At 31.1% G+C, this 979,364-nt stretch overlaps 1 protein-coding gene across 1 annotated transcript; it reads left to right on the top strand.

The window, feature by feature from the left end:
• Nucleotides 1–189,702: 189,702 nt before the first annotated feature.
• On the top strand, nt 189,703–892,042 carry LOC142332751 (neuroligin-4, Y-linked-like). The gene is made up of 8 exons (XM_075379365.1): nt 189,703–190,120; nt 364,380–364,398; nt 618,297–618,433; nt 633,885–634,085; nt 738,005–738,741; nt 808,992–809,143; nt 844,263–844,384; nt 890,922–892,042. The coding sequence occupies exons 1-8, from the start codon at nt 189,703–189,705 to the stop codon at nt 892,040–892,042; spliced, it is 2,907 nt and encodes a 968-aa protein (XP_075235480.1).
• The last annotated feature ends 87,322 nt before the right edge of the window (nt 892,043–979,364 follow it).

A 979,364-nucleotide genomic window follows, 5' to 3' on the forward strand; every position in this document is an offset into this window, starting at 1 on the left:
TGTTGGACGTAAAAGCAACACACGTTATACTAAGTATTTTACGATTCCATTTCAATGTTTCCGATATGAGTATCCGTTATACACTAAAACTACTGGACCGATTTACGAGGGAAAAAAAGGAGAAAGGGAAAAATCGAAAAAGGTAAAAGGGGAAAACGGGGAAAAGGAAATAGAAAGGGGAAAATAAAAGAGGTGAAACATAAATGAAAAGGAAAGAGAGAAAATAAAGGAAAAGGAGAAAAGGGATAGGTTAAATTTTGTGAAGTTCCGTAATGTTCATTATGTTAATGTTTTATCAAATTTTCAATTGTGTTCATTTAATCTATATATATATATATATACTCAAATCTAGGAATAGCGAAACATTGCCGGATCTGCTAGTACAATTATAAAATAAAATTAAAACATATTTGCCTAATATGTTGAAATAGAAACTAACTGAAATAGAAATAATTTATAAAATACATATCTTTATTATAAATCTATCCTTTTTCAAAAGGGATGAAAATGCACGCAAATTTAAAATTCCAAAAAAAGCCGGTTCATTATAACTACAAACGAACTGCACAGTAACAAAATATAAACATTTCTGATGCGCTAACATACGATACCGGATTAACATTCTGACCCCACCAGTAGAGATAGAAAAGCCGCTGTACTACCACGTATGTGTGCGAGCTTAGAAGGTTGCTTGTATGCATACACCATGCGCCTGCAAGTGCTAATCACTGAATATGTTAGACTCGAAAAATATAATTTTTCAAATTCTTTGGTAGTATTTATGATTGAATGTGCGTCAGCGTTTTCCAAAAATGAAACAAAAACATATCATAACTTTTGTTTAAATTTTTATTATTATATATTTAGTGATCTTTCGAGATTTTCTTTGATTAAAAATGAAAATATTTCTTGTTAACAAATCCTAAGATATGAATTTAAGCTTCATTAGTAATCAATATCGTATCTAGAACCAGTTCCCAATGATTAAACTAATTCCTCCATTTCCCAGGAAAATTGTAACGATATAAATTTTCATAACCAACAAATTTTGCTTAAAATTCATCATGTAAGGACAACGCTTATAAATGAACTGCGATTTAATAAATTTAAGGTGGGAACACATCTTTATTGGTAACCGGCCCAATTAGCCTAGTAGTTAAACTCGTGAAATCAAGTGTTCTAAGGTTCGAGTCCTTGTAAAGGCCTTTACTTTTATTTGGATTTTAATGCTAGACTTTAGATACTGGTGATATTTGGTGGTTATTTTTCCTGTTTAGACTCCGGTAATTACCTTTCTAATAATACTTCAGAGGATGAATGAGGATGACGTGTATGAGTGCAGTCGTGTACAGTCTCAGTTCGACCATTCCTGAGATGTGTGGTTAATTGAAACCCAATCACCAAAGAACACCGGTATCCACGATCTAGTATTCAAATCTGTGTAAAAATAACTGACTTTACGAGGTCTTGAACGCTGGAACTCTCGACTTCCAAATCAGCTGATTTGGGAAGACGCGTTCACCACTAGACCAACCCGGTGGGTCAAGATTACAACTCTATTCCCACCCATCTCCACGCTAGGTACAAACCTAAGTTACTTTCTGGACCACCCTCGTATATAGCCCTCACAATCATTAGGTATAATTGTTAAAAAAAAAAAAATAGATTATAAAAATTATTAATGGAAATTAGTTAAACTTCTTTTGTAATTATTTAGAATAGAAAATTTTTTACAAAAAAAAAAATTAAAATTTCTTATAAGGATATACTAATATTGTTATATTAATTTAATTTAAAAAAAATATTATTGTAATTATAATACCATTTATATTTATTATTATTTGTGTTATACTATAATTATTTACAATAAATATCATAAAATTCATACATGAAGCTATTTTTTGAATTACATATATATAAAGCGTGGTTCATGAAGAATGTAAAAGAAGTTATAGGATTAGTTATACTTATGAAAATAAAGAAGAAAGTTCATATAAACGTAAGTTCGGAAACTCTTCGATAGGAAGTATCAGTTGGAGCAAGATATTTTCCTGATTTTTGTTCCTTTGGTAAAATTAAGCCGACTTTAATTTTTGGGACAAAAATTAAGAGGTAAATTTACTGGTATATACATACATATATATATATATATATAAAAGTATGAAAACGGTTTTTATACTCAAACGTTATTGGATCCAACGGTGTAACGGTTCCAAGATGGCGGACAAAAATTTCAAACACACCATAAAGTAGTAATTTTTGTAACTAAAAATATATTTGCAATTGTTTCTACCTCCTAGTATGAAGTTGGAATATGAAGCCGTTTCCATACTTTAATACCACTCTGTATGTACAAATATCCTAATCTTTTTCAACCCCAATATTTTGTCTTCTAGTACATATTTCCCAAAAAACTACTAAAAATGCAGTAATTTTTAGGTAGGGTTTCATATAAAACAGCTAAATTTACCCATTAATTGGGTGGTACCTAAGAACAGTTTGAGTTAATTTAACCCAAAGACACAGAAAATAGGGCGAAGTATTTTGTCAGCCGATACTCGTAAACGAAGCGTTTCTATACCTACGTTTTTATCAACTTTCTTTTTTATTTTCACCAGTACAACTATTTCTGAAAATAGCTGTTACATTCTTCTTGAATCACTCTGTATTTGTTGTCAGAAACCACAACTACGAGAATATTGTTTAAAAAAATAATAAATTATGGAAATATTTAAGCGTATTTTGTTATAATTTTATAATAAAAAATAAATTATAATAAATTTATAATCTAAAGATTTTTATAGAACAGTATAAGCAATTAATTTATATTTGTAGCGTTTTTGAAGTTTAAATACTATTTACTTAATATATATATATATATATATATATATATATATATATATATATATGTGAATAATACTTTTTTTTTTAACAGAGAGAATGTACGAGTTAGATGCTTTGTAGTAACCACAATAGAGAATTTTATATATATATATAAAGACAAATACTTTTTTTAACAGAGGGTGTGTTTATATTACACAAGTTACATGCTGTGTAGAAAACCACAATACAGAATTTTATATTAAAAGAGAAAAATCAACTTTTAAAACAACTTGTTAGAATCAAATTTTCAAAATAGAAAAGAGACAAAGTACAATAATAATATAATATTTGCTACTTCAAAAACATCGTTACAACGGTCCACAATCATTTCTGTTTTTAGAGATTAAAAGTTTCGTAACATAAGTAAAGTTTCAATCTAACAGACTCATTACTTTAGCCCTTCTTGACTCATTCCATTTTCCCCTCAATTTTCTACTTACTACGCACATAGCCTACTCTACTTTCATTTCTACCCTCTTTTAAACATTTCTGTATCTTTTTTCATTCTATTTCTTGTAAGCATTTAGAAAAGTTTCTTCTTCATTGTGAATTTATAATTTCTAACTTGCTTAGTCAGATACCTTCGCTTATCATTTATTATTCTCTCAGAGTTTTACCAATCCCTCTTTCTAACTCTTTCATTTCTTAATTTTTTTGTAAATTAAATTTAAGAAATTTATAATTTTACAATTTTACATAATTATATTTATAAATATATATAAAACTTATATATATATATATATATATATATATATTACAGTTAAACTATAATTAGCCAAATTTCCTAGCATCACCAGATTGTGTAATATTAATGAAATTTTATAGATTATTACCTGTAATTTTCAAATGAAAATTTTCATGTAACTGTTAACAAAAGTATTTTTATTTTAAAAAGACTTATTTTAATAACACCAGAAAGAGTTTATTTTATTTCCTTGTTGAAAAAAGTTTTCTGTATATAATTATCCAGGTATTTTTTTAAAGAATTTAAATAAAATATTTAAAAAATCGATTTCGGTACGCCGCAAGGCGGTGGTAGATTTCACCGGTGCTAAATAGTGGATAAAAATTATTTCCACCTTGAAGTTAAGAAAAACTTAAATTTACTTAATACGACAATGGTTGCATGTGAAAAATGTCTCACATGTTTACTGTACGACAACCGGACCTTTCACTGCTTTTAATTGAAACCATGCTGAACAACGAGAATTTTAAAGCCATTGCAGGGCTTACTAACAAATCCTGCATTAGAAGGCCAGGGAAGACGAAGTGGCGATGGGTCAGGGATAGCCCTACAGACAGAATAACACACACTGTATAAGAAGGAGGAATCCCAAAAACCCCTCGGGAGAGAAAAGATCCAGACCCGCCACGGCGCTCTCTAGGAAGCGTGCGTGGTAAAGTCATGAGGCATAAAGACCGAGACCCGTTCTTTGTTTGGGGTGAGATCCAGGAACGACATAGTCGGCTTGGCCACCTCATTTCAAAGTTAGAGGCAGGCAAAAATAAAAGATCCAAACCGGCCAGCTGACTTGTCGTACCGGAGGTATTGCCGGCGGACGGGAAGCCCCGTTTAAGTTAAAAGGACAACCTCTTGAGCTAGCTTAATCCGGCAGTATCCAGCTCGGGAGGTAGGAGAAAAAAAGCTCCATCTTCTTACAATTCCAGCAACATTTTGGTCATCCACAAAACGTTTAGGTAATGTTTAGTGGATTAACGACCACTTTAACCCGATTTGATGCTCTACCTATTAAGGGAGATATGATTCTTTTTTGTCTTCGAAACCCCATTTTTTTCAACCCGCTGGGCCAATGGTTGGTGATGTGAAATAAATTTACTAATATACGTTTTAGGTCTTTATCCAAAGAATAGTTAAACGAATTCGATATTTTACTTAATAAGAAAGATATGGGTTTTTTTTGTTTGTTTTATCATCCCTCGCGGTAATGGTTGGTCATATCAAAATTTGTTCAGACATAAGGTTTAGGTAATATTTAGAAGACTAATGACCACTTTAACCCGATTCTATATTGTGTTTATTAAGGAAGGTATGTTTTTTTTCTCTCTTCAAAACCCAATTTTTTCCATCCCCTCCGCCAATCGTTGGTGATATCAAAAATGTTTACTTACATACGTTTTAGGCCTTATCCAAAAAAGAGTAGGAATTTTAAACCAATTCGATATTTTATTTAATAAGAAACTTATAGTGATATTTTGTTTTTTTCGAAGAAGCCCCCCCCCCCATTACCACCCTCATGGTCCGATTTAGGCCGTTAACGAACTCTACCGAGATTTTTAAGGAAAAATTTGAAAGTGATCGACGCAAAATTACGCCGATGTAAAGTATTTATGGGTACCAATATTAGCATTCTTATGTAATCTACCTAAAGTTGGACGTTCGTTTTCTACTAAAAACAAGAAATTAACAAAAACATTAATTTATTATGATTTTTTCGTAAATGTTATACTAATTAATTTTTAAAAAAAACAATAAATTTAATACAGATTCTTTATTCTTTGAATTCAACATTTTATTATATTAAAAAAAAAAATTAATTGCATCATAAATAAACAAAAACGTATAATTTTAACGGACTTTTTGAAGAAAAGTACGCTATTACTTTCGGTCACATGTTGTGAGTAGGGGGATAAAAATGAATTTTCTCTAAGTTTTGAAGTATGAAGAACGAAAGGTGACATTTTGAGGTATGGGAGTACGAAAGTACCTTTCACTTAAATTGGGGTAAAAAGTACCTTTCACCTTATTATTTATATATTTTGTCGCGTTTACAGTTTAAAAGCTATATCGAGAGATAGAGCATGTAAAAATTTCTTACAAATACTGTTTATTACCATAAAATAATTTATAAAAAATAGTAATTCAAATTGAATACAAAATTAATTTAATAACAATTGAATTACAAATACTAAAATAAATTTAGATTTAACGAAAAGTTTGTAACAAATAATAGAAACTAATTTAGTTAATAGTAGTATAACAATAGAAAAATTTAGAATTCATACAATTCACTTTGTGCAAGTATTATTCAATTTTATTGTTTACAAAAGATCTACCCGACAATTTACGAATGAATAAAATACTGTCACTTTCACTTCTATTCACAAATAACTCACCGAACAGCTTCTTGTTTTCAACCATTGTCCAAAATGGAATAATCTGACGTACTCTTCACTCGTTTGTTACCAAAAATTTATTCCGAATGTTACCGCACACCGTGATCGCTTTTATCGCAACTAAAAAAAACTTTTAAAACTGTCACTTCGCTATTCCTCGTTAGTATTTAGATTTCCTGACTTGCCAGTAGGCGACCCATCCTTTTGATTATACAATCGTAATAATTTCCATTGTCCGCACCTTTTACGATTTTCTATAAGAAATCCTTTCCTAGAAAGAATCCCTTATCTTCTCTTATAGATTCTTCATTTATCATCTTCTCTCTTTCTCTTCTTTAAGGAAGTTTCTCTACCCGTTACAATACATTTATATGTATGTATAAAATTATTTAGCTCGAAAATCTCCAAAATTATTAGATAAAAAATACTAATATTTATCTACCATAACCCAGCCAAAATTTTGTGAAAATTTCGGTTGTAATATTTTGGCGCCATTGAACATCATTCAAAAGTAAAACAATTTCTTTGCTTTTATATACCATTATAATGAGATAAAAATACCGATTAATATGCATGTATGATTTTTATAATTGAATGCGTTCATCAGTAATGCAAGCATCAATAATATATATATATATATTTTTTTTTTTAATATAATTGATCGTAGCATGAAATAGTCAGATGATTCTAATATGAGAAGTTTACATTACTAAACCTTTTCACTGTTGAAACTGCAAACTGAATTCGTTAAAATATATAACATTAATGGTTTTTAACTGAAGGAAAAGTACGGTATTACTTTCGGTCGCACTATTGGTGAGGGGGGAAAACATGAATTTTCTTTTAGTTTAGAGATTTGAGGAATACAAAAATACCATTCCACTATATGGTTTTGCGGTATGAAATTCTCGAACATAATATTCATGTATAAAATTGTTGTCTTGAAAATCAGCTTAACTACTAAATCAATATCATTAAAATTTAGATATGCTGTACTAGTGTATCTTACGTTGTGATAGTGAAAATTTAATTGTTCGAGTTACGCTTAATTTAAAATCGAAAAACAATTTGAGCGGGGAAAATAAGAACCATAGTTGGATATGATGCTGCAAGTTAGAACGTTGATGTTTCTTTATTACCCTTTATTATTTCTTTATTAAGTTTGGTATTTATTGTTAGCAACATTATATAATATTAAAAAAAAAATTAAAATTTTAAAACCAAAGTAAATTAATAAAACGTCGGTCTTCTTGCGCAGAACTGCGCAATTTTTTTTCCTTGTAGTAAACATTTTACAAACGTACTAATACATTTTATAAATGTTACAATAAAAAAGGATTTTCTTTACTGTACAAATTTACAAAATTAAGCGTACAGTGTGATATAGATTTATATTTAAAAATAAAAGTTAAAAAATCTGATGTGAATACCATAAGACTTCCTTGTACGCCTATTAAATGAAATATACACATTTTTTTTCAAAATTAGAGGTTAATAATTATTAATAACTCAGTATATTTAAATTTAAAAAAGGGTTAAAAAAAGGAAATGAAGTAGGATTCGAACAGATGTACCTTCCCCTTGTACGATCCAAATATTTCATTAATTAAAATTTTATTTAGCTATAACTCTGGAACCAATGAAAACAATTACAACTTATGATATATCACTGAAAAGCTGTCAATGAAGACTGATTAATGCAGCTAACAAAAAGTCCAAAATACAAAAAAAAAATTATTTTGGGCTTTTTTGGACACTTTTGGCCCAGTCGATTGCAATCAAAAGGGGAAATACACACCTAGATGTTACAACAGTACTAAATCAAAAATTTCAACATTCTAGGTCTAATCGTTTTTGAGTTACGCAAGATACATACGTATGTACGTACATACGTCACGCCGAAACTAGTCAAAATGGATTCAGGTATGGTCAAAATGGATATTTCCGTTAAAATCTGAAAACCGAAACTTTTCGCGATCACAATACTTCCTTTACTTCGTACAAGGAAAAATCAGTCAAACGTCTCTCTTTTTAAAATAGCATTCAAATCCTTCGTGCTGTCCTACGTGGCTGAGTAGCAAGCTTTTCGGCATTTCGTATGGAGGTCCCTAGTTCGAATCCCGGTTAGACATGGCATCTTCTTAAAAATAATCCTTCATAAATGACCAACCAATGCATGTCCCTATTTTTGACACAATTTTTTGTCATTTGCCTGTTTGTGAACAATCACAATCACATTTGTTTGTGAACAAATGTTTCTTATTTTTATGAAATTATGTAATTTTGATTTTTTTATTTAAGCGTTGTATATGTAAAGGTTTTCTAATTGAATTTCTCGTTTAAAAAAGGCGACTGTGATTTTTTACCATAGGTGAAGAAGGAGTATGAAAACAAAAATGTTGGTTTAGTTTAAAACTTATGGTAATACTCTCTATTCTTAGCGCAAATAACTCATGAGACTATACACAATAATTATCAGTCTGTTTTTCAACGGTTACGCGTAAAGTATTCACAATTTATTTTAAACTCCATCTTTAATTTTAGTCTTTGTTTACTGTCATTCTTCAACAATTGTACCATCAATGTAATCTCAATATAGTATTAAATACTAAATCTTTCGTTACCTTTTTTAATTATTTTTTACCGGTTTCTCTCCAGATAATTGTTTAAAAATCTAAAAATTTTTAGACATGAAAAAATGGGAATGTAGTATTAGTACATCATTCATAGAATGATGTTCGGAAAAGCTATTACAGTTGTATTTGTTAAAATAAGTATAAAGTAGATGTTAAACCACCGGGTTGGTCTAATGGTGAACGCGTCTTCCCAAATCAGCTGATTTGGAAGTAGAGAGTTCCAGCGTTCAAATTCTTGTAATATCTTATTTTTTACACGGATTTGAATTCGAGTTCGTTGATACCGGTGTTCTTTGGTGGTTGGGTTTCAATTAACCACACATCTCAGGAATGGTCGAACTGATACTGTACAAGACTACACTTCATTTACACTCATACATATATCATCCTCACTCATCCTCTGAAGTATTATCTGAATTGTAATTACCGGAAGCTAAACAGGAAATAGAAAGAAAGTATAAAATAAATAAGTTCATAATAGTTACTTCTTACTTTATTTTGCTTATTTTAAATGAAAATTTGCTGTGTAAAGAATATGTATTTATCTGTTAAAAACAATTTTGATAAGACCGATAAGAGGTTAATTGGTTTGTAAGAAAAAACCTACTCTGCTGGCTTCCCTGGTTTCAAGACCATTACCACCTACCATTCCGCTGGGAAGTAAGACGTCCGCAGATTAGCGTTAGATTCCTAATGAACGTGATGTCATTAAGGGATACCATGACAAGCATTTTGTGCGTCACCAAACTAAAGCCAGCAGCTTCTTTAGCCGCCTTCCTTGGCTGATAAATTTCAGAATCTCCCTTGTAGAGATCGTTCTAATCGGGAAGCGGACTGACACTGGGCTCTCTAGGAAGTTTTCCATATCTCCATCACTAGGATCCTCGTCATCGTGAGATTGGAACGTTACTTCGAAGCGTGAAGCAAAAAGGTCGGCCTTCCTTCTGTCACTCCTGGCCCACGATCCAGTACGTCTCTGTAGGGCAGAGAGCGTTCTTGGGATCGTTGTAGCTCCTTCGTAATCTTCCATAAGGTGCATCCGTCTCCATTCAGGTAAGAAAAATTTTCGATGTACTCCCTCAATGTCTCGTCTCTGATAGTTTTCAACAACCTCTTCAGCCTCCGCCCCGCTCTATTAAGAATAGTCCTGTCCCCTAGCCTTCTGTAACGCTACCAATTTCGCCTTAGTCGCCGCTTTGAGACAATTAGTTCTGCAAAAAACCGTTTCCTTCGGATAGGTATTGTCTCTGGCTGAATGTACATCTTCAGATGTAGACTGCCATGCACCTTCCTGCATGTTAGATGGTATGTCGCCTAATCAATATCCTCAGGTGAATCAAGCGGAAATGGGTCAGTCCGTTCTCCTCGATCCAGCCCTGATAACAAACGCAATCCGTTCGTTTCGTATGTAGAACAGGCCGCCTTTTCCTCCTCAGCACCGTCGTACTCAATGTAAGAAAGAAGAAAGTATGCGACGTGAATCATAGTAATTAGCACAGATTTAGCAAACTTTTATGGGTTTTGATCGTCAATATTGGATTGTCAAAAGTTAAGAAACTATTAAACTATACTTCTTTTCAAGAAAGAAAAGTAATCTTTTTTATTATTCAAACCCTGCTAAAAGAATAAGAGTATCTTCGTCCTTTAAAACAGCTGAAGTGTGTGATTTTGTTCAGCTGCTGACCAATAGCGCTACGATCAAAATCAAACTGCAATAAACAACACGAGTTGCCGTAGGGTTTTTCTCAAGTTCATATCGATGTCATTGTAGTGCTATCATGATCGCCTAAGGATAGAAATAGCTTTACGTATAATATACAGATAAAGTACGCCGATCATGGAGATTTTGCTACCATGACAGAAGCGTGTTCGTATTGTCATGCTGAGAGAACCAAAATGGATATTTTCGTCTACAACAGAAGCGTATTAAAGCTTTTATCTCAAGAACAAGGGAAACGTTGAAGGAAAGATAGCTTTTCAGGATTTAATTGTTATTTATTAGTATTATTCTCACAGCCATGAGGATAAGGAACAAACGAACGAAGTTCAGGAGGCAGATCCTCCTAGCTAGACGTAAAGGGTAAGTGAAGCGAGCTCTGAACGGCTTGTTTCTAATATACTTTGTTTTTAAAAATCTTTCCTAAATTCCTATAATAATATTTTGAATAAAAATATTACAGGTCTTAATGAATCTTAAATGAAATATAAGATATATGTATGCTCTTTTTTTATAGAAATATCTTGAAGAATTGTTTTTCTTGCGAAATTTAATGATTCGTAGAGGATACTGATAAATCTGAAAAATATACTCGATAAGTATATCATAAGATAAGTTTAAGAACAGCTTATTACCTATTTTAAAAACGCCAAGGTACGGAAAAACTAATAAAAAGGGTAAAAGATAATAAGCTCTGTCTCTAAATAGCTTCCACGAATATTGTTACTTAAAATGGAGGGGGGGAGGTACTAAAACGTTCCATTTATTGCTATGTAATTGTAGAGAGAAAGCAAGGGAGAGGTAATAAGCAACACACATTTAGAAAGGGAGTAGAGAGGAATCTCTTCTGTATTTAATTAATTGGACCCATAAGGGCCTACCCTTACTAAAAACTTTACTCTTATCACTGCTACTAACATACGCTTCAGTTAAGGGATAGCGTAGCAAAAGGAAGTTATTTTCTAGTAATTGTTTTGTATATCTAAGGTTCTTGCAACAATATTCTCGCTAGAATATTGTATTTTTAATTTGAAAAGTAACTGACCTCATATTATATGATTTTCAATTTAAATTTAACCGATTTAAAAAGTAGATTAATTAGTTGATTTTATGTTAGAAAAGAGTAATTACTTTTTTAACAACATTTTTAAGAAGCAAATGTCTATTAATACTAAATTTGTTCGTGTTAATATTAATGATAAAAATAATAAATAATAATGCATTTTATCCATAAAGTTTTTAGTAAAATTTTGTTTAAATTCTGACATATTTCACTCTAAAAAAAAAAATAAAAATATATTTGATTACATATAAAAAATTATTTTTTAAAAAGCTTTTATTTAACTAATATTAATATTAAAATTAATAACAAAAAGGAAACAAATTAGAAAAATCCTCTAAAAAAGTAAACAATAAGAATTAAATCAAATTGACAATTTTAAACAAAAAAATATAATATATTAACAAATATAAAAATGCACTGAAAAGTAAAAAATAAATTATATAAATATCTAATAAATAAAAAAATGTAATAATTATTAATTTTAAAATTAAAAGTAATGAAAGTATTTAGTTAAATAAAAGCGTGGCACAGTTTTTATTGTTTAATGAGGTTGTTTAGTATATGTATATACTTTATTTATCTGTAATAAAATAACTCAAGTTTTAATTCTTTGATGGTTCAAATTTGCACGAGATGATCTTTCAGGGTTAATAAGATTAAAAATAAAAATTGAATTTAGAAATCTTGAACAAAGTTATTACATTTTGACGTAATCTGAAAAATTATTAATTATTATCATTATTATAATTATAATCTTAATTATGAATTTGTTAAATACAAATTCATAATTAATTAAAATGAAACTTAGTGCGTTCAATTTGGCTTAGATTACAAGCAGAACTCGACTATGTGAGAACACGTACAAAGAAAGCGATTGGGTGCATTTTCCTAGATTGTTACGTGTAGCTAGTCAGTCTCAACTGGAGAGGTTCCAGCAGACCTTTCCGCCTCCTCCCGTCGTTATTGAAAATGAAAATGAAGATTAATTGTTCTAAAAATAAATGTTGTGTTATTTAAATAAATTATAAAAACTGCGCCACGGTTTTATTTAACTAAATATTTTCATTACTTTTAATTTTAACATTTAATAAGTATTACATTTATTTATTGGTTATTTATTAGATACTTATATAATTTATTTTTTTACTTTTCAGTGAATTTTTATAATTGTTAATATACTACATTTTTTTGTTTAAAATTCTCAATTTGATTTAATCCTTATTTTTTACCTATTAGAGGGGTTTTCTCCTTTTTTTATTAATGTTAATATTAATATTAGTTAAATAAAAGCTTTTTTAAAAAATAATTTTTTATATGTAATCAGATATATTTTTGTAATTTTTTTTTGTATTTTTTTAAGACTAAAAAAAAGTAGAAATATTTAGTTTATACATCGAAATTACATGCGTGTACCAAATTTCAATCATTTTCATACGATAGTTCATGAGAAATGAACATTTTCAACTAAATGCATGAATTTAGAGTAGGGATTTCGCGTGGTGTCGTGGGGTGGGTAATATCAAATTCCGACACCGTAGTGCTGTATTGTCATCGAAGTTACATACGTGTATCAAATTTTATTGATTTTCATACGATGTATCAAAAGATATAGCAGTTGCAAGATTTGATTATTCCTATAGCGAGTTAAATAAAAGATTTTAAAAAATCCTAAATTATTATAGAATTATAGATTTTTTTATAGGGTTTCCTAGTATCATATAGAAAAGGGAAAAAGAAAACATTTAAAGATGATATATTCTTGTTTACGATCAATTTAACCATTTTATAAATCTTTTTATAAAAAATAAATAATTCATGTATATAGTGCAATAATGTAATATTAACGGTTTCCATGAGATAGGAGTTTCACATTTTTCATTTTTTGTAATATCAGAACTCGGTCGTTCCAGGGTTCTTATATACCTTACTCAAACTCGAGGAAGAACTTACTTCCACGTAAAAGTAGAAGGCGTGTTTAATACATGATTTCATATTGTAGGACAGGCGTGGCCAACAGTTTTTACCTCCGGGCCGAATTGTAAAAAAAAGTTTTTTCATGGGCCGAACAAATAATAAAATTTAAAAAAATAGAAAAACGATGTTTATGAATAAATCTAATTTTGTACAACAAATTAACAAAAAACAAACTAATGCAATGTTTTAAGTTTTTTTTTTTAATTTCCGTATTTTCATTATTATTGCTTATGAATATATTTCATCAGAAGAAGGAGGAATCGCCCACACACACACACACACACACACACAGTCATAACAAACCAATAAATGTCACACAACACCTGGACGCAATACATACAGCACGTAAAATACAAACACAGACAACAACATCACACAAGGACCCAGCAGTAAACAGGTCAAATCTTCTAACATCCACAATACCCACGTGTTACAACCCACACAGCAGTCAAGACAGAAATCACACCACTTACCAGTGGCCACGATCAGACGCACGAGCAGTGTGTCCCGGCCTCATCGCACCCAGGCGACCCCCTAGGCACTCAGATGAGAACCTGTTAGCCCCCGCGCCCTCCGGCGCCATTCTCCTCTGAAGGACTCTTCATATAATTGCAGTTTCCTCATTACCGTCCAGTCGAATCTTTCCACAGTCTTCTACCGTGCCTCACCTTATAATAGGATTCGTAGGGTGTCTTCAGGGCCGAAAATGTGCTCACTCTCAGGTTACCGAGCATCTCTTTACGCTCAATGGCGAATCGCGTGCACAAAAAGAATACGTGTTGGGGGGAGGGGTCTGTTCCATCTCGCACTCCGAACAATTATCAGATAGATCGAGCCCGAATCTATACAATAAGACCTGAATCCCCCATGACCCGCCAGGAATTGTGTTAACTCAAAACTCAGCGTGCCATGGCTCCTCCGGCACCATCCCCTGATGTCCCAATAAGGCGGTGGGTCCACCTACCCTTCGTGGCCCGGTCACACCTCACCTGCCATGTTTGTGCGATCTCTTCTTCTAGTTCCTCAGCAGAACGCTTCCTTTACTCTAATGGGAGTGTTCTCAATCCCTAATTTTGCTACGCCGCATTATCATCAACTCTACAGGCGGGAATCCAGCAATCACCTCAACCGCCTTCCTGGACATCGTCCTATAGGCGGCCGCTACTCTGATGCAACACCTGCTATGGATGGATTCCAATTTACCCCTGTACTTGGTAAATCTAACAGCGCCCGCTCACAAGTCGGCGCCATATAGCAGGGCTGAATACACCACACCAATAAGCAGTTTTCTCCTAAGTTGGGTAGGTACTCTTGTATTCGGGAGTAGGCTAACAATAAGCCTCCTCGTTTTCACTGCCTTCTCACAAGCCCGGAGTACACGAGTACTAAATCTAGGTATGGTGTCAACCCAAATTCCCAAGTATTTTATAATAATACGATTTTTTGTCTACTTTTTGTCTGTTTTGCTTCAATAAAATCCGATTTTTAAAAGTTTTTATTTACGGTTTACTGGCTGTATTTACATTAATTTTCTCAGAATTAAATCCATTTATTATTTATTTAACAAAGCTATTATAATGCAAACCTAAAAAAAAACTTGTTTTTCGACACGGAATATTGTATTTTAAGTCGGATATCTTAGTAACTACTGACGTAGGTTATGGGGAGGTTCTGAGACTTGTTCCGCTAGCCATAACTCGAAAACAAAGCGTTTCCAGACCTACGTTTATATGAACTTTTTTCATTATTTCTGCTAATAGGGTCCTGACAGTTTCTCCGTTTCTTTGTAAGACAATCTTTATAATAATAACCAGTAGTAATGTGACTAAACAGTTTAGAGTTCTGTCAACGTATTACACAATCCTGAGGATGGATTCAATATTTTTTTTAATTTATTTAAGGACTTATTAGGAAATATATATAAAAAAACAATAATAATAAATTAAAAGGATTAATATTGTAAATATTAACGACTTTTTAATCTTTATAAGAAATTTCACAACTATATTTAAACTCGTGAATGCAAAATCAGTTATGTTCTCATTTAATTTGAGTAAAATATATCCACAATCCCTCTTAACGAATAGATACTTTAATCTTTTAACGTAACGAGGTTTATTGTATAATCCTGAGTTTATTCCGATAGAATACCGTCCTTTTTAACTACCAATCACAATTCTATATCGCTTCTTACTCGTTATTTGCTCTGAGAACGTAATCTATGATCTAGATATATTGTGATCAGTAGAGTCAGCCATGGTGTAGGGAAGAGCCAGTCAACCGACACTTTTCTCTTTTGGTAACTAAAGAATTAGTTTAAAAACTAAAATATCTATCATGTAAAGCTTGATTTAATACCTTCTAATATTTATAAGCGAAATTAATACTGATATACAGTAAATTTCAACGTAAGATATTCCAGTCAAATCCAATTAAGATAAATTTAGTGTAGTAATCTTGTATATAATTCGTAATTAATTTAAATACATGGTTGGTTTTAATAATATATAATGAAAAGTAATTTAAGGAATGACCTTATAAGATGATCTGTAATTACTCTGACTTATTGAAAATCCTGTTGTTTCATTTAATGGTAAAATAAAATCTCGACATTTAATTCGAATTAATCCTATTAAGGTACGGTAAAGTCGTATGGTAAAGTCGATAGATGGGTGGAATATATTGAAGTGTTATACGGTGGAAATGAATAAGAAAATGGTGTTATAGAGGAAGAGGAGGAGGTTGAGGAGGATGAAATGGGAGAAGCAATACTGAGATATGAATTTAAGAGAGCATTAAAAGATTTAATTGGTAGAAAGGCTCCTGCAATAGACAGAATACCTGCAGAATTACTGCGCAGTGCAGGTGAGGAAGTGATTGAAAGATTATACAAACTGGTTTGTAATATTTATGAAAAAGGGGAATTTCCGTCAGACTTCAAAAAAAGTGGTATAGTCATGATACCAAAGAAAGCAGGGGCAGATAAATGTGAAGAATATAGAACAATTAGTTTAACTAGTCATGCATCAAAAATCTTAACTAGAATTCTATACAGAAGAATTGAGAGGAGAGTGGAAGAAGTGTTAGGAGAAGACCAATTTGGTTTCAGGAAAAGTATAGGGACAAGGGAAGCAATTTTAGGCCTCAGATTAATAGTAGAAGGAAGATTAAAGAAAAACAAACCAAAATACTTAGCGTTTATAGACATAGAAAAGGCATTCGATAACGTAGACTGGAATAAATTGTTCAGCATTTTAAAAAAAATTAGGGTTCAAATACAGAGATAGAAGAACAATTGCTAACATGTACAGGAACAAAACAGCAACAGTAACAATTGAAGAACAAGAAAGAAGCCGTAATAAGAAAGGGAGTCCGAAAAAGATGTTCCCTATCTCCGTTACTTTTTAATCTTTACATGGAAATAGCAGTTAATGATGTTAAAGAACAATTTAGATTTGGAGTAACAGTACAAGGTGAAAAGATAAAGATGCTACGATTTGCTGATGATATAGTAATTCTAGCTGAGAGTAAAAAGGATTTAGAAGAAACAATGAACGGCATACATGAATTCCTACGCAAGAATTATCGCATGAAAATACACAAGAACAAAACAAAAGTAATGAAATGTAATAGAAATAACAAAGATGGACCACTGAATATGAAAATAGAAGGAGAAAAGATTATGAAGGTAGAAGAATTTTGTTATTTGGGAAGTAGAATTACTAAAGATGAAGCAGGAGCGATATAAAATGCCGAATAGCACAAGTTAAACGAGCCTTCAGTAAGAAATATAATTTGTTTACATCAAAAATTAATTTAAATGTCAGGAAAAGATTTTTGAAAGTGTACGTTTGGAGTGTCGCTTTACATGGAAGTGAAACTTGAACGATCGGAGTATCTGAGAACAAAAGATTAGAAGGTTTTGAAATGCGGTGCTATAGGAGAATGTTAAAAATCAGATGGGTGGATAACGTGACAAATGAAGAGGTATTGCGACAAATAGATGAAGAAAGAAGCATTTGGAAAAATATAGTTTAAAGAAGAGACAGACTTATAGGCCACATACTAAGGCATCCTGGAATAGTCGCTTTGATATTGGAAGGACAGGTAGAAGGAAAAAATTGTGTAGGCAGGCCACGTTTGGAATATGTAAAACAAATTGTTAGGGATGTAGGATGTAGAGGGTATACTGAAATGAAACGATTAGCACTAGATAGGGAATCTTGGAGTGCTGCATCAAACCAGTCAAATGACTGACGACAAAAAAAAAGTTAATAATCTAAAATTAGAGGAAAAAATCATTATTACTAACATTATGTTTCTAACATTAGTAGTATAAACTTTAGAAAAGATAAGTTGATGTTTTACTTTCCCGTCTAGCGCTATAGCAGAGCTACATCTGAAGAAGGGAAAGTAAGGTGATCGGTCCAATTTAGGCATATGCGGTTTTCACCGGATATTGATGTTTTGACACCTAAGGAACCCAAAAACCGGATGGAAATTTTCCAGATGTTTGTATGTACGTGTGTATGTACCGTGTCACACTCTAAATCAACGTGAACTACTGGACCGGTTTTGACCAAACTCGGGCAGATTACTTCCATATTTGAGTTATGTTGTTTTTTGTTTTTGTTTTTTTATCATCCGATTCCACCGTTAGGTATTGCTTCAGATGATGAGGTGAATGACAAGTAAAATGTGAAAATGCCACCTGACCGGGATTCGTACCCGAGCATTGATACCATTAAATTTTCAACTTAAAACGTTAAGGGGGGTGAGACTGTACGGCAAGGTGACCCTAAATATCTCAAGATTTTGCCTAATTATGATTATTTTTTCTTAGGTACATTTCTTAATAATTAAAAATTAATATCTGCAAAAAAACATTATTGCGAAATTGCACTCCTACCCCAAAAAAAATGCTCTAAACTAGTGGCTAAATGGAGATACTACATCAATGGTACTCTCTGACACCACAAGGAGTGCTAGTGTAGCACTGACATGCTAAATTAGGTTGTGTGTGTATGCGTGTGTAAGCCGTGTGACGAGAAATTCCTACAACTGTGTTGTCAGGTTTTTTAATTTACGATTATGAAATGTTACAAATAAAACTATACAAAATAAAAATTATGTTTATTGATTTACGTGATACGTAGGTATCAGGCGTATAAATATTTAACAAAATAATCGAAAAAGCATTCAATTATTTTGTTTTTTAAACTGGAAAAAGATTACATAAATCTAAAACTACATTAAAATTTACAGTAGTAAACAATTATTATCTACAGATATAAATGAAAGATAGAGAAGAAAAAAATTAAAAGATAATAATTTTAAAAAAAATTAACTGACAAACTGTAATAAGGAAAGTATAAAATATGTATTTATTACACTGTTCTTATGATAACAGTAAATTTATTGCTTTAGAGAATCTCTAGTAAAAAGCGGAATGTTATATTCAAATAATTAAAACACTATACCCTTCAACATAGACTGCCTCACATGACCTAATGTTGGGCAGTAAAGTAGCCTCTTTAATAAGTTTAGCATACCCTGCCGCATCACCCCTCCGCTTTATGCGTATAGAACTTCAACAAATAAAAATATTTTTTTAATAATTATGTGTTAGTGATTGATCTAAAAGTTATCGTATTCACAACTTACAAAAAAAAAAAAAAAAATTACGTAAAGTTTATATTTCCAAAAATCGTATTTTAAAGCTGATTTTTGGAAGGTTTAACTGGATTTTGAGTCGATCATATAGTAAGAGATATGGCTGCAAAATCATCACAATTAATACTAAACATTAAAAAACTTACAAAATATTACCGAACTTCACAAAATTAACCTTTCACTTTATAAAAGTCAGAATATAAATATATCCAATTGTCAAAAAAGCGCTCCATATCGGATTTAATTCAAACTACTCTTTAAAACACCCGCGCGTAAATCGGTCCAGTAGTTTTTTAGTCTATAGCGGACACACATACAAACCTTTCCTTTTATATAGAAGAAGAAAGTCTGTTTGTATACTTGTTTGTTTCGTAAATATCTCGACACCAGCGCCACCTAGCAGGTATAGTTTTTGCAAAAACTATTTCTTTTCAAGTAACTAATATATATTCTGAATATGAGCCAAATCGGACCATAAATAAAATTTTTCGAAATATCTTGACCCCAGCACCACCTTGAGGATTCAAACTAATTCAGAAACCTTCGCGAGTATTCGCACAACAGGTCACCAAAGTTTCATTGTAATCGGATGAATGGTATAAAAAAGCATACACGACAAACAAACTTTAATTTTAATGTATATAGAAGATTTATAAATTTCCACTCGTTCACCGAAATTTTTTTTATCAATCTTTATTTTTGAGGTTTGTGGTAAATTTCACAGATATAATTACAATAAGTTAAAATTTGTTACCTTATCATAAATGAATACCTTATCATAATTCTTCGGTAAAAAATAAAATAACAATTTTGTTGATTTAATTTTTTTTTCTTTTAAGTACTTGTCAGTTGCTAGATTTTTATTTATTAATTTTTTTATATACTAGACACAATTTTTTCGGTGTCTATCATCTGATGATGACTGTCTAATAAACGAAATCAGCAAGTTACAGTTATTTTAAGTATAAATTTTATAAACTGTTTTTCATCGTTTTATTTATTATGTGTTCGGAATTTATTCCAATAATCGTTTAGATTAGTTATTTTTCATATAAATAAAATTTTCAGGTAAAAATGAAAAATAATGTTTTCTAAAGCGTTTAAAAAAACTATATCACTTCTTTTTTTTTAAATTTGTAATTCCCTAATACTTTCGTAATACACAAAGAATAGCTTAATCTCTATGGTATAGAAAAAAAAGCTATATATACGTATATGTATAACTGTGTGTACGCGCGCGCGTGGGCGCGCGTGTGTTTGTATTGTACTACGAAACCTATTGTGGGAGAATGTTTGGATTATAAGGAATAATCAACGAATCGTATTTAAACTTTAATCTGGTACAGTCTATATTCATTTCGCTTAATCTTTTAGCATTTTATTCTAAAAGAAAAAAGTAAAAAAAAAAACAAAAATAAAACGATGAATTCTTTCGATTCCACCTGCTTTATTAAATAATACATATATATATATATATATATATATATATATATATATATATATTCATATATATATATCGATAAATTGTATTTTTCCAACAGGATGTTGGTAAAAACCCATTTTAATTGTGTAGTATTTTTAATTTGTTAATTTAACTGTTTGATTTATTGGAGTTATTTTGTCATTACGACTCAAAAATCTTATCTCTACGATAAACTTTAAAAAAAATGGTAGATTTTGTTCAAAAAAATTTAAATTAAATAAATCATAAAGAAAAAACTACTTTATGAAATATGTTACGTTTCTAAATGCAGTATTCATTTCCATAAGGACAAATATTTACTAATTACTTGCCTTTGAGTTAAAAAAAAATATATTTACTAATTAATAAACAATTTGTGTAATTAAATAAGTTAAAATTTCGATCTGTGAAGAGATATTTATTGTGAAAGATTATCTGATGTGAAATTTTATCTGTGCAGGCTCATTGAATAACGAAGATGTGCTCATCGCCTAGATTTTCAGTAGAAAATTTAGTATATTTTAGCCTTTCCTGACCTTTTAAGTCAAACGATGAAGATTTTGGAGTAATCGGGTGGACACCATTAATTTGGGGAGGGGGAATTACCAGCTAAGGGTACTATTTTTGAAAACTTTGAGCGCTATTAAATTGGTCACTGTTCGAGCTAGATTCACGGAAAAAATAACCCCCCAATTCAGCTGGGCTTTCAATAGGGTACCGTGGTCGTACTTCTCTAATTTTGTACCAGCCAAAATACCGTCAAAATGTGTATCATGAGATCTTAAATCCGGCTTATCCGATTGCATTCAAACAAAAACCAAAAATTTTCATTCGTCATGACGGAAAACGTTCGTCTGAAATATGTTTCCGCCTATTCTCCTCACAAAATCGGAAAATATATGAATAAAAAAATTCAAAACTCTCTTTTTCTCCAGAATTAGCATACCAATTTCGCCTTAAATAGATTCTTTACACCATAAATTAATTCAAAAAAAGTTCCCCGAAGTTTAGAATATTTTTCTGATTGTTTTTAATTTTTTAAAGCCAAATTTTGGACTTTTCACTTAGCCAAGTCCGGTTGCCATCGCGAAAATTTAAATTTCGTCAGAATTTCGTGTTTTAGGGCGATCTAAGTTTTTTGAAGGAATACGTTTTTTTTTTTAATAGGTTTTGAACCTTTAAATTACGTGATTATTATTATTACGCCGAGACATGAACGAAAAACCAAAAAAAATAATTTTCCGGGCGTCTAAATAATGTGCTCAAAAAACTACCATACTCAACGCTATGCTTTGTAATTATTTTTAAAGCGTTTCATAAATCAACAAAATTTTTAAGAAATAAATTAACCAATACACTTTTCTATTATGCATGTAGAAATATTTTACACATTTTATATAATGTTACAACATATCGAGGTCCCATTCTATTTTTTTTTTTTTGGATCTTTGAAGTCAGAAAATCAAACACAGTTGTAAATCTTAAATTTATTTTACTCTTTGTAAATATACCATATATCATATTTATTCCTATGAAACTTTTTTAAATTAACAACATGTTTTTCTTGATTGTCGTCGAAACATGCGAATTATGCAAGTTCTCAGTTCTGTTATCGAATTAACTACTCTTTGAAAGGCGACTTTTCCATTAGAAATTACGAATTTAATTCTTTTAAACTGATACAACTGACGATTAACTTTGAAAGCTTAATAGGGGTTTTCCTTTTAAGAATTGTTATCTGATAATACGCACTTTTAAGATTAATTGCGCTGAAAACCTCGTATTCCTACTTTGTTACAGTAGTAATCTAGCTTCTTAAACTTCTTAATTGTCTCCAAACCATCAGGCACTCTATAATTTTTTAGCTTCTAATTAGAGATAACAAAAGCTTCTGTACACCAGAGATCAAAATTCTTTTCTATCAGGCCTGCTATCAAGAGGGTTTAACTTTATTTTTCATAAACAAATTGTAAATTTTTGTCTTCTGTTTTTTTAATTATTAGCTTGCAGTCAAATATTATGTCTTAATAGATAACCTTGTATTAATAATTAAATGTCTGAAATTATATCTTAATATAGAAAATACCGATTTTCGTGGTGGAATGGTAACGTCTCTGTTTTTCAACCAGGATATCGGGTTCGAATCCAGGACAAGAAGTAATTCATCATTAAACTTAAAAGTAAATAAATAATAATACTATCTTAAATATTATTTCCCTTTTGTAAATGTATAATGAAGGACAGAGAGTATTTTTGTAGTCATTTATTGAGAATAATTTGTTTTAACCATGGTCAAATTTAGAATTTTTCAAAGGTAATTGAATTTAGTTGTGGAAGTAATTATAAATTCTGAAAATTGTACTTACAAGATTTACGTTTTTAATATTAATTTAGTTTTTAATGAACAAAAATCCGGCAAATGAAGTTTTAGAACAGGTGAATAAATTTCAGTTCTTAGGGAACTTTATAACTAATAATCTGACTTGAGCAGTAGAAATTAAAACAAGAACATCAAGAAGTAAGCAAGCATTTAATAAAAAGTGCTGTGTGAAAAGTTAAATTTCATTTAAGGAAGAGAATAATGAATTTTTTTATTTTGAGTATATTGATACTTTATGGAGCTCAAACTTTAACGTTAAAAAAGACAGACAGATAAAAAATTGAGGCTTTTTAGATGAAGGTGTGGCACAGAATGACAAGACCATGTAACAAATGAAGAAGTATTAAGGACCATCGGAGAGAAGAGAAAAATATTAAATATTATTGAATATAGGAAAAGGAACTGGCTAGGATAATCTATGAGAAGAAAGTGAAGAAGGATCTGGTAAAAGATTTGGTGAATGGAGAGAAGAGATTTTAAATGATGAATGGGATTATGGAAAAAGTGAAAGTTGCTGAAACAAAAAAGTTAGCAAAGGATAGAACAAGGTAAAGAACAGTAACCGTGACAGGACCTGCCCTAATGGCAGAACATTATGAATGAATGAATGAAACGTAGTTTTTAATGAACCAAAACTTTGGATAGTATAAATTTCTACATAACCACCTACGTGATGTAAAAAACATATAATATCTTCCTTTAAATTATTTCACGGACGGGATTAAATAAGAACAAAATATCTATGTATTGCACTGATAAAATGGTCTGGTATTTATTTTTTAAAAAATCTGTATTAAAAATCTTCTTACTCCTGGTTAAAGCATAGGTCCTCCATGTTTCTCTCCATTTGATTTTCTTGGCCGCCTTCCGCTTGATCTCCTACCAGTTTCTTCCTCTCTCCATCAACTTCTACATCAGTGTTCTCCTTCAAGTATTCCACGGTCTACCAACACTTTTTTACCAGCAGGAATCCATTCAAAAGCTTCCCTAGCCAGCTCACCAGTCTCCTTTCGTAAAATGTGGCAGATTCATCGCTACTTCCTTCTTTTTTTTGTTTGATTTGCATTTCTGTTGGGATCTTGAGGTTTCTAGAGGCACAACTTTTCATTTAATATGAAGTCAAACCACCTTCATACCCAATATTTTCCTCTAACATTTGTTGACATATAGTTGTAGATTTTTTGCGATGGTTTTGCTCATCTTCTAGGATTCTTACCGTACGACAACAAACTCTTCAGAAGTGAGTTGAAAATCCTTATCTCATTACAGAAAAATAGGTATTTTTCCTTCTTATTATTAATAACAATTACTATATAAAATTTTTGTTTAGCGTTTAACAACAATGAAAAATATCATACGTTGTAAAAGAATATTTGAAGTAAACAGAAATATGTTTTCATTAAAATGAAATTTCTCCTTCTACACTTAAGTTATTTATTTATTTATATAGTAAAAACAACTGACTGATACCCAGTAATTTTTCTTTGATGAATGACAATGAATTTTGTGACATGTGAACAATGCCTAATCAAAGTTCAAACTCAAAATTTAAAACTGAAAGACAGCGTGTCAGTCATTTATTCAAAAAGTTCTAAATTTTATCCCAATCATAGAGTTTTTATGAATATCATTCATCATTTAAAAAATTCAGTTACTGGTGGAAATAAATTAAGTTTTCAAGTATTATTTTAAGTATACGTTAATTAATAAATCAGACTATTTTTAATGTGAAGAGAAATAATTTTCTTGTTTTAATAGAAAACCGTCATTTATTATTTTGTTATAGAACTTTAAAATTAACTTTTTACATTAATTTATCGTACGAAATAAAAATTGTGCTGAGTGTAAGATATAATAGCTTATTTAGGTTTAGAGAAATGGAACGGAAATATCAATGAAGTAATTAATTTTTATCCTTAAAGGAAAAAGTAAAATAGATTGAATTGCATTTTAAAATAAATGTTCACTACAAAACCTTAATTATTTTCATTTTCAGATTTTTTTTATTTTGTTTTTAGATTTAAAAATATTCCATTTCTTTACGTGATATATTATCCATCTTTTATCACTCGTTAATACTTATGCAAAAGCATATCCGTGGTTAAAAAAAAAAAAAAAAAAAAAAAAAACGCGTGCATGTGCACATGCACAATAATAATGAAGGTATTTGTTAAAAAATGTTATTTTTTTATGAATAAGTTATGTTTTTAGTGGATAACCTGTATACTTTGGTGATTGGGGTTAAATGAACGTCTCAGAAATGGTCGGCTTGACTCTGCAAGACTACACCTCATTTATATGCCGTACATATCATCCTCATCTCATTGGGTAATTGGGTGAGGGGGTTAGCTTATTACACATTAATTCGTTTTGTCAGACATTCCGGTCAGGCATGACATTTTCACACACGCTACAAATCGTTCATCTTATCATCTGAAGCAATACCTAAAGGTGGTCTCGGAGATTAAACAAAGTAAAAAAAAATTCCTTTTGCCAGACAGAACTACGAATTGGCCTTTTTAGGGTGTGATTCCTTCAGCTTATCCTCCTTATCAGTTCTATATTTCCATTACTACTACATGAAATATCTGTTCAGAAATATTAATTGATGGTTTGGATCGCAAATATTTTTGAACTCGTTTTTTGTTGTTGAAACAAAAAAAAAAAACATATTTTTATGGAAAATCTTACCTCAAATTATTACATTTAGTAGAATTATTTTATATAAACTTTTTTAACAAAATTTTAACTGTAAATAAATTACGAGATGTAAAATAAGAATGAATAATAATAATAATAAAAAAAAAGTTATATAGAAAGTTATTTTTTCAGATTTCCATTAAAATACAAATGTAAAAAAAAAATTGTGGTGATACATTATTCACAATAAAATTCTTAAAACTTTCCAAAATAGTATATATTTTGAAAAAATCAATATTTAGAGAGACGCTGACTACACAATTGTAGGGACTTTCCCATCACTAGGTTTTCTATAAATAAAATATAATTAATATATTAATGACTAACTGAAAAAAATCCTGCGTTAAAATTACAAGATAATATATTGGCTTGAGGTTAAAACAGCAAATTTCAAATTTGATTTTTCTTATAAAAAAAAGCTTATATTTCTATAACTTAAAATATTAAAATCGTTTTCAGCGCCCCTAAAAATGTTTAGATTGATACCTCACACGACCAGGTTTGTTACTTTTTGCGCAAACCCCAAAAAGGAAGTCAAAGTTTAATTTTATAAAAAATATTTTTTTTTAAAGCAATCTTGATTACAAAAAAAGGGAAAGAAGAAAAATGTAAAAAAATGCGTAAATTTTGTTCGGGTCAGGCGATTGATGGGGTTTCGGGCTCCCAATTTTGTAAAGATTAATTTATATGCGTAATTGGACGACATTAGAAGAAACTACGATGAAAAACAACCATCATAGTGATCACAACAAAGCTTAAAAAATTTAGAGCATTATTGGAATAGGGTGCGATTTGGTAAATTAATTTTTTGCTATTATTTTTTTAATTTTTAACAAATGTGTCTAAGTAAAATATGACGTTAATTAAGCAAAATCTCGAGATACTGAAACTGACCTTGCTAAACAGCCTCTACCCTTTAACCTTTTAAGTTGGAAATTTAATGGAATCAATTTCCCATATATAGAAATAATCAGTTTGGTCCAAATCGGTCCAGTAGTTCAGTAGATATAAGGTGATTTACAGGCAGAAACACACACATTCATACGAATATTAACATCCGGAAAATTTCCATCCAGTTTTTTGGGTTCTTTAATTGCCAAAACTTCAAGATACGGTGAAACCCGCATATGCCCTAATTGGGCAAATTTCAATTTTTTGTCTTCAGTCATTTGACTGGTTTGATGCAGCTCTTTAAGATTCCCTATCTAGTGCTAGTCGTTTCATTTCAGTATACCCTCTACATCCTACATCCCTAACAATTTGTTTTACATATTCCAAACGTGGCCTGCCTACACAATTTTTTCCTTCTACCTGTCCTTCTAATATTAAAGCGACTATTCCAGGATGCCTTAGTATGTGGCCTATAAGTCTGTCTCTTCTTTTAACTATATTTTTCCAAATGCTTCTTTCTTCATCTATTTGCCGCAATACCTCTTCATTTGTCACTTTATCCACCCATCTGATTTTTAACATTCTCTATAAATTTCAATACGTTCTCTTTTAAACCTATAACTCTACTACAGCGCTAGACGGGAAAATAATAAATTAATAGACATAATAAAACAGAAGAAACTTAACGATTGCCTAATTTTTAGTTCATATTAAATCCATTTTTAATATACGAAATTTTACAAAAAAACTTACAAATAATATTATTACAAACAATGCGTCTTAAAATATATTATTGGAACATTTTTCTATAACGTTACATTTTCATACATAGTTTTTTTAAACCACTTGAGAGCAACCGGTAACCGCTTAGAAGACGTTGCTTCGGTCGATCCCAAGTGACGTGGCAGAAAACTAGCCCCCCCTTAGTGCAGCTTGAAGATGATCTCCCGACGGGGTTCCTCTTGGATCACTGAGATATCACGACATCCCTTCCGGTTGCCATGGTGACTTTCCCTAAGAGGGCCCCTCCCTATCACCTAGTCTTGGTCCGGTATGTACCCTACGCATACCCCCCCTGAATCGCGCGCTCACCTTACAAACCACGAGAGTCCTCAATGCGTAATCAGAACGTCCTGATCCAGCCATCCGCTGGACCCGGACGCCCTCAGAGAAGAAGCTGCCTCCCTAGCGCTGCACGTGTCCACGATTCGACCCCCTGGTGACAGAATCTTTTTCGCCAGTTCCCCCCGAATTTTTTTTTTCAAATTCACATTAGTGGAGTTTGACATCCACACAGTATAGTTTTATTAGCTCCAGTCAGTCGAAGATATATGCCATTGGCCTTCAGTGAGATGAGGTATAGTACCTCACTTATATGAGTAACAAAATTTATTTACCAATACAATTCAGTATACAAACAACCAATTCACTTAACATTACAAAACGGATGAAATACAATGTTGTTGGTGTACACCACTTATGATGCAAACTCGTTACTACATGTGTTGTAATATACCTACTAATATAGCTGTATTACTGTAAATATATATAATAAATTTAATGTATTAAATAATTGTATTTCATCCATTTTTGGACACATAGTTTGAAAAATCACATTTGTATTTCACGTACATCAAAATAAAAATTCTGTTAATTTTATAACAAAATGTGATATTTAAAAAAAAATAATAAAAATAAAATTATTTAGAATAAGTTTTATTTTTTAACAGTCTTAAAAACAATACCCTGAAAGATTTATTGATTAATTTATACTTTTTTTTTTTTTATATATGTTCAAGTATTACTTTATAAATGTTCTGAATTCAAGAATTTGAGTTTTATCATTTCATTTTGGAGATTTTTTTTTAACATTATTTGTTATAAAACTGCATCATATTGTTATAAAGCTTTCTTTATTACTTCAGAGAATGATTTTTTTTAATAAAAAATTACATTATTTTTTTTGTCATAGAAGATATTAAATAATTTTACCACCGTTATTATTTCGCTCAAGGTTAGGCGCGCAATACAAAGATTTGTCTTTATCCATAAGACTTTTAATAGACTTGTTGAATATGATTTGGGATTTCAAGTACCTTTTATTTTTTCTAGTAGGCATTACTTGTTTAAATTGTATAACGATACTAAGCTTACTCTTAGGCAAAATGAGTATGACCCGCTAGATAGATGTATTTCATGTTAAACTCAGCGATATAATGAATATATTTAAATAGACTTTTTTACTGGCGTCTCGTTATGTTGTTTGTGTAATTTGTAAAATGCATTTTTGTTTTTTTGCTTTCCATGTTACCAAGTTAGTTTCGTAGTTTGTTATCACAGATCTATTTAGTTTAGTGTTCAAATGTTTCCCTGCTTTATACGTTCCCTGATAGAAATTATGCATACACTAAGGTTTTCTTTAGGGTTCTAAGCACTTTTTTTACATTAGATTAGATCACTCAGCTTCTCTGTTAGGTTTTCTTCATGGATGTTGAGGTAGCCGTAGGGGAAGGGATTTTAACCCCGAAATCAAGTATTATAAATATTACTTTGTACTGAATTTTTATAGCATGATTATTTATACAACCTGAACTTTTTAAAAGTACTTTCACATGTTCTTTCAAGAAATTAATTGAGTTAACATAATATTATATATCCTGTTATGCTAAAGGACTTTTAATTATAATTGATTCGATTTTATTACGTAATTTCTTTTATTATTTTTTCTACAACTCAGGATTTTCTACTTTCATATTCTTGTATATATTTTTTTCATGATAGCAATGCGTTTTTATTAAATCAACCCATATTTAAAATAACATTTATTTAATGTTAAATTAACTATTAGAATTTACCGATTTCAAAAGTTCGATGATTGAAGAAGAGTATACTCTATTTTTCGTTTAACTTTTGTCAGGTTATTCAACTTGAATTTTATCATTGTTTTTTGAAGTATTATGTCAATTTTTTTTTTCAATTTAATCTAAAATAAATGACTTTAACGTTATTAATCTTTCCCTCTTATATATCTTTAACAAGATGTTTATTTTAAACTTTCATTCACCGCAGTATAACCTTTATATAAAAATGAAATATTTTATCTTTGTTAAAAAATACATAGGTCATGAAAAGATGATTTTTGATGTAAAAAAAAAGAAGAAAAGTAAAACATAAATATAAATAAGGGGAACGTTTGTTGAGAAAGGCTTGGGTAAGATTGTATTAAGGCATAGCTACTTTGATCTGCTATTGATCGGCTGGAGTAGGAGAAGTAAAGAGAGATGGTGGAGGCTCGTTTAAGAGTATGAGGAAGGTGGCTGTGAGATCGGTACGCTGGTTGCTACTGATGGTAGTAGAATCGTAGTGGTCCGCTTACAGTACTGCGGGAGGTTGAAGAATAAAGAAAAAACACAGTAGGAAGGGGAAGTTTCTTGACGCTGTTCCGATAAGGGTTTATCACTCCCTCCTACACACTGCTCCACTCAACCCTCTTCAATCTTTATTCCCTTCCTTATTTTATCCTACATAACCCTCAATTCATGCTTAGAACAGTACACTGTATAATGCTTTTTTCTGTATTTTCATACCTACTTTTGTTTAACTTTGTTTATTCTTATTATAATTACTTTTTATATTATTTTATTATACAAAATCTTTTCACACCAAAAAAGCTTTTATACGACTTCATATTAATCCTTAGAACTGTTGATTTTTTAAAACGATAATTCGATAAACTTACTGATAATTTTTAATATGGAATAAATATCAATTGTTAAACCCGGTGAATTTATTATATCAGTTAATTTTCCTAACCAATTTAGCTGCTCAAGAAGCGTTAGTTCTAATTTATAATTCTAAGAAAAATTAAAAAACTATCTTTATTCAAAAAACAGTTAAAAAATTAGACAATCATTGGGCAGTCTATATTCAAGCTCACTAGGTCTATTGGTTAAATCTTCATCGTAAATCATCTGATTTTGAACTCGCGAGTTCTAAGGTTCAAATCCTAGTAAAGGCAGTTACTTTTATAGGCATGTGAATATTAGATCGTGGATACCGGTATACTTTGGTGATTGGGTTTCAATTAACAACACATCTCATGAACGGTTGACTTTTCTTTTTCCTGTTTAGCCTACGGGAATTACCATTCAGGTATTACTTCAGAGGATGAATAAGGATGATATGTATGAGTGTGAATGAAATATAGTTGTTTACAGTCTCAGTTCGATCGTTTCTGAGATGTGTGGTTAATTGAAACCCAACCAACGAAGAACACCGGTATTCACGATCTAATATTCAAATCCATATAAATGTAACTGCCTTTACAGGACTTGAACGCTGGAACTCTCGACTTCCAAATCAGCTAATTTGGGAAGACGCGTTCACCACTACAACAATCCGGTGGGTTGAGACTGTACAAGACTACACCTCATTAACATTCATACACATCATCCTCTGAAGTAATATCTTAAGGTGGTTCCGGAGCTAAACAGAGAAAGGTAGGTTAGATTCAGTAATAGTATTTGATAGTAATAATTCCTAAAAATCCCTCCCAACTAATCCCGAAAAAAATAATGGATAAAAAGAGGGTTTCATAGAAACATTAAAATAGCATTGTGTACAAATAAAGACTACTTAAAGGAAAAGTTTCACTAATCTTGTGAATTACACCGTGTGTGGAAGTATACGATTAAATTTTGAAGTAGATTCGCACTGTAAAATCCTGGAAAAATGGAAATTTATTTTTTTACACATTGTACACATAAAAACGTAAAAAAAACCTACAACACCCTATACGTAAATGAAAATTTGAAGTATGGCTTGTAAACCTGTACACAAAATTAGTACCGTAGAAGTATGATATAAAATTATTTTGAAAAATTTAAATATAATCTGATTAAAACAAAAATTAAAAAAGGTTAAAAAAATTAGAGAAGGTAATGAAGTAAAAAACGTTCTGTTCGTTAAACATACAGATTTGTATGTAAATAATAATATTGAGTGATTCATAAAGTATGTAATAAACTTTCCATTCTATTGATGAAAATAAAAATGAAAGTTCATATAGACATAGGTTGGGAATTGCTTCTTTAGCGAGTGTTGCCGGGCGAAAGATTTCACCGTGTTTTCTGTGACTTCGGTAAAATTAAGCCAAACTATAATTATTGGGACACAAATTGAGGGGATTAAATTTAGTGGTTTTATGTGAGATCTGACCTGTAAAGTTAAAAATAATTTGATTACAGATGTAAATTTTTAGTCGTTTTCGAGAAATCTGGGGTAAAATTCTAAAGATTGGGGTTGAAATCCACATTGTGTTATGTTTCGTATAAAATAATTTTGTTGAATGGGTCGTAAATAAAAATCTTAAATAAAATTTGTAAAGATTTTTATTCCAAGTAAATTACTATGAATAGACTCTATAGAAACTAAATGCAAAGCTAAGAATTTTGAAGTTTATTAATAGCAAATCAAAATGTGGCAAATTTTAAGTATGTATAAAGGAAATTATAATGTATAATTGTTTTTTTTATTTTTTTTTTATGTTACATGTTTAAGACCACCATCAGGTGCCTCTTAAACTTTATAGCGTATTATTCTGAGTAGAATTTTGATAAACGTCATAAAACAAAGCTCTTGAAACGCTTCTTTTTTTCAAAAATCTCTGGGAAAATATTTCGTCATGATTTTTCTCCAAAGATAAAATAAAGGCGACAGTCTAGAATTACAGTCTACACTGAAATTCTTTAGAGATAATTTTCAAGAAAAATTGATAGTATTATATACTATTATACCTAAAATAAAATAAGGGTCCCATAATTGTCATTACAATAATTTCTAAAAAAAAATAATTGTATAAATAGGCAAAACTTTGATTCAAAAAATATTTATTTTTTTATTTATAAAACTTTGTTAAATTCTAGATAGTAAACAAAACTTTAAAATAAAATTTGTAAAGAATTTAATTCCAAGTAACTTAATATTAACAATATCAAGTGAAAACAAATAAAAGTTTAGAAAATAAGATCTTCATTAAATTTTAAAACGAAACATTAAACTGTTGTAATTTTAAACCAAAACAAATATCTTTTAATATTTCACAAAAATTATAGAAGAAATATTATCTGTAAAAATAAATAAACAAAGTTAAAAGTTAATTTAAATTACAAAAAAAAAAAAATGTAATTCACTCATATACTAAACTGAATTTAATTGTATGAGACTTTCATGTTTTATAATTTTGCAATGTAAAAAGTGAATTAAATTTTTTTATTTTATCTGAATAAAATCATATTGGATGAAATTAAAAAATTTTAATTATGAATCTAATGAAGAATACTCTGATATAATATCTTTAATAATTAAAGACAGACATACAAAAATATGAGAAGAACAAGAAGGAAAGATTATTGAATAAACCAGAGAAATAAAAAAAGGAAAACGCTAAAAAAAATTTTTATACAGAGTGATTCATGAAAAATGTAACAAACTTTCAGGACATATTCTGCTGGTGAACGACGGAGTCCTCGGTTTGTGCTTGCCAGAGGGCACGAAGACGCTAGCGTATGCCGATGATGTCGCCATTCTGGTCAAAGGAAGGGCGGAAAATGAGATCAAAGAGCGAGACAATGGAGCGCTGCAATTGGTGAACACGTGATTGTGTGACCACGGTCTAAGGCTCGCTCCCAAAAAATCAACATATATCACATTGACTGTGAGAAAAAAGGTAAAACCCATAAACCTGCAGATGGAGGACCAAAGAATACAGGCTAGCAATAAAGTAAAATACTTAGGGGTGTTGATTGACAAGGGATGTAAATTTACGAACCATATACTAGCGATTTGTATAAAAACTGAGAATACAATTAAAGCACTGAGACTGTTGATGACGTCGCAGCAAGCTTCAAAGCGGCAATTACTTATGTCTGCAGCTATCCTCGTTGTTGTATGCGGCCCCAGTTTGGGAAGCACCGCTCAGGGTAAAACGTAATCTCACCAGATTGCAGCGTGTACACTGGAGATCCATGTTGGGAATAGGGTCGGCGTATAGCACAGTATCATACGAGGCGCTTGGTGTCATTACTTCTGTATCCCCAATAGAGCTACAGGTGGCAGAGAGAAGAGACATATACAGAGGTGTAAGTAAGGCTGAGGCTCGAGAAAAAGCTGTGAATAACTGGTGTGAAAAGTGGAGAACAGATGTGGTCTCGGAATTAACCAGGCAGGTTATTCCTGATATACGAGCGTCGTATGGTGGTAAGAATGGAAAAATGGTGGTGAAATGGTGAAATTTCTATCTTTTGCAAATTCTTACCGGACGTGGTAACTCCAAGAGCTATTTTCATAGATTCATAGAAATACTCCGTATTGCATGTACTGTCCGGAAGAAGATACTGTTGATTCCATTGTCCTGAATGGAGGGAGCATAAGATGAGACCAGGCATGAGGGAATTAACACTGGACACTCTGATCAATTATATGCTAATGTCGGAAGATCAGTAGAGACTGGTGCAGGAATTTTCGTTAGAAGTACTTCGGTTGAAAGACCAGGAGGAACAAATCGAGGTTTCTAGCATAGGGCTCGGGTGGATAGCCCCAGTTGCGAAGTCCGGCATGCTTAGGTGTGATGGCACCAATAAACAGCTGGGGATTCCACGGCAGATTAAGAGAATGAATATAAGAAAAGATTCGGAGCCGGTGGGGAGTGCTTAGGCACTTTGCATTACAGAATCCAGACGAAAAACAATTTTTTCCGGTGAAAAAACCGGAAAAACACATTTTTTTTCCAACTTCAGCGCCACCTACTATTTCAATTTAAAATTATACGGCATAACTTTATGTACATTAATTGTAGAGGAGAATGTCCTCTACAGTTTTTTTTGAAAACTTTTCTCTTAAATGCATAGATTCAGAGAAAAACGCATTTAAAAAACTTTTTGAGTTTTTCAAAAATCTATGGGAGGGGGATGTTAAAATCTGGAGTTATGCTTCCCTCATTACCCCTAACATATGGAAAGAACATCAATCGGTAGGTAAGGATTTTCAAATAAAAATACAAACTGACTGTACTAAACGTAAAATGGATGATATGAAAAAAGAGACAAAATTACAACAATTTTCTGCCATTACTCGGCTATTTGTTAACCGATTTAAAAAAAAAAACAAAATTGATGGTTTTTTATGTAATTTAAGCTGGGAAATAGAATTGATAAGGTCCCAGAATCCCAAAACTATAACTTCAGTAGTTTTTAAGATATCCAACATAAAACACAAAATTCGGTGGCAAAAAAAAAATTATTTTTAGGTTTGTAGTACAATAGCTTTGTTAAATGAGTAATTAATGGGGAAGATATACAGAGTGTCCCATATAAAACGCAACCCAACCTTATATTGGTAGGTATTAAATAATAAAAAGGCATGTGTAAATGTAAATGTAATTTTTATTATTACCATCCATTACCTTACATTTAGAGTAAATGTTGGAAGTGGCCGCCATCTTCTTGAATAAGAACTTCAGTTCTTTTTACAGCGTTTTTTGCAACTTTTTTCAAAGTTTGTGAATGGATATTTAATACAGCTTGTTCAATATTGGCTTTCAATCGTTCAAGTGTTGGTGGTTTGTTGCTGTAGGCTGTTTCTTTAAGGTAACCCCGTAGAAAAAAATCCGCTTCCGACAAATCTGGAGATCTTGGTGGCCACAAGCCTCGACCGATACCACGATTACCAAAGAATTCCTCGACGAAATCAGAAGTTGAGCCTGCGTAGAGCGATGTCGCACCATCATGTTGTAGCTTGCAGTCTTCCTTTTCCAAGAGTGCAATGAACTGAAATAAAATATCCTGATATCATTCTGCATTAATGGTGTACTTGAAAAAAATAGGAACGATTATTTTCTTCCGCGATATCGCGCACCACACGCCCAACTTCTGCGGGTGTAATGGTTTATCGTGATAAACGTGGGGATTTTCAGCTCCCCAAATTCTACTGTTTTGGCTGTTTACGTAGCCATCCAAATGAAACCGTGCTTCCTGTGAAAAATAACGAATCCGTAACATTAATTCCCTCACGCAGAAATCGACGGAACCATTGACAATATTGTAGCCGTTTTTCTTTGTCGGGCTCAAGAAGTCGATGAACTTTTTGAATGCGATAAGGTCGTAATTGTAATCGTTTGGTCGCCCGATGAAGAGTTGATTTATTTGGCGAGGCGAGTATTCGGTCTTTGATTTCAGTGACTGTATTCAACACTGACGCAGATCTTTTGTGTTCCTTGTTATTAACAGAACCAGTCTCTTTAAATTTTGCAACTAAGCTTAATACTGATGTTTTGTTAGGAGCTGGTTTATCCGGGTACTTATGGCGAAACAAATCTTGCACTGCAACCACTGATTTCGTACTGAAGTACGACTCAACAATGAAAACACGTTCATCTAGCGAAAACACCATCTTGTCTCTAGCAATACACTGAAAGTTATGATTGCATTGTTGTTACTATCAGTAGTGTTCTACTGCGTCGCCGCAATGTTCATATGTTGGACGAGTCCATTTCAGTAACGATTAGGGGAGTAAGCTTGACTTTTGAAATTTCATGGATGAGTGATTGATGGGTTGCGTTTTATATGGCACACTCTGTAGTAACAAAACTTGTAGAGAAGTTAATTATGAGAAAATTAATGTAAATACAGAAAATAAAAAGTAAATGAATACTTTTAAAAATCGGATTTAGAAACATTTTTTATATAAGGAAATTATATTTTAAATAAATGGTATTCTCATATCTCAAAATATAAAGAAAATTCAATTTCACCCCAATCCCACCATGCGAACAAATAATATCTTACTTATCTTTGAAGATTCCGTTAAAACAAAGCTGAAATCTCAAATTGTAATTCTGTATCACAAGTAATTCATAGATTTAATTAAATTAAATTACTTTTTATTTTTGGTAGTCATTTTTAAATAATAATAATAGGCTAATTACTATTATTATTATTATAACATTTTAGAATATTCAAAAACAGTCGTCACAGTTAATATAAATTATTAAGACACTAATAGGAATGTACTGAAAAGACAGGAATACATATCATAAAGGAAATTGGAGTCGAGTAAAACGGTGATGCCTACTCAATATTAACTGTAGCGTTAGTAATTACAGATCATGCTTCTTGTCCGGAATAGATGAGTGAAGTTTAATACATTGTTTGAATTACAACTGTTAAACAGAGATATATTGGGAAAGAGAATGAGATAACATTATTTATAGATAAAGATGGAATGACAGAATTTATCATTCAAATGGATTGAAATAGAAATACAAGGTATCAGATAGTGATTCAGCTGAGGAGGAATCTTAAAGTGAATAGTAAGGCTGTTTCAATCGCAATTATCTATTAGAAACGTAAACCGTCTTAAACTAAACTTACAAACGTTACAACACAGTTCTAACACTTATGCAATTTGTCTACAGGATAAGGGAAAGAGTTTCCTTTATCTTATCTAACAAGATATTAATTTCCAAACAACTAGCTAAATTATCCATTCTTCGCACGGGCAAATAATGAATTTATAATTTTAGGAATTCTTAGCGATTATTATTATTTAAACTAAATTTTTTCTTCCTTTCCTAAAAAACCTATTTTTTTTTTTTTTGTATCTCTACTCCTCTGGGCCGGACCCACTTGATGATATTACGCCATCCAGGGGAGTGTCCGTTACTCTGATAGGCCCTCCCTGCCTACCGGCTAATTACCGGCATGGCAGGTCAGGCCTACCGGTGGCTCTTTTGAGACTTTTTATTCTCTATTATGTCCTCTATGGAACCACACATCATACCTGCAAGTCGTGATGTGACCCCCGGATCTTTTATAATACGTTCTTGTCCCTAGAGCACACCCCAAGGAGTCCTCAGCGGATCATTGAAACCAGCACACCTAAGCATGCTGAGGCTGCCTACCCAACCTAACATACTAGAAACCCATACTTTTTTCATCTGCATTCTTCTGTTTTAGTACTGTTTTTATACAATCAGCGTTTGTAAGGAGAACCTCCAGTTCTCCTTACTGCTGAGCATGAAATCCATGGTCTCCTTCGGCGTTTTTCCATGAATACCCGCGTCGTGTCTTAGACTTATCCATTTATTACATACTAAAAACATATGCTCAGAATCATCGTCCTGTTCGCAGTACATGCACGTCGGTTCATTCCTTCTTCCCACCTTATGGAGATAACTATTGAAACACCCATGTCCCGTCAGGAACTGGGTGATCAAATAGTCAGTCACTCCATGCCGCCTGATAATCCATCCTGTTAATTCTGGAATTAAAGTTCTTGTCCATCCAGCCACTCCAGCCTCCGCCCATCTCTCCTGCCAGATTCTATGTATGTTTTAAAAAACCTATTAGGAGTATCTTAGCTAAAACTCGTTATTTCTCTTCAACAATTAAATTTTTAATTAAGAAAATGGAAAATTATTCATAAGTAGTCGTTCAGAGTTCGCTTCGCTTGCCCAACCGTCTAAACATGGAATTTCATACCCAGGACCCTCTACGCGTTCGTTATCCTCATGGTTGTGAAAATAGTAAATATTTTACAGAAATTCATTAAAGAAAAAAGAGTTTCTCCTTTTCTTTCATTATATTTATGTTGTCATGGTGATAGAAATAAGTATATCACCAAGGGAACTAGGGGCTCCATTTACGGCTTCAAACCTTCCCTAACATAACAGGAATGTATCCTGAAAAAATTAAAAGCAATCGGTCAGTTAATTTTCGCGTGATGCTGTTACAAACAATCAGACAATTGCGAAAGTTGAAAAATCAGAAAATCACATTTTTATATAAAATTGAGACCGTATAACGAATAGATTTTACATTCAACACTAAGTCACTAGGATTAGAATATTTAAAACATTTTAGAAATATAAATGATAATAGAATAAAAAAATTAATTAATCCAAATAAAAATATTTTAAAATAATAGCCAAAATACGTTTTCTTAAAATTTCCTAATTAATAATATTAATAACTGTGCCGATTTTTTTGTTTCTATTTAGTATTAGCTGACCTGACAGTGCTTCGTCATTGCTAGATTTGAGTATATATATATATAAAGAGAATAGATGAACACAATTGAAAGTTTGATAAAACATTAAAAAAATGAACATTACGGAACCAAACAAAATTATTTAACCTTTCTCTTTTTCCATCTTTCGCAAAAATATTTATTTTCACATAACTAATATAGTTAGTTATATTCTGAATATGAGCCAAATCAGACCATAAATGCAATATTTCCAAAAATGTCAACTCCAGCGTCACCTGGCGGGTCCATTTTTTTAAAAAAATTATTTTTTTTCATGTAACTAATGTATATTCTGTATATGAGTCAAATCGATCCACAAATAACATTTTTAAAAGTATCTCGACCCCAGGGCTAACTAGCGGGACCAAACTAATTCAGAAACCTTTGCGAGGGTCCGCATAACTCACCAGAGTTTCATCGCAATCGGATGAATAATATAGAAACGCACAGGGACAAACAAACAAACAAACATTCATTTATATATATATATATATATATATATATATATATATATATATATATATATATATATATATATATACTTGAGTACACGGCAATGCTTTGCTATTGCTAGATTTGGGTATATATATATATATATAGATTACATGAACACAATTAACAGTTCGATAAAACATTAAAAATCTGAACAATACGGAAGTTACAAAATCTAACCTTTCGCTTTGTCCCTTTTTCACTTTTCAACCTTTCCCCTTTTCTACATCCCCTATTTCCCCTTCTCCCTTTCCACCATTTCCAGATTTTAACAATTTCATTTCTTTTTCCATTTTCCCCCTTTCCGCCCCTTTTCCTTATTTCTCCTTTTCTTTTTCCCTATTTAATTTTTTATTTTTTTCATTTTCCCTATTTCCCTTTCTCTTTTTTCCACGCGTAAATCGGTCCAGCAGTTTTTTAGTCTACAGCGGACATTCATATAAAAGCTGTCTTATATATATATATATATATAAGAAAGTCTGTTTTTTATAATTGTTTGTTTGTTTCGTAAATATATCGACACCGGTGTCAAGTAGTGGGTAAATTTTTTTTTCACGTATATATTATATATTCTGAATATTAGCCAGATCGGGCTATAGTTACATTTTTCGAAATATTTCGATCCCAGCGCTACTAGATATTATTATATATTGAAGCTATCATTTCCATTATGCATCAAAACCTTTGTCATATTTAAAGAATCTAGGTAGGTATTGAATATGAAAGCGCGCCCCATGCTTTTCCATGTGGTCTTGCGAAAATAGACAAGTTTATACATATTATTACGTTGAAAATAAAATTATCTTCTATTTATGTTTACTAGGCAATCCATTTTTTTTTAGATTTGTTTAAAAGTATGTTTTTACAAACTTTTTTTAATTTTATTCTTCTTATTAGTAAAATGTTAAAATATTTACGTAAGTAAATATAATACGGGAGTTTTCGATATCTCGTACAAGGGTGTTCGAAGCGTAACGTAGGTTGATCGATGTTCATCCCAAAAACCTACTGCGCATGTGTACTATTCCTCTCCACTTTCTGCGCATGTGTACTATCCGTTCAGTCTGAAACGTAAGTGAGCTAAAGAAAAACATGTAAAATACATGTAAAAAAATTATTAAATTTAAAAAAATCGCCAGTGTTTTTCAATGAAAGAAGAAATTTAAGATTTATTGAATCTATTAAACTAATTAATACAATTAGTTTGATCTACCATTAAAAAATAAAAAAATTTACAAAGATTTCATCACCTGATTAGGGTGAAAAAAATTTTCATCGTACATTTTTTTTACAGTAAAAATTATTTTTTGAACTCCGTGGTGATAGATCTCAGTTTTCCATCCGAAATTCCTGAGTTTGAATCCCGGGTCAGACAAGGCATTTTTCATACGCTAAAAAAATTTTCATTCCTCAAGCATAAATTTCAAGCTTAAATATTGAATTAATCATCCAAAAAATATAGGGAAAAGTATGGTGATCATGTCAAAAATTGGGTTCGGATTTTTTGAAAATCTTTACGTTTTAGGGTCCAACTAATTTATCCATATAAAAAAAAAGGTACACTTATGTAAGTGTATGGCACTGCTTTTGGTCTTATATTTAATTATTGTTCGAATCGATTTTACTTCAAATTTGTCTCAAATATCTCTATATTTTTTTAAAAATTCATTGAGGAAATAAGGGATAACGGTAAAGAACCAATTTTTATTTTCTTCAGAGGTATTTTATTAATTTTTTTTTAAAACAAATTTTTTATTTACAATCCATATATAAATAATCCAAAAAAAACGTTTTTCAAAAAATTAACCCCCTTCTTAAATTTGAATAACTTTTTTGTGTTATTTCGCACTACCTTACTTCAGTTTAAATGTTTACCCAAAAATTTTGAAAGTTAATACTTCAAAACATATATGCTCTGTTTTTTGGCTCACCTCTTTTAATTTTTTTCTGCATTATTTTTTTCTGCATTATTTTTTTCATTATTAAAATTGCTACTAAAATTAAAGTAGTTTTGATATTTATATTTTGGACTTAAAATAAGATGAATTTTTGCTACTACTTATATAGAAGAATTATTCATAAAATATGTTACTATAGTAGCCGAGAAAGTTATAGAATACATTGCCAGTTTAATAGAATTTTTTTCACTAATTACTCTATCTATAAATGACTACTAAATACCAAATGGCAGGTATTAGAATTTATTTTTTTCACAGAAATTTCTTTTTACGATTTTATTTCAGTAATTGTTTAGCTTTTATCATTCATTATCGGTTTTGTATAAGTAAGATTAAAACAAACTCATTTCCTTCATATCTTTAAAATAGAAAACTAAATAAATCAAATATTTTTTTATTATTAACAGCAAAATACTTATGTAGGAATATTTATACTAGTGAATATATATGAGATGAACGTTTGATAAAAATATGAAATTATTTCATTTTACATCTCAGAAACATAAAAACAAGGTAAAGTATCTCTTTCAACTTTTGTTTCAAAGATCATACTGAGTACGACGTGAATTAACAGTTGTACATGCACCTTTGGGAAATTATGAGGTAATGTTTTTCACAAATATATTAGTACAGTGTATTTAAAAAACAAAGGGGTATAAAAAAGATAAAAAATTCTTTGAAATAACATAAAGGGGAAATAAAACAGTTATATACATAATATTTCAAGAGTTTAAGTGAATGTGGACAAATATGTAAAACGAAGAAGTTAAAAAGAAAAAATTTCTAAACAAATTTTATCTTCTTATTATTTTTTTTTCAAATGAAATTGGTTAATGATAAAAAAATGTTACTCTTCTACCATTTGGTGTTCATATCAATAATATTATTTATTATAAGAAAGAAATAAGAAAGAAGATTATCACAAATCGATGGATTCCGAAAAGTACACGAAACTGTTACGGTAGATATATATTACCCATTTGTCACCTCGGTCGGTTATTGTACTAGATAACGCACTGTATCACAACGTTCTGCTACAAAAGAAGCCAGATTCATACTCTTTAAAAAGCGATAAGATAAAATGGTTAGACAAACAGCGAATTAACTTTTCACCTCTATGACAAAGAATGAATTGTAAGATATTATAAAATTGAACAAAAAAAATCAAAAGAAATTTCTAATAGATGACATTTTCAAAAATTATGGTCACATAGTTATATGGTTGCCACCTTATCACCCTGACTTAAAAGTCATCAATTTTTTTTTTAAGGCGAAAAACGCCTACCCGTTATGATCGCCCGGCTGTCATAAAAATGATTTGGAATCAAGTGAAAGAGAAAGTAGCTAAAAGAAATACAACTTTTAACATGTTGGACATTCTTAAGTTTACTAAAGAGGAATTTCATAAAGTTGAGTCTGAAACTGAGTCTCAACATGATGTTTACGAGCATGTTGTCAACGTTGAAAAAAAAAACACATCGATGATGAACATGTATTTGATATGCACTGTCGATGTGCATTTTGTGATAAATGAGAATTCAGAATTAGACACGAGCTCTTTAGAATCTATCGACCACAGCGACTTCGGAATTTGAGAGCTACAGCAATAAAGTGAGTTGAAAAAGTAGCTTTTAAAGTTGTTTAAAATAATAATAATAATTTGAATAGTAAACTAATTTTAATTAAATAGCTTCGTATGTATTTCTGGTTATAAATATCATCTATATGTAACTGACAATGTTTTCAGTCGGCCTAGTACCCTGCCAAATGTTTGCTAAATGCTATTAGTTTTTATGCCAACGTATGCCTATAGTTTTACCAGCTAATTTTTATTAAATAGAAACTACCGAAAAACTCACAAACTTATTATTAATAATAACTAAGAATTAACAAAAAATTAATTACGATGGTCATTCAGAAATCGAAGAGATAAATAACTCAAACATAAAATAGTTTGTAAGATGGTTATGATAGTTTTAGATCATTATGTTGGTATGGTAACCATGTGATGACGTTTGATCATGGATTTAAATTGAATTGTTTTGTTCATAATCTTAAATCTCATTTTACGATGGCTAAGTTCTCTTGATATCTTGCCATCTCTTGGCATTCTAAAAAAGATTGCAATCCTATGGACATGTACATGCGATGGATGATGACAGATTAACTACACAAATCTTTTGTCTTGTTAAGAATTTTAAAACTCAAGCGCACATGGTTTCAAGAAATAGAAAAAGGCATGAAAAATATTAGAATAAATACAAGACATAATAAATGATTTGACAGAAATCAGATTTTCAGGAAAGAAAATATTCAACCAGTGGAAGGAAGTTCACGTAAGAAGAGAAGGAATGACGCTCTCGAAGGATGAAAGAAGTATGGGCACAAAGGAAGAATAACCAAAATTGATTTATAGTACCTTCTAAAGTGTTTTATTCGAAAAAAAAATTTATCGATTTTATGAAGGAGTTTCATCTTAGTTTTTTAAATTCTGTCTTTCCATATTTGTTTCGTGTTATTCTTCCACTTTAAAACATTGATTCCGTTTTACTCAATAAAATTTATTACTATTTTTGGTTTTTAAAAATTAATTTAAAAAAAAAGTGTTTTCTTCCTACCAGGCTTTATAAACTTTTCTGAAAATTATACTGTATTTTATCTCATTTAAAAGGTTACAATTTATTTAATTTTTTTTTTTTTTTTTGATTAAATAGTTGGTTCTTTTTCTTCTAGTAAATAGGCGCATGATTTTTTTTGTCAATATTTTCTGGTGAATTTTAATAAAACTTTCTGGTTTATGTATAAATGTTTGTAATAATTCTATATTTTGTATCGAGGTTTGAGCACTTGTTTGTTAATTTTTTATTAAAATAATTTTCTTTTTTATTAAATTCTATGTATTATGTTATTTCATATTTACCAACATTATTTGAAGGTTACCTTTTAAGTCGTAAATAAACCAAAAGAAATTGTTTATTTATATTTCAGCTTATAATTATTCATTCGTTTTTTTAGCCTCCAGGACCTTCTGTTAGGTACTGCTTCAGAAGATAAGATGAAATGACAAGTTTATAGCGTGTGAAAATGCCATGCCTAACCGGGATTCAAACCCAGGACCTCCAGACGAAAGACCGAGACGCTACCACTTGCGTCACGTAGGCCGGCCAGCAAATATGTTTTGTCCGTAATTGATTATAATACTTTGCAGTATATGTTTTTCATTTAGAATTACTCAATCAGGCATAGATTTTTTTTTCACAAGCTACAAAATTAATTATCACCATTAATACTGTATATCAATGACAAATTGAAAAGTCATCCGATATGAGAAACTAGTCCAAACCCGACAGAGAAAAAAGTAAATGTTTCCACACAAAATATTGCTGTACAACCGAGGAATTCTATCAGTCAAAAGGTGAAGGAAAAAAAAGCTAAACCGCAAAAGTCTGAACATAATGCTGCGGCGGTGCAAATTGAAATAGAGAAAATCCCCATTCAAGGAAACAGACGATGTACCGATAGTTGGAAAAAAGAATAGTGAACAAGCATCGATGGAACCCCTGAAAGCTCGGATATCTGTAAAAAAAGGGCGCCCGTTTGGGATGGCTAACATCCCAATCAATTTTACTGTGATCACATCAAGCTTAGACTATGATGCAATGCTCACCGTACCAGGTATATCGGTATCATCTGATGCCGACTACGAGAAACATCCTCCGTAATCTACTGTGGAGGATTATAAAATTCTATCTCCGAAACTTCAGACAGTCTGGAAACAGATGTGGAGGTTGTCATAAGGATGGATAAAAGAAAGAAAAAAAAAGGATTGTCTAAAGGTGACTTAAACTTAGACGATAAATGATATAACTGAAGTTTTTTGACAAATTTTCATTACGAATGAGTTTTTAAGAATTGCGAGATTATTACTACCGTTTTTGACATACATGACAGTAATTTTTTTTGAAATGGAAGTAAGTTTTTAAGTGGCAAGGGTCTTACACATCTTTGTCATCTTGTGTTCTTTTGGGTTTTTAATGTCCCATACAAATTTATTTCTGGATGATCTGTCTGATAAGACAAGTCTTCTGACTATGTTGCCAGTTATTTTATCAGGGAGGGAAAGAATTTTTTTCTGTTTTGTTTGGGAAAAGGGCTAGGGACCACAGCAGTCAATTCCTGTAATCCACCTCCAAAATTAAACCAAAAAAGCCTATATTGGGTATCATCCTCTTATTGCAGTATCATTAAATAAATAATAACATTATTAAAATTTGGTTACTGCTTCCTAAAAACAGAAGGTCTCAGGAAGAAGTGTAATTTTACTCTATATTAAATAAAAGTTATTCTGTGAATTAATTGTTAATTTTTAACACCTTTTATTCTTTTATAACACATTAGTGCTACATAAATCGATTAAGATCAAGATTTTGTCTTTCCTTTAAAATCAACCACTAAATATATTTTGGGAGATGAACAAAGTCGAGTCAGCTGTTACGGTATTATTGTTAAAAATTTCCATAGTAATAAGCCACTCCCCCCACTTTGTACTGGTTGATCATAAAATAATTCTGAACGGCTTTAAGCTAAATCAGTTATTTTTAAACCTTTCTAGCTGGTTAAAATAATAGTTATTGGGCGGAAAAAAAAAACATTAGGATTATATCAGAAGAACAGAAAATGCAACTATTGGGTCTTATCTGTTATGAGCCAAGTACTTTTTTATACATTACTTTTGAATTTTTGTTGTTTATTGTCAGCAGCATAATTGCTTACTTTGGAACCTGTTACCATTAGAATAGAAGACTAGTACTCGGAAACTACGACTTTACAGTAAAGCAGGACAACATTTAGCTCATACAGTCGCGTCACCCATAATAACTCTTTTTCAACTCCGGTTTACAGATGCCGTTACACGGCAACTAATGAAATATCACTTGAACTTTATAAAAAACAAAATACAGTAATAGAATATTAATCCAAAATGCAAACTTTCACTTACCATTCTGTAATTACATCATCCAAAACCAAACTTTCCATATGGTGAGAAATAAAGCACTTTTAAAAACTCTGATACACACTTAACTCATGCATTTAAAATATTTTATACAATTAACGAAAGAATTATTACTTTGAATTACGGAACATTATAATACAGGTACGTTATTTTTGTATGCAGAATGATTTATAAATATTGCTTACAAATATACAACCTTATTTTAATGTGGTACAGGACAATAGGGGTAACAAATTACAGAGTTTTTTATCTACGACATTATTTAATCATTAAATATGATGATTAATTATAAGGTTATAAGTTAGTTTTTATTGATTATAAGTTAATAAAACTCGGAAAAATTAATAATTTTTTTCATATATATTATTTTATATCTTTTATTATTATTTTTATATCTTAAATTACTAAATTAAATTTTATTATTTGTATTAAACTCTAAAAAAAATTTTAAATGATTTCTTTATGAAATTTTATCGAGTACAACATCTTTCACCCGATTCTAAACCTGGAGTTTTATCTTAACCCTTTAATCCGGTAATTATATTGATCATTAATACCCCCTAACTGCGTGGATTATTTTATTAATAGCCAGCCGATAGTCGTGTTGAAATTTAACTGCATGTATTACACTTTATATTCATGATACTAATAGAAAAATTTCAATATAATTACATAACTTAACTGCGTAATATTACGGAAAATCGCGTTAAAGAGTTTATAATAGATAACTATTTTATAACCTTAACCAAAACAAGAAAATACTTCACATATTACGCCAGCAGCTGGTGTAATCGGAAACAAAACTAAACTCTATTATCACATTTTTCTTTAGAAAAAAACTAAACTAAAATAAAGATACACAACACGAACTCCGCAAATCATGTGAAAATCACTAAAACGCTCGTATATGGAAATAAAACAAAAAAATTATAAAACAAATGCGAATGAAAGTCAAACTACAGCTGATCGGGGGAAACACGGAACGAATAAGAAATATTTTATTCCTTTCAGACTTTATTATTATTCACTAACAGACCCCGCAATGGTTTGCTATTGCTAGATTTCAGTATATATATATATATATATATAGATTAAATGAACACAATTGAAAGTCTCATAAAACATTAATAAAATGAATGTTACGGAACTTCACAAAATTTAACCTTTCCCTTTTTCCCTTTCTCCGTTTTCCCTTTTTCCCTTTCCCCCTTCCCTTTATTACCTTTTCCTTTTCTCCCTTTTACCCATTTTCCTTTCCCCACTTTCTTTTTCCCCAATTTAATTTTTACTACATTGCCTTTACCTTTTCCCCATTCCATTCCCCACTCCTTCTATTTTCCATTTCTTCCTCCATTTCTATATATTTTCCTTAACCACTTCCCATTTTCCCGTTTCAATTTCCTTTACCCCGTTTTCCCTTTTTTCTTTTTTCTATTTTCCCTTTCTTCCCTTACCTTTTCCAATTTTTTCCTTTCTCCTCGCGCGTAAATCGGTCCAGTAGTTTTTTAGTGTACAACGGACACACATATAGGAAACACTGAAATGGAATCGTAAAATATTTAATATAGCATATGCTGCTTTACGTCCAACAATTAGCGCTTTTTTTAAAAAAAGCATGTTTTTACCTGTCACAGGTGTGACATCTTAGTTATGTAAATAGTAGATATATGCCGGCCTCCGTGGCGCGAGTGGTAGCGTCTCGGCTTTTCATCCGGAGGTCCTGGGTTCGAATTCCGGTTAGGAATGCTACAAATCATGCCTGACCGGAACAAATACCCACACACACGCTACAAATCATTCATCTCATCCTCTGAACCAATACCCAATGGTGGACCCAGAGGTTTAAAAAAATAATAGATGTATAAAAACATGCGCGTATTCGAATGCAGCGTTTGACATAATTTCAAAGCAATCGGTGAAGAACTTACAGAGAGTTAAGGTTTTTGACCAAACGAACATTTATATTTTTATTTGTATTATCATTCGTTGTAATATAGTAATTAGAGGAAAAAACATTTTAAACCGTACTACATGTAGTCTAAGACCTTTTAGTACAAATTGCAGTTGCTAGAGTGTAGAATCTGACGGCATGATAGAATGCGTAATATTACGGAAGAACGTGTTAAAGGGTTTAATTATACGCAGAATAGTTATTTCATCTATATCATACAGGCTGGAATTCTTTTAACGCCTCTGAAAACATAGCGTGAAATGAGTGTTCAGAAGAACTTTATATCTGATTAAAAGTATCTAAAATTGTTTATAGGCGTAAAAATTTGAAAAAGAAAGAGGAAGAGCGAGGCTATATATATATATATATATATATATATATGTGTGTGTGTGTGTGTGTGTGTGTGTGTGTGTGTGTGTGTGTGTGTGTGTGTGTGTGTGTGTGTGTGTGTGTGTGTGTGTGTGTGTGTGTGTGTGTGTGATGGGAGAGGGGTGTTGGTAGGAAAAAAGGATGGATAAGCCTAGTATTTTATAGGATTAGAGGATACGATTCCAGGATAGAAAGGTTAGTTTGATACTGTGTTTTTGCTGTCTCCCTGGAACGGAAAAGTCCTAATGGGGTGAGCGATCACGCCCTAGGGAAGAAGTGACATTACAACTGGTCGGATAGCCTGTAAGCCCTCCTTCTTCACCATACATAAGCTCTATATATATATATATATATTTCTATCTTTTACAGTGCATTCACTTCGGTTGTGAATTTACTGTCTTTTTCTTTAGTTATTTTGTACTCACTTTCCTTACGTTTACGTATAAGTCTGTACTTTTCTTTTATTACTTATTAATAAAGAACATATATTTTTCAATCTTATCTTTATTTATTTTTCATTAATTTCATAGTTAACAAAGCATTTTAATATTTATTACTACTTTTACGGAGTAAATACAATTTATTGTTCCAATCTCATTAATAATAATAATCTGTACCTGACCTTATTTTTTAGAGTAGTTATTTAACCTTGGCTGACAAGGGTTATCAAGTCTTCATTATTAAAATAATACAGTTCCCATTAGTTAACCATATTAACTTCCATTATGTATATATTAAAACCATACAGGAATACATAAAAATAGTTTGTAGAAGAGAAAACGTATGTAATTAATTCCCAAAAAAATGGCCAAAGATTTCGATGATTTGAGAGAAAAATCTAAATTTTTTAGATCTCTAAATGTTTTTAACAAGAATAAAATAGTACGGTTTAATAACGTACCATCTAAATTACTATATTATTTGAGAGCAACTGAACCAAGATTGGGAAACTTATTCCTTAAAAAATTTGAGGGTTGGCGTCCCCAATCCCTAGCCTCTGCAGCTTTTCTTCCCACTATACCCAGAGCTGCAGAATACTTTACACTATACACATACACTACACCAAGAATCCTACACAAATTACAACACATACCCAAGTTACACAACTACACACTCACTATTTCCTCTTTCACTTACACTCGTGACGTTGTGACACCTTAAGAAACGCAACCTTAACCCAAGTTGGAGACTATCGAGCCGATGGGTGAATGCCTCTACGTAGTGAGATTCGAACAATATCCTCTGAGCACCTGGACGAACCCAGTTGTATTTAGCTCTAGCTCCAGTACGCGTGCGTTCTGCTGGAGTGGACCGTTATATCGCCGGTACTCGTGGGACCAAAATTACAAGTCCACAGATTACTTCTATGATGACTGGTGGTCCATCTGAAAAAACCATCAACGCTTGTCTGGTGAAAAGTCCTCGATCAGCTTGACGGATAAACTTCCTACAGAAGACAATGTAAACCATCAGAGCAAAAATATAAAAACATTCGTTTTATTGTTCTTAAAATAATCAGGAAGGTGGCTCCCTTCACCTCAAAAAAGGTCTTACCTTTTTTTATTAATAAGGTAGTAACTGGTTCAAGCAACGGTTTCCCTAAGAATATAAGGAAACTGAGAAACGGAACAATAGTAATAGAGATTTTCAGTGATAGGAAAAGTAGATCTCTATTACGTCCTACGAATATAGGCGATAAGTGAGTATAAGGAGGAATCTGTGCAAGTTTCAAGCGCTGGATTTAAAACTTTTATTCGCGCCCATAACGGTGACTCGATGAAATTCAACCGTTTTAAAATTTTTATATCAAATTTAAAACAACTTACTACATATTTTGTCATACGAGAATAAATTTTAATCTCAGAAAAGCAACAAAACGGACCACTGCTGGCTGTTAGACTAATTTGAAAGCATCTAGAAGATTTGCCATCGTAAAATGAGATCTTGAGGTTAAAAGTAAAATAATTTTATTCAAACAGCTGATCAAAATTCATTGTACGGTTACAAACTTCCTGTTCTAAAAGTATCATATCTCTCTTACGAAGTGTTTTACCTCTACAACGATTTTTGTATTTTATTATTGGATGACTCTCATACAAGAACAGACGATAAAGAAAAACAGACTGTTTTTCAGAAATCATGAGACTTGTAATCTGATATAAAGAAGAAGAAATATAGGAGTTCAAAGAAAAATAAGTATGTAGTGTAACTACCAAAGAGAGAAACCAAAAAAAAAAAAAAACAATATAAAATTCGTTGAATACGTATTTCTTTACGGCAGATAGAAAAAAAGCTGGAAAATTATTCCCTGATATTCCCGGCTACGCTGGTCAAGCGATAAAATTCCGTGCTTGACCAAAAAAACTTTGGATTATTTAAGTATGTTTTGCATATAACAAATCTGTTACGAGTTTAAGAGTACTGTGTTGAACGCGCGCTGGGTGTGGAGGATAGGGAGTTTATCACTCATACTCAGTCGGCATGGTAAAATAAAATTAGGTGATGAGCCTGCCAGCTCGTATAGGTGTAAGGAAAGGACTTGTGCTGGTCAGGTGAACCATCCTGACCAATGGGCAAGCAAAGATTATATTAAGTTAGTATAAGTTAATTTAGGCGGCCTGCGAGCTGCACTATTATGTGTGATTAGAATTAAGCTAGATATAAGGTAGATTTAAGCGAGTTGCTTCCACCCAATCGACGTTGACTTGTAACGGGGGGTTACAAGTCGCCCCCTGGGGGGAAAAAAGCCCGGTCCACTGCATAAAAGGGAGGGAAAGAAGAAGCAGTGGGCAGGGCATGGGGACGAAGCGTGGCGACGTTTAGGGCCAGGGAGGCAGCCCTACTGTGGAGAGGGTGCAGGTCCACCTGACATGTAAGAGGAAGGTGGGTCGGTGCTACTTGATGAAGCACTGGGAACCCTCGAGATAACGAGATGGGTCGCGAGGGGTAATGGGGACATGTTGCTCATTATAGGATAGGATGGTGAGGATAGCATGTAGCCCTGCGGGGGAGGGGGTCATGGGCATGCCAGAAGAGGGATGTCTGTGGTCTCTGTCGATACCGTGGGGAACCCGTTGGAAGAAGCCCTACTAGAAGGGCCAAGCTAGGGGGTGGTAGTCTGCTGCCACGGCATGCCTATCGGAACTGCGTTTGCTTAACGGCGGGGACCGGTTACCATAGGGGTGCTTAAAAAGGAAAAAAAAAAATCTGTTACGAGTATAATAAACTTTTTTCTAAAAAATATCTCTAAAGAAAATCAATAATGGTTCTTTCGCAATACCACCCCCATACTTGAGAAGTTTTGAAAAAAAAAATTAATATGATTAATGCTCCATATATAGAAATATTTGACGAAATTTTAAGAAAATCAATGAGGTTAATCCTGAGATATAAGGTGAAAAACAGTTCGAAACATACGTAGCATGTATGTGACGAAAGAACACGTACATACATACACACATAAATACAAATATATTTGTTTTGGTCTAGATGAACTGTATGGATCCTAAAACGTAAAGATTTTTAAAAATCCTGATAGAGCTTTTTTGACACGATCACCATTCTTTCCCCAATATTCGCTGGAAAAATAAAACAGTATAAAATTTGTATTTTATTTTCCACCCCCTGGGCCAATGGTTGGTGATATAAAAAAACTTTACTTATATAAGTATTAGGCTTATATCCAAAGAATAGTAGGAACTTTAAACGAATTCGATATTTTACTTAATAAGAAAGTTATAGAAATATATTTTTTTTTCGAAAAAGCCCCTTCATTTCCACCTCCATGGTCCGATTTTGGCCATTAACAAACTCGATCGAGATTTTAGGACGAGTTAATTTTAAGGAAAATTTGAAAGTGATTGTTGTAAAATAACGGCAGTTACCGTGTCCACAAAAAGTGAAATATATATAAACTTTTGAGCTGACGATGGTTTTGGGGTCTGGAGGTTGTGAAACACGGAGATATATCGAAATTTTCTGGAAGTCGAATCATGGTACCCATTACAATAGGTAGTTTTCTTATGAAATCTACCTAAAATACAATAAGTTGTTTTTTGTTGTTTTTTTTTTTTTAATATACAAGAATAAACAATAATTTTTTTCCATTTTATAAGTTAATTAATTTTTTATAAGTTTATATGAAGTAGTAAAGTATGTAGAAATTGAAGAATCAGATTTGTTGCTCATAATTTTGGAATACAAATAAAAACAAATAATCAATAAATTTCTTGATATAGGATGTCTTAATAAATACCGTTATTTTAATTTAGCAAAAAAATCACTCTTTTTCAACAATATGTAATATAAACTATAATTTAGGAAATATAATTCTTCCACTACCATATTTCTAATTATAAGAAAAAAATTCTCAATAATCGCACAATAAAGAATTGCATTTGCCGTAACTGCAAACCAAAGCGTTCTCGTAGAGATAGGGTTCAATCAATCCCAGCAGCCCAGATTGCTTTTAGGTTCTCACTGACCTAAATTTGACAAAAATCGTTTTTCGTTGAAATTTATCATCCATTTACTTACGTTCCAACACCCAGTTAACGAAGACTCTTCGTTGTCGATGATGGTCTATAGGAAGCAAATATTGTTTCAATTGAATTTTATTTGCATGAAGTACGAAATATTTTTCAAAAATCCTTGTACTGTAGCCCGTGAAATATTTAATCATTATTCTGGATGGCTTATTGACGTTTCAGAATTAATTGTTACACTCTCACTTGCTGTAGCGATGTTTTGTGCAGAGCGATTGGAATGTTCAACGCACATCCGGTTTATTATCTTTGAGGGAATACGTATGTTCAAATTTTTTAATTAATTCTTCAACATTTGACAAGAGACGAAGCATTATGTATATCGAAATTTTTAATAATTTTCATGTTGTTCCGCCAAACATTCCCCAATATTGTAATGGGGTTTTGCCATAAATAAAGGTTGCTTTAACGTATAACATGACATTTCTAATAACCTCTATTTCTCACTAAGACATATATCAAATATGACGGCGTATAATCTTTTAGTTCGAAAAATGAACCGAAATTTAATTTACTGGCTTAAATTGAGACATCATATATATATATATATATATATAACGTTAATAATGTTATAATAAATTATATATCTCTTCTTTTTCAAATGAATTATTTTTTTGTATGGAATAAAATAAAAATTTCTACACCATAAATAATTATTTATTATGAATTATATATTTATTTCATTATGTAGAATGAAGCATTTGGAAAAATGTAGCTAAAAGAAGAGACAGACTTATAGGCTACATATTAAGGCATCCCGGAATAGTCGCTTTAATATTGGAGGGACAGGTAGAAGGAAAAATTTGTGTAGGCAGGCAACGTTTGGAATATATAAAACGAATTGTTAGGGATGTAGGATGTAGGGGGTATACCGAAATGAAACGACTAGCACTAAATAGGAAATCTTGGAGAGCTGCATCAATCCACTCAAATGACTGAAGACAAAAAAAAAAAAAAAATTATTTAAAGCATTAATAATAATTATTAAAAATTACAAAAATATTTCTTATTAAAACATATTGGTTATAATACATCCATAAAATATTTAAAATTATAAAACAAAGTACAAATAATACAAATTATTATAAAAATCAAATATTCCGTTTATATATGTTTTGCGGTTTAGCCAGACTGAACCCCCTCCCCACCCGTAACAATTAAATATATGCTTGTGAGAATAACAATGATAAATAAAAATTAAACTGTTCAATTTATAAAATCTATCAGCGTATTCTAATTTCTTCAGTGCAACAGAGAACCTACTAATTGGTTTTTAGATTCCACTTTGCGTTTTCGCTTGTGGAATACATAACCAGAATTATAAATATTAGTTACCATCACAATGTTACCTAATTTTACACAGAGTGATTCAATATTGGTAGCACAAAACAGTTAAAATGTGAAAAAAATCTTTGTTTTTTACCCTTTAAAATATTAATTTAAAAATTCAAAATTCGTTTTTAGATATTTATCTAAAGAGTATTTTCAAGCTCAAATGTACTGAATATCTCGTTTAGTATAGGCGAAAACGGGTATTGTTTTACCTATCTTCAGTCCTTTAAGGTCAAATTTTTAAAAATTTAGAAATTCGTTTTTAGATATCCACATGAAGATTACACACAACAAAATGAAATTGATATCATCATATATTAACGAGAAATAAAATAAAAAGTAGTAAACTTCATTCTTAATCCATTTTACCCCTGTGAATTCGAAAATTAAAAAAAAAAATCCATTCTTAGTTTGCACTTACACCGTGTAAGTTTATTCAATTTATTTTCAGTAGATTTGCTGGGCGTTGATTATGAATCACTCACCACATGTTCTTTGATAAAAATATTCAGAGTGTGGAGTGCTACATAGAGCGGTAGATTTTCAAAGCTCCAAAGAGCTCTATTATCTTTTGTAATACTAACCTTTCATAATTTATTATTTATTATTAAACATAATAAGGATAAAATCAAAACCTAAACCGACAACGATTGTTAACGTCTATGCCTACAAGCGTCCATGATGATGATGAGGTAGTGTGTATACGAAGAGATTGATGAAGCAATTAAACACGTAAAGGAGATGAAAATTTAATAATAGCTGGAGATCGGAATGCAAGCATTGGAAAAGGCAAGGAAGGAAAAGGAAATATAGTGGGTGAATACGGCTGGGCAAAAGGAATGAAAGAGGGGACCGACTTATAGAGTTTTGCACGAAGTATAATTTAGTAATTGCCAATACCCAATTTAAAAATCATAGAAGAATATACACTTGGAAAAAGCTAGGCGATACTGCAAGGTATCAGATAGATTATATCATGGTTAAGCAAAGATTTAGAAATCAACTCGTTGACTGCAAAACTTACCCTGGAGCAGACATTGATAGCAACCATAATTTGGTGATAATGAAATGTAGATTGGGGTTTAAAAACCTGAAGAAAAGGTGTCAGATGAATCGGTGTAATTTAGAGAAGCTTGAGGAAGAGGAGGTAAAGAAGATTTTTGAGGAGGACATCGCAAGAGGTCTGAATAAAAAAGATAAGGTAGAAAATGTAGAAGAAGAAAGGGAGAATGTTAAAAAGGAAATTTTTAAATCAGCAGAAGCAAACTTAGACGGGATAAAGAGAACTGGAGAAAACCTTGGATTTCAGACGATATATTGCAGCTGATGGATGAACGTAGAAAATATAACAATGCTAGTGATAAACAAAGTAAAAGGAACTATCGGCAATTATGAAATGCTACAAAAGGAAGTGCAAACTGGCGAAAGAAGAGTGGATTAAAGAAAAGTGTCCAGAAGTGGAAAGAGAAATGAACATTGGTAAAATAGGCGGAGCATACAGGAAAGTTAAGGAAAATTTTGGGGTACATAAATTAAAATCTAATAATGTGTTAAACAAAGATGGTACACCAATATATAATACGAAAGGTAAAGTCGATAGATGGGTGGAATAGTTATTGAAGAGTTATACGGAGGAAATGAATTAGAAAATGGTGTTATTGAGGAAGAAGAGGAAGTTGAGGAGGATGAAATGGGAGAAACAATACTGAGATCTGAATTTAAGAGAGCATTAAAAGATTTAAATGGCAGAAAGGCTCCTGGGATAGACGGAATACCTGTAGAATTACTGCGCAGTGGTGCAGGTGAGGAAGAGATTGATAGATTATACAAACTGGTGTGTAATATTTATGAAAAAGGGGAATTTCCGTCAGATTTCAAAAAAAGTGTTATAGTAATGATACCAAAGAAAGCAGGGGCAGATAAATGTGAAGAATACAAACAATTAGTTTAACTAGTCACGCATCAAAAATCATAACTAGAATTCTATACAGAAGAATTGAGAGGAGAGTGAACGAAGTGTTAGGAGAAGACCAATTTGATTTCAGGAAAAGTATAGGGACAAGGGAAGCAATTTTAGGCCCCAGATTAATAGTAGAAGGAAGATTAAAGAAAAACAAACCAACATACTTGGCGTTCATAGACCTAGAAAACGCATTCGATAACGTAGACTGGAATAAAATGTTCAGCATATTAAAAAAATTAGGGTTCAAATACAGAGATAGAAGAGCAATTGCTAACATGTACAGGAACCAAACAGCAACAGTAACAATTGAAGAATATAAGAAAGAATCCGTAATAAGAAAGGGAGTCCGACAAGAATGTTCCCTATCTCCGTTACATTTTAATCTTTACATGGAACTAGCAGTTAATTATGTTAAAGAACAATTTAGATTCGGTACAAGGTGAAAAGCTAAAGTTGCTACGATTTGCTGATGATATAGTAATTCTAGCCGAGAGTAAAAAGGATTTAGAAGAAACAATGAACGGCATACATGAAGTCCTACGCAAGAATTATCGCATGAAAATAAACATGAACAAAACAAAATTAACGAAATGTAATAGAAATAACAAAGATGGACCACTGAATATGAAAATAGGAGGAGAAAAAATTATGGAGGTAGAAGAATTTTGTTATTTGGGAAGTAGAATTACTAAAGATGGACGAAGCAGGAGCGATATAAAATGCCGAATAGCACAAGCGAAACGAGCCTTCAGTAAGAAATATAATTTTTTTACATCAAAAATTAATTTAAATGTCAGGAAAAGATTTTTGAAAGTTTATGTTTGGAGTGTCGCTTTATGTGTATGTGAAACTTGGACAATCGGAGTATCTGAGAAGAAAAGATTAGAAGCTTTTGAAATGTGGTGCTATAGGAGAATGTTAAAAATCAGATGGGTGGATAAAGTGACAAATGAAGAGGTATTGCGGCAAATAGATGAAGAAGGAAGCATTTGGAAAAATATAGTTAAAAGAAGAGACAGACTTATAGGCCACATACTAAGGCATCCTGGAATAGTCGCTTTAATATTGGAAGGACAGGTAGAAGGAAAAAATTGTGTAGGCAGGCCACGTTTGGAACATGTAAAACAAATTCTTAGGGATGTAGGATGTAGAGGGTATACTGAAATGAAACGACTAGCACTAGATAGGGAATCTTGGAGAGCTGCATCAAACCAGTCAAATGACTGAAAACAAATGACTGAAAAAATTAAACATATATCGAAACTAATGCAAAGGAAAATAAATGAGGAAAAAAGATCATCTTTTATCTCTTTTTTTTTTTTTTTGACTGTTTTTGTATCTTCATGACTACAAAATAATAGTCTTATAAAATATAATACTAACTATTGTATTGGAAAAATTTTAAAAACTAATAATGAAATTTTTTTAATACTGTTAAATTCAAAAAAAATAATGAGTTTATATAATCAGGATGTAAATATAATTACGCGCGCACTCACAAAATACACACCCTCATGCAAATATATTATCGATAAAGTGACAGAGAAAGAGAACAGAAGCGAGTCAACTATGGTAAAAGGAAGAAAGAGGAGAAAAAACAGGATTTCTGGATTAAATTACTTAAAAACTAAAAAATACGTAAAGTACAACCTGACTTTAAATGGTTAAACGAAATTCAAATATCTAAAGAAGTTAAAAGTTTTACCTTATACGCTGATATAATCAATAAAAATATATTTAATTAAATTTTAACACGATAGAACAAAAAATGATTTTAGTAAAAAAAAAATGATAATTTTGATAAAGATAAAAATCACATATACAAAAATTTAATTTAATACGTATTCGATATGAAATAAGATAGTAATATAACTGAAGAAATATAAAATATAATTGTTTCCTGGTTGGATTCCAGGCCACAATCTGGCATTTTTATAAAATTATTAGTATTACGGCCTTTGATTAAGTATTATAAATGCATTTTACCAGTTGACATTTTTTATTTTTTTTTATTGGCTCCATATTAATCGTTAAAATTATTCCAACATCCATAAAGATTCTATATTTAAACAGTTATGGAGATTATCTATTGTAAAAATTAATGTAAGCGTAATAAAACAGCAAGGAAAATCATACAATATTAACGAAACTATTAAGAAGAATTTAAAGAATATATCATAAAGAAAAAGGGATAATATTAGAAATAAAATAAATATACATAAAATTTAAACTAAATGTGATTAATAATACTTGGCAAATTTACGCAAATTTATGTTTGAAGAAACGTGATATTTTGAATTTGAATCATTATGAAACCAGCTCGGAACTGGTGATGCTCTAAAAATCTGATTTTGGCTACAAAATTGATGTTTTAGGACAATTAGGAAATCATCTCGCACCTGATTGTGCTAAAAAAATACTAATTTTGGCTTTCTAGCATGTCATCCTTTAAGTTACAACATGAAAATCTTTAAAAATCATTGAAAACTTACACAAAAACCCAGTTTTTTGGTTTTAACTCTAGTTCCTGAGAATCAATTCGTAAAAACAATAATAGGGATTTATTTCTACTGGGTCTTCCTACCGACTTTCATCAAAATCTTTTTTAAAAATTGTATCCAGTATAGCGAAAAAAAATGCACCCAAAACCACCGTATTTGGCTCTCACCCCGGTTCCTGTGAACCGATTCGCTTGAAAATCAACAGGATTAAGTTTTGTTTCCGATACAGCGAACTGAAAATACTTATACGTGCATACATACCAGTACATATATATATTTATATTTTTATATATATATATATATATATGTACTGGTATATATATATATATATATTATATAAACATTGCAGAATCATGTTTAGGAGACTCAAAAACATACTTGGTCCCCACTCACATCATTTTAGGGGAGATGTTCCCGACATTACCTTAAATAAACTGACTGGGTGCAGTAGAGATTTCTTTTTTTTTTTAATCCGTTGAGAAACTTTTCTTTAATTTTTCTTCTGAATTTTCAAAAAGAATATAAATAAGGTAACAGATTTCCTTTACGTGTAAGTTATTCAAAAAATAATAACCAAATATTTTACCGTTAATATGAATTGAGTTAAACTTCAAACTCATCGGCAATGTTACACAATGAATATATAAAACACTAATATTAAAAAAATCCTTACTTTAAAAACGTTAATTTTTTATTTAAGTAGGATTTTGTTTTACCTTTTTCTTGGGTAAGCTATTTAATATTTCGGTGTAACTAGATTTTACAGTAAGAGGCTACATAAGATGGTGTTTAGTATATGTAAGTTTGTGTTTGTTTCCGCACATGAGCGTATGAGAGTGATTAATGGGGAAATAGAATTTTGTATGTTTTGAATACAACAAAGCCGTTAAACGTTACGTTCGTATAATGACATAAACCTCTTATAACAAATCCCATACCATCCCTCATATATTTATTGTAACGACCACTTAAAGCCTTGACTTCGCCTTGTTACTAGTATTATAAAAGAAAGTATACAATAATATGGAGAGAGAAAGAGCGAGAGAGAATACTATAATAAATCCACTAATACTTGTTAAACAGGCTAATGAAATTAAGTAGGAAGAAATTAAAAGAATTTATTTACATATTTCTGTTATATTATTTTTATAATTTTGTATACAAATAATAGTATACGTGGAAAGTATATATTTGGAAACTTTTTCAAAATGTTAAATAAAATATCATTTTCATTTCAATGTTCGTTTGTTCAAAATCTTAAATCTCCGAAAGTTCTTCACCGATTGTTTTGAAATTTTGATACAAAGTTTGCATTCGAATACCTGCGGGTTGTTTTTATACACCAACTATTTATATACCTTAGATATCATACCTGTGACAGGTAAAAACATTATTTTTTTTAAAAACAGCACTATCTATTGGACGTAAAAGAAGTACACGCTATACTAAGTATTTTGCGATCCCATTTCAACGTTTCCGATATGTGTGTCCGCTATAGACTTAAAAACTACTCGACCGATTTACGCGCGGGGGAAAAATCAGAAAAAGGAAAGAGGGAAATATCGGAAAAGGGAAAAATCGAAAAAAGTAATAGGGAAGAAGGTAAAAGAAAAACGGGGGAAAGAAAAAAACGGGAAAAGGAGATGGAAAGGGGAAAGTATAAAAAATAAAACTGCAAAGAGGAAGGGGGAAATGTAGTAAGGGAAAACAAAATTGGTGATGGAAAGGAAAAGTAAAGGGAAATGGAAGAAAGGGAAGGGAATACGGTAAAAATTAAAAAGGGAAAATAAAATGGGGAACAGGGGGAAAAGGGAAAGAGGAAATGGGAAGGGGTAAATTTTTGTGAAGTTCTGAAATGTTCATTTTGTTAATGTTTTATCAAATTTTCAAATGTGTTAATATATCTATATATATATATATATATATATATATATATATATAGAGAGAGAGAGAGAGAGAGAGAGAGCGAGAGAGATTTGCTAATCTAGCAATTGCAAAGCATTGTGCCCAGGTCTACTAGTAAATAATAAATAAATACTATTATTTTTGTTTCATCTCAAGTTTAACCTAGTTCAATTAAACATACGTCACTTCGTAGTTATATTAAAGGTATTTAAATCTGACCCAAGATGGAAAATATATTTAAAAGTAAGAAAAAAAACATAAATAAAGTTTATTAAATTTTTTGTTCACTTAATTTTTTTAAAGATTTCAAATACTTTTATTGTAAAATTGTCATAATTATTTAATTATTCAATAAAAAAAGTTGGCAAAGGATTACGCGAATTTATCGTATCTGCCGGCTAATTCATGGTCATCAAAATAAAATCTAACTGTCAAATTTCCCAAATTTTGAATATTTAATTATTTTATTTTAAGGCTTCCCTACTATGCCAGAATAATTTATTTTTAAATGTATGGTCTCTAACAAAAAATAAATATATTTAAAAAAAAAAAGTTTAAAAACATTGAAAAAATAAACTTTTATGAAGAAAAAAAAATTTCATTACATTCTTTTCGAATGTAATAAAATTTTTTTTTTTACCATGAAAAAAATTACTTCTCATCTAGGTTAGAAATATAATATTGTTGTTACCAAAGCTATATTAATTTTACTAGTCCTTTAAGTAAGACGAAGAGTTCAAAAAAATGATGTTTTTTAATAATCTTAAATATTATTCCCAATCCGTGTGGGAATTCAACTGAACGGACCGGGCTGATATTTTTTTATTTTGTTCGAAATAATCCACAGACATGTTAACAAGCGTCATAGAATCACGAAATTGAGTCTCCTCTGAGAATACTTCAAAAAGTCCTAATTTGTTACTTAATTGAGGAAATTAAAGAGGAGGTTATTACTCAAAGGAAAATTACTTTGAGAAACTGTCAATGCTTGATGAAATACCTGTGAGCCATTCCAAGGAGAGTAAAAAAAAAGTCAGTCCGATCCGTCCAAGAACGTCTGAAAGGACTAGAAATAGGTTTTGAGCACAAATTTTACATGAGGTAGGAAATAAAATAGTAATACAAGTGGGTTGAGGATGAGAGTATTGTAAATGGAATAGGTTTTTAGCCGATTTTGATAAATATATAAAATTACATTCTTGTGCAAATTAATGCGAACAAGAGGTAATTTTTAGTTAGTTATGTTGTATCACTGATTCCAGCTGTAATACAGCTGTTTACCTCAAGTATTACATGAAAATATCTTATGTGTTTTGGGAGGATATGTGGACTGCTTATCTATTTTATTTTGGTTTCTTCTAGAATAAGTGATCTTTTGATTTAGTATATAAATTTAGAAAAGTAGTAATATGGATTTAACTCTTAAGAAAAGAAGCACTCATTCAAGTTACTCGTATCACTCAAAGACAGGTAGCAGCAGAGTGTAAGGTTAGTCTAGGTATAGTAATAAAGTAATTAAATCTTGAGATGGGTACAATTCCACCTCAAAAAAAAGGGCGTTGTGGAAGAAAACGTAAAACAACCTTAAAAGATACGTAAAAAAAGTAAAATTAATCCTCAGTAAATAGCTTTGAGTTACAAAATATTTAAAATCAGCTAGTGCAAAGATTCACGATTCTACTGTACGCAGAAGACTTCTGGAAACTGGTCGCAAGAAAACAACTTCTTACGGACGCCATGAAGAAGAAAAGGCTTCTTTTGACTAAAAAAATACATAAAATAAAGTGTTGAGACTTGAATAAAAGTAATTTTCTCTGACGAGAATCATTTAATAGTTCAGCGCGTAAGCGTGTCACATTGTACGAAGAAGCAATGATGAGCGGGTTTTCCCGAAACCCATTAAACAAGTTATAAAGCATCCTTCAAACAAAATGTTTTGGGAATGCTTCAGCTATTTTAGATCTAAAATTTTAGTACCCATCTCTGGGATGATGAACAGTAAAAAGTACATCCCATTATTGAAAAATACGGGACTACCAGAATTTCAAATCTTGCAGGTTTACTTAGAGTTGAAAACGTTTTCAACAATCGCTGTTTTTCAATAAGATTTTTTTTTTGTTGAGGGCGATAAGCGCCTGAGAGTTATCATTACCCGGAATATTTATTAATAAAACTGTAAAATAACTCCAAAATAATAAAACTTGAATTAAAATAAGTCAAAAATTGAAATAACACTCAAAACGAATATCGCAGACGAAGTCTTTAAAATATAAAAGTTAAAATAATAGAATAAACAAACTATATAAAACTTACCTAATTCCGATAGGTTGTGCAAAAGGCGCCCTTCTCGAATAATAAAATTAAAGACATAGAACCAAAAAAAATCAAAATTGTAAGTAAAGGTTAAAAATTATCAACAAATCTCCTAGCATAAAAATATATATTATAATATTAAATTTTTTGCAATAACCTTGTACTATGCAAAAACAGAAACATCCGGTCCAAAATTTTTTTATTGTTGTACAAGACATCATGGATGTTTCTACGTAGATTAAACTTACGACGCAACGCCGCATAATATATGCAGTCCACGAGAATGTGGTGTAAAGTCATGCGGCAGTTGCAACGTGTGCTTAGGGGTGCGATTCCTCCTCACATTAGGTACTCGTGTGTGATCCTCGTGTGTCCTATCCGTAACCGGCAGAGGACCACTTCCTCACGACGAGTTTTTCTGCAAGAGGATCCCATGGCAACACCGAAACTTTAATCCGTCGGAGTTTATTATCGACGGTCACTTTGCCACCTTGCTCTCAGTGATTGTTTTACACGATTAATAAAATCAAAGGTAGTAACTCGGGTGGTGAAAGGAAGTTGAATACACGCTTCTTTGGCAGCATAATCAGCTTGTTCGTTACCTGGAATTCCTACGTGGCTAGGGACCCAGCAAAAACTTACTTCTGTGTTACGATTACCTAACTTAGCGATTGCATCGTAAATTTCAATGACGACAGGATGTTTGAAATAAAAGTTTCCTAACGCCTGGAGAGCACTACACGAGTCACTGCAAATAAGAGTGTATCTATATTTAGGGTTAACGATATTTAGACCCTTATTTATAGCGAGTAGTTCAGCGGTGGACAAAATACCCGGTCGTAATACCGGGTAGGCCAAACATATAAATTCTTTCATTGACAACAAAAGCACAACCAACGGTACCGTCTTGTTTCGATCCATCAGTGTATATCACCGCGTCTGGGTTCGTCTTGGTGAGAGTATACTGAAACATTTGCCGGAAAACAGTAGGTAAGATTTGGCTTCCTGACACTTATCAAAGAAATTTAACCTTTTCACATCTCAAAAAGGAATTCAGTGTTTGAAATGGCCTGGAAATTCATCGCAATTGAAAATTTGTGGGCAACTGGGAAGAAAACAGTGAGAAAAATGGATTGCACTACCAAAGAGAAGATGCTGTGATAAAGGTATGTTTCATGATTACGAAATTAAAAAAAAATATGTAAGAAAACGTATAGATTCAATGCCTAAAAGAATTGCAAACATTATTAGAGGAAGGAGGACATATTAATTAATAAAAAATACTGTAATAAGCATTTTACATTCTTTATATGTAATAAATTTGATTATTCTTGAAAATATACTCTTTTTCACATAAATTTGCACAAAACTGTACTTTATAAATAATAACGCCTTGGAGCAGCACGGGTACACTAGATTTTTTTAACTGAAATATGTTTTTAGCAGTTATTACAATGAAGTGAAAATTATTTTTTCATAACCTAATATAATTTCTGAAACACAATATAGTATTTTGTATTTAACCTAAAATAATTAATCAAAGTAAAGCGTTTTAAACATATACTTAATAGCTTCGTTTATTTTATTTGTTTAAAAACAGGGCATTCATTAATCGTAGGTGTCAAATAGTAATCCGCTTACAAAATAACCTAAAATATATATATTTCTTCTTCCTGCGTAAATCCAAGATAAAAAGGATAGATTAAGAAAAAGATGAATATGTTTAGAGATGTTAAACCATTAACAACATTTTTCAGTTCTACAATCTATTTAAAAATCTTGTTCTGTATAAACAAACAGATTTATGTTTTTAAATTATTCTTTCTTGTATTTCAACGAGATTTATTCATCAGTCCTCTTTTACGCTTTCTTCTTCTTTGTTAACACTTACTTTTTATCACTTTGCTTTTTATAGTTGTGTTCTACAGATCCTAAAAAAGGTTTTAAATTTATTATTTGTTTAAAGAAAACCCGGAATATTGTTTCTTATTAATGGAGTTTAATTCTATATACTGCTTTCTACGGCGGTTAAGTTATATTTTTGTTTTTTAATAAAAAATAATGATTTGTATTAGTAAAATAATATAATTTTTTTCATACAAATTAGTGTTGTTTTCTTTTTAAAAATAAATAAATATCTAGAATAAAAATCTAAAAATTATTTTTGTTGTTTCAATACATGTTATAATAAGATCTATTTGATATATATATATATATATATATATATATACTAGCGGACCCGACAGACGTTGTCCTGACGCGGCATTATTCTGTAATAAATGCACACACATAAATATAAGTAACTTAAGTTAAAATTAGCAGGAATGTGTTTTAAATTTCATTAAAATGACTATTAGTATGATATTATCAGTTTGTGATTGTTGTATTATTGTAATGGGTTTATTGATTAATTATGTTAGTATGGTTTCACTAAATATTGAGATGTTCGATGAAAATTGAATTAAAATATCGAAACGTCATAAAATTAATAATTAGGGTAATTAATCAATTTTCATCCACATTACTACTAATTTTCACTTAACATCTTTCTAAAAAAGTACCTCCTACATATTTTTTTTATATTTAATAATTTTGATGTTTCATAACCATGTAACAGCTTAATTAATCAATTAACAAAAAAATTAAAGCACTGTAGAAAACAACGTAGTTAAAATTTTAGTAGAAATTTTTATCATTTTTCTCATTCTTTATTTTAACATCTATTTTACCAAATTTTAGATAATTGTAAATTATAAATAATTTTAGAAAACTTTTTGTAAAATTAATCAGCTTAAACATTATAAATTCAATTTTTTTAAATATACTTTAAACTATATTATAAGTAACTAATATTTTAATTTTATAAATGTTATAATTTATTTTACAAACTTAAATTTTTATTTTCAAAGAGCCGTTCAATACTTCATAAGTTGCATAGAATCAAATGAGAACTGACAATTTAAATTTGTAGGTTAAGTTGATTGTTATTGAATGCACGTATATACATCATTAAAATTCAGGAAAAATCATGTTAAATACTCACTTCAATACTGCACCTTACAAATTTGCACAATGTACATTTTTTAATTAAACTTTAAAACGTTATTTCAATAAATAATAATATAATATAATATTCTCAATAAGCGCGCAATTCTAGCAGACTTGGCAATGCTTCCCTATTGCTAGATCTGAGTATACAGATTAAATGACAACAATTGAAAGTTTATAAAAGTCAGAATGTAAATAAATCCAAATGGCAAAACAACAGCACTACCTATCGGATTTAATTAACACCACTCTCTAATCACAGTATTCGGTGGAAAATAATTTTTTAACGAAAAGTGTTGTGGCTGCAAAATCATTACAATTAATGCTGAACATTACGGAACTTACAAAAGATTACAGAACCTTATAAAATTTCACCGTTAACATTAAAAATTCAGAATGTAAATAAATCCAATTGTCAGAACAGCACTACCTATCGGATTTAATTCAAATATTCTCTAAACACAGTAGTCCCGTTAAAAATACGAATTTTAATGTAAGAACAACACTAAGCTACGAAGCAAGTAACTGATATGCGAAAAAGGAACAAAATAAAAAAATTCCTAGAATCCGATCGCAGCACCAACTACCGGGTTTGACTGATAAACCAAAAATTAAAAAAAACTTCTAAAACGCGATGCAGATCTGCCTACCGGACCCACACGCTGCCTACCGGACCCAATTGTGAACCTTAACCATCCCAAGATTAACAACACATAAATAAATTTAAAAAACATTTTCACTTCAATACTGTACCTTACAAATTTGCACAATGTGTATGTTTTAATTATACTTTAAAACGTTATTTCAATAAATAATAATATAATATTTCTCAATACTCGCACAATTCTAAACGCGATCGCAGTGCTGGCTACTTGTTACTTAATCAGTTATGATTTTGTTTACACTGGCAACGGCCATACTGGCTCTTTGTGATTGGTCGTTGTGTTTGACAGCGGCCATCTTGCATTGATCTGATTGGTTTTCCTTTGTTTACATTTCCATCTGAATTATTAGCCTCTTATTTATTAAAAAACTGTTTTCTCGCGATTTTTTGTAACTCAATAATAAAACAAAATTACGAAATATTTTTCTCAATTTGATCGCAGCACCAACTGTCGGGACAAACTAAAATTAAAATAGAATATTCTTGAATATTCGATACTGCGATGGTAGCACAGTCTGCCGGATCCAATGTAAAACATTTCAAAATCAACAACTACTTATAAATAAAATATTAATTTAAAAAACATTTTCCAGTGGACCAAATTGTGAATCTAAATCATTCTCGAATCCCCTTGAAGACACACAAAAAATTTCATAAAAATCAGTCCAGCTGTTTAGGAGGAGTTCACTTTCATACACAAGAAATATATATATATATATATATATAAAGATATATATATATATATAGAGAGAGAGAGAGAGAGAGCGAGAGAGAGATTGAGTGAGAAAGAGAGGCTCCTGGTCTGTTACTCTTTCATGCGAAAACTACTCGAATGATTGAGCTGAAATTTTGCATGAATCATAGATTTTATACATGTAAAGAACATAGACTAATGCAGTTATAAAATATTTACCTTTTCTAGAAGATAATGATCATTTGAATCGCTTGCGGTAACAAACAGATTACGTCCTTGGCAATATTCAACTTTAGTATGTCTAAAACTTTTGCCAAATCTAATTAAATTTTCTACGAAAAAGGTCCGTTTTTTTATCTTTCGATATCTCTTTCAGTTATAGAAAAAAAGTAGCTTTCAAGTTAAAGTAAAGCGGCGTAAATTTCTTTAAACTTGCCCTTTATTTTCAGGCACCTCCATTTTTCACTTAAATTTGTGGTAGACGCTTCAAGTAAGCATAGATGAAGTCCTACGCAAGAACTATCGCATGAAAATAAACAAGAACAAAACAAAAGTAATGAAATGTAGTAGAAATAACAAAGATGGACCACTGAATGTGAAAATAGGAGGAGAAAAGATTATGGAGGTAGAAGAATTTTGTTATTTGGGAAGTAGAATTACTAAAGATGGACGAAGCAGGAGCGATATAAAATGCCGAATAGCACAAGCTAAACGAGCCTTCAGTAAGAAATATAGTTTGTTTACATCAAAAATTAATTTAAATGTCAGGAAAAGATTTTTGAAAGTGTATGTTTGGAGTGTCGCTTTATATGGAAGTGAAACTTGGACAATCGGAGTATCTGAGAAGAAAAGGTTAGAAGCTTTTGAAATCTGGTGCTATAGGAGAATGTTAAAAATCAGATGGGTGGATAAAGTGACAAATGAGGAGGTATTACGGCAAATAGATGAAGAAAGAAGCATTTGGAAAAATATACTTAAAAGAAGAGACAGACTTATAGGCCACATACTAAGGCATCCTGGAATAGTCGCTTTAATTTTGGAAGGACAGGTAGAAGGGAAAAATTGTGTAGGCAGGCCACGTTTGGAATATGTAAAACAAATTGTTAGGGATGTAGGATGTAGAGGGTATACTGAAATGAAACGACTAGCACTAGATAGGGAATCTTGGAGAGCTGCATCAAACCAGTCAAATGACTGAAGACAAAAAAAAAAAAAAAAAAAAAAGCTTCAAGTAGTTGATCTCTGCTTGGATAGTCTCAACGTTTCTCGCGTTGGACACTATGTAATTTCCTCCAGAATTTCTTATGGGAACAATATGTAAATATACACTCCAGAAAGAAAAGCTGCAAATATTGTACAAGAGCTTATTTCTAAAGTAACGACCGTTTCATTGTAACAAAAATTATTCTGAATACTTTATAAATATTTTTATTTCTCTTAAACTACATACCCTATAGTAATTCTTTATGCAATCGCCAAATGAATTGAAACATTCGTAGTTATACACCAGCTTCAATACATCCTCGTCGTATTCTTCTGCCGCCAGTCTATTTAACCACTGATTAACAGCATTTTTAAGTTCATCGTTACCAGCGAACTCAAAAATTTCCCAGACAAATGGTAATCAGAAGGAGCTAAGTCTGGACGATATGGTGGTTGATCGTAAATTTCCCACCCAAATATTCTCCGTAAATCACATGTCGGACCCGCAACATGTGGACGTGAATTATCGTGCAGCAGGATGACGTCGTCGGTCAGCAGCCTACGTCACCGATTTTGAATGGCGCGCTGAAACTTACGTAGAGTTTTGCAGTAGGCTTGATTCATCTTAACTAAAGTATGAATTTATTATAAACTACCGAGTGATGGCTCTTTTAAGTTGAACAATCTGTAGTATTCTTAAAAAAAAAAGTTCATAGGGAAAATCTATCGAGATAGTTTTTAAACACGTATATATTAGACAGTATTAGTTAGTGTCTCATTAAAAACGAGATAGAATTTTAAATATGTATATTTCTTTATATTAACAAAAAAGTTTCAAATTGACTTCGAGAAAAGAATTTAAAACACTTAAAGTTACATATAAAGCCTAATTATTATACAATAGAATTTTATATAACTTTTTAACAAGTTAGCAAACTTTAAATTCAATTAATGATAAAAGAAACAAAAAAAAGTATATGATGTAATTGTAGTTTTAAAAAAATTCCTGAAATTTTCATCGTGTAAGTTAAAACTTAAATTTTAACCATAAAAACGAACAAGATTTTATATGGTGCAGATCTTAATTTTTTTCCATTAAGTGGTTCGAATGATTTAATTCTAAAAATATTATATTGTAATATCTATAAAAATATATTGTTTAATTTAGATGTGAAGGCTAAATTTTCTTTTTACAGTTAAATATCTACAATTTGTTCCCCGGAATAATGGATAGATATGTAGAATGCTATAAGTATACTTAACGGGAACAAAGATAAGCCCAACAGTAATTAACTACTTTATATTTTTTTATTTTTTCTGGCAGCTTGTAACAGCTGCTGCCGTTGATTATGAAATTAATTTTTTCGTAGCGTATGAAAAAATACCATACCTAATCAAGACACAAACTTAAAACTTCCGGATGAAAGATGTTATACCACAACACTGCTGTTTGTTCTACCACAAAGATCAGCCAGATTAAAGTAATATTAAAATAATTTTGGGGTGTTTGGCTTTGAAATTTCATTATAAAATTTTATAATTAACAGTTTTAAAATTATTTAATCTATCTCTTCTATACAAAAATTCATGTTTACAAAAGATTTAAACATTTTTTAAAGAAAAAAAAAACTGTATACGCATAATACGAGTATTAAATCAATGATTTTCATCATAATGAAACCAATCAATTTAAAGAAAAATATTTTTTTTAAATAAGAAATAAAGTTTTAAATTTAAAAAAATACAACAATGTATGATTTCCTTGTAAATCCAAGAAGAAAACTCACTTTTCTTTGTATCGCAATATATATATATATATATATATATATATATATATATATATATACACGTAGAATTTCAGACTCTGATTTTTTTTCTTGGAAAACACTTGCTTCTTCTACCCGTTGTATAGTACTTGTATTTGAATTCATGAGATTCAGATAGAGTAACTGCAGTTTCAACTAGAATAAGAAGAATGGAAAATGTTAGAGAAAAAAGTTTGAAGGTAGAAAGTAGAAGTAAAAAAAAAAAAAAAAAACTTGTCTTTTTCTTTCTTGATCTATATGTGACACAAATTCAAGAGGTATATTTGCAAATTCTTATACGGTGATGGTACAACACCAGCTGATACATTATTACTGTTAGATACAGATGAATTGGAAACATTTCTACAAATGGTTTAACATATTTTATAGGATAAATTTTTTATTGCACATACTCTTATCTTATTTCTGAATAAATTTACCTCACGTACGAAAAACAGATCAATAACAGAATTTTAAACAAAAATTAGCAAACGTAACCGGATTTTTTTTTTTTTTTTTTAGATTTTCAGCAGTATTTTTTCGTCATCGGCCATTTGGTTCACTTTTCCTATTAAAAACAGTTCTCTTCTAATTAAAAATCTGCAATGTTTTCATTAAAACACTAACCTCTTTATGAATAAATTGTGTACACAGATAAAAATTTAATTATTATTATGTGGTCGATTTTTACGACTGCTATTATACGGTTAAAAAAAAGAAACGTTTTCGAGAGTTTTCCCTGGAATTATCAAGGGAAACAGTGGGAATAAATTGATAATAATAGTATATATATATATATATATATATATATATATATATATATACGGGAAAAATTAATACTCCATCCTCCAAAAAAAGAAACGAAGACAAAATATCGTAAATAAAGCGTTAATTTTGCTACAAATGAATAAAAATTAAATAACAAGATATTGATTTTAAAAAGGGAACAAGGGACAAATTTGTACAGGATGGTTCAAAATGGAAACTTGTATCACTAACAATAAAATAAATTAATAATAAATACGGTACAGATAAAAAAAATCGGGTAGGGTTGTGTCGGGGCGCACGACCGTTGGTTTAAATGAATGTTACAGATCTTGGATGAAGTTCCTCCGAGTTACAGACCGACCAACTTAAATTGGAGAGCCACCATCGTATTTTTTTTTAACAAAACTGAAAGTCTCCAATGGGGAATTTTAGTTCTTTCATTTTGCCAAATCAACAGATAAATTGGTCGATCTGTATGTCAGCTAATCACTTTTAATGTATCGGATTGAAATGAAAACGAGACATTGACTGCGTACTAAATTTAATTTTAACATAAAACAGACACTAAATGGTATATAATATTTTTTTTTACTAATATTTGACGACAATTTTGATCAACTTTGGTCTATGATATGAGAAGTAACAGACAAAAGACATAATAAGTAGTGGTAGAGGCGCCCGCGCCGTCGGCATCGTTCACTGAGCGCACCGTGCCCGCTTTGCGACGCTCCCGAAAACAGTCTCGCTCGCTCGGCACCGGACATTGGGTTGCCTGTGCGTGGCCCATAATCTCCTCTTTCCAACGATATAAGTAATTTATATTTTCGGCTGGCTTTTCCGTGAGCTGAGGCTGACATATTAAATTTTTGTATTTTTTTACGTTTACTTTAATTTTTTACACATAAATTTTGTCCAAAATACACTTATTATTACTTAAATTGATCTTTATCGACAATTCTAAACATAAACACACGAATCACCGCGTTATCACATCTATGTTGTGAGCTACACATGGAAATGAGCGAGAGCGCTAGTTTTGGCTGAACTACACTATGCCCCCTCCTCGCTAAACCGCTCGCCAATGACGCAAACTCAAAGTTGTATGTGAGTGAGCTGACCATATAAGTTATAAAATAATACCACACTTACGTCAGTGAGACTAATAGTTAGGAAGTTACTAAGGCAGAACGACCTTTTCGTTACGCTACAAATTTCTGTTCTGGTACCCGTATGTTTCGGTGTGATATTAAAGGCGTTTCACGTCAAAATATGTAAATATTTAGAAGCGTATATTTATACGAATAAGCAATCAAAGTAGGAGTGTAAATGACTTCCATTCCATATTTATGATCTATTCTAAACTGTTCTAAACTGTTCTAAACTGAAAGAGATTAGTAAAAAAAATCACGCTTCAAAAACTGTTCTTAGATGACCATTTTTAATCAATACTATCAACAGATTACGAAAAACAATACCAGAAATTTTCATCAAAATAAGAAAAAATAATAATAATATAAATTGATAAATAAAGTGTACTTAAAAAAGGAGTGTCCTGCGAACGCGGATACATTTACTAAAATATTATTACAATATAAAAAAAATAAATCTTACTTATTTTTACCAATGTGGAGGTCAAAACAAGGCGATATCCTTCAAAATCCGTACTTTCGATGTTATTTTAGCACCAAATTAATCTCCATAAATAGGAGTCTAGCATAGATCTTGATGTAGAACACGTTTTGCGATTATATTTATTAGCTGCTGCCCATAAACTCTCCACTATATTTGTATGCGTTCCGGTAATTGGATCTCGAAAGTGAACAGATTAACTAATAGTTGACGTCCAAAAATTTAACCTTGTAGATTAGAAATTTCATCGTAAATCCGCCAAAAATCAAAGATTACTTCGTTCCAGGTATAATATACTAGTTTATAACACTTACTAACGTGTCTTTCGTTCGATTGGTAATCGCATATACGAAAAATTCTTTTATATCTCTGAAAATTCCCGCAAATACCAACTGCTGAAGGTAAAACTTTATACAAAAATTCCGCATTAAAAAAATGGATTTTCCTGTATCCACATTCAACTCATTCTCGCTTACCTCTACGTGGTTACACATATCCGCACACATTTTCCTTACAAGAAAGTCTACCACTCCACCGATCTCCGTGGAAGGTCTCGGCCTTTCATCCGGAGGTTCGAATCTCCGTCAAATTTTTCATACGTTACAAAATTCAATTTCTATATTTCACGTAAAGTTTCAAATCTCCTGCGTAATAAAATAAAAATTATTCAATCAGTTACAGTGCGCTACCTGTACCCAATTCTTCGTTAAACTTAAAACTACTCCCTACTCCACGGGTAAAGGAATTAAAAAACAACATCCAATTTCAGTTTGCTGGATTTTAGTCACGTGCTATTCCTAAAACGAACTAAATTACGACAGCCCCCTTTTTCATCACGCCACTTATCATTTCTGTCACAATGAAAGAGACATTACATGAACCTTTACGAAAAAATTAGGACTATAAAATCCCTTTAGTTTTCAAAAAACGAACAGCATATTTTTTATCAGGTACCTCACGGATTAAGCGAATCAAACCCATGTCGAATAAAACTAACGAATAGTGATAAGCAATGAAAATACATGCAAGTACAATATTGAAATAATTGACTGCACTGACTACTGCACAACCAGCGATATTAACCCTTAACTGCTCGCGTCCGGTCTATATGACCTAAGACACTATTTATATCTAAAATTTAATATTTGCCTAATTGTATTAGGTTGGCAAGCCTGCTAATCTCCTATCGTAATCCGTTCTATCTGTCAATACTCCCCAGCTTCCCTTAGTTTGTGTAATATAAGTAACAAAAATAAGCTATTTTATCCGACGCGACCGGTTGTGTTACACTATTGCGAGAGATTTTCTTAAAAGATTAGGCTATATTTTAGTCCAAAATTTACATGTTAAAAAATATCTCACACCGGAAAATCAAAAAAACTTGAACAAAATAAAAATATATTTTGATGAACAGAGGAAATTATTCTAACAAATTACACATTTTTGGCTAATCTGATTTTTTATTTTACATTTTTTTCCTCATGGCTCATAATCCACTTTTAGCTATAAATTAAAAGTCTTCTTTTACGGAAGTGTTATCCTATATTGTCTTGTACTATACTGTAGTTTATTACAAAACCCTTTCAACAATTGATTTCGTGGAATTCTGAAAATCTACACAATTATTTGAGAACAGATTTGTTCTACCATGCTTGACTAAAATGAATTATTGGGATTGATCCCAATTGAAAGTTATTTCATAAACTCTGATTCAATAATCAACAAAGAATAAAGCATTTCGAGATGATTTAACCTTTAGATTACATGTCTATATAATATCGTCTATTCTATCCAGTAGGACGGTATGAGATATCGTTTTGTGCGAATTAAATATATGTATTCATCTGAAAATTAATGGATAAATCAGATTTTTTTAATTAAAAAAAAAAAAAAAAAATACTATTGTTCCCACAAAGAAAATAGGACTCACAATACAAAATCTGTAAAACCCAGCTTTATTTCTACTTTTGATCGCACAAAGTCGTACGAATAAAATAAAGAGTTCAGATTATGACAATCATATATTCTGAGAATAATTCTATGCATCAAACGAATCAAGCTTCTATTTTAAAAAATGTGATATTAAACAAATTTTGAAATTTTATTACAAAAATACTGACAAAGTTTACATGATTTTCCCGGATATGCCGATCAACTTGAAAAAAAAGTATATCTTTTACGAAAGTAATAAAAAGAAATGTTTCTCTTTTGGGTTCGACATATATTTTTGTCAACGTTGTATTAATTTTAGTAGTTCTTTAAGTGGTGGAAAAAATATAAAACATTTTTTTTATTAATAGCAATTAAAAGAGAACCAAAAAAAAAACAATATATTTTTTTAAAGGTGGAGAATATAAATTGAAAAAAAAAATTTCTAAGCAAAATTATATAAAGTTTAACCTTAATAAAGTTGTTTAATTAAAGGTTTTTCTAAATTGGATAAAACAAAGAAAATTTTACTTGCAGTAAAAATGTTTCTCCATTTTTGATTCGGGGTCCATATATTTTAATTTTAAGAGGCGAGGTTTGAAAAAATCCGCCATTATGGATCAAAGAAATTAAAGAAGAGATGCAAGAATTAAATTTTACTTACGAAGAATTACTTAATAAATCCGAAAAATTTTAATTTGTTAGTAAAGATCCGAATACCAACTTTAAAGTAAAAACTTTTAATTATACAAAAAGGGTTTATTCAGAAGAGGATCGTAAAGCAAGATCATTAAGAACGACTAAATATTGGGAAAAAGCAAAAGCTAAGAACTTAAAGGCCAAAAGATCGGTGTATTTAAAATAACAAAATTGCTGTAATAAAGTTTTCTATAAAATGTGTTCGAAATTAATATTTCCACGATTTTCCCTCACCCCTTAATGAATTTTGAAAAAAAAATTATTATGATTAATGCCCCATATATAAAAATGTTTGAAGAAAGTCGATTTGGTCTCTCCCAAGGTATAATTCCAAAAACAATGTGACACACATACTCGTATGCACGTACGAGTATGTATAACTCAAAAACCACATACATTGGCTTTTTGGTCTAGATTTGCATTAACGTAAACGTTAGTTCTAGGACCTATTTGTTTCGATTTCCCAGCTCAAAAACCATAAGAAGCAATTGAATTTTCTCCTTAATTGACCTTCCCAGAATTTCAGAAAGCCTTAATTTACCCGGAAGAACTGATACTCGGGCTAAATCTTTCACTCTGTATAACTCGCTAACGAAGCGTTTTCGAACCTATGTTTATATGAACTTTTTTTTTATTTTTAGCCTCTAGAATGAGTTGTCAAAGTATCCTCCTGAATCACCCAGTATATATATATAATATATATATATATATATATATATATATATATATACATTTTATATATATATATATATATAGAGAGAGAGAGAGAGAGTGAGAGAGAAAGGTATATATAAGCTGGTAATTTTTATTAATATACTATTATTAATAATTTTTATTACATTTAGTGGAGGAAATATAAACAGGTTTTTCAGCTTGCATTACGTTGCGTAAGCGTTGCTGGTTTAAGTGTCGCCAATAACTCGATTATTTTGAACAGATTTTTATAAATGAAGTGTCATTTTGTTAAAAATAAATGCTTTATAAATTTTTTAAAAATAAAAATTTTAATCAAACAAATAATTTACAAAGATATTGAAGATTAAAAAAATTAAATGGCCACAATTTTGAAATATTTGAAGGTGATGTTTTCAAATTTAAGAAACTAGTCTTAGATTTGCCAAATTTAATTAAAGTAAGTAAGTTTACCCGATCCTGAGAAATAAACTTTTTGTTGAAAATCACAGAATGGCGTCCAGAAGGAAAACAAAGTAAAATAGGACTTATGTCGATATGAACTTTTTTGCTCATTTTGGTGTCCTGAAGTTCGTCCAAACGTCTCGAGTGTATATATATATATATATATATATATATATACTTTTTAGTACTTTATTTGAAAGTCGGCTTTATAATTTTAAAGTAGTTTATTTTGTTAAAAAAGTGTAATTATATAAACAAAAAAAAACTACTTATAAAGATGATTTAATATAACCACTTTATTAAGAAATAAAATGTTATTTATCATTATAAAAACGGTTATAGATGATAACATATAATATTATTGAATGATTAACTTCAGAATATAATTTACGTTTTCTATGACGTAATAGTTTATCGAAATTCTTTATCAGAAGTTTTCGTTAATTGAAAATTCACTCACTATTAGGTTGTACGAGAAATAGTAAAAGTGATAATAATAATAATAATATATAGCTTAACAATAAATTCATAAATTTTCTTCAGGAATAATCTAATAATCAATTATAAATTTATTTCTGCAAGAGCGAATTAGTTAATAAATTTTAACGGGAATGGTTGTTCAGTAATGTTAGTGCGTCGTTTCTAAACTTCTTTGTAGAAATTGGTAACGTTCCAATATCTGGTATATACGTAAGGTTCTTCGTAAAGGTATTATATTGCTTTGGGAATTTCTAGTAAGAGTTAGAAAACATTGGAAATGGTAAAAAAAAGAGGATGGAAAGAAGTGAAAAATTAGTTACAAAAGAAGTAGTAATGGTTTAAAAAAAATCTGGTAATGTTTTTTTTTTATTTTAAAAATATGCTCACAGTTTTACAAGATGTATTCTATTGAGCTCAAAAAATTTAATGAGGTAAATATTTTTGAATCTGTATTCTTTTTTAATTTTTTTATTTCTTTACTACAAATCAATTAGAATTATCAACGAAAATTCATGGCAAGTCAACTACGTTTGAATGCTTATTAAATAAAAACTGGACAGTTCTTTTTTTACTGAAATTTCGAATTAAAAAAAAATCAAGGTTGAATAAAATAATCTACGCCAACCACAGTTAACAATAAAATTTAATTTCTGTTCACACTCTAAAGACTACAATTATTATTATTGTGACGATCAAAACCATAGCGATAAACATGTATTATTTACAATCAATTTATTTAGATCGTACAAAGAGTTTTATATATCTCTGATTTTAATTTATCTCTTATTCAGAAAATTATGTGTATAAACAATGTAATTTTATTTATTTTTTATTTTAATTATATAACGTTATATTTTATGTTATAATACCATTTTTCCTTATTTAATTTTAATTAAAAATCCTACCGTACTGAAGGGCATTTGCAGGTGTGCCTGACTGTATGTTCGTTAACCTCTAGGACTGCCGTTGGATATTGCTTCAGAGGATGAGATAAATAATTTGTAGCGTGTGAAAATACCACGCCTGATCGGGATTCGAACCCGCGAACTCTAGATGAAAGGCTACCACTTGCACCACGGAGGCCGGCATGTGCGTCCCCCTTTCTTTCTTTTTTTCCTGTTTAGCCTCCGGTAACTACCGTTTAGATAATACTTCAGAGGATGAATTAGGATGATATGTATGAGTGTAAATGAACTGTAGTCTTGTACATTCTCAGTTTGACCATTCCTGAGATGTGTGGTTAATTAAAACCCAACCACCAAAGAACACCGGTATCCACGATCTAGTATTCAAATCCGTGTAAAAATAACTGGCTTTACTAGGACTTGAACGCTGTAACTCTCGACTTCCAAATCAGCTGATTTGGGAAGACGCGTTAACCACTAGACCAACTCGGTGGATGTGCGTCCCCCTTAGCTGAAAACATGCTTACATGATCGAACACACTGCCCATCAAAAAAATCACTTGATTTTCTTTCTTTCTTAAATGTTTTTAAGCAATATAACTAAGAAAAAGCAACACCAACAAATAAGAGCAAAAAAAAAGTACATGCTTACATGATTGAACATATTGACCGTCAAAAAACCACAAGATTTTTTCTTAAATTTTTATAAACAATAAATAACAATAGTAATAATAATTATAAAATAAATTAATAAATTTTACTATCATTATTCATTCATTCAATATCGTAGCAAATCTTAAAACATAATTATTTTCGATAAAAATAAATCGATAGTGAAAATACTATCATTATCCATTAAGAATCCATTGATATTTTGTCGGAAGGTTAGTTTAGTATTACGATAATTTTTACGAGACGCCGTCCGCCGGGGCAACCCGCCCGGAAGGGCCTATCAGGTGCCGTAAGCATACCCTGCATCTAGTACGTTAATAAAAAAAAACTCACCGGCTTGGTCTAGTGGTGAAAGCGTCTTCCCAAATCAGCCGATTTGTAAGTCGAGATTTCCAGGGTTCAAATCCTAATAAAGTCAGTTATATTTACACGGATTTGAATACTAGATCGTGGATACCGATATTCTTTGGTGGTTTGGTTTCAATTAACCACACATCTCAGGAATGGTCGAACTGAGACTGTACAAGACTACACTTCATTTACACTCATACATATCATCCTAATTCATCCTCTGAAGTATTATCTAAACGGTAGTTACTGGAGGCTAAACAGGAAAAAAAGAAAGGTATGTATGATTGTAAGTGACGTACAGTCTCATTTCGATCATTACTGAAATGTGTGGTTAATTGAAACCCAACCACCAAAGAACACCGTTAGTATCCACGATCTAGTAGTATTCAAATCCGTGTAAAAAGTAACTGCCTCTACTAGGACTTGAGTGCTGGAATTCTCGACTTCAAAATTAGCTGATTTGGGAAGACCCGTTCTCCAATAGACCAACCCCATGGGTTAATGATTAAATACCCAATTCAATTCATTTTAACAATATAAGAATGCTATTTAAAGATAAAATCTTTTAATGCTCTCTTAAATTCAAATCTCAGTATTGTTTCTCCCATTTCATCCTCTTCAACTTCCTCTTCTTCCTGTATAACACCATTTTTTACATCACAAGAGTACAGCATAAGAGTTACATCATAAGAGTATTTAGTGGTTTAGTTTGTTATTAAATTTAATTTAACAATTAGCTTTATAGCGGTGAAAATAAATTTCGTTAAATTTGACATATTTGTGTTTACCATCATATTCAGTGCAATATGGGAGAAAATAGGACACTATTTTTCATTTCTTTGAATGGAATGTCTATTTTTCTCGCAGGTGATTAACCTGTTTTAAATAATTAACTGATTTCTTCATATCGTGTTAGCGATAAGCATTTTTGGTAATGGTATTTATTGTATAAACCATAATTTCACGACTTAAGATCAAGAAATATTTGAAAATAAAAAATAGCCGTTGGTTTTTCTTTGCCGGCGAATATAGTTAAAATATATTAAAATTATGGTGACCAAGTTAAAAATCGGGTATCAAATTTTTTGCAAATCTTTACATTTTCCCGTTCAACTAGTTAGTTTTCACCAAAATATATGTATGTTCATATATCTTGCATTGATTTTGACCTTACATCTCATTATTGATCACATCGTATTCTTCATTGGCTCAAATGTTTCTATATATGGAATATTAATTTTTTCTCAAGATTTATTATGCTGGTGGGGGTAGGGGATATCACAGAAAAACCAATTTCTATTTTCTTTAGAAGAATTTTAGAGAAATGCATAAGTTATAAATAAATAAAAAAATATTTAAAAGTCAACCCCAATATCTTAAAATTGAAATATAGTGTTTTTTCTACTTTCGTTTTATTTTCCTTCGGTTTAAATATCTTTCAACAATTTTTAAAGACATTTACACTTCATAAATAAAGGTGGCAAAAAATTTCCACAGTTTTATTTTTTAAAAATTATATCCCGGATCTAAAATTCAGAACAATTTTTTTGAAAATTTTCTTTTAGTCTTTATTAAAGAAGAGTGTTAGTTTTAGGGAAAATTTTACTATAAATATTTATTTAGCTTAACCTGTATTAGAATATTTTTAGAAAAATTTGTGTTAAAATTTAATCTACCTCTAAAAATTATGTTTTGTTTATTGTTTTTTCATTTTTAAAAGCCGAGAAAGTCATCCAATGCTTTACAAACTTTTTTCCTGTGATAAAAAAAGTACGATGTACTAATGCATTATTAATTATGTCATATTAATTTTTAATTTCAACAAAAATGCAAAAATGAAGTGACGGAATACATAATTCCAAAATAAAGCGGTGTTACAAAGTTACTAACCTATTAAAGTAAAGGATTTATTAATAGATGAATTTCAATCTGATATCATCAAGATTTACCCAAAGGTATATTTGAAAAGAACTTCAATCCAAGTTCATTGACCGCATCGATTACATAAGTTAATAGAGGTATTTAAAGCTCTAGCTAGGTTCTATCAGAAGACATCAGGAGCAAGTATATTCTCATGTAAAAGGAGTTAAGAATGTAATGCATGTTATGTGAGTCAAAATGATAGCAACACACGTGGAAAGCATGAAAATTATGTAAGTATACGGTGCGTGAGTGTGTACGTATATATATATATATATATGCAAAGTGAATTACCTAACGTTCTTTGTAGGCCCTTATCTACGTGAAGATAAAATCTTTGGACAGAATTTTACGCAATACCGTTATTAAATTTAGTCAAACACTAAACGAATCTCTAACAAATATGAAAAATATTTATTTTATTTAGATTATTTAAAGTAGTCATTATATTCCGATCTCCGGAATGTAGAGTGGTAGAGTTTTGGCCTTTTATCGGGTGGGGGGGGGGGGTTCCTTAATTCGAATCCCAGTCAGGCATGGCACTTTTTAATAAGCTACAAAAATTTAATTACCATATTCCCATGTATAAGCTTCAAAAACATGATTTAATTATGTGGATAATTAAATAATCAACAAAAAAAGAAAATTCAAAATCGGTATGTTCTAACTCAATAATTTCATAAAGCTATTGAAAATATAGGCAACTTGTATGTTACATTCCTAACAAATAAACTGTTTTTTTCATTACTTAAAAGTATGAGCTTCAAAGACTGTTACCAACAAAAAAAAAATATATATATATATATGTATATATATATATATATATATATATATATATATATATATAATGGAATAATATAAAATAAAGAAATAACGTCTAAGAATAATGTCGTCAGTGATTACTGTCGGAGAGAGAATAATCTCCATAAAAAAAGGATATCATGGGTTTATTTGTTTGATGTTTGTGCTCACATATTTATTTTAGCTGCTATTGATGCAGAGTAGACCAATGGTAGTGCGGCGGGCGGCTGCGCGTAGCACACGAACGATTCATTCGTTCGAAGGATTTATAATTCTTGATGCGAACGATTTATCTAAGATTATATAGAGTTTTGGGGATAAAACAGGAAAATACTAGGGTTAGAGTTGTACTAAAAAACATAATTCAAGAAACAGCTAAAAATATTCAGAATTTTGAAACTTTCGTTGTAAAGATTTTTGTTGCTGTTTGTATGCCAAATTCATGCACGATAATTAGTTACAATTGGGAAAAACATTTAACAAAATCATGTGCAATGAAATATAAGCCATGAAACATTTTCGCGGCAGGCCATAGACAGGTCTTTTTTTCCAGTAACGTCATAAGAATAATATATTTTCGTATATATATATATTTATTTATTTATTGCAGGTTTGGCAATTTAAATATTATTATAAAAGAAAAAACATTTAAATAAAATATGTTTTAAAAAATAATATAAAATAAAGCTACTAAAACATAAAAACAATTTGAAATAAATTATTATTTTTTTCCCCTAGTCCCCTGTGCCGGACATACAATGAAGTAAAGCTCAGCCCAGGGGAGTGTCCTTCAAACTCAAATAAGCCTCCAGTTCGGCTCGCCGGTTGGATCTTTTGTGATCAACGTCTGCTTCAAATCGTCATGGAGGAGTTAACCAGACCCGACTACGTCATTCCTGGGCCGCCCTCTCAAGGACCCGGACAAGGTCCATACATTTCCTTGCCGCCTCTAACTAGTAGGGAGGGGGAAACGCATTCTATTATGTCATTCGCGGGCCCCACCCAGCAGCCGGGACACGGTCACTTGATTCCCCAGCCTCCAGACCCCAGGAATCCTCGGCTGATCGGAGCCGACACATCTCAGTATGCCGGTGCTGGAGCTATCCGTCCTGCCCTAAATTAAAATCGTTCATCGTCATCTTTATTCCTCAAAATCCTCGCCAAACCGTCGACAAGCTCTCTAGCTTGCCGCTGAAGCCAGCATATAATCTACTAGTTTTTTTGGTGTTAGGTCAGCGACTCCCATCCTGACCCGAGAGTTTTGCCATTTCTGGCATTGGATCACGATGTGCTCCACTGAGTCTTGCTTATAACATTACATACTCGTTGGCAATTCCCTTCAGCCTATTCTGTACAGGTATCCCTCGAAATTGCCATGTCCAGACATGACCTGCGTCAGATGGTAATTTAATTCACCGTGTTCCCTAGCGAGCCATTTCACCAGGTCAGGGATAAGTCTTTTGGTTCAGCTTCCTTTAACAGTAGCCCTCCAGCTCTTACACCATTCGTCGAATAACAAATAAATAAATAATAATAATAATGATATGAATCATAAATAAATAATTATTTAAAAAAATAAAAAATAAATAGGTAGAAAGTTTTAAAAGAATTCATTAACAATTAATTAAGCATTATTCTAGTTGATGTAAAATATATTTTAAAAACACGAAAATTATTTTTTCAACGGTTTTTAAACCGATTAAAAAATGTTATTATTATCTCCAATTCAAATTATCACGATATTCCTAATGGGGATTAAGATTGCCTCCTCTTTGGTTTAATATTCATTATAGAAAAAATAATTAATCCGTTTACTTCATTATATTTCTGTTGCCAAGGTAAAACAAAAAATTCTTCGAGTTCAGATCTAAATATTTTTAAATATTTTCTTATAAGATTATTATTATTACTATTATAGTAATTAGTTTAAATTATCACATTTAATGAACTTTTTTAAGTTTAAATTGTTTATTTTGTCTATTTTAGTATTTTATTTTCAAAGTATAAAAAAGTATGCCTTCAAGAAAGAGTAATCTTTCTTATTATTCAAAGTCTTCTAAAATAATGGGAGTACGTCGGATCTTCTGATACAACTGAAGTGCGTAATTCTCGATTAACCTTTGACCGAGAGTGCTTCACCCAGACTGGAATTGCAGTTAATTCCTCACGAGTTCCTAATAATGTCATTGTAAAGGTACCATGATCACAAGGATAAAGATGGCTTTAACTATGGTGTACAGATTAAGTACGCCAATTACAAACATATTAGCGCCATGACAGCAGTGTGTTTGTATTGTCAAGCTCGGAAATGGAAAAAGGAATCAAAAATCCCCACCCTGTTTTTTAGAAATTCAGTGTAACCTTTTCACCAACCTCAAATTTTGCGATTAAGTTTACAAAATTACAGCAAGAAAATAAAATTTTTACAAAGGAAATCGATGATTATTGAAAATTGATTTTCAAATAGTAGGACAATTAAAAGTAGAAAATAATAATACTGGGGAAATAATTATCATAGAAATTTTGAATTAGAATTATTAGGTTGAATTTTTTGACTTCGTACCACTCGAAATAGCACGGAAGAGAAGAAAAAAAAAAACATTGGTCCGATAACTCCTGCGACGAATAAAAACAATTAATGCCTAGAAACATCTGAACAACGGGAATTTCATCAACAGCAGGAACATTTCAGAGCTTCTACATCAAGAACGAGGAAAACGTTGGAGGAAAGAGAGCTTTTCAGGCTTTAATTTTTATGTATTAGTATTACTCTTACAATCAAGAGAATAACAAATACAGCGGTGGTTCACGGGGCTCCGCTCCCTAAAGCGCCCTGACCGATTAGTATATATATAAAAAAACTAATGCATCTGTGATTCTATAACTCTTTCAAGTAAAAACTAATCAAACAATTGAGCTGAAAGTTTCCATGAAGTATTTTTTATTCCTCATAAAGAGCACTGGATTATTGCTGACGAAGTGTTTCACTGTTTCAAAATGGTGGCTTTTTTAATGGTTTACGGTAACAACCGGGTTATATTCCTTATCAATATTCAATATTACTATAGCAAATCGTTGATCAAATCAAATGCGGAGATCGACTGCAATATTTGGAATTAAATCCTCTATAAAAAAATGTATTTTTCGATATATAAAGTGTGACGGTGTACAGCGCAGTGGGTCAACCAAAACAGTCACTGCCACTGATACCTTGCGTATAACGCGACAAGTTGTGCCTGGTTCGGTTACTTGAGTAAAAAACATTGTACAAGAAAAAAGAGAGAAACGAGGTACGGTCACCTCCTCTTAGTGTTTGTCATGTAACGCTACAAACCGTGCAAAATTTTTTTTTACAGTATAATGGACCAATAGCCAGCTATCCTACCCTACTAAACAACATTTGTATGCGTGGCTATGTGTACGTATCCCTTAGCTTAGCACCGGAAAGTACCGATCACTAGCGGAAATTCCCGATTCGTTAGTACATGTCTCGTGTTGGGCAGGTGTATACGTGTTACACCATATATATGCGAAATAAATGTCGATATATATATATATATATATAGAAGTATTGGGAAAATTTATTAATTTTTAACCGAATCCGAATTTTCGGACGAATATCGCAAATATCTCGAAAACGATTGGTCCTAGCGCTCTGAAAATTTTTGTTGACCCACCTCAACGGTACTCAATCCGCTTTCATTGGTACCCGTCGGATGATAATATTTTCAAGTGCCCCCGGGGAGCCGTTCCGAAATTGGGAAGGGGTGCGATGGGGTGCCACCGTAATATCTCGGCAACCACTCGTCCAGTTTTCAAGATTCACACGGCGTATGTATCAACCGGTTGAACGCTAACTCTTTAACGCATCGGGTACACTCATGATCGACCGGATCTTGGTTATCCGGAAATTAAATAGTTTTGATTGCACTCACCCACCGTACCGATCCGATCTTTCGTTAAATATGCTCAAATATATGCGCCAGCGCAGCTACAAAGTATAAGCTTATGAAGACTAAAAAGTATAAAATAAAAAATATATAAAAAGAACATTTAAAAACCACTTTTATATTAAACGCTTTAAAATGTAAAAAATTATTTTAGGACTGTATCTGAGAATGGATTTGACAATAAGTTTTGATGGTGATATGTAAGATTATGTGAAAGTCATAGCTTCAAATTAAAAGTTTTATGTTTTTGCCAATTTTTTCTTATGCCTAAAGAATGGGGTGCAAACACGCATGAGAAAAAATTGCCAAAAACATCAAATGTTTAATTTAAAGCTACGACTTTCACCTAGTCTTACATATCAACATCAAAGCTTGTTATCAAATCTATTCTAAGTTACCGTCTAAAATTATATTTTTCCTTTTAATGCGTTTAATTTAAGTTTTTTTACATATTGTTTTATTTATTTATGTGATCTCTTTTCTTCATAAAATAATGAACTATAATATCCAAAACATTGGCACCGGAATGTAACTAGCGGAAAATACCGATTCGTTAGTATCTATTTCTGGAGTTAAATTTTAATTTAACTTTAGTTATATCAATTTTCATCATTCAAAATATAATATTTTTACACAAGAGGAAATCAATTTTGGACACTAATAATCCCATTCCGAGATCCCGCCCGCCAGGACAACCCACCCGGAGAACAGCTAGTAACTATTATTTTTAAAATGGTGTTTCAGAATAGTCATTTATTCTGAAACTGGTATACTTAGAAAGTTTTGAATTCTGAGCTGATTAAACTATTGCTCTAAAGAAATTACAATACAATGATAGCTTTTATAAGTTGAGCAGACTATAATTGTTATTTATTAGTATAATTCTCACAACCATGAAATTAACCAGCCCTGGTTAGTCGGTAAGGGTAAGCGAAACTACCCCTGACCGGGTAGTCTTTAATATATTTATTTTACAATTTGTTTTAGTTTAATTATGATAATTTCTTTGTTAAATATGAATAGGTCAATCCTATTCAAATCAGTACAATCCGAATGAAATATATCCATTTAAACGTAAACTGCCTATTTAGTAATATAAGAAATGAAGTGCAGGAATATATTCCACATTTCTTTTTTTTTTACTTTTAAATTGTCAAAATTAATTTTGTTGAATTTTCAAACAAAAATACTTTGTATATTAAAATAAAATTAGTGGTAGAAGAATATATTTATTATAAATAATCAATACAGAATAATATTTTTTAATTAAAAAAAAAAAACATTTAGTGACCTTATTTTTTAAAACTGGAAACAACTTCTATTGTAAAAAATGTACAAGGAGATAACTAGAGGAATTTCCATCCTGCAAATCAAATGGTTGAGTTTAAACATGCAAATCGAATTGAGACAAATTTTTGAAAAAAGTTTTTTTTTTAAATCTATCAATATCGGGAAAATGTCCAACATTATTTTTCATCGAAACAAGTACGTGTTGCTTATAAAAAATCTATCAATACATAAAACAAAATACAATGAGCTCTAGAAAAATGCTGTTGGCAATTTCTTTCATTAAAATGCTAAATACAAAATGATTTGCAGGATGATAATCATTTCAACAAAATGGATGTGAATTCCCTTTTGGTTTGTTTTGTTTATATTTTCATTTTTTGTTTGGTTTTTATAGTTTTCCATACAGTTATTCTTCGTTTTAATTTTTATTAACGATCTATCATTTTATTTTTTTGTTTTTATAGTTTTCCATACAATTTTTCTTAGCTTTTATTTTTACTTACAATCTACCATACCTAAAACAAAATTTTTTACTGATCGTTTATTTACGAAAAATTTCTTAACAAACAATTTTATTTTTATTTTGTAAATATTTTTTTTTTTTTTTTTTGAAATTATATTTTTTGTGAAATAACTTGCCTAGTTCTGCTCAACAGACAGTTTGAACAATTTACATCGTCAAAACATTACAATCTTCTTAAATATGGTAATTGTATAATAGAAGAAATTTCAACACTTTAATAAATATACAAATACTAACAACACAGTTTTTAAGAAATTCCCCGTACGCAGCTATTGAAAACAAAATATAATTAAAATATATTAATGACATATTGGAAAAATCCCACGTTATAATTACAAGATAATAATACTAGCTTGAGGTTAAAACCGCAAATTTCAAATCTATGATTACTAAAAAAAAAGCTTCTATTTCAACAACTTTAAATATTAAAATCTTTTCATCGTTCTTGAAAATATATAAATCGATACCTCACACTACCATATTTGTTATTTTTTGCGCAAAACTCAAACTAAGTTCAATTTTATAGAAAATATTTTTAAAGTAGTTTTGATTACAATAAAAAAGAAAACGAAGAAAAATATTAAAAAATGCATCACTTTTGGCCAGATCCGATCGTTTGGTAGGGTTTGGGGTTCCCAATATTGTAAAAATTAATTTATATGAGTAATTAGACGCAAATTAAAGAAACCACAATGAAAAACAATCACAACTTTTTTTTTTTTTGTCTTCAGTCATTTTACTGGTTTGATCCAGCTCTCCAAGATTCCCTATCTAGTGCTAGTCGTTTCATTTCAGTATACCCTCTACATCCTACATCCCTAACAACTTGTTTTACATATTTCAAACGTGGCCTGCCTACACAAATTTTTCCTTCTACCTGTCCTCCCAATATTAAAGCGACTATTCCAGGATGCCTTAGTATGTGGCCTATAAGTCTGTCTCTTCTTTTAACTATATTTTTCCAAATGCTTCTTTCTTCATCTATTTGCCGCAATACCTCTTCATTTGTCACTTTATCCACCCATCTGATTTTTAACATTCTCCTATAGCACCACATTTCAAAAGCTTCTAGTCTTTTCTTCTCAGATACTCCGATTGTCCAAGTTTCGCTTCCATATAAAGCGACACTCCAAACATATACTTTCAAAAATCTTTTCCTAACATATAAATTAATTTTTGATGTAAACAAATTATATTTCTTACTGAAGGCTCATCACAACAAAGCTTCAAAATTTAGAGAATTTATTGTGGTAGAAGTGCGATTTTGCAAAACAGTTTTTCGCAGATATTGTTATTTATTAATTATTAACGAATGTACCTATAAAAAATATGATATTAATTAAGCGAAATCTCGAGATAATGAGGGTGACTTAGCTCTACAGCCTCACTCCTTGACCTTTTATTTTTAACATTAAATGGTTTCAATACTTTATATATAGAAGTAATCTGATCAAGATTGGTAAAATCGGTCCAGTAGTTCTGGAAATATAAGGAGATTCAGAGGCCAACACCAAACATACACATCTACATAGAACATTAACATCCGGAAAATTTCCATCTGGTTTTTTGAGTTCTTTTGGTGTCAAAACGTCAAGATTCGGTGAAAACATCATACGCCTAACTTGGACCGATTACAATACTTTCCTATCTAGAGGTATAGCTCTGCTATAGTGCTATCTAGACGGGCAAATAAAAATTTATTAAATTTAAAAACACATTCTTTTTAATGAAGCAATAATGAAATAAGCTCTGTCGCGAAAATAACAACAAAAAAAATGTAAAAATTGCCTTCTAACATTGTACAGGTTTGATTAGAATGTAAACACTGGTTAAAATAGTGGGGATTGATTCACGTGGGTAACGGTAGTTGCATACGAAGGAAATTTAATTTTACAAACAAAAACAGATAGCGTCCGCGTCGGCCAGTGCCGATTTGGGACACTTTTTAAAAATCTCTGGGTCAATCTTAACGGATTTTAGATTTTGATCCTAAAGGCTTCTAATTTTTTGTCAGGCTCCCAATAAATAAAAGATCCTAACTTCTGTAGTAATTTTTTCACTATTTTTTTTTCGAAAAAAAAGTACTTTACACATTTCTGAAAGGTATACTCTAAAAAATATTTAGTATATTCTAGAAAATAACAACAGAATAATCATTAAAAATCACCCGTAGCAGTATAGAAATAAGCTTGGTTTATTTTTTAATCTTAATTTTTTATATCACTTTATTTTTGTTGAGACAGGTCTCTAGCACTATATAGGTCTCCAATCTCCTTTTTTTCTAACTGAACGACAAAATATTTTTCCTGTTAGATCACTTATAATCTTGAATTGTGGAAGATGTGGAAAAGATAAAGTGGAAACAACTATCTCTTCTACATTTTCCACTATTCTTTCTAGCTCTTTTAATCCATTCTTTTCCTATCATAAATTTCAGCCAGTTAGACTTCAATACAAATTTATTCATAAAGAGTGTTAAAAGTTTTCTATACATGTCCTAATAGTGAAAATAAAGAAGATAGTTCGTATAAACATAGGTTTGGAAACGCTTATTACGTGAATGTGGACTGGTGAAAAATTTTGCCCTGATTTCTGCGCTTTTGGTAAAATTAAAGCAAATTGTATTTTATTTTTTTGGAGTCCCATTAGGAGTAAATATAGTAGGTTTATTATGATATCTAACCTAAAAAAAAAACAAGAAATGGCTCAGAGCTATATTTTTAGCAGTTAAAAAAAAAGTCGAAATATTTTACGTTTGGAAAAATAGCTTAGTAAAAAGGATAATAAATACATAAACGTTTTAAAAAGTTTGTAGAAAATTTTTTTCTGAGTAAAATTTATGAATAAAGTCCACAGAAAGTAAATACAAATATAAGATTTTGAAGTTTTAGAAAGTAATACAAAAAACACGGTTCAATGTGTGGCAGATTTTAACTAGTTATTCAAAGAAGCAAAATTTTAAATATTATAGTACAGAAAATTAAATATTTAAAAAAAAAAAAAAGAACAGAAGCAATAAAACTAAAATCAAATTAAAACGAATTAAATAGATTATTACTAATTTCCCTTGCCACAGTAGATACAGCATTCTGCCCGGCGAACAGCGTTTTTGATGGCTTTCCGTATTTCAACAGGATTATTTTGTATTGGCTGTACTACATTCAGCATTTGAATAACTCTTCTTGGATTACACTTATTATATTAATGATATCAAGAGATTCCACAGGTTGTACTCTAGAAAAGTTAAGACAGGCTACCTTGGAGTCAAGCTGACAGGACCCCAACTGAAAGAACCCCGTTTTGAGACTGTTGATGACATTAAAGCAAATTCGTCCCGGAACTTAAAACCGATTTCAAATGAAGCTACACAGAATGGTTTGCGAAGTTGAAACACCGCTGGGAAAAGTGTGTGAATAGAGGGGAAGAGTACTTTGAAGGAGACAAGGCCCGATGATCTGTATTATTAATTAAAGCTTAAAAAACAAAGTTCGGAAATTTTCTGAATAGATCTCCTATGCACGAGAGGTCATCTCTAAAATAAAGACCACCTCATTGTAAAAAAAATTATTCTGGAAACTTTATAAATATTTTTATTTCTTTTAAACTACATACCTAATCCTACTTCTCTATATGATCGACACATGAATTAAGAGATTTATCGTAGAGATACACCTGCATCAATATACCCTCGTCGTATTCTCCTGCCACCGGTCTATTTAGCCGCTGATTAACAGCATTTTTAAGTTCATTTTCATCAGCGAACTCAAAAGTTCTTTCAATTTCCAAGACAAATGGTAATCAAAAGAAGCTAAATCCAGAATATATGGCGGGTGATCGTAGATTTCCCATTCAAATATTCTTAGTAAATCAAATGCAGGACCCAGAACATGTGGACGTGCATTATTGGGCAGCAGTAAGACGCCGTCGATCAGCTGCCCACGTCATCAATTTTGAATAGTGCACCGTAACTTACGTAAATTTTAGCAGTAGGGTTCTGCATGAAATTGATCAGCAGTATGCCAAACCGAGATCCAAAGACTGTGGCCATCAGTTAGCGTCTAAATGGCTGTGGCCTTTTGACCTTTGACCTTTGTTGGTCTGGTTGGAGATTGAGGGTGAAGCCATTCACTTGACTGCCGTTTTCTCTCTGGCTTGTTATACAAAATCCATGTTTTATCGCCGGTAATAATCGAATTAGAGATCTCATCACCCTTTTCTGTGTAGAACATAAAAAATTCCAAAGCAGATCCTATTCGGATTTTTTCGTGACGTTCCGGTAAGGCGTGCGGCACCCGACGTGTACAACCTTTTTGAAGCCTAAACAATCATGAACAGTGCAACAGATTACAGCTCTTGAAAAAGAAGGGCCAGGTAGGAAATCGTTATGCGATGATCTTTTCTGATTTCATCGACGTGTTTCAACAAATCCTTGGTGATAAATCGAGGGCCTCCCCTAACGTTATTCATCGGGCAAATTAAGTTTGTTATTTCTAAACCTTTCCCACCATTTTCGGACGTTTCTTTCATTCATTACATTATTACCGTACACAGAAACCAACTGCTTATGAATTTCAGTCGGCTTAACCTTTTGATGGTTTAAAATATGTATGATTACGTGTTTCACAGTCGGCAACATCGGTTTTACTATTCATTTTATAACGTAATAACTCACACGTAATAAAAAATACTACAACGCGACAACTTACAGTGAGGAATTCAATGTTTACATTACAAGCGTGGCCATGAACTACATAGGTTCACCAACTATAAGGAAAGAAATTTCCCAGCGGTCTTACTTTAGAGATATCCCTCGTAAAGTTGTATTTTTGAGTTTAATTTTTTTTAAAATCTTCATTAATAAATTTTATAAAATATTTAATTCTTTTTTTGTAATACTAAATTTTTTTTCATATCTGCCACTTTTTTATTTTTTTCTCTTTTATAAACATTAAAATACTCACTTTTGTCTTTAGTTTCTGTAGACTTTTCTTCAAGTAATTCCAAATTCTCTGTAAGCTATTTTTAAAGCATTTAAAAGTTTACTATACATTTATAACAAAGTTATTTTACGCCAAACATAAGATAGTGTGTACTACGACCTCAATCATCTTTTTTACCAGATTTCTCAAAAACGACTAAAAATACAGTTCAATTTTTCAGGTCAAAATTCATATAAAATTACTAAATTTAACCCTTAATTTAGGTCTGAAAAATTACAGTCTGGCTTTATTTTACCAAAGGCGCAAAAATCAAAGCAAAATCTTTCGCCGACCAACATTTGCTTTTTTTATTTTATTTTCACCAGTAGAACATGTCCTGAATATTTGTATTTTTCAATTAAAGATAAAAATATGCAAGTAAATGAAAAGTCATTAGTATATCAGTCTTTTTTTTTATTCATGATACATAAACAAACTAAAAACATACACAAATGAAACTAATTGATTAATTTCATTCAATTACATATTTTATTAACAGAAACAAATTTTTCTAAAAATTTACAAAGCAAACCAATACGTTATAAAAGCAGAATTTTTCATTTGTCCTTTATATGATGTTATTCATGTTTTACTTTCGTAAATTATTATTTATTTTTCAATTCTTTTAGGTAGATTTCATAAGAAAGCTACCTATTTTAACGGGAACCATGATTCGACTTCCGGAAAATTTCGATATATCTTCGCGTTTCACATCCCCAGAGCCCAAATCCACCGTCAACTCAAAAGTTTATATATATTTATTTTACTTTATTGTGGACATGATTATTGCCATAATTTTGCGCCAATCACGTTCATATTGTTTCCTAAAAATAACTCGATCCAAAATCTCGGTCGAGTTTGTTAACGGCCAAAATTGTACCATGCTTATTCGAAAAAAAATAATATCGCTATAAACTTCTTATTAACTAAAATATCGAATTCCTTTAAAGTTCCTACGATTCTTTGCCTAAAACATATGTAAGTTTTTGATATCACCAACCTTTGGTCCAGGGGGTAGAAAAAATGGGGTTTCGAAGATAAAAAATCATACCTCCCTTAATAGATACAGTATCGAATTGGTTTAAAGTGGTCGTTAGTCCTCTAAACATTACCTAAAACTTTTGTCTGTAACAATTTTTGATATGAACAACCCTTACGGCAAGGAATGACAAAAATATTGCTGGAATTGTAAGATGGGACGTGTCGTATGCTAAACGTCTTAAAATTCTTTCACATGCAACCATTGTATTGAATAAATTTGAACGTTTTCTTAACTTAAATGTGGAAATTTTTTTTATCATCTACTTAGCAACGGTGAAATCTACCTCCGCCTTCCGGCGTGCCGAAATATTTTTATTGAAAATTAATAAATTTTCACTTACAATACCTTTTTTATAAAAAAATTACCATTATTTTGTATATTTTTTATCTGTTTAAAAAAGTTGAAAGAACGTTTTATCCTTTAGAAAATATATATTAAGGTTAAAGTGAAATAAATAATGATTTCAAAAATATGTTTTAAAAGATCAGAAAGATTATAAATTATTCAGTTGAGAAAAAATAAATTCCATAACAACAAAAACGGAAAGTTCTTTTATTGAAATTTTTCCTGGTATTTTGTGATGTCATCTTGATGCTTTTATTGCTATATAGTAACATGAAAATCGACAAACTGCCATTCTACCTTAACATAAACAGTTTCTATTAGAATGTATCTAAAAGATTTAAATTTATTTCCGTCTTTGTACATTTCTATGTAGATTTATATGGAGAACAAATTTCTTGACATGAAAATTCAAAATGAAGTATAATATTTCTCATTTCTTTATGTAGCTTAATATTTATGTATATTAAATATACTTCAAAGAAAAACAATATGTTACTAAACAAAACTTTATAAATATAACTAGTAAAACATAATTCTCAATTTCAGATACGTGCAGTTTATTTTCCTGGGGTTCAATATATTCATTTTTTTTTTTAAATTATAAAAAAACATATTTCCATACAAGATATTTAAATAATTTATAATAATAAAAATTTAGTTCTATCTCAAAGTAGCAACAGTGTGATTAATATTACTTACGGAAATAAAAATAGTTTTTCTTCAAGATGATTTGACTAACGTATATAAAACTCTAATCTTACATAATTAAAGTATATACGTATAAAACAATTGATCCTCATTTTGTTAAAATTCGTCAGAAGTTAAAGTTTTAAGTATAAGTAACTACATCCGTATTGTAATTGTTTCTTAACTGTTATGACTAATAAATATAGTTTTATATATGTTAGTCATAATTATCCTGTTGAAGATGGCAGAATAGCCGAAAGCTCTCGAGAAAATCAAATTGTAATTTGGTATCTGTTTTAAAAGCATATATAATAATTTACTTTTTCTCTTTTACTCCAATATATACAATATACTAAGCTCTGTGGAACAACATGGGGAGTATCGGGTTCCGCTTTGCGCAAATCGGCTCTGAATCTCGTCTTCTCGACTGCAGAATATTGTGCACCAGTGTGGCTTAACAGTCCTTATGTTCATAGAATTTATGCTCAACTTAATAACACTATGAGAATGATTGCCAAGGTTATCAGGTGGAATGGCTTCCAGTATTGAACCACATACCACCCCCAAACCTGCGCCGTATGAACGCTCTTATAAAAGAGTACAAGAAGATTATGGACAATCGAAACCTACCAATACATGAGGACATTGAGGATGCCAACCACGGTCGCCTTCGATCGAAAAAACCACCTATCAAATCAACAATTGCTGCCACAGAGGAAGGATTTAACCTGACTGACGCCTGGCGGACCACAAACCAGAATAACCAAATTCCATGTATTACTCAAAAGCCGCCGGGATTTGACTTGCCACGTAAAACATGTTCAACTTTAATACGAACTCATCATTGTAGGTGCGCCTATTTCCTGTATAAATGGGGTAAAACACCGACGCTGAGTGTGGTGAAAATCAAACTGTCAGACACATCACAGAAATTTACCCTAGGACAGCTTATGAAGGGAATCCTGAAGATTTGCTGATGGCGAATCCAGAATTAAAAGCTTATATTAATTTGATAGATGTTTGTTTATCATTTTTGACTGTAATTGATGTTGTGTGTTGGTGCCATACGCTTAATAAATAAATAAATAACAATATAATACGCATAAAAGTGTACAAAAACATATAACCTCATATTCATATTCTTGTATTTTCTTGATTTTACTAAATCTAGAAGTTAAATTTTAAAGTAGGGGTACGGGTGTTCATTTATTATGTTCAATTATTTTTATTCTATCATCGTTTTTTTAAGATAATAAATTTTAATTTTAATTGATCTCAATATTTAACAATTTTTTTTCCGTATGGGGAGGGAAAAGCTCTACCAGCCGCCACCAATAATGGATCTAAAATGGGCTTTTTGATAAAAGGTGAACGGTTTTGAAAATGGTGTGCTCAATTAATCAAGTAAAAAAATTTCTAGCAAATCTAGATTTTATTGTAGTAGTTAGTGCAGTTTATTAAATAATTATTGTGTAATTATTAAAAAAAAGAAAAGTTTTTTGGTAGAATTCTCGAAGAAAAAAAATTCCCAACATACTTTTTTACTTCAGTCAGAAACATCTATCAAATAGTTTCTAGATGTTTCAACTTTGTAGAATTAATTGCTAATTATTGTAGATATAATGATCTAATAAAGCGGGGTTTCTGAAATGTACATAAAACTTGCTTTCAATGAATACTGCGGATTCATTTTCATAAAACTAAAATATATAGCCTTCCCAAAGTAGACATTTAAACAATAAACCAGCAGAGTTTGCGTACGTGATGGAATTATTTACAACGAAATTTGAATAAAATTTGTTTTATTATAAGAAAAGACTTTAATGGATCCATAAATTATCGTATTATTATACATAAGCTTTTAAATGTATAAAGTCTTCTTTGAATAACACTTATAAATATCTGAATCTTATAAACCCGTATATAAATATGAAATTCGAGAAAGCCAACTATCAAATAGATTACCTGACCTAAAAAACTAATGAGAAATTGTATATTTCTTGAACTTATAATGTTGAAAAATCAGTTTTTATTTAATGTTTTAATATCATGTTCGCAGGCCAGACTGGAGTAAAAAAAAAAAAAAACGATTTTACTGTACTCTACTAGAACTGATATTAATTAAATTAGTCTCTAGGTAATTATCACTGTGTAATTTCTGTTTTCGTTATCTATTTTTATTTTTTCTTCCAATTGAATTTCATAATTAATCTTCTGAGCAACTACGATTTTTCTTAACTTTAAGAAATAAAAGAAACTAAAAGATATTTATTTTAGAATATTATATTGTATATTTCAGTAAAAGAGATTGTGATTTTTGCACTTACGAGAACCGTTCACAATATATATATATATATATATATATATATATACACTCGTATACATATTTAAGTAGGGTATATGGAAGGGGTAAAAACAATAAATAAAATTCTGACAGTATTGGATAATAATAAAAAATATATGTATTTTAAATACTTAATACATTGCTTATAGATAAGAGAAACGAGAAACAAGTTTTAGAATTATTCATTAAGTAGATTTATAGTAATGTAGTACCGAATCTACCATTAGATCGCGACAAAATCAATTAAGTCCCTTTCAAGTAAATTAGGAAACCGTTTCTCCATGCTAACCATTTTATCAACCAAGTATCACACCACTTCCCTCATCCCAATTCTATTTAATAGTATAAACCTACGTGCATCCATCCCGTATTTGTCCCTTAACAAACCATCCCCTTTATTAAGAAAGAGGAAGAGGGGAAACTAATTGAACCTGTCCTATTACACCTTAATAAATAATTAACCTCTAAGGTCGTAATTTCATGTAACTATTGTAATTTTAGTTTCATTAATTATCAATTATCATACTATTAAACTATTTTAAATTTATTCAAATTTGTTTTACTTACAATGCATAGATAGAACAACTCTGATTTAATTTAATTCCTAACCTTTGTGGTGGAGTTTTAAATTCTCCTACTTTCATCCATAAAGTCATCGGTTTGAAATTTGTATAAGCATGTATTTCATCACAAAGTAGAAATTTTTATGCGACATTTCTTTTAGTAGGTTATCGTAAGAAAGAATAACCAGTCAGAAAATTCCTGCTTAAGCTAGCCTAAAAGAAAGACAAGAAATTGATTTCTTAATTAAAAACGCAAAATTCAGTAATGAAAACAAGAACAAAACGAAAGTAATGAAATGTAGAAGAAATAAAGCAGTTAGACTACAGAATTAAAAAATAGGAAAAGAAAAAATTATGGAAATAAAAAAAATTTATTATTTAGGAATTGGAATTGCTAAAGTTGAACAAAGAAAGAACGATATAACATTTCATATAGAAGTGAAAGTTGGACGATCGGAGTACCTGATAAGAAAAGATAAGAAACTTTAAAAATGCGGTGCAACAGGAGGATGTTAAAAATCAGATGGGTGGATAAAGTACAAATAAAGAGTGTTACGGCAAATTGATGAAGAAAGAAGCATTTGGAAAACTATAGGTAAAAGAAGAGATAGCCTTATAGGCCACATATTAAGGCATCCCAGAATAGTCAGTTTGATGTTAGAGGGACAGGTAGATAGGAAAAATTGTGCAGGCTGGTTACGTTAGGAATATGTAAAACAAATTGTTAGGAATGTAGGATGTAGGAGGTATACCGAAATGAAACGACTGGCATTAAATATGGAAATCTTGTAAAGGTTGCATCAAACAAGACAAATGACTGAAGACAAAAGAAAAACCAACCACGTTTCTGGCTTACCCCGCTAAGCATTTTCGACATTAAAGTGATCGTAACTCAGGGATGACTCAACCAATCTTCATCAAATATTTACACGCATAACTTCAGATTATTAGTACAGCATACCTAAATTTCGGTGAAACTAATTTTCTAGTTTTGAACATTTTTGAGCCACGAACATTTTACGAAGGCTTTACACACACACACACACACACACACACACACACACACACACACACACATATATATACATATATATATATATATATACACGAGGGTTGTTTTTTTCAAGGTCCGATCGGTCACGAAATTAAAACCACAGTGAAAATAAAAAAAAAATTTATTTGTAACAAGTACTTACATAGTTAAGCTATTTCTCTACATAGTCGTCACCCCGATTTAGAGACTTGTCGTAGCGTGGTACCAACTTTCCAATACCTTCGTCATAGAACGGAGGCGCCTGTGTTTTCAGCCATATTTCTACGCCGGTCTGCAGCTCGATGTCTGTGCCAAAATTTTGTCCTCGTAGCCAGCGTTTTATGTGAACAAAGAGGTGAAAATCGGATGGAGCCAAGTCCGGGCTGTATGATGGGTGATCAAACACTTCCCAACGAAAACGCTGCAAGAACTTCTTTGTTACAGCTGCAGTGTGCAGCCGAGCATTGTCAAGTAGAAAGACAATGCCTGATGATAACATTCCGCTTTCTCCGCTTATTCTGAATTGCCCTTCGTAGACGTTGAAGAGTCACGCAGTATGAGGCTGCAGTGATGGTCGTGCCACGTCTCATGAATTCCACCAAAAGAACTCCATTCCGGTTTCAGAACACAGTAGCCTTACACTTTCTGTTGGAGAAGGTTCGCTTGAACTTCTTTCGTTTACTGGGGGAATGAGAATGCATCCACTGCCACTGTTTGGATTGTTCTTTTGTTTCTTCAGTTTCGAAACTGACCCATGTCTCGTCCCCTGTGATAATTTTGTTCGAAAAATCTTCTCCTTTATTGTGGTAGCGCTGGAGAAACGTTAGGGAGGCGTCCATTCTCATTGTTTTGTGATGGTCGGACAGCATCTTGGGAACCCATCTCGCACACAGTTTGCGGTACTGAAGTCTCTCACTCACAATGGTGTAGAGAGCTGACCTTGAAATTTCAGGAAATGAATCTCTCAGTACAGAAATTGTGACCGACGATTTTCTTGAATTGCCTCATCCACTCGCTTCCTTCCCTGACCGCCTGCATCATGAACATCTGTACGTCTTGCTTTAAAGTTCCTGCACCATTGTCGCACTTTGCTGTCACTCATTGAAGTTTTACCGTACACATTACTTATTCGTCGATGAATTTCAGCTACATTGCACCCCTCAGCCTGAAGAAATCGAATTACCGCACGCACTTCACCTTTGGCCGGAGATGATATTATTATAGACATGTTTACGTGCTAGTTGCGTGTTCAGAACTAAACGAAGTGACGCGGCGTGATTGAAGGCCATACTAGAGACACTGAGCAACAGATATGCGCAAAGGTTCATCCGATTTTTGCGCGGTTTTTTATTTCGGGACCGATCGGACCTTGAAAAAAAAATAACCCTCGTATATATATATATATATATATATAAAGAATCCTCAATATAAATGAATGATTTTTTGCACACCTTGCAACTCATTCAAAAGGCAAAGAAAATTCATTTTCACCCCCAATCTCACTATGGGTCAGAAAGTAATACCATAATTTTTTTCAAAAAAATCGTAAAACAGTAAAATCAACGATCGTAAAAATACATTTTCTGTTGAAGAAAACCTTTATTTTATAAATAATTTATTAATTTTATTTTTTTTAAATCGTTTCGTGCAGGTATAAACAGTCTGGATAGTTGAACATCCGGAGAATTCGGTGTTTGAAAAGTCGGGGTTGCACTGTATTTGTAGTACATTATACCATTTATTTTTATTGTAATGACGTAATAGGCGATCTAACCCTGTAGTTAGTTAGTTCTTAGATGGCGCCACAGAATCGTTATATTGAAATACGAAAATAAATTAAAAAAAGAATGAATAAATGGACTAATTTAAGAAAAATGGAATTATTTTTATTTAATTAATACCATGATTATAAATATAACCTAGCCAAACAAACAAGGCTGGCAAGCGTATGTTATATTTGATTATATTGTATTTATAATTATCAGCATATTTAAAAACATGTTAATCCGGTATTTCATTTCATGTAACACGTTGTTTATTTTTTATTTTTGATTGGGAAAACCTTTTAATATCCTATTTTATCTTTCATTTAAAAAAAAAAGTTAATTACATATGATTATGTAATAATTACTAATAAAATTATCTTTAATTGGCTTCGTTTAATACCTATAAATAATTCTAGTTTTATATGTACATATACAAATTTAATAAATCATATTTTGATGTTAAAGTAATTTTAAGCTTATAACAATGAATTAATCATTAAAATTAAGCCATTTATCATAGTTTTTTCATCATTTAATATATGTCATTTTTATAAAATGATTAAAATTCAATATTTATTTTATTTAGATGAAATAGGTTAATATTTTTAAAAAAAGAGAAAAATAAAACTTTATCTTCTAAATAAAATTTAATCAAAGGAATAATAATTGAAATAAAATTTTACAACCTTAAAAATAGTCAACTCAATTTAATTCAACTTAACTATTTTCCTCGTATAATGGTTGAAACTAAGTTTAAAAAGAGACAAAATGAAAGGATAAGAGTTATAATTTGGGGTAATAAACATAAAGATAAAAGCATTAAGTACGAAAAAAAAGTTAATGTATCTTTATTATCCAGAAAAAAGTAAAAGAGATTTAAAAAATTAAGTAAATACTTGGTTCATGATTATAAATTTAAAAAAAATTTATTTTTTTCATATTGTAGAAATATTTTACTATCAGTAAATATTCAATGAAAATATTATTTTTTTTTTTTAGTCTTCAGTCATTTGACTGGTTTGATGCAGCTCTCCAAGATTCCCTATCTAGTGCTAGTCGTTTCATTTCAGTATACCCTCTACATCCTACATCCCTAGCAATTTGTTTTACATATTCCAAACGTGGCTTGCCTACACAATCTTTCTCTTCTACCTGTCCTTCCAATATTAAAGCGACTATTCCAGGATACCTTAGTATGTGGCCTATAAGTCTGTCTCTTCTTTTAACTATATTTTTCCAAATGCTTCTTTCTTCATCTATTTGCCGCAATACCTCTTCATTTGTCACTTTATCTACCCATCTGATTTTTAACATTCTCCTATAGCACCACATTTCAAAAGCTTCTAAATTTCAAAATATTATATTGAATTGGTTTTATATATTCAATGGAATATTATTTTTTATATTCATGGAAATTTCTTTACGTTAATTTTGTACTAATATACATTAATAAATTTTTCAATGATTAATGAAATAAGATTCTTTAAACCTGAATGTAAGTTGTAAGTTCAGAGTTTTCCGCAATTTTTGTTAAATTTTATAATATTTTCTTTTTTTTGTTTTAAAATTTTTTTAAGATTAATAGTAATAGTTTCATTCAAAATTTATATTTTAAAAATAAAATTTTTGTGTGAAAATTAAAATGAGTGATTGGGTAAGAGTTATTTAATGAAACTACATGAAAAAAGATAGGAAAGTATTGTTTGACTTTCTCGAGTATTTATACAATAGAGAACATGTCATGAGTAATTTATCATCTACGCCCAGCAAAAACTGTTGAAAAAATAATTTGATGAATATTTGTATACGATTTTTTTTTTACGGTATAAGTGCACAGTATGGAAGGATTTTTTTGGAATTCCAAATTTAAAGAGTTAAAATGAAATTTATTATTTATTTATTTTTTTTAATTTCCCAGTAACAAATGAAGATATCGACTTGATTTTTGATGTGTGTAAACTTCATTTAAATATTTAAAAAACATTTTCTAAATTTTTTGAAACTTTGAGTATAAAGGGTTAACATTAAAATTTATTATTTTTTTTAATTTCTCAGTATCAATTTTTAGAAATCTTGATTTTTGATAAATGTAATCTTCATGTAAATATCTAAGAACAAATTTCTAGATTTTTTAATTTTGATCGGAAGGGGTGCAGAAAAATAAAAAAAATTTCGTACAATGATTGAAAATTTTCCCTTATTATACTCAACAAATTATTCAATGAACTTGGATATGGTCGTCAAATAAATATGTAAAAATAATTTTCGGGTTTTTTGAATTTTACTATTTTTTAGGGGAAAAAACATAAATGTTTGTTTATTAATGGATCCTGTTCTGAGCAACCAAAGTATTGCTCTGAATAAATTACAATACACTAATAATTTTTATAAATTGATCGGCTTTATTTTTTAATTTGTATTATAATTATTTTTATTTAATTAATTATTTTTTAATTATTAATTATACATTATTATTTTAACTATCATTCTCAAAAGCATGAGGATTTACGAACACAGTCAGATCTAGAGGGCTCTAGGCTTGACGGAAAACGTTGAAGGGGTAAACATCCCTTAACCACAACGGGAAACCCAAGTAATATAGCGCGAGTCAAGCCACGACTTGGATGCTAGTAACTAGTAAAAATTACTAGTAATAAAAAATAAGGATGCCAGTAATAAAAAAATAAAGGACATTTAGTTTTTACAGGTCAGAGATAATTTTAAAGGAAACTTATTCTAAAAGTACTTGTACATAGGGTACTCTTAACAAATCTGTTTAAATAAAGGTTTCTCTAAATTTAACAACCCCTTAAATAAAGGATAAAGTAAGAAAAAGAAAATTTTCAAAAAATCTTCAAAAATCTTTAGTATTTTACAGGGTCTATAATTTATAAATATCTTAGACATTTTATATATATATAAATTTTGCACCAATCACTTTCAAATTAATATATAAAATACAACGAATTAAATTCTCGGCTGAGTTCCTTAACGGCCCCAAAACCGGACCATTGGGGTGGAAATGGGAGTCTTTTTCGAAAAAAAAATCCTTATAACGTTGTTATTAAATAAAATATCGATCTCGTTTAAAGTTTCTACTATTCTTTGGATAAGGGCCTAAAACTTATCTAAGGATTTTTTTTTATCACCAACCATTCGCTCACGGGGTTGAAAAAATGGGGTTTCGAACACAAAAAATATCACTCCTCAATAGACTCAGTATCGAATCGGTTTAAAGTGGCCGTTACTCCTCTAAAAATTACCTAAAACTTTTGTCTCTAATAATTTTTGATATGACAAACCCTTATGGTAAGGGATGACCAAAATATTACTGGAACTCTAAACAAGTTAAAACTTTTTTTAATATGCAACCAATGTCGTGTTGAATAAATTTGATGTTTTTCGTAACTTTAAGGTGGAAATTATTTGTATCCCTTACTTGGCACCGATGAAATCTACCTCTGCCTTCCGGCGTGCGGAAAGGATTTTTTTTTTATTTCACCCCTTCTTTTGTGTCAAATCGCTTTTCCTTGAAACTTCTTTTCATCCTTGGAAATAAAAATAAGTAATAAGGTGCGAGATCGGGCAAATATGAAAGATGGTGCAAGAAGCTTATTCCATTTTTTAACAAAAACTAAGGTTAGTTTATTTATATTTTTTTTTACTTGTTTTTGCTTTAAAAATCCTTTTTATTAGATTATACCTGGATGTTTTAATGCATAGCCAACCAAATTTATTCTTCTTTTTAAAAAATTCTACCTGTTCCTTTCTTTTGTTTATTTTAAAATTTCTTCATTCATACTTTATCAAACCTGTAAGGGGTTTTTTGTGACTGGTTTATAATCCAAGGATATTTCCAAAAATCATACAACTTTAGAATAGAAAATCGTATTTCTTTATGTAAGCTAAGTTTATTATCGGATAGATTATGAGTTTCTGAAGGAAAATAATATTTTGATAAATCTTCATTCACATAATGTATCCGTTTGGCTTATTATTGGTTCATTTTAATAACTAATTTAGATTATACAGGAATTAACTAGAAGTCAGTTTTATCCCTATTGAAGTAAACAAGGCCTGTTGAACAATTGTTTCAGTGGACTACTGTTTTGTTTCATGTCCATTCAGTAGCTATATAATAAGCCTATTGGATGAAACTTGGTTTCCTAATCTCTCTCAATGTAATACAGTATGAACCTTGGCCAATTTTACCTTAAAAAAGTCAATTACTCTTCTAGCCGAGCAACATTATGTGAATATAATTTATTTATTTTTTACTTTATTTTTTTTAAATTTAATTACAGAATAAAATAATAAACAAGCAGAAAAAAAATTAGTAAAAAAACTGGTCCAAAACATCTAGAAACGGTAATACACAATGAAAACAAGATAACGAATAAAAATTAAAACACTACTGCCGAGAAAAACATTTCTCACAAATATTTTATTCTGCATAGCTTACATTGTGATTCTGGATTATACTAGCAAATACCCCGTTTCAATTTTGTAAAATCGGAAGACTGGTTGCGAAGATATAACAACAGTTTCGTATGACCATGATCTGTTAGTTAGTTCGAGAGTGTACCTGATGCATGCATAAGTTAACCTTCAACCTACTAACAAATACCCCGTTTGCATTTTGAAAACCCGATAATTTTTTGCAGAGATATTATATCTCTGCAAAAGAGCACCCTATTACAACTTCCAAAACAGCACCCCAGAGGCTGCCCATTTGATGGTAGTGATTGCTTTAACCACGTAAGAGGTGCTCGCATCACCTCACCAATCTAGCCTCACACGCACTCCCACCGGAAGCCTATTATTATTATTATGCAGAAATTCTTTAAATAAATTTAATATTATTTTATTTTATTTAAGGTAAATTTAATTCTATTACTTTTAGTGATAGTATTCATTCGATTGATTCGAATCATTCAGTTCAAACGCAGCTCATACAGAGATGGAGGTTCAAATTTAATTAGTTCAATTTATTAAAGTTTGTGTAACAACCGAAAAATCTCCACTGCTACATATATTTTTATAAATATACATACACATATATATACATATTTATATAGCCTATGACATCCCGGAAACATAAGGATTCCAACTCGGGGTCATTGATTTTCCTTTTTACTGGTAAAGTTATATTTGAGTAAAATATCCCTGTTTACGTTGAAATTTACATTCTTAGGGGGGGGGGGAGAGTTTATTGAGGTACAGAAAGTACACTTGCATAATATAAATTAAAAAAAACAATAAATTATATATTTTAGATACTTTTTATTAATTTAAAAAAAATAAATTGAAGTACCATTTGCATAACTATTTTAATTTATTTTCAACAAGATTAATTTCATTGCTTTCTTGAATGATAATATTAATCATGAATATATTAGAAAGAAATAACTGAGGGCGATTCGGTTGGTGAGCTACTACAGTTGAACAAACATACATACGTACACCCTAAAAACATTGCACACCTTTTTGCGCAGTCGTGTGAATAATAAAAATTAAACAAAAGAAAGGGATTATTAGTTAAAATTTAGCAATAAAAGTGTGGCGCAATGCGGACGGCTGCACACGGCTCCCTCCACTACTCTCTCCCGATAGAAGAAGTCCGTTGTCAATTAATATACAGATTCTAAGCGTAGATTATTTTTATTTATTAATTCTATTAATAAAAGAAAGGGATTATTAGTTAATATGTAGCGGTATTAAGATGAAGCAACACCAACAAATAAGAGCAAGAATAAAGAACATGCGTACATGATCGAACATACTGCCCGTTGAAATATCATAAGATGTTTCCGTATGATTTTTTTTACTGCTGAAAGACGCCCACATCCGCGTTGGGTGGGTGTCCTACCGGGTTCTGAGGAAGTCCGCAGTGAAACGTTGTTATCGGTGCTGGTGGATCGGGCTCCGGGCTGGATCCTGCAGCGATTCCGATAAACGAGGTCATTTTTTCAACTGTGGGGTTGCGGGACACCTTTGAGCGGATTGTCCGACAGAGGCCAAGTGTTCCCTGTGTAATATTCGAGATCACTCTTTGAAGGGACGTGGCTGCAGGGACAATTCCAGCAAATGAGACCCCTCGCCTGTGCCGTGGGAAGATCTGCGTTGGGAGAACCCCATCCAGGAGGGGTGGGCCGCTTAGGTGTCCCACTGCTGCTGATGATTGGGCGGGGACTCCCCTGAGATTTTCTTGGAACTTCTTATTGGAAGTAAATTAAGACTGTAGTCCCGATGGGGAATTCCTTTGGGATCCTCTCATAAGAGGCATGACGCATAACTTAAAGACCGAGTTCCAGCTACTTGTGGGGAACTATGGTTCGACGAGGTAGCTTGAGGCGATGGCACCTCCTGGAGCTGTGTTTATGGTTAATAAAAAAGACGAGAAAAAAAAAATATTTTTCTTAAATGTTTATAAACAATAAATAACAAAAATAATTTATAAATTTTACTACTTTAGTTCATTCACTGAATATCGTAGCAGATCTTAAAACACAACTATTTTCGACACAAATAAAGCGACACTTTAAAATATTATCGAATATTCATTTAGAATTGTATATATGATTTTTGTGGCCTATTAGTTACAACTAAACATAAATATATACATATTTATATAGCCTATTACACTCCCTGTAACGTAAGAATTCCAATCCTAAGTCATATATCTAAATCGGTTCGGCCATTGAGCGGCTATGGTAGAATAAACATACATACATATATACATTTATACACTCTGCAGCAGTCGAGTAACAAATTTCATTTTAATATAAGCATTTTTAAATTAAGTGAACAGAAAATCTAATATTTTATTTAAAATATTAAAACATGTAGAATAACAATGATGAATGTTCTGTCATCTGGCTGGTCTCAGCATGTAGCCAGCATTCAGTGAATTGATATTCTACTGACAATTTTATTTGTTCGTATTTTCCTTCCAGTTCAATTATTTGAAAGCAACTCTTTCATTTAACCGTATCTTTTCCTTAAAATAATTTATTGTATATATATATATATATAATATTTTTATTGTATAATATACTTCCCTGTATCCGGCAAATATAACTACAATAATTGTATAAAAGAGGAAAGAATGTTGATCATGTGCAAAAATAGGGTATCGGATTTTTTTTCAAATCTTTACGTTTTAACGTCCAGTTAGTTCATCATTACCAAAAACCATATCCGAGTATATGTATCTGCGAGCGTATGTGCGTAAATGTATCGCACTTCTTTTGGCTTTATATCTGTGGATTGACCAAACCGATTTTCTTCAAATTTGGTTCAAATATTTTTATAAATGTAGCATTCGTTCCGAGGATGTGGAGGTGTCGCAAAAAAGCCAATTTCAAATTTCTTCAGAGGTATATTTTTAAAAACTTTATTAAAGAAAATTTATGTTCAACAATGCGTACATAAATAATCTAAAAATCAACCTGAACCTCTTAAAATTGAAATATATGTTTTCGTTCTTCCATTTAACATTCATTCCGTGTGAATAGTTTTCAATTATTTTTTTTAACTTTATACTTAATATACGGAGTGTATCACGAAGTTCTACCGCGACTTTCATAACCTGCTCTACTCACAAAAATATTGAAAAAAGTTCATATAAATACATGTCCTAAAATGGTTCGTTTGCGAGATACGGCAAGTGAATGACTTCGTTCTGATTTCACGTACCCCGGTAAAATAAGGTTGTACTTAAATTTTTATGATGTTAATTAAGAGGCAAAATTAGTTGATTGTTTTATCATAAATTGGTTACAGAACCGTATCTGCAGTAGATTTTGAGAAATCTTTGAAGAAGACATTGGCGTAAACATATATCTTATTTGCCAATACCACACTGACACACGATAACTTTGGTAAATGGATAATAGAGAGATAAAACTTTTAAACAAAACTTGCAGAGGTTTTAATTATGAAGAAAACGGTGAAAGATAAGTTGAATAAAACAAAGAAAATTTAAAAAAATCAGATTTTATTTAGAAACAGTACACTAGAACAAAGTTCACTACACGTAGCAGTTTATAATAAATATTCAATTTATAATAACATTCATATCACCTGGCCACTAAATACTAGGATCTACTTGCATTTTCTTTAAAAAGAATTGCCGTATCTGTTTGCAAATGTTCTCCTAGCCCTGAGAAAGTATACTTCCAGCACGATGACACGTCTCTCCATTTCTCTTGTATCGTTTCCAATTACTTAAACCATTATTTTCATGATAAATAGATCGGTGGTGGAGGTCGTCCACGTTCCTGGCCACCAATATCTCCTAATCTAACAACTTTACATTTTTGAGCCTGGAGATTGATGAAAAATATAGTGTACAACACAAAAATACATTCTCACAAATAATTAATTGTCCGCATTATGTATGCGGCTGAGTAAATTACGATCAGCCCTGGAGAACAAAAAACAGCAAAATAAGGAGTAAAGAAGCTTGCTAAGAGATGTGATGAAAATGATTACCTCATTTTTTAACATAATCTGGTACGTATAATACAATTTGGTGTAGTACAGTGATTCCCAAATAATACGCCGCGGATTCCCGGAGATCCACGGCCTCTTCACAGGGACGCCGCGAAATATTGTAAAAGCTTCATAATTAATTGAACCGAGACATTTATAATGATTAAATTCATATTAATATCAAAAATAATAATAATGAAGATAAGCGAGTTTTATTTATTTTTATCTCTTAATACTTTTACTTCGGGTAGGGCGCCATGGAAAAATGTTAATTGAAGGGCGCGCGTTGGGAACCACTGGTCTACTGTATTTTTTCTAAATAAAATTCGAATTTTTCTAACTTTTATTCAACTTATCTTTCACACATTATTTTACAATTACATTCTTTAGAAGTTTTTGTTAATAGTTTTTTGTGTTTATTTCCCATTTAACAAAGTTATTTACGACAAACATTTAAAAAAACATGGTTTTAACCCAATTTATTATTAGATATCACCAAGGATTTCTCAAAAAATTATGCAGATATAATTCTAGGATCTATTACATTCGATTTTTTAGATAAAATATCATAAGAAATCAATAATTTTGCTTCTTAATTAACGTCCTAAAAATATTAGTACGACCTCAAATCACCGAAGAAGCTGAAATCAAAAATATTTTGAAAATTTCCTTTTCTGAATTTAACCTTCATTGTAGGGGATATTTGGTTTAGAGATACTTTACTTAAGCAAATTTGTTAATTTTTTCTCTTCTTTAAAAAAATGTAAATATTTTGTTTTTTTCCTCTTACTTTTAATTTTTATTATTAATAGCCAGGAATGTCATGCAATACTTTGCAAATTATTTTAGCCCAGTTATTTTGAAACGAAATCCAGTTTGGTTTTATATATAGTTTTTCTCTGCTAATTTCTCAGATTATACACTCAATTTATTCATTCTCTTATACTGTCTATTTATATCGTATTTCCTTGTAGACTTTGTATCATTGTACTACATCTGTATAAATAAAAATGCAAGTGTTCGTTTGTTCAAAATCATAAAACTTCGAAAGTTCTTACCGGTTACTTTGAAATTTTGACGCAACATTGCATTCGAATACGCGCGTGTTTTTAAGTACCTACTATTTATATACATAAGATATCACACCTGCGACATATAAAAACATGCATTTTTGGAAAAACAGCACTATCTGTTGGACATAAAAGCAACACACGCTATACAAAATATCTTACGATTCCATTTCAGTGTTTGCGATATGTGTATCCGCTATAAATTAAAAAACTGCTGGACCGATTTATGCACGGGGAAAACGGGGAAAAGGAAATGTTAAGAAGAAGGTAGAAAAAATAAAAAGGGAAAGAGGAAGCTAAAAGGGGAAAAGCGGGAAAGAGAAACGTGGAAGGAGAGGTAAAGGGGAAACGGAGAAATGGAAAGGGAAAATTGGGAAAAGAAATGTGGTTAAATGAAAATGGGAAAAGCTAAACGGGAAAAGGAAAATTGGGGAAAGGAAGAAGGGGGAAATGAATAGGGGAAAATAAAGGGAGAAAGGGTAAAAGGGAAATGTTAAATTTTGTAAAATTTCGAATTTTTCATTATGTTGTTTTAAACGGGAAAAGGAAAATGGTGGAAAGGTGGAAAAGGAAGAGGTGGGAAAGAAAAGAGGGAAAGTGTAAAAGGTAAAGGTTAAATTTTTGTAAAATTCCAAAATGTTCATTCGGTTAATGTTTTATCAAACTTTCAATTGTGTTCATCTAATCTCTACATATACTCAAATCTAGCAATAGCGAAGCATTTTCGGGTCTGCTAGTACAAAATATTTCTCCACGCTTTTTCTCCGATCTTTTTTCCAAATATAAAATAAAGAGTTATGCCTCTAATTAAAGTAAACACACGCGTTTTCAAATTATAAATTAAGTATTATTCAATGTATATTAATTCAATAATTCTCAATGTATATAGATTCAATAAATACAGTTTTTCTTCAATAAGCGTGGGAGACTCTTTTATCCCACTGTTCGAGATACCGATGTAAGTCGAATATCTGATCGAAGATTGCAGTGATGATATAGACAGTTTTTATCAATATTCATTTTCAATGTTCGTTTCATAATTTTCCATTATATTTTAATAAATAAATATTATTTAATAATTTGAAAACACTTGTGTTTGTTTAATTAGAGATATAATAAATAAGTGGCTTCAAACTGCTTGATTTTGTTGTTTATTTATATTTGAATGTAGTATTTTTTTGGGTCTTGATCTGGATTTTTAATCTCATATTTTGCGTATTGATCTTGGAGGAAGGAATCTTCTTCTGCATCTACTGTCTTTAGACTTTTTCTTTCCGAAATCAGTCTTTTTAGGCGCACTTTAACAATGTGAATGACTCGCGTTGATCGCAATGTAGGGTCAACCTTAAATTGGGACGAAGCATTATTAGTCCTGGAACATCTTAAGCAGAGTCCTTAGATTCCTAAATATTTTAAATTAAGTCAAGGTTAAGTCTTGATGTAAATCATGGTGGAGGACTTTGATGTTCCCTATAATAATATCTTGAATTTGTCATGTCTCTAGTTTTTGAGGCAAAACTGCTTGTTCTCCTACTTCATGGTCTAGAAACTCTGTGTACATCGGTTGAGGAATTTTCTATTGGGATATCGAATTGTTGATTAGTCATCAATGAAGCTTTTGAGGTTTGAGCTTTTGAAACTGCATCTTGAAAAGTTTTTGAGTTATCTAGCAACAATTTATGACGTATATCTTCGTTGGAAAGCCCTTTGATAAATCATGAATGCAGAAAAAGATCTGCTAAAGATTTTTTTACATTCGCATTGGAATTCACATACCGAAATAAATTTACATAATTGTGTTACAAAATCTTGAACTGGTTGATTAGACCATTCTCTTTGTGAGAGAAATTTATGTCTTTCAACTAAAACATTCTGTTTCTCAGTTAATTGATCGTTCAAAGTTCGTCCTATTTTGTCATATTAGGTTATGTAGTTCTTTGGTTACCACTGATAACTTTAGTAGCTCAAAGTATTCGAGGCCTATGCTGTTTAAAAGAACTGTTTTCGATATGTTCTTATTTGCTGCTAATCCTTTTATAATAAGAAAGTTATCGAATCTTCCTTTGAATTCATGAAAATTTCTTAACTTTGTCAAATTGTTCAAAATTACTTATATTATGCTGAATCGTTGTTTAAGGATTTTGATTAGTTTTGAATTGTCCTAACATCGTTTGAAATTGTTGTAACATTTTCAAAAACTGAGTAATTGTTCGGCTATAAAATTTTGAGGTAAGAAAATTTTACCACTGATAACTTTAGTAGCTCAAAGTATTCGAGGCCTATGCTGTTTAAAAGAACTGTTTTCGATATGTTCTTATTTGCTGCTAATCCTTTTATAATAAGAAAGTTATCGAATCTTCCTTTGAATTCATGAAAATTTCTTAACTTTGTCAAATTGTTCAAAATTACTTATATTATGCTGAATCGTTGTTTAAGGATTTTGATTAGTTTTGAATTGTCCTAACATCGTTTGAAATTGTTGTAACATTTTCAAAAACTGAGTAATTGTTCGGCTATAAAATTTTGAGGTAAGAAAATTTTACCACTGATAACTTTAGTAGCTCAAAGTATTCGAGGCCTATGCTGTTTAAAAGAACTGTTTTCGATATGTTCTTATTTGCTGCTAATCCTTTTATAATAAGAAAGTTATCGAATCTTCCTTTGAATTCATGAAAATTTCTTAACTTTGTCAAATTGTTCAAAATTACTTATATTATGCTGAATCGTTGTTTAAGGATTTTGATTAGTTTTGAATTGTCCTAACATCGTTTGAAATTGTTGTAACTTTTTCAAAAACTGAGTAATTGTTCGGCTATAAAATTTTGAGGTAAGAAAATTTTACCACTGATAACTTTAGTAGCTCAAAGTATTCGAGGCCTATGCTGTTTAAAAGAACTGTTTTCGATATGTTCTTATTTGCTGCTAATCCTTTTATAATAAGAAAGTTATCGAATCTTCCTTTGAATTCATGAAAATTTCTTAACTTTGTCAAATTGTTCAAAATTACTTATATTATGCTGAATCGTTGTTTAAGGATTTTGATTAGTTTTGAATTGTCCTAACATCGTTTGAAATTGTTGTAACATTTTCAAAAACTGAGTAATTGTTCGGCTATAAAATTTTGAGGTAAGAAAATTTTACCACTGATAACTTTAGTAGCTCAAAGTATTCGAGGCCTATGCTGTTTAAAAGAACTGTTTTCGATATGTTCTTATTTGCTGCTAATCCTTTTATAATAAGAAAGTTATCGAATCTTCCTTTGAATTCATGAAAATTTCTTTACTTTGTCAAATTGTTCAAAATTACTTATATTATGCTGAATCGTTGTTTAAGGATTTTGATTAGTTTTGAATTGTCCTAACATCGTTTGAAATTGTTGTAACATTTTCAAAAACTGAGTAATTGTTCGGCTATAAAATTTTGAGGTAAGAAAATTTTACCACTGATAACTTTAGTAGCTCAAAGTATTCGAGGCCTATGCTGTTTAAAAGAACTGTTTTCGATATGTTCTTATTTGCTGCTAATCCTTTTATAATAAGAAAGTTATCGAATCTTCCTTTGAATTCATGAAAATTTCTTAACTTTGTCAAATTGTTCAAAATTACTTATATTATGCTGAATCGTTGTTTAAGGATTTTGATTAGTTTTGAATTGTCCTAACATCGTTTGAAATTGTTGTAACATTTTCAAAAACTGAGTAATTGTTCGGCTATAAAATTTTGAGGTAAGAAAATTTTACCACTGATAACTTTAGTAGCTCAAAGTATTCGAGGCCTATGCTGTTTAAAAGAACTGTTTTCGATATGTTCTTATTTGCTGCTAATCCTTTTATAATAAGAAAGTTATCGAATCTTCCTTTGAATTCATGAAAATTTCTTAACTTTGTCAAATTGTTCAAAATTACTTATATTATGCTGAATCGTTGTTTAAGGATTTTGATTAGTTTTGAATTGTCCTAACATCGTTTGAAATTGTTGTAACATTTTCAAAAACTGAGTAATTGTTCGGCTATAAAATTTTGAGGTAAGAAAATTTTACCACTGATAACTTTAGTAGCTCAAAGTATTCGAGGCCTATGCTGTTTAAAAGAACTGTTTTCGATATGTTCTTATTTGCTGCTAATCCTTTTATAATAAGAAAGTTATCGAATCTTCCTTTGAATTCATGAAAATTTCTTAACTTTGTCAAATTGTTCAAAATTACTTATATTATGCTGAATCGTTGTTTAAGGATTTTGATTAGTTTTGAATTGTCCTAACATCGTTTGAAATTGTTGTAACATTTTCAAAAACTGAGTAATTGTTCGGCTATAAAATTTTGAGGTAAGAAAATTTTACCACTGATAACTTTAGTAGCTCAAAGTATTCGAGGCCTATGCTGTTTAAAAGAACTGTTTTCGATATGTTCTTATTTGCTGCTAATCCTTTTATAATAAGAAAGTTATCGAATCTTCCTTTGAATTCATGAAAATTTCTTAACTTTGTCAAATTGTTCAAAATTACTTATATTATGCTGAATCGTTGTTTAAGGATTTTGATTAGTTTTGAATTGTCCTAACATCGTTTGAAATTGTTGTAACATTTTCAAAAACTGAGTAATTGTTCGGCTATAAAATTTTGAGGTAAGAAAATTTTACCACTGATAACTTTAGTAGCTCAAAGTATTCGAGGCCTATGCTGTTTAAAAGAACTGTTTTCGATATGTTCTTATTTGCTGCTAATCCTTTTATAATAAGAAAGTTATCGAATCTTCCTTTGAATTCATGAAAATTTCTTAACTTTGTCAAATTGTTCAAAATTACTTATATTATGCTGAATCGTTGTTTAAGGATTTTGATTAGTTTTGAATTGTCCTAACATCGTTTGAAATTGTTGTAACATTTTCAAAAACTGAGTAATTGTTCGGCTATAAAATTTTGAGGTAAGAAAATTTTACCACTGATAACTTTAGTAGCTCAAAGTATTCGAGGCCTATGCTGTTTAAAAGAACTGTTTTCGATATGTTCTTATTTGCTGCTAATCCTTTTATAATAAGAAAGTTATCGAATCTTCCTTTGAATTCATGAAAATTTCTTAACTTTGTCAAATTGTTCAAAATTACTTATATTATATTGAATCGTTGTTTAAGGATTTTGATTAGTTTTGAATTGTCCTAACATCGTTTGAAATTGTTGTAACATTTTCAAAAACTGAGTAATTGTTCGGCTATAAAATTTTGAGGTAAGAAAATTTTACCACTGATAACTTTAGTAGCTCAAAGTATTCGAGGCCTATGCTGTTTAAAAGAACTGTTTTCGATATGTTCTTATTTGCTGCTAATCCTTTTATAATAAGAAAGTTATCGAATCTTCCTTTGAATTCATGAAAATTTCTTAACTTTGTCAAATTGTTCAAAATTACTTATATTATATTGAATCGTTGTTTAAGGATTTTGATTAGTTTTGAATTGTCCTAACATCGTTTGAAATTGTTGTAACATTTTCAAAAACTGAGTAATTGTTCGGCTATAAAATTTTGAGGTAATAAAATTTTGTTTATATTGATAAAATAACCTTTCCAAATATTTATACGCTTAAAAAAAAAAAAACTACAATTATGAATAAATTTTATGAATTAAAAACTTTGAATTTGATTGGTATAAGTAAATTTGTTGGAAGTTTGAACATGCAAACCAAACTGCGGGACACCAACACTTTGTTAACTACAATGTACACAAAAGAGTTTCATCCCATCCTCGTCAACACTTATTATTATGTCTCTAAATAAACCCATGCGTTTTCAAATTAAAAATTCAATATTTTTCAATGTATATAAATTACGTTTTTTTTTTGTTTTTTTTTAATAAGTGTGGGAGACTTGCACTCCAATGTTCGAGATAACGATGTAAGCCGACTATCGAATCGAGAATTGGAGTGATGACGTAGAAAGTTTTTATCAAAATTCATTTTTAATGTTCCTTTCGTAATTGTTCATTATATTATAATAAATAAATATTTTTTTATAATTTGTAAATACCATGTGTTTATTTAATTAGAGAAAGAATAAGTGGATATTAAAAATAAATAAATACTAATAACTAATCAGTTGGTATTGCGGTTAACAATGGGTTAAACATTCGTTAATCTGACGTTCCATTCCACGTAAGTGTTTTTCATCTTATTTTTACCTATAATTTTATCTCATTTTAGTCATTAAAATAATATATTAAAAGATTACCGAAAATAATAATTATAAAAATTCTTTTTTTAAAAGGATCGCATAAGTAATCTCTAAAAACACTATATGAAAAAATAATTGCTAAAAAAATACAATTGATATGAAATAAACTAAATATTGTATATATGGAAATTTCCATAAAAATTAGATTCCTTCTCGTATGATCCACACACACTTTTTTTTCTTTTTTACAACCGAGCACATTAATTCAAATATTCTGTAGCAATATCATTCTCTACAGACGTAAACGCAATTGGTTTTGACCATGGAATTATAAAAGCATTAACTTTAACGAGAAATTGTTCACTGTAAAAATTAAAGAAAAAAGTAACAAAAAACAAAAAAAAAACAAGATATTAAATTAAAAAAATAAATATATTATTTAATAAATAAAATAAATAGAAACACTACAACAACTTGCTGAAAAAATAGGTTTGAAAATATCATAAGAAAAAACTAAAATTATGGTCAGGGATCCACTATGCATTAATCATGTAAACGTAAACGGAAACAAAATGGAATTAGTGGGAAAATTTAAATACCTAGGAGATACCATAATATATAACACCAATAAGAAAATAAAACGGCAAGAAAAAACCGAGAAAACTTAAAAAATCACTAATAACTACCCAAAACATACACAATAAAAAATGCCTATCGACAACAACTAAAATCAGACATTACCAAAAAGTATTTCTTCCAAAAATACAATACGCCAGCGAGACTCTCTTCGGATCATACAAAATTTGAGAAATACAAAGGATCGAAAAGATAGAAAGCAAAATAGTCAGAAAATGCATAAACATGTAAAACATAGTAAAAGGACAGTGGAGGATAATCTCAAATGAAGAAGTATATAAAATAATAACCACACTAACAAATTTCTTCAGGAAAAAAAAATTCATTCTTGGGGCACCTACTTAGAGCAGAAAACACCAGACTTGCAAACCAAATAATTAACTTATACTGGGAAAGAACAACAAAACCTAAATGGATAAACGAAGTCCGAAAAGGTATGGAAGAGTTGAAAATCTCCAAAGAAGATTTAATCGCAAAATCTCGAAAATACAACAAACTAATTAAAACTAATATGATAACATTTGAACCTAAAATCAAAATGAAATCCAACAGGGGTGTATTCAGACGAGGACAGGCGCCAATGATCAGAACGCTTCAAAAAGAAAAGAAGCAACAATAAAACAACTCACACGATTCGGAAATAAGAAGACCCGATTACAAAATGGATTGGTCCAGAAACTGGACTAAAGTGATCCTATGAGGTCATAAAAGCAAAAAAAAAAAAAAAAATATATATATATATATATATATATATATTTAATTTTTCTAAAATAAGAAAAAGACATAGTTTTGAAATCCTATACAAAGCTGAAATTCTAAGCTATAATTAAATCTAGAGAAAAGAACTGAAAAAAGAAAATCATTTTGATAATTCTTGCAATATGGATTGAATTTTAATTTCTAACGTTTTTGAAAAATATGAAGTATAAAAATGATTTAACTATTAAAACGTAATACAATTAAAAAAACAAAACAATAATAATAATATAATTGGATTACAACGACTGGTTACAGACATAAAAACCCATTTAAATCTCGAATTTCAAATGAAATTTGCTGATCGGTTTAAAGAAAATACGACTTTAAAAAAATAAAATATATAATTATAAATAAAAGTTGTTAAAATGACTTTCCCGGCGTTACCGGGAAATTAAAAATTGATAATACTATAACTTTTATGAAAGTAATAAAAAAATAGCTTCTCATTTTGGATCCCTAATATAATAAAGGTGCCGAAGCAATTTTAATTTTAATAGCCCTTCAGGTAATATAAAAAAACACAAAAAAAATCTTCAATAATAAAAATTTAAAGTTGGGGCAAAAACATAAAACAGAATATATATTTTTTTTAGAAGCAATGAATAAAATCTAAGAAATATTTTTAAAAAATACTCATATACAGTTTAAGGTTAACAAATTTTCTTAATTAGAGAATTTCCTGTAAATATAATTCCCCTCTAATAAAAAAGAGACTAAAATAATTTTTTTTTTTAAGTTTTTTATATTTTAGTCCGAGATTTATAATTTAATAAATATGTGATGTGTACACCACATGACTTCCTTGTACGCCTATTAAATTATACACATTTTTTGTTGCACTTTATTTAAATTATTTCACTTGAAAGTGAGACACGATCCTCCAATTCTTTAACAAGAATTTTTTTTGTTAATATTGAATTATTATTTATTGTATAAAATTTTTACAATCACAGGTTAATAAGCAATATAAATAAAAAAATAAATGTTTATTCAAAATCTTAAATTCCGAAAGTTTTTCACCGATTGCTTTGAAATTTTTATACAGCGTTGCATTCGAATACGCGCGTGTTTTTATATAACAACTATTTATATATCTAAGATGTCACATCTGTGACAGGTAAAAACATGCTTTTTTGTAAAACAGCGCTATCTGTTGGATCTAAAAGCTACACTAAATATTTTACGATCCGTGTACGTAAATTTACACTAAATATTCAATGTGTGTCCGCTATAAGCTAAAAAACTACTGGACCGATTTATGCGCGGGGGGAAAACGGAAAAATAGGAAAAGGGAAAATCGAAAAAGATAAAAAGGAAAGAAGGGGAAAATTGAAACAAGAAGAAAACGAGGAAAAGGAAAAGAAAGGGGAAAGGAGGAAAAATTAAAAGGGAAAAGGGGAAGATAAAGGGGAAATGAAGAGAAATGGAGGAAGGAAAGAGAAGGGGGAAGAAAAGAAGAAAATTGGGAAAAGATAAAGGGAAGATGGGTAAAAGGGAAACGGAGTATGGTAAAAATGAAAACGGGGAAGTGGGTAAAGAGTGAAAAGGAAAGGGTGAAAGGGAAAAGGGAGAAAGAGTAAAAGGGAAAGGTTAAATTTTGTGAAGTTCCGTAATGTTCATTTTGTTAATATTTTATCAAACTTTCAATTGTGTTCATTTAATCTACATATATATATATTCAAATCTAGCAATAGCAATGTATTGCCGGATTTGCTAGTTATTAATAAAACAATATATTTAAATTTAAAAAAGTTAAACAAAAAAAGAAAATGAAACCGGATTCGAACTGATGTGCCTCCTAGTTGTAGGATCCAAATATTTCATTAATTAAAATTTTATTTGGCTTTAAATCTGGAAACAATGAAAATAAGTACCACTTATGATATACCGTTGTAAAGCTCTCAATAAGAGCTTATTACTGCAGTTAAGAAAAAGTCAAAAATCTAATTTTTTTGGATTTTGTGCTTTTTTGGACACTTTTTTTCAGTCAATTGCAATCAAAAGGGGAGATACACAACTAGATGTTACAATAGCCCTTAATCGAAAATTTTATCATCCTACGACTAATCGTTTTTAAGTTATGCGAGATATATACGTAGAGCCTTCACGCCGAAACTAGTTAAAATGGATTCAGAGATGGTCAAAATGGATATTTTCGTTGAAATCTGTAAACCGAAATTTCTGGCCATCGCCATAAATGTCCGGTTCGGCAGGAAGCTCACTAGGAGATCATTCCTAGGAGACCTAGAAATGAAGACAGAGCCGGACAAGCACCGCTACGAGACGACCGATGCCAACCCAACACTGCGGTGCTTTTGGAGCCACCACTCCCATGCTGTAATTGGGATCCAACGCTGTTGAGAAGACACTTGGTCCGATTCCAACGAACAAACCACAAGTACCCGATTACAGGCGATCCGATATTGCCGGAGACCAGTTTCCAGATCCAACAACCCTTATCAGTGATACCTCGTAAAATTCACAAACGGCCGTTTCCCGGGCCACCACTCCAGAAACCGCAAACTTCCCTTTTCAGGCTACCATAATGTTCTAAGTTGCCACGTGCCGATTGGAAGACATTTGGTGACAACATAAATGCAATATATTACAGATTTATATTTCAGTTGTTTTTTAATCAGTTTTACTAGATGCCTATTGTATCCATTTTAAGGAAATTCTATAATCTTTGACTTATTCAAACCTTTATATTCGTTTGATTTAATAGGGACAGTTCTGTCAACAATCCTGGAATTCCAGAAATTCTACTGGAATTCTTCTATTTATCACATCTAGTATTTGTAAAAAAAAATTCCAACATTCGGTTAAGTCGCTGCTTTACGATAAACACTAGACCCTTAATACAGGTAAGGACTTGCCGATCTTCGTGGCGGGAAGTAGCGTTTCAACCTTTCATCAGGATGTCCTGGGTTTGAATCCCAATCAGGTATGACATTTTTCATACGCCGCAAATCTCCATTCTTATAGGGCAAAATGGCCAAAGCAGTCGATTCCCATCTTCTCAAAAAAAAAAAAGAGTTAAGTACTTCAATCAAATTTGTTAATTCAGTGTTACCTCTCTTTGTTAACTACAAATTAGGATGAGATATCTCTCAATGATGATATTCTTAGTAAAGAGTTTAAAAAAGGTACATGATATAACTTGCATGTTGATGTTTATAACTAAAAAAAAAATTGGCATTTTAATTTTATAGTTCTATTAAAAATAAGATTATAAAGGATTAGATAAAATGTTTCAATTTACAATTCTCTAGATGAAATGAATAATTTTATCGTTAATTAAGACAAATATATTAACAAAAGTAATTAATTAGATGCTTACAACGTCATATTTAAACAAAATCATAGGTTAAATTATTAATAAAGTTGGAAATTTCAGGTTTTAATCCCCAGATGCTCTTTTTCATAATATTTAATTCCAGAAATTTAATAAAGAATCCATCACTAATAGAGTTCGATTTCAAAAAGGAAAAATTTGTTTAAGATGATCATAAATTAGTGTAACAGAACAAGATAACGTATTATTTAATCCTAGCTATTTTTTTATAAAAAAGAGAAGAAAAAATATAATAACAGTAATAGACTACAGATAGACACAGTACATCACGTTTCCTTTACTAAAGATTCATGATAAAATATTACAAACTGAGAATTCTTTATTTTTAAAATAAGTTTGTGAGACATTTTTATCGTTATTATTATTATTTTATCCTTTTAGCTAAGATAAGTAAGTAAAAAGACGTTGAATGAGATTAATGATATTTTTGTAAAAGTAATGGACGAATACAATCCTCTGCTAGCTACACTTTAAGATATTTCTCACTTACTCTTTATGGTAAAATTTCTCTCTTTATTTTATCCATCTCATTCTAATCCATCTTAAACAATTCCTGTTTACATATATATATATATATATATATATATATATATATATACACACTTTTCTCTTTTACATTTTCTTAAGCCTTATAGTATCAACTTTTAAAAGATTTTCATTTAATATATTACAGTTCCTACAGGGCAATGACCTCTATTCCAATTAAAAAAAAGAAAAAGAATAATATACATGTTAAAAATGTTTATAAAAAATATATTTGATTAAATAATGAAATATTTTATTTTATTTATTTTTTTAAAATTATTACTGTTAAAAAACAAACCGTTCTGGCAGGTTATTTATTCTCATTTTCAAACAGAACAGAAAAATATGTTTCATAAATAAGTTTAATAAAACGTAATGAAGTTTAAATTAATAATATACATTATTAAAATTTATTAGGTTTTGTTAAATTTGGTAGTTAATGTTTGAAATGATATCGAAAAGTAATAGAAATATAATGATTTTTGAAAGTATATGTTTGGAGCGTAGCTTTATATGGAAGTGAAACTTGGACGATCGGAGTACCTGAAAAGAAAAGATTAGAAAAGATTTTGAAATGTGGTGCTGCAAGAGAATGTTAAAATCAGATGTGTGGATAAAGTGACAAATGAAGAGGTGTTGTGACAAAATGATGAAGAAAGAAACATTTGGAAAAATATAGTTAAAAGAAGAGACAGATTTATAGGCCACATATTAAGGCACCCTGGAATAGTCGCTTTAATATTGGGGGGACAGATAGAAGGAAAAAATTGTTCAAGCAGGCAACGTCTGGAATATCTAAAACAAATTGTAAGGGATGTTGGATGTAAGGGGTATATCGAAATGAAACGACTAGCATTAGATAGGGAATCTTGGAGGCTGCATCAAACCATTCAAATGACTGACGACAAAAAAAGTATTCAAATGCGTTCAAAAGTAATCAATACATCAATACCTTAGACTTACAAAATCAGCTGTTAAACAAGTGATTTGCGACGATAAATTTTTCCATTAGACGAGGTCGGTGGGCTATTCGTAGAATTTTTTTTTTTTTCAATTACATAAAATGAATCATTTTTTTTAATATAAAGGCTGTTATTTAAAAATATTTCATTATTATATTATATAAAGAAAAGAAAATGAATATTATAAAAATTCATTGTGTTGATGTAATTATAATTTAGTCAAAGAGAATATACGTTGGTCGTCGGTTATGTAGAAATTTTCATTTATTTTTAGACGCTTTACTACAGTATAAAACTCTTTTTTCTTCTTTAACCTAAAATTCAATATCTGTCCACGTATTTCATATACCATCATTTCAGAATAACTCAATTTATTTTGATGAAACAGAGAATATTTTAAATAAAAATGCGATTCAATATACTACAGTATTCAGTATATTGTAAATATACATTCGTGAAAGGCAAAAAGAAGAAAATTTAAATAATTTATTGTTTTATATATATGTATACGATAAAAAAATAAAAAATAACAATTATAATAAATAAAACTCTGGTATGTACGAAATCATTTTTAAAAAGTTTTTTTTTTTTACCTGTTCATTCAGAAGCAGAAACATGTTTCGCGCGGTCCAAAATAAAGCCATTATTTTATAACTAATTTTCATGAAATAAAAAAAAAAGTTTTTTTGATGAAAGAATTGTCATACGAAATTTGTTTTTTTAAGTTTTTATTAATTACTTCCCGAAATTATTTTAATTATTCTAAAATTCTCAAAATTTTTGTTTAATTTACGTTACTCTTAATAAAAATATTGAAACTTGATAATTTAAATAATATATATTTGAATTTCTGATGAACTAGAAATCTATACAGAAGAATTGAGAGGAGAGTGGAAGAAGTGTTAGGAGAAGACCAATTTGGTTTCAGGAAAAGTATAGGGTCAAGGGAAGAAATTTTAGGCCTCAGATTAATAGTAGAAGGAAGATTAAAGAAAAACAAACCAACATACTTGGCGTTTATAGACCTAGAAAAGGCATTCGATAACGTAGACTGGAATAAAATGTTCAGCATTTAAAAAAAATTAGGGTTCAAATACAGAGATAGAAGAACAATTGCTAACATGTACAGGAACCAAACAGCAACAGTAACAATTGAAGAACATAAGAAAGAAGCCGTAATAAGAAAGGGAGTCCGACAAGGATGTTCCCTATCTCCGCTACTTTTTAATCTTTACATGGAACTAACAGTCAATGATGTTAAAGAACAATTTAGATTCGGAGTAACAGTACAAGGAGAAAAGACAAAGATGTTACGATTTGCTGATGATATAGTAATTCTAGCCGAGAGTAAAAAGGATCTAGAAGATACAATGAACGGCATAGATGAAGTCCTACGCAAGAACTATCGCATGAAAATAAACAAGAACAAAACAAAAGTAATGAAATGTAGTAGAAATAACAAAGATGGACCACTGAATGTGAAAATAGGAGGAGAAAAGATTATGGAGGTAAAAGAATTTTGTTATTTGGGAAGTAGAATTACTAAAGATGGACGAAGCAGGAGCGATATAAAATGCCGAATAGCACAAACTAAACAAGCCTTCAGTAAGAAATATAATTTGTTTACATCAAAAATTAATTTAAATGTCAGGAAAAGATTTTTGAAAGTGTATGTTTGGAGTGTCGCTTTATATGGAAGTGAAACTTGGACGATCGGAGTATCTGAGAAGAAAAGATTAGAAGCTTTTGAAATGTGATTCTATAGGAAAATGTTAAAAATCAGATGGGTGGATAAAGTGACAAATGAAGAGGTATTGCGACAAATAGATGAACAAAGAAGCATTTGGAAAAATATAGTTAAAAGAAGAGACAGACTTATAGGCCACATACTAAGGCATCCTGGAATAGTCGCTTTAATTTTGGAAGGACAGGTAGAAGGAAAAAATTGTGTAGGCAGGCCACGTTTGGACTATATAAAACAAATTGTTAGGGATGTACGATGTAGAGGGTATACTGAAATGAAACGACTAGCACTAGATCAACAAAAAAATCAACAAAAAAAATTGAATTTCTATAGAAAGCATCTATGATTTCAAAGGTCTATGCGTAGATCTTTTAAAATTAATTGAAGAAAACCATAGTATTGTAAAATTTGATACATGTGGAACCGTTAAAATGCTTGAAAAAGGTAGGCAACAAATTTCACAACCGGTTTTTATATACCTGTTGTATATCTTTTGCGTAAGAATACCGCCAGGGTAAAGGCTGTTTTCCGATTCATTACTGTAAATATCATGTTACCTAAAAAGTATTGAACCTGTGTAGGTCAAAATTGAGAAAACGTTTATGGTTACTGGAAAATAACATAATGAAACCGTACATGCACCATTTTTTCGTTGACTATACCATTTTTCTGGCAACATCATAATCCCGTCGCTGTAGAATTGCTATCGTTTCTGGTCAAAAAATTGTGACACATGGTTTTCACAGGCCTCTTTTAAAACCAACTTAATACCAATCAGAAAGTTATGCAGAAACCAAAACAAATGTAATTTTAATGGTACCAGGTCCAGGCTACATGATTGATGCATTAAAACTTCCCAATCAAGTTCTCTCAATCTCATGACGAGTCATTAATAATATATGTGGTCTGGCGTTTTCAGTGCGGTATACAATATCATTTCTGTTGATCTGTTCAGGCCGTTTTTTTTTGTTTTTTTTAGTTGCTAAATACAATGTGCTAATCGTGAACAATATAGGTCTGAGTTTATCGTTCTGCCTAGTGGCAGCAATTCGTGATGCATGATGCCCTTCCAATCCTACCAAACCTTTCTTTTTCCTGTTTAGCTACCGGTAATTACCTTTCAGATAATACTTCAGAGGATGATATGTATGAGTATAAATGAAGTGTAGTCTTGTAGTCTTGTACAGTCTCGTACAGTCTCAGTTCGACCATTCCTGAGATGTGTGGTTGGTTAATTGAAACCCAATCACCAAAGAACACCGGTATGATATAGTATTCAAATTCGTGTAAAAATAACTGCCTTTACTAGAACTTGATCGCTGGAACCCTCGACTTCCAAATCAGCTGATTTTGGAAGACGGGTTCACCACTAGACCAAGCAGGTGAGTCCAATCCTACCAAATCGCACAGCCTAACCTTGTTGAGCATCAGTGTGGGCTTTGCCACAGACCAATGGAGTTTCTTCTTTCTTCAACCAAGATTTTTCTCCTTCAATGTTGTCGTAGATTAGCTAATTTTTATCATTCGCAATCAATCACATCAGAAACGGCTCGATTTTGTTACGTTTCAGTAGAGATTCGATCGAGTAAATTTGTATGAATGATATCAAGCGGTATGCGTATCCAAACGTCGAGCCTTTTTTTGTATCCAGCTTTCTTGAAACGGTTTAACGCTATTTGATGATGGATAAATTAGGTCACTAGTGATGTCATGACTATTTACATCCCGGTCTTCCTCGATTTTTGCCAAAATACGTTAATGCCATTTTGTACTCAATATTTTTTAGACTACCTATTAGATTATTTTTTGAAATTTGGTAACTATACTTTGGTATCTTCAGAGGATAATTAAAATTATATGGTACTGCGATATGTATTAAATTTCAAATTTTTTTCGCTACACTAGCAGGAATATGAATATGTTCTAAACGTAGAAACTGCTTATTAAATAAAATATTCAAATAGAAAAAAAAAGTTTTGTAATATTTTTGAACCAATGTATAAATTTTAGAAAAGGTACAGTTACATTCTTTAAGCTTTTAATCCTCTTGAGTAGGTATTATTTTCTTTAGAGTAATATTAATAACTATGCTCAAGATTTTCATGGTTTAAATCTGGATTATAGTTACTTCAAAAGAGTCTTTAATATTATATTTGAGACTAAATAATATAAAAGTAGAAATAATGTCATATTTAATGTAAATATATATATATATATATATTGTAAATCTCTGATGAACATCGTATATTACTGATAAAATATTTTACTATATTTTTATGTGCTTTGCAATTTCTTTGATGTATATATTAAAATAATGTGTTTTAGAACGTATGTTCAGAAACCATCAGATATGTTTAATCATAAGAACTATCTATTATACTACTGCACATAATGAAATATACATTAATTCAAACAGAACAGTGACTCAAAATATTACCTTTTCCATAATATCTCATGTATAATAATAATTTTGTATTTTATAAAGTTGAGAAGGCAAAATGGTAGTTTTTATCTATGTACTAGCTCAGCTATGTACTACCTCCGCAGCTAGGCTCTATAGGTGAGTTGCCATGGCGGGGGACATCTCGGAATGGGATTATTAAGTGTACAAAATTGATTACTTCTTCTGTAGAAATAATTTTTTTTTTTTTTTTTTAATTGATAAAAATTGAAAAAACGAAAGTTTAAATACGAATTTAATATTGAATACGAAAGCGCTTTAATGTGATAAACAGGTACTTCCTGGCATTCAGCGACCTAGGCAGCGAATTTCTGTCTTGGATGAATTGAGTGTCATATATATTTTATTAGTTGACGGGGTGCGCCTACCAATTTTTTTTTCTTTTTTTTTGTTTTTAGTATATGACAAGTCAGCGGTGGGATAAAAATCGAGTGGTGTGTGGCACCACGTTTAGTTCGCACACGCAATTAGGTTAGCTCCAGGAGCTAGTTAGGACTGGTCGCTTAACTGTTTCGAGGCTCAGAAGCCGTTTGTGGCGCAGATATTTGGTGTTATGCTTTAGTGCGACCGAATGGGGTGATGGCGGGAGAAATGCCATGCATTAAAATGAATGTTAAATTAGAAATTTAAATCTAGAAATTGATACTAACGAATCGGGATTATTATTAATTAGTAATTGATTATGCAATAATATTAATAAGCAATAATTATTAATTATTAATGGTTGCTAATTAATATTCATTAATAATTAATAATTAACAATACTTCGCTACTGTTAGATTTGAGTATATATATATATATATATATATATAGATTAAATAAACATAATTGAAAGTTTGATATAACATTAACAAAATGAACATTACGGAACTTCACAAAATTTAACCTTTCCCCTTTTCCCTTATGCTCTTTCTCCCTTTTCACCTTTTCCTTACCTATTTTATTTGTTCCCTTTCCATATTCCCCCTATCCCCTTTTTTTAATTTTTACCATATTCCCTTTCCCCGTTTTCCCCTTTTCCTTCCTGCTATTATCCCATTTTCTTCAATTTTCCCTTTCCTTCTCCCATTTCTCTTTCCCTTATTTCCCTTTCCCCATTCGTATTTCCCCTTTTACCCTTTACTTTTATCTCCTTTCCCTTTTCCATTTTCCCGTTTTTCCTTTTCCCTATTATCCCCTTTTTTATTTTTTCAATTTTCCCCTTCTTACTATTTTACCTTCTTCCCTTTTAACTTTTCGATTTTTTCCTTTATTCTTTAGCCCCGCGCGTAAATCGGCCCAGTAGTTTTTTAGTCTATAGGGACACACATATCGGAAACATTGAAATAAAATCGTAAAATATTTAATACAGCGTGCCTTTACGTCCAACAGATAGCGCTGTTTTTTAAAAAAAAACCATGTTTTTACCTGTCACATCTTAGGTATACAAATAGTAAGTATATAAAAACACGCGCGTATTCGAATGCAACGTTGCGTCAAAATTTTGAAACAATCGGTGAAGAACTTTCGGAGATTTAAGATTTTGAACAAACATTTACATTTTTATTTATGTAGATTTAAAAAAAAAATTAATGGAAAATGTGACACAGTTTGTTATTTTTTCCTAGCATTGGTTATTTATTCTTATATAGTGGAAAAATAATGATACATGAATAAAGTATAAAACATTTTTAAATCTATTATTTAATTTTGTTTCGGTTCCCCATCCCTCAATATTGCTCCAACGTATATTTTTGAGCTACTTGCATATTCATAGGAAGAATAAGAAATATTCGGTTAAAAATATGTAATAAATACAAAGGTAGCTTTTTTCGATTTTCAGGGAAGGGGAGAATTCGGAGGCAATATTTTTTTTTTCTATTATATGTTAAGATAAGCTTGTAAGCATGTCAGTATATGCATTCATGCTTTATATTAAGCTCAGTAGCTTAAGTGAAGTTATGTTTGAAAAAATTAAGAAAATACCCAAAAAAACTATCTTCCTCAACCCGTTACGAAATTGATCCAAAAATTTTATTATTCTAAACCCGTAGGTCGGTGGGAAGAGGAAGGTGACTTTTGGTCGGGTGACTTTAGAGTAATTAACTCAGCGTCAAATAATGGGCAGGCAGGAGTAGGTTTCGTGATGAACAAGAAAATAGGGAGGAGAGTGGAGTATTTCAAGACGCATAGCGATAGAGTCATTGTAATAAGGATAAATTCAAAACCTAAACCGACAACGATTGTTAACGTCTATATGCCTACAAGCGCCCATGATGATGATGAGGTAGAATGTGTATACGAAGAGATTGATGAAGCAATTAAACACGTAAAAGGAGATGAAAATTTAATAATAGTTGGAGATTGGAATGCAAGCATTGGAAAAGGCAAGGAAGGAAATATAGTGGGTGAATACGGGCTGGGCAAAAGGAATGAAAGAGGGGACCGACTTATAGAGTTTTGCATGAAGTATAATTTAGTAATTGCCAACACCCAATTTAAAAATCATAATAGAAGAATATACACTTGGAAAAAGCCAGGCGATACTGCAAGGTATCAGATAGATTATATCATGGTTAAGCAAAGATTTAGAAATCAACTCGTGGACTGCAAAACTTACCCTGGAGCAGACATTGATAGCGACCATAATTTGGTGATAATGAAATGTAGATTGGGGTTTAAAAACCTGAAGAAAAGGTGTCAGATGAATCGGTGGAATTTAGAGAAGCTTGAGGAAGAGGAGGTAAAGAAGATTTTTGAGGAGGACATCGCAAGAGGTCTGAGTAAAAAAGATAAGATAGAAAATGTAGAAGAAGAATGGGAGAATGTTAAAAAGGAAATTCTTAAATCAGCAGAAGCAAACTTAGGCGGAATAAAGAGAACTGGTAGAAAACCTTGGGTTTCAGACGATATATTGCAGCTGATGGATGAACGTAGAAAATATAAGAATGCTAGTGATGAAGAAAGTAAAAGGAACTATCGGCAATTAAGAAATGCTATAAACAGGAAGTGCAAACTGGCGAAAGAAGAGTGGATTAAAGAAAAGTGTTCAGAAGTGGAAAGAGAAATGAACATTGGTAAAATAGACGGAGCATACAGGAAAGTTAAGGAAAATTTTGGGGTACATAAATTAAAATCTAATAATGTGTTAAACAAAGATGGTACACCTATATATAATACGAAAGGTAAAGTCGATAGATGGGTGGAATATATTGAAGAGTTATACGGAGGAAATGAATTAGAAAATGGTTTTATAGAGGAAGAAGAGGAAGTTGAGGAGGATGAAATGGGAGAAACAATACTGAGATCTGAATTTAAGAGAGCATTAAAAGATTTAAATGGCAGAAAGGCTCCTGGAATAGACGGAATACCTGTAGAATTACTGCGCAGTGCAGGGGAGGAGGCGATTGATAGATTATACAAACTGGTGTGTAATATTTATGAAAAAGGGGAATTTCCGTCAGACTTCAAAAAAAGTGTTATAGTAATGATACCAAAGAAATCAGGGGCAGATAAATGCGAAGAATACAGAACAATTAGTTTAACTAGTCATGCATCAAAAATCTTAACTAGAATTCTATACAGAAGAATTGAGAGGAGAGTGGAGGAAGTGTTAGGAGAAGACCAATTTGGTTTCAGGAAAAGTATAGGGACAAGGGAAGCAATTTTAGGCCTCAGATTAATAGTAGAAGGAAGATTAAAGAAAAACAAACCAACATACTTGGCGTTTATAGACCTAGAAAAGGCATTCGATAACGTAGACTGGAATAAAATGTTCAGCATTTTAAAAAAATTAGGGTTCAAATACAGAGATAGAAGAACAATTGCTAACATGTACAGGAACCAAACAGCAACAGTAGCAATTGAAGAACATAAGAAAGAAGCCATAATAAGAAAGGGAGTCCGACAAGGATGTTCTCTATCTCCGTTACTTTTTAATCTTTACATGGAACTAGCAGTTAATGATGTTAAAGAACAATTTAGATTCGGAGTAACAGTACAAGGTGAAAAGATAAAGATGCTACGATTTGCTGATGATATAGTAATTCTAGCCGAGAATAAAAAGGATTTAGAAGAAACAATGAACGGCATAGATGAAGTCCTACGCAAGAACTATCGCATGAAAATAAACAAGAACAAAACAAAAGTAATGAAATGTAGTAGAAATAACAAAGATGGACCACTGAATGTGAAAATAGGAGGAGAAAAGATTATGGAGGTAGAAGAATTTTGTTATTTGGGAAGTAGAATTACTAAAGATGGACGAAGCAGGAGCGATATAAAATGCCGAATAGCACAAGCTAAACGAGCCTTCAGTAAGAAATATAAGTTGTTTACATCAAAAATTAATTTAAATGTCAGGAAAAGATTTTTGAAAGTGTATGTTTGGAGTGTCGCTTTATATGGAAGTGAAACTTGGACAATCGGAGTATCTGAGAAGAAAAGGTTAGAAGCTTTTGAAATGTGGTGCTATAGGAGAATGTTAAAAATCAAATGGGTGGATAAAGTGACAAATGAGGAGGTATTGCGGCAAATAGATGAAGAAAGAAGCATTTGGAAAAATATAGTTAAAAGAAGAGACAGGCTTATAGGCCACATACTAAGGCATCCTGGAATAGTCGCTTTAATTTTGGAAGGACAGGTAGAAGGGAAAAATTGTGTAGGCAGGCCACGTTTGGAATATGTAAAACAAATTGTTAGGGATGTAGGATGTAGAGGGTATACTGAAATGAAACGACTAGCACTAGGTAGGGAATCTTGGAGAGCTGCATCAAACCAGTCAAATGACTGAAGACAAAAAAAAAAAAAAAACCCGTAGGGAAAACAAAAACCTAAATTAATTAAATTCTGTATTTTCATCAGCATAGGGTTACACATTTTACATATTTTTATATATACATTCGAGATGAGCGCAGTAACGATGATGCATTTTTGTACTCGAGTGATCATAATGATAATCACTTGACGCAAAATACTGTATTCCCGATCGCCAGAGCATCCCCTCCATTGCTCGCCCTGATGGACTTTAAAGAGGCCGTCTTTTAGACTCTCGTAACTTGATAACACAACACAGTTTGGCCTCTGTCCGGTTGCTACCGATGCAAATGCCTGGATAGAAATTTTCATTAGTGTATTTATACAACCTACTATCGCCTTCGTAAGGCTTCTTTTCCTTTTCCAACCTCGACCACCAACCATAACTGAAAACCCTCAACTATCTAATTAACTGATTCGTGGAAGCGCGACCAAATTTATAACAACAAACTACTCCATATACACGAGTCTCTGTGCCAAATTTTTTTCAAAAGAGGTTTTTTTTGAAATCAAAATTTATAAAGCTTCAAACACGTCAACACACGTACATACGTACTTATGAACATTACCCCCCCCCCCACTTTTTTTTCTTTTATTGGGATTTCCTCGGTCATGAAACTTCGAGGAATGTAAAAAACTATACCTCACTTTTTAACTAATTACTATGCTTCTTTCTTGGAGCGTAGTTTAAGAGTCAAAAGATGCCAGGAAATTAAAAGTATGAAAAAATCTTCTTAAAAAAAAAACAAAAATAAAAACGTTTCAATTATTTTAAATTTAATCTTTATTTTTTTTTTTTTTTTTAATTACGAGGGAAAATTATTTGAGATATTTAAACTGGTTTCAACGTAATAAAATTTAAAAAGAAATAAAAATTCAGTCATATATCTTATTTTTCAAAAGTTTACGTTTTTTAAACTTATTTATTTTTATATTTATTTGCCCATAGAAAACAGGTTAGCTTGCACAAAATTTTGCCAATGTACACAATAAAGATCAAACCTAAACCTGTGAAACCTGTTTTATATAAAAAATATTAAAAAAAGTCAGAAGTGACAAAAGACTAATAATCAGTCAAACAAAGGCGTATAAATATGTTGGGAATTATTTTGTTAATTTAATTTCTGTTTTTAATCATTTTTTTGAATATTCAAGGAAAAATAGTTTAAATATTAAGTAAATCATTATAATAACATACGAACAACTTAATACAAAACCGGTACAAAGTAATTAAACTTGTGGCATGTAATATTTTACGAATGAATTTGAAAAACGAAATGTAAATTAATTAAATACTCTATTTTCATTAGCATAGGTTTACACAGTTTACACAGTTTTAATATTTTTATATATATAAATTCGAGATGAGCGCAGTAACGATGATGCACTTTTGTACTCGAGTGTACTGAGTGTTTGTACTGAGAATCATTTGACACAACATATTGTCATTAATCTTGCAGAAATCTCACCTTAGATCATCGATAGTGTGACTATTATTTTATTAATTTATCCTTTAAATATTTCCAAAGGTAAACATTGCAAGTATCAAAATCCGGGGAACGCAAAAGTCATCCTTTCATGACAATTGATTCTTCTGTGAATGCCGAATGGACATGCAATACTAAATCGTTTGATGTGTGACATGCTGCTTCATCTTTTTTTCCTGTTTAGCCTCGGGAATCACCGCCAGGTATTATTTCAGATGATGAATGAGGATGATATGTTTGAGTGTAAGTGAAATGTAGTCTTGTACAGTCTCAGGTCGACCATTTCTAAGATATATAGTTAATTGAAATCCAACCACCAAAGAACATCGACATCCGCTATCTAGTATTCAAATCCGTATAAAATTAACTGCCTTTACTAGGATTTGAACGTTGGAACTCTCGACTTTGAAATCCGCTGATTTGCGAAGATGCGAAGATACTAGATCAACCCAGTGGGTTATGTTGCTACATTTACATGGAATAAACCTTACTGTTTTTCATAATTTGTCAACTGGGAGTATAATTAAAGGAAAATTTTACGATACATTCAGTATTGACAAACCGGGTTAAAATTATTGGTCCCGCTATTCGATTACTAGAAACAACACACCATACACAGATTTTCTCATCATGAACTAGTTACTGAAACATCTGGTGAGGATCTTTAAAGTCATCTAATGCCTGATGTGCGAATTTATACTCAGTTCAATAAAATTATGTTTCGTCTAACATAAAATATAGTATCAGGTCTATCTGTCCATCGGCCAGTTATTTGAGAAGTAGTCATAATGATTATACTTCGATTTGTTTGTTCTCTTAAGTTGTTGAAGAATATATTTTCATATTTAAATCATGGATTTTTAAACGATATGTATTTTACGCTACTTTATTGAATTAACCTACGTATATATATTTTTTGGACTGGCAGACAGCTTTATTGGAATATTAGCTATAATGTCTAAAGTTCTAATAGAAGGTTGCCTATTTCGTTTTACGAAGATTTCATAAGAAAACCATGATTCCACTTCCACAAAATTTCAACATATCTTCGCGTTTCACATCCCCTAGACCCCAAAACCATCGTCAGTTCAAAAGTTTATATATATATATATATATATATATATATATATATATGTATTTAAATGTAAGTTTATATATATATATATATATATAAAACTTTCTTGTGGACACGATAACTGCCGTAATTAAGCGCCAATCATTTTCAAATTTATACATAAAATATAAGGACCCAACATCTCGGTCGGGTTCGTTAATGAATAAAATCGAACCATGGGGATGGAAATTGGGGGCTTTTTCGAAAAAACAATATCGCTATAACTTTCTTATTAAGTAAAATGTTGAATTCGTATCAAGTTCCTACTATTCTTTGGATAAGGGCCTAAAACTTATCTAAGTAAAGTCTTTTGATATCACCAACCGTTGGCCCAGGATAAGGAAAAAATGGGGTTTTGAAGACAAATGAAATCGTACCTTTCCCTTAATACGCACAGTATCGAATCGGTTTAAACTGGTCGTTAGTCCTGTAAACATTACCTAAAACTTATGTCTGAAACAATTTTTAATATGATCAACCCTTACGGCAAGGGATGACCAAAATATTGCTGGAATTGTAAAATGGGGCTGTCGTATGCTAAAAATGTGAAACGTTTTTCACGTGCAACCATTGTTGTATTAAGTAAATTTGAAATTTTTCTTAACTGGTGGAAATCTTTTTTATCCCCTACTTAGCACCGGTGAAATCTACCTCCACCTTCCGGCGTACTGAGAGAAATTTTTTCGTTTGAAAACGACCCTGTTTTACGACACTTTTTAATCAAATCGTGTGTGATACTCTTTGCTGGGTTATTCGGTTTTGGAATTTTTTTTGAAAACATTTTACGCGTTTATTAAATAGATCTAAAAGGGATTTAGCCTTCCACTATAACAACAATCTCCTTAATCAAATAAGGCATTTTAGAAAAATACAACCGCAATGAACAAAAGTATATTGAAATTAGGTATGAACAGTTTACATTTGAAAACAAAAAATGTATATTGCAATGAGTACACATTTGAAAACAGTAGTTGAGTTATAATACACTCAATCTCTATTGGCGCGTAATAGCAGCAATGTTACCAGTGTTAGAGACGACACTCCTCCAATAATTGCAGTTGAACCGACTGGTTTTGATTTTAAGTTTTTCAACCTTTATCGTCGAATTGAAAATATTATTATTACAGTTGAAAATATATATATATTACATAAATTTTTGTTTAAAAAATTTACTTTCACTTTATTTATCTGTAAAAAAAATTACACCGGAACCATAAGAGGAACTTCCATTACAATGTAAAGTAAAACAATTTAAATATAGCTATAGCTTTTTTTTGTTTAACCTCCGGGTCCACAGTTTAAGCAATTTTCTGCAGAAGATGAGATGAATGCTTTGTAGCGTGTGTGAAAAAAAACCATGCCTGACCGGGATTCGAACCCAGGACCTCCGGGTGAAAGGCCAAAACGCTTCCACTCGCACCACGGGGGCCGGAAAATATAGCTATATCTAAAATTAATAAACAAAATATCGATATGATTAAAATAACAGGTGTGTACCAAAATTACCTACCTAAATTATAAATCGTATATGCAGACAAAAATCAGAATATATGAACTAAATGTAAGGAAATACCTATTATGTTATTATTAATAACATCCTGAAGTTAAAATAGGGACAAATTATAACATTGGAATGGAAAAGATATATAAAATAGAAGACGTAATTAAAGATAAAGCAATTTTTTTGTGATATTTTAAAGAAAAAAAATGTTTTATAATAAAATAAATTTTGTATTTCGTAGACATAGAAATACTGCATTAAAAAATTGTAGATATTTATGGATATTCGTTGGTTTACTTGCCTTTTTTTTATTTTTTAAACAATTTCTTTTTATGATATGAAAAAAATTAATGAATGAATTTTTACGTTTGATACTGACGAGTAAAATAAGTACACAAAAGCTTATGTGAATGAATGAATGTATATATAATTCTATAAATGTGTGTGTGTGTGTGTGTGTGTGTATGTGTGTACGCATGTCCGCATAATGTATGCGTGTTCGTGTTTGTGCATTATACGAGATGAGTAGAGTAAAATGTAATAAAAGTTGATTTCTCTCCAACATGAAACCGTGTTTTAAAACCCATGAGAGATACGGTTGGCTCTTAGTAATACCACAGGATCCTCCTAAATATGAACCGACCATCTCCTACCATATGGAATAAAATTCCCCTCTTCTTGTATTATATTTTAACCTTACCTCTTCTATATAATACTCAACCCCTCACTCGTTATTTTGCTTTGGGAAATACACTTTAGTTTTTCTATATATATATATAATAAACAAACACAATTATAGAAACTAAAAATTTTATCAATGTGTAATGTAAACAAAATTAAATAAATTTAAACGTAATTTTTTGTTTTAGTTTTTTTAATTAGATATTGTTTATTTTTGTTTACTACAAAAGTTGAAATTTTATGGGGGGAAAAATAAGTGTAAGAAATATTAACAAACTTTTTTCTTCGTTATAATAATTAATTTAATTGTCTATTTGAAATTATTTATTTCAAATAAATAATTTATTTTATTCTAAGCAAATATTTTAATTCAACATAAAATTACTTCATTTTTATATCTATTATTCTGTTTTATATATTTTAATTTTTATCTTTCTTTTCCTCTACATTTTTACTTTTATTCCGAATTCGCTACTGTGAAATTAATTAATCCTGAAGTGACTTTACCAAACTAGCTTACTTCATTAGAAGAAACTTCCATAAATTTTATTCCACATCTCTACATCTAACGACTCTTCATTTGGTCAACCCATCCAATTTTCAACATCTTGTAACACTACACTTCAACCGGCTCAATTCTTTTCTTTTCTTATTGTTCATATTTCGTTATAATAAAGCGTTACACATCATACAAACATACTTAAGAATTTTCTTTTGTTATAGTTATTTATTTCATTTTTTTTAATGGAAACCATCCTTATTTTTGTAAATTTACTTTAGACCTTTTCCATATTTTCATCTTTAAGTAATTTTATTACATAAATAACTTTACATCTATTCTGTTCAACTATATTAATATTTAATTAACTTTTTTTATATAGTAATTCAGTATGGTTTTTTTTTTTTTACATATTTACACTTAATTATTTTATAATTAGACTTTTTTTATTAGAAAAAAATTCTATTCTCATTCAGTTTTTGTTCTAATTTATATTTACTTTCTGTCAAAGTAAAAAAAAAGCTGTCAAAGTAATGAATGAATTTCGTAGCTATGCCAATTAAGTATAACTTTTGTAAAGTAAAACATAACTTTTATAAAAGCAATAAAAAAAAAAACCTTCTAAATTTGGGTTCGAATATACTTGTTATAAAAGTGCGAATGCAGCTTTAATTTTAATAACCCTTTAAGGTATGAAGAAAAATACAAAATTAAGTTAGATCAATAAAAAAAACAAAAAAACAGAATATATATTTTTTAGAAGAAGGGAATAAATTTTAATAAAAACTTTTCAAAAAATATTCATATAAGGTTAAGCTTAACAAATTTTCTCTAAATGAAACAACCCCTTCAATACAGGCTAAACTAGGAAAAACAGAATTTTCAAAAATGGTTTTTGCATTCTGGGGTTTGTAATTTAAAAAATAATTTAGACATTTCTTGATAGCTCTATATGAAGTATAAACTTTCAGAAAACCTTTTTTAAATATTTAAAAGAATAGGTGGATCATGATTGGTTAAAAGTTAGTGTGTAATAATTTGTTAGTTCCGTTTACAGTGGTGACTGGTGTGAAGTAGTGAATTATTGATTGATCAATCGTATTCGTATTTATGATTGGTTAGAAAAATACGGTATTCTGATTAGTTAGTTACTGAAGTAATCTGTGGAGGCGGGGAAACTTAAATGTATTCTCCGATATGCAAGGATGAATGTGTTTTGTCATTGGTTTATTTTTTATAGGCTAGGACAATTAGAATCGTGTTTGAGTTATATATTTTTTTTTGTTTTTACGCACGTTAGGTGACTGTAATTAATCAGTTAAAGTTAAATAAACTTACAACAAATTGCACTGATGTTAAAAACTACTGAATGCCGGTAACTTATCTTTTAGATATTTCTACATTAGCCTCTGTCATTATAAAATCTCATACAATAATTATTAATTTTGTACGCATATGTTTTTAAGATTATTCGTTAAAATAAACTCGCATTTGTAACGTAATATGATATTACTTATCTTGAAACGTTACCTTTTTGGAAATGTTAAAAGGATTAAATATTTACCGAGGAATTTTATTAATTTGTAAAAATTTAATTAAGATATTACACAAATTTATTTCAGGTCATGACTTTCAATATATACCGTCCAGTTCTTTATCGCAATTTCTTTTTCTTTTTATTTCTATTTTGTTTCAATAAGAAAGCCTATTTTTAAAAATTTTGTTTACTTTTTATTGGCTAAATTTACATTAATTTTCTCAGAAATAAATTCCCTACAAGTTTTGTTAGTAAATCTTTCACATTTATGTCTCACTTAATAAAAATATTTTAGAGAAAACCAATAAAAACTTGATTTTGATCCCGAATTTTGTGTCTTACGTCACATCTTAATGTTATATTACTCCTTAACTTTGGTCCTAAAAATTACAGGACGGTTTCATTTTAATAGAAGAGCTGAAATATTTCGTTAACTGCAACTCAAAAAGAAAGAGTTTTAAGACATACGATTATATTTATATTTTTCAACATTTGTAATAAAAAAGCACGTCCAGATCGTTTTTCCATTTCTTTGTGGGACACTCTGTATTAAAGCATGATATACTCGGATTAAAAAAAGTGAATTTGCGAATGAAAATAAAAAATTATTAAATTTGATAGTCATAAAAATTGATATTTTGCATAATATTTTGCTGTGAAAAAATATAAATATTAAATATTTATTTACTACAATGTCGACCATTTACCTACCAAAGCTACATAACTATTTTCTATTACTATATGGAAAACCGTAAATAACATTCCAATATGGATTGAGATACACGTATTTCTAGCCAAATTCATACATTAAAATTTCATATACTCAAAATATCAAAAGAAAACTTCGAAATTATTTTCAAAATGTTATAAAGCAAGCTTTCATATAAGATAATTTGTTTAGAAAGCAGTAGATATCTTTTATCAGCCGACAATCGCTAACGAAACTTTTCCAAATTTATTTTTTTTATGAACTATCTTCTTTATTTTCACCAGTAAAATATATGCTGAAAGTTTTTTACATTCTTTTTGTGTCACTCCCAATATATTTTTCGTTTTCAATTTTTTTTATTTTACTGCTTAAAACGAAGATATGAGGGCTGCACAAATGAAAAAGTTGTGAAATCTTAAAAAATGACCGAATATAAATTGATAGTGACTAACACAGTCGAAACGACCCTTCATTCAGAAATATAATTTGTTTATATCAAAAATTAATTTAAAAGTCAAGAAAACGTTTTTGAAAGTATATTGGAGCGTAGCTTTCTATGGAAGTGAAACTTGGACGATCGGAGTACCTGAAAAGAAAAGATTTGAAGTTTTGAAATGTGGTGCTATAGGAGATGTTAAAAATCAGATGGGTGGATAAAGTAACAAACGAAGAGGTGTTGCGGCAAATAGATGAAGAAAGAAGCATTTGGAAAAATATAGCTAAAAGAAGAGACAGACTTATAGGCCACTTATTAAGGCATCCTGGAATAGTCGCTTTAATATTGGAGGGAGAGGTAGAAGGGAAAAATTGTGTAGGCGGCAACGTTTGGAATATGTAACACAAATTGTTTGGGATGTAGGATGTAGGGGGTATACCGAAATGAAACAACTATTATTAGATAGGAAATCTTGGAGCGTTGCATCAAACCAGTCAAATGACTGAAGACAAAAAGTGACCAACACATCAGAAACAATCAAAAAGCCAAAATCTGGACGTATGTAACACCTTGTGTAATTTGACAATGAAAAATTATCGCCTGACCGTCCGATAAATTCCTAATAACAATGATATTATTCCCTTCCACCCAATTTTAACGATTGATTCGGGCATGTACTGAATGTTCGCGAAATGTACACCAGCTGTTCTTGCTTGAATGAAAAGAGGTATGTTTCGTCATTTTGGACATGTATTAGCCGTGAAGTAATTTTCTTAATACCGTCATAAATGGTAATGAATTGTAGGTGTACGAATAAAAATCAGAAACCACTTCGCACGTCCTTTCCTAGGCATTTTGCAATTAAATGAAATTCATAATATATAATCTGTAACAGAATATTTTATACTTTTCGGTTCATTGATTTTATCTTTTCTTCTTTTAGTTTCTTTGAATTTAGTTTTAAACAAGATTATCATTTTAGTTTGGATGCAGAATTTAATACAAAACGTATAGAGTGATTCACGATGAATTTAACAAATTTCAGAATATGTTCTCCTGGTAAATCTAAAGAAAAAAGTTCATATAAATATTAGTTCGGAAACGCTTCGCTAACGAGTGTCTGCTGATGGAAGATTTCACCCTGATTTCTGCACCGTCGATAAAATCAGGCCAAACTGTAATTATTGAAATTCAAATTAAGGGGTAAATTTTGTGGTTTTATATGAAATCTGATAAATTGTAAAACAAAATTAGGTACTACAACTGTATTTTTAGTAGAAAGCTGAATTTCCAGAAAGCTGGAGTAAAATACAAAATCATATGGCCAAAAACACGGTATTTAAAAAAAATTTATAAAAACCAGTCAAATATTATCGACAAATAAAAAATACAACCAAAAATGATAAAATTCTCTTTAAAACAATCATATAAATTGTTAAAAAACTACCAAATATTACATATTTCTTTTTTATAAATTAATTGAATAATTAATTGAATCACTTTGTATTATATATTCTATAATTTTTGTATTATATAATCTAAGTTTTACTAATATAAATATATATATATATATATACAGGTTGCCCCGTATAAAACGCAAACTATCAATCACTCATCCATGAAATTTGAAAAGTCAAGCTTACTCCCCTACTCGTTACTGAAATGGACTCGTCCAACATCTGAACATCGCGGCGACGCAGTAGAACACTACCAATAGTAACAACAATGCAATCATAACGTTCAGTGTATTGCTGGAGACAAGATGGGTTTTTCGCTAGATAAACGTGTTTTCATTGTTGAGTCGTACTTCAGTACGAAATAGTGGTTGCAGTGCAAGATTTCTTTCGCCATAAGTACTCGGATAAACCAACTCCTAACAAAACATCAGTATTAAGGTTAGTTGCAAAATTTAGAGAGAACGGTTGTGTTAATAACAAGGAACACAAAAGATCTGCGTCAGTGTTGAATACAGATACAGTCACTGAAATCAAAACCGATTACTCGCCTCGCCAAATAAATCGAACAGACGTTTTTAGGCTGAAATTAATTTGTCTAAATCAACTGTTCATCGGGCGAACAAACAATTACAATTACGACCTTATCGCATTCAAACGGTTCATCTACTTCTTGAGCCCGACACGGCTACAATATTGTCAACGGTTCCGTCGATTTCTGCGTGAGGGAATTAATGTTATGGATTCGTTATTTTTCACAGATGAAGCACGGTTTCATTTGGATGGCTATGTAAACAGCCAAAACAGTAGAATTTGGAGTGCTGAAAATCCCCACGTTTATCACGAAAAACAATTACAACCGCAGAAGGGGCGTGTGGTGCGCGATATCGCGGAAGAAACTAATCGGTCCTATTTTTTTCGAGTACAGCATTAATGCAGAACGATACCAGGATATTTTATTTCAGTTCATCGCACTCTTGGAAGAGGAAGACAGACACTGCTGGCTACAACATGACGGTGCGACATCGCACTACGCAGGTTCAACTTCTGATTTCTTTGAAGAATTCTTTGGTAATCGTGTTATCGGTCGAGCCTTGTGGCCACCAAGATCTCCAGATTTGACTGCGGTGGATTTTTTTCTACAGGGTTACCTCAAAGAAAAAGCCTACGGCAACAAACCACGAACACTTGAACGATTGAAAGCCAATCGAACAATATTGAACAAAGAAAGCCAATATTGAACAATCTGTATTAAATATCCAGCCACAAACTTTGATAAATATTGCAAGAAACGCTGTAAATAGAATTGAAGCTTGTATTCAAGAAGATGGCGGCCACTTCCAACATTTACTCTAAATGTAAGGTAATGGATGGTAATAATAAAAATTACATTTACATTTACACATGCCTTTTTATTATTTCAATATCTACCATTATAAGGTTAGGTTGCGTTTTATGTGGGACACCCTGTTTATATATATATATTAATAACTTTATAAAAATGGAGAAATATAAATAAATTTAAAAAGTAATAATTATTACCATGCAAAAGAAAAAGCAAAATGTGTATATGAAAATATATTTCACATATAAAATATGTCAATAACTTATATAATGAATACATATCAATATAAAATTTCATACACAAAAAAATACTTCCAACATAAATTTACTGTTGAATAGTATGTTTATTACATAAATAATAATTTTGGGAAGTTATTGTGACTTCAAGATGAATTTTGAAAGACATTCTTTTTACGAAAATAAATCCTCTACATGTTATTTTTTAGAGATCGGAAAAACGTATTTACCTGTAATATAGAATGGAAAAAATATAATTTTATTTTTAAGGAAAATTGACTAAAATATAATAAAAGAAAATTTATATATACACTTTACAAGAATAAAATTGTATAAAAATAAAAAATCTTTTAAAAATCCCCAGCACTGATAACAGAAAACAGTAAAGTATACGTAAAACAGTAAGAATATAGTATTTTTCTGTTACTTTTTAACTTAAACATAGAAGCAAAACCAAAATTTAAAAAAAATGTAAAGCGCTCAACCTGTTCAAGAAGAAAAATGTAAATATTGACATTCAATATTGAAGCTATTTTAGGCAAAACAAAATGAATAAAAGAAATATTAAGTTGAATGAATTTATTGCTAGAAGAAAAATTCAGTTTAAAAATAAAAAAGAGAAATGAATTATGACAAGTTATAATAAATGAATATAATACAGTATTATTACATGAGTATGAATGTAACATGAGAGTATGAATGAATGTAACAGAATTCTTAGAACGAAATTTTTAATTTTAAAAACGATTTATCTACCATTATTATAATTAAAAAGGTTACTTCAAGTATGATAGAAATCATAATATGTTAAAGAATAAAATAAATTACATACTGCATCACGGAAATACAGCTCTTTCATCCAGAAAAAATTTCAGCTAGAATCAATATAAATCAAAGAATTACAAAAGATGTTTTTGTAGAGTGTTTCGTCATGTAGTAGAGAAATATAAACAAAAGAAAGAAAACAGAGGCTTTATGTATACAGAGTTATGAGAAAATATTGAAAATTAGACAGGTTCATAAAGTAGGCAATGGGTAAATAAAAAAAAAAAATAAATAAATGAAAAGTTCTTGAAAGAATCTTGTATTCAACAATTTAGTTTGTTTAGCTATATATTATAAAATCGAGATTTAAATAATTTGTTGATAGAAGGATGTTTAAAAAGTAAAGACCGTAAAAGTAAAGACCGTCGAGGTAATTATGTTTAAAGTATTAAATTAGCACAGATATAAAAATAATAGAGAATATTAAATCAAAACTAGATCAAAAATATTAAATCTCAAAAAGAAGATTTTTGAGGAGGACATCGCAAGAGGTCTGAGTAAAAAAAGATAAGGTAGAAAATGTAGAAGAAGAATGGGAGAATGTTAAAAAGGAAATTTTTAAATCAGCAGAAGCAAACTTAGGCGGAATAAAGAGAACTGGTAGAAAACCTTTGGTTTCAGACGATATATTGCAGCTGATGGATGAACGTAGAAAATATAAGAATGCTAGTGATGAAGAAAGAAAAAGGAACTATCGACAATTAAGAAATACTATAAACAGGAACTGCAAACTGGCGAAAGAAGAGTGGATTAAGAAAAGTGTTCAGAAGTGGAAAGAGAAATGAACATTGATAAAATAGACGGAGCATACAGGAAAGTTAAGGAAAATTTTGGGGTACATAAATTAAAATCTAATAATGTGTTAAACAAAGATGGTACACCAATATATAATACGAAAGGTAAAGTCGATAGATGGGTGGAATATATTGAAGAGTTATACGGAGGAAATGAATTAGAAAATGGTGTTATAGAGGAAGAAGAGGAAGTTGAGGAGGATGAAATGGGAGAAACAATACTAAGATCTGAATTTAAGAGAGCATTAAAAGATTTAAATGGCAGAAAGGCTCCTAGAATAGACGGAATACCTGTAGAATTACAGCGCAGTGCAGGTGAGAAAGCGATTGGTAGATTACACAAACTGGTGTGTAATATTTATGAAAAAGGGGAATTTCCGTCAGATTTCAAAAAAAGTGTTATAGTAATGATACCAAAGAAAGCAGGGGCAGATAAATGTGAAGAATACAGAACAATTAGTTTAACTAGTCACGCATCAAAAATCTTAACTAGAATTCTATACAGAAGAATTGAGAGGAGAGTGAAGGAAGTGTTAGGAGAAGACCAATTTGGTTTCAGGAAAAGTATAGGGACAAGGGAAGCAATTTTAGGCCTCAGATTAATAGTAGAAGGAAGATTAAAGAAAAACAAACCAACATACTTGGCGTTTATAGACCTAGAAAAGGCATTCGATAACGTAGACTGGAATAAAATGTCCAGCATTTTAAAAAAATTAGGGTTCAAATACAGAGATACAAGAACAATTGCTAACATGTACAGGAACCAAACAGAAACAGTAACAATTGAAGAACATAAGAAAGAAGCCGTAATAAGAAAGGGAGTCCGACAAGAATGTTCCCTATCTCCGCTACTTTAAAATCTTTACATGGAACTAGCAGTTAATGATGTTAAAGAACAATTTAGATTCGGAGTAACAGTACAAGGTGAAAAGATAAAGATGCTACATTTGCTGATGATATAGTAATTCTAGCCGAGAGTAAAAAGGATTTAGAAGAAACAATGAATGGCATAAATGAAGTCCTACGCAAGAACTATCGCATGAAAATAAACAAGAAGAAAACAAAAGTAATAAAATGTTGTAGAAATAACAAAGATGGACCACTGAATGTGAAAATAGGAGGACAAAATATTATGGAGGTAGAAGAATTTTGTTATTTGGGAAGTAGAATTACTAAAGATGGACGAAGCAGGAGCGATATAAAATGCCGAATAGCACAAGCTAAACGAGCCTTCAGTAAGAAATATAATTTGTTTACATCAAAAATTAATTTAAATGTCAGGAAAAGATTTTTGAAAGTATATGTTTGGAGCGTCGCTTTATATGGAAGTGAAACTTGAACAATCGGAGTATCTGAGAAGAAAAGATTAGAAGCTTTTGAAATGTGGTGCTATAAAAGAATGTTAAAAATCAGATGGGTGGATAAAGTGACAAATTAAGAAATATTGCGACAAATAGATGAAGAAAGAAGCATTTGGAAAAATATAGTTAAAAGAACAGACAGACTTATAGGCCACATACTAAGGCATCCTGGAATAGTCGCTTTAATATTGGAAGGACAGGTAGAAGGAAAAAATTGTGTAGGCTGGCCACGTTTGGAATATGTAAAACAAATTGTTAGGGATGTAGGATGTAGAGGGTATGCTGAAATGAAACGATTAGCACTAGATAGGGAATATTGGAGAGCTTCATCAAACCAGCTTAGGTCTTATGTCTCTGCGAAGACATTATTATATTCAAATTCTTAGTCATCTGTTCACCTTTGGCACATATGTCTATTATATGCTGGGTGAACCGGCAATTCCTCTCATAAGTCACACCCAGGTATTTGATCTTTTCGACCTCTGTTATTTGTTGGTTTCCAATTTGGATGGATCTTTTATTACACATAAATATATTATTTATCTAGGCTGTTATATTACTTACGAGAAAGATAGAGAATGCGATAAAAAGATCTCTACATTTCAAGCCATTTGTGGAACAATAAGGAGAACACTGCACTGGAAGGTGCTGAATAAGACGTTTTATAAAGTGATGGCTGTTCCTATTCTGTTGTTTGACTCCGAGGGTTGGGTTTTATCAAAGATACAGTTCAATAAAATTCAGGCAGCGGAAATGAATATCTGCCTTCGGTAAAGGGGTGCACTAGAAATGATCGTTCTAGGAACGAGGATATCAGAAGAGAGTTAAATGTTTTACACTTGTGCAACACAATAGTAAAGAACAGGAAGAGGTGGAAGAACCATGTTAATAGGATGGTAGATGGAAGGTTCCCCAAGGAAATAATAGACTATCGACCGAAAGGCAAAAGAAGTGTGGGACGGCCAAGAAAGCGTTGAAACCGGAACAGGTGAATCGCCTATACCTTTATGGAAGAAGAAGAAGACATATATTATATACCGTATTAGATTATAATTAATTTTAAATATTTATTTCTGGACCAGAAACTGCACCTTCTCTATTTAGTACTAAGGATAAATATAATACGAATATCACAGTGTATTTTACTTTGATTCAAGTATAATTATAGTTTGAGAAGATATCACTGGATGAGGACCGAGGTGTGGGTGTGAATCTAAGTTAATTAATAAATGTGTAGCTCTATAGTTGATTCGACCCAAGATTAATTAACTCTCATAAAATTAAAAGTTATGCATTACATCTCAAAATAATAAATATGGTGTGTTTCGATGACACGTAGAGTAAAAAATTATATACATATATAAAATATATTCTTTTTTTTTTTTTTTATTTCAATTTATCACACGCACAATACGTAGATTGTCGTTTTACATAATTAATGGAAAAATATTACCAACGAAATGTTGGAAAGGGAAAATAGATAAATAAACAAAAATGCTAATAACTATACTAATGACATAGCTTCTCTGTTGTATGTTTGTTTTTCATTTTTATAAATGTAAATATATGACAGAAAAGTTTGCGTGCTTACACAAATAACTTCTCCTTCATTTTTTTTTCTTTTATTTTTCTTTCTATCTAAGGTCGTTGCAATGTGGCAGTGCCATCTTAATCATAACAAAAATTTGACAAACGATGGAAGGAATGGTGACACGTCATATATCATCTACAGCCAGCCACAGCCACCTTGATGAGGACAATTTGTGTTTCTACCCTCCTACCGTATTCATCCATACACCCCTAATATAACTACTACAACCACACTGACTGTAATATCTCATCTTTCTTTATATGACTCGCTTGGAAAATAATCTGCGTCGAATTCCCTTCTTTCTGTGCCGTTCATTTTTTTTTTTTTTTTCAATGGTACTTTCTTTTAAAACCTTCTCTTTGGCTTTATAAATTTATTATTCTAGCACATTAATAATGGATTTCTTTATTTCTTTTCATGGAAAAATGTCAATCAAATCATTATTTTCTTTCTTCGAAGAACGATATTTAAAAAAAAAAACAATTTCATCATTCGACATTTCAAAAAAAAATTCTTGCATAAAAAAATAGTTATGCAAATCATTCTAGAAAAACTTTTCAAATGAAAAAATAATTTCTTTTTCAATTCAATCATTTTAAACTCAGTTTATATCTTTATAATAAAATAATTCCTTTTTATTGAAAAACAGTAATCATAATTACGAATTCTTTTATTTTTCACATTTTTGTCTTAATTTTATTACACACTAGGAAAAATGCGGGCCTATGGCCCGCCAGAAAAATGTTACTTGGTTATGTTTCATTACACATAATTTGACCAACTGAACTAAAATAATCTTTATGAATTTAACGTACTGACAACAACAATAATTTTTACAATAAAAACCTTCAAAATCCAGAACATTTTTAGCAGTTTCTTGAGTTGTTATTTTTTTATAACAGCTCCATCCTCAATAATTTCCTTTTTTATCCCCAAAACACAAATATAATTTTAGATAAATCGTTTGTATCAAGAAGTATAAATCTTTCGAATGAATGAATCGTTCAAACTAATGAATCGTTCAAGAAATAACCGCTCGGCGCATCAACATTGGTCCGCACTGTGCCAATAACAGCAAGTAAAATAAAAATGAGAGCCCGTACAACGAACAAATTCATGCACCATTATATGGGGAGTGATATTTAAATACTAGAAAAAGGAGGGCCTAGGGCCTGTCGCGAAAATGTTACATGATTTATATTCCATTGCACACGATTACGTTAAATGTTTTTGCCAACTGAAACTAACGTCGTGATGAATTTAGCAAACTAACAACAAAAAATACTTTTACATTGAAAAGCTTCATGTAACCCCCAATATTTGCCTTTTTTATCCCCAAAACACAAATATAATTTTAGATAAATCTTTTGTATAAAGAATTATAAATCGTTCATGAGCTGAGCGGCTGCCCGGCGCACCAACATTGGCCCGCTCTGTGCCAATAGCAGCAAAAATAAACATGTGAGCACATACAACAAACAAACATACCCAATCCCCATTATAAGTAATCCCCATGCTCGATTCTCAGTGATACTGAGAAAAATTTTATCTCCCAACTACATACTTTTTTTGTGATTTTTGGTTTCCTTGGCATTTGTCCCGCCACGACCCCATTCGGTCGGTCTAAAGCATAAGGCCGAATGTCTGTGCCGCAAACTTCTACTGAGCCTCGAACAGTATCCTAAATAGCCCTAGAGCTTATCTAACAGCATGAGTGGACTACGTGCGGTGCCATACACCACCGGCTTACGTGTCCCAAACGCTCACTTGTCATGTTTGCTAAAATGGATAGGCGCAACTCGTAAAATACTAAAAATTAATATGATATCCATAAATTAAAATTTATTTCGTCTACACAGCAATTCGCTGCCACGCCTAGGTCGCTGAATGCCAGCAAGTACCTGTCCACCATATTAAAGCGCTTGGAGCCTTAATTGTTTGGTGGTCAGCCAAATATATATCCCTAGGTTAGCTTTACACAGCAGTGCGGTAGGAGTATTTTCCCCTTAGGTTAAGTACTGATGTCGGCTTAACAAAGCAACCGCGTCGAAGAACTCTCACACGGTCGGACAATGCCGCTCTCGCCACACTCACTTGCCGTTTCTGGCAATTTTCCCCTTCACTCTAAGTTTCAGGGTGGACCCTTCTCTGGCACCCCTCAAGAGCAGGGCAGTCAAACATCAGGCATTCATTTGACTGGACCTCCCCGCAGACGCACACTTCATCAGCTGCCAGGCGGAAACGAAACAGATAGCTTGGAGCTTTAAGTGTTTGGTGGTCAGTCATACATATCTCTAGATTAGCTTTACACAGCAGTGCGGTAGGAGTATTTTCCCCTTAGGTTAAGTACTGATGTCGGTTTAACAAAGAAACCGCGTCAAGGAACTCCCACACGATCCGACAATGCCACTCTCGCCACACTGACTCGCTGTTTGTGAGTGGCCAATTTTCCCCTTCACTTCTAAGTTTCAGGGTGGACCCTGCTCTGGCTCCCCTCAAGAGCAAGGCAGTCAAACATCAAGTGATCAAGTGTTCATTTGACTGGACCTCCCCGCAGACGCACACTTCATCAGCTGCCAGTTAGAAACGAAACAGATAGTGGTTTAAATTCATATGGTTGGAGAGTACCCGGACACCCGTTGCCCTTAAAAACGAGCACCCCAGATCCTGTATAAACTTATACAAGGATCTTCCCTTAGTCATGGTGTGCCATTCCAGCTTCCATCGCGAGGATCTGCAGCCTCTTTCGCAGGCGGGAGATGGGCAACTTAATAAAACTTAAATCCGATGCATTGCGATCACCGTTCCGCTCCGGTACTGGCCCGGTTCGAAACCGCATCAAAAATACCTCATCCTCCCGGCCTCTTTGCAATCTCTACATGGCTGCCCGAAGTTTCACCACTAAATCGACTGGGAGAGCCTTTCCCAATACGGTGGTAGCCTCGTCACAACTACATATACAGCATACGTATAGAGGTGTCGTTCGAATTTTTCAGCTAGTACCGACACCCACTCGGTTGATCTATTCGTGAACGTGTCTTTGCAAATCAGCTGATTTCGAAGTTTAGAATTCTTAGGTTGAAATCCTAGTAAAGGCCGTTTACTTTGATACATATTTAAATATTATATCGTGAATACCGGTGTTCTTTGGTGGTTGGATTTCAATTAAGCACACATTTCAGAAATGATCGAACTGAGACTGTACAAGACTACACTTCATTTACACTCATATACATCGTCCTGATTTATCTTCCGAAGTAATACCTGGCGTTGTTTCCGCGGGCTAAACTGAAAAAGAAAGAACATGCACTATTGACTAGCATATTGACACGCATATTGACACGCATATTGACACTTTCGACTGTCAAGAATGTTTGTTGTAACGCTATACAACACCGTCAGTTTTGTAAACGATCATAATGTGTTAGTTGCGACATGCAGGTTCACGGTAGAATGTCACGCAGTTACAGGAACTCAATATTATCATGATCGTTAGCGAAATTAAACTTTTTTCCTGATAAACAGAGAGAGATTCTAGGTAACCGGTCGCGACCCACCAGGTTGGTCTATTGGAGAACGCGTCTTTCCAAATCAGCTGATTTCGATTTTGAGAATTTCAGCACTCAAGTCCTAATAAAGGTAGTTACTTTTTATACGGATTTGAATACTAGATCGTGAATACCGGTGTTCTTTGGTGGTTGGGTTTCAATTAACCACACATTTCAAGAATGATCGAAATGAGACTGTACGTCACTTACAATCATACATACCTTTCTTTTTTTCCTGTTTAGCCTCCAGTAAATACCGTTTAGATAATTCTTCAGAGGATGAATGAGGATGATATGTATGAGTGTAAATGAAGTGTAGTCTTGTACTTTCTCAGTTCATCCATTCCTGAGACGTGTGGTTAATTGAAACCCAACCACCAAAGAACACCGGTATCCACGATCTAGTATTCAAATCTGTGTAAAAATAACTGGCTTTTCTAGGACTTAAACGCTGTAACTCTCGACTACCAAATCAGCTGATTTGGGAAGACGCGTTAACCACTAGACAACCTGGTCGGTTACAATCATACATACCATCCTCATTCATCCTCTGAAGTAATACCTGAACGGTAATTCCCGGAAGCTAAACAGAAAAAGAAAGAAGAAAAATGTAACCGGTTGCAATACATTAGCTATGGATACTTGAATTTACGTCAATGTGGTAAGGAAACGCAAACTTATGTTATCATTTCTGTCCAAGGCATTTAATTTTTAAATAGCATCCCTATATTATTAAAAAGAAATAAATTGGGTATTTAAACAAATAATCGGTGACTGGTTATTCTATAAATATTCCTATTAATCTTTGCCACCCTCTCAATAAAATAAGTTGAAATTTTTATAAGAAATAGTTATGGAGACTTACTAGCGTTCTATTTTTACGGCAGGTCCTGTCGCGGCTGCTTCTCTCCACCTTGTTCTGTCCTTTGTTAATCTCTGTTTCAGCATGTTTTCCCTTTGTAATAATCCGATCCATCATTTGAAATCTCTTCCTTACCTTCCGTTTATCAAGCCTTCTACCGCATCCACCAATAAACATCTTCTCCTCATGCAATCTCCTAGCCAGTTCTTTTTCCTACATTCCATCATACTTAGCATTTTCCTGTTCACTCCAATTTTCCTACCTGTAGAAAAATAAATAATATAAAAATGTTATTATGTACTTAAACTGAATAGCATTTTTTGAACATTAAAACTGTATAATAACAATCAGTTTTTTCCCCAACTTAAAAGGAGGTATTAAAAGCTGTAATTAGTTTATTAATCATGTTGTGTTTTATTAAATAACATTTAATATTATTATCTTTATAAACTTGACTAATAAGAATTTGTCAGACGAAATTTAATGTACATAAAAAGGACTAACATACAAGTAGCTTACTAAATTACTATACTGTTTACTACTAACTGCATGCTGTATCTAATAAAACAAATGTTCCGTAAAATCCTTCTTTTTTCGTAAGTTTAAAAAATGTTAAATTAACAACAAAGAATTAACATTTATTTCAGAAAACAAGGGTAACATCTACGAATTTGTAGTTATAATATCTTATTTTTTATAAATGCGAATACATTTTCATTTGTATTCTTAAATGCTGCAAAGTACTTAAGTCTTAGTTAGGTAAGTTTAATTAAAATTATTATTTAAAATGGAATTAAGCGAAAGAACTTTACAATATAATAAAATATATATTAGAATAATAAGTAAAATGAAATAAAAAAAAGGCTAACAACATATATAGGACTTTCCCGTCACGAAACAGAAAAAATAGAATTTTAAGTTTTTAACAGCATAAAAATAATAATTTTAATAAAAGTTCATGTAAAAAAAAACACGATTACAATAAGAAAAAAAAAAATCAATAGCAAAAGCAGTTTATAAAGGAATGTTACTATAAATGATATTGTTTGTTACAGACTTTTCAAAGTTAAGTGTGGTATTACTTTCGGTTGTATGGTAGGAGGGGGTCAAAATTAATTTTCTTTATGTTTTGAGGTAATAGGAATAAATTAAGGTTTTCTTAATCGATGTTAAACATTTTGTGGCTCAATAATCTTCAAAACTACAAAATCAATTTCACTGAAATTTAGATATGCTGACGTAGAGTATTAGAAGTTGTTAGGTAAAATTTTTGATAAAGATTGACTGAGTCGTTATTGAGTTACGCTCAATTTAATGTCGAAAAAGTTAGAACGGTGGTTCGTTATGATGCCACAAGTTGGAACGTTGACGTTTGTTTACCTTCTGTATCTATTGTTCGCAATATTAAATAAAAATTCAAATGTTATTAAAGCCAAATTTAATTAACGATTAATTGGTCTTGTTGCGCAGAATTGTGCCAGAGCTTTTCTTATTTCCATTCCCGGAATACTAATTTCCTTGTTATAATAGGAAACTGAACGTTTTGAAATTAATTTTCCATTATTTATCATAATGAACAGTTTTGTTGTTCAGTGGATATTTGCTTTTGTACGCTTATAAAATTTGAATAGAAGTCATTAACAGTCGGATATGTGAAAAAAGTGTGTATATATATATATATATATATATATATATATATATATATAGTATATGATGAGTTACCAGAACAAATAGAATTATTGATAAGATAGAAAGAAATTATTTAAACTTAAATAAATACTTTTTCAACAATAAAACTAAAAATGATTTTTTTTCTTATGGCACATCAACAGACTATAACTTAAATATAAGAAGCTTTTCTAGGTGTAAACCGACATGTCACAAAACACACAAAATCAGTTCTAAATACTACTGGTACAAGTCTTAAGAATACCAATCATCCCATGCCAGACTTACAAAAAAAATTAGGAATGAAGTGGTTTCTTTTTTTCTTTTTCATTACATTGAATATACTGTCTTAAATCATGACCTCGTAGGGGAAGACACCCTCCGCCGCCCTCCGTTCCGAGCCCTTATGGTCTTTACCGAAAGTCATCTTCGAAACCTAGGCTTTTTGATGCGAATGTCACGAGTGACATTCCCATCGGTGTACTACTAAATAATGAACACAAAATAATCTCACACAGCTTAAGCAAGACTAAAAATACCTAACTAACAAAGGAATTAAATTACCTACCCGTGGAGGGTAAAAGTGAGTTCAAAACACAACACGAAATATAAAAATATTACATAGAACAATAACAACACAAGTAACATTGAAACAAAAAAAATGACAAGAACACCAAACACAATTTATAAAACTAAATATCAATAAAAATAGAATAAAAGAAAAATCCAAGCAGTGCTCTAGATCTCCTCAGCAATCCTTTCCTTTGCTAAGTACACTACAAAACTGTCCACTATTGCCCATTCGGCCTGGCTCCTCCAGTTTACACGGAGATTCAATGCCAATCCGATAAGATCATGTCGATAAGATCTTCGTACGAATTAACTCGTATTTGGAGCACTCATCAAGAACATGGTAGGTGTCGTCCAATTGTCAACACGGAGGACATATTGTACAATACATTGTTGTACAACCAAGGCACAGACAGTTTTGTGAAAATTATTTCTCTTAAAATGTGATTATATTAAACTCTTATGCCTCACACACCTAACAAAAGTTTAGCCAAATTAAACACTGGGTTCGAATCCCAGTCAAGAATGGCATTTTCACACACCCTACAGATCATTCATGTAATTCTCTGAAACAATACGTAACGATAGTCGCGGAAGTTAAATAAAAAAAATATTGGTTCAATTTGGGTAAGTGAATAAATTACTGTACACCTTACTAAAAATTACATTGCACTGGCTTACACTAATAACCAAGTGAATAAAATTGGAATTTTTTTGAGCTTAAATATAGGATATGATCTCTTGTATCCAGGAGCCTTTCTGTCTTTAACATTTGCAAATATTTTATCAAAGTCTTTTTTCACTAAGAGTGCATCTATTTTTGCATTCACAATTAAAGTTCTACAAAAGTAATTCCATTTGAGATGATAACAGTATCAATTCAAGATTCCACAAAACTAATTTCATTTGATGTGATAACAATTTTTACCAACAGTTTACAAAGACTAACCATTCTTCCATACCTACAATAGAGCCCGATAACTTTTTTTTTGCAAACGTCAAAAATGTTGTTTTAACCAACATATAAAAATCTTAACTGCCTTGAAAACATCCATATATTTATTACAGTATTTCTTTTCCTTCTTCATACACAGTCCTTTATATTTAATTTTAAATTCCAAAAATTAATCGTTAATAACAAACAAATTAGTCTTTCTATACATATTCAACAATCTAAAAGCCCTATGTCTTGTCTTTTGAAATTCTCAAACAAATCATTTTTGTCGGTTATAGGTAGTATAAAAATTATAATAGTGGAATTTTTATGAAGATCCATAATTATAAATTATATTAGTTATGCAATTTAAATCCTCATTTTCATCAATATTCCAAGCCTGATGATACGTAATAGATGAACTGCCATATTCTTGATATTTGGCATTATGTTTGGATACCACTTCAATGTCGGAGAAACCAGCACATCCCCTACGGTCAATTATTCGATTTCGTTAATTAATTATTTAAAAAGTGATCTTAAAATTTTCCTATATAAAAATTCAAGTTATTACCACCAATCTTTCTATGAACTCTAAATTTTTATTGTATTATTATAGGTCCTTATTGTGAGGTATATCTTTGATATATGTTAATTTAATGGCTTGTTTATTCCTTACGAAGCAATTTTAAATTGGCAACGACAGTATTGTTAATGTGTAGTAATTACTTTATTCTATTTTATATAGTGTTTGAAAGTACATCCTGTTTGTCCAATTCGCTGTCATTTATTATGAATATTTATAGATCATTATGCTGTACGTTATTTATTTTTAAAAAAATATATATTTTTTTATTTTAGCTGTTATTTATTTTTACGTGTTTATTGTTTTCGTTTTCTTCCATGCTGTGTTTTTATTTTTATTTGTATGTTTATTTTATTTATTTTCTCAATCTATAATTTACATAGGAGTACGATTGAATAATCAATGAAGTGCGCATGCGTGCACACACCCACAAGACAGAGAGAGACAGAGAGAGTGAGAGGAAATGCTTTTGTTAATGATTCCGTACTTAACGTATTTATATATTTCTACAAAGTAATTAGTAAATCTACTTAAATTTCGAGTGCAATTTGATACTTTTAAAATAATTAGAGGTTTTACGTTCGATCGTAGGTTTAGGGAAGGAAGAAATTTAGTGAAAACAAAAAAAAAATGAAAAGTAACTAGAAGAGGATGAAGAAAAGGTGTAAAACGGTATAAATAATAAAGGTGGTAAAGAAAAGAAAGAAAGTAAAAGAAAAAAAAAAGAATAAGATAAAATGGTGGAAAGAAAAGAAGAAGAATATAAATAAAAAATCAAGTAAAATAAAAAGCAACAAGAGTATAAAATGTTAGAAAATAGATAAAGAAAATAACGAAGGTGAAAAAATAAATTAATTAATTTCTAAGTAATTTGGTTTTGCTAGATGAAAACAGTTAACGTGTTATGATACCTTCTAAAACTGCTGTTTATGACACGTTCAGTTCATGAAATTCTAATATAGAACAACTTTTTCTGGAAATATTATTTTGTTAAGGATAACTTTTTATTAATACTTACAACCTTTTTAACCAAAACAATATAAAAGTATTTAAAATTATATATATATAAATATATATATTTATATTAATTAGAAATATTTAAAGTAAAGAAATTATACGTCCATCTACTTGCATTACTCATAATTCTAGCTTTTTATCAAACGTTAAAATAGCATAATATTTAACCTGTGTTTTTTTTAACATATTTTCAGGTATTACATTTTAAAAACGATTCATTTTTTAAAATGAATACTCCTGCTTTTAATACTGCTGCTTTTATTTTATAAAGTACCTTTTGTTATCAGTTCTTTTTACTTAGATAATTGAAATGGAAGTAAGAGCTTTTTTTAAAGTTATATGTTTATTACAGAAGAATTAATAGATTTTATACAAGGATTAATCGATTTTATTATATTATGAAAAGGAAATCCTTTTAAACATTTGCATTATTTTACATTTCCTATAATTTTTTTTTTTTTTTTTTTTTTTGCTTTTACGACCTCATACGATCACTTTAGTTCAATTTCTGGGCCAGTCCATTTTGTAATCGGTTCTTCTTATTTCCGAATCGTGTGAGTTATTTTATTCTTCTTTCATTTCTTTTTTATCACATCCTTTTGAGGCTTTCTGATCGTTGGCGCCTGTCCTCATTTGAATACACCCTGTTGGATTTCTTTTTGATTTTAGGTTCAAATGTTATCATATTAGTTTTAATTTGTTTGTCGTATTTTTCAGATTTTGTGATTAGACTTTCTTTGGAGATTCTCAACACTTACATATCTTTTCGGACTTCCTTTATCCATTTCGGTTTTGTTGTTCTTTCCCAGTATAAGTTAATTATCTGGTTTAGAAGTCTGGTGTTTTCTGTTCTAATTAGGTACCCCAAGAATGAAATTCTTTTTTTCCTGAAGAAATTTGTTAGCGGGGTTATTATTTTATATACTTCTTCATATGAGATTATCCTCCACTGTCCTTGTACTACGTTTTCCTTGCTTATGCATTTTCTGACTTTTCTATCTTTTCGATCCTTTCTACTTCTCCAATTTTGTACGGTCCGAAGAGAATCTCGCTGGCGTATTGTATTTCTGGAAGAATTACTATTTGGTAATGTCTAATTTCAGTTTTTGTCGATAGGGATTTTTTATTGTATATGTTTTGGTAGTTATTAATGATTTTTTAAGTTTCTCAGTTCTTTCTTGCCGGTTTATTTTCTCATTGATGTTATGTGTTATGGTATCTCCTAGGTATTTAAATTTTCCCATTAGTTCCACTTTGTTTCCGGTTACGTTTACATGATTAATGGATAGTGGATCCCTGACCATAATTTTGGTTTTTCATATGATATTTTCAAACCTATTTTTTCAGCAAGTTGTAGATCGTCTGCGAAACCCAGGCAGTTTAATTTTTGCGCAGTTAAATAATAATGGGGATAATCCATTTCTCTGTCTCAATCCCGTTTTTACTTCAAATGCATTCGATATTATCTCCTCTGAATTTAACCTTTGACTTTGTGTGTTTTATAGTTAGGCTGATCATTTTGATTAGTTTTGGACGCAGACAAAAGTTCCTTAGTATCTTTGATAGGGATTTCCTATGGATGCAGTCATATGCCTTTTTAAAATCTATAAAGGATCTATTAATTGTCTCTTGATTTGTAATAATCGATTATGAATTTTAGGTTTAGTATCTGTTCCTGACAGCTTCTTCCGGGTCTAAACCCTCCTTGGTATTCCCCTTATTCATTTTCTAGTTGGTATTTTAATCTGTTATAGATTATTCTAGATAATACTTTATACGTGCAATCTAATAAGGATATTCCTCTGTAATTATCCGGGTTTGTTTTTTTCTCCTTTTTTGTGGATTGGGAATATACTGTCCATTTTTCTGGGATTCTTCATTTATATTCATATTTATATAAAAGAATTTGTAAAAATTATTTGATAAAGAAATCGGCTTATAATTTATATGAATGAGGTTGTATAAACCACGAAGTATGTTTAATAAATTTAAGACGTACTCCTTTCATCGCGAAAACCTTAACTCATTCTCTGTAGTAGTTTTTTTTCGTTATTTTATTTTTTATTTATTTCAAAACGAAAAAAAATTTCCGTTTCACAATCCCATATTTTAAAATTAAAAATCCTGTTAATTATTTGAAATCATTTATTTTAAATAATAAGAAAGAAATGAGTTAATGCTTGATATTATTATCGATATATAAATTCAATTCTTATTTTTATCAAGATATTATTTGTTCGCCTTTTGGTTTAACTTACACGGTTCGTTTGCATAATGTTTGTAGCATGTATGGTATTCTATAAAAACGCCACGCATGATTGGGATTCCCGCATGAAAGTACAAGACGCTATCACTCCGCCAAGAAAATAATGAAGTATCATTATCTTATTATGAAACAATTACCAACACAATTAAATAATCTACTTGACAAATAAATTTTTATCTGTAGAAATTAAATTTTTATGTTCTAAATTAGAAATCATACACAATCTTATTAAAGTAAATAAATATTAAAAAAATCCCAATTTTTTTTTTATTTTTAAAAAAATATGTGTCTTAATAATTGGGATTTTCTTGTGATTTTTATCCTAAAAAAGTAAGTTTTAGGTATTGATAATTTGGAATGCAAAAAAATGTTGGATTTTGGAGGCTCCATTACTTTACAGGGAGTAACATACAGAGATGATTTTAAATAAATTAAATGTGATTTTTATTTTAGAAATGGAAAATCTTTTTCGTGTTTTTTTAAAAATATATTAGACTTTGCAGATAATGAAATACTAAAAGAATAAAAAGAAAAGGAGCCGCTCCTTTCGTATTTTATATGCAGTAGTATTATGAATTTTTAATTTTTAAAAAATTCAGAAATAATTTTTCGTTCTCACAGAATGTAGGAATTGAAAGGGGGAAAAAATTTTGTAGTCATTTAAAGACCAATTATGTAAAAAATATTTATGTAAAAATCTCCCATTACATAATTTTCTAAAGCAAGAAATAGTTAAAAAAAGAACACGGTTCAAGTCATTTTTTGGGGATGGCGTGAAAATTACATAAAAATTTGGGTCATTTGTTAATCCTGAAAAAAGAATTTAAAATTTGTAAGAAAAAATTATTGATAAAATTCTCTAATAAATTTTTTTAATTTTATTTTGGCCAAAACACCCACAACCCTTTACCAATTTTTGTAAAAATTTTATATAATAAATCCCTGTGAGAACAGTATCTTCCTACCATGTTTGAAAAAACTGGTTTACAGAATTGGGAGTTCGTAAGTTTCAAACAGGCCAATATACATACTACGTACATAAAGCATTCATGTAAAAAAAAGTGTTATTTTCGACGTAGCAATAACGTTAAATAATTTTTTTTAATCCTTATACAAATAGTTAAGATTCCTTTTTTGGTGAATTTGTTTTCTAAAATGACTCCTTGCGGTACAATTTAAAAAAAAGTATATTTTATCAATTTTGGAAATCGATTACTATACATTCTATTTAACATAGCTATTCTAGTTCTAATATCCGAGAAAGTAAAACACGAAAAAGAGATCAAACAATATTTCCTTTACAAGAAAAAGGGAAATGATTTATTGCTCGTGAAGATAAGTTTATACTTGGTCAATGGAAAATGAGAAATTACAAAAATTATTTACGAATAATTGAATCCTTTATGAACCGATCAAAAGCTTACTACAAGTTTTTTTTTTTACAAAAATAAAGATAAATTGTTTTGTTTTGTTGTTATTTAAGAAATAGTACATTGAGCAATATACGTGTCCGAGCGTATTGTGTGTGCTCATATTATTATTATACGAATGAAGGATAAGAATTTTTTTCTTTAAAAAATCTCTTTCGGCACGCCGGAAAGCGGAGATAAATTTCACCAGTATAAAGTAGGGAATAAAAAAGATTTACACCTTAAAGTTAAGAAAAACTTCAAATTTACTCAATACGACAATGGCTGTATGTGAAAAGTACTTCACATGTTTAGCGTACGACAAACCCCCATCTTCTTACAATTCCAGCAATATTTTGGTCATCCCTTGCCGTAACGGTTGGTCATATCAAAAATTGTTACAGACAAACGTTTTAGGTAATGTTTAGAGGATTAACGACCACTTTAAAGTGATTTGATACTGTACCTATTAAGGGAGATATGTTTGACAAACCCTGTCACATCAAAACTTTTTTCAGACAAAAGTTTTAGATAATGTTTAGAGAACTAACGACCACTTTAAACCCATTCGATGCTGTGCTTATTAAAGGAGGTATGATTATTTATTGTCTTCGAAATCCCATTATTTCTACCCCGTGGGCCAATTGTTGGTGAAATCAAAAAAATTTACTTAGATAAGTTTTAGGGCGTTATCCAAAATATAGTAGGAATTTTAAACGAATTCGATATTTTACTTAATAGGAGAGTTATAGTGATATTATGTTTTTTTTTCGAAAAAGCCCCTCCATTTCCAGCCCAATGGTCCGATTTTGCCCAATAACGAACTCGACCAAGATTTTGGGTCATTATATATTATGTATTAATTTAAAAGTAACTTAAAAAACTAAGTAGTAAATTAATTTAAAAAACTCAAAATTACGGGAGTTATCGTGTCCACAAGAACATGAGATAAACATATATATAAACTTTTGAACTGACGGTGGTTTTGGGGTCTGGGGGATGTGAAACGCGAAGTTATGTCGAAATTTTCCGGAAGTCTAATGGTATTCAATACAATAAATAGGTAGTTTATTTATGAAATCTCTCTAAAATTTGATTTCATAGATTAGTTTTTTAATCGTTTTACTTCTTTGTACGAAGTAAAGGAAGTATTGTGATCGTTAAAATTTTCGGTTTTCAATTCCAAAAAGGTTCAGAAATCCAAAAAATTAGATTATGGAGTTTTTCTGAACTGCAGTAATAAGCCCTCATTGAGATCTTTTCAACGATATATCATATATGGTGCTTATTTTCATTGGTGTCAGATTTATAACCAAATAATTTCGTATTAATGAAATATATTGATCTTACAAGGGGAAGGCATATCGATTCGAATTCGATTTCATTTCCTTATTTTTTAAAAATTAAATATATCGATTTATTAATAATTTTTAACCTGTGATTGTAAAAACAAATACAGTAAATATTAATTCAATAATAACAATTTTTTTTTGTCTTCAGTCATTTGACTGGTTTGATGCAGCTCTCCAAGATTCCCTATCTAGTGCTAGTCGTTTCATTTCAGTATACCCTCTACATCCTACATCCCTAACAATTTGTTTTACATATTCCAAACGTGGCCTGCCTACACAATTTTTTCCTTCTACTTGTCCTTCCAATATTAAAGCGACTATTCCAGGATGCCTTTGTATGTGGCCTATAAGTCTGTCTCTTCTTTTAACTATATTTTTCCAAATGCTTCTTTCTACATCTATTTGCCGCAATACCTCTTCATTTGTCACTTTATCCACCCATCTGATTTTTAACATTCTCCTATAGCACCACATTTCAAAAGCTTCTAATCTTTTCTTCTCAGATACTCCGATCGTCCAAGTTTCACTTTCATATAAAGCGACACTCCAAACATACACTTTCAAAAATCTTTTCCTGACATTTAAATTAATTTTTGATGTAAACAAATTATATTTCTTACTGAAGGCTCGTTTCGCTTGTGCTATTCGGCATTTTATATCGCTCCTGCTTCGTCTATCTTTAGTAATTCGACTTCCCAAATAACGAAATTCTTCTACCTTCATAATCTTTTCTCCTCCTATTTTCACATTCAGTGGTCCATCTTTGTTATTTCTACTACATTTCATTACTTTTGTTTTGTTCTTGCTCTTTTTCATGCGATAGTTCGCATTATATAATATTTTATAATAACATTTATAGCATTTTATAATAACTATAAAAAAAGATAAGAAAAAATCAGAAGTTATTAGTGAATTAAAATTTTATGTACTTTTAAAAATGTGTATATGTAATTTAATAGGCGTACAAGGAAGTTATGTGGTGTCCATATCAGATTTTTTCTTAAAATTTCTATTTATATATATATATATATATATATAAACGCCGATCAAAAACTACAAAAGATAAATTCATGAAAATATGTATACAAGTTCTTCTTTTGGTGTAAGAGTGCACTAAGAATGAAGTTTTGGTAATTCCGAGTTAAAACGGTTAACATTTAGTAACGATGAAATTTACTATTTTTTTTTTAATTTCTTGGTAAGAAATAAAAATATAAACTTGATTTAAGGTATATATAATCTTCATCTGAATATTTAAGAACTACTTTCTAGATTTTATAAAATTTTCAATTTAAAAGGTTAAATTGGATTATGATTTTTTTTTTCAAAACCCGGCTATTTTTGTTATTTCTTCTTAACAAATGAAGATATAAACTTGATTTTTGGTGCGTGTAATATTCATGTAAATATTTAAAAACCAATCTCTTGATTTTTCGGAATTCGACCTTGAAAGGAGCGGTGAAGAAAGATAAAATAAATGTTAAAAATTCGTGCAAATTTTACCCATTTCGGACTATACTAAACGAGGTATTTACTACATTGGGGCTAGAAAATACTCTTCAGATGCCGGCCTCCGTGGCACGAGTGATAGCGTCTCGGCCTTTCATCGGGAGGTCCCGGGTTCGAATCCCGGTCAGGCATGGCATTTTCACACACGCTACAAATCATTTATCTCATCCTCTGAAGAATGCCTAACGGTGGATCCGGAGGTTAAAAAAAAAATTCTTCAGATAATTATTTAATAACCAATTTTGGTTTTTTTTTAATTTAGAAAGTGTTTACTGGGTAAGATCCCTCTTGTTGTACGGTGCTGTGACTCAACCAACACAGCCACTGCCACTGTTACGGTACGTTTAACACGACTGGCTGCAACTGCTTCTGGTTACTTGACTAAAAAAATAAAATAAAAATTTTGTCGGGTAAATCTAAGAATCGGGCAAAATACTTTTTTTAAGATGGAGGCCACTGTTTTGAACCCCACGCTATTAAATAACTCAAAGTTAAGCCCTGTACTGACCAAACTGTTGCTGCGAAATAATTACAATACACTGATAAATTTTAGAATTTGAACAGGGCTTAGATTTTATTTATTATTATTATTCTCACAAGCATGAGTTAAATGAACCTTGTGAGGTCCAAGGAGTAGAGCCCTCTGATTAAATGGGAAGGAAGAGTGAAGCGAGCCCTAACCGGCTAAATATCCATTGACCTTGAAAGGAAACACTAGTAACCATGCAGCGGTAAAGCCGCGAATGTAAAATTACTTTGTATACAAATAAAAATATCAAGTAAAAATAAAATTATCAGAACAAAATGACTCTGATGGAGAGAGAGTTTTACAAAACCTCTATATAAGTTACGTCAATATCAAATGTATGATTATCATACGTGGAACTTACAAAAAAAAAAAAAACACACTAAAACATATTACAATATTGAATTAAATTCATAATTAGAATGAGGAAATTTAAAATGAAATAAAAATATCATAAGTGAAACTTAAATTTTAAGACAGTATTTAATTAAATAACAAACTGAGACAACCATGAAAACTTAATCATCGATATCTTTACATATAGAAAATATTAAAATTAAAAAATTAAAAGTATTAAAATTAAAAGTTTTAGGTAATTTAACCCCTTGTTTCCCGCGTGACCAGCGGGAGGGTCACAATATTAATAACTGGTAATCAATTTTTCAAATTCAAATTTCTCATGAACCGTTTAACATAGAAAAAATATTTTTATATTGATTTAATCACAACGCTTTGAATTATGAGAAAATATAATAAGCATAACAGCTGTGTATAGTGTAGATATTTCACAAGGGATCAAACACACAGTACTTTTTTTTAACTGACGTCATTGTTTAATTTTTTTGTTTATTTGATTCTTATTTTCATTAGCGGTTTGTTATCTTTTATATAATTTCTATGCAAACATAAATTCAGTAGAATTACGAGTGAACGTGACTTTTATGAAAGGAAGCAATAATTTTAAATTATTTTTTTTTAAACCATACTTGTTCTTTATTCAAAATATTTTTATACATGTAACAAAATTTGTAGAAATGTAAGTGTAACAAATTATTTCTTTTTAGATTTTCTTTTGTTTAGCAGTTTTGAATATCTTATTTGGAATGTGTTAGTTTGAGTAATAGCGAGATAAACAAACGTTTACCGAAATCTCAATTTTTTTTAGTACAATTTTCTGAAATGTAGTGTTTTTTTTTAAATTTATATAATCAGTTTTTATCGGATATAAATAAATTTTACGTTAAATTAACCAGAAAATTCTATAGTTTATATAAATATAAAAAAAAACATAAGCACTAATCACTAAAAAATAAATCAAAAACTAAAAAAAAAAATGTAATTTTTTTATACCACATTTGTGCTCGCGCAACATAATCAAATATTAGTAAAAATTAATTTTTGTTGAACAATATAAATTAATAACGCATTGTTAACATGTCCTAATTTTTTCAGATTTTTTGGATGAAAAATAATTCTGTAATAACGAGATAAACAAACGTTTGTCGAAGTATCGATTCGCGTGCGAAATAAAGCGGGAGGTTAAGGGTTAAAAATAAAACACAAATGTAAAAATTCATATGAGTAAATAAAAAACAACAATATAATATTTAAAATTAATTTTAGCCGACCTCTGTGGTAAAGTAGGTAACGTCTTGGCATTTCGTGCTGAGATTACATTTTCTAATTATTTTTAATATTTTTATATGAAAGTAAATGAATTAATTAAAGTAATCTATCTCCTACTTTTACTTGTTTGAAACAAGGATGGTAAAAATTTCTTTGTTTGTTATTTGATTACTAATTTTTTTTTTTGTTTTTATTCACTTGGTTACATAATACGTACATTTTTTTCCTTTTTTTTAATAAAACGTTGTACAATTTTATTTTTTATCACAAATACAAATTTAATATTTCGTATGCGGGTTATTAATAACGCAACATTGTATATATTTGGATTTGTTACTGAAAGATGTTTTTATATTATCAGTGGCACAGTTGTTGGAAAAGTGAGACAGTCACTGAGTGAGAGTGGATGGGGGATTGATGAACGTTAGGGAAGGATACAAGAGACTGGTGGGGGGTTGGGATACTGCTCAGCAAACAAAGGGTACAAACGAACGTTGTTATACTGCCTCTTATTTCAAAATTCCCTTCCCATTTTATCGTCAAGGACACTTCAGAAACTACTATAGTCTACTTGCTGTACTACAACTCCTATTTTTCTCTTTTTCTTTTCTTCTTCATCATCATCATCACCATATTCTACTTTATCCTGTATTCTTTCTTTTTATTATTCCCTTTTTATTATAATACTTATTATTTTTTTCTTATTTCTTTCAATGATATTCCATAAAAAATAAGCTCTGTTACTTTTTTAAGGCAATCACACCAGGACTAAGGTTATATATTTCGGTGGCTTTTTTTTATTCGTTCCTTCGTTATTGCTCTTATAATTTGAAAAAGACTGCCCTAATATTCAATAAATTATTTGTCTTAAATCATTCACCTGATGCTGTAAATAAAATAATTGATAAGAAAAAAAAACTTCTGATGTTTGATACTCGTTTCCACAAATCGAGAACACTAAAAAAAAAAAAAAAAAAAAAAAAAAAAAAGAACAGTGGGTATCATTTAAAGAGGATACAGATAAACATATTCGTCAATGAGTAGCGATACTGAAACACGTGACAATGGGCTAAAGGCGACTTTTTAAGGCAGGTTCAAAATTTCATTACAGTAATTTTTTACATGCTACAAAAAAATTTATCACATCTGTATTATTTAAAATAAATTTGTGAAAATTATCTTCCGCTTAATTATATATATTAAGTACAAATAACAAGTATAGAAGAACTTGCTAAAAAAATTGGACTTAAAATTTCTTACGAAAAGACTAAAATGTAGGCTATAGATCCTTTAGTTATTAATTCTGTGAATATTAATGGAACAAAGTAGAACTTGTAGGAAAATTTAAATATATTGGAGAGATCATTACTTGTAATTGTAACGAAAAACAAAATTGGACTAAAAGATTTAATAAATTATTTAAAGTGCTACAAGTAACTAAAAATACAACAAAAAATCGCTATCGATTAACACTAAAATTAGACATTACAAAACTGTGGTTAAACCATTAATTACTTACGCCAGCGAGTAATTACTGGTTTAAAGTAATTACTCAATTTTAAAATAAAAATTAAAATGAGCTCTTATTCATTCTTATTTATTCCAAGGTTTACTTAATAAATCCGAAAAATTAAAATTTGTTATTAAAGATCCGAATACCAACTTTAAAGTAAGAACTTTTAATTATACAAAAAGGGGTTATTCAAAAGAGGATCGTAAAGCAAGATCATTAAGAATGACTATATATTGGGAGAAAGTAAAAGCTAAGAATTTAAAGGCCAAAAGATCGGCAAAAAAGACTTGAATTATTCTGACTATAGTGGTCCTTTGCGGCCTTAAAAAAATTGTATATTTCTTTAGACTTTGGAACTTGGACAAGAATAAAAAAAAGTAACAATTATGGCTCCATTTTCGTATAATTTTACTGCACATCAAGCCGCTGTCTACGATCCTCACTACAACTTGTTCGAGAATTGATAATTGTCCACCAAACACCATGTTGAGCTGTTATTGGTTCCGTCAAGGCCACACACCGCACCATTCATTTCGGTTCAGTGCTCACAACTACACTATTTGCTGCTACCTCACTACAATGATGATACTAACTAGTTTTCTATTTGAACTTTAACCACTTTCGTTATTTACTCACTTTTATTTGTTGCTTGATTCTATTGGCCTTGACACGTCTATTCTCTTAAATGAATTAATCATTCCTCACGTTAAACAGCATGTTTCAATTTATATATATATATATATGTGTGTGTGTGTGTGTGTGTGTGTGTGTGTGTGTGTGTGTGTGTGTGTGTGTGTGTGTATGTGTATGGCATCATATCCCTTACGCCACCACCCCCACCATTCATCTATGTCCCAAGCCTTCTTCATCACTTGTAGTTTTCTACCTTCACCTCATCTATTAACTACATCATTCGTCTTCCTCACTTTTTTCTTCTTTTATTGACCCTTCCAATCCAGTTATCAAGATTCCTCCTTCCTCTACCTACATATCCTAATCAGTTCCCTTTTCTTTTGGGTACATCCCACATAACTGTTCTTTTTTGTTTAATCCTGTTCATTACTTCTTCACATTTCACCCTACCTTTCCATCTAACTTTTTCCTTTCTTCACCACATCTACAACTCAATAGCCCTTTCCCTATTCTTCATCATCTGTTAGAACAGAAGTAGGCTAATTTTTTCATAACGAACATTTTATTTATATGCTAGTAAAGTGGTTTCTGGGTGTACTATACTGTATATTATAGTATAGTATATTATACTATAATTATAGAGCACGATTAGATTACTTTGTCGTACTAACCTGATATATATTTAATTGGAATGAAAATAATTTAATAAAAATATTCTTAAAAGCCATTTTACTTAGAAAATAATAGAAAAAAGTAAACATGATTTTGACAAATTAAAAAATAAATTAATTTATGATAAATAAATGCGATTGAATTAATAAATACTTACTATTTATTTAAAAATTTGTTGAGAATTCATTTCAATATAAATTTTATAACGTAATAATTAAACTATTCAAAGTTTTAATTCTTTGTCAATGCATTTCAGTGATTGTTCGAAAATTTTCCAAACCTTTTATTTCTTGAGAAAAAAAAAACAATTATATTCGATAAACCATAATAAGAGATCAAATAATTTCTTACAGAGACCCAAGAGTATATTATCCTACCATCTGATCTTTCCTTAAAGATTTAAAATTAAGGAAATTGAGTAACTTCCATACAAATAGCCTGTAATGGAGAGATCTTTGTTTCTTAATAATATTAATGTTCTAAAACAGTGGAGTGTTTTATAACTAAACTAAAAGCAGCAATTCTTGTAACATTTCCAAATATAATTCCCCGGTTTTACCATCGTTTACTGCTACATTTCAAAATATTTCCTAAATCCATTCGATAATGCTTGAAACTGATTTACCAAGCAATCTACTCTTGCATTTTCAAGCTGTGTACTTAAATTCACATAAGATGCTTCTTAGTATATTATATGTCAACAGTAATAAATTTTCCATATAATATTAACATTGTTTTTAATTTTAACATCATAATATATATATATATATATATATATATATATATATATATATATAATATTAAATTATTTATTTTTAAGATAGCTACCTTGTTTTTTTTTTATTTCTGCTCACGCCTGGTTTTTATCAAGAGAATGAAAATACATAATAGGAAATCTGTTATTGGCAAATGTAGAGTAATTTTACTTATGCAAACTTCTAACAAACCATTTGTTCCAAAACTAAATGAAATGGATATTATATATATATATATATGTAGAGAGAGAGAGAGAGAGAGAGAGAGAGAGAGAGGGAGAATGAGAAAGAAAGAATGAAGAAAAGTGTATATCCTGTTACTCGTATATTACATCATGAGGATATTAATTCGATTATTCGGTTTGAAATTAGTGTCATCCGTTCGGTTAATCTGTTTTTTAAAATATGGTTCTACTTCAAAATGGATTACAAATAATTCTGAAAATTCAAAATGTGTAAAATGATATTTTTTTGTAAAATATTGAAACAAATGTTGGGAAAGACCTTCAATTATAGTGATATTAAATGTTAGGTATATTACTGCGTAAAGACAAAACACCAGTTGCCTTTGGTATTGATTTAATAAAATATAAAAAATCTGATTTGGACACCACATGACTGCCTTGTACGGCTATTAAATTACATATACATATTCTTTACTTCACTTCATTTAAACTTATTTTATTTGAAAGATACGATCCTCCAATTCTTTAATAAATTGGACAGTTACACAATTACTGAAATATTAGTTTTTATTAACATCAAATATTTATACAATTATTAATTCAACAATCTTACATGAAATATGAGGATAGAATAAAAGTCCCTTTATTACTCGTATTATTACTAGATCAGTATTAATCGTATCCTCGTGAGTTACTGATTAGCAAAAGTTTTAGATTTCTGGTGGTAAATAAAAGTTAACAAAAATTAAACTATTCCGTTTAGTGAACTCCTCTATACGGGTTAAAAATGTTAATTTCATCCTTAAGGTGTAAAATATTCAGGTTTTGTTACTGGATTATTTGGTGAATAATCAGAAACGAAAAATAAATTATCATACAGGAAAAAAAAACATAAGATGAAGAATTATATCTCAAAAAACGACAAGAAGAGGAATTAATATGAAGGAGGAAAAATTGTTAAAACCAAAAAAAGTATAAAAGATTAAGAGAAGATATAAATATAAAGAGGAAGAAAACTTTATGACCAAGGAAAGAATAAAAAAATTAAGAGAGGATAATGAACATAAAAAGAGAGAAAATTTGAGAACGAGTACACAAATTAAGATCAGAATTACAACAAACCAAAGAGCGATTAAATGATTGGCAACAAAAAAAAAATAAACGAAATGATGATCAACTCGGATTTACGGAGAATTTTTTTCTGACAATATCAGAGAAGTAATGAACTAAAAGATAAGAATTTTTTTGCAATTTATTAAAGATCGGCATGTATGCCTCAGTGTATATGTTGTTCTCGTGAGGGTCTATTTTTCAGCACTCTGTAACAGAAATTCCAGAATAAATAAATAAAATTAAACAGAAGTGAAACTAGAAAATCCAAAAATAATACGATTCTAAATTATAATTTTCAATTAATATTAAATAATCAGATGTTTCACCAGATCTATTACATATACGTAATATATATAATTATATATGTAATAATATCTAGTTAATACACACATACACACATTTTTAAAAGTACATAAAATTTTATTCACTAATAAGTTCTGATTTTTTTTATTTTTTATTTATTATTGAATTATTATTTAATGTGAATTTTTTTTTAATCACGGATATAAATTATTAATAAATCATTATATTTAAACTAAAAAAAAGTAGAAATAAATTAAAAAAAAAAAAAGTTTAAAGGCTATGAAGGGTAATTCGAACCGATGTACCTTCCCCTAAGATCCAAATAATTCATTAATTCAAATTTTATTTGGCTATAACTCTGGAACCAATGAAAATAAGTACCGTTTACGATATATCGTTGAAAAGCTCTCGATGAGGGCTTATTATTGTAGTTAAGAAAAATTCGACATCCAATTTATTTTGGGCTTTTTTGGACACAAGTTCAGTCGATTGCAATCAAATGAGAAGGTGCACAACTAGATGTTACAAAAATTCTTATTCCAAAATTTCAACATCCTATGGCTAATCGTTTTTGAGTTATTCTAGATATATACGTACGTACAGACGTCACGCCGAACTAGTCAAAACGGATTCAGGAATGGTCAAAGTGAATATTTCCTTTGAAATCTGAAAACCGAATTTTTTCGCGATCAAAATACTTCCTTTATTTCATACAAGGAACTAAAAATTACTTGAAAATAATCATACTGTTTTTGAAAATAATGAGAAAATCAAAGGAAAAATCTATATGAAAATTGAAGTTATGCTTGTTAAATTAACTGTACTATCTGTATAATATTCTGAAAATTAATAATCGTGTTGTAAATAGTGAAATTAAAACGTAGCGTAATTAGAGTATAATAGTACAGTTAAACCGAAAACCTTCTTCTCATTTCTTGCCAATTATGAACTGATCAACTGAATTGGCTTCGAAATATTATGGATTCATATAATCTCGTCAAGCTGGTAGATTCACTTCTATATCCGTTACGTCAAATACCCTACAATTCCTCACAGGAATTTCGTCAAGTTCTTCTACGTCATGATCAATAATTTACGTCTCTAATTACAAATAATTCTTTTAAATTATATATTTATTATCTGGTTGGCACTGAAATATCAAGAAATTTCTTCTGGTTATAACGGAAACATTTGATCGCTATTTTTGATTATTTTCAACCGAATTTTTTTTAAAAGTAATAACTCAATGCTGTAATTTTATCTTCTGATTTTTTATTAAACGCTCTTAAAAATTATTACAACCTTACTTTTAGGAATGGCTTATTAACGATAATACTAACGAAATACATAAAAAATTGTACACCTGTAAATTAAATGAAAATAATTAAATTTTTTTATCTGGTTAGTTATGTTTTATGTTACTGTTAAGTTACATTATTTATTATTATTGTTATGTTTTGTTAGTTTTTATGTGTTGGGTTTTATGATTCGTTATGTGCTGAACTCATTTTTACCTTTCGGGTAGGTAGATTTTAGTTTCTTCGTTCTTAGAAAGTCACTCAGTATAGTTTGAGACTTGGCAAGATGTATTTTGTTTGGAGTTTATGTTAGTAGTACACCGATGGGGTTGTGCTTGTGGCATTTGCATCGTTGGAATCGTGGCTGAAGCCTGACTGAAAGATATCGTTGCCGAGGTACTGAAGAGGACCTCGGGTAAAGCCGATAAGAGCTAGGTACGAAGGGGTCGGCGTGGTGACCGAAACCGTCACATGAAACGTATCTTCCCAGATGGAGTCAGGATGGACAAAGAAACAATTTGGAAACTAAGCAGGATTCTTTAATAACTGAAATATATTTTTATTTTTTTTAATTTTATTTATATAGGTGGAGGAACCATATTTACGGGGGCCTAAGCAGTGTCGGGCTCGTTAACAGGTTCCGCAAGGTATTATTAGGTGCGTATGTTTCCTGCGCACTACCGACTAAACCTCCACCTCTGGTTATTCAACCCTCCTACAAACCGCTTACGCAGCATTACTTCAGGAAGGGGAAAGTAAATGCCCTCTCACACAATAGGACATAGCAATCAAGAAACACCAATACAATCACACACTCAACACAAGCAACACTAGGACACAGACAAGCTCAATTACATCCACACACAAACACAGTCGGCCCTTACAGGCAAACACCAAACTGACTTAAGACAAAAGACTCTGACAGTGAGACTAACTAAAGATAATTTTCAACGTACGTAACTAAACAAGCTGTCACTCAAAGCTCTTTACATCTTAACAGTTATGAACTTCTTAAGAGGTGATGTAAAACAGATTAATTATAATATATAATTAACATATATATCACGTTGAAGAGAATACTGTCCTAAATTCGAATCTTCAGAATCCCGATCAAGGGCGTAAATCTACTGTTAAAATATTCAGATTATATGTAGTAACGTAATTAATTACATATTAAACATCCTAAACTATGTTAAATTAAATTTTCTATTGATACAGGTAAAATTTAATATGTTCCGTAGTATTAAATTTAATTTATAGGTTCAAGTTAATTTTAGTTTAATGTTTACGTTATTAGATTATTTGAATTAGTAAACTATAAATTAAATTAATAATGGTTTAGTACACTTAAATTACTAGAACCCTTAAATTAGTTTATGATATGAAAGTATATGGTGATACAAAAAAGGACTTATCTTTAAAAGTGAATAAAATCTATTCAAATTACTTATACTCTAATTGGCTGATGTATCATGATTTTTTTATCAAAATATATTACTTTTTCATTACCTTAATATCTTAGTACAAATTCGATTTGCAGGAACGCTAGCGACGTCGGATCAGTTAGTAAACTGGTTATTTCCACTGATGTGGTTTTACGCCGATTGGATAGATATATATTTTTCTAGATTTGATATCAATGATTATGTTTTTGATTTTTAAGGAGTTTTAGTTAAAGATTCTACATCAATTTTACATTTACTTCCCAATCTTGGTGAACTCAAAAATCATAATTATCATCCCAATTAAATAAATTCTGTCGGATATATTGAATCGAGTGTGAAAAAAAATCGACGATTAGAGATATCTATAATATTTATAGTACTATATACTGCTCATAGTCACATTTTAATATTGTATGAAAATCTTCCTGTGTTTTACTGTAATGTGACACCTTAACATATTCTGAGTAAATATCTATATACTTATAAAATTGAAGTATTTTTTGAGTCATTCTAAAGTGGAAATTTAATTTGGTCTCATATATACATCTAACGTAAATTATAAGTATAATAATATTATGGCTATAGAATATAATACATTACAGTTATGTTTCATTCATGTTCAAATTGCATATTTATGTGTGTGCGCACGCGAAAACGCGTACGGGTAGATATATGAAGTTAATGGTAGAGACCAAAAGCAGCAGTGAATTAGGTTGAAAACGGATGAGGGATTTTCATTGGTATACAACAGATTAGAACAGTCCCAAAGGTGCACTAAGGAAGATTTGAATGTAACATATGCAGATATATAATGTCATATAATACAAACATGTAGGTAGATAGACAAACTTTATACTTCTTGTCGTATAATGTACGTATACAATTATAAAACATGTAATTATTTTAATAATTAGCTTAATTAACTACATTTTATGTGATACTTTAACCTAATAAAATATAAATTTACAAAAAAATTTATGGGACAGGGAAAATACAAATTTATTTGTATTTTCCCTGTCCCCCGGAGCCGGTCCCGCAACCAAGCATAAAGAGAGCTCCGGAGAGTGCCATCGCCTCAAGCTATCTCGGTAGAAACAAAGTCCCACCCAGGTAGCCGGGACATGGTCTATTTTTGCGCGTGCCACCCCTCTAATGAGGGGACGCCAATGAGGACCCCTCCCCGGGACTACGGTGGTTACGTCCTGCCGCTAATGAGGAACCCCCAAAGGGATCCCCAACCAGGACTACGGTCTAACATTTCCTCCCCGAAGGTGCTGCGAAGGAGCCCCCAGCCAATGATTGATGGTGGAACACCGGAGCCTTCCTTCCCTTCTGGACGGGGCTGTCCCCCACAGACACCCAACAGCACTGAGCAGATGCCACATCTTGCGGTGCAGGTGACATCTTACATCCCCGTCCCCGGGTGAATGCCCATGCAACCTAGAGGAAGAACATCGATCCTCCCGCCGACAATCCTTCTGCAGGTGACAGACCTTGTCACAAGTAAATCAGTGGCCACTACGGTCTTGCTCAGTAGAGGAATTGGCTCTATGACCCGGCTTCAAGCAGCGGAAACAAAGGTCGTCAACTGAGTGTTTCATGACTCTGCAAGCTATCCAGCAGGATAGCTTGCAGAGTCATGAGACACTCAGTTATGAGTCATGAGACACTGCTATATTGTCCTGCCGAACAAAATAGCAGTGGCCGGTAGCAGGACAAAATATCATGGAGGGTGGCACGGCCTCAGTGACCAACTGCGTCTCACCATAAGCCGGTCGCATGGACAAAAGTCCATCGCCACTGATTCCCCCGTAACTTTTCGAAGTTCCATCACGAATTCGTCCTCAGTAGTTAAAATAAAAAGGTAGCTTTTTAGAATTTAAGAGAAACTTCTTCTTTTTACATAATAAGATAAAAAAATGCGCTCCTGTTTGCAAAATTTTGAGAAAATTGACCCGAAAAAAATTTTATAACCTACCCCCTTAATATAATGACCCCAATTTATTACCAACAAATTGCCCCATATACACGAGTCTCGGTTCCAAATATAATCAAAATCGGATTATCAGTTGAAAGTAATTAAGCTTCAAACATACTATCTATGTACGTTGTGTTCGTTTGACGAACACAACCACCCTCACTTTTTTTTTGTTTTTTGGGGTCCCTGAGAGGGTAATGAGATATCGAAAAATGTAAAAACAACCCAAACCCCATTTTTTTTCAGATAACCATACTTTCAGTATAGTAGTATAGATTTAGAGCTTTGATGTCAGGAAAATATTTTTACTAAGTGGGAAGATAGAATAATCTTTAATGGTTACATCTAGAACAAATGTAAAATTTTCTGATTTTGAATTATAGGAAGAATTATTTTATATATAGTTTTGAAATTCAAAACTGAAATTAAATATAGGAAACATAATATAGGAAACAATATAGGAAATATAGGAAATAAAATATGTAAAAAAAAAAAAATATAATTGTTTTTAATCTCTGCTTTTCAAGAAAAAAGTTTTATATATATATATATATATATATATATAGTCGCATATGCCGAATGTATCACGAAGTTTTCCCAGGAGTTTCATAACCTATTCTAGACGTGAAAATATTGTAAAAAGTACAGTCCTAAAATGGTTCGTTTGCGAGTTAGTTAGTGTAAGATTTTGCTCAAATTTAAGCTACTCAATTTAAATGACGTCGTACTGAAATTTTTAAGACAATAATTAAGAAGAAAAATTAGTGATTTCTTATGGGTTTTCGCTTGAAAACTTGAATAAATTAGGTCTCAAAACTATATCTGACGTAGTTTTTGAGAAATCTGTAGAAATGCCCAATAAACTGCGCTAAAAAACTATCTCTTATATGTTTGACGTACAATAACTTTGTTAAATGGTTAATATGCACATAAAGGTTTTAAGACAAGACTTTAGAGAATTTAATTCTAAACAAAATAAGTTGTGTCTAACAAAGAAAATTTGAATTTTATTTAGAAGCAGTAGAATAGACCAAAGTGCATTACGCACCATTTTAAAATAAATGTCAAAAATAAAATACTTTCAACACATTTCTTTGGTGCGGTTCTGAACTGCTTTTGTTGCTCATTTTAATTTTTCAAGGTTTTCCTAAGTTGTTCAGCCGCAACCATAATGCATTCAATTAATTTCATCAACAATATATTATTTGATTTTTATTTAAATTAAATAAATACTTTTCTGACAAATTTAATGTGCTGTTTCTAAAAACAGAGTTAGAAAATTCGAAATTTTCTAACTTTTTTTTGTTTTATTCAACTTCTTTTACATCATTCTGTTCAAAATTAAATTTTTTATAAGTTTTATTTAAAATTTTTTTGTTTCGTTACGTATTTAACAAAATTATTGTACATTAAACATAAAAACAGGGTTTTTTATCCATGTTTGTTTTCATCTCAGGTTTTCTAAAACTACTACAGATACGGTTTCATTTAATTAAATTTTTCAGGGAAAATCCTATAAGAAATCACTAATTTTTCCTAACGTTCCAAAAAGATTTACTAATCAATATCAACAAAAAGTACTAAAAGACGTAATTAAGCATTAGTTAATTAACGTCCCAAAAATTTCAGTACGACCTCATTTCAGCGGAATAGCTGAAATCCGAGCGAAATAAATATTTCACTAGCCGTAACTCGCATTTTAGGAGATACTTTTATATTTACTTTTTCCATTATTTTCACAATGGAAAGTCCCGGGAGAACTTTGTGGTACACTCTGTATTAATATATATATTTATAAATTTTTAACCAATCGTTTCATAAATATAAAGTTATATTAATTTATTTTTTTATATTAACTAACAAGTTATAGCTTATGAATGATCAACCTAAGACTGTACAAGAATACACTTCATTCTCTTTCATACTAATCAACCTCATTCATCCTCTGAAGTAATACTCTATGACGGTTCCGGAGGCTAAAGTAGAAAAAGAAAGAAAAGGCATATAACTACGACAAATGAAAGCACTTAGTAAATCAAAGTGTTTTCTCAAGAATAATCATATCCATTATAAAAACTAATTCACAAAGAGGATTACAAACTTTCAAGACCATTTCTACTTGGAAAAATAAAGAAGAAAATTCATATAAACATAGCTTCTTTAGAGAGTTTCAACTGGTGAAGGATTTCGCCTTGATTTCTGTGCCTTCGGTAAAATATTTTTTTTTTCTGAGCGAAAACATTTTCGTGTTATCATCGCTCAGAAAACAAATATATGAAATATAAGAATAAAATATAAAATCTAATAAGACGACAACAAAATATAAACTTAAAGTAAAAATTTTAAAACAAATTTAAAACTTAAATTAAATACTAAAAACAAAGAGAAAATAAAAAACTTAAACTAAAATGTAAAATACAAAAATATACAACTGCCGTACAAAAGAGAAAATTTTAAGAACACTCTTAAAAAGTATGTAAAATATTAATATTTCGTAGAGATAAAAATACCCTGTCCAACACTTCTTTATTATTGCCCAGGATTTGGTTTGCTTCGCATTTTCCGGCCAACAACCCATTCGGTCGCCCTAAAGCATAAGACCGAATGTCTGTGCCACAAACGGCTACTGACCCTCGAAACAGTTTAGCGACCGTTGTTCTAACTAGCTCCTAGAGCAAAATTAAAAGGGTGGTACCACTCGCTTGCATGTTCCACCGCCCACTTGTTATATATCACTAAAATGGGTAGGCACACCCATCAACTACTAAAACATATATGACTATCAATAATTAAATATATATCGTTAGACAGCAATTCGCTGCCACGCCTAGGCCTCTGAAAGCCAGCAAGTACCTGTCCACCATTAAAACACTTAGAGCCTTAACCTGGCTGGTAGCCAGCCATATATATCGTGTAGCTTCCCACAACAATGAGGTAGGAGTCTTTTCCCTTAAGTAAACAACTGATGTCGGTTGAACAAAGCAACCGCATCAAGGAACTCCGACCGGAACTTTCTCAGGTTTTGACGAAAATTCCTGGCTAATCTAAATTTACGGCGCAAGGCCACATAAAGTATGCAATCCACAAAGATGTGGCGCACAGTCAAGCACATCGTACGTATATCGGTGCATTTTCTGCTGATATCAAGTACCTGTGTGTAGCACTCGTATGTCCTATCCGCAATCGGCAATTTGTAAAATGTAAAGTCAGACTGTAATTCTTAAGGAGCCAAATTAAGGGGTAAATTTAGAGGTTTCAGATGAAATTTAAAACTATAAATCCCAAAACTGTATTTTGAGTAGTTTTTTTGAAAAATTTGGGGTAAAAATAAAATAAAAAATGGTCGAAAAATGCTATTTTATGTTTAGCTTAAAATACCTTTGTTAAATTGATAGCAAACACAAACAAACTTAGCAAAATTTAGCAGATTTTAACTGGGTATTGTATAAAGGGAGTAGGTATTTTAAAAGAAGGACGCTCCTAAATTGTGTGTACTGTGGTCAAGAGAACACACAACTCCCTGCCACACCTTTTTTGAATGTGCACAATGGGAGGATCTAAGAGCAAGATATAACATACAAGACAATACCCCGGAAATTAAAACAAAGTAAATGCTGAGAGTTAAAGAGGAATGGCTAACAATAGAGAGATTCGTGGCTGAAGTTATAAGAGAAAAGGAAGTGGATAACAAGAAGTGGGAGGAGTTACTTACTTAAAGAGAAAAAAGAAAACGACCGAGACCTGGCTGCTGGAGCAGGGCCCGGGAACGGCATAGCCAGGCTCGATGTCCCTGACGTTAATGGTTAGAGGAAGAGGCAAGATGAAAATAAGGAAAAGATCCAGAACCGGTGAGCCGACCTGCCATACTGGACTCAAATGAGCCGGGAAAGCTGATTAGAGTCGCAAGGTCACTCCCCTGGGCTGAATAATACTTGATTGTTGAGCCGGACGAGGGAAGCAGGACAACAAACAAAAAAAAAGCTTTTAAATGAAACAAAATTTTCAATATTACAAAACCAAATGATTAAACATTTTATATGATAATAAATACAAACTTAACGATAAAACCGAGTGGGAAAATAATATAGTAATGGGAAATATTTTTTCTTAATACCTGATATATGATGCATATGTAACTCTTGAATATGGCTATGTATTCTTGAAATTCACTATGTGTAGTAATAAATCGTAACATGTCACATGTTAATAGTGTCACCGTTAAGGTGACACTTTAATAAACATAACATTGATTTTTCTGTACAATGACGAAAGTATTTTTCATATCAAAATAAGCGACTTTTATTCTGTAATTTTTATTAAAATTAAAAAAAAATTATAAATCCTTCAGCTTGATTCATATATCAGAAACGTAAATGATTATGAAAAACAATTATTTAATATTTTTTATATATTTATATTTTTCTCTCTGAAGGATTTAACTGAAATTTTATAACATCAAACATATATCATGATAAACATGGTGGCAAAATAAGAATTAAACAATTAACACATATAAATCTTTATATCAACTTAATAAAAACAAATTGGTAATTTTCATAAAAGCTGTTTTAAAACATTCTACAGTAAATCCATAAATATTATATTAAAATCAATATTGCATAACCGTCACTATTAGTGTCAACATTATAGTTGCAGTTATTCTTGATGAATTTTCTGATTTTTTTTCTTTTTATTCTGATATATTTTGTTATTTAAGTACAACAAATATTATTATAATATACGACAATGCTTCGCTATAGCTAAATTTGAGGTACGGAGTGAATAAATTTTGTATTATATTTGATAAATTATAATACGAAAATAATAAAATGTACAATAGAAATTAAATATTAACTGTATTTCAATTAAAGTTAAAATCAGTGCAATGCTCTGCGATATACTCTGGTATTGATGGTATCATTTGGCGTATACACTCGTATAAATAAATCGCTTGTTTTTCCTAAACGAGGACATGAAACGTATAATTGACCACGAGAAAAACATAAATATTCTAAAGTAGGACACACACACACACAACGAAGATTGTCTTTTATTTGTATAGATTTCAAATAAAAATAAAAGGGGACTTTTTTACTGTTTAGCGTCTGAAACCACTGTAATATATTACGTCAGAGCATGAATAAGGATAATGTGTATGAATTTAAATGAAGTGAAATCTTATACAGTCTCAGATCGACCATTTCTGAGATGTGTGGTTAATTGAAACGCAACCGTCAAAGAACACCGGTATCCACGATCGAGTATTTAAATCCGTATAAAAGTAATACCTTTACTAGGATATGAACCTTAGATATATCGACTTCAAAATCAGCTGATTTTCGATGACGAGTTCATCGTAGACCGACTCGATGGGTTACATATTTCTATACAAATATTACACAGCGATTTAAATATTACATAGTGGATACGTGTTCTTTGATGGTTGGGTTACAATTAACCACACATCTCAGGAATGGTCGACCTTAGCTATACAAGATTAAACTTCGTTTACATTCATACATATCATCCTCATTCATCCTCTAAAGTAATACCTTACGGTGATTCCAAAGGCTAAACAGAAAAAAGGAAAAATAAAATGGGGCTGGTTAAAAACAACTGATTTAAAAAATAAATATATATATGATATATATATATGTAATATGTAATATATATATGTATATAGCATTAAAATAAATACTACATGCAGTAGCATAAAAAAATAAACCATACTATGGAATGTCTGCAGTAATGATGAGTACAGGGAATTCCAATTAATAGAGTCACGGATTATTCGAAGCAGCCATTTAACTGGGGCAGTTTAGTAAAAACAGAAACATATTTACAAGAAACATATTTCTCGTAAATTACGCCGTTTTAATGTCTCAAAATACTGCTTATAAGGAACATTAATTCGTATATATTTCTTTCTTTTACTCGTAAAATAACACAAATTTTATTAATGATTTAGCCGTTGTTTGGAAGGAGGAGAAACATTATTTACGTAATGGTCTGCAGAGTATGTTTTATTAGTTGTGTAGAATTAAATACGAAATAATAAAAAATATTAATTCAAAAACTGAAGATAAATTCGAAGTTAAACTTAAACGCATATTTATTCAAGATGTAAAAAAATCATTGAGGGACTTCAGGAATATTTTATGAAAGCATTTAATAAATAAAGTTCGATAGCAGAACTATGAGTCTGTTGCAATTTTTTGCCAGGTAATGAAATGAAGAAAAAAGAGCCAAATAAAATAATTTTTTCAAAACGTTTAAGTAAATAAGAGACATTAAAGTACATAACTTTGTATTTTTTTGAGCAAAAAAACTCATTATTATGATTTCCTCTATTCTGTTTAACAAAATTTATTTTTTATCACGACTTCGGGCAACAAAAATAATTTAATTGTTTAGTAATTTAATTACTAAAGTGGAAGTGAAACTTGGACAATCGGAGTATCTGAGAAGAAAAGATTAGAAGCTTTTGAAATGTGGTGCTATAGGAGAATGTTAAAAATCAGATGGGTGGATAAAGTGACAAATGAACAGGTATTGCGACAAATAGATGAAGAAAGAAGCATTTGGAAAAATATAGTTAAAAGAAGAAACAGACTTATAGGCCACATACTAAGGCATCCTGGAATAGTCGCTTTAATATTGGAAGGACAGGTAGAAGGGAAAAATTGTGTAGGCAGGCCACGGTTGGAATATGTAAAACAAATTGTTAGGGATGTAGGATGTAGAGGGTATACTGAAATGAAACGACTAGCACTAGATAGGGAATCTTGTAGAGCTGCATCAAACCAGTCAAATGACTGAAGACAAAAAAAAAAAAGTAATTTAATAATATTTACTTAAATTAGATAGATTTCATAAGAAAGCGTACCATGATTCGACTTCCGGAAAATTTCGTCATATCTTCGCCTTTCACATTACCCAGACCTCAAAACCACCGTTAGTTCATAAGTTTATATATATATATATTTTTTTTTTTTTTTATTTTACTTTCTTGTGGACACGATAACTGCTGTAATTTTTTGCCCAATCACTTTCAAATTGATACATAAAATATAACTATCTAAAATCTCGGTCGAGTTCGTTAATGGGTAAAATCGAACCATAGAGTAGAAATGGGGGGGGCTTTTTCGAAAAAAAAAATATATCGCTATAACTTTCTTATTAAGTAAAATATATAATTCAATTAAAGTTCCCACTATTTATTGAATAAGGGCCTAACATTTATTTAAGTAAAGTTTTTTTATATCACCAACCATTGGCGCAGGGGGTGGAAAAAATAGGAATTCGAATACAAAAAATCATATCTCTCTAAAGAGGCACAGCATCAAATCGGTTTAAAGTGGTCGTTAGTCCTTTAAACATTACCTAAAACTTTTGGCTGAAACAAATTTTGATACGACCAACCCTTACGGCAAGGGATGACCAAAATTTTGCTGGAATGGTAAGAAGATGGGGCTTGTCGTATGGTAAAAATGTGAAACTTTTTTCACATGCAACCATTGTCGTATTTAGTAAATTTTAAGTTTTTCTTAACTTTAAGGTGGAAATCCTTTTTATCCCCTAATTAGCACGGTGAAATCTACTTCCGCCTTCCAGCGTGCCAAAAGGGATTTTTTTTTAAACTTTAATACAAATAAAACTTTGAATATTAAATGTTAAACGGTGTTTTAACAATTAGTAATACTATACTGTATTTCTGTACATGCTCCTCATTTATCGTTAATATCGCTTAATAGGGGCAGCTGTTTAATAGAGCCATATGTTTCCAGGCCCGAAGTGGTCCAATTTTCTACTATACTTATATAAACAGAGTATCCCTCGAAGAAACTGAGAAAATTTCAGGACATTTTCTACTGGTGAAATTAATGAAAAAGTTCAATAAAAACAAAGGTCTGGAAACGCCTTGTTTTGAGTTACGGATAGCAAAATATTTCGTCCAGATTCCAGCTCTTTTAATAAAAAGAAGTCCTATTGTAGTTTTTGGGAACCAAATTAAAGAGTAAATTTGGTGGTTACAGGTGTAGTTTGAGCTGGGAAACAGCGTAAAATAGGTCCCAGAACTTTAACTCCAGTAGTAGTTCTTAAGTTATCCGATATAAAATACAAAATTCTGTGTAAAAAACAATTTTTTTTTAGGTTTTTTTAGGTTGACTTAATAAATGCGGAATATTTAGTAAAAAAAAAAACAAAAAAAACTAGTAAATAATTTAATTATGAGAAAATTAATATAAGTACAGCTAATGAAAAGTAAATAAAAACTTATTGAAGCTAACCAGATGAAAAATAAACAGAAAATCTTATTATTCTTTCTGTACTAATAAAAATTATTCTTAATGTAGCAAAACAAAAAAATAAAATCCATCAAATAATAAATGCCAACAGAATAACAAACCTTAGTTACAGTAATTGTTCGAAATTCCCTCCTTCACAATGTAACCAGGACTCTGCCCGATGTAAATTTCCGGTGGTTTTCCGTATCATCTCAGAATCGTTTCGTATAAATTCAGTTTCATTTCGTATTTTAATGAGTAATTCTTTTTAGTATTAATTTTGTATAAAGGTCTGTAAAAAAAAAAAAATATTTTTTCCGTGTTTTTATAAGTGTTAATGAAATTTTTTTCTAAAAAGAATAATCAGGTATTTTTATAAAATAAGAATTTTATAGCTTGTCTATCAAATTACATAACAGAGATTTTTTAGTTTAAGTCAGCAGAATATTTTGGGTTGCGAGAAAGGCCTAATTATTTTTTCATCGCCGTTTCTAATTATCAAACTATTAAAAATTATCTTCGTACCAATTTATTTAAATTACAAATCAAAAATATTCTTGTATAGAAAAATATACAAGAATTTATACAAGAAGAAATGTTTACAAATATACAAGAAGTTAATCAATTATAAATTCATGTTTTATTATAAATTCTGTTAACAATACTAAAAACGTATATAACGTGTATATTAATAGATAATTAAATAATTTTCTCGTAAAACTTTTTGAGCTGTAAATTATTTTGTATACTTAGAAATCTATATGTATTTACACTGTTAAATTATTCACAAATTTTATTAAATTATCCAAATAGAATTTAATCATTCTCTTTTGTACATTGTGATGCTGTTCCCAAAATTATGTCATGGTTTCCTTTGATTCATCCAGATAATAATAGGGACAAATTCTTTTTCATAACGTGGAATAACATATTATCTATTCCAGATATAATTTATGTAGTGTATTACTATACACCGATGAAGATAAAATATTTACTTGTTTAACATAATGTGATACAAAAACAATAACATTTTTTATAATGTGTATGACGAAGAAATAAAAAGCAAGTTTTAGCAATGATATAAGGAGTGTTTTTCACATCGTTCTACGACCATAACACTTTCTTGAAAAACCCGAAGCAGTATTACTTTTCATCTCTTATTCAATCGTTGCTATTTAGAAAATTTGGTTTCAGTTATTTCATGTTAAACTACGTTTTCATTAAGAGGAATGAATACCACCTAGCTTGCTCGGCGAATACCGGACTGCTCAGGCTGAAGAAAATCATCGCCATCATGTTGCGGAGCCCCAAGAGTTTTGATACCATAGCAAGGTTTTAAGAGAGCATTAAAAAATTTAAATGGCAGAAAGACTCCTGGAATAGACGGAATAGCTGTAGAATTACTGCGCAGTGCAGGTGAGGAAGCGATTGATAGATTATACAAATTGGTGTGTAATATTTATGAAAAGGGGGAAGTTACGTCAAACTTCAAAAAAGTGTTATAGTCATGATACGAAAGAATACAGGGGCAGATAAATGTGTAGAATGCAGAACAATTAGTTTAACTAGTCATACATCAAAAATCTTAACTAGAATTCTATACAGAAGAATTGAGAGGAGAGTGGAAGTGTTAGGAGAAGACCAATTTGGTTTCAGGAAAAGTATTGAGACAAGGGAAGCAATTTTAGGCCTTAGATTAATAGTAGAAAGAAGATTAAAGAAAAACAAACCAACATACTTGGCGTTTATAGACCTAGAAAAGGCATTCGATAACGTAGACTAGAATAAAATGTTCAGCATTTAAAAAAAATTAGGGTTCAAATACAGAGATAGAAGAACAATTGCTAACATGTACAGGAACCAAACAGCAACAGTAACAATTGAAGAACATAAGAAAGAAGCCGTAATAAGAAAGGGAGTCCGACAAGGATGTTCCCTTATCTCCGTTACCTTTTAATCTTTACATGGAACTAGCAGTTAATGACGTTAAAGAACAATTTAGATTCGGAGTAACAGTACAAGGTGAAAAGATAAAGATACTACGATTCTACGATTTGCTGATGATTTAGTAATTCTAGCCGAGAGTTAAAAGGATTTAGAAGAAACAATGAACGGTATAGATGAAGTCCTACGCAAGAACTATCGCATGAAAATAAACAAGAAGAAAACAAAAGTAATGAAATGTAGTAGAAATAACAAAGATGGACCCCTCAATGTGAAAATAGGAGGAGAAAATATTATGGAGGTAGAAGAATTTTATTATTTGGAACGTAGAATTACTAAAGATGGACGAAGCAGGAGCGATATAACATGCCGAATAGCACAAGCGAAACGAGCCTTCAGTAAGAAATATAATTTGTTTACATCAAAAATTAATTTAAATGTCAGAAAAAGATTTTTGAAAGTATATGTTTGGAGTGTCGCTTTATATGGAAGTGAAACTTGGACAATCGAAGTATCTGAGAAGAAAAGATTAGAAGCTTTTGAAATGTGGTGCTATAGGAGAATGTTAAAAATCAGATGGGTGGATAAAGTGACAAATGAAGAGGTATTGCGGCAAATAGATGAAGAAAGAAGCATTTGGAAAAATATAGTTAAAAGAAGAGACAGACTTATAGGCCACATACTAAGGCATCCTGGAATAGTCGCTTTAATATTGGAAGGACAGGTAGAAGGGAAAAATTGTGTAGGCAGGCCACGTTTGGAATATGTAAAACAAATTGTTAGGGATGTAGGATGTAGAGGGTATACTGAAATGAAACGACTAGCACTAGATAGGGAATCTTGGAGAGCTGCATCAAACCAGTCAAATTACTGAAGACAAAAAAAAGCAAGGTTCGTGGCGAGGGTTCTTCAGGAGAAGGATAGAGTGGCTCGGGGATATGGGACAGCCCTCTACGGAACTACCGTTTGCACGTGATTTCACGAGTGGGTGGTGGCTATGAGGCACGGGGTCTTTCGTACCCCCGAGCGAAAAAGACCGAATTCCGGCGGGAATCCCTCACTCGGAATGTCCCTGTTAGAGGAACTGCCATAAAAACATAAAGTCCAAGTCCCGGGTCCCGGAGTGGGAACCCAGGAACGGCATAGTCAGGCCTGGTGGATTCTACTCTGGATGTTAGAGACGGGCGCAAAGTAAGTTCCGACCGGCGGGCCGAGATGTGGAAGCCCGTTAGAGTAAAGGAAATTCCCCTGGGCTGTGTACTATTTAACTTCAGGATCATGAAGTTTTCATTAAGGAATCCACTAAGTTAATTAAAAAATTATCTTGAAATAACAACAAAAAATTGATGGAGATAAACGGAAATTATTATTCGTTTATCATTAACATAAAATTTCAAAATAGGAACGACCAAATATTTATGCCTAAAATAAAAATACCTTAACATATTTTTATTACTGATAATATTTCTTTTTTACCACAATAATGGATGAAGTTTATAGTTAAATCATAAATATTTTCTTTTACATTTTGTTGGGACTTAGGTTTCTTTAATTTTTAAATAATCTTTACATATTTATATCTTGTTGTTATGATTTAAATGTTTCAGCTTTAATGTATTTAATAAGATTTTTAAATTAAAATATCTTCGGCTTCGGTCGGATTCATTCGGATATTTACAGTACACTCGGCTCCTTTCGTATGCATTCGACTACTGACGATTCATCGGCTCCTTCCCCATCACTCGGCTCCTTTCGGATGCAATCGACTACTGACGACATCACTCGGCTCTTTTCGGATACAATCGGTTCTTGTCGAAACAGCGGGTCGAGCAACATTATTTAAACAAGTCCATCGTCATTATTGTGGTTACTAATTTATTCATTCTTCAGTCGTGACTCTTGTTTTAGTTCCAGTCACCTACTAATGGCAATCGCATTATTCTTGTACAATCGCATTCAGTAAGAGTTCCAGTTCATAATTCAATTATAATAAACATTTAATAATATATAAAGAATTAATTTAACATTTCAAGTATGTTAAATATTCAATATATACATACAAATGTATATTCAAATATAATAAAAAAATGATAACATCAACTTATGAATTTAATTATTTAAGAATAATTAAACCGAACTTTATCTGTTCGTACACATTTAGAAATTCAATAATTTTGGCTTTAAATTAAAAATTTCTAGTAATAAAAGTAATAAAAAAATACAACCGGTAGCATCTGACTGGAATAACTATAAAAAAAATGAAATACATATATATATATATATATATATATAAAATACTATTTGATAAAAAATTCAATGTGGAAGTAAAATATGCAGAAACCATTGTCAAATATACTTCAAAAATTTTTTCCAGTTATTTGGTACGCTCGTGTGGAACACTATCTGTTATTAAAAATGCCAATATAAACGTATTGAATTCATTTTTTTAATAAAGCCGTATATTTTAAAGGAAGGTCTGAATGTTATGACATATCACATAAAACATCGTATGATTGCACAGAGGTTTTTTGTCACGACAATAACTGGTCATTAGAAAGAGGAAAAGGTTTTTTGAATAATTTATTGCTGAATATAATGGAAATAATAATAAAATAGGAAATTTCATCATTAAACGTTCAATGTATATATAGTTGGTTTGGTGGCATCTAACGAAACATACACACACATATATTGTATTATTATTATATAATGCAGGAGGGCCAAATAAAAATGGCTCCAAGAAATAAAAATAAAAATAAAAGTGAAAAAAGTAATATTAAGTTACATTTATTGATTAATTAACGATTACAGTGCTATTGAAAAAATAAATTTTTACAATGTTGCAATGTAAATCTAAAGTCTCTGTTCAAAATGCTCATACCCAGCCGCTATACAAAGTTCAGCGCGGCGAATCATGTTCTGAAATACTTTATGCAATTCTCTAACTGGAATCCTGAATATATGATAAAGAAAAGTAAAAAGATATTTTTGTAGGCGACTGAATTAATTGGATGTTGACCATGTCAAGATGAATTGACAGAAAGAAGCCCGTTGCACTTCCTGCAAAACCTCTTGCCACGTTTTGGGGGGACGGAGGTTCTAGAAATGTAATGTCGCTGAAAATCGTGGGATTATGGTGGCTTCGTCGCGGGATAGCTTCGTCCAAGAGGGGTGGGACGCTCCGGCGTCTCATCATTGATGAGTGGACAGGGACCCCTGGCGGAGCCGTGGGAGGTAATCAGACCGTAGTACCGGTGGGGGATCCCTCTGGAGGTTCCTCACTAGAGGCAAGGCGTCCCGATGGAGGGATCGCTCCGGGGTCCCCTCATTAAAGGCATAGCGAAAAATCAAAGGACCGGGTCTCGGCTACTTGGGTACGACCTTGAGTTCCGCCGAAGTAGTTTGAGACGATGGTACTCCCCTGAACTGTCGTTATGCTTAACTGCGGATCTGGCTCTGGGTGGCGGAGTAAACAAAGAATAAAAAAAAAACTAGCATCACATAGTATTATGTATTTACGAGTAATTCAAGTCAAAAAAATTTACGAGTAAAAGTCAATAAAAGTTTACTTACAAGTCAACAAATCCTTTATTTAATCAAGCACAAATAACAACTGAAGTCCTAGAATATCTCATGAAATATTATTAAACTGTAGGGATATTTTGATAGCGTTATATTTGATGTTTAGTCCGGAGATACTGCGATTTGCTGATGATGTAATAATTCTAGCTGAGAGTAAAAAATATTTAGAAGAAACAATGAATGAATGAATTTGCCAAAATAAAAATTTCCTAAAAACATTATATATATCAACTTCTATCATATTTGTTTTTAATAATAAATAATTTATATAAAATAAAAAAATCAAAGTTATTAATAAAATTTTTCTTTGTCTTTTACAGATGATCATCTGGGAAATTAATGAACGTCAAGATTTAATCAACATGGAAAGATAAAGTGACAAAAAATTGTGATAAAATGTAATGAAACATACAAAAGTTATATAATTATACGAAAGAAAAATGGAAGAAGTAATGGTTGTAAATATTGATAAATTACATAATAATAAGGAATACGTTAAAATAACTTAAAAGTAAAAATGATGAAATAATTTAAGAGAGAATAACTAATATTTTTAAAATATAAACTGGGAGATAAATATGTCTAATAAAGGAAAAAATAAAAAAAGAGAAGAAGATAAGGAAACGTTTATAAATATGAATGATGAAAAAAAAATGACAGGAAAAAATATATGTTTGTATAGGAAGTAGACTTTGTTTTATTTTTTTTTTTTTAATTTTACATTAATAATGAACAGTACGATTCTATAGTGTGATTAGAATATATTAAATGATTAAAAAAATGTTAAGTTTTTTTTATTATTATTATTATTATCGATAATCATGTACTTAATGCATTAATTTAAAAAAAAATCTAAACATATTATTTTTTAATTGAAAGTACTATATTTGTATAAAACAATTACTAAATTTTGTTTTAAAGTTTCAAATTTTATATTATTATTATATTATTTTAATATCTACATATAAAAAGTGTATTTATATTAAAAATAAATATTTTAAAATTTAAATTAAATATATTTTAGGATGAAACTAACACATATGTAAATGAATATTAATTAATATTTGCTCTTTTAGTAAGTAATAAAAAATACATATATATGTATTATATACAAATGTAATTTTCATCTAAAATTTCTAATGTATAACAAAAAAATAAAAAAAACTTTTGGTGTAATATTATTAACAATAATATAAATTGTATATTTAAGTATGCACTGAAATTAACAAAAAAAATTGTAATATATTTACAAAATTATGGGAAAAAATTATTTTAAGATTTCGTATTAAAAATTTAACTTTTTTTGTAAAAATATTAATATTTACAATAGAAAAAAAATCAGATAAATTATTTTTAATTTAAGTTAAAAAACAATAATAATAATAATAATAATAAAAATAAATAAAATTTAATAATTTATATAATGGAAGGTTGGCATTACGTTATGTTATTTGTTGTAATAAGTTTATCAGATTATAGTACAAGTACATTGACTAGAATTGTACAGACACGTTTCGGTAAATTACAAGGTGTTATAAAACCAATGGGATCAGCAAGACATTTAAAGCCAATCGAAGTATTTCTCGGTGTACCTTATGCGACGCCGCCAACCGGTTCAAACAGATTTAGTCCTACTAGAACTCCTTCACCATGGGATGGTGTACGTGTAGCTGATACTCTTGGTCCTGTTTGTCCGCAACGTCTTCCTGATATATCAAATGAAACTGCTGCTTTAGAAAGAATGCCAAAAGGTCGATTAGAATATTTAAAACGTCTTTTACCACATCTTCAGAATCAAAGTGAAGACTGCTTGTATTTAAATATATATTCTCCGGTGCAAGGTGAGTGAATTTTTTCTTCTTCCAATTTTCTGTTAATTTTTTGTTTCTTTTTATGACATATAAAGCTAGCTCGGATGGTAAAATAAAAATCAATAATCTGTTGAACGAAAATACACCTACGATTTGAAGTACAATAACCACCGTTTATTGTGATTACAAATAGAACGTCACTGTTATTATACAATAACCGCGATAAAGATTTAACTTTTAAATATTTAAATACCAGTCCGATTAATAATTTTGCCATTAAAATATAACAATTTTTCTAAATTAATTTGAAAATAACCAAGTATTATTTTAAATTAAAAATAAAAACTATTTGAAATGATTCACAATTCTGCGACTGAAAACTAATTATAAAATGTTTTTTGTACATTCACTTAGATTTTATGGCATTGGGAGCAGAAGGTCCAACTTTGATTTACACAAAATAAAATAAAAGGGGTCACGGCCCAGCTAAAGCTGAAGACCAGGCGCAGGCGGCTTTGTCAATCGCAGTGGTCTGGATGGACATTCAAAATTTAAGTATTTCTGTACCCAAGATGAAGTGTATGCATCTCAAGGGTGCAGACAAATTAACGTATAGTTTTAACCCCGATATTAAGTATAAAAGCCTGTGTAATCAGCCGAGTTATATTTCATAAGTACCTAGGTGTTTTGTTTGATGAGAAGTTGCTGTTTAGCAACTACATTAGGCAAGTAACGGCGGATGCCGTCTCTGTGATGCACAAGCTTAGGAGGATTGCTCGAAAGGATTACGAGCTGTCGGGCCGTCATTTGTACATGATGTACCAAGGTGTCTTTGAAAGCATGATTTCTTATGCTGCGTTAGTTTGAGCGCATAGGTTGAAAAAATTCGAGCACTTATACAAAATTTATGGAGTACCAAGCGCAGAGCCTTAATCGTACGCACTGGTGTTTTTAAAACAACCTCCTATGAGGGTACCACCGTGTTGAGAAAGGCTCTTCCAATCGATTTAGTGGTGGAAGTTTGGGCGGCCATTTGTAGATTGTGAAGAGGTAGGGTGGCCGAGGTATTTAGAATGCGGTCTCGAGCCGGACATGTACCGGAGCGGAACGGTAATCGCAATGCACCGGTTCTAAATTTCGAACAGTTTCCCAACTCCCGTCTGCGGAGGAGGATCTACAATCTCGCGATGGAAGCATGGCAGCAAGAATAGCACGCAACGACTAAGGGTAGGTCATTTTGTATATTTATCTAGGACTTCTGGGGATGATACGCTTCTAGTTTGTTTTTAAGGGTAACGGGTATCTTCGTGTTCGCCAACCACGCGAATTTGAACCAATATTTGTTTCGGTTCCGCCTGGCAACTAATAAGTTGTGTGTCTGCGGGGAGGTCGAGTCGAACGAACACATGATGTTTGACTGCCCATCTCTTGTGAGGAGGTCAGAACTCAGACCACCCTGGAACTTAGAGGTCAAGGGGAAAATTGGCCACTCATAAGCGGCGAGTCATGTGGCGTGAGCCGCACTGTCGGACCGTGTGGAAGTTCCTTAATGCTGTTGCTTTGTTCAACCGGCATCAGTAGTTTAAGGGATATGTGACTCCTACCGCTTGCTGTGAGAAGCTATCCTCGAGAAATTGCTGACCATCGGCCAAATGTAGCTCCAAGCGCTATAATATGGTGGACAGGCACTTACTGGCATTTAACGACTTAGGCGTGACAGAGAATTGCTGTTCTTGATGGAATAATTTTATTTCTTGACAAGTCTATATTTTAGTATGTACGCTTATTTCGCTCACACAGTTAGGTAAGCTCTAGGAGATAATTTAGGATATTGGTCGCTAAACCGTTTTGAAGCACAACAGCCGTTTGTAGCACGGACATTCAGTCTTCTGTTCTAGGGCGACCGATTGCGGTGGTGGTAGGAGAAATGCCAGACAAACAATTACACAAAATATGAAATAAAATTAAAAAAAAACATGCTTTAAAAAATGGATTACCCAGTAAACATTAACAGAAAATAATTTTGTTTTCAACAAAATAGTATGTATAAAGTTGTCTATTTTTGAGATGAAAAGCGAATGGGGCGCAATCTCAGTTATATTTTGCACGTTAAGTTCTTCCAAGTAAATTTACTATACCGGGTTGGTCTAGTGGTGAAGCGTCTTCCCAAATCAGCTGATTTGGAAGTCGAGAGTTCCAGCGTTCAAGTCCTAGTAAAGTCAGTTATTTTTACACGGATTTGAATACTAGATCGTGGATACCGGTGTTCTTTGGTGGTTGGGTTTCAATTAACCACACATCTCAGGAACGGTCGAACTGAGAATGTACAAAGACTACACTTCATTTACATGACACTTCATACATGTCATCCTCATTTCATCCTCTGAAGTATTATCTGAACGGTAATTACCGGAGGCTAAACAGGAAAAAGAAAAAAGAAAAGTAGATTTACTAAATATTTTATATTGAAGCTATCATTTCCATTTTGCATCTAAGCGTTTGTCATATTTAAAGAATTTATCTAGATATGAAAGCGCGCACCTTTCTTTTTATCGCGGTCTTACGAAAATAGACAACTTTATACATATTATTTTGTGAAAAACATAATTATCTTCTATTTATGTTTTCTGGGTAATCCATTTTTTTTAAAGCATGTTTAATTTTTTTTATACTTATTATTAGTACGATTTAAATATTTACGGGAGTTCGATATCTCATACAAGGGTAATCGAAGTGTTACATTGTTTGATCGGCTACATCGATCATCATCCCAAAAACCAACTGCACATGCGACTTTCTGCGCATATGTACAACTCCTCTCTCCCTTTTGGCATGCGTACTATTTGTTAATAGTTAAACGTGGAACGAAAGTTAGCTAAAAATAAGCATGTAAAGAAAAATAATATTCATTAGTTGAAATATATAAAATTATATTACAGATGTAATTATGTCGAATTAAATTACATAAAATTAAAAAAAATGCTGTAATTTTTTCTCGTCTATTTTTCTTATAATTTTATAAATTTATCATATGATTTTTAACTTTTCCTACTGCAATATCAACTTTCAGTCTTTTGTTCTTTCTCGATTTCGCCATCATAAACTGATGCTACATTGAAAAATATTTTAAAGAATTTTTTTAGATCAACATTTTAAACGTTTTTCTGTATGAAAACACTTCGGTCTTGTTAATCTATTTACCATAATAATATTTATAATTTTTTTTTTCAAAATAATTCTTCAACTGTTATAAATTACATATATATATATATATATATATATATATATATATATATATATTCATATAATAATCAACATTTTAAATATAAAAAATGTACCTTCAATGACAGTGCTGTTAGAAACGGAGGGTTCACAACCGACATAAACGTTTCATAGATGGGAGAGAATATTTTTTTAAAAATATATATGTTTTTTAAATTTTACAGGATGTTTGTTTTTAAAGAGTTGGCCAAAAGTTTTCATCGTTTGAATAAATTAATTGAATATTATTAAATAAAATATTATTGTAACTTTATAAAACGCTGTAATAAAAAGTAAAATCAAGTACAGCTTGGAACATTTCCCGTGACATTTTACTAGAAGTTTATATTTAATAAATATTATACAATTAAAAAAATAGGGCAAATTAATTCTAGTTTTCCCTTTATTAAATAATTGGTAAATAATTGATTCAGCGCTTTTAAATGACACACGTAAAGAAAAGCATCGTTTATGGTATCTTTAATTGAAAAACACAAACGAGAATCTTTGATTTTATATATCTATATATATATACATATTTTGATAAGCGTCTTGGTAATAAAATTTTAAAATTAGAAGAAAATTATGACATAAATGTCATTGCAAATTACGAAATGACGGCCATGATTATTTTTCAATCCGTTATATTTCCATAAATATTACTTTTATCAAAATATATGTATAATAATTTATAAATTTATTAAAAATAAAAATTTATTTTATAATAAAATATGAAGCGTTTTATTTTGAACAAAATGACATTTTATTTTTAAAAATTGGTTAAAAAATAGCAAAGTTACGGCAGAAAATTGATGTAATTATGCGTCTGTTTTCATATCCTCCATTCTACGTTCAATTCGATCAAATATTAACTGTTTTCATTTATTACTAATTTTACTATGTAAATTAGAATATAATTAAATAATAATTTTCTCACAATAATAGACCAAATAATTATGACAATTCTTCCATAACTCGTCTATTTGTTAACCGATTTTCATAAATAAGATGTCATTTTGTTCAAAATAAAGGGTTTAATATTTTAGCCGTTAACACAAATTTTGATAAAACAAATATTTATGGAGATATAACGGATTGAAAAATAAACATGGACGCCATTTTGTAATTTGCGAAGAATTTTAAGTTGTGATTTTTTTGTAATTTTAAAACTTTATTACCAAGAAGTTTACCAAATATTAATGTGATTCGTCTATTCGAACTTGAGATATAAATTTTTATATAAAAATAACAAAATGGCGGACATGGAGAGAACGAAGGGGAAATCGCCATTTTTCCTAAGGATATTTTTTGTTTAGTTTTACAAGTAGAATCCGAAAATGTATAGCCAGCCCACCATTTTAGAAAAATTCTGTATATATATATATATATAAATTAGCGTAAATTACTGATGATAAATTGAGGAAAATTTGTATACACATTCTTACAGTGAAAGTGAGCGCAAATAAAGATTGTTTGAAATTCCGAGTTTAAAAGTGAGTAATAATGATTTTTTTTTTTTTAATTTTATCGGTAAAAAATGAAGATAATGTAGATATAAGAAGTCCAATCACTGTATTTTTCAAATTTCACATTTAGAGTTAAAATGGAATACCATTAAAAAATATTACTCTTTTTTTCATTTCTCTGTAGGTAATAAAAATAACGATTTGATTATTCGTGTGTGTGTAATCTTCATGTAAATTTCTAAAAATTGATTTTAATATTTGTTGAAATTCGACCTAAAAATAGGTGAAGAAACATAAAATATTTCTAACAGTGATTGCAAATATTTCCCCATTTCCGACTATACTAAACAAGATATACGTACATTCAATGTGGGCATGAAAATACTCTTCAGATAACTATCTAAAAACCACTATCGGGTTTTTAAACCTTAATTTTAAGAAGTAAGAAAACATTATTTTCCCACATTTTTACAGTTTTATGCTACATCCTGACATCCGAAGGGGAAGATATCCGCCTTGTGACAATCCCGGTCACCAAACCATCCCCTCCGTTCCTAGCGCGGATAAGCCTTATCGAAGGACGTTGTTAGATCTTGATAAAACAACACAGTCGTCAGTGTGGTCTGTATCAGGATGCCACCGATGCAAATACCTCGGCAGAGATTTCCATCAGTCTATTTACACAATCTACTATTCGTATGGCCTCTTTCAATCATGACCGCCTACTATAACTTACAACCCTCAACTATCAATTAACTGATTCGTGGAAGCACGATCTCCACGCAATACCACCGAAATTGAATCAATCTTTATGAAATTTTGTAAAATTATGATGGTAGTTTATATTTATAATTTATGTTTTTCGCTATCGAAGCCGAGACGGTAACTCTAAAAACCAATTATTAGGTTCTGTACTTACCAAACTATTACTATAAAAAAATTACAATGCAGTGATAGTTTTTATAAGTTGATCAGGCTTTAATTTTTATTTATCGTTATTATTCTCACAAGCATGAGTTTAATTAACCCACCGCGTTGGTCTAGTGGTGAACGCGTCTTCCCAAATCAGTTGATTTGGTAGTCGAGACTTCCAGCGTTCAAGTCCTAATAAAGACAGTAACTTTTATACAGATCTGAATACTAGATCGTGGATACCGGTGTTCTTTGGTGTTTAGGTTTCAATTAACCACACATCTCAGGAATGATCAAACTGAACTGTACAAGACTTCAATTCATTTAAAATCATTCTCTGAAGTAATACCTGAACGGTAATTCCCGGAGGCTAAACAGAAAAAGAAAGAAATGCGGAATTTAATTAACACATTCGGGTCCAGAAAACAGGGTTCTTTGGTTAGAGGGGAAGGGCTCGCTTCGCTTGCTCTGACCGGCTAATCATCTCTTGTCCGCGACGGAAAAGACAACAAATACACATACAGCGCGGGTGTGTGTGTGTGCGTGTGTACGCGCGCGTCTATGTGTGTGTCTATATATATTTATATATTTACATACACATTATAAATATTTAAACATAATGCTAAACCTAACATCAATTCTTTTAATAAAAAAAAGGTAAAATACAATTTATTAAATAGTAAAGTTAAGTAAGATTAAACCGAATCGTTCAAATAATTTATATATTGAATTTTTATAAATTTATATCTCTTTCATTAAAAATTAAACTATATACAAATATATATCTCTTGAACCCTATTTACGAATAAAATAAATAATTTGCATACAAATAAATGAATATAAACAAAATATTTATAAACTGTTTTAATCCTTAATGAAATTCAATGCAATTCGTGGTGAGCAAATATCATAAAAAAGCTGGTATACAAGTTAGTTTAGTAGTAAATAGTTTGGTTAATGAAGCCGAGGGGAGGGGGTTAGCGTTGAAGGAAAAGCATGGTACAAAACTTATGCAAATTATATTTTGTTTATGCAAGTAGAAATACCGCCTTCGTTTCTAAAACAACTTCCTCATCACATTTACAACTGTATATTTGTAACCCCATTATGTAACTACGGTTTTACACACACACACACAACACGTGCGCGTGTAAAATAATATGTATTTTAAGTAAGCAGAATAGAGATATGATATATATTTATGTAAATACCATTGAAGTGGTAGTCTGAAAAATTCTAACAAGGGAGAGAATCCGATTATAATGAGCGGAATCTGATATTAATGATATCACCTCTTTGAAAACAGTAAAATTGCATTTTATGAATATTCATTTTAGAATGTATATACACAGTGTTTCTAAAATGGTTGGCTGGCTATACTTTTCGGATTCTACTTGTAAACCCAAACAAAATATATTCTTAGGAAAAATGGGAATTTCTCCTTCGTTCTCCCCCTGTCCGCCATTTTCTTATTTATAAATAGTCGAGTTATGGAAGAAAATTGATGTTGTAATTTTGTGTCACAATTTTTCGTTCAATTATTGTGAGAAAATTATTATTTAATTTTATACTAATTTACAATACTAGAATTAACAATTCATAAATACAATTAATATTTCATCGAATTGAAATAAAGTGGAGGACATGAAAACAAACACATAATTACAACGTCAATTTTTTGCCGTAACATGGCTATTTGTTAACCGATTTTCAAAAATTATATTAAATTTTATTCAAAATAAAAGGCTTAATATTTTAGTAAATATCCTAAATTTAAGCTTTTGAAATGTAGTACTATAAGAGAATGTTATAAATCAAATGGGTGGATGAAATGACAAATGAAGAAGTGTTGCTGCAAATTGATGAAGAAAGAAGCATTTGGAAAAAATATAATTAAAAGAAGATACAGGCATAGTTCACATATTAATGCATCCTGGAATATTCACTTTAATTTGGAGGGACAGGTAGAAGGGAAAAATTCTGCAGGCAAGCAACGTTTCGAATATTTAAAATAAATGTTAGGGATGTATGATGTAGGGGTATAACAAAATGAAACGACTGGCACTAGATAGGAAATTATGGAGAGCTGCATAAAACCAGTCAAATGACTGAAGACAAAAAAAATCATAAATTTTGATAAAACTATTATTTATAGAGATATAACGGACTGAAAAATAAACATGGCCGCTTTTTTGTAATTTGTGAAGTTATTTAAGTCCCGATTTTTTTCTAATTTTAAAACTTTATTACAAAATTTTAATACGCTTACCAAATATTAAAACGATTCATCTATCCGAACTTGAGATATACATTTTTATATAAAAATTACAAAATGGCAGACAGCGGGAGAACGAAGAAGAAATTGCGATTTCTCCTAAGGATATTTTTTTTTGTTTAGTTTTACAAGTAGAATCTGCAAAAGTATAGCCAGCCCACCATTTTAGAAACACTCTGTATATATTATTCTTATTATTAAATTTGTAATATAGTTAAAATTAATTATGAATAAAAAAAAAGTAGGAATGAAATAAAATAAATTTCTTATTCCTTTTTTCTTAAACTAATATTGCAAATTTATATTATTTTCTATCATTAAAAAAATAAATTGACAACAAAGCTGTAATACTTTCCTGACATTGGTTATTTTTTATACAATAAAAAAAAAATTATACATGAAAAAAGGTAAATCTTTTCTTTTTTTTTGGATTGGGGTAAATTTATGATTTAAGTTCATTGGAAAATTATCGTTATAGGTTTAAATGAACCAGAAAAGAATTATAAAAAATTCTAAACATCGGTTTAAACTTTTTCTGCACTCAACCCTAAAATCAACTTTTAAGAAAGTTTTGTTATTCTTCTACGTTTACTACGTTAAATGAAAGAAACGGAAAAAAATTCTTTAAAAAATATAAAACCAATAAAAAGATTTGTGTTAATTTAAAGGTTTTAATTAAAAGTTTAAATAAACAAAACCCTTTTTTCATTCAAAAAAATCTATATTTTTTAACTATGATTGTGAACCCATCCACAAAAGAGCCCCCAAAGTATTATTTTGGGGGTCGCTTACACTACTTCTATGCCAAGGAAGACATTAAAAAAAATTCTATTAAAATATCTGCTATTATAACGATAGTTTTTTCGATTTTTGTCGAAAGAGAATTTTGGGGCAAATTAAAAAAAAAAAAATTGCAAGAAAACATGTACGCATGTATAAAGTAATTAAAAAATGATTGGGATTTCAGAAAAAAAAACACATTTAAAAAAATATGAATATTGACATTATAATAGGAAATTTTTTTTAAAAAAGTTATGATTTTTCTTAGACGTTCAATCTACATTGTACGGTTCAGACAATCTTTCGATACACGACATACAATGTATCAGATGGAGTAACCACTCCCTCCGAGACTGAAGTCGAGAAAGGGATTTTTGAATTCTACATTTATCGAACCCCCTCCATGGTTCCCATAAAGGGCCCCAACACCTCCAAGACATGACCTGGACTGGTAAACGTGGGTAACTTTAAACCGGCTTTGAACTGGGGTTGCACCAACCAGAGTTAACCGAGCTAGATGGCGTCAAATAGAACCTAACGACCTGAACTGCAAGTGCGGTGAGATTCAGGACTCTCCTGAACATCTCCTAAAGTGCACCCTCTGCCCAACCAAATGCACACTAGAAGATCTGTGGCAAGGAAATGCTTCTGGTGTTACGGTGGCACAATACTGGTCGCAAAGGTTTTAATGTCTCATCACTCGGACACGAAAAAGTAAAAAACAAGTAAGTCTCAGACGTTAAAAACAAAATATCATCTAAATTTAAAAGCAACTATAACCATTATTGGCCAAGAGAATCTAACAATATATATTTTTTTCCTATTTTCTCTATCTCTCTCTCTCTCTCTCTCTCTCTCTCTCATAATAAATGATTTATTTATTTTTACTCCCTTTTACGAAATAAAGGAACTATTGTAATCGAGAAAAATTTCAATTTTCAAATTTCAATGCAAATATCCATTTTGACCACACTTGAATCCATTTTGACTAATTTCGGCGTGATGTCTGTACGTATGTACGTATGTACTTATGTATCCCGCATAACTCATAAACGATTACCGGTAGAATTTTAAATTTTGTATTTAGGACTATTGTAACATTTAGTTGTGCACCTCCCGTTTTTTGATTGCAATCGACTGGGCAATCGACATTTAGAATAATTAAATGTTATGTCTGTAATAACCATGTATATTACATTTGATTATTTAATATTAATTGAAAATTATAATTTATAATCGTATTATTTTGGGTTTTCTAAGAAAAATCTTCTAAAAATTGTATATTTATTTAAAAAATAATAATTTTTTTATTTGATAGAACAATAAAATATACAATGTTATGTTGGTGTACTTTTTTGAACTGTATTCAATTTAAAGTGATTGTTGAAAATTAATTTAAAATTACTGTTGACAATTCAATTCAAATAATATTTTTTTTTAACATTTTTATTTACTTTACTAGAAAAATCATTTTAATTTTCATTTTGATTTGTAAACTGTTAATTTCAAAATACTCAGTCCATCCATCAAATTTATATTTCTATTAAATAAAAATGCAAGTATCTTTCAAATGACATATTTTTGTTATGGAAAATCGATTCTAGTAGTAGAAAAAGTATATACGTACGTAACTCGAATTGTAACTCATATTACGCACTCGGTGAAAATACTTAACTTTTTTCACTTGTGTGTAATACTTCTTCTACCTCTCGTTACATAATATACTATTCTAGATTAGTATTATTCATATCTTCCTGAGTTACTGAGATTTCTGGTGTGTCGTATAAACAAAAGTTTTTTTTATTTTTGTCTTCAGTCATTTGATTGGTTTGATGCAGCTCTCCAAGATTCCCTACCTAGCGCCAGTCATTTCATTTCGGTATACCTCCGACATTCTACATCCCTAATAATTTGTTTTACATATTCCAAACGTTGCCTGCCTGTACAATTTTCCCCTTCTATCTGTCCTTCTAATATCAAAGAGACTACTCCAGTATACTTTAATATGTGGCCTACAAGTTTGTCTCTTCTTTTAACTTGGCCACTCATAAGCGGCGAGTTGGAATTCAGCGACCTAGGCGTGACAGCGAATTGCTGTCTTTCGACGAGAGATAATTAATTATTGATTGTCATATATATTTAATAGTCGACGGGGTGCGCCTACCCATTTTAGAATATATGACAAGTGAGCGGTGGAACACGAAGCAAGTGGTGTGTGGCATCATGCTTAGTTCGCTCAAGCAATTAGATTAGCTCTAAGAGCTAGTTTAAACACTGGTCGCTAAACTGATTCGAAGCTTACTAGCCGTTTGTGGCACAGACATTCGATCTTATACTTTAGGATGACCAAATGAGGTTGTGGTGGGAGAAATGCCATGCAAATTGATCTGCTTTTAGCTATATTTTTCCAAATGCTTCTTTCTTCATCGATTTGCCGAAACACCACTTCATTTGTCAATTTATCCACCCATCTGATTTTTAACATTCTCCTATAGCACCACATTTCAAAAGCTTCTAATCTTTTATTCTCAGGTACTCCGATCGTCCAAGTTTCACTTCCATATAAAGCTACGCTCCAAACATATACTTTCAAAAATACTTTCCTGACGTTTAAATTAATTTTTGGTGTAAACAAATTTCTGAATGAAGGCTCGTTTCACCTGTGCTATTCGGCATTTTATATCGCTCCTGTTTCGACCATCTTTAGTAGTTCTACTTCTCAAATAACAAAATTTTTCTACCTCCATAATCTTTTCTCTTTTCATTTTTACATTCAGTGGTCCATCTTCATTAATTTTACTACATTTCATTACTTTTGTTTTGTTCTTGTTTATAAAAAAATAAAAGTTAATAATAATAATTAAATTATTCAGTTTAGTGAACTCCTGTACGGTGATTAAATAAATTTTAACCAGTATTAGTTTAAATGAAGTGCAGCAAAAAATGTGAATATCTAATTTAATAGACGTACAAGGAAATCATGTGGTGTCCAGATCAGATTTTTTCAACAGATGGAAACTTGTATTTTACGCTAAATAAATCCCCATACTCTCTCTAACCACAATAAAGTTAAAATAAAAAATAAAACAAAATTACTAAATAATATTTCAAAGAAAATCTATATTAATTCTATGAAGATAAAAAAAAATAACAAGTATAAAAAAATAACTGTTACTGATCAAGAAAGCATTGGTTCACTTGTATTTTTTTTTTAATCCAGCGTACCTTAAATTTAAATAAAGATCAAAACCATATGAACCGGCGAGTACTATTTAAAAACAGATAAAATATAACGTAATGTTTTTTTACCCGCTGCATATACAAACAGACAAAAACGGATTTCTTTTTTATATATATACAGATTTTTACTTTTATCAAGAAATAGTTTATATATTTTAACATTTTCTACTCTAATGTGAAAACAATAAAAGCTATAAGTAAAATAAAAGAAGGAACGATATAATATCATTAAGAAAAATTTAAATCAGATGGGTATTTCAAATGTGCAACATTCATCATCAGGCCTTAATAATAATAATAATTTATTTTTATTTGCTTTGTTTGTGCAACAGAACAGTTACACAAAACCATTGTATGTTGCACAATATCACATAAAGTCACAAAAGAACAGCCACAAATCAACAACCCACATATAAATTAAAAATACAATATTCAAAACACAATAATAATAATAATAACAGTTATACAGTCAAATACAAAAATAATAATTAGAACTTTAAAAACGGTAGCTATGGAGTGATAATAAAAACCCATAGATGAAAGCATACAAAAAAAAAACTCAATATTACTAATACATTCCAAATAAAACAAGTTATAAGCAATAATCTTTAAAAAAACAACAATAATTTTAAAATCATGAAAGTGAGCATTACACCAAGGACAATAATCCATCGCCACGTAACCCTCTCAAATTTTTAATTAAGGTTGTCTCATCTTCCCAAAAGCTTAGTTTATCCTGGAACCCCACTGCAACACTGGTACACCGCTCCATCGGAGACACGGTGGAACCAACCGGCGTCACAAATTGCCTAAAAGAGTTCACTGACCTGGCCCGGTTCCGCAAGACAACATGATAACGCGTCGGAAGTTTATTGTGCAGACCTTTATAAAAGAAAACAAAGTCAAAGTACGTTCTTCTATCAGATAACCTGGAAAGGTCTAATCGCCTCAACATATCCTCTCTACTAGCGCCAACAAAACAATTTCCAAACTTAAAACGCATCCAGTTCAAGAACCTATTCTGAACACCCTCAACCAGATCAGAGGTAAAAACTCGTGTACTATTCCACACTACGGTCGAGTACTCCAAGCGACTCCCCACCAAAGCTTTGTACAGCAGGTTACAAGTGGAAATATTGTTAAACCGTCCACAAATCCAAAGGACAAGACCAAGGTCCCGGCATGCTTTATTGACAATCCGAGCAACATATTTGTGAAAATACAACTTCGTGTCAAATAAAATCCCGAGGTCCTCAACTAATGTCTCAGCGACAATAGCGTGCGTACCAATCCTATAGCTGAAAACAGAGCTTGACGTCTTACGAGACAAAGTCAAATGTTTGGTCTTTCATTTATTATTATTATAATAATAATATTCAATAAATTAATTTTTTTTTTTTTTAAATCATAATATTTTAATAAATAACAAACAACATTTACGAAACAAATCCAATAAACCTAAACTTATTAAATAAAATAACAACTGACAACTATAAATAATATATAGTCAGTTTGAAATATTAACTGAAAAGCAGTAGGTCCTTTAAGATACGGTGTTCATAAAACGGTGGGATGCTATACTTTTTCGGATTCTACTTGTAAAACTAAACAAAAAATATCCTTAGGAAAAATGGAACCCAAAAATAATACGCAAATAAAATTATAAAAAAGTCATTCAATCTAAATTTGTTTTTGTGGTTTTTTGCTCTACAGCACCTTAGTGTTTTTCGTATAAGTTTAATATATATTTGTGTGTATGTGTGTGTTAGTTTATTAAAACATATTAAAGATTTATGTTTAAATGACAAAAAAATATTTTTTCGACATGGAAACTATAACTATAAAAAGTTTGCGATAGAAAATCATAACTTAATAACGTATAAACTATATTTTGGTTAGGTTAGTGGATTTTACAAAGGGATTTAAACTTAGGTTATGATAATATTAACCACTTCTATGGAAAGGGTTAAAAGTGGCCCATGAGATCTACATATGGCTTATACTACATACTATTTCAACCATGGTCGTTCTACTGCTTTATGATGAACCATCCATGCGAAACACGTATCGTAATCTTAATGGATATATTCTGCACTTATGTGGATATAGTATTAATAATGTAACACTTCACATGTGTACAGCATTCTGTAGTACCTTTAGATATTGCCTATCCCCACTTGTAATGTAAAATATAAATGGTATATTAAAACCAACAATATATACTCTACTACACTTTCAGTAGTTCACATATGTTAACTTTCAACATAAAATGTGTGGAATAGTGTTGCATTTGACATATATTTATATAGAATTTAATATGAACTGTTTGGAATTCTTTTAGTTCTTTGTCTTTTGCTAACATAGTCGTTGTTCAAGACTAGAAGTAATTTCTAAACGTCTTAACTTGAGGATTTTAAAACAGAATTTAAAAACGTAGTTGCTGAAAAGTCGATTTTAATAAATGATATGCCTTTATAAAAACATATATTATTGCAATTAGAATATTTTATAAAGAAAATTATTGTATTTTTGTTTATGCTAATCTACAAAGGAACTAAATTCGCGAATCCACCTTCACCAATTGTTTAGAGAAACAAAACAAATTTTTATAAACTTCATACTTAGCCACAACTTTGTCATGGAGACAATAAATAGACAAAAATGAATTAAGAAAGACAACTAACTATTTTCTTTGAACTTCTAAGTACGTTAATATATGTATGTATATATATATATATATATATATATATATACATATAGGTTTATATTAATGTACAGAAACGGATTCATATTTTAAAACTGACGATAAAAGACGGTAGAAACAAGTACGGATCAAGTTACAAAATTTATGATGCGCTTGAAAATGTTTTCCGCAATTTTGGATTCCCCATACTGAATCAAATCTTTTTTTTTTTTAAATAGGTAGATAGAATTTAATGTAAAAGTTTACGAAAAAAACGAATTCAACAAAAATTTTAATTCCATTAGTTTTACTCATACAGGGATGAAAAAATTATCGAATACATTCTTCGAATACCGAATTTGTATTCGATTCTTTGAAGAATTGGACCCATCTCTATCCATTACAATTCATTTATACAGCCTAACTGCAAAGCGGTGTGCACACACAAATTGGTCATCGGGTGTCACCACTGTGGTCGTCGGTGTATACATTATTTATTTCCAGTTAAATTAATTTTGTTAATATTATCAGTTAACATTATTTCTTAAAAAATAATCATAAAAAAGTAAACCAATGGTATTCTACAAATAAAATTTAAAAAAAATAAACCTTTTGATATTAAAATATCTATGTCCATAATCTTCTGTACTTTTGAAATTTTTTTCTATAAATCTAATGTAATCACCTCTTTTAGAATATCAAGCGTACCAATTGCATAATATGAGGTCACAGCTTTCTTGAAATATAACTAAAAAACAAAAAAATACATATAAAAAAAATCCCTTTCGGCATGCGGGAAGGCGGAGGTAGATTTCACAGGTACTAAGTAGGGGATAAAAAGATTTCCACCTTAAAGTTAAGAAAAACTTCAAATTTGCTCAATACGACGATGGTTGCATGTGAAAAGAAGTTTAACATGTTTAGCATACACCAATCCCCATCTTCTTACAATTCCAGCAACATTTTGGTCATCCCTTACCGAAAGGGTTGGTCATATTAAAAATTGTTTTAGGTAATGTTTAGAGAACTAACGACACTTTAGACCGAATCGATACTGTGCTTATTAAGGGAAGTATGATTTTTTTTTTGTCTTCGTAACTCCATTATTTTTACCTCGTGGGCGAATGGTTGTTGATATCTAAAAGCTTTACTTGATACGTTTTAGGCCCTTATCCAAAGAATAGTACGAACTTAAAATGAATTCGATATTTTACTTAATAAGAAAGTTATAAGGATATTTTGTTTTTCGAAAAAGCTCCCCCATGATCTGATTCTGCCCATTAACTAACTAATTTTGGTTAGTTATATTTTATGTAACAATTCGAAAGTTATTGGCGTAAAATTACGGCAGTTATCGTGTTCACAAGAAAGTAAAATATATATGTATATATAAACCTTTGAACCGACGGTGGTTTTGGAGTCTGGGGGATGTGAAACGCGAAGATATGTAGAAATTTTCCGGAAGTTAAATTATATAACCATTACAATAGGTAGCTTTCTTATGAAATTTACTTAATTTTTTTAATACAGCAAAGAATCAGATTTATCGATTAAATTTTAAAGGATAGAAATCCTTGATTTCTGTTACATATTTCATAAGAGAGAGATAATATTCTTAGCGATTAATTTATGGAAATTCATCACAACTTTTATGACTAGAAAAAAGTTTAAAAGAAACACTTTTTTGTGTAGTTCGTTGAACCTCTTCTTTTCTCATCATTACAACACAACTTCTCTCTTCTGCTACTGAGTCTAATCTTCTCTTGTTGTTTGTTTAGACATCCTATTACCATAAAAGATACATTCTATCATTATCTACTTAAACTTTATGTCCTAAGCGTACGCATCAAACTAAAGTTAAACTACACTAAAACAACTTGATATATAGATTAAAAGTTTCCTCTTCTCAATGGATATATGTTATTTCTTTTACTGTTAATCACATTTAGAAAACTAAAACAGACATTAATTTATTAAGCTAAAAAATCCGGAAATTTAATCATTTTAACCTCTGTATGTAGAATTATCATAAAAATATTCCTTTCATATATAAAAAAAAAAAAAAAAAAAAAAAAACACAGTAACAACCAATCACAACAAAATGAAACGAAAATTTGCCAAAACGTCTTCTTGGCTTGAATCAATACCAGAAATACACATTCAAAGACATAGACAAGATGACAATTTTATAAATTATCTACATATTGGCAGAGATGCGTTGACACCCAAAAGAAACAGTAGGTGCGCTGTAGTTATGCCAGAAATAAATCGTTTATCCAAGTCCCAGATATTCCTAATTTCAACAGCCTTTCTGGAAGCATTGAAACATATCGACGAAGCTGTGATAAGGAAAAATTAATAATCTTTATAGAATTCCATAATAAATAACTAAAGTAAAAAATAATTAACGGACAACGCCATAATCCAAAAAAATAAACGAAAAATACAACCTAATCAAAGCAAAAAGACCTTCTACAGACATCTAACTCAACTGGGTACAATTTCAGTTGGGCATTAGACTGAATGAAGAAGGAGAAAATTTGGGTAAACAAGCTGCTGAATCTCACGAATTCTCTGTGCACTTGAACATTTTGGCGACGCTTAAAGAAGTTCAAAAATTATCAAAAAAGAAAGTAATGAGAAGGTGGAACGAAAAATGGCAACAGATCAAACCATAAATACAAAAAAAAGTAGTTTTGAAGAAAATCCTGCTTAGTAATTTTCCAGGTTTTCCAGAAAAGATGTCTATTGGATAATGGATAGTCTAAATTCAGCCACGTACATCTTAAAACGAAAAAAAGAGAGAAATTTAAATGAATACTATCAGGATTATCTGTCAGTAAAGCACATTATTACCGATTGTCCAAACTACTAAACGGAAAGAATGAAACACAAGATACCTCAAGATCTAGAAAACTGCTTAAATAAAATGACAATTAGTGAGAAAATAATATCCGGCTTCCTTTGCTCGAGTAGTAGCGTCCCGGCCGTTAATCCGGAGGTCCCGGGTTCAAATCTCGGTCAGTCATGCCATTTTCACACACGCTACAATTTATTTATCTCATCCTCTGAAGCAATACCTAACGGTAGACGCGGAGGTTAAAAAAAAAGAAGAAAAAAGTAAATAATGAGAAAATACACTTAATTTTCTGAAGAACTTGAATTTTCAGGATTATATAAAAGTGTAATTATATCATCCACTAGGTGTTACTAATGACCGATAAGAATGATGCGACATGAAATAAATAAGAAAATAGACTAGGTCTAATGGTAAACTCGTCATCGTAAATCAGCTGATTTCGAAGTCTAAGTTCTCAGGTTCAAATCGTAATAAAGGTAGTTGCTTTTATTCGGAATTGAATACTATATCGTGGAACCAGTGTTCTTTGGTGATTGAATTTTAATTAACCACACGTCTCAGGAATGGTTAGCCTGAATTTGTTCAAGGCTACACATTTACCGGTACAGTCAAATTACACTAAGTCGCAATGACTTTAGTTGTTGATTCGACTATAAATAAAAGTATTAAAAAAAGAATACGATTTTTTCACGCTTTTATGTAGTATATATTTTTAATTTTATGGATCGTAGTTACAAAATGAATACTATGAAAATCTAATTATTTCTATACTTGTAGAGGAGTTAATAAAAATTAAACTAAGAGATTATTGTATCCACCCGGGGGGGGGGGGATAAACAAAAAAAAGTAATTAATCTTTGGGGTTCTTGTTCTTTTCCAAGAGTTATACAAGATATCGTAATATTCGTAATTTTTAACGTTATTGATTAAAAACGAAAAGAAAAACACAAAACAATAAATATAAAATTACTTGTTTGAGTATATTTAAATTTATTTTTAATTTTTCTAACTGAGATGCTAACAAAATAATGCAATAAACAAAAGTTTTAATATAAGTATATTTAGCATCACAATTTCGAAAAATATATTTTCGATTTTCTGAAAATGTGGGAGCTTATTCATTAGGCGGCTTTTATTGATGATTAAAATATTCGTTAAAACTGAATTTAAATAAATTTAAAAAAAATATTTATCAATTGTTTTTTTTTTTTTTTTAACTGAATTTTTACGGGCATCGACTGCTAAGGTCATTAGCTCTCGTCACATTCTTTAAAAGAAATTATTATCTCCATCAGGATCGTCATATGTAAGGGTGTAAAGGGCCCTTACATTTTATTTAAAAACACAAACTTCACAATAAACATTAAAACATAAAAGACAAGGACAATCACAAACACTTACTGGGTGTAAAGGGCCCCAATATTAAAATTTGAGATAGGTTCTCAAAAGACCATGAAATTAAAATTAAAATTAAACTTATTAATACCATATCTTTCTTTCTTTCTTCTACGAAGTCTCATTTATAGTTTGTTTAAGCACCCTCGGGGCGACCAAAACCGCCGTTGAGCAGTATATCAGTCGTGCCAGGGTGCCGTGGCAGTTGAATCCTTCTTATATCAGGCCATAGGCATGCACGGCAATTGTTTTTTTAACTTTATATCAATTAATCATATCAATTGTTTTTTTTTTTAACTTTGTATGCTCCCTTCCTATCAGGGAAGGGGCAGTAAATAATTTTATTGTTTAAAAAAATACGTTTGAGCATCAAACATTTGAAATTAAAAAAAAAAAAAAAATTCATTTTGTGGACCTCTTATAACTGAGGAGAAGCACTCGGGTAAAATTAATTTTGAAGAAAATAATTACTAAGTGGTAATAATAAATTAAAAAAAAATAATTTTCAAAAATTGTTTAAAAATTCAAAAATGGATTTTTGTTTTTTTAAGAAATACTAAAAAATAAGGGCTACCAAAATGTAATATTTTTTAAATGTCGTTGATAACCTGTTAGATGGATTTAAATAATTTTTTTTTTTAATTTAAAAACATTTTTTGTAACCAGATCTTTGGAGTGGGTTGGGAAAAAACCTTTATAACAGTTTGAAGGAATATTCATGTATAAAATAAAGATGAAAATAACTCTACTTGAGAATACGATGAGAATTAACTCATTTCTGAGACAAGTTATAGCTAAAAGAATAAAAATATAAAAAGTTTTTTTTTGGGGAGGTTGGTAAAAATTTATAAAAATATTTGGTAATTTGTGAGGTTGATAAAAAAAAAATTTCAACTGTTCTAACAAAACATTTTTTCTTAAGTATCCCTAATAATGATTTGAAATTTTATCTCGGCCAACACACCTCCATCCATTTTCCAATGTTTAAAAAAATTAGATATATCCTTTCCCCTCCAAATGTAGTACCTGTCTTCCAAGTTTAAAGAAAATCGATCATCGGAGTTCACAGTTATAAGACCAAATACAGGCCACTAGAACAAAAATACCTCAAGATCTAGAAAACTGTTTAAATAAATGACAAATAGTGAGAAAAAAATTTGCCGGACTCCGTGGCTCGAGTGGTAGCGTCTCAGCCTTTCATCCGGAGGTCCTGGATTCGAATCTCGGTCAGGCATGGCATTTTCACATACGATACAAATCATTCACCTCATCCTATGAAGCAATACCGACCGGTAGACCCGGAGGTTAAAAAATAAGAAAAAAGTAAATAATACGAAAACACTAAATTAAGTACGTACATATATGAGTACATACGTACATTACAAAAATGTCCATCTGACAAATATATAGATTTTTGGAATTGAGAGCATTGAAAAACTTATTATTATTATTTATTATTTCCAATTATTCCCCTTCAGAAGAGCGCGTGAACTTTCCAATCACAGTTTTACTTCCTTCTTCTCTCTTCTTTTCTTCCGAAAACCTCTTCATCCGTTCACTATCTTTCTTCTTCCTCTCCTCGGTCTATCTTCTACTTATCGTTTCTCTTTTACGCTATTGTTCAATTTTCTTATTTCTAATTTCATCCCTAAACTTCCTTCTGTTCATGAATTCCTATTCGGAGATGTTCAGTCGTTCCAGGTCGTATAGATTTTTTTTGTAATGGGTAAAGATATATATTTTATATCGTCTTGCAAGTATTGTGTTTACTTATACTTCATTTTCATGTCTGTTAGGTTTTTTCATTTAAATTAATTACTTTCATTTCATTTTTTTTTCTTTCAGTTATATTTACTTTTAATTATTCGTATATACAGAAGGATTCAGTAAAAAATTTAACAAAATTTCAATCGCAAATACTTTTCATAACACTTTAAGAATTTTATGTTTTGTAAACGCTTTTTAAGTACTTTTTCCCAATTCTATTTGAGTTTTATGTATAAAAAAGAGACTTTTATAAAAAATGCGACACGAGTCGACACATACAATCATACAAGCGCATATACGTCTAGAATGGTTCTCCGTAAAATAAATCATCATTCAGTTTTTTTTTGTTTTTAGATTTGTATTTAAAAAAAAGATTCTATTTTTGTTAGTACATGAATTATAACGCTCCGCACTTCTCAGTATAAAATAGTCGTTTGTAAATACGCTTTTACCATATACTTATCTTCTCTTTACATCTTCTGTTGAACTTTAAAAAAGTTGCTGAAACCTTCCATTTCCATTTTATTATTAATCTATAATTATTATTTTTTCCATCCTTTTTTCTTCTACTGATCCTTCCAGCATAATTTTTAATTAGTCCTTCTCCACGATATATTTCAGCCAGTTGTTTCCTATTTTAAAGTATTCCATAAAAGTTTCTTTTCTTTTTCTCATTACTACTTCCATTTTTAATTTTTTATATATTTAATTACAATTACTTTTTTAAATTTTTCTTCCAGTAACTTACATGATCGTATTTCAAATGCTTGTAACCTTTTTTTTTCTATTTTTCTTACGGTTTAAGAATTAAATCTATACAAAAATACATTTAAAAAATAATATTCTTCCCGAAGTTTTTCAAATTTAATTTCATTTTTTATATAGTTACTCTTTCTATTGTTTGATTCTACAACAATTCTTAAGGTATTTTTGATTTTTGTAATTCTCTTTTATTCGCTTTACAAGTTTAATTTTTTCTCTCTGATGATGTTAATTGGCTTTTTAAAAATTTCTCTTATTATTTTAATACAAATTTCCATTAATATTTTCATAAATATAGCAGTTAAACTCGTCCACATAAAATCAGCTGATTTTCGAAGTCGATATTTCTCTGGTTCGAGTCCTTGTAAACGACTCACACCTTAGAACTTTTTATACGGATTTGAATGCTAAAGTATAAATACCGGTTCTTTGATGGTTGGGTTTCAATTAACCATAACGTCTCAGGAGTGGTCGGTCTAAGTCTGTTCAAAATTACACAATCACCGGTATTTTTGTACGCCAGATTGTCACAGATCTTGGCATATTTGCAGAGTACTGTTGACATCATGTCACTCTACTATTATTCTGTTACCTGGTATTATATAAAATAAAATATATATTTTTCAAATTTTGATTTACAATCGGGTATATTTTTTTAAAACCTTAAGTAAATTATATCATACATATTCACATAAAAAGGAATCCCCATTGAGATTTCTCAAAACTTACATACTATTACTATTTAGAAATTGTTAGGGTAAAACGTAGAACATACAAGGTAGTTTTGAAAAACTGTACATTCAGAAGTACAGTAGAAAACAAATACCAATATGAATTAAAAAAGTGGCAAATGATAAAACACTTAGAAAAGAAAAAAAATTGTTAAAAAGTGATTGTAAAAACAAAATGAGGAAGGGAATGAAGGATTGATTAATTAATGATAAAACACTCCAAGAATGTAATTAAACTACAGTTACTAAGATCCAGATCGTGTAGCCGTAAGTCTTCTAACAAGACTTAAGACGTTTAAGTATCCTCACCGTTGTCCAGAAGGTTTACGACCAAGTGGTTAACGTGGTTATTTAACTGAAGTTAATATTTCAAAATACAAGGTTGTAATGTATTTCTTCCGTGAAGTACCGTAGATCCAAATATTCGTGGATTTCACTGCTTTTATCAGTCCTCAGCTGTACACTTCCTTAATTTGAAATTGCTATATATATAAATCATACATTTATAAATTAAATATACTGCTCACTAATTGTTATATTATCCCCAGTACTGGAATTTGAAGATATTAATTTATCTGGGAATTTCACTTGGGATCTAAACGTCTACTACTCAAGACCAAAAGAATATTTTATGGCATTTTACTCACAAAATGAATCTCTTCTATCAATTTATTATTAATATTTTTTTTTTTACATTATATTATTAACCCACTAAGTAAATTAAAAAATTAATATAATAAAATTTAAAAATAATTTGAAATGAAATAATTAAAAAAAAAACAAAAAGAAAAAACATTTATTTACGGTCACTAATGAGATGATGTTTTATCAAAAGAAGTGGGTTTTATGCAGATACATAATTTTAAATTACATAAAAAAATTTACTTTATTAAATTTAACATTAATAACAAAAAGATATAAAAAAATTCAATAAAATTATATAAGAGTTTAAAAAAGTATTATACTAAAGATTATATATATAAATAAACTTTATGAATTGTACTTCCAGAGGCTTAAAAAAATATATTTTTATTTTATTTTATTCTTTAAAAATTTGTACTTCTATAATATTAAATGAAATAAAAAAAGTACTAAAGAAATTTACTTTAAAAAAAAACTTCTTTACTTCATTTTTCCTATTTTACTATTCAATAATATATATATATACATCTATGTAAAGACTTGATCGAAAAAATTTTCTAAAACTTCATGTAACAAGCCGACAAGAAGATAAAGTTATTTATGAAAGAAAAAAAAAGTTAAAACTTATAAGAGGGTGCTAAAAGAAATTTTGTAAAAGTTATCTTATTTTCTTTATATAAGAATAAAGAGGAAAAAACTTTCATAAACTGTGTGTTTTTTATTATAGAGAATAAAAAGTTAAGTAATACACCGTACTTTTAATAATTTATTAAATAAAAAATGACTCTCTAGTATATTTACACGTTATTGATTATTCCCTTACATAAAACGCCTAAATGTAACAATCCTTGGTAAAATAGTTGAAGATAATAAACTGTAACTTCTCACAAACTGATTAATTAGTACATGTACAATACCTTGAACATATCAGAGCGTAACATCGCTGAAAGAAACTGAGTACATTAAAAGGAAAGTAAAATATAAATGCTTGAAGGTACAATAATAGATTTATTTTCGTGAAACAACAATGTTAAAAAATTATATTAGATGTAGTTTCCTCAAATAAAAGACAAAAATAATAGTTTTCTTGTTTAAAACGAAATTTTTAAAGTGGTAAAACCTTTTTTTTAACTACCGTATATTATTTAAGTAGAAGTGTTTACATCGATTGTAAAAACCGTTGCTGATATTACAATCTTCTGATATTTGTTTCAGAATAAAATTATGTTAAATATACGCCTATTAAATTACATATACACATTTTTTTTTTAAATGAAAAGAAAATAAAATTTTATTTCATTAATAACTTCTGATATTTTTTCTATAGTTTTTATTGAATTATTATTTATTGTAAAGATTTTTTTACAATAACTATTAATAAATTAATGTATTTAAATTAAAAAAAAGTTACAAAAAAAGGAGATGAAGTCCTTTATTCAAACCGATGTACCTTCCCCTTGATCGAAATATTTCATAAATTAAAATTTATTTGACTATAACTATGGAATCAATGAAAATAAGTAGTATTTATGATATATAGTTGAAAAGCTCTCAACGAAAGCTTATTACTGCTTAAGAATAAGTCCAAAATCCAAATTTTTGCCTTTTTTTGGAGACGTTTGATCCAGTCCATTGCAATCAAAAGGGGAGGTGCACAACTAGATGTTACAAATATTCTTATTCCAAAATTTCAACATCCTACTGCTAATGGTTTTTGTGTTATGCGAGATACATAAGTAGGTAGAGGTGCCATGCCGTCAAAATTGATATTTCGGTTGAAAGTTAAAAATGGAAATTTTTCGCAATCACAATACTTCCTTTACTTTGTACAAGGAAGTAAAAAGGGGGAACACATCCTTTGTTAGAATTAGATCCAATTGTATGGGGTCCTTCAAATTGAGCGCAAAAATTTACGTATTGTGGTTACTTAACTTACAGAGAAGTCTTACTTTCTCCTGTGTAGCCTCCTGGAATCACCGTTCAGGTGTTAATTCAGAGGATGAATGAGGACGATATGTATGAGTGTAAATGAAGTGCATTCTTGTACAGTCTCAGTTGGACCATTCCTGAGAAGTGTGATTAATTAAAACCCAACCACCAAAGAACACCGACATCCACGATCTAGAATTCAATTTTCATTTTTTATTTTTTTGTTTTGTCTTCAGTCATTTGACTGGTTTGATGCAGCTCTCCAAGATTCCCTATCTAGATCTAGTCGTTTCATTTCAGTATACCCTCTACATCCTACATCCCTAACAATTTGTTTTACATATTCCAAACGTGGCCTGCCTACACAATTTTTTCCTTCTACCTGTCCTTCCAATATTAAAGCGACTATTCCAGGATGCCTTAGTATGTTGCCTATACGTCTGTCTCTTCTTTTAACTATATTTTTCCAAATGCTTCTTTCTTCATCTAATTTGCCGCAATACCTCTTCATTTGTCACTTAATTCACCCGTCTGATTTTTAACATTCTCCTATAGCACCGCATTTCAAAAGCTTCTAATCTTTTCTTCTCAGATACTCTGATTGTCCAAGCTTCACTTCCATATAAAGCGACACTCCAAACATATGCTTTCAAAAATTTTTTCCTGACATTTAAATTAATTTTTGATGTAAACAAATTATATTTCTGACTGAAGGCTCGTTTCGCTTGTGCTATTCGGCATTTTATATCGCTCCTGCAATGAACACTTTGAATATTTTCTAGCAGATTCTAATGACTTATTTCTGCATCCACGATGCAGAAATAAGATAAGAAATGATAATCAAGAAATGATAATGTTATCTAACGTAGCCTTGTATTAGAGAATCACATCTAATCCGATCTGGGGAGTGAAATTCTATTTAGAAAAATACCTGATATTCCAAGTTTTTTAATAAAACTTTTCTCTTCTAATATTTCTTCAATTTTAATTTAGTATGAAATATTTATACCCGAAAATAAAATTTATTGATGGCCAATTATGGTTTCTTCTATAAATATTATAATTATTAGTCAGCTGGATCATTAAAATCAACTCATTCTTTCGTAGAATTATTAAATGTACCTTAGTTTTCTATTTTCCTCTAGTTTTTAAATGTATTTATTTACCATATCATTTATCTTAATTTTTAGCGTTTTACATGGAATATCTTAGAAACTAAGAGAGATACAGTTCTGAAACTTATTTTCTTAGATTTCCCAGCTCAAAGATCATAAGAAACAGTTGAATTTGCCCCTTAATTGACCTTCCCAGAATTTCAGAAAGCCTTAATTTACCCGGAGGAACTGAAACTCAGGCGAAATCTTTCACTCTGTATAACTCGCTAACGAAGCGTTTTCGGACCTATGTTTATATGAACTTTTTTTCTTATTTTTAGCCTCTAGAATGAGTTGTCAAAGTATTGCCCTATCATCCTGAATCACTCTGTATAATAAAAAAATCATTCAAAGACTGTACCTCATCAAAATGATATACATAATTTTTTCTTTTGCTTTTTCTTCTTCGGTTTCAAAGAATTTTTAAAAGTTTATTTCATATGTAGATCTAAGAAGAAATGTTTATTTTATTTTATTTTTTTTGTTATAGACCCCTGTTGTAAAATACAGAAAAGATTTTGAAAAGGTTATTTTTTTTTATTTTACCCGTTGTTAGATTTAGAAAACCTTTACTTATGCAAATTTTTTAATCTATATATTTTTTAAAAAATTTACAACTTTCAGTATATAGAAAAATACGAAATTAAAAAATGTGCAACTTATTGTTTTAATTAGACTGGCATATCTGGGAAATTTATGGATTTTGTAATAGATATCTACTATTGATAGTAACTTAATAGAGACTATGTTATTGTACAGTAATTATGTTTTCTATGTTTGTTACCAACATTGCTAGAACACATAAAAAAACATATCCCTGATAAAAATGATTTTTTCATATTCAGTATTTTTTTTTAAATTGTGGATAATGGATTGAGTTTTTTTATGGCCTGGTACATATCAGAACGTCTTAATCTGTAACTACACATTTTTCTGTAACTTCATACGTTAATTATTTTACTTAAAAAAACAAAATTTTAATGAGCCCATGAAGTTAAGTAAACTCGTTGTCAAACAGTAAAAGTATTTTCAAAAAAAAAGAAAAGTATAATGGCTTTTCACCATTCCCCTTTCTGTTTACATATGTAAATGGAGAAACAGAATGTTAATCGTATTTTATGTAACTAGGTAGAGTAAATATAGGTAGGAAATGGTGACTGAGAGAGTGGTACATGCAACTATTGAGAGTAAAGCGTAAATAAACTGAAATTGCCCCCTCTACCTCATAGTATAAACATTAAATAATCTATGTAGGAAGAAGATACAACTCTCGTTGAAGTGACTAACGATGCAATTTGAATAATAATGTATAACAAATATTTTGTTAATTAATGATATAAATTTGAACACTTTGACGCAATAACTGTCAATAAAACTGTCAATGAACTCATTTTCTAAACATTATCCAGTATTTGATTAGATTAAAAATTTATTTTAAAAAAATGATACAATTTAAAAATATTTTGTGAATTTTTTTCAGGATTACAGGTACCTATAATTCCATTTTCTAAAAAACAAAGTTTTGTTAAATAAAAAGTATTTATTTAAATTAAAAAAAAAATTAATTGAATAAGAAAATAAATTGCTTGGAATGTTCAACGAAATCAATATTAAAAAAAATTTGATCAGTGTAGCATTACACAAAAAAAAAAAAAAAGGCAAAAGTATTGCATGATTTTCCCGGCTATTCCGATAAGTCACACAATACTTTGCACAGCTTTTTTATTGAGACTTTTTAAATGCAGATATAAAAGGTCTGATTTTTATTTTTGCAATAAAATAATTTAATAATTTTATATAACAATAACAAATGAGTACAAACTTAATTAAAAATTTTATTGGAACTAAATATTTTAATTTTTGTTAAAGACATTATATTGTTACGAGTAAATATAAAATAAAAAAAATTCACTTATAAAACGACTAAAATAAGCAAAATTTGTAAAAAATTTTATTACTTTTCAAATTCAACTTTAAAAAAAATTGTCTTTTGTAATATTAAATTAAAGCCTTAAAAATAGTTCTTGCGCTTAATGGTAACTTTAAAAATTTATAAATATCATGAAATCTAAAGGTTGAAACATATATTACAGTATAATACAAAAAAAAATTTGGCAAACTATTGCATGAGTTTACCAACTACGCTGGTCAAATGTCATTCTAACCAGTCATTCAATTTATAGCTAGATATCTAAAGTATAAACTTTCGAATAATCATAGAAAAATATTTAAACCAAAGAAAAATTTCTAAGACAAATTGAATTTGTCTTAGAATATTAGTCGAAATAAATATCATGTACCATTTAGTGCCTCTTTTATGTTAAAATTAAATTAAATTACGCAGTCAATGTTTCGTTTTTATTCCAATCCAATACACTAAAAATGATTCGCTGACATACAGACCGACCACTGTAGAGTTGGGCAAATGAAGGACTAAAATTTTCCATTGGAGACTTTCAGTTTTATTTTAAAAAAATACGATGGTGGCTCTTCCATTTAACTATACAGATAAGTTGGTCGGTCTGTAGCTCGGAGGAATATTAGGTTAAGACACATTAGAGTTGTCAAAATTTAAATATCTTGGACTTCGGTACGTGGCAAAATTTTATAAAGAAAAGGAGATTTGTTCGCACTACTCTAAGGAAGGGCATCTTCTTTATAGTTGTCCTGTTAAAAAGGAGGGTGACTTGTGCAAATTGTTCCAAGTTTAGAAAGCCGGCTAGACACGATAGTAAATCAAGTGATTGTCCCGCGTACAAGCGAGCGCGGGACTTATTAATTAGTCGAGTTGATAAATAGAATATTTGGAAATTTAGTTGTAAGTTGTCTTCTTTATTTAAATTTTACTTTAGTCTTATAGGTTTTATTTGTTGGTTATTTTGTCATTTCTGTTGTTCTCTTTAGTGTTCTTTCTTTTACAGAGTTTTCTTTAGTGTCTTGTTCATATTTTTGTTTTTTATATTTGTTTTATTTCATACTACGTTCTGTTCTTTTCAATTTACGTTTGCTTTCCAGTTGTAGTATTAGATTTAGTATTTGTCTATTTGGGCTCGGCGTTGTGTGTTGGACTCATTCTGCCGTCAGTTAGGTAGCTTTAGCTCAATTGGATGGTCTTGTCTAAGAAATGTATAATGGTCTGTAGGATCCGTTTAAGAGTAGAATAGGAATATCACATATAGCATTCGCATCGGTGGCATCCTGACTGAAGCAAGATGAAATATGTTTTGTGATCTTAAAGGTGACCTCCCGTAAAGCCCCTAAGAGTTATGGTACGGAGGGGGATGGTATAGCGATTGGATCCGTTACGAGGTAGATGTCTTCCTTTCGGGGTCAGGAAGGATATCAGCATAAGGCAATGGCCTCTCTGTTTTTCAGATTTGTCTTTTTGCGATTTTTACCATCCGGACCTTTTGAAGGATAAAGTTTATAAATAAAATCCCTACACTATTGATGAACTGAAGGTGATCATTCAATAAAATCGAGGATATTTTCAACGTTTTGCGGTAGGTGATTCTCAATGTGGATACTCAAGGAAAAAAATGGATCATTACGCATTGCGCTCACTTTGAAGATCTTGAGAAACGTAAGATAAATGTGTAAACTTTTATGTAAATACAAGATTAAATATTACGTATTAATTTTAATCTCCGGTTTAGCGCTATACCATAAATATAGCTTTAGAAGGGAAAGTATAATAACTGGTCAAATTTGGGCTTATGTGGTTTTCACCGGCCTTTACATTTTGACGCCTAAGAAACCCAAGAAAGATACAAAAACCTGATGGAAATATTCACATGTACGTGTCAGATTACTATTTTATATGGGGCATTTATGCCATTAAATGTTCAACTTAAAAGGTCAAGATGGTGACGCTGTAGAGTAAGGTCATCCTCAGTATCTCGAGATTTCGCCTAATTAAAGTCTACTTTTTTTAATTTTTAACATTTGTTAATTAAAAATAATAATATCTACAAAAAACCTTTTTTGTAAAATCATACCCCCACCCCAAAAAATGCTCTAATAAACTAGTAGCTAAGTTGGTATAGTGCGTCATTAGTACTCCCTCTCACCACAAGAAACGCTAGTGTAGCACTGACGTCAGCTGCTGCAGTCGTCCGTCAATTTTCCTATTTTATCCTCCGGCAGCACCACCACAAGTTATTACTTCAGAGGATGATATACATGAATGTAAATGAAGTGTAGTCTTGTACAGTCTCATGTCGACCGTAACTGAGTTGTGGGGTTAATTGAAAATCAACCACCAAAAACCAACGTTATCCACGATCCAGTATTCGAATCCGTATAAAAATAATGCCTTTACTAGGGATGCTGTGATAGTCTGCTATGTTGCAACGTTAAAGATGAGCGGTAGCATTGAATAAACGAATAATATTTAAAGAAAAAAAAAGAAGTTAAAGTAGCCGCTAGTACCGCCTCACCAACGCGAATGAAATACGGTATGCGGGCGCGCTTTAGTTATAATCACTGAATTAAATTTAAAAAAATATCATATTTAAATAAAATGGTAAATATTTTAAATTAAGTTGGTGTGTAAGCTGTGTATCAGAAAAAAAGCCGCTTGACAGAAAATCTGACAAGTATTGTCAGTTTTTTCGTTTCATTTTTAAAATCTTAGCGTTACAGCTGTGTCTATTTTGTACCTGTTTGCTTTTAACTTTGACCATAAGGAAAAGTTAACATTTATTTTAATTTATTTACATTTATTTAATTTTATAAATAAAAGTTTACACAATTCAAACTTATCGGCGTTGCATATCGATCGGATTAATCATTTGTGCATCTTAAAAACGCATTCATTCATTTTAAGGGAGCTCAAGAAATAAAATTATACATTACACGTAAATATGCGTCAGCATAATAAATATTTGTATTAGCAATGATAAAACATACGATTAGAGTTCTAATTATGGAAAAAATAATGATTTGGTAAGTATTTTAAATTTAAAAATCAAATTACTTTTTACTATTTTATAAGAAATTACTTCCGAGTTCACCGCATATATTGTTGACGGCGTCCTGACTGAACCATTCTTCATTAAATAAAATAAACTCTTTAACCGTCGATTTACATTCGAGCAAGCATTTAATAATGTAAGCAGTTACAATATTTCATTGAATGTTGGGATCTCCTTGGATATATTCTACGTATCGAGGATTATAAGAATACAATTTGTTATATAATAAAACGCCCTTCATAGCATATAATGCGAAATTCAGAACCGTCATGATAAATTTCCTGATCTGCGATAAATAGCAACGTTAATGTTTTTATCATCAATGCGTTGGGTAAAATGGCCGTACCGTATACGAATATTAGGGAAGTGAACCTCTTTTCCCGTAACATATGAAACGATCCATTAATTATTTTTGGATTTGAAATTGTGTGTTTAAAATAGCGTTGGTTATATTCGACAGAAACATCGACATATTCAAAATAAACACAATATCAGCGTATTCGTCAGTCGTAAATTAAGGATATCATTGCAACACACCTAACAAAATCAAATAATCCTGAGAGAATATTAGTTACAGGCTAGTTCTAATAAAAGTATTCAATGTAACAGAAAATATACTTCCGTTCACACAAAAACTTGATTGTTGACAAATTAAAAATATGGCCAACTTCTGAAATAAAAATTTCTCGATTTATTAATTTTTTTAGTAAAGAGATCTTCATTTTATTATTAATTATAATTAATTCATAAAACTACTATTAAACTGTTTTTTTTTTTTAATTTGTTTTTTCACTCTCTTATATTTATTTTGAGTAATTATTTTATTTCTACATTTTAACTGTAACTAAAAAGATTTTTGGTTTGGTTTACAGTATGAAATATTCTTTGAGATTTGGAATTGATTCATTATAAATAAAATTCAAATTTATTAAACATTAATTTACTTTGTACTTTAATTTATTTATATCACTTGTTTCAGAATATAATTCACAACAAAATTTCTTAAAAATTCTAGTACAATTGTTGAGAATTTCACAAACTTAATTAATGTGCAAGTCTAAAAAAAGTTTTCAGATTCAAATTTTTTAATCTTAAAAACCTCTTTTTAGAGCGACTGAAGATGCAATACTGGAGCACATTATGTTTTTATTTTTTAAGGTATAAAATGGATTAAATATTTTTTCTGATACATCAGGTTCCAAGAATTTTTTTACAAATAGGCCCGAAATTTTTCACAACCCGTAACTGGAAATAAAACGATGCTACTAATATATATATATATATATATATATATATTAGTAGCTCTCTCTCGCTCTCACTCACTCTCTACCCCTCTCTCTCTCTCTCTCTCTCTCTCTCTCTCTCTCTCTCTCTCTCTCTCTCTCTCTCTCTCTCTCACACACACTCTGTGTGTGTGTGTGTGCGCGTGTACACACACACACACACACGAGGTTTGTAAATAAAGTAATGAGACTACTTTTTTTAGCAGCCGAAGTGGCAACACTGAAAAGTTACTAGTCAACATTTGGTTATATGAGCTGATTTATATTAGGTATTAATACGTTTAGTCTATTGTTGCCACGTGAGACGTACACAAACTTTTCGTGAAACGAGTTTTTGTTCTGCGTTACAAAAATTAATTAAGAGCAAAGTTATGCAATCAAGTTTTTTTATTAAACTTGGTGACAATGGTACTGAAACTTTTACAGAATTTAAAAAGGTATATGGAGTTGACTGTGTGTAATTAGCTCAAGTTTTTACGTTGTTTAAAGCATTTTCAGATGGCCGGATATCAGTTGCGGACGATCGACGCTCTGGAAGACCGTTAATCTCAAAAAGTGACGACTATATTGAGCGAATCAGACACTTGATACGGTACGACCGCCGATTAAAGGTCAGAATGATTGCAGAACAATTGAATTTGAACCGTACCACAGTCCATCAAATTTTGACAAACGAATTAAACATGAAAAAATTTGTGCAAAATTTGTCCAACAAAAACCTCAGTGTTGAACAGAAAAACAACAGGGTGGAAGTATGCCGCGATCTTCTACAGCGAATTAAACTGATCCAAATTTTCTAAAAACTATTACTGATGATGAATCATGGATATTTGAGTCCGATCCAGAAACAAAATGCTATAGCAAGGAGTGGCACATGTCAAACTCATCACGTTCCAAAAAGCAAAATCGAGCAAATTAAACATCAATACAATGCTAATTTGTTTCTTCGATAGTAATGGCATTGTCCATAAGGAGATTCTGCCTACCGGACAGACTGTAAAACAATATGTTTACCAAGAAGTTTTTGAATGAGTTGTTCTCATGAGTTCAGCCGTCAAAGATAACTGGATCCTGCATCATCATAATGCACCTTGACACACTGCACTCTCAATTAATTTATTTTTGGCAAAGAAAAACATTCCTGTACTTTCTCAATCACCTTATTCACCTAACATGTGTTCCTACACCTTTTCCCTGATTCTGACTTTAAAAAAAAACACCTCAAAGCAATAGAAAACATTTTAAAATATGTAACCGACCATCTGAAGGATATTTCGATTTCTAAGTTCCAACACTGGTGTAAAGAGTGGGAAAAACATTTGAAGCGTTGCGTGGCCTACGTAACATATTTAAAAAACTTAAAAACTATTAAAAATAAAATTTATCAAAATGTGACAAATTTAAGTAGTATTGAAAGAAACAAAATTTTCAGTAATACAAAACACAAGAATAAAATATGCTAGAAAAATAACAAATCCAAACAAAACTAATAAAATCAACTCACAAATATTTAAATAAACAGCTGAAAATGCCCGAAAATCAATTTTTTATGTGTTTATTATATATTAATCAAGTTATTTTAGGAAAAAAAAATGAATGGATATTCGACTTTAATATTTTGTCTTTTATCACAAATTTATCGAAATCTGTTAAAAATAATGTTTTGCAATTAGTTTTAAAATTTCTATGGACTAATTTTCTTATAAAACTATACCTCTCAATTTACTCCTATGAATTACAATCGAGCTTAATTTTACTGAAGGCGTAGAAATCAGGGGAAAATCATTCGTCAGCCGATACTCGCTAACTAAGCGTTTTCGAAATTAAATTTATAAGAACTTTCTTCTTTATTTTCAACGATAGAACATCCTAAAATTTTCTTACATTCTTCACGTTTATAAATTTGAATTTATTTTAATGCAAAGAATGTATATAAATAAAAATGTAAAAGTTCGTTTGTTCAAAATCTTTAATCATCGAAAGTACTTCATCGATTGCTTTGAAACTTTGACACGACGTCAAGTCGTGTCAAAGTAAGTGTCAAACCGCGAATACATGCGTGTTTTTATATTCCTAAGATGTCACATCTGTGACAGGTAAAAACATGAAAAACAGTGCTATCTGTTGGACGGTAAAGCAACACACGCTATACTAAATATTTTACGATTTTCATATGGTAAAAATGAAAATTGGAAAATAAAAAAGGAAATGGGGGAATAGGGACAAAGGAAAGGTGGGAAGGGAAAAGGGAAAAAGGGAAAGGTTACATTTTGCAAAGTTCCTTAATATTAATTTTGTTAATGATTTGTCCATCTTTCAATTGTGTTCATTTAATCTATATATATATATATACATATACTCAAATCAAGTAATAGCGAAACATTATTGCTGGGTCTGCTAGTATTAATAAAATCTGTAGGTTAAAAACAGAATATTAAACGAATTCAAATTATTCATTCAAATCACAAATTATAAATTGTTATAAAACAGTAGGTAGACGGAATACTAGGGGGTTGGGGTTTGGTTCAGTGTAGGAAAATGAAAAAAAAAATCGTTAAACCATTGTTATTTCAAATCATCCAGAACGCATCTAACTGTAACAATATAGGTTATACGGGTAAATTGTTTGGTGATATTATGTAGCGGATAAGATTGAACCTAGTGTTGAAATGTTAGTTGGAATTATATAGGTGATGTGATTAGGTGAGTCGGTTAGAAATGTTTGTTTATTTCAATATATAGAGTGTATATGGTTCGTTTGGTATGGTACAACTGTAAATGTAAAGTGGATTGTTGATAGAGTAAGGTTGGGTGGTTCGAAGAGGAGAGGAGAGGTCATATAACGTTGTTGTAGATAAGTGGGGTATTTGGAGGAGGAGTAGTATGTGAGTGTAGTGGGAGATTACATATTATGAGAAGAGGGGAACATTTATGAGTTACCGAATGTAAATTGGTTGAATTGTAGAGGAAAAGGTGTTATCACCTACTACCATAACGAACAGTAACATGAAATTTTGAGTGCGTATCATTGTTAGTCAAGTACGTTAATACTACAAATGTATTCCATTTGATATAAACTAACTAAATAATTTATTTAAACAGTAATAATTGTTAATTATTCATAAAAATAAATATACAATAGTCAGTTTAGGTATTAAGGTAGAAAAAATAAAATTAAATTTATATATATATATATATATATATATATATATATATATATATTTTTAAACATATAAAAAATGCAATAGATTCCACGTTAATTAAAACCTTACTCCTCAGGTGTTTTTTATAAAAAAGATTTCTCTAATTGATCATGTATATTTTTGTAACTTAAATGGAAAATTTATTAATAAAAAATTATATTATATTATTTGATAATAAGTCTATGTTTTTTTGGTTTATCTGACGTACTAAAAGTAGTAATAAAAATAATAATAATTATTTATTTATTTTATTTTTACAAAAATAAGGTAGAACAGCTTATGAAATACGGAAATAATTAATTTTACAATCATTACAAAAACAGACATTACCGATTTTTAAAACACAAAATACTACAATAAAACATTCTTAAAATTACAATTATACGCTTTTTACAAATTCAAATATTATCAAATTTCATAAATATCTCCGTGCATAAATAATTAATACCTACGTAAAAAATATAGATAATTACTCAGTTACAACAATTCTGATAATTTGATTGATTATTATAATATTTATTATTAAACGATAAGATCGAGGCTTTTGAAATGTGTGTCTGGAGGAGGTTGGAGAAGATAAAATGGGTGGACAGAGTAAGTAACGTAGAATTATTAAGAAAATAAATGTAGGGATAGAACCATTTTTTGAAGGGTATGATGAGAGGAAAAGAAAAGTATAGAACAGAAACGGATTGAGACAAAGTAGTGCCAAGGACCTACCAGTAGCCAGAACAACAAAAGATTATGATTAAAATTTCCATAATTCACTTTCACAAAAGCAATCGTCTAACAGCAAGGAAAAAATTGACAAAGGTTAAAAAAAAAATCGATATTTTTTCAATAATTAACAGCAGGAATTTATCAAAAGGCGAAATGAAAGGACGCTGAGTAAAAAGAAACAAACAAATTTAACACCAGTCCTAAGCACCCACAAAGTTGAAAAAACAAAGGGTTAAGAGAAACTATGAAAATGTTTGTTAAAAGAATAATAGATTAAAAAAAATCCTTCTCGCTGCCAAGCTGGAAAGGTCAAAAAGTTGCCAAAGGTCCAAAATATTTAAGCCTTTAAGGTGAAATTGGAACTGCAGCCAATGTAGAAAATTGTTCTGAACACCCTCAACCTTATTTATTGTGCAAATACTCCTTTTGTTCCAAATCCTACTTCAATACTGAAGCTGACCATTTACAAGAGCTTTATATAATATGAAATAGATAAAAAGTATTATTATTATTAATTAATAATAATAATATTGATGAATACGATGATGATAATGATAACGATAACAATAATAATAGAAGGAAAGTTAGATCCTCAGAAAGTCCTAGACCCCAAAAAAATAAAAAAAATAAAAAATAAGAACTTACAAATGCAATAATTGAGTCGGCATCAAGATATATTCCCAAAACATCTGGGAAACTTACGAAAAAACCCGTTCCATGGTGGAACGATGAAATAAGTGAAGCTACAAAAAGAAAGAAAAGGGCGTATAACGCCTTTAAGAAGCGTCCTAAAATAGAAAATCTTGTTGCCTTTAAGAAATACAGGGCGTATGCAAAACGTCTTATGATAGACTCGAAAAAACGATCCTGGCAGCAATACGTGTCATCCATTTACAAAACTACTACTGCATCAGATGTTTGGAGGAAAGTGAAGGCGATTTGTGGGCGCAATGATTTTGCTCCCATAACTAGCCTTCAAGATGAAGATGAAATAAAAGACACTCCATATGAAATTGCAGAGCTGTTATCCAATCACTTCGAAAAGGCCAGCAGAACGGCCAACGACGAAGAAGATTTTCGCACTAAAAAAGAACAACTTGAAGGTCTACTACACTTCAGAACTGAGTGTAATTACTCATATAATGTACCTTTTAAAATGGAAGAATTCGCAAAAGCATTGGAAAAATCAGGTAACACAGCTGCTGGTCCGGATGAAATCCACTATAATATGATCAGGCAGCTGAATACCACTGCAGTAGCGTAGATTATTAGAACTTTATAATAAAATATGGCGGGATGGAACGTACCCGCAGCAGTGGAAAAAAGCTCATGTTGTTCCAGTACCAAAGAAAAATAAAAATTTAACAGACCCCAATAGCTATCGTCCTATTTCTCTGACGTGTGCTATGGGAAAAATACTAGAAAAAATGATTAATAATCGACTCGTCTGGGTTTTGGAAAAAGAAAACCTGATATCACCGTATCAAGCAGGTTTTCGGCAATACCATTCTACCACTGATCAAATGATCAGCTTAGAGGACGTTATATATAACAGCTTCATTAAAAGGAAACATTGTGTCGGAGTCTTCTTTGATCTTCAGAAGGCTTTCGATATGACCTGGCGTCATGGTATAATGCTCCAGATTCATGAATGGGGCATTCGTGGCAACCTGCCAGTCTTACTGAGCAACTATATGAATGACCGTACTTTCCAAGTACGAGTCAGTAGCGAATATTCATCTGTAAGAAATTTGGAAAATGGCATACCACAAGGTTCGCCATTGAGCGGTACCTTGTTTACCATTGCCATTAATAAATTGATATTAGCCATTCCAGCAGAAATCAGCAAAAGCGTCTATGTTGATGATCTGGCAATTGTGTATGCCAGCAACAAGACTGCTATGGTGAGGTACAAATTGCAACGAGCGATCAATGCTCTAAATGAAGTTGCAAAGAATAACGGATTCCAATTCTCACCAGAAAAAACGTGCTGTGTACACTTTTGTAGGAACAGAATTCCTCATCAAAGTCCTGCGTTGACAATTGATGATAATCCAATACAATATAAAGACAATGTAGGATATTTAGGATTAGTATTGGATAAATCCCTTACATGGGGATTACATATACAGGACTTGAGTGATAGATGCAAAAGAGCCCTAAACATTATAAAATGTTTATCGAACTTAAATTGAGGCTCAGACAAAGAGACATTATGGAGATTGTATAAAGCATTGGTTCAGTCTAAACTAGACTACGGATGTATCGTATATTCATCCGCTAGAAAGTCGCATTTAAAAAAGTTAGACGTAGTTCATAATAGCGGAATAAGATACGCAACAGGCGCTTTCCGCACAAGTCCGGCGGATAGTCTGATGTCTGAAGCCGGAATAATGCCACTACATTATAGAAGAGAGATCCTCTTGTTAAGATATGCAGCAAATATAAGGGCTTATCCTGCCCATATAAATAATAAACTTTTTAACAACCATCCTATGGCTGCATTATACGAACGTCGTGCTACCTATTCCAGACCAGCCGGTATTTGGTACCACGAATTAAGAAGTAAATATGAAATTGCCATTCCAGATACATTGGCAATTTCTACTAGAGAAATACCGCCATGGCTCTTGCCAGCGGTAAATACAAATTTGGATCTCTCTCAAGGAGAAATAAAAAAGAAACCAGCAGTGATCATCCAACAGAAATTTTTGGCAACCGTCAGTAGTTACGAAGAACATATTAGAATTTATACTGACGGTTCTAAAACCGAACATGGTGTTGGATGCTCAATATATGTAAATGAAGAAGCCCACTTTTGGAAACTGCCAGATGTGGCCAGTGTCTACACGGCAGAACTCACTGCAATTCAGCAAGCTCTTCGCTACACTGAACACTATTGCGAAGACTCCAGGGCATGCTGGTATTACAGGTAATTAAATCGCGGACGAAGCTGGCAGAAAGGCAACAGTCCGCGATGATTTGGATGCATTTCCTGTAAGAGTGGCAGATGTTAAAAACCGTCTAACAAACATAGTAAGAAATAAGTGGAACGCTGAATGGAGGAGTTTAAATACAAAATTAAACTCGGTTAAAACTTCTCCTTATAAATGGAAAAGCGACTTTAAGTTGACTCGCCGTGAACAAGTAGCGGTGACCAGACTTAGAATCGGTCACACGCGATTAACAAATTTATATATGTTAACCGGCGAAGTGAGACAACACTGGCAATCAAGCATCTAATAGAAGAGTGTACCATATATGAGGACCTCAGAAAGAGCTTCCGTCTTACAAATAATATAAGAGCTGATCTGGATAATGGAAATGAAGAAAATATAGTTGCATTTTTACACGCCAGTGGACTTCATAAAAGTCTATAAAATGAAAGTTTAAACCTGTGATAAAAGATACTCTAAGCGGTAGTTTATATATATATATATATATATATATAAAGAAAGAAATGGTATTGATAAGTTTAATTTTAATTTTAATTTCATGGTCTTTTGAGAACCTTATCTCAAATTTTAATATCGGGGCCCTTTACACCCCGTAAGTGTTTGTGATTGTCCTTGTTTTTTTTTTTTGTCTTAAATGTTTTGTATAGTTTGTGCTTTTAAATAAAATGTAAGGGCCCTTTACACCCTTACATATGACGATCCAGATGGTGATAGTAATTTCTTTTAAAGATTGTGACGAGGGCTAATGACCTTAGCAGTCGATGCCCGTAAAATATCAGATAAAAAAAAAAAAAAAAAAAAAAAAAAAGAACTTACGAATAGTTACATCTAATAATAGGAAAATTCTCATATATTTTAAAAGACAAAAAAAGCTTCTATGATCATATTCAAAGAATTCATATGCAGAGGCTAGCTAAAAGAATCCTAAAATTTGTTTACAAAAAATGAAGCAATCCAATTGATTCAAGGATAGTCAAGAACATTACAGTACACAACTTATAACCGGAAGTGATCAACAGCAGACAACAGTACAGCGTAATTGTTAAAAGACCGTGCAAAAAGAAAGAAAAGAAAACCGAACATCTTTGGTTCTTTCAGAAGAACCAAAAAATTTCCTTTCAGATAAGGAAACATTAGGAATAGAAGAAAAACGTTGGAAAATAAAATAAAACGATACTTAGCGTGGTCCAGAGTAAGACATAACGAATAAAAAATAATAACAATAACATTTCAATTATTCTTTTTCGATGGTTTAAATAAGTTCCTGATTAAAGAATAGTAATTTGTTGGTTTCAAAAAGTCTAATTTAAATAAGAATTACTATTATTATAAATATTTCTTATTTATTTATTTATTATAATCTATGAAAAGAGATTATTAAAATAGATTGGTACACAAAAAAAGTTTAGAAACCGTTTAAAGAAAATTTTTATATTAAAAACAAAAATAATCCTACAAGGTATTTCGATAATTAAACAGTCATAATCATGTAAATAGTAAATTAATCTATCTATTTATAGATTACTGGTAAGTTAGGCGAACCCACCAGGTTGGTCTAGTAGTGAATGCGTCTTCCCAAATCAGCTGATTTGGAAGTCGAGAGTTCCAGCGTTCAAATCTTAGTAAAGCCAGTTATGTTTAAACGGATTTGAATACTAGATCGTGGATATCGGTGTTCTTTGGTGGTTGGGTTTCAATTAACCACACATCTCAGGAATGGAAGAAATGAGACTGTATAAGACTACACTTCATTTACACTCATACATATCATCCTCTGAAGTATTATCTGAACGGTAGTTACCGGAGGCTAAAAAGGAAAAAGAAGAAGGCTTAGGCGAACCTCGGAGTGACCCTTGGACCCCGAGGCCACGGGATCTACACCAGGGCCGTAGTGCTCGCTTTGGTCACCATTCCCGTCTAGCCAGAGAATCCGCCCCCGGACATCCACACTGTTCGTTACCCACATGTCTACGTGAATAATACTGATCAATTAAAATTAAAATATTCAAGTTTTTATAGAAAACTTGCAAAAGAAACTGAATTACAAAAGATCAATAGTAACTATGGTAATTAAGGTATACACACCTTTGACGACGAAAATAACATAATTTATTTATTTTGCCATGGTGATAGAAATATAATGATGAAGTAAAAGGTTTAATCTTTTCTTATTTTTTTTAATGAATACAATTAATTCACAACTTCGCCCACCAAAGGGCTAAGACCATTGGTCTATGACTTAAAACCTTCCCTGAGATAACAAATGTATCGTACAAATTTGAAAGTAATCAATGGGTTGGTTCTCATATGATTCAAGAACAAACAAACTTTCGGCTTGAATTGAATGGTTTAAGGTTTAAGATACTTCTATGGTTATAAATCTTTATTTTTTAACTAAAATGTAAAAAAAAAGGCGTGCATTGAGGGATAATGAGTAACCTGATTTGAAGGTTTTACTGGTTTAGATGTTATTAAACTAATAGGTAGATTTCATAAGAAAAACCTGCGGGGTTGGTTTAGTGGTGAACGCGACTTCCCAAATCAGCTGATTTGGAAGTCAAGAGTTCCAGCGTTCAAGTCCTAGTAAACGCAGTTACTTTTACAAGGATTTGAATACTAGATCGTGGATACCGTTGTTCTTTGGTGGTTGAGTTTCAATTAATCGCACATCTCAGTAATGGTCGAACTGAGTCTGTACAAGAGTACACTTCATTTTAATCCTCTGAAGTAATACCTGAATGGTAATTCCCGGAGGCTAAACAGGAAAAAATAAAATAAAAATATTTCATAAGAAAGCTACCTATTGTATTGGGTACCATGATTCTACTTCCGGAAAATTTCGACATATCTTCGCGTTTTACATCCCCCAGACTCCAAAACCACCATCAGTTCAAAGGTTTATGTATGCATTTATTTCTCTTTCTTGTAGACACGATAACTGCCATAATTTTGCGCCAAAAACTTTCAAATTAATACATAAAACGACCCAAAACCTTAGTCGAGTTCTTTAATGGGTAAAATCAGACCATGGGGGTGGAAATGGGGGCTTTTCCGAAAAAAACAGAATATCGCTATAAATTACTTATTAATTAAAATATCGAATTCGTTTAGTTTCTACTATTATTTTGATAAGGGCCTAAGACTTAATTAAGTAAAGTTTTTGATATCACCAACCATTGGCTCAGGGGTCGAAAAAGTGGGATTTCGATGACAAAAATCATACCTCCCTTAATAGACACAGTATCGAATCGGTTGAAACTGGTCATTAGTCCTCTATATATTATCTAAAACCTTTGTCTGAAACGATTTTTGATATGATCAACCCTTACGGCAAGGGATAACCAAAATGTTGATGGAATTGTAAGAAGATGGAACTTGTCGTCTGATAAACATGTGAACGGTTTTTTTTTATTCACATGCAACCATTGTTGTACTGAGTAAATTTGAAGTGTTTCTTAACTTTAGGATGGAAAAATTTTTATTCCCTACTTAGCACCGGTGAAATCTACCTCCCCCATTCCGGCATCCCGAAAGGGATTTTTTAATTGATATTGTCTAAAATGGCAATAGTTTTTTTTTGTATTTTTTTTACTTTTATTCTTCACTTTTGTAGAAATACTCGTTGGATGGTATTTCTCAATTTTTAAATGTTTTTTTTTTCTTTTTTTAATAAATATTTCTTTTTGTATTTGCAGATTATAATTTGTTAATCAATAAGTGAACAAAATTTTAAGAAAAATTTAATTTTATATGGTTTAATTTTTTTTTATTTTTGTTTATTTTATACCAAGAATTATCATTATTTGAAAATGAAAACAATAAAATTCTGTATTTATTTGAAAAACTAGATTGACATTGAAGTCAATAACTATGTAACTTTAATTGTTGATTTAGTTTTTAAAAGTAAATAAAAAGTAGAGGAATAAATTTTATAAATCACAACGTAAACACGATTTTTAAATTATTTCACAGAATAGTATTACGTGTTGTTTAAATCAAACATGTCCCAATAGAGAGAGTTTAAAGTATTATTAGTTGATCTCTTTTTTTTCAATTTTTTATTTCTATTTTTTACACATCTATCCTTTTTTTTTATAACTGGTTATAAATAATTACATAATTTTCCTTACTATTAAAAAAAAAAATTTGCATAAAAACCAAAAAAAACAAAATATCTAATTTGAAAGTCTGATGATTTTTTTATTTGAAAAGAACGGATGCAATACGTGCAGTTATAACAGATATCTTTCTTATGAGAAACATCGTGTTTTTTTCCATTATTTTATAAAATTGCTTTCAAAATAGGTTAAAAAAATCCTACACTTCTAAAAAAGTATCTAATAATACACATATATCCTTATATGCAATTTTATTTCTATTAAATTTCACCAATATATTTTTTTCACTATAATTTATTTTAATACTGATATATTTTTATTTTTTGATAAATAAAAAAGTTCAATAAAACTTTTCATTTTTTTTTTTATGAAACATCAGTATTCAAAAAGATGCTTTTTTATTTTGGTCAGGATTTTTTTAACATCTTATACAAATTTTCATAAAAAAAAATTGGATATAAATTGAGCTTTGACAGACACTTACTTAGTAACAAGGTAATTAAAAAATAATTTATTTAATTTAATCTAAATATAATTAAACATCAAAAGTATTTATTTTCTACTATAAAATTTTTGCCCATGATGATTGGGCAGGAACTCCCCATATGGCTTTTGGGGGGTAAAGTAAAACCGATGAGGGATCCCTCCGGGAATTCCTCAATAGAAAAAAGGGATAAAGACCAGAGTCCCATTCATTAGAGTCCCGGACTCATTAGAGGCATAGTTAGACTAATTAGAGGCATGGCAAATCATCAAAAGACCAAGTCCCGGTTGCCTCGGGAGAACATTAGTTCTAGACGAGTCAGTTTGAGACGATGGCACCCCCTGTAGCAGTGTTAAAGCTTAGTTGTGTGTCCGGCTCTGAGGGGGGATAATAAATGATGTAATCAAAAAAATTAAAAAAATTGTATTCTGAAAATATTGTAATTTTTTGTTAACAATATTTGTTAACAATTATGTCAAAGAAAAATGTGACCTTAATTAAGCGAAATTTTGAGTTGATAAAGTTGACCTTGTTCTACAAACTCACTCCCTTGACCTTTTAAGTTGAAACTTTAATGACATCAATGCCTCATATACAGAAGTAATCTGAATAAGTTTGGTCAAAATCGGTACTTTATTTCTGGAGACATAAGGAGATTTATAGACCAGCACCGAACATGCTCGCTTTTATACGAATATTAAGATCCGGAAAAGTTCCTTTCGATTTTTTTGTGTTCCTTTTGTGTTAAAACGTCAAGATCCGGTGAAAACCGCTTATAACCAAATCGGACCGATTTCAATACTTTCCCTTTTATTTAACAGAAAATAAATATTTTTACTATTTAATTATCTTTAGATTAAATTAAATAAATTATTTTTTAATTACCTTGTTACTAAGTATCTGTCAACGCTCAGAGTTATCCAATTTTTTTTTAGAATATGTATAAGTTGATAAAAAAATTCCTGATCCAAAATAAACGAGCTTTTCGAATAATGATGTTTCATCAAAACAAATAAAAAATGTTTTATTGAAATTTTTATTTAAAAAAAATAAAAATAATTCAGTATTAAAATAAATTATATTGAAAATATATATATTGGTGACTATTCGAGAATAGTACCATGGAATCTTGTAAGAATCATTTGCTTGAGTGTGTTGATCTGCAGGTTAACTTTTGTTTTGAATTTTTATTTTTTTTTTTATTTAATCACTTGAGAGCAACCGGTAACGGCTTTTAAGACTTTACTTCGATCGGTCCCACGTGACGTGACTGAAGCCCCCCCTTAGTGCAGCTTGAAGCTGATCTCCCGATGGAGTCCATCTTAGATCATTGAGACATCACGAGATCCATCCCGGTTGCCATGGTGACTCTCCCCAAGAAGGCTACCCTTCACTTCCCTATCACCTAGTCTGGGTCGGTGTATGCACCCCACGCATAGCCGAATTTTTCAAATTCACATTAGTGAGTTTGACATCCACAGAGTATAGTTTTATTAGTTGCATTCAGTCGAAGATCTGAAAATGTGTCTCTATCCTTTAGATTCTGTTTACATTGGTCGCGGTTTTCCCTACACATTGACAACTTTGCGATATTACTTCTGATCTCTTTACTTTTCTCAATTCTTCTCTTCCATCTTAGTATCTGTAACACTCTCGTCGGACCCGAAGCCATCCACTGTACATGATTGATGATCTGGACACTTAATACAGTCATTGCAGTACAATAATCGTTTAACTGCAATCCAAAATGGATATGGTCTTTGTGCTGAGAATTTCGTTAACAGTACCCAATAGTTGAAACGTTCTCTTATTTGGGTATTATTTTGGGAGAGAATTCCTAAAATTCGGGTCCCTCCCGATATACAAAGACATTCCTTTCCAGTTTTTACTCGATTTTCGTGATCTCACCTTTGTTGGGTCCTTCGCTAGGTGTACTGCACTCTGCTCCAGAAACTAAATAATGCTGATTGGTGTCTGCATTTAAACATACAGGGTCGGCAGCGGTAATTAACTATTGAAATACTTGGTAAAAATTTCATTCCTAATTTTTTTTTTTTTTTACTGAGTTTAATAACAGGTTTGATAAGAATATACCGAAATTGGTCATATATGTGCCCAAATCCGGTCAAAGATTTTTGAGTTCATGTCACATCTTTACATGACAGTTAATTTTGTTTTCCCCATACTGTGTTGTGTGATACACCCTCAGTACATCACAGTTATCTATATGACTCCATTTACAACGCGCTCGTGCAGAAGATATTTTAGGACCTTCGACCTCCAGTGATCGAGGGACATTAACCGGGGACAATAGTACTTCTGCGCTTTGTTGTTCCAAGTTTTACAATCCAGTAGCACATTCGGGTTCCCCCATAGGAGTTTCTGGTCGTTCACAAACTCCTACACTGATGGTTCTCATGCTGTTGTATCCAGCACCAGTTCCAGGTCCTCAGGACCAGATCGTCAGCACCTGATGATCCTCAGGTAACGGCCATTTCCTTAAATTATACTTTTTCAGAGACTCCATCATAAAATGGTTGGGGTCTTTTATACCTACGGTCAGGTCTCGAAGAGCGATAAGGTATCTTCTGCTCTGGTGCTCCGATTAGTCGCCTTTTACGAGATTCCGTGGTACTATTCTCCAAGTGGTCCCGGTACCCACGGATTTTATTATTATTATTACTATATTATTTACGTCTGGTATGGTGAAGGCTGTCCAGAGAAGCATTTAAGACGTTGAGATGTAGATTTTCTAGCGTTTTTGACAGTACTTCGTATTATATTTAATGTACTGAGCTACGCATCGAAAATGATCACCTTTGAACGGCCACCATTTTTTCCAGTTGGCGAAAATTTTGTCCAGTCGCGTACAAACAAAATATACTTGCCTTAATCTAAAACCCCATGTACTAAACAACCTCTAAACTCTACTAATTTTATGTTCATAAAAGATTTATCTTCTACATAAAAATATTTCAATGCAGTAATGGTGTAAGGAAAACACATTAAAATCGAGATGTTACAATTTAAATGAGTAAAACTAGAAATTTCTTAGAAGTAAAGAAAGTATATTAAAAAATAAACAGAAGAAAAACTTAGATAATTATGTCTGATATAAAGAAATGTAATGATGATAATGCAGAACACAAAGAACAAAAAGAAAATAATCATTTTTTACGTTAGTTATAAAATTACATAGAGAAACGCAATAAGAAAGACATCAAAAGTAAATTAAGTAAGAAAAGAAATTTACAGAGGTAAGAAATTTACTAGAATCTAAAATAGATTGAAAAAATTTCGAAAAAATCCTTTAAAAATGTTTACGGCTTGAAGTGTTTAATACAAGAGATGTAGACATTTTGTCTAGGTCATCAATCACTTGATTAGTCTGATAATGTTTCCCCCTCCATTCTATCCTTTGCTAAACTTATAACTTGAACAGAGGATTAGTATTAATATTTTTATCATTATATACCCTTGGTTATCTGTTTTATTCTTCCTTATCAAAGTTCTTGCGAATATATTTAATTTGAAAATATTCCTTTTCTATAATATTAATATTAAATTAGGATTTTTATAACGAAAACCAAACGCGTTTTATTTATTTTTTATTTTTAAAATCTTCCAAAAATATATCTTCTATTTTATTCATCGTAAGACTCCTTTATTCGAAATTTTATGAGAATTTTTTAACATCCCAATTAAAATGATACATTCTTTTCTTTACTCTTTTATAATATAGCCTAATCCCGGACAGGCGTGAAATACGGTAAGAAATTCTATTCTCATATACAAGCTTCTCTAATAAGCTTCTGTGACGAATTAATTTATCAAGAAAATAATATCACCGAACTGAAGACTAAAGTATCAATGTACTTTTTTAAAAGAAAATATTCTTAACTTTTCTTCATCTATTTACACAACCTGAGTGTAACTCTAACGAAGCGGTTTCCAACATCTTCTACAGTGTTTCACAACCCTTTTAGAGCTCCATGACCACCAAAAAGTAAAAAAAATATATATATATATATATATAATGAATATTTCGCGACCCTCCGACCTACCACAAATAATAATTGAACTTATTTAGCTGCACTAATAGCTGTGATTATGAACAACATAACATTATATGAGGAGTACAAACATGAGCAATTAACAGGTTCCAACTTGATGGGTGCACGTACACCTTGTAATTTGGTCTGTTTGCATAATATTTGCTGAAAGCGTGTCATGTTCGAACATGCATTTGATACGTTTGAACACGTGCTCTCAGCAGTATAAAAGAGGAATAAAAGGTTCCAGAATGACAGTTTAGTTTTCAATGCAAAACGTATAGCTGGTGCTGTTATTTATGTTTTTAAAAGCGTAGATTTATTGAAAATAACAATAATTGAGGTTATGTTTTTTTATTGTGTAGTCAAATGGTTTAACTGTTTTCTCTTTAGGTAGATTTCATAAGAAAGCTACCTACCTATTGTAATGGGTATCATGATTCGCCTTACGGAAAATTTCAACATATCTTCATGTTTCACATACCCCAGACCCCAAAACTACCGTCAGTTCAAAAGTTTATATATATATATATATATATATATATATATATATACACATACAGGTTGATTCAGGAGGATAGGGCAATACTTTGACAACTCATTCTAGAGTCTAAAAATAAGAAAAAAGTTCATATAAGCATAGGTCCGAAAACGCTTCGTTAGCGAGTCATACAGGGTTGAAAGATTTCGCCCGAGTTTCAGTTCTTCCGGGTAAATTAAGGCTTTCTGAAATTCTGGGAAGGTCAATTAAGGGGCAAATTCAGCGTTTTCGGACCTATGTTTATATGAAATTTTTTCTTATTTTTAGACTCTAGAATGAGTTGTCAAAGTATTGCCCTATCCTTCTGAATCACATTATTTCTATTTCACATTATTGTGTACACGATAACTGCCGTAATTTTGCGCCAATTACTTTCAAATTGATACTTAAAAATAAAGATCCAAAATTTTGAGCGAGTTTGTTAATGGGAAAAATCGATCATGGGGTGGAAATGGGGAGGGTCTTTTTCGAAAAAAATAAAATATTGCTATAAAATTCTTATTAAGTAAAATATGGAACTCGTTTAAAGTTTCTACTATTCTTTGGATAACGACGTAAAACTTATGTAAGTAAAGTTTTTTGATATCACCAACCATTCGCCCAGAGGGTGGAAAAAATGGGATTTCGAAGACAAAAAATAATCATATCTCTCTTAATAGGCATAGCATCGAATCGATTTAAAGTGGTTGTTAAGTAATTTAAACATTACCTGAAAATTTTGTCAGAAATAATTTTTGATATGACCAACCCTTACGGCAAGGATGACTAAAATTTTGCTGGATTTGTAAGATGGGGCTTGTCGTATGCTAAATATCTGAAACATTTTTCATATGCAACCATTGTCGTAATCAGTAAATCTGAAGTTTTTCTTAACTTTAAGGTGTAGCACCGATGAAATCTACCTCCGCCTTCCGGCGTGCTGAAAGAGATTTTTTTCAATTAAATTCTTATGCAAAATTGATAAATTTGTGAACTAAATGAAGTGAGTCATCTATGTGGTGAGTCGACTAGAAAAAGACAAGATTATTCAAAAACAGTTTTTTTAAAATATGTTTTTACCTCATTAGATGGAAAGACACAATGCGTTGTTTGCCCTCAAATCCTCTCCGATCAAACCATGAAACCATCATAATTTATTCGACACATGTAAACCAAACATCCGGTTCATAAAAGCAAACCATTGGAATTTTTGAAAGAAAATTCCATAATCTAAGAAATCAACAGCTTTTTATTCGTAAGATAAGCCATAAACATAAAAACAAACTTTAAACATCAAATCATGTAGAATAAATAATAGTTAATATGTTTAAACCCCATACAATAATACAAAACTTCATATTGCCAGTTGCAATTGATATGTTCAGTGTTTTAATAGGCGTGGAAGAAGAAAAAAACCTGAAAAAATTCCTCTTTCTAACGATACAGTATCAAGAGGAATCGATGAAATGGCTACCGATGTTTGCAATCAGATAATTCAGCAAGTAAGTTAAAGTGAATTTCATAGTATTCAGTTTGATGAATCTACAGACATGGAAAACATTTCTGAAAATTTTAAAAGATTTCTGAAAATAATTAAAAGAACGTCTTATACCGTAAGGGTAATGTACACAACGATTCCTTCACAGACATACTCTTGACACAAAAACTATACGAAAAGATTCAAACAGATTGTTTGTAAATCTGTAAAAATGGTTAATTACATTAATTTACCGTTACAGGAATATGGTGTTTGCTAATCTTTGCAATGAAATAAGGGAAAAGAAAATATCTCTTCCTTTCCACACAGAGGTCAGATGGTTATCGCGGGAGAAAGTATTAACCCGGTTATTGGAATTACGAGATAAATTAATATTTTCCAGGATAAAAAAAAAGGTGTTCTCTATGTTTTTACAGAATAATGAGTATATGTTGATGTTGGCTTTCCTCACATCTTTTCGCATTTAAACGACTTGAACGTGAATTAATAAGGATGCGATTAAAACATTTTATTAATGGCAGAAAAAGTTCATACTTTCATTCAAAATCTGGATTATTAGTCTTCAAAGAAAGAATTTGTCGTTTCCATTCGCTTCAGATTATAATGAGAAAAATTTGGGTGAAAAAAATTATTATTCATCGCAGTTTGGATAGAATGACGTGTAATTCCCAGAAGATAAAAATGATTTATCGAAAAAAATCATTTCCGTTTTCATTGCTTGTGCTGATTCATTTAATGAAAATGTTGAGGTTGCTAAGATACCAGTTTATATTCACGACCAGCTCATAAAAAATATCTGCCGATCAATCGATACAAGTACAATTCACATATGAAGATACATTTTGGCTTCTTCGTTTAAGTGAAAATGAAAATTTTGTCACAGAAGGAAGGTAAATTATAAATCCCTTTCGCTACGTCTTACCTCTGTGAAAAGGGTTTTTTGTCCATGGTTGTACTAAAAACCAAATGTAGGAATCGTCGTTTATCATTTGAAATCAATTTTATTTTATGTATTTCTGACATAGATATAATTATAAAAAAATATTTAAATGAAACATAAACGCAACTACCTCATTAATTTAGTTTCTTTATATTTACACTTATAAATATAAGTAAAATATTTATAATAAATATCATAAAACAATTATAAATATCACAAAATGATTTTATTATTGTTTACGTGTAAATTTGCAAGCTAATTTTGCGACGCCTCCTTTCATATCATCGCGATCCCCAAGTTGAGGAACGCTGTTCTACATTTGTTAAAAACTGGAATAAAAAAATATTTCAAACTTTATCAAACCCTATTTTATATATATTATAAATCATAGAAAAATAAATAATTGAGAAAGAAATTTTGTTGGAAAAAAAGAAACTTTTTTTCGTTTTACATGGGATATCTTAGAAAATAAGAGAGATTCAGTTGTGGGACCTATTTTTTTCCATGTTCCAGCACAAAAACCATAAAAAAAATTGAACTTGCTCCTTAATTGACCTTCCCAGAATTTCAGAAAACCTTAATTTACCCGGAGAACTGAAACTCGGGCGAAATCTTTCAACCTGTATAACTCGCTAAGGAAGCGTTTTCGGACCTTCGTTTATATAAACTTTTTTCTTATTTTTAGCCTGTAGAATGAGTTGTCAAAGTACAGGATGTCCCATATAAAACGCAACCCAACCTTATATTGGTAGGTATTGAAATAATAAAAAGGCATCTGTAAATGTAAATGTAATTTTTATTATTACCATCCATTACCTTACATTTAGAGTAAATGTTGGAAGTGGCCGCCATCTTCTTGAATACAAGCTTCAATTCTTTTTACAGCATTTCTTGCAACTTTTTTCAAAGTATATAGCTGGATATTTAATACAGCTTGTTCAATATTGACTTTCAATTGTTCAAGTGTTCGTTGTTTTGTTGCTGTAGGCTTTCTCTTGGAGGTAACCCCGTAGAAAAAATATCCGCCGCACTCAAATCTGGAGATCTTGGTGGTCACAAGCCTCGACCGATAACACGATTACCAAAGAATTCCAACGAAATCAGAAGTCGAACCTGCATAGTGCGATGTCGCACTGTCATGCTGTAGCCAGCAGAGTCTGTCTTCCTCTTCCAAGAAAGCAATGACCTGAAATAAAATATCCTGATATCGTTCTGCATTAATGGTGTACTCGAAAAAAATAGGACCGAGCATTTTCTTCCGCGATATCGCGCACCACATGCCCAATTTCTGCGGGTGTAATTGTTTTTCGTGATAAACGTGGTGATTTTCAGCGCTCCAATTTCTACTGTTTTGGCTGTTTACGTAGCCATCCAAATGATACCGTAATTCATCTGTGAAAAATAACGAATCCACAACATTAATTTCCTCACGCAGAAATCGACGGAACTATTGACAATATTGTAGCCGTTTTTCTTTGTCGGGCACATGAAGTCGATGAACCGTTTGAATGCGATAAGGTCGTAATTGTAATTGTTTGGTCGCCCGATGAACAGTTGATTTAGATAAATTAATTTCAGCAGACAAACGTCTGATCGATTTATTTGGCGAGGCGAGTAATCGGTCTTTGATTTCAGTGACTGTATCTGTATTCAATACTGACGCAGATCTTTTGTGTTCCTTGTTATTAACAGAACCAAGCTATGATACATTTGGTATAAGGAGAAAAAATGCTCATGGTCTACCTTCATGGCATTTTAATCCTACATACTGAAAGTGTAAGGTACCTTGTTCTTCACCTTGATCGTCATTTGCCGTGGAAAGTTCATGTGAAGGAAAAGAGAAAGCAACTTTCAAGGAAAAGTACAGGTTGCTGGGCAGGTGGTCTGAGTTATCTTTATGTAATAAAATATTTTTTTTAATCAGCAATTTTGAAACCGATATGAACATTTAGCCAAATATGAGGCACGGCAAGCAGGAGAAATGTTAAAAACGTTTTATTTTGGGATATGAACTTTGGCTAAATCACCGTTAACCACTTGACTGTAAATCTCCTGGAGTACGGTGAAAATATTGCAAGATAAGCTTTTACGCATTCTGGACCTTAGTAACTCAGTAGTGTAATTACACCGGCCGAGTATTGCTCATTAATTAATCAGTCCTAATTAAGCATTCCCTTCCTCTCTATTTCTGATTTCACATTCATTTTTAACTTTTTTTCTCATCTTAATTGTTTTTCATCAATCTGCCATTTTCGTGGTTGTTGTTGTTGTTTTCCACTACGCTTCAAAAGTGCAGTTCTTTAAAACTACCTTGTATAGTTCTACATTCTATACTCAGAGGTTCTATATGTATATAAATCAAAATGTAAATTTTCGTTTGTTCAAAATCTTAAATCTCAGTAATTTTTTCACAGATTGCTTTGATATTCTGATACAATGTTGCACTCGAATACGCACCTGTTTTAAACACCTAAACTGTTACAACCTCCGGGTCCACAGTTAAGGCTTCATAGGATGAGATGAACGATTTGTACCGTGAATAAAAATGCCATGCCTGACCGGCATTCCGGGTCGATTCGAACCCGGGACATCCGGGTGAAAGTCCCAGACACTACCACTCGCTCCACGGAAGCCGCATGTGCCACAGATGTCACATCTGTGAAAGGTACAAACATGCTTTTTTTTTAAAAAACAGCGCTATCTGTTGGACGTAAAAGCAACACACCCTACACTAAACATTTTACGATTCCAATTCAATGTTTTCTATATGTGTGTTCGTTATAGACTAAAAAACTACTGGACCGATTTATTCGCGGGGGGAAAAGGGAGAAAGGGAAAAGTCGAAAAAGGGATGAAGGGGAAAATGGAAAAGGGGAAAAACGAGGAAAACGAAAAACGGGAGATGGAAATGGAAAGGGGAAAGGAGAAAAAAACAAGGGAAAGGAGGAAGAAGAAGGGGGAAGTAACGGGAAGGGAATGGGGTAAGGTAATATGGTAAAAATGAATATGAGAAAAAGAAAAATGGTGAAAGGGTACAGAGAAAGGTTAAATTTTGTGAATTTCGGTAATGTTCATATAGTTAATGTTTTATCAGTCTTTCAATTGTGTTCATTTAATCTGTATATATACTCAAATCTAGCAATAGCGAAGCATTACCGAGTCTGCTAATAGTACTATATATTGAGGAATTTCATTGGGGGATTCCTTTTTTATGTGAATATATTTGATTCAATTTACTTAAGTTTCCAACAAAAATATAACCGATTATAAATAATTCTTGAAAAAAAATATATAAATATTAATTGTAATTTTAAATTATCTGTTAGTATTTATTATCATTTAAAAAAATAAACAACAAAGTAATATTTTTATTATAAATATAAATATTTTAATGAAATTTAAAAGTAATTGATGGTAGGAAGCTCTTTCTGATCGTTATGTAAATTATTTTTTAAAATTGGAGAATAATTTTTCTATTCTCATATGATAAATGGATAATTTTACGGTTGGTAACGTGCAAATATTTGTATTTGTAAAATAATACAAGGAATACTGATTTTTTTTTTTTTTTTGTTTTTTGTTAAATGCAAATGATTATTAATACAAATGTAAAAAAACCGTTCAAGACTACAAATGACTTTAATTGTTGATGCGACTATAATAATAATAAAAAAAAAAAAAAAAAAGTAAAAGCTTGTAAATTACAAGCGTACTGAAATATCAGAATATTATTTTACTACAACTTTTTTCGAATGAAAGTTCTTCTCGTTTGTGCTCATATACTGGTACATAGTATTTTTATCTTATTTTGTCGATCATTTACAATTTTACAACTGAAATAAAAAATTCTATGAATTGTTATCTGTTAAATTCCGTTTACATTAATTTTATTCACATTTTATTATTGCTGATTTTTTAAAATATTTCATTAAAATAAAACGAAATTCTTTCAAACGAATAAATCTGTTAAACAGTTTTTTAAATCACTTTCCTTTCGAATACAAAAAAAGATTTTATCAATGAATCTTTACATTTTTATTATTGCTTTCTACAGTCCATTCTAAAATTTGTCCTTCAATTCAAGTATACATTATTTCTTTCATAACTTTTTAACTCTTTAATCAAATTATTAAAAAAAATATGGAGTAAGGTAGATAGATACCAAAAAATCTGATATATAAATTACAATTATGATGTAATTTTCTATTTCGTATTTGATTACCTTTAATGAAGTCATTACCTTTAATGAAATTTATTAAAATATTTATTCTGAAACGAGTAACGTAAACTGGCGTTTCGATTAAAATTACGTTACTATGGATTTTAATAAAATTAGTCATTGAAAATTAAAAAAAAAAAAAAAATTAAATGTCTTTCAACTACGTAATTATAAATTCAACTTAATCCGTACCCTTTGATTCATATCACTTTTTCAGGCACAGGATATCACGTCCAATTTACTATCTCCTAGATATATAAGAACACTTGATTATAACATTTTATATAAAAAAATTTAATTTATTACATTTTTCTTAATTTTGAAAAAAATCTAATATGGACAACACACGACTTCATTTTACGCCTATTAAATTATATATACACATATTTTAAAATGAAAAGTACATTAAATTCTATTTCATTAATAATTTCTGATATTTTTTCATTGTTATTACTGAATTATTATTTATCGTCAAATTTTCTTTACATTCAGAGGTCAATAATTATTAATAGATCAATTTATTTAAATTAAAAAAAAAAACAGAGTTAAGTTAGTAAAGGAGATGAAGTCAGATTCGAACCGATATGCATTCCCCTTGTAAGATCAAGATATCTTTTAGCTTAAAATTTAATTTGTCTATAACTCTGGAACCAACGAAAATAAGTACCACTTATGATACATCGTTGAAAAGATTTTAATCAGGTCTTATGACTGCAGTTAAGAAAAAGTCCAAAATCCAAATTGTTTTTGGATATTTGAACACTTTGGTTCAGTCAATTGCAATCAAAAGGTGAAATGTACAATTAGATGTTACAACAGTTCAACATCCTACAGCTAATCATTTTTGAGTTATATGAGATGCATACGTACGTATAGAATCACGCCGAAACTAGTCAAAATGGATTCAGGGATGGACAGAATGGATATTTCTGTTGAAATCTGAAATTCGAGATTATCGCGATCACAATATTTTCTTTACTTAAAGCATTCATAAAAAAAGGTTCGCTATTAACAAATATAGATTTAAGAGTTGTAAAAATAAAAGATAAAAAACATATAATTTACCAATTCTAAAAAGGAACGTTGTTAAAAATTCTGTAGTTAGACGAATTAAATAATTCTGTAAGTTAGACGAATTAATGAAAGATTAAGAATTATTTCATTTTGTATAAAAATACGTAAAAAGTAAAACTTAACGAAATATATAAAGCAAAAGTAGTTAGGGTTTTAGGACATACCGTCTTCACGTACGACAGCTTGATGCGTTCTGAGTGTAGAATCGTTTTGACACCTAGATGACAGGTCTATCCCCACCCTTCACTTTGAAACCACAAACGTAAGTTACTTTCTGGACCGCCCTCGTCCTACACCAATCTCCGTGTCGGAGCGGTAGCTCCTAGGCCTTTTAACCGGAGGTCCCGGGTTTGAATACCGGCCAGGCACGGCACTTTTTATACGCTAAAAATTTCCAAATTCATATAACGACGTATATGATTTTTGATGAATTAATTGATCAGTCTGTCACATAGTATCCTTTATCAAAGCCTTGGCCTACTCCATTTCAAGGAACATCAAGATTTTTACCAGCAGAATTGAAATTCAAAACCTATGAAAATACTTAATTTTTTTTTACAATTAAATATTTACAATATATTTCCTCTGGAATAACAAATACATAAAATCAATTATCGCAAATGTCTTGAGTTAAAAAGCTCATCCTTAACCTCATATAGGGAAAGACTTGTGACGGTTCCAGTCACCCCCACACCCTCGCTGTTCCTAGCCCTGATGGGCTTTACCAAAGTTCCTTTTTTAAATCCTCTATCTTGATATCACAACACAGCCATCAGTTTGGTCTCTGTTCGAATGCCAACTTGGCAAACATTTTCATCAGTGTATTAACACAACCTATTACTGCTTCTTATGCCCTCTACCAATAACGAACACCTACCGTAACTTACAACCCTCAATTATCGAATTAACCGATTCGGTTAAGCGCGATCCTCGCGCCTTCCTCTAAAACTGAAGTTATCACACAAAATCTCTTCCTACATGTAACTTCAGTTAGACTATGCACTCCGATCATTAATTGAGTCCTTAAACATCAAAAATACTATCATCATACCAACAAAACAAATGTTGATCACAACAAGGATAATTTTATCCTATAATTCAATTTACTGAAGGTCCTCAACACACATTAAGATGCGAAAATATTTCTTAGAAGTCTTGAATTTTAAAAAATGGTCAGCAAGATGTAGGTGCTGTAAACGTCGATTGTCATCACTGTTCTCCAAAAGATTAATTGTCAAAACATTTGTATGGTTGTCTAGTCTTGATTTATGCAATGAACAAGACTTTGAGATATTGAGGTTTCGATATATTTTTGATGTACGTACCAAGATGAATTTGTGATCGTGCATAAAACTTTCGATTGAAAATACGTTGAATTTTTGCTTTTCTCATAATTGGATACCATAGGTCAAGATCTGTTTATGAATAGTTTTGTAAATTATTAACTTGTTATTCATAGATAATTTTGAGTTTCTTTTTAGAACCAAATAAATTTGACGAAATTTATTATCAATTGTTTCCTTTTTATCTAAAAGTGAGTTTTCCATGAGCCTTTTATCAAATTAAATACCCAAGTATTTTCCTGAGTCTGATCATGGATGCTGAATGTCACTGATTATAAGAGTTTTTTTAGAAAATAAAAGTAATGTATGTACTTATTTTCATTAGGTTTTATACACCACAACGTTTATCATGCTTCATTGTGGTTTAATTGTTTTTAAAGAAGTTCTGATGCGATGTCTTCGTGAATTGCTTGTCCTGCGATGTAATCAGTAAAATTATACATTGTTAGTATTTGGAGAAACAGGCATTTGAGAGGAATATATACCGTACAGGATCGGAGATAGAACATTTCCTTGAAGAACGCCAAAATTTATGGAAATTAGTTGAGACGAATCAATCTGGGATTTAACCTAGAAATAAATATTTACTACTTAAAAAAAAAAGGTAGATGCTGTTTGTAAATATGAAAATATTATTTTATAAATATATAAGAAAAATAGAGTTCAAGTAATTTATTTAATAGGAAAATAGATTGTATCCTTTATATTTCTGTATATTTTATCTGATAATTTCTGTACTAGGTTTCCAAAAAAAAAAAAAAAATAAACACAACAACTTTCAAAATAATTAAAATAATGTATGTACAAGAGAGATAACGTATCGTGGCTACTTTTTATTTTTTTATTATTTTTTGTGCGTGTTTTTATTAGGAGAGATAATAATATTTTATGTTACCAAGGGTTGACATACTGCACGTAGTATTCTCATACATCATAACCTATCAACTAAAAAGATAGATATTTTTTTTTATATAAACATTTTAACGTAACATACCACCGGGAAAAAATAATCAACGTTAAAATTTTTAAATAAAAATAATATTTAATTCACTAAATGAAATTTATATTATTAATTAATCTATTACATAACTAGCCGAACCGGAAATGCTTCGCTATAGCTAGATTGGAAATATATATATATATGTGTGTGTATAGATTAAATAATTATGTTTGATAAAACATTAACAAAATGAACATTACGGAACTTCAAAAAATTTAACCTTTCCTTTTTCCCTATTACTTTTTTCCCCTTTTCACCTTTTCCTTTTCGCCATTTTAATTTTTATCGTATTCCCTTTCCTTTTCTCATTTCTATTTCCCTTATTTCCCTTTTCCCATTACCTTTCCCCCTTTTTTCTTTTAACCATTTTCCCCTTCACCACTTTTTACCTTCTTCCATTTTACCTTTTTCGATTTTTTCCTCTTTCCCTTTTCCAATTTTTCTCTTTCTCACTTTTATATAATACGGTACACGCATGCATGCTCATCTACCATTCTAAAAAAAAATGACCCCAAAAATTCTTCCTTACTCAATAATTTAACAAAGTTATTTTTATATTAATAGCATATTTTAACCACTTTTTTTTAAATGTCTTTCTAAACATAGTTATTATGCAAACGAACCAAAAAAATAAAAATAAAATACTTTGGGAGCTTTATTGGGGTTAGGGAACCCGGTAAAGATTCAAAAATATCAATTTTGAATTTTTCATGCCGTTTTTTTGTTTATTAAAACTTTTAATACCATTAAAAGTTTAAATAGTAAACTTTTAGTAATAATATTACAATAAAATCCCACAATTCCCCCTACATCGCAAAAAAATAAATCATGGGTAACCTTTTAATGGTTGTACATTTTTCAGTATAATATTTTTTTTTTTTTTAGTTTCTTCTTCTTACATAATAAACTTAGAAACATTTAAAAGTTTTTTTAAATGTGATTTTGAAGGAGGTGGAGCAGAAAAATTAAAAGATACCGATTTGTTGAATTATTCAAATTTCGTTTTTTTTGTTTATTAAAAATATAATTATAATTTTTTAGTACACATCATCAAAAATTACCCTCTACCATACAAAATATATCTTACGTAAATTTTTTAATGTATAATAATTAACCAGTACATATAAATAAATTACCAGGGCCAGAAAACAATTACAACTTTGTTTACAATCAGTTATTACAAAGTTAAAATCTTTGTAACTTTTAATATTCTTATTTTAACTTCCTGACTGCGTTATATTATTATTTTATTTATTTATTTTTTTTTTTTTTTTATTAACCTTGCTGATGGAATGATATATTTTTTCTAATACTTAGTATCTTATTCGTAACCAATATTATACTACTCTTATTTTCTGAAGAATATAATTTTAGTTTTTAGGCAGATTTCACAAGAAAGCTATCTATTGTAATTGATACCATGATTCAACTTCCGGAAAATTTCGACATATCTTCGCGTTTCACATCCCCCAGACCCCAAAACCACTGTTAGCTCAACGGTTTATATATATATATATATATATATATATATAAACTTCTTGGCCGAATTCGTTAATGGACAAAATCGGACCATGGAGGTAGAAAAGGGGGGAGGGCTCTTTCGAGAAAAAAAAACCGCTATAACTTTTTATTAAGTAAAATATCGAATTTAAAGTTCTTACTATTCTTTAGATAAATAAGGACCTAAAACTTAACTAAGTAAAATTTGTTGATATCATCAACCACTTTCCCAGGGGGTGGAAGAAATTGGGTTTCGAAGACAAAAAAAAAACATAACGCCCTTAATAGGCACAGTATCGAATCGGTTTTAAGTGTTCGTTAGTCTTCCAAAACATTAAACCTTAGTCCTCTAAAACCATTGTCTAAACAATTTTTGATAAGACCAACCCTTATGACAAGGGATGACCATCAATTTTCTGGAATTGTAAGAAGATGGGACTTGTCGTATGCTAAACATATGAAACTTTTTTTCACATGCAACGATTCTCGTATTGAGTAAATTTGTAACGTTTTTCTTAACTTTAAGTTGGAAATCTTTATATACCCAACTTAGCATCGTTGAAATCTAGCTCTGGCTTCGGCTTGCCGAAAGGGATTTTTTTATTCCTTATTCCTTACACTACTTTTTTCTTTCAGTACTTCACTTGTTATCTCTTCCTCTTTGTTAGTAACATCAGCTTATCAGCAAAACGGATTCGTATAGACATTGTGTGCAATCTTACACCAATATTTAATATTATTTTAAGATTTTGTTAAACAGTTGGTACTGTAGTTTATTATCATGTCAGTTATATATCCCGTTGAAGGACACACTAAACAAGAACTTTTCTCGATCAGTTATATATCCAGTTCGGCACACACTAAACAAGAACTTTTCCTTGGGAATTATAATAAAAATCCATTGTATTATCAGAATAATCCTGATAAAATTAACATTCCTGATAAATTGTTTAAATGAAAACTAATATTAAAAATATTTTTTTTCCAAAAAATGAAAAGTAAATATACCATTAAAGAAATAATTTGTATCCAAATCAATTTTTAGTATAAATTTGGATGTATACCTATTATTAATGTGTTTCTAAGCCAAGGTTTATTCTTCTTTATTATAAGCAAGTATACAGAATTATGAAAAAAAGTTTTATACTCGTTCGTATAAAACATTCAATACCTTTTAATAAAGGTACGAGTTATAACAACAATTATAAAAATTAATAATAATAATTTCTTTATTATTTTAAGAAGAGGGAAATGCTTTATGCTCCATCAGGGGAATGACTTGTTCCCCGGTGTGTGGTACTTCCCAATAGTTCGGCCTATCCACTAAACCCCAACTCTGTTTCTCCAGCTACCACTCTAGAACCTCTATCGCATTAATTCAGGATGGCGCTATTTATCCCTTCAGCCTCATGTTCCTTACCTTACCTCCATTGAGCGTCTCAGTTCAAGATCTTTTCTTTCAGCAACTATCTTCACCTACGTCGAGACCCTCATCCAAACGATTTGGCTTCCCAACAAGATACGGACAATATTGTCCGGTATCAAGCTACTTTATTCTTTCTCAACCCGAGCTACGACTTAATAATACTTTGTAAATTCTAAGAATGTGTGGAGAGCATCCTCTTTCGAAAAGAGGCAAAAAACAAAACTTGAGTCCGGAATCTTCCCCATTTTGTAGATATACGACTGGAAGGAAAATATTCCGACAGAATTTGAGTGAGACAATAACCTAACTCGCGATACATTTATACGAGGAATCAACCTCATTTTCCATCCGGACCGCGACTTTCCTTTCCATCTTCGTTAACAGATCTGCATAGTGATCTGTCTGGCAAACTCTCTGGATATTCCTTTCCTGTTGTCGGTAATATCCTGGAGGAATGATTTCCGCTCCTGGGCCAGGAGGTCATAGTTTAACCCCCTCAACCACGGGAATTCTGGTTCTGAGACCGTGAAAACGGAGCACGCAATGCAGAGAGCCTCCTATTCGTTAAACCGCTATCATGCACTTAAAATATTTCTCATAACACAGCGTATTGGCCCAGAATTATGACGTACAGCATTATGGACTTGGCCGCACAAACAACAGTTGTCTCTTGCAGGATCGGGGACAGTCAATATTGGATATGACTCTGCTTAATGTCATCGTTACCGTTGCCGCTTTTATTCTCCCTCTCTCCTTCATGTTTCATCAAAGAGCGTGAATCATAGAATCAAAGCTCATCCCTAGATACATAATAAACGTCTGTGACTGGAACGTTTCTTCTTTTACTTGCATATTATGTATGAATGGAATACGTTTTTTTGGTAGGTAACAAGATCTTGGTCGGTCTTCACCAGTGCCATCTATAAATGATAGTCGCATCCATGAGTGGACTCGACGAAATAATAATAATAATAGTAATATTTAATTTAATTCAGGTATTATTTTTTATGAATATATTATCTTCAAATAAAAATCTGTATAGATTTATTATTTATAAATTATGAAAAATAACATTTACGAATGATATAAAGATTACCAATCATTAATTAATATTTTTAATTTTGAAAATAAAAGAACGGTTGATAAAAAAAAAAAAACACAAACAGTAAAAATATTCCATATGAATATTTGTTAGAAGAAATCATTAAGATTACTAGGAAAAAAGCTGTCCTAATGTTCTAACAGTATAGTAAATAGTTAAAACTTTGTTCACTTGTGAGTGAAAACCTAAGTTTGATAAGCTTTAGTCGAACCAAGAAGAAGTTTGTAGTAAAGTTAGGAAACATGTGGGTCCTCTACAGTTCTCTTTCTCTATGGACTAAATTCCATTCCAAAACTCATACAAAATATCCTTTCGCCAGTTCCCTAAAGCAAAGTATTCTTCCACACAAACTCACTCAAAAACTTCTTACTTATATATATATATACACGATACAGGTGAATTTATTATATGACATTATATTTAGTTTTGTAAGTTTTGTTCTTATGTTCTACTAAAAAAATATGCAAAAATAAATCAAATTAAAAAAAAGAAAATTTATGATTTCATAAAATAATTTTAAGTAATAAGAGAAATTTTCTGTGTCAGTACAAACATACATAAACCCTAAATTTTAAAATTAATTTCAGAATGTTAATAATAAATTGTCTACCAGCGAACTTTTCAGTGATAAATAGCAATTTTCTATACAAGTTCAAATGATAAATTAAACAAAGAAAAAAATCTTCTGTCTTACAAACTTTTAAATTGTTATGTTAAAAATAAAATTTGTAGTAATTTTAAAGAAAATATCATAAAGCTACTGTATTATTTACACCTAGTATTATATTATTCTACACCTAGTTATCAGCCTATGTTTAGCCTCCTGAGTTTCCAGTCCTTGTGATATCTCTACCCTGTAATGGGCCATTAAGTCGATTGGAGGAACTGCTGCCAAAACGCAAAGTGCCTCATAGGAAACTGTTCTGTAAACGGAAACCACTCCCAGCAACAGCCTCCTATGCGTTCTCACAAGTCTATTTTTGTTTTTCTTGATTCGTAATGAAGTCCCCCATACAGGCACTGCATACAATAAAGATGATACAACTGCCGATGCTGTCACCTTTCTTTTGGACGCTCTAGGAGCCTTCTTTGTTGACATGATCATATTTAACCCTTTTATCATGTTGTCCGCTTTATTGCATATACTATTAATATGTTCAGAAAAGGCACAATTTCTCTGAAAGAGAATTCCCAGATATTTCAGGCAGCTTGTCTCCATTATTTCCTGTCCATTCACAACAATGTTAAGACGTTCTATAACTCTTCTACCAGTAAACGTGATGAACTTATATTTATTAATTGATAACATAAGTCCCTTTTCTTGCAACCATTCATGTATCTTTACAAGCGCCATATTGGCCTTCTCCTGCACCTCCAATCCCGTCTTGCCCTGTACAAGGGCTGCCAAATCATCCGCATAGGCTATTGTTTCCACACCAGGCGGATAGTCCAATTGTAGAACATCTTCTAAGGTGAGGACCCACAAAAGAGGACCCAAAACCGAACCTTGGGGAACTCCACCGTATATATTGAATATCAATTCTCCTTCTTGTGAATTCACTGTACAAGTCTTTTCTGAAAGGTATTTCGCCACCTGTCTCTTCAAGTACGGGCTGATCTTTTTTGCCTGTAATGCCCTCTGAATCTGACTCTACTTTACTGTGCCGAAAGCATTTCTAACATCTAAGGAGACAAGAAGCGGAATTCTTCTAGTTCTACATGTACCACTTCTTACCTCAAGGGCCCAATTTATTACCTTGTTGTCAGCTAATACGGTGGAGCGTCCCCTCCAAAAACCAAATTGATTTGGGCTAATCCCTTCACCTTCTTCAACTTCTCTAGTAATTCTGGCGGCCAACATTTTTTCAACCGCCTTTCCCAGATTGTTCAATAGACTAAGTGGTCTATACTTCACTTGACCTTGTTCATCATTACTTTTTGGGAGGAAGACCACTCTGGCCTCCCTCCAACATCTGGGAAAAGAATCCCTTTCAAGCCCATAACTGGCCAAGGCCGTCATGTCCCAAGGCAACTTCTTTATTAAGCCTTTCAGTATGGCTGCTGGATTGCCATCGATGCCAGAGCTCTTATTGCCTAGCTGTCCAATTGCACAAGCCAACTCGGGAGGCGTAAATCGTCTAGGTTCAAACTCTGGTAAAATAACTCCAATTTCTTCTTCACATGGAAAAAGTTCTTTAAACTGAACCTCTGCTTGACGTTTACTGAGTGTTGGTAGACGCCTGCCGAATTTCTTCATTACTATTTTGTAGGCTTGGCCCCAGGGATCCTTGTCCAAGTCCTCACACAATCTCATCCAATGATCCTTCTTCGACTTTTTGATGGACCTGTTTAGCAATCTTCTCGTTTGAACATATGAGTGGACTGCCATGTCATATTCCTGACCACCTGTAATTCTAAGCCTTTGTTTTTTTCTTCTAGCTTTTTGTAATGCTCTCCGGTAGCCCGCTATTTCATCAGACCACCAGTATACTTGTCCCCTGCGATTGGTGGCTCTAATTTCCTTGTCCATTTCCTGCTGTATTATCGTCGTTAGAGTATCAGGTGTTGTCTCTAATATATTACGAAGCCTATATGCGACCCTTTCTACTATTCTTTCAATCTGTTGTGCCGAAGGTCTTATTGGAAGCTGTCTATCCATGGTTACAAATACTCCATCCTTCATTATTAACTTAACAGCAAAGTGATCGCTTGCAATGTCCTGATCTAATACACGCCACTCATATTGATCACTTTCCCATCTGCCATCAATGATGACCAAGTCCAATACTGAGCAATGGCCTCGAGCTTCAAACGTCGGAGTATTATCATTCATACAATAGTATCCAAGGGACTCCATTAAATCTGCAAGTAACTCTCCTCTCCGGTTATTATAGGAGCTATCAGCTAACCTCGATTTACAGTTGAAATCACCCATCATTTTGACCTTCTTACTCTCACAAGATAGTATTTTATGAATACTATCCAGATACTTCTCGTAATCTCTAATACTTATGTTGGGTGATACATATACTCCTGCTATAATTGTGGAGTCCGTCTCTGCCACTACAAATCCCTCTGTTCTTGTTTTGAAGCTCAATGCCAATCTTCTACTCATATTTTTTATTACTACATCTCCAACAGTGTCAGCCATCCAACCGGTTTTGGCTGCTTCGTAGATATTAGGCTCCGTAATTATTATTATATCTATATTTTGCTCTATAGCCAGTTCATTTATCAAGTCAAGGGACAACGATCTCCTGTTTGTGTTTGCTAGAAGTACTTTAAGCATTACTGTTACTAGTTACTAAGCATGCCCAGGCTCCCGTTCTGTGGTCTTGACTGCCACAGTTCAGGCAGTTTTTGGGTTCCCGACAGTCCACTATTTTGTGACCCCTCAATCCGCAGTTAAAACAGAGGTTCATCCTATCAGGGCCGCCTTGTCACGAAGAATATTAGTGAAGTCTGCTGCCTTTTGTGCGCCCTGAATCCTCACATATAGTTCTTCGTTTCTACCTTTTCTTAATGATATGACATCCTTAGCCTCATCACTGTCTACAGCAGACTTCATAGTTCTTAATAATTCTGCATAAGACTTTCCAGCAGCCTTAACTACAACTGTACGGCTGTCTTCCGCCGGAGGAGTAGCCCTTTTAATTTGACTTTGGCCGGGCCTAGTTTGTGCCGCCCTGCCAACCGTGTGCATAGTGAGTACTTTAACTGGTTTTTGTCTGTCCCTTGCTAAGTAAGAAATTATCTTTTTAGCATAACTGCCTATATTATTATTAGGCAATATAAAAGATACATTGCTTGATTGTGCAATAATTTTTTTTATGGCTCTTAAAACAACACCCATTGTGACTTTATCAGAGTCTGATGAATCATAAAAAGTTTTATATTTACATTCCCTTACATCAAACAAATTGTCACCTATAATTGTTAATTCATCACGAAGGATTTCGCCAGCTTTATATCTTGGCCTCCGTGTTTCAGTATCTTCTCCTGTATTCATTTTATTTATATCGCTAATACTACATGTGTACCCACCTCTGAGGGCAACTCTGTAACAGATTTCAGTTTTTCTCTCAAGAAGTTAGGCCATTTTCTTGGTAACAAGACTAATAATTCATCCTCTTCTAACTCTTTGGCCAGTATTTGCTCTAAATTACTCTCCGCGACCACTATGTCTGTCTGTGTGGCCTGTGTGATTTTTTCAAGAGGGGATGACAGCTCAGTAAGAGCATTTAGTCCCTCATAGATCTTTTTCAACTCTTGTTCATGAGTTCCTATATACTTGGCCAAACCTGGCCCCATATGTTGTTTTAAGGAGAGCATAGCTATACCAAGCTGGTAAATAAGACTCCCCAGAGTGTCTGGTGAGACGTCTTCTTCTTCAGAGGACCCCTACCTTCTTACCTTTTGCCTCAGTCTTTTTCTAAAACACGCTGAATAATCTACTCTTATGTTCAACCTCTATATATCATGATGTTCCGTAGTTTATATAACCATCACTCTACTATACGTATCATAGAGATGAAAATGTTTACCTAAAGATCCAAAACCAAATCGAAAACGATTTTACTCTTAAATAAGATCACTTTCTGGGGTAAACCCCAATCACAATTAGTCAAAAATGGTCGGTTTTTAAAATAATACTTTAGATAATAACCGTGTATATATTTCAAATAATTTGGTTAAAATTCAGATATTATAATCCAGGTAGGGAACGTAATTTTGTTTTAAATATAATTGTTTATTTTTTTCAAAAAATACAAATAAAAGCATTTACGTTCATAAATATATTTTTTTTTTTTAAATTAAAATTCAACATATATATATATTTTATACGAATACTTATATAAAAGTGTATATAAAGTATATTTTTTATTATTTTCAAATACACATATTATTTTTTCATAATTTATCCAATAGCCTGTAGTTTAATAAAAACGAAGCAGAAAAAAATCAATTGGTTAAACTGTTATAATAACAGAAGCTTACATCAGGGTGAATAAAATTAAAAAAAGAGAATTTTGTTTGTTAAAGTTTAATGAACGAAAAAGTGTAGAGTTTTTTTTAAAAATATTGTTGTTATTACAATCACATGCAATGAGTACACTTAAAAAAAGAAAAAAAAATTAAAAAACGGCACAGAAAATTTATCGTATAACATCATTGTTTCCTGCTGTAAAGTTTGCATCACTGTTCTCTCGTTTCGTTTGCCTGCCGGACAATTGAACCTCGAAACACATACATGTTTTATATATATATATATATATATATAAAGATAAAATGGGATAAAGATACAAAGAGATAAGGGTTAGAAACAATTCATTTCATAGGGTGTCCAACAACACTCATAAACCAAGTTTCTATATGATTTATATTATACTACGTAAAATTGTAGGGAAATTTACATGGGGTAAGTTGGTAATAGTACATGTAATATAATATGTGTGTCTGCAGTGAATACACCAATAGATTGCATACTCCATCCAGTATCCAGTCAGTACTACTATTACAAAAGACAATGTTACTAACCAACACAACTAAAAATAACAAGAGGAAAACACTTTTGCTTGCTGCCGTCGCTGTGCTCCTCCGTGAATGCTTCATGGCTTTTTTCATAATTCAACCACGGGCTACTCGAATAGCTGTTTCTGGTATTATTATTATTCCTATTTATTACTGTTTTCAGTCTGGCATAGCATCTCTAAACTTTTTACAACATCAGCTATATAGAATGAAATAACACCACCGTATGCGGTGTACTTGAGTTAAGACAAAAAGTATTATAATTAATTTTATCTTTAAACTAATGAAGTTATAAAATATATAACTATAATAAATAAAGAGATATTATTTTAATTGTATTAAAACTTTGTACCATTAAAAGTTTATCATTAAATTTTATTTTTACTTAAATAAAAAAGTTCTCTTTATAAACGTAGGAATAGGTTTTTATAAAATACTTCTATACTTTTGCTTATACATAATGAATACTATACATCTATTCAGGTCACTATAGTATGAACTACTAAAGTTGTAACAGCCATTCATCCCCACTACTCTTTATCTTAGTTTTATGAATTATTTTATTCTCTTTGTAATTATATTTATTTATTTAATTTCAACAAAATTAAACTGCCGATCTTCGTGGCTGAGAGGTAGCGTCTCAGAATTTCATGTGGAGATCCCTGGTTCTGATCTCGGTCAGGTTTTCATACGCTACAAATTTCCACCAGGCTAATGACCGTTACTGTTAACTCTCTCTTTTTCATGACAAAAAAATGAACAATAAAGTTTTGTAACGTTTAAGGATGTATTAAAAAAAATTATATAAATAAAAAAAAAACAAATTTATTTACGAGCCGTGTATTCATGGTGATAAGTAAATGCCTTCCAATAGAAAAAAAGTAATTATAAATTTATACAAAATGTTAAAAACAATTTTAATCAAAAGTTAATAAATATTTATTTATATTTATAAATAACTGTATTATATTTACGTAAATACACAGAACGGGAAAATAAATGTGAGTATTTGCATACATATATTTATATATATATCACGAAAAATTACCGGTCAACATGTATGCCTTTGACATATATAATCTGTATATTTACCGTTAATTACACATGGTTAGTGAATAATGGTTATGTTTGGTTAACACACCGGGTTGGTTTAATAGTGAACGCGTCTTCCAAATCCCCAAATCTTCCAAATCAGTTGATTTGGGAGTCGAGAGTTGTTCCAGCGTTCAAGTCCTAGTAAAGTCAGTTATTTTTACACGGATTTGAATACTAGTTCGTGGATACCGGTGATCTTTGATGGTTGGTTCTCAATTAACTACACATCTCAGGAATGGTCGCCTGGGACTGTACAAGACTACACTTCATTTACATATATATATCATCCACATCCATCCTCTGAAGTAATACCTAAACGGCAATTCCCGAAGAATAAACAGGAAAAAAAGAAATGTTATATTTGGTAAGATATGTTGATACGTACGACTCGTCAGTACACGGAATCAAGACAATTTAGTCAAACATAACCTTTTTTTGTTTTTTTCAGCCTTGTTAAACAACCCCAATATCCCGGCCCCCGCCGTTAGGCTATGCGCAGGAATGTCGGAGTGTCGTGGCAGTCGACTGCCCCCCTGTCTTGCCCCCTTCTTCATAGCATCCCATCGGGGTCCTCTCAGTTTCATCGAAATGCAGCAGCCCTCCCTTCTGTACGACCATTACATCCCTCCGCTGAGAGGCTACCCTCCCAGGCCCTAAACTAGGTTGCCGGCTATGCCTTGCGCGTAGCCGACAAACCTCCGCGTCACCCCTCTCATACCGTGAGGGTCCCGAATGCCATCATCGGAAGTCCTCCGACCCATACGCTCTTGCGTGCGTACAGACCAAAGCATCCTAGGCATCCAGACTGCCTCCCTGGCCCTAAGCCAAACATAACCTACCAAGCTAACCTCAACTAATTAACAGTATCATTATCGTATTATATATAAATTATTTATATATATATATATATATATATGTGTGTTTGTCTTATGGTTAAACTTGTCACCGCAAAATCAGCATTTCGGAAGTCGAGAGTTCTAAGGTTTGATTTGTTGTAAAAACAGTCGCTTCTACATAAATTTGTATGCTAGACTGTGAATATCGGTGTTCTTTGATGATTGGATTACAATTATCCACACGTTTCAGAAATGGTTGACCTGAGTCATATGAGTCATATTATCTTCAATAATGAAGATACCAAGTTTTATTTATTTTTATCTCTTACATACGAGTAGTCATATTTTTACTTAGGGTAGGGCGTCATGGAAAAAATTTAATTGAAAAAGAGCGCCGCGACTCCGAAAAGTTTGGGAACCACTGCCTTACATAAAAAACACATACTCAGTCATCATTACTTTTAATGTAAGTAACGCTACCTAAATACCCCAAGCAATATTACTTACATCAGACACCACAGATCAAATAAACGACAACGTTAAAACTTGCAACATCATAACGAAATACGCTTCTAACTTGCCCCGGAAAAATATTTTTGACTTTAAATTGAGCATAACTCAATAAATACTCAACCGATCTTGATCACATTTTCACAAACACAATTTCAGATAAACTATTACAGCAAATATAAATGTCAATGAAATTGATTATGTAGTTCTGAAGATTTCTGAGCTAAAAGAAAAAGTTTAGAATGTTTTGGAACAAAGGTTTTAACATAACAGTGATCAAATTCTTACATGCACAACACATAAACTACTACAGTAAATCTAAATTTTAATGAAATTGATAAGTGGTTAGCTGATTTTCAGGACAAAAATTTTATACATGAATGTTATTTTCGAGATTTTCATGCCACGAAAGTTTATACATGATTTATATTTTTGTACTTCTCATATCGCAAAACATAAAGAAATTTTTAGTTCCTTCCAGAATGCGACGGAAGGTAATACCGTACTTCTCTTTCAAAAGTCAGTAAATAACCAACATTAGTGTTATACATTTTAATGAGTGCAGTTTCAACAGTGAAAAGGTTTAATAATGGAAACTTCTCAGACATTAGAATCACCTTACTATCTCATACTAAGACACATTAATTTCAAAAAAACAAAAACAATATGATGCTTGTAATACTGATGGAACGCATTAAATTATAAAAAGATACATGCATATTAATTGTATTTTTAACTCTTTATAATGATATGTAACCACACATCTCAGGAATGGTTGACCTGAGACTGTACAAGAGTTCACTTCATTTTATTCTTCATACATTTGATCCTCATTCATCTTCTGAAATAATACCTTACGGTGATTCCAGAGGCTAAACAGAAAACGAAAAAACTATATATAAAAGCAAATAAATTTTTAACTTTTGAATGAAGCTCAATGGCAAAAAATATTACCAGAGTTAGGTAAGTTTTTATACTTTCTTTATTCTATTATTTATTCTTTAATATTTTATCAACTTTGTCTGTGATATTAGTTTTGGATTTTATTTTGCCTTCTTGGCTTGTTTTAGTAGATTTTATTATATGATTAATATTGATAGATAAATAGTGTTTACAAATTTATACTTTTTTTAAATTCTAATATAAATATATTATCTGTAACAAAAATTGCTATCTAAAAGAATCTATCGAAACAGTTTACAGTGACTTTTCTGTAGATTAATATTATTTTATTTCCCAGCATCATTGTTCTAGACTTATGCTGCAAGAAAGAAAATAATCAGTAAAAAAAACAAAGAAAAGGGATATAGTTTTTTTAAATTTCTCGACATTTCATGACCCAGAAACCCCAAAATAATTTTAAAAAATCCCTTCTGCCACGTCGGAAGGCGAAGGTAGATTTCACCGGTGTTAAGTAGTGAAAAAAACGATTTCAACCTTAAAGAAGTTAAGAAAAGCTTCAAATTTACTCAACACGACAATGATTGCATGTAAAAAAAGTTTCACATGTTTAGTACACGACAAGCCCAATCTTCTTATAATTCCAGCAATATTTTGGCCACCCCATGCCGTAACGGTTGGTCATATCAAAAATTGTTTCAGACAAAAGTTTTAGGTAATGTTTAGAGGACTAACGACCATTTTAAAGTGATTTGATACTGTACCTATTAAAGGAGATATGTATTGTTTTGTCTTCGAAGCTTTATTTTTTTCACCCCCTGGGCCAATGGTTGGTGATATCAAAAACCTTTACTTAGATAAATGTTAGGTCCTTATCCAAAGAATAGTAGGAACTTTAAACTAACTCGATATTTTACTTAATAAGAAAGTTATAGCAATATTTTATTATTTCGGAAAGCCCTCCTCATTTTCACTCCCATGGTCCGATTTTGCCCATTAATGAACTGGACCGAGAATTTGGATCGCTATATTTTACGTCTCAATTTGAAAGTGATTGCGCAAAATTACGTAAATACGAATTTTACCACTTTCCTATTTTTTGGAGTTCCTGGGTAATAAAATGTTTAGAAATGAAAAACAAATCCATATCCCTTTTCTTTATTAATTACCATAATCTCCTTCTTGCAGTATAGCTTCAGATACATGATGACAGGAAAGTAAAAATAATAATAATAATTAATAATTAATAATAATAATGATAATAATAATGAAATAAGTTTTAATAGTTTCAGTCAGAAAATTGGTATTTTTGGCGTAACGTCATTGCCTCATGAATTTCAATTTCTTTTAGAGAAGAAATCTTATGTTTTATCTTAGGTATCGTAACCAAAAATTTAATACGAGACATTGTATGAGACACGAGTCATTCCCAAAACATTCATAACGATTTTCATAATTTCATGATTATTTGCAACTCATAAAATATCTATCAGGGAAAATGGCGAATGAAGTGGTTTCCCATACATGCTTTACTGAGTGAAATATACTAAATCGTATCGGTAAGGCAAGCTTATTGAAATTTATTGATATTTATCTCATTTCTTATAGTGAAAATAATTGTAATTGGTGAATCTTGATCCTCAGGAAGTTTCCATGTAATACAGCCATGAAAAAAACTCGAATAGATATTACAAAATAACGAATTAATGTATATACGAAATTATAAATTAATTTTTTATTATATATAATGCTAATCAAGCAGGAAAAAGAGTAAAATGTAAACATTTATTTATTTATTTTTTTAAATTAATTACTACTAAAGAGAAATGATTATTAATTATCGCTAACACAGAAAATTTTTATTTCAATAATGAAACATACAAAGGATTAATTTTTATTTTTTATGTAAAATTTTTATTGCAAATAAACATCCGGGGAAAAAGATTGTTTTATCAACCTGATTTAATTAAAATTCTGAAATCATCTGAACTGTAAATTTAATTTTTAAGTAAAAAACTGAACTTTATCGAATCTATTAGTTTTAGAAAAAAAAAACAATTTAATTTTTTGTATAATCTATATATTATTTTTTATATGAATAATCAATATTTTTAACAAAACGATACTGATATCGTTTTGTTAAAAATGGTATACAGTTTTAAATATACAGTTTGTTAAAAATAGTATATAGTTTTGTTAAAAAAGACTACATTTTTATTATCAAAATCTGTTATCAATTTAGAATTATCTTTAAAAAAAATATATGTAATAAACAATAAATATAAAATAATAGATAATAAACAATGTTTAAGCGTTCCATATAATAAGCAAAAAAAATAAATATTTGTTAAAAAACTCTTACCGGTCCGATTTCATTTATTAAAAAACGAAAAATCATAAGAATTTTATTATGTTTGTAAATTTGATATGTATTAAATTAAATGAAATCGGGCCCGCATGGGTTTTGTGAGCTCACCGGGTTGGTCTAATGGTGAACGCGTCTTCCCAAATCAGCAGATTTCGAAGCATTCAAGTCCTAATAAAAGTTTTATACGGATTTGAATACTAGATCGTGGATACCGGTGTTCTTTGGTGGTTGGGTTTCAATTAACCACACATCTCTGAAATGGTCTACCTTTTTTTTTCTTTTTTTTTTCCTTTACTCTCCCCGACCGGATATCCATTTAAGTATACTCAGTCGGGGAGAGTGTCCTTCTACTCAAAGGGGGCGTCCCCCCACCCCCGGCTTTATATCCGGCACGGCAGGTGGGCCCCTCCGGTCTTGGATCTTTTGTTTTATTTTTTGCCTGCCTCTAATTCCCTGCGTTAGGGCCAAGGTCCGGCGATGCCGTCCCCCAGCCCCTCCGCAGGGAACCGGGTCTCGCTCTTTACGCCTATGCCTCTAATCGACGGTACCCACCCCACAAAGCGCCTAGACGCCCGCAGGGAGAAGCACCGCCGGCCGGGACTCGGTCTTTTCTTTTATTCCCATCTCCCCTGGAGTTCTCCCCCTTCGCAGGAACCCTCATACCAGGGCATACGGGCCTTCCACGGAGAGACTGTCCACCCTTCCCTACTTAACTTAATCACAGTCTACCGCCCTCTTCTTCCTTAGTTCTCAGGATCTCTCGAGCAAACCTTCTGAACCAGTCCCAGTTCTCTTGATTTTGTACCATCCAATTAATTAGATTATCCGGTGTTAATCGATTTGTTATAATTACCCTCCTGTTTTCAGCCCATCTAGGACATACAAATATAGTGTGCTCCGCATTATCTGTTTCCTCACAATAAACACATTGTGGTGTGTCCCTTTTTCCAATTCTGGCTAGGTACTGCCCGAAAGATCCATGCCCCGATAATAACTGTGTCATATAGAAGTCAACGTTTCCGCGTCTACTTTCATAACACCTACCTATATCAGGGATTAGTCTTCTAGTCCAATCCCCGACTCTTGAGCGTGACAATGGTCTAACTGAGACTGTACAAGTCTACATTCATAAATATTATCCTCATTCATCCTCTTTAGTATTATCTGAACGGTAATTACCGGAGGCTAAATAGGAAAAAGAAAGATGTAAGAGTTATGTGACAAATGTTTCTTTATTTAGCTTATTATATGAAATGCTTAAACATTGTTTATTATCTATTATTTTATATCTTATCTATTACATATATTTAAAATGTATTTTTTTTTTTTTTTTTAAAGAAAATTCTAAATTAAAACAGATTTTAAAAATAGAAATGTAGTGTCTTACCTTTTTTTCATATCAGTATCGTTTTGTTAAAAACTGTTTTATTTATATTACGGAAAGTTTTGTTTTTTGAGTGGAAGAAATATCTGCGAGACTCTTACCATACGGTTTACAATTTTATTATAATTTTTTGGATATCACTGGGTTTTGTTAAATTATTCTTTTATTTTTTTTATGAATTACTGATTGCTATCTTATGGATTTATTATTAAAATTTATTGCCTTTCTAGAACAAACAAATTGAATTTCACGGCCAATTTTTTTTGTTGATAGTCATATCATTCACTTCGTACCATATTTTTTTTTTTTTTTTAAACTAATATAATGACAATTCTGAAACAAAAATCCGTAATGTAAAATTGCACTTATTACTTTGTAAGTGTAACCCTCGATTTTTATCATTAAATTCGATTTTAACGATCGAATTTATTTATTTTTTATTTATTCTTTTTTTAATAAAACTAGTACAATCTCTTGTTAACCAATACTTTTATTTTCTTTTACAGAAGTGATAGGAATTAAAAAAAAATTTTCATCTTCAGTAATATCATTTAAGTAACAGTATTTAATATTAAAGCAAGCTGTAGTATACTTACTTTTAAATTTTATTATTTTAAGTACATTATCATGTTTTTGGACACTACCTAGTACTATCATGCACTGCTATCATGTACGACGCGATTCGTAAAGGTACATTAATTAAATGAATAAAATATGTATTCGAGTCGCGAAAATGATGAATTCGCGGTTCATCAAATGGAACAAAAAGTCTAACAAAATTCGACGTATTTTTTGAAATTATTCTCTATTACAAATCTAATTGAACTGAAATATAATGAACCAAGATAAATGAACTATAATTATCAGAAAATGTTTCATGAAGAATGACAATTTAAAAAATTTTTATTGTTTTGATTTTTACTTGTTTTATGATTTTATAAATTTTATGATGAGTTAATAATATTTTACTTTCCCGTTTAGATAGCGCTATAGCAGAACTACAGTTGTAGAAGGAAAACTATTATTACCAGTCCAATTTGGGTATATGAAGTTACCACGGGATCTTGACATTTTGACAACCTAAGGAACCTTAAAATTCAAAAACCGGATGGAAATTTTTCAGATATTAATATTCGTATGTACGTGTGTATATGTTTGTTGTTGGAATCACCTTATATTTCCAAAAGTAATGGACCCATTTTGATTAAACTTGATCAAAATACTTCTATTTATGGAGCATTGATGTCATTAATTTACAACTTAAAACATCAAGAGGTGAGGTTATACAGCAAGGTCACCCTAAGTATTTCGAAATTTTGCTTAATTAACGACATCTTTTTCTTAGGTACATTTGTTAACAATTAAAATATAATATTATTTGCAAAAAAAGTTGTAAAATCGTATCCCTACCCCAAAAACTTTGTTATAATCGTCTGCTACGTTGTGACGTAAAAGGTAAATGGTAGAATTACATATATGAATAACATGTAAAGTGTAAAACATTAACTCGCTCTAGTATTGAAATCCGTATAAAAGTAACTAACTTTCTTTATTAGGATTTGAACATTAGAACTCTCGACCTCGAAAACAGTTGATTTTCGATGACGAGTTTACCACTAGACCAGCCCGCCCGGTGGACTGCGCTCGCTTTAGTTAGAATAATTGAGACCCAACCAGCAAAGAACACTAGATCTTGGATACCGGTGTTATTTGGTGGTTGGGTTTAGATTAACCACACATCTCAGGAATGGTCGACCTGAGACTGCACAAGAGTACATTTAATTTACATTCATAAATTTCATCCTCATTAGCAACACCTTACGGTGGTTCAGGAGACTAAACAGAAAAAGAGAGAGCAACACTGAATTAAATAAACGAAAAAATATTGTATTTAAAAAATGATTAATATTTTTAATTAAATTTGTGTGTGTGTGTGTGTGTGTGTGTGCCATCACGCGGCTATAGTCGCGTGATGGGAAAATCCTGTAACTGTGTAGTCAGGTTTTTTTCTTTTTATCTCATAAAAATTGTAACAGTGAAATAAATGAGATGTATAATAACTATTAATTGTTACTGATTAAAATAGACATAAACTTTATAGATAATTATTGATTATTATTATTATTTATCCATATACTGTTTCCGGGGTTTTTTACTCACTCTGCTAATATATTTCAAGTAGAATTAATTTTATGGATCACTACATATTAGTTTCAACATTGAAATGTTTCAAATATCAATTAAATGTACAAACACACAGTTATACTACACATTTTGTCAACAACATATATTCTGTCATTCATAGCAATCACGTAGTATGTAATTTTTTACGCGTTATTTAATTAAAAATAAATTTTCCCTCTTGAAAATAAATGTAAACAAAGAAAAACACTCATTAGTTTCAAATTAAAAAAAAAAACAATATAAAAAAAATATATAGTAATAAACAAATGAATTTTTTTGTTAAATAATAATACAAAAAAAATTATTGAAATATTTCATGGATTATTTATTTTTTAATCTGGATACAAATTTATCCAAAAATACAAAGAAACACTTATAATCGCTACATATAATATCCTTTACTTTCCCTGTTTAGCCTCCGGGAATTACCGTTCAGGTATTACATCAGAGGATGATATGTATGAGTGTAAATGAAGTATAGTCTTGTACAGTCTCAGATCAACCATTTCTGAGATGTGTAGTTAACTGAAACCCAGCCACCAAAGAATATCGGTATCCACGATCTAGAATTCAAATCCGTATAAAAAATAACTGACTTGAACGCTGGAACTCTCGACTTCCAATTCAGCTATTTATAATACCAGTTATACAAATACTACGTCATATAAAAATAAAAAAATAATTACAACACGAGAATTTTACATTGTTATCAAATAAAAGGAAAAATATCCATAATCTTGAACAACATTAAATTTGGCAAAAGATAAAAAAAAAAACGTCGAACTGATATATTATAACACTGTAAAATAAAGAATTTTACTAACTAAGCCTTTTAATATAGATTTCATTAACAATTGTGCTGGCATTAGTGAGGGACTCTAACAAAGAAAGTCCTGCTAATTAATAAAATCTGAAAGGACTTATACAGAAGCAATTTTCGTCTAATTTGAAAGTAACCCATTTCTGTTGTACAATAATATTACAACATTATTAGTTTTATGAATTATGTGATTTTTTAAAGAAAAGATAACCGAATAAAAGACATGAAATAAATACATGAATTTTTTTAAGATTATTAGTTTTTCTGGAAATAAAAAATGAAAATGCCTAAGTAATACCGAAGTATATCTCTTATATAAAAGAGTATGTCCTGACTGATTCACTGACTCATAATCAACGTACAACCAAAACTATTATAGGTAGAGACTTGAAATTTTCAGGGTACCTTCGTATCTTGAAGTAGGCGTGCACTAAGAAAGTATTTTGAGAAATTTTGATTTTAAGGGGTTCAAATCGATAAATATCTAAATTTCGTGTTAACAGCGCTATCTGTTGGACGTAAAAGCAACTAAATATTTTACGATTCCATTGCAATGTTTCCGATATATGTGTCTCCCTCCTATAAACTAAAAAAACTACTGGACTGATTTACGCGCGGGGAAGAAGGGAAAAAGGAAAAATCGGAAAAGGGAAATAGGTAAAAATCAAAAAAGGTAAAAGGGAAGAAAGTAAAAAGGGTACTAGGTGAAAATGGAAAAAAAGGGGAATATGGGGAAAAGGAAAAACGGAAGAAAATGGAAAGGGAAAAGATAAAAAATAAAACAAGAAATAGGAAGGGGAAAGGGAAATGGGGGAGGATGATGGGGAAGTAAGGGAAATAGAAACGGGAGAAGGAAAGGGAAACGGGAGAAAACGGAAAGGAGAGCTAAGCGAGCCATAACCCTCTGATCGTGACGGGAAGTGCAAGTAAACATAGAGCACGGGCTAAGGCGCGAGGGGGATACTAGAGTTGGGATTGTAATAAATTTTTTGTTTATAAAATTGTTTATATTAAAAAAGCATTGCGAGCCAAAAAATTTTTCAGCCAAGTGCCGATACGCGACGTGATAACGTCGTGATAACGACGTGATAACGAAATAACTGTTTTCATGATAAACGCATAGAAGCAATCCCCAGTTTTATGTAATCGGCTGCAACAGAAACATCGAGTTGAATTTACGTAATTGTGATAAGGAAACATACTCTTATCTTACTTATCCTTTGCGATCGAAAAAATTAATCTCTAATTAGCATTCCTACATTGTTAAGAAATAAATTAGGCATTTAACGAAATAATCAGCGGTGCCAATATTCAATAAAAATACCAAAATCAGTGTTTTTTTTAGGCACATTTCATAAGAAAGCTACCTATTGTAATGGGTACCACGATTAACTTCCGGAAAATATCAACATATCATCGTGTTCCACATCCCCTGAACCCCAAAACCACCGTCAGTTCAAACGTTTTGTGTATTACACTTTTTGTGGACACGATAACTGCCATAATTTTGCGCCAATCACTTTCAAATTGATATATGAAATATAACGATCCAAAATCTCGGTGGGGTGGAAAAGGGGCGTTTTCAAAAAAAAAATATTCCTATAATTTTCTTAATAGGTACGGGTAAAATATCGAATTTGTTTAAAGTTCCTACTATTCTTTGAGTAAGACGCAAATAAAGTTTTTTGATATGATCAACCATTGGCCCAGAGGGTGGAAAAAATGGGGTTTCGAAGGCAAAAAATCATCCATCGATAGGCACAGCATCGAATCGATTTAAAATGTTCGTTAGTCCTCTAAATATTACCGAAAACTTTTTTCTGAAATAATTTTTGATATGACCAACCCTTACGGCAAGGGATGACCAAAATTTTGCTAGAATTGTAAAAGAGGGGCTTGTTGTATGCTAAGCATGTGAACTTTTTGCACATGTAACCATTGTCGTATTGAGAAAATTTGAACTTTTTTCTTAACTTTAAGGTTTAAATATTTTTTATCCCCAAATTTTAGCACCGGTGTAATCTATCTCCGTCTTCTGGCGTGCCCGAAAGGGATTTTTTTTATTATTTACATATTTTTATAACAATAAAAAAATTTATGACTATGAAAAATTTCCCGAGATGAATAACTAAATATATACAGTTGGTATAATTACGTATAATGGGTTAATAAACTATACGTCTGATGAAAGGTAGGGTGGATCGTATAAAACTGTTTATATTTCAACTGTGCTACTATGGTAATGTTTAATATCAGTACATAGTCATTTATTTCCATTACGGTTATAGTGAGAGTGACCTATTATTTTCGCGACTGGAAATGAAAATGGATTTACTCATTGTTTTTTTTTATAAAAAATTTACTATTTCTTTTTTTTTCACTATTATTATTATTAAACCACCAAGAAAATTTTATATCAAAATAAAATTCATCATTTTTCGTGAAAGTATACCGTTATATTACCCACGTATATACAATCTAAATATGAACTACTCGGTTTGACTTCATAACTAAAATCCATTGCATTTCCAACTATTTTTTTAATAAAGCATAAAATTTACGAACATTAAAATGAAACTTTTAAATTACATCGTAGCTACTTTAAGGCTTTGCAGGAAGATAAATATTTATAGACACTAAAAATTTTTTTTAACTTTTAATTGTTGTTTAAAACCTTTTCTACTTTATAGTAGAACTTTATTTTAGTTCTACTATGTATATATGTTACCGTGAAAAAACGAAATTAGAGAATGTCAGTATTTTCCGATTAATGTCTACATAAACTAAATACGTCGGTGAAAGATTGGTATATTTTCTTATATTATTTATACATTCAGACCTTCCCCGGTATGTCAACAGAGATAACCAATGGAGGGAAGTTTAAACGATAACTACAAATTAAAAAAAAAAAATCACCCCAATATCAATCTCTAAGTTAAATAAATTATGAGAAACCCTCGTAAAAAAAAAAAAAAGTTTAAATTAAAGCCAAACATAAACTACGCTCGCTAACCTAATAATTAACGTTAACATACAAATTATATATCTAATAACAATTTTTTACTTTCTTGTACGAAGTAAAGGAAGTATTGTGATCGCGAAAAATTTCGGTTTTCAGATTTCAACGGAAATATCCATTTTGAGCATTCTTGAAACCATTTTAACTAGTTTCGGCGTGACGTCTGTACGCACATATGTATCTCGAATAACTCAAAAACGATTAGCCGTAGGATATTGAAATTTTGGATTTAGGACTGTTGTAACGTCTAGTTGTCCTCCTCCCTTTTTGATTGCAATCCAATATTTAGGCGATTAATCTAATTCAGCATGCACTTTCGGTGAAAGTTGAATAAAAATATATTTTTTTTATTTTAACAAAGGAAAATCTGACCATTTATTTGTATCGATATCGTTCAACCATGTTAACATATTCACTATATCCTGATTGGCTGTTTCAGTTTATAAAATGTTGAAAATTTGATTAAATTTTTTACTTTCTTGTACGTAGTAAAGGAAGTATTGTGATCGCGAAAAATTTCGGTTTTCAGATTCCAGCGGAAATATCCATTTTGACTATCCCTGAATCCATTTTAACTAATTTCGACATGACGTCTGTACGTACATATGTATCTCGCATAACTCAAAAACGATTAGCCGTAGGATGTTGAAATTTTGGATTTTTTTTAGTGTTGTAACATCTATTTGTGCTTTTGATTGCAATTGACTGAACCAAAAGTGTCCAAAAAAGTCGTAAATCTAAAAAAAAAAATGGATTTTAGACTTTTTATTAACTACAGTAATAAGGCATTATTGAGAACTTATCAACGATGTATCATAAAAAGTACTTATTTTCATAGGTTCCAGAGTTATAGCCAATTTAAATTTTACTTAATGAAATATTTGGATCTTACAAGGGCACATCAGACTTTTATCTCCTTTTTTTAACATTTTTTTAAAATTTAAATATATTGATTTATTAATAATTATTAACCTCAGAGTTTAAAAAAAAAAAAACAATAACAATAAAAAAAAATCAGAAGTTATTAATGAAATAAAATTTTATGTCCTTACATTAAAAAAAAAAAACAGCGTATATGTAATTTAATAGTCGTACAAGAAAGTCATGTGGTGTCCACATCAGATTTTTTATAAATGCGGTTCAGAATTATTTTAATTTTTTACAGTTTTTCAAATTTTTTTAAATTAACTAAGAACCGAATACATTTAAATAAATTTTAAAATTAAATATTATGATAATTAAAGTAAATAATATGAGTTTATTTAGACATTTTGTTTGTAGTAGTGTTGCAAATTATTAGTTATTGTGTTGTAATAGTATTATTATAATATATTATTATAAGGCTATTATATATTATTTTTTGGTGTACGGGACGGACATTACTTCAGACTGATTAGTATTCGTTACTGACTATAATTCTGAAGGTAATACGAAATAAAGAAGTTACTACAGGGCGTTTTACTTTGTTTTAATACTACAATCATTTTTCCGTTTTTCCAAATTTTATTGTATTTAGATCAAAGACGAAAATATTTATCGGAAAACGGGTTTTACCATCGTTTTTTTCGTAAAAGTTTACATTTACATCATATATCACAAGTCCACCTTCCTATTTAAAAAAAAAAAAAATTGATTCATTAATGCGAATCAAAAGTTAAACACATCAAAAATCAATAATTTTGTAATTATTGATTATTCGCACCTGTTTCTACATCCAAGCATTCCTCAGTTTTAAAGTATAAACCCGTTTCCACATATATATATATTTATTATTATTATTTTTTCTTTTTGAGGATTTTGAGGTCACAGTGGACTTCTTTAGTCAACTCTGGATGTCTTTTCTTTTTATATCTTTTTTCTTGATTGCTTCCCAATACTTCTTCATTCTGTCATCTCTTGCTTTTCTGAGTTCTTCTGAACAAACAAAGTTGTTTTCTTTTCTTTAATTTTAAATCTGGAGTCTGCTTCTTTTAATATTTTTATATTGCCAGTTTTGTTTCGTAAATCTTCTATTATGATTTCTAGCCCTTGCATATCTTGTTTAATTTCGGTTACCCAGGTCGGTGTCTTGGACATTTTCTAGTATTTCTCGACCAGTTTCCTGACGAGCCTGTTCGGTTCTGTTCATATTATATGTCCAAAGAAGGAAAGTTTTTTTCTTTCTAAAGTAGTCTAGAGCTGGTTCTACGTCTTTATTTACCTCTTGGTATGGCAGGAATCTCCATTCTCCCCCAACAGTAAGGAATCTTTTATTTATGCATGTTCTTAGAATTCTTCTTTCTATTCTTTGCATCTCTGCTGAGTAGGACATATTGGATTTTAGTTTGAAGATTGTTTCGTTTCATATGATATTATAGGTCTGATTACAGTTTTGTAATATCTCAGTTTGGTGTTTATTGAGATGCATCTTTTGTTATATGTTTTTTTTTTGTGGTATTTTGTGCATAATTGAGCTATTGTGATCTTTCTTTCCAGTTTATTTTTTTCTTTGAGGTCATGTGTGATATCCTAAATATTTAAACCGTTCAACCAGCTCGACTTTATGTCCGTTTATGATTACGTGGTTCAATACCAGGGGATTTATCTCCATTATTCTAGTCTTTTCATATGATATTCTTAGGCCTATTTTTCCGGCTAATTCTGCCAATGAAGTTACTTGGATTCTAGCTTCTGCGATGGCTAGGAACGCTAGGTCATCTGCAAATCCTAGACAGACTTTGATATGGTTTACTTTTTTGTACCACTCTCTCGTTACATATTCTATGGCGCAGTTGAAGAGCAGTGGGGATAGTCCATCTCCTTGTTTTAAACCTGTTTTGATAAGGAATGGTTCTGATATTTCTTTTCTGAATTTTATTTTGGAGTATGTGTCAGTTAAGGTTAGTTCTATCATTTTTACTAGTATCGGGTGTAATCCTAGGTTTCTTAATATTTTCAGCATTGATGGTCTATGAATACTGTCGTAGGCTTTTTGAAAATCTATGAATGATATTTCTAGTTGTCTTCGTTTCATTTTGTGTACATCCATTATTAATTTGAGAGTGATTATTGGCTTAGGACAGCTTCTCCACGGTCTAAATCCACCCTGATACTCTCCCAGTTAATTTTAGAGTTGATCTTTTATTTTATTGACTATTATTCTTGAGAGTATTCCATATATACAATCTATTTTTCCTGCTAATTCTGCCAATGAAGTTATTAGGATTCTAGCTTCTGCGATGGCTAGAAACGCCAGGTCATCTGCAAATCCTAGACAGATTACATGTTTCCTTGGTTTAAAATATATTTTATTATTTACTTGATGCAAGTGTAAACTTTATTCAAATCGATTGTGAAATATACTTAGAACCAATAAATGATGTAAACCATTTTCTGGAAGTTTTAAATATAATGCAACGCGGAATAAAAAGTGCTAATAAGCAGATAATTTCTTTTACATGAGGTAAAGGATATAATAATTCGTACAAGCCTTTATTTAAGAAATAAAAATTAATTAACCTTTCTTTATTTACAGCGATATATTATTTAAAATTACGGTAAAATTATACTAAGAACACTGTTCCTGTATATTCATGTATCGGTGCGTACGTGCATCCAAGTATGCGTTAGTGAGTGAACTTTAATAACTTTTGTTCTATACTCTTTAATTAACTCCCTCAGGGGTTCCCGTACTTTATGCTGGTATAGTAGTAATACGGAAGCGGTCGTCCCAGGTTCCGAGCTATATTCACCTTTCTTCTTTACGTACGAAATACAATCTCCACACAACACCGTACAATCTACACCCATTATACTGTACAACGATAGACATGAACAAGAAACTGTATAAAACATAATTACACGTTTCGCAACGTTTTTCAAAAGTATCTACTAGCATTCATACTATACATAGTTTGGCGTACTATAATTACTTCATCCGATACTGAAAATAAAATAAAAACTGTGTATTCTCATATACACAGATCTATTGAATCTTAGGAAATGTTTTTAGAAAATTTTGTTAAAACTTAATTCATATTAAATAACGCCTTAAAATATATTTAAACTTATTTTTTTAATTGAAAAAAAATTAATTTATTAAAATAAATTATTAAATAGAAAAATCCCTTTCGGCATGCTGGAAGGCGGAGTTACATTTCGCCGGTGCTAAGTAAGGAATAAAAAATATTTCCACCTTAAAATTAAGACTTCAAATTTACTCAATATGACAATGGTTGCATGTGAAAAAAGTTTCACATGTTTAGCATACGACAAAAAGCCCCATCTTCTTACAATTCCAGAAATATTTTGGTCATCCCTCGCCGTAAGAGTTGGTCATACCAAAAATTGTTTTAGAAAAAAATTGTAGGTAATGTTTAGAAGACTAACGACCACTTTAAACCGATTTCATACTGTACCTATTAAGGAAGATGTGATGTTGTTTGCCTTCAAACACACATTTTTTCCACCCCTGGGCCAATGATTGGTGATATCGAAAAACTTTAGTTAGGTAAGAATAATAGGAACTTTTAAACGAATTCGTTATTTTACTTAATAAGAAAGTTATAGCAATATTTATTTTTCAAAAAAGCACCCCATTTCCATCCCCCTGATCCGATTTTGCCCATTAACGAACTCGACCGATATTTTTGGTCGTTATATTTTATGTATCAATTTGAAAGTGATTGGCGCAAAATTACGGCGAGTTATTAAAGATATAACAAAAATAACTGAGATCACATCTTCCAAAAACACATATTTCATTTTAAAAGAGTTAGTTAATCTCCGTATTACAAAAACAGAACGATATTACAAAGAAAAAAAGTAAATAATACAAACCTCTGAAAAACCTCTAAAGTGTGAAAGGATTCCTCAAAAAACAATTTTTATATATATAAACGTTTGAGCTGACAGTGGTTTTGGGGTCTGGTGATATGAAACGGCGAAGATATATCGAAATTTTCCTGAAATCGAATCGTGATACCGGTTACAATAGGTAGCTTTATTATGAAACCTACCTAAAAATTTACAGGTCATTTTATTTCGTATTGAAAAACTTAATGAAAATTAAAAATGAGTAAAACAGTAACATGTTGGTATTGTAAACCCAAATTTAATGTTTTATGAAATAGTAATTTTTACGTGTTATTTAAAATAATAAAAACATTTAAAGTTTATGGTATTTTTTTTTTTTTTATATATATATATATATATAAAGAGTAAATACTGATAAAAAAAACTGTTTAATGAATTTTAAAACAGTCTAAATTAATTTTCATACAATAAAAGAAAAAAATAAATAAACAAACAAAACTGAATTGACGAGGAATCAGAATTGATGTATTTCAACATTCAATATACGTTTTATTTGGATGAGCAATATTCAATTTTATGTGTATGAGGGTAGATTCAAAGTGTGTTGATATGTGAACACCCAACCACCACAGTATGGTAATGGGTGAAGTATGGGTGGTTTTGAACAGTGTGAAATAAAGGATTTTTGGAATGGGTGGTATATCAGACATCCGGATTAAAAAGCAATAATTCGGTGGTTGTACGTTTATATAATCAAAATGGCGGTAGTAAAACAGTAACGGAACTTCGCTAGAAGGGCGTCCACCGTATTAAATGGCCTGGTAAATGTTCAGTATAATGTAGTAACTTTTAAGCTTAAACCCTACTCTCAATCCGGTCTGGGACTCTTCTGACCTAACCAAGTCTATCCGGCGTTTAAGCCTTTTTTATATTTAGAAAAAAAAAATCTTTTTAAATACTTTTCTTTTTTTTTAATAACGAATTTTAAAGTAATATATTTCAAAATTATTTCAAATGCAATGGTTAGAAATAAAGAAAAAAAATATGTACATTATATAACAATTTATCCAAAATAATATTAGAAAAAAAAAGACAAAGCGGTGAATTTTTATTTTCTTACAAATATCTCCTTAAAGTTGAATAATCATCTTACAAAGTTGTAGAACAGAAATATTACACGGTATTTAATGGCAATTTGGAAAATATTTAAGTAGTTTATGTAATATTAAAAATTAACGGTAAAAGGAAAAATGTCGTAAAATATATACTATTAGTATTCCTTCGTTGTTTCTAAAATTTTTATAGAAAAGATAAGATATGAAATCAAATAGATAAAAATAGAAAAATGAATTAAGAAATAAGTAAAAATTAACAATGAAAATGAAGCTTATGAAGGCTACATAATCCATCATTAAACAGATCCCATATTCCCGTTAACTAAGCTCACACACAATATTGAACAGTTTAACCGCAAAATTTATGAGGGAATCGGCACACTCAAAGGAACAGGATCTACAAATAAAAAACGAAAAATACTTAGCCTAACTCTAATATATAAATTAATATTTTCCTTTATATATACATCACGGAGTTCCTTAGAACAACCTCGATAATAGGTAACGAAGTCCACGAACTACGTTTGCCGTCCTAAACATGACCTAACCTAACAGTGAAATGAAAATGCGAAAAAAATAAGCGTGAAAATATTATATTTCAGTTCATTTAGAATAGTAATATAGAATACTTTCTTAAAAATTACCTCGAATTTTGTTTCGACTTTTTTCCATTTGATGAACCGCGGGACTCGAATATGTTATTTTATTAATTTGTTTAATGTACCTTTACGAATTGCGTCGCTATATAGCAATACATGATAGTACTAAGTAGCGTACAAAAACTCAATAATGTAATTGAAATAAAAATTTGATAAGTAAATATTCTACACCTTTTTTTAATAGTAAATACTGTTACGTAAATGAAACAATTTTTTTAATTCCCCATTACTTGTTTAAAAGAAAATTAAAGTATTGGTTTACAAGAGATCAAACTAGTTTTATTAAAAAAGGAATAAATAGAACAGAAATAAATTCGATTGGTAAAATCAAATTTAACGATAAAAATCGAGGGTTGCACTTACAAAGTAGTAATTGCAGTATTACCTCACGGATTTTCGATTCGTAAAGGGTCATTATACTAGTATTATTAAAAAAGGAAAAATACGGTAAAAAGTGAATGATATGGCTGTGGAATTCAATTTGTTTGTTTTAAGGCAATAAATTTAATAATAAATCCATCAGACAACAATTAGTAATTCATAAAATAATAATCTAACAAAACGCAGTGATATCCAAAAAAAAATTAAAATGATATTGTAAATCGTACGGTAAAAGTCACACAGATATCATTTCTTCCGCCCAAAAACAGAAATTTCGGTAATTTAAATAAAATTGTTCTTAAAAAAATGATACTGATTTCAAAAAAGGTAAGACTTTACATTTTTATTATCAAAATCCGTTATTAATTTAAAATTAGAAAAAAAATATATGTTAAATATATGCAATAGACAATAGATTTAACAACTATCCAGTCCGTCTACACAAAATATCGCTGCAGTGAATATGATTGAAACAATCAATCCGCAATCGAACACAACAATTCATTCACGGACTAAAGTACAAAGAATTTTAACGAAAAAAAAAAAACCTCTTCACCCATAGAAAATTCAATTGACATAAAATCTCCTTCCAGAGATCATCGACAACAAAGAAACTTTGTGAATCGGGTGAGGAGCATAAAAAAAAAAAATTGTAAGGATTGATGGATTTCAACGGAAAGTAATTTTTAGTTACGAGGCTTATTTCAACTTTATCGACTACGTGAATAAACAAAATTGTCTAATTTGTGGCGGAGAAAATTCAAGGATAAGCATACGCATTCCATATATCCACAAAATTGACGATATGGTAAGCTTTGAACAGGAAGAGTATTGGACCTTATTTTTTTCGAGAACGACGCTGGTGTTACTGTTATGGTGAATACTGTTCGTTGTCGTGCGATGGTAATATTTTTGTCAGAATTGAAAGATGTATGGTGCAACCTATCACACAGTACGTAAAAACATCCAACTGTTGTAGACGAAATTTTCAAATTGTTTAATCTCTCATTTTGGAGATTAGAATAGGCCAGCGATCTAACCCACGCGATTACTTTTTGTAGGTCAGTTTTACAGTAAAGTGTGTGCCCATAACTCTGAGATACTATTAGCGTTAAGGAATGGAATTCACTCCTGTATTGAAGAGATTGACTTACAGATTGTAAATATTAAAGTAATATTTTATTACTTATTATTATCATTATTATTATTATTATTATTACTTATTATATTAATTAAGAGTGCACACCTGCCGACGTAGGCATGGAGGTCATTTGGCTAACATATTATACCATAATTAACTCCCTACATTGTACTTTTTTTTTTGTCTTCAGTCATTTGACTGGTTTGATGCAGCTCTCCAAGATTCCCTATCTACTAGTGCTAGTCGTTTCATTTCAGTATACCCTCTACATCCTACATCCCTAACAATTTGTTTTACATATTCCAAACGTGGCCTGCCTACACAATTTTTCCCTTCTACCTGTCCTTCCAATATTAAAGCGACTATTCCAGGATGCCTTAGTATGTGGCCTATAAGTCTGTCTCTTCTTTTAACTATATTTTTCCAAATGCTTCTTTCTTCATCTATTTGCCGCAATATCTCTTCATTTGTCACTTTATCCACCCATCTGATTTTTAACATTCTCCTATAGCACCACGTTTCAAAAGCTTCTAATCTTTTCTTCTCACATACTCCGATCGTCCAAGTTTCACTTCCATATAAAGCGACACTCCAAACATATACTTTCAAAAATCTTTTCCTGACATTAAAATTAATTTTTGATGTAAACAAATTATATTTCTTACTGAAGGCTCGTTTAGCTTCTGCTATTCGGCATTTTATATCGCTCCTGCTTCGTCCATCTTTAGTAATTCTACTTCCCAAATAACAAACTTCTTCTACCTCCATAATCTTTTCTCCTCCTATTTTCACATTCAGTGGTCCATCTCTGTTATTTCTACTATATTTCATTACTTTTGTTTTGTTCTTGTTTATTTTCAATTACTATATCATCAGCAAATTGTAGCATGTTTGTCTTTTCACCTTGTACTGTTACTCCGAATCTAAGTTGTTCTTTAACATCTTTAACTGCTAGTTCCATGTAAAGATTAAAAAGTAATGGAGATAGGGAACATCTTTGTCGGACTCCCTTTCTTATTACGGCTTCTTTCTTATGTTCTTCATTTGTTACTGTTGCTGTTTGGTTCCTGTACATGTTAGCAATTGTTCTTCTATCTCTGTATTTGAACCCTAATTTTTGTAAAATGCTGAACATTTTATTCCAGTCTACGTTATCGAATGCCTTTTCTAGGTCTATAAACGCCAAGTATGTTGGTTTGTTTTTCTTTAATCTTCCTTCTACTATTAATCTGAGGCCTAAAATTGCTTCCCTTGTCCCTATACTTTTCCTGAAACCAAATTGGTCTTCTCCTAACACTTCCTCCACTCTCCTCTCAATTCTTCTGTATAGAATTCTAGTTAAGATTTTTGATGCATGACTAGTTAAACTAATTGTTCTGTATTCTTCACATTTATTTGCCCCTGCTTTCTTTGGTATCATTACTATAACACTTTTTTTGCAGTCTGACGGAAATTCCCCTTTTTCATAAATATTACACACCAGTTTGTGTAATCTATCAATCGCTTCCTCACCTGCACTGCGCAGTAATTCTACAGGTATTCCGTCTATTCCAGGAGCCTTTCTGCCATTTAAATCTTTTGATGCTCGCTTAAATTCAGATCTCAGTATTGTTTCTCCCATTTCATCCTCCTCAACTTCCTCTTCTTCTTCTATAACACCATTTTCTAATTCATTTCCTCCGTATAACTCTTCAATATATTCCACCCATCTATCGACTTTACCTTTCGTATTATATATTGGTGTACCATCTTTGTTTAACACATTCTTAGATTTTAATTTATGTACCCCAAAATTTTCCTTAACTTTCCTGTATGCTCCGTCTATTTTACCAATGTTCATTTCTCTTTCCACTTCTGAACATTTTTCTTTAATCCACTCTTCTTTCGCCAGTTTTCACTTCCTGTTTATAGCATTTCTTAATTGCCGATAGTTCATTTTACTTTCTTCATCACTAGCATTCTTATATTTTCTACGTTCATCCATCAGCTGCAATATATCGTCTGAAACCCAAGGTTTTCTTCACATTGTACATTATATTACAATAAAAATATTAAATATTGTAGACAAAAAGAGAATCTTTTTCTTAATTAAAATACAGTTATTACCGAGACTTCATAAGAATGAAAATGGCATCATTCAAAGTACGGTAAGGTACCCATTACTTAAGAACATTAGGATACCCTAATGTCTTTTTCTCATAACTTCTATGTTTTGACTATAAAATTGAATTTTTCTCAACCCACTGGTTGATGGAATTTTAATTACTCATCATTACTTTTTCAGCGTTTATGTTATCAGTTTTGTTTATTAGTATTTCAAATGATAATTTTACTTTCGAATACTTCAACTAATAACTATTTTTGAAAATAGTTTAAAAATAAATAATGTTAAGTTTAAACATAAAATATTTATACTATTTTGATAAATAAAATATCAACCTTCGTTATGCAGCGGTAACGATTGAATGTTTCAATCAAAAGATAGTGGTCCCGGATTCGTTTCCCGGTTAGCCATGGCATTTTCACGTGCTACAAAAATTGTCATTCACTTCAACCTCTGAAGTAATACCTAACCGGAAGTTAAAAAAAAAATCAGAAGATTTAGTACTTCCGGGACACCGTTAGGCATTGCTTCATACGATGAGATAAATTACAATTTTTGTAGTTTAAAAATTCCATGCTTAACCAGGATTCGAACCCAGAACATCCGGATGAAAGATTAAAATGCTACCACTCGCGCCACGGAGGCCGGCACTCCTGCCACTCTTGCCGGCCTCCGTGGCGCGAATGGTAACGCCTCGATCTTTAATCCGGAGGTCTTGGGTTCGATCCCGGTCAGGCATGGGATTTTCACACGCTACCAATCATTCATCTCATCCTCTGAAGCAATACCTAACGGTGGATTTGTAGGTTAAAAAAAAAATTAATCAGAAGATTCAGGTTTTTTCATAAATTACAAAATTTCGATTACATATTCCCACGTACAAGTATCCTGCTTCTGTGGTTAGTTAGTCATAAAAAAGGAATAAAAAAGATTTACAACATTTCAATTTGTTATACATTGCGATAAACCTAGATACAATAATCCAGCTTATACACTATTATTTACAATAAGGAATATGTTCTTTAGATAACACTATTTCTGCATTAGAAGCTTTTTTTTCTAAATCCTGCTTAATGATGTGGTATTACAGTTAAAATTTATGTATCTTTATTTGATATATATATATTTCAATGCTGAATTATCTTTTTTTTGTAATATGTGTAGAAGAGTTTCGTATCAGAAATTAATCCAAGTGTTTTTTTAGCGTGCTGTTGAATGATAAAAATGTTATGAATCATTTCTTTACATCGACTACAAAAAACATGTTCTACATTACAGATTTTCTGGTTTTTTGTCAATTCACTTTTTAAAAATAAATTACTACATTAAAAAAATATATGATTGCAGCCAAATTAACCAAATTATGACTAATATTAAAAAAAAAAACACAGTATAATAGTCTCATATCTTTTCTATTTTTTTTTTCTGGCGAGTCGAGAAACCTCATTTACGAGCAGAGTGTCAAACACGCAACAGTTTCCACAAGATATTGTTTAAGTGCGTATTTGTACCTGCGCACTACCGACTAAACTTCCTATCTCATCATTTCCCCTCGCGGAGCCGGACCGTCAATCAAGCGTTAGTCAGCTCCAATTGTATTACTTGAGTTCCATGCCGTACACCACTGAACTTTTAATGTTATCTTTTACGTTAGTCGAAAAAGATAATGAAGCAGACAAAACAGACAACTTCTGCAGAAAATTTAATTTTAAATATTGCAAATGGTCTACGAATTGAATTTTACCAACGATTTAGTAAAAGTAATATTGAATACCGGTAAGGAACATTTTCCAGTTGTTATCGCAAATCATTAAAATGGAAATGATCTTGAAAAGGTGAAAAATTTCGTATCAGCCTTGGCTCAACGTTCTTTCCAAGTACAACAATTATGTTCATGCAAAATTTCAGTTCAATCTCTTGATTAGTTTTTAAATGAAAGAGTAACAGACTCACAGACACTACTACATTTTTATATTTAAAATAAATTATTTTTCTACTGGTTTTCTAATAAGATGAATTATTATAAAATATTAATATATTTACCATGATATTATATTCATATTTAAATTTGTTAATCATTATTTATAATGCTGTATAGAGGTTATAAATTCAACAAGTAATATTGATAAAAATTTTAACTTACAGAATTGGCTATCATAACAAAGAAAATTTTACGATTGGGATAAAGAATTCTGGATAAAGGTAATATTGGCAAGATGAATCTAATAAGAAATGTAGAAGAGAAATCTTATAGCATCACTGAAACAACAGAGGTGAAAATAGATACAGTTGTTCAACTACTGCGAAATTATTTGAGAATGGAAACTGAATGTAAGAAATATGAAACAACAATAACCTTCTGGAAAGGAAGCTTTTCAAAAGATAAACGGATTTTTCATGTAAAGAAATATTGAAATAGAAAAAAGAGGGTAAAAAGTGTTTCTTTTGGAGTATAAAATTTGAAACGTGAATAATGAAAGATAAGCGATGAAAGACAAACAAGCTAATTTAACTCTTTCAGGGGTTTCGTCAGAGTCAAAAAAAAATTATTATGTTATATAGAACTATAACAATTTAATAGATCTAACGGTCTTAGATCGAATCTAACTGAAGTTTTAAGAAAAAGAGATTGACATTTTCATCGAAGATCCTAGGATTATTTTATTTTTTTTTATTTTTTAATTTACGTAACAGAACATTAAATTATTTGTATAATATTAATATTATTATTAAGTAAAACAATATCTTGGAAACTGAAAAATTGGAGTTTCCAAAATAGAACAACCTGTTAAAAATAAAAATTTGCCCATTTCAGGGCGGAGCGATAGCGTCGTTTCATCTGGTACCACCGGATAATAGACTGATTATATACAGAGTGATTCAAAGAAACGGGAAATTTTGAAAGTTGTGTTGGTAGCCGTGGGCGATTGGTACCACTTGATAAGTGGTGCCAGCCTCTCTAACCTAACCTGCCATTTAGTCGTCATGGATCCTTGGAGTAGTGCGCAACGTGCATTTGCTATGAAAGCGTTTTACAAAAAAAATGACAGTGTGGAGGGAGCGCGTAGAGAATTTCGCCGTCATTTTAATCTGGGACGGCACGATCGTGTTCCATCAGCACATGCAATTAAAACATGGAAATCTAATTTTGAGGAAACCGGTTCGGCAATGAAAAAAAGACCTCCAGGCAGTGAGCGAACCGTCCGTACATCACAGAATGTTCAAGCTTTACAAGATGCTATCACACGAAGTCCACATCGGTCAATCCGTCGTCTCTCAGCATCTTTACAATTGCACAGTTCAAGTGTTCGAAGAATGTTAGTGAATGACTTGCAATACCATCCATACACGTTTCAGATCGTCCAGGAACTGAAACCGAACGATGCAGTTGTGCGAGCACAATTCTGTAATGTAATGCTTCAGAAGATAAATGATAACGAAGAGTTTGTTCACGAATTGTGGATGTCAGACGAAGCGCATTTCCACCTCAGTGGATTTGTTAACAATCAAAATTTCAGATACTGGGCACAAGAAAATCCTACGCAGCTACACCAGCGTCCGTTGCACAGCCAGAAAGTGACTGTGTGGTCTGCTATGTCATCTTACGGTGTTATAGGCCCTTATTTTTTTGAGGATGACAACGGTCTTGCGATTACAGTGACGTCGGCTCGTTACGTAGCCGTGCTTGAAACCTTTGTTGTGGAACAACAAAAGAGATTTCCACCAATTGTTAACACAGCCTGGTTTCAACAAGACGGAGCGACGTCATATACTGCACGAATATCGATGGCAGCTGTACGCCGATTTTTGGACAACGTGTCATTTCACGAAATGGTGACATTAGATGACGTCCCAGATCGCCTGATCTTTCAGCTTGCGATTACTTTTTGTGGGGTCAACTTAAAAGCAAAGCGTTCCACAGTAGACCTGCTACAACGGAAGAACTGAAGGCAAAGATTCCAGAAGCAATTGCGGAAATTCCAGTTGAGATGTTACGTCAAACCATGAACAATATAACGAAGAGACTTCGTGAGTGTTTACGTAGAAGAGGTCACCTGGAAGATGTCATCTTTAAAAAATAAACTAAAATGTATGTATTCTAAAATGACAACATTTGTACAATTACATGAAATAAAATTCATTTTCTAAAAAAATTTTCATTAACGTTATTTAATTTTTTTAATTTCCCGTTTCTTTGAATCACTCTGTATATAAAGAAAATGTGGTGAGTGATTCATATTAAATGCCCAGCAAAACGACAAAAGTAGCAAAAACCGAGAAAAATCTTTTTGAAATTCCTAGTTTAAAGGGATAAAATGGATTTTTTAATTTTTTTGGAACTCGGATATTTTGTTTATTTCTAGGTAATCAATGAAGATATCATCTTGATTTTTGGTGAGTGCAATCTTCTAAAAACCAATTTATAATTTTTTTCTTGAAATTCCGATTTTAAAGGGTTAAAATCGGGTAACATTAAATTTATATTTTTTAAATTATTTATATTTTTTTTAAATTTCTCGTTAACAAATGAAGATATTAACTTGATTTTTGATGTGTTTAATCTTCATGGGAATATTTAAAAATTATTTTGTAGCTTTTTGAAATTCGACCTTGAATGAGTTAAAGATAGTTAAAAAATTATCGAATGAATGCAAATTTCTTTCAATTACCGATTGGACAAAAGTAGATATTTACTCGATTTGAACTTACAAATACTATTTAGTTAAATATCTAAAAACCACTTTTGAGATTTTGAATTTGAATATTTTAAGGGGTAAAAACCAATGTCTTTTTATATTTTTGCCGTTTTATGCTGTCGCTATTGAATCAATTATTACTATTTGGTAACATTATGATAACAATTTATATTTCTAATTCTGATTATATATTACGCAAGGGAAATCGGGACGGGAAATCTAAAAACAAATTTCCTCTATTTGGTCAGTAATTTTTGCTCTAATGAAATTAGAATACACTGAGAGTTACTTATAAATTGAACGACTTAAATGTTTATTTATCATTTTTATTCTCTCAAGCATGAGTTTAATGAACACATAGGTGTTGTGGGGGGGATGATCCCCCTGGCTAGGTCGCAAGAGAAAGTGAACTACCCCCCCCCCCCCCACCATGACTACCGGTTGCTCTCAAGTGGTTAAAAATGGTACGAAAAAAAGTTCTGGCGGTGAAACGTCATGGATCAAAGAGCTGTACAAAAGGTTTACTGTAAATTAGAAAAAAACGGCATCAGAAGTTTACAAAATTTACAAAGGTGTTTTAAGTTCTACCCAGAGACAAAATGTCATATGGAGTGTCATGGAACATCATCACCGAGGCAGAAGAAATTCAGATTGCAGAAATTACGCATCAAGACAATGGTGTTCGTTGGCGAGCCATGATGACTAAAAACTTTTTGACCGCAACGGGAAAGGCAAGTAACCATATAGCTCGGGTGAAGCCGCGATGGTGACGCTTACATATATATTAAATGTATATGTATGTATATATATATAGTATTCCAATTCTGATATTAATAATAGTTTTTTGAATAACTGATGATGAATCTAAAGGATTTGAAAAGGCTTTATTAGATTGATGGTAAGGTCAATCTTGCTTTATATGTGTATATCTGGTGATTTATAAAGACTAATTATATATATATATATATATATATATAATCTGTAAATATATATATATATATATATATATATATATATATAATCAGTATTTATAAATACTATATGATTAGTATTTATAAACCACCAGATATACACATACACAGCAAGAATTATCTTACCTTCAACCTAATAAGGCCTTTCAAATCCGTTAGAGTCATCATCAGTTATTAAAAAACTATTGTTAACATCAGAATTGAGATACTTCGTCAACCATGTGTCATAACTGATTCAAATTATTAGGCAGATGTTAAAAATATATATGTTAGTATGTAATTATATAAATAAAAAAATATATATATATGAAAAAGGTAAACATTTTACGTTTTTTATTCGTAGATCCTGTACGTTGGAGTGAACGAATTCCCCATTAAATTCTGCGGTTAGACTGTTAAATATTGTGAGCTTAGTTAACGGGAATGTTGGATCTGTTAAATGATGGTTTGGGTAGGCTTTCAGAAGCTATGATGTATAGCTATTTGTTTTGTTGTTTTTTTCTCTCTCTCTCTCTTTTAGTAGACCATTTTGCCATTTTTATCGTTTTTTTTTTTATATTTTCACTTACTCTTAATTAAGTTTTATTTTTTATCTACACATTGGCTGAATAAGTAATGAAACAATTAGCATTACATTGAAACTAAGAACATTATTTTAATTTTTCATTTACGTGGATTCAAAATAATCCCGTTGCAACTCTACACAAAATTTACATCGATCATACAAATGGTTGAAAGAACGCTAGAAATCCTGATTGTCACAGATACTTCCTGACACGATGCATGCGAGCAGAGAAAGGATGCATGACTCCTAAGTAGTACTGTCCGGTAACTGTTGTACCCTCAGGGAGAAATGGATCACTCCAGAACCATCGAACAAAACGAACACCATTGTCTTGACTCGTAATTTCTGCAACCTGAGTTTCTTCTGCCTTGGTGATGATGTTTCATATCATTCCATACTCTGACGTTTTGTCTCTGGGACGAACTTAAAACACCTTTGTAAACTTCTGACGCCGTTTTTTTCTAAGTTACAGTAAACCTTTTTCCCAGCTCTTTGATCCGTGATGCTACGTTTGACCGCCACTACTATTTTTTTCGTGCCATTTTTTACCACTTGAGGGCAACCGGTAGTCGCCTAGAAGACGTTACCTCTGTCAGTCCCAAGTGACGTGGCGGAAGACTAGTCCCCCCCTTAGTGCAGCTTATAGCTGATCACCCGACGGCGTCCCTGTTGGGTCATTGAGACATCACGACATCCCCTACTGATTGCCGTGGTGACTCTCCCCGTCAGGGCTACCCTTCCATTGTCGGCACTACTTGCACAACGTTACGTTCGAGGCTATTGTGCATGCACTGGCTGAGTCATAGACACGATAGAAGCGTCTGCTTGTTCAGCACAATCAAGCGGGTGAAATGGTTACTACATTTGGCACGTTTCTTATTTGGTACCCTGTGTATTTGATTTAATGTTTTATTTTTTTTATAAATACTTTCAAAAAATCGATGTATTTTTTTAATGATAAGATGGTTTATTTGGGTCGATCTATATTACCTACATCTGTAATTACACACAAATAAATTATACATATGTACACACACACACACACACACACACACACACACACACACACACACATTAAAAAATAAAAATATTTGCAAAATCGCACCCCACCCTAAAAAATGCTCTAAATTTTGAATCTTTGTTATGATCGGTTGTTTTTCATAGTGGTTTCTTCTACTCCTGTCTAATTACGCATATAAAATAATTTTTACTAAATTGGGAGCTCCAAACCCCATCGAGCAGCCGGGCCCGACCAAAATTCGTGCATTTTTTTAAATATTATTTTCATTCGCTTTTTTATTATCAAGACTGATTTATAAACAAAAGTCATGGATTTTTTAACATTATTATTCTTTCCCTTTTTTACTGTAATTAAGACTGCTTTAAAAAAAGTTTTATTATAAAACTGAACTTTAACTCTCACTTTGGGGTTCGCACAACAAATAACAAACATGGTCGTATGAAGTATCAGTTTATAAAATTTCAAGGCCACTGAAATTATTTTAATATTTATAGTTGTTCAAAGAGAAGTTTTTTTTTTAGTAATACCAAATCTGAAGTTAGTGGTTTTAACCATCCTGATCTTATAGGGGATGAAGATCCTACTCACCACACCACCACCCTTCTTCGTTCCTACCCCTGGTGGGCTTTATCGGAGGTCATCTTCTACACCCTCAATACCTGATTGCATATATCAGTCATCAATATGGCTTCTATCAGAGTGATACCGATGCAAATGCCTCGAAAGACTTTTCAATTTAATATTATTTTCTTGTAATTATAACGCGGGATTTTTTCAATATGTCTTTTATATAGTAATTATATTTTATTTAAATATAATTTAATTATTTAAATGTCAGGAAAAGATTTTTGAAAGAGTATGTTTGGAGTGTCGCTTTATATGGAAGTGAAACTTGGACAATCGGAGTATCTGAGAAGAAAAGATTAGAAGCTTTTAAAATGCGGTGCTATAGGAGAATGTTAAAAATCAGATGGGTGGATAAAGTGACAAATGAAGAGGTATTGCGGCAAATAGATGAAGAAAGAAGCATTTGGAAAAATATAGTTAAAAGAAGAGACAGACTTATAGGCCACTAGGGAATCCTGGAATAATATTGGACGGACAGGTAGAAGGAAAAAATTGTGTAGGCAGGCCACGTTTGGAATATGTAAAACAAATTGTTAGTGATGTAGGATGTAGAGGGTATACTGAAATGAAACGACTAGCACCAGATAGGGAATCTTGGAGAGCTGCATCAAACCAGTCAAATGACTGAAGACAAAAAAAAAACAAAAAAAAAAAAACATTTTATTATTAAATAATCGCGTGACGAGGAAGTTCTACAACTCTTTTGTCAGCTTTTTTTAAATTTTTTGTTATTATACATTAAACAATATATTTCTGTGTCATATGTTCTGCATTTTCTTTAATATCGATCGGTGTTAAAAGACATTTCTTCCTCAGAATTCGATATAATTAACAAAAGAATAAAATTGTAATATAGAAAACTTTTAAATTAACATCTGCTTGCTAACTACTAAAAAGGATTAAAAACAAAGATGATACATTAAACAATACCCGCTTTTAATTTGTCAGTGGTTGAAAAGAGTAGGCTTTTGATTGATCGAACACCTATATCGTAACGAAAATCTGTTTCATACTGACCCTCATTATGATACAGGTTCCAGCGTAATTCATACGTTATAATTCGGTCGTATAAAAAATTTAATTCAGTTGTTATTATCATGGAAAAAATAATTCCTACACAGCTAATTTATTTCATATAATATAATTAAAAATTAATATCACAAAATAATTTACTAAAAAAGAAAAAAAAATTATTACTCGTGTTACAAAATAAAACAAATGGAAAAAAATAAAACTGTAAATATAGAGGTTGTAATAACATCTAAAATGAAAACTGTTATTTTGTCAGTTATCTTGACACATTTATTAAGTTACAACAGCACCGTTTCAGCAAAGATCCTCAATTCACACAGGTGGTCTCATTTCTGTTTATCTATTACGTCCACTTGTTTTATGTTCGTTTTGTGAAAAAAATTGTGGCTTAACCTAACATGACAGAGTACTTATAACTATCTATCAAGGATTCAGTAGAGTGGCCACCTGTTCGATATTTCCTCTTTTATTTAAAATTTTTTTATTTAAAATTTATTATAATATATTTTTTTTTTTTGAGGTTTTTAGGGGCATCCACTACTTTGGTCATTAGCCCCATCCCACTTCAAAAAAAAAATAATAAAAAAAGGGTTCAATATTTCACATTTTCATGTGTCAAAAAATGATCAAAATTTTACTTTTTCTTATAACTTCTGATCCAATAAAATTACTTTCTAGGCTTTCCTTTCGGCCATCCTTTTTTACGTTTCTCCATTCTTCTGACGGCGTCAACCTCTGATGACAGCGTATCTGAGGCCTCACACATGGCATCGTCTTCCTCTATTTCGGATGCCAGTGACGTTCTTCGGCTGACGTCAGTTGATGAAACTTTCGCCGGCGCTGTTAGCATCTTTGCTAAAGAATCTAAAGTAATGTGCGATGATGTCTCCGCGGCGGATGAGCCGGACTCTATCTCTACTGCAGTACTGGGTCCGGCTGAAATAGATGCTCTCACCGAAGCTGATCTTTGCGCTTTTGGAGGCTCTATTGGTACAGGTTTTATTTCATCTGCGCCTGGTGCTTTTTCTATAATAACTTGCACCTCCATTTCCGCAGATTCAGGTTTTCTTGTCACAATTGTCACAGTTAACGCAGGTTGGAGGGTCTTTACATGGGTCACCCTCATGTGTTTTCTCTCCACATATACATATTTCCTGCGCTTCACATCTTGTTGCTGTGTGTCCGAATCGTTGACACTTAAAACATCTCATCGGCTGCGGGATGAAAGCTCGAACATCAAGCCGATGGATGCCAGCTCGTAACTTTTCAGGAAGATTCGGCCTATTAAATGTCAAAACATGCGAGGCCGAAGGAAGAATCTCACCATTTCTTCTCATAGTAAGTCTGCGACATTGAGTTACTCCCTGACTAGACATTTCTTGTACAATTTCTTCTTCTGTACAATTAAGAAGATCGCGACAAACAAGAACTCCTCTGGATGAGTTCAGTGTGCTATGCGGTTGGACAGAAACCGCAAATTCACCGATCTTCTTCAACGCCAAAACTTTCTGGCTTTGCATGTCGTTGATGGTTTCGACATGCAATCCATTAAAAGTTTTACGAATTTCCTTGACAGGACCACCAGCACAATTTGTAACTTCTCTTGCGATAAGGAATGGACTAACTTTTTGAAAGTTTCCATTCTCCCTTGTAATAATTAAAAATCTTGGCTAGGTGCGCTATGGCCAAATAAACTTTTCTTTAATTCTTTACTGATTCTATCAGCATCTTTCTTTATCCTATCAGATTCTTTACTTTTTTCCTCTTCGCTTGCGGCGAATCGTAGGTTTCTAAACGAGGGTGTTTACGTGCACCCTTTGCCACGTTTGATTGTTCAATATTCATGAACAGTGGATCCCTTCTGTAGCAAGGCTAGCCGCCGGGGTACACCCCCACTCCAGGGCTACTAACCTTGGAGGACCGATCCGGTACTCCGGTGGAACCGGCATATGTCCTGGCAGAGAGCGGATGCGCAGTCTCTGCACTGACTCCAGGCTCCTACTCACCGAAGTTTTCAGAGCTCCCATGCACCGACATACATGGGCACCATTGCTACATGCTTGCCATCGCAGGGGGCATGTGGACAACGGAAGGGTCTCCGTTATACCTGCAATAACATTGACCCTGGCCGCCACACCGCCAGCTCTAAGAGTGGTATGAATCCATTTCCAAAATCGTTTGTTATTCCATTTCCTGCAGGTAGCCAAAAATCCAGTCCGTTTAGTGACCTGAAGTTGGAATCAGGTCAAACTTAACAAAGCATAACCGAGGAATTTACTCGGAACCCCGTTAGCCAGCTATATGTAATGTACGAAAGTACAGCTGTTGCCGCCCTGGACGTGGAACATAGATGTTGTGTTCCGGACGTGGGGATTATCTACCTCAGGGCAAAAGTATAATAATAATAATAATATTATTATTATTATTATTATTATTATTAATATACAATCATTTATATTAATAAGAAAATATAAACAATACAAAAATTAAATGATCTACTTCGTAATTACATATATTAAGAAGGATAATTGAAAATGAAATTTTTTTAAATATTAAAGAAAACAGTACTTTAAATATAAAAAAAAGGAATTAGAATATTTTTAATTTTTCATGGGTTTACGTTTTTATTAAACAATTTACTTAACCACTTGAAATAATTTTTCAAAAAATTTGGAATATCTTATGTTTTTTTAAAGAAAAAAAATTATTATTAAAATAAAAAATTTTACCTAAAAATAATTTGAAGAAAATAGTAAATTTTAGATATCAGGAACGATAAAAAAAAAACTTGTAGAGAATTTGATTCTGAGTAAAAAGGAATGATTAAAGTCCACAGAAATAATAACGTAAGAACGTCGAAGTTTACTTTAAAAAAAAAACGTTGACAGATTTGATCTAGATATTAACAAAAGTAATCTCTACAAAATTTTTTTGATTACTTTTGCACGAAATTTTAAAAATGTAAATTATTTTTGTACGAGTTAGAAAATGTAAACCAATATTAAATGTCAAATGATAGAATTTGAATAAAGAGAAAATAAAAAAATTGAGGAAAATGTTAGTTTAAACAATTTGTAAAAAAAAGAAGAAATATATTTTTTTGGTCTATTCCATTAATTTGTCTCTTTCCAGTTTTATTTTTTAAATATTGATTAATGAGATTCTTCATTACATGCAAATACATCACAAATTATTATTTAAAAAGTTAACTTTTAAAAAAAATCAGCCACATTTTATCCCATATTTTACAAGAAATATATATAATTAAAAACTATATTTTTTTGCGTTTTTGACCCTTAATGTATGAAATAAATTCAGTCGCTACAAAAAGAATATAAATATTAGGGGGAAAAAAACATTATTTGCTATTAAAAAAAGTTCCGATAGAGTCGTCATTCAACCGAAGTTTTGAAAGCAAACCTGGATTTCTGCCAGACTTTATCATAATTCTTATAGAATTATGAGCGTAGTGAGAAAAATATGGCACTTCACGGTTTTATCGGCCGATTAAAAACATATGGAATGTTTTATACGAGCATCTGTATTCATACAAAGTAAGGAAGAGAAGTACTTTATATCTCTATTCCTTCAACGATTAGTGAGAAAACTCTTTTATTTAATAACACATGCTACAAAAAATAAACTATTAAATTTATTTCTTACATCATAATGAGTAAAAATCGTTTTAATATTCAATGTGATTTTCGAAAAGGTAATAAATTATTTAAGCATCATTGTTTTCAAATAAAAATCCTTAAAGTTATAAATTAATTGGAATCTATTACAAGAAGCTCAACAATTAAATGTGGAATTCAAAATTTTAACTTTTAAAAAGTAGTGAATATAATCAGTATATAAAACTACATCCTTCACGTTCTTTGACGAGGTAAAATTTTTTCATCAAAATTACACAACAGATTTTTGGTAAATTTCTAATAAGAATCTAATCCAAAATTTAAACCACCATTATGTTTGATTCAGAATTATTTGGAAAAATCATAGATAAAATTTTTAAGTGAAATTATAAAATTTGTATATAATAGATGTCAAAAGGCTCGATTATATTGAGAAAAATGGAATTTTTAAGAAAAAATTCATAGCTGAAGTAATCAAACTTCTTTTAAATTCATTTATTTAAGTATCAAATAAAAGTCATACTGAAATGAATTTAAAAACTTCATAACTGTAGGATTGTAAAGATTATTCAGAAACAATGACCCATTTTAAAATGCGCACTATTGTTGATCACAACTTTCTAATAATCTGATCTTTATGCCATTGCGTAATGGAGTTCAAAGCAATTTCAATCAGCCATATTATGTAACTCTTGCACTCAGTATGGAGCGCTGGGCGAATGAACCACGCGTGTTTGCGATTGAAACTTTTTCAAGTGTGTTGTCATTGTATAAAGAACGCAGCGTTGTTTCGGCAACATTTCGAAATCATTCGGAATGGACAAGTTCCTTTGCAGAAAACGATTACAGAGTGGGTCAGGCAAATTCAAAAAATAGCATCTGTTTCAAACAAGAATCCACCCGGTAGGCTACGTACGGTTCGCATCCCGCGATCAGTTCATCGACATTGGCAAGCCCTTAACATACGGACAGAAGTGTGCAACGGATGTTGCATTGGCATATTAAGTTTCATCGATACAAGATGAAAGTTGTGCAAGAATTATTACCAAGAAACTTACCCAGAACAGAACAAAGTGTTCTTTCAAATAGTGTACACTAAAAATATATTGTTCTAATTCTTTATGTTTAAATATGTTTAAAATGGGTCACTATTTCTGCCAGATTCTGAATTAAAAAACATAAGGAAATTGCTGCGCTACATTTTTGTTGAATTAACGTACAGAAATATGAAGAAAATCAATTTTAATGAGCATCAGTTAGATTGTTAAATTATTTATTATATATATATTATTATTATTAAAAATAAATAACTGGAATTACTTAAAGATAAAATCTAGCACACACCCTTTGACTGCCAAATCTAAAGAAATGAGAGGAACTATTGCTATACAACGAAATAAAAGCTGCCAAATATAATTTTCAACTACTGAGTATGACTTAGAACATTAACAAATCAATAATGGAGTAACAAGAAATACTTATTTTGTTCGAAGTTAAAAAATAGTTTCATATTAAAGAAAATAATAGTAAAATGCATTTTGATCTAGAAAACATTAAATACGTAAACTTAATTCATTAACAGTTACTGCTATGTATCTCAAATGATTGTATTTTCTGTTTATTATTTTGAAAGAAAATTAATAAACTTAGGTAAATTTTATGTCTACTGCTCCGTTTATTTACTATAAATAATTTCTCTAATAAAATTAAAAAAATATATTTCTATGGAATAAGATTCCAAAAAATCAGGATTTGTTATTAGGCATGAAAAAAATTGTGTTAAAGATAAAATTTTACGAAATAAATTATTAAAAATATCCTTTGCATTTATTGATAAATGCTGTCATTAAAGTATCTTTTAATGACACGTTTATTATCACAGTCAAACAATATCGTATTTCTTCAAATCAGATATTTAGCTTTGAAAATTTTGAATTTTAGATTTAATTATTTTTAAATACTATTATTGCGTTCGGAGGTCCCGGGTTTGAATCTTGGACAGGCATCGTATATTTTCATACGCTATCAATTTCTACCTGGATAATTACCATACCTGCTGATACCCGCTCTTTCATAAAAAAAAAGGTTTTTAACAGAGGTAAAAAAAAAACCTACAATAGAGTAATAATAATTACATTCTGTACCTGAGATTTAATAATAATATTTATTATCACAGTATTGAAAACATTCTAGAATAACATTACTGGGGAAAATATTCAATAAAACTTTATTGTTTATTGACATTTTACTTCTTTTGACGCGTTAGGAGAAACTGATCAGAGTGTATTTTCAGCAAGTTACGGAAGTTGCGCTCACCAATGTAACACACCATGAAGATTTGCGCAGGCCCAAGTGGATCAGTTTGCTCAAACATGCGTATAGTGTCTAATTCAGTCATTCGTTCGATTCAATTAAGTGATTAACACGTGTTGCAAACATAACAGATATTGAGTCATAATAAATATATATTTATATACACAGATTTCTGAAGACGGTTATTTTAAACTGTAAATATTTTTTTCATGTTCATAAAATTTGATTTATATTTCAGCGTATATTTATTTATTTGTTTGTGAAAATTTTGTATCAAGATTTGGAGTTATATTTGTGTAAGTATTATTTTTTAAAAGTAATATTATATTTTTTAATGACAGGGAAAGAACTCGCATCAGATAAATTCTTGATTTTGCATAAATAATTTCAAATTTACGAAAAACAAATTTTTTGATAAAATACACTATTTGTATCGTATTTTTCATATCATAAGCCGCTGAGCCCTCGTGCTTATTCAATTGTCATCCAAAGAATTATTGGAACTAAACTAATCGAAATATATTTGATGAACTATATTTTATATGACGACTATTTTTTAAACTGCATAAAATAAATATTATTTAATTTAATTTAAGTGTTATTTATTCTAACTTTTATTCATGGTATTTAATGTCGTCTATCGATCATTTGACTCGGTTCAAATTTGTTTGAATGCGTAAAAAATATTTTTTTTTTTTTATTTACACCAAAGAAGTATAACTTCTTACGTGCGTACATAAATAAATACGAGCTTTTTTCTTTTCTTTTTTTTTTCTTAAAATTACAGTAAATATTTCTATTATATAATGAAGTTCTAACTTTATTGTTATTGACTTGCTTATCCAATGAAATCTAAAAAAAAAGTATGAAAGTGAAACATGGCATGGTGGCCAGTTTGGATTAAAGGTTTTAAATTTTTATTTTAATTGTTCACTACTGGTTTATTACTTTGTACTCTTTTCTTTTTATAAAAATTCATTGAAATAAAAAAAAAAATATGTACTTTTAGTTAATTTAGTTTCATATTTGCAATAAATTACATTTATAATATATATACGTAACACAATTTTTACGTTCTGTAAATGATTTTGAAGAATTAATTCTTTGTTCCAATGTTAGTTGAAAAAAAATAGCGATAATAACTAAAAAATATATAATATAAAATTAAAATAAATATTTTTCTCTAAAAATTTATCTTTATAAGCATATTTTATATACGAACCACCATTTTCCGTAACATATACACGTAAAGTGAAATGCATTTGCATATTTCTTTTTCATATTGAGCACTTAGATAACACTGAATAAGTCAAATGCATTTTACATTTACAGACTTAGACTACTTTAAGTAAAAGTATTAATAATTTATAAAACACACTTAAGTGTAAATTTACTTCTAGGTTGAACGTAATTCATTATTATATATTTTGCAAGGAACATTGTAGTCTAAAATAAATAAAAAATATTTAATGCAACCACTTAGAATTTTTAAATTTCAATAAAATTTTAAGAATCTAAAAAAAATAAAATGACATATTAGTGTTTCAATTTTTTTCTAAAATAAACTGTTTTTTTATTTTACTCAAATATGTATTGAAAATATTCTTTAAAATGCTGAACTGAATTTAATAAAATAAAAATTAAATAATTGAATTTTAACTTTAAATTATTTTCCAATTTAATTAAGTTATAGGTAATCGACTTACGCCCAGTTAAAATTTTACATCTTCATACGGTTATCTATATTTTAAAATATGTCTATTTTTATTCTGCTCTGATCCCAGCTAAAATCTTAATGTGTTGATAGATCCTTTTTCTATTTAGATCGTCTGTTATTTTTATTTATTTATTTACGGCCTCTTTTTTTAATCTTCTACTGATACTTCTAGAACTGGTTTAAAACATTCCTCCTTCTCTTATGATTTGATCCACCCATTTAATTTTCCTATTTTCTTTGCACAGATAAAATTCTATACACGTTGACCTTACTCATTACCTCATATTTACTATTATCAGATTAATTTTTCCAATTTCCTCCAAGCATACATTTTAAATGCCTTTTTCTTTAACTACACTTAAAAGAGTATCCTTTAAAGGTGAGGCCAAACTCTAGGAAATCATTCTACAGGGTGTCCCATACAAAACGCAACTCATCAATCACTCATCCATGAAATTTCAAAAGTCAAGCTTACTCCGCTACTCGTTACTGAAATGGACTCGTCCAACATCTGAACATCGCGGCGACATAGTAGAACACTACCGATAGTAACAACAATGCAATCATAACGTTCAGTGTATTGCTAGAGACAAGATGGTGTTTTCGCTAGATGAACGTGTTTTCATTGTTGAGTCGTACTTCAGTACGAAATCAGTGGTTGCAGTGCAAGATTTGTTTCGCCATAAGTACCCAGATAAACCAGCTCCTAACAAAACATCAGTATTAGTTAGTTGCAAAATTTAGAGAGAATGGTTCTGTTAATAACAAGGAACACAAAAGATCTGCGTCAGTGTTGAATACAGATACAGTCACTGAAATCAAAGACCGATTACTCGCCTCGCCAAATAAATCGATCAGACGTTTATCTGCTGAAATTAATTTGTCTAAATCAACTGTTCATAGGGCGACCAAACAATTACAATTACGACCTTATCGCATTCAAACGGTTCATCGACTTCTTGAGCCCGACAAAGAAAAACGGCTACAATATTGTCAACGGTTCCGTCGATTTCTGCGTGAGGGAATTAATGTTATGGATTCGTTATTTTTCACAGATCAAGCACGGTTTCATTGGGATGGCTACTTAAACAGCCAAAACAGTAGAATTTGGAGTGCTGAAAATCCCCACGTTTATCACGAAAAACAATTACACCCGCAGATGTTGGGCGTGTGGTGCACGATATCGCGGAAGAAAATAATCGTTCCTATTTTTTTCGAGTACACCATTAATGCAGAACGATATCAGGATATTTTATTTCAGTTCATCGCACTCTTGGAAGAGGAAGACAGATACTGCTGGCTACAACATGACGGTGCGACATCGCACTACGCAGGTTCAACTTCTGATTTCGTCGAGGAATTCTTTGGTAATCGTGTTATCGGTCGAGGCTTGTGGTCACCAAGATCTCCAGATTTGACTGCGACGGATTTTTTTCTACGGAGTTACCTCAAAGAGAAAGCCTACAGCAACAAACCACGAACACTTGAACAATGGAAAGTCAATATTGAACAAGCTGTATTAAATAACAAGCCACAAACTTTGAAAAAAGTTGCAAGAAACGCTGTAAGAAGAATTGAAGCTTGTATTCAAGAAGATGGCGGCTACTTCCAACATTTACTCTAAATGTAAGGTAATGGATGGTAATAATAAAAATCACATTTACACATGCTTTTTTTATTATTTCAATACCTACTAATATAAGATTGGGTTGTGTTTATATCAGTTTGTACTTAACATACTGAAGAAAAAATGTCTAGTGAACTTAGGTCCGAAAACGCATATTTTTCTGTCTGTCCGGCAATTTTTTTTTGTAAGAAAAAAATAATTTTTCAAGAACGATTGGTGATAACGCAGTCATATTTTGTTATTTTATTTTAAACTAACATTTTTTTAATAGGAAAAAAAATAACAATACTCTTCATCGACAAATTTCAAAATCGCGGTCGTTTCAATTATTCAATCTTAAATATCTTACGAATTAATATCTAAGGTTTTGTTGTTAAAAAAACAATACCTTAGTCGTAAAACTCCACCGACAAGCAACAGAGTTATCGCAAAAAGAAGATCTAAACCGACATGACGGCCATATTGTTTTTTTTATTATCGTGACTCACTTGATAACTCAATCAAATTTTGATAATAAAACAAAAATACTAAATTATAAATAGCAAAATAATCTTACTCTAAATAGATGTTGCTCTCTTAACGATTTGGTAGGATGCTTGTATTTTAGTGTTTTTTTTCTAAACCTGCTATTTGTTATATTTGGAACACCCCGTGACCAGCAAATTTTTATAACTTTTTTTGCGTGACTAAAATTTATTAAACATCTTTTTTTCTGCATTTGAAGCAAAAAATTGTGTTTTAGAAAAAAATTGACTTTCTTTTTATATAATTTTTTTTTCGGATTGAAGACTAACAATTGTTTTTCATGGGATACTTACTCACCTTAAATATTTTTTGGGTATTTGTATTATATCATTCTGTTTTTGTGATAACCCGAGTTTCACTAACATTTTAAATTTTTTTGGGAGGATTATGATAATTTAATTTACTTTTATAAAAGTAATTAATTACAACCGAGGAACTTTGGAAGATTTTGGGAGTATAGACGTAAAGTACACTGGTAGACCAATGAAATTGCAGAACTACGAGTTGTAACTCTTACGGTGAAGAGAAAAATGCAAAGAGCAGGACGGAATCTACGCGGAGATGGCAGAAGCTGAGTTCGCATACAAGAACGCAAGTGGAAATCTTAGTGCCACGATCAAACAAGCAAAAAGAAGAGCCTGGGAAGAAACAGTAGGAAACCTAAATACTGACCCGTGGGGCCGGGCATATTGGGTCATGCAAAGGAAGTTTGGCGCGCCGCCGCCTACATTATCAAGAGATTAAGCTCAAAAAGCGATTACAGAATTATTTCAAACCAAGGAAGTGCCCCGCGTTAGTGTCACAGCACAGGAAAAGAGAAGGTTCGCTGTAGAAGAATTATACAAAGCAGTTGGTAGAACACATACAAAGAACAGGCCGGGTCCAGACGGGGTCTGGGGCACCCTTAGAGTCGCAAGGACCCTCCCCTGGGCTGAGTAATACTTGATTGTTGAGCCGGCCCAAGGGAGCAGGAAAACATACAAATACAAAAAAAATTACTTTTATAAAAACGATTTTTATTCATTATTTGTTCATTTCAAGTGGATTCATTACAAACTATCTTTGATAATAGCAATGAAAATATTTCATACGTCCCAGTTATTATAGCTCAAATTTTCTTTTTTTATGCTCTTTAATGATGTATAATACCCCAATTCTTTCTAATAACAATTTTTGTATATATCCAAAAATATTTAAATCCTTGATTGTACCCATCCATTTTTGAGATGTTTGTTATCTGTGAACTCTTATAGAAGCATTCATTTATAGTGTTCTGCCATTAGGAAGGTTCTATCACGGCTGCTGCACTCCACCTAGTTTTATCCTTTGTTAACTAACATCTTTGTTTTTCTTTTCCAAATTCCATTCATCATTTAAAATCTCTTCCTTACTTTTCCTTTCCTTCAATTCACCAAGCCTTCTATCGCATCCACTAATTTCTTCTTCTCATAAAATTTCCTAGCCAGTTCCTTTCATATATTCACACACGTTTAGCATTTTCTTGTTCTCTTCGGTTCTCCTTAATACTTCTTCCTTTGTTACATAGTCTTGCCATTTGATATTTATCATTCTGCGCCAAATCCACATCTTAAAACGTTAATTTCCATCGTTTTTCAAATCCATAGAGCTTCACACTTCAAATAAAACTTTTCTCATGAATATCTTTTCTCATATTGAATCGGTTGTCAATGAAAAGTCTAGTAAGACTTTCCTGAACGAGCATTCTTATTATTATTATTATTATTACTGTTCCCTATTATTAATTCATTTCTAACAAATTTGTTTTTTCTAAATTCTATTTACGCTAAGATAATATGATTTATTTATCTCGAGTTTTGGCGATTATATCTCTTATTTATATATATATATATATATTTTTTTTTCAATTATTAAAAGATTAGTTTGTCCACCATTTTGTGTTCTTACACTTGATTAATAAAATTTATATTTATATATTTTTTGTGTCTTACTAACTCATACATTAGTCAGTTTGAACCAACTTGATAGCTTACACTTTTATTGGGTAATGCTTTCTAAAAATGTTTTTCTTGGCGGTCCGCTAAAAATTAAAAAATTTTAATTTTGAGGTAATTCCGACCTCTGATAGGGACCATTCTTGTACGGTTTTAATCTTTTAACAGTACTTAATCTGAATCCGAAATCAAAATTAAAGTCCTAGACAAAAAATGATCACACATATGCACATTGAATTCAATAAGAACTATTCGTTCGTTGAAAGTAAATCGTATTGAGTGCATTAGCTAAATTAAATTTTTATAACTTTAACTGTATAAAAGTTAGTTCAATTTTACTCATTATAGAATTATAAACGTAATTTTATAAGAAACAATTGGAAAAATTAATGAAATAATTTTATTTTTAAATTTATAAATAATGACAAATAATTTATTAGTCATCTACTTCACAGTAATAATTCTACACTAAGTTAAACTTGTTTTAAATTAAGACCATGACTTTTAGCTAAAATATCTCTCACTCGGTGAGAGAAGTAAGTTTAATGATTAAAGTTAACTGTTAGTGGAAAATTACACAGAAAATTAAGTAAGAGAGAAGAAAAAAAATGTTTAATTTCATGTAGCACATCAAAAGCGCTTTGGTTAATTAAACGAGAATATATCCACATTTATTATAAACTTTTATTAAAGTTATAATTGGATTAATAAAGAAAATATATAACATTAAAATGTCATATTCAGTTATAAGGAAAGTTGAAATAATTAAGTTATAAGCTATTTGTATGTTATTTTCAGCATATTTAATTTTTTTTTTTTATAAGGCCAATAGCCTGTCATATTAATTTTCATATTTTTTTTTATATAATTATTGAAACAAAAAAAAATTAATAATTTTATCCCCTATAATTATTCTGTAATGTATATTATTTGAATATAGAAGTAATTTATATATACATATATATTCCACGGCAATATTTACAGATATAATTTGGAAAATTAATGTAAGCTAATTGAGGGACTAGTATAAAATGAGGGTCTTATGCGGTCGGTTTTATAGATATTTTCATTCTATTTCTATGTTAGGTTGAGTTTTTTTATTGATATTTTTCTTTCCACGGGCTGTCTATTGCTGCCTACTTGTTGGGCGTGAACTTTCGTCGTATAAACCCTGTCTATACAGGACTCATGAGATTCTTGACATTTTATTGTGTCTAGATGTAGATTTTTCTATTTTTCTTTGCGTTTGTTCATGTTTTACCTATCGTTATATTATGGGGTCAACTCCATCGTAACTGATTTGAGTTTCAGATTGTGATGTCTAATATTCAGGGTGTAATTATTTGGATGTGTGGATGGGCGTGTATTATAATTTCAAAAAAAAAAGACTGGCGTAAAAATAAGGTTGCCAGGGATCGAATCATGGACACGTGTAAGGACAACAGAGGTAGCCTCATTACTGAGGGCATTTCTAGTCCATCCGCATAAAAGAGTGGTTGGTTTGGGCGCTCCGATGACGCATTAAGAATTAAAAATCGTTTCTTAGTGTGCACTTACACCGTAAGAAGAATATGAATACAAATTTTCAACAATTTATCTTCAGTAATTGCTAGGCTGTTGAGAAATCAGTCAGGATAATTTGCTTTATACAAATAATTAAAGATATTTCTTTAACACAAAAAAATTGCGGCTTCTACCACCAGAAAAATAAATAAAATGAAAGGTTTTTAAAAGCTTTTACTCGTATTTAACTCGCTTTAGGAATAATCAAATCTTGTAACTGCTATATTTTTTGATCTATCGTATGAAAATCTATGACATTTGGTACACGTATGTAACTTCGATTTGTAAAAATAATTTTTTTTACTTTTTTTTAGTCGTAAAAATAATAAAAAAAATACAAAAATATATTTGATTACATATAAAAAATTATTTTTTTTAAAAAAAGCTATTATTTAACTATTATTAATATCAACATTAATAAAAAAAAGGAATTAAATTAGAAAACCCCTCTAAAAAGTAAAAATAAGAATTAAATCAAATTGAGAATTTTAAACAAAAAAATAATAATATATTAACAAATATAAAAATGCACTGAAAAGTGAAGCTGTCATATATCATATATAAGCTATCACCTTATAGTAGGGAAATACGAATAATATTAAAAACAGAATGGAAAATAATCTAAGCCGTTTAACTAAAAAGGTTGTTGATATTTAGGTTGCTTAATTAAGTACTAAGTACGAAATAAAAATGTCTTAACACGAAAAAAACAATTTAATAAATAGAAAGTAGAAGAAAAAATATATACAATAGTAATTGTATGTACAAAATAGGAATCTTTTTCGTAATTCTCCCCCCCCCACCAAAAAAAACACTTAATTTTTTAACCAATCGGACAAAAATTGTTTTATTTTTAATATCCAATAAGAATTAGGTAGGAAACTAATCAAACTTAACCTAGCGAACGAAGCAAGCTAACCTTACTAATTAACAGTAATATTTTGCGTGTTTAAATTATAAATTCAGTAATTATTACAATTATTTATTATTTAAATAATCAAAACATTACTGTAAATTAGTCGAGGTTAGCGATCGAAGCGAGAGTAGGTTAGGTTGATTATATTTATAATTTATATCTATAATTATAAGCAATGGTTACATTTTTAATATATTAATATAGAGAATGTTTAAAATGATCGGTATAAAACAGCATGTAACTGGATTAACGAGTTATTGGGTTATTTCTCCAACCGGATTATTGTTAATATCAATATTTCATTTTATTTTGAATTATTTCCGGCTATTTTGAAATATGCATATTCCCACCTAATTCTTATTGGATATTAAAAATACAACGATTTTTGGCCGATTGGTTAAAAAATTAATTTTTTTTTAGGTCCCAAAAGATCCCAAAATAAAATGTAAATCCAACATACATTGGATGAAAAATTCAAACATAACGAACATATGATATCTTTCAAAATTAAGAAATTGTTTCTAATTATGCAACGCGTTTAATAAAAGCAGAATATAACCTAATGAAAGTGGAAGAATCAACGAAATTAATTCACAAATGAGTTAAAGCAGTGATTCCCAAACTGTACACCCCTCCGCCCAAGGGAGCCGGGGCCTCTTCACAGGGGTGCCACGAAATATTGTAAAAGCTTCATAATTAATTGAATCAAGACATTTTTTAATTAAATGTCAAATTATTAATTTAATGTTAATAAAGTAAAAAAAGAACAATAAAGATACACAAGTTTTATTTTTTTTATCTCTTACAGTAATGATACTTTTATTTAGGGTAGGGCGCCATGAAAAATTTTTATTGAAAATGGGCGCCGTGACTCGGAAAAGTTTTGGAACCACTAAGTTAAAGGGAGGAGAATGAAAATTTTAGAAAATCTAGAAATCTTTAAATTAAAAAGTAAAAATAAAACGATTATAAATGAACAGATCAACAACCAAGCCCTTTTGAAGAACCTCATTTTATTGAAAACAGAAAATAGATAAATAAAATTAAAATATACGTATAACCGTTAATAACAAATAAACTAGAAGAAGACCAGATAAGGCATGACGTCAAGCGTAAGGAGGGGCGTTGACTAGACGCTATATAAAAATTAACAGCAATCTAAAGTACCAGTTCAATAAATTTTGACGATGAAGTGGTTCCGAAATGCGTCAGCAAGAGATAAAAAATGAAGCTAAATAAGGTAAGCAATACGAAACATAGAGACTAAAAATCATGAGATTTATATTAAATAAATAGAATTATACATCCATAAAAAATCAGTGTAAAACTTTTTTTTTAAATACGCGTAAATATCTTAAGTAGACTTCAACAATAGCAAAGTATATATAAAAGAAAAGAGGTAAAACTCGTAAATACGTACTTGGTTTAGGAATATACTCGAAGTAAACAATTGGAAGCACAGTCGTTTTTGAAAGAGCGAGTGAGTTACTTGGGTTAAAAATTTCGGAGCAGGGAATATCGTGGGGAAAACCACGTAGACGAACAGAATGCTGAGTGCGTTGGGGAAGTATTAGTTGTTTTTGTCATTATCTGTCTTTCTCTAACCTGAGATAGAAAGAACACGATGAGGAGGAGGTGTGTGTGTGTGTGTGTGTGTGTGTGTGTGTGTGTGTTACAATTTAAGAGAAAGAATAGAAGGACGGATGTTTCAAGAGAAACAAAGAAGGGATTTCAAGCACTATCTCTTTTTATGTATCCCCGCCCTTAAAAAAAAGGAATAAAAAACACCGTTAAGGAAAAAGATTTTGCGTTTTTTATTTGGTCTTAGTGGTGGATGCAAAGAGGTTAGACGCGAAAGAGTATAAAGGAAACCCCGGTCGTATTTTTTTGTTTAAATGCGGTTTACGACTTCGCCAATGCATTTCTCTCTTCTAAACTAAAGCGCATTTCTTCATTTTTAAATAAACAATGGAAGTAACAAATAAATAAACCAAAATAAAGTAGATTATTTTATTTTCTTAAGGATAAAATTTATTTATTTTTTTAAATTTTAAATTAGAGTCGAGAACTATGTTTATTAAAATATATAAATAAACCTCGAAAAATTACAACAACAAAAAAAAAAGATAATAAATATAAAATAAATGCTGACAAAATATTACGAAAATATTAAAATTTATATAAGTGGTGGAATAAATATAAAAAAAATAATTCTTTCATTCGTGCTTTAAGAAAAAATATATTCCGATGCGATACAACCAAGAAATTTGACCGATCAATTTTTCATTTATAAATGATATATATGCTTGCAACACTATTGTAAAAACCTGCGACTTTCCCTAAGTAAAAAAGTATAACTTAAATTACAATTTATTATTTTTAAATACTAATTTTTTTTTTTATAAGAAAATTGATTATCTATATTATCAAAATATTTATAATGTGATTTTTATTAAAGAAATCGTGTTTGACCGTTAACAGTTAACTAGTGATACAGGAAAAATACTTGAGATAAAGAATATCTCCGAGAATTTCTTTCATTATATAGCTAGTTAATATACAAATAGGGTAATAATTAAACGAGAAGCAACTCTTATTTCTTACACTTAACTAAATCTGATATGAATGCTTGTTATTATATAGAATTGTAGTGCAATTTATTATGCGAGTTATGTCTTATATCAGATAATCTAAAGCTCTTACAGTTATGATACAAAATAATAAATTATATCTTGTAATGCACTGCTCATACTGGAAAACAAAAAATATAATTATCTATGTAAGATATTTACATGTTAGATGGACAAATAAAGCGAGGAATGATGAAGTAAGGAAAATAATTAAAGAAGAGAGCACTTATGCAGGAAGTGCACAAAAAAATGTAACAGGTTAGTACGCCGGTCTCCGTGGCACAAGTGGTAGCGTCTCGGCCTTTCATTCGGAGGATGCGGATTCGAATTTCGGTCAGGCATGGCATTTTCACACGCTACAAATCATTCCTCTCATCCTCTGAAGCAAACACTTGTCCCGGAGGTTAAAAAAAAACCCCGATAAGATATGTGGTTAAAGGAAAGGGAATCATTACAACTGGACTGGAAGAGACAGTAGGAGGATGAAATTAATAGATGAGAATCTACAAGAAGACGGAAGAGAATGCTTAGGATGGAAATGGATGGAGACAGCGACTGCGTAAGGGACCTGTCACCAGGCAGAACATCAGATGATGATGATGAAAAGCATATTATCCCTGTTGAGTTAAAGCAGAACATAACTGTTTTTCGCAATAGATTAGGTTGTAGCTGTGACCCACAGCTTGATCTAGTGATGAACGCGTCTTCTATAATTACCTGATTTGGAAGTTGAGAGTTCCATCGTTCAAGTCCTAGTAAAGTCAGTTATTTTTACTCGGATTTGAATACTAGATTGTGGATTCTGGTGTTCTTTGATGGTTGGGTTTCAATTAACCACACACCTCAGGAATGGTAGAACTGAGACAAGACTATACTTAATTTACGCTCATCATACATATCATCCTCTGAAGTATTATTTGAAAGGTAATTACCTGAGGCTAAACAGGAAAAAGAAAGAAAGGTTATAGTTGTGAGTTATTAAACAAATGTGTACTTTCTCTAAGAGTAATGATGTTTTTTTTTTGTTGTTGAAGATTTTGAGGTCACAGTGGACCGTTTTAATCAACTCTTATTCGTCTTTTCTTTTCATTTTTTTCTTGATTGCTTCCCAATACTTCTTCATTTTGTCAGATCTTGCTTTTTTGAGTTCTTCTGAACAAATCCTTGTTGTTGTTTTCTTTTCTTTAATTTTAAATCTGGAATTTGCTTCTTTTAGTATTTTTATATTGTTAGTTTTGTTTCGTAAATCTTCTACTGTGTTGTAGTGATGTTTATTATATAACTAATATCTCAGATGAAGATATAACTTATAAGACTGAATAGAACATACTGATTGGAGGGTTTAGGATGCTGATATAAGATGTAAAAATATTTTAGATAAGTGAAAAAAGGGAACAGTGAATCATCCACTCCTCCTCAATTTTCTTATTTAGTTTGGTATTGTTATATTTGAGAAAAAATAGTTTATTTTTACAAATAACCTGAGATTAATCTTACGTCATCAACAATTATTCTGGATTACTCAATTAATGTATTTACAAAATTTTAGCAATTATGTGTGTTTATTTTAGTATATATATATATATATAAAACGAAAACTACAAGTAATACTTAAACACAATGTATATTATAATCCATTAATGCATAAACTTATAATGCAGTAGTTTATAAGAGAAAACGGGAAGAGATATTAATGAACTGAGGGAGGGAGGAAAATTACAGCTTTATGCTTTTGAACAGTTCAGTTAGAATACGGTAACTAAGTTTAAAGGTTCGATCGCGTTACTTACGCCTACCAATTAATAATAATGCCTTAGAAACGATCTGTGGCGTCCGGTTGCGGTCACCTAGCAACTGATCTTTGCCACAAAAGTGGTTTCAGTAGTTCTACCATGAAGCTATCTAAGTAAAACTTTAACTTAACTTCAACTTAATAGATGAATGAGCACAAATTGTGAATTAAGTACTTCTTTCTATAAAATAATTAAATATGTATTATTCATTACTTGATTATTTATTGGATAAATTTATTTTATGATAGACAATATTTAAGGTTTTAAAAACAAATAATAATTATAATTTAAAAATTATATATTTTTATTACTGAATTTTTATGGTGATACCATAAAATACCATTGTGAGCTGATTGGTGACAGTTCCTCTTCTCCCTTATTGGTCAACTGAATTCAGTCACTTCATGGAAGGGATACGGTGTTCGTGCTACGGAAGGGGAGTGCGTTTGCATTAGTAATATTTTACTAGAATAGTCTTTGAATGGTAGTTACTTATAATTAGATTAACCAATTGAAATGCACAGTATATTATTATTTTTTTTTTTTTTTTATTAGATTTTGACTAATTTTTATAATATGACTAGTGTTAGTAATGAAAATACGTAACATAATTTTACTTATCGATCTCCTTTTCGTATATGATACGGATAGCTTGGGTTCGGACTGTACACAAAATTGTAGTACTTCCACGAGAAACACGATATGTTAGGCAAGTATCCGGATAAGTAATCAAGTTCATACAACAAAGTTACTCTCGGCTGCTTGACTACTATTACTTGTCGAAGTTTAGAAACTTCAGTCGAAAATCGAACGTAGACAGACTTCTGGTTCTTCATCCAATAATAGCTTCATAACATTTTAAAAAGAAATTCTTAGAAAATGATTGTCTGTCATGAATTTAAACCAAAAAAAAAATCTGATATCAACACCACATATCTTACTCGTACATATACACATTTTTTTAAATGAAAAGTACATTTTATTTCATGAATAACTTCTGATACCTTTATTTTTATTATCATTACTGAATTATTATTTACTGTAATTTTTTTTAATAATCAGCGGTTAATAATTATTAATAACTCAGTACATTTAAATTAAAAAAAAGGAGATAAAGTCGGATTAGAACCGACGTGCCTTCCCCTTGTAAGATCCAATTATATCATTAATTACAATTTTATTTGGCTATAACTCTGGAACCAATGAAAATAAGTACCAATTATGATATATCCTTGAAAAACTGTCAATGAGGGCTTATTATTATAGTTAAGAAAAAGTCCTAAATCCAAATGTTTTGAATTTTTTGATCCAGTCGATTGGAATCAGAAGGGGAGGTACATAATTAGATGTTACATATAATACAGATGTTTCCTAAATCCAAAATTTCAACATCCTACGGCTAATCGTTTTTTTGAATTATGCGAGATAAAAACGTACTTACAGATATCACGCCAAAATGAATGAAAATGGATTCAGTGAAGGTCAAAATGGTATTTCCGTTGAAATCTGAAATTTTTCGCGATTACTTATGATATATCCTTAAAAACCTATCAATGAGGGCTTATTACTATAGATAAGAAAAAGTCCTAAATCCAAATCTTTTGAATATTTGGACACTTTGATCCAGTCGATTGCAATAAAAAAGGGAGGTATACAACTAGATGTTAAAACAGTTCTAAATCCAAAATTTTAACATCCTATGGCTAATCGTTTTTGAGTTATGCGAGATACGTACGTATCTACAGACGTCACGCTGAAACTAATCAAAATGGATTCAATGAAGGTCAAACTGGATATTTTCATTGAAATCTGAAATCAAAATATTTCCCGATCACAATACTTCATTTGCTTCGTTAAAGGAAATTTTAAGTCTCTTTTTATTTTTTATCAAGTTTTATTTGATATTTTGACAATCAACATAGTTGTCTGGAGTTGAATTTCATTCCAGTGTTTTTAATTACATAACTAATTTTTAAAATACATTCACAACCAAAAATGTAAAATTTCTTTAATACAAAAACCGAAGATAATTGAATAAAAAATTAACTAATAACAAATTATTGTAAAGTATTAAATTTAAAAAACACAAATAAAGTTAAATTCCTACATCTACGCATATGTAAAGAAAGATTTTTCTAATAAATTCTCAAAAGGATGACTGGCTATAGTTAAATTAGATTAAGAAACTGTATTAAATTTTGAAACTGTTATCATGTTATGTGTATAGAAATTCGGTTGTTAGAGTCCAGTATTTTTAAAATCATCATTCCGGAAAACATATATCTTAAAATAATATTTTTTCATAAAAAATTATTAAATATTTGAAAAAAGCAATTAAAAAATTAGTAAAAAACAATTTTCCAAGTCTGGGTGTAACTTAAACGAATAGATTTTATAATACTTGATAAATTCAATAGATAACGAATCATTGGAATAATTTTACATTTTAATTCCAATGAATCAACATATCACAATGAAAATGTAAACTTTGTGTAAAGGTACAAAATGAAATTAATTATTACTAAGTAGGATTTATATTTAAATACTATTCGTTATTTTGTAGAAATAATCTATTCTGCATTACGGGAAACAAATACGATGACACGATGATTAATATTAAAGAATTTCCTCAACGTACGTATTTAATAATTAAAATATAAGAGTAACTGGTTTATACTCACTTCATATAAATGTTTTACTTCATCATAAAAACAAAATCGAAAAAAAAGGGGTATTAAAATGCATGATTTTTCGGTTTCATCGGTAAAATCATGAAACAGTTGTTTAAAAAAACTGGGAGCCCGGAATCAAGGGGACGCTTTAAAATTAGTATTAAAAAAGTTAAAATCAAAATCTAAAAAAAAAATATTTTTTGATTTTTTTTTATAAATAGGAGCCCCTCGCATTAAATGGAGTTTTTTTGTAACTATTATGGTTAAAAAAAATGTTAGGCATTGAGAGTTCGGAATGGCAAAAAAAAAAGTAGATTTTAGGGCTCCCTACTCCAGGGACAGTAATTATGTAAAACTAATCTTAATATATTAGCTCCAAAGTAACTATACTAAATTTAAATTTAATTGTTAAAATGATACAACCAAAATTTAAAATAAATTCAAATGTAATTTTTTAGGAAAGGGGGGTGAACATTTTTGTCAATTTTTTTTTAAAAAACATACATTTGAGGATAATGAAATATCAACACTTTCACATTTTAAACACAACAGGTATACATTGACTTCCAAACAGTGGCGGCTCGCGTATAGGCACTATAGAACTGAAGCAACCCTATTTCCACTTTATATTATCGATAACCTTTAATAAAATGAGTCTTTTTTCTTAAATTCTTTCTTTATACTTGTACAATAAATAATCCTTAAGCTTAATGCCAGTAGCTATCCCCCAGTTTATGAAAAAGATCCAAAAATATTTGTATGGAACTGTGCGTTTTCTCAGTTCCAGCGGTGTGATGTTTGGATGTTGTGCGCATGCGGACATAGGAAGCTGCGGACATAGGGAGGGAGAGAGAGCGCTTTCGCTCCCCCAGTGCCATCAAATTTCATTTATAAACCCTATTTTTTAGGGGTTCGGGATAACGTAATTTTTTTTCAATTCTAATATAAAAAGTAACGATCGCTTTTTTTTTTTTTACAAAATTCTTTCTTCAAAAATATCATATTGAGGCACAAATGAAAAAAAATTGATTTTTTATTTTTATTTATTACTATACTGAATTTTCCCTTAACAATATATATACTTCACGGTTTTATTAGCCGTGAAAGTAAAATATAAAATTATTTTGTAGTAAAATATAAAATAAAATATCAACATTATAATTAACCTTACCACTTTGTATTTTAATAAAAATATACGAAAACAATAAATCAAGGGAAGATTATTTGTCATTACAAAAATTAACTTGAATTTGATAATTCAGGTTTCATTTCCTTCCAGTATTTTATTTTCGTAACAAAGACTGAATAAAGAACGACTTTAAAATTTAGTAAATTAAAAAATTATTTGTATTGTTTTTAGTAATTTAATAGCATATTTAAATTAATAACTACAGTGTAGAGTTCTTTCTTATGCACGGGCAGCGAACACACATGCACACACACACACACACACACACACACACACACACATACACACACACAACTAGATTTAAAATATTTACCATTTTACTGGAATATAATACTTTTTCGTTTAATTCATTCAATGAATTTAACTAAAGTGCGAGCGCAAACCGTATTTAATTTGCACAGGTATGGCGGTACTAATTTCACAACTTACATAGAACAAACTTCGCTTGTATGGTCGGCAGTAGGTGTAGCCACAAGTCTTAATGCACTAGGTACCGAATCCAGCGGGCGATTGAGTTCGAGACCCAGCCAAACTGAGTTACTTTTTTACACTTTAAATATTATTCATTTATTTAATTCTACCGCTCACCTGTGACGTCAAAACATAGCAGGCGATTATAACAGCATTTTTTTGGGGTGGGGATGCAATTTTGCAAAAAATTTTTTTTTTCAAATATTATTATTCTTTAATTGTTACCAAATGTGCCTACGAAAAATATGATCTAATTAGGTAAAATCTCGAGGTACTTTGGGTGACCTTGCTCTACAGCCTCACCCCTACTTGACCTTTTAAGTGAAAATTTAATTAAAAAATTAATGATAATTTAATGGTATCAATGTTCCAAATACAGAAGGAATATGACAAAATTTGAACAAAATCGGTCCAGTAATTATGAAGACAGAAGATGGTTTAGAGGCCAATACAGAACATATAGAAAACTTTCTTCCGATTTTTGGTTTTTTGGGTTCCTTAGGTGTCAAAACGTCAAGATCCGGTAAAAAACGCATATGCTGAAATTGGACCGATTACAATACTTTTCCAACTTTTGTTTAGATACCGCTATAGCTCTGCTGTAGCGCTATCTAGACTGGAAAGTAAAAATGTCGACCAACCGATTTGTTATACCTTTTGCTTCCTCATCCAGTAGCAGCCATATATTCTTACTACAAAATACTTATAAAAAGATTGATGTTTAATTTTATATTAAATAACGTCCTACAACCAACATCACTACTTTAACGATTTGAAAATTCTGGGATATTAATTTCATTCTAGTATAAAGGAACAGCAATTATTACAATTTATCTTTGTAAGGCCGAACCTGGATTATCAGAAATCCAGAATATTGGAAAACGAAAAATAATTTAAAATACTTACTGAACATATCATTCTAATGGTTAATTGTTAAAAATTAAATTTACTTCAGTAAAATTAAAACATACCCAAAACATACATACAATATAAAAAAAATAAAATAAATATAAAAAATCCAGACAAATTTTTGTAATAAAATAATCGGAATTTAAAATAAAATGTAACTGAAAGAGATTAAAATCTACCCACCAATCGTTTATAAAAAAATTTGATTAAAAAAATGTAAAACAGACTTCTAATAAAATAAAATTTACTAAACCTATTCTGGAACAAAAAATTAACTTTTTTAAATATTACAAAAAAAAAATGTTCAGTACTGCAAATGTATAAAACGTGCGGGTGGTTGACATTAAGAAACACGGCCGAATCGCTTATAGTTAACACTTATATTGTAACCTCCTCAACATAGAACCAGGCCAGCATTATTTTATGGTTATAACTAGCTGCGGAGGCGTACCTCCGCAGCTTAGCCCTTCGAGCGGCGTCTCGGAATGCTATTATTAGAATTGATTACTATTATTCCAAAATTGATTACCTCTTGTGTAGAAATGTTTTTTTTTTTAATGATGAAAATTGATCAAGTAAAAGTGAAAGAGAGTTCGTCATAATATCCATATGCAGAATCACTCACTACGAGAGCTGGAAGCTTAAATATTAATTAATTTATTATTTATGTATTATATTCAATTTACGAAACAAATTATCGTAATGGAAAACAAACCTTCCGAAAAAATATCAATGGATTCTAAATGGATAATCGATAGTATTTTCAGTATCGATTTATTTTTATTTTTTTGAGTTCGTCATTTTTATTACTCCCTGGACCCGGACATGCAACTAAGCATAAACACAGCTCCAGGGAGTGCCATTGCCTCAAACTACCTCGTCGAGAACCATAGTTTATCCCAGGTAGCCGGGTTTCGGTCTTTAAGTTATACACCATGCTCTAATGAGGGTATCTCAAGGAATCCTCCCACCGGGATTCGTTCTTTACGCTACGTCTCAAGTAAGAAACTCCAAAGTGATCCCCCACCGGAACTACGGTCTCGGCAGTGGGACACCTAAGCGGCCCACCCCTCCTGAAAGGGGCTGTTCCGACACAGGTCTTCTCCAAGGCACAGGCGACGGGTCTCATTTGCCGGAGCTGGCTCTGCAGCCACGTCCCCCTAAAGAGTGACCCGGAAAATTATACAGGGAACACTTGGCCACTGTCAGACAATTTGCTCGAGCACGTCCCGCAATCCCACAGTTGAAATAATGACCTCGTTTATGACACCGCGGACCTCGCTAAGACACCCACACAACGCGGATGCGGCCATCCTTCAGCAGACTGTCGCCAGCAGCGGAGGAAACGCCACCGTCGTCGCTTTTGTATCCCGAAATGAGGTCTGTAGAGAGAGAGGACATCGATCGTGACTGATTCCCCTGCCGTCTCTGTGTTTCACAACTAGTTCCTCCTCGGAGGTAAGGGCGTCGACATCCTTAACCAACAGATGGAATCGCCGAACACCCCTACCGGCCGTAGCTGTAGTTTCCTCCACTTTGTCCATTATTTTCCGGCATAACTGCGCAGCTGTGTCCCCAATATCCTGAATCCTGATATGGAGGTCCTCACCCTGACCCCTTCTTGCCGAGAGAATACTCGCCTTGCCCAGCAACACAGTGTCCTTCACTGAACGAAAGAGGTAGGAACCTCTTTCGTTCAGTGAAGGACACATGTGCTACTGACAGCCTTTACCACCGCTGTCGCAGTTGGGTGATCTGCCGGATTTCTCACCGGGATCCGAGCCCCACTGTACCGGGACGGGACACCTCTATACGCATCCCCAGCTTATTTGAATGTCTCCGAGCTATATATTCGGTAACCTTCTGTAGATGAAGCACCATCTTCCCTTGAGGTCCACAAAAACAAACATTCGGGTTTTCGGCCAGGACTAACCGCACCGACTCGACTCAACCAAACGAGTTATTGACCGCTCCTCTGAGGGCTCATAAGAAAAAATCTTATGATTTTTCGACGGGCAGTATGTTCGATCACATAAGCATGTTCTCAGCTAAGGGTAACATACACACAGACTAACGTATATACAAATGCCCTTTAGTAAGGTAGGATATTTATCAAACCTTAGCCTGATGACGCTTTGCCTGATGATCTTTGTTAAGATGCTACTCATTTATTTTAAAAACAGGGAACACAGCTGAAAATAGATCACGAATAATGGAATAATGAAAACTACACTATCTGACAATCTCCGTGGAAAATTATACGAATATCATCAGTTTATTCTGGGACAGTAAAATTCTTAATTAAAAGTTAAACATTTTCTTGAGAAGATTAAATCTACATTAATATTAAAATTCATTTATTATTATATAAATTATAAGTAAATAGAATTCAGGGTTTCAATTATAAATTAATACAGAGTTAATGAACGTTATTGAAAAAATTAATAATTCAATAAATCTATATTTACAGGATAAAGGAAAGGTTAGATTCTAAAATATGACAGTAAAAGGATTAAACATCATGCTTAATCAACGAAGTTGGCAACCAACTATACCGCAATACGAAAAACGCAGATAAATTGTTACGTAGAAACATTGGATAGGTTTTTTACAAAAGTCTACCACCGTATATATATATATATATATATAAACGTACGCGTTGGATTGAGGTAATATTTATCAAACATCAAGGGACAATAATATATATTATGTTAGCAATATGTCCAATGTCACATATAGTCATATAATTGACAGCTAACTGTTTCATATCCAAATTACATAGCTACTATACGAGTATAGACACAAGTGTAGTACGCGAATATAAATTCAGTGTAAACGTTGCAGTCTAGGTGTAAAACTTTATTGTACGTGTTACTTACGTATATGTATATTGTTTTTCCCCATAATTGAGTTCAAAATAATTTATTTTATATATATATATATTTTTTTTTTTTCAGAAAATAAAATCTGCATTAATATTACAATTCATATGTTATAATTGAAATTATAAATAAATAAAATACAAAGTTAAAGAACGTTATTTCAAAATATTAATAACTAAATAAACCTTTATTGGATAAAGGAAAGATTAGACTGGAAAGATATTTACTGGGTCTACCTACGGGGCCAGGTCGGTCCAGACAAACACGGAGCCGAACCAGGGGGGCTCTTCGGGGAATATCCCAGGTTTACAGAACTTACTTCTATCGCTGATCCCATCAAGCCAAAGGCTCCGACCCCTCAATTCCAGCAATATTCGTTACCTTCATGGTTCTGGGAATAATACAAATTAAATAACAATTAAAGTATCCTATCTTTATAGAAACTGGTAAAAAAAATAATTACAAAAAAAACAAAATATTAGTAACTATGGTAACAAAAGTACACACACGAAAAATTCTAAATTATTTTTGTTGCCATGGTGACAGAAATATAATGATGAAATAAAAGGATTAATGTTTTTTTTTTTTTTTTTTTTTTTAAAACAAATATCTTTAATTCACAGCTTTATTCCCAAGGGAGCTGGAGCCTCGGTTTATGGCTTTAAACCTTTTCTGTGATAACACTTCTCTGCAAATTTGAAAGCAATCGATCGGTTGTTCTCGCGTGATGCGAGAACAAACAGACAGATAAAAAAACAAATAACCTTTCAGCTTTATATATATATATATATATTCAAAATAAATTTTTTCCACTGAATTGGAAAACTACGTTCAACAAAAATTAAAAACAAATCCAAATAAAATAAAACCAGCGTTAATGTAATTAAAATTTCCAGTATTTAAACAAAATTTAAATTTTACCTTCCTAAAAATTAAAATTATTTTTATTCTCTTAAAAATATTTCCTTATTTTTAATTTAAAACAAATAAAATAACAGATAAATATTAAAAATTATAACGCAAGTGCCAAAAAAAAAATCATTGCTCATTTATATAGGATAATTAAAGAGCGTGAAGGTGTAAATTTTGTATTTAGTAAAATTTTTTCAAATTATTTAAATTTAAACACACACACACTTATATAGCCAATGACACTTCTGATAACATAATGATTCCAATGCGGTGTCATCCATTTAAATCGGTTCAGCCGTTGAGCTGCTATGGTGGAAAAAACATACATACACACAAACTAAATACATTACACTTTTTTTGGGCACTCGTCTAATAAAACTAATAAAGAAATTTAAAAAAAGTATACTTTTGTCATTTTCGTTTAAATAATTTCTAAAGGGAATTTTGAAGCTGCTCAATGTAAATTTCATGTCGCACTGGTTTGTCCAACAAAAAAACAAAGTGTAGCGCATCCTATGGAAAAAATCTTTATCCTTTCGCCAGCAAAAGATTCAAAATTTGGGGCTAACAGATAACCCCCAACGGTTAAACTTCTATCATTGGCTTCTATACAACACTAATAAGATAAATTCAACTTATTTACTGATGAAGCCATTTTTATGCGAAACGGAAACTTCAACGCTAAAAATAATCATTTATGAAGCGAATATGATCCAAATAGTATCCGGAAACTAGTTCCTAACATAGATTTGTCACATTAATGGTAAATCATTAATGTGGTATTATGTATGACAAAATTCTAGTTTGCTTTCAACGAAAACATTATGCATACGTTCATTTCTTGAAAAATAATTTTCCAACTTTTTAGAAGGATGTACAGATACTAAATAGATTACAAATGATTTTTCAACACGATGGTACACGCCACATTTTTCTTTAGTAGCTAAAAATCACTTGAATGCTAACTTCTTAAACAGTATTGGATGTGGTGGACCAGTCGACTGGCAACCTCACCTGACCTAAACCCTCTAGATTACTTCATTTGGGGACATATGAAATAGCATACCAACGAAACGTTAATACTAAAAGAGTTACTCGTTAAAATAAGAAATGCTGTTGAATTTATAAGAAACGATCCTGAGATGCTATGGAAAGCCACCGGAAACATTTTATGTCGAGCAGAATGCTGTGTACAATATGAAAGATGGAATTTCGTAAAATTACTGTAACTGAGGTTTGTTGTTCTGTTACCGTTTTATCATTTAATTTTTTTTTTTTGGGTTTTGCTATATTAAGAATAATTTGCCTATTAGGTAAAAAGAACAATATGATTTTCTCATTTTAAAACGTTTTTATTTGTTGCGTTTACATTAATTTTTTCCGAATTAAATTTTCTACAATTGTTATTACTAAATCCTTCGAATTTATTAGTCATTTAACAAAATTATTATACTAAAAATTTAAACACCTAATTTTGTGTTTTACGTCAAATATCATAAAAACGACTAAAGTTAAAATTCTGGGACCTGTTTTATTCTATCTTCTAGCTCAAATTACAAAAGAAACCGCCAACTTTACTCTTTAATTTGGATCCCAAAAATTACAGCAGGACTTCTTTTTCTTAAAACAGCTGAAATCCTGGCGAAATCTTTCGCTAGTCGTAAATCGAAAATAAGTATTTACAGACCATGTTTATATGGTTTTTGTTTCAAATATTTTCACCAGTAGAACATGTCCTGAAAGCTTCTCCGCGTGAGGGACATACTGTATAATTTACTTTGAAGCATAATGACTACGTTATATTTCCCGACTTCGGAATTGAAATGTAACATCAAAATGTTCCTGATATTGCGTTTAGATTATGATTCCAACTAAGTGGAAACGTTAACACGTATAATATCTGTATTTAGGGATCACAAAATCCCCAAAAAGACTTAATGCGAAAGATATTCCTTAAAATCAAATTTTTTCTCTGTAATATCCCGACGGTAAGTTTACGGGTCTCCTTACTTTTCGACTGAAGCAATCCTAACAGAACTTTCTAATTTGGTTATGCTGCATACATGTCTCTTTCCTCAATTTCAAGATCGACCAGAGAATTTTATTAGACAGAAATTGTGCCCCGTCTTATCGACATAACACTGTACAGGATTGCCAATAAGATGAGGTGGAATTGCATAATTAGTTTGTGGTGGCCTCAGAGATCAGTTGATCTAACCCCATCCGATTATTTCCTTTGTAGTTTTATAAAAAAATTTGTGTGCGTGCGTGCCTCTCTCTCACACACTCTCTCTCTCTGTATGTGCGCGCGCGCGCCTAACTACCTACAAATCTATAATCCTACTTGAGACAAAGCATTGAAGTATCTATCGCTTCCTTTAATCCAGATATGCTGAATAAAACATGGGATGAACTCCCTTATTGATTTTTTGCGGGCGTGTGATGAAAATTATTAACAATCAACATTTGTAGGAAAAAACCTTAAGAATTACTCTTTCATGTTGTTTGTGATTCATTACTGTAAATCAAATTTAAGAGATATTAAATAGCTTTAAAACACCAACATTTTATTTTGTACAACCTGTTTTATAGATTACATCAGGAAAGGATAGATATATTACTTCAAGGATAAATAAAGTTTCACTATTCGCCTAAATGGATAAGGAAAAAGAGTTATTAAACCTTGTTTAAATCAGTATTACGAATACACAATTACAAAAAAAAAAAAAAAAAATAGAATTGTTTCACTCCATTTTAATTATAAAACATTCAAATATTTTAATGAAATAATGATAAATATGAAAAGATACTGAATACATAAAATAAGTATAAAATAAATTATAATTCATAAGGCATTAATGAAACTTTTTAATCTCATATTTGTGTAAATCTTAAATGAAAGTGCAGAAAATTCAGTGATTTTTCATATTATTATAATATTTATACGCACAAAATACTAATCAGTTAGCGTAAGAAATAACTTTTGTTGGAGCACATCTCGGTACTTAAATAAAAAATATTTTGTTGAAATTCGAAATATTAAAAATTATTAATAATGGTTCAGATAACTGATAAAATAATACTAATTTCCTAAAATTTTCTTAAATTTCCTAAACAATAATAAAAAAAGCTGATAACACACTTGTAGGATTTCATCACGCGGTTGAAGCCGCGTTTCAGGAAAGTCTTTCAACTGTGGGTTGTTTTGATGCACGGCATAAACACACATACACACACAACTTAATTTAAAATATTTATAATTTTATTTAAATATAATATTTATTCGTTTCTTTAATTCATTAATTCTAACTAAAGCGCGCGTGTATACCGTATTTCATTCGCGCCAATATGGTGGTACTAGCCGCCACTTTAAATACTTTTGTACACTTTAAATATTATTCAATTATTTAATTTTACCGCTCACCTCTGACGTTACAATATAACAGTTAACTACAGTAGCTGTACATTAGTGCTACACTAGCGCTCCTTGTGGTGAGAGGGTATACTAATGTCGCACTTTATCCAGTTATCCATTAGTTTATTTAGAGCATTATTTACTTTTGGAGTGAGGGAGCGATTTTACAAAAAAATATTTTCGGAACCATTATTATTTTTTAATTGTTAACAAAGGTTAAGAATTTAATTAGGTGAAATCTGAGGGTAACCTTGCTCTACAGCCTCACTCTGTTGACCCATTTTTAAGTTGAAAATTTATGGCATCAATTCCCCATATATTGAATCTGACCTTAATCTTTGTTTTTTGGATTCCTTAGGTGCCGTCCGGTGATCTAAGGTAGATCTGATGAAAACCACATATGCCCAATTTGGACCCATAACAATACTTTCCTTTCTAAAGCTATGGCTTTGCTATATCATAAAGCGGGAAAGTATGAAGTTTTAAAATCCATATTTATATGAACGTTTATATTTATTTTAATCCCATGAATATAACTGTATATTTTAAAAGAAAGTTTCTGAAACATTTTGCATTGCTTTTAGATAATACGATTATGTTGAAGTTAAAAGGTCAGTCTTGAATAGGCAATGAGAAATAAAAAAATTTAAAAAAATAATCTATTGATAAAAAAGGGCCATTTGGAAAAAAAATGAACAGTATATATACGCTAATTTTTTTGACAAGTTTTTTTGGTTTGGGTTATAAGAGATTTTTTCTTTTTTTTACAACAAAGCAACATTAATACTTAGGCATATATGTGTTCCATCCGGTTTTTATCATTTTCAACGTACAGGATTGGTTACTGGCCATTCAGTATGCAATGTACATTTCGGAAAGTGCGGTTTTCATTGTTTCATACCAGTACTACACCAAATCCGCGGTTTCTGACCATTACCCTACAATATATATTGATTTGATATATATCTACCCTTTCATAATTTCCAATTTTATAAACCGAATTTTACTTTTATTATTTTTAATATTTATTACAGGATCTTTATATTTTTTATATACTATTTTATATAAATATTTTAACAGTTTCCTGGTTATTCATAACATATATAATAAATTGGTAAACTGAATTTCTTTTTTTTTAGAATTATTTCTATTTAAAAAAAAAGTTAAAAATGTAATAATATTTAAAGAATTGAGAAATATTTATTTATAAGGTATGAAAAAAGTAGTGAATGGAAACCTCTTTTCCTTCCTGAAGGAAAGCAATTTTTTTTAAAGTTTGTAAATTTTTCATCAAAATAGGTTTTGGAAATTTGAAAATATCTTTTTAACTGCTCAATATCCCTGTTTATGAAATATAGTTATACCACTACAACCTGACGACTACAATCTCCCCAACGGTAACAGTTAAAATGTACAGATTGATTCACAAAGAATGTAACAAATTTTAAAGACATGTTTACTTTTTCCTGTTTAGCCTCCGGGAATTACGTCAGATATTTCTTTGGAAGACGAATGAGGATGATATGTATGAGTGTAAGTGACGTGTAGTCTTGTACACCCTCAAATCGATCATTTCTAAGATGTGTGGTTAACTTAAATCAACCACCAAAAAACATCGGTATCCACAATTTAGTATTCAAATCCGTACAAAAGTAACTGCCTTTACTAGGATTTGAACGTTGGAACTCTCGACTTCGAAATCAGCTGATTTACGAAGACGCGTTAACCACTAGACTAACCGGTGGGTTACAACATGTTTATTGGTAACAAATAAAGATGAAAGTTGATATTAAGTTCAGAAAAGTTTGGTTAACGAGTATCCGCTAGTGAAAGACTTCGCGCTGATTTCTAAGCCTTAAGTAAGGGATGAATTTAGTGGTTTTATATGAAATCTGATCTGAAAAATTGTAAAAAAAAAAATTATATTAAAGAGCTGTCTTTTTAGTAGTTTTTGAAAGATTTACTGAAGATGACAAAAGATTGGAGACGAAAGCCACACTAATTTAAAATCTATGTTTATACACACGTTCTTCTTTATTGGTAAAACATGTACTGAAATATTTGTTACATTTTTTATGAATAATTTTATATAATAAGGGATGATACTCGTATATCAATAGACTGAAAAGATAGGATGATTTGAGAAAAAATATTACAAGGTTTTAGTAGGGAGACCAAATATTAGGTAGTAGAAAAAGTATTGAGCCTTATGCGCATGAAATAGCGTTAGCATATTCTGCCAAAAATCGTGGAAAGCCGGTATATAAGCAATCATTACATCGATAATGACCTAAACATCCACCACTAAACAGCGTTAAACAGTTTTAAAAATGCTGGATACAAAAAGAAGCTCGACATTGGGTGCCTTATGACCCGACTCAGAAAAGTTTACTCGATCTTTCTGCAAATCTCAACTGAACGTAACGAAATCGAGCCGTTTCTGAAGCGGTTGATCGTGAATGATGAATAATGGATAACTTACGACAACAATCTGCAAAAAAGATCGTGTTCTAAGCGAAGAGAAGCTGCACGGTCTGTGGCAAAGCCCACACTGATGCCCGGAAAAATTATGCTTTGCGTTTGGTGGGATTGGAAGGTCATCATCGTTTATCAAAATCTGCTGCCGTCAGGCAGAACGATAAACTCATATTTTCTACGATTAACGCGATTGCACCAAACAATTTAAAAGAAACAGTCTGAAATGGTCGAAAGAAAGGGTGTGGTATACCGCGCTGACAATACCACAACGCATACATTTTTTTTTATCGACTCGTCAAAGATTGGGAGAACTTGACTGGAAGGTTTTAATGAAATCATCGTATAGCCCGGACCTATCACCGTAAGACAATTATTTGTTTCGGTCTCTCCAAAACTCCCGAACCGGTGATAAATTAGTTTCAAAGGAGATTGTGAAAAATCACGTGCCACAATTTTTTGACCGGAACCACAGTAGATTTACAACGACAGGAATATGATACTGCCGGAAAAATGGCAGAAACTCATCGAAAAAAATGGTACATCTGTGGTCTCGTAATGTTATTTTTTAATAAAAATAAATGTGTTCTCAATTTTGAACCCCAAAAGTTCAACACTTTTTAGACAACCTAAATATTTTACTCTCAAGATCTCGGTCTATCAAGTTATTTCTTACTACCAAACCATACTAATGATTAAAAATAAGGAATTTTTTAGAATAATTTAGGTATAATTGTCGCAGTAACAGTTCTAAAGTTATTTATAACTATAATTTTCAAGAACTTTTTTTTAAGAAACTAGAAAACGGTTTTTCAGATATGGTTAAATTCTTGATGAATATTTCAAACTGGTTACATTTTTCATTTGAATTGACGATATTTAACCCAATCTTGGATTGATAAATTACAGTCAGTTATCTAGAGGATTTTTCAGCATTACGCTAAAATCTAATCATATTTTGGTAACATAAACTTTATTATTTGAGTAAGTTTTAAATTTAAATTAATTTCTTAACTTTTTAACCATATTACTGTTATTAAATGTGTAGAGGAGTGGTGCCTTATCTTTTATAGGAAACGTTCTAGGTTCGAATCCTGGTCAGGGATCCTGGTAACGTAATTTCCATTTTATCCTCGTTATAAAAAAAATTAAGTCAATCAACTTTTAATCAATAAAGTAATAGATAAAAATGAGTACTAACAACAATGGTTTTAATATTGATCAATTTTTTAAAATTATTTATGACTAAAAACAAAATTTTTATTTTTATTTTTAACCTCCGGAACCACTGTTAAGTATTACTTCAAAGAATGAGATGAACGATTTGTAGTGTATGTGAAAATGCCATGCCTGACTGGGATTCGAACCCGGGACTTCTGGATGAAAGGCCGAGACGCTACCACTCGCGCCACGAAAATTTATTAATTTGTAAAATATTTAGTTCTATCATTTGCACATTTATCATTTCGTCTAACATGTCCTGAAAAGAACTGAAATAACGGGAATCCGGACTTTTATTTCATCATCTGCTTTCTATCACTTGTATATAAAAAAATAAATAAAAGTTTGTTTCATTATAAAATATAACCGAGTAAAATTTAACAAAATTACTTTTAATATAAAGTCAACTACGCTTTAATTATAAGCTATACATAAGATCTGGTGGTATCTTTTGTAAAATAAGCTGCGGGTTGGTATTTCAGAAGTGTAGTTGTAAAGATATGAATGGAGGGTGGCTTGTAATATAGAATTCAAAGGACGTAGCATATTAAATGAGAAATAACCCTAAGAATTATGGTGGTTTGAGGAAGGTTGATGAAGGTCCATCCTTTTGTCAAATAAAATAAATAGGAGGGATAGAAAAGGATAAGAGGATAAAATAGTGGATGCTCGGAGAATATTACAAGGGAAAGCCCTGTCATATTATTATGAATAATGAAGTGGTATCACTGTTTCCGGTCTTTTGTATTAAAAGGTAACGTATACACAGTTAACAGTATAATAATGTAATATATACATATAAACAAACCCGGACAGAATCTGACTCTAAAATCTCCAATTTACACGGACGTATTCTACGCAAAACAAACAAATGCTTATATTAAGTTCGTATATTAGATTCATATAACGCGAACATAATAAAATTATATACACCTTGTAAAGTATGAAACAAGCAGTGTTTAATATTAACACCTAAAAACATGTGTTTTGTCATAAAATTTATACGGTAATTTTTTTTTTATTTTAACGCCCAACAAAAGGAAAAACTTAATACAAGATTCTCATTAATATAAAATGATTCAATGATTCTACGTTAGTAGAATTATTTGTTGATACCTTTTCATCCTTTCACCAATTAAAAAATATACTTTTGTTATAAGTTTTAACGTTTATTGTTTCTCTTTTTTTCATTTAATGGCTTGGGAAAAAAAATATATATCAGTAAAGCAATCGATTTAGTTTCAGATATTTTATTAATGAAAACGTTTAGGAGCTATGGTATCAGAAAAACTGCTTACAGTTGATTAAAATTATACCTAACCAATCGTAAGAATACACATCATGTTAAATTCAGTCCTCACTTCAAAATGTAGAACGCGGAGTACCTCAGGGTAGTGGTCCCTTGCCTATTTACTGTTTATTAACGGCCTGCCGTAAAATCTTCAATCATTAATTGTAACCCTTTTTACAAACGATAAACTGATTCTATATAGAAGATAATTATTTAAAAGGTTTTGAAAAGTGTACGAGCTCAAAATATTATTCACCGGATGGATAGCAACTATCTAGTTTCAATATGGATAAAACTGTTGAAACAAGATTTTCAGGTAAATGTAATAGTGTTATTCGGTGGATACAATTCCCTTTAAACATAACGATATTATTTCAATTGCTTATAAAGCGAAATGTTTGGTCGTTTTATTAGATGACTAAATCTCGTGAGATGTTCAAACTGATTTGTAACAAAGCCGTTTCACTCTGAAGACGTTTCGGGCTGTTTCACTTTGAAGCCTTCTTATAAAAAGGCTAAGCTTGTCATAATTATTAAATATTTATTATACCTTAATATATTTTTGTATAAAATATAATGACATCTCTTTGGATCCCTCAAAAAGTCATTACGAGTTCATAAGATAAAAAAATTTGCTATAAGATAGTTCATAAACATGAATCGTGTAAACCGATATGAAATAAATTAAATATGTTGATTATTTTTCTATCTTTATTTATGAATGTGCAATCATAGATAATAAGAATGGTTATTTATTCTTAAATAAAAAAATATCCATTTTTATCAACCAGACAACAGGATTTTTTACGCACAATTTAACACAATACTTTAATCTACGAGAAATGATCTTATTATACTTCCGTTGCCATTTTAAATAAATTACAGAACAATTTGAGAAATATACATTATAATCTATTTAAAATAAAATAATTTAAATCCTTTCTGTCACAAAACAGTTATACTGGATTAACGAGGTTTTAAATAATACTATTCAAAAAAAAAGGAAAAAACATTTATCACTCGTGTACATAAATACGAGGTCTGTTCAGAAAATAACCGAACATTTTGAATTATACGCCAACGGAGATATTTAGTGACGTGCGGTTGGCAGCATTGTGTTCTGCATAAACTCTTCTGGAACCACATATTCTTGGACTGTTGATAACTCGTTCATTTTTCGTGCAATTATTATTTGAGTTCTACGTGTTTAAATGTTAGTAGCGAATTTTGTAACGTTCGTTTATCGGGAGCAACGATACAACGTAAAATTCTGTGTGAACTGGGGAAATCTTTCACAGAAACATTTCAACTTTTGATAAGCTTACGGAGTTGATCCTCTGGGTCATACGCAATCTTATGAATGGTTTTCACAATTTAAAAGTGATCGTAAGTTAATTGAAGATAATCCTCGACTAGGAAGGCCTTCGACTTCAAATGAAGACACATGCGTCCAGAAAGTCAACGATATGATCCGTGAAAATCATAAATTGACTGTCAAAAAAGTTGCAGAAGAGAACGGAATGTCGGTTGGATCATGCCATTACATTTTGACTGAAAAATTGAACATTCATCGAGTTGCAACAAAGTTTTTTTTCCTCATTTGATATTCGAACAGTATAAAGAACAACGAGTGGACGTTTGTCGGCAATTTCTTAGACAAGCAATTATGATGATGCATTCATGCAAAGGATCATAACGGGAGATGAAAGCCGGGTTTACGGCTGCGACATGAAACAAAAGTTCTATCTTCACAATGTATTGGCAAAGGCCTCCAACCTCCAAGAAAGCATGTCAGTTTCGATCAGATGTCAAAGTGGTGCTCTCTGTTTTTTCGATTTTAACGGAATTATGCATTTTGAATTCTTGCCTCAAGGTGAAACAGTGAATGGTACGTTCCATCAAGGAGTTTAACAACGGTTGTATGATAAAATTCGCACTAGAGTTGTGCGAGGCAACTTGTAGTTCCTTCACCACGACATTCAGATTGTCAATTCGTCATTTCTGTGCCCTCTCACAGCCTCCCTACTCGTCAGAGCTGTCTCCTTGTAATTTTTTCTTATTTCCGAAATTAAAATCAGCAATGACAGGACGCCGTTTTGAGATTACTGATGATATTAAAACAAATTCGTGACCCACCTTAAAGGCCATTTCAAATGAAGCTCTAAAGGACTGCTTCGCGAATTGTAAACACTGCTGGGAAAACTGTGTGAATAAAGGAGAGGAGTACTTTGAGGAGGAAAAGGACCAATAATCTATAAAATTAATAATAAAGATTAAAAAAATAAAGTTCGATTATTTTCTGAACAGACCTCGTATGTTTTTAGGATAATTTTCAATAGCTGTTAATGAAAAGTAAACAATTTTATAGTATATTTTTTATATTTCGTTTATTTACCTTAATAAATGTGTTTGTATTTAAATAAATAATATGAACTTCACACAACTATTTTTTTATATTTAACTATTTGTCTTCGATAACGTAGACTGGAATAAAATGTTCAGCATTTAAAAAAAATTAGGGTTCAAATACAGAGATAGAAGAACAATTGCTAACATGTACAGGAACCAAACAGCAACAGTAGCAATTGAAGAACATAAGAAAGAAGCCGTAATAAGAAAGGGAGTCCGACAAGGATGTTCCCTATCTCCGTTACTTTTTAATCTTTACATGGAACTAGCAGTTAATGATGTTAAAGAACAATTTAGATTCGGAGTAACAGTACAAGGTGAAAAGATAAAGATGCTACGATTTGCTGATGATATAGTAATTCTAGCCGAGAGTAAAAAGGATTTAGAAGAAACAATGAACGGGATAGATGAAGTCCTACGCAAGAACTATCGCATGAAAATAAACAAGAACAAAACAAAAGTAAAGTAGAAATAACAAAGATGGACCACTGAATGTGAAAATAGGAGGAGAAAAGATTATGGAAGTAAAAGAATTTTGTTATTTGGGAAGAAGAATTACTAAAGATGGACGAAGCAGGAGCGATATAAAATGCCGAATAGCACAAGCGAAACGAGCCTTCAGTAAGAAATATAATTTGTTTACATCAAAAATTAACTTAAATGTCAGGAAAAGATTTTTGAAAGTATATGTTTGGAGTGTCGCTTTATATGGAAGTGAAACTTGGACGATCGGAGTATCTAAGAAGAAAAGATTAGAAGCTTTTTAAATGCGGTGCTATAGGAGAATGTTAAAAATCAGATGGGTGGATAAAGTGACAAATGAAGAGGTATTGCGGCAAATAGGTGAAGAAAGAAGCATATGGAAAAATATAGTTAAAAGAAGAGACAGACTACATATTAAGGCATCCTGCAATAGTCGCTTTAATATTGGAAGGACAGGTAGAAGGAAAAAATTGTGTAGGCAGGCCACGTTTGGAATATGTAAAACAAATTGTTAGGGATGTAGGATGTAGAGGGTATACTGAAGTGAAACGACTAGCACTAGATAGGGACTCTTGGAGAGCTGCATCAAACCAGTCAAATGACTGAAAAAAAAAAAAACTATTTGTTTTTATATTTATAATTTAATCCTACACTGATTTCATCTAAATAGTATATTATTATTTTCCCATCAGAATGAACGATTTATTTACTTATTATTAAATTGCTGTTTATTAGACCGGTTTATTAGACTGTTATTAATGTTTTTTTTTTTTTTTTTAATAATTTAATGGATTTAATTAATATACATAATGGAAAAACGGTTTTTTAAATACCTTCCCTGACAAAAGAATTATTTAGTTACTGTTTTATATTGGCAAAAAACTATGTTCCAAGATTTTTTTTTAATTCAATTATAAATCAAATAAAAGATTTTATAACTTACGAATAAATTGTCAAAAATTCATTTGTTTACAGCATGACATTTATGTTTAACTGTCTATATTTATTTCATTACTATTAAAATAGAAAATTATTTTTGATAGACTAAGAAAAAAAATAATAAAAATAAAAATAGACAAAGCCAATAACAAGAGCTATTAGTTCGTAAAAAGAATAAAGTCTTTGTACATTCGCATAATATTTAAAATAAAAATTGAATTACATAATTAATTGGTACTCAAATACTTTTAGGTAGATTTTATAAAAAAAGCTACCTATTGTAATGGGTACCATGGATTCGACTTCCGGAAAATTTCGACATATCTTCGCGTTTCACATCCCACAGACCCCAAACCCACCGTCAGTTCAATATATATATTTCACTTTTTTTTGGACACGGCTGTGAATCCCGGCTTCGCAGCAAGTTTATTTAATAAAGAGATTAAATTCCATCATTACATTCCAGTTGTGTTTCTATATATTGAATATCTTTAATAAAATCATATTTATTCATCAAATACTGTAGAAGTAATGAAATTTTGATTTATAGCAGTTCAAATTCGATATATTTTGATATATTTTTCTAATGAAATGCAGTCAAACACGAATAGTAAATAAACTCAGTTTTCCTTTATAAACCTGTTTTTATGCTAATAAGCATTCTATATTTTGCATTTTTATATATGTTTCTTTTACTGTATATAAGGGGCGGAAAAAATCTATACAAGTAAACTATTTCACATAAACGAATACACACAAAAGTTCTTACACATACTCGTATATAGTCATACATAGTTTCATTATTATTCATGGAATCTATTGTATTTGTTATGTGTTTTCCGTTTCCAACATTTTTTATTTTTATTTTTATTTAAGTTCTTATCAACATTTTCAGAGTGTTTTATTAAAAAACCAATTTTTCGTATTAAAAAAAAAACTAAATTTTTTTGTCGTAAAGCCTAGTATTTAAAAAATAAATAAATAGAAAAAAATTGTCTTAATAAGGCAATAATTATTATTATTTTTAATAATAAGAAATTCAAATACTTTTACTTTATTAAAATTATAGAATAATTTAAAAAAAAAATTATGATGCAATATAAAAAATCATCTGGCAAAGCATGACTTGACCGATTATTAATAATAAAACTCTGATGTGGACACCACATGACTTCCTTGTACGCATATTAAATTACATATACACATTTTTCTTAATGAGAAGTACATAAAATTCTATTTCACCAGTAACTGATTTTTTCATTATTATTTTTTTTTTTAATTATTGAATTATTACTTATTGCAATTTTTTTTTACAGAGGTTAATAATTATTAATAAATCAGTATATTTAAATACAAAAAGAAGTTAAAAAATATATATATATGTACATGAAGTCAGATTCGAACCGATGAGCCTTCCCCTTGTAAGATCCAAATAGTTCATTAATTAAAATTTTATTTGGCTATAACTCTAGAACCAATGAAAATAAGTGCCACTATTGATATTTCGTTGATAAGGACTTATAACTGCAGTTAAGAAAAAGTCCAAAAGAAAATTGAAGAATTACACACTCTCGCCGAATAATCACGCTCGCCGAATTCTCTCCGGCATGCTTCTCTATGCTGCATGGACCAATAACACCGAAACACCAAGTGTTCTGCGGTAACCTCGCAATAAACACACTTCACGGACGGTATCAGCATCCGCTCGCATAAATATGCATTAAAAACAAGTTGACCGATAAGGTTTTCGTACGAGTCATTTCCCTCGGTTTTGATACGATTACATTTGAAGATGACAGGGATCAGCCTGCAGGTCAATTTTTCTTTCGTCGACTGATCCCATCTCTCCTGCCACCTGCAGACAGACGATGCTTCCACATCCGCCTTGCCTGCTTCTCTGTACATTTCCTTCCTCTTCCGAACGAGGAGAGCCAGGGCTTATGTCCGGCCACTACGTCGGCGGATCACACGAGATGGACATGTACTGTACCATACCCGAACAGAAATTTTTGAAATGACTAAAAATAATTAATTGTTAATTTAAATTCTCATTAGCTACTATTCGTTATTTTGCACAGTTTTTTAAATAAAAAATTTATCGAACTGAAAATAACATCGTTTATTTGGTTTTTAAATTTAGATTTTGATAAACTTTTATTTTTTATTATTATTTAAATCTCTTCTGCAAGCTAGTATTAGTTTTGAAAAGAAATCGAAATAATGAGAAGAACCTCTAAAATAAATGTTTATCACTAAATCTTTCTAATTACAAACTTGAATAACTCATGTTTAATAATAAGCAAATGCATGGAAGTAATATCAATGGAAAGAAATACTCAAAAAATTTAATGGCTGGTACAATTGTCGTATAATTATTGATTTTATCGTTGGAGTGATAGGAGAGAAAATGGCTGCCGACGAATACAGGAAAACTTCTTGTGTGGTGAATTTTAACGTCGCATAGTCTGTTATCACTGTGCAACGTAATTTTAAAAGGAAGATTAATGAAGGTGCATCCAAGGGCCCAGTATTTGTACATGGTATTTTGACTTTAAAGCAAGGCTATTAATCTGTAAACGAAACTCAACCGGCCGTCGAACAGTAAACGAGAACACTATGGAGCGTGTGAGAGACAGTTTCTTGCAAAGAAATCCACAGAAATCTACATCTGGAACTGAATTACTTTTTCAAAAAGGAGGGACACCACCCCATTTCACCTTAGATGTAAGATGTGAACTGATTAGACAGTTATCAAATAGATGGATTGGAATTGCAGGCTGTGACGATAGTGAACGTTTACATTGGCCTCTAGGTACCTCCGGATCTTTCATTCTATGACTACTTTCTCTGAAGTTTTGTCAAAAAACATGTGTACCAACCAAATTTACCACTATAATCAAAGACCATCGCATTAGTAGATCGTTCAATGTCAGAACATGTATTGGACTACAGGCTCGATCTGTGGCGCGTGACACAGGGGTCTCATATTGAGCACATGTGATGTGATGTGGCCACTGCTGTATTGGGTAAAGCTCTCACAATTTATTTAGTGGTGAAATTTCGTGCGGCCATGTGGAAATTACGAAGAGGCAGGGAGGCTGAGGTATTTGGGATGCGGTTTCGAACCGGGCCAGTAGCGGAGCGGAACGGCGATCTCAATGCACCGGTTATACATTTCGAACATTTGCCCATCTCCCGCCTTCGGAGGAGGCTTTACAGCCTCGCGATGGAAGCATGGCAGCAAGAATGGCACGCCACGACTAAGGAAGGTAAAAATCTATCTACAAGGGTAGATAGATTTATACAGGATCTGGGGGATGGTATGCTTCTCCTTCGTTTTTAAGGGCAACGGGAGCCCGAGTGCTTTCCAACCTTGTAAATTTAAACCAATATTTGTTTCGGTTCCACCTGGCAGCTGATATGAGCTGTGCGTCTGCGGGAAGGTCCAGTCAAATAAGCATATGATGTTTGACTGCCCTACTCTTGGGTGGGGGGGGGGTAGAGACCAGGCCACCCTGGAACTTAGAGGTCAAGGGCTTGGCTGCTCATAAACGGCGAGTCAGTGTAGCGAGAGCCGCATTGTCCACATGGACCGACCATGTGGGAGTTCCTCGATGAGGTTGCGTTGTTCAACCGACATCGGTAGATTAGTTAACGGTAAAGTATAATGACTCCTACCGTGATGCTGTGAGAAACTAATCCAGAGATAGTGGCTGGCCACCAGCCAGATACAGTTCCAAGCGCTTTAAATGGTGGACAGGTACTAGCTGGCACTCAGCGACCGAGGTGTGATAGGAATTTACTTTTTTTTAATATAATAAAATGGGGTGCGCCACCCCGGTTTACTTTTATTGTATGACAAGTGAGCGGTTGGGACAAGTAAGCAGGTGGCATATGACACCTCGCTTAGTCCGCTCACGCTGTTAGGAAAGCTCACTAGGAGCTATTAAATTATTGATCGCTAAACTGTTTTTGAGGCACAGTCGCCGTTTTTGGCACGGACATTTGGTTATATGCTCTTGGACGACCGAATGTGGTGATGACGGGAGAAATGCAGTTAACCAAATGTGATGTGATGTTGTGAACTAATTGTGAAAAAAAACGTTTCGAGTTTCTCTTTCCAGTGTAGTTACTTTCATATGTATCTGAGTGTTATTAAACGTGAGTTATTCAAGTTTTTAATTGGGAAAATCATTTGTAATAACTCTGATATCCGAAATTTACTAGAAAAATGGAAACTAATGAATCAATCCTTTCTTGTACGTCAATATTTTGAGCTACGTATACGAAAATAGTTAGATTATTTTATGGAGAAAGACATTTAATTTTTTTTTTTTTTAATAAAAAAATGGGTAAATATATATATATATATATATATATATATATATATTGTACCATCATCTGACAGCCAATTTTTTTTTGTTTAACCTCTGGGTTCACTGTTAGGTATTGCTTCAGAAGGATCACAGGAAGAGATGAATGATTTTGTGTGAAAATGCCATACCTGACCGGGATTCGAACCCGGGACCTCCGGATGAAAGGCCGAAACGCTACCACTCGCGGTACGGAGGCCGGCTCTTTTAAGTCACCAAGAAGTAATAATATCTTATTTTAGAACTGGATAATAATCAATAAATGTTTGATATAATGACCATCTTAAATTTTAAAAATACTTCAAAATTGAATAATCTCTTAAAAATGAAATATAAGATAAAAAACTGAATTATTTTTTTTTATTTACAGTACATATATTCTTAAAAAAAGATTGCATTAAAAAAATTTAATTAACAAATAGCCTTGAAAACAGCTACTCAAAAAAAATTCGTTCAAGATAAATTTCATATTAATTTATTTGGCTTACACCCTTTGTATGATACAGCTAATTTATTTATAAAGCTGATAAAAATCAATAAATTAAAAAGTGTCTAACCATGTCCCTGTCGAATTGAGTTACTACTGAAGCAACACGTGAATGAAATGCTATTTATCAATAAAACAAGCACACAGTATTTCACTGTTATACATATAAACCTAGGCTAGCCCTAACCCTTTCAAAATTTCCCTTATTTGTTTTGATAGCATAAAAGATAAATTCGTATAAAAATAAAATCAATTATTATTTTTATTCTTTTTTTTTATTTTTTGGCTTTAATTCAAATTATAGATTTAAAAGAAAATATAAATTTAAAAAATAATACATTAAACAACGAGCCTACAATAACAGCCATTAATGCACGAATGGGAAGTAAGTTACCCGATATAAACCTTAGCAAATATCGTAAACTTTGCAGCAGTTCAACAATTATACAGAGGTGCATACCGTATTTTTTCTACGGCTGGAAAACGACCGAAAATATTTATTTAAATCAATGATTTAATGGTTATTGATTTAAATCAATGATATTGTTAACGGAATATTCTTTTTAAAAAAAAAAATTATTAAACAATATATTTCTATGGGAATAGGTAATTAACCCAACCATAAGTTTTGCCTTTTCTTTAATATCTATCGGTGTTAAAGGCATTTCTTCCTTTGAATCCGATATAATTAACAAAAGGATAAACAATGTTGTATAGAAACCTACAAGTGTAACGTCAAATTAATGCTTGCTAAATACTAAATCGGATTAAAATCATAGTAAATAAACAATTGATACATTAAATAATATCTGTTTCTAATTTGTCAGTGGTTGAGAATACTAGACTTTTAGTTGTATAAAATAAAGTTCAACTCACGTACAACTTTATAAGTATATATCCGAGTACTTGCGGAGCTGTAACTCCATAATTTTTTTTTTAAATTTAAATTTAAATGTATAATTTTGTATTTAAGAGAAAACTGTTACGTTTATAATAGTCGGTCGTTAAGAAATAAAATTAAATTGTACGTCAATAAGACCGTAACGTCTTCTTCGTAAGATGTTTGCGATTTTTGGTTTGTTGAATATCCTGTATCATAATAAAGATCTATTTTATAATCACCCTCATTATGATTCTGATTCCAGCCGGTCTCCGTGGTAAGATTGGTAGTGTTTCGATCTTTAATCTAGAGGTCCCGGGTTTGAATCCCGGTTAGGAAATTGTCATTTCATCTCAATACCTAACGGTGGTTCCGGAGGCTGAAAAAAAAATTATATAGATTCTAGCAGCGTAATTTAAACGTTTTAATACAGCCGTCGGGAAAAATTATGTAATATAATTAAATTATTCTGGAGGGGGAGAAGAGAATTAATTAAATATTATAATAAAATTACGACCTCAATTTTTTTTAAATATTTCATTTTTTTAAATTTTTTTATAGAACACTTCTTATTTTAATTTAATAATGTTTCTATCAAACCTGAAATTAACCCACTCTATTAGATAATCAATTACATTATATGATGTAAAATTACTAGATCGGTGTATTATGTTACACTAATGGATAATATGAATAATATATTACATACAGATTATGTTTGGAAAAGGGGTGGGGGTGGGAGCAAGAGAGAAAGAGTGACAGACAGAGAGCGAAGATAGACTGTACTAGAGAAAGATGAATTGTGAACAGGATTAATTACTTACAACCTATCACTTATTTATAGAATATATCAATATTAATAATTGATTAATTATCAGGAAATTGCATGCAAATTACACATTTTCTATATAATTTCTTTTTTAAGTAAATTATTTATTTATTTTTTTAATTAATTAAATAAAAGTAAAAATATTATTTGTTAATATCATAATGTTAATTTTTTGGCTATCAACTGTATCTATTCCAAATCTTAGAATTAATTTTTATTTTTGTGTGAAAAATGCTACAGAAATACAAATTATTTTTTTTTTGGGGAAGTGATCTTATAAATAATATCCCCACATATTCCTATATATTTGATATGATGGCATAAATTTATACGTAATAGAACAAATGTATACATAATAATTCTTGGCGTAAAAACTTTTGGCATGGAAATTAAGAGAGATGCAGTTCTGCGACCTATTTTTTCGATTTTCCAGCTCAAAAACCATAAGAAACAATTGAATTTGCCACTTTACTGTCCTTTCAAAAATTTCAGAAAGCCTTAATTTACTCGGAGGAACTGAAACTCGGGCGAAATCTTTCACTCTGTATAAACTCGCTAACGAAGGGTTTTCGGACCTATGTTTATATATGTTATATATATGTTTATGTGTGTTCGGACCTATGTTTGAACATTTTTCTTACTTTTAGCCTCTAGAATGAGTTGTCAAAGTATTGCCCTATCCTCCTGAATCACTCTGTATATGCTTGCATAAATACACATGACGTCGAACTTTTTAATTACGCACCAACGAAGATAATTAGTGATGTGAGATTGGCAGCACTGTGTTCCGCGTAACCTCCTCTGTACCAAATGTTGTTACCAAGAACATGCAAATGTTCTTAGTTTCTCGGTAAAACTAAACGAGATATCAACAATCCAAGAAAATGTGGTTACAGAGGAGGTTATTCGAAACACAATGCTCCCAACCGCACGTCATAAATATCTCCGTTGGCGCGTAATTTAAAAAAAGGTTTTTTGGTTAGTTTTTGAACAGACCTCATACATACACCAAATATATTATGTTCCTTTACGGCAGTCATCTAAAAAAACGAAGTAGTTGTTTTAATTTTTTAACCAAAGCTACAAAAACAAACTATATTAAAAGATTATGAAATCTAATTTTTATTAAAATGCAATTCAAACTGAATAAGTTTAATTGTTCTCTCTTTTCTATTTTACGCCCCGTACCCTGTTTTATGTTATTTCTTTCGGATTTATATGAAATTACGGTGTAATATCTTTTAAATCATTATATCATCATATTAAAATGATTGAATGATATCATAGATAAATTATTTTGTAAAATTGTTACCTTAGTTACTCATGTACGGCTTAAAGATAAGAAAGCGATTTTGTATTGTCTATTTGTACGTGATGTTAATATCTAGTTGTTCTATACACTAAAATTAATTTGGCTACATAATAATGTTCTGTTATTCTAAGTATTATTTTTTTTTTTTTGTCTTCAGTCATTTAACTGGTTTGATGCAGCTCTCCAAGATTCCCTATCTAGTGCTAGTCGTTTCATTTCAGTATACCCCCTACATCCTACATCCCTAACAATTTGTTTTACATATTCCAAACGTGGCCTGCCTACACAATTTTTCCCTTCTACCTGTCCTTCCAATATTAAAGCGACTATTCCAGCATGCCTTAGTATGTGGCCTATAAGTCTGTCTCTTCTTTTAACTATATTTTTCAAAATGCTTCTATCTTCATCTATTTGCCGCAATACCTCTTCATTTGTCACTTTATTCACCCATCTGATTTTTAACATTCTTCTATAGCACCACATTTAAAAAGCTTCTAATCTTTTCTTCTCAGATACTCCGATTGTCCAAGTTTCATTTCCATATAAAGCGACACTCCAAACATACACTTTCAAAAATCTTTTCCTGACATTTAAATTAATTTTTGATGTAAAAAAATTGTATTTCTTACTGAAGGCTCGTTTTGCTTGTGCTATTCGGCATTTTATATCGCTCCTGCTTCGTCCATCTTTAGTAATTCTACTTCCCAAATAACAAAATTCTTCTACCTCCATAATCTTTTCTCCTCCTCCTATTTTCACATTCAGTGGTCCATTTTTGTTATTTCTACTACATTTCATTACTTTTGTTTTGTTCTTGTTTATTTTCATGCGATAGTTCTTGCGTAGGACTTCAATTATGCCGTTCATTGTTTCTTCTAAATCCTTTTTACTCTCGGCTAGAATTACTATATCATCAGCGAATCGTAGCATCTTTATCTTTTCACCTTGTACTCTTACTCCGAATCTAAATTGTTCTTTAACATCATTAACTGCCAGTTCCATGTAAAGATTAAAAAGTAACGGAGATAGGGAACATCTTTGTCGGACTCCCTTTGTTATTACGGCTTCTTTCTAATGTTCTTCATTTGTTACTGTTGCTGTTTGGTTCCTGTACATGTTAGCAATTGTTCTTCTATCTCTGAATTTCAACCCTAATTTTTTTAACATGCTGAACATTTTATTCCAGTCTACGTTATCGAATGCCTTTTCTAGGTCTATAAACGCCAAGTATGTTGGTTTGTTTTTCTTTAATCTTCCTTCTACTATTAATGTGAGGCCTAAAATTGCTTCCCTTGTCCCTATACTTTTCCTAAAATCAAATTGGTCTTCTCCTAACACTTCTTCCACTCTCGTCTCAATTCTTCTGTATAGAATTCTAGTTAAGATTTTTGATGCATGACTAGTTAAACTAATTGTTCTGTATTCTTCACATTTATCTGCCCCTGCTTTCTTTGGTATCATTACTATAACACTTTTTTTGAAGTCTGACGGAAATTCCCCTTTTTCATAAATATTACACACCAGTTTGTATAATCTATCAATCGCTTCCTTACCTGCACTGCGCAGTAATTCTACAGGTATTCCGTCTATTCCAGGAGCCTTTCTGCCATTTAAATCTTTTAATGCTCTCTTAAAGTCAGATCTCAGTATTGTTTCTCCCATTTCATCCTCCTCAACTTCCTCTATAACAACATTTTCTAATTCATTTCCTCCGTATAACTCTTCAATATATTCCACCCATCTATCGACTTTACCTTTCGTATTATATATTGGTGTACCATCTTTGCTTAACACATTATTAGATTTTAATTTATGTACCCCAAAATTTTCCTTAACTTTCCTGTATGCTCCGTCTATTTTACCAATGTTCATTTCTCTTTCCACTTCTGAACACTTTTCTTTAATCCACTCTTCTTTCGCCAGTTTGCACTTCCTGTTTATAGCATTTCTTAATTGCCGATAGTTCCTTTTACTTTCTTCATCACTAGCATTCTTATATTTTCTAAGTTCATCCATCAGCTGCAATATATCGTCTGAAACCCAAGGTTTTCTATCAGTTTTCTTTATTCCGCCTAAGTTTGCTTCTGCTGATTTAAGAATTTCCTTTTTAACATTCTCCCATTCTTCTTCTACATTTTCTACCTTATCTTGCGATGACCTCTTGCGATGTCCTCCTCAAAAGTCTTCTTAATCTTAAAGTATTATTATGGTAAGTTATAATCGTTATACATGATACGTGTTATAGTTATAGTATAATATAGTATAGTTATTCATACAGTTATAGTATACGTGAGTAGAATATGTTAAATGTACGAGTAAATTGTTTGATTGGTTAGTTTTTTCTTAACTGCAAGTTTGCTTTCGGGTGAACTATTAAAAAAAATGGCCTGTGAAAATTTAATTTTACTGTTCTGGTATGTATTTACATGTGAAATTAAGGTGATGTTTTGTTAGATCCCGATTAATAGTATACAGTAATAGTACGCTGAGGTCCCGGGTTCGAATCCCGGTCAGGTATGACATTTTCAAGCGTTACTAATCATTAATTTCTTCCTCTGAAGCAATATCTAACGGTCCCGAAGGTTAAAGAAAAAAAATTACACTGTAATAAGCTTTGTTGTAGATGACTAACAGCTGAAAGTTTTTTTACTAAACGCGTAGAGTACGAATTTGAAAAGAGCTAGTTTTTTGTTTGGATGGTCGTTAGGTTACAAAGTCAGCAAATATATTTAAAAAAAAACAAATTATAAATAATATATAAAAAAAGGGAATGGGTGCATAACAAAGAATGTTCCAAAATTGTTTTGGAACATTCGACTGATCTCTATAAGGAAGTGGTAATGACTCAGCCTTTCATTCAGAATGTTCCGAGTTCAAATTCCGGTATATTTTATATGCCATAAAATTTACGTTTCATTATTCTAACGCACAACGTTCAAAGTTTTATGATGAATAAATAAAAAAATATATATATTTATATAAATTAATATGGTACGATATTTATTAATTTTTATGTTGGTATAACTGTAAAAAACCCGCAGAAACTAATATTCCCTTGTATTCCGTCAGTCAGTGTATCATAACCGTAACGAAAAGTAAAACAGAGAGAATTTCCATTAGTCCCATTATTGTTAATATTAAATTAAACCAATTTGCAATTGAATGCGACAGTTTATAATTAAAATTCATCATTCAATAAATCAACATAATGTATTTATTTATAAAGTGATTAGTAATTCGTATGCCTGATAATAAATTTTCTATTTCGTATGCGATAACTAATTTTTTTGTAATATTATATTTATATTCAGAAGTCATTACTTTTAATGAAATTTATTAAAATATTTATTCAGAAACGAGTAACGTAAACAGGCGTTTCGATTAAAATTACATTAGTATGGATTTTAATAAAATTAGTCATTGAATATTTTATAAAAAAAAACAAATTCAAAATCTTTTAAGTAAGTATATATAAATTCAACTTAATCCGTACCCTTTGATTCATATCACTTTTTCAGGCACAGGATATCACTAAAAGGGTTTCTTATAGCCCCTTTCTGGATTCCTCACATTATTATTTTTTCAACTACCTGCCGGCCTCCGTGGCGCGAGTAGTAGCGTTTCGGCCTTTCACCCGGAGGTCCCGGCTTCGAATACCGGTCAGGCATAGCATTTTCACACGCTACAAAAATTGTCATTCATCTCATCCTGTGAAGTAATAGCTAACAGTGATCCCGGAAGTTAAAAAACAAAGAAAAAAAGGTCCATTGTACCGTTCTTGTTACAATATGTTGAGGTATAGTTTTGGTGGAATGTTTTACGAGGCCATATAAGTTTATTGTATGATTTATTATGTTTTTTTAACATTAATTTTTACTGAAAAATTTTAATGAAGCGCACTTTATTTGTATATTATTTTTAAAACTTTTATTGAAAAATTTTGTTTGAAATAACAAAGCTTAACAATGAACAGAATGAAAACCTCTAATAATTGTCAATTATAAAACAAGTTAATGATTTTTTCCTTTCAATTTACAAGAAAATTTTGTTCGGGTGTAGATTAACTTTTTTTATAAAGTTAAAGTAAATAACAAATTCAACTGAGTAAATTTGAAAGGTGAGAGTGATAAAGACTATCGATAATCCTGTCGCATTGTATAGCTATATACATTCGAGAGCATTTTATAGCTAAAAGAATTCACAACAGCTATTTTCTGTTAGTTATTGTCAGATAAACTATCGATTCATAGCTATCGCAATATTTACTCGTATTGCCGCTATTATTTAGTATTTTGTCAGTTCAGCTGAACGAAGGATTAAGTTAAGTCCGCAGTTCATATCTGCTACTATGATTATTTTGTGCGTTACATTAAATGTTGTTTTTGAGGATAACAGACGAATTTTAGGATGCTGCAATTATTATTAATATATATATATATATATATATATTGTTTGTCGTACGAAACAAAAAATTGAAAAAAACAGATAAGAAATAAGATTTGGAAACTTTGCAGTAAAAAGATGAGTACACAAGATAAGACAGAATCATACGATAACACAGAGTTCGGAGTGGTAGAGAGAGAATGTTTGGTACATGAGTAGAGAGGAGAACATTTATATGTATTAAAATGGAAACGCCATCTCTGAATGACACGTGATAAGATGGAGATATAAAAAATAAGATAGACCAAAATCAGAATTGAAAACAAACACTACGTGTGATGGATTCGATCAAAATAAATGGAAAGCTTAAATTGTTACAATCATTTCACTAGCGGATTAAGAATAAAATCATGAGTTTCAAGTCTACAAGAAAGAAGGAAAATATAAAACCTAGTAGAAAAAGTAGAAATTGAAGTTTTTCTTTACTATTCGTCGATATTTATCAATAAAATTAGCTGTCAAATCCATTGTAATCAAAATAAACGTCTGAACTTGCATTTTTCTACTTATCGATATCTTTTACTTCTTTTCTTTACAATTTCTCCTCTCATTTATATTTATCTTCTAATATGAATTACCTAGGATTTTTCCATTCCCAAATTATATATTCAAATTGGTTTAAATTCTCTAAGTGTTTTAATTTTTGTTATAAAGAGATATACGTACGATAAAGTTTAACGAACGAAAAAACTTCCTAATACAGAACTAAACGAAAACTTAAAAAAATAAGACTTCGAAATTTTCTAATTCCTTACTAGTTCCTGAACCCGTAGGGGAAGACACCCACCTTGTGACCATCCTAGTCGTCACATTATCCCCTCTATTCATAACTTTAATGGGCTTTACCGTAGGTTGACTTTTAGACCGCATAAACTTAATAGACAGTCATCTGTTTGACTTGTGTCAAGATGCCACCGATTCAAATGCCTCAGCAGACATTTTAATCAGCGTATTTAAACAACTTACTATCGCTTTCGATGGCCTATTTCAATCACGACCACCTAACATAACTTACAACCGTCAACTATCAAATTAACTGATTCGCGGATACTGGATCCCCCCGCATTCCTCTAACACCGAGAGTTTTTAGTACTAAAACGCTTCCCATGTTTATCTTTAATTAGATATCCAGTTAGATCAATACTTGAGTGAGAATTTAATCATCAAAAATTGTATCCTCATACTTACATAAATAAAACAAATCCCCGTTCAATCGTCGAAAGTGAGACGCCGGAGTATCCCCCTTCTGATCGGGGCTGTCCAACACAAGTGAATCATATGAAACAATCGAAGATTAGTAGTTTGGTAACAGTATTAAAGGTTGGTTTTTTATTTAAATAAGATTAATAAAAGTCTTGAGACAATTTCTACCATTAAAATTTCTTTTATAAAATTATTAAATGAAATTCAGTTAATCCTTGATCATAGTTTCTGAAAGCAAGGGACATTTTTTTACGTACAGAATTTGAAAATATACATGCATATTACACGTGAAGGTGTACATAAACAATAAATAAACAAAAACAAGTAACTCTTGGCTTTTTATTCGTAAAATAAAAAATGTTCAAATAAAAAGTTCAAGTGTTTCTCAAAATTTAAAAAATTTATTTCATACACACATAAAGTGTATAAAAACAAACAAAATAGATGCCATCGTGTGAAAAACTTGAGGTATCAGAAATGGTTTTAGTGCTATAAGATATTATTGTTGATTGTAATACTATAGAAATTGTAGGGCTAATTTGCTGTTAAAGCTTATTTTTTAGTACATCATTCGTTGAAAAAACTGCTTTATGCAAATGGTTTACATTACTGCGTTTAAATAGAAAAAAATGTGTTTTAAATTATACTTCAAAGAGATATACAATAAAGTTTAATAAAAAATAAATTGCAATTTTAAAATTAAAAGGAAAAATCTGATGTGGACAAACACATGACTTCTTTGTACGCCTATTAAATTATATATACACTTTTTTTTTTTTAAATGAAAAATACATAAAATCGTATTTCATTAATAAAATCTGTAATTTTTTTGCTATTATTGAGTTATTATTTATCGTAAAAGTTTTTTTTTGGAATAAAGATTAATAATTATTAATAATCAATATATTTAAATTAACAAAAAGGAGATGAAGTCTAATTCAAACCGATTTGTCTTGTAAGATCCAAATATTTCATTAATTAAAATTTTATTTGGCTATAAATCTAGAGGCAATGAAAATAAGTACCACTTTTGATATATAGTTGAAAAGCTCTGGATTAGAGCTTATTACTGCAGTTAAGAAAAAGTCCAAAATCAAAAAAAATGGATTTTGGACTTTTTTGGACACTTTTGGTCCACAAAAGGAGAGGTGCACAACTAGATGTTAGAACAGTCCTAAATCCAAAATTTCAACATCCTACGACTAATCGATTTTGAGTTACGCAACAGACGTACGTTTTTTTTTAGTTACGTACGTACAGACGTCACGTCAAAAGTAGTTAAAATGGATTCAGGGATGGTCAAAATGGATACTTCCGTTGAAATCTGAAAACCTAAATTTTTCGCATCACAATACTTCTTTTAATTCGTACAAGGAAGTAAAAAGGAATTTAATAATTTTTTAATTCCACTTTATCAATTAAAATTTTTTGTTTTTAATTCGAAAATTATATGATAGTATTTTAAAATACTTTTCATCTTTCCTTGTAATGAAAAAAGACTTTTATTTGTTAAAAAACACTTAATAAACAACCGTAAAAAATACTAATGTTAATATACAGAAACTGGAAGAAAAATTTGAGATATGTTAAAAATAAGGAAAAGAAATAAAAAAACCCACGTTTCAAACATAAATGAGAAGGAGCTACTTAAATTTTTAATTTAATTGGAATGGAAGATTTATTGGAATAGAATTACGAGCAGAATATGAATGACTGAAGAATTTTTATAAAAGAAATAAAAAGTAGTAAAAATAACTCCCTACTGAACTACGGGAACGTTTATTTCAAGTTTTCTTTTGTGCAGTTAACCATGAACAATCAATTAAAAATAAGAACATAAAAACTTTTAAATATTAAAAAAGACGTTTTGAAAAAACGAACAAAAAAATTTAAATTGAAGTATACTATGAAAAATTACAAGAAGAATGTAAGAGAGAGATATATATTGATAAATATAGCTAAACAGCTATAAAACTTATTTTAATTACCAATTACAAACAAAGTATTCTTACTATACAAGATTAAAAAAGAATTAAAAATAAAAAGAAAGATGAAGATAAAAATTTGTAAATCTAGCTAGAATCAACGATGTAATATTTACGAATGAACTAAAAAAGATGCTTCAAATCAAGAAAAATGGAAGATTATAAAAAGAGGATTAATTAAAAGAAAAAGGAGGGAAAGGAATTCCCACAGGAAGGGAAATAACGCAGATAAGAAGGAGAAAGTAAAGAATAAGAACGAAGAGAAAGATGTAAAACAATGTGGAACAGGAAAAAGAACAGGAGAAAAAGAAAAAGAAAAACGAGTTTTACTCGAACTTTCCAGAAGCTATCAAAGTCTGCCTCTGTATAGCAATAATTTCTTCCGTAACCCTCAGGCAGTTCTTATTGGTTAGGTTTTCTTGTTTTAAAAGTTCCATCTTCACTCTTCTTTAATGCTAGTCTAAGGGACCAGCAAGGAAATGTTTTAGTTGTTAGATTCTTATTATAACTTACATTAAATAAAAATTATATTTTATTAAAAAAACATTTAATGCAAGGTAAAATTTTATTTTTATTTTGTAATTTATCTTTCTTCATCTTTTATAGAATAAAATAGAAAAAATATCAACCTTGCATAATTCTATAAATAAAAATTTTTTTTTTTTGCTTTCATTTAATTTTACATTAAACGGTTTCCAGTTTTTCCTTCAAAATTTTACTTAAAATTCGTTTTAATATAAAAACTAATAAGTAAAGATGAAAAATTAATGACGTGAAAGAGAAAGTTTTCTACGAAACCTCTCAAAGAGAATCCACGTTTGTAATTTTCATACAAGTAACGTAATTTTTTTTTTTACTGTAGCTTATGTTCCAGAAGAATAATAAGATAAATTTTATTAATTTTTTGTTAATAAATCAGATGAAGTTTTTTTATCGGTATATCGCACAGTTTCTCTCCGGGCATGGTACCTTTCGGGCGAGTTTGGCTAGGTTTTCGAGGCTAGGCCTCGAGGAGGCCCAGCCTCCACCTCTGGAGGAGGCCACTGCCTCAAGCAGTTCCACAAATTATGATTGGACGAGCAATGTCCAATTTTAGAATGAGGTTAAGTGAGTGTGTGAGGAGTAATGTAAAACATTTGGATGACATTAATTCAAATTAAAAAAAATCTATGTAAGTAATTCACTATAAATTTCAAAAATTGATCTTTAATTTCATATATTAAATGTTTTAATAGTACGAAACAGTTTAATTATTATCCCTCAAAAATCGTCAGGTTCATATGCCGGACCCTTATAATTTTTGAAGTCTCGATACATTAATAAGGTTTTAAACAAACATTATTCCGTGTTTTAGGGCATATATATATATATTTTACTGTTTCTTTACCACGCCTTTCAGAGCCAAACCCGCAATTAAGCATAAATACAGCTCCGGGGATGCCATCACCTCAAACTACCTCGAAAGAACTCAAGGTTCCACACCCAGGTAGCCGGCACCCGATCTTTCGATTAATCGCCATGGCTCAAATGAGGGGACCCCAAAGGAATACCCCCCCCCCCCCACAGGATTCCGGTCTTTATTCCTCGTCACTAGTGAGGCACTCCCAGAGTGATCCCCCAGCAGGACTACGGCGGGGTTATTCTATTGATTTAATTTATTTATTAATTTTTGTAAATTAGTTGTCATGAAGGTACGGAAAACTTTTTTACGTATAAATTTATATTTTCCTTATTTTATCAACTTAAATAGAGTGAAATATTATTATAATTATCATACATTTTTAAAGACATAAAAAAAGAATTTTTAATACTGTTTTTATTAACTTACGGTAGGTATAAAAAATAAACCCACCGGGTTGGCCAACTGGTGAACACGTCTTCCTAAATCAACTGATTTGGAAGTCGAGAGTTCCAGCGTTCAAGTCCTGATAAAGTCTGTCATTTTTACAAGGATTTGAATATAAGATCGTGTATACCGGTGTTCTTTGATGAATGGGTTTCAATTAACCACACATCTCAGGAATGGTCGAATTGAGACTGTACAAGACTATATTTCATTTATACTCATACATATCATCCTCTGAAGTGTTATCTGAATGGTAATTACCGGAGGCTAAACGGGAAAAGAAAACTTTAAAAAAAAAGGTATAAAAAATAAATAAGTAATTATGAAATATATATATAAATATATTAAAAAGATTATTCTCTGATAAGCAGAAATGAAACCTGACAAAAAATTATTTTTCCGGGTTTCTTTTGTATTCACGTTTTAAAACAGTATTTACATAAAAGGGTTTGTTTAATTAATAATTAATTATAATAATTTATTTTACGCTCAATAAAATTATACAAATTTATCAAATTAAACAATGGAAATACGGCTGACCTCTGTGTCTGAGAAAATAGCATCTCGTCTTCCGTGCAGAGATTCCGGATGGTTTGAATTACGGTGAGGCATAGCATATTTTCACACGCTACCAATTTCCATTGTTCTAATGACTTCAGCTGTCGATTTCCGCTTTTTCAAAAAAACAAAAAAAAAAACAAAATGGAAATTTGACTAACTAATTAATATTTATAAAAGATTTACAAATTAACAAATTTACAATTTTGTAATTTAAGAATATGACTCCATTTTATTTATTTAAGATTAAAATCTTTGAACAAATTTGTATTGTAATAAATCAACCCGGTTCTTAAATATAAATATCTACGGGAAAAAAACAACATCTACTATGAGGAAAGAAAAACGAGTAACTTTCGTACCGAATAGTAAAACAAAATCTTTTCTTTATTTTTTCAAAAAAAATATATCACTTCCCGAAGTTCTTTTTGCTTATTTTGAATCATTTATATATAGGTCAAATACTTTATATTTTTTCCTGAAGAATGTATAATTTTATATTATAATTTATGATTTAATTTACAATTTTCCTTTTATATTTGTCAAGTTATTATTTGTAGAATTTTTAACTTTATTAATTGAAAAAAAGAAAATACCACAAGAAATCAATACAACAATTTTTAAATTTCGTATAAAAATAAGAAAACAATATATTGTAAAGAGGGAATAATTTGTTACTTGAGTGGCAGGGGAAGCAATATACAAGCGACTTCACCCCTTTAAAGAACAAAGCTTAAAGTTTACATCGGTAAATGTGATTTTCTATAGATACCAATACATTACTGTTGGCCTATTCCTCCTGTTTTTTGTTGTATACCTCTTTATCTGATAACAGCTCCTTTTTTTGCAACTTTTATTTCTTAACTCTTTCTATTGAAACGTTTTATTTTTATCTCTCCATTCATTTTTTTTAACAATTCTTCAAATATGTACCATTTTTCTTTAAAAAAGTAATATTAAATTTAACTATCTTAAATATTATAAATATTCTTTTTTTTTCATTCAATAAAATTAAATACCAAATTTATTAGATTATCTAATATTTTCTATTTTTTTTTTAAATAATAAATACCTAATTAGATAATACTACGTAGATTTTAACGTTTATTTTTAGAACCTTTACCCTTTCTTATAAGAGTCATTCATTTTCACGGCAAAAAGTAAAACTGCATTAAACTAAAAGAGTATATCAACCAATTTTATTTTTATTTTTTTATTTTGAAGCTTATAAGATTATATTATGTTTAAAAACGGTGTCATTCTTATACCGTCCATAGCTTAGCAGTTAAGTTAATCAACAAAATTCTGCGTGACTTTCCCACAAATCAGTTTGAATTCTACTAGTATCGCGTCGAATATTTTCTTTCATCACAAAATCATAAATCGTTAGTGGATTTTGCTATAAACTTAATACGATCCCAGAGAAAAAAGTGTATTCTTTCTTTTCTTTTTCCTGTTTAGCCTCCGGTAATTACCTTTCAGATAATAATTCAGAAGATGAATGAGGATGATATCTATGAGTGTAAATGAAGTGTGTAGTCTTGCACAGTCTCAGTTCAAACATTCCTGAGATGTGTGGTTAATTAAACCCCAACCACCAAAGAACACCGGTATCCACGATCTATTTTTCAAATTCGTATAAAAATAACTGACTTTACTAGGACTTGAACGCTGGAACTCTCGACTTTCAAATCAGCTGATTTGGTAAGACGCATTCACCACTAGACCAAGTCGGTGGTTAAGGAAAAAAAAGGTATAAAGGAGTCAAATCATACGATATTGTGACCAAGTGACATTACCAATTCGTGAAATTATCGAATAGCCCAACGTTTGACGTAATAACTGCCACACGTTTCAGCAGTTGTGTGACATGTGGTAACATTCTGTTGAAACCACTCACCTGATTCAAATCAAAATTTCCCAAAATTTCAGATAAAAACTCACGAATCATAGTTTGACAGAGTTTACAATCATAGTTTGTTCACAATTTATTTTAACAGCATCTCCTTGCTCATTTTTGTAAAAAAAATAATAAATGATTTAGTGATGCCACCAGCCTATAATCCACACCAATAATTCTTTTCGGTAATGGTCACTGTTGAATCATTTGCGGATTGGAATAAGCCCAAATACAGCAATTTTGTTTTTTTATACAAAGCCATAAAAGTAAAAATGAGCCTCATCTGAAAAGATTCACTTCGAAACTGCTGTAAACTTTAATCATCGATCCAAAAAAAAAGGTACCCCGACTTTATTGTTACGGTATTTGAATCTTATACGGATGTAGATCTTTACACAAAATTCCTCATGCTGTTGATAAAGAAAGTCCCAATTCTTTTGAACGATGTGAAACCGACGAACTTCGATGAAAACTTGAACATACAGCAGCAATATTCTCTTGAAACCTTGCATCACTTTTGTGAATTGGTGTTTCAACATCACCTAGAGAAAATTCTCTTTAAAATTTTTAACCTAACGTTGAATTGTGCTTTGGTTTTATCGATAATACACACCGTAAATATTGCGAAGCAATATTTCGATTTAAATCGAAAATTTAAAAAAAAGTCAGTATGACATTGGGATCAATATAACTGGTGATACAAAATTTAATTTCACATTTTCTGAATAGAAAAAATCATGCAACTTTCGAAAACATTTGATGAAATAATCTCAGAGGTATTTGCGAACAAAGTTGGCCCGAGAAGGCGACGCCAGATTTTCTCTAGCTCAGCCTTATAAATACAACAATAAAAGTGTAATCAGTAGTAATGTAAAATTCTAACGCTATAATTGTCTTACGGAAAAAATACATTTAAAGCTATTAAAAAAACATATTATAATTTATATTTCAAAATTTATTTAAATAAAAGAATTAAACAACAGATTATTTAATCACTCAATGAATTAGATTAGTAGCAGAATAGTTTATTTACTTCAGCAAATTAGATAGTAGGCATCCTATATACATATATTATAAAAGTTTTATCTATGTGTCTGTTACTCTTTTACACAAAAACAATTGAACAGATTGCGCTGCAATTTTGCATTAACATAAGTTTTACGGCTGGAAATAACATAGAATTTCTGGCGTTACATAACTTTTACTCTTTAAAGATTGTGACCGTTTTAATGAATTGCAATAACAAAAGGGATTAAATTGGATTGCGATAAAAAAATCTCTGTTTTTTACGATAAATCTTTTGATTACGGATAAAAGTACTTTTAAATGTGCGACAGTGTACAGCACAGCGGCTCAACCAACACAATCACCACCATTGTTACTGTGTTTGCTTCACGACGCGTCACGACTGGTTGTACCTGTATCCAGTTAAATACCAAAAAAACATAAAATAAGTAAATATATGTAAAAAAAATCCTTTTTGGCCGGAAGGCAGAGGTAAATTTCACCGGTGCTAAGTAGAGGATAAAAATGATTTCCACCTTAAAGTTAAGAAAAATTTCAAATTTACTCAATACGATAATGATTGCACATGAAAAAAGTTTCACATGTTTAGCATATGACAAGCCCCATCTTCTTACAACTCCAGTAATATTTTGGTCATCCCTTGCCCTTGCATTATTTCAGACAAAAGTTTTAGGTAATGTTTAGAGGACTAATGACCACTTTTAATCGATTCGATATTATGCCTATTAAGGAAGGTATGATTTTTTTTTTCTCTTCGAAACCCCATTTTTTCCAGCCCCTGGGCCAATAGTTGGTGCTAATATCAAACAACTTTACTTAGATACGTTTTAGACCCTTATCCAAAGAATAATAGGAACTTTAAACGAATTCGATATTTTACTTAATATGAAGTTATAGCGATATTCTGTTTTTTTTTTTTTTTTTTTTTTTTTTTTTTTTTTTTTTTTTTTTTTTTTGGAAACGCTCCTACATTTCCACCCCGTAGTCCGATTTCGCTCGTAACAAACTCGACTGAACATTTTGTTGTTGCACCAGTCATATCAAAAATTGTTTCAGACAAACGTTTTAGGTAATGTTAGAGGACTAACGACCACATTATACCGATTCGATACTGTGCTTATAAAGGGAGATATGATTTTTTTTGTCCTAGAAACCCAATTTTTTCTACCCCCTAGGCCAATGGTTGGTGATTATTAAAAGACTTTACCTAGATAAGTTTTAGATCCTTATCCAAAGTATAGTAGGAAACTTAAACCAATTCGATATTTTACTTAATTAGAAAGTTACAGCGATATTTTTTTTTTCGAAAAGCCCCCATTTCCACCACCATGGTTCAATTTTGCCCATTAACAAACTCGACCGAGATTTTGGATCGTTATTTTTTATGTATCAATTTGACAGCGATTGGCGCAAAATTACGGCAGTTATCGTGTCCACAAGAAAGTCATATGTATAAACTTTTAAACTGACGATGGTTTTGAGGATATAAGTGAGATATATTGAAATTCTCCAGAACTTGAATCATGGTACCCATTACCATGATTTTTTGGTAAGCTTTCTTATGAAATCTTCCTAAAAATAATTTTAAAAATCAGAAACGAAGTATGATCACCTCCTTGTAGTGTTTTTTGAGTACCCGTAAAGTTCTTTTTTACCAATACAAAGTACTGGTAACCGGCTGTAATGACTTTTTAAGATTAGTGGAAAGTATTCTGAAACCCACATTGTTCAAATCATTCAAAGTTTCATGTCCTGCGCTGGCCAAAGTGTTACTCTGAAAAAATTACATTACTCTGATAATTTGTTATAATTTGAAATGGCTTTGTTATTATCATTTAATTAGTATTATTCTCCTAATTATGAGGAATTTAGTGGGGGAGGTCTAAGGGGTATAGTCAAGTAGTAAAATTATTTTAATATCTTAATTACTTATTAAAGAAAAAAAATTAATAATCCTAATTCCGTTCTATGACTTGGTATATATCATTTTTCTACGGATTTCTTACATTTTTTAAACAGATTTTTCTTAAATATAAAAAATAATTGTAAAAATATGTACGAACACACACACACACACACACACACACACACACACACATAAATATATATATAATTGTATAAATAAATATATAAAATAAATTTCTTCCTTATTAAGTCTTTTTCCGATACTTTGAATAGAGTTTTAGCCGACTTCATTGACGTAAGAGGATTTCAGATTTCAATTCAACTCGTGTGTGTGTGTGTGTATATATATATATATATATATATATATATATATATATATGCTCAGGTCTTACTTTCCACCAAAGGAACCGATTTCAAGGATAATTTTTTTAAGATAAAGTTCTTCAGATGATTATGTCTTAATTTTTTTATTCTAAATCTAAAGTAATTGATATTTTAAACAAAAAATTACATTAGTAATACAAATGATCCAAAATTATTTTCATCGTTTTTTTCGTAATTAATTTAAAACGAATAAATATATTGTATAATATTTTATCCTGATATTATGCAATTACGCGTCAAATTTGAAGAAAATTTTAGGATAAAAAATTAATTAAAATAAACACTTAAAAACTATACATTTAATAATTTACCTTACCCACGCATACTCTGTAACCTTGGTCCTCCTTGACTCTGTAACCTTTGGTTACAGTATAGAGTAGCCTTTTAACGTGTTTGTATTTATAAATTTAGCTTTCTCATCTTTATCAATACAATAGGTTTCTTCGCCATTGTATTTTCTTCGTATGACATTTATTGTATTTTACGTTATAAAAATCCTCGTTATAGAGTGATACACGAAGAATGTAACAAACTTTCAGAACATCTTCTACTGGTGAAATTAAAAGAGAAAGTTCATTTAAATATACGTTTAGAAGCGCTTCGTTACTGAGTAACGGCTGGTGAAATATTACGCCCTGATTTCTACCCATTGGATAAAATTGAGCTAAACTATAATTCTTAGGATCCAAATTAAGAGATAATTTATAGGTGAAATCTGACATGAAACATTGCAAAAATAAATCTAAGAACTGTTATTAGTTTTTTTTGAAAAATATGCGTTAAAAGAAAAAAAATGTTTTTTTTTCGATAAAATTGGGCGAAAATTTGTTTCGTTAATAGCTATTTAAAATCTGTCACATTTTGATATTTTTTGGTTTTAAAACTTTTCCAATTTCTTACATTTGTATTTAGTATCTGTAGTTTCTGAGGACTTTATTCAAAAAATCTTAATCAAATTTAACTATACAAATTTTGTTTAAAACCTTAATTTTTTTTGAGCAATTTATTTTTTATAATCGGTCGCCGAAAGGATTGCGATCAAGAATAAAATTGTATGGCTAGGATCAATTCTGAGCCAGGATCAAACTCTCAAGTTTGATTCTGTCTACTTTTTATTCAAAAAATTGACCAAAGATAGCCAACCTCAAATACAATATTACTGATATGCATCACCTCTTATGACGAAAACGAAACAATTAGGTAATAAATAAAAAAAATCAGATATAGGAGATAATAACAAAAAATTAATGTAATCCAAGTAAAGTCACATAAAAATAGTATATCACGTGTCACGCACTGGAATGATCATCTATGCCTTTAAAGATCAGTGTGAGATCCAGTATATCTACCTTCCGCAATCGACTAACATTCTCACCATTGTCAAATGAATTCAGCGCCAGATAAATCACATTTTGTCCTTGTGTGTTTATTTACCCATTAAACAAAGTTTTTTAAATCAAATTTTGGCAAAATGTTTTATCAGCCCAAATCTTTCGTAATTTACTCGAGATTTTTCGAAAACCAATAAAAATATAGTTTTGAAACATATTTGTTTCAGTTAGGTAGTGTTTCCCATAATATACTAAATTTATTCCTTATTTTGGACTTTAGTATTTTGGAAGAATTATAGTCTGGCTTAATTTTACCAAATGGGTAGAAATCAGGGCGAGATCTTTCAAAAGCCGATATTCGCTAACGAAGCGTTTCCAAACCTTTGTTTCATATGAACTTTCCACTTTATTTTAACCAGTAAAATATGTTCTGAATGTTTGTAAATTATTAAACAAAATAAATTTAGTTGAAAAATCCACATTAAAGATTTTAATTTAAAAAAAAAAATCCCTTTCGGAAGGCAGAGGTAGATTTCCCCGGGGATAAGTAGGGGATAAAAAAATTTCCACCTTATAGTTAACAAAAACATAAAATTTACTCAATACGACAATGGTTGCATGTGAAAAATTTTTACATGTTTACAATTTCACCATTTTGGTCATCCCTTGCCGTAAGGGTTGGTCATATCAAAAATTGTTTCAGACAAAAGTTTTAGGTAATATTTAGAGGCCGGCCTCCGTGGCGCGAATGGTAGCGTCTCGGCCTTTCGCCCGGAGGTCCTGGGTTTGAATACCGGTAAATTTCACACACGCTACAAAGCATTCATCTCATCCTCTGCGGAAAAAATATTGCTTAATTGCGGACCCGGAAGTTAAAAAAAGGTAATGTTTAGATGACTAACGATTATTTCAAACCGTTTCGATACTGAACCTATAAACGAAACATGACTTTTTTATATTCGAAATCCCATTTTTTCCATCTCCTGGGCAATTGGTTGGTGATGTCAAAAAACTTTATTTAGATAAGTTTTAGGTCCTTATTCAAAGAATAATAGGAACTTTAAACGATATCGATATTTTACTTCGTAAGAAAGTTATAGCATATTTTATTTTTTCGTAAAAAGCCCCCATTTCAACCCCATGGTCTGATTTTTCCCATTAATGAACTCGATCGAGATTTTGGGTCGTTATATTTTATGTATCAATTTGAAAGTGATTGGTGCAAAATTACGGCAGTTATCATGTACAAAAGAAAGTGAAATACCACATATATAATTATGTATATATAAACTTTTGAACTGAAAGTGGTTTTGGGGTCAGGAGGATGTGAAACGCGAAGATATTTCGAAATTTTCTGGAAGTTGAATCGTAGTAACCATTATAATAGATAGCTTTCTTATAAAATCTACCTAATAAATAACAGTTATTGTTTTTATTGAACAATCTGCTTATCAATTCTTTTGGACACGTTTACGAATATTTTTTGTGGAGATAGCCAAGTAAGCGCTTATGAGTGTGTTTCGAAGGCTTAAAAAGAATTAAGTATGTTTTTAGATTATAGGTTTTATATATTTTATCAGAATTTATTTTATTCTATTTTTACGTAAGATTATTCTAAGTCATTTTGTCAATTATTTTATTTTATCGATGACATTTATTAATTCATAACTATTCTTTAGGTTATATTTGTTACGTAATTTAATATTTTCTATCAATTTTTTAACTAAGAATTTGCTTAGTTGATGCGTGGGCGAATTAATAAAATTTATAAGTGGACGTGTTTGGAAAACATCTTTATGTATCTTGGAGAAAGTTTTAAAGATGGGGGCGTGAGCATTAGTTAAATTAAATTTTGATTTATTATGAGCATCCTTAAAAACCTATTTGCATTTATTATTTTTAGAGGATATATATTTTTTTGATTTTCGGAGTGGGAGCCTTTATTTCTTAAATATTATTAGTATTTATAAATTTAATTGATTCTTCAATATATAAATCATTAGGAATGGTAACAAATATATGTGTTTTATGAGATTTTAATAAAGTTTTTATATTTTTATAAATATCAAAATTATTATCGCTTTATTAATGTTTATATCTGGAATGTTTATTATTTCTAATATTCTGTATAATGTTAACGATTTGATTTCTAATTTTGTTTTTTTCATGGCTATTATTGATTTTTAATATATTATTTTCAACGTCTATTACGGTTTGTTTGATGATTTTATTAGTTAGATTTCATAAGAAATCTACATATTGCAATGGGTACCATGATTCGACTTCAGGAGAATTTCAACATATCTTCGCGTTACAAATCCCCCAGACCCCAAAACCACCATCAGTTCAAAAGTTTATATATTTATGACTTTCTTGTGGACACGATAACTTCCGTAATTTTGCGCCAATCACTTTGAAATTGATACGTAAATATAATGAAGTAAATACATAAATTTGAGAATTAAAGGATACAAGGAAAAAAGAATAGATACGGCGAGATTAGCTGATGATATATCACTATTCACAGAAAATCAACAGGACGTAATGCAATGCAGGAAGAGATGGAACTTGTGTTCAGTACAGGGTATAATAAATGTATCAATAAAATAATGACTAAGATGATTGTGGTTAGTCGGAATCAAACGAAACCATAATGCATGCTTGGGATGAGACTGTTTAGAAAATGTGGACTGCTTTATATATTTGGACAGTAAGATAGCTTCAGTTGGCAGATCAAAAAATAAATAGTGACCCGTAAGAATCAGGTTTACAATGCATTTAATGAAAAGTATAATCTATTAATTTCAAACAACTATAATGGACTCAAGAAGAGGCTGTAAAAATTTTTGTGTGGAGTGTATATATGTATGGAATCGAGACATGAACCTTTGGAGCGGAAAAGGAACGGAGAATTATTGCTTTTGAGATGTGGTTCCACCGCAGATTGAAGAAAATCCGGTGCATAAACAAAGTGATTAATGAGGAGTTATTAAAAATGGTCAACACTGATAAACTTTGCCTCATGATAAAATTAAAAAAAAACAAGGGTATACCGGATTGGTCATTTGTAAAGACATAATATGTAGACAAAAACAATATTAGAGTTGTAGTTGGAAAGAGTGATAGAGGAAGACCGAGGATCAAATATATCGGCAAGGTTAGGAAAGACATGATATGTGGTAACTATTGAGGAAATATTTGAAAATCAGAGACCAGATCAACTGCAAACAAATCCTACGGTTATCAACAAAAGAAGAAGAATTTAAAAAAGATATTGTAACCACATATTTATATTATTTTTGATAAAGTGAGGTGGAGTAATCCCATTTACGGTCAGCCTGTTGGAATCGCTAACAGATTCTGCAATATCTTGTCAATGTGCGTATGTGTCCTTTTTTTTTCCCCCTACTCTCCCCGACCGGATATCCATTTAAGTATACTCAGTCGGGGAGAGTGTCCTTTTACTCTAAGGGAGCGTCCCCCACCCACCGGTTGTACACCCGGCACGGCAGGTTAGCTCCCCCGGTCTCGGATCTTTAATTTTATTTTATTCGCCTGCCTCTAATCCCCTGCCTCGGGGACGGGGTATGGCTACGCCACCTCCCATCCCCTCAGCAGGGAACCGGGTTTCGGTCATTATGCCTTTGCCTCTAATCAGCGGTACCATCCCCACTAAGCGCCGAGGCACCCGCAGGAGCGTCACCGCCAACCGGGACTCGGTCTTTTATTTGTCCCACACTCCCCAGGAGTTCCCCCCCTTCTCAGAAACCCGCACACCACGGCGTACGGGCCCTCCACGGAGGGACTGTCCTCCCTACCCTAATTTCACAAACCCCTTCTTCTGTCCTCTTCTTCCTTGGTGCGTAAGATTTCCCCGGCAAACCTACGGAACCAATCCCAGTTATCGTCACTATAGACCATCTGATTTAAGAGGTTTTCAGGTGTAAGTCCGTTGTCCGAAATTTCTCTTCTATTTGGAGCCCATCTTGGGCATACAAACACAGTGTGATCATCAGTCTCTGGGCAGTACACACATTGTGGGGTAGGTCTTTTTTCCAATTCTAAACAGATAATGGCCAAACGAGTCATGCCCCGTCAACAGTTGTGTCGTATAAAAATCTACATTACCTATTCTATTACTAGTCCACGTATTTATGTTGAGGATTGATGCTGGTCCAATCCCCAACTCTAGAGTGTGTCCATGTATCCTGCCACTCTTGATCAATTAGCCGTTCAACTTCATCTTTGGACATACCCCTATATCTAAATATTCTTCCTTTAATTTGTAAATCAATGGGTATAACCTTCGTTAATATACACAACGCGTCGTATGACACTGTTCTACATGCAGTAAAGCAAGCCTGTGTACTCTTTTTAATTTTGTTTTGTTTCTCTGAATATTCATTGTATCTGCCCATATCGGGGCCGCATATAAAATTGCTGACGTGGTAGCCGCAGTTATCAGTCTCCTTATTACCATTTTCGGTGTACCATGGTTCTGGAAAAGAGTCCTCAATGCCTTAATCAAAGGAGTGACCTTCTTACAAATTATCTCTACGTGTTTGCTAAATCTTAGGCTTTTATTCCAAAAGAACCCCTAAATACTTTGCTTCTTTGACCTCCTTAATTCTCTCTCCTCTAATGTTTATATTGAGGTTTCTAATAGGTCTTCTACCTGAAAACACCAAACAACAGGATTTGTTAGGGGATATCTGTAGCATGCTTCCTACCAGCCATTCATCGTATGTGTACCTGTTCCATACCAACTAAACCTCCACCTCACCAACCCAGTCTCCCAGAACTAGACCAGCAATCAAACATCACTCGGTTCTGGGAGGTGCTTTGCCTGCAACCAGCCAGGTTCCTCCTTCGAGCCAAACTACCGTCAGAGGAATTCAAGCAGCCAGAACTCGGTCCTAAATCGCCCTGCCTTGAGCGGAAGTTCCTCAAAGGGACCCCCCCCCCCCGGGACTACGATCTTGTTTTCTGCAAGCAACCCCGGGGTCTCCAATCCCTCTTCAAGGGCCAGCCTGCCTCAGCGAACTGCCTCCTCCAGATTAGAGCAACCCGCCCTTCCCCTACTAACAAACGATCAATCCCCCTCCCCATTCTATATACTCCCATTCTTTTTTCTCTTTTTCCCCTTCTTTTGGTTGTAGCATGATCTTTTCCGCCAGTTCCTCTCCACTGCCTACTCCGCCTTGCCACGCAATGAAGGACACAGTTTGTTTGCGGTGCGAGCCACCCTAATCGCAGGGTCTCCTTTGTATCCATCCATCTTGGGAATACATAGAAGGTATGTTAGGGGGTGTGTCTCATTGTCCGCAATAAATACACTCTGGAAATTCTCATCTCATGAATCTTTGCAGGGAATAGCTAATAAAACTATTAAGATGATATTAAATAATATAAAACAACCGCGAATTAAAATGTAAGGAAAAAAATGAAATTAGTTTTTGGAACCGATAAAGTAATAAAGGCAAAACAAAGAGATAAAATGACTTAAAAATGGATAACAATTAAATTTATAGCATAATAAAACTTGAAAGATAAACGAAAGTTGTAAACTTATCAACGAAGTCTAAAAAAATAAATACTGTAATTAACGGGTTTATATCAAGACAAGCGGACCCGTGCGAAAATTTCGCATAATGAAAAACAAGAGTAACAATGATTGAAATACACATCTTTATATATATACTTCTTGTGTGCGTGTGTATGTAACTGAATTCCTCCTAAACGGCCGATTTAGATGAAATTTTTTGTGTGTGTTCAAGGGAATTCGAGAATGATTTAGATTCACAATTTGGTACACTGGAAAATGTTTTTTTTAAATTATTTTTTTATTTATAAGTAGTTGTTGATTTTGGAATGTTTTACATTGGATCCGGCAGACTGCACTACCATCGCAGTATAGAATATTCAATAATATTTTATTTTAATTTTAGTTTGTCCCGACAGTTGGTGCTCGATCAAATTGAGAAAAATATTTCGTAATTTTGTGTTATTATTGTGTTACAAAAAATCCCGAGAAAACAGTTTTTTAATAAATAAGAGGCTAATAAATCAGATGGAAATGTAAACAAAGTAAACCAATCAGATCAATGCAAGATGGCCGCTGTCAAACACAACGACCAATCACAAAGAGCTCGTATGGCCGTTGTCAATGAAAACAAAAATCTCAACTGATTAAGTAACAAGTAGGCAGCACTGCGATCGCGTTTAGAATTGTGCGCGTATTGAGAAATATTATATTATATTATTATTTATTGAAATAACGTTTTAAAGTGTAATTAAATATATACATTGTGCAAATTTGTAAGGTACAGTATTGAAGTTAAATGTTTTTTTAATTTATTTATGTGTTGTTGATCATGGGATGGTTAAGGTTCACAATTGGATCCGGTAGGCAGAGCTGCGATCACGTTTTAGAAGTTTTTTTTTTTAATTTTTGGTTTATCAATCAAACTTGTTGGTTGGTGCTGCGATCAGGTTCTAGCATTTTTTTTTTATTTTGTTGCTTTTTCGCATATCAGTTACTTGCATCGTAGCTTAGTGTTGTTCTTACATTAAAATTCGTATTTTTAACGGACTACTGTGTTTAGAGAATAGTTTGAATTAAATCCGATAGGTAGTGCTGTTCTGACAATTGGATTTATTTACATTCTGAATTTTATAAAGTTAAAGGTGAAATTTTATAAGGTTCCGTAATGTTTTGTAAGTTTCTTAATGTTAAGTATGAATTGTAATGATTTTGCACCCGAATACTGTGATTAGAGAGTGGTGTGAATAAAATCCGATAGGTAGTGCTGTTGTTTTGCCGTTTGGATTTATTTACATTCTGACTTTTATAAAGTGAAAGGTTAAATTTTGTTAAATTGCTAATGTTCAGTTTTTTAAGGTTTTACGAAACTTTCAATTGTTGTCATTTAATCTGTATGTATACTCAGATCTAACAATAGCGAAGCATTTCCGAGTCTGCTAGAATTGCGCGCTTATTGAGAATATTATTATTTAATGAAATAACGTTTTAAAGTTTAATTAAAAAATGTACATTGTGCAAATTTGTAAGGTGCAGTATTGAAGTGAGTATATTACATGATTTTTCATGAATTTTAATGATGTATACACGTGCATTCAATAACAATCAACCTACAAATTTAAATTATCAGTTCTCATTTGATTCTATGCAACTTATGAAGTATTGAACGGCTCTTTGAAAATAAAAATTTAAGTTTGTAAAATAAATTATAACATTTATAAAATTAAAATATAAGTTACTTATAATATAGTTTAAAGTATATTTAAAAAATTGAATTTATAATGTTTTAGCTGATTAATTTTATAAAAGGTTTTCTAAAATTATTTTTAATTTACAATTATCTAAAATTTGGTAAAATAGATGTTAAAATAAAGAATGAGAAAAATGATAAAAATTTCTACTAAAATTATAACTATTTTGCTTTTTTACAGTGCTTTAATTTTTTTTATTAATTGATTAATTAAGCTGTTGCATGGTTACGAAACATCAAAATTATTAAATAAAAATAAAAAAAATATGTAGGAGGTACTTTTTTAGAATGATGTTAAGTGAAAATTAGTAGTAATGTGGATGAAAATTTATTAATTATACTAATTACTAATTTTACGACGTTTCGATTTTTTAATTCAATTTTCATCGAACATCTCAATATTTAGTGAAACCATACTACACATAATTAATAAACCCATTAGAATAATACAACAATCACAAACTGATAATATCATGCTAATAGTCATTTTAATCAAATTTAGAACACATTCCTGTTAATTTTAACTTAATTAAGTTACTTGTATTTATGTGTGTGCATTTATTACAGAATAATGCCGCGTCAGGACAACGTCTGTTGGGTCCGCTAGTATATGTATATATATATATTTATTGTATAAGGTTGGCGACGGTGGCGCGTCGGTGACGATTAGAAACACCAATGATATATAGTGATAAAAATTTGAATTTTTAATAAGGTTTTTTTAATCTTTTTCATCTTCAATATATTTTATGCACACCTTGGGGGTAATTCCCCACCCATCAGTACCACATTTATGGGTGTTTAGATTGATGGCGTCTTACAAATGAAGCACAACCGTCGTCTCTTTTTAGAGAGATAAATAATTTAATTACCGTGTTGTTTTTTTATTTCTAGCAACTGCGTTTTTAATATACAGTACATTTTTTATCATGTAATACATAAAAAATTGTATAAAATTGATTCATAATTAAGTGATTGAAGATAACATACAAACATTTCATTGTGTGAAACATATGTATTATAATTCATACACTTTGAATATTTACCATTGAAATGTAATAAAAATCAACTTTTTATACTCAACGCGATAAATTTAATATAGTATTATCTCTAGGGATATTACGACGCTTGTTTACGTTGTGTTGTCAATAAAAATTTCAATATATAAAACCTTTACAAAAACATAAAAATATTCTCTTTTCCAATAGAGGTGTTCGTTCTAGTTGCATCGTTATAAGACTGTATCTATTTAGTCTAATAAAGTAATGTTCCTCTCTCTATAACCAAAGTGTGATATTGTATATGCAGCAAATCCATCTTTACCAAGATTATTAATTTTTTTTTAAAATCCTTTTAAATTAATCGTTTTTAGAAATACTCTTTTTTTTATTATTTTCGTTAAACGCTTTTATGAAGATTACTTCTTACTCAGAATTAGAAAATTATCTGTCTCTTAATCTCAGTAATTTTAACCAACAATTTTTTTAATTGAAAAAGTTTACATTTCAAAGTTTAAAATATTTTACATATTTTATCGAAATAATAAAAATTTAATTTTTTTTTATTTATTTTTTTTAAATTTTGTTTATAAAAATATTTTTAAACGAAACATGCTTTTTCATTTATTTATTTTTTTAAATTCGATCTGAAAAAGCTTTACAAAACATCTGAACAAAGTTAAAAGAAATCGGTAACCGAAATTAATAAATTTTAACAGTATAAATATTCTCTGTGGATATGAAGTAATTTTCTAAAGTATTTTTTATTAATTATATTTTTACAATACTAGCCCATCTAGATAGCGCTATAGTTTAAAAAGGGAAAGTATTATGATCGCTCCAATTTGGATATATGCTGTTTTCACCGGATCTTGACGTTTTGATACCTAAGGAACATAAAAAGCCCAAAAACCGGATAGCAATTTTTCGGATGTTAATGTTCATATGATACGTGTCTATGTTCGGTGTTTGCCTCTGAAACACCTTATATCTCCAGAACTGTGGTCCAATTTGGGCATATGCGGCTTTCACCGGATCTTTACGTTCTGACCACCTAAGAAACCCAAAAAACCAAATTGAAATTTTCCGGATATTAATATTCGTATGAACGAAGTAGAACGTGTAAGTTCGGTGTCGCACTCTAAACCACCTTATATTTTCAGAACAACTGGACCGATTTTGATTAAAATTGGTCAGATTACTTTTATGTATGAGGCACTGATGCCATTACATTTTCAAAAAGGTCAAAGGAGTGAGGCTGTAAATGAACGTCACCCAAAATATCTCGATATTTCGTCTAATTAGATCAGATTTCTCTTAGGAATGTTTATCAAAAATTAACAATATTTTTTAAAAAAAAGCAATTTTTTCAAAACGGCAATCACACTCCAAAAAATGCTATTGATATGTTGTTACATCACAGTGACCGGTAGAATTAAATAAATGCATAATATTCAAAATGTAAAAAGGTAACTGGATCTGGCTGGCTCTAGAACTCGATCGCCTGGTTCATTCTGTTCCTGGTGCGTTAAGTCTCGCGGCTACACCAGCTGGCGACCGTACAAGCGTGTTCTATATAAGTTGCGAAATTACATTAGTTTAGTTAGTGCTGACCGTCGCCGCTAGTACCGCATAATCCACCGGGTTGGTCTAGCGGTGAACGCGTCTTCCCAATTCAACTGATTTGGAAATCGAGAGTTCCAGCGTTTAAATCCAGAAAAATCATTTATTTTTACACGGATTTAAATACTAGATCGTGGATACCGTTGTTCTTTGATGGTTGGGTTTCAATTAACCACACATCTCAGGAATGGTCGAACTGAGACTGTACAAGACTACATTTCATTTACACTCATACATATCATACTATGAAGTATTATCTGAAAGGTAATTACCGGAGGCTAAACAGAAAAAAGAAAGAAATTACCGTCTCACCCATGCGACTTAAATACGGTATGCGCGCGCGGTTTAGTCAGAATCATTGAATTAAATAAAGGAAAAAATATTATATTTAAGTAAAATGATAAATATTTTAAATTGTGTGTGTGTAAGCCATGTATCAGGAACAACCCACAGTTGTAGGACTTTTCCGGGACGCGACCTTAGTCGCATGACTGTGTTGTCAGGTATTTAAAAAATTTTTTTTTACATTTACTACAAGATGGGTACTAAGTATGTATATATATATATATATATATATATATAATATATATATATATTGACTGATGAATTAATCCCGATTTTCTGTGAGAATGATAAAATGGAATTTTGTAACATGAAAAATGCCTTGTCTAACTGGGATTCGAACCGGGGACTTCCGGATGAAAGGCGGATACACTACCACTCTGCTATCTTAAAAGTTTACTTCATTCAGTGTATGATCTGTTCATAGAACAATCTGTATGCGTTTAGAGTACACACAAAATCTTTATTATTTATTGTAAGGAATTTTTTTATACCTAATTTTACCAATTTACTTCCAAATAATGGCATTTGATTATAATATGTTTAATAAGAAAAATGATAAACATTTTATTTGAAGAAAAAAAAATTAAATTTAAATATTTATCAGTCTGTTACAATTTTAAAAACGGATCTACAAATACTTAAATTTTTTTCTTTTAATTTCAGGCGATGGGTTACATTTCGTAAAATAATTATTTTAAATTTCTTTACAAGTATTATTTTTAATAATATTCATTATAGCATTATATTTTGATTATTTTGAATTTCGTGGTGGAGTGGTAGCTTTTTTTTTCATTCATTCAAAATGTTCTCCGTTAAAATCGTAAAAATATTTTTATACGATAAAGATTTCAATTTCTGTAGTATATTGGCATCAGAAATTAATTCCATCCGTAAAAATTTCATTTCTGGCTAGCCATCATTGACATCTAAATTAAAAAAAAAAATAATATTTATCCAAGCATTAAGGATTTTTGATGCAGATTTTTTTAATATTAAAATGTCTAAAATAAAAAAAATATATACGAATGCAATTTTTTTCTCTGTTCTAAATTATAAAAGGTATAAAATAGGAAAAAAATGTATGATAATAAATTTTATATATATATGGTTTTTTTTTTACTTCACATTATAACACAGCAATGATAGATTCTATCAAAAGATGGTATAAACTATAATTCCAGTACGTAAATGTACAGTAGAGATATGCAAAATCTATTCCACGGTTAAATAAACGTAGCAGAAAATGTCATATGATATCTAACTGATCTATCTAATCTCTATTTGACATATATCCAACGAAGTTATATCTCAGAGTGACAACTTTTGATCCCTTAAACCTGAATTGATTTATATCGCATTAACTACAAAGTATTTCACAAATATTGAATTACAGGCTTTATCTAACCGACTTATTTTTATTGAAATGTGGTAAATTTTTTCGTGTCAGAAGTTGAGTAGTAAAAATAAATACAATAAATAAACAAAAATACGGTCTAAAAAAGGTAAATTACACGAGAATTTAATCTCCCTATTTTACATTTCACATGTAATGTCATGAAGTTATTACAATTCACCTACTAAAAGTATCATCTTTAGAAAATTTAGGTCAGTTCCTTACCGTAAGTTAACTAGGGGTTAAATACATTATAGTAGGCTGTTTACATTGAATTTTACTTTCCCAGCGAATGCAGCTAAAATATTTATATTAAAGGGAAAAGTGTAGTGAACATGTAAAAAATGGGGTATCGGGTTATTTTGCAAATTTTTAAATTTTGGGGTCCAACTAGTTCATCTGAACAAAAAAAAAAATATATATATAACGCACTGCTTTTGGCCTTATATCTTACGACTGAGCGAGCCGATTTTCTTAATTCGTCTCATTTATTAGGGAATATAATTTTTTTTCAAAATTCGTAAAGCGGTTGGAAGAATATCATGAAAAAATCAATTTTCTTCAGAGGCATTTTAAGGAAAACTATTAAAGCAAATTTTTTACCAACAATATATATATATAAAACTCTCAAAAAATTCGAAAAATCACCCTCAACTCTTAAAATTGAAACATGTTTTTTGTTCTTTTCCTATTTCATTTCGTTTAAATATTTTTCAAAAATTTTTGTAATCTATACTTCGTACGTAGAGATATCAAGATGTGGGGACACAAGACTAAAATTTAAAAGCAATCCGGATATTTTTTTACTGGTCCAACGTCTTATATTGCTAACGGTAACGGGTGATTACAATACAATTTCACGGGAGTCGATCTTGGTGATCGCAGGCGTGAAACCGTCTTGCAGACGTGTTTATTCCGTCTAAGAGGCAACAGCGTTATATTGGTAAAAAATCATGTGAATTGAATTCGAACATACCGGGTTGGTCTGGTGGTTAACGCGTCTTCCCAAATCAGTTGATTTGGAAGTCGAGAGTTCCAGCGTTCAAGTACTAGTTATTTTTATACGGATTTGATTACTAGATAGTGTACACTCATACCATCCTCATTCATCCTCTGAAGTAATATCTGAACGGTAATTCCCGGAGGCTAAACAAGAGAAAAAAAAGAAGGTGAATTGACTTCGGAGAAAATAAAGGAGATAGAACAGTATGGTGTCGCCCTGTGGCAGGCCAGATGGGATGAGACAGTGTGTGGACGTAATACATACGATCTTCTCCCTAATGTTGTTGATTTGCGGGACGCCTCTTGGGTACACTCGAGCAAGTATGTGACGACTTTAAGGAAATGGCAGCTTTTCGGTACGGATTACAGAAATTCGGCCTGGCGGACTCAGGTATGTGTCCGCAATGCGGATTGTTGTACTATGCTTATCATGTGATATATAAATGTGCTAGGTATGACTTAATGCGCACGGAGACCATTTGTCGACTTGATATTATCGGGTCCACACTTGATCTCCGTGTTAATTGGAATAGCCGGGCCGAATGGTTGATTGTAGAAAGTTTTATTACATATCTGGTGAAAGAAAGGATCGCTAAAGGAGTTTGATGTTTATGTTTGGTTTTCTTTTTTTTTTCTTTTATGGTTTGTTAAACTGTTACTTTTTGATTATAGATTTCATTGTTTTTCGTTAGTTATGTTTTATGTTACATTATTTATTATTATTGCTATGTTTTGTTAGTTCTTATGTGTTGCGTTTTTAATTTATGTTGCGTTCAACATACGTTGTATGTTGAACTGACTTTTATCTTTCGGGTAGGTAGAGTTCCGTTTCTTTGTTCTTCGAAAGTCATTCAGTCTTGTTTGATACTTGTCTAGATGTGGTTTGTTTGGATGTTATGTTAGTTAGCAGTACACCGATGGTAATTTTGCTTGTGGCATTCGCACCGGAGGCTTAACTGAGAGAGTTCACTGCCAAGGTACTGAAGATGACCTCCGGTAAAGCTCATACAGGCTAGGTATGGATAGGGTAGCGTGGCGAACGAAACCGTCACATGGAGTGTGTCTTCCACTATGAGGTCAGGATGAAGGGTGTTACATTTATAGGAAACTTTACCTAAGCAAATTTGTTAAGTTTAATCTATGTACGAATATTTTTAGAATTTTTTTTTAATTAAAAAATTTGTTTTTGGTTCCTCACTTAACTGATTTTAATACATAACTAATTTCGAAGCGGAGTGTATTTTTATATAGAGCGTTTAATTTTTTTCTATGAAATGGAGACTTGTGCTCTAGTTTTGATAAGTTTATACTACGGATTTTGTAAGGAAATTAATTGTTTGTTGAATTTGTAATATGTTCATTTTTATTTTTTTATTTATGGATCTGCCGGATTAATCTATACGCTAGTAAATAATAAACATAGATTTGCTGTTAGTGGTGGGCGAAGATGGGATGACATTTTCTAGGCCTTGCATAACAACTCGGAAACGCTGACCGATTATGTGTTTAGATGGGGACACTATGAGAACAACCGGCAGAAAGTTAATGAGGGAAAATATTATCTTCTGTCTTGTTGACATCGGAGAAATAGATTCAGAGAATCGAGGTCGGACGCCTTCCATGGCAGACAATCCCAGTGTTTCAAAAACACCATGCACCACAATCCCCAAAAGGTCCCCTTGATAAACTGCCGTTATCGAACCGTTTCGTTAATAGTTGAAGTTAACGATATTTATTTTAATTTTTATTCTTTTCTTCCTGTTATTTATTTCTAGTGCTATTTTAATATTGAACATCCGAATGAATATTTTAAATATATTTTAATCAATAGTGCTGTTTTAAATCCGAATGATTAAATTTTTGAACTTTACTTGGATCACCTTTACAAGTACGTTTTCTATATATTAGATGTTGAACCTTCGTATGTTTTAACGAGGGGGTTTCGTCGGGGACCTCTCTTCACGTGGACCCAAATTTACTTATGGTCTCTTATGAGGTATCGATTGTAAATTCTAACAGACAGAATAAAAAGGAAAAAAGTTACAGAGTTGTTAAAAGTAACATAGTTTTGTCATCTATATTATACTCCGATCCCAAAATTAGAAGCGATTTTTTTCATTTCTTTTATAAAAATTATACTTTATTTTTTCAATATTTAATTTTTTTTTAAGATATCAACAAATTTTTTCTAAGAAAGTCCCTCAAATCAAGTGTTTCTAGTAGTTTTTTAGTCTATATCAGACACACACACACATATATATAAATTTTTTATATATATATATATATATATAAGGAAAGTCTGTTTATATATTGGTTTGTTTCGTAAATATCTCGACACCGGCGCCACCTAGAGAGTATAGATTTTGCAAAAATTTTTTTTTTACGTAACTAATATATATATATATATATATATATATATATATATATATATATATATATATATATTCTGCATACGAGCCAAATCGGTCCACAAATAAACTTTTCTAAATACCTCAACCCCAGCGCCATTTAGCAGGTCTATTTTTTGCAAAAATATTTCTTTTCAATATATATTCTGAATATTAGCCAAATTGGACCATAAATGTAATTTTTCAAAATATCAAAATCCCAAAGCCATCTAGCGGATTCATTTTTTGCATAACTATTTATTTCCATGCATGTAAAAATATTCTGAATATGACCTAAATCGGACCTTAAATACAGTTTTTCGAAATATCTCGACTCCAGCGCTACCTAGTGGGTCCAAATTAATTTAGAAACCTTCCCGGACGTGCGCACAACAACTCACTAAAGTTTCATCGCAAACAGATGAATGGCATAGGAACGCATACGGGACAAACAAAAAAACATTCATTTATATATGTAATATTAAAAATAAACTACACTTAAATTCCGAAAACTCTGTAAAGTCATAAGTGAAAGACGTATCCAATTTTGGTGACATAATTTATAATCTGAAAGACACTGAGGATCTCAATCGAAGAGAATAAAAGGAATCCTTTGTACACTTTACAAATTGTTAGTGTTTGTAATATAATACGGGTTCTAGATTACTGAACCGTAATCCAAGGAACAAAGCAGAAATTCTTTATATAAATAAAACGGTTAACCATCTTTAAACGCCAAGAAAATTCTATATAGAAAGTCTAATAAAATCTGAAGTCATTCTCAATATCTTACTAATCCCGGGAATTAAGAATCCAGGGTACATGTACTTAACTCACCGGGTTGGTCTAGTGGTGAACGCGTCTTCCCAAATCAGCTGATGATTTGGAAGTCGAGAGTTCTAGCGTTCAAGTCCTAGTAAAGTCAGATATTTTTACACTGATTTGAATACTAGATTGCGGATACCGGTGTTCTTTGGTGGTTGGGTTTCAATTAACCACACATCTCAGGAATGGCCAACCTGAGACTGTACAAGACTACACTTCATTTACACTCATACACATCATCCTCATTCATCCTCTGAAGTATTATCTGAAAGGTAGTTACCGGAGGCTAAACAGAAAAAAAAAGGGTACATGTACTTATAGAATCATTGAAATACTGTTTCTCTATAGAATAACTATATGAAATTACCAAATTTACTACTTTACTTAAAAGAATTTCAATATGGTTTTTATTATACTCCTGAAGCAGAAATCCGAGTGAAATTTTTCACAACCTATAACTCGAAAACTATGACTTTTTGGATCCGTGTTTATATGAACGTTTTTCTATATCTTCATTTATAGAACACGTCCTAAGAAACCATGAAAAAATATTATCTCCACACTAATTAATCGTAAAGATACATTTTGATATATTTAAATGCCATACCTTTTTAATATGTCTTTACATATTCAAAAAACAGTATAACAGTTTGTATAACAGTACACAAATCAACAATTTAAAGATGATTACGAGCAAAATGCTTATTTAAATCTCGATATAATTTTCTGCCCTGTGAACAGCCTACATAACTCCTCCAAATCATGTAGATCTAAATATCCTGTGACTAAACGAGTTTTTTGAACTCATCATCTTAAACCTTTTGATTGACCAATTTCTTTCTATTTTGAGATAAAATCATAAATGTATAATCGTAAAAATCATTTTTAAGATAAATCCCGTCATTGTAGAATTTTTTTTTTCTGGACGATTAAATGTAATAAGTGATTTTCACACTCCGTTTTTGAAGTCAACTTTATACTTTGATTTTTGTAGAGAATAAATAAACAGTGGTCAGACGATGCATATAGATGGTGAAAAATGATAACTTTCTCTCTTTTAGAGAATTAGCAGACAAGCTCTGCTAATTCTCTACGGATCACCAATAATGTGTGGGATTTGGTGACATCGAGATGAAAGGCGATGATTAATTCCGGTCGCTTTATCACGACTATTTGATGTAACCCTTTCCATTTTGTTGACAGTATAGGTTAGAGTCAATCGTTTGACAGGGGGGCAGTAGCTCATAATAAACTATTCCTTTCCAATACCACCACGTACACTGCATCACTTTTCTTGGCTTTGCCACGATTTTTGGAGCAAACTTTACCTTGCTTCGACCACGATATTTTCGTCGAAATTAATGAGCAATTTCAAAAGTGATTTGATTTCCTTACGTATTAGCAGATATTTGTAAACTGAAATTCGTTCGATCAACTAAATGTTTTATTGTTAAATCATATGGAACCTAAACATCGAATCGTGTATCATGAAAACGGTTTATAATGTTTTTTTGTCAATGTGTAGTTCCTTACTGATATCACAACTAGTAGTATACTTGTCTTGCTCAATTTTATTTACGATTTAATCGAATTTTTCAGTCATTGACCGACCAGAAACAAATACCTTATTGTCATCAAAATTTCCAAAATGTAAACGTCTGAACCATCTCTGTGCCACACAGACTGATATTTCATCTTGCTCATAAAAATCACAAAATTTTAGAATCTTGAGACGCATTCTTCCTTTTTTTTGAAATAAACTGCTTAAATGTATAGAATTTCTTGTTTCACTAATAATGCTTTAACTATTAAATAAATAAACTAAGACTCATAGGAGTCTCACTTGCATGTAACAAAACAAAGAAAAGAAACCCACAAAACAATAAGATACACCAAAATACAACTCCAAAAAGACCGACTAAAACAAACAGAAGCTGAAAATGATCAAATTAAACAGAGAATACTATACAATATTTAAAACACAAATAAAAAAAATATGAAGCACCAACTCTAATCCTAAAAGATGAAGATGGTAAACCCTCACACAATAATAAACAAAACGCAGAAATATTAGCTAAATCATTGAAAAAACGACTAAATTGTGAAGAATCCTCAAAACTCTTCCAAATTGACACAAACGCTTATCAAATCAAACCAAAACCATATAAACCCACCTACACTAAAAGAACTAAACCAAGCATCAAAAGAAATTAAAAATCACAAAGTAAGCGAAGAAGACCAGAAAGTAGTAGAACTTTGAAAATACTCCTCCAAGGAGACTAAACAATCTCTTCTAAAAATACTCCAAAAAAATCTGGAAAGAAGAAAAATTTCCTAAACCCTAAACTACTGTACTCGTACACCCACTACACAAGAATGGGGAGAAAACTACAGAAAACCTCGAAAACTACAGAGGGATTTCACTATTAGATTGTATATATAGAATACTCTCAAGAATAATACTCAATAAAATAAAAGATCAACTCCAAAATTAACTGGGAGAGTATCAGGGTGGATTTAGACCGTGGAGAAGCTGTCCTAAGCCAATAATCACTCTCAAATTAATAATGGATGTACACAAAATGAAACGAAAACAACTAGAAACATCATTCATAGATTTTCAAAAAGCCTACGACAGTATTCATAGACCATCAATGCTGAAAATATTAAGAAACCTAGGATTACACCCGATACTAGTAAAAATGATAGAACTAACCTTAACTGACACATACTCCAAAATAAAATTCAGAAAAGAAATATCAGAACCATTCCTAATCAAAACAGGTTTAAAACAAGGAGATTGACTATCCCCACTGCTCTTCAACTGCGCCATAGAATATGTAACGAGAGATTGGTACAAAAAAACCCACCACCCGTAAAAATTGAAGCAAGGAAACAAGTAAACCATATCAAAGTCTGTCTAGGATTTACAGATGACCTAGCGTTTCTAGCCAATAACATCGTAGAAGCTAGAATCTAAGTAACTTCATTGGAAGAACTAGCAGGAAAAATAGGTCTAAGAATATAATTTGAAAAGACTAGAATGATGACCATAAATCCCTGGTATTGAACCACGTATTCATAAACGGACATAAAGTCGAGCTAGTTGAACGGTTTAAATATTTAGGATATCACACATGACCTCAAAGAAAAAATAAACTGGAAAGAAAGATCACAAAAGCTCAATTATGCACAAAATACCACCAAACAACAAATAATAAAAGATTCATCTCAATAAATACCAAACTCAGACATTAAAAAACTGTAATCAGACCTATATTATCATATGGAAGAGAAACACTCTTCAAACAAAAATTCAAAATTTCCTACTAAGCAGATTTGCAAAGAATGGAATGAAGAATTCTAAGAACATGCATAAATAAAAGACGACTTAACTGGTGGGGGAAAATGGAGACTCATACCAAACCAAAAGGTACATAAAGACGTAGAACCAGCTCTAAACTACTATAGAAAGGAAAGAATCTCCTTCTTTGGACACATAATAAGAACAGAACCGAACAGGCTCGTCAAGAAACTGGTCGACATATAATGGAAAATGTCTACCAAAACAACGACCTGGATAACCGTTATTAAAAAAAATATGCAAGAACCAGAAATCACAATAAAAGATTTACGAAACAAAACTGATAATATAAAAATACTAAAGAAGCAAACTCTAGATTTAAAATTAAAGAAAAAAAACAACAACAAGGGTTTGTTCAGAAGAACTCAGAAAAACAAGATCTGACAGAATGAAAAAGTATTGAGAAGCAATCAAGAAAAAAGAAATAATAAGAATAGACGAACCAAAGTTGACTAAACTGGTCCACCACTGTGATCCCAAAATCCTCAAAAAGAAAAAAAAAACTAATATGATTAATTTCTACAAAATTCTATTTTATACATTTTATAAACAAGTAAGTGCGCCATATTTGTTCAATATTACTAGAGTTATGTGATTTTAAAGCCATATTCTCAGCTCCTGTTAATACAAACAAAACCAAAGCTTACCTACCTTTTTCAGTTTCTTCCAAAATTAATTCCCTTTTTCTCATCTAAAGAACGCATCTCCTTCTGTTTACCCTAATGAAATAATCAATATCTATCACACACCAAATATGACTTTTTTTTTTTTTATTACTTTTAAGACCATAATGGATCACTTTAGTTCTTTTTTTTTTTGCAAGTTCTTTCTTTTCTTGCTGATTTCTTGTTTTTCAGCTATTCTTTTTTGCCAGTAATTTCTAAGGGTTTCAGATCTTCTTGCCCTTTCTTGTTCAGAGTACACCCGGCTTATTGTTTTCTTGGGTTTTGATAGGAATCTTGTTTCTTTATTTTTTAATTTCTCATAGTTTCCGGTTTTCGTTTTTAGGTTTTCACGGGTTATGTCTAATTCCTCCATGTCTTTCTCTACTTCGTATAACCAGTTCGGTCTGCTTTTCTTATTCCAGACAAGTTCGATTATCCGTCTGATAAGTCTGGTCTTTTCCATTCTGAAAATATGTCCTAGAAAGGAAATTCTCTTCTTTATAAATTTATTAGTTATCGGGATGATAGTTTTGTAAATCTCTTCGTTTGGAATAATTCTCCAAATCCCGTCTCTTTTAATGTTTATTCCCGATGCATCGTCGTAGAATCTGGCTTTCAATCTTTTCCAGTTTGTCGGTAAACCTTGTCTGGTACGGTCCAAATATGGTTTCGCTTCCGTAAAGTATTTCTGGTTGGATAACTGAGTTATAATGTCTTATTTTTGTGTTTATGGGCGTGCATTTTTTGTTATAGATGTTTTGTGTTTTTATTGTGGCTTTAATGAGTTTATTTATTCTTTCATTCCAGTTTGGATTTTCTTGGAGGTTGTGCGTGATGTTTTCCCCCAAATATTTAAAGTTTTCTACTAGTTCTACGTCATTATTATTTATTTTTACTTTGCTTATGCATGCTAATGCATTATGGTCTCTCACCATAATTTTGGTTTTTTCGTATGAAATTTTTAGACCGATTTTTCCTGCAATCTCTTCCAGTGTTGACAGTTGGTATCTGGCCTCTTCTATATTTTGGGATAGTAGGGCTAAATCGTCCGCAAAGCCTAGGCAATTTACTGAGATACCTTTTCCTATTTTAACGTTGTCTTTATTTAATTTTTTCCATTCCCGTATTATAAGTTCAAGGGCACAGTTGAATAAAAGCGGTAACAGTCCATCTCCTTGTCTCAGTCCTGTTTTGATGTCGAATGGATCGGATATTTCTCCTCTGAATTTAACCTTGGATTTGGTATCCGTTAGTGTTAGTCCGATGATTTGACTAGTTTTGGGTGAAGCCCTAAATTTCTCAGGATTTTTAGCAGGGATTCTCGATGCACACAATCATATGCTTTCTTGAAATCAATAAAAGTCACTACCAGTTGTTTATTCCTTAGTTTATGATACCCTATAATTAATTTTAAAGTTAGATTTTATTCTGGGCAGCCTAGCCATGGTCTAAATCCCCCTTGGTATTCCCCTAGTTCTTGTTCCAGTTGGTCTTTGATTCTGTTGTAAATTATTCTTGATAGAATTTTGTAAGTGCAATCTAGTAAGGAAATTCCCCTATAGTTGTCAGGGTTAGTTTTATCATCTTTTTTATGTAAAGAGTGGATTATTGCGGTTTTCCATTCTTCCGGAGATTCCTCTTTGTGCCATATTTTTACCATTTCTTTGTGGAGATTTCTGTGTACGTTTTCTGACGCGTTCTTCTATAATTCTGCAGTCAGGAAATTTTCTCCAATTGCTTTGTTGTTTTTTAAATATGACTTTCTTTAAATTTATTTTTATCCCCTGAAACATACAGTATTCTACAACTACAGTAAAATATTTTTAACTGGAAAAGTCACTTTTCCCATAAATTCAATCTTGACTAGATGATCAATACAATTCAAACACGTACAAACTTTCAATGTGAATTCTTTGTTATTAATCAAAAACACCGACATCGAGTGAGAATGGAACAACTCACTCGTAAAACTGAACTACGACTGACTAAAACTAAAATAAAATGAAATGAATAAATTAAAACGTAAAAATAAAATGAATATTTTTAGCAGTAGCCTAAAGCAGTTAATAAATATAGACAACAATGAATAAAATTATCTGAGCTTCACGATATATCGATTCATTTATACGAGCATACACATGTTTAAAGTAAAACGCTAAATTTTTATTCTACTTTGGTCAAAAAAAATTAATTAACAAATAATATTACGCTTAAATGGGTTTCTCTTGTTTAAAAATAATATAAAATTTATTACATAATTTTACTTTTCATTATTAAAAATTTAATAGATGGATGATTACATTGTCCGAAAAACACAATATTTACCTTAGCCAATACTTTAAAGTACATGTTATTATGTGATATTTCATATTCATCCGTCAATAAAATTTTTCACTAAATTCAGATAGAATATATTAGCCAATAATGGATAAATAAATAAAATGAAAATATTATTACTTCCTTGTACGCATTAAAGGAAGTATAGTGATCGCGAAAAATTTCAGTTTTCAGATTTCAACGGAAATATTCGTTTTGACCACTTGAATTCATTTTTTTTAGTTTCGGCGTTACATCTGTACGTACGTATGTATCTAGCATAACTCAAAAACGATTAGCCGTAGGATGTTGAAATTTTGGATTTAGACTGTTGTACCATCTAATTGTGCACCTCCCCTTTTGATTGCAATCGACTGAACCAAAAGTGTCCAAAAAAGCCCAAAATCCAAAAAAGGACTTTTTCTTAACTGCAGTAGTAAGCCATCATTGAGAGCTTTTCAACATTATATATCAAGTTGTAACTATTTTCATTGATTCTAGAGTTATAGCCAAATGAAATTTTAATTATATTTGGATCTTCTAAGGCACATCGGTTCGACTACATCTCCTTTTTTTTAACTTTATTTTTTTGTAATGTATTTATTTTTTATTAATTGATTTATTAATAATTATTAAACTATGATAGTAAAAAAATAATTACGATAATTAATAATTCAACAATAAAATAAAAATATGAAAAAGTATCAAAAGTTATTAATGAAATATTATGTACTTTTTCATTTTAAAGAAAAGTGTATATGTAATCTAATAGGCGTATAAGAAATCCACGCGGGGTCCATATAAGTTTTTTTCTATAAAGGTTGCGTCAAGCTTTTTCAATCTTGAAAATAAAAAAATATATATATTTGTAACTGTGCAAATGTTTGAGATTTCAAAAAACTACCAAAAAAGGGTTTTAATTTCTTTGCTGTAATTTTAAATACATTTTGAACCAATTAAAATAAAAAAATCTATTTTCAACAAATAAAGGCCTTTATTAATTGTAAATAATAAATGACCTTCTGGTAAATATCTAAAAGAACATAACGCTAATATTTCTAAAATTTCACTAAGGTAAATAGCAATAAAAATATAATTATGTTGTTCAATAATATTAAAAAACTAATTTTGAAACAGAAAAATTCAATAAAATAATCACAAATTTATATAAATCAAAATCATTTAATTAAAAAACAAGAATCCTTCAGTGTTTTTACTCAACGCAAAGAAAATAAAAAGATTCTTAAGCAGTTGTACACAAGAACCGCGATTTTTCATTATTTTATTTTATATAATTTTTCATAAAAAATTATACAAAAATTAAACGAGAAAACTAAAAGACGTATAAATTTTTTTAAATTTAATATTAAAATATAGTTTTTGTTTATAAGAAAATTAAATTATTATAACCGTAACTTAATTAAATGATTAAAAATAGAGAATAGTCGACACACAAACATCGAGTTTAACTCACCACTGTGACTCACTGCATTAGCGCGGATGAAAAATCCATAAATACAAAGTCAATAACCTCAATTTGAGGTTATGTCGTCCGATGTTGACCTTAAATTGACCGTAACTAAAAACCGACTAAACCAATCTTCATAAAGTTTTTAACAAGCACAACTTTATATACAGTACTACAACATGTCAAAATTTCAATGAAATTGATTAGAAGTTTTGGAGATTTTGAACTACAAATTTTGTACACAGACACGCACACACACACACACACACATATAAGGAAATTTTATTTTAAATTTTTAAGTGGATAGTACTTTCGTATTCTCATTCCTTAAACGTAAAGGAAATTCAATTTCACTCCCGAATTCAACCGTGCGACCGAAAGTAATACCGTACATTTGTCAGTAAAAATAAAGTAGGACTTTTGAATATATGGAAGTTACTTAATTATACGTATAAAACGAACAAAAAAAAAATACCCCTCATTACAAAAAATTTAGATAACTTGTTGGATATTTCTCCTTCACAATCATTTCAACACATATTCTATGGTCCAAGGGAATAGATAGTAGATATTAATTTAATTGTATAAAAAAATTTGGATATTAATATTAATAAATAAAAAAATAATTCCAGAATCATTTACCTAAATTTTAAAAATTTGACCTTGAAGACAATTTGTTTGTGTTACGTTAAAAATTATACTAGGTTTTATTTAAATAAATAAGAAGGTAATTTAGTGTTATATAGTAAAAATATTACAATTTTTAATTTGGTTAAATAAATCTGTAGTTTTTTTTTAATTTGATTTAAAAATTACAATTTTCATCCTTTTTTTTTTAAATGAAAGCTTAATTGGTACTTACGTATTAACGCCACCGCAGCTACAGCTTTATTTAAAAACAAAGTAGTCAAACGTATTTCGGTGGAAAATGAGCAGTCTCTTTATTAATTTTAATAAATGGTTATTTATATTTATAAATATAATTTAACCAAACTTAACCTATGCTAGCTTCGCTCGCTAACCTTGACTAATTAACACCGTAATTTTTTGAGTATTTATTTAATAAATTCAGTAATTATTGCAATTATTTATTATTTAAATAATCAAAACACTCCAGTTAATTAGTCAAGGTTAGCGAGTGAAGCGAGCGTAGGTTAAGTTTGGTTAAATTATATTTATAAATATAAATAACAATTTATTAAAATTAATAAAGAGACTGTTTTGAATGTATGTTAAACTCTATACCGGGCCATTTTCCACCGAAATCCGATCGACTACTGTTTAAATAAACTGTTACTGTTTTTAAATAAAGCTGTAGCTGCGGTGGCATTAATACGTAAGTACCGCTTAATTTGTTAACAAATATGTAAATTTTTTACGAAATAAATCTCTAGAAATTTTGTTTATTAGCAATTTAAAATATACATACTAGTATTTTCCGCCAAACAATGAAAAAATGCGTTTTTATTTAGTTATATCACAGTTTTATTTTACATTGCCAAAGATAGTTAAGAAACTTTTAATTTATGCTAATTCTAATTTTAATTAACGTAAAACAAACAATTTAGTTTATCATTTGAATATATTTAATATAGCATCCTTCTACTTGCTAACGAAAATTTTCCTTAGCACTTTTTCGACAACGACGAATTTGGACGAATAATTACGTGATTTTTTCTTTACTTAAACGATTTTAAAAGTATTTACGTTTCTTCATAGGAGGAATATATACGAGGTCTGTAAATAAAGTAATGAGACTGGTTCAGAAAAAAATTTTATTTACAATCTAATTATACATGGATTATATCACCTTCGAAATAGTTTCCTTGGGAAGCCACGTAACGCTTCAAATGGTTTTTCCACTCTTCATAGCAGTGTTGGAATTCAGAAACCAGAATATTCTTCACATGGTCGGTTACATTTTTTTTATTTTTTCCAGTGTTCCCAAATGATGTTCTTTGAAAATCGGAAACAAGAAAACGTTGCAGGGACTCAAGTGAGATGAATAACATGGTTCAGGAACTAGAGGAAGGTTTTACTTTGCCAAAAACTCAGTAATTGAGAGTGCGATGTGGCAAGGTGCATTGTTATGATGCAGCATCCAGTTGTTTTTTATGGTTAGTCTCATGTAGAAAAGTCTTTTCCGCAGTCTTTCAAGAATTTCTCGGTAAACATATTGTTTTACAGTCTGTCTTGGCAAAAACTCGTTATGGACAATGCCATTACTATCGAAAAAACAAATAAGCATGGTTTTGATTTTTTATTTGCTCATTTTTGCTTTTTTGGGGAAATGGTGAGTTTGAAGTGTGCCGCTCCTTACGCTGGCAGTTTTGTTTCTGTGTCGTACTAAAATATCCAAGATTCATCACCAGTAATAACATTTTTCAGAAAATCAATTCGCCCTAGAAGATCGCGGCATACTCCACCATGTTGTTTTCTGTTAAATAGTGCAGTTTTTTGGGACCAAATTTGCACAAACTTTTTTCAAGTCCAATTCGTTTGTCAAAATTTGATAGACTGGGGTATGGTTCAAATTCAATTGTTGTGCAATAATTCTGACAGTTCTGATTTGGTAAGGTATGACCGCGGGTCGTACCGTACCATGTGTCTGATTCGCTCATCATTGCCGTCCCTTTTTAACGTTCCAGAGCGTGGATCGTCCGCAACTGATTCCCGGCCATTTGAAAATGCTTTAAACCAACTAGAAACTTGAGATCATGATAGAGCGTCATCTCCATACGCCCTTTTCAATTTTGCAAAGGTTTCACTAGCATTCTCAACGACTTTACATAAAACATGATTGCAAGAAGTTGCTCATAATTAGTATCGCTCATTTTTGTATCGCACAGCAAAAAACTCGTTTTACGAAAAGTTCGTTTACGTCTCATGTGACAACATAATACTAAAAGTGTTAATATTAAATATAAATCAGCCGTTCATATAACCATATGTTTACTAGTAACTTTACAGTGTTGCCAAAAAAAAACCTAGTCTCATTACTTCGTGTATATACATATACGTATATGTAGACATCATGTGTATATATATATATATATATATATATATATACGATGTGCATAGACATCGTGTAACATATATAGTTAATATAAGTGATGTCCTACCAAATAAATTTAAATTCGAAAATATTCGATTTATTTTGGAACAACATTTAAATTACAGTGAGATTTTATCAATGCAATTACTTCAACTTTTCATTAATTTATAAAAAAACCACAAGGGTGTAAAAGCGTAAGATTATGAATGATTAAATAAATAAAGTACGATCTGCTTATATTGTTATATCTCAGTAAAATTGATTCAGCAGCTATAAATCTTACTAGTACCAACACATAAATATAACTGAAAATACACATTATACGAGTCTGCTGAAAATTTCAGCTTAAATTATCACAGAGATTACAATACATGTACGAATGTATTGAATATATAACAAACAGAGATTATATAATATGATTATAATACTAAATAATCTAACATTTCAAATAATATTTTACAACACACTCTATTGAGATTATAATGTACTATGTAATTAACAATAGGATTTACACTACAAAATTTAAATAATACATATGAACATATAAACAGAGCACCCCACAAAGAGATCCATCCGTACATGTTTTATTTATCGTCCGAATTGACCCAAAACATAAAAATATATTATAAAATAGCAGGTTTTGGTTTTATAGATGTATTAAAAAAAAAATACAATACAAATTTTTAATATAATAACTCTAGTTTCCATTCGTTTAGAAACCGTTTTTTACAAAACTAATTCTACTGTTATTGTAAACGTAGATTACTCCATAAAAAAGAGGATAAGGTTTACGTTTTAAGGACGCCTGGAGATTAAAAAAAAATTATCTTTAACAATTCTCTTTATTTATTTCTTAGTATTAATTTTATAGCTATTTAAACAACTCGATAAAAAAGTGAAAACAGTTAAACTGATATTGATGAAGCATCCATAAGCTCATTTCATCGATTTATATGACAAAGATTATAGAATTAACCGATAATATTTTTACATTTCTTTTTTGTATTATAAGCTGAAACGCTATCTTATTTTTAAATAATAACAGAATTTATCCCGGGAATATTGAGCAACAGAATTCCTACAAAAAAATGAGAGCAAAATGGGGCTGTTTATTTTAAAACAAAAAACTAATTATTTATGTAATAGTTTCCACTTACCAACAATCTTTAATAGTAATGTTCGAGCGCTTTCGGATTATCGATCCATCCTCAGGAACAATGATGCGTTATACATTATAATTATTTAAATCAAATATCATTAGGTATATTAAATTGAATTTTATAAAAATATAAATGTAACAAATGATCGTCAAACGGTAAAATAAAGTTAACGTTTTTCGTCATGTCAGTATGAAAGTCTCTATTGTACGATTGAGATTCATAATAATCAGCTTCATATTCTTTTATATTCGTATTTTTATATTCAGTGGTCCACCTACATTATTTTATTACTTTTTGTTTTGTTCTTGTTTATTTTCATGCGGTAATTCTTGCGTAGGACTTCATTCATGCCATTCATTATTTCTTCTAAATCTTTTTTTACTCTCAGCTAGAATTACTATATCATCAGCAAATCGTAACATCTTTATTTTTTCGCTTTGGACTGTTACTCCGGATCTAAATTGTTTTTTTAACATCATTAACTGCTAGTTCTATGCAAAAATTAAAAAGTAATAGAGATAGAGAACATCCTTGTCGGACTCCCTTTTTTATTACGGTTTCTTTCTTATGCTCTTCGATTGTTAACTGTTGCAGTTTGGTTCATGTAAATGTTAACAATTGTTCTTCTACTTCTATACTTGAACCCTAATTTTTTTAAATTTAATAATGCTTTGATAATTCAAATCTGGGAAAAATTATACGGGAGATTTCCAACCACACACTATTCTATTTGAGCTTAGCTTCGAAGTAAAATTTAAATCTTATCGAATTTTTAGCTAGTTATCAATTACTGAAGGATGACGAATTTAAATAAGCTTTCAAAGACCGTTGATTATATTAACGACAAATATTAGTTTGATCGTAGCTGTTAATTAGATATTTAATTATTAATCAGGAAGAGAGAATTTTGAATATGTTCAGTCTTTAGTCTTAAAATATTTATTATAGTGACAAATATTGAGTTACAAAATTATTATAAGTTTGGATATAAATAAATAGAAAATGTGTACTATAATATTTCCACCTGTATTAAATTGCATATAAACTGTAGAATACAATTAACTAGGACATACATAGACTATTAATATTTATCAATGTTAAAATGTAATATAACAGTCAAAAGAGCATTTTATTATTAGTTATATTCTTCAAAATTAAATTGTGTTACCGAAAACAATAGAGCATATCCGTGCATTCATTCACGGTCCATACATGACGGTGTAACAAAAATATTATAACAAATTTCATAACAATGATATTACTAGAAACATGTTACAGGAAAATTCACCGAATCAATATTAACGCGTATTAACGCCACCGGAGCTACAGCTTTATTTAAAAACAAAGTAGTCAATCGGATTTCGGTGGAAAATGAACAGTCTCTTTATTAATTTTAATAAAGGGTTATTTATATTTATTTATTTTATAAATATAATTTAACCTACGCTCGCTTCCCTCGCTAACCTTGACTAATTAACACCGTAATTTTTTGAGTATTTATTTAATAAATTCAGTAATTATTGCAATTATTTATTATTTAAATAATCAAAACACTCCTGTTATTTAGTCAAGGTTAGCGAGCGTATGTTAAATTTGGTTAAATTATATTTATAAATATAAATAACCATTTATTAAAATTAATAGACTGTTCATTTTCCACCTAAATCCGATTGACTACGTTGTTTTAAAATAAAGCTGCAGCTGCGGTGGCGTTAATACGTAAGTACCTAATATTGTAATAAAATACATCAAGATTGAATAAATCAAACTAATTAAAATCACATTACCAACTGTTAAACTCAGACAGAATGATGGGTGGATGAAAACATACCACCTAAATGTCCCCAGAAAATTACCTATCAAAGCTCCATTAAATTTAAATAAATATCATGTAAAACGATAGTGATCTTTGTTCCTTCACTATAATCAAATTTTTTATATAACATTTCGATAATTGTAGACTTATACTTCGATCGTTGTTCTTTGTTGCATAAAGAATAAATATGTCAAAAAAAAGAAGACTTATAATCGATCATATACAGAAATAATAGAATAATTTTAGATATAACGGTTTAGACATTCATAATGACAGGATGTCAAGTCGATATAATTTTAAACTATGACAACCACTGTTATATTATATTGCATAATATAAACAAATTTACACGACAAAGAAGTTTTAGTTTTAATTTATTAAAACATAAAAAAAATTTTTAATTTCTGATGATGGAATTTTATTCCTAAAGCGTTTGAACGCATATATAAAAGAATTGTTGGTAAGTGAGTTTTTTAATTATTAATTAAATAATATTTTGGCTGAATTACAGTTTTATTTAATAGTATACCTAATCAAGTAATGAGATCGATAAGAAAATATTTTTAATGAATCTTGGATATCAGAAATGAACTTGTTGGCTCTTAAGTGTGAGTAAACTAGTCATGAATAAGAGAGAAAAGGGAAACTGTGCAATTTAGAAAAAAGTACTGGTTATAAATAGGGATGTTGTACTGTAAGGTGGAAATAAGTTAACAGTAAAAGGGTAAAAGCAAATGTCTGCTCGTTTTAAGAGAAAGACTTTGTAATAGGTAGGGGAAGTTGGCCGTAAAGTGGGAGAGAGTTATCTTTTAAGAGTTAACAGTTTATGAAACACTGTGATTGGTTCCTTTGCTCAGGTAAGCAAATTTGAGATTGGCTAAGCTAATATAAATAAAAAAATATTATTTTTTACTTGATTTTTACAATTTTTTTTTGATTCAGTACTGATATGTTGAGGTAATACCCTACGGTAGTTCTTTAGGCTAAAACAGAAAAAAGAGTGAATGAGAATACCTATGTGCAAACGGTAAACCTTACCCACTCGTACACGTGTATTTTAATTTTTATTAATGTCTTACTTATTTTCTTAATTTGTAAAACTAACTTAATATTTGAAGGAAACAATTTATGAAATAAAGAATTTTTCAAATAAAAACTATTTTACTGATAATTTAACTATTTTTTTATGGGGCTATTTCTATATATACGGAAATATTTCCATGACTTTTTGGTCATACATACGAATAATTTCATTATAAAACGAATGTTCATTCTATGGACCTTTATAAACTTAAACTTCTATTAATTTTTCATTAGTATGAATATCAAAACTTCATTTAATTCATTTCTCGCAAAAATTATTTATTACTTTATATAAAAATAAAAATAAATACATCCACAGAAGAACGTTTTTGATGCGACAATAAAATATTTCCAATAAAATTAAGTCGCCTCTGAATAAAAAATCAACTTCTGGAAAAAGTACTTCAAAATACAATAATTATAAATTAAGATACATTATAAACACACACATGCGCGCATACACGCGTGCAAACGAACACAGAGTTGAAAGTGAAGAAAAACGTTTCATAAAATATGGTTGTTCAGAAATTTTTTTTTGTTTTTCCATCGCCCGGATCAAATACAATGTGATCGGAAAAAAATTTAAAAACAAAACTAAAGCACATTAAAGGATAAAAAACTAATATCAATATAAACTTACAACTAATATCACATACATCTTCAAACTAATACCAAAGTCGGAATCTTAACAGTAAAATAAATTTTTTAAAACGAAAAACTAAAATATAAAAAATTTAACAAAATCCGTTACGGGTGTAAAAGACTCCTTCAGGGATAACAAAGATTAATGTTCTAAAAACTACAACTTTATTTTTCCTATTTAGCCTCCTGTAATTACCTTTCAGGTAATACTTCAGAGGATGATATGTATGAGTTAATTGTAATAACCCAACCACCAAACAACACCGTTATCCACGATCTAGTGTTCAAATCCGTGTAAAAATAACTGACTTTACTAGGAATTGAACGCTGGAACTCTCGACTTCCAAATCAGCTGATTTGTAAAGACGGATTCAACACTAGACCAACCCGGTGGGTCTAAAAACTACAACTGATGTACAAAAATTATAAATATTAATTCCAAATAAGTAAAATTTACATTTTATTAAACAAATTTATACTCATTCGGAATAAAAGTGCCTGATTTACTACTTAATTATCATTGCGTAGAATACGGCGAATATTTCTGGATAATCTGAATTTGGGACGTAAGACCGCTTAACATACGCAATCTAACAGTATGTGGCGCACAGTTAAATGGCAGTCCCATCTCACGTATAGCGGGGCATTTTTTGCTGACATCAGGTACCCGTGAGTGGTTCTCGTATGTCCTATTCACAGTCGGTAGAGGACCACTTCGTCTCTGCGAATTTTCCTGAGGGAGGAATCCCATGGTAACACGGTATCTTTAATATAGCAGAGTTTTTCAGAAAATTCTTTCTTTTCGAATTATAGTTTGAGAAAAAACTTTACCTCTAAATCTTGAAAACTATATGAACAGATTATTTAGATTTCAAGCACCAAAATTTCTTAGATTACCAGAGAAGAAGAAAAAATTAGAGAATTTAATTCTGAGAAAATCTATACATAATTAATATCAACTCAATATGAAAAACAGTTTAAACAAATTGAATTCTTTAAAATCAAAACAGAGTGTATCGTGAAAGAAAACCAATGTATTACAATTAAACCTAAAAATAGGAACATTTCAATTTTGGTAAACATTTAGAAGAAAATCAATAAATAATTGTTTAAATTTCAATGAGTTATGTTAAAGATATTTTGAAATAATTTTGAAAAGTATATAAATAAAAAAAAAACTGACAACACAGTTGTAAGACTTTCCCGTCAATCAGCTATTTATAAATAAAATATAATTAATATATTAATGGCATATTAAAAAAATCCCACGTTATAATTACAACATAATAATATTGGCTTGAAGTTAAAACCGCAAATTTTAAATCTGGTGTGACTATAAAAAATTCTTCTTTTCAGGAACTTTAAATCGTTATCAGCACCTTGAAAATGTATAAATTGATACCTCATACAACCATGTTTATTACATTTGCGTGAACCCCAAAGTGGGAATCAAAGTTGAATTTTATAAAAAAATACTTTTTTTAAAGCAGTCTTGATTACAATAAAAAAAGGGAAGGAAGAAAAATGTTAAAAAATGCATGACTTTTGGTTAGATCCGGCCGCTTGTGGGGTTTGTAGCTCCCAATTTAGTAAAGATTACGAGAAAAGATTGGCACAGGAGGTGGGATCTCTCATCAACGGAGCGTTGGAACCACCGCTAAATCAAACAGGTTGCACCATGGATTGACAGCTAATTTTCCCAACTCAGTTTCTGACTAATTCAATTCTTAACGGGGCACGAAGTCTTTTCAGGTCGTATCTTTTTGGGAGGAGGAGAGTTGACACTTCCGAGTGTTTACTTTGCGGAGACTGACTCCCCTGAACATGTTGTACTCAGGTGTCCACGGTGGATGGTCGAAAGAGGCATCTGCGAACAACTATCTGGACCCCTCGATGCAGACACGATTGTACAGCCCATACAGGGCTGTGTCAAAATACGTATATAATACCGAGATACTACAACCCAAAGGCAAAAACGAAAGGTGATGGACAGCCTCCTATGGAGTCGTAGTTCGACAGGGCTTGCCGGGACGGGCGGTAACGATGAGACTGTTATGACCGAGACCCGGCTGGGGACCCTTTCGGGATCCGGTTGGAGGCTGGCAGCTGTTAGAACACCAAGAATCGGTGTGGACCCCCTTTGTGAGATGTTCACATTGCAGACGACACCAAGACCGAGCGCGGTCCATAGGGTGAGGTTCAGGAACCAAATAGTCGGACCTAGATACCTTACCCTAGGGGTTAAAGTCAGACACTGGAACGATCCGTTAAGAGTGGACAATCCCCTTGGCTGTGCTATGCTTCACAGTGAATCCAGCCTAGGGGGGTAGGAAGCACGCTAAAACAAAAAAATTAGTAAAGATTGCCAGCCTCTGTGGCGCGAATGGTAGCGTCTCGACCTTTCGTGCGGAGGTCCCGGTTTCGAATCCCGGTCAGGAATGGCATTTTCATACACGCTGCAAATGATTCATCGCATCCTCTGAAGCAGTACGTAACTGTGGTTCCGGATGTTAAATAAAAAAAATAATAAAAAAATTAGTAAAGATTAATTTATACGTGCAATTTGACGACAATAGAAGAAACCACAATGAAAAATAACCATCATAGTGATCTCAACAAAGCTTCAAATTTTACAAATTTTTTTTGGGGTAAGGGCACGATTTTGCAAAAATGTTTTTCGAACAAGTGACATTGTTCAACAGCCTCACCATCTTGATTTTTTAAGTTAAAATCTTAATGGAATCACCCACATGTAGAGGTAATCTTACCAAGTTTGGTCAAAGTCAGTCCAATAATTCTGGAGATATAATGTTATTCAAAAAGCGACAACGAACACACATACACACACACATACTTACCAACATCCGGAAAATTTCCATCCGGTTTTTTTTGGGTTCCTTAAGCGTTAAAATTTCAAGTCCCGGGGAAAATAGCATATGCCCAAATTGGACCGATTGCAATAATTTCCTTCTACAGCTATACTTCTATCTAGACATGAAAGTAAAAATATAATCATTTCAATAAGGAAAAATTTTAAAACAGCAAATGACCCAAAGAATAAGTTTTAGAAATTAGTAAAAACAAAATATCCTTCGAAAGAACCGATGAAACAGCGAAAATTTATTTAAATAAAAATTAAAAATAATGAAACCTATGCCATCTAAATTAAAATCTTTATCTAAAAGAATTTTTTTTTAAATTCCGTTGTCTTATATTACAAACTTATTTCTTTACGAGTACTATGTTTTGTGTTTGCCTAACAAGTACGTTAATTTTGACGTAAATGTATTAGAAGATCCGTTTTAGTATTACATATTCAGAGCGGTGTTTGTGTATTACTTTTAAGAATTTTATTTTCATTTTGTTTTTAAATATTATTAAAAAAAAAAACTGGTAAAATTTCCCGACTCGCTGGTCAAATATAAAATTATAATTTTTATAAACTGAAGTATAAATTTTATGAAAGTAATGAGAAAAAATCGCTTCTTATTTTGTATTCAGAATATAATATAGGTGCCAAAGCTACTTTTATTTTATGAAGAAAAATACTATGAAGAAAAAAGAAACAAATTGTAGTAATAAAAATTAAAGCAGCCGAACAGCAAAAAGAAGCAGAATATATATTTTTAGAGATTGGGAATAAATTTAAAGAAGTTTTCTAAAAATATTCATATATAATTTAAGCCTAAGAATTTTTTTAGGTAAAATTTTCTCTAAATCTAACATCCTCCTTTCAATAGAAGTTAAAGTGAGAAAAAAAATTTTTTCTAAAAGATTTTCTGCATTTTCATTGTATAATTTAAAAAAAATTGTAGATCTGTCTTTCACATATGTCTATGTACGAAGTATAAACTTCAATACAATTTTTGAAAAATATTTTAACCGAAACCAGATCTCCTATTTTTTATACGATCATTACAATTTCACCTTTAATAAATTATTTTATCTATATTCGCCAGGAAAATAAAATGTAAAAGCCAGATTATGCCATGTTTTGGTAAAACGGTTATGACATATAGGCAATAAAATTGAGTCGGTGTTAGATGATTAGAATTTAATTTTTTAAATATTGAATATATCCGGCCTCCGTGACACGAGTGGTAGCGTCTCGGATTTTCATCCGGAGGTCCCGGGTTCGAAGCCCAGTCAACAAAACATTCCTCTCATCCACTGAAGCAATACCTAACTGTGGTCTCGGAAGTAAAAAAAAAAAAAAAAAAATTTAGGGACCATCTTTATTTCCTCGTGGTTAAATAATTCATTATTAACATTATAACTAATCGTTTGCTTCTGTAGTCTAAAAACTGTTTATAGATATTTTACTGAAACGGTAGTAATAAGAAAAAAGTTTCACATGTTTAGCATACGACAAGCCCCATCTTCTTACAATACCAGTAAACATTTGGTTCATCCCTTGCCGTTAGGGTTGTTCATATCAAAATTTGTTTTAGAAAAAAGGTTTCAGAGGACTAACGAACACTTTAAACCGATTCGATACTCTACCTATTAAGGTATGATTTTTTTGTCTTCGAAACCTCATTTCTTCCAACCCCTGGGCCAATGGTTCGTGATATCAAAAAACTTTACCCAGATAAATTTTAGGCCCTTATCTAAAGAATAGTAGGAACTTTAAAGACTTCGATATTTTACTTAATATAGTTATAGCGATATTTTGTTTTTTCGAAAAGACCCCCATTTCTACTCCCATGGCCCGATTTTTTCCATTAAACAACTCGACCGAGATTTTGGGTCGTTATATATTATGTAATTTTAAAGTGATTGGCGCAAAATTACAGCAGTTATAGTGTCCAAAAGAAAGTGAAGTATATTTTGCGGTCCGGCGGATGTGAAACGCAAAGAAATGTAAAAAATTTTCGGAAATCGAATCATGGTACCCATTACAGTAGGTAGCTTTGTTACGACATCTACCTAAATGAAAATAAACAAATATATTATTTGTTTTTCACAAAATTAATTAAAAAATCGTAGTTCTTTTGTTAAACACTGATTGTTTGAACAACTGAGAAAGTATTTTTAACACCGAAACAGCTGTTGCGATCTTGATATAATTTGTTTATTTGTACATCTTTACATATGAGGATCCTGCTGGTGATACTAACATCTTTTTAAAGAATGTGACGAGGGCTAATGACCTTAGTAGTCAATGCCCGTAAAAAAAAAAAAAAATAATAATAATAATACTAATATAAATAATAATGCATATTTAATTATGAAATATTATAAAAATACATTATTTAAAAAAAAACAAACTTGTAATTCGTATTATAAAATTGTTACCCATTCTACTAATTAATCTAAAAATAGTTTTTTGGAAAGTTGGAGAATTAAGAGACTATCAATAAAAATATATACTGTATTTACACACACACACACACACACACACACACACACACACACACACACACACACACACACACACACACACACACACACACACACACACACACACACACACACACACACACACACACACACACACACACACACACACACACACACACACACACACACACACACACACACACACACACACACACACACACACACACACACACACACACACACACACACACACACACACACACACATTTATTTATTTATTTATTTATTCGTTTAATACTTGGTTAAAATTTGCTACATTTTGTTTTTAATAAACTTCGAAATTCCTACTTTTGTATGAATATTATTCATAATATTCTACTTTAAATTCTCCGAAATTTTTTTTTAAACTTTTTATTTCTTAATTAACTATTTAACAAACATATTTTATGCCAAAAATAAAATAGTGTATCTTTCGACCGCAATCTTTTGCGTTATATCCCAGAATTCTCAAAAACGACTAAAAAATACAGTTTTGGGACCTATTTTTTTTAGGTTAGATTTCAAAAAATAAAACCACAAAATTTACCCGTTAATTTGATTCCAAGAATTACTGCGAACATTTAATCTTATCGAAGCCACACATATCAGGATGAAATTTTTTACCACCCGACAATTGCTACCTAAGATTTTCGGAACCTATGTTTATGTAGTAAATTTTCTTTATTTTCACCATTAAAACTTGTCCTGAAGACTTATTATATTCTTCGCGATTCACACATATATATATATATATATACACATTTTCTTTGTGATATTACCGATAAACAAAGGTTTGCCTTTTTATAAAAGTGTTTTTTTGGTAAGCATAAATCTTTGCCTGCAGGTAGAAAACAACGGTTATTATATAAATTATACAACCTAGTATATTAAATTAAATTAATGTCACCTTACAGTGTAGAACTTTTGCTGGGTAAGTTATTTGAATACGAATAACGTCCTAAATAAGCACAAGAGAGAGAATATACATTTGAGTATTTACAACTCATAAACACAATTAACGAATAAATGCGCACGTTTTTAACTCCATTTATTTCATAATAAACTGGACAAAAGTGAGTTCAAATACATATAATTATCTCACACACCGTAAACATACAACACTATTCAATTGTACCCACAAAATGTAATCAAATGTGTAGATACATAGACACACACATATCTGGCATCCGCATCTCTTCATCTCAATCAATTTTCAATTGAAATTTAAATTGCATCAGAGAATAAATTTAATCGCTTTGGATATCCATGCTTCTGATTATCTCTTCCCTTCATAAGTGTTTCTCCCAAACAGTAAAGTATATTTCATTTAAAAACGAATAATAAATATATTTGTTTAAATGTAAGTATTAGAAATTTATTTTTTATATATATATATATATATGTATATATATATACAGAATGTTTCTAAAATGGTGAGCTGGCTATACTTTTTCGGATTCTGCTCGTAAAACTAAACAAAAAATATCCTTAGGAAAAATGGCAATTTCTTCTTCATTCTCCCCCTGTCCACCATTTGCTAAAATATTAAGAATTTTATTTTGAATAAAATTACATTTTATTTTTGAAAATCGGTTAACAAACAGTCGAGTTATGGGAGAAAATTAATGTTGTTTTGTATCATAATTATGAGAAAATTATTACTTAATCTGATACTAATTTACAAATACTAGAATTAACAATAAATAAACTCAATTAATATTTCATGGAATTGAACGTAATGTGGAGAAGATGGAAACAAACATATTTTCTGCCATAACTCGGCTATTTGTTAACCAATTTTCAAAAATAGAATTACATTTTGTTTAAAATAAAAGGCTTAATATTGAAAACAAAATAACATAAATTTTTATAAAATTAATATTTATGCAGATATAACGGATTGAAAAATAAGCATGGCCGCTATTTTGTAATTTTTGTAAGTATTTAAGTCCTGATTTTTTGCTAATTTTAAAACATTATTACCAAGACGCTTACCAAATATTAATGTGATTCCTTTAACGGAACTTGAGATAAAATTTTCAAATAAAAATAACAAAACGGCGGATAGGGTGGGAACGAAGGAGATTATGCAATTTTTCCTAAGGATATTTTTTGTTTAGTTGTACAAGCAGAATCCGAAACAATATAGCCAGCCCACCATTTTAGAAACACTCTGTATATGGTACTTACGTATTAGCCCATCGATCAATAAATTGCAAAATTTTGGGTTAATGTTAATATCACGCGATGTAGCCATATTTATTTATTTATTTTAATAAATTTAATTTAATAAAAACCTAACCTACGCTCTCTAACCTTGGCTAATTACACAAGATGTTTTTAATATATAAACAATAAATTCAATAAATATTGCAATTATTTAAATAATCAAATCATTACTGTTAATTAGTTGAGGTTAGCGAGCGTAGGTTAAGTTTGGTTAAGTAGGTAATTCATACCCATAATTATAAGCAATAATGCATATATTTTTAATATGTAAAATATGTTAATGATCCCCGTAGTGATCCCGTGATCCCGTAACTTTGAAAATACTTCAAAGTTACGGGATCAAAACGTATATATGTGGTATACTTACTGTATATATGTAGTATATGTATATATGTAAAACGCCAAAAATAGGGTCAAAACATACATTTTTTACATTTGACGTACAATAACGTTGTTAAATTGACAATAAATCATACATATTTTAAACATAAATTGTAGAGAATTTAATTATAAGAAGATTGATGTAAATAATGTCAACAGAAAACAAATAAAATTTAAACATGTCGACTCTTATTAACAACAAAACAGATTAATTTTTAACAGATTGAAAAACCATTTTCGTTATGTATAGTAGAAAATAACTCTTTCTTTCTTTTTTCCTGTTTAGGCTCAGGTAACTACCGTTCAGATAATACTTCAGAGGATTAATGAGGATGATATGTATGAGTGTAACTGAAGTGCAGTCTTGTACAGTTACCATTGCTGAAATGTGTGGTTAATTGAAATCCAACCACCAAAGAACACCGGTATCCACGATCTGGTATTCAAATCCGTGTAAAAATAACTAACTTTACTAGGACTTGAACGCTGGAACTCTTGACTTCCAAAACAGCTGATTTGGGAAGACGCGTTCACCACTAGACCAACCCGGTGGGTCAGTAGAAAATAACTGGAGGAAAAGAAAGTTTTACATGGGATATCTTAGAAACTAAGAGAGATACAGTTCTGGGACCTATTTTTTCAATTTTCCAGCTCAAAAACCATAAAAAACAATTGAATTTGCCCCTTAATTGACCTTCCCAGAATTTCAGAAAGCCCCTGTATAAGTCGCTAACAAAGCGTTTTCGGACCTATGTTTACAAAAACTTTTTTCTTATTTTTAGCCTCTAGAATGAGTTGTGAATTTTTATTGCCCTATCATCCTGTATATATATATATATATATATATATTTGATAAAAAGAAAAAAAATAAATAAATGATATATATATATATATATATATATATATATATATTTATAATTAATTATTAATAATTTAATTTTATTGAAATAATTTTATTTATAATAATAATTGTATGGGAAGAATTCCTATCGGCAGACATATAAATATGTTATTCCTTTGTTATTAATAAATAAACAAAATATATTAAAAAAACAAAAAAAAACAAGTATTTTGTATATATATATATATATATATATATATATATATACATATTAGTATATTTACTATATATATATATATATATATATAAATGGTAGTTCTATATAGCCCACAGTAATTTTAATTAACTATTTATCCATCTTTTACACTTTTTATTCGCCAACAAACGATGTAATTTATATTTGAAATAGAATTATTTGTAAAAAAAAAAAATAAAGCTACATTATTGATTTTATACCTCATATAAATATTCTACGTTTATTTATAAAATGTCATAACTAAAAGTTTTTCTCTTTCAGTTACCAACACTAACTATATCAAAATTTAATTTTTTTTCACAGACTTTGGGCGATAAGTACAGAAAGAAATTCTTTCGGACGGACGTTGATATTGGGGTGAGAAAGAGTAAAATTGAATTCCCTTTAGTATGTTTTGAGGTATGTTTTGTTAAGTTTTGAGGTAACAGGAGTACGAAAATATCGTACGAAATTATATAGGCCTAACATTTTTTGGTTCGAAAATCACCAAAAATACTGCATCGATTTAATTGAAATTTAGATATGCTGTAGTAGAAATCTAAGGTTCGGTATGTGAAAATTTAATAAATATTAGTTAAATCGGTCTTTATTTATGTTCAATTTAACGTCGACTACAGAGAATATAACCTCAAATTAAGTTTATGTTGACTTTGTAGTGGTGTTTACTTCATACGCGCTTATGCAGTGAGTCATAGTGGTGAGCGAGTTGAATGTTGAAGAAAAAATCTTTTTATAGAAAATTATTGCAGTACGCTGACTGCAATAAAATTCTATTTTCTGAATGTGCAAAACCGGCCGAAATTAATCGTGTTGTTAAAAACCTTTCGAGTAAAACTTTAAGGAAAATGATTTCGTACAATATTTATTAACATAAATTGTTTTTCGGTCCAAAACAATACAAGCATGGATAAATACAAAATCTCGAGGAGGAAGTACATTTTTGACCGATAGCTAAAATTTCCCTATAGTTTAAATTGGAACCTAAATTATCATGTGATCTTTTAGGCAACCGATACTATATAACACACAAAATTGGAACCATCAATTAAAAAATAAATAAATAAAAGACTTCGTAAGGAAAATGTTTTCTATTATTTTATTGATTTTCTCTAGAATTTTTTTACACTAAATTGTTGAACCCTTTTAGTAAATAAAAAATAAATATAAAAAAATGTTGGAAAAGTTTATAATTAAAAAAAAAATTCTTTAATATATACTAGTTAAAAAATTCAATAAATTTTAATTTCAATATTTCTTTTTGTTTTTAATAGATACGGCCTTGCAGCTAATAAAACGTTAGAACTGCTAAAAATAGCATAATAAAAAAATAAAAATAAAACATTTATTTTAGGTTTTTATCAGCGTATTACACAGTTCATCATGATACAGCTGTATAATATTTCAATGAATACATCGCTAAAAGAATCATTCATATCGGTTCAGTGGTTCTTGAGTTTTAATAAATATATGTTCATAAAAAGAAACAAATATACAGACATTTTAACTTATACATGATAAATATTATAAAATATTCTAGAATTTATTTTTAAACTCTAACATAATTTATTCTATTAATAAATAACGGTTAATTATGAAAATAAATAAACGAAATATACTTACAAATTGCATTCAGTTGTAAACTATTGATTATATTAATTGTGTACAACAAAAAAGAAACAACCATCATGCGTTGACGCGACGCAGTAACAGACTAATTCGTACCTGTCTAAACACGTTCTTGTACACAAGTAAAACAGTCAACGGTAACTGCGCAAACGCAGTGGCGCTGGCAGTAAGCATTGTGGGAGAGAACTGATAACTGACTGCTCTTTGTATTAAATTAAATATTTGATACAACAGAGTTACCTAACATGTAACCGCTCGTTGACACAAAAATTAAATTAAATTAACTGCATTAAGAACATTGACATAAGAACATCAAAATATTTTTATAACTAATAAATATAAATTTTACGTTTTATTTTAATAAATACGTGTAATGTGATTATGAATTCGAGAGTTCTAAGGTTCAAATCCTAGTAAAGGCAGTTAGTTACTTTTATACGGATTTGAATACTAGATCGTGGATACCGGTGTTCTTTGGTGGTTGGATTTTAATTAACCACACATTTCAGGAATGGTCGACCTGAGACTATATAAGACTACACTTCATTTACATTCATACATATCATTCTCATACATCTTACGTGGTAAGTAATACGTTACGTGGTTCCGAAAGCTAAACAGTAAAAGAAAAAAATAAGGTGATATATAAACTTTATGTCACACAAAATAAAATAACCTAAAAATACTTTATTAAGTATTTTAAAATATGAAGTATTTAAATCTATATAAATAAAAATGTAAATGTTGGTTTGTTCAAAATTTTAAATCTCCGAAACTTCTTCGCCGATTGCTTTGAAATTTTGACACAACGTTGTATTCGAATACGCTCGTGTTTTTATATTTCAACTATTTATAAAGATAAGATGTCGCACTTGTGACAGATAAACACGTGTTTTTTTTTGTTTTTTTTTTAAACAGCGCTATCTGTTGGACGATGATGTTGAAAGCTTCGTGCAGCTAAGGGGTATGATTTTTTTGGGGGGGAGTGCAGAAAACGCTTTCCGGTTATCATCGCCCGAATCAAACATAATGTGATAAGTGAAAATTTAAAAGAAAACAAATTAGATTCAAATTAAAGTTCAAAAAAAAATAAAAGCTTAATAACTAATATCACTAAAAACTTACAACAAATATCAAATACAAGGAAAAAATGAAGAGGTAAAAAAAAAACAACTTACAGCTAATATCACAGATAAGATATCACTAAAACTTAAAACTAATATCACAATCAGAATGTAATAGTAAAATAAATTTATTTAAAACAAACAAACAAAATCTTTGTTATCTTTGTTATCCTTTCACAGATAACAAAGATTAACGTTCTAAAAAAAAAAACTACAAAAAATCTACAAACACTAAAAATAGGTAAATATTACATTTTGTTAAACATATTTATTCTCCGTAGGAATAAAAGTTTCTGATCTCCCATTTGCTTGATATTGACTAGTATACGGCGAATGTTTCGGAATAATTTAAATTTGCGACGTTAGGCCACATAACTTTAGTAATCTTACAAGATATGGCACACAATTAAACCGGCAGTCGCATCTTACGCGTAGTGGTGCGTGTCCTGCTGACATGAGGTACCCGTGTGTGACTGTTATGTCCTTACCGTGATTGACGAGTTTTTCTGTATGAGTACTCCTATGACAATACAGAATCTTTATTATGCCGGAGATTGTTATCAACGGTAACCGTCCAGTCACCTTAGCACATTGCTCGAAGAAAATGTTTTATACAATTAATAAAGTCGGAAGGAACAACACGACTGGTAAAATGAGGTTGATTGCATTTGTCTTTAGCAGCGTAATCTGCATGTTCATTACCTGGAATTATTATACGATTAGGAATCCAACAGGAAGTAAAGAGTGATGGAAAACACAGTTAAATTTAAAATATGCTCGGAACATAAAGTTCCTGTGAAATTGTATACATTTTGTTAAATAAACATATATACAGCTAAATAAACAATTTGTTTGGAATTTTCATGGTAGTTCTTTCACACTTAGATACTTTTAAAACTTAGAATTCATTTTAGAGTTTCGAAACATCTGAAATACTCCATTAAACATCTGATTGTTTTGTAAGGTCATACGAGAGGCATCATAAGGTCAAACAGTTTGGAGCATTTTAGTTGGTTTATAAAAATGCAAAATACATGGTGTAATGATCGTTTATGTGTAATAATGTTTATATTTTAATAAAATAGTTCGTGAGGATTAATACAAACCGGTTTCTCAAAAGTAGTCAACTAGCCTATTCAGGGAGGATCTTCTGAATCAATTCTATCCTACCCGCAATGAAGGTTAAAACGGATTAGAGCACTGCATTAAACCAGTTAAAAGATTGAAAATTAAACAAAAATAATTAATAAAAAAATGTTTATCTTATCGCTAATTTTATCACCCTTTTAAGATGAATTATTGGGAGTGATTATAAATTACTCGATAAAAAAGAGTATTGAAAAAAAAATTGAATAAACTAAATTAAAAAAGAAATTAATTATAATGCAAGTAGGTTAAATTGAATGTTTTAAATGAATAGATTTCTTCTTTTTTTTTTTTTTTACTGACTAAAATACAAAAGTTATTATGAATAGAATATTATAACTTGAAAATTATTAGAATGGCGTGAGAGGTTGAGAATTGTGTTAATTTACGTACAGTGGAAAACAAGGATTTCTGATTTAATGATGGAAAAGCTAGATGATTACAATTTTCAAAGATTTCAAACAATGGTTATTATTCTCCAAAGAAGTCATCTGAATCTATTCACAATGAACAGTAAGAAAATGAAAAACTGAAAGAAGTATTTGACACGCTTGATAATAGATTATTTTCGTACTGGTTTTATTTTTTATATTTATTTTCTTTTTAAATATCATTTTCAATACAAAAAAAAAGATTATATAATAACTTCAATAATCTTTTTTATTTTATATTTTTGGATATTCAATAAATAAATATAATTAAACAAGCATAAAAGAAAAACTAATACAGTAGAACTTTTAATAACCGTGACACGATAAATCGTTACTTTCTTACGTTTATCATATAATAAGCTTTGGATAAACCTTATTAACCTCATTTTTATCAATGTTTTTTGGCCGTTATTTTTTTTTTCCGTTTAAATTTAAAAGTATATACATATATAAAGGGTTATCATAAAAGAATGGTGCGTTTTCAATAATTCATAGGAAGATTGTAGGAAAATTTCTAGATGTTATATTGGTATCCCTGAAAGCCTCCAACCCAAAAGTTTGTTTATCAGCAGTTGTAACCACAACATCAGTTCTTGTATTGTTGTTGCGGTGAGTTTAGTGAGTTAGTCGGATAAAGACAAAGCAAATTGTGTTTCATCGATGGCCGAATTAAAATCCGTAATTTTAGTTCAACGCGCGTTTCGACGTGAATTCGGAAGAGATCCACCACACAAAAATAACAAAACACGTCGGTTCAAACGATTCGAAGAAACCGGATCGGTTAAGAAACAGAAATAAACCGGCAGAACAAGTGTACCAGACGAAACGGTTGAACTAAATTAGACAATCGGCAATTAGAAGTCCTGGGAAGTCCGTCTCCCGTCGAATTAGGTATTCCAAAATAAACAGTTCACAAAGTTTTACATAAAAAACTGAAATTAAACGCTTGTAAAATCCAGATACTGCAGGAATTGAAACCCGATGATGGTGTAAAACGTTACAATTTCGCTGTTGAAATGTTGGACAGAATAAGTCAAAACGAATAATTTTTAGATGATATAATTTTTACAGACGAAGCTACATTCCATGTGAATGGATGCGTTAACAGACACGATTCACGAATATGGGGCTGTGAAAACCCACACGAAATTATTGAGAAACAACGCGATTCGCCTAAAGTTAATGTTTGGTGTGGTGTGATGAAAAATCGTGTAATAGAGCCTTTCTTCTTCGCTGAAAAAACAATTAATGGAGTTGTGTATCTTGACATGTTAACCGATTATTTCTTTCCTCAGCCGGATGAACTCGAAAACATTCATCGACTTCATTTCCAACAAGATGGTGCTCCCCCGCACTTCAATGCGTTGGTCACGGAAGCTTTGAACGAAAAATTTGTAGATCGATGGATAGGCCGATAAGGACCAATAATTTGGCCTCCAAGGAGTCCAGACCTGACATCTTGCGATTTTTTCTTGTGGGAGTACATCAAAAGCGTTGTTTATACACAAAAACTACGCGACCTAAACCACTTAAAAAACAGGATTATTGAAGCAATGACAACCATTAACGAAGAAATGTTAAATAATGTTTGGAGAGAAGTTGAGTATCGTTTGGACATTTGTCGAGCGACTAAGCGCGCACATATTGAAATTTATTAATTATGTAAAAAAATGTTTGAGACGACAAATTTGAAAAATAAAAAACATAATCTTTAAGTAATTCTGTTTTAATTTAAACCATGTTCAAAACCACACCATTCTTTTATGATAATGCTGTATATATAATCATTTTTTTATATAGTAGGAACGAATAAATACTGATACGTAATATACCATTAGACCGAGAATATTTGTAAAAAAGAATTCCTTAAATTCTCGTAAATTATATATTTTTAATATTGTAATATATATTTTAATACCTTTCATATCTTTTTCGAAAAAAATTTCCATTTAAAATAAACAATCTTTGGAAAATCTGAAAAAAAAAATTCGGTCGAATACCGAATGGCACCATCACTTGTTCTTTTCAAATCGGTGGCTTTTTGAAAAAATTTCTTTATTCATTATTAATTTTCGTTCAACTAAATTATTTCAACCTGAAATTAGAGACAGGCAGTAAAGACCGAGTCCCGGCTTTTTGTGGCGTTGATGAAGGGGGGGGAGGACGGCATTGCCGGGCCTGTCGGAATCTTTATTCTGTTGCTTAGAGGCAACAGTAGGTTCTACTGGTAAGCCGAACTGTCATGCCAGACGTATAGCCGGTAGACGGGGAAGTTCGTTCGAGTAATGAACACTCTCCTGGACTGAGTTATACTTAACCGTAGGTCCGACCCAACGAAGAGGGAGAGAAAAAAAGAACTTAAAATTATGGAAAATTTAATAACTGTTACATGTGACTTCCAACGGTTAGATGTTCCATTGCTTGGAGTATTTTCTAAATCAGGAACGACGCTACATAAATTCGGCAAAATAGGATTGTATGGGATACCTGCCAATTCTTCTATCGTCAATTCAGCGACCCGTACAATGGTTTAACAATTTAAGTATGAATAGCAATGTGAGGTTCAACTAAACGTGCTGATGATTTACAGTATACTTGTGGAACCCTACGTTTCCACTGCATCATTTTAATACGCAGGCCAGGAATCCGAATAGAATATCTCTCGTCATAACGTTGTCTTTGATAGAGTTCAGCAGGGATTGAATCCATCTATCAGGAGCTTTCACAACGAAACATTAGATGGTTTCATTACAAAAACCCGATGATGGTTTCAGCTAAAAACCCAGATGGTTTCAGCTAAAAACCCAATGTTGTGAGTAAACGCGACCAGCATGATTTTTTGGATACAAGAGCACCTCTTATCGATTTCGACAACCGTATTGTTTCGCCCAATTTTATCTTGTCTTTGCTATTCAATATCGTCCACACACACGAATATAATATAATTGCTGTACTTGGGTCAGTACCCAATATTCACGGTTATACCGAGAGATTCTTGATAGTTCGGACGTTCATTATAAAGAAAAAGTATGTTCACGAAGATCGCGGATGGTCACGAAGATGAGATTCGAATTTTTCAGCTACGTACAGACACGTACGATCGTATATTGACTTCAAGTTTCGTATAGACCCATAATGTGTCTATTACAACATGTCCTGGTTCTAGGTAGAATGTCAACAGTTGCAGGAACTCAATGGCACCGTGTTCGTTAGTCGGCAAATTATAAATCTTTATGTTGAACGTCAGAAGTGAAATTAAACTGTTTTCACGATAAACGCGTAGAATCGAGCTGCCATACATAAATAATTGGTTAGAATGTATTAAATATACATATCGAGGTGAATAAATTCACGTATTATAATAAGGAAAACTCTTCTTATCTTATCCTTCTTGATCAAGCCATTTAATTTAATCTTTAAACAACATTCCTATTGTTAAAATATATTAGTTTGGTATTTGAAAAAAATAATAGTGGTGAAGGTATTTGATAAAAGTACCAAAAATTCACTTTTTAATTCACTTACCAAACCAACCAGTTTTGTTGTCTTAACTGATTTACTACAAATTTTCGTTCAAAAAAAGGGACCTGCTCAAGGTCGAAGTTAACAAATAAATAAAAAACCGCAGTATCTCGTTGGGTTCGAGGCGTGGGGCCTGTAGTAACGGTGTGAATGATGATAAGACTCAAGAGATGCTGGGATAAAACCGTAAGATGGGTTTGGGTTTCCAAGTTGTAGACGGAGAGGTAGCTAAGCTGGTAAGGGGTAATCCCATACAATCATGTGGATCGTAATCACGTGATATCTATAAAAGGTTCCCCTATAAGACAAAAAGAAATGAATAATGAATACAGGTTCGTTGCAATTTTTTGTGTCCTTTCGAACGGATATTTTTAATAAATAAATTTGTATGAAATAATCCTTAAATAATGGTTTGAGGAACATTAAAACTATAAATATTATATTTATTATTAAAATCTCCGAAACAGCTTTTAGATATTTATTAAATTTAACCAGGAATCATAGTGTCATCATAAGGGTGAATCTTATCAACTGTCATAACCGTTCGATTAATCGATCATCTGTTTACAATTTAGGGAAATCAGATTATTTTTCTTGATGATATCTTAATATAAGCTTGAAACTTGTGCGTGACAGATGGAAATGGTATTTTGTACCGTATGAAAAATGCTATACCTAACCGGGATTCGAACCTGGGACATATGGATGAAAGGCCGTGATGATACCACTCCGTCACGAAAATAGACTAAAAAAATTTACGATACATCAATTGTTCTTATAAAGTTCGTTCAAAATTTTAATATTTCATTAATTTTTTTTTTTATAATTTTTGATAAATATTATGTTTAATATTAATAAAAAAACTCAAATAAACATCAATTATTATTATTTAATTAACCCTTTACTTAATTACTGAAACACTGCTAATAAAAAGACGAATTTTATTTGAATTATTTCAATAAAACCGTACATTACTTTCATTACAACAGTAACAATTTTCATATCATGCTGGAAATAAACAGTATATTACATTTCTACTTTCAGTCCCGTTAATTATATTTTACATTTCGACCCTCCGTCCATAGTTTTATATTATTTCATTGGGAGAATATATTTACAACAGGTGTTTAGACAGTAGTACCAACATATCAAACAAAAATTACTTTTAATTTAAAACACATATATTTTATCCGAATATATCGAACTCAATTATTATGATTTTATAAAAGTTTATTTGATTATGATAATTATTTGAATAAAACTTCACTGAATTTTTAATTTCAAGAATTTACCAGTATTTATCAAAAAAATAATATAGTGATTCCCAAACTGTGCGCTGCGGCGCCTCAGGGAGCCGTAGCCTCTTCATAGAGGCGCCGTGAAATGCGAAATATTGTAAAAGCTTTATAATTAATTGATCCAAGACATTTAAAATTATTAATTTAATGTTAATAAATAAAAAAAAAATAATGACATACACGAGTTTTATTTATTTTTATCTCTTACAAAATTTCAGGATAAATTCTACAGGTGAAAATAAAAAATAGTTCACATAAACATAAATCCGAAAACACATTTGCAAGGGTCTGGTGAAATATTTAACAATAATTTCTGCGCCCTCGGTAAAAATAAGCCCAACTTTGAACCAAAATTAAGCAGGAAATTTAGTGATTTTAGGTAAAATCTGACCTGAGAAATTGAGAAGAAATAGGTGTAAGAATAGTATGTTTAATAATCTTCGAGTGTGAAGCAACGCCACACTTTTCTCTAGCAGTTAGATAACACAAAATGCGACTTTTTTTAAACAAGTGAATTACATGAGATGGACCTATATACTGGCATCCAAGGTCGTCCAACTTGACGCATCTGGACTATCACCTGTGGAACCAATTTAAATCATTAGTGTATAAATAAACCTGCATAAACACGAGAAGAGTTAGTTATTAGAATTTTCAGAGCGGTACACTCAATATAAAATAACCTTGTTAAAATACGGAAAGCCACAAAAAACACATTGATCGTTGGGCGGAGATCCGTATTCACTGTACTGAAGGAATATATTCAGCATTTTAATTGTTTGTAACTTGGTTTTATTCTGTCTTTACTTTTTACTTCCTTGTGCAAAGAAAAGGTAGTATTGTGATGGAGTAAAATATAGGTTTTTAGATTTCACAGGAAATATCCATTTTGACTAGTTTCGAGGTAACGTGTGTACGTACATACGTATGACTCAAAAACTATTAGCCGTAGGATGTTGAAATTTTTGATTTACGACTCCTGTAACATCTAGTTTTGCACCTCTCATTTGATTGCAATCGACTGTACCAGAAGTCCAAAAAAAGCTCAAAATCCAAAGAATTTGGATTTTGTACATTTTCTTAATTGCAGTAATAAGCTCCTGTTGAGAGATTTTCAACAACATACCATAAATGGTACTAATTTTCATTGGGTCCAGAATTATAACCAAATAAAATTATAATTAATGAAAAATTTGGATCTTACAAGGAGAAGATCGGTTCAAATCCGACTCTATATAAAAATATTTTCTATAGGTAGATTTCGTAAGAAAGCTGCCTTGTAATGTGTACCATGATTCGACTTCCGGAAAATTTCAACTTATCTTTGCTTTACACATCCCCAAGATATCAAAACCACCGTCACCTCAAAAGTTTATGTGTACATTTATATCTATATAACTCACCTTCTTGTGAATAAGATAACTGCCGTAATTTTGGGTCAATCACTTTCAAATTGATACATAAAATATAATGATTCAAAATCTTGGTTAAGTTCGTTAATGAGCAAAATCGGACCATAGGGGCGGAAATGGGGAGGGTTTTTTCGAAAAAAAAATATGGCTATTACTTTCTAATTAAGTAAAATATCGAATTCGTTAAAATTCTAACTATTTTTTGGATAAACGCCTAAAACTTATATAAGTAACGTTATTTTGTTATCACCAAACATTGCCCAGGAGGCGGAAAAAATAAGATTTCGAAGACAAAAAAATCATACCTTCCTTAATAGGCACAGTTTAAAGTGGTAGTTAATCCTCTAAAGATTACCTAAATTTTTTTTCTGAAACAATTTTTGATATGACCAACCATTACGGCAAGGTATGACCAAAATCTTGCTGGAATTGTTAGAAGATGGGGCTTGTCTTATGTTAAACTTTTTTCACAATGCAACCATTGCCGCATTGTAGTCACAAGACCAGCCTGTGGGCTAAAATATTATATTTTGGTTAGCTATATAACTTCATCTCATTATCTCATGAGAAGTGGTTGCTATAATGCTCATTAGTTAAACAGATTTCGACGTAAACATTTAGAAAAATAAAACTTAATTTGAATTTGAAATTATTCAAAAATTATAACAGATATTTCTCTTTTAGGAAATTTCAACAGTGTACACACACATTTTATATAATTTATTAATGTATTAAAAACGTTACTAAATATATTTAATACAGACTATACACATTAAATGTTTATATTTATCTATTTAATGTATTAAATATATACAATTTACCAATTTTATTATTGTATGGAAACAGATTCATATTTCAAAACTGAGAGTTATTAGGAGGTACAGATAAACAAGTGCGTATTTACATAGTTACGAAATTACTACTCAATGTTGTGTTTAAAATTTTTCCACCATCTTGCATCTGCCACACTGAATCAAATTTATTTTTAAATAGGAAAGAGAACATGAAATTCATGAATTTTAATGTAAAATTTTACGAAAAAAAAGCGAAGGTGAAAACTGTTTCTCGATAAATGCTTTCATTTTTGAGTTATAAGCTGTGATTGAACCAGATTGGTTCTCTGTTTTGAAATCTATTCTTAAATAAATTACAAACGTCTTTAACTTCTGTAAAATCCGTACTCAATTATTGTACTCGTACATCAAGAGATTTTTTCGATTTCAGTTAAAGGATGCATTATTGTTTGATGATAAATGTAGATGAATAAATGAAGATAATAATTATAGCAGAAATAATAATAATATTCATTAGAGAACAAACAAATTTGAATCACTATGTTCCATTTTTTTTTTTCTGTTTAGCCTCCAAAACCAACATAAGGTATTACTTCAGAGGATGATATGTGTGAATATAAATGAAGTATAGACTTGTTCAGTCTCAGGTCGACCATTCCTGACTATGTTCACTTTTCTATTTAAAAAAAATCTTTGATTCTGTGTGGTGGATCCAAGGTGGTGGAAAACTTTGTTTATTTTCTAGCCCAAATTAGATTACGATTTGTTTAAATCACTAACAATCACTACACCTTATGACTCCAATACTTAATTAATTTAGATATAATTAAACACTATACTTTCATGATGAAATAAGAAGCAAAATGATAAGTTATAACTTTTGTAACGTAATGCAAATTGCATTGCACAAAAACAATTATGTAAATACAAATTTACATATTCTTTAAAAAATAGAACATTATGAATACAATAAAATATGCTAAATAAACAAATTTATGTTTTCGAATAAAAAAACGTTTAAACGTTCGCCTGGTTAATAAGAAGTACGAAAAATTATTGAAATACAAATTCAGTATTCAACCACTATTTTAAGAAAAAAATTGTAAATTTTATCTATTAATTATGATTTCTTATTATTAATAAATTTTTCTTGTAAAATTTAAAAAATATATATATTTTTTTTTTTGTTTCAGGTAAGATAATTTTAACTCTTACATTACAAATATATTTTGGGTGAGTAAATATTTAAATTTAAACACATTATTTTTAATAAAACAGTGCATGATATTTTCTGATTGAAATTGATTTTCTGATTTTACTACTCATGTAATAAGAAAAATCCAAATTTTTAGTTACAAATTAGATTAAACATTTATGTCATTATAATTTACTATTTTTTTAATTATTTGAACACTAGCAAATTCAACTATTAACAATTAAAAAATTTACTAAATTAATAGATTAAAGTAGAAAAAATGAATTTAGATGAAGTAACGTCCCAACATCACGGACTGGAGTCCAGAACAGAGCCCAGCAGAGATGCGTCCTGAAAGGCAGCCATAACAGAAGTGGATGAAGAACTTCTACACAACCTCTCCTTTAACACTAACAAGTTACTTAAAATAAACCAGCAATTGCGACTCCTCCGGAGTAGGGGTCACATTGCTCCCTCCTTATAGTTAGTGCCCCGTTGTGGCGTATTCCTGCTAGCCTATGAAGCGTTAGCACCGAAAGGACTTCAGTGGACGGTCTGAAGGGAAATTACGTCGGGAGGACAGGTTTCATAAGCCTAGCCTTCCGCGGTCGGCCCATAAAATGGGTTCGATAACGCTGGTTTAACAACGGATTGGAATGCAATCAAATCCGTTCTTAAAATACTAAATAATAAACAAAACCTGAAAAATTAGACCCGCCATTTAAAATAAACCTTTTAAAAACACGCCCGATTAGAATCATCCAGCAGCAAAGGACTCTGTCCAGGTTCTGCGATTTGTAGGGAGAAATAAACTCCCGCCAACTTTGCATTCCATTTCATTCCAGATGAAGTAAAGAGATGAATTTAAAAAAAAAATTAATGAAAATTTGTTAAATAATATTACAGGATAAACTGCATAAAAAAATAAAAATAACTAACTTTAAAATACTAGATCTATAAGGCAAAAGACGCTGTTAGTTGTTCTTTAATCTGTGATTTTTAAGTCGATGACATATTAAAAATTACTAAAAACCTAAAATTTGGTTTTGAATTGAATATATCAAAACTCCCGAAACAATAAAATTGTTATGGTTTCGACGAGAGTTTGCCGTCAATTGAAAAAATCAAAAATCAAAATTCAACAATTTATTTATTTATAGTTCTTCAAAAATACATTGTACGAATCAAAAAAGTGCAGATATGTATGAAAGGGGAGATAATAGTAAATATTTTTTCCTACTTCATTTTCTCAAACTTAAATCTGTACATTGTTAAATATTTTCTTACTGCTCTACTAATATTGTAACTTAATTATAGAACTTTTTTAATATAAAACAAATACGAAATCATCGAGAAATAATTGGTGATAAAGAATTTTTTTATGTACTTAATAACAAATCAAAATCAAAGTCAACAAGTCAAATTTTCTTAAATATGTTGATTGAAAATGCAAAAACTCTTGCCAGCCCGATTTCATACTTTAAACAACTTCATAAATCCAAATAATTCATGATCGATGAGTGCTCTACTTCTTAAGTTGCTTTTGAAAGACGATAATTCACAATGCAAAATGAGTTGTCTAGTTCTAAATTCATGACAGTATCAAATTACTCAATCATTGAAAATAATTAATTAATTAACTGAACAAATATTAACGGTTCGTTATTTTCTTTGTTTCAAAAATTAATTCAATTCTGTAAAAAATTTTGTATGATTTCAAAATAGCAAAACAAAACGTACATTTCGTTCAAAAAATTGAAATATGTTTTAATAATTTTTTTATCCATTAAGTAAATTTTTTCCAAGCTAATTAACACACAGTAGAGGCAAATAGTTATGATACTTTAGAGGGAAGGTGACATTAGAAATGATTTCATCACTTTCAATTTTAAAAATATCAAGGAAACATGTTATTAACGGTAAACTTATATATGATTAATATTGTGTGACTTTTTAACCATTATGGACATATGATAAATACATTAATTGAGAACTACGAATAATAATTAGTTCACATAAAAAAGTGTGTAACATTCACTTTAAATTGTCACAACGACCCGTACTACCTCTAATGTTAATATTTGATCAACACTTGATCTGTTCATTAAGTGATATTTTTATTGAAATCAGAAACTAATGATTGTTCTTTATAGAATTTTTTCGCCGTAACAGACAAAGTTGGTAATGCATTTTCATAGAACAATAAATAATAATGTTAAGCGTAAAAAAATATTGAAGTTTCATTCAAATTCGTTTTTAAAAGTATGAAATCGGCAACCCGGCAAGAGTTTTTACATTTTCAATCAACATATTTCAGAAAATCGAATGAATTTTTTATTATATGATTTGTGCTATTAAGAATATTTCTTAATAGAAATTTCCAGTTACTTTGTATTCCCCCTCGCGATTCTTTAGTAAAACAAAATACTACGTCGTAAAATTCTGTAAAATTAGCAACATTACTTTTTTGTTACTTGACTCTTGTATCGACCGACTTTTCTTTTCGGTGAACAATACAAATTAAAACCCGCAACAGATGTTTTGCTTTTCTCGATTAGAAAAAAAAAAACTGAATTAATTATAAATATGTAAATTTTATTCTCATTTTGGAAAAAAATCCATATCCTATTCTCGTGAGTTCTAGTGATATCGATATTATGTTGATCACTGAATAAATAAAAAAATCTAATACGTTATTTTGCATACAAACAGTTTCCTTTACTCCAATTATTTCTCGATGATTTCATATTTGTTTTATATTAAAAAAGTTTTATCATTTAGTTACAATATTAGTAGAGCAGAAAGAAAATATTTAACAGTGTAAATTATTAATTTTGAGAAAAAGAAATAAGAAAAATATATAACAATTATTATCTCGCCTTTCATACATATCTGCTTCTTTTTATTCGGATAATGTCTTTTTGAAGAACTATAAATAAATAAATAAATTGCTGCATTTTGATTCTAGGTTTTCTGATGTTTTCAATCGACGGCAAACTCTCGCCGAAACCATAACAATTTTATTGTTTCGGGAGTTTTGATTTCATCTATTTTTTTTTTTGTTTCTGTTCATTCGTTAAATTGTGTGAAATTTTAGACGATACATCATGTCTAGTCAATAACTAGTCATCTATTAATAATAATATTCTTCTTATTTTTATGAAAAAGCAACTTCAAAATTCTCATCAAATAAAGCATTCGATCTTCATAAATGGAAATTTTTTTTCTTCACAGCAGTAAAAATGGAATTAATACTGATTCAGTTCATATCAATCAGTTTTTATAGTTGATATATAGTCATCTATTAGTATTTGAGCTTTCATTTTTGTTAATTTGACCAATTGCAATAATAATGTGAAAACGGTTAAGCAATATTAAAAAAAAAAATGTTTTAAAAGTGTTTCAAAACGGTAAAAAGGTAAATATTTATTCTAAATAAATATAAAGCAATGAAATATATATATATATATATATATAATTTAAAATATTCATTATATGTACATTTTCGAAATATCCACGACCCCAGCGTCATCTACCGGGTCCATTTTTTGCCAGAATACGTCTTTTCACGTAACTAATATATATTCTGAATACGTGCCAAATCAGGCCACAAATACAATTTTTCGAGATATCAAGATCTAAGCGCCACCAAATAGTTGTAATTGTAGAATAAAAATTTTACCAATTTATTTCTATTATATTTATTCTTTTTTTAATAAAATTAGTATAATCTCTTGTAAACTAATACTTTTATTTATTTTTTTTTAAAGAAGTGATGGGAATTAAAAAAGTTGTTTAATCTTCAGTACTTTCATTTACAAAAGAGAATTTACCATTAAAAAAGCTGTAGTATATTTTCTTTTAAATTTTATTTTTTTTTTATTTTTTGGCCTTCAGTCATTTGACTGGTTTGATGCAGCTCTCCAAGATTCCCTACCTAGTGCTAGTCGTTTCATTTCAGTATACCCTCTACATCCTACATCCCTAACAATTTATTTTACATATTCCAAATGTTGCCTGCCTACACAATTTTTTCCTTCTACCTGTCCTTCCAATATTAAAGCGACTATTCCAGGATGCCTTAGTATGTGGCCTATAAGTCTGTCTCTTCTTTTAACTATATTTTTTTCAAATGCTTCTTTCTTCATCTATTTGCCGCAATACCTCTTTATTTGTCACTTTATCCACCCATCTGATTTTTAACATTCTCCTATAGCTCCACATTTCAAAAGCTTCTAATCTTTTCTTCTCAGATACTCCGATCGTCCAAGTTTCACTTCCATATAAAGCGACACTCCAAAAATATACTTTCAAAAATCTTTTCCTGACATTTAAAATAATTTTTGCTGTAAACAAATTATATTTCTTACTGAAGGCTCCTTTAGCTTGTACTATTCGGCATGTTATATCGCTCCTGCTTCGTCCATCTTTAGTATTTCTACTTCCCAAATAACAAAATTCTATTATTTCAAGTATATATTATCAAGTTTTTGTACTTACCTAGTACTATCAAGTACTAGGTTGGAGTAAATAAGTCTTTCATTATGGACAAAATCTCACCGGCGTCATTGTACCGCACGACTTGATATATATATATATATATATATATATATATAATTTTTTTGGGAATCAGAATCATTTTTTAAAAATCCGTTTTATTATACAGAGTATTTCTAAAAACTATTTCAAAAAATTAGGTTGTGGTCCCCCACATGGAAATAAAGAAAAGACTTTATATCAACACACATCCAGAAACGCTTAAACTAAGCGGCTATTCGCTATAAACTTAACGGTTATCTGCCATTTTATATTTTTAACATAAAAATCTAATTCTCAGGAATGTTTAATCATATCGAGCTGAAATTTCGTATACTCGTATACTACTAGACTACCTACAGGTTTATATGTACGTAAACCATGAAACCGATCTCTCAATCCAAAATACAAAATAACGACCATGTAAACTTTTTAATTGTTAATATCTTTGCAACCGCTGTTTTAATTAAATGTTATGTTATTACAAAATATATTATACACTTTACGACAAAGAAATGACAACTTATTTATTCAAATCTGTTCATAAATAACAGATATGGCAAAAGTTCTTTAGGTGAATCACTCAAGATTAAAAAAATCACTTTTCATTTACTCCCGAATAAAATTGAATAACTCGACACGATCTCAACTGGAATAATTTTAATGTTCATCATGTATAATAATATTTTAAAAAAATTGAAAATATAACAATAAAATAAAATATTATTGAAAAATGAGAATATTATAATAATAAATAATATCAGAATTAAATAATCCGAATTTTTTGAATGATATTTTCCTTTTCGATAAGCCCAATTTACAATTTTAAATATTGAGATATACACAACAGATATAAAAAAAAAATAAAGAAAACGAAGGGACAGTAGAAAAGAAAATATAATGAATGGAATACTTTAATGCTGCATTACGTTAATACATTTGACATAGAAGTGTTATAAACTCTGAATTTACCAAATGGACGTTCTACAATTTTAGCTCCAACACTATTCCTGACCCTGTATAAAACCAACCTATCTCCTTAAACCTTGATATATATATATATATATATATATATATATATATATATATACACACACTTCCTAGTCTATGTATGTACCACCATCAAAGCGCGTGACTAGAATATTGCACATGTTCAAATACGTGAATAGTGTATTACAGCAGGACTAGCCTCCTATTCTTCTTATATATTTTCCAATTTTACACTAAAAGTTTAAATTCTGTTTTAACAAATATCAGTTTTTTTTAATGTTTTATTTTTGTTTAAAGTTCGTAAAAGATTTTAAAAAGTATTACCATGCATGTAAAGTTTTCCATCTTAACAAAATAAAGAAAAATTAGTAAAATCTTACTTTAAACGTACTTATATGTACATCAGTTATTAAAAAAACGTATCTGTGTTAGTTAGGAATATTTTTCAAAGTTCAGCAATATTTTTATTTAATAAATATATATTTATAAATTATTTAAATATATTTTTATAGGATTTTAGAGTTGTGATATCCTTTTTGAATCACGCGGTATATTAGGGTACCTAAAAATACACGCAAAAAAATACAGTAAAATCTTTAAATATTAATAGAAATAATTAGAGATTTATTTTGAAAGTAATTTAATACAACGTTAAAATTATTTGAAAATAAATTTAATAAATAGAAAATAATAAATGTTAATAAACCACTTGTAATTTTAAATTTTATAAAAACAAATGAAATTGATATTGAATATGAAAAATGTCTTTTAAAGAAATACAATTTTAAAATGCAAGAAAAAAATAAAAATAATTTTGTATTCTTCTTTAAATTTCGAACTTTTTAAACCGGAATGAAAATAAATTCAACTAAGAATGTTAATGCTAACTTTAATATTTTGGAACCGTCTTGGAAAGCGATAAATTTCAAAAAGAAAGATTCTTTCTTTTTCCTGTTTAGCCTACGGTTTCGCCTTCATTGGAAGAAGAGTACTGGATCCTATTACTATTTTCATCAACGGTAAAGTTATAGAAGAGGTGCATAGTTTGAAATACTTAGGAGTTACCTTCCAGAGGAATTGTAGATACACTGACCATATAAGTAACATATGTAGGAAGGCTGAAGCAATGGTAAAGAGTCTTAACATTATAATGGCAACGCAGAATGGCCCTAGAGCATCAAAACGCAGATTGTTGGTGTCAACGATAGTATCCTCGTTGATGTATGCTGTTCCCGCATGGAGTCACGCTATAGATATCAGGCGTAACAAGGAGAAGTTAGCGAGGTTGCATAGGAGAGGCCTCCTAAGTGTGGTGGCCGCATATAGGACAGTGTCCTATGAAGCCCTTTGTGTTCTCGCCGGAGTACTGCCGATAGACCGCATCGCGAGATATAGAGTCGAAAGATCGAAGGGCAGAGCAGATCAAGAGGCCAAAGATGAAGTCAATACTACCTGACAGGAGAGGTGGACTAATAGTGGTGTGGGTCGCTGGACAAGACAACTCATCCCGGAGATCGAACCGTGGATAAGAAGAGGTTTTGGCGAGATGGATCACTTTTTAACGCAATTTTTCACCGGACATGGCTCATTTAATAATTACTTAAATAAAGTAGGAAGGATAACAGAGGCAATCTGCATGAAGGAAATCTAAGGCAATCCGCCCTCAGATTTGACATGGCGATCGACGAGATGACTCCCGAAGCTATAGTACCTTTTATGATTAGTCGATAATCCAACTGGAAGAAAATAGCGTGTTACACCAGACAGATCTTATCGCAGAAAAACATCGACGAAAGGAGACTGGATTTTTGCTTTAGGTTTGGGAAGGGAGGACTGCCTCAGCGGGGAGGGCCGGCATGCCGAGGTGTGTCGGTTCCAATGAGCCGCAGGGGACTCCTGGGGATATAGTTTAGGGAATAATAGAATAATAAAAAACAAGATATAGAGAAAAGACCTCGACACCACGTCATGACAGCTCCAGGTATGGCATGGTGTCTGAAAGGGTCATATAAAATAAAATATTACTCTCAAAAAGAGCTACCGGTAGGCCGACCTTCCATGCCAGTATATAGCTGGTAGGCGGGAAGGCCTTTTTTTTTTTTTTTTTTTATCTTGTTAAGCACCCCAAGGCAACCAGCCTCCGCCTGTTAAGACATAGCATGGTCGCCTTGCAGTGCCGTGGCAGCAGTCTCTGCCCACCCTAACTGCCTCCTTACGGAGGATCTCCCGCCGGGGTCCCCAAAGCCTCTTCGGGGGGAGCCAACCACCTCATTCGGGCAGCTAACTCTCTCCTCTTCAATGGGGCTACCCTCCCCGTCCCTATCCTACATGTAGCTGGCACGCCTTCCGCGTACCGCTACCCCTACGCGTTCCTCTCATACCTGAGGGTCCTTAATGCCATCATCGGGGAGCTCCGACTCCATCATATGGGGCCAGAACACCCTAGGCAATAAGGCTACCTCCCTGGTCCCTAATCATCGCCACGATTCATCCCCAGCCTCCAGAATTTTTTGAGGCTTTTTTTTTTTTTTTTTTTTTTTTTTTATAGTGCTCCCCCAGCACTATATTACACACAATACAAAATGAAATCAAAATTATACAGATAAAGTAGTGTCACAAAATTATTTAGACTCTACGTCACCCTTTTAGTGCTCCGTAAGCACTTTATTACACATTATAAATACAAAACAAATTCAAAATATACAAAATTAAAAAAATTAAAAATGATACACAATAATTTACCACACGTTGTCAAACCTCCTACGTCACACATTTCTTGCCCATCAGCCGGGTTCACCCTAGCTTGCTGTAGCTTTGACCCGACTGATGCGTGCGACGTTGACACAAGATGTTACACAATATTTAAATTCACAACCGTCTACCTTTCACACTAATATAAATCTTCAAGCAGTGACTCACTCACGCAGCAGTAAACACAAAAATGATAAAATACAATAAAATAAAAATCCTAAATCTATCCTCGACACCGACCAGTAATCCGCAATCCTCAGAGGTGTGCCCGCAAACGAGGGGGTTCCTCCTTCGCCTTCGTATCCAGGATGTGATGAGCCAGGCTTTCCATCTGTTGCCACTCTTCTCTGGACCTGACCATTCGCCTGACCACGTCGTCGGGTGAGAACGCCGCCACCCTTCTCCTTGCGCCGTCCCACCGGACACAATCGAACCAAGTGTGTTCGACTGTGTCCACTTCATCACAGTACCTGCACATCGCTGATCTTCGGCGTTTAAACCTGTGCAGGTAACTGTTGAAATCTCCGTGGCCCGTGAGGAGCTGAGTGAGGAAGTAATTCACTTCTCCATGCCTTCTCCCCACCCAAGCCCTCACGTCCGGGATCAGGCGCCTGGTCCACTGACCCGCCTGGCCCACCACCCATCTCTCCTGCCACCGATCTAGGATCCGTGTCCTCGGCTCTTCCTTCGGGACCCCGCCAAATCTCATGCACCTCTCCTCGACCAGCAAGTCAATTGGCGGGGATCCAGGCGGGAAGGCCTATTTGAGTATAAAGACACTCCCCTGGGTGGCGTAATACCAACAACTCGGTCCGGCCCAGGGGAGCTGAGAGAAAAAAAAATGAATGAGGATGATATGTATGAGTGTAAATGAAGTGTAGTCTTGTACAGTCTCAGTTCGACCAATCCTGTGATGTATAGTTAATTGAATCCCAATCACCAAAGAACACCGGTATCCACGATCTAGAATTCAAATCCGTAATTACTAGGACTTGAACGCTGGAACTCTCTACTTCCAAATCAACTGATTTGAGAAAACGCGTTCATCAGTAGACCAAACCGGTGTTTTCGCCTTCCGACCAACAGTATCGTAACGCCATGATTCTAAATTGTCCCGTTACAATTTTTTCGATCTTAAATTAAGCTTAACTCATTTTTAATTGAGCTTGAGCCAAACAATCTTTATTAAATTTTTACATACACAACTTCAGGTAGATTACTTATAGCATATCTAAATTCCAATGAAATTGATCAATTATATTTGAAGATTTTCGAGTCAAAAAATTCTATACATAGATCTATAAACAAATAAATATCTATATGGAAACCCCAATTTAAGTGAATGGTTATTTTCGTACTTCTTACACCTCCAAACGTAAAGAAAATTCATTTTCAACCCCTACTTACACCATGCGACCGAGATTAATACCGTAATTTTCTTAGAATAATCATAAAAAAAAAAAAAGATTAACAAATACATCGGAATTTGAACATCTTTTTTTAAATTTTGACTTCATTCAAAAAAAAAATAATAATAAATTTATTAAAAAATTTTGTAGAATTATATTAGTATACAGATACGTACATACAAGCGCGCGCGCAACATATTCTATCTCTGTATTTATTTATATACATTTATAGAAAAATACATATGTGAACGAGGAATATCTGCAAGGAAGCTCGAAGAAAGTGTACAGTCAGTTAATAATAACATATCCAGTAAAAAGGAGAAGTTGTCTTGGTTTCTAACATCCTCCTTCATTACCTCAAATATCTTAGATAATCAGTCCAGCTCGACAGATCCCAATGGAGTAGAAATTTTACCTCTCCTTTTACTAACTCAACTGTGTAATTGGTAACACGATATTATAACTACTAAAATTTACCATGAGAAATAATAAAGAAGATTTACATTAAATTTATAATATAATTTCAGTATATAAAAAGTAGGTCAAATTTAATAAGCATACACGGGAATTAATTAAATAAATTTCAACAATATTCACAGTTAATTATTTCTCTGATATTTTTCATCTAAATTATATTGGATTTAAAAAAATATATAATAATTTTTTACTTCTTATTGTAAGAATTACGAACAAAAACTTACATTAAGATGAATGAAGAAATTGAAAAGAGTAATTTAAATTGTAATATCTTGAAAATTTTTCTATTCACAGTTAATTATTTCTCTGATATTTTTCATCTAAATTATATTGGATTTAAAAAAATATATAATAATTTTTTACTTCTTATTGTAAGAATTACGAACAAAAACTTACATTAAGATGAATGAAGAAATTGAAAAGAGTAATTTAAATTGTAATATCTTGAAAATTTTTCAGAATACAAATAATTTTATTGAATTAAAGTACATTTACGTAATCATCTTTATATATACAGACAGGAATCAGTTTTAATAATTTGAACATGTACGTCTGTTCCCTTAATTTATATTAAAAAAAAAATCAATTTTAATTGTAAAAGTATCTCATTAAATTAATTTTTTTTTCTTCGATTTATTTAATATCGCATCAACTTTATTGGTCTTTAGTGGTAACTAGCGTTACATCTACAGGAAACGTTAGAATTTTTTACTTATAATTCCCACTTATATAGAATGAAATGAAAATAAATTTTTTATCTATAAAATAATGTTTTATGAAGCTGAAATTTGGACGACCAGAAAGACACAAAGAAAACGAATTGAGACTATTGAGTTTTGGGTGTAACGCAGAATGATAAATTTCTTATGGCATGACCATGTAACAAATGAAGAACATTAAGGAAAATTAGACAGAACAGGAAAATCCAAAACGTTAATGATGAGGAATTGGTTAGGACATTGTATGAGAAGAGTTTTATTAATAAACTCGATAGAAGAATTGGTGAATGGAAGGAAAAGAAAGATTTCAAATGAAGGATGAGATTATAGAAAATGGAAAATATATTGAAACAAAGAGGTAAGCAAAAGAATAGAACAAGGTGGAAAGCAGTAACCGTGACAGGACCTGCCATAATGTCAGAACACTATGAAAGAATATATAATAAAAAAAAATTTAAGTCTTTCAGATAATTAAGGGTTTTTTCACAGGTTTTCATATTATTTAAGCAATTTTCTAGACTTTGTGTTTCATTCTTTCCGTTTGGTAGTGTGGACAGTTGGTAATAATGGTGCCTTTATCTATGTGCAATATTCTCATAGATATCGCTCCTATTTCAATGTAGGATGTAAATAGCTGAAGTTAGTCAATAAAGTGAAATTTTATGTCATAGTTACAATTATATTTTAAATACTGATAAAAAAATAAATAATTTTACTTTAATATAATATTAAAAAAAAGTAAAAAATTATAGGAACTAGTGAGCCTTTTGCGTTCGAGACAGAGTTAGTGTCCCAAATCTCAGGCTATATAAGTCGCAACTCAAGCCGAACGTCACTTGACATCTAGCAGTTGAAACTAGTAGATCTGAAAAAAAATGTTTGAATTTTTATAAGGTATTGTACCGTGAAAATGAGTGAACTTTCCGCAAAACTACGATGAATTTTACAATTTTATTTCGATAAAGGCGCAAATGTTGAGCAGACCCGTGAACAAATCTTCGCTGTTTATGTACAAAATATCTTATCAAAACAACAGCCAAAAGATAGTTCCGTTTTGTTTTGGAAATTTCGATCTCCTCGTAGTGGAAAGTTACTCCTCGTAGTGGCTGACCAATCAGAGGGAAAGGGAATGATATTCTGGCAAACGTCGAGGAAAACCGGTATATAAGAAGACATGAAATCGACAATGACCTAAACACATCCATCACCAAACGGTGTTAAACCATTTGGAGAAACACGACAAAAAAAAGAAACTCAAACTTTGGATGCCACATGATTTGACTCAGAAAAATCTACTGGATCGAATTTCTATCTCCGAATCGATACTGAATTTCTATCTGCGAGCTATTTTTGAAGCGGTTGATCACAACTGATGAAAAGTGACCAACGACAACAATATGCGTAAAAGATTTTAGTCAAAACGAGGAGAATTTCCATAATCTATAGCAAATTCCACACTGAAGCCAAGGAAGGTTATGCTGTGCGTATAGGGAGATTGGAAGGGAATCCTGTATCAAAACATGCTGATCTCAGGCAGTAGCCGGTAGATTCAAATAAGTACTATCGATAATTAGCGTGTTACATATATCTATTCAAAAGAAACGTCATGAACTGGTCAACAGAAACGGTGTCATATACCACGCTGACATCAGACCGCAAACATCTTTAATGACCTTTCAGGAATTCAAAGAACTTTACTGGGAGATTTTAATGCATCCACTGTAAGCCTGGACCTGGCATCGTTAGACAATCATTTGTTTCGATCTCTACAAAATTTCCTGAATGATGTTAACTTAGTTTCAAAAGAGGCCTGTGAAAACTACGCCTCAGAATTTCTTGACCACAAACCCTAGAAGTTCTACAGCGACGGGATAATGGTGTACTGGAAAAATGGCAGAAGGTCATAAAAAAGATGATGCACATCTGGTCTCATAAAGTTACTTTCCAATAAAAATAAATATATTATCAATTTTGGTTTCCAAACGTTCAAAATATTTTAGACACCCTAGTATTACATATATATATTTTTTAATTTTATAAATGTTTAATATTTAATTACATGTTACATATAAAACTGAATATAAAGTTTAAAGTTGATTCTAAAATACTTGGTATCCAGGAACACACCTATCTTCATCGATTTTGAGAAAGCCTCTGAGCCTGTGAACAAAAAAATTCTTTGTCAAACTTTGAGAGAATAAGGAGTTGACCAGAACGTTTTGAACCTTATCAAACTCACTCTAACAAACACAAATTCAAAAGATAAATTCACTGGAGAAATAAGTAAACCTTTCCTAGTCTCAAACAGAGGGAAGCAAAGTAATGGATTATCATCGTTCCTATTCCTTTTTGATTTTGGACAAAATAATGAAAACCTTTTGGCAGATTATTGATTCGAAAAGATCAAATACCAAACCGAAATATCAAATAAGATGCCCAGATTTTGCTGACAACATGGGTCTTATAGCTGAATCGAAGGAAAACCCAAATAGAAGAGTTAAAAGGAATAGCTCAAAAGGTAGGCCTACACGTAACCTTTAGCTAGTTGGAAAATCACGGCAAACATCAAATCATTCACGAAAGACAAGATAGACTAAATACTGAAAGATAAATATCAGCAGTCAGTTTAAGTACCTAGGATCGATTATAATCTGAACAAAGGTAGATGAAGTGTTAATTGAAAATATAATATTAAAACTTAAGAAGCTTAGATTTATCACCAAAGACACTACAATATGAAGGATCTAACCAAAATCGCGAAATTAGATTATTTTACAACTGTAGTAAGATCGGTAATATTATGTGGCACTGAAACATTACACCTAACCAACCTTAAAAATATTAATCAAGATTGAAAGAGGAAAAATCCGTTGTCCAAAGGTAAGAAATGAAGGATACAGACTGAAATTTAACAAGATTTTTTCTTCTTTTTCCGAGGAAGTGGGAAAATTTGACTGAACCAAACGCTCAGCAGCCCGCACAAACTGGGTGTGTGTGGTTCACCGCCTATGCGGTGGGACCCACTAAATACCCACTCCCTCACCCAGGGTAGTGCTAGAATTGACGTAAAGGCATAACATCAGCATCACCCGCATCAGAGGCACATTTCTCATTCAAATCAATATTTACATAACACATTCATACACTATTTACACTCAATATTTACAATTAATAATATATATAGCTCAGAATTAATAATAATTAATAATATGTACATCCCAGCTCAGAATATATACAACACTATACTTATGCCGGCCACAGACAACAGGAACGCATCCTGCGGGAGCCATTGGTGATGACAATGCCGAGGCACCTCCACCACCCACCCGTGAAGGCTAACGCCCATGGCCCCCTCAACCGAACCGACCTCTCCTTGTCATCCTCTATTAGTTTCTGCTGTAGCACCCTTACATATAATAAATAGATAAATTACCAGGCGCATGCAGTCCATCCCTCACCGGGAGAGAACATCAACCGCATGACTCCCCCCCGGCGAAATCAATCGCCACGCGGTATCTACTGTCTCCCTCTGGGACACACAAAGAAGGCGCACTTCACCATATGCACGTCATCGCAGTAAAGCTCTATACTCCCGTTTCCAACCCTATAGAAGATTTACACGACACATTCAATCGATATTTACAATTAATAATATTTACGGCTCCGAATTTACACTATAGTTATGCCGGTCTCAGACAGCAGGAACGCGTCCCGTGGGTACCACCAGCGACCATAATACCTAGGCACCCCCGTTACCCGCCCCCGATAGCTGGCGCCCACGGTTGTCCTCAACCGACATCTCCATTGTCAGCCTAGCGGTCCTCCTCTGTTAGTAACAAGGAGATCTGCTGAAATCAAGAAGAACTAGATAAGAATAAGGTAAAATTTCTTGGGGCATTTGATCAGAATAGATCCGAACAGATTAAATAAATAAATCTTTGACAAGCCGTGGAATATAAAAAGCAAATCAAATTACGTAAAATATATGAAAGATCACCAAAGGTTAGGCTTGATATACTCGATTGGAGTTTTTGTATAAATCATTAATTTGAATTATATCTCCCAAGTAATTTATTGACTTTACTCATTTTTCCATATTTCAAATTTAGGGATTTTGAGGAGTCTTTAACCTTGGTCACACATACCGTCTTTTTGAAACAAACTTTTACCCTACGTTTTGGTGGTGTACTTGCCTTCTGTCGTTTCGAAATTAATACTTTTGTTTGTTAACTTATATTTTAATCAATTAAATCCAATGAATTAGATTTTGTAATAACAATTTCCAAAAAAAAAAAAAAAAAAACACACACATTGTTTTCATTGTCATTGATAGTCAGCTATCCATTTGTAATATATTTATTAATAAAGAGTGTATCTGAGAGAGAGAGATACAGATAGAAAGATACTCACTATATTTATTAATAAAGAGAGAGAGAATGTGAAGGGAAGTATAACATTTCTTTTTGATTTTATAATTAAATTTTATAAATCAAAGTTTCCATTGTATTTTTATATATACAAATAAATTTCCAAAATATTGAAATGTTATTAAAAAAGTACTAGAATTTTATCAGTTAAATGAAACAAACTGGGATATAATAACTATTGATAAATATTTCATGTTTTTATTTGATTTTTAGACAAAGTGAATTAAAGCATTATAAATTGTAAATGGATGATGCGTGGTTAAAAAAAAAAAAAGAGAAAAAGTGTGTATGAATAAGAGAGGATACTGTGAGAAAGGGAGGTTTTATAGTTGAATGAATGTTGATTGTTCTGTAATAATAGGAGCCGATTTGAGTGGTGGGAGAGAGAATAAAGTTTAAAGAGAGAGAGAGAGATTTAATGAACAAATGTGAACGGGATAACAGTTCCATCCAACCACTTCCCTCTCATTAAACTCTCAGATCCCTAGACATTTTAATTGATAAATTAGAAATATCACTCGATCAATCTGGCGTACATTCTATCCTAAATTTTATCCAACAGCCATTTTTTTTTTAAATGCTTGTCTGATTTTTTGACCCTTTAAACATATATCTATTTGAGGTTTCTGCTTTACATTCTCATATTTATGCCTAAATATATGTTTATTTGATTGTATGGTGTTTGTATATACACAGTTGTAAAGTCATCGATTTGTACTGATATCAATAATAAATTACCTGATAATAATCCAATAAATTTGTTGATGAAGTTTTAATTTATATTCCACGTAATAAAAAAGTAAATTTCCCAGCGTCCGTTGTTTTCTATAAGGCTGTAAAAATCTTCAATCAAATTTCTTCACTAAACAAAAAAAATGAATAATTTTTCTAATAAAATATTGTTTCAATTTTAATTTTTCTTAATATTTAAGATATTGAATGATTACAAAGGAAATGTAATTGGTAAATTGTAAATGAAAAGTAAAAGTATTTATGTACACATTTCCTAATTAAATCACGTTATAGTAATGGATTATGTTAAATATGAATAATTGTTAAGTGAATTTACTTTTTACAATACAGTATGCAAGTTTTTGAAGTCTATTCTAATTTTGTCTAATTTCATTGTCTAGTTTTATTTCTTTTTGTTTTCTTGACTTGCATTGTGCAATTTATTATAAATTTTATCTTTTTTTTTTGTATTAGAGGGAATTTTTTTCTTACCAAGACAATTATAACGTGATAGTATCAGCGATTTCATTTATAGTAATTTATTTTTGTTTCTAGTAATAATTTTATTATTCTATTCTCGTATTAAAATTGCTAAGTAGTGTTCTTGTTTCACTGGTAGTATTATTTTATCTTATCTTAAATACTCCACGTTTGTAGCTGATGATTTTTAAACTAACTTTTGAATGTATGTTAATTATACTTATACGTGAATTGTATAATTTTTTTTTTTTTTTTTTAAATAATGTATTTTAAAACAAGATATTGAAAATATCTTAACCAGAATTCTATACAGAAGAATTGAAAGGAGAGTAGAGGAAGTGTTAGGAGAAGACCAATTTGGTTTCAGGAAAAGTATAGGGTCAAGGGAAGCAATTTTAGGTCTTAGATTAATAGTAGAAGGAAGATTAAAGAAAAAGAAACCAACAGACTTGGCGTTTATAGACCTAGAAAAGGCATTCGATAGCGTAGACTGGAATAAAATGTTCAGCATTTAAAAAAAATTAGGGTGCAAATACAGAGTAGAAGAACAATTGCTAACATGTACAGGAACCAAACAGCAACAGTAACAATTGAAGAACATAAAAAAGAAACCGTAATAAGAAGGGAGTCCGACAAGGATGTTCCCTATCTCCGTTACTTTTTAATCTTTACATGGAACTAGCAGTTAATGATGTTAAAAAAACAATTTAGATTTGGAGTAACAGTACAAGGTGAAAAGATAAAGATGCTACGATTTGCTGATGATATAGTAATTCTAGCCGAAAGTAAAAAGGATTTAGAAGAAACAATGAACGGCATAGATGAAGTCCTACGCAAGAAGTACCCCATGAAAATAAACAAGAACCAAACAAAATTACTAAAGATGGACGATGCAGGAGCGATATAAAATGCCGAATAGCACAAGCTAAACGAGCCATCAGTAAGAAATATAATTTGTTTACATCAAAAATTAATTTAAATGTCAGGAAAAGACTTTTGAGAGTGTATGTTTGGAGTGCCGCTTTATATGGAAGTGAAACTTGGACGATCGGAGTATCTGAGAAGAAAAGATTAGAAGCTTTTGAAATGTGGTGCTATAGGAGAATGTTAAAAATCAGATGGGTGGATAAAGTGACAAATGAAGAGGTATTTCGGCAAATAGATGAAGAAAGAAGCATTTGGAAAAATATAGTTAAAAGAAGAGACAGACTTATAGGCCACATACTAAGGCATCCTGGAATAGTCGCTTTAATGTTGGAAGGACAGCTAGAAGGGAAAAATTGTGTAGGCAGGCCACGTTTGGAATATATAAAACAAATTGTTAGGGATGTAGGATGTAGAGGGTATACTGAAATGAAACGACTAGCACTAGATAGGGAATTTTGGAGAGCTGCATCAAACCAGTCAAATGACTGAAGACAAAAAAAAAAATTGAAAATAAATCATAATTTGTATTTCTGAGCAAATACATTGATTCTGACTACTAGTTATGGCCAAAAGAACTACAGTCACTAACCTTGTTTAAATGATGACCTTTTTTGTACCCGAGATTAAAAATAGGAAATATGTTGACGTGATTTACTTTGATTGTACTAAAAACGTTTGATTTAGTGCTGCATAATGTCCTTCTGCGTAACATTAAATTGGTAACACATTGAGATGGTTGAAATCCTATTTGACAGATAGGTCTTTCCACATTCAGCGGCCCCACCAGCCGTTCACTTACCTGACGGTCATGGTTCCATCTGCTCTACTAGAAACTCCTCCTTCTTTCCTCTGCTTACTTAGCCCGAAGTTTCGTCCTATGTAGTCTGGTTTTATTCCAGTCCATATAGAACAATGTCTGGTGTTCTTCATGTTTTCAACTTGTGTATAATGATGTTTATATTGTTTACCAAAGATACTGGCAAAAGCATAAGGTCCAAATTGATAACGTTTACTGACAATGTCAAGCGGTGTGCAGAAGGGAATTGCTTTAATAATACTTCAGCTTTGATGAAGTACAGAAATGGGCTTCAGACAATGGAATGAAATTAAATTTTGAAAAGATGTTGCCACGAAATTTTCAAGACTATGTTTGTGAAATACAAGTATCTTGTATTGTCACACCCACAAGATACTGTTGGTGTCTTGTGGGTGTCAGGTCGGTGTCTGTTGACTGTGGTGTCTGGAGATGTGTGAGGGCGTATTCCCTCCTTTTTGAAGTAATACAACAGCTGCACCAGGAAGGAAGGTTGCCACGTGTGGAGGTTTGTGTGGAGGTGTTTGTGCGCACTACCGCACAAACACAAACGCATTTAATAACATCTTGCGGAACCTGTTAGCAAGCCCGACACTGCCTAGGCGCCCGTAAATGGGTTCTTTCACCTGTTAAAAAAAAGGGTTCGTTGCTGTGTGCAGGTGACAACTGTGTTTCTGCCATTGAACCGAATAGTTGGTCAATGTAGGGGCGGTGGACTGCCTTGTGTCGGTAGGTTTTAAGTTAAATATGTCGACAACATGTATTAAGTTACTTCATAGCCTGTCTAGTAATGACGACGTTATTTTGAAAGTATATGTAGGAGATTTACAATTACAACAACCATTATTAGATTTTAATTTGAAACTACTTGTTTGTTTTTAAATTTACATGTTTGGATATGTATTTTTAACTCCGTGTTGTATTAGTGAACTAAATTAGTGGCCTACAGCCGGAAGATTTGACGGTGTATATGCTGAAATCGGAAGACAACTGGAGAGCGGATGAGGAATTCGCTAGGGCGACACTTCGGGCTATTGATTCAGAGAGTAGAAGGAGAGGTTTCTACTGGAATAGGTGGAATCAAAACTGTCAGGTATGTGTACGGCTGGTGGGGCCGCTGAGTGTGGAGAACATCATAGGAAAGATGCTGACGAGTGAGCGTTGGTACACACTGATCTTGCAATACGTAGCAGGGATGATTCAGATGGAAAATCGCGGAGGGAGAGAGTAAGGGACAGCCCTCTGGGGAGTCGTTGTTCGTCTGGGCTTCCTCGGTTGGGCGGCGGTGATGAAGCAGGTTGACTCCTAATACCTCAAGCTGAAAAGATCGAGTCCCGGTGAGGATGACCTCCTGGGGGAACCCACGTTAGAGGCCAGACATCAAAGGATCGAGTCCCCCACTACTGGGTTGGGGTGGCTGGGAACGGCATAGCCGGGCCTGGCGCTGCTTCTTCTCAGTGGTTAGAAGCGATGACACCTCCCAGGGATGTGATTATGCTTAAATGTAGATCCGACCAAAGGTGGCTGGGAAAAAAGTTTTTTTATAATTATTTGTATAAATGTTAGGTGTTTTACATATTGAATGTTAATTGTTAGGTACTAGATGTTAGGTTTTGTCTATTTCAATTTTCTGGGATTTCTTTATTTATATTCTCCTTGGCACAAGTACCATATATACCGTATATCTCTATCGCAGTTCTACTTGCGGTTTGGTCCCGCTTCCCAGCTCAGAGTAGGTTTCTCATGGAGATGGGAATTGGGGACGGCTATAGGAGGAGAGAGGTCAGAGAGGAGACAGGTTATCCAAAGAATAGTACGTACTTTAAACAAATTCGATGTTTTACTTAAGAAAGTGAAAGCAATATTTTGTTTTTTTTTTCGAAAAACCCGCTCATTTTCATCCCCATGGTCAGACTGTGCCCATTAACGAACTCGACCGAGATTTTGGGTCTTTAAATTTTATGTATCAATTTGAAAGTGATTGGCACAAAATTACGGTAGTTATCGTGTCCACAAGAAAATGAAATATATATATATATAAATGTATGTAACTGTCGGTGGTTTTGGGGTTTGGGGGATGTGAAACGCGAAGATATGTCGAAATTTTCCGGAATTCGAATCATCATACCCATTACAATAAGTAGCTTTCTTATGAAATCTACCTAAAATATAGAGGAAAATAAAAATTTGCATAAAAAACACATAAATGAGGAAGCAGTATGCGGTAAATCAAATTATTTTAAGATTACAATTTTAGTACAAAACAGAAAAGAATGGAGAATAGCGTCAAACCATTTAGATAACTGATAATCAAATATAATAATAGTATTATTAAAATAATAACAATAGAGTTGATAATATTAAGATAACCTTGCATGTCTTAGGTATAAATGACGTTCGTACCTTTTTTCCTGCAATCCCCAGACAATTTCAAGTAAAGAATAACTTTTCAAAGTCAAGAATTTTTTGTATTACATAAATTATAATAAAATATTTCTTTATCACAAAAACCTCTTATCAAAATTAGCATTCTTTATATTAGACCTAATCCACCTTCCTACAAAAAAATAACCTGTTATCTTTAAAAGTTTATTTAATTTATTTTTAATAAATCCAACAAAAGTATCTCGTTACTTTAAATATCTGAAAAATATATTAAATTATTTTTTATTATTTAAATGAAAAGAGTTCATTTATTTATTAATATTTAAATTTAGGAAATTTTATATCAAAAAATTAAATATACATACATAATGTAATTTTAGTAAACAAGAATCTATTATGTAATATGAAATTAAATTTTCATTTCACAAAAAAAATTTTACCAAATTTCACCAAATATCGTTTTACATGACTTCCTTGTACGCCTATTAAATTACACATGCACTTTTTTTTTTTAAATGAAAAGTTTATTTCAAAAACTTCTGATATTTTTTCATACTTTTTTTTTACTGTTGTTATTGAATTATTATTTATTGTATTTTTTTTTTAATTCAAAGGTTAATAATTATTAATAAATCAATATATTAAAATCAAAAAAAAAAAGTTAAAAAGATAAGGAGATGAAGTCTGATTCAAACAGATTGGCATCCCCTTGTAAGATCCAAATATTTCATTAATTATACGAGGGCTATTCAGAAAGTAAGGAACGTTTCCACCTGACCCCGCCAGGCGCACGCCAATCGCGCATATATTGGTGTCCTCGTGCTCGGCACCTCAGTCAGCGTCCAGCCGCGACAACAGGAATTTCAAAGCTTGTCCACGCTATAAGTGACTGAATTTGTATGGTGATTATGTTGAAAAGTAGTATTTTAGTCCGTCTTTCACATGTATATAATAACAAATTTTTCTTGTGCTTGGTTTTTTAAAATTCCAAAACGTTCCTTACTTTCTGAATAACCCTCGTAATTTTATTTGGTTATAACTCTGGAACCAATGAAAATAAATACCACTCATGATACATCGCTGAAAAGCTCTTAATGAGGACTTATTACTGCAGTTATGCAAAAGTCCAAAATTCACTTTTTTTATTTTGGCTTTTTTTGGACACTTTTGGTTCAGTCGATTGGAATCAAGAGGGGAGTTTCATAACTAGATGTTGCAACAGCCCTAAATCCAAAATTACAACATTCTACGGCCAATCGTATATTAGTTATAAGAGATACATACGTACGTTTATACGTAGAGACGTCACGCCGAAACTAGTTAAAATGGATTAAGAGATGGTAAATAGTACAAGGAAGTAAAAAAATAATAAATAATAAAAATAGTAATAATATTATTATAAAAATTATAGTGATAATATTAAAAAAAAATTTAGATTATGTATTTTAATGTAATTTAAAATTTTTCATAAATCTACAGTACCTCCTCATAACACGGTTCAAAATTACAAAGATGTCCACCCAAAAAAGAATTGTTGTCAGATATTAAAAAAATTCTAGTTTTTAGTAGATATAAAGAAACGCAGTTTATGAATACGTAGTAATAAACTGAATAGAATATGTAAATACGCTTATACATTTTTTTCTTTTCCGTTTAGCCTCTGGAACTACCGTCAGGATTACTTCAGAAAATGAATGAGGATGATATATATGAATGTAAATGAAGTGTAGTCTTGTACAGTCTCTGTATCTCTGACTGAGATGTGTGTTTATTTGAAACTCAACCACTAAAGAACACCGGTAACCACGAACTAGTATTCAAATCCGCATAAAGGTGCCTTTACTAGGATTTGAACGTTGGAACTCTCGACTTCGAATCAGCTGCTTTTTGTGAAGACGCGTTCACCACTAGAAGAAATGATATCTGCGAGACTCTTACCTTACGGTTTACAATTTTGTTTGTAACTTTTCTAGATTCATATTTAACGTAATTCATTAATACAGTATAGCATAATTAACTAAAAACCGAGTTTATAAAAAAATTCAGAAATTACATTTACTTCTCGTTTACAATATACCAATTAAATTACTTTTTAATTATTCAAAGATAATCTCTTCAACACATTCAGGTTCATCCATTTTAACTTAAATCAACCGGAACTGCCGATTAAATATCGATGTAAAACATCGATGTCAATATTGAAACTAAAAAGGTGGTATATTTCTACACCATTATACATAACAGTATAATTATTCTCAGTTGAAGTCCTATAATTGAACTTTCTAACTAGTTCCCATCTACTATACAACCCTTTCTGCAATAGGCTGCCGGTTTATCTCAGTAATTTCCGTCCAAAAAGTCTGTAACTACGTTACGTGACAAGTCAATTGACCGTAACCAACGACTTCTCCATTCAACGAGGACACATTATCGAGCAACAAAATGAATAATATCCGCTTGCTCTGTTGTATTACATTGGGAAAAGCGCACATTTACATCTCTAACCAACGACTTATAATTAAGATCGATTAATCCACACCTTCGTTTCATAGTCCATTTAATTGACGAGAATTTATTTACCAACTTAAGATAAAACTATTTTCTCCCGGATACAAAATCAGCAATTTCTAATTCGTGTGACATAATGATGTTCCCGTTTTCAAAATCAGATCTTCTCTAAACTTATCTATCATCCTTCCCAGCAATTTCACCTTCTCGCCACCCCAATTTAGTTAAATATTTTTACCTCTATTCGAATTTTTTTTTAACTAATATTATTTTATCTACTTTTCTTTTTATTAATTTAATGCTAAAATATATTTGTTGGGGAAAGAAATGTCGATTACAGTTATTTTTCAAAAGAAATAATGTTTATACCTATAAAGACAACGATTTAAACAAAAAAAGAAAAAATTAATTACATTATTGATATAATAAAAAACAAACAGTTACGAACATTGTTCCTCTAGTCGTCGATAATCCTAGGTTATGTTGCAAAATTTTAAAGAAACTGGTTCAACAAATAAAACCTCCTCCTTGTACATTAAAATGTAATCTGGAAAAACCACTAATTTAAAAAATTAAAATAGTTTATGTTGTTTGATTTTAAACTAGTGTATATACAATTAAAATCATCAGATTACTATAAGGAATGAAAAGCTAAAAAGTCCTAGATGGTTTTTCCGTCCTCATTTGGAATCACTTAATTGTCAACACCAATATTTAAAAGTATCTTCATATGGATTTACATTAACACCCATAAATAAATTCAAGCAATCCAAATATTAAGTGGCGTAGATCGAGCTGATCAAAGGAGTTCTTGCCACTAATTTTTGAATCTTGAAACGCAAAAGAAGATTATCTACCCATTAGAAGATTATCATCAACATCACTGTTTCCAGACGTTATCTTTGAAAACGGAGATATTCCTTGAGTCCCGAGATCATCGGTTCTAAACAACATGCGATTTTTTCTGGTGAAAACAGTTGAAAAGTAAGATATGTATTGATTCTATCATATTAGATCACGCGATGGAAGATATAAAAACATAACTTGATGAATCTGTCAATCAAAATTGTTAACATTCTCAAGATATAATTTTCATAATTTATACTATCTATTCTGAACACTTATATTCAAAGAAGTCTTGACAGATTAAGTGGAAGGTGTAAAAAGCAATTTTGTTTTAGTTAAGAGAATTCCATACGTTGATAATAATTTATTATTGACGGAGACCCAATAGGATGTGCAAATAATGTTAGATGAATTTTTTGTGGCCTATAAGAACCAGAAAAACGAAATATATGTTCAACAGTAAGGAAGGATGAATGGAATCATTTTACAGGCAGCAGGTGCAAGAAAGGGAGACAAATTATGTGTACTTGAGACGGACTAGTATTGATAAAAATTAGGATCACAGTCTGGAAATAAAATTGAGAAGACCAGATCAGCCAGCCTTCTTGCGACTTAAGAAAGTACTCGGGTCAAACCTATCATTAAGCCTGAGTACAGGAATGCACAGATGTTTTTTGTCCTGTTCTATAGGATATGTATCTATTAAAACGTTTAAAGCCTTCAAAATGAGGTCTTGAAGGCGTCTTCTAAAAGTACGTTAGACGGATAAGAAACAAATGAAACGATTCTAAGCGGGATGAACCAGAATTGTACATACAGTCAAAATCCTTAAACTATCCTGTTTTAGTTGACCAAAATTTTTCGAACAAAATTCCTTTTTCTTTCTTATTCCTGTTTAGCCTCCGGGAATTACCGTTCCGGTATTACTTCAGAGGATCATATGTATGAGTGTAAATAAAGTGTAGTCTTGTACAGTCTCAGTTCAAACATTCCTAAAATGTGTGGTTAATTGAAACCCAACCACCAAAGAACAACGGTATCCACGATCTAGTATTCAAATCCGTATTAAACTAACTGCCTTTTTTAGGATTTCAACGTTGGAATTCTCGACTAACAAATCAGCTGATTTGGGAAGACACGTTCACCACTAGACCAACCAGGCGGGTTGACAAACAAAATTCCATTTTACAATAATAGCAGTAGTGCGTACATGCTTATTGTTTGTTTTAAATTTTGCCCCAAAATTCACCCTTCTCCAAAAATCTATAAAAACTAACTTTTTATTTATTAAATATATTATTTCATTTATTTTACCGAATTTTTTAATGTGTCCTAGGCATAGTAGTAATAGCCGGCCTCCGTGGTGCGAGTGGTAGCGTCTCGGTCTTTCATTCGGAGGTCCCGGGTTCGAATCATGGTCAGGCATGGCATTTTCACACACGCTACAAATCATTCATCTTATCCTCTAAAGCAATACCTAACGGTGGTTCCGGAGGTTGAACAAGAATAAAACGGCATAATATTAATAAAAACACCCAAATAAATACTTTGGTAACAATATTGTGGGTGTGGGAGCGAATAAAATGTTCAAAATATAGATTTTTTAATTTTTCTACACTTTTTGGGTTCATTTTTAAACTTTAACTACGTAAAAAAGATTATAAATAAATAATAATAATAAATAAAAAATAATAATAAAAATAAAATAAATAATAATAATTATTATTATTTATAATTATAAATTATTAATTTTTACTTTTACTTTAACTACGTATTACAATAATATCTTAATTTATTATAATATTCATTATAATATTTTGTAATTCTCCCCCAATCTCAAAAAATAAATCTTAAACATTTTAATGGCTGTACATTTTTAATATATTTTATTTAGTTTCTTCCATTTACTATAGTAAACGTAGCAAAACAAAAAATTCTATGAATGATGATTTTGGAACGAAAGGGAGCAGAAAAGAGTCCCAAATTTTTGAATTTTTAACGGTTTCTTAGCAAACTTAAACATATAATGATAATTTAAAAATAAAACTTTATCAGAAATTACCCCCACTTAAAAAAAAAAAATCTTCAGTAACTTTTTTCACGTAAAATATTTTTCCATTATATAAGAATAAATAACAAATTCCAGGAAAGTATTACAAAACTTTGTTATCAGACTTTTTTTGTTTACTTTTAAATTAACTTCCGTTGGAACAGAATTTAAGTTTATAATACTCTGATAATACTAATTTGTTTTTTACTACATTTCACAAATTTCTGTCTCGATTTATATTTTTTAAGTTTTTCAATTACAGATACGCATATAACAGGGTATTATTTAGAAAGCACTGAAAAGTTTGCAATATTTTCTCTTAAAATCTAAAATTATGAAATACTATATATACTGTTAATAAAGACTGATTAACAAAGAATGTAACAAAATTACAGGAAATGTTCTACTGGAGAAATAAAAGAAGAAAATTCATATGAACAAAGGTTAGGAAACGCTTCGTTTGATAAGTTTCGGCTGGCGAAAAATTCTGCGCCTTCGGTAATAAAATTAAAAATAAAATGAAAAATGAAACACAAAAAATCGGTCCCGTAACTGTACTCTAAGTTTTTTTTTGAGAAATTTGGGGTAAAGCAAAAGATTGGGATCGAAAAAAACATTATTTTATGTTTAGCATGAATTATTTAGTTAAATGGGTTATAAATATATAATTAAATATATAAAAGCTTTTAATCCAACTTAACACCTCTGGCCTACCACGTGTGGTGCTACATAGAATCATTTGTATATGAATAAAAGTTTAATACAAAGGAAGAATTAGTTATTAGAATTTTCCATGCGGTACAATTAATATAAAACAACCTTATTGAAGTATAGAAAGTCAGCATGACACACACTAAAAAAGTGTTTCCAAACTTATGTTTATTATATATGGACTTGATTCTTTATTTTCCGCAGCAGTACATGTTCTGAAAGATTATTAAATTCTTCTTGAATCGCTTGGTATATTAATAAACCACAATAATACAAGGGTGTTCAGCCAGAAAATATAACTTTAGAATTTAACTTAACTAGAAGTGTTTATAGACACTTTCTACACTTTCTTCACTTTTTTGTAACTAGAATAACTTACTTAGAAATGTTTTCAATGTTCCAGTTTCAAGTAAAAAAAAAAAAATCCCTTTCGGCACGCCGAAAAGCGGAGGTAGATTTCACCGGTGTTAAGAAGGGGATAAGAAATATTTTCACTTTAAAGTTAAAAAAACTTTAAATTTACTCAATACAACAATGATTACATGTGGAAAAAATTTTGACATGTTCAGCATACAACAAGTCCCATCTTCTTACAATTTTAGCAATATTATAGTCATCCCTTGCCATAAGAGTTCGTCACATCAAAATGTTTTCAGACAAAAGTTTTAGGTAATGTTTAAAGGACTTGAGCACTTTAAACAGATTCGATACTGTGCCTATTAAGGTAGGTATGTTTTTTTTTATCATGAATGCCCACTTTTTCCACCCCTTCGGCCAATCAAAAGAACTTTAGTGATATCAAAAGACTTTACTTAGATAAGTTTTACGCTTTTGATCAAAAAATAGTAGGAACGAATTCGATATTTTACTTAAGAGGAAAGTTACAGCGATATTTTCTTCTTTTTTTTCGAAAAAGCCCTCTCATTTCCACCCCCACTGTCTGATTTTGCCCATTAACGAACTCGACCGAGATTTTGGGTCGTTATATTTTATTTACCAATTTTAAAGTAATTGGCGCAAAATTACGGCAGTTATCGTGTCCACAAGAAAGTGAAATATATGAACATACGAAATATGAACATCGTAAATGTATATTTAAACTTTGAACTGACGGTTTTGAGGTCTGGGGATGTGAAACGAGAAGATATGTCGAAATTTTCCGGGAGTCGAATCATGATACCCGTCTACAATATTGTTTCATGGTAAAAATTATATGGTTTCAAATAACATCCTGCCATACAGTATTATCATCAGTAATCATCATATTATTCGTGACTAATTTTCCAGGTCGTGTAACCTCTGGTTTGGAGATCAGAACTGGTCAGAAAGTTCGTGTGATCTAACATCTTGCGATTAATTTTGTTGGGTTATATGAAGAATTACGTGTATGTCAATAACCCACAAACACTTCTAGAGTTGAAGAACAAAATTTCCCGGTGTACTGAAAAAAATTGCCTTACAGACTTGTGAATATGTAATTGAACATTTTAGTAAAATATTTGGTACCTGCCGACGGATTCATAGCGGTCAATTTGGCCGACATATTATTCCACATTTAACCTGCTACATTTTAATTTATATTACAATAAAAATTATAAATAATGAAAAGTGATTTCTTTTCTTAATTAAAGTACTGGTTTTTACTGAAACGCTTTTCATATAAAGAAATTTTCATAAATTTCTTTATATGCTACAGTAAATAAGCACATTTGTTTAACGCTGGTTACTACGGGTCAAATATTTTACTGCATTAAATAATTTAGAATTTGAATTCTACTACAAAACTTAGTCTAGTCAGTAGATTATAAAAATAATTAGAGTTGCACGTAATAATATTAAAAAGGGTTTGTAAATAATAACTGTTGGAAATGCGCATTTTTTAATTTTTCTGAAGAAGAAATCTAAGAAAATAATATTATCTTACAGTAAATTTTAACTCGGTTTATTTCTTTCACGATATTTATATTTTTGAAAATTTTTGTATAACATAAATGCAAACTTGGTTAATGAAAAACAGAATTAACTATCTTTTTTTTTATTTTACTTGAAAATTATGGATTATATGTCCTCTTACAATTTATAAAATAAAACTTGAATTCCAGATGGCAGACAGAAATTTCAAAATTTTTTCCAAGTAATACTTTTTTTAGGTGTACAGTTCTTTACCCACCGGGTTGGTCTAGTGGTTAACGCGTCTTCCCAAATCAGCTGATTTGGAAGTCGAGAGTTACAGCGTTCAAGCCCTAGTAAAGCCAGATATTTTTACATGGATTTGAATACTAGATCGTGGATATCGGTGTTCTTTGGTGGTTGGGTTTCAATTAACCACACATCTCAGCAATGGTCGAACTGAGAATGTACAAGACTACACTTCATTTACACTCATACATATCATCCTCATTTATCCTCTGAAGAATTATCTAAACGGTAGTTACCTGAGGATAAAACAGGAAAAAGAAAAAAAGGTGTACAGTTCTTTATCTATTTTTTTCGCCGTTCCAGACTATTCCAGAATTTCTACATATAATGACAATATCCAATGTTTTTTCTATACATTTTCATAATAATCGTAAATCATTTTATGTAATAATATAAAAATACCGGAAATTTTTTTTTCTTTAAGATAATTTGTTTTGAATTTGTACCTAAATTGTTGGTTAATAATAATAAACTATCATTTGTGGAAAGAGAAAATTGGTAGTTCTAATAAATCGTATTGTTTTACTGTACAAAACTCTCCCGTGGGATAAAATAAACAATAAATTCACTAACTAGAAAGGCACACGGGGATACAACGTAGTTCGACCACTTAATACCATTGACTTTAACTAATACAGTGAATGTGGAATAACCTAGTACCAAAATTAAAATTTACGAACTTTTATTTTATATTCTTTTTTTAATATAATTTTCATTTTAAAAGAAAACTTAAATTTTTGTTACAATTATAAGAAGATCATTAATTAGTTATTGTAAAATTATTCGTTTTTTTTCAAATTTTGGGCTGTAATACTAACAAATCAAATAAAAGTAAGAATTACCGAAAAATTAACTTATGCGTCTAAAAACGAAAAAAATATAGAAAGATATACCGAATAATTTGCGAAAAATTAACAAACATTCAGGACAAATTATACTGGATAAAATAAGGAAAAGAATGCGTATCAACATACATTCGAAGGCGTTTCGTTAATGAGTGTCGCCTGGCTAAAGTATTAACTTTGATCTCTGCGCCTTCCTTAAAATTAAACTAGATTGTAATTCTTAGGATTCAAATTAGAAGATAAATTTAGTGATTGAAGGGGAAAAAAAATGAAAAAAGCCTTGAATTATATTTTTAGTAGTTTTCCAGTTTTCCTTTTCCTAATTTCATTTTTCCCAGTATCCCTTCCCCCACTTTCCTTTCCTTTTCTCTCATTCACCTTTCCCCTTTTCCTTTCCTCCATCCATTTCTGTTTCCCCCCTAAGGACTCAGGATTTCAGCCCCTAAGGACTAGGTACAGACGGGGTGGTGTGGCGACTGGATCCGTCACGAACGGGTGTCTTCCCCGTGGGATCCGTAATTTCATCGATGGTAGGATCCGAGTTAGGCGCGTTAGACCGATGTGAATATCGCTTGTGGTATTTGGATCGATGGTATCTTGACAGCGGCCAGACTTGGATATGTCTTGAGGCCTTTGAAGATGACTTCCGGTAAAGCCCACATGGTTAACATCTGTGCGACTTCGAAAAGGTAGACGTATTTTTAGGATCCACAATAGTTAAATATAGATGTTCGTTGGCCGAAATATGAACTTTTCTTAAATTTAACCTTTCTTCCTTTTTAAATTTATCATCTTCTCTTAATATTTTTATTCTTTATTCGTTTGCAACATTTTCTTTATTTTAACTTTTTTGTAATTTAAATATACTGATTTATTAATAATTATTAACCTCTGATTGTAAAAAAGTTTTTACAATAAATAATTCAATAATAACAATAAAAAAAGAAGTATGAAAAAAATCAGAAATTATTTGTGAAATAACATTTTATTAACTTTTAAAAATGTGTATATGTAATTTAATAGGCGTATAAAAAAGTCATGTGGTGTCCACATCAGATCTTTTTAATAAAGTAAAACATTGTAACAATGTGTTGAGAAAATATATTAAAAGATATATCTAAATATAAAGGTCACAAAGAAATATACATTACAAAAAACATGCTTTTAGGAATAGTAAAAATTAATAATAACAGAGCTGATTACGCTAATTTCATTTAAAGAGTAAATATATATTTCCAAGTAAACATGTCAACATTTGAAATTAATAGAAATAAATTTTATTGTTTCCATTTAAAGTGTATGATAACAAAATTAATAAATAAATAAAATTAAAATATTATTGGCTTTTGAAAAAATTCCTTTAATTATAATTATTCAAAAATACGTAATTTATAATTAAATTCAAGTTAGGTATTACAAAAAAAAAGTCAATAAAAACATACTTTCAATATCTACCAACAAGATTTTAGCAATTATTAAAAGTATATATCTTTCCGGTTTGTTTATATTACGTTTTAATCATGTTTTATTAAATAATATTCTGAAGAGGAAAAACAACAGATAGTTAAAAGAATTTAACGACTATAAAAAAAAAAAAATAGTACTTCATAAATATTAATTATTAATACTTTTATATTAAAATTCTGCAAAGATGCATTTTTCTACACCATTACTTTTTTTTTTATTAAAATGAATGTAAAAAAACAATATAAAGCATCTGATATAGATAATAACAGTTTACTCCCTGGAATTTTATTTATTTTCTATTACTTTTTACGGAATTTATTGAAAATAAAAAAAGGAATTAAAAAATGATTACGAAAAAAGACTTTATTAAAAAATTGAGTATAAAATTCCCTGGAAAGCAGAAATATATATTAATTATTGACGTATATGTTTTTAAAAAAATATTTTTTTTATTACTCCTAAACATATTTAAAAAAATACATGTAACATATTAAGCAAATAATAAATACAAAATATTAAACATTTATGTAGTAGAAATAACGAAGATGGACCACTGAATGTAAAAATAGAAAAAGATTATAGAGGTAGAAGATTTTTATTATTAGGGAAGTACAATTACTAAAGATGGACGAAGCAGGAGTGATATAAAATGCCGAATACCACAGGTGAAACAAGCCTTCAGCAAGAAATATAATTTGTTTACATCAAAAATTAATTTAAACGTCAGAAAAAGATTTTTGAAAGCATATGTTTGGAGCTTAGTTTTATATGGAAGCGAAACTTGGACGATCGGAGTACATGAGAACAAAAGATTAGAAGCTTTTGAAATACGGTGCTATAGGAGAATGTTAAAAATCAGATGGGTGGAAAAAGTGATAAATGAAGAGGTGTTGCGGCAAATCGATGAAGAAAGAAGCATTTGGTAAAATATGGTTAAAAGAAGAGACCGACTTATAGGCCACTTATTAAGGCACCCTGGAATAGTCGCTTTAATGTTGGAGGGAGTAGAAAAAAAAAAATTGTGCAGGCAGGCAACGTTTGGAATATGTAAAACAAATTGTTAGGGATGTTCTGTAAAAGGGCACTTTCACAGAACATCATACACACACTTTTACTCTCTCTCTCTCTCTCTCTCTCTCTCTCTCTCTCTCTCTCTCTCTCTCTCTCTCTCTCTCTCTCTCTCTCTCTCTCTCTCTCTCTCTCTCTCTCTCTCTCTCTCTCTCTCTCTCTCTCTCTCTCTCTCTCTCTCTCTCTCTCTCTCTCTCTCTCTCTCTCTCTCTCTCTCTCTCTCTCTCTCTCTCTCTCTCTCTCTCTCTCTCTCTCTCTCTCTCTCTCTCTCTCTCTCTCTCTCTCTCTCTCTCTGTGTGTGTGTGTCTGTGTGTGTGTCTGTGTGTGTGTGTGTGTGTGTGTGTGTGTGTGTGTGTGTGTGTGTGTGTGTGTGTGTGTGTAAGCTTAGCGCCGGAAAGTACCGATCACTAGCGGAAAATCCCGATTCGTTAGTACGTGTCTCGTGGTGGTCAGGTGTATACTTGTTAAATAATAAATAAGACCGGTCAAGCATGATCAAAGTTCCGTCCGTGTTTGATTGAAAATAAATCGATTAACGAAGTGGGTTAATTGGTGAATTCCTTTATTTTTATCGGGATCCCATTTTAATACGAGATATATTGCTTTTAATCTTACAATGAATTCTACAGGATGAATTCAGTAAGTTACAAAACATTATTAAAAATACTAACAAAAGTAAATTGCGATAAATTTTGTTCATCATATCTCTTTTGTTAATATCTAATATATAAATGGTTTGCATAAAACGTAAGTATGTTTAGACATAGAGTTGTATGTAGAAAATAATGTATTATATTTACGTAAAAAAAATTAATGTAATAGGAAAATATCGAACGAAAATTTAAGCTTGAGAGAATGTGTTTTGATTTCATTTTTTGCATAGAGTTGAAGCTAGAATTGTCCATTAAGTTCCACGTAGATAAAGTCATACTTGCTCCTAAATAATATTTTTTTGTAAAAAGAGAATAACTAATCTATATATAAATGTATAAAAGGAATTGATTTCTTTTAAATGCATGATTAAGTACCCCCATAGGTATACAAAAAAAATCCAATTCGGCAAAAAAAATTTTATTTATTGCAAGGGTGGTTTTTATATTTCTCTTTTATACTTTCGATTATCCGGCGTCCGGTTATCCGGTCATTATCTTATTCCGAAATTCAGTTATATCTACGAAACGATATGACCGATTTTAAAAATTCAAACGGCTTATTTTTTACCATGTTGAGTTATAACGTTAGAATAAAAAAGATATACACTGCATCATTCGGTTATCCGTTATTTTTCCGAAATTTAATTATATTTCTTAAATATTACGATCAATTTTAAAAATTCATACAGCGTATTTGATAGCAGTACAAGGGCTAACGTTAAAATTATGAAATAGAAGTAAGAAATTGAAATGAATAATTACAGTACCGGAAAAACAAATAGTAAAATTCTTTTAATTACAGTAAATTTTTGTAATACGCAGTTAATGAGAGGCAAGCAAAAATGAATCGTGTCTTAAAAATATTTTCAAGACAAAAACGCACATTTTGCTGTATTTCAAATGTGTGTGAAAAACAGTTATTTTGTAAAATTTAATTCAATTTTATAACTTAAGGTAAAGTTATGTAATTTTACACTATTACGATAAATAAATCAGTTTTAAAAAACTGAATCACCTTTTACGCCCCAAAGAGCAGAACGAAGTGATGCCTGACTGAAAATCTAGTAAATATAGAAAAATATACAGAATGATTCACAAAGCATGTAATGAATTTTAAGGACATGTTCTACTGGTGAAAACAAAGAAGAAAATTCATATAAACGTATTTTAGGAAACGTTTCGTTATTGATTTGATTGCCTTTATTTCTAAACCTTCGGTAAAATTAAGACAGACCGTAGTTATTGGCACTAAAATTAAGAGATATATTTATTTTTTTTATATGAAATCTGATCTGGAAATTTACCTGTTGTAATAAAAAAACAACTTAAAAACTTTGTTTGACAGAAAGAATGCTGTATCAACTTTGGTGAAGGATAATTTCATTAGTTGGTTTAATTGTTTGCGTTTGTATTTCTTATTTTTCTAAAATATTTAATTCTTTTGTAACATAGAAAAATTTTCATTTGTATTTAGTTTTCGTAGATTTTACTCGTGCCATATTATTCAGAATCAAATTCTGTACAAGCTTTATTTAACATGTGTTTATTATCAATTTAACAAAGTTATTTTACGTCAAAAATAAAATATTGTGTTAATAACAATCTCTTGTTTTTACTCTAGATTTCTCAAAAATCACTAAAACTACAGTACTGAGACATAATTGTTTCAATTTTTCAAATCCGACTTTTATATAAAACTAATTGATTGGGCCCAACGAATATTACAGCGGCTTAATTTTACTGTAGTTGAATCAGGGTGAAATCTTTCGCCAGTTAACACTCGCTAACAGTTTCCAAAGCCACGTCTATATCGATTTTTCCTGTTTATTTTCACCAGTATAACATGTCTTACATTCCTCATGAATTGCTCTTAGTACGCTGTTGAAAATTTTTAATTTATTTTTCGTTAGAGTTTAGGAAGGTACGTTGATGTAAAGAAGTTGGATTGCTGGATCGGCAATTATATTTTTGTTACCTACGACGACCTTTCGGGTTATACTACCACCTTAAATGTTCTGTTCCGATGTTCAAACTACTACCGATCTATATGGTGACACTTTCTAAACGTTGACCGAACCATACTTTCTATCTTAGATTCGTAATCAAAAGAAAACTCGGTTATAAAAAATCAAAACAAATATGTTATTATACAGAATCATATAGAACTCCGTATGAATTCTCAATACATTTGATTTTTGTTGAAAGCCGTGAACAGAATAACTAAAGGAAAAGAAGATTAGAAATAAAATTATAAAGGTAGAAAAAAGATAGTATTAAAGAGAAAATGGTAAAACTTTAGAAAGAGGCAAAGATGAAGCTAAGAGTGAAGATAGGTTTGAAGAAGAAAGGCAAGTAAAAAGTGATAAATTGATCCATGGATTTTTTTTTCTTCTGTTGTCTAGCTAGCCTAGAACGGGTAGGAGAAAATGATAAAGAATGGCCTTTGCGCGACGGAAAACTCAACATCCTTTTTCTACCCCCTTACATCTCAAACCCCACCAAATCGTCTCTACGCCATCACCCTACCTTCATTCCGACATTCTCTCTTACTTCTACGTTGCAGAAAAGAAGAATAATAAGAAAACCAATTTATATATTCTATCACATCTTTTTCATCATCTAACAAATAGAATTTCTTCGTTCTTTTTTATGCGTATTAAGAGTGTATAATAAATCCATTTAGTGTAAAATATAAAGCATTTTGTATTATTATACTAGGCTAAATTACCGTCGACATTATTCTCTTCAAATAATAGTTCTTACCTGAACCTTATAAAAACGAATCCATATTTTAAAAATATTTTACAAGGTATGATTATACAGAAATCTGCGGTATTATTTCATTTATTATAAATCCGTTTTTTATTTACTTTGTTATTAATTTATTTTATAAAATACCAGCATCCCCGTCGCCGTTTCGCGCGCGCTATATAGTTACATATGATTATTTAATTTCTTAAATTTAAATTATTATTATTAAATTAAACCTTTTTAATTGTTTTTTTTTATTTTTTATTTTTTGTCTTTAGTAATTTGACTGGTTTGATGCAGCTCTCCAAGATTCCCTATTTAGTGCTAGTCGTTTCATTTCAGTATACCCTTTACATCCTACATCCCTAACAATTTGTTTTACATATTCCAAACGTGGCCTGCCTACACAATTTTTTCCTTCTACCTGTCCTTCCAATATTAAAGCGACTATTCCAGGATGCCTTAATATGTAGTCTGTCAATTCTTTTAACAATATTTTTCCAAATGCTTCATCTATTTGCCGCAATACCTCTTCATTTGTCACTTTATCCACCCATCTGATTTTTAACATTCTCCTATAGCACCACATTTCAAAAGCTTCTAATGTTTTCTTCTCAGATACTCCGATTGTCCAAGTTTCACTTCCATATAAAGCGACATATACCGATCACTAACGGAAAATCCCGATTCGTTAGTACATGTCTCATGGTGGTCAGGTCTATACATGTTATGTTATTATAAATCGATATATCGCACATATATCGATGTATGTGGGGAAATATATATTAAAATACATAATTTTTTTAGTTATGTGATTGTTTTTCTTCATAAAATAATGAACTATAACTAAAAAGTAGGCACCGAATTGTACCTGATCACTAGAAGAAAATCCCAATTCGTTAGTATCAATTTCTGGAGTTAAATTTTTAATTAAATTTTCGTTATGTCAATTTCATTATTCAAAAAAAAAACTTTTACACAACAGGTAATCAATTTTCGATCCCTAATAATTCAATTTCGAGACGCCACCTGCCAAGGCAACCCGCTCGAGGGCTTAGCTGCGGAGGCGTGCCTATGGCATGCCTCTGCAACTAGTAATTCCACTGTGGAATATAATACAGAGATACTCACATTTTATTTGATTCATGGAACGCAGTAAGGCACAACTGGTAATGTTTTACCAGGAAGTGTTAGAAATAACCACCTTTTTCCTGAAGGCAGGTTTGAACTTCTCGCACCAAATTTTTTGAAACCCTTCGTAGGTTATCAGAGCTAATGGAATTCATCTATGCAGTAACGGCCTGTCCATGTCATGTAGAGTTCATGGGATTGCTCTATATACAAGTCCTTTCAAAAAATAAAATAACCCTAGAGAACGAAATCTGGTGATAATAAGTCAGGGGAACGAAGGGTCCACAGACCTTATGAGATCACCAAACATTTCTTCCAAAAATTCTATGGTGTTTTTGTATATTTGGCATGTTGCCCCGTCTTGTTGCAGGTAACAATACCAGGCTAGAAAAACGTTACAAATTGCATAATTACAACATGGTATGCCGGACTATCAAGGGTTTATCAAGACCAATCAAGGGTACTTTATTCGTCTTTGAGAAATTGCACACCAAACCCCTACTATCTTTTGTGAGTGCAGCGGCCAATCATGTACGATGTGTAGATTTTGTGTTGACCAAAACCTGTTTTTCTGACTATTGATGAAACCGCTAAGGTGAAAATACGCGTCATCACTAAAAAAATACATTAGTCGGTTTGCCCAACCGATTACTTTCCACCTGGTTGATAAACCACTGGCAATTCTTTAACAGTGTCTGGGGGTTTCAGTTCCTGTACGCAATGTATTTGGTTATGCATGCAGACCTAATTTCTTTGTAGCTTTATGTACTACAGTACTGAGATGCAGTGCTTTATGCACTGTCTGCGATGGTAATTTACACAAACTTTCCTTGGAGTCTGTTCAAGTAATTCACGTAGTGTTTGATAAAATAATCGCACTGTATAATATTTACCTTTTTTTACTTTCCCTATTATAAAGGGAAAATATAGTGATAAGCGAAAATACTGGCTATCAAAGGCTTTTGTAAATGTAATAAGATGAGTCCTACGCGTGTCACTTCGGTTAGTGTGGGAAGAACGTGACAGCCTTGAATTAAACCATGGCGGATACAATTGTTTTCACTGCTGAGTAGCGTTTGGTGGCTTCTGTGTGTGTTCGCGAACGTCAGGACACAAATAAAACAACGACAGACATTTTGAGGGACTTCGCTATGCGGTTTGGAAAACAGCCGCGCAATAATGGCCAACGTTATTTGCATGGGAAAAGAAAACCTTTCCGACGGGAATTGTTCTCGATGCACCATGTAACGAAAGGCCTACGACTCGCACTGAAACTTGTGTTACTGTGGGGGAATGAAATGAATGATCTCCGATGAAGTCAACCCGTTTCATATTTTCGGCCATCTTCAGTGAATTATTTGAGTGATCGTGACTTAGAACTACGTGTGCACGCATGTGAAATGCTGTTCGCACGCTTCCCAAGTGAAAATGATCATAAAATCTTATGTTCTCTGACGAGTGTACGATTTATCGTAGTTCACGAAATCGTTACGTCCTTTTTTGGGCAAAAGACAATCCGAAATTTTACGAGGAAATCGAGTGCAATCCTCCGCATGTTATGATTTGGGCAGGGATAACGGTAAACCATCTGCTGAGACCGTATTTCTTTGGTGGTTCTGTGAATTACCACACCTATTTTCACATGGTTAACACGTGGTTTCTTCCAGAATTAACTGGCAAGAAGAATAAATGACATCGTTAAACTTCAACAAAAGGGCGCTCTACCACATTTTGCTGTTCGTGTCTGCACACGACTAAATGAACCGTCTCTAAATCAATAAATGAACCGTGAACCTTTATAACAATGTTATTCATAATAAATGTTAACCAGACATAAATGTTGAAATACAGTGTTTTTTGTATTCGTAACAATGTTTATCTCCATACCTTACTTTACTATGCTATTAACATATAAAGGAACTTTTCACCCACAATGTACTTATTTTTTAACATCTCGGCAAAAAATGAAGATATCTACTTGAATTTTGATGTAGGTAATCTTTATGAGAATATCTAAAAATTTTTAGATTTTTTGAAATTCGATTTTGAAATAGTAAGTAGTATACGTACTTCGGTAGAGTAAATAAAGATAGTTAAATATCTTTGCTAGAGGTGAATAAAGGTAAAATATATTTCAAACAATGATTGGAAATTTTCCCTATTTCCTACTATGCTAAACGAGATATTCACTCGATTTTCCCTTGAAATTCACTCGATTTTCCCTTGTCCTCTTCAGACAAATATTTATAAATCATCTTCAGGTTTTTTAAATTGCAATATTTCAATGGGTAAAAAAACCACAAACTGTTTTAAAATGTTTGCCGTTTAATGTTCATTATTGAATAAATCTTTATTAGATTTGGTACTATTGTTTATATTTGTAATTCTGTTTATGTGTTTCGTGAGCTAAGCCGTGACGGAAAATCTAAAAACCAAATAATGGGTCCTTTTCTGAACAAACTGTTACTTTAAAGAAATTACAATAAACTGAAAGTTTCTATAAATTAAACAGACTGCAATTTTTAGTTATCAATCAATATTAACTCATAAGTAGGATTTAAATCAATCCAAGGAGGTCCAGATAGAGCCTTGACCGGCTAAATATCTTCTTACTGCGATGGGACACGAAAGTAACCATATAGCGTGAGTGAAGCAGTGACGGAGATGCTAGTAAATAAATATATATATATACACTGAATTAAATCTCGTAGAGTCATTCAATATTTAAGTCACATATTTCTTAAACAACTCATCTGGAAATTCTTATTCTTTCCGACTTCGCTACCAGAAAAATTTTTCATTTCATTTAATTCATCCTCGTATACAGGTTTTTTTTAACTACTTATATTCATGCTTTGGTTTTTACCAAACGGGTTGATTTTGATGATCTCTCTTTGTTTATTTTAGAGAACGTCTTTCTTGCAGTGATCCAGATGTAAGTTTTCCCACATATTTACCAACGTAGTTTTTTTTATTTTTAAAGAAAAATATTTTTTATATAAATTATCTTTTAAAATACTTTTCATGTGTATTTTTTTTGTATCTAATTATTAAAGTATTAAAAAAATTACCTACTGAAGGACTGATTCACATTTTAGAAGAAATTATAAATAGCTTACACTTTTTTTTCAGTTTATAATCACTTTCCAGTTTTACATTTTGAATTTTAACCGTTTCTAAAATTACTTAGTTTTAAAACCATTATTAATTTAATTATAAGGTTTTAATCTAATTATTTTTAAGTCAACTAAATAAAAACTAAGTTAATTAGAAACTATGTAGTGTTTGATTTTATAAAAAATTCCGCAGAAATTTGCTTGTAATCGTATCAGAGTACCAATAGTAAATTAAAAAAGTCACAGACAAAAGCAATCATTTTTTTTTCTTTTCGAAAAAGAAAAAAAGCGTGCCATTTAGAGGGCACGCTTAATCAACTTTTTAGCCCATGCTTCTTTCATTTTTGTAGAGTGGTGTTCTTTGTCTTCTTGAGTCCATTTTCTCTTGAGTTTTTCCTCTCCTGAAACTCTAATTCCTGTATTGTTTTTCTGAATGTTGCTCTGTTTTTTTTAAATTGTTTACTAGGTCATTGTCTATTTCTTTAAGCCAAGTTACCTTGTTCTTGTTAGTGTTTAGTAGGTTGAAGAACTGTTTTGTTAGCCTGGTGTTCTCCATTCTATGTGTCCGTAGAATTGCAGTCTTCTTTTCATGACTACATCTGTTATTTTTTTTTTTTTTTTAGTTCTTCATTGATCTTTGTTTATAATCTAGTCTTGTGTTGTTTTTTGGGCCTAATATTTTCCGTAAGATTCTTCTCTCTATTTTCACTATGTCCTGTACTTTATGTAGTTTCAGCGTTTCTGCCGCATATAGTATTTCTGGTCTAACTACCGTTTGGTAATGTCTTAGTTTGGTGTTCGGAAAGGGAGTTCTTGTTGTAGGTATTCTTCGTGATTTTTTTTTGTCATCAGTCATTTGACTGGTTGATGCAGCTCTCCAAGATTCCCTATCTAGTGCTAGTCGTTTCTTTTCAGTATACCTTCTACATCCTACATCCCTAACAATTTGTTTTACATATTCCAAACGTGGCCTGCCTACACAAATATTTCCTTCTACCTGTCCTTCCAATATTAAAGCGACTATTCCAGAATGCCTTAGTATGTGGCCTATAAGTCTGTCTCTTCCTTTAACTATATTTTTCCAAATGCTTTTTTCTTCATCTATTTGCCGCAATACCTCTTCATTTGTCACTTTATCCACCCATCTGATTTTTAACATTCTCCTATAGCACCACATTTCAAAAGCTTTCTTCTCAGATACTCCGATTGTCCATGTATCACTTCCATATAAGGCGACATTCCAAACATATACTTTCAAAAATCTTTTCCTGACATTTAAATTAATTTTTGATGTAAACAAATTATATTTCTTACTGATGGCTCGTTTCGCTTGTGCTATTCGGCATTTTATATCGCTCCTGCTTCGTCCATCTTTAGTAATTCTACTTCCCAAATAACAAAATTCTTCTACCTCCATAATCTTTTCTCCTCCTATTTTCACATTCAGTGGTCCATCTTTGTTACTTCTACTACATTTCATTACTTTTGTTTTGTTCTTGTTTATTTTCATGCGATAGTTCTTGCGTAGGACTTCATCTATGCCGTTCATTGTTTCTTCTAAATCCTTTTTACTCTCGGCTAGAATTACTATATCATCATCAAATCGTAGCATCTTTATCTTTTCACCTTGTACTATTACTCCGAAACTAAATTGTTTTTTAACATCATTAACTGCTAGTTCCATGTAAAGATTAAAAAGTAACGGAGATAGGGAACATCCTTGTCGGACTCCCTTTCTTATTACGGCTTCTTTCTTATGTTCTTCAATTGTTACTGTTTCTGTTTGGTTCCTGTACATATTAGCAACTGTTCTTCTATCTCTGTATTTGAACCCTAATTTTTTTAAAATGATGAACATTTTATTCCAGTCTACGTTATCGAATGCCTTTTCTAGGTCTATAAACGCCAAGTATGTTGGTGATATTGTCTATGGTGATATTGGGTCTTCGTGATATTTTATGCTTTTTCTATTTTGAGGAATCTGTTTTCTAGAGCTATATTTTCACTATTGTTTTGTGTTATTCATTCTCCTAGGCATTTTTTAAAAATATTTTAGTAATATTTCAGTTTATATTTTAAACAAATTTTTTATTAAGCATAAAGTATAGCTTTTAGTAAAATAATTATTGCTTCCGAAGTATTACTGATTTAAAAATTAAAAAAATTAAACATTTTTAAAATAAAAAAATTAAATTTTAATTTAAAATTTACAAAACGAAAAAAGTTTCATATTTATTTATTACTTGCAGATGTTAATGTTTAAACAAATTCTTCAATCCAAATAACTGTAAACATATATTAAAATGAAAAAAACTAAAGCATTTTCTGTGTAATATTTACTTTTCTTTTTTTTACATCGTTATGAACACGCTATTATAAAAATTGAACAAATATATACTCAATATTTGTATTATTCTGTGATCTAACATACTGCGTGTTTAAATTTTTATTCAAATCTTCTAAGCCGTTTCAGCTTTAAAAATAAATTAATTTTATAATGTTTACAAGTAAATATTATTATAATTGTTATTTTATTACTATAATTAATCGTTTTTTTTTTAATTTACATACTTATTCCTAGACGTATAATAAAAAAAAAAATTAAATAAATAAATAAATTTTATTATCACAAAATACGCTTTTTTGTTTTGTTTAGTAGATTGGGATAGACATATTAAGGTGTAAATGGGTACTTTTAGACGGTGAACTGAAGATCAGTAAAATAGGTTCAGAGAAGTGAATATACTTCTCATGGGACCTACGTTTCTAATTCCAAAGGGCTTTATCTAATACCAAATAAAACATAAGGTTAATTCAGATAAAACCTCTGACAACGAGCGAGCACTGGTTTCTCTTACTACGTATACACATAAGACTTACATCGATGTTTTATTTACATTTCAATTTAGATAAATGTTCATAATTTTCTCTTTAAAATGAATTTTTTTTTAATGGAAAAAAAAAATACGTATGAAACCTTATTTTATTTTTAGATTTTATTTCTTTAAAGCATAAAAATTCATGAGAGGTTTTAAAATTTATTCCAATAAATAATGCAGGGTTGAAGCAGAGTATTAAATTATTTTCTTACAAAAAATAATTCACACAAAACAATACGTTATCGCATAATGAATCAATATTAAATCCATTTTACTTTCTGTTTAAAAATATTACGTAAATGTGTCGAATACATTCTCCTCTTTAAATTTAGAAGATTAAAATATAATTAATTAAATTATAAAATTTTAATATAACCTTAACGAATCTATCATTGAGTTTTCTCAGTTGTTTAAGAAAACTAAAAAAAAAACTCAAAACTATTCATTTATTCATTATTTAATGGGATGGCTGATTTAGGTGATAGATTGTAAATTTAAAAACTTAAAAAGGAGCTAGTTAAAATATTCATTGATAAATCTCAATTGTTTTTTTTTTTTGTTTTTTTTAATAATTTTAGTGAAACTCTAATTAAATTTAATATAAAATCAAAGTAGAATTATACTCGATTCGATTAAAATGACTAAGCTGCGAGAAAACCAGTAAAGGAAATTTCACACATATAAAGGAGTGTAACTCAAGGTTCTTGATTATTCCCTATGCTTTCCTACTATAAAAGAAGGAATAAAGGAAACATTTTAAAGCAGAAAAACAAAAAGCGTAGAAAAATATGATGAAGATATAAAGCTGATAATGGTATTGTTTTATAAATGAAAGTAAATTTTAATTATTTTTACGTAGTATAGCATTTATTTGGTCGAAATATAAGCTTTATAGGAAAAAATTAAAGAGAGACTTTTTATTTCCAATTGTTAAGGAATTTTAATACTTATTTAAAAAAAAAAAACAAGCTTCAGAATGTATTAAAACGAATCAGATAAAAAAAAAATCTGAGACTAAGATTATGTAATGTAAAAGCGGGTATGTTGAGATTAAAAGAAAAACTAACAAAGAATTTCATTAAACCAGAGTCATGTTACTAAATAAATTTAAAAAATTACATTTTGATTATATTAAATGTTAACATCAAAAAAATATATATATACTTTTTTTTTTATTTATATTACGTGTTATACAGCTCGGTTATATTATAAATTACTATAATATAAAAATATAAATGTAACAATAAAGAAAGGGTTATAACATTCCTTAAGGACATTTTAAAAGGAGAACCGTCCACATCTTTATTTGTCATAAAAAAAATATAAGAATTTTTATTATCGTAATAAAATATAGTTAAACAGGGGGAAAACTTCTTTAAAAAAGGGTTAGAAATAAGGGAAAACACAGTATTAAAAAAAAAGTACATATATAATCCAGAAAATATTTTACGTAGGAACATATTGGATTACTTCGTTCTACGTATCATACAGTTTTCTGCTTACTATTTAAACTAGCTGATTAAACGTTTAAAAAATCAACAAAAGAACAAACAAATGATTATAACCGAATAAAATTACCGAACATCTAAAAGTCCAATTTTTCCTCATAAATAAAACATGAAAGGTTGAGCAGAAATACTATCATTTAATTGTTTTAATGACTAAAACTTTGAATAATTGCAGGTCTGATCGTTTTCAAAATATTAAAAATTTAATAACGAAGAGATTTATCACCAACGAACGGAAATACTTTTAAAAAAAGGCGGTTTACCGCTTTTTTTAAATTATAGATCTATAGATTTTCTACATAAATTTAACACAAGCAAAGAAACCAGTTAATACAAGAAAAAACAAACTCAATATTCTGCATTAGCTGTGATCGTCTGCTCCTTTGTAGTTGAACGGTGCATCGCCAAAACAAATATTGCAGTCTCGCCCTTGTTTATAAGTATCTGGCATGTCGCGGTACTCTTCGTTTACATTCTGCCGGATCTTGATTTCTTGGTGTGGTTAGATCTATCTCGATAACATACCAATATAATATCGCTCCCTTATTCGAAAATAGTGTCAACAATTTTTTTGGCGAATATACATTTTTAATTTTTATATTAATTAATTTTTTTTTTTTTTTTGTTGAAAGAACGGGCATCAATACGTATGTCATTAGTCCAATAGAAAATGGTAGCATATGAAAAAATGCCATGTCTGATCAGGATTCAAATCTGGAACTTTCGGTTAATCAAAATTCAAATTTGATTATGATTTTTAATGAAATAAAGGTAGTAAAAGCTACAGTTAGAATTTAAAATCCATATGGATGAGCCGTTACTGATATATTACAAGTTAGGCATAATCTTAAAACTAAACAGCTGCCTGGAAAAAGGTTATCATCATTCCAATTCACAAGAAGGGCGATAGTCAAGATTGCAAGAAGTACCGTGGCATAAGTCCTCCAACAAAGGACTTTTTTTTCCTGTTTAGCCTCCGGTAATTACCTTTCAGATAATACTTCAGAGGATGAATGAGGATGATATATGAGTGAAAGTGAAGTGTAGTCTTGTACAGTCTCAGTTCGACCATTCCTGAGATGTGTGGTTAATTGAAACCCAACCATCAAAGAACATCGGTATCCACGATCTAGTATTGAAATCCGTGTTAAAATAACAGACCTCACTAGGACTTGAACGCTGGAACTCTCGACTTCCAAATCACCTGATTTGGGAAGACGCGTTCACCACTAGACCAATCCGGTGGGTTTCCAACAAAGGAATGGATAAAACTTTGCCAACTTAGTTGGCAAAGTTTCCATGAAAGTCATCAAGTTACAGCTGCAGAAATTTCTGCAGAGAAATAGCCAAGCCGGCTATTTCTCAGCCGTGAGGTCCAAGCCGGACCTCACGGCTTGTTTTCACAAGCTGCGAGGTGCAAACCGGCTTTCGACCAAACCGAGGTTGTTGTGACCAGATATTGGCCATTCGTCAACTAATGAAAGAATTCGATGTTGAAAACGAGCAGTTATCGTTTTCATCGACTTCTGATCTGCCTTTGATTGCATCCACTGGCTGGCACTTTGGAAGGCACTGGAGACAGAGCTCATCTATCCAAAATTTATCAAACTTCTCCTGGAATACTACAGTGTATTGTAAAATCAGATACGCATTCGAAATGAGTTATCTGAGGAGTTTTCTATCCGGACAGGAGTCCACCAGGGAGACATTGCTCACCAGTCTTCTTTACCATCGTAGTTGACTCCATAATGCAACAAGTTTTCCAAGACAAAAGAGAAATTGAGTTTGGAGAGGATACCGTTTTGATTGAATTGATGTTTACCGATGACAGTAGCGTGTTCAAGGATAGTAACGCTGAAGCCACTGATATTATCTATAATATCTTCCGCATTGCCCAATCTTATGACTGGAAAATAAATGCAGTTAAGACACATGTACTCACGCGCCATCGTACAAATGTACTCGAGCAGATAACGGCTCACCCGCCATCGTCTGCAAATTGAACAAGTGCAAGAATTCAAATATTTGGGCTCACAAGTCCAGGAGAAGAAAGTAGAAACTATGACGGAAATCCACAGCGATTTTGTCAAGCAACTGCAGAATTTGATTCCCTGAAGTGGTGCTTGGAAAGAAAGCAACATGGAAGACAAATTACGTCTTTTCCGAACCCTGATCGTGCCAATTTTAGTATATGGAGCAGAAAACTAAAGACGGACCTGAGTAAACTTGAAGTGTACCAAATATGATTCCTACGCCAGGTCATCAGTCTCAATTCGTGATCACATCCGAAATTACGATATCCGCCATCGCTGCGAATAACAGCCAAAAATCGAGAAACAGATTCAAAAACTAGGACTGCGATGGTTTGGCCAGGTGTGTAAAATTAGTAGGAACCGACTACCATACAAACTCCTCTGGTATAAACGATCCCCTTATTGGAGAGTTCAACGAACAGCTCAAAAGTGGATCAAGCAGATCGATGATGATTTAAAACACCACAGGCTAAAATTCAATGAAGCTAGGACAACGCCCATGGATCGTTATGGATGGAAGATTCTTTTTAGTGAAATCAGACAACCATTGGCACTAACAGCAGCGTACAGGCTTAGCAGTCGATCCAATCGTTACGTCAGCTAGGGATCAAAAGAAGAAGGAAAAAAACTGAACATTAATTTGTGATCTACGTAAAACTGTGAGTAATAGAAGCTCCAGTTAAAATTTCAGGTGAATTAGTCTATCCGTTTCTGAGATATCACTTTGTATACTCAAACATCCTACCAGAATTAAAGAAAATGTTTTTAAAAACAAAATATATATGTATTTTTTTCTTATAAGTAAAGAATACCTAATATTACTAAAATATTTCCTTTACTTTTTTAAAAGAACTCGGTGTTTATTTTCGTAAAGAAAACTAAATATGTGTATAAATTCACGTATATACTATCCATAAACAATTTTTACGAAATTATTATTACGAAGACTGTTTAACAGTTTATTTATAATTAGACGTGAATGTAAAAAAAAAAGTCTTTTGGAGCATTATATCTGAACAGCTTATTCTTTTATAATGAAATTTGTCGGTTAATTAATTACATCTTAGTCTTAATTAACATTTTTGGCTGTATAATATTTTTAAATTGTAATAAATGATCTTAACTCCCTCTCCTATTAATTAGAAACGGTTACTTTCTCCATTGAATAATATTTTACTGAAATAATTAAGAACATAATTTATTCTTCATAAAAGATATGAACAGCTTTATTCCTAAATATTATTTTATACATTTGAAATACATTTTCCATAGCATAATATAGACCGATTTTAAACTTATTTTGCGTTTTTCAGAAGAATATCAATTTTAAGTCAAGGTACGTATTAATAATTAACTTTTATTTAAATTTCTACTGATGTTAATGTATTTTTAACATAATTCTACTTCATTAGTTGCCATTATAATTAATAAACATTATTTTAACGATTTTTCAAAGAAAAGTACCGTATTACTTTCGGTTGCATGGTGGTAGTGGGGGGAATTAAAGTAATTTTCTTAATTGAAGTATCAGGAATAAAAAAATACCTTTTACTTAAATTCAGGATTTTTATACATTTATATATATATATAAGCCTATACATAAAATTTTGTGGCTCGAAAATCTCCAAAACTATTAGTTCAATTTCATTGAGATTTATACATTCTGTAGTAAAGTATCTGAAATAGTGCATGTAAAAGTTTTATGATGATTTGTTGAGTATATCTTGTGTTATACTCAACTTAAGATCCAAAAAATTTGACCGGAGAAAGTGATTCGTTATGATGCTGCAATTTGGAACATAGACGTTTCTTAATCTACGGTATCTATATTTCGCAATATTAAACCAAATGAAAAAAATAAAATCAAATTAAATTAACGAAAAGTCAGTAATCTTGTGCAGATCTGCGTAAGATTTTCTATAAATTAAAATTCTTATTTTTGTATTTACGATGTGCACGATTTTATAGGTATTTTAACGACAACGATGGGAAGAATTACATTTGAAATGCTAGATTTTGCCGAGGACAGAATCCAATGCTGTCTGATATAAAAGGTAGCATGCTAACAAACGTACTATTCCGCCAGCATAAAAAATAAAATATATATAAGATAAATTATAAAAATGCAACATGAATACTAATGATATAATTTTTTTAGAATTTATTGATAAGTATTACTAAACAATAAATAATTGTTTCAATTTGTGAAAATAATAATCTGAAGTAATTCATAAATCTTATAAAATAACTTCCCATTTCATAAAATCTTGTACGTTTATTAATTATCTCAATTTTATTTGTCACTTCACAATAAAAATTTCAAAGAACTTTTGTTTTACACAGATTTTCCGTGATTTAATTTATTTAGGTATATTTAATTACTCCCAATTAATTAAATTCAATTAACGAGAAATAAATAAATATTTATTTTTACTTTGCCGTCTACCGCTATAGCGTAGCTTTAGCTTTAAAAGGGAAAATATTGTTGTAATCAATCCAATTTAGGCATATCCGGTTTTAACCGGATATTGACGTTTTCACATTTAAGGAACCCAAAAAACCGGACTGAAACTTTCCGGATATCCAGATCTTTATATGTATATGTTTGTGTTCATTGTCACTCTCTAAAACACCTTATATCTCTAGAACTACTGACCGATGTTAAACAAATTTGGTCAGATTAATTCTATGTATGGGGCATTGATGCCATTACATTTTCAACTTAAAAGGTCAAGGGAGTGAGGCTGTAGAGTAAGGTAATCCTCAGAATCTGGAGATTTCGCCTAATTAAGATATTAGACACGTTTGTTAACAATTAAAAAAATAACAATATTTGCAACATCGTCTTCCCAACACGAAAATGCTCTAAACTAGAGGCTAAGAGAGCACACTACTTCAAAAGAACCCCTTGTAACCACTATGTGCGCAAGTGTAGCACTGATGTACATCTGTTAAAGTCGTCTGTTATCTTGTGATGTCCCACCGTCGGCGGAACGTGGCTGTTTGCCGCTTCGGTGGTAGGCAGTGGCGTTTCGACGGCGGTTACGAAAGATGGTGAATGTCACGCGGGACTCCGTGATGAGCTGCGTGGGAGAAGGCGTTCGCTCTCCTCTCCCGGGGAGACCGAAGCGGAGTCAGATAGTTTGAACTCTTTGAGTTATACTAAGCGGGGTTCTTTAAGGGAGCTAGGACCAAATTTCGCTGTGTTAAACTTTAGTTTGAAGTTTTGTTGAAGTGGTAGTTACTCGGATCTGAGACATTCAGTAAGTTGGCTCAATAACAGTTAGGGCTAGGCGCGGGGTCTTCATTCCGCGGTTAGGCTTCTAGCTTAGTTCCTGAGGGCGACGTGGTAACTGCAGGTGTCTTCTTTCTGAAGGCATAAATCTAAAACTACTATCGGGGTGAACTTTACCGATGCAGATGTCCCTCGGGGCATCTGCATCGGTGGCATCTCTGCGGGGTCTAAACTGAAAGCTGTGGTGCGCAATCAGTTTGAGGGCGAGAAGATGTCCTCCGTTCAAGCAACTACTGGCTAGGAACGGAGGGGATGGTGTAGCGACCGGACACGCTGCGAGGTGGGATCTTCTCCCCTCGTGGTGGGGGGGGGAATCGAGATGTTATCTTGTGATGTCATAGGTAGAATTAAATAAATGAATAATATTTTAAGTGTAAAAAAAGTAACCCGGTGTGACCGGGTCTCGAACTCGATCACCCGGTTCACCTGGCGCATTGAGCCTTGTGGCTACACCTGTCTGCCGAACGCAAAAGCGAAATTTGTTCTATGTAAGTTGTGAAATTAGTTAGTGCCAACAGTCGCTGCGATTACCGCCACAGCCGCGAGGAATAAATATGGTATTCTCACAACGCGCTTTAATCAAAATCATTGAATTAAATATACGAAAAAATATTATATTTCTATATAACGCTATATATTTTACACTATGTTGTGTTTGTGTGTGAGTGTGCGCGCGCGCACGCGTATTTGTGTAAGCTGAGCATCAGAAACAACTCATAGTTGCACGACTTTCCAGGAAAGTGGCTTTAGCCGTATAACGGGAAAGTCCTACAACTGTGTTAGTTTTTTTAAAAATTACCTAGCGCGGATTACGATATTTACACAATCAGAATATTGACAATAGAATAATCGACGTCCTATTGTAATTCTTAATATGAAGCGTGGCTATTAGGAGTCGCTTGAATCTGAGGTAAATGTAATTGAAATAGTTAATTTTTCATGTTTAAGCTTCATTTTTCTTTCGCCAAAAACCGTTAAATTTTTAAAGGGAGGAAATAAAACAATGTGATCAACTTTCCTTTTCTTCTCTGCCAAAAAAAAGGGCTATAACAAATTACTAATCTACTACAATAATAAAAATTAATTTTGAGTTTTAAGAAAATAATACGAAATAAACTAAACCTATTTTTAATTGTATAAAAGGAAATGCTTTCATAATATCAACTCAAAATTACGTCCGTCCATTGAATTGACCCCTTTTTTATGCTTTCTCTATTTTTTTTTTTTTTGTTCTCGTATAACCTTAAATCTAATAAAATGTTAAAATTCAAGAGACGTTTCTTCTTCATACAATAGTGTAACCGGACATGAAGACTTTTTTTAATGGGTTGACAACGTTTCCTACTCTGGTATATAAAACTACACTTTACCCTCCCCCATTCTTCTGCATGGTTACTAGGTAACAGTGCTACCAACCATCTCAAAATCCAATATTTCTTGTACTTTACTATTTATTTCAGTAATACACCGAAGGAAAAGTTTTTCCGACAAAAATATCAACGTTATATTTCAAGATTTTTCTTTTACTTCTGAGTTATATAACAATTCCGGATACAAATTAACATTTCCTTTATTGTATATTTTTCAGGGTTACCGTTTTCTGTTTAAAAAAAATTATAATTCTACGTTTCTACTGTGGGAAAACCTAACGGGGTTATAAAATAAATTACTCTTTTATTTTAATTTAAAGAAATATTTATTAATTTCTATTACTCAAATTTTTATTTGAGTAATAAAAATACATTATTATAACACATATACGTTATAATAACGTAGATTACGTTACGTATTACGTTATAATAACATGTTATTTATATATGTAAAAATTATTATTTATATTTAAAAAATTGTGGTAAAAATAAATACATATATAAAAAACAAACTTATATAATAGAAGAGGTTCGAATTAAAGTCTAGCTAATAAAATAATATTGTTTATTCAACTCCAATACTCAACATTGAGGATCTTCAACCAAGGATCCAAAATGGATTTTAAGAAATTATGAATACTCCCCGAATTTTTGACGGTTAAGACAATCTCTTAAAAAAAGACTGGAGACTTGTGTAATCTCTTATGGTGGACACTTTCAACGTCTGTTAACTTACAAATAACTTTTACAAATTGTTAACTGTTTAATTACACCAAATGTTCTACGATAATTAACATAAGATTACCACAGGTAATAGTTTTATTATTTTAATTATTGTGAAAAAGTAATTACTTAATTTGTTAATAGAATTAACAAAAATAATAAAAACGATTAATATTTAATCGAATTGCACGTAAAGTGGAGGACATGAAAACAAACACAAAATTACATCAATTTTCTGCCACAACTTGGTAATTTGTTAACCGATTTTTAAAAAAAAATTTCATTTTTTTCAAAATAAAAGGCTTAATATTTTAGCAAATAACATACATTTTGATTAAACTTATATTTATGGCGATATAATGGATTATATATAAATTGGTCGCTATTTTGTAATTTTCGAAGGTATTTAATTCCTGATTTTTTGCTAATTTTAATACTTTATTACAAAAACGCTTACAAGATAATAATGTGATTCTTCTATTCGAACATGAGATATAAATTTTTATAGAAAAATAACAAAATGATTAACAAGGGAAAAACGAAGGAAAAATTGCTATTTTTCCTAACGATATTTTTTGTTTAGTTTTACAAGTGAAATCCGAAAAAGTATAGCCGGTCCATCATTTTAGAAACACTCTGTATATATTCTTTTTTTTTTTTTATTGCTTAATGAAAGTTCTTCTTCTGCATGTTTCAATGAAAGGATTCAAATCTCTATCATATTCTATATACACAAACCTGATGTATACGGAGTAGTTACAAATATACGTAATAGTAGTCCTTGCATAGTAGTACTTACGAGGATAAGTCAATTATTATCTACAATGTAGTAATAAATTTTACTGCAATACAAATAGGAAACTTACATGTACATTATTTTTCAACATCGTTGAAAAATACCTTGCATTTCAACGCACTTGGTCCATCGTTGCACAAGCTTCCTGACGCCCTCATAAAAGAAGGTTTTCGGTTGAGCTGCGAGCCAGGAATGCACCGGTTCTTTTACTGTTTCGTCCGATGTAAATCGACGGTCCCTTAATGCCTCTTTGAGTTGACCAAACAAGTGGTAATCAGAAGATCAGGACTATACGGAGGATAAGCCAGTCCTTAAAAGTTGAGTTTCTAGAGCGTTTCAGCAGTGTGGGCGGCATGATGTGGACAGGCATTGTCGTGCAACAAAACAACACCTTTTGACAGCAGTCCTCGGCGTTTCCTTTGAATTACAGGCTTCAGCTTGGCAGTAAGAATCTCGCTGTAAATCACACTATTTATTCTCGTGCCCCTTTCCTCATAATGTTCCAGTACTGAGTCATGTGAGTCCCAAAAAACCGTGTGCATCAGTTTTCCTGCGGATGGTTGGGTCTTCAACTGTTTTTTGCAGGGCGAATTTGGATGTTTCTATTCCATACTCTGCCGTTTATTCTCCGGCTCGTAATGATGGATCCATGTTTCGTCACCGGTGATGAATCGGTCTAAGAAGATGTCCCGTTCTTTACCGTAGCGATCCAAATATTTTTGGCAGATGTCCAAGCGCGTTTGATTATGCAACTCTTTGAGTAGTTTTGGGACCCACCTTGTACAGACTTTATAAAACCTAAGTCTGTTGCGGATGATTTCGTAGGCAGAACCGTGACGATGCGCCACTTTATCAATAATTACTCGTCTGTCTAAGAAAACCATGTCACGTGCACGCACAATGTTTTTTCTCATTTGTGGCGGTAAACGGTCGTCCGGTTCCTTCGTCGTGCGTAACACTTGTGCGACCATTTTTGAATTTTTCAATACATTCGCAGACACTCCGTTGCGGCAACACACTGTTCCCGTACTGTAGAGAAGTCTTCGACGAATTTCGACCCCTGATACACCTTCCGACCACAAAAAACGGATCACTGAACGTTGATCTTGTTAGGGCAAACAGAAAGCGGAGCAGCCATGGTTAACGGTAGGGCAGCGATAATAAAACTAACCTAGCAGCATCAAACCTACACAAATATAACAACAATTAAACCAAGCATATGTCATCTACGCAACACGACAGTACTACCAACATAAACAAAATTATAACTAAATTGCGGATAATAATTTACTTACCCTCGTATATGTTTTTATAATTAAAAGAACAGAAGGAAGAAAATGTATTATATTATTACTTTTTGATGAAAAGTACTGTATTATTTTTCGGCACGGTGTGATTAGGGGACGGATGAAAATGTATTTTTTTTTAGTTTTTCACGTATGTGGATTACAAAAATACAATTTAGTTAAAATGTAATTTCCTCATATGTATATATATATATATATATATATATATATATATAGGCTTATTTATAAAATATTGTTTCTTGAAAATCTCAAAAACTGCTCGATAAATTTCTTTGAAATTGAGATATGCTGTAGTAATGTATCTGAAGTTGTGCATGTAAAAATTTGATGAAGATTGGTTAAGTAGTACTCCAGTTACCCTCAAATTAAAGTCGACAACAGATAACATAACCTCAATTTTAGGTTATGTAATTTGAGGTTATGAGGATGCATACTATCTTACGTAATTAGTTACAGTGGTGAGTGAGCTTAAACTTTATACTTACGTGTAAGATTTTCTTAAAAAACAGAAAATATTTAAATATTAAATAAAAAAGCAACATATATCCCTTTTAATTTTTTATTTAATATATGTTTTAAATATTTCTTTTACAAAAAATTAAAAATTAAAGTAACAAAAAGTCGGTCTTTTTGCGCAAAAACTTTGTATCTACAAATAATTTTTTTTTTATTTCGTGTTTTTTTTGGTTTTTTCTATTTTTTTTTTAAAAATTACTAAAAATAAAACTGAATTAAAGCAAATTAATCCTCTGCAGTTTAATACAGTATTTAATTAATCGAAATAAAAGTATTTTTATAAAAATTAAATTTATTAATTTTATATGCAAATTACTTCATTTTAATACTGAAAAAGATATCACAGAACAAGTAAAGTTAAAATAAGTAAGGAAGTAACAATGAAACAAGGTAAAAAAAGATTTACAAGTGCAGCGGTTGTTAAGAAGGGAAAAGAAGGGTAGATACGTAACTCCTTTTGCACTAAAAGTATATACAGAATATAGTCAGCTCCCCCTACTAACTATATTTTCAGGACCTTTTTTTTTCTTATTCCATACACAAAACATTCTAAGTTCTTACCAACACATTCATCCAATTATATTATACAATACAGATCCTACATTCCCATTAGATACAGGCAGTGTTGTATTTAAAACTTCTCCTTTTACCTAACGTAGTTGTTAATCTTCAGAATAACACTTAAAACACACTCTACAGCGGATGAATTATTTATTTAACAAAATATTAAAGTTTAATTTTACCTTTTAACGCGGTCTTACATATACAATAAATAAATATATATATTACGGCATATACTTATTAAAATATATTTGTATTTTCAGCTGTACAGTGCTTTAATAAATGTATAACATTAGTTTACCTTAAGCTAAAATGTACATTAATGCACAAACAGTTATGCAACTTTATTTTACTAATGGTAAATAAATATGTCAAATTTAATTAATATAAAATATTAAGACAATATTAAAAGAAAACCTGATGACAATTCCAGCTGTTTAAAAACAAATATTAAAATTTGTTTGCATTTCACATGATTAATATAACCTCTTCACGTAAAAATATATTATAACAGAATATTTGAACGTCATATCTTTAAATACCCTTCCGTAATTAGATAGGTTTCACAAGAAAGCTACCTATTGTAATGGGTACCATGGTTCGACTTCCGGGAAAATTTCGAAAAATCTTTGCGTTTCACATCTCCCAGAGCCCAAAACCACCGACAGTTCAGAGGTTTATATATACATAATTTATATATATATATATATATATATATATATATATATATATATATAAATAACTTTCTTGTGGACAGGTTAACCGCCGTAAAACTACCGGTTTGGTCTAGTAGTGAACGCGTCTTCCCAAATCACCTGATTTGGAAATCGAGAGATTCAGCGTTCAAGTCCTAGTAAAGACAGCTATTTTTACAAAGATTTGAATACTAGATCGTAGTTACCGGTGTTCTTTGGTGGTTGGGTTTCGATTAACCACACATTTTAGGAATGGTCGAACTGAGAATGTACAAGACTTACACTTCATTTACACTCATACATATCATCCTCATTCATCCTCTGAAGAATTATCTAAGACTGAAGAATTAAAACGAAGACATAACAATCTGCTCGTATACACGAAGTAAAAGTTACTGTACTCCTCTTTTTAAGAATATTTCTATGTATTTCTATAAGGACCAAAACAGAGTGTTAGGTTACACATGAATAAATACTTTCAACTAATGGATTATAAATCACAAACAATTACTCTTATATTCATGAAAATTATTTGTTTTTTTACGTTTAAATTATTTCGCACATGTTATAATTTATTAATTTTGAATAAAAATAAATAAAAACGTAATATAACTTCATAAAAATATATTTCAGAAGCAAAAGTTAAAAATTTTACTTAATTTACTAATTTTATTACTAGGTACTATAGAGAGCGATATTAAAGCATGGAAACGTCTTCATATTTCAGAAATGATGGAGGTACGGAGGTACTAGAAGGTAAAAACAATAAGTACACATGTACATAGTTGCAAAATTTATACTCTTTGGTGTGTTTAAAATTTTTCCGTCATCTTGGATCTGCCATATTGAATCAACCTTTTTTTTGATAGGAACTTGGACATGTGATATATGAATTTAATGTAAACTGTTACAAGAAAATCGATAACGATAACTAGTTTTCCATAAAAGCCTTCCCTTTCGTTTTATAAGAAATCTAATTTTCAAGGACTGAAAAATTTTAACGAGGTTTAAATTATTTATTTTCTCAGGTAAAATAAATAAATATTATCCTTTTAGTCAGTTATATTTATTTGAATCACAGTAAATTCATACCTAACGTTTATTCTTCAAATGAATGTAATTTAAAATAAATACCGGTAAAATGGGGTTGAGTTAAATAAAATTAATGAGCGAAACTGAAACAATACTCATAATAGAGTACATAAACGTTTAATAAAAATAATGATAAAGCAATCCAGCTATAAAATAAAGCAATTAAAATTACATTTAATTGTATAAATAAATTTAAACTGGATAGCAGAGCAAATATATATTTTTTATTTTATCTATTTCACCCCCCATTCTTTCTAATTTCCTTTTTATTTTCTCATCAAACAACTACATATAATTAAAATAATAAAGAATGAAATGAAATGCTTCTTTATTAATCAAACATATACAATATTATTTTTAAATTTAAACGAAGAAATCAATTTTGAAGCTTTAATTTATTTTAAAGCTTTTGCCCGTTAATAAGAACTATTTAAAAGAAAAAAAGTAATAATCCATGAATAGGAAAAAGTAATTATTTATGCATAATATAATATTAATTCTGTTGTTGTAGATCCAGGGTTTTCAACACTATGCCTGGAGGCACAATACCGCCGGTCGACCAATTTCTGTATGCTCGCCGCAATGCATTAAGACGATCCAACTGATTAAAGTCTAAGATCCGGCAGCTGATTTCTGCAGGTATCTGTTTCTTTTTTAATGAAAATCGATTTGAAAGAATGATTAATGATAATGTAATACATTACTGCCGGGTTTCCTAGCAAAAATTAGTCGCTATTACCTTTAATTAAATATATTGTAATTTATTTATTTTAACGAATTGCAACCATATTTTTTTTAAATTAAACGTCATTTGAAAGAAAATGGCGTGAAGAATAAAAAAAATAAGTGGTTTCCAACTCTCAGTCAGCTGGAACCTCCAAATTGCCAGGTGTAAACAGGTATATGTTAGTTATTGTTAATTATTTACGCTCATCGTGTTTTAAAAAAAAAATATATACTAAACTAGCAGACCCGGCAATGCTTCGGTATTGCTAAATTTAAGTATATATATATATATATATATGTAGACTAAATGAACACAATTGAAAGTTTGATAAAACATTAACAAAATGAACATTACAGAACTTCACAAAATTTAACCTTTCGCTTTTCCCCTTTCCCCATTATCATTATTACCATATTCCATTTCGCTTTTCCCATTTTTTCCTCTTTTCCTCCACTTCCCCTTTCATTCCCCCATTTCTCTTTTCCTTATTTCTTTTACCACCTTCTTTCACCCCTTTCCTTTTTTCTCCTTTCTCCTTTCCATTTCGTTATCCCCTTTTTTTATATTTTTCCCTTCTTCCCTTTTACCTTTTTAGATTTCTTCCTTTCTCCTTTTTTCCCCGCGCGTAAATCGGTCCAGCAGTTTTTTTGTCTATAGCGGACACACATATCGGAAACATTGAAATGGAATCGTAAAATATTTAGTGTAGCATGTGTTGCTTTAACGTCCAACAGATAGCGCTGTTTAAAAAAAAAACCACGCGCATATTCGAATGCAACGTTTTATTAAAATTTCAAAGCAATCAGTGAAGACGTTTCGAAGATTTTGTACAAACGAACATTTAAATTTTTATTTATATAGATTAAAGTTTAAATTTTTCTGTACACGATAGGCGCGCTGCATTCTTGTTTTACAACATGAAGCAGCGCACACATTCCTTCTCTCTCGTTCACATTCATCCAGATTGAAAGTAATTAGTTCAAATAATGGCAACCACTACTTGCGGCCATTTTTACAGGCAATTATGTGTTATCGTGCCCAAAAAAATTAAAGTTCAATTTAGTATAAATTTTAGTATATAATTTTTTTGAAAAAACTATGAGAGTTAATAATTAGCAATAACATACCTGTTTACACCTGGCAACGTGGAGGTTGGGACTGCCTCAGAGCTGGTAACCATATCTTTTTAATTTCTTCAAGTAATTTTCTTTCAAATGACGTTTAATTCACTTAAAAAATATAGCTACAATTCGTTAAAATGAATTAATTTATAGTATATTTAATTAAAAGTGATTGTGGCTAATATTTGCTAGGCAAGCCGACAACAATGTATTAAATTATCATTACATTCATTTAAATCGAGTTTCATTAAAAAAACAAACAAAAAAAAAACAGATATTTGTAGAAATCAGCTGCAGTATCTTGTACTGTTAGTAGCGGATAGTAATGAACAATATTGGATTCTTATAAGTATGGAATACGAATTCGATATTTGGAAGATGCATTCGATAATTGTTATTATTCCAAAATTATCATTAGGCAATTTTTTTTGGCCAATTATTGTTACTTATGTTTTCAGAATTACCTTGATTTTTTATATGTTGAATAAAGGAAAACAAATTGTTAATTACATACTTTTACCCCACCAAAGTAATCCGCTGTATTTTTTCAATATAAAATTTTATACAATTATGAAGTAAACCATTCCAAATATGGAGAGCTGTAGAAAGAAATGTTTCATTTAAGTACTACAATGATGAAGTAAAAATCTACTTTTAAGACCATGAAGGGGAAAAGATAAATTCTGTTATGACCCGTTTTAAGTACCTTGCATTTTACGATGAAGTCCATAGAATTTTAAGAGTACTTTCAAATATTGTAAGCAATTCTGAAGGATAATAAAAATGTCTACTTAAAAATCAAGCTGTTACATCGAGGTCATCGTATAAAAATTTAATAGTCTCACTCAAAAATTTTCGATAAAAAAATTTTGTTATGTACATGTCACTAAAAAATATATTACTTCTGAATAACAACATAACATTTTATAATTAATGAATTGATATATTTTTGTTACAACCAACCTTCTAAAATTTTAATATTTTTAAAATAACTTTTTTTATTTATTTATTTTTTTTTTGTAACTTCATAGCAACTTTACAATTTTTTCAGCAAGAGAATTGGACAAGAAGTAAATAAAATCTATTTTGACCAATATTAAGGAGCCACAGACCCAGCGGTTTGTGACGTAATAATAATAACGAAATAAATGAAATATAATACCACTCCGCAAGGCCGGACAATATAAAGTCCGGAAACGATAAATCAAATCAAAAATTTCTCAGCAATCTTGAAAAATCATTGACAGCGTTATCCAACAAATTCAATGCCATATAATTTGGGTGCCGATCCAAACGATTTTGATATAGTAAACTGGCCACAGAGATTTCCTCGGTTCACAATTTAAAATCATTATATATGAGGCCATTGCTTACACACCAGAGTATGTGCAGCATTTTTGGCAGTGTTTCTGTCTGATAGCGTTCAAGTATATCATTATTGGAGTTGCTTTCTGTACCCCACAATTCAAACCCGTTAAGTCCAAATAGTCTTCAAAATGTAATTTCAAATCAATAATTTATTTTCTAAAGCCGAAATCTATGTCTTATTAACTAGTACGTGTTCTTAAACTGGAGGTCCAACTGTATCCGCTTAGATTTGATATGTTTTTCCCACATAAATCGTCGGTCAAGATGATAAACCTAAATATTTATTCTTGAAAACTTAGAATTGGAATATTGACAATAGAAACAGGTGGAAAGTTCTCCTTTCGAAGGGGGAACGTGACGTGCTTCGACTTTATTTCGTATATTTTTATTTTCCAACTTGTAAAGCAGGATTCGAGGAGAGTTATATAATCTTGAATATAATGAGATACAGTAGTTGGATTTTCATGGACAGTAAAAATTGCAGTATCGTCAAAAAACGTTGCAACTATGGTATCACAGTATCACATTATAACTGTGGTATAAAATAACATTAAATTAGTTTTAATGTAAGAATTACTATGTATTCTTTTTCTGTTAAAACCAGCTAGAAGAGCAGTAGTATTAAAGGAAAAGTATGTTATAAAAGTATCGGATTTTTGTAAATCTTTACGATTTTGTGTGCAACTTGTTCATCTAGGCAAAAATATATATGTATAAATGAATGTGCGTACATATATACGTATATTTTTCGCACTACTTTTGGCTTTATTTCTCAGGAATGACCAAACCGATTTCATTTAAATTTGGCTCAAATATTTTTATATATATGAGGCTTTGATGGAATTTTTTTTTTCAAACTTTCTTAAGAAAGTAATGATAAAAACCAGTATTGATTTTCTTCTGAAGCATTTTAGAGAAAACTTTTAAAACAATTCTTTTACTTACATACAATGCATATATAACAAATTTATAATAAACTTTTCAAAAAATCAACCCTCACAATTTAAAATTGGAACATATGTTTTTTGTTCTTTTATTCTATTTCCTTTTTTTTAAATATTTTTCAATTTTTTTTTTTTGATAATTTTTTTTTATATATAGAACTAAAACGAAATTTTTACAACTATTATTTAATTATAAACCCGGGAATAAAATGTAGAATAGTTTTTTTTTAAATTTTCGTTTCTTATATAAACCTTTAATAAAGAGGATTTTAGATTTAGAGAAATCTTAACTTAAGCAAATCTGTTAAGCTTAAATTATATATGAATATTTTTTAGAATGAGTTTTCTTAAAATTTTTTTCGTACCTTTAAAAAATATGTATTCTTTTTTGTAATTTTGGCTTTAACTCTTTTGTTTTTTTTATTATTAATACCCGGAAAAGTCATACAATACTATTTTGCCTTTTAGACTACAAAATATTAAAAATAAATTAATTTTAAACCTTTCATCAAATACAGTCTGAAATTATAAATTAACTTTGAATAAATATATTAAATTTATACTTGTATTACCCTGATACGATACAGATGAACCAAATGGAAAACCTTCGTTACAGAGAAAATAAAGAACTAAGAGGTGGCACATATATATTGTACTTTTGGTGAAAATTGTGTAGTAATAAAATTGTAAAGGTGAAAAAAGCTGATTATGATTTCAAAGGGAACTCTATGCTAAGATATGAAATTGATAGAGCTTTGACAAACTATATCAAAGATAAATCAATGAAAATTTATGACATACCACCATAATCATTATCCTGTATGGGAGAAGTAGAAGTGAATAACCTTTACATATTTTTTTTTGTTGTCTTTTGTCATTTGACTGGTTTGATGCAGCTCTCCAAGATTCCCTATCTAGTGCTAGTCGTTTCATTTTAGTACACCCTCTACATCCTACATCCCTAACAATTTGTTTTATATATTCCAAACGTGGCCTGCCTACACAATTTTCCCCTTCTACCTGTCCTTCCAATATTAAAGCGACTATTCCAGGATGCCTTAGTATGTGGCTTATAAGTCTGTCTCTTCTTTTAACTATATTTTTCCAAATGCTTCTTTCATCATCTATTTGCCGCAATACCTCTTCATTTGTCACTTTATCCACCCATCTGATTTTTAACATTCTTCTATAGCACCACATTTCAAAAGCTTCTAATCTTTTCTTCTCAGATACTGCAATTGTCCAAGTTTCACTTCCATATAAAGCGACACTCCAAACATACACTTTCAAAAATCTTTTCCTGACATTTAAATTAATTTTTGATGTAAACAAATTATATTTCTTACTGAAGGCTCGTTTCGCTTGTGCTATTCGGCATTTTATATCGCTCCTGCTTCGTCCATCTTTAGTAATTCTACTTCCCAAATAACAAAATTCTTCTACCTCCATAATCTTTTCTCCTCCTATTTTTACATTCAGTGGTCCATCTTTGTTATTTCTACTACATTTCATTACTTTTGTTTTGTTCTTGTTTATTTTCATGCGATAGTTCTTGCGTAGGACTTCATCTATGCCGTTCATTGTTTCTTCTAAATCGTTTTTACTCTCGGCTAGAATTACTATATCATCAGCAAATCGTAGCATCTTTATCTTTTCATCTTTACATGTTAATAAAAAAAAATATTGATACTAGAGGAATACACTAAGAGTTGAGAATAAAACGCCTAATTGTTACTACACCAAACAAAGCAGATAAGCGTAGACATTATCAAATCGTCAGCTTAACATCTCTTACTTACTACGAGAATTTATAATCAGATAGAACCTATGATTAAAGCTGTATAAGATAAATAGTATTTTAGTTTCAGAAAAAAATCATGGTTACAAAAGAGGTCATTCTGGCTACCAGATTAATTATAAAAGGCAGGTTTATAAAAAAATGAAACAACTTACACGGTTTATATAAACTTAGAAAAAACATTTATTAACTTATAATGAAAATTAAATAGTTAAGATTAAAAGCAAGAGACTTACGATTACAAGCATTTCATAAAAATAAAAATTAAAATTTTAAAGAAATTTGGACGTAAATATGAGAAAGATTTATAAGAAACTGGTACCAGTGGTACCAGTAAAAGATGAAAAAATTACGAGCTCTAATTCATAAAAATATGAGAAATTATGTAATTTACCCAATTTTTGCACGGATATAGAACTTCTACACGTAAAAGAAGTACAGAAAATAAAATAAAAATCTGATAGTGAGGTGAATCCCACCATTGTAAAAAGATAAGATTCGCTAGTTATGATTTTCTTTTTTGGCAAAAACCAAAATTTGAAGTATTATTCTATTCTTTAAATTTATTGCTAGAAGAGAACTTTAAACAAAGAAGGTAATGTAAAGTGTTGCATAAAGGATAGTAATGAGAAATTAAACATTGACGTAGAATTAAAATGTAACAGAAATAAGAGAATATTGTCACTTAATAGAATTACAAACAACGCAACATATAAGAAAAGCAAGTTGAAATAATTATCTTCGCAAATCAGACGATTTCTAAGTCGAGAGTTCCAGCGTTCAAGTCCTAGTAAAGGTAGGTAGTTACTTTTATACGGATTTGAATACTAGATCGTGGATACTGCTGTTCTTTGGTGGTTGGGTTTCAATTAACCACACATCTCATAAATGTTCGACCTGAGACGGTACAAGACTACACTTCAATTACACTCATAAATATCATTCTCCGAAATAATACCTGACGGTGATAACCGAAGGCTAAACAGGCAAAAGGAAGGAAGGTTGACATAATTAAGGACAGCTTCATGCTGAAAACAAATCGCCTAATTCCAATATAGAAATTATATTTAAGTATGAAAACGGCTTCATATTTGAATACTAAAGGATACTAGGAGGTATAGGTAAAGAAGTACGGATCTACAAAGTTATAAAATTATTATAACTTTATGGTATGTTTGGAAATGTTTCTCCGCCATCTTGGATATGTCACATTTCAATGTGTCATATTAAGATGGCGGCTAGACTGAATATCCAAGATATAATACTGCAGAATATCCAAGATACTACAGTCCAAGATGGACTGTAGAAAGGTAGTAGAAAGGTGGATATGTGATTCATGATTTTAATGTAAAACGTTTTCAGAAAAAAGATTCGAAAACCGTTTCTCGATAAGTCGCTTCGGTTTTTGAGATATAAGGTATTAAATTTGCAAAAAAGAAAAAATCGCGGTAGTAATAAAACAAGGTAAACCGTCCCGAAATAACTTTATTATTTCGTATTACCTTCAGAATTAGATGAAATAACAGTTAATGTTGGAAAAAATGAAACAAACACTAATAATAACATCCTTGACAAAAATAAATGACAATAATAATGAAAATAATAATAATAATAAACTTAACCAATACAAATTAATTGGGTAAGTCAATTTATAAAATTTACTTTAATTATCACGATATATAATTTTAAGGTATAATTAAATGTTTTCGACCTTAAATTACTTTACATCGGGTGTCCCAAAATGAACTCATATTTTTAATTTTCCATCATTTTTATGGCAATAAAATCATAGTGCAGATTTTTATATGCTGTTATCAGTAAACAATATGGTGAAATTATGGAAAAGTATAAATTTGAACAACACATTGATGTAGTAAAAATAACAATGTAACTAGTTGATATCGAGTTTTTGAAAAGAAAATCATTTTTACCAGTGAGGCATATTTCCTTCTTACCGGCTTTGTCAATGAACAAAATTGTTGAATTTTGGGATCAGAAAATTCTAAAAAAATTAAGAACTTCCTCTGCATCTTCGACGGGTTTGGTGCGGATTTTAGGCCGGAGGACTTATTGGACCTTATTTCTTCGAAAATGAAAACGGAACTGCCATTACCGTCAATGGATTTCGATATCCTGAGATAATTTTAAACTTTTTATTAGCTAAAATTAATGATAAGGATATGAAAGATATGTGATCTCAACAAGTCAATGCAACATGTCACATTGCCAACAAAACCGTGCAGTTATTGCAAGTAAACTCTAATAATCTTGATTTCTCGTATCGAAGTGATGTGAATTGGCCACCAAGATCATGTGACTTGAGATTTATGGACCTTTTTTCTTTGGGGTTATCTTAAGGATAATCAGAAAGTGGTTATCCTTAAAAAGTATTCTGGGACTCTTAAGGATCAATAAACCACAAACAATTTTAGACCTCAAAGAAGAAATTGGACGTTACGACATTTCCCAGGGATTACGTCAACATGTTTTGGTAAATTTTGTCAAAAGAGTAAACATTTAGAGCTAAAGCCGAGGCGCTCATTTGTCAGATGTTTTTTTATCATATTATCAATTATCAAAAAAAAAAGAAGTGTTTTATTACAAAGTTTAATTGTCAGCTCATTTTGAGACAGTTTACAACATAGGTTTAAAGTTCTTTGTTGAAAAATCACACTTCATGTACTCTAATATTTTGAAAAGTTTTTCACGTTTATTTCGTCATCTGGTACATAAGATTATATCATTCCATTATACAAAAACAGAATAATGGAAAACAGCTAAATTAAGTTTAAAAATAAGATCATTTATCCTAATACATTATATAAAAATGAATATATAAAAATATATATAATGAATATATATAAAAATGAATTGACAGTAATTATCTGTGAATAATATTTTGTTGGCAGTGTTTCAGTAATAATATTTTTTCTGTATAATATTCGAAAGTAATCACAGATTTAGGTTGTACACAGTTACACATACACATATATATTTAAACACATACTTTGAAATTTATATTTACTACGAAATCTATGCGTGTAACTGTGTGTTTGTGTATGTTTTGTATTTAATTATTTTTCTTTTAGCTCATATGTACGTTTTAAGTACATATAACTTTGTTTTGTATTTTATAGAACACCGTATTGATTTTGGCAAGACGCCCTCCATGCGTCACTGGTACGTGACCGAGAGAAACTAGACCAGATACTGTACTGAAACAAATACTAACATACAGATATATTCCTCTGTATTGTATTTGTTTCTATGTGTGTGTGTGTGTATTTATGGAATCTGTCTTTCTTTTACTATTCTCTCTCTCTCACTCTCTCTGCGCGCGCGCGGGTGCCTCACTCTCTCTTTCTCTCGCTCTGCACGTGTGTATGCGTGTTCGTGTGCGTAGGTGGATATTTTTTTGGGTGAACAAGAGGTAGAAATGCTTCTGTGTTCTCTTGGAGGGTAAACAGTCTGTCTACAACACGTCTGATACATGCGACCTACGTGTTACGTGTTGTGTAACCTCCGTAACAATACACTTGCTTGTATCTAACCCAACCTCTTGAATCATCAATATATCCGTATTCCGTGGATAAAATCAAATAAAAACTGAAGAAAACAAGTAGTCATCGTTGGTCTAGTTGGTCTCGTCCACTAGACTTAAAAATCAAATTTTATTTTACTCTACGTGTTCCACATTTGTTACGCTTAGTTTATTTCTTTTTTTGTTTTTATATTTTGTATCGTTTACTTTAGGTACAGAATATTTTTTTTCTATAAAACTCATCTATTTATTCTAATACTCATCAAACCATTATATTTATTTTTATTTATTGTTCCATAATTTTTTTTTGTAATGTAACTAAAAATTAATTAAAAAATTTGAAATCTTCAATGATGGATTTGAACTATTTCAGCATATCTTTAAATACAAAAAAAAAATATATATCAAAATTTATGATATTCATATTCTAGTATAATTAATTGGTATGACCAATTATCAAAAAAAAAATGTTTTTTTTTTTTTCGTGTTTATTTTCTCGAAATTAATTTATTTAATAGAATTTGACGCGCCACAGTGTTTTAAAACAATTTTTTTCTTAAATATTGTTTATTTTTGTATTGCTTTTACATAGAATGATCCATCATCGTCCTAGCTTTACTAAGAGATTTGTAGTGGTTTAAAAAAAAAGCGATTGGAATTTAGGTATCTTTTTGAAAGAGCTATTTAAACAATCTGATTAAATAAATTTTAATATTTGACAAGACAATCCTGGCTAACGATGATGACCTAAGTCAAGCTTCACCTAAACCGCAATCTGAGTTCAATCAAATGAACGCCTCACTGGCTAAATGGAAAACGAAGGACAATCCAATAAAAACCAAGTGACGTTTACAATGAGGAGAAGTGACTGCTTAAGGGTCCACCTGAACGGCGTTAAGATTCCGCATGCTGACCGTGTACGGTATCTACTTCTACAACTGGATTGTCGTCTGACAATGAAGATTCATGTGATGGTAAAAAAGGAAAACTGAAGATTAAAATTTGAAGAGCTATATTGGTTGCTAGGCAGGAGGTCATAGATATCAATATCTGGCAAGCAATTTTTTTACATTGATTTTCAAGCCGATTTGGACTTATGGCATCCAAATATCGAGTACAACAGCATTATTGAAATAATTCAGCAATTCTAAATCGAACTGATGATGTTGTGATTTGTGAGAAACAGCGAGATCCATGGACTATCTTGAGTTTCCGTACGTTTGCGAAAAAATCCAACGATTCGCTTTGAAATAAGACTAAAACAACCACGTGAACTATTTAGTTGTGAACCTTCTAGAAAAAACCCCAGGATTTTTGGAAGCTAAAAGGATTCAAAGTGTTGACTTGGGAGATGACCTAGTGATGTTCAGGGTGAGGATACATCTCTTAAGTGTTGTGTACATAATCTCAACATTTCTTTGAGAACTATTTGATTATGCTAGTTTTATTATTTCTGTTTCGTTTTATTTCCTGTTTCTATTTTCTTGTGATATCTGAAGTATGTTTTTTGATATAGTTATCTATTTTTTATTTTTTTTTACTACAAAGCAAAGCAACATCCTAATCAAAATGATCATGTTCAATTCATTTCAACAAATCTATTAACTTTAGAAACTTGATTAAATAAAAAATGTATTTCTTTTAGAGAAAGCAGGCATTCTCACCAGTGTCATTTGTACATGACAAACGGAAGAATAAGCAACCAAAACCCTAAGTCTCTGAATTATACAAAAAATTCTCCAATGATTTTTACATGCATCACAGTTGTAAGAAGGAATTTTTTTTAACTTCTGCAAATCTATTAACTTTAAAGACTTGATTAAAAAATGCATTGATTAGAAATGCATTTCTCTTAGAGAAAGCAAGTATTCACCAGTGTCATTTGTACATGACAAACAGAAGTATTAGCAACCAAAACCCTTAGTCTCTTTGAATTACACAAAACATTCTCAAATGATTTACATATATCACAGTTGTAAGAAGGAATTTCTTTTTTCACTTCTACAAATCTATTAACTTTAGAGACTTGATTAAATAAAAAATGCAATTCTCTTAGACAAAGCAGGTATTCACCAGTGTCATTTGTACATGACAAACAGAAGAATAAGCAACCAAAACCCCAAGTCTCTTTGAATTACACAAAAAATTCTCAAATGATTTACATGCATCACAGATATAAGGATTTTTTTATTTTATTATAACGTCATAGCAACTTTATAATCTGTTCATTAAGAGAATTGAACAAATGAGATAAATCTATTTGCACCAACATTAAGTAGCCACAGACCCAGTGGTTTATGATTTAATAATAACGAAATAAAAATTAAATAGAAGAGCACTCCGGACTATAAAGTTACCTAATGGAAACGATAAATCAAATCAAAGATATTGTTTATCAGCAATCTTGAAAAAAACACTGATAGTGTTATCCAATAAATTAACTACGATATAATTTGGGTGCCGATCCAAACGATTTTGATATCGTAGGTTGGCCAGAGAGAGTTCCGGTCGAAAGAATTTAAAAAAATATAAGAAAGAATGAACAGAAAATTTAAAGTTAAAAAAGTAATACATATATTTCTTTGGGAAATAATAAATTATTTATATAATTTTATTGAAAAGATAATTTACGGTTAAATGGATAAAACGCCGTTTCTTAGATAAAGAAAATCTGATAGCTATAAGCTATGTATAATCTTATAGCTTTTCTTTCTTTTTAGTTATTTATTATTTATAGAAAATATTTGGAATTAAATCAGTAAAACGAATATCATAACTCAACTCTGCACTAAAAAAATATTTATCATAACAAATTAAATACATTATAATTGAAAAACTCTTTTTTAACCCTTATCATTCAAAACAGGTTTAAAACTTCTTAAATCCGGTAATTTGTGCTTTAGAAAAAAGTAAAAAGTCAATTAAGTGTAAGAAGTTTAAAGTTCAAAAAATTCATAGAGATTACGTTTTCAGCACGATAACTTCTCAATGACTGAATAAAAACAAAAATATTAATTTAATCCGATATATTGAAACAGAAAAAAAAAATCAAAGTTCACCTCTTAAAAGCAGATATGAGTTGATTAAGTACACCGAATTACACGCTTGAGTATAACTTTTATTGCCTTCAATTCCCTTTTCAACATACACAGTAAAAACTCCAAAGACGCTAATACATATACACTCAGGATATTTTGACAAATGTTTTTAGTAAATTTTAAATTTGCAACCTTAAAACGTCAATAAATATAAAAATCCCGGGGAGGAGAATTATTTTTTACTAACTATTATTATTATTTTTCTCTGATACAATTCTTCTATATTATCAGTCCGGGAAAATAAAATGATTTTTTATGATAAACCAGCTGATCCGACAATGCTTCGCTATTGCTAGATCTGGTAGATTTTCAAATCTATATATAGACTAAGTGAACAATAAAGAAAGTTTTATAAAACATTAAATAACTGAACATTACGGAACATCGCAAAATTTAAGACCCCAGCGTACCTAGCTGGTCCATTTTTTGCCAAATGTTTATTTTCATTTAACTAATACGAGGATAAGTCAATTATTATCCGCAATGTAGTTATAATTCTTATTGCAATACAAATAGGAAACTTACATGTACATCATTTTTCAACATAGTCTCCTTGTATTTCAACGCACTTTGTCCATCGTTACACAAGCTTCCTGATGCCCTCATAAAAGAAGGTTTTCGGTTGAGCTGCGAGCCAAGAATGCACCACTTCTTTTACTGTTTCGTCCGAGGTAAATCGACGGCCCCTTAATGCCTCTTTGAGTGGACCAAACAGGTGGTAGTCAGAAGGGACAAAATCAGGACTATAGGGAGAATGAGCCAGTACTTCAAAGTTGAGTTTCTGGAGCGTTTCAGCAGTGTGGGCCGCAGTATACGGACGGGCATTGTCGTGCAACAACACAACACCTTTCGACAGCAGTCCTCAGCGAAAGGGCGAATTTGGATGTTTCTATTCCATACTCTGCCGTTTATTCTCCGGCTCTTAATGATGGATCCTTGTTTCGTCACCGGTGATGAACCTGTCTAAGAAGATGTCCAGTTCGTTACCGTAGCGATCCAATGTTTCTGGCAGATGTTCAAACGCGTTTGTTTATGCAACTGTGTGAGTTGTTTTGGGACCAATCTTGCACAGACTTTATGAAACCCAAGTCTGTTGTGGATGATTTCGTAGGCAGAACTGTGACTAATTTTCAGACGATGCGCCACTTCATCAATAGTTATTCGTCTTTCTAAGAAAACCGTGTCACGTGCACGCTCAATGTTTTTCTCATTTGTGGCGGTAAACGGTCGTCCTGCTAGTTCGTCGTGCGTAACACTTGTGCGACCATTTTTGAATTTTTCAATCCATTTGCAGACACTCCGTTGCGACAACACACTGTTCCCGTACTGTAGCGAAGTCTTCGACGAATTTCGGCCTCTGATACACCTTCCGACCACAAAAAACGGATCACTGAACGTTGATCTTGTAACGTGCAAACAGAATGCGGAGCAGCCATGGTTAACAGTAGGGCAGCGATAATGGAACTAACCTAGCAGCATCAAACCTACACAGACATAACAATAATTAAACCAACCATGCGTCATCTACGCAACACAACATTACTACCAATATAAACAAACATATAACTAAATTGCAGATAATAATTGACTTACCCTCGTATGTATTCTGAATATCAGCGGAATTCGGCCATAAATATAATTTTTTGAAATATCTCGACTCCAGCGCCACCTAGTGCATCCAGTTTTTGTAAAAAACATTCCTTTTTACGTAACTAATACATATTCAGAATAAAAGCCAAATCGAACAATAAATACTTTTTTTTTTAAATGTCTCGACCCCCGCACCACCTAGAGGGTCCAAACTAAATTAAAAACCTTCACGGGCATGCGCACAACAACTCACCAAAGTTTCATCGCAATCGGATGAATACTACTGGAACGCATACGGGACAAACAAACAAACATTCATTTTTATAGATATATAAGATTACAATTACAATGTTTAGAAAGGGAAATATTCATTTATCTGAACGACATCAAACAAATGCAAAATTTTATTACTCGTATTTACTCACAGTAAACAAAGAAACATGAAAGCAGACAATTGTATTTTTTTTAAAATTGTAAACAACAAGCTGTGCATTATTTCACTTCCAAGCTATTATCTTTATGTATAAATCGACGTATCCATTTGTTTTTAAAACACCAGTTATTAAACTCATTAACAGATACACACGTTGTGCTTGAACTTTTTATGGAAACAGATTCTATTGGCTGGTACATTCCCGTATTATTAAAATATATTTAATAATATATTATACATATACGAAATGTTATCTCTAAAGTAAAGACCGTTTGTTTGTAAAGAAAAATTATTCTGAAAACTTTACAAATATTCTTTATTTCTCTTAAACTAAATTCTTTACACTACTTCTCTACATAATAGCTAAATGAATTAATATATGCCAGCTTCAATATACCTTCGTCGTATTCTTCTGCCGCAAATTTATTTAGCCACTGATAATCAGCACTTTTAATTTCATAGTTACCCGCGAATTGCTTACAACGCAAAAATTCTTTCAATTTCGCAAACAAATGGTAATCTGAAAGAGCTAAGTCCGGTATATATGATGGATGATCGTAAATTTCCCATCATAATGTCCTCGGTAAATCACGTGTCGAACCCGATACTTGTGATATGTAGAGTTTCGCAGTAGGGGCTTCTCAATTTATAGTATTTCCAGGTGGCATGAAATCAATCAGCAGTATGCCAACCGATCTCAAAAGAATGGAGCCGTACGTTTGCGTCCAAACAGCAGTGGCTTGACCACTATTGATCTGGTTGGTGATTGAAGATGACGCCATTCACTTGACCGCCGTTTTCCCTCTGGCGTGTAATACGTAATATATGTTTCATCACCGGTAACGACTGAATTAAATAATTCATCACCTTTTTCTGTGTAACGCATCAAAAATTCTAAAGCAGATCCCATTCGGATTTTTTGTGACGTTCCGTTAAAACGTGCGGCACCCAACGTCCACAAACCTTTCTGAAGTCTAAACGGTCATGAACAATGGGACTGATAAAAGCTCTCGAAATATTAGGAAAAAGAAGGGGCCAAGTCGAAAATCGTTGAGCGACGATCTTTTCTGATTTCATCATCAAAGCGTTTCAACAAGTCCTATGTGATTATCGAGGGCCGCCCCAAACGTTCTTAATCGCGTACATTAATTCTGTTATTTTTAAACCTTTCACTTCATTTTCGGACGTTTCTTCCATAATTTAATACATTATCACTGTACCCAGCAACCGACTGTCTATGAATTTCAGCCGGCTTAACGTTTTGATGGTTTAAAAAACGTATGACTACATGCATTTCACAGTCGGCGGCAACATTGATTTTTCTAGTAATTTTTAACGAAATAAATTACACATAATCAAAGATAGTACAACGCGACAACTTACAGACAACAATACGTGTACATTACTAGCGTGGCCATCAACGACACAGGTTCGCCAACCTTAAGGAAATTTCTTAGCGGTCTTAAACTTTAGAGATATCCCTCGTTTTTATATATATATGTTTATTTTTCTTATTTTGTGTAACACTTCTATTTGTATTAAAGAACAAAAATCCTAATATAAAGAGGTCAGGCGAAATAGTGATATTTTTTATCCACTCTTACACCGGAACAGTTCATTTATATAAAGTTCTTAAGTGAAATGAAATATAGACGTTTCAAAAGGATATTGTTTCATTATAAGAGATCTTTTTAAAGGCAACTACGGTAAAAAAATATCTCAGTAGTCCTACAAAATTACTAAGTGTAATAATTTTCTAATAGTTATATAACGCATACATTCAACATAATTTTCTAAAATTTAGAATATGACAACTTTTTACTATCTCGGCGAATATAGCTTTTATAGATATAAAAAGGGGATAAGTATTGTGATCATATCAAAAATCGGGTATCGGGTTTTTGAAAATCATTTTGTTTTGAGTCCAATTAGTACATTTATATCAATGATTTCCAACCTGTATAGCCCCATGATCACAAAATCATAATCAAAAATATAGTGAATATTTCGCAACCCCTCAACCACGACCCAATGAAACTTACTTAAAAATATTTAGCGTCGTTGACAGTGACGGATATGAAGTGTCCAATCATGAGCAATTTACAGGTTCAACTTTATGTAAACGTACTTCTTGCAGTTTGCTTTTTTTGCATAATATTTGCTGTGGGGGAGTCATGTTTGAACATGAATATGATACGTTTAACAAGTTGCGATCTCAACAGTATAAAAGAGGCATAAGGAATTTAAGAACGTCAGTTTTGTTTCAAATGCAAAGCTTGCTGTGGTTCCTGTAGTCATATTTTTAAAAGCGTAGTTTCATTGAAAATAATAATAATAATGCCCTGAGGTAGGTAATCCCCACGTCGGGAACACAACATCTACGTTCCACATCCAGGGCGGTAACAGCTGTACTTACGTAAAATAGATATAGCTGGCTAACGGGGCTCAGAGTAAATTCCTCGGATATGCTTTTCTTTTGACCTGTTTCCACCTTCAGGTCCTCACATGGTTTGGATTTTTCGGCTACCTGCAGGATATGGAATAATAAACGATTTGGAAATGGACTAATACCACTTTTAGAGCTGGCGATGTGGCGGCCAGGGTCAATGTTATTGCAGGTGTAACGGAGACCCTTCCGTTGTCCACATACCCACTGCGATGGCAAGCATGTAGCAATGGTGCCCATGTATGTCGGTGCATGGGCTCATAACACCATCACTTGAAGTAGTAAATAAAAATCTTGATTTGTCTAGAAAAGAGGAAAAGATCACTCCGTCATGTAGTTCCGAACCTAAGGAAATAGTGACAAGAAAATCCGAGTCTACCGAAATGGAGGTGCAAGTCGTTATTGAGAAAACACCAGACGTAGACGATTTACAAACCGTAACAATGGGGCCTCCAAAAGCTCATAGAACAGCTTCAGGGAGAGCATCTATTTCAGCTGGACCCAGCACTGCTGTAGAGATAGAATCCAGCTCATCAGCCGCGGAAAGTGCATCGCTTGCTACTCTAGATTCAATTGCAACGATGTTAACAGCACTAATGAAGCTTTCATCACCTGATGTAAGCCGGCGAACGTCATTGGCATCAGAAAGAGAAGACGATGCCATGTCCGAGGCCACAGACACACTGTCATCGGAAGTTGAGGCCGTTCGCAGAATGGAAAAACGGTGCAAGAAAGGATGGTCAAAAGGAAAGCCTAGAAAGTAATTTGTTGGATCAGAAGTTACAGGAAAATGTAAATTTTGATCATTTTTTTTGACACATGTAAATGTGAAATATTGAACCCTTACTGGGATAATGACCAAAGTAGTCGATGCCCCTAAAAACCTCAAAAAAAAAGGTAAAAAAAAATAATAATAATAATAATAATATTAATATAGGTTACGGTTAGTTAGTGTACTATCAAAAGGTGTAACTGTTTTAGGTAGATCTCATTCATAAGAAAGCTACCTATTGTAATGGGTACCATGATTCAATTCCGGAAAGTTTCGACATATCTTCACGTTTCACATCTCCAAGACACCAAAACCACCTAGTCCAAAAGTTTATATATACAATTAGATATATATATATATATATATATTAATTGTATACGATAGCTAATATTATATATCTAATTGACACGATAACTCCCATAATTTTGAGCCAATCACTTTCAAATTGATACATAAAATAAAACAACCCAAAATTTCGGTCGAGTTCGTTAATGAGCATAATCGGACCATGGGGGTAAAAATGGGAAAGCTTTTTCTAATAAAAAAATAAAAATAAAATATCGCTATAACTTTCCTATTAAGTAAAATATCGAATTAGTTTAAAGTTCCTATTGTTCTTTTGAGAAGGGGCTAAAACTTATCTAAGTAGAATCTTTGGATATCACCAAACATTAGCCCAGGGAGTGGAAAAAATTGGGTTTCAAAGACAAAAAAAATCATACCTTACTTATTAGGCAAATCATCGGATCGGCTTAAAGTGGTCGTTAGTCTTCTAAAAATTATTTAAAAATTTGGCTGAAACAATTTTTGATATGACCAACTCTTACGGAAAGGGATGACGAAATATTGATGGAATTGTAAGAAGAGGGAGTATATCGTATGCTAAACATATGAAAGTTTGAAGTTTTGAAAGTCATTTGAAATTTTTCTTTACTTTAAAGTGGAAATCTTTCTTATCCCCTATTTAGCACCGGTGAAATTTACCTCCAACTTCCGGCGTGCCGAAAGGGATTTTTTTTTCAATTAGATCTTTTTAAAAATGGATAAATTTGTGAAAAAACGAATTGTGCCATCTATATCTAGTGAATTGATTGGTAAAAAGACAAGATTGTAAAATGACAATTATTTTAATTACGGTTTTACTTCATTGGATGAAAAGTCATATTGCGGTTCGGTCCTCTCCGGTGAAACCACGGAGCCATAAAAATTAATTCGACACTTGGAAACTTAGAAACCGGATCATAATGGCAAATCCCTTGGAATTTAAAAAAAAAACATTACATACTTTGAATAATTAATAAACTTCTATTTGTTAATCAAGCCTTCAAGTACACTTGAAGGATTTATCTCGTAGTATTAAAAGCAGATAAGATGCCAAAACCCACACAATCGCATAAAACCTCATATTATCGGCTGCAATTGATATGGTCAGTGTTATAATAGGCATGGAAAAATCAAGAAATAACAAAAAATTCCGCTTCATAAGGATACAGTATCAAGACGAATCGAAGACATGGCTACCGATGTTCGCGAACAGATAATTCATGAAATGAGCTGAAGTGAATGTTTTAGTACCCAAATAGCTAATGAACAGACGTGGCAAACATTTATCAGTTTTTTTATGTTTTGTGAGATTTGAATGTGATAGGGACTGATCAGTGAAATATATGTTGTTGTGCAAACTATAAAAAATGGTTCATTTTATTAAAAGTTCATTTTATTAAAACTACTCGTATGAGATGAAATGTACGAAAAGAAAATGTTTTTCCTTTTGTAAACAGAAATGAGACGGTTATCGCGAGGGAAAATGTTAACCTGGTTATTGGAATTGCTAGAAGAATTATTATTTTTAATAATTATCTAATGTATTTTTGCATTCAAACGACTTGAATGTGAATTTACAAGGACGTGATAAAAACATTTTATTAACGACAGCTAAAATTCATGATTTCATTCAGAAGCTTGGTATCTAGATTTTTAGTCTTCAAAGCAAAATCTTTACACTCGCTTACAATTTTATTGAGAAACTAGCTCTACCCGCTACGCCATATGACTGAAGATCAATGTTGTAACTCTGTTCACGGCGTAAATCCACATCAAAATGAAGCAATCGCAGCTCGGGTGGGTGGTGGCATTCCCAATTGACTAAGAACTTTATTTGCATTAGCTAAGCACTTCCAAACAATTCCACGGTCATATTGGTATTTTGTAGGCGTACTCTATGCAAAATATCCTCAGCCATATGCGATCGATATCTTTCCCGTAACTCTGTGGGAGATGAAGGGAAGCAAGCGGTCAATATAATTGCGAATAATGCGCGAATTTGGTTTGTATGTGCAGTGTTGCACGCGTCATCAATACATATATCCCACTGTTGATCGTTTTCTAATAAATTCAGAGCTTGGTGAAAGGCGCAGCTCAATCACGACACCATCACACAAAAGTACCTCGATTAAAGTGAATATTTAATTCAGATTGTATAATAATCTGAATCAGATGCAAGTAGTTTTTTTTTTGTTAATAAACAATATAATTGGGAACAGGTATTGTTTCACATTTGACTGCGGTTGTCGTTAGCTAGTATGGCGAGTGTTCCCCTCGGTTCCGGCAGATGGCGCGGTCACTAGTACACAGCTGACCGTTAAAAAAACTGTTTTCTAGCGGTCGCGGGTATGTGACTGATGCGAAAAATAGATAAAAACAATCTTTGATGCGGGTTATAAATCGTGCTAAAATTTGAGCTCAATCGGTGGAGAACATTTTGAGTTTTTGAAGCGTACAGAAACGAACTTAACATTTTTATGAGCAAAACATTTGTGGGCTGTGAAATAAAGCCCTTAAGTCGTGCGAAAAAACACATCATTTTAAATGCTTACAAAAGCAGAGTAATGCTTACAAATTACAGAATAATCAAACGGCGTTGATTTCAGATGTTAATAAACTGCTAACGTAAGTAGAAGTTGTGCTGCTTCAGTGTACAACGTGATTCTCGAGTATGAATCTACTAATGAATTACGGTCTCCAAAGAAAACAAAACCCAGCGCCGCGGGTCAATTGAGAAAAAGGTGAGATTTTGATAAAAACGCGATTAGTAAAAAAATTACACGAATTTGAATTATTTAGAAATAGTTTAGCGGTGTATTATGTCCTTTGGAAGAGAATTCGGTTATTGTCTTCGACAACGCTTCTTATCATTAAACAAAAAGAATTCCAGCCGTGGTATAGAAAAACAATGATATCAAAATGTGGCTTAGTTCAAAAGGAATAATTTTTGAAGAGGTTTAAGTTAATGTTCAATCATTGGAAACGGTTTCACGTATTAAAAGTAATTATAGTCCGTATAAAATTGGTTTGACACACAACGTCATACTGGTAAGTCGTGTTTTTATTCGGCTCCTAACGAATATGTTTGCCGGCCTCCGTGGCGCGAGCGGTAACGTCTCGGACTTTAATCCGGTGGTTCCGAGTTGGAATCCCGGTCAGGCATGGTATTTTCATACGCTATAAATCATTCATATCATCATCTGAAGCAATGCATAACGGTGGTTTCGGAGGTTAGAAAAAAAATAGATAGATTTATTAAAAATAGATGAAAACAATCTTTGATGCGGGTTATATATCGTGCTAAAATTTGAGCTCAATCGGTGCAGAACATTTTGAGTTTTTGAAGCCGTACACAAACGAACTTAACATTTTTATATATATAGATATTTGAATGAAGAAGCCACTATTATGCATCATCACATGAAAACGTATATATGTGAGCTAAATATTCAGTTCGAGGTGTACTTCCTGGAAGATAAAAATGATTTTTCAAAGAGATGGGTGCTGAATCCAGTTAATAAAAACGTTGTCACAGCTGCTTAGTTACCAGTTGATTCACGATCAGCTCATAGAAATTTCTGCCAATAATTCGTTACAACTACAATTCACACATGAAGAATAAGATACGTTTTGGCTTGCTCGTCGAAGTGAATATAGAAATTTAATCGCGGATGCACTGAAAATATAAATCCCTTTCACTACGTCTTAGCTCTGTGAAAAGTATTTCTTGTCTACGGTTGCGCTAAAAACTAAATAAAGGAATCGTCTTTTAACACTTGAAATCAATTTTTTTTTACGTTATTTCTAACATAGATAAACTTAAAGAGAAAATCTTAAAAGAAAAACTGCAGCCGTCTCATTAATTCATTTTCTTTAGATTTGTGTGCGATTTTCTTATAAATAAAATGTTTATAATAAATTATTTTTTTGGTTATAAAATGATTTAATTATTGTTTACGTGTAATTTCACGACCCCCCCTTTTCATATAACCGCAATCCCCAGGTTGAGAAACGCTGACCAAGATCAACAATACGTTTTTATATGTACTAGGTAAATCGAATTAACGCACGCACTTCACACTTGGCGGGAGATGCTATTGTTATATACATGTTTACGTGCTCGCTGCGTGTTCAGAACTAAACGAAGTGACGCGGCGTGATTAAAGGCCATACTACAGACGCTGTGCAACACATATGCGCAAAGGTTCATCCGATTTATGCGCGGATTTTTATTTCGCGACCGATTGGACCTTGGAAAAAAAACCCTCGCACATGCATATATTGTGTCGTAATGTTTTTGCCCTTTCAGGATTAACCGAACTATTTTCTTCAAATTTGGCTCAAATATTTCCATTTATGGGTCATTATTAGTATAAATTATAAAATACAAAATTCGTTAAAGAAATTTGGGGATGTCCCAAAAAAAAAATTCGATTTTCTCAAGAGGAATTTTAGAAAAATTTTATTAAAGCAAATTTGTTACCTACAATGCATTTATAAAAATAATCCAAAGTAGTTTTTTCAAAAAAACCCCAACCTCATATATAAGAAATTCTGTTTTTTTTTTGTTCTTCTGCTCTATCTATGTACCTTTGGTTTAAATATTTTCAATTTTTTTTTTTTTTTGAGTTTATATTTCATATATACAGCTATCAAGAAACGTTTACAACTTGTTTAAATTGTAAACCTCAGACCTAAAATGCTGAAAAGTTTTTTTGAAAATTTGATTTTTGTTTTATTGTAGGCTTAACTGAAGGGATTGTTAAATTTAGAAAAAATTTTATTAAGAAAATTTGTAAAATTTAACCAATGTACGAATATTTTTAGATAACTTTTACGTAAAATTTAATTTCCCACTTCTAAAATATTTATTTTATTTATTCTAACTCTGATTTTTTATTATTAAAAAAATTTGTTCTATTTTATTTATTTCTTCAATTAAATTAGCTTTTGCACCTACATTATATTCAAGAAAATAAGAAGCAATTTTTTCATTACTTTATTTGCAAAAATAATAAAATTTATCATGACTAAAATAAAATATTTTTCTAGTGAAAAAACAGTCATTCTTTGCCAAGAAACTCATGCAAACGTTTGCCAGATTTTTAGGTATAAACAAAATTTTCTTGGCTAAATTAAATTCGATTTAAAAAAGTTTATCCTATTCCATAAAGTGATTTTATCGGTGTACATTTTTATCCTTATTTAATTTTATTTTAAATTCAAAATTACTTAAATTTAGAGTTTTAAATTCATTAATTATGCAAATATTCTTGTAGAGTAACATATAGTGAAATAAGGCATATTGTTTACTATATATATATATATATATAGGGTTTTCAGATTGTACTTAAAGAATGTACGCTTCTACAATTTGACAGAATATTGGATACGAGCCAAGGACAGTACCATATCCTTTTCCTTCCTTTTTAACCCATTCACCCTTTCCAATAATATTTTTTTTTTAAACTTCTCTTTTACAGTTAACCAACAGATTCCATCCTTCTACATGCAAATACAACCCTTTCCCCACACCCATTTCTATATAACAATATAATCATAGTTTAGTTTCATATTTCAATATTCGTTTTCAAACAATTTTCTGTGTATGACATAATCTGAGTGGATGTTATTGGAGAATACGTAATGTACATGTAAAGTTACGGATAATTTTACTAGTCATTTTTTTATATTCTGTATATTCGGTATCATAGAAGTTGTCTTTAATTATTTTTTTTTTAATTCCATGTTACTTTTTGTCCTATTAGGTTATATGGATGGAGTAATAATATTTTGGTAATAAAATATTTATTTGAACTTCAAAAAATCTAGAAGTTCGAAAAAATTCCCATTTGTAAAGTTAAAAAAAAAGAATTAATCATCTTTTCATAAATAGAATCACTGTCAAATTAAAAAAAAAAAATTCTTCATATTTTAATTTTTGTAATTTTTAAATTAAAAAGAATGTTATTTTGAAATTTATTAAATTATAAAAAAAATAATTTAATTCAATTATAATTGAGAATCACAATTTTTGTCTCATTTCTTTAATCTACACAACAAACACAGAAATATTTCAGTAAATAACCTAAGAAAAAACGCAGCAGCCTTTGCGAAAAAAACAAATCATTTCGATAGTAAAACAGTGTTCAGTTTATATACTCGTATATATAAAAGTATACGAGAGGTTATCTTTAACGTAAAGACTTCCATTGTAAAAAAAAATTTTCTTAAAATTTTATAAATATTTTTTATTTCTCTTAAACTACATACTTTATACTACGTCTCTTATGATCGCCACATGAATTAAGAAATTTATCGAAGCGATATACCAACTTCAATATACCCTCGTCGTATTCTTCTGCCGTTAATCTATTTAGCTACTGATTAACAGCATTTTTTAAGTTCATCGTTCACCCGCGAATTGCTTACCATTCAAAAATTCTTTCAATTTGCCAAACAATTGGTAATCAAAAGGAGCTAAGTCCGGACTATATGGTGGGAAATCGTAAATTTCCAATCCAAATGTTCTAAGTAAATCACGTATCGGACCCGCAACATGTAGATGTGCATTATGGTACAGCAGGACGACGCCGGTCACCCGCTCACGTCGCCGATTTTGAATAGTGTACCTAAATTAATTATAGTTTTGCTGTAGACTTCTGCATTTATAGTCGTTTCACATGACATGAAATCAATTAGAAGTAAGCCAAACCGATCCCAAAAGACCATCAGTGACAAAAGCAACCATCAGTGTGCTTCCGAATGGCTCTGGCTTGACCTTTGTCGGTCTGGTTGATAATTGAGGATGATGCTACTCACTTTACTGCCGCTTTCTTTCTGGTGTATAATAAAAAATTCATTTTTTATCGCCAGCAACGATTGAATTAAGGAAGTTATCACCTTTTTCCGTGTAGCGCATCAAAAATTCTAAAGCAGATCCCATTCGGATTTTTTTGTGAAGTTCCGTTAAGATGTACGGCACCCAACGTGCACAAACCTTTCTGAAGCCTAAATCATCATGAACAATACGACCGATAACAGTTCTTGAAACATTAGGAAAAAGAAGGGACTGGTCGGAAATCGTTGAGCGACGATCTTTTCTGACTTCACCACTGACGAATTTCAACAAGTCCTCGGTGAGTATCATGGCCTCCTAGAAGGTTCTTCATCGTGCACATTAATTCTGTTATTTCTAAACCTTTTATACCATTTTCGGATGTTTCTTTCATTCATTACATTATCATCGTACACAGCAACCAACTGCCTATGAATTTCAGCAGGTTTAACACGTTTTGATAGTTTAAAATATATACTACGTATTTCTCAGCCAGCGGCAACATCGATTTTCAATTTATATTCAATTTATAACGTAAAAACGCACACGTAATCAAAGATACTACAACGCGATAACTTACAGACAACAATGCAGTGTGTACATTACTAGCGTGGCCATGAACGACACAGGTTCGCCAACCATTAAGGAGACAATTTCCCATTATATATATATATATACACACACACACACACATATATATATATTTATATATATATATATATATATATATAAAGAAAAACTAACCAATAATTAGAAAAACAAAGTTTACAAAGCATGCATACTAATACATATATATACCGGGTAGCTGAAAAGTAATTTACATGCCCCTCTAACTTTTTTATAATTGAGATAACTGGCTGCAATATGCGGCATTTTTCCTTGTACCGAGAGCCTACTTCAACAAATCTATTTCACCCTTTTTTATTATAGGGAGGCGTCGGGTGGTTAAAGAGGAGCATAGAACCGAAGTTTTAGCAATCTGAAACAAACACATTGTTGGTCACCATTTTGACTGGGCGATCAGACTTTAGTTTTAGTTGTATTATTTTTATTATCTCATCAAGCTCTTTAGAATGATATATCAAAGGACTATTAAGCTCATTTAACCTTTTTTTCCTTTCTTTTCCTGTTTAGACTCCGGAATTACCGTTCAGGTATTACTTCAGAGGATGAATGAGGATGATATGTATGAATGACGTGTAGTCTTGTACAGTCTCAGTTCGACCATTCCTGAGATGTATGGTTAAATGAAATCCAACCACCAAAGAACACCGGTATCCACGATTTAGTAAAAATCCGTATAAAAATTAACTGGCGTATAAAAATCAACTAGGAGTTGAACACTGGAACTCTCGACTTCGAAATCAGCCGATTAGGGAAGACGCGTTTAACACTAGACCAACCAAGTTGGTTAGGCCCATTTAGCCTCTTGGAGTGGTTCTTCAAGCCTCGCCACCCGAAACTCAAAAAAGGATGAATATACGTTTCACTGAAGTAGACACAAGGAAGAATGCAGTAAACCGCATCCAGTTATCTCATTATAAAAAAAAAAATAGAGGGGAATGTAAATTACTTTTAAGCCATCCGATGTAGAGGATGACTCATGAAGAAGTTCTTTTAGCACATATTCTATTGGTAAAATAAAGAATAAATAACATATAAACACACGTACGGAAACGCTTCATTAACCAGTTTCGACTGGCGAAAGATTTCATCCCGTTTTCTACGCCTTTGGTAAAGTTAAGCCATACCGTAATTCTTGGGACCCTAATTAAGGGGTAAATTTACGGGTTTTATACGAAATCTCAATTGAAAAATTGAAAAAAATCGAATAGGTCACAGAACTGTTATTTTTAGTAGTTTTCGAGAAATCTGGAGTAAAAGACAAAAGACTCGGGGTCGAAAAATAAACTATTTTATTTTTGGCGCAAAATAGCTTTGTTAAACTGGTAATAAATACATAATAGTTTTAAACGAAAATTGTAGAAAATATAATTTTCAGTAAAATGATAACAATTTTATGTTTTAATATTGCAAATTTTGTCTTGTTTAATAATCTAATCAAAAATCTCTCATATTTTGATCTTCTTGGTTTTTAAGAAACTTTTGAAATTCTTACGTTTGCAGGTAATTTCTGTAGATTTTATTCGTATAATTAAATTACCGAAAAGACATGAATTTGACAATTTTTATTTCTAAATCATCAGCATTGTCGCTATATAAATTCAACCAAGTAGTAATCAATCATTTCTTCCTCGTTAGCTTCCTTGTTCTGCACGACAAACGTCTAGATTAAAAAAGATTACGTTAAATACACGATCCATAATTTCATATACGGAAGAATGAGAATTTTAAGCGACGAAAGCACCTTACACACTAACGATTCCCAGGTTGAATAGTCATACCCCCCCGGGTTGGTCTAGTGGTGAACGCGTCTTCCCAAATCAGCTGATTTAGAAGTCGAGAGTTGCAGCGTTCAAGTCCTAGTAAATACAGTTACTTTTAATTCAAATCGGATTTGAATACTATATCGTAGATACCGGTGTTCTTTGGTGGTTGAGTTTCACATATCTCACATCACACATCTCAAAAACGGTCGATCTTCATTCATTTTCCTGTTTAGCTTCTGGTAATTACCTTTCAGATAATACTTCAGAAGATGATATGTATGAGTGTAAATGAAGTGTAGTCTTGTGTACAGTCTCAGTTCGATCATTCCTGAGATCTGTGGTTAATTGAAACCCAACCACCAAAGAACACCGGTATCCAAGATCAACCTTTAAATGATCTAACATAGATCATTTTTTATCTTAGATCAACTTTTTTATCTTAGTTCATAAGTAGGAAATATTTTTGTTATAGCTAATTTTCATATATTTTTTTTTTAACTTTCATTTTTTTATCTTAAAATGAAATTACGATTTATTGAAAGAATATTACATTTACTTCAGAGATTGAATAAGTATTTCTTATGTATACTTATACATATGTACTTCTATTAAGAAAGCACAAGTTATGAAAAGGGAAGCAAGCTATTTCTTGATTAAATTAAACCAAGACCTTTTTTAAAGAAGAAATAATACAAAAAAATGCACAAAAAATCAATCAATATTTTAGTATATGGAAAGAATATAAAGATACATATATGTCTCAATTCTTCGCTACTTTTTGGATCTCGAATGAAAGTTCAATTGTACCCTTGAGTATGAAGAAATTGATAAAAAAAAAGAGTAGGAAGGCTTTGATAAAAGTAAGACGTTTGGGAGAGAAAAGACGATAAAGTACATTGGTAACTCTAGACTTTTTTTTTTTTAATTTTTCCAATAAAATCACTTCACTTTGCCTATTTCAATAACATATTTTACGTATTTCCTTGATCAGTATATAGTACCACTCACGGTGCTTCTGCATTTCAATTTCACTTTATTCAACCCGTTTTTAAATAAAAGAATAAAAAATAAAACTGAATGAATACCTTATATAATGCATTATTTTTTTATTCGCCGACTTTTTTTAAATGAATTTTGTTAATCATTTAAGGGTAATTTATTTATCTTTTTTTAATAATTTTAGATGACACAAAAAAATGCTTTCGTAAATTTATTTATGTAAGCCTTGTAAGGATTTTTATACTGTGTATATATATATATATATATATATATATATATATATCTGTTAAAACATTACTTCTACATTCCCTGTTTGTTAATAAAGTTCCAGTTAAATTGTTTTAGCTCCTGAACGAAAAGATTAAAAACTCTAAAAGATGAAATCTTTTAGAGCATGAATATCTATATTATATATATATATACACACACAGTACCGTAACGCGACAATCCAAAGAAAACTGTTATACCCGCTGTATAGGTTAACAGCATTATTTTGTAGTTAAAGTGATAAATATAAAAAACAACAATGCCAAACTGAGTTAATATTGCAACAATTAAAATATTACTGAAATTAAAAATTAAAAATGAGAGTATAATCAGATAAATACTCATTAAAATTAAAAATATGGTATTGTGAGTATGTATTGTGCAATATTTACATTTTTGTAGTTGGATTTCATTTTTTTTTTGTTTTTGGAATCGGAAACTACGGTAATTTTAAAGTCCTTTAAACACTTTGCCTTATAGTATAACTGAAAATACAGCACTGTAGTAACTGATTTGAATTTGAAATACCGTAAATATAAAGTATTACGTTTTCAGAAAACATTACTAGATTAACACAAAACATCTTTCTTTTCTGTTTAGCCTTCGGAACCACCGTATGATATTACTTCAAAGGATGATATGTAAGAATGTATATGAAGTGTAGTCTTGTACAGTCTCAGTTCGACCATTCCTGAGATGTGTAGTTAATTGAAACCCAACCACCAAAGAACACCGGTATCCACGTTCAAGTACTCAAACCGGTATAAAAATAAATGCCTTTACTAGGATTTGAACGTTAGTACTCTCGACTTCGAAATCAGCTGATTTACGATGACAAGTTAGTCAAGATCAGCTAAGTGATTTAACACATCTTTTTCTTTTTCATGTTTAGCCTCCGGTAATTACCTTTCAGATAATGCTTCAGAGTATCAATGAGGATTATATGTATGAGTGTAATTGAAGCGTAGTCTTGTACATTTTCAGTTGGACCATTCCTGATATGTGTGGTTAATTGAAATCCAACCACCAAAGAACACCGGTATCCACGATCTAGTATTCAAATTCGTGTAAAAATAACTGCCTTTACTAGGATTTGAACGCTGGAACTCACGACTTCCGAATCAACTGATTTGAGAAGACGCGTTTACCCCTAGACCAACCGGGTGGGTTGCGTATAAAAACACGCATTGTACATAACCTCAGAACAAGCCAATATGCGCCGTAACGTATAGTACGTAATTATTATACGGAATCATGGTTGCCCGTACTGCAAAATTGGTTAAGTTCCCTATTTTATCCGTCACAGCGAATGTGTTAAAGTTGTTGAAAAGGAAGCTTTTTTTTAGTCTTTTAATCATAAGCCAATATTATTATCTTGTAATTATAACGTGAGATTTTTTCCAATAGGACATTAATATATTAATTATATTTTACTTATAAATAACCGCGTGGCGAGAATGTCCACCAACTGTGTTGTATGTTTTCTTCTTTTTTTTGTTCGTCAGTACAGCATCCCACAGTCTTTATTGGTAATACACGTTTAAGGTATCCTGTGCTAATTCCACACCAATGACCGGTTACTACACAAAGGTTGATTGTGATTGGTTGGATCTATGAAGCTACAGAAGGGATCTGTAAATATAAAAAAAAAATATATTATTTGTGTTTATTTATTTAAACTGGTTTTGTTACTATATGGCGACCGGTTTAAACAAGTGAAATCAATTAATCTATAATTCGTTAAAATGGTCTTGGTTAAATTTTTAATTATAGACGATTAGTTTATTCTGATGAATGTTTAGTTAATCTAAGACGCGTTCACTACTAGAACAAACCGGTGGGTTATGTTTAATTGATCAAGTAACACTTGATAGTCGCAAGTAACACTTAGTGTAACTTGCGAGAACGACCGGGTTGGTCTAGTACTGAACGCGTCTTCCCAAATCAGTTGATACGGAAGTCAAGAGTTCTAACGTTCAAATCCTAGTAAAGGCAGTTACTTTTATACGGATTTGAATACTAGATCGTGGATACCAGAGTTCTTTGGCGGTTGGGTTTCAATTAACCACACTTCACAGGAAAGGTCAAACTGAGACTGTACAAGACAACATTTCATTTACATTCATACACATCATCCTCTGAAGTATTACCTGAACGGTAATTACTGGAGGCTAAAAAGGAAAAAGAAAAAAGTATAACTTGCGTAAAAATGATAAAATATGTAAAAGTAAATCTCTAGTTAAACAAAACTTATTTAATTTAAATATGTCATCAATTACTTCTTTTCATGTCTTATTTATCTTTTGTGGAAAATTATTATTATTATTATTATTATTATTAGTACAGTCTATTTGTATTTTTATTTGAAAATCCTTACCTACCGATTGATGATTTTTCCATATGTTAGGGATGATGAGGGAATCTTAACTCCAGATTTTTAACATCTCCTCCTCCAATAGATTTTTTGAAAAACTCAAAGGTTTTAAATGCGTTTTTGTCTGAATCTATGGATTTTAGAAAAAAGTGTTTCAAAAAAAAAATGTAGAGAACATTCTCCTCTACAGTTAATATGTTTGAAGTTATGCCGTATAATTTCAAATTGAAATACTAGGTAGCGCTGAAGTTGTAAAAAACGTGTTTTTTTCGGTTTTTTCATGGGGAAAATTGTTTTTCGTCTGTATTGCATTTGTAAAAGTTGTTAATTTCAAAAAACAGACAACTTTTATTTAAAAAATTTTCTTGTGCGACTTACCGGTTTGGAGCTGTAGTTTGTGAAAGTGTGAAAATGTTGTGAATTGGGCACGTGTTCGAAACCAGTCTAGTCGTTTACAACGTTTTTTTCAACTTCAGCGCCACCTAGTATTTCAATTTCAAATTATACAGCATAACTTCAAGATGTAGAGGAGAATGTTCTCTACCTTTTTTGTTTTAAAAACGTTTCTCTAAAATGCATAGATTCAGAGAAAACCCCATTTCAAAAACCTTTTGAGTATTTCGAGTTTTTCAAAAATCCATGGGAGGGGGATGTTAAAAATCTGGAGTTAAGCTTCCCTCATCCCCCCTAACGCATGGACAAAAGATCAATCTGTAGATAAGGATTTTCAAATACAGCCTATTTTGATGAACCCACCGGGTTGGTCTAGTGGTTAACGCGTCTTCCCAAATCAGCTGATTTGGCAGTCGAGAGTTACAGCGTTCAAGTCCTAGTAAAAGGCCAGTTATTTTTACATGGATTTGAATACTAGATTGTGCATACCGATGTTGTTTTGGTGGTTGGGTTTCAATTAACCACACATCTCAGGAACGGTCGAACTGAGAATGTACAAGACTACACTTCATTTACACTCATACATATCATCCTCATTCATCCTCTGAAGAATTATCTAAGCGGTAGTTACCGGAGGCTAAACAGGGAAAAGAAAAAGCCTATTTTGATGAAAAATTGCCTGTACTATATGTATATGGTGGGGATCTAAATATATATTTATATACATTTAACTATACAAGTATACAAATCCGTATTGTAGTTGTTTCAGTGGATGTATATTAGCTTAATGTTTATTGTTAGAATATACCCTGTTGTTTAATTATTTTGTACGGTCGTAAGAATTAATGATATATATATAGAGTATAGCTGAATATATACAGTATAGCTTTTTTTAACAAAGTAAACAGTATAACTGTACTAGAGAGTAATCCGAAGGTGTGTGACACCTAACTTGGTAAAGAAAAAAAATTGGGCCAGAATAAATGTAGCATTGAGAAAAATAAATGTGTCTGTTGCGTTGTGTATAAAGAAACGAAAGAAAGGTAATATAAAAGAAGAAAAAAAGAATTGTGACGTAGAGTAGTATAATAGTAAAGAGGGAAAAGTAGAAATTGGTGGGGGAAATTCAGGATGGATTAAAGTATAACCCCCTTTCACGGCTATAATACTGTCCTACTGAATTGTTGTATACATTTATAAGTAAACCCTACTTATACCCCTCCACGTTTTTTTTTTTTTTACTAACAATTTACCCCCTCGTCGTATTTTTACCTCATCTTATTTTTACTCCTTACCTTTCTGTTTGTTTACCTCATACCACCAACTTTTCCACCATCTAAGAAGACAGCTTATCACTATTACTCCCAACCGTTCCCGCCACTCATTTTAACTTAAACTTCATCACTTCCCTTCTATAAAACATCTCTCTAAATGGACGTAATATGAAGTAATATCACACTAGGCTTAGTTCATTCCTTTACCTTATATTTCCTATTTTCTTTCTCTGATAGTTTCCCTCTTTTATAAAAGCTTAACTGACGACTACCATTCTTTTCTCTTTAAATGAAATTCATGGGAATAGGACTTTCACAAAAATATCGTTTATTTCCCCAACCGTGAAATGGAGTCTTGTAGAAACTTCAAAATATAATACTTTATTTATTTTTAATTTCCTTTGCTAACGATTGTAACAAACATGTGAGGCGATCATAAATTATTCAGTATATAATAAATTAATAGTTTAAATTATTAGTTTTAATAAAAAAATAACAAAGCAATTTGCGTACATGCATGTTTTATTGTTGAATAGGGCGTTTCAAACGTTTTGTTTACTTCCTTTATTTACATAAAATAATTTCCACATGAGCGGGGCGCAAAAATATCTAGTTCATATCCAGTTTCACCCAAATCATTACGAAAAATATTTGGAGTTTTTCTATTAATCGTACATTCGATCCTTCTTTTTAGTTATTTGATGTTGACAACCTTCTTTGCGTAATCTTCATCTTTAAAAAACCACCAGAGAAAGAAATAGTGGCGTAAACTTAGATATTCGAGTTGGTCAGCGGATTGGTCCATCCAGTGTTAGAAAATTGTTCATGTAGTAATTCCCTAACGTGTAATTCCCAGTATGGTGGTGCGTCATCTTGTTGAAATATTGGGTTGCCGATTATTAATTGTGATACAGCATATTACTGTAATATGTTTATATAATTATTGCTAGTAATCGTTGGCTCAATGAAGAAAAATGGTCCGATCACTTCATAAGCGGTCAACGCTCACCAAAAATTAATTTTCGTGCTGTCGCGTTGTATTTTGAACAGCATGAGGATTCTCGCTACCCCAAAATCCGACAATTATGATGGTTAAATTAACCAGAAATATGAAAGATAACTTCGTCAGAGAAGATTACTTTCTCTAAAAACGTATTATGCAATCGTACGCTGATATTTTATATTATAATAATTAAAATTATAATATTATATAATAACAATATGTTTGAAATTATTATAATAATTTTTTTTTTTTGTCTTCAGTCATGTGACTGGTTTGATGCAGCTCTCCAAGATTCCCTATCTAGTGCTAGTCGTTTAATTTCAGTATACCCTCTACATCCTACATCCCCACAATTTGTTTTACATACTCCAAACGTGGCCTGCCTACACAATTTTTCCCTTCTACCTGTCCTTCCAATATTAAAGCGACTATTCCAGGATGCCTTAGTATGTGGCCTATAAGTCTGTCTCTTCTTTTAACTATATTTTTCCAAATGCTTCTTTCTTCATCTATTTGCCGCAATACCTCTTCATTTGTCACTTTATCCACCCATCTGATTTTTAACATTCTCCTATAGCACCACATTTCAAAAGCTTCTAATCTTTTCTTCTCAGATACTCCGATCGTCCAAGTTTCACTTCCATATAAAGCGACACTCCAAACATACACTTTCAAAAATCTTTTCCTGACATTTAAATTAATTTTTGATGTAAACAAATTATATTTCTTACTGAAGGCTCGTTTAGCTTGTGCTATTCGGCATTTTATATCGCTCCTGCTTCGTCCATCTTTAGTAATTTTACTTCCCAAATAACAAAATTCTTCTACCTCCATAATCTTTTCTCCTCCTATTTTCACATTCAGCGGTCCATCTTTGTTATTTCTACTACATTTCATTACTTTTTTATTATAAGAAATAAAAATAAAATTCAGGTTACAATAACCAACCAATAACCAATAACCAATAACCAAATTAATCTTGGATTTTGTAGTTGATTAATTTTTTCTCATAAATATTATTAATTTATTTTCTTTTTCATTTACTTTTAAGTTTATTATGAAAGGTTATATAATTTTTTAACCTTAAAAAAATCATTTCAGAAAATTTATATTTTTCTACTTGAATAATTATTAAAAATTAATTAATACGTCAGGGATGTATTTTAATAGGCATATGGGAGAGAAAACCGTTGATGATTAAAACACCGATGAATGATAGGTTTGTGTTTGGGGGTGATTGAAACGTATAATCCCCCAGTGTAATCTGTGATCATTACACTTAAAATGGTTTGTAGGAGGGAGTATAGATTTTAAATAGATATAAAATTATACATGCTTAATTCATTAAATCATCAAAAAGAAATTTTTTTCTTTAACAGTGAAATTTTATTATAATTTTTTGTTTTCATACAGTTAAAAAAATTAATTTTTATAGCGATAAATGGCAAATCTGATTTTCGCCTTCTTTCTTTTATTCTTTAATTATTTTTACAAATATTATGAATACTATGAAATTGTTGGCATATTATTTTGTATTCATTAAAATATATTTTTTTTATATTCCGGTCGAATATAGCTAGAATAGTTATATTAAAGGGAAAAGTACATTATCATATCAAAAATCGGGTATCGGGTTTTTTGATGATATTTTTTACGTTTAAGGGTCCAACTAATTCATCTAGAACAAAAATACTAGTATGTATGTACCACTGCTTTATGCCTTATAACACAGGATTGATGAAATCGATTTTTTTCAAATCTTAATATATATATTTCTTGTGTACGTTTGTATGTCACTGAACTCCTCCTAAACGGCTGGACCGATTTTGATGAATTTTTTGTATGTGTTCAAGGGGATTCGAGAAAGATTTAGATTCACAATTTGGTCCACTGGAAAATGATTTTTAAATTAATTTTTTATTTATAAGTAGTTGTTGATTTTGGAATGTTTTACATTGGATCCGGCAGACTGCGCTACCATCGCAGCATAGAATATTAAATAATATTCTATTTTAATTTTAGTTTGTCCCGACAGTTGGTGCTGCGATCAAATTGAGAAAAATATTTCGTAATTTTGTGTTATTATTGTGTTTCAAAAAATCGCGAGAAAACAGTTTTTTAATAAATAAGAGGCTAATAAATCAGATGGAAATGTAAACAAAGGAAAACCAATCAGATCAATGCAAGATGGCCGCTGTCAAACACAACGACCAATCATAAAGAGCCCGTATGGCCGTTGCCAATGTAAATAAAATCACAACTGATTACGTAACAGGTAGGCAGCACTGCGATTGCGTTTAGAATTGTGCGCGTATTGAGAAATATTATATTATATTATTATTTATTGAAATAACGTTTTAAAGTGTAATAAAAAATATACATTGTGCAAATTTGTAAGGTACAGTATTGAAGTGAAAATGTTTTTTTAATTAATTTATGTGTTGTTGATCTTGGAATGGTTAAGGTTCACAATTGGGTCCGCTAGGCAGCGTGTGGATCCGGTAGGCAGAGCTGCGATCGCGTTTTTAGAAGTTTTTTTTTTTTAATTTTTGGTTTATCAGTCAAACCTGGTAGTTGGTGGTGCGATCAGATTCTAGCATTTTTTTTTTATTTTGTTGCTTTTTCGCATATCAGTTACTTGCTTCGTAGCTTAGTGTTGTTCTTACATTAAAATTCGTATTTTTAACGGACTATTGTGTTTAGAGAATAAGTTTGAATTAAATCCGACAGGTAGTACTGTTCTGACAATTGGATTTATTTACATTCTGAATTTTATAAAGTTAAAGGTGAAATTTTATAAGGTTCCAAATGTTTTCTAAGTTTCTTAATGTTCAGTATGAATTGTAATGATTTTGCACCCACAACACTTTTCGTTAAAAAATTATTTTCCACCGAATACTGTGATTAGAGAGTGGTGTGAATAAAATTCGATAGGTAGTGCTGTTGTTTTGCCGTTTGGATTTATTTACATTCTGACTTTAATAAAGTGAAAGGTTAAATTTTGTTAAATTGCTCATGTTCAGTTTTTTAAGGTTTTATGAAACTTTCAATTGTTGTCATTTAATCTGTATGTGTACTCAGATCTAGCAATAGCGAAGCATTTCCGAGTCTGCTAGAACTGCGCGCTTATTGAGAATATTACTATTTATTGAAATAACGTTTTAAAGTTTAATTAAAAAATGTACATAGTGCAAATTTCTAAGGTGCAGTATTGAAGTGAGTATTTTACATGATTTTTCATGAATTTTAATGATGTATACACGTGCATTCAATAACAATCAACTTAACCTACAAATTTAAATTGTAAGTTTTCATTTCATTCTAGGCAACTTATGAAGTATTGAACGGCTCTTTGAAAATAAAAATTTAAGTTTGTAAAATAAATTATAACATTTATAAAATTAAAATATAAGTTACTTATAATATAGTTTAAAGTACATTTAAAAAATTTAATTTATAATGTTTTAGCTGACTAATTTTATAAAAAGTTTTCTAAAATTATTTTTAATTTACAATTATCTAAAATTTGGTAAAATAGATGTTAAAACAAAGAATGATAAAAATTTCTACTAAAATTTTAACTACGTTGCTTTTTTACAGTGCATTCATTTTTTTATTAATTGATTAATTAAGCTGTTACATGGTTATGAAATATCAAAATTATTAAATTTAAAAAAAAATATGTAGGAGGTACTTTTTTAGAATGATGTTAAGTGAAAATTGGTAGTAATGTGGATGAAAATTTATTAATTATACTAATTATTAATTTTACGACGTTACGATTTTTTAATTCAACTTTCATCGGACATCTCAATATTTAGTGAAAAAAATATTTACCATACTACACATAAATTAATCACAAACTGATAATATCATACTAATAGTCATTTTAATGAAATTTAGAACACATTCCTGCAAATTTTAACTTAATTAAGTTACTTATATTTATGTGTGTACATTTATTACAGAATAATACCGCGTCAGGACAACGTCTGTCGGGTCCGCTAGTATTTCTATAAATGAAGAATTGACGTTATTAGTTTTTACTTCAAAATTTGTTAAAGTGAAGGGTTTATCGCAAAAAAGAGAATTTGAATTTCTTCATAGGAATTTTAGAGAAAACATTATTAAAACAAATCTGTTAAATATGTTACCTATACCCTTATGAATATATAAATAATAAAAATTTCAAAAACAACTCTCACTTCTTAAAAATGTAATATATGTCTTTCGTTCTTTTTCTATATATCCTTTCGGTTTAAATATTTTTCAATGATGTTAACGAATGTTTATTATCCATATATATAGCTATGAAGAAATATCTAATTTTTTTTTAGATTATAGATGCTGACATAAAATGTAGAAATGTTAGATTTTTTTATCTTACCCTTTAAGGAAGAGGGAGTTAAAACTTTATTTAAGAAAATTTATTAACCTTAACCTGTGGATGAATATTATTAGAAAACGTTTCTTAAAATTCATGCCCCACTTCCAAAAAAATAAATCCCGTTTTTAAATATTTGGCTCTAATTTTTACTATTAATATTGGGGAAAGTCATACAATATTTCCCCCATCTTTTTTATTTCGTATTCTATTAACGACCTAATTTTCAGCATTTCTTCTCAGACAAAATCTTAAAATACAAATGTAAAACTATGTTTAATAAATATCTAAATAATGAAAACAAGATACGCTCTAAAACATTTAATTTTTTTTCATAAAATCAAATACTTTAAAGAAAAAATCAGAAGTATATAAATCTGATGAAACCGGAGTTTCTGGTGACAGTTCATTCTTTAAAAACCACATGGAGACATGCTACAAAATCGTTTTATGAAGAAACTTTGCTCCGTCTTCCTGGGAAAAGCAGTATTCTTTTTTTTATGATCAATTGAGCGTAGAGTTTTTCTTGTATTAATAATCCGGTAAAAAATTATTTCCCGCTATACAATTACCAGAAACAGCAAACCAGCCGTCGTTTTATTTTTACTTTTTTCATGAAATGGACGCTAAAATATTTAGTGAGGATTTTCAATCATCCAATATCTGGTATTATTCTAACTCCTGACCCCAGTAGGGAAAGACATCCTCAGCCACCCCTTCTGTTCCTAGCCTTTATAGGCTTTACCGGAGGTCATCTTCAAAACCTCGGCTTTTGACATATTCCAGTCTGACTCGGCCAGGATGCCGCACGTGACATTCTGATTGGTGTACTACCATTTAATGAACTAAAAACAAAACACATCCTACCTAGTCTTAAGCAAGATTTCCTTTTTCCTGTTTACCATCCGGTAATCACCGTCAGGTATTACTTCAGAGGATGAATGAGGGTGATATGTATGAGTGTAAGTGAAATGTAGTCTTGTACAGTCTCAGGTCGACCATTTCTGAGGTGTGTGGTTAATTGAAACCCAACCACTAAAGAACACCGGGATCCACGATCTAGTATTCAAATCCGTGTAAAAATAACTGGCTTTACTAGGACTTGAACGCTTTAACTCTCGACTTCCAAATCAACTGATTTAAGAAGACGCGTTCACCACTCGACTAACCCGGTGGGTCAATCGTAAGCAAGACTGAAAGGACTCAACCAAACAAAGGAACCGAACCATCTACCCATAGAAGGTAAAAGTAAATCCTATACACAACACGAAACATAAAAAATATTACACGGAACAGCAACAACACAGTAACATTGAAACAAAGCAAAACGCGGCGTATCACTGAAATACCGAGTCCCGGCTGTCTGGAGGGAAAATTAGTTCTCGATGAGGTAGTTTGAGGCGAAGCCACCCCCTGGAGATGTGTTAAGGCTCCAGGGGGAGGGATAAGAAATTATTTATTAAAAAAAAACACAAAACACAAAAACAACAAAAACGTAAATTATAAGACAAAACAACAACAAAACAGAATACAAGAGAAATCCAAGCAGAGCTCTAGATCTCCTCAGCAATCCTTTCCTTTGCTAAGTACTCTCCACTATTGCCCATTCGGCCTGGCTCCTCCAGTTTACACGGAGATCCAACACCGACACGATAAGATCAAGCCGACAGATGGTTAATCTCCGCCCGTACGCATTAACTTACGAGTTAATGCGTATGGGCTTCGAGTGCTCGAAGTTCGCTTCGAGCACTCATAAAAAACACGGTAGGTGTCATCCAACTGTCCACACTGAGGACACGTCCCAAAATCTACCAGGCCGAATTTCTGCAGACTGTCCCTATAAGCGATATGGCCGTAAAGAAATTGCGTCACATAATTATTAGGGTGTACCCAAGAGGCATCCCGCAAACCAACAACATATGGAAAGAGATCATCTATCAAGATAAATGAAACCGTTCCTGTCTAAAAAGAAATTTAGTATTCAGTCTATCGGTCCATCGAAAATATTTTTATTAAGCCAGTCGCAATAACGAAGGCATTTTATTTAGAAAAACATATAACTTAAAAAAAAATAAATTATATTGTATTGAAACATGAACAATTTACAACTGAAAATAATCGATGAGTGCATAACATACACAACCAATAACGGCGCTAGGAGTCACATTACTAAAGCTGCTAGTAGCTAGAAACTATTAATTATAATAATTAGTAGCTAGGAACACTACAATAATTATAGTGTTAGAAGGTAGGAGTAACAGTTTTCAAAGGTGACACTCAAATCAACTGGAATTTTAACACAATTAAATTTTTAATTTCTCATTCGGTGATACTCAATTCTTGATCATTTATATGAATAAATGTCACTGACATTCTTAAAGGTTTATCATACTGGTGCGCAGCTTTATATTCAGCTTGGAGAAGAAGGCTATGGAAACCTATTTCCCTCCTTAATATCCCCAAGTACACCTGTAATATTGTTTTCTGTTTTTGAATATACTCATTCAGTTTTTTTAAATTAACTTGTAGTTTGCAACAGATTTTGTACAACAATACAGTTATATCAATTAACAAAAAAATTATTAGATAAAAATTAATTATTTGATAAACAATTAATTAATTATTTATTTGATAAACACTGGAAAACCCAAGAATGGGGATTGTTTTGTTTAAATACTTATTTATACAGTCTTAGGATTTACCTTTGAAAATTTGGTAGAAGTTTGTAGATCATATAAAACAAAACATAAGAGTAGCAAACAATCGTACCTTTTTAATAATTTATATATATACACACACACATACACTGTGTGTGTGTGTTCCTGCATTTAAGTTATGAACTTTATATAAGATCAGCATCCGTTTCCGGTTTTTCTTTCTTTTTTTATACTTGTATTGTACTCACCAGCTTCTTTCTTTGTTTTTTTTTTGCTTTTTATATTTTTTTTGATAAATGATCTTCTGTGACTGGCGGTCCATCTATCAATAAACTCTTCGTCGAACGAAGTTTGTTGAAATGAAAGCAGAAAAGAAGAACGGGGTGGAGTTGAAGCGGTTGACGAAGGGGAGGTAGGGTCGGAAGGAAAGAAGACAACGGTAAAAACTTTCAACTACGCTTTGATTTTTTTTTCTTTTTTCTTTACGACTACGTAATAAGCTCGTCTGTAGATAATACTTCAGTTCTTTTCATCTCATTCATTCACGCATAGTACCTATAGCAGCTAAAAATAATCTCATAACAATGTTTTAAAACCTAACCGAACAAAAAAAGTAAATTTTAAAAATGTTATATTATTATTAAAATAATAGAATATATAAAAATAAATTTAAAATTATTTTATAATTAACTGTCCAAACAAACAACAAAATCAATTAAAAATATCCAAAATTAGTCATTCCAAATCTGTGTACCCCTAGATTAATTGTTACGGACTTTTCGAAGGAAATTACGGTATTACTTTTGATCGCATGGTGGTAATAGGGGAGTGAAAATGAATATTCTTTATATTTTGAGGTATGAAAAGTACCAAAATACGATTCACATAAATGGAGGTTTCCTTATGTACAGGGCGTTTCAAAATGTTCTTAGGAGTTTCTAAAATTCATTAACAAAAAACCTATTTCACTCATAAGAATAAAACAAGTACTGTACTGTACAATTAACCACACATCTCAGGAATGGTTGAACTGAGACTGTACAAGACTACACTTTATTTGCACATATCATCCTCATTCATCCTCTGAAGTATTAACTGAAAGTTATTACCGGAGGCTAAACAGGAAAAAGAAAGATTAATTTTATTAAAATTTAAACATGCTCTAATAATGTATCTGAAGTTGTGCATGGTAAAATATGATGAAGGTTGCTTTAATCGTTCTTGAGTTAGCTCAATTTAATGTCGAAAAAATTTGATCATGTCAAGTTAAAAGCGTAGTTGATTATAATGCTACAAGTTGTAACGTTGACGTTTCTTAATGTGCGTTATCTATTGTTAGCAATATTAAACGAAATTTAAGATATATTAAATTATTAAATCTAAATTGAATTGAACGAAAAGTCGACCTTCTAGCACAGAACTGCGCAAGAATTTTTTTATTTCCCGATTACAGTTCTACTGATGTTTTTTTAGCAGCTACAGCTGTAAATAGAAAGTGTGTAGATCGGTCCTAAATTCTGATGATTGATTCTATGCAAATGTCGACGTTTTACGAACCCCTGATTCCAAAAACTTAAAACAAATTATAGAAATTTTCTGAAGTTTATGTATGTGTCCTGACCTATATATATAGTACTGACCTTTATTTTGATTAATACCTACGATTGGCTCATCATAAATTCTTCGAAAATCGCTCAAAATGCCCGATACCGATGGTATTCAAAAAAGGAGAAGGCTAAGTATCGACATTCTTAATTTTTTTTTTACTTTTTATATAATGGTCGTAGAAAATTGGGCTTTAAAAAAATGAAAGTACTTATATAAAATTAAAAAGTTTTAAGTCGATTTTATTTAGAGATGGAAGTTTTTGTCTCATATTTCGAAAAAAAAGAATAGTTTAAATTTGTCTATATGTATTTTCAAAGTACATTTTTTCGCGGAAATTTCGTTGCAATTTTTCGGTTTTCTGAGGTCCTCAGGGATCAATTCGTCAAGATTCGGGGAAAACCGGATATGCCCAATTTTGACCGATCTCTATACATACCTTCTCTTCTCAATAGCTATAGCTGCGCTATATAGAGACAGGAAAGTAAAAAACAGATTTATTTCAATTCTAAATTTTTAAAAGAAAATAAATTAATTTAAGATGTTCCAAAACATGATTTGGTACAATTTTGACATGATTTTTGTGTAAAAATGTATACAAATACAAAATTATAATACTGTATAAGTAAAAAAGTAATAAAATTTATTCTACATTAAATATTATAACCGTAAGGTATATGATTTCCCCAAAAAAATGACAAAGATATTCTTAAGAATAAAAACCTTAAAAAACAGAAAATGAGGAATGAAATAAGTTTCTTGTTACTGTCTTTTCCGAATCACGGTTCAATATCAACATTACAAAACTCTTTTACTGTTTAGCCTACAGAACTACCGTAAGGTATTAGTTCAGAGAATGAATGAGGATTTTATATATGAATGTAAATGAAGTACAGTCTCAGGTCATTCCTGAGATGGGTTGTTAATTGAACCCCAACCACCAAAGAACACCGGTATCCACGATCTAGTATTCAAATCCGTACAAAAGTAATTGCTTTACTAGGATTTGAACGCTGGAACTCTTCCAAATCAGCTGATTTCCGGAGACGAGTTCAACACTAGACCAACCCGGTGGGTAACACTCCAACCAAACCTACCGAAATGAAAGAGTTATTCGGTTCCTTTTAGTGGCTGGCTATTTAGTGAACATCATTACCCTAAAAGAAAATAACTATGGTTGGTGCCTTTTTTACTTCAGGTATGTTACATTTTTCAGTTAGTTAAAAACTGACCAAGAGACACAATTTTATGCAACATACACTCTTTACTGTTTTAAAACAACAGTAATATATGGTATTTAAATTTAGTAGGGGAAGTAAAATGGGTTTTAAAGTACAGAATAGATCGTACTAGATTATCTTTCTACTAATTTTAATTATATTTTTTATCAACTGGTTGTTTATTGGGTGAGTAAAGATATGAATAATTAGTTAATTTTTTAAACTAAGTAACATAATACATTTTATCAACGTATTATACAGTATAGTTTATATATATTCGTGTGCGCAACCTATTCGAATCTAAATCATTAAAGTTGTCGTTATTTTTTATCCACGTCTCTTACGTATCTTAAATTTTGCATAGTTGAACGGTGTTGCAAATGCCTTCTAAATTATGGCCTTCACTTTGCATACAAAACCTTACGCCGCATCTAAAACACCTCTACTACGTCCCATCCTTTCCACACAACATTTCTCCCTACCCACTTACATATCTCTTCCATCTAAAACTCCTACTTGGAAACTACCTTCCCCCTTCATTTTCCCTTTCTCGCCCCTATTTCAACCTAGCAAGCAACAACGCCATTCACAATTTCACCCATTCTCTTGCATCGTACGTATTTCTCCCAACTGAGGCATTTCTGAGATTAAACTATTTCGGGTATATATGTTGCAAATGGCCGGGTACTAGCGATGGTATATAACCTGCCATTTTTTCATACGTTACATCTGCTTATGTAAAATACATTTTTATACTTCTCTATCACACAAAATGTTATTTATTACGATACATTAAGCCCTTACATAGTTGTTGTTGTTGTTGTTGTTGTTACTCGAACTGCACTCAAGAAATATTACGTTTATGTAATTTTTCTTTATATTCTACATTCGTAGTGATATTTCATTTCATTTTTTAAAAATATTTATTTATACAACTTAATTTTAGAATTATTTATTATAAATTTATAATTTATTATTTCATATTATTTTAATATTGATTGACACACGTATTGGTTTTGTCGTTATAAAGAAAAAAATATTAAACGGAATTAATAAATGACATTTAGTAAGGTATAACAAAACCTATAAAAAATCTTTGATAACTGAATTTTAAAGAATTTTGACATGGATTTCAACTCAAGGTAAACACGTATAAAACTCGAAAGAAATGGAGTCGATGATATAATATAGTTTTGAAACGAAAAACTTACCAAAAAACCTTTAAAGATAAAATCGATACTACACCGACAATGAAAATAAATAAAAAAATTATTTCTATTATCTGCTCTTTAAATATTGTTTTTTTATGTAGCTGAAAACATACCAAAACCTTTAAAACATATTCCCACAATAATTAAAAATATTAAAAACATCAAAATCAGTTATGTATTCTAAAATAAATATCAGCCCTACCAAGATTCAAAATAAAATCTTTTCGATGGAGCTTCAAAACGATTTCCAAACGGAACTTTCTTTCTCCTTTTTAAATATTACTTACGAAAACTACGACAATAATTTTTATAACAAATATTCTTTTTTGATAAGCTGGCGTTGGCAATAAAATCTACATAATAGAAAGGAGGATTAAAATGAAAATTCATCTTAGGATGGATTATACCTCCTACATTTTGCAGAGCGCTGACTTTTAACTTTTTATTGGAGTATTCTAATGAAATGACAGTTTTATATATATTAATAAATGTTGGGATATTATAATATGTAATGAAAGGTTCTGTTTTTGCAAACTTGATTGCTGCAGATGGCTTCCGAGGGGCGAGTAGTAGCGTCTCAGCCTGTCATCCGGAGGTCCCGGGTTTGAATCCAAGGCGTTTATCGAAAAATGGTTAAACCACAAAACTTTGATATTAAAATTTAACTTTATAAATTTATATAATTTTTAACTTCTTATTTTAACAACAATATTTTGATTAAATATGGTGGATTCAAAATGGTAAACAAATTTTCAAATAGAACATAAAGTAGTAATTTGTGATTGTAAAAACCCATTTCTTTCTACCGCCTAGTATTTCTCGTGAAGCGATTTCCAGACTTAAATATCACTCTATATATATTCTTTTGTATATGTAATGTACACACACACACACACACACACACACACACACACACACACACACACACACACACACACACACGCGCGCGCGCGCGCGCGCGCGCGCGCGCGCGCACGCACGCACTAGCAGACCCGGCAATACTTGGCTATTGCTACATTTGAGTATAGATTAAATGCACACAATTGAATGTTTGATAAAACATTAACAAAATGAACGTTATGGAACTTCACAAAATTTAACTTTTCCCTTTTTCCTTCCCCGATTACTTTTTCCCCGTTTCCCCATTTTTCCAATATTTCCTTTTTCTTTCCCCTATTTATCCCGTTTCAGTTTCCTTTCCATTTCTCTTTCCTTTATTTCCCTTTCACCTTTTTTCTCCTTTCCTATTTCCAATTTCTTTTCCCGTTTTCCTTTTTCACATTTTCCCTTTTTTTCCATTTTCCCCTTCTAACCAATTCCGATTTTTTCTTTTTCCCTTTTTCGATTTTCCCCTATTTCTCTTTTCCGATTTTTCCCTTTCTCTCTTTTACCCCACACTTAAATCGGTCCAGTAGTTTTTTAGTTTATAGCGGACACACATATCGGTAAAAATTGAAATGGGATCGTAAAATATTTAGTATAGCGTATGGGCCAATTCGTGATATTAAAAAAAAAAACTTTAATACGTTTTAGACCCTTATCCGAAATATACTAGGAACTTTAAACGAATTCAATATTTTACTGAATAACAAAATTATAGCAATATTTTCTTTTTTCGAAAAAGGCCTCTCCCATTTCAACTCCGATGATCTGATTTTGGCCGGTAAAGAACTCGACCGAGATTTTGGGACAAGTTATTTTTAAGGAACAATTTGAAACTGATTGACGCAAAATTACGGCTGTTATCGTGTCCACAAGAAAGTGACATAAATATTTATATGTAAACTTTTGAGCTGACGATGGTTTTCGGATCTGGGGAATGTGAAACGCGAAGATATGTTGAATAGTTTTGAAGTCGAATCATGGTACCCCTTACAATAGGTAACTTCTTATGAAATCTCTCTAATAAAATAACGAAAAGTTTGTCTTCTTGGGCAAAACTGCATAAGATTATCTTTTTCTTATTTGTGATTTATAGAGTAGTAAAATTGTAAGATTTGAACAGCGGTAAATATTTCGGGTGTCACAAAAAAAAACATTGTTAGATTTTTTTATGATTTCTTCAGCAGTTTTCGCAGTTGCCGGGAACAAACAAAATATAATGTATGAATAAAATACAAAAATAAAATACAAAATACATTGTCCCTTTATGTATGAGTGAGATATTTCAAAACGTTTATATTTTTTCGTTTTTTTTTTGGAATTATCTATATTTTGCTATCATAGCATATGTGCCTACTTTTTTTATTAATTGTTTTACTATAATCATCATTAATTTGTTCTTCCTTCATGTTTCATATATTTTTTTACCTTTATCTTTTTAAATTAAATATCGTTTCTTGGAATAAAATCATGGTAATAAATTTACCATGAATTTATAGAGTAGATTCCATTCCTTTCGAAGATAGCCTTTTCTAAGAAAGATTAACGATTTCTTCTAGAATACTTGTAATTTCTGACAAAAAAAAACGACTAATTTTTTCGAATCATAATATTTTTCCCTCGGATAATTACATCAATCTCAAATTTATTCTTCAGTTTCTGTATTTCTTCTTTTGTTGAACCTTACAAAAAAAGTAAGATCGATTGTAGATGATGGAACCCAAATTTCTCCTCATCTACTCGTATTACTATTAACTACTAACCCATTCTTGCAAAGAATATAAATAACTGCTAAAACGTATAATTATGTCCAAATTGTCTTAATTGTGCTAATACTAAGTATGGTTATCATAAAACTTAAATTTGCGCAAAATTTGAAGTCAACTATTTTACTTAAGTTCAACCCCATATCAGGTTTATAATTTGTTGGTTAAAAACTTTTGTGTAAAATACAATACTATCAAGTAAAGCAAACTAAATCAAATTATAATATTAGTAATAATAATATTATTACGAGTGTATGAAACAGAATATGTGATTCAGTTTTAATTATATTGTACAAATTTAGCTTCTACAGATATATATATATATATATATATATATATATATATACACCCACTGTCATATAAATGGATTCAATACTAAATTGAATATATATGTCAGAAACAGACATTGTTTGTCTTTTGAAGTAAAACCAAATGACAGATGATAGTTTCAGTGCCTAAATTTTCCATATTTTAATGTATTTAGAATACATTTACTGATGTGAACTTCCTAAAATAGAAAACATGTATGTATGTTAATAAAGTACCAAAATATATCAGTTTTATTGCATTTATTAATTTTTTAATTTTACCTCAAAAAGTTCAACATCGGTTAAAAATGGCGCCCACTACAACGAAAAAAAAACCGGAAATGTATCCCAAAAAAACAGTTTTTGCCTATAATTCTAGTTGCAGTCAACCGATTCGCTCGAAAATCGAGAGGACTCTCACTCTACTCGGTATACACGTCCTTACAAAGTTTCATAAAAATCGGTTAAATATTCCGCCCACTACAACGAAAAAAACCCGGAATGTGTCCCCAAAAAACAGTTTTTTGCCTATAATTCTAGTTGCAGTCAACCGATTCGCTCGAAAATCGAGAGGACTCTCACTCTACTCGGTATACACGTCCTTACAAAGTTTCATAAAAATCGGTTAAATATTCCGCCCACTACAACGAAAAAAAACCGGAAATGTGTCCCCAAAAAACAGTTTTTTGCCTATAATTCTAGTTGCAGTCAACCGATTCGCTCGAAAATCGAGAGGACTCTCACTCTACTCGGTATACACGTCCTTACAATGTTTCATAAAAATCGGTTAAATATTCCGCGAACTACAACGAAAAAAACCCGGAAATGTGTCCCCAAAAAACAGTTTTTTGCCTATAATTCTAGTTGCAGTCAACCGATTCGCTCGAAAATCGAGAGGACTCTCACTCTACTCGGTATACACGTCCTTATAATGTTTCATAAAAATCGGTTAAATATTCCGCCCACTACAACTAAAACAACCCGGAATGTGTCCCCAAAAAACAGTTTTTTGCCTATAATTCTAGTTGCAGTCAACCGATTCGCTCGAAAATCGAGAGGACTCTCACTCCACTCGCTTTACACGTCCTTACAGAGTTTCATCAAAATCGGTTAAAAATGGCGCCCAGTAGAACGAAAAAAACTCGGAAATGCACCCCAAAAAAACAGTTCATTGCCTATATTTCCAGTTCCTGTCAACCGATCCCCTCCAAAATCTAGACGACTCTCATTCTACTAGGTTTACACGTCCTTATAAAGTTTCATCAAAATCGGTTAATAATGGCGCCCAGTTGAACGAAAAAACCCGGAAATGTACCCTTAAAAACGAGTTTTTTGCCTATAATTCCAGTATTATTCCATATATAATACTTTATTTTTCCTATTTAGCCTCCGGTAATTACCGTTTAGATAATACTTCAGAGGATGAATGAAGATGATATGTATGAATGTAAATGAACTGTAGTCTTGTACAGTCTCAGTTCGACCATTACTGAGATGTGTGGTTAATTGAAACCCAACCATCAAAGAACACCGGTTTCCACCATCTAGTATTCTAATCCTTGTAAAAATAACTAGGACTTGAACGCTGGAACTCTCGACTACCAAATCAGCTGATTTGGGAAGACGCGTTCAGCACTAGACCGACCCAGTGGGTTTCCATATATAATACTTGGATGTAGCGTTGCTAACGTATAAAATGTTCGATTTTTCCCTTTACCGATTTTCCCCTCTTCCGATTTTTCCCTTTCTCCCTTCGTTATGTACAGTAGAAAATAACTAGAGGAAGAAAGAATACTTACTGTTTTTTTTTTATTTTTTTTATAATGATAAAATGCTGCTTACAAGTAGTGTTTCGTGGCACTTTCAAAAATGCCCCGTTGTGTTCAATACACTTTTCAACGCGTTGTACTAGAATTTGTGTTGCAAGTCTAACGGTATCTTAGCGTTCCTTGATTACAGCTGCAGCGTGGAGAATGCGAGCAATCAGTTCATTGCTTGTGTCTACTTTTTGCCTGTAAACCTCATTTTTCAACCATCCCCACAAACAATAATCCAACGGAGTGAGGTCTGGGGATCTCGATAGCCAATTAACCGGCCCTCCACCTCCTATCCATTTACCAGCAAACTTTTCATCAAGACATTGCCTTACTTCATTAGTGAAATTTGTAGGAGCTCCATCAAGTTGGTAATACATTTCAATTCGTTTTGCTAAGGGGATATTTTCCAGCAATATAATAAATTCATTGCTTAAAAATCTTTACGATAAGAATTCGACGTAATACTGCAAACACGATCGATCAGGGAAAGGTTATTTAACACATTACCACAATTAACTGACAACAATGAGTAGTATTTAAACAAATTGTGATGAAAAAATCAGTGTTGCCAACTTGTTTTCCGTAGGTCTAAAATTATTGTACCTACTATACACATCTGTTTTCTTTTTTTGTAACATTTGCTTCATTTTCATCGGTTTTGTTGTTAATAAAAGTCGACATGTTTAAAATTTTATTTGTTTTCTGTTGACATTATTTACATAAATCTTCTTATAATTAAATTCTATACAATTAATGTTTAAAAAATTTATGATTTATTTCCAATTTAACAACTTTATTGTACGTCAAAAGTAAAAATATGTGTTTTTTGACCCTATTTTTTGCGTTTTACATGAGATATCTTAGAAACTAAGACAGATACAGTTCTAGGACCAATTTTCTTCGATTTCTCAGCTCAAAAACCATAAGAAAAAATTGAATTTGCCTCTTAATTGACCTTCCCAGAATTTCAGAAAGCCTTAATTTACCCGGAGGAACTGAAACTCGGGCGAAATCTTTCACTCTGTATAACTCGGTAATGAAGCGTTTTCGGACCTACGTTTATATGAACTTTTTTTCTTATGTTTAGCCTCTAGAATGAGTTGTCAAAATATTGCCCTAACCTCCTGAATCATTCTGTATATCTATAAATATATGAAATATATGATTTCATATAAATAAAATCAAAATATTCATCTGACTTTAAATAAATATTTCCTCAAATCTAAGCCCTCACCATTAATATTCAAAAGAAAAATGATGATTTTTTAGAAACAATTTTCTTTTCTTGAAAAATATCATTGACAAATAAAAGTAAAATAAGCAAGATTTTTTACAATAAGATAAGAATTATTTTAAACATTTGCATAAAAAAATTTGATAAGTTAACTATTAGTAAAAATAAAACTTAAATAACCGAAAACCATAATATATTTAAATTGAACAAATATTAGTTGAAATCAGATAAACATTCACGTTTGCTATCACTACATAATATAGTAACGATAACAACATTATTCATTATCCAACATTAGGTCGTCTTCTATTCTATCCATCGTATTTGTGATGTTCCATTTTTTAGAGGAATGTGATATATTTCATCGGTATTTTATTTTTTAAAACTATTCATTTTCAAAGAAAAACTTATTAACTCTGGAGAGAGATGGTTTTTTTTTGAGATGATGGGCTTTAACGGCTATGCCCTATAAGAATGGAAATTTTTAGCGTATGAATAGTGTCATCTCTGACTGAAATTCGAACCCAAGACTTCTAGAAGAATGGCTGAAACACTACAATCCCGCCGCGGAAATCGGTGTTAATATTAATTCGTAAGGAATTGGAATAATTGGAATAAGGAATTGGAAAAACAAAAAACTAAGAAAGTTTTTTACAAACATCTATCGTAAACTTTTTCTGAATTAAAAAAGTTTGAATCTAAGCCACATCCATGATTAAAAAAAGTGCGGCTTTTATTCGAGCAATTACGGTAAATAGGTCATATTTTTCTAAACGGTTTTTTGTGAATAACTTTGATTTCTAATTTATTTTAATAACATTTGTCTTTGTCTATTAAAAAGTGTTTTCAAATTATAAATTTGATTAACTTGCAAAAACTATTATTGGTTTGAATATTTAGGTAACCATTATACCTCTTTTTTGAACTAATATTACTTCGATATTAGTCTTTATTATTATTTTCATTAACCTTGAAATAATTTAAACAATCTTTTTTCATTTAACTTATCTTGCTCTATTTCTTCCGTACATCAATATTATTTCTGCTTCATAACATTTTCTCATTAAATCGTACTTTGATATTATGAACTGTAGGAATCATTAACAAGTATATAACTTGTTAGCTGTTCCACTAAATAATTTAAACTGTAATTGGGGAAGTGACCTGTGTAATAATAATGAACAGTCTGCGGTCAAGTTTCTATAACAATATGAAATATTGCATGCACTTTGATATGATCTTAGCCACAAAATTCAACTAAATATTGAAATCAGAATTTCTAATCGTGTATAGCTATAGGAAAACTAAGAAATAAGGATGAATAATTTGATAGATAATTCTCGACTGTTTTTGAAAATAATAAATTTAGTTTATTTTTTTTTATTTTTTATTTTTTTTCCCTACTCTCCCCGACCGGATATCCAATTAAGTATACTCAGTCGGGGAGAGTGTTCTTTTACTCTCAAAGGAGGCGTTCCCCACCCGCCGGCTATACGTCCGGCACGGCAGGTAGGCCTCCCCGGTCTCGGATCTTTTGTTTTACATTGCCTGCCTCTAATCCCCCGCTTTAGAGTCAAGGTCCGGCTATGCCGTCCCCCAGCGCCTCAGCAGGGAACCGGGACTCGGTCTTTACGCCTTTGGCCTCTAATCGACAGCGCCGACCCCGCCGACCGGGACTTGGTCTTTTATTTTAACCCAAACTCAAACTCCCCTGGAGTTCACCCCCTTCTCAGGTACCCGCACACCAAGGCGTACAGGCCCTCCATGGAGTGACTGTCCGCCCTACCCTACTGTTTATTCTCCCATTCTTCTGTCTTCATCCTCTATGGCCCGCAGTACCTCCCCGGCGAACCTGCGGAACCATTCCCAGTTCTCATTGTTGTACCCCAACCAGTTTATGAGATTTTCTGGTGTAAGACCATTAATTACTATTTGACCTCTGTTAACGGCCCATCTTGGACATATGAACAACGTATGTTCGGCATCGTCGTTCTCTGGACAATAGATGCACTGCGGGGTGGCTCTCTTCCCGATCCTGTACAGATACTGACCGAAAGAGCCGTGCCCCGTCAGTAATTGTGTCATGTAAAAATTGACATCTCCGAGTCTATTGTTATTCCAGGTTTTAATATTAGGGATTAGGCGTCTGGTTCATTCTCCCACTCTGGACCCTGTCCACTCTTCTTGCCATTCTTGTTCTATAATCCCTTCCATCTCTTCTTTCGACATACCGCTGTGTCTGAGGGTTCTGGCTTTTATCTGAAGGTCTATGGGTAGGACCCCGGTCAGTACGCACAGTACGTAATACGATACCGTACAGTAACTAGCAGCTACACGCAGCAATGCCAGTCTATGGACACTTGTCAACTTCTTTTTATTTCGCTGTATGTTCATTGCTGCCCCCCATATGGGAGCCGCATACAGTACCGTCGAAGTGATAGCCGCGGTTATCAATCTTCGAATAACCATTTTAGGTGTGCCGTGGTTTTGAAATAATCCTCTTAATCCCTTTACAGCAGTAGTAACTCTCCCACAAATCATATCAATATGCTTGCTGAACCTTAAACTTTTGTCCAGAAGTACCCCCAAGTATTTTGTTTCTTTTACTTCATCAATTCTCTGTCCTCTGATATTTAGATTCACACTTCTTAATGGTCTTCTACCCGAGAGGACCAGGCAACAGGATTTATTAGGAGCTATTTCTAATTTGTTATGCTCCATCCATTCATCTATTGTTCTAAGCGCTTGGTTTGCCTTGTTCTCCAGTTCATTAATATCTCTGTCTTCTACTAATATTGCGATATCATCTGCGTATCCTACTATCGATACCCCTTCGGAAGAGTTCAGCCTGAAGATTTTATCATAGAAAACATTCCATAAGGTTGGGCCAAGGACAGATCCCTGCGGCACCCCTCCGAATACCTGAAATGTGGCTTTCCTTTCTAGGGTTTTGACCTCTATGAACCTATTTTGCAGATATTGATCTATCTGATTTACTAAGTATTTACTTATTTGCATGGCTTGAAGCGCCTCAATGATGGCTGTCCAGGGGACCGTACCAAATGCGTTTCTAACATCAAGCATTATGATCATGGGCATTTTTCTAGTCCTCCATGTACCGCTTCTGCAATTTAATGCCCAGTTTTTTACCTTCTCGACTGCGGTCACCGTGGACCGTCCCTTTCTAAATCCGTATTGTTCCGGATGTAGACATTGTTTTTCCTCTATTTCCTCTCTAAGTCTATTTTCTAACAACCTTTCAACTACTTTTCCCATATTATTTATGAGCGTAATCGGTCTATATGCTGTGTTCTCTTGAGTTTGTCCTGCCTTTGGGAGGAAGACTATTCTTGCTTCCTTCCAGCATTCAGGGAAGCTTCTATTTTGTAGGCCGTAGCTGGCTACATCAACTATTTCCCAAGGTACGATCCTAGCTATTATCTTAATGATGGCCGCTGGGATGCCATCTGGGCCGGGGCTTTTCTTATTTTTTAATTTATTTATAGTTTCCATGACCTCTTTTTGTGTAAATCTTCCTCCCTGGCATTCTATCACCTCTCTATTATATTGCTCCTCCGTTCTGGGGAATAACTTTCTGATCTGCAACGCAGCCGTTTCTTCATTCAGTGTCGGACCTTGTCTCCCAAGCCGCTTGGTTACTATTTTGAAAGCCCTTCCCCACGGATCAGCATTCAACTCCTCGCATAGTTCTAACCATTTCCTTCTTTTGGCCTGCTTTATGAGGAAGTTAAGCGTCTTTCTCGCTTACCTATATTGCTCTGTCGCAATGTTACATCCTATTTCCGAACCAACTCTAGCTCGCAACCTCTGGGCCGTCCTCTTGTGTCTTTGCATAATTCTACGCTGTTCCTCTATCTCCCTGGACCACCAGTAGACCATATTATGTTTAATATTATTTCTCCTCGGTATGTTCGCCATCTCTTCTTTAACTATATTTTGGAATATTTCAGGTGTTATCTGAGTACTATTTCTAATTCTATTTGCCGCATTATTAGCCACTCTATACATCTGTTGATCAGACAGTCTGATATTGTTATTTATCTGTCTTATTTCTGGCCGTTGCTCTCTGAAGTTAACAAAGATGGCTCTGTGATCGCTGGCTGTTTCGTCATTAAGAACCATGAAATCAGCTGCATCAGTGCGCATCCTTCCATCAATTATAACTAAATCCACGACCGATTGATGCCCTCTTGCTTGGTAGGTGGCTGTTCCGTCATAAATACATGTCATTCCTGTCGCTGCCAGCAATTCCTCCAGGAGTTTTCCTCTAGCGTTCGAGGAGACCGCTCCAGCTAGAACAGTCCTGCAGTTAAAGTCTCCAAGGACTACAATTCTCTTCCGAGCTTGTATAATGACTTGTTGGAGGTCAAGGAGTCTGTTCTTTAAGTGATTCCCTGCTGCAGTTAGGGCTGTTATATACACCTATTATAATCTTATCGCTTACCTCAACAGCAATGAGTCCGTCACCTCTACCATACAGATCATAATCCACATTTCCAACGATCTTTCTAATTGCCACATCACCATTCCCATCGGTCAGCCACTGTTCTCTGGCCGCCAAATACACATTAGGTTCGGTGGCCACCAGGAAGTCCGCTTCGTATCTAGCTGCTATTTCTATGCTCAAATCACTAGAGAGTCGGCTCCTGTTATTATTAACTAGTATTACTTTAGTCATGACCTTTGTTACAGCACGGGTTCCCGGTCCTATGTGAAGTGGCTCCACAGTCCAGGCATATGGTCGCCTCCTTGAAATCTTTAATTACATGGCCGGATTTACCACAGTTGAAGCAGAGGTTTGAACGGTCCTGGCCTCTGCACTCTCTTCTGCTGTGACCGACATCCCAACATCGATGACATTTCTCTATATCCGTCCGGATGTAGGCCCTGCAACTCACCCACCCTACTCTCAGCCTTGCTGCAATTAATTTCGTTGCATTCCTTTGACTTGTGACCACCGTGGCATTTTTTGTGTTTCCAAATGCCTCCCTTAGTGATGTGACCTGAAAGTTTTCTCCTTGTCCTAGTACCTTCTCTACCGCTTCCCTGATCTCTCGCTCAGTAGTGTCGCCTAGCATGTCTTTTACATGAACGACTGTTCTGCGGTCTCCTCTTGTTCTTATATCCACCTGGAGATCCTCTGCTCTGTTCTTCAGCAGGGAGGAAAACACCCCCGAAATTTAGTTTATTTACGAAGCAATAAGGTAACTTCTAAAATTATTTTATGAATGGGAATTGGAATTTGACAGCATTATTTTAGTCATTTGAAACTGATACTTTTAAGAAAAGTAACTGAAATTACTGTGCCTAAATGACGTAAGTAGAATTAAGAAATATTAGGCGAAGTATAATAATTAACAGAGTAAAAACAAGGCGTGGTTATACAACCCGCAACACAGGAACAGCCCACAACATATAACAGTTTAATCATGCCCTTTAGACCCACATTAAAATGGTAACATTTGTGGGAGGGTTCAATGGGGTGAATTTATAATATATTTTCTACCAATCGTCCGATTTTCAAAATTCAAACGGGGTATTTGTTAGCAGGTTGAAGGCTAATTGTTTCATATATTAGATAAATTTACGTTCAACCAGATTATGGTTATTCAACCCGCCGGGTTAGTCTAGTAATGAACTCTTCATCACAAATGAGCTGATTTCGAAGTCGAGAGTTCTAAGTTTCATATCCAAATAAAAACAGTTTCTTTTATACGAATTTGAATACTAGTTCGTGGATACCTGCATTCTTTGGTGGTTGGGTTTCAATTAACCACACATCTCAGGAATAGACGACCTGAGACTGTCTGTCATCTTTATCAAGCCTACGGTTACGAACAGATATTTATATTACGGCAAACAATTAATCATATCCAGTCGAAACATGCTTATCACCAGCACCTGAGTTTTTTACATTCTTCATGAATCACTAATGAATTATGTGTGTGTATATATGTTTGTTTAATTATATTCATACTATATTCACAACCAAACACATAGATTTTGAATATTTATTTTGCGCAGTGAAAAGTTCTTCTTTGTTATATACTTTAACTGGTTTTATACTAAGTTTTTTCTAGGATAATTTTGCTAGAAGACCTAATAAAAAAAGGATTATATAATCATCTAAACGATTTACAGAGTTAACCTTTGCTTTTCATCATCATTTTTAATATTGAATGATGTAATAATTATATTTAACTCGAAATTATTTTTATTTTTAAAATATTATTACAGTAAAATATTACTACAGTTAAAAATATTATTACAGTAAACAAAAAAATAAGTTAAACAAAAAAAAAAAAAATGAAAAAATATAGGTTTTTTATTTTATTTTTTTAGAATTTTTTTAGTATAAATTTTAATAATATTAAAAGATTAAATAATTAACTTTTAGTATTAATACTACAATATTTCTTCATAATTCACCTCTCATCTAGAGAAAATAAATCTTGGGTAAATTTTCATTGGTTATACATATTTTTAGTGGAATTTTTTCTAGTTTCTTCTCTTTTATATAGTAAAAATAGAAAAATCAAAGCTATTTCTTGGAAAATTATCCATCTCCCTTTGAAAATTTTAAGAATAAAAAAAGAATTATTTGATAGATGAGAATTTACGAATTCCATTTTAGATAAGTTATTTATTTTAAGTTCCAGATCGATAGACAACAAAGAAAAACTTCAACTGAAATAGAGGAGTTTTCAGTTCATTATATTTAGAGAACTAGAGAAATTTTAAGAAATATGATTATATAATAAGTTCACTACAAGATTTAAAAGTAGTTTGTAATAAACAGATTTTGGATTATTTTCAAACTTTTCATGACGGAAAACATTGAATTTTTTTATGTATTTGCTAAACAATATCTAAAATCTTTTAAATGTTTAAAAACTGAAAAATACATGTTCCTTTTTTTTCTATTGAAAAAATATTAGTTCTAAATTTTGGTTAAAATAAGAAATATATCTATAATATTAAAATTATTTGTTATTAGTGGAATTAAACAAGGTTTGGCAACCACTCAAGAGAATACTTTTAATTGGAGTAGACTATATTTTTTTCTAATTTTTTTCTTTCGCCTTGAACTTCCTTTGGGAAGTTGAAGTCGATAATGTCTTTTACTGTGGTAATTATAACTATTACATTGTAATTTAATGTATGTAATTATAATGTAATGTGTCTTGTAATGCTAAGTTTTTTAATGTAATAATTGATTCCTAATTGTTAAATGATGATTGGAGCTGCTTTTCTTCTAATAATTTTTGTATGATTTAATAATTACTTATTTACTCTGTATTTACTAAAAGAAAATTAAAAATATAATTACTGGATTTTGAAATTTACGGAAAATAACAGTTTAATAATACAGAGTGATTTTTTAGTCCTGTTACTCAAATGTTAATGTTTGGTAATTTTTTTTCTAAGAAAGGGAAATTTTGTTTAGTAACACGAAGCTGGTAGCGATACTCAACCGGTATAGATACGGCAGTGTGAGTTGATTCTCCTTGAGGTGTGTAAACTTTTGTGCCGTTTCCGGTTGTGTTACGAACAGAATATCTTTACTATAGAACAACGAGTTTTCATTCTTGAACAATATTTTGCTACGAAATCGTACGCGAGTGTAAAAGAATCATTTCAAATTAAATTTGTTGGTGTTCCTCCGCCAGAAAAAAATGTGAGTTTCTAGTCTAGCAAACCGATTTAGAAAGACAAGTAGTGTTTGCGACAGAAAACGTGGTGGTCGACCGACTCGCTTGACAGAAGATGTTTTAGAGAACGTGAAAACAAGATTGCTCAATTCTTCACGGAAAAATTTACGGAATTTTTCCGCGCAAGTCGGTTTGTCATATTCGAGTGTTCAGAAAGCCGCTAAAAAATTGAAATCGTATCCGTATCGCGTACGATTAGTCCAAGAGCTTCAGCCTCAAGATTTAAACAAGCGATTGCAATATTGCCATTGGTTTAGGTCCCTTGTAAATGAAAACGGAATCGAATTTTTAAACACAGTGTTCTTAGTGATGCAGCTTAGATCCATCTCGATGGTTATGTGAACCGTCAAAACTGTCGAATCTGGGCGGTTGAAAATCCTAAAGCTTTACAAGACAAATCTCTGAATACTGAAAAAATTGGTGTGTGGTGTGCAATACCTCGTCATCGTATAGTTGACCCGTATTCTTCAAACAGACAGTAAATGGTGAAGTATAAAGGAATATTGTGCGCCAATTTGTGTCCCTCCTGGAACCTCAAGAACGGTATTGCTGGTTTCAGCAAGACGGCGCTACATGCCACACGTCTCGAGAAACCGTGGATTTTTGCAAGAGTTCTTTGATGACCGAATAATAAGCAAGGGCTTATTGGTCTCCAAGGTCCCCAGACCTCACATCTGTTGACTACTTTTTGTAGGGCTATGTTAAGTCCGAGGCCTTCAAAAACAATCCTCACACTATTGATGAACTTAAAGTCAATATTACAGACTTAATCACGAATTTTTCCAATGCAACTCTTAAAAAGGTTTCTGCTAATACGATGAAAAGAGTCCGTGCGTGTAAAACCGCAAGGGGTGGGCATTTTGAGCATATTCTTTAACAATTATGTAAGTAATAGCTTTTTATTAAATCTCTTTTGTAAGTAACAAATACATTTTTTTTATTCCACCTAAATTTCCCTTTCTTAAATTACATTTAAAATTGGGTGACAGAACTAAAAATCACTCTGTAGAAATGAGGATGCATTTATAGATTTTCATTTTTATAAATATTTTTTAAAGGTTTCTTATATTGAATTAAGTATTTTTTAATTCATTTATAACAATCGATGAATTTACTTCTTTGTTTTTTTTTTAAACGCAACTTTTGACTATTTCCTTAAGAAATGGCATATATATATATATAAATATATATATATATATATATATATATATATATATATATATATAAATATATATATAACTTTTTGTTGTGATATTGCTATGTAATTCTATGTAATACGTACGAAAAATATTTACTTTCCTTGCAATACATAAATCTGAAGCTATGGTGCAAGAAGAAAAATATTGTAATCAGTCAAAAAATGGGGTGTGGGGTGTTAACATTTCTCAACGATTCATAACCAAGGGATCCCCCCCCAAAAAAAAAGCAAAAAAGAAGGAGGGTAATTTTCGTACGTTAGTACGTAAACATGTGTGTTGTGGTGTTTGACGCTTAATATTTTTCGACAGGATTAGCCGATTTTAATAAAATTGTGTACAAAGATTCGGGTATGTAAAGGATAATATGTTGGTAATAATTTAGGGTCAATATCTCCATGGGGTTTGGGGTGAATTTTCTCAAAATTTTGGAAAATTAATTCCATTTTATATTAAGCTGAACACTTACGTGCATGCTTATCTAACCAATTTTTATTTTTTTATTTGCCCCAAAATACTCCGTTACTCAAAAATATAAAAAAGTTTTTTTTTTAATTTATTGCATATTTTTTAACCAAGTGTATTTGGGTTTTTTTTTGAGGAGGAGTTGCAAGCAATCCTCAAGAAAATCGTTAAGGAGCAATGTTGGCAGCGGGGGAAGCTGCCAACATTGCAATATATATGTTTTTTTGCTTTTTTAAAAACTTTTTTTGTATAAACTTTTAGTAATAATATAACAATATTTCATCATAATTAATTCGCATTCCATAAAAAAGAAACCTTAGGTAACTTTTAATTGGTTGTATATTTTTTAGTGGAAATTTTTTCTATTTTCTTCCATTTTACAAAGTAAAAATAGAAAAATCGCAACTATTCCTTGGAAGATGATTTCTCCGAAGAAAAATAACCAGATATTTTGAATTTTTAAAACTTTGATCTTTCTTTTTTGTGGGTTCTTTAAAATAGAGAAATAAAAACATAGAAGCACTGCCATATTGAGTCGTATTTTGCTGAGTTTATGTGGCGTCGAAAACATACATCCAACGATGTATTTCAAGAAATATTAATAGGTATTGCCCAATTTTGATCACCGGAAATTTAAATAAATAATTCAATTTCTAGTTTTGTGTTCCTACTTTATTCTTATCATTACCGACCTGTTATATATAAACTTCCAAAACCATAGTGACGCCGTTATAATACATAAGTATCTTTTTTTGGTTTATTTACACTTCTATTGTTAATTTTACAATAAAACATCCTTAAAAAAATTAATTCCTCCCACCCAAAAAAAAAATTGTAAAAATTTTCAAGTACAATTATTTTTCTACAATAAAAAAAATTAATCAATGCAAGGAAAGTATTACAACTTTGTTGTCAGTTTTAGGTTGATTTCATAAGAGCGCTACCTATTGTATTGGGTATGATGATTCGACTTCCGGTAAATTTCAAGATATCTTCACGTTTCACATTCCCGACCCCAAAACCATCCTCAGTTCAAAAGTCTATATATATATCACTTTCTCAAGGACATTATCACTGCAGTAACTTTGCGCCAATCGCTTTCAAATAGATAGATAAAATATAACGACCCAAAAATTCAGTAGAGTTCGTTAATGGTAAAAATCGGACAATGGAGGTGGTAATGGGGGTTTTATCGAACAAAAAAATACCTCTATAATTTTCTTATTAAGTAAAATATCGAATTTGTTTAAAGTTTCTACTAATCTTTAGATAAGGGCCATAAAATTTATAAGTAAAGTTTTTGGATATCACCAACCACTGGCCCAGGGGGTGGAAAAATTAGAGTTTTGAAGACAAAAAAGTGGTCGTTAGTCCTGAAAAATTTTGTTTGAAACAATTTTTCATATGACCAACCCTTACGGGAAGGGATGACCAAAATATTGCTGGAATTTTAAGAAGGTGAAGCTTGTTGTATGCTAAACATATGAAACTTTTTTTTCACATTGTCGTATTAGTAAATTTGAAGTTTTTCTTAACTTTAAGGTGGAAATCTTTGTTATCTCCTACATAGTACCGGTGAAATATACCTCAGCCTTCCAGCATACGGAAAGGGATTTTTGTATATAGTTATTTAAACAATTTCTCTTTATAACCTATTGTTATTAATTACAATACATTATTCGTTTGAAAAAAAAAAAACATTATACCTTCACTATTTTGTTGTTTTTGTATCATAGATATATAATTTTATAACTATTTTCTAAAAATTGATACAGTCCTATTATAATGAAGAGTTTCAAAACAGGAGTACAAAAATATATACAACTGTAGAGAGAATCCAATTTATACAGTCTGAGACTAAATTTAGTTTTCTATAATTACATGTTGTATAATATTTGATTATAATTATTAAATTAAGTAAAGTTATATATGGGTCACGTATACCTAGGGTGTTCGTGGTCCATTGGATGTAATTATACGTTAATTCTATTACATGTACGTCAGGAATTCATATACGCCCTACTACTTCAGACGGATAAACACGTCTAATTAGAAGTCACCGCTGCATATCGGATACAGTGGCTTACGTAGCTCTATTGCTAAGTTTCACACGTTTACACTTAACACTGTGAAAATTCTTTATTATCCAGATTTTTTATCGCATTACTTCCTTAATAAATCGCATTGAATGGAAATTGCAAAACGTTTTTATAAAAAAAAAATATATATATATGTATATATATATATATAATTATAATTATTATGCTTTTACGGCCAACGTGGGACCACTTAAAGTCAATTTTAGTTAGAATTTCCTGAGAAAAGCGTGTTATTTTACTGCCCAGTATTTCTTCTTCCGTTCAGAACTTGCTTTCTTTTTTTCATCTGTAAACACCCTCTCGTTGTATTTTGTCGTTTGTCTGTCTTTTATTAAAATCTAATGTTTTTGTCTTTTAGCTTTGTAATTTTTCCAGTTTTATTCTGTAGGTCAGTCAGGATAATTCCCAATTCTTTCATATCTTCTCTAATTTCTTTGATCCATCCTACTTCTAGCTTTTGGAACCAGAGCTTTTCTATGATATTTCTTGACAGTCTTGTTTCCGATGTCCTTATAAGATGACCAAAGAAAGAGATTCTTTTTTTCCGCATAGTATCAGTAACAGGCTCTATTTTTCGATACACCACCTCATTTGGCACATTCCACCATCATCGGCCTTCTTTTTGGTGCTTTTTATTGATACACGTTCTGACAATTCTCCTCTCTATTTTCAAAATTTTATCAATTCGGTTTTTCTGAGTGATTTTAAAAAGGGTCTCGCTTCCGTAGGTGACTTCTGGCTGAACTACAGTTTTATAATGTTACATTTTCTGTTTATTTTTTGTAATATTTACATCTTAAAATAAGATTCAAATTAATTGCAAGTGCTCCCTGTAAAGGAATCTTAATTCCTACTGAAGTAGGAATTAAACGAAAAAATAGAGTAAATTTAACCGGTTTTCACATTTGTAAAGAAAAAAAAACAGATCTTTGGACGCTGTTCAACTAATTCGCAAAGGTCAAGAGGACATGCCATCATAAAATGAGATTTTTACGTAGTAAAAAAAAAACCATTTTACTTAAACAACTGATCAGAAGTCCTTCACTTACTGTTCTGAAAGTATCGTAACACTGTTCTATCTCCAACCTATTTTTGTTTAAAATTTTTCAGTGATCCTCGTATTCAGTTGAAAAAAGTATTTAAAGACAAAAAAATATTCTATTTTTTAACTATTTTGCTGATTTAATTTAATGATTATTTTTCTATAAAAACAAATATAAAATACAAATCAGACCAATTTTTTTTATTATTATTTTCCCGTTTTATTGGCGAGAAAAGAGATGTTTGTGTTAATATATATTCTGTACGCTCATCTAAAGTAGGTTCTGTGTATCCAAACGGTTGAAATGTTTAAATATTAAGTAGTATAAATTAAAATCATATACTGTTTTCATTTTGCAATTCTTAAATATTGATTTTCACAAAGTAAAGACGCAATTCATTGATTAATAAATTATTAAGTTAATTTTTTCTCATTATTATTTCTCCCACTTTATTTTATTAATTTAAGATAAGTTATGTTATCATCTTTTTAATATTCTCTAATTATGTATCAAATCTATACATTAAGGATTCAATACTTATCACTGTGAGGTAGATTTCATTAGAGAGCTACCTATTGTAATGAGTACCATAATTCGATTTCAGGAAAATTTCGACATATCTTCGCGTTTCACATCCCTCAGACTCCAAAATCACCGTCAACTCAAAATATTATTTTGTTTATATATATATATATATAATTTCACTTTCTTGTGAATTCGATAACTGCCGTAATTTTGCGCCCATCACTTTCAAAAGAAATTTTTCAAAAATCTCGGTCGAGTTTGGTAACGGCCAAAAACGCACCATGGGGGGGGGGGGGGTTTCGAAAAAAATCGCTATAACTTTCTTATTAAATAAAATATCGAATTAATTTAAATTTCATACTATTCTGTGGATAAGGGCCTAAAACTAATAAGTAAAGTTTTTTGATATCACCAATCATTGGCCTAGGGGGTGGAAAAAATGAAGACAAAAATAATCATACCTCCCATTATTGGCACAGTATTAAATCGGTTTAAAGTGGTCGTTAGTTCTCCAAACATTACCTAAAACTTTTGTCTGTAACAATTTTTTATACGACAATTTATTACGACAAGGGATGACCAAAATGTTGTTGGAATTGTAAGAAGATGGGACTTGTATGCTAAACATGTGAAACTTTTTTCACATGCAACCATTGTCGTATTGAGTATATCTGAAGTTTTAACTTTAAGGTGTAAATAATTTTTTATCCCTACTTAAAGGAGGTTTTGCCTACAGGACAGACGGTAAATCGATAAGTTTACAGAGAAATTCTTGTAAGACTACGGAAAAGAGTTACCCGCGTGATACCAGCCATGCAATTTCTGGTATCACCATACCAGCAATGCATCTTATCACACTGCACTTTTAATTAATGATTTTTTGGCAAAGAGAAACATTCCTGCAGTTCTACAACCACCTTATTCACCTAACTTGAATCTCTGCGACTTTTTCCTGTTACCTATTTTTAAAAAACACCTCAGAGGACATCATTTTCGAACAATAGAAAACATAAAAACAATGTAACCGACCATCTGAAGGATATTCCGGTTTCTGAGTTTCCAAGAATGGGGATTGTTTGAAGTGTTTCGTGGCAAATAAGGGAGTTGATTGGATAGAGAGGCGTCCAATAAAAGATCTGCAATATAACCAGTGAATAAAAGTGAGGTTTTTTGTCTTCAAAAAACCTCACTTCAAAAAACCTCCATCATTTGACTGGTTTGATGCAGCTCTCCAAGATTTCCTACCTAGTTCTAGTCGTTTCATTTCGGTATACCCCCTACGCCCTACATCCGTAACAATTTGTTTTCCAAACTCCAAACGTTGCCTGCCTGTACAATTTTTTCCTTCCTTTCTTATTACGGCTTCTTTCTTATGTTCTTCAATTATTACTGTTGCTGTTTGGTTTCTGTAAATGTTAGCAGTTGTTCTTCTATCTCTGTATTTGAACCCTATTTTTTTTTAAATTCTGCATTTTATTCCAGTCTAGGTTATCGAATGCTTTTTCTAGGTCTATAAATGCCAAGTATGTTGGTTTGTTTTTCTTTAATCTTCCTTCTACTATTAATATGAGCGCTAAAATTGCTTCCCTTGTCCCTAAAACCAAATTGGTCTTCTCGTAACCCCTTCTTCCACTCTCATCTCAATCCTTCTGTACAGAATTCTAGTTAAGATGGCTAGTTAAGCTAATTGTTCTGTATTTTTCACATTTATCAGCTCCTGCTTTCTTTGGTATCATGACTATGACACTCTTTTTGAAGTCTGACGGAACAAACCCTTTTTCATAAATACAGAGTTATAAAAGAATGGTGCGGTTTCAGTAATTCATAGGAAGATTGTAGGGAAATTTCTAGATGTTATATTGGTATCCCTGAAAGCCTCCAATCCAAAAGTTTGTTTATCAGCAGTTGTAACCACATCGTCAGGTCTTGTATTGTTGTTGCGGTGAATTTAGTGAGTTACTATGTTCTCGGATAATGACAAAGCAAAGTGTGTTTTATTGATGGTCGAATTAAAATCCGTAATTTTAGTTCAACGTCCGTTTCGACGTGAATTCGGAGTGATCCACCACACAAATATAACGTAACACGTTGGTTCAAACAATTCGAAGAAACCGGATCGGTTAAGAAACAGAAATCAACCGGCAGACCAAGTGTACCAGACGAAACGGTTGAACTAATTAGACAATCGGCAATTAGAAGTCCTGGGAAGTCCATCCCCCGTCGAAGCGTCGAATTAGGTATTCGAAAATTACAATTCACAAAGTTTTACGTAAAAAACTAAAATTACACTCTTATAAAATCCAGATACTGCAGGAATTGAAACCCGATAATGGTGTAAAACGTTACAATTTCGCTGTTGAAATGTTGGACAGAATAAGTCAAAACGAATCATTTTTAGACGATATAATTTTTACAGACGAAGCTACATTCCATGTGAATGGATGCGTTAACAGACACAATTCATGAATATGGGGCTCTGAAAACCCACACGCCATTATTGAGAAACAACGCAATTCGTCTAAAGTTAATGTTTAGTGTGGTGTGATGAAAATCGTGTAATAGGGCCTTTTTCTTTGCTGAAAAAATAATTAATGAAGTTGTGTATCTTGACATGTTAACCAATTATTGCTTTCCTCAGCCGGATGAACTCGAAAACATTCATCGACTTCATTTCCAACAAGGTGGTACTCCCCCGCACTTAAATGCATTGGTCACGGACGCTTTGAACGAAAAATTTGGAGATCGATGGATAGGCCGGCAAGGACTCATACTTTGGCCTCCAAGAGTCCCGACCTGACACCTTGCGATGTTTTCTTGTGAGGGTACATCAAAAGCGTTGTTTATACGCAAAAAATTCGCGACCTAAACCGCTTAAAAAACAGGATTAATGAAGCAATGACAACCATTAACGAAGAAATGTTAACTAATGTTTGGAGAGAAGTTGAGTATCGTTTGGACATTTGTCGAGCGACTAAGGGTGCACATATTGAAATTTATTAATTATGTAAAAAAATATTTGAGACGACAAATTTGAAAAATAAAAAACATAAACTGTAATTCTGTTTTAATTTAAACCATGTTCAAAACCGCACCATTCTTTTATCAATCGCTTCCTCACCTCCACTGCACAGTAATTTTACAGGTATTCAGTCTATTCCAGGAGCCTTTCCGCCTTTCCACCATTCAAATCTTTTAATCCTCTCATAAAAACCGAGGGTAGGAGACGAAATGACTGGATGAATAGGGATTGGTAGGCAAATGAGGCAGGGATGCTGGATAACACCAATACTGCTTAGTATATATATATCAGGAAGAAATAATAAAATGCTGTCTGAATGGGTAAAGAGGAATAAAGATCGCGGGAAGAAGAATAGACTGTATACGTTTTTCTAATGGAATAAAAGTATTGTTGGAGAGCCCAAGTAAACTAAATGAAATGCTTGACGACTTAAATGAAGCTTGCGAAACCCAGCGTATGAGAATAAACAATTACAAAACTAAATCTATGGTATTACATGAAAAAAAGAAAGGATTGAACCTATGATAGGAAATAAAGTTATAAAGAATGTGAAGAAATTCCAGTAGTTAGGGAGCTTTATAACTGATGACCTGATTTGCACAGTAGAAATTAACACATGAATATCAAAAAATAAGCAGGCATTTAATAAAAAGGGAAGATTGCTCTGTGGAAAATTAAACTACACGTTAAGGAAAGATTAATGAAATGTTTTATTTGGATTGTGATGTTCTATGGTGCTGAAACGGAACGATGAGAAAGGCGGACAGAAAAGAAATTGACTTTTGAGATGCGGGTGTGGAGCAGAACGATAAATGTCAGATGGCCAGGCCATGTAACGAATGAACAAGTATTAAGGACAATCGGAGAACAGAATAACGCTAAATGTTATTGAATATTGGAGAAGGAACTGGCTAGGACATTGTATGAGAAGAAGGTGTTTAAAACAAAGAGGTTAGCAAAGGATTAAAGAAGGAAGAGAATAGCAGCCGTGACAGGACCTGCCCTAATGGCAGATCACTATGAATGAATGAATAAATTTTTATATTGTAAAATATCATTTTATCATAAACCAATCCATTTTTTTTTTTTTTTTTTTTTTTTTTGGTTGACATATTTTTTATTTTTTGCTAAAACAGAGTTATTTTTTTTTAAATCAGTAAATTGCTAGAAAAACCGCAGTTTAAGATAACAAATTCAGTCAATCTATCACCATTGCTTTTTAATGTATAATCTGTTGAAAAAGAAAAAAAAAAACATTCAGGGAGTAGTATCAATATATGGATAGAAAATAAAGGCATAACTAAATTCACTGTTAAGGACAAAAGGAAATGGTAAAAAAAGTACATAAAATTAGCAAGGATTGATAGACCTTTTATCTAACCTGTAAAGTACAGATGTTATTAAATCAACGAGTTCAAATTCTACCGGTCCACTCAGTTATATTAAATTGTGAGGTCATGGAATTGTTTAACACGACATAGAACATTCAACAGACATTCAAAAGACAAACGCCTTACCTCCTAAACTAAACTACCTTCAGTTTGAATTGACATCATGGCCCACTCAATTGCAATCTACAGATAAGTCTCTTTAGAAGCGGTCTCAGATTTATTATAGAATTAAATTCTGTTTTAGTCGAGTAATTATTGATAATACCTTTGTTCAATAAGTGTAATATACCAATCAAGAATTTAATCAAGGTTTACTGAATAACTAAACATAATCACCATGATTAATAAATTTTTTTTTTTTTAAATCACGATATAATTTAATATTTATAAAAATAAATATCTTCTGTAAACTTAAGATAGATATTTTACAAAACCATAATAATAATTGTATTAGAAAATAATACCAAACATCCTGCTGTTCATCCTTACTAACTAATCAGAACTGTTAATTGTATATTCTATATCACCTACAGGATGCCATCTGGCTATATTGTATCATGACATATAATCGTAATTTCAAATATAAATTATATATACATATATATATATATATATATACTAGCAGACCGGTAATGCTTTGCTACTCTTAGATTAGATCATATTTTTTTTTTTTTTTTTTTTTGTCTTCAGTCATTTGTCTGGTCTGATGCAGCTCTCCAAGATTCCCTATCTAGTGCTAGTCGTTTCATTTCAGTATACCCTCTACATCCTACATCCCCAACAATTTGTTTTACATACTCCAAACGTGGCCTGCCTACACAATTTTTACCTTCTACCTGTCCTTCCAATATTAAAGCGACTATTCCAGGATGCCTTAGTATGTGGCCTATAAGTCTGTCTCTTCTTTTAACTATATTTTTCCAAATGCTACTTTCTTCTATTTGCCGCAATACCTCTTCATTTGTCACTTTATCCACCCATCTGATTTTTAACATTCTCCTATAGCACCACATTTCAAAAGCTTCTAATCTTTTCTTCTCAGATACTCCGATTGTCCAAGTTTCACTTCCATATAAAGCGACACTCCAAACATACACTTTCAAAAATCTTTTCCTGACATTTAAATTCATTTTTGATGTAAACAAATTATATTTCTTACTGAAGGCTCGTTTAGCTTGTGCTATTCGGCATTTTATATCGCTCCTGCTTCGTCCATCTTTAGTAATTTTACTTCCCAAATAACAAAATTCTTCTACCTCCATAATCTTTTCTCCTCCTATTTTCACATTCAGTGGTCCATCTTTGTTATTTCTACTACATTTCATTACTTTTGTTTTGTTCTTGTTTATTTTCATGCGATAGTTTTTGCGTAGGACTTCATCTATGCCGTTCATTGTTTCTTCTAAATTCTTTTTACTCTCGGCTAGAATTACTATATCATCAGCAAATCGTAGCATCTTTATCTTTTCACCTTGTACTGTTACTCCGAATCTAAATTGTTCTTTAACATCATTAACTGCTAGTTCCATGTAAAGATTAAAAAGTAACGGCGATAGGGAACATCCTTGTCGGACTCCCTTTCTTATTACAGCTTCTTTCTTATGTTCTTCAATTGTTATTGTTGCTGTTTGGTTCCTGTACATGTTAGCAATTGTTCTTCTATCTCTGTATTTGAATCCTAATTTTTTTTAAATGCTGAACATTTTATTCCGGTCTACGTTATCGAAAGCCTTTTCTAGGTCTATAAACGCCAAGTATGTTGGTTTGTTTTTCTTTTATCTTCCTTCTACTATTAATCTGAGGCCTAAAATTGCTTCCCTTGTCCCTATACTTTTCCTGAAACCAAATTGGTCTTCTCCTAACACTTCTTCCACTCTCCTCTCAATTCTTCTGTATAAAATTCTAGTTAAGATTTTTGATGCATGACTAGTTAAACTAGTTGTTCTGTATTCTTCACATTTATCTGCCCCTGCTTTCTTTGGTATCATAACTATAACACTTTTTTTGAAGTCTGGTGGAAATTCCCCATTTTCATAAATATTACACAACCAATTTGTATAATCTATCAATCGCTTCCTCACCTGCACTGCGCAGTAATTCTACAGGTATTCCGTCTATTCCAGGAGCCTTTCTGCCATTTAAATCTATTAATGCTCTCTTAAATTCAGATCTCAGTATTGTTTCTCCCATTTCATCCTCCTCAACTTCCTCTTCTTCCTCTATAACACCATTTTCTAATTCATTTCCTCCGTATAACTCTTCAATATATTCCACCCATCTATCGACTTTACCTTTCGTATTATATATTGGTGTACCATCTTTGTTTAACACATTATTAGATTTTAATTTATGTACCCCAAAATTTTCCTTAACTTTCCTGTATGCTCCGTCTATTTTACCAATGTTCATTTCTCTTTCCACTTCTGAACACTTTTCTTTAATCCACTCTTCTTTCGCCAGTTTGCACTTCCTGTTTATAGCATTTCTTAATTGCCGATAGTTCCTTTTACTTTCTTCATCACTAGCATTCTTATATTTTCTACGTTCATCCATCAGCTGCAATATATCGTCTGAAACCCAAGGTTTTCTACCAGTTCTCTTTATTCCGCCTAAGTTTGCTTCTGCTGATTTAAGAATTTCCTTTTTAACATTCTCCCATTCTTCTTCTACATTTTCTACCTTATCTTTTTTACTCAGACCTCTTGCGATGTCCTCCTCAAAAATCTTCTTTACCTCCTCTTCCTCAAGCTTCTCTAAATTCCACCGATTCATCTGACACCTTTTCTTCACCTATTAGATCATAATGATCTAATAATTTTTTTAAGACGGGATAAAGTTAATATATAAGGATAAAGTTGGTTGTTTCTTATGTTTTTTGACCTGAAAAATCGATTAAAATAGATCACAGAATTTTAACTTTGTCATAGTCACCAAACTGGAAGAACATTTTGAAAACCTTAAGGAAGCAGTCTGTGACTATTTAATGTTCTCTATACTGTTAACCTAATTACTATAACTAGTTTTCATGATAACCAAATAAAACAGAAAACTTCGGTGACTAATAGCACGTTTTTATCGGGTTTGAATAACAATAACTTTTTAATATGACTAATAAATGCGTAAATTTTATTTTCAAAAGTTGTAGAGAATTTAATTCTTAAAAAAATAGATCTAATAAAGTCTACGAATATTTAACCAAAAATATCAACTTTATTATTAATAACAAAACTTAACAGAAGAATTTTTAAAACTTAAGAACAGCTATATTTAGTACAATAGATTTACACCTTTGAAAAATTAGGTTGGACACACTAACTGTATACTTCGAAATTAATTTCAATACCATCCATTGTTTTCATAAAACAAAACCCAAATGAATGATTTGCAGCGTATGAAAACGCCATGCCTGAGCAGGATTCGAACTTGGGATCTCAGGATGAAAGGTCTAGATACTACCACCCGCGTCACAGAAACCGGCATCTAAACACTACCTATATTTTTTCAATTAAATATGATTTTAGAAAAAGTTAAATTTGGTTTTAAATTCTTTATTTGAAGAATTACTTGTATTATACAACCAGGACCGATTTTCGGTGAACGTTTAGAGTAGTTAGATGAATGAAAACAGTTTAATAAGTCCGGTCATAGTAGAACAATATCATAGAGAGAAATCATCTGAAAATTCTAAACAATGAATTTCTTACAGTGCTTCGAAACAAGTAAATTCCGTTTAGAATACTTTGTTTTGAAAAAAAATTCCGCGTCTCTTTACTCATACAAAATATGATGGTATTATTTTTGTTTATATCTTTTGTGATTAAAGTACTTCAGCCGTGACAGAAGAATACCGACGTAGGTAACCTGGACGAGTAGTTCCAAACCGCAAAATATTTTCGAAAGAATGGTACACTACTTCCCAGTACACATGTTTCATGTGAACGTCAACCATTACATCGTGATGAAGGGGAAAAAATTCTTCAGGTGATGCAGATTACTCCTACAACGAGCACGCGAAAAATTTCTACACGAATCAATATTCCACATAGTATAGTATAGAGGACATTTCATACTCACGGATTGAATCCCTGTCATATTCAAGACTTTCAACACTTGGTAATCGTACCAGATGACAAATCATGCCACAGTTAAGAGTTCTGGGACCTATTTTATTCGATTTTTTAGGTCAAAAAACATAATAAACCATCAACTTTTCCCCTTACATAACGCCTTAAAAATTTTTGTATGACCTCATTTCACCGGGCGAAATTTTTAGGTACCGTAACTCAATAACAAATTGTTTTCAGACATGTTTGAGAGTTTTTGTTTCCTTATTTCAGGCTCTAGAATTAATATCCAAATTATTTCCCTTCCTTTCTGAATCATTCTGTATATAATTTTTTTTTACATTATCTTTGATGATGATTTTCATGGGTAATAAAACAATTATCTTAATAATAAATTAATTCATTAAATTATTAATTAAACAATTTGCATCATAATTAACATAAAAATAAAACGTGGGTAAACCCATGTGAAGAATACAGAACAATTAGTTTAACTAATCATGCATCAAAAATTTTAACTAGAATTCTATACAGAAGAATTGAGAGGAGAGTGGAAGAAGTGTTAGGAGAAGACCAATTTGGTTTCAGGAAAAGTATAAGGACAAGGGAAGCAATTTTAGGCTTCAGATTAATAGTAGAAGGAAGATTAAAGAAAAACAAAGCAACATACTTGGAATTTATAGACCTAAAAAAAAACATTCAATAACGTAGACTGGAATAAAATTTTCAGCGTTTTAAAAAAACTTATGGTTCAAATACAGAGATAGAAGAACAATTGCTAATATTTACAAGAACCAAACAGCAACAGTAATAATTGAAGAACAGAAGAATGAAGCCGTAATAAGAAAGGGAGTCCGACAAGGATGTTCCCTATCCCTGTTACTTTTTAATCTTTACATAGAACTTGCAGTTAATGATGTTAAAGAACAATTTAGATTCGGAGTAACAGTGAAAGGTGAAATGATAAAGATGCTACGATTTGCTGATGATATAGTAATTCTAACCGAGAGTAAAAAGGATTTAGAAGAAACAATGAATGGCATGGATGAAGTCCTACGCAAGAACTATCAGTACAATCAGAAACAAAAGTAATGAAATGTAGCAGAAATAACAAAGATGGACCACTGAATGACAAAATAGGAGGAGAAAAGATTATGTAGGTAGAAGAATTTTTTTATTTGGGAAGTAGAATTACTAAAGATGGACGAAGCAGGAGCGATATAAAATGCCGAGTAGCACAGGCGAAACGAGCCTTCAGTCAGAAATATAATTTGTTTGTATCAAAAATTAATTTAAACGTCGGGAAAAGATTTTTGAAAATATATGTTTGGAATGTCGCTTTATATGGAAGTGAAACTTGGACGATCGGAGTACCTGAGAAGAAAACATTAGAAGCTTTTGAAATGTAGTGCTATAGGAGAATGTTAAAAATCAGATGGGTGGATAAAGTGACAAATGAAGAGGTGTTGTGCGAATAGATGAAGAAAGAAGCATTTGGAAAAATATAGTTAAAAGAAGAGACAGACTTATAGGCCACATACAAAGGCATCCTGGAATAGTCGCTTTAATATTGGAAGGACAGGTAAAAGGAAAAAATTGTGTAGGTAGGCCACGTTTGGAATATATAAAACAAATTGTTAGGGATGTAAGATGTAGGGGGAATACCGAAATGAAACGACTAGCTCTAGATAGGGAATCTTGGAGAGCTGCATCAAACCAGTCAAATGACAAGACAAAAAAAAACCCAAACTATTTTCACGAAGACTAAAATCAATATATAACGCGATAGACTAAATATTATAAAACAAGTAAAAGAAAATAGAAACTGCATTATTGTAAATTTTAAAATAAAAAATTTCATAAAAAAACTTATTCGTTAAGTGTATAAGCAAGTTATATAACCGATTAAATTCCATTAATTGTTTTATTATTCTAATTATTTGTTAAAACCAATCAATTTTGCGTACATGCAAAAACCAATTTAAAGTTTTCTTGCCGGAACAATTCAGTTTGCATTCAATTAGAAATATCTAATTTTAGCCCATCTGATCGAGCGATAACCACATTATAATATGTATTATTCTAAAAACATTAATAATTAAATTTTCTATTACGAACAATAAATTAAGTCTGTTTAAATAATGAAAAGTACGGGAAGAGGAGAGGTGTTAAAATGTTATTAAGAATGAGCGTAGAATTTCCTTCGGCGTTACAAACTTAAATCAATTTCCCTCGACAACAAAAATCTGTAATTAAATAGTTAAAAGTTCGGTCTAAGTTTCCAGAGCCTTCTCCTGGTAAAGAGGTTGTTGAAATTGCAGTTTGTTAGATCGGTGGCATTGTTAGTTAGAAGAAGGTTGGAGAGGGTCGATGAATGAAGTGAGGAGGAGGTGGATGGGTTTAGAAGAAAAGGGTAGTGTGTAAGGCACCCATTCTAGAAGTAGGACAGATAAGAGGGGAAACGGTTGATGGTTTGAGAGTTGTAGGAGAGCTATATAGAGGGGTGTAACAGGACGCGGAAGAGTACATGCCTGCCTGAACTGGCATGTCTGACGCAAAGTTTTGATTTACAATCTGAAAAGTCATTCTCTCTAATTGTCCACACCTCCGCTAGTGGCGTTGTACGGTCGGTTAGTCTGCTGCTGCTAGCTGCTACAACAAACCCCTGCCAACCGCATAACTCCACCGTTTTCATTTCGCTATTTTTGTTACTACTACTTAAAACGCCCTCCTTTCCTTCTATTTGATTTCAAAACTCCCTGTTTGACTCAAATAAGAATAAATGGGTGACTGGGGCGTAAGGGTACACTGCAGAGATATACAAAATGAGTAAACCCTTACCATCAACCGTTATATTATATTTCTCAGAAAATCTTGGAAAACTTCCATTAAAACATTTTATTTTCGTTTCTTAGTAATAATGTAACAAATCTAATAATAACCAAAACGAATGAAAGGAACTGCTATAAGAAATTGCTACCATTTATATATATGTATATAGAAATATATTATTTATACATACGCTAGCATTTCCATCGCAGCTTAACCCACGTGATCTGGTTACTTGCGTTTTCCGTCGCGGTCAGGGGATATTTAGGTAATCATGATTCGCTTCGCTCGCCCTTCCCATCTAGTCAGAAGGGTCTCCTCCTTGGTCCCCGCTGACTTCATTAAACTCATTCTCGTAAGAATAATAATGATAAATAAAAATTAAAGCCTGTTCAATTTATTAAAAAAATCATTGTATTGTAATTTCTTCAGAGCAAGAGTTTGGTCAGTACAGGACCCGAAACTTTGGGGGATCTATGAATGTGAGTTTCAAAACAATCGGCCACCATATTAAAAATATTAATTATAACTACTTATCCGTACTTCATTTAGTAAATGTGTATTTTTCCCGGTTCTTAGGGTTAACCGATAAACACCACTATGAGATGACCGTACGTTTTTCTAATTTTTTAGTTTTAATCTTTTAATTACTTTTATTTTATGTTTTTTTAGTTAAGTAACTGGACACAGGTGCAGTCAGTCGCCTCATATATACAGTAACAAAATTGGTTAGTGTTAGTTGGGCCGCTGCGCCGTACACCTTTGCACCCCGAAAAAATATAAAATTTAAAAAATCCGAAAATGATTTTTAGATATCGTGATCGCAAAAAATTCGTTTTTCAGATTACAACGGAAATATCCATTCAGATCATCCCTGGATTCATTGACTAGTTTCTATGTGACGTATGTATGTATCTCGCATAACTCAAAAACGATTAGCCGTAGGAATTTTGGATTTTGGACAGTTATAACATTTAGGTGTGCACGTCTCCTTTTGATTGCAATTGACTGAACCAGAAGTGTTCTAAAAAGCTTAAAATCCAAAAATTCTGGATTTTGGTATTTTTCTTAACAGCAGTAATAAACCCTCATTGAGAACTTTTGAACGATGTATTATACGCGGTACTTATTTTAATTTGTTCCAGAGTTATAGTCAAATGAGATTTTAATTAATGAAATATTTGATGTTATAACGGGAAGGCACATCGGTTTGAATCGGACTTTAAAATAAATATTTTGATTTATTAATATTTATGAACCTCTGATTGTAAAAAATTCTTACAATAAATAATAGTTTCATAATAATAAAAAAATATCAAAAGTTATTAATTAAATAAAACAGATTTTTTTAAAAATTAATAGTTCGAATGTTAGCAGTCCGGATAGTTGAACATTCAGAGAATCAATGTTCGGATAATCGACGTCCCACTATTTATATTCTATAAACAGCACGTAAATTACAATAAAGTTTAACAAAATATTTATTTACTTAAACCAACGCTCAATACTTATAAATCATAATTAAAACTACGTAAATTCATGATTACATTTAAACTTCTAAACTATTACGAAAAAAAATCTTCCTTCCATTTAAACACATCAGCAAACAATAACATCAGTTAAAAGGGGGAACAGAATATTAATCTTAATTTCAAATAATTCAACTTCAAGCAACTTAATGACAGCAATGTACAAAATCACAGCCGTCATAATAGATTAAGGTACGTAAGTTAACCGAATTATATAATAATGAGATAACCTTGACAAAAGTATAGTTAAATAATCAAAAACGAATTTGTCAGACGGGTCAAAAGAAAGTTAAATTTTACTTTTAAATTTTATTTAAAACCCTGCAAATGTCGTTTACAGCTACTTTATGTACTGGTCTCTGGTGCCAACAAAAGTCGGCTCATTCGACTGTTAAAAAATTAATTCTTACTATTCTATACTGCTCTCTTTTGGATTGTTTTATAATTACTTGAAAAGAAAAGATTATACAGAAATCCATTCATATAAAACTATCTGTGATTGAGCAAGTGGTAGGCGATTTACAGTACCATGAATAACAACCTCAAATTGTAAGTTTTTTTTTTACATTTGTGTGCGTAGTGCGTTCTACAGTTCTTCAGTTGTAACCGTTGCTTTTATTAATAATAAGTTAATTTAATGTTAAAATGTCTTTTATTTAGAAACGTTTAATGTGTTTTTCTAGTATAATTTTGTTGTTTTCTTTAGTAGGCTGCTTAGTTGTTTTGTTTTGAAAATGAATAGGTTGTAATGTAGAATTCCATCGCAACTATTGGCAAAAACTAGATTATTATCATCCATTAGGTTACGAAAGGCAGGTTAATGCCTAAAATAAAATGAATAATTTTTTTGGTATTATCCTAATGAAAATAATATAATTTTATTGATGAAGCCTATAAATTATATGTGTAAATCTATTTTGTTATGTACAGTGGTGAATAGTTTAGTAAACTGAATTTTGTAGTGCAAGAAGTTTTTTTCTACTAACTTGCACTAATATCAATTTACTGGAATGAAATTTTGACACACAAAATAAAAAACCTAAACAAACAAAAATTTATATTTTGGATAATTCCTGCTGTCTATGGATAATTCGCTGTGAGTACTCAATTTTTTTTTTTTGTATGCTTCTTGAATTTTTATGTTTATTGCTGCATTTAATGAACAGTCTTTTACTGATTTTATTGATATTTATATATTTTGAAAGATGAAACTTTCAAAATAATTTGATAGCTTATATTTTTACAGTGCTCCTATAAACAACAAAACTGTAAAGACATAATCAGAAGGCCGAAAAACAGATAAATCTGAGCTGACAAATTGTTCTTAATGGGCACTTGTACGATTAAGTTTTTTATATTCCAACTTTTTTTATATTCCAACTAGCGTACCCCGTTGCGACTTAGCCTACAATATAGATGTAGCTTCACTCGCAAGCTTTTTTAATAGCAAACTGATTTTTTCATAACTAAAAAATATTTAATCAACAATATTATATTTAGATTTTCATTAAGTCCTGATAAAACGGTAAATAAAATTTTTATGAAAAATACTGAAGGAATATACGATAAACAATGAATTTGTTGCCAAAAATTTAAATAAAGAAAAACAAAAAAAAAGGAAAGTAAGAAAATTGAACAATATTTGTTAGACCAATCCCCATTTTATGAACGAATTAAAATAGTTCAATATAAAAGTCCAATGAAGATGACCAAAAAATTTATTACAATCCCAAATCTAGCATCCCCATCCCGGCTTCGCCCGTGCTCTATGGTTGCTTGCGCTTCCCGTCACGATCGGAGGGTCATGGCTCGCTTCGCTCTCCCTTCCCGTTTTCTCCTCTTTTCCCATTCCTTCTCCCGTTTCTCTTTCCCTTACTTCCTTTTCCCCTTTCCTCTATCCTCTTTTCTTTTTTTCCTGTTTTTCCTTTTTCTTTTTTCCCATTTTCACCTTCTTCCCTTTTTCGATTTTTCCCTATTTCCCTTTTCCGATTTTTCCCTTTCTCCCTTCTTCCTCGCGCGTAAATCGGTCCAGTATTTTTTTTTTAGTTTATAGGAGACACATATATCGGAAACATTGCAATGGAGTCGTAAAATATTTAGTTGCTTTTATGTCCAACAGATAGCGCTGTTAACAAGAAATTTAGTTTTTTTACCGATTTTAACCCCTTAAAATCATAATTTCGCGAAATCCTTTCTTAGTGCAAGCCTACTTAAAGATACGAAGTTACCCTGAAAATTCAAGTCTCTACTTGTAATAGTTTTGGTTGTACGTTGATTATGAGTCAGTGAATCAGTCAGGACATTCTCTTTTATATAAGAGATAACATAGGGAAGTTATTGCTTTTGTGTTCAAAATTATCTTATGTATTTTCTAAATAAGTGATCAAAAATATCGAAACGTGACAAAAAGGTCTTATAAAACTACTTGTGTGTGCTTATATGTTTAAGTTGCCCCCTCCACTCTATCACATATAATAGGATTGGTTAACGTAAAATCTTGAAATTTATTGTTTTATTCCCTTAAAACAGGGTATTAACTCTATTGAATTTTTTTTTTTTTTTAAATCTATCGAAGGGATAGAGGGGATGAAAAAGGTTGAGATATATCTCAATAAACTTGCCTGCGGGGTAAATTTTTTCCTTTATTATTTTAATGGTTCTTACATATAAATAAATTTGAAAAAATTGTTTTTAGAAATCCATCTCCTCATATATATTTTAAATATATAATATATATATATTAACCAGAGATAATTTTTCAATAATTTTATTACAATTTAATGGTTAATTATCGGTGTTAAATTTATTTTATAGATAGTAAAGATCTTACTTTCATGAATATTTCAAAGTAACTAAAAATGATAACAAATTTTAATTATTTATTATACTAGGAGATTCAAAAAGGATTTCAAAAATTTAAAAGCTTATAAAAATTTATTGAGATAATTTACAGATTCGGTTGAGGTCTCATTTCATATATAAACACATCAAGTTTCTCATTCAACATTCACTTTAGTTCTATATGACTTCCATTTGTAATGAGATCTCAAACGAATCTGTTATTTAAATAAATATTTATATTCTATTAAAATTGTGATGTCCTTTTTGAATCACCCGGTATTTTTGACCTCAATTAAACATAAAAAGCCGACAAAAAATTGTAATACTTTTCTGACATTTGGTTATTTGTTTTTGTATAGTGTAATATACATCAAAATGTTATCTATTATTACTCTTTTTTTTGACACGGGGGTAATTACGATGACGTTTTATTGTAAAATTATTATTACATGTTTAAATAAACGAAAAAATTTTTAAAACACTAAAAATTGCTAATTTTTTAAATTTTTTCTGATCTCCCACTTCAAAGATTACGTTTCAAGAAATTTCTTTTCTACTTTTACTGTGTTAAATAGAAGAAACTAGAAAAATTCCACTAAAAAATATACAACCAAAAAAAAAAAAAGAATTACCGAAGATTTCTTTCCTTGGGTTGGAGGGTGAATTATGATAAAAGTTCAAAGTAATCTTCTAAAAGTTTATTATCTAAACTTTTAATAACATTAAAAGTATAAGCAATATTGTGGTTGGGAGAGTCAAACCAAATTTAAAAATAAATAAAATAATAACTTTTCAATTTTTAGGCAAGAGGGAAATTTTGAGGGAAAAGATTTTTGTTTTAAATGATAAGATAAGTATGCACTCATGTACTGAGCTTATAAATTGTAGGGATATGTTTTCAATTTTTTGAGAAAGTATACCTCCAAAAACCTCCCTCCCCCCAATTGATATATTGACACTAAAATTATACCAACAAATTTCCCATTATCCACATGAGTATCTATTCAAAATTTCATAAAAATCGGTTTATCCAATCAAAGCATCAAACACTTCAACATACGTACATACTCACCACCTTTTTTTGTCTTTTTGGGGTTAATGGTAGATTAAATGTCGAGAGATGCAAAAAAAACACATAAATCAACAAAACATAGCATCTTTGGACTGATTACTTTACTTCTTGCAGCATAGCTGTAAAACTATGATTCCATAAAACTAAAACTTGAAATTAAACGTGACTTCAATATAATCATAAATTGAACGATTTTTTTATTTATTTTTTGACGTATTTTTTACTTGTTTTGACAGGAAAAATTAAAAATAAATTGTCGGACTCTTGCTATAAGTTGTTGAATCGAAAACCAGGTTACCCAGAAATCAACATACTAATAGCTTGAAGTAAATGATAATAATTTTTATTATATTAAGCTTATATGATATTAACAAAAGTTTTTTTTTTTTGTTATTCGGCGATAAATCTGGAAGGATCACTCAAATATCATTTAATCTAATATCTTTCTTTTTCTTTCAGACGTTTTTTCATCTTTCGGACTGTTTAGCTCTTCTTTTTTTCAGTGCAGAGTTTATTCTTTTCACCTAGTACAAGAAAATTTAACTGAAAAATCTTCGTTCCATATTTCTTTTGATTCAAACAATCTTTTTCTGCAATAATAAACTTTTTTATCTCTTCTTTTATATAACATAGCCTATTGGTTCTTTTAACTCCAAAGTTTATCAACAATTTTTTTGTTTTATCTATGATTAGTTTATTCGGATCATGTTTGTAGAATTTTGGTCTTTCTTTTATTATTGATATTGGCAGATCCTCAATTTTATCATATATCCCTCTGCTTGATCTCAATTTGTAGCTTTCTAACGTTTTTCTTGGATCAAATATACTTCTTAAAATGCTTCTTTCCGTATTGAATAGATTTTCAGTTCCAGTTATGTTTGTGCTGTCTATTTCATTTCACATAACTGGTCTTATAACTGTGTCTCAATTTTTACTTTATGGAAATTTACATTTTATTGTAAATATCTTTTATTTTAAATTTTAATCTTTCTAATTTGTGCTTCTTGGTCTCAATCACAGTTTATCTGATTCGTCTCAACTGATAATATATCCAAATTTTATTATAATACTTTCAATACCTAAAAAAAATTCAATTTTAATAACAATTTATCTTTGAATTAAAAATATGTAAAAATAATCCATTATTTAAAAACAGCATTTTATTGTTTAGAATGCGAAACCGGTTTTACAAACCACGGGTAAACATTATTTATACTTTAACTACATTGGTTTATATGTCGACCAATTTCTTCGGTAGATTTAAACCACTTATTGTTTCGCTGAGAACTAAGTTTGATGCTTTTAAATTGAAAACTATAAAACTGTTATCTACTACAAAAAAAAAAATAAGGACTCTTTCTGCCCGATAACAGATTACTAGTAAGTCATTACGATCTTACTTTCTTTTATCATCAATCACTTCTTTTATACAATTCTTTATTCCTTTTGTTCTGACCTGATCTTCTAACTTTTTTTTTCATATTTGTTACATTTAACATCATTAATTATACGTTTTATTTTCTAAGCATTTTCTCTCTATACTATTTTTATTCAACAATACACCGCTTAGTTTATTAATAACAATTAATTAAAACTGTTCAAAAATATTAATTTTATAATTTGTCATACCATCTACGAAACGATTAATTTTTATATGAAAACTAATTACTTAAGGTTAATTAAAAGTAGACAATTTAAGCTTCGTAAAGAATAACAGATACATCAAGTATAATCATGCGATTAAATAAAGTGAGGTATTTTCAACGTTACTTCATCTGATTGATTCACCGGTTTAACGTTTAATATAGAAATCTGATGAAAATTAATCCAATATAACCTTTCTTTTCTTTTTCCTGCTCAGCCTCCGGTAATTACAGTTCAGATAATACTTCATAGGAAGATATGTACGAGTGTAAATGAAGTGTAGTCTTGTACAGTCACAGTTCGACCATTCCTGAGATGTGTGGTTAATTGAAACACACACAAACACCAAAGAACAACGATATCCATGTCTAGCATTCAAATCCGTGTATAAATAACAGACTTTACTAAGACTTGAACGCTAATCCAATATAACCTAATAATATATATATTTTTTTTTTATAATGAGTATTAAAAGAATTGTATATTTTTCTATAAATATATATGTGAAAATAAAACAAAATTCTGATGTGGACACCACATAACTTCCTTGTACGCCTATTAAACTACATACACAATTTTTTGTAAAATGAGAAAATTTTATTTCACTAATACCATCAGATTTTTTTTTTATTGTTATTATTGAATTATTATTTATTGTAATTTTTTACAATCGGAGGTTAACAGTTATTAATAAATAAATATAGTTAAATTAAAAAAAAAAAAAAAACGTAAAAAAAAAAAAGGAAATGAAGCTGCCGGATTTGAGTCGATGTGCCTTACCCTTGTAAGATCCAAATATTTCATTAATTAAAATTTTATTTGGTTATAATTCTGGAACCAATGAAAATAAGTATCACTGATGATATATCGTTGAAAAGCTATCAATGAGGGCTTATTAATGCAGTTAAGAAAAACTCCAAAATCCAATTGTTTTTGATTTGTGGCATTTTTGGATACTTTTTGCTCCAGTCAATTGCAATCAAAAAAGAAGGTGCGAAACTAGATGTTACAACAGTCCTAAATTCAAAATTTCAAAATCCTACGGCTAATAGTTTTTGAGTTATGCGAGATACATACGTATGTACGTACGTACAGACGTCACGCCAAAACTAGTCAAATTGGATTCAGAGATGATCAAAACGGATATTACCGTTGAAATCTAAAAACCGAAATTTTTCGCGATCAATACTTTTATTACTTCGTACAAAGATGTAAAAATCCTTGTACGAAGGACAAAAAATAACAGCTCGATTTCGCAGATCTTGAAGATTAGCAGGCTTAATTGTAAACCTACCGGGATCTAGTGGTTAACTCGTCAACCCAAATCAGCCGATTTGTCAAGTCAAGAGTTCTAAAGTTCAAATCCTAGCAAAGGCAAAAATAACTTTTTTACGGATTTGAATACTAGATAGTGGATACTAGCGTTCTTTGGTGGTTGGCATTCAATTAACAATACATCTGAGAAATAGGCCTCCTGAGTCTGTAAAATACTAATCTTCATTTACATTCATACATATCATCCTCATTCATCCTCTGAAGTAATACCCTACGATGCTTCCGGAGGCTAAACAGAAAAAAAAGATAATAACCCTGCAGTAAAAGGTTACACACACACATATATATATATATATATATATATATATATATATTTGTATTTTAATGTCGACATATTACAAAATATAATTATAAACAAGTGTTCCGATCTAAAGTAATAAAAAATTTTATTACATCTGCTATTTAAAAATTAAAGAGATAATATTCATTTAATTCAACTTCAGTTCATTTAATTGAACGTAATAATATTAAAAAAGTCTATCTTGCAAAAAAAAGAAAAAAAAAGAATAATACACGTGTAATGACACGCTTATAATAAATTATAATATGAAAATCAAGTTTAAATTTAATATTATAATACAATACGAATAGGATAGGGCAGCTGACACTTTAATATCAATGCATAACTTTATATTTAAATGACTTGAAAATAATGACGTGATATTTAATAATTAAAGGTACGATGTTAATATAAACGAGGTCATGGTTTTAAATGGACTTTTATTCAAAAGCAATAAATGAGCTTTAATAATTAAAAATAAATTATTCTTTTTATTTTTAAGTAAAATATCTACTTTTTAAACCGAATGAATTATCCAGGGTTAAGGGGCTGCAAATGGGTAAAATCCCCCAAATTACAAATTAATTTATTTCATTCTATTTGTGGACAATCTGATATTTTAGGTAGATTTTATAAGAAAGCTACCTATTGCAATGGATACCATGATTAGACTACAAGAAAATTTCGACATATCTTCCTATTTCACATATCCCAGACCCCATAACCAACGTCACCTCAAAACTATATATATAATTTCATTTTCTTGTGGACACGATAACTGCCGTAATTTTGCGCCAATCACTTTCAAATTGTTCATTAAAAATAACGTGTCTGAAAATCTCGGTCGAGTTCATAAACGGCCAATCTCGGGTCATGGGAATGGAATTTGAGGGAGTTTTTTCGAGAAAAAAAAAATCGCTATAATTTTCTTATTAAGCAAAATATCAAATTCGTTTAAAGTTCCTACTATTTTTTGGATAAGAGCCTAAAACGTATTTAAGTAAAGGTTTTTTTTATATCACCAACCATTGGTCGAGGAGGTAGAAGAAATAGGGTTTCGAAGACAAAAAACCATACCTCCCTTAATAGGCAAAGTATCGAATCGGTTTAAAACGGTTGTTAATCTACCTCTAAACATTACCTAAAACTTTTGTCTGAAACAAGTTTGACCAACCCTTACGGCAAGGATGACAAAAATAAAAAAAAGTAAAAACAAAATATCGCTATAACTTTCTTATTAAGTAAAATATCAAATTTATTTAAAGTTGCTATTCACTAAAGTTATTCACTGGATAAGGGCCTAAAACTAAATTAAACTAAAGTAAACTAAACTAAAGTAAAGTTTTTTTGATATCACCAACCATTAGCCCAGGCGGTGGAAAAAAATGGCGTTTTGAAGACAAAAAACATCATACTTCCCTTAATAGACGCAGTATCGAATCGGTTTAACCGGTTTTAGTGGTCGTCGTTATTCCTCTAACCATTACTTATAACCTTTATCTGAAACAATCTTTGATATGATCAACCCTTACGGCAAAGGATGACCAAAATGTTGCTGGAATTGTAAGAAGATAGGGCTTGTCGTATGCTAAACATGTGAAACATTTTTTCACATACAACCATTGTCATATTGACAACTGAAGTTTTTCTTAATTATAAGTGGAAATCTTATTCTCTACTTAGCACAGGTGAAATCTACCTCCGCCTTCCGGCGTGCCGAAAGGTTTTTTTTAAATCTGGTTCAAAATGATGAATCCGTGTTTTATATCCTTTCTGCTGACTCCGTTGTTTCATCTCTGTACATAAGCTGAATGTTGTCTTCTTTTAGTGTCTATTAACTTTTTTTGAACTCATCTTGCCTTTGTTTTATGGTTCTTGAGCTTGTTGGAGATAATGTTTTAAACTGTATCATTACGTAATTTTTTAGCTGAAATCTTAATGTCCAGTCTTCTTGGATGATAGAGGCTATGCGAGTTAAAAGCGCTGAAGTTGAAACTTCAATCGGATTTCCAATACGGTGCTCGTCAGTCACTGAAGTTCGACTTCTTTTTCGCATTTAATTTTTCGCTTTAAATTTTTCGCATTTTTTGGTCGTATGAAAGTAAGTTATTTGGTTTTTTACTTTCGTAAAACAAAAAACAGATCATTCTACGCTGTTCAACTAATTTTAACATTTTAAAAGGATTCGCCAATTTAAAATGAAATTTTGAATTTATAAATAAGAAAATTTTACTCAAATAACTGATGAAAAGTATCAATGCCTGTTCTAAAAATATCATAATCATCTTACAAACTGTATTGCCTCACAAATATATGTATTTTTTTTTAATTATTGAATATGAAGAAATATTGTCAAACTTAATTGGGGAACTTTCCGAGATTATTACTCACAGGAAAATTGGTTTAAAAGTCTGTTGATGGTTTATAATACATCTGCTTACTATTCTGAGCAGAGTAAAAGAAAATTCAGCCCGATTCATCCATTAGAACGTTTGGACGGACCGGAAATATGTTTTTTTGGATGCCTTTTACTTGTGATAGAAAGGAAAGAAAAAAACAAGCGGGTTTAGGATGAGACGAATTATAAATGGAATAGGCTTTTGGCAAATTTTTTAAAATACTTAACATTATTCTGAAAAATTAATCATCTAGAGGCCAATAGTTACTTATAAAGCTTGTATTTCCAAAACAATTCATTATAAAAAGTTAAAATTTACTGGGAGTAATTCAGTTAGTAAAAGCGTTTCTAAGTTACATTATAAATTCGTTCAATTAAATCTAAGAAATAGAAAAAACTAATATATAAGGTAATATATTTAATAATCCACTTCTGTAGAACACATATGTGTGTGTGTGCGTGCGCGGGCGTGTATGTTTCCTTTTTAACGGATATTTTTCGTTGTTTTATCCACGGTTTTGCAGAGATTTTTACTTCACTACAATGTTAAAATAATATTTAATTAAAAACAATTTAAAATATTAATTTTCAGTAACTATCACGTTGCAATACGTGAGCTGAAAGTTTGCTTCTAGCCAAATGCTGTGTCTAGTCTACTTACTAGTTGTGTATGTTGTTGTCTAGTTATACTGTTGTGTTTGCATTATAAATACAAATGTGTCGTGGTATTAGTTACCGGATGATGTCATCTGGTGAGATAGTATATAAAACTTCTCCCCACACTCTGTCAATCCAAGCCAGCCGATAGTTCGGTTAACATAGTTGAATGTTTTCTTTAAAAAAACATTATACGTAATTTAAATGTATTTTTTATTAAATTAGAAACCCATTTCACCGAATAAGTCATCATCAATTCAAAAAAGCAATAAATAATAACATCGTTACACCCATTTATTACCGCAATGATTAAGTAATTTAAAATTTATGAATTGTGACCACACACTCACATATACTGCATATATTAAGGTAAACTTTTCAGATAATACTGACAGAATTTAAAAGCTTAGGAAAACTAATTTATCTAGCTTGGCTTAGGGTAGTAACTTAATTAAAAAAATGTAAAGTAATATTTAAATAATGGTAATAAAAATAATAATGGGGAAAAATATTTTATATTAAAAACTTAAACATATAATATATTAATAAATAATCCAATCTGATAATAAAAAAAATAAAGTTTCTGTTAATAATAATATGATTATAACAATTATCATAAATAATAAAGATTAACAATTTTGTTATCAAACATAAATTCATTTTATCAGATTTTCACGTATAACTAGTTTGCATACATTAAATTACTTAAAATAATTTTAATAATTGACACGTGACGTCGTAGATTACACTTCATTTTTATAAATAATTATAATTGGTAATTACTGACAATGATGTATCTGTTGGAGAAACAACTTTATGAATTTAAAAAAATATTTAATTAAATTTTTTTTTTTTTTTTTTTTTTGTCTTCAGTCATTTGACTGGTTTGATGCAGCTCTCCAAGATTCCCTATCTAGTGCTAGTCGTTTCATTTCAGTATACCCTCTACATCCTACATCCCCAACAATTTGTTTTACATACTCCAAACGTGGCCTGCCTACACAATTTTTCCCTTCTACCTGTCCTTCCAATATTAAAGCGACTATTCCAGGATGCCTTAGTATGTGGCCTATAAGTCTGTCTCTTCTTTTAACTATATTTTTCCAAATGCTTCTTTCTTCATCTATTTGCCGCAATACCTCTTCATTTGTCACTTTATCCACCCATCTGATTTTTAACATTCTCCTATAGCACCACATTTCAAAAGCTTCTAATCTTTTCTTCTCAGCTACTCCGATTGTCCAAGTTTCACTTCCATATAAAGCGACACTCCAAACATACACTTTCAAAAATCTTTTCCTGACATTTAAATTCATTTTTGATGTAAACAAATTATATTTCTTACTGAAGGCTCGTTTAGCTTGTGCTATTCGGTATTTTATATCGCTCCTGCTTCGTCCATCTTTAGTAATTTTACTTCCCAAATAACAAAATTCTTCTACCTCCGTAATCTTTTCTCCTCCTATTTTCACATTCAGTGGTCCGTCTTTGTTATTTCTACTACATTTCATTACTTTTGTTTTGTTCTTGTTTATTTTCATGCGATAGTTCTTGCGTAGGACTTCATCTATGCCGTTCATTGTTTCTTCTAAATCCTTTTTACTCTCGGCTAGAATTATTATATCATCAGCAAATCGTAGCATCTTTATCTTTTCACCTTGTACTGTTACTCCGAATCTAAATTGTTCTTTAACATCATTAACTGCTAGTTCCATGTAAAGATTAAAAAGTAACGGAGATAGAGAACATCCTTGTCGGACTCCCTTTCTTATTATGGCTTCTTTCTTATGTTCTTCAATTGCTACTGTTGCTGTTTGGTTCCTGTACATGTTAGCAATTGTTCTTCTATCTCTGTATTTGAACCCTAATTTTTTTAAAATGCTGAACATTTTATTCCAATCTACGTTATCGAAAGCCTTTTCTAGGTCTATAAACGCCAAGTATGTTGGTTTGTTTTTCTTTAATCTTCCTTCTACTATTAATCTGAGGCCTAAAATTGCTTCCCTTGTCCCTATACTTTTCCTGAAACCAAATTGGTCTTCTCCTAACACTTCTTCCACTCTCCTCTCAATTCTTCTGTATAAAATTCTAGTTAAGATTTTTGATGCATGACTAGTTAAACTAATTGTTCTATATTCTTCACATTTATCTGCCCCTGCTTTCTTTGGTATCATAACTATAACACTTTTTTTGAAGTCTGACGGAAATTCCCCTTTTTCATAAATATTACACACCAGTTTGTATAATCTATCAATCGCTTCCTCACCTGCACTGCGCAGTAATTCTACAGGTATTCCGTTAATTAAAATAAATATTATTAATTAATTATTATTAAAATTAATATAATAATAACCGGAGAACCTTAGATTTATCATCAAAGACATCTACAAAAAAGAAGAATCTCTACAAGATTACAAAATTAAGACATTATTATACAACCGTAGTAAGATCCATAATTTTTTTGTTCAAAATTTTATTTACAGTCAGTTGTAGAGATCTTAAGTAAATTTGATCATACACATACGCATGAAAAGAAGTTCCCATCGAAATCTAAATAATTATACGTTATACAGAACGTTCGCAAGCTTTCAACTCGAAAATTAGATCCACCAAGTCAAACGATAACCAAAAATAAAAAGAGATGAATACAGAGGAAATAGAAAAAGAAGTATAAAGCGAAAAACAAAAGTAGACAATATTAAATAAAAATAGAGCACACAGACGATGCGTTACCAGAAATCTAACAGAGTCACTAAGGTCCAGCACGTGGAGACGCTAAGTCGTCTAACGTCCTATCCATAATCTTCTTTCTTTTTCCTGTTTAGCCTCCGGTAACTACCGTTTAGATAATTCTTCAGAGGATGATATGTATGAGTGTGAATGAAGTGTAGGCTTGTACATTCTCAGTTCGACCATACCTGAGATGTGTGGTTAATTGAAACCCAACCACCAAAGAACACCGGTATCCACGATCTAGTATTCAAGTCCGTGTAAAAATAGCTGGCTTTACTAGAGCTTGAACGCTGGAACTCTCGACTTCCAAATCTGTTGATTTGGGAAGACGCGTTCACCACTAGACCAACCCGGTGGGTCTTCTATCCATAATCTAGGAGGTTCATGACCAAGTGGTTCACGTGATTGTTCAGACGAAATTCATATCTAAGACCGAACCGTTTTATTTCTTCCCGGACGCAGCGTATTTCTAAATATCCATGGATCTCAACAATTTTTTCAAACCATGGTGCCTCTGTGATACACTTCACTAACTGGTTCTAGAACTGATGAAAAATTCGACGTTGCTGTTGCCTTTTGTTCACCGTTGTTCAATTCCGTAAGTTCAAATCGGTTTCAGGACTGTTACTGGATAATGATAAGTGGGACTTTCTGCTCAGCAACCTGTACATTTTCTAGAGCTTGACCATTAATTGCTTACTCTTTTCCCGTACATGAACCTTCCTTGTTAAGACGATTATACAGGTGAAAACCTAGGTACTTTAGACTTTTTGTATGCGGAACTAAAACGACATCTAGGTTCACCCGCGGACAATCTCCTCTCCTCATAGCGAATTTCACGTGACTCGCTTGATTAATCCTTATCGTTCATTTTCTCCACCATATATTGAGTTACAAATTAAATTTTACAGTTTGGTCCACATCAACTGCTAGAATAACCTTACGGTCAGCAAAAGAGGCAACGATCATGTTGACCGCAGTCGTAAGGGCTGCAGTGAAGATCGAGTATAGGACAGGACCCATAACTGAGCATTGGGGTACGCCCGACTTAGTGTCGAAGAAGTTAGCCTGCTCCTGACCACATCTCACTTAAGAAAATTGTCCGTCCAGGTAGCTACGCAGAAGCAGATAATACGGTTGAGGGAGACACTTTTTAATTTTTACAATAGGCCAGGCAGCCATAACTTATCTAAGATCTGCTGGACATCTAGAAAGACAGCTGAACGTACTTCTTTTCCTCACGGCACTTGCTGCGAGGAAAATGAAATAACCTTTCTCTAAAATAGGCTATATCCTCCGAAGAAACAATCGCTCAAATATCTTCGTCAACACAAAGTAATCGAGCTTTCGTCAAAAGGACTCAAAGACTTGAATACTTGGACAAGTATTTAAGGATCTCATCCTTAGCAGCACCCTATACGTTAAAAGGTTGAAAGACTTTGTCCAGATAAGAAGGAAACTGGTTAATTTTTACTTTGTCACTCCGAGCTTATGATGCATTCAACACCTTCAAAGGAGGAAACATGGGTGAAGGTCGTTGAAATTTCTTCCTGGCCATCCAGAAAGAATCTTTACGCAAAGGGGACAGACCCTGAAAGTAGTTTTTAAATGTCTCGTTCTTAATAGATCTCATGCGTTTCAGCGTGCGAGCGGTCCTGTTGGAAACCTATCTTCTGGTATCCTGTAGCATTGCCACCTACTCCTGAGCCTTCACTTGGTAGCGATGAGGACCATCATATTATATGATAATCTTATATCACACTGAAATATAACAACAACCGACTTCGAAAAATTGCTCAAGATCGAAAGAAGCTTAGTAAGGAAAATCCATCATCCAAAGACAATAGAGGAAAAAAAACAGATTGAAATCTAATAAGAAGATTTACGAAAATCAAGAAGATCTAGAATTAGCGACAAGGAAAATAAGGTTAAATTTCTTGGGGGTCAGGATAGACTCAAACAGATTAAATGAATAAATCTTTGATAAGCTATGAAATATGAAAAGCAAGTCACATTACCTGAAACAGATAAAAGAGGAATTCCAAAGTAAAAGCTTGAAATGAGAGTAGTGTTGCAATAGAGATAACTTGTGAAAAATATAAAAGTTCTTGTGACAGAAAAGAAGAAGTATAAAAAGAAAATGGACAGATGAGCGAAAACGAAGCGATACGCTAAAATGAGAAACTCATGGAAGAAGAGAAAGGAAGTTACGAAGAAATGATAATTGCGTGGTCTTAATTTGACCTTTTCGCATAAAAATAATAATAATAATAATTGTATTTAGTAACTTTTAAATAATAATAAAAGACATTTTTTTTTTATTTTAGAATAACTTGTATAATTTGTTCTGCACATTATATTTTAAAATTTATCTTCTTATATTTCTTACAGTATTCCTTTTTTTTACAATTTTTCATTTATTCCTTTAAATATTCTTATAACTTTTTCTTGCATGACTCACGGTATATATTATTTCTAACAACACAGGTCAGAATTTAAATTTACAAAAAATATGTAATATATATATATATATATATTTGTAGAACAGGAACAAAAACTTATATTAATTCTAGGTCCTATGTAACTTAAAACATCGTTTAAAAGAGGAAAAGATATCTTATACGTATAAATACCGCTTTCCGGCTCTTTTCCTACCGGAACTAAGTTTGTAGCTAAGTTCCTCTCATCACCCTCCCCAGTAAACGGTACTTCTACCATTTTCTATCTCTTACGTTAGACCTATCGCAATTCGAAAGTCCTCTACTACTGTTAAGATCTATTATAAAAGTAGTACCAAAATAAAAGACAGTAGTAGTTCTAAAAAGGGAGTGTACCCCAATCCAACATTTCAACCTTAGTTTGTTGTCCAAACTTATCCCTGTTTCCCCTCCCCTTACGAAGTAAAATCTAAAATCTTGATTCTTACACACACACAAACACAGATGGAAAGTTTTATACGGTTTTTCGTTCTTTTTCACCTTACATAAATTTTATTTTTCGTAATATGTACGTTGCTATTTGTTCAAATAAGGAAAAATAAGCAACCCACTCTCCACGGCTCAAAGAGATGAGGATGATATGCATTATATGTAAATGAGATGTAGTCTTGTAAAGATTTAGACCGAACATTACTGAGCCATGTGGTTAATTAAACCCCAACCATCAAAGTACACCGGTATCCACTGCCTAGCACTGAAATCCGCATAAAAGCAACTAATGTTTTTCTAGGATTTGTACCTCAGAATTTTCGAAAATCAGCTGTTAAAAAATTGATCTTTAACGGCGAGTTTAACTCGCGACTAACCCGATGGGCTTTACATATCTTCTTTTTTTTCCACATCTCATCTATTTACAATCAGTTTCCATAATGGAACTATAAGTATATTGTATAATAATAATAATCACATGATATGGAGTTATAATAATTCAATCAATTAGTAGAGTTAACAGTAATCAATATTCTTAAGTAAAAATATATATTCGTATTCAACTGGTCATTTGCAAAAATTAACACAAACAAATAAATATTAATAAACACGTATGTACACAATCAATTATAAATAAGCACAACGAATGGCTTTAGTGAGACAATAGACACATAACAATATGGGTAGTAACAAGTAACAACAATATATGGTAAGGAAGTAAACAAAAATAATAATAGTATCGATGATAATAATTGCAATTTTTCATCCAATTATAATAAAAATTATAGTAATTTATAAAATGAATAATTATTCCATTGTGGTTGATTTATTTTTAAAAATACAACGGTATATAAAATTGACAAATATTTACAACTTCTAATTTTATTCTTTCTTTTTTTTTTTAACTTTTATTTGTAGTAGCATAAACAAATGTAATTATTAGCGACCTAAATGTAACTACATTATCGTAAATAATGATCAATAAACTCCAAAGAGAAGAAAAAATAAACACAAACTAAGCGAAAACCGCTAAATCACGTTCTTCAAAGGACTATCAAAGAGAAACCGCAACTGCCTTTTTATGCGTTTAATAAATACTTCACATCTGAACCCAGGTTTATTATTAATTCATAATATTTTTATAGAATCTTCAAACTTTTTTGTGGAGGTTTTAATCTTATTGCTTTAAAATCATTTTCCTTCCCTGTACGAAGTAAAGGAAATATTGTGAAAACGAAAAGTTTCGGTTTTCAAATTTCAACGGAAATATCCATTTTGACCATCCGTGAATCCATTTTGATTAGTTTCGGCGTGACGTCTTTATTTTTCTTTTTCTTTTTCCTGTTTAGCCTCCTGTAACTACCGTTTAGATAATACTTCAGAGGATGAATGAGGATGATATGTATGAGTGTAAATGAATTGTAGTCTTGTACATTCTCAGTTCGACCATACCTGAGATGTGTGGTTAATTGAAACCCAACCACCAAAGAACACCGGTATCCACGATCTAGTATTCAAGTCCGTGTAAAAATAACTGGCTTTACTAGGACTTGAACGCTGGAACTCTCGACTTCCAAATCAGCTGATTTGGGAAGACGCGTTCACCACTAGACCAACCCGGTGGGTTCGGCGTGACGTCTGTACGTACGAATATATTTCGTATAACTCAAAAACGTATGCCGTAGAATTTTGAAATTTTGGATTTAGGTCTGCAGTTAACATCTAGTTGTGTACCTTCCCGTTTGATTGCAATCGACTGAACCAAAAGTATCCAAAAAAGCCCAAAATCCCCAAATATGTGGATTTTAAACTTTTTCTTAACTGTAGTAATAAGCCCTTATTGACAGCTTTTCAACGATATATAAGTGGTACTTACTTTCATTGGTTCCAGAGTTATAGGCAAATAAAATTTTAATTAATGAGATATTTGGATCTTACAAGGAAAGGCTATCGGTTCGAATCAGACTTCATCTCCTTTTTTTAATGTAAATAAATTCAATTATTAATAATTAATTATTGGCTCTGATTGTAAAAAAAAGTTAACGAATAAAATAATTCAATAATATCAATAAAAAAAAAAGTTAATACCAGAAGTTATTAATGAAACAAAATGTTACGTACTTTTCATTTAAAAAAATTGTTTATATGTAATTTAATAGGCGTACAAGGAAACCATGTGGTGTTCACATAAGATTTTTTATATTTCTTTGTCGTTAATATAATACTGAGTGACCTATAACTGAAATAAGTATTATAATATTTATCGTATTTACTCGGGTAAATCAATCATTTCAATTGTTATACAATATTTTTAAGAAAATATTCAAAAATATATTATTCATACAAAAAATATCATGTTCTCACTGATTACAACATTTCAATTCCAATATAAACCGATGGAAAATCTTTTCCACGCATAAATCATGCACCTTCTCTAATATAAGAAATGTTGTTCAAAAAAATGCGTGAATTACACAATGAAATATACTATTACAAAGGAAACGAAAAAATCAGTCATTAATGATTAATTATTTTTTTAATTAATCACTTTTTTAATATTTTAAATAATTAATAAGTGAAATTATATTATTTCGTTATTATGTAACTTTTTTTAATTAAATCTAATTTGAAAAATTTTAAAGATTTATTTGGTAATATTTGCTGTTAAACTCGGAGTAAGTGTTTTTTACGTTGCGTAATCATCATCATTCCAAGCTCGTAAATTGGTGGTACTATCTCCACCATAATTGGCACTAGTAGACAATGCAGCATGTCAAAACAGAGATCCCATAATATATTTTTTTCTCGGTTGATCGTAAATATAGACAGTCGAGAGTGTAGTCGTAAATATGAACAGTGGAGGGTGTACTAAGGTTGGCGTTTTGTCAATGATTACTGGAACCATATTTCCGATATTACAAACAAATACTGCGTTTTTTATTTAATAAAAATTTGTAGAATATATATATATATATATATTTAATTATTAAATATTCATTATGTTTAATTTAACGATTTAACTTATATTTTAATAAATTGACTAATTTATTTATTTATTTTAAATAAATATATATAAATCAATGTTTTTAGTCTGTCTGTTCCAACTTAACTCGAGATCTACCGGACAGATTTGTCTAAACTTTTGCACACCTTCACTTTGAAGCCCTGCGGTGAACATAGGCTAATTTTTTTGGACCTCCGACATAACGAAAATTTTACAACGAAATTTAAAACACTTTATTTTTTCCTTAAAGCTTATTTAATTTTCAAAAAAAAATTAATTTTTAGCTAACATTTTCTTTTCAACATTGAATTGATTTATTTTGAAAAAGGCTGAAGTTTTAACGTAAAGTTATTCCTAAGTTTCAATTGATTTAGCGCATATGCATATGTAAATTTTACGATTCATTCATTTACAATTTTTTACAGCTGTTTAACAACATAAATAAATAGCTGCTTTTGTTTATCCTCTGTGTGTGTGTTACTAATTTAAAGTGTGTAAAGTATTTAATTGTAATATTTTTAATTCTTTGATCTTTTTTCAAAACATCATGCGATACCTAAAACACATTCTTCAATTGGGAGAAATACAAAAAAAAGCACGTATGATGAAAACTGTTCGTGCGGCAGAGACTGAAGACGAAAGACAGCCAAGATTGGAAAGCAACCGAATACACTCAGCCCAATCCCGTTCGACTGAAACAACTGAGCAACGGGAAATGCAATTAGGTTTGGGAGCCAAGCCCCCATGTCGGTAAATTAAAAAAAAAGGATTTTCTGTTATCAGATAACGTAAATAAATTGCATGAAATGTTTTCTAAAAACATTAAGCTCTTAACTTGGAGTAAAGTTGATAACGTCAAAAATTTTCCGGTTGAAAAAAGATCTTTGGAAACCTGGAAAACCAAAGCGCCGAGCGAAGCGAGGGCTAGTTGGGAGGTCCGAGGACCGAGCGGCTAGTATTTTATAAATAATAATTTTCAAAGTAGGTTTTTGTTGTAAAACATATACTTGGTAAGTTATATGCAGAAAACCAGTTTATGAAAATTATATACATTTTTTAAAAGCACAAATTTCCAATATTATGGTTTGAGATATTGGCTCAATAATTGAAAAAAAAGCAAAAAACTATGAGTAGACGTAATATTGAATACTTTTAAAGAAAATAAATTACTTAAAGAAATATCAGAGAAAAATATCAGTGAAAATTTAATGTTACCTATAAAGTGGACAACTTAAAAACAAAAAAAAACTTTCATTAGATTTAACAATTTGTTAAAGATTACGTTTAAGAAAAAAGTAAAAATTTTTATTACAGAAATGAAATTTCTATTTTTAATAACAATGATTACTTATAAAATAATTATAAAGGATATTTTATTGTTTTGCGAGACTTTGCAGATAATTTAAAATTTACATTTTATTACAACAAAAGTAATAACTACACTATTATTAAAAAAAACAACGTTTTTTTCGTTTATTCCCGAAAGCTACTGAACTAATCATTACGAACATTTAAATGTAGCTTTCTGATGCCCCTGGGTATGTTCACCAACCTCATTACTACTGTATAAATCATAAATAGAAAAAATATACATAAATAACCTAGATCTTTATTAATTCTATTTAATGTTGTTGTCTACATCGATCATTGTCTATGACAATATCGATTTTTTTCGGAAAGACCGTTATAATACTTGTGATTAATTGAACTCTAGTCACTAAAGTAATCCGTATTCACTGTCTAGTTTTCAAATCAATATAAAAGCAACTAACTATTACTAGGATTTGAGTGTCAGAACCTTCGACTTCGAAAATCAGCTGTTAAACAAAAAACAATAATTACAATTATTGCTACAAACAATAATTACCTAACGGAATTCTTTTTTTCTGGACGGAAGTCTATGCGGAGCTATTAGATAAGAATCACTAAAAATAATGCTCATTTTCTTTGCCATCAATATATATATTTTCTCATTAAATTCACAGCATCATCACCAGTTTTTTGTTCTTCTATACCATTAGTTCTCAAAGTGGACGATAACGCCCTCTTGTGGACGCTGGAGGCCCTCACAGGGGGGACGGTAGGAGGCCTACAAAAAACTGGAGGCGGTCTAGGAAAGTGATTGGCTGATTAAAAAATTAGGTTTTCCTGATATTTCAAACTAAAATTAAATACCTACTACACTAGTAAAAAAACTTAACGGGACACTTATATTTCCCGTTAAAGCCCATCATGGGTAACAACGGGGGGGGGGGGGGGTTGTGGCGATCGGAATCGTCACAAGGCCTAACCTAAACCCTTATGAAGGTTGGGACATATATATTTAATGATAAAAAAATTATTGTATTTAAATTACTTTAACTCTGCAAACAAGAGGCTTAGAGAAACGAATAAAAAAAAATTGAAGATTGAATACTCTACTTTTCGACAATATACTTCATATTTCATAAATCATGAAAAAAAATTAGTGAGAAGAAAAGTTTTAAAAATTTGAAAGTATTTCTTCGTGTTTGACCGAGCGCATCGAGAAAAGACATTTTTTCAGTAAACGGCAATAAAATTGTTTAAAATCATAAGACTTTAGCTTTAATTTCTGTTTTTGTACGTCTCTCTACGGTTTTTTTCAACCTAAATATTCTAGTTTAAAACGAAAATGCCACTTTTGTCTTCCAACTTCCAAATATGATTAAATATGTGTTTTAATTGTTATCATTTAAAATATAAGTTTCAACTCAGAAATATGGTAAACCTCGATTAAAAATATATTAAAATATTATTTTTTTACAGATGGGATTATTATTTAGAATGTAAAAGCATTCTGCGGGTACTAGAAAGTTTTTGATTCTCAATGTAGGCGGTGGGCGAAAAAATTTGACATCAGTGTTCTATACAGTGAATTTCTAAATTAAAACGCCTACCGTTCTGATCCAGACTGTTCAATTAAAGTTCTAAATCATTAATTTTAACATCCTTGTCGGTACATTCCAGGAGTAATTTATCAATTTCTGTTTCATTACCACAAAAAGCTTTTGTATCACTAACTAACGAAACTGGTAATCTGATTTAACTATATACCTAAATCCATTTTTATGTTCGGTCATTGATTCGATTTGTGAATAATTTTTTTTTATTTAATAAATTAAAGGCTGTTTTTAAGATCAAAGTTTAAATCTTTTTTCGTTACCTTATTGGCGCGCGCGCGCGCGTGTGTGTGTGTGTGTGTGTAGGAGTTCTACAACCCCATTCTTCGTTTTTAGCATTACACATACATCTATACGGATTTTCCGAAAGTCCGGAACAAATAAAATGAAAAGAATTTTTGCATCCATAACATTTAAATCTTATCTTCTTCAACCGACAGTGGCTCGTTATAGATTACGCAGACAGCCGACATAGCTTCAATTTTTTTTCCTGTTTCGCATCCGGGAATCACCGTCAGATATTACATCAGAAGATGATATATATATGAGTGTAAGTGAAGTGTAATCTTGTACAGTCTCAATTCGAACATTTCTGACATGTGTAGTTAATTGAAACCCAACCACCAAACAACACCGGCATCCGCGATCTAGTATTCAAATCCGTATAAAAGTAATTGACTTTACTAGGATTTGAACGTTGGAACTCTCGATTATGAAATCAGCTGATTTGCGAAGACGCGTGCACCACTAGACCAACCTGATGGGTTGACGTAGCTTTAACTTAGTTATGTTATACACCACTTATTTTCGCTGCAAATTCCCTCTTCTCTAATGAAATCTAGCGAAAGCATATATATAAAAATTTATTAAAAAAAAAAACAAAAAAAAACTGAAAATTATGGAAAAAAAGAATTTTCTTTTTTTAACCAAAACTGAAATGTTATTTGAACTAACGAACGAACAAGCAATTTCGTATCGGTGTACAGAATTTAAAACCACGCCCGCTTTCCTCGACTGATAATAAAAATAATAATAATATTTTAAAAATAAAATCTCATGTTTCTTTTTAAAAACTATTTCTTTAATATCACTCACATTACAAACAATATAAGAGATACATTAACATTATGAAAATTTAATGCATTCTGTTATGTCATAATACATAATATTTGTACTTAAGTAAAGCTAGCATTAGTTTACCCACCCAGCATTAACATTAAGCTAGCATTACCATTAGTAATGCACCGAGTTTGAAGTTGTACGTATAAAACTTAGCCGAATTCACTAACCTTTTTCGCATGTTACTTTCTTACTGCAAGTACTTATTTACTGTACACCATACTAACCTTTCTTCTTTATAACTTCCCATAACAGATAATCCGTCTTTAAATTTAAAATTCAATATTTTACCTTATCGTACATGAAGATATATACATTTATAATTCCTAACTTTTGGTTTTACTACATATCTAATAATATGAAAAGACTTATAATAATACCTAACCAATGATTTATGAAAGAAGTGAATTTAAATGGAATCCACATCGGTGGTCTGAGAAAACTCATATGCTTTAGATGAATCAAATTTCAAACTACGATTTTCGGTGAACATTTAGTAAGGCATGATCAAAAAAACCTATAATAGGCTCTTTCATTCTAGAATAACGTGTCATGTAGACAACTAATCCAGAATCAAAAATATAAACCTACTACACTAAAAACAGCTGTTTAAATTTAAAAATTGAAAAATTTTATTTTTATTTTGACAAGTGTTGATCTATTTGGTAGATTTCATAAGAAAGCTACCTATTGTAATGTGTACAATGATTCGACTTCCGGAAAATTTCGACATATCTTCGCTTTTCACATCGCCCAAACCCCAAAACCACTGTAGCTCAAAAGTTTATATATATACTTCACTTTCTTGTGGCCACGATAACTGCCGTAATTTTGCGTCAATCACTTTCAAATTATTCCTTAAAAATAACTCGTTCACAAATCTTGGTCGAGTTTGTTAACGACCAAAATCGGTCTATGGGGTGGAAATGGGTGGGAGGCTTTTTCGAAAAAAAACAAAATATCACTGCAACTTTATTGTAAAGTAAAATATCGAATTCATTTAAGTTCCTACTATTCTTTGGATAAGAGCATAAAACATATTTAAATAAAGTATTTTGCTATCACCAATCATTGCCCCAGGGGGTGGGAAAAATGGGGTTTTTGAGACAAAAAAAAAATCAAATCATACCTCTCTTAATAGGGATATTATTGAATCTGTTTAAAGAGATCGTTAGTCCCTAAACATAACCTAAAATTTTTATCTGTAACAATTTTTAATATGGCCAATCCTTACGGCAAAGAATGACCAAAACCAAAAAAAAAACCATAAAACACAAAATATCACTATAACTTTCTTATTAAGTAAAATATCGAATTCTTTTTAAAGTTCCTACTACTCTTTGGATAAGGGTTAACTTATCTAAGTAAATTTATTATACTATATCACCAACCACTGGCCCAAGGGGTTGAAAAAATGTGGTTTCGAAGAAAAAAAGAATCATATGTCCCTTAATACTCACAGTATTGAATCGGTTTAAAGTGTTCGTTAGTCCTCTAAAAATTAACTAAACTTCTGTCTCAAAAAAAGTTTTGATATGACCAACCCTTACGGCAAGGATGACCCCAAAATGTTACTGGAATTTTAAGAAAATGGGGCTTGCATGCTAAACATGTGAAAAGTTTTTTCGCATGCAACCATTGTCGTAGTGAGTAAGTTTGAAGTTTTTCTTAACTTTAAGGTGGAAATATTTTTTATCCCCTAATTAACACCGGTGAAATCTACCTCCGCCTTTCTGCGGGCAGAAAGGGATTTTTTTTTTTGTTTTATTAAAAATAGTTGAAGTAACTATAAGATAACCACGACTAAATTCATATGAACATACGGTCCGAATGAACCAATCAATACTAAACAAACAGATTTTCAATAAACCCTTTAATTATAATGATCAAGATGGCTATGTTAAACAGATGAAAGAAGAGCTTAATTAGTTTAAAATTACAGAATATGGCTCTCTACATCGAAAAGAAATTGATTTAAAGGTTCCTGTAGGTGAAAAGAAAAAACTTGGTAGAAGAGAATGAACTGAGTCCAAAGTTAAACAGTCCGAATAATAATGAAGAACTTCTGGAAAGAAAGAAAGAAACTACAAGCAATTATATTTGCGTAATTCTTGAAAACCTAGCCGCGGAAATAAAAATAATGATTAATTTTTTTTTTTATGGACCTTATAAAATCAATTTTCTCAGAATTAAATTATTTACAAGTTTTGATATTAATATTTTACGGAAAATTAAGTAATAAACATCGTATATAAATTTTGTTGAATTTTGTGGATAACATTTTTTTTTAAAGTTATTTCTTTTATTCTCCTTTATACTTTTAAATACTGAAAGGATACTAATTGTTATTGTAGGTAACGGCTGCTGAACCGATTTAGATGTACAATCTCGCGTTGGAATCCTTACGTTACCGGAAGTGTCATATGCTATATAAATATGTATATGTATATATATATATATATATATATATATATATTTAAATAATTTTTTTGAAATTTGAAAACAATACTAACACAAAATTTTTCACCCGCACGATCTTTATTTATCCTATGTTAGTAATTATCCTATAACAAAAAACTATGTTTTTCAACAATGTTTCTTATTAGGAGTCGTGTTTTTTTTTAATTTTTAATGTTTATCTCTCATTATGATACTTTTTAAGGTAATTATACAGAGTGTTTCTAAAATGGTGGGCTGGCTATACTTTTTAGGATTCTACTTGTAAAACTAAACAAAAATATATCCTTAGGAAAAATGGTGATTTCTCATTCGTTCTCTCACTGTCCGCCATTTTATTATTTTTATATAAAAATTTATGTCTCAAGTTCGGATACAGGAATCACATTAATATATGGTAAACGTATGATAATAAAGCTTTAAAATCAGCAAAAAATCAGGATTTCAATACCTTCGCAAATTACCAAAATGGCGGCCATGTTTATTTTACAATATATCTCCATAAATATTAGTTTTATCAAAATTTATGTTATTTGCTAAACTATTAAGCTTTTAATTACGAACAAAATGAAATTTATTTTTGAAAATCGCTTAAGAAATAGTACAGTTATGGGAGAAAATCGATGTTGTAATTATCTGTATGTTTTCATGTCCTTCACGTTACGTTCAATTCGATGAAATTGTTTTTATTTATTGCCAATTCCATTACTGTAAATTAGTATCAAATTAGGTATTCACAGAATATAGATATTCACAGAATAATAGATATTAAATATTCTTAATATTTAAATATTAATATAAATAAATATTCCTAATATTAAATATTATTATAATATTAGATATTAGATATTCACAGAATAATAGACCTAATAATTATTACACAAAATTAAAACATCAATTTTCTTCGTAACACACTAAATATATATAGAGATTAACTGAACACAACTGAAAGTTTTATAAAACATTAACATATTGAACATTACGGAACTTCACAAAATTTAACCTTTCCCTTTTTCCCTTTCTCTTTTCCCATTTTTCATTTTCACCTTATATTACCTTTCCCCCTTTTCTTCCTCCTTTCCATTTCATACTCCTTTTCGCTTTCCTTCCCCCGTTTCTATTTCTCTTATTTTATTTTCTCCATCTTTCCTCCTTCCCCTTTTCTTCCCTCTTCCCTCTTTCCATTTTCTTTCCCCGTGTTTGTTTTCCTCTTTCTTCTTTTTTTCCATTTCCCCCTTCTTCCCTTTTTTTATCTTTTTTTCAATTTTTCCCTTTTTCGATTTTTTCCTTTCTCCCTTTTTCCCCGCGCGTAAATCGGTACAGTATTTTTTAGACTAAAGCGGACACACAGACAACAGATAGTGCTGTTTTTAAAAAATAGCATGTTTTCACCTGTCACAGACGTGACATCTTTCTTTATTTTTCCTGTTTAGCCTCCTGTAACTACCGTTTAGATAATACTTCAGAGGATGAATGAGGATGATATGTATGGGTGTGAATGAAGTGTAGTCTTGTACATTCTCAGATCGACCATACCTGAGATGTGTGGTTAATTGAAACCCAACCACCAAAGAACACCGGTATCCACGATCTAGTATTCAAGTCCGTGTAAAAATAGCTGGCTTTACTAGGACTTGAACGCTTGAACTCTCGACTTCCAAATCAGCTGATTTGGGAAGACGCGTTCACCACTATACCAACCCGGTGGGTAGATGTGACATCTTTTCTTTTTTTTTTATATTCCCACCTACTCCTCTGGAACGGATCTACAATCAAGTTTGACTCGCGCCAGAGGAATGATATCTTAGGTATATAAAAACACACGCGTATTCGAATGCAACGTTGTGTCAAAATTTCAAAGCAATCGGTGAAGAACTTTCGGAGATTTAAGATTTTGAACAAACGAACATTCAATTTTTTTTTATACAGATTTCTGTAGTTTTGTTTTTAATAATAAAAGTTGTTTTTTTTTTCGTTTTTCGTAAAGGTTATTACATAAATTTTCTCCTAGTTAAATTCTGTACAAGTTTTGATAATAAATTTATCTATTTTTTAGTTATTTAATAATATTTTTGTGTACTTCAAATCTAAAAAAGACGTGAATTTCGTCACCAAATGTTTCTATTTTTTTTTTTTGTGTTGGATATCACAAAACCTACGGAAATACAATTCTGAAATCTATTTTATTTGATTTTTGAAATTAAGAAACATAAGAAATAATGTAGTTTTCTTCTTACATAACGTCTAAAAATTTCAGAATGACCTCATTTCACCAGGAAACCAAAATCCGGGCCAAATTTTTCGCTAGCCGTAACTCGATAACAAAACGTTTACAAACAAATGTTTGTATGAATATTTTTCTTATTTTACGCTCTAAAATCAATTTCCAAATTATTTCCCTACCTTCAAAATCAATCTGTATATTACGAGATCATATATAAAACAAAACAAATAAATATTTAACTTTAATAAGCCAAAATATTGCTAAGGAATTCATTATATTGAAAATGTTTCAAATTTTTCAACTTTTGCGTGAATAAATGACACTTAAATGTGATTTACATGTCATTGAGACAGTGTGCCGTAATAATATTTCTTAACTTATTAAAAATTGTATTATATACAGGTAACTAAAAAAACAAAATGTTCAATTTAGTGGAGATGAGTGGAGCATAGGCTGAGTTAGAATTGTAGAAAACAGAACATCGAAAGCTTCCTAAGCCTACGAGAACCCACTGGTAAGTACGGTAGTACAAAAAATGCATGATTAAAGAGGTGAAGGAGTGGAGAAATAATCTGATCAGGCAAGATGCGTCAGGTTATTCCATTAAGGTATGTAAAACATGATTACGGGGGAGAATTACCGACTGTAGCATAAATAAATACTCTATTACTTAATATTGGTCTTCCACTTTATTACTGAAGTTTACTTTTAAATTAAATTTCTTCCGCAGAAATGAATTACTGAATACTAAAAATAACTAACTTAATAAAGACCACCATCCCAGCTACATTTTCTACAGAAGCTTAATTTAGAGCGATAGTTAGCTTACATTCAGGTAAGAGTTTTATAAATTTCAGATTAAATTTACATGAACTGGAGTAAAATTTAAAAATTCTTTCATTTTTTTAAAATTAACTTTCTCAGTTCTCGTTTTAGTTAAAAAAAAATCCAATATCATAAGAGAATATTTTTACATTTATCCGTTTAATATTTCAGATTTTATATAATAATTATATTTATTTATTATTTTATTACTTAATATTGTTGAAGGTAAAGCTTGTATTTTTTCAGTATGTTTTAGGTAGATTTCTTATAAAGTTACCTGTTGTAACGGGTACCATGATTCGACTACCGGAAAATTTCGACATATCTTCGCGTTTCACATCCCCCAGACCAAAAACCCAGTGTTTTTTGGTCTATATATAAATTCTACCATTTTTCCTTTTCCTCCCGTTAATTCACCATTTATATTTTCCTTTCCTCTATTCGCCCTTCTCTTTCTTCATATTCCCCCTTTCCGTTTCCTTTACCGTTTTTACTTTTGCCCTTTTTTACATTTTCCCCTTCTTTCCTTTTACGTTTTCCGATTTTTCCCATTTCCCCTTTTTCCCAGTGCGTAAATCGTTCCAGTAGTTTTTTTTAGCCAATAACGGACACACATATCGAAAACGTTTTAATGGAATGGTAAAATATTTAGTATAGCGTGTGTTGCTTTTACGTCCAACACATAGCGCTGTTTTTTCTAAAAAACATGTATTTACCTGTGTGAATGTTTTTACCACAGGTGTGATATCGTTTGTATATAAATAGTCGGTATATAAAAACACGCGCGTGTTCGAATCCAACGATTTGTCAAAATTTCAAAGCAATCGGTGAAGAACTTTCGGAAATTTAAATTTTGAACAAACGAACATTTACATTTATATATATATATATATATATATACAGAGCGTATGACGAAGTTCTCCCAGGACTTTGATAACCTATTCTACTTGTGAAAGTAAAAGAAAAGGTTCAAATAAATATATGTCCTAAATCCTTCGTTTGTAAGTTACAGCCAGTGGGGGATTTTACTCGGATTTCAGCTACCCCGGTGAAATGAGTCGTACTGAAATTTTTAGGACGTCAATTAAAGAGCAAAATTAGTGGTTTTTTTATGGTTATTGAAATGAAAAATCTAATAATGTAGCTCCCAGAAGCACATCTGCAGTAATTTTTTAAACATCTGCGGTGAATTCAATAAATTGTGGTAGAAAACCATGTTTTTATGTTTGACGTACAATAACATTGTTAAATAAGTAATAAACACATACAATTTTTAAACAAAGAATTGAAGTCTCAGAATAGAATTTTTTGAGTATAAAATTTAATTGTGAATAAAATCGTGTAAGTTAAATAAAAAAAAAGTTAAAAAATTCGAATTTTATTTCACAAACGTTCTATTTCAAAAGGTCTTGTATATTTAAAAAAAATTCGTAAAATAAGTGCGAAATATATGTTTGATTATAAAAAAGCTGAAAAATGACACCACTGATTTCATACAGAGATCTTTAATTAAAAATTACTTAACAAATTGACATTTACAGTCATCCCATGAATTTCATAGGAATTTGTTAATAAAAAAAAAAAAAAAAAATTAATAATGTGGTTGCATACCTTTCACTAGCTAAACTAACATTATACGGTTATTTATCGAAAAAGATAAATAATAAAAAATAAATAATAATATGTAGATAAAATAATAAAAATAAAAATTAATTTGACGCTAACGTTTTAATTACTCAATAACTTCAATTACTCTCGTTTTAATTACTCTATATATATATATAAAACAATTAATGGCCATAGATCCTCTGGTAATAGAGCATATTACGGTAAACAATCAGAAAATTAAAATAGGAAAACAATTTAAATATCTAGGGGAAATAATAACTTATAATTTAAATGAAAAAGTGACATGGCAAAACAGGACAAATAAAATAATTAAATCCCAAAAATTGACTTGGTCAACTATAACAAAAAATGCCTTTCTGCTAAAACAAAACTTAAACATTATAAAAATGTAGTTCAGCTAGAAGTCACCTACGGAAGCGAGACCCTTTTCAAAATCACTCAGAAAAACCGAATTTATAAAATTCTGAAAATAGAGAGGAGAATTATCAGAACGTGTATCAATAAAAAACACCAAAAAGAAAGCCGATGGTGGATTGTGTCAAATGAGGTGGTGTATCGAAAAATACAGCCTGTTACTGATACTATGCGGAAAAAAAGAATCTCTTTCTTTGGTCATCTCATAAGGACACCGGAAACAAGACTGTCAAGAAATATCACTGAAAAGCTCTGGTTCCAAAAGCTAGAAGTAGGATGGATCAAAGAAATTAGAGAAGATATGTAAGAATTGGGAATTTCCCTGACTGACCTACAGAATAAAACTCGAAAAATTACAAAGCTAAAAGACAAAAGCATTAGATTTAAACAAAAGACAGACAAACGACTAAATACAACGAAGAGGGTGTTTACGGATGAAGAAAAGAAAGCAAGATCTGAACGGATGAAGAAATACTGGGCAGTTCGGAAGAGTAAAATAACACGCTTTTCTCAGGAAAGATCCAACTAAAATTGACTTAAGTGGTCCCATGTTGGCCGTAAAAGCATAATAATAATAATAATAATAAAACAATATTTCGAGACTAATGTATAATGAACGCCCAGAAAAAACTACTGAAAGAAATTTGTTTATATGTCCTTTTAAGGTTTTAATATACACTAAAAAAAGGAAAGTTTTGAAATCCTTAGGTTTAAATGTTAAAACAGAGTAAGATTATATTTTAGTATTTTTTTCATTTCTCGGTAAGAAATGAAAATATAAACTTGATTTTTGATGTTTGCAATTTTCTTGTGAATATTTAAAAACCGATTTCTACGACAGATATTTATAAAGTAAAGACGGCTGGGAAATTTCTTTCCTTAAAGTAGGCAAATCTGTGTCGTTCATGACCACGCTAGTAATATAAACACTGCATTGTTGTCTGTGAGTGGTTGCGTTGCAGTATACTTGATTACGTGTGAGTTAATACGTTATAAAATAAATAGGAAAATCGATGTTGCCGCCGACTGTGAAATACGTAGATATACGTTTTTTAAACCATCAAAACGTTAAGCTGGTTGAAATTCATAGGCAGTTGGTTGCTCTGTACGGTGATAATGTAATGAACAACAAAAACGTCCGAAAATGATGTGAAAGGTATAGAAATAACAGAAAAAATGTGCATGATGAAAAATGTTCGGGAAGGCCCCCAATAATCACCGATGACTTTTTGAAACGCATCGATGATGAAATCACAAAAGATCATCGCCTCTTTTTTCCCTGATGTTTCAAGAGCTGTTATTGGTCGCATTTTTCATGACCATTTAGGCTTCAGAAAGGTTTGTGCTCGATGGGTACCGCACGTCTTAATGGTACGTTACAAAAAAATCCGAATGGAATCTGCTTTGGAATTTTTGATGCGCTACACAAAAAATCAATTGACCAGTTCCTTAATTCAGTTGTTATCGGCGATGAAGCGTCGATTTCGTATTACACGCCAGAGAGAAAACGGCAGTCAAGTGAATGGCGTCATTCTCAATCACCAACTAGACAGACAAAGGTCAAGCCACATCCACTGGGACGCAAACTGATGTCCACAGTCTTTTGGGATCGGTTTGGCATACTGTTGATTTATTTCATGCCGCATGGAACGACTGTAAATGCAGAAGTTTACTGCGAAAAGTTACGGCGCGCCATCAAAATCGGCGACGTGGGCGGCTGACCGACGGCGTCGTCCTGCTGCACGAAAATACACGGCCACATTTTGCGGTTCAGAATTTACTGATAACATTTGAATGGGAAATTTACGATCACCCATCATACAGTTCAGACTTAGCTCTTTCTGTTTACCGTTTAACTGGGAAATTGAAAGAATTTTTGAGTTCGTTGGTGACGATGAACTTAAGAAATGTTGCTAATCAGTGGCTAAATGGACTGGCAGCAGAAGAATACGAGGGTATATTGAAACTGATGTATCGTTACAATAAATGTCGTAATTCATGCGGCAATTATATAGAAAAATAGTATAAGATACGTAGTTTAACAGAAATAAAAAAAATATTTATAAAGTTTACAGAATAAATTTTTTTATAATGAAACCTTCTTTACTTTAGAGGTAACCTCTCGTAGATTTTCCGAAATTCAAGCATAAAAGGGGTAAAGAATAGTAAAAAATTTTGAAATTTTCCCTATTTCAGACTACAATAAACGAGATGTTAAGTAGATTTGGGTTTGCATAAACTTCAGATAAATATTTAAAAACGATTTTCGATTTTTTTAAGAGGTGTGGCAGAGTATGACGTGCCAGCTCAACCAACGCAGCCACTGCTAGTGTTACTGTATATGTGACGCGACTGGGTTGTACCTGCCTCCGGTTACTTGACTAAAAAATTTTAATTTAAGAAACTGACCGCGTCGGGAACCGTATATTTCCTCGGGCTAAGCCGCAACGAGAATAATAGAATTATTATAATTTTATTAAGTAAACGATACTTTTATAATACTACTTACTTATTTACATATAATGTTAAAAATACAAATTTATAATTAAGAATAATTTGTGTATAATTATAACCAGTTTTTTTTATATTTTAATAAATTACGATATATTTTTTCTACAAGTAATGCTTGTTGATCTTACGATGAAATAAAGTTTAAAATATGAGACTAATTTAAAGGTAAAAACTGTTGATTAAAATAATTTGCATAAAATATTAATATTCTAATTTTGTATAAACTGTAATAAAATGAGGAAATTTAATTCAAAACACGTTGTTTACATTATTTCTTCATTTAATTTATGTATTTTATATAATTTTATTATTCCATAAATTTATTTATAATTTATATAAAAACTGAGTTGTTTAGGAATAATTAATTATTTTTAATCACTGAATAAAACACACTAAAAATCGATGTATTTAAAAATTAAATGTTTTTCAATATAAATAAAATAATATAAACTGTTTTACTTTCCTGACATTGTAGATCTACGGCTACGCTGGAAGAAGGAATTTTGGTAGTCCGTCAAAAAGTGGGGTATGGGCTTTTGCATTTCTCTACATTTCATGACAGAGGGATCCCAAAAATCAATCAAAAGGTGTAATAATACAAAGTTTAACAATAAAAAAGTAGGTATTACAATAGAATTTCATATAATTCATCCCCACGCTCAAAAAATTAATTATAAGTAACTTTTTATAGGTTGCTCATTTTTTGTTGTACATTTAGACCACTGAACATACAAAATAGGAAGAGAAAAGATTACGGAGGTAGAAAAATTCTGTTATTTGGGAAGGAGAATTACTAAAGATGGACAAAGCAGTAGCGATGACGAACACAGGAGAAACAAGCCTTTGGTCAGAAATATAAATTGTTTACATCATATGATAAAGTAATATCTTTGTTAATTATGCACATATTTTCTAATATGATTTCTCTATCGATGAACCATTTTCGAAAATTTATTAAGAGTTACCAAAATGCGAATTATCCCTTAGGAAAGTTTTTAATAAATAAATGAAAATATAATAATTAAAAAAAAAAATTGCTGGTTTTCTTTATAAATAACATTATTTGGTTTAAAATAAATTACAACTTTTGTTTAAATATTTTTTATAACAACTTTATTATAAATTTTTAAAAAAAGAAAGTTTATTTATAAAAGTTTCAAAATTGTTTTCCCTATTCCCGTTACTTTTTAATCTTTACATATAACTATCAGTTGTTAAAGAACAATTTAGATCCGGAGTAACAGTGCAAGGTGAAAAGATAAAGGTGTTACGATTTGCTGATAATATAGAAATTCTAGCTAGAGAATAAAAAGGATTTAGAAGGAACAATGAACGACACGGATAAAGTCCTATGGAAGAACTACCGCATGAAAATAAACAAGAACAAAACGAAAGTAATGAAATGTAGAAGAAATAATGAAGATGGATCACTGAGTATAAAAACAGGAAGAGAAAAGAGTATGGAGATAGAAGCATTTTTGTTTTGGAAAGTAGAATTACTAGATGTACGAAACAGGAGGGATATAAGACGCCCAATAGCACAGGAGAAACGAGCTTTCAGTCAGAAATATAATTTGCTTAAATCAAAAATTAATTTAAACTTCAGGAAAACATTTTTGAAAGTATATTTTCGGAGCGTAGCTTTATATCGAAGTGAAACTTGGACGATCGGAGTACCTGAAAATTAATGATTAGAAGCTTTTGAAATGCGGTGCTATAGGAGAATATTAAAAATCAGTTGCGTGGAAAAAAGTGACAAAGAAAGTGGTGTTGCGGCAAATTGATGAAGAAAGAAGCAATTGGAAAAATACAGTTAAAAGAAGAGACAGACTTATAGGCCGTATATTAAGGCATTCTGGAATAGTCGCTTTGATACTGGAGGAACAGTTAGAAGGGAAAAATTATGCAGGCAGGCAACGTTTGTAATATGTAAAACAAAAATGTTAGGGGTGTAGAATGTAGGGGGGTATACCAAAATGAAACGACTGACACTAGATGGGGAATCTTGGAGAGCTGCATCAAACCAGTCAAATGACTGAAGACAAAAAAAAATTTTCTGTGGATTAAAAAAATGTTTCCACTGAATATCATAAAATATTGCTGATTTATTAAAACGAATGATTTTATTTATACAAATTACACAGATAGTTTATGATTTTTCCAACACTTCCATGTTTTAAATTAGCAAGTTTCATAACCGTAAAAATAAATAATGTATTCAGTAATTGGTTTTGTTTGGCATTTCTCCCGACACCACCCCATTCGGTCACCTTAAAGAAAAAGACCGAATGTCTGTGCCACAAACAGCTACTGAGCCACGAAACAGTTTAGCGACCAGTGTCCTAATTAGCTCCTAGAGCTAACCTAAAAGCGTGAGCGGAATAAGCGTGATACCATACACCACTCGCTTGCGTGTCCTACCGCCCACTTGTCATATAACACTAAAAATGGGTAGATGCACCCCGTCAATTACTAAAACATATATGACTATCAATAATTAATTTATCTTATCAAAGACAGCAATTCGCTGCCACGCCTAGACCGCTGAATGCCAGCAAATACCTGTCCACCATTACAGCGCTGGTAGCTTTAATCTAGCTAGTAGCCAGTCATATCTCTCGGTTAGCTTCCTACAGCAACGCGGTAGGAGTCTTTTCCCTTAGATAAATTACAGATGTCGGTTGAACAAAGCAACCGCCTCAAGGAACTTCTAGACGGTCCGACAATGCGGCTCTCGCCACATTGACTCGCTGCTTGTAAGTGGCTAATTTTCCCCTTGACCTCTAAGTTCCAGGGTGGCCTGAGTTCTGAGCCCCCCCCCCCCAACAGCTGAGCAATCGAACATCTTGTGTTCGTTCGATTGGACCTCCTCGCAGACGCACAGCTCATCAGTTGCCAGGTGGAACCGAAACAAATATTGGTTTAAATTTACAAGGTCGGAGAGTACTCGGGCTCCCGTTGCCCTTAAAAACGAAGGAGAGACATACCATCCCCCCAGATCCTGTATAAATCTATAAAAGCAACTTTCCTTAGTAGTGGCGTGCCTTTCTTGCTTGTACTCAGTGGTATAATAAATAATATCCTAAAATTTAAAATGATAAACGAAGATAAATCAATAGATTTATTGGGAGGTGATTTTGGGGACGTAGGAACAGAAAAAATTAACGGTTGTTTGAATTTTGAAAATTTTCTCATATACGAGTATCATTATTTTTCCACTGTATAAGAACAAATAACCAATACTAATAAAAATAATAAATGCCATGAGCTGATGATATAGTAATTCTAGCCGAGATTAAAAAGGATTTAGAAGAAACAATGAACGGCATAGATGAAGTCCTACGCAAGAACTATCGCATGAAAATAAACAAGAACAAAACAAAAGTAATGAAATGTAGTAGAAATAACAAAGATGGACCACTGAATGTGAAAATAGGAAGAGAAAAGATTATGGAGGTAGAAGAATTTTGTTATTTGGGAAGTAGAATTACTAAAGATGGACGAAGCAGGAGCGATATAAAATGCCGAATAGCACAAGCTAAACGAGCCTTCAGTAAGAAATATAATTTGTTTACGTCAAAAATTAATTTAAATCTCAGGAAAAGATTTTTGAAAGTGTATGTTTGGAGTGTCGCTTTATATGGAAGTGAAACTTGGACGATCGGAGTATCTGAGAAGAAAAGATTAGAAGCTTTTGAAATGTGGTGCTATAGGAGAATGTTAAAAATCAGATGGGTGGATAAAGTGACAAATGAAGAGGTATTGCGGCAAATAGATGAAGAAAGAAGCATTTGGAAAAATATAGTTAAAAGAAGAGACAGACTTATAGGCCACATACTAAGGCATCCTGGAATAGTCGCTTTAATATTGGAAGGACAGGTAGAAGGGAAAAATTGTGTAGGCAGGCCACGTTTGGAGTATGTAAAACAAATTGTTGGGGATGTAGGTTGTAGAGGGTATACTGAAATGAAACGACTAGCACTAGATAGGGAATCTTGGAGAGCTGCATCAAACCAGTCAAATGACTGAAGACAAAAAAAAAAAATGCCATGAAAATATAATAAATTTGTAGTCAGCTTTTTTACTTCCTTGCACGAAGAAATAAGTATGTGATCCCGAAAAATTACGGTTTTCCGATTACAATGGAAATATCCATTTTGACCATCCCTGAATCCATTTTGACTAGTTTCGGCGTGACGTCTGTTCGTACGTACGTATTTATCACGCATAACACAAAAATGATTAGCCGTAGGATGTTGAAATTGTGGATTTAGGACTGTTGTAATATCTAGTTGTGCACCTTCCCTTTTGATTTAAAGGGACTTTTTGGGCTGACCTAAAAGTGTTCAAAAAAGCCCGAAAATTCAAAAAATCTGAATCTTGATCTTTTTCTTAACTGCAGTAATAAGCTATCATTGACAGCTTTTCAACGATATATCATAGGTGGTACTTATATTCATTGTTTCCAGAGTTATACACAAATAAAATTTTAATTAATGAATTATTTTGATCTTACAAGGCTAGGGCACATCGGTTCAAATTCGACATTTTCCGTTTTTATTAACTTTGTTTTTTAATTTAAATATATTGATTTATTAATAATTATTAACCTGTGATTGTAAAAAAAAATGTACAATAAATAATTAAATAACAATAAAAAAAAATCAGAAGTTCTTAGTGAAATAAAATTTTATGTACTTTACAAATGTGTATATGTAATTTAAGTTATTTGGTCCATATTAGATTTGATGAAACATCTGATTATCCTTGAGTATAAGTGAATATTGCGTGTTAGTATTTTGTAATGAAAACTCGTAAACAGTGACCTATTAACACACACAAGAAGCTTCAAATCGGTGTGCCGATTACTTGGTTGTCCATTTTTCCCAAATAAATATATAATTTTTTATTTATTTATGGATTTGGTTTCAGTCTACTTGATAATAAATATCGCTATAAAATTTAGTAACCTTCTCCTGTTTCAGTTTTGTTTTCATTTTATTGATGGTTTCATCATAATAATTTTTAAAAAAACCATAATATTAGATAGATATAAGATTTATATTAATTTAAAGAGTAATAAATGGACTTTTACTTTATCCTAATATTTCAGGTAAGATTGTTGAATTAACAATTATATAAATATTTGATGTTAATAAAAAACTATTATTTACTATCCTACTTAGCACCGGCGAAATCTACCTCCGCGTTCCGGCGCGCCGAAATGGATTGTTTTATTTTTTAATGATATTTTGCTTTTATAAAGATTTTTCTTTTTAAATATAACTAACTTTTTTCCGTGAACAATAACTTTTATACTCCCAACTTAGTTAGGTAAGATAAGAATAACGATGAAGAGCTGAGACTAAAAATTTAATATAATAATTATTAACAAAACAAAAACCCCGATTATATATTATACACATCTACCTAAAATAATTATGAAAAACGACTTTGTTTAAACAAATTTTTAAAAGAAATAAAAATTTGTTTAAACAAAACGTTAATATTTAAACAAGTTTTTCATTATTTTCTTATAAGGAATCTTTTCAGGATAAAAGAAGTTAATTCAGCGATGTGAAACTAATAATTACTTCCACATTTTACGTTTTATACGAGTGCCAGTATGTCTGACAAAGCTTTTGTTTATTATAACGACACAAGCATATATATATCTTTCTTTTTTCTGTTTAACCTCCGGTAATTACCTTTCAGATAATAATACTTCAGAGAGGATGAATGAGGGTGATATGTATGAGTGTAAATGAAGTTTAGTCTTGTACAGTCTCAGTTCGACCATACCTGAGATGTGTGATTAATTGAAATCCAACCACCAAAGAACAGTGGTATCCACGATCTAGTATTCAAATCCTTGTAAAATTAATTGACTTAACTAGGACTTGAACGCTGGAACTCTGGACTTCCAAATCAGCTGATTTTGATTATAACGACACTGAAACTTTACGATCTGTTCAGCAAGATAATTGAACGAAAAGAAAATAAGATGTATATTTGAACTAATATTAGTCACAGACCCAATTGACTTAACAATAACAACGAAATGAAATAGAAGAGCACTCCGTATAGCCAGACCATAAAGTCAATTGAAACGATAAGGCAAACCAAGAATGTTGTTCCTTAGCAATCCTGAAAAATCACTGATCGTATTATCCAATAAATTGAACGCCAAATAATTCGGGTGCCGATCCAAACTATTTTGATACCATAAGCTGACCAGATAGATTTCCTTCTGAACGTTTCGCAACTTAAGATCATTATATATGAGTTTGTTGCATATGTACCAGGGTATGTTTAGCATTTTTCGCAGTATTTTGTCTGGTTCAAGTATGTCAATACTAGAATTGCACGCTGTATCCCAAAGTTCAAGCCTGTAATTCCAAAAAGGCTTCAAAACTAATTTATAAATTAAAATTTACTTTCTACTGAAAGCCGAGATCTATGTCCTGTCAGTCAGTACATGCTTTTAAACTTGAGATCCAACTGTTCCCGCTTAGATTTGATATGTTATCAAAATCGTAGTTTTTTTTTTTTACTTTTAAGACCATAATGGATCACTTTAGTTCATTTTTTTGGCAAGTTCTTTCTTTTCTTGCTGATTTGTTGTTTTTCAGCTTTTCTTTTTTGTCAGTAATTTCTAAGGGTTTCAGATCTTCTTGCCCTTTCTTGTTCAGAGTACACCCGGCTTATTGTTTTCTTCGGTTTTGATAGGAATCTTGTTTCTTTATTTTTTAATTTCTCATAGTTTCCGGTTTTCGTTTTTAGGTTTTCATGGGTTATATCTAATTCCTCCATCTTTCTGTACTTCGTATAACCAGTTCGGTCTGCTTTTCTTGTTCCAGAAAAGTTCGATTATCCGTCTGATAAGTCTGGTCTCTTCCATTCTGAAAATATGTCCTAGAAAGGACATATTTTTTAGTTATCGGAATGATCGTTTTGCAAATCTCTTCGTCGGAATAATTCTCCAAATCCCATCTTTTTTAATGTTTTTCCCGATGCATCGTCGTAGAATCTGTCGTTCAATCTTTTCCAGTTTGTCGGTAAACCTTGTCTGGTACGGTCCAAATATGGTTTCGCATCCGTAAAGTATTTCTGGCTGGATAACGGAGTTATAATGTGTTATTTTTGTGTTCATGGGCATGCATTTTTTGTTATAGATGTTTTGGGTTTTTATTGTGGCTTTGATGAGGTTATTTATTCTTTCATTCCAGTTTGGATTTTCTTGGAGGTTGTGTGTGATGTTTTCCCTCAAATATTTAAAGTTTTCTACTAGTTCTATGTCATTATTGTTTATTTTTACTTAGCTTATGCATGCTAATGCATTATGTTCTCTCACCATAATTTTGGTTTTTTCGTATGAAATTTTTAGACCAATTTTTCCTGCAATCTCTTCCAGTGTTGACAGTTGGTATCTGGCCTCTTCTATATGTTGGGATAGTAGGGCTAAATCCTCCGCAAAGCCTAGGAAATTTACTGAGATATCTTTCCCTATTTTAACGTTATCTAAAGCACTGACAGTTCATCTCCTTGTTTCAGTCCTGTTTTGATGTCGAATGGATCAGATATTTCTCCCCTGAATTTAACCTTGGATTATTACATAGTATTATTCCACATCGTTGAATACTTTGCTGTATCCTGGAAAAATATCTGTTAGAAAAAAATAAAAATTTATTTCATTATTTTTTGTTCATTTTTCATATATTCTAGGTAGATTTGTAAAATTAGCAGTTTTTATTTTTTTTAATTTTCTTAATAGTTATTTTATTTATTACTTTTATGTTTTTTCCATAACTTTACTGTTCAATATATACTATTCATCTAGATACGATACTGGTATACATTTTTATTTTTTTTAAATGTGCTATTTACACAAAACTTTGAATGTTAATGAATGATAATCTACATGCGTGTAAAACAAGATGTTCTAGCCGTGATGCATCCTGCTTCCTTTTGCTAAGAAAATTTTTCGCTTATATTTCGAGAACGATGAATTTTTCGAAAAACACACCAAAAGCAAAAAATGTTCCTTTTTTATTGTTTTATGGAATACCACCTTTAAAATTTGAAAATATTTTAATTTTTTAATTTTGACCCTTTATGTAGCACCTACCTTTATAGATAAGACAATATTCTATGTTACTTCCAGACCGAAAACCGTTTGCTATCTGAAAGTATGTTTTAATTGGTTGGATCTATGAAGATAACAGAAGGGAAGAAACAAACCTATATTGATTAACATTTTTTATTAAATATATTACATGTTAAATACAATGAAAAATTAAATACCATTCCTCCGATGGACATAGTCAGATAAAAAGAAAAAAAACCATTATGGAGCAGGTAAAAAAAGGAGGTAAAAGAGTAACAAAGAAGAAGAAGAAGAAGAAGAAGAAGAAGAAGCAGTATTTTTATCTAAGTAATAGATCATAGAAAAAACACGAAGAAAATAGAAACAAAAAAACATCGTTTTTAGTGATTTGAATACGATGTAATAACCTTTTAAAAAAGCAAGAATAGTTAAATAAAAATAAATTCAATATAATAATGGCTTATCTCCAATTTTAAAAATACGGAAGAAGCTTAGAAAACTAGATTTATTTCATATAAAATTTACCCGGCATGTGATAAAACAGTGCGTTTTTTTTTCTTGTAGTAAAGAATGCGAGAAAAGAAACAAAAAATCTAACATTTTACTATAACAAAAGTCTGTAGTAATGCTGGAAATGGGGTAGTATTAAATTTGAGAGTAGTTTGAGATTTTTAGAAATGAGTAATATTTTTGGTTAAGAGAAGGTAGGGGGAAAACTGAGTAGGAAGAGTTGTAATGGAGGGGAAGAATAAAAGAATTATGGTGGGAAAGGGTGTATACAAACACACACACACACACAATGTGTGTGTGTGTGTATTTGCACGCATACACGCACACGCATACACACTCACACACACACACACACACACACACACACACACACACACACACACACACACACACACACACACACACACACACACACACACACACACACACACACACACACACACACACAGTGTGTGCGTATGCGTGTGCGTGTTGCGCATAGTGTTTGTGTGCACGTGTACTAGTAGAAATATTTTTTATCCCCACTTGGCTGGTCACCAAAAAGTTCTTTTTCTAGCTTGAGGCCGACAAGTCGCGCCAGCGAGGTCAAAATAAAAATGAATTTTACCCCCAATCTTCCTTTAAACAACTATGCCTTAGTACGGCTAAGGGGGGTCGGTTTGTAATACTGGTGTAGAAGGAGGTTAGTGGTGATTTACAACCCAGCGAAATTGAATCGCTGGAATTCTTTATAAAAAGTGTGTGGTTAAAGGCGAGTTAAGACACAATACCAGTAATATAGATCTTATCTTTTAAAACATCTTAAATTCTAAATTATTAGTTCAGTATTGAAAAACCACCAGAAACAAGATAAAAAAAAAATAATACATAAAGATTGTTTATCTACTTCCACACCCTCCTTGAATACCAGGGAGACATATATATACAAAAATGGAACAAATAAAAAACTTTTCATATAAATTATTTATAAGTAATATAAACTTTAACTTTCTACTTAGTGAAACACGTAAATCGGAAGTAAATAATAAATAAATCGGCAATTGGTTAGATTTTACCTACATAAACAAAATATAGGATGATTACAAATGAAATATACACTTTCGATAGCTTATAAAAAATTAAAATGGTGTATGGGAATATAGAAAATGATGTGGTTTACAGGAAATTTTTTAAGTTGATGTTGGTATATCTGCTCAGCAATTAATGTCACTGATTGATGTATCATATTACCAGTCTGGCAAGATGTCCGCTACTGTGGTAAAGAAAGCTTTATGTGTGTTCGAATTAACTAAAACAAACTCGGTTACTATCGTACAGCGACGTTTCAGAACAAAATATGGTAAATCATTACCAACAAGAATATCAAACTAAGAATGGAATAGACAGTTTCAAATCACAAGGTGTCTGTATAAAAATAAATATGCTGGAAGACCTTTCTTTCATTATTTCTTTTTCCTGTTTAGCCACCGGTAATTACCCTTCATATAATACTTCAGAGGATGAATGAGGATGATATGTATGAGTGTAAATGAAGTGTAGTCTTGTACAGTTCAACCACTGCTGAAATGTGTGGTTAATTGAAATCCAACCACCAAAGAACACCGATATATCCACGATATAGTATTCAAATCTGTGTAAAAATAACTGACTTTCCTAGGACTTGAATGCTGGAACTCTCGACTTCCAAATCAGCTGGTTTGGGAAGACGCGTTCACCACTAGACCAATCCGATGGATTACTGGTAGACTTTCTGTTTCAGAAGAACTAACTGATCGTCCGTGACGTGTATCAACGTAGCCCAGGCAGATAGACTAGATCAACAAGTTTAGAATTGAAAATTCCTCCACCTACTGTTGGAAAATACTGTGAAAACGTTTGAAATGACTCCTTATAAATTACAGTTAGTACATAGTTTATATGTCAACCATAAAGTCTTAGGTATACATTTTTGTGTGGCGTTCCAGGTACGTGTTGAAAATTACGATGGCTTTATTACTCGCCTAATTTTCGGTAATGAATGTACGTTTCACATTAGTGAAAATTTTAATAGACAATGTAAGAATACAGGATACAAAAAACCCAAGAGAAAATTTTACAACATATACGCACAATTCCCCTAAAGTGAACGTGTTTTGCGCTGTATCTCGTGAAAGGGTGTACGGACCGTTCTTTTTTCACGAAATGTCAGAAACCGGAGTAATTTATCTCGCCATGTTAAATAAATGTCTAACGCCTTAACTCTAGGAAGATAGTGACAACTCCGTTTTTGTACAAGATGAAGCTCCGCCTCAGTGACACTTACAGGTAAGAAATTATCTGGATGAACGCCTTTCCGGACGATGGATAGCCGTGCAAGTGAGAAAAATATGGTGTTTAAGCGTTAGCCACAATGTAGTCTAGACTTAACACCTTGCGACTACTTTGTATGGGGTTATGTAAAAGACAAAACTTTTGTACCACCCTTTGCTGTTTATATTGACGACTTAAAACAGCGCATCGAAAATGCTGTTGCTACCGTTGACCGGCACATGCTTCCACGTGTTTCGGACGAATTCGACTACCGTGCTGATATCCGTCGTATTACAAACGGTGCAAACATTGAACATCTATAAATAAAAACTTAAGAATTCTTCTACATAATCATGCAAGTAATCATCTCAACTCTTAAAAAATAAATTTTTAATAAGTTATCGAAAGTTTATATTTAAGTTGTAATCACTCGTATATTACATCCGTAAATAATTATTTTATTAAATAGGTAAAGAAACGTTTATAGAGATCTCTGCTTAAAATGATGTTTTTTTTTTTCAGTACAAAAAAATATAAAATTAAATTTTTAAACTGTAAATATAAATGTTTACTCTCTCAGTAATTGAAATAAAATTAATAATTTTGTAACAACACAAATTTAGTCATAGAAAATAAAACAATAATTTTATTAGTACAAGGAAAACTATTATTTAAGAAAAATGAGATACGTTATAGTAGATGAGAAAGGAATTATTCAATAGAGAGAGAGAATAGTCAACAGTATTTAGGTTCAAATCCTAGTAAAGGCAGTTATATAAGGATTTAAATACGAGATCGTGGATACCGGTGTTCTTTGGTGGTGGATTTCAATTAACCACACATCTCAGGAACAGTCGATCTGAGACAAGACTATACTTCATTTACATTCATACATATCATCCTATGAAGTAATACCTTACGGTGGTTCCAGAAGTTAAACAAAAAAAAAAGAGGCAAGAGAGAAAAGGATTTAGTCGCATTGGCAAAGACGGTGCAGAAGTTTCACAAGATTAAATCCTGAGAACACTTATTTATAAGAATGTAGAGTTTGAGCTTGACATTAAAGCAAGGATTGGTCAGCGAAGAGCAGCGATTCGGAAATTGAATAGTTCATCAAAGATAACGGTCAGAATTAAACAGATTTTGCATAATGTGGTAGTTGAATACTTTGTGATTTATGGCTCAGAGTTGTAGCAAATAAGCAAAAGGAAAGTTTGGTGGCTTTGGAAATGGAATTTTGGGACGTTCCATAGAACGTCCCAAAAAGGATCGAAAAAGGAATGAGATAATTAGAAATAGGGTAAAATGGACAAATTCCATAATTAAAAGAATCGAAGGAAAACAATTACTTTGATATAAAAATGATCAACGGCTGTGTCAGAAGAGGTGACCAAAAAGTGCGTTTGATTATTGTCCTGGAGCAAGAAGGAATACAGGTAAACCCAGAAATACGTCGGAGAAGGGGTATACAGGACAATAGTAGAGAGAAGAATGGTGGTGGGTGATTGATGGAAGGGAAAATATGGTGATCGAGTTGCGGATGCAAAGCAATCTGTAAGAATCCCGCTTTAAGTTAAGTAAATATTTCCCTAAGTAAATGTGTCAAAATATATCCCTACATTTCCTACTTATTCTACGTGACAAAATGAACAAAACATATCTTATGAAAAGATGTGAATTTACAATATTTTTTCTTGTCAGCCACGTTGTAATTATTAGGGAAAAATCTATTCTCAAGATCGGATTGAGAAAAAATATGTTTTATTTTTTTTTAAATGTTAAAACATTTTATTATGAACAAAACGATACCTTAGTTTTGAAAATAGGTCAACAAATCACAAACTTATGAAAGAAAATGTATGACAATTTTCTGCCAGAATTCATCTCCTTTTTTATTAAATTCGGTACTTGATTTATTATACTATTAATTAATTATTTTCATTTATTATTAACGATAATACTATTTCTTTAATTTCTTTCAAACCACACAATAATTTTTACAATTATTCATTGTTGTTTCGAAAATAAAATTGTTGAATTATTTCAGGTAATTATTTTTTATTGCTCTTAACTTAAATTAATATGATAAAACTGAGGATTAATGAGACAGAAAAGATTAAAAAACTGGCATATTTGCTATTTTATTACTTACAAATCTATTTGAAATTTTACTGCCCGCATTCTCTTTTATTGAAGTCTAATCTATATATATATAAAAATTAATGTTTTATTGTATTCATCTAATCCAACCGCTAGGGTCGAGATATTTCGAAAAAGTGTATTTATGGTCCGATTTGACTCATATTCAGAATATGTGATACTTACATGGAAAGAAATAACTCTGAAAAAAATTGACCACCTAGAAGGTACTGGGGTTGAGATATTTGGAAAAATTGCACTTATGATCCGATTTGGTTTACATTCAAAATATATATTAGTTACGGGAAAATAAAAATGTTAGCAAAAACTAAACCCGCTAGGTAGCGCCGGTGTCGAGATATTTACGAAACAAACAAACAAACTATATATATATATATATATATATATATATAACTTAATTATATATATATATATATATATATATATATATATAAGTCAATGTTCGTATGTGTATCCGCTATAGACAACAAAACTACTGAACGGATTTACGTGTGGGTTTTTGCAAAATTGTGTGCGTTGTCCGGAGAGGGTTAAAACTATTGAAATCCTCCTTTCCATGTTTAAAGTTATAAAGGTAACTAAAAGTCAAGTTAGAATTTTTCTCTTAAATTGCCTGTTTTTACGCTTTTTAATATAATATCTAACACGTAATAGTCTACACTTAAAAAATTTGATCTGGACACAACAAGGATTTCCTTGTACGCCTATTAAATTGCATATACAAATTTTTTTACAGAAAAAGTACATAGAATTTTATTTCATTAATAACTGCTGATATTTTTTTCTTTTTTTTTTGTTCTTAAATTATTTATTGTAAAAATATTTTTACACTCAGAGTTTAATAAATTATTAATAAATCAATATATTTAAATTAAAAAAAAAAGCTCGAGTGTACTTATGTACGCACGCACGTAAGAAGTTATACTTCTGTGACGTCAATAAAAAAATAATTTTTTTACGCATTCAAACAAATCTGAACTGAGTCAAGCGATCGATAGACGACATTAAATACTATGAATAAAAGTTAGAATAAATAAAAAATAAAATAAAATATTTATTTTATACAGTTTAAAAATTGTTAAAATATTCGTTGTCATACAAAGCAAAGTTCATCGAATATATTTCAATTAGTTTAGTTACATTAATTCTTCGGATGACGATTGAACGAGGGTTATGATATGAAAAAATGATACAAATAGTGTATTTTATCAAAAATTTTGTTTTTGGTAAATTTAAAATTATTTATGCAAAATCTAGAATTTATCTGATGCATGTTATTTTCCCTGTCATTATTAAAAATATGAACAATAATATTCACAGTTTAAAATATCCGTTTATATAAATATATCTTTATTACGACTCAATATCTGTTGTTTACAACAGGTGCTAATCACTTAATTGCATTGAACGACTGACTGAATTAGACACTACACGCACGTGCGTGCAAACTGATCCACTTGGGCCTGCGCCAATCTTTATGATGTGATACATCGGCGCGCGCAACTTCCGTAACTTGCTGAAAATATACACTGATCAGTTTCTCCTAACGCGCCAAAATAACTATAAATTCAAAAAATCCATTTCCATATCCCACGGATAAGCTTCAAGCTTATATGGTGAAATCATTACGCAAAAAATATCAAAGAGTTCGGGAAAAGGATATCAAATAGAATACGTATGTTTTTATATTACAACAAAATTAAAAAATGGTTACAAAATGGAAAAAAATTACTTATAATTAACGTAAAATCTTTCTTTCTTTCACCCATACACACAAATATCCTCCCTCTGTTATAAAATGGCAAGAAAAATGCTGAAAACACAAAAATTGCAATAACTCGAAACCTAATTGATCTACTAGAATGGACAATGTCTTAAAAACAATCGTAGGATTAAGTCACACGTAATGAGGTCTCAACATAAATTTTTCTCCAACTATGAATCGAGAAATGAGTAAACATTTGTTCCGTTATATTATAACACAGCAATATTATAAGCGGCCAGGGCGTACAGCCCACTAGAGTATATAAATATATATATATATATATATATATATATATATTGTTATATATAATTTCAACTCCTACAAGTAAAATAAAAATTGCCTACCTTTGGTAAAAAGCAAAAGGGGAATATTTTGTTTTAACAACCGGCTAACTGAAGTCCATTATTGGATATATTTTATTTATTTATTATTTAAATGCTAGCTGCCGATCTTCCTTGATGGATGATAGCCTTACAACCGAAAGTTTTAGATTCGAATTCCATTCAGGCATTGGATATTTCACACGGTAAAAAAAAATCATTTTAATATATTATATATAAGTGATAAAATCGTCACAAATCACTTAACAGTTGATTTTCGAAATCGAAGGTTCTGATGTTCGAATCCTAGTATAGGTTAATTAATTTTATACGGATTTGAATAATATACAATGGATACCAATGTACTTTGGTGATTCGGATTCAATTAGCCGTGCATCTCAGCATTGGTTGTTCGAGTCGTTCTAGGCTACATATCATCTACACGTCAAAGATATATCAAATTCATTTCATTAGGTCATGGGATTGTTTATTGTTCACAATTTGAATAGATTGCAAAATACAAATTATCATCCATCGACAGCAGCTGTTACAGTGTACAAGCCAGAATAAAACGGAATATAACAGAGTTAATTGTTGTTGAGCTTCTCTCTTCAAATCAATAACAGAAACTCAACAAATCTATTCATTGTTCCGTGGAAACTGGTTTTAATTTACAATTATGTATAAAGCTCTGTTCAAACGAACAGACTTTAAAAAAAAACTTCTATTTATAAAATCACAATATAAATTTAAGGATCGCTGAAATTACACTGTCAAAAATGAAAAATCGGGTAGATTTTAAGCATAATCACGTGTAGTTCATACATGAATTCTTCAAATAAATAGAAATTAACAATAAAATTAAGATTTAATATGATATAAAACACAATTTTTTCAATCAAATTTATCTTTGCAGTGGGATAACTACGAGTATACATTCAAATTGATAAAATGTATCCACTACACTATACTATTTTACAACTTAAAATAATCAGTTAAATAAATAAAAGGTGCTCAACAATATAACAAATAATACATGAATATGTTTAATCTTTTTCATCAGATAGACAAGAATTTTAGTGATGACATCATATTGAACGTTAAAATACATGTATAAATACCGGTTAAATGAAGAGAGAGGTAAATTTAACCGAAATGTATTCTGTTCATTATCGCAATTAATGAGATCTCTCGTATTCAGATCATAATTTCCCGGAATATACGAGATAGTTACCATACGTATGTATTTGAATCGGTAATACTCTGCATAAAACAGCAATCAAAACAGACTACAAAACGATATTACCCTGTAATATTTGACTTACATACATAATATATATTAATGTAACCTTTTATTCAACATAGAAACTTAAATAAAATTTAAAATAAAATAAAAATATTATTTTAAAAACTTCGTGATTGTATTCTAAATGTTGACAATTTGAAATAGGGTCAAATTAAATAAAAAAAACAATCATCTCATTGTACAACTGGTTTTTGATCCACTGCTAAAACTGACCAGAGTTACCGATACCACCGGCATTTATTTTTTCTCAGTGATGAAGTGATAAAGGCAAAACGTTCATTGAATTAACTGATTGACGTTGGATGTAATGCTAGCTCTTATATCACATAAAGCAAGCGTGCTGTTTAAGAGTCTCAAGTTTCAGTCTCATTTCATGGATGATACTCTCTGTTTAATACCTCTAAATACCAGAACTTAATAAAAGCCGAGTAGAGTTGGTACGATTTCATAGACGGCTGATGTCGATTGAGTCTAAAGAGCTAATGATAATTGGTCAAACAAATATTTGCTGGTGAGTTCCTAACTAAGTTCGTTTCCAACAATAATCAATCAAGTGGTGTTAAGCGCCACTTGAATCAGTATGGTATGATTCATACGTCCCTAGAGCAAGCATGCGAGACTCTGTTGAATTGTAATAGGCTGACTGCTTCAGATTTGATCTGAAGTATGTATGATCGATGTTTTTAGATGATTTAATATGAAGTTTTATTTGATGTGTTTCAGACATGTCGCCACAAGTTGTGGAATAAGACTTTGTGACGTTCACTGACCAAATCTTACGGTGCATGTACGGCACTAAGCATTATTCTACGATAAATGTAACAGTATTATATCATGCGGAATACCAAAATGATGGCTGATGCTGCATTAGTCGTGGGTGGTACTCCCAGCGAGTATGGTTGCACTTGAAGGCAAGAAGATGAATACGGTGCTGCAATCCGCGTGAATTAGACGGAACCGAACGAACAGTCCTCAAATATATTACTTAATAAGTTAATCTGTCTGCTGCACTGTCATTGGTATCTAGAAACCCACAAATTCTTAAGCTAACTTTACTTCTTTGAAATGTTTTCATATTTATTCTATTTAAAGTGTACTTCTCTTTTAAAAGTACATAACTACTTCAAACGGAATTTTTGTCATGAAGGAAATGATCTGAGAATCACGCGTTACATTGGTTTGCTTGGCATTTCTCCCGCCACCACCCCATTGCTTTAGGGCGACCATTCAGTCGCCCTAAAGCACAAGACCGAATAACTGTACCACAAACGGCTACTGAGTCTTGAACAGTTTAGCGACTAGTATCCTAACATAGCTCCTACAGCTTACCTAACAGCGTGAGCGGACTAAGCACGGTGCCATACACCACCACCGACTTATGTGTCCCAACCTCTCACTTGTCATATATTTGCTAAAATGGATAGGCACACCCGGTCAACTACTAAAAATATATATGAAATCCATAATAAAATTTATTTCGTCAAGGCAGCAATTCGGTACCACGCCTACGTTGCCAAATGCCAGCAAGTACCTGTCCACCATTTTATAGCGCTTGGAGCCATAGTAATTGGTTGATGGTCAGCCATACTCAGGGTTAGCTTCCTACGGCAATGCAATAAGAATCTTACGCTTTAGCAAACTACGAATGCCGGTTTAGCAAAACAACCGCATCTAGGAACTCGCACACGGTTCCACAATGCGGCTCTCGCCACATTGACTCGTCGTTTGTGAGCGGCCAACCAATTTTCCCCTTGACCTCTTAAGTTCCATGGTGGCTCGGTTTCTGGAACCCCAAGAAACAGGTTACTTATGGGCCAGAAACACTTTACCTTACCGTCATCATCGGTAAAACTGGAGGAAACTCTGTATAAATTAAAGATTAAATAGTATCGTTAAATAGTAACGCAGAGTCGTTAAATAATTGAAGATACAAACTGATCTGCAGCTGAAAAGATTTATTTAATCAATATGACTTTTTTTTTTTTGCTTTTCAACATAATCTTCAGAAATATTAATAGACTCGTTCTGAACTAGGACTTGAACGCTGGAACTCTTGACTTTCAAATCACCTGAGTTGCGAAGACGCGTCAAAAGAACAATTCGGTTCTTCTTACTACAGGCTCTAAGCCTGGAGGTATAAGTACTCCCGAGCACCAGCGAAATTCAGTTTCGTAAGCGAAATGGTAGAATATTTTACGAGAGAATTAAAAGCGGTAACAGTCGATCATACAGGGAATACTTATTAATTAGTATATTGTTTTGGGAAAGTGTTTTTGTCTGCGCTCAAGTATAGAAACTAATCGTTATGAACAGGGGAAAATGTGAAATTACTCATTGATAAAAGAGCAAATCAACCCACCGGCTTGGTCTAGTGATGAACGTGTCTTCACAAATCAGCTGATTTCGAAGTCGAGAATTCCAACGTTCAAATCCTAGTAAAGGCAATTACTTCTACACAGATTTGATTACTAGATCGTGAATACCGGTGTTTGGGTTTCAATTAAACACACATTTCAGAAATGGTTGAACTGAGACTGTACAAGACTACATTTCATTTACACTCATACATATCTTCCTCTAAAGTAATACTCTACGGTGGTTCTGGAGGCTAAACAGAAAAAAAGAAGGCTGACTCAAAATATTTGAAGAAAAATTATATAAAGTTAACTATTTATCTTGTTATTGATATTTTCCTTGTTACAGTAATAAAATCTCTTTTAATTTTTTATTAATTTTTATTAGTTATAAAAATAAGAGTAAGATCAGAATTAATTGTATTTCGCAATTTATAATTGACATATTATAAACATTAAATTATTTAAGAATAAATAAACTGTATCTGTAAAATTTTTACGTGTAATATCTTTCAATATCCTTCTGGAATCGTGAACACTGGACAATACTAAAAAATATGATTCTGCAGAATGTATAAAAATACTTTTTTGAACATTATTAAGTATTCATCGTTAAAAATAAACTGTATTTAAATAAATAATAATAAAAAGTAAGGTGTGAATGATAATAAAAATATATCAGAGGAAAATATATATTTACGTGTTTGTTTCGGTAAGTAAATGTTGGTGAACAAATAAAAATTTAAAAGTTGCATTTAAAACCACACATATTAAACTCAAATTGATTTTAATCTAAAAACAGAAGTATAATAACTGTCACCAAACGATACTTCTATCAAAAAAGTAAGATACTACATTTCCATTATCAAAATCTATTATTAATTTAGCATTTCCTTTAAACAAAATACATGTTAAATATATATAATAGACAATAAATAATAAACAATATTTAAGCGTTCCATATAATAAGCAAAAAGTAGAAATATTAGTTACAAAACTCTTACCTCGGCCCGATTTCATTTATTTAACAAGGAATAATCATTAAGATTTTATTATTTTTGTAAATATGATATGTATTACATATAAATGAAATCGGGCCGGTAAGAGTTTTGTGGGAAATCTTTTTTTTTCTTATTGTAAGGAACGCTTAAACATTGTTATATTTTATTGTATATTAAACATGTTTACCATGTATTTTCTTTTACAGAAAATTCTAAATTAATAACAGATTTTGATAATGGAAATTTAGCGTTATACCTTTTTTGATATCAGTATCGTTTTGTTAAAAATAGTTTTATTTATATTACAGAAATGTTTGTTTTTTGAGCGGAAGAAATGGTATCTGCGAGTCTCTTTGCGTACGGTTTACAATTTTATTGTAATTTTTTTTGGATATCACTGCGTTTTGTTAAATTATTCTTTTATTATTTTTTTTATAAATTACTGATTGTTATGTTATGGATTTATTATAAAAATTTATTGTCTTTCTAGAACAAACAAATTGAATTTCACGGCCAATTTTTTTTGTTGATAGTCATACCATATTTTTCTACGTAGTTTTAATAAAACTACTATAATGACCTTTACGAATCAAAACTCAGTGATGTAATATTAAACTTATTACTTTGTAAGTGTAACCCTCGATTTTTGTCTTGAATTCAATTTTACCAATCGAATTTATTTTTGTTTTATTTATTCCTTTGTTTAATTACAACGTATAATCTCTCGTAACTTAATACTTTTATTTATTTTTAAAGTGATGGTAATAAAAAGAACTGTTTCATCTTCAGTAATTTCATTTTCATAACAGCATTTACAGTATTAAAACAAGTTGTAGTATATTTTCTTTTAAATTTTAATATTTCAAGTGCATTATCAAGGTTTTGAAAGTATTCCTTATTACTGCATTAATGAACTGAAATATAATCTCACGCTTATTTATTTTTTTCTATTTTCATTTCACTGTTAGGTTAGGTTATGTTAGAACTGTAAATGTAGTTTCGTGACTTCGTCGCCTCTTACCGACGAAGTTTTAACGAACTCCGTGATTATATTGTTAAAAATGTATACATTGTTTTTTTGTTTTTTTATTATTATTATTTTGAAGGAATTTTACAATATTATTTTCCCATAACAATATTTGCAGTACTCTTAAATTCTTACACCTTAATAATATTTAACCTGAGATCACTCTGATATTTAAAGTATTTTTACTCAAAACATCATGTTAGATCTGTCATCATGTAAAAAATTAAACTAAAAGTATAACATATATTTCTGCATTTTAGATAGTCTTGGCTTCCACTGGATGTTAATCTTTTTACATATTTTCATTAAATTTCTTACATTTATCTATTAGTTAAGAGTGTCTAAGCTTTTGCATTAAAATGGAACGATTTTATTGTGCACATTTCTAGTTTACCGATATTTTATCTATATGAAATTTTAAACAAAATTAATAAAAATCAATTCTTTTTTAAATTTCTATGCTTAGCAAAGCAAATTAGAAATTAGCAAATTATTGTTAGTTTTTGATTTTATCCTTTTAACTGTGGGCCGGTATCATTTATTAAAGAAAATTTAATTTACAATACTTTTTAAATTCAAGTATCAATAATTAATTTTTCTTATTTCTTTAAATTAATCTCACACTGAATTATTATTATCCCAAGTTATTAATAATCCAAAACTATTATTACCCTGAACTAACTTGTTCCTAATCAGCATACACTCCGTTTGATTAACTACATATCGACAATTAACACGATGCAGACTCAACATCCTCTCCCCATCGATTACAGACTGTACATCATCTAGACTAATTCGAAATACCCAGTAGCATATCTTCATCTAGATATTACACATATATCGGCCTCAATTTGACGCTATACAACAATCACTGTAATTCAATTTTTATTTTTAAATAATACTTGAATTCCCATTTTACTTAACTCTGCCTAAATCTGAGTTTACCGGTACTGTAATACGTATTAATTAAAGAATATATTATCTATAATTGACAAAGGTAAATAATTACCCGTATTCTAATGTAATACCTTTACATCATATTAAAACATAATGTCTTTAATATATTGTCCTGTGTTCGCGGCTCGTCCAGAATATTGACAGACTAACAAATACAAATGCTTATATGAATGCAATTTGTTAGTTAAGAGTATAGAAAATAAGACAAATCAATAATAATTACAATAATAATAATAATAATAATAATAATAATGTGGCTGTACATACCATATGGCTTAGATCCGGTCCCTGCATGGTAGAAGGGGAGGTTTTTTAGCGGGTGGGAGCCCCACACTGCCATCAGTGCGGGCCTGACGGCGGCTGGCAGAGCTTTTTCCTTCGCTACGGAAAGAAAAAAAAAATAATAATAATGGAAAATAATAAACAACAAACAATAATAATCAATCAACCACATAGAAAAGAGTATTTCAAATAAGGACAGGATTTGTTTAAAGATAGTGAAATCATGTTAAACCAGAACAGAGTCCCATTGTCTAACGACATATAATTACCGCTAATATTAACACCTAATATTTCATTAATGAAAAAATAAGATTAAGACAAGTCTAAAGTACATACAATTTCATTTATGCAAATACTCTTTCCCTTTCACTGTAAATCTTTCTCATTTACAATAGACTAACAATTTATGTATGAATTTAATACTATATCACTTTCACAATTGTTTACCAATAACTCACCGAACAACTTCCTAAATTCACCCTCTGCTTGCACCTGAATGCTTGTGACGTCATTTTACTCGTTGTTCTACTATATGCTGACTCATAATGCCGTCTTGCAATCGGGTCGAATACAACCTGCAGCACTATTACTGTTATACTCGCTTCATACTGACTATCCCACTGGGCCGAGCAGTGTTTATACATACCCTGCTGAGGCGTGAGGATTCACATCGTTCTTACATTTTCCCATGAATTCCGATTACGGTCCGGTAACCCTTCTCCTCGAACAACTGTTGGAGGTGTGTCATAGACATTACTACAAAGAACGATTGTTCAACGGACCTATAAGCCTGAGAAAAATGTAACATTTCGTACCTTTTGGATTCCTTTCATAAATATTTTCTTCTTAATTGGAAGGAATCCGTTACTAAGGTTCATTATACTGGTCTTGTTACAATATATATATATATATATATATATATATATATATATATCAATGTTAATGTTACAGTTTGTCTTCTATACAATGTACAATTTTATTCCGATCTAGATGAAAGTTTTAACTGTTTCAATGAAGTGGAAAATTGTTAAGTAAATTTATTTTTCAAAAAATTACTACACCCACTTTTACGCCTTTTAAGCAAAATTGTAACCCGCACCTTTGCGGTTTTTCGAAATCTCGAAATCGGTGAGGATATCGACGAAAGTGGAACGGATTTTTTGAAAGCTAATAAAATTTTCTACAAAATGCGATTTTCCTAGTTGTGCTTTCTTAGTTAAGAAATTATTAATAAACAAATTTTAAAATTGGTCCACAATGTTGTGAGTGTGAGTTACCATTTCATCCCTCTCTTTTTCTGTTTAGCCTCCGGAACAACCGTAAGGTATTATTACTTTAGAGGATGAATGAGGATGATATGTCTGAATATAAATGAAGATTAGACTTGTACAGACTCAGATCAACCACCATTCCTTAGATGTATGGTTACGTGAAACCTAATCACCAAAGAACACCGATATCAACGATTTAAACATCAAATCCATGTAAAATTAACTGCCTTTACTAGAATTTGAACCTTAGAACTCGACTTTGAAGTCAGCTGATTTGCGATGACAAGTTAACCACTAGACTAACCCGGTGGGCTAACAATTTCATCTTATATAACTTCGCTCACGTTTTCCACCTCATTATAGGTCTCATTTGCTCAATACTAGGCTACAAAAAAAGCCCGCAAGATGAACATGAAGCAGCATTCAGAACTGCCAAATCTGAATATCAAACGAGCGTAAAAGAGCTGAAGCTACATGTCAAGTACGCGTGAGAAGCCGATAACGCTTTAAAATTTGAGCACACTACCAGTACTACTTATCATTACCGGTATTATTATCTTTTACACACATATTTTTTTATAATAATATTAATAATAATAGAATAATCTCTAGAATTATTGCTACATCTATATATATAAATCAATGTTTGTTTGTCTGACGGTTCCAACTTAACTCGAGATCTACCGGACAGATTTGTCTAAAATTTTGCACACCTAAAATTTGATGCCCTGCGGTGAACATAGGCTAATTTTTTTGGACCTCCGACATAACGAAAATTTTATAACGAAATTTAAAACACTTTATTTCTTCCTTAAAGCTTATTTAATTTTCAATTTACTAAAGATGGACGAAGCAGAAGCGATATAAAATGCCGAATAGCATGAGCTAAACGAGCCTTCAGTAAGAAATATAATTTGTTTACATCAAAAATTAATTTAAATGTCAGGAAAAGATTTTTGAAAGTGTATGTTTGGAGTGTCGCTTTATATGGAAGTGAAACTTGGACGATCGGAGTATCTGAGAAGAAAAGATTAGAAGCTTTTGAAATGCGGTGCTATAGGAGAATGTTAAAAATCAGATGGGTGGATAAAGTGACAAATGAAGAGGTATCGCGGCAAATAGATGAAGAAAGAAGCATTTGGAAAAATATAGTTAAAAGAAGAGACAGACTTACAGGCCACATACTAAGGCATCCTGGAATAGTCGCTTTGATATTGGAAGGACAGGTAGAAGGAAAAAATTGTGTAGGCAGGCCACGTTTAGAATATGTAAAACAAATTGTTAGGGATGTAGGATGTAGAGGGTATACTGAAATGAAACGACTGGCACGAGGGTATCTTGGAGAGCTGCATCAAACCAGTCAAATGACAAGACAAAAAAAAAAAAAATTTTCAAAATGACTGATTTTCAAAAAAAATTTAATTTTTAGCTAACATTTTTTTTCAACATTGTATTGGTAATTTTGAAAAGGGGTGAAGTTTTAACGTACAGTTATTCCTAAGTTTTAATTGATTTAGCGCACATGCATATGTAATTTTTACGATTCATTCATTTACAGTGTTTTACAGCTGTTTAACAACGTAAATAAATAGCTGCTTTTGTTTATCAGGTGTGTGTTACTAATTTAAAGTGTGTAAAGTATTTAACTGCAATTTTTTTTCAAAACATCATACCATGCCTAAAAGACGTTCTTCAATTGGAGAAATACAAAAAAAAAGCAATTATGATGAAAACTGTTCGTACGGCAGAGACTGAAGACGAAAAACAGTCAAGATTGGAAAGCGACCGAATACACACACCCTAATCACGTTCGACTGAAACAACTGAGCAACGGGAAACGCGATTAGGTTTGAGGGCGCAGCCCCCATGTCGGTAAATTAAAAAAAATGGATTTTCTGTTCAGATAACTTATCTAAATTGCATAAATTTTTTTCTAAAAACATTAAACTCTTAACTTGGAGTAAAGTTGATAACGTGAAAAATTTTCTAGTTGAAAAAAGAACTTTGGAAACCTGGTAAACCAAAGCGCCTGGCTGGGAGGTCCGGCGAAGCCGGGCCGAGTGGCTAGTATATCATAATTTCAATAATTTAAACTTTTTCTAAGTCTTTAAAAAAATATTATATGTAATTTTATCTGTGAATAAATATATTTTATTACTAATAATTTGATTATTATTAAAAAAATTATCATTTACTAATAATGATAACGTATTTATCATCATCAGGGGTAAAATCAATAAAAAAATAAATTAGTACTTTTAATAAAACAAACGCTTCTCTGTTTCTTATTTTTATTATTTTTTTATTTATTTATTTTTTTTTAATTAAATTATTATAAAAGATTTTTATAAGTAACTAAGAAAATAATTTTTATTTATTTGAAAATTCTATTGGAAGTGACCATTTCTAAAATCAAAATATAAATGATGTTTGAAAACATTAAATTTTAAATAAATTATATTACTTCTCAGAACTTAACGTTGTCTCGTTAAAACCAGACAACAAATAATATTTTTTTTAAATATTTTTTATACAAAGAAAAATCATCCGGACGAAAATTGCTAGAACATCATTTTTTTTTCTTTTTTACGTGAGAAAGAGAAAATAGATTTATGTATTGTGTTAAGGGTAGGAGATGTTAGTTATAAAAGTGAAGTATGGTTGAAAGCGTGTGTTGCATGTAATACAGCCAGTTATGGTTCTGCACCAATGGGTTTGCATGCTAATGCATGGTACAATAGGTTTTGGTATGGTATGATATGACACAGACTTCCCCTACAAACTTCTTTTTTTATTAAAAAAGCGCATGCGCGCACACATACATATAAAAACACATACGTTCAATTTATACATATAAATTCATATTTATATCAACCGTTCTGTCAATATATCCCTCTTTTTGTTATTGTTGTATCTTTCTCTGACGGTTCCCCTCCTGAAATCACTCGCTCACTTACTCACACCTTGTCATCCTGGAACAATATCTTTTATAATATTTTTACCTACATCGCATAAAAACAGATATGTAATATACTTTTTAACAGACATTATAAAAGAAAATACAAGTCTTGATTCAATCTGTGAGACGCATAAAATATTACAGTCGTATGTGTGTTACGTATCTGTGTATGTGTATATATACAAAATCGTAGATTTCTATTAGACCAACACGTTACCGCGTTTGTATGATAATGGCAGTTGGTAACACTGAAATCGTAATGTAAATATTTACTACGGTAGCTTTAATGCTACATCACTGACTACAATGCAGAACATTGTTAAAACATTTTCATGTAAACAGAAGAAAATGAAATCTAGTTTTTATTTTTTTATTTTATTTTTTATTTACCATAATAGTTTTAAAATTGAATAAAAACAGGTTAATAGTAAGCAGACTTTCATAAATTATGTATAATAATAATTATTATTAAAATTAATGGAAACAAATTCGGGAAATAAATACATTTTTACGTGAAAAACGTTTAGCTAAACACTAATATATATTAACAAATTTCTCCACAGTCCTGTTCGACTCTTGGCGAGTCAAATTCCTTGGAATTTTTCTGATAGGTCTATCCGGTTTACCACTGCCTTCCCAATGCGGTTAATTGAAAACCCAATCACCAAAGAACACCGGTATCCACAGTCTAGTATTCAAATCCATATAAAAGCAAATGCCCTTACAAGGACTCAAGGACGCAAAATTCAGCTGATTTTGCGATGAAGAGTTTAACCAAGAGACTAACCCGGTACATCGGTATAAAAATAGTCATTATGTTACATGACATCACGATAAGTTTTATTTCTACAAAACTAAGGGACTAGGAATAGACATTTAAAATTAGCAAAATGAATTTCAATCCGTTGTTTTTTTTAAATTTTAATAGATATAGATTTCTAGAAAAGGACGATTTCTTAATTCAACCCAATATATATATGTATATATAAAAAGGTTTTTTGTTGTTTTTTTTTTTGGGAGGGGGGCGAAAAACACTTTCGTGTTATCATCGCTCGGAATAAAAGCTTTCATAAAGCTTTAAAAATAAGGATAATATAATAAAACAAAATAAAAATATATAAAATTCACAAAAATAAAACTTTACAAACACCGAAAGAGGTGGGGTATAAAGGGCTCCTTCTCGGGTAACAGAAAGATTAAGAACTAAAATAAACACTATAACGAAACTAATAAACTATAACATAAAAAAAATATACATAATATAAAAACTAATATATTAAATATGAAATAAAACTTAAAATTAATATCACAGTCCTAATTTTAAAATACGACAAAAATTTAAATGAAAAATAAAAACATAAAACAGTATAAAATTGACATAAATATAGAATTTTACAATACCTGAGAGGAGTGTAAAGGGTCCCTTTTCGGCTAATAGAATAAAAAACAAACCAGAAACATAAAAATAAAAAATAAAACAGACATACTAAAAAACTTAACCAAAACCAAAACGTATGCACCACCATATTAATTTTAGTTATAAGACCAACACGATGCAAAAACAGAAATATCCGGTCTAAAACTTCGTTATCATTTCCCAAAAATGACGGATAATTCTGGGTAATTTAAATTTACGACGGAAAGCCGCATAATGTACGCAATCCACAAGAATGTGGTGCACGGTCATGCGGTCATATATAAAAAGTGTTCAAACCGTACGTTTATTGAAATTGACCTATTTCGATAATTTTTTTTATTGTTTTTACAGTTCCTTGATAATCCTGTTGTAAAATTTTCTATATAAATCAAGCAGAATACTATTTTAAAGGGGACATTATCTTGTCTACATGCAGAAGATTTAATTAAATTTACAATCATTTAGTAGTTATCACAGCTTCGGAATTGATTATTATACTTTAGACTCTTTTTGTGCATATCGCTGTATACTGGACAATATGAAAATGCCACGTTCTAAAAAAAAAGCACAGGGAGCAATTTTAAATTTACTTTTCTTATTATACAGACCCGTCAGTAAAATTTTCCGTCACGATCTAAAAACCCGGATGTCGTGTTCTAGAAAATAACGGGAGACCGATGCCTTGTAAGTACTCTACAATATATGCAAAACATGCCATAATATTTATAAAAAACACGGCATCGCCGGTCAAAAAATAACAGCTCAACCAACCTCGTTTCATTATCTCAATTAGTAATCATTCAGTGTAATCATATATCTCTTAACTAGATGTTAGCACATTTACATGGATTAGTAATCTGGGGTTTGAGTATTATTCTTCTCTCTTCAGTTTATTTTCTTTATATTTTGTACAAAATTTTCGAAGAAAAATTCGTTTTAATTTCGTTCGCACGATAGAATTGGGAAATGAAATAGAATTTTCTTTACATTCTAAAGTATGAGTACGAAAATATTATTCACTTAAAATGAAATTATCTTATGTACATACCTATAAATCAACTCGTCTTCACTGACTTTAGTGAAGATAAATTCATGAAAAATTGTATACAAGTCCTTCTTACGGTGTAAGTTCATACTAAGAAAGGATTTTTTGAAATTTCACGTTTAGAGTTAAAATGGACTTTTGAATTTTTTTTGAAACCCGGCTGTTATTTTTGAATTTTTCGTTAATAAATAAAAATATCATTTTGATCTTTCGCAAGTTTAATTTTCATATAAATATCTAAAAACCAATTTATACATTTTTCGAAATTCGATCATGAAAAGAGTGAATAAAGGTAAAAATATTTGAACAACGATTGCAAATCTTTCCCATTTCTGAAAAGAGATTTAAGCTTGCAAATACTGTTCAGGTATCTAAAAATAGTTTTCGGTTTTTAAAATTTTGATTTTTTAAGGGGTGCGACGGTGTACGGCGCGGCAGCTCAATCAACATAGCCACTACCACTGTTACTGTATGAGTGATACAACTGGCTACACGGTTATTTGGCTAAAAATCATAAAATAAAAGTAATTCAAAATTGGTATTTGTCGGGTAATGCTCAGAAACGGGCAAAATATAGTTTTACCTGCGTGAAGGACGGGTAATCAGCTATGACTACTATTAATAAGTTGGAGGTCGACTATTTTGAAACCCGCATTCTTCAGATCACTAAACGTTTGGGGTCCTGTACTGACCAAATTATTGCTTTCAACAAATTACAATACAGTGATAGTTTTTACAAGTTGAAGAAATTTATCATTAATATTCTCACGAGAATGAGTTTAGTAAACACAGAAGGGTCCATGGGGCAGACCCCTTTGCTAGACTGACTGGCTATTTTTTTTTTTTTTTTTGTTTTCAATTCTGCACATTTCGTACTATTTGTGTTCATTTTTTTAAAGATATTTTATCATTTTGAATAATCACTCATTTATTTGTAATTCAAAGAATAAAATAAATGTGGCAATAAAAATTGATTTTTGTGTTCATATTCAAATTCTGATCATGTATTTCGAGAGCAGATCCGCAATTGGCAATGCCAGTAATCTTAAATACTACAAAAATTTAAAACTTTCTTTTCAATGATATTTATTTGACTATATCTTATGATATATGAACAACTTTGAATTAATGAACTGAGAAAAAAAGATGTCTACTATATACTAATCTGTTTTATTCAAATATTTAATTTTTTTTGTAAACAGGCAAATCATTTGAGAAGTATATGATGAAAATTGATACAACATTCTATAAATAAACTCGCCGAAAAAATAGAAGGAATTACATTAAAAAAAAATAAATTAATATTTAATTAAACACAACAAAAAAGTAATCATAAAAGTTGTAATTATTATTTTATTCTCAATGAATTATTATTAAAAAAAAAAATTAAAATTCATTATTTATCATAAAATTAATAGAAACATATATATACATATAAGATTTTGCAAGGTATGATAATTTCGTTTAAAGATAGTAAAATATACCACTGAATAATGTAAATTAATAACGTACAAAAAATTTATTTAATAACGGGTTCATAGAAACAGAATGCAGAATGCTGTCAGAAGTTATATATTGTTATTCACAGGTAAATAACTTAAAATATCTCTTTGAAAATATCTGAATTCTTTTTCAAATATGTTTCTGTAAATGTACAATACTGACAAAAAAGACAGTTCAAAATTCCTGTATTTCAAACAATTAAATTCAATGAGTTTAGTTGGTTTTAATCATCTTAAAATTCCTAGAAAGACGTTTAAAATTGTTGTAAAATAAAGTAATCAAATATTACAGTCGTGCTTATATAAAACACAAAATTTTTAGATATCATCTACATAAGTATGATAATCTACAATGCTTGCTATCACAATAGAAAAAAAATTAAAATATTCTTCCTAATTGACCGATATAAAAATTTAACATATTTTAATTTAGTTGTAATTAATTGAAATAATTTATATTTATAAATTGACTGATATTATTTATTAACAGTATTCCCTAATTTTTTATTTATTTATTTTTTAATTATAACCTAATATAATTTATTAAACAATCGGCACCGTTGGTATTAATATAAATTTTCAAAATATATTTCCAACCACTTTCGAAGCCGTTACTCCATCATCAGGAATTTCTTATAAGATGTTAATTCAAAATTCAAATGTATATTTATATTTAAATTAAAAATTCTTACGTAGAAATAAAAATAATATTAAATATATAGCTTTAAATAATGTATATTATATTAAATTAATAAATAAATTACACACCAAAATAAAAAATAAAATTCAAGTAAAGGACAAAATAAAGCTAACGAATAACATAATAAATGGATATGCTAAAATTAAACACATTATAAATTATAATAAATTTAAAAAATATTTATAACTTTTAAATTAAAAACAGTGTATAAAACAAATAATAAAATACATAAATAATGAAGACCCTTCTATAACAATGAATCAAGGATAATAATTATAGTTTAGAAAAAACAAGGGGTGTATAATCTTAATTGCGAAAACTGTGATTTAAAATATATTGGAAAGACAAATCGTTCATTCGGCATAAGAATTAAAGAACATATTAATTGTATTATTAAAAATAATAAAGAAAAATCTAATTTCGCTAAACACATTTTCGTAACTGGACATTAATTGTAACCTTAACAATTAAAATATTAGAAATACAATAATAATTATTATAAAACCAGTATTTTAGAAAAATTTCATATATATTTGAATGGTAATAAATTAATGAACGAACAAGTCAAATTCGATAATGGTATCGTATATAACAAATCATACAATTATTAATTGGCTGGTACTGTTTCATTTGTATTTCATAATAGTCGTAAACATCTCACGAACATGACGTTACAGTCTTATTAACGTCAAATTATTTTTATTTTATGATGACCGACTATTATTATGAACGTAAAAATGTTTAATTTAAATAATTATACATTTTAATTTTGGATTAACATCTTATCAGAAATCCCTGATGATGGAGTAACGGCTACGAAACTACTTGGAAATATATTTTGAAAATTTTTGTGGTAATTTAATTTATAAAATAACCTAATAAAAAGAGAGAAAATCAAAATAATTTAATTAATCAAATTGAACAGGACTTTAATAAAAATAATTCTAAAAGTTACTATAAACTGTTTTATAATCGGTTACAAAAATACGAAGCTCTCCAACATTAACGCTTAAGGATAAATCTGGTAAAATTGCACATAATAATAAAGAAATCGCGGAATCCTTGCAGAAGCTTTTAATAAGCTTTTGAACTGCGAAGAACCGAAAGATTTACTAGAAATAAGTGTTAATACAGAAATTAAGACGCCAGAATCAAACAGAAAACCACAGACTTAGAAAATGCACTTAAAGAACTTAAAAATAATAAAGCAGGCGGAGAAGAGCAAACAGTTGCAGAAATTTGGTAAAAAGGCAGGAGAATCAGTTAAGAAATCTCTGCATAATTCTCTGGTTAAAATTTGGGAATCCGAAAAACTTCCAGAACATTGAATGACAGCTATTATTGTACATCCTTTACACAAAAAAAAAAAAACGACAAGACAAATCAGGACAATTATCGTGGAATTTCGTTATTGGATTGTACGTATAAAATTTTATCTAGAATTATTTACAATAGAATTAAGGACCAACTAGAAAGCGAGCTAGGCGATTACCAAGGTGGTTTTCGGCCTTGGCGCAGTTGTCCAGATCAAATTATTACTTTGAAATTACTTATAGATATTTATAATAGAAAGCAAAAACAGATGATTACTGATTTCAAAAAAAGCGTACGATTGCATACAAAGGCCTTCGATGTTAAAAATTCTGAGAAATCTCAGATTGGATCCTAAATTGGTAAATATGATCGGTTTAACATTGACAAATACAAAATCTAATGTGAAGTTTCGTGGCGAATTTTCTGAACCTTTTTACACAAAATCCGGACTGAGACAAGGCGACGGACTTTCGTCTTTATTTAATTGTTAATTGTTAATTGGGGGCACTAGAATTTCTGATGTGCAAATAGTTTAAAATTAATCCAAAAAATATTTTCATCGGATACAAAAGAGATAACTTAAATTTAAATTGCCTAGGATTTGCCGACGACTTAGCTTTATTAGCTAATAGAATCGCAGAAGCCAGAATACAAATAACAAGTATAGAAGAACTTGCGAATAAAATTGGACTTAAAATTTCTTACAAAAAGACTAAAATGATAGCTATAGATCCTTTAGTTATTAATTCTGTGAATATTAATGGAAACAAAGTAGAACTTTTAGAAAAATTTAAATATCTTGGAGAGAACATTACTTGTAATTGTAACGAAAAACAAAATCGGACTGAAAGACTTAATAAATTATTTAAAGTGCTAAAAAAATATTTACGACAAAAAATCGCTCTCGATTAACACTTAAATTAGACATTACAAAACTGTGGTTAAACCAGTAATTACTTACGCGAGCGAGACTTTATTTAGATTAAATGAGAAAAATAGGTCTAAACCTTTGCTTAAAGTTGAACGCAGGATTCTTAGAACCTGCATAAACAAAAAATATAACACGAAAATCAGTACAGATTATTGCCTAACAGATTTCTGTAGGAAAACTTTGAATCCTTAATTGATACTATGATAAAGAAGCGAATTTCTTTCTGCGCATACTTTTTAAGATTATCGCAGGATAGGATTACTAAGAGAATTATCGATCGATTTTGATGTTTAAAAAATCCGCCATTATGGATCAAAGAAATTAAAGACTTACGAAGATTTACTCAATAAATCTGAAAAATTAAAATTTGTTATTAAAGATCCGAATACCAACTTTAAAGTAAGAACTTTTAATTATACAAAAAGGGGTTATTCAAAAGAGGATCGTAAAGCAAGATCATTAAGAACGACTAAATATTGGGAAAAAGCAAAAGCTAAAAAAGTAAAGACCAAAAGATCGGCAAAAAAGACTTGAATTATTCTGATTAAAGTGGTCCTTTCCGGCCTTAAAAGTAAAAAAAATAACCTGATTATTTATTTTAGTTCTGTTTATTAAATTCATCCATTCCTCAGATTTAAAATCAATCCGAACTTCACCTCAATATGCCAGTGTGGAAGGGATAGTCTGAGGGGTTGATATGATGAACATACCATGCTGAACTGAACGTAGAATTACAGACAAAAACCAACAGGGCGGGTTTTTTTTAAGTATTATAAAATAATTAATTAATAAATTAAAAGATTAATTATGCTTAAAATCCATCGTACTTTTATTAAATAAAAAAAAATAATAAATAATTAACTTGGTTTATAATTTTTGTATCGCTTTAAAAATGAAAAGGCATAAGGTCAACTTTATTAAATATAACTGATTCAGAGAAAGAGTACAGAGAAAAGGAATGTTAAAGGATGAGTTAAAGGAAAGTTTGTGATGGGACGGTAAGTTAAAAAGAACTAAAAAGAAGAGACAGCCTACTAAGCTGTGCAAAGAGTCATTTGGGTTAGTTAGATAGGGGATTGTTAGAAGGTTGGAGGAGGGGGTGTTAAGGTCGGATGAGGTACGGCAGAAAATGCAATTTTCCCTAATGACAATTCTGAGCTCAGATTACATTTAGTAAAGTAATTGGCAGAAACATCTGCAAAGATAAATTGAAAAAAAAAAGTAAGTCAGATATCCAATAAAGCTATTTTAATTAAAAAAATAACTTAGAAGGAGGAAAAATAATAAAAAAAAGATGAAGAAAAAGGAAAATAAATGGGAGATTTATAAAGTGAAAGAAGATTTTATAAGATCACTTTATGTCACGATATAAATGCTGAAAAAAAGGAAATCAAAATTAAAAAGTTCTCTGCGTAAATTTTAGTATAAAATATAACCTTAGTAGGCCTACAGATATTTATGTTCGCAACTGTTAAAAATTACATCGTTATTGTACCAAGCTTTAATTTTACAATTTAAAAAGGTAACTTTTTTTTTATTTTTATAATAATTTATGAGTTCCGTATTCAAATTCTACCTGAGACGTGAAATGAATTTGCGAAAAGAGGGGAAATGAAACAAGTCTAGCGTTAGGGGAAAATTCTTCACCAACTGATGTAGTAGTTAATCATTGGTTGTACGTGGTAATGTCACTGTTTGTTATTGTGTAAAACTTATGAGATATTTAAATACTTAGATGATTTTACTTCAGTTAGTTCATAAAATTAAATTTTACTCCAAAGTTTTGATTAAACTTTAAAGAAAAATTAGTGGCCTCTTGCTGCTCTGTAGTTTTATTATTACAAATTAATGTTATATATTTTTAAAAACCGGTAAAACCTAATCCATGAACAACACGTCTTAACCCTAACCCCTTGTTTTTTTCTTTTCTTTCCTACTGCAGATAAAATGTGTGATCATATTTCTAGTCCGTCCAAATGTTGTATTGGACGAGTCGGCCCCCTGCCACCTCTGCATACAACCTGCCTCTTCCCGGCCTTTCCCATGTATACTTGATCCTTCTTCTGGACAGGATCTGTATAATCTGCTATTTACATACAGTGCACTCTGCGAGACGTAGAAGACAGGCCCCTCTACCGCACCGTCATATCAATAGATGATGGCAAACAAGCTCCTTATCGAAGATCCAGGAAGCAGGTGGATCGAGAAGTCCCAAACACTTCATCACTGGTGGCGACCCGGAGGCTCCCACAATCTCCATGCACGAGCTATCCCCTCACGTCGCCCAACTGTCATGTACGCCTTTTGCTTAAGAACTTTCCCAAACCATTCTTGACATTTTATCCATCCGCACTCCATGCATACTGGTTTTTATTAATGTTACAACTGCCTAGTTGTAGAGCTGTTAGGGTACTCATACACAACGTACTGTTAACTAACCTAGTTAAAATTACGATTTTTGTTCCAAATGTGTTTTCTAGAAATATTATAGTTATATTAGTTTATTTTACCTTAATAATGAAAGAATTTCGAAAAGTGAACTCCAAAATATTTCTGTCGTTTGATCTTAAACTTGCTTTTCACGCTCCAGAAGAATGTTCCTGTTCAGATCGTAATAAGCTTAACGTTCGTATTAAAGCTAACATTCCTGATTCATCTCGGACCAAAATTGATTTAAAAACTCATTATAAAACCTATAGAAGAGCCCTTGAACGAGATATCTAAGGACCACGCAGAAACAAAATATCCAGAGTTTACTACATTGTATTATGAATGGACTTGCAGCAAGTCATTCAATTTCTACTTCATCTCATAGACATATACTACAGCAGACAGCTGAATTTTGATATACATGTGGGTAACAATGATATTGCATTTTATCACATTTGGCATGAAGGTAAAGTAGACTGAACTAGTAACGAAATTCTTTTAAATCTTTTAAAACGTAAATGATGGTCGTTTGCACAAAAAAAAACTAGTGATATGGTTCGATAACTGCGCCGGACAAAACAAGAACCGGAAAACGGTTTTCCTGATGATAAGGTTGGTCAACATTGGAATGTTCGAGGAGGTACAGCATAAATTTACATTGAAAGGTCACAGTTTCCTTGCTTGTGACCGTGAATTTAGCCACATTAAAAAAAGAAAATGGAATAACTAATCTGTACGCCAAAAAATTTATGTAAATTAATTGCTGCGGCAAAATTTTAACATCTACTGATACCAAAGATTGGGTATCTTGTAAGTGTGTACAATTATAATTAAGCAGAAACTCCAAAAATTGTAGCTTATAAGGAACTATTCATTGAATTTTAAGCGTAGAAATACTGCACCGTCCGTAAAAAAGGCAATTTCGGATATCAAAGTGCTCAATTTCAGGTGTTTTCTGCTCCAGGTATATACGCAGCAAAGTTAACCTATTTATTAAAAAGCTGCCGTAGATGAAAGATTCAGATAAACAGTACTATATAAATCTGATAAGTGCTGAAATGGATGATGATAATACTTAAACTGGTTAATTATGTTTGTTTCAGTACCATAATTTTTACTAAAATTAATAATGAATTTTTATTATAAGATTTTTTCTATTTCTGACTTTTATTTTTCATGAACTCTTTATTGTTTAATATTTCAATTTAGATCAATAATCAATATTAGTTTACTCAGTGCCACTTATAATGTTTGTGTGAATTTTACCTTAGTACTTTTATATATTTGTACATATCACTTGAAATGTTCTATATTTGTTTTTTTTTTGTTTTTTTTTTCTATAAAAACAGGTTATTTAACAGGGATGTAGAAATAGATGGATTACTAACCTTCTACTTAAAGTTAAGTTCATATTAAATTGGATTACGGCAGTATTTCTGTGAACTGAGATAACCAATTTTTTGACTGTTCTAAAGATATTGATTTGTGGCACTTAGCATATTTACCATATCAGTCCTCATATATTGAAATTCTTTTCTGCTAATCATTTCCTAAAAGTCCATCCCCATTTATTAATCAAAAAAAAAGAGATATCCATACGTGAAAAAAAGAAGTCTGATTTTTCTTTTTTTTGGAGGATTAATTTACCAAAGAAGCTTTCAAAATTGCACTAGGGAATATATGGAAATATTGGAATTCAAATCCGAGACCGTCTGATTTTGATTTTTTTACATGAAATTCATCTTTCCTATTTTTTATTACTTAAAAGATTTTCCAAAAATATTCCTTTAGTAAACCTTTAGCCTAGAAAAGCGAGCCTATTTTTCCTCAATCTTTGGATTTTTTATTTATTTTTGACGCAATTAAGATGAAAAGTATTTTACAATTTTTATAAAATTTTACAGTAAAGTTCAAGTTTATTAAGCAAATGACGTATGAGTAACTACATTTTTAATAAAATTTTCTATTTCAAAATTGGTGACTATTTTATGAAAAGAATTGATGAGAAATAGATTTTCGTTGCCCATGACTGCAAACAAACAAAATACGAAACTTCACCTTTCAAACAAACCTACACCTGAAGTCAGCCATCATATCTTCTCTTAATGTTTTCAAATAAGGATACCGTTCTATTGCAAGCGGACAGACCAGACTAGTTCAACGGTCTGAAGGAGATGGAATATGACTGTTGAGGTAAACCAAACAAGACCATCACCTGCTGAATAAAATTCGTACCGTTGTGGATCTATTCAGGTTTGGCTTTGATGGACAAGTCTAGTTCTTTCGATGAGTGGGGTCATTCTGTTGTGAAAATTATTAAATTTCAAAAGAAAGCAAACATTCTGCATTCATGATGAATGGTCAGTACTGGTGAATACAATAGATTAGTTTAAAATTAAGAGAATTCTCTAAAAATTTAGAGTATTGAAAAAATGGATATAAAACCATTTTACTGTTTCCTCCAGATTACTAAAAATTATTTAAGGCAACCATCCAACTTTACAAAATTTACAGTCAGGCCTCAAAGTGGAGACTTCTTAATAAAGTTAATCAAAAAAGACTGGAAAAGCGGATTGAATTGTTGAGTGAGTAACGTTACCTCGAAACATAGTTATTGTTTTGAAAGGGTTAGGTGATACATGCTGTATCCTAATCGAACCATAAAGGTATTATAAAATTGATTTTTTCTTTTCCTGTTTAGCCTCCGGAACCACCCTAAAACATTACTTCAGATGATGAATGAGGAAGATATGTATGAATATAAATGAAGTACGGTCTTGTACTGTCTCAGGTCAACCACTCCTGAGATATGTGGTTAATTGAAACCCAACCAACAGTGAGTATTATATAACGGGGAAAAAAAGGAAACCCAGGCTCGGTTCCGTTGAGTACGGTTCGATGCAATTTCACTCAAACAGAGTAAACAAGACCAGCACAACCCACCGGGTTGATCTAGTGGTGAACGCGTCTTTCCAAATCAGCTGATTTGGTAGTCAAGAGTTCCAGTGTTTAAGTCGTAGTAAAGGCAATCATTTTTATACGGATTTCAATTCTAGATCGTGGATACTGGTGTTCTTTGATGTGGTTTCAATCGACCACGCATCTCAGAAATGGTCAAACTGAGACTGTACAAGACTACACATCATTTATACTTATACATGTTATCCTCTGAAGTAATATCTGAACGGTAATTCCAAGAGGCTAAACAAGAAAAAGAGAGAAACAAGAACAGCACAGAGACCTACATCAGCAATCGTTGTATAAAAAAAACGCAAGCTCTACTCTTAGAATGGTTCTAGCTAAACCAATTCATAAATAACTACTATTCTAACCATCTCTAAAGCAGCAAACAAGTTCGTTTTTTCTTCATATTATTGGTCATACCGATTGTAAAAATCAGTAGAGGATTTATTTATAATATTATATAAAAGCGACTGTTAGATTTTCTGCAAAAACTTTACATATTTTGTATTTCGACAATCGCCATTCCAGTCATCGAAAGAACTAGACGGGTTCACCAAAATAATAGAAATTGCATTCAAATAGATTCGAGTCTTATCTGATCCATCCACTCCACATCAACTGTTCCAACTCCCTCAGAGGGCCAGCAGAATTACGTCTGCCTTGGTTTGGTTTTGTCTGATCTGTCAGCTTAAAATGGAATCGTATCCTGAGATTTATAATTGATGAACACTATTTGCAAATACAAGGACACGTTGAATACAAGAAGTATTAGAGAAAATTTTAATTCAGGTGTCTTGGAAAACTTTTAAATATTATTGATACGGTAACGTTTTACGAACCGTAAAAATTGCATGGCGTATACAAATATAAATCTGAGAATACTTTTGCCCAACAAATGTAAATTTTTTAAAAATGGACAAACTGAATATTTGCAGAAAATAAAAAAAAGTATTTAAAGAGTATTAAAAAAGTAATTTAAAGTATAAAAGTATTTAGAAATAAGTGGAATGTATATAAATCAAACATATTCCCAGGTATTTTACCTTATTATCATGAATTAATTCCAATTTATTGTAAGAAACTTAACGGACAGTAATTGTTTTTTTAAATCAGACAGCTAAGTACAAGAATTTCGATAGATATATTTACAAACAACAGTATAAAAGTATTTAAAGATAAGTGGAATGTATATAAATCAAACATATTCCCAGTGATCTCGTCGTTTATAACCGCAGTTATAAAGAAAAAAGATGAGGAAGCTCGTCAAGAAGAAACCGCTCGCTGATGACGGCTTGTCGTAGGTGGAATTTCCGTTTGTCAATATTTGAGAGAATGGGCAATATTGAGATATAGCTTTGAGTGTGGTTTACACACCAAAAAAAAAAAAAAAAATTTATAAAATATGTATAAAAATGTATTAATATACTGAAAACTTACAAGAGGAAATTGTTTGTTGTTGAGGGGAAGCTGATGATGGAGCTCTGGTTTGTAGGTTTTATCGGATAAGTGGTGAAGGAACTTATAGATTCTTAAACTTTGTGTTTCTTATATTATAAGTTTATAAAAATTTGTTAAAAGATTCTGAAAACTGTCATAAGGTAACTGTTTGTTGTTGACGGGTAATTTAAGGTGGTGCTGTTGCTCGATTGTGATGACGAACAGCCGAAGGTGGAGCTCATGCTCGTTCGTGCTTGCGTGGATGGGCAGAGAGGTGAAGAAACCTGAGGACTCCGTGGCTTAAGTTTTAAACTAATTGGTTGGGTTGGTATGATATCATATAAAAAAAAAAAGAGAGAGATTAAAGAATAGGGGTGACTGTTGCTGAGAGAACAAGGATGGTGGACTCTCAGTAATCAATGTATGATGAATATCTATAAAAGAAATAAAAGAGCTAACCGGTGAACTGACCTGCCGTGCCGGACAAACAGTCGGCGGGCGGGGAGGCGAGCTAGAGTAAAGGACACTCCTCTGGCGCGAGTCAAACTTGATTGTAGATCCGTTCCAGAGGAGTAAGTGTGAATATAAAAAAAAAAAAAAAAAAAAAACAAAACATATTCCCAGGTATTTTACCTTATTATCATGAATTAATTCCAATTTATTGTAAGAAACTTAACGGACAGTAATTGTTTTTTTTAAATCAGACAGCTAAGTACAACAATTTCGATAGATATATTTACAAACAGCATCGTTAATTGTTTTTTTTAAATCAGACAGCTAAGTACAACAATTTCGATAGATATATTTACAAACAGCATCGTTTTAACTACTTTCCAAGGATAATGAATTTAAAAAAAATACATTTATAAAAGTTAAAATCAAAGAACAATAAAAAAATTATATTTTTTCATGGAGATTTTATATTCCATGTACAAACATTTTGTTTCGCTTAAATTACATGATTTTAAAATAAACATTTATATAACATCAAATTTAAAAAATTTTTACAAAAATATAACAATGTAATTGAATCAGATGTAAAAAAAAATAATTAATTGCTATAGATGTAAAAATTAATTTTTATTTCCTGTTAAAAAATGATGTTTTGAGAATATACAGTATGTGAATCAGACCGCAGGAATATCTGTTTCCATTATTTTACTTAACATATGAACGTAGCTAAAGTATTAATAACTATGTGAACATAATTTAGCTGAAAGCGTTACATTATATAAATGAAGTCGGTCTAATGCTAATTACAGTATTATGATTATTATTATTATTATTATTATTATTATTATTATTATTATTTACCACAAAAACATCAATCAATCTCGGAGTAAATAGGCTGATAAAATAATTTTTAAATATATATGTTTGAAATCGAAGTACTAATTTACATACCGAAATGAATTGCGCCCGATATGGATATGAATGTTTGCGTGTGCATGCGTGCGTGTGCCTTTATGTTTATATATTCGCGTTTAGAATATTATTACAAAGATGAAATACTATAATATACTATGTATAGATGTATAACTACATATTAGTTAAATATACAACAACCAATATATTCGCATTAGATGTACTATTTTAACACTATTCTTCTACAAACAAGAGAGAAAATACATTTCAAAAGATTCTCTTAAGTAAAATAAATTACTGTTCGTATGTTTGAAATCGAAGTAATTTATATACCGAAATGAATTGCGCCCGATGTACATATGAATGTTTGTGTGTGTATGTATGCGTGTGGCTTGATGTTTATATATTCGCGTATAGAATATTATTACGAAGATGAAATACTATAATATACTACGTATAGATGATTAAACTATATATTATTTAAAATACAACCAATGTATTCGCATTAAGTGTACTATTTTAACAAATTCATCTATAAACAAGAGAGAAAATCCATTTCAAAGTAATTTTAATCTTTAATTAGGACCTCCTACTTCAAGAATGGCAGGAGAGGTGTGATACCGCGAATACGGAAGCTCGGACCCGTCGGATAATTCCAAGGCTAAATGAATGGTTAGGAGGAAGCATGGGGACGTTGATTATTACGTTTGTCAGCTGCTCTCTGGTCACAGAAGATTCGGAAACTACTTCTACAGGTTTCGGAGAAGGGAATTCTCTAATTGTGGACTAGTGGATACAACGGAGCACACATTTTATGAGTGCCGCAGATAGGACGAGATCAAGGCACGAGCGGCTCCATGCTACGAGGTACCAAGCAAAGGAAGACGGTTGCGGGAATGGTTGCTGTGATCTTTTGGAAGAAGGAGTCAGTGTACAACGTGTGGTGCTGGCTGAGTTGTGTAGTCTTACGGTGAAGAGATTGCTTTCATGAGGGAATCTACTAAAATAATGAAGCATGGGATGAATCGTGGCGACTTCTAAGGTTAGGGAGGTAGCCCCCAGGCCTAGGGTGTTCTGGTCCGCCTACATGCAAGAATGGGGAGTCGGAGCTACCCGATGATGTACGGGGAACCCTCAAGGTGTGAGAGGACGGATCACGTGGAGTAAAAAAAAACAGTTGTGCGAAACGCACACCTGGTGCTGCGTAGGTTATGGACGGGAGGGCAGCTCTCCAGTTGAGGGATGGGCTGGTTGTCCAGAAGAGGAAGTCGGCCTGTTCAGATGACGCTAGGGAGACCCCGGTGGGATGCCTCTACAGGGTGCAAAATAGGGAGGGCAGGGTGCTCCTACCATAAACCCACCGAGTTGGTCTAGTGGTTAACACGTCTTCCCAAATCAGCTGATTTGGAAGTCGAGAGTTCCAGCGTTCAAGTCCTAGTAAAGCCAGTTGTTTTTACACGGATTTGAATACTATATCGTGGATACCGGTGTTCTTTGGTGGTTGGGTTTCAATTAACCACACATCTCCGGTAGTTTAGCCTCCGGTAGTTACCGGAGGCTAAACAGGAAACAAGAGAGAGAGGGTGCTGCTACCATACCCTGAGGTGACCGAGTAATGCTTAATTGCCGGACTGGTGGCCTTAAGAGTGTTTAAATCAGTGACAAAAAAAAAACATATTTTACCTGTGAAATTTTCTGGTTATCTAAACAGTTAGGTGGTTTTTTATAAATATTTACGTGAAATTAATTTTTTTATATTAAATTTTTGAACAGAGGTATTTACGTACTATTTGACAAGCAGGAGCATAATCATTAAAGCCAGAAAAATTAAAATTACTTAAAATCATAAATATTATAATTTGAAAATATGGCTAACAACACACGTATGATGACCAGTAATTTTTATTTGCTGTATAAAAAAGTATTATTAAAAACTTAAACAATTGCAAAACAAATAATTAGTTATTTAAATTTACACATAAATATTTATACAGTTTTTTTATTCATGGAAACGAACTATTTTTCCAGCGCAAACTGGAAAGTCATAACCATTTAAAGGAAATTATAATAATTCTACATTGCAGCAAATCAAAGTTTACTGTTTTCTAAGTTGGTTGAATGTGATAAGTGGTTTAATGATAAATCATATATACATATAAAATGTTTATATATTTTTTATTGTTTATAATGCTCCTGTTTGTATTAAAGAACAAAAATCTTAATACAGAGGTCTGGTGAAGTACAGATTTACTGGTAACTAATAAACAAAACTTAGTTTTGTGATTGGTCGGTAAAAATTATCAACATCAATATTTCTTGTATTCCGGTTGTTCAGATCGATTCTCTCTTCGGATTGGTTAATATATATGCCATTATGTTAAAAGAGATGAGACATTGTAACTGGCTGGAAATACGTGTATGTTTGATCGATTTGTATTACGCCTCTTCCAACGAGTGAAAAAAATACAGAAGAAACAAGATTTTTATGTATCGTATATATAAAATATATGATTAAAATAATTTTCAATAGAGGTCTTTGAATTGTGAACTTTTTTGTAGTAATTTTTTTATATTTATTTCATTAACATTATTTCTTGTTTTTATTATATTTTTATATTTTTTTTTATACGGTAAAAAAATAGATGCTATTTTTTTACCTTATATTTTGGTTTTAAACATCTATCACCAATCAGAATAAAGGTTTATTTTATTTGCAAAATTTTTGTATACACATATACATATAAAAACTTATATCTGTATTTAGATCGATTATTTTAATATATATTCTGTATTTTTATTACTGTTTTTTTTTTGTTTTTTTACAGGGACGGTTACTAGAACAAGATATCCTGTAATAATGTTTGTACACGGGGAATCATACGAATGGAATTCAGGAAATCCATACGATGGTAGTGTACTAGCAAGTTACGCGGATTTAGTCGTAGTTACGATTAACTACAGACTTGGAATTTTAGGTAAGAATATAATTTTAGTTGTTTTATAATCTATTAAAAATACTCACATACGAGATCTGCTCAGAAAATAACCGAACTTTTATTTTTTTAATCTTATTATTAATTTTACAGCTTATTGGTTGTTGTCCCCTTCAAAGTACTTTTGTCCTCCTCATACACTTTTCCAGGAGTGTTTTCAAACAGTTCCTAAATTAGCTTCATTTAAAATGACTTTGAATTTTCTTTAATGTCGTCAAAACAGCGACGACTTTAACAGTCTCAAAACGGCGTCCTTTCATCACTGATTTTTATTTCGAAAATAATAAAATATCGCAAGGAGCCTGCTCTAACATGTAGGGAGGTTGACAGAGGTCATTAATTTGATTTTTGGCACAAAACTGACAAATTGAAAAAGCTGAGTGAGCGGACGCGTTGTCGTGATGAAGGAAGTTGTCTCGTCACAGCTCTTGTCTCTTTTTGTGGATTTTTTCAAGTAACGGTTGTAAAATGACTTGGTATTACGAATGGTTCACTGTTTCACCTTGAGCCAAGAATTAAAAATGCACAATCCATTATAATCAAAAAAAAAAAGAACATCACTTTGACATTGGATCGATTCTGACGTGCTTAAAGACAATATAAGACAAATTGGAAAAAGTTCATATAAACATATATACTAAAATGCTTCATTTGTAAGTTTAAACGTTTTATGAGCACCCATTTGACAAAGTTACTGTACGTCAAAAATAAAATAAAAAAACAGGGGTTTATACCCCAATTTATTGGTCTTTACTCCAAACTTTTCATAAACTACTGCATATATGGTTATGCATATTTTATTAGATTTGTAATGTCAAAAACCATAAGAAATCACTACTTTAGCTTCTTAATTACCGTCCTAAAAATTTCAATACGACCTCATTCCACCGGGATAGCTGAAATCCGAGAGAAATCTTTTACTAGTCGTAACTCGCAAACGAAACATTTCAGGACATATGTTTATATAAAATTTTTCGATTATTTTCACGAGTAGAATAGGTCATAAAACTCCCGGGGGTAGTTGGTGATAATTCTGTATATTTTATGAAGAGAAAAGTTATCTTAAAATTGTTTTTATAATTCCAGTACGCTAACTTTTCCTTTTTAATAACTTTTTGTACTGTTATTTATTATATCAGAATCAAAATTTATACTAGATTACTTTATGAATCTCTTCTCTGTACGAATTGATAAAAAAACAGAAAAATAAACCGTCGGTAAAAATATTATATATATATATATATATTAGAGTGGTCCAAATAGGGCAAAATTTTTGTCGAAAAACGTGCACCCCCTGATTTAAAAGTACTCTCAAAAACAAAATTTTTGACGCGTTGATGAACCCTTTCCGTTCGAAAAAAGTCATCCCCCACTCCACTTGAATTTTAAAGGGGATTTAACATGGGTTTTAGGTCATTTTCAAGTCGTGACGATATAGCGCTAAAACGCTATATCGTCACGGAGAATTCGTGTTCGGAGAACACGAATTTGAAGTGAAAAAGTTGTTTTGACACGTTAAAACTGTTGAAGTCGTTGTCAATTAAAAAAAATCTGAAGGATAGATTCAAAAAGATCAACTCTCATTTTATTTTAAAAATTTTATATTCATGTATATAATTATTCAAATAATGTTGTTAAAATTTTATGATTTCTATTTTTATTATTATATTACATTACATATGTAATGTAATTTGGATGTTTTTTGCGATGATCATTTACAATTTGTAGTATATATTGCAATTGACTTTCATCTCTAGTGAATTTACATCTAAATTCTTTCACCAACTTAACCATCCTTTCTGAGCAGTCATTGACGACCTTTAGATTTTTAACACGATTCAAAGCAGCCAAATAATCTTCGTTTTCGCTCCACTTACATGGATCAATTTCTAGAAAGCTAGTCGCAAGTTCGAATCGTTTAAAAAAATTCAAGGACTCCGTGTTGACAAAAAAGTCGATTTCTTTTTTAACAATTCGTTAACATTTTTAGTTTCGTAGCGTTTCGTGTGAGCAGGTTCGTTATCATAATCACAATCATCATCTGTCGCAGATAATAAATTTTCGTAAGTTTCACCCGAAATTGCTAGTTTTTCAACCATTTTCAGTTTTAATTCAGTTGAGATGACTTCATCAAATAGAGCTAGCGTACCTAGCCAAAATGAGTTTTTTGACTTCAAATTCGTGTTCTCCGACCCCAAAAACCCTAAGTAACGTTGTTTGTAATGTCTAACATTGATTTTCCTTCATAAGAACGCTAGTTGTCAATTGATTGACAGAGATTTTGACAGTTACAATGTGTCAAAAAAAGTTTTTGACTTCAAATTCGTGTTCTCCGACCCCAAAAACCCTTATATACGTTATTTTTGAAGTTTTGTGATGAAACGTGCTAGCGCTATATCGTCACGACTTGAAAATGACCTAAAACCCATGTTAAATCCCCTTTACAATTCACGTAGAGTGGGGGATGACTTTTTTCGAACGGAAAGGGTTCATCAACGCGTCAAAAATTTTGTTTTTGAGAGTACTTTTAAATCAGGGGGTGCACGTTTTTCGACAAAAATTTTGCCCTATTTGGACCACTCTAATATATATATATATACATGTACTATCACTGATTTATGGACTTGCATAAAAATGTTTACAACGACGATGTGTTTTTCCTATACGGACCATTCATAAAAATTTAATCGAATTTAAATAACTAAAATAAATCCTTTTTTGTTGTTAAAGAAGTGAGGAATCCCATTTAAGGACGCCTAAGCAGTGTCGGGGCTCGCTAACAGGTGCCGCAAGATGTTATTAATATGTGTATGTAAACCTGCGCACTACCGACTAAATTGCCACCCCTAGCTACCACCCTTCCTGGAACCGCTAACGAAGCATTCCTTCTGGAAGAGGGTTAAACGCCCACTCACACACTCATACGTCATAGTGCAATTGCATCATGATAGGAATATCAACAAAAACACATCGGTTACAGCAAACAAGATACAGAAAACAGATTATATAAAACTAGACACAAAGAAGAATGTTACTTACAGACAAAAACGACAACTAAAATATTTTCTTAGAGAATATTAATTTATTTCTAATAAAAAAATAATGTATCGAGATCGGTCAATTAGTTATCTTGGAATAAAAATCATATTTTTGTTAGAAAAAATATCCCCTCCCTTCGTATCGATATCAGATGTAAAAACAACATATTTTCATCTAATTCGAGACATCAAAGTTATGACTGGTATACAGGAATATAAAATAACAAAGATTGTAACATACATTTTATAACAATTAAATTTTATGTATGTAAAAGTAAAGTATAAATAATTTTCTCTTTAATAAATACCTAATATTAAAATTTCAATTTAATTACTTTGCGCTATAAAGATAAATTAATTTATACAAATATATTGCAAAATTTAATTTTTCTTACAGTACATTATAGCATGCATTAAATAAAAAAAGTAAAAATTACACTTAAATTCTTAATGTAGAAAATATATTTAAAAAAAAAATATAAATATTATAGTATAGCACGTAAAATGGAGATTTATCTTAGGTATTAGCTAAAAGCATTACACAAAATTTAAACTTGTTTTAAGTTAAAATATGAGGTTATTATCACATACTGTCAACTGTTTTTAATGAAATGATTTAACAGTTAGTAAACTGCCCGTGGTTTAAGACCGACCATTTTACCACTAACGTTGTTAACCTAGCAAATGTATAAGAGAGGGTGAGTTCGTGCAAGAAAGTGGTGCTATAAACAGAGAGAGGTGTATAAGAGGTAGAAAGGAAGGTTTGTTCAACCTACGGAATGTAATGTTAAAACAGCAAAAGGGGAGTGAAGTTGTACGGGATTCAAAACATCCCGTTCTATAACAAACAGTCAAACCACATAACCATCTGGTAAGCAGAAAGCACCTAGTATCTACACATGTAGTTTAAACTCGTACCGAAAGCATCCGGTGTAGTTGGACTACCCCTTCCTGACCGAGTTCAATAAACGGAATATAATTTAACAGCAAAGAGGAGACTAACTAGAACTCCTTATACGAGTACAAATGACTGTTTCGACTATAACCTATGTACAAATGTCGTACAGTTAATACACCGAAATATACCAGCATGTTATTATATTAGAGTCTAATATAATTTGTATACAGTCTAATAATTAGACAGTACACAAATTTAGTTGTTAATTGTTTTACTATCAAATTATAAATATGTTAATGGGAATGAAAAAAATATAAAAGTTTTTAATTACGTCCTTATAGGAAGTAAAGTAAATATTGTGATCGCGAAAAATTTCGGTTTTCAGATTTCAACGGAAATATCCATTTTGATCATCCCTGAATCCATTTTGACTAGTTTCGGCGTGAGGAGTGTACGTACATAAGTATCTCGCAATAACTCAAAAACAATATCGCTCGAATTAAAAACTGTAGTAGAAATTTAGTCATAAATAAATACAGGTTCTCTAAACAACACGTCTTTCTTTCTTTCTTCATAGTTTCATAAGTTTTTCCATTGCCTTTAACGGTTTGGTGTTATGGCTTTAAATGCTAACTATTTCTTTTAAACAGAAAATGTGTTTGCCGTAAATTAAAGATTTTGTAATTGGAAAATAGCTTCATTTTTATATTTTAGTGTGTGTTTTTTAAAATTCTTATTTGATTATATTATTTTATTGTTTCCTTTATACAAACTATATATATATATATATATATATATATATATATATATATGTGTGTGTGTGTGTGTGTGTGTGTGCGTGTGTGTGTGTGTGTGTGTGTGTGTGTATATTAAATTAGAAAAATATTTATTTATATTTTTATTATTAAAATTTTCAATGCCAAATTATTGGGAAAATGTTTATCCTAAAGAACTTTTCTAAATTAATTTTGAAATATATAATAAAAAATATTTCTATAGATTTCATAGTAATTTTAAAAAAAATCTGATGTGGACAACACATGTACGTCTATTAGTTCACATATTAACTACGTATTTTTATTTTTTTTATTGTTATTGAATTATTATTTTTTGTAATTTTTTTTGACAATCAGAGGTTAATAAATTAATAAATCAATATATTTAAATTAAAAAAAGTTAACAAAAAGAAGGAGATGAAGTCGGATTTGAACCGATGTGCCTTCCCCTTGTAAAAGCCAAATATTTCATTGATTAAAATTTTATTTTGTTATAACTGTGGAACCAATAAAAATAAGTACCACTTACGATATATCATTGAAAAGCTCTCAATTAGTGCTTATTACTGTAGTAGTCATCCAAATTATTTTAGATTTTGGGCTTTTTTGGACATTTTTGGTTCAGTCGATTGCAATCAAAAGAGGAGGTGGTGTACAACTGGATGTTACAACAGTCCTAAATACAAAATTTCAATATCCTACGGCTAATCGTTTTTGAGTTATACGAGATACATACGTACGTACAGACGTCACGTCGAAACTAGTCAAAATGGATTCAGGGATGGTCAAAATGGATATTTCCGTTGAAATCTGAAAAACGAAATTTTTCGCGATTTCAATACTATCTTTACTTGGCACAAAGTAGTAAAAAAATTACCAATTAATAACTTTTACAATACAGATAATAAAGGTGTGAACTATGAACAGTAAAAAACAATAAGTTTTTAACTTATTGGTATTGATCAGGCGTATTGGTAATGATCAGGCTAAAAACTAAAATAAAACATAAAAAAAAAATATTATAAAATTTCATCTATTTTAAATAAAAGGTGACCTTTCAACCACTTTCACTTATAAATTTTTAAGATTAAATTATAAAACGTTTTAGTTTATATAAGCTTTCGCTCTAAATTTATCTTCTAAATAATTTAACGCCTTAAAAGCTGTGTTCTTATGTTTTCGATATGCATTTGTTTCTAGATTAGGGTATAAAATATTTTTTCGTTAGAAATGTATCCATATAGTACGGATTTAAATATTTAAATGTTTGTTTTCTATTTGCTTATATACTTTTTTTTTCTATATACTCGAGTTGGTCGAGTCTAATTTTTGTCTTATAGGGTTTACGGATAAGATTTTCGTGTTGATGTTTGTGAACATGTTTTTTTTTTCTTTCTTCTATAAAATGAACTGTTAAAGTAAATTCAGTGGTGGACTGAAGACATTTTATATTGTTGTGAAAAGTAGCGCCCGTATCTCCAATGTAGAACTTATTGCAGTTAGATTCTACAGTTTGTAGACTCCGTAGTAAATTGAATTTGTTTGACTGTTTATGTGACTTGTCTGAACACGTGTATTTTATTTTATTAGTAATTCTGTAAGAAATGAGTTGCCTTTTTTTTTGTACAGTACCAATAAATCTAGGTCAAAATCAGTCCACTTCTTATATTTTTCATCTTAAATTTTTAGTGCACTGTAATTGGTTTAAAAAATTTTTATTTTTAAATTTTTTTAAACAAAACATGACAATAATAAAATCAGGTTACAACCAATTGCCCAATTTTTAAACAGCTAAAAAAAGCTTACAACACCGTTGTAAGCAGTCACGCGGCTTTTTCCTGATGCACAGCTTACACACACTTACACATACAACGTAATTTAAAATATTTATCATTTTATTTAAATATAATATTTTTTGTTTATTTAATTCAATGATTCTAACCAAAGCGCGCGAACATACGGTAGCCTATTTCATTTGAGCGGATGTGGCGATACTAGCGGCCACTTTAAATACCGTTTTACAATGATTCTGATTAAAGCGCGCGAGCGCATCATATTTATTTCGAGCGGGTGTGGCGGTACTAGCGGCGACTGTCAGCACTAACTAAACTAATGTAATTTTACAACTTGCATAACAAATTTCTAATCTGTGGTCGGCAGACAGGTGTAGCTCCTCAAGACTTAATGCACCAGGTCAACCGGACGATCGAGTTCAAGACCTAGCTAGTCGAGTTACCGTTTTACACTTTAAATATTATTTATTTATTTGATTCTACCGCTCACTTGTGATGTCACAACATAGCGGACAACTACAATAGCTGTACGTTAGTGCTACAATAGCGCTCCTTGTGGTAAAAGAAGGTAATATTGAGGAATAAAATGATATTAAATTTTTTTTTTCAAATATTATTTTTTAATAATTAACAAATGTGCATAACAAAAATACGACCATAAATAGGCGAAATCTCGCCTATTTACTTTGCTCTACAGCTTCACCCCGTTGACCTTTTTTAAGTTGAAAATTTAATGGCACCAATGCCTCATACATAGAAGTTATCTAACTGTGTTTGGTCAAAATCGGTCAGAAATTCTGGAGATGTAAGGAGTGCAAGACCGATACACATATGTACATAGGAACTTCCGGAAAATTTCCATCCGGTTTTTTAGGTTCCTTAGGTGTTAAAATGTAAAAATCTTGCAATTTTTTTTTTGCAAATATTTTTATTTATTGTTTGCCAATGTGCCCATTTTAGCAAATATATGACAAGTGAGTGGTTGGGACACGGAAGCCGATGGTGTATGGCACCACGCTTAGTCCGCTCACGCTGTTAGGTAAGCTCTAGAAGCTATTAAGCTCTAGAGCTTAATAGCTCTATTATTAGTGAGCAGTTTCGCTAAACTGCTCGGTAAACTGTTTCGAGGCTCAATAGCCGTTTGTGGCACATTCATTCGGTCTTATGCTTTAGGGCGACCGAATGGGATAGTGGCGAGAGAAATGCCAAGCAAACCAAACCATACCAGGATATTGTAATGCAATTAATTATTGTATTCTTTTTACTAAAAATAATGTATTTTATACACGCTGTTTCTATATAGTATGTTAACCATAAAATAAACAATAATTATCGCATTTACAAAAAAAAATAAATAAATAATATTTGAATCTGTTTCCATTTGCCATTCTTCCTGAGCGAAATATCATGTTACATATCATCATGAATAGCTCACCGAAATGTAAAAGATATAATTGACGGAATAAATGACATTTTCATTCTAAATCCATTATATGATCTAAATTTGTATAATCATCATTTCTCTCAGAGAAGGTAACTCTGACTTCTCAATTTTCAACATCAAAATTATATTAATGTGAAACATTACATGAATTGTAACATATGATTAGGTTTATATGTCAAAATAAACTTGTACTATAAATAGTATAAAGTAAAAATTTGAACGATATGAAAAATTATTTATATACTGTCTAATTCAATATGGAATATATTTATTTATCAAAAAATAAACTAATTTTAATAAAAACCATGATTTGTCGATCTCCGTGGCTGAATAAGATGCGTCTCGACATTTCGGGAGGAGGTCTCAGATTTGAATTCCGGTCAGGCATGGCATCTTTTCATATGCTACAAATTTCAATCGGGCTGATGACCATAACTACTGATGACCATTTTTTCATAACAAAATTAGCCATTTCACGATATTTATAATGATAGAATCAATAATTGTATTAATCTTTTCATTATTGTAATGCTCCTATCTATCAATTACAATACTCTTTCGAGATAAATGATCCGTTATTAGGATGGGAGATTTTATAATATTTTATAATTAGGGATTAAGATAATTTACCGGTCACATAAAATAAATTCTAAATAATTTTTAAACAATTTAAATCTCATTTAATATTTTTTTTCAAAATGTGGCTTTAATATAATAGCAAAAAAAATCCGTTTCGGCACGCCGCAAGGCAGCGCTAGATTTCACCAGTGCTAAGTAAGACATAAAAAAGACTTGCATCTTAAAGTTAAGAAAATCTTGAAAATTTGCTCAATACGACAATGGTTGCACGTTAAAAAACTTTCACATGTTTAGCATACGACAAGTCCCAACTTCTTACAATTCCAGCAACATTTTGGTCATCCCTTGCCGTAAGAGTTGATCATATCAAAAATTATTACAGATAAAAATTTTAGGTAATGTTAAGAGGACTAACGCCCAAACCGATTCGATACTTTGTCTATTAAGAGAGGTATGATTTTTTTGTCTTCGAAACCGCAATTTTTCACCCATCAAACAACTTAACTGATGTAAGTTCTAGGCCCTTATCCAAAGAATAGTAGGAGCTTTAAACGAATTCGATATTTTACTTAATAAGAAATAGCGACATTTTGTTTTTCCAAAAAGTCCCCCCATTTCCACACTCATGGAAACACTTATCCCAACAGTGTTTCCACTTTTGGAAACAGTCCTGGAACGCTTCTTTTGTGATGTTCCTTCGTCGCATTTGCCTCAATCTCGGGATCGTCTCAAATCTTCTTCGTTTAAAAGGACTTTTGAGTTTGGAAATAAAGAAGAAATCACAAGGAGCGAGGCCAAAAACTCTTGAGTTCTAAGGGCTCAATGGGCTGGAGCGTTGTCGTGATGAAAAAACCAATGATGCATCTTCAATTTTTCGGTCAAAATCTTGTAACATGATCCAACTGAAATCCCACACCTTTCAGGAAGCTCTCTGATGGTCAGACGTCGATTTTCCAGAACCAGGGTGTTGATTTTGTCTACGTGTGAGTCGTCAGTTGATGTGGAAGTACGTCCAGGACGCTCATCGTCCTCAATTGACTGACGTCCTTGATAACTGTCTCGATCGTTATAACGTCCATGCTACTTAAAACATGTCGCACGCTTCATAGCAACATCACCGTAAGCTCTTGAGCATATCAAAAGTTTTACTCGCAGATTTTCCGAGTTTAACACAAAATTTCACAGCAACTCTTTGCTCGTTCAAGTCATTCATTCTAAAATCCGCCAAACGAAAAAAACACTTCACAAGCAACCGCGTAGCTAAGCAACCAATAATGATATTTGCAATCAAAAAACTGTGTTGTAATCAGCTGATATGTACGAACATGGTGACGCCAAGCGGATTTGACTGGAACCAACTGGACTAGATCAATTCAAACAGTCTACGTATTTCTTGAACAGAACTCGTATATAAGTATTTTTTTCCCATGTTCCCATGTAATTCGTTTCACTTCAAAAATATATTTAGGTTTGTAATATATTTTTTTATTTTTAGTAACTCAATTTAAAATTATAAATTTACAGCTATATATATATATATATAAATTTTATTTTAAAAATCCCATAAAATTTAGGAGAAATATTATCTGATGATTGGAGAAATAGGCCATTAACTGCATTAATCCAGTCTCCTCTTCCTCTAAAAATATATTGTATAGTACCACTTCCTGAATAGCCTGTTGCTCCGTCACATTCAATTCAACAGAATAGTTCATCACATCTATAGTAATAATTAATATTATTCATGAAGACTTTTTTTTATAACGCTCAGAAATCATGATTTCTGAAAAATAAATTAATTTTATCACTAAAATGGGATATGATGTACGAAACGCAAAATATCATTAAATGAAGTATTTATTCATGGAAGACATGCTACTAATTCTGTTATTTTGACTGTTGACGTATTTACTGACGTGAAACCATGCCTTGTCGGTTAAATGAACTTTCTTAAAGAAAAACAAAAAAAAACAATGAAATTTTTATCGTAAAAACGTAGTAAAAGGCTGTGTTTATAACATTTGTGCACGCTACCCCCAAAACTTCATGACAGCTGCTTACCAAGCGAATGAGTGATTACGTTTTCTACCATTGTTACCAACATAATTAAACTAGCAAACAAAATTTCCCTTTCAATAGAAATTGTGTAAAAATAATCTGGCAACTTTAATTTTTTTTTTAATTTTTAATTTTTTTTTTTAAATTTTATATATATATTATGTATGATAAGTACGGTATTAAGTTAATAAAAATGTTTTAACATTATCTAGTGAAAGAATTAAACTTTAAACTCTAAACAAATTTAATAAAATATAAGCAACATCTTTTCCAATTATTTTATTTTATTTAAAACTTCTTTACACTTTCTAGATCTCTGTGTTATATTCTATAAATGATGAAAGTTTTTTTTGTTACACTAATCTTCTTTCTATTTATTACTTACATTATCCATCCTTTAAAATCTTACAGTTTAAACAAAAGAAATCTTCTATTTCTAATAGTGTTCTTTATACAGCATACAAGATTAAATACAATCGCAGTAACTATCATCCATGTCTCAATCCTTTTTGATTAGAAATTGCTTTTCTTGGTATTTTACTCTTATTTGAGGTATCTTCCCGTACCATGATTATAAATAACTCTTCCTTCCTACACTTCCTGTTTCAACTAAAATTCCTTAAAACTGTTTATTCGGTTTATATACCCTCTAAAATTACTAATATATACAATTAAAAAATCTCATAATTTTATTTTTAATTTTTTCCAGAAATTTATATTTTCTAAGGGAAAATTTTCCGTTAAAATATTCAATTACATTAGTTGATTATTTAGAATAAGGTGATGAAGATAAGATATTTTTTTTAAAATTATATATATCTACACAAAATAAACAAAGTATTTCTGTATTATACGTCCTTTGATTGAAAAAAAAAAAAAATTAAAAGAAGTATTTCATCAAATCACCGGATTTATTTTTCACGTTAAATTTTAATTATTTATCTATAATTATCTTAATTATTTCACACGATAAAATGGTGAAACGTATTTGTGTCACATGACCTAAACAGTATGATTTCATTTTGTAAGCCAAGTGACTCAAACAAAAACAATTCATTTCAAGAAGCAGAATAAATTAGCTGATGTTTAAAATAAATACGTAACGCAAGTGAATGTTACTAGCTATTTCAATAATCTATAAATTGACTTATTTTTCTAGTCAACATTTATTAAAAAAAAAAATAAATAAATAAAATATTAATGAAAACTACTATAGGTATTAATACTTGAATATCATTAATAACAAAGTAAATAAATACCACTACTCACTGAGGTTTTTTTTATTTGTCTTCAGTCATTTGACTGGTTTGATGCAGCTCTCCAAGATTCCCTATCTAGTGCTAGTCATTTCATTTCAGTATACCCTCTACATCCTACATCCCTAACAATTTGTTTTACATATTCCAAACGTTGCCTGCCTACACAATTTTTTCCTTCTACCTGTCCTTCCAATATTAAAGCGACTATTCCAGTATGCCTTAAGTATGTGGCCTATAAGTCTGTCTCTTCTTTTAACTATATTTTTCAAAATGCTTCTTTCTTCATCTATTTGCCGCAATACCTCTTCATTTGTCACTTTATCCACCCATCTGATTTTTAACATTCTCCTATAGCACCACATTTCAAAAGCTTCTAATCTTTTCTTCTCAGATACTCCGATTTTCTCCTTAACCACCGACTTGGTCTAGTGGTGAACGTGTCTTCCCAAATCAGTTAATTTGGAAATCGAGAGTTCCAGCGTTCAAGTCCTAGTAAAATCAGTTATTTTTACAAGGATTTAAATACTAGATCGTGGATACCGGTGTTCTTTGGTGGTTGGGTTTCAATTAATCACACATCTCCGGAATGGTCGAACTGAGACTGTACGACTACACTTCATTTACATTTATACATATCATCCTCTGAAGTATTATCTGGAAGGTAATTACCGGAGGCTAAACAGGAAAAAGAAAGAAAGGTTTAATATTATAAAAAAAAAGTTCGAAAACAAATTCTGATCAACCAATAACGTTGGATCATATGATCCGCAAGTAATTACATGTGAGAGATAAATGTGTCACACTACAATTAATGTTAAATGTAAATTTCCGAAACATTCGATTTTCAAAAAATTCACAATTTCCAAAAATAGCATTTTTTTGATAGAATGGGGTTTAGTAAGATATACGAGGTGCGACAATAAAGTAATGAGGCTGATGTGAAAAAAATGTTGCTTACCGTTTTAGTCATGTTTAGTGTTGTCTCCTTCAAAGTAGTTCCCCTCTGATTGCACACACTTATTCCAGCGCTTCTGCCATTGATGGTAACATTTCTGGAACTCATCTTCTGTAATATCCTCCAAGACCCTCGTCACAGCTTTTTGGACATCTTGTGTTGTTTGAAAATGGTGTCCCTTGACCGCCATTTTGACTCTTCGAAATAGAAAAAGTCGCACGGATCGATATCTGGTGAATAAGGTGGCTGTGGTAGTACTGAAATTTGTTTTGAGGTTAAAAAATGCTGTACTGACAGAGAAGTATGGGATGGCGCATTATCGTGATGCAGAATCCAATTATTAGCAATGTTGCCACGGACACGAAGAACTCGTTTACGAAGTCTTTCTAAAATTTCTTTGTAGAAATATTGGTTAACTGTTTGTCCAGGAGGCACCCGCTCTTTATGAACAATTCCCTTGAAATCGAAGAAGCACACAAGCGTGCATTTCACTTTTGACTTTGACATGCGAGCTTTTTTTGGTCTAGGTGATCCCTTTGAGCACCATTGCGAACATTGGCGTTTTGTCTCTGGATCTTATTGAAAAAACCAACCTTCATCACCAGTGATAACACGGCTCAACAAATCTGGATTGATTTCCGTTTGCTCTAACAGATCGGCTGCCATATTTTTCCGTGTTTCTCGCTGTTGTGTGAGATTTTTGGGGACCATTTTTACAGAAATCTTTCTCATACCAAAATCTTCAGTTAATATTAGACGAACCGTTTCTCGATCGATGTTGAGTTCTTCTGCAATCATTTTCACGGATAATCTTCGATCAGATCGTACGATTTCACGCACCCTGGCAAAGTTGACATCTGTCCGTGAGGTTGATGGTCGTCCACTGCGTTCTTCATCTTCAATATTAGTTCTGCCTTCACTAAAAATTTTATGCCACCGAAAAACTTGAGCTCTTGACATAACCTCCTCTCCAAAAGCCTTCTGAAGCTTACCATTGTCGTCGCGTTTTCACCCGATTTAACGCAAAAAGAAATGGCATACCGTTGCGCCAATATTTTGCGGTTTCATTTCTGTGACAAGAGACACAAACACGTGTTCACTTATTGCAGCACAACTCACGACTGAGCAGTTGCATGAATGTGCTGCTTGGACTAGAAGTAGCTTATAGACCAAGGTCAAAGATGGTATGCCTACGCAAGCTGCAGGGTTGCCACATATTGCAAAGAAAAATCAGTCTCATTACTTTATTGTCGCACCTCGTATATATAAAGTAATGAGACTAGTTTTTTTTTGGCAACCAAAGTGGCAAAACTATAAAGTTAATAGTAAACATATGTTTATATGAACAGCTGATTTATATTAGGTATTAATATTATTATTCTACTGTTGCCACGTAAGACGTAAATGAACTTTTCGTGAAACGAGTTTGTTGTGCGTTACAAAATGAGTGATACTAATTATGAGCAATGTTGAGCAATCAAGGTTTGTGTTACACTAGGTGAGAATGGTACTGAAACTTTTTTTAAAAATTTAAAAAGGCATATAGAGACGACGCTCTGTCACAAGCCCAAGTTTTTAGGTGGTTTAAAGCACTTTCAATTGGCCGGGAATTAAGTTTCGGACGATTTACGCTCTGGAAAACCGTTAAAGTCAAAAAGTGACGACAGTGTTGAGCGAATCAGAAACTTGATACGGTACGACCGGTGATTAACTGTCAGAATGATTGCAGAACAATTGAATTTGAACCACACCACAGTACATCAAATTTTGACAAACGAATTTGACATGGAAAAGGTTTGTGTAAAATTGGTTCCACGAAATTTCACTGTTGAATAGAAAAAAACATGGTGGAAGTGTGACGCGATTTTCTAGGACGAATTGAAACTGATCCTGATTTTCTAACAAAATTTATTACTGGTGATGAATCTAAGATATTTCAGTTTGACCCAGAAACAAAATGCCAGAGAAAGGATTGGCACATTTCAAACTCACCACGTCCCAAAAAAGCAAAAATGAGCAAATTAAAACAATGCTAATTTGTTTTTTCGATAGTAGTGGCATTATCCATAAAGAGTTTTTACCTACAGGACAGACTGTAAGTCAATATGTTTACCGAGAAATTCTTGAAAGACTGCGGAAAAGATTTGCCAGCGTGAGACTAACTATAAAACAAAACTGGGTTCTGTATCATAACAATGCACCGTGTCACACTACAATCTCATTTTTTTTGGCAAAGAGAAACATTCCTGCAGTTCCTCACCACCTTATTTATCTCAGGTGAGTCCCGATGACTTTTTCCTGTTCCCGACTTTAAAAAAACACTTCAAAGGGCACCATTTTGGAACAGTAGAAAATATAAAAAAAAATATAACCGATCATCTGAAGGATATTCCGGTTTCTGAGTTCCATTACTGTTATGAAGAGCGGGAAAATCGTTTGAAGCATTGTATGGATTCCCAAGGGAACTATTTCGAAGGTGTAAAGTCCATTTATAATTGGATTGTAAATAAAATGTTTTTCTGAACCAGTCTCATTACTTTATTTACAGACCTCCTCATATATATATATATATATATATATATATTAATTTTATGGTGCAATATTTCTTTTAATGGTTGAAATTTAATTTACAGGTTTCTTGAACGCTAATCTAGCACCGCAAGTAAAAGCAAGAGTCGCAAATTACGGCCTAATGGATCAAATAGCAGCGTTACATTGGGTACAACAGAATATTGCTTTATTTCACGGTGATCCAGGCAATGTAACATTAATTGGTCATGGAACTGGTGCCGCTTGTATAAATTTTCTTATTATTTCACCAACCGTAATGCCAGGTAAGTGTAATTATAATTATACGTACATAAATACTTTTATACAAAATTTATTTACTTTTAAACCGAAATAAAATAGAAGATTTTCAATTCAATTTTTAAATCTATATTCAACTTTAGTTTTTTAAAAAAAAATTCGCTGGTTTCAATAATTTTCAAGTTTATAAATGAAATTTTCCTCTAAAAATCATAAAATAAATGAAACCTGTATAAAAAACAATTTTAAGAAAAGTTTTATAAAAAGAATTATAATAGTTTTATAAAATAAATATTACTAAATTATTTGATATTTATGATTTCATTATTTCATAACCCAAGGTGGCATTCTGATATTTAAAAATTCTGAATTTAAAAAAAAAAAAATTATTCATTAACGTAACTTAATGCGAAATATCATAAAATAAATTATTTATTCATGGGAAGACATGCTACTAATTTTGTTATTTTGACTGTTGACGTCAGTTAAAGAACTTTCTTAAAAAAAATTTTAAAAAATCATAAACTTTTATCGTAAACGATATTAAAAATTATTTTTTTACGTGAATTTAAAAAGAAAAAAAATGAAAAATTTGCTTTAATGTAACTTATTAGTATGAAACGTAGTTTTAATAAATATTTTATCAAGAATTTGGAAAAAAAAATTATTAAGTTAACATTTTAGAAAAATATAAATTAGATTAGATTATTCCTTTATTTTCCTAGTATAAAATATTACATAAATTAAAGAATTATAATATAAATATTTAGGAAACATAATACTTGCAAAGGATAAGCAGTGCGTAAGTATGAGCCACTTTATATATAGAGTTTCTAAAACGATTAGCTGGCTATACTTTTTTGGATTCTGCTTGTAAATTTATAATTTTTATATTACTTATTAATTTAAATGTCAGGAAAAGATTTTTGAAAGTGTATGTTTGGAGTGTCGCTTTATATGGAAGTGAAACTTGGACAATCGGAGTATCTGAGAAGAAAAGATTAGAAGCTTTTGAAATGTGGTGCTATAGGAGAATGTTAAAAATCAGATGGGTGGATAAAGTGACAAATGAAGAGGTATTGCGGCAAATAGATGAAGAAAGACGCATTTGGAAAAATATAGTTAAAAGAAGAGACAGACTTATAGGCCACATACTAAGGCATCCTGGAATAGTCGCTTTAATATTGGAAGGACAGGTAGAAGGGAAAATTGTGTAGGCAGGCCACGTTTGGAATATGTAAAACAAATTGTTAGGGATGTATGATGTAGAGGGTATACTGAAATGAAACGACTAGCACTAGATAGGGAATCTTGGAGAGCTGCATCAAACCAGTCAAATGACTGAAGACAAAAAAAAAAAAATTATTAATTTATAATTTATATTCTTAATATTAATACTAAGATTATTTTGTATTATTTTAAACGGTTACAAAATGAGGTTAACAACATAACGAATATAACGTAATTCAATTTATACAATATACTAATCATAAAATTGTAGAACAATATAAATATATTATTTACATCATATTCATATTCCTATATCTTCTTGATATATAGAATGTTGAATTTTAATGCATGGTTGCGGGTGTTAATTTGTTGTAGTAATATGCTCAATTTTTTTTTAATTCTTTCGACGTTTTCTAAGATAAATTTTAATTGATGTCAAACTTTAGCAATTAAGTTTTTGTTTGTAAGAAATTTTGTTTTATTTATGTAAAAAGTTTCATTTACTACTATTTATTTTAAAAACAGTTTTAATTTTTATTTTTATTTTTATAAATATTATATACTGAGTGTTTCTAAATTGGTACCCCGGCTATACTTTTTCGAATTCTACTTGTAAAACTAAACAAAAAATATCGTAAGGAAAAATGGAATTTCTCCTTCGTTTTTCCACTGTCCGCCATTTTGTTACTTTTATATATAATTTATATTTCAAGTTCGGATAAAGGAAACACATTAATAATTCTGTCAAAGCTTTGTAATAAGTTTTAAAATTAGAAAAAAAATCAGGACTTAAAAATACCTTCGAAAATTACAAATTAGCGGCTATTTTTATTTTTTTCAATCCGTTGTATCTCCAGAAATATAAATTTTATCAAAATTTATGTTATTTCTAAAATATTAAGCATTTTATTTTGAACAAAATGACTTTTTATTTTTTATTTTTAAATCGGTTAACAAATAATGGCAAAAAATTGATGATGTAATTTTGTGTCTGTTTTCATGTCGTTCACTTAACGTTCAATTCGATTAAATATTGTTTTTTAAGTTCTGTTAATTCTAATATTGTAATTAGTATCAAATTAAATAATAATTTTCTCACAATAATAAATAGACTTAATAATTAAAAAAATAAAACAACTACCTGTGATAACCTTCCGTTAATTATTGTAGAACATTAGGTGTAATTAAACAGTTAACAATTTTTAAAAGTTATAAAAGATATTCTAAGTGTCCATCATTAGAGTTTAGTGTAATCTCCAGTATTTTTCTGAGAGATTGCCTTAATCGTTCAAAAATTCCGAAAGTATTACTAATTTCTTGAAATTCATTTTGGATCCTTTGTTGAAGATCTTCGATATTGAGTATTGGAATTGAATAAAAAATATGTTTCAAATGGCCTCACAGGTAGAAGTCAAGAAGGTTCCAGGCAGGTGATCGGGCAGGCTAGGGCACTGGTACTCCGCGGCCTATTCATTTTTTCATGGAAAGTTTCATGCAGGAAATCTTATACCTACTGACAGAAATGTGCTGGAGCACCATCGTGGTGAAACCACATATTTCCTCTTAATTGTAGAGGTTATAAAAAATGTGGAAGATTTTCGGAAAATTGGCAAGATTTCTCCATTTAAATAATTTGGTAGAATGACAAAACCCACAAGATAGTAATTATAATACCTACCCGTATGTTCAGAAAAAATCTTTGTTGATAAATGTTGAAATAAGTAACATTTATTGCATTAACAATTTAAATAATAATTTATTATATAACTCGTAATTTAATTTTTTTTTTCAAGAATTCATTTTTATATTTATATTTGTTTATTTTTGTAAATACTATCGTAGAAATGCCGAATAGCACAAGCGAAACGAGCCTTCAGTAAGAAATATAATTTGTTTACATCAAAAATTAATTTAAATGTCAGGAAAAGATTTTTGAAAGTATATGTTTGGAGTGTCGCTTTATATGGAAGTGAAACTTGGACAATCGGAGTATCTGAGAAGAAAAGATTAGAAGCTTTTGAAATGTGGTGCTATAGGAGAATGTTAAAAATCAGATGAGTGGATAAAGTGACAAATGAAGAGGTATTGCGGCAAATAGATGAAGAAAGAAGCATTTGGAAAAATATAGGTTAAAGAAGAGACAGACTTATAGGTCACATACTAAGGCATCCTGGAATAGTCGCTTTAATATTGGAAGGACAGGTAGAAGGGAAAAATTGTGTAGGCAGGCCACGTTTGGAATATGTAAAACAAATTGTTGGGGATGTAGGATGTAGAGGGTATACTGAAATGAAACGACTAGCACTAGATAGGGAATCTCGAAGAGCTGCATCAAACCAGTCAAATGACTGAAGACAAAAAAAAAAATATCTTGTCTAAATATATAATTTTATGAGTCTTCCTCAAAAATTCAAAACCAATTTTCAAGACTTAAAAATGGGAAATCAAGTCAGAATTTGCCGTACACAAATATGAATCATGAGGACCGATATTTTAGAAAACATTTATTTTCAAAATTAACAAGATTTACCTCTATCAAATAAGATAAAGATGTTTTCGTGTAGCTTTATAAAATATTTCGGTTTATGAATCTTATTTTACTTGCGATGGAGCTGCATCAAACCAGTCAAATGACTGAAGACAAAAAGACAAACAATTGTAGAAAAAATAAATTGTAGGAAAATTTTAATAATTATTCAATTAAAAAGCCTGTTTTTGTACCAATGAAAGTTTATTATTTTTTAAATACCCTATTTATTTTAAATTTTAATGCTGATGGCCTTTGATCCGTGCTTTATTTTTTTCAATTTTTATAGAGGGGATACACCCAAAATACTACAAGCAGCATCCAGTTGTTCAATATTGTGATGTGGGGTAGTGTACTGCTTTTTGGTATTCGCATTGATATAGTTCTTTGTTCTGGTAAGAAAAAATACTTTTGAAACGGTTAACGCAAAGAGACTTCCAAGGAACTACATTTAAATTTGGAAAAATGTGTTCTTTAAGAACTTGTTCTAATATTATTTGATGTTATAAGTTTTTCTTAACTGTTTTTTTATGAGTTGCCAAAGGGTTACAACAGAACTATCGATACTGGTGACTGAAGTTTGATTAAAACGTTTTTCATGATATTTTCAAACACTAGTGACATCTGAATTAACACGTAAAAAAATAAAAAAATGGTTGGTTTCATCACTAAATTCACAAATTTTAATGAGTTCTTTTGGCACTGTATCATACATTGTTTTATGACACTCTTCATTCACATAAATTCCTATGGAACATTGTTCTTCCATTGTTTTATGTAAAATTACTTGAAAATAATGTAAAAATTTAACTCGTTTTAAAATTTGCAATATAATATTATTTAGTAAAACTTAATGATTTAATAAACACTTCTAAACACAGGATGAAATTTGAGACGGTCGGTAAAAATGTGATCAGGAAGCTGACTGATGTCAAACTGACATGTCTGTAACTGCAAAGCTATATCATGCAACAAGCATAAAAGCAACATCAATTTCCTGACTACTGGAAATGACTTCAAACGCCTGTTATAACATGAACACTGCAGTTGAATGGTTCAAACAAATCTATTTCAAGTATAGTAGTAATAAGTATAAAAATATTAAAGTACCAAAGAGACAAGAACGCCGTAGGAGCAAAATGAACACCCCTAGTAAGTCAAAATGATATCGCTTTTAACAGGTTTTTCGTGATTTTTGAGAGGTTATATTTTTTTTATTAGCACAATACACAGTAATATTTTTTATTTGCCATACAAATCTACAAAAATACTGTAATTTGTGCAAATTTAAGATTTTTATCATCGGCCCCATCAGAGTTATTTGAAGCCAAAATTTGAATTAAAAAAAAAAAATTATTTTTCAAAACTTTATAAGAGCTAATATCACCATTATTTACGGTAAAACTACTAACATATACCTACATATAAATAAATAATTCAAACTGTATATGCCATCCCTGCCTCTTGAAAAAAAAATTACCAAAACTGAAATTTCACCGTTTCTCATGTTCAAATTTATTGGTAATTTTCTCACAGAAAGAAGAGAGATAGATAAATAAACCACTGGACCGATCTTTTACCTTGAGGAAATATGAAAAAAATTGATTTTTGTTTCATCCTTCAAATATCAATACTTTTTTAGTTATGATTTTTTCCGTAAACCCTCCTTACAATCATAAAAATAGGTGTGTGGGCACCTTAACAAAAATGGCCGCCACATGTAAACTGCTTAAATAAAAAATAAATATTTTTAAGGTCCTGAGACATGTGGGAAACAAATGGGTAAGTATATTTTTTTTTTAATTGGTCAAGCAACTATTTCTGGGGCACTAAAATGGATTTACCCTAATACATCATTAAAAAATCTAAATACTTATCTCATCCTGAAAATCTTTATGAAAATTCAACAATCATTTGGTCAGTTTTTAAACTTTAATCAACTTTCAGGTTTCTCGGCTTATTTTATTTTGGATATACATTTATTCGTACGGATAGCGTTTTATGTAATTCTATCTTCGGTTTAGGAGTGACCGGCATTCAACCTCTGAACTTTCCATATGAAAGATTGAACCGCTACCACTGAGCCATAACGGTAAAGGGAATCATAGATTTCTTAATTCACGCATTCTGATTAAATACAATGATTAAAAAAAAATCCATTTTTGAATTTCCACCATTAACTTTCCTTTTACAATAAAATATAAAATGATTTTTTGTGTAGGTGATGAAAATCTTTTTTCCACTGGACATTCAAATTATTACATAACAGGATTATCATCAGATCATGACATCAAAGAGTTAAGAGAAAAAAGGAGAATTTTTTTTAAAGTTCTTGATTGTACAGATTATATTTTAAATTTCTCGTAGAAATTACGGAAAATTAAATAAAAATTACGCGTTTTTATCTACATATTTTGTGATAATAAATTTTGATAGTTTAGTAATTTTCTTTTCCATTCTAGTCACTAAGGATCATGTTTACACAGTTTGAACTCTTTTTCTTTTCCCAAAAGGTCTTAATTATTTGCTCCGTTGGCTTTTTCTTTTTTCCAAACATTTATTTAGGTGTGTACCTTTCCTTTTTCGCTTTGGAAACTTAGATTCTTAAATCAATCTTCTATATATCAATTCATCTTTGTCATCAAACAAATCTTTAGATATCTTCAATATTTATTTATTTATTTTTTTGTTTTTCATTAAACCATGCAGTTTTTATGGTTCTGTCTTTGTTAAAATCTATCTACTCTACCAATCTGTTAATGTAAATTTTCTATAAATTTCCATAATATCTTAAACCTCTTTTTCGGATTAAATTTATTTCTGTATCTTTGTAAATTTCTTTTTCACGTTTTAATTTATAAATTCTATCTGCATATTTTTCAATAAGATGAAATGAAATTGGAAAAAGATCACTATAATTAAAAACAGCATTAAAAACCATTTTTATCTCTCAATTTAGAATTTTTGTCTAATGTTTCTGATAGTAAGTTTCAATATGGAATTAAAATAAAATAATATTTACTTTGACTCTCGATTCGTATATAATTTTAATTAACGAGAAAATGGATAAAAAACAATTTGCATTGAAACAGCTGGTAATCGCTTCCAGAAAAGAATAGATTTATCTCACATTCCGCTACAACAAAACCAAACTGTATTTCACGCTGATGTGAAGCTACTGTATTTTTTCCTAAAGAATTAGGATACGTTCTCACCACCTGTTTTAATGAAAATTCTTCTATCCTATAATCCTTTACCGATCCCGTTTTTAATCAAAATTATTTTAATCGAAATTATATATATATATTCCTTAATATTGTTATTAAAAAAAACATGTTCAACTGAAAAAAGATTCTACCTTTACCCAGAGACAAAATATATTTTTTTCTTAATTTTTTAACGGCTACCACATTAAAATGATTCTTTCACGAATTTAAAAAAAAAATAAAATTTGTTTCGTTTATTTAACATATTAAAATTAAAATTATAATAAAAAAAAAATAAATAAATAAAGGGAATATTTTTACGCATAATTTTATGCAATTATTTTATAATATATTTGATATAAAAAAAGATTAATTGATACAGTAAAGAATAACGAAAAAAGTACAATTTAATACTGCATTAATTTTCTTTTAATTAAATGGTTTGTAATACGATGTTATACTCGATTTTCACACTAAAAAGGCAGCCGTAACCGCCTGTCCTTTCCTGCGTTAAATTTAGCTGTATTGAAAATCCATTATCTCTATTTTTTTCAAATCCTTCAAATTTTTTTCTGGATTCTAAATAGATTTGATGCATCTATAATTACAGCTATAAACCACTCCTAATTAAATATAAATTAACTAGCGTACCCCGTCGCGACTTCACCGAGAATATAGATGTAGCTTCACTCGCAATGCTATTTTAATAGCATACTTATTTTTTTATAAATAATATTTAATCAACAATATTATATTTAGATTTTCATTAAATCCTGATAAAATCGTTCAATAAAATTTTTTATGAAAAATACTGAAGGAATATACGATAAACATTGAATTGTTGCCCAAAACTTAAATAAAGGAAAACAAAAAAGGAAGATAAGAAAATCGAACAATATTTGTTAGACCAATCCATTTTACGAATGAATTAAAATAGTTTAATATAAAAGTCCAATAAAAATAAACAAAAAATTTATTACAATCCAAAATCTAGCATCCCCATCGTGGCTTTGCCCGTGCTCCATGGTTACTTGCGCTTCCCGTCACATCTTGGCTCGCTTCGCTCTCCCTTCCCGTTTTCCTTTCCTTTTCCCGTTTCTCTTTTCCTTATTTCCCTTCCCCCGTCCTCTTCCCCATTCCTCTTCCTTTTCCCCTTCATTTCCCTTTCCCCTTTTGGAAAAAAGCACACAATATTTCATGTTTAGCTTAAAATAGCTTTTTTAATTGAGTATTAAACACAAAAATTAAAAAAAAATCTATTACAGAATTTAACTATGATAATGAATTTGAAATAATTTGAATAACAATAAAATTAAAAATTTATTTGAAACTAATAGACCCGGCAATGCTTCGCTGTTGCTAGGTTTGAGTATATATGTAGATTAAATGAACACAATTGAAAGCTTGATAAAACATTAACAAAATGAACATTACGGAACTTCACAAAATGTAACCTTTCCCTTTTACCCTTTCTCCCTTTTACATTCCCCTTTCCTTTCCCCCTTTCCCCATTTTCATTTTTACCATATCCCTTTCCCTTTTACCATTTCCCACTTCCCAATTTACCCTTTTATTTTCCCCATTTCCTCCTTTTCCACTTCTTTTACTTTCCTTCCCCATTTATCTTTTCATTATTTCTCATTTCCCCTTTCTCATACCACCCTTTCCCTTATCCTTTCCTCTTTCCATTTTCTTTTCCCGTTTATCCTTTTCTCAATTTTCCCCTTCTTCCCTTTTATCTATTTCGATTTATCCCTATTTCCCTTTTCCAATTTTTCCCTTTCTCTCTTCTTCACCACGCGTAAATCGGTCCAGTTATTTTTTAGTCTATAGCGGACATACATATCGGAAAAAAAAAAGAATCGTAGAATATTTAGTATACCGTATGTTGCTTTTACGTCCAACAGATAGCGCTGTTAACACGAAATTTAGTTTTTTATCGATTTGAACCACTTAAAATCAAAATTTCGCAAAATCCTTTCTTATTGCTCGCCTACTTAAAGATACGAAGGTACCCTGAAAATTTCAAGTCTCTACCTATAATATTTTTGGTTGTACGTTGATTATGAGTCAGGACATTCTCTTTTATATAAGAGATAATATTAATTTTTTAGGAATTTTTTTTAACGGTTAATTTTTCACTTATTTTCATAATTCTCCAAGTATTACATATAGAATAATTAAAAAAATTTCAAGTTGTTATCTTCAGTGGTTCCTAAAATTATGAGTCATAGATGTAGAAAAATATGATTTTTGGAAAACAGAAATTAAAAAATAGCAAACAATTTTTTTTTTTAAGTTACCCGTTTTAAAACCGCCCAACTTCATAATCTGAGTCATCAGTATTAGCTTCCTGATCTTCTAGCTTTATCTTTTTATTTCTGCATGTCTGTTTTGCGTTTTTCTTCATTTCTTCCAACTGTCTTTTTCAGCCTCGGTTATCCCCGTTCGTCATCAAGTTTTTAAAAATTTTTAAGCTATAAAAAACCGGATTGATTCCAAGATGCTACAGAACATCACACTTGCTAATTTTTCTACTATTAAATGTTGTCATTGTATCATGTACTTTAAACTCAAATATTTCCTTTCTCACAAAAATATTCTATGGCAATCGGTTATAAATTATGTGGTTGAGAGGCTCGTTGATGTTCTAAGTCTGTCCATGGGAATATTTTTCCACCGAATCTTCATTAGATAATGAAATATCGGTTTTATAGCTTGAAGAACAGTCATTGAAAGAGAAATTTTGTGTGAGCAAGAACAGTTTACTGGTAAAAAAAACTACCAGTAAAACTGGTAAATTTGAGTGTCGATGTTTCCAAAACAGTTATGAACAATTTTTTAAATCAAAAATTTATTCGATAACATACAATTATAAATCTTTAATCAGATGACCCAGAAAATATTGAAATATAAACTGAGAAGAAATTTCAAAAAACCGATTTTTTTTACCACTTACCGGTTACGACTGCCCTAATAATTATTTATAAAATTATAGTTATAAAAAAAAAACCATAAAAAAAAAAAATATATATATATAAAAAAAAACATAAAATATAAAACGTTATACCTTAAACCAAAACTGAGGTGATAATAAAATATACTGCTTTTATTTGTCACATTCCATTTAGACTTTCAAAATTTTTCTGATTTATAATACCCTACGAGACCTTTAACACAGATACAAGAATTTATGTAAATAACAATTCAGAGGTTTTCCTTCTTTTTTTTTTAAACATACATCATATATGTTACACTATGTAAACTACCACCTATCTCTCCAAAAAAATAAATCGACTATAAAATGTTGTGACAGATATATCGTCGTCTGTAACTTGTCTCAATATATCGCACAATAGAATTTTTTTTTTTTTTAATCTGTTATACCACAAGAAGTACTTATATATCCTTCTTTTTATTTCATAACCTTTTATATTTATAAACTTAAGTCTATATATACTTCCAGTTAATATTTTCCGTCTTGAAATTTAATTTTAAAATTTGTCTAAAATAAATAATCGACGAACGAAAACTTAAAGGTTATCATCAAACTTTTTCGTTATAAAAAATCTATAATAAATAAAAATATACACGTTTTATTTAATTATATGTAATTTTAAAATACGCAGTTGTTAAAAAATGAAAGATAATAATATAATTTAAAATATAAGATAAAAACAATTCATTTCACTCCTTTTATATCACATTATTAAGACAATCTAATTAATATAGAAAAATAAATAATTTAAATTTAAAAAAGTATTGAAATTCTCTGAAAACCAACGTATAAGGAATGATTAATTTAATACAAAAGAAAATCTTAACTTTCAATTTGTATCATAAATGTTGCCGATCTCGGTGACGGAGTGGTAGCGTTTCAGCTTTCATCCGAAGGTTCCAGATTCGAATACGTTCAGGCATGGCATTTTTCATTAAATATAACTCCACTTACCTACTCTCATGTACAATTTTTTTGGTAAATAAATTCATAAAAGCAAAATAAAAGTAATAAATGGGGGAAAAAATTTAATTTATACAATAAAACGTGACATTATTTCATTACTATTAGTAATTATTAATTTATTTAAAAAAAGCTTTAAAGATTTAAAAACGTTACCCATGAAATGTACAAAAACATTATCAACATATATTTATATATTCTACTACAAAATGGCTTTTTCTCTTTTCTTCTCTCTCTCTCGCTCTTTTTTAGTTTATCCTCCGGAACCACCGTAAGGTATTACTTCAGAGGATGAATGAGGATAATATGCATTAATGTAGATGAAGTGTGGTCTTGTACAATGTCAGGTCGACCATTTTAGAGATGTTTGGTTAATTGAAACTCATTCACCAAAGAACACCGGTATCCACGATCTAGTATTCAAATCCGTATATAAAAGTGCTTCCTTTTACTACGTTTTTAACCATAGAACTCTCGACTTCTTTGTGAGCTGATTTGCGTTGAGTATACTACTAGACCAACCCGGTGGGTCTATTGCAATTTGACTGGCTCTTTAATTAATTGCATACGACTGTCTTAAAATTTTCTAAGATAAAAATATCTTAAAATATTCAGTTCATAATCGTGATAGGCTTTACCGGCGGTCGTCTTTTAGACCCTCTAAAACTTGTTAACGCAGTTATTAGTTTGGCCTCAGTCAGGATGCCACCGTTGCAGTTGCTTCGGCAAACATTTCCATCAGTGAATTTATACAACCTACTATCGCCTCTTCCAATCACGACGACCTACCATAACTTACTCAACTATCAAATTAACCGATTTGCGGAAGAACGATCCCCGCGCCTCCTCCGTAGTGGAAGCGCGGGGAAGCCTCCCCGAAGATGAATTCGGTGAAAACACCGAAGATGAATTTTTTAACACCAAAAACACTATCCTCATACCAAGAAAATTTGTTTTGATCGCAATATCGTGACCCCGTAGGGGAAGTCACCTTCTGCCACCCCCTTCGTTCATCTTCGAAACCTCGGCTTTTAACATATTCCAGTCCGCCTCGGCCAGGATGCCACCAGTGACATTCCCATCGGTATACTACTATTTCATGAACTCAAAAAAAAAACACATCTCACCGCCGAATCTTGAGTAAGACTGAAAGGACTTAACTTAACAAAGAAATTGAACTACCTACCCGTAGAAGGTAAAAGTGAGTTCAACACACAACACGAAACATAAAAATATTACACGGATTAATAACAACACAGTAACACTGAAACAAAACAAAACAAATAACAACAAAAACATAATTTATAAAACAAAATATCAACAAAAAAATAATAAACGAGAAATTCAGCTTTTAATGAAAACATATCCTATCTCTCTCTGATCTGGTCCGCTTTTCGGGAGCGAGGTCAATGCCTACACCCTCACACACCGCAGCTCCATTACAGTTTTCTCCACGCATCCATCTCATCCTAACATGGAATATCTAAGCTAACCGGGGATCGATTATCTCGGCGAAATAGGTGCTCAAGCGACCGCCGTATCACGTATCATGTCCATAAGAAATGAATACCTTTATTATAATTTTTTTCTTTGATTTCTTTACAATTTCGTAGTAGTAAACAAATAGAAAACAAATTGTACGCTGTTTTACCGATCTCGTGAACTAAGGGATAAAATTTTTCCGTTTATAAATGATTAAAAAATTATTGTTTAAATGCAATTTCTGGTTTCTCACTGATCATCTAAACCAGTTACAAGAATATTTTGATTTAATAAAAGGTATTTTCTCTATTATATATTATATTATTTTCTATATATTATATATTATTTCCGTTGTAATATAAAAGAAGGGACAAAAATCTACAATCATTTAAATATATCATTCTGATATATCGGTAATAGCATGCCAATTATTGTCCTTAAATAAATATAGATTAATTTTTTTGTTATACTATTATCACCATAGTATTATCAATTGGTTTCCAATGAATTTCATCAGTATTCTTTATAGTCCAACATAAAAACTTTACTTATTCATATGTATGAAGAAAATATTGAGAATAATATTTTATTTAACGTGGGTTGAGATTCAAAAGTAGGCAAAGAGACGTCATACATCAGCGTCATATAATTCCGTCACTGCTTTAACTTTCCCGTCGAATGTAGCTAGAATAGCTATATTTAAAGGTATATAAAAAATAAAATATTGGTTGTTTTGCAGAAGATATAGAAAAAAAACCAACTTCTTCAGCCGTACTGTAAAAGTATCGCTATTTTTATAAGATAATTTAATTGCAAAAGCACGCTATTTAACCGTCAAATGTTCCATCATAATTAAATTGTACACAAATTAGAAACTATTGGTATATATATTAATGATACTGGAAATATTTAAAATCGCTTGCATCAATCACTTATCACTGATCATATTTTGAAATTCGACCACATTTACTTGTTTTTATCTTCTCTTAGAATAACTTCAGGTTAAAATTAAAAATTTCTGTATGATTAAAAAAGCTGGGAAAGTATTGCATGATTACCGAAGTAGGTTTTAAATTTCCCACATTTCGAAAATGTAGAGAAAATTTGGGAATAATTTATTTGTAAAGAAGTGATTCCTAACAAAACAATAATTAATTTAAAAAAGAACAGTTTAAAAATATTGAAAAAGTAAAGTATAACTTTATGAAAGTAATGAAAAAAACTGCTTCTCGTTTTGGGTCCAGAATATAATACAGGTGCCAAAGCTATTGTAATTTTAATATCCGTTTAAGTGATGAACAAAAAAAATACAATCGACATGTGAAAGAGACTTCATGAGATCAGTCTGCGTAAAATTGCGGGCTGAGTGAAATAGATTCTGGCTGCTGAGTACTCCCACGGCATTACACAACATCCGGGAGAATGTACTCGAGAAATCTCTTTCCCCGAGCAACAGAAGAGACCAAGTCATCTTAACTCGGCTAAGGATTGGACACACCAGGCTTACCCACGCTGATCTATTTGGTCTTCTCATAAGACCAGCGGGAGCCCCCGCTGTTCCTCCCAGAGGCTGGCCCCACGATCATTTGACTTCGGACTCCGTGCCTCGGTTCATCCGTTGATCTATATTCTGTCGAATTCTCTTCTAATGCGCCTTTGATTAAAGAAAAACAAACCAACATACTTGGCGTTTATAGACCTAGAAAAGGCATTCGATAACGTAGACTGGAATAAAATGTTCAGCATTTTAAAAAAATTAGGGTTCAAATACAGAGATAGAAGAACAATTGGTAACATGTACAGGAACCAAACAGCAACAGTAACAATTGAAGAAAATAAGAAAGAAGCCGTAATAAGAAAGGGAGTCCGACAAGGATGTTCCCTATCTCCGTTACTTTTTAATCTTTACATGGAACTAGCAGTTAATGATGTAAAGAACAATTTAGATTTGGAGTAACAGTACAAGGTGAAAAGATAAAGATGCTAAGATATGCTGATGATATAGTAATTCTAGCCAAGAGTAAAAATGATTAAGAAGAAACAATGAACGGCATAGATGAAGTCCCACGCAAGAACTATCGTATGAAAATAAACAAGAACAAAACAAAAGTAATGAAATGTAGTAGAAATAACAAAGATGGACCACTGAATGTGAAAATAGGAGGAGAAAATATTATGGAGGTAGAAGAATTTTGTTATTTGGGAAGTAGAATTACTAAAGATGAACGAAGCAGGAGCGATATAAAATGCCGAATAGCACAAGCTAAACGAACCTTCAGTAAGAAATATAATTTGTTTACGTCAAAAATTAATTTAAATGTCAGGAAAAGATTTTTGAAAGTGTATGTTTGGAGTGTCGCTTTATATGGAAGTGAAACTTGGACAATCGGAGTATCTGAGAAGAAAAAATTAGAAGCTTTTGAAATGCGGTGCTATAGAAGAATGTTAAAAATCAGATGGGTGGATAAAGTGACAAATGAAGAGGTATTGCGGCAAATAGATGAAGAAAGAAGCATTTAGTTAAATGCTTCTTTCTTCAAAAAAAAGGTTCAAAAAAATAGGAAAAATATAGTTAAAAGAAGAGACAGACTTATAGGCCACATACTAAGGCATCCTGGAATAGTAGCTTTAATATTGGAAGGACAGTTGAAGGGAAAAATTGTGTAGGCAGGCCACGTTTGGAATATGTAAAACAAATTTTTAGGGGTGTAGGATGTAGAGGGTATACTGAAATGAAACGACTAGCGCTAGATAGGGAATCTTGGAGAACTGCATCAAACCAGTCAAATGACTGAAGACAAAAAAAAAAGACATGGTGGTGACCACTGATACGTTTCAAAGCTTATTTACAATCGGTTACATTTAAATAAACCGAAAATATCGATTTTTTTGGTTCCGACAAGGAATCAACTCTCCTTTAAAGAAATCAGAAAGATAATTTATATATATTTAGGAGTCAAAACTTTATAATTTCTAAAAGTAAATAATAATTAAAAACATATTCGGATTTGTATAATTTTCAACGGATTTATCAACCACATTATATACATTTTTTAATAGCATTTACGTAACTTTGAAATTGTGTGAGAGTAATTAAGGGTATGAATATTTTTATTTGCTTTTATAAGTTTTTGTAATAAAAAATTCCTCTTTTTTATTTTTTTTATTTTTCAATCAGTTATTAAAAAAACAAAACAACCAGTTTCTATTTATTAAGTAATATCAGTTAGTTACTGCCGGCCTCCGTGACGCGAGTGATCTCGGCCTTTCATCCGGAGATCCCGGATTCAAATCCCGGTCAGACATGGGATTTTCACACGCTACAAGAATTTCACTTCATCTCATCCTCAGAAGTAACACCTAAATATGGTCCCGCAGGTTAAAAAAAAGTGAAATCAGTTGAATACAATGAATTTTCCCCTATAAAAAGAAAATTAATTAGCGATGGTTTCTATAAAATTAATGATGTTCATTTTATAACTAGGCCTTATGATTAAAAAAATTAAAGTTCTAAACATCAACCTCCATGGCGCAAGTGGTAGCGTCTTGGCCTTTCATCCGGAGGTCCCGGGTTCGAATCTCGGTCAGGGAGGCTAAAAATCCTTCATCTCATTCTCTGAAGCAATAACGGTGGTTCCGGAGGTTAAACAAAACAAAAAAAACGGTACTAAACATCAGCTGTGTAATAGGTTTGTCGTACTTGCATCAAATAATATATATATATATATATATATATATATATATATATATATATATATATACAGTAAGTGAATAATGTGATGGAATATTCCTTACCCGACCAAATTTTGGACTAGATGTATGCAACTCTTAAAAATTGAGATTAATGTCCATATAAAATCACGTCCCGTAACAACTAAGTATTTTTATAAGTGATCAGCGAAAAATATTGTAGTATTTAAAAGATAACAGTGTTGCCAAATGATGCAAATTTATTGATGTAATACAGTTTTTCCCCATAATATTAATTTATTAGTCGCTTTGTCTAATCTATCTACAAAGTCCTATTATTAGCAATGAAAAAAAAACTGAAATTCAAATATTCCAAAAAGCTTTTCTTTAGATAAAGACAAAAATAGCGACTATAAACACGGTTTTGGAAATAAATTGTAAAATACTAAATGAGTATGTATAAAGATAGAAGTATCCTTACATATGTATATATAAAAAGATATAAATACAAAAGCGGAAAAGGAAAAGGTTTGGTAAGTGAGAACTTACGACGTAACTGCCGTTAAAGTTTTGCTTACAGTTCTGGTTTAAGGGATGTTATATATAACAGAAAAAGTGGAAGAGAAGGGAGTTAAAACAAATGAAGGAGTGGTTTTATTAAGGGTTTAGTATCGGTTTGTGTATAGGTTTAGCTAGAGGGTTACACATGGTTGTTTGTAAAGAGTTGGGAACGCATGGTAGTGGGACGGGATTGGTAGAAGAGAAGGTTTGTGACAATGTTTATGTCTCCGCACATGTCCTCTGGCACATGTTAACACTGTTTTACTACTACAGCGTATTGAATTTACGCCTTCCAGCACAACGCATTGTTCTGTTCTATATACATAAACATACTTTACACAAATATACATCAGCAAGTTCACTTCTCCTAAATAACCTTCAAACATTTCAAAATATTGTAAAATATATTTACTTCTTTCTAAAACAGTTACTCTTTTTAACCATCATTTAACAATATTCTTCTAACTTTAAATAAATTTGAAAAATTTCAAATAATACATTATTAGATGTTACAACCATAACACGGTTGTGAATGATTGATATGAATCATATTCCAGAATGGCATAACAATTATTAAGAAAAGCAATCACCCCGTACAAGAATTAGTAACTGAAATGAGAAGTAAACAGGGTTTTTTAATGACTTCTTCATTGGTTCAAATGTATATTGATCAGCATGCTGTTTATTCCATTTAAGAGAAAAGCGACATTCAGCTCTGACCTCGTAGCGGAAGACACCCTCCACCAACCCTTCCGTACAGAGCCCTTATGGGTTTTACAGGAGGTCATCTTCGAAACCTCGGCTTTTGACAGATTACAGTCCACCTCGGCCAGAATGCCACGAGTGACATTTTACAATAGTAGTAGTGTACTACTATTTAATGAACTCAAAACAAAATACGTCTCACCGAGTCTTAAGCAAGACTGAAAAGACCTAATTAAACAAAGGAATTGAACTATCTACATGTAGAAGGTAAAAGCGAGTTCAACACACAACACGAAACAAAAAAATATTACACGGAACAATAACAACACAGTAATACTGAAATAAATAAAAAACAAAGGACAAGAACAACAACAAAAAATAATTTATGAAACAAAAAACAGAATACAAAAGAAATCCAAGCAGATCTCTAGATCGCCTCAGCAATTCTTTCCTTTGCTAAGTACACTATAAAACTCTACACTATTGGCAATTCGGCCTGGCTCCTCCGGTTTACACGGAGATCCAACGCCGACCCGATAAGATCAAGCTGACAGATGGTCTCCGTACGCATTAACTCGTACTTCGAGCACTCATAAAAAACACGGTAGGTGTCGTCCAATTGTCCACATTGAGGACACATCCCAGAATCTCCCAGGCCGAATTTCTGCAGTCTGTCCCTAAAAGCAACATTGACGGAATTAAATTGCGTCACGTATTTCTTAGGGTGCACCCAAGAGGTGTCCCGCAAACCAATAAAATTTGAAGAGAGATCATGCGTATAACGCCGATCATCTGTCTCATCCCATCTGACCTGCCACAAAGCATTGTCATGTTCAATTTCTCAAACTTCATTCGAAGTTCTACTTCTCAAGCGCAATCAATTCTATCGGTTTCACGCCTGCAATCCAGAAGACTGCCTCCCGTGAAATAGTACGATAACCACCGGTTAACTTAACAGTATTAGGCGTTGAGCCCTTAATAAAATATATTCCGATAACTTTTATATTTTAGCCTATCCGCCCAAACAGGCGCCGTGTATCTAAAGGTAAAGCTTTTTTTTTTAATTCATCAATTTTTATCTTCCTCCCTGGAGCCAGACTCGAAACCAAGCATGAATACAGCTCTAGGGGGTGTCATCGCCTCAAAATGCCTAGTCGGGTACTGACTTTCTCCACAGGCAGCCGGGACTCGGTCTTTAATAAGTCCCCATGCCTATAATGAGGGGACGTCGTAAAGATCACCCCTCCCTCTCCCACCGGGACACCGGTCTTGACACCACACCTCAAATGAGGAACCCCAAAAAGGATATACACTGGGACAACGGCCCCCTCCTTACTTTGCCCGCCTCATCGAAGTTCGATCGGAACATAACAAGGGATACATAAGATAAAGAATATTTTTAATACAAGAAGAAATGACATAAATACTACAAAGAAAAACTAAAATGGAAGGTTTATCAGTAAAAGAGAAAAATAGTATGGCTGCTACACCCTTCTTCACAAAGACGAATGTGTAAACATAAGTGGATATATTGAGGTTCGAGATATATTTCTTCGTATTCTCTTAATAGATAATTTAGCATCGTATGATTTTGGTAATATTAATGAATTTTTTCAACTTTTTCCTTCTTTTGAAAGTCAGGATATCACTGGTTACTTTTAAAAGATTATTGTATGAAATAAAGTATTTCGATAAATTTTGATACTTTATTACATAAAAATGGAGAAATACGACCATGGCCGAAAAACAAAAATTGTAATATTTATGAACATAATGTGTTATCATTAAGTGTGGCATAACGCTGGTTCAAACGTTTTTAATCGGGAAATTTTGATTCCAGTTTTGCACCTCGCTCTGATTGGCACAAAATTGAAAAACCTGATAGAATCATTGAAAACATTAAACAAGACCTGCATATTAGCGTCGAAATATCATAACGAATTATACATGAATCAATTTGAAGAAGGCTGGATATATAATAACTCGATGTATTACATGACAACAATGATGATAAATTTAATGAATTGAAATTTCCATCTGCGAATCGTTGCTATTATTGAACGAATTTAATCATTTCTAAGACAGGTCATTACAGGCGAAGAAAAATAGATTACGTTCAACAATAACTTATGGAAATGATCGTGGCAAGATAGAGCTCCGCAAATAGCGGAAAAATCAGGTTGATACCAAGAAAAGTAACGCTGTGTTTGTATGTGTTGATCAAAAGAGATTGTTCTCTATCAACTGCTGCACCCTGGTTAAACAATTGTTACTAACCCTTGCTTTCATAACTGGAAAGATTATGCCAAGCAATCAAGATAAAATGAACATAACTGATCGATAGCAAAGGTATCGTCTTAGATCACGACAACGCCAAACCCCATACATTTTTGGTGATTCGTCGAAAATTGAGAGAGCATAGCCAACCAAGAAGTTTTGATGCATCCACCATCAATCTGACACCGTCCAGACATTACACTGTTAGACTACCATTTTTCTGGTCTTTCAACTGCAAAAGGTTGGCTTCAAAAAAGGGGCCTTATGAAAATCAGTTTTCAAAGTTTTTCATCCAGAAAACAGTAACGTTCTACAGTCACAAATTTATGATTTTAGTTCAAAAATATGCAAAAGGTGGTCGATCAAAACTTCACATATTTCATTTTTTTTTTTTTTTTTTTTTTTAATTTTACGTGCATTAACTGCTGTGTTCATTAGCTCGATGGAAGTTTTTAGCATATGAAAATTGCAATACCATTTGATTTAAAAATCAAAACTCCTCTTTACGTAAATAATTGATAAACTTAATTTTATTACAATAAATATTACAAATAATTAATTCTGTGGGAAAAAATGTTTACAAATAATTAGATTTAAATTAACAGAAATTAGGGTACGTACATTATTACAGTAGCAATATATTCTGTTCGGGCTTATTGGGCGATGTAGATCGTAAAATGAGCCATGCGGTGTTTTGATGCATCAATACAAAATTTATAAAAATTTTATACTTGTCATATTTTAAAGCTTGTTATTCATGTTAATACATCTCATAAAAGTTTTATGGAAATTTTTAAAATGTTTAACAGTGTGGAAAAAGGTCCGGTGTTTGAGATCACGCAGTAACTAAAAACTTCTAACATAAATAACTACTATTTAAGTAAATATGTTTAGTAGTTTTTAACTGTGTCAACAAAGTTTGAACGTTCTAGTTAACTGACTCATGATTTATAACAGTAAAAAATAAAATAAAGAGTTACTTCCATTTTTCTGATAAATAAAAGTTCAAATATTATAATCTTTATATAGAATTGTAGCATTGGCATATTGCATATATCTCTGGTATATTTTATGATAAAAAGAGATGGAAATTAATGATCATTGTAATTATATACAAATAAATATATGTAATCTTTAGAGAGAGAGAGAGAGAGAGAGAGAGAGAGAGAGAGAGAGGGGGTGAGAAGAGTGAGGGAGGGAAGAGTATTTATATACTATAAAGGCGACCTCCGTGGCGCGAGTAGTAGCGTCTCGGCCTTTCATCCGGAGGTACCGGGTTCGAATCTCGATCAGGCATGCCATTTTCACCCTCTACAAATCATTCATCTCATCCTCTGAAGCAATAACTAACGGTGGTCCAGGAGGTAAAATAAAAAAGAAAAAAAAGTAATACTATAGAAACGTTTAGGCGATTTCATAAACATTAGAATGTTTTACAGGATTTCAAAAAGAAAAAAACTAAAGAAAAAATATTATATTATATTAATATAATATAATATATAAATATTATATTAATAAACTAAAAACCTGTTTAAAAAAATACTGTTATATTCAATGCTCAATAATAAAGTAGCAGACAAATCAATATCTAAAGAGATGTAAAGCTAAGAAATTCTACTATTTTTTTTTTTGAGGAAAACGCTTTCGCGTTATTATCGCCCGGATAACAATTTTCTTATTTTCCTTGAAATTGAAACAAATATAATGGGCTGCGGAAAAATGCCTTCGTATTTAAAATGCAATAGTCAAAGTCGTTTCTAAAATTCAAATGAAACTTGTGACATTTTGACTGACTGCTTTTTGTATACTTTTGAGGTAAAAATTATAATCCCATCCTTTTTTTTGGGTTTGTTTGCTCTCCTGCTCCCTTGGGCCGTCTCAACAATCAAGTATTACTCAGCCTATGGTAGTGTCCATTCGACTCTAATGAGCCTCCCCACCTACCGGTAGTACGTCCGGGATGGCACGTCGGTTCACCGGTTCCGGATCTTTTCCTTATCTTCAACTTGCCTCTGCCTCTAACCGCTAAGGCAAAGGACACCGGGCCCGGCTACGCTGTTCCTAGGCTCTGCCTCAGCAGCCGGGTCTCGATCGTTATGTAATCCACTTTCTTTGCTCATACAACCTCAGACAAGAATCTCTCTATTGTCAGCCATTCCTCTTTACCTCTCACCTTATACTTTGTTGTAGTTTGCGGAATAATCTCTTGTATGGTATAATAAATTACTTTTAGATCCTCCCAACGTGCAAATTTAAAAAAGGTGAAGTAGGGACTGTCCTCTTAACCGCAGTACCCACAATTCGGTACACATAATCCCATCTGTGTAGAACGTCAAAGTTGTCTGAGTGAAAAACTGGGAAAAGTGATTTTCACTTATCTATTCTGATGCCAAATTTATACCGTTAAAAGAGTTCTGAAGGGATTGTGAAACAGAGGTAGTTCGACATTGTGGGACCACAATTGAAAGTTTAATAAAACATTAAAAACTGCACAAAATTTAACCTTTCACTTTATAAAAGTCAGAATGTAAATAAATCCAATATTAAAAACAGTACTATCTATCGAATTTAATTCAAACTACTCTCTATACACAGTAGTCGGTTCAAAATACGCCTAACTTTATTTTTACTGGTCAGATCGAGCATTTCAATAGCTTTAAAACTTTTCCGGACAACGTGGACCATTTTGCCAACACCCGCGCGTAAATCGGTCCAGTAGTTTTTTAGCCTATATCGGACACACATACGATATACACATAATACAAAACACTGCTTTTTTATATATAGAAGAAGAAAGTATGTTAGTATATTTTTTGTTTTGTAAATAACTCGACACTAACGCCATCTACTGGATATAGTTTTTGGAAAAATATTTGTTTTCACGTAACTAATATATATTATGAAATCGGACCATAAATGAATTTTTTTCTAATATCTCAACCCTAGCACCATTTAGCTGGCCCATTTTTGCAAAGGTATCTCCATGTAAGTAACACATATTCTGAATAGAAGTCAAATCGGACCATACACAAATACAATTTTCGAAATATTTCTACCCCAGCAGCACTTAGCGGTTACAAACTAATTCAGAAATTTGCGTGCGCACATCATCTCATCAACGTTTCATTGCAATCGGATGAATGGTGTAGGAACGCATCCGAGACAAAGAAACAAACATTCAATTTTGTATATATATATATATATATATATATATATATATATATACAAAAATATATATATATACAAATATATATATATATATATATAAATGAAAGTTTGTCTGTCTGTATGTCTCTTATGCCTTCCTAAACCGTTCATCCGACAGCGATGAAACTTTGGGGAATGGTTGGACGCATGCCAGGGAAGATTTCTCAATTAGTTTGTATCCGCTAGGTGGCGCTGGCGTCGAGATACTTCGAAAAATTGTATTTATGGTCCGATTTGCCTCATATTCAGAATACATGTTACTTACATGGAAAGAATTATCTCTGCAAAAAATGAACCCGCTAGATGGCGCTGAGGTTGAGATATTTAGAAAAATTATATTTAGGGACCAAAAAACTAATGGACCGATTTACGCGCAGGCAAAAGGGAAAAGGGGAATACCGGGAAAAGGTGGAAATGAAAAGGGGAAAACGGAAAGGGGTAAAAAGGAAACTGGGAGATGGGTGAGGGAGAAGGGTGAAAGGGAGAAGTTGGAAAGGAAAAAGGGGAAGGAGAATAAGTGAAAGGTAAAATTTGTGAAGTTCAGTTTTTTAATTTTTTATCAAATTTTCAATTGTGTTCATTTAAAATCTCTCTCTCTCTCTCTCTCTCTCTCTCTATATATATATATATATATATATATATATATATATATACTAGCAAGATAAATTGATGAATAAACGTTCTTACGGTGTAAGTCCACAATAAAAAATTACTTTTTCGAGTTTAAAGGATTAAAAGTAGATTTTTGATGTTTTTTAAAATCTGATTTTTTTTCATTTCTCGATAACAAATAAAGATATTAAGTTGATATTAAAAGTATGTAATGTTTATGTGAATAACTAAAAATGACTTTCTAGATTTTCTTAAATTCGACCTTGAAAGAGATGATGAAAGGTAAATTTTTAATAATCTTTGCAAATTTTCCTCATTAACAAATACACTAAACGAGATATTAAGAAGATTAGGGGTTCCAAATACTCTTCAGATAAATTTTTTAAAATCACTTCCGGTTTTTTTTTTTAATTTAGATTTTTAAGGGGTGTACAACGCGTTGGCGTAACCACCACAGTCATTGCCACTGTTATTGTATGTACGACGCGACTGGTTGCACCTGCTTTCGGTTAATCGACTAAAAAACATTAAAAAAAAAATTACCGTGACGGGAAACGCAAGTAACCATATAGAGCGGGAAAAACAGCGACGTGGATGATAGTGTGGGTGGGTGTGTGTATGTATACTTTGGTGTGTTTGTGTGTGTGTGTGTGTGTGTGTGTGTGTGTGTGTGTGTGTGTGTGTATGTATGTGTTTTATTGATCTACTCACACAGTTTGAATAGGTTTAAGTATTTTCAAACGTTCCAGAAAATTAAATAAAAATACAATTAGGTTATACGTACTCTTTCACTATCGTACTTTTTTCTGGTAAGATTTTTCAAACACAAAAAGGGAATAACAAACAAAATGAAATTGTTAAATCCTTCTTTTTTTTTTTCTATTTCAATCCATTTCCTGAGTTGTTAAAGTACTGTTAGTTTTATTATTTGTCACTAGAGAGCAGTATATAAAGTATAACTAACAGACTTTGCGAACAATACACAACGGGAGAATAGCAGAAACTGGGTTGGGATGTCAAAATAGAATCGCCACACTTTTTTTTTTTGTGAACCTTTCACCATTTTTAGCCTTATTCCGGGGGTCGTCTTTTTTTCTCCCTGTGGGAGTTTCATTATTCAAGATGGCGTAGTGACCCTTTGTCACCTCGCCCTGCATCAATAATGTACAGTCTTGACCTCCCGTGAGACGACCTCATACTTTGGTAGTACAACCCTTATCAACTAGAATATATTTTTTCATACTAACAATAGCCTGTCCAGTCGGCTTTATCCAATTTAATTTTTTTTTCTATTGTATTTATGTAATAGTTAAAAGTACCATTAGTCATTCAAGTTAATGTAATTATTATAACAATAACTGTAACTTACTCTTAATTAAGAAAAAAAATACTTCCTCCTTTTTATTATTTAATAGATACGGTAAAAAACAAAATATATAAAATAAATATATTAGCAAATTTTGGTTTGTACTGACCTAACATAAGCAGTATATATTAATAAATAGGTAAAACATAATAATTCTGAAAAATATCTGCAACAGATTTAAATAAACTTCAAACTCATTTTTATGTTTCAAATTCTAAACTTATTAAATTTATACTGGTTATTAGGCAGGAGTAATTATTACTATCTAATAAGCTATTCTTGAACAAAGAGATTTTTAAACCGATTCGGATATACAGAATCCAAAACTAGAATACGGGAAGTCCCACCAACATAAAGATTATTCAGCGTTTCAAAAATAAATTTGCGATCTGAATTACACAGGTACCATAGTTCGTAGGGAACAACGAAATTCACGAGTATTTTATTAGTTACTGTGGGTTCAAGTTGGATCGAATTTTAACTAAGTACAAAATAAAAGTTAAAGATCGCACGAATTATCTAGCTGTTAACCTCTTAGGCAACGGGGAAGATGGAAGACGATTAAACCGGGTACATGTATTGAACCTAGAAACCTGATAGTGATACTCAGGACGGGATCTCTCTACTTAAATTGTGCATCGTCAAAGAATATATATTTAAAATCATTTATATTTCTAATGTTATTTATATATATATATATATATATATATATATGTATATATATATTTTTTTTTTGGGTTAGACATCACTATGATTTCTATTTCATTACTAGCTGGAATTTATCAATGCTTATGCTTCCTTTGATTAACAATTAATGACTAGAATGTAATTAAGATGTTTCATGGGACATTCCTTTATAACTTAATTATTGTGACGAAATTTACTTATAGCTTCTAATCTACGAAACCGATTAAAATTCAATTTGAGGAACAAAAAGTTTTATGAACAGTAACACCCGTTCATTTTATCCATTTTAATTGTAATATTAAATATTACAATTTAAATTTATAAAAAAAATCGGGTGGAGCTGTGTCGGAGCGCACGGCCGTTGGTTTAACGTGCCGTGCGCCCCGATACATTCAAACGTTACAGACTTTGGATGAAGTTCCTCCGAGATATGGACCGACCAGTGGGAGAGCCACCATCGTATTTTTTGAACAAATTGAAAGTCTCCAATGGAAAACTTTAGTTCCTTCATTTGGCCAAATCTACAGATAAATTGGTCGGTCTGTATGTCAGCGAATCACTTTTAGTGTATTGGATTGAAATAAAAACGAGACATCTGTTTTATGTTAAAATTAAATTTTGTACGCTGTCAAACATACATAAAATGGTACATGATTGATTTGCATGGCATTTCTCCCGCCACCACCCCATTCGGTCGCCCTAAAGCATCAAACAGAATGTCCGTGCCACATACGGCAACTGAGCCTCGAAGCAGTTTAGCGACCAGTATCCTAACTAGCTCCTAGAGCTAACCTAATTGCGTGATCCAACTAAGTATGGTGCCACACGCCACTTATTTCGTGTCCCACCGCTCACTTGTCATATATTATAAAATGGGTAGGCGCACTCCGTCAACTACTAAAACATATATGACATTTAATAAATTTATCTCGTCAAGACAGCAATTCGCTGCCACGCCTACGTCGCTGTATGCCAGCAATTACCTGTCCACCAATAATAAAGCGCTTGGAGCTTTAATTGGCTGATGGCCAGTCATAACTCTCGGGTAGTTATGACCGTCCCACAGAATAACGGTAGGAGTCTTTCCTTAAATAAACTACTGATGCCGGTTGAACAAAGCGAAGGAATCAAGGAACACCCACACGATCCGACAGTGCGGCTCTCATCACATTGACTCGCTTGTGAATGGCCAATTTTCCCGTTGACCTCTAAGTTCCAGGGTGGCCTCAGTTCTGCCTACCCCCCCCCCCCCCCAAGAGCAGGGCAGTCTAACATCATATGTTCGTTCCACTGGGCCTTCCCGCTCACGCACAGTTCATCAGCTGCCAGGCGGAACAGAAACAAATATTGGTTCAAGTTCGCGTAGTTGGAGAGCACCTGAGCACCCGTTGCCCAACGAAGAAGAGGTATACCATCCCCCGAAGTCCTGTATAAATCTATACAAGGATCTTCCATTAGTCGTGGTGTGTCATTCTTGCTGCCATGCATCCATCGCGAGGCTGTAAAGCCTCCACCTCTGCAGGTACATATTTATTTTTACTAATATTCGACGATAATTTTATTCAACATTGATCTATGGTGTAAGAAGTAAGACATAATAAGCAGCTGTAGAGGTGCTCGCGCCGTCACCGTCGTTCACTGAGTGCGACATGCCAGCTTTACGACACTCCCGAAACAGTCTCGCTAGCTCAGCACCGGACTTTGGGGTACCTGTGCATGGCCCATAACCTCCCCTTTCCAATGATATGGGTAATTTACATTTCCGGCTGACTTTTGCGCGGGCTGAGACTGAAAAATCGAATTTTATACTTTTTACATGTTTATTTTAATTGTTTATATACAAATTATTGATTTTTATACAATAATCGATCTATCTCGACAAACTCTAAACACAAACACACGAATCATTGCGCTATCACGTCTAAGTCGTAAGCTACACTGAATGTAAATGAGCGAGAGCGCCAGTTTTGGCCGATCTGCACTGTGCTCCCTCATCGCCAACCCGATCGCCAGTTACGCAAACTCAAAGTCGTATCGGCGAGCCGACCATGTAAATTATAAAATGACACCGTATTTACGTCTCTGGGACTAGTAGTTGAGGAGTTATTAAAGTAGGACAATGTAAACCTTTTCGTTACGCTACAAATTTCTGTTCTGGTACCCGTATGTTTTGGTGTGATTTTAAAGACATTTCATGTAAAAATAAACACTATTATGAGATGCAAAATGGAATAGTTGATCACAAATGATTCTGAAAGATTTAGCCAGTTGTAAATGTAAACTTATTGTATTATTAATAACAAAAGCACTGTTTGCATAGAGCCAAGCACTTTATATTAATCACTGATTATGGTCGATGAAATACTTTAATCTGCATTCGAAATTACATGGTTTATTTTTTATTTTTGTATTTAAAAAAAAAATAAATACGAAATTTTTTTATACGTGGGGGAAGGGGGACAACAAAATTTAATGAAATAATTTATTAAACTGTTATTTTAGAAATTTTAACTGTTAGAGCTCTGTTAGCCATCACACTGAAATGAAAAATAAAGTTAAAGACAGATAAATAAAATAAACCATACATTGTCCGGTTTTATTATATAACAAGATCTCTTGGGTTATGAAATTTATTTATTTTGTAACAAAATCAAATCGTATTGTTTTGCTTTGTAGCGCCTTCATAAAAATACTCAACTTGTCATCATTATTAAATATTTATTATGTTTAAGAATATTTCCGTATAAATTTTATACTTTATATTATCTCTTGAGGTTTCTTCAAAAAATCAGAACAAGTATGTAAGATGAGAACATGGATTTTCAGATAATTATCTGGTTCTCATAAATATAAATTGTACAAAATGATGTTTAGAAAATTAAATATGTTAACGAATCCTTTACGATTGGACATTTAATCTTAAATAAATAACAATAATTATCCCTAGAAAACAACAGAATTGTTTTAGTAAAATCAATAGTATAGTTCGACTTACGAAAACGGTCCTTATTTTCCTTCCGTAGTCATTTGAATCGTTAAAAAAAAAAATATTCCCATCGATTTAATTAAAATACAATTAATCTTTCTTTACATAAATAATATTACTTAGCTGTTGTACTCTTTATTATTACTAATTATAAAATAAATAAATTAAAACCCTGTTTTTTTTCATCCAGTTTAACGTGTAAACAAACTGTACATATTTCTAGAGTTTGTTTGTTTTTGTAATGGTTACCTCGTCATCGTAAATAGATTAACCTTAAAAGTCGAAAGTTCTAAGGTTCAAATCCTAGTAAAAATTAATTTTTTTACGGATTTGATTACTACACTGTGGATACCGGTGTACTTTGATGATTGGGGTTCAATTAAGCACGTGTCTCAGGAATGATCCGCCTGAGTTTGTGCAAACTACACCTCATGTACAATAATACATATCTTCTTCATCTCATTGGATCACGGGCGGGTTACTTATTATTCACTAGTTGAAAAAATTGCAATGTACACATCAGAAATAAAAAAATTAAAAAAAAAAAAACTTTGAATAAGACCAACTTTATAATTGTGAATTATTTGCGTTGATAAATAATATGGACTCTAATCACATCTTTTTATGTTAAATTCATGCTTTTATTTTTATAATTTATCATAAAATTACGTGATTTATATTTTACCGTGAAAGACAGATATCTTGCAAATATCGATATTCTCCGGTGAATGTCGATACGTACCAAACAAACGGTGAAAGACCAAAATTTTTTTCTTATTCGGACCTTCATCGATGTACGTTGTTGATAAACATAGATAAATTCTAAAGAGGGTCGAAACGATAACTGAAAATTTAAAACTAATCACCCTATATCATTCTCTACGGTAAAGAGATTACGAGAAACCGCGTTTAAATTTAAGCCAAACATAACCTCGTCTAACGTTAAATATACAAATAATATATGTTATTCTCTAACATAGGATGAGATTAATCAAATTCCTCGTTATTTATAAAAAAGATTTAAACAAATTTTCAGCATTTTATAAACTGAAATGGCCAGTCAGGACATAAAGAATATGTTTACTGCATGGATAACGATACAAATAAACGGTCAGATAGTTTGTCCTTTGTTTATAAAATTAATTTTATGAAAGTTAATTTTTTATAAACATTTTTATTTAACATCCATCATCAGTGCATTCTGAATGCGGTTAATTTGATTAATCGCTTCGAATATTGAAGAATAACATATATAATTTGTATATTTAACGGTAATTAGATGAGGTTATTGGGACGTAGACTATTTTCGGATTAAATTTAATTTTCTTTTTTACCAGGGTTTTTGATCATATTTTTAATCGATTTTTATGTCTATTTTTATTTCTCTTAAACTGTACTTATATTATTTACATCATCCATCCTTTCAGAGTACGTTATTTAATTCAAATAATTTTACGTTATATTTCTTTAAAGTATCAATTTTGTATCTTTTTTTTTCTTTGGAATCTTATTTACAGAAATATTTGGAAAAAAAATTGTGAATGTAATAAGAATTCTTCCTTGATAATTTTTAATTACAAATCTTCATTTCCGAAACAATTTTTACTATTTTGGTAATACTGTAAGAATTCTTTTTGGATTTGAGTATAGTTTTAACTATCAATTACTATAGACCAGTGTTTAACAAACAATTGCGATTCTCAGGTACCCTTGATGAATCTAAATTTTCCAAGGCACTTGTGTCAAATTCTAATAATTACAATTTGCAAAATAGCCAATAATTTTTTGCAAGGATTGGGTAACAATAGAATAAAACACGTTTTAGATCACAAAACAAATGATTGAACAAACGTTCTTATGACTGAATTTAAATTGGAAGTAAAATTATTAAAATAGTGTAATATTTTGTTGCCCCCTCTGTAAGAAAGTCACGGCTCAACAGGGCACCGAGGCGCGCACTTCGGCAACCATTGCTAAAGACAGTTATATTTTATTGTGTAGTTCATTATAATTTTATTAATGAAATTTCATTCTAATACTCTACTTCAAAAAGTTATAATTGATTACAATGTACCCAGAAATACAGGTAATGTAAGATTATATAAAAAAAATAATAATAATTTAAGACAAAATACACCACAAAAATGCAGCCTTACATTTTTTTGTAATTTTTTTTTACACTTAAAGCTTTGTTATAAATGATTATATATATAAATATATATATATATATATATATATATATATATATATATATATATATATATAAATATATATAATACTATTATGATTAAATAAGATCTTAATGTTAATTCTAATATACCCTAATAATAATAAATTCTAGTGGCTTATCTTACTTCTCAAATGTAATTAATTAATCATAATAGATGGTGATTTAATGAATTGATAGATCTCAAATTCAGCTAAACTTCATAAGACTCCTCCTATCAACTGTCTATAATGAATGCTCAAGAGAATATTAATTTATGATAAAAGAGGAAGAGGGAGAGAGAGAGAGAGAGAGAGAAAGACTAGAAGCGAGAATCTGAGACAGAGAAGACTTTGAACAGTTGTTACACTACATATACCGTAACTTACCTGGACTGTATACAGTAACCTAAACTAAGAGAATTCCGTACCTATATTAAACTTTCCAAACATTTTGCTAAGTCTTAATCATGTTAGTCAATCAGTTTCAACTTGTGACACATTAAGAGACAAGAGACTTTACCCTATTCGTAATATATATATATATATATATATATATATATTACTAATCTATATTAAACTTCAAAACATAAAAGAGATGTAAAGTAAATATTTCACAACATACTATACAGTATTTAAATTTTTAGTAAAATAATGGAATTAATTTAGAAATTATAATAAATATAATAGTTTGCGAAATTGTTCATTCTGTAGGGGAAAGTATGTTTAAATTATATTCAAAGAGGAGAATTCCACTCCCTTCACTAAACCAACTTCAGCTTAATGGTGGACAACGCACACCATTCTCTACACCAACCCCAAATAAAAAAGCTAAAATAACTTGAAATACGCTTAAGTAAAGCCCATCAAAATTATAAATCTGCACAAAAGAGAAAATTATAATAATTTATAATTATCTTTTAGAATAAATAATAAATAATATTATTAACAGCTTCATCACCCAGTTTTTATACCTGGTTTTTTGTTAATTTCTTTTTATATGCGAAAAGGCCAAATTACGACGAAATAAATATCACTTCTTTCTACCTATTTTTTCTTCTTCCATCTGTTTTTTCGGCATGTTTTCGTTTTTGCTCATATGTTCATTTTATTCTAGTATTTTTTTTCTCTCTCAATTTTTTATATTATAAATTATTCTTCAGAAGTTATGTATCTAATCTGCTTCCAAACCTATTTTTCGGAGGTCCTCTTTCAACTGTATTAAAAATTCCTTTTCGTACGAAAGTGTATGGTAATATTAATTTTATTTTCTCGGTAATATTAACTGTTTAGTCTCCGGTAATTACCGTTCAGGTATTACTTCAAAGGATGAACGAGGATGATATGTATGAGTGTAAATGATTTGTATTCTTATTTACAATTGGAGGGCTAAAAGGAGTCATTTTAACAAACTCCTCAATTGATGTTATCCTACACGATATACTATATGGTAGCACACTTCCACCATGTCTTATCAATAGAAGCAGTATTTTCTATTATAGGAAGAATCATTTACTGGTTCCCTAAAAATCCAATTATCCACTATGTTTGCAGGAGTCAAATTAACCTTTTTTCCACAACACTTCTTACGCCTAGCCGGTATACCATGACAATACTCTTGACTATCCAGACAATTACATAACATAAAATATGTCATCAATCGGATCTCTTATATCAATAATCAGAATTTTAATATTTATATTTATCAAATGAGAATCATTAATATTTAAACGAATTACAATTTTCAAAAACAATAAATCATCATTGAATGATTCTCAATAACACCCCCACCACCATTGTAGTCTTGTACAGTCTCAGTCGGACCATTCCTGAGATGTGTGATTAATTGAAACCCAACCACTAAAGAACACCGTTATCCACGATCTAGTATTCAAATCCGTGTAAAATTAACTGCCTTTACTAGGATTAGAACCTTAGAATTCTCGACTTCGAAATCAGCTGATTTGGGAAGAAGCGTTCACCACTAGACCAACCCGGTGGATTTCGGTAATATATCTAGTCCAACCAAAATACACAGAGAAAAAAAATTGTTACCTGGGCTTTTATAAGTGGAAGTGGTAAAGATTATAATAAACGTAAAAAAATAAATGCGTGAGCAGTGGTGGTGGAGGGGCGATTTGGGAGGTTGGGGGTGTTGAAAAAAATATGTTCCAGTAGGTCACATTTTAACATAACCTCAAAATTTTCGAGAAAAATGCGAAAAATCATCTTCTTTGTTTCGTTTTTATTTTTCATTTCGGCAAAAATAATTTAATTTTGATGAAACTTGGTGAAAGTATACCTTTTGTGCCTTAAATAACCACAATTTTATTTTACATAAAATTTCTCCGGAAATCGCAATAATATCATTTTTCAACCACCCAAATCAACCCTCCACCACCCCGCTCCACTATTTTTTCCGTTTATTGTAATCCCCTTTACGATTTCCACTTATAAAAAGTTCAGGTAACAATTTTTTTCCCCCTCTAAATGAGTTATTTCTTTCGGTCTAATGCTTTATTGTCGCCTTACTTTTTTGTAACACATATATACTTTGCTGCTTGAGAGTTTTAAGTTTGAGTTAATAGTAATGGAAAGGGTGAATTGTTTCCCTTTAAAAATAATTTAAAAAAAATTCTTTCCCCTACCAGGATGATTAACACGTCTGCAGACAACAATATTTTATCACTAATAATATTTAATACTAAATATAAAGAGAATTTCATAAATATGCTGTAAATATTTTATTTTTATTTTATTTCTGCACGTCTACACATCTTTGTAGATTAGTGTGAAAAAATTAAGATTTTAAGGTAAACTTACAGTTCTGTTGTTTTTTTAATGTCACGTCTTAAAATCTATAAATCTTAAATGCATAAAACTTAAAAAAAATATGTGCTATAACAAATTTATAATACAATTTGGATTTTTTCGGTGAAGGGGGTTAAAATATTGGCCAAATTTATAAAGTAGATTTTTTTTTGCTACAAAGTTTTATTTATAATCAGTTTTAATACAAAAAAAAACTATACGTAAATTGGATGAGAAATCAATGATATGAAGAAGAAATATATTTCCATTGAAACCCATTAAAAGCAGTTCTATCTTCAGGTCTCCTATAACATTGGCACTTTCCCCTAAGTCGTCTTTTAGTGGTAACAAGATCCATTATCGTGTAGATATGAAAAATTAATTATTTTACTTGTATACTTCAATTATTATCACAGTTAGAAAATTTTTTGTTTTCTTTCAATTTCCTTTTTCTCTTTTTTCCATTTTCCTCTTTTTCCGTTTTATCTTTTTCTCTTTTTCTCTTTTCCGAATTTTCCCTTTCCCCTTTTAACCTTGCGCGTAAATCGGTCCAGTATTTTCTAGTCTATAGCGGACACACACACATATCAGAAACGCTGAAATAGAATCGTAGAATATTTAATATACCGTGTGTATTGCTTTTACGTTCAACAGATGTTTAAAAAAAAAACAACATGTTTTTACCTTTCACAGGTGTGACATCTTATGTACATAAAAACACGCGTATATTCTAACGCAACGTTGTGTCAAAATTTCAAACCAATCGGTGAACACCTTTCGGAGATTTAAGATTTTGAACAAACGAACATTTTTATTTATATAGATTTCACGAATATTTAAAGTTTTTATACATAAACTAGAAAGATGTAGTAATCTTATTTCAAAGTCTATTATAAAAGTATATCAGATTTAAATTTTCAACCGAATTACTAAGCAGAAACTTTATAGAAAAATAATAAAAAACAAAAAATAATATTAAAACTTAACCAATACATTACAACCAAAATAAAAATGGTATTAATGAAAGAAAAAAACGAACAAATTACAACGATCAAGGTACTCCAAAACAGAAGTTTAACAGTTATCATTAAGGATTATTCTTAAAAGTTGCATATTACCAAGTTTGAATATCCTACTGCGTTAAGCTCTTACTGCTATTAACGTAATTCTACGAAGCTTAACTTAGACTTTAACGCTGTTCTGTAACAGTTAAAATAGGCTTCACTTATTGTGATAGACCTAATATAATGCACTTTAATGTGATAAAGTTTGTTTTATATATTATTATTTCGATTAAGAATAACATTTTTGATAGAAATTTATTCCGTTTTTTTTTTTTTAGTTTTTTTTAAATATATATTTTATCTATATTTATTTTATAGAAAACGTTAAATCCATCAAATGGAAGATGTTATAACTCGATATCTTTAGGCCTTAAAGACTAGTACAAATTAAATAACTGCATTCAATTTAAGAAAAAAATTAATAACTAAACAATAATATTATTAACAAGAACCAAAAGTTAGACATAAAAAATACTTTAAAAATGGATAATTGTGATATATAATACGAAAGATAAAGGTTATACGGAGGAAATGAATTAGAAAATGGTGTTATAGAGGAAGAAGAGGAAGTTGAGGAGGATGAAATGGGAGAAACAATATTGAGATCTGAATTTAAGAGAGCATTAAAAGATTTAAATGGCAGAAAGGCTCCTGGAATAGACGGAATACCTGTAGAATTACTGCGCAGTGCAGGTGAGGAAGCGATTGATAGATTATACAAACTGGTGTGGGGAATTTCCGTCAGACTTCAAAAAAAGTGTTATAGTTATGATACCAAAGAAAGCAGGGGCAGATAAATGTGAAGAATATAGAACAATTAGTTTAAGTAGTCATGCATCAAAAATCCTAACTAGAATTTTATACAGAAGAATTGAGAGGAGAGTGGAAGAAGTGTTAGGAGAAGACCAATTTGGTTTCAGGAAAAGTATAGGGACAAGGGAAGCAATTTTAGGCCTCAGATTAATAGTAGAAGGAAGATTAAAGAAAAACAAACCAACATACTTGACGTTTATAGACCTAGAAAAGGCTTTCGATAACGTAGATTGGAATAAAATGTTCAGCGTTTTAAAAAAATTAGGGTTCAAATACAGAGATAGAAGAACAATTGCTAACATGTACAGGAACCAAACAGCAACAATAACAATTGAAGAACATAAGAAAGAAGCCCTAATAAGAAAGGGAGTCCGATAAGGATGTTCCCTATCTCCGTTACTTTTTAATCTTTACATGGAACTAGCAGTTAATGATGTTAAAGAACAATTTAAATTCGGAGTAACAGTACAAGGTGAAAAGATAAAGATGCTACGATTTGCTGATGATATAGTAATTCTAGCCGAGAGTAAAAAGGATTTAGAAGAAACAATGAACGGCATAGACGAAGTCCTACGCAAGAACTATCGCATGAAAATAAACTTAGAAGCTTTTGAAATGTGGTGCTATAGGAGAATGTTAAAAATCAGATGGGTGGATAAAGTGACAAATGAAGAGGTAATGCGGCAAATAGATGTAGAAAGAAGCATTTGGAAAAATATAGTTAAAAGAAGAGACAGACTTATAGGCTACATACTAAGGCATTCTGGAATAGTAGCTTTAATATTGGAAGGATAGGTAGAAGAGAAAAATTGTGTAGGCAGGCCACGTTTGCAGTATGTAAAACAAATTGATGGGGATGTAGGATGTAGAGGGTATACTGAAATGAAACGACTAGCACTAGATAGGGAATCTTGGAGAGCTGCATCAAACCAGTCAAATGACTGAAGACAAAAAAAAAAATTGTGGTAAGATGGTCTTAAATATTTTGTAAACGGATAATGTTTTTAGAATACCGGAATAGTTCGGAAAGTTCTCGTCCTGAGACAAAGATGGCGAAAGTATGACTAAATCACTACGAAATTTACCAAGTAAATGCTTTTAGACGAGTTTAGATACTTGTTTGTAGCGAAAGAGTAAAACAAATAAATTTTGATATTTTATAAAAAATAAATAAAATTCGAGCTGCTGTAATGTTTTAAGATATTTAAATCAATCCGCGTTGCAAAGGAGTTAAATTCTACATTAAATGATTGTTCCTTTTTGGATTTGAGGATAAAAAAATCCTATTCTGATTCGATAGTTACTTTAGGAATCCTTGAGGGCGGTGAATGTTAGGTGTAATCTGAGATACTGAAGAGTGAACGTTTGTTGTCATTTGTTTAATTTTTATCGACTTGGTTATTGTGATTATATAGTTATTGAAGTAATCTTTGAGAGCTGTGAATTTTAGTTGTAATCTGACAAATTGAAAAGTGAATGTCTGTTTCATTGGTTTATTTTTTATCGGCGCTCCTATTCCGATTAGAAAATACCTATTACCCTACTATGACGGAATATTCCGACGTAGCCAAAATGCACGAAAAGGGCCTTTGTCGGAATATTCCGTCGTTGACTTTTTTCTAATTTTGATTCGCTCATTGTCATAGTATTCCAGACGTTATTGTTCAATGCACATCATCATTATTTCCCAATGGTATACAATGTTAGTAGAGTATTCGTCAAATTTAAGGCATTTTTTATCATACGTAAAACAGCTGATACGGTTTGTATTGTGTTTTGTATACATCTTGCCCATTTGTGATTTTACTCGTATTTTTTACATGTTTATTTCAGGTTGTAGCCGTTGTTTTGTAACCGAGTATTGTGTATACGCTTTATAAATTAATCCTAAGTTTTACCGTACATTTGTTAACTGGTGCGGTAGTTTTCGCGTTTATTTATAATACTTTTAGATATGTAATTTTCTTGTAATTGAGATGGCATCTACTTCAAATATTGAATATTTACAATAATAAATTTAAATAATAAATAATTTAAAGGTGTTGTACAACCATGACGCTCAGGACTCCCAAAACCGCAATTATCAAAAAATCTTTACAAAAATCTACAACGCCGTATTTAAAGATCGCATCCAAAAACTATATAAGCTTGTTACTTTGTAAAACATCTGGATAGATCGAGTCCACTATGTTTTACACAAAGACTTGGATATAAAAAGCTTTCCGTTCGATGGGTGTCGTGTTTGTTAACAGTTGACCAAAAACGAATTTGACTGGAGACTTGAAAGTAAGTTACAATAATATATGTTAGTTTATCGCAAGGGTGTTTTTTTTTTGTCTTCAGTCATTTGACTGGTTTGATGCAGCTCTCCAAGATTCCCTATCTAGTGCTAGTCGTTTCATTTCAGTATACCTTCTACATCATACATCCCTAACAATTTGTTTTACATACTCCAAACGTGGCCTGCCTACACAATTTTTCCCTTCTACCTATCCTTCCAATATTAAAGCTACTAACTATTCCAGGATGCCTTAGTAAGTGGCCTATAAGTCTGTCTCTTCTTTTAACTATATTTTTCCAAATGCTTCTTTCTACATCTATTTGCCGCAATACCTCTTCATTTGTCACTTTATCCACCCATCTGATTTTTAACATTCTCCTATAGCACCACATTTCAAAAGCTTCTAATCTTTTCTTCTCAGATACTCCGATTGTCCAAGTTTCCCTTCCATATAGAGCGAAAATCCAAACATACACTTTCAAAAATCTTTTCCTGGCATATAAATTAATTTTTGATGTAAACAAATTATATTTCTTACTGAAGGCTCGTTTAGCTTGTGCTATTCGGCATTTTATATCGCTCGTGCTTCGTCGATCTTTAGTAATTCTACTTCCCAAATAACAAAATTCTTCTACCTCCATAATCTTTTCTCCTCCTATTTTCACATTCAGTGGTCCATCTTTGTTATTTCTACTACATTTCATTACTTTTGTTTTGTTCTTGTTTATTTTCATGTGATAGTTCTTGCGTAGGACTTCATCTATGCCGTTCATTGTTTCTTCTAAATCCTTTTTACTCTCGGCTAGAATTACTATATCATCAGCAAATCGTAGCATCTTTATCTTTTCACCTTGTACTGTTACTCCGAATCTAAATTGTTCTTTAACATCATTAACTGCTAGTTCCATGTAAATATTAAAAAGTAACGGAGATAGGGAACATCCTTGTCGGACTCCCTTTCTTATTACGGCTTCTTTCTTATGTTCTTCAATTGTTACTGTTGCTGTTTGGTTCCTGTACATGTTAGCAATTGTTCTTCTATCTCTGTATTTGAACCCTAATTTTTTTTTAAATGCTGAACATTTTATTCCAGTCTACGTTATCGAATGCCTTTTCTAGGTCTACAAACGCCAAGTATGTTGGTTTGTTTTTCTTTAATCTTCCTTTTACTATTAATCTGAGGCCTAAAATCGCTTCCCTTGTCCCTACACTTTTCCTGAAACCAAATTGGTCTTCTCCTAACACTTCCTCCCCTCTCCTCACAATTCTTCTGTATTTGGGTGTTTAGACTTATTTAAACAAATTCGCTGAGTTTTTACGACGGTTTAAAGCAGTAGATGAAATATAACTTCAATATAAAAAGGTAGAAATTTAACTACAGTCCTAACAGCGGGTGAAAACATGTGAAAGTCCATGAACAAAAAATCACACCATTTTAGAAACACTCTGTATAAATTAATTAATATCTTTAAGCAAAATATTAAATTCAAAATATTTTCTTTCAAATAAAATGAAAAAAAAATAAAGACTGTTTGATCATATAACAACAGTTCTATAGTTCTAATATATAAATATATATTTAAACTTGACATATATACATTTTTATATAAAAATAACAAAATGGCGGACAGGTGGAGAACGAAGGAGAAATTGCCATTTTTCTTAAGGATATTTTTTGTTTAGTTTTACAAGTAGAATCTGAAAAAGTATAGCCAGCCTACCAATTTAGAAACATACTGTATACATTAACATCTTTAAGCAAAATATTAATTTCAAATATTTTCTTTCAAATAATAAGAAAAAAAAGGTGGTTTAATAATATAATTCTACGGAATTTATGCACTAAAAAAATCTGAATAACCGATCTATAATTACAAACTGCTATAAAAAAAAAACAATAATCCGGCCAAAAAAATTGATAAGAGCAAAGATAAAAATCTATATTCCAATTAAATTTCTTTTGCCAATGTTGAAATGTAATTTAAAAAAAAGATATTTTTTTTATGTAAATCATTTTTCCTTAAAAAAAATATAAACGTTACAATTTACGTTTTAATTTATATAAATTATTTAATTTTTTATAATGTTATAAACATTTTACAACATTAAAAGGTAGGTTAATAATTTTTGCCAGTCAAAATAAATAGTTTAAATATATTTATTAAAAAAATGGAATGATGAAAACGAGTATATTTTAAATATTTAACTGTAAAATGGAGAGATATTCTAAAAAGGATGTAGTGCAGGGTGAAAAGTACAAAAAGAATAAAAAATTATGAGTTATATAAATTAAGTAGACTTCTGAATTAAAAAAAAAGAATTAAAAATCAACATTCAAGCATGTTATTAACTCAAATGGATTTACAGCAAATTTTATATAAACATATACAGATTTTTAACTTTTTCAATGTTAATCAAATCTCTTTGAAAAATTACCAAATAAAAATAACAGAAATTAAACAATATTTTACGTCCTCTTCTCTTACGATCATATACAGAGTAATAGTAAAGTATAGAAACGGCTTCATATTTTAAAACTAGGGTTAATAGGAAGTAGAAATAACTGCTGAAGTACACGGTTATAAAATTACTGTATTATGGTGTGGTTGAAACCTTGTCCTCCATTTTGGATCCGATAAGTTGGACCGTAATTTTTTTTTTTTAAATAAAAAAGTGCAAATGTAATTCATGATTTTAATGTAAAATTTTACGATTAAAACGATGCCGTAAACCACTTTTAAATAAATATGTTCCTTATCGATTTATAAGCAATCAAAATTGCAAGAAAAAAAGTAAAAAATCACAGTAGTAATAAAACGAGTTTAAACTCTCTGTAGTAACTTTTATATATCGTATTACCATCAGAATTACATTGAATAATTTTAAAATAGTAAAGGTTGGAATTAATGGCTCAAACACTATTAACAATAACAATAACGTGGCAAAAATTGTACACATATAACTCTGCAATAGATACAAGTTAATGTTTCAAAATAGGCCGTAGTATACTTATGAGCTAGCCTCCTTTTTGGAGAACAACAAGGCAAACATTTTCTGGAACCAAGTAATTGTAACAAAAAATCCAGTCGACTGTAATAAGCCAGATATAATAATAGTTGACAAAATTTTAAAAGTAACTTACCTAATAGACATAGCCACCCCATCTAGTAACATCAACACTAAAGACAATAACAAGCTTCAGAAATATACAGATGTTGCTTCTGAAATTAAAGAAATGTGGAATCAAAAAGAAGTTTATATAATCCCGATAATTTTATCTGAGGAGGGAATAATACCATCTACTTTGCATAACAGTCTTGAAAAACTGAAGATCCAGTGGAAGACCCACGCGCTAATGCAAAGGAGCGTGCGTGATAATTCACATCTGCGATGTTGCCCGGAAAGCACTTAGTTAACAATAGGAAGCCTAGTGTTATTGGTATAAATTACTCCGAATTTAGGGATAGGTCACCGGCAAAAGAAAAAGCTGTGAAAGTGTGAGATAATAATAATATAAAAATATTATAAATATAAAAATGAATGTTTGTTTGTTTGTCTCGCGTGCGTTCTTATACCATTAATCCGACTGCGATAAAATTTTGGTGAGTAGTTGTGCGCACACCCTCGAAGGTTTCTGAATTATTTTGAACCCGCTAGGTGGGGCTTTGGTTGAGATATTTCGAAAAATTTTGCTTATGATCCGATTTCGTTCATATTCAAAATATATTACTTACATGGAAAGAAATACCTCTGAGAAAAAAAATAGACCCGCTAGATAGCGCTTCCGTTGAGATATTTGGAAAAATTGCATTTGTCGTCCGATTTGGTTCATATTTAGAATATGTATTAGTTACGTGAAAATAAATATTTTAACGAAAAGATGACCCGCTAGGTGGTGCTGGGGTTGAAATATTTAGAAATTTTGTTTATGGACCGATTTGGGTCATATTCAGAATATATATTCGTTATTTGAAAAGAAAAACTTTTGCAAAAAACTATACCCGCTAGGTGGCGCCGATGTCGAATATATTGACGAAACAAATAAATATAGAAATAGACTTTCTTCTTCTTCTATATATATATATATATATACACACACAATATATACACACGAAAAAAAACTAAAGTTAGAAAATTAAACAAATTAATAGAAACATTTTTTAATGCAATTCATTAGTTCCACAACAAAACAACAAAAACAAAAAGCAGAAAACCTCGAAGTTTCGTTCAAGATGTAGGACTTCATCAAGACAAACCACAAATGACCAATATCATCATTTAATGATGATGATGATGATGTAATGTGTGTCTGTGTGTGTGTGTGTGTGTGTGTGTGTGAAGTTAAAAAAGATTTATTTAATTATGTATAATCATCATGATTTCCCGTCTAGCGCTATGGCTTTAGAAGGGAAAATATTGTAATCGGTCCAATTTAAGCATATGTGGTTTTCACTGGATCTTTACGTTCTGACCACCTAAGGAATCCAAAATATAAAAAAAACCGGACGGAAATTTTCCAGATGTTAATATTCGTACGTACTTGTATGTCTTCCGTGTTGGCATCTAAATCACCTTCTATCTCCAAAACTAATGAACCGATTTCAATAAAACTTGCTCAAATTACTTCTGTATATGGAGTATTAATGCCAATAAATTTTCAACTTAAAAGGTCAAGGGGGTGAGGCTGTACAGCAAGGTCAACCATAATATCTCTAAATTTCACCTAATTAAGATCTTATTTTTGTTAGGCACATTGGTTAACAATTAATAAACAATAAGATTTTCAAAAAAAAATAAAAATAAAATTACATCCCCACCTTAAAAAATGCTCTAAATAAACTCGTGGCTAAGTGGGTACATTGCGTCAATAGTATCCCCTCGCACCACATGGAGCGTTACTGCAGCCTTGACATTCAGCTGTTGTAGACGATTCCTATGTTGTGACCCCGTTAAAGCCCATCAGGGATATCTTGGGGGGGGGGGGGGGATGGTATGGCGACCAGAAACATCACAAAGCGGGTTTCTTCCCCTATGGGGTTGAGGCGTTATCTTGAGACGTAAGAGATGAGCGGTAGAATTAAATAAATGAATAATATTTAAAGTATAAAAACGTATTTAAAATGGCCGCTAGTACCACCACACCCGCGCAAATGAAATACGGTTTACGTGCGCGCTTTCGTTACAATCAGTTAATTAAATAAACGAAAAAATATTGTATTTAAATAAAATGATAGATATTTTAAATTAAGTTATGTGTATAAGCCGTGCATCAGAAGAAAGCCATGACAGGAAATCTTACAACTGTGTTGTCAGCTTTTTTTTAATGATGACAAACTTGATAATTTCGAAATTCGACTACTTTTATCTGCGTTAATAAAACATTAATAGAAGTGATATATACATATTTTCTTTTTATAATAGAATATGTTATTGTGGAATATTATACCTGAAGCAAAAAGTATCTGAATTTTGTTTTTTTTCTTGTAAAATCCTTTGTCAGCAATATTCATTTCTACGACAAAGCAATATAAAAATGGCAAAAAATAAATGCTTAAGTGTTACGATTCCGCCCGAATAAGTTAACTCATCTAATCCACCGGGTCGGTCTAATTCATCTTTGCAAATCAGCTGAATTCGAAGTCGAGAGTTGCAACGTACAAGTCCTAGTAAAGGCTGTTACTTTTATACGGATTTGAATACTAGATCGTGGATACCGGTGTTCTTTGGTGGTTGGGTTTCAATTAACCAAATCTTAACCAAAGATTATTAACCAATCTCAAAAATCCTTAACCAAACCAAAATCTTAACCAATTAACCAATCTCAAAAATGGTCGGCCTAAGACTGCCCAAGACTTTAGTTCAGTTACACTCATATATATCGTCCTCATTTATCCTCTGAAGTAATAGTTTGACGGTGATTCCCGGAGGTTCATCAGGAAGAAAAAGAAAAAAATTAACTCACCTACCTTCTTACTACTACATCCTACCAGGCATGAAGATTTCAAATTGATGAACATAATTTGTTTTGTCTCGGCGATTAACGAAGAAAACGGAAAATTTTTATTAAATCTATTTTTTTTTTTTACGAAAAAATTACGTACAAGAATTGTTTTAAATCTTTTGATACAATTTAAAATATTATAACAACTTAATTTTTAGCGGTTCAGAAAAAAGGATTTTTTTGTTACCTTATCGCGATTTGGACCTGAATAAATCGTGAATACATCCCTGGAGACTCTAATTATAGCAATATTAATAAATAATTTTATGTAGAAAAAAACATATTTGTATTAGACTACTTTTTGGATAAACTCAGTAATAATAGGTAACATCTAACTAAACTCATTTTTGGTAAAGTAAGTAAAATATTTTCTAATAGTATAAAAAAATATTTTATAAATCATCAAATTTTACTTATTAATAAAAAAATAATAAGTTATTAGAGCCGGTTTCCGTGACGCGAGTGGTAGCGTCTCGGTCTTTCATCCGGAGGTCCCGGGTTTGAATCCCGGTCAGGCGTGGCATTTTTTACACACGCTACAAATCATTCATCTCATCCTCTGAAGCAGTATCTGACGGTGGTCCTGGAGGTTAAACAAGAAAAAAAGTTATTACAATCAATTAGAAATCGAAATAAATTTATAAAAACGAATAAAATTTGAGGAAGTAAAACAAACTATTTAAAAGGATACCCCTAATTAGTAAAGGGAATTGTACGTAATACGTTGTATAAAGTAAGAGGGCCATTAAGTAAATGTTTAACACTTTATGTCAAAGTCAATCTTACTTCTGAGGCACTTGAAAAGCACTTGAGGTGCAAATGATACTGGTTAGGATTGATTTCTCTAAGAATAATGTATTTCACTATGTAGGTAGTTACAGTAGAGAATAGAATAAAAAGGTCACTTACACAGATGACTCAATTAAATTACCCTTGGATAAGAATGCTAATTTGTAACAGTTTATTCAATGAGTCACGAGTGTTCTGTTCTGTTCAGCTGTACGAAATACAGTGATATTTTTTCCACGTAATCTTTCTTATAAAATAATTCTTACTGATTATTTTTGTTCCATTAGTTTGTTTTGGTTTGCCTTTCTTAGTAGGTTAGGACAGTTCTAGATTTTTAAAAATAAATTTGGGATGAAATAAAACCACTTATAAAAATAAATAACTTTGAGGTCGGTAAACAATAGCATTATCGACTTCATCTAAGGGTTTCAGAACAAAGTGCTGAGGAATATATCAGAGGAGCCACAGTTTACGAAGAAGAAACAGATCAATGATTATCTAGGGATACCATCTTTTCTTGAAAAATTTCTCCGACGAAGCTCAATGTATTTAGTAAAGTTTAACTTGCATGAAAACCATCCGGCTGTTAACCTTTTGGATAATAGTTTAGATGTGAGACAAATGAAAAGTTTGCTTGTATTGAATCTAGAGATTATTGTGCAGTGAATATCGCCCTTTTCTTTGTTAAGTTTTGCAGATTGTTGTGTATAGATACCTTAGTTTAGTAATATGATTTCTTTTGTTATGTTGTTCATGAATTATGAATTGTTTAAGTTTACTGAATTATTTTGTTTCGTAGTTCTCACTTTGTTTCTTCTAATTTATGACTTGTGACTATTTGTCAAACTCATTTATTTGTTCTGTTTTTTTAACAATTTTACTTTTTGTTTTTTATAGCTATTTTATGTTAACTATTTATCCTTGTTTCTTTATAATTATTTGTTGAATTACGTTCACTTTGTATGCATTGTTAGTTATACTTTTACTCGTTATAATTCTTGTTGTATTTTACTCTGTTCAGACTTTTATTGTATTTTCTTGGAAGGTATCACTGTTGGCTGCCTCTCTTTAACATCATTATTCTTCTGTACAATTTATTTTAGTCTCATTCTTTAGGAAACTGATTGTAAATAAAACAGTATAACAAAAAAAAAAAGTATTATAAAAAATATTTTCACTTATCTCTTAGTTTAGAGGGCTGTTCCTTTGAAAAATAAACACTTTCTGTAAACTCCAAGTAACCGTACTTTGAAACTGCATATTAATTCAATATATATTAATCATAAAAGCTTAACATATATACTGTTTATAGGTATTTAGTAATCTGTAAGCAATGTAAACTTTGTCTTCAGTTGTTACACGCTAATTTTTACAGTTGTTGTAAGAACATAAAAAATGACATGACAGACAAAAGAGAAAAATTTGTATATTGTAAATGTATATTATACCTTTTGTTTTGATAAGGTACATATATTAACAAGTAAGATAAATGAAGCGATAAAAATGATTAGAAAAAAAAACCGGGGGATGTGATGAAATATCGATTGAGCTGTTCAAAGCAGTAGAAGAGGCAGGAGAGTAATAACTATCCTGCCTCCATTGTTTTCCTTGGAATACTTGAAGAAGGAAAGTGGTTGGAGGATTTCCGGGATACAATAATGGTACCGATTAAAAGAAAAGAAATAGAAAGAATACTATTCAAGTTCATCATTAATAAGAGCATGTACAATAAATTGGGTGGGAGTATGGAAGAAGAATAATATGTGTTTAGAAGAGGTGTTGGAACAAGGGACGCTGTAGGGCTGATGAGTAATAGGTGAGAAATACATGGAAAGAAGGCGGAGTGTGAATGTTGTATTTTTCGACCTAGAAAAGGCGTTTGACAGAGCTAGATGGAATAAATTACTGCCAATTTTGGGAAATAAGGGAGTTCACTGGAAAGACAGGCGCCTAATAAAACAGCTGTACTGTAACCAGAAAATAAAAGTAAGGGTAAGAGGCGAAATGACAGAAAGAATAACGATTGAAAGGGAACTGATTCAGCATGTCATCAATACTGTTTAGTATATATATGGAAGAAATAATTAGATGCTGTCTGATTGGGAAAAAAGCATAAAGATCGGGGAAAGAAAAATAAATGTATACGTTTTGGTGATGGCATGGCGGTACTGGTGGAGAGTCAAAGTAAACTAAATGAAATGCTTGATGACTTAAAAAAGAAGCTTCAGAAAGTCAGAATATGAGGATCAACAAAAAAGCAGACAACGTGTTAAAAAGTGGAAAAGAGTAGAGAATTGACATTAAGATAGGAATGATGTTTTCGAGCAGGAAAAAACTTGCAATACTTTAGGAGCTTTATAAGTGATGACCTGACTTGCAGAGTAGAAATTAAAACAAAAATATCAAGAATTAATAAGAAGGGAAGACTGCTGTATAGAAAGTTAACCTTAAGCGTTAAGTAAGAGGTTAATAAAATGTTTTATTTAGAACGTGATGCTCTTTTGGAGCTGAAACGTGGACATTGAGAAAGGCGCAGACCGAAAACGAATTTTTCAGATGCGGGTATGACGCAGAACGATAAATGTCAGATGGCAACATCATGTAACAAATGAAATATTAAGGAGAATCAGAGAGAACAGGAAAATGCTAAATATGATTGAATATAGGAAAAGGAACCGGGTAGGACATTGTATGAGAAGATGGTGTTTATTTGTGAATGCGATAAAAGGTTTGATGAATGGATAGGAAAGGAAGAGGATTATGGAAAAAGGGAAAATATGCGGAAAAAAGAGGTTAGTAAAGAGGTGAGATAATAAAAGATGGAGATCAGCAGCCGTGACAGGACCTGCCTAATGGCAGAACACTATGAATGAATTTTAAACTCCGGTAACGATAATTTTGTAAAGGGGTAGTAATATAAACTTCGTATTCCTATAGCTTTTTGAGCTATCTCTTTCGTGAAACGAAAGAGAATACGACTTATTTTTCTAGATTAGTCATGATGATTTCTGAAGAGTTATATGTGTACATATTTATGATAGTTTATTAAGATTGGTTAATATATGATGTAAAAATTGTTGAGGACAGCGAATGATAAAATAATTACGTACTACTATTGATAAAAGTTGATGTAAATTTAGAATTCTCTGATTGGTTATACGTATCCATTTGTTGTGATTTGTTAAGTAAATATGGTATTCTATGTTAGTTGGAAATTTGTTGATTGTGATTAATTTGAACGATTCAATATTAAATTTTTCAGATGAGTTGTTTGTTTGGATCGAGAATACGTAATAATTTAGATGAATTGTAATTGATTAATATTTATCGGTTTCAGTTGGTTAGAATTAAAATGGTTTGGTAGGCCCATATTTCATTCTGTTTACCCACAATACTCCTCTGTTTTAAATATTAACAAAACGTCAGTGTATTTAAATTAATTTTAAATTTTATTATTTAAGCGTGTCGTAATTTGTTTATTCTTTTATAAATATTTTAAGACGCTTTCAATTTGAATTTCAAATTATACGTATACAAAAATTCATAAATAGAATGTATGAATAATTTACGTTTTCTGCTTTTAATATATATCCGCCCGAATAATAAAGGATACGATAGAAACGAAAAGAATATAAAAATATCTGTGAAGAAGCATTCAAGATAAATATGTATCAATGGTTATCATTTTTATAAAAAAATTTACTGTTCTAAAAAAAAAATTCAATCTTCCAAAAATACACTTGAAAATAGAAATACTGACTTGAGTTTTCTGATTGAGATAAAACTGTTCACTTTTATGCACGTTAAAAATCATCTTATTTCTTTTATTCCCTATGCCAGTTAGGAAATAACAACTAATTTAATACCGGATATTTTTCTCTTATAAAATACAAATATAAATGTAAAAAAAAAACATCTTTTTATTACTAAAACCAATAAATAAAAACTCTAAATAAGTTTACTTGTTAAAAGTTCTGTAGCTGAAAGTTTGAAAGAAAACCCAACGACACATTAACACCTTTCTTTACACATAGATAAAAATAAGTTACTATTCTATACAAAAATTTCATATATTCGAATTATCTAATCAAAAAAAAACGAAAATTATAATAAAAATATTTATAGCAATACTCCTGATGCACATGAAAAGCCGAACGCCTGACCACCTAGAGGTTCTATTTCATAATCCTTTCGGTACCGGATGAAAAGCGTAACAAGATTAGTGACCACTCTGTCGGGGGTGTGTTTGTAGCTGGAAAGTAATTTTTACACGTTCTAACTCCTACTTCTCTTAATTCTTTAGTACATAAAAATCCAAACTGAAAGATGAAAAATAAAATTTTTAAACCATTTTAAAATAATTCACGATGTGTAAATAATTATGCGCTTATATATGTAAAAACTGAATTTTTATCATATTATGGTAAAATATGTACCAAATTTAGTAACCGAAAACACAATTTTGCTGTTGGAAACTTTCGGATAAATGAAATGAAAATAGAATTCTTTTTTTTTAAATATCATGAAAGTTAATATGACACGGGTATGCAGTTATGAAGTAGATTAGAGCACAGTCTTTGAAGAGGTTAAAAAATTACCACCTCGATAAAAAAAAAGTGCTTTCATACTCCTGTTGCCGGTTAACAAACAATAAGGAATCTTATTTAAGAATTATTAAAACTTTGTGATAAGCAAAGAAAAAAAATAGGTGAAAGTATGAAATAGGAATTGTGGGTGCTTTACCTATTAATGTACTGTTTGTTATTATTGAATTTTTGGGAAAATACAATACAACTGTTATTTCCAAACCCTAAACTTACTATTGACTTTTTTTTTAATTATAATCAATAACGAGATTATTTTTTAAAAATCATGATCTGTTGTTGAATTCTTTTTAAAAAGACAAAAAAAAAACAATCCAAAAGATTAAAGTAACAAAATAATTTCAGTACGCTTACCAACAGGAAAAAAGATTCCAGAAGTCTGCTTGTAAGGAATGAACCTGAATAACATATTAATTACCAGATGAATAGATCTTTTTTTTAAATTTGGCTTCTTTAAGAAAACCCTTTTTTCGGTATAAACAGCAGAAACTAGGAATAGAGAATGAACCCCTCCGGGTTGATCTAGTGGTAAACGCGTCTTCACAAATCAGCTGATTTCGAAGTCGAGAATTCTAATGTTAAATTCCTAGTAAAGGCAGTTAATTTTATACAGATTTGAATATTAGGTCGTGGATACCGGTGTTCTATGGTGGTTAGGTTTCAATTAACGACACATCTCAGAAATAATCGATCTGTGACTGTACAAGACTACACTTCACTTACACTCATACATATGAAGTAATACCTGACGGTGATTCCCGAAGGCTAAACGGGAAAAAAAGGACTGGAGAATGTGTAAAAACATTTAATCGATAATATCTTATCAAGTAAATTTATTAAGATAAGAGAATGACTACAGAACATAGAAGAGAATAGCATTAAATTAGGTTAAAAAAAAATTAAGGTTCCTCGACGTCATGAATACGTTAACAAAAATATTTAAAAAAATAACAAATATTTACCTGTTCAGATAAATAAAAAATAAACCATGTTAAAAAGTAATTAAACATTTTTAACAATGCCTAATAAGTAACGTAACAACTACCGATATTTTAAAATTACTTTTATTAATGCCTTAAACAAGAATATACATTTTATATTTCGCTCCAGATTTAAACTTTTTTCATTTTAAGTTTAGATAGATACGTTTATTTTATCAGCTATAGTAGACTCGTAAAAAGATAACTGTAAAAGACTTTAAAGGTACGAAGAGAAAGAGAGAACGTAAAGAAAGAGACTCCAAAAGAAAAAGCTTCCTGAATAAAAACAAGAACAGGAAAAAATTTACTTTAAATAAGATCAAAAAGCTACTAAACTGAAGCGAAAATTATTAAAAAAAAACTTAAGCATCATGAGATGCTTTATGCTCATAAACATTATATTATCACATAACATTAACTACACGAAATTAAACTAATTTAAATTAAAAAAAAAAAACAAGCAGAAAGAACCATATCTTATTAGTGCGATGTTATTAAGTGTGGTTGGGTGGAGGGCTCTCATCCCAAAAATTGTTTTTGATTTTTAATATGATCAATTTAAAAATCTGAAACCGTTTAAAAAATTAACTAATGGTAATGGAATTTTAATTATGTAACATTAATTTTAATGAAAACAAAAATTTTAAATAGAATGTTCAAAACCATTGTCTTTTTGTTATTCATAATATAATAATTAGTTATACAACTGAGTCGATAAATCGTGTCATTGAAAACGAAAAAACCAATGATTTGTTAAATAAATTAATACGAGGGAAATTTAATAATTAAAGAGACAAATTGATGTAGAAATGAAATAGTTTGTTGAAGGAGTTTTGTAATTTCATGGCTTCAGGTTTGCATCACTGGGATGAGGTGAGAACAGCTGATTGATACAAATTGTTTTATTTATCACCTCAATATTGCTTTAACGATGACGTATTCGCTTGAACTTCACACATTAATTGAACAATGTTCAGTGATCCATTTTTTGCTTTCTTAAGGTGAAAAACCAGTTAAAATCTTTTCTCGAATGATTTTGAAGTACGGGAAAGTTGTACGAACCGCGGAAATTATTATAAGCGGGTAGAACAGTTCAAAAACGGTCCAACCTCAGTGATTGACGAGCAACGTCCTGGCCGGCCAGTTGAAGTGTCAACTCCTTCGCTTAAAACCCGCATTGACGACATTATTCGTGAAGACCGACGTATTACAGTTGAATATACAGCAAAAACAGCTGCAGTAAGTGTTGGCACAATTCATAATGTTATTAAGCTCAAGTACAGAAAAACAAGTGCAAGGTGGGTCCCGAAAGAGTTAACGTAACAACACTAGGAAACAAGACTGAAAGTGTGTGTAGACTTGAAAGAACGCTAGGAAAGGGAAGGTGACCCTTTTTCAAACAAGATTTTAACGTGTGATGAAACTTGGGTTCACCATTTTGAGCCAGAGTTCAAAAGACAAAGCATGGAATGGAAGCAAACCAGATCACCTGTCCGAAAGAAATTCAGAACCCAAACATAAGCGGGAAAAGTCATGTTGACCGTCTTTTGGGATGCCCAAGGTGTCGTCTTTTGTGATTATTTGGAAAATCAGCGTACAATAAACAGTGTTTACTACTCAGACATGCTGATGAAAAAAGTAAAGCCAGCAATAAGTGAAAAACATCGCGGATCTCAAAGAAAAGGCGTGATATTGCTACACGACAATGCTCGCCCTCACACCGCCCAGCTGACGCAAGAAACCATTGGAAAAATGGGTTGGGAGATATTACCACATCCTCCCTGCAGTCCAGATTTGGATCCCTTGGATTTTCATTTGTTTGGTCCACCAAGGAGGTGTTACGTGGAAAAAATTCAGTAACAACGAGGAGGTCAAAGAATTTGTGGAAAAGTTGCTCAAACAACAAGACTTCTTTGCATCAGACATAAAAAAAAATAGTTCATCGTTGGGACAAGCGTATTAATACTGGTGGGTATTATGTTCAGAAGTAGTAAAAGTCTCATTTTGTAAAAAAAACAGTTTTTTGTACATCAATTTATCTCTTTTAATTATTGAATGTCCCTTGTACAATCCATCTTATCACGCTGATCGTCCTCTAGATCTTTCGGCTTACTTGGAAGCCATCATCAGGAGTAAGCCGTCATCGCCAGTCCTACTATATACTACGGAGTGTAGTAGTAGGACCGCGAAAATCATTATTGCTTTTCAATTTGAACTATGAGTTTTAAACTTTGACTAATGCATTAATTTTAACTTCTGATGATGGTTTCCAAGTAAGCCGAAAGATCTAGAGAACGTATCAAGGTGGACTATATTAATTGCTAATTCAATTTTTTGTTAGATACAAAAAAATAATCTTGCGTAGTTCTGCGAAAGATCGAATTTTCGTTAATTTAGTTTTGTTTTAATATTTCTAATTTGGTTTAAGATTGCTAACAATAATACCGCTGATAAAAAAAGTCAACATTCATACTTATAGCATCATAATGAGCCACGCTTCTAATTTGGTCTGCTTAAGTGTTTTCGACATTAAATTGAGCGTAACTCAGAACGACTAAACCAATTATCAGATTTTTGGAAGAAAAATTTTAGATACTCTAGTACATCTAAATTTCAATGAAATTGATCGGTAGTTTTTAAGATTTTCGAGCTATAAAATTTTATACGTACACCTATCTACGGTATATATATTTATATATAAGGTGTGTATATATATATATATATATATATATATATATACCGTATATGTATATATATCAGAACATATCGTAAGTGATCCATAATCAACGCCAAGTAAAAACTACTCAAGATATATTGATGAAAAATTGTATACACGTTCTTTTTATGGTGTAAATGAAAAATAAGAAAGGATTTTTTGAAATTCTGAGATTAAAAGGTTAAAAAATGGTCAACAATAAAATGTAGTACCTTTACTTTAATGCCTAGCGCTATAGCAGAGCTATATCTTTAGAAGGGAAAGTGTTGTAATCGGTCCAATTTGGGCATATGCGGTTATCACCGGTTAACGTTCTGACCACCTAAGAAATCCAAAAAACCGAATTGAAATTTTCCGGATATTAATATTCGTATGTACCTGTGTAAGTTCGGTGTCGCACTCTAAATCACCTTATATTTTCAGAACTACTGGACCGAATTTGATCAAAAACAGTCAGATTACTTCTGTATATGGGACATTGATGCTATTAAATTTTCAACTTAAAAGATCAAGGGGGTGAGGCTGTAGAGCAAGGTCACCCTACGTATCTCAAAATTTCGCCTACTTTACGGTTTTATTTTTTTTAAGGCACATTTTTAACAATTAAAAAATATTTCCAAAAACGCAGCAACCCCATCCTAAAAAATGTTCTAAATAAACTAGTGACTAAGTTGGTATACTACATCATTAGAACCCCCTCTCACCGAAAGGAGCGCTAGTGTAGCACTCAGGCACAGTTTCTGTAGTCATCCGCTATATTGTGACGTCAAAGGTGAGCGGTAGAATTAAATCAATGAATCATATTTAAAGCGTAAAAAAATATTTGATGTGGCCCCTAGTACCGCCACACCAGCGCGAATAAAATGCGGTATGAGCGCGCTTTAGTTAGAATCATTATATATTTAAATATATAAATATTATATATATAGTATTAAATAGAATGATAAATATTTTAAATTAAGTCCTGTGTGTAAGCCGTGTAGGAGAAAAAGGTCTTCAGACGGGAAAGTCCTACAACTGTGTTGTCAGTTTTTTTTTAAATTTCTCTGTGAAAAATGAAGTTATCAACTTGATTTTTTGTGTGTGTAATCTAAATGTGAAAATATAACAGCCCAATTTCCCAGATTTTTTCAAAATTCAATTTTGAAAGAGATGAAGAAAGGTAAAAACAATTTTGAATACCGATTAAAAATTTTCCCCATTTCCGACTATATTAAACGTAATATTCACTAGATTTGGGCTTGTAAATATTCTTAAAATAAATAATTTTTTTTTTTAAATTTCGATTTTTTAGGGGCTGAGATGGTATACTTTTTTCAAAGTTTCTACTGTTGATGACAATCTAACGATTGAAATGGTCATATAGTTTTACATTCAAAATCAAATTTTTGTAAACGGCTTTTCAGCGTTATTTTCTTTTCCAACAAATTCCGTAATAGTTTATGATAACGCTTCATTTAAATATGGAAAGATGTATTTCATAAAATATTACATTAATTTATCGTGAATATTATTAAAAAGTAGATAATTTTAAAACCAGAAGCAAATTGAAATGTTATTTTATTATTATTTTTATTATGATAGTTAAATGAATATTAAATTTATGCGATAAGCATTTAATTTTTAATTTTTCTTTAATTAGATTTTTAATAGAATAAATTACAACCCTACTCACTGTTGAAACAATAGATCTAACACTGTACCTTTGAAGTGACATTCACTTGTCTTGATTGGTTAACAGATTTCCCCAACCCCTAACAATAGGTCATTTAATGTCCTTGAACTGATCGATCGGCACTTCATGCTTGAATAGTACTGCAAGCTGTTATTTAATGTATAAACAGGCTACCATGTTACAGCTAGAGTGTACCATTTTATCATTATTTTATCTATAAATATGATATTATTGCACTATTTGTTCTTAGAAGTATTGTTTTTTTCCAACGAAAATAACAATTTATGAATAGGTACACAATATTTTTGCTACTCTATTATAATTTTCATCACAATATAGAAAATATTTTTAAAAATTCAAACAAAACCATTAAATTTACCAATGAAAACAAAGTACACAGATTAAACAGATTTCACCATTTTTTGATTTAAAAATGTATGATAAAGATAATAAAAATCATGTTTATACATGGAAGAAAATATACAACATTTGATATATTAACCTTTTAATAACTAAATATCATTATAATAAATCCTCTACAACACAAGGTAGCAGAATTTGAATCTATGGTTTACAGCGTAAATGGGTTACCGCTTAATTTGAAGGCTTATCCTAGAAAAGTTAATTTTATTAATGATACATCTAAATTTAACGGGTTTACTACAAAAATTGTTTTTTGGATTCGAAAAATGAACTGAAATAAAAATTATTAAAATTCATAAAAAAACAGCCTTACTTTAGAATAATAAAAACGCATACATCATACATAATAGTTACGTACTAGCCGTCTAGCCTGGAAGCTCTGTCCCCTGGACTCTCGACGCATTCGTATGTTCATGTTTGAGCAAGTTGGATCACTGAATGTGAAAATAGGAGGAGAAAAGATTATGGAGGTAGAAGAATTTTGTTATTTGGGAAGTAGAATTACTAAAGATGGACGAAGCAGGAGCGATATAAAATGACTAATAGCACAGGCGAAACGATCCTTCAGTCACAAATATAATTTGTTTACGCCAAAAAAAAATTTAAACGTCAGAAAAAGATTTTTGAAAGTATATGTTTGGAGCGTAGCTTAATACAGAAATGAAACTTGGAAGATCGGAGTACCTGAGAAAAAAAGATTAGAAGCTTTTGAAATGTGGTGTTATAGGAGAATTAATGGGTGGATAAAGTGACAAATGAAGAGGTGTTGCGGCAAATAGATGAAGAAAGAAGCATTTTGAAAAATATAATTAAAAGAAGAAACAGACTTATAGGCCACATATTAAGGCATCCTGGAATAGTCGCTTTAATATTGGAGGGACAGGTAGAAGGAAAAAATTGTGCAGGCAGGCAACGTTTGGAATATGTAAAACAGATTTTTAGGGATTTAGAATGTAGAGGGTATACCGCAATGAAATGATTAGTACTAGATAGGGAATCTTGGTGATCTGCATCAAACCAGTCAAATGACTGAAGACAAAAATATTTATTTATATGGACGTTACTTTTCTTGAGACAAATTTTCATGATATAAAATATTAAATTGAAGTTTAAATGATTTTAAAAAATATTTTTATATTTTTCATCAACACAACGTTACTGCCAACTGGAATGATGTAAATTTAAAAGTCACACAACTACGATCGTAAACAATGTTGCCAACTGCTACAACTCGCTTCAAAAAATACATCACTTTTTATCTATTAAACTTAAGATGTGAATACAGAATGCCTACCATATCCCTTTTCATCTAAATGTAATATATATCTAGAACAGGCTTACCTTTATGAACTTTTACAATTTCTCCAGTCATCAAGATTTATTCCCGGAACATCCTTTCCTGTAAAATAATAATAATAGTATCTTAGCAAAATATTTATCTTTTTTAACGTATTAATTCTTTTCTGCATATATATGGTTGAAAAAAAATCTGGAATATAAGTTTGCCTTTTTGGTTTCTAGACGATGTAAGAAGTGTTTGACAAGTTGTAGGAAAGCTGTAACTCATTGATTCCCAAACGCGCCGCGGCGCTCCGGGGAGCCGCGAAATATTGTAAAAGCTTCATAATTAATTGAACCAAGAAATTTATAATTTAATGTTAATAAAGTAAAAAAACAATGAATAAACACAAGTTTTATTTATTTTTATCTCTTACTTACGAGTAGTCATACTTTTACTTAGGGTAGGGCGCCATGGAAAAATTTTAATCGATAATAAGCCCCTCGACTCGGAAAAGTTTGGGAAACACTGACTCTAAGCGATAGCTGTACTGAGTGTACTAAAAAGTTTTGAAAATACAGAATATCCGTATGATTTTTTTTTTCAAATATAACCATATTATCTGTACTTGTTTAATTTCGAATAGTCCTTAATACAACGATCTTATAGTTACAATATATATATATTTCAATTCAAATAAATTGATTTATGACTTTTTTAATTCATGAAGTTATTATGTTGTCTTTATTCATCATACAAACTCAGGTTCAGTTAATTTAGTCTTACAGGAAAAAACTACTAAATGAAGAAGATTAGGGTTAACATTTATATGACAGATAGCTAACGTTAAAAGATGTAATAATTAACAAACATTTAAAGGAATAACGTAGAAATAAAGGAATTAATTTTTTTTTTTATTATAATGAAACAGCAACTTTAAAATCTGTTCAGCAAGATAGTTTGAACAACAAATAAATAAGATCTATATTTGAACTAACATTAAGTAGTTACATACACAACGGCTGGTATAAATTTTTAAATATAATAATAATAATAATAATAGCAAAACAAAATTTAAAAACTGAAAACTAAGCGTTTCCTGGCCAATAATTATATAAAAATTTTTTCTTCTTATATTTATTCGAGAAACACGCTATCTAAATAAGCGGGATAAAATTTTTCTACAAGATTAATATTAGTATAGATAAGGGTTAAATAACGAAAGTTCGTGTTTACAGTTATAATAACAGGTTAAAATTTTCCTGCATTATATACTAAAGTCCTTTATGTTATTTGGACTACCAGTTTTTCTTTCTATATTATTCATATTTACACCTTCGCCTATGAGTTTGAAATTTAGTAACTCATTTATGATAAATGGAAACAATCCAGAGTAAACTTATTTTATTCCCAAATTATATTTTAATTAATTTATTAATAAATTTAATCTCACTAATGCACCCAAAAACTAAAAAAAAATGATTAATTATTTTTAGTCTTACGTAAATTTACATTTAAAAGCAATCATGGAAAAAATTGACATATATTAAGTGCCTAATAATTAATCCTTTCACATTGTCATTATTTATTTTGATTTTTTTTTAAGCAAAGTGTGTGAATTATTTTTAGTAAGAGATATTTCAACCGTGGATAGTTTAAAAAAATGAAAACTTTGTTGAGTTCGTTTTAATAAGATAAATAAGAAAATAGATATATATTATTAAAACCAGATTTACAGGTTGTGACCCATCGGGTTAGTCTAGTGGTGAACGCGTCTTCGTAAATCAGCTGGTTTCGAAATCGAGAGTTGCAACACAAAAATCCTAGTAAAGGCAATTACTTTTATACAGATTTGAATAAAAGATCGTAGGTACCGGTGTTCTTTGGTGGTGGGGTTTAATTAACAATACATCTCAGAAATGGTTGACCTTAGACTGCACTTCACTTACACTCATACATTTCATCCTCATTCATCTTCTGAAGTAATACTTGACGTGATTCCCGGAGGCTAAGCAGGGGAAAAAATATACAGGATATAAGAAAAAAATATTGGGTTTTAAAGTTATTTAATATCTCTTAACTTTGACTTATAATAATCAAAAATAAAAAGAAGTAATCACTCATAGTTTTTTCAAGTGATAATGTAACCATCTTTCATCATACGGCACACATTCAACCGATAAGAGAGTTTGTTCCAAACTTTTACCAAGATGTCAGAAGTAATGGAAGCGGCAGCTGTCTCAGTCCTGTGCCACAAATCGGATAGGTCAGAAAGTAGTGAAGGAACATACATTAGATACTTTTTAAAACCCTAAAAGAAAAAATCACATGGGGTCATATCAGGTGGTAGCTTTATGCCAACACAAACAAGCTCTGTCATGGGATACAGAGCTTTACAGAGTTATTCTAGTGAGGAAGCACAAAATTGTTACTAGTAACTAGACATATATTATTGCGAGAAAAATACAACACCATATAATGGAGACACGGAACATCTCACAAAAATTGTATTTGAAGAATATCAGATCGGAAAATGATATCTACTATATTTTGTAATAGACAGGGGCCGTTGCTTATTGATTTTTACCCTTCGGATGAAGCGATATATGCAGAGGCATATTGTGAGAAATTGACTAAACTGCATCGCACAAAACAAAACAGAAGATATGGCATGTTCAGTACGGGAATCATGCTGCTTAACGGTCACAAGCGATTCATGCACCCAAGATCTCATCCCGTAATTTGCCTTAGAAAAAAACGATCAACTACAGTAGAGTCCTGATCAGGAGCAACCACCACTAGTAGATGCATTTTAAGCAGCATATCGGTGGTTAGCGCAACTGTTCAGTACGGGAATCATGCTGCTTAACGGTCACAAGCGATTCATGCACCCAAGATCTCATCCTGTAATTTGCCTTAGAAAAAAACGATCAACTACAGTAGAGTCCTGACCAGGAGCAACCACCGTTAGTAGATGCATTTTAAGCAGCATATCGGTGGTTAGCGCAACGACGATCTTGACGACAACATAGCTGTTTAGTAACGGTAATCTTCTTAGTGGGTAGATTTCTATGAAGCTAGAAAGGAGAATCTGATCAGACGACATGACAAGTGTCTTAATGTAAGCGGAAATTATATAGAATTGTAGACTAAGATCCAGACTTTCAAGTGAATATAGATTTTTTTTTAATTTGCTTAGATGCCTCGTATACGAGGATTGTCCTAAAAAAAAGTTTACTGATTTTCCTATGGACGAATAGGTAACGTCCATAAACAACGTCCTTGATATATAACAACGTGTAGATAGTGACCTAGGCTGTACGTGCATACTTGTTTAAACTAGATCGGTTGAGTCAGCGCGCGTTACTGCTGTTCGTATACGATCTTATTTTATAACTTCATCATGTTTGCGATAAAGGAAAATATTGAACAAAGCTACGCTAACAAATTTTGAGTGAAACACAAAAAGTCTGTCACAGAAACATTTGATTCTTTAACCAAACCTTATGAATAAGCCACTCTATCGAGAACTACGGTTTTTAAGTGGCACAAAGCTATTAAAGAGGGCCGAGAAAATATTGAAGAAGAATCTTGTTCTGGAAGGTGAAAACAATAATTGTTTTGTCGACAGCTGTGGTATTGTGCGTGCACAAAGAATTTGTACCTTCAGGACACGTAGTTCATAGTGCCTTTTAAAAAGATTTCTTGGAAAGACTTCGAAAACGGATCCAACGAGTTCGAACGGAATTGTACATGATTGAGTGCTGCATCACGATAACTCGTCAGCTCACACGTCGCTTCCAGTTTGAGAATTTCTGGCGAAGAAAAACATCACCTACAGCTTTCCTACAGCCCAGATCTAGCTCCGTGAGAACTCTACATCTTCCGTAAGTTGAAATTGAAGTCGAAGGGACATCAACGACTTCTGGTACTACAATGAACAGTGGAAGAAACGTAGGAACCGCTGTGTAACTTCCCAAGAATCATACTGCGAAGGAAATAACTTATAATTTCAGATAAGTCCAATAGATAATTAAATAAAAGATCAAAACACTTATTTTTGGGGCAAACCTCGTATTACGTCACAGGTTAACTAATAACGTTCCTTTGATCGATTTAGATATCCATTTACTATCTTAATATAAGGTTTAATTAAAGAAACTAGAAAAAATTTAACGAGAAGTAAAAAAATAAATAAAATCAACGTTTAATTCTTAACAATAAAAGAAAGAGATTGTGGCGATTTTATATATTTCTCATTGAAATAGTTTTTCTTTTTTAAATTAAAAAATTCTTGTTGTTACGTTACTTGGAAAACGCAGTATTAAGTAGATTTAGTAGTCTTACGTAATTATACTGTATAATTTTTTTACTGCATGCAATATAAAAATTGAAATTTAGATTTAATCTACTATAGAAATAATTTTCAAGATATATTATTTTCTATACAAAAATAATCGTAATTATTAACTTCTATAATAAATAACTTATAGATTTTATCAATTTTCCTAAGAAAAATATACCACGCCCTGTTTAACTTTTCTTTTTTTAAACTATTGTTATCCTTAATTAAAACTATACACAATTCCTTTCAATAAGATACGTAACATGATCAATATTGTGATATAATTTTTAAATTAATTTCTAAATTATTAAATTGAGTAATTTTTAAAATAACATAAGGAAAATTGAAAAGAAACAATATGAAGATTATAAATCCAGTAAACTATAAGGATACGAAAATACTTAGGAATCATTTAAGTTAGTTTTAGATGTGGGGAGACCAGTGTCTGTTTTGTAAGAAAATAAATCATTGTTACCTAGTATACGTAAATATACGCAAGTACGTTGTATCCGTAAATTTAATTACTGAAGGACGTCAGTCGTTCAACAATTAAACAGAAAAATGGCTGTAAAAAGATTACTTCTTCAACAACAATGAAACTAATACTGCTTTTCATTTCCGGCTACATATAGTAACTGGCCCCATCTTTCTATGAGTTGTCTTATTCCAGTAGTAGAGTTGTTCACCTTGGTGTATGGGTAACTTCTCTACAAAGATTGAAACAGGAAGGCGGCTGTACCAACAACTCACCACCCGACCTGACTTCACCGCTTCCCTTGTCTTTTGAGTGATAGGGGGGCATTATCATGTACAGGAATCATTGACTTTAAGAATTAGCCAGGACTTTCTTCCTAACCGCTGGTTCAGTTTATTTTTCAGTACTAGCTTCAGGGCGTGCCTGAAGGCGTGCCCCGGCATGCCTCCGCTTACCTTCTTAAGAAGGGAAAAGGTACCTTTTAACAATCAGCTGTTATATTTATAATTTTTGTTTTTAAAAATCAAGTTAGTATAATTAATGATATGTGAAGTAAACCACTATAAATATAACATATCAGTATTCCTGAGGATGGATTACTGATCCGAAAGCGCTCGAATATACTAATAAAAATTGTTGGTAATAGGAAACTATTATATAAAACAAATTATCTAACAACACCAACGAGCCATGATTAATAAAATTTATTTTAATGGCTATATCATTTTGTACGTAAGAGATAAAAGAAGCTCGATAATTGGTATTTCTTAACCTACTTTATTTTTTGTCTTCAGTCATTTTACTGGTTTGATGCAGCTCTCCAAGATTCCCTATCTAGTGCTAGTCGTTTCATTTCAGTATACCCTCTACATCCTACATCCCTAACAATTTGTTTTACATATTCCAAACGTGGCCTGCCTACACAATTTTTCACTTCTACCTGTCCTTCCAATATTAAAGCGACTATTCCAGGATGCCTTAGTATGTGGCCTATAAGTCTGTCTCTTCTTTTAACTATATTTTTCCAAATGCTTCTTTCTTCATCTATTTGCCACAATACCTCTTCATTTGTCACTTCATCCACCCATCTGATTTTTAACATTCTCCTGCAGCACCGCATTTCAAAAGCTTCTAATCTTTTCTTCTCAAATATTCCGATTATCCAAGTTTCACTTCCATATAAAGCGACACTCCAAACATACACTTTAAAAAATCTTTTCCTGACATTAAAATTAATTTTTGATGTAAACAAATTATATTTCTTACTGAAGGCTCGTTTAGCTTGTGCTATTCGGCATTTTATATCGCTCCTGCTTCGTCCATCTTTAGTAATTCTACTTCCCAAATAACAAAATTCTTCTACCTCCATAATCTTTTCTCCTCCTATTTTCACATTCAGTGGTCCAACTTTATTATTTCTACTACATTTCATTACTTTTGTTTTGTTCTTGTTTATTTTCATGCGATAGTTCTTGCGTAGGACTTCATCTGTGCCGTTCATGTAAAGACTAAAAAGTAACGGAGACAGGGAACATCCTTGTCGGACTCCCTTTCTTATTACGGCTTCTTTCTTATGTTCTTCAATTGCTACTGTTGCTGTTTGGTACCTGTACATGTTAGCAATTATTCTTCTATCTCTGTATTTGAACCCTAATTTTTTTAAAATGCTGAACATTTTATTCCAGTCTACGTTATCGAATGCCTTTTCTAGGTCTATAAACGCCAAGTATGTTTGTTTGTTTTTCTTTAATCTTCCTTCTACTATTAATCTGAGGCCTAAAATTGTTTCCCTTGTCCCTATACTTTTCCTGAAACCAAATTGGTCTTCTCCTAACACTTCTTCCACTCTCCTGTCAATTCTTCTGTATAGAATTCTAGTTAAGATTTTTGATGCATGACTAGTTCAACTAATTGTTCTGTATTCTTCACATTTATCTGCCCCTGCTTTCTTTGGTATCATTATTAAACTTTAAATTAACATTATTAAACATTAATTAACATTATTAAACATTATTAAACTTAACACTTTTTTTGAAGTCTGACGGGAATTCCCCTTTTTCATAAATATTACACACCAGTTTGTATAATCTATCAATCGCTTTCTCACCTGCACTGCGCAGTAATTCTACAGGTATTCCGTCTATTCCAGGAGCCTTTCTGCCATTTAAATCTTTTAATGCTCTCTTAAATTCAGATCTCAGAATTGTTTCTCCCATTTCATCCTCCTCAACTTCCTCTTCTTCCTCTATAACACCATTTTCTAATTCATTTCCTCCGTATAACTCTTCAATATATTTCACCCATCTATCGACTTTACCTTTCGTATTATATATTGGTGTACCATCTTTGTTTAACACATTATTCGATTTTAATTTATGTACCCCACATTTTTGCTTAACTTTCCTGTATGCTCCGTCTATTTTACCAATGTTCATTTCTCTTTCCACTTCTGAAAACTTTTCTTTAATCCACTCTTCTTTCGCCAGTTTGCACTTCCTGTGTATAGCATTTCTTAATTGCCGATAGTTCCTTTTACTTTCTTCACTACTAGCATTCTTATATTTTCTACGTTCATCCATCAGCTGCAATATATCGTCTGAAACCCATGGTTTTCTACCGGTTCTCTTTATTCCGCCTAAGTTTGCTTCTGCTGATTTAAAAATTTCCTTTTTAACATCCTCCTATTCTTCTTCTACATTTTCTACCTTATCTTTTTTACTCAGACCTCTTGCGATGTCCTTCTCAAAAATCTTCTTTACCTCCTCTTCCTCAAGCTTCTCTAAATTCCACCGATTCATCCGACACCTTTTCTTCAGGTTTTTATACCCCCAATCTACATTTCATTATCACCAAATTATGGTCGCTATCAATGTCTGCTCCAGGGTAAGTTTTGCAGTCAACGAGTTGATTTCTAAATCTTTGCTTAACCATGATATAATCTATCTGATACCTTCCAGTATCGCCTGGCTTTTTCCAAGTGTATATTCTTCTATTATGATTTTTAAATTGGGTGTTGGCAATTACTAAATTATACTTCGTGCAAAACTCTATAAGTCGGTCCCCTCTTTCATTCCTTTTGCTCAGCCCGTATTCACCCACTATATTTCCTTCCTTGCCTTTTCCAATGCTTGCATTCCAATCTCCAACTATTATTAAATTTTCATCTCCTTTTACGTGTTTAATTGCTTCATCAATCTCTTCGTATACACACTCTACCTCATCATCATCATGGGCGCTTGTAGGCATATAGACGTTAACAATCGTTGTCGGTTTAGGTTTTGATTTTATCCTTATTACAATGATTCTATCGCTATGCGTCTTGAAATACTCCACTCTCCTCCCTGTATCTCTGTATCCCTGAGCACTCAAGCCCCCTCACCTACGGCAAAAGTCATGATTCATAGAGGAGGCCCTTCTTCTATTTCGTTAATTTTCCCTTGCTAAAAAACAATTGGCTAAACATATACTAAAATTTGAACAATCAGTGAAAATAGGCAAGCTACTTAATAGAAATTTATGAAAAGCATTTCTTTTCTTTTTTAAATTCCTTTTTAATTAATAAGTGGAAGTAAAATCACGTGAAGTATTACGAGAAATAATAAATAAGTTTAAAAATGTAGTATTATAAATCTAAGATGGAAAACTAATTTAATGATTCGTTTATAAATTGGTATTTAATCTAGAAATAATAAATTAGTTCTCGAGAGACGATAAAATTGATTTCGTAACAATAAAACTTTACTGTTTTACATTGAAACAACTATATCATACGGTAAATTTGCCTTCATTATAATTTATGTATTATTAGTATTACTTATAGTCTTTATTAAAATAAAGTTTTATTATATGTTAAGAATACTTGAAAATAATATAAATGGGCTATAAAATTATTATTTTTTCGCCGAAAAATGACAATATCTATCGACAATACTTAGAAAAAATCTGATGTGGGCATCATCAGACATAACTTCTTTGTAAGCCTATTAAACTACATATACACATTTTTTTTAAAATGAAAAGTACATAATATTTTATTTCATTAATAATTTTTGTTATTTTTTTTTTTTTTATGTTGTTATTGAATTATTATTTTATCGTAAAAGTTTTTTTAGAATGAGAGGTTAATAATTATTAATAAATCATTATATATAAATTCAAAAAATAGTTAAAAACAAAAAGGAGATGAAGTCTGATTCGAACCGATGTTCCTTCCCCTTGTAAGTTATAAATATTTCATTAATTAAACTATTATTTTTCTAGGACTCTGGAACCGATTAAAATAAGTACAATTTTGATACATCGTTGAAAAGCTCTCAATGAGGGCTTATTATTACAGTTAACACAAACTCCAAAATCCAAATTGTTTTGCATATTGGGCATTTTTTGACACTTTTGGTTCAGTCGATTGCATTCAAAAGCGTATGTGCACAACTACATGTTACAACAGTTCTAAATCCAAAATTTCGACACCTTACGGGTAATCGTTTTTGAGTTATGCGAGATACATACGTACGTACAGCGTCAACCAGAAACTAGTCAAAATGGATTCACGGATGATCAAAATGGATACTTCCGTTAAAATCTGGAAACCGAAATTTTTCACCATCACAATACTTCCTTTACTTCGTACAAGGGAGTAAAATATATAAATGTTAGCTGCTTTCATAACAGTTTCTTTAAAAAAAATATACATAAAAAAAAAACTATTTAAATCAACTTAGCCTCATCTATTTTTTTTTTCTTTTAATACCTCCGCATCACATAAATGTATAAATGTGATTCACGAAGAATGTGACAAACTTTCAAGAAAAATGTTCTTCGGGTGAAAAAAAATTTCAATTAACATAAGGTCGGATAAGCGAATATCGATTGGTAAAGATTTTTTCCTGATTTCTGCACCTTCAATAAAATTAAATCATACTGTAATTTTTGGAACCTAAATCAAGAGGTAAATTTAGTGGTTTTACATGAAATCTGACCTGAGAATTTAAAAATTAGGTCCCATAATTGCAATTTTATTAGCTTAGGAGAAATTTAGTGTAAACGAAAAAAAATTGGGGGTTGAAACACATACTATCTAATGTTTTTTTTTCAAAACATAACTTTATTAAATGAGTAATAAATAGTTAAAAGAATTAAACAAAACTTATAGAAAATTTCTTTACGAGTAAAATTGTATAAATAAAATCCACAGAAATTAAACACAAACATAACAAAATGTGGCAGATTTTAACTAGATATTAAACGAAACAAAATTTTCAGTTTTAAAAATTAAATATTTTCAAAAAAAAAATGTTCAACATCTATAAATCAAATTAAAGATTAATTTTAAATAAATTAGGGTAATTATTTGGTTGAGGTGCCTCACCCCGAAATCACAAAAAATATATCAAATTCATTCAAAATTAATATTTATTCATTTAATGATGTATTTTGGGCGTCGGAAAATAGAAAATTATATAGTTGATATAATTATAATCATATGAACTTTCTAATTTATTTTCATCAGTAAAAAAAAAACCTCAAAGTCTGTTACATTCTTTATGAATCATTCTGTGAATAAAATATATTTTTGAATATATGAAATCACCTTAACATTTACAATCAGTCAATTTTTGGTATTAATTACAAGAAATAGAAAACTTTCTGAATTGAAAAGAAAAATTTAGTGTTTTAGGAAATCAAGACTGTTAAAAAAAATTAGTGTGTGCGAGTCAGTGCGCATGCAACGCTAATATAAAATCGAATAAAACAAATGTTATATTCTAATAGAGGAACAAAAATAACTTTTTTTTTCTTTTTTTTTTTTAACCTCCGAGACCACCGATAGTTATTACTTCAGAGGATGAGATAAATTAAAAATTTGTAGCGTGTGAAAATACATGCCAGACCAGGATTCGAACCCTGGACCTCCGGATGAAAGACCGAGAGACCTACTACTCTCGCCACGAAGGACGGCACCGAAAATTACCTTTCTTTTTCATGTTTAATCTCCGGTATTTACCTTTTAGATAATACTTTAGAGGATCAATGAGGATGATATGTATGAGTGTAAATGAAGTGTAGTCTTGTAAAGTCTCAGTTCGACCATTACTGAGATGTGTGCGTTAATTGAAACCAACCACCAAAGAACACCGGCATCCACGATCTAGTATTCAAATCCGTGTAAAAATAACTGGCTTTACTAGGAATTGAACGCTGTAACTCTCGACTTCCAAATCAGCTGATTTGGGAAGACGCGTTAACCACTAGACCAACCCGGTGGGTTAATACCAAAAATGACCTTTTATTTTTTTTTTTTTTTTCTCTCAGCTCCCCTGGGCCGGACCGACTTGTTGGTATTACGCCGCCCAGGGGAGTGTCTTTAAACTCAAATAGGCCTCCCCACCTACCGGCTGTATACCGGCATGGCAGGACGGCCTACCGGTTAGCTCTTTTTGAGAGTTCTTTATTAATATTGCCCTTTTGGACACCACGCCAGACCCAGTTCGCCGCGACGCGGCGCCGGGTCCCTTCAGTATTCCGTGTGCTGTTGCCTGACTGTTACCCGTGGAGTCCTTGGTGGCTCATCAGTGCCAACACACCGCAGCATGCTGGACCTCACCAGCAAGGCTGTCCACCCAGTCCTATTCTAGCCAACACCTTGTCTTCTCTCATCGGAGTATTTCTGTGGAACAACTTGTCTAACAAAACTAGCAAAATTATTCCAGTTTGACTCGCTTCTTAGCATGTAGTCTATTGTTGTCTCTGGAGTTATACCTGTGAGTGCCTTACTATGTCTAAGTGTGTCCTACCTATTGCACTCAAAAAAGGTGTGCAATAACATAAATTATAACGTTTCACAATGGTAACATAAATTTGCACGTTTCACAATACTGGATAATTTTCAAAATAATCGAGGGGAGTATAAGGAGAATATTAGAGTATCACACGAATACCAACCGATTGCTTTCTAATTTTCTGGATAGATTTGTGTTAAGCCATAGATCTAGGCCCTAACCCCGTTTGCATGTGCATGAGAGGATATCAGAGCTTCTACATCAAGAACGGGGGAAAAATTGGAGGAAGGAGACGTTTTAATTATTATTTATCAGTATTTTTCTCACAAACACGAGGATAACGAACACAGCGGGAAGGGCTAAGCGACTGGTATTTAATTATAATATTTTAATTAAAAAAATTATTCTTATTTTTTAAAGGATATTTTATATTTATAATATTACTAAAATAGGTAAAAAAAAATCTTTAATAAATTATATTATATATGATTAATTTTAAAAAAAAATTGATTAGTTTTTGTAATAAATCATTTTTATAAATATTTATTCATAAAATACAACCCGTACTTCGTTGTATTCTGTATACAATTGCCGTTGAAAGCGTAACATTTTTATTTTCAGGAAATAATCTGTTAAACGAAATACGATAACAAATTGTTATTGGAAATAAAGCTTTTAAAGCGTGAGAATTTTATGTCTGTTTTTATTACGTTTAAAATGTTTTTTTTTTTTTTTATTGATGAATTAATTCACCATAGAAAGAATCTTACAAAGTACGTGGGAATATGAAAATGGAAAATTGTACAGTATAAAAGGATTCCTTGGCTGACCGGGATTCGAACTCAGGACTTCCGGATGAATGACCGAGACGCTACCATTCGCCAACGTAATCGTAATTCGCCAACGTAATTTTTTTAAAAATAAATAAATTAATTTTTACAACAAAATCTTTTATAAAAAAGAATAAAAAAGTTACTTTTTTGTTTAAGAAACGAAATATTATTTTGATTACAGTATAATATTCGGTTTATAGACAGGCCAAAGGTTATTTAACAATAAAGTTGACATTCATAAGATGTTACCATTTAAATGGGCCTTTAAGAAAGAAAACAATATTTGAAAAGACATTTTCCTGCCAGATTCTCCGTAAAGCATTTTCCTACCAACACTATACCTTCTTATGTCTTTATATTCAACTCGCTTCTCCACGTCTTTTATCTCCACCCTTTTATTCTCTACTATTAGTATTACACCTTTTACCTAATATTTATATCGAATGAACGAACATACCCGTCATGTTTTCAAACCCCTATCTTTAAGGAAAACACCATCTTATTTTCCCTACCTTTAACAATCAACCCTTGTGAAACACCAACAAAAAGCCACCCTTCTGTACATACTTATTCTCAACGGGACGTTACCAATTTTCCTATAAACACAATTCTTCTTATAACAGGTGTTTCCTACTAGCGACATGTTATTCATCTAATTCTTTGAGTAATAAAGTACCAACCTATATCGTTTTTGTTTACTTTAAGCATTGAATTGTGTAATTTAGGGAAAATATCTTTCTCAACACCTACTAATTAGTTTATCGCATACATATATTTCTTTTTTGTTCACACTTTGCTGTCAATTCTTCAATTTTTTTTCTTTGTTTTATTATAAATTTTCTTTTACGTTTCAAACAAACTTTGAAACTCAAACATGCGCCAGAAATCCTTTAAGACTGTGCAACAAAAGTATACTAGAAAATCTGATGTGGACACCACCTGACTTTCTTGTGCGCCTATTAAATTACATATACACAATTTTAAAATGAAAAGTACATCAAATTTTATTTCATTAATAACTTCGGATATTTTTTCTTTTTTTTTTCATTGTCATTATTGAATTATTATTTATCGTAATTTTTATTTACAATCGGATGTTAATAATTATTAATAAATCAATATATTTAAATTAAAAAATGGTGATGAAGTTTGATTCGAACCGATGTGTCTCTCCCTAAGATCCAAATATTTCATTAATTAAAATTTTATTTGGCTTTAACTCTGGAACCAGTGAAAGTAATTACCACTTGTGATATATCGTTAAAAAGCTCAATAAGGGCTAATTACTGCAGTTAATAAAAAGTCCAAAATCAAATTTTCTTTTGATTTTGGCTTTTTTTTGGACACTTTTGGTTCAGTCGATTGCAATCGAAATGGGAAGTCCACAAGGAGATGTTACAACAACTTTAAATCCAAAATTTCAATATCCTACGGCTAATCGTTTTTGAGTTATGCGAGATATACGCGTGCGTACGTACAGACGTCACGCCAAAATGAGTCCAAATAAATTCAGGGATGGATCAAAATGGATATTTCCTTTGAAATCTGAAAACCGAAATTTTTCGCAATCACAAAGCTTCCTTTACTTCTTACAAGGAAGACAAAAGAAAGAAAAATTACAAAAAAAGATTTAGGTCCTAAATTTTAAAATAATCAGGTATAATTAATACCAAATAACAAACTTTATAGTAAAATTGAAAACCTTTCAGACATGATAAGGAAACGACAGCATTTTACTCCCGTTTATATAAAATGAATAACAGTAGAGTGAATAAACAAAATTTTGATTGTATCCAAAGTAAAAAAATTAAAGGGAAACAGTTCACAAAAGTCCAAGAAAATCTAAAAGCTAAAGAAACTATAAGAGAAAGATAAATTTTAAAGAGAATATTAAAAGATGAAGAAAAGGTTTTGATGAATCGTAAAACTGAAGAAAAACAGATCTGAACTTTGCGAAGGACGAAGGAAAGAGATATTAGAAAGAATGAAAAGGTACTGGAAAAAAAGAAAAGGTAGATAGAAAAACAGAAAAGAGAAATAACTGCAGATAAATAAATGATCTAAGATGTTCCAAGGTGAACTATTCTGAAAAAAAATTAATAATTTTCTAACAAAAATTTCATCCTGTAAAAGAAAAGCTTTTAGTTTATTTTAAATAATTTTATTTGGTGATTTTTTAAGTGGAAAAATAACTTAACTTAAAAAGAAATCAGATTTTTACATAGATTAATATCTTTTTTCCTGTATGTATTGTGTTAACAAGAAAATAGTTTTGTTATCTGGTTTTAAAAAATAAATATCTATCTATTTAATTTATTCTGATAAAATATTTCGTTAAAAAACAAAATTTAGTTTAATAAAAACTTCTGAACAATAAACAGACATGAACTACAACATGACTAGTTCTTGACAAATATATTTGAGGGCAAGGTTTTGGATAAAAAACCTACAGGTAGACCAAGAGAAACCATAATCAATAATGTTAAAGAAAATATGGGCCTTAGTTCATATAATGACGAAGAAAAAAGCGGAGATGAGACTGACGTGGCTAAATCTACAAGACATAGTCTTTAGTGATTGATGATGAACAATATATATATATATATATATATATATATTTTTTTTTTTTATTATTATAAGGTGGAATTATGAAAGAAAGAACAATACAGACGATAAATAAATGTTAAGTACAAAAGTAATAAAAACAAAATTTAAATAAAAGTATAAGTTGCAAAATTTATTATTCAAAGAATAAAAAATTTAATAAAAAAAATCAAAAGACTACAAAAGAAAGAATTTATATACAAAAAATTCTGCCAATTTAAAAAAAAAAGTACTTAAAATAGTATTATTCACTAAAATAAGAAAACATAGAAACACAGATGCTCAGTAACTCTACCTGTTGCATCTGAACTACTGTTGCTACAGTTAACAATGGAGAAGATATTGTACCGCGATTGGACGTCGTAGATAGTAAGAAGCCTGTTCCCGGTCCAATAATCCATACCCTACCTTACCAACTAAGCTTTCTAAACACTGATGAATAACGTACTAAATGTAGCAAAACAAAGACATCATAAAAAATGACTCTTGACGAAATGTTGCAGAACTTTTCACATAATTACATAAAGCTTATAATATATTTTTTATACCTTTGATAAAATCTAACATTACTTTCAGTTGAACAACATCATTACTGTGCAACATTATTTCTTTACTGTATTACTTATTTTAATTCTCTTTTCATAGGAGAGTATAATATTGGACACCATTTTCGAGTATTCCAATTACGGAATACCATATGAGGTTAGAAATGTAACAATTTTGAAATAAGGCTTGCTTGATCATACTAATGAATAATTTAACAAAGATTGTGTAATTATATTTTGAAACGAAAGAAAGTATTTATAAGCTTTATTTAACTTGCTTTAGTTATAATCAAATCTTGCAACTGCTATATCTTTTGATCTATCGTATGAAAATCAATGAAATTTGGTACACTTATGTAACTTCGATGACAATACAGCACTACGGTGGAAGAATTTGATATGACCCACCTCCACGCCACCACGCGCTACCACTACGCTAAATTCATGCATTTAGTTGAAAATTTTCATTTCTCATGAACTATCGTATGAAAATGATTGAAATTTGGTACACGTATGTAACTTTGATGTGTAAAAATAAATATTTTTACTTTTTTATAGTCTTAAAAAAATTACAAAAATATATTTATTTGATTTCATATAAAAAATTATTTTTTAAAAAAACTTTTATTTAATTAATATTGACATTAATAAAAAAAGGAAACAAATTAGAACAACCCTGTAAAAAGTAAAAAAATAAGAAATAAATCAACTTGAGAATTTTAAACAAAAAAAATATAATATATTAACAAATATAAAAAAATAAAGTAATAATAATAATTAAATTATAATAATTAAATAATAATAATTAAATTTTAAAATTTACATTTTAAATGTAATGAGGGAGTGCATTTTTACGCACTCTCCCATTTATGGGGGGTGCGTAAATGGCATTGCTCAGACTCATCTATAACAAAAAAAAGGAAAAGATTTTGAACAAACGAACGTTTACTTTTTTTTAATTTATATAGATTCTTTTGTAATAACCAGTTTTTTTTTATTAACTGTAAATTTTGTTTTTAATATTTTTTCTGTTGCCACAATACTCCGAGGTGACTGTGTTTTTCTTAACGGCGGACCGGTTGCCTGAGGGGGGGGGGGTGTTCAATAAGATTGGAGAAAAAAAAAATCAGGATTTTTACCCAAATTATTTTCTCACCCATTTATCAAAAAAATATTGCAAACACACGATTCTGGAGTCTACATTATTCAATTTTTCAGGTCAATAACCATAATTAATTATTAATTCTGCCTCTTAATAAATGCCCTAAAAATTTCAGTACCTCATTTTACCAGGGTAGGTGAAATCCGAGCGAAATCTTTCAATACCCGTAACTCGCATATGAAGCACTTTAGGACTTATATTTAAAAGATTTTTTTCCATTACTTTCACGAGTAGTATAGCTTATCAAAGTCCTGGGAGAACTTATGATACACTGTATATCAGTATAGATATCATTTTACAAATATTTCGTTATTTAAATCTACTGTAGGCTGATAAGGCAAACCCAGCGGGTTGGTCTAGTGGTGAACGCGTCTTTCCAAATCAGTTGATTTGGAAGTCGAGAGTTCCTGCGTTCAAGTCCTAATAAAGCCAGTTATTTTTACACATATTTGAATAGTAGATCGTGGATACCGGTGTTCTTTGGTAGTTGGGTTTCAATTAACCACACATCTCAGGAATGGTCGAACTGAGAATGTACAAGACTACACACTTCATTTACACTCATACACATCATCCTCATTCATCCTCTGAAGAATTATCTAAACGGTAGTTACCGGAGGCTAAACAGGAAAAAAAAAGCTGATAAGGCAAATTTATTTTATAAATATTGAAATTTTATATTTTATTAATTAACGTAAATAATTTTACGTTATTAAAAAATAATTATTAATTAACCAATTATTAATTATTTTTACCCAGAATTTGGAAAGAAATGATTTAATATTTTTTGTTATTTTATGACGAGAAATATTTCTTTTATGATATCAGCCTAATTAACAAATAAATATAAATTGGTATTTGTAAAAAAATTCCATCTCTGAGTGAAATTTGAAACGAAACCTACCAGATTAATGAAAGAAATAATAACGTTCTATCACAGAAGTGACAGTTGTATATTTAAGTAAAATAATTAATTATAATTATTATCATTAATAAATCATTATCAGTTATTAATTACGGATAATTCAATAGTACGTTAATATAAATTTATCGGTAAGTATTTACCATGTAATTTAAATAAAAGAGAACCGTTTTTATATCATATTTCAATTTATAAAATTATTTCGATACATATTTTAAATAAATTATTATTAAAGCATTATTTAATGGTTATCTTAATTTATTCTATTAAAATTCATTTTAATTAAATATGGGAGGAAAACTAAATAAAAATTAAACAATAATTGATTTAGTATAGCGTTACTAGTCTTCTGTTTACCAAACCATTTTAATAATCTTACAAAAGAAAAAAAATTTACAAAATGTATACGTAAATACTTAGTAAAAGATAGTAATACTACTGGATTATTAAAAACAAATTAGGTAATGTTGGTATTTTAAGTTACGGAAGTGGAGATTTATTTTTTTGTTTTACATCCGGGAACACCGTTAGGTATCGCTTCAGAGGATGAGATGAATGATTTTTAGCGTGTGTGAAAAATGCCATACCTGACCGGGATTCGAACCCGGGACCTCCGGATGAAAGGCCGAGACGCTATCACATGGAAGTGAAGAAAGACTGAGAGGAAATGGATTGGGGGTTTTAAAATATAGATATGGCGAAGGAAGAAAAAAATAAGATGGAGGAATAAAAAGAGGAATGAGGAAATAATGAACAGGACAAAAATGCAAGAAGAAAACAAAAGAAAAGGAAACTGGATAGGATATATGGACATTGAAAGTAGAATCTTGATAATTTTATTAGAAGGGTCAGTAGAAGGAGAACGGAAATGAGGAAGAAATGACTACGTGAGAATATATTCTAATATCACTATATTTTTGAAAGGGTTACGTCTTCCTGTTTCATAAAATAAGTATTTAATGCGTTAAGCTTGAACGGACAATAAACAGGATCTCCGAGAGGGTTTATAGTCCTCTCCCAAGCAGTTTTAAAAATGTATCACACTTAAATCCGCAGCATCAGAAATGGGAGAGAATTTGTGAAAAGACCATTTAATCTCCAAAAAATTGCATTACAAGATTCAATTACTAAACAAAAAAAAAAAAAATACAATATAAAGATAAGATTGTTTCTAGACAGGGATCACCCATCAATCGTCTCCGATTCATCTGGAGATCATGTAATTTACATCCAGATGGTATCAACACATCAGCGGTAATTGATTTTTATTGATCAACCTACTAAAAAAACAATCTTTGAAACTGTGTGATAGATGGAAATATGAATTTGAACTAATCGTTCACTTAAAATTCTATAGGATGGTTTTTAAAATCTAATGCAGCAACCTGCTTTATTCGATTACCCAAAAAGGATTGTACGTATTTAGGGTGTATGTACATATGTATTTTTGTTTCACTGCAGTATCTCAACGGCTGAACCGATTAAAATTTATGACCCCGCGTTGGAATCCTTACGTTAGTAGAAGTGTCATATATATTTATATGTGAATATATATACATTATTTATATAGCCTATGTCGTACGTGAATTGAAAAATCAGGCCCTCTACAAAGAGCGCCGTCATTTTGCAATGCGTCTAAAAACTGGAAAACCAGCTAGCAATTTCCAATCAGCCTGACATTCTTCAGATTCACAAACACAACCTGAATGAGCTCACACAACCTTAGACTAATTATATATGCAATTGTTTACTTATAAAAGAGAAATAGAGGTCTAACATAAGCATTATTGCATAAAATTACAAATACAATCCAACAAACCCACGCTTGCCTCTCTCACCAATCTTGACTAGCAAGCGAAGGCTAGCGAGCGCAGTGAACCTCAGCTAGAGCATATTTATAATTTCTGTACGAATACCTTCAAATATAAACTTATTTGGATGAAAAAAAAAATTTTTAATTAGCCCAAAGTTGCACGGGCTCACCACAAGTTTTTTAACTTCCGGGACTACCGTTGTTAGGTGTTGCTTCAGAGCATAAAAGTAATGAAATTTTTGTATCGTGTGAAAATGCCATGCCTGACCGGGATTTGAAGCTGGGACCTCCGGATGAAAGTCGAGACGTTACCTACCACTCGCGTCACGGAGGCAGGCCACACATCAGGCTGATTAGAAAATGCCAAACAATTTTCCAATTTGCCGGGCGAATTGAAAAATGTAGAATGTTAAAAAATAAATAAATAAATAGTTTTGTTACTCGTAAATTAAGAGTCCACAATTTCATTTAGTCAGCACATGCGACTCCCTCCGGAGAACGGGGCGCATTTCTCCCTTCGAATACCTAGGGCTCTGTTAGGGGCACTCCTGCTAGCCCATAGGTGCTAGTACCGAAAGGACTTCAGCGGATGGACTGAAGGGGAATCACGCTAGAATTACTAGGCTCAAAAGCTTAGTCTCACACGGTCAGAACCAGTAAATAAATTTCACGCTGATCCATACGGATAGGAACGCAAATTACCAAATCCGTCCATAAATAAACTTCAAATTTATAACCGCCACTAAATAACCGATGAAATCCGCCCGATAATAGAAAGATACAGCGGCAAGGGACATTTTCCAGGCTCTGTGATTTGTATGGAGAAATATTGAAACTCCCGCCATTCTTGCGTTCCGTTCCGTTCCGTTCCGAGCGTAAATTAAGCTTATCATAAATGGGTACTTTCAAACTATCAATAACTATAAGTTAGTAAATAAAAAAAAAAAAATTTCTAAATATGAATGGGAATAGTGAAACACATCTTTCAAAAAAAAAAAACATTTCCGTAATCAAAATACATTTCCAAAAAAAACTTTCAAAATAATAAAAATTAAAACCGATTAATTTTTCACGAATAAAAAAATATACAGAGTGATTCCAAATTGCATGGCCATCTCTGGGAAAATGATTCATCAGCCAAAAATAAGAAAAAAAGTTCATATAAACATAGGTCAGAAAACGATTCGTCAGCGAGTTTCGGCTAGCGAAACATTTACCCGTGGTTTCAGCTTCCTCTGTAAATTAAATCGGATTAAAATTCTTGAGGTGCAAATCGAGGGATAAATTTGGTTTTTCCTGATAGTTTTTGATTTAATTAAATTAAACAAATATAGTCCCAGACCATTAGCTCACTTAGGTTTTTCAGAAAAACAAGATAAAATTTTCCCGGAAAATACACTTTTTTAGGTTTGGGATAAAATAACTTTGTTAATTTACTGATAAATAAACGAAAATAACTCATTACCTTTGTAGAAAATTTATGAAAATAATATGTTAGGTCAATTTCTGAGGGTATTAATTCTTTGGTCCAACTGGAAGGTTGAAAAATAAAAAAAAAATTCCGACAATTTTTCTATTTTCTTTGTAAGGACGAGAAATTTCCAATGACCCTCATATGTGCCCTTATGGAAAGGGTCCATTTCCATTCTCTCTATACCAAGCTAAACCTTTTGGTTTCTGTTAGCTCCCATTACTTGTTGCATAATATACTCGTATAATTTATACTCCTGGTCGTTTTTATTTCACATCTTACTGATAATTTACGCTGTTTTATCAATTTTGTCACTATATATTCAAACCAGTTAGCTTTTTTATTTTTTTGATACAGATTCTATTTTTGGTCATTTTCACGCAACATCTTTATTTTTCACTTTATCTGCCTATTTAGACTTCTCAAATTCCCATCATTTCACATTTCTAATGACTTTTCTTTTTTTTTTCATTATTTTAAACTCAACAGTAATAATTACTTAACAGTAATAAAAAGTTTTGTATGACCTCATTTCACCGGGCGAAATTTTTAGGTACCGTAACTCAATAACAAATATTTTTCAGACATGTTTGAGTGTTTTTGTTTCCTTATTTCAGGCTCTAGAATTAATATCCAAATTATTTCCCTTCCTTCCTGAATCATTCTGTATATAATTTACTTTTTTACATTATCTTTGATGATGATTTTCATGGGTAATAAAAAAATTATATTAATAATAAATTAATTCACTAAATTATTAATTAAACAATTTGCATCATAATTAACATAAAAATAAAACGTGGGTAAACCCATGTGAAGAATACAGAACAATTAGTTTAACTAATCATGCATCAAAAATCTTAACTAGAATTCTATACAGAAGAATTGAGAGGAGAGTGGAAGAAGTGTTAGGAGAAGACCAATTTGGTTTCAGGAAAAGTATAGGGACAAGGGAAGCAATTTTAGAAGATTAATAGTAGAAGGAAGATTAAAGAAAAACAAACCAACATACTTGGCGTTTATAGACCTAGAAAAGGCATTCTATAACGTAGACTGGAATAAAATGTACAGCATTTTAAAAAAATATAGGGTTCAAATACAGAGATATAAGAACAATTCCTAACATGTACAGGAACCAAACAGCAACAGTAATAATTGAAGAACATACGAAAGAAGGCGAAATAAAAAAGGGAGTCTCACAAGGATGTTCCATATCCCCGTTACTTTTTAATCTTTACATAGGACTAACAGTTAATGATGTTAAAGAACAATTTAGATTCGGAGTAACGGTACAAGGTGAAAATATAAATATGCTACGATTTGCTGATGATATAGTAATTCTAGGTGAGAGTATAGTAGTTCTAGGTTGAATTTAGAAGAAACAATTAAATATATTTTGTTTACATTAAAAATTAATTTAAATATCTGGAAACGATTTTTGAAAGTATATGTTTGTAGTGTCGCTTTATGGAAGTGAAACTTGGACGATCGGAGTACCTGAGAAGAAAAGATTAGAAGCTTTTGAAATGTGGTGCTATAGAAGAATGTTAAAAATCAGATGGATGGATAAAGTGACAAATGAAGAGGTGTTGCGGCAAATAGATGTAGAAGGAAGCATTTGGAAAAATATAGCTAAAAGAAGAGACAGACTTATAGGCCACATATTAAGGCATACTGGAATAGTCGCTTTTATATTGGAAGGACAGGTAGAAGGAAAAAAAATTGTGTAGGCAGGCAACGTAGTATAATTGTGTAATTCTGTCTTCTTTTAAGTAGATATTTATAGTCTCTTCTAATTTTAATATCATCAGACAAATATTCTGCACGTCATCTTCTAAAAATAGTATCTGATTTACGAATGTCGGATAATTTAATGCACTTCAATGTACAAATTTTAAAAAAATCAAAAAACCAAGATTTAGACAATGTTTTTCAACCTTGCCTTCTATTCTAAGTAAAACCTAACAAGGGGTTGTTTTTTCAGGTTTTGCGTAGAACTCAAACAAAAAATATTACATCGTATTTTTCATGCACTACATTTACGTATTATAAATATAATAGTTATTTTATTACTTCTATTTGATAATTATCATTAAAATTAATATTAAGCACGCTTACGAATTATTCGATTAATTTATTTAAGAAGAGAATTTCATCGTATTACATACATTTTTGTATAATATGGCTATAAATACATAAATGCCCCAGTTATTATATTGTTAAAATCTAATTTATGACCTCATAAAACTTCGTATTACAAGTGCCATAAATCCGCTAGTTGAAGAATGTAAAAGCATCTACTTATAAAACAATAAATAATTATAAAGATTAAGTTTTAAAAGTAATAAAACAAATCCATAATATTTGTTTTTTTTTAAATCTGATCTGGACACTACATGACTTCCTTGTACGCCTATTAATTTTATATACACATTTTTTTTTTAAATGATAAGTACACTAAATTTTGTTTCATTAATAACGTCTGATATTTTATTCATTTTTTTTATTGTTATTGAATTATTATTTATCGTAATTTTTTTTTACATCAGAGGTTAACAATTATTTTTTTTTTTTGTCTTCAGTCATTTGACTGGTTTGATGTAGCTCTCCATAATTCCCTATCTAGCGCTAGTAGTTTAATTTCGGTATATCCCCTACATCCTACATCCCTAACAATTTGTTTTACATATCCCAAACGTTGCCTGCCTACACAATTTTTTTTCCTTCTACCTGTCCTTCCAATATAAAAGCGACTATTCCAGCATGCCTTAATATGTGGCCTATAAGTCTGTCTCTTCTTTTAGCTATATTTTTCCAAATGCTTCCTTCTACATCTATTTGCCGCAACACCTCTTCATTTGTCACTTTATCCATCCATCTGATTTTTAACATTCTTCTATGCACCACATTTCAAAAGCTTCTAATCTTTTCTTCTCAGGTACTCCGATCGTCCAAGTTTCACTTCCATAAAGCGACACTACAAACATATACTTTCAAAAATCGTTTCCAGATATTTAAATTAATTTTTAATGTAAACAAAATATATTTAATTGTTTCTTCTAAATTCAACCTAGAACTACTATACTCTCACCTAGAATTACTATATCATCAGCAAATCGTAGCATATTTATATTTTCACCTTGTACCGTTACTCCGAATCTAAATTGTTCTTTAACATCATTAACTGTTAGTCCTATGTAAAGATTAAAAAGTAACGGGGATATGGAACATCCTTGTGAGACTCCCTTTTTTATTTCGCCTTCTTTCGTATGTTCTTCAATTATTACTGTTGCTGTTTGGTTCCTGTACATGTTAGGAATTGTTCTTATATCTCTGTATTTGAACCCTATATTTTTTTAAAATGCTGAACATTTTATTCCAGTCTACGTTATAGAATGCCTTTTCTAGGTCTATAAACGCCAAGTATGTTGGTTTGTTTTTCTTTAATCTTCCTTCTACTATTAATCTTCTAAAATTGCTTCCCTTGTCCCTATACTTTTCCTGAAACCAAATTGGTCTTCTCCTAACACTTCTTCCACTCTCCTCTCAATTCTTCTGTATAGAATTGAGTTATGACTTGTTAAACTAATTGTTCTGTATTCTTTACATTTATCTGCTCCTGCTTTCTTTGGTATCATGACTATAACACTTTTTTTGAAGTCTGACGGAACTTCCCCTTTTTCATAAATATTACACACCAGTTTGTATAATCTATCAATCGCTTCTTCATCTGCACAGCGCAGTAATGCTACAGCAATTCCGTTTATTCCAGGAGCCTTCTGCCATTCAAATCTTTTAATGCTCTCTTAAATTCAGATCTCAGTTTTGTTTCTCCCATTTCATCCTCTTAAAGTCCTATCCTACTTTTAGATAGACATGATGACTTATTTTTTCAACGCTGAATCCGTTGTTCGGAAATTCTCGAACCCCTGCAAGATAAGTCTTCCGATCAGCAAAATCTTCATGGAATAACACACTTTAAGCTAAATTCTCTTTGAATTGTAATCATAGAATGCTTTTGAAAAGCATTTGGACTGGGTACGTGCGATGAGAAGTTGAGCAAACCAAAATGAGCACTGAAAACGGCAGGAGAGTGGTAAGCGGAAGCGATGACCCTACTCTTCTCGCCCCTCCATTGATAGCGCTACAGGTGATCAAAAAGTGGGAGATTTTAGTATAATAATTATTAAAAAAAATAAATCAGAATCAATCTATTGACCTCTTCATTATTACTTAGTGATTAATTACAGGAAAATAATTTACTACTCTCCACAACAAATAATAAATTTTTATCGTATAATAGAAATCGATTTGGTCGTAAAATGTTACCAAGTAAAGATAATTACAAATGTAAAACAAATGTAATGCAATTAATATACAGTAGAAATCTCTTCAATTAGCTTTTCTCGTCCAGTATAATCGTTTTTAAACAATCAATCACAGCGCGTTTCAGTGATTTCAAAATAAAGAACGATTAAAATAAAATACATGACTTTAGAGAAATTATAAGCATTTTCAAATTATAATTAATTAACAAATACATAAAAATAATTTATAATGATAATATGCTATTGTAACTCATATAGCACTAGCGAAGCCGCACTGGGGGAAGCTAATTATGTAAAAAGATTATTAATCGACAAATTTCTATTTCGTTTAAAATTCACCAGCTATACTTGTTACACATTTTTGCTGTTATATTTCTTCTCCAATTTTATCAATTTTCTTCACTGACTTTTCAATTAAGACACGATAACTTTTATTTTTCTCTGTTGATGTGTTGTCTTCACAAGAATATTATGATTTTTCTAAAAGCTGAAAGATTTGTTTCATGATTACACATTGAATTACTGCTTCTGAATCACCAGCTTCAACTAAATTTTTTGTTACATTTAAGGTTTTTCCACATCTCCTTCACAAATTATTATTCAGATTTTCGTTAATATTTTGAGTAGTATTTTCAGATAAAAGTAATATACAAGCATTTAACTCACCGGGTTAGTCAAGTGGTAAACACGTCGTCGTAAATCAACTGATTTCGAAGTCGTGAGTTCTCGGGTTGAAATATTAATAAAGGTAGTTGCTTTCATTCGGATTTGAATACAAGATCGCATATATCAATATTTTTGGTTGTTGGGTTTAAATTAATCACACAACTCAGGAATGGTCGAACTGAATTTGTTCAAGATTACACATTTACAGTACAGTTATATACACTGACAAGTTGCGCTAATGACTTTAATTGTAGATGAGACTATAAATAAACATTTTACAATAAAATACAAGCATTTACAATAAATAATAATAAATAAATTATAAAGAATAAATTCAAGAATTTATAATGATCACATTTTTTTTTCTGATAGCAATCATCATCATATGGTTATTTGTGATGAAACAGGTCTCTTACATCATGCTTAAATTTTAAAATTCTGATAACTCCAATTTGATTTTGTGTTTCCTATAATATTTACTCATTTTCCCCTCTGTTTTTATTATTACTGTTTATAATCTAGCCAATTAATTAGATTTCTTATTCTAAACTATTCTGATTGAGATTCTACCCTCGATGACTCTAGTTATTTCGAAAATCTGAACAGTTTTGTATATTCAGAATCCAAAGTAGATAAATATGGGGGAGGGATCGAAATACGAAGAAAAATTATCTTGGGGATGAGGCGCTTATAAAGTTGTTAACTATTTGGAAAGATAGGGCAATCATGAGGAATATAAAGCTAAGGCTGCTTTAGCTACTAGTCTTCACAGTAGAATGGCGGAAAAACCACCGGGTTGATACAGCGGTGAACTCGTCATCGCAAATCAGCTGATTTCAAAGTAGAAAGTTCTAAGGATTAAATCGTTATTTTTATACGGATTTGAATACTAGATCGTGGTCCGGTTAAGTAATTCCTTACAGTGGTTCCGGAGGCTAAACAAAAAAAAACGAAAAGCAGAACGACGTAGTTTTTGCTCGATTGGGTATAGTGTGAAACAATAAAACGCTTGTTTAACAAATTAATGCTTCACGGATACTTCCCGGTATGTTGGAAGAGGGTATTGTAAAGAAGGAAACAAGAATCCCGTTGATACGTCGTCGTATAGGCCCTTGATGCTGCTGCCATTTATTGGTCTTCGAAAAAGTTCTGTACCTGCGTATAAATGAGAGGTCGATCTCACAACGCTTATTTACGGAAAACCATTACGGGTTTCGTCCTGGAAAGGAAACCGACTATGAGTACCACACTCATCATGTGGAGCATACTCCACATGATGAGTGTGGTAAGAGCTAGCGAGGAGGAATATGTCCGGAAAATTTTCCTGAACATATCCAGTGAGTTTAATAACCTGTGGTGACCTTCTGTCCTTTATCAATTACGAAAGAGATAATGTACTGTTAGTGAATTGCGAGTTATGTCCTCACGGCAGCGTGTTGGATCAATTGTTGGTGGTGGAATTTGATTCCCTTCTACGGCTGAGATTATCCGGCGGGTGTCTCATCGTGGCTTATGCCGAAGATGGGTTCTTGCTGGTCGAAGGAAGGTTACTTGAGTTGTGGGGTCATCAACATAAGATGCTGTTCAGCCAGAGAAGACAACGATGATGCTTCTTAAACGCTGTTTGGCATTGAGGCGTCAGGTTCGTGTTTCGATATCAGGACTCCGTATTAAATATGTTCAAGTTCAAAAGTATCTCGGGGTGTTTCTTGACGAGAAATTGCAGATCAAGTAGCACTTTGATTATATTGCCGTCAAGTCTTTTTTGGTATTCGACGAGAGGTCAATCATGATGGAGGTCTTAATTTTAAGACTATAATTATCCTTTATAAGGGCGTGTATGAAGCAATTATGTTATATGCGGCGCCTCTTTGGATGGTATCGATCCCGATACTGTTAAAATTTAAAAGCTATCGGGATATATTGTTAAGAACTCTACGCCTTATATTAATAATGGTAACGGGAGTTTACCGTACTATTTCACGGGAAGCAATCCTTGTGATTGCAGGCGTGAATCCGATAGATAAATTTAATTGCGTCAGAAAAGCAGCAGCGTTATGTTTCTAAGAAGTCAGGTGAATTACCTTCAGAAAAAATTAGCGAGATAGAACGGCACGGCAATTCTTTATGTTAGGCCAGATGTGATGAGGCAGTGGGTGGACGTTATACGCATGATCTTTTTCCATATGTTGTTGATTTGCGGGGCGCCTATTGAGTTCACCCTAAAACGTATGTGATGCAGTTTCTTTCTGATCATGGAGTCTTCCGAGACAGACTCCTGCGATTTGACCTGGTGAATTCAGGTGTGTGTCAAAATTGTGGAGAACAAGATGAAGCACATCAAGTACTTTACGAATGCGCACAATACGAACTTCTGGCACGGAGACTATTTGTCGGCTCGACGTTATCGGGTGAGAATTGAAAAACCCGGGCCGAATGAGTAATCTTTGAAAACTTCAACGGGCACCTGGCAACAGTACAGATTGCCGAGGTAATTTAGGGTTCCGTTTGGTTTTTCCTGTGTTTTGGCTTTGTTTTTTGTGTTATAAGGTTTAATGTTCGTTATGTTTTGTTCGTTCAGTTTTATTCTTATTTCTTGCTTTGTGTTATGTTATGGTTGCGTGTTGAACTCAACTTTTAATCTATCAGGTAGGCCGGCCTCCGTGGCGCGAGTATTAGTGTCACGTCCTTTCATCCGGAGGTCCCGGGTTCGATTCCCGGTCAGGCATGGCATTTTCCACACACACTACAAATCATCATCACATCCTCTGTAACAATACCTAACGATGAACCCGAACGTAACACAAAAAACCTATCGGGTAGGTAGTTGCGTTTTTAATTTCAGTTCCTTCATGTCGTTCCGTATTTTTAAAGATTCGATATAGATGTGTTTTGTTTTAATGAGTTCATTTCCTAATAGCACACCGATGGAAATATCAAATGGGGTATTCGCATCGTGGGTATCCTGACTTTTATGTATGTTGTTTCTCTTTTTACTATATTCCTACATCATTTCAGCTTCTCTCTCTTTCTTTCATTCAATCATTGTGTCTTAATTTGTTTTTTTTTTTTTTTTTTCATTTTGTGGTACTAAAATTATTTATTGCAAAAACCGACAAAGGGTTATAACTTTCTCGGCTTCACCTTTGACCAATCTTTAATTCAAGTTACATCACAGGGTTTTTAAATATTAGATAATTAAGTGTGCAATATTTGGAGTATAATTACGAAAAAAATCAAAATATTCAGTAAAAGAATTTGGATCCAGTTTGATTCCCTTTATCCAATGACGCTTTATGTTAAAGATTATGCAGTATTTAAAGTATAATTAAGAATAAATTGATCAAGTGACTTATCAACAAATCTATACTGTGTTTAGAATATAATTATTATTCTTAAAAAATCAAAACATTGGAGTAAATAAAACATAACAATTTTATTAAACAAATTTTTGCTAAATTTAGATTTAAACCACTGGCATTTAAAAATTTCAAACAATATAAAACTGGTGAAATATAAATAATGAACAAGTTAAATTTAAATATAATGACTAGGTTAAAAAAATAATAAATTTAAACTGAATTGTTCAAAATTCATAATTTAATTAAAAATACGAGTACATTTAGATTTATTACCAAAATAAGTTTTTTATTTAGAAGTAGCCTACAATAGCAATATAATTCAATTTATTTTATTAAAACAATACATGGCAGATATAAAATTGATTACGTATAAAACTACTCACTGTTATTGAAAAAAATAGAAAATTGAAATTAATTTTAACAAATTATACAGCGCGGAACCTCAGAAAGATGGAACCACTTAAACAACTCCTCAACCATTAAACATAAAAAAATAAAATACGGCAATTGATTTTATCTAAAAACGATTAATATTTATTATGAAACCTGCTCTTCCAAGCCCCCAATTAGTGACGAGGGGGAGGATAATTAAACTATATTAAATGGAAGGAATAGAGTTATGACAAATCATTTTAAAAGACATTGAAAATCAAAAATTATAACGTTTAAATATTTTTTACTACAACCCTAACCAAAATACTGGGGATGTAATATTTTTTCACAGCTAATATCACTAGCGGTCCCTATAATACTCCTCAAACAGTAATCTCATAAAATAGATCGCTTCGTAGCAGAAGCATTTGCTAAATTTTATTTTTTTGATTTTTCATATTTGAGAAATTATTAGAGTAGACCATTTTTATAAAAAAAATAATGAAAAAACTATCTTAGGGTCTTATTCAAAGATTTTTACGTAAACATTTTTGTTTTTCAATAGCCTTTAAAATTATGTCACAACTCTACGATTTCCATATAGATCTCGAGTTGCAATCCTCTGGGGATCTCTTAAATGCTTGCGGTGCTCTTACCAAATACATAGTTTTGAAATAAGAGCCATATTCTATGATTAACTTGAATTCAAACGTTTTCTATTTAAGTAGTTTAATATTTATTGAATAAATTTTTTAGTTACTATAATTCTACAATGGTCATAGAGAGATACGGACAAAGTACTATTAGTAATTACCGGAACAAGTGAAGTGAAAAGGTTAAAAAAGAATTTTAATAAATGAAAAAGGAAAAATAAATTGAAAAATATAAAAATCTTAGAACTAAAATTCAGTTATAAAATATATAATTTAAATGTGAGGGCACTTCTCACGTTTTGAATCAGAGAATAGAATAATAAAAACAATTATAAAGCAAATATTAAAAACCACGACTGCCACAATATAAAAAATTGACTAAAAAAAAAAAAAAAGGTGTGGAAATAAAGGAATAAATCTCGTTAAATGAAAGGAAGGTGGACGCATCGTTTGATCACGCCCTTTGAGCTGTGGGCCAGGAAGAAGTTTGGCGAACTGGGATTCTGGTTGTCACAATTCCTGACCGGCCATGGAGTCTTTCGTTCATACCTGTGTGGACGAAGAAGAGCTGAATACCCCTTCTGCCCGTACTTTTTTTTCCTGTTTAGCCTCCGGTAACTACCGTTTAGGTAATTCTTCAGAGGATGAATGAGGATGATATGTATTAGTGTAAATGAAGTGTAGTCTTGTACATTCTCAGTTCGACCATTCCTGAGATATGTGGCTAATTGAAACCCAACCATCAAAGAACACCGGTATCCACGATCTAGTATTCAAATCCGTGTAAAAATAACTGGCTTTACTAGGACTTGAACGCTGTAACTCTCGACTTCCAAATCAGCTGATTTGGGAAGACGTGTTAACCACTAGACCAACCCGGTGTGTTCTTCTGCCCGTACTATCAAGGCGTAGACACATCAGAGCACGTGATATTCCAGTGCCCGCGATGAGACGGTGAACGCCACGACTGTGCTCCCATAACTGGATATCTCGGGGTAGGGACCATCATTGGAACGATGCTACGCAGTCCGGTGGACTTCGACATTATGACGGAATTTGTTTCGGGAATACTTCAAATCAAATATCCGGAAGCGAGTGGGTGAGAGACAGTTCCGTATGGAGCTACCGTTCGCCCGTGCTTGCACGGGTGGGTGATGGTGATGAGGTGCGGGGATTCTCGAGCCCTTGAGCTAAAAGACGGTGTCTCGGCGGGGCCGCTCCTTCAGGGGTGTCCTCGTTAGAGGTAAAGCGCAAAGGATCGAGTCCCGGTTGCTGGATGATGGAGACCAGGAACGGCATAGCCGACCTGGCGTTTCCCCAATCTGGCGACTAGAGGGGAAGGCACCTCCCAGAACCGGGTTATTGCTTAATGGGTCCGGTTTCGGGAGGCAGTTTTAAAATTAGAAAAACAAAACTAAAACAAAGAAAACCAACGTTATGCAGTATATCTATATATATCAAAATGTTAAGTTCGTTTGTGTACGGCTTCAAAAACTCAAAATGTTCTGCACTGATTGAGCTCAAATTTTAGCACGATATATAACCCTCATCAAAGATTATTTACCCCAACTTCTATCTATTTTTAATTTGTACATTTTTAATTTGGAAATGTAAACAAAGGAAAACCAATCAGATCAATGCAAAATGGCCGCTGTCAAACACAACGACCAAATTTCTTTGAATTATATTTAACAGCTAAAACATCTGTATTTTATTTTTAAAAAAACACGATAAAAAAATTTTAGCACGATATATAACCCGCATCAAAGATTGTTTTCATCTATTTTTAATAAATATATCTATCTATTTTTAATTTGTACAGTTTTTTTAATAAATAAGAGGCTAATATAAATCAGATGTAAATGTAAACAAAGGAAAACCAATCAGATCAATGCAAGATGGCCGCTGTCAAACACAACGACCAATGACAAAGAGCCCGTATGGCCGTTGCCAATGTAAACAAAATCACAAGTGATTAAGTAACAAATTTATTTGAATTATATTTAACAACTAAAATATCTGTATTTTATTAAAAAAAAACAAAAAAAAACACCAAAACAAAATGAAAAGCCACCAAGAAGGATGACTTACAGTAAATAAATTAAAACACCCTACTTTCTTATAGCCCAGATAGACTTAAGACTATGCAACCAAAAAACGACGAAATAACCAAATACACAGAAAATAATATTCCTACATAATGACCAAAAAATTAATGATTTATAGCGTATGAAAATGCCATGCCTAACCGGGATTCCAACTCGGAACCACCGGATTAAAGTTCGAGACGTTACCACTCGGCCTTGAGCTGCTATGGTAGAACAAACATACAAACATAAAACCCTTTACATTACATTTTTTTGGCAAACATGAAAAAAGAAAATTATTTCTTATTTATCACTACCAGACCTGGAAATGCTTCCCTATTGCTAGATTTGTATATATATACATATACTAGCATCCCAGTCGCGGCTTCGCTCACTACATATGTTTAAATTCCTTTCCCGTCGCAGTCAACTGTTTTTTTATTTTATGTTTTTTATTGAAGTAACCCAGAGGTTGGTGCAGCCAATCGTGTCACATATACAGTAATAATGGCAGGGGCCGTGTTGGTAGACTCATCGTCGCACTTCTTAAAAAATTGAAACCCAGTAAAACCCGAACACGGTTTTTAGATATTTTGTCGCTGACGTTCATCACGCTGTTTTCGAGATTCTGCTGTTCTGATTCGTTGAGCTGTGTTTCTTGCTGCACCACATGCGTCGTGCATCTTTGCTGCACGCATTGTTAAGGTTACATTTTTTCCGCGGCATTATATTGAAATTGAAAAAAAATTGATAATTTATTATTTAAATAAATAAATTAGATCAAAATTAATGAATGAATTAATTAACAGACAAAAAGGTTATCTATAAAGTTTTATGTTATTATTATTTTTCTGTTAAAAATTATAATAATGTCTAAACGATAGACTGCACAATTATAACACAATACACAGTATAATTATAAAAATCATTCACGAAAAATTAAAATAGTACGGTTATGTCGTGAACATAAACAAATATAACCGTGGAATAGAATGTATTATCTAGAAATCGAAACAACGCCATCTACCGGATGTCTACGCAACCTAGATATCAAACGATGTTAGAGAATTGTATCGATGAATTAACTTACACCGCCATCTATTAGGAATTCATAGAACTAACCAATAAATACACACTATTGTCGTATAAAAACATTTAATTTGCAATTATAAATATTGAGGCCAATAATTGAGATAGAAACTATCCTATCTTTTAAGTTGGACCAAATTACAAATAGTTACCAAATTTGATCAAAATCGATTCAGTAGTTTCGGAGTTTACCCCAAACATACATCGTGACACGAGATTTTTATATATATGATGTACACAGATGTACACATGATGTGAACATAATTGAAAGTTTGATAAAACATTAACAAAATGAACATTACGTAATTACACATAATTAACCTTTCCCTTTCTCCCTTTCCCCCCATTTATTCCACCTTCCCTTTCCATCACCATTTCTCATTCCCTTGTTTTCTTTTAACCCTTCCTCTTTTCCTATTCACTTTTGCATATATTTTTTCCCGTTTCCCTCTTTTTTCTTATTCTATTTTCCCGTTTACCTTTTTCGATTTTTCCCTTTCTCCCTTTTTCCCCTCACGTAAATCGCTCCAGTTGTTTTTTTTAGTCTATAGAGTACACACACATATCGGAAAAATTGAAATGGAATCGTAAACTATTTAGTATAGCGTGTGTTACTGTTACGCCCAACAGATAGAGATGTTTTTCAAAAAAATCTTGATTTTACAAGTATATAAATAATAGGAAAATAAAAACGCGCGCGTATTCTAATGCAACGTTGTGTCAAAATTTCAAAGCAATCGGTGAAGAACTTTCGGAGATTTAAGATTTTAAACAAACTAACATTTACATTTTTATTCATATAAATTATAATCTTTGTAATCCTCTATTTAAACAAGATACTTTTTTTTGTTTTACCAGATTTACTTTCATACTGCTTTGAATATTATGGGTAAAAATTATAGTGATATCTGGACAAAGAAAGACGAAACAGAGAGAAAGAAAAACTGCAAGATACCTCTACAACTATATGTTTTGAAGTGTTATTTGTTACTTATAAATGTAGACGAAAAATAAAAATGTAAAAAATGTTCTTCTCTAAATAAATTAAAATATTTTGCATAACTTCGTTTAGAACAAGAAACTTTTTATATTTAAAATAATGACTAAAACTCTTGCTATTAAAATTATTATAAACAGTACTTGTTAAACAAAACTAAATTAAATAGCAGTTTGAAATACTTAAACTATTTAAAATTCCAGGATAAAATGTGAACAAGTTTATTCAGTACACAAAACAATTTAAAACATTACACAATGACCATCGGTCAGCAATTCATCAATTTACCGCAAATGGAATGCTTTGTACTGTTATTAATTTATTTAACGAAATGAATACAATATAATTAAATTAACTGCAAAACGTTGAATATTTAAATCGTTAATAATTACAGTTCTTTCTACTACTTTCATTACAGTGTAGTTAAATTTTACTACATTAATTATTAATTATTTGCATCAAAACAATCCATTATAAATGAAGATTAAAATTTAAAAATATTCAAAATGATCTACATAAATAAAAATCAAAATGTTCGTTTGTTCAAAATCTTAAATCTTCCAAAGTTATTCACCGATTGCTTTGAAATTTTGACACAACGTTGTATTCGAATACGCGCGCGTTTTTATATACCTACTAAATACGTTTATATATACGAGGGCTATTCAGAAAGTAAGGAACGTTTTGGAATTTTTAAAAACCAAGTACAAGAAAAACCTTTTATTATATACGTGTGAAAGAGGGACTAAAATACTACTTTTTAACATAATCACCGTACAAACTCAGGCAATTATCATAGCGGTGGACAAGCTTTGAAATTCCTGTGTCATAGAATTCTTCCGCCTGTGATCTCAACCACTCAGTGACGCACCCATCTTGCACAAAATTTGTGGTAGCCTAGCTTCTGTGAAACAATTTCAAACAATAAAGTCCGTGAAACTTGTGGGAAACATAGAGAAAGCTCAGTTATTGTGAAACGGCGGTTTTCACAATACTTTTTGTCAACTTTGGAGACCAGATCGTAAGTCACAATGCTCGGACGTCCACTCTTCTCTTTATCGTGAACGTTTGTTCGGCCGTTTTTAAACTGAATGCACCGCTTGCTGACAGAACTTTCACTCATTACGTTGTTCCCGTACACTTCACACAGTTCCCGATGAATTTCTATTGGTTTTAAGGTTTTTGCCAACAAAAAACGAATCACAGACCGCACCTCAAAACTGACGGGATTTTCGATTGCAGCACACATTTCAAATTTGTACATAAAAAAAAAAAACGGGCAGTGCGGAGATGTTCCCGTTGTTACGGCTGGACGTTGACTGAGGTGCCGAGCACGAGGACACCAATATATACGCGATTGGCGTGCACCTGGCGGCGTCAGGTGGAAACGTTCCTTACTTTCTGAATAGCCCTCATATGTTATACGTATAATATAGCTAATATGTTACACTTGTAACAGGTAAAAATATCCTTTATTTACAAAAAACAACGCTATCTATTGGACGTAAAACAACAAACGCTATAATAATATTTTACGATTCCATTTAAATATTTCCGATATGTGTGTCCACTATAGACTAAAAAACTACTGGACCGATTTAGGCGCGGAAAAAAGGGAGAAAGGAAGAAATCGGAAAAGGGAAAAAGAAAGAATAAGAAAATGGAATAAAGGTGAAAACGGGGAAAGGAACAAAATCAAAAGGGGAAAGATGAAGGGAAAAAGGGAAAGAGAAATAGGGGTATGAAAGGGGGGTATGAAAGGGGGAGGATAAGGGTAAATAGGAAAGGGTAAAATGGCGGAAAGAAAATATGGTAAAAATGAAAATGGGGAAAAGTAAAAGGTGAAAGGGAAAGGGTAAAACGGCAAGGTTAAATTTTGTGAAGTTCCATAATGTTCATTTTGTTAATGTTTTATCAAACCTTCAGTTGTGTTCATTTAGCCTATATATATATATATATGCATATTCAAATCTAGCAATAGCGAAGCATTGCCGGGTATGCTACCAATAAATAAAAAAGTTAATTATTTAACAAATAACAATGAAACAAAAAATAAGACTTCAATATCTATTCATAGAGAATGTCTAGTATATTTTGCACACATCTTCTGAATATAAACTTCCTACGAGTAACGTAAGAATAAATCCAAATAAGTGTTTCTGATATCACAGAAAGTCCATTATTTCCACTTACCTTAAATATCATAACAGACGAATATCATAAAAGAAACTTTCAATGCTTACAAATTATATTATTTTTATTATCACGAGTAATATAGTTAGGTCAGCTATATTAAAGGGAAAAATCGTGTCAAATATGGGATACGTTTTTTTTGCAAATCTTTACGTTTTAAGGTCCAACTAGTTCATCTAGACCAACAGGATTGACCGAAAAGATTTTCTTCAAATTTTACTCAAACGTTTTTAAATACAGGTTGTTGTTCATGTTATATATATATTTTTTTAATTTTGTTTAGTTGGTAGAAGGATATACCGACAAAAACAGATTCGATTTTCTTCACAGTTAGTATACAATTAAAGCAAATCTGTTACCTACAATTCGTATATAAATAACCAAAATCTTTTTTTAATAAATCATCCCCTCCTATTAAAACTTAAATATATGGTTTTTTCTTCGGCTTAAATATTCTTAAAAAAAGTATTAAATGTTTCTACTTCTATAAAGAGCTATCAAGAAATATTTAATTTTTTTTTTTTAAATTGTACACCCAGGACCTTAACTGCAGAACAGTTTTTTTGGAAATTTTCTTTTCCTTATTTTAATTTTCATTGAAGAGGATGTTAGATTTAGAAAAAACTGTACTTAAATCCATTAAGTTAACCTGTACATGAATATTTGTGAAAAACTTTTTTTATATGTTCCCCGCCTCTAAAGTGTATAATATTTAGTTTTTTGGCTCTAACTTTTAAAATTTATTTATTACTTCCTTGTACGATGTGACTGCCAAAAATTTCGGTTTTCAGATTTCTATGGAAATACCATTTTGACCATTCTTGAATCCATTTTTACTAGTTTCAGTGTGACATCTGTACATACGTACGTACATATCTCTCATAACTAAAAAAAAATTAGCCGTAAAATGTTGAAATTTTGGATTTAGGACTGCTGTAATATCTACTTATGCACCTCCCCTTTTGATTACAATCGAATGAACCAAAGTGTCCAAACAAACCCAAAATCCAAAAAAAATTGGATTTTTCTTAAATGCAGTAATAATCCCTCATTAAGAGCTTTTCAATAATATATCATAAGTGGTACTTATTTTTATTTGTTCCATAGTTATAGCCAAATAAAATTTTAATTAATAAAATATTTGAATCTTAGAAGAGGAAAGTACATCGGTTCAAATCGACTTCATCTCATTTTCTTTTAATTTAAATATATTGATTTATTAATAATTATTAATCTGTAATTGTAAAAAAAAAATTACAATAAATAATAATTCCAATTATAACAATAAAAAAATATGAAATAACATCAGAAGTTATTAGTAAAATAAAACTGATGTAAATTTCATTTAAAAAAAAAAATGCTATATGTAATTTAATAGGGGTATAAGGAAGTAATGTGGCATCCACATCAATTTTTTTTAATATTTTGAGTTATGATTTACAAAAAATAATTTATATTACCTTAAAAAATAGTTGCTAAAGAATCAAAAAATGAAAAAAAATATAATTTTTTTTTTAGTTAAAATTTGAATTATGATTACTCCCCTTAACACGCGCGCGCGCATACTCACACCTACGCGTGCTTGTTTATTATACAGAAATAATATTTTGACAGATTCCCTTTTTTCAGATTTTAATATATTTAAAACCATTTCAAAAATACAGAACACAAAAAATAAAAAAAAAGTTTAGACGTAATATTTCTTTAATAAATTATTGTCCTACAAAAAAGTTACACGTATTGATGAAGTACACGTTATTAAACGTAAAAATAAATTTATTTTTTATGTTTTACTATTAAAAAACAAAATAAAAAAATAAATTTTTTACAATTCAGTCAGTAACGTGAATGCTTAGTCACGTTTTTCAATTTTAGGGGTCCGTGTAATATACTTAAAATATCTTCCATTCCAGTCTTCAACAGCGGAAAGCTCACTTAATTCAATATTATAAGATTTTCGGGCCAATTTAACTCTCCAAGCACGTTTACAATTCATATAACCTTAGCTTCGAACCGCAGGTAACCCTAAGGTAAATGAATAAGATGCAAAATCTATCTTCATGAATAATTGCGTACAGAAAGAAAATTAACTTATAAAGCTATGTATAAATATATTACATCATATGACAATAACTAATAAGATATTTCGGTATAAAATATATATAGAATAAAAGAGAATGAAATATAGAGTTTAATAAAAATAAAACATAAATCTTTACTGAAATACATTTTATAGTCCTCTTTTTTAATCCAAAATCAATTTTTATAGCCCATATACTATTCTCATTTTTTATTACTATTATTAACTTTATTTATTATTATTAATAGAATTCATAAAATATAAAGAGTGTGTCACGAAGTTCTCCCGAGACTTGCATAACCTATCCTACTCTAGTCAGTTCCAGTAATCTTACTATAGTCATCTAATCATGTCTTCTGTAGCCTTTCTCCTTTTCATTATGGGTGTAAAAAAATTCATTAAAAAAATATATACAACTATTCCTATTTCTAGATTCTTAATTCTTATTTAAATTAAACTTTTTATAACTAGTAAAAAGATTTTACCAACCATTTCGACGTTACTGGACTTTAATTTGGTTCTGAATCATTAAAGTATAATTTAGAAGCGATATTTATAGAAAATTAAATCAAAATATTTTTTTATTACTTTATTGTTTTACGTAGTTTTTTATTTCAGATTCCATGTAATTTAATAAGTTTTAAAAATAAATAAAAATATTCAGTAAAAGAACAAATTTAATATATTTTTAAATAATTTCAAAACAGTAATATAGATAAATATTACATGTACATGAATTGATATACTACAAGAGATTAAAAAAGAATTATTATTTAAAATTTTCATAAAATGAAAATGCAGTCTCTCTCTCTCTCTCTCTCTCTCTCTCTCTCTCTCTCTATATATATATATATATATATATATATATATATATATATATAGAGGGGGAGAGAAAAATAAAAGTAAATCGATGGAAAAGCATTTAGTCTCTAGTATGCTTAATTTCAGTACTGAAGTATGTACATAACCGGTAAAGTACTTTAAAATAAATAAATATATATATATACATAAAAGGATTTTATTCAATAAAATCCAAATTATTTTTATCATACCTACTAGTTTATTAAAATATTATTACTATTTCTATAACAGTATTATTATTTTTTTTTTAATACGAAATCAGTTAGCACAATAATAATCATCCGAGCAGAGGGTTTATTTCACAAAAATATTATAAAATCCAAATTTTTCTGAATATTCCTCATTAACTTTGTATTTTTATTATTATTTTCTTTTTTAATTTAAGTGAAAACAAGGGGGTTAATTTTTGCGTCTGACAAAGTAGACATTATAAAGAAAACAAATCTATAATAATAATCTTAAAGATTAAAATAAGATGACGACAAAATTGTTATACTTATCTGGCGTTAGTAATTATTTTTTATTGTTGAAAAATATGATACATGAAAAAATTTGTAAAAATTCAAAAAATAAATATTTTTTAAAGTTTTTCTGCTGTCCCACCCACAAAATCACATCCCAAGAAAATTTACTGATGTCTACGTTTCCTACGGAAGAAACAAAAAAAAATCTGCTTAAAAATGTACAACTAATCAAAAGTTACCTAAGATGTATTTTTTTCCAGGAGGAGATGGAATTAAGATAAAATTCTATTTTAACATTATTATTGAAAGTTTAAATAAACAAAAAAATGTTATTTCACAAAATTTATATTTTTAAACTTTGATAGGTTTCCTTCCTTACCAATATTGCTCTCAAATTATGATATGGGTTACATACACTACTAATAAGTTTTGAAAAACAGGAAAAAAAATCGGTTAAAAAATATTAAATAAATAAAAGAATAGATTTTTTCCATTTTTGGGAAAGGTGGAAAAATATGTTCCCAGTTTTCTTTTTAAGTGTAAAGGTAAGCATCCATGCTCAAAAGATAAGCTTAAAATAATAATATTTCAAAATTTTGAGAAAAAGTGCCCTCAAAGAAAGCTGTAGAACCAACCACACTCACTGGAGATACTGACCCCAAACCTTTACCAAAAATTTGTCCTATGTAAAATCTCGGTGCAAAATTTCATAAAAAATCAGTTTATCCAGTCAAAATTTAAGTTTCAAACACGACAACACATAAATACAATACGACAACACGTAAATACGTACGTGAGAAAATTAGCCCCCACTTTTTTTTTGTTTTTTGGGGTCCCTGGGTCGTGAAACGTCGAGAAATAAGATAAAACCATACCCCATTTTTTTGTCTGATTACCATACTCTCCTACTTGCAGCTAAAGAGCTATGCTGCCAAGTAAAATTAAAAATAAATTAAAGATTTACTTAATCGCCAGTACACTAACTGAATTCAATCAGCTGATTTGGAAGTCGAGAGTTACAGCGTTCAAGTCCTAGTAAAGCCAGTTATTTTTGCACGGATTTGAATACTAGATCGTGGATACCGGTTTTCTTCGGTGGTTGGGTTTCAATTAACCACACATCTCAGGAATGGTCAAACTGAGAATGTACAAGACTTCATTTACACTCATACACATCATCCTCATTCATCCTCTGAAGAATTATCTAAACGGTAGTTACCGGAGGCTAAACAGGAAAAAGAAAGAAAAGACTAACTGAATTTGCGTAACACAATTATAATAAAAGCATCGAGAAGACATTTGATTGCCGGTAATTAAGTTATGAAATTACAAAATATTACTTGATCAGGTATAAACTTAATATTTTAGTACATTTACTCATTAACGAAAATCATTTTAATTATAATCTGCTAGTTATGTTATATTACAGAAAAATACGTGACATATTAAATTATAATTAAAAATTAGCTATATATATATATATATATATATATATATATATGTATATATATGTTTTCAACCAGTTTTCCAGCTACTGTCTGGTCTGGGTGTGTGTGTATGTTAGGAAAATGCAATTACTGTTACCGGCTTGCTAGGCCTGACGTAGCGACAGATATAGTGCAATGTAAGTGTAAATATACCGGTAAATATATAGTCTGGAACAGACTCAGGTCAACCATTCCTGAGACGTGTAGAAAATTGAAACCCAATCACCAATAAACACCGGTATTTAAAGTCTAGAATTCAAATTTACATAAAATCGACTGCCTTTACAAGGACTCGAACTTTTGAATTGTTAACTTCGAAAATCAGCTGATTTTTAGCAGTTTGAAATAAAATAATTAAATGATTGTTCAAGATTAGAAAAAAATGTACAGTATTTAATATACAAAAGATATTAATTAAATAATGTATTTTATAAGGGTGATTAATGAAGAATGTAACAAACTTTCAGGATATGTCCTACTGGTGAAATTAAGAGAAGAATATAAAACAGGTTTGGAAACGGTTCGTTTGCGAGTATCGGCTAACGAAAGATTTTCCCCTAATTTCTTCGCCTTCGGTAAAATTATATCATCTTATAATTCTTGATACCGAAATGTAAATTTAGTGGATTTATATAAAATATTACCAAAAAATTGAGTAAAATAGGTCTCAGAAAATACTGGAATCGAAAAACATACTGTTTTATATTCGGCGTAAAATCTTTAATGGGTAATAAAATAAATGTTAAACAAAACTTCCGAAAAATGTGATAATGAATGAATTGATATAAAGATACTCCACACAAACTAAATACAAATGCAAGTGCTTCGAAATTTATCAAAAACATAATTATCAAAATGTGATAGATTTTAACTAGGTATTAAACGATACAAAATTTTTAGTAAAATAAAATAACGAATTAAATATTCAAAAAAATAATACAATCAAAATTTAGATAAAAATGTAAAACCATGTATTGAAATCTATCAAATAATTAGTTTCTTAGACGTCATTGAAGCTAATTAAAAATTAATTTTATCGAAATTTATTTGATATAATTTATTTCATAAGTTGGCAAACGTAACACCTGATTCCAACAACTATGTATTTTTTGTATTGCACTAGCTGCGGAGGGGGTGTCTAGACCCTCCGTGTGGGTTGCACTGGTGGGCGGCGTCTCAGAATGGGATTATTAGGTGTCCAAAATTGATTACTTTATGTAAAAATATTTTGTTTTTGAATGATGAAAATTGATATAACGAAAGTTAAATTAAAAATTGATGCTAACGAATCGTGATTTTTCGCTAGTGATCAATAAATTCTAGTGCTAAGCTAAGGGGGACGTACAACACAGATCCACATACAAATGCCCTTTAGTAGGATAGGAAAATATTTAAATAGTATATATATACAAAATATTATTAAAGTATAGAAACGGCTTCATATTTCAAAACTGAGGGATACTATGAGGTACAAGGTCTTCTGATCTGCCTCCTGTGGAGTATGATTATTGGTATTAATAAAAACATAATGCAAACAAAATCTCTAAATATTGCCGACTTGAAAATGCGATTAATTGTCGAATTTGTTCATATACCACCAGCAGATATGATTAAGTGAAAATATTTTGAAGATTTATTTTAGAATGTACGCTTTTAAAATTAATTAGGTAATTTAAACCGAATATAGTTAACTAAATTTTAAAATTTAATCTGTAATTGTGTTAAAACTATTAGTTATCTATATAAATAAAAATGTTCTCCGAATGTTCTTCACAGATTGCTTTAAAATATTGACTCAAAGCTGTAATCGAATTCGCGTGTGTTTTTATATACTTAAGATGTCACACCTGTGACGGGTAAAAACATGTTTTTTTTAGAAAAAACAAGGTTATCTGTGGGACGTAAGAGCAACACGCACTATACTAAATATTTTACGATTCCATTTCAATGTTTCCAATGTGTGTGTCCGCTATAGACTAAAAAACTGCTGGACCGACTTACGCGCGGGGAAAAAAGGATAAAAAGGGAAAAATCGGGAAAGATAAAAGAGAAGAAGATAAAAAGGGAAGAAGAAGGAAATAGAAAAAATAAAAAAAGGAAAACGTGGAAAGGGGAAAGGAGAAAAAGGAAAAGTGGAAGAGAAACGGGAAAGGAAAGGGGTATGAAGGGGAAACAGAACTTTCATACCCAAAATTTAAAGCGAATAATGAGGAATTGAAAATAGGAAAAAGAAATTGCGAAAGGGAAAGGGGAGGGGGAATGAGAGGGACCAGAAAAGGAGAAAAGGGAGAAAGTGAAAGGGGAGGGGGAATGGGAGGGAACGGAGAAGGGGAAAAGGGAGAAAGGGAAAGGTTAAAATTGTGAAGTTCCGTAATGTTCATTTTGTTAATGTTTTATCAAACTTTCAATTGTGTTCATTTAATCTATATATATATATATATATATATATTGGACAATCTTAAGGGACAGAATCAATACATCAAAATAATAAAAAGTTCATATAAATAACGCCTTATCTTGCTTTATGTTCCCTCTTTCCAACATTTTGTATTTTTTTCTTCAATAAAAATTTATATCGTAATACGCAAATTACAAATTTATTAAACGTATATAAATAAACTTACGTAATTCACAGGTGCATGCCTCTCAACAAAATAATGAAAAAGGTTCACAAAAACAATATCTGTAGAAACGGTTCGTTAGCGAGTTACGGTTAGCGGAAAATTTCTTCCGGAATTCAGCTAGCCCGATGAAATGAGTTCTTACAAAAATTTTTAGGACGTTAACTGAGCTGCGAAATTAATGGTTTCCTATCGGTTTTCCCTGAAAAATTGAATAAAAAGTTTCCAGAACTGTATTATCAGCAGTTTTTTTTTACGATATCCGAAGTAAAATTGAAAATTTGTGATCTCAAAAATTGTTTTTTAACTTCCTTGTACGAAGTAAAGGAAGTATTGATATAGTGAAAAATCTCGGTTTTCAGATTTCAACAAAATATCCATTTTGACCATCCCTAAAACCATAACTCAAAAACGATTAACCGTAGGGTGTTGAAATTTTGGATTTAGGACTGTTATAATATCTAGTTGTACATCTACAATTTTGATTGCAATCGACTGGACCATTTTTTTTTGTCTTCAGTCATTTGACTGGTTTGATGCAGCTCTCCAAGATTCCCTATCTAGTGCTAGTCGTTTCATTTCAGTATACCCTCTACATCCTACATCCCTAACAATTTGTTTTACATATTCCAAACGTGGCCTGCCTACACAATTTTTCCCTTCTACCTGTCCTTCCAAAATTAAAGCGACTATTCCAGGATGCCTTAGTATGTGGCCTATAAGTCTGTCTCTTCTTTTAACTATATTTTTCCAAATGCTTCTTTCTTCATCTATTTGCCGCAATACCTCCTCATATGTCACTTTATCCACCCATCCGATGTTTAACATACTCCTATAGCACCACATTTCAAAAGCTTCTAACCTTTTCTTCTCAGATACTCCGATTGTCCAAGTTTCACTTCCATATAAAGTGACACTCCAAACATACACTTTCAAAAATCTTTTCCTGACATTTAAATTAATTTTTGATGTAAACAACTTATATTTCTTACTGAAGGCTCGTTTAGCTTGTGCTATTCGGCATTTTATATCGCTCCTGCTTCGTCCATCTTTAGTAATTCTACTTCCCAAATAACAAAATTCTTCTACCTCCGTAATCTTTTCTCCTCCTATTTTCACATTCAGTGGTCCATCTTTGTTATTTCTACTACATTTCATTACTTTTGTTTTGTTCTTGTTTATTTTCATGCGATAGTTCTTGCGTAGGACTTCATCTATGCCGTTCATTGTTTCTTCTATATCCTTTTTATTCTCGGCTTGAATTACTATATCATCAGCAAATCGTAGCATCTTTATCTTTTCACCTTGTACTGTTACTCCGAATCTAAATTGTTCTTTAACATCATTAACTGCTAGTTCCATGTAAAGATTAAAAAGTAACGGAGACAGGGAACACCCTTGTCGGACTCCCTTTCTTATTACGGCTTCTTTCCTATGTTCTTCAATTGCTACTGTTGCTGTTTGGTTCCTGTACATGTTAGCAATTGTTCTTCTATCTCTGTATTTGAACCCTATATTTTTTTAAATGCTGAACATTTTATTCCAGTCTACGTTATCGAATGCCTTTTCTAGGTTTATAAACGCCAAGTATGTTGGTTTGTTTTTCTTTAATCTTCCTTCTACTATTAATCTGAGGCCTAAAATTGCTTCCCTTGTCCCTATACTTTTCCTGAAACCAAATTGGTCTTCTCCGAACACTTCCTCCACTCTCCTCTCAATTCTTCTGTATAGAATTCTAGTTAAGATTTTTGATGCACGACTAGTTAAACTAATTGTTCTGTATTCTTCACATTTATCTGCCCCTGCTTTCTTTGGTATCATTACTATAACACTTTTTTTGAAATCTGACGGAAATTCCCCTTTTTCATAAATATTACACACCAGTTTGTTTAATCTATCAATCGCTTCCTCACCTGCACTGCGCAGTAATTCTACAGGTATTCCGTCTAGTCCAGGAGCCTTTCTGCCATTTAAATCTTTTAATGCTCTCTTAAATTAAGATCTCAGTATTGTTTCTCCCATTTCATCCTCCTCAACTTCTCCTCTTCCTCTATAAAACCATTTTCTAATTCATTTCCTCCGTATAACTCTTCAATATATTCCACCCATCTATCGACTTTACCTTTCGTATTATATATAGGTGTAACATCTTTGTTTAACACATTATTAGATTTTAATTTATGTACCCCAAAATTTTCCTTAACTTTCCTGTATGCTCCGTCTATTTTACCAATGTTCATTTCTCTTTCCACTTCTGAACACTTTTCTTTAATCCACTCTTCTTTCGCCAGTTTGCACTTCCTGTTTATAGCATTTCTTAATTGCCGATAGTTCCTTTTACTTTCTTCATCACTAGCATGCTTATATTTTCTACGTTTATCATCAGCTGCAATATATCGTCTGAAACCCAAGGTTTTCTACCAGTTCTCTTTATTCCGCCTAAGTTTGCTCCTGCTGATTTAAGAATTTCCTTTTTAACATTCTCCCATTCTTCTTCTACATTTTCTACCTTATCTTTTTTACTCAGACCTCTTGCGATGTCCTCCTCAAAAATCTTCTTTACCTCCTCTTCTTCGACTGGACCAAAAGTGTCCAAAAAAGCCCAAAATTCCTGAATATTTGGATTTTGAACTTTTTCTTAAGTGTAGTAATAAGCCCTGATTGATTATTTCAAAGATGTATCATAAGTAGTACATATTTTCATTGTTTTCAGAGTTATAGCCGAATAAATTTGTAATTAATTAAATATTTGGATCTTACAAAGGGAATACACATCGGTTGAATCCAATTTCATATACGTATATTTTTTTATACTATCTTTTTTTTTAATTTAAATATATTGATTTATTAAAAATGTTTAACCTCTGATTGTAAAAAAGTTTTACAATAAATAAAAATGCAATAATAATATATAAAATATATGAAATAAAATTATATGTACTTTTCGTTTTAATTCAATTTTTTTTACAGAGGTTAATAATTACTAATAAACCAATACATTTAAATAAAAAAAAAGTTACAAAAATATATGAAGTCAGATTCGAACCGATATGTGCATTGTTAACGATCCAACACATTCTCACTTACACCACATAACTACTTGCGAGATGTCAAACAAAATTAATATATAAAAAAATATAAAATGTTGATACGATCACCACAAAAAAAAAAATGTGATGCAATGTGGTGTCCAGCACAATCCAATTGTGTAACAGTCCACTTTAGTATAAAGAATTGTAGAAGGATCGTATCTTACTTCCAAATGAAATAAATTTAAATGAAATGCAGCAAAAAATTTGGTATATAATTTAATAGGCGTACAAGGAAGTCATGTGGTATCTAAATCAGATTTTTTTAGTACAATAAATTATATTAAATTGTTTACAATAAATTTGTTAAATGACTAATAAATGCGTAAAATTTATTAACAAATCTTGTAGAGAATTTAATTCTAAAAATATTGATGTAAATAAGTCCAATAAAAAATCAAATTTTACTGAAGATGAAACAGAAGAAAAAATAAATGATGTTATTTAAAATGTTAAATCTAAGTTAAAAAAAATAATAGAACTAATATTTTTTTTCTTTCTATTTTTAGGTCTTTTCCATCGAGCAGTATTGTTATCAGGATCAGCAATGAGCAGTTGGGCATTAGTTGAAGATCCGGTTAGTTTTGCCGTTCGATTAGCAAGACAATTAAATTGCACGATACCGGACGATTTATATCGCGACCACGAAGACATTGTGGATTGTCTTAGAGATATACCGTTAAGTGAGTTAATGAAAGCGGACGTTGCAGCACCGGCATTTTTAAATTCATTCGGGCCTAGTGTCGATGGTGTAGTTATTAAAATAGATTTTCAAGAAGATTTGTTAACGCATTTTGTACCGAGTTTATCGAAAAGAAGTAGCGAATTTGTAAATAGATATGATTTATTATTCGGTGTTGTTACGAGTGAAGCGTTATGGAAATTTTCGGCGAATGATATTCAAGCGGGTTTCGAAGGGGAAAGGCGTGATAAAATTATTAGAACTTACGTGCGTAATACATACACTTATCATTTATCTGAAATATTTTTTACAGTAGTTAATGAATATACCGATTGGGAGAGAACTGTTTTACATCCGATAAATACAAGAGACGCAACTGTTGCGGCGTTAAGTGACGCTCAATTTGTCGCCCCCGTTGTACAAACTGGTGATATGTTAAGTAAAACATCGTCATCATCGACATCATCGTCTACATCGATGCAACATCAACAACAGCAACCGGCAAAAACTAGATCGTTTTTTTATGTTTTTGATTATCAAACAAAGGATGGTGATTATCCTCAGGTAAGTAAAATTTATTATTTTTACTTTCTTACGTACAAAAATACTATTTCTTTTTTCTTTTGAACCCAGATTGGACTACATGTCAATCAAATTCCAATGTTCTTCGAAGTGGCTTAATCTTCCGCTTCTGCCAGTATTTTTTAAGATGATTTGATCTTTGTTTCCGCAATTTTGATGTGACCAGCCCTTACGGCAAGGAATGACAAAAATATTGCTGGAATTGTAAGATGATTGGGCTTGCTGTATGCTAAACATGTGAATTAATTTTTCACATGCAACCATTGTCGTATTGAGTAAATTAAAATTTTTTCTTAACTTAAAGGTGGAAATCTTTTTTATCCTCTAATTAGCACCGGTAAAATCTCCCTCCGCTTTCCGGCGTCCCGAAAGTGAATTTTTTATTTTGAGAGCATTACTTATTTTTGAAGTCGGTTCAATTTTTTTCTAATATTAAAAAAAATTTTTTTTTATTACAATCGTATGCGGGAATACTATAGTCTTAAAATAAATAGTAAATAATACATATCGCAATGAGAAGACTATTTTAAAATAAAAAATTGATTTGATATGCTTAGAAATGTATTGTGTAATATTATTCATATTGTATGAGAAACCCTCAAACAGTATTATACTCTCTCTAATACAACATTAAACATACATTAAAATACAAAATTCTTATTTTATATGAATATTTTATTTTTTTATCCACACTGGGATATAAGTTTATGTATTTTGTTTATTGTTTTATAGACAACTGTTAAATACATTTTTTTATTACGTGAAAGTTTATAACAATTTTTACGACTATTACAGTATAAAATTTTTAATGTAATAAAATAATATTAAGCAATAAGGATTCTAAAGTAATAAAAGTTATTATTATAGTGTCATTACATTAGTATCATAAAATTCTAAAGTATCATTAACAATTTATCTGTCATACAGCACGTTATTGCTGAGATATATAATGCATGTAGTTACACAATAGAGTTTATATGACTAATTACACCCATATATGTCATTAAATTAATAATAGATTTATAATAAATAAGACATCTTTATACAGAACCTGAGAAAAGTTATCCAGCGCTGAATTCATCAACACTGTAGTGGGAAATTTGCTTTTAGGTTGGCACTAATGGGTGGGTTGGTAATGCTTTAACCTTGAAGAAATCCCACTCACATGATATGTGGAGAGTATACACAACAATCAAGTAATCTCTACCAACTTTGTCTCTCAGTGGCAAGATATACTATAAAAAAATCTAACTCTATTACACAGTCTCAATGGGTATTCATTTTTAATAGTAATTCTGAATTGCGATCGTTTTAAAGTGATTGGAAGTCTTGGCGGCTGTAGTATTTCCTCAATCAAACGTAACCAACCTATAAAGAAATAATTTTACGTATAGTCTATCCTTCAAAATAAACCAGTAGTGTAGATGAATAAAACAGTCCTGTCGGAAACCCCAATTGTATGTTCTACACAGAGCACGACACTGTCGACTACACCTTGTATCAGTGCCCTGAATGGGAAGAACATAGGATTCGTGCAGATATTCCCGGCTCTTGACACTTGCATCCTTACTAATTAACGTGATTGCTTCTCCAGCCCGTTGGGATGCGTTCAGCATCTTTTCTTGGACGGTGCTTCGAGCTGAATATGATGAGGAACGGAGAAAGGGCTTCTAGCGAGAGGCGTTGGACAGCCTCAGCTGTGAGGACTGTACCAGTCCTCGCTGAGGACCTACTGTACTCGCCTTGGTGTGGTAACCCCGAAGATTAGTTGGGTACTCAGTACATGACGTGTACTGCTATGACATTTCCCAGTCGTAAAGACGATGTTCAGAACCCAACATCCAAAAAGGGGGAGTTAAGACTAGAGTCCCTGTGGGAGATCCTCTTGGGGACCCCTCATTTGAGGCATAGGATGTAGATAAGACTGAGACAAGGTCTTCGGCAGGGAGATAAAGATTGCACCATTGCTGGATCCGGAGTCTCCTCGATGAGGGTTAGAGGCTGGCACAGTATAAAATATCCAACTGGCGGGCCGACCAGCCTTACCAGACGTACAGCTGGTAGGCGGAAAGGCCCGTTTGAGTCAAAGGAGCCGAATTATACTTAGCTGTGGGTTCGGCGGGGGATAATAAAAACCTGTCGGAAAAAAAGTTAAACGATGTATATTTAGAACGTGTTTGTGCACCATTTGTACGATCACTTTGAAAAGTAACAATTAGCTGTCTCAGCAGACTGAAATGTCATGTGGGAATATTAGCAAAGCTACAATAAAATTAAAATTACATGTGTACCATATTCACATCCTGCAGGAATTGCGGGAACCAGATCATGTTAAAAGACTCAGTTATTACGAATGGTTTATTTGTTTTATTCGCGGCACTATTTGGATTTACAAAAAAATTTTCTTTACTGACGATATTTTATTAAAGTGGCTATGCAAAAATGCCAGAGAAACCAACACTAGAATGCAGAATGTTTTTCACTAGGCTACATTTGGAATTTGGTGCTTGTCTATCGGAAGAAACAGTGGGTCCAATACTTTTCACGGAAACAGATACGTCTAAATTCATAACCGAGTTCATACCGCTGGTAAAAAAGACTGTGTAACAGCCCACTATTTTAATGCTACATTAATTATTGGAGAGAAAGTAATTTCGTTTGATCTGTGGCCACCTAAATCCCCAGACCTATTTCCGACGAAGTTTTTTATTTAGGGTTATTTAAAAGAAGAAATAATTCTCTTACAATTGAAAAAATCAAACCGAATATTTAGTTTTAGCAGTAATATTACTGCTGATATTTAAAAACGTGGTTGCTAATGCGAATACTCGTCAAAAAAGTTGAGGTTTAAAAATCTTAAAATGTTAGCTTTTTTTAGTGATGTTTGAAAATTATATTTAACATTATCTATTTTTAGATTATTATGCACTTTTTAACCACCGTAGAAGGAATATACTAGGAGATACATCTTTACTTTCCAGTCTAGATAGCGCTAGAGCAGAGGTATAGCTGTAGAAGGGAAAGTATTGTAATCGATTCAACTTGGGCATATATTATTTACACCGGATCTTGATGTTTGAAAATTTTTTCTTCAAACCAGGTTTTATTGCTCAACATTTCTTTTACTTTCCCGTCGAATATAATTAGAATAGCTAAAATAAACAGGAAGTATGGTGATCACTTCTAGAATCGGTTAACGATTTTTTTGCAAACTTTTACGTTTTAGGCTCGTACTATTTCATGTAGACCAAATAAACATATATATGCTCGTACATACGTACATTGCAGTAATTTTGACCTTCTCTTATCTCAGGATTAACCAAACCGATTTTCTTTAAATTTAACTCAAATATTTCTACATATTGATCATTGATCAATATTACTTTTTTATCAAAATTCGTTAAGGTCGATGGGGGATATCGCAAAAAAACCCAATTTTGATTTTCATCAAAGGCACTTTAAAAAAAAAATTTATTAAAAGAAAATTTGTTACCTGCAATGATTTTATAAATAATTCAAAACATTTTCAAAAAAAATCAACCCTTATGTATAAAAATTGAAATATATATATTTTTGGTTCTTTTTCTGTACATCCCTTTGCTTTAAATATTTCAAAAATTTTTCGAAATTTTATACGTCTATAATTTTTTTAAATTATAAACTCCGTATCTAAAAGGAGAATTTTTTTATTTTAGCCTTTACTGAATTAGATGTTGGATTTATAGAAAACTTTACTAAAGCAAATTTGTTAAGATTTTTTTAGAAAGATTTTTCTTATAATTTTATTTCTAATCCTGATCCCCATAAGGGAAGACCTTCGCCTTATGATGATCCCGGTCAGCAGATCAATCCCTCCGTTCCTAGCCCTGATGGGCTTTACCAGAGATCGTCTTTTAGAACCTCTAAACTTTATAACACAACACAGCCATCAATTTGGTGTCTGTCAGGATGCCACCGATGCAACAAATGCCACGGCAATCATTTCTATTAAGTATATTTACACAACCTGCTATCCCCTTTGTATGGTCTTTTCAAGCCAGGACCTCCTACCATAACTTAGAACTCTCAAATATCAAATTTACCGATTTGCAGAAGCGCGATTCCCTCGCTTTCCTGTAACACTGAAGGTTTCCACAAAAACTCTTCCTGTACTTCAAATTAGACTGTGCACTCAGATCATTACTTAACTGTGTCTTTAAACATCATAAACACTACTTCATACACCAACAACACAAGTTTTGATCGCAACATCCCAACACCGTAGGGGAAGACACTCGCCTTGTGTCCTTCCGGTTGCCAAAATACCCCCCCCCCCCATTCTTAACCCTGATGGGCTATAACGGGAATCGTCTTTCGCCCTCTAACTTTTTACATCTTTTAGTAATAAACCAGGCCTCGTTGAGATGCCACTGATGTAAATGCATCGGTAAACATTTACATTAGCGATTTATAAACTCAGCTTTTGTCTTCGTTGCAGGGCTCATTCGAATTTCTTGAATGTCCTACACCGTTGCTCTCTGAACTAGCTAACAAAGTTCGGAAAAGCACGAACCCCGCGTCTAGTTCTACCATTTATAGATCCAATTCGTGTGTAAATGTCTCATAAATTTCGAGGCAATTGTATAATAACATACCATCAAAAAATGTTGTTCGCAACAACGAAATTTATTCTTAGTTCCCTTAGTGAACTCATCTTTAGTTCGTACTCCTGACTTGGCTTTGATAACGACAATTTTGTTCTACAATTCAATTTACTCAAAGTCCTATTGATTTACTAAAAACAAAATAAACAGATTCACGAATTTAATAAGCCTCTAATGAAAACATACCCTATCTCTCTCTGCTCTCGTCCGCTTTCGAGAGCGAGGTATCTCTGAAAAATATATGTTCAGTTTTTTTTTTTGTTTTTTGGTTCCTAATTTTTAAAATTTTTATATTAATAACCAGGAAAGTCATGCAATACTTTTGCCAACTTTTTACCCTTAAATATTTTACTTTGATTTTCTTCATTTCTGACTTAATAATTTATTTAGTTAATTTCTTTGTTCTAAACTCTTATATGGAAATGTGACGCTAATATTTTCACAATACTGTTTCCATAAATACTCCACAAATGCTGTCTATTCAGTTATTGAGTTCTAATTAATGGTGTTCAATGGATATAGCAAACTACTGATAGAATCATTACAAAATTAAGGTACGCAACTGCTTCTGAAACGCAATTTAAGAAAGCTTTACTACGCATATTTATTGAAATATAAAAATGATCAAAGGACCATATGTTCTGATACCTATAAAGCCAGAAGAGTAATATACTGATCGAATGAAGTTGTTTTATTTCTCTTCAAATGCCAGAAGTAAAATATCCTTTTACTTATACGAATAAATACTACAATTTCAAATTAATTTTAGACTACTTACTTCGTAATTAATTACTTATCTTCATATTTATATTTACACTGTTTCCAGAAGACAAACAGTTATATAATTTCAGTAGTTAACTTCATTCACTTTAGTTTAAATCTAATCGTAGTTCAATTTTCATTTGAATTTACTCATAACTTTGTTTTAGTTTAAGACCCTACTAAGCTTACCGTACTTACCGTTCACATACAAAATATAACTAATTTTGATAGATCCTTTAATATTAAATAATTTTAGTTCCCAATTAATTTTCTTATTGTAAACTGTAATACAGGTATCAAAAACTTTGAGCTTTGACGATTAGCCCGATCGAAATAACTCATTTAGAGGGAAATAAATGTTTCCTAGATTTTTATAAATGGATGGTAAAGAGGGCTTATAATAAACGTAAAAAAAAAAATAAATGCATGAGCAGAGGTGGTGGAGGAATGATTTGGGGGCTGAAAAGGGGTGAAAAACGGTATTAATGCGATTTCCGGCGAAAGTTGACGTCAAAAAAATTTGTGGTTATTTGAGACACAAAAAGGTATACTTTCACCAAGTTTTGTTAAAATTAAATTACTTTTGCGGAAATGAAAAATAGAAAACGAAAACATAAATATTTTTCTCGGAAATTTTGAGGTTATGTTAAAAACTGACCTCTACAAAAGTTGTAGATTTTTGCATGATCTACAAATTTTGTATTGGAGAAATTTTTTTCAACCCCCCAATCCCCCAAATCATCCCTCCACCAACTCCACTCACGCATTTTAATTTTTTACTTTTATTATAAGCCCCCTTATTATTTCCACTTATAAAATTCCAGGTAACAATTTTATTTTCTCAAAGTATAATTTCGTTGGAGTAGATAGTTGATCTCTTGCCGCATTTACATTTTAAAAAGTCCATTTTCGATAATAATACGGTCACCTTTCATATATAAAAAAACTCCGTCAATTTTTTAAAATTTCTTCTACTTATACGTTTTTTTTTTTAATGATGTGAGTAAAACTAACATTATAATTTCTTCAAAATCGCCTTTGACCATTATTTTAAATGGTTTTAACAATCACCAATTTTTTTTCGGCACTAACAACTCACTTAATTTCAAAAAAAATTTGAAAGGAAAAATCTGATGTGAACACCACATGACTTCCTTGTACGCCCATTAAATTACGTACACACACTTTTTCTGCACTTCATTTAAACTTATTTCATTTGAAAGAGAGATACGATCCTCCAATTCTTTAATAAAGTGGACAGTTACAAAATTGGTTATTGGCTAAAATATTGGTTATTAACTTCAAATATTTATACAATTATTAATTCAACTACTTTACGTGATGGTGTTAGGATACAGTAAAAATTCCTTTATTACTCTTTAAATAAATGTATGTCTGATATATATCTAATATTATTATGATGTAACCACTGACAAAATGCAAACAAAAACGAATAATCAGATGTTTCACCAAATCTGACGCGGACACCACATATTTTTTTTTTTTAAATGACAGGTACATAAAATTTTATTTCATTAATAACATCTGATATTTTTTTATTTTTTTTATTGTTATTATAATTATTAAAAGATCGATATTTTTAAATTAATAAAAAAAAAGTTAAAATAGAAGGAGAAGAAGTCTGATTCGAACCGATGTGCCTTCCCTTATAAGATACAAGTATTTCATTTGGCTATAACTTTGAAACCAATGAAATTAAGTACCACATATGATACATCGTTAAAAATCTCACAATGAGGGCTTATTACTTTTAAAAAATTCCAAAATCGAATTTTTTTAGATTTTGGACACTTTTTTAAAATTGTAATCAAAGTGGAGGTTCACAATTAGATATTGCAAGAATTCTAAATCCAAAATTTCTACATCCTACGGTTAATAGTTTTTGAGTTATACTAGATATATACGTACGTAGATATGTCACGCCGAAACTAGTCAAAATGGATTCAGGGATGGTCAAAATGGATAATTCCGTTGAAATTTGAAAACCGAAATTTTTCACAATAATTTCTTCCTTTATTTCGTACAAGAAAGTAACATTAAAAATTGTATTATATATTTAAAGAGGTAGGGAAGAAATTTTAAGAAAGTTTTTTTCTAAAAATATTCATAAAAAGTTTAAATAACAAATCTGCTTTCGTTACGTTTTCTTTAATTTTAAAATCCGCTTATTCTTTGGTATCTTCTTACATGAAGATAGATTTAAAAAATTTTACCCGAAAACATCGATTAAAAATCACACCGATTTTAATATTATTTCGAATCATTTCATACATGTTCATATATAATTTTTATTAGAACATTATTTATTTTACGCTTATTTCTTTACTGATTAACAAAGTATACGTCTGAATTTCAGAAGAAGGAAGAAATACAAATAAATAGTTTTAACATGCAGAACTACAAAAAGAAGGTAATAAATACGATGGACTAACAAATTCACAAATACGGTTGTCTTGATAACAATAGAAGAGGAACAGAATTTCTTATTCTACTTCTTATGCCTTATCCGCTCACCGAACGTTAGCTATCATATTAGTGATAATACTTTTATTTACTATTTACTAACCAGAAAAGAGACGGATTGACATTCCAAACCTGTTATTTAGATTTTGGACACTTTTGGTTCAGTAAGCTAGATTCAAACATGATACTGATATTCCACGTACAAATTTTCCTTTAAATTTTCTTTCTGAATTGATGCTATACAACTGTGGACATCCTTGTTTTCTTGTTTCTCTCCCCCTTCCAAAAGCAATTTTGTTCAAAGGATTCCCCCTTGGAAATCCGATTGGAAGAATAATTGAAACGCCGGATAATTTCATATTGAACGTCACCACCATGATAACCAGAGAATAATCATTCTTTAATGCATTTTTTCTGTGACCTTCGGCATTTCAATGCCGTGGACCACCTGTATTTCCTAGTCTTTTTGAGAAATTTCTCACCTCAAGGAAACTAGGTTACCGTGACCCCTACCCGCCAATCTGACCTCCGAGGAGACCATTGGCATTTGATAGAAGAGACTCCTTATTCCTAGAGTTACTCGGCCAGAGTATTTACAGTATCTAAACACGTTGAACCATGGAATCACCACATCCCTACTCCAAGAGCAGAATTTAATGAAAATAATTTCATGAAGGAATAGGCAAACCATCTTCATCGGGACATATCCAACGTAAGAGCACTTTTTTTTATTTTTAGATAATCGATAAAATATTGAAGAAAGTAGAAGAAGAAAGATCTTTAGTGCTTAAATACGGAAATTATTTTTTTTGCTTCGATAAATAACCGATTTTTATTTATTTTTTATTGGCTGTATTTACATTAATTTTTCAAAATTACATTCTCTACAAATTTTATTACTAAATCTTCCGCTTATTAGTCATTTAACAAAGCTATTATATTACAACCCTAAAAAAAAAAATTCGACGCTGTATTTTGTGTTTTACGCCGGATATCTTAAAAAATATTGCAGTTTTATTTTCCAGCTCAAATTCCATAACAAAACAACCAACCTACTCCTTAATTTTGATCCCAAAAATTACAGTAGAGCTTCTTTTTATTAGAAGAAGTGAAATCCAGGCGAAATCTTTCGCTAGCCGTTACTTGAGAAAAAAATGCGTTTACGGACCAGTTTATATGAATTTTTTTCATTATTTTCATCATTAGAGCATGTTCTGAAAGTTTCTCAGTTTCTTTGTGGGTCACTCTGTATAAAGGAAAGAAATAAATTATAAAGAAATGAAAGAAAATGTTAAATTTTCAAAAATGAAGAATGTTTAATTGAAACCGTCAAAAAAAAAATTCAATATAGAAGAACTTCCGTAATGTACAGGTTACTGATTTCAACTAGTGCCTTGTTTATACTCTATTTTCTATTTTGGATTTACATTAGCTATACTAATAATATACATAAGACTAATTTCGCTGTAAAAAAAAAAAAAACACTTTACTCATTTATATACCGGTAATTCAGGACAAATAATCGGTAAACAGGACAAATAAAATGATTAAATCCCAAAAATTAACTTAGTCAACATATAACAAAAAATGCCTTTCTGCTAAAACAAAACTTAAACATTATAAAACTGTAGTACAGCCAGAAGTCACCTACGGAAGCGAGACCCTTTTCAAAATCACTCAGAAAAACCGAATTGAAAAAATTCTGAAAATAGAGAGGAGAATTGTCAGAACGTGTATCAATAAAAAACACCAAAAAGAAGGCCAATGGTGGATTGTGCCAAATGAGGTGGTGTATCGAGAAATAGAGCCTGTTACTGATACTATGCGGAAAAAAAGAATCTCTTTCTTCGGTCATCTCATAAGGACACCGCAAACAAGACTGTCAAGAAATATCATTGGAAAGCTCTGGTTCCAAAAGCTAGAAGTAGGATGGATCAAAGAAATTAGAGAAGATATGAAAGAATTGGGAATTTCCCTGACTGACCTACAGAATAAAACTGGAAAAATTACAAAGCTAAAAGATAAAAGCATTAGATTTAAACAAAAGACAGACAAACGACAAAATACAACAAAGAGGGTGTTTACGGATGAAGAAAAGAAAGCATGATCTGAACGGATGAAGAAATACTGGGCAGCTCGGAAGAGTAAAATAACACGCTTTTCTCAGAAAAGATCCAACTAAAATTGACTTAAGTGGTCCCATGTTGGCCGTAAAAGCATAATAATAATAATAATATAATACCGGTAATTCACGAAGAATGTAAGAAGATTCAGGACGTGCGCTACACGTAAAATTAAAGTAAGTTCATAAAAACATATAAAAACATAGGTTCGGAAACGTTTCTTTTTCTTTAGCGAAAGATTTTGCTCTGATTTCTTTCCCTTTGTTAAAATTACGGCAAACTAATGTATATTTACCCAAATTAATGGATTTTTAGTGATTTTATATTTTAAAAAAAAATAGATCGCAGAACAGTATATTTAGTCGTTTTCAAGAAATCAGGGGTAAAAGACAAAAGATTGGTTCACTATTTTATGTTTGGAGTAAAAGAACTTACACAGAAACGTTTTAAACAAAACTTGTAGGTAGTGGTAGTTTTTTTGTTTAACGAGCGGGTTGGTCTAGTGGTTAACGCGTCTCCCAAATCAGCTGATTTGGAAGTCAAGAGTTCCAGCGTTCAAGTCCTAGTAAAGCCAGTTATTTTTACACGGGTTTGAATACTAGATCGTGGATACCGGGTTCTTTGGTTGATTGGATTTCAATTAACCACACATCTCAGGAATGGTCGAACTGAGAATGTACAAGACTACACTTCATTTTCACTCATACATATCATCCTCTGAAGTATTATCTAAACGGTAGTTACCGGAGGCTAAACAGGGAAAAGAAAAAAAAAAGTAGTGGTAGTTTAATTCAGAATAAAATGCTATGAATTAAAGTCCACACAAATTTAAGAATATTGAAGTTTTTAAAAACAAAACATATTAAAATATGGAAAATTTTAATTGGGTATTAAACAAAACAGAAGTTTTTGATAAACATTAATTATTATTTGTCGTTTTGAAAGTAAGTTATATATAAATCGAATGGTCCATTTACACGGAGACACATTTATATTTCAAAAGTTTTTCCATTTGAAGGGGAAAATACGTTTATAACCTATGTTGTCCTTGATAAAGTAAAATAAAGGTCATTTTAAGATCAACTTAATTGTTTTTAAATATAAACCTTTATTTTTTATAGCAGAATCGAATTCTTTGAAAAAAATATTTTCATTTCAAACTTTTTTTTCTAAAATTGACAGTTTTTTTAGTTATTCATCTTCAAACATGTTGCAGCCCTATATAAACTGGTGCTTTTAGTTTCATTAGGTCTGGCCCAGCTGTCGTGTTACATCCAGCTGATGTTAAATTTTAAATTAAATAAAATTAAATTTTAAATGAAAAACAATCAATCAAAGGATTAACCTAAATAAAATTCATTTACATTTTAAAGCATTTTTTAATCAAATAGTACATTCACAGCTTACACGTGTTCCACGCTTTGGTTAGTTTAGTTATATCGACTCTATGAAAATATTTGATTTAATGAATTAGTGAAACTTTATAATCTTTTTTAATGCTCTTATTTAAAATAATTATAAAAACTTACTATATAAAAATTACATCAAAAAATGTTCGAACTGGTGTCCTTCTATGCATTTTTCGATACGTTTTAAAAACGATCCATGAATATTTAATACAGTATTACACCTGATATCTCTACAGATGTTTTTTATACGCTCTTTCATGTCTTCAGGAATGTTGTTACTTCTAAGTAAACCTTTTCTTTAAGGTTACCCCATAAAAAAATTAATGAGCAGGCACCAATTTACTGGACAAGCTCGACCAATCCAACGATCATTATATTCTCGGTCCAAAATTACTCTGGTAATAATTGAACAATATGCAGGAGAGCCATCATGATGAAACCAAATAGTTCTTCTTTTCTCCAAGGGTACTTCATCAAGCTGTAAAGGCAACTGATTTTCTAGAAAAACTGCGTATTTCTCTCCGTTCAAATTTCCATCGAAAAAATGCGGTACGATTAATGTACAGCCAATGGTTCTGCACCAAACATGCTTCTACTTCTCTTAGCCACCGTGAATTTTGCACTGCCCAAGAATGCATACTATTTAGTCGAGACGACGGAGCGACGAGGAGGGATAGCCCCCTGCGGAGCTGCCGTTCATCGATGCTTGTACTGTTGGGCGGTAGTGATGAGAAACTGGGACTCCCTTGTCCCTTCGTGAAGAAGACCAACACCCTGAGTGGATCCCCTTCATGAATCCCCATATTAAAAGCTAAGGCGTCAGGACCGAGTGATAGCATGGGAAGGTCCACTGGAATGCCGAAGAACGCGACCGGTGGTCAGTGGTGGAAGCGAAGGACAGCTCCCTGTGGAGCCGTTATTTGTCTGCGCTTGCGCAGGTGGACAGCGGTGATGATGCACGGAGACTCCGGATTCCCCACTTTGCCCAAAGGCACTGATGGTGCTGTGTAGTGCTTGATCGCGGATCCGGCTCCAGGATGGAGATTTGATGAGGTGGTTAGGTTTAGTCGGTAGGGCGCAGACATACATACGCGCCTTAATAACAACTAGCGGAACCCGTATCCAGTCCGATACTTTATCCGTAAATGGGATTCCCCCTCATCAAGAAAAAAAATAATAATGCATATTGTCTGTTTACTGAACCATGATAAGTAAAACCTAATTCGTCGGAAAATAGAACACTAAGAAAGAAAATTTGATCAACCTGTACATTACCCAGCGTCCATCGACTACTCTTAATTAAGTGAAATATTTGTACGGATGGAATTTCAGGCGTTTAATATTCTCAGAACACTGGTTTTTGATATTCCTGAGTCACGCGAAATTTTTCTTAAACTAACATGAGGATCTATAATGACCGTCGCAGCCACAGCTATTCCAATGTTTTCTGCTGTGATAGTACTTTGACGGTTCCTATTTTTGGCCCCGCACTTCCAGCATTACTTAACTGTTTTACAATTCTGTACATGGATGAACGACTTGGAATATTTCCACTGGAGAATCGTGGAGCATACGATTCCCCGGTTATACTGTCTGATCAAAATTTCGGTGACATTCCCCATAAAGCAAAATTAGCTCAGTTTTTTCTCTAATTGTAAATCGTACCGTAATTTCCATTAAATAAAAACTAAATAATTTAATATTTATTAATAGTTGGCGAATAACAAAGTAATAAAAAAATTAATTGAAGACACTGATATAATACGTTCACTTAGACAAATGTCATCTGCAATTTAAACCTGACTTTTAGCTATTTAAAAATGTTCTCTGGTGTTTACATACCTAACTTCATTTTCTTCTTCTTCATTATTGTTAACAGTGATTGTTTTTATTCAAAATTTAATTTCTTTTTAATTAAAATTTAACATCAACTGGAGGTAAACTCGACAGCTGGGCCAGCTTAATGAAACTAAAAAAAAAAAAAAAAAAAAAAAACATTTAAAAGCCTACGAATTTTTGAAGATTAATAACTAAAAAAACTAACTATCAATTTTATAAAAAAAAGTCTGAAATGAATTTTTTTTTGCAAATTTTTAGGTTTTGTAATAAAAAATAGGTTCCTATTTAAAAAAAATTAATTTGACCTTGAAATTACCTTTATTTGACCTTATCAAGGACAACATAGGTTGTGAACATATTTACCCCTTAAAATGAAAAAAAAAACCGTAATAGAAAACATATTTTTCTAAAATGTGCAGTTTTTCAGATATTAAATGGACCTCCCGGTATAATAAATTATTACGGTTTTTAACAAACAATCGAATATTTTTTTTTTTTAAATCGACTTTCGTATCCGAAAGGAAATCGATATAAATTTATTTTATCGAAAACTAATGTAAGATTAAATTATTTAATAACTGTATGCTTTAAGATGGAGTACTGCGTAAGATAATATTCAAATACCTTATGGTTAATAACAGTAACGTAAAGCGTATGCGTCAAGATAGAGAGGATATGACATATTGTAATTAGAAACTGCGGTTTGGCGTTATTAGGATCCCTACTACATCTCTCCTTAGTCCATGTCTAAAAAAAGACAGAATCCAAAAGTGCCAAAATGTTGAAGTAATATTAAAACTCAAAAACGTAATTTATATGACAAAAAATAATTCTCTATAAGCCGGATCTCGAATTTATCAAATTAAAAAAATATATACTCGAAAATAAAATGTTAGAAGATTCTTTGATAAACACATTTTTCTTTACATCTGGTTTTTTTCATAAAAATTTTAAATTTAATATTTCCCCCCGAAAAAAAATAATATAGATTTTTACTTTTCTGAACATAATTAATTAAACATTTTCTATTTTATTCAGAAATAACTCTAAATTAATCAAAAAATTATATATTTTTTTATATAAAACAATTTATATTACATATATATTTATGAAAATGGGGAATTTCCATCAGACTTCAAAAAAAGTGTTATAGTTATGATACCAAAGAAAGCAGGGGCAGATAAATGTGAAGAATACAGAACAATTAGTTTAACTAGTCATGCATCAAAAATCTTAACTAGAATTTTATACAGAAGAATTGAGAGGAGAGTGGAAGAAGTGTTAGGAGAAGACCAATTTGGTTTCAGGAAAAGTATAGGGACAAGGGAAGCAATTTTAGGCCTCAGATTAATAGTAGAAGGAAGATTAAAGAAAAACAAACCAACATACTTGGCGTTTATAGACCTAGAAAAGGCTTTCGATAACGTAGACTGGAATAAAATGTTCAGCATTTAAAAAAAATTAGGGTTCAAATACAGAGATAGAAGAACAATTGCTAACATGCACAGGAACCAAACAGCAACAATAACAATTGAAGAACATAAGAAAGAAGCCCTAATAAGAAAGGGAGTACGACAAGGATGTTCCCTATCTCCGTTACTTTTTAATCTTTACATGGAACTAGCAGTTAATGATGTTAAAGAACGATTTAGATTCGGAGTAACAGTACAAGGTGAAAAGATAAAGATGCTACGATTTGCTGATGATATAGTAATTCTAGCCGAGAGTAAAAAGGATTTAGAAGAAACAATGAATGGCATAGATGAAGTCCTACGCAAGAACTATCCCATGAAAATAAACAAGAACAAAACAAAAGTAATGAAATGTAGTAGAAATAACAAAGATGGACCACTGAATGTGAAAATAGGAGGAGAAAGGATTACGGAGGTAGAAGAATTTTGTTATTTGGGAAGTAAAATTACTAAAGATGGACGAAGCAGGAGCGATATAAAATGCCGAATAGCACAAGCTAAACGAGCCTTCAGTAAGAAATATAATTTGTTTACATCAAAAATTAATTTAAATCTCAGGAAAAGATTTTTGAAAGTGTATGTTTGGAGTGTCGCTTTATATGGAAGTGAAACTTGGACAATCGGAGTATCTGAGAAGAAAAGATTAGAAGCTTTTGAAATATGGTGCTATAGGAGAATGTTAAAAATCAGATGGGTAGATAAAGTGACAAATGAAGAGGTATTGCGGCAAATAGATGAAGAAAGAAGCATTTGGAAAAATATAGTTAAAAGAAGAGACAGACTTATAGGCCACATACTAAGGCATCCTGGAATAGTCGCTTTAATATTGGAAGGACAGGTAGAAGGGAAAAATTGTGTAGGCAGGCCACGTTTGGAGTATGTAAAACAAATTGTTGGGGATGTAGGATGTAGAGGGTATACTGAAATGAAACGAATAGCACTAGATAGGGAATCTTGGAGTGCTGCATCAAACCAGTCAAATGACTGAAGACAAAAAAAAAAAATATATTACATATAAAAAAATAGTATCCTTTGACCGTCTTTCTTATGATTTTGATACATGTAAATCACGTTCGATAAAACAACAAATAAAAACAAAAATCAACAGTATGCTTTCTCTGAATATAATGATACTCCTTTTTACATTCACATTTTTGTGATCAACAGAGAGAAGATGTGTGATTTAAAACTAAATATCACCTGCATATTAGTGACCTTAGTATTCTGATGCATAGGCGTAATATTTTTTCACAGAAGAAAACTGCTTGACACAGTATTAACTTTTTATTAAGCATACAGAGTTTTATCAATTCTTATACTTACATTTACTTTTGCTTTCTTTTTACGATTATTTTTTATAAAGATACTAGCCGATCAGGGCTCGCATTGATCACCCAACCGTTTAGCTTGGGAGCTACGCCCCCTTGACCTCCCAACACGTTCGTTATCCTCATGGTTGTGAGAATATTAAATATTTTATAGATATTTAGTAAAAAAACAAATATTTAGTAATTTAACTTCATTTACATTTCCGTTGCCATTGTGATAGAAGTATAATGAAGTAAAAGGATTATTTTTGTTTCTTTAATGAATATCTTTAATATATCTTAATCCCCAATTGAGATAGGGCCTCGATCCATGGCTTACATCCATTCCTGTGATAATACAAATATATCCCTAAAGATTTGAAAGCAATTGATCGGTCGGTTCTGACGTGATGCTGTTGCATACGTACAGATAAATCCACAAACTTTCCCTTGTATATTATAAGATATTCCTTTAAATCTAAGGTATATTTATAACTTACGTTACAGTAAAGTATTATAAATACTTTAGATTTGGGGACCATATCCCTATAAATGCTACATAAATATACCTTGGTGGGAGGGATCAGAACACAGGCCACCCTGGAACTTAGAGGTCAAGGGGAAAATTGGCCACTCATAAGCGGCGAGAATGTGGCGTGAGCCGCACTGTCGGACCGTGTGGGAGTTTTTTGATGCCGTTTCTTTTTTGTTCGACCGACATCAGTAGTTTAAGAGATGTAAGACTCCTACCGTAAGCCGTAGGAAGCTACCCTCGAGAAATGGCTTTTATTGACAGGTCATATATTTTAGTATGTAGTCGGGTTGTGTCTACCCATTTTAGTAATATATGACAAGTGAGCGGTGAGACACGCAAGCGAGTGGTGTAGGACACCACGCTTATTCCGCTCACGCAGTTAGGTAAGCTCTAGGAACTAATTAGGATATTGGTTGCTAAACCGTTTTAACGAACAATAGCAGTTTGCGGTACGGACATTCGGTCTTATGCTTTAGGGCGACCGAATGGGGTGTTAGTGGGAGAAATTCAAGACAAACCAAAAATGACAGCGAATAGTTAAATTACTTTTATATAATATTAAGGGCTAAAATTATTAAATCAATTACTTTGTAAAATATGGGAAAATGAATATTAATTTATTGAAATTTGAAAGAATTTAACTTAAATAATTATACAAAAAAAAATTTCTAAATACGCATAATATTAAAATGTATAATAATAGGATTTAAACACAAAATTTAACTATGACGGTACAATTATTAATAAAACCTAATTATCTTTAAAAATGATCAAAATATTAAAATTCCATTGTACCAATAACAATAAAAAATAACACTTCAATTTTTAAGTGTTACACATTGTAAACTCACCGGGTTGGTCTAGTGGTGAACGCGTCTTCACAAATCAGCTGATTTCGAAGTCCAAATCCAACGTACAAATCCCACTAAAGGCAGTTACTTTTATACAGATTTAAATACGTGGATACCGGTGTTCTTTGGTAGTTGGGTTTCAACTAACCTCACATCTCAGAAATGGTTGACCTCAGACTGTACAAGATCACTTCATTTACATTCATACATATTATTCTCATTCATCCTCTGAAGTACCTGACGGTGATTCCCGGAGGCTAAACAGGAAAGAAAAAAAAATATATATATATACATTACAAGTTATACGTAGAACTTGTCTTTTATGTCAATTGTTTTTACAGATTAGATATAATCTTAGATAATAAAAACAATATTTTGTTCATTAACTACGTCAGAACTTTAACAAATAAAACAATATGAATTTCAGATTAAAATTACAAAGTTCCTATTATTTTAATTTTTTTTTTTTGAGTTTTACGGGCACGTAGTTTTTTATTTATTTATTTATTTATTCTTTTGGAACTTTTAGGGCATCGACTATTGCGATTACTAGCCCCTTTCACATAAAAAATTATTTTTCTCCCCTATAGAAGTATAGCGTCAGAGTTAGAAATCTCCGACTCAACTCAAGACTAGTCAGTCTTGTCAAAATAGAGCATAAAAAATAAAACTTTTCAAAGGGTATTGAAACCCCAAAAACAAAACAAAACAAGGGTGTAAATATCTCTTACGAAAGTTTGTCAAAACTATCAAAAAACATTTCACTGTCATATTAAAATTAAAAAAACATCGATAAAATTCTTAAACACAAGATGATAAGAGTGTAAATGGACCTTGCCACTTAACAATACACAAATCACTTCTAATAAAATGTGTTCAAAAATACTTCATGTCATAAGAAAATTAAATATATACCTTTTATTAAAATTCTTCAAAAAATCGGATGGGGCTGTGCCGAGGCCGCACGACCGTTGGTTTAACGTCAAACGTTACAGACCTTGGATGAAGTTCCTCCGAGCTGCAGACCGAACAAAACTTAGTCTCCATGGAGAATTTTAGTTCACTTAGTCTAAAGAAGAGGAATGCTGCTAGCTTTCACCTGCTTTAAATGTCTATAGAACCAAAATCGAAGACAAACGCTGCAAGATAAATCAAACGGATTGTTTTCAAATACCGTTTTGAAGCTTTTGTCCGCTGCAACCAACGGTCCCTGAATCGCATCAATTCGACAGATGTTGATATCCATCAGCACGGAGACATCTTATCTTCGACAATTGTATGGGTGTGACTTCACCCGTTATGTCCATTAGTTTGGGTACAGCAGCGGTAGAGGTGCTCGTGCCGTCGGCGTCGATCACTGAGCGCGTCGTACCAGCTTTGCGACGCTGTCGAAACAGTTTCGCTCGCTCGGCACCGGAAAATGGGGTACCTGTGCGTGGCCCATAAGGTACCCTTTCCAACGATATGCGTAATTTATATTTCCGGTTGGCTTTTGCGGGAGACTGAGGCTGATATATTGAATTTTTATACTTTTTTAACGTGTTTATTATTTAAATTTTTTACATATAAATATTGTCAAAAATACAATTATTATTATTTAAATCGATCTATGACAAACTCTAAACATAAACACACGAATCACCGCGCTATTACGTCTAAGTCATGAGTTAAACTGAATGGAAATGAGCGAGAGCGCCAATTTTGGCAAATCTGCGCTGTGCCCCTTCCTCGCCAACCGGCTCGCCAGTGACGCAAAATTGTATCGGTGAGCTGACCTATAAAATTTCACCAAATTTACGTCTCTGAGACTAATAGTTAGAGAGTTATTAAGCCAGGAATGATATAGATCTTTTCGTTAGGTACAATTTTCTGTTCTGGTACCCGTATGTTTTGGTATGAAAGATATTTCACGTCAAAAAGAAGAATATTTGGTAGCGAATAACATACTTTCCTAGCGACTTTGTAATCAGTAAGGAAGTATGCCGTCCGGAGGACACCATTAAGAGGGGTGTTACGTACTGGATGGCTTTGATAGGAAGAGTAAATATAATTTTATTAGTTATCAAGGCCATAGGGCCTTCTGTGAGTTTTTACCTTCCTGAACACTAGTTTGAAAACTTCTGCTGAAGAATAAATAAGACTCAAAGAAATCGGACTGTTCAAAAATTCTAAGATTTCCCCTTCACAAGGATCCCTCATATCAAGCTGTTAAAACACCTCTCTCAAGTAGAAAATAGTTCAGACTTTTCTCTGTCACTTCGAGCCACAACCCATTCAAAGCCTTCAAAGGAGGAAACGAAGATAGAGGGCGTAATAATATCAGACCAAAGGATATTTAATTGAAAAATTTACCGTAAATAATTGATTACTTAATTTTAAATTTCGTTTAGGTGTATTTAATTAATTAATTTGATGACGGGATAAAACAATAAATATGCGTGTCTATATTAATGATATAAAATTGACTTTAAATACCTGGAACAAGATAAAATGTCAAAGATTATTTGCGATTAATTTTATGTTTCAACTGTGTTATATTAATTAATATTAAGATATAAAGAAAATAAATCACCTCCACATATATTCATAAAGTAAAATTAATTTTAACGGTTGGAAAATTGTTTTTAATTGAAATTACCTTAACTGATGTTTTAAACAATAAGGTAATATTTGTTTTTATAAGGGGATGTATAACAAAAATTATTCGATAAATTTTCTTAATATAGTCTAAGGAAAATTCAGCTATTAAATTCGATACCTTATAAGTTTTGTTTTGTATGCAAAACTGTGAACAGATTTACATATAAAGTTCTCAGGAAATTTACAAATTAAATTAAAACTTTAATATATGAAAAGTTATATTTCAATAAAACTTTTCAATTAAAATAAACAGTGCGCTGTAATACTGAAACAATTAATAACAAATAAATTTCATTAATCAGGAAAATTTAAATGTTTATGTACATACTTTTATATAGGTAAGCCTTTGTTTTACTTTTTAAATTCTTTTATTAGTATTTTTAAAAGCTTTTTTTTATGTATTATAATGAAATGATTAATTTCTTTCTTTTTATTATTAATTTTCTATTCTTCGTACGTATTAACTTTCAACATTATTTTACAAAATTTTCTCTCAATCCTTCCAGACAAATGTTATGTAAAATATCTATTTTTATCGATTGACGACTACACAGCATTTATTCCTGTGCAATTTTTATATTGTATATTAAAGGTAGAATATTTACGTACATATAAAGAGTGTCTAAAATGGTGGGCTGGCTATTCTTTTACGTTCATTATGTTCAAAATTAAAGGCTTAATATTTTAGTAAAATATAAATTTTGGTAAAACTAATATTTATAGAGATATAATTGGATTGAAAAATAAACATGGCCGCCATTTTGTAATTTGGTAAGGTGTTTAGGCTAAGTCCTGATTTTTTGATAATTTTAAAATTATATTACCAAGACGCTTATAAAAAATTAATGTGATTCGTCTATCCGAAACTTGAGATATAAATTGTTATATAAAAATAAAAAAATAGCGGACAGGAAGAAAACGAAGGAGAATCTTCCATTATTCTTAGAGATATTTTTTGGTTACTTTTACAAGTGGAATTCGAAAAAGTATAACCACCCCACCATTTTAGAAACACTCTGTATACACAGAGTGATTCAAGAGGATAGGGCAATACTTTGACAACTAATTCTAGAGGCTAAAAATAAGAAAAATGTTTCCATAAAGATAGATCCGAAAACGCTTCGTTAGTGAGTTATACCGAGTGAAATATTTCGCCTGAATTTCAATTCCTCCGGGTAAATTAAGGCTTTCTGAAATTCTGGGAAGGTCAATTAAGGAGCAAATTCATATGTTTCTTATGGTTTTTGAGCTGGGAACTCGAACAAAATAGGTCCCAGAACTTTATCTCTCTTAGTTTCTAAGATATCCCATGTAAAACAACATTTGTTACTGAGGGCTTATTACTGAAATTAAGAAAAACTACAAATACAAATTTTTTTTTGACACTTTTGGTCTAGTTGATTACAATCAAAAGGGGAGATGCACAACTAGATGTTACACTAATCTTAAATCTAAAATTTCAACATCCTACGGCTAATCGTTCTTGAGTTATGCGAGATACATACGTACGTATGGAGGTCACGCCGAAACTAGTCAAAATGAATTCAAGGATAGTCAAAATGGACATTTCCGTTGAAATCTAAATATCTAAATTTTTGCGATTACAATACTTCCTCTATTTCGCACAAGGAAGTAATAATAAAAATTATTTTTTTAACATATTTAAATAAGAGGAATATTTTAATAAACGCGCTTTTTTATCTATATTCAACCCTTACTCTTTAACAAATATAATGCTTTTGATGATTCTTTTGTTATTTTGCAGACAAATTTCCTGTGATTATATATCATTTTAGAACTATTCTAAAGCTAATTAAAGTGGATGGTTATTTTAACTTTTGGTTTAGTGGAATAAGTAGTAAAGAAATATGATAACAGCAAATAATATCTCTCATGGGTTTTAAAACACGGTTTCATGTTGGAGAAGAAAAATAAATCTTTAGTACATTTTATTCTATTCATCTCGGATAATGCATAAACACATACACAAACACATACATATTCATGACTGCACACTGCGCTTTTGTGTAAATATTATACTTCTTAGTAGCATAAAATAAAAATCCATTCTATAATCTGTTTCGTCTTAAAGAATTGTCTAAAAGAGAAAAGATACAATAAACCCAGAAAATGCTAATAAATATTTACTATTTTTTAATGAAAAACCTATTGAAATAAATGTTATGTTATTTTATTATTCAGAATGATTTAGTTGGAAACGAAAATTGTTTGGTAACTGATTCTAGTACTTGATATAAAGAAAAAAAATTGTATATAAACACATGCCCGAAAACGAGTTTATCGAGTTATGACTAGCGAAAAATTTCGCCCGGATTTCAGTTCCCCAGGTGAAATGAAAACTTGATGGTTTTATATGTTTTCTGAACTGAAAAATTGAATAAAACAGGTTTCAGAACTATAATTTCGAAATCAGCGAAATCATATAATTTCGATTTGCGAAATCAGCTGATTTCGAAGTCGAGAAATCCTAGTGAAGGCAATTACTTTTATACGGAGTTGAATAGTATATCGTGGATACCGGTGTTTTTTGGTGGTTCGGTTTCAATTAACCAAACATCTCAGAAATGGTCGATCTGAGACTAAACAAGACTACACTTCACCTATACTCATACATATCATCCTATGAAGTAGTACGGGACGGTGATTCCCAGAGGTTAAACAGGAAAAAAACGTTCCATCGGCAAACCGTATAACAATAATAATGATCCAATGGCTTTAAATCGTGAGTTAATTGATTCTTTTATGGGTGTAAACCAAGATCTTTATGTAAATTTCGCCATATTGTTGTTTTTGTAAACCAAATGAAATCGATTTCAATTTTCACGAAAACTTGAACTTACAGCAACAATATTCTCTTGATCCCTTGCATTTCTTTTGTGAATTGGTGTTTTAACATCATGTAAGAAAAAATTGAGTTCGAAATTTTTAACCAAACTATGAATTGTGCTTTCGTTTGGTTGATTATACACACCATAAATAATTTGAAGTAAATACGTAGCTGTAACAGATTCCTTATTTCGATAATAAATTTTAATGATTTGTAAACGTTGTTAATGTGTGTAGCGTTCCATGATGATTTGTTATAAACTACTGATGAGAAATGACTCTTGAAAAATTAGAAACAACATCAACATCGCCAATACAATCGGTCAATTTTTTGCGCTCAATTTAAAAACTCATATTTCATTACTTACATATTAAAATATTTAATTAACGTATAATAAAATATCTTGTAACAAAGGCCCAATTCTCTAATTATTTTAGATAGAAACACACATTAACTTTAGGCTTAAGGGGAAAAACTAAATTATCTACTGACGAGAAACACACTCCGGATATCTACAATTAAAAGGTTTTCTATTTAGAAAAACAATACTGAAAATTTTCGGCTTATAATTAAGATGTATATACAAAAAAAAAAAAAAATGGTTTATAAATACGTTGAAATTTATTTTGATTTATTAGTGCACCATTTAAACAACTACCCCATCTGAAACGTCTTTTTCGTCTAAATGAATAACAATAAAAGAGGAATAGCTATTTATACCCATTCTGTATAAAAGCTTTATATCAATTTATACATAAATTTACATGAAACATATACAGTTACATGAACTATACTTCAAACGTAACACTTGTAAAGTTTCTAAACTACATTTCAAATAATTAGTTAATGTAATTACAAAATTGTTATTATAGTTACGGTCAAACTGAACTTTGCAAAGGGAAAATTAAGTATTCTATTTTGAAGATAACGTAGTTATACGTTCATGTAGTAAGAAGAGTCATACGTATTCTGCATTAAAATTAAAGTAAAATCAGAATATATAAAATAAACGTTTTATGTCTCTTCAGATATCACAGCAAAACAAGATAATTTTGTATTTTTAATGAATTTCTGATACGTTTTGTTTCCAGGCTTATATAAATATATTTGAAAAGAATTCCAAGAATCTCTATCCTCTATAATCAGAAATATTTTTGTCATTTTCAAATTTGAATAGAATTTTATTAAAATGATTTTTTTGAATTTTTATAGGCAATTTAAAAACATATTTAGGTATTCAAATGGGTGACTCTAAAAGTCAACATAAAATCTTTGTACGTAACCAAATAAAATTAAAAAAAAAAATAATAATAATGAAATCTTAATTCCAAAATTATAAATATTATCATTCCTACTTAAGAAAAATGAGGGAAGGAAAGGGAACAGGGAAAATGAGGGAAAGGGAAGGGAATATGGTAAAAATGAAAACGGGGAAAAGGAAAGCGGGCAAAAGAATAAAAAGGGGAAATAGAAAGGGTGAAAGACAAAAAGGGAAAGATTAACTTTTGAGAAATTCCGTAATATTCATTTCGTTAATGTTTTATCTAACTTTCAATCATTTAATTTACACACATACACACACACACACATATATATATATATATATATTTGCAAAGAATTCCAAGAACCTCTATCCTACAATCAGAAATATTTCTGTCATTTTTTCAATTGAATAGTATTTTAATAAAATCATTTTTTTAAATTTCTATAGGCAATTCAGTATAAACAGATTTTGGTATTGAAATGGATCACTAAATTCAACATGAAACCTTTACACATAACAAAATAAAATAATAAAATCTAATTCCAAAATAATATATCTTATTTCTATTATTATTATTAAATTAATAATTATTAATCAAAATTAAAACCCTAAAATAAAAAATTGTTTATTCTAAAATTATTTTTATCAAAAATAAATATTTAATTTCAAAAAAGAAATGTGAAATGTGTAAGAGCTCCATCAAGTTGGTAATACATTTCAATTCGTTTTGCTAAAGGGATATTTTCCAGCAATATAATAAATTCATTACGTTAAAATTTCGAGATAATTTCTTCCTTTGTTAATTAGTCATCCATGATACCACATCAAACAATCAGTGAAAATCGTTGCTGGAAATTTTTTTCCACTGTAGCACGTGGGTTTTCTTCAGACCACCGATGCGCATTCCGTGTGTTGTTTATTTCGTTACGAGTGAATGTAGCTTCATCCGAAAATAGTATAAATGGAATTAAATGTTGATTCCTATTAACCCATTGAAAAAGCCGGCTGGCGTAGTCACCAGGCTGGACTCTCTGTTGCACTCTCTGAATACGAAAAGGATGCAATCCATTATTATTTAATGTCCTCCATACTCTGTGAAATATTGAGCCGTGTTGCAGTTAATCGTGTGCTCGTTGCCAGACTATATTGAACCATCTGCAGAATGTTTTCACCTTCAGCAGCATGATTTGTTTGTCGTTCAGATGAAATATGAGCGCTGGGAAGTGTACCATTACACGAAGAATATCAAAAATTCTAATAAATACTTTACGATGTGGTACAACACGACCAGGATACCTATGTCGATATTCCGTTACCGCTGCCGCAGCACTTCCATTGCAATCTGTTTTCTTTTTTTGTAACATTCTCTTCTACGTTTTCGTCGGTTTTGTTATTAATAAAAGTCGACATGTTTAAAATTTTAATTCTTTTTTGTTGGCATTATTTACATCAATATTCTTACAATTAAATTTATGTTTAAAAAATGTGTGATTTATTGCCAGTTTAACAACGTTATTGTACGTCAAACGTAAAAAAATGTGTTTTTTGAACCTATTTTTGGCGTTTTACATGGGATATCTTAGAAACTAAGACAGATACAGTTCTAGGACCAATTTTCTTCGATTTCTCAGCTCAAAAACCATAAGAAACAATTGAATTTGCCCCTTAATTAATCTTCCCAGAATTTCAGAAAGCCTTAATTTACCCGGAGGAATTGAAACTCGGGCGAAATCTTTCATCCTGTATAACTCGCTAACGAAGCGTTTTCGGACCTATGTTTATATGAACGTTTTTCTTATTTTTAGCCTCTAGAATGAGTTGTCAAAGTATTGCCCTATCCTCCTGAATCATTATGTATATATAAATCCAGTGGTGTCTACAAGTCTGTTACTCTTTCATGCGGGAAAATTTGTCAACCGATTATGTTGAAAAAGTTTGCATGAACATAGTTTTTATACCTAGAAAGAGAAAATGGGACTATTGCCGTTACAAACTTTTTCGGCATTTCAAGATTGTAGCCGATTTAATGGCGTGAGGTAACAACCAGATTATGTTCCTTGCCGATATTTAACTATATTACGGCCAAACGTTGTTAGAACCAGAAGACCACCTGTGGTGTATTTGAAATTATTTAATTTACAAAAAAGATCTGTGTCCTTTTCGATATTTCCATCGGTTACCGATTAAAGTAGCTTTAAATGTACAACACTGAACGACGCGGCAAAGTTTTGCAAGTCTATTTCTTTAGCAAATTTACTCTGAATTTTATTTAACATTTAATTTGGCTTACAAAAACGCAGCTCGTATAAAAAGAAATACCACTTATCCGAAATGAAATGGAAAAACGTCTACGTCTTGATAAAATGAGAATAAATCCAATGAAAGGCTATACAATGATTATGAGTGATGTAGTTAAATAACCATTGAATTTATTTATTTACTTTTTTACACTAGATTTTCATCTAATATTCGTAAATTTTCTAGTGGCTAATTATAATGCAACAAGCTATACATCATTATCCTACAATAATCCAAACTAGGGAAACAAATAATGTCTACTAAGATGATGTATTTTTTCTTTAAAGATTTTCCACTTAAAATACAACAGATCCACTAAAAAAGAATCTTGGTGAAAAAAAAACCAATAAATCCAATTTATTTGGAAAATAAAATAAATTGAAAGTATATTAAAAGATCCACCAATTGTAATGGAATGGTACGTACCAGTCTTCATCCAAGGTACTGGGTTAGAATTACGGTGAAACATGGATTTTTCATATGCTACTGAATTTCCTTTATACATTTCCAAGCATAAGCTTCCAGTTAATGTATTAAATAAAATGAAAACATAATCTAAAACCCTCCTCTTTTATTGAAATTTGTTAAAAATACAAAAATTGTTATAAAGTATTATCTTAATATAAAAAAAAATACTTAATAAAAACGGGGGAAAATATAATAAAGATGTTTTGATCGTAATAGAATTTCCACTAAATTACAAGTAAAATGTCTTTGTGAACGGAAATTACATTTAAAAATTAAAAAAAAAGGGCAGTATGGTGAAGATAAAGTGGTAAGAAAAAAAAAAAAGGATTTCAAAAGAGAAAATCAGTTTTCTTTAAGTAAAATGTTCATATACTTACATTGTTAAAATACATCACGAACTGTATTAGTATGCAAACTTTATTTCTAATATAAAAAAAATAATATAATAAAATTCGTTTAATTTCCAGATTTTCCTCACTTCCTTTTTTAAAAGTTATTTGTTCTTTTATCATTTATTCTACTTTTTTTTTATCTTTCTTCGTAATCATTTAAATTTTATTACTTTTTTTTTCTTTGATGAAAATATCTCTTTAATTATAAATATAAAAAATATTTCCATATTAAAAAAGGTCATGTGGATAAAAACATTGTTTACAAAGAGAACGATTACAATAATTTATTTTCTTGTCCAGACTTTCTTATGAATGAAACTCAAATAAAACATCTGTACAGAGGTCACCAGCCAAAATTTATGTTTTAAAAGCTTTTATTTAACTCGTTTTACGAATAATCAAATCTTGCAACTGCTATATCTTTTATTCTATCGTATGAAAATCAATGAAATTTGGTACACGTATGTAACTTCGATGACAATACAGCACTACGGTGTCGGAATTTGATATGACCCACCACCACGCCGCCACGCGCTGCTATTACTACGCTAAATTCATGCATTTAGTTGAAAATTTTCATTTCTCATGAACTACCGTATGAAAAGGATTGAAATTTGGTACACGTATGTAATTTCGATGTATAAAAATAAATATTTTTACTTTTATTTTAGTCTTAAAAAAAATACTAAAAACAAAAAAAATTACAAAAATATATTTGATTACATATAAAAAATTATGTTTTAAAAAAGCTTTTATTTAACTAATATTAATATTAACATTAATAAAAAAAAGAAACAAATTAGAAAAACCCTCTAAAAAGTAAAAATAAGAATTAAGTCAAATTGAGAATTTTAAACAAAAAAATATAATATATATTAACAAATATAAAAATACACTGAAAAGTAAAAAATAATTATATAATAAATAACCAATAAATAAAAAATAAATAAATGTAATAATTATTACATTTTAAAATTAAATGTAATGAAAATATTTAGTTAAATAAAACCGTGGCACAGTTTTTATAACAATTTTTTCGAATAAGTATTTATAGACATTTGCTGTATTTTAAAATATATTTTTTGTTTAATGAGGTTGTTTAGTATATTTATATACATTATTTATCTTTAATAAAATAACTCAGGTTTTAATTCTTTGATGGTTCAAATTTGCACCGAGATGACCTTTAAGGGTTAATAAGATTAAAAATAAATCTTTGTTCAAGATTTATAAATTTAATTAAGTTATTACATTTTGACGGTAATCTGAAAAAATTATTAATTATTATCATTATTATAATTGTAATCGTAATTATGAATTCGTTAAATAAAAATTCATAATTAATTAAAATGAAACTTTTAGCGGAAAGAGTGCGTTCAATTTGGCTTAGATTACAAGCAGTATTCGAAGATGAACTTCAACCATGTGAGAACACGTACAAAGAAAGCGAGTGGGTGCATTTTCCCAGATTGTTATTTTTAGCTAGTCAGTCTCAACTGAAGAAATTCCAGCAGACCTTTCCGCCTCCTCCTGTCGTTATTGAAAATGAAAATGAAGATTAATTGTTGTAAAAATAAATGTTGTGTTGTTTTAAATAAATTATAAAAAATAATAAAATAAAAAATTTTTTTAAAATAATTTTTTTCCCTTTTTAAAAAGTAATTTTTTATATGTAATCAAATATAATTTTGTAATTTTTTTTTGTTTTTTGTATTTTTTTTAAGTAATCCTGTTTACCAAACTTTAGTCATCGCAGATAAGACTTCACTGGTAAAGCTGAATGTTACCTGAATTTCGGTTGGCTGAAAGCTGATATACATCTTTGGTTCAATAAAAGAAGAAACAAAACAACGGGAAACCATTCCAGTTTTTTTTATTAATCCTGACATGGAGTGGTTGTTATTCTTTTAAATAATAATATAATACGACAATAAATATATTATTAGTAAGAAGATAAACAAATCAAGATACAAGAGACGAAAAAGGAGTTTTTCTAGAAGAGTACTTATAGAAAAGCATAGAAGGTGCAAATAATGGATATTATTCGACTACAGAATATTGTGCTCCAGTGTGGCTTAACAGCTCTTATGTTCATATAATTGATGCTCAACTTAATAACACTATGAGAATGATTGCCGGTGTTATCAGGTGTACTCCCGTGGAATGGCTCCCGGTATTGAGCCACATACCACCCCAAACCTGCGCCGTATGAACTCTCTTATAAGAGAGTACAAGAAGATTATGGACAATTGAAACCTACCAATACACGAGGACATTGAGGATGCCAATCCTGGTCGCCTTCAATCTAGAAAGTCACCTATCAAAACAGCAATTGCTGCCACAGAGGAAGGATTTAAACTAACTGACCCCTGGCGTCAAGATTGGACTACAAAGCAGAATAACCAAATCCCATATATTACTCAAAAGCCACCGGGTTTTGACTTGCCACGTAGGACATGGTCAACGCTAAACAGAATACGGACTCAGCATGGTAGGTGCGCCTGTTTCCTGTATGAATGGGGTAAAACACCGACGCCTCTTTGCGAGTGTGGTGAAAATCAAACTGTTAAACACATCACAGAAGTTTGCCCTAAGAACAAATAATAAATCCATTCGTACACACCACAAAAGATCAGTAGTTGTAAATATCTCATAAAAATAAGAAATTAATTACAATATGAACATTTTACATAAATCAAAACAAATACCAAACTTGAAAAAAAAAAGAAATTTATGAAAATATTAAATGATAAAAACAAAGCCAAAAAAGATATTTTTTATTAAATATATTAATGGTATCCCCTTTAATACACCACCAATTCAAAATCGCTGTCATTAATAAATAAAAAAGCTATCAGAAACACAACTAAGGAAAAAATAGAAAAATAATAATAATTCAAAATATTATTTTTTCAGAACAAAATTCCATGTTATAAAATGTAAATCATTTATTTTTAAAACTGATTTTAATATAATTCCGTTAAGCTAATACATAAAAAGATAAACTGTATCGAACGAAAAAATATATAATAAACTGTATTGGTATGTACTATTGAAAAACAAACACATGATGTAAGCTCTATCGAAAATAAACACAGGTTTTTTTCCGTAAAATATATTGTTTGTTAGTGTTATTGACTAACCGGCCTACACTCGGAATAGCTGTAAGTTAAATTCTTTTTTTATTTAAAAAAAAATAAAATTAAAATAAATATTAAAAAATGACTCAAGAAAGACTAATAATACTTATTTATACAAACATAAAAACATATAATTTTTTTTTTAAACTGGGGTCAAATTAAAAAAAAAATATTATTTTAAAAGTTTGGGATATTTTTTGAAGTCAACTTTTTACATTTACATTATTTAAATTTTATTTTATATTAAAATAATAATAAATTACAATAAATTCAACCGATATTTAAAAAAAAAGTTGTTCACAAAAGAGTGAGAACATGTACAAGACTAAATTAAGATTCTTTAGGATGTGAGAATATTTTTTTCCAAATTTTCTTATCAGAATTAGATTATATAGAATTACACTACTAGTGATTAGAGTAAAATAACAGCTTCCAATGAGCAACAAACACGAAAAAAATTATTAATATAGTACGCCCTTCTATAACGCGGGCATCCGGAATCAACTGTTATACTCGCGTTATATGCTGATCGCGTTATTTCGAAAAATTAACACAATATATATAATCTATATATATAAAAATGTTAAGTTCGTTTGTGTACGCTTCAAAAACTCAAAATGTTCTGCACCGATTGTGCTCAAATTTTAGCACGATTTATAACCCGCTTCAAAGATTGTTTTCATCTATTTTTAATAAATCTATCTATCTATTTTTAATTTGTACATTTTTAATTTGGAAATGTAAACAAAGGAAAACCAATCAGATCAATGCAAGATGGCCGCTGTCAAACACAACGACCAATCACAAAGAGCCCGTATGGCCGTTGCCAATGTAAACAAAATCACAACGGATTAAGTAACAAATTTCTTTGAATTATATCTTTACAGCTAAAACATCTCTATTTTATAAAAAAAAAAAAAAAAAAACAAAAAAAACAAAAAGAAAAGCCACCAAGAAGGATGACTTACAGTAAATAAATTAAAACACCCAACTTTCTTATAGTCCAGATAGACTTAAGACTATACAAACAAAAAAAGTCGAAATAACCAAATACACAGAAAATAATATCCCTACATAATGACCAAAAAATCCTTTGTTAGGTTAAATATTCACTTTTGTCTGAATTTACAGAAGGCATTTACAACGAAGCATTGATAAATATTGAAGACAAGTGCGTAGCTAATGCAAATAAAGTTCTTAGTCAATTGGGAATGCCAGCACCCACCCGAGCTACGATTGCTTCATTTGATGTGGATTTACGCCGTGAACAGAGTTACATTGGTGATCTTCAGTCATATGTCCAATCAAACATTTCTAAATTAACGCGTGAACAGTAAGGCATTTATGATCGCATAATGCAAATGATAAATGACGGGACCTTCTTCTTGGATGCGACAGGAGGAACTGGGAAAACATTCCTCATTAGATTGATTCTAGCAACGGTTCGATCAAAAAATGACATAGCCTTAGCTCTTGCTTCGTCTGGAATAGCTCCGACATTGTTACCAGGTGGAAGGACTGCGCATTCAGCTCTGAAGTTGCCATTAAACATGCAAATCATCGAGACTCCCACGTGCAATATTTCCAAAGCATTCTGTATGGGAAAAGTATTACGAAAATGTAAACTCATTGTTTGGGATGAATGCACGATGGCACATAAAAAATCACTTAAAGCTCTTGATCGATCGTTACGAGATTTGCGTGGAAACGTTCAGCCATTCGGGAATGCTTTGATATTGCTAGTAGGAGATTTTAGGCAAACATTGCCTGTAATTTCTCGATCGACACCAGCAGACGAAATAAATGCTTGCCTGAAATATTCAACACTGTGGTGACACGTACGTACATTGCAGTTGACTACGAATATGCGTGTCCAGTTGCAGAATGATCAGCTGAGGTATTCTCACGACAGTTACTGGACATTGGAAACGGACAGCTGCCAGTCGATGAGACGTCTAGAGGAGTATCATTTCCTGTTAATTTTTGTAATTAATAACATCGAAAGAAGAACTGATCGAAAAAGTATTTCCTGATATTCAAATTAATCATAGAAATCACGATCGGCTCAGTGAACGAGCTATCCTTGCCGCAAAGAACAAAAATGTCTATCAACTTAATAAATCCAGCATTCAAAGTGAGGAAATTACATATAAGTCGATAGACACCGTTGTGGAAGCAGATGAAGTAGTTAATTATCCAACGGAGTTTTTAAACTCACTTGATCTGCCAGGGATGCCACCACACATATTAAAATTGAAAATAGGTGTACCAATTATCCTGTTGCGGAATATTAATCAGCCAAAACTCTGCAACGGCACGCGACTTGCAGTTAAGAAATTGATGAATAACGTAGTGGAAGCAACAAAGGCCTTTCAAAGGTGAAGATGTCCTTATTCCTGAACTACCCATGATCCCGACCGATACACCATTTCAATTTAAAAGATTGCAATTCCTAATTCGATTGGCATTTGCAATCACAATCAATAAAGCTCAAGGTCAATCTTTAGAATTGTGTGGTTTAGATTTAGATGCGGATTGCTTCTCACATGGACAACTGTATGTCCGTGTTCCCGAATCGGCAAACCAGATAGCTTTTATATCTACGCAGACAGTGGAAAAAATATTGTATATCAACAAATATTGCAAAATTAAACTTTTATGAAAAATGAGACTATTATGCGGTAAAATAAAATGAATCAAAATAAAGATACAGTACTGTGTATGTATTCTACAATAATTATATTTTTGTAGCTCGATTTTTTTCACATTTTTTTTATTCGGAACGGTAAACAACGATAACTGTACAGTCTTTCAAGCCCTTTCTCTTATAGCCTAATTGAAAATAAGCTGTAAATTGATAATACAATACTGTATAATAGAGTTGAATTTGAAATACTGTAAAGTAATATACAGGTTCCGAAGAAACTACCGCAAGGTATTACTACTTCAGACGATGAATGATGATGTGATTTGTATGAGTATAAATTAACTGTAGTTTTGTACCGTCTCACTTCGATCAATCCTGTGATGTGTATTTAATTGAAATCCAACCTCAAAGAACACCGGTATGCAGGATAGTATTCAAATCCGTATAAAAGTAACTGTTTTTACTAGAATTTGAACCTTAGAACTCTCCACTTGGAAATCAGCTGATTTTCAATGACGAGTTCACCGCTAGACCAACTCAGTGGGTTTAACACAACATATCTTTTTTTTCTTGTTTAGAATCCAAGAATTACCGTTCAGGTATTACTTCAGCAGATGAATGAGGATGATGTGAATATGAGTTTAAATGAAATGTAGTCTTGTACAGTCTCAGTTCGACCATTCCTGAGATGTGTGGTTAATTTTATCCCAACCACCAAAGAATACCGATATTCACGATGTAGTATTCAAATGTGTATAGAAGTTGTAAGCCTTTATTAGGATTTCTCGACTTCGAAATCAGCTATTTGCAAAGACGCGTTTACTAGTAGACCAACCCGGTAGGTTTAACACAACTTATAATTTAAGAGTTACATTTAAGATAGTTATTTGAAAAAAGTTTGTTGTTTGGAATATATATATATATATATATTTTACAGTACGTGTAATTTCACAGAGCTAAATGTATTAACCAATTTATATATATTCTATACAATTTATTACTTTATTTAAATACGTATATCTATATACGTATATAGTTAAATGCATTTCTATACACACTCTAAAAATTAGAAATTGTTTTTACATCTGGAGAAAACAATATTTATTTGGTGGTAAATTCTTCCATCCGTGTAATTTTGAATAGCAATAGAGCGAAGTTCGTATTGTATTATTAAATCGACTTTAAAAACAACGAATTTTTTGTTTAAAATATTTCCCACTAATATTATCTGAAATAAACTTACAAAAAGTGGCTACAAAAAAGAAGCCTTATAAATAGGATACATAAAAGAAACATTTTTAAATCGGTCCAATTTATAGAAATTTTGAAAACAGAAAACCGAAATTTTGAAACAGAAAACAGAATTTAAAAAAATATATATATATACTCAGAGAGAGTGTCCGGAAAAGAAACATGTTCTACTGGTAAAAATAATGAAAAAAAATCATATAAATATAGTATACAATTAACCAAAATTTAAAAGAAAAATTATACAATCTTAATCAACTAGAAATAATTTTATTTCATATATATAGTGTCCGAAAAAGATATGGAGAAATTTTTAAGACACGTTCTACTGGTGAAAATAATGAAAAAAGGTTCATATAAATATAGCTCTGGAAACGCTTTCAGCTCCTCTAAAATGAAGTCCCACTGTAACTTTTGGGATCCAAGTTAAGAAGTAACATCTGTGGTTTCTTACATAATTTCAGCTGGGAATTAGGATAAACGAGATCGCAGAACTGTGACTCCAGTAGTTTGTAAGATATCTGACGTAAAACAGAAAGTTCGATATCGAAAAACAAGTTTTTTTTGTACTTGTAGTACAATAGCTTTGAAATAACCAATAAGATTTAGCAACAAAATTTATACAGAATCTAATTTTGAGAAAAATAATATAAATATAACCAATAAAAAGTAAATGAAACCGATTAAAAATAAATTTTTATTGAAGCAAACCAGACGTAAAATAGACAGAAAATCGTATTATTCTTTCTGTACCTAATAAACAATCTTCGGTGTATCAGCATTTACGAACAAAAAGGTCATTTCCGACGGTGTTCATTTTCGATTGAACGCTAAATAAATCATCATGTTAATGATGGACATCGCGTGATTCAGCATATTCAAAGTAACCCAGGTACTTAGTTCAGGTGAATTTCACGTTGTACAAGTTTGTCAAAAAAACAAAATGTAGCGCATCATACGGAAAGAACATTTTGATCCTCTCCTACTGCGGAAAGTTCAAAATTTGTGGCCAACAGATTACCCCAAGCGGTTAAACTACTGTCAGTAGTTTCTAGACAACGTTGATGAGATGAATTCAGTTGTATTTGTTGATGAAGCCAATTTTATGAGTCTTCAATTCTATAAATAATCATTTATGAAGCGAGGACAATCCACATGGTAATGTGGAACTAGTTTCCAAATTGGATTTCACATTAATGTTTGGTGTGGCATTATTTATGATAAAATTCTGGGACAATTAATTTTCAATTAAAACCTTACGGAAGATGCATACGTTCATTTCTTGAAAAAATATTCGCCGGCATTTTTGGAGAATGTACCTTTACAAACTGAATTGCAATTGATTTTCTAGTCCGATGGTGCAACGCCACATTTTTCTTTAATAGCTACAGGGTGTCCCATATAAAACGCAACCCATCAATCACTCATCCATGAAATTTCAAAACTCAAGCTTACTCCCTTACTCGTTACTGAAATGGACTCTTCCAACATCTGAACATCGCGGCGACGCAGTAGAACACGCGACGCAGTAGTTTTATATGATTACTATGTTTACTGATAGTAACAACAATGCAATCATAACGTTCAGTGTATTGCTAGAGACAAGATAGTGATTTCGCTACTTCAGTACGAAATCAGTGGTTGCAGTGCAAGATTTGTTTCGCCATAAGTACCCAGATAAACCAGCTCCTAACAAAACATCAGTATTAAGGTTAGTCACAAAATTTAGAGAGACCGGTTCAGTTAATAGCAAGGAACACAAAAGATCTGTGTCAGCGTTGAATACAGATACAGTCGCTGAAATCAAAGACCGATTACTCGCCTCGCCAAATAAATCGAACAGACGTTTTTAGGCTGAAATTAATTTGTCTAAATCAACTGTTCATCGGGCGAACAAACGATTACAATTACGACCTTATCGCATTCAAACGGTTCATCGACTTCTTGAGCCCGACAAAGAAAAACGGCTACAATATTGTCAACGGTTCCGTCGATTTCTGCGTGAGGGAATTAATGTTATGGATTCGTTATTTTTCACAGATGAAGCACGGTTTCATTTGGATGGCTACGTAAACAGCCAAAACAGTAGAATTTGGAGCGCTGAAAATCCCCACGTTTATCTCGAAAAACAATTACACCCGCAGAAGTTGGGCGTGTTGTGCGCGATATCGCGGAAGAAAATAATCGGTCCTATGTTTTTCGAGTACACCATTAATGCAGAACGATATCAGGATATTTTATTTCAGTTTATCGCACTCTTGGAAGAGGAAGACATACACACTGCTGGCTACAACATGACGGTGCGACATCGCACTACGCAGGTTCAACTTCTGATTTCGTCGAAGAATTCTTTGGTGATCGTGTTATCGGTCGAGGCTTGTGGCCACCAAGATTTGACTGCGGCGGATTTTTTTCTATGGGGTTACCTCAAAGAAAAAACCTACACCAACAAACCACGATCACATGAGCAATTGAAAGTCGATATTGAACAAGCTGTATTAAATATCCAGCCACAAACTTTGAAAAAAGTTGCAAGAAACGCTGTAAAAAGAACTGAAGCTTGTATTCAAGAAGATGGCGGCCACTTCCAACATTTACTCTAAATGTAAGGTAATGGATGGTAATTATAAAAATTACATTTACATTTACACATGCCTTTTTATTATTTCAATACCTACAAAGTAAGGTTGTGTTGCGTTCTATATGGGACACCCTGTAGAAATCACTTGAATGTTAATTTTTTAAACTAGATTGGATGTACCACGATCAATCGACTTAAATCTACTAGAAAACCTCATTTGGGGCCATATGAAAACGATAGCATACCGAAAAATTTAATATCAAAGAAGAGTTATTCATAAAAATACGAAATGCTATTTAATTTATACGAAACTATCCTGAAAGATACGCTAAACTACCGGAAATATTTTACATCGGGCAGAGTGCTGTGAACATTGTGAAGGAGAGAAATTCGAATAATTACTGTAAGGTTTGTTGTCATTTATCATTTCGTGTATTTTTTTATTTTTTTTTCTCTATTAAGAGAAAAGTTTACTAGGTACAGAAAAAAATAATACTGAGACGTCAGTGCCTGTTGATGACGGCATTGGAAGGATTTGTAACTGTTGTAACTGAGAGGAAAGCAAGAGATCGAAGACGAATGAAAATGATAGACAATATAAAAAGGGAAGGAAGTTACTGTAAAATAAAACGGATGGCACAGAATCGAGCAGAATGGATGTGAAAACCTGCCTTTAGGCAGAACACTTATTATTATAGGTACAGAAAGAATAATACGATTTTCTGCCTATTATTCATCCATTTTGGTTAAAAAAAAAACAATTTTAAAACTTTTTATTTGCTGTATTTTTATTAGTCATCTAAGAATTAAATTCCAACGAGTTTTGTGAAATCTTCCGCATTTATTAGTAATTTAACTAAGCTATTGTATAACAATTTAAAAAAAACTTGTTTTTCGATACATAATTCTGTGTTTTACGTCGAATATCTTACAAACTACTGGAGTTACAGTTTTTGGGACCTGTTTTATCCAACTTCCCCAGCTCAAATTAGATAAGTAACCATCAACTATACTCCATAATTTTGGTCCCAAAATTTAGAGTAGGACCTTTTATTAGAAGAACTGGTGAAAATCCGGGTGAAAACTTTCGTTAGCCGTAACTCAAGAACAAAGCGTTTCAGAAGCTATTTTTGTAAAAAGATTTTTCATTATTTTCACCAGTAGAACATGTCTTGAAGGTTTCTCCGTTAGTATTAAAGTATTTTTTTGTGGGGGGGGGGGAGAAATGTTAAAATAAAAACAAATTTCAAAATTTTCATGTTTATTAATAAAGCCATATCATTATTAAAACATACATTATTAAAAATAAATAAAACTGTTAGATTCAATTCTTCAATACAAAAGCTATCCAATTAAATCTTAAAATATTACATTATAACGCATGCCTACAATATGTGGGAAAAACACCGAGTTTTGTATTTATTTTACAAAATAAAAAGATTGAGAAAATAATACAACCGGTTCCATCTTTATAATTAATATTATCCCATTTTTATATAGAGTGTAACTAAAATAGTGGGCTAACAATACATTTTTAGATTCTACATGTCAAAAAAAATCTGATCTGGACACCACATGACTTACTTGTACGCCTATTAAATTACATATACACATTTTTTATTTTAATGAAAAGTGCATAAAATTTTATTTCATCAATAACTTTGAAATTTTCTTATTTATTTATTTTTTTGTTATTATTGAATTAATATTCTCGTACATTTTTTTTTTACGATGAGAAGTTAAGTTATTAATAAATAAATATATTAAATTAAAAAAAAATGAATTCTGATTCAAACCGATATGCCTCCCCTAACAGGCTAAATTTTATTTGGCTATAAATCTGAAACCAACTAAAATAAGTACCACTTATGATATATTGTCGAAAAGTTCTCAATGAGGACTTATTATTGCAGTTAAGAAAAAGTAAAAAATCCAGATATTTTTTTAATTTTGGGTTTTTTTTTGGATACTTTTGGTTCAGTCGATTGCAATCAAAAGGGAAGGAGCACAACTAGATGTAACAAAAGTCCTAAATCTAAAATTTCAACATCCTACGGCTAATAGTTTTTTACTTATGCGAGATACATACGTACGTACAGAAGTCACGCCAAAATTAGTCAAAATTGATTCAGAGATGATCAAAATGGATATTTCCTTTGAAATCTGATAATCGAAATTTTTCGCAATAACAATACATCCTTTATTTCGTCCAAGAAAGTAAAAACTTATGACAAAAAATGTATGACATAATTTTGTCATATTTCATTTCATCCTCTATTAAATAAGTTACTTGATTTATTATGAAATTAATTAACTTTTTTTATTTAGTATTAATACTATTTATTTAATTAGTTTCAAAAATATGTAATAATTTTATCGAGATAAAATTAATAAAAATTAATTATTAATAATAATAATAATAATCATCCAACAATTTTATTTTCAAACAACAATAATTTAAGGTAACTTTTATTTTTAAAATAACAGCAATTATGATGATTGTTTTAAAAGTCAATCAAAGGTGATATGATACTCAATGTGATCGCTATTATAAATTACACATCCCTCTTCCAACCAGCCTTACTCGTCAAAAATTCCTAGAATATTCCTTTCTTGATTAAATCAATTCCGGATTTAAGTAAAATTTATTAAAATTATGTGAATATATATTGAAAAAAAAGTTTACAATTCTGTAGAACAATTGACCTTTGATCAATAAATATTGATCTTTTACTAAAAAAAATAAGTTATCCTTTACTCTGTAATAAGTAATTAGTAAAATCGTTTCGTTAATTTTGACACGTATAATCAAAAAATGTATAACCAGCCCACCACTTTTTGATACACTCTGTATATACGATATCAGTCCGGACAAGTAATAAATGATATTTAATATTGATCACATAAAAAAAGTTAGCAAAAGAGGAGGGGCAATAAGCAACATGCAAAATACGAAAACAAACCATAAAACGTAATATTGGTAACAATTAGGGCCATCTGTTTTTAGGGAAACGTGGTTGTAGTTAGCGTTTAGGTTGAAGGGAAAGATTTCATACCAGGTGCGTTCGTTCATTGGGTAAATGCTTTTAACCCTTTGTTTCAAAATACGCACATAAATATAACAGGTGTGAGTAAATTGGTAGTCGTTATATATAGATATATGTATGAAATAAAGAGTTAAACCATTACAGGAAATTGGTGGCATTCATTATATATATATATATATATATATATATATATATATATATATATATACAGAGGGGAAGAGAGAGAATGAATCTGAAATTCGTTAAAAAATATTAAAATCGACTAGGTAATAAATAAATGCTACAATGGTTCTGACAACATGGTTTTTCTTTAATATCCCATATATTTTTATTTATGTATTTCTTTTAATTTGTAATAAAAAAAAGAAAAAAAAACAAATAAAATAATCTAACATATACAGAGTGTTTCTAAAATGGTGTTTTTTCCGATTTTTCCCTGTTTCCCTTTCTCCTCTTTTCCTCGCACGTAAATCGGTCCAATAGTTTTTTATTCTATAGCGGACACACACATATCGGAAACATTAAAATGGAATCGTAAAATATTTAGTATAGCGTGTTGTGCCTTTTACATCCAACAGATATCGCTGTTTTTTTCAAAAAAACATGTTTTTATCTGTCACAGGTGTGACATCTTAGGTATATAAAAACACAACGATGTGTCGAAATTTCAAACCAATCGGTTAAGAACTTTGGAGATTTAAGATTTTGAACAAACGAACATTTACATTTTTATTTATATAGATTTCTTCAATCGCAAATGAAATATATACATTAAAAACGTATTTCTATTGTATATATTTATATGAAATTTTTTGAACATGAAATTCTTATAAATGTCGTAAAAAGAGAGAAAAAAATAGATAAAATCCACATATATAATTTAAATTATATATTGACAGGTAAGATTTATATTACATGATGTAGTGATAGATGTAATTGCAATTGACAGGATGCATATGTAACTAATGTCTGTTAATATGTGATATATTAACATAAATTAATACTGTCTATCAATGTAGTTTTTAATTTTACCTCATAAATTTTAAATTGTTATTAGATTTATGGTAAACAGATTAATTTTTTTTTTTAATGAAAAGTAATTATTTCCGCACTTCTTATTTAAAATAATACAATAAATAAGTGAAAATTTTATAAAACTTGCAATAATTACTTTCCCAGACAGCTACCTAGACATGAAAAAGAAACAACGCCCATAAATAATTAACATAATCTTCTAGTAATAGCGCAAAAGCTTTGGTAATCGTCAGTTACAAATCGTATTATGTTCCAACATATAAACATATGCAAAAAAATTCATATCAAAAACCACCTACATACCATCCATTTAGGTCGATTAAACCAAACATGTCCAAACAGATAAATGGTAAACCATCTACACATACAGATCGATTGGTCAATGATGATGATACAGTACACCCAGTACTGTAATATAAAAATCCTCTTTTGTTTTAGCTACTTTTTACAATTAATAAAGTTATGTAAAAATTATTTAAACTATATATAATTATGTAAATTATGAAACTAGCCGGCCTCCGTGACGAGAATGGTAGCGTCTTGGTCTTTCATCCGGAAGTCCCGGGTTCGAATCCCGGTCAGGCATGGCACTTCCATGCTATAAGTCATTCATCTCATTCTTTAAGGCAATATCTAATGGTGACCCCCAGAGGTTAAACGGAAAAAAAAACTATTTGAGGGAAATTTTTGAAAATACAAATTTTTAAGTTAATATTTTATAATTAAGTAGCAGACCCGGCAACGCTTCACTATTGCTAGATTTGAGTGTATATATATATATATAAACATAAATTAAATGAATACACTAGAAAGTGTGATAAAAAATTAACAAAATGAACATTATGGAACTTCCCCATTTTTCTTTTTTTCATTTTCCCCTTCTTCCCTTTTACCTTTTTAGATTTTTCTCTTTCTACCTTTTCCCCACGCGTAAGTCTGTCCAGTAGTTTTTTAGTCTATATAGTACAGTCAATTTGTATTTTTATTTGAAAATCTTTACCCACCGATTGATGTTTTTTCCATATGTTATGTTAGATTTTTGAAAAACTCAAAAAGTTTTTGAAATGCGTTTTTCTCTGAATCTGTGCATTTTAGAGAAAAAACTTTCAAACAAAAAATGTAGAGGACATTCTCCTCTACAATTAACGTTGCAGAAGTTATGCCGTAAAATTTGAAATTGAAATACTAGGTGGCGCTGAAGTTGTAAAAAACGTGTTTTTTTCGGGTTTTCACCGGAAAAAATTGTTTTTCGTCTGTATTGCATTTGGAAAAGTTGTTAATCTCAAAAAAAAACAGACAACTTTTCTTCAAACAATTTTCTTGTACGACTTAGCATTCCAGAGTTATAGTGGTACAATGGCAACGCAGCGGTCAGGAAAAATTTTTGAAAGTGTATGTTTGGAGTGTCGCTTTATATGGAAGTGAAACTTGGACAATCGGAGTATCTGAAAAGAAAAGATTAGAAGCTTTTGAAATGTGGTGCTATAGGAGAATGTTAAAAATCAGATGGGTGGATAAAGTGGCAAATGAAGAGGTATTGCGGCAAATAGATGAAGAAAGAAGCATTTGGAAAAATATAATTAAAAGAAGAGACAGACTTATAAGCCACATACTAAGGCATCCTGGAATAGTCGCTTTAATATTGGAAGGACAGGTAGAAGGGGAAAATTGTGTAGGCAGGCCACGTTTGGAATATATAAAACAAATTGCTAGGGATGTAGGATGTAGGGGATATACCGAAATGAAACGACTAGCACTAGATAGGGAATCTTGGAGTGCTGCATCAAACCAGTCAAATGACTGAAGACAAAAAAAAAAAAAATATATAAATTGATGTACAAAATTGCTTAGAATTATCAAAAGTTTACTTCGACTTTCAAAGAAACTGCCTTTTTCAATTACTTCAAAATATTATGAATATGATTAACTGCCATTAGTGTACTGAGCAAAAAACATTGAAATTATTTCAGAAATTAAATAATTCCGTTTGAATTTTAATCCTTCAACTTCATTTTTAGTGATCAACAGTTTAAAAATTCAATTAAAATATTAGTAATTTTTTTTTTAGAACTAATAAAATTTAAATGAACTATATAATTTGAATTTTAATCCTTCAACGTCATTTAAGTCATAAACGGATAGAATTTAATTAAAATAACCTGATCACATAATAGGAGATTAATAATTATTAAAATATTTATGTATAATAAATTTATGGACAAAAGAAATATAATTAAAATAAAATGAAAATTTTGATAAACTAAATTTGATAAATTAAATAAATTTTCTGTAAATTTATCTAACTTTATATAATATTTTCCATCATTTACTGTCATTGTTATTTAAAATATTTAACCGATTCGATAGCCGTTCTATACTAGAGTATGCTATACTGTACACTAAATACAGTGTATTCAACTTTATTTGTCAATCTACTCTTTCTTGTGTTGCCTATAAAATCACTGTTGACGACTCATAAAATTAATTTTATCTTAAAATCTACAACTTTACTATTTCTTCAGTTATTTATTATGTTTGCTGAAGGAATTATAGCTTAATTAACATTTATCAATAAAGGGAATTTTTAAATTACTTAAATACGTCTACATATCCAAACGAAAAAGGAAATTCGTATTTTCATCATTTAAACACTGGTAAAAAAAAAATCTGAAGTTTATATCACAAATAGTTTGATGTATAGTAAGTAAAAAATAGTCTTTCAGGAGGTCACGGGTTCAGATCCCGGTCAGTCATGACATTTTTACACACGCTACAAAATTGTCATATTATCTCATCCTCTGAAGCAATTATCTAACGGTGATCCCGGAAACTACAATATATATATATATATGTTACGGTTAAACCCCGAATACCGGTAAATCTTAAGTTAATCTTAATTTTTAATAGTTTTGGTCATTATTGGCATTTACCATAAACTGTTGGTAAAAGTTGACAATTCTGTAATGAAATCACTCAAAAGTATGAATTTAAAAATGATTTTTATGAACTTGGTACAAAGGTGGGTAAATTACAAGCGATGTATTTGAGAAACCAGATTACGTTGTGTAAAGAAAATTTTTTGAGTGTTGAGGAAGTTTGAACTAAGACGGTGAGCATACGAGAAGCTGTGAAAAAACTGTCTTTAGTTGGTGGGCAGGGATTCAGAAAGTGCAACTCCGTGAAAACGTTTACGACGAACAGATGTTTATGCAATTCTGCCAAATTACTTTGTAATTCTAAATGCTAAATGTCAATAATGACCAAAACTATTTGGTAAAAGTCCGAAATAAATGTGTTTTCAAGATTTTTTCGGACTTTTACCAAGTGACTTGATAAATGTTAGAATTTACCGGTAAAACTTAAGATTTACCGGTATTCGGGGTTTTACCGTAAAACATATATATATATATATATATATATATATATATATATATATATATATATATTTATTAATAGCAATATGGTAGCTCTTCCAACACCGGGAAATTTACGTATTAAAGATGTCCCATTTTATTTGTAAAATTTCCCGGTATATTCTTTATTTTCCATTGGTTACAACAACAGCGATAAAAAAAGGTATAATTTTTTTATTTTTTCTGTTTAGCCTCCGGAACCACCGTAAAGTATTACTTCAGAGGATGATAAGTATGAGTGTAAATGAAGCGTAGTCTTGTATAGTCTCAGGTCAACCGTTTCTGAGATGTATGGTTAATTGAAATCCAACCACCAAAGAACACCGGTATTCACGATCTAGTATTCAAAAACGTATACCTTACGGTAGTTCCGATGGCTAAACAGAAAAATAGAGTAAACAGCTATAATTAGTTGATTAGTCTCATAATTTGTCTTTTGCGTTTGTGTAAGCTTAATTTATAAATGATTTAATATAAAATTGTAGCAGTTTAAAAGCCGATGGTGGTGCGGCCGACCAGTTGAGCAAAGATATTGCCGAAAAAGTGGAGAGTTCTACTACGGCCCTGGCTGGAAGGGGTGGTAGGAGGGTCCTCGTCCTTGTTAAGGACGTGGATGGTCTAACGGCGCAGGATGAGTTTCTCAGGGAAATTCGTAAAATAACTGGCGAGTCGGTCACTATAGATGTTTTATCAATGCGGCCGGCTTACGGCTCGACGCAAGTAGTTACATTAGCTGTACCACCCATCCTTGCGGACAAACTGCTTTCTGATGGAAATCTTCGCGTTTGGTGGGTGGCCTGTTGCCACGGGTGACGCAACCACGTGGGTGACACTACGGGCCTCCCACAAACTCTGCTTTAAATGCTGGAGTCCAGGCTACAGGGGCAAGTACTGTAATGGGGCAGATAGAAGTGGCCATTATTTTACGTATGTTAAGGCCGGCCATATACGTAAAGATTGTAAGCAGGATGTACATCCTGCAAGTTGTACGGTCATACGCCCGAAGGTCGAGGACACGAGACAGGAGTCAGGAGTTGTGTCTTCACATCAAGTCCCGGGGGAGATTTACCTTTTGAAAACTCCTCATTTGAGGCAAGGCATGCAAAAAGATCGAGCCCCGGCTGACTGGGCGGAGCCTTGCGTTCTTCCGAGGTAGTATGAGGCGAAGGCATCCCCGGAGCTGATTTTATGTTTAATTGTGTGTCCGTCTCCGGTGGAGGGGAAACTACAGATGTACAAAAAAAATGTTTAAAGTAATTTATTCAAGAGAAAACTTATTATTTACTGGATGGATTTTAACCATACAACTTTAAATATTGATAAAACCGTTGCGTTGTGGTTTACAGATAGGTAGAAAATTCTCAAACCGGTGGGTAGAATCCCCATTCATGATAAACATATTATTTTATTGCCCATAGAACAAATTTTCTGGTATTTTATTAGATATAATCTAATTATTAGATTATCTATTATTAGATATAATCTCTTCGGATTATCAAATTAGTTTCGTTTGCAACAAAATCAAACTTTACAGATTTACTTTCAAGCGGCTTAACTATAAAAACTTAAGCTTAATATCTTAAATATATAGGCTTAAAACTTACCTTATTGTTATTATTAATATTAACCTAAATTTGAACTCCAAGAATTTCATTATACCCTTGGAGGAAAAATAAGTGTTTAATATTTCGCTACCCATAACTTAAAACAAATAATTTCCGAGACATGTTTATAGAGATTTTATTTCATTATATCAAAATTATCCCCCAAAAATATTTCCGTACAATTTTGAATCATTCTGTATATAAATACAAGTTAAAAGTTTATTTTTTTGCAAAATTATGAGTTTTTTGTGATATATTATACTGTGATTTTTTTTAACCTCCGGGACAACCGTTAGGAATTGCTTCAGAGATGAGTGATTTGTAGCGTGTGTGAAAATACCGTGCCTAACCGAGATACGAACCTGGTAATTCACAGAAGTTCTCGAGTTTGATTCCCCGGTTAAAATTAGGAAAATTTATGATAAATAAAACAGCCCTTAACAATTTGGATCTCAACCGCCTCAGCTGTACAGGCAATAATATCTACATGCATCACAGAAGTTCTCGAGTTTGATTCCCCGGTTAAAATTAGGAAAATTTATGATAAATAAAACAGCCCTTAACAATTTGGATCTCAACCGCCTCAGCTGTACAGGCAATAATATCTACATGCATCACAGAAGTTCTCGAGTTTGATTCCCCGGTTAAAATTAGGAAAATTTATGATAAATAAAACAGCCCTTAACAATTTGGATCTCAACCGCCTCAGCTGTACAGGCAATAATATCTACATGCATCACAGAAGTTCTCGAGTTTGATTCCCCGGTTAAAATTAGGAAAATTTATGATAAATAAAACAGCCCTTAACAATTTGGATCTCAACCGCCTCAGCTGTACAGGCAATAATATCTACATGCATCACAGAAGTTCTCGAGTTTGATTCCCCGGTTAAAATTAGGAAAATTTATGATGAATCAAATATAATGAAGTTAGTAATGAATGATCTTAGCAGTTGATAAAAATAGAGATTTGAGTGTTGCATAGTCAATTTCTCAGTATACTTCATGTTGGAGGAACTAGTGAAGATTAGCTGGTAATGTTAAATAAGCGCGTGGGTGTGTATGCTTGCATACTAGTGGTAGGTACTACCTCGTTAATTTCTGTACTCAATTAGTAACCACCTGGCACTTGACATTCTATTACAATATTCAGTTTAAGCCTGATATTATATCCTTTTCAAATCTTTATCCTTAATACCTCAACTGGTTACGAAAACTTGAATGTAGATTTATTTAACTAATTCATTCGAATACAAATTTTAAATTTTTACATAAATTTTGTGGTTAAGAAAACAAAAAGAAACATAATAATCCAAAATTTGTAAAGGATACATATAATCTATCAGTAACAAATCTTTTATATATAACAAGAACATTGATACCTCATAATTATGTAGAAATCACTAAATTAGAATTTTTTTTTTTTTTAAATTAATCAGAACAAATGTCTACATACAGATATAGAAAAATCAAAACAAATGGAATTTATCTTTCCACACAACATGTTTTTTCATATCTTTATGCTTCATGACCTCCTAAGCCCCCTAAAAAAAATAAAAATGGGAAGATAATTTTTTAGCACGTTTACCAATCGGTTTGGTATAATATAAAATGTAATATTAATGTTGAGAAAGTAAAAATAAATAAAATTTACCTAAAAACAGAACTACTAAAAAATAAAATTTCTGTAAAAAAAGTTTCCTTTAATTCTATTTGATTTTCATTTATTTCATCTATAGATGAAATAGATGAAAATCAGGAAATAAGATTATCAAGAAATTCTTTTTGATTTAAAAAGGAGATTATGTAATTAATTTCTAGCATGGCTGTATAACTTTGTGTATAATACTTAAATTATATTACTTAAATTCCAGGGTTTCGAATCTCGGTATTCATGGTATTTTTTACACGCTACAATATTCCATTTGCATATTTCCATAATACTGAAATTACATTACTGAAATTCCAGGGCTTCGAATCCCGGTATTCATGGTATTTTTTACACGCTACAAAATTCCATTTGCATATTTCCACGTATAAGCGTTTAAAGCTTCTACAGTGAATAAACTAAAAAAAGTAATAATAATAATTAAATTACAATAAATTAAAAAAAAAAATTAATTTAAATTTCTGTATTAATAACATTATAAAAGCTTACGCACATTTGCTTTAGAAAAAAAGCTCGTGTGTACGCGCACGTAAAAAGTTATACTTCTTTGGCGTGAATAAAAAAAATAATTTTGTACGCATTCAAATAAATTTGGACCGAGATAAACGGTAGATAGAAACATTAAATACCATGAATAAAAGTTTGAGTAAATAATAAAATAAATTAAATAATATTTATTTTTATACAGTTTAAAAAGTATTGAAGTATTCGGTGTCATATAAAACAAAGTTGATGGAATATATTTCGATTAGTATAGTTCCATTAATTCTTCTGATGATGATTGAATAAGCACGAAGATTATCATATGAAAAATATGATTCAAATAGCTTTATTTTATAATAGTGTATTTTATAAAAAATTTTGTTTTTGGTAAATTTAAAATTATTTATGCAAAGAATTTATCAGATGTGTGCTAATTTCTGTGTCATTAAAAAATACAATTTTACCAAAAATAATACTTACATAAATATAACCTCAAATCTTGATACACAATACAAATAAATAAATAAATATAGGCTGCAATATAAACACAAGTTTTATGAATATGAAAAACAATATGCACAGTTTAAAATATCAGTCTTCAAAAATTCGTGTATATAAATATATATTTATATGACTGAATATCTGTTATGTTTACAACACGCTGATCACTTAATTACATTAAACAACTGACTGAATTAGATACTTATACGCATGTACGTACAAACGGATCCACTTGGGCCTGCGGAAATCTTCATGGTGTGTTACATCGGCGCGCGCAACTTCCGTAACTTGCTAATAAATACACTCTGATCAGTTTCTCCTAACGCGCCAAAACTAGTATACCTTAAAAAACATTTATATCTAAAGATTCTTATTTCAGTCATTTTCAAAATTATAAAATAATGTTGAAACATGCTGTCATCTAAAGTATATTACAAAGAAATAATTTATTAATATAGTAAAAGTAAAAAAAAAATTTTATTCTCATCGTTTCAAATATAATAAAGTAGCGGTTTGATACATTTTCCAATCAAATTGTGAAAATACTATATATACTAGTATATTTTAATGACGTTTTTCTTTAACATTAAAATAAATTTGTAAAGATGAGTACTCAAATACTTTCACACTCGCATAACATCAAAATTATTCTACTCAAATAAAAAGTTATCTGAAGTGTTCATGAAATAAAATAAAAAAACCGTTTAAAAAAAATACGTGTTCAAAATCTTATTTAAAATGAAAAAAAAAACCGAGTGTTGATAATTCTAGTGTAAAATAATCACCATCAACAGACAATATGAAAAAGATATTAAAAAAAAAATGAAAATAATAAAGCAAGAAATATTTACTGACGACTAAACAATATTTACTAAACGATATAAAACAAATATTTTAAACAACTTGTCGGAATTTTTTAACATGATTAAAAAAAAAAAATAATTAAAAATAAGAGAAATAAACTGCTGTTCTACAGAATCCCAATAGAAAGATTTTAATTTTTTTTTTTTTTAAATCATTTAAACAATTTAAACTTCAATTCAGATTGCCCACTCTAAATTGGAATCTAATCAAAAATGAATAAAATAAAAGGATGAAAAATTGATTGCAAGATGGATAGCGGGTGTCAAATAAAAGCGTTTAATTAAATTACGTAACTCACAAGTCAAAGAGTATTGTTCCTAAAAATACATTTTGCATATTTAAAAAAAAAACATCTCTTTTATATAACATGCTTTAATAAATACGAAAATTAGAGAACAGTAAAATGAAATAATCTTATTTGTCTACAGAATAAATAGAAAAAATTAATTAATGAAATTTTTTTAAAGATTTAACTAATTAAATACCGAAGAAAATAAATTATTCTTTATATAATTCAACAATGAAAGTGGAAATCGTAAAGATTAATTTAAAAAAAATATATATATATATACATGTATATATGTCGCCGAATGGCTTCGACGACACGTGGCAATTACTAACCTTATGGTGGCCCTGAAAAGTGCCTTTTTTGTCGTCGATTGGCTTCTACAGTTCGTATTACATAACCTTGTGGTGGCCCTGGTCCCTTTTTTGCGTTAGCTATGAGAAGAGCTGTTGGGTCCGGAAGCTGGTCTCCGGCGAAGTCGGGGTGCTCCAGCTCGTCCATTGAAGTCCGACCAGGCTTTCCCTCAGCGGCAGTTGAGTCCCCTATATATAATAATCCCCATATATAATTTTCCCCTATCTGTGATATTATAGTCATGATTCCAAAGAAAGCAGGAGAAGATAAATGTGAAGAATATAGAACAATTAGCTTATCTAGCCATGCATCAAAAATCTTAAACTAGAATTTTGTACGGAAGAATTGACAGAACAGTGGAAGAAGTATCAGGAAAAGACCAATTTGGTTTCAGGAAGATTATAGGGACAAGGGAAACAGTTTTAGGGCTCAGATTAATAGTAGAAGGAAGATTAAAGAAAAACAAACCAACATACCTGGCATTTATAGACATGGAAAAAGCGTTCGATAACGTAGACTGGAATAAAATGTTCAGCATTTTAACGAAATTAGGGTTCAAATGCAGAGATAGAAGAGCGATTCCTAACATTTAGGAACCAAACAGCAACAATAATAATTGAAGAACATACGAAAGAAATTGAAATAAGAAAGGGAGTCCGACAAGGAGTTTCCTATCGCTGTTACTTTTTAATCTTTACATAAAACTAGAAGTTAATGATGTTAAAGTACAATTTAGATTCGGAGTAACAAGACAAGGTGAAAAGATAAAGATGCTACGATTTGCTGATGATATAGGTAATTCTAGCTGAGAGTAAAAAGGATTTAGAAGGAATAATGAACAGCATGGATGAAGTCCTACGCAAGAAATACATCATGAAAATAAACAACAACAAAACGAAAGTAATGAAATATATTAGAAACAACAAAGATGGACAACAGAATATAAAAATAGGAAAAGAAAAGATTATGGAGGTTGAAGAATTTTGTTATTTGAGAATTAGAATTAGTAAAGATGGACGAAGCAGGAGCGATATAAAATGCCGAATAGCACAGGCGAAACGAGCCTTCAGTCACAAAGGTATATATTTGGAGCGTAGCTTTATATGGAAGTCAAACTTGGACGATCGGAGTAACTGAGAAGAAAAGATTAGAAGCTTTTTTAAATGTGGTGCTATAGAAAAATGTTAAAAATCAGATGGGTGGATAAAGTGACAAATGAAGAGGTGTTGCAGCAAATCGATGAAGAAAGAAGCATTTGGAAAAATATAGTTAAAAGAAGAGACAGACTCATAGGCCACGTATTAAGGCATTCTAAAATAATCGCTTTAATATTGGACGTACAGGTAGAAGGGAAACATTTTACAAGCAGGCAACGTTTGGAATATGTAAAACAAATGTTAGGAATGTAGAATGTATGAGGTATACCGAAATGAAATGACTAACACTAGTTAGGGAATCTTGGTGAGCTGCATCAAACCAGTCAAGTGACTGATGGCCAAAAAAAAAAAATCATGGAGTCGCCATACTGAATCAAAATTAAATTCTTTAAATAGCAAGGTGGAATATATAACACATGATTCCAATTTAAAATTTTAATAGAAAAACAATGATAAAACTCGTTTTTCTGTTAATGCCTTTGTTATCGAATTATAAGCATTCAAAGTTGCAATGATGATAAATCATGTTATCAATAAAACGAGTTAAAACGCGTTGTATGAACATTTTTATTACTTTTTACTTTCATAATATATATATATACAATAACGAATTTTAAGCAGTACTATAATAATGGTTATAATAAACAATAACTAATAATTAACAATTCAACAAATTAATCGGCTTATTAACTGATTCACCGGTAAGCATACTTCAGAGGATGAGATGAATGATTTGTAGCGTGTGTGAAAATGCCTTGGCTGACCGGGATTCGAACCCGAAACCTAAGGATGAAAGGCCGAAACGCTACTACTACTATTAATAAAATTAATTATTAAATATACTTGGTTTGGAACAATGTTAATTTACATTTTGCTTAATTCAACTAGTATGTAACCGTCGACACGACATGAAATTGACTATTCCCGTAAATTAATTACGTATTGAAGGGTTACGTAGAAGCAAATCAAATTTTGTTCTTTTCGATTAGGAAAATCTTATTTCTTTATAGGTATAATTATGTAAATTATCGATTACATCCTTTAAACATTTTAAATAATTTACAGATGAGACTTTTACTTAAATTTTTATATCGTATATTTTCTAGTACTTTTATAAATAAATAATTTCAGGTAATCTATAAAAACATGTTATAATTTCATAAAAATATTACAACCTAACTCTGAAAACTATTTTTAAGCTGTTGAATAGTTTTTCACAAGTTTTAAGTTCTTTAATTAACTTTTACAAATGTTTTTATAATTGAAATGTAAAAGGTAAACGGATTAAAATAATTTCTTATTGCTAGGATTTTGACAAATTTGATTGCTGAATAAAAAGGGATTAATTATAAAATGATTTCTTGTTAAATCTTTCATAGAAAATCATTAATAAAAATATCTTATTTCAAAAATAATATAGTTTATTAGATAGATTTCATAAGAAAGCTACTACCTATTATAATGGATACCATGATTCGACTTCCGGAAAATATCTAAATATCTTCGCGTTCACATCCCCCAGACCCGAAACCACTGTTAGCTCAAATATATATATATATATATATATATATATATATTTCACTTTCTTGTAGACACGATAACTGCCGTAATTTTGCGTCAATCACTTTCGAACTGTTCCCTAGAAATAACTCGTCCCAAAATCTCGGTTGAGTTCGTTAACGGCCAAAATCGGACCATGATGGTGAAAATGGGAGGCTTTTTCGAAAAAAACAAAATATAACTATAACTTTCCTATTAAGAGAAATATCTAATTCGTTTAAAGTTCCTACTATTTTTTTCGGTAAGGACCTAAAACTTAACTAAGTAAAGTATTTTATATCACCAATCAATGTCCCAAGGGGTGGAAAAAATTAAGTTTTCATACCTCTCTTAATAAACACAGTATCGAATCGGTTTAAAGTGAAACATCATTCTACGGGAATGAGGTTACGTTTCCCTTGTTAGGTGGGCTAAATTGGTCGACTTATTGGGTGTAGTTCTGAATTTCTATGTTGTGTAAGACATAATTTTGATTGGTATGAGTGTTGCAGTGATTTAACTATTAACTCGTTCATTTTCTGAGGCATTCACAGTCACGAACGGTGCTCTCAAATCTGGACTAGGCGCGGGGTTTGCGCTTCCGCTGTTTCGGTCAGCTAGTGAATCATGTTAGGTTGAATGTGAAGATGTCCGTTTGAGGCCTACGTGAAGGCGAAATTTGATTCGTATTTTACTGATGCAAATGTCTGCCGAGGCATTTACTTCGGTGGCATCCCGACCGAGCCCTGGCTGGTGACTGAGATGTAATCAGTTAGTGGGTCTAAATATGACCTCCGGTAAAGCCTCTCGAGACTTGGAAAGGACGGGGTGGTGTGAAGGCGACCGGTAACGTCACAAAGTGGGTGTCTTCCCCCCTACGGAGTTGGGATGATCGTTAGTCCTCTAAACATTCCCTAAAACTTTTGTCTGAAATAATTTTTGATATGACCAACCTTTACGACAAGGATGACCAAAATGTTGCTGGAATTGCAAAACATGTGAAACTGTTTTTTTCAAACGCAACCATTGTCGAATTGAGTAAATTTAAAGTTTTTCTTAACTTTAAGGTGGAAATCTTTTTTATCCCCTATTTACCACCGGTGAAATCTACCTCCGCCTTTCGGCGTGCCGAAACGGATTTTGTTTTAAACAAGATGTAAAAATAAACTTTGATTCAAAACGGAAGACAAATTCAACATTATGTAAAAATTATATATTTATTTTATTTCTTTTATATCATTTATTATTATTATTATTATTTTTTTTTAATATAAAAGTGTCTCCTATTTTGTTAACACCTTATACAAATAAAATTATTTTTAACCAATGTTTTTTAGGAAGAGTTGCTATTAAAACGTTAGTAGTTTATTAGATATTTTTAATAACAGAAAATCATATTTAATCTAAGAGGGTTTGTCCGTTGGTTACCAAGGAAAATAATTACAGTTGTAAGGTCACGCGTTATAACCATTTTGGTACTTCAATCTCTGACAGGAAATGAACTCCCTCCTCTACTTATTACATGTTTTACACTTCTATCTCATCCTACCGATGACTCAAACAATCACTCTCTCGCATTCACTAACTCTTTCTCACCCTCAACTCACATATACACTAACGCACACACACAAACATTTTCATTACCTCCAATTTCATTACAAACTTTAAAAGTGTTAGTTTCCTTCGTAGTCCACTTTACCGTTTATTGGATTTAACGGAAATCTGAAAATTTGAAATTAGATTTTACTCTTGAATAATTCTCCAATAATTATTTACCATCCAGTTACAAACACCTGGCACGTAACCTCATAACCCCTCCTCACAAAAGAACATACAAACACTCACCCGTACACGACAACATTTACACACCTACATTAGTATTCACAATCCAGTTTCGTTGGATAAATGATGTTAACGTTTAAATGTTCCACTCCACATATAAATTAATGTTTTAACCTTATTTAGTAAAACATTTTTAATTTATATTCAATGTAAATTTATATATATATATATATATATAAACATAAGTTTTAAAGCATTCTAAAAAAAAAAAAAAAAAAATTATAGTTCCTGGCTCAGATGAATGACAGTGAATGACTTATTTTTTAAAATTTCTCGAGAAAAAAGTAAATGTTTTACTATATCTGTGTATTAGTGGATGACACAATCCATGACCCTGCATTTAATTTTCCTTTAGATTATACAGAGTGATTCATGAAGAATGTAACAAAATTTCAGTTCACATGTTCTACTGGTGAAAATAAAGAAGAAAGTCTTATATTAAAAATATCTACTAAATTGTTTTACAGAAGTGTAGTTATTTGATTTTGAATTCTTTTTTTTTAATTTTGATTGTTTTTTTTTCTAGAATGTTTCATTATTTTGTTTCTTAAATTGAAAATTTTTTTTCGTTTAACACTAGTCAAAATCTGCTACATTCTATTTATAGTTATTAATAAACTTCGAAATATGTTTGTATAGTTACTGTGGTTTTTATTCATAATGTTTTAGTAATTCTATACATTTTTTTCTCCCTTCCCCTCTCTGGAACCGCTCTTTGATCATTACCTCTGACAGGGGACGTATACAACCATCAGATGCCGTTATTCGGAGTGATGGCGACTTCATTCCGCGAAGACAACGCCCTCAAAGTCGTGGGAGGGGGAGGCTCGTCTATTTAATTTTATTTCATCAACAACGTCTGATATTTTTTCATATATTTTTTTTATTGTTATTATTGAATTATTTATAGTATCTTTTTTTAAAAGACAATTTAATAATTATTAATAAATCAATATATTTAAATAATAAAAAAAGGAGATGAAGTCTGATTCGAATCGATGTGCCTTCCCCTTGTAAGATCCAAATATTTCATATTAATAAAATTTCATTCGGCTATAATTCTGGAACCAATGAAAATTAAGTACTACTATATATCGTTGGAAACCTCTCAACGAAGGGCTTATTACTGCAGTTAATAAAAAGCCCAAAATCCAAATGTATTTGGATTTTGGGCTTTTTTGGACACTTTTGGTGGGAATTTTTTTAGTTTCTAAGTCGACAGTATATATATATATATATATATATATATTTTTTTTTTTTCCAGTTGGAAAATTTAAAAGGCATTGCTAGATAATGGCATACATTCACTATTCCACTCGCTAACGAAGCGTTCCCCAACCTATGTTTGTTTGAACTTTATAATTTATTTTCACCAGTAGAATGTCCTTAAAATATACAGAGTAATCAATTCAAGATGGCCACCATTGGGATCTCAAAATTTTAAGTTTCATAAGAAACTTTAAAAGAGGGACGTTTCCTAGATTTTCCCTACATGAAAAATCTAATGTGGACACCACATTACTTCCTGATATAAAGTAATAAGTAATTAAATAAATAAGTACAAATTTATACTTTATAGTATAAATTATAAAGTATAATATGTAATTCTTTATAATTTACTATAATTTACTTTTTTTCATTTGTTTATAAATTTATAAGTATATAAATTTTATTTCATTAATAACTTCTGATATTTTTTTTTTAATTGTTATTATTTATTGTAAAATTTTCTTACAATCAGAAGTTAATAAGGAGATGAAGTCGGATTTGAACCGATGTGCCTTCCTCTTGTAAGATCAAATATTTCATTAATTAAAATTTTTTTGAACTATAACTCTGGAAACAATGAAAATAGGTACCACTTGATTATATATCATTGAAAAGTTCTCAATGGATAGCCTATTACTGCAATTGAAGAAGTTCAAAATCAAATTTTTGGGGCATTTTGGGCTTTTTTGGACACTTTTGGTTCAGACGATTGCAATCAAAAACGGAAGTGAACAACTAGATATTAGAACAATCCTAAATCCAAAATTTCAACATCCTACGGCTAATCGTTTTTCAGTTATGCAAGATACACCTATGTACAGATATCACGCCGAAACTAGTCAAAATGGATTCAAGGGTGGTCAAAATGGATATTCCGTTAAAATCTAAAAACCGAAATTTTTCGCCATTAAAATATTTCCTTTATTTCGTACAAGGAAGTAAGAATGACGTATAAAATATCCGATTACGATTTGCAAATTTCTCTTTAAATTATTTTTAACGTGGTGAAGTAAAAATAAAGCGATTTTGATATTATTATAGAAAGCTACCACTGTATATAGAAACCAACGCTGTAGTTAGTCTTAGACGATGCCACTGAAACGGTATATTGAAATAATAAAATAAATAAATAAAATTATAAATATATTCTAACCCAAACTTAACCTACGCTTGCTAGTCAAGATTAGCGAGCGAAGATAACGTAGGTTAAGTTTGGTTACATTATAATTTTATTTATTTTCTTATTTCAATATACCGTTTCAGTGGCATCATCTAAAACCTAATTAACTAAAACTACAGCGGTAGATCATCTACTAAATTAATACCAGGATTTTATATTACCAGTTTACATTCCAAAATTTAAATATATTTTACAAAACCAATAAGTGGCACAAAACTTTAATATAAGATAACGTATAAGGTAGTCACATACTGATATAAAAATACATTCTAGTAAATTGAATATTTGATGATACATCAAAAATTGTTTAAGTCAAAATATTTCAAGGAAGTATCTAATAAGTTTTTCGTTTATACCCAACAACAGCGAAAATTACTGAACCAATCATTAAGAAATTTTAACTTTCTTATGATCCTCAGAATGTTTGCTACAGTTTAAACCTCACCAATCTTACTACCATGTAAATAATACATTTAAAAACATAAATAAACAATCTAGAACTTCTTTTAATAGATTAAATATAGTTTATATATATATATATATATATATATATATATATATATATATATATATATATCAATAATGTCATTTTAAGAAAGGTATTACATTTAATGATATTTTCTATAAAATATCAATCAGTAATATATGTAAATATATTACTATTGTAATATATGTAAAAACAAATTAGACTGATAATAAAATTAAAACAGAATGTCGACTGTTTAGTTATCGATTTAACCTAGTACTGATGGTTTGAGAAATACTAAATCTTTATATCAATATAGACTTCTTCAGGCAAATTATAAATTTAATATTTTTAATCTGACGACAACGTTATTTCTTTCCTTGACCCGGACCCACAGATAAGTATAATTCAGTCCAGGGGAGTGTCCTTTAACCGTCCACCAGCTGTACGTCCGACAATACAGGTTGATACACCAGTTGGATTTTTTTTATTGTACTAACCTGTAACCCTCAGCGAGGAAACTCCGGATCTAGCTAAGCTACAACCTTTATCCCCACGCTGAAGGCCGGGTCTCGGTCTTATCTGTGCCTTATGCCTCAAATCAGGGGTCTCCAAGAGGATCCCCCACCGGGACTATCGTATAACTCCCACCTCGGGCATGACGTGTTTTGAAAATCTTCATCAGAACAGGAAACTGTCATAACGGTACACACATCATGTTCGGAGTCCCCGACTGATAATCAGAGGTGGGACACCAAGGCGTACCAGTCCTCACAGCCGAGACTATCCAACGCCCCCCGTTAGAAACACCTTCTCCATTACTTATCATCCTTAGCTCGAAGCACCGTCCGGTAAAAGAAACTGAACGCATCCCAATGAGCTGCAGAAGCAATTACGCGAGTCAATCTGACGAAAACCTTTCCTTTTCTTCTCTTTTTTCTGTTTAGCCTGCGGTAACTACCTTTCAGATAATACTTCAGAGGATGAATGAGGATATGTATGCGTGTAAACGAAGTGTAGAGTCTTGTACAACCACCAAAGAACACCGGTATCCACGATTTAGTATTCAAATCCGTGTTAAAATAACTGACTTTACTAGGACTTGAACGCTGGAACTCTTGACTTCCAAATCAGCTGATTTGGGAAGACGCGTTCACCACTAGACCAACCCGGTGGGTTTCTGACGAAAACCTTTCTCTTTTTTTTTCCACTCTACTCCCCTAGGCCGGTCCGACTGGTTGGTATTGCGCCACCCAGGGGAGTGTCTGGTAAACTCTAACGAGCCTCCCCGCCTACCGGCTGAACGTCCGGCATGGCAGGTCGGCTCGCCTGGTCAGCTCTTTTGAGTGATTTTCTGTTTGCCCATTTGGTAACCACGACATACCTGGAATAGCCGTAACGTGGCACCGGGTAAGAAAAGTCTTACTCTTCTTCTTCATCAGAACCTATCTAAACCCTTGGAGTCCTCAGTAGATCATTGAGAACGACACACCTCAGTGTGCCGTCTCTCACCACTGAGGCTGTCCACCCTACCCTATTCTACACTAGTAACCTTTCATATAGTAAGCCTTTCATATATATCCTTCTCTGTTAATACTGCTACAATAAATTCCTTAACCTTCTTCCAGTTTAATTCGTTTCTCAACATGTGCACTAGGACCTCTGCTGGGCTCATACCTATTATGCCACAGTTCCTCCTTTTTATTGCCCACCTCTCGCAGCAGAAAAATGTGTGTTCTGCATTGTCAATTCTCTCACAGTACATACATTCTGGACCTGGCCTTCTTCCAACACGATGGAGGTACTCATTGAAATTGCCACGACCTGTAAAAAACTGCGTGATATGATAATTTAACTCACCATGTTTCCTGTCTAACTATAGTGCCAGATCTGGAATCAGCTCCTTCGTGCGTCTGGCTGGTCCATCCTCCTGCCATCTATGTCTAAGTCTATCTTTTGCTTTTCGAGGCGTTGCGCCCTCTCGACTCTATTTAGGGCCATTAAGTATATTGGTGGCACCCCAGACAACACCCACAACCCCTCATAGGAGACCGTCCTGTAAGCTGAAACAACCCTCGGCAACACCCTCCTATGAGTACTAACCAGTCTGTTCAAATTTCTTTTAACCCTGATTGAGTGCCACTACACTGGTACTGCATATAACATCATGGCTGTCACTGTGGACGCTATCGCCATTCGCTTAGAGGGTCTTGGAGCTCTCTGCGAAGACATTATTATATTCAAATTCTTAGTCATCTGTTCACCTTTGGCACATATGTTTATTATATGCCGGGTGAACCGGCAATTCCTCTCATAAGTCACAACCAGGTATTTAATCTTTTCGACCTCTGTTATTTGTTGGTTTCCAATTTGGATGGCCGGACGGTCTAAAATCCTCTTTCCTGTGAACATAATATATTTACATTTCTCTATTGCCAGCTGGAGTCCCCTCTCTTTCAACCAATTATCTATCGTCCGTAACGTGTTGTTAGCACTCTCTTGTACATCGACAGTTGTTTTACCCTTGATGAGTATCGCCAGGTCATCGGCATAGGCAAACCTGTACCCCATCCCGATAGTCTAGTCTTAATATCCTATCGAAGGCCAGTAACCAGAGTAAGGGTCCCAGTACAGAGCCCTGTGGCACACCGCCATAAATATTGAAACGTAGGCACTCACTCTGCGTCTCCACCAAGCATTCTCTATTTGAGAGGTAATCCCCTACCTGCCTTCTTAAATAAGGAATGATACCTTTTTCCACTAATGCCCTATATATTGATTCCCACTTGATAGAACCGAATGCATTTTTTACATCTAAAGCTATGAATAGGGGAATACGCCTCGTTCTCCATGTGCCGCTCCTAGTATCCTTAGCCCAGTCGATCACCTTTGTCGCCGCCTGTATCGTCGAACGACCCTTCATGATTTCCACTAATGCCTATTCCTTCCTCAAGTTCCTTAAAGATTCGGCCAGCGAGCATCTTCTCCACTACCTTCGCCATGGTATTTAAAAGACTCAATGGTCTGTATAAAGGCCGCTGGAATTCCGTCTGGACCCGGGCTCTTCCTATTACCCAGTTGTGCTACAGCCAAGTGCAGTTCAGAGAACGTGAAGCGTCTGGGTTCGAAATCTATAACATTTCCTGCAGTTTCTACTCTACCGGGGAATAGCTCATTAAATTGTTGTTCTACCTGCTCATTATTTAATACGGGCAGACGCCTTCCAAATCGCTTAGTGATTATTTTGCATGCCTGTCCCCAGGGGACTCCATCTAACTCCTCGCAGAGTCTGTGCCATTGTTTTTTCTTAGACATACGAATAGCTTTTTTTAAGGCCCGTCTGGTCTCTTTTTAAGCCAGAGATGCCTCCTCGTACTCTTGTCCGCCTCGCATTCTGAGTCTCTGCTTCTTTCTTCTGCGCGATTGTAGGAGCCCTCACAGTGTTTCAATCTCCATATTCCACCAATACACTGAGTGTCTATTAGCTCTTCTGTGAGCTACTCTGCCCATTTCTTGTCTTATAACGTTAGTCAGGGCAACTGGTGTTAGATTCTCTATGTTGATAATCCTTTCGGCCGTTCTATCGATTATGATCTCGATCTGTTCCGTTGTAAAACTACTATAGGGCATTTTCTCTGTAGACACATAGTCTGAGCCTTTTATGGTAATCATAGTGGCATGATGGTCACTCGCCACATCTTGTGGTAACACTCGCCAGTCCCAGTGTTCCCTACTCCATCTATTGTCTATGATTGTTAAGTCCAAGACTGACGAATGAGTGTCCTCTTGCCTCATATGTAGGGGTGCCATCATTTACACAATGGCAGCTAACTGCCCCCATCATATCCGTAAGGATCTCACCTCTGCGATTGGTGTATGCGCTCCCTGCTGCAATCGCTTTACTATTGAAATCACCTAGAATAATGACTTTCTTCCTAGCGTTATTTACTACTCCTTGAATTATGTCTAGTCTTCTAGTAAATTCATGTATGTCACAGTTTGGAGACACATAGGCACCAATCACTAGTGTTGAATCCGACTCCACCGCCAACATGCCTCCAGATCTGAACGTCAATCTGATCGGTTTTCTGACGAAAACCTGCGAGAATTCATTCTTACGCAAATAAAATAGCACTTTGTAGATTTTTATAAACTGAACTAAGAAGTTCCATTAGGGTAAACCATAATTAGACATAGATTCGACTTTCAATTTAATATTAATATTTTCATAACCTGCAGGTCGCGTATAGGAAGAATAACTTCTACGGCTACTAGAATTTATAATCGTAAACACCGTGAATCTATACCAAAGACTTTTCAAAAACTTGAAAAGAAACGTGTACGCTCAACTCAAAATCGACTACAACCTTCGAGAATTATGTTAGGTCATTCATTCATAGTGTTCTGACATTAGAGCAGGTCCTGACAACGTTCCTGCTCTCCACCTTGTTCTATCCTTTGCTAGTCTATTTTTTCAACTAATTCCTTTTTTCCATAATCCTATTCATCATTTGAAATCTCTTCCTTTCTATTTCATCCACTAATCCTTTAATCCACATAATCACATCCACATAATCTATATAATCTATTTGATCTCTTCCTTTCTATTTCATTCACTAATAAAAACATCTTCTCATACAATGTCTTTGTCAGTTTTTTTTTTCTATATTCAATCATATTTAGCATTTTCCTATTCTCTCCGATTCTTTTTACTACTTCATTTGTTACACAGTCTTTCCGTCTGATATTTATAATTCTTCGCAACACCGCATCTCAAAAGGCTAAATTCACTCTTTCTATTAAATTCTGTGTGAATAGGAAAAGAGGAATAAAAAGAGCCCGAGTAAAGTAAATGAAATGTTTGATGCTTTAAATGAACCTTGTGAAAGTTAACGTATGAGAATCAACAAATGTAAAAAAAAATATATTGTATTAGTTGAAAAAGACAATAGGAAAAAATTATCACACCCTAAAATTGGCTACATAATTATTCAAATAAGTAATATAATTAAAATATGTAACCGATAAAATGCGAAAAAAATGGAACAATGAAAATCCTGTTGCAAATTAATTTTTGAACTTAAAAATTTGATTATTCGGTCACATCTTTTATCTAAGCATTTTATTTTATCGGTAAATTGTGAATAGCGAAAACTCTGAGAAGAACAGCTCTAAAATAATTTCTAAAAAACTGTTTCCGAGTTTTGAATTTTATACGCATATTTCGTCGATAAATCCGCGACGTGTGATGCTAGTTCAATAAAAGAAGGGTAATTAGAGATATATCTTTAGCGACTGGTTTTTAAGGAAAATAAACATATATATCTACTTAATATATTACAGATATCACAATAAATTAAATGCTTATTTGGTTTCTAAACAAATCAAATGTAAACTAATAGCTAAAAGTACATTACTATAGAAAATAGTACGTGTGTACACACGTACACATTTTTAGATCATGTACCCTATTTTTTTATAATAGTAAAACTCCAACATTCGCATATTGGGATTGAAATATTCTGGATAGTTTCCAGAATTGTTATATCCTGTTGATGCTTACAACTATATGTATAAAAAAACAAAACTTTATACTACACTTTGTGTGAATACAGAAGAAATTTACAGTTACATATACTTTTGTTTGCGTGCAGAGCGTGATGTGATTGTTTGGATGTATATATATATAAAGAATTGCTTTTCAACATTATTGAAATTTTACTGCAATATAAACTTTAACAGTTCTGGCACAAAACAGTATTTTTTTTTTATTTCATTCTGAACTTCCATTTAAATAAATATCACTAAAATAGATTTACAAAATGGTTGTTTATAGTTAAAATATATATTTCATAATATATTTATTTATATTTTATAATATTTACAAAACTATTTGTTCTAGAATTTTATTTATAATAATAAAAAATATGGGACGGACGTTTATGGTGATTTCTTCGTTGTTTTTTATTTTCATATTTTCAATCGATATTTGCTTTCCTGTTTGTTTAATCTTTAAAAATACTTTTTTTTATTGTTTAACCTCCGGGACCACCTTTAGATATTGCTTCAGAGGATGAGATGAAAGATTTTTATCGCGCGTGAAAATGCCATGCCTGACCGAGATTCGAATCCGGGACCTCCGGATGAAAGGCCGAAACGCTACCACTCGCGTCAGAGAGGTCGGCCTTTAAGAAAATATTTTCTAAAAAATGTAATAACTTTTTTTAAATATTCTTTAATTTTTATTCGGTTGATTTTTTTTTAACTCTCCTGTGAAATTCATAAAATGAAAAATATGTTTTTCTTTTAACAAGAAAAAAAAATCAGTAAAATCAATTTTCTAAAAAAAAAATTTGTTTTTTCTTTTGTATAAAAGATCGGTCATCAATCCTAATTAGCTCTGGTGGAGCTTGATAACATGAAAAGATACTATACCTGACCGGGATTCAAACACGGAACCTTCTTATGAAATGCTAATACACTACCTTCTTTTTTCAATTCTTAATCTCTACTTTCAGATCTAATGAACAAATTGAAAAAAAATCTTGTTAACTACCACCTGTCCATCAATTTCAAGGTTGAAAAAATACTATTTTCAATTCTTTTCCATTTTTTATGATTCCATTTTTTGTTATTATTATTTTAAATAAATCACGGTATTGCTTTTATTATGGATAAGACTACTACTTTTGCTTTTATTATGTACGCCCGTACAAAAATCTAATTTATATTCATGTTTAATTACACCTTAACCTTAATATAAATATTAATAAATAGCTATTGAAATTATTTTAATTACTTTTATGTACCGGGTGATTCAAAAAGGACTTCACAACGTTAAAAGCACACAAAAATTTATTGAGATAACTTATAGATTCAGATCAGATCATTTCATAGAAACAAATATCAAGGTTGCCGCACAACATTCACTCTGGTTTGATACGGCTTCTAATGCGACGTACATCCCACTTGAAGTCGATTTCATTCCAGCAAGTTGGTCGATAACAGGGGCAGCTCTGCTAATGAGAGGGTGGTTCGCTGAGCGGACCACATGACTGATCCTGAGTTCGCGGGTAATAAAAAAAAAGACCGTGACCCGGCTGGATCCCTCCCTAGAGAGGGGGTACGGTTAGAGGTAGACATATAAAAGACCCAGTCCCGGCTTACCGGGTAAACGAACGAAATCATAGCTCAACAAGATCCGCAGCTAAAGGTGGTAGATACACCCGATCTTTACTGAAACCACACATGAAAAAACTAGGGAATTCAAATCTGGAAAGCGAGATGGTCATGCGATTGGACCTTCAAGACTGATCCATAGACCTGGGAATCGAGTATAAAGAAAACCTCGGATTTCTAGGCGGTAATGAGGTGGTGTTCTGTCTTGCTGATAGTAATGGTGCCTGTCTTACTCATCATCATCCAAGTGAAAAATTATAAAATTTTTAAGGATTTCCAGATAAACGATACCATTTACGGTTACCTCCTGGAAGAAGAATGGACCGTACCATCTTTGTTTGCTTATGGCACCAAAAGTATTGAACTATGCTGCAAGATTCATGACTGTTTTACATTGTCTAAAAATGTATCGTTGTCTGCAATTCTATACATAATTTCCACACAAAAATTCTGCCGAGCAATTTTTCCGTCATTTGTAATGTGTTAAACCATGGTATGGCTTCAAATGCAATCGTTTACTTAAAACGCGCCAGTCTCACGTGACGCAACCCACCGGGTTGGTCTAGTGGTGAACGCGTCTTCCCAAATCAGCTGATTTGGAAGGCGAGAGTTACAGCGTTCAAGTCCTAGTAAAGTCAGTTATTTTTACACGGATTTGAATACTAGATGTTGGATACCGGTGTTCTTTGGCGGTTGGGTTTTTCAATTAACCACACATCTCAGGAATGGTCGAACTGAGAATCTACAAGACTACACTTCATTTACACTCATACATATCATCCTCATTCATCCTCTGAAGAATTATCTAAACGGTAGTTACCGGAGGCTAAACAGGAAAAAGAGAGAGTCTCACGTGACGTACCTCGAGTTGATTTCTTCTGACTAATTCAACGCTTTGTCTGAGTTGTTCCACAATAGGTTCAAGGATACGTGGGCGTCCTGGTGATTTTTTATGTGTAACAGAACAACATCTGAAAACTTAAATATAGTTTTGAAAAAACTATATAGGCATCTTGCTTGAGTATAAAAATCCATTGTTTTTTTTCCTTTTTTTTTATATATCGTTTTTTTTTATACGGTACATTATTTGCTTATTTAATTTATTTTTAATTTTTTGCAATTTTTTTGCAATTTTTTCTTTTTTTTCAGTTAGCAACTGTAGTGCTAACTACAGTTGCTAACTGAAAATCGTGACGCTGAAACAGACATACAGCGAGCAAGTTCCGCACTAGTTAATGTATCCATTTTTTTGAAACACTAGTGACCGAATTCGGTACTAATGAATAAGGTGAGTCAGATCATGATGTGTTTTGTAGTTAAATGAGATCTCAACCGAATCTGTACGTTATCTAAATAAGTTTGTATATGCTTTAAAATAAAAGTTGTGAAGTTCTTTATGAATCCCCCAGGTTTCTTGATTTCAGATTATTATTTGTTTATTTTTACTTTTCTGGGTATACAGATGTACTGTATAGTTAGATATACAGTGTAACCAGTATAACTGGTTATTGAATTTTGCAGAGCTTGAAGTTTCACTGTTCCCTCAACCCAAAAACACAATTTTTTACACTGAAATATTCTAAAAGGATGTATTCATATTATATGTCTGTTGGCTAGTGTTTTCGTTGATATCTTCACATTAGTTGAAACAATCTGAATGAAATTTGGTAGAATTATTTCTGCATATGTGGCATTGATGCAATTTATTTTTGGTCATAATCGGTCAAGAAGGCAGAGAAATATAAACCTTGTGGATGTATTAACTTACAAGTTTTACCTCAAAAATTAGGTAAATTTTTTCATATAATTTAAAGCTTTTTAGTTTGAAGAAGATAATTTTAGGTAGTGTTTGCTCTTATTCGAAACCCCTATTAAAGAGTGTGGGGTAAAATCGCATTCTCTTTTTATGAGATTTCTGAATTCATACTTTTTATTTTTTTCTTAATTACATGATTACGTTAAAATATATCAGTTTTGATTATATATTAGGACAATTCCATTTTGGTGTGGAGGGAATTATAAACCTAATTTTTTTTTTTTTTCTCTTTAATATTATTTTTCTTGATATCTTCAGATTGAATTAACCGATTTTTATGAATTTTTTTCGATGATTTCTGAATACGCGTCACTGATATGATGTAACTTTACTTACAACTGATTAAAGAGTTGCGAAGATGCAGTGATCACAATTGCCCTAATTCAAAATATCATTTTAAGATTAAAATTATTTTTTTCATATAATTCATTACTTGCTTATTTATATACTTTAATGTTGCACCTAAGTAGAGGCCAAAGCCCTCAATAGCTGGAGCATCTCGATAAAAAAGATATGTAAAATTCTGGCTTTATTTTTTCAATTGTATTTATATAAATTATTAAAAATTAGGAATTTTTTTTTTAATTTGGAAAATACTAAACTTTAATTTTTTATGAAAGGAATAAAACTTACGTTAAATTACATTAAGGAAGAAATTTATTCCTTCCATTAAAACAGTTGAACTAAACCAAACGTATAACTTGTTATATATATACGAAATACATAAAGTAAATAATATACATACATTTATTCTTTAACATCCACAAGGCTACTGAAGGTGTTAAAAACATATATATGTTCAGTACTGTATATATGTCGGTATATAAGCATGTGGTGTTGGTTTGTCGAAGAATTAAGGACAGTAATACGTGACCCGAAAGGTAAAATGCTTAAAAACCACCAAAACGTGTGTGTAAAACTGCAACACTTGTTTACTGTGTCAATTTATCTCCTGCTAGTTGGCTATATAATGAAATATTGTCACGTATTTTTATTGTAAGAAACTGAAAATGTTATATTTTATACTGTTGATGAAAATACTTTTTACTAAGATATATTACAAGTTTTACGTCTAGAAAGTAATAATTTTCAAAATCTAGTTTATACCTTTTATTTTTAAAGGTTCAGAGATATTAATTTTTTTTATTTTATTTATTCAATTTATGTTATCCAATAAATTTATTTTTACTTTACAATTTTGAATCTAAGGAAAGTATTTTTTATTAAATTTCGAGTAATTTGCATTTCTAATTATTATGTAAATAATTTTAACTTTAACAAGAAATATAAAAACATGAAACGTAATAATATTTTTATAATATCAATAAAAATTATTTTCAAATCCAAAAAACAAGAAGTAAATTCATTTACAAGTTGTAAATAGATCATTTAAAAGTAATAACATTAGTGAAGTAAATAGAGTAAAGACACAAGTTTTACGGTTCAGGAAAGAATCAACGCAAGGACATACATACAAAGTGAATTACAAAGTTCTTCCGGAACTTTCATATCCAATTCCATTCGTGAAAATAATTGAAAAAGTTCACATAAACATATATCCTAAAATGCTTTAGTTTAAGAGTTACGGCTAGTGAAAGATTTCACACGGATTTCAGCTGGACCAATGAAATGAGGTCGTATTTAAATTTTTAGGGTGTTAATTAAGGAACAAAATTAGTGATTTCTTATGGTTTTTCACTTGAAAAATTAAAAAAAAGTAGGCCGAATATTTAGTAGGTTTTGAGAAACCCAGGTGAAAACCAATAAAAAATAGGGGGAAAACCTGTTTTTTTATGTTTGAGGGACAATAAATAACTGTTAAAAGTGTACTAAAAACATAATTTTTTTAAAAAAACTTAAAAAAATTAAGAATAGAAGATTTTGAAATGTGGTGCTATAGGAAAATGTTAAAAATCGGGTGGCTAAAGTTACAAATGGAGAGGTGTTACAAAGAAGTAGTCGCTTTAAAAATCGAAGGACAGGTAGAAGGAAAACATTGTGCAGGCAGGCAAGGTTTGGAATATGTAAAACAAATTGATAGGGATGAAGGATGTAGGTGGGTGGTATATCAAAATGAAAGGACTAGCACTAGATAGGAAATCTTGGAGAGCTGTATCAAACCAGTCAAATGACTACACACAAAAAAAGAAAAAGAAAATGAAAAATTAATTCTGAACAAAATGGTGTACTATAAGTTGAATAAAGTAAACAAAACGTTAGAGCAATTCGAATTTTATTTAAATAAAAATATATGGCTAATTCACTAGCCGTAATTAGCAAATGAAGAATACAGTACATATTTTTATATGTACTTTTTCCATTATTTTTATGACTAGAATAGATGTAATAAATTCTCCGGAGAAATTCATGGTACACTCTGTACATATTTTTTTCCTTTACAATTTGTATTTTTAAAAAAATAACAATGATACATGCTAATTTTTCAACATGTTAAAACTGACTTACATCTTACTACCGTGCAAAATTCTGTCTTGAATTAATTTTAAAAAATATAATAATATAAAAACGAATAAATATAAATTTTCGTAAAACTGGTAAAAGTGATTCAATCATACAATAAAATTCGCATTAAAATAAAACATCAGTTATTTATTAATTTGTCTTTAAACTTTTGTTGAACAATTTTCTACGCTGATTTGATAATCTTACAATTTTTTAAATATTAAAGACAAAGTAATTATGATCCAAAAAAGAAACGTTACAATGGAAAATTGGTCCTTTAAACAAATCTATATAAATAAAATTGTATATGTTCGTTTGTTCAAAATCTTAAATCTCCGAAAGTCCTTCACCGATTACTTTGAAATTTTGACTCAACGTTGCATTTGAATACACATGTATTTTTGTGTACCTAAGATGTTACATTTGTGACAGGTAAATTCATGCTTTTTTTAAAAACAGCGCTATCTGTTGGACGTAAAAGTAACACACGCGATACTAAATATTTCACGATTCCATTTCAGTGTTTCCGATATATATTAAAAAACTACTGGGGCGATTTAAAAAAAGGTAAAACGGTAGAAGGTGAAAAGGGAAGAAGGGAAAATGGAAAAAGTAAAAAAGGGAAAACGGGGAAAAGGAAAAACAGGAAAATGAAATGGAAAGGAGAAATGGGGAAAGAGAAACGGGGGAAGGAAAGGGATTAGGAAAGGGGAAGATATGGTGATCGGGAATGGGAAGTGGAGGAAAGGAACTGGAATGTGGTAAAATTAAAATGGGAAAAGAAAAGGGAGAAAGGATAAAAGAGGAAAGGGAAAGAGATAAATTTTGTGAAATTCTGTAATGTCCATATTTTACCAAATTTCCAACTGCGTTCATTTAATCTATATATAGCAATAGCAATTCATTGCCGGGTCTGCTAGTAATTGATAAATTTAAAGTTGTTTCATTTTACATTTTCCCAAATATTGCATATTTTGTATTTAGTATATTGGTATTTAGTGTTTAACTAACCTGTTTTCAATCGTCGGATATGTGTAGGTGTATGTGTGTAAGTATGTATAGGTCGATTATAAGTTTTTTATATATATAATATTTTTTCATTTATTTTGTTTCAGAAAATGGGAACAGTTCATGGGGAAGAATTGCCTTACCTTCTTGGAGCTCCATTAGTAGATGGCTTCAATCATTTTCCACGTAATTACACGAAATTAGAAGTTGCTTTATCAGAAGCGGTCATTTTATTCCTAAGCAATTTCGCAAAAACTGGGTAATTTTACTACTTTTTTAAAAATTATATTATATATTAGTAAAATAGAATTAGCCGTGATTTGTAACCGAAAAACGCAGCACACATTTTTAATACTTAAAATTTTGAACAACGTACACCAAGGGTTTTTAAAAAAATAATAACTTTTAGACAAAAATAAAGACCGTGTAACAACAAGAGTTGATCACAAGAGTGATCAAGAGTTGATCAAATCAACTCTTTCCGTTAATCTTCCCGTTCAGCTGTTTTACACATATTATAAATGTAGTAAAAAAAAAAAAACTAAAAAATTAGAAATATTAATTAATAATTGAAGAAATCATCTTATTTAATGGCTAAACGATTTTAAAAAATGTTTAAAACACCACTTAAATTAAATGTACTAAAAAGTAAAAAATAATTTTAGGACGGTATCTAAGCTTTGATGCTGATATATAAGATTATGTCAAAGTCAGCTTCAAATTACAAATTGATCATTTGCCTAAATAATGGGGTGCTCTCGTCAAAGTAAAAACCTTTGCATCATACTCTTTAACAGCCGTTCAGCACGCATAAGAAAAATTGATAAAAACATCAAATATTTCATTTGAAGCTATGACTTTCACATAAGTGAAGAATTATCTAAACGGTAGTTACCGCAGGCTAAACAGGAAAAAGAAAGGGAAAAGGCCTTCCCGCCTACCGGCATGGCAGTTCGGCCTACCAGTGCAGCTCTTTTGAGAGTATCATACTTTAATTATTGCCCAAATTTCGACACCACACCATACCAAGTATGTCGTGGTGTGGTGCCACGTCTTTTCTTATATCACTTATTTTAATTTACCCTATCTCATACCCTTGGAGTCCTCAGCGGCTCATCGGAACCGACACACCTCAGCATGCCGACCACGCTGAGGCTGTCCACCCAACCCTAACTCTAACTAATAGCCCACTCGTCGCTCGTCTTCATTCTTTTTGGAGATAACTCTTTTAACGAAGTCAGCGACTCTTCTCCAGTTTTCTTCGCTAACTAGCATAAATTCCACTACACTAGTTGGTTCCAACCCTGTAAGAGCCGCGTTATACCTTAGCTCCGCCCACCTGTTACAGTCAAAGAAAGTGTGTTCGGCATCACCCAGTTCCCCACAGTACATGCACCCCGGATCTTCTCTTCTTCCAACTTTGTGCAAGTAATTATTAAAGCATCCATGTCCTGTGAGGAACTGGGTCAAATAGTACTCCACTTCGCCGTGTTTTCTCGTTAGCCAGGGTTTGATCCTTGGTACTTGAACATATTATCATTCGATAGGTACTATTGGGAGCGATTGTAAAAAAGACGGTCGAAAAAATTTTTCAGAGCGCCAGGACCGACCGTTTTCGAAATATTTGCGATTTTCGTCCAAAAATTCGGATCTAGTTAAAAAGTACTAAATCTTCTCAAAACTTCGGCCGCTACTGTACAAAATTTCTAGTAGCAACGTATACCGTACTATATAACTCGCTTGTTCATAAAAATAATAGCGTTATCATTTACCTCCAGTCCGTTGTTATAGTAGGTAGACGCCTACGTTTTGGTAAAATTATATATTTCAAACGTGTGCGAATTTTAGATCCTAACTTACGAAACATGTTACGTTTTCTTTCACTAACAAAATATGCATGTAAACGAAGTTGCATAAGTTCATTTTTTTCACTTCAAAAGTTACGGGCAGCGACTTGAAAATGTTGCTAAAATGTGTTGGCAAATTTTCACAACGAATGGATAAGCGGAAGTGCCTTAAAATTCGACTGAAAGGTTCCGTACCATGAATCTCACATACATAGTCCAAGAGCGAGTTAATATAAGGATAGCAAAAATGAAATACTAATTTTCTATAATTACCAAGGGATGTAGTTGACTTGCGTCTTCATAAATCAGCTGATTAAAAGTAGATTTTTCAAGTCGAAGGTTCCGAGGTTCAAATCCTAGTTATAATAAAATTACTTTTATACGGATTTGTTACAAGAAAATGGATATCGGTGTAGTTTTGTAGTTGTGGTAAAATTAACTACATATCTCAGGAATTATCGGCCAGAGTGTGTACAAAACTACACTTTATTTACAGCTCAAAAACCATATGAAACAATTGAATTTGCGCCTTAATTGACCTTCCCAGAATTTCAGAAAGCCTTATTTATCCGGAGGAACTGAAACTCGGGCGAAATCTTTCACCCAGTATAACTCGCTAACGAAGCGTTTTCGGACCTATGTTTATATGAACTTTTTTCTTATTTTTAGCCTCCAGAATGAGATGTCAAAGTATTGCCCTATTCTCCTGAATCACTGTATAAAATGCAAACATAAGAGACGACTAGTACATTAGACACAGCCTTCATTAAAAACGTCTTATATTTTTTCATATTTTTTTTTTATTATTGAATTATTATTCATAGTAAAACTATTTTTACAATGAGAGGTTAATAACTATTAATAAATCAATATATTTAAATTAAATATAATAGTTACAAAAAAAAGGAGATGAAGTCGGATTTGAACCGAAGTGCCTTCCCCTAAGGTCCAAATATTTCATTAATTACAATTTTATTTGGCTATAACTCTGGAACCAATGGAAAAAGTAACACTTTTGATATACCGTTAAAAAGCTCTCTATGGGAACTTATTAATTCAGTTAAGAAAAAATCCAAAATCCACATTTTTTTGGATTCTGGACTTTTTTGGACGCTTTGGTTCAGTCGATTGCAATCGAAACGGGAGGTGCACAACTAGATGTTACAACAGTCCTAAATTTCAAAATCCTACGGTTAATTGTTTTTTAGTTATGCGAGATACATACGAACGTATATTTTCCGAGATCACGATGATACTTCCTTTACTTTGGACAAGGAAGTAAAATAGTTTCATTTGTTGTGAAAGGCATAAGATTTGCCGACAAAAATTGTAAATATACAATAAAATAATGATTTTGTAAGACTTACGTACATCGGAACTTATTCCTAAATCCTAGTATCCCTAATTTTGAATTATGAAGCTTTGTCCGTACTTTAATATCACCCGCGGTATATAACGGTACAAAGTTTTTGAAAAAAAAGCATAAACTGAATATTACTATACGATAAACATAAACATTTTCACATAATTTAATTAAATCGAAATTTTAAATTGCATAATAATTCATTTTAAAAAAATTAGAAAGTTAAATTACTTATATTGTATAAACCAACTTGTTTGTAAAAATAAAGCTTTTAACTGAAAAAAATAATTTATTAAAAAATTGGTAAGCCTGTCTTATTTTTTGATATTATATAAAAAATTCAACTTAATTAAGTAAAGCATTATTATTGAACACAAGTAAAAAATAATTCAAACAAAAAAAAATCCCTGCCTTTAGATTTATTAAGTATTATAAGACTTTAGCAACAACATCGTACAAATTCTTGAAAAAGTTTTCATAATAATTTTGTATAAGATTTTTACGTAAACGTTCATGGTCGTATTTATTATTTTCTGAAATTTTTAAAACATATCTACCTTAATTTAACATAATCTGCATTTTATTTCTGGTATCTCATAATCTCATTATCAAATATCCATTTTATAAATAAGTGATCTGGCATAAACTGTATACGAATTTATTTATAAATAAAATTTATTTATATTTAAATAAATATAAATTAATTTATATTATCATAACATTAATTTATTTTATTATTATGATTAATATTTATTTAAATTTATTAATATTTTATTTATTTATTTATTTTATTTTGTAAGTAGATTTCATAAGAAAGCTACCTCTACTGTAATGGGTACCATGATTCAACTTCCGGAAAATTTCGACATGTCTTCGCGTTTCACGTCCGCCAGACCCTAAAACCACAGTGAGCTCAAAAGCTTATCTATATATATATATATTCACTTTCTTGTAGTCACGATAACTGCCGTAATTTTACGCCAATCACTTTCAAATTATTCCTTAAAAATAACTCTCAAAACATCAGTCGAGTTCATTAACGGTCAAAATCAGACCATGGAGGTGGAAGTTGGGAGCTTTTTCGAAAAACTAAAATATCGCTACAACGTTCTTATTAAGTAACATATCGAATTCGTTTAACGATCTTACTATTCTTTGGATAAGGGCTTAAAATTTATTTAAGTAAATTTTTTTTATATAACCAACCATTGGCCCAGGGAATTGAAAATATGAGGTTTTGAAGACAAAAAAAGAATCATACCTTCCTTTGTGCCTAAGAGGCACAATATCGAATGGTTTTAAAGTGGTCATTGGTCCACTAAATATTACCTAAAACGTTTGCCTGTAACAATTTTTGTTATGACCAACCCTTACGGCAAGGATGACCAAAATGTTACTGGAATTGTAAGAAGATTGGGCTTGTTATATGCTAAACATGAAACTTTTTTCACTTGCAACCATTGTCGTATTGAGTAAATTTAAAGTTTTTCTTAACTTTAAGGTGAAAATCTTTTTTATCCTCTACTTAGCACCGGTGAAATCTACCTCACTCCACCTTCCGCCGTACCGAAAGGCATTTTTTTTTAAATTATTTAAAACAATTTAGCTTGTTATTTACAAATCATTATGTAAGGTAGGTGTCCCAGTCATTTTGCGGCTTGTATCAGCAACACATATTTTTTTTGTAGCAAATAGATTAATCTAAATTTAACTAATTACTTGATTTTACCTTAAAATAAAGAATTATACGAAAATTCATCATTCTGTATAATTCCAGATATAAAAAAACAAAAATCAAAAAACATCGGTATCCATGATCTATTATTTTTAAATTGATTTTTCAATACTAGATCATGGATACCGGTGTTCTCTGATGGTTAGGTTTCAGTCAACCAGACGTCTGAGGAATGGTAGATTTGAGACTGTACAAGACTGCACTTTACAATCATACATACCATCCTCATACATCCTCTGAAGTAATACTTTATGATGGTTCCGGAGGATAAACAAAAAAAGAAAGACAGATATTATGAATCTATATATCTATCTAGCTACAGATACCGCGTAAATAAATGTAATTATGAGAAAACTATTTTTTACCGAATTTTCTAAGAAAAGTACGATAGTACTTTCAGTTGGATGGTGGGATTGGGGAGAGATATTATTTTTATATTTTGTGGTATGAGGAATACGGACGTACCATTCACTTAAAATCTAATTTTTAATTTATTATAATATAAACTATAATAAATATAGTTATAATAACATGTATAGTTATATTATTAATATAATTATTATTATTATTGTACGAGGGTTATTTTTTTCAAGGTCCGATCGGTCGCGAAATAAAAACCCGCGCAAAAATCGGATGAACCTTTGCGCATATGTGTTGCGCAGCGTCTCAATCACGCCGCGTCACTTCGTTTAGTTCTGAACACGCAGCTTGCACGTAAACATGTCTACAACAATAGCATCTCCCGCCAAGTGTGAAGTGCGCTACCACAATTTAGGAGAAGATTTTTTTAACAAAATTGTCACAGGGGTCCATTTCGAAACTGAAGAAACAAAAGAACAATCCAAACAGTGGATGCATTCTCATTCCCCCAGTACACCAAAGAAGTTCAAGCGAACCTTCTCCAACAGAAAATGTATGGCTACTGTGTTCTGGGACCACAATGGAGTTCTCTTGGTGGAATTTGTGGAACGTGGCACGACCATCACTGCAGCCTCATACTGTGTGACTCATCAACGTCTACGAAGGACAATTCAGAATAAGCGGAGAGAAATGTTGTCATCAGGCATTATCTTTCTCCATGAAAATGCTCGGCCGCACATTGCAGCTGTAACAAAGAAGCTCCTGCAGCGTTTTCGTTGGGAAGTGTTTGATCACCCACCATACAGCCCGGACTTGGCTCCATCCGATTTTCACCTCTTTGCTCACATGAATCGCTGGCTAGAAGGACAACATTTTGGCACAGACATCGAGCTGCAGATCGGCGTAGAAACATGGCTGAAAACACAGGCGGCTTTGTTCTATGACGAAGATACTGGAAAGTTGGTACCACGCTACGACAAATGTCTAAATGGGAGTGGCGACTATGTAGAGAAATAACGTAACTATGTAAGCACTTGTTACAAATAAAAAATTTTTTATTTTCACTGTGGTTTAAATTTCGTGACCGATCGGACCCTGAAAAAAAACTTAACTCTCGTGTACATATATATATATATATATATAAGGGTATGTATAAAATATTTGTGACTCGTAAAAATCCAAAACAACTGGACCAATATTATTGAAATTTAGATATGCTATATCAGTTTCTCTGAAGTGATGCACGTCAAAATTTGATGAAGATTGGTTGAGTCGTTCTTCAGTTACGCGCTCCATTAAAGGCTGACAAGAGATGACCCCAAACTTCATTAAATCTTCACGCGCACAACTTCAGATAAACTAATATAGCATAGCTAAATTTCAATAATATTGATCCAGTAGTTTTGGAGTTTATCGAGTTACAAATTTTTACAATAGATTAAATTTTAATTTATAATATAAATATATATAAATAATAATTATATTTATTAGAATTTATAATTTATATCATAATAAATTACATTTTAAGTGAATGGTTCTTCTGTGTACCTCACACCTCAAAAAAAAAGTTTATGTCCCCTCGGATTTAAGTTTATGCTTAGTAGCGGATCGGGATCCGGTGGGCGGCGAAAATAAAGATAAAAAAAACCTTAATCTGAGGTTATGTTGACATATTATGGGTGATAAACGCTTATTTCGTGAGTCACAATGGTGAGCAAGTTAAAATTCATGCTTATGTGTAGGGTCTGTCTACTCATTATTTTTAGTTATTTCATCAAATTACGGTAATAATAATTTAATTCTCTTATGAACAGAAAATAAATTTTAACATTAAGTAAAAATAATTATACCTCTTAGTTTTCTCATTCAATTCATGTTTTGTATAAATCTTGAGCAAAAAAATAAACAAAAAATAAATTACAAAATAAATAATGAAAAGCCGGCCTTCTTGCGCAGAACTGCAAAAGAATTTTTTTTTAATTTTATTTTATTCTCCGACGCAATTTATCGGAATAGAAGATAAAATCAAGCTTTTCTGAAGTATTTACCTTTCTTCAAAGTATTTCAATAGACGGGAACCTATTTCATTAGTTCTTCGTTTACAAAGTCTTTCCCATACATCTTTTGGATTTATCTATCCTTTTACTTTGACTATAAGAAAATTGAATTCATTGGCTTTCAGAAAATTGAGTTGATACAACCTTGGAATATACATATTATTAAATAGGTAAATCGATTAGAAAAGGTATATGTATAGTTTTGTATTTGTCAGGTACTGTATATCTTATCGAATATTCGTTTTTACGAGTTCTTTATTTGTATATATATATATATATATATATAGAGAGAGAGAGAGAGAGAGAGAGAGAGAGAGAGACGTAATTCAGAAGGAAAAACGAAAAAATTTGGTTAACAGATTCTAAAGTTTAATATAAGGAAAAAGTTCATACAAACATATGACCAAAATCGCTTTAATATCGAATTATTGCTAGCGAAACATTTCGCACGGATTTCAATTCTCCCGTTGAAATGAGATCATACTGACATTTAAGGCTTTATATACGGTATAAACTTGACTGATGGAATTCTTATGTTTTTTGAGCTGAAAGATCGAATAAGAAGTTTTAATTCATAAATTTTTATAAAACATACTATTTTAAGTAATTTTTATGTAAAAAAATAAATAATTTTAAAATGTTCAGCATTTAAAAAAAATTAGGGTTCAAATACAGAGATCGAAGAATGATTGCTAACATTTACAGGAATCAAACAACAATAATAATTGAACATAAGAAAGAAGTCTAATAAGAAAGGGAGTCCGACAAGCATGTTACCTATCCCAGTTACTTTTTAATCTTTACATAGAACTAGCAGTTAATGATGTTAAAGAACAATTTAGATCCGCAGTAACAGTACAAGGTGAAAAGATAAAGGTGCTACGATTTGCTGATGATATAGTTAATTCCAGCTGTGAGTAAAAAAAATTTAGAAGGAACAATGAACAGCATGGATGAAGTCCTACGTAACAACTACCGTATGAAAATAAACAAGAATAAATAACGAAAGTAATGAAATGTAGTAGAAATAACGAAGATGGACAACTGAATGTTAAAATAGGAAGACAAAAGATTATGGAGGTAAAAGAATTTTGTTATTTGGGAATTAGAATTACTAAAGATGGACGAAGCAGGAGCTTCAGTCAGAAATATAATTTGTTTAAAAATCAAAAATTAATTTAAACATCAGGAAAAAATTTTCTTGAAAGTATATGTTTGGAGCGTAGCTTTATACGTAACTTGGACGATCAGAGTACCTGAGAAGAAAAAATTAGAAGCTTTTGAGATGTGGTGCTATAGTAGAATGTTAAAAATCAGATGCGTCGATAAAGTGACAAATTAAGAGGGGTGTTGCAGCAAATCGATGAAGAAAGAAGTATTTGGAAAAATAGAGTTAAAACAAGAGACAGAGTTATAGGCCACATATTAAGGCATCCTGGAATAATCCGATTTAATACTGGAGGGACAGGTAAAGGAAAGAATTGTGCAGGCAAGCAACGTTTGGAATATATAATATAAATTGTTAGGGATGTATGATGTAGGGGGTATACAGAAATGAAACAGACTAGCACTAGATAAACAGTCTTTTAGATCTGCATGAAACCACCAGCCAAATAACTGAAGACAAAAAAAAAGTAAAAAAATGCGAAAAAAGTGGTAGTCGTAAAACGTAAAAGTACCAAACAAATAAAATAATGAAAAATTTATAATAGATTACCAAGAAGCGAATACCAAGAAGCGACGTATGCAAATTAAAAATTATCAACCTTGTATATCTTTATAGCAATTTTAATCACTTTCTGTCTAAGATAATAAATAGTTTAAACGGAAATTTTTCTGTTTTTATAATCCATTTTCCAGCCCGTTGTTAATTAAAATTAAAATAACTTTTAGATACTATTGTTGTTAAGGCGACAAAGTTTCTTGAAAAAAAATAAATAAACTAATAAAACTCTTCAGAAACAAAATACCATTTTTTTTTTTTTTTAATTAACCGCCATATTGAAAATAACTAACGGAAAACAAATTTTTAATTACAAGTAAAACAACAATTTAAAACTTTAATAATCTCTCAAAGCTGTCTAACGTTGAAATCGAACAACCACGATTAAAAAAATAAAAAAAGATGATTTACATTTCACTATAATTTAATATAAATATTCTATAACTTTTTTCAAATACATTATTCTTAACGCTAAATATATTAAGTTTTAACAAAACTTATTATATTAACTTCTTAACAAAACTTAATAAGTTTCCTTTATTAACAAAAAAAAAAAAAAAATTAAACTGAAATTTCCAATTTCTTACCAACCAAGATTGGCGATAATATTTAAAAAAAATCCCATTCGGGACGCCGGAACGAAGAGTTAGATTTCACCGGTGCTAAGTAGGGGATAAAAAAGACGTTCACCTTAAAGTTAAGAAAAACCTCAAATTTACTCAATACGACAATGGTTGCATGTGAAAAAATTTTCACGTGTTTAGCATATGACAACCCTTGCCGTAAGGGTTGGTCATATGAAAACAAAACTTTACAAAAGTTTTGGGTAATGTTTAGAGAACTAACACCCTAAAACTCATCGGTTTCAGTATCACACTAAACCGATTCGATACTCTGCCTATTAAGGGAGGTATATGATTCTTTTTTGTCTTCAAAACCTCTTTTTTTACCCCCTGGGCCAATGGTTGGTAATATAAATAAAATTTACTTAGATAAGTTTTAGGCCCTTATCTAAAAAATAGTAGGAACTTAACGAATTTGATATTTTAAATAAGAAAGTTATAGCGATATTTTGTTTCTTCGAAAGAGTCTTCCTCCATTTCCACCCCCATGGTCCGATATTGTCCGTTAACGAACTCGGCTGAGATTTTGGGACGAATTATTTTCAAGGAACAATCTGAAAATGATTGGTGCAAAATTACGGCAGTTATCGTGTTCACAAGAAAGTGAAATATATAAATATATATAAACTTTTGAGTTGACGGTGGTTTTGGGGTCTGGGAGATTGAAACGCGAAGATACGTCAAAATTTTCCGGAAGTCGAATCATGGTACTAATTAAAATCTAGCTTTCTAATAAAATCTACCTAAAATCTGACAACACAGTTGCATGACTTATGATTATATAAAAAATTGACTTATATGACTTAAATCCTATGTTATAATTACAACATAATAATATTGACCTGAGATTAAAATCGAAAAATTTCAAATCAGGTATTATTTAAAAAATCTTCTATTTCAACAACTTTGAATATTAAAATCGTTTTCAGCGCCCTTGAAAATGCATAAATTGATACCTTACTTGACCATGTTTGTTAATTTTGCGAGAACCCCAAAATGGGAGTCTTTTTTTAAGCAGTCTTGATTAACAATAAAAAAGAGAGATAAAAATTGTTAAAAATGCATCACTTTTGGTCGGGTCCAGCCGCTTCGTAAGGTTGCGGCTCACAATTTAGTAAAGAATAATTTATTCACGTCATTAGATGAGAATAGAAGAAACCACAATGAAAAACAACCATTGTATCGAGCACAAGAAGCTTAAAAGATTACAGCATTATTTTAGGATAGTGTGCAATTTTACAAACATATGTTTTTGCAAATAAAGTTATTTTTTAATTGTTAACAAATTTTCCTAAGAAAAATATGGTACCTTAATTAGGGGAAATAATGAGATACTGACAGTGATGTTGCTTTACATTTTCATTTCCTTGACCTTTTAAGTTGAAAATTTAATGAAATCAATGTATCATATATAGAAGAAGTAATCTGATCAAGTCTGGTCAAAATCGGTCCAGTAGTTCTGGATATAGAAGGTGGTTTAGAGGCCAACACCAAACAGACATTCATAAGAAAATTATAATCCGGAAAATTTCCATCCGAATTTTTGGGTTCCTTAGGTGTCAAAACGTCAACATCCGGTGATAACCGTATATGCACAAATTGAACCGACTGCAATACTTCCTCTTCTAAAGACATAGCTTTGCTATAGCAATATCTATACGGTTTTAAAAATTACCCTTTCTATTGGGATTGTTTGGAACAACAATTATTATACCTATACAATTATACTTAACCTTCACCAATGATACCATTATAACTTTTCTTTTTTCCTGTTTAGTCTCCGGTTAATTACCTTTCAGGTAATACTTCAGAGGATGAACGAGGATGATATGAATGAGTACAAATGAAGTGTAGTCTTGTACAGTCTCAGTTCAACCATTCCCTAAGATGTGTGATTAATTGAAATCCAACCACCTAAGAACACCGGTATCCACCACCTAGTATTCAAATCCGTGTAAAAATAAATACCAATTATACCTAAGGAAACCAAAAAACCGAATAGAAATTTTCCGGATGTTTTTGTGTACATATGTATTCGGTGTTTTACACTTTTTATCTCGAGAACTGCTGGACCGATTTTGACCAAACATGGTCGGATTACTTCTGTATATGGGGCATTAAGGCCATTAAATTTCCAACTTAAGAAGTAACAGGGTGAAACTGTAGAGCAAGGTCATCCTCAATTTCCCGAAATTTTGCCTAATTAAGGTCTGATATTTCCATATCTACTGGACCGATTTTGATCAAACTTTGTGAGATTACTTTTTTATATGGGGCATTTATGCCATTAAAATTTCAACTTATAATGTGAAGAGGGTGAGGCTGTAGAGCAAGGTCATCCTCAGTATCTCGAGATTTCGTCTAATTAATTAACGTCTTATTTTTCTTAGGCATATTTGTTGAAAATAAAACATAATATTTACAAAAAAAAACTTTTCAAATCCCCACCCCAAAAATTGCTCTAAACTAGTGGCTAAGTAGGTATACTGCGTCAATAGTACCCCTATCAATACAAGGAGTTTTAGTGTTACACTGACGTACAACTGCTGCAGTTGTCTGATATGTTTAAATAAAATTATAAATATTTTAAAATAAGTTGTGTGTGTAAGTCGTGCATCATGAAAAATCACACGACTAGCGAAACATTTCGCCCGGATTTCCGTTCTCCAGGTGAAATGAGGTCATAATGATATTTGAAAAACTTTATATAGGTTATAAACTTGACTGATGGGTTATGTTTTTTGACCTGAATGATCGAATAAACATTTTTTATTCATCAATTCTTATAAAACATGTTATAATAAGTCATTTTTACGTCAAAAAAAATAAATCATTTTAAAATGTTCAGCATTTTAAAAAAAATTAGGATTCAAATACAGAGATAGAAGAATGATTGCTGACATTTACAGGAATCAAACAGCAACAGTAATAATTGAAGAACATAAGAAAGAAGGCGTAATAAGAAAGGAAGTCCGACAAGGATGTTCTCTATCCCCGTTACTTTTTAATCTTTACATAGAACTAGCAGTTAATGATGTTAAAGAACAATTTAGATCCGGAGTAACAGTAAAAGGTGAAAAGATAAAGATGCTACGATTTTCTGATGATATAGTAATTCTACCTGAGAGTAAAAAAGATTTAGAATCTTGAAAAAGTGCATCTTGAAATAGCAGCGTGAAGGGAAAGTCTTAACAATTGTGTCGTCAGCTGATTTTTTTGTAGTTCTTAAATCCCGGTCAAAAATACCTGTTTTGTAGTGGTACTTTTTAATTCAGAAATAATATTTATTTATAATATTTTGTTGTAAAATATTATAAAAAGTATTTTTATAGAAAAATTTATATAAAATATAAAGGCGAATTTTTTAATATAACTTTTACCATTATACCTAATGATGATGATTGTGTAACAATCGGATAAGCTAGATAAAATATTTTTGTAAATTGTTTTTGAAAAATAATCTTCTTTTCCAGTAGAAAAGAAGATACAAACATTTTATAGAACATACAAACATAAATACATAAGCTAACCCTTTATGTACACAATACATAAAGGGTTAGTCTGGATTCAAACACAATATACTTCTGAATCACAGTCTGCTTAATTAAAAAAAAAAAAAAAAACGCCGACAACACAGCTGTTCCTGATGCACGGGTTACACTCACAAATATTTGAAATATTTATCATCTTATTTAAATAAAATATTTTTTTCGCGCGGGTGTGACTGTAATAGCGGCCACGGTCGGCATTAAGTAAAATATTGTAATTTCACAACATACATAGAACAAATTTCGCTTATTCGATCGGAATAATTGTGTAGCAACGACGCTTAACGCACTAGATACCGAGTCAACCGGGCGATCAAATTTGAAATCCAGCCAGACCGAATTACTTTATTACACTTATCCATTTAATTCTACTTCTCACCTGTGACGTCGCATCATAGCAGACGACTCCAACAGCATTTTTTTGGGGGCTAAGAAATATATGACTTTAATTAAGCGAAATCTTTGAGATACGGGAGGTTGACTTCTTGCTGTACAGCCTCATCTGCTTCACCTTTTAAGTTGAGAATTTAATGGCATCAATGCTCCATACATAGAAGTAATCTGCGAAGTTTGGTGATAATCGGTTCAGTAGTTCCTTAGATATAAAATAATAAATTTTAAATAATTTTTTTTTAATTTTGTAGTTTCTTAGATATAAGGTGATTTAGAGGTTAACACCGAACACACACACACACACATATATATATATATATATGTATGTGTGTGTGTGTGTGTGTGTGTGTGTGTGTGTGTGTGTATATATACGAATATTTTTGGGTTTTTTGGGTTTCTCAGGTGTGAAAACGTCATGATCCGGTAAAAACCACATATACCCAAATTGGACCGATTACAATAGTTTCCCTTCTACAGCTGTAACGCTATATAGACGGGAAAGTAAAAACAAAAACCGCCAGCACTCAATTGAAAGTTTTTTGAAATTTTTTTTTTTAATTTTATTATAATTTTCGGTTTGACTTATCGTTATCGAAGTTTAATTTTAAATTTCTATAACTGCATAGTTGAATATTTAAATCTTTTATGAAAAAGCAAGGTTTCTTTTTTATAAAATAAATGTATAGTTTTAAAAAAAAGGTTGAATAACATAATCATTATTAATACAAAGTAATATTAATAATGTTTGTTTAGTTCACTTATGTATTAGCAGATTGCATCACGTTTTACGGACTTTATTGAAAAAGTCAGACAGATTAAAATTTGTATATTTGTGTTTTTTTTTTTGTTTTTTTATTATTATCATTTTATAAATAAACAAGAACAAAACAAAAGTAATGAAATGTAGTAGAAATAACAAAGATGGACCACTGAATCTGAAAATAGGAGGAGAAAAGATTATGGAGGTAGAAGAATTTTGTTATTTGGGAAGTAGAATTACTAAAGATGGAGGACGCAGGAGCGATATATAATGCCGAATAGCACAAGCTAAACTAGCCTTCAGTAAGAAATATAATTTGTTTACATCAAAAATTAATTTAAATGTCAGGAAAAGATTTTTGAAAGTGTATGTTGGAGTGTCGCTTTATACGGAAGTGAAACTTGGACAATCGGAGTATCTGAGAAGAAAAGATTAGAATCTTTTGAAATGCGGTGCTATAGGAGAATATTAAAAATCAGATGGGTGGATAAAGCGGCAAATGAAGAGGTATTGCGGCAAATAGATGAAGAAAGAAGCATTTGGAAAAATATAGTTAAAGAAGAGACAGACCTATAGGCCACATACTAAGGCATCCTGGAATAGTCGCTTTAATATTGGAAGGACAGGTAGAAGGGAAAAATTGTGTAGGCAGGCCACGTTTGGAATATGTAAAACAAATTGTTAGGGATGTAGGATGTAGAGGGTATACTGTAATGAAACGACTAGCACTAAATAGGGAATCTTGGAGATCTGCATCAAACCAGTCAAATGACTGAGGACAAAAAAAAAATCATTTTATAACTTTAATAAACAGATTAATTATAACTTTTCCAAACATTCTATTACGTCATTCAATTAGTAGAAGAAACTTTATTTCATTGTTTAACATGTTATAGAAACTAAAATACATTACTATTTTAATGGAAACAAAGCTTGGCATTATTTAGTTATTTTTATTGTTTTAAATACTGCATTCATCGATATGGAATATTATGCGACTAAATTAATTGATTAATTAAAAAATAGACAAAAAATCTATTTCTATATTGCAAATAAGGATGTAAATGTATATAAAAAAAAATTAATTCGTCAACCAGCCTTTAGTCAATGTATTTACTCCGTTCATAATTAGGTTTTCGTAATTAATAAATAAATTTTTCAAAAGCATTACAACAACCAGTTTATTTCTATAATAAATTGATTTATTAAAATTTACATATGTAAAAATATACAAATATGAATTTTATGTTTTTGTTTTACACACGCAGTGTTAAAACAAACGTGTATGTGTGTATGTGTGGGGGGAGAATTCCGGAATTATTGTTTTAATTTTTACCAATTCTTCATTTATCTCTTTCACTGATTAATTATTTTTAAATCCACATATATTTCTCTTTTATATGTAATTTTTATTATACAGTATTACTACCTCCCCATTATAGCATCGCCCGCGCTATATGGTTACTTACGCGGTCAATATTTTTATTTTATGTTTATAAGGTAAGTAACCGGACGGTCACACGTACAGTGGCTGTGGTGATTGAGCCACAGCGCCGTATACCGTCTCATCCCTTAAAAAAATCGAAATAAAAAACCCGAAAATGATTTTTCTAATATTTATCTGAAAAGTATTTTCAAACCCAAATTTACTGAATATCTCGTTTGCTATAGTCATGATTGGGAAAATTTGCAATTTTCAGATTTCAACGGAAATTCCCATTTCACCATCCCTGAATCCATTTTGACCTTTTTTGGCGTGACGTCTGTACGTACGTATGTGCGTATGTATCTCATAACTCAAAAACCATTAGGCATAGAATGAAATTTTGGATTTAGGAATTGGTGTAACATCTTATTGTGTACTTCCCGTTTTGACTGCAATCGACTCGACCAAAAGTGTCCAAAAAAGCCCAAAAACCAAACCATATATAATCTCTAATATACATATATATATATATATATATATATATATATTAATGTTTTGGAGATTCTTAGAGATGAAATACATCAAAAAAACCTTCAAAGATATGCCAAGAAAAAGGCTAACAGTAACAAAATATCGGGTAGTTTTTTTGTTTGTCCCGAACAAAAACAACCCGCTTTCTCTTTGTATAATAGTTTAGATAAAATATTCAAAGGAATAAAACCGGAACATACAGTGTCCCACGAAGAAACTGAGAAGCTTTTAGGAGGTATTCTATTGGGAAAAATATTGAAAAAAAATCCCTTTTTCCCGGGCTGTATGGTGGGTGAATAAGAATAAGCGGAGAGGAATGTTGTCAACAGGAATTATTTTTCTCCATGACAATGCTCGGCCGCACATTGCAGCTGTAACAAAGAAGCTCCTGCAGCGTTTTCGTTGGGAAGTGTTTGATCATCCTCCATACAGCCCGGACTTGGCTCCATCCGATTTTCACCTCTTTGATCACATGTAACGCTGGCTAGGAGGATAACATTTTGGCACAGACATCGAGTTGCAGACCAGTGTAGAAACACGGCTGAAACCACAGGCGGCTCCGTTCTATGACGAGGGTATTGGAAAGTTGGTACCACGCTACGACAAATGTCTAAATTGGAGTGGCGACTATGTAGAGAAATAGCGAACTACGTAAGTACTTGTTACAAATTAAAAAAATTTTATTCTCGCTGTGGTTGTAATTTCGAGACCGATCAGACCTTGAAAAAAAAAATAACCCTCCTATTAAATTTAAAATTCTTTTGCATTATTATAAGCGTGTCAATCATTATAGGTTTATTATTCGTATTTTTTTTATAAATTTAGTTTTTATAAGATAGAATTTTTACTATTATTACGTTCTATAAAATGAAATGTTTTTTCTCTTTCATTTTTTAAAAGATAATTTAATTTTTAAACAGAAAATGTAATAATATTTTTTATTACTTTAGACAGGAACACTCGTTTATAATTCTGTTTTGTAATACGTCGACATTAGAATATAAACAACAAATATATATATATATATATATATGTAACATATTACTTTAGGGTTATTATCTTTTTTTCTGTATTACTTTTCAGTATTACTTCAGAGGATGAATGAGTATGTTATAAGTATGAATGTAAATGAGGTGTAGTCTTGTAAAATCTCAGGTCGACCATTTTAGAGATGTGCGGTTAATTGAAATCCAACCACCAAAGAACACCGGTATTCACGATCTAATATTCAAAAACGTATACCTTACGGTAGTTCCGATGGCTAAACAGAAAAATAGAGTAAACAGTAATAGAGTAAATCCAAACAAAAAAGAACACAGGTAACTTTTACCTGGAATTCAAATCCATAAAAAAGTAATAACTGCCTTTACTAAGATATGAACCATAGAAATTCGACTTCGAAATCAGCCGATTTGCGATGACGAGCTAACAATTAGACCAACCCGGTTGGTTTACCAATTAAGCCTGCTACTCTTCAAGATCTTCGAAATCGAATTGTTACAGCAGTGAATTCAATAAGCAAAGACAAGATACCAATAAAAATAATTTGGGACCAAATAAAATAATAAACTGTTATTCATAAATCTAGATTTTTACATCCTTGTACGACGTAAAGGAATTATTGCGATTGCGAAAAATTTCAGTTTTCAGATTCAACGGAAATTCACATTTGACTATCCCTGAATCCATTTTGACTATTTTTGGCGTGACCAGTACGTCACTCGACCAAAAGTGTCCAAAAAAGCCCAAAATTCAAAACATTTGGATATTAAGAGTTTTCTTAACTGCAGTAATAAGACCTCATTGAGAGCTTTTCAATGATAAGTGATACTTATTTTCATTGGTTCCAGAGTTATAGCCCAATAAAATTTTAATTAATGAAATATTTTGCTGTAACAAGGGGAAGAAGGTACATCGGTCCGAATCGCAACTTAATTTCCTATTTTAAAAATGAAAAGTACATAAAATTTTATTTCACTAATAACTAGTAATTTTTTGTTCTTATTTTTTTATTGTTATTATAGAATTATTATTTATTGCAAAATTATTTTTTAAGAACTGTTGGAGATAAAGATTAAAATAAAGTATAACATTTTATTGCGCTAACAGTTTTTAACAGGAAAAAATAACGATACTCTTCGTTGACAAATTTCAAAATGGTGGTCGTTTCAATTTTGTAATATTAAATACCTTAGGAATTATTAGATTTGTCAAATTGTGTTGTATTTTAAAAATTACGAAGTACATTTTCTTTAACAAAACGACACCTTATTCGTAAAAATCCGAAGACAAACAACAGAGTTATTACAAAAAGTAGCCTTAAACCGATATGGCGGCTATCTTTGTTTAATTATCTTGACTCACATGATAACTTAATCAAATTTTCAGAAACCACGATATTAAAAAAAACAAGATGGCCGTCATATCGGTTTCGGACTACGTTTTGCAATAACTCTGTTGTTTGTCGTCGGATTTTTATGACTAAGGTGTCGTTTTGTTAAAGAACCTGTACTTCATAATTTTTAAAATACAACACAATTTGACAAATCTAATAATTCCTAAGATATATAATATTGAAAAATTTAAACGACCGCTATTTTTAAATTTGTCGACGAAGAATATCATTACTTTTTCCCCTTATTAAAAACTGTTAGTTTAAAAAAAAAAAAAATTTTTTGCGTTATCTCCAACCGTTCTTAAAAAATAATTTTTTTCTTTAAAGCACAAAATGGTGGACAGATAGAAAAACATGCATTTTTGGACCTATACCTATGTTCACCGGATATTTTTTCTTCAATATGTTAAATACAGGTTGTCCCATATAAAACGCAACCCATCAATCACACATTCATTAAATTTCAAAAGTCAAGCTTACTCCCCTACTCGTTACTGAAATGGACTCGTCCAACATCTGAACATCGCGGCGACGCAGTAGAACACTACCGATAGTAACAATAATGCAATCATAACGTTCAGTGTATTGCTAGAGACAAGATGGTATTTTCGCTAGATGAACGTGTTTTCATTGTTGAGTCGTACTTCAGTACGAAATCAGTGGTTGCAGTGCAAGATTTGTTTCGTCATAAGTACCCAGATAAGCCAGCTCCTAACAAAACATCAGTATTAAGGTTAGTCGCAAAATTTAGAGAGACCGGTTCTGTTAACAACAAGGAACACAATAGATCTGCGTCAGTGTTGAATACAGATACAGTCACTGAAATCAAAGACCAATTACTCGCCTCGCTAAATAAATCGATCAGACGTTTGTCTGCTGAAATTAATTTGTCTAAATCAATTGTTCATCGGGCGACCAAACGATTACAATTACGACCTTATCGCATTCAAACGGTTCATCGACTTCTTGAGCCCGACAAAGCAAAACGGCTACAATATTGTCAACGGTTCCGTCGTTTTCTGTGGAGGTAATTAATGTTATGGATTCGTTATTTTTACAGATGAAGCACGGTTTCATATGGACGGCTACGTAAACAGCCAAAACAGTAGAATTTGGATTGCTGAAAATCCCCACGTTTATCACGAAAAACAATTACACCCGCAGAAGTTGGGCGTGTTGTGCGCGATATCGCGGAAGAAAATAATCGGTCCTATTTTTTTCGAGTACACCATTAATGCAGAACGATATCAGGATATTTTATTTCAGTTCATCGCAGTCTTGGAAGAGGAAGACAGACACTGCCGGCTACAACATGACGATGCGACATCGCACTACGCAGGTTCAACTTCTGATTTCGTCGAGGAATTCTTTGCTAATCGTGTTATCGGTCGAGACTTCTGGCCACCAAGATCTCCAGATTTGACTGCAGCGGATTTTTTTCTACGGTGTTACCTCAAAGAAAAAGCCTACAGCAACAAACCACGAACACTTGAACGTTTGAAAGTCGATATTGAACAAGCTGTATTAAATATCCAGCCACAAACTTTGAAAAAAGTTGCAAGAAACGCTGTAAAAAGAATTGAAGCTTGTATTCAAAAAGATGGCGGCCACTTCGAACATTTACTCTAAATGTAAGGTAATGGATGGTAATAATAAAAATTACATTTAAATTTACACATGCCATTTTATTATTTCAATACCTACCAATATAAGGTTGGGTTGCGTTTTATATGGGACACCCTGTAGAAACACTTCATAGAATTTAGCCTAACCTTTAAAGGACAACTTATATAACTGAAGTGCAATTAACTTTAATTTTTTCCTAGTATTTTTTTTAAATTAAAATTACGCATGGATTTAATTTTTTTTAAATTTAAATGTTAAAAATTGTTATATAGAAAGAAATTATTTTTCTTAATTACTAAATATTTGTTTCAGTTCTTTCATTTCATCCATTATAGAGTTCTCATGAGAGGGAATCACTGAGTTTTTCATGTAAACAAAAAGATTTTCTTAAGAGTTATATTCCGGAATTATTTTTTTATAATTTTACTATATGTTCATTTATTTATTTAACTAATTATTATTTAAAATCCAAAGATTTGAAAGCTGATTCCATAGAAACCACAAAATAAATTAAAACCGATAAATATTTTAAGCAACTTTAAAATTTTTGAAAAACTTTTTTGAGTTATTATGAGGTAACACAATTCCATTTAAAGTAATGAACTTTCGAACCAAAAGAATGTAAAATAATTTAACTACTTAACTTTAGAGACGTATAATATCTTAGACGTATTAGTAAAATCGATTTATCGATTATTTAGAAACCAATATAGATTTATTAATATTTAATAGATGTAACGCAGGTGGTAAATTTAACATTGCGTCATTATATCGGAAAGGGGTAAAGGATTTATATGATAATCTTATACAACAGTACGCCTCCTACAGTGCTATACGGGCAAGCAGAAACTAAATGAGCTCTAGGTATATAACCATTATCCCTGTATAAAGGAATAAATATACAGAGACAACAACCAACACAAAGCTAAAATGGTTATGTTGGGATTAAATTGTAGTCATTTCACACACATACATTAAGTACGGATTCATATTTACACAGCAGTGACAAATGGGTTGTCTAAAGGAAATCCAAAATTGAAATCCTGATTATATTTATTATTTAACAGATAATTTTCTCTCTCCCTATTTATCTACTTCTTGATCATACCTCTCCTTAATAATACTAAATTTTATTCCCTTCCCCTCCCACTGTTCGTTACTAAATCTCGTAATTATTATCAACATGCTTAGATTTCTTTACTTCAATACAAAAAATTTTATATTAATTTATTACAAAATCTAAATCAATTATTAGTAATGGAGGACAATACAGTATGTCCTGAGTTCGATAAATTATCTCGAATTTGAATTTTGTTTATTATTTATAACAATCGCTTTAACTTTTCCAATTTTTATAAAATGTAACTGATGTATAAAATGATATTTTTTTTTTAATTCTTGTGCAGAACTGCCCAAGAAACCCGATTTTTCGTTATTTTATTCTGCATAATATTTTTGAGCAAGAAATATGTAAAACAAATTAAATGAGAAAACTAATAGGTATAACTAAGAGTAAGTATAATAGTTATTTCATACTAGCAGATTTCGAAGTCGAAAGTTCTAGGTTTCAAGTCCTAGTAAAGGTAATTTACTTTTATACGGATTTGAACAGTAGATTATGAATACCAGTGATCTTTGGTGGTTGAGTTTCAATTAACCACATATCTCAGGAATAGTCGACCTGAGACTGTAAAAGACTATACTTCTTTTACATTCATACGTATTATGAAAGAGGGCAGCAGCTCTTTCAGTAGTTATTAGGGGCGTGAGTCACAATGACTTAAACGGCCATACCAACATCACTCAGTCCTCTGAGTACTGCGCAGCTGAAAGCAATGGAAAACTACAACTGCTTTTTTTCCAAGAAAATATGGCTCTGCATTTTCATATAACAATGATGGAGGCGCCTTCCTTGGTAAAATATTCCGGAGGTAAACTAGTCCCCCGTTCGGATCTCCGGGTGGGGACTACTAAGGAAGGGGTCACCAGAAAATTAAAAAATACCATTCTACGAGTCGGAGCGTGGAATGTTAGAAGCCTAAAAAAGGTTGGTAGGCTAGAAAATTTAAAAAGGGAAATGGATAGGATAAATGTGGATGTAGTAGGAATTAGTGAGGTTCGGTGGGAAGAGGAAGGCGACTTTTGGTCAGGTGATTTTAGAGTAATTAACTCAGCGTCAAATAATGGGCAGGTAGGAGTAGGTTTCATAATGAACAAGAAGATAGGGAAGAGAGTAGAGTATTTCAATACGCATAGCGATAGAAAAAAAAAAGGTAGAAGGAAAAAATTATGTAGGCAGGCCACGCTTGGAATATGTAAAACAAATTGTTAGGGATGTAGGATGTAGAGGGTATACTGAAATGAAACGACTAGCACTAGATAGGGAATCTTGGAGATCTGCATCAAACCAGTCAAATGACTGAAGACAAAAAAAACGTATTATCATCTTATTTATTTTAACTCGTATTATTTTAACTAGTTCAACGTGACGTCATTACGTACATACTACGTATGTATCTCGCGTAACTCAAAAACGATTAGCGGTAGGATGTTGGAATTTTGTAATTAGAACTGTTGTAACATCTAGTTGTGCCCTGCACTTTTTATTACAAGTCTCCAAAAATGCCCGAAATCCAAAAAAAAATTAGATTTTGGACTATTTCTTAACTGCAGTAATAAGCCCTTATTGAAAGCTTTTCGACGATATATCATAACTGGTGCTTATTTTCATTGGTTCCAGAATAATAGTCAAATAAAATTTTAATTAAGAAAGTATTTGGACTTTATAAGGGGAAGGCACATTGGTACGAATCACAACTCCTTTTAATAAATTTTTTTTTTTTTTTTAATTTAAATATATTGATTTATTAATTAATTATTAACCTCTCATTATAAAAAAAATTAAATTAAAAAAAAATATATAATATTAATATATATATATATATATATATATATATATTATTATTATTATTATTATTATTATTATTATTATTATTATTATTATTATTATACATAAATTATAATAATATATTATATTATTGTAATATATTATTATTTTTATAATATATTTTTTATATTATTTTTTTTTTTTTGTTAAATATAATAAATATATATACATGAAAAATATTAGAAGTTATTAATGAAATAAAATTTTATGTAATTTTCATTTTAAAAAACTGTATATATAATTTAATAGGCGTAAAAGAAGTCATGTGGTATACACATCAGTGTTTTTTTTATTTTGTATTATCTTCAGAATTACATTTAATAAGAAACTTTGAAATTTTAATAATGGAATTAATGGCCCAAACACCAATAATAATGGCCTTCAAAAAAAAAAAATAATACTGTGACCATCGGAGAAACTCTCAGGTAAAATATTTTTTATATCATCAAAATCTGCTAGTTTTTTTATAAAAAATACTTCTTGAAATTTAAAAAATTCATTAAATTATGTAACTCCTTTCATATATGTTGATTTAAAAACTAATTAATTTTAGCTGCTCTTTTTCGAAAATCGAAACGTTTTGAAAATGTGCGTATTACACTTCGGTTTTTACAAAAATCCACAAACGATAAACAATTAACTATCGCTCTAACGGTGTCGATGATGTTAAAGAAACAATTAATTAAATTAATTAATTAATTTTTTTTAACAAAATTCCTCATTGAATAAAAAAGTGTCAACTTTAAGCATGTAAAAAACAGAAAATTAGTAGGATACATGTTAAAACAGGTAATCCTTACCTAATACGTAAACAAATGTAAAAATCTGTTGGTTTGTTTGTTATTCAAATACGCTTAACAGGGTGAAAGGTTTTGAATAAATTATTTTTTAGCCAAAAGGGCAAATCCCGGATTGAAAATAAACGTTTTTTTTTTTTAATCGTGATTAGTTGCAATGTCCCCGAGAGAAAACTGAAAATAGTATAAACTGTTTGTATTCGATGATTCTTAAATCGCTATCAAACGGATATGAATGGAATTTACAATACAAATAATTTAATTAATTGTAAACGTTTTACGTAAACAGAGTGATTTTTTTATTCTATAATCACATGTTTTTTTTTTTATTAACATTATCTTTTAAAAATGAATATCAGATGTGAGTAAAAATATTACTGTTGAATTAAGTTAATCAATTTTCTCGATAATATTATATAATATATATAAAAATTCTTAACTAGAATTCTGTACAGAAGAATTGAGAGAAGAGTGGAAGAAGTGTTAGGAACAGACCAATTTGGTTTCAGAAAATGTTTAAGGACAAGGGAAGCAATTTTAGCACTCAGATTAATAGTAGAAGGAAGATTAAAGAAAAACAAACCAACATACTTGGCATTTATAGACCTGGAAATGGCATTCGATAAGGTAGATTGGAATAAAATGTTTCAGCATTTTAAAAACATTACGGTTCAAATACAGAGATAGAAGAACAATTGCTAACATGTACAGGAACCAAACAGCAACAGTAACAATTGAACATAAGAAAGAAGCCGTAATAAAAAGGGAGTCCGACTCCCTTTAAAGATGATATAGTAATTCTAGTTGAAAGTGGAACAGATTTAGAAGAAACATTGAACGGCTGAAGTCCTACACAAGAACTACCGCATGAAAATAAACAAGAAGAAAACGAAAGTAATGAAATGAAGAAGAAATAATTTAGATGGACCACTGAATATAAAAATAGGAAGAGAAAAGATTACAGAAGTAGAAGAGAATTTTGTTATTTGGGAAGTAGATTTACCCAAAAGATGGACGAAGCAGGAGCGATATAAAATGTCGAATAGCACAGGCGAAACGAGACTTCAGTCAGAAATATAATTTGTTTACACCAAAAATTAATTTAAACGTCAGGAAAACATTTTTGAAAGTACATGTTTGGAGCGTAGCTTTATATGGAAGTGAAACTTGGACGATCGGAGTGCCTGAGAAGAAAAGATTAGAAGCTTTTGAAATGCGGTGCTATAGGAAAATGTTAAAAATCAGATAGGTGGATAAAGTGACAAATGAAAAGGTGTTGCGGCAAATCAATGAAGAAAGAAGCATTTGGAAAAATACAATTAAGAGTAGGGACAGACTTAAGGGCATCGTGAAATAGTCGTTTTAAATTGAAGGGACAGGTAGAAGGAAAAAATTGTGAATGCAGGCAACGTTTGGAATATGTAAAACAAACTGTTAGGGATGTAGGATGTAAGCGGTATACCGATATTAAACGACTAGATAGGGAATCTTGGAGAGCTGCGTCAAACCAGTCAAATGACCGGACAAACAAAAAATATAATATATCATGTAAGGAAAACGTAGGTGTAATATTTGACAGATATATTTGTAAGAACGCGGAAAATCGTGGAGAAACTTTGATAACAGCAACATTAATAATTCGGAATTTCTTTTTTCATTAATGAAAAAAATATTTTAACAAATATAACTTTTTATAGAAAGGTACAGAAATTCTAGTATTCTTTTCTGTTTCCTTTTCCCCTTATCCTGGATCAGGAGATGAAACCGCTACCTCGTTCTATCCTTCCGCTTCAACACTTCCTACTTTAACATCTCCTATTTATAGTGTCATTTTCAACTTTATCTACCAAACGGGAATTTATACCAGGTTATTTCCCACTTACCACCTGCTTCAAAATTTCAATACTTAGAATATTTACGTGATTTACTAACTGACATAAATATAGATTTTTATAATTTGTAAACTTTAAATAAAACGTTCTTTGTTTATTTTTATTTCTTGTATATAAAAATAATATTTACTATTTAAATATGATATAAATTTACAAAAAAAAAAAAACAACAGCAAATTAAACATTACTTGAGAGGTTGAATTACCGAGGTTCAAATTAACATAAACAGATGATTTTATTATTAATGAAAATTACATTTTATAATATAGAATAAATTAAATTTATGCTCTCTAATAATCTGGATTTTTGGTCGGGTTTACTTTTAACACTGCGACTCACATACTGATCACAACATAAAACAGTGAAAGTTTCAATTCTAATACAGACAATTATTTAAATCTTTAAAAATAATTAAAACTAAAACAACCTTAGTTTTATCATAACACAAATTAAAAAATATAATTTTTTTATGAAACAGAAAACTACCCATCACCGTGGCTAAATTGTAGTCTTTCCTTCATTCATACGATGGTCCCGTGGTCGAATCCCGGTCAGGTATTTTTCTTACGTTAGAAAATTCCATTTCCATATTCCCGGGTACAAGCTCTATGGTTAGCAAGAAAATATGATGTTTATTATAATACATGAAGTAATTATCTTTTAACGAAGGGGGATTTTTACTTAACCCATCGGCTTGGTCTAGCGGTGAACGCGTCTTCCCAAATCAGCTGATTTGGAAATCGAGAGTTCCAGCGTTCAGGTAAAGTAAGTTATTTTTACACGGATTTAAATATTAGATCGTGGATACCGGTGTTCTTTGGTGGTTGGGTTTCAATTAACCACACATTTCAGGAATGGTCGAACTGGGACTGTACAAGACTACACTTGATTTTCACTCATACATATCATCCTCTGACGTAATACCTGATCGGTAATTCCCGGAGACTAAAAAGGAAAAAGAAAGAAGTTATAGTCATTGCGGGCATCTCTCATTTAAACAATTTTCCGGGATGAGGATTGGGATTATTGAAGGAACTGACAGGAGTGATATGCACATGCGGTTGTTTCGAGAATGGAAGTTCCGGTGGAACATGTTTTTCACCGGGCGATGGACACATCGCCTGATCTGATGATGATGACTTATGGTCTGATAAAATTGGTCTAGGCGCTATGTCTAGACTCGGTTATCTATTTCAGAGGGTAATATTTTAAGAAAAGAAGAGTGAAAAATTTCGAAAGAAGACTAAAGCGAAGGCGTTGGCCGAGATAAGTTTTACTGATATAAATGTCTGCTAAGGCATTTGCATCGGTGGCATCCCGGCCTGGCCGATGAATGTAAGATGTAATCAATTAGGGGATCTAAAGACGACCTCCGGTAATGCCCCTTAGGGTTCGTAACGGGAGATGTGTTGTGGCGACAGGAATCGCCACAACATGGGTATCTTCCCCCTGCGGGATTAGGATGACGAGTTTATAATAATTTGGCTTCATTGTCAAAAGAAAAAAAATAAATGCTCTAATTTACTAGTTAAATCTTTTGTCCAAAACCATCCAATTTCAATACATTGCAAACTATTTTCTTTCAATAAAAAAAACTGATGTAATACCCAAAAAAAAAATTAATTTTTACACTACTTCCCAAAAAGAAGTTAATATATTTAGGATATACGTATGAACGTTAGGTTCACTGTAGCAGCTCAACAGTCGAACCGATTTAGATGTACGACCCCGCGTTGGAATCCTTACGTTACCGAAAGTGTCTTACGGTATATATATATATATATATATATATATATATATATATATATATGTGTGTGTGTGTATATATAAATATATATACACATATATATTGGTATGTGTGTGTGCGCGCGCGCGCGCGAGCGCGCAAGTGATCCAAAAGGAAAGGGAATCTGGAAACTGATTCTAGGGCTTGAAATAAGGAAAAATCTTATAAAAAACAAATGTCCGAGAAACTTTGTTACAGAGTTACGGCTAGCGAAAAATTTCACGTGAATTTCAGTCCCCGCCGTGAAATTTCCGTATATTACTGGTAAACTAGACAGTTTCTTATATTTTTTGACCTGAAAAATCAAGTAACACAGGTACCAGAACTGTATTTACCATATATATCTGTTTATTTTGTGTATATAACTTTTATGATATACAACGTAAAACACAAAATCATTTTTTTAGGTTTGAAATACAATAAATTTGTTAACTACAAATAAATGTGTAAATGTTATTATCAAAACGTATAAAAAATTCTATTCTGGGAAAATTGATTAAATTAAGTTTATGAAAAAAAAATAGTGAATTTTTAATAATAAAAAACTTAAAAATACCTTATGAATTTGTAAAAATTAAAAAACAGCTCTTATGTAGTATATATTTAGACTTCTGAAAAATTAAAAATATTTTTAATTTACTTTAAAAAAAGTGAGGTTTATACACAAATAATTTATTACACGACTGCCTAAAAAAGAAGTGTTATGTATTTAGGGTGTACCTGGGTATGTACGTTCCACCGTAGCAGCGCAGCGGCTAAACTGATTTATATGTATTATTCCGCGTTGGAAACCTTACGTTACCGGGAATTTTAACTGATTACATCTGTTAATAGGATTCTCTCGTCCGTAAGGGAATTTATAGATCTTTAACATTTTTGACAAAGGCAGTTTTGTTAACCTTCCTTCAATTAACATAAAGGTTCGATGAAAATACTGTCAGGTAAAAACATTTACAGAAAATCAAATGGCTTGGAGGCTGGCTATGCGCTGAGTGAAACCAGCTGAGTGGCAGAGCAGTAATAATTTGAATTTATAATCAATTTACAGTAATCGATTAATAATAATCGATACAATACTGTTAAAATGTTTTGTCTTCTTGGTCTTTTTTTTTAATATATATATATAATTATTATGGTAACTTATCTACATAATTTCCAGAGTATACATTTCCAGATAATATAGAAAACATAAGCATGAGTAGTAATTTCTGATATAATAATAATTAAGTCCCACAAACAAGAAAAACAAACAATGATTTTGTAGTACGTCCATTATACTTTGTTGGCTGAAACCGATATACTTATAGATACACAAGTGGTTGAATAGTAGATAATTTGTGAACAAAAATAAGAGGTATATTATTGGTTCAGTAATTAAGCAATTAAATGGTGCCTTTTTTTTACATACGTGCCTATTTTTGTTTAATTTTTCTAAAATAAAAGTCGATTAATAAAAAAAATTCCAGCTTTATATTAATAAATTTGATTAATTTTTTATGTTAAAATAAATTAAAATAAATAGCTTTAAAATAAAAAATATTTAGTTTGTCGAGGATTTAAAAAAAAAAAAACTCCTTTTTTGTCCGAATAATTGACGTAGTACACAAATGTATTTTAAATATTTCACTATCCAGTTTATTATAGCCAGAATTGGGAAAATTTACAATCATTTTTCAAAATTTTTTTACCTTTCTTCAATCCCATTCAAGGTAGAATTTCAAAAATCTAGAAATTGGTTTATTGATATGAAGATTTTTGTTGGAGTTTATCCAACAAAAATCAGGCTGATTTCATAATTTGTTACTGAGAAATTAAAAAAAAGAATTTCAAAAAATCAAAAAATGGTTTTTAGATCAAACCTAGCCCAAACATTGACATACACTCAGAGTTCACACAATTTATTAAAAATTGTACTTCAACCGGAAAATCTTCACTACTACATATATAGATTACTTTATTTAACGAAAATTTAATTTTATAGTTATGTAATATATCATTCAGTTCAAACCCTGCTCATAGTTCATTAATTCAATTCATTAAATTTTATGCTTTAACCGGCAAATCTCCCACCTACGTATAAATTTCTTATTTCGGAATTTTTCGAGATAAAATATATCTAAAAACCTTCTCAATTATGCCAAAAAAAAACCAGAAAATAAGTAAAAAAATTTGGTAAAAATCTGGTTGTGACTGATCGGGTAGTTTTTGTTTTGTTTATACCGAACTAAAAAAAAAAACCTCTCCTCTATTAGAGTTGCATTAAGTAATACGTTATACTCTGAGAGAAAATAATACCAATCTTACCAACGTAAAATGAATAAATACAAAAAAATAATTTGTAAAACATATTTTCAGCTATTAGGATTGATAAAAGCTAAAGAAAAATAAAAAGATATCAAAACTAATCTAATAAAGATAAATTTTAAATTTTCAAGAAACGGAATATAAATTCAAGCAAGAAAGAAATGAAAAAGTACTTAAATTTATTCCAACTGAAGATTAAGGAGTACTGTAGTATAGTGGCAGACATTAGTTCCATTAAGATTAACGAATGAAGAATAGTCATCCCTACGTAAAAAGCCCCTTAGTAAAAATAAAAAAAAAAATTAAAAAAAAGAATAAAAAGAAAACTGTTGAAAAAGAAAGTTAGAAAATAAAACAAAAAGAAGTACGATGAAAAGAATGTTGTAACAGAAAATGGATAAAACGTAGAAAAGGTGATGCCATAGTCAATAAATCACAATAAGACTATGGGCGTTTCTTTGTCTTAACACCTTTCGCTAATGGTCTAAATGTGCCATAGCACTCAAACGAAATAACCATTACTGTACTGTATTTTGTACATACATAAGCGCATATACGTTCATACACACAAACACATACAGACGCTTACGAACATAAATTTTGTGTGTGTGTTATTTTTATAGGTTTAAATGTATTTACGCTATTATAAAAACATATCTATCTATCTTTATATTACGAGACGACGTGAAAGATAATGAATAGACATTTACTATCCCCGTTATTATGAAAAAAATCCTTCTCGCTAATTTTACCGTTTCTTGGATAGCTATGAAACTCAAATTGCTTACCTATAGCTAAAAGGAGATCTTAAGAAAAAGCCACAAAAAAGCTGTTTTAATACCACAAAATATTAGGTCAAATTTAAAAAAAAATATATATGAGATAAGCTGGAAACTTGAAACCTGCTTGAATATTCTCTTTATTTCGTCGAGTAGGGGCCCGACTTAATCGGATATGCTCTTCAGCTATTAAACTTATAGAACAGTATTCCCGAATTGGTCCATAGGCTGCTCTTTCACCAAATATTATTTAATGTATTGTCTCCAACCTGTGCGAAATGTATACTTTTGATTCAGGTTTCTACATTCTCAGCATAGAGAACTCATAGGAAGTCCGATTTACGCCTAAAAAAATTTTAATAAAAGGGAAGGAATAAGGAATAATGAAAACGATAGGTGTAGAAAACACAGTTTACCAATCAGATTAAACACTTTTACCTTTCCGTCTTAACGTGAACCCGTATTCTCCTTATGCGGTAAACTTTATCTGATTAGCCTCTGGAACCACCGTAAGGTATTATTTCAGAGGATGAAGTATGAATGTAAATGAAATGTAACCTTGTAAAGTCTCAAAGGTCAACCGCTGCTGAGATGTGTGGTAAATTGAAACCCAACCACCAAAGAACACCAGTATCTTGTATTCAAATCCGTATAAAAGTTAACTACCAACAATTATAATAAGGAATATTTTACTTTTCACTCACCTCTAAAGGAGAATGGAAAATTGGTAGCCAAAAATAAAAAAATAAAAACAACCAGAACCAAGCATATCTCGCTATACAAGAAAAACAGTATTACAAAAGATTTCAAGAAGATAGAATTCTAGTATACACCATTCTAATACTTATAAAAGTTTAGAAATTTCTTTTAAAAAGTAATTAGAACTTTAAACAGAAAAAAGTAATAATGTGTATATATCTTAAAATGCTTCGTTTGCGAGTTAACGCTAGTGAAAGATTTTGCTTGGATTTCAGCTACCCCGGTCAAATGAGGTCTAACTGAAATTTTTAAGACGTTAATTAAAGAATAAAATTAGTAATTTACTGCGCTTATTGACCTGAAAAATCCAATAAAACAGATCCTAGAACCGAATCTGAAATAGGTTTTGAGAAATCTGGTGTGAAAACCAATAAATTGCGGTAAAAAACCCACGTTTTTTATGTTTGACTTTCAGTAACTTTGTTAAATTGGTAATAAGCACGTAAAACTTTGTACGCCTTTAAATTAAATATAAACACATTTTTTTAAAAATGTTTACATAAAATTTTATTTCATTAATAACTTCTCATATTTTTTCATGTTTTTTTTTTCTTTATTATTCAGTTATTATTTACTGTAAATCGTATTTTTTACAATCCAATATGTTTAAATTTTAAAAAAGTTATAAAAAAGGAGATTAAGTCGAATTTGAACTGATGTGCCTTCCCCTTCTAAGATCCGAATATTTCATTAATTAAACATTTATTTGGCTACAACACTGGAATGCAAATAAATACCACTTGATATATCATTGAAAAGTTCTCAATCAGGGCTTTCTTACTGCAGTTAACAAAAAGTCCAAACCCCAGATTTCTTTTATTTCAGGCTTTTTTGAATACCTTTGGTCCAGTCGATTGCATTCAAAAGTTTACGTGCACAACTAGATGTTATAACAGTCCTAAGAACAAAATTTCAACAACCTCCGGCTAATCGTTTTTGAGTTATGCGAGATACATACGTGCGTACAGACGTCACGCCGAAACTAGTAAAAGTGGATTCAAGGATGGTTAAAATTAGTAGTTCCGCTGAAATATGAAAACCGAAATTTTTCGCGATCACAATACTTCCTTTATTTCGTACAAGGAAGTTAAATCCCACAGATGATAAATTTTTCACTAGAAAACAAATATTTGAACAATTACAACTTACTACATTTTAATTAATTTATTACTGTATTTGTACGTTGAAGCAAAAATCCAAAATTCGAAGTTTAGAACTTGATCGTTGTAACGTAACACTAATTGGATGTTGTAAAATAACAGCTGATTTACTATATTAAATTTGTAATTCGTTTTTTAAATTTCAAAGGTGTTTAAAAAAACTTATTCTACAGGCGCATCCGAAATTTAGATGTGCAATGGAATTATGGAAATAATGATAAAGCTTTCTTAATTATTACTTTATTATTTAACAGAAACGGATATTATTATAACTGATATATTTTATAAAAGGTATTGAAAATGACCTTCAGTATCCATATTCATACAACACTGCACGCATTTCAATTTTTTTCAAACACTTTAACAAGCTGATTTACTCGAATGTCTCGTACATACATCGTTATTCGGGTTTTAGTTCGTTAATCTTGCATTGTCTGTTGCAATACACTACTTGTTTCGCTGCCCTCCACAGAAAATAATCTGAGGGAGACAAATCGAGCAATCATGCAGGCCACAAACTCTCCGAAACGATTCGTTCACCAAAGATATTTCGTAAAAAAGTTACTCATTTGTTAGCTATGTGCACTGTGGCGCCATCTTGTTGGAACCAACCGTGATGATTTCCATTTCTTTTAACTGACTAATGAACTTTGTTAAAAGAGCACAAAAACAATTATTATTTTCAAAAAAAAGATTGGACCCACAATGTGCGTTCTATTCACACCGACCCAGACTCCAATTTTCACTGGCGAAAAAAATTAGGTCGCCAGGGGTTGAATCGTGGACAAGTGTAGGGACAAGGAAGTTAGCTTCAATGCTGAGGTTGTTTCCAGTCCATCCACACGCAAGAGTGGTTGGATTGGAGCGTTCCTATGAAGCATTGAGGACCCTTGAGGTATGTGTGGCGGACGCGCGATTCGTGAGGGCGGTAATGCATAGGGTGCATATACGGACACTGATTACGGTTTAGGGAAAGGTAGCCTTTCTGGGAAGGGACGTCGTGGCAACCAGAAGCGGTGGTCATGATGTCTCAATGAACGAGGAGGGACCCTGACGGGCAGGACAGCGATGTTAGCTGTATGCAAGAGTGGGTTAATCTACAGCCACGTCACTCAGGGCCGACCGAGGCAGCGTTTTCTAGGGATTACCGGTTGCCCCCGAGTGGTTAAAAATGGTCTAAAAAAAAAACCACTCCAATTTTCGCTTCGTGTAAAGATTGTTCGTGTACTCATCGGGTATGCCGACCACAGTTCTTTATTTTGTGAAATAGATGAAACCACTCTTTATCTGTAAATTTCGAGGATACCTAAGGAATTTTGGTCAATAAAACGTTTAAACCGTTGACAATAATTTAGATTTTTGCCATAATCTTTAGGTTTCAGTTCTTGGACATACGTTACTTTGTAAGGGAAAAGTTTCAGTTTTTTCCTTACCGTATTGTGGACGGTATCAAGTCCGATATCTTGATGTTGTGCTAACTTACCAGTTGACTTTGATGAACTTTCAGCCATACCAACCGAAAACAGCTTCTGTTTGTTTAATTTAGGTGGTGGTCCTTCACTTCGATCAACCGTCTTCAACAGATACAGTTGCCCGAAATGTTTCGATAAGAGTTCAAATGGCATTACGGTGAGGAACAACAGTATTTGGAAACTTTTCAGAAAACTTGTTCTTCATTAAATTAGTGTACATCATCACCTTCACGAAAGACGTGTTAAACGAGAAAAATGCGTTCCTCAACTGAAAGATCCACTACGTTTCTTGCAACTATTGACTCCGATAACGAAACAATACGAAACGTAACGAATCACGTTCAATCACAACTAAACAACAGAAGTCTTGATTTATTACTGACTAACAGCCTACCAACACACAAGGAAACCAACCTTACACCGAAAGAACGCCACATACTTCTAAAGCATACTGAAAAGAGATTTTCCAAACGTACTGTATTTAGAATCGAAAACATTTAACTCAAATATAAAATTAAATTATGTGATAATTGAAGTGAACAGTATCACAAAAGAAAATAAGAATATGCTTTCTTTGATTTTCATAAAAATATTTAAAAAAATTACAACTGGATATTCATGAAACAAACAGAAAACAGCTGTTGTGATTCTTTAAATATCTTTTTGAAAATCAAATAGCATATTTGTTTATTTTATTTTCTTATGATGGATTTTCATCAAGTCACAGCTTCATTCACTGTCTGTTATTAGTGGTGTGTGTGTGTGTATGTATGTATGTGTGTTTTGTTTGTTTGGTGGTTGAATATATATAAACTTTTGAACTGACGTTCGGTTTTGGAGTCTGAGGATGTGAAACGCGTAGATGTATCTCGAAATTTTCCGGAAGTTGAATCATGATACCCGTTACAATAGGTAGCTTTCTTATGAAATCAACCTAATAGGTGTAAACAAAATCCATAGAACCTTAATTCATTACAATTTTTACGTTGATGTATAATAAGCATTTGATTTAAAAACTATTAATTTTATAGATAGATTTAATAACTAAATAATATTTAATATTAATAAAATGTAAAAAAAAATTTTTTGTTTCAGAAATCCTAACGATTTTCAAAAACAAGAACCAATGATTTTTGCTGGTTCAAAAGAACGGAATCGTTTCAAAAATATTGTTTGGGACGAATATGATCCAACCCATCAAAAATATTTGGAGATCAGTAAGTATATTCTTTGTTAAATATTTTCTACAATTTAAAAAAAAAGATGAGACTATAATTTACCAAAAATTACACATTTATTGTACAATCCACATAGCGTGTCGGAATCTCCCCACCACTCAATTTATCGAAGACTGACTTGTAATGATAAGACCAAATTAACACTACCTCTGACCCGCCGGGTTGATCTAGTGATGAACGCGTCTTCCAAAATCAGCTGATTTGGAAGTCGAGAGTTCCAAAGCCAGTCCTAGTAAAGCCAGTTATTTTTATACGGATTTGAATACTAGATTGTGAACACCGGTGTTCTTTAGTGGTTGGGGTTCAATTAACCACACATCTCAGGAATGGTCGAACTGAGACTGTACGATATTATCTGAACGGTAATTACCGGAGGCTAAACAGGAAAAGAACACTACCTCTGCAGCTTTTTTAAAATTTATCTAACCATCAATTGTAACTTATGTAAGCAAATATCTCGATGAAAGAAATATAATTTTACTTCAGCTAACTTTGATCTTCTGCATATATCGTAAAAGAAAAGGCTTATACATTCATGCTGTTAGATTATATAACAACCACATACGTGTTTAATTTATATTTTTATAAATTATATATGTTATTTATGTACATATAAATGAAAAGCTTAGAGAACTGTGATTCAGGTTCTCTATTCAGCTTTATCTGTTCTATTCAGCTTTATCATCAATCTATGTATAAATTAAATTTGTTTAACTTTATTTTATTTTATTAATTGTTTGTTTTTTTTTCATTTAGCTTTATTACGTGCTTAACTTTTACAATGACTACCATTTACCGTTGGAGGTGAAATTAATACACGTCGGAGTACCGCAGGGAAGCATTTTAGTCCCATTTGTATTTCCCACACGGACATCTAGCAAAACATCAGTAATTATCGTTGATGACATATCGATTCCAGCTGTTAATTAAGTTCTTAATACTAAATTTACAGTACCTAAAACAATATTTACATATCATCAAATATTAATAGAAGGCGACTGAGATAAAATGAGAAAAAATATACACGTGTTACTTATACACTTAAAAAATAAATATAGCCTGTATTATCTAAATATTGAACTAATCCTTAATCAAAGTAAAGTGCACGCAGAAATGACGTGGCAAAGGCTTGGTAATAGCCAGTTTGACAACAATGAATAACAAATGAAATAGGATTAATTGAAACAGTACTGAGGTGGAAAGGTAGCTGAGAGGTGCCGCAGAAACCGTCGATCACAATCAATTACCATTTTTTATATTTAGCCACAACAAAGCCTCCAAAATAGTAGTCAGATTCCAATTCAATATTTTTCGACAAAAAAATTATAGGTCTTTGTAAATATATTATTCGAACATCTCCTACTAGTATCCATTTTATTAATTTCAGGAAGTAAAATGTGAATTAAAATACTGAATCTTCTTTATCTCTTCGATGTAATGATTGAAATCTTTTTATCATAGTAGCTTAATTCTTTAATCACATTTAATTATCCTACAACTCTTTTCATCTGTCCATCATTTTCATCACAAGCTATCATACCTTCTGATGATGAAAATTTTATACCTCTTATGCATTTCACAAATAAATAAATTTATTAAGAGATGATTTTGGATTTGTACGTTTGGACAGATGAAAAGAGTTTTAGGATCATTAAATGTGATTAAAGAATTAAGCTACTAAGATAGTATCTATATGATTGACAGCTTGTCCTATTCTATTGGTGTTAGGACATGTAACCGCTACATATTCGACGCTCACACTGCTTGTTTAATCGTCACCCCTGTGAGTGACATAAATAATACGGTTAACTGTCTTCACCTTCACTTAAGACTGATTGTTTAACTGAAAGATTAACATTTGGAACAAACGAAAATAACTTTAAAAAAAAACGATATATGTTTGTACAGAATAATTTATGAAATGTAACACAGTTTTCGATCAGTCTTTTGAATTTTACCATAAATTTTTTGAAGAATACAAAAAATAAAATTCTGGGATATTTTTTAAATGTTACAGATCATATTTCATACATAATCATAAAATTTTTTACCCTTTAATTTAAAATCCCAAGAAATATAGCTGGTTTTAGTTTACTGTAGACGCAAAAATCAGAGTGAAATCTTTCACCAGCCGATACGTTTTAACGAAGTATTCCCGAACCTATGATTCTACGAAGTTCTTTATATGCACCAATAGAAATGTCCTGAAATTTTTTTACATTCTTTGTGGAATCACCTGTGAATAAATGTTTTCCACACGTATGTATAAATAAACAAATATTTGTATAAAAATTAAATTTATCATTTAATTTAAATCAATAAAACCCAAAAGAATTTTCTTGTAAATTTAAAAAAAACTTTTTTTTTGAAGTAAGGCGTTTATAGAGATTTATTATCTTCTTCGTTTGTTCTATAAAATTGAAAAATATTAAAAATAATATACAAACAATATGTATATGTGGCATAAAAAATTTCATTTTTCTCTAGAAATAGACGCGAAAAAAATATGCTTTAAAAACTTCATACGTATATGGATTCGTAAACCAATCCAGCTTTTATCATCAAAACGATCCTCCAATACATGGTTTTAAGCTTTTTTAATCTCACGCGTTACGTAAGATATCAACAGATGATAGAGGTTAACCCACCAGGTTGGTCTAGTGGTGAACGCGTCTTCCCAAATCAGCTGATTTGGAAGTCGAGAGTTCCAGGCGTTCAAGTCCTAGTAAAGGCAGTTACTTTTATACGGATTTGAATACTAGATGATCGTGGATACCGGTGTTCTTTGGTGGTTGGGTTTCAATTAACCACACATCTCAGGAATGGTCGAACTGAGACTGTACAAGACTACACTCATACATATCATCCTCTGAAGTAATATCTGAACGATAATTCCCGGAAGCTAAATAAGGAAAGAAAAAAAACGATGATGAGAGATTGCCGGCTTCCGTGGCACGAGTGGTAATGTCTAGGCCTTTCATCCGGAGGTCCCGGGTTCGAATCCCGGTCAGATAAGGCATTTTCATACACTCTACAAATGTCATCCTATGAAGCAGTATCTTACGGTGGTCCCGGAGATTAAAGAAAAACAAAAAAAAAAATGAGAGGTGTAAAAATAAATCTCCATTCCATCCAGAGAAATATAGTGTGGCGTACCTAAAGGGTAGCTTAGAAATTTGTACACCAGTATAGAGATTGAGTAACGAAGAATTTAACAAACTTTCAGGATATGTTCTACTAGTGAAAATAAAAAGTACATATAGACAAAGATTAGCAATAGTTTCGTTAATGAACTTCGGCTTGCGAATGTGGTTTTATATGAAATCTTACCTGAAAAATTAAACAAAATAGATTCTAGAATTGAATTTCCAATAGTTTTCGAAAATCTGGGAAAAGCTGGTTTAATAAACTTTGAAATTTTTAGTTTTTATTGAGTATATGTGGGATGTTATTCATACCATTTTACTTAGAATCAAATTTTTTTAAAGCTTTTACGTATTTATTACAAGATTAAAAAATATATTTTATGGCAAACCTAAAAATATTGTTTTTTTATAACCCGAACAAATCCCTAGTGTTGTGTTTAAGATTGATGTAGACGTGAGGCTTAACGCACCATCTACCGAGTAAACCCGACCCTTATTTACAGTCTAATAATTATTCATTTATTTAATTCTACCGCTCACCTGTGACGTCACAACATAGCAGTCGACTACAATAACATTTTTTGGGGTGGGGATGCGATTTTTCAAATTTTTTTTCTTTTTTACAAATATTGCTTTTTTAATTGTTAACAAATGTGCCTTTGAAAAACATGACCTTTAATAGGCGAAATCTTGAGATACTGAGGATGACCTTGATTTACATCCGCATCCCATAGACCTTTACAGCTGATAATTTAACAGCATCATTGCCCCATATATAAAGTAATTTGACCAAATTTGGTCAAAATCAGTCCAGCAGTTCTGGAGATATAAGGTGATTTTAAAGGCCAACACCGAACACACACACACACACACACGTATATACGAACATTTAACATCCGGAAAATTTCCATCCGGTTTTTTGGGTTCCTTAGGTGTCAAAACGTCAAGACCCGGTGAAAACCGCATATGCCCAAATTGGATAGATTACAATACTCTCTCTTCTACAGATATAGCGCTATCTGGACGGGAAAGTATAAAACAATCATTTGAAAACAGTAAACAATTATCAATATAAAAACTCAAATTAACAGAATTTATTTGAATAATAAAAATGAAAACGGAATCATAACAATATATATATATATTTTAAGGGCTATAATTATATCCTTACTTGTACGTCACAGTATTCTGCTGTATTATAAATAAAAAATAGTAATTTTCCTTATCCGATTGCATACAGGTAATTTAATCTTTAATTACTATTGATTAAATTAAATAAACTAGACAAATTGTAAAAAGAAACGAGCAAAAAATAATTATAATAATAAAACTGAAAGGGAAAGTTGGTATTTTATACTAGTAAAAAAAAAAAAAAAAAGAAAGTTATTTTACTATTCCAACGGGTCACGTTTCAGTTGGAAATAAAATTGCAACTAACATAAAACTGCAGTTTTAGCTTTGGCCTAGGTAGTAAATTACATGTTTCTCATAAATCTTTTCTTCTTTTTTATATCATCTCAATTCAGACACTTTAATCCTTTAAAAAAAAAAATCCCACTTGGTGGGATTTTATTTATTTTTCATACCATTCGATGGAAAGTTTCGGGTTCAAATTCTAGTTTGTTGTTTTTATATGATCAAAAGTCAATTAACATAATTTCTACATACATTTTAAAATAAGTTAATAAATAATTAACCCGCGCGCGCATATACACACCACACACGACCGTACACACAATCGTATTGCTTCCATTAACAAATAAGAACTTTTTTAGAGAGGTGTAAAATTGTGTCAGAGTTGAATATTAAATTTTTAACTACGATGGCTAATTTTTTAAATTATATTAAAACCGCGTTAAAACTTTCCTATGGAAAATAATATTGCACTTTTTTTTTTTTAAGATAATTAAAAAAATTAAATTAGTTACGTAAGAAAATCGCGTGCCTCGAAATATTAAAAAAAATTTATCGGCTAATATTTATTATGGTCTACGGCAGAATCAAAGTGTATTCATCCATTTTTCCTTAAAAATGGATGACATCTACGAATGGATACGCCAAACAAGGTTAAACTTGTCAAACTTGTTAAACTTGTACTTAAGTCAATAAAGCTGATTTTTGTTATTTTCCCGAGGGTTACAGAATACTATGTATTTTACAATATAGAGATACTAACAACTTAAGCGCATATAATAAATTTAAGCCCACATGTAGAGGGTAAAGCCCGCTATATCCATGTAGAACTTCAAAAACAAAAAAGGAAATAGTCTTATTAGTAATTATGTGTCAGCTATTGCTCTCAAAAGTAATCCAAAAATGTAATACTTTATGAAATCATGAGGATATTGAAACTGTTTTAGAACTACTTTGCACAAAACGTGATGCAGGAGATTAATCGTTCTATTATTTGGCATTGCAATCGTTAAATTTTCAAATTCAGGGTGATAATCGAAACCGATTTGGGACTTAACATTATGTCTCGAAGATTGAACTCGATTGTGAGCCGAGCGTACATGTTGAGAACGAACTACTGACATAGATACACATTGTGTAACGTTCATAAATTCTAATATATGACCTGTAACCGCCGGGTTGGTCTATTGGTAAACGCGTCTTCCCAAATCAGCTGATTTGAAAGTCGAGAGTTCCAGCGTTCAAGTCCTAGTAAAGTCAGTTACTTTTATACGGATTTGAATACTAGATTCGTAGATACCGGTGTTCTTTGGAGCTTGGGTTTCAATTAACCATACGTCTCAGGAATGGTCGAACTGAGACTGTACAAGACTACACTTAATTTACATATCATCGTCTGAAGTAATACCTGAACGGTAATTCCCGTAGGCTAAACAGGAAAATATATACATATATATATATATATTATATATATATATATATATTATATATATATTATATATATATATATATATATATATATATATATATATCACCTCCAATGACCTAGGCGTTATGAAAATATTAACACGGAATAACTGAAAGTCGAATCTATATCAATTATGTGTAGTGGCTTACCCTAATGGAATTAGTTCAGTATATAAAAATCTATAGAGTGTTTCTTTACTTGTGAGAGGATGAGTTTTCACATTAAATTTCGTAAATCATGTAAAACAGCTCTCTGAAGATGTCGATATCGAAAACGAAACTCAAATTTCCTTAAATTCCTCGATGTTAAATATGAAAAATATTAATAGTTCTCTTTAATTTTATAAACAACAAAATAATTTTTTTTACGAAAAATAATAAAGTAATAGAAATTTATATTTTAAAGACGATGAAATTAAATTTAGGGAATCACATAATAATTTTAATATTGATCAAGGCAATGAATGATCTAAATTGAATGAATGATATAAATTTTGTATTATATTTTACATATGTAATCTACAGAGTGTCCCATATAAAACGCAACCCAACCGTATATTGGTAGGTATTGAAATAATAAAAAGGCATGTGTAAATTTAAATGTAATTTTTATTATTACCATCCATTACCTTACATTTAGAGTAAATTTTTGAAGTGGCCACCATCTTCTTCAATACAAGCTTCAATTCTTTTTACACCGTTTCTTGCAACTTTTTTCAAAGTTGTTGGGTGGATATTTAATACAGCTTGTTCAATATTGACTTTCAATCGTTCAAGTGTTCGTGGTTTGTTGCTATAGGCTTTTTCTTTGAGGTAACACCGTAGAAAAAAATCCGCCGCAGTCAAATCTGGAGATCATGGTGGCCACAAGCCTCGACCGATATAACACGATTATCAAAGAATTCCTCAACGAAATCAGAAGTTGAACCTGCGTAGTGCGATGTCGCACCGTCATGTTGTAGCCAGCAGTGTCTGTCTTCCTCTTCCAAGAGTGCGATAAACTGAAATAAAATATCCTGATATCGTTCTGCATTAATGGTGTACTCGAAAAAAATAGGACCGATTATTTTCTTCCGCGATATCGCACACAAAACACGCCCAACTTCTGCGGGTGTAATTGTTTTTCGTGATAAACGTGGGGATTTTCAGCAATCCAAATTCGACTGTTTTGGCTGTTTACATAGCCGTCCATATGAAACCGTGCTTCATCTGTGAAAAATAACGAATCCATAACATTAATTACCTCCACAGAAATCGACGGAACCGTTGACAATATTGTAGCCGTTTTTCTTTATCGGGCTCAAGAAGTCGATGAACCGTTTGAATGCGATAAGGTCGTAATTGTAATCGTTTGGTCGCCCGATGAACAATTGATTTAGACAAATTAATTTCAGCAGACAAACGTCTGATCGATTTATTTAGCGAGGCGAGTAATCGGTCTTTGATTTCTGTGACTGTATCTGTATTCAACACTGACGCAGATCTATTGTGTTCCTTGTTGTTAACAGATCCGGTCTCTCTAAATTTTGCGACTAACCTTAATACTGATGTTTTGTTAGGAGCTGGCTTATCTGGATACTTATGGTGAAACAAATCTTACACTGCAACCACTGATTTCGTACTGAAGTACGACTCAACAATGAAAACACGTTCATCTAGCGAAAATACCATCTTGTCTCTAGCAATACACTGAACGTTATGATTGCATTATTGTTACTATCGGTAGTGTTCTACTGCGTCGCTGCGATGTTCAGATGTTGGACGAGTCCATTTCAGTAACGAATAGGGAAGTAAGCTTGACTTTTGAAATTTCATGGATGAGTGATTGATGGGTTGCGTTTTATATGGGACACCCTGTATTTCATTCATTTCGTTATGCTGTTTCTTCCTCTGTTTCATTTCTTCACTATTCTGTCATTCTCTTGGTTCAAATTGTGTGTCGACCAAATATTTATATTAATATGATAATTTAGGTTTTTTTTTTTTTACTTTTTTTTAACTTGCAAAACCAATAAGATATACAATATTAATTTTTTTCTTTCTTTTTATGACCCCCGGTATGTTTACCACAGCTTAAACCAATTTCACAAAAAAAAAATCTTATAAATAAATAACCTAACATTTCTATTACTACGTTTAATCTCGTTGCATCGAGAGATGTCATCTACATCGATCTTGTATATCTCAATATAGACTTCCTGAGACGCATTGTTATTTAAAAATGTATACTAATAACATTCCAATAACAATATGTAAACACTCTCGCGACAAAGTGTAATAAATTGTGAAATCTTCAGCGAAATCGATTAAGTAATTTATGAGTTATTAGGGCTCACAAAGAACGAAGAGTTATTTATATAGATATAGTACTGAGTTTGGTGAGGTTTGAGCTGTGTTTTCTGGGGGTCATAAGAAACCTACCATAAAAATTTCGTAATGATTTGTTCATAATTTTTGCGGTTATCAGAAATAAACAATAAAAAGTTGTCTCTTCACGTAGTAGTAAGAAATGGGGACCACCGGGTTGGTCTAATGGTGAACGCGTCTTCCCAAATCAGCTGATTTGAAGGTCGAGAGTTCCAGCTTTCAAGTCCTAGTAAAGATAGTTATTTTTATACGGATTTGAATACTAGATCGTGGATACCGGTTTTCTTTGATGGTTGGGATTCAATTAACCACAAGTCTCAGGAATAGTCGAACTGGGACTGTACAAGACTGCACTTCATTTACACACATATATATTATCCTCATTCATCCTCTGACGTAATAACTGATCAGGAATTCCGGGCTTTTTAGCCCGGAGGCTAAAAAGGAAAAAGAAAGAAGTTTTAGTCATTGCGGGCATCCCTCATTTAAAGAATTTGCCGGGATGAGGACTGGGATTATTGGAGGAACTGACAGGAGTGATATGCACATGCTGTTGTTCCGAGAATGGCAGGTCCGCTGGGACCATCAAATAACACTTTGATGGTTGAGTTTTCAATTAACTGCACATCTCAGGAATGGTAGTATTGAGACCGTACAAGACGAATGGGGATAATAACGAACAGTGTAATCGTTCCAAAAATTGCGATTTATTTTTATGGTTTTTGATATATCTTATGGTTATGGGTAAATTATATTGGTTTATATTATGTATAATAATTTACCTCTGTGTATGTGTGTCTGTGTGTGTGTGTGTGTGTGTGTGTGTGTGTGTGTGTGTACGCGCGCGCGTTTGTGTGTGTCTATTTCGTTTAATAACTCGGAACTGGTTAAATAAATAAAAAATTTTACGTGTTGTTTTCTAGCCATAAGATGATAATTTCATTAAAATCTGGGTCTTTAAGGGCAATATCTAGCATTTTTTTTGAATTAATTAGCAATATCGTTGCCAATTTTTAAAATGTAAATAGATTAAATTTTCATGTTAAAATTTTATTTTTTAAAACACCAAAACATTTATTTTTCTTATATTTTCGTTATTAATTTGGTTTAATATAATTTGGTATTTATCTTAATTTCATAATCATTCTACTTCTTGAAAATATCACAAAACATTGATTTTTAACTTTTTTTTTTTTTTTTTAATACTTTATTAAATACTTTTCAAATTATTTCGTTTTATTGATTTGAAAAGAAAATATACCATGTTTTATAATATACCATTGATTGCAACTATATACCATGTTTTATAATTATACAACCATTATTATAAAAATAATAATAAAATTAAAATAAAGCAATAAGTTTTAAATAATACGTTTTAATTATTAATTATTTATATTTAAACTTAATGATAAAAAAATTACCTTAGTTTAAAAAAATTGGAATAATCAAACGAGCTTGCAATTTTTTTCTAAAGGCTACATGGTTTAACAAAAAAGTTGGATTACACAACTCCCCCGTATGGAGTATGCGTTTGGATAAAATTAATGATGCAGTGAAATAACAGTAAAAAAAAAAGAAAGTAAATGAATAAAAGAAAAACAATGATACAAACACACACACAAATCCTAACAGATGAGCTAGAAGCTTTGGATACAGGAAATGCGTGAAAGTTAAGGGGGAGAAGGGAAAGGCAAAAGACATCGTAGCAAGAAATTTCCTTTCCACGAAAAGCAATTTTCCACGCGATTAAATTACGTTATCGCCTCTCTCTGGACGAAAACTGCACTGTCGGCAACTTAAGATGAAGAACTAGGCAACCAATATATATATATATATATATACTCAATACTAATACTAAAGTCTTCCAAAATACAAGTTACTGTAGTATAAAATGTTGGCAACCCTGGCGTAACCTACACGCCCAGTATCAAAATATGATTCCGTTAAAATGTGACATCTTAATTTTCATTACATGGTGATTTCTTTTTATTATTTTATTTATATAGGCTAAATAACAATAAATTCTTTAACTATTATTACAAGAAAAACATGATAAAAAAAAATATTTGAGTAACATTTTTTTTAAGTACCCGTAGTTCTTCGAATTTAAGACGCACCCTAAATTTAGAAGATAATTTTTGAAAAAAAAAAATTATATCCAATAGAGATATTAAAATATTGTATAATTTCTATTAATTGCTTATTATAAATTACGGTAAGTCATTAAAGCATTTTGTATAGATCAGTATTTTCCATTAACTTCATCATATTTTGAAAAATGTATATAAAAAGTTAATTGCAGTATATAAAAATGTAAAAAGCAGCTAATTTACCACAATTTATTGAATAATAAAAAATAAGCAGTAAAACACACCTAATTCGTAAGCACTAACACTATATTTTGTATTATACCACGTCAAATGTAATCTAGTTATTAGTTACGTACGTGTTTAAGCATTATAAGTACGGTATTTTATCACTAATCACAGTAATTTTTCTTGACTAAATAGATTTCTGTGTTGTTATCGAGTGTCGTCATAAGTATCATCTGAGACGGATTCATTTGTGTAACTGTGGTTGCAAAGTAACCACAGCAGCATTTAAAGAATTTCCTTTTAATAATTTCTGACGTTAAATCATTCCAAGCTTTCGAAATCCAATCTACAATCGTAGCTGATGATAATCGTTTAATTTTGCCGCTCGATGTAAAGGGATGATCGTTTTCAGTCAACCGTTTATTGTATTGTGCACGAATACGATATTTAAAAGACCCCGACATCCAGCGGTTGTAATTGACTTGTCATATCTCCAGGAATTACAAATAAATCGCATTTTCCATTTGTCAGTTTTGTTTTGTTTTTTTTCAGACAAATGACCACGGAAAAGCATCCGTCACTAACATACTGTTTCTGTTCAGAAATCCATCCCCGGTCTACGTTCCCGTACACATCCTAACTGATCTTGTATTAGATCACTCGTCATCGAGGCGTTATGTTGAGCTTGAAAAATTATACCATCAAAGAAAACTTCTTTTGACACGGTTTTCCTATACAGAATTACATACGGCGATAACAATTTATTTCCGTCGGAAACAGCACTCAACAGTTACTTTCTTGCATCCAGTTATTTTTATCGTTACTTCTTTTTGTCCCTTCTCACTTACGATGTAATTTGGTATAAATAAAATAAAAGAACATATAAAAGAACACAGCGACTTCATCAGCATTACCGATTTAACTGAGGCAGTACAGTTACTTTAATGGTTGATCGATTGCTTAACATTTATATTGCATTAATTTATGCTCTTAATCTGACGCTAACTACTGGCAATCGCGTCGTTCTGCGACGCGATGGCAGACATTTGTCTCGTCATGAATTTCTCAAACCATCCACGACTAGATTTAAAATGAAGACCATTATTCCCGGCAATTTTCCTCGCCTTTAACATCAGTCCATCTCTTGTCAATGGAAGAACTTTTGCGCGGAATTCCATGAAATAGCCTAAAACAACAGCATCGATTTTCGGATAGTTTCCGTGTTTTGGACCAGAAAAAAGATTTCTTCGTTCATTTACACGCAAATAATTTCTGTTTGATACTTTGCTACCTACGCACATTATCTTCGTTTACCGAGAACTGTTTATCGGCTACACGATTTCCGATCTCTTTTGCGTGTAAAATAAATTTGCGTCTAAAGTCTGCGTCGTATGTGAAACGCCTTTCCACGATGATGAAACAGTTAGAAAAATACAAAAAATAGGTGGAACGAAACGGTTATGATAAAAACGGACCGATTTATAACTGCAGTAGTATACCATACGCCTGTTCAACATCGAATGGAGGTCAGACAGGAAACGTGAAAGAACGTTTGTTACCATGCATAGAGGACATGCACAAATTCCAAAACGATGACTCTTTACTAAATTATGATGTAGAGATAAATCTGTTGATATGTAAATCTCTTTCAGACGAGTCATATTTTTAGAAATTCGAGTACGTTCTATACAGGATGACAAATGTTCTTTCACGTTACTTGTCTGGTTTCCATTCGATGTTAAACAGGCGTACGGATTCAAAAACTTCAGCTTTAAATCTATTCATATGTGTTTATGTCAAATAGCATTAGATCTCCAACTGAAGACGTACCTCGAATTAAACACGAGCCTGACATTTTGACCCTTTAATCTGTAAAAAAAGGTGCGTTTTACACAATTCAAAGCAATTGTGTAATAATAATTTTCCGTATTTACCACCAAAAAAAACGTTTCTTTTCCGTAATTTATAAATGAAAAAATTTATAACACTAAATCGTTTATTAAACATTTCTGTAAATAAATAAGAAAAACGGTTCCTTAACTTCTAGATAGATTTCATTAAAAATCTACCAATTGTAATGACTACCATCATTCAACTTTCAGGAAATTTCGACGTTTCACATCCCCAGACCCCCAAACCACAGTCAGTTCAAAAGTTTATATATAAATTTATATATGTATTTCACTTTCTTATGGACACGATAATTGCCGTAATTCTGCGCCAATCAATTTCAAAATGTTCCTTAAAAATAACTTGTCAATTTCGTACACGGTCAAATAGGATCATGGGAGGTGGAAATTGGGGGGCTTTTTCGAAAAAACAAAATATTTCTATAACTCTCTTATTAAGTAAAACATCGAATTCGTTTAAAGTTCCTTCTATTCTTTGAATAAGGGCCTAAAATGTATGTAAGTCAAGCTTTTTGATATCACCAACCATTGGCCCAGGGGGTAGAAAAAATGGAGTTTTGAAGACAAAAAATCATACCTCCCTTAATAGAGACAGCGAATCGATTTAAGGTGGTCGTTAGTCCTCTAAACATTAACTAAAACTTTATCTGAAACAATTTTTTTATATGACCAATCCTTACGGAAAGGGATGACCAAAACACCAAAAAAAAACTAGATTCGCTATAACTTTCTTATTACATAAAATATCGAATTCGTTTAAAGTTTCTACTATTCTTTGGATAAGGGCCTAAAACCTATGTGAGTAAAGTTTTGATATGAACAAGTCTTAGGGCAAGGGATGACCAAAACAAAAAAATATCGCTAAAACTTTCTTATTACGTAAAATATCGAATTCTTTTAATGCTCCTACTAGTCTTTGGTTAAGGGCCTAAAACGTATGTAAGTAAAGCTTTTTGATATCACCAACCATTGGCCCAGGGGGTAGAAAAAATGGGGTTTTGAAAAAAAACAATCATATCTCCCTTAATATTCACAGTATCGAATCGGTTTAAAATGGTCGTTAGTCCTTTAAACATTACCTAAAAGCTTTGTTTGGAACAGTTTTTAATATGACCAACCCTTACAGCAAGGGATGACCAAAATGTAGAAGGAATCCTAAGATGATGGGACTTGTCGTATGCAACCATTGTCGTATTGAGTAAATTTGAAGTTTTTCTTTACTTCAAGGTGGAAATCTTTTTATCCCCTACTTAGAACCGGTGAAATCTATCTCAGTCTTCCGACGTGCTGAAAGAGTTTTTTTTTAATACCACCGATGATCGTTTAAAATTCTAGAATCACTGAATTAATCTGAATAATTTAAACTTTTTATTGAAGTTTCGTATGGTTTTAAGGGTACATTTGTCTGGATAATCTCAATGTTTAATTTGCATGCTAATATTTGTTAGCTCAGATAACCACAGAATTTTTTTTTTAATAAGTATAAATTAAATATGTGAAAAATAAGTATAAATAGGTTTCAACCCAGAAACTTCGGGGTAAAAATGAATAATGCGACCCCATTCCTCAACAGAATGAATCTAGAAGATAAAATAAAAAATATATTTTTATCTGCTTTAGATATACAAACAGAGTATCTCAAATAATATATTAAAAACAGAATTATTTGAAGTTAATGATATATAATGAAGTAGCTAATTTTAAAGCACAGAATACTATGATCTGATAAGCTTTAGTTGAAAAGTGCTTCAAAGGAAGAAGGACAGATTACAATTAATGGATTGCTATTTAATGTTTTTGAAATATCTCTTATGATAGTCTAAACAGAGAAAATGGGGTTGATTTAAAACAACATTTATCACTAAACCATGATAAAAGCTCGTAAATTTCAAAATTTGTTCGTATCAACTTATTTAAATAGTTGATAACATGCAAATACGCATAAATTCCCAAGCATAGCAGCAGCTTAATAAATACTGTTTTCGCATTGAATAATATTGTATTCATCGAAATCAAAGTAGAATAAAAACATTACAAATCTGCAAAAAAAAAAAAATGAAAAATTCAAGACCCAAAATAGTTTTTTTTTCTCAACAGTAAAACATAACTGCCCACCGGGCTAGTCTAATAGTTAACTCATCGTCGAAAATTAGTTGTTTAAGAGCTAATTTTCGAATTCGAAGGTTCTAATGTTCAAATAGTACTAAAAGTTAGTTCCTTTTGTACAGATTTAAATACTAGATATTGGATACCGGCGTACTTTGATTGTTGGGGGTTCAATTAACAACATTTTACAAGAATGGTAGGTCTAGTTTATACAAGACTAGACCTCATTTACGTGTCCTATATGTCACCCTCATTTCATTGACCCGGGTCATCTCGGGGATGACCCTACGGGGGGGTTGCTTATTAACTAGTTGAACAGATTGAAACGTACACATTACAAAAAAAAAATATATATATATAAAACAAACTATAAAAAATTAAAAAAATTGATGTGAACATCACATGACTTCCTTATACGCCTATTAAATTAGATATACACATTTTTTTTTTTTTAATGAAAAATATATAACATTTTATTTCATTAATAATTTGTTATTATTCAGTCATTTGACTGGTTTGATTCAGCTCTCCAAGATTCCCTATCTAGTGCTAGTCGTTTCATTTCAGTATACCCTCTACGTCCTACATCCCTAACAATTTGTTTTACATATTCCAAACGTTGCCTGCCTACACAACCTTTTCCTTCTACCTGTCCTTCCAATATTAAAGCGACTATTCCAGGATACCTTAGTATGTGGCCTATAAGTCTGTCTCTTCTTTTAACTATATTTTTCCAAATGCTTCTTTCTTCATCTATTTGCCGCAATACCTCTTCATTTGTCACTTTATCCACCCATCTGATTTTTAACATTCTCCTATAGCACTACATTTCAAAAGCTTCTAATCTTTTCTTCTCAGATACTCCGATCGTCCAAGTTTCACTTCCATATAAAGTGACACTCCAAACATACACTTTCAAAAGTTTTTTCAGAATTATTATTTATTGTATAAAAAATTAATAATCAATAATAACAATTAATTAATTAATAATTTCAATAATTACAATTTTATTTGGCTCTAACTCTTGAACCAGTGAAAATAAGTACCACTTATAACATATCGTTATTGAGCTATACTTACAGTCACGCCGAAACTAGTCAAAATGGGTTCAGTTACGTTCAAAAATGGATATTTCCGTTGAAATCTGGAAAACGAAATTTTTCGCGATTACACTACTTCCTTTACTTCTTACAAGGAAGTAGAAAATGTAGATATATAAATATTATAATTTCTTCTTTAAATTTCCACATTACTTTCCCATCCAGCGCTATAGCTGTAGAAGGGAAAATAATATTGTAATCAGTTGAATTTGGGCAGATGCGGTTTTCACCGGATCTTCACGTTTTGATACATGAGTAACTCATAAATCGGATGGAAATTTCCCGGAGTTAATATTCATATGTACGTATGTGTATCCAAATCACCTTATATCTCCAGAACTACTGGACCGATTTTGACCAAACTTGGTCAGATTACTTATGCGTATGGGTTATTGATTTCAAAAAAATTTAAAACTTAAAAGGTCAAGGGAATGAGGATATAGAGCAAAGTTTTTTTTTAAATCAATACAAAATTAAAAGCCAAAAACTTGCTAACCCTTAATTTGGTGATTAAATCAAACTGAAAAAATTTAAGAAAAAAAAACATTAAAAGCATTTATTTTATTGCATTTTTATGAAAATCTGATCAAAAATAGGAACGAAAAGTTTTTATCATAAAAATTTACTTATTTTTCTATTTTGATATTGTACCATTTAAAGTAGTAAATTGGAACACATTTATTCTAGTGTTCCTTCCAACCTCAAAAAATTTATGAAAAGCACATTTTGGTGTACCCTTAAGTTTACTTACAGATTTTTTCTTTATTTCATTTCCGATTTCCGTGGTGAAGTGATATCGACTCAGCCTTTTACCCGAAAAACCTGGGTTCGAATCCCGAATAGCATGGGATTTTTCTTACGCTACAAAATTTTAATTTCGTATTCCCCTGTACAAACTTCAGAACTTATATGGTGAATTAATCTAAAACCTATCGTTGCAAATCGTTTTCCTTTTAATGTTAACATAATGAGTGGGAAAACAAAAGGTTTGATGCTTTATCTAAAGAATATGTAGATTAAGGCATTTGTGTAGTGTTATGGTGGTGTAAAATTTAAGAACGCTTTGTTCACGTTTGTAGTCTTTTCTTCAGATTGTCTGACGTAAACGGCATAATACTATTAAGTAATGCTGGTTGTTGGTCGTACAATCTTGAGGTAAGAATTCATAATGGACGATGGTACTGTAATAAAGAAAAATAAACGAAACCCTCATCAAAGTTGGGATGCTTTTATCAGTCTTGGTTCCTCAGGAAGCTTCCATTGGGCTTCCTATTAACGTCATTACCGTATACCCATGTTTCATCACTTGCAGTAATTCTGAGCTATCAGCTATGTTAGCCAATTACTGTTCTGTATTTTTGCTTTTTTCGAAAATTGAACAGTTTTTTATACGAGTGATTGTCCAAAAAAGAGGTGTATGTATGTTTGTTGTAGCGTTAACAGCTGAACCGATTTATTCGTATGACTTCGCGTTGGAATTCTTTCGTTACCGGGAATGTCATTCTACCCTACTAAAGAGGCATTTGTATATCTATCTGTCTGTCGGTCAGTGTGTGTGTCCGTTCCCCTTAGCTAATAATCTGTTCACAAAACAGGCGTCGGAATTTACCGATCACTAGCGGAAAATCCCGATTCGTTAGTACATGTCTCGTGGTGGTCAAGTGTTTACTTAATAATATATAACATTATTATATATTTATTACTTGTACTTGTTATTATATATACTTTTAATACACATTTATTTCTTTAATCGATATATATATATATATATATATATATATGAAATATATATTAATAATATATTAAGTAATTGTTTTCCTTCATAAAGTAATGAACTATAACCAAAACGTAATTACTCAAATTAATTGTGATAAAACTGGAAAACGTTTTTTTCTTTCATCTTCCTTTTCTAATTTCATTTAATTTTCATATTCATTATTCAACGAATATTCATTTTAATTTAAAAAAGGAACTGTTAACACTTTTTTATTATTAATACTGATGTTTTAATTCACCTTATAAATTCATGTCTTCTATTATTATTATTATTATTATTTGATATTGAATTTTTATTAATCTTATACATTTTTATACTTTTATTTACAGCCCATTACAGAGTACTCTTGACTGAATTTCGTGTAGTTTTTCTTTTAAGGAAATTCTTATTCTAATATCGTTAAATATCATCTTTTCTTTAAGAATTTTTTTTTTTGTAAAAAACTTTATTTTACTAATTGTTTGAAATCAGAAATACTAATTATTATCTCCAAAATTAACCAGAAGAAGTAGTAGCTTGAAAAATGACCAACAACCGAAAATCGATGATACGAATTGTCCACACTGAGCGAACCAGTAAAGTATATTTTAGTTCTTGTAATGAAGAGGTAATCAATTTTGAACACATAAAAATCCCCTTCGGAGACGCCGCCCGCCCGGGCAACCCGCCAGAGAAGATACCTATATAAATATATATATTTATGTTAAATTAAATTTAAAAAATTTGAATAAGAAATTATACTATATATGTGCTGATAAAATAGGCATACAAATTTCTTTTGAAAAGACAAAATTGTTCTACAAAGACAAAAAATTTACAAAAACTAAAATTTCTCGAAAATTAGGAAATTAAAAGAGTATCAAAATTTAATTATCTCGGCAAAGTAATAACGCCTCTAGAAAAGAAGCGCTAAAAGAGCGAACGATGAAAATGCCGTTACCCTTCTACTTAACACGAAATTTTATATAATAAAAAATCGCTCTCGCATAATACTAAACACCGACAGTACAAAACAGTTATTCTTCCAGAGGCGTTATATGACGCAGAGGGTTTTGAAAATTTTCGGATAAGGTTTTGCAAAATTTCGGATTAAAATAGAAAAAACACTATTAAGAATGAACGCGATTACCAAGACGGAATTTATGAACTAAAAATTGAAACAGAAATTTATAAAAATACAGAAAAAATAAAAGACACCATCCGCAGAAGAATATTACAATTTTATTGGCATTTATACAGAACGAGGGAAATCAGATTAACAATATTTTAACTTTTATAAAAAAAAATGTTGTTTAGAGACAAATTTGGAAAATTAATCAAAGAATCTAAGTTTCCAGAGCCAGATGGATAAGAGGAGTATAGGAAGAAAGTGGACTGACGTAGGAAAATAAAAAGTGAAAAAATGAAAAAAAATTGAAAAAACAAAATAAATTCCAAAGTAATATGCAATCGTGATCCTCAGGGTCTGGATGAACAAAAAAAAAATACTATACACAAAATTGTCACCCGCAGGATCTATTATCCTGTGTAAGTAATTATCCTATAATAAAGAGCAATGTTTTTTTTTTTGGCTGTTTTTTACTTCCTTGTAGGAAGTAAAGGAACTAAAAAAACATTAGTATGTATGTATCTCGGATAACTCAAAAACAATTAGCAGTAGATTGTTGAAATTTTGGATTTAAGACTGTTGTAACATCTAGCTGTGCACCCTCTTTATTACAATCGACTGAACGTAAAGTGTCCAAAAATGTCTAAAATCCCAAAAATGTATATTTTGGACTTTTTCTTAACTGCAGTAATAAGCCCTTATTGAGAGCTTTTCAACGGTATATAAGAAGTGCTACTTATTTTCATTGGTTCCAGAGTTATAGTCAAATAAAACTTTAATTAATGATTTATTTGGATCTTACAAAAGAAGGCACATCGGTTCAAATTAGACTTCTCCTTTTTTTAACTTTTTTTTATAATTTATATATATTGATTTATTAATATTTATTATTCCGTGATTGTAAAAACTTTTAAAAGAACTAATAATTCAATAGTAATAATAAGAATATATTTAAAAAAATTAGAAATTATTAGTGAAATAAAATTTTATGTACATGTACATGTAATTTAATAGGCATTATTACATATGTGTATATGAAATAGATTTGGTGAAACATCTGATTATTTAATATTAATTGAAAATTAAAATTAAGAATAGTATTATTTTTGGGGTTTTTTGGTTTAATTTTATTTAATTATTCGGGAAACTCTATGTAATTTTATTTGCATTAAAGTTAACTACAGAGTGATTGACAAAATAGACCCTCACAAGAAAAATATATACACTGAGGCATACATACATGTTCGACCTTTAATAAATTTCAAAAAATTCTTATCTTTTAATTCTTTACTCTTCTGATATTGTCGAACAATATTCTCCTTAAGTCGGTGTTGATCATCATATTTTTTTGCCAATCATTTAATCGCTCTTTGGTTTGATATAATTCTTTTGCTCTTAATTTGTGTACACGTAGAAGAATGAATATTAACAAAATGCAAATTTCCACTTACTACTTTGTAATTTGGTCATCCAAAAGCAGACATGCCGTACGGAGAAAAAACGTGTACTTTAAAAACCATACTAATACTCTTGACTCATACATTTAACATGTTCTACACATTAACTAAAAAAAAATTAAGCAATATTTCAAATAACGGAATATTATTATCCAGGTACGTTTATTTTTGGGCTTAGAACAAAGATTAATTAACGTTGCGTACAATTAAAAAATTGAGAACGCTACAATATCTGTAAGCCATGCAGGACAAAATAAGTAAAAGTTTTACAAAACCTTTTATCTACATTATATAATGATTTAATATGATGATTTGAACGATATTACATCATAGGTTTATATAAATCAGCGAGAAATAATAAAAAAAACAAGAGTGCAGGGGTACAACAGAAAAGACCCCATTAAAATCAGGTTGATGATAGTTCATTTAAAAATCAACATGAAAGTAATCTAGTTTTAGATAAAAATATATATATATTTTTTTTTAATAAACTGTAATTAACGCTTCAGTTTTTCCAATATTATTTCAATGACCGTTATACAGTTCTTTCTTTAAATAATTTATTATAATATAACGGGTTAATAAGCATTAACAAAGAATACAAAATAAAATATGTATATTTGAAAATTAACAAACGATCTTGATAATGAAATACGTTTCATTAACATCCGTTAGTGAATTCATACGACAAACTATAAACTGTAAAAGGAATATTTTATTTAATTAATAAAATAAACAGTAATGTTTATTAAACCGTCTAACTGTAATTAAATAAATTCAATTACGTGAAAGAAATTGACAAAGCAGTACATCCTTATTGGAAATAAAATTTAAGCTTTAATTTTTGAAAAATAGAAACTATTAATGTTATTTATTAAACAAGAGATAAATATTAAACATTAAAAAAGGCGACTACCGAAAAAAACACTGCTTATAAATATAGCTTGTTTATTTTAATATTTAATGTAGGATAATTAAGGACCGTGGGTTAACAGTTTTGTATATAATATATTTTTTTTTAAGTTTTTAAATTAATTTAAACATATGTATATAGCCTATGACACTTCCGGTAACGCAAGTATTCCGATGCGGGATCATACATATAAATCGGTTCAATCGTTGAGCTGCAACAGCGGAATAAACATGACGTACATTACACATAATATGTATTACACAATACATTACACTTCTTTTTTGGCAGTCGTGTAATAACCGTGATCTGTTAGAAAGAGTATGTACCGCAGCACGTAAAAGTTAGCCTTCAACCTACTAACAAATACTCCGACTAACTTTTGAAAGGATAAAATCAAAACCTAAACCGACAACGTTTGTTAACGTCTATATGCCTACAAGCGCCCATGATGATGATGAGGTAGAGTGTGTATACGAAGAGATTGATGAAGCAACTAAACACGTAAAAGGAGATGAAAATTTAATAATAGTTGGAGATTGAAATGCAAGCATTGGAAAACGCAAGGAAGGAAATACGGGCTGGGCAAAAGGAATGAAACAGAGGACCGACTTATAGAGTTTTGCACGAAGTATAATTTAGTAATTGCCAACACCCAATTTAAAAATCATAATAAAAGAATATACACTTGGAAAAAGCGAGGCGATACTGCAAGGTATCAGATAGATTATATCATGGTTAAGCAAAGATTTAGGAATCAACTCGTTGACTGCAAAACTTACCCTGGAGCAGACATTGATAGCGACCATAATTTGGTGATAATGAAATGTAGATTGGGGTTTAAAAACCTGAAGAAAAGTTGTCAGATGAATAGGTGGAATTTAGAGAAGCTTGAGGAAGAGGAGGTAAAGAAGATTTTTGAGGAGGATATCGCAAGAGGTCTGAGTAAAAAAGATAAGGTAGAAAATGTAGAAGAAGAATGGGAGAATGTTAAAAAGGAAATTCTTAAATCAGCAGAAGCAAATTTAGGCGGATAAATAGAACTGGTAGAAAACCTTGGGTATCAGACGATGCAGCTGATGGATGAACGTAAAAAATATAAGAATGCTAGTGATGAAGAAAGTAAAAGGAACTATCGGCAATTAAGAAATGCTATAAACAGGAAGTTCAAACTGGCGAAAGAAGAGTGGATTAAAGAAAAGTGTTCAGAAGTGGAAAGAGAAATGAACATTGGTAAAATAGACGGAGCATACAGGAAAGTTAAGGTACATAAGTTGGGGTACATTAATTAAAATCTAATAATGTGTTAAACAAAGATGGTACACCAATATATAATACGAAAGGTAAAGTCGATAGATGGGTGGAATATATAGAAGAGTTATAGGGAGGAAATGAATAAGAAAATGGTGTTATAGAGGAAGAAGAGGAAGTTGACCAGGATGAAATGGGGGAAACAATACTGAGATCTGAATTTAAGAGAGCATTAAAAGATTTAAATGGCAGAAAGGCTCCTGGAATAGACGGAATACCTGTAGAATTACTGCGCAGTGCAGGTGAGGAAGCGATTGATAGATTATACAAACTGTTGGGTAATATTAATGAAAAAGGGGAATTTCCATCAGACTTCAAAAAAAGTGTTATACTCATGATACCAAAGAAAGCAGGGGCAAATAAATGTGAAGAATACAGAACAATTACTTTAACTAGTCATGCATCAAAAGTCTTAACTAGAATTCTATACAGAAGAAATGAGAGGAGAGTAGAAGAAGTGTTAGGAGAAGACCAATTTGGTTTCAGGAAAAGTATAGGGACAAGGGAAGCAATTTTAGGCCTCAGATTAATAGTAGAAAGAAGATTAAAGAAAAACAAACCAACATAATTGGCGTTTATAGACCTAGAAAAGGCATTCAATAACGTAGACTGAAATAAAATGTTCAGTATTTTAAAAAAAATTAGGGTTCAAATACAGAGATAAAAGAACAATTGCTAAAATGTACAGGAACCAAACAGCAACAGTAACAATTGAAGAACATAAGAAAGAAGCCGTAATAAGAAAGGGAGTCCGACAAGGATGTTCCCTGTCCCCGTTACTTTTTAATCTTTACATGGAACTAGCAATTAATGATGGTAAAGAACAATTTAGATTCGGAGTAACAGTACAAGGTGAAAAGATAAAGATGCTACGATTTGCTGATGATATAGTAATTCCAGCCGAGAGTAAAAAGGATTTAGAAGAAACAATGAACGGCATAGATGAAGCCCTACGCAAGAACTATCGCATGAAAATAAACAAGAACAAAACAAAAGTAATGAAATGTAGTAGAAATAACAAAGATGGACCACTGAATGTGAAAATAGGAGGAGAAAAGATTATGGAGGTAGAAGAATTTAGTTATTTGGGAAGTAGAATTACTAAAGATGGACGAAGCAGGAGCGATATAAAATGCCGAATAGCACAAGCGAAACGAGCCTTCAGTAAGAAATATAATTTGTTTACATCAAAAATTAATTTAAATGTCAGGAAAAGATTTTTGAATGTGTATGTTTGGAGTGTCGCTTTATATGGAATTGAAACTTGGACGATCGGAGTATCTGAGAAGAAAAGATTAGAAGCTTTTGAAATGTAGTGCTATAGGAGAATGTTAAAAATCAGATGGGTGGATAAAGTGTCAAATGAAGATGTATTGCGGCAAATAGATGAAGAAAGAAGTATTTGGAAAAGTATAGTTAGAAGAAGAGACAGACTTATAGGCCACATACTAAGGCATCCTGGAATAGTCGCTTTAATATTGGAAGGACAGGTAGAAGGGAAAAATTGTGTAGGCAGGCCACGTTTGGAATATGTAAAACAAATTTTTAGGGTTGTAGGACGTAGAGGGTATACTGAAATGAAACGACTAGCACTAGATAGGGAATCCTGGAGAGCTGCATCAAACCAGTCAAATGACTGAAGACAAAAAAAAAACTTTTGATGAAAATCGAACGATTGTTTGCAGAGATAATATAACAGCACCTAATTGCCCCTCCTAAAACAGCGTCCTAGGGGCACCCTGTTTGTTACCGATTGATGATGATGACTGTTCTGGTCTCGCACGAGGTGCTCACATCACCTCATCACTCTAGCCTCACCAGAAGCCATTAAATAAATTTTTTAAATTTATTTAATAATATCTTATTTAACGTAAATTTTATTTTATTATTTTTTTTATTATTATTATTTATTCAGTCGATTCGAATCATTCAGTTCAATTCCAGTTCTCATATTGATAGAGGCTCACAGTTCATTAATTCAATTCATTAAAGTTTGTGCTTCAACCGACAAATCTCCATTACTATATCCTATGATACTCCCGGTAAAGTAAAGATTCCTACACGGTTTCATACATCTAAATCGGTTCAGCCGTTGAGCTGCTACGGTGGAACAAACATACATAAATAAATTACACTCAGTTTTGGACAGTCTTGTAACTAATGGTAAAGTTATCTCCAATCATGTGTTATTCATTCAAAAAAATAAAAATCTAATCAAATGAGAAAAAATCTTTCATTTTTTACTGATTCGATAGATTTATTACTTCAAACGAATAGATAATTATTGATATTCATAATCCCAAAATACTAATGAAAATTACCCAAACATTGTCACTAAAATTATTTTAGAGCGAGTACATTTACACCAGAATTATTAAAAGATTATAAGGGTCCCACAGACCCTTATAAAATTAGAAAGTGCTTATATACATTCATAATTCTCAAAACAAAGACCTATTTGTTTCCCTTAATCCTATATTAATTTTATTTCAAATAAATATTTGAATAAAACAAACTTATTTAACGTACATTTTACGAGGGAAATACTTATTAAATAAATAAATTAAATTAAAATATTGCCTATAAATGTGCATTAATGATTTACAATCTACCGTAATGTATTCTATCAAAATACAATCTAAAATCGAATGAAACTGATACAAAAAAGAGATAGAGAAAAGTCTATTTTAGTAGTACAGGATTGTTTTTTGTTAACGGAAACTGCATGCAAGAAACGTGTAACAATTTATTGATCTTCTAACATCAAAGACTATAAGATATTTGTTTCAATTTATATTATATACCGGCATACAACAAAGACGAATTGTTACGTTTTCTTGTTTATTGTTTCCTTTTCATCTTTTTTTTTATTCATCCACTTTTTCCTTTTGTTTTAGAGATATTTTATATTTTTGTCGAGCTTAGACTAAAATATATTTTGTCTTTTTAACGACCTTTTTCTACAGTTTTTTTTTTTTTATTAAAGTAATAATAAATAATAATAATAATAATAATTCATGCTAACTTAAGTTTTCTCTTACAATTACACACGCGCGCGCGTGTATATCGGGTGATTAAAAAAATACTTTTCAAATTTAAAAAAATATAAAGATTTATTTAGATACCTTACAAATTCGTTACAGATCTCATTTCATAGCAAAACAGATCAAGATCTGACTCACATTATTCATTAGTACCTAATACGGTCACCAGTGTAGTTAAAAATTGATGCGTTTACTGGTGCGGAACGTGTTCGCTGCCTGTTTTAATTTCACGATTTAAAATCACCAATTACAGTTCAATGTAATTTTCCTAGAGAATACGGTAGGGAGCCTCCTAGTAGTCGTACCCACCGGATTGGTCTAGTGGTGAACGCGTCTTCCCAAATCAGCTGATTTAGAAGTCGAGAGTTCAAGTCCTAGTAAAGACAGTTATTTTTACACCGATTTGAATACTAGATCGAGGATATCGGTGTTCTTTGTTGGTTGGGTTTCAATTAACTACACATCTCAGGAACGGTCGAACTGAGACTGTACAAGATTACACTTCCTACACATCATCCTCATTCATCCTCTGAACGGTAATTCCCGGAGGCTAAACAGAAAAACAAAGAAGGTAGTAGACGTATTCTTGGCATCAAACCTTCGTCGAAACAGGTTGTTCTGTTAAACATACAAAATCACCAGGACGCCCATGCATCCCTGAAGCAACTGGGGTACAACTCGGAGAACACGTAATCGGAAGAAATCAACTCGACGTGGGTCACGTGTGACTGGTATTCTATCAACGACTGTTTGGGACGTATTACGTAAATGGTTGCAGTTGAAGCCGTATAAACTAACCGTGATTCAACACATTACAAATGACGACAAAGTTGCTTGGTTATAGTTCTATCCACCGGAATTTATCCGTAAGAAATCATGGATACAACTCCACATAACGATACATTTTTAGACAATGTAACTTTTAGAGATGGATCACCGTTCCACATCAGTGGCGAGGTGAACACCGGAACTACCAAATATGGGGTAGCGGAAACCCGCATGAAATTTTGCACCGCATTTGTGATATCCTAAGATCAATGTTTTTGTGATCTAAGCAAACAAAGACTGTACCGGCCCGTTCTTCTTCCAGGAAGCAATCGTAAATGGTACCGTTTATCTGGACATGCTTCAAAATGAACTAACCCCTCAGTTACAAGATGATGACTTAGATGTACACCATTGCTACCAGTATGACAAAACGAGAAAGTCCGAGATTTTCTTGATACTCGATTCTTGTCAGCGGATCGGATGTGAAAGTGCAATTGTACGGCCACTTCGCTCTCCAGATATGAACCCAGAAGATTATTTCTTCTGGATTTTATTAAATATCGGATTTATGTACCATTTGCCTGCTGATTTTGTTGAGCTAGTACTTTGATATAACGTCGCAGCTGCCAAACGTGCTGGCAATAGTCTGGAATGAAATAATCTACTTCAGGTGGGATATAACCGAATCTGCAAGATTAAGATAATTAATCTTAAGATTAATTAATTAATTATTTTAATTAATTAATTAATTAATATTAAGTAATATTAATTAATATTATATTAATTAATTAATTAAGATTAAGATAATTAATCTTAATTAATTTTTACATGCTTTAAAGTTGTAAGTCCTTTTTGAATCACCGGGTATATACATATATGACGCCATTATTTATAACGTAATAAATAATACGTTGAAATTATTTAATTTTATTTTGATTTTTTCAAATAAATTAAGAAATGAAAATTCATAATATAAAATGTTTAAAAATAATTTGGGAAATTTTTTATTTTCTAAGTTGGCAGTATATATATATATATATATATATATATATTTCCCACTGGAAAATATATATATATTTTTTCCATTGGAAAATTAAAAAAATATTGCTAGATAATGACATACATTCACTATTCCACTCGCTAACGAAGCGTTCTCCAAACTATGTTTGTTTGAACTTTATGATTTATTTTCACCAGTAGAAGAATGTCCTTAAAATATAAAGGATAATCAATTCAAGATGGCCACCATTGGGATCTCAAAATTTTAATTTAAAAATTTTAAAAATTGGACGATTGGAGTACACGAGAAGAAAAAAATTAGAAGCTTTTGAGTTGCGGTGCTATAGGAGAATGTTAAAAATCAGATGATTGGCTAAAGTGAAAAAAGAAGAGGTGTTGCGGCAAATCGATGAAGAAAGAAGAATTCCGAAAATGTAGTTAAAAGAAACAGACTTTTATTAAGGCCATATATTAAGGAATCCTGGAATAGTCGCTATGATATTAAAAGGGACAAGTAGATGGGGAAAAAACGTTTGGAATATGTAAAACAAATTTTTAGGAATGTAGGATGTAGGAGGTACACAGAAATGAAACGAAATGGCACTAGAGGCAATCTTGGAGAGCTGCATCAAACCAGTCAAAGTTACCGTGAAAGAACCGATATTTGACTAATCTCGATATTCTCCGGTGAATATCGATACATACCAAATACGTCCGTGAAAGACGTGTATATTACTTACGTGAAAAGAAATATTTTTGCAAAAAATGGAGCCGCTAGGTGGCACCGGTATCCAGATATCTACAAAACAAACAATATACAAACAGACTTTCTTCTTATATATAAATATATATATATATATATATATAAAAGGCAATGTTCGTATGTGTGTTTGCTATATACTAGTACTGCACCGATTTACGGGTGGGAAAAAGGGAGAAAAGTAAAAATGAAATAATAAAAAAGGGAAAAAGAATAAATAAAGAAGAGGAAATAGGGAAAAGGGGAAAATGTAAAAAGGAAATAGGGAAAAAGGGATAAAATAAATAGGTAAAAGGAGGAAATGAAGAGGAAAGGGGTGAAGAGTGAAATGAGGTGGGAAAGGGGAGACGTGGAAATAGGGGAAAAGTGAAAAGGCTGAAAAGGGAAAACTGGATAAAGTTAAATTTTGCGAATTCCGTAATGTTCAGTTTTTTTATGGTTTATTAAACTTTAATCTACCTTATATATACCATATATATATATATATATATATATATATATATATAAATGAATGTTGTTTCTTTGTCCAGTATGCGTGTTACTGTACCATTAATCCGATTGCGATGAATCTTTGGTGAATTGTTGTGCACACGCAAATGGAGATTTTTGAATTAGTTTGAACCCGATAGGGTCGAGATATTTCGAAAAACATTATTTATAGTCCAATTTGGCTCATATTCAGTATATGTGTAATTGACTTGGAAAGAAATACTTCTACAAAAAATTGACTCGCTAGATGGCGCTGCGGTTGAGATATTTCGAAAAATTTCATTTATGGTCGGATTTGGCTCATATTCAGAATATATATTAGTTACGTGAGAATAAACATTTTTTGCGAAAAATTGAAAAAGGGAAATAGGGAGAAAGAGAACAGGGTGAAGAGAAGAAAAAGGGGAAAAAGGAAGATGCGAAAAAGGGAAGTAAGGGAAAAGGTTAAATTTTGTGAAGTTCCGAAACGTTCAGTTTTCTAATGTTTTGTCAAACTTTCATTTGACAAGCCGATGGCTGGCCATCGGTCAAATATAGCGCCAAGCGCTATAATACGGTGGACAGGTACTTGCTGGCATTCAGCGAACTAGGCGTGGTAGAAAATTACTGTCCTTGACAGAATAAATTTTAATTTATTGACAGGTCATATATTTTAGTATGTAGACGGGGTGCGCCTACCCATATTAGTAATATAGGACAAGTGAGCGGTGGGACACGCAAGCTTAGTGTAGGACAACCCGCCAATTCCGCTCACGCATTTAGGTAAGCTCTAGGAGCTAATTAGGAACTCGGTCGCTAAACCGTTTTGAGGAACAGTAGCCGTTTGTGGTACGAACATTCGGTCTTATGCTTTAGGGCGTCCGAATGGGGTGGTGGTGGGAGAAATGCCAGACAAACCAAAACTTTCATTTGAGTTCATATAATCTATATATAAACAGAAAACTAACAATGGCGAAACATTGCCGGGTCAGCTAGTAATAATATAAATTTTTTTTTACATAGTTTATGTACATAAATACAACTGAGTTTTATACTTTATTTTTACATAAGAAACTAAATCAATCTAAACCAAGTTTTAAACAGCCCTAATGCAATGAATACAGCTAACTTTTAACCAAATTATAATGTCATAAAATTATTTTATGACCCGTTTAAACCACGTCCATCTCAGTCTCAATTCTTCTCGTTTCCAAGTTGAACTATTAGGACCCTAATATACCTTCCATCTTTTAAATCGTTTCATAATATTTAATATTTTCCGGCCTCACTTCTTTGTACCTACTAGCACTGTTTTAATTATCCATCCACCTTTTTTGATACGCCAATTAACTTCTGAATTTTTCTCATTAAACTTCTACTCTTCGTTTTTAGTTCATTCTTTTACTGTGTCTATCCATTTAATCTACTTTGATCTCCTCCCTACCCATATTTCCATTGTCTCGAGCTTTTCTTTTTCCCCTATTTGTCTTAGTATCTGTGTTTCATACTACACAGAACTACACATAAACTTAAAATTTCACCACAATATTCTTTCAATCCATATCTTACTATTTAATAATCGTTTCTTTATACTGAATATTTTCTATCAATTGATAAGAAAAGTATTGCTTTTTACCTAATCCAACGTTACATTAATATCTTACCTAACGGTTTGTACTATTTTAATCGTGCAATTATTTCTTCCTCTATAAACATTAATTACCTTTATCGTTTTCAATCCTTACTACTTTTTCTTTATATCAACATTCATTTTGATTTCTTATTATGTGATATTTTCAAATTTGGAAATCAGTCATGAATAACATCTTATTTGGAAAAAACCTGAAAAAAGCTTTTTCAAATTTATAAAAGAAATACCACTATTAATAACAAGACTGTACAAATTGATTCAGGTTTGAAAGATTATGAATTTAAACTTAAATGGCCGGGATTGATTTATATAAACAGGAATTCATGGAAAGGATTTTATAAATATGAAAAGAAAAGCATCACTCGTTGACATGTTTTAAGAAAATTTGTAAAACGTTTTTACGGATTTTATGTTTTGTTATAAAATTTTCTTAATCTCGGGAAAGAAATTTAAAAAAAAGTGATATGGAAACCATAGGAGTTCCTTGTACGCCTGTTAAATTACTCTTACATACACAAAATACATAAAAATGATTATTTATCATAATTTTTTTTTACAATCAGAGGTTAATATTTATTAATAAATCAATACATTTAAATTTAAAAAAAAAGAAAGTTAAAAATAAATGAGATGAAGTCAGATTTAAACCGATGTGTCTTCCGTTTGTAAGATCCAAATATTTTATTAACTAAAATATTATTTGGCTATAGCCAAATAATATGTAGTTAATAGTTAATAGTTGACAGCAGTTAATAGTTGCTTTCATTAGTTCCAGAGTTATAACTCTGGAACTAATGAAAATAAGTATCACTTATGATAAATCGTTGAAAAGCTGTCAATGAAGGCTTATTACTGCAGATAAGAAAAACAGATAAGAATAGGTTAATTAATTAATTTATTTACTTAAAACAAAAAAATAAATAAATAATTATCTGGTTGAATAACATAAACATGTTATTCATGGTAACATACCTTTACCACAACGTTACTAATTAGTAACAACGTTGTTAGAGTAAGGGACGTCGTCAACTACCACAAATGAAGCAACCGAGTGGTTTGCTTAGGTATACCCGTGATAACTACACTACAGACAATTGAAACTTATCATTTAGTTAGTTACACGTTTATTAACAACATCTGAATTTATGTAATGAAACAAAGGCAAATTGGATATTCTGAGATACTGTGTCAATCTTAAATTAATAACATTTTCTGTAATCAGTCATTCGATTCGTTCGGTGCAATTTTACACACGTTTTATTCTCCAACAATGTTTAATCTAATTTTATATTTATTTATCATTAATCCATTTCAAAATAAATAAAATGGAATAATCCGTTTTTTATTTCTAAACAATAACTTAAATGAATAGAGAAAATGGTGCACCAAAATTTTAAATATAAAGCAAATAAATAACACTACTTTCTTTAATAATTAAATTCCCAAAAGTTTTATACGATTTTCGGAAATACATTTAAAGAATAATGGTGTAAAATATCCTTTTTTCGGGGAGTGGAGAAAATTTTGAAGAAAAGTTTATATTAGAAAAGTGTAAAGTTTTAAAGTAAAAAGATTAACTAGAAAATTTATAATTTTATATGAAGTTTTAATATAACTTTCTTTCAAAGTTGCTTTACAGAATAAAAGAAACAAAATTTTGAAAACAAAGTTTTTGACTATCTTACTCATTATATACACTTTTACGGGTTTTTTTCTTTAATTTAAAAATATATATATATTTGGTTGGTCCATTCAAAATAATGTTTTAGATAAATCCATAAAAAAATGTTTAACTGAAAACTCCTTTTGCCAGTTTGAAATCTGTTCATTACTAATTCACCTAAAATAAATTTCTTTATCAATTAATTTTTTTTTAAATCCACTACATTTCCAAAATGAAATTTCTAATTTTGAAAGTACATTAATAATTTTAGATTTAAATTTAGAACTATCATCCTCCGTCTCGGTTTCACCCGCGCTTTCAAAAATTGTAAAATAATTTTTTTTAGTAATTACGTGTGGGCTGTCGTTTTCGAAGGTAATCGTTATTCAACTTACCGTATAAAATACACGATTTATATAAAGAATATGTTCCCAAAATCAAATTTTTAAAATAATCGGGAGTTTATTGGAATTATTCAAAAACTAATTTGCCCCTAAGAACAGAAAAATCCGGAAGTTTCATCGTTCCATTTTTTGGGGCATATTTGAATATCTTTTATATCTGATAGTCGATTTCCAACTGTTAATCAGAAGCTGATTTAATAGTAAAAGATGAACTCGTTTTTGAGCCGAAAATATACGATACTCTTCAATGCTTTAAGAACATTCTGGCATGCATTCACGTAGTCTACTTTTATAAATTCTAGTGACCCTAGAAGTTCTTCTCCCTAACCCACCGGGTTGGTCTAGTAGTGAACTCGTCATCGTAAATCAGCTGATTTCGAAGTCGAGAATTCTAAGGTTCAAATCCAAGTCCTGACAGTTACTTTTATACGGATCGTAATATTAAATCGTGGATACCGTCGTTCTTTGGTGGTTGGATTTTGAATTAACTACACATCTCAGGAATGGTCGGCCTGTGGCTTTACAAGATTATACTTCATTTACATTCGTACTTATCATCCTCATACATCCTCTGTAGTAATACTTTACGGTGGTTCCGGAGGCTAAACGGAAAAAGAGAGAACCCTAGAGAAGTCCTTCTTCCTATCTATGTCCTCGCCGATCTGGGCATTATGAAAATATTAATATCAAATTTAAAATCGATTCTATGCCAATTAAATATGTTGCTTATCCTAATGAAACTTCTTAGTTTAGGATATAAAAGTGTACAGAATGCTACATTGCTTGAGTGAAGACATTAAGTTTAGTAAAACTCATAAATAACTTTCTGAAAACGTCGATATTGGTATCGAAATTCAATATTTTTCTCAAACTATAAAAACATCGTTAAATATGTAAATAGTAATCGGTCCCTTAAATTTTACAATCAAACTAATTTTTTCATAAGTTTATTAAGATAATAATACAAAATGAACTTTTATATAAAATGACATTAAATTTAATAAACCACGTACCTATCTGAAGAAGTCGACATTGATATAGACTACAATCGATAAAGCTAATGACAAGCGATATTCAAATTATAGGAACATATCTATCGATATAGACGACACTAATTTAATAAAGGAAATTCTAACTTATTTATTTAAACATTTTTTTAAATCTATGATTTACGTATTAGTGAGTTTGAACTGTGTACAAACTAGTGATACCGGTGTTCTTTGGTGGTTTGGTCTCAATTAACCACACATATTGCAGGAATTGTCGACCTGAGACTGTACAAGACTACACTTCATTTACATTCGCACACATCATCCTCTTACGTAATACCTTACCGTGGTTCTGGAGGCTACACAGGAAAGAAAAGAAATGTTCCGGAGGTCATAAAAAAGCTACAGTTAAAATTTCCTAATGATTGGTTCATAAAAGGTTTCGCGGTTATCGGGTAAAAACAAAAAGACATTGTCTTTATATGCGAATTTAAAGGTTTTTAGTGCGATTTTAAAAAGTTTTTTTTTAATAATTAAAAGAATTCACATAGTCACATAGGATAAATATTCACATAGGATACAAAGAGAACTTAAATTTAAACTGCCTAGGATTTTCCAACGAATTAGCTTTATTAGCTAATAGTATCGCAGAAGCCAGAATACAAATAACAAGTATAGAAGAACATGCGAATAAAATTGGACTACGAAAAGACAAAAATGATGGCTATAGATCCTTCATTATTAATTCTGTGAATATTAATGGAAAAAAAGTAGAACTTTTAGGAAAATTTAAATATCTTGGAGAGTTAATTACTTGTAATTGTAACGAAAAACTAAATCGGACTGAAAGACTTATAAATTATTTTAAGTGCTACAAGTAACCAAAAATACTTGCGACAAAAAATCGCTCTCGATTAACACTAAAATTAGACATTACAAAACTGTGGTTAAACCAGTAATTACTTACGCGAGCAAGACTTTATTTAGATTAAATCAGAAAAATAGGACTGAACCTTTGCTTAAAGTTGAACGTAGGATTCTTAGAACCTGCATAAACAAAAAATATAAACACGAAAATCAGTACAGATTATTGCCTAATAGATTTCTGTACGAAAACTTGGAATCCTTCATCGATACTATGAAAGAGAAGCGAATTTCTTTCTGCGCACACTTGTTAAGATTACCATATAGGTACCATAAGATACCAAATAGGATTACTGAGAGAATTATCGATCGATTTTGGTCTTTAAAAAATCCGCCATTATGGATCAAATAAATTAATGAAGTCGTGCAAGAATTAAATTTGACTTACGAAGATTTACTTAATAAATCCGAAAAATTAAAATTTGTTATTAAAGAATCGAATACCAACATTAAAGTAAGAACTTTTAAATATACAAAATGGGTTTATTCAGAAGAGGATAGTAAAGCAAGATCATTAACAATGACTAAATATTGGGAGAAAGTAAAAGCTAAGAACTTAAAGGCCAAAAGATCGGCAAATAAAACTTGAATTATTCTGACTAAAGTGGTCCTTTGGGGTCTTAAAAGTATTAAAAAAAAAGAAGTCAATAAGACAGACAGATTTTTTATGGCATTTCTTGTGGATATATATTTTTTAAAAACAAAAGAGATCCCAAGATGTCTTATGAACATATCACACACGACAAATAAAATCTTTTTTTAATTTTTAAGAAAAAATATATTAAATGTTATAAACAGGTTTGAAAGCTAAAATCTTTTTCTACAAAACGTTATTTAATTTATTTCTGTAACCTAAATTGTAAATAAATTACGTTATAATTAACTTTTACCAAATAACTATTAATAAAAACATCATAAATTTCCATTTAACCAATTTTTTTTTTATAAATAAAAATATCTTAATTTTAATTGAATTTTTTTCAAAAAACTATTACCATTTAGATATAAAATTTATAAAAAATTGTTCATTATAATACTATAATCTCAGTTTTTACTTTCACAGCGAATAGTTCGAAGAGTATTATAAAAGAGGAAAATGTGTTAAGGTCATATCAAAAATTATAATAGTATTTTTTTGAAAATCTTTACATCTTAGGATCCAACTAGTTCATCTAAACCAAAAAAAAAATTTTTGAAAATATGTAAGAACGTATGTGTATCGCACTGTTTTTGGCCATTCACCTCGTGATTGACCAAACTGACTTTCCTCAAAATTGGCTCAAATATTTCTATATATGGGGAATTGATCGTATTATATCGCGAAAACCACCATTTCAATTTTCTTCGGGAACATTTTATTAAAACAAATTTGATATCTACAATCGAAATATAATCCAAACACATTTTTCAAAAAAATCAATCCCCACTCCTAAAATTGAAATATACGATTTTTTGTTCTTCTGTTGTATCTCCCATCGGTTTAAATACGTTTCAAAATTTTTTGAAATTTTATACTTCATAATAAAGAGCTAGCAAAAAATGTTTATATATTTTTTTTAATTATAGACTCGGACCTAAATAAAGAAACGGTTTTTTTGGAATCATTATTTTTCTTATTTTATCCTTTATTGAAGGGGATGTTAGATTTAGAGAAAACTTTACTTAAAAAAAACCTGTTCGGCTTAACCTATATATGAATACTTTTAGTAAGGCTTTACTTAATATTTATTCCTAACTTTTAAAAAAATATATAAACTTTTTTTGGTTTTAACTCTTTAAGTAGATTTCAAAAGAAAGCTACCTATTGTAATGGGTACCATGATTTGACTTCCGGAAAATTTCTACATATCTTGAAACTTACGTTTCACATCCACCAGACCCCAAAAACCACTGTCAGCTCAAAGTTTTACGTATACATTTATATTTAATTTTCGTGTGGACACGATAATTGTCGTAATTTTGCGCCAATCACTTACAAATTGTTCCTTAAAAATAATTCGACACAAAATCTCGATCGAGTCTGTTAACGGCTAAAATCGGAACATCGGAGCAGAAATAGGGGGAGGGGCTTTTTCTAAATAAAAAAAAAAACAAAATATCGCTATAACTATATTATTAAGTAAAACATCGAATTCGTTTAAAGTTCCTACTATTCTATGAATAAGGTTTAAAACTTAAGTAAAGTTTTTTGATATAACCGACCATTTGCCCAGGGGGTGGAGAAAATGGGGTTTCGAAGACAAAAAAAAAATCATAACACCTTTACTAGGCACAGTATCGAATCGATTTAAAGTTTAAACCTATAAACATTACCTAAAACTTTTCTGAAATAATTTTTGATAAAACCAACCCTTACGGCAAGAAATGACCAAAACCAAAAATAAAAATATGGCTATAAATTTCTAATTAAGTAAAATATTGAATTCGTTTAAAGTTCTTACTATTTTTTGGATAAACCAGAGGCTAAAGTTGGGATAAAATCCTAACTTTACTTATCTAAGTAAAGTTTTAGATATAACCAACCATTGGCCCATAGGGTGGAAAAAATGGGGTTTCGAAGACAAAAAGCCATACTTATCTTGATAGGCACAGTATCGAATTTGTTTAAGATGGTCGTTAGTCCTTCAAACATTACCTACAACTTTTTTTCTGAAACAATTTTTGATATGACCAACTCTTCCGGCATGCTGGACCAACATGCTGGAATTGTACGATGGGGCTTGTAGTACGCTAAACATGTGAAACTTTTTTCACATGCAACCATTGTCGTATTGAGTAAAGTTGAAGTTTTTCTTAACTTTAGGGTGGAAATTTTTTATCTCCTACTTAGCACCGATGAAATCTACTTTCATGAAAAGTAAAACAAACCAAAACAGAAAATGTTATGATTTTACTTGAACTAACAAAAAGTATTTAATGTTTAAAATGATCTTTCGTATGTAAGAGTAAAACAATGTAATCTTCAACAAAATAAAAACCATTGTTCTTATTTTATTTTTACTTTTTGCGAAGTTTTACAGTTTTCTTCGTTCTTTTCATGTTTAACCTCCGGTAATTTCCGTTCATATATTACATCAAAGGATGAATGAGTATGATAAGCATAAGCGTAAATGAAGTGTAGTCTTGTACAGTCTCACGTCGATCATCCCTGATATGTGTGGTTAATTGAAACCCAACCACCAAACAACACCGGTATCCACGATCTAGTATTCAAATCCGTATAAAAGAATTTTTACAGCTGCCACTGTTTTTCATTACCTAATCACCATTTCAGATGATCTTGAACAATTTATAATTAATTTAATTAAAATATATCCGACTATCTGAACTTTCTACGTTGTTTATTTATATATAAATAAATTAAATTCAACCTTACAAACAATTCGTCTGCAGTCTTTTTTCTAACACTTTTGGTCATTTGATTTCCTCAGGAAATTAAATTATGTATAACAATGTAATTACATTGAGGATACCAATCGTGGTCGCCTTCGATCTAGAAAGCCACCTATCAAAACAGCAATTGCTGCCACAGAGGAAGGATTTAACCTGACCGACGCCTGACGTCAAGAATGGACCACAAAGCAAAATAACCAAATTCCATGAATTACTCAAACGCCGCCTGGTTTTGACTTGCCACGTAAGACATGGTCAACGCTAAACAGGATACGAACTCAGCATGGTAGATCCGCCTATTTCCTGTATAAATGGGGTAATGCAGCGACGCCCCTTTGCGAATGTGGTGAAAATCAAACTGTTAAACACATCACAGAAGTTTGCTCTAGGACAGCTTATGAAGGGACTCCTCAAGATTTCCTGATGGCGACTCCAGAATCAGTAGCTTATATTAATTTGTTAAATGTTTGTTTGTAATTTTTGTTGTGTTTTGGTGACATACGCTAAATAAATAGTGAATATATCTTTTATGTCCAACGTTAGAAGTCTAATTGATCTTTTTACTTTAACTTTATCGATGATACTTACTAATTCATAACTATTTTTTAGGTTGTACTTGTTATTTAAATTAATGTTTTCCTCCAATTATTTAACTAGAAATTTGCTTAGTTGATATGTGGGTGATTTGATGAAATTTATTAGTAAACTTATTGGAAGCCTTCTTTATGTATTTTGATTTCTTTATGTCTTTCTAAATTGTATCTACACGCAAAGTCATAACAAATAAAATCACAAACGAACGCAACGTGTGAACACCGTTGTTTACGTAGAGCTAGGCTTTTGTTTTTTCGTTTTTAATTTTACCTTGATGTGATGACGATCTCCAGTGAGCGATTTTTAATGTGAGATCCAAAATGTGTTAGAAGTAAATAGCATATAGAAACTTCAGATTGAAATGTATCATTTATTAAATTGATTATGAACAACTTTTAATTCTAAATGTTTATTGCTTCTTTAATTTCCTTCCATTAATAATCTCGATTTATCTTCTTACATCCCACATTTCAGACCCGCATTCACTAAAACCTCTCTAACAAAACATTACGCTTAAGTTTTTGTAATTTCTCCTTTGTGATTTTTCTATCTCGCTAAATTTGGTTCAAGGTTTTATTCGTTCTACGCTTACAGCAAATTACTCCAATTTTTTTTTTTTAACTTATTTTGAGATTACCTGAAGAATACTCTTCATCTAACTTCCTAACGAAGTAGCTGAGCTGGGATTATCTTCATTCAGAACTATCTGATCGCTCGAAAAAAAAATAAATTAAATAGTTGATGACCTCAATAAGTACTACTCCCACATGACAAAAAAACATCTAAGTCAATAACCTGCACCCACGTCACAGATCTTTAATTAAACAAAATATCTCTCTAATAAAATATCTCCGCACATTTTTTTCCCGCACGACGTTTCTATCATACGTTATATAAAAGGATTTACACAGTTACGCTCTTAGCCCACAGTTCCACAATTCGAAATGTTATGTAATAAATCTTAGGGCGTGCCTACTGCACGCCTTCGCAGCTAGGTTTTCCAAGCGGGTTGCCCCCGCGGGCAGCGTCTCAGAATGCTATTATTAGGTATCCAAAATTGATTACCTCTTACTTGATGATAATTTATCAAGTAAAAGCGAAAACATTACAGCAAATCTGGTATAGATCGGTTTATGCATCTTTTAAAGATTGCACAACATTTTCATCAGGCATAATATCCATATCAAAATTCACTCAATACGAGATTTGGAAGCTTATATATATATATATATATATATATATAAATCAAATTAATTAGTTAATTATTTATGATTATATTCAATTTATGAAACAAATTATCGTAATACGAACTACCTTTCCTTGACACAATAACAAATAAGAAGTTATATGAAAATCAATAAATCGCTAATAAGAATATGTAGGATTCAAATTTTTTCTAATTTTAACAATTACTATTTCTTCTAATTTTGACCTTTATTCTTTACAATTTTAGTTGACCCGCGTGCTGTGCCTACGTGTATGTTTAATTGTAACTACAAGGCCCCAAAAAAATCATATACAAGATTCTAAATGGATAATCGATAGTATTTTTAGTATAGATTTATTTTTATCGAAAATAGTTGTATTTTAAGATCTGCTACGATATTCAATGAATGAATTACGGTAATAAAATTTATTTTATAATTATTATTACTGTTATTTATCGTTTATAAATATTTAAGAAAAAATCTTATGATTTTTTGACGGGCAGTATGTTCAATCATGCTGGCCTCCGTGGCGCAAGTGGTACGGATGAAAGGCGTCTCGGCCTTTCATCCGGAGGTCACGGGTTTGAAACCCGGTCAGGCATGGCATTTTCATACGCTACAAATCATTCAATTCATCCTCTGAAGCAATACCTATCCTGGATGTTAAACAAAAAAAGAATGTTCAATCATGTAATCAAGTTCTTTCTTTTTGCTCTTATTTGTTGGTGTTGCTTATTCTTAGTTATTGTTTACAAACATTTAAAATAATATGATTTTTTGACGGGCTGTATGTTCTATCAGGTAAGCATGTACTCAGCTAAGGGGGTCGCACACACAGGCAGACACACGTACAAATGCCTTTTTGTAGGGTAGGATAAAAGCTACAAGCTTTTCCTAACGAGATTAATTTATTTTTAGTTTTGTTTATCGTTTATCTATCTGTCGTAAAACTTGATTACTCTTCCAACCGTCAATCCAGTTTTTTCTCTTTCTCCTCCACAACAAGAAACTTTAGTAGTTTTAAGAGTTTAATCTATCCAAAACGTGATCGCTAATAATCCGAATTAACCTCTTTCTTTAAGTAGAATTTTATATGATAACTGTGTCGTATCTCTTCACTGTTAATTACATTAAGTAAACAGCAATCTTATCATTCGAAGTGCTACTGTTTTTAACAAGTGAACATTTATCCGATCAGATTAAATTTTATATTTTTGGCCGTACTTTAGTATCTAATATTATTGGTAAATAACCCACCGGGTTAGTCTAATAATTAAACTTGTCATGGTAAAAATCAGCTAATTCTTCGAAGTCAAGGCTTCTAAAGTTCGAGTCTTTGTAAAGGCAATTGCCTTTTATATGGATTTGAATGCTAGATTATGGATACCGGTGCTGTTTGGTGGATGGATTTCAATTAAAAACACATCTCAGTAGTCGTCGACCTGAATTTGTCCAATAATATATATTTACGGTACATTTACAATCTGTAGCTACGTCAGGCCTGGCAAGCCGATAGCAGTAATTGCATTTGTCGGTACACACACACCCAGGCCCGGGAGCAGCTGGAAAACTGGTTGCAGAAATACGTTATTAGCAAATAATATTTATGTAATACATAATATAATAAACTTTTTTTACATTTATTGTTTAATAAAACGAGATATTATCTATGAAGGACTTTCACTGATATAAGTGAAACTCAAATTGTGTATCTTTAAATCCATTCAGTTTTACTATACTCAAGATAATCAAGCAGTAAACCATAGCTATCAAAATACAATTTTACATTGAGAACTGTACAATTACTTAAATTTGTAAAAAAATTGTTTTAATAAAACGATTTTTTATTCGAAAACACCCCAAGACGCATGTAACCCTTTTTTTTCTTTTTTAACCTCTGGGACCACTATTAGATATCGCTTTAGAGGATGATATGAATGACAATAGCGTGTGAAAATGCCATCCTTCACCGGGATTCGAAACCGCGACCTCCGGATTAAAGGCAGAGACGCTAAAACTCGCACAACGGAGACTGGCATTAACACTTCTTTCTATATTCTTTTCAGGATGACTTTGTTTATGTTCATCTGCCAGTTTTCTTTCCGTGCTTTTTTCTAATACCAGAACGTTTACGACTATATTGTAAAATATTCTTCGGAATAAGTCCTCTATCGCAAAGTCCTGTTCTTTCATGTCTATCCTTTGGAGGCCCTCTTCCATTTACCTGATTCAGGTTATTTGATTTGCTTTTTATGTTTCACAGCTCGTCAAAGATTTTTTTTTCGGGTCTAATCTGATAATAAGCCCTAAGAAATTTAACTTCCTTTTTCTTATCGTTGTTTCTAAGTCTTATTGACTGAGGTACATCTCCTCCTTATATTTCAGTCTGATATCTTCCAATGTCACCTTTGGACCATGGGTTTTCCTTTTCAAACTTTTTTCGATCTATGTTTTTAAAACTTTTGATTCTTGAGCAACTTTTCTATGTTGGTTAAATGTAATAATGATTCAGTGCCATATAAGATTACTGGTATTAGTACAGTTGTACAATATCTTAATTTCATTACCTTGGAGCGATTCTTCTTATTGTATATGCCTTTGGTGATAATCTAAGTTTCTTCAATTTAATATTCCGTTTTCAACTGACCCTATATCTACTCCTGTTCTCTTTATAATCTCTCCTAGATACTTAAAGTGGTTGGTGATATGTATCTTCCCTATTTATTCCATATTATCTTGGTGTGAATTATTTGATGTTCCCTATGATAAAAACAATGTTATTCTTAAAACAATTGTTAGAAATAATATTTAAAAATAATGTAATATTATAAAATCGTTTTAAAAGATAAAAAAGTAATAAAAAATATTTAAATAAAATCTGACTATGCCGATCTTTATGGCCGAGTAGATAACGTCCTGGCGTTTCGTTCGGTGGTCCCGGGTTTGAATCCCGATCAGGCATAATATTTTTTCATGCATTAACAATTTCCACCCTATTGACCTACCACCAATTGACCGTAGCTATTGATGCTTGCTCTTTCATAAAAAAAAATATGACAAATGGAAAAGATTCAATTAAAAAAAATTGTTTTACTATGTTAAATATTCCATTAGGCTTTCTATAAATATGAATCTAAGTCAATTTAAATATTATACGGAAGGAGAATCTATTAAATTTTGAAATTATTTTAGTTTTTAAATGTTACTAAAATTACTTTTATTTAATCACTTAGAATCATATTTTTTCTGTTTTGAAGTATTTTATTTTAAATACACACACACACACACACACACACACACACACACACACACACACACACCCGCTCGCGCGAGAGTATATAGTAAACATTTAAAAGCAAGTTTTTATATGTACAAAAATGTTTGTACATGTAAGTCAGTTTTACGTATATGTGCGAAAAAATGTTTACCAACGACGAAAGTAAATTAGCTAAAGGTCATTTCCCACACGCTCTCATAAAACTTGAATCGCGTAAAAAATTAATTAAAAAAGTATACACTATTTCAGGTAAATATTTCTACCCACCAGGCTAGTCTAGTGGTTAACTCGTCATCTCAAATCAGCTGAGTTCTAAGGTTCAAATCCTTGTAAAGGTAGTGAGTTACTTTTATGCGGATTTGAATACTAGATCGTGGATACCGGTGTTCTTCGGTGGTTGGGTTTCAATTGACCACACATCTCAGGAATGGTCGAACTGATACTGTACAAGACTACATTTTTTTATATTCATACATATCATCCTCATTCATCCTCTTAAGTAATACCTTACGGTGGTACCGGAGGCAAAACAGAAAAAAAGACAGAGGTACTTATTTATAAGACAAAACCTTTTAATTTCGTAAAAACTGCATTGAAATCGATCAACTCATACAAGGATAAAGAGCTCAGTTTCTAATCAAAAAACCTAAACCCATTCCGGAGATCAGCCCACAAGGATAAATATTAAATTTTGTAAAATCTTTGATCTCTCATTATCTCTATTTACAATAATTTTTCAAAATTAAATTATCAACAAATCTTAATTTGTACTTTTTTCTTTTGATCAATACACCACAGAAACCGATCTCCATGGCGGAGTGATGGTGTCTCGGCCTTTAATCCGGAGGTCCCGGATTCGAATGCCGGTTAGGAATGGCATGTTACAATTTTCAATCTGGGATAATCACCGTAGCAGTTGTGCCCGAATCTTAAAAAAAAAAGCCACAGAACTTTTGAAAGCTTTTATACCTGAAAATTTGGAAATGGAATTTTGTAGTGTATGAAAAATGCCATGCTCCGACCGGGATTCAAATTCGACATCCATAATGGAAGGCCGAGATGCTACATTCCACCAGGAAGATTGGCTTAACTTATTAATCATCAAATAAATTTTACTATGTTTAATTCTGAGCAATTTCTTGATCACCTACAATTTTTTTAGATAGTATAGTTGAGTAGGATCAGGAAAACACTAGATTAAATGTCGGAAAACGAATAAATTCAGCGTGCATGGCCAAATTCAGCGGCGTTGCTTTATCACAACTCTAATTAATAATTAGTTGTCAGTGTTATGACTTATGGTGACTTGTTCAGATTTCAGCCGTTATGTGGAGAGAGATTAACCTTAAGGTTAAGTTTAGTGTTAAAACTAGAGTTAAGGTAGAATTTTGTGAAAATAAGATTACATAAACTAACCTTAATACTCATCAGGGTAGGACTCGGAGTTAGCCGTATGACTGAAGGCGCTCTTCGTAAAGTGATTGTCTGTCACTTTTAAGTTTTTGATGTGCCCGAAAGTGATTTTTCATTTGCGGTTTCATAACTGAAACAAAAAAAGCATATAAATTCAATCTCATTAGTATATTAAATAAAAACCGCTAATTATCTCCGCCAAAGTCCAACTGTAACTTTCAACCCTAACATCTCTCTAGAACAGATTAGAATCTGAATAGGTCTCGATAACTCAGAAAACTAATAGCTAATTGACTAAAGTTCTAATAACACGGCGCGACTTTGACTTTGCACGGGTCACACGTTTTCCGACTTTAGATATTCTGTTTTCCTGATTTTAAAGATATCTACTATGTATACTAAAATATTTTTTAAAAAACTGAAGTTGGTCAGAATTAACAGTTTGTATTTTTTCTATAAAATACTATATTTTGTTTTAAGTTTTATAGAAAAAAAATTATTATGGGAATTTAGTTAGAGGTAAGGTCTAGGCCCAATTTTTTTTTATTTATTTAGGATAAAAATTATTAAAAAAATAAACTAACTGCTGTTTAAATTGTGTCCCAATAATCCTTTCTTTGATGTAGAAATCTGAGGATATTTTTCATTAACTTTAATTTGAAAAATAAACAATTTTAAATATGATAAGGACAAGGTAGTCCTGTAATCGCGAAAAATGTCGGTTTTCAGATATCAACGGAAATATCCATTTTGACAATCCCTGAATCCATTTTGACTACTTTCGGCGTGAGGTCTGTACGTACGTATGTATCTCGTATAACTCAAAAACGATTGTTGAAATCAAGCTGTGCACCTTCCATGCTAGGTTTAGGTTGGTTGATTCCGGCTTTGTCCGGACTGTAGGGTCGATGATACTGTGGATCATGTCCTACTTGTCCCAGGTACGAAGCTGAGCGTACCAGAGTTACTAGGGAACTCGAGAGAGTTAACTCCGTTTTGGATCTGCGAGTCAACTGGAGGACTCGCAGAGAGTGGACAATAGATGCTGGCTTCCTTCGCTTCCTCGCCCTGAGCAGGACTGCCGAAGGGATTTAGTAGGTGATAGGAACCTGGGTGGCTAGGGATCGCCTGGGCAGTTGACTGGCCGAAGGTAGGCGGTTAAGGCAGCGTGCCTCGGTTATATTTAAGAGCTGTCATTTTGATTTTGGAATTAAGCTGTCGGCGGTGTTGTGGCCGCTGCCAACGGGCATGGTATTCCTTGTCCGGGGGGGGGGTGCGGTCACGCCTCGACGGGGGCGTTTTATGAGCAGACGACACTGTCAGCGCGACGTGGCTGGGTGCCGCTTCGGTGGTATGGAGCGGCGTTTCGACGGCGGTTAACGAAAGATGGTGAATGTCACGCGGGACTCCGCGATGGAGCTGAGTGGGAGTAGGCGTTCATTCTCCTCTCCGCGGTAGACCGGAACGGAGTCTGTTAGCTTTGCACTCATGTTAATTTAGCGGGGTTCTTTAAGGGAGCTAGGACCAAATTTCGCTGTGATTAACACTTTTAGTGGGAAAGTTGTTGTAGTGGTTAGTTTGCCTCGAATCCGAGACATTCAATGGATTGGCTCATTAATGGTTAGAACTAGGCGCGGGGTCTTCATTCCGCGGTTAGGCTTCTAGCTTAACGTGTCCGTTGTCTTCTTCTGAAGGCATAAACTTAAATACTATCTTGGGGTGAATTTTACCGATGCAGATGTCCCTCAGGGCATCTGCATCGGTGGCATCTCTGCGGGGCCTGAACTGAAAGCTGTGGTGTACAATCAGTTTGAGGAAGATGTCCTCCGTTAAAGCCACTACTGGCTAGGAACGGAATGAGGCATTTACATCGGTGGCATCCCAAAGAGGCCACGCTTATTACTATGAGATGTAAGAAGTCAGAGAACTATAGACGACTCCCCTTAAAGCCCAACAGGGCAAGGAACGGTGGAGGTGGTGTGGCGATCGGAACGTCACTAGGCGGGTGTCTTCTCCTACGGGTTTGGAATGTGCTCCTTCCCTTTTGATTGCAATTGACTGAACCAAAAGTGTCCAAAAAAACTCAAAATCAAAAAAAAAACTTGGATTTGGGCTTTTTCTTGATGCATTAATAAACCCTCGTTAACAGCATAAATGGTACTTATTTTCATTGGTTCCAGAGTTATAGCCAAATAAAATTTTAATTAATGAAATATTTGGATCTTACAACGGGAAGGAACATTGGTTCGAATCAGATTTCATCTCCTTTTTTTAAATTTAAATATATTGATTTATTAATAATTTTGATTGTAAAATAATTTTCACAATGAATAATAATTTAATAGTAACAAAAAAACAAAGCAGAAGTTATTACTGAAATAAAATTTTATGTACGTTTAATTTTAATAAAAATCGTTATATGTAATTTAATAGGCGTACAAGAAAGTCATGTGGTGTCCACATCAATTTTTTTTTAAGAATTGTTGTTTGTTATAGAAATGTTTATATATTATAAAATAGTAAATTTAATATATACAATTTGAATTGATTTTATTTATTTTTTTGTTTCAGGTATGAAACCAAAAATGAAAAATCATTTTCGGGCACATCAATTATCGGTGTGGTTAAGACTTATACCGGAATTACATAGAGCCGGTATGGAAGATGTAGTGGCAAGACACAATCTGTTTAGAAATCACAACGATAACGATTTATATGATGGTATAGTAAGACCGGACCCTTTGAGCAGAAGCGGACCGGTTTCAGCAGCAGCCGCTGCTGGTGCCGAGACATTTCGTAGACGCGGTCAAAATATATCAAACGGACAACAAAACGGTACCGTTGCTGAAGTAGTTTTACCGGTTACAACAATGGAAACGATGTTGACAACATGTGTCAGTGTACAAATGAATCAAAACAACCAGGGTTACGTAAATCCACATATATCAAACGCAAGCGATACGTTAGCGAGTTTAGAGGCGGCCGGTTACGCGGCGTACTCTACCGCATTAAGTGTTACGATCGCTATCGGTTGCTCTTTATTGGTTTTAAATATTTTAATATTTGCCGGTGTATACTACCAAAGAGATAAAACAAGATTAGAAGTAAAAAGTTTACAGCATCATCAACAACAAAGAAGTTCTAGTTTTGTCGACACACCGACATCGACCACAAAACATTTCCACCACCCGACATCTGCCAGCGTAATAGTCGATGTTGAACACGATACATCGACAATGATACTAACCGGCGGGGGTACATTACCGAGATCATCTTCATCGCCATCCGCGCACGGTCATCACTCATTAATTGCAACATTACCAAGAAACCATATAACACCGTCCAAACAATTACAACAACAACAAACAGTACAACAAACACAACAACAACAACAACGCGGCGATATTAATTCGTCGACGTTACCGCGTAACCTGAACTTAGTATCAGAAACAAGTTTAGGTACATCGCCACCGAACGGTTCAGCAACATTACACATGTCGTTACCAAGGCCACCCCCACCACCAAGAACAAGATCGCCCCCACCAGCGAACGAATCACAGCCGTTGTTGCCGACGCAACATAACATACAACAAAATACATCTGCGGCTTTGTCATCGTTACAATCACAACATACAAAATCGTCTACTGCATTAAGAGTACCGCAAGCAGCAATGAGTGAAATGCGTGTCTGATAGAATTTATTAATGTTATTTATTTATATATAAATACGTATATATGTATATCAAAAAAAGACAATTACATATATGTTATTCTAATAACTATTAATTATTAAATGAGTTATTCTTAAACCGTTTATAAAAAAAGTCTATAAAAATATTAATAAATGAAAAAAAAAATTATTATTATTATTAGAATTATCATTATTAATATTATTATTACAAAAATTATTAATTATTTAATATAAAAAATAAACTGGAATGGACCTTAAAAACTAAGTAAATCAATAGGTCTAATGTATTTACGTAAAGGTGTATAATGTTAAATGTTACTTTTTATGTTCATTGTTATTTAATTATTATTGTGTTTTAAATAAAAAGAAAAAAAACTAAAATTTGAGATTAAAAGTATTTATTTCGTTTTTTTCTTTTTATAAAACATAATGGTAAAAAATAATTTTACTACTTACTTGTATATAATATTAAATAAATGTTTTATTTAAACAGGGTAATTCATATATTAACAATAATTTATTTATACAAACTTTATTTAAGACAGAAAAACCCTTTTGCCACTAAAAATTTCTTCAAATGATCTAAATAAGTATGAAAGATCTATTCATAGAATAACCGAACATTTTTAGTTACGCGCCAACGGAGATATTTAGTGACGTGCGGTTGGCAGCAATGTGTTCCGTAAACCTCTTCTGTAAACAAACGTTCTTGAATTGTTGATATCTAATTTAATTTTTGTATTACTGTTATTTGAGTGCAACATGTCTAAGTATTAATAGCGATTTTTGTAACGTGTTATTTTCGAAAGTAACGATACAACGTAAATTTTTGCGTGAAACCGAGGTAAACTTTCAGAGAACATTTCAACTTTTGAAAAAAGCTTACGGAGATAATGCTCGTTCTTTTTCCTGTTTAGCCTCCGGTAACTACCGTTTAATAATTCTTCAGAGGATGAATGAGGATGATATGTATGAGTGTAAATGAAGTGTAGTCTTGTACATTCTCAGTTCGATCATTCCTGAGATGTGTGGTTAATTGAAACCCAATCACCAAAGAACACCGGTATCCACGATCTAGTATTCAAATCCGTGTAAAAATAAATGGCTTTACTAGGACTTGAACGCTGTAACTCTCGACTTCCAAATCAGCTGATTTGGGAAGACGCGTTAACCACTAGACCAACCCGGTGGGTTGAAGATAATGCTCTGGACCGTACGGAATGTTACGAATGGTTTTCACGAATTAAAACCGGTCGTTAGCCAATCGAAGAAGACCCTCGACCAGGATGGCCTTCAACTTCAACCGACGCCACCCACGTTAACAAATCAACGATCTAGTGCGTGTAAATCGCCGATCGACTGTCAGAAAACTTGCTGAAAAGGTTAGCATTTCGATCGGATGATGCCGTGACATTTTGACTGGAATATCGAACACGCATAGAATCGCTGTTCCTCGTTTGATGACCGAACAACAGAAAGTACATCTTGAGCGAACCGATGTCGATGAAACATTCACGCGATGGATCGTAACGGGAGACGAAAGCCGTGTTTACGGCTACAACGTCATCAAATAATCGCACAGTACAAAAATCGCGCAAGACGTTGCACTCAAATAATAATAACACGAAAACTAAACGAGATATCAACAATCCAAGAAGGTTTGGTTAACAGAGGAGGTTATGCGGAACACAATGCTGCCAACCCCATGTCACTAAATATCTCCGTTGGCGCGTAATTAAAATTTTTCGGTTATTTTCTGAACAGACCTCATATATTTAATTATATATGAGGTCTGAAATAGAATAAAGTCGTGTAGAGGCAATATGGTGAAGGATACAGAAAATTCCATTGAATTAGGACTGGTAGTTCCCGCAATTGAGAATTTCCGCGATGAAATCCAGTCTTACTTTTGATCGAAAGCGAATTACCGGTGCAATTGTTTTCATTCAAGAGAATCGTTTAAAAATATGTCAGAAAAATTAAATAAGAAAAAATTAAACATTTTAAATCATAATTAGCCAAGATTTTCACTGGTTAAAATATCTTTTATTTTTCCTAAAGAAGGATGTTAACATGTTTTTCACAATATTTTTAAGAGTTGCCTAAATCTTGCCAGAAAAAATATCAATTAAAAAAAACGTTTCTCGTAAAAATGTTCTAATGTTTTAAAAACAGTATCCACTCCTAAATTATTATTTTTTTTTTTTAAGTTAATTGCATATTCAAAATTTTTTTAATATTTTTCTGAATTAATTTATAATTTTAATGGGCAGATAGTCAAAATTTATTTGTAAACTGACTCGTATGTTTCAAATCCCGATAGTTTCTGTAAGATTATTGTAACCTTTTTCAATCGGCGAGCATAAAATTCATTTTAAAAAATATATATAAATAAAAAACCGAAATAAAAGTTTCTTAATCTCGAGTCTCAGCATTTTATCCGGAGATCCCGGGTTTGAATCCCGGTTAGGCATGACATATTTCATATCCTACCAATTTCTACCAGGCTGATGCTCATACCTGCTTCTTCATAACAAAAAAAATTACTTATCAAGAAAAGTTTGAAACGTAAAATAAAAATTTCTTCGATAAAAATATAATAAATTTTACAATAATTTGTTACCTAAAGAAAATTTACGTAAATTTCCATTCAAAATACTTAATTTTTTTGTATTTTACCAAGTTTTAAAAGATTATCAGTTTTATTTTTTTATTTTCCGATTATAGTGATAAGCTATAAAGGGAAAATAAACGGATCAGTCAAAAAAATCTAAAAAAATAGTCTTTTTTTAAGTTTTGTTCCTTAAGATGTCTATAAAAATAATTTAACGAAAAAAATAGATATAAAAAAATTCTAAATTTACTCCAATGCTTCCAAATAAAAAAAAAATATAAATTTCTGTTACACGGACGTTGTACGTCCGTCAATTAGGTATATCATAAGTAGATAGGGCCTGTACAGGCTGTATTTGATCATATAACTCTCGACGCCATTGACCGATTTTCTTCAAACTTGTTAGACATGTTACCTTCGAGGAGAAAGAATGCATTAAGTTTTTGCCAAAATTTAAAAGAAACGCCGTGCATATTTTGACCGAAATCAAATTTTAAATCTTTACCTGGTGGGGGGAAGGGCACTTAACAAAAAATGTTACCTTACCAAAAAATGTTAAAAATTTTTTATGAAGATCACAAATTACAAAAATGTTAATATTCAGTCTCCTCCCACCCAGAAAAAGACTTAGAGTTTGTTTGCAACAATATTTTCTACTTCAACAGTCTTCAAACCACTACCAAAATCCTTTGCCTGTCCCCTCCAATGGTCTGTGGTAACAATAAATATTTTATTAATTTAAAAAACGTTTTTTTATTTATTCTAAATATAAATTCATCTCGAAAATTACTCATTGCATTTAAAATGTAAAAATCTTACTTTTTTAAATACCCTTACCCCTCTTTATCTTGAAAAATAATTAGCCAGAAATATTTACTCCCTTCTTAGAAAATTACATTTTTTTTAAATTTAGAATTATGTCTGTATCTCTGTATTTTTTAAACAAAAGATTATTTTTTAGATTTATCACCACTAAGGGATTATTTTCTTAAAAATTAATTTTACTAGAATGTTTCCTCTTGAATATAGGAGCCTCCAAAATTAAAAAAAAAAAGTTTTGCAATTTCAAATTTGTATTGCTTATAACTTAACTGCATAACTTGACCGGCTCAGCCGGAAAAGGGGATTTTTTTTTAACACCTTATAAAATTGATTAACAATCTATTTTATAAAAAAGTAGCAAAATATATACATATATATGGAACGGAACGCAAGAATGGTGGGAGTTTCAATATTTCTCCCTACAGATCGCAAAACCTGGACAATATCCCTTGCTATTATCGGACGGATTTCATCGGTTATTTAGTGGCGGTTATAAATTTTAAGTTTTGTTTATGGACGGATTTGGTAATTTGCGTTCCTATCCGTATGGACCATGGTGTAATTTATTTACTGGTTCTGACCGTGATAAACTAAACTTTTAAGCCTAGTAATCCCAGCGTGTTCCCCTTCAGTCCATCCGCTGAAGTACTTTTGGTACCAGCAACTATGGGCTAACAGGAGTGCGCCTACCGGACTCTAGTTATTTAAAGGGAGAAATGCGCCCCGTTCTCCGGAGGTAGTCGCATATGCTGACTAAATGAAATTGTGGTATTTTCGTGGGATGGTGTAGGATGATGTCTAGCTTTTTATAGTTTTAACAAAATTTAACAGCGAAATCGGTCACTTTCGCGGCCGGAATTTTTGTGCGGTTTCAATTTATAGGTTACGCAATATACAGGCTCCTAAGCCTGGTTTGTAATTTTTTTTCTCTCGTACCGCCTCTCTTCACGGTGGTTCGTTTAATATGGCCGTTTTCTTATACCCTGTGGAGTACGGTCCTCTCGGCAGATGTCCCATAATATATATTGTTTTTTTTTTTTTAATATTGATTATTATTTTATCTGTGTATGAATAAACTACTTAATCAAATGAAGTAAAAAAAAGAGCCTGAAGATGATGTGAATAATAAAGAAAAATGGATAACGTTAAAAAAATACTACTAAATTACATTTTTTTGTGATAGTAAAAATCAACTTTTGCTGTGAAATATCTAAAATGTATTATCCAAATTTAGAAAAAAAAACAATAGTCATATTAAAATAATAGAATATTTAATTCGATGAATTAAATATAAATTGAAAAATTCCGTAATATACCATTTCTCATCATCTATATATGTTAAAAGGCAATGTTCGTATGTGTGTCTGCTATTGACTAAAAAACTAGTGAACCGATTTACGCGCGGGTTTTTTCAAAATGGTTCGTTATCCAGGGAAGGTTTAAAGCTATTGAAATCCTCTATTTGACCAATAGGGGTATTTTGAACCGACTACTGTTTGAAGTAATTTGAATTAAATCCGATAACTAGGGATGTTTTGGTAATTGAATTTATTTGTATTCTGACTTTTATAAAATAAAATGTTAAATTTTATGAAGTTCCGTAACGTTATGTAAGTTTATTAATGTCCTATTAATTGTGATGATTTTGCAGCCAAATATCTTTCCGTCAAAAAATGTTATTTTTCACAGACTACTGTTTTTAGAGAGTGGTTTGAATTGAATCAGGTAGGTGGTTCTATTGTTTTGCCAGTTTAGTACAGTCAATTTGTATTTTTATTTGAAAATCCTTACTTACCGATTGATATTTTTTCCATATGTTAGGGGTGATGAGGGAATTTTAACTCCAGATTTTTAACATCCCCCCCATAGATTTTTGAAAAACTCAAAAGGTTTTTGAAATGCGTTTTTCTCTGAATCTATGCATTTTAGAGAAAAGTTTATGAAACAAAAAATGTAGAAGACATTCTCCTCTACAATTTAATATTGAAGTTATGCCGTATAATTTGAAATTTAAATACTACGTGGCGCTGAAATTGTAAAAAAAACGTTGTTTTTTCAGTTTTTTCACCAGAAAATTTTGTTTTTCGGCTGTATTGCATTTGGAAAAGTTGTTAATCTCAAAAAAACACAACTTTTATTTTACAATTTTCTTGTACGACTTACCGTTTTGGAGCTGTAGCTTGTGAAAGTGTGAAAATGTTGTGAATTGGACACGTGTTCGAAACCGGTCTAGTCGTTTACAACTTCAGCGCCACCTAGTATTTCAATTTCAAATTATACAACATAACTTTAAAAACATTAATTGTAGAGGAGAATGTCCTCTACATTTTTTGTTTGAAAAACTTTTCTCTAAAATGCATAGATTCAGAGAAAAACGCATTTCAAAAACGTTTTGAGTTTTTCAAAAATCTATGGGAGAGGGGATGTTAAAAATCTGGAGTTAAGCTTCCCTCATCATCCCTAACGCATGGACAAAAGATCAATCGGTAGGTAAGGATTTTCAAACACAGCCTATTTTGATGACAAATTGTCTGTATTAATTGGATTTATTTACATTCTGACTTTTAAGGTGAAAGGTTAAATTATGTGATGTTCTGAAATGTTCAGTTTTTTAATGTTTTATTAAACTTTTATTGTGTTCATTTAATATATATATTACACTCAAATTTTGCAATAGCAAACCATAGGGTCAGCTAGTCATTCATAATTACCATAATTCAGGTTAATTGCAATAACCTGTATTACAATAGCTTCTGAAAGTCAACATCAACTAAAAATTAAATAAAAATAACAAAAACATTTAAAAAACTAAGATATATATTGTGGAAAGGAAAATTGGATTTAACCGTTAAATCTTTCTCCAAAACTTGTATCATGTGGCTTAGAAAACCTCTATATTTTATAATTACAAAAATTATAAACATATATTTCAGAACCAAAAAAAATTACTTTAAACGAAATAGGAAGAGGCTTTTAACACCTTCTACCGTTAAGCTAACTAAAGAAAATATTGAATTTTATTGTGAAAAATATTATTTAAAAAAATATAATTCTATATGTAAAATTAAGCCTGTTGATACTGTTGAATTAAAAGAAATATAAAACCTAGGAAAAAAACATAATTTTCATGTTTTATTTTGTACGCAATTTCCAAACATTCGATAAAAAAATTCTAAAAAATAAGTAGTAAATATGTAAATGAATCTTTACCCAAACCGCATTTCATTTGTTTTATTTTTACCGTGAATGAAAAACTCTAAATCTTATTTCGTCGATGATAAAATATAAAAAAAAAAAACAAGGCTAGTGGTTAATAAAAAAAATTAACTTAAAACAACTATATATTTATCGAGTTTTACAATGAAATTTAATTCAGTTACCACCTCTAAAGTTAACAAAACCGTAAAATTTAATTAAGAAACAAACAATAAATACTGCAATATTAATAAATAAAGTATGTAACACTTTATAGGAAATCGATATTGGTTTACAATAAGACACGGAAGTTAAAATTACTCATCATCCCACTTTCAATACCGTTGTAATTTTAATACATTATAGAAAAGGTATCCTTGAGAATGTATTTATATTAGAATAATATCTCTTAGGTGGAGAAAAACTTCTAGTAGTAGAAATCGAACCAATTGAATTATATACAGATCACTTTAATAGTCTGAACATTTATTTAATCGTTTGACCAAGCTAAATAAATTAACAACAAGTTCTATCAAACTGAAAACATTAAAAGTGTAAGCTAAATGTGTCAACGTAAGCAATGGTTACAATATGCGAGCTGAAATTTTGCTATTCGACAACTGCTGTGTCTAGTGTAATAGTAATTGTATTGTACTAGTACGTTGTGTTTGGTTTTTATATACGAATGTGTCATGTAATTAGTAATTAGTTGACGTCATATGATCAGACAGAACAAACCTCGCGCGACCGTCCCGCCTAACCCAACCGACAGTTCGGTTGACAAAAAGACAAACCTTCAGCTCACTGTACTTCAGAAAAAATATAACATTATTGAGACTGTGTTCTATAAATAAAACAAAGTATTCTGACCAGCGCCAACGCATATCTTAAACCGATTTTTTTTTTTTTTTTGGGGGGGGGGAGGCGTTTTTACTTTACCATCGCCCGCAAACATAAATATAAAATCTAATATAAAAAAAAAAATTAAAACAAAATAACTTAAAACTAGAATATTAAAAACAAAATTAAAACTCAACTAAAATATTAAATACAAAAACGTGCAACTAATATCAGAGTTAACACATTAAAAAATTTAAAATTAATTATTACCATCACAGATAAAAACTTAATAATAAATCATTTAAAAAAACTATATATATTATTATGCTTTTACGGCCAACATGGGACCACTTAAGTCAATTTTAGTTGGATCTTTTCTGAGAAAAGCGTGTTATTTTACTCTTTCGAGCTGCCCAGTATTTCTTCATCCGTTCACATCTTGCTTTCTTTTCTTCATCCGTAAACACCCTCTTCGTTGTATTTTGTTGTTTGTCTGTCTTTTGTTTAAATCTAATGCTTTTATCTTTTAGCTTTGTAATTTTTCCAGTTTTATTCTGTAGGTCAGTCAGGGAAATTCCCAATTTTTTCATATCTTCTCTAATTTCTTTGATCCATCCTACTTCTAGCTTTTGGAACCAGAGCTTTTCAATGATATTTCTTGACAGTCTTGTTTGCGGTGTCCTTATGAGATGACCGAAGAAAGAGATTCTTTTTTTCCGCATAGTATCAGTAACAGGCTCTATTTCTCGATACACCACCTCATTTGGCACAATCCACCATCGGCCTTCTTTTTGGTGTTTTTTATTGATACACGTTCTGACAATTCTCCTCTCTATTTTCAGAATTTTTTCAATTCGGTTTTTCTGAGTGATTTTGAAAAGGGTCTCGCTTCCGTAGGTGACTTCTGGCTGTACTACAGTTTTATAATGTTTAAGTTTTGTTTTAGCAGAAAGGCATTTTTTGTTATATGTTGACCAAGTTTTGGTCAAATTTCATTTTTGGAATTTAATCATTTTATTTGTCCTGTTTTGCCATGTCACTTTTTCATTTAAATTATAAGTTATTATTTCCCCTAGATATTTAAATTGTTTTACTATTTTAATTTTCTGATTGTTTACCGTAATGTGCTCTATTACCGGAGGATCTATGGCCATTAGTTCAGTTTTTTCGAAAGAGATATGAAGCCCTATCTTTTGTGCTAGGTTTTGAAGGCTCATGATTTGTGTTTTGGCTTCTTGAATATTATTTGCTAAAAGAGCGAGGTCATCTGCAAATCCTAGGCAATTTAGTGTGATGGAGTTTTTCTTAGTACCCAGTTTTATATTTTTGGGATTTATTTCATACCATTTTCTCATGACAAATTCAAGGGCGCAGTTAAAAAGGAGTGGTGAGAGGCCGTCTCCTTGCCTCAATCCAGTTTTTATGTAGAAGAACTATATATATATATATATGTACACCACTGTCGTCGATTATCTTCGACAGCTCGTTGTTAACTAATAACCTTATGGTACGCTGAAAAAGACCGTTTTTTTCGTCGATCGGCTTCGACAGCTCGTTGTAATTTATAACCTTATCGTAGTCCTGAGAAGGGCTGTTATCGTCGAATGGTTTCGAAAGCTTGTAATTTGTAAGTCTGTGGTAGCCCTGAAAAGGGCCGTTTTTTGTGTTAGCTCTGAGAATAGCTGTTGGGTCCGGAAGCTGGTCTCAGGCGAAGTCGGGGAGTTGCGGCTCGTTCACTGATATCAGAACGGGCTTTCCCTTAGCGGCAGTTGGGTCCCCACACAGCGTGGCAGTGGTGGCCTCCAGAGCCCCGCAGTGTCGGGTCGGCATCGGTCGTCTTTCGCCGGCGCAGCCGAGGTGGTTCTCCCCGAACGATCCCACGCTGGGTCGGCTCCTGTTGTAGAGTCCGCCGGCCAGAACGATTCAAGCTCGGCGAGCTGGAGCGGGAAGGTAGCGTCCGCGTCCAGCGGCTCCCTCGGCGGGCAGACCAGGCCTGCTGCTCCGACGGGGATGTTGGCACCCGCCGGGAGGTCTCACGTTGAGGCGGCCAGGGAACTTCTTCTGTCTTCTTTTTGGTCTTCTTTTGTAAATCCACTCTCGTGCACGCTCTTTGATTGGATCCTGAGAGTGGTGGGGCCGCAGCGCCGCTATGGTGGGTCAACTGCGGGACGGGAGTGACGCTGCACCAGCGCGCACGTATACTGTGCTCCAGCTGACATCTGAGCTGCTACGTTGTAGTTCGCCGATATTAAATTAGACATATACGTGGTAACATATATACACACCACAACACTAAAATAAAAATCAAATAAATTTAACGACCTCCAAGAGTACTGTAGCAGTAGTTCTGGGATAACAGAAATAATAAAAATTTTAAATGAAATTCATAACAATAAAAAAGCAACAAAACAACACAATTAAAAGTATGTAAAATAGTAATAGTTTTAAGAAATAAAAACACCCGGTCCAAAACGTTTTTAATCATTGTCCGGTATTTGACGAATGTTCCTTTACTGTATAAGATAGGTATCCTCTAAGGAAGAATTTTGTTAAACTCTCACTACAAGGAAGTAAAAAGAAGGGAAAAAGTTTTATGAAAAGTTTACGTCTCAAGAAACCTAAGATTTAAAAAAAAATAAAATTATACATATTTCATTCATTTTTAAAAGATCCATTTTGGAGGGTGGCAAAGGAAGACACAAAATTTTTCAAGAAATTATATGAACTCAAAGGTGTTAACAATAAGTAAGAAAATTGGTATTTAGTTTTCTTTTTAAAAAAAAATCAAAAACAAAAAGTAAACGTTTCACAAATTTCCAAACATCCAATTTGTAGAGACAAGGGAGAAGACTTCTTCTAAATCTCAATAATTTTTAATAAATAATGATCGTATTCCAGGATATAACTTCGGGTCACTTTTTCAATCGTTTTATCATTCAAATTCAAAGCGAAATATTATTAGTTTGTTGCTAAACTTATTTTTGCGTCTCCGTAAGTTTTAGTTTATAATTTTATGGCGCGATTGGGTCATAAGTATTTAAACAAGCGTTTAAAAAAAATCATATTCCTCACGTTTTATTCTGGGCCATCTGTTAAAAAATTCAAAAATAATAAGATCGTTCGATTAAGATAATTTGTAAAAAATCTAATTTCGTATAAATGATTCAACTTTTTTAATTTAATATTTAGTTAATTTTAACTAACATTATCTAATGTTTTAGTTGATTGAAAAATTAGATAAAGTACTAATTTTGTAATATCAGAATACTCGCCAAATTAAATAGACCAAATTTTTGAACGTAATATTACGTCTAGCATCCGTATTGACCGAACCTTGACGTAATACGTACATTATATGGTAATTAACGTATAATTACGTTCATATACTGAACGTATTATTACGTCAGGAATCAGGGAAGTGTAAAAAGAAATTAATTTTAATTATAAGAAAGTCTTTTGATTAATGTAACATTAAATCCAGTTGATAAAAAGAAAAACATCATATTTTTCTTTAAAATAAATTCAAATTTTAGAAACAGATACAATTTTTTTTTAAATTAAAACTAAAATTCAACGTCAAACGTTTATTCCAAATAAAATGTTACTTTACTCGAAATTAATTTGATCAGATCAAAATTTTAATTTGCTAAAGGTGAAATAACATTAAAAGAATTATGAAAAAATGAAAAATTCATGTATTTTACATTATAAAGATTGATATAATACAATTTTTTTTGTATTACCTCCGGATCCACCGTTAGGCATTCTTCAGAGGTTGAAATGAATGATTTATAGCGTGTGTGAAAATTCCACGCCTGACCGGGATTCAAACCCGGGACCTCCAGATGATATAATACAAATTAGTTGATTCTAAAGCATCAGCGCACTCTTACGGATTGCTTTACCTGTTGATTCTAAAGACAAAACTGCAAGACTTCCACAATAGTTTTTTTCAAAACTAATTGTATCATTTTAATATAATTTTAATGAACAAGTCTAGAATGATATTCATATGATTTATGCTTTTTACATTAGTTGTTTGTTTTGTTTGGTGATATTCTCCATTATTTTCTGTTTTGTTCAAATTTTTTAACCTCAAAATGTTTACTCGTCCTTCAATCTTATTATTTTCTATTTTATGTATCGTAATCTTTGTCTACCTCTACAGTTTTTCCTCTTTCCATATCTTTTCTATTACGAAAACAATTGAATTTGTATATTTCAATACATGACTACCAATCTATTTCAAATATTACATCATGCTTACACGTAAATTCATAAATTAAGATATCCGTGTTTCTGTAGAGAGCTCAAAGAAGGATTTATTTTAATCTATCCCAGAGGACTTTAAAAAATCACAATTTTTTTTCAAAACAGCAAGATTCCGTATATGACTTTTCAATAAAGGATCTTTATTTCTCTGATCTATCACACTGATGAAGGAAAATTGTCCAATAAAGATAGATTTAAAAAAAACTTTTTGACCATTTTTGTTTTTTTGTAGAAAAAAATATTGAATAACTTAGAACACAAATTTTTACGTAACCATTAAAAGGAATACAATAAATAAAAATGTTAAATCAGATTTTCAGAATGACTTATTACAAATCTTCGAAGCCAAATTTCTAAAAAAGAAAAAAGTTATTTTTAAAAGTACTAAAAAATTATTCAAGTAACAAAACTAAGTAAATAGTAAAACTTAGTAATTATTTAATTTATAAGAAATATGGGAATATTTTTTAAAAAATATAAGTGCCCTTATTTTTAAAAAAAAAAGTTCATTAATAAAAAAGATTGTATGCGCAATAAAAAAGTTTTACAGGATTTGTACGTTCATAAAAATTTACGAATCTACTAATAAGTACTGAATAAAACTTTGATGTAGTAAAAACCATACAATTTAATCGATCTTAAAGTAAATTGCATCACCACATTAATATTTACAGCAGATAAAACTATTATAAGATACTTTCAGTTGAGTTCAAGGCAGTTAAATCGAGGACTTGAACCAATTTTATTGCAAGGACGAATTATGAGTTGATCCTGTTTTATTATGGAAAAAGGATTTTATGGTAGTGTGTAATTTCTTTAATAAGATTTTTTTCGAATTTTACGTTATTTTACAAATTTAAATACATGATTTAAACATTCGTATTCTTTTTACCGATTTTAAAATTAATGTAAAAAAGTATAAAATCTTAATTTAACACAAAACATGTGTTTTTTTTTATTTATTTATCGAGTAAACGGATATAAAATTATTAAGAGAGGAGAGAAGTGCACATAACAGTTTACAGCAGCAGTACCATGGAATATCATCGATTTCAGATGGTAGGGTAAAATCTAATAATTACTTCGTGTAGCTATGTTACAAAATAAAGTAAAATTGAAAACGTAATATTACGTCAGTGAACCTGACATAGACTGAACAACATATACTGAACGTATTATTACGTCACGAACAGATGCAAAAGTTAGAGCATTCAATATCTATATATGAAATAACTTACAAAATTTATCCTATTATTGTAAATGTATGATGCAGCACCATACAACGTACCAATTCGCAAAAACTACATAAGATGAATATTCCACCCAAATTTCTTACTACAACCTTAAATTTCCTGTATGTAATACACACCTAGTGAAAACTACTTGCAAATAAAATTTAAATTTTACAATAAAGTATAACTCTCTCGGATAAAATTAAATCAACAGATGATTCAAAACTTAACACGTATCACAAGAGAATATAAATGAAGCCAATATACGCAGATAATAGCTCCTCATGAGTGACGTAACACTTTTTTTCCCACCGACACAACACCTTCAATATACATTCAATTCAAAATTTAATTTATTACGAATGTAGATTACAACTGGTACCCAAAAGTTCCTATGATGAATAGAATTGAAATGCAAATCCTTAAAACTTCAAAATTCAATATTTAAGAAAACGGCGAAGTTTCTTTAACAGCACCTAAACAAAAAAAGGCGCATAATTATATTCTCATTGTTACTCAGATCTCTGATTGAAGAAAAAGACCATTAAAATATTAAAAAATAACTTTTTACAAATAATTCCTGCCATTTTATTATTCTTCTAAAGTGAAAAAATAACTATAAAGAAAAATGTTACCTAAGATTTCTTTTTTGGTATGAGGGTAATTTATGGTAAAACTTATAAAATTAACATTTTATGTTTAAATAAACCCAAAAAAATTTTAAAATTAAAAAAAGGTATTTTTTTCTCCCGCACCTCAAAAATCATCTTCCAACAATTTTTTTGGATTTTTCAAAGTTTACATGTTAAAGGAAGAAACTTAAGAAATATCCAATGAAATGCGTACAACCAACCAAAAGTTACCTAAAACCTTTTTTTTTGGGTGGGAGGTGAATTATAATGATATTGTATTGTATTAAAGGTCTTCCTCTTCTTATATTGGCAAAATCTTAGTCATTTTTACTTTTTGGACTTCCTTTCTTCCTAATATTTTTTCATTCTTTCTCCCTGTTATCTCTTCATTCCATCTGTAAATATCACAATATATTACGATATATATCGTTATATTTTTTCAAGGGTTTATCTGGAAACCCTTGTTACTACAATTTTTATTTAAACACAAAAAATTTTTTTTAAATCTGCACTTTTAAACTTTGATCGGCCTCCCACCCCAATATTGCCGCCAAAGTTTATTTTTTCGCTGTTTGCTCTACTACTGTGCCTAGGTAGACATTAAAAAAATCCGGTTAAAAAATATGCAATAAAAAAAACCTTTTTATATTTCTGGGGAACGGAATATTTTGGGGCTTGGATAATGGTTAGATAAGCATAACTGCGTGTATTTCTCTTAATATAAAATGGAATTATTTTTGCAAACTTTTTAGAAAATTGACCCCAAAATATTGCCCAATATACACGAGTCTCTGTAATACATTTCATCAAAATCGTTTTATCTAGTCAAACGTTATTAAGCTTCATTACACTAACACACGTACGTATGTAGAAATATACAAATATTACCCGTACCGTTGTTTTTTTTTTGTTTTTTTTTGGAGGTCCACGGGGGTCATAAATGTCGAGAAATGAAAAGAGAAATCATACCCCATTTTTTGAATAATTACAATGCCTTCCTTCTTCCAGCATAGCACTATAGATACAATTCCAGAACAGTAAAATTACTTATTTAAAAATTAAGATTGGAATTTTATGTATAAGCATAAATTATGCTGGAGCATTATAAAATGTTTGATTAATTAAAATTTTATAGTAATTTATCGATGTTATTTTAAGAAAACATTAATTAAAATTAGATATCAGGTCTTAAAGTATGAAATATTCCATTCTTTTAATAAAAAAAAGACCATTCATAAAACTATAAAAATAATTTATTATATAAGTTATCAAAGAAGATTAAAACAACTTAATTTTTTATACAATATACGCTACACGATCACGCTATCCGATCGCTGGAGATATATTAACCTTCTAAATCAGTAGCAGCAAGTCTCTCATATATTCGCCACTAGGATACGTTTTTTTTTTTTTTTTTATTTTACAATCTCAATTTTACTTCACTTCTTCACGTAGTAAAGACATACTGACCTCAACTAGTAACAACTGACAAAACTGCGTAACTCGTAATTTGACCTTGCAATAAAATTTATTTTTACACTAAAGTAATATGTTTTAGAATGACAGGAAAGAAAGAAAATACAATTTATATATCTGGAATTTTCTTAACAAAAAAAAAAGGTATACATATAAATTACTTTCCCAATGAATATAGCTAGAGAATAGAATATACGTACTAAATGAGAAAAAAATGGTGATCGTTACAAAAATGATGTAGCCAATCGGTTTTTTTTTTACAAATCTTTACGTTTTAGGGTTCAACTGATTTATCTAGACCAATAATATGTACGAGTTTGTATATATATGTTGGTAAGTAATCGTGTTCCAATACTTTTGACCTTTTTTCTTAGCATTAACCAAACCGATTCTCAAAATTTTATAAGAGGATGGAGGAATACTGGCGTAAAAAACAAATTTTGATTTTCTTCAAGAGGCATATTAGAGAAAATTTTATTAAAGCAAATTTATTAACTACAATCCATATATAAATAATCCAAAAATAATTTTTCAAAAAAACTATAATCTCTTAAAATTGAAATATATGTTGTTTTTTTTTTGTTCTTTTGCTGTACCTCTATTCTGTTTAAATGTTTTTCAAACCTGTTTTAAAAAAGATTTTAGTATATATATAGAGTTATAAAGAGGAAAGATTTGTTTGTTTGTTTGTATTGAATAGGCTCCGAAACTACTGGACCGATTTGAAATTTTTTTTTCCATTAGAAGCCGACATTATCCCTGATGAACATAGGCTACTTTTTACCGCGTTATTTAAGCAACATATTTTTATTTCTCTATCTTTGTAATTCAGTAACTAGCAACTGTCCGTCGTCGTCTGTCTCTCTTGACGCTCGCGTCCCCACCACCGCCTGCCACTGCTCCCTCGCGCCGCCCGAACCCCGCTCGGCTAGCTAGGCAGAAGCATGTGACCTAAGCGTCACTGCGGTGCGGGAGGGGAGTCAATGTCACAAAATAAAGTGCCGCGCGACTCATTCGCGCGGTCGGCTTCCTACGCAGCGGTTGTGTGCGATATCGAATATTTTTCCTTGAAAATATTTTGAATTTTTTATAATTTTTATTTTTAAGAAAGTTGAAAGATCTCAACTTTCTAGAAATAGTTTACAGGCTAGGGCAATAAAAATACGTCGTGATAGAGAATCTCCATCAGAAACTGAAAATTAATGAATTTAATCAATATTAAAAAATTTTAATTTAATCAATATTAAAAATACCTAATTGAAATAGTAACAAAAAAGATTTTAATATCCTAGCTTTTATTTAGGTATCTCTTTTTTAGTAACCTCCAGTGCAAAAAGAAGGGTGTATATATTATGTAAATAATTTTTAAAAAAACGAAATAATACATAACACAACAAAAAAAAAAAAAAAAATATACTGAGGGAATGAAAATAGGTGTAAGTATATAATAGTAGCCATAGGTACGAGCGGAGACCAAGGGGCAGAGCCCTCTGGCTATAAGGGTAGGGAAGGGAGAGCGAAACGAGCCATGACCGGCTAAATATTCCCTGAGCGCGACGGGATACCCAAGTAACCATATAGCGCGGGCGAAGCCGCAACGGGGATCCTAGTATATATATAAAATGAACACAACTGAAAGTTGGATAAAACATTAATAAACTTCACAAAATTTAACATTTCACTTAATAAAGTCAAAATATAAATAAATCCAATCGGAAAAACAACAGCACTACTTATCGGATTTAATTCAAACCACTATCTAAACACAGTAGTCGGTGGAAAATAACTTTTTAACGAAAAGAGATATGGCTGCAAACTCATCACAATTAATACTGAACATTAAGAAACAAACAAAACATTATGGAACTTCACAGAATTTAACCTTTCACTTTATAAAAAAATTAGAATATATTATCCTCCAATTTTCACGACAACACTACCTATCGGATTTAATTCAAACTACTTACTAAAACACAGTAGTCTTGTTCAAAATACCCCTAACTTTCTTTCTACGGCTCAGATCGAGGATTTTAATAGTTTTAAACCTTCTCCGGACAACGTGGATCATTTTGCAAAACCCGCGCGTAAATCGGTCCAGTAGTTTTTCAGTTTATAGCGGACACACATAAACATTGCCTTTTATATATATATAAAAGGTAATGTTCGAAGACAAAACGATTGAAGCAGTGCGAACAAGTTTTTCGCATAGCGCGAAGAAATCAGCACGGAAGTGTTCTAATCAGTTGGGCATTCCTAAAACAACTGTTCATAATGTGTTAAAAAGAAATTCACTGCGTAAAAAATTCAATGTCACAACTTTATCCATAGGACAAAATGAAAAGATTTTTCTTTTCTGTAGATATTCTGGACAGATTAAAACTGGATAATAAATTTTTAAACAAATCCATTTTCAGTGATGAAGCAACGTTTCATGTTTTTAGACGAGTACATCAGAGTAATATTCGTATATAAAGTAATGAACCTCAACATGCCGTTATTGAACATAAGCGTGACAGCGAAAAAGTGAATGTATGGTGCGCGCCTATCGACCAGACAAAGTTACTAGCCCCTTTTTTTCGCTGAAAAATCAATAACGCGGAATATCTTCCTGGATATGTTAAAAGGGTATGCAACACCTCAAATACCGAAGAATTTCATCTTCCAGTTAATATAGAGGCTCTCCACATTTTGCCGCAATCGTGCAGGATTTTATTAACGAAACATTTTCTCAGCGATAGGTCGGACCGAGAGGGTTGTATTGGGTGACCCCCCCAATGGTCTCCTGACCTTTACCCCTATGGGGTTTCTACTTTTGTGGTTATGTAAAAACACAATTATTCCGTTCAAGTTCGAAATCTGGACCATTTTAATGAAAGGATCACTGAATCATGCTGGATGTTCTTTGCCACGTATGCTAAGAGACTTAATATATTTTTTAAATGTATTAAAAAAACTAGCACTGAATAATTCCCGTTACAGATTTGAATTCACGTAAAAAATATTTGAAATAAATTTTAACGTTTTTTATATTCTTCTGGTAAATTATACTAAAGATAGTGTTTTGCTTTTTTAAAATTTATATTACTATATGGACAATGGTATTATTTAAAAACAAACAGAGATTTCATCAAAGTCAATTTTTCTAATTTACTGACGATAAGACGACAGAATTTAAAAAAAATAATTTATTTCCTTCGAACACACAAAGGAAACTTTAAAATTAATTTAAAAGATGAACTGCATAAATTCAGAAGACTAATATATTCATAAATTTGAGATAGATTATTCAAAACTGACAATAGTTTACAAACAATTTTATTTTTTTTTCACACTACCCCCGAGCCGGATCCACAACAAAGCAAAGAACAGCCCAGGGAGTTGTCTACTCAAACGGGCCTCCCCGAACGCCGGTCATAAATCTAGTCTGACAGGTCAGCCCGCCGGTTAGATAATTTCATTGCCTGCTTGTACTCACACCGGGTATCGGTCTTTTTCGCGAAGAGATGAGGAAGTCCCAGTGCCTTATCACTGCCACACATCCGTGCAAGCACAGACGAACGGCAGCTCCGCAGGGGGCTGTCCCTCAACCCCTCACCACTGGCTTTGTGCTGGAGTGTCCGTGTCACGAAGTCACTTACCACACGAAACCCTTCTGCCCCCGATAACATACAGTCTATGAGTGTGTCAACTATAAGAAGCCCAGTCACCAACTCACAGCATCCCACGTCCGGCAGTCGAACACGACGTGTTCCGGTGTACCGAGTTCTCTACAAAAGAGTCAAAAAGGGTTGTCAGCTCTCCTCCATATAAGCTTTGGACATGTAAGTGCACCAGAAACACGCCGTGGCCAGATAAAAATTAGGTCAACCAGTAGGTGACTTCACCAAAGCTGCGGTTGACCCAAGGCTCGACTTGCCGGATCAGATGATGCGTCCATCGCCTTGTGGAGGACATGTCCCAGCGGACCTGACATTCTCGGAACAACCGCCTGTGCATATCACTCCTGCCAGCTCCTCTAATAATCCCATTCCTAATCCCGGCAAAGTGTTTAAATGGAGGGATGCACGCAATGACTAACAATGCCACAGTCGAAACTGAATGTTATGCCGAAACGATGCGGAGGGCAAATCGCCTCTGTACGCCTTCCAGTACCGCCGATTTCGATCGCGATCAAAAAAGTTTTCGACCAAACAATTACCCCATATAAAAGTACAGAATCGATCGCATGGCGGTACAACTTCCTTTTGGATGACCGGGGGCCGGCCACGTTACCCAGCAGCCTGTTCAGTACCCGCACAATCGCTCCTGAACGATCAGATGTCTCTCACACGTATACAAAAAATTTAGGTACATTATTTACAAATTTTTTAATCTACAATAATTAAGATCTAATAATGCTTTAGAAAAATAAAACAGTTTAGACGTATATGTTTAGCACAACCCTGATACTTGTTTTTGGACCTAAATAACAAAATTATTTTACAAACTAGATAAAAGAAGCCGTAAAAGTGTTACATAGTTCATGTTTCATTACACATGATTTTGTTAAATGTTTCTGCTAATTTCAAGCAACAACGAAAAGCTTCAAAATCCTGAAAATCTTTAGCTGTTTCTTGAGTTGTGATTTTTTTAAAACAACTCTAACTCCAATTTTTCCTTTTTTATCCCTAAAACACAAATATAATTTTAGATAAATCATTCGTATCAAGAAGTATAAGTTGTTCAAGCGCTTCATTCAAAATAAAAATGTGAATACCTGCAGGAAACAAACAAACCAATGCATCATTGCTTTTTTATTAGAGGGATTAGATTATTTTGTAAAAATCAGCTGTTTATAACATAAGTGTAAAACTAAACTATTGTACGAAGGTTGCATTTGGTTTTGTGGAATAAACATAAGATTTTTAAAACTTTAATTAAAAGCAGTGTGGTATATGGATAGACTCTACATGAAATGACGAAACAAAGGCTGATGTCTATAGAGATGATTTACTGGAGGAGATGTTGTCACTAAACACTGATGGATAGGTTGAGAAGTGATAGAAAAAGAGAAATTATGAAGGTCACATCATCTTTGATAGAAATTGTAGCAGTTTGATAGATACTATGGTGTGGACATATACGCAGGATAGATCCAGACAAATTGCCTCTGCAAGTTTGGGAATGAAAGCCATCAAATGGAAGAAAGAGAGGAAAGCCACAGAAGATGTGCGAGTCATAATGTGGTGAAGAGTACAGAGGAGCATGGTTTGTTGGATGAAATGACCCAGGAGAGGACAACTTGGAGAGTTGGATGCGGTACATGACCATAACGACTGTAAAAAAAACACCGCTACATAATAATAGTGTAACACTTATAATTTTGGAAAAATAGGTTAATAACGTTTTTGAAAGAGGCAGTGCACAAAACTATACACCTTTGAAATCATAATTTCCTTTGTGATGTTTTTGTCCTTGTTAACGTTTTGAATGCCAAAATGTAATTAATAAAATAAAATGTAATTTAATAAATGTAGTAATGTAATATTAGTCTTTTGTATTAAGTGGTAGGGGAGACTTTCCCTCTCATTAAGTCAGTCGACTAACGACAGAGGCTCCGCACAGATGTGTGTAAACGTAGTATTAAACTTATACTTATGTTATACTTTATGTTATATCAACCTCAAATAAATCAATAAGGAATTTTAAATTGTGGATCTTATTCCATATTAGCCTATTTTACTAATATTCCTGAAAAATGAAACGCAATAAAGATCCTTAGCAGTTGGAAATTACTATTACACATAGACATCAAAATGGGTTTCATAGCCCAGAGCTGTATATATAAACATATAAAACTTAAGATCCAGAATTTTAACAGCCAAACCTGCTAAAAAAAAAAAATAATAAAAAAATATAAATATTTTATGTGCTGCTATTACTGAAAAAAGCAAAAAAAAATAAAAAATTATCAATCAGATATTTCTATTTAAATATTATATTCCCTCCATATTGCCTAGACAGATTTTTTTCAAAAATTTTATGAGTCCAACGCCTCTTGTATAGAAATCATCCAAACCAACTTTTTAGTTCCTAAGTCATCTTGTTCCTGAGATATTATTAAATGATGTAATGGTAAAACACACAACACTTTTGTAACCGGTGTTTTTACCTGATCTCGACATAGATTCAGAAAAACTGTACATCTCGATGAGTCATTTTTTGTTAGCTAACAATACTTTACCGCTATTATATATTTTATAATAGTATAAAATAAAAAATAAATACAAAAAAGTGATCTCTAACAATTTGCTAATCATTTATTTTAAAATAATTTATATAAAAAAAAATTAAATAAAAATATTTTTATTTGATAATTTTAATACCCGATGTTAAAACTGTTTTAATTAATGTTAATTATTAATTTTCTTTATAAATTAACTACTGTGAATTTATTAATTAAACAGATAAACCATGTGTAATTTTATAAATGTATATAATTGTATAATGTGGATTTTATTAAATAAATTATCAAAATATATCACTACTATTAAAAAACAAAACACACACAATTACAAATATTTTCAGTTCAATATAAAAAAAATAAACAAAATAAAATTGGAAAAAGAAATATTACAAACCCAAACGGCGATCACTTCAAAATACATTCAAATAGTTAATAAATATAGCCTAATATAAAAATAGTGTACAGTGTAAATATGAGTAGCTTATCATAACATAAAAAAAAAAATAATTTATTAATTGAGACAAATAGAAATCACTATTTTATGTTATTATTATTTTTTTAATTTATGTAATAAAGAAAACTTAAGAAAAAGTTACCAAAAACATTATATTATAAAATTATATTAATGTAAAAACAAAATAATCATTTAAATAAATAATTATTTACAAATCATAAATTGCAAGTTGGGTTGAATAATTTTATTATAGCCCTTAATAGTTTTATTTTTACAAGAAAAATTTTTTGTTATTATAACTGTCAAAATTATAATTTCAAAAAAAAACTTATTATTATAAATTAATGAAACATTTTTCATAAAATTATTATATATTAAAATTATTTTTATTATCAAAAAAAAAAACATATATTATAATCATTATTACATTTTTATTTATTGTCGAATTTATTACTGATTACAATTATTTGAATTTAAAAAATATTGTTAATAAATATTTTTTTATGTATATATTTGATTAATTGTATTTAAAAAAAAAAAGATGTATAATAAAATACAATGCATTAAGGTAGACTTTCATGGAAACTAATATGTTAAATAAGTAAAACTGATGTAAAATTATTTCATGAAATCAAAAAAAAAAGAAAAAAGATTATAAAAAAATGAACGTGGTTTATTATCAATTTACTGGATAAAAATTTAAATATTAATTATTATAAGTAGATTATAATATTATTTTTAACTGATTCTATACTCCTTTGTTATCAACAGAAGTTACGGTTAAATTAACAAACCAATGTCTAATCGTAATTAACTACGATGAAAAAAATCTGAAAAATATTAACCATGAAACTTATCATTATTGACAGAAATCTTCACTTGAATATAAGTAAATTGAAACAGAAACACCAGACTGCATTTTTTATCATTAACTGCTCCATTCAGTTAAAATTTCTAAATAAACTTGATGTAAAATACAAACCCAGATTTGAACTGGATTTTAGAAAATGCGAGAGGGGAAGGCGGAGAAAAAGTGTGAGGGAGAGGGAACAATGGTAAGGGGGTGGGGGAGTTGTCTAGAGGGGAAGGGTGGGAGGTAGAGAGAGAGATTTCATTGTAAAAATCCACACACAATTTTTCTAGCAATTGATATAGTATCAATTATAGTATCACAATTTTCTAGTAATTATGATATTTAACATCCAATATTTTTTACTGACACAATCACTACTTTTACAGAACCATTCAGTCTACTTTATAATCAATAATATTTTTTTGTAACTTTATTAAAACAAATACGTTAAATAAAATCAATTCGAATAATTTCCACATTAAATTCATTGTGAATAGAGTAACGTATATTTTATTGATTTGGAAAATGTACTGATAATATAATTATAACTGAATTAATTGTGTATTTTATGTTAATTGTTATATGCACTATATTACTTTGTATATTTGTATGTACATGTTTATTTTTAAGAAATAAATCATATAGATATTGTGTTTAAAAAAAAAAAAAAATTAATTTAATAATATGAGTAATTGTTAAAACTGTTTTGTGTGTATTATATCAACAACAAAATTGTCTCAGAATTTTCTTTCAGAAAATACAAAATAAAATATTTATAAAGAAAGCTAATGACTACATGTTCTTTTTTTTATTTATATTACTAAATTATGAGAACTGTTATCAAAATTCACAAAATGTATGCATATGTGCAAGTGTGCACGCACGTGTATGTGTGTGTGTCATACCTCGCATGGTACTGAAAGACTGAATTCCCAACAGACAGTGAAATAAATTATGCATGGGAAAACAACTGTGAAAAAGTAATTTAATTTAATTCAATTCACAAAATGTTAATTCAATTCCAAAGTTACTTATTTGCAGAGATGTTATAAAATAACATTGAAAAAAAAGGTCAGTTTTCCTTTTCTAGTAAAACTAATTTCTTTTTATCAAGATAATAAGAACATTGTATAAAAAATGTATGAGTAAAATATATTAACTGTTAACACAATATAAAATTTATATTATATACATAGGTATACGTAAACTACTACTAAATAAATATTATTTAATACTTATGACATTTTATTAAAACATCATGCACACGTTATAAAAACGACATTGCTGAATACAAAAACTTCACCCATGTATTCACTGATGGGTCGAAGACCGAGATCAACATCGGAAGCTCTTATATGAGGAATCCCACTTTCGAGGCAACAATAGCCAGTGTCTACACATCAGAGTTACAAGCAATTCAGTAAGCTCTTCGTTATGTTTATGCAAGCTTTTCATTATGTAATGTTATTACATTACAATGAGAAGAGAAAAACCTTACATTAAAAAACCTTAAAAATAACTGTAAACAATGCATCTTTTATATGGACAACTGGCCACTTCTGCATTCCTGGTAATGAAGCAGCCAAAGAGCAAAGAATTCGATACTCCTTTAGTTCGACTAGATGACCTTAAAAACTATAGTAATCAGGTCATCAGAAAACAATGATTAAGGAAGTGGGGTGCTCTTACAATGGGGCTTAATTCCATTAAGAATACCCCACTTCCAATTAAAAACAAGAAATACTTTAACTCGTCGAGAACAGTTGCCCTTACTAAATTTTGACTAGGTCATACTACACTTACTTCAACCTACATGAAATGGATTGCACATTTAAGTGACAAGGGTCTTATGTCCTAATGGCCCTTTTCTAATGGTTTTTCTGGGGTTTTAATTGTTACGCGACAAGTTGGTTTTTCCAGATGATCTATTTAACAAAACTGGCATCTGACCTAGTGCCACGAAAGGAGAGAGTGTTGTTAGTTTATGAGAAGGGCTAATGGCCCTAGTAGTCATTGATGCCCACTATTTTCTATTAAAAAAAAAATACATTTACTTTCCTATTATGCCTATTGCTGAACACCCTTAAAAATAAACTTTGGCACTACCAGCTTTCAAGAACCATTAGCAAAAAAAAAGTTGAATAAAATAATTTAGTCAGGTTCACAAGTAGATTGAAATGAGCTTCTACTAACCGCTACCTGTTACTTCAAAATTCTAACCAATAAGTTAATAAACATTTCCAAAAATCTTGCTCAAGGTTTTTACAAAAAATTAATAACATTTTTCAAAAATTATGATTGGCCACTTGCTTCAATATTCCAACTGGGAAGAAAGATGAGAGAAGAAAACCTTCATGGGTACATGGATGAAGTGAAGGAAGGAAAACATTACAAGGAATGTGTAAGAGAATGGTTTTGAACAGAAAACCCACCATCCAATTGAACTAACATTGATTGGCAGGGTTTTTACATCTATGTTTTTCATTGGGAAAGTGCTAGGTTAGAATCACAGTTAGGTATGGCATTATTCATACATTACAAATTTCCATGTTTTATCTCAACCAGTAATGTGGAATCAGATAAAGAAAAATGAGAAAAATAGATGTAAAAAAAAAACAGAAAAAAATAGGTCAGTATTAATTACTCTGAACCTAATGATACTCTGAAAATACATTACTTCTAAAAGAACATAATATTATATTATTGATAAAAATAATCCTTGAAAATTTGATTTATTGATTACCATATACATTAATTTAAATAGATATTGTAGCTTTTTGATTAACAAATTGAATATAAAAAAAAAAATCAGCACATCAAATTATCATTACAATACAAACTCCCAGATCCAATGTAAAAATTTAGTTCTTTTAACAACTACAAATAACTAACAAAGTTCCTCTGATAAACAATGAGGGAAATAAAACAGAATTAGTTAAACAAGAAAAGACATAAAACAGAGTATGTGGGAAGAAAGAAATTTCTGAGACAGAATAATTTAGGTTAATACAATTTAGCCATTTACAAAGAATGTAAGAGAAAACAAAACAAACGTTAATGTTCAAAATAATGAGTGACCTCTTTCTTCCTTAATCCCTTAGTTTATAATCTTAGCAAAGAGCTTTATATTATTACATAGATGCAATTCAAAGCAATTGGTTGTAACAATTTTATCTCAAAAAGATAAAAATTTTCTTTTCTGAAATTACTTTCAAAACAAGAAGCCTAATACTAATACCTAAGATATCTTCTACTGAAATAAAAGTTTATTTTAAATAATAGCCGTATATTAGTTCAATATGAACATGAAAGTCAAATTTAACCTCACAAATAAGTGGAAATGGTTTACTTATTTACTTTTTGCAAAATAAGTGCAAATATAACAATGTACTATATATATCCATCAACTACAAGCATAACCTACTACAAGTACATCATTATGAAATAACTTTTCAAATCAAAAAGGGATTTTGATTTTAATAAAGATTATAATAAACACCAGAATGACCCCTTCTGAATGAAGAAAAATGCCTCTCTCGTACATATCTTTCTATGTGTAGACAGATTGTCTACACATAGAAGTGTCTACACATAGAAATTTATCTACGCAATACGCAATTCCTGTTATGGACATGAGTTTTATTTTGTGAAATCTGTTCGTTGTGAAAGTAGATAGTTGCAGCATATATTTGAGCTGATTAATGCAAAATCTTTACTGCTAAATATATTGTTTATCCTGCCTAAGGATATATTAAGTCATCAAGTAAATATGTGTGGAATGAGAATCCATAACCTGGAAAATGTTACAGATAAATCTTCCTCTGCATGTACACAAAGAATGTAGAAAGTTGTACAGTTACTAGATCCTAAGCATCTATTTGTTTAAACCAAAGCGGTTCTGCCTATTTATATAGGTAACCTTATTATTAGGTAGCAGGTAAATCCAGACCTCCTAATATGTGCTGTACTATATATGTATGTCAGGAAGGGCTGTAAGGATCTTCAATTGATCCAATCTTTAGTCTTCGTGGTTTATACTTTAATTTATTTTTTATTATGTTAATAGTTTTTTATGGGTATACTCAGGTACATATTACTAATGTCATAAGTCAACATTCTAGTATAATCTCCAATTTTTAAATCTTAATTTATGTTATATTTGTAATCTAAATCAATTTTTATTCTAAGTATTTTATCAGTTACTTTAGAGACATTATAAGATGGAGCATTTGTAAAATTGATTAAGGTAACATCGGGATACCGGGTTTATGTAATTTTGGTTCAGTTAAATTTGGTGCATTAGGGTATGATCTGGAGTGATATGTTAATTAATCTCTTGTAAGTAAAAACATTACGGTATTCTGTTATTAAACTTTTAGTTATTCTTACAAATTTTTTGGTGAAATCCTTTATTTCTTGGAAATTATTTTTTGTTGTTTCATTAAATTATTATATTTTTCAAAATGCATAATGATCGACGTATTTTATATATTTATAAAACAACACAGTTATTATGTAATTTATTTTTCAAATTATTATGTAAAGTTTCTTTAACATTAGTAATTATTTACCTTATTAATATTTATTTCAGAATCCACCAAGACATATTCTTTTGTTAAATTTTTCAAATCTACACAGTTATCAGTAAATGAACCCAAATTCATTGCGAGAATTTTTTTTGTTAATCCTAGCATATTCTGGTTCTTCAGTTTTTTTTTTCTTTCTATAGAGGAAGGAAAAAGCTCTGTCAGCAACCGTCATTCCCACACTGATGGCAGTGTGGGGCTCTCACACACTAAAAAACCTCCCCTCCTATCATGCAGGGGCTGGATCTAAGCCATATGGTATGTACAGTCCCTACATGATGACCCAGGCACTCTACTATCTGAATCCATGTTACCGGAAGGCGTCCCCAGGAGCTGATCGATGAACAATGACTTCAAGGAGCCCCCGCCGCCCACCACCAGAAGCCGGCCTCCCTTGATCACCCGTCATCGAACTCCAAGTCTCCATAGATTGGCATCAGCCTGCCGTCGCCTCTCTTCATCAGCCTTCTCTCTTATCATTGATGTGATCGTAGTCGAGACACACTCCCACTTGTTGCTATTGCTGAGCATTACCTCGATTATATTGTTGGCCTCCTCCACACCCTGATCCTCGAGCACTACTCTTAAGTTGTGCCATCTAGGGCAAAAAAAAACACTACATGCTCTGCTGTATCCAGTCCGCCGCAATCGTGACAGAGACTTGTATGGCATCTGCCCATCCTGAATAGATAGTTCCGAAAACATTCATGTCCAAACACGAACTGGTTCTTCAGTTGATCCAATCTAATTGTTCGTGTAAAATTACATATTACAAATACACAACAATATTAACAAAATAAAATCTTGATAATTATAATAAAAATGTTGTATATAAACTTTAAAATCAATTCAAACCAAAATTGAATTAAAATTAATTGTTTTCCTTTTAAATTTTTAATTTAACATTTAATATTAAAATTCAGAATTCAAAGTTTATCAAATTGTATGAATATGTGTGATTTGGCTAGCCAATATTATTTTGATAGTGTTGCTATCTATTGCAGCCTTTATAATCGTGTCATCCTCAATGTTTGTTGGTTGATCAAGCTGAACCCATTTTTATATTTACATATAGAATCTCTCTAAAACATCTAAACCCCTATTATTAATATTATTATTACTCATATTTCATTTTTTAACTTCTAATATTTCCAAATTAGTGTAAATATTAGATATTGAATATTTATTAACAATAACATGGTCAGAAACATTAGAAAGACCAAATTTTCCATTTTTATAATGTCCAAAATGTTTTGAACGATTTAGTGCTTTTTCCTGTATAAATATGGTCAGTCTTACATTTTATTTTGTAAATTCTACCAAAATTATATACACTACATGGATCAGAGTATGTCCAATGATTTTCAAATGTTTTATTATGTGATATTTTAAACTGGGTCATCAGTATACATTATCAATATATACATTGTCAATTTTTTGTGTTTCATTTTTTGGTATTAAACATGTATTATTGTTAATTTTTAATATTTGTTTTTTGTATATATTATCAATTAAAAATTCATTAATTTTGTGCATTAATTATGCATTATTCATTAAATTATGCATTAATTTTGTGACCATGGATGATTTCAATACCTATGTATTGTGGTTTTATTAGTCGTTATCTACTCAACTTCATTTTATACGATGAAGAAAATTAAGTTGTTTTTATAAAATATGACTGCATCATATTTAGTTTATGGTCATTTTTATTTGACCATAAAATGACTGTATGGACATTCATTAAATGGGTGTCAAAATATTTCTTTTAAAACCATAAACTGTTGACTGCTATGAAATTAACGATTGTAAGTGACCTGATGACATGAGTCATAAATCAATATCAAGAATGATATAGCCATTTCAAAATTAACAAGCATCTGATTCCAAGCTCATTAGGCTTATTGATTTAATATAAATTATTTTATTTTATTTATATATATAATTTTATATACTCAGTAGAAGAAGAATAATAAAGTGATCTTACTAACCAAATGTCATGAGATGTTCATTTACAACAACCATAGATCACCTAATACACTGAAGGGAGACCACTGATGTATACTAAAATAAGATTAAATATACCTTTAATGACTACTATCTTCTTTTTTCAACTGAAAGTTCCATTAAAGTGTATTTAATTATCAAATGCTTTAATACATAACTTAAGATTTGACTAACACTTAAAGTAATTTAAAGTTCACAACACAAACGACACACTTTAAATTACAGGTTGACTTTAATTTAGAATTAAACTGTTCATTAAATTAATACACCAGTTTTTATAATCAATAATTGCATTTAAATTTTAAACTGTCAGAAAGAGAAAATAAAAGGAGAACTTGTAAGCTAAACTTATCTTTGCTAATATGAAAGTGTAACAAAGTTATATACAGATATTTGCTATGGGAATAAAACTTGAATCTATTGCTACTAGTGAAAGATTGAGTTTTGATTAAATTAATAATACAGCCAACTTAAAATACTTTCCATTGAAGATGTTTATTAAATTAAAGAATTTAATGTTTTCTTACTAATGTTTTAATGTTTAAAGTAATTTAAGTAATCTTTCTTTCCTGTGATGAAATGATAAGATTAATATAGTAACATTATACAAATTATTCCCAACTTTAATCAGAACAAATCCCAGCACAAACCAATAGAGAATATCTTTTTGAACTCCATTTACAGGATTAACAGATTCCACAAGACTATATTAGGTGCATATGTATTCCCTGCGCACAAAACCTCCACCTCTCGCTACCCCCTTCTTGGTACAAGCTGGTTTGCATTTCATCAGTAGGGGCCAAACATGGTAATATACCCACATACACAAACACCATGCAGAAAGACACACGATCAAGATCACTTAAGGCAAAAGCACACCAAACATGCAACACATCACACAAACTACACACGTTCAACCACATTAGTCAAAACTACACAAAACACACAACCACCATATTCATCAAAACTTCAACACAATCCTCATCATGCCCAGGTGTGATGAACATCTTGGAAGAAACATCAGAAACGCATCCAAGAAACATGGAAAAGAAAAGGATCAATAATATGGTATTTATGATAAAATTGTAATTTACCCACAGAAAAACTGTGAAAGAACGGAACACAATTAACCTTTCCAAATGAGTATATCGGACACTTAATGATATGTTTGAACATGTCATACGTCATGCTCACAGCAAAACAGGCTTACTCAAGACAGTGAGCATCCTTCAAAGCTCATAATTTGACAGATCTAGTACCTTTACTCAGGATGGGGTACTACACTACTGAACAACAAATTTTATGCTAGTTGAAAAAACTGATTTTCTTTTCAAATATTCAAGAACTAACTGAGAAAGCTTATAGCTATTTTTAAAAAAAAAGTTAAACTTTGCCATTCTAGAATTTTCTATCATATGTAAGTATCAAAATGAACTACATTCTCATTTTATAAGTATTTGGAAATACATTTTCAGAATTACAATGCAATTCCTTTCTCAGTGGTATTATAAACCTTTTTATATAATATATAAGGTAAGTCTGTTTGAAAGTTTCATGTCGTTGAAATGAAATTCAATAAATTAGTTTTCATACGCTACAAAATTCCATTTCCACATCATATTCCATGCACAAACATCAAACTTATGTCCCAATATCATCAAACCAAAAAAAAATCTGCATGTGCCAATAATACATTTGTGTCATGTAAAATGCTGTAATGCAGCAATTTAAAAATGTAGATAATAGTTTAAAATAAAAGTAACAACTTATGTAACAACTAATAGTAAATTTCAGAACATTAATATTTATAAATAAGAAGAAAAAGGTTACATGTAACCCCAAAAGTACTTTATAAAAAGATAAATTACAATTTCTAAGGGTCTTCATTGATTTCATTTACTGATTATTATAAAGAGAAAAGGCAAATAGACTCTTAATCCAGTTGGGAACTCAATATAAGTTCTGTTTGCACATGCTCAATTAAACAGCAGTTACTTTACACCAGCGACAACCTTTTTAGCTCCAGAATCTCCAAAAAGTAATAAAAAACCTTTTCACAACCCTCTAACTTCAGCCCAATGAAACCTAAGTCTGTTGATAATGATTGATACGAAGAAGCATGTATATGAAGTGTACAAATGTGTATATGCTATACATTTGGTCTGTAAGGACACCAAATGATACATTTGAACACATCATACTCGCAGCAAAACAAGTTTGTACAATGACAGTTATTGTCAATTAAAAAAGGGCTGCTGAAGTTCGCAAATTTTTTTGTTATCTCTTTTTGTTTTTTATCTTCATGTCTTTTTGATATTGTCATGTGTTTGCGGCTCGACCAGGATAGAGAAATGTTTATATAATTACAACTTATTATATAAAAAACAAGTAAAACAAGACAAATCACTAATAATAATGAGAATGGGTAATAATAGTAAACGACAATAAAGAAACAAAATAGGTATAGTAATCAAAATGATAAATAATGAAAACCAGAATTCAGTCCCATTAACAAATGGAATATTTTCTGAAAGATAAAGAAATCATTTTTAAGAGATGGTTACCAAATCCATTCAGTGAAAACACTGTTATAGCTGCTAAGTTATAAATTTTGCTTTAACATTTCAAATTACTTAAAAAAAAAAAAAAAACATACATTTGTTCAAAGTTAAAAGAATAAGATATGCAGTTTCTGGTCAAAAAACATACACCTGTTCCATTACAACCAGCTCAAGAAAGTATCTACCGTGAAAACCTTACATCAAAGTGAACATTTGCAGAAGCATTGAAAACATCACTTTACAATTTTTGGAAATGTCAAAACAGTTTCCTTTTATGTGCTTCTAAGATATATTCACGTTTATTTTAGCCACATTAATTTATTTTGTTTACATGTGTACTTATAACATTATTTCATTATTGTTTGTGTAAAGAGGTAAGATGCCTTACAACCAGGGGAAGCAAGAAAATCAATCTAAAAATCTAAAAAAAAGATAGAGTACTTTTTCAGGAACCTATTGAAATGCAGCAAAGTAAGGATATATGCTAGATGAAAAGAAAGGGGAAAACACATTTGTTATATACAAATCAGAAAAGAAAACATGCAGAATGCTAGTTAACACTAAAATGAAAAGGAAGGTTAGATAAGGAATACTAAGTTACTGGCAATCTATTATTAATAAATAATTCAATAAGAATAAGTGCCAATGATCAAACTGGAGGGGCAGTTCATTCTCAAGATCCCAAGTTCAAATCATGGTCGGGCATGTCATTTTACACATGGTAAAAAATTACCATTCCATATTCCTATTCACTACCTTAATGCTTTGGTGAATTAAACAAATACAAAAAAAATATTTTAACTTTATCTTGAGAAATAGTCATATAAAGATAATTATAAAAAAAATAATTAATATTAATTTAATTTGAGAGTTTAATTAATATTAATGATATAAATTAAAAAATACTAAGAGTATTACTAGAGTAGTGTACTAAATAAAATGTAATTTTACCAAATTACATCAATTTTACTTTTATCCTCATAATTATAAAAACAGAACTTACTTGAAAAACTGCTAATATTTTTGTGTAATTATTTCCGTATTATAACACATTTCATTTAGCCCACCTTATTATTTTACTATTCCCACTAAAAAATTAATAATGCTTTTAAAACTTCATGAAAACGATTACCGACGGCGCACAAATACACGTTACAAAGAGTGACTAAATTTTGTCTTTGTTTAAAATTTATGGGTATGTTTTTAAATATACAATTAAATAATAAACGGGGATGAATTTCCCCGAGAATTTTTGTTTTAGTGCTAATAATTCACTATTTAAAATTTATCATTAACTTAAATTACTTACGTTATTTTATTTTTTTAAGTTATTTATAATAATTTTTATTAAAAAAAAATTAATAAAATCAGCTGATAGCTTTAATTTAATAAGTTTATTTAGGGGTTATGTTAACGTATTTGAAATTTGTTTGGTATTAAAATATATGCAGGAAAAGAATTTAAAAACTTAAAGAGTTTTATTAAACTATTGTAAGTATTTTCTGTTGTTTTTTAAACATTTAGTTTATATTTACATTATTAACAGTTAAATTTTTAGATTAAACCGTTTTGACAGTTGATTTATGTTTGGAAAGTTCTTATCGTTTTCTAAACAAACGTGCCAACATAAATATTGTATTTAAAAGAGAGTATTTAAAATAAGGCAGGTATGTATAATTTGTTATTATTATTATGTTTATTTAATAATATGATAAAATTAAAATTGATGTGAATAAGGCTAGATTTTATATCAAATTGGTATTTAACTTTTTTCAGGCAGTACTTTTCAGTTTTGCTTTTTTTATACAGTTAATTTATTAACACTTTTTGAACAGTTAATTTATTATTTTAATTTAATGTTAAATTAACAATGCTTATACCTTAGATAAAAATACATTTTACTCTAAATAACTGAACTTTCTCTGCGCACCTCTTTACTAGCGAGCAATTAAATAGAACATACATTACAAATAATTTAAAAAAAAATCTTTTTCATTGCGATATGATGTCATTAATGTGGTTCAAATTACATTAAAAGTAGTATAAGTTTAACCAATTAAAAAATGTTTAATTGGTAATAGCAGATTTTTTTCTTAATAGGTTAAAAAGGATGGTTTAAATGGTATATCTGTAACCTTTAGAATACAAGTATTAAATGTAATTGATGAAAATAGAGGCCCTGCTCACGTTTGATGAATCAAAATGATGAATATAGTTCAACTAAAATTGTTTTTCAGTATTTATAAAAAGGGTACAAACTGCTTGTAATTTATTGGAGGTTTTATGAGATTATTTCTTTTGATAGAAATCACTTAACAGTATACCACACCTTTTGGGTGTGAGTTGCACGTCAATATGCGCATACACACATTTACACTGGTGAAAGTACTTGCTAATATTTTTAGGTACCCAAAAAATCTATCCTTTAGAATTTGATATTATTTATTTTTATTCTATACTAATTTTAGACTTTACTGTAAACAAACATTTATTAAAATTAAGTCAGAATGAGTTAATTCAAAAAGTTAAAGATAAATCCTTATTAGACTTTGAAATTTAAAGTAAAACTTAAAACAGTTCAAAATATCTAGTAAAATCAGGACAAAATTAGAGACTGATTAAAATAAAAGACACAATTACCATAATTAATCCACAATTAATAACATAATTTGTTAATTTAAAAATTTTTAAATTAAATAAAAATTTTACTTGGAAGTACCCATAGACATGTCGTCAAGCATCATCAACTCTAAATTTGTGTCACCTCTGAGAATTCCTGAGAAAATCTTCATTTATTACTAATTGAGGAACTTTCTGAGATTATTACTGATAGGAAAAACATTTTGAAAGTCTGTCGATGTTTGATCAGATATTTATGAGCCTTTCTGAGCAGAATAAAAAAAAAAATCAGCCTGATCCATCCAGTCTTGGTGAACATGAGGGGAACTCAATGCTACCTCTTCAACCAATCATCTTTTCACCAGAATTGTACCAAGTTAGCTGTCATATGGTAATTTTGAGGTGGTTCATTCTGTTGGAGGTAAAATTCTTCATAACCAAACAACCCTTGAATATGTGGCATAACAGATTCTTATTCAGATAAACTTCACCAGTCACAGTATTCTCGAAGAAGAAAGTCCAATTAATCCAAACATCTGTTAAGTTCACATGTTGTTCTATTGTCAAATAAGAATTATTAGTTTCCTAGTACCTGCAATTATGACGATTGAGCCATTTAATTTAAGTGTGGCCTTCTCAATCCAAATAGTCTTGTTTGGAAATTGATTCTCTTTCTACATTTTACATGGTAGCACTCACAAAATTGAATTCTCTGGTCAAGATCATGTTATGATAATGAAGATCATGTGGTTTTTAATCTTGTCCAGACTCAGTTTAACCAACTTCTTGTAGGCATTATTATTTGACATCAACCTTGGTCTTCGTTTCTAGTATTTATAGGTACTAATATGTTCCCCTTATATAATCATTGTGTAGTATTCTTGGCCAATGATTTTTTTTTTTTATTCATATGATATTTGAGATGTGTCCAGATATTTATTGTTGTGCTCTTAACCGCGGATCTGTAGGCAGCCCTTGTTATGAATATAGCATGCATGGCTTGCCAGGCTAGGATGTGTTATTAATAAGAACCTAGTACCGAATAGTAGCAGTGAGAACAGTATTGAAGAACTATTAATCTTAAATATGTAACCCTTGTGGCTGGGTCTAGAACTTACTCATTAATCTTCTGTACGAGTACATAGAAAAAACAGTTTCGTTAATGCTGAGTTACATCACTCTGGTATTCCGTATTTGGTTGTGAAAGAGTATGTTTAATGTTTGTCAAATATGTATATGTTACATTAAATTGAGTAATCTTAGTTACGTAAAGGTCTGTTATCTGCCCATTCCAAAATAATTTTATAAAGGGAAAGAATGATTATTACTGTACAATGTTTTCTATCAAACCTGATTTAACTTTTTATCAATACATTGTCCGGTGTGAAGGGTGATGATGGAAAATGAAGTTAGGTTCAACTGTAACTGAAATGTTGGACATTTTATTTTTTATTTTTTTTTTACTGTTGTACTTATGTGTAGCAGAAGCACACTCTCCAGCAGCATTCTTTGAACCTTTGTATAAAGTGCATTATATCAGATTTAATTTATGAAAGAAAAATTAATATGTAAAGATTTTTAAACATTTAAAAACATTAGTATTTTAAAACAAATTGATAAACCAATAGTGATATAGACCGATTCACATTTACTTATTTGTAACTTACCCAATTTCCTAGTTAAATAACCACTGATGACTCAATGTAACAATCAATTTTTACAACGTAAGAAAGCCTTAATGTTCAGCTGAGTATTTGGTATACTGGTTATCATTCCGGCTTCTAGATTAGCTGGTCTCAAACCCACCAGGTTAATGTAGTGATAAATTCATTATTGCAAATCAGCTGATATTGAAGTCAATCATCAATTCATCCTCTGAAGTATTATCTGAAAGGTAATTCCTAGAGGCTAAACAGGAAAAAGAAAGATGAATACTAGATCATGGATACTGCTATTCTTTGGTGGTTGGGTTTCAATTAACCACACATCACTGGAATGATCAATGTTAGACTGTGCGAGACATTTCACTTATACTTCATTTAAACTCACACTTTACTTAGACCTCATTTACATCATCCTCATTCATCCTCTGAAGGAGGATCTGGAATCCACCTTATGGTGGTTCCGGAGGCTAAACAGAAAAGATGAGATTAATTGGTCTCATATTTGATAAAAAGTATAGCATTTATTTTATTTATTTATCATCTCATTCATTTCATCTTTCTTGCTAAAATATGTACATGTTAAGGTTTTAACATTAAAAGTAAAAAAAAAAATCAAGATTATTTATTAGAACTTAAGTAAATAATTTTTTTAAACCTTTAATTACACCTGGGCAATATTTACAATATAAAATTAATTTTTATTTATTTACTATGAAAAAAATTTAGTAAACATTTAGTAGATTTAATTAGTTTATCGTATTTGACATGTTTTCTGTTATAAAATAAATATTTTAGTTTAGTTTCTGATAAACGTCTGTATAAATAGTTATAATTATTATTGTTTTTCATCTATAAATTATATCGGATGGTTTCATATAAAATTTGAAGAATTATGTATAAACATTTGTGTGTATATGTGTGAATGTGTATGCGCGCTTGTGCGCTGTCATAAACATCTAACCACAACTCTAAGTACAATAATGTAATCATATTGTTTGTAACGTTGGGTCAATGTTTCCCCATTTCTGTGCAGATGCCAATTTGATTGATGACATCAGCACACATACCGTACTTACTACTCTCTCTCTCTCTTCATATATATATAGACTAGAAACTGTGTATGTATATATATCAAAATGTATATGGATATGTTGGTATGTGATTGTGTTTATATGCGGTAGACTGCTTTATTTGAATACTCCCATATATCATGCAATGATTAAACAATGAAAGATTCATTATTGTACGATTATAATATGTTATCGTTGCGATATTGGAAAACTACAATTATCATGATTGCAATGAATGATAAAATTATTACGTTATGTTCAATTTATATTAAAATACAACTGTTTATAAACATTATAAATCATTCTGTTAGACAATTAAGAAAAAGAACCTAAAGGGTAATTAAAAAATTTGTTTCTATACAAGCAAAAACTTAAAATAATTTATAATTGTTTTAAATTGCAGTATTTTTTATTTATTTTAACCAAAAATGCAATGAATTTATGAAAAACCTTGAGTCTTCTTCCATTGAAACATTTAATTAAATATTTATTGCAGATTAATGTATTAGTTTAAAAAAATTAAATTAAAAACTAAAACTGTGAATTACTTGCATTGCATAATTTTTCATGCATGACTGAACTTAATTACTCTTATACTAAGCTAATGTGGTTATTTTTATGGCCAAGATATATCTCAACATAGCATAAATCGTTGATTTTTGGCTGCCATTAAAGGAGATTGACAGTTCAAAGATGAGTTAAACCAAGCATATTTTAACATTAATGTATCCTTATTACTATTTTGACCTCCATTCTTCTTATTTTCCAATGAATATAGTCAGAATAGCTAGAAGAAAGCATGGTGATCATATTAAAAATGGGGTATCTGGTTTTTTACAAATCTTTATGTTTTAGGGTCCAGCTAGTTCATCTAGACTAAATACTGTTAATCTGTAAGTATGTATCTACCAGGTGTATAAATATGAAACCGTAATTTTTTTATAGAAAATACATGTTGATTGTATGAAAACGGATAAAAAATATTTTATTCAAAATATTGCCCATTGCTAGCTATACATTTTTCCCATCTCTCTGACAATTTATGAATGTCAAAAAAACTGTTGCTTTTCTGAGGCAGACCAGTTATCGAGCCATTTTCGTACATTTTCATAAGAATTGAAGCGCTGCTCAGCAAATGCATGTCCCATCAATGCAAATAAATAGTAGTCAGACAGAGCCAAATCTGTTGAGTAAGCCGCATGCGAAAGTTTTTCGCAACTGATCGCCTCAATCGTTTCCTTGAAAGGTTTTGCTGTGTATGATGGTGAATTATCATGAAGCAAGTTCACTTTGTGTTGCCATTTTAAATATTCTGGTCATTTTTTACGCAATGATTGATTCAAATCGATCATTTATTGTCGGCAGCATTCAGTATTAATGGTTTTGCAAGGTTTTAGCACCTCATAATAGATCACATCCTTATGATCCCACCAAACACAAAACATTGTCTTCTTTCCATAGCGATTTGGCCTTGAATTTTTTGTTTTTTTTTTAAACCGCTCAAAGCACTGATTTATCAAGAGCATGCTCACTGTAAGCTTCAAAAAGCATTTGATGCAATTCTGCAGCAGTCTTCTTTAAATGGTATCAGAAAATCAATGCTGTTGGCAATTGTAGTTTATAGGTACAAAACTCAGCATATTCAACACTATTAAAACTATGCTGTTGCATGAAACTTGTATTGTTGTGAGTTTTTTCTAAATTTTGCTCAAATTTCTATATATGGAGCATTGATCATATTAATTTTTTTCAAGATTTATTTAGGGGCATAAGGGGGATATTGTGAAAAAAACAGATTTTGAGTTTCTTCATAGGCATTTTAGAGAAAACTATTAAAGTAAATTTGTTTCCTACACTGCATAATAAATAATCCAAAAATGTTTTTTTTTTTTTTTAAATAATTCTCCACTCTTAAAATTGAAATATCTCTTTTTTTCTTTTGCTCTATCTCTCTTCAGTTTAAATATTTTTCAAAAGTGTTTTGAAAGTTTATATTTCATATACAGTGCTATCAAGAAATATTTGCAATTCTTTTTAAATTATTGACGACCCCAGACCTGAAATACTTTTTCTTATTTTACCCTTTATTGAAGGGATGTTAGATTTAGAGAAATTTTAGTTAAGCAAATTTGTTAAGCTTAACTTATATGAATATTTAAAAACAAAATATTTCTTAAAATTTATTCCCTACCTCAAAAAAAAATTATGTATGGTCCTGTTTTTTTGTGTTTTAATTTCTATTATTAATAGCCAGGAAAGTCACACAATACCTTGCCAGCCTTTTTGGGTTCTGATTAATGAAATATCCTCAACTTAATCTATAGGTATAAAAAGCTATGGTTACTCTCATTATATCAACAAGGAATACAGCTGTTTATAAGCCCTAGAATGCTGTCCTAATTATATGGAGGATTATGAAATATTATACGCATTAATTGGTCAAAATATAGCAGATTAATTATTAAAACAAGCTGCAGTAGCAGAGATCAGTTATAATTTTGAATAGTCATATGCCTGTTTTGAAATAAATTTATACTGGAAAGGTCCATATTGGTTAGATTACCTTCTTAACTGCAGAAGGGAGTATTATTTTTATGACTATAAAGTGGCCTAACACTTCCTTGTAATCCTAATGTGGCTCCTTGTAATCCTACATCAGGAGCCAGTTTTAGAAATAATTGTTTTTCATATCTGGTTTTCTTGAAATATTAAAATTTCATTTTAATATTTAAAAATTATCCATTGCAAATTATTAGTTAATTAGGATGAGGCAGAGGGTTCAACATTTACCTCTTTATGCAGAAGTTATAGAGTAGTATCTGTTTAGATCAGTTATATTTTAATACTATTAACGCTTGTCAGTCACCATTCTATGTATGTCTGTAGTTGCACTTAAATTATTCTTGCTTGGCAATGCAGAGATTTAACATGCTACTGGTACATTCATTTTACGAACAAGGGATCCCAATAAAAAACAGGCACTGAAGCAAGAAACCTGCATTTGATGTCTGTAGATTTATAGAATATATTAATGTATTTTTAAAAATTACCAAAGTGTGTTTCTCACTAATGTTAGTTTATGATTTCTGACCATTTGTTAGTGGTTGAAAGTATTGATGTTTTTTACTGTTATGGAGAGCTTTTAAGTAATGATTGTGTCTTTTTTTTGAAGTTGCATCCCATTTGTTGTTGAAACTCCAATTGTATAACGTTATATATAGCAGTTTATGAGCTATTATATTTGCTTTTTTATTATGTTTTATGTGTATTAGATATTTTTATTTTTATTCTGTTGGCAACAATTTATTTAGATTTTTTTTCATTTTTGAACTGTACTTATCCAATCATTGTTTAAAATATATATATGTTACATATATATATTAATTAATAAAACCCAGGAGAAAAATTAGTACACTAGTTAATTGAAAAAATTTAATGCCAATTGGAGAATGAAACTACAAAATATCAGTTTTTCTAATAAGAAAATATATGTTCAGAAAATACATAATTTTTTGCATTTATCTCAACGTATTTTCAGAATTATATTTTACTATTAATTTTAAAAAAATAAAATAATAAATTTCCAGTTTCTTTTAATTATTTTTAATTAAACTTAACTTTTTTTGCATTTAGTTCTTTTACCAATATTTTATTAGATATCTTTGTATACAGAAACTCATTCTTTCCCTTTATTAAACTTGTATTGGGTTGGGTTGTAGACAGTGGTGCACTGGTGATGAAATAGCCATGCCAGTACTGCTTTTTGGGAGAAATAAAAAAAAATTCTCCTTTCACGTAAAATTAGTATTAACTTAAAAAATATGGCCTATGTTTTATTTTAACATGAAATATTCATTGTTATCATATTTCTTAATGAAAGTATTATCATTTCTTTAGGTGATGTGTAACGAAGGACGCTACTGTTACCTAACCATATGTCAGGTAACTAGCGACAAAATAAGTCACTAAAAATCTAATTCAAGAAAAAAACATTTGACAGGAAAAATATTAGTTTTGTTTCTTATCAGTGTAAACATTGAAATAAATGTGGATTTTTCATAACATTGTCATGTAGTCATCATCCTGTAGTTGTGAAACATATTCTTGCAGTCTGCTGTAATACTATAATAAAAAAGTCTAACTAATACAAGTTGTTAAGGTATTGGAACATTTACAAGTGCATCCACGGTTGTAGATCTTGGAAGTCCACGCATTGTTTCCTGAGCAAGATTATAAACTATTCTTGATCTATCTTAATGGATATAGATCATCCTTTCAATAGAAAAGGTAATTACCCCAAAAATGTTCCTTAAACCTGATCCCTTCTTTCTATAGTGCCATTAGGCACTTTGACCTAAAAAAAAAACCACCTAGTCTTTCAACCATTCTTCATCTCCCTTTTTTCTTTGCCATGTCTTTATGAACTACACACTTCAGCAATGTTTTTCTTAATTTTCCTCTGGGACTTCAACATATCATATTTAAATTAAAAAATTATTTTTTTATTTTTCCCTTTCTGTTACAGCCTAAACTATTTTGTGGTGTTCTGCACAAGAGATCTTATTTCATTTTAGAATTTTATTCAGTTTAACCAAGAAGAGTCAAAACTTATCTTCACTTTTTGTTCTTCAGTTTATTTGCACAAAGGTAGATTAAACATGTACATGATTTTTCTATAGTCACCTCCTTTGCCAGTGCATTTGATCCAGCAGTCCACAAGCTTGGGTATTCATAGAAAAAAACTTTTGGTTGGTCGTGAAGATTCTTTTATAGTGCTTCCTTCACGTCTGCGGAAAATCGACCTTCCAAAAAGCATCCTTGAGCTGCCCAGACAGAAGAAAGTCTGAGGAGCAACATCTGGGCTATAAGGAAGGTGTTCCAATATCTCAGAAATTCAGTTTGTTGATGGTTTGAACGATGTGGTTGTGAACAGCGTGCACGCCGGCTGTCTTGGTACCCATCGTGCATAGACTACGGAATCCGAGCTTATTGGGGATGATTTTTAAACCATGACTGATTTTCAAAGAAGATCTCATCCGTTGTAACTCGCCTACTCACTTTTACCTGATAAAGCACTATTCCTGTATTGTAATAAAAGTCTGTAATGAATTTCAGCCCCTTTCACACTCCGACCACATAAATCGTATCAATTCTCTTATTTCTGCTTCGTGTAAAGTACTAGCGGAGTGGACATATTTAGACTGTAGTAGACAGAAGGCATCAAATTTCGAACACTTAACCGCAGTCGTACCAACTCTTAAGCACGCATGCGCAAAAGGCAGTATGACAGCCATAGTGTTATCGCGAAAGTGTAGATAATTATTGACTTACCCTGGTATTGTAATAATTTTTTTTTACGCATATTTTACATTTTTATATATATATATATATATGTATATAAAATATAGTAGCAGGCCCGGCAATGCTTCGCTATTGCTAGATTTGAGTATATATATAGATTAAATGAACAGAATTTGAAAGTTTGATAAAACATTAACAAAATGAACATTACAGAACTGCACAAAAATTAACCTTTTCCTTTCTCCATTTTCCTTTCTTTTCCCCCTTTCCTTTGCCCTTCCCCTTCCTCATCCCCCTATTTTCTTTTTCCCGTTTTCCCTTTCCCATTTTCTCTTCCCCGTTTCCCATTCTTCCTTTCCTCCCACATTTCTCTCTCCCCTTTCCATTTCTCCTTCTTCCCTTTTACCTTTTTCCCTTTTCCGATTTTTCCTTTCTCCATTTTTCCCCGCGCGTAAATCGGTCCATTAGTTTTTGTGTATAACGGATACTCATAAGGAAACATTAAAATAGAATCGTAAAATATTTAGTATAGCGTGTGTTGCTTTTACGTCCAACAGATAGCGCTGTTTTTTTAAAAAAGCATGTTTTTACCTGTCACAAATGTGACATCTTAGGTATATAAAAACACGCGCGTATTCGAATGCAACGTTGTGTCAAAGTTTCAAAGCAATCGTTGTAGAACTTTTGGAGATTTAAGATTTTGAACAAATGAACAATTACATTTTTATTTATATCGATTTATATACTCCCTCTAAGACGACCAGCCCCGGATCCAGTGGATTTTGCTCTTTTGTAGCGGTGGTCGCTTTACTTTACATTTCATTTTTAACTTTCATTTATTAAAAAAAAAAATGAAACGCGTTAATAAATTTTGTAAAACGGAAATAAATGTCGAATATGAAAGTAAATACTGTAAACGAGGGGAGTAATTAATTTTATATTTTAAACAAATGAAGTGCGCATTGAAAAATACTGTAAATACCAAATACAGTATTTAACAAAAAGTTTGTTTAGTAACCTCTAAAAACGCTTAGTACTTGAAGTATTCAGTCCACTTATCTGCCTACTTGACTTTGTCTTTTGTTTAATCATTTCCTTTACAAACACAAGTTCAGAAATCAAGTCGACAATTTTATTATTATCAAATATTACGATCTAATTGTTTTAATTTGTTGATACAATTTAAAGCATCACTTTAAGGAACAGCCGGGATTTCTTTATCTTTTTCAGTCGTAGTCTCTTCCGCATCTTTCGAAGCAGACGCATTAGCATGCTTATCCAGAAATTCTTTCTCTCAATAATTTTCTTATTGTTAATGATCATCAATATCAATACCGGTCTGTGGACCTAGTTTTACGACTTCAGTTTCAGTTACGATTTTTTCATTCTTATTTTCTTCCTCAGATAACCCGAAAATCAATACTACCTTCCTTAAAAACATAAGTTCACCTTTTCTTTTCGTCTACATTAAACCGTGCTTCCTTTATATCCTTCAAAGAAATTTTTTGAATCAAGTCATCTACATTTTAAATTTGAGTCGATAACTGCTACAAGAGTGTAATCATTATTTGACAGTTATAATGAAGATTAATCAGTTAAACTGTTCCAAGATCTAATGGTTGTGATTTACTTGTAGTGTTAGCAGATAAAATCAATAAATAAATGTTACTTTTTTTCTTTTTCCTGTTTAACCTCCGGTAACTACCGTTTAGATAATACTTAAGAGGATGAATAAGGATGATATGTATGAGTGTAAATGAAGTGTTGTAGTCTTGTATAGTCTCAGTTCAACCATTCCTGAGATGTGTGGTTAATTGAAACCCAACCACCAAAGAACACCGGTATCCATGATCTAGTATTCAAATCCGTGTAAAAATAGCTGGCTTTACTAGGACTTGAACGCTGGAACTCTCGACTTCCACATCAGCTGATTTGGGAAGACGCGTTCACCACTAGACCAACCCGGTGGGAAAATAAATGTTATTTAACGATAATTTTGGATAACATAGGACATTTTGCAAAATTAGCAGAACTTTTCTGTCTTGTTTTTCATTTTTTCATCGAATTTTTCAATCCAATAAGTGAAAATTGAGGCCGTCATCCTAAACATTCGATTTGCGTACCATTCTACTTTCAATTCGGACATATTGATATTTTTTAAACATCTTGGTGCATCGAATCGTTTATTATTAATGGAGATCCTTTTACTTCTATTCAATATCATTTTTATTGTTTGTTTTACTTTTTTAATACCATAATCATTTGAGCGTTAATGATTTAGTTGGGTAAAGCTCGATAAAAAAAGTCCCGTTTTGTCAGTGTTGTAAATGATCTTGAGACGTAGTCTTTTATTAACGATGACAACTGTTGTAACCACTCTGTCATTATGTTTTTACTGACGGATTCACTTCACTAAACAAATATTTTAAAACAATATTGTTTCGGCGGCAGAATTTCTCCATTCAACCACTGTTTCCAGTAAAAGTATTGATTTGAAGTTCTTGTGTGTAACTTGTTGCTCTTTCTTGTTCAAGTTAACCCCTGATAGGTAATTTTTGTACACCTTCAAACCAAAGCAAATTTAGATAATCTTCTTGTCTGTCGGTTGAAAAGTTCCCTTTTACGTATTTTTATTAGCATTTTTAAAACTTTTAAAATTTCTTGGATTTGTGTTTTACCATAAACGTGTTTTTCCGGCTTATTTTCTTTGTGACATCTTCAGTAATTTTTAATCGCGTTTCTGAATTTAATGTTCTGATTTTGTTTTTTCCTGACATTTTACTAACGAGATTAAAGTAAATTATACAGTGACAAAGGTTATATTATAAAATACATGAAAACACCAACATTAAAATGAGACGAACGGTATTTTACATATAAATTATTGAATGCAATATTGACAAAATCAGAACTGAAGTTTACCGCTGTCAGAATCATTTCTTTTGCCGCAGACTAGTTGGTGGCGGACATAACAATGTTTTTGTATGCCTATGTTTATTTTTATACCAAGCAACGAATTAGTGGTCGCCTTCAAAGAATATTTGATGGTCTTGGTCGGGTTCGGGAGTGGCCTTTTTCGAGAATATCCTGAACGCCTTAGACTGAAGACACCCACCTTGTGACGATTCCTGTCGCTACACCACACCCGTCGTTCCTAGCCCGGATGGGCTTTATCAGAGGTCGCATTTAAGACCCTCTAAAATTTATAACCCAGCAAAGTCATCAGTTTAGCTATCCTCTAAATCTGACTGGATTTTACAGTCGTCAGTTTGACCTCTGTGAAGATGCCAACAACGCAAATGCCTCGGCAGACATTTCCATCAGTGCCATTTCCAACATAACCTACTCTCGCCGTCGTATGCCTTTTTCAACCATGACCACCTTTCATAACTTAACCCTCAGCTATCAAATTAACCGATTCGCGAAAGCGTGATTCTTCAGTCTTCCTTTAACACCGAAGGTTTCACACAAAACCTCTTATATCTAACTTCACTTAGACTTTGTATTCTGATCATTACATGATCGAGTCTTTAAATTCCAAAAAATACTAATTAGTGGTCGTTTTCCATGAATATTTTATGGTCTCAAACGGACCTAGGGTATGGCCATCTTAAAGAACAATAATAACATTGTCAGGCTGCAATTTACGTTCCGAGAAATCTTTTACGGAGGTGGTCGTCGTGTAAGATTTTACCGTATATACGAGGTCTGTAAATAAAGTTATGAAACTGGTTCAGAAAAATGTTTTATTTACAATCCAATTATACATGGACTCTATCACCTTCAAAATAGTTCACTTGGAAAGCCACGCAGCGCTTCAAACGGTTTTCCCACTCTTCATAACAGTGTTGGAATTCATAAACCGGAATATCCTTCAAATAGTCGGTTACATTTTTATTAATGTTTTTTGCTGTTCCATAATGGTGTCCATTGAGGTATTTTTTTTAAAGTCGGGAACAGGAAAACGTCGCAGGGACTCAAATCAGATGAATAAGGTGATCGAAGAACTACAGGAGTGTTTTTCTTTGTCAAAAACACATTAATTGAGAGTGCAGTGTGACAAGGTGCACTGGTCATGATGCACCACCACCCATGTCGTCTTTGGTGGCTGGCCTCACACGTTAAACTCTTTTCCTCAGTCTTTCAAGAATTTCTCGGTAAAAATATTGATTTACAGTCTGTCCTGTAGGCAAATACTCCATATGGACAATGCCATTCCTATCGAAGAAACAAATTCGCATGGCTTTAATTTTTGCTTTTTTGGGACGTGGTGAGTTTGAAGTGTGCCACTCCTTCCTCTGGCGTTTTGTTTTTAGATAGTACTCAAATATCCAAGATTCATCACCATTAATAATACGTTTTAGAAAATAAGGATTAGTTTCAATTCGTCCTAGAAGATCGCGGCACCTTTCCATCCTGTTGTTTTTCTGTTCAACAATGAGGTTTTTTTGGGACCAATTTTACACAAACTTCTTTCATGTCCAATTCGTTTGTTAAAATTTAATAAAATTACGGTTCAAATTCAATTGTTCTGCAATCATTCTGACAGTTAATCGCCGGTTGTACCGTATCAAGTTTCTGATTCGCTCAACATTGTCGTCACTTTTTGACGTTAACGGTCTTCCACAGCGGGGATCGTCCGCAATTGATTCCCAGCCATTTGAAAAAGCTAAACACCTAAAAACTTGGGATCGTGACAGAGCGTCATCTCCATACGCCCTTTTCAATTTTGATAAAGTTTCAGTAGCATTCTCACCGAATTTAACACTAAACTTGATTGTACAACATTCCTCATAATTAGTATTACTCAATGTAACGCACAACAAAAACTCGTTTCACGAAAAGTTTCTTGACGACTCATATGGCAACAATAGACTAAAAATATTAATACCTAATATAAATCAGTTGTTCATATAACCATATGTTTACTAGTAACTTTACAGTGTTGCCGCTTTGGCTCCAAAAAAAAAAACTAGTCTCATTACGTTATTTACAGACCGCCCCCAAACTTAAATAAAATAACTTTGATTTTTCCTTTTTATTTCAATATTTTATAAGATTTTATTAAAATATTTTTTTTCCATTAAGAAAAAGGGGATATTTTGTTCATGCAGCAAAATCATTCTTAATGGGCATCTCACAACAATTCCTTTTGTACGGAATGGTTTTAATTTCCATAAAATCAATGTTAATTTTTCCCTTATACAGCAATAACTTTCCATATTGGCCAGCAGCCAACCCAAAATGACCGTTCTCCACCTTCGATTTCAATAACCATTTCCCAGATGCATATTTGTTGCACGTAATTGTAACAAAAGGTTAGTTTAATAATCTTGTCATACATGTCCTACAGTTTTATAGATTTTAGAATATTTACATATCAATTAGTGCTAAATATGATTAATTTTATACTATTTTTTGGATTACATTATGTATTTCTGATTGCTTTGTCATTTATAACAACCGAGTTAGAAAAAGTTGATCAGTTTGAAATAAATAATTGTATAAATTTTATGTAAGACTTTGATTTGATGAAAATGTAATGTTGAACGTTATTTTTGAAATATTAATATTCTTTATTTAATGTAATTACTCGTATAAATACACTGTAACATAATTTTAATATGGTTTATTGAAATCAAAATTCATATACATGCGTATTTATTTAGTTTTTTGGCAATTTTGTTTTTTAGATTTATCTTCTTGTTTGTCCTATTTATTCTTCTGTATTTTCTTTGTATACATCTTAGTGAATTCTCAAAATTTTTTAGGTTTTAATTGTTTATTTTTCTAAAATATTTCTTTTGATTTGTAATTTTGAACATTTGTTTCTTTTAATACATAATTAAAATTTGCCGAATTTTGTTTTAATAAACTTCGAAGTTCTTACGTTTGTATTTAATTTCCGTCAACTTTATTCATACCGTTTTACTCTAAATCCAATGCTCTTGAAATTTTGTTAAAACGTTTATGTGTTTATTGTCGATTTAATAAAGTTATTTAACGCAAAACATAAAATAGTCTGTTTCGATCCCCAATCTTTTAATTTTTACCTTAGTTTTCTCGAAAATTATTAAATATACAGTTCGTGAAGCTATTTTTGTTATAATTTTTTTGATCAGATTTCATATAAAACAAGTAAATACAAGAATTACAGTCAGGCTTAATTTTACCGAAGACGCAGAAATCAGTGCGAAATCTTTCGCTAGTCAACACTCTTTTAGGGTTTTCGTACCTATGTTTATTATGAACGTTTGACGTTATTTTCACCAGTAGAACATGTGAAAGTTCGTAATATTCTCCCTCATTAACTTTGTATAAACATGTCTGGACACGCTTTGTTTCCGAGTTACTACTAGCAAAATATTTAGTCTATATTTCTGCTTCTATAAAGTAATGTATAATAGTATTCCATCGCTCTACGGTCAGAAAATACTAAGGGAAATAAATAATTCTTATATATAATTTAAATGTAAAATAAAAAAAATAAATGGCTCGCAGAGCTATTTCGAGGGGATTTAATACTTTTAATATCCATAAGTAATTCGTTATTGGGAATAATTTGATTAAGAAATCGTCGAAAATATTCCTCAGTAGCTTTTCTAGCATTACTTAATAAGTGTTTTTTTTGTCTTCAGTCACACGACTGGTTTGATGCAGCTCCCCAAGATTCCCTATCTAGTGCCAGTAGTTTCATTTCGGTATACTCCCTACATCCTTCATCCCTAACAATTTGTTTTACATATTCCAAACGTTGCCTGCCTGCACAATTTTTCCCTTCTACTTGTACCTCCAATATTAAAGCGACTATTCCAGGGTGCCTTAAAATGTGGCGTATAAGTCAGTCTTCTTTTAACTATATTTTTCCAAATACTTCTTTCTTCATCTATTTGCCGCAACATCTCTTCATTTGTCACTTTATCCACCCATCTGATTTTTAACATTCTCTTATAGCACCACATTTCAAAAGCTTCTAATCTTTTCTTCTCGGTTACTCCGATCGTCCAGTTTCACGTCCATATAAAGCTACGCTCCAAACATATACTTTCAACAATTTTTTTCTGATGTTTAAATTAATTTTTGATCTAAACAAATTATATTTCTGACTGATGGTTCGTTTTGCCTGTGCTATTCGGCATTTTATGTCGCTACTGCTTCGTCCATCTGTAGTAATTCTACTTACCAACTAACAAAATTCTTCTACTTCCGTAATCTTTTCTCTTCCTATTTTTATATTCAGCGATCCATCTACATTATTTGTACTACATTTCATTACTTTCGTTTTGCTCTTGTTTATTTTCATGCGGTAGTTCTTGTGTAAGACTTCGTTTTTACTTTCAGCTAAAAGTACTATATCATCAGCAAATCGTAGCATCTTTTTCTTTTCACCTTGTACTGTTACTCCGGATTTAAATTGTTCCTTAACATCATTAACTGCTAGTTCTATGTAAAGATTAAATAGTAACGGGGATAGGGAACATCCTTGTCGGATTCCCTTTCTTATTACGGCTTTTTTCTTATGTTCTCAATTATTACTGTTGCTGTTTGGTTCCTGTAAATGTTAGCAATCGTTCTTCTATCTCTGTATTTGAACCCTAATTTTTTTTAAATGCTGAACATTTTATTCCAGTCTACGTTATCGAATGCCTTTTCTAGGTCTATAAATGCCAAGTATGTTGGTTTGTTTTTCTTTAATCTTCCTTGTACTATTAATCTGAGCTCTAAAATTGCTTCCCTTGTCCCTATACTTTTCCTGAAACCAAATTGGTCTTCTCCTAATACTTCTTCCACTCTCTTCTCAATTCTTCTGTACAAAATTCTAGTTAAGTTTTTTGATGCTTGGCTCGTTAAGCTAATTAATAAATAGTTAAGCTAGTTCTGTATTCTTCACATTTATCTGCAACTGCTTTTTTGGTATCATGAATATAACACTCTTTTTAAAGTCTGACGGAACTTCCCCTTTTTCGTAAATATTACCAGTTTGTATAATCTATCACTTGCTTCCTCGCCTGCACTGCGCAGTAATTCTACAGTTATTCCGTCTATTCCAGGAGCCTTTCTGCCATTAAAATCGTTTAATGCCCTCTTAAATTCAGATCTCAGTATTGTTTCTTCCCTTTCATCCTCTTCTTCCTATATAACACCATTTTCTAATTCATTTCCTCCGTATACCTGTTCAATGTATTCCACTTACCTTGAGGTGGAGGAACCCCATTTACGGGCGCCTAAGCAGTGTCGGGCTCGCTAACAGGTTCTGCCAGTTATAACCAAGGGCGTATGCATTCCTGCGCACTACCGACTAAACCTCCACCCCTGACTTACCCCTTCCTAGGACTACTTATAAAAACATTTCATCAGAAGAAGGGGGAACTGAACACACACACAGTCATAACGATCCAACAATTTCACACACCACTACTGGAAGCAACACATACAGCACGTCAAATACATACACCGACAGGTTACACACCCACACAGCCGTCAAGACAGAAATCTTAAATAGTCACACCACTTACCAGTAGCCACCATCAGATGCACGAGCAGTGTCAACGGCCTTATCGCACTCAGGCAACCCCCACACGTACGGGGGGGGGGGCCCCTAGGCACTCAGCCGAGGGCCTGTCCGCCCCCGTGTTCTCCGGCGCCATTCTCCTCTGCAGGACTCCTCATATAATTGGAGCTTCCTCATTATCGTCCTCACGAATCTTTCCACAGTCTTTCACTGTGCCTCACCTTGTAATAGGACTCGTAGGGCATTTTCAGGGCGAAACATGTGCTCAAGTCTCAGGTTGCCGAGCATCTCTCTACGCTCTATGGCGAATGGCGGACACAAAACGAAAACATGTTTGGGGGTCTCTTCAACCCCGCACTCTGGACAGTTTTCAGATTGTTCGAGACTGAATCTATACAAATAAGACCTTAATCCCCCATGACCCGACAGGAATTGTGTTAACTCAAAACTCCGTGCCATGGGTCCTCCGGCACCACGTCCTGATGTCCGCAATAAGGCGGTGGGTCTACCTACCCTTTGTGGCCCGATCCCATTGCTCCTGCCATGTTTGTGCGATCTCTTCTGGAAGTGTTCTCAGTTCCCTAGTTCTGCTACGGCGCATTATCATCAAGTCTACAGGCGGGAATCCAGCAATCCCTTTAACCGCCTTCCTGGACACCGTTCTATAGGCAGCCGCTACTCTGATTCAAGACTTCCTATGGATGGATTCCCATTTACCCCTGTACTTGGCAAATCTAACAACGCCCGCCCACAACTCGGCGCCATACAGCAGGGCTGAAAAGACCACACCAGTAAGCAATTGCCTCCTATTTGGGAGGGTCTTCTTGCATTCGGGAGGCTAGCAATAAGAATCCTCGTTTTCTACACCTTCTCACAAGCCTGGAGTACGTGAGTACTAAATCTTAGTCTTGGGTCAGCCCAGATCCCCAAGTATTTTATGGCCACCTGAGACACAATTTCTCTGCTATCAAGGATCAGACGTAAAGTTGGCCTCCTCCTGGCGGCAGAGATCACCATCATCTCCGTCTTTTCGGGAGCCAACTCCAGTTCTACCCCAGCCATCCACTCACTAATCCTAGTATACGACTCGGTTATTTTGCCTACAGCCTCATATCTTATTTCCGCATCCACTAACAACGCTATATCATCTGCGTAGCCAAATAATGTAACCGTTTGTGGGAGAACAACCCGAAACAATCCATTATAAGCCATGTTCCAGAGGGTCGGTCAAAGGATCGACCCCTGTGGCACCCCTCTATCGAGGTTCTTCTCAAAATACCCATCATACCTTCGCTAGCGCATCAATCATCGCCAGCGGCCGGTACGAGGAGGGAAGTGCCATAACCCTCCCCGGTTTAGGAATCGGCACCAGCCGCTGACGCTTCCATCTGCCAGGAGAAACTGTCACATTAAGACAGGCGTTGTATGTCTCTAAAAACGCCTGTTGCTCAGCCCGGGCCACCTTGATAACCATATTAGGCAGGACATCCGGGCCAGAATCCCTGGCCGTCGATATTCGTGTGACCGCAGCCTCCAGTTCTGTATCGATAAACAGTGGTACAGTCTCAGCCGCGCCTCATCTATTTTTAATCTAAATAGATTAAAAAATTAAAAAAAAAAAAGAATGTGTATAAACTCGGATTTGAACCGATACACCTTCCCCTTGTAAGATCCAAATATTTCATTAATTAAAATTTTATTCGGCTGTATCTGTGGAACCAATAACAATAAGCACTCTATGTCGTTGAAAATCTCTCAACTAGGGCTTATTACTACAGTTAAGATAAAGTCCAAAATCCAGATGTTTCAAATTTGAAACAACCCCCCCCCCCCAAACTATACACATTTTTTTTGAGGAGGTGCCCAACTAGATGATACAATAGTCCTAAATTACAAATTTCGGTATTCTACAGCTAATCGTTTTTGAGTTGTACGAGATACGAGATTCGCCAGATGTCACGGTGAAACTATTTAAAATGGATTCAGGTATGGTCAAAGCTGATATTTTCGTTGAAATCTGAAAATTACAATACTTATCTTACTTCGTAAAAGGAAGTAAAAATTGAAATCGAAAAACTAAAGAAAATTTTCCAAATTTTTTTTTTTTTTTAATTTGGAAACATTTATCAAGGGGGCTTTAAGATTGATTATGATGATTACCAGTTTAAGATTTAATCATCAAAATTCTATAATTTCGAATAATCTTCTTTTTTATTTTAGGGATTTCTTACTCTGGGGAAAATTTAGGAAAAAGTGTTTATAAAGAAGTGATCCCTAAAAAATAAAATTAATTTCAAAGAATTATTTAAAAACATTGAAAAAATAACGTATAACTTTTATGAAAGCAATGAAAAAAAATTCTCATTTTGGATCCAGGTTGTAACGTATGTGCCAAAGCTATTGTAAATTTTATAACTTTAATGGATGAAGAAAAATACAAATAAACTTTTTTAAATAAATTTAAAAGAAAAACAAAAAAGAGAATATATAATTTTTAGATGTGAGGTATAAATTTTAAGAGACTTTTTCTAAAAAATTCACATGTAAAGTTTCTTAAGTAAAGTTTTCTCTAAATCTAACAACCCTTTCAATAAAGGCTAAAATAAGAAAAAGAATTTTTCAAAACAATTTCTGCATTTTAGATCCGGTCCGTATAATTTAAAAATGTTGTAGACATTTCTTAATATGTCTGATGTATGTTTCAAAAAAAGTTTGAAAAATATTTAAACTGAAGCATGAGGAACAAAAGGACAAAAAATATGTATTTTAATTTTCAGAGGTGCAGTTGATTTTTTGAAAAAAAATTGTTTATATATCCATTGTAGATAAAAAATTTGTTTTAATAAAGTTTTCTCTACAATGCATCTGAAGAAAATCAAAATTGGTCTTTTCACAATTCCCTAACCCATTAACAAATTTTGAAAAAATTAATTCTTCACTGCCTATATATAGAAATATTTGAGTGAAATTTGGAAAAAAATCGGTTTGATCAATCATGAGATATAAGGCCAAAAATGCACATGTTTTTTTTTTCAGTGTGACACATTCATAAGTAATAAGGGTGATCACTTGAAGCAACTACCAACATTTTCTCTTAAAATAATTTTGATTTTAGTGTTCATATCTTTTTTCCCCGCTGTAATCTTTCATAAAATAATTGATACAGTAAAACAAGATCAAAAAACAAGTAATTTTATGAGAACTATTGAAGATCTTTTAATAAATTTGGAAAAATAATATTCTAAAAATAATTTAGAAGACATATAAAAATTAGCACCTGGAAAAGAATTAAATTTAAAATTTCTAATATTCTGGAAAAAACGTATAAAAATCCGAAATTTAAAAAATGGAAATAATTTTAAAATCCAATTTTCATAACGATAATTTTATAACTGATATTGCAAAAATAAAATACTGCAAAAATGAAAAAAAATAGAATCTTTTAAATTTCCATTTCTGATATATTTATTGATAATATTATGTTAATAAAAATTTACCATATAGATACTGACGTAACGCAAGACTTTGCTGAAATTTTTGACAAAACGGAAATGAAAAAATATTTGTATTAAAAAGTATTTAGAATGGTAAAAGACAAAAATGATAATAAAAGAAGGTACTTATGTATTAATGACACCACAGCTACAGCTTTATTTAAAAGCAAAGTAGTCAATCGGATTTCGGTGGAAAATGAACAATCTCTTTATTAATTTTAATAAATGGTTATTTATATTTATTTATTTTATAAATATAATTTAACCAAACTTAACCTACGCTCGCTAACCTTGAATAATTAACACTGTAATTTTTTGAGTATTTATTTAATAAATTCAGTAATTATTGCAATTATTTATTATTTAAATAATTAAAACACTCTTGTTAATTAGTCAAGGTTAGCAAGCGAAGCAAGTGTAGGTTAAGTTTGGTTAAATTACATTTATAAAATAAATAAATATAAATAACCATTAATTAAAATTAATAAAGAGTCTGTTTTGAATCTATGTTAACTCTATATCGGCCCATTTTTCACTGAAATCCGTTTGACTACTTTGTTTTTAAATAAAGCTGTAGCTGCAATGGCATTAATACGTAAGTACCTAAAAGAATTTATAAACAACTATAAAAAATTTGACCTACACTCTTCTCCTTATATATGTGATAATGATTAAACTGTTTGACAAGATAGCCTTTCGTAGCTGTATAAAAATACTGTAACGAAAATTTACAATGAGTTAATTTGTTAATGTTTTCTGCATCTGTTAAATTTTGTATGGGAAAACATACAAAATATGAAATATTTTATGAAATATTTTTTTTATTTTATGAAATATGAAATATTTTATGTATGGGAAAACATACATTTATATTCAAATATAAATGTGGAAAAAACCTCTAGAAATAAATAAGTTTTCGAACACGCAATAATGAGGTTAGAATCTACAATATATGCAGAAAAACATAGAAAATATGATCCAAACGAGGATTTGGAAGAATATTTAAAATTTTGGAAAAAATGTTTTAAGAGAAATAAACCACCGTTTTATTCTATAGGCAATAAAAGATTAGAGAAGATTTTCAAATCGTTAAAAACAGTTGTATTTTGTGTTATAATAGTGAGATTATTATAACTTGTAGGGGAAATGAACTCATCAGAATTAAATGAACTGTAATCTAATCAATGTGTGTTACCTTCACTATATTCACCAAAAGGGATAGATTTTATTACGTGCATGTTACCCAGAAAAAATAAACTGCCTGATGCTTCTTACGTATCAGGAAGTCTGCATACTTTTTCAACAATAAGAAAAACCAGGGTGAGCAGGTAGTGTAAAGCAGCAAATTAATGTACTCTGTCTTTGTTATGAAACAACGCGTGCATTTTATGATTAATGTTATCAAATATTTCAAAATATTCATATACTTTAACTTTGTCATATTTATTTAAAATTTCTGTCATTTAACATTACATGGAAAATGAGCTTTTCATCTCCATCACTTTGAATAAATAGGATTTACAAGTTGTTTTTACTTTAATTTTTTACTTGGAGTTAAAAATAATAATTAACTTATAAAGAGAAGACACCGTTTTTTTTTAAGTTTTAAAAACAAATGTAGAAACTTTTTAACACAATCTTTTTTATACTTTTAAGTAAAGAAGTAGAAAGTTTTTAAGATTTTAATTGTTATATCTTTGAGTTGCCGTTCTTATTAGTTTTGTGTAAAAAGTTTCTAAATTATATATTTTTTTTTTTTTAAATAAATAAGAAAATCTCTTTTTTTATAATATGAAATTTTGATATAAGGACAACCAAGGATTTAATAATACTATTATTAAAATAACTTTTTCTCCATAATTGTTTTATTTAATTTATAGCTCAGTTATTTAGAATTTATTTTTCAAGTTTACTATGTCAGTAAGAAAACAATGTAACTTTTTTTTGTGGTTGTAACATTCCAGTTTAGTATTCATACTTCTGTGAAAATATTTAATTTTGTAATGAGTCTGTTGCACTGGTAATTTGTCACTACATGAGGTACAAAAGACGTAATATTCATTTTCGTTGTTATCCATATGATTTCTGTCTTTTCACTTCTCTTCAATTAAAATACAGCTTCATGAGGAAAAAACTGTACTATTGAGAATTGTTTTATATCTTGAAACCAAAACAGGATTTGAATTTTACTTATCTGCACATATCAAATTTATTCTTCTTCAAGTTGTCTAAGGTCTTAAATCAATAAAAGATATCCAATATTGAATTTATTTAGGACAAGATTCTATGAACAAAAAAAAAGGTCCAGGAAGTTCAATATCAAAGAAGTGGATTCAACATATTGATAGACCACTTTTATAAATTAATATTGAATTTTGCCTCCACTATCTTTTAGATCACTTCAGATTTATTTAGACTTATCTCAAATGTGGAAATATTCTGACAGAATTTGTATGCTTGAACCATTTCTTCTAACTGTGATGTTAGATATTAATCAACACTCTAATAAACTCTTTTGGGATGTAAAAATGATTATAGTTATATTTATCAAAGTCTAAAATTAATCCATATGAAAAATACGTATACTTTAAATAACAATTATTAATTTTTTTTTAGTAAATGATTTTGGATTTTTTGTTTGTAAATATGCCTCTTTAACTGGTGATCTTTGGTGATCTAACATTTAAATGTAAAAAAATTTGTGTATGTTTGTTTATTAATCCAAAATCTCGGAACTGATTTTCATTAATAAGATATCTATTTTATCTGATTCTCTGATTACATCAGGAATGTAATAAATTTGCAAAACATTTGTAAAAACTTTTTTCAATTATTTATATGTTAGAAAATCCTCCATCAGAAAATTATATATATATTTGTTTCATTCTTATTGTTTAATTTTTCAAGACCTTTCTGAAATTGATATTTTATTAGCTGTTACAAAAATTGTAAAATAAAGATTTTATTTCAGTTATAAGATACTTGCTTTAGATAGCTATGTCTCCATATTGTTACTAATCACAGTCGGGTATTAATTGTAATTTAACAGTACCTTTTGTATGTCTTGTTGTAGAACTCTATTGACGGATTACCTAAACATTTAAGTATTCCATCCATGAGCTCCTTATCAGTTTCAAAGTTCTGAGGAAACAGGATCTTCCTTCATCTTGGCAAAGAGATATTCAAACTTTGCAATATATATTTGAAAGTTTAGAAATCTTGAAATGATATGTGATTTATTCTACTTGTTGAATATTCATCCCTGATTTAGTGTTACTTTCCATATTACCTGAATTTTTGACACAAATCTCATACTGCACTATTACTTTTAATATTATTACCATAAACATGAGAACATTTTCAATTAATCTTAATGATGGTTTGTCCATCACCAAGGGCACATGGTGTGATTAGTTTACAAAATACTAATCATACCATTGAATTCAAGCACCAATGTCAAATTTCATGTTTCATGTACTGCTAGTTTACCAATGTTGACAATGAATGAGGATGTATCATTTTTGCTACATTTTTGCTGTGTTGCTGAAGTAACCAATTTATTTTTTAATAGCCAAATGGAACGTCATTTTGGAGTAATCATAGTAAATATTTTATTTGTTCATAATGTAGTCAAGTTGATATAATTTACCTCAATGAAAGAATTTCCTATAGTTAGGAATTTGTTAATTTGAATTCAAAACTTATTTTTATCAAAATTTAAACCACTACTTTATATTAAATTAGCATAAATACAAACATGGATTATATAATATTTTTGATATTGTTTTATCCCTTAATCCAACTATTTACCTTTCAAAAACAAGTATATTTATATGAATGAGAAAAGTTATCATAATTATTTCAGTTATTTCATATGTTCTTTGTTTTAACAATAAAAACAGCTTAATAATATTTCTATTTTTCTTTTATGATAATTTTTCAAGTGTTTCTTAAATTACGCAGAGGAGGGATTTTTGTATTTTGATGCCCTTTCTGAATGTTCTAAAACATTCAGTAGAATACTATGAAAAAGAAATAATTATGCTTGCACGGATTGTGCTGAAAGGAATACAGCTTTGATGTTCATATTAAATCAATATAAGTTAACTAGTATAAATTTACTGACAATATTTATAAATAGTTTAAAATCCGTATTAACAAGTTTCTTAATTAAATTTTAAACATATTCATGTAATATTATGCCCGAGTACTAAAAGATAAATTTAGTTTCCTTTGACTAATTTATGACTACAGTATACTTATCTCAGAATAATGCACATGTCTCTACAATCATTTCCTCGTTAACAAAAGGGTTTTGTACAATTACTGTTGGCTGATGTAACTTCAGTTGTAAATTACTCTTTATAAAATTAGTAATATTGTTAACGTGCATAAATATAGAAGTGTTGAAAGTCGTGACATTACGTTTTATTACCATATTACATTTTATTGCTAAAGCAAAAACTAAAGTTCAGTAGTTATCAAGTTATCGTATATGATTTATTTAATTTTTTCTCTATGGAATAAAAATTATGTTATTTTCCTCATAACTTAATGCTTTTTTTCTTATAGTTGCATGATTATAATATATTATATATGATCAAGCTTTGTTATTGTTTAAGTGAAATTATTTTCTCATTTTTGTGTCTCTGGAACTATCCTGCCCTCTGTTTCCTATCCAGGGTCTGTACAAAGAGCTAAAGTAGCAACTGAGGTTCTTACTGCCTAAAGCCAGGCATACTATTTATAAAAGTTTCTCTACATTGCATTTGCTTTTAAAATGTTTTAGATACTTAATAGTAGCATTTCATTGATCACAAATTCTGCTGTGAGGTATAGTGGCATCTCAGCGATGGTTGATAGAGAGTAAATGTCATGTGGGACTCTGCAATGGAGTTGAGTGGGAGTGAGTGGTCTGTCTACCTCTCCCTAGTGGACCGGACCGGAGTCCGTAAATTAACCTAAGTCTGGGATATTAACTAAAATGAGTTCACTAAGGGAGCTAGGAATAAACTTCGTTGTTGCAAGCAACATTGCTGGTGGTATGTTGTTATTTCTATTGCCTCAATCCAAGTGACATTTACAAATTGGCTCTGTAAAATGTAGTACTAGATGCGGGGTTTGTGCTTCCGCAAACTCGTTAAGCTCGTTTAGAGGACAACGATGTAGGACATTCAAGATGTTTGTATAAGACCTGCAGCGAAGGTAAAAGCTGAGTTAAAAATCACTGATGTAAATGTGTACTGAGGCATTTACATAGGTAGCATCCCAACCGAGGCCTGGCAAGACAACTCCTATTAAAGCCCATCAGCGCTAGGAATGATGGGTGTGGTAACTGGAATTGTCACAAGGTGGGTGGGTGTCTTCCCCTACATGGGTTGGGATGATCACAGATGCTCAATAAATCAACAATTTTACACTTTTTTTTTTTTTTTTTTTTTGTCTTCAGTCATTTGACTGGTTTGATGCAGCTCTCCAAGATTCCCTATCTAGTGCTAGTCGTTTCATTTCAGTATATCCTCTACATCCTACATCCCCAACAATTTGTTTTACATACTCCAAACGTGGCCTGCCTACACAATTTTTCCCTTCTACCTGTCCTTCCAATATTAAGGCGACTATTCCAGGATGCCTTAGTATGTGGCCTATAAGTCTGTCTCTTCTTTTAACTATATTTTTCCAAATGCTTCTTTCTTCATCTATTTGCCGCAATACCTCTTCATTTGTCACTTTATCCACCCATCTGATTTTTAACATTCTCCTATAGCACCACATTTCAAAAGCTTCTAATCTTTTCTTCTCAGATACTCCGATTGTCCAAGTTTCACTTCCATATAAAGCGACACTCCAAACATACACTTTCAAAAATCTTTTCCTGACATTTAAATTCATTTTTGATGTAAACAAATTATATTTCTTACTGAAGGCTCGTTTAGCTTGTGCTATTCGGGATTTTATATCGCTCCTGCTTCGTCCATCTTTAGTAATTTTACTTCCCAAATAACAAAATTCTTCTACCTCCATAATCTTTTCTCCTCCTATTTTCACATTCAGCGGTCCATCTTTGTTATTTCTACTACATTTCATTACTTTTGTTTTGTTCTTGTTTATTTTCATGCGATAGTTCTTGCGTAGGACTTCATCTATGCCGTTCATTGTTTCTTCTAAATCCTTTTTACTCTCGGCTAGAATTACTATATCATCAGCAAATCGTAGCATCTTTATCTTTTCACCTTGTACTGTTACTCCGAATCTAAATTGTTCTTTAACATCATTAACTGCTAGTTCCATGTAAAGATTAAAAAGTAACGGAGATAGGGAACATCCTTGTCGGACTCCCTTTCTTATTAGGGCTTCTTTCTTATGTTCTTCAATTGTTATTGTTGCTGTTTGGTTCCTGTACATGTTAGCAATTGTTCGTCTATCTCTGTATTTGAACCCTAATTTTTTTAAAATGCTGAACATTTTATTCCAGTCTACGTTATCAAAAGCCTTTTCTAGGTCTATAAACGCCAAGTATGTTGGTTTGTTTTTCTTTAATCTTCCTTCTACTATTAATCTGAGGCCTAAAATTGCTTCCCTTGTCCCTATACTTTTCCTGAAACCAAATTGGTCTTCTCCTAACACTTCTTCCACTCTCCTCTCAATTCTTCTGTATAAAATTCTAGTTAAGATTTTTGAAGCATGACTAGTTAAACTAATTGTTCTATATTCTTCACATTTATCTGCCCCTGCTTTCTTTGGTATCATAACTATAACACTTTTTTTGAAGTCTGACGGAAATTCCCCTTTTTCATAAATATTACACACCAGTTTGTATAATCTATCAATCGCTTCCTCACCTGCACTGCGCAGTAATTCTACAGGTATTCCGTCTATTCCAGGAGCCTTTCTGCCATTTAAATCTTTTAATGCTCTCTTAAATTCAGATCTCAGTATTGTTTCTCCCATTTCATCCTCCTCAACTTCCTCTTCTTCCTCTATAAAACCATTTTCTAATTCATTTCCTCCGTATAACTCTTCAATATATTCCACCCATCTATCGACTTTACCTTTCGTATTATATATTGGTGTACCATCTTTGTTTAACACATTATTAGATTTTAATTTATGTACCCCAAAATTTTCCTTAACTTTCCTGTATGCTCCGTCTATTTTACCAATGTTCATTTCTCTTTCCACTTCTGAACACTTTTCTTTAATCCACTCTTCTTTCACCAGTTTGCACTTCCTGTTTATAGCATTTCTTAATTTCCGATAGTTCCTTTTACTTTCTTCATCACTAGCATTCTTATATTTTCTACGTTCATCCATCAGCTGCAATATATCGTCTGAAACCCAAGGTTTTCTACCGGTTCTCTTTATTCCGCCTAAGTTTGCTTCTGCTGATTTAAGAATTTCCTTTTTAACATTCTCCCATTCTTCTTCTACATTTTCTACCTTATCTTTTTTACTCAGACCTCTTGCGATGTCCTCCTCAAAAATCTTCTTTACCTCCTCTTCCTCAAGCTTCTCTAAATTCCACCGATTCATCTGACCCCTTTTCTTCAGGTTTTTAAACCCCAATCTACATTTCATTATCACCAAATTATGGTCGCTATCAATGTCTGCTCCAGGGTAAGTTTTGCAGTCAACGAGTTGATTTCTAAATCTTTGCTTAACCATGATATAATCTATCTGATACCTTCCAGTATCGCCTGGCTTTTTCCAAGTGTATATTCTTCTATTATGATTTTTAAATTGGGTGTTGGCAATTACTAAATTATACTTCGTGCAAAATTCTATAAGTCGGTCCCCTCTTTCATTCCTTTTGCCCAGCCCGTATTCACCCACTATATTTCCTTCCTTGCCTTTTCCAATGCTTGCATTCCAATCTCCAACTATTATTAAATTTTCATCTCCTTTTACGTGTTTAATTGCTTCATCAATCTCTTCGTATACACACTCTACCTCATCATCATCATGGGCGCTTGTAGGCATATAGACGTTAACAATCGTTGTCGGTTTAGGTTTTGATTTTATCCTTATTACAATGATTCTATCGCTATGCGTTTTGAAATACTCCACTCTCCTCCCTATCTTCTTGTTCATCACGAAACCTACTCCTGCCTGCCCATTATTTGACGCCGAGTTAATTACTCTAAAATCACCTGACCAAAAGTCGCCTTCCTCTTCCCACCGAACCTCACTAATTCCTACTATATCCACATTTGTCCTACCCATTTCCCTTTTTAAATTTTCTAGCCTACCAACCTTTTTCAAGCTTCTAACATTCCACGCTCCGACTCGTAGAATGTTATTTTTTAATTTTCTGGTGACCCCTTCCTTAGTAGTCCCCACCCGGAGATCCGAACGGGGGACTATTTTACCTCCGGAATATTTTATCAAGGAAGGCGCCTCCATTATTGCTATGTGAAAATGCAGAGAGCCACATTTTCTTGGAAAAAAAGCAGCTGTAGTTTTCCATTGCTTTCAGCTGCGCAGTACTCAGAGGACTGAGTGATGTTGATACGGCCGTTTAAGTCGTCCTGACTCACGCCCCTAACAACTACTGAAAGAGCTGCTGCCCTCTTTCAGGAATCATTCCTTAGTCTGGCTCTCAACAGATACCTCTCCGATATGGTTGCACCTTCGGTCCAGCTACTCTGTATCCCTGAGCACTCAAGCCCCCTCACCAACGGCAAGGTCTCATGATTCATAGAGGAGGATTTTACACTTAGTCAACCAATTTAAAGAAATTTTTAGAATTGTTAAATGAAAACAATTTGATTGATTTGTAGTTTTAAACAGTTATTAGAAAGGGTTCTCTTTTAATATTCACTGCGAAAGACAATACAAAAATTATCATTACTAACTGAAAATCATAGGTAATGTTTATGGGTACATGTTTATGTTTATGATTAATGTTTATATTTATGTACATGTACCCATTAAAAATTGTAATTCGTGTCATTTTGAACTGATGTTCGCAAACATTTGATATATGTTTGGATATATCAGAATATTACCTCGGTTTTAAATAGCATTTTTAACGGAATAACATAATATTGTAGGAGTTCCAGAACATTTAAAATTACTACAGATTAAGAAAACCTGAAAAAAATTATTTAATTAATTAAATTTTTTTTTAAAATGTAAGAAGGAGGGAGAAAAAGAAAAATCCTTTTGATAAGTTTTCTCTAATATTCTGAGAAATACAAGGGATAATAATATTAGTTTTCTTTTATGTCTGTATAAAACATATAAATATGTATTTTTTTATTTTAGAATTAAGTGTGTGTCTGTGTATGTGTGTGTGTGTGTGTGTGTGTGTGTGTGTGTGTGTGTGTGTGTGTGTAAAACAAAAAAGTCATAAACTTGCAATCCATGATAACATACCACATACCACTTATTCATTTATAATTTTATGTTAAAAATATTTTTAAACAAATTAAATTTTATAAGTATCTTTAAATTAAATTAAATTTATCACACTTTAAAATCATATACAAAAATTTTTAGAACTTTTATTTAAATCAATTTTTTTTAAAATTATAATCATAACAAGACATAAAAACGTAAAATATAAAAAATTGTTTAAAATTATAAAAATTAATCAATTAAATCAGTTCAGTTAAAATTAAAAAGTAAAAATTAATTAAAACGAAGATAAATTTAAAAATTAAAACTTTTAAAGGAAAAACAAAAACAAAAACTTAAACAAAGCAAAAGCATGTGTCAGCCATTTCATTGAATTTACACACACACACACACACACTCTCTCTCTCTCTCTCTCTCTCTCTCTATATATATATATATATATCTACCCTCTACCTCTATCTATATATATATATATAAAATATAGTATAATATATAACATTTTACACTCTGCAAAGTACAGAATTATAAAACACGCCTTACCTTTACTTTTTCAAAAAGTAAAGGTAAGGCGTGTTCTGTAATTTTGAAATATTATATATTATATATAGTTATATAACATACAGAGGAAAAAGAAAGAAAAAATGGACTATGAAAAATTTAATCTAATTTTGTATATATATATATATATATATATTTATTTATTTTATGTGGAAATCCCAACTGAAGACCATAAGCACCACTTCTTTCTAGCCTTACAATTTTTCTCATATTTTTGGCATGACTTCGTTTTTGTTCATCTGCTCATTTTCTTCCTATCCTTCTTTTTTGTACCACAAAAACTTCTTATACTGTAAATTATTCTTCGGACGTCATCTCTGTCACAACAGTACTCTTCTTTCAAGGCTATCCTTTAGAAGTTCTCTTCCATCTGATTCAGGTAATTTGATTTGCTTTTCATGTTCCACATGTCATCAAAGATTTGTTTATTTAATCTGTTCAGGTCTATCCTGATCGTATGCACCAAGAAATTTAATTTTCTTTTCATTATTACTGTTTCTAGGTCTTCTTGATTTTGGTAGATCTCCTTGTTATATTTCAGTCTGTATCCTTCCTCTGTTACCTTTGGTTCATGGATTTTCCTTAGAAAGCTTCTTTTGATCTTGAGCAACTTTTCGAGGTTGGTAGGTGTAATGTTTCAGTCTCATATAAGATTATTATCGGTCTTACTAAAGTTGTATAATCTCATAATTTCATGATGTTGGAGTAATTCTTCTTACTGTAGATGTTCTTGGTGAAAAATCTAAACTTCTCCAGTTTTAATATTCTATTTTCTATTGATACTTTATCTATCCCTGTTTCCCTTATAATCTCTCCTAGGTATTTAAAGTGGTTTACTTTATACGGATTTGAGTACTAGATTGTGGATACCGATACCAGTGTGTTCTTTGGTGATGGGGTTTCAATTAATCACACATCTCAGGACTGGTCGACCTGAGACTGTACAAGACAACATTTCATTTACATTCATACATATCATCCTTGTTCTTCCTCTGAAGTAATACCTTATGGTGGTTCCTGAGGCTAAACAGAAAAAAGAGAGTTATGTAAAGTATAATTTGATGTACGTCATGATTTCCATCTTGGTAAAGGATACCTGTTTGTCTGTTTTTTGTACTATTTCTGTTAATTCTTCTATTTGTGCTGGTTTTCCTTTGACTCAGCTAAAAGATCCAGGTCATCAGCAAAGACTAAGCATCTTATTTTGACGTTTTGTTTATTTATTTATTAATTATATTATAAGTCAAACAAAAGTAACAGTTTTATTTTTTACAAAATCAATAATCTGTTGTAACTTCTTGCTTATTTATGTAAGAAACACTTGGCTGAATGTTAAACTATATGTTACTCAATAAAGTGAATTGAATAATTGAAAAAATATGTTATGCACGAGCTATAAGAATCTGGAAAGGAAAAATATTATTCATTACTGCCCATGATTTATGGATTTTATGTATAATTGTGTTCTTTTTCTATATTATATTTTTTATTCTGAGAAAAAATATTTTATCAAAGAAGCTAATAAACAGCAAGAATAACATTACGTAAAGGAATTTAAAATACTTGTATGTATCACTCATTAGAAAGAGAGGTGTGAAGTTTGGAAAAAATTAATGTGCATACTTAAATAAAACATTACTTTAACGTTATTCATTAGCTAATGAATAAGATTTGCTTGCTGCAACATGACAGCGGAATAGCTTATATAACAAATTATTTTATGTTAATACTGTATTATGCAAGTCCTTTTGGGGAAAAATATTATGCTCAATTAATTCATCTTACTTAATGTCACCAAATTTTTTTTCTTCGGTCTTCTGGAAGAATACTGTATATTATAAATTAGCCGTTGCAGAATTAAATAATTGATGAAAAATATTGAAAATGAAATATCTGTAAAAGTTGTTTTAACAGAAATTACTAATATAAAATATGGTGAAGTGTATGAGCAAGTTGAACAATTACAATATTTTAAATGGAAAAAATGTATGTATGTACCTTTTATTTATTTCTTGAATAAATGAGTTTAAAGGTTATTTGTGAAAATTTTAGATCTTTTGTATCTTTATTATTACTGAAATATGACTATGTTGTACAATATTTTTGTTTAATTTACTGAAGGATAGGTAATCAATCAATCCTTTGTTATAATGTTTTGTTGTGCAGTATTGATTTTTACAGGATTATTTTTTTTTTATTATTTATTTATTTATTTTTCTACTCTGTACATTGCCATCTGTTCAACTAGTAAACAATAAGCAACCCCCCCCCCCCACATGACCATTTGAGTTGAGGATGATATATGACATGTAAATGAGGTGTAATCTTGTGAAGACTCACGCCGACCATTTCTGAGACGTGTGGTTAATAGAACCCCAACCACCAAAATACACCAGTATTTACTGAGGCCACCAATATTAATTTTATAAAAAATTAATATTTTACTAATAATTATCAGCAGTTATTTTTCATTTTATTTTTTAGGAAAATATTTGTAAAATTTAGTACATGCATTCATTTCAAAAGATTTCTTATCAGTTTTATTATCATGTAAAAAAGATTTATTAAAATATATGGTATGTGTTGTAAGATAAAACTCTATAGTTTATTGTTAATCACACATTAGTTTGTTAAAAAATTCTCCTAATTTTGAAAAATAACTATTGGTAACATTGTCGTCGCAGGTTCAAATCCAAGTTAAGATAAGTTACTTTTATAAGGATTTGAATTCTAGACAGTTGATACCAGCATACATTGGTGGGGTTCAGTTAATTACATATATCAAGAATGAGGTATATGGTTAATTGAACTTATCCCTTCTCTTCCTAAGATAAATGCCATGGAAATTGAGTCATTGCCACCCTAAGTTACATCTTGGCATTATGTTAGCACCTTCTTTAGAAATGGCTGGCTTTAGGCTTGGGCCGCAGGCCCAAGGTGGAAACTTTGTGTAAAAATGTGAATATTTTTCCAGAAATTGATTTTACACAAATTTAGTACTGACAAAATAAAATATGGAAAACATGTCCATTTCCAAGTATTCTAAAGCAGAAAAATGCGACAGATCAGTTGTAGCACAACTTTGTCTTTTGCCAGCAAGCATGTGAAATCAGTATGTGTACGATTGGCTGTATGTACATGTATATGGTTATATGTTGGACAGGGTGGCAGCAGGCTATGTACTATATGGACAGCACAGTACCGTGCACAGAGAGTGGTGCTGTCTCGTGTGCGTGCTTGCGCCTGCGCAGTCCACCACTTAGAGTCTCATCGCTTACATTTGATGAGCCGATTGTCTCTACCATTCTGACCCTGTAGGAAAAGACACTTGCCATATCTACTACTTTAATTTTTAATTAAAGTTTTTTTATTCTATTTTTGTACTTATATTTCGTGTTCTGTTTTCCGGGCGTTTTTATTTAATTTTTAATTGTCAATTTTTGAAATGTAGTTTTTAAAACACAGATATCGAGTTTGGGCGATAATAATGCCGAAGCTTTTTACGCCCAGAAAAAATCACATAAAAAAAAATCCTGCCATGTTACGATTCCCATCGCCATCCCATCCCCTCCATACTGAGCCCTGATGGGCTTTACCGGAGATGATCTTCAATACCTCAGGTAAAAGACATCTCTTAGCCTTGTTCTTGCTTGTCAGGATGCCACCGATGCAAATGCTACGTGTGACACTTCCCCCAGGGAATCGTAGGATTTTATCCTAGATCTCAAGATGATGATCAGTAGGATTTCGATATTGAAGATATGAACTTACAACATAATGATGCAAGATCCACGCCAACAATAACATGATGATTATCTGAGAGCTGTAGCAAGAAGACACAGTCTTGCTCCCTTCTGCACATAAAATTGGATATGGTCAGAACCATTATAGAAGCGTTTCCGTCTAACAAAACCTGTCAGATACCCAGAGACAACATAATGATGCTGCAACAAAAAACATCCAAACGTCGTCGCAAAGCTACTTCACCGAATTCCACCTGAGCTATATAACCACCTGTGCGTTTAACTGTCCGAACCTAGGCATCTAATGAATTGAGGTACATATTGACAACGCTCAGATAACAACCACAATCCCTACTATGTATAAATTGTTTATGGACTTACTTAAACGTTTACAATTAATGCAAGTCGGGCTTCCAAAGATTGTCTCGACCAACCAGAATGTTTATTTGCCGGCTTTCGCAAGCGCTCAAGTCTGTTGTTTGTTGAATTTGACTGACTGGTTTCTTCCGTAACGATTTGTAACTGGTTTCTTCTGGTTTCGCCGTAACGATTTTCTTACTATTCTGCTGTTTTAGTAAATTTTTTTGTTTTGTGTAAAACGTTTTCAATATTTAAAAAAAATGTTACTTACTACAGTTCAAATCGTATTCCTAGTATATTCTAGTGCATTTATTTTTGTAAGTGCAGTAGTAACGGCGAGCTTGGATGATCGGCCCGCACGACACTGCAATACTGTTGTTATCTGAAACATTGTCACACCATGATTAGTCTCCTCTTAGTATCATAAATATGATGCATGATACGCTGGGTAGTAGTCATCGCCACTCCAAGCTCGTCGTTACTTGGAGGCGACTGTACTCAGTTAATTTAGTATACTTTTAGACTGAAGTTAAGTTTGGTTATATTATTTTAACTAAAAATATGATTGTACTCAAAAGGGTTAGCGGTGAAAAATACCGAAAATTATGGTCAGTGTGAATCATCTTACCTTTCATCTACAATCTGTGATGAATTGCTTGAGATAATGGATGTAAGTATTATAGAAAGTATCTTAAAAGAAGTGAAAACCTCAAAACATTTTTCAATAATCATTGATTCAACTCCTGATGTTACACATAATGACCAATTATCTTTCATCCCAAGGTATGCGAATGAGCTTGAATAACCTGAATAATGCTTTGTAGATTTTTTAAAAAACTAAAGCCATACAGGAAAAGAACTTGTAGATTCAGTTTTTTAATTTCTTATAGCTTAAACATTCAGAATTGCCATGAACAGTCATTCGACAATGCTTCAGATATGTCTGAGCTCTACTTTGGATTTTAAATGCGACTAAAAGAAGTAAATCAATTGATATTTTATCTGCTGTGCTCTTCTCATTCCCTTAATTTGGTGGTATCTAGTGTGACATAATGCTGTAGTCTTTCTAGATCATTCTTTGACTTGTTACAAGGCCCCTACAATTGTTTTTTTTCATCAACCCATCGATGGAACAAGCTAGAATCATTTTCAAGCTTGGTGATAAGAACCGCTCCATAAAATCGCTGATGACAAATAGTTGGCCAAGGAAGAGGCAATTGCAAAGGCTCTCAAAAATAGGATTAATAACCAAGATGAAAATGAAAAAAATTACAAAGTCAAAGGGCTTTCTTTGCACTGAAACTTTGTTTATGGCAGCCTTATGGGGTAACATTCTCAACCAGTTTAATTCTGTTAGTGAAAAGATACAATCACACCATATGAATGTAGCTACAGTTATGATGCTGTACAAATCTCTGACTGCATTTGTGGATGAACTGAAATGTCTGTTTAACTTCTGTAAGATGGCTGGTGAGAAAACTAAAGACTGTTCAAACTGTTCTTGAAACTAAATTTGATGATGATTGTGTAGAAGATAGTATTAAATATCAAGAAAAAGGAAGAAGTTCTTTGATGAATCTGAATCAGGAGTGGAGGAGAAAGAAAAAAATACGGACTGCAATTTCCAAGAAAGCTTTGATGTGATCCCTAATAAACATCTTTTGGACTTGAACAAAAGAATCACTCTTTATATTGAGTTTTACAGAGGATTCTCCTTCTTAACAAACCTATGCAGCTTGAATGCACAAGGAAATTGCCACAGCAGTATCTTTGCAGAAAATTTATGCAACTAACATAGAAAAATTTTCACTTTTTGTTGAATGTCTTCATTTCAAAGGACTTTTAATTCAAGGCAAATTAGATAATGCCAATGCTGAAGAAATGTCACTATCGCAATTTAACACAGATTTCTAATTTCAAAAAACCTTCAGGACTTATATACTAACATAAGTATTTGTCTTAAAGTGTATTTATGTACACAAACAACAAATTGTGCAGCATAATTTTCCTCACTATCAAGAATCAAAAGTTGTTTCAGAACTACTCTTTCTAAGAGGTTCATCTAGCTGTTTTAACAATCGAAAAAGACTTGATTTTCGTGTGTTATTATTAAATGATTTTGCTCATATGTAAACAAGATGTAAGCAGTTTTTATATATTACAGTTTCACTTGTTTTAGAAATTTCACATATGCAAGTTAGCTTTTTTAGGTAATATATTCAAATTGAAAATCATTGTTATCTGTTAATACCTTTTACACCATGTTTTGAAAGGTCGATTTTCAACTTAGTAATTATGTTAGTAAAATATAAAAACTTTTAATGTAGTAAGTACAAGTATACAGTAGGATGAATCGGTGTTATAACTTGTCTTTGTTGTTTTAAAATTAAAAAAAAAAAATGAATACAAACTTTTATGATTTATGATGGTGATTTATAGGATAGTTGGAATAGTGTTGATTAAAAATTGGGCCCAGGAGGAGGATAACTAAGAGGAAGGAATGAAATAATTAGGGGGGGAGGTTGTAGGATGGAGATTTTGCCTGGACCGTGGGCACAAAACATGCAAATCCAGCCAGCTCTGTCTAAAACTATAGAGGCAGCTGCTTCTTTAGGGTTCAATGGGATGGTGATTGACTCTTTTCTTGTGGTTGTAAAATTGTCTACCTTGCACACAGAAAAATAAGTATTTGTTTTATCTAATCTAATATTCTTTGAGATTATAATGAACTCTCCATGTTAATGTCGGTAAAATAAATTATTTTAATTGTTATACAAAATTTAATAAAAAAAATTCTGTAAAAAAAACTAGCAGAATATATGAGCAGTTGATATATTATAATATATTCTGCATTCCTATTTGCCAAAATTCACAAAAATTCGCACAATTTGTTAAAAACTGGAATTTTTATATGGGTTATAAACCATAAGCTCCTCTGTATGCTTTTAGATAGATATCTTAAGAAAGCTACCTATTGTAATAAGCACCATGATTTGACTTCCAAAATATTTTGACATATCTTTATGTTCACATCCCTCAGGCACCAAAACCACCATTAGTTCAAAAGTTTATATATACTACTATATATTTCACTTCCTTGTGAACACAATACGTGCCGTAATTTTGCGCCATCACTTTCAAATTGATACATAAAATATAACGACCCAAAATCTTTGTCAAGTTTGTTAATGGAAAAATCTAACAATGGGGATGGAAATGGAGGGACTTTTCGTAGTTCCTACTATTTCTTAGATAAGGACCTAAAACTTATTTAAGTAAAGTTTTTTGATATCACCAACCATTGACCCAGGGGATGAAAAAGTTGGGTTTTGATACAAAAAAATCATACCTACTTTAGTAGGCAAAGTATCGAATCGATTTAAAGTGGTCGTTAGTCTTCTAAACATTACCTAAACTTATCTGAAACAATTTTTGATTTGACCAACCCTTATGGTAAGGGATGATCAAAATGTTGTTGCTGGAATTGTAAGAAGATGGAGCTTATCGTATGCTAAACATGTGAAAATTTTTTTTCTCATGCAACCATTGTCGTATTTAGTCAATTTAAAGTTTTTCTTAACTTTAAGGTGGATATCTTTTTTATCCCCTACATAGCATCAGTGAAATCTACCTTCTGGCATGCTGAAAGAAAGTTTTTTAATTTATATTGTTTTATAGTTTTATTTTTAATAATGTTTGTATTTTTAATATAATATCATTCTTTTATTAATAAAAGTACATTGTAAATTTTGTGCACTTTTAAGTTTATGATGAATTAACACACCTTCCATAGTAATATGATGTGGATAATGTTATTTTTAAAATATGTAATGGATAGTAATGTAATAGATAGATATGTAATGTAATATGTAATAAGTATATTATACAAAATATATCACTGCCTTTAAAGTGGATATAACTACAAGGGAATGTTAATTTTTTTAAAGATATTGTTATATATTTTTTTTCTTTACCATTATGATTTATATGACTGCATGACTAGAATTGGCTTTTGCCTTTTGCCATGTTATTATTCTTTTTCTCAGCAATGAAAATTGTTTTAAAGTACTATATATATTACAAGCTTATTTTTTCTTCTTGTTTTTTTATACGGGTAAGTGCCTTAACATAAAATTGTAATAATAAATTTATTATTATTAAGAAAAGAATTTTCCCCTGAAGACAAATTTTATCTTCATGTTTAAGTTAAATAATGTTAACATAGGGAAATTTACTGCTTTATGAATAAAGGATGAGTTAGAAGGTTTTTTGCTCATAAAATGTAAAATATACTTTTACGTATATGTGCTTAAAGTTATAATGTATTTTAAATTACTTTTATATTTACATAATTAATACAGTTATTGTTAAATAACTGTATTAATTATGTATTCATTTATATAATAACACACATTCATATACCGGAGTGCCCTTAAAAGGTGAGGTCAAACTGTAAGGAGTGATTCTACGTAGCATACTGAAGGAAAACTGTCCAGTGATCTGCAAGTTTTCTGTTTGATCACCATTTTGTGTTTTTTAAGAAAAAATATTCTTCAAGCATGGTTGGAGGTAACGCAATAAAATGTTGTACTTTATTTTAAATTAATATTTTTTAATAGGAAAAAAATGGCAAATACACATTTTTAAAAGTGCATAAAATTTTATTTCAGTAATAACTTCTGAATTTTTTCATTTTTTTTTATTGTTGAATTATTATTTATTGTAATAAATTAATACAGAGTGATTCAAAGAAACGGGAAATTTAAAAAATTAAATAACGTTAATGAAAAATTTGTTTTTAGAAAATGAATTTTATTTCATGTAATTGTACAAATGTTGCCATTTTAGGATACATACATTTTAGTTTATTTTTTAAAGATGACATCTTCCAGGTGACCTCCTCTTCTACGTAAATACTCACGAAGTCTCTTCCTTAAATTGTTCATGGTTTGACGTAACATCTCAACTGGAATTTCCGCAATTGCTTCTCGGATCTTTGCCTTCAGTTCTTCCGTTGTAGCAGGTCTATTGTGGAACACTTTGCTTTTAAGGTGACCCCACAAAAAGTAATCGCAAGCTGAGAGATCAGGCGATCTGGGAGGCCATCTAATGTCACCATTTCGTGAAATGACACGTTGTCCAAACAATCGGCATACAGCTGCCATCAATATTCGTGCAGTATGTGACGTTGCTCCGTCTTGTTGAAACCAGGCTGTGTTAAGAATTGGTGGAAATCTCTTTTGTTGTTCCACAGCAAAGGTTTCAAGCACGGCTACGTAACGAGCCGACGTCACTGTAATCGCAAGACCGTTGTCATCCTCAAAAAAATAATGGCCTATAACACCGTAAGATGACATAGCACACCACACGGTCACTTTCTGGCTGTGCAACGGACGCTGGTGTAGCTGCGTAGGATTTTCTTGTGCCCTGTATCTGAAATTTTGCATTTTAACAAATCCACTGAGGTGGAAATGCGCTTCGTCTGATATCCACAGTTCGTGAACAAACTCTTCGTTATCGTTTATCTTCTGAAGCATTACATTACAGAATTGTGCTCGCACAACTGCATCGTTCGGTTTCAGTTCCTGGACGATCTGCAACTTGTACGGATGGTATTGCAAGTCCTTCACTAACATTCTTCGAACACTTGAACTATACAATTGTAAAGATGCTGAGAGACGACGGATTGAACGATGTGGACTTCGTGTGACAGCATCTTGTAAAGCTTGAACATTCTATGGTGTACGGACGGTTCGCTCACGGCCTGGAGGTTTCTTTTTCATTGCCGAACCGGTTTCGTCAAAATTAGATATCCATGTTTTAATTGCATGTGCTGATGGAACACGGTCGTGCCGTCCCAGATTAAAATGACGACGAAATTCTCTAAGCGCTCCCTCCACACTGTCATTGTTTTTGTAAAACGCTTTGATAGCAAATGCACGTTGCGCACCACTCCAAGGATCCATGACAACTAAATGGCAGGTTAGATTAGAGAGCCTGACGCCAAATATCAAGTGGTATTATCGCCCACGGCTACCAACACAACTTTCAAAATTTCCCGTTTCTTTGAATCACCTGTACATTAAAAAAAAAGAAGAAAAAAGGAAATGAAGTTTGATTCGAACCGATGTGCCTTCCTCTTATAAGACAATATTTCATTAATTAAGATTTTACTCGGCTATAACTCTGGAACCAATGAAAATAAGTACCACTTATGATATATCGTTGAAAAGCTCTCAATGAGGACTTATTATTACACTTAAGAAAAAAACAAAAATCCAATGTTTTTGCATTTTGGTAATTTTGTGGACATTTTTGGCCAATTCTAAAGTAATCAAAAGGGGAGGTACGCAACTAGATGTTACAACAGTCCTAAATTCAAAATTTCAATATTCTATAGCTAATCGTTTTTAAGTTAAGTGAGATACATACGTATAGACATCACCCCAAAAACTATTCAAAATGGATATTTCCGTTGAAATCTGAAAACCGAAATTTTTCACGATTACAATACATAACTTCGTACAAGGAACTAAACAATAACGATACTCCTCGTTTATAAATTTCAAAATGGCGGTCGTTTCAGTTTTTCAATGTTAAATATCTTAGGAATTATTAAATTCATCAAATTGTGAGGTATTATAAAAATTATGAAGCATTTTTTTTTTTACCAAAACGACACCTTATTCGTCAAAATTCAACGACAAATAATAGCGTTATTGCAAAAGTAGGGCTCAACCGATATGACGGCCATCTTGTTTTTTTTATTATCGTGATTCGCTGGATAACTAAATGAAATTTTCTGATTAAAATTGCTGAAAATTTAATGAATAATAATTATTGTAAAGCTAACATAGAAACAATTCTCAGTAATAAAAAACTGTAAAAATCAAATACATAGGTTATTCAAACAAATCAAAAAGCCTATAAATAATGCCATCACGATCAGGCATGATATTTTCACAGCTACAAAAATTATAATTCATCTCATCCTTTGAAGAAATACCTAACGGTGGTAAAAAAATAAAAACTGATAGTTTTTTTTTTTTTTAATTACATAGTTTTTCTCTCTCTTGTGAACAAACAGTTTCACGTTTTATTACTTCTATTGAATTGTGATATCTGTGCTCTGAATTTTGAAAATCTTTGTTTTTTTATCGAAAATTGTCATTAATCGTGTGTTAATTGCCATTTAAAATGAATCAGAATTATACAAATAATGAAATCGCTGATATGCATTTTACATACGGTCTTGCCAATGGAAATGGGAGGGAATCAAAACGGCTTTACCAAGAGTAGCCAAACCGCCGTCAACCAGATAGAAAATTATTTTTACCTCTTCATTCACATTTAAGTGAAACTGGGACCTTTAAAGTCGTCATAATTGGTAATTGTGGATCTAAAACTGTTTCGACGGCACTGGTAGAAGAAAGGGTTTTGAACAAGTTTGCACAGGATCCAGAATTATCGTGCAGAAGAGTTTTGCTATCCAAGAAAACATATCTCGTAATACAGAATGGAATATTTTACAATCGGATAACCAGTCAAGGATTTCATTCAGTCGGTGGTTAATTAGCAACCGAGCCTGTAACCCGAAATGGATATCTAACATTTTTTACAGACGAGACGTCTTTTACCTAAGGATGGTACAAACAACTTCCACAACCGACATGTCTGATGTAAGGAAACTCCTCATGTAGTATTTCAAGCAGGAAGTCAACACAGGTTTTCTCTGAATGTTTGGAAAGCAATCTACATGGATAAGCTATTCAGGCCTTTCTTTTTGTCACACAGATTGATAGGTGACTTATGTTTGGAATTCATAACAACCTGGACTTCCTGAGGATGTTCCTTGCAAAGCACAATGAACATGTGGATCATGCATGATAGTGCGGCTTCTCACCTTGCAATTGGCGTCAGAGAGAAATTAACTAATCGTTTTTAAGGAAGGTAGATTGGTGGGGCGGTCCCATTCGTTGGCCTGCACGTTTCCCAGATCTGAATCAGTTAGATTATTATCTATGGAGACATGAAAATTCTCTTGTTTATTCTACACCAATTGTCTATGTTCATCAGTTGGAAGATAGAAGTATTCGCTCTTTTCAAACAATAGGAGAGCAGCCAGGAATGTTTGAGCGTATACGTCATTCACTAAACGTGTGGACTTTTGTGTTAAAATGAATGGAACACAACAAATAAATGAGAATCACAACAAATGTGAACATTTGTTGTGATTCTCATTCAGAAAATAAACAAAATTTCACGTGTTCTTACAATAATTATTATTAAACATCCATAATGTTGAATAGTTTTAGCGATTTTAATCACAAAATTTGATTTATTTATCAAGCGAGTCGTGATAACAAGATGGCCGCCATACGATTGAGGCCTACTTTTTGCAATAACTCTGTTGTTTGTCGTCGGGTTTTTACGAATAAGATGTCATTTTATTAAAAATAAGCTTCATAGTTTTTATAATACAACACAATTTGATAAATCTAATAATTCCAAAGATATTTAAGATTGAAAAATTGGAACGACCGCCATTTTAAATTTTTTCAACGAAGAGTATCGCTACTCTTTTTCCTGTTAAAAAATGTTATTTTAAAATAAACTACAAAATTTTATTGCGTTATCTTCAACTGTTCTTGAAAAATAATCTTTCTCTTAAAAAATACAAAATGGTGGACAGACAGAAAAATATGCGTTTTCGGACCTATGTTCAGTGGACATTTTTTCGTTCTTCATTATGTTAAATAAAATCGCTTCGTAGAGTTTAGCTTCCCCTTTTAAGGACATTCTGTTTATGTGTATAAAGTGGTGAAAAGAATTTAATAACAGTAAAATGAATGGTTTATTGTTTGAATAAAGTAATGTTTTCTCTATTTACTGCCATATTTGCATGTACACACATTTATATCACCACACCCCCACTAACTCTTTTCCGCAACCTTTTTTTTCTTTTCCTCTCCGTCCAGCTAAATATTACTTAGTCTTCTTGTAAGCATTTTCATTTTCTTTTCGTTCAATTTCTTCACATCTGTATTATCTTGTTTATAATTTTCTTCTTTAATAGTGCTTCTTTTACCACATCTCATGACCTATTTAGTCCTTACACACTCTTGTTTCTTGAAATTATTATGTTTTTCTTAAACAATTCATTTTAAAAGCTTGTCACCTGCTGATATCTATTCTTTTCATATTCCAAGGCTAATATATATATATATATATATATATATATATATATATATATATATATATATAGGGCATTTCATAATCTTCTTCGGAGTCTCAAAAATTCATTAACAAAAAACTATTTCACTCATAAAAATAAAACAAGTACTGTACGAAAGAGTACTTCAAATAGTTTTTTCCACATATACTAGGCAGTTAGTAAACCATTTGCTCGCTAGGCGTCGACAGTAAAGAAAATTGCTGACATGGGAAACGAGAAGACGATTTGTGTGTTAGAATTTCACTTGTCAAAGTCAGTAATTTCTGTGCAACGTGCGTTTCGGTTGAAATTTCATAAGGAGCCACCAAGTGACAATTCGATTCGTGCATGGTATAAACAATTCAGTGAAACAGGTTGCTTGTGCAAGCGAAAATCAACCGGTCGTCCATCAACCTCAGAAGTCAATGTCGAACGTGTGCGTGCAAGTTTCATTCGCAGCCCGTCAAAATCGACTGCGGTTGCAGGCAGAGAATTAGGAATTCCGAAAACAACAGTGTGGAGAGTTCTCCGTAAACGTTTATTATGCAAACCGTACAATCTGCAATTAATACAGCGTCTTTCTGATGGAGATAAAACACGTAGGCTCGATTTTTGTTTACAGTTACAGGAAAAGATGATGTTAGATGAACGTTTTCTAAACAAGATAATTTTCAGCGCTGAAGCTACTTTCTATATTAGCGGCAAAGTAAACCGTCATAACGTGCGAGTTTGGGGAACTGAAAACCCACACGCTTATGAGGAACACATTTGGGATTCTCCGAAAGTAGACGTTTTTTGTGCGATCTCTCGTGAGGCAGTATATGAGCCGTTCTTTCTTATGGAAACGACAGTAACCGGCATGATATACCTGGATATGTTACAATTATGGCTTACGCCTCAGCTACTCAACGACTTCATTTTCCAGCAAGATGGTTGTCCTGCCCGTTTTCATAACGAGGTTCGACAGTACCTTAACACAACATTACCTCGGCGCTGGATAGGACCTGCGCCTGAAGAAGCCCAACACATTATGCTGTGGCCACCAAGATTACCAGACCTCACGCCATGTGATTTCTTTCTGTGAGGTTACGTGAAAGGTACAGTGTTTATCCCACCGATGCTGCACAATATCGTTGAGCTAACGGATCGCATAATCAATGCGATCAACTCTATCGAAAATGACATGTTACAACGAGTTTGGCAAGAGCTAGACTTTAGTGTTGATGTATGCAGTGTCACCAGAGGAGCACATATTGAACATTTATAGATTTTAACAAAAACTGTTTGAGTCCCTGCATCACCTTGTACAACTTTCATTTAGACAAGTGAAATACTTTTTTTGCACTGAATTTTTGTAACTCCTAAGAACATTATGAAACGCCCTATATATATATATATATATATATATATATATATATAGAGAGAGAGAGAGAGAGAGAGAGAGGTATAGATATTGGGAGATAGTTAGCATTATATTCTATATTCAGCTTATAAACTTTTAGTAAAGATTATAGCATCTATATGCGTAGAAATGTTGCTTCTTTATGGAAACTCATGGGATTGTACAAAATTATTAACTGAAGAAGAGAACAAAGGTTCAAACAAAACTTCTCCATTTATGTTTTATATTTCAATTACTATTAAGAGATGTAGATAGGGACACACAAGGAAGTAAGGAAGTTGTGTGTGTGTTTATTTCTTTGATTATTGTTTTTTCATTATAAAGCTCTATCACAACGCCATAACTAACAAAACTTTTCATAATTTAGGTTATTCAGGCAATCCTTCAACATTAGTATTTTCAGCTATTTCTTATAATTGTAAATTCTGTGATTTTAAAGATATAGTTTATAAAAATAATGATATTTAAGATCCTGGTTATTATTCTTGGGAAGAACAAAAATGCCAGCTTTTCTTCTTCTTTGATGAATCTGTCTTTTGAAAGTTTTCTACTAAATACCCTCCATTTTTCTCAGTTTTGCTTATCTACCTTCATCTTCTTAATGCTTTTTCCCTTCCAATTTAATGTAAATACTTTAATCATTCTTCTTCCTCTCCATTCTTTTATTTTTTCTTTTATTATCCTTGACAGAAGACAATTTCTACATCTTGACAGAAGACAATCCTCATTTTTCATTTAATCTGGTTATTCCATTTTCTCTATTACAATAATGTTTAGCAAACTATCAAAGTATTTATCCTTCTTTCTGCCCTTCCACGTGTAATAAAATTCCTTATTAAGCATTCTGTAAACCATTTCCTCAATTCAATTGAGATACTTTTGTTCCCTTATTGTTATCCTTACCTGTTTAAAAAATTAATTTTTCCATAGATATTTTTATCAAACTTTCTTCGTACAACATTCATTTCAAACCAAACCACCAAACTTTCTGTATACTTTTATGAATATTTTAATGGCTGAAAAATAATTTATGTACAAGGGATAAAATAATTTTTTTTTATGGATGCTCCATTTTTTTTTTTCTTCTAATTTCAGTATAACTCTTAGTATATGATGTTATAAATACAACGAAACAAAAAAATAACTGATTTGATTTAAAAACAGTTTTTCTTCCCTTTTCATAATGTTTATTTGAAAAAAATATGATTCAAAATTCTGTGTATATTTTTTACTGTGTTAAAATTTTTATTTTAAATAGTATCTATTGTGCATATATGTATTACTTATACAAATAGAAGTGATTGTTAATCTTGATTAACCTAGTATAGTATACTCCTCTTCGTGTGTTGAATCATCATACAACTTTCCTTTGAATTTTTCCTTGATTCAATTTTTTTTCGTTGAATTGGGTAAGTTACTTTATTTGTTTTATTGCAACGCTGATTCAATAATAACCAATCTAGCAACTCCTATAGTTGTGCTGCATGTATCTATATAAAACAAACGATTCAACTAATGCTGAATTTCCTGTTGAATGAATCTGGAATTTTTTTTCTTCCTGTAATCTATTTCTATAATTAAGATTCACATTTTTCTTAATGCAGCTCCAAATTGTTAGATAAAAGGAATTAATGTAAATATTCCCTTTTCTGTCAGTTAATTTCAATGTCTGTTTTTAAGGAACTAATACAGCAAATAATGATAAACATTTATAATGAAATTTATGAAAGTTCTCTTACGCATCACAGGTAGTTTTTATATGTAAAAATCAGCATTTGTTTTGTAGGCCAAACTAATTTGAGCCGCAAGCTTAAGTTGCTTTTTTATACTTTGCATTTGTGTATAATGAAAATTTTACTTTAGTTTATTAATTTTTATTTTTTGATTACATATGCTTATTAATTCTTCAGAGAGAGCTTCACTTGACTGGCATTTGAACTGCTAGACTTGTTGCACAGTTATTGATCAGGAACATAGCCTCTAAGCATCTACTGGCAACTCCCTGCTCTGACCCTTCAGGTCTTTGCATTTTACGTACAATGGAGAAACTAGTAGGATCAAATCTTCACGTGCATAACAAATAACAGAAGAAGGGATCATGGGTAAGGAAAAAGCACGGATGGTGAAAAATGACTACCAATTACAATAGTGAACTATTTAAACAATAGTGAACAATATTTTGGTTGTCTTGCCTACAACCACTGTTTATCTGCTTAAGATAGGCAGTCAGTTCAGTTATTTTGAAGAGAGGGGCTCCTTGAACTTACTTATCCTGTACCTAGAGACAATTTATTCTTTCATCTCTAAGATTGATATGAGCCTGCATATTTCCATTTATCATACCCCTTCTTTCTTTTTTCCTGTTTAGCCTCCGGTAATTACCTTTCAGATAATACTTCAGAGGATGAATGAGGATGATATGTATGAGTGTAAATGAAGTGTAGTCTTGTACAGTCTCAGTTTGACCATTCCTGAGTTGGTTGGATTATTGAAACCCAACCAACAACGAACGCCGGTATCCACAATCCAGTATTCAAATCCATGTAAAAGTAACTGACTTTACTAGGACTTGAACGCTGGAACTCTCGACTTCCAAATCAGCTGATTTGGGAAGACACATTCACCACTAGACCAACCTGGTGGGCCCATTTATCATACCCATATAGCGTAAACCCTGTACTCTAATGCATTTCTTCCTTAGTCTACCCCTTTCTCTTGCAATAATTTTAACATGTATTGTTCTCTTAGTTTTTTACTATTCATCTGCCCATACCCAGTGCATTTCTCTTAGGTTTTCTGGCTCATTAATGTGATTGCTACTATGTAATTCCTTTAATGTATATTTTGAATGGATTCAAACATGATATCTAAACTTTATTTTTAAATATTATTACTTTTTTTAATGACAGTGACTTATATAAAGCCACTAGTAATAAGACTATGATAGAAGTATGACTGATATAGGCGTACGAGAAGATTTTTATAATCTAATTTGAAAAGGAAAGAAAACTTGTCATTTAATTCCCAACCAATACCTAGGGAAAAAATTGTTGATAAATTTCTATATATATATATATATTATAAATTCTAATACCAGTTATTTGGCCTTCATCAGTCAGGAATCAATGTCGGTAATTAAATATTACTATGATAAAAGAAATTGTTAACAAATAACTATTTAAGTTGGATTTGTTTCTTGCAGTATTATAGAACAGTTGATGGGCGAAAAAGACTACTTTCATTCATCTAATAAGGTTTTTTCTTTTTCTTTAACACTTGAATGGGCAAGAAAAAAAATTACCCCCAAAGATTGAATGGTGTCATGGAATAAGATCCTGGAAATTGAAGTCTTGAAGTAAGGATAAAATGTCAAAAAATATTAAAATGGAATATTTTAATGTTTCTGTATATCGATGAATTTGTTCAAATTCATCGATATACAGAAACATCAAAATGTACAGAACATTACATTACAATTTCAATTCATTTTGCTTACATAAAATAAAAACATTGTTTATATGTAATTCAGCTAATGAAATCGTTTTAATTTAAAGACACAATTTCAATGATATTTTGGGTACAGTGAATGTTTATATGAAAACTGTCATTTACTTAAACATTTTATCATTTTTTGTTTTCTTTGGCATTTTTTCTTTTAACACTCATTTTTCTTAGTTTTTTGGTTGGGAAAGTGAAGTTTTTGTTCCTGGATGTCCTTGAAATGATAATGTAATTTTCTTGAAATGATAGTGTCAAGAAGGACACTATCATTTCAAGAAAATTAGTATAGTATAGAAATGTGTTAGTAAATGAAGATGAAGGTGCTATCATTATCATCACATGGAGGATATTGGTTTACTTTTACTATCAAGGTGCTTTTATGTTATATGATGTTTAAGGAAAAAAAATACTATGCCCTAATCGAATAAATTGTAAGCTAAAGGTAATTTTAAAATAATGCTTATAATTTTATAATTTGCCATTCTTGGTTATATCAATAAAATTTATTGTATTTAAATTTGTTCTTTTATTTATTAGAATACAAATTATCTTAATAACATTAAAAAAAATTTTGGAAGCGACAAGCATTATTTATAATTTACATGTTATTTTTTAAAATATAATAAAAAATAACAGACTGAAGTATAAATTACGATAAGCAATTTATTTTATGAAGGGCCATTTATACGGTATTACAGCCATTACTGTTGGTTAGATGAGAGATTATTGTCATTTTCCTTGGTCGCCTTCCATACCTGTTGAGTAATTGCCTAAAGCCATGTGTTTTCTTATCTTTTATTATTTATTTTTTTCAGTTTATTCCTGTAACTTTTATTGAACCAATACAACAATAATGATATATGTTTTTTTCTTACTTTTATGTCATCCACTGTTAACAGTTTTTAAAGATTTTGATAGAATAACTACTTGACTGACTTTAAAATAATTATTTTATTGTTTTCCCAGAATTTTATCTTGGAATTTCTTAGTTTGGTAATTGTAACACTTACAGACAGTGATAATATATTTCTAGATAATACTTCTTAGTGGTAAATTGGTATCATTGTGGTCTCCCATTTGCAAGATTCTGAGTTAAAATCCTGATCTTGCTTGACATTTTTCACATGTCACAGATTTTCTTCAAATAAGCATCTGAAGCAACATTACTAAATATAAGTTATTATAAGTTAATATTTATATCCGAATTAAATTTAAGAAATGTCTTTTTTTCATTGTAATTTTTAAAAGATTACATTCTTTTAAGTAATTCAACCCTAGTTCCAGCCCTGCAAAAATTATTATAATAATTTGAATAATTTACTATTTTTTATCAGGCTTGTTGTGCAGCCACCAGACGGTAAACAAAATCCTGGAGTTGGTTCACAAGGATGCACTGCCTCTCCATTAAGGTCGTGCACAATAGCATGAAAAACCTGGTGGAGATATATCTACACAACAGAATCAATAATGGGAATTAAGGATTTGAGGAAAACAGGTGAATGGTGGGAAACAAATGACCTACCCATCTGAACAGATAAAGTATTTTTACCAATTTGCCCAGACTCAAAAATATTTAAGAAGACAATATTTATTTGAAATGCTCTCCTGTATTCTTTAGTACTGAATATTTTTAAAAAATATTTTATTTCTTCAGTAGCAACTTACTTCTAAGTTATATGTTTGAATTATTAGAATTATCACCCCTAATTAAAATCGATTAAAAAATGAAAAAACAAATTAATTTAACGTAAATATGAATCCTGTTGACAATTTAGTTGTCAATTAAGAGTTATCATTGAAAATTTCACAAATTGATTAATTAATTTTTAATGGCAGTCTTAACAAAATTTAAACTTTACAAACTACTTTATTGTTCCTTTTGTTGCCAACAAATATATTTAGAAAATACTTAAAAACAACATCATTAATGTAAGTGATGAACAGTCATTATGTTTAAAATTAGTTCATTTTGTCATTAAAGTTTACAAATTTTATGTAAAAAAAAAAAACTGTTTAGGCAAATTATGTATATATAAAAAAAATTATTGTAGCTAATGTTTCATTCATGTTAAGACATCTTGTACCTCATTTATCTATGTATACAAATTCAGGTATATATATTTGATGCTTGCATGATTACACAAACGATTTGTGATGATTCATTCATTCATTTGCGATGATATTTTTTAATTAGTTTAATCAGTTTACAATTTTTAAAATTATGTTAATTAAATAAATAAAAAAAAAACAATTATTATAAATACACATGATTTTTTCTCCTCAATGAAGACAATGTACATAATACATTGTTTCCTAATTCAAAGGTTATGTTAATTTGTTGCTCTTCACTGTCTATTACCAAATTCCTTGTGAATGTGGGTAATGCCTTGTAAATCATCTGTGATAATGTGAATGTGGGTAATGCCTTGTAAATCATCTGTGATAAAAGTGACATTAGTAAGAGATTCTCTCTGAGAGTAATGATGATACATCATTACTCTGATGGTACTTATACCATCAGTCTCTGTGATAAGTAGAGTGAAGGTGTCCTTGTAGAATGTAATAACACTTTCATAGGTTGGAAAAATGCAATAGGAAATTTTGCTTATTGCAGTAGGAATAACGAAATCACATCTTTTCTCATTATTATTGGTAAGCCTGACACAAATTCTTATTATTCTTAGGAGTGATTTAGATATTTATGGGAGTTATTTTGTGGTTGCCTAAAACCATTATTTTTATAGCAGCTGTGATACGTATAACAGGTATTTTATGTATACAAATACTTATACAATATATCATTCACATATATATATATATATATATATATATATATATATATATATATACACACACACATCGCAAAATCAGCTGATATTCAAAGATGTTCAAAAAGGGTTGAGTCCTTGTAAAGGCAGTTACTTTTTTATGAATTTGATGCTAGACTGTGAATATCCATGTTCTTTGGTGGTTGGATTTCAATTAACCACACATCTCAAGAATGGTCGGCCTGAGTCCAAGATTATACATGTACCACTATTGACATCGTGTCACTGTGCTGATACTCTGTAACCTGGTATTACATTAAAAAAATAAATATATGTATATTTTTTTCTGTATAATAACACACACATATATAATTTAATTTATGTTTATATATAAATCATCTTTAAATTAAATAATAAAACTATTTTTCATTACACAGTGTGCTGTGTAATACACTACTTTTGCATCGTATGAAAAACTACATTATTTTGCTTCCATTAAAGTTTGTAGTAAGTTATCTATTGATTTAAAAGAGTTTCCCACTAATTTATTTAAAATTAAAAAAAATCTTTTTTTTTAATTTTTACAATAAAATTAATACTGTTAAGTGAGCTTTTAAATAATTTAAATGAAAAATGGACTTTTCTACACCCTTGTTTTTTAACATGATTGTGTAAATAAAACTTAAATAATTTCCATTAAAATGTAAGAATTTTTTGCCTGATTTTATTTATTTATTATTTTGTATATTATTATTGACTTTTAAAATTTCTTTTTTTCTATATTGTAATATTGCTCTGATCTTGTATGATCTTATATCTTAGTTTCTTTTGCTCCACCCAAACAAATGCTGTGGCTTTTTTTTATTTTTGGAATATCAAACTTTTTTTCCCAGATCGCATTTCTTATGTGATCTATTTAATATGTAAATACATACAGGTCTGAAAAAAGAAAAATGTGTTTATTACTACTTCGTTATGATTTTATCCATATCTGTTAGCAGCTCTGAGAATTATTTAAAAATATAAATGTTTAATGACAGTAAACTGCATTTATAATAATAGAAAAATTTTAATTGTCTTCGGGACTATTTTCAGTGATTGGTGTTGTTGTTTAACATTTGTATTAGCTGGATATTGTTGCTGGATTTTTTTTTTTAGTTAGAAACATGTGTTGAAAGTGCTGCCACTTCAAATAACTAAAAAAGTGTAAAACTGTAAAAAATCAAGATGGTGGTAGATTTAAGATTTTTACGTATGAGGTAGTTGGAAAATATTGGCTTTATTTTGGTATGAAGGGTTTTCAGATGTTGTTATTTTTGTTTTTGATTAATTCACTGTTTAAGCACAATTATTGTGTGTGGGGATATGAAATTTTATAGTATATGAAAAATGGCGTACCTGACTGGAATTTGAACTTGGGACCTTCTGGATAAAAGGTTGAGACGCTACCACTCTGCCACTGAGGTCAGTAGAGTGGTAAATTTATTTACTTAAAAAAAATTTTTTTTTTTTTTTATAGTTCTGAAAATCAAGTTTATAAAAAATATTTAACTTCTTGGGTTTTTCTTAAGAAAAATATTAAAAAAAATTTAGATATTACTCATACATATATGTTAAAATTATATTTGTAGCATAAAAAAGTAACATAATTTTATCATATTCAGTTACATGTATCGTACATTTCAGATCTGTTTTAGATTTTCTATTTATACGAATCTGTTCATTATAACGTCTTGTTTATTGCTTCTTATTCAGCAGAATCATGTTATTGACAATTTCGTTCTAACTTCAATTGTAATTTTTATTGGAAACTCATTTCATGTTACTGAATAAAGTAATTCTGGGACCATAAACATAGTTTTAATTAAAATTACTAACTAAATGACAAAAATTCTGTTATGTAATCTATTGTTTTCTATCATATAATATCTATAATTAATTACAGTAATTTATCTTGATTTTAACATAACAGTTAATTAGTAAGTAA

This window comes from Lycorma delicatula, chromosome 12 (genome assembly GCF_047948215.1).
Source record: "Lycorma delicatula isolate Av1 chromosome 12, ASM4794821v1, whole genome shotgun sequence".
Taxonomy (NCBI): Eukaryota; Metazoa; Arthropoda; class Insecta; order Hemiptera; family Fulgoridae; genus Lycorma; species Lycorma delicatula.

What these genes read in the sequence shown, in the direction of transcription:
- LOC142332751 (XM_075379365.1), top strand. Translation starts at nt 189,703, where the DNA reads ATGGAAGGTTGGCATTACGTTATGTTATTTGTTGTAATAAGTTTATCA. An exon ending in AGGATGGTGATTATCCTCAG is followed by an intron (nt 738,742 to 808,991) that starts GTAAGTAAAATT and finishes ATTTTGTTTCAG; the next exon opens with AAAATGGGAACAGTTCATGG. An exon ending in TCAAAAATATTTGGAGATCA is followed by an intron (nt 844,385 to 890,921) that starts GTAAGTATATTC and finishes TTTTTGTTTCAG; the next exon opens with GTATGAAACCAAAAATGAAA.